The 1,153,433-nt window shown below is 34.8% G+C and overlaps 1 protein-coding gene and 2 pseudogenes across 3 annotated transcripts; 2 read left to right on the top strand and 1 right to left on the bottom strand.

The window, feature by feature from the left end:
• Positions 1 to 2,879: 2,879 nt before the first annotated feature.
• On the bottom strand, positions 2,880 to 4,223 carry LOC112921315 (developmental pluripotency-associated protein 4-like; annotated as a pseudogene).
• Positions 4,224 to 180,436: 176,213 nt separating this feature from the next.
• Positions 180,437 to 303,024, top strand: LOC112921467 (pyruvate kinase PKM pseudogene; annotated as a pseudogene).
• A 65,968-nt stretch (positions 303,025 to 368,992) lies between these two features.
• Positions 368,993 to 1,137,362, top strand: MDGA2 (MAM domain containing glycosylphosphatidylinositol anchor 2). Of its 3 annotated transcripts, XM_026000757.2 has the most exons (17): positions 368,993 to 369,700; positions 702,153 to 702,292; positions 780,566 to 780,740; positions 847,699 to 847,895; positions 877,482 to 877,614; positions 897,964 to 898,233; positions 937,885 to 938,214; positions 964,882 to 965,175; positions 1,027,672 to 1,027,941; positions 1,053,667 to 1,053,815; positions 1,090,594 to 1,090,771; positions 1,095,382 to 1,095,402; positions 1,105,425 to 1,105,580; positions 1,106,066 to 1,106,224; positions 1,122,208 to 1,122,338; positions 1,133,798 to 1,133,903; positions 1,136,762 to 1,137,362. In XM_026000757.2, exons 1-17 carry the CDS (start codon positions 369,628 to 369,630, stop codon positions 1,136,848 to 1,136,850), a joined length of 2,871 nt encoding a protein of 956 aa, XP_025856542.1. In that variant the 5' UTR covers positions 368,993 to 369,627; the 3' UTR covers positions 1,136,851 to 1,137,362. The 3 variants fall into 3 exon arrangements, with proteins under 3 accessions (XP_025856542.1, XP_072617591.1, XP_072617592.1); XM_072761490.1 differs by lacking the exon at positions 1,106,066 to 1,106,224 and having other exon boundaries at positions 1,136,762 to 1,137,169; XM_072761491.1 differs by lacking the exons at positions 368,993 to 369,700; positions 702,153 to 702,292; positions 847,699 to 847,895 and having other exon boundaries at positions 780,653 to 780,740; positions 1,136,762 to 1,137,170.
• The last annotated feature ends 16,071 nt before the right edge of the window (positions 1,137,363 to 1,153,433 follow it).

Raw genomic sequence — 1,153,433 nt, 5'->3', positions numbered from 1 at the left:
GAGGTTTGGACTTTCTGAGATATTGACTAAAATCTAGAATAGCTACCAAACTTCAGCCTGGGTCAGAACTGTAGTGTTACCCCAACACTGTGACCTTGCAAAACTCCATTTCATTCTTAGCTTTCTAGCAGCTGTTCTTACCCAATACATGTAGAGCTTAGGAATTTTCCAAGGATGCAAAGAATATTTTGATGCAACTTCTGCATTATTTTGTAATGTTCCTTTCTAATGCCTGTCCCCCAAATTCCAGTTGCCTTAGTAGTTCTGAATTCTCATCTCTGTTTCCATTGTCCAGCAAAATTGTCATTGTCTCTTTGGACTTTATTTTCCTACACTGATATGTTTGAAAAATGTCGGGGATCCCTGGGTGGCTCAGGGGTTTAGCACCTGCCTTCAGCCCAGGGCATGATCCTGGAAATCCAGGATCAAGTCCCACGTTCAGCTCCCTGCATGGAGCCTGCTTCTCCCTCTGCCTGTGTCTCTGCCTCTCTCTCTCTTTGTGTCTTTCATGAGTGGGTGGATAAAATCTTAAAAAAAAATTCTAACAAAGAACTTTCGTACTGAAGGAGCAACATAAGAGCATGCTTCAACAGTTGTCATTTTCTGAAGAGACATGAAAAAAAGAGTAGTGAGGTAGGAGTGGTAAAACAGCAGTTTTGAAAAGGAGGCAAGGTGTAAAGGGAGATAGATGTAGAAGTATCAAACAAAATCTGGGTTTGGGGTTAAGTCTGAGTGCAAGGTGGACACATATGCATGAAATAATATGCTTCCTTTTTGGTGGTGATTTTACAAAAATTGAAAGAATAATATCTTATGTGATACTAAGTCTAATAACATATCATCAATATAGATAGACTTCTTAAACTTCCTCCTGATTTATAGCTGAATTTAAACCATCTGTATAAGCAGCATTCTAAAAAGGGCATCCTTTTTTTTTTAACAATGACAATAGGATCCTTATTACACTGCTGGAGTAATTCCAATAGTTAATAGTTAAACTATTCTATGACTATTATCTAAAATATCCCAAATAAATATATAAAAACTTTTCTTCTATATATAATTTATTGCAGTCTTTGCTAGAGTAAATGGTTTACAAGAGCATATGTTGATACATAGTCAATGGAAAGTAATCGTGTTCAATTTGATTCAACACATCTTCTAGCTGACTCAGTAATTCAAATGCAAAATTCTCAACTCAGGAAAGGCTTGGGTATTCACTACACACCCTGAAGGACTTTATGTCTAGACCAATGAATAAAAAATATGGATTACAGGAATCTATGCCCAGTCACTTGTTCTGCTTTAAGAGAAAAAATTTGAATAATCTTTCTATAACAAATAATACTAATATGCATATGGCAAATTATTAAGAAAATATTTCTGAAACCAATTTACTCAAGAAATTGAAATGAGAAATGAGAAACTGCTAAAAAAAGGCTAAAGCAATTAAGAAAAATACTGAGAAAAATATAAAGTTTCTTTGAGTTTTTGTTAACAGTTTTAACATTTATTGAAGAATCTTGCCCAAATCTGTCCATATCCTAATGGTTACTACTTTCTAACTTGACTACTCCTTCCAGTACATTAGAGGGGGGAATAATTTCATAATCTCCAAATCCACAACAATAAAACAATGTTGGAAACTGCCATAGAACACAAGTGAAAAATAATATTTTCTAAGAACCACAGGACTATAAATTTAGGAAGGTCACAAAAAAATTCTAAATGAATCAAACTTATCAAATTATATACATTAAATGTATAGCTCTTTTTTAAAAAAATCTTACTCATAACTCATTTAAGTGGTTTTACTTATTTTTTTTAGATTTTATTTATTTATTTTTTCCTAGAGACACACACAGAGAGAGAGAGAGAGAGAGAGAGAGGCAGAGACACAGGTAGAGGGAGAAGCAGGCTCCACGCCGGGAGCCTGACGTGGGACTCGATTCTAGGTCTCCAGGATCACCACCCAGGCCGAAGGCGGCGCTAAACTGCTGGGCCACAGGGGCCTGCCCCATTTGAGTGGTTTTAAAAAAGAATTATGCCAAAGAAAATCATGATTTTTGGCTTAATCCTGAGTTAAGAATATTAAGAATTTGCCCACAATGCATATGCCCTCCTATATACAATAGATGATTTTATATACAATTTAAAATCCAATACATTATGAATTTATGATTCAGAAGTACCTTTAAATATTTTTAAGCAGTAGAAACACACATGTTAGTTACAAGTAAAAATAATACCTCCAAAGTGTTCCATATTATTATCCCAGAGACACATCATAGAGGTCTCAGGTAATTAAGAAAACATCAAAAAATGTTTTGTATATTAAGGGTATGTTTTTGGGAGTGGGAAAGAATAATAGCTTTCCCTTTGATTTAAAATACTCAACAGCCTTAAGTCATGAACCTAAGAAGGTGTAGCAGTCTCTGGAGGAATTAGAATTGCAGAGAAATCCAGCATGGAAGCACACCTGTACTTTCCACTCCACCCCCGCCCCCAAACCCTATGCCAGGCGAGGCTCAGGTTCCCACTTTAAAAGAAATTAAGGTCACTTTTATTTCAGAAGGGTAAATGTTTGGTAGTACGAATGACTTTTTCTTCTTATTAAGTAGAATGAATGGTAATTTTTGAAATGCTCTTCTTGTTTAAAACCTAAGAGCCCCTGCATCTCAACCCATGAAGCCACAGTCCCCAGTGGAGGCTAGAGGGTAACATTTGCAATGCACTAGCCTGTATCCCTGAAAGCAGGAATCATGGAGGGTGTGAGCAGCCTACAGTCCAGCCATCAGTGTCACCACAGAGTTGATTGTAGTTCTCTTTGTACCATTGATTATAATCACAGCTGTGTCCCTTTCCCTGCAATTGAAAGCTCATTGAAGGCTTTTCATTAAGACCTTATTCCTGCGAATACATTTGGGGCACAGCATATTGTCCTTCAGCTGTGGGGGTGGAAAGTTACAAGCGGGGAGCAAGAAGATGGTGCATACTCTCCCCCTCTTTTCAGGCACCCAGGCTTGTCCTGCATGAAATTGCAGGTGAACCCAGCCTTCTGTGTCTGTAGGCATACTTCTCCCATGGACCACACACCACTTGACACCGTGGGCCTTCTGTGGCTATGCCACTGTCTCCATCTTCCCAGCCCTGGCTGCAATTCTGGACCAGGAGGCAAACAGGGCATCTGGGGCCAAAGTTGTTACAATAGTATTGACCCCCTCCAGGAGAGCATCAGACCCTCAGGGGGGGTAGCCACTTCAGAAGGGTAGGTTCTATCAGAAGGTATCTTTGCTCCAGCACTTTCCAGAGACATTTCCCCCTTGTCCATCATCAATCTTCTTTGTGTTTGCGTGAGAATCTTGGCGTCCTCTGCGGTGACAGGAATGTTCTTCTGATCTGGGTAAGCATATTCGCAGATTCGCTTATATACTCTAATTTCTGGCCTTTGGTGCTCAGCTTGAGTTCTTGGCACCAGGCCCGCAGGATGTCTCAGTGAAGCAAGTTGGGTGGTGGCAGTTTCGAAGGTAATGGAGGAACTGGGATTTTCTTCTGAGTACTTACTCTTGTACTCTTGCCTTGTGTTGTCTTTTCTGAACAGGAAGCTTTGCCTTCTTTCATAGATCGTTTCCATTTGGTCCCACTTGCTGAGGTTCCTGGTAACTTTGGTTCACCAGAAGCCTGCTGTTTCTCTTTGGCTTCTTCTGACACAGGTTAGGATTGGCCAGCCAGATAGTCTTTTCCGCATTTCGTGGAGTTCTTTTTGCCTTTGCTTTCTCCATATCCAAGGTTGACAAAAAGTCCTAGTTTTTTTGAGTTTTAATACTTCTTTGCAAATCATGCTGAAATATGATATGAAAAAAACTACATATCTTCACTGACCTTGATGTGTCTAGATTGACATTTTCGATTTTCACTTATTTTTCAGATTAAATAAGCCTTACCAATCAGAATCAGCTAAGTATATTTTACATATGTCAAGATATATTTTAAAGAAAGGACTAACTATGTACTTTACACTTTTTATGACTTGGTAATAAAAGCCCAAATCCTTGCTATTTACTTACTAATCCTCAATTCTGTAACCAAATTAAATGCAGACCTTTATCATTTAGGCCACTCAAAATATATTCTTGGCAACATTAGCTGTAATTCTGCTACTGCTATAGTACAGAGATTAAAAGTTAGAAATGCTTCTCCTCAAGATTCTTACCCTCTGACATGAGGAACAGAGATTAGCTAATCAATTATAGTAGGAAAATGAATGCTATAATGCAAGTATTCACAATTCACAAAAAAAACATGAAGATCAAGGAAGTTTAGAGGCTCTGAAATATATTGCTGGAGTTAAAGGATTCATAAACAATAGGAAAGAAGTATTTGAGGACAAAAAGAACAGTATATAATCTAATTATGTAGGCATGAGATAGTATGCACCATTCATTGAATTGTAAATTGTACATTAGATTAGGGTTTTAGTGGCCCTTCATGAGTGAAAAACATTAGTTGGAGAGGTAAACAAGGCTCAAGTCTTAAATAGGTACATACTATATTAAGGACTTTTATATGTACACTCTATATAATGGAGAGTTTTTGAAAAATTTTGAATAGATACATTAAAATTATGAAATTTGTATTTAGACATATTTATTGCAAACAATTCTGGTTTCAACTCTGATACATAAACACCTTGAATGTTTTCCCTGCCATCCTTCAAACAAACAAAAAATGGACAAACTATAAATTAATGATTTTCATGTACTTATCAGAGATAAGTAGGTTGCAGTACAAAGTGCAGCTTAAAAACTAGAGAGAAAGAGGGCATTTGAGTGATTCAGTGGTTGAGGATCTGCCTTTGACTCAGGATATAATCCCTAAATCCCGGTATAGAGTCCTGCATCAGGCTCCCCCCAGGGAGCCTGCTTCTCCCTCTGCCTATGTCTCTGCCCCTCTCTCTGTCTCTCTCATGAATAAATAAATAAAATCTTAAAAAAAAAAAAACTGGAGAAAGAGCCATTGTCCAAAAATTTAGATGGTGATTTTGAGAATTTCTGGAGGCTTAATTTGTGTTAGAATAAACAAGGGACTTCTTAGTGATAAAGCCCTACTCTTCAAAAGAAAAGTTTTACCAGAGCTGCATTCTCCTGTGTGGGAGAGAAATTCCCCAACCCCAGCTATTTCTGGCCTTCCTGTCTCACCTAAGAGGGTGAGATACTTGAGATACTTGAAAAGTTACAGCCCTGGGACAAATGACCATTAAGAGACTATGATTTAAACAAAAGATTACAGTATGCTCCCCCACTACCAACACACATTACCACCACATCAACAGGAATCCAGGATAGTAATTGGATTATAGATGAAAGAGCTGTGAGATTGAGACTCCATTTAATTTTAAGTGTTAGTGATCTATGTATACCAACTAAAGGTATATATCATTAGTGTAGATAAAGAGCAATTATACTTTATCAACAAGAAACTCACTTTATGTATAAAGACACAAAGAAGTTAAAAGTAAAGGGATAGAATAAATACAGAGAACAAACTGATGGTTGCCAGAGGTAAGAATGGGGGATTCGACAAAATGGGTGATGACGAATGGGAGGTGCAGTTATGGAATAAATAATTCATGAGAATAAAAGACACAGCATAAGAAATATACTCAAAGGCATTGTAATAGCACTGTATGGTGACGGATGGGAGCTATAGCATAGCATAGCTTAATCCTTAGACTTGATCAGTAGGTTGTACACCTGAAACTAATGTAACATTGTGTGTCAACTAGACTTTAATTTTTTTAAAAAAGAAAACTAACAAACAACAAGGTAAAAAGATAGAGAATGTGATACCTTTCATATGCTAACACTACAGAAGAGGGTGGGTGTATTTATATTAATTTTAGACTATACAGACTTTAGAATAAGGAAACTTATCAAGAATTAAGAGGAGCCTTACATCATGATAAAGGGGTCAATTCTCCAAGGATACATAACAATCCTTAGCATGCATTCACTTAAAACAGTAAAGATATGTAAGGATAAAAGGAATAGAATTAAAACCAGAAAATAGCCAGATCTATAATTATAGTTAGAAACTTCAACACTCATCTTTAGGTAACTGATATAGGTTAAGCAGGCAGAAAATTAATGATATAGTTGACTTAGCCAGTACTATAACTCAATCTGATTGACATATATAGAATATTTCATGAAATAACAGCAGAATGCACAGTTTTCCTGTGGTTCATATTGGTTCTTTAAATGTGGTCCCAACTCCTTTCAATCTCAGCTCAATGTGAGGAGAGTCTCCTGTTAGATATACCCAGACACACATTTGCTGGGCCATGGGTTTTCATTCTTGTCCTTACCTGGAGAAGCCATAAAAACCAAAGTTGAAATTACCTTTATTAGCAAAATTTTTAGGTCAAGTCCTTTCCTGCTTACCTTAACTTTCTGGGTTCCTGCAATCACTTCAGATTTGTCTTGGCATTTCCTTACAATCTTGTCAGTTATTCAATATTTTTTAACATTCTTTTAATACTTTAACCAATACTTAGTTATTTTCACAGGAAGATTGGCCCAATGTGCAGAAAGCAATGGAATTAAAAGGAGGAAACAAAAATGAAAATCAATGAAATAAAAAACTGGTTCTTTAAAAAATCAATAAAACTGACAAATCTTTAGCCAGGCTAACACAGGGGGAAAAAAAAGATGATACAAATTAACAATAACAAGAATGAAACTGTGGTCATCACTATTGATCCCATGAACATTAATGGGATATTGAAAGAATACTATGAATAAACTGTATCCTACAAATTTTAAAACTTAGATGGAATGGAACAATTTCTTAAAATATGTATCTCTGTGGAAAAAATATAGATGATATATAAGAGTTTTGAGACTAAACTAGGAGAAAAAATGTGGATATTTTTGCTCAATCTAGGTGAGAGATAAGGAAGATCTGATAAGGCATTTGCTGAAGGATAAGTAGAAATTAAGCAAAAGAAAGGATTGAGGAAGTTTTGAAGAAGGAATCATTTATTCCAATGACTTTATACTTCAGCAGTTCTCATTTGCTCACTCCCTTGATTATACCCATTGACTCCAAAATCTCAATTTTAAGCAAATGTCTCTGACTACCGACTCTTATTTTCCTAGCTAATTTTCTCATAAATTGACTTTTACAATTCTTTGATTTCCTAATCTAGACTAAAATCTCTAGCTAGGAAGAAACTTTTAGTAACATTTGTTCCAGGGTTTGATACCCATTTTGTCATTCATACAGTCAATATGTTTTTTCTTAATGTCCATTTAAAATTACTGCTGGCATCCGTGAGCAATTCTATTTCTATCAAGGGGCATCTGTGCATTGCTTTCATTGTTCTGCTAATTCTACATGCAAGCGAGAATATACTACAAACCTTCATTGTGTTATATATCTTAGCCTAATATAAATACACTAATCCCTCATATTTTTGAAAGATTAGTAAACAAGTGGCATATTGAAAATTATTTGTCTCATGTATTTCATTGCTTATTTTTTTATAAGCAAAAAATTAAGAGAAGCTGATCAGTAGTCACAACAATTCATTCGAGTAAGTTTTATCTCTGGTTATTAAAATAAATAAAAATAAAGGATAAAAAGGAAGACTTTCTTTCATAAATTATTTTCAACTCCAAACCAGGTATTAGCATTTTTTAAAAAGATGCCTTTATGATAAATTAAAAATACATAATTCAATACTAATTTCAAGTTAATATTCAAATCCCTTGGAGGTAATTAATTTCAGAAAGAAATGTATTAAGTAGGAAATACTATTATATTGTTACATAAGAAATATTATTTGAAAAAAGTACTGAGATGAAGTGGCCCACTAAATTGTAATTCAGTACTATTTGATTTGTACCAATATTTTCCTTACACATCCCTCATGGCATCCCACTCTATCCTCAACATAAAAGGATTAGAATATAAATTTTTTATACTATACCTCCTATTTTGTAGTCTTAGATTATGATCTCTGCATAAGTGGAAAATTATCTATTAAAAACATGATGAGAACAGATAAAATGAATTTAAGAAGGATATTGAACAATTGACCTCCTCTTCATGAATGTTTTGAGAACTCTTAAAAAAAGTAAGCTCTGATTTTTATACTAGTTGTATTTCTGAGGGTTCCCTCCAGGTGTTTTAGTGCACAAATAAAAGTATCCAAAGGGTTTTTCCCACTTTCCCAATTTTATGCTAATAGAAAAAATAAAATTAATACATTAAAATGGTAAATAGACCTTCAAATCTTTTAAAGCAACATGCTTTTGTAAAATAGGAATCTAACTTTCTCTGTCTTACACCGTGGCTGGATTTGGGGGCATATACATTTATTCATGCAATAATATTTTAATATTAATATTTTGCTAGACAAAGTAATATAATTATCTTGTTTTATGTGTATACTTTAATATTAAACTTTTAGGGAAAATTCTGTTAGGTTTTTATATTTCTTAATTGATAAACTTCAACTCTTTATATCAAGAATAGATTTGTTGAAGTCTAATTCAGAATTTTTTTTTACTGTGTTTATCATATTTCACTTCAAGCAGCTTTATATACAAATTTGTGAATCTACTGATACTTTCATCCACTACAGTAATCCTTTGGCAATTCAAGATTTAATGTGTATAATCTGATTCATTCTGAAGAAATATGACTTGCTCCTACATAACAATCTTACAATTTGCAATTCAAATACTATTCTAATATTCTAGTATTGGTTAATATAATCAAATAGATGACATTTGTGTCATCATGGTATTCACAAATGTGGGTATTATCATTTTGTGCTGTATCTCTCTCAAATGTCAAAATGTACTATTTATCCAAATGCCTGCTGGGTGGTTTGCTGTCACCTTCAAATGAAAAAATGCACTTGTCTCATTCCAAATCTGTTATCTTTTATGATCTTGTTTATTGTTAATAGCAACATAAATTTCCTAAATTGCAGTTTTATTCATTCTTCTCCCTCACACTGTATTAAATCAGTCACTAAGTCCTATAGAATCCTGCTTCAAAGTATCATAACAATTGCCTCTTTCTGAGATTTTCTGTGACTTGATTTTCTTATCCCAAGTCTTACTTGTATTGTTAACTAAAAATCTCTTTCTAGGTGTACTGTTTCTCCAATCACAGTGGAATTTACTGTATCCTGAACTATATTCAAAACTGACCATAAAATGAAAAAAGGGGCCATGTGCCAGGGAAAGTGATAGAGTCTAGAAGTTGAAAAAGTCACGCATCTGGTTTCTCTTAGAACCTCCAAAAGAGAACACAGCCCTTCCAACACCTTGAATTTTGCCCCGTGAGACCTCTGTCAGATTCCTTACCTATAGAATTGTGTGATAACAAATTTGTATTGTCAAGGTATCCGATTTCATAAAATGTTCTTTAAAGATGTTAAGGGTATGACACACAAATCTCCTCAATTCAACCAGAAAACATCTCAGAAACTTAAAAAGCATTGTCCCTCAGTTATCTTAGCAAAAGTCAAAAAATATTGATTAATTTATCTAGGGAAGATTTGTTAAGGAGCTTCTGGTCTAATTAGTGAACACTATGACATACACAGGAGATCCAAAAGACTTGAGAATTTTATACCAGCAGAGACATTGCCAGCTTGGATCAAAAGGGAAAGCTAAATCTCAGATCCTGAAAATTTTACAGACAGCAAACGGGCTGATAAAAATACTCAGCGGCAAACATGTGCTTCCTTTTAGGAAAAAGGAATGATAATTTTTTTGCAATTGTAGAACTGAAACCCCATTTCCTTGCTGCCTGTCATTTGAGGTCCAATTCCAGCTTGCAGAAGCCACCTGTGTTCCTTAGCTATGGCCTCTTAACTTCAACTTCAGAGCCAACAATTTACGGGTGAGTCGTTTTCACCTGTAGAATTCTCCCTTTCCTTCTTTTGTCTTCTCTCTCTCACTCAAGAAAATTTCTTCACTTTTGAAACTTGTGTTACTAGATGAGGCTCACTTGGATAATCTAGGATAATCTCCCATCTCAGGGTTTATATCCTTAATCACATCTACAAAGTTCATTTTCTCCATGTAAAGTATCATATTCACAGGTTCCAAAAATTAGGGTGTAGGCATCTTTGGGGGCATTATTATTCCTACATAGTCTACTCTTGGGTCCCCAAACATTCGTGTCTAACCTAAATGCAAAATATATCCACCCTATTCCCAGGTGTCTAAAAAATCTCAATCCATTAAAAGATAGACTCAAAGTCCAAAATCACATCCAAATATCTAACACGAAAGTACCAGTTCTCGTTATCTAAATCTTATAGACGAGGTATTGGTGAGACTATGGGTGTAATCTACATTGGTACACAAAACCTTTCCATTTGTAAACATGTGAAACTTAAAAACAAGTTCTGTGTTCCCTGAATACAATGATGGGGCAGGCCTACTATAACATTTGCAGGTATTCTGGTTCTAACGGGGAGAACATTAGAAGGAAAAGGGAGTCATTACTCCTAAGCAATTTTGAAATCCTGACAGGCAAACCCATTAGTTTTCAAGGCTTAAGAATCATACTGTTTGTTTCCTTGTTCTGCCCTTTCAGCTAATAGCTCTGCTCTACTTTCGGAGCTTTGTCCTCAGAGTTATCATTGTTCTGCCAACAATCTGAATGAGAGAGGAAACAGGATGCCTTAGAATCTGTAGGAAAAAAAATGCAACCTTGTAAGCACCTTGGTTTTAACCTTTTATCAAACTTCTGATCTAATACATTTTTTTTTGTTTTAAGGCGCAAAGTTAGTAGCAAAATGGTACCATAGCAATAGAAAGACTATTACACTGACAATATCAGATAATTCCAGTACAACCTTGTACAATTTTTAAATTTCTATTTCAGTAGCACACCATTAAGATCCTTCATAACTTTCCAGGATGATAGATATTATATGTTGTGTTCAATTTGTAATGATGCATAACAGGTTACTACAGATTTAGTGGTTTAAAAAATAACCATTTTTGGTCATTTCTGTAGATCAGAAGTTTGAGAGAGATGGGGTTGGCTTCCCTATTCAGGATTTTCGGAGCTGAAGTCAGATGTTGGCTGGGTATTGACAACTGGAGGCTTGATTAAAGAAGGATCTGTTTCCAAGCTTGTTCAGACTGTTAGCAGAATTCAGTTCCTTGCAGTTTTTAAGTCTGAGGTCCTTATCTTTTTGCAGAATATCAGCCAATTGCTCTCTGCTGCTAGAGTTCACCCATCCTTCACTAACATAGGGCCTCCTCCATGTTCAAATCCAGAAATGGAGTTCTTTTTCATTGAGTCTCTCTCATTTAGTCTCTTCCACTAGAAAGAGCCCTACTACTTTTTAAGGTCTCAACTGATTAGTTTAGGCCCACTGAGGAAATCGCTCTAGTTTTAAGTCACTTAAATTGGGAACTTATTTTTATCTCAAATTCCTTCATAGAAACAGCTAGATTAATGTGTTTCTGAATGACTGAAACAAGATATATGTACTACAGGGGACAGGAATCTTGGGATTATTTTAGAATTCTGTGTATGCTCTGAAAAATCTAGAAGGGTAAATTTTTAAAAATGTTTTAGTTTCTCTTATAGTAATTGCTCTTCGGTTTAAGTTTCAGATTTCAGAGATAAGCCTATAACAGGGGTTCTTTATGTTTGTTGCAAGGGTCTCAAGTATCATCCATATAAAATTATGTAAAATTTTCATATTTATGATAAAAGTGAATATCCATTCACTATATTGCACATAAAATTTTGAGTATATGCTGACAAGTTATAAGTTCTAAATGTCATTTGCACTTAACAAATGAGAAACACTTAGGCTCTGCTGATTTAAATGGCAGAAGAATCAGGCAAAAATAGCTCTGTGATGGATATAAGTGATAGATACAGATGCACAATTATTGGTCTCTAAAATCTCATTTCTCCTGAAGACGAGTGACTCTGAACAATTTAATAAAAATTTAGGTTGATAACATTTTGTTCTTGCTCTGCCCTCCATGCAGATAAAGGTGTGTAACCACAAGAATAAATAACCAGAGAGCCCGTGTGATTGTCAGAGGCTCTTTGGTCTTCTAACAGATATTGCAGGCAGCAATAATGATGTCAGCATTTTGACCTGGCACAGGAGACAATTTTCATCCACATGTGTTAGCCTGACAGAACCTGACTATCTGGAAGAAGATTTTCCTCATGAAAGCAGTCTTAAAATGGCTCCACACAATATGCAGACCCTGAAAAAAATTCCTCTGGGCTAAACAGTGTTTTAATCTGTTGACAGCATTTTAATTTTCTCTTTCTGAAGAACCTCTAAAGGAGGCCCTGTGGAGAGAGAAAGCGGGTCAAGAGGAAATTAAAAGTGAAGATCTTGCTTTCTCACAACTAGGATAAATCTGTTAATTAAGCCAACCCAGTAAAATGTAGGCAATTTTTAATTTACAAACTGCTGAAAGCTTGCTATCAAATAAATTGATTAGCAGTACTCATAATCAAAAGCTCTGGATTAGTAGTTAATTTGTGGAATCAATTAATAGAAGCATTTATCAAATAGTATTGCCTCCAGAGAATAACAAATTCATGCCCTGTGTTCCTGGAGATAAGAAACCCTGGACTCTGGGATGTGCAATGATTCCTGAGGATACAACTCTTATGTGAGTTTGTTCTTTCCTTGATTTCTTTTTTTAAAGAAATGTGGTTTTGAATATATACATTTAAATTTTTCTTTTTATAAGCATAATATTAATGGATGATGTGCAAAGTTATTTATAGCTAGAATATTTTTCATATTAATTTATAAGTATTCTGTTGGACTGTTTGTCCTAGATATTTATAACTAGTTCATTGATGGCTGGATAAATATTCTTCCAAATTAATAAAATTTTAAATGGCTCAAACCTCAATTATCTGTGGTTAATTTGCAAATGAAATAGTTTCTTCGAATTTAGGATTTGGGTTTTCCCAAGGCTTATTTTTTCTGAACATAAAAGTTTTATCCAAATAGTTAAACTATGTAATGTACTATACTAGTTTTTAGGACTTTCAAAATAAATATTGGGTATGTTAATAAAGGGCTGCTTTTTGATATATTTATTAAAGGAATTTCCTTAAGGCAAACTATTTCATATTTCATTCCATCTAGTACATATACTTAAAAAGATTTTTTGAAGATATTTTGTAAATCAGTAATTTCCTTAAATCAGATTATCATGCCAACTAAATCCACATTGTGGCAATTGATTGTACATTAAGAGAGAAGATAGAGCCCTATTACTAGATCTATTAGGAAATATATATTTAAATTAATAATTAACCTTTATTTTTAAAGTTTAAGAATTAATTTGTTTAATTTATACTCTTTTCTAAAATGAAAATATATCACCTCAGTATATTTTTCATTATTTAGTTTTTTCTACAAAGATAGAAGCAGTGCATGGTAAAAGGATCAGTTATACATTATTATTCTTGGGCTAACATTTTAAAAACATTTTTTAGTGTATTATGAAGCAACTTAAGCAATATATTTCTGTCTAAAGCCAACTTGCATTACAAATATAATTTCATAGTATCATGTCGGAAAGTTCTCATCACAATTGTAGTTTTCTTTATTGTGTACATAAATATCTGGCAGGATTGCAAAAGTGTGATTGTTTGATAAGAAAGAAGAGGCTTCCAAAAACTTGACTCTTTAGTCATGTTAGAAATTGGCAGAGGGACAGGAAAGTATCTTTCCAAATGAGGCACTTTGAGACTGAAAAACAAAGTAATCCCCCTGCATACCATTTAGGCAGACTTTTATTCAGGGTAATTTACTGATGGGATTGAGCAGAAAACAATCCAAGTGCTACACAGCTATTCTCCACCCAATCTCAACCTTAATTCATAGCTTTATAGAGTGAGGGGCTTTGTGGTGAGGTCTAAGGCTAGTTATCTAAGGTGGCACCATCTGTGCACCAGAGGATCTCTACTGGTTATCTAAAGTGGAACCTTCTGTGTGCCACTGTAGGAAAGATCAGAATAATCCTTTCTGCATTTTGTCAGGGTTGACATTAACCTCCATGAGGCCTTGAACACTAACCCCAAGGGAGGTTGTTGCATAGGCATGAACAAAATGGAGAGCCAAAGATGGAATCAGTGTTGTCAGGAGTCCTACAAGTCATCAAGTCATCAGGTCATTCTGCCTAAACAATCTTTGGTTTCATATTCAAACATGATGATGGTTCAAAATGACCAATAAAAAAGTTGGAACAGTAGGACTCGATTACCCAGGGTCAGGACCTGCTAATTTTTAGAGAAAGTTATATTAACAGAGACCTCTCTATTCTATTTCCACATGTTATATAAATCATATGAACTTTCTTAATTTAAATGAAAATATTTATTAAAAATTGAGTATTGATTTTTACTCCCAACTAAGCTAGAGACACAGGACTGACTTTACTCTCCTACCTGAAACAAATGAACAAACCTGCAAAATATATAAAAGAGTATAGTTTTTTTAAAAATATTTATTTATTTATTTATTCATGATATATATATATATATATATATATATATATAGAGAGAGAGAGAGAGAGAGAGAGAGAGAGAGAGAGACAGGCAGAGACACAGGCAGAGGGAGAAGCAGGCTCCATGCCGGGAGCCCGACACAGGACTCGATCCCGCAACTCCAGGATAGCGCCCTGGGCCAAAGGCAGGCGCCAAACCACTGAGCCACCCAGGGATCCCCAAGAGTATAGTTTTTAAGCCTATGCACAGCAGGGAATTAAAGATAGTGATACTTAAGAGACAGGAAGCAGGAAGTGAACCCTATGATTACACTAGTTTACTGCCTAAAGAAAATTTCCAACTGGGGCAAAGACAGGGGAACCTAAGAAGAGATATGAGTTGATGAGCTAATACTGAGTGTGCTGAGAACCCAAAAAGGCTAGTGTTCAGGGGATCCCTGGGTGGCTCAGCGGTTTGGCGCCTGCCTTTGGCCCAGGGCGCAATCCTGGAGTCCCGGGATCGAGTTCCGTGTCAGGCTCCCGGCATGAAGCCTGCTTCTCCCTCTGCCTGTGTCTCTGCCTCTCTCTCACTCTCCATGTCTATCATGAATAAAAAAAAGAAAGAAAGAAAGAAAGAAAAGAAAAGAAAAGAAAAGAAAGAAAGAAAAAGGCTAGAGTTCACAGCGTAGAGTAATAAAAACTAAGCTGCACAGATAGAGTCTGCAGAGGGGCCTCCTAGAGACTTTAGCTGAGTACTAATACATATATGGATTTGAAGAAACTACCACCCAAGGAAAGAACCACTCATAATCATTTAAAAGAAAAGGCTGCAGAGCTTACATGGAGCCAGAAATAATACCACTTCACACAAGTCAAATTGGAAAGGCTTACAAAGCATTGGGTAGAGTATTCAGAAGGGTTTTGCCTTAGTAATAAGGAAAATTATTACTCAGCTATATGCTGTTCTTATTTCACCTCACAATACTTAAAAACAAGACCGGAAAGGGCCAAACCATTTTCAAGTAAATTAACTTGCATGCTAGAATAAAGTTTAGGTGTATTTATTAGAGTAAAAATAATCTACCATCAATAAGTTTTCTATTCCCCAGAATTTAATTAAAAATTACCAAGAACGCACTTAGTGCTTATTACATCATGTGCCCTCCTTAATGACCTTCACCCAATTACCCCATACCTCCACCTACTTTCCCTCCAGCAATCCTGTTCATTCCCTACAGTTAAGAGTCTCTTGTGGTTTACTTCCCTCTCTGTTTTTATTGTGTTTTATTTTTCCTTCTCTTCCTCTATATTAGTCTGTTTGGATTCTTAAATTCCACATAAGAGTAAAATCATATGGTATTTTTCTCAAACTGACTTATTTCACTTAGCGTAATACACTCTAATTCCATCCACATCATTGCAAACAGCAAGATTTCATTCTGGTTGATGGCCAAGTAGTACTCCATTGTATCTATATATCACGTGTTTTCTATCCATTCATGCATTGATGGACATCTGGGCTCTTTCCATATTTTGGCTATTTCAGACATTGCTAATAAACATTAGGGGGCATGTGCCCCTTCAAATCAGTAATTTTGTGCCTTTGGGTAAATACCTGGTAGTGAGATTGCTCAATCGTAGCATAGTTCTATTTTTACATTTTGAGGAATCTTCATTCTGTTTTCCAGAATGGCTGCTCCGGTTTGCATTTTTGCTAAGAGTGTGACAGGATATTATATGCAATTAATGAGTCATTGAATTCTACCCCTTAAAATAATAATATAGTATCTGTTAACTCTGAATTTAAGTAAAATAAAAATAGAAAATGAAAAAGAAACCATTTTTAGTGTTCTAAAATAATATGCTTTAGGTAGGTAGCTATCACTATCTCTACTATTTTCTTCACTTACATTTGTTAATTTTGCATTTAAAAACATAATGTGGCATAATAGAAAAAGCATGGGAAAATACTTCCAAAATACTTGCTCAAATCTCAAAAATACATGTTACAATGTTTATGATCTTTATGAAGGGTTGAATAACTTGTGTATCAGTCTCTACAATTGCAAAATTTGAGCTAAATATTTGCCCCTTTAATTTGTTAAGATGAAAAGGCACTGCACCTGTTACATATTATTCACAAAATAGATTATTTTATTATCATCAAAAAATTATTTGGAACTCTAATTATCAAGAAAATGCAAACCATAGTGAGGAGAAGAACCAATCAATTGGAATAGATTCAGAAATTACACAAATGATGAGATTAGTAGGCAAAGACACATGAATAATTATTATAAATGCATGAAATATGTTTAAGAAGCTAGGGGAAAAATTTTAAAACTAAAGAGAAAAACAGAAGATATTTTTTAAAAGGACCCAAATCCAACTTCCAGTGATAAAAACTGAGAGAGAAAAATTTTTTAGATGTACCAACAGCAAGTAAAATATTGTAGAAAAAACAAAAAGTTTAATGAATCTAAACACATATGAATAGGCACTCCCAAGACAAAATATAGAGAAAAAATGTAGCTCTATTCTAAGTGAATAGAGCATCAGTGAGCTGTGTGACAATATCAAGTAGTCTAATGTATATGTAATAGGACTCCCTTAAAAGGGGGCAAGGAAAAAAAAAAGTGGGATGATAAAAAATATGTGAAAAACCTATGGCAAATATTTTTCCTCAAATTTTGTTAAAAACTATAAAGCCACAAATAAAGAAGCTCAACAAACCCCAAGTACAAGCAACATGAAGGGAACTACATACATAAGGTACATCACAAGCAAAATGCCTAAAATCAGAGGAAAAGATGTTATGTTAATAGAAGTTGAAGAAAAAATTATATTACATTCAGAGAACATAGATATGGGTGACAGCAGTTTTTTGTGAGGAAAATAAAAAGGTAAATAAAAGATATTGGAGCAACATCTTTAAAAAACAGATAAATCTCTCAATTAATAATTTTATTAAAAGAGGAAATACTTTTCAAAATAAAGATAAAATAAATACTTCTTACACATAGAAATGCTGAAGAAATTTAACACTAGCAGAACTGTATTATTATTTTTAATGTTTATCAAAGAGCTTTAGGCTGCAAAAAAATATTATGTTGATGGTATGAACAGTGATTATCAGATTAGATGAAAAAGCAAAACCCAAATATATGCTGCATGTTACAATGCTCCATTAAATAGAAACAAATAGGTTAATTTAAAATCAGAAGTTGTGAAGCAACTGAGATGTTACTATATTTGCAACGCTATATGCCAAGTAGATGAAAGATGATTGATGATAGATGATGATAGATAGATAGATGACAGATAGATGATAGATAGATAATAGATGATACTGACAGAAACTGCAGTTATCTGAGTCAGAGAACAGAGATTTACCAAGTTGATCCCCCATGCCTAGTACTGTGAAGGTGACATGATGAGACCCAGAGGAATAATCTTACCTGTATAGTGAACTTAACTATAGGAAATAATAGATAATTCAAATATGAATCTGGGATAGAAGGGCAACTATTCACACCTGCCCCTCCTTATAAAACAAAAGAAGCCTTTCTCCATAATATAAACAAAATCTGGAACAGAAAGGGAAGGCTCCAGGGTTCTTAACCTTTGTAATTTAAATAAATTTCTCTAAGCAGAAGTTAAGACAATAATCTTTTAAGTTTCCAATACAGAGTTTTATACCTTTTTGAAATATAAGCACAGGGGGAGATATGTCCCAATATCCCTATGGTAGTTATTTTCAAAATTTGTCCCTTAACCCAGGAACCGGGAAGGTAAACTTTTACCCATAGGGGAGACAAGGGGAGGGGTGTATGTGTGTGTTTTTGTGCATGACTGTGTGTTTTAGGGGTGGGTGAATTTCTTTGTTTTTTAATCTTCTGAATGGGAGCAAGTGTCTCTACCATGAAGAAAGCAAATGGCTATAGGTTTAATACAAATGCCCTGTGAAAAACAAATATTTCTGGGGAAAGGAAAGAAGACATGCTCTACTATAGCATATGAATTTCCATGGCTTAGAGGTGCTGAAAATTGAAAGGAATATTTGATTTCTCACAACTAAAAGTAAAATAATGGAATATATATGTGTGTGAATATATATATGTATATATATATATACATACACATTGTGTTATCAATAATCAGTGATCAAAAGATATCTAGAATGACTGTTTTAGTATTATACAAAATAATTTCAGAACAAAAATATTTATTAATAATACAGAGAGGCATTTCCTAATGATAGAGGGATCATTTCATCTGAAAGATATCATAATCCTAAACATTTAACCAATAACAGAATATCCTCAGAATGCACAAAGCAAAAACTGATAGAACCGGAGGGAGAAATAGATGAAACTATGATTATAGTCAGAGATTTCAACACCAGCTCGATAACTGATAGGAAAAAAAAAAAAAAACAGAAAATTAAGAATATAGGAGATTTGAGCCATACTTTTAATTCGCCTAACTTAATCCCACTTTTCCTAAAACAGAATACATAAGCTTTTTAAGTAGGGATTGGACTTTCATCAAGGCATACACCATGTTATGCCACTAGCAAAGACTCAATAATTTCAAAGCATTCAAATTATACAAAACATTTTCCTAAGCAAAACTAGGGCTAATAATAAAATTGATAATGGAAAGATCTCTGGAACTACTCCATATTTTGGAAGCAGCACATTTCTAAATAGACATAGAAATTAAAATTAAAAAGTACTTTTTACTGAATGAAAATGAACACAACATAGCAAAATTTGTAAGATTCATCTGTAGCTGAATAGCACTATAATGTCCATATTGGTGGAAAATCCCTTAAAAGAAACAGACTAGCAAAGCTCACTCAGGAAGAGACAGGCAGCTTGAATAACACTAAATTTATTAAAATTGATTCTGTAGTTAAAAACTTTCCCAAAATGAAAAATCAAGGCCCAGATAACTTGACTGGGGAATTTCCTCACATTGTTAAGAGTGAATTATCTGTCCTCCCAGCTAAGAACAAAAATCTCTGTAGTGCACTTTCAAAGGAATCTTTTCACTAAGATTTCTCTATTTTATGCATCATGAATGCTCCTATTTTCTAGGTCATTCATTCTTCATAGCACACAGGTATACTATTATTTATCTCTACTTTATTTTTTGAATATTTATTTATTTATTTGAGAGAGAACAAGAGCAAGGAGAAGGGTAGACAGAGAGGGAGAGGGAGAATCCCAAGCAGACTCCCCACTGAAGGTGAAGCCTGATGTGGGGCTCCATCCCAGAAACCTGAGGTCATGACCTGAGCCAAGATCAAGAGTCAGACACTTAACTGACTGAGCCACCCAGGTGCCCCTGTTTATCTCTACTTTAAATACAAATCTTCACATCCTCTTCTCCTGAAAGTCTACTGCTTTCCTGCCGTTCACAAAAAACCTCCTTGAAAACGTCTGTACCAGTACTACACAATAGAACTTTATGTGATGATGGAAATCAAGGAGTAAGACTCCATCTCATTTCTACAGATTGAACATAGAAAAAAGTCTGATAATATCAAATGCTGGTGACAACATGGCATAACTTGAATATTTTTAACATGTTGGTAGCTATGTAAATCCATACAATGCTTTAGAGAAAGTGAAGAGTAACATTTAGCCGATGTGCTATCTTCCTTGGCTTCACCTTTATAGTATATGTAAGCCTGGCTCTCAGCTGCCAACGTCTCTATGTTTTTATCTGAGAGTGTTTTCTCTGTTCACACTTAACCCCAGGTGTGCATAGCATGTGTGTAAGGCAGGCCAGAGTGCAAGGAATTAATGGCTCTAGGAATAGCCCTCAGCCAATGACAGGGGAGTTAATGTACAAATACTCCAGCTTGCTCACACTTAAGGCTGGATATTTGTGAGGTCCAACCACATTCTACACCAGTTATTATAGCTTCTCTGCAGAATTAAGCACCAGTTTCCCACAATGGTAACTTGCCTAAAAATTCAACTCTTACTAGCTGCCTTCTTTTTCTTATTTCAATTCTTTCTGGGATTACTTCCCAGATAAACTATTTGCAATTGATTCCTTATCTCAGTGTCTGCTTTTCAGAGACACAAATTATGATAGGCTTTTTCAAGTAAATATGAAGATGTGCATATCTATAAATCAGAAACTCCATCCCTAGGAATTCATGTTAGAAGAACTACTGCATATGTGCAACAGGATACATCTACAAAAATACCCTTGGCATCCCTCTTTGTATTAGCAAATAACTGTACACAAAAAAAGGTAACAAATTACTACCTTTATACAGTGTAATGCTACCCTCCAGTAAAAATAAATGGATTAGGGATGCCTGGGTGGCTCAGCAGTTGAGCGTCTGCCTTTGGCTCAGGGCGTGATCCCAGGACCCGGGATCGAGTCCCACATCGGGCTCCTTGCAGGACGCCTGCTTCTTCTGTCTCTGCCTCTCTCTCTCTCTCTCTCTCTCTCTCTCTTTCTCATGAATAAATAAATAAAATCTTTAAAAAAATAAATAAATGGATTATAAATGTAAGTACCATCAAGTAAAAATCTCAAAATGTTCAGAGGAAAACAAAGTATTTTAAAGAATAAATGCATTATGATTCTCTTTTTATGAGGTGAAAAATATGCACATAAAAAAGTGGTTAGAAGTACTAACACATGATAATACTATAATATTACTGTGTATAGTAATATAATAATACTATAAGGAAAAACAAAAGAAAAAAATGTGAAGTTTAGGATAATGGCTATTTCTGAGGAAGGAGGGAAGTAGACTGGACATAAAGCATCTTCAAAGATGATGATAAGGGTGGCTCAGCGGTTTGGCGCCTGCCTTCAGCCTAGAGCATGATCCTGGAGTCTTGGGATGGAGTCCCACGTCGGGCTCCTTGCATGGAGCCTCCTTCTCCTTCTGACTCTCTCTCTCTATGTCGCTCATGAATAAATACACAAAATCTTTAAAAAAGAAAGAAGAAAAGAAAAACAAAAATGATGATAATAGTCTTTTAAACTGGATCGTAAGTATTGCTGTTCATTACTCTTTTTAAATTATACAAATTTTATAAGTAATATTTTGTGTCGACTTAATATTGAGATTAGAAAACTTAAAAAATTATGATTAGAAAGGTAGTTTCTCTATTCACAAAATTATTACATATATGATTAAAATTAATATATTTAGCTCTATATTATGTAGGATCAGTGAAAAATGAGTTTTCTGGGAATGTTGGCAAATGTTTTGATGTCAGTTCTATGTTACAGGAAGATTTTCTCATTTCCTAATTAGTGAAAGATAAATAACTGCATCTGAGTTTGGGCTTGACATCTGGAATTAGAGGTGACTCTTGAACAACACAGGTTTGAACTGCATGGGTCCACTTACATTTAGATTTTTTTTTTGTAAATACAGTACTGTAAATGTATTTTCTCTTCCTTAGGATCTTCTTAATGATATTCTTTTTCTATTAGCTTATTTTATTGTAAGAATATATCATATGATACAGATAACATGCAAAATATGTTAATTGGCTTTGCTATCAGTAAGGCTTCCAGTCAAAAGTATGCTGTTAATACTTAATTTAAGCTTTTTGAGAGTCAGAAGTTATATGTTAGTTGTAATATCTCTTATTTATGATGCTTGTTTTGAGTCTTCCCCATTTCTGTGTTAGCTTGGCTAAAGGTTGGTCCATTTTATTTATTTTTTCAAAAAACAGATCCAAGCTTTCTCAATCTTTTCTATTGCTTTTTTTTTTTTTTCCTGGTCTCTCTTTCACTTATTTCTCATCTGATCTTTGTTATTTCCTTCCTTCTGCTAAATTAGCTTGTCTTTTTCTCTAGTTCCTTAATGAACTACTTTCTACTTCTCTAGTTCCTTGAGATTTTTTTCTTAAAGTAAGTGTTTATGTTATAAACTTCCCTATTAGAATACTTTTGTGCATTCCATAAGTTTTGGTATGTTATGTTTCTGCTCATTTGTTTCAAGATATGTTGGATTTCCCTTTTGATTTCTTCTTTGACGCCCAGGTTATTTAACACTGCATTTAATCTCTACATATTTATGAATTTTTCATGTTTCCTCCTGTTATTTGATTTCTAGTTTCATATCACTGTGGTCAGAAAAGATACTTGGTGTGATTTCAGTGTTCTTAAATTTGTTAAGACATGAGTTGTTACCTAACATATGATATATCCTGGAGAAGTTCCATGTGTGCTTCAGAAAAATATGTGTTTTGCTACTTTGGTATGTAATATTTTATTTTCATCCAATAGGTCCATTTGGTCTAAAGTATAGTTCATAGAGGTGCCTGGCTGGTTCATCAGTGGAGAGTGTGACTCTTGATCTTGGGGTTGTGAGTTCAAGCCCCATGCTGGGTGTAGAGCTTCCTAAAAAAATAATAAAATATAATTCAAGTCCTATATTTTCTTACTGGTTTTCTGCCTGGATGATCAATCCATTGTTGAAAAAGGAGTATTGAAACCCCTCCTATTATTGTTCTACTTTTCCCTTCTGATCTCTGAGTATTTCTGCAATATATTTAGGCGCTCCAATGTTAGGTGCATATATTTATTTATGATTGTCAGGTCATCTTGATGAATTAACTCCTTTATTATTATATAATGGCCTTCTTTATCTCTTATTATAGCTTTTAATTAAAAGCTGTTTTGTCTAAGTTTAGACATCCCTGATCTCTTTTGGTTTTTATTTGTGCATTGTGTCTTTTTCCATCCATTCACATTGAGCCTTAGTTGAAGGGAGCCTCCTGCAGGCAGCATGGAGTGGAGTCTTGTTTTTGTTTTGTTTTTTTAAATCCATTCAGCCATTCTATATCTTTTCATGGGATAATTTAATCATTTACACATAGAGCAATTTTTGATAGTAAGGACTTACTAGTGCCATCTTATTAATTGTTTTCTGGCTGTATTGTAATTCACTTATTCCTTTCTTTTTCTCTTCCTGCCTTTCTTTGTGAACTGATGACAGTAGTTTTTGATTCCCTTCTCTTTGTCTTTTGTATCTACTGCATGGTTTTGCTTTGTGGTTACCAAGAAGTGAAAAGAGTAGTTTTAAATGATTAATAACACAACAATGACCATAAGTAGGAGCAATGAAAGAAAAGATTGTCTAAAAATCTTTTAGACAGATTGAAACTGAATTGAAGATATAGAAAAACAAGTTAACAACTTAGGTTGATTATGATTTTGAGTGCTGCAGTATCCTCACTTTTACAGTTCGTTCAAAAGGCCTCAGAGAGTAATGTAAGATGCTGAGGTTTAGATTTTAAATAGATGCTGTATACACACAATTTTCAAGTGTTTCCTACATACTGTTTTCTCTGGAGAAATTTATCTAAAAAAATTCTTTTTATCTGGAATACTTAAGAAACATTAAAGTGCACACTGACAAAACTAATAAGCCACTCACTACTCATACAAATCTATTGCGTGGACAGTCAGGATATCAGATAGTATAAAATTGTTTTATGGGGGATTTATCTTACTAAAGATGAAAGTTTATGCAGCATTTCTAAAATTATTTATGAAAAATGAATTTATGTGTCACTTTGTGTCTGGCAACATTTCCTTCCAGTTTTAACAACCACAGTGCAATCAAAATGACCCAAAAATGCCCAGAAAAATATTCATTAAAATTGATTTTTCTGTCCAGTTACATTGCTAGCGAAAATGTATGAAATACATATATTTTATTTAGAGGGCCAGTTTTCTTTTCCTATAATGGAATGTCCTTAATAATATATTTTTTACTAAGATAATGTCTCTAAAATGGGACAAGGCAAAAAAGTTCTGATTTTTTACAGAAATTGAGCAAAAATCTTTTGCACAGATAAAGAGAAATGCATGGAGTTTCTGTTTGTGAGTTCTGATCTTTCAAGTGATGTGGAATATATTTCTATAACCAATAATTGCCTGTTTCTCTTTATTTTCAATAAGGCCAAAAGTAAAGGTAGTCAGGTGACAATGTTAGAAGAAGTAGAGAGGGAGACTAAATGACACTCCACTTGTCATCACATGGAAACTGAAATATGGAGAAGGAAGAGCGAGAGGGAAAAGGACAATGGAAACTAACTCAACCTATGTGAATTAATAGGAATAATAATTTCATATTCTTAAAACTATGTGACTCAGAAAGAGGCAGCTTTTTTAATTCTCATTTTATTTGTGATGCCCTCAATCAGAAACATAAAGCTATTATAAAATCACTAACTGCAAACTCAACTCAGCAATTCATTTATATGTATGGTCTGTGAATTCCTAGAAGTTATCCTAGTTGGAGAGATTTAGCTTCTTTCTGATTTTCACTGCTATTTACCCACCCTGAAGCAAACACAAACATTTCATAGTAACTGTGCTGTATAGTGTTTTGCTATATGTTAAGAAATATGCACATAAAATTGGTCCTATTACTGGACTGAACTATTTCTGTATTTCATATAAATTGGTTCTCATGGAGGAGCTGCCTGAGTAAAATGGACTATAAGTGAGGGCTGCAATCTAGTAAGAAGGGAAACTGGGAGTCCATTTAAGAATAGGAAGTATTCCTTTAACAACAGAATTTGATGTACCTGATAATAGTTTTCAAGAAAACAAACTGCTAAAACATCTGTCCCCAGTATTATAAAAGAATAACTTCCAACTGATCTATCATGAAATTCAGTTACAGAAGACATTATGCCAGGATCATTGTTTTTGTTATTCTAATTTTGAATTTAATTTTTTTACTTACACACACTATTGTATTTGATGCAGGACAGTCTGTTACAAAACTAAAAATCATGAGGTGATGCTATACTTCACCAGCATCTTCAGCTTTATTCCATAGGATGCTTGTTTAGTTTTACCCTCTGGCAGTTTTGTCTGGCAAAAAGCTTTCAAGAATGTGTGTCAGCCACAGAGCACAATAGGAAAAGCCAACATGGTGGTTTATAGAATTAACAAGAGCAGCTATCTTCCTTGACAGATTGCTCTGTTTAATTATAGCTGTTGGGGATTGAATCAGCTGCTTGAACAACAGGGAAAATCAGAGGGTCATTAGGATGGTCTATTAATTTTCTTTCATGAGTAGTGGCATATCCATGATCTGCACATGCAGCTTAGCAGAACACTTTCCAAATCACTGGCCCTTGAAACCTCAATGATAGTTTTTAAAACCCCTGTGGTAACTCAAGGGATAAGAAAACTGCAGTGATTGTGGATGCAAACTATAGTAAAATTCATCAGATAGATAATTTTCTGTTTCAAAATTGATCTGAAATATTTTTAGAAAAATAAAAATAAAATAAATTCAATATGTCACCTTCTTCAGCTTAAACTATTACTTATTCCTGCAAGTAACTAAAGGGAACATTATATGCATTCCTTGGCTCATTTTTTTTTTCATTGGAAGAAAATACATCTCCTATAAGTATTAAAATAAGTGTTCTCACCAAAAAAAAAGAAAAAAATCCCTCACTTTCTGCCTTTCAGGTGGGACCCAAAAAAATAAAAACTCAAAACATCTATTGCATGTCAGGAAAATCACTGGAATTGGAGCTGAAATGATATTTACTTGGTGGCAATGTAGACTCCTAAGGAATGGCCTAAAATAACAAAACAACAATTTATGCAAACTTTAAGAGCATCCTCCAGGACATCCTCAAGTATTGTAGCAAGCTATAAGAACATCCTTCAGGGCCATCTCAGCACCCTCAGGATGCTGTAAATATTTCCAAGTCCTACACACCAATACGGGAAAGGAACTGGAACTGGAGTTGACAATTTTACAACTAACACATTGTCCTGAAAGCTCTCAGATCTTGAAATTCCCAGGAATCACAATTCTTAGTATCTTAGTAGGAACAAAGATCACTTTTATGCAGATTGCCTTCAGTATATACAACTCTCTTTGCAGATGCCAGAATTGGATAATTAGCTTTACTAGAATCCGGCATTGAGAGGAGAGGTGTATATCAATTTAAGAGGACTTTCTAATCTATGCGTCTGACTATAGAAAAGAAAATGCAATCCCTATAATTAATCCCTGTGTGTTTCTCAGGAATAGAAGAGCAGATAAGTACTAACCTAGTACAAGTAAAAGAAGAAATCAAGAACAATAGCACCACTGTAGTGGTCTCATTTTGTGATCTCATTTCTTCTGGTACATGAAGAAAAGGCAGAGCTCAAAAATGATCTAGATTCCTAGAATTTAATCTGTGAATTAAGCACTACAACGTTCTCTAATAAAATCATACCAAATATAGTTAAGGTTTCCTAAAGCATAATACATATTTTATTGTAACTGAACTGACCTTGCATAAAACAATCTCAAGGAAACCTTCTACACCTTTCTTTTCAAAAAGGATTTAACTTATTATTTATATCCCAAATATAAATGATGAATTCCTCCTTGTTGAAAACATCTCTACAGTGAATTTTAATTACATCGCTTCCTTTTTTTCTTTTTATAGAGTCACATCTAAAATTATTTCCCTTCATAAATGGGTTAACCCTTGATGAGCTAGAAGTAATATAAAAAGCCAGTCATTAATTCTAAGCACATCTGCTCTAAGAAGTGTAGATGTTGAACACATGTTTATGTGTGCGCTTATTTACTTAAGCAACTCCATTATGGGAAGTTATAGGCATACATCATTTTGTTTTGCTTTGCAGATACTGAGGGGTTTTGTTTTGTTTTGTGTTTTGTCTTTTGTTTTGTTTTGTTTACAAATTGAAGGTTTGTAGCAATCCTGCACAAAGCAAGTCTATCGGTGCCATTTTTTCAAACACCATTTTCTCACTTTGTGTCTCTGAGTCACACTTCTATAATTCTTGCAATATTTCAACTTATTTCATTGTTATTATATTTATTATAGATACCAATGATTAGTGGTCTTTGATATTACTATTGTAATTGCATCACAAACCACACCTATATAAGATAGCACATTCAATTTATAAATATTGTGTATATTCTGAGTATTCCACTGACCAGCTGTTCCCCATCTCTCTTCCTCCCTCAGGCCTCTATTCCCTGATACATAATGGCCTAGTGTCAAAATTAGGCCAATTAATAACCTTAGTATGGACTCTGAAGTAAAGGGAAGGGTTATACACCTCTCACCTTTTTTTTTTTTTAAAGATTTTACTTATTTATTCATGAGAAACACACAGAGAGAGAGGCAGAGACATAGACGCAGGGCGAAGGGGCTCCCTGTAACGACTCCAATGCAGGGCTGAATCCCAGGACTCCGGGATCATAACCTGAGCCAAAAGCAGATACTCAGATACTAAGCCACCCAGGTACCCCCCCCCACCTCTCATTTTAAATCAAAAGCTAAATCAAAAGCTAGAAGTGATTAAGCTTAGGAAGGAAGGAATTTTAAAAGCTACGATAGGCTGAAGCTAAGACTTCTGTGCCAGTTAGTCAAGATGTAAATGCAAAAGAAAAATTATTAAAGGAAATTAAGTGCTACTCCAGTGAAGACAGGAATAAGAAAGCAAAACGACCTAATTGTTGATATGGGGAAAATTTTAGTGATCTGGATAGAAGATCAAACCAGCCACAACATTCCCTTAAGCCAAACCCAGGTCCAGAACATGGCCTTAAATCTTTTTAATTTTATGAAGGCTGAAAGAGGTGAGGAAGCTGCAGAAGAAAAGTTTGAAGCTAGCAGAGATTTGTTCATAAGGTTTAAGGAAAGAAAAAAGCCTCATAACATAAAAGTGAAAGTGCTGATATAGAAACTGCAGCAAATTTTCCAGAAGATCTAGCTAAGATAATCAATGAAGATGGCTACATTCAATAACAGGTAATCAATGTAGATGAAATAGCTTTCTATTCAAGGAAGATGTCATCTAAAACTTTCATAGCTAGAGAGGAAAAGCCAATGCCTGGCTTCAAAGCCTCAAAACTCAAGCTGACTCTTTTGTTAGGGGGTAATGCAACTGATGGCTTGAAGTTGAAACCAATGCTCATTTACCTTTCTGAAAATCTTAGGGCCTTTGAGAATTATGCTAAATTGGACATGTTGGATGACAGAAATCAGATATGCCCAGAAAAAATATTTCTTTCAAAACATTAATGCTCATTGACAATGTTACCCAAGAGCTCTGCAGGAGATGTACAATGAGATTAATGTTTTCATGCCTGCTGGCACAACATTCATCCGCAGCCCATGAATCAAGAAGTAACTTCAACTTTCAAGTCTTATTATTTAAGAAATACATTTGTAAGATAAAGCTACCATACATAGTGATTCTTCTGATGATCTGGGCAAAGGGAATCCAAAACTTTCTGGAAAGGCTTCTTCATTCTACATACCATTAACAACACTTGTTATTCAGGGAAGAGGTCAAAATATCAATATTAAAAGTGGAAGAAGTTGATTCCAACCTTCATAGTTGACTTTGAGGGGCTCAAGACTTCAGTGGAGGAAGTAACTGCAGATGTGGTAGAAATAGCAAGAGAAAGAGAAATAGAAGGAGGGGCCTGAAATTGGACTGAATTGCTGCTATCTCATAATAAAAATTGAGATGAGGAGTTGCTTCTTATGGATGAGCAAAGAAAGTGTTCTCTTGTGATGGAATCTATTCCTGGTAAAGATCTTACGAAGATTGTTGAAATGACAACAAAGGATTTAGGTTATGACATGAAGCTAGTGATAAAGCAGTGTCAGGGTTTCAAAGGATTGACTCCAGTTTTAAAGAATGTTTTAGTGTGGGTAAAATGCTAACAACCAGCATTGCACACTACAGAAAAATCATTCAAGAAAGGAAGAGTAAATGCAGCAGACTTTGCTGTTGCCTTATTTGAAGAAATTACCACAGTCATCCTAACTCCAGCAACCACCATGCTAATCAGTCAGCAGCCGTCAATACCAAAGCAAAACCCTCCATGAGCTAAAATATAAGAATGACTGAAAGCTACAATAATGGTTAGCAGTTTTTGGTGATAAAGTATTCTTTAATTAACATATGTACATTGCTTTTTTAGGCATAATTGTTATTGCACACTTAATAGACTACAGCATGGGGTAAACATGACTTTTATATTCCTTCACTGGGAAAAAATTCATTTGATTTGCCTTATTGTGATACTTTTTTTTTGCAGTTCGTCTTGAATTGAACCTTCAATATCTCTGAGGTATGCCTGTACTATCTTTGCCTAAGACATTAATAAGGAGAGTGCTATCTGAGAGATACTAATGAGGATGATACGTCATTCAAGTCAGAAATCAAAGCCCAAAAGGCATCTGGAACACAATGAATAAACAATCAGAAGTATTTAGCTGAAAGATCTCCATGACTCAAAGAAGCAAATTGTCATTTCAGAGGAAATAAGACCTAATATTATGAGTGAATGGGATTCACCTCTGCAATTAGCTTCTATGCCTTCTCTAAGACTGTGCAAATAAGTACAATGTCATAAAAGTGCATTGATCATAGAGCATAAAGGAAAAAATAAGTCATTAGATGAACATATACATTTAAAGCAGATCAACCTTGTATAACCATTGGAGTCTGACTACTGATGTTTGCTAAACAGTATTTCTTTCATATTTTTAATTTAATAAATGAAGCTCTTGTACACTGATATATTTGCAAAGCAGATAGTTGGAAGTAGGAAAACAAGTGTTCCAATGATATAGCTAATGTTACTTTCTTCATATCTCGGAGAGAATTAGAACAGTTTTAAAGACCACTTCTCCCAATTAGATTATTGAATAGGTAGAAAAATGGATTTCTTAGGCACTTTTTAAAAAAAATAATGACCCTAGAGAACCCCTTCAGCTAATTCACCATGAGCCTTTTTTATGAATAATCCATTTGTTTGAGGCAAGTTTTATATAAAATGGCTTAAATAACTCTAACTACGATTTGAATATTTAAATCATCAAAGGATTATCTTTATTGATTGATTTTTTAATGGAACTTAATTTTTATTGCAGTTTTTATTTCACAGAAAAATGGAATGGATAATACAGAAAATTTCCAAATATCCCCTCTTCCCACATTTGCACAGCTTTCCCCACTGTCAACATCTCCCACCAGAGTGATTCATTTGCTACAATTGATGAACCTATAGTGACACATTATCACTCAAAGTCCTTAATTTACATCAGGGTTCACTCTTAGCGTTGTACATTCTGTGTACAATATGTACAATAGTATGTATCCACCATTATAGTGGCACATCCACTGGTTTCACTGCCCTCCACTCCCCTCTAACCTGCATAGTCATCCTTCCCTTCTCCTAAACCCTGACACTACTGATTTTTTTTACTGTCTTCATAGTTTTCCCTGTTTCAGGATGTCCTGTAATTAGAATTCTACCGTCCTTTGTGGATCGGCTTCATTCACTTAGTAAAGTGTATTTAAGCTTTCTCCATATCTTTTCATGTCTTGGTATCTCATTTCTTTTAGCACTGAATGATGTTCTGTTGATGTACCACAGCTTATTCATCCATTTTATCTACTGAAGGACATGTTAGTTGCCTCCAAGATTTGACAATCATTTTTTTAAGATTTTATTTATTTGAGAGAGATAGAGAGAGAGAGAGAGAGAAAGTGAGCACGAGCAGAGGTGATGAGCAGAGGGAGAGGGAGAAGCAGATTCCCCACTAAGCAGGGAGCCTGATCCGGGGCTCCATCCTGGGACCCCAAGATCACGACCAGAGCTGACAGCAGATGTTTAACCAACTGAGCCACCCAGGCACCCCAAGATTTGACAATTATTAATCACGTTGCTATGAACTCATATGTACAGCTACTTGTGTGAACATAAATTTCCAAATCTTTTGTGCAAATACCAAGAGAGCAACTGCTACATCATATGGTAAGTATGCTTAGTTTTGTGAGAAACCATCACACTGTTCATTGTTGCTTTAATTTGCAATTTCCTAATGCGTGAGGTTGAACATCTTTTCATATGCTTATATGCCATCTGTATATCTTTGTGTGAGGTATCTATTTGGTCTTTTGCCCATTTTTTAAATCAGGTTGTTTGTTTTCTTACTGTTGAGATGTTTTCTTAGTGTTTTTTTTTTTTTTAAGTAGACCTACACAAAATGTGAGGCTTGAACTCACAACCCCTAGATCAAGAGTTGCATGCTCTACCAAATAAGCTAGCCATACACCCATTATTATTGAGTCTTAAGAGTTCTTTGTTTATTTTGGTTAATAGTCTTATCACATATGTCTATTGCTGATATTTATCTAGCAATTGGTTTTGTTGCCTGAAGTACATTTTCTCATATCTGTGTCATTTATGACAATGTTTTTTAATCTACATTTTTCAAAGAGTGTAGATTACAGGAAAAAATAACAAAAATACACCTTCAAGAATGTATCACATGTTAACTTTGTATTTTCCCTAGATTCTTTGACATTCATATATGAAATGTGTTTTTACCATAACATTTGTTTTAAACTGGTATTCTAATATATAATTTAGCAAATAGTATTGTAGACATCATTCAACTTTCAAGACAGATTTTATATACACCCCTATTGAAGGTCATTGTGGCAAATTTAGTTACAGTTTTGAGGATAAAACAAAAATTTCACTACCTCACTACTTCTTAAAAGCTGTATTTAAATATGGCAGTATAAGGTATTAAGGTATAAAAGCGACAAAGCTAGGGATTAAATATGATTTAAAAATGTAAGCATAAGGGCAGCCCCGGTGGCTCAGCAGTTTAGCGCTGCCTTCAGCCCAGGGCTTGATCCTGGAGACCCGGGGTCAAGTCCTACGTCAGGCTCCCTGCATGGAGCCTGCTCCTCCTTCTGCCTGTGTCTCTGCCTCTCTTTCTCTGTGTCTCTCATGAATAAATAAATAAAATATTAAAAAAAATAAAGTGCACTGAACATTTAAAAAAATGTAAGCATAAGGTGCCATGCAAATTATACCCAATGTTAAAATTCAATGACATCATGCCCCTCCAAATTTTCACTACTCAACTTTGTCTCAGTACTTTTATGAATTCTTCCTATTGTTCTCCACTTAGAATTGAAGTGCTCTACAGTTATTAGTCCTTGGTGCTAATCTATCCTCAAGCCCATTCACTTTCTTGATGAACTAATTCATTATCATACTATGAAATGCCATCTATAGACCAATGACTACAACATATTTTTCCATCTCATACTATATTTCCAATACTTCATTCCATAGTTCATTTAACAATATCTTCATTTTTCCAACTTATAGTCCAAAAAATTGTCATTCATTTTTCTTTTCTGCTCACACCTCATACATTAGGAAATTCTACTGGCTCTTTCTTTAAAATACTCCATGTAGAATGTAACAATGCCTTACCTATCCTTCTCCTATCCTTCTCCAAGCAACATTATCCTTATTTGTCTGGATTACTGAAATAATCTTCTTACAGCTCCTCCTATGTTTGCCCTTTCTTTCATACTTTCTATGAAACACAGCAGCTGAATTGATCATTTTTAAATGGAATTCAATTTATCTCACTCTTCTCAAAATTTCTTTTACTGAGCATAAAAGTCAAATTTCTAATAATGGCCTTAGGTGGCCCCCAATTACTCTCTAAACTCATATTTTACTACTTTCCCTCTTGATCACTCCACTTCATATAAAATGGCATTGTTGTTGTCCTCCTTTTAACACATCAGAAATATTTCATCCTTAGAAGGGTCTGTACTATTTCAACCGGATTCTTGTATTTTTATTGTCTGCCTTTTTCCATTGAAATGTAAACTCTACAAAGAGAGTGACATTTTTTTGTTTTTTGTTCACTATTCTATCCTAGAGACCTAGTTGAGTACCTGGATATATTAGCTTCTTTATAAGTATTTTCTAAACAAATGAAATATAAGAAAATTTAAAATTGACTGTATCCTCACCTCTGGGGATTAGAATTGCAGGTACAAATATAAATTTCTTTAAATTATATTTTGTTAATACACCTCTATGCAAACACATTGAAATTATTTTTAGTGTGTAATGAACTAGTTACCATTATAAACCACTCAGTAACCACTCAATTGAGTCAAAACTGGTCCTGTGTATAGCAGAGTCTGTGCTGACTGAATAAAGTAGCAAATATGCACGATATGAAAAATGGTCAAATGGAACCAAGTTAACTGATAGGTAAGGCATTAATCTCTAGAACTATAAAATTATTACAAATAAAATATGGTACAGGCAGGGCAATATATTTTCATTGCAGAAATACAAACACTCTTTTCCATTCAAATACATATATTAATATATTTTTAAACAACCCTCCAGGAAGCAGTGTTGAGACAAAGACAGAAGGGATCATATAAAGAGGGTGCTATTTTATAAAAGAAAATAGTAAGATGTGAGTGCTCATAAATCAGATCATCTACCCAGGGTATATCTTATGATCTCTGTCTCCAAACCAAAGCTAAAAGTGTCTTATTATAAAATTGTACATGAGAGTATAAATTTTTATATGATATATGAAAACCCATTACAGTAATTTTTCCTTGTTAACAGAACCTTAATATTGTTTTGTGTCATCTAGCCATATTCCCCAGGGAACGAATTTTGATTAGCTCCAACTAAACTGATAAATCCATTCCCTTGACACGGCTAGTAATGCTCATGAAAAACCATGTTGGACAATTAGGGAAGATAATAATTCTATTGGAATCTTCTGATAAATTTCTCTCACTCTAAAAGTAGCTGTGAAATTTTTGCTGTAATAATTCATTTTAATTTAAATAAAAGTTTAATTAATATGTACATACAAAATGTTCACAATTCATGAGTGTGTAGTAGATTGAATTTTCATAAGGAGAACAAACCCAAGTATTACCATGCATATAAAAAAATAGAACATTACTAGTGTTCTAGAAGTCATTTTTCTGTCTCATTACAGTTGCTACCATATAGAAACTAAACTTTAACACTCTATTAGTCTTTATTATGCTGGACTTTATATAAGTAGATCTATACAATAAATTTCTTTGTGTTTGTCTTCTTTTGATTAACACTGTTTGTGAGATTTATCCATGTTGTAAAACATAACAATAGTTTTGGTTTTTCATTTGTTTTGGTTGGTTAGTTTGGTTTTTGTTTGCTTGCTTCATTCTCATAGTTGTATTTTATCTGTCATTACACCACAATTAATTTATCCAGTCCATTGTTGACAAGTTTTAGTTATTATGAATAAAGTAGCTAGCAATACTATTTAAACATGACCTCTAAAACAAGCATGAATAGGTTTTCTTTTTTTTTTTTTTTTTTTTTTTATGAATAGGTTTTCTATTTTCACATTTCCCTATCATTCTCCATGTCTTACTAAAATTTGGTATCTTTAATGTATTCCAATATTGGCCATTTTGGTAGCTGTACAGAGTTTAATTTAATTTTTTTTCAAAAAAGCTAATATTGAATACCTTTTCTTTTTTCTTTTTCTTTTTCTTTTTGGCCATTGGGATATACCCTTTTGTATAGTGCCTAGTTCTTTATCTGCTCCAGTTAAAATTAATTCATTAGAGATACATATCAATTTCTATATTTATATGTGATATATAAATATTTATAGGACATATATATGTAAATATATGCATATTGCAAATACTTTACTGACACTGTAGTTTAGTTTCATTTAGATTAAGAATTTTAATAGTCATGAAGTTAGCTCATAATGCCTTTTCCTATCTTCTACTGTCACTGTACTGTCTTTCACATTTGGATCTACCAGCTACTTGGAATTGATTTATGCATATGGCATGAGGTAATGGCCCAAAAATATGCAAATCATTCAGCAAAATTACTGAAAAATTGATTTTTCAGTACTTCCTATGTACTTCCTATTGTATTGCAGCATTTTCTTTGTTATAAGTGATCTATCATGTGACTATGTGTGTTTCTAGAATGATTATTATTTATTTTTAAGATTTTTTAATTTATTCATGAGAGACACACACAGAGAGAGAGAGAGAGAGGCAGAGACACAGGCAGAGGGAGAAGCAGACTCCACGCAGGGACATCCTGGAACTCCAGGATGAGACTCCATCCTGGGACTCCAAGATCACGCCCTAAGCCAAAGGCAGACACTCAACTGCTGAGCCATCTAGGCATCCCTGGATTGATTATTCTATACAATTTGTCTGTTATCTGTCCTTCATGATACAATCTTAATTATTTTAGCTCTTTAATATATTTTATTCTGCAGTTTTATTTTTTGTATTCAAGATTATCTTGGATATTCTAAACTAGTTTGAATTTCTACATAAATTTTAATTTTAAAAATTTTATAACCAAAAAATAATCCTTGATGTTTTAATATAGAACTGCATAAATTTTATAGATTAAAATAGACAATTAGGCATATCTTAATATTGATTGTTCCAACATAAATATGACATATTTATGTTCCAACATAAATCATATGACATATTGATTGTTCCAACATAAATATGACATATTCCAGTACTCTCCAGGAGAAAATTTATAATAATTAATTAAGTGTGATGTTTTGCTAGAGATGTTTGTAATAAGGTTTAAAAGGTCTGTGTTCCTAGTTTGTTGAATTTTTATCATAAATGGATATTCTGCATTTATTGTGGATATCATTCAATTTTTTTATATTCTGTTAACATAATGAACATAAACCTCGGATTTCCAAAATAATTGTATTATATTACCATATATATATGTGTATTATATTACTATATGTATATATATATAGCTTTCATCTGCTAATATTTTGCTTGGAATTTTGCATTTAAATGTATCAGAGAAACTGGCATACATTTTGTTTTCATGTAAAAATCTTTGTCAGGTTTTGGTACCAAGTTTATTCAGCCCACATAAAATCAAACACAAGGATTTTTTCCTTTTTCACTTTCTGGAAAAAAAAATGTTTGAAATTGGTGTTATGTTTTCTTTACATTTTTGGGATCCAGCTGTGAAGATGTAAGGATTTGGAATTAAATTTTTTGGGAAAATTTTAAACATGAATTCAACTTATGTGGGAGATTTTTTTCAACAAACTTATCAACTTTACTTGAATTTTAAAAGTAATTGGCATGCTGTCCATGCCATTATCTTTAGGATCCATGATGCTTTTTTGTCTAATAATGTTATTGGAAATTGGTGCCTTTGTTAGCTTGAGTCCTCTTACAAGCAGACACCTAGAGGGTTAACAAATTCTACACTGAAATATAATGACATGTTAATCATATCAATAATATTTAGTATGTAGACTTTTAACAGTGAAGTACTGACAATCTAATTTAAATTTATTTTGATATCTATAGCTAATATACTTAAAGACATTAAATTTCTTCCAATGACCAATAAAACACATATTTTCCCAGCCACTCACTGTTACTGGCAGATGCCAACTCCTGCAGAAGAAAATTATACCTTTCTCCATAACACACAGCAGGACTTCTTTCTCAGAATGTAGACAATTTATCATAAAACAAATCTTTCAAGACATCATCAAGAAGAAATCCACCAGAATTCTGATCCATCTATCATGAGTCAATGACTAATGTAGTAACACCCTTCTTAGTTTTTATATTCTAGTCTACAGTAATCCTTAGAATGATTTGGTCTTTCTTGCATTGTATCCAATATTTGTATCCTCCCCATCCTAGCTAAATCTTCTCTTGTGTCTTGCAGAATTTTTGCTACAATTTTTTTTAAACTGTCCTTTCTGCAGTACCTATGAATTTTATTTCTATCTGTGAGCGCCAAGTGTCAACTGGCTTTCACTAACACCATTTACTTAGTGCTCTTTCAAGTGTGATCAGTGCATTCTTTCATATCTCATATACATCGAGGTCTTGACATTACTGCCATTCCAATTATATTGATGTGTCCTCCCACCTCTATTGAGATCCATGGTCATACAATTACATTCTCCTTCTTATGTCTGTCACTTATTTAGATCCTTGTCACTCTTCCTCATTATTTAACTTGAACTCACATACTCTTCCTTACCACAATTTTATTTGCTACTATCCTAGATCTGTTCAAATTTCACACTGATCATCTATTCAATTCAAATCCCTTGTCCCTTTGACCACTTTGTCCTTAGTGAAGTTACCCTTTCTTGTAGTTTGGCCTTTATCAGTATTCAAAACTTGTCCCCCACAAAATCTCTAATCAAAACATTCCACTCTCTCGAAAATATCTCTTATTCTTTAAACTTTGAAGGCATTGCTTAAACCATTTAAGGTTTTTTCTCACTCAAAAACAAAAACAAAAACAAAAACAAATCTTAAGTCCTGAAGAAATCTCGTTCTCTCAGAAATTACACTTGGACAGCTTTTACTACAGTCCCTTCTCTACATAGAAGTCTTTTTTCTGGACCTCAGTTGTTGGCTTCAGGCTTCTTCTTTTTTTTTTTTTTTTTCAAGGATTCAGTGATGTGTTATCAAAGATTCTGGTTCTTTCCATCTCTTGCTCAGCCATCCATGGTGTGGCTTCCCCTTCAGGCCGGTTGCAAGATAGCTACAACTCTTTCAGGCATTACATCCTGAATAACAGGAGACAAAGAAAGACTATTTTTACCTGCACTCTCTTAAAGGAATCCATAATCACTTTTTTATTTGGATTATTTCAAGTACCTACTAACTAGTGTCTATCTATATGATGCTGTCTTCTCCGTAGAATAATTATGCATAGAACAACTAGATTAAATTGCTCACATGTAGATATTTCCATTTCACTCACTTCTTTGCAGTGCTTAAATGCCTTCTCATCACACTTTCCAAATTCTTAAAAAGTCTAAACATACTTTTAAAACATACCTCTTGCCAAACACCCCAGTTTCATTGTGAAACAATCTTCTTGCTTACCAGCCTCGTGACACTTTTCTGTTTAAGTTATTTGCAGACAAGCACTTATTTCATTACCTTCTTACATGCTAGCGTTTATCGCTGAAATATTTTCTCCTACTTCGTGATATTCTCTTTTTAACAAGGCCAACCTTTTCCTTTCAGTTTTCAGGAAATCACTCCAGGACATGTCATGTCATTCTTCACTATACACTCTGCCTTTCTTTTGAGGCGCTTATCACAAATATAAGTGCATAAAGGTTTGTCTAATTCCAACCCTTACAATTTTGATCTCCCTTCATAAATTCTAAATTTCTTGAGGGTAAATGTCATCTGTCTTTCTTGCTCTGTCTCAGAAAATAGCTGCATGTGGTACATATTAAAACACACATACATATACGGACATACACATATGTTGAAATAGAGATAAAAGTACTCAGAAATAATTTATATTTCCTATAAAAATTAAAAGATAATTTTTATTTCTTCCATATTCATTTTCTGTTTACAACATTTCTCACGCTCTTTCCACTTTTTCAGTAATTTGGCTCCTCTTTCACATACAAATGAATGGGCAACCGATAACACTAACTTTGTTTCCTGTTTCCAGAGGCAAGATTATTTGTTTTAACATCTATTCTTCATTATTTTCCTCTTTGGCATCAGAAATCATATTTTTATAAACCAACTAAAGATAATGTATAATTTTCTCCAGCTACATTTAGTATTTATGTGTAAGGTAGAAGTGATAAAACTTGAATAAATCGGGGATAAAGTTTTTCTTAGCAAAATAATGGAAGACTAGAGAGGTAGGGAGAATAAGTTGTTATCAAAACAGCCATTGAATTGATAATATGCTTAGCCTTTTGTAGATATGGAAGAAAAATAACCCATTCATACAGTACAGGGGCTAGTAAAAAGGTATAATTGGAATGAGGACAAGAATGATAGATATAATGAAATGGAAAGAAGAATAGGTTTAGAAATGGATTTTAGGGTTGAAACAATTCTGAATGATAACAGGATCTATTATTTTATCAGTTATGTAGGCAAGAAGGAAGTAGAGTTAAATATATATATAATTCATTTATAATACACATAAAATTATATTAAATATAATATACAAAATATACACTGACTATATATAATTGAATTTGTGTGTGTGAATACATAAAATGGGACAGACTTAGAACATGAAAAAGATGCCAATCCTTAAAATATAATTTTGGATTGACCAATTTGACTAATTGGGGGCATTAGAACTTTGTTTCTTAGTTTTCTTCTATAATTGCCAAAGTTTTATCTGTCTATGGAAAGAAAAACTCTCTAGAAATGTCTATTTTCCCTTGCTAAAACAAAAAGTATCATTTGGGGGTTTTGGGAATTTGCACTCGAGAATCCTACTTTTAAATTGCAATGCTCTTCCTCTACAGTTATGTATTTTTCTGGGACTAATCAAGAGTGAGTTGGTATGTCTAGATGGAATAGTATTACCCTATAATTAGTTGTCATTGTATTGATCCTATTGTGTTATAATGTGAGCTATCACTATAGCAGAAGAGGAAACTGGCAGAATATTTTGTGTATAAAGACATCAGTATGCAAAAGTATGAGTTACATTATATGATTAAATTAATACTTGTGGCTGGAAATATTTGCCTCTTAACAAAGAGATTCCATTTGATTATCATGTACTCATCACATTCATCAAATGTCTGAAATTATCTTTTATGGAAGTACTTTCAACTACAATGCCAAAATACCAGATGATTGGCAAATAGCAACAAGATAAATGGAGGAACATCTTCAACCACTAGGTTCTAAGGTGAATAGGATGTGGGAAAATGCATTCTTCACTTCAGAGGGCTGCAGTGAAAAAGAGACTCAGCATACAGCCAGGATTCAGTTGACCCAAAAGTGAAGGAAACTTTCAGAAAGGAAATTGAGGGCACATGTTGCCTTTATGATGAAAGATTATGCACTTCAGAGATTAGAGTGAAAATATTTGGGCTAATAGAAAATGAAATTTAGTAGAACCACATTAGATTATGTATAAAACAATATGGTGATGTGTCCTTGTGATATGAATGATCTGGGAAACTTGGACTTCTGATCATCACAAAAGTGAACAGAAATGTAAGGAACCTTACTTTTAGATCTCTATAAAAGCTGTTATTCAGTAAAAATGAGAGAAGTTCTCAGGTTTCATAAAAGTTGAGGTTCCAGATCACCTCTTGAGAAGGACTACTGTCCTTGAAATCCCATTGTTTAAGTATTTAGCCATAAAGATTGAGCTCAAATTAAATACATTCCTCACTTTTAAACAGAAACCTGAAATGATTTTGATAAATAGACCCTGATTTTAAGTCAAATCATGTATCTCTCACTCTTTCTCCTCTTTCATACATACATACATGCATGTGTGCACACACAAGTGGGCATGCACACAGTCTTACAACTTTACTTTTGCTCATGCATAGTCATAAATGTTTCCTTCAGTGGAATAGAAAGGTTACAAATTTTGCTCATGCATATTCACATATGCTTCCTTAATTGGAATAGATAGGGTTAGATATATTGTCCTTATGAGAAGGGATTTAATTGTGGTGAGAGAGTCTATAGGATCTAGAGAACTAGATGACCTATGTTCAAATATTGTCTCCACTACTTGATAGCTACATAATCAGTGCCTGTGGACAACCTTTCAATGACTGAGTTTTTTCTTTTACAAGATAATGATGACATCTCCAACATGTAGTGTTGTTGTTAGGACTAAATGAGATTAAATATATTAAAGAGATAAAGGAGATAAAAAAGCATCTCAAGCAGTATCTTGCATATGTTGATGTTCAATAAATATTAGCTCTTGTCTTTGTTGTTCTTATACTGAAAAAGGTTTAAATCTGTTCTCATTGATATTTTCAGTTATGTGGAGGGAAGCTATATAAAAATTAGAGTGACTAAAGATTTACAAAAGTTATTTAGCCTATTTTCAGTTTACTTTCTTCAGCTCTATAAGGAATTGAGATAGATGATTTCTTTCAGTTCTCAGATCCTACTATTCCATCACTAAGTTTTTATCCTTGGGTAAAATAAAGAAGTGTTATTAGACATATTACTAATTTATTATTCAGGATATTAATATCATCATTCAAAAAAAACTAAAAGAAAATATATACACATACCCATGCATGTCTTTTCCAAAATCACGTAGCTAACTATTTCAATGATCACTTTTCTTTTTTATCAGATTAATAAATCCCATAGAATTGTGATAAGTTGTAAATTGAGAGGAAATATAGTGTTTATTAGTGCATTCATCAGACATGTGAATACCTTACTTTTATAACTTGCATGTTAAGCAAGTCCTGAAGCATGCCTTACACTGGTCCAAATCTTTCATAATCAATTGAGGTGAAGTAGGTTAATATTTTCCTAATATTATTTTGGATTCCTTCTCTCCACCTATTTACTAACAACCATTAATAAATTAATTTTCACTTGCTCTTTATATATAATAAGTAAACATCCATTTTCAATTGTCAGTATGTTGAATGCAATTGTCCTTAAGCTATGCCTCTGGCTCTTTTTTTAAAATATTTTTTAAAACATAATCTTGAGAGTATTTTTACTTTCTTGTAAATATCTTAGGTATTCACTTATTAAAAATTAGTGATTAAATGTATATACGTATATATTTATGCACATACATACACATATAATTTTATGTATAATTTTCACACACATATATACATATAATTTTATGGGTGCATCCCTGCTAAGTCTTATCTAATAGTTATCAAGGGATTTTTTTTTAAAGATTTTATTCATCCATTCATGAAAGACACAGAAAGGAGACAGAGACACAGGCAGAGGGAGAAGCAGGTTTCATCAGGGAGCTGATGTGGGACTTGATCCTGGGTCTCCAGGATCATGCCCTGGGCAGACGGCAGGCACTAAACCGCTGAGCCACCCGGGCTGCCCTCAAGGGATTTTAGACACACATCTCTTAATAATAAATTACCACTGTATAACACAATGAAACAAATTAATTATGCATAAGTTCACACTATCTCTTATATGATAAGCCAGTTTTTCAGTTCTCCTATAGCAGTGCTTCCCAAACTTTTATACATCATGGCACATGGAGAAAATGACTAAGAGAATCTAACCCTGGATTGAACTTTAAGAAATGTCTACATGTGGAATGACATTAAAATTCCTTTCATATTTTATATATTAAATAATTTTTAAAATATATTATTTTATTATTTATTCATGAGAGACACAGAGAGAGAGAGAGAGGCAAAGACACAGGCAGAGGGAGAAGTAGGCTCTGACATGGGACTCGATCCAGGGACTCCAGGATCATGCCCTGGGCCGAAGGCAAGTGCTAAACCACTGAGCCACCCAGGGATCCCCTATATTAAATTATTTAAAAAAATAAACATATTGTTGGAATGGTTGAATATGGGCCATCAATGAAAACATAAACCTTTTACATCTGGTTTTATATTTGAAATGGTTATGTTCAATGCTTACCTAGATTTTTAAGTGATTATATCTTCAGATTCTTACTGGTGACTACCTTCAAGGAACTCCACATAAACAGATGGAAAGAATTAACATTTAATATTTGCCACTGTCCAAAAATATAAAAGGAAAAAATATATATATGAACATATAATTTATTTTTACTATTCAGTTAGAAATATTAAATATTAGTATCATGTTTAGACTTTGAAAGCCACAAAAGTATTTTATATCAAGTTCCTAAAATTAATAATAGTGACCTAACTTAAGGAATGAACATGTATTTGTAGATGTATCTCTACTTAGGTACTTAGTACGTTTAACTCTCCCCTCAAGGCCATTGACAATCGGTTGGATAGTGCACCATGGTTTTTACGTTTTTAGGACCTGGAATATCCTCACTGGTAACAGTAAAGACTCCTTGCCCATGAGAAGCAAGAGTCCATCTATAGCTGGTTGACGAGGTAGGTGTTCAATTCATAGACCCTCCTTGACCATGTATCAAAGTGGTGGGCACTGGTTTGTTGCTCCCTATATTTGTTGCCTACAGGTAATGTGTGTAGCAAATTCTTCCTGGGCTTCCTTCTGTGAAGTTTCTGATAAACCTAGAAGGAATTTGCTGAGGTCTGTGGTTACTCTTGAAGAGAGGTAACCCTCTCTTCAAAAAGGTAACCTATTTGTGGCATTTTAGTAGGGAAGCTCTGATTCACAGTATAGATATTTCTCTACCTCATGTCTATTACAAGTAAATCATGGAAGAGAAGATAACTTATATGAAATAAATGATTATTCCAGTTACACTTTATTAATAGACCATATGCACTCTGAACTGTTTGTCAATTTGAACAGAATAGTCTTAGGATAGAAAGCTTTCTTATTCTACCAATTTTCAATATTAAATAAGTATTTGAGTCTTTGCATACTATATGCTAGGCCCTAGGCTAGTCACTGGAATTAAAATGGTAAACAAAATCATGATAGTGATGTATCTACAAGGTGTTTTCTAGCTTATTTATAGTATGTGACCACTAGAATATCATAAAGCTGAAGTTGCATACAAAATTAAACTCTTAATCTCATTGAATGGCAGTAGAACCAACTAAATTAAATAATACAGAGATAATCTGGCAAGCTGATATATGACATTATATTAATTACAGCACAAATGTTTCCTTCATAAAGCAGGGAATACTATTTTTTATTTGGTTAAAATGTTGTGTGGAAGGATAAAACATTGCAAGACAATTCAATTCACATATGAATCACCAAGAATTAATATCAGACTCCACAAGGTAAAGAGTAAAGTTCCCAATGAGATTGCTCTCACACCAAATGCTAGATGCCAACCACATGCACTTCTGACCAACTGGTACCAAATCCCAGAAGTTCCCACAACCTTTTAGGTTCTATAATTCATTAGAACAACTCCAGAATGAAGGAAAGTGCTTCAGTTAATTACAGTTTTATTATAAAGGATACAAATCAGGACTAGTCAAATGAAGAGACCCAAAAAGCAGATCTAGGAAAGTCCTGAACACAAAGCTTTCGTGTTCTTTCCCTGTGTAATCAGGGAATAATACCCTCTTGGCACATTGTTGTGTTTACCCTCAGGAGGTTCCACCAAGCTTCAGCGTCCAGAATTTGTATTAAGCTTTCATTACTCACGTAAGATTGACTGAATCACGGACCTGGTGTTTGAATTCAAATTCTAGCCCACACTTTCTCTCTCCAGAGATGGGGAGATCATACTGTTATTACATAGCTCAATGTCTCAACATTCTAATTAAACAGTTGGTCTTTTTTAAAGATTTTATTTATTTATTTATGAGAGACACACAGAGAGAAAGGCAGAAGACAAAGGCAGAGGGAGAAGCAGGATCCATGCAGAGAGCCCAATGTGGGACTCGATCCCAGGACCCTGGGATCACGCCCCGAGCTGATGGCAGATGCTCAACCACTGAGCCATCCAGGCATCCCAAGCAGTTTGTCTTTTTGACCTCATCTTGAGTCATCTCTTTGGCATAACTATCAAAAAGCCAACCGAGAGTCATCTCATAGCATAAATTTGTAGGCCTAGGAATAACAGAGGAATTCCCATCACTCAGGAAGGTCCAAGGGTTTGAGGTTTCTCCCCAGTAACCAAGATAAAGACTGGAAAGATTCTTTGTTATACCACATGAACTTTGGCCATATGGAAGTGAAACAAAACTCCTTCCTTCCAATCATAAATCCAACCCAACATATTCACCCATTCCGTATAAAAATCTTTTGTGTCTACAAAGTAGCATGTACCACATGGTATAGGTAGAGAACTATTACAACATTTTTCCTCCTGTGAGCCAGATAAGACCACAGGAGGTGTTATAAAGGGATTGTGGGGTATATGTCAGGGGTGCAATGATTAGGAGAAGAACATGGCAGATTCCATAAGGAGCTCAGTGCTGAGAAATTTCTGGGGAAAATAAAGACTGTTTTCTGTGACCAAGTCCACTTTTTTTTCCAACTAGCCAAGGAAGAACCAAATAAGTTGGTTGAGTCTACTTCAGCCCACAGAAGACTACAGAATTAGAGAGGCTTCCCTCTGATGCCTGGGTAGAAAACTGACAACCTGGTTGTGTTGGTTTGCTCCAATAAGGATAACACAGCTAGGATACAGATAAAATTAGATTCATTACATGATTACATTTTTAATAGTATTATTTTCTGAGAAACATCTGTCTCCTTTATGTATAAGTATGGTACTTAAATATAGATAGGATAAGAATCACTAGACGTATTTTCCAATGCTTTAGTGGTGATCACAATTTTTGATATCTAACAGAACATGATATATCTTCTAATGACTATTATGATAGGAAGGAAATGATCCAGGACTTTCCACTTGAGTCTTCCTGTCCTGATGGCCCTTACTCCATGGTTCAGGGAGACAGGGTGAGTACTCTGCCACTTATTGTAAATCTATATATATGCATTGTGCTTGTCACTGAGGAAGAAACTCAGTAATGGGATGAACAGGATGTATTCATAATCTCTTCTACATTATGAAACCAATATGAGGCAAGCTTGGATTAAAACTACACTTATTATTTAAATTCCATAAGCCTCCTCTCTGTTAAATACATCACCATGGCATTCATAATCTCTCTAACCACCCTCTAAATTTTATTTCTCTTACATCACTGCATAGTTACTCTGAAAAAGACCATAGTTCCCTTGAATATGAGTAAGAGGAACATTTACAGAATGCAGATATATTGTTATGAAGGCCATGTCTCAAGTGTAACTGGCTTCCCCTTCACTCAGAGAGATTTTTATATCTTAAGAATTGATGGTTTCCTATACTGCATTCCTAGTCCAAGTTAGAATCAGTAAATTGATTGTAATGGGATTATCTCTAACCTTTACTTCCAGATGATAGAAGGTGAATGCTCTCTTCCAGGTTATTGCAGATCCTTTCAAGGATGCTTGTACTCCCTTCCCCAGTGTATTTTGTAACAGTTTAGTAAAGAACATTTTTCTTTGAGTTTTCCAGGGAATAGAGTTAAGTGAGGATAGAGATATTTATGATAAATCCAGTGTAACATTCCCATGTAAATCCACTCTTCAGCTTGTACTTCATATTTTGTCATATCATAGTAGGACAAGTAGAAAATTATAATGTTGTTACACTGGGTCTCTAGCCAGCCCAAATATCACCTTCACTCCCATTATCTAGCCTGAGGGGATCAATATATTGTACACCTGGATTTTAACAGAAGCAGACTTGTGTTTTACACTAAAACAAAATCAAATAATTCAATAACCTCAAATTAATTCATCTGACACCACCATATGTGTAAATTTGACTAATCAACAAAGCAAATAATTAGACCCATCTTATTAGCTAGGTTAATTCAGAGTCTCAGATATTAATAAATATTTATAAATTCAGTTATTATAATGTATTGATATTAATAAATTCAGTCTCAATTAGCACATGGTCCATCCTCTTTTGGCTAGTAAACAGTATATTTCTATACATATTCTTCAGTGTCAGAGTGATTTAAGTTAGCAGAACCTGAGTTTTCCTCCTTCCAAGTGAGTACACCTTATAGTTTGTTGCTAGGGCAAGCAAGCATCTGACTCCAATTATAAATTGGGAGGTAATGGTATGTGTTAGCAGTGAGGCATACAGAAAGTCATTATCTTTTTACAAAGTTACTGACTTAGGTGTGGTTGTATGATTTTCCAGCAAGAAAGGACTAACATCTTCAGACAGGTGAGGAAGAGTCACTTCATCACTAATGGGGGACCAAGAGAGTCATGGAATATGAGGTGTCTAGAACAATCTCCATTGTTCTAAATATCATGATTTCAGTTCTTTGAGTTTCAGTATTTCTTATTCACTTCCCTCCTTTCACATAAGGAAACAGAAGAAGCTGGAAATTAAGTTTCATGTGTGAAAGAAGCAAACTCTCCTTTTGATTTTAGTTCCAGTAATGAGTTTTATTCAGAGTAATTAAAAACAAAACAAAATAAAACTTCCTTGCTCTGTGACCACAGTAAGCTAAGAAATTAAAACTCTGAATCTAGTAATTTCCTTATGTAACTTGCTCAATACAGGCAGCAGTACAAAAACTTCTGCAAAGGCCATTTTCAATTCACCAGTATGATACAGTAGAGAAGAAGCAGACACAATAAGCACTGATCAGCTGTGAGACAGCTCCAGCATATCACTGATTCCCAAAACTACTCAATATTACTAGCAAGACCAGAGAGCCATGATCAAGAACTTGAGAATAAGGACAGTGCTATCAAAGCCACAAATCCCAAAAGTTCAAAGCCTCTGCCCTAAAAAAAAAAAAAATGTAAGCATGATGCTTGCTTTATGTGCAACTTCTCTCTCACTTTAGAACATTAGCTACAGACGACTCAGAAAAATGTAGTGTTAGTTCTTAAGCCTCCTTATTATAAGAAGTTATGCTTGAAATATGTTAGTCTTATTGTGGAACTAACCAATATAAATTATACCCATTAACAGGGGCTTCAATTGTTTTATATAAGGTATTGTACAGTGAAGAATAGAAATATGTGTGTTTGTATCTATGTGTATAGATATATGAGTGTGTTGAAATATACCAAATGATACACAATTAATTATTAAATCAAGTTCTTTGGCTTGAAGGAGGACCAAGAAGGAAAGAAGCAGGGGGCCATTTCAAAAAAAATTTTTTTTTAATTCATCGGTATATGCAGTATTCTGGAGTGCCTGGGTGGCTCAGTTGGTTGAGCATTTACCTTCGGCTCAGGTCATGATCCCAGAGTCGTGGGATCGAGTCCTACATTGGGCTCCCTGCTCAGTGGGGAGTCTGCTTCTCCCTCTCCTTCTTCCCCTCCCCTCACTCGTGTTTTTTTCTCTCTCTCTCAAATAAATAAAATATTAAACAATATATATGAATACTCTATATACCTATTACATTACATGCATGAGGAATTAGCAAACACTAAGTTACATCTATATCTACTAACTGGTAAGGATATTCGTGAAAAATATGATAAGATTTTAAAAAGTAGTATTCAGGGGCACTGGGTTGGTGGAGTCAGTTAAGTGTCCAACTTTCGGTTTCTGTTCAGGTTGTGATCTCAAGGTTATGAGATGGAGTCCTGAGTCAGACTTGAGATTCTCTCTCCTCCCTCTGCCCCTCCTGCTGGTGCTCCCTCTCTAAAATAAATAAATAAATATTTTCCTCTAACGAGTAGTATTCAAGTAATATTTGTAGTATAATTCAATTTTGGGAAAAATCCACACACAAAATCCCCAGATAAGTATATAGGGCTTCAATATGTTTGTGTGAGTAAAGAGAAAGGCATGAAAGGACATAACTTAAGCCCCATTATTCATCAAATGGTGTGTTTTATTTTTACTACAATAATATAGTAAAGTTATAATTTAAAAAAATTTTAAGTATAGATAATTTAAATTCAAAGGTTTCATGGGATTCAGTCCCTATGATTGGCTGAACTATATAAATTAAATGAGGGGGTCCCTGGGTGGCTTAGTGGTTTAGCGCCTGCCTTCGGCCCAGGGCGTGATTCTGGAGCCCCGGGATCGAGTCCCACATCAGGCTCCCTGCATGGAGCCTGTTTCTCCCTCTGCCTGTGTCTCTGCCTCTCTCTGTCTCTCTGTCTTTCATGAATAAATAAATAAAGTCTTTGAAAAATAAATTAAATTAATGTTTCCAAAAATTAATATTGCATATTGCCTATTTTGCAACTAGAGCTTCAATAGTGTATGCATTTTTACAAGAATCTTATTTGAGCCACCATATAGCAAGAACAAATTGTAAATAGTAAGAAGCAAATAAAATAAATTGCAATAAGGGAGTTTTGATTAGATAGTGAATAAACATTCTTAGGGTATGGAAGGTCAACAGCTTCTATTTATGCACATGAAATATGTTCAGCAGATGACACAATTGGAAAAGAACCAAAATTATTTTGAAGAAAGGAATAGTGAAAAAGTAATCTTTTCTTTAATTTACTACTTATTATATTACATTACATCTTCACTCTATTCAATGTTAAAAGTATTGATGGGAATGTTTTATTCTGGGCTAGTATGATCCTGCTGAGATTTCTGAATAAAGAAATAAGTAAATGCTTATAGCTAAAATATATCAGATCTTCTTTTCCATTATTTAGAGGAGATGCAGTTGTAGTAAGGAAGTCCATTATATTCTTATCTGCCTTCCCTAGCATGGTGTGGGCAAAATGTCAAATTCTTCCCCTGTCTCCTCCTCACCTCTTTATTGCAGCTGTCTTAAGTTTAAAACTTATATGTGCTGAAGAAAGAGTAGATTATACTGAATATACCATCTCAACAGAAAAACTGTTGTACTCTTTGGATAGAGAAGCTGGCATTCAATTAATAATTCCTATAATTTCAGAATCGTGAAGGTAAAACGTAAGCCCATTTTATAAAATATATTTTGGATTCTTCAACTTCTAAAATAGCAGGCCATATGACATTCTCTGGTTTGATTTAAAATCATTAACAAAATATGCATCCTTTATTTTATTATTTGCTTTTCATCCTTGTAATCTGATGCTGGCCTATTAAGAATGCCTGTGATGTCTCAAAATTTTCGAGGTAAATATGTAATAATAGTAAGAAGGATTGACAGCCATAATAATTATAAACATAAACACTGTAACAGATTGTGCTTGAGAATAGTAAAGACAGGCATATGTCTCACAAATTGTGAGGGAAATATATACACACCATAGCTTATTATTTTTCAGCAATTAAAGGGAATAGCACAACCTTGATAGCATTTCTCCAAATATTACAAGGCAGAAACCAAAATGTTATTTGTTACAGCTGAGAACACCTCAAAGTCCATGTAGGAGAAAGAATAAAAAATATAAAAGGTGCTCCGTTGGTAGTCACATTTTTTTCAGGTGGGAAATAGCTGTTATGTCAAATTTAGGCTGAGAGACAAGAGTAGTATATGAGACTTTGGATTTAAATGTGGTTAAATTTTGAATTCTTTCTTCCTCTTCTAATGTTCTTGGAGTCATGTCTGCTTAACATGTATATTTGCAATATTTTTATGGGTTTTTAGTCTCTTCTGGGTTTCTTACCTAATTTGATTATATAGGTAAATGATAGATCAAATTATATAACTAATTTGATATTCTTCCACTATCATATGTACTAGCAAATTAGCCATATATAAATAAAAATTAGGCCCATAACAGATATATTGAGAAAAATGAAAGCAATTAAAACTAGGGAAGTACTTTCTCTAAGAACAGATTTTTTTTTCCCAGTTTGGGTGGGGGAGAGTCTTCTTTTTTTAAGGACTATAAGTAAACAGTTAAATTATATCATGTTAGATGGAGGTCCTGCATTGACAGAAAAGATGGATCAAATAATCTATAAACCCCATACCTTCATCAAATTCTGTGATTAAAATTTCTATTCAAATTAAATTATCATAATTCAAAACCTATTATTATAAGCTCAATGGGCTAAAGGTTACATGGGAAATGAATGCATCACGGAGCATCACACAGAGAAACACAGTGTTAGACTACAAGGAAGTACATCTGAATACTAGCCTTCGATCCTTAGTTTTTCTTCCACCAACATTCTGTAAGCCTATTAGGCTAGTTTCTTTGGTATTTTGAGGCTTATTTTAAAACACACACACACACACACACACAGCATTATATGTGTATATATAAATTCTAGGTTACTCTAGGCTAATCTGAGGTTTTATTATTTGGAGGACAGGCAAGAAACTCCAGGTTAGGATAGTAGGCATGAATGAATTAGCCAAGATAAATGGATGGAGTGATAAAAAGTATAAAAAATAAGAAATCTGGAACTAAGTAATAGGTCCAGATAGGAACATGGAAAAATAGGTTTCGCTTGAAGACAAGGAGGGAAGTAGAAAGAGTACTTCTGAGTAATAAGAGTTCCTGTTCCAAATAACAGAAGTACTTCCAAGTCCAAGAGCACATTTTTATTAATTAACTATTTTCCAACAATTAGGAATAATCATCTTTCTAGTGACCAATATGTGATGAGAAATTTTGGTGTAGGGGCACCTGGGTGGCTCAACAGTTGAGCATCTATCTTTGGTTGGTCATGATCCTGGCATCCTGAGGTCAAATTCTTCTACAGGCTCCCAGCGAGGAGTCTGCTTCTCCCTCTGCCTATGTCTCTGTCTCTCTCTCTGTGTCTCTCATGAATAAATATGTAAAATCTTAAGTAGTCAAAAAAAAAAAATCTTAAGTAGTCAATAACTAGAAAAGCCAGCAAGGGAAAAGGTGCTTACAATTACAAGGGAGAAGACTTACAATTAATTTTGAATTAATTCTTCAAGTCTTGCACAACTGTTTTACATAAGCTATTTGTTTAGACATGGACATCTGTTGCAGGTAACAGGTGAGGATTATGAAATATTCTGATATTTTAAAGGAACAAAGAATAAGGATATTTGTAAGCTGGTTAAATTATAACTATAGCGTAGTAAATAATGTCCTTGTAACTGTTGATATATATATATATATTACAATTACTGAATGGGTACATGTACTAAACACTATACTACGTGTCTCACAAGAAAATTTTCACTTAATACTAACTACCTATGATATAGGTAATATTATTTTTGTCATTTTGCAGATAAGAAAAATGAAGCTTTAAGAGGGAAATAAGTAAGGTTATAAATGGCAGAGACTAGTCCCAAAGGTCTTATATCAAAAATACCATGTTCATGTTTTTAATAGCTTTACGAGTTAATAGACTTCTAGTAATGTAATGTAGTAAATTCACAAACATAAACCAGGAAATATATATATATGTAATATATATATAGTATTTACAGTTGACCCTCGAACAACACAATTTTAGACCACACAAATCCACTTATACGTGGATTATTCTCTGATAAATCCGATAAGGTACTGTAAACATTTTCTTTTATGATTCTCTTAATAACATTTTTTCGAGCTTACTTTATTCTAAGAATATAGCATATAATACATATAATCAAAATATGTGTTAACTGGCTGTTTATGTTACTCGTAAGCCTTTCAGTAAACAGAAGGCTATATTTGTAGCTCAGCTTTAGGGAAGTTGAAAGTTATTCACAGATTTTTGACTGCACAGGCATCAGTGCCCCAATTCCTGCAGTGTTCAAGGGTCAATTCTATATTCCATCTATCACTTTAAATACATATAGAAAATTGATAGAGTAGTATAATATAATTAACAACTATGTAATTGTTACCTAGCTTCAGTAATTATAAACATTTTGTGGCACTTTCTCTGCTCCTTCTCAATCTCTATACATACATACACACATATCATAAATATATGCATGTGCTTTTTTGCTAAATCATTTAAAAGTACCTCTCAAACACCATTGGCACTTCATCCCTTGATAATTCAGCATGTATTTCCTAAGAACAAGAACATCATCCTACTGGATTCCAATACAAATTCTATACAATGAAATTATAAGCCAGAAATTTAATACTGATATAACATTATCTAATAGGAAACTCTCATATTAAATTTATCATATTCTCCCAAATACATCCTTTATATCTTTTATTGCATCTAGAATTAAATCAAGATTCATGCATGACATTCAGTTTTAATGTTTCAGTTGTTTATTTTGATTTAGAAATTTCCAAAATATTTTTTTATATCTAATACAATGATGACATTGACATTTTAAAAGAGTTTAATTCAGGTATTTGTATAATGTCCTGAAGTCTGAATTTGATTGATTCCTAATAATTTGTTTCAGATTAAATATTTCAGCAAAGATACCATATAGCTGGTGTTTTCCATATTACATTCCACCAAGAGATGTACAATGTTGGTTGTTCCATTCTGGTGATGTTAAATTGGATCACATGGTTTAGGTAATGTACACCAAAAAGAAAAAGGTAAGGTTAATTTTTGACTCATTTTTCACCATTGGTCATGATTGAGATGATGTGAGTGTGCTTGGTCCTTACAGCTTTCATCTAATGGCTTAAGAATCTATTAATGGTCCTTACCTGTATCCCTAACAGTATCAACTATACATTGGTAAATATGAAATGGTGATTTTCTAATTCCTTCACTTCCTGTAATTTATTGGTATTATTCTGAAAAGAAGATTCCTTTTGAGAATTGCAATCGATTCTGAATTATTTTCTTAAATGCTAAAAAGCTATTACTATCGTTTATTCTTCTGGATACTTCACCTGTGTGTATTTAGTCAGTAGGAGTCCTTTAAGCACCTACATTTTTGACATGCGCTTGCCAGTTTTTAAGTGTGCTCTTGCTTACTCCCACTAGATATTACAGGTTCATCTATTTTCTCCCTATTTAAAACTTGATTTAAGTCATTTTTCCAAGAAGTCCTGGTTCCTTCTGGTGGGAAGTTGTATTTAAGAAGACATGGGTACTAATTATGACTGTTGCTGCTGTTATCACAATTTACCTCTGGGTTGGGAGGTTCTTTGGGGGAAACAAGCTAGGATGTATATGTATGTATACAATATGATTATATGTATATACAATAGACAAGTCTAATAAAATGGTTCAGAAAGACCAGGATTATATATAGGGAGATAATATATATTTAAAATATCTACTGTTACCTTTATATTTATGCTTTTTATAATGCTTTCAGTTTCCCCTTTCCTTACTTTGGCTTCTACAATTTGGGTTCCCACATTTAAATGGTACCCTTTGGCTCCCACTTATTTTATATTTTTAGGGATATAAAATATTTACATACTATGTTTCTGCCCTTGCTCCCATCTCAGTGTTAGTCTTGGTCCTCCAACTGGATTTAATCTTCAGAAACAATCACTTTGCTGAAACCTTCCCAGTTCTATCCTGGTTGGATAAAACTCAACCTATAAAATATTCTTCAGAAAGCCTTCAAGAATACAGTATTCTCTGAGCTGTTATATACATATTTTTTCTTTAGTCTCGTAAAAGCCCAGCCTCACACAAACTGACATGCTTTTAATTTTAGCCACATGTACAAGAGACTTGAGAATAAATTTGTATGCATGGAGCATTCACACAAGCTCAGACTCACCTTATCCTGAGAAGTAGTTTCCTAAGTACAAACTGTGCATGTACATCATTTTCTTCCCCCAGACATTCCCTAATGTTGCAGTAAACATACAAGTACAGACCAGAAGGTAAAAGAAATAATACTTCCTCCAGTTAAAGCTCAATCAAAGGGCAATGGGAGTAGAAGAAAATATTTCAGACTTCCTTGCTTCAGACAGACATCTCTGGGAGGCATGCTGAACACTCCTCAGGGAAGTATGGCTAGTTAGGGCCCCGCTGCTAAAGGAATTATTTCAATAATGCACTCAGGCTTTAAGTACTTCCCTAATTATTCTTTCTACTCCCTCCCTCTAACTTTCTGGAAACACTTCCAAAATAATTTAAACTGCACTTACATGCTTATCTTGATTCTGTTTTCAGGATAACTCAAAGTAAAAGAGTTGGTACAATAATTTATTCTAGAAAGTAACCATGATGAAGCATGTCTAGAAATATATCACTAATTATGACAATAAGTACTGCTTTATTTGTGTTATTTGTGTTAACCCCCGGGGTGTTACTAAAGGTGAAAATAGTTGAAAGACCTATATTCTGAAAACTAGAAAACATTGATAAAAAAAATTGAAGATGGCACAATTGGAAACATATTCCTTGATCACGGATTAGAAGAATCAAATATTGTTAAGACGTCTGTACTATTCAAAGGAATCCAGTTTTTAATTTTTTGCCCTAAATCCCTATCAAAATAACATCACCATTTATCACAGAACTAGAACAAATAATATGAAATTTTATATGGAACCACAAAATATGCCAAGGAATATTGAAAAAGGGGAACAAAACTGGAGGTATCACAATCATATATTTCAAGATTACTACAAAGCTGTAGTAATCAAAACGTCTAGTACACTATCACAAAAACAGACATAGATCAATGGAATGGAATAGAAAACCCAGAAATGAACCTACTCTTATATTATTAATTAATCTATGACAAAGGAGTCAAGAATATGCAATAGGAAAAAGCAGTCTTTTCAACAAGTCATGTTGGGAAAACCAGACAGCTATGTGCAAAAGAATAAAACTGGACCATTTTCTTATACCATACGTAAAAATAACTCAAAATGAATCAAAGACCTAAATGTGAGACCTGAAACCATAAAAATCCTAGAAGAGAGTATAGGCACTAATTTCTCTGATAGCAGAAGAAGCAACATTTTTCAAAGATGTCTCTTAAGGCTGCCAATATAAAAGCAAAAAATAAACTATTGGGACGACATCAAAATAAAGAGCTCTTGCACATGGAAGGACACCATCAACAAAACATAAAGGCAACCTACTGAATGGTTGATAAAATATTTGCAAATGATATATCCAATAAGGGGTTAATATCCAAAATATATGAAGACCCAACACAACTCAACACCAAAAAACCCCCAAATAATCCAATTTAAAATTGGACAGAGGGCAGCCCGGGTGGCTCAACAGTTTAAGCACCACCTTCAGCCCAGGACTGGATCCTGGAGACCCGGGATCGAGTCCCATGTCTGGCTTCCTGCCCTGCTTCTCCCTCTGCCTGTGTCTCTGCCTCTCTCCCCCTCTGTGTGTCTGTCATGAATAAATAAATCGAATAAATAAATAAATAAATAAATAAATAAATAAATAAATAAATAAAATTGGACAGAGAACATGAAGAGACATTTTTCCAAACAAGACATACAGGTGGCCAACAGACACATGAAAAGATGCTCAGCATCAGTAATCATCAGGAAAATGCAAATTAAATTCTTGCAGCTACTGTGGAAAACAATATGGAAGCTTCTGAAAAAACTAAAAATAAAATTACCAAATGACCCAGTAATTTCACTACTGTGTACTCAAAGAAAATATAAACACTAATTTGAAAAGATATATGCACCCCTATGTTTATTACAGAGTTATGTACAATAGCCAAAATATGGCAGCAACCAAAGTGTCTGTCCACAGATGAATGGATAAGGAAGAAGTGATGTATATAGATATATAGATAAATATGTTATGGAATATTTCTCAAACGGTAAAAATGAATGAAATCCTGCCTTGTGCCACAACATGGATGGACCTACAAGCTATAATGCTAAGTGAAATAAGTCAGAGAAAGACAAATGCCATTATGATTTCACTATATATGGAATTTAAGATTGAAAAACAAACAAAAAAGACGAAGGAGAAAACACTTTTAAATAGAGAACTAACCGGTGGTTGCCAGGGAGTGGAGGGTGGGGGATGGGTGAAATAGATGAAGGAAATTAAGAGAATACTTATTGTGATGAGCTCTGAGTAATGTACAAAATTGTTGAATCTTATTGTATGCCTGAAACTAAAATAACACTGTATGTTAATTATACTTCAATAGAAACAGGGACTCTAAAGCCTCATGGTAGTAAATACGTTAGAATCATTTTTTTTTTTTTAATTTGAGACCAAAGAATCCACCAGACACTAGGAGATCTCAGACGACACTCTCCTTATTAAATCTGTAATGAACAAATTAATATGGTAGCATATTTGAGAAGCTCTGTGGTGGCTGCACCCTGTAACCCAGAATGAGATGATACTTTTAATAGATCTCATTAGATCAATGTGAGTCATAGAATTGTAAATAAGTGAAGGCATTTAAATTACTTAATGCGTCAAAGGCAAGGTGACTTTGGTCCAATGACTGCTATCATTGGACCAAGGGTGAAATGAAAACCAAGGATCCATTAATAAGCATAGTACTAGATGAGTGGAGAGGCAACAAAGGTAAGCTTGATTGTTGAACCAAGAAAAACAAAAGCCAGTGAATGGAAGTTTCATCTATTTCCAACTTTTGGTCAGTTCTGAGTCAGAGCACATGAATTAAATGGAGTTTGACTTCTCTTAAAAACACAACCTTATAATACCCCCACATGTTAGTATTCTCCTAATACTTCTCTAAATGTACTTGTGGTTATTTATTAAACTGTATATACTAAGGCAGAGAGAATCCTCACATCTTTTGAAAGTCTGCAAACACTGTACAAAACGACTCCACACCACCATATGAAACCCTATGGTGACCACCAAATTAGACTAGTGAAGTATGAATAATAAAAGAAAGTACTGTTGCCAAAATTTGTCTGACAAATAATCCAATGAATCTATGGCTCTGTGGTTATTTATCTGTGTTCTGAATATGAAATTGGAATAGATAAACTTTGCAGCTAACAGAACCCTCACTTTGGTTCTCTGACCTATAGAAAAAGAAACGTTAGAAACAATTAGGTAGAAAACCCTGAAACTGGTTTCTCCTCAACCAAAAGAAGCTACACTACATATAGGGTGGCATTGCAGAGAGTAGAGCCACATTCAACAGCTTGAATACAGAGTGGTGGTTCCTTGAATTTTCCTGTAAGGCCTTTGCAATAATAGATAGATCATGATAGGCTAAGAAGGACTAGTATGATGTTAATTAAGTGGCAGCTTTAATGGTGAATATTGCACTGGTTGTGGTTTCTTCATGGATAAACATAACCTCTGGCTCTTTTAATGAAGCTATTGATTGGAGAAATTACCCCCCCCCCCCCACACACACACATATGACCCAAGTGAAGAAACATCCATCCAATAGCCCAGAGAATTTTTTAAGTCCTTGGAATGAAGATATAGGGGGAAACCATAGAGAGGAGGTGACAGATGGTTGATCCATGAACCTGACTCAGGCAAATGTAGGCTCTTTACTCTCTCCCCTGTTTTTGGAATGTGTTCCACTTGCCTTCTCACTTTCCAGAATTGCCCCAAGAACATACCCTTTAGATGGTGATATGTGGTTGAGGCCCTCTAGAAAGTATATGTGACCGAATCCAGTTAAGGCCTCTATATAAACTTTTAAGATTTGGAGGACAAGCGAGATCTACTTGTCTTGTGACTGCCCCAGACAAGCCCCAGACAATGTAAGTTCCCTTGCCTATGAAACCTGCCACCTACCAGTCTGGAGTGGTCTGCCTCTTTCTTCAGTTTCTTCTTGCCCTCTGCATAAAGAAACTAGTTCAGATTACACCCCAGAGGCTCCCAGTGTTGTAAAGCAAAAAAAAAAAAAAAAAAAAAGTGGGTCCTCATCTACTAAGGTCCTCATCACTATCAGAAGCCAAAAGAAAAGTTTCCACATCTGACGTATTTTGGCTAGAGTAAACCAACTTTGGACATCTCACCAAGAGAGAGGAATAATGGAACACATATATATTGAAATCACCTATCTGGCTCATTGCCAAGATAGTTCAGATTCTAAATGAAAAAATAAGTAATATCAGAAATACAAAGTGAAGTTAGGAAAAGAGATGCAACATTGTAAATACATAAAGAAAAATAAAACTAACCAACAATTACTACTGGATTAACAGCAGTCTGCTTTTCAGCAACTATTAAAATTTCATACTATACTATAATGAAAGCAAGTAGAGCCCAAAGGAAGTTGTAACACACGGTATAAATTAAGAAATTTGTCTCCATGTTGAACATGGAGCCTTCTGTTCAGCCAACAACTATCATTCATTAAATAGTGAAGTGCATCACATTGCATGGGAAAGGTAATGTTATTCATGAAGGATTCCCAAACCAAGTGAACTTCATTTTACACATTACCTTGTTAGTAAGGAAGTCCATTTATATTATCTGCTTGACTAAATTAGGCCAGATGCTTTGAGAGTGAGTTTGGTACATATCCAGAATCATAAGATAATCTTCTGAGCCCCAAACAAAAAAAATAACAAGTGTTTGCCAAAGAGTAACATCTGGGGTGTCTCATAGCACAATCCCCGTAACAATGAAAATGGGTACAACGTCCAATTTTCATCTGTTTAAATGTGCTAATTCTGCAAATATATGTGGCCTCATTTGCTACTTCAAATAAAAGTACCAGAGCATCTGTTCAGGTAAACCCCATATCCAAGGACGTTAACTGTCCTCCTTGGAGCCAGATTTTATGCTCTTTAAATAAATATTATTTATGCTTAAAGAGTCTTTTATCAACAGGATTTGAAGGTTTTTGCTTTGCTAAGAAATTCTTCATGAAAATCATGTCCTATAGAATCATCCGATTCTGACAACAGAAGGCCTGTTCAAAGTAATATTCTGATTATCTTTAAATAAATAACTTTTTATAACATTTTTCTATATGAACAAAGACAGTTCAGATAACTTCAACTCTTTTCCATTTTTCCTAGTTGCTTGTTCTTTTTATTCCTTCTAAGGCTTAGCAAACTCTCAGGTCCAAATCCCTCCTTTCACTATAACCGTACTAAGGCTTGATTCCTCTTTCCCAACAGAGGTCAAGAAGTAAATCTCAAGACTAACAAGACATATTGAAGCTATTCATGATTTTATATTTGCTTATTTTTGTCATCATAAATCATGTCATACTACTGTGATTAAAGCCATCCCTCCAGTAGCTCAACCTCTCAGTTCCTGGGCCTCCTCACTACCAATGATCTCATCTCTACTCCATCTTAACTACCATTCAACTATATTACCTCCATCTTGGTTAAGGAGCTGCCTAGGTTTCTTCAAAAATAATATTGTGTGGGAGAGCAAGACTTCAGCTGGTAAAAGAAACAAGAGCAGGAACATGTATAAATGGCCACAGCTTTATGCCTGTGGAAAAAGCCAATTATCCCTGCCATCAGTGTACTGAAAATGGTACATGCTGAAAACAGCAATGATAGTAGATAAGATAGCCAGGCCTGCAGAGGTCAGTGCTCCCATTCCCTGCAGTACCCTCTGAGACGCGTGGAGTTACTCACGTTCTCAGTCCCTAGCTGTCCCTCACAGAATTGGTTTCTTTCTTTTTCTTTCTTTCTTTGTTCTTTCTTTCTTTCTTTCTTTCTTTCTTTCTTTCTTTCTTTCTTCTTCTTTTTAAAGATTTAATTTATTTATTCATGAGAGACACACACACACAGAGATAGAGACATAGGCAGAGGGAGAAGCAGGCTCCCATAGGGACCCCCATGTGGGACTCGATCCCCCAACCTGGGATCATGCCGTAAGCCAAAGGCAGACGCTCAACCACTGAGCCACCCAGGCACCCACAGGATTGATTTCTTGAGTTGTTTTCCCTTCATCATTTCCATATACTTTAAATTCTGCAATAATAAAACAGAGTCCACGTGGACGTGGGTCTTCACCTCGGCATGTGCTCTTGGCCGTACCTCATGATGCAGCCCCTTTAGGTGTCTCTTTGCTCCAAAGTGTTGGACTCTGAGTAATCATTTCATCTCTCATCGCACCGCAATTTTGGTTACAGCTCATCTCATAGTCTACTTTGTTGGACCAAGCCCCAAAGACCCTTAAAATTTGGGAAGATTTTAGAAATTATTATGAAACATAAAAGCATAAACGGAGATAATTTGTGACCATTTATTGAGTACTTAATTTAAGCCAAGCTTTGTATATTAAGTGCAGAAAAATACCTCTACAGTACAGTGCTTCTATACAGTATTTTTGTTTTATTTTTACTATTTTATTTACAGTGGGTAGTCCAAATACTGTTTTCCAAAGTTACTTAGATCACACCTACTGGGTACTGGGACGCTTGGGTGGCTCAAACGTTGAGCTTCTGCTTTAAGCTCAGGGCTTGATCCTGGGGCCCTGGGATCAAAGTCCCACATTAGGCTCCCTGCAGGGAACCTGCTTCTCCCTCTGCCTATGTCTCTGTCTCTCTCTATGTGTCTTTCATGAATAAATAAATTAAATCTTTCAAAAAAAATCACACCTACTCTCCTCCTTTCTCACTTCAGTGTTGTTATGTGATTCATTTGTGTTGCAGTTAGATACATTTGTCACAGCCTGGTTTATTTTTATTGTGTTTGTTGTTGTTTGCATATACTAAAAATTTTAGTGGTGTATAGTTCTATGGGCTTTGACAAATGGATAGAATCCTTTATCACCATCGTATTCACTTTGACGATGATCTCATATGATGATCACATCATAAAGGCTGTGTCTTTATAAACAACGGTATTCCTCATTCCTAAACTTAATCAGTATTTTAAAGACATTTCATCACTGTATTTTAGCTTGTATTATTTCTCAGAAATATTCCCACATCTGCATCTTGTTTCTCTGTACACAGCATCTTTTTTTCTGTTTGCCTTAAGATTCTCTTTTCATTGCTGCTATTGGTTATGACATGAAATGGTATAGTTTCCTTCATATTTCTTGTGCTTGTGGTTTATTGAGGTGTTTGAGTATATGTGTTTATAATTTCTATCATGCTTGTGAATTCACTGGCCATTATTTATTCAATCTTTCGTATCCCTCCCACTAAAAGTCTACAATTGTATATATTGCAATCTGCTTGAAGTTATCCTACAAAAATGTCCTATATCCTACAAGTAACTTTGTTTCCATCTGCATTTTGTTTTGAATACTTTATTTTTTAATATTTTATTTATTTATTCATAAGAAACAGAGGCAGAAGCATAGGCAGAGGGAGAAGGAGGCTCCCTGCAGGAGAGTGGAACTTGATCCCAGGAACCTGGGATCACAACCTGAACCAAAGGCAGATGCTCAACCACTGAGACACCCAGGTACCCTGTTTTGGATAGTTTTTATTGATATATCCTCAGAATCATTAATATATTCACCTGTAATATCTGATATGGCATTTATCCAATTCAGAGTTTTTTATTTTCAGATATTATAGTTTTCACTTTAGTAGTTTGATTTTGATCACTTAAAAATATCTTCCTTGTATCTACTTTTTAATCTAATTTTGAAAACTATTTTTAATGACTTTTTTGATAATTCAGATATCTCTACCACTTCTGAGTCTTAATTGATTGATTTTTCTCCTCATTTTGGGTTGTCTTTTCCTACCTCTTTGTATTCCTGGTAGTCTTTGAAGGGTTCCTGATATTGTGAATTTTATTTTGGTACATGCTGGATATTTTTTTTCACATTTTTAAAAAATATTTTATTTATTTATTCATTAGAGACACACAGAGAGAGAGAGAGAGAGGCAGAGGCGCAGGCAGAGGGAGAAGCAGTCTCCATGCAGGGAGCCCGACGTGGGACTCGATCCCAGAACTCCAAGATCACACCCTGAGCCGAAGGCATCCCAATTTTTTACATTTAAAATTCTTAAGTTCTGTTCTGTGGTGCATTTAAGTGACTTGGAAATGGTTCGTTCTCTTATGGCTTGCTTTATGATTTGTGGGTCTGGAACAGCCCTAAGTCTAGGGCTTATTATTACCCACATATGAAAAAAGACCTTCCTTCATACTCTGTTGAGTAGTCCATGATTTAATTTTTTTCCAGTTTAGCTGGTAGGAAAGGACACTGTTCATAGCCTTGTTTGAACATCAGATGCTGTTCTACTATTTTGTTGTTATTAAATATTTTCCTGCAGGGATTTTCCTCACATCCACGTGCTAAGTACTTGCTTTATACTTTCGGAGAACCCCCTGCAAGTCTTTTGTATTCTCTTTCCATGATTCTCTCTCCTCTCTGTTACTTTGTCCTGTGAATTCTGGTATCCTTGATCTCTTTAGACTCTCAGCTCTGTCTCTTCAACCTTAAGAATATTCTGGGCTCCCCCTAAGTTTCCAGTCACTGCACTGTGCTAGAAGCAGTTGCTGTGAGTTGGGTAATGATAGGGCTTACCTTATTTGTTTTCCATTTCCTTTTTCTTCATTGTTCAATGCCTAGTACTTTAAAAACAATTATTTCATTTTTCCCCTATTCTTTTGCTGTTTTGCTATTGTTGCTGTTGTTTTAGGCAAGCTAAATCCAGTTCTACTTATTCCATCTTGGTCAAAAGAAAAATTCTCTGGTCGTACTGAGAGAGAAAACAAAAGAAAGAATCCATTTCTGCCTATGGACAGGGTATTCTTGAAATTTTTAAAAATATTTTATTTAAATTCAATTTGCCAACATATAGTATAACACCCAGTGCTCATTCCATCAGGTGCCCTCCTCATTGCCTATCACCCAGTTACCCAATCCCCCCTCCTACCTCTCCTTCTGCAACTTTTTGTTTGATTCCCAGAGTTAGGAATCTCTCATGATTTGTCTTCCTCTCTAATTTTTCCCACTCAGTTTCCCTCCTTTCTCTTATAGTCCTTCACATTCCACATATGAGTGAATCCATATGATGATTGTCTTTCTCTGACCTATTTCACTCAGCATAAGGTATTCTTGAATTTAATTTAATCTCTTACTATTTGGGTCATGCAGCATCTCCTGAGGTAAAATTCTAATCCTCCTGCTATGTTTATTACATCAAATGTACCAGAGGCTCTGGCTATTGCAGGAGGTTGGCCTCTTGAAGGAAGGAAGATCTTATGAGGCATAAACCATATCTGCAGTTAATCGCAGACTTAATGGCTAACCCTACACGATTAAAAGTAGCAGAAGTGGGAGATGCTATTTCTACTTCCATCATATTTTTCATATGGAGGGCCCTCCATCAGGGTAGAACTCCTTGCCTTTCTGTCCAGTTCAGGCTTTTCCTCAATGCTTGGGGGGTTATTATTCCATTGATAAGTTTAGGTGCTAGGACTCAAACCTCTTTTCTCCTATTCTTTTCCTGATACCTTATCTTTGGCACATACTCATACTCTGGAACCCCTCATAATATAGGCACCTCTCTCCTTGTATTTTTCTGAATTTTCATTACATGATGTACAATGCAAATTCCAGTAGCAAATTTCCTTAAAGGAAAACCAACCAACCAACAAACCAAAATTTCTACATAATTCTCTACCTGTATGTTGCCTTATTTCATTGATTTTCTTCTCAATCCACTTAAAATTTGTATAAATAGAGAAACAATGATCTGGGCAGGCAGGAAAGTCTCCGAGAAGGAAATTTGGGTAAAAAGGAAGTAGGGAAAAGAAGAGTTAACTCAGTATTTTTCTAACCATTCATTTCTCTAGTGTCTATTGGTAGAGGATTTCAAAATTTTCTCAGCTTTTGGGGCATAGAGACAAAACTCAGTAGTTGGTAATAGGGAGTTGACCAAATTTTATGATGGAGTCACATTTTAAAAATTGATTTTAATGTCTATTCTGAGATTTTTCCTCATTTCAAAGAGCCTGGGGATGCTCAATGAGTATAGTCATTTTGTAAAACAGGCAATAAGGAATTCCTACATCCATTCATGGTTATCAAGAGAGCATTCAAAACTTTGAGTTAGAGAATACAGATGCAGACAATGTTTGGAAATCCAAACAGGAATTAAGAGAAACGAGAGAATAGCTTCCAAGACCTGACGCTCATATTGAGAGATAAAGATTCTGTTGACAGCAAGAATAAGGAAGACCACTGTGACAGTGGTGTTCACCAAACTTCTCGTTTCTTCCTTCACTTCTCTTAGCCTTTCTCGCAGTTAGACTAGGGCCATGTAGCTAGTTCCGGCCAATGACACATGAGGAAAAGTGATTTGACACCTCCTAGCTAAGTGAGGCCCATGTGCATGGTTCTCCAAGTGTACTTTCCCATTCTACATTCCAGATAAACCTGCTTCTTCAAAAATCATCTGTCCATAACGTGGTGGTGCTGCTAACTTCCTGGGAATCTGAGGGTTCTGTGGACCTAAGCACCACCTCACTCATGTGGAATCTGTAGTATGGTAGAGCAAACTTTTATAGTGTTGAGCCACTAATATTTTTTATTCATTTTTTCCACAGTATAAATTAGTCTATACAGACTAATAGAGGCCCCAAATCTAGAGAGATAGAGGTGCCTGATAGATGAGTAACAAGAAGTGCACATTGTAAAAAAAAAGATAACAATAAAGCTAAAAAAAAAACTTGTGTATAAGGTCAGGATTGAACTTAATATTGCATTCCAGAATTCAAATGCAAACTATGTGTATATTTCCTATCTATACTCAATATCATTTTAATCGAAATATTAAATAAAGATTCAAGGGATCTTAATGTGAGGGCAGAAATGAATGGTTAGAAATGGTTAGGGCATTATACCAATTGAGCTTTTAGCAAAAACTAGCCAATAAGAATACTACACTACAATATCAATAATATATTATAACCAGAATATATGAGAATATATGTGAATCATAGGGAATATAGTCAATAATATTGTAATAACATTGTATGGTGACAAATGGTAACTACCATTATTGTGACACATTGTATGATATGTAGAATTGTCAAATCACTATGTTGTATACATGAAAGTAATATAGCATTTTATGTTAACTATATTTACATAAAAAAATCAAAACATACATTTTGAGAACGTATGGTTAAAAAAAAAAAAGGAAAGCCCAATTTTTTTAAAGTAGGCTCCTTGCCCAGTACAGAGCCCAAGGTGGAGTCTAAACCCACAACTATGGGATTGAGATTTGAGTTGAAATCAAGAGTCCAATGCCCACTGACTGAGCCACCTAGGTGCCCCAGAAAGGTCTATTTTTATGATGAATTTTGGAATAAACTTGATTTTTCTGACATATTAATGGCATACCCTTCTTAGATTAAATATTGATTCTGTTGTAACTCACTTAAGCTAAGCTCCTTAAAAATTCATGACTGTTTTCTTCTTGCAAGACCTGTAACATTTCCAGCCCCAGGTGTCCTAAAAAAAAAAAAAAAAAAAAAAAAAAAAACAGGGATACCGCGCTATTTTTATTTTATTTTTTTATTTTTTTGTAACCTGTAGTATCACAGGATACTAACATTGTTTTCATTTCTTTTAAAAAATGCGTCAAATACTGGAATCTTAATGAGTACACTTTGTAACAGTTACATTTCTATAACCTTTCAGCAATATTTAAAGTTTTCTTTCAGATTTATTCGTTATAAAATTAACCATTAACTAGAAAAAAGGTGGTTTGGGTAAGTAGAACTCTTTGTAGCAATGGATCTTATAAAGTAGACAGTGCTAAGACATTAATTCACATCTCTTACTTGCCTTAAAGAATTCAGTAGCTATTACATAGGAAAGGAAACCTCCCCGGGGTTAAAATAATCAAAGGAAATAAGTTTTCTGAATACATGCTTCCTATCACTATAAATGCACTAAAGAGTAAACTGATCTTCTCCATCGTCATCTTTACCTGGATATTCTCATCCCTTCCTAACTTCTACTTAAATAGTTATCTAAAAGAATGTTCTCTGAGTACTAGTTGACACCATAGCATCTTTCACTTTCTTTCCACTCTGGTCCACTGACATGAAATCTATGGTTTCTGTTAGTTATAAAGCAATACTATCTGAGATACAGTGGCTGTAGACTTATAGGCTGAGGAGATCAATCCCCAGGGCCAGAGACACAGGCAAGGGTGCCAGTGTTCAATGTCAAGATCAGTTTTCACTGCCATTAAAACCCATGCAACTGACAATACGACTAAACACATCCTTCATACTAAATGCTTTTATAAAATCATGTACAAATGTAGATAAGTACTTTAGCTTATCCCATGAATATTTAAGTTTGTCTATACATTCCTATTGTGAAATCCTTGCAAGCCACAGCATACAATTATGGGATTCTGGGATAAAGCAAACAAATAAATTAAATGATAAGTACTAATAATGCTGGATACAAATTACTGTTTCCTGAAAGTCCACCTTAATCCCAAATTATATACCTCAACTCTTTCTTCCCTTTTAATCAGTTCTTTTCCAGAAAGGCACTAATTCCTTCCTACACATAGAATTGTAGAAATCCTACACTATTAGCCTGCCTAGTGTATCAGGCTCAGGCTCTTCTCTGGCTTTAATGACTACAGTTTAAGCACAAATTCGGTAACAGTTTCCATATAACCTAAAATTTGTGTATATCAAACAAAAATATTACACCTTACAGCTTTATTCTGTTTCACTGTTTTAAATTTTAAAAACAAAATCTCTGATTGTGCTGAGAGAATTGGTATATCAGTTTCTCTATCTTGAAAGTCATTTTTTAAAATTCTAAAACTACCAATTAAATTCAGCGAAATGTAGTACTACAGGAGTTGAAGACATAAAGTGTAGTAGAATCAAGCTGGAATAATTCCAAATGTGCTCTGGAAGTAAATGCAGGCAGCTGAATCTGTGCATGCCAGGCATTGAATATACTTATAACTATGAATTTTCCATACTACCTTTCACATAGGATACAATGTTTCTTAGGTAATGTGAAAGAAGTATAAAAATAAAATAAATGAAATATAAAACAATAATAAATAAAATGATAATAAAATTAAGTTTTAAGAATTTAACAAACTACTTTGATATTATATATATATATATATATATATATGTTGTATATATATACAACTACTTTGATATTATATATATATATATATATATATATGTTGTATATATATACAACTACTTTGATATTATATATATATATATATATATATATGTTGTATATATATATATATATATATATATACCACTAAAATTCAATAGTAACTATAGCAATTGTCTTTATAATTTGAATTAAAAAAATTTGTTTCTAGGGATGGGTATTTTCTTATGGATGCTATTTAGAATTTCTAGTTTCAAAAAAAGAAATTTCCAGTTCATGGTCAAAATAAAAAAGTGAGGTGAGTTATAGTTGATGTAACTATTCTCAAATTCTCCACAGATAAGGGATCATCTCCAAGATATGCTACTTTGACTGCTTTGTTGTTGGTGCAAAACTGACTTTTATGAAGTAAAGGAGAAAAAAATCCAATGCTGCTATTGGCTATCCAACAGAGAAACTTTTGAAAACAGTAGAAATGCATATTGAAACTCAACTACCTCAAATATAAGCACTAGCAATTTGAATTCTGAAGCCTTATATATTGTATTTTTCTTTCAATTTGTAGTAACATAACTAGGAATATTGGACAATTGAATTTTCCATGCAGGAATGCCTCATATGGTTTTGCTGATTGTAGACTTTAGAAGGTTGTCCAGCTGATGGCCCGTGAGGGACAAAATCTAGCCAACATTCTGCTCAGTGAACTGTAAGTTCATGCATATGATTGCATCTGCCCAGAGAAAGTAGCACATTTTTTAAAGGATTTATTTATTTTAGAGAAAGGGAGAGTGAGAGTGTATGGAAGGGTTGGTTGGGGAGAGAAGAAGGAGAGGAAGAAAGAGAATCTCCAGCAGACTCCTGACTGAGCATGGAGCTGGACACAGGGTTCGATTTCAGGATCCTGAAATCATGATCTGAGCTGAAACCAAGCACTCAACGCTCAACACACTGAGCCACTCAGGTGCCTTTAAAGTAGCATATTTTATGAATTGTCATAAGGATACCTATTAAGGTGTATCCCACAGTGCTGCATTTACCCAAAGGGAGTGTCATGTTCTGCTTTGTACAAATATTCCCTTAATAGAATATTTATAAGAGTTTAACTTCCACTTTTCTCCAAACAGATTTTCTTAAAAACTCACCCAGTACTTTATTAAGGTTTTTTTCAACTTTTTGTTTACTATATAAACCACATATATACACAGATAAAGAATCAAATACTACAGAAGTTCTCTTCCCTCTCCCTACAATTCTGGAGAATTTAAATAACTTTGGATTTTTTACACTAATAAGTAACATCATATTAATAATACTTTTTCACATTTGCCACTACTCATATAATAGATGAAAATCACTTTCTAACAGTACATTTGGATATTTTTGTACATTTTATTTTGCTGCCTCTTGAGTATCTAACCTTCTCCTTACTAAGTGAGAGACATCTATCCAACTAAAGAAGATGAGGATGTCTTGCAGACAAAATAGCAAAGAGAATAATAAGGTATAAATCAGCTTGGGAATTCTCCGCCTCTAGATTCTGGAAATTAAAAGAAAGGGACATTGAGTAGGTGACAGGAAAGCACAGCTGTCAGACAATTATGTTTCCTGGGAAGGAGCTACATTAGAAATGTAGAGACATAAATAAATAAATAAATAAATAAATAAATAAATAAATAAATAAAAAGAATCACATTAAAAAAAAAAAAAAAAGAAAGAAATGTAGAGACAATTAATACAGAATGGACTTTTAACCTTGACTCCTTAGCAGGGAAAAAGGTCTTTCAAAGATGTCCATACCCTAATCCCTGGAATCTCTGAAGACGTTACCTTACATGGTAAAAGGGACTTTGCAGATATGGCTAACTATTGATATGGGGGAAACTATCCTGGATTATCTCTGTGAATCTAGTGTAATGACAAGAGTCCTTATAAGTGGAAGCAGAAAGAAGAAAGCAAAATATGTGAAATGTTATTCTGTTAGTTTTGAAGATGGAGCAAGGATCCAAGAGCTCAATCCAGAGAATGTAGAAATGGTAACAAAACAGATTCTCTTGAGAGCCTACAGAACAAATGTATACCTACCAATATTCTGATTTTAATAAAGTGAAATATATTTTGGATCTGACCTCAAAAATTTTAAGATAATGATTTTTAAACCATTAAGTATGTGGCAATTTGTTATAGTAGCAATAGGATATCCAATACAGATCTCTTCAGAACCCTTCCAATTGACTGCAGGCCATTCGCCCACCACATTACCTTAACATTGCACCATCGTGTTAGGCAGATGGAGTCTGAAGTTAGGCTTTCCAAGACCCTTCTAAGTAGAGACATAATAGACCAACTGCCATAAGGACTCCAAAATTAGCCAATCCACATCCAAGGCTAGGCATAGAATGCCAAGTTAGCTGGAAGCATATAAGATGTAGCTGTGTCTCAGAGACTTCAGCCAGAGGGACCCAAACTGAAGTCGTATCAACCAGGAAGAGGTATCAGACTCTGAACAAGCTGAGACAAAAAAAGCAGACTACATATAATTAACCATAGAATCTTGCTGATGGCAGAACAGCCATCAGAAGCTAGGTGGAGGCTCGGGAATAAAAACAATAGTTTTTGAAAAACAATAGTTTTTGTAAAACTGTAGTAAAAGGAATAGTTTAAGGACATAAAGATAGCTTTTTTCTGTGCATGTGAGTTGTGATGCAGATGTTGATGACAAAAGACAGGACTTAGATTAAACTCTCTCTTCACTCCTACCTCCCCTAATAATTATACTGGTATCCATATCCCCTCTTCTAATTACCTCTACCATTCAAACAACTTTAAACATTTCTTGTTTTATAAACCGCAAACACTATCTTTTAACTCTCTACATTATTAGATGAGAACAGTAGCACCTTCCTCATTACCCATACTTCTCACATATTTTCATCGCCTAAATTGCCACCAATGCCTTTACTTTCATATCTTCTTTTTGTAAACATAGCTTTCTGAGACTGATTATAAAAGCTTAAAACTAATAATGTTATATAGATCATTTTGACCACATAAATAAGATATTTTTTTTAATTTTATTTATTTATGATAGTCACACAGAGAGAGAGAGAGAGAGGCAGAGACACAGGCAGAGGGAGAAGCAGGCTCCATGCACCGGGAGCCCGACGTGGGATTCGATCCCGGGTCTCCAGGATCGCGCCCTGGGCCAAAGGCAGGCGCCAAACCGCTGCGCCACCCAGGGATCCCATAAATAAGATATTTTAAGGTATTTGCAAGTTAAAACACTAAATGTGTTTCAGTGTGACCTTAATTCTGAACTCCCATATTATTCAACAGAGTATGCACTGTATCAACTTCAATTAAGTTTCCATTTTCACTATATATCAATTGCCTTTATCATAAATTCAGGTTTCTCTAAATTCTCATCCTACTAATCCTTTTCAAAAGCTGCTATTTAGCAGTAACCTGGGTGGCTCAGTGGTTTAATGCTGCCTTCAGACCAGGGCATGATCCTGGAGACCTGGGATCGGGTCCCATGTTGGGCTCCTTGCATGGAGCCTGCTTTTCTCTCTGTGTCTCTCATAAATAAATAAAATATTTTTTAAAAGCTGCTGTTTATATATGGTTAAGCTTCTCTTTACTTTTTTCTACGCTGGATGCAAAATTTATTCTCATATCTCCATTCTTGTTTTAGTGTCTTATTTTGTTGGGAATAAATCTCCCAATCAAATCCTAAGTAAAGGTGAAAGATAAGCTTAAAGAATATTACATGACTTTAGTCTTCCTTGACAAGTGTTTAATTTTGGACAAAATTCTAGGGAGAAAACTGTTTTCTTACTGAAAATTAAAAGCATCAATCCATTGTTCTCTAATGCCCAATGCTACTGATGAGATGTCTGATGCTATTCTAATTCCAGTTCATTAGTATTTATTTTTTTATTTTGTTAATGTTTTGAGTTTACTTATTTTTAGTGCTTTCAATTTCATTTACAGACTCCTTCATGTGTTCTCTTTAACTTTTTAAATTCTAACTTCACAAAATGCACATTCATTACACAAGGTTCTGGGTTGACTATTAATTTGAAGACTTACTTCCTTCAAATCTGGAAATTTCTCTTTTTGTGATTTCTTTGACAATTTTATTTTCCCAAGTTGTTTACACTTTTTAAAGAATTTCTATTAATCTGATTTTTATCCCCTGGATTAATTCCTTGAATCTCTTTATTCATTTCTTTTCTATTTCATCCATTTTTAAAAAAAATTATTTCTCAACTTCATGTTCCAATATTTCTATTGGTTTAATAACCAGTAATATATAATCACAGTGTAAAACATATCACAAATAATAATTCATAAATCATAAGGTCATATGTTAATGCATTTTCACAAAATAAATACACTTGGGAACTATCCTGCTGGCCAATAACTGGAACCTATCTCCCAATCAGAAGTCTTCATTATGTCCTCTTCCAATCACTAACTACTCTTACGTAAACAATATTACAATTTTTCACCCTGAGTATTATTTAGATCTGATTCAGAAACTAATAAGTTTGTCTTATAACATAAAACCTTTTCTGTATCATTTATTTCACTTAACAATGTTTGTGAAATTAATCTATTTTATTATGTGTATATGTAGTTTGATAATTTTCTGATAATAAACTACTTTGTTGGATACTGTAATCAGAGCATGCTAGTACCGGAGGCCAAGAAAAGAGCCATAAAAAAGGAAATATTTGCAAACAGGGTGATGAATAGTGTTTGACTTTTCTGTGTACTGCCCAGTACATGACAGGCACTTAATACATATTTGTTGAAAGAGTTGCAAATTTTATGTCAACAACACTGGACAGTTAAATGAGCTATTTTTAGAAAATATTAAATCTGTGCAAATATAATTTAAAAGAAATAAGTTGCTATGAAGATAAATAACCATCAAAGAAACTACATTTGTAGACAAAAGTCAAAATTCTCTTAATAGAAAATATCTGCTAGAATATGGGCAACAAAAACTTTCTTAATCAACTTTTGGAAAGTAAATTGGAATTTCCACTTTGAAGAATAATTTGACATCATCTAATAGCCTTGAAATGGCAAAGGACTGAGTAATAACTGCCCTTAGGTATAAATCTTAAGGAGCCTGGGTCCTCTAAGATGTGTCCTCATGAGAACACAAAACAACTGAATTCAATGCAGAATTATTTATCATAGAGTAAAATGAGAACATCCAGAGATCTACATAGGAAAATAGATTAATAAATTATGATTTGGTCAAACAATAAAATAATATATGGAAGTTAGATTTATATTTACCAACTTGAATAGATCTTGAAAATATTCTCTTAAATAACAAATATAAAAAAGAAATTTCACACAAACAAATCACACAAGTCACAGTACAATAGCACTTAAGTAAATCAAACATGCAGAACTATTATATTTTTCATGGACCCATTTACATAAAGTAAATTCTATAGAATAGACTGAAAGACAAAGCAAATGTATGATAGTGATTTCCTCTACAGAAAAGAGGAAGTGAATGCCTTGGGGAGAAAAGGCAGGTAAAAAATTAGGTCTTTGACTTTATGATGTTTTATTTCTATCATGTAAAAAAAATAAAGGAAATAATCATAAGAAAAACTAGAAAACTTACTGTTTGTTAATTATGTTTGGATACATAGATAATTTAACTTTACTGGGGTTTTTTTGTTTGTTTGTTTGTTTTTAATTATTTTTTATTGGAGTTCAATTAGCCAACATATAGCATAACGCCCAGTGCTCATCCCGTCAAGTGCCTCCCTCAGCGCCCATCACCCAGTCACCCTATTCCCCCCACCCTACCCACCTCCCTTTCTACCACCCCTTGTTCGTTTCCCAGAGTTAGGAGTCTCTCATGTTCTGTCATCCTCACTGATATCTCCCACTCATTTTCTCTCCTTTCCCCTTTATTCTCTTTCACTATTTTTTTATATTCCCCAAATGAATGAGACCATATAATGTTTGTCCTTCTCAGATTATTTATAACATACTTATTTTGTTTTGTAGTTTATCTGTTATCCAAAATTCTAGAGCTTAAAATTTTATTTTTTAAAAGATTTTATTTATTTATTTGAGATAGAGAAGGAGCTAAAGCATGAGCTGGGGGAGAAAGAGCAGCTGACTCCCCATTGAGCAGGGAGCCAGACATGGGGCTCAATCCCAGGACCCTGGGATCATGACCTGAGCCAAATGCAGACGCTTAACTACCTGAGCCACCCAGGCACCTCCTAGATGTTAAAATTTTAAAAAATAAAGAATTAATAATGTTAAAAGATGTCATTTGGATTTTTACTATTTCATTATTTATATTTTTAACAATCTCAATCTTAAAGATCCAACTTTAGAATGTAAGAATAAGACGTTTGTTTGAACTATGGAGTAGTCATGAAAAAGTAAACAAATTTTAAAAGTTTAATGACACTGAGACAGTTTACATCCAGTCACCCCTCCAAGCTTCATTAGCAGCTTTTTTATCTCCTCTTGTTGACTTTGTGGACAACTAATCTAGAAAAGGTGTGTGGTAAATAAACAATGAAGGTAGGTGATGGAGCACCGAATCAAAAAGAAGTTACATAGTGATTTCCAGATATTTGGAAAGTCTGTCCTGTCATTTGTAATAACTGTGTCCCTTCTCACTGCCTGGACAGGTTTTCTAAAGCCTTTGAAGGACTTTCCAGTTCCTTTGCCAACAGATCATTAGTGGAATGGGCTTAAAAAAAGGGATGAGTATCCTGAGAAGGACAAGGATGAAGGGGTGTCCAGTTTAGAATTGTTCTAATACACTGGTCCATTTTGAAGAGAGAAAAAAACTTTGCCAATGGCCTGAGAAATGTCAAGATTAGTGGGGAATATTATGAGTTGCCACCCAAATTTCAAGGTTCTCTGACTATAGCATCCAGGCTCTAAAATAATGTATGCACAAGTAAATTTGGCTTGACCCTGTCTACAATTTAAAGCTTAGACTGCTGACTACTTGGTCATCTCATGAGTTGCTTCAACTTCTACTGGAAAAATCTACTAGGTAAACCTCAAGATATTTGTAAATTCAGAAAAACTGTTGTACCTCTCCAAAAACTATTTTGGAAAAAGAAAAAATGCCTTCTACAAAACAAGTCCCTTTTTTTGGAGATACATCTTTATACTCACTTGGAAAATTCTTGAACTAAATAAAAATAGGATTTTTTTAGTTCTGTCTTTCACATTCTATAATTGTGCAATAATTATGAATTTTATATTTTAAGAATCCTTCTTGCTCCTATTAGTCTGATGATTAATTCAAATTCAGTATCTTGAGAGAATTGTGGTTCTGTTACTACAGATGTGATGTGATTCAATGTAGAAACTTCAAAATAGATATTACATTAACTCTTATGGATGCCGGTTTATCTAACATACCAGTGGTAAGATTTATTTTGAAAAAATATAATTGTGATATGCAAATGACATTTGATAAATTAAAAAAATCCATGAAAAAGAAAGCATTTGGACTAAATCAGAAAGAATGGCAGAGCATATGATGTACAGGCAGTACCTGTTCAAAACCAGAAAAGAAAGCATGTTTGTAAAATCAACAGTTCCAATTTTTCTAGCTGCAGATGAGAAGACTAAGTTTATATTTCCTTTGTACACCATAGGATTTTAAGCTATTTCTAATAGTTCTGAAATATTTATAATAGGAAATTTAGTGGACACTACTTAGGCATACAGTCTTTCTAAATACACAAATTAATCTAATTGGAAATCACTTAGCTCTTTTGTAATCAAATACTCTATGACTCTAAAAGTGTCACAAATTATTTTATTTCTGCAATACTATTATTTTATAGGTGAAAAGTGCATTCAGATATTGCTAGAGATTATATTACTAGAGATTTATACATGTTATCTTACTTATCTCTAATTTGATGATTCTTACTGTTATCTAGAATTGAAGAACTCTGCATATGATTAGTATCCAATGCAGCAAAATTACAAGTAACACTGATATGAACACTCTTGTACTTATCTTGCTGTACAATATTACCTAAGAATGAAATTTGTGGATCTTCAGGTATTCATATTTTTACTTTGATGCAAAATATCACAATTAAAATGTTTGAAAGGAAAATTAAAGAAAAATAATCTATTTTAATTTCGAAACTGAGCCACTAATTTATGTCAGGGTGTCAGTATATTGGAAATTTTAGTAGTGATATAGAAAATGGCTTTCTAAGTCACATGACTAACAAATGCCAAAGATAGGGCTTGGGATTTTTAATAGAAGTCCAGTAGTACAACTGAGTTCAATTCCTCTTTAATCAATGAGTTATTCAAATGAATGAAAACATCATCAGGATACAAGAAAAATTAAAATTTACCTGTAAATTTAGAATGGTTATTAAGCCAGTTATAATTCATTTAAGTTAAAATTTTAACCTAAACATGGATGTATATTGTTTCAGAAAATTAGCATTCAACCATCAAATAAGTTGCTTTATTTTTATGGTCATATATCCTGTTGGTAGCATATTAGAACAACAAAATGAACTTTATATTGTAGAAAACAATTCCTATCACTTATTTACCATTAAATAAAAATAAGGCCAATAGAGGATTATAACAGCTGGTTCATCTTTGACATTTTCTATTGAAAGCCACAAAACTTATTAAATTACAGGGAATAAATAATATTTTACTTGTGACTGATTTGATAAATAATAAAATGCATAGAGAAATAGAGTCACGTTTTAGGTAGATCTCTTTTTTATCAGAGTATATGCTATTTCACTAAAACAATTCTTGGTTTTTCAAGCAAGATTGAATTTAAGAATCTAAGAAAAATAAGTAAAAGGCATATTTTGGCCCTTACTCTTGGTTTCATTTTGTCTGGAGAGCTAGAAAACTAATACTAGATACATTGCTCCAGAAGGGTTAAGGCTTAACAGTGCTTTCTCCTCTCATATGGATGTATGAGAACCCAAAGTTTATAAACATTTCTATAAAAGAAAAAGCAAGGAGTTTCAATTCTTTATATAGCCTTAGATAAATATGCATTGCGAATGTAATATAATCTTACCAAAGATAAATATCTTTAGTCAATTCTCAACAAACATTCATTCAAAATGCCTTTTTGTGCTTTAAATTTTCAACTATTATTAAATTCTTAACTTTTTCCATAAAAAATGCATACTATAAATGCTTGTGAAATATTCACAAAGTTTATTATCAGGGAATGTGAATTTTAGTAGATTTAGGCATTTGACTCAAATTCTGTGTTTTCCAGCAATGTTCTGAATATTCCCAAATTCTCATTAATAGCTTTTCTTCAGTTCTTGCTCCCAATTAACCTTTATAGTTTCTTGAATACAAAACATTGCACTTTCTACCATTCGCATTTTTATCTTACTAATAACATTTTTCATCTCCATCTTTTGATTTCAAATCTAATTATTTTGAGATTGCTATCACCTAAGTGTTTTAAAACCACTGTTATCAATAACTGTTTTTCATTAAAAAATCGAAATTTACCTTATTGTTCATTGCAAAACATCCTGTTGCATGCACTGACTCGATTAGCTTTGTAAACATGGCTGCTACTTCCGAGACCTTAGCCCATGATTCTTTCAATATATCCTCAGTATATATATATATGGAACTAACTGAGTCTTTGGTATAATCAAGCTGAAGAGTTTTACACCCAGCATACACCAAATTTAAGTTTTCTCCATTTAAATATGTCTATAAATATAGATGTCAAAACAAAGCAGTCGCATTTCTGTGTTTATAAATACACACACTCACAGGTAAACAAGCACATATGGTAAATATTTTCAAATAATGATAGTAATGCCTAGTTATTTACCAGGAAATATACTAAGCTTTTTGGGATATAGAGGATTACCCCATTTAATCTTCACAAAACTGCATGGTATAGGTGCTATAATTTGCCCATTATTATAAATAAAGCAACTAAACCTTAATACATTAACTATTCTCCTTGAGGATATTTGAAAAAACAGGTGGGATAATGGGAAGTTACTTAAAAATAGTTTCATGAATGGGTAGTAAGGAGGGCACTTTTTTTGAGCACTGGGTATTATACACAGGTGATGATTCACTAAATTCTACTCCTGAAACCAATATTACACTATATGTTAACTATCTAGAATTTAAATAAAAATTTGAAAAATAGGGATCCCTGGGTGGCGCAGCGGTTTGGCGCCTGCCTTTGGCCCAGGGCGCGATCCTGGAGACCCGGGATCGAATCCCATGTCGGGCTCCCGGTGCATGGAGCCTGCTTCTCCCTCTGCCTGTGTCTCTGCCTCTCTGTGTGTGTGTGTGTGTGTGTGTGACTATCATAAATAAATAAAAATTTTTTAAAAATTTTTTAAAAATTTGAAAAATAAAATAAAGATGTCAAAAAAGGAGAAATAAACAGTTTTATGGATTTATTTCTTTTTTTATTTTGTAAATTTCTCCTATGATAATGCAGTCAATAGAGTTAAATTTATTGACAATTGTAATGACTGGCACAGAATAGAACATGTTTTTCCTTCTTGGAATTTTATAACAGTAAAGGATCAGAGTTTACCAGCCGTTAAAATCCTTTAAAATCTTTAGTTCCTCTAAAGGTTTGTTTATCTGATCCTGTGTAAAGTTACTTATTTTATTGTCAAAACATCTCATATTTGTTTCTAATGGCTAAATAATCCAAAATTATAAATTGCCAGTTAAAAAATCAGTTTCCATCTCAATCAGAGGTATTTAAAATATGTGGAAATTTTTATATGGGGACATTTTTAATAATGTAACTCAATCATTTGTGTGACACTGTTTTTTCTTTGTAATAAATAAGAATTTGAAATATTAAATTAGAGTTTCTCTTTTAATAATAATATCAAAATGTATCCACCAAATTGAGAGCTGTCCATTATATAATTAATCAAAATAAGTAGAAATCCTGTATTCAAACGAAGTTGCCAAAATTTAAAACATTTGAGAAGTGCTCTTTTGGAATTATCACCAGAACTTTCCAATTAATTAATTTTAATTAATTATCAGGAAACAAAAATGAATCTGTTACTTTAAAATAAGAATATAACTTTCACTGTTCTTGTCATTTACTGCTTCTTTCCTACCAGTATTTAGTTCAGCTTAATTCCACCCATCCTATTTTCTTAGATCTTTCCAGACTCAGCCCCCAAAAAAGTTGTATTGTGGAGTTCTATGAACTGCATGCCTGAAAAAAGTTAATAAACATATGGTAGTCGAGATAAATGTAGTTAGTTGAGAACATGATTATAAATAATAATATAATTAAAGTTCCAGAAGTGAAAAGTCGCTTGTATGGTGTATATAAGAGACAGTATAGGGGCATAGGGTGGCTGAGTTTGTTAAGCTCTTTCTTGGGCTCAGGTTATGATCCTAGAGTCCTGGGATCAAGCCCTGCATCAGGTTCCCTGCTCATCAGGGAGCCTGCTTCTCCTTTTCCCTCTGCCTGCCGCTCCCCCTGCTTGTGCTATCTCTCTCTACCAAATAAATTTTTTAAATCTTAAAAAAAAAGGAAGCAGTGTAATGTAGTGAATGAATCACTGCATTTATTTGAAACTGTTCTAGTAATTTCTGATTGTGTTTTAGGGGTAAAATTCGAAAATGTAACTTAAAATACTCCAAAAATTATGAAAGACAATGGTTATCAAAGATAACAGCAATAAAAATCCTGTACTTAAATGTAGAAGTACATATTGAGAGCTGTGATATCACTGTATGAACTGTTTTACAGGATGTCAACAAAACTGCTGCCTTTAAAGTTGAGCAGATTTGAGGTGCCTGGGTGGCTCAGTTGGTTAAATGGCTGACTTGATTTTGGCTTAGGTCATGATTTCTTCCCCCCTCGTAGGATTGAGCTCCACTTCAAGTTCCACCTCAGGCTCTGCCCTTGGCAGGTTGTCTGCTTGAAGTTCTCTCCCCTGCCCTCCCCCCACTCTCACAAGTGCTCTCTTTCTCCAAAATAAATAAATAAACTTTTTTTAAAAATTGAAAAATTAAGTTGAACAGATTGAGGAAAACGGAAGCAAAATAACATTTAGATGAATAATAATGTAACACAGGGGTACTGACCTCAAGAGATAGAAAAAACTATTCCAGATCAAGCACGCAATAGTTAATGAGATGAAGGAAACAAAGTTGGCATGCAGTATTTATAATATATGAATGATTTCTGTAGCAATTTAGATTTTTTTATTTCTTGAACCAATGGGATTTTGAGTTACTTATATTGATTGGCCTCTTCCTCTTCAGCTCTGTCTTCATATTAGGGGTACTTTGTTCCTCAAAGGAAATTTTGTTCCATGCTAAGGGTCATTTTACAATACTTTATGTTGGGATGCCTGGGTGGCTCAGTGGTTGAGCATCTGCCTTTGGCTCAGGGTGTGATCCCAGGTCCAGCGATTGAGTTCCACATCGGCCTGCTTCTCCCTCTATGTCTCTGCCTCTCTCTGTGTGTCTCGCATGAATAAATAAATACATTTTTTAAAAAAGCAAATGAATAATACTTTGTTGTTTTCTTCATCTTCCATTTGTGAACTTTCATGCCATTCCTGGCTCTGGTTGATTCCAACACTTTATATATATTTGTTAATTTGTCTGACTGACTTGTTATCTAAATATCAAACAAACTTGAGAATGAGGAGATAATTTTTGCTTCTGCTTTCTTGCAAAAAGGAAAATCTATTAACCCATTTCCTGCTCTATCGTCTAATTGTGACAAGATTTCACCAGTATACTTTATAACTTTATACTGGTTTTCTTGGCAGACTAGCTATGTGGTTTCAAACGCTATTTAGTTTAAGATATCAATAAAAATTATAAAGAAAAAACAGACATATTTAAGTTTCACCTTAGGTTTTATCATCTGGAAAGTTTTCTTAACCGCCTCAAGAATTGTACAATGATTTCTCTGTGTTTTAGTAAGGTTTTCCACATTAGAGCTCTCTAATGATTCTAGTGTATGGAATTATCTCATTGTTTTAATTTGCATTAGTAGACTTCGAGCTCCTTTAATATAGAGACTGTTCAATTCATCTTTTATCTCCAGTACTTGACATGGTACCTGGTATATAGGGCATTTTCTGCTGATGCTTACTTACTAAGTATTGAACAAATAGACATATCTGATAAGAAATTTCTTACAGTTCACATATTTCTGTTATAAGTGAAATTAGTAATAAGAATTAAACTGAAGAGATTTATGAGGTGATGTTAATTTATTTTATAATAATAAATTTAAACATGATGACTTACAAATTCTATAACAATGTATATGCCAATGTATATGTAATCTTGCCATGCTCTATCTCACAGGATATACATGTACCAGTATATCCATAAGTATAATCCATTTGTAATGGAATCCTATAAATCCTAGCCTTAGACAAGTAGATCACCACTTTCCACAGTGGATACAAAACAGAATGGATATTTCTTCACAAATATGTTAGTGAAGTGCCTCTGTTATTACAAATCAGTTTAATATCACATGTAAATTTTATTATTTATTTAGTTAGAGAGCAAGAGAGAAGGGGGAATGGACAGAGGGAGAGAGAGAGGGAGATAATTTTTTTTTTAGGAGGAGGGAGAGATCTTAAGCAGGTTCCATACTCAGCACAGAGCCTGACATGGGGCTCGATCTCACAACCCTGAGACCATGACCCGAGCTGAAATCAAGAGTTGAATTATTAACCAACTGAGCCACCCAGGTGCCTTGCATCACATGGAAATTTTTTTATTTTTTTAATATTTATTTCTTTTTTTGGGGGAAATTTTTTAAATCATATATTTTATCTTCAATGGGAAAATGACTAAATTTCAAAGAAAACATAAACTCTGTTTTAAGGATTTTATGTGAGCAGTATAGAATCTCATAAACACCAATTTTAGAAATATATAGAAATAGTATATTTCCAGTAGTAGTAAGGCATTTGAAAGAAACAGAGCATATCAGGACTTCATATAGAATGAAAGATACTATATATGCCTATTATTACCACAGAAATGAGTATAAGTAGGGCACTTATCAATAGAACCACATTTAGAAAAATCATATGGAATGATGTAATCCATGAATAAGCATGTACAAAGCAAAAACTCATGAAATAATAATTATGACCAAAAAAACCCAGGACCAATGTTTGGTCTATTTTCCAAATATTAAAAATAATAATAAAATGGGTAATAGTAAATTATTCTCTTCACTTAGCAAATGTTTATGAAATAGTTATAAAACATAGTAAGTCCTAAAAGGACAACCATTAAAAAATGGTTCCTAGCTTTAAAAAGCATTGTTTCTACTAGAAGAGAATATAGGCACACACACAAAGATGCTTGCAATACAAAACGATGAAGGATAAAGTTTAGGGGGGCACACAACATGCAACCTCCCAACATACTCAGTGTTCCTCCCTGTTTTCTAGCAGCAGTGGGTTTTGATGTGGGTCCTGGTAAGTGAAAGTCATCACTAGTAATCCCAAATTCACTGTTAATACAGGAGTCCAGGGCTGGACCAGGACACAGAATCAGTGCAAAGTTTTCCCACAGTGCTGGTTATCGGTTTGGTAAGGCATGTGAGCTAGGCTGGCGATAATTAGACTAAAGGAAATTGATGGGAATGAGGAATTCTCCAGTTCCCTTCTATCAAATGTGACCTAGGCAACCTGTAATCCACAGCAAGTGACACTTTTTTAATAACCAGATAGAGAAATAAGCTGAGGAAATTTACAATAGGAACAATGGACAGAGATATTGATAGAATCTGAGCCCTTAATACTATTGGGGAGTCACTAGATCAATCAATCAAGAAATCCATTCTACGTTTTATATGAAACACTGTATCATATTATTGTCCAAGCAATTTCGGGTTTTCTTTTATTCACAGTCAGAAACATCGTAATAGGTAAAAATCATTGATTCATTTCTGGCATCATATCGTATGATTATTTTTGTCCCTCTTAAATATAATATATTGATAACAATAATTAGTTTTCCTATAAATTTACTTTTTGAAAAATAGTATGAATCCATAAAAAAAGTAAAATGAAATACCCACACTGTTCCTATTATAAAAATATGATTTGATAATGGGAAAATTAACTCCAAAAGAAAATCATAGTCAAAATTATTCTGTGAGGGAATCCCTGGGTGGCTTAGCAGTTTAGCGCCTGCCTGCAGCCCAGGGCACGATCCTGGAGTCCCCAGATCGAGTCCCACGTCGGGCTCCCTGCATGGAGCCTCTTCTCCCTCTGCCTTTGTCTCTGCCTCTCTCTCTCTCCCTCTCTCATGAATGAATAAATAAAAATCTTTAAAAAAATTATTCTGTGAGAGTACTCAAGTCCCACTAGAAAAAGTCCATTTGAAAATTCAAATAAACAGTAGTCCTTTTCCATAATCTCAGAGAATTCTTAGTAATTCCAAAGCCAATGATACTGGAAGAAAAAATAGAATCATAGATTCATATATGCTATAAAACAGAAAATAACATGCTTGAAAATTTAAAAAAAAAAAGTTCTTGACCTTCTGCAGCAATGTCTGTCAGATTATCTTCCAGAAAATGGATGAGTGGTTCTCTATTCTGGGTCCACCTTGGTGTGAGCCAGAATCTGGAAACAAAATAAGACCTGTTAATGTTTTTTTATAATTCCTTAGGAAGTTAAACTATCTAGAAAGTAAGTTACAATGTTTATATAGCAGCACCATTTTAGATGAATGATAGATAAATGACTATGAATGATAGATACATGACTAGCAGAAAGGTGTAAAATATATTCATTAAAAAATAAACATCTAATAAAAACCAGAATAATAAAATACTTAATAATAAAAGAAAGATCCTTTTTGAAAATAATACACCTAATAACTATCAACAATATTTACAGGGAATACAAAATATTTCATTCAAATTGTGGGCATGACTATATTATCACAAGAAAGCATACATATAATATGACAAGACATAATATAAAATTAATATATATTGGAAAATATGAGGCAAAGTCATATCACTGAAAAATGAAATAAATTTCAAATAGCTGGCCAATCATTAAATATAGTTGGAAAGATCAATTGTTTTCTAATACTACAGAACAAAACAGTTAAAAATTATAATGAAACTTAGTTATTATAAAAATAAATGATACATTCTATATATAAAAACTTAAGTAAAAATCAAGGACCTGAATGAACAAAGAAAAACTACAGAAAGATATTACAACATTAAATAAGTGCAAAGATGCTCTGGATGGTAAGATTGAAATTAAAGATATAAATTATTGTTAATATAAATTATATTTCCAACTTATTTGTACACAATGTGGTCAATGTTTGTTGAATTTTTTCAATTTCAAAATTGTCTTGTTATAGCAGAAGATTCACACCAGATGGGCTCCAAATATGTAGACCATGCTTTAGTTCTTAAGTGATGGCTAGATTAGTTACTAATTATATTAGACATTATGCCTGTTAGTTTTACTGTACTATACGTTATTTTGCATGTATGTATTTAAAGCATCAAACGAAATTTTTATCTCAGCAAATGGACAAGTGACCTGGGTAGATAAAATCTGAGAAAACAGACATCTGGTAAACATAAGCACAGAGGATCAATCTTGCTAATAATTAAACTCATGTAAATTAAAGATAGCACCCAGACAATCCATTTTTTTTTTACTCATGGAATCATCAAAAGAATAATAATGAAATGTTGGGGGCTAGGATTTACTAGTAGGTGCATTTCAAGCATGGTTAGTGCATTATAAATTGGTCAACTTTCTGAAAAATTACCTACCAATTTATCCCATGAGTTTTAACAACTTTTTTTTTTAACTTTTTTTTTTTTTTAATTTATTTATGATAGGCACACAGTGAGAGAGAGAGAGGCAGAGACACAGGCAGAGGGAGAAGCAGGCTCCATGCACCGGGAGCCCGACGTGGGATTCGATCCCGGATCTCCAGGATCGCGCCCTGGGCCAAAGGCAGGCGCCAAACCGCTGCGCCACCCAGGGATCCCTATCCCATGAGTTTTAAAGTATTTGTTGTCATCTAAGGTGGTGACACATTCCGAGTCTACCCTCAAGGGGAGAGATAAAACAAATGCAACAACACTAACATGTTAAAGGTGTAGTCAAATATTTATGGAACAGGATGTCAAAAGTGGATGCTTTCTGCTCCAGTTCCTGCTGAAGCATTAACATAAAATATGTCAGGTTACAAAGAGGAATATTAGATCCCTACATATATATTTGAAAAGAAGGTAATAGAAAAAAAGATGGTTAATCTTTAGACGACCTCCCACTTTCACCTAAAAACTGGTTTAGAGAGGATGAAAAATGAGTTTTGGGCAATCAGAAGACAACAGGTAGTACCTAAAATGTCATTTTTAAGCATTTGCTAAGTTCAGAGGGTACTAATGTCAGCTCACCTTGACATTCATCAGGAAAGAGCTATTCTGCTTTCATACATCCTCCTCCCCATCTTCCTTCTTCAAGTAACATAGTCTAAACACTTGATAAGCAAAATTCAACCAGGTTCTGCTTTCAGCTACAGTTTTCTGACCTACAACAGTCTATACGAAGGGATGAGAGAGGCCTCCATTTTAAATTAAGAAGGAATTTTTGAAAAATAAAAATAAAAATAAAAAATAAAAAATAAAAAAAAGGAATTTTTGGGTTTTGTTTTGTTTTTTGTTATTTATAAAGATTTATCTATTTGTTTTATAGATCCAGGGGAGGGGTGAGGGAGCACACATGCAAGCATGGGAGAAGGAGTAGAGGAAGAGGATCTTCAAGCTGACTCCCCACTGAGCACAGAGTTTATGGGGGTCTGGATATCACCAGCCTGAGATCACAACCTGAGCCAAAACCAAGAGTTGGACATTTACTTGACTGAGCACCCAGGTGTCCCAAAGAGAAACTTATTATTAATACATATGAGTAGACATTTAATTACTGAACTGAGTATTTGTTTTGTGATTCAAAATGAAGTGCAACTTTTTATTACTGAAGAGTGATTATTAAGTCACCATGGACTTTGGGCAAAAAAAGAACTGTTTACTCAGAATAAAATAAAACAGAAGTCAGAGGCAAAAATTAAAATGACTACACTATTTCATCTTACAGGTTACTTATATGGGAAAATATTAAATATTGGGTAATTGAAAAAATCTTAAATATTTACATCTCATCATATGAATATCATATCAATTTGGCCATCTATAGAGGATTTGAAATTCTGATCATAAGGGTTAAAGCTATCTTTTTTACATATAATACTATTATTTGATAGTAGTGAGTGCAGTTGAAATACTACAATAATAAATTGCGGTAAACAATAAGAGGTTTTCTTCTTTAGCATTTTCAAAAGATACTCCAAGTTAAAATAACTGGTAAATGCATTAGTCAACCTACTTTAAACATTTCTAAATATTTGTGACCTCTAAAGATTAGGAAAGAGCAGGAAAAGTAAACTGAAGCAAGATAATATATAAAAGGAATAGAAGTGATTGAAGGGCACCTGGGTGGCTCAGTTGGTAAAGTGTCTGACTCTTGATTTTGGCTCAGGTTATGATCTCAAGGTCCTGTGAGTGAGCTTCATGGTAATCTTTAAAAAATAAAAGTGATTGAGACCAGTATTAGAGCATATGAAATCATTCTCTATAAAAATTAGGAATGGCAAATGACCAAAGCATATTAATAGAAAAAAACTTATCTGCTCTCTATGGGACTCAATCATTAATTTGGTAATCAAGAAGAATCATCATTCAAATGGCTCCCAAAGCAAAGAAATATATATTGAAGGGAAAAAGAGAAGTGTTAGTGGCAGTTAATAAAGAACCACTCTCTGGGATGCTTATCTCTAAAAATGTAAACAGGAGAGCAAAGTTAAATAAGCAATACTAGCAGTAACTCAATTAGAGTGAAACACATTTAAATAATGTTTGTATGTTTTAATTCACAATTTACTTGAAAAAAGTTATCAGAGCTTTAGGAATAAATATAGAAACTATTAAGTACTTTGATCCAAAACTAAATTTAATCAGAAACACCTAAATAAATGAAAAAAAAATGAATCCTTTAATTATCCCAACACACATCCCTTCTATACAACCTTATTTCTAAAAACAGCAAAGTTTTCTTTTAAAGTAAATTTTTGATTACTGTCAAATGCCACTAGTTTAAATATCTGCAGCATTCATTGCCTAATGAAAAAGCAATGCTCTAAGCAGAAGAGCACTTCCATTTCCCTATGACATTACATGGGCAGGCTTAGAGATTAGGTCCACATGTCAGAAAGCCATCAAAGGCATCATTAAAGGAATATGAGCATTTTTGGCTTTATACCACAAAGCCAAATTCAGCTATCTAACTAAGCTACATAAATTTTAATGAGGAGAATGTTTCAGTCTTATCCAGCCTGTGACACTTTACAGACTCAGTCATATATGTTAGTACACACCATAAAAAACAAATGCCTCCAAAAGTGAATAAAAGAGAGATAGGGAAGTGGTTATTCTATATTAGAATACTATAGAGGAGAAACTCAGTGATAGAATTTTTAGAATTTCTTCATGCTCTTGGTTGGTAGGATTTCTTAGTTCTGAATTGACTGTTTCATTACTTCGTATGAATAAATGGAATAACATAATTATTTATATGTTGGTGAAAGAACTCTTTGTCTGAAAATTCTATTTGTTAAAGCAACAACCTTCAGAGTCATCTATTTTAAGGATGGCAAAGTAAGCAGAATCAAATTTCTGAACTTAATGACAATGTCAGCATAGCTTATGAAACCATAACAATGTAAGAAGAGACATCTGGTGTGCACCATGCATGTAATGTATGGTTAGCTTCAGTGATTCTTTCGACTTCTCCTTGCGCTGTAATATATGTGTGGCAGAGTGCCACTCAAACTAAGTAGAATCATTCAGCTGTCTTGAATATAAAGTAAAGAATACAATGCTCGACTAGGCAGGCTAGTTGCACATGAATTTTGATGCAGATGCCTAGTAAAAATGTCTCTGATAACATGCAGTAGAAAGCGTCTGAAAGAATCAATAAAAAAAGGTCTATATCTAAAGAACATACAACTGTGTTTATGGTGCAATAATTTCAAACACAGGTTTATTTTTGTTACATTCCTTTAGTACACTGGAACTGATGTCTATAAGAGGCATGGTAACTATGACAACCAAAATAAGATGTGCACTAGTAATAAATATATATTTATTATATACATTAATTATTAATTAGTTATTGTATATAATAATTATTATATATTAATATGTATTCTACCAGTATATACTAGTATACTAGTATACATATATATTTTTTAATTCAAGTATTTTATTTTTTTAAGATTTTATTTATTCATGAGAGACACAGAGAGATAGAAAGAGGCAGAGACACAGGCAGAGGGAGAAGCAGGCTCCATGCAGGGAGCCAGACGTGGGATGGATCCCAGGACCCCAGGATCAGGCCCTGGGCTGAAGGCGGCGCTAAACTGCTGAGCCACCCGGGCTGTCCAAGTATACATATATATTATATACATAAATTCTATGTCCTAGAATACATATATACAATATACTCTATATATACTAGTGCACATATACTACTAGTATATACTAGTAGTACAAAATAAGATGTACATTAGTATATATATATTATATATATACTAATATAGATACTAGTATATATATTATGGATTTTGTCTGTGTGTGTATACATATATATATATATGCATACTTTGAAATAATACCACTTTAGCTATATAATCCCTAAAAAGGAAAAAAGCACATATCCCAACTTTAAGTAAAATGCTCTTATTTTTTAATACTTCTTAAAAATACTAGTTGATTATAGCATGTAGTTTTTCATGTCTCATATTTTTTTCTTCCTAATTAGTGAAATCTTGGATGAGAATCCTTAAGACAATGACAGACTTGAGTTTCTCTCACTCCCCTCCCTCATTATTCTGTATTCCTTTCCAGAGGAAAGAAACTATTGGGTCTGACGTAAAGGTTAGAATGCTGGGGGTTTGGGAAAGAGTTTGGACTACAAAACCATCACCTTTTGTGGCTAAAGTTAACACTGCTCAACATGAATAAGTCTGGTCTCATGGGCCACCAAGAACCCATGGAAGGCTGGGAAAATCCTTGAAGATTGAGGAACAGTAGGACTTCCTCTTGATGCCTCCACAGAGGAAGAGCAGCCTGCCCATGGATTTCCTTCATTTCAAGTCATCAACCAGACCTGATTCAGTAAGAGTGTTGGTATAATTGAAATTGTTTACTTATCTTGGGGAAAAGTTGAGTCCATCTCTCACATGATATACAAAAATAACAGCAACATTAATAAAATAATTTTTGGAAGACCGTGAGAGTGCATGAAAAAAAATGAGTTTTACAAGGCTCAATATATTTTGGGTGAGAGAAACAAAATGTAGAACAACTTATACAATTAACTCATTTTTTTTCAAGCACTGACCCCCAAATCCACTGCATTTATAAAAGCTTAATAGGATTATATGAGTGATTAGGAAAATGCATTAGGATACACACTAGATGATTAACATGGATTACTTGATGTGGGTGAAAGGAAAATAGAAAGAGAAAAGAGAGAAAGGAAAAAGAAAAAAGACTGCTTTAACAAAACTACCTCATATCTGTTATAGACTTTCATATATTTAAAATTTTAAATTATGTATATATTAATATGAAATAAATTATACAAAATGATAATCCTAAAGGAAGTATTATAGTTCATCTGTGTTTTGTAATTACTAAAGAAAATATGTATAACTAAGGTTTACTAAGAAAAATATCAATCAAATCATATCATTGAAAAAACTAAGACAATCAGTAGGTATTCATGATACTGATGATACATAAGATGATATCTAAATTAATGAATACCCTTGGTAGTATCTACATTTTTTCAGGGTGTATTATAAGTATTATTTTCAAAGCAGAAAATATTTAAGCAATAACTCCAACATAAGCATTAAAAAGAAAATATTGCAAGGGCAAAAGAGCTATAAAGATAAAAGCATGAAAGCAGAGATCTTAAAGATCCATTTTATTGCCACATTTATACCTCTTAATATGAGTAGTATATTCTAGTGTTTTTAAAGTGTACTACACTTTCTCCAACTGCTTTCAGTAGTGCCAACATTGGTAGATATGAAAAGAAATTTGCCTTATCCTTTATTCTACTCCCGGAATTTAAAATAATTACTTCCAAAAATGTTCAGTCAGGACTCATTGGCGAATTCCTCCCTGGGCAATCACTATGTAGCTGATGACATTAAATGCAATTAAAGAACTTTCAAGAATGTATTTGTTTGTTTTTCCCTATGAAAACACCAGGTTCTTTGTCTCATTTAAGTCACCAAAACCACAGAATAATTTCCAGTACTGTTTTTTTTTTTTTTTTTTTTGTTAAAGAAAGCTTGGCCTCCTGTCTCATTTCTGCATAAGTTTGAAATGATTTTAAATAAAGGTAAGCGCGATTCTAATAGTTCCTAAGTCTAAACAAGAGTATGTTCTTCCTACTAAATCCTGGAACAAAGTAGAGATGCCTTTTGGCCTCAGAGAGTTTAGTGAATTATTCATAGTTAAAAGATAAAGCATTGGATACAGTAGTGATAATTCCTATAAAAGATAAACAAGCAAAAAACAGGTGCTGTGCTGAAATATAATGGGAGTTATGTCAATTGACTTCATTTATCTGGGGTAGTTCAGAAGAGATGATTGCCCCCAGGAGTAGAGAACATCAAGCCTGATAAAATTACTTAGTAATATGATGAAGATAAAACTGTTGTGCCAAGATTAACTAGAGCAAGCGCCAGACTGCAGTTCAATCAAGCCACTTAATCTTTATCCTTAGAAAATTAAAGTGTTTGAAATTAGAAATATGAAATATAAAATTATAAATTTTCATATTAAATAGGATATTTTCTATGAATGGCAAATGAATGTAATATCAAATAATATGATTAATAACAATGTCAAATTCAATATCTAAAAGTTAATTTTTGTTATCTTTACAAAATATTTATTTTAACCATCGGTCAGTAGACTCTAATTTATTCATACAAGGAAAACGATAATTCTTATATTCATAAAGTTATTATAAAACTATTTACCAAGACAAATCAAAACACTATTTCATAGATTTATGACAGAACAAAGCATACTTGTGAATCGAATATATATATATAAAACATATTTCAGAGTGATGACAGTTTTCTGTTATCATTGACTAATAATTTATTAAATTGCAATATAAAGATATTTTACTCATTAACAAAACTTCCATTCAAATAGGTAGTTGTGTAATGATACAAATTCTATTTATTTATCCATCTATTTACATGTAATTCTTAAAGTTTCAAATTCAAGAATGAAAACTCAGTGTTGATAAGAGCACAGAGAAATAGAGTTTTCTTAAACTGCTTTTGGAAGTGTGATTTAGTCCAAATTTAGCAAATCATTTTAAAAATCTTTAACAGTATTCATTTTCTTCACTCTGGTAATATCATTTCTGAAAATGAATCCCCCCAAAATAATGTAGGATGGTAACAGTTATCATGTGATGAATTACAAACAACAGAAATGTCCAGATTAAATAAATCACCAGTGGGATACTTTTACCTAATAAAAATTATTTTGGTCATTAATATTCATTAACATGGAGAGATATGATCTATACACACATACAGGAATAATCACTAACTATATATACCAACTGTGATTGTCTCTGCCCTGGTGATTTTTTTTTAAGATTTTATTTATTTACTCATGAGAGACACAGAGAGAAAGAGAGGCAGAGGGACAAGCAGGCTCCATGCAGGGAGCCTAACATGGGACTCGATCCTGGGTCTCCAGGATCATATCCTGGGCCAAACGCAGTGCTAAACTGCTGAGCCACTGGGGCTGCCCTGCCCTGGTAATTAAAAGAACTTTTTTACTGTTTCAAATTATCTATGTGTATCTTTTAATTTTTTAGTTTTTTATAAAATAGACATATATTATTTTTATAATGAGAAAGCTATTCTTAATTATACCAAAAATAATTGATAGTTTCTGTTGGTAATAAAGATCACTATTCTCCTCACAGATATATGGATAATATTAAATAGTTTCATTGTTTTGTTTATGTTGAAAATATATATTTTTAAAGATTTTATTTATTTATTCATGACAAACACAGAGAGAGAGAGGCAGAGATACAGGCAGAGGGAGAAGTAGGCTCCATGCAGGGAGCCTGACATGTGACTCAATCCCTGGTCTCTAGGAGCAGGCAGTGGGCTGAAGGTGGCATTAAACTGCTGGGCCACCGGCGCTGCCCAAAGAAAATATTTATCAATAAATTGATAATTGAATGAATAGGTAATAAATGAATGAATAGGAATTTTCTTTTTTTAAATGATTTTATTTATTTATTCATGAGAAACACACACAGAGAGAGGAAAAGACACAAAGAGAGAAGCAGGCTCCCTGCGGGGAGCCCAGTGTGGGACTCGATCCCAGGACCTTGGGATCATGACCTGGACCAAAGGCAAGTGTTCAACCACTGAGTCACCCAGGTGCCCTAATGGAATTTTCTATGCTATCTTTCCTTTGGGTAGAGAGGAGTGGTGTGTGCTTTACTTTCCAAATTAACAAAGGAATTTCCTAGTTTCTTTTTATTTTTGGCCAAGTGCTTTTCTAATTTCAAAATAAAATATTTTCTTCCATTAATTTTTGTGTTTGGTTTGGCATTTAAATTTCCTTTTAAAATTTTTAAACAAATTCTCAGAATTTCTTCAAGAATTTAACTTTGCTAAAGGGTCACAGGCTTTAACCATTCTCTCTGAGAATAATCCTCTCTCTCTCTCCCTTCTTTTTTTTTTTTTTTTTAATTAATTTTTATTGGTGTTCAATTTACCAACATACAGAAAAACACCCAGTGCTCATCCCGTCAAGTGTCCACCTCAGTGCCCGTCACCCATTCCCCTCCAACACCCGCCCTCCTCCCCCCTTCCACCACCCCTAGTTCGTTTCCCCGAGTTAGGAGTCTTTATGTTCTGTCTCCCTTCCTGATATTTCCCAACATTTCTTCGCCCTTCCTTTATATTCCCTTTCACTATTATTTATATTCCCCAAATGAATGAGAACATACACTGCTTGTCCTTCTCCGATTGACTTATTTGCTTCAACGTGGATGGAACTGGAGGGTATTATGCTGAGTGAAATAAGTCAATCTCTCTCCCTTCTTATCTCTTAAGCCACATACTTCTGAGAGACAGTTTTATCTCTCAGTTTATGGTAATTTACCAGTTTGGATGAGGTACCATTCTCACTTCATTTATTTATTTATTTTAGTTAAATGTTTTTCACTGTTTATTTCTACTCTTCTCATTTACAATCACTCTAATTGTTGAAGTCTTTGAATATGCATGTATTTTCCAAAAATATATAACATTGAATCATATGTGTGCATTTTCTCTTTTATTTCTATGAATTTATTATGAATAATATCATACAAAAATGGTTAAAAACATGACTCATTAGGTCAATATAAAACTATAAAATTGAATTCATGAAATAAATGGTCTAAGCAATTTCATTTAATGAGCATTTATAAAGCCTTGCATTCAGAAATTGTAATAGAACCTCATCCAAAAGCACATGGGATAGATGGATAAGGGGGATGGGCCACACAAGTGAATGCATATATATTAAGCAGGGCATTTATAATAAGTACTGGGTGTTGTATGTTAGTGGGAATCACTAAATCTACTCCTGAAACTAATATTACACTATATTTTAACTAACTGGAATTTAAATAAAAACTTGAACAGAAAAAAACAAAAAACAACAAAACAAAGCAAAATGAATCAAGGAAAATCTCAACAAAATTTTTAAAATATGAGTCACACAATGTTCTGTGACTACGATGACATCAAATTTAATATCAATGTTTGAAAGGCAGAAAATATTAACCACAGTTTTGGAAACTTAAGCAATAATTATTAAATAACTAATAGGTTAAATTTTTTTAGTTGAATAAAAATTACAATATTCTACATTAAAAGTACAAATTATGAGTAAGAGTTATTTTGAGAAGAAATGATCTTTAGATTATAAAAGAAAAATCCTAAGAATAAAATAGATGAGTATATAAAGAAATAAAGAAACAAGTGAACCATTATGTGCTTAAATAAATGTTAAATATGACTTTGAGTAGAAAAAATAAATAATGGAACAGAAAGTAACAGACAAAATATAATGTTACAATAAAGATTATCTATCTATCTATCTGTCTATCTATCTATCTATCTATAGGTTGTTTTCTTAAAGACTAGTCCAATATCTGGTGTTATTGCTAAATGATTGCAGGCAAAAATAAACCACATTGGGACAATTGTACAAAAATCTTTGTGCCAGTACATTTTTAAATATCAGAATAAATTTCTAGAAAAGTATAACTTTTAAAATACAAAAAGTAATCATAAATAATTATAGACACATTAATGAATTTGAGAAACAGTTTAGAACATAAACTCCGGTGGGTTTGAAAGTGAATTGTGGCAATATGTCAATGGAGAGATAATTCTAGTCTTCTACAAACTATTTCCAATATGAAAAAAAAAAAAAAAAACAGGAATTCCATCTCAACTGTTTCTAGGTTACAATAATCTTGATTACAAAGGTAATCAAAATTATAAATTAATCTCACTAATGAAGATAAATGGAAAACTTCTAACAAATATTAACCCACTCAGTCTATGATAACTTTCAAAAACAATAAAACCATTAAGAAGATTTGTAACTAATTATATGACAACTTCAAATGAAAAAATTTATTTTGATAGATTTAGAAAAAGCATTTGATAAATTTTACAATTCATTCTTGGAAATCAGCAAACAAATGAAAAATTTAAAATATAGTATTGGAAGATGACATGCTTAATTTGTTAAAGAGTAGCTACTAAGTAAAACCTACAACAATTATTACCCTTAATGAAAAATATTGGAATTTTTCCTTTAAAATCAGGAAAAAGTCAATATCTGACTTAGTTTCCATTGAACATATAGCCAAGTAATAATTTAGGAAAACTAAATGGAAAGATTAAAGGTCAGAACAGAAGTAACAAAGCTGTCTCTATTCACAGATTGTCATTTTCTAAAAGAAAAAATTCAAAGGAATTATAGATTTTGTTAGAAATTATAGCAATTTACAAATTATTGAATATAAGACTAATAGGTCTATTTAAAGTTTCTAAACATGAACTAAGATATTTTTTAAATAAGAATATACTATTTAAAATATCAAAATAAATTTTGTAGTTATGTATTCTTGGACATTTTTCTCAATAGTTCTCTTCAAGTCTCTAAAAATTGGTTCCAATTTTGCTTCTTTCAAATCAAAATCCATATAGATGATATTAAGATTTTTAACAAGATCTGTAAGTGATATGTCTTCTCCCAACAAGATAATTATGTCACCCTCTCTCAATGATCAAGTCTGCCTGTGAAAGTCCCCTCATTAATTATAAATCATCTTTATGGAAATTATGATACCAACAGTCATTGACTTTTTCCTAAAATGTTAAATGATGTTAAAGCTTTCTGACTGCCAGCAACTCTGGGTTTATAAAACTGATAGTTTCTTTCTAGGGGGCCAAACCTGATACCAGAACTTTTTTTTGAAATAATCATTTGCTATGGAGCCGATTCTAGTATTAGACCATGCCACTTTGGTTTATTCCAAGTATCTTATACTATCATTTCCAATATCAGAGTTCACAGTTACCCTCAAGTACATTCCTTTTGCATTTCACTATTCTCTTCAGAATCCAGATTTTACAATTCCTTGTTTTGACAATCTTGTCTTGACAATCAAGATAAAAAAGATAAAACACAAGAAAAAACCTGGAGTGCTCCATATAGGTGATTCTTGCCTCATGTTACCACAGATATTATCATCATGGAGGGCTCGCATTACTTTTTTTTTTTTTTTTTTTTTTTTTTAAGATTTTACTTATCTGGGATGCCTGGGTGGCTCAGCAGTTGAGCACCTGCCTTCGGCCCAGGCGTGATCCTGGAGTCCTGGAATCGGGTTCCACATTGGGCTCCCTGCATGGATCCTGCTTATATCTCTGCCTATGTCTCTGCCTCTCTCTGTGTGTGTCTCCCATGAATAAATAAAATCTTTTAAAAAAGATTTTACTTATTTATTTGAGAGACATAAAGAGAAAAATAGAGATAGAAACACAGAGCATGAGCAAGGAGGAGAGTGAGAAACGAGCTCCTCACTGAGCAGACAGCTCAATGCTAGGCTCAATCTCAGCACCCTGGGATCATGACCTAAGCCAAAGGCAGATGCTCAACCTACTGAGCCACCGAGGCATCCTTCACATTGCATTCTTAAAGGATTTTTAAATGTGCTACTGCCTTACGTGGCTCACTCCAACTCAATGTTTAAATAGTTGTACTGACTTGTCTATACTGAAATCCAGTGCATGGACACCATATAAAAAGCTATGCTATGATATATCTCTTTTGGATGAATGACTCAAATTGCTCAATGGGATTCATACCTTCACCTTGTCCCTATGTTCTTATATTTCCAAAGCACTGAACTCACTCTGATTCTGCTGTTTGCCCTCCTTCCAACCTCTGTATTTAACTGTCTTCTGATTCTGAACACAGATGTCTTAAATTAACCATATGTCTTTCTTTCAGAAATACACCGTTGATTTTATTTTGGGATGCTGCTCCATATCTGACTTTATCCCTTGTGAACCTCCAAGTCACATATGACTGTGAAGCCCATCCAACTGGTCTTTTTGTCTCAGACACCAATCTTTGATAGGGAAGAACATTGCAGTTGGAGTGAACGAAGGTAATAAATGGCCAGAAAGAAGGAAGAGTGGTGGGAAGTAAAATCCAACTTTGATGAATATTTCTTTCCCTGAGAAATAATTTAATTCTGATAGCAATGAAATAATGAGCATTTTGAAAGATAGAGTTCCTTAATGAGACATTTAAGAAACCAAGTCAGCCTAGAAGTGATATAGAAAATGAATTAGAAGAGATGGTTGTAGGAAAATGGAAACAGAAAGACTAATACTAAATAAATGCTTCTCCTTATAAAGGAACTGTTTACTTAACAACTCACTGAATGATAAACAAAGAAGACAATTATAACTTTTTCAAATCATATTTTAGAGAAATGCCACAGCAAATAAGGTATTTTAGTGGACTACCTGGCCATTGCTTTGACTGTGCCTGATATTTTTACTAACTAAAAAAATGTGGAAATAAAATGGAAATCAATTTTAAGGCTTGTGATAATTTTGAGTATTTCAAAATAATGCATGGAGTGCTCATATATGATCTCTCACTGTACCGTGTAATTTTTCATTACCAAAACAATGATATGATTACATGAATGTTAACTAACTCACCCTTAGTATGTAAAATAAGGTAAATCAGGCTGCATCATTAGAGGAAAAATGAAAAACAAATACTGTCATGCCAGCTAATGGATGAAAGAGAGTCCTGTCACAAAGAAGGTGATAAGTCAGCAATTACTGCCTTCACTCATTCACCAAAGTGCACTCAGGCTCAAATTATATTCTAAAGCAGGATTTTTTCCTTTCACCAAAGAAACAGGAGTACTTTGCAAAAAGTAGACAGTATAATTTAGCTTTTGGACCATTGAAACACTGTATAAAATGCCTCTAAGCAAATATATTTTCATCTATATGTATAAATACTTGTATGTATATATGTATATGAATATTTGTATGCATGCATACATTTTTGTATGTATGATTCTGAGAAGTCTACTCATACATTTCAACCCAGCTAATCAACACATCTGTATGAGGATATGATCAACGAATATGTTTTAAAAAGTCAATGTTTATAATACCAAGAGTGAATCAAAATGTGAACTATGGGCTTTAGGTGATAATGTCACTGCAGGTTCATCAATGTCACAAATGTGTTTTGGTGGGCATAGTGATAATGGGAAAGGCTATACATGTGTGGGGTCAGAGGGTAAATGGGAAATATCTGTACCTTTCCTTCAATTTTGGTATTAACCTTAAACTGTTCTTAAAGAGTCTTAATTTAGGGATCCCTGGGTGGTGCAGTGGTTTGGCGCCTGCCTTTGGCCCAGGGCGCTTTCCTGGAGACCTGGAATCGAATCCCACATCGGGCTCCCGGTGCATGGAGCCTGCTTCTCCCTCTGCCTGTGTCTCTGCCTCCCTCTCTATCTCTCTCTGTGACTATCATAAATAAATGAAAATTTTGAAAAAAATTATAAAAAATTCTTAATTTAAAAAAATTAAACAGAAAAAAGCATTAGCGTTTCTCAGGAAACATACATCATCATATATATCAACATAAATATCAGCTACTCCGCAATCGGTAGATCACTTATTTAACCACTTAAGCATATTGAATGTCCACTCTTATTTTAAGTACTATGTTAAGTCTCTGGATTACAGAAATCAATAAGAATTATCCCCTTTACTTGATGATCCTACATTTTATTCCATAAAATAGTTCCCTGTGGCACTAAAGTTCAGTTAATAATACTGATGCTATGGCTTTGAATGAATGTATTTGAAAAGAAAATACAATAAATTGCTTAAATTTATGAGTTTTAAAGCCAGACTTTAACTAACTTTAGTTGAACATTGAGGGAGATTAATTAATATATTTACAATTATTTTTCTCTATCAGTAAAATGTGTGTAACATTAATATTCCTTCAGCTTGTCTGAAGTATTTGCATAATCTAGATAAAACTCTTAGAATAATACCTATGTATTCTAATAAATAATGTTAACTGTAACTATTAATAAGAATTATTGTGTCCTGTTTTGGATATATTTTGTCCAAATTTCTAATTATTCATAAGAAAGTAAAGATATAATCCCTCTATTGATGAATGTCCATATGATTAAAAATTTATTTTAATAATTCTAGTAGCCTACTTCTACTGCTGTTAGATGCCCAAGTGGTCATCAGGTATGCTCAAATTCTTAACTCCATAACCCATCTGCTTTGGTGTTTGGTATTAATACTATGTAAAATGTGCTCAAGATCAAAGTCAGAACATTACACATCTGCATCTGCTTGTTTACACACACAATTGCGAAATATGTTCGATTGGCAGCATATGTTAGAGTGAACACCAATCTGGTGTGGTAATAATTTCATTGTTGGCTGTATTGCAGAGGCCTGCTCTATAATGTATTTTATTAAGATGGATGTGCTTTAGTTTGTTCAACCAGTCATGGTAAAATATTTGGCTAATGTTTTTATTGCATGCCATCTGTGTGGGCAGTAAGGTTGTCCAATAACACATGAAATGTCACTGTTTTGAATAGACATCTAATGAAGATTTAATCAAATGGATATTTTACATTAATTAAATGCCAGCTGATTAATGAAAACATATTTCTCTATTTAATAACTATGTAAAATGGAACATGATTAGCTCAAAATTCCATGCATTATGCACAAAATGTAGACTTTCTCATGAATACATGCATGCAGAACAGTGTAATAGAATCTAGATGCATTTAAATAGCATTAAAATAAATGTCACCCTGCTATTTAAGAAATAGCAAGCACTATGTGTTTGGAAATGATTCTCTCTAATATCTGGATCTCTTTGACCCCTCTTTGTACTGTCATAAAGCAGCATATTTTTTCTCCACCACCAGGAAGAAATTTAAATGAACCCATTCCTACTGTGACAAATAATCAGTTCCATATACACAAACCCAGAAGCATTGCTAACTACCAAAATGATTGTAAGAATCACAGGAGAAAAAAAATTAGGCAGATGTTTTGAAAACAAAACAACTTGCTGAAATTTAGCTTCTCTCAAAAAATATCAGAGAAACGAATCTGCTTCACTCTTCATTTTCTTTCCTAATCATTTTTCATCTTATCTCCCAGCAAAGCCTTTCCTTCCTTCCTTTCTTTCTTTCTTTCTTTCTTTCTTTCTTTCTTTCTTTCTTTCTTTCTTTCTTCTTTTCTTCCTTCCTTTCTTCCTTTCTTTCTTTCTTTTTCTTTTTCTTACATTCTGGCTACATTTCACTACATCTACCTATCTCAGATTTATCCAAAATTCATTCTGTATTGCATTCTCCCATTTCCCTGAAATATGTTTCCTTACTTGAGTCTGTAAGAAAATTCTGTTCAGAAGAGAAGACAGCTCTTACATACATTTTCTTATCATTTATATCAGCAAAATTCACTTCTCCCCTCTTTGCTTATGTTTTCCCCCAAGATTAAAGATAAATCAAAGTATAAGATCAAGAATTGGATGACCCTCACACAAAATCCAGCACAAGACCATCCCTTCAGGGGATCCAGATTGCTAGTGACTCAGAGTACTCTTCCCTTCCAGGTAACACTAGGTAAAAGGTAATTTGGGGCTTTCATTCACATTTTAGCAACTGTAGACCCTGGTCATTAGTGAAACCATGAATAATGGGAAAGAAGTAATACATACTTGCACATCTGTCCCCATTTAATGTCTATATAGCCCTTGAGAACCAGGGCAGTTTATTTATTTTCTATCTCTAGTAACTAACACACTAAACTTTCATTAACCTCACTTTTTTTTAAAGATTTTATTTATTTATTCATGAGAGACACAGAGAAAGAGAAAGAGAGAGAGAGGCAGAGATGTAGGCAGAGAGAGAAGCAGAAAGAGAAGCAGGCTCCACACAGGGAGCCCGATATGGGACTCAATCCTGGGAGTCCAGGATCATGCCCAGGGCCAAAGGCAGGTGCTCAACTACTGAGCAACCCAAGCGTCCCCACACTATTGTTTAAATACTCAAAATAATGGCAAACCTTGAGATTGACTTTCCTTTCCACAATAAGAGATTCCTTGTTTTATTGGATTTCATAGATATTGCATTTGTTAGTAATGGAAGGCTTGTGGCAACCCTGTATCAAGCAAGTCTATTGGCACCATTTTTCCAACAGAATTTGCCTGCTTTGTACCTCTATGGCATATTTTGGTAATTCTCAAAATCCCTCAAAATTTTTCATTATTATTATATTTGTTAGGGAGATCTGCCATCAGTGGTCTTTGATGTTGTTACTATAATTGTTTTAGGTCACCATGAATTGTACCCATATAAGTTAGCATATTAATTGATAAATGGGTATGTTTGGATTGCTCCACTGATCAGTCCTTTCTCCATCTCCTTCTCCTCCGGTCTCACTATTCCATGAGAAACAATTTTGAAATTAGGCCAGTTAATAACCCTTCTCTTTGGCAATGTACCTGGTCACCCAAGAGCTTTGACAGAAATATACAATGAGAGCAATGTTGTTTTCATGGCTGCTAACACAATACTCATTCTGCAGCCCACGAATCAATGAGTCATTTTGACTTTCAAACCTTATTATTTAAGAAATACATTTTGTACATCTGTAGCTACTATAGATAGTGATTCCTCTGATGGATCTGGGCAAAGTAAATTGAAAACCTTCTAGAAAGAGTTATCATTCCTTATGCCATTAGGAACATTCATGATTCATGAGAAAAGATCAAAATATCAATATTAACAAGAGTTTAGAAGAAGTTTTTCCAAGCCTCATGGGTGACTTTGAAGGGTTCAAAACCTCAGTGGAGGGTGTAACTGCATATGTGGTGGAAATAGAAAGAGGACTAGAAGGAGAGTCTGAAGATGTAACTGATTGCTGGAAACTCATGATGAAAATTGAAAACATGGTTTACAGTGAAGCATCACAACTGATATTTTGACATCTAGATATATGAACTCTTTTAATTCCTGTCTCTGAGGAATGCACATGATAGAAACAACCTCCCCTAAATAGAAGTATTTCATTATCTTTGGCAAAATAGATAATTAAGTTACAATAAAATTTTCGTTTCAGGTATATAACACAGTGATTCACAAATTCTATACATTATGTAATGCTTACCACAGATGTTGTATGTCAACTCTATTCAAATAAAAAATTAAGAATTGAAAATAATCAAAGAAGTATCATCAAAACTAAACAAAAAAATTTATTTTCCTTTTTTTTTTTTTTTTTTTTTTTTTTTTTTTTTTTAAGATGGGTCTGGGAAAAGGCACAGTAACTTCAAGAAAAGCCTGTGTTAATGGCCTGGAGTTCATTCAGAAGACCTCTGTCCTTGATCCTGATGTTACCTATTTTATTAACTATGTGTATGATCTTGAATAAAGCTACTTGATCTTTAAAAATAAATAGAATAGGGGCACCTGGGGGCCTTAGTTGGTTGAGCCTCGGACTCGATTTCAGCTCAGGTCATGATCTCAGGGTCTGAGATCCAGCTCAGTGACTCTGGGAATCTATGCTAAGGGGGAGTCTGCTTCTCCCCTCTTCCTCTCTCTCTGCTCCTCCCCCACTGATGCTCAGGCTCTCTGACTCTCTCTCTCTCTCTCTCTCTCTCCCCTTCTAAAATAAATAAAATAAATCTTTAAAAAATAAATAAAAATAAATACAATAGAATAAAATTTTAGTACAGTGTACTATTGCTTACAGAATTCAAGTTGTTTTTTAAAATGTAAAAAGATCTATGATCCCTCTTTTTTTATACATTCCACCAGCATGGACACCAAAGAATCAAATCTCAACAACTGTATTTGCAGAGTGTCTTCTAGATGTCAGTCACATTGGCAGACTTTTTGTGCTCTGACACTGTAGTTTTTGCTCCAACAGGTAATTCATTTTGGCTAACAATTTCACAATTTCACCCTTCAGTTCTTTTAAAACTCTTGGGGAAATTCCATCATATCCTGGGGATTTTTTTACATCCACTTTCCAGATTTTCTTGTGATTGTATTTCTTTTTAACTAATTATTTTCTCCTATTATGTTTTCTTAATATCTATTTATTGGGCAGCAATGTTAAAAAATAGATGATGATGGCATCAAAATAATAACTTCCAAAAATAATGTTTGATAGCAGTATGAAACATTCCAAATTTAAGGTATATTACTAGTATGTTTTCAATTTTTGTATTTTTCAAGTGGAAATGGGAATTCATACATATTTTGTGGTAAAAAGAGAATTCTTTCCCATACATGCAGACCTGAACACACATAATAAATACACACAAATTCAAATCAGTTTTCTATAAAGTGTATAGTATAGATAGCATGATATTTGAAAGAGAGCAAAAGAAATGATTATAACTTTCCAATTTTTAAGAAATTTTCTACTTCTTATTCAATACTTTGAAACAAAAGACACATCAAAATTCACTTCTGTATTCAATCTAGAAAATTCTTCTTAAAATGAAAGTTAAAAATAATTTTAATTGTTGGCCATTTCAGATTTAGAATGACTTTTGTTCTAAATTATTGATATTTTCTTTAACAATTTCCCTTTAACTTTTTTAGTCTATAATTATTCCAACTATGTCATTTAAAGTAAGATTCTAAACTAATAAAGTTATGCTATATTTTAAAAAGTGTGAATAAGTTCAAACCTTAATACCATGGTGTTAATGTTCATGGTATTGATAATCATTAATGTTAATGGTATTAGCGTTTTGATAAACAATACAATTTTCAAAATATTGACTTAGTATCTGTGTTAGGCTAATCATTTAATAATGTTCTATTAAATTATTTTCATGTCATTAAATTTAGGGTAAATATTTAATTTCAACAACCCACTAATTCTAGGTTATTTAATGTTAGTTTCATTTTACACATGAGGACACTAAAGTTGATATTTGATTATCATCACACAGCCACAAAGAACCCGGAGTGTAGATCTGAATCTAGATGTGTCTAATGCTGAATTCCATAGTCTTTCCATCATGATGCATTGCCTCCCTCAATTAGCCTCACACTTCCTTTACAGCCATTTACTACATTAGAGTCCCCACATATCCAGGTATTCATGGAACATGTAGAGCAAGAGGCATAAAGAAAATCAAAAATTATTTAAGATGGAGCTTTTTTTTCCATAGAGTTGAAACCATCAAAGTTGCTTTTAAGTGTGTGTACTAGGATGGGCAGTATAGGTACAGTGGAAAAAAAAAAACATTGAAAGACCTCTAACACAGTGAAATTCTTTAGAAAGGGAGACAAATTGGTAACTAGAAAGCACATCCAATCTCATCATCTCTTTCACTTTTCAATATATTTTGAACATTTTATTTCATGCATCATTTTCAATCCTGTGTTTCTGGTTATCAGATTCCCTCAAAAGATTAGAGCCAAGCAAAACTAAAAGATTGACGGCTTGCCTCTAGAAAATTTATTTTACTTATAGGATCCCCTTGAAATGTTAAACAAGAGGCTGTCATACAGAACCTGGTTAGATTATGCAAGTCATCAGCTGTGAAATTAGTGTATTTAGTTTAAATCACTCAATTCTCCTAAGAGGTTCTCTCCTCCACTCATGGAGATTTCTGTAAAGTATTAATACATCACAAGTCTCTTACAGATCTAAATTGATTGGCTCTATTGGACAAGTGTAAGAAGTATCAGAACAACATTTCAGAAAAAAAAATATAAGATCTCAAACTAGAATTACTAGTTTGTTAAGTAACTAAGGGAAATGCTCTGTTTCTGAGTCATTGCTTTTCCTCTCTTGTATTTTCCAACTCAGTGAATCACAAAATCATTTAGTTCACAAAAACATAAAAAATCTATGAATCTGATCTCATTTTCCCCATTGCTTGTCTTCCTACATTTAGCCATTAAATCCAGTAGTTTAAATCTCATACTATTCCTCAAATCTCTACCATCTCCTACATTCTTTCAACTACTCCTGACCTGGTCTCTTACTTGGCTTTCTGCCATAGCATACCCAGTTTTGTCTTCACATAGAATCTAAACTACCGTTGACAGTCTGGTGTGAAAACTTTTAAATTATGTTACTGATAACGTCAAATTCAAAATATTTTCATTGTTATACTCAAATAAAATATATCTTTATTACTTCTTACGACTTTTTGGATAAATTACATGTTTCTTAACATTTCTCATGAAGTCTGACATGATCCGGTACCATTATCTGGTGCCTGGCCTCATAATCCCAGATAGAAACACAAATATGAAAGATGAGATGAAAAGGTAAAATAAAAATAACTATGACACTGCAGGTATAATAATTAGTTTTAGGCATGAAATGAAGAGAGAATTACTGCATGGTAAAATTGCATAAAACATGGGAGAACATACATGAATTTTTTTGAGAGATACCCTATTGTGTTTTTATATAAGATGCCTAGTCTAAGCACAGTAAATGGAAAACATCATTTTAGAGAAAAACAGCGTGTGTATTTTAAACATACACACATACTTGGGGTGCCTGACTGGTTCAGTCAATAAACTGTGCATCTCTTGATCTCAAGATTGTTACTCCAAGCTCCATATTGGCTGTGGAGAAAAGAAAGAAAGAGAGAAAGAAAGAAAGAAAGAAAGAAAGAAAGAAAGAAAGAAAGAAAGCCATATACACACACATATATATAATTACATATATATATATGAAATTATCTAGAAGTTGGTAACATAATTGTGTTCACCTTTGATATTAAACTGTATGTTTCTGATTTTTATATTCTTCTGTATTTGTACTAAACTTGAATATATATATAGAAATAAATACACAATCAGTTCCACATCTGTTACAATATATATTATTGAATTCTTAAAGCATAGTGTAAATTTTGCTTTACTAATCTCAGTCAATATAAGGACTTTAAAATTTAATTAATACATGGTCTCCCAAATATTATGCAATTTTACCATGTAGTAATTCTCTCTCCATTTATACATATGAATACATTATCATATCCTGTAGCTTGTCATTAAATTACTCCTTATCACATTTCCCCTTTTCATGCCTTTCTCATATTCTTGCTCCATCTGGAATTATTTTCCTTTTGATGATGGAAGTGTATAATATTCTCTTATTACCTTTATGTTGCTGATTATCTCATTTTTATATCAAAATTTCCTGATTTAACACTAATTTGTAGGATAATTTTGCTGGATATAGAATTCTAAATCCGTGATTTTGTTTTCTACCTTTGATGATGGCCATTTCATTTCTTCTGCCTTCTGGTCTGTTGAGAAGGCCAACGTCAGTTTCCAAGTGCTTTGTGAACATGTATTTTTCTGTCTGACTTTAATGTTTTATATTGCTTTTGGTTTTCACAAGAGATATATTTGATGTAGCTTTTTTGCATTTATACTGAAGCTATGACTTAACATAATTTTGAAATTTTTTCATCAATTATCTCTCCAAATATTGCTTCTGTCAAATTCTCTCTCTTCCCTTCTCTGGATTTCCAACATATATATGTCAGAAACTTTCACTGTATTTTATATATTTCTTCACTCTATCTGTACTTTTCACTCTTTTCTCTAAGTATTACAGTTAGGATTTTCTTCTGTTTTAAGTTCTAGTTAATTTCTCTTTCTTTAGATTTTTCTACACTGTTACAAAATAAAGTTTCAATTCTTAGTTTCATTCATGGTATGTTTCAATTCTAGAATTTTCACTGCATACATTTTTTATATTTTCCAATGGAAATTGTTCCAAGTGTTATCTAATTTCTTGAACTATTATTCTCAGTCATTGTATTATGGCTTATGTCATGACATTTTGTCTCTTAGCAGTTCTGAAAATTCTTATTTATTGTCATGTACATTGAATGAAAAGCCATAGAGACAATTTGTGCCTCTATTTGATATTATATTCCTCCAAAGAAGATTTTATTTTACTTTTGCTCACAAAACAGAAACACAAAAACAGACAGACCTTAATTTTATTCAAAGAATGGGAAATTAGCTCTATTTCAGTCCTTTAGAGGCTTATTTTCTGTTCCTCTTGTTTCTAGGATATAAGCCTACACCTTTGCTGGAGTTCCCTGATAAAACTCTGGGACATTAGCCACATAGATCCTACTCCTCGGTAGATTTTAAGAGTTCCATGCTCTTTTCTCTAGGTCCTGTAAAATTACCAGCAGGTCTATTCTGCTGTTTAGCCACCAATTCTGCTCAGCCTCTCCTCACAGTTTTCAAATCAACAGATATCTAAAGGCGGGGGGCAAGGGCTGTATATAGCTACTATCTCTCAAGAGAAGCATTTACTTTTCCTTCTCTAAAGGATCACAGTCTTATAAGATTTCATTGCCTTAGAAATTCCCTGGTGTTTTAAAAACTATTTTTTGGTTGAGATTTTTCATGATGACATTGATAGAAAGGTTCTTCTGTGCAAAGCTTGCCTGTCACTACTGAAGAAGTAAGAAAATATATACATATATATATGTGTGTGTACATATGTATGTACAAAACTATAATTTTCAATAGAAGTTATATTAACTTCAACAGAAATAACATTTAGCTATAATAAATCACAAAGGTATTTAGTTGTTTATCATAAATTTACCCATATAAACATAAATCTTTAGCATTAGGATTTTTCTTGAATATCTGTCCACTTGCTACTAAGTTGGTACTCGTAATTATAGAAATGATAGTTTTTTGTCCCCACAATCATGTTCTTGCAGAGATGATTTCTAAAAAGCAATGTAAATATATACTGCTTATATATGACAAATATTCTTTTTTTTTTTACAAATATTCTTTTATTCCAAGTTCTAACTGTTCTCTTTCCTACTTTTAACATCATCTATAGGATGAAGAGAACAACTAAATAATTTTTCTCAGGTCTAGAATAGAGCCAATACATCATTTCCTTCTTGATTATTTCTAGAAATGACCAATGAATAAATGACAAGGGCCATTTTGAGAGATAAATTTCAGAGACTAACTCAAAAAAGGAAAGGATAGAAAGCCCCTGGTCAAGGGTTACAGATCAGCATTGTAATTCACTAAGCAAACACCAGCTCCTAAATTTCATTTTTTTTTCTTGAACTCAAGATCCAGGATATAGAACCCTCGATGTTAGGAAAGCTATGGAGAGAGATTTTTCAGACTCTTTGAAGTCTATTAAAATAGAGATTTTGTTTCTTTTTTTTGTCAAACATAGCATTGTTTTTTCAGCAAATGCCTTGCTTGAGTTGCAAATGACTGAAATTATTTTTTTTTTTGACATTGACATATTGAAAAAAATTAGTTCATATGGTCAAGTGGTAAGTGAGGGAATATAAATTTAATAAGTCTGGGGCCTCATTCCTAAAATCTCGGCAGGAATTAGAAGACAGAATCTTTGTTTATTTGTTTATTGAGTACAGACTCTTCAAGTAGTTGTAATTAAATATAACAGGTCATAATGGATCATAAATTCTAGAGTGTAGAAGGTAGTCTCTTAATAGAACATGGAAGAGACAGTCCCCTTCACAATCTTTGTGTAGTATGGTAGAAACTGACAGGTACGAGACCACAGTATACAACTAGAGGATTAGTGGGGGGATAATAGAAATTGTAGCTTCAGCTGCAGCTGTAAACAACTCCTGATGCTATTTGTTGTATGACCATATGTGTATGTATGTGTAAATATATCAACACACATGCAAACAAATATATGAATATCTCAGACGTCTTTCTCTAAGCATATAGAACTATAAAGATGAGGAATCCATCAGAGAGGTTAACAGTTTCCCTAGACCAATAGCCACCCATTAAACAGCTAAATATCAAAAGTGCCAGGATTTTTTTTAAGATTTTATTTATTTAAAAAAAAGATTTTATTTATTTATTCATAAGAGACACACACACAGAGGCAGAGACAGAGAGATAAGCAGGCTCCCTGCAAGGAGCCCAATGTGGGACTTGATCCCGGACCCGGGGATCATGCCCTGTGCCGAAAGCAGATAGATGTTCAACCGCTGAGCCACCCAGGCGTCCTCCAAAAGTGCCAGAATTTAACCCCACTTTTCACTGCCTCAGATCACTACTACTTCTATATTTAATATTTTACCTAGCATTTTGCTTCTTACAATATTTTACAAAAATTGTTCTTTCCTACATATTATATTTTTCTTATTCTAGCTTTTCCTGAATTATTAATTCCCCCAGACTTTTTCTGGAATCAGTTCAACCCTTTTCTCTGTTTGGCTTTTTTTAGGCATTGTTGGGCCCTGATGGCCAGGATGATCCTCATGCAAGTGGAAAGCTGCCATTTCTCATTAGCCCCTGCTGTTTATCACAAAGCAACTTCAAGGTTAAGCAATGTATACAGGGATCACTAAGGTTTGTCCTTACTTTTTGCATTTGATGGAACATTATGAACATAGACCAAAGCTAGGCATTCACTTTTATCTTACTTTTCTAAAACACTGAAGAAGAAGAAGAAGAAGAAGAAGAAGAAGAAGAAGAAGAAGAAGAAGAAGAAGAAGAGTACAATTTAATGCAACAAATAAACTAATATATTTCAGATATCTATGCCATGATACTCACAATCATATTTTATCAGTCGCTTCTAATTAGGAAATAAAGGACATTCCTGCATCTTTACAAAGAAAATCAGATTTGTTATAAATGCATTTGTAACCCTGATGTATTGAACATGTTACAGTTAAGCAGCCTATTTAATCAGGAGTGACAAAATATGGTAAGCCTTAGGGAATTAATATGATTGCCTCACAGGAAGGATGTTTATGGTGAGAAATAGGAAAGAGCAACAAATCTGGGATTACCATTTTAAATACATACAGAGGCCAAGTTGTTATCAATTATAAAAGACCAAAGCCAGTTGTTTTAGGTCTATAATAAAGAGTAGTGGAGGCTTGTCATGAGCTGAGGAGCTCATACCCTCATTAATGTGGCAGTCACTGCTCATGACAAAATGTTGCTAGTATTGTAAAAACTCTAAATTTTGTAGAAAAACCCAGAAATTACTACTTCTGTCAAGTCTTCCCATTTTTGAATGTTGGAAGTAGATTCAATTTCCTTTAGAAAAAGAAACCAAGTGTGACATTAGTGACTTTTATACCAGAGTGTTTTGAGAGCATCAAAAAGTATAACGTATGGCCAGTTTCCTTTCAAAAATCCACAAATATCTACAGACACATTAGCCAAGGCTTCCATATCATATAAAGATTGAAGTAAATTATAATGCACAGAATCATCTCTTATCTTCCTCATTGTAAAAATTTGTACAACAGGAGGTATAAACTGAAATATTACTTGTATACAGGGTAGACATAATGGAATATATTTTTTAGAGAAAATAGACACTTCTTCAAGAGACTTTGAACACTCAGAAATTAGAATTTAAGCACTTAAATATTAAAAGCAAATAATGCAACATGACCAGAAGAGAACTCAGGACAAAGGCAAAAATAAAAGACTCCAATATAAGGACCTTAGCTTTCCATTTAATATATGAAACTGTTACCTTAATGAACTAATGTCATTAAAGTAATGTTTTGCGTTACATGGAAACTAATCTGAAATGATATATACCAATCATTCACAATCTCTACATGTAGTGTTTGATGGGTGTATGCATTTGATTATTTTTCTTATCTATATTTGCTATTTTTTGTAGCCTCATTTCAAAGATTCTTAAACTTTTAAATTGCTTATTTTTTCTATTTTTATTCTGATTGTATATGTTTTAAAAGAGAGAGAGAGAAATGTCTGAAATCATATCAAGTGCTTCCAAACTCTGAAACTAAATACTTAGAAAGAGGCAAAAAGGAAACCTTTTGGGAATTTGAGAGAATTTTTTTATTTTAAATGGAGTGAATTATATAAACTAAAAGTTATACTGTATCACAAAAGATATTTCATAAATACTAAGGCAGAACTTAACATTCAGCATAAAAGGGAACTAAATTAAAGTCATGCATATGTAAGACAATTTATCAGAACTTTCTCTCAGGGTTCCAGAGATCACAGTAAAAATGGTAAGAAGAATTATATAGAAAATGTCTAAAGATCCAGACCCTCAGCTACAGCCAAGCTACGAGAAATTTCACAATTAAGACCTAGAAGGAAGGTATTATTGGTATGATTATAAAAGAATAGGACAGATGTTAAGCTATTTCCTTGTAGGGGAAGTAACAAAGGCTGGGTTCTGCTATCAGCCACATTTTGAGAGCCCTCTCATGGTTATGGACCAGTGGTCAAAAGATGGAGTGGAGACCACTTCTCCATTAGTAATGGAATTCGAATGGAGTCCAGTAATTGTGAGAATCATCTGGAAAAGCATAGCAGCTCCACTTTTTTCTCCTCAGATTCTAAATATGCTTTATAAGGAGGGAATACACTGCTTATAGCATGCCCAATATCCATGGCCTTTTAATATTAGATGGATTTCAAGGCACAGAGACATTGAAGGGTAGATGATATCAAAACACTGTAGACATTCAAGTAAGTTATCTATGCTGAGTGTATCATGAATCTTCAGAATAAAATAGCAAATAATCTATGAAATAACTAGCAAATTTTCTATGCAAACCGGGACATAGTACCTTATTTATTTGTTGTTGACTGGTTTGCATAGAGGTTTATTGCAGAGTCTTACACACAGAGCTACAGGGCTTAGATGGGATGGGGGCAAGTAGGCCTTTAAAATTAACTATCCCAGGACCCCTGGGTGGCTCAGTGGTCAAGTGTCTGCCTTCAGCTCAGGGCTTGATCCTGGAGTACCAGGATTGAGTCTTATATCCCGCTCCCTGCATGGAGCCTGCTTCTCCCTCTGCCTATGCCTCTGCCTCTCTCTCTCTCTCTCTCTCGCTGTGTGTCTCTAATAAATAAAAATATATATATAAAAAATATAAAAAAATACAACAGCACCCAAAGAAGAATTAAATTTTCATCCAAAATAGTTAATGAGCATTTTTAAAGGAAAAGAGAAATGAAATGTTAATGTCACAAAAATAGATGAAAAAGTAAAGAAAACAGAATAAGTTATCAAGAATTAAAACTAAAAAATTAAAACCAAAATATTTTAAAATAATTATTAAATGAAGAGTAAGGAAAAGTATAATAGTTTATAAACTTTGAGTGCTAAGAAAAATTATCACAAACTTAAAATCATGTGATTGTATAAAATAATGAGAAATAATTTTTCCTGTATCATAAAATATATAATATCAGCTAACATTTGTTGTTTGTTCATCTTCTGTCATGTATTGTAAGCATATTTTACATAGCTCCTGGCTAACAAAATCCTAGTGACATTCAAACTTTTTACCTATATGCTTTACATTTACCAATAGACTCAGACTGTTACCCCAAGTCAAAAGAATACATGGCATGGCCAATAGGTAGAGCCTGATCTCTCTTCCTCCTAAAACACGGACTCTTTCCACAAGAGTATAATAAAGATAATAAATAACAGCAGAGGGAGGGCTTGGCTATAAAGGAAACATTGATAATCCATATCAAACATACTGTATGTACATGAGGATGGCGTTGGTGATTAGCTATTTATATGTACTTAAGTTTCATAAAAAGTTTCGTGTAAGTCAATTTCCTTTAATTTTCAATGCTTATAAATTTCTGTGTAAGAACAATGCCATTATCATTGCAGACACTGTCTTGATGCCCTTTCTTCCTTATGGTCTTGACTGGCCCTCCAGATTCTTAGTCCATTCTTAGCACACCTAATTTCTATTGCAAAGTTTCACAACATTTTTAACAATTTTGCTTTATTCATGTTTCTTACTCATTTGACAATGATCTTGAGGCTAATTCCACCCCTTTATCTGGCTCCTGCTTTCATTTTCATATGTTCTTCTTGTGTGTGTATGTGTGTGTGTGTATATAAATTATTTAATTATTTATATAAATTATTTATATATATAAATTCACAGAAAGTCCTTACTCAGGTTTGTGCACATACATAAGGCAACCAGTGAATCCACCTGCTCCTGCATTTCTAAAACCATTTCAAATTAGTTGGTGAAGAGAAACAACTCTTCCTATTCTGAGTAAGAAAAATGTAGCATCAGAGAGTACTATTCTTATATTTGTCTTCACAATGAGAAATATTTGAAATGGAATTCTATTTAGGAAATATTTGTTAATATTTATTAAATGACTTCTAAAGAGACTTGTATTAATTATAGCAGTGACAATACATTAGAAATACGGCATGGCACTTTTCAATAGAGATGAATTCGTATTGGGTTTTTTTTTTTAGAGATTTTATTTGTTTATTTTGAGAGAGACAGCATGAGCAGAGGGGAAGGGCAGAGGGAGAGGGAGAAGCAAGCTCCCCGCTGAGCAGAGATCCTTTGCAGAACTTGATCCCAGGACCCTGAGAGAGGACCTGAGTCCAGAGCAGACATTTAACCCACTGAGCCACCCAGGTGTTGGATGGATTTATTGTGGACCCCAAGGAAACAAGTTTTATCTATTAGCCCACAGTGGAAATATCAAAAAAATACAATTATTTATTAACAGCTTTGTAGCTCTGTTTGTGTCCAAAGAACCAAAAGAAAGTTTTGTGAAAGTATCCAGCAATCTTAACATGTCATAGCTCCTAGAAGAAAAGAGATCTAGGGAGCCAGAGGAAACATGTTCACATGAGAATAGTTAAACCTCTTAAAGAGTCCAGAGCTGAACAAATGAAAAGTTGGGAGTTTTTGAACGCCATTAGGTCTCCGGGTTGATCTTCTCTGCTTATTGTGGAGCATCAAAATTGGCTTTCACATTAATGACTAGACATGTTTCTGAGCCATTTCTTTTCTTTTTTTAACTTAAGCTATTGTGTAGATTGTTGTCGGTTTTAATTTTTTTTTTGACATATATTTCTTAGACCAGTGTTCAAACCAAAAGTCATGATTCACCCTTACATATCTGGCCTCTTTGATATTAGGATTATTAAATTTTGTTTTGTTTTCTCTTCTTATGATTTCAGTTTTGTAAAAGAAGGAAGCAAGATATTGGGACAAGAGCACCCCTTTTTACATTCGATAGAAATTTCTTCTATTTTTCTCCTAGCCTCTTAGCTGCACACACATATCTTTTTCTTTCCTTCTAAAGCTCAACTCTCTTTGCTCCTCTGTTCATTAATTCATTATCCATTGAATAACACAGTAGGGGGCAATACATTGCCCCCTACCGTGCTCTTCAATAAATTATGAAAGTAACCAGATAATGGGCCTCAGCAACACCCCAGAGGAGTGAGGAGATGAGAATTCTTCGAAACCACAGGATTATTTCTTGAAATTTTTTTTTCTAACTTGTGCAGTGCTACAGCCTTGAGTTTCCTTATTTCTCCTCACGGATTCCATGAGCTTTTAGTTCTAAAGTTTTATTGAGAAGCACAACTAGGGACTTCTGAGGGATCCACACTGATCTTTTCAACTGACTGGGCTGTGAAATAAATTGGTGACGGAGGGATGACAGGAAGGTTGTCAGCAGCCAAAGTGTCAGCTGAAAACCAAGTGAACAGACATGTTTGAATTAAAGGAGTCATGTTCCTGACTAATACAGCCTTAGACTGCTTCCCTAATGTCTTATTCATAGAACTAAAACAAGACATAGGTGTTTATGTCAACTGGGCTCCATTTGTGATTTGTTCAGCAAGGGTGTCTGGTTGGTTGGTGAGCATCTCCACACTGGTTTATACTCTAATCACATCACTCTGGGATAATAAAATGAGATTGTAATTTGTACAGGCTTAATCAGAAGATATTCTCATGTGTCAAATTCCATACGTAAAAGACAGTCATAGCATTTTACATCTCTAAAATTTCACCAGAAATTAAATACAAATGAATTAAATAACTTGATGGGAAATTTAAAAAGGAGCTTCTATATTTACAAATTCCCATCACTATGCACAACGTCTACTCACCTTTTCATGTTTTATTTATCATGTTTTATTCATCAAGAGATAAAAGGAAAAACACACTAGCAAATTTGAAGAATAAGGCTATAGGAGTTGCTAAGATGCACCTTTGTTTTGAAATAGGACTGCACTCAAAATTTACTGAGGGAAAAGACAGCTGCTCACTTCTGTTCTGAAAAATAAGCAAATTAAAATCCCTTATTTTTTTTTTTTTGCTGCTTTTCTTAGCATCTTGCATCCCTTAAAATTATTGTTTGTTTCCTGAAATGAACAAGTAATCTGATGAGTTAGATAAAGGATCAATGTTTCTTGTCTTGGTTTTTGGTTGAATTAAAATAGCAACAAATACATAATACTTAGATTCCCATATACAATCAGACCATGGTAGTCCAGGTAGATCCCTCTGGGAGACTCATCACTACCAATACCATCACTTTCTATTCCCCACCCCTGTAAACTGGCACCTCTAATTTCCTTTGAAAGAGATCTCATCAAGAATAGAAGTCACAAATCAGTATAACCAAGGGGGTTTGGAAACTTTCTGGATATACAACATACTGACATGTTGCCCTGAGAACTCTGCCCCAGTTTCTGATTAAAACTCAAATACTCATGCTGGAAAAGACTTGATTCATCTTAGTCTTGGCACTCGTTTTCCTAAATTGTTGTAGATGAGGAAAATATGGGATAAAGGAAGATGAAAGAGTGATAAGTCTGTAATTAAGTTTGTTTGTTTTGTAGTTCACTTTTAAGATCATCTGAGCTTATGCAATGGTAGAACATGGGCTTTTAAGAATGATAACTTGAGTTTAAATTCAGCTTTGCTGTGTCCCTTGGGTAAATTACTTAAATTCCAAGTTTAAATTCCCATTACTTAAATAAAGCTAAATCCATCATCTTGCATGTTTCCTTTTAGTATTAGGAGCAATTCATATCAAGTGCCTAGCACAGACCTTGCTATCTAGTTAATGTTCAATAAATTGTTGCTAACATTATTATACGTCTCCTTATGCCTTTAGAATGTTATTAATTCACCTAATTTCAGCTACCAATCTGAAACACATAGAAGCTTTTCTTTTTAAATATGAGCTCTAAAATTCTTTATTATATATGTATGCATTTTTGAAATTACTGAAACAGTGATTTCTTTATTCTTAAAACACCTGCCTCCATTACTGATATTTTGTCAAATAGCAACTTACAAGAACAGAAGATACTTCTGTCTTCTTCAAGCATTTATTACATTTGTCCTTTTCAACATTTAGCCATAAAAGTGATTTGTGAGTTGAAAGTTAAAAGCGATAGCTTGATTTCTCAAAATTAAACAATCACTCAAATCTATGCAAATTGAAATGTCCAAATGTGATAGATGTAAAATGCTAACTGCAAGTAATATTAAAAAGGCTATTATTTTAATAAATTAAAGACCAAGTTATCAGCATTGTTAACAAAAGACATTAAAGAACAAATTCCTCCGTACTTCATTTATCTAATTCCAAGGAAGGTGTGACAGGGACTAGCCCACCTTTTGCTCTCCCTACCTTGCTTCAAATGGCAGTCACCAACATATGAAAAGAGATCCTATAAAAAATAACAAATGTTGCAACCATCTGTATATTTTTGTCTTTTTATTTTTTTTCTTTTTTTTTTAAATATTTTATTTATTTATTCATGAGAGACACAGAGAGAGAGAGAGAGAGGCAGAGACACAGGCAGAGGGAGAAACAGGCTCCATGCAGGGAGCCCGATGTGGGACTCGATCCCAGGACTCTGGGATCACGCCCTGGGCTGAGAGCAAACGCTCAACCATTGAGCCACCCGGGCTGCCCTATTTTTGTCTTTTTAAATAATATTTTAAATTTAGTCCTCTAGTTCTCATTTGTTCATCTATGTAACATATTTTCCATAATAGCATCATAATCACATTGTGCTAGAGACAGTTTTATCCATTTTAGTAGCTTGTACTGACACTCCTCTTAGAAAAAAAAAAGCCATTTTGATGGCTAATGTAAAAAAAAAATCACATATTGAATATGAACATATGAGCAGCTCAGAGCAACCTCTTTGTTATATTTGTCAGGAACTGAGAGTTGCAGTCGGAACTCTTGGAGCTCAGGGCAGATGGAAATACGCAGTTTCTCTATAAGAGAAGTCGTGAATATTCAAACCTGTAAAGGGTATTAAGAAACAATTCCAACTAAAATTTGGGCCATTTGTAGCAGAATTAGTTTTGATTTTTTTGAGCCTTGTCACCAAGGAAATGAGGAATATTTTTCTTCTTAGAACCCTAAAGAAATTCATGAGAGAATACTAGAAAGATGTTTGAATTGTATATGTTAAATTTGTTTTTCCTTTTTCAGGGAAATTTTATAGCAACTAATCAGCAGATTCTTCAGAGTTGTCAATAGCCTTAGAGATAGAAACTGAGGATTCTTAGCAGAGACTTGCTATTTGAGATGAACTGTTACATTCTGCTTTATAGGGGCCTTTCTTACAACCAGAAAGTTCTAATTTCTTGACTAACTTGAATACAGTTCTACATAATTTGGTCTAATGCAGAAGTCAGCCATGATGGAAAATGAGATATATGAGAATACACAAATACACACAATTCTGTGAATTAGAGTAATTCTTTTGGTGTATTTTTCTTTAATTCCTATCATCTACCTCGATGAAGACACAGTCAAGCAGAATCTAGGAATTTTCCATCCTACTGTTAGTAATGCCTGAGATAAAGATTTCAAAGCTTTTCGGTATATATGTATAAGAAAAACCACTGAAGTTAACGTGACTTCATGAAAGTTAAAAATGCAAATGTTAGAGTTCTTCATTTGTTTTAAAAAGTAAATTTTTTAAATGGTCAAAATAATTACAACAAAAATCCAAACTTGTATAGGCCAAGTGCTATACAAAAAAATTCTAAATATATACAGGTCTTAATTTTCACAACCATCATTCATTTAAACATCATTTGAAAGAATAATTGCCTAAAGACACAGACATATGAGAGTTTTCCCAACCCACTGACAGAATATTGTAATAGTTCCATATATTTTCATAAAGAAACACTTAGCCACAATAAGACAGCCACTGAACCAAAGTTATAACTTAGCATATTGCACTAAGATATATTTTAAAATATGTTTTATATTCAAGTTTTAAAATAATTAAGATCTGGTAATGAATTTCTGTTCATATTTAAGTTAGCTGAAACTGCATTCCAACTTTACATAACTATAACATAATATGTTATTTGAATAGATAATTTGGTGGGAGGGAAGGGGAAGGAAAGAAAGGAAAAAAAATAACATTATCTCCTAAGTATACATATGAATAAGAAACAAAAACGTGTATCAGGGGAAGAAAACGTTGGCTTTAGGCTTTACAATATAATTAAAGGAAAAAAGAGACCTTGAATTCTGAAAAGGTATCCGACAAGATCTTACTTTTTAGCTTTCTACTGTATGTTTAAAAATGACATAGGAGTAAGAAAATAAATCTTTTTTATACATTCTTTAAAATAGATACCTAATATTTTTAAATCTGTGTATCCTACTTTCTTCATCTAACCCAATTGCCAATAATTAATATTAAAATCATGTATTTCTCTCCTATTTCCCCATAATTATATATCGTTTCCATGAAATAAAACTAAGGATGCACGCAAACCAGCTGTGCTCTCTTTGTTAATAGCCCATATATTATACAACTTGGAGTTGATCCCGACAGGTTATTTATTGTTGGCTTTATTCCAAGGATAGAAAATAGTATAACAGTGTGAAAAAGTATATATAGAGAAAAGAATAATAAAGCAAAGACAAAAATTTAAAAAAAATTGCAACCGTGCTACCTTTGTAAATGTGCGTGGAACATAATTTGCTAAAGTAAGGACAACACATACCAGATAATGATACCAGAAGTTTGTTGGAATTTATATTTTGAATTTTTTTTTAAATGAAGTTTGGTTATAAGAAATATTATATTTATATTCTGATTATTTGGATTAAGTCAAGGAATTATTAATATCTTTACTTCAGTAAGTAGAATTATTCCCCATAGATTTAAGTAAACAGTTATTTGTTTCTCCCTAATTGAAATTTCAAAATAAATGCTTCGCCTATATATTTTTACTAATAGTCGATGAATAGCACAAATTCTTTTTTATTAAATCTGACTTTGTTTATTTAATCAATATTTTGCTTCTAACAGGCTAATCAGACTGAATGTTTTCTAGAGTTTCTATAGCCTGGTTTCTCAAATCTCCCATGAACTTGGATTCCTGTCTGTCCTAGCTATTAAGGTGAAGAAAAACTGACATAGTAATTAGCAAATCAAGGAGAGCATCAGATTATGCACATTCTTTTATCTTCTGCAGTTATTCTTCCCTACTTGTACTTTTAGATGAATATAATCATATGAATTCTTTGTGTCTTTTTTCTTCAAGAATTGTTACGTTTATGAAATTCAACTACACTTTATCCTACATTGCTTATTGATTTTTTCTGCTTACTTTGCACTGAATGAATGAATATACCATGTTGTATTTATCCACTTTACTGGTGAAATGTGTGTGAGCTATTACCAAACCTGATTTAAAACAAATATGCAAAGAAAATTCTTCTTCATATAGTTTGAGAATCATGTACAGAAGATTTGCATATATGCTTAGGAGGAAAATTGCTTAATGACAAAGTGTGTATGTCTTAAAGTTTGTTAATTAATGCCTAACTGGTCTAAGATGGTTGAAGCAATCATACATTCTTAGAAACAAAATATGAAGATAGTATGCCTACAACCTTGCCAATAGTTATCATCACACTTTTATGATTGGTGAGTAGCGGTAACATATTTTTTTAATTTGCATTTTCCTTATTATCAATATTATTAAGTATTGAAAATCTTTTCATGTGTTTGTCATCTGTTTGCATTTTCTCATCTGTGAAGTACTTATTCTAATGCTGTTTACCTTTTTTTTTTTAATGTAAACACTTCTTACTCATTCTGGGGACTAGTTCATTGTCTATTATGTATTTAACAAGTATCTCTTTCCATTTGGAATCTTGTCTTTTTTTTTAAAGTTCTTTTGGCATTTCACATTTTTATTATGTTTTATTATTATTTTAATTTGTATTTAGTGGTTTTCTCTGCTTCCTTCACATCTTTTTTACCTTAAAATATTGGAAATGACTTCCTATAGTACTCTCTAGAAAGATGTACAATTTTGGATATCAGATTCACGTTTTTGATCTGACTAGATATGACTTACTTTGCATGAGGTAGGGGTTCAATTTCACTTATTTTTCTGGATGGATATCCACTTAGAGCTTTTTTTAAATTTTTAATTAAAATGCTATGTTGGCCCTACTGGTTTACTGTAGCACCTCATCATATTTCAATTGTCTGTATATGTGTGGATCTATTTCTGAGCTATTATAAGCTATCAGTCTCTTTGTCTTCAAACAAAACTATGTTGGCTTCATTACCGCAGATATATCTTTAGTGTTTATAACTGATAATGTGAGTAATCTTTGTTCTTCCTTATGACTGACTTGGCCTTTTTTCTCCATTGCATTTCATATGAATTTTAGAATCAGCTAGTCAATTCCACAAAAACATGTTGAGATTGTGGATAGTGCTCTAATAAATCTAGAATTAAATTATGGAGACTTGGAATTTTTAAAGATTGAAAATTTCATTTTGAAGATTAAAAATTCCAATATATAAAGATGCTGTATCTTTCCACTTATTTTGGTCTTCTTTATCTCTATTGATTTTTTATTATACATTTTCTTTAAATTAATTCCTAGGTACTTTGTATATTGATATTAAAATGGTATTTTTAAAACTTAAACTGAAAGTTAACATATAAAATCTAAAGTATCTAAAAATGAAGATAATATAAAGGTCAATTTTTTTCTAGGACTCTCTCTCGCTCCTTCTCTCTCTCTCTCTCTCCCTCTCTGAATTTAAATTGATCTCCATAATAGAAAAGAAACTATTGTGTTATTCCAGTCCAGTTCCTGAGCAATTCCATTTCTCAGTGCCTGAGTAAATTCTTTGAGATTTCTGGCTTAGTTTGAAAAATGGAGCTACAGTAATGTGAAAAATAGTGACATAATCTAAGTGTAAAAATGAGTAATTTTGATTACAGTGGGGTTGATGGGATAATTTTAGTAGCTTCTAGAGCTGACAATTTAAATGCAGTCATATTAGTAACTTACAAACTTTTTAATATTGCATATTTCATTGTCTATATAACAGATTTGCTGCAGCTGTTTGGTTAATTCTGAGCACCTAATTGCTAAAAATCAATTTACAATCTCAATATTTTATTCTTAATGCAGCATCCCATTAAACTCAATTATCTTTTATTTAATAAAACATGTTCTTTTATTGAAGTAGAAATTTCAGACACACATCTGAAACAAAAATTTTTTAAAAAACTAAGTATATTACAGCATGGTTTTTAAGGCATTGGACAGCATGCAACAAACGTCCATGATCACTGAGACAAGGAACAAATGGATTAGACCTAAAAATGCCCCTGGTCCTGACTTGAAAATTTTACAGATCCTGGCACAGCGAAGGGGAACCAGGGTGGAGCCCAGCTCTCTCCTTAAGTTGAGGAGATGGATATTAGATTCCTCATAGACCAAGGTAGCTGGAATGATAAAACAGAGCACTAGAGAGGAGAGAACTGCACACAGAATCTAATCTCTGCAGAGAGTATCTCTTGATTACACCTCATTGATCAGTATGTGAATGTGAAGAAATTACCTGAGGCCAAGGACAGAATTATCCAAAAGGATCAGTAGAAATAGAACTCAGAGATCAAAAGAGACAAGAATAATATCTATTACCCCTAGCCAGTGTAGAAAATCTAAAATTTTAGTGTTGGGTCAAGTATTGAGAATGGTATTATTTCAGTGGCAGCGAATGTTTAACCTTAGCCTAAATGTTCTTTACTGCATAACAAATTTTAAGGATATTGTAGCTGTTTATAAATAACTAAATAAAAATATCATACTGTTTCCAAATACTAAATTGTGTCCCAGAATAAAGCCCTAGAATGCTTATAGGAATACAAAAGTATGCAGCAAACAATGTAGAATTCACACTGTCTAGACCAATCAAAGATTTGAACACAAAAGAGCAGGACAATATATCCCAAAGTGAGAAGGAAATCAATTGATGACATTGATGAGAAGTGAATACAAATATTAAATTGATAAAACAAGGACATTTAAGTAGTTATTAGAACTAAATTCCAATGCTCAAAAAGTTGAGTAAAGACATATACCAAAGACTCAAATCAAACTTTAGGCTTGAAAATACAATGTTTGTAATAAAGATTATACTGGATGAGATTAATTACAATTAGACATTACTTAATAAAAGATTAGTAGTTTTAAAATCAGGAACACAACTAGCAAAAATTAAGGTTGAAAGGTACCCAAGTTTGATGAAAAGTATAAACTCAAGCTAAACAAAAATTAATCATGAGACATATGAATCTCAATCTAATTGCTCAAGCCATTTGCAGCAAGAAAAGCCATAAAACAGCAAAGGACAGACACATTATTTACAAAGGAATAAAGATATGGATGACAGCAGATTTCTCATTGGAAACAACGTGACTCAGAAGATACAGAGCCTCATCTTTAAGCGTTGTTCAATTTGAGATTCCATGTCCAGAGAAAATATCTTTCAAAATTTGAGGCAAAATAGACTTTTTCAGACATATGAAAGTTGAAAGAGTTCATCACCTACAACCGGCATTACAAAAAATGCTAGTCTTTCAGGCAGAATGAGATGAGAGCAGATTGAAATATAAGATCTCCACAATGAAATAAAAGCACAAAAAAGGGTAACTATGTGAGAAATTTGTAGGGTTGCCTTATTTTCAATTAAGTCTTTAAAAAAATAATTGACTTAAATTTTGATTTAAATATTTAAATATTTAAATATTGACTTGAAATATTAACACCTACTGAAGTTTATAATATATGTATAAGTAAAATATCAGACAACAACAATGCCAAAAATCCTTATGGAATAGTATTATAAATACTACTTTTACCTTGCATATTCCCTGTAATTAAGAAACATGAGGAATCATTATTTCCTGAAATAATTTAGTATAAAGATGCTCATATATAATAAATTTATAGTAAATAAATGCTAATGATAATAAACCGATATGAACACATGCTCAGTGAAAACTTTATCCTATAATAATGTCGGAAATGGAAACTTAAAATGGAAACTCATTAATGAAAATGAATATTAAACCATGTTACTGATTTCAAACGTTTGTCAGACTAAAGTATAAATAAGTCAGAAGTTGACAGAAAAAATAACAAACATTCTTTGATATATCTATTGTGTTTTCTCTGTATGATGGTGAAATTATTCTACTATAGTTAAATATACATAAGCATAAGGTCCTAGTGAAGATGATAATGATGGTATTGTAAATGCAGGTGATAAGATCATTTTCGGGGATATAGTGAAAATCTATATTCTGTTGCTCTTTTTGAACAACCTGAATTTTTCAGTAAGAGATTCATGACTATTTATTCAACTAGAGAGAGATTACTTGGAAAACCATGTCATTGGGCCAGAAAACAATGCTTTTAAAATCACTATTGTAGTGCCGTTTTATCTCTAAGAATCCTGTCTCATCGTTATTACAAGGTGTCCAACTCCAGTTTGATGACAATGGCAATAATAATGCTTCATCTCCAATATTTTTAAATAATTATAATAAATGCACTGCGTTAGTATGTACAGATAGAATGTGGTTTGAATCTATGTAAATAAAAATGTACTGAAAATAATCCTTAAAAATACGTGTTCTAGGGATGCCTGGGTGGCTCACCGGTTGAGCGTCTGCTTTCGGCTCCTGCTCCGGGGGTGATCCCAGAGTCCTGGGATGGAATCACGCATCCGGCTCCCCACAGGGAGCCTGCTTCTCCCTCTGCCTGTGTCTCTGCCTCTCTTTCTGTATCTCTAATGAATAAATAAATAAAATCCTCAAAACAATATCAGTGTTCTAGCGTTTGAGGTCTATATTTATCCCATTATTTAATTTATCAATTTAGCAAAATATAAAACATGAATGAATATAATACATATAACAGACTTTATGACATACAGTTAATAGTTACACTGTTAATGGTTATACATTTTGTTAATGAAATACTAATGTTTATTCATATAAACAGATTGTTTATTAATATAATAGTGTGGTGTATAGACATTATTAATAATATTTTATAACATGCAAACATATACTCATTACCACTCTAAAAATAAAGCAGGGATCCCTGGGTGGCGCAGCGGTTTGGCGCCTGCCTTTGGCCCAGGGTGTGATCCTGGAGACCCGGGATCGAGTCCCGCGTCGGGCTCCCGGTGCATGGAGCCTGCTTCTCCCTGGGCCTATGTCTCTGCCTCTCTCTCTTTGTGTGACTATCATAAATAAATAAAAATTTTAAAAAAAACTTAAAAAATAAAGCTAATGCTAAATCTTAAAACATATCTGGCCTGAAATATCTCAAATATGACACTCAGAGGACTATAATTTCCCTCTTGTGAGTGAAATGGTCCATCCTGGGCTTTCGTGTTTTCTTCTACTCTCTGGAATAATATATATATGGAAGAGGTTTTATATCCCCTAGGATTTTGATATTTTTTATCTGTAAGCATTTTGGAGGGTTCATTTCTACTAATTTACTGTTTTACTATCATTGTATCTACCAATGATACAATTTAATTATTGTAGATCTATAAACTTCCTTTGTTCCTCTAGAAATATTTATGGTAATTTATAAATACTAGTTTATAAATTTATAAATACTATAAATAAAAAATATTTATTCCACATATCTTGTTTTAACTTAAATACATAAAGCTTTTATTCTGAGTTTTGTCCCCTTTCTCCCCTCTCTGTGTTTAATTTCTTAGAGAAAATACAGTCAAGTCCTTCCAATCAGACATATGTTGCCCTACCCATGTCTTCCATTTGTCTTAATCTTTCTTGACAATATTTCATCCCTTTATCTGTTTCAGATATTTTAAATAGCTAATTTTCTCTTAAACAATGTTTAGCATTCTACACATTCATTTTAATGTTGATTTTTCTCCAGAAATTCTGTCCTTTTTCCATGTAATTTCTTTTTCCCAAAATACTGTTCTTTTTAAAACATAAATTACTATTATAAATTATTTATAAATTGTTTATGAAGTATTATTTATAAGTAGGTATCGCTATTATTAAAAATAGAAATGGCAGATTTCTTTCTGTTCCATGACACAACAGCAGAGTTTAGGCAACTTCTGTTGCCTAATTCAATAATAGTTCTCCGACTGCCCACAACATTTAGGACATCCTTCATTTCTTTTCTGTATTGCTAAAACTGCAGCAGCCAAATGTCAAATTTACTTTCAATTTTGCTTTATGAAGCCCGTATTATTATACTGATTCTTGATGTAAGTTAATGTGATCATATTGAAGTAAATATCTTCTCAATAAAGGTTTGGGCATAAGGCATTTAGGATTTTACTTCCTAGCAACAGTAAATTTTTAGATTTGTAGAAATTAGATTCAAGCTCTTCAAAAATCTCCACACACACTTTGCATCTACAGGACTTGTCCTGGTGGCCAGCTGTTTACCAGTCAGGTTCTTCTACATCTATTCGGGCATCACATAGACTACCCATATCTAAAATATCCTTCATTTTTAAATTCTTAGAAGCATATTAGATATCGTCATAAATTTAATCCTTCTTTTCCAAGAAAAATGATTTTAAAACAGAATACTTTGAATATGTGAAACTGAAATTGGATTCCAAATACATATTTTTTAATGGGCACTTTAAAGTGTCTTTAGGGTAATTTTGTTATGTGTATTTCTAATTATTTTGTCTGTTCTGTTGGTGACTTTTTTCTTATTTATTTCTTTTTATATTATAATTCTCTTTTTGAGCTCTTTTTGAGCTTCTCTTCAGTATGGGATAAATACATACAAATTTTTTTTTTTTTAAGAAAACTCATGTGCTCTTTTTTTTTTTTAATTAATTTTTATTGGTGTTCAATTTACCAACATACAGAAGAACACCCAGTGCTCATCCCGTCAAGTGTCCACCTCAGTGCCCGTCACCCATTCCCCTCCAACACCTACCCTCCTCCCCTTCCACCACCCCTAGTTCGTTTCCCCGAGTTAGGAGTCTTTATGTTCTGTCTCCCTTCCTGATATTTCCCAACATTTCTTTTCCCTTCCTTTATATGAGTGAAATAAGTCAATCGGAGAAGGACAAACTCATGTGCTCTTAACTGAAAATCTCTCTCTTGGAAAACTTTGCTATCGATTTTTCCACTGTCCCGGCAGACTACAAGGTCTTAGACAAGTTGCTTTTAATTTCTCAGTTTAAGATTCCTATAGCACATAAACAATATAAATAGGGACGGTACACCAGCAGATGACAGGAGCTTGTTTTTTTTTGTTTGTTTGTTTTTGTTTGTTTACAAGTGATTTTTATTTTTCTTTCCACCCAAAGTTCAAGGAAGAAAACAGTCTACTCTACAATATACCTGAACAAGTGGGCAAAGATTTTCTTTTTTTTTTTTTTTAATTTTTTTTTTTTTTATTTATTTATGATAGTCACAGAGAGAGAGAGAGAGAGGCAGAGACACAGGCAGAGGGAGAAGCAGGCTCCATGCACCGGGAGCCCGATGTGGGATTCGATCCCGGGTCTCCAGGATCGCGCCCTGGGCCAAAGGCAGGCGCCAAACCGCTGCGCCACCCAGGGATCCCATAACTTCTTTTCATAAGTTCAATAGCTTTTGAAGGTTCTTGATTTATGAAAACTTCTAATTCTAGCCCTATTTGAGTAGATTCAGTTATATTACTGTTCAGTCATATCTTATATTACTAGTTCCCTGCTGTAAGATCTTAAATACTAATCTTCTCCCCACACCATCCTTGGCTAACACTGTATTTATTTGTGCATGAAGCACTCATATAAAAATCTCTTCCTTTTTATACATGTAAGGATATATATTTTTTTCGCCCTTTGTTCACTTTGTAGCTACAGCCACGTTTCCTTACAAAGGCTAACAGGTCGGACTTTTGTGCAGTGTCTCTTGCTTAACTCTGAAACTGTGACCCAATATGTTTCTATTTTATGTGAGCTATCATTAAGCATTTCATGTTGACCCAGGATATTGTCTTGCCAGGCAGTCACATTCTTATTCTTCTATATCATAAATTTTCAATTTATCTTCTGTTCTTGTTTGGAAAAAGGAAAGATTAAAGGATGAGCTATTAGAAATCTTCTTGAAATAAAATAATTTCTTCTCATTATTCTCTTTTCTCTATTGTGTGTGCAGATGATTTTGGCTGCTTATCCACTACGTAACTAGCATTGCCCATTTCGTTCCTAATAGATGTTTTTTTAAAGACGATACAAAATGGTACACATGCTTTCTAACCTCCTCTTTTCTTTGGTAAAACTGAATGCGAACATATGAATCCTTTGCATTTTATTTTTTTTTCTTTGCATTTTAATAATTCTGCTGGTTCCTACAAGAAGGAAACAAACAGGAATAGTAACACATACACACACACACACACACACACACAAAAGCAAGAGAATTTGACAAAAGTTAATATACCCCAAATGTTCTTACAATCATGGTCTTGGAACTCTATTTGTCACTTCTTCTATAATCTCACTTCTACTCTTATTTATATATGTGGCACTGATATCACCAATCCTCATGAATTGTCTGAGATTCCCTCTGCTAAATCTATAGCCCCAATATTTAAGCTTATTTAAAACAGCAATTTATCCCTTGCCTCAGTTGTGCAATTTCTTACTTTTAGAATTTCAAAACTAAATCTAAAATTGTATCACATATTAGGTATAACTGTCTCTCAACACTTCTTCAAAAGTTCATAGGAAGACTGAAAGATAAACTTGCTTGTACTATATCTTGCCTGTACTAACAAAAATTAAAACAAAACAAAACAAAACAAAACAAAAACAACCAACCAAACAAAACCTGTCAGTAAGGTGGTAGGTAAGCCACTTCAAAAGACACTATCACTTTTTGGAGTAGGCTAAATCCAACACCAGCATTTTCAGGAGAGATAAGTAAACCTATTATAAAACTCTTCCAAAATTCTGACCCACAATATGGTGATCTGCATAGCTCCCTCTGATAACATTCCGCAATTTGAAAAACTGTCAACAGTTAGTGATTGCCTATCACAAGCATCAAGGCTTTAGTCAATCATATCCCCAGTCAAGAGGCACTTAAGAAGTCCTAGATGACACTTGGGTAACTGCATTAGAATATTTCTGATCCTAGTTTACCTTCATTACAAAGCTGTCTTTCGTTTTTTTCACACCCCTGTTATACTGCATTCAAAAAAGTCTTCGTATAGATTTGACTTTACCATCCTCTCTCTATCCTCAAAATACCTAGGTCAAGCTGAGAATACCTGATGTCATATCTTATTAAAGACCATGGTTTTGTCTGTTTACTTAGTCTCAAACTTCAATCTCCACTACTGTTTACTTTTACCTACAGCCACATTTCCTGACATAGGATAATTGATATATTGGGTTTCTGTGTATTTCTCTTTGCTTGACTTTGAAAGTACAGTCCCTTTATGTTCAGGATCTGGAAGCTGTCATGTATAACTAGGTATCAACATAATAATAATAATTATGACAATAATAACTAAAATATACTGTGTCCATTATATGACAATAACCATGCGAAATAGTTTGGAAGCCTTATCTTATTTAACCCTTATAAACCTATAATGTATATATTATGCTCATTCTATGAGGAAGCCAAGTTTCAGAGAATAAGTAATTTAACTAAGGTCATACAGCTAATAATTCTGGAAAACATGATTTCAATCTAGTTGTCTTGAACTCCAAATCTCAATCAAACTAATCACTTTTAAATATTTTCCTGATTGGATTTTCACCACAAGTGATATTTTTAAAAACCCCTAACTGTTAATCCTGACTCAACACTTCACAATGTGGTTCGTACAATATGTTGTGTATCAGATGTCTTATTTGTCAATTAGAGTTACCCTTGGCTTTTTTCAATTCTGGTGACCAATGGGGGAAAATGAAATAGCAGGACTAGAATCATTATCTTTATTGTTTTGAATTGACTTCTAATTGGGTGGCTCAGCTGGTTAAACCTCTGACCTCGGCTCAGGTCATGATCTCGGGGTCCTGGGATGGAGCCCCACATAGGGCTCCTGCTCTGCAGGGAAGCCTTCTTCTCTCTCTTCCTCTGCCACTCCGCCTCCCCCTGCTTGTGCACTCTCTCTCAAATAAATAAATATAATCTTTTAAACATTTTTTTTAATTGAAAAAAATAAGGCGACTTCTCTTAGTCTAGTTACTGATTCTGGGGAATAAATGTAGTGAACCTACAGTATAAGCTCAATGTGATGATTAAAAATTATAGGTTCTTTGTACCAAGAGCAGTTTCCTGTATTTTCTGTGCCACTTTTTAATTTTTTTTAATTTTTAACTTTTTAAAATTTTAGATCTTTTAAGTTTTGACTTTTCTCTTTGTGTCTTTCTTAATCCTGGGTTCTTGCTTGGTTCCTGGTCCCTGTCACTGTACATTCTGCCATTCTCCCCACTCTCCCTTCCCTAATACATCCGGAACTACCCCTGCCCTCTCTGTCAAATCAAAGTATCTTTAAGGAGTTTCTTTCATTATTATGTCAGTGGATGCTCTACCAATCTGCGTATTCCCAGATGGCTAAGAGATACTTTCAGATCATTTTAATCATCTGCTTTCCATATCCCAAATATTTTGATGCCTAAAGAGAGTATCTCTCATGAATAGATTAGGTAAGAGAGGAAGCTGTTAAAATTACATTATTTCTTTCAACTGTTGTTATAACTATGGCTGCAATGAGAATAAAGTGATTTGGTTTTTTAGAGTTGATTCATGAAACCAAGTTAGGGAAGAGGTACAGTATTTCCCTTTCTGAAATGGAATGATGCTAATCTGGTCAAAATATGATCAATTCTTTGAGGCATGACTTCGCTTCTATAAACTCGGTCAGCAAGGCCATGGATGAATGTGATCCATAGCATTTACCTCTCGCTAAGACTCATAAACAAGGTTCCAATCTCAGATTATATATTCTATGATTTTAAATATGCAAATGGAATGATTTTAGCTCACAGTTTATGTGATAAAATGGCTAACTCAAGCATATGACATTACAAAGAAGATCATGTAAAGACACACTTAATTTCCAAATTGGCCAAATTTCTAAAATAATAGAGATCATCATATTGCAACATATTATAAGTTTTGGTAGTGAGAGGATTGGAGGATCAAAGAACATTTAAAATAATAAATATGAGATTTTTTTTCAATGGTCTGCAACACTACTAAATAGGACAACCAACAAAAAATTGTAGGAGAAAATTAATTTTATATACAGGCATACCTTGTTTTATTGCACATTGGTTTAATTGAAGGTTTGCCACAACCTTCCATTGAGCAAGTCTATCAGTACCACTCTCCAACAGCATTTGTTGTCTTATTGTTCTTTTGTCACATTTTGATAATTTGTGCAATATTTCAAACTTTTTCATCATTATTATATTTGTTGTGCTGATTAGTAATCTTTGTTGTTACTATTAAAATTATTTTGGGTTGCCACAAATTTCATCCATATAAGACAGTAAACTTAATCCATAAATGTGTTCTGACAGCTTCATTGACTGGCTGTTCCCCCATCTCTATTCCTCTTCTTGGGCCTCTCTATGTCTGAGAAATAACAGTGTTGAACTGAGGCTAATTAATAATCCTACAATGGTCAAGTGAAAGAAAGAGTCACACATCTCTCATTTTAAATAAAATAACTAGACACGATTAAACTCAATAAGGAAGGTATATTCAAAGCCAAAATAGGCTGAAAACAAGGCCTCTTGAGCCAAACACTTAGCAAATTATGAATCCAAAGGAAAGGTTCTTGAAGAAAATTAAAGTGCTACTCCAGTGAACACATGAATGATAAGTGAAAGAGCACTGTTGCTGATATGGAGAAAGATTTAGTGGTCTGGACAGATCAAACCAGCCCTGACATTCCCTTAATCCAAAAACTAATCCACAGCTAGGCACTGAGAGAAGTGAGGAAGGTATAGAAGAAAACTTTGAAGCTAGCAGAAGTTGGTTCATGAGGTCTAAAGAAGGAAGCAATCTCAAAAATATAAAACTGCAAGGTGACACGGCAAGTACTGATTAGAAGCTACAACAAATTTTCTAGAAGATCCAGCTAAGAAAATTAATGAATGTGGCTGCATTAAACAACAGAGTTTCAAAGTAGACAGACTTCTCCTAGAAGAAGATCCTATGTAGGACTGACTATCATAGCTGAAAAGAGAAGTCAATACTTGACTCCAAAGCTTCAAAGGACAGGCTGATTCTCTTGCTAGAGGTTAATGCAGCTGGTGACTTTAAGTTGAAGCCAATGCTCATTGATCATTCCATAAATCATTCTAAAATCCTTAAAAATTATACCAAATCTACCCTGTCTATGCTCTATAAATGGAATAACAAAGCCTGGATGACAGCACATCTGTTCACAACATGGTTTATTGAATATTTTAAGCCCAGTGTTGAGACCTAATGCTCTGAAAAAAAAAAAGATTCCTTTCAAAATATTACTGCTAATTGACAATGCACCCTGTCACTCAAAGCTCTGCTGGAGATGTACAATGAGATTAATGTTGTTTTCATGCCTGCTAACACATTCTGCAGTCCATGGGTCAAGGAGTCATTTGATTTTAAGCCTTATTAAGAAATACATTTTGTAGCTTCCATAGCAATTCCTCTGACGAATCTAAGCAAAGTAAGTTGAAAATTTTCTGGAAAGGATTCACCAATGCCATTAAGCATATTTGTATTTAATAGAGGTCAAAATATCGACATTAAAAGAATTTGGAAGAAGTTGATTTCAGCCCTCATGGATGACTTTGAGGGGTTCAAGTCTTCAGTAAAAGAAGTAACTGTAGATGTGGTAGAAATAGCAAGAGAAATAGAATTAGAAGTGGAGCCTGAAGATATAGTTAAATTGCTACAATCTCATGGTAAAACTTGAATGGATGAGGAGTTGATTCTTATGGATGAGCAAATAAAGTGGTTTCTTGAGTTGGAACCTACTTCTAGTGAAGATGCTGAGAAGATATGGAAATAACATAAAAAGAAGCAGAATATTCCATAAACTGGTTAATGAAGCAGTGGCAGGGTTTGACAAGGTTAACGCCAATTTGAAAGAAGCTCTACTGAAGGTAAAATGCTATCAAGCAGCCTTCCATACTACAGAGAAACCATCTGTGAAGAGTCAGTGGATGTGGCAAATGTCATTTTTCCCTTGTTTTTTTCGAAGATGCCATACCCAGGGGACCTTGGATGGCTCAGTTAGTTAAGTGTCTGACTCAATTTCAGCTCAGGTCATGTCTCAGGTCATGATACCAAGCCCTGAATTGGGTTCTGCACTGAGCATGGAGGCTGCTTAAGATTCTCCCTCTCCCTCTTCCTCTGGTCCTCCCAACCTCAAGCTCTTTCTCTCTCTAAAAAAAAGCTACATGGGATGCATGGGTGGCTCAGTGGTTGAGCATCTGCCTTTGGCTCAGTACCTGATTCCAGGGTCCGGGATCGAGTCCCACATCAGGCTCCTTGCAGGGAGCCTGCTTTTTTCCCTGCCTATGTCTCTGCCTTTCTCTCTGTGTCTCTCATGAATAAAAAAATAAAATATTTTAAAAAATAAAATAAAAAAATAAAAAAGCTACAGTTGCCCTAACCTTTAGCAACTGCCACCCTAATTAGTGAGCAGATATCAGCATTGAGCCAAAAGATTGAAACTCGTTGAAAGCTTAAATTATAGCAATTTTTAGCAATAAGAAGTTTTTTAAAAATTTATTTATTTATTTTTAGAGAGAGCATGTGAGTGGAGGAGGGGCAGATGGAGAGGGAGAGAATCTTAAGCAGACTCCCTACTGAGCACACTGGGCTCTGCCTCATGACCCTGAGATCATGACCTGAGCCAAAACCAAGAGTCAGACTTTCAATCAACTGAGCAATTCAGGTGCCCTAGTAATTGAGTATTTTCAAATTAAGGTATATGCATTACTGTTTAGACTTAATGCTATTTCACACTTAATAGATTGTATTATAATATCAATAAAACTTTTATATATACTGGGAAACCAAAATATTTATTTGACTTATTTTATTGATATTCACTTTGTTGCACTGGTATGGAACTGAACCCACAGGATCTCTAAGATATGCGTCTCATTCCAGTGTTCAATAGGAGTCATTTAATTAGGAATTTGTGTTACAATTTGAAAAAAAAAAACACTTAAGGTTGTTAGGTGTTTATGCCTCTGTCCTTTCAAAATTTAGGTGTGTGACCCATAAGGAGAGAGAACAAACTGATGGTTGTCAGAAGGAGGAAGGGTAGGGGCTGGGCAAAATGGTGAAGGGGAGTGGGAGATATAGGCTTCCAGTTATGGAATGAATAAGTCATGAGGATAAAATGTATAGTACAGGGAAAATAGCTAAAGAGTAACACAATGTATCAAGAACTTGAATCACCATGTTGTACACCTAAAACTTATGTGTCATGGTGTATCAACTATACTTCATTTAAAAAAAATTAAATGTAGGGGCACCTTAGTGGCTCAGTTGGTTAAGCATCTGACTCTTCATTTCAATTTAGGTCAGAATCTCAGGGTCATGAGATTAAGCCTGGAATTGGGCTTCACATTGGGCATGAGGCAAGCTTAAGATGTTCTCTCTCTCTCTATCCTTCTCCCCTAATCTCTCTCTCTCTCTCTCTCTCTCTCTCTCTCTCTCTCTTTCTCTCTCTCTCTAAAAAACAAAAATTAAATGTCTGAGCATTTTTATAGTTTTTTGAAATAAAACCACTAACCAAATTTCTATAAGGAAATAGCAAAATATATTTTAAAAATCCAGTTCCCATCTGGTATCTCATGGCTTGGCTTTTGTTTCAGAGTGATTTTTTGAAGTATAAGCTACATAAAGATAGTATGGAATAATGATACATAACTACATGTGGACTAATTTATGCCATAAACACTCGTTTGAGCAGGCAAGAGAGAAACAAATCATTATTATGTTCACTTATTATAGAATCAAACTACTATTTAACACAGCATCCTGTCCATAGAGTTAAAACAACCAAAAAAAAATGCTCATCTACTTTTTTTTATCTACTTTTTTAATGGAGATATGGAGAGTCAAATAAATCATATATTAGAAATTTTTATATTTAGTAAGCTTTAGAAATTTATTATAACATGGCAAAATAGAAAAAAATTATTAAATCAGCTATAAAAATCTAGAAATGCTGCCTTTCTTATGATCCTTTTAATCATGCATCCCATGTTATATATTTAATTTTATACACATATGCACATATACATATGCATAGATGTATATAATACGTCCATTGCATCATTTTATTTTCCATTTCATAAACAAGGAAATTTTACATAGAAATCATCTCAAAATACAAGTATATAAACTTTATCTGCTACTTATTTGAGTTAGTATATTCTGATTTAGAAGATATACCTTGCAGTATTTAAAGCTAAATATGGTCACACAGTTTTTAAGTCATACATTATCTAAAAATTCCCAGATATTTTATAATCATCCTCCTTAATGTGAAATAAAGATGAGTAGAGTTTTTTCCTTTAATAAGTTAAAATGGCTATTCTTTACTTGAATACAGCAGTCAACAGCCAAAACAAGCTTATTATAAGCATCAAATTTTCAAAATATTTGCATAACGTGTTGATGAATTTTTCTCTCATTAAAAGCTAGGATCAAATTTAACAGGAAAATGTCCAACACTTTCCATACAATTAACAAAAAATTAAAGGTAACTAATACTCTAAACAAGTGAGCAAAATAAGGAGCAATAAATATGCATTCAAAGGCTTACCAATAATATTTTTTAAAAGGGTGATATTTATAAGAACTATTAAAGGCAAAGGGATAAAATAGTCCACAAATAAAATTCACCCACAAATCATTAAGAAGTGCTAATTTTCCAACGTACATGCACAAATCACATAAAGAAAGATGACACAAAAGGTGAAAGAAATTAGTTTAAAAGCTATCAACTTTACCTTTAAGCAAATAAAAATGATATTCATAAATGAACTTTTTAAACTTTCAATGACTAAATATAAATATCATGTTTAAATATTTGTTAGAGAGTTTATGGTAATGAAAAGTGAACAGTTTTGGAGGAAGTCATTTGGAACTGTAAATGAAGAGCCTTAAAACTATTTGTTCCTTTTATCCAGTAATTCAATATCTGAATAACTAGCTTAAGAAAAAAATATATTTACCTCTGCAAAATTTAATGCACAAAGATGCTCAGTTCATTGTGAATAATTAAAAAGCACAAAGCCCTAATTGTCTAACATCTGGAGAACTGCTAAAGAAATCAAAGTGTTTTCTTCTTATTTTGACAACAGAAGAACCACAAAACTCACATCAACCAGGAACAAAAGGGGCTTTAATCCTTAATCCTTGGTGAGTGAAACTGCTGTTGTTCCTTCCCTGTGCCCACATGTTCTCAAGAGGTGGTTATCTCCATTGGTGCCACTTTGGTTTTTTTGTTTTATTTTTTTGTTTTTTGTTTTGTAGGTGGAATTTATTGATGTTGAAAAAACCGTCACCCGATTACACTTTCCCAGTGTCTCTGCAAGCTCACACTTATGCACATCTTTATGAAACATGATTCTCAGGACCTTGAGTAAAGCTTCCAAGAGGAATGAGAAACTGCATTAAATAAAGGTGGAACCTACAACTCACCGCACCCATTCACTATTACCTCTCTCACAAACAGTATTGGAATTCAAGGAACCTCCTTCTAAATCTCAAATCAATTGGCTATTCTCATTCTCCCTAGGAGAAAATCAGTTTAATCTCTCTCAGTGAATTTAGACATATAAAAGAAGTCTCCTTGATGCCCAACTGTACTAATGGAATTTATTGCTTTATCCTTAAATGACAACTCTCCAGCCAGTGTCTCAGATTTATGAACTTGAATGCAGAAAGAAAGATTATAATTCACTCAACAAATTTCTTTTTGTGGGTTGACAAGTATCAAGCACTACTTTAGACGTTGTAAATATAATGTTGAACCAAAAAAAGTGTTTATTCAATGAGTTTATTCTAGTAAGGGAAGACATGTAATTAATAAGTAAATAAATGAGTAACATAGAGGAGCAGTGTTTTTCTTTCCCCTGTAATGAGTGTAGAGCTGAGAAAAATAAGACATTTACTTTCTCAAATGCTTATTATGGCTATATAAAATTCTGAAATAATCTTCTTAAGACTAAAATATTAAGGAGATCCCTGGGTGGCTCAGCGGTTTAGTGCCTGCCTTTGGCCCAGGTCGTGATACTGGAGTCCTGGGATCGAGTCCCGCGCTGGGCTCCCTGCATGGAGCCTGCTTCTCTCTCTGCTTGTGTCTCTGCCTCTCTCTCTATATATATATGTCTATCATGAATAAATAAATAAAATATTTTTAAAAAAAGATTTAAGAGTAAAATATTAAGAATAAAAATGTGTGCACAATTTTTATAACTTAAAATTGTGGCAATATCTTCTCATTTAAAATCATATCTAGCATTTCCTGTGTCAAATTCCAAATAAAATTATTTTAAAGACATAGAAGAAATTAAAAAATATACTGAGAATCATAGCTATAAGAAATCATAACAGCAAGAACAATGGAATGGAATGAAAAATTACAATCTAATTGCTGATATGCTCTTCAATCTAAAATGCAATCTGCCAGATAAAAGAAATGGAAGATATTTTTCTTCCTCTCTCTGCTGTTTGCACCATTGTTCAGAGAATCATTTATGTAACAACCAAATAGCTAGACAGAAAACCTAAAAATGTGCATTTTGTATAAGAATGACTTTTGAAGTATCAATATGATTCCTTCTACAGACATTTTTAGACTAATATTTTTGAAAAACAACTGAATGCTAAGTATGTGTGTGGTGGTAGGGGATGACTGATGTAGAGGTCAACTGGAGAAAAGGGGAATTACTATTACTAGCTTATTATATGAAGCATTTTCAGTTCACGTAAATTAAGCATTCAATATAGGACAAAAACAGGAAGAGCCTTGGCAGCATGCATTCTAACAACTGTCATTTTTGCATGCCCATCCAGTTTAGTATCATAGGATCTAGAATGAAGGTTAAGGAATAGCCCACTTCAACTCTTGTAAGCTGTATGAACTAAGTCCCTGCTAGGTATGGGACATTGGAGAGAATATTGAAATACTACTTCACACTCTAATTCTATCTGTGAAAAGGATTTTTATCTAAACTAAAAATGGAAAATAAGCAGGGCAAATCACCTATTGGCAAACCCGTGGTCTGAATAAATCTATTTTCAATAGAGAATAATTAAGTAGAAGGACAAAAAAATGAAGATTTCATTGTTGAAAACTTACCACAGTGCATGGAAAATGGAATGGCCTCCTAATGTCTCAAAAGAAGATCTCAACAGAAAAAAAAACAGTGAAGGAGAAAAGGAACTTTACAAAAACTCTTTGAAATTCTTAACATGGAAAAAAACATGAGGTTCAAGAAAAATAATCAAAATCATAGCAAAAAGTGAGCTGAGGTTTATATATGCAAATACATGGCAAATAAGTATTTCAAATTGAAAAATGTTTTAAGAAAATTAAATCCCAACTGCAGAATTCACTCTTTAGTAAAGTATGTTACTGGCATGGGGGAAAAGTTGAAAAAATCTTTTTTTTCAAAATTCAAAGTAAAGGAACAGAGAAACGAAAATGATTTTTAAAAAGTAGAAGATAGACACAGGGGACCATAAGAGAAATGAAAAATTAAGCAATTCTATCTAAAAATAAGAAGCCAGAAAAAAGTGATAGAAAAGGAAAAGTAAAACCTTCTAAAACATCTGAAACTAGCGATCTGAATCTGTATCTGTTAAGAGGGTATTAGTGATTGCTAGATTAGAGACTGTCAAGAAAGTACCTAACTAGAAAATAAATAAGGATCATCTTATTTTTATGTGTAAAATTACTTTTTTATAAAGCCGTAGGTAAAGAAATTTGGGGCATAGGAGTTGCTAAGCTCAAAACACTTCATGGGGTGCCTGGGTGGCTCATTGATTTAGCATCCAACTCTTAATTTTGACTCAGGTGATGATCTCAGGGTCCTGAGATTGAGCCCTAAGTCAAGCTTGCTTTGGATGTGGAGATTGCTTAAAATTCTCTCTCTCCCTCTCCCCCACCCCTCACCCTTCCACACATGCTCTCTCAATCTCTCTCTCTTTAAAGAACACTCCAGTTAAGACTTAATCAACCAATAATGACTATTTTATTTGTTTTCAAATAGTAAGCATAACATTTGCTTCCAGGTATGATGGATTAGTTCGTGGCATATCAATGCTCCTTTTGAGAGCAACTATAATGGGAAAATATTCTAATGCATATCTTGACAGGCACTGGAGAGCTAATGAATCAACCTGGAGTAGAGGAGACAAAATTCTCCACAGAGAAGATTTATGAAAGATAAACTGAGATTCTGTAGCCTTTTTCCCTTGAGGTATTTTCTGGCTCTGGCCACCAGGTAACTGAAAATCTGGACTTTGCCTGGGTAGAACTGTTGGGAAGCAGAGATGGAATAGAGTATGGTCACTCAGAAGGTGGAAAAAGTCTTGAGAAATGACAAAGAGAGGAACGAGAATTGAGTTTAACGAGAAGGAAAGGATAAGCGTTGAGCAATCACAAGCCTGTTTTCCCCTCAAAATTTGCTGAAAAGTAGAGGTACGTGGAGTGTGAAGATTAAAAACTAGTCTCTGGAAAGTAAAGCAGAGAGTTTAGTAGTCTCATCAAGTTAGGAGGAGGATTAGAATCTACAACCTTCCATGTGAAGAGGTCCTGGTAAAATTAGATGGAAGTCCTGCCATGTTTGGACCATAAGTGAAGACAAATCAGAAAAGATAATTGTGCACATTATGAGCAGAAGGGTAAGAGCAGTATTCAATGGTTGACATCCCTAGGGTGGAAATAGATGTGCAGTGTACTACCATTTTACTTAAATTATAAATGACAAAAAACTTTTATAGGGACATTTGTTTGGCTTTATTTTTCCAAACCGAGGACTTGGATCGCCACAAGACAGAGTCAGAGGAGGGTGACTATACATTAGGAAAAGGAAATCTCCTGGACTTTTCAGAAATTACTGGACTTGGGAACTGACATTAATCCTTTGGAACCCAAAATGACATTCTGGTTTGCCACTCCAGTAGGAGCCAGTGGACTCAGTTTATTAATGAAGTTTTGGCTTAAGTCCATCTCATGATAGGGTCAATGAGTTTCTAAATGCACCTGTGGTTATTTCCTTGCTTCTAGAAGGCAATATACATATTCATAACTAGAAGAATCCCCTTACTGGCTCCATGACCTATGAAATAAGAACTATTATGATAAGATTTGCTAGGATAAACCCACTATTACTGCTTCTCTCTGTAAACAGTTCATGAACAGACAAAAGATCCTGAACGGTAATACAATATTGAAGGAGAACAAAGATAACTGACACCACCTGATTTCAAGACTTAATATAAAGCTACAGTAAGAAGCTGTGGTGAAGAAACTGTGGTATTGGTGAAAGAATCGATAAATAAAGAGCTCAGAATAGATCTGCATTAATATAGGCAGCTGGTCATTAACAAAAAAAGCAAAGGCCATACAACAAAGATAGAGCTAGAACAATTGGATGTTCACGTGCAAAAAAAATGAAATTAAACCAAAGCCTTATGTCCTTCCTAAAAATTAGCCCAAAATGGATCACAGACATACATGTAGAATGTAAAACCAGGAAATTCCTAGAAAATAACATAGGAAAAAATCTAAATGCTTTTGGGTTTGGCAATGACTTTTTAGATATAACACCAAAGGCATGATCCACAAAAGAAAGAACTGATAAGCTGGACTTCACTGAAATTAAAATTTCCTAAAATATAAAATAAAATAAAATTTTATGCTCTGCAAAATACTCTGTCAAGTGAAAGAGAAGACAAGCATCAGAAAGAAAATACTTGTAAAAGATTTATCTGATAAAGAACTGTCATCCAAATTATACAGAGAACTCTTAGTATTCAATAATAAGAAATCAAACAACCAGTTTAAAAAATGGGCCAAAGACCTTAACAGACACCTCACCAAAGAAGATATACAGATGGCAAATAAGCATATGAAAGGATACACTACATCATATGTCATCAGGGAAATGTAATTTAAAACAATGAGATACCACTACACATCTATTAGGATTGCCAAAATCCACAACACTGACAACCAATACTGCCACAACACTGACAACCAATACTGCCAAGAGAATGGAGAGCAACAGCAAATTTCTTTCATTGCTGTGGGAATGCAAACTGGTTCACCCACTTTGAAAGACAGTTTAGTATGGTTTTACAAAATAAACATATTCTTATCATACGAGCCAGCAATCATAATCATTGTTAGTTACCCAAAGGAGTTTGAAACATACTCACACAAAAATTGGCACATGGATATTTATACTGACTTTGTTTATAATTACCAAAACTTGGAAGCAACGAAGATGTCCTTCATTAGGTGAATGGATAAATAAACTGTAGTACATACAGACAATGAAATAGTATCCCACGCTAAAGAGAAATGAGCTATCAGGCCATGAAAAGACAGAAGATTTTTAAATGTATACTACTCTACATGAAAAAAAAATTTGAAAAGTTTACATAATATATCTTCCCGAGTATACAACATTCTGGAAAACGCAAAATTATGAAAGTGGTAAAATGATCAGTGGTTGCCAGAGGTAGGGTGGGTGACAGAGACAAATAGGTGAAGTATAGAAATTTTAAGTGCAGTGAAAATACTCTGATACTATCTATAATGGTGAATATATGCCATTATACATTTGTCCAAACTCAGAATTTACAACACCAAGAGTGAATCCTAATGTAAACTATAGACTCCAGAGGATAAGGATGTGTTAATTTAAGTTCATCAATTGTAACAAATTACTACTCTGGTGGGACTATTGACAATGGGGGATGCTAGGATGCATTGGGGCAGAAGGTATATTTAAAAAAAACTATACCTTCTATTCAATATTGCTGTGAACTTAAAACTGCTCTAAAAATAAAGTCTTAAAATTTTTCAAAAAAGCTACTACAGGTTGTGAAAAAATATATTCAGCACTAAATTAACTTCATGAAGTCAGAGCTAGTAGACTTCCACGTAACCCCCATTCATGTGATATGTAACTCATGGAGCAGACTGAGGTCACCATGCCTAGATGATGATATTGCATCCGTCAAAGTTTCTATGTATGACAACCATGATCTCTTTAGAATAATGGTCTCTGCTTTACTTCTGGTTTCCAAATCATGAGAAAGTTACTTTTATTGGTAAACTCTAAAAGGATGCTAATGAAATATTTCCAACCTTGCCCATGGTAGTCATACCAAATAGGCAACAATCCAGCATGCCCTTGTCTGCTCAGGGTCCATACACAGCCCTGCTGACTATGTGAATATAGAAAAAAAAAGATTTTCCTTCTGCCTAGCATGATATAGCTACCCCTTATAAATGCACTAGAATTACATAAACAAAAAAGTAGCTCAAAGAAATGTTCATTAGAAATCCAAAATAATTTATGGAGTGCCTCAAATGGTAGCAGTTGTAAGTAAATTTTCCTATCTTTGCTTGAGGTTTCTTACTATATTTGGAATTATTTTGTGTCTGCTTTAGTCTTAAAATAAACTAATAAAATTTAAAAAGCAACTGAGCAAATGCCTTGTAAAATTAATTTACTCTACTTGTTCATTCCTTTATAAATCTTTACTGTCAGAATACTCATCTGAAAATACTAAAAATATTTTGGTGCTTTTTTTATGTTATTTTATTGTTTGAGTAATATGGCTTCCAAAGTGAACCGAGATGGATATCTTATAGTAGAAAATTCAAATAAGTATTTTGTAGGTGGTTTTCTCTGTCTTGTAGCTTACGATCCATCACTCACATCCCACTGCCTTCCTTATATAAAAATCTCCAAAGAGCCACACCTGATTTTTACCTTGCCCAGTGCCCCATTTGTAGTGGATATATTCTATATTGGATTATGGATGGATACATGGATGGATGGATGGATAAACTAATTGATAGATTGATGGATAAATTAAGATTGTTACATATTCTATTTATTTTTTACTTACTTCCTTTTGTTCCTTTAGTGCTTTATAATATCATCTCTTTCCCCTTTCAAATATCTCACACATGTATCAACTTCTCAATTATGAAGTTATATTAATGAATCTGATTGCTATAAGCTTCGTGCTTACGACAAAAAAGCCCATAAAATTATGGATATCATCTTTTGGTGTAATATTACGGTTACATTTAAGAATAACTATTTTTAACAATTTTTTGAAGAACAGAATATGGCTAATCCTGTTTAACTCTCTGTTTTTTTGTTTGGTTCTCTAAACTTTTGGTGTAATAAAAATGCATTGAAAAGTTAGTGAGCACTAGCCCATCAATCCTTCTCTCTTTACCCTGTGTTCTTGGTTCTATGTATGCATAATGCAGTTATGCATATGAGAATGTTTTTGGCAGGTATTTTGGCAATTCACTTGATACAGTTTACTTATATTACCTTACATTCTTCTAAATTATTCATTCTTCTCAATTAAAAATAAGTTCCTTTTTCCTTTTTTCTTTTGAGGTATCCCTTTTACCCTACTCCCTCTTTTTTTCTTTTCATTTTAGTAGAAATATTTCACTGTTTCACTTTCATGGAAGAGTCTTTTGTATCCCTAGATTGTCTTATACTTGCATTATATACCATGCCCATTCAGTACTTACTTTTGTATATAATTTTTCTGAGCTCATACATAACTATTCCTCCAACTTGACCATCAATTGGCTATTAACGATTTCTGATAAACATTATAACTAGTTTGGCTTTTTTTTTCTAAGTACCCTCACTGCAAAATATTTCTAACAATTTTAAAGATTTCCAACTAAGTGTTCAGTGTCAATTACTCTATAGAAGGAGTCTATCTTTCTATCATTCTATCTTTTCATCAAAAACAACATTCTCTTCTTAAACCATTTCCAAAAGTAGGTGTTATCTTTTGGCCATATGTTATCACTGTATAACAAATACTGGTCATAGACTGAAATGCTGTTTTTCTTTGTTGTATTTATAATTCCAAGGTATCTATTTATAGATGATTCTGTTCTCTAAATCCACATAGCTATGTACTCTTGTGTTTCTGTATTTTGCAATATACTAGGATAAACTAATTTTCACTAGTTTTAGGCATTAAGTATATGAAATGGAATAACAAGTAATATGTATCTAATGTGTCTACAGGATACCTAATATCAAGTATGTGAATAAATATGAAAGCATAAATTATAACAGACAACATGCTAAAGCAATGTTGGCTAGTCATAATCCTTTGAGCAAACATCTGAAACATTTAAGCACTGGTAGAAGGCTTGGTGAGTAGGCTAAGAACTTATTTTCTTCTAATCAAAATCAACTAGAACACCAACAGTTTCTACTCAATTGTTATTACGGGGAAAATATTTCAGTAATGACAGGCTTCATAAATATATTCTATAAAGAGATGTTACAAAACACTGTAGGTGTTATTGTTCTATTCTTTATTTGGTGTCTCTCTTCTTTATTTTGGGCTTAGGGGTGGTCAAAATATCTGTTTCTGGGGAATGAATGCTTTCCAGTTGACTTGCTCTCCATTTTGACGTATGGAAATAAATTAACTCCTCCAACCTCCACAAGCTCTTTTTAAGTACCGAACAGAATAGACCAACAGATTTGCTTCTTAGTTGGAGTTACAAACTCTTGTCCAATTACCTAGATGTATGTTTTCCCAAATCCTAGGTGACTTTACAGATCCCTCAAGGCTTCACTTCTTTCCCATAAATTCCAGCTTTCTGCTGCCCTCTCCTGGCCTACTATGGCATATAGCTATTTATAAATCTGAGTTTCACATTAGAAAGAAGTAAAATAATTATTTTAAAATTTAGTGTGTAACAAAATCTCCTGAGAAGTTTGTGAATAAAATTTACATTACAAAGCCTATCACCCAGAGATTACAATTCTGTATATCTGAGGTAGCAGTCAAGAATGTCAGTCTTTAATAGACAGTGTTATTCTAATTCATGTGTACTATAAACCACACTAAAAAACTCTGGAATAGGTAAATTTGACTCAAGATCTTAGCTACAATATTTTGATTTCAAGAACTAGCCTTGATGATATTAATTTGGCAAAGAAGTTTTTTGCATGTTTTTCCATTATTTAATTTTTAATATAATAGCTAAACAAAAACATTATTATTTTAGATTTGTGTATTTGATATTCACAATTAAAGCAAAATTTAAAGGACTATAAATACCTAGGTACAAGTAGAAACAATGGCTTCTAACTTTTATATATTGGCTAACTCTTTATTCTCAAAACTATCTCCTCTGGCCCAATTTTTAATTTGGCTAGTCATGATGGTATATCAGCTCTTTCTTGCTACAATCAAAAATTCTAATACACTTCATTGATCTTATCTGCACATATTGGGTCTTTAAAGATTGGATCTATCTACAAAATAAAATACATAAAAACTTCTCAAATGAGCAAGTAGGCACAATAAAATTCCCTTGTCACCGATGCCCTATAACAACATTTCTGTCTCAGGCTCTAAATTTGTGATTCATAAACTGAGTCGCATGTCAGAATTATCTGCTAACTTTAAGAGTATATCCATTCTTGGGTCTCTCTCCCAGAGATTCTGATTTGATTGATTTGAGAGAAGTGTGAGTATCAGGACTTTTGAGAGCTCCCTAGGTGTGGTTAATGTACTCTAAAACTCCTTTTCACTTTGACTTTGGTCAAACACTGGTTGTTATTAATCTGCTTTCCCAGGTTCTTGGGTCCCTCCTATGCCTCACCTTCACTTAGTGTCATCCCTATCCTGGAAATACTGATAGAATATGCAATCACTAAACATACAGTAAAACTGACTGGAAGATATTTATGATTTTGATATTGTTGACTCAGCATTAAGGGGAAAAAATACCATTAAAGCAGTCTGCTATTCTTTTATCATCAATCATTAGAAGTCTGATATTTTCCAAAATATTGCTAGTCAAAGGATTCTTAAGTTCTTGATTTTTTTTTCTCAAATGCAGTTGAGAAAATAAAAAAGGTACTACAACTTTTTTTTTTTTTTTTTCTGTTTCCATTGCTTTTACCAATAGCAAAAAGCTATCTCACTTTCCTAATTCTGATTCTGGAATTGAAATGTATTTTTTGTTAGTCCTTACTTGCATGGCATATGCAACTTGCAACCATTCTGTATAAAGACTGGAAACAAATAGAACATCATTCTATAAAAAATGAAATTCTAAAATATTTATTATACAGCTAAAGTTTTGAACACATTGTCAATAGGAAGTAAAATGGCTTTATATCACATATGAACAAAGAAACTTTCAGAGTTTGGGCTCAGGAGTATGAATTTGTCTAGAATATGGATTTAGTATATTAGAATACAATAGAACTCTAAATAGTCATCAGTCTCTAATGCTAGAATAAAGTTACAGTTTATTAACTAAACAAGTTAGTACATTTTTAGTACCCTTTATTACTAAGCAATAATAAAGTGCAATGCACATAATGTGAAAGATAATGCTTATCTGAATCTAAAACTTGGAAATATCACAGAGATGTTAAAATTCTGCATTAATTCTTTAAATTATATTGTGTAAGGGAGAAGAAAACTCAGGTTTTCAGGTTTGTACTTAAGTCTTTATTAAATGTACATTTTTAACTAGAAGAGATAAATTTAAGTAGAATTTTGGACTGCCTCTTAAAGTCAAAATGGCTGTGAGAAAGGCCCTTATCATAAAACCTGTGCCTAGTCCCTTCTAGAGATGAGAGTACACCCATGAGATACAAAAATTGTTATATTTAGTAATTTGTAAACCTTCTCTTTTAGAGATAATCCACATTTGTGGGAAAAGTTCTCAAAAAGCACTTTTATCTTGAGACTGTTGGAAAAACGGGATTGTTATCCCCAGAGAATCAGGGAGTCTATGGATAAAAAAATATATATTTTTATATATATTAAGGCTGAGTAAGGAGAAGTAGTGGAAGACCATTATTCCCAGGATATTATTACAGTCAGAAAAATTAGTGATGCAAGTAATCTTTCATGGAAAATAATAAAGCATCCGCTTATTTCCCACACACCGGTAGAGAGCAGAGTGGTGACAGAGGACTATATAGGCATGTTAACTCTAGGCAATTCTCCAGAAATTACAGGGAGACCTCAAGATTCTCAAACATGGGGATCCCTGGGTGGCGCAGCGGTTTGGCGCCTGCCTTTGGCCCAGGGCGCGATCCTGGAGACCTGGGATCGAATCCCACGTCGGGCTCCCGGTGCATGGAGCCTGCTTCTCCCTCTGCCTGTGTCTCTGCCTCTCTCTCTCTCTCTCTCTCTCTCTCTCTCTCTCTGTGACTACCATAAATAAATTAAAAAAAAAATAAAAAATAAAGATTCTCAAACATTACAAACCATGTTTAATTAGATTTCTAGATCACAAAGAGGGTGCCAGTTTACAAGTAGTTTATTAACAAATTAACATAATATTTTTAGATTTGGTAAATTTCATTTACTTCTATTGTTTTGTTATGCGGCACTGCCACTGGTAATGTATATAGTCACTGAAAGCAATGCTTCCCCATATACACATGTTCTAAAGAAGTGTATTCCGAAAATGACCTTACCTTAAATGACCTTACCTTCCTGAAAACGGGGAGAGCTTAGAAACTAGAGTTTTGTTGAACCTCAGCATCTGCTGATGTGACACCACTAAATGCCAAAGCCTCTAGCTTAAGCTAGTGAGCACAGAATGGAGTAGGGAGCCTGAACTGTGGGGGGGGTCCAGACATGTGAATGTATATATGATATACATGAGATGTCTGGTTATCTATTCTATATCCATTTTATATTCATTTTCAGAAAACTCTTCCCTTTCTAGGCATATTTTATCTCTATCCTCCACATCTAATTTTCATAAAGGGCTATCTGTATTTAGTGTCCATTTACCTCTTTTCTTCAATACTGTAATTTTTTTCTACCCCATTATATCTTTAAAATATATTTTAGCAAAGTGATCAATGATTACCAATGTGGCTAAATCAAACTGGATTTTTTTTTAACTCATAAGGTTTTTCTTTTTTTAGGATTCTCTTTTCCATCTACTTTTCTGACACAACCCTTAATTAATTTTTTCTGCCTCCTCTCACTTCATTTCTGCCTTACCAACTCATTTTCATTTATGTGATACAGTATTTAAGTTCAGGATCCTAGCTCATGGGTCAGCAAACTATGACTCATGAATCAAATCCAAGTTGCTTTCTGATGTTGTAAATAAAGTTTTCTTTTAGATCTTACTTATTTGAGAGAGAGAAAGACAGAGATAGCAACAGAGATAGCAAGAGAAACCATGTGCAGGAAGGAGAGGAAGAAGCAGGCTTATTGACACGGGGCTAGATTCCAGGATCCTGGGATCATGACCTGAACTGAAGGCAGACACTTAACTGGCACCCCTGTAAATAAAGTTTTATCAGAACAAAGCCAGGTTCCTTCATATATATACTGTCTATGGCTAATTAGGCACAATAATGGCAAGATATATAATTGTGTCAGAGACCACATAGCCTTCAAAGCCTAAAATATTTATTATTTACATAACCCTTCACAGAAAAAAATGTTTATCCCAGCCCTAGATATTGGACCTTACATTATTTTCTGGTAAATTTTCTCATCATTTTGTTTTAAGATTTTATGTATTTATTCATGAGAGACACAGAGGGAGAGAGAGAGAGGCAGAGACACAGGCAGAGGGAGAAGCAGGCTCCAGGCAGGGAGCCCGATGTCGGTCTCCAGGATCACACCCTGGGCCAAAGGTGACACTGAACCGCTGAGCCCTTGAGCCACCCAGGCTGCCCAATTTTCTAATCATTTTTTATAAGATATCACATTGACTCCCTGCCTCCAATTGTATCTATAAACAGGATGACTTTCAAATTTTTATCTTCAGTCTAGACAACACTTTAGAATTTCATATTTTTATATCTAGCTATATGTTTGCTAGTTCTAATGGAATATCTCAAATTTAGGTTCAAAGCTGGATTTATAATCTCACACACACACACACAAAGCTGACCTCAGCAGTTTCCTTTCTTAGTAATGGCAACACCATTAATTCAATATCTAAAATCAGAAGACTGCCATTCACAACACCTCAACTCTCCTCACCAGGCCTACGGCAGCCAGTACAAAGTCTAATCAGTTCTACTATTTAATATCTCTTAAAGGTATCTAATTGTACCCAAAACTCCATCTCCATATAAGCACCTCTAATCCCTCACCTGGACTATTGGGATAACCTCCTAATTCCTATGTGACCCTGAATTTACTGATATTTCTACTACTCTAACTCCTCTGTATAGAACAGAGGGATACTTTTTCCAAAATGTAAGCCTAAGTATTAACTTAGACTCTAAGATGTGATTATAGTTAACATATTTATGGTACTCCAATTTGATGGGGTTTTTTTGCTTTCACTATGGGGAAAACATATGGCTTATAGAACTGATATTTAAGAAATATATTTTTGTTATTTTTTTAAATTTATATTTTTTATTGAAGTTCAATTTGCCAACATATAGTATAATACCCAGTGCTCATCCCATCAATTGCCCCCCTCAGTGTCCATTACCCAGTCACTCCATCCCCCTTCCCACCTTCCCTTCCACTTCCCCTTGTTCCTTTCCCAGAGTTAGGAGTCTCTCATGTTTTGTCTCCCTCTCTAGCTTTTCCCACTCATTTTGCCTCCTTTCCCCTATAATCCCTTTCACTATTTCTTATATTCCCTGCATGAGTGAAACCATATGATTGTCTTTCTCCGATTGACTTACTTCACTCAGCATAGTACCCTCCAGTTCTATCCACATTGAAGCAAATGGTGGGTATTCATCGTTTCTAATGGCTGAGTAATATATATATATATATATATATATATATATATATATATATACCACATCTTCTTTATCCATTCATCTGTCAATGGACATTGAGGCTCCTTCCACAGTTCGGCTATTGTGGACATTGCTGCTATAAACATTGGGGTGTGGGTGTCCTTCCATTTCACTGCATCTGTATCTACTGGGTATTTACCCCAAAAGAAATATCTAAAATAATTGTGTACCTATAATAAAACTTTTAAACCACCATCTAAATACTCTAGTGACATACAACTACATATTGAATGGTAAGTTCTGCATATAGCTTACATCCCATTCATAGTAGAATGCTTTATTATAAAGCCAAAATACCACTGCAAACTATTTCTAGTAGGCATTATACACCTCCCAAATTAAACCTCTGTGGATTACACTTAGCAATCCTACTCTTTCAGACTAGTATATTTGCAAAAAGCTATTAGATATGAAATATGAATTTGAAGGACTTAAAAACCCCCTGCCCAGAATTCCGTCCACAGTATCAGGCCTTAGTTTTAAGCACATCAGATCTGGTGCTTGTCAAACCAACCACCCCCTCATTTCCTTGGATCCTGGTATATAACTTTATGTGTGTCAGCCCGTTCCTCAACTCCCACATCATTTTCAGAAAATGGCAGGTTCTAAATCACACACTGAAATCTGGCTGAGTATCTCCAATAATGCCACAGAATAACATTCCATTCTGTGTCTACAATGCAAAATAAGCAATTTGTCATTTATATAATGAGTTTAAACACTTATCCTTTGTGACCTACTATGCAGCACCACCTAACACTATCTCCCTTCTGTCTTTGTTTCCAAATTTATCTTAGGTCTCACTAGTTCCCCAGAGACAAATTCTACACTTTTTAAATTGCACAAGACTATTCCTATGCCTCCAGGACTTAAGTCACCTGCCTCTCCAATTTTCTGAGTTAAAACACATGCTTGACGTTTCGAAAATTTATAGTAGTACAAGAAATGGGTTGAGATCAATAAAGCCTACTATATCAATAGTGGATCTAAGCTCCTATATAAATTCAATTAACTAATTATTCATTCACTCATTTGGTATGTATGCTGAGTTCCATTTTGTGCCCATCACTTTTCTAAATTTGAGGAATAGATCAAGAAAACAAAATAGTGGGGCACCTGGGTGGCTCAGTGCATTTGGCTCAGGGGGTGATCCCAGGGTCCTGGATGGAGTCCTCATTGGGCTCCCCACAAGGAGCCTGCTTCTCAATTTGCCTCTCTCTCTGTGTCCCTAATGAATAAATAAATAGAATCTTTTTAAAAAGAAAAAGAAAACAAAATAGAGGTGGAAAATCCTTAATTTTATGATAGAAGGAAACAGGTGATACATAATGCATAAGTCAAACAAATAGCATGCACATTGTAATAATTGTTTTCAGAAAAACATAACACAGGAATGAAAGGGCAATGAGTGCTTATTCTTAAATGGTAAATGAAGGGGATAAGTGATGTTATTAGAAAGAAATATCTTGGTCAATTAAACATAGGCTGTGGGCACTTGGGTGTGTTCAGGAATATCATGAAGACTAGTGAGTTTAGAGCAGTTTGAACAAAGGAGAGAGTAAATAAAGCCATTATTAAAGGGAAACAGTGAGGATCGATTATGTAGGGCTCTATAGGGCATTATGGGGCCATTGGTTTTTCTTTTGAGTGAGAGGAGAAGTTATGAGGATTTTAAACAGAATATTTTTAATATTACATGTTTTTTAAAGAATCACTCTAGATCCTATGTAGAGAAGAGTCTATAGAAAGATAAGAGTGAAAACAACAAAACCAGTTAAAAAGCTATCACAAAATTTCTATTGAGGAATGACAGTGCTTGTATCTCTTGCAGAAGTAGAAATGAAGTAAAGTATTCAAAGTCTGGGGAAAAAAAACAAAGTCTACATAAATCTTCAAAGTTGGGTCAACAGGGTTTGCAACTTGAGTAGATGTTAAGTACAAAATGAAGAAAAACCAAAGATGTTGCTGGCATGAACAAATTGGAAAGATGAATTTGACAATAACTAAGAATAGAAAGATTGTGGGAGGGACAGATTTGGGGGAAAAGTAGAGTTTTATTTTGAACGTGTTAATTTTGAGACAACTATTAAATCTCCAGTAGAGTTGTTATGTGTGTTTTTGGATATGAGAATCTAAAAATCAGATGAAAGTGCCTATATGGAGATATAAATTGAAGAGTCATCAGAGTACAGATAGTGTCAAAGGCCATAAAACCAAATGAAATTGCTGAGGGAATTAGTATAGAGATGTAAGAGGTAGGAGGATTGAGCCTTGGGTCACTCAAATATTAGGAGGTTGGGGAATGAGGAAAACCAGCAAAGGAGACTGAGAAGACACAGCCAAGAAGGTAAGAGGAAAACGTGGAAAATGTGATACAAGTGAAGATCGTATTTCAAAAAGGAATGAGTAACCAACTCTTAATTCAAGTAAAGATTAGAATCACCATGAGAGGTGGCTCAGTAGGTTGAAGAGTTGGATGTCTGACTCTTGATTTAAGCTCAGATCTGGTTCTCAGGATCAGGAGAGTGAGCCCCACACTGGGCTCAGCACTCAGCAAGAAGTCCACTTATCCCTCTCCCTGCCCGGCTCCCCTCCCCTCCTTCTCTCCAATAAATAAATATTTTTTTCTTAAAAAAAGGTTCACCATCATACTTAACAACATGGAAATCATCAATGATTTTGAGAAGCATATTTTTGTAGAATGGTGAATTTAAAAGCCTGATTGAAATAGTTTGTGAGAAAGTACAAGCAACACTTTGGAGGAGTTTTTGTTGTAAAGTGGTAGATAATAAATCAATAACTGAAGGGATATGTGAAGTATTAAGAATGGGATTTTATCATTAAATATGGAACCATGTTTCTGCTAATAAAAATGCTTTTGTAGAGAAGACAAATTGATAATATGGAAACTAAAGAGAAAGATTGCCTTCAGATGGTGAGATGGGGCTAGAAGCGGTGAACCAGTAGAATATTGCATTAAATAGAAACACAAAAGCATCTATATTAATAGGAGGAAAGGCAGTGTATAAGAGCATGAGACTAAACAGATGTGTAATATGTTAATATAGTTGTGGATCGGGCGTTGCAAGTTCTCTTTTCAGTGGAACAGAAAGAAAAATGATTAACTGAGGGTAACACTGGGGGAGGATGTATTGAAGGCTCAAAGACAAAGGATATGATATGAGATAGTTTTCTAAAAAGATAAGGGAATAAGAGATTAATAATATCTGGTGCTACTACAGCTCCACTGGTAACTGATATTTGGTTTTCTCTAAGGTTGTGTTTTTGCTGTATACATACAAAACAGGAAGAAAAGGGCAGGGAATTCCAATGATTGTGCATGGAAGTGATTAGTATGACAAACCATGGACCTAAGTTGTGCATGATGATGGGAACAATTCATTTTTGCTCAGCTATTATGTTAAAGGTTAAGCTTAACAAATTTTATTTAGGCACTGTCATGGTATTTACACACTAGTAAGTTTCTAATACGAGAAGCAGATATTAATAAAATAATCAAACATGTAAAGTTGCTATGGTAATAAGTACTACAAAGGAAACATGCATACATATTCCTATGAAATAATATAGTAGGAGGATTTAAACATTTTGGAAGTCCAGGGCACTGTGGGTAGTCAGGTTGTGGTCTGAAGGACAAGGAGAAATTGTTTAGGCAAAAAATAATAATAATAATAATAAAGGGAGGGATGGAGAGGCCAGGGTAATGGAGTCTTAGACATAGCAAACAACACAGGCAAATGCATTGTGGGAGGAGAGTGTGGCCGGTACCAAGGAATGAATAAAAACGGGAGCTATGAGAAGAAGGAGCAAATTTCAGGATGGGGCATAAGACATAGAAAGAGGCCAGACAATAAAAAGTCTTATAATTAGGGTAAGCATATAATTTATTGTCCAAATTATGTACCTCTCTGAATGAAAAGGGATGTGAATAAAACAATTACACACTCACATAGCATGTACAGGCCCTAATATTTTATACTAAGAGTAACAGAAAATCACTGAGCATTTTTAATGCAGAGAGGTAATGTAAACAGTCTCAAATTTACAAAGATCACTTTGGCCACAGTGTAGAGATTAAAATGGATAAAATGCAGATTGGCTTTTTAAAAGTACTTTAAGCAGATCATACAGGAAATAATAGAAAAGTGTTGATACAAATAGAAAGAATCAATTCAAGATATCTTTTTTTAAAAAATTATTTATTTATTCATGAAAGACACAGAGAGAGAGAAGCAGGGACACAGGCAGAGGGAGAAACAGTCTCCATGCAGGGAGCCGGATGTGGGACTCGATCCCAGGACTCCAATATCACACCCTGGGCCGAAGGCAGGCGCTAAACTACTGAGCCACCCAGGGATCCCCAATTCAAGATATCTTTATGAGGCAAAATTGATCCAACTTTGGAAATGTATGGTGTCAGAGGGTGTTAAAACAGACGACTGTATTTATGGCTTCAATAACTGTGGGTTGTAGAAATATTTCTTGAAATAGGCAACATTAAAGGAGAATAAAATTAAGAGAAAGGCTACAAGACTAATTTTGAAAATGTTGCTTTGGGGGTGCTCTTGAGGCATCCAGAAATAGGTATTTAGTAGACCGTTTGATATATGTGTGTAGCAAATAAACTCAGATTTTACGCTGTATTAATTTTATCTGCTTCTTACATCAAATTAATTTCCAATTCTAAAGAGTAGAGATTACCAAAATGCTAAGAAATTTAATCTCTAATATTTCTGCCATTTTCCTTCATTACCGGGTTTTACTGCCCTTTGCTTCAAATATTCAACTACCTTTACCCTCCACCTCCATCCATGCTCATCACACACACACACACACTCTGAACCCCTGCAATCATTGATTCCTTTTATGTCTCTATAATTTTGTCTTTAACACACTATCACAAGAATGGAATTACAGAGTAGTTAACACTTTCAGACAGGCTTCTTACCTACAAATATGCATTGAAGTATATCCATGTTTTTACATGGCTTAATACAGTTCATTTCTTTTATCACTAAATAATATTACATTATTATGCTATACACATAATAATATATTATGTATTACAGTACAGATGCGTCAAAAGTTGTTTATTCGCTCATGTATTGAAGGACATATTGTTTGCTTCCAATTTTCAGCCACTATTAACAAAGATTCTACAAATATTAACATGTAGGTTTCTGTGTTGAGCATACATTTTCCAATCAGTTGGGTAAACTCCTGGGTGCACGATGGATGGATTGTATGATAAAACTATGTTTAATTTAGCTTCATAAGAAAATGCCAAGGAGTCTTCCAAAGTGGCTGTACCATTTTGCAATCCTATGAATGAATTTCTGCTGCTCTATATCATTATCAAGAATGAATTTGTCCATTTGGAGATTCTACCCTTTCTGAGATAGTTGGTTAGTTCTATCTCATCGTTGGTTCAACTTACATTACCCTAATTTCCAGTGATGTTGAGCTTCCTTGGTGAGGTCTCTATTCAGACTTTTGTACACTTTTAAAATTGGATTCTTTTCTTATTGTTGAATTTTAAGAGATTTTTTTCAATACATCTGGGGTACACGTCCTTTATCAGTTAAGTGTTTTGCAAGTATTTTCTCCAAGTCTGTTTTGTCTTTTCATTCTCTTCACAGTGCCTTTCAAAACATAGACCTTTTTTAAAAAGTCTGACTTCTGAGCTTATTTTTTCATGCACCATATTTTTGGTATTTAAAACCTCATCATCAAACCCAAGTCCTCCTTGTAGAAGTTCCATAGTTTGCATTTTATACTTAGGTCTATAATCTATCTTGATTTAAATTTTATGAAAGATGTAAGATCTGTGTCTAGGTTCAATTTTTGCAAATGGATATTCATTTGTCCCCAATGCTATTTGTTGAAAAGACTTTCTTTTCTCTAATTTTGAAAGAAATTTCAATTTCCTTGAATTGACTTATACTTCTTAAAGATCAGTTGAATATACTTATGCAGGTCTATCTCTTGTGTGTGTGTGTGTGTGTGTGTGTGTGTGTGTGTGTGTGTGTAGGTCTATTTCTGAGCTCTCTATTCTAGTGCATTGATCTATGCGTTAATTATTTTGCCTGTACCACATTGTCTTAAATACTATAACTTCAAAAAAAGTCTTGAAATCAGATGGTGTGACTCCTTCGGCTTGTTTTTTTTTTTTTTTCACTACTGTGTAGACTATTTTAAGTCTTTTGCTTTCCATAAGGACTTTAAAATGTTTGTTATTGTCTACAAAACAATTTTCTGGGATTTTAATTAGAATTATATTGAATCTATAGGTGAAATTAGGGAAAATGTAAATAATATTAATGACATTTAACCTTCAAAACCATCAGAATTATTTATTTGAATTTTTTTTATTTCTTTCATCAGTATTTTGTAATTTTCCATATTTAGGTATTCAAGTCATGCACATATTTTGTAGATTTACACCATAGTATTTCCCTTTTGTTTTTTGGGGGTTACTAGGATAAGTGGTATTGCTTTTTTAAATGTAATTTCAAAGTTTAATCCCAGTGTTGGTATACAGGGGAAAAAAATTCCAGGCTTGCATATGTGAATTAATCCCTTAATTATACACCACTTATCTATGCTGTATAATTTTTTTAAATCATTGTTGGATTGAATTTGGTAATATTTTGCTGAGGTTTGTTGCATCTACAGTCATGAGAGATACTGGTTTATAGTTTTCCTTTCTTGTTATGTCTTTATTTGTTTTTGATATTATAACGCTGACCTCATAGAATGGGTTAGGAAATGGTCCCCTAGGTTCTACTTTCTGAAAGAGATTGTGAAGAATTGGTATTTTTTTTTCTTTGAATGTTTGGAAATATACATAAGTGAAAGCATCTGGACCTAGAGCTTTCTTTTTTTGTAAGGTTATTAATTATTAATTCAATTTATTCTGTAATAATAAGGCAATTTATGTTATATATTCTGTGTTAGTTTCGATTCTTTGTTTCTTTCAATGAATTGATTTTTTTTTAAGATTTCAGTTATTTATTCATGAGAGACACAGAGAGAGAGAGGCAGAGACACAGGCAATGGGAGAAGCAGGCTCTATACAGGAAGCCTGATGTGGGACTCAATCCCAGGTCTTTAGGATCACACCCTAAGCCAGAGGTGGTGCTAAATGACTGAGCCACTGGGGATACCCTCAAGGAATTGTTCTATTAAATCTAAGTTATCAAATTTGTGGGCATAGAGGTATCCATTCTATTCCTTTCTTGTTCTTTTAATGTCCATGGGATCACTAGTGATGAACTTCTCTTTCATTTATGTTATTGGCAATTTGTGTCTCATTTCTTTTTCGCCTTATCATCAAGAATGAATTTGTCCATTTGGGGGATTTTACCCTTCCTCATAGTTGGTTAGGTCTATCTCACCGTTGGTTCAACTTGCATTACCCTAATTTCTAACTATAAGTCTACCAAGTTTATTGATCTTTTTATTTTTTTATTGATCTTTTTAAATACCAGCTATTGGTTTTGGTTTTGTTGATGCTCTTATGTCTTTGTTGTAAATTTCATTAATTTTTCTCAAATTTGTATTATTTCCTACTTCTGCTTAATTTACATTTTAATTTCTCTTCTTTTTCTATTTTCTTAAGACTAAAGGTTAGGTTATTTATTTTATATCTTTCTCTTTCTAATATATTCATTTAGTGCTATGAATTTCCCTCTAAGTATGGCTTCCTTGCATCCCAGAAACTTTAATAAGTTGTATTCTCATATTGATACAGTTCCAATTTGTTTTAATTTCCTTTAAGACCCCTTCTTGGATCCATAGGTTATTTAGAAGTATGTTATTAATTTCCACATATCTGAGAATTTTCAGCTATTTTATTGTTATTGATTTTTTGTTTAATTCCACTGTGGTCTGAGGACATATTTTGTACAAATTTTATTATTTTTTTTAAGATTTTGTTTATTTTAGAGAGAGACAGAGAGGAAGAGCCTGAGTGAGGGGGAGGGGCATATAGAGAGAATTTCAATCAGACTCCATGCTAAGCATGGAGCCTAACACAAGACTCAACTTCATGATCCGAGCTGAAATCAAGAGTTGGATGCATAACTGACTGAGCTACCCGGGCACCTCACAACTTTCATTATTTTAAATGTATACTCGTGTTATAGCCCAGTCTTAAAAATACCAATTCTTCACAATCTCTTTATTTATTCTTCCAAGTGAGCTTAAGAATAAAGCATACTATGCTCTTATTTGATGGAGTATTCTATAAATGTCTCTTAGATCATATTAATTGACAATGCTGCTAATGCCATCCATGTGCTTAGTAATTTTCTTCTGGCTTGATCTGTCAATTACTGACAAGAATGTTGGAATCTCCAACCATAATTTGCCCACTTCTCCTTTCACTTCTATCAATTTTGCTTCATATATGTTGATGCATAGTTATTATATTCATTCACATTAAGGGTTGTTACTTCATTTTTTGAGAATTGACCCCTTTGTGATTATCCTTGATAATATTCTATGATAAATCTACTTTGTTTGTTAATATAGCTAATCCAGGTTTCATTGATTAGTGTTATCATATTATATCTTTCTTCATCCCTTTGCTTTTAACTTATCTTTGTTTTATTATTAAATTTGGTATTATATAGACAACTTACAGCTGGGTCTTTTTTGTCTATTCTGATCATCTCTTTCAATTCATTTATTTATACTATTCTCACTTAAAATAATGGGTTACATATATTTTTAATTAATGTATATCATATTTGTTATTGTTTTCTATTTGTTCCATTTGGGGTTTTTTTTGTGTGTGTTTCTTTCTCCCTCTTTTTCTGCTGTCTCTAGTTTTAAGAGTATTTAAATAATTCTATTTTTCTCCTATTTGATTATATCATACTTCCTTTTGTAAAAAAAACAGTGGCTTCCAGACAGTTTATAACACACATTTAATCTAATATAAGTCCACATTCAACTAACACTATATCACTATAGGTGTTGTATAGGTGCCTTATAAGATCTTTCATTTTTCTGTCACTCATCACTTGTAATAATGTTTACATTTATTTCACCTATCTATATGCTATAATCACCCAATAAATTGTTACTATCATTATATTAAACAGTTATCTTATAGATCAAGATAAAGAAAATTCAAGGTTTTATTTTGCCTTTATGTAGGCCTTCTCCAATGTATTTATTCTCATTATATATCCAGATTTCTGATCTTTGTCATTTTCCTCCTGCCTAAAAAGTTTTTCTAACATTCCTTTAAGAGAAGGTCTGCTGGCCATAAATTTCTTCTTTTTATCTGAGAAATATATATATATGTCTGTTTTATTTGAAGATAATTATTCTAGCTCTAGAATTCTAAACTGCTTCTTAAAAAATGTTAAATATGTTACTCCATGTTCTTCTTCCTTGTGTTCTCATAAGAAGCTGTGAGTCGTTTTCTTGTTCTTTTATTGGTTATATTCCCCTTCACTTTCCTTTCTGGCCTCTGACAAGATTTTTCCGTTTAAATATGAGTCTGAGTGTGGGGTCTTGGGTATTTATACTGCTTGGACTTCTATGGTCTTCCTGTGGTTTTATGTCTTTGAGACCTCTTCACCATTATTACTTCAATATTTCTTCTGCTCCATTCTTTTTCTTTCTGATATTCTGATTATATGTCTATTACATACTTTGAAATAAGCCTACAATTCTTGGGTGCTCCTTTCTTTCATTCTTTTTTTCTCTTACATTCCAGTTAAAAAGTTTCTATTGGTGAAGTTCACAAATTCTTTTTTTAACCATGTTAAGTCTACTGATGAGCCTGTTGAAGGCATTTGTTCATCTCTCTTGTAATGTTTTTAATTTATAACATTTCATTTTAATCATTTCTTAGAATCTCTATCTCTCTGCTCACATTACCCATTTTTCCTGTATATTGTTTAGTCTTTCAATTAGAGCCCATTTGTTGACATTCATAAATGTTTCTCCAGTGATGTAGCCTTTTTCTCTATGTCCATACTCTTCCCTGACTGTATCATCCTTAATCTATTTCTTTGAATACCTGATATCTCTTAACTATCTTCCCCCTGCCACTTATTAAATGAGATAAAAAGGCTACAGGAGGCTGAAGTGGGAGGAATTCCCTTCCTCTTCCTCCAGTGAGATAAGGCTCTAGCAAAGTCTTTTCTGCTGGACACTAGTCTTTTGTTAAGGACAAGGTTTAAGGGTATTTTATAGTGATTTCTCATTCCCTCCATGAGGGGGTTTTTCTCGAATCTTCCTTATGAGGATCTGGTGAGGTTCTTTGAGAGAAAGTCCACAACAGCCTTGGGGTTCACCAATAACTAAAGTCCACAGGATTTTCTCACTCTCATTCTCATCTACATGCAGTCTCCAGCAAGTCATTAATTAAAATTACCATTTAGTGCTAATATAAGTTTATGGCACCAGAGGTTTTGTTCCATATAAACAGTTTTGGACTGATTTCCTAGATGTGCCTGTCTTTCCAAATTCTGGAGTGGCAGTTTTATCTGAAAACCAAGCTCTCTTCTGGCTCAAAAAAATACATATTGCTTTTCATTTGTCCAGCTTTTTCTTGTAAGAATGGAAATGATGACTTTCAAGCTCTTTACATGTAAGAACTGAAAGCAAATTTATAAATTTTTAAATAATAATATTTGTCAAAATGTTAAGTAGTTCTGTAGTGATAGACCTTATGAATTATTATATTTTGTTATTTATATATTTTAATACATTTCCAACTTTGTTCGCTGAGCATCTAAAAGCATTAACAATAATGGGACAAATATTCCAAATTTATCAAAATAATTTGATATGGAAGTATCTCTGAGAAACTGTATTTGGAGCATATTAACACATAAAAATAATAGTATTCCTTTTAAAAGCAGAATGTTTTAACTTTTTATTATCTCATATAAAAATAATGGATTTTACATCTTAGTTTCCCTCTACTTTTTGATAAAAGACTATTATCCAAGCATCTTCAGAAATTGTTTCTACCTTTTAACACATCGTTGCCCAATTAAGATGTTAGTCAGTTTTATGCATAGGTTTTGTTTCTTTTTAATTACTTTTCCTCAGGATATAAAAAGTTATTGTATAACTAGAGTTAAAGCTATTGTATATCTAACCAAGACACAATGGAAAATACAGAAGTACTGAGCAGAATGCAAAATACTTGTAAACTAACCTAAATACATTTGAAGTGTGACTATACAAATTTGCTTCTGATTACCACTTTTCCATTACCATTGCCTTAGATCTTTTAATATATATCCAGACTTTACTAGGTATTTGAGAATTCTTTACTAGATTAATGACAGTATTTACTTTCCACTGGTGATAATATGACTGCCAACACTTCCCAATTACCAGTTCTTCACAGGGGTTCTTTTGAACCAGAAATGAAAAAAATATAAACAAATAACTAGGATTTTTTGCATTAGATGTCATGAGCAGAATGAGCATTCCAGGTGTATGTTTTCTCATGTGGCCTGTAACCCAGATTAAAAGGTTGTTCAGAGGAAAATTAGATTTCATATTGTGAAATCAATCATTTCCATGTCTCCAACACATATCCACAGTTCACAAAATAAAGTAATGATCTTAGATAAATCCAACCAAACATTTTATTATAAATTTTAATGAGGCAAATGCAAGAGACTGCTGAGTCAAGCACTATATTTTGTTTGTTTGTCATTGCTTCAGCTATCAGCAAAACAAGATTTTGTGAGTGAAGATTGTTCAAAGATTTAAAGCTTAACAGCAGTTTAACAAGGGATGTTATTAAAGATATATATGCAACAATAGGCATCATGGATTTCATATCTGTCCCAATAATTGCTGTAGATAAAAACCATACCACTTGTTCTTTCATTTAATAAATATTGATCATCTAGTAAGTACCATGCAATATACATAAAGGATTTAGCACTTGTAAAAACCAATATAACCTCTTCTATCATATTTTATAGTCCTGGTTGAAAATAAATAAAAAGGAAATAGGCAATTAAAATATAGTCTAAGTGCTCTTAAATAAGAGATAAGAGCTCACCTAAATATGTCTTTCATTTTATAAAATATTCCTAATGATAAAGACTACACAGAAAAATCACATAAAACTATAAGGAAAAATTTCTTTTTCATTTTCAAAAGTGAAAATACACATACAATACAAAGTATATATTATGAAGCCAACATCAATTAAAATGATATGTTATTCTACTAGATCTTATTTAATTATATAGAAATGTTTTACAGTAGCAAGATAAAATAATTACATAGTTACATAATTTAGATATATAAACGGTTTTGATTCAGAATTCTGTTAGCTAATGTAAAACCAAAACCAAAACTGGTTATATATTTTATATTATTAGAAAGGCAAAAATTTACCAATTCTACAGAAAAAGAAATTTCTTTTCTAGGGCTAAATACTGCATCATAGATTTTTTAAAAATCAAATGTTTTTTATGTCAAACACTGCACTTAATTTTACATGTTTAATGTTTGAAATCTATGTAGTGCACATTAATAAATTGTGAAAATAAACTTTACAAATAGAAAAATATTTGAGATGTTTTGTGAGTCCTTAGATACTAAAAATATATATGTACATAGATATAGGTTGTGATTACCAGATGGAAAGAAGTAAATATTGGGCCATAAAGAGAGAATGATGGGGATATATGGTTGCTTGAGGCTTCTTCACAGAAGCAAATTTTAAACAGAAATTTGAAGAATGAGAATAAACCTGTCATTGAGACAAATGATGTAACATATTAAAGAGCTTAATGCATTTCTCAGAACAAAAAAATCAAAGCGAATGGGAGAGTGAAAGGAGATGAGGTTGGAAAAGTACAGGAACTTCAAACCATGTAAGCAGTGTAGGGCACAGCAAGGAGTTCAGAATTTATTCTGAATAATAAAGAATGGAATTAGTTTAAGAAAAAATTATGTCATAATTGTATTCATATACTCAGACAAATGAGTGAAGAATAATGACAATGGGAGGTAGAGAGAAGAATAGAGGCAAGGAGACCAAAAATTCTTGGTGAGAGATGATGGTTGTTTGAAATTGGATGGTGTCTATAGAGACTGAAAAAATGGTAAGAATTTTTAAATGTCTCTGGGAAAACTCATTTGTTTTTCACACTAGTAACTAGATAGGAGATGGTTCCATTAATTGAATTATGGAATCTGGGGAAAGGCTAAGTATGGAGATGAGAGAAAGAAATCTCAAGAATCTCAGTTTGGGTATACTAAGTTTAAAATATTTGCGAGATGAGAGATCAGAATTCAAGTAGGCAAGTGTGCATCAAGTATGCAGCTTGGGGCATCCCTGGGTGGCGCAACGGTTTAGCGCCTGCCTTTGGCCCAGGGCTCGATCCTGGAGACCCGGGATCGAATCCCACATCGGGCTCCCAGTGCATGGAGCCTGCTTCTCCATCTGCCTATGTCTCTGCCTCTCTCTCTCTCTCTGTGACTATCATAAATAAATAAAAATTAAAAAAAAAAAAAGTCTGCAGCTTGAGGGAGACATCAAAGCTAAAGATATTAAGTTGAAGTACTTAGCATGTAACTAACACTCAAACACTTGGGAATGGATGATAGTACCTAGAAAAGGAGAGTTAAAGTAGAGAAGAACACCCATGAGCAAGACTTGATATGCTCCATTCAGAGGCTATGGGGGTAAAAGAGATTAAGAAGCAGTCAGTGAGCTGGAAGGAAAATTAGAATGAAGGGTGTTCCAGAAACTGAGAAAAGAAAATATTTCAAGCACAAAGGAATGAACAAATAAAGTTTTTGGTTTAAAGCTTTTTTAGAAGAGATATTTCAATTTTTTTTTAAATAAAGACTATGTAGGCTATTATACAAATGTATCTTCCAATAGTAGTTTTTTCTAGGGGTAGATTGAGATAAAGAAATTGTAATTGAAATTTTTACATGACAAAAAAATGTGAAAATATTAAGCTGCATTATCTCAAAATGAAGTATTTCCATTTTTTTAAAGACTTATTTATTTATTCATGAGAGACACAGAGAGAGAAGCAGAGACATAGGCAGAGGGAGAAGCAGGCTCCATGCAGGGAGCCGGATGTGGGACTCAGTCCCGGATCTCGGGATCACGCCCTGAGCCAAAGACGCTCAACCGCTGAGCCACCCAGGCGCCTCGAAGTATTTCCATTTCTATATGAATTTCTGTTTAGAAGATTTGGTCATTCACTCAACAAATATTTATTGAGCATCGTGTGTGTGGGTGGGTGTGTGAACACTGTTCTGGACAAAAGCAAATATACCACCAAAGAAACAAGCTAGATACCCTTACTACTCTCAAAAATTTGTATGTTTTAATATATAGGCCTGAAGGGAGTGAGATATGTGTAATTCTCAGTCTACTTCCCTAAATCACTAACACTCATAAATCTCTCAGTTCTATAAAAATGCTATTAATCTGCAACGATAAAGAAGCTATGAGCCTGGTGCAAGAATTGACAGATCAATGGAACAGATTATTTAAGCAATTACCAATAAAAATGATCAAAGGAACAGTCTAAGTAGGCCATATACAATCAACAAAAATACTTACATAAAAGTCAAATGCTATGAAGCAAAGAAATTATGCAAAACTAAAAACAAAAAAGAGAATAATGTGTGGCTATGTCCCACAGAGAAAGCTATTTAAATTATGAATTTAGAAAGTAATTTTTAAAATGTTCTTTTTATTTACCTAATTAGAATATTACAATTTCATTTCCTATTGACCAAAGTGGAATTTCACAAATAGTTGAAAGAGTGCAATAATAATTACAACCCATAAAACCCATAAATTTATTTCTAAAAATATGCCCAATTGGAAGGGGGAATATCCATAACTTCTCAACTACATGTATAAAAAAAAATGAGAACCAGAGGTTAACCCCAAGTTAAGCCCAGCTTCATTATGTATTAGCATTGACTTGTGATTACCCATAGAGCAAGTGCAACTGAAAGACAGACATTCTGATAAATGCTTAGAGAATAGATGAATACACAGCTTAGTGTCAGTTCTGCAAATCATAACTCAAATTTGGAAACAAGTTTTTAAAAATTATTTTTGAAAAATCTGGGCATAGTTTGCATAACACTAATTTCCAGTACTCAATAAATGTAAGCATCCTTGCATTCATATAGTAATAGAATGTGTTGCTATATACACAAGGGGTTCAGTTATTTCCACAATATGTCATAGGTATTTTAAAATTAGGACTTCAAATTGGTGTTAAATTCCAATAAAAAACTTAAAATATTTTACTTGAACAAGACAAAATGACTTAAAATAAACCACCAAGGTAACAAAACGCTAATATATTTTTTTATAAAGCAGGCAAGTAAACCATAAAAGTTAAAAATTCTTGAGTAATTACTGGGTACCAGACACTGTAATGAGATATCTTATTTCAATTAGTATGGCCTTATGTCTAGTGTGCCAGGGACACTCCTGGTTTATGCTGTTGCTCCAGCATAAGAATAATAGTACCCCCAGACACTGTCAAAATGTCCCAGCTTAGATAATAAACTGTATCACAATCAATATTTAATCTCTATCAGATAGATACTGCTATAATCATTCTCTTTTTTTATAATAAGAAATAACTGAGGCTTAGAGAAGACTTATCCAATGTTCACACGAAAGATAAAGCTAGGCTATAAACCCATATAGAAGCAAATCTTCCCCGAGTTTCTCAGTGCTTCTGTAAAAAGCCCTAGCCTACTGAGATACTGAGCTGTATATGAATAGAAACATGTGTCTATACTTCCTCTGGAAGTATTTTGTTTTTAACATACTCTGAGGATTATAATGATCTGTAACCACTTGTTTAGTTAATTATGCTGATCAAAAACATAGTAAAATGGAGTACCTTGGTGGCTCAGTTGGTTGGCTGTCTTGATTTCAACTCAGGTCATGATCTCTGGGTTGTGAGATCGAGTCCTGAGTCAGGCTCCATGCTCAGCAAGGAATCTGCTTGAGATTCTCTCTCTCTTTCCCTCTGTCATTCCCTCTGCTCACTCGTACTTGCACACACACACTCTCTCTTTAAATTAGATAAATAAATATTTTTTAAAATGTAGTAAATTTTTTGTTCTCTCCCCAAAAAGTCCAAGTGGTTACAGGCTAAGCTTGACTCTTAAACTAATCTCTTAAGGGGCCACAAACATGGGTCCTCTATTTCCTTAGATATTTACATTTCAAAGAAGAATGAGGTCCAGAACCTTGGAAATATCTCTAGGTCATAAAAGTCAGAGACACTGGAACTTATCATGACCTTGGAAGGATGAATTTACATTCCAGAAGGTTAAAGTGGAAACCTGAGATCCTTCCCACCCTATCTCCAAAGATGAAAGGGGAGGAGGAGGCTGTTGCCTCTCATCCCTGTACATTACATGCAAAAAAAGAGAAAATCCATGTTTCTCCATCTTTTACCTATGGGGTAACTTTCACTCATGTAGGGAATTATTCCATCTGGCTTTCATCATGTCACCCTAGAAGTAAGGACCAGAACTAGGGAAAGCAACACAATTATTATTACACATGTAATTAATAATAACTAATATATATGCCTCCTATCCAGAACACCCTATGTGCACATTTATAAAGATGAATATTAAAAACTCAACAAATCCAAGCAGTGCAATTCAAGAATTTGTCAAACCACATTCTTTACTCATAAAACTAAAAATGTCATAAACCCACAATAAAATAATTAATATATTAACAAAAAAGAGAGATTAATTGAACAAAACACAGAATAAGATATAGACATTAGAGTAAGAGAATTTTTTTTTTAGAGTAAGAGAATTTTTAAAGGAATAATCCACTTTAAATTGATAGATATTTCCATTAATACCTTTGTATTAACTAACATTTTTTAAATATCAACTTAGACACTTATATATTGGATATTTTTTTATATTGGATATTTTATAATAGCTTTTATGCATTAAGCCACAGAAAAAAATTAAAGGCAACTGGGTAAATTGTAATTAAATAGGAAGGAGTATAGGTTTAGGAGGAATAAAATAAATTATAAAGCTAAAACATAAATTTTATAGCAAAAAATAATATATACGAGGAAAATAAAGATATATTAACATTTTACATTTGCCAAGTAAATGTGATAGTATTATTAAATAATATCTATGCAAAATAATATAAAAATATTTTAAAAGACAAAAACATAAACTTACAAAATGGTGAATTGTACTAGCCATATAATATGTGAATTAAAACAATAATGGAACAATACTATTGCATAGTAAACAAAAAGTGATAGAATCAATTTTTTAATTAACAGTAAAATTAGTACATTAATTCATAATTACAGAAATATGATCAGAATATTGTTTTTGAGAACAATATATACAATATTTAAAGACAAATAAAATATGTATAAAATTTAGACCAGAAATCTCATTTTTGTTATCCTAATAGGACAATAGATCTAAAATATTAAAACTTGAATTTTAAAATTATTTGACTTATATCATTCAAGTTTGCTTGGTATTTGTTGATGTTAACTTTGTGGTCTAATAGCCACTTTTAAAAACTATCACGTGCTTTTTTTTTTTTTTTTTTTTCACATGTGCTTTTGAAAAAGGATGTACATTCTCTACTTTGGGGCATAGAATTCTATGTCTACTGTCACATCAATGTTCTTAATGTGTTACTCATTTCTCCCACATATTAATTATTTGTCATTTTGTCAGGGTTTTTTTTAAGATTTTATTTATTTATTCATGAAAGACACACACAGAGAGAGAGAGAGGCAGAGACAAGGCAGAGGGAGAAGCAGGCTCCATGCAGAGAGCCCAATGCAGGACTCGATCCCAGGTCTCCAGGATTGTGCCCTGGGCCGAAGGCAGTGCTAAACTGTTGAGACACTTGGGCTGCCCCATTTTGTTAGTTTCTATCCATTTCTGACTTATATTAAATTCTTTTAGTATGATTTTTTTTTAATTCTCCTTATAGGAGAATTCTTCTATGTTTTTCTTCTTTGGAGGATTCTTATTCTCAAATAGGAAATATACACTGTCATACGTATATGCCTATATATCATATATATTATACAAGCATTTTAGATGTTCTCATTACTCCTTGGTGTTCTGATATCTCAGTCAAGAATGTATTAATATTTTAATATTACTTAATACTTAAGGTTCTTATAATTCGAGTATGTGTCTTATTCAGTTTTAGGCACTTTTCCTCCATTGTGTTCCTTGAGTTTTAACCTTGTCTTCATTTCCTATTCTGTCTTTCTCAAAGTTCTTTTTACTAGATGTTATCAGTTTGGAAGCCATCTCTCCCATCCTTAATTTTTCTTCCATGCTTTCTATATTACTCTTTCATTGTTGACTCAGTAAGAGTTTTTCCTATTGACATTACTGTTGATTAGTTTTCTCTTTATCTGTTCCAGTTGTGTTACTAAGCTATGTTACTGTTGCTGCTATTCAATTACAGTAAATGAGAATTATGAGACAGACCTGATGAAGCCACTGGAAGCATCCGTAAGATCCCTAGAATGTAACTCAGGAGAAAGACAGAATTTCCTGGGATAGCATTAGAAAAAATTTCCAGGATAATAAATGTACTATAAAACTGAAAGAAAGTAATTCAGGCAGAAAAAAATCGAGACTTCAAAAGGGAATATCTCCAAAGGAAAAAGAAAGAAGAAAACCTATTGTTATAGGGGTTGAACTGTGACACCTCCTCTTCAAACATGTTAAAATTCTAACCTCCCACACCTCAGAATGTGACTTTATTTGGAAAGAGAAGCGTCGTAGTTGTATTTAGTTAAAATGAGGTCATACATAAGTACAGTGGGCTCTTAATCCAATATAGCAGATGCCATTATAAGAGGAAGAGAGACACCGGGATATATACACACAACAGGAGGTGGGGAAGGAAGGTTGCAAGAGGGTGGGAATAGAAAGCCATGGAAGGAAGTAGAGACTGAAGTGCTGCAGAGGCAAGCAATAAATAAAGATTACCAGCAAACCACCTAAAACTAGGAAGGGGCAAGGAAGATTCTCTCCTACGGGTTTCAGAGGGGGCATTGGCCCTGCTGACACCCTGATTTTGGACTTCTAGACACCAGAATCATAGACAAGAAATGTATGTTTTAAGTCGCTCAGTTTGTGATAAGTTGTTACGGCAGCTTCAGGAATCTAATACATCCCATCAATCACATAATTGGAATACAACATGAAGAAAAAAATATTTTAAGAAGGTACTGAAGTTATAAAAAAAAAGTTAACAGTGAATACAAAGAAAATTTTTTTTAATTTATTTATTTATTTATGATAGTCACAGAGAGAGGGAGAGAGAGAGGCAGAGACATAGGCAGAGGGAGAAGCAGGCTCCATGCACTGGGAGCCCGACGTGGGATTCGATCCCGGGTCTCCAGGATCGCGCCCTGGGCCAAAGGCAGGCGCTAAACCCCTGCGCCACCCAGGGATCCCTTATTTTTTTTTTTAAATTTATAAATACAAAGAAAATTAAATGAATTATGAAATAAGGTGATTATTAGCTAAACCAATAGTAATAAAGAATTATACCACAGCACACAAAAATGTTTAGCTATGAATAATGTTTGAATTATATTAACATAAACATTCAATATAGATTTAACACAAACTATATAATTACAGTAAGATACTGGGGGAAAAATGCAAAAAGAATAGCACTGCCAAAGATCTAAATCCACATGTACCATAATAGGAATTTAAGAATATGAAAGTCATTGTATATATATACCACATCTTCTCTATCCATTCATCTATAGGTAGACACTTGATTTGCTTCCATATCTTTCTACTATAAACTGATGCAATTAATATAAGGGTGCATATATCTTCTTAAATTAGTGTTTTAATATTCTTTGGGTAAATATTCAGTTGTGGAATTACTGGATCATATGATACTTCTATTTTTAATTTTCTGAGGCATTTAATTTTCAAGATATTTTTTTATTTCACCTTTGATTTTTTTCATTGACCCATTGATTGTTTAGTTATTATGTTATTTAATCTCCACATATTTGTGATTTTGCCAATTCCCTTCTTGAATTTGATTTCTAGCCACATAACATTGTAGTTGGAAAAGATGCCCAATATGATTTCAGTTTTCCTAAGTTTATTGAAACTTTTTTGTGGACTAACATATGATCCATCCTGGAGAATGCACTATGTTGCACTTGAGAAGAATGTGTATTCTGCTGTTTTGGGATGGGACGTTTTATATGTATCTACTAAGTCCATCTGTTTTAATGTGTCATTTAAGTCTGAAGTTTCTTAATTGATTTGCCATTCCCTACAATATGATCCCTGTGAGCACATCAATAGCATCTAGATATGTGACAAACCTGAAGTCTGTCCCTCAGGCTAAAGCTCCAGGACAAGTAAATAGGACTTTTTCACAGAAAGACTGGTGGTGCATTTCAGTCTGCTGTCTGTGAAGTGATCTGGGGGTGGTAGCCTGCCAGGAACTGTCTTTCCAATTGTTACATTCCCATGGGACCCAAGAACACAGGTTCCCCTGGCCACCCATGACAGGTGATCAAGAAGTAACTCCTGTGTGGACTGCACACAGCTACTAGCTTTAGTATGGCAGTGAGAGAACATACGTCATGGCATGCTCAAAGGCTTTTGCAGGACAGCGGGCAAGCACAAAGCTATCAATATAGAGAAAATCATATCAAGATAGAGGAAGAGCATAAAAATGACACATGCCAGTGCTCTCATCCATGGAGAGATTCCCAACAGGTCCCTGCCTCTCAGGCAGATGCTTAAAGATCAACAAATGAATCTTCTTCACATATAGCCTAGATGCATTTCAAACTGCTGCTTTTGCACTGGTCCTCAGGGCAAATGAATCTGTCTACAAGCTCTCTAACAGAAGTTTCTCAGTTCCTTATAGCTCTTCAGGCCTTCTGGATATGAGCCCCAGCGGTTTTCAAAGCCAAATGTTTTGAAGGCTCATCTCTCTGTTGCAGATCCCAAGAGCTGAGGTGTCCATTGTGGAGCACTTCAACTCCTTGCTCCTCAGGGAGAAGCTCTGGTCTTATGGGATTCTTCGCAATTGTGGGTTTCCATGCTAGGAGTGGAGTTTTGGAGAAGACCATGTCTCTGCCTCTCCTATTCATCTTCACTTGGCCCTTTCACCATTTGTGGGGAAGGAGCTGTTCAGCTCCTAACCATAAATTTGGTAGGTCCACGCTAAGAGGTGAGTTCAGAATCTTCCTATGCTGCCATCTTGAACTGCCTCCTCCCATTCCTTAATTTTCAAATCAGTGGTTCATCACCATTTGTATACATCTGAAAAGAACACATACATCATGGTTTTGGGTTTCGAAACTATAATACCCATGAGCTATTACTGAGGGAAAAATGTCACGAGAGATAGTATCACCTAAAAGAATCACATTTAGAGCCTTATTCTTTAGAGTAAAATCTTTTTTAATTTTTCAGGTAATCTACACCAAACTCATTTTTGCTAATTAGTCAGACTGTGCCAAATACCTTAGAATACATATAAGGCACATTATTATTGTCTTTTTTAACTGACAATGATTAATATATATTAACTTCCTTGAACAAAAAGATATGAAACAAGGATAATATTGTATTTTTGCCCTTCTGTCAAAGCTTTTTCAGTCTAGTAAATCAGATTTAAATTCAGCTCAAGTTCTTAGAATGTCTGCTTGCCACCCGGGAATGGTATCCTTGGGGATTCTGCAGATACACTGAGAGATTGATATAATGATAAAGTGCTCTGAGCATCTCAGAAAAAAATATTCTTAGATGGAAATAAAAAGAAAAGGATAAGCAAATAAAACACTTAAAAAAACAATATTGGGAATGCATTTACATCTAAGCATATAAATACACCTGATTACCTAGCACTCTTTTGAATCACTGTCTGAAGAGTTGAAAAATAACTCAGAAGTGAAGACTGAAAATTCAGGACTCCTTCTTCATTGATTGCTGTTTAATAGTTACATCCTCATTTACTTTAACACTCTGAAAACTTGGTGCTCCCATTCCAAACCGGTCCTTAATATGGACATAACATTTTAAGGAAAAAAAAAACACTTTGGAAACTGAATTTATTTTTCAATGATTTCATTTTCAGATTACTTCTAGGAGAGGAAAAAACAAGGGTTTATTTGCTTTCTTAATGAAATTGACTTTCTACAGATTTGTAAGTAATGTTGATGAACTGGATCTACATATTTAAGAGCATTATCTTCTAGATATTTTAATTCATGTTTTGAATATATTCAGGTGACACATTTGTTTCAAGGATAAGACATACACATGCTACACTTCTTAAGATATATTTTATATATTTTATCAATTATTACTAATTTGCAATATAAAGAAAACTATACTATACCCCTTTATCTATGCCTAATAAATACTATGGGCCACAATTAATATGGATATATTTTCCCAATTTAAACTGAAAGGCAGCAAACAATTGTATAAGCTACTTTTCAGGAAATTCTGGCTAAACCAAGTCAAGTTAAATCTTTTATATTTTTAGATTATCAGGGCCTATTACAGCTCTCTGTTAGTCATAGTTTATCTTATGTTTATTTTTTAAAAGCATCACAAAAAAAATCAAGATTCTTAAATGTGCTTCTAGTCTTTATATATTTATCTGAGAGGCAATGTGAAGTACAAATTGACTCCTTTAAATGAGCCACTTGGAAAGTAATAGGGACTAACTCCAAATAGTAAGAGGTCAAATTCTGTGCAGGAAATATGTTTACTATCTTATGTTTTTAAAACTCTTTTTAGAAAAGCCTGTTAGATTGGGGCTCACGTTAAGTGACATGTCAAATGCAAAATGGGAGTTTCTGCCAGAGGCACAGTGGTGAACTGGAACATTAGCTAACTCCAGGTATAAAAGGAAACTGGCATTGCAACCTGTATCCTCTACCTTGACAGAATGTAACATTTTGAAAATGCCTAAGGGGCCCCTGGGTGACTCAGTTGGTTAAGCGTCTGCCTTCAGCTCAGGTCATGAACTGGGTCCTGCAATCGAGTACCACTTAAGGCTCACTGCTCAGCACGGAACCTGCCTCTCCCTCTCCCTCTGCCTGTTGCTCCCCCTGCTTGTGCTCTCTCTCTCTGTCAAATAAAATTTCCTAAAATGCCCAGTAAAACATTTATATCAGTGAGAAATGTGGAATTATAGGAAAGCTCCATTTTCTCATTACTACTGGAATTCAGCTCAATCAGATTTTGCTTACCAGATTGAGTTTAAAAAATTCAAATCTAAAACTCATGTTTAGGGGATACCAGGGTGGCTCAGTGGTTTAGCACTTGCCTTCAGCCCAGGGCGTGATCCTGGAGACCTGGGATAAAGTCCCATGTCGGGCTCCCTGCATGGAGCCTGCTTCTCCCTCTGCCTGTGTCTCTGCCTCTCTCTCTCTCTCTGTCTCTCATGAATAAATAAATAAAATCTTTAAAAAAATAAAAATAAAACTCATTTTCATTCATATTAACTGGTTAATTAATCTACAGCTAGGATAGTCCTCGTTTTTCAAACTCATTGCTATTTTGTTTTTACTGATTTTTCTTTCCTTAAGATCTAAAATGCTATAATGTTTCAACAAGTGTTTAGGAGTTAGTACCTAAAAGTGGTGTAACTTTTTTAGGTATTTTTTTTTAATTTTGTTTTTTTTTTAATTTTGTTATTTAAATTCCAGTTAGTTAACACAGGGTAATATTCATTTCTGATGTACAATAGAGAGATGGCATTTTAAGGCTGCAATCCAAATGGCAGCCATTTTTGCCATTTTCTCCTCTTTTTGAAAATTTATGACTGCAACACACCAGTGGGCTCTATTTAGGATGACATTCACTATCAGATAGATTTTTAATGTTATTTTGCTCTTTAGCCAGTTATTTTATTAATATTGATATTAACCAGGTTTCATCAAAACATAAATGCCTTTAGCAAAAAACAAATGGCAAATAACTGAGCAGTAATTGTTTGTGTTTGTACTCCCAAGACTAACACCTGTTTAATAAAGGCTGTCTATTATCAAGACTGTGAAAGTGCTGGTTGATCAGAGTTCTTCTCCTCCTGTGAGATACACATCATGAGTCACCAAAATGTTCAGGCCTCATGAACCTGTGAATTAATATAAAGTCATGTTCCCATATTATAACACCTTAGTCCCCTCTCATAATCATGACATCTAAAACTTCTCAGCAAAACATAAGACTCTCTCAGTTTTACTGGGAACCTACAAAGGAAGGTGTCACTTGTTTTTACAGTGCCGCAGTCCCCCAGGAGTTGCAACTCAGGGTCTTCCTTTACTACTGATCCAGTTCCTCCTTCCCATGGCCTGTTGACCCTTAAATCACTCTAAACAATAGCCTCATTCCAACTTCCAACAGAGTTTCTTAAGAAATAATTGGCAGAGGACCCATGAGCATCTGCCTTTTGCCTCAGAGTGTAATACTGGGGTCCTGGTATCAAGTCCAGCATCAGGCTCCCCACAGGGAGCCTGCTTCTCCCTTTGCCTATGTCTCTGACTCTCTCTGTGTGTCTCTCATGAATAAATAAATAAATTTTTTTTAAAAAGAAAAGAAATAATTGGCAGGGCCATGGTATGAAGATGAACATTCTGAATTCTGAATCCAGAAATAAGTAATGTCCTTGCCAGAGATGTTTCTCCTGAAACCCTGAAACTTCCCACTCTCTGTGATAGGAGAGAGTGCCAGGTTCTGAGTAGAGTTGGAAAGAAATGGCTACCTTCTCAACTCAGAACTAAAACTATTTGTATCTGTCTCAAACCACAATATTTGGGCCCAAAATCTCAAGAAATTTCTCCCAAAAGTGAGTTTTTCTGCCTCTTCTTTCAGCTTCTCAGCTTCTGCAAGGAACTCTCAAAGTTAAAAATCAACAACAAAAACCATTCATGAATAAAAATCAGCAACAAAAACCACACACTCACTACAGAAATAAAGATTCTCCATTCAACCACACACAAAAATGTCTTTCTCCTACCTTCCCACTCTACTTCATATAGAAATAACACACACTCCCTGAGACATGCAGCTCCAGCATATCTACACCTTACTCTGGTATACATGTTATCTTCTGATTAACTGTAACCCTAACAAGTGATTAAAGCTAGAGGCTATTCAGGTAATTTGCCTAAAATGAAGGGACACCCTGCTCCAGATATAAATTGAAGTACCTACCTCTAGAGACAAAAGAAAATACAGCTTTCAAAGCTTCTTTTGTCTGTCTGTATACCAAAAAAATAGGTTACAATCTCATCCAATGTCCCACTACAGGTGGAATTCAAATGCCCTTGTTCAACTGAAGTAGTTTCATTGGTTATGACTCCACCTGGTTTAACTCACAAAGTGTGCCAAATATTTGTTTATCCTTGCATTAATAAAACACTAGTTCAAATCATTCATTGTAAATTATTGTATTGGAATACAATATATCTAACAACTTGACTATTTTCAGGAGGACTGTACTAAAAATATAAACTAGAATTCATCAAATATTTAAGCATATGACAAACATTGTGCTAATAGCTTTCCAATATTATGAAAAATATATGAAAATCACCAAATGAAATGGTGATTTGTGGAACTTGAAATGCAGTGGGTATGAGAAATTGGAAGTCATCAGCACACCAGAAGTAGGAACAACAAACATAGGGCAGCACAGAAACCAACAGAAAACGGCATGAATGTCAGCTTGTTATTATTGCTTCTAACTTAATTGCATCATCAACAAACATGCTAAACTTATACGCTACAAACTTTTTGTGATTTTTTTTATTAGTCCAAACCACTTGCTACCCTTGAAGCACCATCTCACAGAGCTTCACCTTGGAAGACTGCTTTCCATTTGTCCTACAGCTCACTGATGTTCTCTTTTGTTAAGTCTTCTTGCTCTGAATGTCTCATTTTAGATAGGTCTATTGCTGTTTCCTTTTATAGCGTTTTCTTCTACAATTTCTAATTTCTCATTAATTGCAATCAGTATATATTTCATCCCACTCATTGTAGTTTTTATTGTTTTTTAAGATTTTATTTACTTAGGGATGCCAAATGGCTCAGAGGTTGAGAATTTGCCTTTGGCTCAGGTCATGATCCCATGATCCCATGATCCCATGTCCAACATCAGACTTCACATGGGGAGCCTGCTTCTCCCTCTACCTATGTCTCTGCCTCTCTCTGTGTGTCTCTCTCTTCTCATGAGAGAAAGGGAGGAGGAGTAGAGGGGCAGAAGGAGAAGGAAATGGAAAAGTAGACCCCTTGCTGAGCGTAGAGCCCCACACAGATCTCCCATGCAGGGCTCCAACACAGGACCCTGAGCCAGTCAGATGCTTAACCAATTGAGCTACCCACACTTCCCAGTTTTTATCTTTAAAAATTCAATTCAATCTTCCATTTCTCTATTTAGCATATTGAATTACTCTCAGCCTTCCAGAACATATAAAATATAGTCATAATGTTTTAAACATCTTTTCTACTAATGTTATCATTGTTATCAGTTTGGGCAGATATTTCTCCAAGTGAGGATTATAACTTTTTTCCCTTATTTTTTTCATGCGTGTAAATTTTCATTGCATGATAAATTTGGCTTTGTTAGGTACTGGATATTTTTGTATTCCTTTAAAATTTTTGAAATTTATTCTGGAATATAGTTAAATTTCTTACTTGGAAATAATATAATCTTTTGGGGCTTTGTTTTTAAACTGTTTTTGGATGAGACCATAGCAGCATATATTTGAAATCTCATTTTTTCCTACTACTACATACTCTAGAGTATGTCCCACGAATTATAGTTTCCCACTCTGACTTATAGACAAAGGCACTATTTCTGGTCATGTGTAAACTGTGGAGATTATTTCCTTTAACTGTTTTTGGCAATTACTTCCCAACTTTAGGTAGTTTCCTCACATGCATGTCTCCATCAGTGCTCAATAGAATACTCATGGGGTACTGGCATCTCTGTATTTCTGTCTCTGGGCAACTGTCCTTTTTGGTACTCTAGGCTGCAAACTCCAGCCATCTTGGCTTTTTCAAACTCCTAGTTTTATCCCTTATGCCCAAGGACACTAGCAGGCCCCATTTATTTACTTTTGCTGTGCCAACATCTGCTCTCTCTAAGCAGTAAACCAGAGCAATTAAAATGGCTAAAGGGTTAATCCTAAAAAGTTCACCTCATTTGTTTTCCATCTTTTGAGAGATCATGGTCTTGCTGCCTATGTTCAGTGTCCTAAGAACCATTGTTTAATATATTTTTATTGTTTTTTACATTGTTTTAGACCGTTCTATAGACTGAATGTGCCCCTAAAATTCATATATTGAAGTCCTAAACCACAATGTGGCTATTTCAGGACCTCGACCTCATAGAAATTGTTAAGGTTAAATAAAGTCCTAAGAAGGGAGCCCTACTCTGACAGGATTCATGTCCTCATAGAAGAAACACCAGGGGTTCCTGAGGGGCTCAGTCAGTTACGTGTCTGACTCTTGGTTTCAGCGTGGGTCTTGATCTCAGTATCATTAGATTCCTGTGTCTGACTCCACACTCAGCAGGGAGTCTGCTTGTCCCTCTCCCTCTGTTCTCCTGGTTTGCACTCTCTCTCTTTCTCTTTCTCTCTCTCTCAAATAAATACAATCTTTTTAAATTTTTTCAAAAGAAGAAACACCAAAGAACTCTCTCTCTTTCTTTCTCCTTTGTCTTTGTCTCTGTCTCTCTCTCTTTCTCTCTCCTCTCACAGGTGCAGAGAGGAAAGGCCATGTAAGGACACAGTGAAAAGACGGCTCTCTACAAGTCAGAAAGAGAGCTCTCAACAGAAACCAAATCTGGTAGCAACTTGATCTCAGACTTCTGGCCTCTAGAATTGTGAAAAAATAAGTCTCTGTTGCTTAAACCACACGGATTGTGATATTTTGCTGCAGTAGAGCAAGCAGAGTAATTCAGGCAGGTAAGTAAACCTGCTCCCTGTTACTCTATCTTGGCTGAAAGCAGAGATCACAGTTAGATAATCTAATCATATGCTCAAGACACAAAATATAGAAGCTATAGTGATAAAGAGAACATGGAAGTGAAAGCATGGATCTTGTATCAGCAAAGATCACTAATAGGAACACTAGTAACATTCATCAAGTTTTGAATCATGTATTCAACACAATGCTAAGTGCTAAGTGTTTTGCTTTCATTATATCACTTGTCTCTCTTCAAAAATCTATAGAGAAATCAAGAACTTCTACTCTAAATGAGACAAACTCTCTCTGGACCTCTAAACCACCACAGCAATAGTGAGAAGAGGTCGTGAGACTTTTGTGTGCCTCTGGTCCCGGCCAAGATCCATATGCTTGTTTTTATCTCTCATTCTTGACATTAAAATACTGCCTTGAGATATACAAATTAGTCTCTAAATAGCCAATTTCACCAAAAAATTGCAATTAATAAACTATAGTCAAGTAAATGTGTTAGAACTAAAGAAATGTTTTGAATTAGGAACTCAGCAGATAGAATTAACAGCAAATTAAATACAGCAAAATACAATTGACCTTTGGACAACATAAGTTTGAACTGCATGGGTCTTCTTACATGTGGATTTTTTTCAATGAATACAGTTCTGTACTGCAGTGTATTTGTGCTGTAAATGTACACTACAAATGTGTTTTCTGTTTCTTTTCTTGATAACATGTCTTTTTCTTGAGTTGAATTTATTATAAGAATACAGGATATAATACTATAATATACAAAGTATGTATTAATCAACTATTTATGTTGTCAGCATGGCTTCTGGTCAACAGTGGGCTAATAGTTAAGTACTTGAGATGTCAAAATTTACATGGGAATTTTTGACAGCATAGAGGTCAATGCCCATAACCCATCTGGTTGTTCAACGGTCAACTGTAGCACATTTAAAAACGAAGTCAGAACAACAGAAATATTGAAACAGCAATAAAAAAGAAAAAAAGTATGGGATTAACAAAAAAGTTAGAGGACCTTGCTTCCATGTTCATGGCTGCTGACTGGTCAAGAATGGTAGTTGTCAAAGGCTGTGGTGATTGTTGCAATTTCTTAAAATAAGACAATAATGTTTGCCACATCCATTGGCTCTTCCTTTCATAAATGATCTCTCTGTAGCAGGTGATACTGTTTGATAACATTTTATTCACAGTAGAACTTTTTCCTAAATTGGAGTCAATCCTCTCAAAGTCTCCTGCTGCTTTATCAACTAAGTTTATGTCGTATTCTAAGTCCTCTGCTGTCATTTACATAATATTCATGACATCTTCACCAGGAGTAGATTCCATCACAAGAAACCACTGTCTTTGTTCATCCTTTTGAAGCAACTCCTCATCTGTCCAACTCTTATCTTGAGATTGCAGTAATTCAGACCCATGTTCAGGCTCTACTTTTAATGCTAGTTCTCCCACTGTTTTTGCCTCTTCTGTAGTTCCTTCCTTCTCTGAAGTCTTGAACTCCTCACAGTCATCCATGAGGCTGGGGTCAACTTCTTCCAAATTCTTTTAATGGTCAAATTTGGACCTCCTCCAATGAATAATAGCATCTAGAATGGTGAATCATTTCCAGAATATTTTCAATTTACTTTGCCAGATCCAACAGAGGAATCATTACAATTAGCAGCTTTAGACATATATATATATATATATATATGTATATATATATATATATATATTTCATAAATAATAAGACTTGAAAACAAAATGATTCTTTGATCCATGGGCTGCGAAATGGATGCTGTGTTTCTAGATATTAAAACAACATTAATTTCATTGTACATCTTCAACAGAGCTCTTTGGTTGACCAGGTGCATTGTCAATGAACACTAATATTTTGAAAGGAATCTTTTATTCTGAGCAGTAGGTCTCAACAGTGGGCTTAAAATATTCAGCAAAATTAGACTGAATTGTGTTTACTGTAGCCACCTTCCTTAATTATCTTAGCTAGATCTTTTAAATAATTTGCTACAGCTTCTATATCAGCTTGTGCTGCTTTACCTTGTTATAAAGACAGCATCTTAAATGTCATGAACCAATCTCTGCTAGCTTCACATTTTTCTTTTTCAGGTTTTTCATTTCTCTTAGCCTTCATAGAATTCAAGAGAGTTAGAGCCTTGCTCTGGATTAAGCTTTGGCTTAAGGGAATGTTGTGGCTGGCTTGATCTATTCAGACCACTACAACTTTATTACAGCAACAAGGCTTTTTCACTTTCTTATCATTTGTTTATTCCCTGGAATTTTTAATTTCCCTCAAGAATGTTCCCCTTGCATTCACAACTTGGCTGTTTCACACAAGAGGGTTACCTATTGGCCTGTTTTGTGCTTTTGACATGCCTTCTTCCACTAAGCATAATCATTTCTAGCTTTTGATTAAAAGTGAGAGACTTACAACTCTTCCTCTCACTGGAGCACTTAGAGGCTGTTGTATGCTTACTAATTGGCTTCATTTCAATTTTCTTGTTACTCAGGCAATAACAAGGCCCAAGAAGAGGAGAGAGATGGGGAAAGGGCTGGTCAGCAGAGCTTTCAGAACACATATATTGATTGATTAATTTTACCATCTTATATGGGTGCAGTTTGTGGTGCCCAAAACAATTACAATGGATCATAGATCACCATAAAAATATAATAATGAAAAAGTTAAAAAACTGTGAGAATTACCAAAATGTTACAAAGACATACTGTGAGCCTGCTGTTGAAAAAGTTAATTTTTAAAAGACCTTTTTATTTGAGAGAGAGAAGGAAAGAGAGAGTGAGTGAGTGGGGGGAGGGGCAGAGGGACAGGGAGAGAATACCCAGCAGACTCCCCACTGAGTATAGACCCCAACAGGGGATCAATCCCACAATCCTAAGCTGAAACCAAGAGTCGGATGCATAACCAACTAAGCCATCCAGATGCTTCTCGAAAAGTGACTCTTACAGACTTGCTCATCAACACAGGATTGCTATAAACTTTCAATTTATAAAAAAAATACAATACCTGTGAAGTGTAATGAAGTAAGCACAAAGAATGAAGTATGCCTGTATTATCTTCAAAGAAACAAGATAGAAATATAAAATATATCATAGAAATTTCTTAATAGAAATTATGACAGCCAAAAGATAATGGAATGATACTTTATAATGCAGAAAGAAAATTACTGTCAATCTAAAAAGGGCATGATCAATGAACTAATCCTTAAAATTATAGGTGAATTAATACATTTATGACAAACTAAACAAAGGTGAAAGGTTTTTTTTTTTTTTTTTTGGCCAGAAAACTAGTACTAAAAAGTAACAGACAAAAACCCACTTACGTGAATTATGCAGGAAGGAAGCAATTGTCCAGAAGGAAAATAGGGAATGAAGGAATGCAGAACATAAATAATGTTAGATGAGTAGGTATTAAAAAATCAGTAGGCATGTATTGGTCGTATAGTGTATATGCATAGGACCACTCCTCCAATATGAGTGCCCATATAACAAACTTTTGTCTCAACATCTTAAGTCTAATATACATCTCAAACTTAATTTGTACGGAACTGAAATCATGGTCTTCCCTCCAAATGATGGCTCCTTCATAGTTGTCTGTATCTTAGCAAATGGAAACTCCATCTTGCCAATTATGCAGGTAAGTATCTTCAAATCAACTTTTACTCTTGTAATTTTTCTTTTACATCAATAATCCAAACTTTCAACAGATTCTACCTTCATACTATTGCCAAAATTGGATGATGTGACTTCCACTTTTACCATTCCAATTCATCTTTTATGTATCCCAGTAGCATTTTAAGTGGTATCTGCCTCTCCCTTTCCTCCAGTCTATTTTCTAAGCAAAAGCTAAAGACATTCTTTTCCAAACCTACATCAGACCTTGACCCTGCTTAAAACTTTTCAGTAAGTTTCCATTGCATTAGGAGCAGAAGTAGGGCAGCCCAGTTGGCTCAGCAGTTTAGCACTGCCTTCAGCCCAGGGCCTGATCCTGGAGACATGGGATTGAGGCCCACGTCGAACTCCCTGCATGGAGCCTGCTTCTCCCTCTGCCTGTCTCTCTCTCTCTCTCTCTCTCTCTCTCTCTCTCTCTCTCTCTGTGTGTGTGTGTGTGTGTGTGTGTGTCTCATGAACAAATGAATAAAATCTTTAAGAAAAAAAAAGGATCAGAAGTCACTTTTTTTCAGTGGTATACAACATTCTCTTAAATATACTTATTATTCCATTATCTATCTGGCCCTCTCTCATGAGGTATCTCTCTTTTGCCATCTCTGCTCCATTCACAATGTTCCCTAGCCTTAATGTTTCCCTGCTTTTTTTTTCTCAAAACTCCAAAACTGTGCTTGATTCAGAGCCTTTGCAACTGCTACTTCCTCTACCTGGAATGCTCCTCTCACAGGTATATGCACAACTACCTGCCTCTCCCCTTTCATCTCTTTCAAATCTGTCCTAGGATATCTTCTTTTTGGGCAAGTTTCCTCACCACCCCATTTTTTTCTCACCACCCCATTTTTAACACCAACCATACCCAGCATTCCCTATCTTTCTTCCTTATCTTATTTATACCACAGGACTTACCACCATCTGAGGATCTATGTATTCTACTTCTTTTGTTATTGTTTTTCCCAAATAAAACCTAAGTCCCATGTAGGCAGTTATTTGACATATATCTTCTTGCAACTAGTGTATCCACACCATGGTATTAAAGCCATGAATATTTTGGCACCCATCTATATTCTTTTAATTAAAAGAAAGTCTTAGTAGGGCCCTTGAGTGGCTCAGTAGTTGCGCATCTGCCTTTGGCTCAAGTCATGATCCTGAGGTCCTGGGATAGAGTCCCACAGCAGGCTCCCCACAGTAAGCCTACTTCTACCTCTGCCTAGGTATCTGCTTCACTCTCTGTGTCCCTCGTGAATGAATGAATGAATGAATGAATGAATAAATATATAATCTAAGAAAAAAAAAGAAACCCTTAGCAATCCTAGAAGATAAGTATTATTTTTATAATATACATTTTACAAATCAGAACACAAAGAAAATGTTTTAGTTAGATTCACCAGAAAATAGTACAGAAGCCACAAATAATACTCAAAATACTGTAATTCCTAGTCCTTTCTTTTTACCGGAATATCTATACTATTTCTCCAAACCTCACTTCAAACTTTTGTTAGGGAGACTTTAATCAGTCCTTACCAGCTGAAGAAAACCTGAAAGCTAGTGTACACAGGGGGATTTTAAGACAACGATGCAGTACCTATATGTTTCTTTTAATCATTTTATCCCAGAGAGCTATTCTCTTAGAATATCTCTACTGAAATGAATCTGCTCATTAAGGTCTTTTGAGGAGAGAAACAATAAAAGGTATTTGAGGGATTTCCTAGTCTCAAGCTGAATTAATCAGAAAGTTTCACTGGGATTTTTGAATTTGACACATAGTTAATGGTGCCTAAAATTTTAAGTGATAAGCCTTGGGAGATATAGTAGCCATGTTTTCCACAAGAGAAGCTAAATGAAATGGCCTCCAGAACAAAAAACTAAAGGTGAAGCCAAATCAGAAGGGGTTGGGGGCACAGGAGAATACTTAGATTAAGTTTGAGATGTATTAGACCAAACAAGATGCTGAGACAAAAGTTTGATATATGGGCACTCATATTGGAAGAGAGACCCTATGCATATACAATATACTACCAATACATGCCTATTGATTTTTAATTTTACTCGTTTAACATTATTTACTAGAAATATTTCTAGCGTGATTATGCTAGAAAGAAGTTCAGCTTATGCTTAGCAGAAGTTCATAAAAATTTTCATCTCTAATATAACCTAAACATTTTTGAGGTTCTTTATATATTAAATTGGTGTTGGTTTGAAATCTCTTTATTTGCATGAAATATATATAATTTTATATATATGAAAGTCAATTGCCAAACTATCATTTATTAAATTGTTTATATTTTCACTATGATTTGATATTTAATCAAAACAATCTATGTAATAAAATAAGTTTTACACATTATAGTATAATATACTTTCTAGATAAGAGCTGAGGTACTGGCTAGAAAGAAGGATTTTTTGTTTGTTTTTCTTCTTTTTTATTCTTGGGCATACCAGTGGTTGTTTTGTTGCCCTGAGAACTTTAAAAAACCTATGTTTCAAAGCAAAATATATTTTTATATTATTGAACAATAATCTTGCACATTATAAAGGACAATATATTCTTATTTTTAAACTGTTTAATGAATCTATTATATGATTAAATTTATCCATTGATAGAACTAGGTACATAATAAAATGAACAGTTTTTTTTTTTTAAGGTTTATCTATTTACTTGAGAGAGAAAGAGAGAGAGAGCACTGAGAGGAGGGCCAGAGGGAGAGAAAAGAGAGAGAATCTCAAGCAGACTCCCTGCTGAACACAGAGGCCAATGCAGGGCTCAATCTCAGGACTCTGATATTGCAACCCTAATATCATGACCCTGAAATCATGACCTGATCCAAAATCAGGAGTCCAATGCTTAACCAACTGAGCCACCCAGGTACCCCTGAACATTTTATGTTAAATAAGCTTCACCATAACACTTATGCTCTCAAAATAAAAAGGAAAAAACTTAAAGCTTATTAAAAATGTAGATTATTCCATAATTAAGTAGTGATAGCCTGTTTCTATATGTGAACTTTATAATAAAATTCTTGTTTTCTATCACTGTAAAAAACTTTCTGATTTCTCATTAATGCCGATATGAAATTTTAAAAATGATAATCATAGAAGGAAATGGTAGTGAGTTGTATATTTCCACATTTTTAGCACATATCTTACATTACATCTTAAGAAAATATAATATAATTAAAATGTATATAATATTTCCTTCTGTAATAATTATTCTATATTTGGAATAGTATTTCTTATTGTTTAAAAAGAATATCATGCTACTATTATTTCCAGAAATAATATCATTTCCTATACATCATTCAAGAAAGTATTATCTGAATATATTCCCAATAGTTAGATGATAACCAATCTGTAATACCAAATGGAATTTGACCTCTAAACGTTGGAGAGGTCTCTTATCTAGGTTTAGAGAAGGGGATGTATTTATGATTAATGCATTTTCAGTTCCCTCTGAAAATTTCCAGTAGCATTCAATCAATACTCATTAGGTTTATCAACTAAACAATTTTGTTTAATTTATACATTTCCTCATATCTCCTTAGCCATCTGTCCTCTCAAAGATATGTTTTATCAAAAACAAAAGTAGGTCTTTATTATCCTCTTTTAGAGATAAGATTTGTATGAATTTCTATTTGTTTTTTTCAGGTAGATGTTTCTACTTTAAATTACCAAAGAGAAGAAACACTGGTTATATTTGATCTACCTGTATTTGAATAACAATGCATATAATCTTATGACAATATTGATTCAAAATTATACGATTGCTGAAATCCAAGTTAATGATGTTCATCCAGGTGTTGCCAAATACCTTTAAGACGTAGAAGGCATTTTTCAAGTGAAATCAGAAATACCTCAAAATATTTAACAGAGAAAAAAATAGACTATCTCTCTGTGAAACAGACTAAGAGAATGCAGGTCTGGGAATTTTTCTCCATCTGTATCTCCAGACCTCCAGCACTTATCTCACAAACCCTAAGGCACCTCCAGAGAAATTTATATGGTGAGAAAATCAACTTTGTTTCTTGGGAAAGTGGGTATGGAGATGTATGGGTTAGAGATACACATTCAGAGGCAAATGTGTCTCTAATTCACATTCAGAGGCAAATGACTGGCCTATGCCAAGTGTTAGTCAAATGGTGGTTAAACACACACACACACACACACACACACACACACAGGCACACACTGGTTCTGGAAGTATTCTGTAGATACAGACATGCTCCCAAGGAAGATTTTACTCTGCTAGCTATGATATGCCAAAGCACTTTTCTAGTGGATTTAAAAATCTTCTTTCATAAATCCCATTTGTAATTAATTCCATATTGTGATTTACACACAGGACATATGAATCATTTTTGTGCTATACTTATTTTTCAACTGAATTTAATGTGTTCAACATGATAATCGGTTTCATATATCATTGGAATAAATCATTATTCTAAGGGTGCTTTATGAACAAAATTTATTTTCCTCATTTTTCAAGTAGCTGTACTAGAAAATCCTAAGCTAATACTTAAGTGAATCCAAATAAAGAAGTAAAGCACATAAGAAAAGGACATTTTTGAGAGAACTTCTCTGGTATCTTTTGAAACTAGAAGCATGGAAAAGAATATAATTATTTTATTCTTTTTCTTTAAAAGAATTTTTGTAAGTAATCTCTACATCCAATGTAGGGCTCGAACTCAAAACTCTGAGATGAAGAGTTGCATGCTCTACTAACCAGCCAGGCACCCCAAAATAATTCTTTATCAATGTAAAATTAGGAGATCCCTGGGTGGCTCAGTGGTTTACCACCTGCCTTTGGCCCAGGGTGTGATCCCAGAGTCCTGGGATCCAGTCCTTCAACGGGCTCCTCACAGGGAGCCTGCTTCTCTCTCTGCCTATGTCTCTGCCTCTCTCTGTGTCTCTCATGAATAAATAAATAAAATATTTTTAAATGTAAAATTAAATCATAAGTGTATTTATACAATGAGATTATATAAAAATATAGTTATTCTCATATACAAGTAAAAGTGCATGGTTAATAAACAGTGGTTTAGAAATATGTTATCATTTTTAGGAACATGTCATCAATTTCTGAATCGTGTAGCTTTGCAAACTTAGGTTGTTTGAAAAGTATATTACAACTTTCATTGAAAGTTAAGTACCACATACTTGGCAAACTGAAAATGTTCTATTACAACTCATGTCATTTTGTATGTTTTCTTTCCTGAATACTTGCTTATTATATTTGACAAAGCTTTGAAATTAGATGTATTCTCTATGTAAATGCACATATTTAGTTAATGACTTTAATTATTCAGAACGAAAGCTAATTTTTTTTCCTCTTAACTGTAGTCATAGTTTGGAAGTGAAACAAACATAATTACTAGATTGAAGGTTTTTTGACAATATTGTTAAGTCTACAATATTAAGGTTTATTAGTCGGGGCCTCCTTTAGGCCAGGGAAGACAGGCACCCACTGCCCTGGGGCCAGTGCTTTAGAAAGCCTGGATCTAGCTTTCCTTCACCCATGACTCTTACCATGTCCTTCTCTATAGTATAAAGAATCTTAAGTGTCAAGGATATGATACTCCCATCTGAAATCCTGGCCCCCTTTTAAATCCTCTCTATGGATTTACAGAAACCTGGAATTTCCTGTCTCAAGGACTGTTGCCAGTGTACTCTGACTACTGCAAAGCTGTGCATATCTCTTAATCTCAAAGTACCTATGAGGCACCTGTTGATGAGGGTAGAGTAATTGGTGGTGGCGAGTAAAGCCCTGGGAGTATAAAAGTAGCGGGAGCACAGTAGAAGGCCATAGGAATTTGTAGCAGTTCTTCCTTAGCATTAACTCTTTGGTATAAAACCCTGAAAAGTTTCAAGCAGTATAAATTCAAGTCAGAACTTCCAGGTTTTTATGAAGATGTTTATCAAAGTTGAAGGATATATATATATATATATATATATATATATATATATATATATAATATTTTATATTGTAAATTGTTGCCTTAATTTATAACTTTCAAATATTTATAAATATAGTATGTGGACCTCCATATGCACTCTGGCCCTAGGCACTCCAATATTGGACATGAACCTGACAATGACGACAGTCTACAGAGCAAATAAAAGAAAGAAAACATTGAGAATAAAGCATCCTGACAACGAATTTGAATAATTTAGTCTCCAAATATTTATTTTTAGCTTTTTTTCCTCCTTTTGGATGAACTTAATTGGCAGTCCACATGATCTAATATGGATGGATAATCTCTTGTTCTATTTCAGAATGGGTGACAATTAAATGAATAATACAAAATTATTCCTTATTCTTTTTAATTTTTATAATCATATATAAATATACATATATCTCAAGATAGTTAATATATTTGAGGATCTAATATATTTTAGAATGAATTTTTCATAAATTTTATAGTTTAAAAATCTGAATAAAATTATCTTGATCCAAATGGTAAATGTCACTGAGGAAAAATCTCAATTTACATGAAGTCTTACCTAAGAAAATAGAAGAATCATAAAAGATGATATTACTAATATATATCCTAGTAGATATTGAGTTACTCTTTAGAAAATAGGAATTTTAAAAATAATTTCTGAGAAATTATTCATGAGGTAATAATAATTTTTTAATATAAGAATTCTGAATGATGATATAAATACTTCTAGTCTCAAAGTATATATATAATAATCAGATTTTGTTGATCATGAATCATATATGATTATATTTTCATGGATATTGCCAGAGCTCCAATTTCATGTATGATTGATCTTCAGAATGTGTTGAATGGAATACATTTTCAAGGTCCATTTATTCAAGATGAGGTACAATTCACATAAAACATAATTTCTCATGAATTATAAAGACAATGGAGTCCCCTAAAACACCAGTTCATAAGGATTCCTATTAGTAGAGTTCCTTTATTAAATGGTATAATATTTTTAATCAATTCTTTTTAAAAGTTAATACACATTTTTAAAAGTGTACTCTATAATCTGATTGTTTAACTTAGTTTCCTCAACCAGCATCCAAGAAACAATATTTGTTTCCCCTGAATCTTTCTGCACTGAATGAATATACCAAGGCTGCTCCATTTCATTCATTCATCTATTCATAGATCTATTCATTTACTGAACAAATTGTTAATTGAGACAAATTGTTAATTGTTAATACTGGACACTATTCTAGGTGCTGATATATAAACACATGTATACACATATGCACATGCACTAGGTTATTAAATAAGTTGAGAATGTAGAAAGATAGATAAATATTGTAGATTGTTAAACCTTTAAAAGAGGAATGACCCTATCCCCAACAATGTCTCTATCTGCTATAAGTAACCAAAGTAACCTCATCCTCTCTTCAACATGGACAATATTATGTCTTTCGGTATATTAAATTTACCTCGTGGTTGTATATATTCTATACTTATATTCTGAATTTACATGCACACACCACAACCCCAAAACAAATCAACCAACTGAAATTAACTGACTCAGATTTGACATACATGTTAAAAATTAACAAAGGACATAAAACGGTTATAACTATATTCCATATTTTCAGAAATTTAGCATAGACATGAAAAATGTTTAAAAGATTCATTTATTTATTTTAGAGAGAGCATGAGCAAGGGGAGGAACTGAGAGCAGACTCCCACTGAGTGAGGAGCCCCACATGGGGCTTGATCTCACAACCTTGAGATCAATACCTCAACCAAAATCAAGAGTCAGACAACCAGCTGAGCCCCCCAGGTGCTCCCATGGAAGATATTTTTAAAAACCAAGCTTATAAAGATGAAAATTTCAACGTCTGTTATAAAAAAAATACTAAGTGGGATTAATAGATTAGAAATTTCAGGAGAAAAGAATTAACTTGAAGACATAGTAATCCAAAAGACAGAAAAAATACTGACAAAAACAAACACACTTGTGTTTAATAGCATTTTTTAGTTCTGGGACAAATTTAAGTGGCCTAAAAATTATGTAATTGGAGTTCCTAAGGGAGAAAGTAGGGGGAGAGGGATGTCAGAGAGGAAAATACATGAACAATCTTTTATTATGAAGAATATTATAAGTTTAAAGATTTTTTAAAATCCAAGAATCCCCAAGCACAACAAATAGAAAGAAAACTATACCACGGCATGTCCTAATCAAATTAGTCAAAACTAGTGATTTTGAGAAAATCTTATGGCAGGAAAAAAACCATAAAGGACATACATAAAAACAAAGTTAAGAGTAGTGGCAGATTTCTTGTGGGAAACACTAAAATTGAAAAGAATTTGAAGTAGCATTTTTAAAATACTGAAACAATTTGCATAAACCGAGAATTCTATATCCAGTGCAAATATCTTTCAAAAAACAAAGCTGAACTAAGGGACATTTTTAGATATTCCAAAGATAAAAGAATTAATCTCTAGCAGATCTGCACTATAAGAAATATTAAAGGAAGTTCTTTATACAGAAATAAAGTTATACCACATGAAAATACAGATCAACATACAGGAATGAAGAATGCTGAAAATGGTAACTATGTAGCTAGAGATAGAAGGGTTTTTATTATTTTTTAACATTAAGATGAGTATTTACAAAAAATGATTTAACAATGCATCATTGGAGATTAACATATAAAGAACTAAATTGCATGATAACGAGCAAAAAGCTGGAAGAGAAGGAAGAGAAGTATACTGTTATAAGATTTTATAATATATATATATATATATAAAGTAGAATAATATATTTTGAAGGTTGATTGCAATAAGTTAAAGATACATAGGGTATACCTTAAAGCAATCACAAAAATAACAAGAGCTATTGCTTATAAGCCAACAAAAGAGGTAGGCAGATGGAATCATATTCAATTGATCCAGTAAAAAAATGGAAGCAAAGAATGTATAAGACGAATACAAAACAAATAGTAAGATTATACATTGACTTGTATAATTACTTTAAAGGAAAAGTGATCCATCTATCACATTTAAAAAGCAGATATGTTTAGATGAGATTAAAAGTAAGGCCCATCTATATGCTGCCTAGAGAAAAAAAAAACATTAAATACACAATTATGTAAAAAAGTAAAAGTGATATATATTGTTGCCTCCCCTGAAGCTCAAATGTTTAGTAAAACCTGCCTTGTTGTTTAACAATGAAGACAGAATCTGTGGTTCACCATAGAACCCATTCCCACAGGTAAACGTCAAGCACATAATTAGCAAGTAGGTAACATTGGCCCTTTACCTATTGTTCCAAGTAGACTTAAATGTATTTGTGCATATTCTGGGCTTGGCACTGAATATATCTAGTGACTGAAGTCAATGCTTGATATGCTATAAAGAACCGGAAATATTGGACCAATTTGAAACTCTTGAACCCATTCCCACAGGTAAACGTCAAGCACATAATTAGCAAGTAGGTAACATTGGCCCTTTACCTATTGTTCCAAGTAGACTTAAATGTATTTGTGCATATTCTGGGCTTGGCACTGAATATATCTAGTGACTGAAGTCAATGCTTGATATGCTATAAAGAACCGGAAATATTGAACCAATTTGAAACTCTTGGGTACCTTTCATCAGATCCAGGCACTTACTTCACTGCCTACTCAGTGCAACATGGGAGAAGAAATATCACATTCAATGGACTAATGATATTATTTATTACCCTCAAAGCAATCAATTAGTAGGGAGATGGAATAGACTAGTGAAAATCTGCTATAAAGGTGGTGCTATAAAGGAGTAAGGGGAGACAAAGGATCAAAGAGCTGGCCTACAAACCTCCAGTGTTATATGTTACAATGTAATGTGAAAGCATCAACATCATATAAATTATTAGATGTACATTATATAAATGGTTAGGCTTCTATTGAAATTGGGGCACAGGGGATGAAAGATGATACAGGAATATAGTAGAAATCTTTCTTACCTTACCATAACTGTTTTTTCAATTCAGATCTAATATTCCTTGTACCCAGCTACCATTAAGGATCCCAAAGGCTAGCGCTTTTTAAAAATAAGGGACTTGTTCATTAAGCTGAACTTCTAACACTCGAGTTTTATTTTTATTGATAAGGCAGCTTTTTAAATTTTTGAATCTAAGTATACACAACACAATAAAACAATGCCAAGTGAAGAAATATCAATCTACTTCACAAAACGTGTGACCTAGGTAATAACACTGAAAATCATATGGAAATCAATCTGTGCACATAACACAGATTAAGTATCTAATAAAGTAAAAGCACATGGACTTTGGAATGAGAGAAGCACTGGTGACAGACCCAAGTCCTTTGCTCAGTAACTCTTCATTCATCTGTAACAATTAAAATCATGATATTTTATTTAGTCACTTTCCAAATGCGGTTACAACAGAACTTCGTATTGCACATGCTCTTTGGCAGGGTCTTTTCCAACTCTACCTTCAGGAGGTAGGTAGAGATTCATCCCTCTCCACTTGAATATGGGCCCGCCCTAGTGACTTGCTTGTAACCAATATCATGCAACAGAAGTGATGCTATAAGATTCCTGGGACTGGGTCAGGAAGAGGCTTACGGCTTCTGCCTGGGTCCCATGGAATGTGGTTCTGTGCTCATGAGAAGCCTGTCTCATGAAGAGGCCCCATGTGGGATCTCCAGTAGACAGCCCCAACTAGTTTAGACTTTTACTTACCCCGGCCCAGGAGCCAGACATTTGAGTGAAGCCCCTAGATGATTTGCCCCAGTGGTTAAAATCACTCCTGTTACTGAAGCAGAAAGCCGCAGAGGCCTCAAGTCATCAGAGAACAGGCACAAGCCCATATTCATGCCCTGTCTGAAATCTTGTTCCAGAGAATTTGTGGGTGTAATATAATAGTTGTGGTTTTATATTATCAAGTTGGAGGTAGTTTTGAGGATTGAAGAATTAAAGATAAATTTTGAAGATATCTAATTTATTAAACAGCCCAACGGTCAGCCTTGTTAAGGGTTAATCTCCTTTAACTTCCCCTTTGATCAAGAGCTTAGATAGCCAAATTAGAGTTTGTAATACATTAAAAATGTGAAAAGTCCAAAAAAGAAATGATGACAAAATATACATCTATGGGTAAACTACTACATACATGAATGAGAAAAAGAAAAAAAAACTACTGTTTTCTTAACAGCTAATAAGCTTGTTATTTTAAAGTATACAGAATGAATGAAATAAAAAATCAGTTTAACCTACACTCAATTTTTCTATGTAGTTTTGTGCTCTCTCTCTTTCTCTTTCTCTCTCTCTCTTTTTTTTTTTTTTTTTTTGGAAAGACTGTTTTATTTAGAATGTTAGAAGCCAGTAATAGCGCCAACTTTGTTAGTTACACAGTTCAGGGAGTAGGCCTTGATTCATAGGAACAGTCACAAGCTAAGTTGGGAGCCTGCAATTTTCTCAGCGTGATCCTTGCATAGTGAACTCTTTGGGACAACATGCCATTTCATTAAATCATTTCTCTTCTAACCAGCTTAACTACTACTTTCCCACACTGCTTTCCCTTAAAAATGCAATCATTCTGCTACTTTCCATTGTATATACTTCTCAACACATAATGTTTGAATTAAAAAAAAAAGTTAGGTGGCGTCAATTTTGTTCAGGATGGAAGACCAGTTCTAAGACCAACATGAACTGTCCTTTCTGTAAAACAGGACCTGACAGCCCACATTTACTCTACTTCTTATATTCTGGAGTCACAGTTAAGTTTATACTTCTTAAGAAAATGTTATAGCACAATCTGAAATTATTGATGTTTATTGAATTTGAATATTAACATTTGTGCATGTTGGAAAAGACTCAACTTCCTAAACATAGGTAAAATGAAATGGTGAAAAATTAAAACTTACCTTGAATAAAAATAAAAAGAGAGAAAAGACTTTAATTAATATCAGCTTTGGAAGTGGATACTTTCCTATAGTTTCTTTAGGTATCAAGTAATAATTTGTTAATGTTATAAACAACTTTATGCTGATAAATTCCAAATCTTTGATGGCTTGGACAAATTTCTTGGAAGACACAAATTAACTATGACTGTTCAAGAAAAGTCCAAAACTCTGAATAGCTCATATTAATCAAAAGCTCTGGATTCATAATCAAAAACTTTCTCACAAACAAGACATGGATTTCTGTTCACACTGTTTCCATCCTGCTTTGTACTGAAGATGCTAGCAGAAACAACAGAGGAAACAAAAGGTGTGCAGAATGGGAAAGAAATAGTTAAAGTGTCTTCTTCACAGATCACATGATTGACTATATACCCCAAGGAATCTATAACAAAAGGCATGTGAGCCTCCAAATGAAAATGCAAACAATATTGTTAAGGGAAATTAAAGAATATCTAAATGAATGGGAAGTTATACTTTGTCCATAAGTTGGAAGATTCAGTCATTAATATGTAAATTATCTGCAAAATTTTCTATAGTTTTGATATAATCTCAATTAAAATATCAACAAGTATATCTATAGACAAACTGATACAAAAATGTCTATGGCTGTGAGAAGGACCTAGAATAACCAAAATAATCTTACAAAATAAAAATGTTGATAGACTGACACTATATCATTTTAAAATTTAATTAAAACTAGAGTATTCAAAACAGTGTGTGATATTGATGTAAAGATAGATGAATAGATCAAATGAACAGATATAGAGCCCCTAAATGGACCTACTTATGTAAAGTAAGACAGATTCCAGAGCAATGCAGTGGGAAAGAAACTCTGTTCAACAAATGTTGTGGAACATCTGCATAAATGCAAGGTCATAAATTGCTTATCAAAAGTATTAAGGAAATGACAAAAAATATCTCACAGACTGAGAGAAATATTTACAATGCCTATAAATGACAAAATACTTTCATCTAGCATGTAAAGAACTTCAGCAAATCACTTAAAAGCTCCAATTAGGGGGGATCCCTGGGTGGCTGGGGGATCCCTGGGTGGCTCCGCGGTTTAGCGCCTGCCTTCAGCCCAGGACGTCATCCTGGAGTCCCAGGATCCAGTCCCACGTCAGGCTTCCTGCATGGAGCCTGCTTCTCCCTCTGCCTGTCTCTGCTTCTCTGTGTGTGTGGTCTCTCATGAATAAATAAATAAAATATTTTTTTAAAAACTCCAATTAGATTTGGGCAAAATAATTGAAAAGATATTTCACAAAAAGATATTTAAATGGGAAATAAGTATATGAAAAAGAGTTCTACATCTTCAGTCATCAGTGAAAAGACATTAAAAATACAATGACATAGCAATTCACACCTACTAGAAGAGTTAAAATTGAACATCAACAACCATATTGGCAAAATTGTGGAGCAACTGGAGCATTCATACATTGCTGAAGCAATGTAAAATTGTAAAATCATTTTAGAAAATTGATGGTTTTTGAATCAAGCTAAACATGTATTTAGCTTATGACCCAGCAATTCTACTTGTTGGGCTTACCCAGCCTTCCCCAAAAACAAAACATATATAAGTAAAATAACTGCATATAAAATATTCCATTCGTTTTATTATTTATTGCCAAAAAACAAATGTCAATCAACAAGAGAATGGATAAACAAATCCTGATATGTTCAGAGAATGAAATATTTAGAAAAAAATGATCTGGTGAATCATGCACCATGTGTGAACCTCAACATTAGGTTAATATTATGTTGAGCATAGAAGCTTGCTACAAGAAAGTACACACAGCATGATTACATTATACAAATTTTGAGAATTGGCAAAATTCATGTGTTTTAATAGGATCAGTGTGATTGCTCATAGAAGTTGAATTAAATTGTAGAGACAAAAGGAAACGTCCTGGCATGATCGGAGTACTCTATACTGTAAAATTCCTCAAATAGCATTAAATTATACAATTAAATATGTGTTATCACTCAAAGTTATCACATAAAGTTTCCCTCAAAAACATATGAAAAGTTCATGTGTTGGTGAAGAAGGTGAAAAACTGCATTTCTGTACATTGCTGGTGGGAGTGTAAACTGGAACAACCAGTTCCAGATACTCTTTGCCAGTATCTACCGAAATTAAACATACACAGACCCTATAATCTAGCATTCCCACACCTAATTATCCAAGAAATATGAACGCATATGTCTCCCAAAAGAGATCTAAAAAATGTTCAGGAACGCCTCGGTGATTCAGCAGTTGAGGGCCTGCCTCCGGCTCAGGGCGATCCTGGCGTCCCGGGATCGAGTCCCACCCACACCCGGCTTCCTGCATGGAGCCTGCTTCTCCCTCTGCTGCCTATGTTTCTGCCTCTCTCTCTTTCTCTCTCTCTCTCTCTCTCTGTCTGTCTCTCTTTCTCTCTCTCCTTCTCTGTGTGTCTCTCATGAATAAATAAATAAAATCTTTTTTAAAAAATATTCAAACTATTTCTTTATAATTGACATAAACAGGAAACAAGCTTAATATCCACCAAAGAAGACTAAAATTTCTCAAGAGTAGCAATATTGACATTGTAGGTCAAATAGTTTTATGTTGTATAAACTATCTTGTGTACTGTAAGATGTTTAAAAGTATCCTTGGGGATCCCTGGGTGGCGCAGCGGTTTGGCGCCTGCCTTTGGCCCAGGGCACGATCCTGGAGACCTGGGAGTGAGTCCCACATCGGGCTCCCGGTGCATGGAGCCTGCTTCTCCCTCTGCCTGTGTCTCTGCCTCTCTCTCTCTGTGTGTGACTATCATAAATAAATAAAAATTTAAAAAAATTTTTTTTAAAAAGTATCCTTGGCCTTTATCTATTAGGTATCATTAGTAACCTCACCATTAGTGATAATCAAAAATATCTTCAGACATCGCCACATATACCCTGAGGGGAGAAACTGCCTTATTTGAAAACCTCTAAAATAAACAAAGATAGCATATTCACCCACTGGAATATTACTCAGCAATAAAAAGGAGTGTACTATTAATAAACATAACATGCATAGATGTAAAACAAAGTAGTATGTTGATAAAAGTTTAATAATTCCTCTCTGAGATAGGGTGAGGGGAGGCTGCGATGTAGCATTTGCCAAACTCCGTGGTTTCCACAACTATTCCGAAAACTAGCTTTTTTTAGTGGTATCAGATTTATGTTTTTAGGGAGAACATTTCTAAAAATTAGGCTATCCCAAAATATTTGGAAAGGTGGCATACCTTCATTAGTGAGTTCACAGATACTGTGTGACAATCTACTGAGGATATTATATAAAAACATATGAATCCATAAACTTTAGAGTCTTCTAATTTTGAAATTTTGTAATACTAACATTTGTTTGCAGCATCCACTGCTCATTTTCTGTTTATGAAACTAAATGGACTTAACTTTTACTGATTTATTTTTTTAATTTAAATTCAATCAGCCAACATATAGTTTCATTAGTTTCAAATGTAGAGTTCAATAATTCATCAGTTACACATAAGACTCAGTGCTCATCAAATCATGCACCCTCCTTAATGTCCATTGATTTATATTTTTAAACATGTTCTCTTTATTTGTAAACTGAATATGTATCCTTTTCTCTCAAAAGAAATTACTATATATTTTCATAAACACATTTATTTATTATATACTTGTATGTACGTAAAAGAGTCTTTTTGTACTTACAAGTAAGTAAAGGTCATAGGAGAAAGGGTCTTATTCAGAAGCCAAAGATAACATTGAGGCCATGGTAACTATTTTTTCTTGAGACTATGGTGCTGGGTTGCTAGTAATAAGGATATAAAATGTAACACCTGATTCTACTACTTAGAGATGCGCTAATAATAGTAAAAGGATTCAAGAAAGGTGATATAGTTTCTGACTCTAAAACATCTGGCATCAATTTGTACCTCAAGTCCAAATGCCAATAATCCAATGAAAATTTTGTTATAAGGGTATACTATTTAGATTTTAAGTAAATATCACATGTGAATTCTTAACATTTGTCTTTCATTTTCTATGTCCAGTTCACTACTTTTTTCCTCCACAAACTTAAGATAGATGCTGCTTACAAACTACGGTTAACAACTAAAGAATTATTTAGTAAATTATGGTATTTGAAAGGTTCCCAGGTAGAGTCTTTTAGTACCTACCTCATAAACAGTCAATGAAGCCACCAATGTTAATTTGCAAACTGAGGGTTATTTTGTTACATAACTCCACATCAATGTCATTCAGTAATGAGATGTTGGGGGGGGAATCCCTCTCTATAAACTACATTCACTCACATAACACCATGTACAATTTCTTAGAAAACAAAGGAAATATTGGGGTCCACCCTTTTCTTCATATTAGTTGGAGAATATAAATTAACATTAGTAAAATAGACTTGTGAATGACATTTGAACATCTATGTTACATTCTTCAATAGAATTAAAAATATTTAATTTCAAGAGTATTTCGTAAAAGTTCTTTAAATTTTCAATAATGGTTTAGGCAATAGTTGTGTATCTATTTTCAGATACCTTAAATTCCACTAATGGCCTCTACTGCCTCCTCAATTAAATTAGCCTCTTGTGCATTGAATAACAATGCACATGTTTTTATTTTTCTAATTTTAAATGTATTTTTATAATTGTGAAATATTGCTTATAATTCACCAATAAGTCAAAATAAAACATAAGAAAAAGTCTGGTGATTTTGATTACACTGAAGTAAAGATATCTTTATTAGAGAAGACAGTAATCAGAATGAAAACTAGGAGGAAAAAACTGCAAAGCAAAAAATTCTCACAAATCTAATAGCAACTGGCCATAGCTACTTCCAAATTGACTTTCAATTCTAATATTTCATTGTATACTCACCAATATTATATGAGAGCATATGTTTAAGTCCTCACATTATTGAATATTACCAAATTTTAAAATTTTTGTCAATCTAGTAAATGTTAACAGACATTTTAAGTGTGCATAAAAATAAATATCTTTTCACCTTTTATTTGGCATCTATGCTGTATGTCTATGAACTGTTCACTTTGAGGTTTTAACTTCATGATCTCTTCTTTTTTTTTTTTTAATTTTTTTTTTTATTTATTTATGATAGTCACAGAGAGATAGAGAGAGAGGCAGAGACACAGGCAGAGGGAGAAGCAGGCTCCATGCACCGGGAGCCCGACGTGGGATTCGATCCCGGGTCTCCAGGATCGCGCCCTGGGCCAAAGGCAGGCGCCAAACCGCTGCGCCACCCAGGGATCCCTTCATGATCTCTTCTGATGTAACTTTTGTTTCTAGATGGATAAAAAGCTATAATTTATAATGAAGCATATATTAAGGGGATAATTGTAAGCAAGATGTATAATTCAATAACTTAAGTATAACTTTGGGAAAATGTGTAGGATTTGAATTTTATCCGAATTAAAGGTAAATGATATTTTTTGCTGTTTTTTAATTCTTTTCTGTAACTTTGAAATGAATTTGAAATAAGTAGTAAAAAAAAAAAAAAGGAAAGCAACAACACAAAATGTTTTTAAAAGGAAGAAAATTGACATTGGCCTGGAAGTAACACATCACATAGGTATATGGATATTTAAGTGTCTTTATTAAGGCAAGGCTAAGTTTGTCATGAGAGTAAAGTGTGAGCCCCTTCCAAATAAGGAAACATAGATTATTACACTTGGTTATAGATGTAACAGCATGCCCTTGATTTGTGTTCAGAGTACCATACTATAGCTATAGTGAGCAGATTGGTTTCTTTGAAAAACTTAGCGCCAGGTGATTAAAAAATCTTATTTCGTGTAACTTTTTATGCATTGTAAATATTAATTTTCACCTTTGCCATTGCATGCATAACATAGTTACTTAACATTTCTTAAAACTTTGTAAAACTCACAATATTAAAATAATTTCAAAACATTCTCAAAGATATGAAATGCATTAAACTTTCTTATAATTCAGACCTAAATGCAATTTGCTTTATTCGGGGTCTTTCTGCCTCAGTTCTTCAGAATATGACCATAATGTCCCATAATTATGAAGTATTTCATACATTGAGCAAGTTTTACAGCCCACTAAAAAGCTAATTAATGTTAAGTTCAAATTGGCTCTCTTACACTGACATTGCTATGAGTAGTTGGCTTGGCTCAAATATGAAGTGCACTTTCCTTTTTGACCTTATATAACTGAATGCAAGGGTAGCTCATTAAGAGAATTTTAGCATTCCTCTTGCATGGATATATTACTAATGCTTGGCTTTCAGAAGCAAAAAGGAAAGTGGGGGCAGGGGTGCAAAATAGTGAAAGTTCAGACAAGGTCAAATACCACATGGAGTTTAATGTCTTTATAGTTTGCTCTTGACATTGGGCAGGAAGCAACTCTAGAAGTCAGATCTCATAAAGGAAAGTGCTTATGGTCTTCCCTGTGCCGATCTTTCTAATTTTGGTCTCAGAGCATTCAACCTAAGGTTATTTAACCTTACTGAGAATTTACACAAAGCAGTGTTCTTACTGTGCCTTCTAAAGAAATGTCTTTAAATATATATGATGCATCTGATGGCCCCTCCAAATCATCCTGGTCCCATCCTTCCTCCAGCCTATTCCTGCTTACCATTTCTTCGAAGACTCTGACCAGCTTTGTGAAGGTAAAATGGAAAGAACTTTACCTCATGCTATTGCCCTGTATTTCTTCTGTTCTCCTCTCGGATGCATAGGTTACCTAGAACCCCGAGGAACTAACATTCATGAAACCACTCTACTTAATGAGAATAAATTATTCTCCTTTTCTTCTAGCTGCAGGGAGTTGTGCACTAATTTCATGAGACTCCTCAAGATGTCCACCTGATAGAGCTCATGTGGCCAGTAGCAAATGCCAACTTAGTATTGCGTCCTTGGATGATTTTCTCATTCCCCTGTTTTGTCTTGTTTTGTTTTGTTGTTTCCTTATCTTCTGCTCCCTAAAATCACTTACCACATAAACTGCCTACATGCTAGAGTTTCTCTCGGTCATAGCTTTCAGGAATTACAGACAAGACATAGAGCAATGGACATATAGAGAGATTTTATTAAACATAATTATCTTGTGTTTTATTGTATGACAAATATTCTGAGTGTAGTTTCTAAGGGTTTTTTTTTAACTTCCTTGAATGGTAATCTTTCAAGTAAAGGATTAATATAGCATTGTCAACATTTTTTAACAGGTATGGATATTTAAATATCTTCCTAACACCCTAGATTCTAAAATTTTGCCTACATGTGAATCTAAGAAATGCCATTTGCTAGAGGTATGACTTTGGCAAGTTGTTAATGTCTCTGAGCCTCTGTTTCCTCATTTGTAAAATAGAGATAGTAATAGCATACTAGAAAGTTATATGATGGTGGTCTCCCCTTATCCACAGGGGGTATGTTTCAAGACCACTAGTGGATGTCTGTAACTGCAGATATTACCAAATTCTATATACGTTTTTTTCAAACATTTATGCCTATGGTAAGGTTTAACTTACAAATTAGGTTCAGTAAGAGATTAGCAATAATAACTAATAATAAACCAGAACAATTGTAACAATATATATAATAAAAGTTATATGAATGTGGTCTCTCTCTCTCAAAATATCTTATTGTAGGGGCACCTGGATGGCTCAGTGGTTAAGCATGTGCCTTCAGCTCAGGTCATGAACTGAGGGTCCTGCAATAGAGCCCCACATCAGACTCTTTGCTCAGTGGGAAGCCTGCTTCTCCTTCTCCCTCTGCCATTTCCCCCACTTGTCCTCTGGTTCTCTCTCTCACTCTCAAACAAATAAAATAGATTTTAAATATCTTATTGTACTATATCCACTCTTCCTGTGATGATGTGAGGTAATAAAATGCTCAGGTGATGAGAAGTACGGTGAAGTGAGGTAAATGACTTAGGTGTCATGACAGAGTTAGGTTCCCACTGACCTCTGATGATACACCAGAGGAGGATCACCTGCTTCCAGATCGCTGTTGAAACCACAGAAAGCAAATCCACGGACAAGGGAGAACTGCTGCAGTGGCAAATAATGATGTATATTATATAGCCCCTGTTGCATAACAAACCACCCCAGATTAAGGGGCTTGAAAGAGTAACCATTCAGTTTGCTCAGGATTCAGCAAAATATTCCTTTTGCCCTCTCTCCTGGGATCATTCATAAAGTTCATCATGTCATCATCAAGAGGTTGCAAAGCTAAATACTTCAAGAGGGTCAGACTCACATCTCTGGTGGTTATCTGGGGTACTTTGGTCCTCTCCCTGTGCCCTTTGGAGGACCACTGGAGGCCCTTACATTGAGGTAAGCAGCATTTCAAGTGAGAGAGAGTAGAATCTATAAAAGCACCTTGAGGCTGAGGCTGGGAAGTAACAAAAATATTACTTCTGCCACTTTCTATTGGTCATAGCAAATCACAGAGATTTCAAGGAAAGAAAGTAAACTCCACATCTTAAAGAGAGAATCAACAAATCATATGTGGCCATTTTTTAAGATATTCACCTCCAGGCTAGTGTTTATAAAAAAGCTAAGAACAGTGCCTGGCACATAGGCTCTGCTATTAAAAAAAAAAAAAAAAAGCTATTTTCACCAATTAATTTTTTACTACTATTTTATAAAAGAGTGATTTATTTTATTAAAATACAGGCAATTCATTATTTAAAAATAAAGAATAATTATTTATATTTAATAAATTTACTGAATATTGAGTATATTTCTTTTTTTCACATTCCACGCAAAATATTAAGTACATATTCATAGATACGTAGGTACATATGTATGTGCATACACGCACACACACGCAGACACACACACATACAATTAAGACTAGTCCCAGCACCAGTGTTTAGTAGTTACTGGTCAAAAGCATCATTTTTCCTTTTAAATACAGTCACATGGAGGCAAGTGTCCTAGTTTTTTAACAAAAGTTCTTATCACAACATGGCCATTCCCAGGATCCCCATATAATTTTCTGCCTCATCAGACCTATAGTATCCAAATATAAGAAGAGCACATCTATCCTGCTTGGGGATGGAAACAAATTACAGGGTTGGAGTTGTGTGGTTTTTTGTTCCACAAATGTTCCTGAGCTTCCTGTGTGAGTTCAGGCATTCACTTAATTCTGGTGATGAGCACGAGACGCGTAAGCTTTTGCCTCAGAACACACAGTTAAGTGTCAAGCTCCATTCTTGTTCTGACTTCTTGCTTCTCTCCTCAATGTAAGAATAACATCTTCCTTGGGTGGTTTTAAATAATGGATGATAAAATTATCACAATGTGTGGTGTCTTTGAGAACATTTCATTGTATATGAAGTGATATATATAGATATCTGAATGTCAGCTATTTTTACTATGCAATAATAATACACTCCATGCCTGGTTGTGAGTTGCTGAGTTCTCAGACTATGACATGAGCTTTTGACTAAATGGGGAATGTTGGTTCACCCATGTTTCCCGTGGGCATTTGATTTCTGCATCACTTGGTTTGCCTAATTTCATACTTCATATTTGTATCCCTGAGTGCCTGACCACACCTTCCTGTCATATAAACCTGATCACTAGCTTAGATAACCTGTTTTACCTGCTAGCTTCCCCTTGGTTAAGTTAAACACACCTTTTGCCCCGTCTACTCCTGCTGGATGACCTTGTATCATCTGTATGGCGGGAAGATTCCGGGGACTTTGGCACTCAGGGTGGATGACCTTGCCACTCCACTGATATCTGTTGTATGTAGTGTAGATAATAGGATTGGCTATGCAGAAGACTTACTATAAACAGCAATAAAAATCCACCAGACACTCTAGAAAAAAAATCCCCCAGACACTCTAATTCCTATCCTAACACTGTAAGTCTTGTGATCTTGGTGAAAATCAGTTAAAAATCTTCTATACTCTAAAGAACCCACCTTTCAATTATTTACAATTCAGAATGTTTCCAGGGCACCTGTATCTACCTTCCAAAATTGATATAAAGCTGATAACATGCAAACTCCAAATAATATGTGCCTATTCACCTGGTTCTTGCAAAAAAAAAAAAAAAACTGGAAGAGTCATATGACTCTAATTCCAAATCAGCCACGGTATTACCTAACTACATTTCACGTTTTGCTTTAAGTGCTTATTTAGCAGGACTTGCTTATCCAGAAAGTTGGACTTTGTGAAGAGTGTTCAGAATTCCTACAGTTTTTTAATGACCCTTATTTTATCTGGTATATATTTTCAAAATTTATAGAAAAGCATATGGGTCAGGCTTTTCCAAGTATAATTTATAAGGGGATTTTTTTTTAAACTTAGGGAATTTTTTTCAAATAATACTTTTTTACATGTGTCTATGCAGAGGCAATGGGGGAAAGAAATGAAAGAGCTAGCAATTCAAATCGTTGAAGCATTCAGATTAAGAAATCTGGCTCTTTACAAATCATTCCTGGTTATCACTAGTAAGGCCTTACATGGTTTTAGTTATTGAAAAAAACTGATTGAAGCTTTGTATTATTTTTCAAACTTCATTACTAAGTTAGGGCAAATAATTTCTATCAGGAACAGTCGCATAGTCTTATGTAAGAAAGGTGAACAGATGTAAATGCAGGTGGATAGCAGAGAATTAAAAAGACAATTCACCAATTCACCACATTGGCATTTCTGTCTAACAACCTTTCAACTACTTATGTAAAGGTTCTTGGAACAGAAGGTGGTTTAAATTTGAGGAGGAAAAAAGCCACATGAGGACGGTTGCACAGATTTTGAGAGAATTTGTTTTCCTCACAGGGCCTACTCAGAAATAAAATGTTTCCTTCTAAATATTGAGGTTTTTAAAGGAAAAGAAAGGATCCTTTACAAGATGAATGGAAACAGAAAGTAAAATACCAGTACAAGAAGCAAAGTTATAGTGGGAGCAGATGACTGTGGAATAGAAAAGCAAGAAATGAAAGTGAATTTTAGGTTGTATAGAAGAACAAGAAAGCAACCTGTAAGAGAAAGTGCAGAAGAAGTGGAAATCAGGAAAAAATTAATCTGGAGGACTATGTTGCAGATGTAAGAAAACCTTAGAAATTGTGGTGATAATAGGACAGTGAGATATTTGTGGAAGCAGCATTTAAGCCCTCTGAAACAAGACAAGAGGAAAGACTACAGATAAATCAAGACAGTTCTTGAGGGACCATTACTACAGTCCCAGTGAACAGCACTTGGAGGCCAAAATTTAACTCACCTCTGAGTACTGCTGTAATTGAATTTGGAATATTTGCAGTGATAAATAGTCTACTAAAAATATTGATTGGAAGAATGGTGCAAAATGGAAAGCCCTAGGAATGTGCAATATGACCCAAAAAACTGGGGCTTAAATTCCAGCACCAGCTCTTAATAACAATGTGACCCTGGGCAAATTATTTCAATTTTATGCACCTCAATTTCCTTATCTATGAAATGACATTTTAAATGTAGCATTCTGTTGTGAGTAAAATTATTAAGTCTAGTAAATTGAAATAATTAGAGATGCCCTATCTGGGCACTGCTTGGAGGAGAAATACTTGAGAGAATAGAATATTCCTTCAAATCAGTACTGTGTTGTTCATCACTAGAGATTTCATCTTCCCTCTTGTTTCTTAAAATTAGGAAAGTTTAAATAAAAATGATGGAAGTGACTGAATCTAATATCATTATCATTAGAGTATTTAAATTTGTGGAATGATAATTATATTACAGAATTTAAAATAGATTTTTAGGAATGCTAGGCAATAAACTACTTAAGTCTTTATTCCTCTTATAGTTTAGCCTATAATACAGCAATTTGCTATTTTATTTTCTCTCTGTTTTATTCAGTATTCTTAAAAGACAAGTGAGCACAAAAAATCCTATTAAATAGTTGCATAATTAATTTTCAAAGGTTATATTTTACTTTCTACTATAAAACTTTTAGAATCATAGTGACTTAAAATAATTAGAAAAAGACGTTTTTCTAAATTCATAAACCAAATGTTAACTTTATGAAGAGTTTCTTAGAGCTTTGCTTTTCTTTCGAGTCATCAATGTCAGATAATCAAACAGCCCAGAGATTTTTCCTGTAAGAGAAGGTATTTTGTTTTTCTTTACTCACTGCCCATTCCACAGCACTTCCAGTTGAGAAAGGAAGAAGTTTTAGAACAACCTCAATACTATTTATCCATCCATAATGGAATTTTGGTAATTCAGGAAAGGCACATGTGAAAATTATTGGGTTGTGACATGATCAGATCTATTTTTTGTACTGTCACTGTTGGTAATCCTCAGGATAAATTACACTGGTGTGAAGATGGGTAAAAGGGGGCCAGAAAAGAGATGATACACTAGTCTAGGAAGGAGACAGACAAATCATGAGATCATTCATAGCATAAGCAGCATATTACTCAGCCTTGTATTTCCCTGTACAGAATCAATAGAACAGTTCTTCCATTAATGTATTTAAAGACCAAACTAGAACTACATGAGTGGGATTGCAAAGAATCTGAGGTTTAAGAAATGGTAGGATTCTTGCTAAGGAGCATCTGAAAAGATGCAGTGAAATGGCAGGACACCTGCACTCTAATGTTTATAGCAGCAATGTCTACAATAGCCAAACTGTGGAAGGAGCCTCGGGGTCCATGGAAAGATGAATGGATAAAGAAGATGTGGTTTATATATACAATGGAATATTACTCAGCCATTAGAAACGACGAATACCCACCATTTGCTTCAACGTGGATGGAACTGGAGGGTATTATGCTGAGTGAAGTAAGTCAGTTGGAGAAGGACAAACATTATATGTTCTCATTCATTTGGAGAATATAATTAATAGTGAAAGGGAATATAAGAGAAGGGAGAAGAAATGTGTGGGAAATATCAGAAAGGGAGACAGAACATAAAGACTCCTAACTCTGGGAAAGGAACTAGGGGTGGTGGAAGGGGAGGAGGGCGGGGGGTGGGGGTGAATGGGTGACGGGCACTGAGGGGGGCACTTGATGGGATGAGCACTGGGTGTTATTCTCTATGTTGGTAAATTGAACACCAACAAAAAATAAATTTATTAAAAAAAAGATGAGTCATTTGATTTCTGCTTCTGCTAAGTGTAAACTCTACTAGACTCCTTATTGTGTAGTAGAGCATATTGTTTAAGACCATCGCCTTGGGAGCTAGCTTGTCTGGGTTCCTTTGATCCCATCCTTTGCTTAGCAAGTTGGTGGTAGAAATTATACAACATTGTGGAGTCTTTTTTCTTCTGTACCTGAATTTAACAATAATTCCTATTCCATAAAGTTTTGTGCTATGTATCTTATGTTTGCCCACCAGATTCCGCTCTCAATTATCCCTAGCCTACTCTGTGCTTAGAAAGGCCTACTCATATGAACCAAATCATTGAATTTGCTTGCCTTCTACCTTAGACCAGAGATGGAGATGGGGGGCTGGTGTGATGTGGGGACATTTCTCCTCCTCTCTTCTTTCCAGGTAACTATAGACTGGCTACAGTCCCCTATCAAAAACCACAGTTTCTGGTTGGCAGCACTCTTTATATAGTTACATGTACTAGGTCCAAGTAACTCCATTTGCTCCTTCAGGTCTACAGTTGGTAAAAATACTTTGCTATGCTAGCCCTGTGAAATCCATATTCCTTAATAAGGTAGATTCAACTATCCTTACATTATGTTTTGAATATGCCATCATGTTCCTGTTGGCAACTAGAAAGTAATTGAATGGATTAAATGAGGTAATATATGTCAAGTGCCTGGCACAGAGTAAGTTCTACAAAAAGTGTTACGTATTATTAATATTCCTGGGTATTTGAAGTTCTTCTGACATAATTACAACTGTCATTTCTATAGAACAGGTAAGTTCTCAATGTTTAACATTAAATAAATATTTTAATACTATAACCCAATGAGGTAGCTTCTATTATTATATTTTACCAACAAGGAAACTGAGATACAAAGATACTAAATCACTTGCCAAAGAACATACCTCTAGTAAGTGGGCAAACCAGAATTTAACCTGTGAATCAGACTTCAAAGTCAGTTCTCTTAACACTGACTATTTTGTTTCATCTATATCCTCTATAGAGCCAGTAATTTCATCAAGATCAGAGTGCTGGTTATAGCAACCCCCTCCCCCTTTCCCAGTCACAATCAGATTCCTCATGGTCAAGCCCCAGAGAGTCCCCTGGAATTTCTGTGGGATGAGAATGGATTCAGAGCTCCCAAGAAGTAACCCACAACACTGGGGAAGCTGGATGTTTACCCTTGGCTCTCTTTTCCCACTGGAATACCTGTATGCTCAGAGAAGACCTCAGTCTGGGGTAGAGAAATGTCATCATGTGTAGCCACTCCCCTTACCTTTTTATTTTTATTTTTATTTATTTGAGAGAGATAGCACAAGCAGGGAGAGGGGCAAAGAGAGAAGAACAAGCAGACGCCCTGTTGAGTGGAAAGCAAGATATGGGGCAACATGGGGCCAAATCCTAGGACTCCAAGATCATGATCAGACACTCCCCTCTTACCTTTCTAAGGTAGTCTGTCCAGGTCTTTGTAGCAGGAGGGTGTTTCAGCCTTACCCCTGGGTTCCAGGATTCTCTCAGTGGTGTCCATGTTCCTTGTCCTCCACCTAAAGAGGACAGGAAAGAACTATGTTTCCTGTCAATTCAGGAAAGAACTATGTCTCCCACTATCTTGATGATACCACTGCCTTCTAAGACAGTCATTCTGAAGTCTATTTTCACTCTGAGTGTCTTTAGTATTACTCTATTCCTATCTTCATTTATCTCCACAAAAAAATAAATAAAAATATTTTTTTTTGTTTTCATGCACCCTTGGAGTTAATATGTGCGCTGATATAAAATTTATTGACCAAATTCTAAATTATTGTGCCTTCTAAAAAAATCAGGTGATATGAATGTATTCATACATCCACAGTGCACCAAAGAATAGAAGCAAGATTAAGTATTGTAAGCTCATGTTTTAGTAATGGAGCTTGAACATGAACAAAAAAAATATCATATAACATTAAATGGTATTAGTACAGGAAAAAAAAAGAGTTACTGAGTTAATTCAAGCATCTTAGAGAAAAGTATTAGAAAGAAATTTCCAAGTGCAGAGAACTTCTTGCCATTTCAAAATATTAAACACCATAGCATGATCTTAGACATAATTCCAAAACTCAATTCTAATATCTTACTGTTTTGAAGTAAGGGATATCATTTAATTTTTATTGCATTTAGTTTAAGTAAGATATAATTATCAAATAATAGCATATGTTTATGGTACATATTCAGCATGTTATTAATTCAAAAGTATAATCCTTTTATTTCCTAGGTTGATTTGTACTATATTTGTCTTAGTAATTGGTGCTTTTTATGTTTTTCTCCAGTAGAATCAACTTTAGAATTTTAGACATGAAGGCATACTTGCTTTTATGAAATAATTCTTTACTTAAAATATAATTTTCTTTACCTTTAATTTAAGATTTAACACACAAAGATTTATATAATTATTAATATTTAACAAAAATAAATGTCTTTTTTACAGTTGTTTTTATTTAAGAATGATTTGCCAACACATAATGTACCACCCAGTGCTCATCCCATGAAGTGCCCTCCTCAGTGAATTTAGTGTCACTAATTCTTGGAAGCTCTTTATCTTTCCTTGTATTCTGAATGAGTCTTGCTGGATAAAGTATTATTGGCTGCATGTTCTTCTCATTTAGTACCCTGAATATATCCTGCCAGCCCTTTCTGGCCTCCATGTCTCTGTGGAGAGGTCTGCTATTAATCTTTCTCCCCACATAAGTTAGGGATCTCTTGCCTCTTGCAGCTTTAAGTATTTTCTCTTTATCTTTGGAATTTTCACGTTTCACTATTAAATGTCGAGGTGTTGAATGGTTTTTATTGGATTTGGGGAGGGATCCTGTCTATCTCTTGGATCTGAATGCCTGTTTCCCTCCTCAGATTTGGGAAGTTCTCAGCTATAATTTGTTCAAATATGCTTTGTGGTCTCTCTCTCTCAGCCTCTCCTGGAATCCCAATTAGACATATATTCTTCCTTCTCAAGCTATCATTTATTTCCCTAAGTCTTTTTTTTTTTTTTTTTTTTTTTTGTGGGCTCTTAATCACTTTTCTCTTTTTTCCTCAGCTTTCTTTCTTACCATCAACTTGTCTTCTATATCACTCACTCTTCCACCTCATTAACCCTAGCAGTTAGATCATCCAGTTTGGATTGCATCTCATTTCATCTATTTTTAATTTAAGCCTGATTAGATCTCAAATCCTCAGTAATGAAGTTTCTAGAATCATTTACACTTTTTTTCAGAGCCATCAGTAGCTATATAATTGTACTTCTGAATTGAATTTCTGACATATTTAAATCTAAATTCTGTAGCTCTGTGGCAGAGAGTATTGTTTCTGGTTCTTTCTTTTGTGATGAATTATTCCTTCTAGTCACTTTGTCCAGTGCAGAGTGGCTGTATGAGCGGGCTGAGTTAAAAATATCAAACATGACATAGTAAAATACATGCTAAATGATTCCAAAGAGGTCAGAGACCAGAAAAAAAAAAAAAAAAAAGTAAAAGAAGGGCAGCCCGGGTGGCTCAGCAGTTTAGCGCCACCTTTGGCCTGGGGCATGATCCTGGAGACCCAGGATCGAGTCCCACATTGGGCTGTGTGGAGCCTGCTTCTCCCTCTGCCTGTCTCTCTCTCTCTCTCTCTCTGTGTGTGTGTGTGTGTATCTCTCATGAATAAATAAAATCCTAAAAAAAAAAAAAAAAGAAAAAGAAAAAGAACAGAACAAAATAAAGCAAAGGACCCCTAAAGTGAAAAACAAATTTTAAAACAAAGTAGTAAAAATAAAAAGCCAAAAACCAAAAACAAAGAAGAAGAAAAAAGTAAAGAAAAAAAATGGGTGGTGGTGGTGGTGAGGAAGTTGTAGTGGAGAGAGTGTAGTCTACATGAGGGGTCCTAGAAGGTGATCCTCTTAGTTCTGAGTGTATTTTCTTCTGTGTGTTAGAAGATGCTCAATCCCAAATTTATATAAACCAGCAATACTTATATAAAGCCCCAACATTGACCACAAAAACATAAAAAAAAGATAAAAGATGGGGGGCAGAATGGGAAGGAAGAGAGAATATAATCTCACAGAATGAAGCGACATAGTGTTCCACTTGGTTCTGGGTATATTTTGGTCGTGTGTTAGAAGGTACTAAATTCCACCATTGTAAAACAAAGCGAAGAGAAAAAACAAAAAGCAAAAACAAATACCCACATCTTGTATTATCTACCAAAATTAAATTGAATACTTTGAAGGGAATCCAGAAGTGAAAAATATATCTAAGACATATAATTGTAGAAATATTAAGGTCAAAAAGGAAAAAAACTTAAAAATGAAGAGTTGGTAAAATATTGTAATTAAGGTGAGAAAAGAGAAAAAATATTGGATATTTTTAGTCTGATATAAAAACGAGTCATAACGGAGGTCAAAAATCAAAAAAAAAAAAAATAACGGAGGTCAAAGAGGAAAAAGAGGAAGACCCTGTACTTCTATATACTATTTTCCCTCAGTTCTGGAGCTTTCCAATGCTACTTGTTCAGTAAACTTGCTCTTCCCTTGTTCTCCCAGCAGTTCTTCTGGGGGAGGGGGCCTGCTATGCTGATTTTTAGGTGTCTGTGCCTGGGCAGAAATGCTCCACCCTTGCCAGATGGGGGGCTCAGTATGAGCTATTTATCCTCTGAGGCCTCTGTTCCTTGGGGCCCCGCCTCTCCCAGGCACAAGGTGAAACAAAGAGGAAAAAAATTGCGGGGGCCAAATCCAGCTCTGGAGTCCAGCTCCCCACAAGTACCTAACCAGAGTCTCCCAGTCCTCATTGGCCTAGATACTCCTGGGACCAGGCACAGGTGCACTGATCTGCACAGCTTGCAGGGTACTCAGTGGCAGGAGAGTTCTCATTTTCCTGTGCCCTCCCTGTTTCTGCCTGTCCCAGGGGGAATGGAGGATTGCCAGCCTTGCCGACTTGGGTACCCTGGTATCCAGGGCCTTGTGCAGCTGGACTCGCACTCCCAGGGACCGCCTCTCCTGGAGGGAACAGAGTAGAGCCACCTCTGTCCATTGCTGGTCTCTATTGTAAAGGCAGCTCCAGAGCCCACCCACCTAACTGGCTTCTCCCAAATGCCCTAGAGGGCTGCAGCACTCCAGCCCTTTACCAATATCGGACCACAGTTTGCGATGATCTTTCCTTTGGGGGCCCCTTCTCTTATAGTGACTCCAGGAATCTTGAGGCTTCACTGCCCCTCCTGCGATTCTGTCTGATTTTCCTGCTAAGCACTTTTCCATCAGGGAAAACTCTGGCCTGGATTTTTAAAGTTCCCACTTCTCCAGGGTTGGGCTTTTGTGCCCCAGAGGCTTTCATGGCTCAGCTTTAGCCCTGCTAGTCAGGGTTCCCGTCCCCCCATTTTATTCTTTTTTTATTTTTTACTGCCTTCCTGCCTTGTTAAAAGCAAAAACTTAGGACGCTTGGATGACTCAGCAATGGAGTGTCTACCTTTGGCCCAGGGTGTGATCCTGGAGTCTCAAGATCAAGGCCCACATCCGGCTCCCTGCGTGGAGACTTCTTCTCTCTCTCCCTATGTCTCTGCCTCTCTCTCTGTGTGTCTCTCATGAATAAATAAATAAAATATTTTTTAAAAAAAGAAGAAGCAAAAAATTTTCCCTCTGTAGCATTCCAGCTGTTCTCTCTTTAAATCTCAGGTTGAATTCGTAGGTGTTCAGGATGTTTTGAAAGTTATCGAGGTAAGTTTGTGGGACCAGATGTGTTGAGTACCCCTACTCTTCCACCATCCATCCTCCCTCCAAAATAAATATCTATTAAAGGCCTACTATGTGCCAGGTATTTTGCTAGTTATGGTGATAAGAACTAAAAATAAGATTGGGGATCTGCTCCACAAAGCTTAACACCCAGTAGGGGAGATTAGATATAATAATAAAATATTTCGGGATCCCTGGGTGGCGCAGTGGTTTAGTGCCTGCCTTTGGCCCCGGGCGCGATCCTGGAGACCCGGGATCAAATCCCACGTCGGGCTCCTGGTGCATGGAGCCTGCTTCTCCCTCTGCCTGTGCCTCTCTCTCTCTCTCTCTCTCTCTCTCTCTGTGACTATCATAATATATATATATATATATATATATATATATATATCCATTCTTCCTTTATTGAAATATATATTTTTTTTTTCAATAAAGGAAGAATGAAATACCCTGTGGGAAGCCCCAAAATGAGACACCTGAATAGTGACTGAAAATTATCCTGGAAGTTTAAAAGAATTGATCATTTGAGCTGTGGGGCTTTTCTTGTTGTTTTGTTTTGCTTTGCTTTGTTTTTAAAGATTTTATTTGTTGGGATGCCTGAGTACAGTGGTTGAGTGTCTGCCTTCAGCTCAGGGGATGATCTCGGAGTCCCAGGATTGAGTCCCACATCAGGCTCCCTGCATGCAGCTTGCTTTCTCCCTCTGCCTATGTCTCTGCCTCTCTCTCTGTATATCTCTCATGAATAAATAAAATCTTTAAAAAATAATAAAGATTTTATTTATTTATTTATTTATTTATTTATTTATTTATTTGAGAGAAAGACAGCATAAGCAGAGGAGAGAGAGCCAATCTCCAGAAGCCTCCCTGCTGGGCACAGAGCCTGACACAGGGCTCCATCCCAAGACCCTGAAATCATGATGTGAATCAGACCCAAAATCAAGAGTCAGATTCTTGACTGACTGAACCATCCAGGTGCCCCTCATCTGAGCAGTCTTTAAAAGTTTAAAAAGATCTCAAAAGGAGAGAGCATGGGATGAAGAGAGAAGAACTATAGTTCTTCTGTAGAGAGAGAGCTTAAAGCACAAGGACAGTGTCAGGGAAATTAAGGATACATTCAGCCTGACCAACCAAACTCACCTTCTTCTGAGGTTCATGGAATACTAAGTGGAAGAGTGGAGATTAGTCCAGAACAGCAGTATAACTGACAAACCTTCTAGATTTTTGAATGCTAGCCAAGGGGTTTAAGTTTCCTTGTTGAAAAACTGACTGTTTCAGCTTTGGAAAATGTGTAACATCATTAGTATGTGGAATAAATTGAGGGTAGGAGAATATAGTGGCAGAGATATTGGTAAGAAAGCCACTGCAATAAGCTCTTGAATTCTTATAATGTCTTTGTGAATGTAAAGTAGGGGGAATGTGTAAGAAACATTAGTATGTCCTGTTCAAAGAGCCCATAAAGACTACATGGAATAAACTAGCAAAACTCCTCTCAATTAAGAAGTTTATTATTTGACTAGATGACTTTCTATTTTTCACTCAAGAACCCTGATGTGTAATTAGTTTGTATTTACTAAGGCAAGAGTGATGAAAAACTGAGTAAGAAGTAGAGAGCAAAGTTCTGGGAATAAAATGATTTTAAGCAAAGGGGCAGGTATTACAAAGAATAACCATAATGGACTTTACTCAAGAACTAAAGAGCTCCCTGAAGTGAAGCAAAAATGATGCTACAGGAGGGCCTGTGCATTTATGAATACTCACTCTCAGGCACTAGAGCACAGTGGCTTGCTTGGATGTTGCCACTCAGACCCATTGTATTTCTGTAGGACCAGCCTTCACATTCTTTTTTGATTTTTTTCTAAGATTTTATTTATTTATTCATGAGAGACACAGAGAGAGGAAGAGACATAGGCAGAGGGAAACAGCAGTTCTTACCTCTTAACAACCATTATGACCCTGAGCCCATGCCGTGCATGAGCCCCGATGGTTGGCTTCAGTACCCTAAGCCTGCTCTCAACACTTATCTAAAGTCATTTTTCTGGACATCCATTATCTTCCAGCACTTAAGGAATTGGGATTCTCATGATACCAGCAAATAGGGAGGTGAATGTCTTGCTCTAGGCAAGTCTTATTAAGACACTCAGAATAGAGAAAACCCACAACCCTTAAAATACAGAGAGCAGATAAAAATAGCCTTTAGTATGGTTAATGAACAAGTGCATTCTTTGCATTCAGACAAATTTTTATTTCTTAGGAGGAGAGTAAGCTTCAAGAGTTTAAAGACCTACTTTAAGAAAAAAAAAAAAAACACCAAGCTGTAGTGCTATTGTTTATTTTCCTATGCAAATTTTTTAAATCACCCACCATTTTAATGTTTATTGAAAATATGTTCTAATTTCTTTATATTCATAGTAATATGATGTATGCAGCTGTTTATTCATTAGAGACAGTTGGCTTATGATCAGTTTGTAAATAAATGTGAAAAAACATAGTTTTAACAACAATAATAGAAAAGAATATAACCTATAAATTAAATTTATGATTAATGCATACTATGGTTTCTCTTTTAAATAACTTATTTTAATTAGTTGTTTATAATACCAAGAGTATTTAAATTCCCTTTATTATGGAAATGATAATGAGAATATTTTCCATAATTTTGTAAATATTTAACTCATTTTTCTGTCCAGTTATTACTTTATTTTTTTATTTATTTTTAAACTATGGATTAATTTTTACATACAACGTTATGTTAGTTTCATGTGCACAGCATAGTGATTCAATGATTCTATACATTACTCAGTGTTCACCACAAGTGTAGTCACCATCTGTCGCCATATAATATTATTATAATATTGACTATATTCCTTATACTGTACTTTTTGTCTCCATGATTTATTAACTTCACAATAGGAAGTTTGTATCTTTTAATCCCGTTTACCTATTTTGCCCATTCTTCTAGTTCCTTAACTTCTTTTTTTTTTTTAAGATTTTATTTATTTATTTGACAGACAGAAAGAAAGAGCAGGCATAAGAAGGAGGAGTCGCAGGCAGAGGGAGAGGAATAAGCAGACCCCCATGGATCAAGTAGCTCAATGTGGGGCTAGATCCCAGGATCCAGGGATCGTGACATGAGCCAAAGGCAGACGTGCCTAACTGACTAAGCCATCCAGGTGCCCCATTAACTTCTTATTAATAAATAAAAGTTTGACTATTCCCAGTTATTGTTCAAATACAGTTTACAATTCAAACACTCTAAAGATTACCCTATTTCTTAAAAATAGTTATGTTACTGTTATCACCATTATCAAACTTAATTGCATATATTGAGACGGATGAAAATAACATATGTCAAAAGACCACTCAAGTCAAAAAGTAGTCCCTCATTTGAAATGAAAGATCAAAGCAAAGGTTTCTACCCACCAAAAGGGATATGTTTGCTAAAATGATAGAAATGAAAGAGCAATAATTTTTACATTGATTTTCATTCACCATACTCAAATTTATAAGAATTTGAGAGTGGAAATGGAAAATAGAAATTGTATGTAAATAACATAGATATAAGAAAAAAGAATACAATATTTCCTAAAAAAGATTATTTTACCTTACAGTTGAACCTACAATTTTCTTCATAATCTTAAGTACATCATACAAACATCCATAGCTAAATTAAAAACCTAAAAATAAAATGATTCCTCAAGACCAGTATACAAAAAGCTTCATATTTTATATTTCGAATTCTCCAATGACATATTTTAGGACACTGGACTGTATATAAATAAATTTTATAAACATACATAATATACCTCACTAAAATTCTTTGAATATTTAGGGGGATCACATTATTACATAAAGGAGAACTCTTCAGTATGGCATTTTCAGGTGAAAGAGTTTATTTCCCACATTCTAATATAAGTATTCTGGGAAAATTTATCTATTAATTCAATATTTTCAAAATCTCCTTGTATGAATTTGTCTAATGTATAAGATTTATGTGATATCACTTTCTAGAAATAAGCTAGGAAGGAAAAAGTAATATGATTTTACTTCTTAAGTGAAAAAATAGAAAAAGTTAAATAATGATGTTTAAAAATATCATAATGTTGCCACTATTAGAGTATCTTACAAATTATGTGAGGATAAAGTAGAAAAGAAAGTTAATACTTATAGTCAGAGAGGAAATGCAAGAAAATCAAAAAGTCAAATATATAAAACAAAATGACAGTAGACCAAGAAGAGTTATAGCAGTGAATGTAAATATGAAATTATGACATGAGCTGAAGTCAGATACTTAATGGACTTAGGCACCCAAATGCCCCAATACAGAATTATAATTATATCACTATGAAACAAGTGGAAATGAAATATCTGGTAAAATGTCTAATATCTAAAAAAAGGAATCCACCTCAAGATATAGTTACTAAAATCAAGTCATTGAAGTAGATGTAAGTTATAGGAAAATTCCCAAAATATGATGAGTAAAAGTATCCTAATGTTATATATTATATTATATTATATTATATTATATTATATAGAGAGTTCAACTGTAATGTATATCTAGATACTGTAGATAGCTCAATACGCAGAGAGAGGGGATCCCTGGGTGGCGCAGCGGTTTGGCGCCTGCCTTTGGCCCAGGGCACGATCCTGGAGACCCCGGATCGAATCCCACGTCGGGCTCCCGGTGCATGGGGCCTGCTTCTCCCTCTGCCTGTGTCTCTGCCTCTCTCTCTGTGCGTGTGACTATCATAAATAAATAGAAATTTTAAAAAAAAATGCAGAGAGATATGGATATAAAGAGTATATATTTATATAACAAGGAAAACAATTAAGACACACACCAAAATATTATTGGTCATCATAAATGAATAATAGTAGTCATCTTCCTCATAGTTTTCTAATTATACTTCCTGCAAAATTTTCTTTTTATGACAGACCAAAGGGTGAGGAAGGTACAATACAAGTTTTCTTTGTTTCTTCTTTAAAAAGGGAAGAAAAAAAAAAACCCTAACCATTTATTTATTTTTATTTATTTTTTATTTTTTTATTTATTTATGATAGTCACAGAGAGAGAGAGAGAGGCAGAGACACAGGCGGAGGGAGAAGCAGGCTCCATGCACCGGGAGCCCGATGTGGGATTCGATCCCGGGTCTCCAGGATCGCGCCCTGTACCCTAACCATTTAAAGAAAGAATTATACAGTTATATCCTGGACTCAAAATTTAGTGACACTACTTTGTTTTGTAGAAAAACGTAAGCCACTAGTGCTTAGCCACTAATGCTTAAAACAATTAAAGAGAAAGAAATTACATTTTATTTTGCCCAAATTTTCATTTGTTGATATTTGGGAATGTTAGATTTCATAATATAAGCTGCATTTTTCTATTGGTGAACTCAGACATGTCATAACATATTTCTACCATTACTGGTCCCCACTTACACAGATAATTGATAGAATCTTTGTTTCAAATTTACTACTTATACCAAAAAAAATTTCTTGCAGAAAAACATAGTATTTCAACCTAAAAAAATCAAATTTAATTATGATAGTTAAAATATCATATATGTATTAAAGGATAATTTTGTAATGTATTATAATTTAGATCCTACCTTTAGTTTGAAAATAAGTAGAGTTATACTATATGTTGACATATTGAATTTAAATAATTTTTTTAAGGTAAAAAACATTATTAACTTGCGAGTCCAACAAAAACAAGAGTGAGCCAGATTGGGTCCATGGGGCATTGACTGCAAACTTTTGTTTTACATGATAGCACTTCCCGTGTTTGGAGAAAATTGTAATAGACTATCTATAATTTCCAGTTGCTAATATATATTCTTTTTAAATAAAATGTTTTGAATTGGCATGGGTATCAGTTAGCTGAGGTGACTTACTACACAGTTATATAAGCAACTGAACTATAAATAAAAATATAAGTTCATGAGTATAAAAAAAGAAAAGAAGTGAAGTTATGTCCTTTCATAAATACCACTTTAAATCAGAATTTCCCGGGATGCCTGGGTGGCTCAGCGGTTGGGCGCCTGCCTTTGGCTCAGGTCATGATCCCCGGATCCGGAATCGAGTCCGGCATCGGGCTCCCTGCGAGAAGCCTGCTTCTCCCTCTGCCTATGTCTCTGCCTCTCCTCTCAATCTGGGTCTTTCATGAATAAATAAATAAATCTTTAAATAAAAAAAATAAATCAGCGTTTCTCGATACTGACACTATTGACATTTTGGACTGAATAATTCTTTGCTGTGGGGTGCTGAATTAAGGATAGAATGATAAGAATTGGAAAGGGTTTCTTAGATATAAAAGATTGTGGAAGAAGGATTTGAGAAGCAGTGATTCATATCATTTACTAAACCATGTAGATTTCAAGGTTTCTAGAAATCTAACAACCATGCTAGGGTTCAAATTTTGATTTAGTAGATTGATTTTACCAGGAAGATTCCTTCTGACTCCAGACCGGGCTTCCATCTGATAGATCACCAAAGAAGCCTGTTAATAATACAGTATTATTAATACATCCAAAAATACATCCAAAGTATTTTTTATTAGAGACCATCTCCTTCAGAATTGCCTAGAGTGGAGGCAACCATCATACATAAACATTAATGTTTGAGAGCTGTTACTTTAGAGTTCTCTCTCTAGGTATGCCAAGGAGCACCATTTTATGCATGTGTCCTAAAATCATTTCTAGAAACATGCAGAACACCTCACAGGACCACTAAATAGATTTGGAGATGAACCTCATGAAAAAATATAGATAACAATAGTTCATATATATTTATTTCACTGCCAATATGAGTCATTTTGGTGATGTTGTGGTATTATTTTGAAAGTTCTTCTAGGATTTGCAACACCAATCAGCATATCAGTGATCCTGAATTTTTAACTTTGGAAGTTTACCCAAAATATAAAAAGTTCTCTGTGCCTACTTACATCTGTACCAGAGCACGATCACTGCAAATGAAGACATTTTATGACAAAGTATGGTAACAAGAGACCCTTCTAATAGTTCACCATCTATTATCTACCAAAAGTAAAGTCTCCTTGAGAATAGCAACATCACAAGAAGATAGGTCACATGGCTGTATACTCCAGAAAAGCTGAGAGGAATCACAACATACCTTTTGAATCTAACTTCCTTTTGAGTCTTCTATTTTCAAAGATTACAGAAAACTGATGTAAGCTTTTGGCTCCTTGCCCTGTATCAGTCCTAAATATACAATGTAAATGAGAAGACATTGATAGATCAAAGAATAAAATGTTTCTCAGGGTGTGTAAAAATGGGCAGCACAGAAAAGTTGGCTAGTTATCCCAGATAAAGAATACTTGGGTGGATCCTTCAGTTTTCCTTTCCCTATATTTGCTAGAGAGGTCACTGCCTTCTTTAAAAATGAGCAGGTGGTTGTGATGGCTAATTTTATGTGTCAACTTGGCTAGGCTAACAGAACCCAATTATTTAATTAAATGCTAATCTAGGTGTTGCTATGCAGGCATTTTGTAGATGTAGTTAACATCTATAATCAGTCAACATTAGTAGAGGACATTATCCTCGATAATGTGAAAGTTTCACCCAATCAGGTAAAAGTCTTAAGAGGGAAAACTCAAGGTTTCCTTGACAAGAGATTCTGCCTCAATACTGTCGTATCAGCTCCTGCCTGAGTTTCCAGCCTGCCAGCATGGCCCTACACTCGGACTGGCCAGCCCTCCCACACAACCTCACAATGATGTGAGCCAATCTGCCCTCTCCCTCTGTGTTTGTTTCAGTGTTTGTGGTCTCTTGTGCCTGTGTGTGTAACTCCTATTGATTCTGTATCTTTGGAAAACCGTGACTGATACAAAATATGGTACCAAGAGTGATGTTTCTAGAAGAACAGAATCTTAAAGATGAGTTTTTCTTAATTGGTTCTGTGAATTTAGAATTGGTTCTCATTCTGATTATATTTAAATGACTATGTTTCCAGTGGCAAAGAGGGCACTGACTCAATAGAGGCAGAGATAGAGTTATAGAGAGATATCCTATTCATTCTGCTTCTCTGAGAACTCTGTCTTGATACAATAGCCTAATATTAAGATTGCAATCAGCTTTGTTGAGCTAGAAAATGGATAAAATGGTGCAGGCAGACTCAGTTGCCTTTGATCAGCCCTCCACAGCCCCCTCCAGGCTCAACAATCTGAAAGATTAAAAACCCTATGATAAAAGCCTTAGAGGAAAGAAGTTTCAGAGAAGTTTCAAAAGAGGAAATTCCGTTTAGAGAGAGTTTCACGTGGATCGTGGAAAATGGAAGTATGCCTTTCTCTTCCAGACTCTCTTTTCAGGCCATGCCAGCAGCTGGAATCTCAAGAAGCAGCCGATACTACAGTATTGAGGGAAAATGTCTCCTTCTCAAGGAAATCTCAATTTTTCCTCTTAAGACTTTCAACTGATTGAGTGAAAATTTTCCACATTATCAAGGAAACTCTCTAATTTCTAATGTCAACCGATTATAGATGTTAACTCTATTATACCTTCTTCATTCACCATCTTCAACTCCAAACTTATGCAGAAATGTACCAACCACAGATCAAACTTTAATTCATCTTTGCTCTTTTCCTCAAAGAAATATAGTCTAACCAGGAAAACTAATGAGACCTCTGAAGAATAAAACCTCTACAGAAGACCATAAGCTGAGCAAAAATAAAAGGTGAAGAAAATCAATGAACCTGTAAGAATAAAAAGTTAAAATAAGCTAAATGAATATCCTCAAAGAGATCAGAAAAGTTATAGTAACATGAATCAAGGTCAGATCTTTATCAAAATTGACAAATGTTATATATAAAACACATAATAGCTGAAGTGAAAATATCAAATATGAATTTAATAGCAGAATAATAGTTACGAAGTTAAAAGATCAGGTCAAGAAATTCTAGAAAATACCAGAAGTGGGTAAAGATAAATAATGTAAAAAGGAAAAAGTTAAGGATATAAATGGTAGAAGTATAAGAAAAAAAATGAGAGAAAATTTTTAAATAATAAAACCTGATAATTTCTAAGAAATAAAGAAAGACTAAAACTTTAAAAAGACTCTCATACACAAACACAAATCAAGAGAAATTATAGCGAAATTCAAAAATATCTAAAATAACATGACAATTCTCCAGGTTTCTAAAGAAAGCAGATGTGCCTTAAAGCAAGCATCAGATTGCCATAGCAAATTATTGACACAGTAGGAGAGGAAACAGTATTACATTATTCTTAAATTACTGGAGACAAATAAATTAATGCCATAATTTTATAATAGCAGATGCTCATTTAAAGAAACACAAAAAATAAAATGTTTTCTAATACACAAAGTTTCAAAGTTTTCAATATAAAATAACCTACTTGAAATTCTACATGGGAAAAATAGTCATAAAGGGCAGAAATAAATCCAGGAGGATGCTAATGCATAAGTGGTAAGGGTGAGTAATTAAGTTACTGAACTGACTACTATCTATGTGCAGTAAACAAAAAACATTCAAAAGAACACATACTCAAACTCAAAATAGTACCAAAATTATGGTTTTGGATGTTGGGATAGAGAATGAGCAATCAGAAAATAAATTCATGCCAGGTATATAGAGAGGAAAGAAAATATTATAATGTCAAGAAAGTGATAGAGAGCATGTTTTTAAATGATCTTGATTAATTAGACACCAGATGAAGCACAAAAACAAAAAAAAGAGGAATTTATAAATTCTGCGTACCTGCAAAAGAAAAGTATATCTATTAACTTTTACAAAATGAGGGGAGAGTGATGGATTTAAAAAGCTTATAGTAGGGGCACCTAGGTGGCTCATTCGTTTAGGCCTCCAACTCTTGATTCAGGCTCAGGTCATGATCTAATGGATACTGGAATTGAGCTCCATGTTTGGGGGGGGGGCAGGTCCCTGCTCCTCAGGGTCCTTCTGCTCTTCTCGCCACTCTCTCTCTCTCACTAAAACAAATAAATAAATCTTTAAAAAAGCTTAATAGTAAAAGAATAGAGGAAGACATGCAAGGAGAAAGGAACCAATGGAAGGCAAGAGTAGAAATTTTAATAATAAACCCTCATTTTTAAAAAAAACCTAATAGTATAAGTAATCCTTAATATAAAGCTTCTGTAAATAAGCAAAGGAGGAATTTTTGGGACCTTCACTTTTGTAAACTGTAACCATTTTCTTACAGGCCACAAAAATCATGAATCATTAAAGTAAAATCCAGACTATATAAACAATTCTTGCAATTCACTAATAAAAAGACAAATTCAATTAAAACACATGGGAAAAAACCTTGAATGACATTTCAAAAAAGAATGTATAAAAATGGCCAATAAGCATTTGAAATATGCTCGACCTCATTAGAAATCAGGGAAATCAGTTAAAACCACAAAGATCTCTTTGTAAACATCTAGTAAAATGGCTAAAATTAAAAAGATTGACAGCACCAACTGTTGGCAAGGATTTGGAGCAACCAGACTTATAAGCAAGTATAAACCATACAACTGCTCTGTAAAACTGTGGCTGTTAAACATCTATTATTTGACCAAGCAGGTTCACTCCTAGATATTTACACAAGAGAAAAGAAAGCATGAACCAGAACACATCAAAAGGAGTTTCACAACAGCTTTATTCATATTTCTGTAATCTGAAAAGAGCCCAAACAATTGTCAACAGGACAATGGATGAGCAAATTTTAGTATATTCATTTACTAGAACATTCTTCAGCAATAAAGGGAACAAATTACTAATACATGCCAATGAAGATTTTCCTGCTGTTTTTATTGTGAAGATTTTAGTGGGTTTTTTTTTTTAGCGTTCTTTCTTATTTTTTGATGATTCTCAAAAAGATTACACTGAATAACAAGACAGATACACTAAAGAACAAACGGTGTAATATCACTGTGTGTCAACTGCCTCAAGTGACAATTCCAGATGAGGCAGAAACAGCTTCACGAGAGGGGGAGTGGTTGCCTCTGCTGGCAAGAAACACTCACTGGACTTCTGAGTACTAAGAAATATCTGAATCTACCAAAGTTCCCCATTTCAATTCTTACAGTCCTACTCATTTTCCACGAACACCCCAATTTTAAATAAGACCTTAAAGGAAGCTATGAATTCAACTTACTTTGGAACTCAGTAACCCAGAGGATTAGAGTCTGTTTCTGGCTTTTTTTTTTTACCATAAGTCTTCAAGGATAAGATTCTATCAGGAGGATAGAAGATCGCTCATCTTCTGATAATTCAGTGAGCAGAGATTTTAAAGCTTTAAGCTTATCTTATTTTTTCTAAGTCCTCTAAAGGAGCTAAAAATATCCAGCCCATCCAACACACAGTCTTTATATTACTTAACAAGCACTTCATTCTAGATGATTCCAGCCCATGACATAAGTAAGTCATTCACAATTATGTGCCATAAACTACGATTGCATTACTCTCTGATTTTAAATTCTGGAATCTAGAAGAATATTTACTATTTTAAAACTCTACCAGATCAGTTCAGCTATCTCAGCCTTCTATTTTCTTAAGAATCTGACCTCCAACATCTCCAGGTAATATTTATTCTCTCAGTCTGTATTTAGTACAAGAAAGAAGAATCCATTCTAAGTTATTTATATAAAAAGAGATTTATTGCAGGGTATTAAGTGGCTTAGAAAAATTTTGGAAGGGATTTTAAGAACCAAGTTTGAGCTGGTAGGAGTGAGCCAAAAGCCATCTCAAAGAATTAGACCTCCAACCGCTCCTTTAGCCAGGATCAGGTGGCTGCCTGTCAAAATGGGAAGCTGTCACAATGTACCCTCTGCTATACTCTGTGTTTCCATTGCGTGAATATGCTTATATAATAGAGTTAAATTAGGTAATACAAAAAGTATAGTATAAAAATTGCATTGGTTTACAAGAATTTTTCCCAGTTTATTAATCTTTCATACCAAACACCTGAAGGCCAAGTACACTTAACAAGTCCAGTGCAGCAAACACCAATAGGTGGCACTCTCTCCCTGAACATACTATTCACCCCATCTTCTTCTTCTTGGGCTCAGTTTGCTAGGTATTCTTGGAAGGCCCTAGTGTGGGATTTTCTCCTGTCTCTGTGTATGTTGCCCTTACTTCAATAACGTAGCATAACACAAAAGGTTTGAGGAACACATAGCCATTTTATATCAGAAAATCCTATTCAATAGCCTCTGTTAGAAGACACATTATTAAAGTGAATGCCATTACACCTATCATTCTATTCATTTTTTGCATGACACTTTGGATTGCTAGAACCTGAATCATATACAGAGCACAAGAAATGAGACAGTGAGCTACAGTCATTTTAGCCCTTTTGTTTGTTTGTTTTGTTTTGTTTTGTTTTTGCATATGAGAAAGCAGGGGAATGGTTGTTGAAGCAACCAACATAAAATATCTATCAAACAGGGGGCTGTTGCCAGCTGGAACCAAAGAAATATAGAAAACCACAAGGAAAGAACTCTCAAAAAAAACTAACTAAAATCTTCACAATAAAAAAAAAAAACAGGAAAATCTGCATTTGTCTCACAAAAGAATCTGATGTCATATCACTACCATATTGGTTATTTTGAGATGTTCTCTGTCCCCTACTTCTCCATGACTTCCATCAATCCTGAAAGCCTTCAACTCCACCAAAAAAAAAAAAAAAAAACACCTAGCAAGTAAGATAATGTGGGCAAGAAAGAGATGTCAAACATCAACTCCTCCCTATATTCCAGACTTCTATTTCTAGACAGGGTTTCCCTACTAAGGAGGGAGAAAGATTTGAATTATATAAACGGTAATGTTACTATTTTAGATCTCATGTTGACCAAAAGAAGCATGGGATATATCTAATATTTCACCCAAAGCCAAGAAAAGTTTCTGCATATGGAAATCACAAAACTTGGAGGGGAAAACATCATCTTTTGCTTGGACCCTACTATGTACATCTCACTCAACAAATCTCTTATGTTACTTTAGATGATATTTATCTTAGATGACAGAGTGTTTTCAATTCTTTACATTTCTATGCTGTAATCATGCAACTATGGCCATGATATAGCTTCCTTATGGGTAAAGTATACTTGCCTTTATCTTGACATTGGATTTGGACACGGAATTCCTTTGGCAAATGGGATGTTAGTGGAAGGTATAGAAGTAGAGACTTGAAATATGATTGTGGAGTTTGGCTTGCCTTCCTTAACTCGGGTGATGAATCATGAAGTAAAATGACTTTAGCAAGCCATTTTCTTTCAAGCTGGATCACAGAACAGAATACATAGAGATATCCACATGCACTGAGTAATTGCTGGAGCCAGAACATTGAGCATCATGGGGAACAGACCTGAACCCAGTCTGTAGTCTGAGTTGGAATCCTGAAGCCTAGCTTCTGGAATACAGCCTAAACCAGCCATGTGTTGTCACACAATGACTCATGAGTATGAAAATATTTTTTCTTTTCATTTTTTTTATCTTTAAACCATGGAGTGATGTGTTATAAAGCATTATTGCAGTAATAGCTGACTGATACACATCAGTATTTCAATTAAATAATTTTATTCCTTGCCAAAATACATTGTGATGACTCATCTTAGTTTATAAAATTAACATAATATATTTGTGTAAGGAGGTATGTTAAAACCACTGTGAGAGAAATAAGTAGAAAATAATAACTTTTCATAAGTAAAAATCAGAGTAAGACCACCCCACACTGAGTGTTTGCGATGGATGCCTAGGGCACTGCTGCCCTCAGGGGGACTTGCGCAGCTCCCAGACAGACTGTCCTGTCCCTGGCTGAGTGGGCAGCAGGGCCATGACCTCTCTAAAAAAAAAAAAAAAATTACAAAAAAAAAAACCTGACAATACATTTTCTAACCTTGCACAAATATTTCTTGCTTCTGCAGAGTATCTCTTTTTTGTTAGTTCGAAGATCAGGTGAAAATGTCTTCACAGAAAAAAAATCTGAACTAATAGTAATAAGTGAATAGGGGGGATTTGTTGTTTGTGGGGTGAATTTTATCAAAAACTGTCTTTACATAGAACTTATATTAATTATGCCAATCATCAAATGTCATCAAATGAATGCCAATCATTCATTTACTTATGAAATAAAATATATGCAAATTTTATGTATACATTAAATTTCATATATTTTTTTCTTTTGATATTTTATTACAATGTTGAGAAATTCCTCTTTTAATAATTATTCCTTTATCACAGACAGGAAGACTGAGGTTAAATATTTTTGCTAAGAATGTTAGTAAACAGGTGGGGGCAGGGCAAGATGGTGGAAGAGTAGGGTCCCCAAGTCACCTATTCTCACCAACTTACCTAGATACCTTTCAAATCATCCTGAAAGGTTGATTTGGCCTGATATTTAAAGAAAGAACAGCTGGAATGCTACAGAGATGGAATGTGCTCTAACAAGGTAGGAAGATGGAAAAATAAATAAATAAAAAAGAATCAAGTGGCGGAGGGGCCCCCACGAGGAGCTGGGCTAAGGCCAGGCCGCCAGAGCCTCCGGAAGAGGAAAGCCCACTCCCGGAATGCAGAAACTTTAAAAATCTTCCCGGATGGAAAGGCACTCACAGGGCTCGGGCAGGATTCCAGGATGCGCAGTGGAGTCCCCAGGTTCCCAGGGGCACTAACAGAGGAAGCAAGCCCCAGGGGAGAGCGCACCACACACTGCAGGCCAAGAGCAGTAAAGGGCAGAAGCCTACTCCTGGCGCAGCCCCAGAAGAGCTCAGGTGGCAGCTCTGCACAAAGGGGGGTGCATGGCCCCAGGAGTGCAATTCCAGTAGTGCAGGCCCCAGATCCCAGGACGCCATGAAACATAGTCCAAGATTTTGTGCTCCCCTCGGGACAGGCGAAGATGGGGAGGGCACAAGACAGCGAGGATGCTCCTGCAGCCAGGTGGCCCTGAGCTGTGCAGGTCAGCACCCCCCACCGCACCTGGGAGCATCCAGGCCAGTGCGGACTGGGAGCTGCGGTTGTTACTGCAGGAGCGGACTCCAGAGCTGGAGAGCTGGCCACTGCCACTTTTGTTGTTCTTCCAGGTGTCACCCTGTGCCTAGGATGGAGCTGGACCACCAGGAAGAGATGCCTCACGGGATAAACAACTCCCACTGAGCCTTGCACCTGACAGGGGCGGGGCAGCTCCCCAGGTGCACACACCTGAGAATCAGCACAGCAGGCCCCTCCCACAGAAGACCAGCTGGAAGGACAGGGGAAGAGCAAGTCCTTGACCAAGCAGCACTGGAAAGCTCCAGGGGAAGTTGAGGTATTTACAATATATGGAACCAGAGGGTACCCCCTTCTAATTTTTTTCTTTTTTTCTTCCCTTTTCCAGTACAACTCCTATTTATATCAGACTCTAAATTCCCAATTTTTTTTCTCTTTTCCCACCTTAACTATAATAGTTTACCACCTCTTCATTTTTAAGATTCTTCCTTTTTGACTTTCATATTTCTACAATTACAGGTCCTAGATATATTTTCCACTTCTAGATTCCCTTCAACATACTCAACATAATTTTTGGAGATATACAAGATACGTTTTTTTTGTATGTTTTTTTTGTTGTTGTTGTTTTGTTTTGTTTTGTGTTGTTTTCTATGCCTCACTGTGTTCTACAATGGCGGAAGTTAATTTCTAAAACATGACCAGCATGCACCCAGAACCAAGTGGTATACCGTGTGCTGGTTCATTCTGTGAGATTCCTCATTCCCATTCTACCCCTTCTTTTATCTCATTTATGTTTTGGTGGTCAATGTTGGGGCTTTCTACAAGTATTTCTGGTTTATATAAATTTGGGACTGAACATCTTCTAACATACAAAACTTAGTATACTCAGAACCAAGAGGATCACCCTCTAGAACTCCTCAGGTAGACTACATTCTCCCTCTACTTCAACTTCATCATGACCACCATCTCCCAGCCCCCCTCCCTTTTTTCTTCTCCTTTTTCTTTTTTTTTTTGTCTTTATTCCTCTTTACTTTTACTTTTTTCTCTTCTTTTTTGTTTTCTCTTCTTCTTTATGATTCTTGGCCTTTTATATTTTACTACTTTGTTTTAAAATTTGTTTTTCACTTTAGTGGTCTGTTTTATTTTGTTCTGATCTTTGTTTTCAGTTTCTGGTCTCTGACTTCAGCAGAATCATCTAGGGTGAAGTTTACTTAGGTGATGGTTGATATTCTTGACTCAGCCTGTTCATACAGCCACTCTTCACTGGACAAAATGACTGAAAGGAAGAACTCACCACAAAAGAAATAACCAGAAACAGTACTCTCTGCCACAGAGTTACAGAATCTGGATTACAATCTGATGTTAGAAAGCCAATTCAGAAGCACACTTATAAAGCTACTGGTGGCTCTGGAAAAAAAGCATAAAGGATTCAAGAGTCTTCATGACTGCAGAATTTAGATCTAATCAGGCCAAAATTGAAAATCCATTAAATGAGATGCAATCCAAACTGGAAGTCCTAACGATGAGGGTTAATGAGGTAGAAAAAAAGAGTGAGCAACAGAGAAGACAAGCTGATGGCAAAAAAGGAAGCTGAGGAAAAAAGAAACAATTAAAAGATCATGAGGAAAGGTTAAGGGAAATAAATGGCAGCCTCAGAAGGAAAAAATCTACACTTCATTGGGGTTCCAGAGGGCACTGAAAGGGACAGAGGACCTGAAAGTGTATTTGAACAAATCATAGCTGAGAACTTCCCTAATTGGGGAGGGAAACAGGCATTCAGATCCAGGAGATAGAGAGATCCATTCCTAAAATCAATAAAAAACGTTCAACACCCCACCTTTAATAGTGAAACTTGCAAATTCCAAAGTTAAAGAGAAGATCCTTAAAGCAGCAAGAGACAAGAGATCCCGAACTTTTATTAGGAGAAGTATTAGATTAATAGCAGACCTCTCCACAGAGACCTGACAGACCAGAAAGGGCTGGCAGGATATATTCAGGGTCCTAAATGAGAAGAACATGCAATCAAGAATACGTTATCCAGCAAGGCTCTCATTCAGAATAGAAGGAGAGATAAAGAGCTTCCAAGATAGGCAGAAACTGAAAGAATATGTGACCACCAAACCAGCTCTGCAAAAAATATAGGGGGACTCTGTAAAAGAAAGGGGAAGTCCAAAGAAACAATCCACAAAACAGGGACTGAATGGGTATTTTGATGACACTAAATTCATATCTTTCAATAGTAACTCTGAATGGTCTTAATGATCCCATCAAAGGACACAGGGTTTCAGACTGGATAAAAAAGCAAGACCCATCTATTTTGTCGACAGGAGACTCATTTTAGACCTAAGGACACCTACAGCCTGAAAATAAAAGGTTGGAGAACAATTTACCATTCAAATGGTCCTCAAAAGAAAGTTGGGGCAGCAATCCTCATATCAGATAAATTAAAGTTTATCCCAAAGACTGTAGTAAGACATGAAGAGGGACACTATGTCATACTTAAAGGATCTATCCAACAAGAGGACCTGACAATCATTAATATTTATGCCCCTAATGTGGGAGCTGCCAAGTATATCAATCAATTAATAATCAAAGTTAAGACATACTTAGATAATAATACACTTATACTGGGAGACTTCAACACGGCGCTTTCTGTAAATGACAGATCTTCTAAGCACAACATCTCCAAAGACACAAGAGCTTTAAATGATACGCTGCACCAGATGGATTTCACAGATATTTACAGAACTTTACGTCCAAACTCAACTGAATACACATTCTTCTCAAGTGCACATGGAACTTTCTCCAGATAGACCACATACTGGGTTACAAATCAGGTCTCAAATGATAGCAAAAGATTGGGATTGTCACCTGAATATTTTCAGACCATTATGCTTTGAAACCAGAACTAAATCACAAGAAGAAATTTGGAAGAAATTCAAACACGTGGAGGTTAAAGACCATCCTGCTAAAAGATGAAAGTGTCAACCAGGAAATTAGAGAAGAATTAAAAAGATTCATGGAAACTAATGAAAATGAAAAAAGAACCATTCAAAATCTTTGGGATACAGCAAAAGCAATCCTAGAGGGAAATACACTGCAATACAAGCAACCCTCAAAAAACTGGAAAAAAACTCAAATACAAAGATAACCTTGCACCTAAAGGAACTGAAGAAAGAAGAGCAAATAAAACCTACACACAGCAGAAGAAGAGAGCTAATAAAAATTCGAGCAGAACTCAATGAAATAGTGACCAGAAGAACTGTGGAACAGATCAACAAAACCAGGGGTTGGTTCTTTGAAAGAATTAATAAGATAGATAAACCATTTGCCAGCCTTATTAAAAAACAAAAGAGAAAAGACTCAAATTAATAAAATCATGAATGAAAAAGGAGGGATCATCACCAATAACAAGGAAATACAAACAATTTTAAAAACATATTATGAACAGCTATACACCAATAAATTAGGCAATCTAGAAGAAATGGACGCATTTTTAGAAAACCACAAACTACCAAAACTTGAACAGGAAGAAATAGAAAACCTGAACAGACAAATAACCAGGGAGAGAATTGAAGCAGTCATCAAAAACCTCCCAAGACACAAAAGTCCAGGACCAGATGGCTTCCCAGGGGAATTCTATCAAACGTTTAAAGAAGAAACAATACCCATTCTACTAAAGTTGTTCTGAAAGATAGAAAGAGATGGAATACATCCAAACTCATTCTATGAGGCCAGCATCACCTTAATTCCAAAACCAGATGAAGACCCCACCAAAAAGGAGAATTATAGACCAATATCCCTCATGAACACTGATGCAAAAATTCTCACCAAGAGACTAGCCAATAGGATCCAATAGTACATTCAGAAAATTATTCACCATGACCAAATGGAATTTCCTCCTGGGATGCAAGGCTGGTTCAAAACTTGTAAGGCAATCAATGTGATAGATCATATCAACAAGAGAAAAAACAAGAACCATATGATCCTCTCAATAGATGCAGAGAAAGCATTTGAAAAACTACAGCTCCATTCCTGATCAAAACTATTCAGAGTGTAGGGATAGAGGGAACATTCCTCAGCATCTTAAAAGCCATCTGTAAAAAATAAAGCCCACAGCAAATATCATTCTCAATGGGGAAATACTGGGAGCCTTTCCCCTAAGATCAGGAACAAGACTGGGATGTCCACTCTCACCACTGCTATTCAACCTAGTACTAGAAGTCCTAGCCTCAGCAATCAGACAACCAAAAGAAATAAAAGGCATTCAAATTGGCAACAAAGGAGTCAAACTCTCCCTCCAAGCAGATGACGTGACACTGTACACAGAAAACCCAAAAGACTGCACCCCAAGATTGCTAGAACCCATACAGCGATTTGGCAGTGTGTCAGGATACAAAATCAATGCCCAGAAATCAATGGCATTTCTAAACGCTGAGACTGAAGAAAGAGAAATGAAGGAGTCAATCCCATTTACAATTGCACCCCAAAGCATAAGATACCTAGGAATAAACCTAATCAAAGAGGTAAAGGATCTATACCCTGAAAACTGCAGAACATTTCTGAAAGAAACTGAGGAAGACACAAAGAGATGAAAAAATATTCCATGCCCAGGAACTGGAAGAATTAATATTGTGAAAATGTCAATGCTACCCAAGGCAATTTACACATTCAATGCAATCCCTATCAAAATGCCATGAACTTTCTTCAGAGAGTTGGAACAAATTATTTTAAGATTTGTGTGGAATCAGAAAAGACCCCGAATAGGCAGGGGAATTTTAAAAAAAGAAAACCATAGCTGGGGGCATCACAATGCCAGACTTTTTATTAAACATTTTGAGATTTAGATAAACTACATTTTATTTATTTTTTTTTAAACTACATTTTAACGGAATGTCTAAAGTGATTATCTTTTTCCTTCCCCCAGGTTAGTCTTACATCTTTTTTGGGTTTGAATGAGGTTTTACATAAGAAATTATTAAAAACAAGGGGGGTGGGTAATAAATGTATATAACATTAAATTATGTAACGTAGGTGTAGATTCTCAAATGCATTTGGATGTACAGATTGACTACGGAGGTTGTACTACAAAGCTGTGATCATCAGGACAGTGTGGTACTGCACAGAAACAGACACATAGATCAATGGAACAGAATAGAGAATCCAGAAATGGGCCTTCAACTCTATGGTCAACTAATATTCTACAAAGCAGGAAAGACTATCCACTTGAAAAAGGACAGTCTCTTCAATAAATGGTGCTGGGAACATTGGACAGCCACATGCAGAAGAATGAAACTAGATCATCCTCTTATACCATACACAAAGATAAACTCAAAATGGATGAAAGATCCAAATGTGAGACAAGAATCCATCAAAATCCTAGAGAAGAACACAGGCAACACCCTTTTTGAACTTGGGCCACAGCAACTTCTTGCAAGATACATCTATGAAGGCAAGGGAAACAAAAGCAAAAATGAGTTATTGGGACTTCATCAAGGTAAAAAGCTTCTTCACAGCAAAAGAACCAGTCAACAAAACTAAAAGACAACCTACAGAATGGGAGAAGATATTTGCAAATGACCTATCAGATAAAGGGCTAGTTTCCAAGATCTATAAAGAACTTATTAAACTCAACAGCCATGAAAGAAACAATCCAATCATGAAATGGGCAAGAAACATGAACAGAAACTTCACAGAGGAAGACATAGACATCACCAACAAGCACGTGAGAAAATGCTCTGCATCACTGGCCATCAGGGAAATACAAATCAAAACCACAATGAGATATCACCTCACACCAGTGAGAATAGTGAAAGTTAACAAGACAGGACACAACAAATGTTGGAGAGGATGTGGAGAAAGGGGAACCCTCATGCACTGTTGGTGGGAATGTGAACTGGTGCAGCCACTCTGGAAAACTGTGTGGAGGTTCCTCAAAGAGTTAAAAATAGACCTGCCCTACGACCCAGCAATTGCACTGCTGGGGATTTACCCAAAGATACAGATGCAGTGAATCAGCAGGACACCTGCACCCCAATGTTTATAGCAGCAATATCCACAGTAGTCAAACTGTGGAAGGAGCCTTGGTGTCCATTAAAAGATGAATGGATAAAGAAGCTGTGGTCTATGTATACAATGGGATATTACTCAGCCATTAGAAACGACAAATACCCACCATTTGCTTCAACATAGATGGGACTGGAGGGTATTAGGCTGAGTGAAATAAGTCAATCGGAGAAGGACAAACATTATATGGTCTCATTCATTTGAGGAATATAAAAAATAGTGAAAGGGAATAAAGAGGAAAGGAGAGAAAATGAGTGGGTGACAGAGGGTGACAGAACTTGAGAGATTCCTATGTCTGGGAAACGAACAAGGGGTATTTGAAGCAGAGGTGGACGGGGGGTTGGGATGACTGGGTGATGGGCACTGAGGGGGGGACACTTGACGGGATGATCACTGGGTGATATGGTATATGTTGGTAAATTAGCCTCCAATAAAAAATAATTAAAAATAAATTACTTAATTAAATAAAATCACACCAACCCTTAAAATAAAAATGTTAGTAAACAAAATTTATCTGTTTGCTACTTGAATAAAATATGCTCTTAATATGTTTAATAGATATAATTGAAAACATGTGAAGTTTTTTAAATTGTTAATATTATTTTCACCATTTTAAAATCTATTTCAGCCACTTCCTAAACTTCAATACTACAGATGTATCAAGGTGATGATGGATAAAATATACTCTAAAATTTCTATCAAAGAAGTTCTTAGAAAAATTCTTCAAAGTAAGAATATAATGCCTATCTTTTAAAATAAAAACAACAAAAAATAACCTAGAACAATTAGTTCCTTCAAGAACATGAGTGTTCTCCTCTGTAAGGCAAACATTTTAAGGAAATTAATCCTGCTATCATCTTTACCTCTGTCCATGAAACTGACCCACGTGATCTAAAGAGAAAATATATTTAACTTAGAAATCTGTGAGCAAGTCATAAAGCCTAACAGGCAAATGGCTTCATGTGCTAAGAGCAAAGTGAAAGTAAAGGGATGTAAGAAGGACAAGTTTTGGAGGACCAATGTAATTGGTGTGTGTATCTGAAAATAGTGAGGTTCTTTGCCTTTGAAATGTAACTACAGCCTTGTCATGCTCTAATACTCCACAAGGCAGTAGAATGATTGGAGCCAATATTAACTTGGACAGTTCTGGGGAGTCTCTATTTAGCAACAGCTGTATGACTAACACAAACCTAATATTCTACAACCAGATAGATAGTGAAACAGCACATAATCTTTTGGTCATAGGGCATTGTTACATAAAAGCATCTATGTTGTTCATTTGAGTTCTGCCAGCAATGGTTTATTAGATTAAAAATAAAGGGCCAGAGTAGAAACTACACAGCATGTGACTGTAATAATCTTCCCTTCCATCCTACACAGATGTGTTAGTGTAGAGCATCATCTGTCTGTTAAAAGCCCATTTTCTATTTCTTTTTGTGAGGTAGTGTATCAATGCTTAGGGTCAAAGATTTGAGAAACTAAAGATCTGAGTGTGATTCTCAACTTAGCTATTTACTACTGATCTGACCTAAGACAAATACCAACTTCTTCAATCATAAAAGGAGAGAAACAATTATAGTTTCTTCAAAGAGTGTTTTGAGATATGTCAACTAATATGTTAAATCCTTAACATAGTAACTTAAACATAGTAAGTACGTGAATGTAGTTTTTCTTATCTTTTCATTCTCATACTATAATTAATCTTCTTTTTATGCTTTTCTCAGTATTTGAAGTCTTTCTCACTTCATGTTTTAGACCACTTAATTAGAAGACATTCTGATGTGCTCAGAAAAAAAAAATGTGAAATGGACAGAAATGATGTCAAGAGGAGAGAGAGAGAGAAGAATCAAACAAAGAATGTCAGTGTAATAGCTGTAAGGTTTTTGCTATGTTCAGATTGGCACTGATGTAGTAGTTTAACAAATCTGGAAATCAATCAGTGATTCTCTCATTAAAACACAGTAAAACATGCCTTGTTCTTCCTGCCACATACAGAAGAAAACCACCATTATTGTATTCACACAGATCAGTGGTTCCAAACCATATAACAAGTATTTTCTTAAGTTCCTTTATCGCCCAAAGACATTATCAGAAAACATAACCTAAAACTGCTCATTAGAATAATTCAAAGTCTCACATTATTGATGCAAAATCATACATTATATTGATTCTCCCGAATTTCCTAACTGTAAAGGAAAGAAAACATGATGTGTAGTAAAATAATTGGCTGCAATATAAGCACCTAATGAAGTACTTACATTCTTGTGCCTCTTTACAGCAAGTTTGGACTTTAAAGAAAGAGTTTAATATAGTAAGTTCAGGGAAATAGAAGATCAGGGATGTATGTGGATAGTAAAATAAGGACTATGTTAGGCTGACCAATAGTTGTTCATTGTTGGGATGCCTGGGTGGCTAAGTGGTTGAGTGCCTTCAGCCCAGGGCATGATCTCGGGGTTCTGGGACTGAGTCCCATATCTGGTTCCCTGCAGAAAGCCTGCTTCTCCCTCGGCCTGTCTTTGCCTCTCTCTTTCTCTCTCTCTCTCTCTCTCTCTCTCTCCAATGAATAAGTAAAATCTTTAAAAAATAGCTTTTCATTGTTGGTAAGAAAATGGATAATAGTAATAAACTAAAACTATAGACCAGTGATGTCCAATTTGGTAACCAATAGCCTTGAGTGGCTATGGAGCCCTTGAAATATGGTCCAGTGTCACTGAAGAACTGAATTTTGTATCAAGGTGAAACATTATTAATTTAAATTAGGCTTATATTAAAAACTAAATAAGTGAAAGTATTTCCATAATGTTTACATTGATTATAGGTTGAAACAATAATTAAGAGATGTAGTACATTAAGCATAATATATAATTAAAATTAGATTCCCCAGGTTCTTTTTACTTCTTATAATATAGCTACTAAAATTTTGTAAATATATATATTGTTCACATTTATAGCTTGCATTATGTTTCCGTGGCACAGTGTTGCTATTCAAATGGAATGGTAAACCTTTGAGGGTAGTACAATGAACAATTAGAAACCTTTCTAATTTACTTCGAAATATAATTTCTATAACCAAGACACATCATTTCAATAATTATTTTCTACAACCTAAATTTATTTCTGCGTTACAAAAACTAAATTACATATATATAATTTTAAAACAATTATTAATGAAATTTAGTGAGAACCCTGAATTTTTTATATACTATTGAAGTTGTTCAGGTATATTAAAAGGAATCTCATATTTCCTTTGTTCTATATACATATTGGTGATAACACTTTTGCCAGAATTACACTACAGCCTGACAGCCATTTTGATCCAATATGTTATTGGAAATCTTGAGTAATTTGCTTCCAAAGATTGTGTATAAATTTTAGCAGCATCCAAAGTCTTCATAATTAGATTGATTAAAGTGTGCCTTGGCCCCAACATTGGATTTCAGTTCAATTAAAATTTTCTGAAAAATTTTGGCTAACATGTTCTTCATCTGCTTCAAATGGATTAATTACTCTACCCAGTTTTGTAAATTAAACCAAATTCTTAAAAAAAAAATCATCCTCTTTTAGTAGCCATTCAAATGAAAGCAACTTATTTGCATTCATCTAACTTCTGCAAAGATAAAAGCTGTAAAAATGTTTGATGCAAAAAAATCTTAAATAATACATGTTTGTTGAAAAATCCTGTGATTATTCTGTTCCCTCTGATATTGATCTTAATTTCTAGCATCCTACAAAAGATCCCATTTAACTTTGCAAATTTATATCCATAAGATAAGTCGTATCAATTAAAGATATTTGAATTATGATGCTTAATTTTTGTTGAATAATAAAAAATTCTTTGATTATTTTAAATAAAAATTAATACTGTACACTGAAAAGTCACTTTAGTTTCTAGTACAAACTCTCTATATTACCAATTTCAATTTATTCTTAATTTTATTACTAACACTGAATACATTTATTGACTTTGGACTATTTCTTTAGCATCCCTGATGTCAGTAAAAAAAAAAAAAATGAATTACTAAAGCACCTATAGCCGTTAATGTCAACTTTAAACTCCCATTTTAGACTCATCGTAGCTGCTATTGAAGCAGTGATATTCAGAAAGCTGATGTTTTCGCATGAGATATTTTTAAGGACATTGTTAGTTGACAATCACTGTGTGTCCATTCTCAGTAATTTTGAAAGCTACATTCCCTTCATGTTTTGACTTTTTACAAGCCCTACATATATATGAGCTATAATGATTCATTTTCACATAGGATACTTTTACATATTGTATGAAAATTTGCTTGACTGCTGTTCATTACACAGCTGATTTTCAACATTTTCAGTCTCATCAAGCCTTCTTGATAAAATGTCATTGCTCAGTAAAACTTCTCATTTGAACTTCTTTCTATAAAAAAATAAACTCTCAAACAGCTGTAAAGATTAATTTTCTTTAATTTTTTAAACTTTACATATCTTGTAATAATTTGTGCTATTCTGTAAGAATTAATGAGATCTTTATTTTCTGATTAGGATATATTTAAAACAGTCTGGCTATAGTAATCCAGTTTTCGAACTTTTCCTATGAATTTCATCGGTATGATATATCCTTGCTAATTTAATCAACATGTTCATGAAATTTGTATTAAATTTCACTAGTTTAAAGGCTTCCTTTTAAAATGTGTTGTTAATATTAAGATTATTGGGGTACCTGGGTGACTCAGTCAGTTAAGCGTCTGAGACCTGCACAGGTCATGATCCCAGAGTCCTGGGATCAAGGCGAGAATCAGGCTCCCTGCTCAGTGGAGGGTGAGCTTCTCCTTCTGCCCTTTTCTCCTGCTCATGCTCTCTCTCTCTCTCTCTCAAATAAATAAATGAGATATTTTAAAAATAAATAACTAAAATTTTAAAAATGTGTTGTTAGATTAGTAATATGAGAAATTGTTGTTACCTGATAGACTATAAAATCCAAGGTTAAATGATCAACTGAATACCATTGATATATTTTCTTTATATTGGCATTTTAAAATAAGGATTTTAAATAGTTCATTTATCTTTATATAAAGAATTTCTATAAGAATAATAATTCTAAATATAAATTGACACAAGTATTTCACGTTGGTGACTAAAAATATCACAAGCAATATTATCTTGTAACCTAATTTCCCAAAATGGAGAGTGACTTCTGGCAAAATTTGAACAGGACAGTGAATAATGCCCCTTTAATTTATAAATGAGTTCCAGAAAAAAATTGGTATATATAAAACCATGGAAAATATTTTGTATATTCAATGGAGTTAGATTTTAGGCAATGTGAGACATTCAAAATTTGTCTTCAAACTGAATTATTTTTAATTATGCAGGACTTCTCCAAGCTTTATAGTATAGCGTTCTTGGTCTCTACCTACTAACACATCGGTACCTCCTAATAATTAAATAATTGAGGAAATGCCTCCAATAAATTTCCAAAATGACCACAAGGGGTGTACTTCTGCCAAGAGAGCACTAAGAAATAAAACAGTGAAATCTGCTACCTGTATGCAAACTATTGCAAACCATGTCTTTCATCCGCTATTTAGTGTCCTTTTATATTTAATGAATAATATTTGGTAAATCTCAATCTGTTTCATAAAAGCAGGAGTCATTAAAAATTTAACCTTTGAAAGAAACTTAGGGGTTTGTCACTGAAAGATGATATTGGGGGAACTTTTAACAAGTTCATGAAAATGAATTGTTTTTCTTAGATATCTTACATGAAATCTGCAGTGCCAGATTTATCTTTTTATACTGTTATACATAATTTATAGGTTCATCTTTATATATCTTTCAGACAAAGACAATAATTTTTAGCAAATGTTACAATGATCACTGTGTGTTTTAACATGAGAAAAATCAACATGCCTTCCTCCTATGACACATATATAAAAAAGAATCATAGGCTTGCTTCTGCAGGCAATATTTACATCTTTGCTTCAAACAGAGGAAGGAAAACTAACATTTAATGTGTACCTCATATTGACAAAATATTAAAATATTTATTTAATTCTTACAATAGTCTCAGGTTGCGATTTTTTTTAAAATGAAGAAATAAGTCTCTGGGAATTAAATTACTGTGATGAAGGCATAGTGAAAATCAAGTTTAGTTCAGCCTTTTTACTCTACCACCTTGTCTATCATCTTAAATCCTTATAAAGCACTCTAAACTTTTCCTTTTAAAAGATCCCCTTATACTTGTAAAAATACCAGAATTCTTTTTCCCAGAATATCAAAATGATTTGGGAAGTAGTATTTTAGTGCATTCGGTGATGATGATCATGGTGACGATGATGATTTCCATGTTTTACCCCCTTTACTCATGGTCCTTCTATTTAAAGTGTCCCCTGTTGAAGTATCCTGCTATTCTTAATTATGTCCTCTTCAATATAATGAGCACTGAGGTTATGGGATAAATGATATATGCATATGCGCCCTAAAATATGTTTAGTATAGTCTATGGATTAACAATATGGATTTTGAAGATAGAGCTAAGGTTACTGTGTTTTCTATTTACATGTAAATACTGATTTTTCTTTAACAGGTAAATTTAAAAATTGTACTACAATGTAAGAATTTTAAAGAATTTGATGATTTCATCATTAGAACTGTGGGGAAATTCCATTTGTGAAGGCTCATCACACCTCTTCAACAGTAAATCTCTTTACATCTTTTTAGACTCCTGCTTCTCAGTATTATATTCTCCTGAGATCCCATCTACAGCCACAATTACTTTGGAATACCCATAAATCATCTATTCTATTTGCATCAGTCTCATTGACAAGCACATATATGATGGGATAATTTGGAAGGCTATTTCTCAACTTCCTGTGCTCACTCAGGCTTTTATCCCTTTCTTGTAGCCACATTTCTTCTCACCTTTATAGGGAAAGTTTCAGCCTAACCAGGCTATTCATTAGTCCCTGTATAAATTTGGGTTTTTAAGTACTTGCCTCTGTGAAGATTTATCCAATTTCTCTTGCAGTTTTATTCTGCTAATTGGTCCAGTCAATGTTCTTTCCCACAGCCTCTTTCCCAATCATCTTCCCTTAAATTTCTCACCACCGAGTAATTTTCCAATGTTACAGAATAATAAGCAAGTCCTCCCTCTGATTCTGATTCTGCTGTCAGTTCCTTAATACCTAAAATACTCCACATTTTATTCCTAGGCAAAATTCTTATCCTTTAAAAAAGAACCAGTCAACAAAACTAAAAGACAACCTACAGAATGGGAGAAGATATTTGCAAATGACTTATCAGATAAAGGGCTAGTATCCAAGATCTATAAAGAACTTATTAAACTCAACAGCCAAGAAACAAACAATCCAATCATGAAATGGGCAAGAGACATGAACAGAAATTTCACAGAGGAAGACATAGACATAACCAACGAGCACGTGAGAAAATGCTCTGCATCACTGGCCATCAGGGAAATACAAATCAAAACCACAATGAGATACCACCTCACACCAGTGAGAATGGTGAAAGTTAACAAGACAGGACACAACAAATGTTGGAGAGGATGTGGAGAAAGGGGAACACTCATGCACTGTTGGTGGGAATGTGAACTGGTGCAGCCACTCTGGAAAACTGTGTGGAGGTTCCTCAAAGAGTTAAAAATAGATCTGCCCTATGACCCAGCAATTGCACTGCTGGGGATTTACCCCAAGGATACAGATGCAGTGAAACGTCGGGACCCCGATGTTTCTAGCAGCAATGTCCACAATAGCCAAACTGTGGAAGGAGCCTCAGTGTCTATCAAAAGATGAATGGATAAAGAAGATGTGGTCTATGTATACATTGGAACTACAAATATCCACCATTTGCTTCAAAGTGAATGGAACTGGAGGGTATTATGCTGAGTGAAATAAGTCAATCGAAAAGGACCAACATTATATGGTCTCATTCATTTGGGGAATATAAAAATTAGGGAAAGGGAATAAAGGGAAAGGAGAGAAAATGAGTGAAAATATCAGTGAGGGTGACAAAACATGAGAGACACCTAACTCTGGGAAACGAACAAGGGGTAGTAGAAAGAGAAGTGGGTGGGGGGGAATTGGGGTGACTGGGTGATGGGCACTGAGGGGGACACTTGGTGGGATGAGCACTGGGTGTTATGCTAAATGTTGGCAAATTGAACTCCAATTAAAAATTTTTTAAAAAATAAATAAAAATTAAAAAGTAGACTTAGATCCATTTCTGAGGGAAATAAAAAGATAAACTATTCCTGGCCTAGGCATCCTGGAGTAAATATCTATGTTTGGTCAGAGTTTAAGATTGTCTTCAAAAAAAAAAAAAAAAAAAAAGATTGTCTTCAAGGGCTGACTGGCTAGCTGTCAGTGGAGCATGTGACTCTTGATCTTGAGGTTGTGAGATAGAGCCCCATGTTGGGTGGAGAGACTACTTAAGAAAGATTAAAGTCTTAAATTAAAAAGGTTGTCTTCAAGATAACTGATTATCTTCATTATCATGCTTTCTGGTTTCTCATTTTCCTCTCCTCCAAAAAGTTAACAATTTACCAGTCTCTCAAATCCATTGCGGGGGGGGGGGGGGGGGGGGGGGGGGGGGGGGGGGGGAGAAATGTCCTCTTTTTCCTCAGCCTCTTTTCCTCAGCCTAGTATTGATACGCTTAAGATTCTCTTTGTGCATGCGAGCATCATGAGCCTTGATAATTGCTTTTTTAAATTCTTTATATCTATAAAGCTCCTTTATTCAGTGCATAGTCCATATGTGTTTGATTTTTATTAAAAAATTAATTAGAACAAATACAAGTAAAATTATAAAACAGCTTCTATCATTTTCCACCTTAAAATACTTATAAATTGGCTTCTGTGTGTATATTTTGGTTTATATGACATTGACTGATGAAAGAAGGGATGTGACAAGTAGAAATTGGAGGGGGAAAGGTAATTCCTGTGATTTTTAAGGATAAAAGGAGAAACTAATAAGGAAGGGAATTAATACAGCCTATTTTGTCCATAACACAAAGCAACTAGTGTGGTTAAAAAGGAGAAAAGAAGAAAAAGAAAATCATATTACTGACCTTATAAGTTAGGTATAATATCAAATTCTTTATAGGAACAAAAAGTCTCATTTAAGATATATAGCAGAAAGTAGGTATAGAATTCCTAAAATTAAACTCACATTTATAATTAAAATATAATGTAAGGTAACTAAAAGCAAGAATCAAGAAAATAACTATATATATATAGTTATATATACAATATATATATATATATATTGTACAAGAGTAAAAAAGAAAAAGAAAAAAAAAGACCTGAAATATCAATTCGCTTTATGTTAGCAAACACATACATTGGGAGACTTGCTTTTGTATAATTAAAAGCAAGAACTGAAAGCAATTTTAAAACATTTTATGCTGCAAACAAAGGGCTGTTCATAACAAGAGGACAGTAGGAAAACAAACATTCCAGAACAGATCCTCCACAAATACACCGTTTACTAAACCATTTCTACTTCTTACTTATATTCACGTTCTCTGCAGTTTTCATTGATTTCTGTGGAACAGAGAAAACATACATCTGCCTGTTAAGGTATACTTCATTGCAATGACTTCTGGAAAGAAATGTGCTTGGACAACCAAACCTATGCAATACATTCAAAATGTTTAACTTCATTTTAAAAAAAAGAAAAAGATTAAATATCACTAAAATAGCAAAGATCTAAATGTTCAATATCACAAATAAACAAATACATGCACATTAAAACAATGAGATAACATCATACCCTATAAAATTAATGAGATTTAAAATACAATTTATTTAGATTTAAAATTTATTTTATATATAATTCTAAATAATGTTTGTAAAATATTATAGCACAATATTGCCTTAAACATAGATATTAAAATTGTCTATAGTATCAGAGTAAAAAAATGTGTGAACCTCCAAAATTGATGCCAATAAAAAGAAATGAGTAACCAAGGAGACCATGTGCTGTGGATGGTTTCTGAGTGGCTGTGGAGCACAGCCCCCTGATTATCCATTAGGAACATGTATCCCCAGAGAAAATTCAATGTAGCTTCCACACACTGAAATTGTGGGGTTATTTCCTATTATGACTCAGACTCCTGAAATGAGAGTTTGAATGCATATGTGGATATGCACTACTTCCTGGAGCTCTCCAACCAGAAGATCCTGTCCTTTCCTCTCAAAATGAAAGAGCAGGACCTTACTGAGATCATTGCTATTTCCAAAGAGTTAAAGTTAGGATTAGTCATAAATTTAGGGTTTAAATTAAGTCTTAGTTTAAGATTCTCACTACTTAATAGGCCCTCAGGGAACAACAACCTCAGAGGTACATACTTCCTGAGTTTGAAGATGACATTAGGATATTGAAGAAAAATATACCTGAGTAGTTAGAAGGGTAAGTTTTGGAGTCAAGGAAATATGGATTTAACTATTTATCTCACCATGTATGAGCCTTGGCCGTGTGAACATGAACCTATTATAAAATATCTGCAATCTCACTCTGCTTACGTGGAAAATAGTGATAACAAATCTGTTCCTATGCAGCTGTTATTTAGGTTGAGTAAAGTAAAATAGGAAAGTGCTTGGCACAGGATCTAGTGTGTAATAAGAACAAGCAGTCATCATATGCTTTCTAAGTGCTCAATAAATAGGAAGTATTATCAACATACCTTGATTCTTCCACAGATATTGTTCTATAACTCATAATATGTGTTGTAAAGAATTACTGTTTTATTCTGCCTTTTCTCTTCTCCTTAAAAGTCTGAAAGAATATTAATTTTTTATGTCATTCTAATTAATACTTTTACAGATTTCAGACTTGTATAATAAGATTATTACATGTTGGTAATTAAATATTTAACGTGGTCAAAGATTTCACAAATCTTAGCTATGATTTTGGCTATGAGTTTAACACAGTTTCTGGCCCATGGTAGGATTCAAAAAGGGTAGCTTTATAAACAAGTCAATGAATATTTTACTTGGCATGCAATTTTAACACATTAACTGAATAAATAAATGGACATGATATCCTCTGGCATTCATTATTCAGCATAACCTCAAGATCTCAGTCAAACAAAACAATAACCCTCTGGACTTCAAGTGGGGAGGTGGGGGGAGGGTTGAACCAAGCAGGAGTTCTTTTTGAGAAATGAGGTAAGTGAAAAAAATTCCTATTAGCACATCTGTAATCTTGAATCATTTTCCTGTTTTGTCCGACAAACTTCTCTCACTGCCTGCCATTGAGCTGTGAGCCCCACTCCTCTTCTGAGACCTGCTTTACAACAAACTGAAAGTGTCTAGGTCACCTGTGTCTTTCCTCTACTGTCCCATTTATGACAATTTTCAATGATCCATCCATGTCACATTCTCTATATGTGACAAACTAGCACCTCTCACCTACAAAGCTATTTAAAGTCTCACATTATTCTAGAGTCTTATTTCACTTCCACAAAACACAACTCATATTTCAAATGGGATCACTGAAAGGCAAAAACACACAGTCACATTTTTTTTTCCTTTCCTTTTTTTTTTTTTTTTTTTTTTTACTATAAAATGTGTGCAGGTTCTAGATGGCAGTGTGTTGTCTCTTGAAAATCTGCCATGTTTTGGAGGAGTTTAATGTCAAATGATTTTGTCAACAGAATCTGGCACCGCCCTGGGCTGTGTTACATGTTTGTAGTGAAATACAGCTCTGAAATATTCCGGGAAAGCAATCACTTCTGTATTGTCTGGCCTGAGGAATCTACCCTTCTTGTTTCTCTAGCTCATCTCTTACCTGCTGATTGTCATTTCAAGAAGGGCCTTGATTACAAGTGGCCTTCGCGGCAGGATAGCTCTGGAGATATATGTTTTTCTGTTTCTGGTATATGTTTTCTATATTCTAGTTTTTCTGTATACTTTGGATTCCTGGGAAAAAACGAATATACATGATATGCTGTTAGGAAGTTAAATTATCATGTTTACATGATCACCAAAAAAAAAAAAAGTTTTACTTTTTGTTTTTTTTCCCAATCTCATAAAAACAATCTTATTTTGACTGAATTCTCTTCAACTTGAGTTATTCCACTTCTCTTTTAATTCATTTAGGAATCACAAAGCTTCCCAAATCTCCCTTAACATTTTTTTTTAAGATTGTTATGTAGGAAACATAGTCAACAATGTAGCAAGTAGGTCAGATGGAAACTCCCTGGAGAAAGTAGAAAACATATCTATCAGTTTCATATGCTTATTACCAGGAGCTCATCTGAAATCTTATTAGTGCTGAGTATGGGGATTTTTTATTTCCTTTTCCCTTTGGCTAATGACTTATTTACATACTGACTAATTCCTTGGGATTCGGGAGGTGAAGGGGGGCACTAAATGGGTATTCGTCTGAAGAATATCACAGCATTCAAAAGTGTATTCTTCTTCTAAAATCCTGCTTTTGTTGCATTAACAACTTTGAAACGATCATTGTGTCATGAAATAATCACTAAATGACATATGGCTCCTTAATCAGCATTGTTCACTGCTGGCAGGATCATGGAGTCATTGGACTTGCAAATGCAGGTTTTGACTTATGGTGGCTTAGTGTAATGTATGAAAATCGGTGATGGGGTGTTTCAAACCAGGAAAATTCAACTCTGGTTTTACATGCATGGATAGCACTGGCCTGCACAGCAAAATGAAATCCATTACCCATTTTATTGTTTTCTATTTTGTGTGAAGTTTGGTTCAAAATTTTTGTGTGAGATTTTATATGGAATGAAAGATATATATATATATTTTTAATTCTGTATATTTGAAGGTAATGCTGCTAATGATATAGCTAACATCACCATAATGTTGATTCTCCAACCTACATATATTCTTCATATGATTTATAGAAATGCATTTCTTTCCAGGAAATATCAGCTCCCAATGTTGGTCTAAGGTTATCACAAATAGAAATATTGTTTTTGATTAAAGACATTATCTCCATAAAATCAAATTTTTACCTAGATACAGTAAATATTAGAATAAATTGAAATATTATCCATCTCTAATAACTTGATGCTAAATACAGGAGCATTATAGTTTTATTTTTAAATGGCAACTGTATTACTGATATCAATAGCTTTTACAAAAAGATATTATTGATATAAAAATATATTAAGGATTATTTCAGTAAAACAGCATTGCATATATATTTATAAGGTTATAGAAACTGCCCAGCACAACACATAAATTTTGCTTGTATTACAGATACAATAAACAAGGTGATAGCACAAACTGGAGGTTACCTCAAAGTTGCCTCAATTAATTTGCAAACATTTTTGAGATAAACCAGGCATTATGAACATATGCTTGTTTTTATGTATTTAACTTATTTAAATTTCAGTTAAAACACCCAGAAATACTTTGTTTTTAAGAAAAATAAACTTTCACCGAGGTTAAGTAAATTTCAGAAATTTATACAAGTAGTCAATGAAAGAGCGAACATTATCATCAGTTCTTTGTGCTTTTCTAGCACATTTTCTATGAGCCTATTGCAAATTGAAGGAAGTAAAATCAATCTACAATAAGAATGCATCAACTATGTCTATAATAAACAAAACCTATATTTCCATTAAAATCTCTAAGAAAAATATCTTTGTGTAATGAGACAAATTTTGGCTTGCTGGCTTCCTGGATTACTTTGTTGGAATGGATTTTAAGAACTCAGTTTATTGCCATAGTTTAGAGTAAATATCTGGACACATATGCTGCTCCCTGGATTTGTTTCAGGGCCACAATTTGGCAGCCTGAGGCCTAGCTGGGAATGGTAACAAATTAAGAATGCCATTATGGTAAGCTTTGTTTGTAAGCTTAGGGAGAAGAAAGAAATAAGAAGTCTGTGAATTCGTATCCTTATTATTCTGTTTATTTCTAACTAATAATCTCTGAGACACCGTGGTTCAAAAATATCTATCTTACCTCCAGTAGCATTTATGCACACAAATCCTGGAGTACTGGTCATGTGCCACTTATAAAAACTTTCTTTTGATATGCCTTTCATCTTTTCAGCATATAAGCTTTTTGATATCACAGCAGTATTTCATGACTTTTGCCATTCATAGTATACCTAAACAAAGACTTTTCACAGATTTTTAAATATTTCCTGATTTAATTTTTGATTATTTGATTTTTGGATTTGACTTAACTTATTAACATTTAAAATTTATCAACAGTTTGGAAAAATTGTTATTTTATCATGTATATCCAGATAAAATTGTTTAAATCATATTGCCTAATTTTTCCATGATAATTCTCTCCATCTGAACTAATTTCAATATTTCTTTATTTCCAATTTTGTTAATTTGGTAGTAAAACTATAATTTATTATCCTTTGCTTCACTAGGACTTTATTCATGTAACTATAAGAAATTAGTACCGTTAATTTACCAAAATTTTATACATATCTTCCGAGATTCGATTTTAATTAAACAAGTTACTATTAACCTTTAAAATTATATTTTAGTGCATAATTTATATAGCATACGTATATGTTTTCAAATCAGTATTCATATTTTCTTTCACTAAATTACTCCATGTTTATTTATAAACCATTTCCTATAATTGTATCTTAGGCATAGCTTTGAACAATTTATATCTTTTGAGATCTATTGCCCTAGAAGGGCCTGTCATCCTGCTTCTGATTCTATTTTATAAAACAATGAGATAATTGATTTAGGGCAGCAAAATATCCAGTGATACTTTTGAGCTTCCACAAATAATGTTATAAAGATCTTCTTTTTATTCCTCAACAGGCTTTTACTTTTAGCTCTTGTGTTAGATTTGTTATTCAAATTCTATTAACTTGTGAATATGCAATAAGATAGAAGTCAAGGTTCTTTTCTAAAAATATCTATGGATACACAGTTGTTCAGGCACAATTTGTTGAAAAGAGTTTTTGTTTCTACACTCACTTGCTTTGGCTACTTTTTTATTTGAAGGGCTGTTAGGAAGGTATTTTTTTTTTTATTTTCTTCTATTTTATTCATTTATTCTTTCACCAGCATCACACAATCATGATTAGTATAGTGCTATAGTTAATCCTGAAATCAATTAAAGTAAGTCCTTAAATCTTCATTTTTCATGTCAAAATTATTTTGCCTCTTTTCTATATAAATTTTAGAAACAGCAAGTCAATGTCTTCAACTGTGCTTGCTAAGATATTGATTGTAATGATATTAAATCTATATAGCAATCTGGGGAAAATTGAAGCGTTAAGATATAAACCCTTTCATCCATGTACATGGTATACCTTTCCATTTTATTAGGTCTTTTTTCATTTGTCTTCCATCCCCAAAATGCCCTTATTAGATATTGATGGTAATGATATTAAATCTGTATAGCAATCTGTGGAAATCAAAATATTAAAATATAAATCCTTTCATCCATGTACATGGTATATCTTTCCATTTTATTAGGTTGTTCATTTCTCTTTCATCTCTAAAATGCTTACTTTATGCTCTAAACAATGAGTTTTCAGGGAATAAGTTTACATATCTTTCATTAAATGTACAATGAAATATTTTATGTTTTGAATGTTACTAGAAATATTTATAAAATTTGTTTTTAATAGATTATTACTAATAGAAATCCAATTGATTTATGGATATTGACTTAGTGACTTGAATTGCTGCTTGAATTCACTTACTACTTCTATTGGGTATTTTGCAGATTTCATTTTTTTCTAATTAACTGATTACATTAAAAGATAATTAACTTTTATGTATTCACACTATGCCCTTAAGCACTGGTAAATTCACTTTTAATTCTTCTAAGTATTTTTGTTATTGTTAGATTTTACAGGATTTCCTACATATATAGCAATAGGTCATGCAAGAAAGTCAATTTATCCTTTCTTTTTAATTTCTATGTCTCGTTTCTTTTTCTTGCCTTATACTAGTGAGTATCTCCTTACAGTGTTGAATTTTAAATTGACAGAAAAATTATTTGCTATGTTTCCAATTGCAGGAGGAAAGCATTTACTATTTCTCATCAAGTATGATATTAGCCACAGAATTTTTTAATCATTTCATTTAAGTATATTTCCCCATATTTATAGTTTGGTGAGACATTTTCCCATGAGGAGATATTGAATTTTGCCACATTTTTAATCAGCTGAAGTAACTACATGATACTTTTTCTTTTTTAAATTAATGTGATGGTTACATTAAAATATGTTTGAATACTTTTGTTCATTAGATGAATCTTACATCCTTGGGCTGAACCACATTTCCTAGTAAAATATCTTCTCATGTATAATGTATCTTATTGCATTCAATTTGCTAATTTTTTTAAAATAATGTTTGATTCTCCAAAAAAAAAAGGTTGCTCTGTATTCAGGAGGGATATTTGTCAGTAATTTTTCTCTGTTGAACATCCTTTTCTGGTTTTTGAAAAGCAAAGATATACTTGCCTGATAAATTCAAAATACTTTTCCTCCTCTATTTTCTAAAATTATTTATATAATGTTACTATTAATGTTTCCTTAAATCTTTGAAATTTACTAATTAAGCCTAATGGCCTAGAGTTATCTTAGTGGAGAACTTTCATAATTAAAATTTTTATTTCTTTAATATATTTAATGCCTTTGAGATTTTCAATATTTTATTTTGGCAATTATGTCTTTCAAGAATTATTCCACATCATTCAAATTGTTTAATTTATTCACGCAAAATTGTTTATTACATTTTTTATTATCCTATTAGTATATGTAGTATCTGTGTTGGAATCCATAGTTTCATTCATTATCTTGGTAATTTATGGCTTCTTGCTATTTAGAGGATTCCAAATTTTATTAATTTTTTAGAATCAGCTCTTCACTTGAATATTCTGTTTATTCAATTTTAGTTTCAATGATATCTACTCTTATCTTTATTTTTTCCAGCTCATAAACTGCCAGCTCATAAACACAGTTCATAAATTTTACATGTTTTTAATTTTTAAACATAATTATTTAAAGCTTTAAATTACCCTGTGATGAATTTTTTGCTGCATTCCACAAATTTTGATATTTATGTTTTTACCACTATTCATATATAAATATTTTCTAAATTTCCTTGTGATTTTTCTTTTATATAACACAAGGGTCATTTAGAGGGTTTTATCTAATTCCCAACAATTGTAGTTTTTCAAAATATCTTTCAATTACAGACTTCTATTTTAATTCCCATGTGGTCAGAGAGAACATATTGTGTTTATTTCTGCTCTTTATAACTTATGTTAACATATTTTGTTAGATTTACATCTGAGTGCCTCATTATTTGTACTTTTGCAAATGGTATTTCTTTTTCATTTCAAAGTACACAATGGTATCCATTTGTCAAAACCCATAGAACATTACAGCACAAAAGTAAACTTTAATATATGCAAATTTTAAAAAATTAGTCAGAAGACTATATCTAACACAACAAATACCTTGACAAAAAATTCTAACTGTACTACAAATTTATGCATATGCTCACTAAAATGGATAGGCAGAAAAGGAGCCAATCTAAGTAACTTTGGAAAATGGTGTTTGATTGGAAACTATAGGACTTAAGATAAAAGAAGCTGTATGTAAATGCTGTACTCCAGTTGTTTCTCTCAGGGACTTGGGTTAACTATTCTGAAAAAGCTGTATTTGTATAGTAGGTTTGAACAAATAAGGAAATAGATGGTGGATGCCATCTATTGGACAGGCAAGTTACACATAAGCAGAGGGAAGTGTGACTAGAATGAACCTTGTGGTAATGGATTTAGTGAGAGACTAATATGAACCCCTGCTTAGCTTAATATAGATACAGAAGTACAGAGTAATAATTGTATATATTTGTGTATACATGAGTCAGTGTACATACATATTTTTTCTGGTCCTGTCAGGTGAGAGGGCCTAGAAGCAACAATGCCCCGGAAGATTGAGCCTGATTCCCAGGTCTTGCTTTCTAAAACATTCTCCAATAAAAGGTATCAGGATTCCTCAGAGAAATGGCTCAATCTAGGGATGGAGCAGGAAATATACAAAATGAACCTGGAGCATCTCATAGTGCTAGAAAGTGAAGAAATGATCAGAAAACCAAAAGGACTGGTACCTACAAAAGGGACACAGCTGCCAACATGAAAGGGCTCCCAGTGGCCAAAGCTGGAATAATTTGAGCAACAAAATAATGGCATAGTACTTTAATTAGATTGGGGATGATAATACAAAGTATAATATAAATATCCATGAGTCCATATTGATGTAAATAAGTAATTTAATGAATGAATGGAGGATAAGACACAAATCTCTTCAAACTAAGAACTCCAAATAATTTATAGTGATATTCCTCCCTCAAGGAGGTGCAGCTTAACTTCCCCACACCTCTTGAATGTGGGTTGTACCAAACAGTAACTTGCTTTTAATAAAGCAAAGTATGGAAGAAGAGAGAGTACTTTTATAGTGAAAAAACTTGCCAAACACTACCTTAATGAAGGTCAATACCATCAAGAATAAGTCATGTTACAGGCACCTGGGTGGCTCAGTGGTTGAGCGTCTGCCTTTGGCTCAGGTCATGATCCCAGGATGCTGGGATTGAGTTCCATTTCGGGCTCCCCACAGGGAGCCTGCTTCTCCCTCTGCCTATGTCTCTGCCTTTCTCTGTGTGTCTCTTATGAATAAATAAATAAAATCTTTAAAAAGAAAAGTAAGTCATGTTGCATGTGCCCTTGTTATGATGTGAAGTAAATGATACTTCACAATCTGAAGCACTTTTTACTTAATTCCACTTCCTTTTATTTCTAGTTTTACTGGTATTAAACATATATTGGCAACATGAAGACCTTTCTTACTTACTCCTAATGACTCTCCCTTTTATTATTCACAGGTATTGCCATGAGTAAATATTTTGAGCCTCTAACTCTGTCTTGAGTAAATTTCCTGTAGGAACCAAATGACATTTACTTCTAATGTAATAATTGATATGTTTGTATTTAAGTCTACCAAATGGTATTTGTTTTCTATTTGCCTGTCTGCTCTTTCTTACTCTGTTCCTCTTTTCCTGCCATCTCTGGAGCAAATTGATATTTTTAGTATTCCAATTTACCTCCTCTGTTGACTTTTTAGTCATGTCTTTTTGTGTTATTTATTTTGTAGTTTCTCTTAATGCATTTTTAATTTATCAAGTCCACCTTCAAATATAATCTACTACTTTACAAACAAAGCAAGAATCTTACAAATGTATCCTTCAAATCACCACCCTCCTGTTCTGTGTGCTTTCATTATGCATTTAATTCTACATATGCTATACATCTCACAATCTTTTTTACTTTAAAAAGTGGTATCTTACAGATATTTAAAGAGATATATATAGGCATTAACACAAAGACATGGGCATATGTGTAGATATTTAGAAATATTTTAAATATATGTTTTTTATATTTACTTATATATTTTCTTTTTCTGGTGTTCTTTATTGCTTCATTTTCTGTAGGTTGAAGAACTTCTTTTAGCATTTCTTGTAGTGCAGATTTGTAGGTGATAAACTCCATGAGCTTTTGCTCATCTGAACAATTATTTATTTTACCTTTATTTCAAAAGGATATTATATTTGAAAGTAGAAATCTTTGTGCATAATATTTACTCTTCTGACACTGAAAGGATGCCATCCAACATCTGCCTTTAATCATGTCTGGTAAGAAATCAGCAATGCTCTTAATGTTGTTTCATTGTAATTTATTTTTCTCTATAGGTATTTTTACTTTTTTTTCTTTTCCTTTGGTTTTCAGAAGTTTGACTATCATATGTCCATGTATAGTTTCATCGTATCTATCATATATATTATGCTTAACTTTTGAAGTGAGGCCATGTCAATCTTGCAAAAATTTTTACTATTATCTCTTTAAATTTTTTTTTTACTACATTCCTTTCTCCTGGTTGGGCTCCAAATAGAGGTGTTTGACCATTTTATATTCCTATAAAACTTGCAAGCTCTCTTCTCTCTTATTAACTCATTTTACTTTTGGGATTTCAATTTGGATACTTTCTACTGACCTATATTTAAGGACTCTGATTCACTGATTGTTTTCTCTGCTGTGCTCAGTCTGCTGATAAGCTCATCAGATGGATTGTTTCTGTTACCATATTTTTCATTTCTATTTTGACTCTATTTTTTAGTATCTATCCCTCTGATGATATAACCAGTTTGTTCATGAGTGTCATCTGCATTTTGCTCTAAATCCTTTCATATATTTATCATAGTTACTTTAGTATAGCTGGCCTTTTCCATAAGACCCTTTAACATTTTTATTAAGTTACTTGTAAATTGCTGATTGATAATCCCAACAGCTCTTGACTGCTTCTTTGTTGGTTGTGAGTCTCATTTTCTTTTTTCTTCATTTGTCTAATAAATATTTATATTTTTAAAGGTGTTTTTATTATAGCACAAGGACAGGACCTGTGGACAGAAAGAGCTGCCTAAACGGGGAGAGATTTTGTCTTGCTTTGTTTTTCCCCTTAGAAAGCTCCATACTCAGCATGGAGCCCAATGCGGGATTTGAACTCAGGACCCTGAGATCAAGACCAGAGCTGAGATCAAGAGTCAGACACTTAACTGATTAAGCCACCCAGGCCCCCCATGTCTAAAAAATGTTTCTTAAATGCCAATTTTTGAAAAAATATAGACATAATATTTACGTCTACAGAAGAGCACTTCCATCCTCCTGAGTCAATCTTATCTGTTATTAAACTTGGTCTTGTTGCTTTAGTTAGATTTAGTTCACCGAGGTCTCAAATCATTTGAGGGTAAGTTCAGAACCTTTCCTTTAATGGAGTTGGGATCAAAGTATCTGCCCTATTTCTCTGCTTTCCTGTCCTGAGACTTCAGCAGGCCCCATGATCATGCAATGCTTACGTACTCTAGAGAGTTTCATCTCCTCGCTCTTTCCCATACCCAGCCACACTTGACTTTTGCCTCATGCTCACTGTAAGACCTAGATGGTCTATAGAGATTCCCTCCATTCTTCTGCATGGTCCTCAAACTGTAGAAATCTCTGTGCACCCGCACCTTAAAAGTTACTCCAGCTCTCCCCCAGGCAGAGACAGATATGGCTCCTGACTCAGTATAAGGCATGGAGGGGCTGGAAGCTCTTCCCCTGCCTTCACATGTTAGCAGGACCTTCTTATCACTGCACAAGGAATACCTGAAATACCTAAGGGTTTCTCACAGTTCAATCACCCTCCCCCTCTGACTTCAGCAGCCTCTATACACCTGAATTTCCTGTGAAATCTGTTTCAGAGCTCCTGTGTTATTCACAGTGTTTCCCATGAGGGCTCTGTGAAGCTTGTGCAAAAGAGTTGGCAGGTAGTTGCAGATTTTCTTTGTCTCTGCCTCCCTGGGATTCTAAACTGTCATACCAGCCCATTATCAGTCTTTAACAACTTATTATAAGTATAACTGTTTTCCCTTTAGTCACAGCTATGATGGCTTCTTCCTCCTCCTTTTGTTTCACAAGACATGAAAACAGCCATGGATCACTTCTCTTCTAGGAATGGTTAACCACTTAATGGGTTATAATTCATATCTCTGATGTGCTTTAGAAACTATGATTTTAAGATTCTTATTGCCAAGGTGGAGGGAAATTCTCTTGCAATTCTATGTATCCTATCTGGAAGCAGAAATCCTCATTTGTTTGTTTGTTTGTTTTTAAGATTATATTTATTTATTTGAGAGAGAGAGTGAGAGCACAAACAGAGTGAGGAGCAGAGGGAGAGGGAGAAGCAGACTCCCCACTGAGCAGGAAGCTGTGAAAGCAGGAAGCTCAGTAGACTGCTTGATACCAGGACCCCAAAATCATGACCTGAGCTAAAGGCCAATGCTTAACCACTGAGAGACCCAGGTGCCCCCTCATTTGTTATTTTTAATGGACTAGTTTCTTGAATAATATCTTGAACAATTATTTAAAAAAAGATTTTTTAAATATTAAAATATTTGTAATTAAAATATCTTACTCCTAGAAGTTTATTACTTTTAATTTCTCCAATAGCATTATTAAGATGTCCACCATTGGGATTTCTCAGAGAAATATAGAATTTCTAGATCCTAGGTTTATGAAGCCTCAAATCATAAATCCAATATACACTAGCTGAGTAGCATACATAGCTAAATGCTGAGAGAATCCTTATGAGGGATATTCCCCTATATGTAAAACTAGAAAAATATTGTTATGGAACTAAGAGAAGATTATGAATTCTGAAGTGTAAGTACAAAGGTTCAGGTGAGATTAAGGTAATTGTGGAGACGTTAAAAGTCTTGTTGAATACAAAGATTTATTTCTAAGTCTAATCCTGGGATAATAGAAAACCAGTGCAATTTATTGAAATAATAAAGGGCTCATTTCTTAGACCTCATATAAAGTGATGTATAAAGCTTAAGGGAAGCAAAACAATACGCTTGACATAACCTGAATATAAAATATTGTCTGCATTTTGAGATACAGTCACCTTGAATATAAGCTTGAAAACTTAAAGTTGCTAAAAAATTAATAAATGGTTTGATCATCAAAATACATATTAAATGAATTCCAAAATGCATGAAATCACCCCAATATAATAACAAATTGATACTGCTGTATTTCAACATTGTTACTAGTTGTAAAGATATCTAACTGTTCAATCAAATCAGGAAAGTTCTGAGTTACAAATTAACAAGTTAATTCAGAAACAAAGCAAAGACAAATACTTGATTAAATATGAGTACAAATATACAACGAATGTTGACTGAAAATCACATTTGTTTTTTTAAGATTTTATTTATTTATTCATGAGAGATACACAGAGAAAGGCAGAGACATAGGCAGAGGGAGAAGCAGGCTCCCTGCTGGGAGTGCGAGGCAGGACTCGATCCCAGGACCCCAGGATCACACCCTGAGTGAAAGGCAGACCTTCCACCACTGAGCCACTCAGGTGCCCCAATTACATTTGTCCTTAAAAACCCCGATGAATAAGACCTTCAATACAAAAGGACTAATTACAGGGACTGCCTGGGTGGCTCAGCAGTTGAGCATCTGCCTTTGGCCCTGGGCATGATCCTGGGGTGCCAAGATCGAGTCCCACATCGGGCTCCCTGTGTGGAGCCTGCTTCTCTCTCTGCCTGTGTCTCTGTCCCTCTCCTGTGTCTCTCATGAATATATAAATAAAATCTAAAAAAAAAAAAAAAGACTAATTACAAATACAATAGGAGTAAAAGGGAAGTAAAATGTACTTACCTAAAGTGCATTTTATGGAACTTGTGGCTCAGAGGTCAGTGTCCTGGCTTAAGTTAAACACAAATAGGGCTTAGTTTCGAAATCAGGTGGGTATTGACTTTTAATTTCATGTCCTGAGAGAAAGAAATTTGGAGGTGATAGTATCAGAAGGAAAAGTAGAGAAGACCTAACTTTAAAAGTAGGAAGTTCCTATGAAACCACAGAGGGCATACATCAGAATGAGTAGAGCCACGTCGTACAGTACTATTCTCTCAGGTAGCATAAATCAAGTTTCAGCCACAGAGAAAGCCGTACAATATCCTGGCAGCTCTATACACGTCATCTGAGAGTGAAACAGCTTGTGCAGGACTTCAAGTGTCACCAAATCACTGAGGGTTACGACCAGAAGCATCAGTCCAAAGGCGGCATAAAGAGGCCTCCTCGTTGGGTCTAGGGACTTTTGATAAAATAACGTTTGGTTAAAACACAGCTAGAAATGAGCAAATAGCTTGAATATCCTCCAGCAACACTCAAGGCAATTAAAGAGTTGACTATGTTCATATTCAAGCTTCAAGATGTCAGAGTAGTAGCAGTAAAGCTAGCAATTTAAAGACAGAATGACCCTGAAATACAAATCAGCCGGAAAAGAAAATGACCTTTTACTTTTCTGAATACTTGTCTTCCTCCTGCCACTTATTGCCCCCTGAACATTCTTTATGAAATTAATTAAAAGTTAACTTTATGCATATTGATTTTATCAACTCGGTTCACAAGCCATAATCTTTGTGATATACAAAGGCTCAAAAGAATGCTCTACATTTGGATCACAGATTTTATTGATGCCATTAAAATGTAGATGTTTGGGAAAAATTAAGAGCTTTTTATCTGGCCCATATCATAGAACAAAAAGAATAAGTGACTAGAAATAGAATTTTGAATATCAGAATTCAAGCACATAGATAAATACACACATACATATGTAAAGTCAAGGACCAAATTAAAAGGAAGCTTTCCCATGACGCCAGAAAAATGCATAATATACCTAGGTTTATAACTCTCTCTGGAGCTTTCCTGGTGTAATCTGAAAATAGCCCCCACATGCTGAGGGCAAGAGAGCCTAAAGAAAGAAGCAAGCCACTCCATGTTAGTAGGTGGCAGTTTCAATAACAGCAAAAGATACTTACCCACAAGGCTTGTCCTGGGCTACAATAAGATGATTAGATTTCCATACCTGTCCTCTAAATCTTAAAAGCTTAGAAAGAGGCCCTAACTGGGCTCAGTCATGTGTATGGCACAGGTGTTTCCAACACCACATCACCATCTCAAGTTCCTTGGAGCAGGCTCTGGGATCAGGAAAGGCAAGTGGAACCCACATTCCAAGGATAGAAGAGCAGGTGAGAAGCCTCTGAGTGTCCAGGTCTAGCTCATAGGTCAATCAATGGTCATGATTTCTTTGGTCATGTTCACCAACATGCTATAAAATATGGAAGTTTAAATACTATCTTGTAAGCAGGCTTATTCTCCTTAAAAGCTTTGCCTGTAAAAATAGGCAAAATAAGTCAATAAGTTTGTTTTCAAACTTATTCAAAATGTATCACAGGAGAATCAAACCTACTGTTTTTGTCACAGTTCTTTTTCTCACAGAGACAGTTTGTTAATACAAATAGTACTAATTATCAAAGTCTGCGGACATATCTGTGAAGATTTTTTATTTCTAACCATGGTAAATGATTTCCCTGCAAATAACAGAAAAAACAACCAATATGCAAAACCATACTTATTTCACTTAGTGAAAAATTGCATTGCAATTAAGCAGTTACTCTTTCCATGATGTGACAAAAGGATCAGAAATCTGAGTCAGCATCAGTATAAGCTAAGATTAGTTTGGATTTAAGGACAGAAAACCCAAAATAAAATGGGGGGTAAAAATACAGTACATCTTTATGACATAAAAACTCAGGTACATGGTCCTTGGCCAGGAAAGCTCTTATGGAATTGGAAATCTAAACTCTTCCTGTCTTGTACCATTTTTTATATGGCTTTCCTTCCCAGTTCACCTTATAGAGGATTGTTTTGGCTGGAGCCATATAATCTGCATTCCAGACAACAATAGGAGAAAAAAGGGAGAAAGAAAACAATCAAAAGTTGCCAATCTTTAGTCAGAGTTTAATGGTGCAACAGTGACCAGCATCAAGAAAAGTTGGTAGATACAGCCTTTATTCCAAGCAGTCATGAGCACAGCTAAAATTCAGAAAGTCTATTATAAAGAAAAGGTTGGAATAGCTGTTTTGACTACAATATTCCTGCATTTTTTCATGTTTTTCCCTGAAATGTTAAATGATTATTCCAGCAACCACATATGAACAAGACTTTACTCAATGGCAGAAGTCTGGAGAGGCAAGAGCTATCTGCACATACTTATCCCTCTATTCTCTAAAGGGTGAGGTGGTATCTATTATCCTTTCCCAGTGCTCCCTCAGCACACAGCCAATTGCAACTCATTTGGACGAAATGAGGTCACATGTTCACCTGTACATTCAAGGACTTCTGGCAGAGCAAGGGTCTGTCTAGGAGAATGAGAGGGGCTTTTTTGAGCAAAAGCAGTAATAATCCCTTTAGACTCTGGAGTCAGAACAAAGTTAGAGTTTTGTTAGTAAGCAAGACTGGAGAATGGCATTGGCTAAGTAAACCATAGCGTTCACCATTATAACCTGGTGTTTTGTGTGTGCTGTTAAAAATTAAAGTAAAACTCAATACCAGTTAAGGTTATTGTTCTCAGCTACTGTTAAAAATTCAATGACATAATAAAGCCAAGAATAAAAATATTCAGCACACATTTTCGGTTTTGGAAAGTGGTATTAGAAAATGGAAAGGAAAAACATAAAGAAAGAAAATCAATTTTTTAAAGTTCTTCAAATTTGCTTGGATTAAATAGGGAATCAAACTGTATTGTAAACTATTAGAATTGAACAAAACTGGGAATACAGCATATAAAATTACTACATTTTTCATAAGGAAAGTAAAAATCTTAAATATTATTGGAAATTAAGAAAGAATGAAAAATAAACTAAACATTTCATTTTGGAAGTAATAAAAACAATGTATTGAATCAAATTTTTGAAAGATACACAAAGATGAAAGTGAAAATTAGTTACTTAGGGGATAAAATCCAAGAACGTTTTAGAACTAAACATTTATTAGCCTAATTTAATATATTATTAGTTCAAAAGATAAAAATATTGAAGATGTCTCTTGCTACAAGAGAATTTAAAACCATCAATATGCATTCTTGATTTTTTAAAAACAATTCTTTGAAAAAAAAACAATCCTTTGACAAACTAAGAAGAGAAAAATATGTTTAAGAGTATTATGAATCAATAGGAAAAACCTTAACGGTGAACAAATAATGCCTCAAATTATCAATTATTATTCACATTATTGTTCTATAAATATAGTATAAAAATAAGAGAATTTAGTCATCTAGATAATGGAAAGTTAATAAAAATGATAATTGTTATTACCATTAATAATAGAAAATAGAGGTACATTATAGGATATAGTATCATATTTGGGATAATGCTTGTTTTTCTGGGTGTCATTCTTACAATTTCCTTTTTTTTTTTTTTTCATTCTTACAATTTCTAAAGGTATAAACTTGTGTACCACATACTCATGCTTCCAGAGATTCTTGGGAGCCCAAGAAGCAGCCGAGAACATTCAGCTATCTGGTATCAAATCAAGTTCCACCTTAAGAACCTGAACTGTCAGCCAGTGCCTGGTTATAAATCATAGATTTAAACTGAATATCTCTAGGTCTCTTTATTTTATACACCATTCTCAAACTTGAAATAAAATTCTAAACACTGAAACAACAGAAGAGTTTGATTAGCATAAAGTAGTCAAATTTACAAGAGAACTCAGAAAGATGCAAGACAAAAATACACCATACTCTATATTGTATCTTTGCTCTGTACCATAGATCTCTAATTTATGAGAAATAATCATTTTTTATAAAGGTAATGTAGAAGTATTTTACTCACAATACAAATAAATAAGAGTAAAACAAACTCAGTGTTAAGATACAACACTTTTATGAAGAAATAATAAATCTTTACTTTAAAACATACAACATGACCTTGAATAGAGAGATATCACATTTCTAGAAAAAAAAAAAAAAGATTCAGCGTGGAAAAGATTTCACTTATCTTCAAATCTATATAATTAAAGTACAATTAAGTCTTATCACCCAATAGGAAAGCTTATCACCCTAAAATATAAGCTTTACAGAGTTCCTAAAATTTAATTTGCAGATCCTGGGGAGCCCTCAATAAATAGCTGATCTGAGAAGTAACAAAAAAACTTTGCAAGACTGCCAATTTCAAAAAAAATGCATTAAAACATCATAGTTATGCAAAATAAGCCATGATTTCTATTATCACCACCACCCCTCTCCACTACCACCCTTTCATGCACAAAACACTGAAAACCACAAGTCCAATATTCATATATTGTAATAATTTGAGATATAGCTGCTGTTCACAGTAGCTGGCTCCATATTGAGAAGCCATAGGACTTATTTTCAATAGTGGGTGATAGTTCCACTGAGCCACGCCAACTCAGTAAATAGTAAGTTTAACATAACACCAATGGCAATCTCAAGATAATTTTTTAAGTTGAAAAAATGATTCTAAAGTTACTCTGGAAAGAGTAAATATATACATTTTAAAGAAAACTCACAATGGGCCATTTGCCCTACCCGTTAAATTCTATGAAGATACTGTAAATAAAAGGTTCAGTCACAATACCAGACAGTGGGACAAAACAGAAAGCACAGAAACAAATTCATAAGGAAATCTAGGATTTGATGAAGCATTGAAGTTAATGATATTTGTTCATAAAATAGTGTTGGAACAGACAACTACAAATTTGGGGAATAAAATCATTTATATCTGTTCTTCATATCATAACCAAAAATATAGTAAAGTAATAAACAGTTAAGAAACAAACAAAACACAGGCAAATTTTTAGAAAAAGTTATGCCAAATATTCTGATGGAAGTTTTTTCTAAGCATAGATAATCAGAGACAGCAAAGGGAAGACAGCAAAAGAATATAAATTTCCAGACCCTTAACACTCTGTAAGAAAGCTCAAGATAAATCCTTACAGGAGATATCCCAACTTTTTTTCTTTCCTAGAGCATGATAATTTGACATTTTCATCAGCTCTTTAAAATACATATCAAATTATCTGATGAAACAAATATTTGGTGTTAGAAGTCAGGATAATGGTTTCCCATAGCAGAAGAATAGTAACAGAAAGAAAGAAGAAGAAAGAAAGAAAGAAAGAAAGAAAGAAAGAAAGAAAGAAAGAAAGAGAAAGAAAAGAATCAGTAAGCTCTTCTTTAACATTTAGAAATCATTTTTCTTTTTTCATCATGAACTCATATTTCCATTTTATTTCACAACTAAATTGCAAGCTAATATCATTTTATGATTAAAGATTTTTTTATTTCACCCCTTCTTAATTCTATCACAAAATATGTATATGTCCTAAAATTTTACATTTCATTACAGAAATCTTTGCTAAACTGTATTTCTTCTGGATTAAGTTGCATTACAATTATTTGTAGTAAATAATTGATCTTAGTAAAAATATTACAGATTTATTTTTTTAAGATTTTATTTATTTATTCATGAGAGATACAGAAAGAGAGAGTCAGAGACACAGGCAGCATGAGAAGCATGCTCCATGCAGGGAGCCGATGTAGGACTCGATCTCAGAACCCCGGGATCACGCCCTTAGTTGAAGGCAGATGCTTAACCGCTGAGCCACCCAGGCATCCCTATTACAGATTTAAAAGTAATTTTAACACGTAATTAAATATTTTAGAATGCATATGAGATTAATAAAGTGATTTTTTAATTACTGAACTTATCCATGGATATGTATGAATTATTGCTAGAATATGAGTTTTTACAATTAATCCTACTGATATTTTTCATTTTATTACTTGAAGTAGTAAAGAAACGTTTATATGTATATTGATAAAAATGAAAAAGTTTTTAATAATGTCACCCAATTCTCTGAACTCTTCAGAATTACATGTCAAAATAAAATAATACTCTATGATCAAAATTGTTTTAATTATAAGTCAATTGGCAAATGGATTAGGTAATGCTTCTGATTTGTGGAAAGCAAAGAACATGAAACAACCTTAATTACATTTTTAACCCAGATATTTTTTAAAATATTTTATTTACTTATTCATGAGAGACACAGAGAGGCAGAGACACAGACAGAGAGAGAAGCAGGCTCCTTATGGAGACTCTGAGGCGGGACTCATCCCAGGATCCCAGGGTCACACACGACCTACACCAAAAGCAGACATTCAACTACTGAGCTACCCAAGTGCTTCTAACCCAACTATTAATATCATTCTTATCTTGAGCTGAGGGAGGTATGATGCTTAATTTTAGGTATCAGCTTGACTGAGTTAAGGGATGTCCAGATAGCTGATAAAACATTATTTCTGGGTGTCTTTGAGGTGTTTTTAGAAGAGATTAGCATTTGAATTGGTAAAGATAGCCCTCAACATTGCAGTGGGCATCACCCAATTCACTGAGGACCTTCATGAATAGAGCAAAAAGGCAGAGGAAGAGGCAAGTTTATTCCCTTTGCTTGAGCTGAAACATAACATCTCCTGCCCTCAGATAAAACTTCTCAGGTTGGGACACCTGGGTGGCTCAGTGGTTGGGCATCTGCCTTTGGCTCAGGTCGTGATTCCCGGGTCCTGGGATCGAGTCCTTTGTAGGGCTCCCTGCAAGGAGCCTGCTTCTCCCTCTGCCTATGTCTCTGTGTCTCTTATAAATAAATACAATCTTTTTTTTAAAAAAAGAAACTCTTTAGGTTCTGGGGCCATAAGAATTGGATTGGGACTTACACTATCAGCTCCCCTGGTTCTTAGGCCTTTACACTCTGAATTACACCACAGGCATTCACCAGCTTGCAGATGGCAGAATGGGGGACTTCTCAGCCTCCATAATCATGGGTGCTAATGTCTATGATTAAACTCTTTTTACATATGTCTATGTATAAATTAGTGACAATGCTTCTCTGGAGAACCCTAATACATCAATACAATAAAACCCTAGGTTTAAAATCATCATGAAATGAGGAGTGCCTGGGTAGCTCAGTTGGTTGAACATCCAACTCTTGGTTTGGCTCAGGTGGTAATCTCAGGATCATGAGACTGAGCCCTATATTGGGCTCCGTGCTCAGCATGGGGTCTGCTTAAGATTCTCTCTCCCTCTCCTTCTGCACCCTGACCCCACAAGTCTCTCTCTCTAATAAATAAATTCTTTTTAAAAAATCATCATAAAATGCTTACGGTTTATGCACTTGGTTAAATTAGTTAGTCATGCACATTGGGTGAGTTAAGTGGGAGAACGATCAGGAAAACAACACCCGCCAACAGAAACAGTAACACAAACCTTTTATTAAGTTAGGAATTGTAATTTGAAACCAACACTCAATGGCATTTTGAACTATGAAACACTAGGAGCATTCCAGTTAGAATCTGAAACATGGTATCACCAACATTTCTTAGTTTTATAACAGAAGTTCCTGCCAGTAGAATCTCACAAAAAGAGAAAAGTAGGGATGCATTACTAGAAAGAAGCAATTGATATTATTCTTGCAAGCTATATGATTCCTCCCTTGCTGGTAAACTTAAGACAGGAAAGAAAGAAAAGAAAGAAAAGAAAAGAGAGAAAGGAAAGAAAAAAGAAAGAAAGAAAGAGAAAGAAAGAAAGGAAGAAAGAAAGAAAGAAAGAAAGAAAGAAGGAAAGAAAAAGAAGAAAGAAGAAGAAAGAAAAGAAAAAAAGAAAAAGAAAAAAAAAGAAAAAGAAAAAGAAAAATAGACCTAGTAACAGATTTCAGCTGATTACCCAATAAAGTGATTTGCATCAGACTGAGTAATAAAGATTACTCTCACCAATGGAGAAGATTACTCATCATCCAATCTATTGAGGACATGAATAGAACCAAAAGGTCAGAGAAAGCATAAATTTTCTCTCTGCTCCAGCAGGGACTTCCAACTTCTCCTGCCCTCATACTGAGTGTTCCTAGGTCTCAGTCCTCAATATTGGCCTGACACTTAAAAAACTGGCTCCCCTGGTTCTCAGACTTTAAAAAAAAAAAAAAAAAAAGATTTTATTTATTCATGAGAGACACACACAGGGGCCGGGGGCACGGAGAGAGAGGCAGAAGGAGAAGCAGGCTCCATGCAGGGAGCCTGACATGGGACTCGATCCCGGGTCTCCAGGATCATGCCCTAGACCGAAGGGTGGCACTAAACCGCTGAGCCATCCGGGCTGCCCAAGGTTCTCAGACTTTAAAGTTTAGCCTGGAACTACCCACCAGCTATTCTGGGCCATCTTGCCAACAATAGAATCTGAGACTTCTGAGACTCCACAGTCATGTGAGCCAACTCCTCATGATAAAACTCTTTCTCTATATTTAGAAATAAACAGATAATCTATTGGTTGTTTTTCTGAAGAACCCTCACTAATACAGGAAGGATACCCAAAAATGCTTTATCCCGATTTTGCAAAGCAATTTATTGTACCTGTTATTCTTTCCCTTAGATGCATCTTGTTGAACTTGATATATTAAGAAAGGCCTTCCATTAGGTAACTTCTGTGTACCTTCAAAATTTATTCTCTCCTCTTTGCTCTGCTCTCTGTTCAGTTGTACCAAGTAGTCAGTGGACTTTCACACCTCTTAATTTCTTTCTGCTTTGGCTAATAGGAAGCCCTCACAAATGATCTAAAAGAGAAAAGTGAGTGAAGTCAGGGTGTTTATTCTCCAGGATTTTTCCCCTTCAAGGCTGCCCCAGACTATGTCCCTAACCAAAGATCAGTGCTAACTTCCAAAAGGCCTTGTCTACAAGATTAACTCTCTTTCCAGGTTCCAATAAGCTCTCTCTTCTTTCATCCCCTGTGCTAAGCGATGGCAACAGCTTCCCTGCTCCCTGGCTCTAGTTCCCATTTTACTCCCATGTTTCCTCTATAACCCCACTTTTCCCCCCCCTTTAATTAGTCCCTTTGTAAATAAACTCTCCTCAAAAAACTAAATTCTGTGTCATCTGTTGACATCTTGAATGATACAGAATTGGAATACTGAAGATATTTTAACTATACTACAATTTTATAAACGTAGCATTTTAAAATATTCTTGAACTTGAAAGATATTTTTGTCAAGATATATTGGAGCTGCAGATTAAGCTCATTTAATCTATTAAAAATATCCATAATACAACAGAATTAGCAAAGCCAATTCTCATTTCTAAGCCAAATATCCAAGTCTTTGTCACATAAAGCCTGATTTCACTTATCAATTTGCATAAATATGTTATATGTTTCAAGATATATTATTAACAATACTAAGAAACTAATAGTGGCACACATCTTGAAAGATAAGTTGGCAAATGCTGCACACTCAAGATTGAAATGTTACATATATGATAAAAATTAGTTTATTCATTCATTAAAAATTATAAAAATTAGATAATATATCAACATACTATCATATATATACAACAAACATCATGCAATCCCTATCAAAATACCATGGACTTTCTTCAGAGATCTGGGACAAATCATCTTAAGATTTGTGTGGAATCAGAAAAGACCCCGAATAGCCAGGGGAATATTAAAAAAGAAAACCAGAGCTGGGGGCATCACAATGCCAGATTTCAGGTTGTACTACAAAGCTGTGGTCATCAAGACAGTGCAGTACTGGCACAAAAACAGACACATAGATCAATGGAACATAATAGAGAATCCAGAAATGGGCCCTCAACTCCATGGTCAGCTAATATCTGACAAAGCAAGGAAGACTATCCACTTGAAAAAAGACAGTCTCTTCAATAAATGGTGCTGGGAACATTGGACAGCCACATGCAGAAGAATGAAACTAGACCACTCTCTTTCACCATACACAAAGATAAACTCAAAATGGATGAAATATCTACATGGGAGACAAGATTCCATCAAAATCCTAGAGGAGAACACAGACAACACCCTTTTTGAACTTGGCCACAGCAACTTCTTGCAAAATACATCCATGAGGGCAAGAGAAACAAAAGCAAAAATGAATTGTTGGGACTTCATCAAGGTAAAAAGCTTCTGCACAGCAAAAGAACCAGTCAACAAAACTAAAAGACAACCTACAGAATGAGAGAAGATATTTGCAAAAGACCTATTAGATAAAGGGCTAGTATCCAAGATCTATAAAGAACTTATTAAACTCAACAGCCAAGAAACAAACAATCCAATCATGAAATGGGCAAGAAACATGAACAGAAATTTCACAGAGGAAGACATAGACATGACCAACAAGCACGTGAGAAAATGCTCCGCATCACTGGCCATCAGGAAAATACAAATCAAAACCACAATAAGATACCACCTCATACCAATGAGAATGGTGTGAAAGTTAACAAGACAGGACACAACAAATGTTGGAGAGGATGTGGAGAAAGGGGAACCCTCATGCACTGTTGGTGGGAATGTGAACTGGTGCAGCCACTCTGGAAAACTGTGTGGAGGTTCCTCAAAGAGTTAAAAATAGACCTGCCCTACGACCCAGCAATTGCACTGCTGGGGATTTACCCAAAGATACAGATGCAGTGAAATGCCGGAACACCTGCACCCCATTGTTTATAGCAGCAGTGGCCACAATAGCCAAACTGTGGAAGGACCCTCGGTGTCCATCAAAAAAATGAATGGATAAAGAAGCTATTACTTACAATGGACTATTACTCAGCCATTAGAAATGACAAATACCTACCATTTGCTTCAACATAGATGGAACTGGAGGATATTATGCTGAGTGAAATAAGTCAGTCCAAAAGGACCAACATTATATGGTCTCATTCATTTGGGGAATATAAAAATTAGTGAAAAGGAATAAAAGGAAAGGAGAGAAAATGAGTGAAAATATCAGTGAGGGTGACAAAACATGAGACACCTAAATCTGGGAAACAAACAAGGGTAGAGGAAAGGGAGGTGGGCAGGGGGTTGGGGTGACTGGGTGATAGGCACTAAGGGGGACACTTTGTGGGATGAGCACTAGGTGTTATGCTAAATGTTGGCAAATTGAACTCCAATAAAAAAAATTAAAAATAAATAATTAAATAATAAAAATTAGATAATATATCAACACACTATCATATATATACAACAAATATCATTTAACTTGAAATAAGGCTATGTAATATATGTAGCCAAAATGAATCATTTATGAAACAAAGAACATGATAGAATATATCATAGTCCTCTGATACACATATATGAGTACATATATTTTTGGCTTTTAGAATGACTAAGAATTAATAATACAAAATAAGAAATAAACCCATTAAGTTTGTTATAATCAGGACCAAAATTTCTTATGTATTCAGTGAAAGAAACAAGATCTATTGCTAAAGCTAATAGATCTGATAGCCAGAATATAATTTAATTTTTGAAAATTAGAGGTAAAAAATTAAATATTTTATAAGTAATAATAAGATAAAAGTTGGTTGTGATTGGAGATAGGGCTTTTTATATGGTTTAATAAAACAGATTTTAATTTCCTTATTAAATAAGCTGAAACTACAAATCAGAAATCTCTCTCACACACACATACCACACACATACCACACACATACCACACACATACCACACACACACACACGTTTACTTTAAGAACTTTTACCTTGAGAAATTTGTTGTACAACATCCCAGTTTCATTTACATTGATTTTGCAGTTTGATAGTGCTTTCATTATAAGGAAGAGTATTGAGAATAGCTTATAAAAATTGCTTATGTTTAAATACCTAGGGCCAGAGAGGATCAAAGCTGTTGGTAACATTCAGTAATTTATTTATGCTTTTTTCTGTGCTCACAGAATTCTCCCTTAAGTATGATGAATTCCTTACTAGTAGCCAGTGGTCAGAAGAGGTGACGTTATTAAAGGAAATTTGTCATCATATAGACCACCCCATTCTACCAGATATCAGATTCATTACATTGTATCAGAGGTCAAATGTCCTCTTGCAATAAGCATGTTTTGTATGCTTCATATACTTCACTCTTAAAAGGTATATTTATGATAGAAGCAGACAGTAAGACCTTTGGGTTTGGCGTGTATTAATTAAATCATGAAAAGTAGTTATTTTTTTTGGATCAAGTTTTTATTGAAATTCTAGTTAATTAACATATAGTGCAATAGTGGTTTCAGGAGTAGAATTTAGTGATTAATCACTTACATATAACACAACATTCAGTGCTCATCACGACAAGTGACCTCCTTAATACTCATTGCCAGATATGCCTGGGTGGGTCAGTGGTTGAACATTTGCCTTCATCTCAGGGCGTGATCCTGGGGTCCTGGGATGAGGTCCTGTATCGGGCTCCCTAATGGGAGCCTACCTCCCCCTCTGCCTATTTCTCTGCCTCTCTCATGAATAAATAAATAAAAATAATAAAAAAAATACCCATTGCCTCTTTAGCTCCTCCCCCACCTCCTCCTTCCATTAACCTTCAATTTGTTCTCTGTATCTAAGAGGCTCTTGTGGTTTGCCTAAAAGTCATCACTTCTGTTTGATGTCCTGAAGATTGTCAAATAATACATTGTTACGGTTAAGTAAATTCTCAAAACTATCTTGCCAGACTACATTTGAAATGTGTGTAATAAAGGGTTTAACTTTAACCTAAGAGAGGTTTGGCCTCTACCTTCAGCTATTGGGCCTAGAAGGTGATCTACAGAACCTTAAAATGTCCTCCCTGATAAAAGCATCTTTATTTACTTGGAGATCTTTGGCACTAGACATCTAACAACGTGAATTGTGATGAGGACTTTGGGCCATATGGTATTCACTCTGCTTCCAAAAAGCTTGAGACTAAAATTTTGCTTCAGTAGAAACTCTGGATACCATCTCTCATATGAGATTACCTGTTTGGCAATATTCTGGTTGTACTATTGCATGGTGATGCCAGGAGAGCAATATATCCTAAAGAAAATGAATGCTTCATGTTTAGAACCCTCTCTGACTCTGCCCTATCTCTTACCTTAACTGATTGTAACCTATATTTTTTCCCTGGAATAAACCATACTGTGTGTATAGCTTTGAGTAAGTTCTATGGGTCCTTCTAGTAGTATAGTAAACCTAAGAGTGGTCTTGGGAAACCCCAAAAAACTTGTGATTAGTTTTAGGTATAAGAACAGTCTTGTGGACTGTGCTTCCTAGCTTCACAAAAAATATCTTACAGATTCCCCTTCACAAGTGTTCCCTTTGATGACATTGTACTATAGGATATTTAATGCATGTAAATTCATGCCTAACATACATCCTTAGCATGTTGTTAAGAAAGTAATAATTTGAGATGCCTGGGTGCCTCAGTTGGTTAGGCGTCCAACTCTTGATTTCAGCTCAGGTCGTGACTTTAGGATTGAGATTGAGCCCTATGTTGGGTTCCATGCTAGGTGTGTCACATGCTTAAGGTTCTCTCTCTCTCTCTCTCTCTCTCTCTGCCCCTCTCCCATGTCTCTCTTCCTGTCCAAAAAAAGTAATAATAGTAATATTGAGCTGTCCAGGTACCAAGAGATCATAGGGCGTAAAAAGATTTTCTTAGAGTCTTGTTCCAAAGGTACCAGTTACTAGAGGAAAAGAGGAAACACTAGATCACAGAAGATACTGCTAGCAACTGCTATAACCTGTGCTGCTGGTATTTACTGACTGGGGCATCCACTGGGAAGACAACAAGCTAGAGAGACATTATTGACTGGAGGAGCCTGGTGACGTCCATCATCCCAAGGTATAAAACAATGAACATCCGGGGGAAAGGCTAAAGATGCCTGGGCTAAAAAAACATTGCTTCACAGAGGAAAGCTTGACCCTTCAGTAAGGTTGGGCTTGGGAGAATTGTGCAAAATCACAGAAACGAGGTTGTAGCCTAATATTTAGGTTTTTAACAGATGATGTGGTCTACTAAAAGAACCCTGTAGTGCTATTTTCTAATTGGATTTCATATAAAATTAGAAATGCCTTCATCTGGAAAATAATTTCCTCCTAAGAATTACAATGTACTTAACACCTTATAATTAAGTTAAAATTTAAAATTTACATATATGCATATATGAATATACAAATGTTTAAAAATAATTCTAATAAATTAGTAATAATATTTAAGTAACAATATGAGCTGTAATTTACATTTGGCAGAGTGGCTTAAAAGTCTAGATAAATCAATATAAGCTCAACTAAAAACAAAACTGAACTAAGTTCCCTTTGAATTACCTGACTTGTGTGACAGAAAGTAAACATGTAGCATAGTCTTTGGTGGATCCTGTTTAATTGTTTCTGCAATGATGGGTTTTTACTAAAAAGAAATTTACTTTGGGCTTAACAGGGAAATCAAAATGCTGTGTCAACAATAAAAGATAGGGCTTTACTACTGTAAGGGAAGTTAAGGAAATAATGAGAGAAACATTTATTAAAGTATGTGAATTTTTGGGATCCCTGGGTGGCGCAGCGGTTTGGCGCCTGCCTTTGGCCCAGGGCGCGATCCTGGAGACCCGGGATCGAATCCCACATCGGGCTCCCAGTGCATGGAGCCTGCTTCTCCCTCCGCCTGTGTCTCTGCCTCTCTCTCTCTCTCTGTGACTATCATAAATAAATTAAAAAAAAAAATAAAGTATGTGAATTTTTAAATATGTGATATTGACTCAGGCAATGCATATTTAACCAGGCAATGTTTAAAAATCCTATGACAGTGTATGTCTGAGTATTGTTTCCATATAGTAAGGTATAATTCAGTATTCCTAACAAACTACAAAAGTGTGGAAGCCTATAGATGAACGTCATCTATCAACTTATTACCCAAGAATCCCCAGTACCGAGGCTGAGGGGAAAAAATTAGCCACTGAACGTGGTATTCAAAGAACCATTAGGAGAGGAAGAACTGAAAATACATTGGTAATATTCAGTAATAATTGATCTCTGATTATAAGTGCATTTCATGGGCTTCACACACACACACACACACACACACACACACACACACACACTATTAATAATGACATTTGACCGAACTGGTAAATTATATGGAGTACTATTTAGTGGCACAATCTGATTTTCCCACTCTCCAGTGGCAAGAAGGGGGATAAGAAATTTGCATTTGCCATTTTGAGAGCTTTCAGGGAAAGTGATCTTTGTCTTTTGATAAAATTAAGAACTGTATAACTTCCTATGATGCTAGGGGTTGCGGCTATCTTTCTTGGACTTCTGGAAGTTGTCATTTTAATTGCAAGGTCATAACCAGGCATAATACATGTTTCTGAATGGGCATAGTAGATTTTTGCAATGTTCTCATACTTAGAGATATAAGGCCATGAATGACAGCAAAATGACAAGGGTTGCTAAGGAATAGCTCACCAAAAACCTTCAAGGCAATCAGCTAGTGAAGAAATGTGATCCAATATTTCCACTGGGCTCTTAAATCATTGCATTTCGGCAGGAGACCGGGGAGAGAGGGAAAGAAGGAAGTGGAAAAAAAGAGCAATGACACAAAGACCAGAAATAATGAAGCTATAGGCATCTTAAGTGATTTTAAATAACTCCCTTTTATCAAATTTCACCTGTGTATGCAAGGCAATGTTGTCTAAGGTAACAGTTGAGAAGTAACTGTTTATTATTGATCGTCATTCAGGCTCTTTCAGAGGGAGGCAAATCTGAGCACTTCTCCAATGCAGCCTTATCTCTGTGAAGCAGCAGCCCTGAGAATATAGGCGCTCCATCTGTGTTATAGACTCTGATCTTTGCAGCTGAGGAACAGCAGGTGATAGACTCTTAACCTCTGGGGAGCTGGAGCAATCAGACAGCAAAGAAATAAATACTCGGCACAAATAACTCATTGCATCATCACTGTTTACCTACCTAGAGCTCTTTAGAAATTATGCATTATCAGTTTCAAATCATACACCTTAAGTTGCCTGATGTTTGAAGCCGCTGTGGTGCTTGGCTGGTAGCCTGAATTTCAATGGGTTATAGATTCCAAGTGTTTTATGAATATTGTGTCTTTGAGGCTTGTTTCATTTCATTATGATGGACAACTCTCACATTATTTACTGCATTGCATTTTACACATTTGCCCTGTGTGACAAAATGTGATGTTTGGGTGAACATTTTTTTGTAAAAGTAAAAGGAAGAATTGAAAAATAATTTTGGTTTTAAATTGCATATTATTATTTGTTCAGTTATTATTGTTGCTTTAATGAACTGTTTTGATTTTTGTCTTTGCTTTTTGCCTATTATTTGCTCTGTTTGATGAAGAGAGGAGCAGGTGGTTTTTTTTCCTTCACACATAAGTAGCCTGATAAAACATCCCAGCTGGATCAGGGAGAGAATATAGAATGCCTTGAGACTGAACAGTGGGTCTCTGTAATTATTTTAGGTACTCATTTTACTGATGTCTGTGACACAGAAATATATTGAATACTTTTTAAAGTGATACAGATTGCTATTTGTGATGTAAAATTATGCTTTCTAGGTCATGAAAAATTAACAAAATGAGAAAGAGTAATTGTTAACTATAAGCTGGTGATAGTGAGTAAAGAATGTTTTAGTATGTTAGGACTGGTATGTCAAGCTTTTCCCTAGACAAGTGTTCATATCTCACTGGCTTCCCTCCATGCACTAGCTCTGTGAACTTGGGCAAGTTCCATAATCTTTATGTTATCTCGCAGTTTCCTCATATGAAAAATATGCAAAAAGAGATTAAACAAGATTTTCATGAGGAGTAAATGAGATAACCCACGTTAACAGCCTACAATCATACCGGAGACATGGGGAGTGCTTAAAAAATGCTAGCTATTATCTCTGTCCAAATTCCCTTCCCCAGGTCACCAAGAAACTGATTTAGCTAAATTATCAATCCAGTCATTCTAATTATTGGGATTTAGTAACAGGAAAATGTTCATTTTGTTCACTAAAGTCTTTTTTATTATGCTGTTCATAAAATTTGTATATAATACCTAGCATTCTATGTTCTTTCTAGTTTTTAATGACAATCATTCAGTTTTCAGGGAGTATAACATATCCATCATGAGAGAATAAATTTTGTGTTTAAATTGGTAAACATTTGACATATGAAGAGATTTTTGAAGTTCTTTTGTAGTATTGGCACACATTGCCTATTTCGGATTTAATTAAAACTTCAAAATGTAATTTTCTTAGAAGTGGTCTTCTGAATGTCCACTTCCAGATACATTATTTTTACAAGTAAAACTCTAGGCTTTGTGTAGCAGACTAGGCCACCCTAAAATATGCCACACTGGCATAAGGATTATTTTGAGCACAAGACAATTGAGAAGACATATAAGAAAAGCTCTCTGCCCTCCCACTATATGACCCAAAGCAGGCCATAAGCTTGCAAAGGTGCTTCCCTTTTCCTCTCCATCAGGAAAGACAGAAGTTAATTATCAGAGATATCTCTATCTAATTTCTGAGGAAACCAGTTACTGGAACAATCTTTTCTTTCTTTCTTTCTTTCTTTCTTTCTTTCTTTCTTTCTTTCTTCTTTCTTTCTTTCTTTCTTTCTTCTTTCTTTCTTTTTTCTTTTTTTTTTCTTTCGTTCTAGTAATCTCTAGGCCCAAAGTGGGGCTTGAACTCACAAGATCAAGAGTTGCATGGTCTACTGACTGAGCCAGCCCCACACCCCTGTTAGAGACAACTCTCTACCCTTATCTACCTGAAGTTTGCACCAGAGGAATCTCCGTCACAAATTGACCTTGCTACAATGAGCCCTAATCTACCATTAGTTTTCTTTTTTTATACATTTGCCTTCCCACAATTTGACTCCCCAGAAATTCAAAGTCCTTTCCCTTTCTTTTCTCAGTTCTCTAAAAATATGTTATTCTTTTGTTAAAACGCTACCAAGCCCAAGTTCTAGCCATCCCTTAGAGTTACTCAACTCTGGCTATTCTCAGATGTATGCATGATGCACATGCTAATAAACTTGTGTATGTCTTTCCCTTGCTAATCTGTCTTTGGTTGGTTCCATTACAGAACCCTCACCAGAGATCTAATTGGGGAAAAGGGAGAAGAATGCTTTCTTCCTCTGCAGCCTTTTAGGAAAAGTCATTATGTGTTTATAGTTTTTTATATTCCCAAATTGACTTTGTGCAGAGTTCAAGAAAAGGTAGCTGTTACAAAATTTTAAAGGGTTACAGGAATTTATTAAAGGCTTTATATGTTCACCTATCAGCTGGCTTATACTTCAGATTTAATATTTAGGGTTTTATTTTTGCTAGCAAAACTTTGATATTTGTAAAACAGAAACTCTTTCTGTACAGAGTACATAAAGCCCACTCAGCTGACATAGACTGTTTATACTTCAGAGTGAATGAGTTTATTCCACAAATTTCTTCAATGTTTAAAGATGATAAGAGAGTAAAGTACTATGAAAAAAAATGTGCATCAGTGAGTGGGAAAGGAGCATAATTAGGAAGTAAAGTGATATAAAGGAACATGATAGGAATCTGAAATACTATAAAACATCTCAGCCTAGTTCATAATTCCCCAGGTCTGCCCTTCTGTACTTTGAAGGTCAGGGGAAGGAGACCCCACTGGCTACTGCAGAGGGATAGTGCTGGGAGGGAATCAAATCTCATAAATTTAGGTCATTGTGGTATAAAGAAAAGACTGTGGAGGTAGACCAGGACTGGGAAATACCAGGGACAAGGAGAATATAACTCATCATCAGTGTCATGCTGAGCCATACCTGTGCTTGACAGGCAAAAAGCAAGATGTGCTCCCTGATACGCACTCATCCAAAATATTAACAAATTCCACTTGTTAAACCAGTAAAAAAAGTTAATGAAGGCTCTACAATAAAAAATTATAATTAGATACAAAGCCCTACATTGCCCGATGTGGTCCTATGATATTGTCAACCCTTATTAGCCCAATTCATGTGATGTGAGAGATCTGAAGCTCTGGTTGGAATTAGGGCTCATTAGAAACAACTTTTCCTCTTGCATAACACAGGGTGTTGAAGCAAACGATAGCCTGTCTTTATAATGTATTCACCATAGTTTTTTTCATTAACTTTTATTAATAAAATGTTGTATTAAAATATTATTTCTCTGCCAATTTTTTGGTTCACTCTTACATTTTAGGTCAAGTTGAGTGCTTCACCTGACTCACCCTAATCATGGCCCTGCTGCTCACATACAAGTTTCCAGACTAATAGAGGTAAGGGTAAGAGATTAGGACAAAACAGTTACATAATTTGTGACTATTATACAACAAAGATATATCTATATCTTTATAACATGATTCATGTTTTCTTTCCCATCAATACTTTTGGTTTTTTTATTCTTGTTTATTGTATTTCTGTAGTGATTAGGACTCCTATTACCATATTGATTTGAGGCTGACTTACTGCATCTTTGTCATATTCACAGTATTAAAAAATGTTTCTTTTTTTTCTTTTAAAGATTTTATTTATTTATTCATGAGAGACACAAAGAGAGGCAGAGACATAGGCAGAGAGAGAGAGGCAGGCTCCCTGCAAGGAGCCTAATGCGGACTCGATTCTTGGACTCCAGGATCACACTCTGGGCCTAAGGGACTCTCAACTGCTGAGTCATCCAGGCATCCCTAAAGAAATGTTTCTAATACCACTCACCATTAGAAATCATTATTACTGTAGGATATTGTTACTGTTTGTCAGGTTAAGGAAGTCTACTCTTATTTAGCTAACAGTTTTCATCAGACATAAGTGCCAAATTTTATCATTTTGCTTTTTATTTGGCTACTAAGTGATATTTCTCTTTAATTTATTTTATAATATAAATTACAATAATTGATCCTGTAATATTAAACAACCCTGTCACTGTTTTGAATCATGCTGATTAAATTTCCCTGTATTTTATTTAGGATTTACCCTTCTAATCAGCTTGTTATTTTATTTTCTCATACTCTCAGCTGATATTTATATCAATGTTACACTGTACTCAAAGGAGTTGGTAATGATGGGGTTTAGGGCAGGCTGCCCCAGAATGTTCCACTTTGGCATGCAGATTATTTCCAGCTGAAGACAATCAAATCACAAGGGAGTCAAGAAGAGCCTTTTCCTTCTCCTTTAATTGCTTAAAAGAATTTAGATAGAGGGCCTTTACCAGGAAGAGGGCTATTACTAAAGATAAATTATTTTTTTTAACATCAAAAAGACTTCTCTCCATTATTTGTTGCCCCCATCGTCCTGTGAGTTGTTCCCTTCCCTTTTAAAGTCCCAGACCTCCACTCCCTTCCCCTTAGCTCAGGGTGCCAAATAAGCCTCATTTGCTTGCCCTGTGGTGGGTGTCTAAAGGGAAGAAGGCTTTCATTCATTCCAACCCCTTTGAGACTTTAAAAATAAGTAAATAAATAAAGGGAAGAGGGAAAAGTTTTCCCTCCCTACAGAAAGCATTCTTTCATTTTCTGTCCTCTAGAATTTTGTATGCAATTTAAATGATTGATTCCTTAAAATTTTGGTAGAATTTACTATAAAACCATTGAGTCTCTTATTTTCTTTATGAACATATTTTTTAACATTCTGATTCTATTACTTAAAGTTATGTCTGTCTATGTATTATTTTTTCTGTTTTCAAATTTTTTAGTAAAGTTCATTATGCTTCTATTTCTTTTAACATCTGTTTTGGTAAATTATGCTCTTCAAGAAGTATGTCCTTATCAAATTAAAAATTTTATTAGGATACAACTGTTCATAATACCCTCTTATTATACCTTTAACATTTTCAGGCTCTATAGTGATGCTCCTAGTCAATTCCTGATACTTTAAATTTGTGTTTCTGTATTTGTTGGTCAGTCTTGTTAGAGGTCTATCACTTTGATTAATCATTTCAAAGAAAGGACTTGTTCCCTTGTTGATTCTCAACAAGAATGTTGTGTTGTGTCAAGTTTTGTTGTGTTTGTTGTCAAGTTTCGAAGTTGGGGATCATGCTCCCTGGAAAGCAGTCTATATACAGGTGAAAGCACTAGAGGTTGACTGGGTAGTGCTTATAGAATTACCAGCTGCAGAAGGGAAAGGATTTAAAAACAAAGAAGTTGCATGCTGCTTCTTCCACAACAAAGACTTCAGTCAATACCACAGAGAGTTCTGTGGATGGCTTTTAGAGTTCTGAGTTGATAAAACTGGGCCAGGATTTATATCCTGCTTTCCACAAATGTTGGATATGGTATGCTGTGGGGAAGGAGTAAAGACTTGCAGCAAGGCAGCTTTACCAGGCAGCAGGGCTCCAACAGCTCACAGAGTAAGAATCTTTTGGTAGACGGGTGATGAAGTACAATGTCCACTTTAGACTTTAGAATGTCCACGTTTAGAATTTATTCTTCTCTAATCTACCTCCACATGTATGTATGTTGGAAGCAGTAGCTTCTCCGTGGTTCTGGTGTGCTTTTGTTTTTGTTTGTTTGGGTTTGTTTTTTTTTAATATTTACTTATTTGAGAGAGAGAGATCATGCAAGTACATGCATAGGAAGGGGAGAGAGGAGGGGGAGGGAAAGAATATCCAGGAAACCCCTTGCTGAGTGGGAGGCATATGGGGGCTTGACCTCAAGACCCTGAGATCTTGACCTGCACTAACATCAAGAATGCAGTCAGACCCTTAACCAACTGAGCCCCCCAGGCCCCCCAGGTTATGTTCTTTTCTGTTGCAGATTCATAAGAGAAAGGCACCACAGCCATCAACTTCACAGCAGAGTCAGAGGCTACAATTGATATTCAACATCACCTCCCTTGTTATGGACTGAGCATTTGTGTCTCCCAAAATTCATGTTGAAGCCCTAACACCATGTGATGGCATTTGGTGGTGGGGCCATTGGGAGATAATTAGTTTTAGATGAGGTAATGAGGGTAGGACCCTGTGATGGGGTTAGTGTCCTTATAATAGGGGGAATGCCAGAACTCACTGACATTCTTTCTCTCTCTCTTTTTCTCTTTCACTCATATTCTCTTTCTTCCACCATCATATGAGAACATAGCAAGAAGGCCTCTGTCTACAAACTAGGAAGAGGACCCTCACCAGGAACCAAATCTGCCAGCACATTGACCTTGAACTTCTGGCTTCTAGAATTGTGAGAAATAAATATCTGTTGTTTAAGCTAGCCAGTCTAGGCCTTTTTTTTTTTTTTTTTTTTTTTTTAATAGCAGCCAGAACTGACAGGCACTCCTCAACTCTCCATTTGCATTCCCTTCAGTCTTAAATAGCACCTCCTTTGGTCCAGATGGCCTAGCTTGGAATGACTCAGAACGTTATCCATGAGGGTTCTGTTGTTCCAGGTCACTGTATCTTCTCAGGCCATGGCTGATGTATTATTACATTTACTCTTCTCTTATACAGGAGCTCTACTTTTTCCTGACATTCAGATCAATTAGCCTTATTAGTATGGGAATTTTCATCTGGCTCCTTGAAAAAAATTGCCTGAGAAGAGGCCATAGCTTAAGTTCATTAGCATTCTTGTAGGGTCCTGGGGTCAATACATTTTATCTTTGTCAATCAGAACTTCTACACCGTTTGAGCTCTAGGATTGTTCACCTGAAAGCTCCCAGTTTACTGAGTTTCTTCCATGGAAGTGCAATGTAGTATTTAGCAACATGTTCAAGGGGACCCCTGTGTGTGGTCCTGGAGCTCCTCCTTCAGATATTCTTTTTCTCTTTGGTTATCTGCCTTACACACTCCTCATTGCAGATATCTCAGCATTTCCTTACTCTGTAACTCTGTGTGATCATGCTAGGGATTATCCTTCTGCACTACTGTTTGGAAAATGCTTCCAAGTAGGTCATAGGGCTCACCTTGTTTGTTTCCTTTTCCCTTGGACTACAATTCTATGTTGCCTATTGTCTTGTTTCTGAAAGGACTTGACTCATACTTTTTCCATGTTTCCAAATTTATAATTTTAGGAAAATTGTTATGCATCACAACCAGAGCAGAATTCTATATCTTCTCATTCTCTATAACATTTTATAGTTCACTGATTTTTGTGATTTCACCCTTTGTTTGTTTCAACAGCTTATACATGGTCTTTTTGTGTTCTATTTGTGATCATTCCAATATCTGAAACCCTTAGGAATCTAAATGAGGTGTTTGTTGTTTCTGCTGTTGCACTCACTTTGGCTTGATTTATTTAATTTCAATCTCTGGATATTCTAGGATCAACTTTTTCTCCAGGAATTGTTGGAAATGATTTATTCTGGAGACCTGGTCCCAGCTTACTAACATAATGCCAGGTTCCTAGACAGCTTCTTCAGGTTTAGTCTCTAGAACACAATGTTGGTATCAACTTTAGTGTCGGGCTGGCTCCTTCTTCCCCTTTAATGTCCTGAAGGCAGTTCACTATTGATTCTTTCCCAGGATTAAGGTCATTTTCTGTATGTTTATTTGGTTATCTATTTTGTATGTTGATTAGGTTATCTAATTTTAGAGATCTATTTGTTTCTGTCTAAGCACAGCAATACACTGAAATGTAAATTTTATGAAAAATCTAACAGTTGTCCTCATGGGTGATTTATGTTGATTCTAAATATCTCCTTTATGTCTCCAGTGTTCTGGATTTTCTACAATATATATGTGTGTGATTTTATTTATTTTATCTATGCTTCTCAAAGCTTAAGATTCACGTGACTTAACAATTTTGAAAAGATCATAATCTTTCACTTGTTGCATCTGTTCTATTTTAATCTGTTACTTTTTTGTGTCTTTTTTCTCTCTCAAACTTGATTTAGTCTTTGTAAAACTTCTTGGCTCTTTTTTGCTAATGATCTCTTGTGAAGTGTCTTATGTGGTTTCTAACCATTGTGTCAGAGACACAATAGTCACATTCCCCTTTGTAGTAATGCAATTTCTACATAATTGAACACCTGCCTTGAGACATTTCCCAGCCTCAATTGCAACTACTTTATGGCCATAACAATGGGAAATAAGTAAAAATGATGTGCAAAACAACAATTCTCCTGTTTTTCTCTACCACTCAGGTACAGTGGGGTGCAGATGCAATGGCAGGATGTGAAGCAACTTTGCTGGACACAGATGTAAAAGCTTAATGGGAATATTACACACACACACACACACACACACACACACACACACACTGGTTTGTTTGATAATGTAGAAATGCCTTATCAGCCACAGGAGCCCTGAATTTCTTGCATTTATGAGAGAGAAATAAATATCGATCTTATTTGAATTACTGTTTATTATAGTTTCCTATACCCTGTTCAATGTGTATATCTTACTATTACACCCATGTATTGGAAGATTCATGTTTATTTAATATATCTTTCATTTTTGTAACTTCTATTTGGCCTCTTTTATGCCATCTTATCTCTTATAGTAATTGATTTCTTCTTTCCTGCTTCATTCAATTTAAAGATACTTATTTTATAGTCTCTGTGTCAGTCAGAGTTTGATCTGAAAAGCAAAACCACAAGATTTGGGTATAATAAGGGATTTATTATAAGTATTTGCCTTTACATATGCGTGGGAGTTGGTTAAACAATCTTTGTAGCTGTCACTTCTGTGTCTTGTGCTAAGCCTGAAGTCATTGGGACATGCAGTGAGGAAGAAAAGATGGGTATGAAATGAGGCAGCAGGGACAACCTACTACCTGCAGGAATAAGCCAGAATCCATCAGAACAGACTGGAGCCAGGTTAGTCTTACTGCTTCTAAGTCTCCAGCCTCAAAGTTGGGGTAAATTACAGGAGGCACTGATACCAGTTAAAACACATGTCATTCTGAAGGCGGAGAAGTTTCAAGGGGGTATCTGGTAGGTGCGTTATTACTGTGAGCCCAGCTTATTACACTTCAACAAGGTAAGACAGCACATAAAAAACAACCTGCTTCAATGGCAGTAGTGCCTCACTGATTTCTGAGAATAAAGGGAATATAGCTCCTGCTTCATTTCCTCCTTCCAAATCTCAAACAAAATATCTCTCATGGCCCTCACCAATGCAGAACTATGCTGAGAGAGGAATTCTGGGGAAAAATTGAATATAATTTGGTATAATACAAAACTACCACAGTTTCTGGGTTTCCCCAATAGTCATTGCCTCTGAGTATTCACACCCTTGTGAAGTCCCTTTGCACATTTAATAGGACTGACCAAAGTCAGAGTGTGTGATTTACTAGCTTAGGTCATTAAATACATTATAAATTTCCTCTTTGGTTTCATCTCTTAAACTGATCCTTCTGGGGGACAGCTAGCTACCACATCATGAGGACACTCAAGCAGCACTATAGAGAAGACCATATGGAGAAGAGCCCAAGTCTCTTGCCAACAAGAACATCAGTTTCCTAGCTTTGTAAGTGAACCATCTTGGAAGCCTCTCCTCTAGCCCCAGTTAAGTTGCTATGGTGTGTTAGTGTTTGTGTCCTCCCAAAATTCATATGTCAAAAACTTAAAGCCCAAAGTGATGAAATTCTAAGGTGGTGCCTTGGGAGGTGATTGGGTAATGCCTGTGGAACACTCACGAAGGGATTAGTGCTTTTATAAACAAGGCCTCACAGAGTTCCTTTGTCCTTTCTACCTAATATGAGCAGAGGGAGAAAGTTCAATATAAGTGGGCCCTCACCAAACACTGAATCTGCTGGGACTACTGACTTCCAGCCTCCAGAACTGTGAAAAAGAAATTTCTGTTGTTTATACACTACTCGGTCTATGATAGTTTCTTGTAGTGGCCCAGACTAAGCAAGTCTTCAGGTGGTTCCAGGTGTTGAGCCCCCAAGGCTTCCAGCTGATACCACAAATGATTTGGAAGCAGAGACCAAGTGTCTCCTCTTCACTGTGTTTGTAACCTATAGAAATTGTGAAATAATAAGCAACAATTAAATAATAAAATCCTTAGGTTTCTATACTGCTTTGAATAAATCATATCTTTTCATGCTTTATAATTTTGTATTTTGAGGGGCTTTATCTGAAATGACCTTAGATGGCTTGGTTTGAGAGTGTTTACCACTAGAATGTTTTGCATCTTTTTCTGTCAGGTGAATGAAGGGATTCACTGATCTGATAGAATTTGACATTGACACTTTTAGCTTGAGAATTCACATGAGTTGCATATATTTGAACCCCAAATTTACATGAGGTGAAAATCCATTGTTTTAATTTTTATTTCTCTGAAAGCATTGCTTAATACAATAACTTGTATATCAATGTCATATTTGGGAGGTGATCCCAGGCAGTCAGATTGAGGGAGTAAAGACAATAAGGCAAGGAAGGATGTAATACCAGTAATGGGCATGCTAGTGAGTGACAGTGGTCCATGGAGGCAAATCTTCGATCTTCCTGGCGGGTCTTCTAAGAAACAATGTGGGATGTTCCTCAGAATCTTCCCTTGGAAAGGAAGGAGTTGAGAAATGTTTTTCCTGGCTCTCCATCTATTGATTGAGGATGGCCAAACATGTGCTATGAACTTTAGAGAAAAGCTGGGGGTAGGGAGCAGTAATTTGAGGTGGGAAATCTGCTAAATGCATGGAAACTGAATAACACAGTTGAAGCTGAAATTGAAGACAGGCCCAGAGCATAAGACATAGAGCATCTGCTATATAGATGATTTCAAATTCTAAGGGGGATATTTTTTTACTCTCTACCAGAGACCAATCATAACTTTAAAAGTTTTTGGATTATCTTATTGTGCCAGTCGGAAGATTGTTTTTCAATTCCATTATCTCATTGAAGATTTAGTACTTTATGGATCCCAGTTTTACATGGCAGACTTAGCTGCATTTCCACTACCATCATCCCTACTTCATCTATTCTGATGTGGACACTGAGAACCAAGCTACTAAATAAAGTTCCTTTGTTCCCTGACAGTAAAGCTGCAACATTGGCCTATAAATTTACCACTCTAATATCTCATCCCATCATCAATCTGAACCACAGAGAGGTTCTTTACTGAAAGTTCAGCTATACAGGTACAAGATTTGTTTTCCAATATTTTTATCCAGTATTTTAAGTGTTTTGCAATAGGAAGATATTCAATACATCTAGTCCAACACATTAGTAGAATGGAAAACCCCGGTCTTCTTGATTGATTGTAGTATTGAAATTGTCTGGGGAAAGAGATACTACTCTGTCAATAAATTCTAATCACTCTTCAGTGATGGGGAAGGCATTCTGTAAATAAAAATCCTCATATTACCCATGAAATAAAATTTTGGTTAGTGGGGAAGTTGAGAGGGAATGGACAAAAGCTGTTTTGGCTGCAAAGTTACTTCTCTAATGTTTAGCCTAAGATTGAAACCATACACAATGTCAAACTAAATGAAGTAGAACATCGCAGTGATCATCTAAATAATTCATAACAAAATAATACATAAATATGTTTTACATATACTATTTTTAGAAAGTCATGGCACAGGGAAAAATTATCTCATCGCTCTAAATTTCTACAACTATATTCTATAGTCATATTTTATATAGTTATAGTATTTAGTTATGTAGTTATAGTCTACATAATCATACTCTATAATTATATTTTATTTCCTTCTATCAGGATATAAGTTAAAAAAAAACACTTACTTTTCTCCACTTCATTTTATATTTGCTCAGGGTTCTTAGCCAAGTGTCTATCTTCCCCTCTTCCTTCTGTAGCTAAGGAAGCTTAGATCTCTTTACTAGGTCTGAGAGGTTATCTTATCTAAATTGTTAATCACAGTTGAGGCTCTCCTTTGAAGAAATGCATGTCCTTGATTCTATAAATTGATGCAAATCCACCTTTCAATATTTTTCTAGTTCTTACTTATTGCTTCTAAAGAAGTCCTAAAGCTCAAAAATGACCAGTGGTTCCCAAGACTGCCCATGCATTAAGTTTCAGCCCAGGAAAGCTTTTTAAAAATGAAGGATTCCCCACCTCTGATAGGAATTAGAATTTACAAGGAAGTGGATCAAGAACTGATAATTTTAACAAAACTTTCCAGGTGATATCTCTAATTTCCTGTTGGTCCTAATCCTCAGATTAGTAGTGAGAATCAATGAATTAAAACAGGTAACCTATTGTCCCTCAAGGATATAGACTAAATCAGGTAGGTATTCTAAAATCAGAGGTTTTATACAGACTTAAAATGTCCTAGTATAATGTATTCTTGAATGAACAAGGGAACTGTGGCTTAGAGGAAAAAGTCAGAATTATTAGTGTCAAAAAAGGGTCCAATCACTAAAAAGATTGTTTAGAAGAAAGCAATCATGGTCATTTTTAGATAGAGTAATTAATTTGCTGCTTTATTTCTCTCTATAGTGTTGAGACTTAAATCATATTAAATTATATGAAAACATAAAAAATATTCCCCCAGAACAAAAAATTCAGGTCAATTTCAGTCATTATTATATGATCAAACTGGATTTATATGTGAGCACAACATATGCATTTTTAGAATTAAAAGGCTGATTTTTTCCTTCAATTTTGAGGTATAATTGATATATATCAACTGCATGTATTGATAGTTAAAATTTATTTTTAATTAAGTTTTTAATTTTAATTCCAGTACAGTTAACATACAGTGTTATATTAGTTTCAGGTGTACAATATAGTGATTCAACAATACTATTCAGTGCTCATCATAATATTGTACTCTTTAATCCCCATCTACTATTTCACCTATTCCCCTACACACCTCCTCTCTGGTAACCATCAGTTTGTTCTCTATGGTTAAAAGTCTATTTGGGTGGTTTATCTTTTTTTCTTTGTTGGTTTGTTTCTTAAATTCCACATATAAATGAAATCATATGGTATTTGTCTCTTTCTGACTGACTTATTTTGCTTAGCATGATACTCTCTAGCTCCATCCATGTTGTTGCAAATGGCAAGATTTCATTCTTTTTTATGGCTGAATAATATTCCTGTGTGTGTGTGTGTGTGTGTGTGTGTGTGTGTGTGTCCTCTTCTTTATTCATATTTCAATGGACACTTGGGCTGCTTCCATAATTTGGCTATTGTAAAGAATGCTGTAATAACCATAAGGGTGCATATATCCCCTTGAATTCATGTTTTTGTATTTTGGGGGCAAATGCCCTATAGTATGATTATTGAATCATAGGGTAGTTCTATTTTTTAACTTTTTGAGGATCCTCCATACTGTTTTCCACAATGGCTGCACCAGTTTGCATTCCCACCAAAAGTGCACAAAGGTTTCTTTTACTCCACATTCTTGCCAACACCTATTGTTTCTCATGTTGTTGATTTTAGCCATTCTGACAGGTGTTAGGTGATATTTCATTGTTGTTTTGATTTGCATTTCCCTGACAATGAGTGATGTTGAGCATCTTTTCATATGTCTGTTGGCCATCTGTATGTCTTCTTTGAAGTAATGTTTATTCGTGTTTTCTTCTCACGCTTTGATTGGTTTATTTGTTTTTTTATGGTGTTAATTTGTTTAAGCTCCTCATATATATTGGATACTAACCCCTTATTGGATCTATCATTTGCAAGTATCTTCTCCCAGTCAGTAGGTTGCCTTTTAGTTTTTTTGACTGTTTCCTTCACTGTGCAAAGGCTTTTTATTTTGATGTAGTCCCAATAGTTTATTTTTGCTTTTATTTTCCTTGCCTTGGGAGACATATCTAGAAAAATGTTGCTATGGCCAATATCAGAAAAATTATTCTCTGTGCTCTCTTCTAGGATTTTTATGGTTTCAAGTCCCACATTTAGGCTTTTCATCCATTTTGAGCTTATTTTTGTGTATGGTGTAATAAAGTTCAGTTTCACTTTTTTTTTTAAGATTTTATTTATTCCTGAGAGAGACAAAGAGAGAGAGGCAGAGACACTGGCAGAGGGAGAAGCAGGCTCCATGCAGGGAGCCTGACATGGGACTCGATCCTGGGTCTCCAGGATCACACCCTGAGCTGAAGGCTGCGCTAAACCACTGAGCTGCCCTGGTTGCCCCAGTTTCACTCTTTTGCATGTAGCTATTTAGATTTCCCAACACCATTTGATAAGGAGACTGTCTTTCTGCCATCATATAATCTTTCCATGTTAAAGATTTATTGGCCATATAATAGTGGGTTTATTTCTGGGTTTTCTGTTTGTAGCATTGTTCTATATGTCTATTTTTATGCCAATACCAGACTGTTTTGTTTACTAAAGCTTTGTAATATAACTTGAAATCTAGAATTGTGGTTCCCTCCAGTTTTGTTTCTTTTTCAAGATTGCTTTGGCTATTCGGGGTCTTTTGTGGTTCCATACAAATTTTAGGATTGTTTGTTCTAATTCTATGAAAAATGCTGTTGGTATTTTGATAGAGATTGCATTAAATGTGTAGATTGCTGAGGGTAGGATAGACATTTTAACAATATTTGTTCTTCTAATCCACAAGTATCTTCCCATTTCTTTGTGTTGTCTTCCATTTCTTTCATCAATGTTTTACAGTTTTTAGAGTTCTACACCTCATATCTTTCAGCTCTTTAGTTAAGTTTATGCCTAGATATCTTATTGTTTTTTTTGTGCAATTATAAATGACATTGCTCTCTTAATTTCACTTTCTACTGCTTCATTATTGGTGAAATTATTAGTGAAATCTGTTGCATTGGAATGCAACATAGGATTTCTGTACACTGATTCTAGTAGTTCTTTGCTGGAGTCTTTAGGGTTTTCTAGTAAAATTTGAACTCCTTAAAAACTGAGATATATTTGGCATACATTATGTAAGTTGAAGTTATAAAACATACTGATCTGATACATTTGTATTGAAATATGATTCCCTAATGGAAGCTCTAGTAAATCTGGATTAGACCACTATAAACCAGGAAATCTCACTTAAATATGTGCCTAATAAGTTTGGAAGGGCGACAGTAGAGAAAAGGCCAATATATTAGCACTGTTAATGCCTCAACAGTATTAATTAATAACTATAGAAATTAGGAACATCCATCTATATTGGGTTGCTATGAGAAAATTTGGGAGAAAGCAAGCAGGGAAATGTGGAAAGGCTGACAGAAATGGATTTTAGAAGATTTAGAAGAACACAAAATTTGAAAATGGTCAGTAAGATTTTCTCCTTTCCTAATAAAGGGCTAAGGGGAAAAAAAGAAACTCCTCACAGTTTGGTTATCTAAACTATGTTATTTACAAAATTGCAGACTAGTTCAATTCCATTAGTAATTTACAAAGTATTGTCACATTTCCTTAGTTCATGTTAGTATCATAAGATTGTTTTGAGCTAGGAATATTCAAATTTACAAATCTGGCAGTAATTATAGGTTCAGATAATCAGTGATATCATGTTTCAATCTCACTTAGACATTTTAGAAATAATATTTTATTTCATTCAAACAAACTGAGCTGATTGGTTAGTAGGGAAAAATCCCTTCATCTGCTTAATTATTTGATAATCACTGCAATTATTCCCTTTAAATGTTAAGAAGGCTCTAAAATGTGATTGATCCATTCTAACTAAACTTTTCATATAACAAATATTCAATATATTTCATGCCATTAAATTTATTGTCTTTCGTTTTTCTTTATATTCCATGTAATCATTTCATCTCTATTTATTTTTCCCAACATGTTTTTCTCATTAACAAATAGCCACATGGAGGGGCTTCTATGTGGCTCAATCTGTTAAGTGTTCAACTCTTGGTTTCAGCTCAGGTTATAAACTCGGGTTGTAGGCAACCCCGGGTGGCTCAGTGGTTTAGCGCTGCCTTCCACCCAGGGCTTGATCGGGGAGACACGGGATCGAGTCCCATGTTGGGCTCTCTGCATGGAGCCTGCGTCTCTCTCTCTCTCTCTCTCTCTCTCTCTCTCTCTCCATCTGTGTGTGTGTGTGTGTGTGTGTGTGTCTCATGAACAAATCAAACAAACTCGTGTTGTGAGATTAAGCCCTGTGTAGGGCTCTGTGCTCAGCAGAGATTCTGCTGAAGATTCTTTCTCTCCTTCTCCTTTTGCCTCTATTCCTCTCAAATAAATGAATAAATCTTTAAAAAGCCATATGGAAATCCAAACAATATTGAAAAATATAAGGAAGAATGTGAAATACATAAATATAAAGAATAATGCTAAAACTACCCAAAATTTCAAAATTGCAAAGTTTTTAATGATTTTTCTATACATATATAAACTCTGTCCAGAGCCAAACTATTTTCAAATAACGTGATCTTAGTACTAAGTATAGCTAAAAATGTTATGTCTTCTTTAGAGTAATTTTCTTCTTATAGGCCTCTTTGAGTTTTCCTTCACAGGTCATTACGATTCTACTTATCAAATATAATTTAGTATATTTGAACCTCTACTGGGAAGCAGAAGAGTGTTCATTTGTAGTCCAGAAGTATTTTAAACTTCACAGATGCAAAGACAGAAGAGGAGCACCTCCATACTTTGCATGGCAAGACCAAAGCCACCAAACTCCACCTATAGAAAACATGTCTAAACTATGCCCTCAAAATGGTGGGGAGGAGCAAGCAATAGAATCAGTGTCCTCTTCTCCACTGCCTGTCTCCCTCTACTCCCCAATCTCTAAATTTCAGTCTCTTGGAGCATCTTTAATGATTTTTAGAGCAAATACATTTGTCGGTTGCAAATTTGGGTCTTACAGTTAACAAGCATTTTCCCAAAAGACACCACAGTGAAACAATCTTTATTTTCTTTTTTTTTTAATCTTTATTTTCTTTAACTATCTTTGTATGATAATTTCAAATATCAGGAAAAAAAAAGAAACTTTCTGTGTTGTTATCTAATCATAACCTGAAATTTTGGCCATTTTTTCCCCAAGAATGTTTATTTTCTTAGGAAAATAAAATTAAAGGGTCTTTCTTCTTGGCTATACACATAAAATCTGTTATTTAATTTATGTTGAATTCAATGAGGAATTAGCCAATGTGTTATAACATAGTCTGCTGTTAATGGGGAATGGCAATTCTGTTTAATGATTATTACATAGCTTTATTGCCAAAATGCATCATTAATACACATTACTAAATTGGCATGGAATCTGAAACACAAACTGCATTAATCGTTTTCTTTTCATCTTCTCCATATTTTCCCTCTGCACCATTGCAAACAAGTGACACCTACAGAGAGCTGGTTGCAATGTCACCAGCTTTTTTGAAGCAGATGTCTGCCACAGCTTCGTAGGCACAATATCACTCAGGTTCACTCACATATCATATTCCAGAAATTAATCACAGAGGATGGGAAAGTAGATTATATGCTTTTTTTTTCTCTCTGGAAAATTTAAGTTCAAAAAGAGAGTTAATGCCAACATCATGCATCACCCTCCCAAAATAAGAAGAAAGGCTAATAACTAAATATAGTTTAGGAAAAGAGTTGATTCCGCCCTGCAGCATGACTGCTTGCAAGTAGCAGGAAACTATTTCCAAAATATGAGAGTCATGACAAAATGGAGTTGAAATACTAATTTTTTTCTTCTTGTTGCATTATTGGTACTCTGTTAGAATTCTCGGTATTTTTCCCAGTGCTGTCATACTTCTGTAAAATGAAAGCAAATATGATTCAATCATTATAAAATAAGCACAACCACAGAGGGTAGCTAAAATGATATATCAGGGATGACATGGAAATGTGATTTAAGGAGAAAAAACTTACTTGCTTTTAAGCAGTCATTGTCGAATATATTGGTGAACAACGACAGGTTTCTAGTGTTTTCCATGGCTTCCATTATAAACTTCATGTGAGCTCTCCAACACTCCCAGCAGGTTCCTTCCAGTTATTGTTACTTAGTGTTTTTATGGGACAGAAGGTTAAACACATACCATTCTTCACTTTTCACTAATATATAAAAATGCAATATAAAGCTGTCTTATCATTGTTGTGAAGCAAATAATATATTAAAAGTTGAAAAACAAAACAAAAAAAAAAAGTTGAAAAACATTTTCTTTGTGAATCTGGACCTGAAATCATAGGACAAAAAAAAGCATTCTAAACTTTATTGCCAGATAATAGTAAATTATGAGATATTTATACTTCTCTTTCCCTCTCTTTCTCTGTCTTCTCTCTGTGTCTGTGTGTGTGATGTATAAAATTGTTGATAGTTTTGCTTTCTTTTCATTTCCATATTTCCATTAAAATGAAGCGGTATTTCCCCAGAAGACTCTATAGTTTGCTAGGAACTCATAAAATTAGAGACTAGAAGAACTGAAAAAGAAATGAGGAGAACCACATTTAGCTTCTCTTTATTGCCTATAACAGCATCACATAATACCAGTGATGAAACAGCAGTTCTCATTTCAATCTTTTGAAGTCCTATATGTGTACTGTATCTCAGCTTTGGCAATCATAGTTGTGTTTGCTAAAGATTCATTATGTTCTTTTGAGTAAATAAATACTATAATTTGACCCAAAATTTTACTTTACTTGTATTCAACTCTTATTGTCTTCAGTGATATTCTATAGCAAAATGGAAAGCATATCTCTGGGTTTACTGATGCCCCAATGTTAGTATAAAAAATCTTGGGTACATTTGGATGTGAAGTATAGCTCAGTGATTACTATTACATTTCGGATTGTAGTACACCTTCTTCACACCTTTTTGCAACTCATAAATGTAAACATTTTGGATAACTGGATTAATGTCATTTTAGACCACAGGATGGAGATAGGTTTCTATCTAAAAAAAAAAAAATTCCTGAATGATAGCAACTAACTATTATAAAATAGGAGGACAATTAAAGCACCCCTTTAGTTTAATAACGTAGATAAATGAGTTTGATATAGATACATAGATGATGGATGGATAGATAGAATATATATAGTCGAGTTTCTAATTCATTCTCTTACTCTACAACTACTTCCTAACTTTGTACCCAGATTTAAGTAATCAACCAATATATTGAGATGAAATGCAATCCACTGATTAGTTATCTCTTACCTGACCTGTCTGCTTTGTTTCTAATGTACCCATAGAGTGAGATCTTGCTTTGACACCAGAACTATACACTGTCTTGAAAGTACAATTTCCATGAATGAGTACCCCAATGCCTGCTGCAAATCTCTTTTGCTTTAACGTATGGCTTTCTGCCGTCAGGTCTGCTATGCTTTTCTCTGTCCATTTTAGGGACATGCTTATTGCATACTGAATAATTTGACTAACTCTAACAGCTTTTCTCCTAGAGAAAAGTTCTAGGCTTCTGTGTAATATTCATATAACCTTTGCTAATTAGCTGCCCTGGAGGTGATAAAAATTCTGTCTGGATTAGTTTTCAGAGACTTCTAAATCTTTTTCTTAGTTCCTGACTGAGCCTAAATTCGGTTTAACTACAATTATGCTTGTCATTATAGTCTTTTATCTTACAAAGATGTTTACCAAAATAGACAATGTTTACGTTAATAATAATAGCAAATGTTTATGTTAGCCCTTTTGTTTTAAATATAATTTATCATGGAAAAGGAGATTTTTTGGAAGTATTATCCCATTGCAGAAACCCTTTCTATATTGTAATGTTTTGTCTCTACATTGTACTTCCCCAATTTAAATACAAACACTTTTAACAAAGAGACTATAGTAGATGAATATGAAAAAAAAAAACATGTTTTGTATTGGGTCATATGGAAAGGCAGATTTCTGATCAATAAAAAGCATTTTTTAATGGCTAGAGATACTTTAAATGGAATGAGATAGTTCAAGAACAAGTGGGCGAACTTGAAGAAATTAAAATATGGAGTAGCCAATTACTAAATGATAATGCTATATATGAGCCTTAAAATATTAGAGCGAAAATAGTTTAGGATATGATTTCTAAGAAAACTCTAATTTGATGATTATATAATGTGGAATGGTAAAAGTGTAACCAAGATTACAAACCAAGCTTTTTCCACATGCTATATAGTTCTTTGCTCAATCTGCTAAGCTTTTCTGATCTTCCACACTCTCATGTGCAAAAATAATGCTTTCTTTCAGGGTTGTGGTGAGGATGAAAGAGTTTGTAAACTTCTCAGATACATTATTTGTAGGCAACATTATAACTTCATTATATTTGTTATTGAGTGTTTGAAGGTGTTTAAGGACCACCTAATTCAAATACTCCTTTAAGTACTTAAATTTTCTTTACAGCATTACTGCCAGATGATTATGTAATTTGGTAGCTGTAAAATTTTAAACCATAGATTTTTTTTCTTTACTCTTACAAAGGCTGGATACATAAAATATATAAATGTGGAATTGTTTTATTGAGTTAGGGATAGAGGTCCCTTGTCCTAATAATTTGCCTCCTTAGTTCCATAATATTCTCTAAGCTTGAAATCATTAACTATTAATATATTTTCACAGCAGTATAACACTCACTACTTTTTAAGCTAGTCCTTTCCTTATTTGAATAGCAACCAGTATTACGCTTTTTCATGTGGTAAAAAAAAAAAAAAAAAAAAAATCTGCCTCTCAGGCTCGTCCTCTTCATGATGGTGGCTCAATAATCATTCTCAAATGTTTGTAAACAAAAGTTAGTTTTCTCCCAAGTGTATTTTTCAAAGGTAAAATTTCTCAGTATTAAGGAACATACTTCATACACATTTGTAAATGACCCTAAAGACTATCAACATTCTTTTATTTTGTTTTATTTATCTTATTGTTGTCACTCTAACACCTAGGACATTCTGGGACAAAGTATAATAAGACTATATCCTTTCTTATTCTCAAAATACAATGTAAATGTGTATTCTTTTTAGTAAGCATATACAATTATTGAGTAATTTTGAGTTTCTGTCAACTAAAAGTCCTAAGATTTTTTTATACACTGTGTGGCTAAAATTCACCTGTCTCATCCAGAATAGGCAGGTTATTTTATTCTTTTGACCCAAATCTACTTTATTTTTTTAATCTGTAACTAGGATAATAAATATGATAAACTATTAACTCTAATTATTGATTAAAAGTGTAAAGACAGATGTAAATGCAAAGCTCACAGTGACAACCTCTGTCCGGAGTGACAATGAATGGTTGTTGAATGTCATTGCACATGGTTATTTCAGCCATCCAAAGCATCCATGAGCATTTAGCTTTTATTTCTTCATCTTATGCATAAAGAACAAAAAAAGACATGTCCATAAGTTGATTTAAAAATGTTCATGTATTAAATTTGTTGTGCCTTCATCTACTTGTACTATGATTATTGATAATGACAAAAGCAAAAGGTCAGCCCAAGTAAAATCTACTAACCATTTGTTAAATATTCACATCTTAGACTAACACAGAGTTAGAACATTTATTATGTGAGTAAAAAGCAAGGATGCTGAACTTTTGACATATATAGAATCTGAGACATGATCACTGGAGGATGATAAAAATGGATATTTTGTATTCTAACACAACATTCGAGCTCAATCATTTATTATTATATTAATCATTATGTATATCAATAATAAAAGCTTCATGTGAGACAGTTGCCTTGTTAAAAAGATGTCTATAAAATATTTTCAATAATAAAAGTTTTTACCATTGCTACAGAATTAAAATTTATAGAGGATGGTCAATAGGTATACAAAAAAACCTTCAAGTTAACTCTAGTACTTAGGAAAATACTGGAAATATTGCATCTCTATTCCTGAGTAAGAAAATAGGCTGTGAGACCAATGGTCAATCATTTGAATTTAGATAAATAGACTAGTTCTGAAAACATCACAAACATGTAGAATATTTCTACAGAACATCATGCTTCACCTTTTGAATGATAAACATTCATTTTCTTCTTCTAGGGGAAGTAAAGCAAAGCATTTTTAAAGAAAATAGTTGTCAGGATGGAAATATAGGTGTCTGGGCTTATGCAAAAATGTATGTCAAAATCCAAGAAGAAAAATTGAAGATGTCTGATGCCCAAAAGGATATATGCTTTAAAATCACAAGTGAAGCCAATGGAGTTTATTTCCTCTGCATTAATGATGATCTTTATGCATAATTCATTTCAAAAGATCAAAATGTCAATCAAGCTTAGTATGTAGAAACTATTATTTCTAAAATTGAGAATGATAAAATTTTGTCATCTTTGAGTCTGTTTTTAAAAAGAATATGTCACAGGTTCTGAATGTAGTTTATCTGAATATAAAGAAAACATTTAAAATAGTTAGATCAACATCATTTTTAAATGTATATGTATAAATACATATATTTAATTTATTCTTGTTTCCTTTTCCAAAAATCTTTAAATGCAGGAGCAGCATTTTTTGAAGAAATGAATAGTCTCTCAAAGTTCCTGATACCTTGATAAACAGTTTTTAATGATATAAGCTTCTGGAAAGTCTATTTTGAAAAATCATTGGCATTATTTCACTAAAATATATTAATTTATTTAATTACAATTTAGAAATAGTAAACACCATAAAAAGACATTTTTTATGGTTGAATTAATATGGATTTCCTCTTTTATTATTATATGCATTAATTTATATTGTCAGTAATTTATTTGTTCTTATATTATTATGAAATTAGAAAAAGAGTTTATGCCATTTAAAAATTATGTGACTTCAATAACTGTTTATCTTCCTTTATTTAAATAATTTCTGAAATGGAATTTACTATTTTAATGGACTTCTGTAGAATTTGTTTTTAATAATCTATTTTTTAACTATAACTAAAAAGATTTTATTTTTTAATAATCCACAAAACAGACAAAGTTTCAACATACTAATTATTCATGTGGCATTTCATTATGTATTCCATTTTATAAGAACTGGCCATTTTATTCTGATGGGCTATTAACATTAGGGCAGATAAATTGAGTGTTATTACTAAATGTGTATATCTCCATGAAAATAAGGTAGATTAAGGAAAAAATGTTATGACATGAATATTTGATATTTTTATGCAGTAATTCCAAGCAAACTATTTTATAACCAAAGTGTTTAAGCTGCTCTATTTTGTCGTCTGTGTTCTTTAACCCTCTGAGTTACAATATAATATAATGGGACATAGAAAAACATTTGAATAGCAGAGTTTGCTTGTCTTTAAATCATTTATTGTTATATTAATTGTTTTATTTTAATAATCAAGAAGATTGCATTTTGGGCAGCCCAGGTGGCTCAGCGGTTTAGCGCTGCCTTCGGCCCAGGGCTTGATCCTGGGGACCCGGAATCGAGTCCCACGTCGGGCTCCCTGCATGGAGCCTGTTTCTCCCTCTGCCTGTGTTTCTGCCTCTCTCTCTCTCTCTCTCTCTTTCTGTGCCTCTCATTAATAAATAAATAAAATCTTTTTAAAAATTCTATTTTAAATTCATTCAACAAATCTTATCACTAACTGCTCTGTTTTAGGCAAAGTTTTGGGATCTGGAGAAACTTCATGAAGGAAACAATTGAAAACATTCCTGTCCTCAATCTTACATTCTAGTGTGTATGTTTGAATAAATGGGCAGGAAGTGTATGTCACCTTCCTTGTACACAATAAATATTTTGATGCTGTTGACAACTCCACTTTCTTGATAGAGTCTCTCTTGGATCTACTTTATTGCCAAGCCTCATTCATGGTTCTTCTTTTCAACCTACTTGATCTTAGTATTCTTTGCAAAGTCCTTCTTTCAGTATTGTAAATGCTGGTGGTTCTAAAATTATGTCCCTTGGTACCTTTGCCCCTTTATACTCTTGCCCCAAACATTTCCATTTACTCCCAATACTTCATTTAACATCTTTTGCATGTGATGTACAATTCTAATCTCTTTTCTAACCTATGCTTTTTAATTTCAGATCATTGTTTTCCTGATCATATTCCCCTATGTATCCCAGAGTAAAGTTCAAGGCAAAAGCATGGTGTGAGGCAAATAGGGTAGCTATAAGTGATAAATAGTAAATTTAAGAGAACCTTAAGTACCTAACAACATATCCTATGTAAAATACAAAAATTGACAAAAATATATGCATGTATTGAAAGGATAGCAATAAGTAGCCTTTAATCTATCCCTCAATCTGTGATAGGCTATACTAATAAATGATCAGTACAATTACCAAACATCAGAATCCATTAATTAGGAGAAAGATATATATTTGTCAAATATTGTAATCAAAAGATACTAGACTTTTTCAAGAACTTGCAATGCCTTGACAAAATTTCAAATATAGAAAATGTGTTCCCATAAAAATCTGTAACTACAACAACAAAAACAGAAATTATATGTGAAAATTAATAACAAGATTCTGCTACATAGGAAGTTTTATTTTTTTACAACAATTCCATTTCTTTTTTTTTTCCTTAAGATTTTATTTATTTATTCATGAGAGACAGAGAGAGAGAGAGAGAGAGGCAGAGACATAAGCAGAGGGAGAAGCAGGCTCCATGCAGGGAGCCCAATGTGGGACTTGATCCCAGGACTCCAGGATCACATCCTGAGCCAAAGGCAGACGGTTAACTGCTGAGCCACCCAGGCATCCCTACATGGGAAGTTTTAAATATTCTCTAAACAACATTTAAGTCATGGTTAGAAAACTAAAGCCCTTAATAATTAAAATTAAATACTAACAAATTTATCTCAATAATGACTTAAAACACTAAGATATTACCAATTAGAATCCATTATTGAAGTTAAACAAATGTACTAGTGTTATTGATCATATCCATAGTGAAAGTAGAATAATAATTTTTTAAATATTAAAATTAAGTTTGATTAAATTTATCATCTATTCCTCATAAAACTCTTGACTGATTTAAAATAGAAGGTAGGGATCCCTGGGTGGCGCAGCGGATTGGCGCCTGCCATTGGCCCAGGGCGCGATCCTGGAGTCCCGGGATGAAATCCCACGTCGGGCTCCCGGTGCATGGAGCCTGCTTCTCCCTCTGCCTCTGTGTGTGTGTGTGTGTGTGTGTGTGTGTGTGTGTGTGTGACTATCATAAATAAATAAAAATTTAAAAAATGAAATAAAATAGAAGGTACTTCCATAATACATTAATGAATAACATTTAAGACATGTAAGGAAGGCTTGTCTTCTCCTGCATCCCCAAAACTAGAACAGTGCCCAACCCAAAACAGGTTTGTAATAAAAATATACTGTGCTAGTCATTAATCAATATGTCTAGACACATCTCATCTCATAACTGGTTGGTGAAATCTCTAAAAGTTGATTTGTAGATCCACTAGTTGAAGGAATGTTTGTAATATCTAAGCCTGGGAAGAAAGAGTAGAGACTGGAGGAAAACTGGGTTTGTTTTGAAGACTACTCCCAGCTAGTCCTCACTTCTGCAGGAACCTTAAGGGGAGAGAAACTGAATGCTGCATCTGAGATCACTTTGGCCAGGAGGGACTCTGAAACACAGGCTTACGGATTGGTATTTCAATATTGTGGTGAAAATGTATGTGAGAGAAAGAGAGAAAGGAGTTGTCCATGTGTTTGCAAAAAAAAAAAAAAAAAATACCGTGTGTACTTGGCAGATTGAGAACTCTCAGTATTTGAATATTGTTTATAGTGTCTTAGGCTTTTTAAATTTTTCAAGACGTAATAGACAACATACTTGGACTAGCTGTCGTTATCAAAGCAGACTTTAGACAAAATAGGAATGAACACATGTAGCAGGTAACATCCATTAACAGCTTCTAGTGAGGTACACGTATGGCAAAGAATCCAGGAAAGCTGAAAAACACTATGCCAGATATTTTAAAAGTTATATGTGATTAACAAACTCCTAGAAAAAGTTCAGTTAACAAACCACTTCAAAAACACATAGATAATTTGTATAGCCTATAACTATTAACAAAATAAATTAGCAAGTTAAAGTCTTCCCACAATAACGCACCAGACTTACATGGTTTTATTTGTGAGTTTTACTAAATATTAAAAAAAAAATGATGAGTGGTGCCTGAGTGACTCAGTGGTTGCGTGTCTGCCTTTGGCCCAGGGTGTAATCCTAGAGTCCCGGGATTGAGTCCCACATCAGACTGCATGGAGCCTGCTTCTCCCTCTGCTGGTGTCTCTGCCTCTCCCTCTCTCTGTGTCTCTCGTGAGTAAATTAAAAAAAAATCGTTAAAAAAAATAGAGGATGAGCTTTTCCACAAGAAAGAAAAGGAGATATATGTCACAACTCATTTATGGTATTAGTATAATACTAATACCAAAACAGATTGGGACACCATGAGAGAGAAAATTTTCAGATCAATCTCATTCTTGAATATAGACATAAAAATCCAAAAGGAAAATCAGCAAACAATAGAAAGCATGATGAAGAATTTGAGGTTAACCCAGAATTTCAGGGTTGCTTTAACACAAAGAGTTTGTTAATGTAATTCACCACATTAAGAAACTAAAGGGAAAAAATCTAATCATTTTGATAAATGCAGAGAGGAAACTGTAAAATACAAATCCCTTAACATAAGGGAAAAAGAAACTTTCAAAGTATAATAATGAATATTTACCCTAAACTTACACAAAAATATATTTAAATAATTTATTCCAGATATTATAAATCCAGACTATGAACTTCCACTGTGAACAACAACTGAATCCCATCTTTTACAGAAGGTTCTGGCAGAGTAAGAGGAGAAAATAAAAAAAAAATAGTATGCAAGAATTTGAAAAGAAGAAACAAATATTCCAAAATGGGCACATTATGATACTTTCAATCAGAAACCAAAAATCTACAGATAATTATAATTAATATCCAATTCAAGGTATTGTCAGGAGAGCAAAGATGAGAGAGAGGGATTCAATGCCAGCAATTAAGTTACTAAATTGTTGGGTGGAGTATAGAAGCAATGGGAGTTTACACAGAATCAAGAAGAGACCAGGCAGGACAGGGAAGGAAATCAGGAACTATAGGAAGCAAGTACTACACCAGAAAGAGATATGATGATCTACCCCAGTGGTGGGCACTCCTGTAGGAGACTCCAGCCCTTTGCTACCAGCCCTGCCAAAGTCTACATTCTTCTGAGCCCAAGTGCCTCTGCCCCAAGATACTATCTAGTTACCACAGAACCAGAATTTGCTTCTAGTTACCACCACCACCTTTGCTAGAATCCACAGTTTCTTATTAAAGTTATTCATTGTTCCTATGGCTGTTGCCATTACGAAAGTTTGCAGTTGCCTGTGGAAGCCTGTGTCTTCTACTTTACCCCAGCCTCCTTCTCTCTCCTTTCCTGACAGCCTTGCCTTTGGCAGCACCTAATCATAGCCTGGTTTTCACAGCATTCTGGGAAATGCATTTTTCAAGCATCTAGCTCCAGCAGTAGAGTAAGTATAGAAAGGTGAGTGTGGGCCTAGAACCAGCAGAAAATGACAGGTGGAGTTGATAAAAAAAAGATGAGGAAGTATGGCTAGATTAAAGTCACCATATGAAAATAAATAAAATTTTCATATAAATCATCAGAAATTAAGCACTAAAATAGTATTTATAATACTAATAAAAATAGCATAGCTATGGAAGATGCTAAAACATTTAAAATAATAGGACTAAAACTAAAATTATAAAACTTTATTATAAGACATTAAGGATTATCTAAATGAATTTCAAATTATGGCAAGATTAGGCTCATCACTATACCAGCTATTTTGTCCGGGTTTTTTATTTGTTTGTTATAACAACTCTAAAATTCATATGGAAGATCTAGGTCCAAGTCACACCTGGAATAGAATTGTGAAATTGTTCTGCCATATGTTGACATGAGATATACATATAGATAGACATAGGTATATAGATATTAATTCAGACCAAGTTATATGTGTAATAGACTGCAACTAACTGCAACTCCAAATTTACAGATATATGCCAAATTGATATATTATAGAACTATCACTCCCAACCAATAGGAAAATTACAGACTATTAAAAATATGCTAGCAAAATTAGCTAACATTACTTTAAAAACTAATTGAGATTCCTATCTCACATACTATACAAAATCATTTCCATGAAGACCAAATAGATAGCAAAATTAAAACTTTTAAAACGAAACATGAGGTAGAGAAAAATGATGCCTGTTAATCAAAAGTCACTACAGACAAAATGCAAGTTGAACAAATATTTTAACAACAGCTGACAAATATTGGTACCCAGAAACTACAGAGAATATTTACATATTAAATACAAATAATTGATTCAATAGAAAATTTAAAAAAGCATTTCATGAAAGAGAAAATACATCTGTTCTAATAAACACATGTGAAGACACTCAACCTAATTAGTCCTTGTAAAATGTCTCTTAGAGCCACAATGTAATACAATCTAACACCCACCAGACAGAAAATATTTAAAAGTCTGACAATATTAAGTGTTTGTAAGGATGCAGAATGAATGTTGGTAAAATGTAATTTGACAAAATAACTTTGGAAAATGATTTGACATTATTTGGTAGAAATCAAAGATCCGCATATCCCCTGACACCAATATTCAACTTCTAGAAATAAAGCCTTGAGAAACTCTTGCACATATACATAAAGAGACGTCATACAGATGTTCATGGAGGTCTGGTTTGTCTTAGCAAAACCTGAAAACAACCAAAATGTTTATTGAAAGGAAAATGGTTAAGTAAATGTTTATACAGTTGATGTACTGGTTCACTATAAAGCATAGGAAATTAATGATGAATAAATTTTCCAGGAATCTAAGACACTAAAATGCAGGTGTAGAGCAAATATATTTTTCAGACAATGACAGCAGAAGTACATATGGTTAAAGAATAAACTTAGATTACTTTATCCTATGGTCTAGCCACGCCAGATAATTTTCCCCAACTCCATCCCCCCCACATACTCACACCCTGATCCCATCCCAAAATGTACTTTTTCACTGGTGGCAACAACAAACTCTACCTCAGTTTTCAAAGGAAGACTACATTTACCAGTCTCTCCCAGGAGGGTTAGTGGCCATGTGAATACATTCTTGTCAAAGTCCTTATACTAATTTTCACAGCTGTACACATTCTAACCACCATCTATCTCTTTGGCTCTGATTTCAACTCTATTTCCTATTTAGCTTTTTCTGTTCTATATTACTCCTCAAACCCACTCGGCAAGCTGCCAGCTCAGGGCCTTTGAACTGGCTATTCCTTGTGGCTAAAAGCTATCCACAGGCTCGCTCTCTGACTTTATTAAGGGCTTTTCATCACCACAATAATGCTTCTTTGATTACCTGATATAAACTATATCCTTCATCCTCAAGAGTCTGTATACCACGATCAATGCTCTATTTTTTTTTTAATATTGCCAGTCAGCTTCTAACTTACACTTTTGTTTGCCTTTTTACCTATTTACTCATTGGGTCTCTCTTCCAATTACAATATATTTGTCATAAAGTCACGGGTATTTTTTTTTTTTCCTCTTTGTGTAATGATGTATCCTTGGTCTACTTTAAAAAGTATCTTAATTTGAATGAATGACTTATCAAATAGATATGATTTTACCCTTATTCATTCTGGCTGTTACTGTCAAGAAATGCCATCACTGTCCCTACTGCAATGAACAAATACAGCTATGCTCTATGTATATTTAATGTCACATTCCCATATTCTGGGATTATGCCAAATTACAAACTCAGTGAAGCTATTTTGCAATCAAAATTTGTTTGTTTCAGTCTTATCATGAATCACAAATCCTTTATCTGTAAAGTTATCTGGCCCACAGATCTGGGCCAGAACATACTCCCCACTTGATGAACTTACTTGCATGCTTGTTGAAACACATAATGCTGGGCTACAATGCATTCTGTCCATGGGAAGCATTTATTCCAGTATAAGAAATAACTCTTCTGCTTACAATTTTTGAGATAATAGTTAGATTGCCACATGTTGTCTATTTTCCCATGTATTGGAAAAAGCCCTCCCAGGAGAAAAGTTCAAAAAAACTTGCTCATCACAGTAAAAAAAAAAAAAAAAAAAAAAAAAAAAAATCCTTGGCTTTGTTTATTTTTTGTAGATAAGAGAAATGAAACCTATCTAAGTTATCAACAACAGAAGTGCTAGATGACAAGTTGAGAACAAAACTGTAATAAATCTGTGTCACAGGGTGGCATTTATCTGAGAGTTTTAAAGATTCTAAAGTACAAACACATGTGCCGCCTGGACATCGACTCCCCACCCATCACGGCCCGGAACACTGGCATCATCTGTACCATTGGACCAGCTTCCCGATCGGTGGAGACGTTGAAGGAGATGATTAAGTTTGGAACGAATGTGGCTCGCCTGAACTTCTCTCATGGAGCTCACGAGTACCACGCAGGGACCATCAAGAAGGTGCGCGCAGCCACAGAGAGCTTCGCTTCTGACCCCATCATCTACCGGCCAGTGGCTGTGGCCCTGGACACCAAAGGCCCTGAGATCTGAACCGACCTCATCAAAGGCAGTGGGACTGCAGAGGTAGAGCTGAAGAAAGGAGCCAGTCTCAAGATCACCCTGGACAATGCCTACATGGAAAAATGTGACGAGGACATCCTGTGGCTGGACTACAAGAACATCTGAAGGTGGTGGAAGTGGGCAGCAGATCTACGTGGACGATGGGCTTATTTCTCTGCAGGTGAAGCAGAAAGGTGCTGACTTCCTGGTGACGGAGGTGGAGAACGGCGGCTCCCTGGGCAGCAAGACGGGTGCGAACCTCCCCGGGGCTGCCGTGGACCTGCCCGCTGTGTCGGGAAGGACATCCAGGATCTGAAATTCCGGGTGGAGCAGGACGTAGATAGGGTGTTCGCGTCTTTCATCCGCAAGGCGGCTGATGTCCATGAGGTCAGGAGGGTCCTGGGAGAGAGAGGGAAGAACATCAAGATAATCAGCAAAATTGAGAATCATGAGGGAGTTCGGAGGTTTGATGAGATCCTGGAAGCCAGCGATGGCATCGTGGTGGCTCCAGGCGATCTAGGCATTGAGACCCCTGCAGAGAAGGTCTTCCTTGCTCAGATGATGATTGGGCGGTGCAACCGAGCGGGCAAGCCTGTCATCTGTGCGACACGGATGCTGGAGAGCATGATCAGGAAGCCTCGTCCCACCGGGCTGAGGGCAGGGATGTGGCCAGTGCAGTGCTGGATGGAGCTGACTGCATCACGCTGTCTGCAGAGACCCCGAAGGGGATTACCCCCTGGAGGCTGTTCGCAGGCAGCACCTGATTGCCCGTGACGCAGAGGCCGCCATCTACCACTTGGCAATTATTTGAGAAACTCCACTGCCTGGTGCCCATTACCAGCGACCCCACAGAAGCCGCCGCCGCGGGCGCCCTGGAGGCCTCCTTCAAGTGTTGCGGCAGGGCCACAGTCGTGCTCACCGAGCCTGGCAGGTCTGCTCACCAGGTGGCTAGACACCGCCCCCGCGCCCCCATCGTTGCTGTGACCTGGAACCCCCAGACTGCTCGCCAGGCCCACCTGTACCTCAGCATCTTCCCTGTGGTGTGTAAGGACCCATGCACGAGGCCTGGGCTGAGGATGGGACCTCGTGGTGAACTTGGCCATGAATGTTGGCAAGGCGCCAGGCTTCTTCAAGAAGGGAGATGTGATCATTGTGCTGACCGGGTGGCGCCCTGGCTCCGGCTTCACCGATACCATGCGTGTGGTGCCTGTGCCCTTCCTCCAGCGCCTGTCCCACCCCCTTCTCCCAACCCATCCATTAGGCCAGCAATGCTTGTAGTGCTCACTCGGGGGTTGTCACGTGGCACTGGTGGGCTGGGATGTCAGGGAAGATGAATGCCTCTGTAAAACATGACTTTTTTAGAACCCTGTTCGGTACAGGTGGCCCAGAGCTGGGCTGCACATCAGGTGACCTCACCCCAGCAACCAACGAGGGAAGGGTGCAGGACTGGAAGCCCCAGAGTTTTAACACGGAGGGCAACTGCTCCTGCTTCTCCTCCTCTGTGTACTCCATTCGGTTCCTACAGAAAATGGATATGCAGAGAACTCCCAACCCTGGCCGGGTCTAGAGACCACCGGCAAGAATCACAGCCCAGGGCAGTGGTTCCAGTTACACTGGCTCAGGCCCTAACTTGCTTCTCCACCCCCCTGTCTCCCCGACTCCCACCTGCCCTTCTGTTCCTATGCTCAGCTGTTGTGGCAGGCAAACACTCCACCTTCCATTTCCCCCACTCCTGCAGCTCCCTCCAGGCCTGTTGCTATAGAGCCTACTTGTGTGTCAAACAACAGTTGAAGCAAAAAAAAAAAAAAAAAAAAAAGAAAGAAAGAAAGAAAGAAAGAAGAAAGAAAGAAAGAAATTTCATCATTTCTTAATGAAAATATGAGAAAATAATTAACCATTGCACCAATGAAAGTCATTGATTAAATACTAAGTGAGAGCTACAATACAAAACTAAAACAATCAACTAAACCCAAATTGGGGAAAAAAAAAATAGAATAGCATAGCAGTCATAGTCTCTATCTTTGGGCTTCAATTCCTCAATATGAATTTAACAGCTGTATATATCTCTCCACCATGTATATTGAACCTTTAAACATATATGGTAATATTTGTTTAAGGACATTACATAAAATTATTTAGTTTCTTTCTTTTCTTAAAAGATTTTATTTATTTATTCATGAGAGACAGAGAGGCAGAGACATAGGCAGAGGGAGAAATAGCCTCCATGCAGGAAGCCCGATGTGGAACTCGATCCAGGAACTCTGGGATCAAGCCCTGAGCCAAAGGAAGACGCTCAACCGCTGAGCCAGGCGTCCCTAGTTTCTCTTTTATGCATTAAGATTATTGTATAAAATAGTGAAAACAACAAGTTTAAATAGTTCTTAAGTTCTTAGTATAAAATTTTTTTTTAAAATTTTATTTATTTATGATAGGCACACAGTGAGAGAGAGAGAAGCAGAGACATAGGCAGAGGGAGAAGCAGGCTCCATGCACCGGGAGCCCGACGTGGGATTCGATCCCGGGTCTCCAGGATCGCGCCCTGGGCCAAAGGCAGGCGCCAAACTGCTGTGCCACCCAGGGATCCCAAGTTCTTAGTATAGATAAGTGTGGTAAGCAACCTTTTAAGATGGCTCCCAAGGATTCCTGCCTCCTTATTCAAGTCCTTCTATAATTTCTCCCCTTGAGTAGGCTGGACCCAGTGACTTGATTCCAACCAATGGAATATTGCAAAAACAATGGGATATCACCCCTTCGATTAAGTTATAAGAGATTGCGACTTCTATCTTGCTAGCATATGTTCTCTCTCTATTGCCTTCTTGGCTTGTGCAGTTTGATGAAGCAAGATGCTATGCTCAAAAGGTCCATGGGGTAGTCCCAGGCCAACAAGCAGCAATAAACAGAAGCTTTCAGTCCATCAACCTTTAAGGAGCTGATTCTTGCCAACAACCACCTAAGTAACATTGAAAGTAGCTCCTTTCCTAGTCAAGCCTATATGTAAGGACCCCTCCACCCACAGCTGACATTTTGATTGCAAATTTGTGAGAGAAACAGAGAACCAATATAAGCTCTGCTGAGAATTTTGACCCACAGAAATTTAAGGTAGTAAATGAATTTCAAGGTAGTAAATTTTGAGGCAAGTGTTATGTTCAACGGATAACTAATGCAATAATAAATATTTATTTAACATTTATAATGTGCCAGGTATTTTTCTAAATGTTTACATCATTAAACTAATTTAATCTTTTAAACTCCCCTGTGAGATGGATACAGTTATTATCCCAAACATATGCTGAGACAAAGACACATAGATGAAACATCCTCAAAGTAGCATTCTCAGTTGGCAAGCAGAAGATAAAGGATGCAAACTCAGATTATCTTGGATAATCTGACTTTGTTCATTAAAAAAGACAGACATAAATATGTGGTCTCCACTATTCTATAGCACCATTCACTTCACTCTGACATTTGTATATTTAAATTATTTAGCTTATTTCATTCAATCCATGAAATAACTGAGTATTTTAAAAAAACCAGTTTAAAGAAAGATGGAGGAGCTACCCTACCTGATTTCAAAGTTTAAGTTAACAGTAATCAAGATAGTGTGGTAATGCTGAAAGGATAAATAGATCAATCAGAAAGAAAGAGTACAGAAAGGAATCCACAGGTATATGTTCAACTGATTTTTCACAAAGTCACCACATGAAGTCCATAGGTAAAGGAAAGTCTTTTCCACAGACACAAAATTCTTGAATAGATAGATAGCATTATAGAAAACAATTATCAATTCCTATTTCACACCATACCATACCTAAATATTAATTTGAAATGGACTATTGACTACCATAAAAGTCAAAACAATAAATCTTCTAAGAAAAAAAAAATAGTGAACAATGTCTTCACAACTATAGTAGGGAATGATTCCTTAGGTCACCACCAAAAGAAAAAGTAAATTGGATGTATTCATCATGAAATCTTGTGCTCATCAAGAGATACCACTAAGAAAATAAATAATAGAGCCACAAACTAAGAGGAAAATACAACACACAGGAATGTCAAAGGATTTAGATCTATAACATAACCACTATAACTTATATCCCCCAAATAAAAACAACCCCCATTTAAAAGTGGGCAAAGGGATCCCTGGGTGGCGCAGCGGTTTGGCGCCTGCCTTTGGCCCAGGGCGCGATCCTGGAGAGCCGGGATTGAATCCCACATCGGGCTCCCGGTGCATGGAGCCTGCTTCTCCCTCTGCCTGTGTCTCTGCCTCTCTCTCTCTCTCTCTCTCTCTGTGACTATCATAAATAAATAAAATTTAAAAAAAATTTTTATAAAAAAAATAAATAAAATAAAAGTGGGCAAAACCACCTCACACCAGTGAGAATGGGGAAAATTAACAAAGCAGGAAACCACAAATGTTGGAGAGGATGTGGAGAAAGGGGAACCCTCCTGCACTGTTGGTGGGAATGTGAACTGGTGCAGCCACTTTGGAAAACTGTGTGGAGGTTCCTCAAAGAGTTAAAACAGATCTGCCCTACGACCCAGCAATTGCACTGCTGGGGATTTACCCCAAAGATACAGATGCAGTGAAACACCGGAACACTTGCACCCCGATGTTTCTAGCAGCAATGTCTACAATAGCCAAACTGTGGAAGGAGCCTTGGTGTCCATCAAAAGATGAATGGATAAAGAAGCTGTGGTCTATGTATACAATGGAATATTGCTCAGCCATTAGAAATGACAAATACCCACCATTTGCTTCAACATGGATGGAACTGGAGGGTATTATGCTGAGTGAAATAAGTCAATTGGAGAAGGACAAACATTATATGGTCTCATTCATTTGGGGAATATAAAAAATAGTGAAAGGGAATAAAGGGGAAAGGAGAAAAAATGAGTGGGAAATATCAGAAAGGGAGACAGAACATGAAAGACTCCTAACTCTGGGAAACGAACTAAGGGTGGTGGAAGGGGAGGTGGGCGGGGGGTGGGGGTGACTGGGTGACGGGCACTTGACAGGATGAGCACTGGATGTTATTCTATATGTTGGCAAATTGAACACCAATAAAAAATAAATTTATAAAAATAAAAAATAATTTAAAAAGTGGGCAAAAGCTTTTGACAGAAACTTCACAATAAAAGGTGAACAAATGACTAAAAGCACATGAATAGAGACAGCATCATCAGTAGTAAAGAAAATGTAAATTTAAAAAATTAGAGAGTATCTTACAAATACTACATTAGCTAACTTTTTAAGTTTGAAAATATTGAATATTTCTGGGAATGTAAGCACCTTAAATCCTCATGTTTTTGATGAGAAAATATAATGCTATAACCACTTTTACAAAGTGTTTGGCAATTCCTTAGATATTTCCTACATCTCACCTGTGATCCTGCAATTCTGTTTCTAGATATATATCCAAGAGAAATGAGTGCAACTGCCTTCCAAAATAAAAAGGCTTGTGAAAGAATGCTTGTGGCAATTTGGTTCATAATATACCCAAACTGAAAATGTCCATCATTGCAGGAAAATGAATTAACAAATTATGATATATTTATACAATGAAACACAAAGAAAAGAAACAAACTACTAATCACACAGCATACATGAATTTCAAGCACCTGGAGCAAAAGATTATTTACATAAACTATGTAAATATTGTATGATTTCATTTATATAATTTTCTTTTTAAAAAAGCAAACTAGTGTGCCTGGGTGGCTCAGTTAGTTGAGCATTTAACTCTTGATCTCAGATTAGGTCACCTAGCTCAATGTTGATTCTTCTTGAGATTCCCTCTCCCTCTCCCTCTGCCTCTCCCCCTGCTCATGCTCTCTCTTTCTCTTTTTCTCTCAAATAAGTGAATATTAAAAAAAAAAACAAACTAGTCTATGTGATAGAGAGATAGAGGTAGCAGGTGGATGGGATTCACAAAAAAAGTGTCATCAGGAAAGTTCTGGAGTAATGAAATTATTCTAATATTGATCAACATGGTAGTTGCATGATCCTAACACTTGTCAAAACTTAAAATATATACTTAAGATCTGTGCATTTTTTATGTGTTAATAACACACACACACACACACACACACACAAATAAACAAAAAGCTTTTCATATATTAAAAAAAAAAAAAGAAACTCTGATAGATTAAGTAATTTGCCCAGCATCATACTGCTAAAACATGGCAATGTCTGGCCTGTGTCCTAGGTCTGCTGTTTCTAATTTATTGACATTTCTTATTGTACCAGTTGTTTTCTAGTGTGTTTTAAAATAAACCATTTTTTTCCCAAATGAAATCTTATTTTAAGACCTTGGTCATATATAATTTTGGAGAGGAAAACACAGCTCTTACGTGTATGTATCTATATGTGTGTGTGTATGTGCAATGTGTAAACTAGCATAAACTAGTAGTTTATCATCTATATATGATGATAAAGAAATATCCCTAAGACATAATAAGTGAGAAAGCAGAGTGCTTAAGAATTTCTGTATGGCAACTGTATTCAACTGGAAATATGAATACCCGGGTATATGTAAGTGCACAGAGTACTTCTGAAAAGACACAGAAGTTATTAAGGGAAAAGGATGAAAGGAAGACTCAGTTCCACTGGATGACTTTGGGCCTGTTAAATATTTTTAACAGAATACACATATGTTTCTTTTGCAACAACTAAAAGAACACTGAAAGTTTATGCCAGCTCATAAACAACGGTTTCTTTTCTGGGGGAAGGAGTGTGTTGAGGTGGGTCAAGTTCATGAGAGCAAAGGAGTCTCTAACAGCCATATGACATGTTCCTTTCACAAGCAAATTGAAAAGATGTTAAAGATTGATTATTCTAAATGATGAGAATAGGAGTGATAGACATTTAATATTCTTTTGTCCTACAGTTTTTTCTCCAAACTCAGGAAGAGAAGGAATGAATAAGAGAAGAAGAAAGAGGATAAAGAGGGAGGTGAGAAAGGGAGGACAGAAGGAACTAAAGAGAGGGAGAGTGGAAGAGGCCTATCAATAAGGGAAGAAGACAACGTGAAAGGGAGGAAGAGAGAAAGAGGGGAAAGGTTATCTTATATGGAACTCCACGCAAAACAGTACAGAGCATCACGGTTCTTATTGAAGCTAGGAGGAATTCAGATCCCCAGACTCTTTATCTGGTTCTATTGCAGCCCCTGTGGTATCTTTCAGAATTTTCACACTCTTCAAAGCACAGTAAATAACCTCTGTTCTGTACTGTAGCACCTCTGTGTTTGTAGTTAGCATTCGGTCACTGGACACGCTAATATGGATAGCACTGGGTGATTGCCAGTGATAGGAGACTTGTTTACATGCAAATTCTTATCTTGAGAGACACATTGGAGTTGCTTACCCTCTGCATGTATTAAGTTTTCCATTGGAAAGTTAATAAGGTACACAAGGTCACACATTCACCTCATAATACTGGGGCCGGGGGAGAGAGGGAATAGAGTTAGATGTAATAAAAATTATAAATTCTATAATATAACATCTATGGGAAAAAATGGTTGCCTTTAGTTTGAAGGATATATAAGTTAGCATTTACTCATAATGGGCAATTTACAGGAGAAACCACAGTCTGCTGAATTTTTAAACACTGGATAGTTGTAGAAAAGTAAAGAGAAAGAAATTTTATCTCAAGTGAGTTAACTGCTGACTTAGCTGGATCATAACCTGAATAATCCCCAGATTCAGCCATTTTTAGAACACTTTTAAAGAAAGCTTTCCTAGAGCCCATTTATATAAGAGTCTGAGAAACTTTCCTGAAAAGGAGTCATTCTATGGGAACATGAATTCAATTTGTACAACATCCTACAAGGTAAGTAGCTGGCCAGTACTGTGATGTTCTTGCTTAAGTCTTAGGGCAAAAAGTCTTCAATAAAAACACAGGCAGGGGCACCTAAGTGGCTCAATAGGTTAAGGGTCTGATTCTTGATTTTGGTTCAGGTTGTGATCAAGCCCCTGGGATCAAGCCCTGGGATCAAGCCCCACAACCAGCTGTATGCTGGGATGGGCATGTAGCCTGCTAGAGATTCTCTCTCTCTCTCTCTCTCTCTCTCTCTCTCTCTCTCTCTCCCTCTGCCCCACCCCCACCTCCTCACCTCCACCCTCTCATGCAGACAAACAAACAAACAAACAGGTAAAACCTTTCTTACTCTGATATTGAGAAAGCAAAGAATACAACAAAAAATGGGTTCAAGCAGCTTCTCTGCAAGAAGTGTAATGCTAGTAAAATTTGCTCTAAGGAACTGTGTCCAAAATAGCCAACAATGAGCCTCAGTTATAGACAGGCAGCAGGAGGGAGCCAAGATCAGTGATGGCAGCACCTTTGATGGGCTCTGGCAAGAATAGTTTCTTTGTTGCATCACTAGAAACAAGAAGTATCACTACAAAATGTTGGCATGAGAGAAGGATAAAATGGTATAGGTGCTAAAGGGAGAAATTAAAAGTTCACATCTGAAAGATTTAGTTTTAAGCACCATTCCATGGAGATTAATGATACATAAATAGAAATATATTTCCTTACTTCACATAATTAAACTAAAATTAGAGGAAGACTAGCATACAATAGACAACAAATATTAAAAATGAAGTGTTTGCATAATATTGTAAAAGAAATATTAGTTTACGGTGCATTGGAAATAATTTGTTAAAACTTGTAAGAGATAAAGCATCAATGAATGGTGGCATTTCATGGATATCTGATATCCTTTTCCAAACAGACAAGTTTTTTGCTTAATTTTATAGTTCCTAAGTCCCTGGTGTTTCTGTTTTTCCTCTTTACTCTTTCCATAGGGAAATGCATCCATAGCCCTGCCTCATTTTCCATCTGTCCTATGACTTTAAAATGCATACCTTTATTGCAGGCCTCTCCTGTCTCTCCTCTGGAGCATTGTGGGCTCCAGACCCATAAAGCCAAATATCTATATTTCAGATACCTAAAAAATATTGTAAGATGATATGTAGAATAATTAAGATCTCTCCCATACCTTGAATATAGACATCTTCCAATGTTCCTTCCTTAAGTTGCTGATGTTGCCATATTTCCTGTGGTTTATGCTATAAACCTACAACCCACTTTTGGCCCCTCTATCATTGTTATCCATTGCAGACTCCCTCAGTACCTTTCTCTAAGTCCATCTCCTTAGTCTAAGCTAAATGTATCCCCTTAGTTTAAGCTAAAGTATCTCTCACCATGAATCTTTTTCAGGCCTCCTGATTCATCTGCCCTCATCCATCTTGGCCCCTCCCACCAATTTGTTTTTCACAAATTGCAAAATATAGAATTATATTTTCAAATTCCGAGGCTCTTTCCACAGTTTGGCTATTGTGAACATTGCTGCTAGAAATATCGGGGTGCAGGTGTCCAGGCGTTTCATTGCATCTGAATCTCTGAATCTGTAAATCCCCAACAGTGCAATGGCTGGGTCATAGGGCAGATCTATTTTTAACTCTTTGAGGAACCTCCACAAAGTTTTCCAGAGTGGCTGCACCAGTTCACATTCCCACCAACAGTGTAAGAGGGTTCCCTTTTCTCCGCATCCTCTCCAACATTTGTTGTTTCCTGCCTTGTTAATTTTCCCCATTCTCACTGGTGTGAGGTGGTATCTCATTGTGGTTTTGATTTGTATTTCCCTGATGGCAAGTGATGCAGAGCATTTTCTCATGTGCATGTTGGCCATGTCTATGTCTTCCTCTGTGAGATTTCTCTTCATGTCTTTTGCCCATTTCATGATTGGATTGTTTGTTTCTTTGCTGTTGAGTTTAAGAAGTTCTTTAGAGACCTTGGAAACTAGCCCTTTATCTGATACGTCATTTGCAAATATCTTCTCCCATTCTGTAGGTTGTCTTTTAGTTTTGTTGACTGTATCCTTTGCTGTGCAAAAGCTTCTTATCTTGATGAAGTCCCAATAGTTCATTTTTGCTTTTGTTTCTTTTGCTTTCATGGATGTATCTTGCAAGAAGTTACTGTGGCCAAGTTCAAAAAGGGTGTTGCCTGTGTTCTCCTCTAGGATTTTGATGGAATCTTGTCTCACATTAGATCTTTCATCCATTTTGTGTTTATCTTTGTGTATGGTGAAGGAGAGTGGTCTAGTTTCATTCTTCTGCATGTGGATGTCCAATTTTCCCAGCACCATTTTTTTGAAGAGACTGTCTTTCTTCCAATGGATAGTCGTTCCTCCTTTATCGAATATTAGTTGACCATAAAGTTCAGGGTCCACTTCTGGGTTCTCTATTCTGTTCCATTGATCTATGTGTCTGTTTTTGTGCCAGGACCACACTATCTTGATGACCACAGCTTTGTAGTATAATCTGAATTCTGGCATTGTGATGCCTCCAGATATGGTTTTCTTTTTTAAAATTCCCCTGGCTATTTGAGGTCTTTTCTGATTCCACACAAATCTTAAAATAATTTGTTCTAACTCTCTGAAGAAAGTCCATGGTATTTTGATAGGGATTGCATTAAACGTGTAAATTGCCCTGGGTAACATTGACATTTTCACAATATTAATTCTGCCAATCCATGAGCATGGAATATTTTTCCATCTCTTTGTGTCTTCCTCAATTTCTTTCAGAAGTGTTCTATAGTTTTTAGGGTATAGATCCTTTACCTCTTTGGTTAGGTTTATTCCTAGGTATCTTATGCTTTTGGATGCAATTGTAAATGGGATTGACTCCTTAATTTCTCTTTCTTCAGTCTCATTGTTAGTGTATAGAAATGCCATTGATTTCTGGGCATTGATTTTGTATCCTGCCATGCTACCAAATTGCTGTATGAGTTCTAGCAATCTTGGGGTGGTGGCTTTTGGGTTTTCTATGTAGAGTATCATGTCATCAGCGAAGAGGGAGAGTTTGACTTCTTTGCCAATTTGAGTGCCTTTAATGTCTTTTTGTTGTCTGATTGCTGAGGCTAGGACTTCCAGTACTATGTTGAATAGCAGTGGTGAGAGTGGACACCCCTGTCTTGTTCCTGATCTTAGGGAATAACCATATTCCTGATATTTAAAACCCAACAGTATCATCACATAATTTTTTGGATAAAGACCAAAATCCTTAACCTGGCATGACATGGCCTTGCATTGTCAGCTCCTGACAAGTTTTCAAGACTTACCAACACTTGCTAATCATCTGCTTGTTCCAGACAGTCTGGTGTTCTTTCAGAGCCTTAGATTCAACACTTTGCTCTCTACTGCAAGACCATTTCTCAGATTCCCTCTTCTGTTTGGAACATTCTCCCTTCCCCCAAGACCACCGTTGTTCCCTCCAGGCTTCTATTACCAATTCACTCTAACTCCTCTATAAGATCATGGCATATAAAAAATATATATATTCCTTGAGCTTTCCATTCTAAGCTAAATACTTTAATACATACTTTCAGAAGAAAACATAATTTTCCTCTCAAACATTTGTGCAAATGTGAATTATACATTAATCAATCTGACCATTGGTTTAACGTGTGCCTTCCCTATGAGACTGTAAGTTCTACAAGGGCAGAGATGTCCTCTGGTGTTTATATGAGCAGTAAATACCCACCATTGCCGAAAACAAGTCTTTATATAAGTTGTAGACAGATACAGAAACTACTTTGTATTAGTCCTCATAGCTTCTAGAATAGTGTAGTAATATGAAATAGATCCTTTCTTTCTGCCTTTGAAACAGGGCCATACACATAGTAAAGCATTCAGCACAATCCATTCCAATAGAACCTGGTGGCTTTCCTTTATTCCTCTCTGTGCACCAAATACATAGTTTTCTGTTTTGTGGATTTATATATTTCTTGAACCATTCAAAATGAGATATGCATAGAGGGCGATTCAAATGGTTTGCAGCAATTCTTAAAAGTCAGGCAGGTACTACTTCTGATGAACAATCTATAAGCAACATTCAGGCAACTGTTGATGATGACTGTCAATAGGCATAACCAGCACAGCTATCATGGCTTCTCAAAACAAGTGAAATATAGAACTAGCTTCCATGGCATTGGGCCATCTGCAGATGTCTTACAGATATCTCAACTTTGCTTAACTTCCCAATAGTACCAAATGAATGTAGAGACACTTCTCATTGCTGACTTTGTCTGCCTACATGGTCAATCAGATCCAATCCTTTGGGGTAGCCCAGGGGGCTCAGTGGTTTAGCGCCACTTTCAGCCCAGGGCATGATCTTGGAGTCCCAGGATCCAGTCCCACATTGGTCTCCTTGCATGGAGCTTCTCCCTCTGCCTGTGTCTCTGCCTCTCTCTCTCTCTCTCTCTCTCTCTCTCTCTCTCTCCCTCTCTCTCTCTGTCTCTCATGAATAAATAAATAAAATCTTAAAAAAAAAAAAGATTCAATACCTTTATTGCTAGACCCAGTGACCATATAGTCATTCTTGCCACTTCTCAGTCTAGATGATACTTACCTACTCTTCCTGGGGTCAATGCGATATTCATCTTATTCTATGCTAATTTCAAATCTATCAGATAATTTGACTTTTTAATTTTCAACAGCATTTTTTCCCTATATTCAAATACTTGTAGTTTTGTTTTGTTTTAGCGGGGGTGGGGGGAGCATGCCTTTGTGCCGGTAGGGAGGAAGGAGGGGCAAAGGGAGAGGGAGAGAGAGAATCTTAAGCAGGCTCCATGGCCAGCTTAGCTCAGCTCAGCTTGGGGCTTAATCTCAGGGCTCTGAAATCATGACCTGAACTGAAACCAAGAGTTAGACACTTAACTGACTGAGCCACCCAAGCATCCCTATATACCTGCCTTTTTTTTTTTTTTTTTTAAATGAAGAGTTTCAACTTTTAGAATGATTATATTGATGTGGCTTCTGGAGCTTACTTTAGAATTTTAAAACAAAGTATTGACTGGATCTTTCTCTTCACATTCTTGCGATAACAATTTTATTCTCCTACATATGATTTAAGTATCTTTGATTGCACAGAAAAGGAAAAGGTATTTGCAATTATTATAGTGTATCATCTCACTACATATGTTCATTAATCACACTATGCCAGGGAAATGGGACATGAATCTCAGGAATTTCCTCTCAATGAGTTTGTTCTCCTTCACTCACATGGTCAACAGGGTAATACTTATGTGAATGACTTAAAAACTGAAAGTAGCCAGCCTTCATTTGCCACATGTGTGACACTTACAGCATGAATAAATCGAATATATTAAAAGAATATTCCTCCAAAGAGAAATTTAAAGACCATTTATGTTACCATAAACAGGAAGAACTGTAATCATCAAGAACATTACATTTAGATTATGAGGTGGCATGCTCTATTTTTTTTATATTAGCTTCATTTTAGATTTCATTTTATGTTCCTACTTTTGTGTTTTCATATTTTTCCTGTCTCATATATTTCTAAATTATGTTGTGTATATTATGTGTGTATGTTATGTTGTATAGTTTCTGTATTATTATAAATTATAGATTTCCTTTATATATTTTTGGAACAAGAGAGTATATAAGTAACTAGGCCTTTGATACATAAATAGCTTATTCCAGAAAAAGTTAAATATATACACATGTATATTAAGAGTGGAGAGGCAGATGAGCAGCAAATCTAATTGAACAAATCTTTGGTATATCTTACCCAAGTAATTACTGTCCCTGGAGGGACAGTATCCTTTCATAAGGGTACTTTTTATCCTTTCATAAAGTAAACTCTCAACCAAAATTTCTCAGTATGCATGGGACACCTGGGTGGCTCAGGTGGTTAAGCATCCAACTTTTGATCTTGGTTCAGGTGCTGATCTCAGAGTCATGAGATTGAGCCCCACATCAGGCTGAGAGCTCAGTGAGAAGTCTACTTGACATTCTCTCCCTCTGCCCTTCCTCTGCTTATGCTTCTCTCTCTCTCTATCTCTCTCTCTATCTCCCTCTCTATCTCTATCTCTCTCTCTCAAACAAATAAATCTTTTAAGAAAGTAGTTCTCAGTATGCATTAAAAGCAGATGCAGAGATGCCTGGGTAGCTCAGTGATTGTCTGCCTTTGGCTCAAGTCATGATCCTGCGGCCCTGGGATGAAGTCCCATGTCAGGCTCCCCACAGGGAAGCTGCTTCTCCCTCTGCCTATGTCTCTGCTTCTTTCTCTGTGTCTCTTATGAATAAATGAGTAAAATCTTAAAAAAAAAAAAAAGCAGATGTGGACAAATTCACATGGGCTGAAATATATGAAGTAAGTTGAGAAGAATGTCTTCACATTGGGAACCTGACAAGCATTGCAGCCAAGAGAAAAACTATTTGACAGGAGTTTAGGTCACTGGAGAAAGTGAAAGAAATGTTGATATCAGATCATCAAGAAGAGAAACATCAATGTCGGACATATACGGAGATAACAAAAAGAGATTGCCAGATTGCTGGTCAGAATAATTCACACCATCAGAAAAAGTACAGAGAACAAAACAAAACAAAAAAGGAAAGAGAAGAATACAATTTCAATTTCTTTTTATTGGATTAAATGGTGACAGATACAGCACAGGGTTAAAGAAAGGAAAATGGAAAAAAATTTTAAAAAAAAAGAAAGGAAAATGGAGTAATAATTGAAAATATTTAAAACATGTCTTAGCTCAGACTGCTCTAACAAAATACTGTAGACTGAGTGACTTAAATGACCGACATTCATTTTTCACGGTTCTAAAGACTGGAAAGTCCAAAATCGAGGTGCTAAGAAATTCAGTTCTTGGTAATGACCCTCTTCCTGGCTTGTAGAAGGCTGCCTTCTCATGTATCCTCATATGGCACAGGGAGGCAGCTCTGGTGTCTCTTTCTCTTCTTGTAAGGACACTAATCTCCTGATAGGGGCTCCACCTACAGGATCTCATCTAACTCTAATTACCTTCCAAATCCTCATTTCCTAATGCAATAACATTGGGGATTAGGGTTTAAACTAATGATTAGGGACAGGATCCTTCAGTTCATCACAACAGAGCGTGTTGCAAGAAAATGAGAGAAAGTCAAGGCAAGAATCTTGGACACTTACAGAAAACATCATGGGAGAAATGCCAAAACCGGGTAAGGTTGTAGGATACTGACAGCATGTATTTTTCAAAGGATCAAAGGCCTGAGAACACAGTGAAGTCTTTCAGTTTGAACCTAGACTTCCAGAGAGAGGCAAAGCTGACTTTAGCAACAATTTCCCTGGAGTGATGCAGGAAGTAGCCAAATTGGGCAAAATTGTAACTGTGAAAGAAATTTAGCAACAGAGAGAAGGAAGATAGGAGTAGAGAGAAGTACTACTCACTAAGTAACATCTTTGCACCAAGTTCGTGCTCAATACTCTGCTTGTGCTTCTTACTCATGTCTCAAATATTGTAGTCACTAAGAATATTGTAGTACTAAGGGGGTAGAATCAAACAAAAACATTTATAAACTAGGAGACAGTTGGAATGTAACCAATAAGAAAGTGATCATTTATTTTTAATATTTAAAATAAATTATCAGTCAAACCATGTTGAAGGTTCAAAAAACAACTGACCTAGAATCTTTAAAAATGCTAAGGTCGTAAAAGACAAAGACAGAGGAATGGTTCCAGATTAATGGAGACTAAGGAGACATGGCAGCTAATGGTCTCAGAGGATTAAATAAAATACTGGAATTTTTCTAGATTATGAGATCCTGGCAGTATTTTTAACTTTTTAAAATTTGTAATTTGTTATGATTTTTAAAATTTTGAACTAAATATACACTCACATATTTTTTTGTAATGCTGTAATTCTTTTTCTTCTGTGGGGTCCCTAAAAATATCTGAGCTTCAAGCCCTCCAAGGCCTTAATCTTCTCCTAGAAAATGAATAAAAGAACATAATAAAAGGGGAAATGTTTGTATAGATAGTCATGTAGTGTAGTAAAGAAAAAAATGGGGGTGTTCATCCAAAACATGTGTTCATCTTCTGGCTAAAGTGATTCTAGACCTTGAGATGGGTATAGTAAATTCTAATCCTGAAGATCAATGCACAATATTTAAATTATCAGTTAATGTATACAGAGAATTTACAGATATAGTAGAGAACTATTTACCTATATTAGAGAATAGTTTTACAGAATGGCGCTTTCACTTAAGTGGAATGAATCATTAGGGCTCTACTGGAGTGTTTAAACTGTAACAGAAAAGAACTAATTTAAGGACTGCAGAAGTTAAAAATGCATAACTATAAAGTAGGATTACCCCAGATATTTGCATTTAATTTTCTAGGCTCTCTTTTCATCCTTTTCATCTAGTATTAGCCAATTCTATAAGGACCATGTGAGCATCTATACATATAGGCCCCACACAGAGGTTTAGTTACCCAATGTTTAAAAAATGAAAAATTTTCATCAGTGAGTATAACTGTTAGCTTTCCTCTTTTATACAAGTAATCAAAAGAAGATCTGGCTTTCTTCTATTGTCAAATACTTCTTAAAATTTAGTACACATGTTCTTTAACCATTTTAGTGCTAGTATTGCTCAGTAATAATTTTGCCCTTTTGGATTCTTGAGCTGTATCTTGGTGTTATTGTCCTAAAAACTAGGCAGCATTTATTCTTCATTGACAGAATCGTATATTACAGAATCTATAAAAGTTGATATATAATAGATATTATTCAATTATATTTTTGTACACAGATTTCTGTGTTCTGCCCAAGTAAATGAATACTTTGAGTTTCAATAGCTTCTTCAGGGCTTTAAAATTACATGTGAGCCCCCAGAAGATATTCTTATACAATATTATGTCTTAGTCACCTGTAGGAGTGTTGGAAAGATTTGAGTATAGTTTCTAAGAAACAGTCACTCATTATCTTAAATATGTGGTGCTAAACTTTAAATTCATCAGCCACTCCATGAATGTTGTCTTGTTCAAAGAATGTCTTGTTCCTGGCTTTTCCCCTGAGTAAATACGATACCAGTAGGGTATTAGTACATTTGTTTGTGACATCAGCCATCAAACTCACCAACAAACTGTGACTCTGAAGGAAGAGATGGTCCTTTAGAAAAGAGCATTAAAAGCCTGTCAAAATTCCATTAAGTACTGATTCCTCTGGGAAGGCTGCCTTTTTAGCATCCACTCTCTGACATTGATTAGAAGCATGGGATCCAAGGGCAGCTCACTGTTAGTTAGCCCCAAAATTGCACTCTGGAAAGAGATACACAGCATCTGGCTGAATTCTGTCAGAAATTCTTTTAGAGCAGGGCCAGAAAGAAAGATTCTGTATCTTATTTCTGTGGCCAACACACTGCTAATTTCTAATCTGGTACAAAGATCTGATTAGTCAATGAACATATTTTGTTGATAAAAGTTCCAGAAAACAATTAAAATGCAAACTACTTTGTTTTGGAAACTATTGATGCTGTCTAAAAGACTTGCATCTGGCACCCTAAACATTTCAGCTTTCATCAGACTCCGCATGTCCCAGTTTTTTGGCTATCCCAGTTCATGATTATTCTCAAAATTTTTGGAAATAACCAAAGGACTAATTAGGTCATTTGTAGCTTGGCTGCAGTGCCAGGTCCAGGATCCCAGCTGGAAGTGAAGGCACTTAGGAGAGCAATCACCATGTCTAACACTGCCGCCTGGCTTTGGGGATGATTGACATTTCAAGAGCTGAACAAGCTTAACATTGAATGAAATGCATTGAGGCAGAGCTGACACTAGGAAATGAACACATTTGTTCTACAAATATTTGCCAGGCATTTGCTATGTGCTATCCATTGTTCTAGGTGCTGGAGATAGAAAGGTTAAAATGAAATACCCCTGCCCAAAAATAACATAGCTTATGGATTCAGACAAGTATGTGATTTGCAAGATAGTATGATAAACGTCACAACTGAGGCAAAATGAAAAAAGGAGTGTGACCAGGATATAAAAGTAGGAGCGTAAAATTACTTTAAAGAAAAAAAAAAGAGGAGGGTTCTGTGGAGGGAGAAATATCATTAGGGGTAGGGGTTTGCTAGGAAGGAACAACACGTTTGTAAAGAAGTGTGACAATGGAAAACATGGCATCTTCTGGGGAATCAAACTGTTTATAGAGGATGGTGTACAAGCACCTTATCATGACTCTTAATGCTCTGCATTGTTCACCAGTTTCTCACATTTTTAGCATCCTTTAGCTGTTCACTATTCTTGAGTTGCTCAGGCCTTCCTGCAGATACTCCAACACTTCATGCTCTTTGCCCACGTGGTTCTGCCATGACTGAGTCAATCTTATCATTCACCTCAGCTTATATATCACTCCTGCAAAAACATATTTAAGTAATAACATCCCCCTTATGTTATTCTCCAGCATGACAACCTAAAGAATCCCCATAGTACCTGTATCTCATTTTGTAATTACTTCTTTTTGCATTTACTTATTACCTATTTAATGAAAATCTCTATCTGAAACTTGGCTATGTTGCTTTCTCTCATACCTCTAATTTAGAGTAGTATTCAGATAAATTTTGAAGACTGACTTAATAGTCCCAGATGAAATGATCTACTGTTTTGTTATGTCCGATAGAGATGATATTCTGGTTGTATAGTTTTATTAATATAATGTACATTTCAGTATCCACTGTAACAAAAAATAGTGACAGGTTCCCTGAAACTATCAATTCTTAATATCTAGATAAGCAGAAGAGAAAGTTATAAGACTATAGATAACTTTTAATCTCTTTTTTAGGATACCATGTATATACCATGTAAGTGTGGTATATGACCAGAATTTCATAACAAGTTAGCAGTAGAGCTTAGGTTTGAAAGCATAATTCTTGTACATAGACTTTGGTTTGGTCTTAAACCAGGCTTGGTTTCTCTTCATTTCTCTTTGCTTAGTATCTCCCAGATTCATCAGAAGAAAGAAAAATAAATGTGTCTCTCAAAGCCTTCCTTATTTAAAGAAGTTCTTCTTGCATTGCAGATCCTAAGTTTTTCATATGAGCATCTTGTAAGAGCTGGTGCCTAAATAAGCTGCATAGAACTATGTATTTATAAATCTCATTGTCTCATAAAAATTCAGAAGTCCTTAAGTGTGATTCAAAAACAACAAGTAATCAGGAAAGATACTTTTAAGTAAACAGTAAGAAAAAGTGATATAGCAAGTGACTAACAACAACAAAACAGTAAAATTTGACCTACCAAACTAAAGTAAGATAAAATTGAGAATATCTTAAAGAAGATAACAATCTTAATAGCTTTTAATTGTTACAAATCTTCCATTAACAAAAGATATTTGCTCATTTTTTAATTTGTGCTTATATGATCCATAAAATTAGAATCTGTTTTCCATAAGCTAAAAAGAAGACATCAGGGCAAGAAAACATTATGACTATGCACTTTTGATGTTCTATGACCTTATTAGAATATTCTAATTCTGAAAGGCAATTTATTTTTATTTACTGCTATTATTTATACATCATTGATTTCACTTGTCAAGATCAAGTTCATTGACAGAAATCGTTACAGGATGGCTAAGCACTTCCTAAGGAACACAACCTGAAGTGTATCCTAACACAGTTCTAACACAGTGCAAACACAGAAAAGATTGGACCTAAATGTCTAAACGTCTTTTGTCAGGGACAAAATATTGTAAGGCAGTTTTCCATGGAGACAAGAAAATGAGTTACTGAAGCAGTAAGTCAGCCATATCACCCTTCTTTACAGACACTCCATATTTTATTGTCTGTCCAGAAATCTATAGGAACAGTAACCTGAATTAGGGCTCATGATCTATTTTGTTGTTGCATTTACTTTCTGGCTTTTTATAGTAAAATACAGCTTTTAATTCCATTTAAAGAATAATAACCTTCTATCTATTTTTAAGAAAAATAAAATTTGCCAAAAATAATTAAGCAAGAAAGTGGTTTTTATTGGATATTATTCCCACTTTTTGTTATATCATTGATTATTACATTTAAAAGACATTAAGAAAATCAATTAATAATACGGTTTAGGTCGGGGGAAGAGTTTCATACTGTTTCTAAAGCCTGTATCCTGAATTCTTTTCTATGCCACAATAAAATGTTGTGATTGAGTATTACAACTCTTAGGAGTGCAATCTAATGGGGCAGAGGGCAACAACTGGACAAGGGTCTTCCCTGTGAAGTCTAAACTCCACTCTTTTCCCTGAAAGAGAGGCAGAGTCAAACCACCACAGTGTTTCCTTTCTTGGAGAGTTCCCCCACCAAATAAAATAGAAAGATTGTAACAATATACCATAAGGAGAGTAATGTGAATGTGGTCTCTCTCTCTTCAAATATTCTACTGTACTCATCCTTCTTATTATTACAATGTGAGATGATAAAATGCCTACACAATGGGTTGGAATGAAGTAAATGGTATATAGTCATAGCGATGTAGGGATAGGCTGTTATTTACCTTCTGAAAATATGTCAGGAGAAGGATCATTTGCCTCTGGACCCTTAGTTGCTCCAGAGTAACCTAAAAGGCAGAAAGCAAAACTGTGGATAAGAGGGATAGCCACATTCTAGGGATTACTTCACCTCTCAGCTTCCCAGCCAGCAGAGTACAATCAAACATATCTATGCTGGCAAAGTTCTCAAGAAACAACTGATACAGTTCTACTACTTTCACAAATGCTGGGTTTAGATGGTGGAGTGTTTAGATGGAATACTGGTGAAATACACAGGTGCTTTCTTTTTAAACCAAAAGGAGCATTTAATACCATTGTTGATGTATTGTTTAATATGTATTCTTCTTTCCTCTCCCTCCATCACACTACCCACACCCCAACATACATACACCATTATTTTGTGGCCCACCTCAGGTTCCATGAATCAGGATTTTGATGGATTCAGCTGATGGAATCTGACATTTTATTAAGGAAATAAAAATTTGAAAATCCACTGCTCCAAGCTTTTAGTAGACAATAGGCTATCTGCCTATGTATTTTAAGAATTTTTTTTAAAGATTTCATTCATTTATTCATGAGAGAGAGAGAGAGAGAGAGGCAGAGACATAGTCAGAGGGAGAAGAAGGCTCCTTGCAGGGAGCCTGATGCAGGACTCGATCCCCGGACCCAGGATCACACAATGAGCTGAAGGCAGACACTCAATAGCTGAGTCACCTAGGTGTCCTTCTTAAAGGTTAAATTACCACCAAACACAGAATGAAAGGATTATCTTACATCCCTAGTTAAGCTCTGAGAATATTATAAAATTTACATAATCAATGAATAACCACAATTTAAGCCATAACAGAACCAAATTTATTACATAATCTTAATGACAATACTACATATATTGACTTTATGTAAGTTTTCCCAAAATAATAAGATGCAATCACGTAATCATAGTTCTTTAAGTTATCAGAAATGTGAACGCTTATGTCTATCCTATCCACTAACATCTAACAACTGATAAGTGTAGTCATTTTATTTTGCACATTTAAATGTGATCCCATCCTTTTACCTATCCGTTGTCCACTATCAGTGCAGTACTCCTAAATGAGCAACCTTAAAATGTTCTTTTAAAAATTTTAACATCATGAAGTTCATTCTATTTATTACTACATGTTTTGAGTGAGTATAAAAATGGCTGCTAACAGCTATTCAAGGTTTAATAAAACACAGAGCAATTGGGAAAATGGTTTAAAGTTCACTTGATTTGACTTGATTTAGATAAATGGGATAGATTAAAAAATTAAAAAGGTGATTTTTATGTTTATGTGAATTGACAGGAGAGGTGAAAGGTAACTGACCTGTTTAACCTTTCTGTAATAGACTGATAACATGTTGTAGTTGAATTAATACTGGCAGGCACAAGAGGCTCATAAACATAGGATGATTTGAACCCTTCATATTAGAAAAGTAAATGGCACTGTAAAAACAAACTCTTTTCAACTTTTAAATTTAGAACATACAAAAGATTAATAAATGAAAAACATGCATTATACATAAAGAGACCAAAACGTTGCATTAAGAAACAGTCTGCCTTGTGGAGGCGGGGCAAGATGGTGGTGGAGTAGGGGTCCTCAACTCACCTGGATCCACCAGCTTACCTAGATAACTTTCAAACCATCCTGAACACCTACAAATTTCACCTGAGATTTAAAGAGAGAACAGCTAGAATCCTATAGAGAGAAGGGTTTTTTCACATCTAACAAGACAGACACACCTGAGAATTAGCACAGCAACCCCTCTCCCAGAAGATCAGCTGGAAGAACAAGGGAAGAGCAAGTTCTTGATCAAGCAGCACTGGAAAGCTCCTGGGGAAGTTGAGGGATTTACAGTATATAGAACCAGAGGGTACCCCCTTCTATTTTTTTTCTTTTTTTCTTCCTTTTTCCATTACAACACATTTTTATATCAGACTCTAAATTCCTAATTTTTTTTCTCTTTTACCACCTTAACTACAATATTTTACCACCTCTTCATTTTTAAGGTTCTTCCTTTTTGACTTTCATATTTCTACAATTACAGGTCCTAGATGTATTTTCCACTTCTAGATTCCCTTCAACATACTCAACTTAATTTTTGGAGATATACAAGATATGTTTTGTTTTGTTTTGTTTTGTGTTGTGTTGTGTTGTTTTCTCTGCCTCGCTGTGTTCTACAATGGCAGAAGTTAATACTTTCTAAAACATGACCAGCATGCACCCAGAACCAAGTGGTATATCATGCTGGTTCATTCTGTGAGATTCCTCATTCCCATTCTATCCTTTCTTTTATCTCATTTATGTTATGGTGGTCAATGTTGGGGCCCTCTACAAGTATTTCTGGTTTATATAAATTTGGGACTGAGCATCTTCTAACATACAGAACTTAATATACTCAGAACCAAGAGGATCACCCTCTAGAACTCCTCAGGTAGATTACATTCTCCCTTCACTACAACTTCGTCATGACTACCATCTCCCACTACCCCCCTTTTTTCTTCTCCTTTTTTTCTTTTTTTTCTCTTTATTCCTCTTTACTTTTACATTTTTCTCTTCTTTTTTTTCTCTTCTTTGGGATTCTTGGCCTTTTATATTTTACTACTTTGTTTTAAATTTTCTTTTTCACTTTAGTGGTCTGTTTTATTTTGTTCTGATCTTTGTTTTCAGTTTCTGGTCTCTGACTTCAGCAGAATCATCTAGGGTGAAATTTACATAGTTTGTGGTTGATATTCTTGACTCAGCCTGCTCATACAGCCACTCTGCACTGGACAAAATGACTAAAAGGAATAACTCACCACAAAAGAAATAACCAGAAATAGTACTCTCTGCCACAGAGTTACAGAATCTGGATTACAATATGATGTCAGAAAGCCAATTCAGAAGCACACTTATAAAGCTAAGTGTGGCTCTGGAAAAAAGCATAAAGGATTCAAGAGATTTCATGACTGCAGAATTTAGATCTAATCAGGCCAAAATTGAAAATCCATTAAATGAGATGCAATCCAAACTGGAAGTCCTAACGATGAGGGTTAATGAGGTAGAAGAAAGAGTGAGTGACATAGAAGACAAGCTGATGGCAAGGAAGGAGGCTGAGGAAAAAAAAGAGAGAAAAAAATGAAAAGACCATGAGGAAAGTTTAAGGGAAATAAATGATAGCCTCAAAAGGAAAAAAACCTATGTATAATTGGGGTTCCAGAGAGCACTGAGAGGGACAGAGGACCAGAAAGCATATTTGAACAAATTATAGCTGAGAACTTCACAAATTTGGCGAGAGAAACAGACATTCAGATCCAAGAGATAGACAGGATCCCTCCCCAAAATCAATACAAACCATTCAACACCTCAAAATTTAATAGTGAAACTTGCAAATTCCAAAGATAAAGAGAAAATCCTTAAAGCAGCAAGAGACAAGAGATCCCTGACTTATATGGGGAGAAATATTAGATTAACAGCAGACCTCTCCACAGAGCCCTGGCAGGCCAGAAAGGGCTGGAAGGATATACTCAGGGTACTAAATGAGAAGAACATGCAGCCAAGAATACTATATCCAGCAAGGCTCTCATTCAGAATAGAAGGAGAGATAAAGAGCTTCCAAGATAGGCAGAAACTGAAAGAATATGTGACCACCAAACCAGCTCTGCAAGAAATATTAAGGGGGACCCTGTAAAAGAAAGAGGAAGCCCAAAGAAATAATCCACAAAAACAGGGGCTGAATAGGTATTATGATTACACTAAATTCATATCTTTCAATAGTTACTTTGAGCATGAATGGGCTAAATGATCCAATCAAAAGATGCAGGGTTTCAGACTGGATAAAAAAGCAAGACCCATCTGTTTGCTGTCTACAAGAGACTCATTTTAGACCTAGGACACCTCTAGCCTGAAAATCAAAGGTTAGAGAACTATTTACCACTCAAATGATCCTCCAAAAAAGCTGGGGTAGCAATCCTCATATCCGATAAATTAAATTTTATTCCAAAGACTGTAGTAAGAGATCAAGAGGGACGCTATAGCATACTTAAAGGGTCTATCCAACAAGAAGACCTAACAATCATGAATATTTATGCCTCTAATGTGGGTGCTGCCAAGTATATCAATCAATTAATAACCAAAGTAAAGACATACTTAGATAATAAAACACTAATAGTGGGAGACTTCAACACGGCACTTTCTGTAAATGACAGATCTTCTAAGCACAACATCTTCAAAGAAACAAGGGCTTTAAATAATACACTGGATGAGACGGATTTCAAAGATATATACAGAACTTTGCATCCAAATGCAACTAAATACACATTCTTCTCAATTGCACATGGAACTTTCTCCAGAATAGACCACATACTGGGTCACAAATTAGGTCTCAGCTGATACCAAAAGATTGAGATTGTCTCCTGCATATTTTCAGGCCATAGTGCTTTGGAACTAGAACTCAATCACAAGAAGAAATTTGGAAGAAATTCAAACACCTGGAGGTTAAAGACCATCCTGCTAAAAGATGAATGCATCAGCCAGGTAATTAGAGAAGAATTAAAAGGATTCATTGAAACTAATGAAAATGAAAAAAGAACCATTCAAAATCTTTGGGATACAGCAAAAGCAGTCCTACAGGGAAATACATCACAATACAAGCATCCCTCAAAATATTGGAAAAAACTCAAACACACAAATTAATCTTGCACCTAAAGGAGCTGGAGAAAGAACAACAAATAAAATCTACACCAAGCAGAAGAGAGTTAATAAAGATTTGAGCAGAACTCAATGAAATAGAGAGCAGAAGAACTGTAGAACAGATCAACAAAACCAGGAGTTGGTTCTTTGAAAGAATAAGAGAGATAAATCACTAGCCAGCCTTATTAAAAACAAAAGAGAAAAGACACAATAAAATCACAGATGAGAAAGGAGAGATCACCACCAATACCAAGAAAATATAAACGATTTTAAAAACATATTATGAGCAGCTATACACCAATAAATTAGGCAATCTAGAAGAAATGGACGCATTTTTAGAAAACCACAAACTACCAAAACTTGAACAGGAAGAAATAGAAAACCTGAACAGACAAATAACCAGGAAGAGAATTGAAGCAGTCATCAAAAACCTCCCAAGACACAAAAGTCCAGGGCCTGAAGGCTTCCCAGGGGAATTCTATCAAACTTTTAAAGAAGAAACAATACCTATTCTACTAAAGCTGTTCCAAAGGATAGAAAGGGATGGAATACTTCCAAACTCATTCTATGAGGCCAGCATTACCATAATTCCAAAACCAAAGACCTCACCAAAAAGCAGAATTATAGACCAATATCCCTCATGAACACTGATGCAAAAATTCTCAACAAGATACTAGCCAATAGGATCCAACAATACCTTAAGAAGATTATTCACCATGACCAAGTGGGATTTCCCCCTGGGATGCAATGTTGGTTGTTTCAACACTCGTAAAGCAATCAATATGATAGATCATATCAACAAGAGAAAAAACAAGAATCATATGATCCTCTCAATAGATGCAGAGAAAGCATTTGACAAGATAGAGCATCCATTCCTGATCAAAACTCTTCAGAGTGTAGGGATAGAGGGAACATTCCTCAGCATCTTAAAAGCCATCTACAAAAAGCCCACAGCAAATATCATTCTCAATGGGGAAACACTGGGAGCCTTTCCCCTAAGATCAGGAACATGACAGGGATGTCCACTCTCACCAATGTTGTTCAACATAGTACTAGAAGTCCTAGCCTCAGCAATCAGACAACCAAAAGAAATAAAAGACATTCAAATTGGCAACAAAGGAGTCAAACTCTCCCTCTTTGCAGATGACATGATACTGTACATAGACAACCCTAAAGACTCCACCCCAAGATTGCTAGAAGTCATACAACAATTTGGCAGTGTGGCAGAATACAAAATCAATGCCCAGGAATCACTAGCATTTCTAAATACTGAGACTTAAGAAAGAGAAATGAAGGAGTCAATCCCATTTACAATTGCACCCCAAAGCATAAGATACCTAGGAATAAACCTAACCAAAGAGGTAAAGGATCTATACCCTAAAAACTAGAACACTTCTGAAGGAAATTGAGGAAGACACAAAGAGATGGAAAATATTCCATGCTAATGGATTGGAAGATTTAATATTGTGAAAATGTCAATGCTACCCAGGGCAATTTACACATTCAATGTAATCCTTATCAAAATACCAGGGATTCTCTTTAGAAAGTTGGAACAAATAATCTTAAGATTTGTATGGAATTAGAAAAGACCTCAAATAGCCAGGGGAATATTGAAAAAGAAAACCAGAGCCAGTGGCATCACAATGTCAGATTTCAAGTTTTACTACAAAGCGTGATCATCAAGACAGTGTGGTACTGGCACAAAAACAGACACATAGATCAATGGAACAGAATGGAGAATCCAGAAGTGTCCCTCAACTCTATGGACAACTAATATTCAACAAAGCAGGAAAGACCACCCACTGGAAAAAGGACAATATCTTCAATAAATGGCGCTGGGAAAATTGGACAGCCACATGCAAAGAATGAAACTAGACCATTCTTTTACACCATACACAAAGATAAACTCAAAATGAAAGATCTAAATGTGAGACAAGAATCCATCAAAATCCTAGAGGAGAACACAGGCAACACCCTTTTTGAACTTGGCCACAGCAGCTTTTTGCAAGATATATCTATAAAGGCAAGGGAAACAAAAGCAAAAATGAATTATTTGGACTTCATCAAGATAAAAAACTTCTGCTCAGCAAACGAAACAGTCAACAAAACTAAAAGACAACCTACAGAATGGCAGAATATATTTGCAAATGACCTATCAGATAAAGGGCTAGTATCCAAGATCTATAAAAAACTTATTAAACTCAACACCTAAGAAACAAACAATCCAATCATGAAATGGGCAAAAGACATGAACAGAAATCTCACAGAGGAAGACATGAACATGGCCAACAAGCACATGAGAAAATGCTCCGCATCACTTGCCATCAGGGAAATACAAATCAAAACTACCATGAGATACAACCTCACACCAGTGAGGATGGTGAAAATTAACAAGACAAGAAACAACAAATGTTGGAGAGGATGTGGAGCAAGGGGAACCCTCTTGCACTGTTGGTGGGAATGTGAACTGGTGCAGCCACTCTGGAAAACTGTGTGGAGGTTCTTCAAAGAGTTAAAAATACAGCTACTGTATGACCCAGCAATTTCACTACTGGAGATTTACGCCAAAGATACAGATGGTGTGATAGACTGAGACACCTGCACCCCAATGTTTATAGCAGCAATGTCCACAATAGGCAAACTGTGGAAGCAGCCTCGGTGCCCATTGACAGATGAATAGATAAAGAATATGTGGTTTATGTATACAATGGAATATTACTTAGCCATTAGAAATGATGAAAACCCACCACCATATGCTTCGACATGTGTAGAACTGGAGGGTATTAAGCTGAGTGAAGTAAGTTCATCAGATTAGGACAAACATTATATGGTTTCAATCATACGGGGAATATAAGGAATAGTGAAGGGGATTAGGGAGGAAAGTAGAGAAAATGAGTGGGAAATATCAGAGAGGGAGACAGAACATGAGAGACTCCTAACTCTGGGAAATGAACAAGGGGTAGTGGAAGGGGAGGCGGGTGGGGGGGATGGGGTGACTGGGTGACGGGCACTGAGGGAGGCACTTGATAGGATGAGCACTGGGTGTTACACTATATGTTGGCAAATCAAACTCCAATTAAAGTATATACAAAAAAAAAAAAACAACAGAAACAGTCTGCTTCAAAGCAAATTAGTTAACCCTTTAAAAAATCCAGATTAATAATGTTTGTGAATTGTGGTGAGTCAAATAATGCTTTTTATGTTTATATAATGTATTTTATATTTGTATAATGCTGATTGATCATATACGTTTCATGTTAGTGAACCTGAACTATAAAAGAAATGTCATCTTACCACATTCACTATTGCTTCTTGCTTGTTTCTGTTTCCTGTTTACAAGACTGAGGAAGATGACTGAGCAAAATTAAGTCATTTAGATATTCAGTAAAGGAACTAAGAATAGAATAGTCTTTACTTTTAGAGGGTTTTTAAAAACTAATCCCTAAAAGAAGTCAAATTTTGAAAATTGTAATTTAATTATAAAAATTGAAGTTTTTGCCCTAAATTATAAAATATTAGGTATGACAACGATTAGCTGTGATGCTTGGATTCCCACAAAATCAGGTGCTAAACAATTTTTGAGAAACTCTATTTTTTTTTTTTTAGAGAGAAAGAGAGACAATGAATGTGAGTCAGGGGTGGGGACAGAGAGAGAGAAAGAGAGAAATTAAACAGGTTCTACACCCACCACGAGCCAGCCTGATGAGGGGGCTCAGTCTCACAACGCTGAGATCATCACCTTAATCAAGACCAAGAGTCTGACCGTTAACTGACTGAGCCACCCAGGCACCCCGAGAAGCTCAAATTATAGCAAAAAAATAGTCCAACATGAGAATTATGTTTTGGCCTCAAGCCCAACAGCTTATGAATATTTCCAATAATGATTCTCAGTAGTCAATTTGATCAGCTCACTCTATTTTTGGAGGATATGCCTCAGTGTCATCAACTTTGATACCAAGATCTCATCCTCCTTTGAATACAAAGTAAATCAGTCTTGTCATTGGTTCAGCCAACTTCAGCCCCTTTCCAGGAGACCCTCCCATTCTAGAATCTATAGAGCATTGGATTATAGACCCAATGAATCATAAAATCATCAAGACCAAGGCTAGCTCCAATGAGTTGTTCTTCATACTCTGCAGAGCCTATTTCTCTGTCTCCTGTTTCTCACTTAGGTAACTATTCAGAGCACCATTCAGGCTAATGATCAGGTTGTTACTGATTTGCCCAAGACAATGGCATAATCTCTGTTGCCTGAAAAAGACAGTAAAATGTCCTCCTTATTTTTATTGTGTCCCTTATTTTTATTGTACAGGAAAGCCTCAAATAAATACAGACTTGAAGAAAATGGCTCTTTCAGAATTTCACACAGCAGCTTATACCCATGGCATATACCAGCTTCCAGAAAGTCTAGGTGAAGACTGCCTCAGGCCATGTTGTTAAAGCTGCCTCATTGTGCAGTACCTCACACAATCCAAGATAGAATTCTCTCTGAAAACTCACAATCTTGCCTCCGACCTCCATTCTTATGTCTCAACCTATTCACTTTATAAGTCTACACATACCACTTTCTTATGAGGCATTTCAACTTCCATGTAAATCAGAAGTAAACATAGTCTAGGTGTCAGGAAGATAGGTGAGAGCAAGTCATTACTCATTTCTATAAGCCATTCTTAACATTCAACTATCCCAGTGCAAAAGAACTTCACTGCTACAATGTACAAAAAAATATTTACAAATGAGTGTTATCAACTTAACAAGGCTTGTGTTGTTGCATATACAATTTTGTAATCTCTTAGAAAAGAAAATACTTACCTTTCTCAAAAATTCACCTGGAAATCATTTTCATGGTACAATGCCATCATCATGATTTTGATTATCTTCTCCAACAACATTAATGAGAAAAACAAGCTTTCAGGCTTATACTGTTCTTTCCTCCATGGTAAAAACATTTCACATATATTTTAGGAGGCTCTGCTTTGCAACATCCCATTTTCTGGAGCTAGGAACATATCTGGAGTAGAGTGGACATTCGCAGTATATATTTTTGGAATAAATAAATGAATAAACTCTGTCAGTTAGCCAGGTGCACCATAATAAAATACTACAGACTAAGCAACAGAAATGTATTTTCTCACAGTTCTAGAAGCTAGAAGTCCCAGATCAAGATGTTGGCAGGTTTAGTTTCTCCTGGAGCCCTCTCTTCTTGGCTAGTAGATGATAGCCTTCTTGCTGTGTGCTCATGTGGTCTGTTCTCTGTGCAAACATCACTGGTGTTCCTTTGGGTATCAAAATTTCTTCTTCTTATATCACTAGTCAGATTGGATTAGTACTAGCCTCATTTTAACCTAATCACTCCTTTCCAGGCCCTATCTCCAATTACAATCACATTCTGAGATATCAACAGTTAGCACTGCAACATATGAGTTTTAGGACACAATTCAGCCCCATAACATGAACTACCAACATTTATACCATCCACTCAAAAGTTACGATTATAATATGAGAAGCAAATACTAACTTCCTAATTAATATAATTTCATTACTGTTTGGTCAATATGCAGGCATATTCTACAAGAAAGCTTAACTATTTCAACAGAGAAAAAATTCAGTAAATATAATGAAAATTTAGTCCAAATGCCAATGTGCATGCAAAGAAACCAGTTTATGGTTTTCAGCAGTTTTCATAAGAACCCTTTACAAGTATATTAAGAAAGTAATCCTGAGAGAAATTGTGAAGAATGAAGAATGAAGAATACTAGACAAAAGTGGAAAGTGAAAACAAAACTCTAGGGCATCTAAACCCAAGGGCAACATTTATAGCTCAGAACTTAATTATGTGGATGGGTTTAGTAAAAAAAAAAAAAAAAGAAAAGAAAGAAATCCTGAAAGCATTGGGAAAGAGAAGCAAAATCCTGCAGTGCTTAAAAGCAGCCACTGGGAAGAGAGCAGACCTGTGCCTGAATCCCTGACCTACCATACCCTGGCTGTGATTTGGAGAGCTGTTTAATCTTTCTGAAACCATTTTCTCTTCCATAAAATAAACAATGATTGGAAATTAAGGAAAGAAGTTAAGGGAGGAGCTTGCATAGTGGCTAGAAAACTATGAATATTCAATGAATGACAGTGAAAAAGAATGGAATATTTAGCATTCCATTTAACTTCTATCCATTACGTCATGCTAACATGATTATGGACATGTGGTTCATTTGACACATATGTAGCTCTGTAGCACAGGTACAGAGCCAGAGATATAACAGATTGAATCATTGTCTTCAGCAGCAGCAGCAACAATCTTTGTATGTGATTTATATGTATTGAAGATTTACTCTGTGACACAACATTCTTGAAGTTTTTACATATTCTAATTTAATGCCATTTCTCTCTCTCTCTCTCTCTCTCTCTCTCCACACACACACACACACACACACATACACACCCCTATGAGGTAGTTACTACCATCATCCACATGTTATAAATGAAGGAAAGCTATTTTCCCAATGTCATACACTTTATCTGCAACTTAAGTCTTTATAATTACAGACCCCGAACTTTGGCTCAGCATAGTTACTGCACTAATATTCAGATTGAAGCATAATAAGCCAACCACAAAGTATATTAATCAGATTATTTAAAATGTCCAAGTTTAAAATATATCTAAATTATCTCTCTATTGGAAATTTTTAAAAAGTCAAATGTTTTCTCTTGTGTCATATTTTATAAAGAAAACATATCTCTCAGAGAGAAGAGTTCACTTTGGACACATACTTAAGAAGGTAACTAATCTAAAGCTTTCACTGAATTGGAATGGGCCATGGGACAATCCTCCTAGAGGAACTGCCTTTGCTATTCACCTTGAATAGAACCTTTGCACTAATAAAGAGATAGCTAGTCAAAGAGAACCCACACCCTTTCTTCTTGCCATCCTTGGTCACTATTTGGAAAGACAAGATGCTCGGAGAGGCATGAATGAGCTTGTCAATTGTCACTATGATAGGTAAAGCCGAGAGCTTCTCAGAGGTGCTGAATTCAACAACTCTGAAACAACAGGTATTAATTTAATTCCTAAATTAATTGTCCTTATTTTTTTTAGGCCAGGTTTAATTGAGTTTTCTCTTAAAGAGAGCTAAAAGCTTCCCTGAATGACCCAAGTTTGCTTCTCTGTTCAAAAATATTGACTAATCAAATGCGAATTAATGGTGATAACTCTGTATATTGATTGATTTTTCTCTCTAATTCACATACAAGCTTTCTATATTCCTTTCTGGGGAAAAGTAGATTATAATTTTAGAAAAGAGAATATGGAAAATTGTTCTTACACAAAAACTATTTTTATATATGATTAAATTAACAGAAAGGCCCTGGGCAAAAAATGAAAAATTTCAGCAAAAATAATTTCGTAGATGATGTGAAAATTTTCCATGCAGCTCTAATTATGAGTATATTGCCCATAAAACAATTGTCATTTTCCATTTTCAGGTAAATACCATGCCAAAAAATAAAAAGCAGAGAATGCCTCTTGCCCATATTTTAGATAGTTTTGCTAGCAAGAAATTTAGTTTTGTATATACTGTCTCATCATCAATAATATAAGAATCCACTCTACCTTTCTGCAAAAATTGTCACACAATATATTCTCAGTGCAAACTGTTCAGAATTCGAAGGCTTGGTTGCCTATGAAACGTGTGTAATGATACTGCTGATATTCTCCGTGGCGCTTATTATTTCTGAAACACTTTCCGAAGTTTTCAAGCTATCATCACAGAATGACTCGACACCATGGCCTCTGCACCATCATTGAAATTTCTTCTAAGGGCAATAGAAAGAAGAGAAAACATTCAGAAGCCAAAAAGACATTCTTTTTCCCCTAAGAAGTTTAAAACTATCACAGATTCTCAAGCAGAACTGGGCACACGCAAATACATAAAAGTGGAAACGCATCACAGATTTGAAGTGTATATCACCCAAAAGCTAAATAGCTTTTTTAATGCAAACATTTAATATACATTAGACACCCATGAGAATTTTCATAATTTACCACTTTCAAAAATGGTAGACTTTCTTTCTCCCCTCAAACCCTTCCCAAACTACATCCATGGTATACTGTAATATCCCTGAAGATAGGTAATGTGCTGTAATACAAAATAAAATGTTACGTGTTCACCTGTCTGCAACTGAGGTTTTAGACGTTTAGGATATATTCTTTGATAACTCTCTGAGTTTGACAACTCTTTATCAGGAGAGATTTTCCTTTATATTATGATTATATTTTCCTATTACATATTCAAACATAATTTCCTTTATGTTAATTATGGCAATACTAGCTGGCAGTTTGAATTGAGGCCTGCCAATAACCATGTGAATGAGATTGAAAGCTGATCCTTCAACCCTAGTCAAGTCTTGAGATGAATGCCTATCTAGTTGACAGCTTGACTATAACCTCATAAGAGACCCTGAACCAGAATCTCCCAGCTCAGTTGCTTTAGAATACTGGAACTTCTGCAGCTGTATGGGATAATAAATATATTAAGCTGCTAACTTTTAAGGAATTTGTTACACAGCAATAAATAACTTATACAGACAAAACAGGAACTATTTCCTTGGTCATATTACTTAAGAATAAATTAAAAAGGACTTGATGACTGATAATCACATTATAGTATTCACAGTTCATGGTGAATGGGTATTGGTAAAAAAGTGTTTATTTTAGTCTTCAGATTTGATAAGAATCAACATGTCCTTTTGTCTTTGCACAACAAAGCCCCAAGGTAATAAGGTATTATATGTTTACTTTTCCATCTAGTTGGTTTTCTGCCTATGTATCTATCTACCATCATTTTTTAATCTATCCATCAACTGATCTAAATTTCTGTCTAGATATTTGGACCAAGTGAACCCTACCTGAATATTAGTCAGGATTATTGGGTCTAGAGAGGGAAAAATCTTTTTGCATTACTGATTCTATCTTCAAGAGTTTAAATTCTTAATATGCTATTCATTATATAGTGATACTTTATGGTGTTAAGTGGCAAAATCATAGCATAATATCTTGGGCAAACAAAATGAAAAAAACAGTTGAAGATCAAAAATATTCTAAGTAATAATAAAAATATGGCAAATACACCTAATCAGTCTTATTGAAGCAGGTATACTATGGGATCTTTGCTAACATAGAAGGTTTCCTTTAACCAAATCACATTTTATTAAAAACTTTTCCTGTTTAAATAACATAAAATGATAATTTTAGATTCATTAGTGTTAAAAATGCAGAAAACAAAGCCCTGAATTCATTTTTTACTGCTAACATTAGCTCTCAATTGTATATTGCAGCATGGCAAACCAACACAAAACTTAACAGCTTGAGGTACCTGGCTGGCTCAGGGGTTAAGCACCTGCCTTTGGCTCAAGTCATGATACCAGAGACCCCGGATTGAGTATTGCATTGGCTTTCACTAGGGAGGCTGCTTCTTCCTCTGCCTATTTCTCTGTCTCTCTCTCTGTGTCTCTCATGAATAAATAAATAAAATCTTTTTTAAAAAACTTAACAGCTTAAAATACTAACAATGTATATATTATTTCTCATGATTCTGCAACTAAGGCTGGGTATATCTGTTTATTATTATTATTATTATTATTATTATTATTATTATTTTGTTTGTTTGTTTGTTTTGGTCCATAGTCATATGGTCTGACTTTTATCCAAGATGGCTTTACCACTTAGGATGGGGCACAACAGCTAGGTATTGACAAGGCTTCTCTCTTTCATCATAGAGCCTCTAATATGCCTAACTTCTTCACATAATAATGGTCTCCATGCAAGATTTTTCACATTAGGGCTGACTTCCAAAAAAGAGGAAGCAGAAGCTGTCAGTCCTCTTTAAGGCTAGATGTGAAACTGATAGCTTCCTTTTTCATGAATTCTACTAGTCAAACCAGGCCAGATTCAAGGAGAAGGGTAACAAACTCCATCTCCTGATGTGAGGAGCAGTATGTACATGCAGAGAGGGAAGGAATCAATGGTAACTGTCTTCAGGGGACATCTACTGTAGTCCATCTGACCACACAATTCATAATCCTCCACATGCATAATGCATTCTTTGTATGTACATACAGAAGATATTCTAAGTCCTCCCAAACCTCAGTCCATTGTGGCATCAGGCTCAGATATGCTCAACCCAGCGTCTCATTATCCATGTCAAATGCAGAGACACATAAATGCAATTCTTCAGGATCAGAGACCTATGAAGTAAGATAAATTAGCTTTCCTCCTTACCCAATATATAGTAGTAAAACAGTGTATTAGTTTCCAATGTCTTCTGTAACAAATTACCAGAAACTTAGCAGTTTAAAACAACATAAAATATATTATCTTACCATTCTGGAGATCAGAAGTCCAAAAACAGTTTCATCAGTTTCATAAAATCAAGGTGTTGGGTGGCCTGCCTTCCTTCTGGAGGCTGTAGGAAAGAATCTGTCCCTTTGCTTTTTCCAGCTTTGAGAGCTACCTGCATTGACTGGCTAGTGGCCTTTCCCTCCATCTTTAAGCCAGCAATGTGATTAATTCAAATCTTTCTCTCCTTCCACTCTCTTCTCTCTCTCAAATCTCCCTCAAAACCCCTGCTTCCATAGTCACATTCTCTTTACTCTGGCTCTGACTTATTTGCATCCTTTTTAGAGTTTGGCTGACCTGATTAATCCAGGATAGTATTCACACTTTATGATCTTTAATCACATCTTCTAAGTCCCATCTGCTGTATAAGTGAACATAAGATGCCATATGTTGAATAGTTATGATAACTCCCATTTAAGAAGGGGAAAGGAGATGACTCATATCAGTCTCACTAGACCATAGCAATTCTGAAATCCCGCAGGGAATATTTCCCAAGTTTTCTCTGCTCCAGAGTCAGTATACAAGGTATTTCCTTGGCTGGGGTCTCTGTATGCTCTCTGCAAGGTTTTGCGGGGCTCTGTAGTTCTTCCTGCATGTTGTTGGTCCAATCCTCTGAGATACTTTTTTTCTTTTTGCATATGAAATGGTTTGTGCTTTCAGCTAAATAACTTTCTCAATCTGCTTCCTGCCCATAGAAGTTTTCAAGCCCAAAGATTTTTTTCCTTTTTTTCTGCCTCTATCTCTTTCAGTCCACATTTGTTGGCAATTTGACCAATAAAATTCTCTTGAAAACACTGTGGATATTCTATAAGTCTTAGTGGGTTTTATTTCACTAGATCAAAATTATACTCAGATCTTTTTGAGGCAAGATCTTTTACACTTCATTTTGTGAGATATGGTGCTGGAGACTATACTGTTAAGATCTGTGACCTTAAGATGGTTAGAAATACCTTTCTCTAGATAAGAGGTTTTAATTCTAGGCACTGCCTTAAACTTTTCTGAGATCTTAACTCTCAGTTTGGAACTGATACTGCCTGACTCCATGATTTACTAGCAGCATCTTGGATTGGGTCTTTGTTCTAAACTCATTTTTGATTTGAAAATCTTTTGCTGTCTGGAGAAGACAGTGATTTAACTCAGAAAATTCTTGCATAGTCTCCTTGACTACTGAAGTATACCTTCTTTATGTCATTTTTCTTCTGTAATATGCTATCATAGGCAGTTAAATGTGGCCAGGTTCAGTTGCAAAATTCTGCCTGGAAATATATGCATCCAGATCCACAACTTCACCAGCCTCAATTTTTATTTTCCATATCACTGGAGATGACAGTCTCAGCAGGTGTTTCAATAATACCTAACATAGGTTTCCCTGCATTCCAGTTATGTCTTCCCTTCAAATCTCCAGTTTCTTTGCTGCCTTTCAGGCCAAAACTAATTCTATATGTTTTAGGGTTTTGTCATGACAGTATCCTACTTTTAGGTACCATTCTATCCCAGTTATCTAATACTGAATAAACAAACCCAAAACTTAGTTCATTTTAAAAAGCTCAATTTATTATTTCTTATGATTCTTCAATCTGACCTAAGCTCAGCTGTGCAGTAAGTCTGTTCCATATGGTATCTCATGGAGCTGGATCACAAAAGATGGTTTCTTCATTCTCAAGTCTCGTGCCTCAACTGGAAAGGATTGTATGGTTTGCAGTTGACCACTCATTTTTCTTTCCCTGTTTGGACTATTCAAATATCTAGCTTAGGCTTTCTAACAGTATAGTGATAACAGACTTCTCATATGGTCTAAGATTATGGAAATTGGGGCAGCCCTGGTGGCTGCCTTCAGCCCAGGGCATGATCCTGGAGACCCAGGATCAAGTTCCTCTTCAGGTTCCCTGCAGGGAGCCTGCTTCTCCCTCTGCCTGTGTCTCTACCTCTCTCTCTCTCTCTCTCTCTCTCTTTTTAAAATAAGATTATGGAAATTGAAGCAGCTGGTATTTTTAAAAGCTAGGTCCAGAACTGACACAATGTCACTTCCATCTCATTTGATTCCTCAAACAAGTCAAAGGCCAGCTTAGATTCAAAGGGAAGGGAAGTAGTATATATGACTCTTTCATTTTCTAGCTTCTAATTCGCTTAGACTTTATTTAAGAGAAATATATGTAGTGGATCAACAAAATTTTAAGGAAAACTAACCCCAAAATTCAATCCAACAAGTTTTAGAGAAAGTCCTATTTGTCATCATTCTCTCTATTTTACATAACTGCTTATGACAATCATTTTAATTGCTGCCCACTAGTATCTTTTATTTAACTAGAGTCTTGGAGAACACAGTTCACATGTATTGAAAATAAACCTGAGGGGCACCTGGCTGGCTCCTTAGAATCTGCAACTCTTGATCTAGGGGTTGTGAGTTCAAGACCCACATTGGGGGTAGAGTCTACTAAAAAAATAATAATAATAAATACATGTAAGCAGTTGTTTTTCTTTTTACCTGTAATGTGAGTTTGTTGATTTTTTTAAATTAAGCAACAGCTAGACAGTATTTCTATTTTATGTTAGTGTTCATGAGAAGCAGGGACTATGATCAATCAAATGTTTCCACCTGGGAGTTTGAATCTTGAAATTGTGAACAAAAAAGAAAGAAAGAAAAGAAAGAAAGAGAAAGAAAGAAGAAAGAAAAAGAAAGAAAGAAAGAAAGAAAGAAAGAAAGAAAGAAAAAAAAAGAAAAAAGAAAAGAAAGGAAAAGAAAAGAAAAAAAAGAAAGAAATTGTAAATCAAAATCTCAAGATGGTAAAGATAAAGTCTCAAGTGGAAGTCATTTTGGTGACAATTCAATTCAAGGGCTAGTATGAAGAGTTTAATGGTATATGGCAGTAGTAATGTCCTAACCAATGATTTCCATGACAAGACCTTAAGCGTGACCTATGCTACCAGTTTCCACTAGTATTGACCTAATTTCTGAACTTCCTACCTTCTTTTTCAGTTTTGCTGAACAACCCAATAATCTTCCAACTTATTTTCTGCTTGAGTTACTAAAGATAAGTTTTCTTAGCCTGCAACCAAGAAGCCTAACTAATACACATGCTTAATCACAGTTTAACCCAATTTTATGTATTAATACAAAACCAGAGTATATCCAAGATGTTTCCTTTAATAGCTACACACTGTTCTCCAAATATTATTAGTATATTCTCTAACAGGTACTTTATTGTACCAGCAGAGCTATTGCTAAACTGTGGTGAAGATTTTTTTTTTTACAAATCTCAACGGTTATATTTATTTTCAAGTGTCCTTAGATGAAAAGACCTCAACAGCTATTATGAACTAGTGATCAGCAGTAAGATCTTAAAAAGAAGCTAACCTTTGGCAAGTCCTATAAACTCAAAAACAATAATGAAAGACCTTTGTTTATTTAGACATTCAGTAAATTAATTATTAAATTAGTAGAATTTTCTGGAAAGCTATGTATCCTTTCCCTTCAAAAGCCAAAATATTATTATTTTTATTATCATTATTACTTATCATTTATCTTCAAGTATTTGTCGAAAAGTACACCAGTCATTAGTATTTAGGTCACTGAATTTTCACCAAATGATCACATCTTATAACCAGCACCAAAATAAACAAGCAGACTGTTAGAACCTCACAGTAACCTTTGAGTAATCCTTGAATAATCCTTGGTTACTTTTTTGTGTCTGATTTTTATTTCTATGGTTGTCTATTCAATTTGTTTTCTTCTCTGCTTAACTATAATATATGTGAGAAAAGTAATATTTTGCTCCCTCATTTTTTTTCACTGTCAAATAGGACATGCTCAATAAATGATTAATGAATGAAACAATACAGTGGGGAGTGGATGGAGGTTATAAGAATATTATAAATTCCCTATTACTATTCAAAGAATATTTGATTCCTGATTTTTACCTGAGTCTCTAATAACTAATTGCTATTTTAGTGTCTTATCTATTGGAAACCCTGTTTCTGTACACATCATATAGTAGCAGTTATTATTTGTAGACATATATATGTGTATGAACCTGTTGTCTTGTGGTCAGTAGAGACGACTTTTCCCCCCTCCAGGCCCCACTAAATCTGTGCACAGTGGGTGTATTTCAGTTAGTGCTTTTTAACCTTCCTCCAGCAAGTCATTATTTTCTTCAGGTTTCACGAAGTATCTGTTTTCTCCAAGGACTTTTTTTCCCTTAATTCCTAAATTTTAAATTAAGTTGGAAAAAGTAGAATGTAAGTTAGAAAGCATGCTTCATAGGAAACATTCTCACTGCAATAAGTGAGTAACAGAATCTCTTATTACTATTGTGATATTTTTTCTGATGCCGTATTATCTTTTCTGATTATTTCCAATACTAATACATTTCATACTGGCAACACCAGGTAAATAGTCACATATGTCAAAAGTAAGAAGTGTACAAGTCACCATTTTATGCTGACTACAAAAATATATTGATTCTGTATCACTAAAGCCAAAATGTATCAAAATGCATTACCTCAAATCATTCAGGATTATATTATTCAATTGACTGGTTATCTAATTACTCTCTTTGGTAATCAAAGCAGATATCCTGGAACCATATTATGCAGTAATTAATATACACTCATGTTAATAACAAGTGTGGCTAACGATTTTTTCATACTTTGTTATTTGACTAATGAGCCCATACCTTAGAGATTTGAATAAAATTTGTTCAATATTTCTGTAAAAAAAAATTTCCAAAATAAACATATATGCATAGCAGGTATTTCAGGATCTGGGAAGCTGCTTAGTATCTGAGTCCTCTTCCTAATTTTTGGAGACTTCTCTATGAGTCTTGACTTGGTTATATTAATTAATTCTCAAATTCATTTATAGGTCTGTTGGACTTACCTTAAGGATTTATAAAGATAGATACCTAAGTATCTGTCTATCTACATATTTATTTATCTACCTATCTATATACTTTCTCCTTCTTTATCATTCTATAAAGTTCATCGAAGGTTAACTTTTTAAGTCTTCAAAATATATATTATTTCTATAATTGACCATGACGAAATACCTATGAATTCCTTCTCCCAAAACTATGTTTTAAATTTCCTTTCCAACCTCAGGGAGTTTTGGTGCTTTACCTAGTAAAGTACATCAAATCATCATCTCCGAAGGATCTGAGTACTTAATGGTTTTGACTTTTTGTTGTTTGTAGTCAGTGCTGTCATTTTCCATTAGCATTTATTTACCCGTGGTCATAGAAGCATTGAAAGTCCCCTCAGAGAAAGTCCCCTGTTGTGTGGCAGCCAACTAGTTTCTCTTTAATAATTAGGATCAATCCAATCACTCCACTCAGTGATATGAAAAACCTTAAAATGTGCGGTCTTCTCCTCAAAGTGAATGGAAGCATTATTGTGTTCCCTGGTGAAAATATACTCTCTCTGGGAGCTAAGATCTCTAGTCCAGAAGATTTCAAGGTTTTCAGGATAGGAAGCAAACATTCTGTGACTGGATTACTAGGTAAAATAATTAGAGCCCCTTCATACCTTTGATTGTTGGAGCCATGTACTCTGGCTATGGGGGAGACACAACCATATAATATTGTGTTTAACTCAAAGTATATTCTACATCCTATGAAACTATGTCACTTTAAACTGGTATCTTACAACTGCCACCATAAATGACTCCTCAGTAAGCCATTTCATCTTTGTATTAGGTCAACTGTGTCTAGGTGAGAGGGTAAGTAATAAGACCAATTAATTCCACAAGACAATTGTAGCTCATGCTGAGAAATTAGTTTCTTGATCAGAATCAATGCTGTGTAAAATCTCATGACAGTGATTAAGGTACTCTGTGAGTCTGCAGATGGTAGTACTAGAAGTATCATGGGTGTTGAAGGAAAATTCATATTCAGAATATATTTCTATACCAGTAAAGTTAAATCTTTCCTGCTTTCTCATGGTGAGGGTACAATGTAATTAATCTACTTCCAAGTGGTAGATTCCCTATGTGAATGGTGCCATATAGAAAACTCAATGTTATCCTGTATAATGGGCAGATTGGGCACTCAGAAGTAGCACTATCAATATTAACCTTGGTAAAAGGAAGCCCATGTTGTTAAAGTTTATATTTCATCCCTACTGTCATGATCTCTTTGTTCATGGGCCCATTGAGTAAGCACTGGGTTAGCTGGGGAAGAGTTTACTGACATTCATAGAGTGAGTCATTTGTCTACCTTATTATTTTGAGTGTCCTCCAAAGAGTCTGCCTGTATAGGCATCCACAAGTAAAATAAAATGTCTTCACAGTCTATGCCATTTCAGAGAGTTCCACACATACTTCTTGACCCAAAAGCTCCTTCTTAACAACCATTCCTTCTTTTTTCTTAAAAGTTTGTATTCATCCAGCCAACCCATGAACAACCATTAACAACTATTGTATCAATGATATAATACATACCTCTTCTTATCTCTCAGTCTATGCAAAGTAAAATACATTGTTTAGAATTCTGTCTAGTGGGATGTTACACTTCACTACAGTCTTCCAGGGCCATTGTTGTGGTGACAGTAAATCCTAAGTGTTCATTTCCAGGTGACATGAGCATATTGTCCAGAATCATCTACAAAACAGTACAAAGAGCTTTTTTTCCCCTCTCAGTCTATGAATCATAAAGAACTCCTCATTGGGACAAAAAAGTGGATTGAAAGAGTAGATTGCAGTAGGAGTTGTTTCAAGTAAGTCTGAATCACCTACTCATACAACTCATTTGTATCTTCGGGATCCACTTAAGCCCAGTCTCTTATATACTATTTCCACTTGATAATATATTGTTTTTGTTCATGCCCAGCCTTTAGTTTTATAGATGAGAAAACAACAGTTCATGACTGAAAACCCAGACTCCATGGTCACCTGCTATCCCACGGTTAGTATTAAATCTCTACCAAAGCCAAGTAGCAAGTCAGAAGTTGTTTCTCATAAGGAGAATAGTTATCTGCTAAATGCATGAGTTAATGTCCAAAATACTTAAGGCTAATATTGCAATTATACTCTGAATTTTTGCCAGATTCTCCATACAGCATTGTTAGTTGCCACAAATAATTTGAGTATCTTTGGATCTCCAGGATTATAAGGCCCAAGGGGAAAAGCAGATTGCATTAAAACCTGGACTTGGGATCCCTGGGGGGCGCAGCGGTTTGGCGCCTGCCTTTGGCCCAGGGCGCGATCCTGGAGACCCGGGATCGAATCCCACGTGAGACTCCCGGTGCATGGAGCCTGCTTCTCCCTCCGCCTGTGTCTCTGCCTCTCTCTCTCTCTCTCTCTCTGTGACTATCATAAATAAATAAAAATTTAAAAAAAATTGAAACCTGGACTTGTTTCAGAGCCTTCTTTGGGCCTGAAAGAGCAAATTTTCAGGTAATTTGTATATAGGTTAAAGCACAACACACAAATATATGTTTTTTTAATTCAAACATCATGCCTCTTTTGTGTGTGTGTGTGTGTGTGTCCGTGGTAGGTTGTATGAAATAAAGTAAACCTTGTTTCACCTTAAAGGATAAATCTTGTGTTCCAGGCCATTGGTCTTCCAAAAACTTCACTGAGGTGATAAGCTCCTGAAATTTTGTGGCATTTGTCTATGATGCTTTGACTCATATTTGTCTTATTAAGGCATCTAAATTATTTACTACTTCCAGCTCATCCAAGCCAACCAGAATAATATCAATTTATAGAAACAATGTGATATTTTATAGAATGCCAACATGATTAAGATCTTTGCAGACTATGTTATGGCGAAAAGCAAAGGAGTAGACATCACTATAAAGTATGACCCTGAGAATGTATTGTTGGTCCTAAAAAAAAAAAGAAAGAAAGAAAAGAAACTTTCTAGTGGTCCTTATAACTTTCTGTATGACAAAAAAATGGATTGGCCAGGTCAATATTTGCAAACCAAGTCCCAAAAGCTGTGTCAATTTCGGCCAGTCAAAATGCTATAGCTGTATTATTGGCTACAAACAGAGCCACCAAATTCATTCTCCAAGATCTATCCAACTTTTGCACAGGTCAAATAGTCAAATTAAGTAAGAATGTGATAAGTATAACCATTTTACATCTTTACAATCTTTGATGACAGTACAGATCTTTGTAATTCTTTCAATGATGTAGTACTGTTTCTGGTTTAATATCTGAGTAGGAAGGGAAAGGCACAAGGATTTACTCTCATCATGGCCTATATACCCATGGGTCACAAAGCTAATGTAGAGATTCTGCCAGTTGCAAAGTTGTAAATAATTCTAATTATATATTCACGAACCGGAAAAATTCCTTTAGGATTCATATGCTAACCATCTATGTGTCTATGGTGACTTAAACTTGGGCTAAGAGTTGAGATTTCCCCTAACTACCATTAGCTTCTGATTTGACTGGTGAACCACAGTGGTATTTAGGATGGAGGAGAAATTTCCTACAGAACGGGGGTTTCAGAAAAGCAATGAAAGTTGCTGCTATAGGATGGAAAAACTTCCCAGAAGGCATGGACTTCTAATCCATGAGAGCTGGTGCTGTGGTGAATCATCCCAGGATCCTGCATACCAACTCAGTGGCTGCCATGTTGAATGTAGCACACTAGTAAAGGAAAAGAAGTCCCTTCCTCCTGCTCTGATCTTGCAATGGCCTTCCAGTGCCCTCTATTGGAAAAGTCTAACATCAAGCCAACTGGCAAAGTAGAAATGTCCAGAAGGTCCAGCTCCAGGATCACAAAGCAAAGCAAAGAAAGGTGAATGTGAAACTGAGAAGTAAAAACTAAATGACTGGCACAGGTGGCAAGGTTAATTGAATGTAAATTGTGTGAGTAGATCTCTCATAATAGATTCAGAAAGGAAGAATAGATATATCCCAGGTTAGTAGTAACCCAAAGACTCTCATTGCAGTAATTATCAAGTACAGAAAGTAAGCTTCTGTGTGGATATCATTTGATCTCTCTCCCCTGCCAACATGATATTTTATGAAATTTTAGGGTTTTTTTGTGTAACACACACAAATGAAATATCTTTTTCAATCCTTTAACTTTCAGCCTATTTTGTGACTTTGTATCTAAAGTGAGTCACTTGTGGACAGCCTTCAGTTGGATAGTTTTTTAAAAACCCATATCTGCTTTTAATTTGGAGGGTTTGCTAGACATTTAGGCTAATTACTGATAAACAAAATCTTATTTCTGTCATTTTGCTATTTGTTTTCAATAAGATTTATATATTTTTATTTTTTCAATTCCTATTTTGCTTTCTTTTGGCTAAATGCCCTCTGATATACCATTTCAATTTCCTTGTCATTCTTTTTACTATTTTTAGTTATCTTCTTTAGTAATTGAACTGAGGATTACAATAAACATTAGTGATAAAGGAGTTTTTTAAAAATCACAAATTTGTGGAAATTAAACAACATACTCCTAAAAACCAATGAGTCAAAAAAACTCAAAAGGAAAATTAGAAAATACTTTTATACGAAAGGAAACAAAACACAACAAACAAAAACATATATAATTCTTTAAAGCCAGTACCCATAGGAAAATTTAGAGGTTAAATACATGCATTGAAAAAGAAGATCTCTAATTAATAACCTAACGTTCTACTTTGAGAAACTAGAAAAATGAAAGGCAAACTAAACTCAAAACATGAAGAAGGAGGGAAATAATAAAGATTAAAGACTTTACACTAAAATTTCTCAAACTCTTCCATTTTTTTTTAAAACAAAACAGAGAACGCTTTCTAATCATTCTATCAGGCCATATCACTCTGATACCAAAGCCAGATGAAGACAAGAAAAAAACCACAAATACCTCTCATGATGATAATCCAAAAATCATCAATAAAATACAAAAACCAAATACAGCAATATATTTTTTTAAGTTTATTTATGATAGTCACACACAGAGAGAGAGGCAGAGAAGCAGGCTCCATGCACCGGAAGCCCGACGTGGGATTCGATCCCGGGTCTCCAGGATCGTGCCCTGGGCCAAAGGCAGGCGCCAAACCGCTGCGCCACCCAGGGATCCCTACAGCAATATATTAAAAGGAGTATACATCACAATCAAACAGCATTTACCTAGGAATACTAGGATATATGAAAATAAACCATTGTAAAAAACCATGCTAATAGAATGAAGGACAAATCCACATGATCATCTAAATATATGCAGGAAAAGTATTTTTCAAAATGTGACATCTTATCATGATAAAAAAAAAAAACATTCAACAAACTAGGAGTAGTAGGATGCTTCTTTCATTGGACAAAAGGCACCCAAGAACATGTACTAACATCACACTTAACAGTGAAAAATTGAAATCTTTCCTCCCAAGATGAGGACAAGGATGTCTGCTATTGCCACTTCCAGTCATATTGTACTAAAAGTTCTAGCTAGAGAAAACAGGGAAGTAAATGAAATAAAAGACATCTAGATGTAAAGGGAGGGAAAAATCCTGGTTTGCATTAAACATGATCTTATACATTGAAAATTCTTAAGAATTCACACACACACACACACACACACACACAATTTAGAGCTAACAAACGAGTTCAGACAACTGGCAGGACACAGGATCGAGATATAGAAGTCAGCTGTATATCTACGCAATTTATTTTTTATTTATTTTTATTTTTTTATTTTTTTATCTACACAATTTAATTGAACAATCTGAAAATGAAATTAAGAAAACAGTTCCATTTACAATAGCATCAAAAGAATAAAATGCTGAGAAAAGAATTGACCAAGGAAGTGCAAGACATACACCAAAAACTATAAAGCATTATTGGAAGAAATTAAAGAAAAAATAAACAGGTGGAAAGATACCCCACATTCCTGGACTGAAATATAACATTGTAAGTTGACAGTATTCCCCCAAATTGATCTCCAGATTCAATGCAACACTTACCAAAATCCCAATTGCTTTTTTTGAAGAAGTGCACAGACGGATCCTAAAAAACATGTGAATCTTAAAGAGACACTAAGCAGTTAAAACATACTTGAAAAAAAGAACAAAGAGTCACACAATTTCAAAATTCACAAAGCTAAAAAACAAAAAGATGGTGATTCTGGTACAAAGACAGATATATAGGTAATAGAATAGAATTGAGAGTATAGAAATAAACCTTTACTTATTTGGTTAATTGATTTTCAAGAAGGATGCTAACACCACTCTTTAGAAAATGAGGAAGAAACAATGGATATCTACATGGAAAAGAATTAATATGGATCCCTATCTAACACCACAAAAAGTAACTCAACATAAAGATTTAAATGTAAGAGATCAAAATAAAAAATCTTAGAAGGAAACATAGGTGAAATCCTTACAACCTTGGATTAGGCAACAGTTTCTTAAATATGCATCCCTTCGCAATTTTTGCTTCTTCCAATATAGCTGAGGGACATTGCCTTCAAGTTTCCTAGAGGCCATAGTGTGATTGAGGGGACCTTTGAGTCGAACCCCTTATCATTCAGAGTCATGTTGTGTGATGTATATACACAGTCATTGAGATCTTTTGATGTCTCTGATGTTTTAAAGGAGGACTTTAGGGATCCCTGGGTGGTGCAGCGGTTTGGCGCCTGCCTTTGGCCCAGGGCGTGATCCTGGAGACCCGGGATCGAATCCCACGTCGGGCTCCTGGTGCTTGGAGCCTGCTTCTCCCTCTGCCTATGTCTTTGCCTCTCTCTCTCTCTCTGTGTGACTATCATAAATTAAAATAAACAAATAAATAAAAATTTAAAAAAAAGGAGGACTTTAGGGTCACATCCTTAGTATTTACTCTAGAGTATTAATTTTGACTTCCTTTGTTATCTTGGAGGACCCGTAATTTTCCAAATTATCACTTCTGGGTTTTATTTGTTTAACCATTTTCTCAACTTATGTGTTCCCTCAAATTTTACTAGAAGCAGCTAAAATAAATGAGGCTACATTTTCAACACTTAGCTTGAAAATCTCCTCAGCTAAATATCAGACAAATACAATAGTTTATTCAATCAGTCCCTGTTAATGGATATTAAGTTTTTTTCTATTCTACTATTACAAATATTACTGCAGTAGAGTTTCTTGTACATACATCTTTTTATATATTTTGTCAGTAGGTATTTCAGATGGATTTCTAGAAGAATTTGTTGATAAAGGAAAACTGCATTAGTAGTTTTGCCAAATTATTTAATTTCCAACCATATTTTTGATGTGATTTTGTAGTACATGTTAGTACCTATTCCACAAGTCTTGCTTACAAAACATTTTCAAACTTCAATCAATGTTTGGCATTTATTTATTTATTTATTTATTTATTTATTTATTTATTTATCATAAGTAAAATATGAAAAGTTAGTGCAGTTTTATCTTGCATTTTGTGTTTTTGTAAGAGTAAATATTTTTTATTATCAAGATCTCTTCATTTCTCCATTTTTGAAGAGTATTTTCTCTGTGTATAGAATGGTTAACTTCTTTTGATACTTTGAAGATCTTATTTCCTCATGGTATGGCTTCAATTTTGTTTTTTCTGTTTCAGATATCTAGCTTCAATCTTATGGTGACTGTTTTGTGGGTACTTTGTTTTTTTTTTTTTTTTTTCCTGGATGCTTTTATCATTTGTTTGTCTTTTCGGTTTTTTTTGTTTTGTTTTGTTTTGTTTTGTTTTAGCACATTTACCTTGTTATGTGTAGGCATACTTTCTTTACTTCTTTTTTAATCTGAGGCTTTATATTACCATCAGTTTTTTAAGTTCTCAGCTATTATATACTCAAATATTTATTATTTTTCTTTCCCCTTGGATCCAGTTATATTTGTATAGATATTTTTTCTTCTTATTCACTTGTTTCATATGATTTTTTCTGTATTGTCCATCTTTCTTACATTTTCATGCTTCATTCTAGATTTTTTTTTCTGAACTTACATCCAGTTCGATTTTCCATGTCTATATCAAATATGTTATTAAATTCATCTCTGAGTTCTTAGTATCAGTTTATGAATTTTTCAATTGGCTCAGCATAATAATTTTTTTTATTTTAGTTCTTTGAATATATTAAGTTTAATCTTTTTTTTTAAGTAATGGCTGAAACTCTACTATCTAGACTCTAGATATACTGTAGATATTTCTGTCTTATATTGACTTTGATCATTGTAAGGGTGTGTGAGGGCTATCACAAGAAAATGTCATAGACTGGATGGTTTACAGAACAGAAATATATCACCTTATAGTCATGCAGTCTAGAAGTCCAAGATTAAGACGTTAGCAGGTTTGCTTCTTTCTAAGCCTCTCTTCCGGGCTGGTGGATGACCATCTTCTCTGGCATCTTCACATGCTCTTTCCTTTGTATGTGTTTACATCCTAATCTCTCTTTCTCATAAGGATAAATTATATTGGATTAGGGCCTATCCAAATAACTGCATTTTACCTTAATTACCTCTTTACAGACCAGAACCTATCTATAAACTGTTATATTCCAAGGTACTAGAGATTAGGACTTCAAAATATGAATCTGCAGGGACACAGCTCGGCCCATAATTATCTCTTTGTCTTATTCTTCATATCTTTATAGGACTTATTTGAGACTTAAGATGATAGTGCCTTTCTCCAGAGGATTTATAGTTGTCTCTGGCATGCAGCCTGTGCATTAGCAATTCTAGATCACCTAATCCAATATGTGTTGGAGTCGAGTCAAAGCTGTGATTTAGTGAGGGCTGTTCTATTTCGATTTCATCCTTACTCCTAACCTGCAGTCTTTTGGGGTTCCAGTTCAAACCTGGTATTTTATCAGACTCTATTTTTTGGTGGCCCAAATTCTGCCCCTTCCTTCTTGGTCCTTGAGTTTGTTGAAAATTTTGCTTAGCTTTTCAGTTTCTCTTTAAGAATATGTTATTCTTCAGGAAAAGTGGATACTAATGTTGGACTTGGCTACACTGGGTTACCATCTTTTCTCAGCTCTTGGCCTTGAATTCTCACTGTACTGCTAGTTCTCTGTTGTCTACATAGACAGACAGATAGATATAGATAAAGATATCAATATGCAGAAAGTCACATTTCAACTTCACTTCCACTGTCAGTGGAAGTACTGATTGAAATTACCTAGACTGCCATTGCCAGGAACAAATTTCTACCCCAGCAATATCACTTAAAAAAAAAAAAAAGTTTATCTTATTTTTTTTCCAGCAATATCACTTAACAGGCTCAAAGTAGACATACAAAATGATTCTTAGAAAGAGCAAAAACATTTAAACATTAATTTTATTTTTCATTTATATATAATTCCAGTGTTAAAATCATTATTTGAGAGCTAGAAGATTAATGCTAGAGACTTTTACCATATCACTCTTTTTTGTGTATAACATCCCTGGAGATGTATATTCTTAAATATTTTCTTCTTTGGTTGATTTAGATGGACAGATTGGATGTCTGTGAGTAAGTAAATTTGGTAGAAACATGTGTATATTTTAGATATTTGATAAGCTTAAAAAATAAATGGCAAGTATATGTTATCTGCAGAATAAACAAGGTAAATGAAAGAATTTTCAATCCTGTATAAGTCTGTTTCTGAGAATGAAGTCCTTAGATAGTTTGAACATTAAGATGAAAATAATAGTTACTATAAATTATTTTCAATAATTAATAAATCTTGTGTACTTTGTACTTATTAATTTTTAACAATGTGTAAGAAATCAATGTTTTGTGTTTACTTGAATATTTTATTAACTAAAATGATAATGGTATTAATTTAATAATGAGGAAATATATTTGTTCCATACAATTAAAGGAAGAAAAATATGAAAATTTTATTATGGGCCTAGAATTTCCAAAAGGGTAATGATTAGTCAGATATGTTTTATCAATTTCTTATTTATAATTTAATTTTTCTTTTAAAAAATTACTAATTCAAGATGTAAAAGGAACATAAAAGTTGGGCATTATTCTGAAATGCCAATAAGTAGCTTGATACAGTTTCCTATCAGTTTTTCATATCTGTATTAACAAGAAAGAAGTCTATATTTGATCAGAAAAGATAGTACACTGAGTCAGATGCTGTAATACTTGTTTCTTTTTGACATTTTTCCATAGAGAGTACCGGGTGAATATGGAAATACTTTCTTGAAGAGAATGACTGCTACAGAAATGTAGTGCATTATGTTACTGTTAAAATTAATTACTTTGAGCTCTTCATAAATTCAAAACTAGTTTTTTAATCAACAGATGTATCCTAATAAAAAGGAAATTATCATTCTGAAATGCCTCTAGTCATCCTAAAATAAAACTGTCAACATAGATTATGACTTAAATCCAAATAAAACAATTACTTGCAATCCTAGGTTAAAGCTAGAATGTAATACTTCAATATTAGAAATTATTAATGAAAATAGCAAAATAATCCAGTTCAAGGTGGGAAGAGGTAGGGACTCTTAAAAAGTCTCTGAATTTATTGTATGACCTTTGAGTATAAGACACTACTTCCCCACTTAGTTCAAACTCATAGAGTGAAAACATATTTTTTTTACTCACTTATATATCTCTCTTCAATTCACTAAATCCAGGTTTTAGTTCATTTCTAATTGAGGAACGCATACTCGGACAACATTTTTGGAAAAATTTTATTATGTTTATATGTAAAACTTGGTGGGGTGGGAAGCAGGTACATCTTTAGATTAGATTTAATAATATACAATAAAGCAGGAATGATATGAAGTTAAAATGACAGGATGTGTGTTACTTGTTTAAAAGACTCACGCAAGGCAGAGGGGTGTGTATCTTTGTTAGTCTGAGCAGTAACTGAAAAGGAAGGTGTAAGTTGGGAGGGGGAATTGGGGAGTGCTAGTTCTATCTATTTTATCTGGGCACTGGTTCCACAAGTGTGTTCAATTTGAGAAAATTCATTGCTATATGCTTACAATACGTGCAGTTTTCTGTACGTATACTGCAACTTCACGAACATTTTAAAAAACAAATAGGATAAGATATGTAAATCAAGCCTGGTAAATATTGGTATTGAAATTGGGTGACAGTTGCAGCATTATTCCCAATACCCAACAAATATCACAACCTAAATGTTTATCAACAGATGAATGGATAAAAATATTATTCAGGCTTACCAAAAAGGAGATGCTACCTTTTGAAACAACATGGGTGAATCTGGAGGACACTATGTGAAGTGGAAAAAGCCAGACACTGAAAGAAAAAAAAGAACTGGATATGTGGAATTTATATTTGCTTCACTTAAATGTGGAATCTATACAAGTTGAATCTGTGAAAGCAGAGAATAGGAAGAACAGTGGTTAGTAGGGGCTAGGAGTGGAGGAGAAATGAAGAGATTTTTGTTAAAGGATACAAGGTTTCAGTGATTATGTAAGGTGAGTAAGTCTAGAGATCTAATGTATGGTATGATGATTATAGTTTAATAAACTCTACTGAATACTATAAATATGCTTAGGGAGTAGTTATAGGTGCTCTCATTACCAAAAATAATGATAACTATGAGGAGATGATATTTTATTAGTTTGAGCGCAGTAATCATTTCATTATATACATGTATATGAAATCATCATGTTGTACATCTTAAATATATTTAATTGTTATTAAGATAAAGACTAAAAAAGAATTGGATGATAGAATATGTATTTCTACTCTACATTTAGAATTTTAAAGTAGTGTAATTTTCAAAATAAAAACATTGTTTATTTATTTATTTATTTATTTATTTATTTATTTATTTATTTTTAAATTTTAAATAGGCTCCATGCTCAGCAGAGGGTCCAATGCAGTTCTGGAACTCCTGATCCTGAGATCAAGACCTGAGCTGAGGTTAAGATTGGACACCTAACTGACTGAGGCTCTAGGTGTCCCAAAATAAAAACTTTTATTTTTTTTATTTTTATTTTTATTTTATTTTATTTTATTTTTTTTTGATGTTTTCATTTTTATTACTTCAAAATACTTTCTATTTTCCATTTTTATTTCTCCTTTGACTAACAGTCATTTTTTTTTTTTAATTAATTTTTATTGGTGTTCAATTTACCAACATACAGAAAAACACCCAGTGCAGAGTAGAATAAAAACTTTTAAATGACAAAAGGCACGTAGCTGATTCAGCAACTGTTGTTGACTTCCTGGTGAGAAGCTTTTACATGGAAGATTAATACTACTGTAATTGTGTAAAACAATGGCTTGGAAAGAGAAAAATAAAACATTTTTAAAAACAATGACTTGGAATAAACATTTGGTAAAATGCTTTATGCTTTGATTGATGCCTCCCCCTAGTATTTATTTGCTATCACATATGCTTCTTGGACTTTCCTCCCTTTTTTGGGTGGGGTTCCCCTAAAAGCAGTACTAGGAAGCACTTTTAGGAAACTGAGATTAGAAAGGAAAGAAAGTCAATAAGAAATGCATTCATGAATGGGCCCTGCTGTGGACAATTAGAACTCAGACTCACTAACTATTCACTGAGAGAATTTTCCCACCAAAGAGCGAAGAAGCCGAGGTATTTCTCTACCACCAAACATCCTTTATTGTTGGGAGGCTGCTTCTATGGTCATTAACTCCCCCACATCTCTGACCTGCTCCTTGGCAGAACTAATGTGTTTCTACGGCAATAGAAAGTCTTCAGCCTGAGGTGTTTGAAGCAGGAAGCCATTCATTCCTTCAATGAATTCTTCTTTATAACAGCAGGTGACCTCCAGAGTGGACCAAGAGCCTAAGGCCAGAGCCTTACACAAATATTACACTTTCCTATATATAGGTTTAACAAACATTTGGAATGAATGAATATCACTACCCATCCAATAACTTTTAATTCATGCTTTGTGGTTTTGATTCCTTTTCTTTAATACAAAGCTGATAGAAAATAAAATAGAAATTTAGAGCATATTAAGTACAGGGATTTTGCATGTCTTTATGGTTCTGAGTATTTTCTTCAAGAATTTGAAATAAGAATTCTCCCACTTTCAAAGCTGATGACATGGACTGACTCCACCTCCATTTCATTTCTGTTGCTCAAGAGTCAGATTTGTATTCTAAAGGATTTCACTTGTGATTCCATCATTCTCTTTATAGGTCTCTTGTAAGCAATAAGAATAGTTTAATTAACAGAATTCAAAATCACCTGAGGAGTAAAAACCAAGGAAAACTCTTTATGACTACCAAGTAACATTATGAAGAATGATACCAACTCATTCTAGGTTGCCTACAAAATGGAAGTACAGAAAATAACTTTAAGTGAAATAAATTTAGAAAATTAAATGTGATAATCCCCATTTTAATAACATTTGGCTAATAGGCACTAATACAGCTTCCTTCCTATGGGAAAACATGCAGAAAAAGACAAAAATTAATAAGTAAGTAAAGCAGACACTTAACCTCAGGCTAGAATCTGGGAGAAACTGGCATACTTAAAATATAAATAGAAGTAGTTGAGGGGGGGAAATGAAAGAAAGTAAGAAACTTACTGTGGATTTAATTCTTCATGTAAGTTAAGAGACTGACTGAAAGAAAGAAAAAAAGAACTAAGAAAGATGCTTTATCTGTTCCCTAACTAAATGGCACATTTCAGGAGCTATTTGGAGACAAAGCACCACAATACATGCATTTGGAAAGTATAGCTACTGCAAGCAAGCACTAAAGAGAGGACAAATATTAAAAAATCTTGTTGGGACTTATAATCTTTACCTATTTTTTTGGTTTAGAATCACAGAAGCAGATTACGCAGGTAGGAGAAAAATCCTTAAAGTAGTGGGGAATTGCATGGCCTACTCCAGTAGTATGTCCTTTGCTATCACTCTCAGATGAGAATTCCACCATTACTCAAGTAGAAAGGACCTAAGAGAATCCCTATCTTCTGTTAAGAAAATTACATCCTGATGGATCTAAACTCATTTAAGAAAAATAATCATCATTGGGCTAATAAAAAATTACTGCAGCAAAAGAGAAAGGGAATAGTGCAAAGATGAGGACATCTCTGACAATTCATTGCAAGATCTAAAAGAAAATTACAATTACTTATATGAAAAGGCTTAGAGTCTCAGTGTCAGGTAAAGACATGAGAACATAGGATGAAGAAAAGAAAGCTACAAATGAGTTATCAGAGGGCTTTAAGGACAATTATAAATTAGTGATAAAGGTAAAATTTCCATTTGACCCTGGTCTGGATATCCACTGCTGTGGAAAATCAAAGCAGTGATGTGGACCAGAAGCATGGGAAGTCTTCCCAGGACACAGAGAAAAATGACAGATTTGATGAAAGAAAGTGGAATACTCACGTAATATACATATATCAAAATGAATGTATATGGAGAGAAAAAAGAGAATAAAGATAAAGCCAAGAGAAGTTGCTCCCCAAACAATATAACCAGTCTAAACAGAGAAGACATAAATAAGAGAAAATAGTTCAGAGGTGAGAAAGGACTTACTACATACAAAGTATAATTTCTGGGAAAAAAAAATCCTTATCCAGATACATTCTGATAAAATAAATGAATCACGAACATAAAGTAAAAACACTGAAACCACCTAAGGAGGGAAAGCAAATGTCTATAGCTAATAAAAAATCAAGTTCACCACAGACCTCTCCTCTACAGTAATGAATGACAAAATACATTGGTGCAACAGGCATCAAAATATTATTAAAATATAGAACATGTAAATAATCTAATTGAGAAGTTTGGTTCTATATATTTAAATGTAAAAACTTTGTGTCTTACATTTAAGATTACACAGTTATTTTCAGAGTCCATAAAATATTTACTTAGGAAAGATCTTCTACATGGCCACAAGGAAAATTTCAACAAACATAAAAAAGTAGGGATCCCTGGGTGGCGCAGCGGTTTGGCGCCTGCCTTTGGCCCAGGGCGCGATCCTGGAGATCCGGGATCGAATCCCACGTCGGGCTCCCAGTGCATGGAGCCTGCTTCTCCCTCTGCCTGTGTCTCTGCCTCTCTCTCTCACTGTGTTCCTATCATAAATAAAAAAAAAATTTAAAAAAAACATAAAAAAGTAGAAATTGTATAGTTCACATTGTCTTATTATGCAATAATTAACATGGCAGATAATTAATCTCAGGCAAATATTTAAAAATTTTTCCTTGGCAGCTCTTTAGTCAACCAATATTTCAAGACTATAATTATTGCAATCTACATTGAAACTAACGAAAGAGACAACATGGTATGTCAAAAACAGAATGAAACAGCAAATTCTATACTCAGGACAAAAGGTATAAATCTAAATACTCTCATCAGTAAATAGGTAAGAATAAACATAGATAAACCAATTATTCAAGTCTAAGAAGCTAAAACTGATATGCCAAAGTCATCCTAACTAATTTGAGACATAGGAATAAGGACGGATGAAAACTAACACAAGACTTACTTAATTATAAAGCATACAATGATATGATTGACAAATCTGAAAGCTAGTAGACTGAAGGGACCAAAAAAAAAGGTGAAAACTCGAGAACTCACAAAACATATACAAGGATACACATACACACAAAGAAAAGTACAAGTTTTAAGAATAAAAAAGTCATATAAGCATAGATTTAGAAGAGCTATTTATTAAACTTTAAAACTGTGCTACTCATAAAATTATATTTTAGTAAAAATTCAAAAAGAAATGACTTACTATGATGCCACAAATTGAACAGACTAACAGGGAGTTCCCTTCAAAAATACGCAGGTCCAGAGGACCAGCAGGTGAGCTTTTTGAATCTTTGTGTAATAATTTCTATGATATTCTGAAGCTCATAAAAATTATAAATTCCCAGTGAACCTAAAAAGGAAATTTCAAACAAGTTTCAAATGAGAATATAAATATGAGAAAATTCTAAATAAAATTATTAGTAACTCTAGTATCTTATTAAAGTCTTAATACAGTATCACAAGTGTGGGTTCCTTCCTGATACACAAAGATATTTCAATATAATAAGCCCTCTGTGCCTCAGTTTCCTCATCTATGAACTGAATAATGATAGGTTTCTACCTTTATTGTGATTTCAAAGACTGAATGTATTAAGTTTAAATGGCTTAGATATTTTGTGTGTGTGTGTGTGTGTGTGTGTGTGTATGTTCTGCTTCTCAGGAGAACCCTAATTAATAGATCATTACAAGAAACCTAAGTTTAAAATTATTAAAAAAATAATTATAACTTATACCAAAAAGGTATTTGCTTAAATTCATTAGTCATGTACATTGGGTGAGTTAGTGGGGAGACAGCCTGGAAAAATCAAACCTAGAGCTAGAAACAATAGCACAAACCTTTTTATTAAACTAGGAATTGTATATCCATTTGAAACCAAGTCAATAGCATTCTGAACTATGAAACACTGGAAGCATTCCAATTAAAATCTGAAATATATTATCACTATTTTTTTTCAGTTTTATGACACAAGTTCCTGTTAATGAAATCACACAAAAAAGGAATGAGGACTCATGACTACTGAAGAAAAATCAATAAAAATTATCACTACTGGCAGATTGTTTCACTAACTAATAAACTCAAGAAAATTGAAGAAAACAAACTATCAAAATTCTACTACTGAAATTAATATAACACTATAGTTAAGTAACTAGAATTTATTTATTTTTAAAAGATTTTATTTATTTATTTATCCATGAGAAACACACACACACAGAGAGAGAGAGAGAGAGAGAGAGAGAGAGAGAGAGGCAGAGACACATGCAGAGGGAGAAGCAGGCTCCATGCAGGGAGCCTGATGCTGGACTTGATCCGGGACTCCAGATGCCCTGAGCCAATGGTAGGCGCTAAACTGCTGAGCCACCTAGGGATCCCCAGTAACTAGAATTTAAATAAAAACTTGAAACAAAAAAACAAAAGAAACTAAAAACATAAACTCTGAAGTTGACAATAAGTTTTATATGGCCAGTACCCAAACTGATTCATTCATCCATAACCATACCCAGTATACTTGTTGACTACAGGCTTTTTTCTGTCTTGGGATAGTTCTCTTTCTCTTCTCTCTTTCTCAATCTCTTTCTCTCCATCTTCTCTTTGTTTCTCTGTGTCGTCTAGAGACTTTCCCCTGCATGGAGAATAAAACCTTCTTCATGAGTTCTCCATAGTTGGTCTCTAACTACTTCTCAGAAAGCTATCTTCCTATTCCCTCAATGCATTAGACTCCTCGAATCCTTGTTTTTCCCTGTGTCTGTAGATCTCTACTTGTATCAGGTCACTCTCAAAATCCATTTTCTGATGATATATCTAATATAATCCCCAATCTTTTCATACTCTATTACATCACCTTTTCAAAAAGTACTTCTTGCAATCTGCAATTTCCATGTGGTTGGTTTGTTTGTCTGATTATTGGTTATTATCTGTCTCACCCTATTAGAATGTAAGCTTTTGAAACAAACCAAATGCTCAACCAAGGGAGCTTGGTTAGATGATTCCATTGCATTTACACTTTGGGATTATTGTTCAGTCATTAAAAATGTTGCTAAAGGGGCATCTGCGTTGCTTAGAAGGTTAAGTGTCTGACTCTTGATTTCAGCTCAGGTCATGATCTTAGGGTCCTGGGATTGAGCCTCAAGTCAGGCTCTGAACTCAGCCCAGAGTCCACATGAAATACTTTCTCCTTCTCCCTCTGCCCCTCCCCTCATTCAGTCTGCTGCTCTCTCTCTCTCTCTCTCTCTCAAATAAATAAATAAATAAATAAATAAATAAAAATATTTTATTTATTATTTATTTAAAAATGGTTTTATTTATTTATTCATGAGAGACACAGAGAGATAGGCAGAGGCATGGACAGAGGGAGAAACGGGCTCCTCACAGGGAGCCTGATGCAAGATTCAATCCCCAGACACCCTGAGCCAAAGGCAGACACTCAACCACTGAGCCACACAGGCATCCCTAAATAAAATCTTTAAAAATTCCTGCTAAGGATGATTACTTATTACCAATAAAAGAAATGAAAAAGAAAGAATACAAAACAGGTAAAGAAGTATATCATTCAAAATATGTATCTTTAACAATGATCCCTTTTCCAAAGGCTAACCAATAAATTTTTTGTTTCAGGACATGAGAGATAGGATATATGCTCTTTTCAGAATTTTTCATTAGAAAGAGAAACTTCTTATTATCATCTTTAACAACATTTTTTTAAAAATTTTTTTTATTTATTTATGATAGTCACAGAGAGAGAGAGAGAGAGGCAGAGACACAGGCAGAGGGAGAAGCAGGCTCCATGCACCGGGAGCCCGATGTGGGATTCGATTCCGGGTCTCCAGGATCGCGCTCTGGGCCAAAGACAGGCGCTAAACCGCTGCGCCACCCAGGGATCCCCTTTAACAACATTTTTAAGCAACATTTCAGCATGTCAAAAAGACAGGCAATTTGCACTAAATATGCCGCGTTGCACATTAAAGAGTTATAGAATAAATTTAGTATGATTGGATCATACTTTTTAAAAATAAAATAATACAGAAAAGAAAGGAATTAAATAGAATAGAACATATCAAAATGTGTTGCTGCAAAGGGGAATTGTACTATGAGGAAAAAAGGTGTTCTGCATGTGTGTGTGTGTACTGAGTCAGGATATAAAATATATTTATTATTGTGGGTTGAGGTAAATAAATGGCAAGAAAAGGAAGTTTGAAAGCTGCTGCTGTGAGTTTCACTTAAGGAGGGTTAGATGGGAAAAAGAGGGAAATTCTTCTCTTCTGGTTATGGGAGAGTAAGGAAAAAAGTGTGAAAGGGAATATGAAAGGTTTCCTCTATCCCGGGCTTTTGCTAAGTAGAGCGATAATGTTATTAGATACATGGAGAACAGAGGACAGAGCTATCCCTGCTTCTATTCTTTTCCAGGAGATCCCAGGCTTCCCACAAATATCTGGGAGTAGTTGCATCAGATTGAACTTGGAAAAGGAAGACTTCAAATCTAGTTTTCCTAGTTCTCTCTGGTTTCCTGAGAAAGGACATAATCACCCACGTTTTACTAAGAACTATTCCATTTAGCTCTCACTAATAATATTATTATTCCTTCCTCTATCTTATTGTATTCTTCCTGGTTAGCCCTCCGACTACTTAGCCACATGTTTGGCTGGTCTTATTTTCTTTGCCACTTTGGTTGCACGCTGGGATACTTGCTTGTTCAATCTCCTAGTTACCACTTTTCTGCTGACAGGGTTTTTTTTTTTTTTTTCTTCCCTTCCTTCAAGGCACCTTTCATGAATTCCCCCTGGAAGCCCCTAACCCTCACTTCTTTGGATCTGCTCTCGAACTTTGAACTTGGCTAATAACATTTTGCTTCCTTGAGCCCCCTGTAACAGGCAGGACCTGGTCCTACCTCCTTGCTGACCTATTTATAGAGGGTTGGGCTATACTAAGCTGTAAGTCATATTTTGAAGTATTATCTTATATTCAACTTGTTTCTGATTTCCTGTAATTCTTGCTACTCTAAGGTTCTACACTTATCGAAGCTGAGCATACCTTCAGGGAAAGGGCAGAAGCCAGGGAAAAAGAAGTGTCAGGCATTTGAAAGAAAAAAGATTTTTTTGGGAAGACCTAGGCTTTAAATTATTAAGCTCTAGCTTGGAGAATTCAGACCACAGCAGTTTTTCTATAAAGCAAAGAGTAAAGGAGAATGCAAGATTCAAATGACTTTCATTTTTTCCTTTGGAAGGATAGTCAACTTCCCTCTGGCCTGGTGGGAGGCTTAGGCCCAGGGAGAATAGAAAGGGTCCTACAGAGAGGAAGGAAAAAGATGGTAGAGTTGGAAGATAGGGATATGTATGTTCCTGAGGGAAACTTCCCTGTCCTCTCTCATGACTGAAAGGGAAAAATAACCTTCATATACTTTAGGAATTCCATGGTATAAAAAGCTTATTTTTTTAATCTTGCCTTAACTACTATTGGATGAAAATGCCTCAGAGTGCATATCAGGGAATCTACAAGGGAATATAAAGATCAACATGGTATATTCAGGTAAAGAGAGAATGAAGAATAATACCGTATGGTTTCCCAGTGTGAATGGTGTAGAGGAGATTCAGACTTTCTTTATGGCCTCAGAAAAGAACAAGAAAGTTCTTCAATGACAAGAAGGCTGGGAGAAGTCTGAGGTCAGAATGAGGCAGGCACTATGTTCTTATCACTGAATGCCATTCAGTGAAGAAATGAGCATCGGATGCAGTAGGGCAAGTGGCAGACACCCAAAGATCAAATGGAATACTACCAATGGTAGATAAAAGAAGATACGTCTCTCCAATATAAGGACAAAACATGAACCAACCATTCATGGGGTGAGGACAAAGAGACATGTATGTTAGAGAAACCCTGAAAAACCAGGTACTTAGATAAAAGGTATTAATTTTTTTTTTTTTTTTTTTTTTTTTAGAGAGAGTGTGTATGTGTAAGTAGGGGAAGGGGGAGTGCAGAGGGAGAGGGAGCAAGAGACTCCCAAGCAGGCTTCATGCTCAGTGCAGAACCTGGCATGGGGCTTGATCCCATGACCCTGAAATCATGACCTGAGCTGAAATTAAGAGTCAGACAGCCAACTGATTGAGCCACCCAGGTGCCCCAAAACGTGCTAAATTTTAAACCAGGAAAAGACTGTGCTTCCTTGGGTTTTTCCAAATACTAGCCGATATGGGCAGCTTATTAACAGGTCATGTTTAATTACAAGGTTTAAAATTTATGTGATGTTATGGGATATTATATTGTATCAATTGTATTGGTGTTGTGGATCCAAATTTTGAACCTACTACCTGATAATGACCCAAATTTCCTTTCCTTTATTTCCTATTACCTTTACATCTATAAATTGCTCCAAATATAGAATCATGGGGATAGTTTTAGTTCTACTCCCTTTTAGTCCTTTTTATCCCATCTATGGCTTAATCAAATCACTTCCTTGTCAGAAACAGTGAGGTTTTTTTATATTTCACCACAAAATTGCTAATCCAACTTTGATGTTGATCTTTATTCTAGTCTACTGGGGACCTAGAAGTGTAAGCATTACTTCATACCAAATATGTTTTTAAAAGATTGTAAACCAAGCAAAATGATAAGAAGAAAGTTCTCTGTGTTAATATTTAAACTGTGGAGTTTTCCAAAGAGACATCCATGTGGTACTTTCAAAAATAATCTTGAAGTAGAATTGTACTCGCAAATTTTCAAATTTTCTGAAGATATCAAGCTATTCCTAAGTACCGAAATGCCAAACCACTACAGATAAATTGTAGAAACACTTCAGAATTCAATGTGACTGGACAGAAATGGGACAGAGGAACTTTGAATGTAAGCAAGTGACATGATGCTTTTTAGAGAAAAACACTTCATCATACTTATGAAACTGAAGGTTCTGAGCTGTTAGCTAACCTCAAAATGGCAGAGATTCAAGTTACTGGCCCCATATACTAGTGATGCTCTCTAACAGCCAACACATATTATCAACAAAAATATTAAGAGAAATACTGTATTATTTGAGCACTATGTGCCAGGTGCTATGTATCCTATGTGTACTACTTTATTTAAAACTCTCAATAAGCTCTTGCTCATTCTGTTTTAGGAAATAAGGAAAATGTCAAGGTCAAACTGACGTCAGAGATACAAGCCCAAGGCAGTCTAGTCTGATGTCAAATCTCAGACATTTACCTACTATGTGACACTGCCCTGAACTGAACATCTTCTACTCTGGAACAAATCTACATCTTTTCTGTTCCTGAAATAGTGTCAGAATCAAGGGAGACGTGCCAGAATAAGAATAGATCTAGGGCAGGGCTACTAAAATTGTCAAGCTATGGTATAGGAGGGTAGTCTTTTTAAAAAATAATTATGAGTTCAAGATACAAACTATAGAAAACATGAGCAGTTCACAAAACCCTGGAGGTCTAAAACTACAGACTAGCCTGTATGTCTTAAAGAAAGAGGCTATATGAGAGAGAATTTTCTTTACCAACTCTCGGAGATTTGCTGTTTTTAAGCTGAAGATAGAATAGCAGGACTATAAAGACCCTTGCCTCATGTTTTCTGCCTCTGCCTCTACTTTCCTGAGTTTGTCAGGTACTCCTCACTTGCAGCCACAATGTATCTGAGACCTTAGCCCCATCATCTGGTAACAAATTACCTTGGCATCCTCTCAAATCAGCCTTTCCTGGGTACCTCCGTTTTTACTTAGACCCTGGATTTGCTACCTCTAGTGATTATCCTTTGGGTATTTTGTTACTTCCTCAAGCCATATATCTCTCCTTGACTTCTCTCAGTCCATACAATAGGGATTTGATGTGCGTCTTTATTTCTAATTTAGCAGTTGCCTTTCTCATTCCACTTTTTGTTCTCACTAAAGCCCTGTTGAGGGACAATCCTGTTTCCCAAAATGAAATCCTTGTCTCATACTTAACACCACCGTCTGAATTCTGCTGTTTATGAACAAGTGTCCCTGGCCTGCCTCCTAGAGTTGACTACATCGCCAATGCTATGCTTTGTCTCCCTGATAGTAAATCATGTCTCACCGTCATCTGAAACAGTCAATTCTAGGTGACGCTGCTTAGGTTTTTTTTTTTTTTTTTTCTAAGCTTATGTGTTGTGAAGCTATTACTAAGTAGGAGGAAATGAAACTAGGTGGACAGGTATTTGGCTAGAGAGAACTTATCAGGATAGAAGATTCTATACCCTACAAAAATGGTTCCATTTTAGGGTTTAATCAGACCCTATTATAATCTGGGTTAGCTTTAAAGAGAACCGGTCCATTGGGCAGAAGTTGAGGAAGTCAAAGTTTGGGGCCCCATATTCATGTGTGAGCCACAGAAACATGGAGTTTGCCTTAGCTGATTTTGGAAATATCAGAAGTAGATTTAGACTCAAGATAAAAGGATTAAGCCAGGGGTCCATATACGCAGACACCTGAGGTATGATTCAGGGTGGGTTATAATCCCAACAAGCTGTGATATAAACCAGGAATCTGTGGCCAAGAAGAATAAAGCAAGCACAAGGAAGTGTGGGGCAACAGGTTAGGATGGATGTACAATTTCTGAGGGATTACCTATATACCTGATGACTTCTATATTCTTGTTTGGTTTTATAAAATGGACAGGGTATAGTGTATGTATGATTTAAAGGACCCAGAGGGGGGGGAAACAGGGAGGAACCATAAAAGTCCACAAGACCTCGTATTTACTTTGTGGGAACAAGCTAGGTTAGAAAGAAAGGACAGATTTTCCATTGATAGTCTGCGTTTACCCTATCCAGCTGTATCTCCAGAGTTACTAGTTTTCCTCTTTCTGTCCCACTACCTTGGGTGTATCTTGTACCAAGCCCTGACTCCCTCCATGACATTGCCTCCCTCTCATTACCTAGGTTGGAATGTCACACTCATACTGGAAGATGGGAGATAGACATTAAAGAGAAACCATAGTCAATAAAACAGGTTATTAAGATAATTAGGGTTGTCAGAGGAGAGCCCCTAAATTTTCATGGCCCTGTAATCACAAATGATAAAATGTTCATCGCTGCTCCTGTTAGAATACTCCTGAGTGGTGCCTGGCAATAATGCAATGTGGGGTTCCTTTGGGCTCTATGCAACATCCATATGCACATGCTAAATCCAAGAAGCTAGTGTTCCATAAAGTTATTTATACTGCTCCTATAGGAAAATACTCTAATTGGGCTACAGAGCATCTTGGGTCTGATTTCATTGCAGCATTTAGATGTGTTTTCTAGAGCTCCTCTCCTCCTTGATAAACCATCTCCCTGCCAATCCTTAAGCCTCAGCTCAGGCTCACCACCTGGAGGCCTTTAACAGCTAGTGCTATAGGTGTGGCCATATACATCATGCCTGGTTGGCCAGGGCAGGTAAAAAAAAAAATGTTGAATTTTAAGAAGAAGAAGAAAAAAAACAAGAAACAATAACCTTGATTGGTTGAACTGGCCATTTGTTTCCATAAGTTATCTATCCAATATTTTCATAGAAACAACAACGAAAACATATTAAATCCAGTGACATTTTTATTCTCATGTCTTGTTACACAATTAATGGCTGCATGTAAAATCTGCCACCCTATGCCCTGGGACTTTGTTTATTTATATAATACTCATAGTGTCAGCAGAAGTGCATGTGTTGACCAACCCACCCTGTCCACTGCGAGTTTCTTAAAGGAAGGAATTCCATCTTATATATCTTTGCATGTCCAATATCCAGAATTAGGCCGGGCCCAGCACAGATACACCTGGCTGTTTGCTCAATTGAAATAAATTCTACAATGTCCGGGTTCTCTAAGCTCTCTCTAAGCTCCAAGTAGTTCATGCAGGAGCTCCTGAGGGTTCCATGGATTTATGGTCCTCCCCAAGGCAGAGACGTGCACTACGTGGAAAATAAAGGCCCTGGGTTCCTGAAGCTTAGATCCTAATATGGGAGGTTAAGGAAAATAATCCCCATTAGGGATAGTCACTAGGTCTGGATTCCTCTGAAAATGCGATACCCTGACATTCTGGGATAACAAGATACTTCAATCTAGAATCCTGCAAACACTCAAAGAGCCCATGATTCCATAAATACGAGTCCCCCTCCCCCCAAAAAGGACAGTGCCAAAATGCAGGTGAAGTACTATTTGCACAACATGAGCAGCTAAAATCTGGATGTGCCTCACCGACAATACGCATTGTGAGCTGCCATCTGAGAGTTGCGGCTTACTGTCCCTTAAAGCTGCTGTGTTGTACTATGCAGGAATGATTTACTTTTAAAAGACAGATCTTCAGAAACTTAAGACAATTCCTACCCCTCACCCTTCCTACACAAATGACTAGGGAGTGAACTCCTCCTCTTTTCTCTTCAGAAATGCTGTATGTTGAGTTTTACTTCTAAAATGATAATTAATTCCATCCACGAAAGTGGCATTTCATAACGGGGTCCTCAACACCATGTGAGGCATTCATTGAGACCCTCTCAACAATCTTGATTCCTCCTATCTTGGAAATCCAGAGGGTAAGCACTAGATCGCAGCCTATAAAGATAATATACATATTTCACTTAAGTGAGTTAAAGGACCTCGGAGGAGACAATGGGGACTATTCATTTTTCTGGTGCTTGGAGTTCCCCTCCCCACAGCAGAAGTAGCAGGGGGGAGAGGAAACTGCAGTGTGTTATGCTAATTTGTTATGGGAGCAGATAAATGAATACTATGCTCCAGGTTTTCCATAGCAATTGCTTTTGTTTCGCATGTATAAATGCACATTTTTAGCTATTTTAATGACTTCCCTATCCGTATGCTGCGTGAATAGTGAAAAAACATATTCAAGAAAGTGAATTGCACGCAGGAAGCACTAATAATCGTGGTCATAGGAACAAATCACAAACCGCTAGCATAGTCCCCGTTTTTCCCTATCAGAATTTGGTTAACTATTTCTACTCTTGCTCCAGGATAAATTAAAGATGCCTCGGGTTTTCGAATCCTTTTGTAACTATGAATTTCTTAACGCTCAACAGCAGAGCCAGCCAGCTTTGCCCCAATGAGACACTGTCTTTCACAAAAGAGAAAAGATTTCCAGGGCGGCTAACTTCAGGAGGAGACACTGCATATGGAATAAACTAAGCTCTGAACTCCTAGTGCTTCTCCCCAGGGAGGAGAGACACCTCATTGCCGCGATGACCACATTTCCACTTAAAGGGACGGAAACGGGAAAGCAAGGCAGCCGCCTGCAGGTGCCGCGGCCTGTTCCGCGCGCTGGTCGAGCCGCACGGGTCCTGGGAGACCTCGGGCGCCGGGGGAGGGCGTGCGCCGTCATCACCGGGTCTGGGCGCGGGCGGCCCTCGGCGTGCGAGCGCACACGGCGGCTCAGGCACCCGAGCGGTGGTCCGCCGCGCCTGCCGCGCAGCTCCCAGCGCCGGGGGAGGGCCTCCGCGGGGGAGGCTGGAGGCTGGAGGCCGCCGGCCTCGCGGAGCCTCCCGGCGCCGTCCACACCGCTGAGCGCCTGGGCCGCCGCGAGCAGGCAGGGCGCAGGCGGAGCGGAGGCGGCCGGGAGGCGCGGAGGCAGGCGGCTGAGCCGCGCACCCGGCTTTGACGTCGCCCAGCTGCGGCTCGCGGCTCGCGCTCTCAGCACGTAGCGCACAACGTGACCGCACACAGCCTCCCTCCCCGGCAGCCCGTCCGCGCGTCCGCCCGCTCTCCGCTTCGCCCTCCCCTCCCCCTCCCCCTCCTCCGCGGCGCGCACCCCCGCGCACACCCAGGGATTCCGGCGGCGTCGCCACCCGGGCGCTCGGCCGCCCGGCCCCGCACCGCTGCCGCAGCTGGGGCCCGAGCGGCGGCCACGCAGCCCGGCGTCCTCCTCCAGCGGCCGCTCCCGCGTCCACCTCCGGATGCCGCCACTACGTTAGTCCAGGCGGGGAACCCCGTCGGCGGCTCCCGGCTCCAAACTCCCGCCTGTCCCGACCGCCCCCGCCCCCGCCCCCGCCCCCGCCCCTACCCCTCCACCTGGCGGGGGCGGCGCGGAAGCGAAGAGGACGCGCGCGGTGCGGGTGGGCACGCGTAGACGCGTGTGCGGATCCGGTCTCTGCTTGGCATTCTCCGTCCTTTGCGAGCGGCGGTGCCTGGACTCTGCTCTCGGCTCCCGGAGTCGGTGCGGCCGCCCGGAGCCCCCTCTCGGCCCGCGCGGCGCTACAGGCTATTTTGGAGAGCGGCGGCGGCGGCGGCGGCGGCGGCGGCTGGGGCCGGGGCCGGGGCCGGGGCCGGGAGAGCTCCGGACGCGCACTCCGCGCCTCGTCGCTCCCTCTCCTCCTCGCCCCCCTCCTCCCTGCCCATCCTCCCCACCCCCGTCCCCCAAACCCCACTCCTCCTCTTCCTCCCCCTCCTCCTCTTCCTCCTCTCCCCGCTCGGCGATGCGAGCCTGCATCGTGTAACAGGATTGGCGTTGCAATGGCAACTGATGGAATGGGGGCAGGCAAGGCAGCAGGGCTGGGGGCTCCGGACTGCGGGCGGGCGGGCCGCTGCCGCCGCTTGACGCTGCTCCGGGGACCTTCGCGAGTTACTTTGTAAAGGCGAACCGAGGCGAGGAAGCCCCTGCTCGGTGCCCGGAGTCCGAGGCCACTTCCTGCTCCGCGGCTGCCCGCGTCGGGCTCGCACCGCCCGCGCCCCGGCCCCCGGCCCCCGGCCCGCGCCCGCCGCCGCCGCCGCCGCCGCCGCCGAGACTCGAGCCCGCCACCCTCCGGAACACTTCGCCTCGCGGCCGCTTCCCCCCACGCCCCCCGCGCCTCCCCGGCGTCTGCGATTCCCCCCGGCGCCCGCTGCGAGTGCGGCGTGCGTGTGAGTGTGTCAGGGCATTGTGGTGTGTGCGCGTGTGCGCGTGTGTGCATGAGTGTGGGGCGTGCGGGGCTCCTGCGCTCCGCTCTCGGCCGCCGCCGCGGAAGGACGGACGGACGGCGCCTTCCGCTCCGGCGAGCGGTTCCCCGGCCCCCCGGCCCCCCGGCTCGGCCCGGGCGCGAGTGGGGCGCGCTCGGCCGGCCGCCGGCCCCCGGAAGGTCCCGCCGCGTCCCCCCCGGGCTGGATATGTCCATGTTCACGTGAAGATGGATTTAGTGTACGGTCTCGTGTGGCTGCTGACAGTCCTCCTGGAGGGGATCTCTGGCCAAGGAGTCTACGGTGAGTGGAACCGCGACGCTGTCGTGACCTTGTAGTTCTTAGGCGAGATAGGCAGGCGGGCGCAGAGGCACGAGCCGCGCCGAGCCGCGGCCCCTCCCGGCGCGGGGTTTGATTTACGCTCCATCACGTCCTGGGGAGCGGCGGGGAGGCAGCGAGCGCGCTGCGGATTGGGCTGCGAGCCGCTCCCCCGGCGCCCCGGCTCGGGCCGGGACGTGGGTCGAGCCCGCAACGTTGCACCCCTGCGAACGAGCGGCTTTGCGCCTGATTTATCCCGGCCGGGGCCGGAGCTCCAGCAGCCTTTGATTTAACGATGATTTGGCTCCTGGCATCGCCGCGGTTTCCCCCGAAGGGAAGCCTGGAATGTGACCCCAGTGAGCGCCCCATCCCTCTCCGTCTCCCGCCTCCTCGTCCTCTCCACCTTGTCCTTTTCTTTTTCTTTTTTCTTTCTTTCTTTCTTTTATTATTATTATTATTATTATTATTATTATTATTATTATTATTATTTTGACGAATGCCTCTATGACTTGGTTTTCCGGCTCAGGAAGTGGGGTGACAGTTGAGTCGCGTTCTGCATCAGCGTTGCCATGAATACTGACTTGGGGAGGGGAAGATAGCGGGCTAGATTTCTCGGTGCCAGACACAATTAAGGGACATGTTTGTGTGAATGGATGAGCAAATGCATGAATGAACGGATGGCCAGGTCCGCGCGTCTCGGCTCCGGGGCAGGACACCAGCTCGCTGCAACAGGAACACAACCTCAGTTCTCTGGAAAACCCAGATCTGGGCAGGTTGGGACCAGAGAGAAGGGCGAGCTTGTTAATTGGGAGATGTTTAAGTCCTCAAGAGCAGATCCAGGTTCCTCTGCCTGTCTGCAGTTGGCACCCTTGGCTTTCAGGACTGAAAGATACACACACACACACTGACACACACACACACACACACACACACACACACCCAGGCTCTGGTTGAAATGTGCGCCTTTTCCTGGGTGGGACAAGCAGCCAGCGCCACAAAGGGAACATAACTTTTGTGATCTCAAAGGTATGGCAGCGAGGTTAGGAGAACGGCTCTTGAGGGTACAGAGGGCCAAGAATCTCCCACAGTTCCCCTAGGGTCTATGTGTGCTGGAAATACAACCTACTGCGTCTAGTATCTATGGCTGCTGGCTTTGGACCCCAGCCCTGCAGTAGTGCTAGGTCAATGGCTCCCCGGGGCAAAGGGCCTGAGCATTTGTGGAAATGTCAGAGCTTTCCCTGCAGACCCTCGAACTTACTGCAGAGAGGGTTGTAGGTGCAAGGGGACCCCGAATACTCAAACTCTGTGGGAGTGTGGAGTGTGTCCTGGGCAGGTTCTGGGAAAGAGATGTGGAAGATCTGACCAAACCTTCACTGTCTCCACTGTGTTCTTCCTGGGCTGAGCAGTGGGAGGGGGTGGTAGGGAGGGGGTCTGGAGCATTGGCGTTCTGGCCCCTCCAGCAGCCGTCCATCTGCCACTCCTCTTTCCTGTCTTCCTAGTTCCCTTTTTGGCATGGGCCAGGAAAATTTCACTTTCTCCCACTTACACACATCTCAATTTCCTGTCTCTACCCACCCCCTCTTTGCCAGATGAAAGAGAACTTGCTTGATGGTGGTAGTGGTGGTGGTGGTGTGATGTATAAAAGAGTGTTGAGACTCCAGCAGATCTTACTGCATGGCCGACAGTGGGAGGTGGGGCATTGAGGAAGGAAGGAATTCATTTAGTGCTCTTTTGACTTCTGCTGGACTCCGGTGTCCCTGAGCATCTGAGAGTGGCTGAGAGTCTAGGGAAGGAGGAATGCTGGCTAGAGAGCCTTCTCCAGGAGCTATTCCTTAAGCATGAGGCGGTCTGGATTCCTTTTATCCCATGTCTAAGTCTTTTCTTTCTCTTCCATTTGTTCAGGCCATCCCAGCTAAAAGGATTAAAACCCCTACAAACTGTGTGTATGTATTTGTGTGTGTGTGTGTGTGTGTGTGTGTGTGAGAGAGAGAGAGAGACAGAGAGAGAGAGAGAGAGAGAAAGAGAGAGAGAGAGAGAATGAGAAGTTAGAAAGATGGGGGTGGGCAGGACGTGCTAGAACTGTCTGGATTAGAAAAGCATGGTACCATTTTCCTGTCACTTTTTGTCATTCAGATTATTGTCCTGGCAAGTTTCCTGTTGGGCAGTGGAAAAGGTAAGACCTAGGAGTGGAGATAGGAAACAGTTGCATTGAAATAATGACCCTGTTGCTTAACAAAGGGGGATGTGATGAAAGTGATGGTCTTTTCCCCCTGTTTTCTTTTAATATTGATGTGATATTAGGCATCTGGCTTGGAATAGAATGGGCTTTGTGTGAAGAATAATCAACATCCCTAGTCGTTACAAATGTCACAGTTAGTAGGTGGGTGAAAGAACATATTTATGTATTACTTTTTAAATATGTCTTAGCACAAGTTAGATTCTCACAGTATGAACCCCTACCCTTCAGCATCAGCATGGCTTGTTAGAAATGCAAATTCTTAAGCCCCTCCCAGACTTTCTAAATCAGAAATTCTGAATGTGAGATCCAGAAGTCTGTGTTCATTACCTTAGGGGATGACTGTGATTCTTGCTGAAGTCTGAGAATCACCAATAGGGACTTCAGATTTCATTGCTTTGACTTTGTAAATCATGAGCTTTCTTAATCTAAAGTAGTTTGAATTTTGTTTGGGAAAGTGTTTATAGTGAAGAGAACAGTTTTTTTAATTTAGGTATAAAATATTGACGAATTATGAAAAGGATGTAGACGTAAGATTAGTGTAAGGTTATAGATGTGTTTTGGTCATTTTACTTGAAGAGCAATTATAATTAAAGCAGGGCAATTAAAAACAGAGACTTTAAAGACCTACATAGGAACTTGCTACCATAAAAATCTGTATCCCTTATCGCTTTGTCTGTATTTACAGATGTAAACTCATTCATGTTACACATAAAGTATTATTTCTTAATATTGTCTTCTAGTAGCCAAGTTAAAGGAGAAATAAAAATTATACATAAGCAAAGCAAAATTATTTCATTGTATTTTCAAATTAACTTCATGATTTAGTAATTCAGTTTTTTTTTGTGTGTTTGTTTTTGCATTTAGGAACTGAGAATATTTGTTTTAGTACATGGGTTATAGTGTCTTGAGCTACTATGAATCTTCTTTCTCTTGTGCTCGGTCAGCTTGGTACTACTATGTGCAGTACTTACGTGTAAAAGCTTGTGCTGTAGACCTAGGAATTTACTGTCATTTATCTTGGAATATTTTCTTTGCAAACTAACTGCACAATAGCTAAGATTTGCACATGTGTGGCATTTGGATAAGGGAGATTACCCCTCAATTTATGTGTCTGTCTACCTTACCCTCCACCAATAATTCTAAGGTCATTTAAAAAAGACATTCAAAAACTGACTTTTTTCCTATATATTATTAAAAACTCCATATCAGAGATGGCATTACAGTGATATAAATTGTTTGAAAACACTCTGAAAGGAAGATTGCAAAAAAAAAAAAAAAGAATTCTTTATAATAGAGAAGCATCAAAAAACTTCATGTGGACTTCCTAAAACAACTGTTAACCGATTTGATGGGTTATAGTCATTTGGAGATCTCTGTATTTGTATAGGTTTTAAAATCCATTTTCTTCAGTTATAGTATTGACTTTCTTGAATTTTAGAAAGTTACTTGTATTCAACATTTTTTTTCCTGAAAATACTCTTGGAATTTTAGTGTCATGTTTTAACTTTGAAAACCAAAGCCATTAAATGAACAACAAAAGGTATCCATTTTTGGCATCATTTTGTTGGACCTCCATTGTATTAGGTTTAGGATAAGTGATTAAACATAGCCTCAAGGGTCATAATAAACCTCATCTATGTGTATAGTTAACTGTAATACCTAGAATCAAGTGATCCAAAACATTTTCCTAGTTTTGAAAATTTTCTTTGTAAGTTATTCTATAGTCATAAATTGGGCTATTTAACTATGTTTGCTTTTTTTTTTTTTAAATTTTATTTATTTCTTTAGCAGAGTTGGGAGAGGAGCAGAGAGACAGAGGGAGAGAGAATTTCACGCCGACTTCATACTGAACATGCAATAGGTTGTGAGGCTCGATCTCATGACCCTGAGATCCTGACCTGAGCCAAAATCAACAGTTGGATGCCTGACATACTGAGCCACCCAGGCACTCCCTAACTGTATTTTCTAGAGGTCCTGTTGATAATGGCATCATATTGAGAATTGTATCTCCCATAAACTTCTGAGTTATTTTGCTAAAAAAGAAAAAAACTGCTCCATTGCCACATACTGTATTTTTACTTCTGACCCATCATGCCCTTAATTTCCAAGGAGGCTCATAAAAGATTAAAGATTATAACTGCATTAGCACAAGACATATCTATAAATGAAAAAAAAAATTAAAGTCTAAGTCTGAATGATTTTTAACGGAAGCCAAATCAACCAATGGCTAGGTATCCTGAAATGGTTAATGCACCCTCTATAAATAGCTCCCAGGATGTGCTGGAAGCAATAAATAGAGTGAGTTTATCAAACATATGTTTATGACAAACTAGCAAGTTATATTCAGTCAATTCTGGTAATATCAATTAATATCATGTAATTTAGGAATGACATCGCAGACAGTAGCTATATAGAGAAGACTTGGTGGAATTGAAAATCAGGGAATAAGGTGGATAGGAAGGATCTGGAAGGTATTGCAGACTGTCTGTGGGTTGAATCTGAATGGACAGATCAACCCAGAAGGATAAGGGTGCTCTGGAATGTCTGTTGACCCTTACATCCAATCCCAGGATGTTGCTGTCCTCATGGCAAGGTTATCCCAAGTGCACTGAATTGTGATTTTTGCCCAGTTTGAATTTGGAGAGACCTGTTATCAAATGCTGCTTTTGACTGATTTAGAGTGTCAGCCTATGGGAGGAGAGGGGGATATGACTTTAATAAATGTTGTTGAAAAAATTGAATTGAAGCTGTACCACATATAGTCAGCTCTTTCTGTCTTTCCACTCCTCACCCCACTGTTCATACATCACCTGCACGTACACAGACTCATACTGTCACCACCTTGGCCACCATCACAAGGAAAAGTGGGATGTCTTTTTTATCAGGATTATTTTTGTCCAAAGTTGTCTCTGTTGGCCATGTTACTGAGAATTTGCATGGAAAATGGGCAGATGATTTTATATATGATATTACTTGCTCATGTCTTGTAAGTCCCTGGAAAAGTCCTTAAGTAGGCTATTAAGTATTTTAGATGGAGCAGGTTGTACATCAAGCCTAAGGAGTAATTTTCTAGAAAATAAGTTGGAAAGGATACCAGGATTCAGGTAATTAAGAATCAGAAGTTAAAGTTTAGAGATGAAGTTCTGGTGAATAGATGTCACAAAATTGAATTGAAGGCACTTTTGATGATCTTGATTTCCTGGCCTAATTTTATTGCCTCTAGTTCTGACTCTTCATATTGATACTGTAGAATTACTTTTGTTTTGGTTTTATAAAGTGAACCACCTTCAGTCTTTTTTGAAAAGCAGGATACAAGCAAACTTTTCGAGAAAAAAAAAAAAAAACATGCTCTGTATTATTTTAGACTGTACTGTTTTACTGTGGTTGTGGTAGAACTCATGGAGATGAAAGTTAACCAGCATGAACCTTAGGAGTTTATGTCTTTTTAAGAGAGTGTTAGAAACTGTGGGCCTGGGTTGCCTTCCACTTGTAGAGGTGATTCGTCATTCACATCTTCTGGCCTGGTCCTTGTGCTTTCGAAAGAGTCTTGAGAATTACTTTTGCAACTAAGGCTTGCAACCCAAAAAGGCAAAGGCAAAGAGCCAGATATACCCGCCTGGTCCTGGAACTGCTGCTCTTTGGCAGCTGCGGTAAACTAAGAGTATGTGCTATCAGCTCTGAGTTAAATTGGAGTGTGTCTTACTCTCCTTTTTGGTTATTTTGGAAAGACAAACAAAGTATTATATTGAGTGCAATTCACATATGAATAGGGTGAACATTTTCAGCTCCATTGTAATTGCCGTTAACTGAATAGTCCCACAAAATGAAATTTCATTTCTTTGTTTCAGTAACTGTCAGCGTAAATATGTAAATACTGCTTATAGCAGACTGAAGAAATGATTGCATTCATAGAAAACTGTATCCTATTTTTATTTTCAAATCCAATTAATAAACTTTTAGGCCTATATAATCATAAAGTAGTAAGTGAGAAGAGACTTTAAGATGTTGTTAAATCTTCCCACTAATTTAAGGTACAATATGGCGGTCAAATGGTGGTCCTATATTGTTGGTGAGATTTCTTTACAGAAAGAAATTTCACAACTTTTTTTCCAGAATCCAGGCACATCCATTGGGATGGATATTTTTTTCTCCAACTTATTCATAGAGTCCCTCATGCTCCCTTATTGGTGCTTGCACTTATCTTCCATTTTATACTAGTATAATTCCATTTCTTTCCTAACTATACCACCTTGCAACTGATCCCAGGTAAGATCTTCTTATAAAGGTTTCTTACTACTATTCAAAGATACTATGCCTTCTCTAATCTTTGTTTTAAAACACTTTATTTCCTTTTCTGTTGATACCATTGATTGAATTCAGTAAGAAGATGACTTGCATTTTGAAATCTAAATCATGTATTCCCTACAAGTTTATAATCACATAAAAGGATTTCAAATATTAGGAACATATTTTTGGTTTATTATACATTTACTATAAATATGTTAATTAAAGACATATTGGTAGGTAAGGAGCAAAGGTACTGAAAATTATGATATAATTATGATGTAACTGATATATCAGTTTCTTACTGTTCCCACTCAAAACTGTACTAAAGATTACTGTGTGGTTGACAGATGGGGTCAAGCATGTATACATGTTACCATATCTACAAGTAGAATATTTTTTGTCTTGTTTTGGATGAGAATGGGAGTAATAAAAATAATTGAGTGATTCTGTGGAAAGGGAAACACATCTGTCTGAAAGAGGAAAAGTTGGTTCATAGCCAGGCCTCCCAGGGTCCTAAAGGACAGCACAATAGGCAGCTGAGATCTCAAAGAGGTAAGTAGAAAATAGGATGTCAGCTTGAAAATTCTGTTAGAAAAATGTATCTGCCCTTTAAACAAATAATTTTTTTCCAAGATTTTATTAATTTATTCATGAGAGACCCAGAGAGAGAGGCAGAGACACAGGCAGAAGGAGAAGCAGTCTTCATGCAGGGAGCCCGATGTGGGACTCCACCCTGGGACTCCAGGATCATGCGCTGGGCTGAAGGCAGTTGCTAAACCACTGAACCACCCAGGTGTCCCTGCAAATCATTTTTTTTTTCTACAGTAATCAGAACTTTGTTCATGTGTGTCAAACAGAAGAAGTAAAATGCTTGCTGTTTGACTGAAGGACATCTTCTGGGAGATTTTTGTCATCTGAAAGGAAAAGATGAGGAACTCTTAAATAGAGCCTGTGGTCCCTGTGGACCAGATTATCCTGCCTGCCTGTTAAAACTAGACCTGCCCTACGACCCAGCAATTGCACTGTTGGGGATTTACCCCAAAGATTCAGATGCAATGAAACGCCGGGACACCTGCACCCCGATGTTTCTAGCAGCAATGTCCACAATAGCCAAACTGTGGAAGGAGCCTCGGTGTCCATCGACAGATGAATGGATAAAGAAGATGTGGTCTATGTATACAATGGAATATTACTCAGCCATAAGAAATGACAAATACCCACCATTTGCTTCAACGTGGATGGAACTGGAGGGTATTATGCTGAGTGAAGTAAGTCAGTCGGAGAAGGACAAACATATGTTCTCATTCATTTGGGGAATATAAATAATAGTGAAAGGGAATATAAGGGAAGGGAGAAGAAATGTGTGGGAAATATCAGGAAGGGAGACAGAATATGAGAGACTCCTAACTCTGGGAAACAAACTAGGGGTGGTGGAAGGGGAGGAGGGCGGGGGGTGGGGGGGAATGGGTGACGGGCACTGAGGGGGGCACTTGATGGGGTGAGCACTGGGTGTTATTCTGTATGTTGGTAAATTGAACACCAATAAAAATTAATTTATTAAAAAAAAGGTTTTTTTTCAAACAGAAACTTTAAAAGGTAAACCTATCTCGTAATGTTATAGTGGGGGCGATACAAAGAGATGGTTGCCAGCTCCGCTCCGGTCAGTATTCTTCACCTTCTTCAGCCTCTGCTTCCACAGAATCCACGCCCACCTCTTCGTAATCTTTCTCCAGGGCTGCCAGGTCCTCTCGGGCCTCGGAGAATTCCCCTTCCTCCATGCCTTTCCCCACGTACCAGTGCACAAAGGCTCGCTTTGCATACATGAGGTCAAACTTACGGTCCAGGCGGGCCCAGGCCTCGGCGATGGCGGTAGTGTTGCTCAGCATGCACACGGCCCGCTGCACCTTGGCCAGGTCACCCCCGGGGACGACAGTGGGGGGCTGGTAGTTGATGCCCACCTTAAATCCAGTTGGGCACCAATCCACAAACTGGATGGTGCGCTTGGTCTTGATGGTGGCGATGGCCGCGTTGACATCTTTCGGGACCACCTCCCCACTGTACAACATGCAGCAGGCCATGTACTTGCCGTGCCGAGGGTCACACTTGACCATCTGGTTGGCCGGCTCGAAGCAGGCATTGGTGATCTCGGCCATGGACAGCTGCTTGTGGTAGGCCTTCTCGGCTGAGATGACCGGGGAGTAGGTGGCCAGGGGGAAGTGGATGCGGGGGTCCGGCCCAGGTTGGTCTGGAATTCTGTCAAGTCCACGTTCAGGGCCCCATAGAATTGCAGGGAGGCCGTGATGGAGGACACGATCTGCCCGATCAGACGATTGAGGTTGGTGTACGTGGGCCGCTCGATTATCCTTGTATGACTAGGGTACATAAGGAGAGAGAGGCACAGATGAAGGATCAGGGCATTCTATCAGTGGTTCTTAGTAGAACTGTATACTGAGTCTTGTCTCAGGTAGCTTTCCTCCTGAAGAGTAGGAGGCTCCTGTGAATATCCCAAGAAGAATAGAAAAATCTGAGGAAGATGTGCAACTTCTCAGAAACTATGGCCAGTGGGAATTCTGCACAGATTCTGGGCAGATGTAGGGTAAGTTCTGGTAATTCAGTCAACAAATTAAAGTATAAGTGCTGTGGATGACACATGTTCAGCTGTGTAGTATGAGGGCTGTGAACTCAGAGTTTACAACTTAATTGAGACAAAGCTAAATGGAAAAAAATGAAGTAAGACTGTGAGAATTTTATAAGTTTGTGCCTAAAAAAGAGAGAGCAATTAAAATTTGGAGGAAACCTGGGAAAGCCAATACATCATAAGTCGAGCCTTGAAAGTGGATTGGCATGATATAGGTAAAGAAGAAAGAAAGGACACTGCTACAACATGGATCCCAGGTGTAGGAATAGTGGTGTAGAAGAAAAAATAAAATTCTAGAATGCATATCTAAGAAAGCCTGAGCTATTTCTCCAAAGTACAACCCAACTAGAAAGATGTTATCTGTCAAAAGTCTGTAAGTCCTGGAAATAAATTTCATTGTGTGATACTCTAGAACTTGCTCAGTTATTTAGGTCCGCCAAGATTTTGGGTTTGTTTAGTTTGAAGCCAACTGACTACTCATTAAAAGATAAGACAGTTGTGTTTAAAGTTCCTGGGGAATACTAAGTCCTCCCCAATTCTAGGCAACCATGGGAAGCTTTGAACCTACACAGCCATTCCTCTTGGACTTAAAGTCAAAAGACTTTCAAAGCCTTTTTAGAGTGTCTACTACTTAGAAGCAGAGGACTACGCATCCAAAATGACTTGAAATAGGGACTGGGTGGCTCAGCGGTGGAGCATCTGCCTTTGGCTCAGGGCATGATCCCAGGATCGGGGAATGAGTCCCACATTGCTCCCTGTGGGGAGCCTGTTTTCCTCCCTCTGTCTATGTCTCTGCCTGTCTCTCATGAATAAATAAATAAATCCTTAAAAAATGACTTGAAATATCATGTTGATTTTTATAAATGTATAGCCTGGTTGATGAATGCATTGCCCTTAGGAAAAGAGAGGTGTGTGCTTTCACTCTTGTTTTTTTCATCATTTTGCAGAGCAGCGTAATGTGGTTGAAAACTGTCAGGGAACTTGGGCTCACTTCTTGTTCAGCTATTGCTTTACTGGATGACCATGGACAAAAGTCTTAATCTCTCTATCCCTTAGTTCCTACATCTAGTAAACTCTTAGGGAAGTGAGCTGTTACATACAAGAAAGCAAGAATAAAAATGTATGGTGGCTTTTTTATACCTGGGATAGATAGAGGGAGAGTGCATGGAAAGTGATCCTCATCTTCTTTTTTTAAAATATTTTATTTATTTATTCATGAGAAACACACAGAGAGAGGCAGAGACAAAGGCAGAGGGAGAAGCAGATTCCCTGTGGAGAGCCTGATGTGAGCTAGATCCCAGACACTCTGATCATGCCCTGAGCCAAAGGCAGACACTCAACCCCTGAGCTACCCAGGGTCCCTGTTCCCTATCTTCTTAAGAAAGTATACTCAGGTGCTCTAGCAATTGAACCTCATAACAGGGTGGCCATTTGGTTCTTAGAACAGCGTAAGGGGCTAGAAAATAAGAGAGCTGGTAATTTTTTCTGGAAAAAAAAATATTCCAGTGTGTCAATCTAGTAGAAAATTAAGTGGTATATTTTAAAACAGTGTATCTAATATTAAGCTGTGCATGTAAATGCTACTTGATATTGCATCTCATATGCCATGTAGGGGTACTGCTCTTCAGGCTAACCTTCTTCCCTAAGTCTGCATAACCCTGGAATTTCTCCTTCTCCTCCTTACTGGTGAGGGTGGCCATGGGAAACTGCTATCCCTTCTTATGTAAGAGCTCCACTGAATATTAGTTTGACCTAAACTTTATGAGTTTATTTACATAATATGTGTTCAAATGTATATATAAATCTTTTTTTGTGTTAAGGAGCAAGCATATTTCTAATGTCCTGTCATTTTGAGTCTAATTAAAAATTAGCAGTTGATAAATGAAAACTATCCAAGTGGAAAAAAGTAGGAATTATTTGTAAAAATATAAATATTTGGTAGTGTAGGGAAAATGAGAATAAATTATTAACTGAGGCTATCATACAATTATTGTGTGGCATCTAATTTTGATCCCAAAGTGACCAAAACTGCTGTTTATCACCTACTCAATCATTAAAAAAATCTTCAGAATTAACTGAAAAGCTCGGGATCTTTTCAACATTAAACTATGACATACATACATATATATATATATATATCTGAAAACATTTTTCTACATAATGCATTTTAATTATACTTGGAAAACATTGTTTTTTGAGGGTGAAAGATAGTTCACATCAGTAATCCCTATTCATATAACTAATTACATGGGAAAATTAATTAGGCTAGTCATTTGAGTGTAAGGATATTAGGTATTTCTTGGGAAAATTGGTCAGATATTTCTGTAACGAAACCAAAAGATCATATTTTCTCACGACTTTAAATAAACAACAAAATTATTAGTTTAGAATAATTTTCCCTCTTATGTGGAATGAACAATACTGGCTTTGTGAAGGAAGGCACCATAAGTGTATACATGCAGTAGGTTCTGTAATGTGCACAGATTTAACTGATGTGTAGTTCTGTATAGTTTTGGAGTTGTCAGTCTTTCCTCAGTATCTCAGAATTAGTGAAGTTATTATCAACATGCAATATAATTAATATTTTTATCCTGGTTCTGAACTTGCTCCTTGTTTTTCATGGTTATTCTACACTGTGCTGTGATTCTCCCCTTGTTCTTTTAGTCACTTATATTTATCATTTGGTTCATTGTTCATACTGGACCATTCCACCTGTACCCTTTCCCTGTACAGAGCTGCTATATTAATTTTAAAGTTTTCAGTTTTATTTCACAATTAATCAAAGCTGTCTTTGGCTAATTTTGTTCTCACCTTGTCATACATAGATTGATCTATGTATAATTGCATAAGGAGATGCAGCTCTCTTCCATTATGACCATTCCCTACAAATATTGTAAGCTACATGATGACATCATCACTGTGAAAATTCGGGTTTAGAAACTTTCCATTCTTTATTTAAGACAAGAATATCTCCCAATGGGCTGCAGCCTTTTTACTCAGAGGCGACTTATTCTCTGATTATTTCCTGTGCTTCTCTACAAGCATCCCTCCACTTGCAGCAGCTGGGATTGAAAGTGGCCTTCTTTCTGCTCACTGTGATTTCATAATTTTACTGTTGAACTCTATTCTAATTATATGTGATCTTGGTTAGCATTTCTAAAAGCATTTAAGTTTTTAGTTTTCTGTCATCATTAAAAACTGGCTTATTAATGCCTCAATTCTTTAAGCTTTCTTATGCAAAGAAGTACTTTGAAACCTTTATGCTTAACCACCAGTTTCAGAGAAAGGTTAAAAAGAGTCTTATCTATCAATCAATGTCTGTCTAGATATAAATAGATATATAAACACTACAAATATATATTTATTTGTAGAGTATATATGTATGTGATCTAAAAATATATTCACATATATTAACTATATTTAAGTATGTGTATATGTGTGAGTGTGTTTGTATATCCACAGACTGGATGTCCTGGATTAGTAGTTACACTTTTGATTAAGCTGGGGTAATTGGATGGCTTACCTGCTTCCCTCCAAAGGTGACTCTGATTCAGTATTGATAACAGGGCATGCAGTCTCTTACCTAACCAGGGTGCCTGGTGGTTCAGTCGGTTGAGCATCTGCCTTCAGCTCATGTCATGATCCCAGGGTCCTGGGATAGAGCCCTGCGTCAGGCTCCCTGCTCAGTGGAGAGTCTGCTTTTCCCTCCACCCTTCCCTCCTGCTTGTGATCTCTCTTTTTCATGGCTTTTTCTCAAATAAAATCTTTAAAATAAATAAATATTCTTTTGTGATACTTTTATGTTCTTGTTGTTCACCAGTTTACAAGACTACCTCTAGGAACTTTATACAAGTTATATAAGAAGTTATACACCTCTCTTCACTCCTATTTTTTGCAATGGTTAGAAGAGAAATGTTTCTTAGCTACATTGCATGTGCAGCTTATTTTACTTGTGGTACAGTGATGAATACACTTGAAGCTCAGTGTCACTGGTATACTAAGAAGACCATCCCACTTGTTTGTTAGCCAAGTCTTTATAGTAGGTCTTTTCCCCTTTTCTAGTGAGCTTTTAGAGCATTGGACATATCTATATTCAAATGAGGATGCTAAAATTCATGCATAAACTAAATTTAAGTAACTTGGATTATCTGTCTTCTTTTTCCGTTATTGAAAAATGATAAAAAAGATATAGTAATTGTTTCATAAAATTATTGCTATTTATTAGGTGCCTACTATTGCTACACCTTGTACTAAGAGTTTTATATATATTGTGCTATGCTCTAATCCTTGAGATAAATGAGAAATTAACCATTGGTATAGTTACTGGTGGCTAAAATAGGAATCAGATATGAAGTATATGTAAAAATAAATATTTGTATACATATGTGTATTATTAAAGTACATCATGTACCTGTGTGTTTATAATTTACTGTGATGAAAATATGCAGGTCAGGTCACGTTGTACCATACATGTAACTTACCTCAGTGTATTTGGAATGCAAATTGGGTGGTAAATTCCAGTCTTTTGCCTGAGAAAAACATAGGTAGCTAATGTCAGCATTTTATATCATTCAGTTTTTTTAGAAAAGATAGGATTTATAAGTTGGGTTTTTTTCCCCTTTCTCTTTAGAATCGAAATGCCCATACTGAGGGCTCTCTCCGGTATAATTTATTTTTGGACTGGTAGGATATTTTAAGTTTATTCATAATTAGTGACCTGTAAAAATGAAGACATGGCTCTGCTAGATATTCTGCAGAAGTAGTTCTTTTCTTCCATATAAAATAGTAGGCATGTGCTTATAAAAAATAACCACTGTCAAGTGTACTACTTTATTTTCCCCCAGGCTGATTAACAATCACTGGCCTTGGTAAGATTGATAGTTAAATGTCATATTTGGCCTGATTTTGCCTTGAGTTCCCTCCGGGTATTGCTTGGGCATTTTTCGCGCAGAGTTAATTGAGGAGACTATATCAGCGGGTTCCTTTTCTTAAAAATCTTGTTGTGCTCAAGAGGACAGTTGATTGCAAGCTCTGTCCTTCTCTTAGCTGCCAGTGAGTTCCTCAAACCTCAAAGCTTACAAATTAGTGCAGTTTAGCGATTTGTTTTAGGCTTTTAGCTACAGCATTTGCTTCCATAAAAGCCATTTTTTTCCTACGCTTTTTGAATGCAGTGATTGTGTCATATAGTATAACCCTGTACCATTCTGGCTATTGTGTGATTGATACAGAAACTGCTTCGATAGGAAACCATTTCAAGAGAGAACAGGAAAGGTATTATATTCGGCTGTAGTGCCATGCATTTCTAAGCAGCTGATGTTTTCTTTAACTGATAACCACCCCCTAAATTTTCAGAGGCAATTGAGCCTTTAGAACTTTAACTCTTAATTCATTCTGGCTGCAAAGAGCAATGCTCTGAAGTTCATTATACATTCATATTTCATTAATTCATTAACTCATTCTGTAGTATGACTGTGTTGTTGTATTTTCAAGTCAAACCTCTTAAAAAACATGCAGAAACATTAATTTAGTGAATTTTTCTCTAAACAGTGACTTCTTCATACCTGAGCCAAATACTTGAAACTCTTGAGATACGACTTTTTGCACACTGAGAATTGTGATAATATTGTCAATTAGAGCGGGCCATCATATGTAGTCTTTTTAAAAATTTTTTTAAAGTAAACTCTATTGACAATATAGGGTTTGAACTCAGCTCCAAGATCCAGAGTCACATGCTCTACCAACTGACCTAGCCAGACACCCCATGTGTTTTGTAATCTAAGAATCTCAAATTAAACTGCAAACCTTTGTAAAGGCATAGAGTCAAAGATGAGTCAAATCAAATTTCGAAAGAGTTTAATCATAGATTTTATGTTTTTACTAACTCAAACATTTAACACTATATTTGGGAGTACTTACAGAAGATAGTACATCCTATTTTTTGTCTTTCTCCACTTAAGATTTTTGTATTTTGTGATCCCTTAGATACATACTTTATTTTGGATGAAGGTGGATAGTGTCTTAATGATTAAGGTGTAAAATTATATACCGAACATTTAAGTGCATCTGTATATTACAGTTTATCATTTATTTCAATATTATATAATATTAGCAATTAATAACCATTCAGTTGAATGTCTAAAAAAGCAGGAATAGAGATTATTAAATAAAATAAAGCCTGAAATATCTTCTGATTCAGAAAATGTGGTTTAAATATCTTTGTTGTGACAAAAGTTAAAGTCTAGATATTTTCAAAGATTATTCTAAGATTGCCCTAACAATATTTTCTGGTGGCTTAACTATTGACTGCTCTCATTCACTGTACATAGCTGTCATCTTCCCAAAAATTTTGATGACATTGCAGAGGTTTTCTCATTAGTAATGAAAGATTCAGCATTTCTACATATGGGAAATTATTGATAAAGCAAATAAATGAAAGCCATTAATGCAAACTTCCAACATACTACTGCATGCTGCTCTAGGGGATTATATTTCAACTTGCATGTGGAGAAGCAAGTATTTTAGACTGGTCACAGTGTTGGCCTAGAAATAGGCAGAATGCACTGGAATAGATTTACTGTTATTACAAGAGATAGTTGGGCCAAGGTCATGGGAACTAGTAGGACGGATCAAGGCAAAATGAGGTATTTACATATCAGAGGCTGGTTTCCCTAGGAAATGAACACTGAGAGGAAGACTTACATGCAGATGTTTCGAGTGTTCTTGGAATAACCCCTGTGAGATAGGGAGGGAGCCTAGATTGAGTAGGAGAAGTTGAACTGTGATTCAGTTGCAACATCAGATAGAGGAAAGGCCCTTTGTACCCACTTTTCTACCAGTTGTTGGATGTATGCTGCCTCTGGGTGAGGTGCTCCTTTTGGCTGAAGGCAAATCCTGGGAGGAACTCAATTGTAAGCAATCAGCAGGTAACACTCTCAGAAGCTGGGAGAATGAATCTTTTCATTCATGTAGAAGGGATGCTGAATGATGCATCACATTTTCTAGATGTCATTCTTTATGGTGTTTGTATTTGGTTGCTTATGGGAGTTCATTGCATTGGGAAACTGGTCCTCTAGAAGCAAGTTTTTTTTCTTAAGGAAACAGAAGAAAGAAGTTAGTGGAATGAATTTCAGCCGTTGCTGCTGTGCCAGATCTCAGAACCACTCCTGATGTTCATCACCCCTTTTTCTACCACCTCTTCTAGAAGCAACTCTGAAGTGACCAGGAAGGACCTGGGATCCTGGTCACGATGCCCATCTTGGGCTACTTCTACAGATAATGCATTAGTCATTTTGCTTTCAGAATCAGTAGGGGAGCATAAACAAATATTTAGGCGTGTTCCTGTGTACCAGCTATCATCCCCCCTGCCCCATTGTTGTGTTACAGCAGTTTTGCCTTTTCTTAATGGTTGGGGTTAATTATCTCTGTGCGAAAGGTGTCTCTTTTCTTGGACTATTTGTCTTTAGCCCATAGTGGCTAGGTGGCAGTAGTCACAGGAATTCAGAGCTATTGCTGTTGTCCCTGGGGGAAATGTTCCCTCTTTGGGAAACAGGGGGGAATTTAGAATTATGGGTATGGAAAGCACAGGTACCCCATGTAGGTTACTAGGAATAAAGTTAAATGAGGCTCTTGGACTTGTGTATTCTACTTACTAGGGATGCAGCTCCACATAATGCTCATTAATTTAGGGTTGTACCATATACTGGGCGAATGGTGCCCAGTCCACTCAGGGCACTGTCTTTAAGCTGCTATATCAGCTGCTCCTTCATAAGGCTGTTCTATTATTCTTTCAGGTCAACAGCTTTTGAGTGGCACATGATGTAATATAACCAGTGGTTTTTATGATCATATATTCATTGCTGCACCTTTTTATCCTCTTCAGTGGATCCCTTTGTTCAGTGCAGTTTTATTAGGGCTCCTGTTTGGGTTGATCATGTATCCAGAAAGATCTTGAATTGAGGGGCTTGTAGAGACCCTTGAGGCAGTAGAGATAAACCCATACCCAGAATATGTGTCAATTCTAATCAGGATGACTCTGCTCCTTAATGTATTAATGGCATCCAATGTAGTCCGTTACCACCAAATGGCTGGTGATTTTCCTTGAGGAATGGTGTATATTAGAGTCTGTCTTGCTGCTCAGTTGGATACTTAGCAGTAGTTATAGCTAGGAGCCTATGTAGCACGGTATATGCCTGTTGCCCATACTTTTCTCTATGGCTGCTTCCTTCTTGCACCTATTGAACCAACACTGTGGTGACTGATGGCAAGCTGACTAATTTTAGCTGGTCAAGTCATTCTGTCTATTAGGCTGTTTATTGCTTTACCCTAATTACTATTGCTCTGTAAAAAGTCATCCTAACTTAGTGGTATAAAACAGCCATTTCAGTATATTCATGGATTGTGTGGGCCAGGAATTCATACAAAGGACAGTCAGAATGGTTTATCTTCTCCCCATAGTTCTTGGGCTCTTACCTGGGAAGACTTGAAAGCAGAGAAAGTCTCCATCTGGAGACTGGAACCATTTGGAGACTTCATTCATGTGCGAGGTAGTTGGTTCTGCCTGGCAGCTGGGCCTCCCAGCTGGGTTGGCAAATTGGAATGGGTATAATTGACCTCTCCATATAAGCTCTCTCATAGTTTGAGTTTCATCACAAGAATGATGGCTGAATTTTAAGAGCATGTATCCCAGGAAGTTAGAAGTGGTCTTTTGATTTTATTTGAGATGTCACATGCATCAGTTCCATGTATTCACTGTTTAAGGCAGAGACAAAGGTCCACCGAGATCAAAAGGAGGGGACTGTAGATCCTACTACTTGGTGGGAATAGTGGCATGTTCTCATTGGAACGTTAGAGGGATTAGAGAAACTATTGTAAGTTGTATGATTTAACTGACAAAATAGCTTATAATAGACATTTTTGATTCTAAGGTCTCTTAACAGCCTATGGTCAGGCATTCTGCCTAAATAAGGCCCAGGAGTACATCATAAAGTAATTTTCAAATGATTTATAATTCTCTATTGCAAACGGCATAGGCTTGCTCAAAAACCCTTAGGTGTCTATGTTGTGATTCTCTTTCTGGGTCTTGCCATGAACTCTACATGGTAACTTCTCCCACCAAAAATACTTCTAATATCATGGAGTTTATGGGGTCTTATGGCCCAAGCTTCAGGATTTCTTCAGTGCAACGTATATCTCCTGTAAAGTCTTTGATTTGCCTAGCCCATATTCCTCGCCCGATTGTGGTTAGCATCCTTCTGTGGCATATGGTAAGTGGGTGAGAGTAGTATTTCTGGCATGGGATATGTCCCTCCTGAATCAAAAGAGTCCTGTTAGAGATTTTGCTTCCTTCTTATTGATGAGCAATGTGAGATGCAATAATTTATTCTTTGGAAGAGCTGTCCTTGCATTACTGAGGCTTGGATCCATAAAACTTTCACTGATAAGGTGTTTGTTTTCTGTCCTCAGGTTGCATGTGTCTTACGAAAACCTGTAAGATACTTGCGACTTTTTGCTTATCTGGCCCCCTAAATAGGATTTTATTGAAAAAATGGATTACTGTAATATTTTACACCATGTTCAGTAAGTTCAGATACTTTCAGAATATATTATGGCAGAGGATGAAAAACTTATAGTTTGAGTCAGTATGATAGTTCACTGCTGTTTGCCCTATACTGGTTCTGGTTATCTGTTTGATAGAGATGAACAAAGATTCATTTGCTAGATCAAGTTGCCAAGTACCATACAGTGGTATCAGTCTGCTTTAGGAACAATACCACAACTAGCCAAGCACTTACAATTGGGGCTTATGCTTGGTTGAATTATTGGTGGTCCACTCTCATCTTCCAGGAACAATCTGGTGGTTGTATTGACCAGACTAGCAATTGAAATTAGGACATAATGCTTCCTTTTAGGGTTTTAAGAGTGGTAATACTATCTTATATTCCTCCCAATAAATAATATATTTGTGATTTGCTATCTTGATATAGGGTGGGGATAATAGGCATTTTAGAGAACCCTTTCACCCTGGCTGCCAGTCTGCTGCTCTTATGACTAATGGTGCCAACATTGCTTCTGATGCTTAAGTGCTTCAAACTGAGCCATGTTATTTAGAGACCCTGTTGTTCCTGCTGCCATGAGGATATCCAGTTCCTTTTTAAAAAAAAAAATATTTTATTTATTTATTCATGAGGGAGACAGAGAGAGAGAGAGAGAGATAGAGAGAGAGAGAGAGGCAGAGACATAGAGGGAGAAGCAGGCCCCATGCAGGAAGCTCCATGTGGGACTTGATCCTGGGACCCTGGGATCACTCCCTAAGGCAAAGGCAGACGCTCAACCACTGAGCCACCCAGGTGTCCCAAGAGTATCCAGTTCTGTATGATACTTACTGGTGGTCATCATCTCAGCAAAGTGGAGACCCCCCTCACTAGTCTCTTACTAGTCAGCTGGTGAGTTGTCTGGCTTTAAGTAGAATATGTACTCAAACTTCACCACTTTCTCTTTGATCTTTTAAAAATAGTCTTTCTTAGTCACTCTATGATAACAACAAATTGGTTGGTTTGTCCCATTTATAGAAATAAAACAATAATAAATAATAAAAGTAATAAAGTAATACTTTAAAGTATTAAAGTAATAAAACAATAATCATACCCCCTTTGCCCTCCTCAAATAGCCAGAAGTCTTGGTAAAGTTTTAAAATGTTTCATAGCCTTACACTGTATTTCTACATCTGACCAATCATACTTTTGATTTCCAAGGGGGTTGTTGTGGACCCAATCATGTCCCCTGATTTCTTATGTGGAAGCCCTAACCCTCAATGTGACTGTATTTGGACATAAAGCCATTAAGGAGATAATCAAAGTTAAATGAGGTCGTAAGGGTGGGACTCTCATCCAACTTGGGCTGGTGTCCTTATAAGGAAGAGGAAAGACACCAGGAAAGTGTTCACACAGAGATGAGGATACAGCAAGAAGTGGCCATGTGCAGGCTAAGAACAGAGGCCTCTGGAGAAGCCAACCCTGCCAACACCCTAATCTTGGATTTCTAGCCTCCAGAACTCTGAGAAAATAACTTTATAAGTCACTCAGTCTGTGGTATTTTGTTATGGTAACTCTTGCTAATCCAGGGGGTCAGTAAAAGAAAGTGACTACAATTGCATAAAGCCATCCCCCTTATTAGGACTAAAACACACTCTGTCTTATGATCCCATTATACCATTGCCTGGATTTCTGTTTCACCACTTTCTGGATTTCAGTGACGGTGTCACTTGCAAGCCAAATTTGCAAGACTTTCCTACCAGTATCAGTGCACCGTTTCCTGGGGTCCTCACAAGGATGTTAATAAATCCTTTATCCTGAGAGGATTCTCCCATATAAAAAAACTCTCCTTTATCCACCTTTATATGCTTTCCCATCTTAATCCAACATCCTCAGGATCCATTTTTGTACATATGCTCCCAACTCCTGCTACATTATGGACTACATTCATTTCCTTTAGAGCATATGTCTTTTTTTTCCCCTTGACAGTATTAACATGCCTCCATGGCTGGGCTGTGCAGTAATTGAACCCTGGTTATTGGATTGGACACCAGTAGGGGATTTAGGAGTAGATGCTAAGGGAGAAAAGAGTTGTATCGCTAGGCAGAAGTCTCAATCAATGAACTCTCAGTTTTCCAACTTTATGTTCCATTCTCTGTTGCCAGCATCCTCACACTCAGTCCCAAAGTTACTCTACTGACTTCAAGGGAAGTGTTCCCTAGATCCTAGAGCTCTTGTTGGGCATTGCTTGTTTATTCCTTTGCAGGCTTAGCATGTCCCCAGCCAGGTGTGAGTTACTCCTAGGTTTTGGCCTGTTAGGCGGGAGAGGACATGGTGGCAAATCCTGAGTAGAGCTTGTGTTCTCTTGCAGAGAATTGTCATCTGAATTGTCTTTGAAGAGGTACCAGGAAGCACTAGCCTTGGACAGGAGGGAGTGTACCATTTCTGTAGGCACATAGAGTCTAGGGGAGCCTGATAATAAGATTGTTGGGTGTATCAAACCCAATGTTCATTTCCTGAATTTCCAGGGCTCCATATTTTCCCAGTTAAGCCCTTTATTTTGGTGTAGCAGGCTTTTCAGATGAATTCAATTGTATCCAGAGCTCCTAACCTTATAATTAAGTTCTGGACATGATCCTCAGGATTTATTTTTACTCTCTGTAGGAAATGAGATTGTTTTCATTTACTGACAATCATTAAACTGATGATTGTATTAGTTTTCTATTGCTGTTTTAACAAATAACCAGGAACTTAGTACTTCAAAGCAATACAATTTTTCTTATAGATCTGTAGGTCAGAAGTCTGATATGGGTCTCACTGGCCTAAAATCAACGGGTCATTATCGTTGATTCTAGAGGCTTTGATTGATTCTAGAGGCTTTAGGGGAGATTCTACTTCCTTGTCCTTCCCACCTTCTAGAGGCTTTAGGGGAGATTCTACTTCCTTGTCCTTCCCACCTTCTAGAGGCTGCCCTTATATCTTGGCTCATGGCTCATTTTTTTTTTTTTTTCATTTCTAAAGCTAGTACTGTTGCACCTCTCTGTTCCTTTCTTCCATAGTCACATCACCCTTTGATTACATTGGTCCAACCCTGATAATGCAGGATATTCTGTTTTAAGGTCAGCTAATTAGCAACCTTAATTACACCTGGCAACCTTAATTTCCTTTTGTCATGCAACCTGATATAGTCATAGTTTCTGGGAATTATCAAGTGGACATCTTTGGGGAGAGACTGTTTTCTGCCAAACACAGTAAAAAAAAAAAAAAAATGAATAAAGTCACTTTCCCAGTGTCTTTCTCAAATGCATTGGTAGTCCTGAGAAATAATCATCTAATTCTGAACTCCCTGATAATTAACTACTTACCCTAACCTCTCAAGTACCTAAGACATTATACACCTTCCTCTGGTATATCATTTCAGTTCAGCTAGGTAAGACATAGATAAAATTTCGTGGAACTCAGGCAATCTCCATTGTAGATCTCAGCAAATCTCAGCAAAAGGCTATTGCTTCCACAGTGTTCACCTTTGTAAACAAATTTATTTTTTTGGGAAGTTAACTATTCTCTTGTTTATATTTTTTGTGCTCTATTAAAAATGATTTTTTTTTTACTCTAAAGAACCTTAATTGTGGCAATTTCAGTTCTTATGGTAAGAATTTCTTTTTGTCCATTTAAGATTTTTACTGAATAATAAGAATCTGCCAGTATAGCACTCATTACCACCTGTAGCTCCATGAATTGGTTGTTAGAAGTTAGGGAGATGAAAATGGAGAGAAGATAGTCTGTCAGATAATACCTGTTTCTTCTCAGCCTAAATCTGGCTCAGACTTTCAGCTACTCTCTCTATGGTGTAGTGATATGTTGGCCACATGTGCCAACTCCTTAGGGATTTTTAAGATCCTTATTTCTAAGTTTGAGTCATAGTCCTTATTAATTTTAACTTTTTTGAAAAAGTTAAAAGTGATATATTTTCTTTCCACTATCAATGAACAATTTCTGGAGGTGTGTATGTGTGTGTGTATTATGTGTGTGTATTATGTATGTGTGTGTATTATGAGAAAGATCTTTGCATTTTTATTTTATTTTTTTATATTTTTAAGACTTTATTTATTTATTCATAGAGATGCAGAGAGAGAGAGAGAGAGAGAGAGAGAGAGAGAGGCAGAGGCACAGGCAGAGGGAGAAGCAGGCTCCATGCAGAGAGCTGACGTGGGACTTGATCCCGCGACTCCAGGATCATGCCCTGGGCTGCAGGCGGCGCTAAACCGCTGCGCCACCGGGGCTGCCCGATCTTTTCATTTTTAAAAGTTATTTAAAAATTCCAAGATATTGTTTTCTTACCCAACCTCCATTTTTCTGGCTTGCTAGTATTTGACAGGACTTGTTTTCCCTCAAGAAATAATCATATGAATTTGAAACGATTTTAATGCCATCTTTACAAGCTTTACACTTACAAATCAGTTTAATTCTGTTTAAGAACATGTAAATATTATAAATGTTGAAGAAATTAATATGTGAAGATAAAGGAAAATCACTCAGTGAATTTCCCACCATTAGAGGTAGTCTTCTTTATATATAATTTAAGAACATTTATGTGTCATCTGATACTTTTATTGGTTGTTATGTATATATAATGAAAGTTCAGGTTTCTCTGTGAATAATTTATTATGTCTAATAGAACTTTTGATCTCAGGAATAATAGATGAGAAGAATATCAGCCATATTTAAGTTTTCTGTAAATAATTTTCCTTATTCCAAAGGAATTTGAGATGTCCTAATAGTACTTTATAGGAAAGGGAAATAATACTACTACCAAGAAATTCTTTCGTAGATAATGCTTCTCTGTATCCTTAGCTAGTTCTTCCTCTTCTTAATTGCAAGATATTGCTGATTCTCAGAGTTCTGTCCTTGTCCTCTTTTTCCTCCTCACTCTGTACCCTGTTGCCTTAGGCATTTTAAATACCATCTCTGTCTGATGACTTTCAGACTTGCACTCCATATCAGATCTTTGTTCTGGGCTCCAGACCAATATAGGTAATTGCCTTATTCACATTTCCACTTAGGTTGCTTAAAGGCATCAAAATTAATATGTCAAAAGTTGGACTCTTGATCTTTGCCTAAATCTTTTTCTTCAGCCTTCCTCTTCTCATTAAAGGTCACCTGTGTCTATACAGTTGTTCGTATCATCTACATGGAAGTCATGCTTTTGACCTGGCTTCTCCTTTATGCCCTGTAACTAGTCAGTCACCTTTGTTGTGGATCAGGCCTGAAAAACAGGTCTCAACTCTATCACTGTCACCACCCTGATCCATGCCATTTTTATATTTTGTCTCTGTAGATGCGTGGTTTCTTAACTGATGTCTCCCAACCTCTGGACAACCTCCTGCCTACTCCATACACCTCCATACGGTCATCACATCCATACATAAAGCCTGCATGATTTTTGAAAACATAAGTCAGATTATATCATTTCTCTACTTTAAAAACCATTCTACAGTTTTTCATTCTTCTGAAGATAAATTTGAAACTCTACTCTCATCCTTACACATTTAAGATGTGCCTACCTCTAGCCTCATCTTGAATTGCTTTCTTTCTCTATGAACTGTGCTGGAGACAGAATTGTTTTTTATTTCATCCTGTAAAATAATTAACTCTTTCCTGCGTTACAGTCATTGTACATGCTTATCTCTTGCTCTTACATTTTCTCTCCTGTATTAGTCAGGGTTCTTCAGAGAAGCAGTCCCAAGAGAATGTCTGCATCAATATCTGTATCTGTATCTATATATCTGTATCTATATCTATAGTTTAAGAGATTATTATAAAAAGTTGGTTCATTTGATTATGGAGACTGACAAATCCTAAGATCTGCAGTTGGTAAGCTGGAGACTAAGAGAGCAGATGGTATACTTCAAGTCCAAAGGCCAGTAGCCTTGAGACCCAGAAACAACCAGTATTTCATTTTGTATCTGACGGCAGGAAAAAAAATAATGAGACTGATGTCCTCAAGGACAGTCAGACAGAAGGATTTCCCTCTTGTTTGGGGGAGAGTTAGCCCTTTTTTTTATTTTTATGTGAAACTTTCAACTGATTGGATATGGCCCACCAATATTAGAGAGAACTCTCTGCTTTACTCATTTTTATGAACTTAAATGTTAATATCACAGAAACACCCAACAGTGTTTTACCAAATAACTGGCCACCCAGTCAAGTTTACATATAGAATTAATCATCACATTTTCTTCCCCCCTCCCAGTCCTCTCTGCTTAATTCATTCTGATTTTTCAATTCTCAGTGTAAAAAGGGAGCAGCCTTCCATGACCATCTACTTGACTAAATTTAAGTCCGCTGTTAAGCCTCTCATAGCTTTGTATATTTTATCTCTGAGTGCTTTTCATGGTTCATTTTCCTGTATTTATTTGTGAAATAATTTGTTTGATATGTATCTTCCCCCCTAAATTGGGTGACCCAGAAGGACAGGGACTGCTCTGACTTATTCACCATTTATGCTACATAGAGCACTTTGTAGTTTGCCTGACACAACAGTTATTTTATTGGGGCTAGAGAATGAATGGATAGATATGAATGAATTCTAAATTTGTCATAGACATGGTCATTAAACAAACAGGAGGATCACAAACAGGACAGTTTTCCCTGGGTCAATGATTTTCTCCCTTATCCCTTAAGAACAAATTACCACATAGGTCTTTTAGTGAAAATTTAAAGTTACTCTGAATAACTAGGACTATAGTAATAATGATTAAGTCATCCAATGAATATACAAATATTTTGTAGAATTAATTTTAGAAATTTTCTAATGTATTGATATGTCTAAGGAATTAAGTGATCTAGATATAAAACATGAGGTTGGAAGACCTAGATAAATCATCTCTGTTAACATAGTGGCTCTAGAAATGACAACTGTTATTGGTATATTTTTAGGTAAAAATACAGTATCTTTCCTCCATGTCTGTTTGCATTCTAAAGAAAATTTGCCTAAGATGGTTTATTAAAGGAGTATTGAGCACACATTAAAAAAGCAGAACATTAGGAAGCCTAATTTATGAAAACTTCATTTGGGTTGAAATACACTCCCTAAATGTGTTCTGTGGAGATCACTCTGAATTTTATTTATCCAGTCTTATTCTGTCTGGAAAAGCTTCCACTTTCCAATCCTGGTCCCATCTACCATTGATCGTTCTCTGACTACACTATCCCACTTAGATCCCATCCTTTGAGCTTTTCTTGCATTTGTTTTTCAGTGCCTTATGGTTTAGCACTTAATTGTTCTCTATTTTTGGTTACAGTTGTTCACTGAGTAAATCATTACTAGACACAGTATGTTGCTTTCTAGACATTCAGGAAAACGTTCTAAGACTAATAAGAATGATATTTGTCCTCTAAGAACACATACTCATATTGAAGAGGCAAAGAAGTTTATAATCATGCCCATAATAGTACCAATTATTGCAAATGAACTATGTGGTAGAAACTTTATTTTGTAACTTCTCAGAATACTTCTTTAATAGTATCCCAGAATTCAGAGGAAGAAGCTGAGTCTCAGATTGTATAGTTTGTGAAAAGTTGTGCAGCTAATACGTGCCAAAGCCCAGATTAGAAGCTGAAATGTCTAACTCTACAATCTGTATTCATATCTCTTTAATGGTGTGAAATAGCACATCATGACATAGGCAGAGAATCAGAGGATTCACATAAAACATAGTTGGAAATTGTGTTATGTGAGTGGGTATTTGAGGACACAATCTGACATGGTAGTCATAGCATATTGTTTTCTAGGCTTTTAAAAATGTGTCTATATTAATCATGATTACTTGAAAGAGTTGAAGAAAAAAATAAAAGGATGACAAGGGTGCTGCAATGCATACAGCTGATTCTCTGTTTCATTATATTCCAAGTTTAATGTTCCAGAATTTTTAAAACTGCTTTAAAATATGTATTCATGACATGTAGATACTAAATTTCTATGTTATTTTATGTTAGTAGAAAAGAGGCAAGCCACCATATCACACCAATATTTTTCTACACATAGGATGGTATAATTAAGTGTCAAAATGGGTATATGGCTACCTTTGTCCACAAAAGGTGATCATTTGGTCTGCAGTGTTTATAAAAGATTAAAGTTTGTTACTCAAGTTCAGTTTTACTCATACAAAATGAGATATCTTATGATATCCTGTCCCTAAGTCAAATGGTAAAGTGGAATTGAAATAAATTGTGATTTCTTTTTACCTTATTAGCTTGTATCCGGTGTTATTACATACTATTATAGGGAAAAGCCATCCCAAAGATGACATTACAAAGATGCATGCAGTGCAATAAAACAAAGAATTCCATGAAAAAGGCCACATGTTACTATTGATCATCTAATATAATGCACTGAAATTAATAAGAAACCTTTGAGACAAATTTCATCAGGTGAGGCTTTAAATTGCATATGCAGACTCAAAAGACACTTAAACAATTAAAAATAGACTTTTAAATCTTCCTGGTTTATGGGTGGCATGCGTTTTGCCAAATGGTTGTAACATTTATATATTCTTTTGAGATATTGGAATACCATATGTAATACTAGAGCTAGAGATTAATCCAAACAACATTTTCTATCAGCAGCCAAACTTCCCGTGAGAGGGCAATGTGTTTTATTGGAAATCTCTGATTTAGATATCTATGCAAATTGTAGTGCAGTAGCATATTCCTAAATAGTTGAGTTAAACTTAGGCCAATGGAAACATGAAATTCAAACATAATTCATCAGCTATGTACACATTAGAGAATGTAGACGTAAGAAACTAGTAGATTCAAGCTTCAAATTTCAGATTCGTGGGATGCCTGGTGGCTCAGCTGTTGAGTGTCAGCCTTTGGCTCAGGTTGTGATCCCAGGGTTCTGGGATCCAGTCCCACATCGGGCTCTCCGCAGGGAGTCTGCTTCTCTCTCTGCCTATGTCTCTGTCTCCCTCTGTATGTCTCTCATGAATAAATAAATAAAATCTTAAAAAAAATTCAGATTCACGAACAATTCCTGCTCTGACACTTCTGCCTAATTCTTACAGGAATCCTTGTGACCGTAGGATCCTTCCATTGGAAGATAATCCAGGATAATCTTTGCATCTCAAGATCTTTGAATTAATCACATCTGCAAAGTCTCTTTTGCTACATAAACTAACATATTCATAGGTTTCAGGTGTTAGAATGTAGACATCTTTGGAGGACTTCATTCTGTCTACCACAGCCAGATACTAAAATATAGACTAAATAATTGTTTTCATATAAAAACATATCTTTGTAATTCTTATTGCATGTGTATAGATGCTCTAATAAAGTAATTTAAAATTAGCCGTGAGAAAACTCACCTGCTTTACACTCTGATCTACTGAATGACCTTTTAATGGCTCATTTCCTCCTTTTCACTATGTAAATTATACCCAACAAGGAGAGTGCTTGGTAATGAGCTTTTAGTGATTACTGCATTAAAAAAAAGACCCATTTAATCAGTTTCCCTCACATTTTTTTTTCTTTTTTTTCTTTTTTTTTTTTTTTACATTTTTTTTTCTGTTTAAATAAAGAAGAATGGAGGATCAACCATTCCATTTTTATTTTGCATAGAATTTTCTTTTAAGGTAAAACAAAAATGTAAAAACATTTTCGGTGTTCTGTGTAAGGAAACTGCCAAATTATGACTTCTTGATATTTTTATGTGTACAGCAGAGCTTTTAAGGAGAGATTAAGAGTTTCCATCAAGTATGCTAACGGTACCAGTTTACATCCCATATTTTGAATGGCTGGTGATAAAAAGATGCAAGGTTTTATTCCAGTAACTAGGATGCTATTCCCTTGCATATTAAACTACTTCTGAGCGATGAGTATTGAGGAATTATTGGGAAGAAATTGCCATTTCATATTTACATCATTAGCCTCTCTACAGTTAACCTGACAGGCTTAGAGAAATCAGTGATTTGCATATGCATGTAGAAAAATGGTGAATGCTGGTGATTTCTGCATCTTTTTTATAATGATTGACAAGAAGTACCAGAGATGCTAAAATAGTCTGCTCATTAAATATCTTTTCAACTCGATAGACATTTATTAAAATGGTATAATGTAGTACTTTAAAATATTTTCCTTTTTTTTCCTTTTGCTTCGTGAACAGAATTTAAAATAAATGAACATGCACAAAATCCATTATGTATTTGGCTGGATTTTTTACAAGTAGAATATGATTTCTGACCAACAAAAGGAAGGAATATAGTCATTGTGCTTTATGAAGAATAACAATCATGCTAATAACAAAAGCTCACTTAGCACTTGCTATTTGCCAGGTGATATTCCAAGTGCTTTATATACATACATCCATACATATGTACGTACATACGTTGTTATCCTCATTTTATATGTGAGGAAGTGAGGCAAAGACAGGTTAAGTCCGAGTTTCATAACTAGTAAATAATATAGCTAGCATTTGAACCAAATGTGTCTCAAGACTCTGAACTCATAAGAAAGTAAGTCATTATTATGTTTTTTAAAAATATTGTTAAACAGTAATTCTGTAAGAGATTTTTAAAAAATATTTTATTTATTTATTCATGAGAGACACACAGAGAGAGGCAGAGACACAGGCAGAGGGAGAAGCAGGCTCCATGCAGGGAGCCTGATGTGGGACTCGATCCCGGAACCCCAGGATCATGCCTTGGGCCAAAGGCAGGCACTGAACCTCTGAGCTACCCAGGGATTCTGGGACCTATTTTATTCTTTGCACCAGGCATGGTAATAAAGGAATCAAGGTAGTGATCCATATCTTTGATTATACTATGAACTTCTTGGCTTGACTTCAAGTATATCAAGATGAGACATATATAATTTGCATTAGATGTAAACATTTGTATAGGTACATTCATCTACTTTTGCGATTTCTTAGTTGAATGAATTAAACAAAAATAATTGAATGCCTGCTTGTTTCATTCACTGGGAATAATGAAATGAGTATCTCGCCTTGAAGAGCTACTTGAGGAGAGATAGAAAAGTACAAAAAATAATTGCAAATTTGTTTACTCAAGAAATGTTTGGTATATATTTTAGGGGTGCAAGTCATACTAAACTTTGTATATGTAGTTGAAACCAGGGAGATAGTGCTCCTGCCTCTGTTGCACATACGCTGTGATTTTATGTCATATGTACAATAAAAAAAATGCACAATGGGATTGATGATAGCACAAGACAGGAAGGCTTTTTCTTTTTTTTAAGATTATTTGAGAGAGAACGAACAAGCAAGCATGCACATCCAAGTGGAGGAGGGGCAGAGAGAGAAGGAGGAGAGAGGAAGTGAGAGAGAATCTCCAGCAGACTCTCTGCTGAGCCTAAGATCATGACCTGAGCTGAAACCAAGAATTGAACACTTAACCAACTAACAGACCCATGTACCCCTAGACAGTAAGACTTTTAGAAGAAATGATGTTTGAGCGAGTGTTTCTAAAAGCATCAGTATTATTGAGTGGGGAGAATGTATTTCAGACAGAGGAACAGCATGTGTAGTAAGTCGGCCTTTGGGCGACTGTAAGTGGGAAAACTACTGGGGAGTGGATGGATGTTGGTGATTGAGAGAACAGGAAAGAGGCATGGAAAATGGCTAAAGAAGAGGTGGGGCCCTTAGGATGTGGGGCTTTATGTTGTATGCTAAAATCGAACTAGAAGCATTTTAGGAGGATGTAGGAAACTCTCCACAGATTTTTTAGCAAATAATATGACATAATTTTACCTTAAAAATAGTAGCAACCACAACAACATAAAGAACAGCTATGTGGAAGATGATTAGGGTATAACTAGAGTCAGGGAGGATGCTTAGTCATTGCAGTAAACCTGGTAATAAGTAATTAAGGCCGTGAATTGACATATTTGTGTCAATGTTAAATGAGGGAGGACTCACTGAAAAGGCAATCAGAAGAAAGAGCCTATTAGAAGTTGGAAACTGGGTATGCATAGTTAGAGAAGAAAGGTGATTCTTCAGGGCTTGGTGTGTATGGATTTCATTTCTCAAGATGTGGGATGTAGAACAAGGGTCCATTTGAGGTTAAACCTAAGGATGAAGGAAAAAAGAGTTGGGGCAATATATAACTTATTTTTGAACATGTTGTGTCTTACATGTTCAAGAACATTCAAGGTGAAGTCAGAAGACCCAATCAGTAGGAGCTATGGCTCTGAAAATCAAGGGAGAAGTCTGGCTTTGAGTTATGTAAAATTAAGCTGAATAAATCTGAAATAGTCTGGGAGATCTGTGATTCCTACTCCTATATGGAGGATTGGGGATTGCAGGCATTAGAGAGCCTCACACATGGTAGGTATTTGATGAATGTTTGCATTAGATTCATTTTCACCATCAAGGAAGCCAGAAGAGAAAGTTCTGTTTAAGGTGCTAAGAATCACTCTAGGTACTGTTCCTTGCTGAATTCTCTCATAGCAGAATTGGATTTCTAAACTGTCATCTTCCTATGAATCCTCTCTGCCCCCTCTCCTATTGCTCAAATTAAATTTATTTCGAATGATTTCAGCTGCACAATGGATTTTACATTGATATCTAAAAATTATGTCTGCACACACATCTGTATGCACAGGCGTATTTTGTGGATGTGCATTGAGTTATTGGCACTAATTTCTTCACTACTGAGTATTTCTGCCTCTGGATGTCAGGGGCTTCATCTAAATTCTTTGTGTTAAGCATCATTAGGCCAGCTTCTTTGACTCTGTTGTAGCTTTGAAGACCGTAATCACATGTTCAAAGCCTGGCAGGATTTGATTGAGAATGATGATGACAAAGGAGACAGTAAGCAAAAGAATCAGAGTTGTGTCATTTCATCTCCTTGGGTAACCGCATAGACATTTAATCTGAACGTGTTGCTGTTTGCTTTGCCAAAGGCAGTGTGGAACAGAACTATGCAATTAGCATGATAGTTCATTCAAGAAGAACAATGAAATGAGATCAGCTAGCATTTAGGATTATATATATCACGTCTGGAATCTGACATTTGCCCTATCTAAAACCATCTTGCAGTCAAAATTTGAATAACACTTTCTGTGGTGACTTTATACTAGTTTATATTTCATATAATCACTACATGAAGGCATTTTTATGCAGAGCTGCACATTTAAAATAACAGTATTTTGATTTGTTGGAGGTAGGAGTGGTGTGTCCTTTTTAGGGCATTTTTTTGACTTTTAAAAGTTCGTTCCATAAAGTCTTTACAAGGATATTATTCTTAGAAAAGTATTTAAAATTATGATTTATACTAGTTATTTTAAGTGACCATTTTGACGTTATTCCAGCGGGGACTAAACAATAGAAGATAAGTCATTTTCTCTCAAGGTATTTTGATATGTCTCTCACATTCGTTTTCTTTATTGACATTTATGCTGATCAGTTATTTTAAATAACTTGGTGCCCAAAGTTAGATAGTTTATCCCTAAATTAAGATTGTTTATACTGAATTTTTAACTATGAGCATTTTAATTACAGACAAAATCAGCACTGCATACTGCTTAGAGTTAGAAGTTCTGGGCTGTTTTATTTGGATTTGAATTTTCTTTGTACATTTAGCCAGCTTGGTGATCTTGGGTAAGTCATTCAACTCTGTGTTCTTATCTGTGTGTATGCATGTATTTTATGAGACTCTGTTCCTGTACTGTTTCTGTTCCCATATGTATGAAATGTGAATATAATACTAGATTTTATAATGTTGCCATGTAGACCGAAATGAATACTATCATGATTCTTAGCACATTGCAGGTACTTGGGAATGTCTTCAGTTGTTTGAAGTTGTTGGGTTTACAGGTGTACACGTTCATTTGTTAAGGCTGATTTGTGGGAAATAATATCTTCAAATTGTGTAGATGTCTCTAGCTTTACAATAATTTTAGTAGATTTTGCTCTGATGATTGATTCAAATTTAGAGGTCTCTAGAGGGAGCAAAAGCTCCCTCCCTAATTTGTATTCAGTGAAGGCAGATTGGGCTATGTTGTGGTTTCATATATTTTCTTTGCACTTTTACTTAGAAGTTGTTGCTTTTAATAGTAGGATTAATATTCTGTGTTATCTTTTTGTTTAAGTTCAAGTTATACCTTTAGGAGGATATCTGTGTTTTTGGAGTTTTTGAGTCTAGGGGAAACAAAGTACTTGAAAGTACTGTATTACCATGAAAAGATCAGATGTAGTAATAAGATATCCATGTTGCAAGAAATTATTGTTCTTCACTGGCGAATCTTATTCCCTCAGCAGCTTTTTGAATAATGTTTCTATGTATCAAGCTTTCTCTTAGTTGCTCATGGAGAGTTTCAAAGTAAACAGCTTTTCAAATGAAGATTTACTAGCACCTATGTTTTTTTTTTTTTGTCAATAGGGTTTAACCTCTGACCTCCATTCCTTTAGATTGTGTATTGCATAAGCTGTGTCCGTTTTTTACTTTTTCTAAAGTGATACCTTTCCACAATTTTCTTGGATGTCTTATTCACTGCTTTGGATGAAACTTCTACCCTCTGGAAGGTAGCAACAAGACATGGATATTTTTCCTGACCAAAACAAAAAAACAAAAAAACCCCCAAAACATTTAAGGCCCTTATTTTTCCTGAAAGTTTGAGTTGCCAGATTCCAAAAATGATTTCAAAGACCATTGAAATCACTAGTGATTTCAAAGACCATTGAATTTTGAGGGCTAATTGTCTTCTGTAAAGATAGATTTAAATCAGATAATGACGACAACCCTCTCTGTCCACCTATTGATATTTTTTTTTTTTTTTTTAAATTAAAGGAAAGTGTTCACACTCTGGCATCAGAGTACGTTAAATATGTAAGGGATAATGACAAGACATTTGACTGGTTAAAGTTTTTGAAAAAGTAAATTATATCCATGTCCCCTTGATAAACTATGTTTTTGAACATGTAAACCTCCTTTTAAAAATTATTATTTGCAAGCCATCTGTTCTTCATTAGAACATATGCCAGGCCACATAAAATTTAAGAAAGAGTAGATTGATTACATTGCATTGACTTCTGTTATATGTCGTATTTAATCCTATCTGAAACTTATGATGTGGTATTTATCCCGTTTTATTAATGAGGAACTGGATTCTAAGTGACCTGCTTAGGTCAACTTTAAGATAAGTAGGGTTCTAGGGGTTTCTCTTTGCACAACAGCATAAAATTTATTTTTTGCTGTGTACTTTGTAGAATATTTTTTTTAAATAAAGAAAATTTATGTTACTTACGATAGCCTGTTACTGTTCTAAGTGCTTTCCATCTAAAAACTATAGTTTTAAACTATAGTTATTAAACTCTAGTTTAATAATGAGTAGGCTTTATTATTACGCACGATAATAATCTAAACAAGTAATTTGAAACACAGAGATGTTAAGTAACTTGCCTAAACCTCACACAGTTTAATAAGTAAGAAGCTGTGATAAAGTTTCAGAACCTGTTCTTTTTTTTTTTTTTTTTTTAAAGATTCTGTTTATTTGAGAGAGGGAGTGTATGAGTAGGGGAAACTGATGGGGGAGGGGATGGGCAGAGCGAGAAGAAGAGGGAGAAGCATACTCCCCACTGAGCACAAAACCCAAAGCAGGGGCTAGATCCCAGGACCCTAAGATTAAGATCTAAGCTGAAGTCAGCCACTTAACTGAGCCATCCGGAGCGCCTCAAGAGCCTGTTCTTAAATTCAGTTTTCTTTTCACATTAATGACTTCTTTTGAAAATGATTCAGTTAAAGGACCAGTACATAATAATGATTTTTATAGAAGATTTAATGAACAGTGTGTCTTTTACCTAGGATCCTACATATTGTTCATTTTCACAAAATCAAAAAACAAAAATAGTTTACATGCTGTATAAACTGTGGCTGAATAACTCACAAAATTATATGAACTGATATTGAAATTAGCCTTCCTAGATGAATCAGTATATGGTTTGTTTATTATTTATTTATTTATTTATTTATTTATTTATTTATTTATAGATTTATTTATTTATTCATGAGAGACACAGAGACAGAGAGGCAGAGACACAGGCAGAGGGAGAAGCAGGCCCCCTGCAGGGAGCCCTGTGCGGAGGCGGGGGGTGGGGGGGGTGGGGGGGGTGGGGGGGTGGACGACGACTCCATCCCAGATCTCTGGATCAGGCCCTGAGCTGAAGGCAGACACTCAACCACTGAGCCACCCAGGTGTCCCGAAGTCTATGGTTTGGACATGAAATATAGCAGTGATCGTTTTATTTTACAAAATATGATTTCTAACGCTAAAATAACTTTTTTTTTTTTTTTTTTGCTGGAAACTAGGCTTACAAACTACTTTTTTTTTTTCAAAATAATAATCCTATAGGCTGATTTTTACATTTGGGGAACTTTAAAAATGGACAGATATTATAACAAATATGCATATTTTACAGAATTTATTACAAATGGCTGTTCACAGTTATACAACTCTAATAAATTATTGCTATCCATATTCTCATCTGTTCCTCAAAATATATCATTTCCACATAATTGAGATCAGTATATTTAAAATATGCTTTCTATTTGAGATTAAATAGCAACATAATGCTTATGATGTAGACATAATTTTAATTTTAAGGGCTGCATATTTTCTGTCATAATACAAAACTGTTTCCTCATTTTAAGTATAGTTTCTAGTTTTTTTTCCCCATTTTTGATAAATATCAAAGTAAACTTCTTTTTTTTTTTAATTTTTATTTATTTATGATAGTCACAGAGAGAGAGAGAGAGAGAGAGAGAGAGAGAGGCAGAGACACAGGTAGAGGAAGAAGCAGGCTCCATGCACCGGGAGCCCGACGTGGGATTCGATCCTGGGTCTCCAGGATCGCGCCCTGGGCCAAAGGCAGGCACCAAACCGCTGCGCCACCCAGGGATCCCCCAAAGTAAACTTCTTGATGCATTTGGCTTTTTATTGTTTCAGAATATTTCTTAATGTGAATATCCAGAGGGAGGAGGACCGGGTCAGACTATACAAACATTTTCCAAAAGACATGTACCTTATTTTCTTTCTAAAGGATCCATTTACTGGTTAGGTATACATTACTCTGTATTTTATCTTAGAAAAGGACAAACAGGGCAGCCCAGGTGGCTTAGCGGTGTAGCGCTGCCTTCAGCCCAGGGCCTGATCCTGGAGACCTCAGATCGAGTCCCAAGTCAGGCTCCCTGCATGGAGCCTGCTTCTCCCTCTGCCTTTGTCTCTGCCTCTCTCTCTCACTGTGTCTCTCATGAATAAATAAATAAAAATCTTAAAAAAAAAGAAAAGGAGAAATAACCTGTTTTTCAAACCTTTCACCTTCACAGTGTATATTTCAAAATACAGAGTTTCTCATTTGAAATTCTCACCCAGTTAATATAGTTGGCACTATCCCTCAAATTACAAAAACTCAGAGATCTTGTCTCTAACCTACAGGATGCGTTATTAAAGGTGATTTGGGTAAGAATCCTGGGAAAAGGATCTGCTTTATTTTTAAGGTGAATTACAAACTAAAAGATGCAGTGTCTTTATAACAACATTAGTAGAATTCTGTACCTTTCACTTAGCATTTGCAAAATAAAGTGTTCAGGATAGTTAACTGTGGAAATTGCTGATATGACACTAATATTTCAAAATGTATCAGAATTCTCTTCTTCAAATTAGAATTTCATTGTTTCTTATATATGCTTATTGAGTTTTTTGGCAAAAGTTTATAAGTGAAATCATTTAGAATTTATATTTGCTGAAATGTGTACAACATAAACTAGCATCCCAAATTAAGAATAAAATTTAACATTGAAGATTATTCCTGAGTGGTTTAATGTACACACACACACACACACACACACACACACAATAGTTATTCCTTTGGTAAGCAGCATGGTTCTTTGAAAGTTGGCAAGGTTTCTTTTTAATTCTGGAGCCTCTGATCTTTTAGTAAACTTTTGTTTAATGGGTGCTATTATAGGTTCATCTTTGTGCCAGATGTCAGGAGTTCAGTATTAAATAAAATAGACAATGGTCCTGACCCTCAAAGAGCTTCCGAGTAAGTGGAAGGTGACCAAAAAGATAAAAGACTTTATATTCTGTCTAATGGGTTACAGTGACAGGAGCAGAAGAGGCCAGGATGAGAGCACTTAGGATACTGACGAGAAACATTCCTGGAGTCATTGACAGCTTCCCAGGAGCATACGGAATACTATTTATTGACGAGGATATGTGCCAGGCAACATGCCAACCACTTTACAAACCTATTTTTATTTCATATTTACACAATTCTGTAACATGAATATTTCTGTTATCCCCATTTTAAAGATGAGGTGACTGTGAATTAGAGAGGTTTACATGGTAAGAAATGAAAGCGTCCCAGTTCAAACATGGGCTGAGTCCAAAGTGTAAGCACCTTCTGTTGAACTAACACACCTGAGAGCTCAGTGCAGTTTTATCCAGAAAGGGAGAGAATTTGGGGTAACAGGAAAGAGAGAAGAGGGGTGGGGAGAAAGAGAGAGAGAGGGAGGGAGAGAAAAGGAGGGAGAGAGACGGAGGCAGGGAGAATGAAAATAAGTAATCTCTGGTGTAAGTCAGGGAAAAAGCAGAGAGGAAATGGATAGAGCTAAGTATTAGGTTAAAGTGGTGACAAGTTGAGGAAGTGCCTATTTGATGGCTTCTACTTTCCTAGTGAAATGAGACATAAATGGGAAATACTTATACTGAGAAATGAGTAGATGAGAACCGAGTTATTCAGATGCTCCAGAACAATGGTTCCTAACTTTGGCACAAAGTGAATAGAATCACCTGAGGAACTTCTTCATTCCGTGTGTGAACATCAAACACCAGGCTGTTGAAGATGGAATCCCTATAAGGTTGGATCCATGAATTATATTCAAACCCAACGCAGGGTTTGAATTTAGGACTGACCTTGAGATCAAGAGTCGAAAGCTAAAACAACTGAGCCACCTAGTTGCCCCCAAGAATTCTATTTTTAAAAGCTTTCTAGGAGATTCCATTGTGTAGCCAGGGTTGAGAACCTTTAAGAGGATTTTTACATTTCTTTACAAAGGACAACAGAACTGTCTTGCTCTGTGACCAACAGCAGTTACTTAATGTTTCCGTTTCAAATGTTGAATGGTCCTAATGGGTGAGCAAACAGATTAAAACAGCTAGCAAAATCTTTAGAACATGGTTAAATTCTCATAAATATAGGTTCTGTTCTTTGTATCCAAGTAGAAAAGAATCTTAGAAATGTGTTTTATTTCTAGTATCTGGCTGTTTCAGGTATTCAGGACATTAAGACAGCTATATTGAATGAAGAAAACAAATTCTGGATGTTCCTCCTCTCTTTAGTACTATTATAATAATCCATTTTCAGACTTACACAGCGCTCATGTATGTATGACTTGTTTTGATGTTTGGCTATGTTTTTAATATTAGGCACTTTAAAGTATAGATTTCTTCTTAGAAAGTCTCTGTATTGTATAGATAACTCCTTAAGCACAGAAAAAAAATGAGATTTTTACAAAACAAGAGTAGTTTGTGAGTAATCAACTTGTACTGTCATTGTATCCCATAACATTTGGCATACAAAATTTGATACACACATACACACCATACATATATATCCACATGTCATCTTGAAAATAGTTTCTGCACTATGAAAATAAGCTCCTGAAGTTCTTAATTGTCCCATGTAATTCATACTTTTAAGACGTAAATTTTTGAGGTTTACATTAGAGAAGTGGTTTTCATTTAGTCCCCACTATTCATTAAGGCTGACTGGGTTTCTGGTGTATGCATTTTTTTAAAAGATTTTATTTATTTATTCATGAGAGACACAGAAAGAGAGAGACAGAGACATAGGCAGAGGGAGAAGCAGGTTCCCCGCAAGGAGCCCCATGCAGGACTCAATCCAGGATCCTGGGATAAGGACCTGAGCCAAAGGCAGACGCTCAACCCTTGAGCCATCCAGGTGTCCCTGTTTTATAAATTACAGTTAAGTCGCTAAGTGACTTTTTTTTTTTTGATATATGCTTGCTGTGTGTATGTGTAATTTTTTCCTTCAAAAAATGTTATGTATCCTTTTTTCCCCACTGAGCAGTATATCAGAAATACTGTCTTCTCTCTAGATCACATTCTGTGATCCTTAGTCGCATGTTTTTGCATTTTTGTATACCCTGGCTTCTCCAATTATGGTCCAGAGACCAGCAGAATCAGGGTGTTTGTTAGAAATGCAGGCTCTCAGGTCTCACCACAAACCCCCTGAATATGAATCTGCATTTTAATGAGACCCTTTGGGTGATTTGTGTGCACAATAAAGTTTGAGCAGCCCAACTGCCTCAAGGGAAACCTGTTCTTCCCAGGTAGACATTTTCTAATGAGTCGCAGAAGAAGAGTGTATATTCCTTTAGAAGAATATGTGCCTAATTTTAATTGCTTAACTACAGAATATGCATAATTAAGGTACAAAGCAGAAAGTAATAAGAGTTAAATTTTAGCTTAGCTAGCTTGCAGAAAAACAACTGCCAAAGTCAGCTGGATAATTCTTTTATAATAATAAACACTTATATGTTTTTTCTTTTGTGTAAGGAATCCCTTCTTATTATGAAACTAGTTACATCTTTATCCTACAACATTTATGCCTTTATAAGGGTGACCTTTTATTTTCTGGAAAGGTAAACAAATCACTGTGGTATGGTACAAATATGGCATATTTATTCTCTGTTATTTCCTCTCTTGACATGAAACCATCTTCAAAAATGTATTTGTTCTCTTCAGGCAAATACAGACCTCAGTGCCTTAATATTAAAGAAATCTTGGGATCCCTGGGTGGCTCAGCGGTTTGGTGCCTGCCTTCGGCCCAGGGCATGATCCTGGAGTCCCAGGATCGAATCCCACGTCAGGCTCCCTGCATGGAGCCTGCTTCTCCCTCTGCCTGTGTCTCTGCCTCTTTCTCTCTCTATCTTTCATGAATAAATAAATAAAATCTTTAAAAAAAAATAAAGAAATCTTGACAGTAATGTTAATATATCTGTAAACATCCATTCAGCTCAAATTAATCCAAATTGCTATTGATATCATGCTATTGAAAGAACTTTATGGTATCCTGCTAAGAGCTTTAAACATTCTTTAGTAATAATATATACATCTCCACAACACTGATATGCTACATGTTCTTTATCTACCATTTTTATCCATATAGAATGCTTATGTTTTTTTCTTGTCACAAATGGGTTTGCTGTGAAGTAGACCTTGAAATGGAGTTCAGCATGCAGGATGTATGTATGTTTCACATGCCAAGGTAATGGTCCAAAGGGGCCTAAGTGAGGATTCCATTTAATTATGATTCTAATAGAAATGTCTATGTGGATGAAGGTAAAATCAGTTTGTACAAAACCAACTTACCCTGCATTTGAAAGCAGTTTCATATGGTGCCTGCCATGTTATCTACTTATTTCTATGTGGTACAGTCTTTGTTTTATCTGAAAAGCATTTATTAGGTGTAAAGAAGATAAGCAGAAGTGTTTATTTCCCAGTTTGAGATAAAAGGAACTAGATTGGGTTTTGACTTCCACCAGTTCAGTGTGACCTCAATTTTAATTTAAAATTAGAAGCATGTAGGAAAATTGTTTACCATCTATTTCATAGCCTGGAGCATTTTTCAACTGATTGGATATAAGAATATTCATTTATTTTCAGGTCCTGAAACCAACCCCTTAGTTCTATTTATATCCTTATAATTTGATAAGATGTATAGATTTTTTTTTCTTAAGGGAGAATGAAGAGATCTCTCAAACAAAAGGAACAAAGATCTTGAACTTTACAGGTTGTAGACACATTTTTAAAAGTTTACGATGATGAAATTAAAACAATATTTGTCTCAGAAGGGTACACATTAAGGCAAAATTAGTGCCTCAGAGAGGATGTTAAAACTGACATAGATTAATAACTTCCTGAAGATACAGTGTGTATGAACACATTTATCCCTGGAGTGACCAGCCATTGGCTTGTGGTTTGGGATGTGTTTGAGGTGATGGGCAATTTCAGTTTATACTAGTTTTTTTTTTTTTCAAAGATTTTATTTATTTATTCATGAGAGACAGAGAGAGAGAGAGACAGAGACAGAGACACAGGCAGAGGGAGAAGCAGACTCCATGCAGGGAGCCCCATGCAGGACCCCATCCTGGGTCTCTAGGATCACATCCCAGGCCGAAGGTGGCGCCAAACCGCTGGGCCATTGGGGCTGCCCAATACTAGGTTTTTGTCAAATGGTTAGTCTTCTGCACTTGAGTTTTCTCCAAAGATTTCTGCTTTGGGGGGAATGTATCAAGAGTAATAAGCTTGACTCATAATCTATCACAAACTCATCTTGGGAACTTAGGCAAGTTTTAAAATTTGCCTAAAGCTCAGTTTTTACAAGTTACAAAATGGAGATGTTAATATTGTTCTTCCATTTCTCACAACACTGTAATGACAGTCGAATGAGGTATTTTCAATGAATGTTAAAGCACTTGAAATAAAGAGAAATGCTATGCAAGTAAAGTAATAATAGTCTCTTAGATCATCTAAGTCGTGCCTGTGTTTGATGGTTTACAGAGAGAAGTGTTTAACATATCCTGATGATACTGGTAGATAGCAATTCTGTTAGACAGTGTATGGAACCTGAATTAAAACAGAAAATCCATGCTTAAGCTTCACTGAGACCTCTGGTTCCTTGAAACCTCTACTTTTGCCATATCTAGGAGTAGAAATGCCTTTCTTAGTTTCCTGACTTAAACGTCATGGTCCATAGCAGCAGCCACATTTGCCAGTCTCAACAATTCCAATTCCTTGTTGGCTTCAGTGCAACCATCTGGCATCAGAAGCTAGTCTGGCACAAGCCACCTGCCTGCTTTCCTGTGACTAAAACCAGTTTGAGTGCCACTTTCAAAAATCATACCACTCTGTAGATCAATGCTGCTCTAATGCTATGCTTTCCAATAAACCAGCAACAGTGCCTAGAAAACTTCTCAGTCACCAGTTGCTTTCTCACTCATCACCTGTAATGGCAACATCAGACCTTATGTATAACTTCTAGAAGATCAGCTTTATTCCTCCACCCCTTTTAGTGACAACAGATGGTTTTCTCTGGGAAATAATAACCATCAACTCTGTTCTGCTTGAAACATTGTTTCCATATCCACATTTTCTCTCTTTCATCTCTCTATCTCCCATTTATTCTTGAGGCCACAACCTGAAGAAAACGTCCTTGATCCCTCTGTAGGTTTCTGAGGCACTGCTTTTCCACATGGAAGGATACATATAATTGCTGATTAGTTTTTATTATTTTTGCATCTTAGTGAAGGCACCCTTGCCTCATTCACGGTTGTCTCCTTAATGCATATCACTGTATTTGGCTCATAGTTAAGTGTTCAACAAATATTTATTGAATAAAAAAAGTGATGTCCGCAGTCTTTCTTCCCTCCTGCTTCTAAATGTTATTGTTCTTCCTACTGTGGCTCTCTTCAGGTTACCTTTTTTTTACTTTCTACTTTGACTTTATTTAATACGTATTTATTAAGTACCTGTCACTCTTCTAAGCATATCTGGAATTACTCTTTAGACAACACAGTTCTCTTTGAAGAATGTGGAAAAATGAAACAGATACCTCTGGAACGTTGCCAACTTGACGATAGCTCACATGTATTGAATATTTCTTGTGTCACCAGCATAGTGCTTATTACCATTTACATTATCACATTTAGTTATCACTATAAACCTATGCAATAAGGTACGAGTTTCCTCTAAATTATTCTGTACTAACAGATAATCCCCAAATTTCAGGAGCTTACAACGACACAAGCTTATTTTTCACAGTACTTGGTGAGTGTGGTTTGGCTGTGACCCTGCCCTGTGTTCTCTTCCCTTTGGAGACTAATTAGGAGGAGGAGCCCCTATTTGGGACATACCTTTCTTGTGCTCAGAGGTCAGTGGGTAAGGCAAGTCACATGGCCAAGTCTTGATACCTATGTTTTGATGTGTTGTACATGAAAATAAATACTGTTTGCTAGGGGGACAAGGTTGAGAAAATTTCAGGAAAAGAAGAAAGAATTTGTAATTAATAGGGGGTTGGCAGGATCCTCTGGGTATCTGAATACTGAGAAGAGTAAGCTGGAAGAATGGAGAAGAATAATTGCTAAGGACTAGATCTTACACATATCTGTGGGAGATTATAGGGAATCTGTGAAGGGATTAAGAATAGTGAAAACAGGAAATTAAAGTTCAAATAATGAATGTTTAGGTCTGAATGGTGGGAAAGGAGAGTTGGAGTTAATGAGAGTGGTAAGTAATGACAAACGTATGGATTCAGACATCAAGATTTTTGAATTTAGCAAGTAGTAGGAGGGTGGCCAGATTTTCAAATGATTTGCTCCATTTAATCTTCAAATATTAGTTACATTGAAGTATGCTAGAAGTAAGTGACTGAACCTCATGTTCAATATTGGGGATGTTCAGTGATTATAGTTGTACTTAAATTTTAGGTGACAAATAGTGTGGACAGTTTTGCTGCACATACTTTTCATTGTCTTGATTAGAATGATGAAGCACCTCAGCTAGCCTGACCCAGACAGAGTGAACACAAATATCCAACCATGAACTGCTGGGGAAATTCATGTTTGCTATTCCAAAAGACTTGAAAGCTACTGCCTTTAATTATTTCATTCTCCCCTCAAAGCTTTATCCTGAATGCAAGCCATAAGGTTGTGATTTAATTCTTATATTCTTTACAAGTTTTGACACATAAGAGCTAAGTGTATATTTGCTAATATTACATTTTAAGATAAGCATATACAAAATTTTAAATAAGTATATACAAAAATTTTGAGACAAAGTTTACAACACATTAGGCAGAAAGCATTTAGGTTCATCTGCTCTCTTATCATTATTTGAAGGAGGAAAAGCAGTCATAAGCATGGAACATATACCTATAATTAACTGAAATGTATGTACATATAAGCAGATCTTTATGATTTACAAACTTAGAAGTCAAATTTAAGAAATTTAAAAAATTATTATTCATATAGAATCAGTAATCCTTTCTCCATTTCGTTTGAGAAAGAAGTATATACTGCATTGATTTAGTATGATACACTGGGAAAAAGGGGAACTAAATGTGTTACTTTTAAAATTCAGAGGCTTTAACTTCATGGAATAATTTAATTTGCATTTGCCTTTATATGCGTTAACAGCATCATTATATAATACACTATATATCATATTGCTCCATATGGCCTTGAATAGGCCACAGTATGTTAACTACTGTTGTTATAATTCAGAAACTGAGAGCAATTAATATTTATCTCTCCAATCAGAAACAGTGATTAATAGTTTGTTAAAACATTGACATTAGCTTCTTGATAATTCCTTTATTTTTAAAAGTTGGCATTTATTTGGTGCCTTGATTGTCATGATATAGTACTGTCGGAGCTTACTTCATTCCATTGTCTAGTATTTAACTCTGGGTCTCAATCATCAGCATTAAGACAAGGATTGTATATACATCCATCCCAGAGCTTCCTGAGAACCTTTTGTCAGGGCCTCATTCATGGCCAAGATATAAAGGAAGGTTGAAGGAAGCAGAATGAAGTAGATGGTTGTATGCTGTGATGAAGACAGCAACAGATCAATCTGTGGATCAATCATGTTCCACTGTGGAGAGTGGAGCATCTGTGGCTAACAAAGTAATAAGTGAAATTGCAATCACATTGAGTATCAGTGTTGAAAACCTCTTCAGATATTGACTGTGTGAGGAAGAGTGTCCAATAAGATGGCTGAATTTGTCATAGGAAAAAAAACATTAAATTGACAGTCTTTTTAAACGTCAGTACCAGGCTCAAAAAGGGCAATGTAGTTCCTTATGCTCTACCTGAGTACAAGGAAGTACCTACTCATCTGTGAGTTGTGCTGTGTGGTTTCTTAAAAACCTTTCCAGTCATTCTGAGATTCTATCTCTGCCAACATAAAGCTTGAGCAGTGTTTCACTGTGTTCTTTATCTACCTCCTTATACACATTCTGACTGAATACACATCCCTGATTCATGACTACTTCCGCCTTTCACTTGATACGTAGTTTTAGAGAAGCCTTTGATTTACCTAAAATTACTAGTATTAGCTTTAATGTACTTCAAGCTCTTTGCTTACTCATTCAAAAAATCAATCAGCCTGTTCTGTTAGCAGCCTACTTCATAGTGATGACAATGCACCTGATCACTATTCCATGAATAATACAGTTTTTATTAGTTGACTTATATTTTGAATGTTGTTATTATTAGGCACTAAAATTATTAGGTACTATTTATGAGTGTCTACTTAGAGTCTGACACAATGGTGGGTGTTTTACATATATTTTTTCAGCCATCTCAGTGCATTCCCAAAGTATTGCTATATATAATTAAAATTATTAATGTATCAAAAGTATCTAACTCAGATATTTCCATTTTTGGCTTTGTGCCAAGATCTTAATTCTTTGAGCCTTTGAACATCAATAGAGAAGCCTGGGGAAGCCAGAGCCCCTGGATGGATCTCACTTGACTACCACGAAAGAGTTTTTTTATTATGTTCACGTGCTTTACAGATGTGGTCCTTCTCTATGAATGCCGTCAATAGAAAGTTTATAAAGCTTCAAAACCTGCTAGGTTGTGGTACTGGAATTTCAGCTTAAGCCTGTCTAAATTCAAAGCTGCTTTATTTTGCCCTATCATGGCCAATTTTGTTTTTTGTTTTGAAACTCTAACTTTGTTTATGCTCTGAGTTTAGGACTCTGATTTTAAGGCTGATTAAAAGTCCTGGACCAGCCCTGTTTGTATACCAAAGGAATGAAAAGAAGAAACCCAAAGTAGTTAGAATATGTTCCAGGCATTCAGAAAGATTGCAAAGATGAGCAAGATAGGCTGCCTACTTACAACAGATTGCAAATCTGTGATTTAGTACATGTTGTGTTAAGAAAGGTATAAAGGTTGAGAGTATTGAGAAAGGGTACATCACTTTTAGGGAAGCGATTGATTGGTGGAAGCATCTTGATTGACATCCAAACACATACATATCAATTTATATTAGAAACTGTTTACATTTAATGTTCTTTAGGCTCTTCCCCAATGGCGTCATTGTTTTGATATAAATTTTGCATTAATCCATTCATTTGTGTACAATGGATATGAAATGACCTGCTACTCCCTCCAGTTGACTTGTTGTTCTTCAGGCTGTTCTGAGCTCCATTCCTGTGTCTATATAGTATTTGGTGTGCACACACACGTTGTATGCAAATATGTAAGCATTATGCATCTTTTTAAAAAATATATTGTATTTATTTATTCATGAGAAACACAGAACGGCAGAGACAGAGGCAGGCTCCATATAGGGAGTCTGATGTGGGACTCGATCCTGGGAGCACGGGATCACTCTCTGAGCGAAAGGCAGATGATCAACTGCTGGGCCACCCAGGCATCCAAGCAATATGCATCTGATCTAAGAAACAGGCAATAACTATAAGTTAGTTTGCACCAAGCAATCCAGTAACATTTATATTTTTACAAGTCACCCATAAATTGTCTTAGGACAGAGACAACAAAGAACCTCTCTCTTTGCACCCCCACTCTCTTCATATATATATATGATATATATATATATATATATATATATAGTAAAATCTATAGTACTTGTGATAACTATTGATAGAAGCATTCAAGTTTGCCATTTCTTCCTTTGAAATAAACTAATAAAATTTAAATTAGAAAATTAGAAATGCTTTAGTATTCACCTAGCTTGTCGGTTTATATCCACTCTTCCCTATATATAAGAATGTTAGATCATTTGGAGGCATAAGAGTTGAACTCCTTCCAGTCTGTCATTTAACAATTAGGTTATTCCAACAATTAGGTTAAAATCAGTGCTGTCGATTAGAACTTATTTTGATGATGAGTGTTTTCTATGTATTTACTGTCCAATAGGATAGTTGCTAACCACATTTGGCTTTTGAGCACTTTAAATCAGGCCAGTGCAACTGAGGAAGTGACTTTTAGACTTTATTTAATTTTACTTATTTATTTACTTATCAAAATTCAAAAAAAAATTACTTGAGAGAAAGCAAGAGAGAAAAGGAGAGAGAGAGAAAAGAGAGAGAGAAAAGAGAGAGAGAGAGCACTCAAGTGAAGGGAGGCGCTGAGGGAAAGGGACAAGTGAACTTCCTGCTGAGTGGGGGGCCTGATGCAGGGCTCAATCCCAGGACCCCTGGGATCATGTCCTGAGCTAAAGGCAAACACTTAAGCGACTGAGGTACCCCTAAATTTTGTTGAGTTTTAATTACTTTAAATTTAAGAAGTCATTTGTAATTAGTGACTACCTAATGGACAGTGTAGCTTTAAAGTGATAGATACGGTCATATTTATAAGGCTTTAGGACAAATGTGTGTACAAATGAGGAAACTTGCAGTCCATTTTCTTAAAATTGCTGTGTTTGTAGGTTCTGGTTACTTAGGTACAAATTTTAGAAAACCAGTGGGGTTTCATTTACTCATTTGTGTAACAACCTTCAAAGTAACAGAAGCCACTGTGTGGCCCATTATATTGTGCTTAAAGCAGACTCAGTAATTAGCAGGAGAAACATAGAGAAGAGTATTTGGAAACTCAAACATGCCTCAAGCAAAAAAGGTTTCTGAGTTAAAGTGGTATGAACCTCAAAACTACACTGGCAAGTGGGGAAGAAGGAATGAGTTTAATGGCATTATAAATTTAGAATTTTTTTTGGTCCTGTTAGTCCAATGTCTAGGTAAGTAATAAATCACCTGTCTCAGAAATTTTATAGAGTAACAAATGCATAAGCAGATATTATTAAAACAAACCTTCTAAATAGCTAATGCAGAGTTTACTGCCAGGAACAAAGTAATCTGGGAATTTTAGCAGTACATCAAAGGAGGAGCAGAAAATGCACAGATATTCACTTTGATTCTTCCGTCAAATGTGACAGTAATGCCCCATCATATTTTATTGTCTGCTTCAAAAGTCAGAATCAAATGTGTTTTAGTGATAACATTTAAATGCATAATGCTTATTGGTCTTAGGCTGAGATTTTAGTGTCCTGATCGCTGCTCCTTCTCTCTCACTCCTCCCAGAAGAGATGGGGTGATTTCTCTTCTTGGTGAGATTTGAAGGAGAAACAAGGTTTATTCTTTTATGTTCTCAGGTCCTCTACTCTAAGGTCAAAACCCAGCTCAGAGGGTGGAGGCCCAGACTGTTCCACCGCTGTCAGTGTGGAGATGGTTAGCCTGTTCAGTTCTGGGGTCAGCCTCAGGAAGCCCATTTGCAGGCAGATCTCAGCTACATTTTTCAGTTTCAAATTTATCAATAGTAAAGATGAAGTTTGGTCTTATTTCTCAGTTCTTAAGTCAGGTGGGAAAGAGAAGATATTTATTAGACTCCTTTGAAATCCAGTAGTTCTCACCTGTGCTAGGAAGGAATGAAGTTGAAGGTTGGAGATTGTCCATTAAAATCACTGGAGTTGCTTTTTCAAAGTGTATTTGTTCTCTTCCTTCTCTCCTCTCATCAACTAACCTCACTCCACTTCAGCCCCTGTACTGCCCCCATTAAGAACTGGCCTAGATATTGAGAAGACACAGTTACAATTTTGCTTAGAGTAGATCTGCACACCCCACAATTCCTACTACACCAGGCTACTCTGCCATGAAACATCCTGTCTTGTTGGCTTGGGCTGGTCAAATATGTTAGGTTTACCTGGGCAGCCCCTCAGTACTTAACGTAGCCATTGATCTAGGTAACTGGAATTATTGTTAAAATGTTCATGAATTTCAAATCCTACACTTATTTTAAATAACTAAACATTATTATAGAATGGTTAAAATCATTATTTTGGTAGGAATTAAAAGCACCTCTAAGTCAAATACTATTCTTTTATATTCTTAATAGTATCATTTTATATTAATTCAGGGTCTATTCCTGAGGAAGTCAAGACAAATAAAATAAGTGCACTTGTCTTTTTGATGGCCCTAAGTACATAAAAGAGAACCTAAAAAAATAAAACAAGAAGTAACACACCAGGAAGATGGATCAACCTTGCTATAGGGTATTTTTCTAATGTATATAAATTTTTTTCTAAATGAGTTTTTAGTAAGTTTTTAATCACCCTACCAATTGGAGATTCCACTTTGTAACTACCAAATAATGATGATGATGATGATAATAATAATATTAAAGTCATGGGGTACCTATTGTGTACAAGATGTTGAGCCACCTTATAGAGACAATCTTTTAAAAATCTGAACCGCACTTGAATTGAGTACTGCAATGGCAATTTTATGGAAGAGAGACACAGAAGAACTTTGTCACGACTAAGCCTTTTAAACACATGAATGTTAACATCTTCCAGATGTTCTGAATGGATTGATATTTGAGATACATTTAAAAAAAACCTGCTACCCTTCTTATGTACCATCTCCTTCTCCATTTGCTCTGACTAGGTTGTGTTTTAGATACTCGCTCTACTGGAAGGTTCTAAATCAGGAAGCTTGACATTTTTTCACCTTTGGTATTTCTGAGGATCATCACTTAATGGTGATCTAATTAATATGGAGTCATGAGAGGATATTAGAATTAATCCATAATTGATCTGTTGACTGGCACAATGAGTATGAACATAAATAACAGGAATATGCATAACAAAGCCAGTATTGGCCTTAAGTATGCTTTCTGCTCTGTAAAATTGAGTGGAATGCATCTGAAGAAAACATTGATTTAAAAAATGAATAACTGCTTTCTGGCCATACTTATCCAAAATTTTATTATGGGGAAAAAAAAGAATTTTTCATGGGTCAACTTTCATCAGTTTTGTTTGTATACTTTTTACTATATTAACAAGTTTGTATTCTTCTGAATAACATATATATATATATATATGTATGTGGATATGTATATATATCTATAGATATATATATATTTCCTCTAGACTGGTACAAATTATGTTCTCAGTTGCTCCAATAAAGTTATAGAAGCTACATTTAACACAACTTCAAATATAGCAAAGATGCTTTAAATGTGTTCATATCTGATGAAAGGAATTTAAAATATTTCATATAAAAGTACAAGTAAAATAATCCTAATAAATGCATGAAGGTTTATTTTTAGTGTGATATGAGAAGTTAACCATATGAGATTAAGATCTTTTACTAATAAAGAAAATAATATTGTTAACTTGTGTGAAGAATATTGACATGACAGATATGTATTATTCACAAAGGAAATTAGGAAAGCTATGTATGAATAAATGTATATGCAGGAAACATACAGTTGACTTATGAACAATGTGGGGGTTAGGTGCACCAATCCCCTTGTGCAGTGGAAAATTGGTTTATAACTTTTGACTTTTTCAAACCTTAACTACTAATAGTCTATTGTTGACCAGAAGCCTTACTGATAACATAAATGTGTATTTTATATGTTATATGTATTATGTACTATTCTTACAATAAAGTGAACTAGAGAAAAGAAAATGTTAAGAAAGTCATAGGGAAGAAAAAATACATTACAGTGCTGTATTTATAGAAAAAAAAAGTTATGTATAAGTGGACTGCAGAGTTCAAACTCATGTTGTTCAAGGGTCAACTATAAATCCATATTCTAGAATGGTTGGATGATATTGACCCTAACAGTATGAAATGAATCCCTCTTTCATGATAAATAATACTGTAGCAAGTTCAGGATTTGCTTTTTGGTGTGTGGATGTTTTATGTGTGGGCATGCATACATGTGTAATAAATTAAAGTTGCCAGCAAAATGTGAATTGAGAACATCTCTCCCAAAATAAGTATCCTCATCTTCTAGTGAATGTTTGAAATTCCACCACACAGCCTGCTTTATTTCTTTAGTTTAAGACTGTCCTAAGTGACTAAAATGCAAAACTCATTGATTAGGAGACCCTTTAGGCAGTTTGCTATCTAATGAAAACAAGGCCATTAGGGTCAGACAGGCTGGCTGAATGGCCATAGGCAAATTATTTATTGTATAAAGCCTTTAATTTTCTCTAGGGAAATAAGGAGCAGTAGTTATTCAGATTTGGTGTGAAAAAGAAATGAAAAAAACTATAACAGTCATCACTAGCTGGCATGTGGATGGTGCTTAAAACTCATTGTGAATGGCTGTCTGAAATTCTTCTGTGACTTGGTTTCAAAACTAGGTAATAAGGGAAAGAAAACATGGTATCAGGCTTTCAAAGGGTGCTCAGAAAGAAATGTTAGCAAGGCCCTGGAAGGGGAAATCCTATAATCAAATTTGGTCTACTTTTAAGTATGGTCAGGCAGATTTATAAGAATACATTTCCCTAACAAGTTGTGAACCAGCCCCATGTTTTAAACTAGATGTGAATCTTTGAATTTTTTTTCCTGTGGAAATCGAGTATGTTAAAACTACACTTTATTTTCTGTGTATAACATATTTTCTGAGTCAGAAATGTTATTTTAACACCTTGTTTGGAAATGTTAACCTTAAAAATAAAACTCTCAATTATGTTACCTGCAGAAATGGGTTTATTTGGGAATAGGGGCTCATAATTCTGGACAAGAAAGCTATGGTAAAACCCTAGGCAAGTCCAACAAACAAAGGAGAGCAACCTTATTTTACGGAGGAGGAGGAGAAAGCTGGGAGGGTTTTACTTTGAAGGAAAGTCCATTGGAGGAAATCAAGCTTTTGGGGTAATGATGTAGAGTTGCTGAGGTCATTGATTTCTTGTAGGAGATGCAATATACATCCTCTCCTGTTGTGACATGTAATTGATGATCCTCTCCAGTTGACCATTCTTTTGTTGTTTTCTGTAGCTGACAGTTCTTTTGTAATTGGCATTGGGTGGTAAGGCCCTTCTGGCCTTGGGACTCCACGATAGTGAGGTTTCCCTTTATTAATTTTCGCAGAAAAAAAATACAATACAAATAGTGCTTAAAAGGCATAAAGAGTGGGAAATTGCTTGGAGAAGATTTAACACTTCACAAATAGAAGCACACTCAAATAGTTTTGCACAGCCGGTAGTGAAAATAATTGAATAGTAAACGCAGCCTAGGAAGCTTAAAGACAATTCACTCTTTGGTGTTAATAAAATGTAAAATTCACCTGTCAGCAGTTATAACCTTGGGCATCTGGAAGTTTGAACAGCTTAGAAAAGTTATAGAGCCTGATTTTTTTTTGTTGTTATGACTTATATTTGATGAACGTTTCTATTTTAAAGTATTTCTTATATAAATTATTCTTTACACCTCTGATCTTTCTTCAAAGGTGTGTAACCTTTTAAATTACTTATGTGAAGTCTATGCAATAAGACTTTATCCTGAACTTAGTAGATGTTACATTGCATTCCAGAGACTGGCAACTAATAAAACACATAAAACAGGTACATAAACATATATTTAAAATATAAAATAGAGGGGTACCTGGGTGGCTCAGTCAATTAAGCATCTGCCTTTGGCTCAGGTCCTGGGATCAAGCCCAAGTTGGGTTCCCTGCTCAGTGGGGAGCCTGCTACTCCCTCTCCCCTCCCCCACACTCATGCTCCTTCTATCTCAACTAAATTAGTAAAATATTTAAAAATTAATTAAAAAATATATAATAGAATGTGGTGAGTGCAGTGCAAAAATAATATTGGTTTACAAATTAGAGGAACCATTATATCTTCGATTAAATATTCATTTTGAGACTTGGAAAATATTTCCAAGTAAGATAGCCAGAGTTTTTCCCTCTAAATGCTGTGAAGATACCAAATAATGTTTTATATTGTCTGTTCTATGCTACCAGTGTCTTGTGAAGTACATGCTTCTACTCTTGGGAAGTAATAGGCTATGGTGTATCTCTCCTCACTGTAAAGGTACTATTTTACACGGGTGAGACACTGCTTGCTTTCCAAGATTGCTGAGAGCTAGCAGTTTTTGCCTGCTATGTTGGGTTTGTTGACCAAGAAGGAGAAGCTGTAAAACAACCAAAAGTGTTTATTTAGGGTTTTAGAGATTGCAATCTGGGAGATACAGAGTGGACAAAAATTGAAAATGTGCTCAAATGGCAAGTGAAGAGTATAGGCTTATAGAAGCAAAAAACCCCACAAAGTTACATAACTTGCTTTGCAGAAATTATGATTGGTGTTGACTACATGATTGACTATTTAGCTAATAGATGTTACATTATCCTTATTTCACCCAGAGTACAAAGGTGTGTTCCAAAAGTGTGTTCCAAAAGGTGGTCATAGGTACAACTTGCAAAAGTCAAAAGTCCAGGACATTATAAAAATTGAAACAGATGTTCATGGGTCTTCCCTGCTATCCTCCCAGCCCTATTTTGAATGAATTTCTTAGCATGCTTACTTCACTTTGGAATCTTCTTTTGCAGGTTTTTGGCCAAACAACTTGAAATTAAATTGTTCTATTATTCCTGTGCCAATTAAAATTTAGGATGATTTGTTTATATTAGTGCATGTGTTTTGTTTTCTTTATTCAAGCTTCCTTGTGTTATAACCTCTCCCAACACATGACATTCTTCTTATTCATTAAACTAATAAAATGCTGGAGTTTAAGCAGTAGGCAAAACTGGTGAATTATTTAAAAAACAAAAACTAATTCTCAGTGGTTCATGGAGCAAGGCAGTTTAGATTTGCACAAAATGTGTGCTTTCTGACTCATTCACAGCAACTCTTTTTGTCCTACAAACCGTTTCTTCCCAGTGGGAAACAAATCAGATCATACATCTTTGTAAGTGTATTGTGTGCTATAGGGAAAGGTGGTGTCTATTCACAGTGATGTGGGTGGATCTGCTGACACAAGGCAAATAACACCTTTAGTATTTAGCCTTAGATGTAAGGTGTGAGCTAAAGGCCATGATTCTGGTGTTGCTGTGTGCAGTTAGGTCTCAATTACTTCTGCAAATGGAGAGGGGCAGGGGTCTCATGCCTTGACACAGTGATTACTAAAATACATTTCGAATATACAAGATGTATATTTAGTTTTTGGATTCAATTATGTCTTTTTCAGTAGATAACATTTAAAAATAGTTTTGTGGCCATGTCAGAATTTTGCTTTCTTTTCTGAATAGTGGTTAGATAGAAAAGGGAAGTGATTCCAAATGGTGTTATGTGGTAGAAACTACATGGAATTGATTTTAGCCGGTTATGCAGTCGACTCTACCTCTTCTGTAGTTCATTTACCCATTCATTCAATAAATGCATGAATTCTCAGCATTAAGGACATAGTAGGGAGCAAGTCTCTAATTTCATTAACTGTATCATTTAGTTGAAAATAAAGAGATAAAATAACAAAAATACAAGATGATTTCAGTTAGTCATTTGTGCTTTTGTAAAATTTTATAACCAGATTAATATGTAAAACACTAACTGGGAGTGGGGGCACCATTAGCTAGAGCAGTTGGAACTGGCTTCCTTGAGACAGCAGCATGAAGGATGTTTAGAGGGTCTTCAGGAGACAGCGGTGCAAGTGGGCTGAGCATATCAGAGAAAGACCATCACCTTGAAAAAGAAGGGCAGAGTTGAAGGACAGCAGGAGAGAAGGGGAAGGAGCTAGCTTCCTTAAGGTGTGACATTATGGAATACATATGTACCATATAAATCACATAGCAATGGAGACTGTGGGAACCTACTGGAAAATCTGTTTTTCTTTGTACAGGGGATTCTTAGTCTTCAGTTTGTGAGAAGGAATTTCACAGATTCCCTCAGAACTCACGTTAAAGTTATTTTTGGGAATTCTGAAATTCATTTCTTTCATTGTAGTCATTATAAAACTTACCTATAGGCTATGGGGACATTGCATATTATTCTAATTTTGTTTCCTTGAATATTTGGTGGATTGATTTGATATGGTTTTCCCCATTCTTGTAAATAATGTTCTATCTGTAATGAAAAATAAGAATAAGAAATAAGAAGGATACAACAGTTTCTAATATCTTTTCTATCAGGTGACTCATACAAACCTGTATATCCATATGCCCCTCCTATAGATAGAACTTCCTATATTTTACATAAATTTCTTACAGCTATAAGCAAAAGTGCATGTGTGTATATGTGTACATAAACTCAAGCACACATGTTTTGCCACATAACTATTTTTGCATCTTATCTGTTAAGTGGAAAAGTAGTGATTGCCTTCATTCTATCTCAGTGAAGTTAAATGTATTGATGGGTTTATAGTTAATGCTGTGCTACTCATTAAAAAATTTATTTAGGGGATCCCTGGGTGACTCAGTGGTTTAGCGCCTGCCTTTGGCCCAGGGCGCGATCCTGGAGTCCCGGGATCGAGTCCCACATCGGGCTCCCGGCATGAAGCCTGCTTCTCCCTCCTCCTGTGTCTCTGCCTCTCACTCTCTCTCTCTATGTCTATCATAAATAAATAAATAAATCTTTAAAAAAATTATTTACCAAAAACAAAGAAATAAATGCAAGGACACTCTTGTGACTAGACACATGTCAATAACATTGGTAGCACAGGGCATTTTAAATCACAGAGGAATAAAAAGAGAGCAAGAGTGAAAGAAAAGAGAGAAATCAGAGTGTAGTAGTTGTATGTTCCTCTGTAACAAACCACTCCCCAGTGCAGTGGCCTGAAAACAATATTACTACTCGTGACTTTGTGGATGGTGGGGTGGTTCTCCTGTTCTTGCCTGCATTCTGTTATGCACACGCATCAAGCAGGCCAGTCAGCTGTGATGGTGGTCCTCTCTGTGTGTGGCCTTTCAGCCTCAAGTAAGCCCGACCAACCCTTTCAAGGCATAATAATCTCAGGATTGTGAGAGGATGAGGATGAGACCTTCTTGTAAATTGCAGGATATCATTTCCATGGAAGTCACAGAGCTGGCCCAGATTCAGGGGTTGGGAAAATAGACTCCCCTTCTTAATGGAAGACTCGGCTAACTTTTTAATCTGAGAGAGCTTGAATAAGATCATGATTAAAGAAGAAGGAACATGGTGAGTAGTATGGGGTAGGGAGAAGAGGGAAGAAGGGGGTGGGAAAGAAGTGAGAAGGGTGACATTTAAAATACTAAAGTGAAAGTTGCAAATATTTCTTCCATGTTTCACCCTGATTTGGCTCAATTACATGTACAAAGTCTTCCAAGGGTTTGGAGACTGGACCTGGAGCAGAAAAAGGAAATGAGAAGGGGTAGTGGGCAGAGAGAGCAACAAAGGGAGAGAGTTACTGAGAGATGAGTAGGGGATCTAGAAATGAACCCACATCTAATTTTAGCTCAGTCCTTGGACAAAATCAAAGCATTTGCTAGGCAGCATATTACAGAATACAGATCTCTTGTTCAGAGGAGCAACCTGGCACAGGAACACTTTTCAGTGTGACATCAAATAGTACCCTTTTTTGAAGTAGCTTTTCTTTGAGCAGTGATGATTTTATGTCTACTGTACATATTTTGAGGATGGACTCTCATGCTTTGGGCTAATGCATCACTACATGGAACTGGTGCAAACTGATGTATTAGTTTGATAAAGCATTCAAATGAAATCTGATAGTTTCATTAATGTCTGAGAAAGGACTGTAAAAGCAAAATCAATTAGTAGTGAAGCAGAGGAAAAATTAGAATCCTTTTATTTAAATCATTGAAGATGGAAAGAGTAAAAAATATTGCATGTCTCTCTTTGTATCTTGGCAGACAGACTGTATTGTTGCTTAGAGAGCAGTGGTCCTCATTTTCATTAGGGTAGATTATATAATAGACCCATTAATCCTAACCCTTAAATTGACCAGCTGAACTTGTGAAGATAAGCAGGCTCCTATGGCTTTGTGTGGACAATCACTGGATGGAAGTCGTATTTGGATTCTATTTAACATATTACTTATCTTTTTTCTTTCTCATTTCTTTTTCTTTAAGCTTTCAGACTTACCAAGTACTTCACTTGGACTCCAGAGAACCAAGTTCAAAAGTGTTATGCAGCATTCAACCTCAATTTCTGCACTCTGGGGCCACTTCTATGTAGCACAATATATTTCACAGTCCCTGAGTCCTGCGCAAGGGAAGTATGATTGTTGGGTTGTTGTTGTTGTTGTTTTCTTTTTTTTCCTCAAAGTCTGTTTTTCATCAGTTTTGCATACTACAGACAAACTGTTGGTAAGTTTTTCAACCATTGGAGATCTCAAAGCAAAAGTCCGATATGAGAACTTTCTCTGTCACTTTTGTCCCAAAGGGACAAAAATAAATTCCTGTTTAAAGTCTTCTTTACTGGAAATAGTTTTCCATAGAGACATGGTAGGAAACTAAACATATACAAATTTCAACCTAGTAAGAGAGGAAATATAGGTGGTCACCTTTTCCTCCAGCTACAATTCCTACTGGAGGAATTGTAATTGTTTGTATTTTATAGTGCTCCCAAGCTCTGAAACACCCACAAAAAATAAAGTGGAATTATTCTGTTGTTTTAATGAGTGGTTCATCTGATCAAGATGAGTGCTCACCCCTCTTGGCACTATCTGATCTAAAACCATGCAGTATTTCATGCTTCCACTGCATTCACTCTGTATTGGGCTTCTTGGTCTCCACTATTCTTTTGGATTTGGAATAGCTGGTATTCACAAGACACCTTTGTGATTGGGCCTGTCAGTTTGTTGGCTGGTTGTATAACATGATCATTTCATAAAAAACAAAACAAAACATTAAATTGCTGATACAAGAGAGAAGCAAAACGTGTGCCACTTATTTAAAAAATATTTTCTATTTAGATTTAAAATAGTCATAAAAAATAAAAATAAAATACTCATAGGTCTCTACAGTCTTAGAGGAGCTTTTTTAGATTACATATATTAACATAATTATGGCATTCTTGTTCTTTCTAAATGAGTGAATTTCTTATCATTATAGGAAATTCAGACCTAAAACAGTAGTTGCTGAGTCCAGGAGAATAATCCCAAACTAAAACTCCAAAGCCACAGGAGAAAATATAATTTTTGTACATGCATGAATTGAAGAGATTTCAAGTTCAAGTTTTATTAAAGAGGGCTCAGACATACACAGGCTTGCTTTTATTCCCAGAACTACGTATACACTGGGCTAACACATCCAAGCACTATTCATTGATGTTTCTAGATCATGACCTTTGACCTTGCCTTAGATGCCGCTGAAACTGGAACAAAAAAATCTTTTACTTTTATCCACACTTTAAGAACAAAATTTGAGTTTCATTTCAGCTATGCATGTAATTCTGATTGAGTTCTTTCTTTTTTAAAGAAAGATTTTTTCATAAAGCCATTTAATTTCCATGTTAAATAACGGACAAGGAAATGAATATAGCTATTTTATTCTAGACAAGTAGCTTAGTAATAGAAAATAGGTTTATATGTAATGGACCCTTTATAATTTAAGGGCCATATCTTAAACTCTTGCTCCCTAACCTTTTATAATTATCTTGGATAACAACTGCCTTGGATCAATACATTTATTTTTTCTTCTACCCAGGATGTAGAGAATTGTTGGGAAAGTCACAAGTGTTGATTTCTAGCACAGTAGACACATAGTGTTCTCCTCAAGTTCTTGATCTTACTCTGTAACCAAACCAAAGCTGTTCAAAACAATGGCACCTGATTACCCTCTGCAGCTATGAGACACCTTCAGTGTTTTTTTAATGCCTTCTGTCTGACTCCTCAGATCTAGCTGATGGCATCAACTAGTATTTACTCTGCAGAGTAAAAAGACGTCATCAATATATAGCATTTTTGGTGCTCAAAAATACGTGTTAAATTAAATGCTTAATATGCCTGTTTGAGTTGAAATCATGTATATGTCAGCCTGGACTCTCTTTGAAAATCTTGTGAAGGCAGGCTTATCCTATTACTCTCCATAGCTATACAGTCTTATAAATTGTAGGTATTCTGTGGAATGTATCTCTGTATGTTTTAAGAAGATGCTAGTAATAACAGCATGTAAATTTGCTATCACTAAATTAAAATTTCTTGTTAAGGTTGCCCATTAAATCATGGAAGACTTACTGGCTAACATGACATTTTTCAGTGTTTGAAGATGGCTATCAGAAAGACCCTTAATTTAAAGGCTTTTTTTTTTTTTTTTTTTTTTAGCAGCCATAATGGATTTATACCAATTTGGTGCAGTCTTTCCTGCTCTTTTCTGTGAGGTGATGTACAGACATACATAGTGTGGTTTGCAAAGAGGAAAATCATAGAAGCTATGTATCCCCACTGATGGGTTTTGATGCATTTCTTTTGTCCCAAAAGTCTGAGACTTTAATGAGTCAACTACTGACAGCCCTAGAGAAGGTGTGGATAATAATTCCTATTATATACAAAAGCAGATATATCATGAATTCATAAGAGCTATGTAAAGTATTAAACTATCTTTCTGGGGCAACTGTATACAATGTTAAAGAAGAGAGAACCCACCAAGCCATGTAGCCAATATGACCACAAATCAAATATATCTCATTTCCTTGTAAATTTGAATTGTAGCTCTATTCCCTGTTGTATAAACTAAAAGTTAAGTCAATTATTATTTTCCCTCTGTGGTAGTAATATTACTTACTCAGGATATTCAGAACATACAATAGGTTATACACCTAAATTTATATTAAATTTTAACTTTTATTTGAATGTATTTTATATTTCAAACAGATTTATTCTTTATTTCAAAACACAATGAGGTGAGTTTATAATGACACAGAATAATTCCTCAGTAGACTTGATGCCTAACCTAGCTCTATCCTTATCTTTTGAGTATGTAATTAATCCTCTCCTGGCTTGATTTATATGTGAAAGGGGGGTAGGAGCAAGCTTATCTCTTAAAATCCATTCCAATTATAAATTGATAGAACTTTAAAGCACAGGGTGTGAAGTGCATAAAGGAGGTATTATATTTTCCAGATGGGGAAATCAAGGCAAACAAAATCAGTTTTTTATTTAAAGCCACTTTTTTTGGGTGTTTAGTAAAACTCACTGATGGACTTAAATGAAAAAAAAAACTCATGACTCTTTATTCCAAGCACATGTCACTTTACTACTTCTTGGAAGAAATATTGAATGCAGTAAAATACTCAGCCTCAGCTGTGTGTAAGTGCTTTGAGTTCCGTGTATTGCCTTTTCTTTTTGTGCCTAAGTATACATCAGTAATTATCTTAATTTGATTTGCTGCCATTTGAATAAAATGGAAGAAACCAGCACTTGTCTTAGTTTCCAACTGACTTCATTCTTTCCTGCTAGCAGATTTTCTGTCTGGTTGTGTTTCAGATGGAATGACTTGACAGATTCCTTTTAAGTTAGAATCATTGACTCAATTATGGAATATCCTTCTTGTGCATAATGATGTTGTGAAGCGTACTAGCAGAGGACAGACATGATGTCTTCACAAAATGATCATATTATCTAGTTTAGCAGATGAAACAGACGGGTGGGAAGCAGAGGCTGACACACTACTGGTGTAGCACCTCAGTTCTGTGCTTTGAACGGAGATTCCTTCTACCAACCTGCATTCTGTCCAGCTATTAAAAATAACTCTTCTCTCCAATGACAGCTCATTCTGAGTTTATTGTGTCTGTGAAGAAAGGCTCTGAACCACATTCAGGTAGAGAAGAGTCTGGAGCTGATTGTGTCTTTCTTTTTTAAAATTATTATTGTGGTAAAATATACATAACATACTATTTATCATTTTAACCAGTTATAAGTATACAAATTCAGTGGCATTAAATATATTCTCAGTGTTATATAACCATCACCACTATGTATACTAAAAACTTTATTGTCCCCAACATAAACTCTATACCCATTAAACATTAACTCCCCCTCCTTTTCCTAGCCTCTGGAAACCTCTTCACTTTCTATCTCTATGAATTTGTCTATTTAGCTTCTTTATTTAAGTGAAATCATACAATATTTTCCCTTTTTATGTTTGGCTTATTTCACTAATCAAGCATGGTTTCAAGACCCATTTATGCTAAGAATGTATCAAAATTTCATTCCTTTTCGTGGCAGAAAAATGCCTCATTTGTGTGTGTGTGTGTGTATGTGTGTGTGTGTGTGACATTTGTTTAACCATTCATCCGTGGACTGACACTTGGGTTATTCCTATATTTTACCTATAGTGAATAATGCTGCAATGAACATCAATATACAAATATTTGAATTCCTGCTTTCAGTTATTTTGTATATATACCTAGGAGTTACATTTTTGGGACATATAGTATTTCTGTGTTCAATATTTTGAGAAACTACCAAACTGTTTTCCACAGGGTCTGTACCATTTTACATTTCTACCATCAATATATGAGATTTGCAGTTTTTCAGCATCCTTGCCAACAATTTATATATATACATATATATATATATATATATGTATATATATAAATGGCCTTCTTAGTAGGTGTGAGGCAGTATTTCATTGCGGCTTTGATTTATATTTCCCTAATGACTAATGATATTGAGTGCCTTTTTATGTGCTTATGAAAGCCTTTTTTTGTAGCATGTATAATAAAGCACACTTTGTGTTTATGTTATATAGATACATTACTTGATAAGCTTTATACACACTCTTGATGTCTTAATCAATCAATATCTGTCCTTTCCCTTGGCTTGGACAGTTCTATCTGGCAAGTCTAGACTCTGTGATTTTTTTTAAAGAAATCTTCCATATATTTCATTTTCTTGTTGACTCTAATCTACTATATTGGAACCTGATGTGGGGCTTGATCCCAGAACCCAGGGATCACTACATGAGCTAAAGGCAGAAGCTTAATCAACTGAGCCACTCAGGCGCCCCTACTATATTTTGTTAAAAAAGCCATTTGTAGCAGCTCTTGAACCCAACCAAAGATATGTGAAAGCATTTTAAAGTTTTTGTAGTAATGATGGTTAGTAAGAAGGGTGTTAAGCAAGGGTCATTCATTTTGAGTCAAATAACTATTAACCTGTCACATTTATGTTTATAAAATATCTCTTTGAAAGGGAGACATTATAAAATTATTTTTCCAGGTTTCAATATCTGAGATACAAAAATACAAGGTGAAGGCTAGTCATATAATAATTGGAATATTTTACCAACCGTAATTATTTGTAGTTCATGTCGGAAAAGTGTGTCGGTGAATTTTTAGAAGAGAAAAAGAATGTGGGAAAGTTTCATCAAGGATGATTTGAATTTTACTGAAGGAAAAATATACAATTAAAATATTCATTTTGTTTAAAAAATGGGCAGACAACTACATAGATATCATTTCTTGATAATGGAAACAGATAACTTTGATAAATCTATAAGGAATATCCTTAGTAATTTGTTTATTTTGATGGTTCCTTTTAGTTTTTTTTTTAACTGACTACCTAGAAAATTTAACCTTATAGGAAAAGTTTATGACATCAGTTTCATAGTGATAAAGGTCTCCTGACTACTTGAGTACACCTGTCTCTCAGAAAACATTTACATTTTCTTTCGAAGACCTTGTGGGATTTTAAGTGTAGCTTTAGTGTAGTAACACAATGAGACACTGACACATTAGTGTGAAGGCTTTATTTGGTGTAGCTACCACTTAATGCAGAGTAGAGCTCTTATAGAATGGGCTTAGGCATCAGAACACTTTGGTTATGGATAGAGGCTCTTGATTTGAACTTGAATCAAGATTCCCTAACTTACTAAATTTTAGAAATTTGGGAAGTTGCTTATCACTACGTAACTAGTTTCTTCATCTTTATAATAGGCATAACAAAAATAATGACTTTGGAGGGACATTTTGAAGATTAAATAAATGAATACAAGTAGCAGAATGCCTGATAAATATGTGTTGAGGAAGCACTAGCTGCTAATGAAATAGTAATAATTTTGGTAGGGGTATAAAGAGAAGAAGAAAGGGTATAAAATGCAATTTCTAGGCACTTGCTATTCCTTCATTCCAGTTGGAGCCCTACAGACAAGACAGAAGAAATGGATTTCCTGGGAGGAGACGGTGTAGAAAGTTATGCTGGAGGTGGAGCTGAATGGTGGGCAAAAGCAGATTTCCCTGCCATAATAATTCACCAAGGCCCTGGGTATATGAAACATTGAAAACCATACATAAGGAAAAATACCATAGAAAATGACTTTCCAAAATGAGTCAGAAATGCTTTCTGAAGATGATGAAGAAAAAATCCACGTTTTTAGGTTTCGGTTCTTAGAGTGAATCATTTGCGTAAATTTCTCATCAAGTCCTGTTCCTTGAGTATAGAATTACAAGGACAAAACTGAAGGCCTTGTTTTTTTTTTTTCCAACTTTAAAACAAATTTTATTGAACTATAATTAATGCACAATTAAATCCAGCCCTCTTGTGAGGTACCTAGGTGGCTCCGTCAGTTAAGCACCTGACTCTGTTTTGGCTTAGGTCATGATCTCAGGGTTGTGAGATCGAGCCCCATGCATAGTATGGAGAGTCTACTTCAGATTCTCTCTTGCTCTCTCCCTCTGCTCCTCCCCCTCATGCTGTCTTTGTCTCTCAAATAAATAAATAAATAAATAAATCTTAAATGCACCCTCTTTCATGTACAGATGAGTAATGACAAATATATATACCCATGTAACCACTTCAACAATCAAGATGTATACTTCCATTACTCCCCAAATTATCTGGTTTTACTTTGTAGCCAGTCCTCCCCACCATAGTTTCAGGCAATACCTGATCTACTTTTTGGAATTATAGACTAGATTGGATTTTTTGTTGTTCTAGAATTTTATTTAAATGGAATCCTATATAATATACTCTTATATTTGGCTTATATCATTCAGCGAGGGAGTCCTATTAAAGTAAGTTTTTTTCCTGTAGAAAAGGCATTGTACCTTATACAAATTCAAATTTTTAGCTAAGGCTTTAAAAACTACCAAACTGTGCAGGAAAATTGAAAATTAAAGGACAGAGATTACTATATGCCTGCATGGTTCTATGTAGCATGGGTACGGCCTTGGTGACTCATTCCAGGTGTTAAAATGCATGGTGGAGGGTGGCTTCTTCCAAGAGTATAATTAATGCCTCTCCCTCCATTATGCTGTCATGTCTAAGTGAATTCTTCACTTGAATTCAACTGGAAACATGGTAGGATGAGTTTCTGTGGTTTGCTTCTCTTTATTTCTTAGAGTTGATCAGTTTTGGTATTTCCCTTTAGTGCTGGGATCAGCAAGGGAAATGTCTAATCATCTTGAAATTCCCAATTATCATGTTGGGTTGTGTCCAAAATAATCAGTGCTCTACAGTATGCATAATTTTTTTGTTAGGCACTTTGGGGTATGAGAGAAACTTCAGTTACAGGCCTTGCTCTAGAAAAGCATGTATACATTGGGATGGGATTTGTGAAAAAATTTAGGGATTTACCTAGACCTTAAAATTGATAATGTTTTAATTGTGACAAATAAGGAGGCATTCTTAGATGAGGGGGAAAAATAGCAATAAAAGCTAAAATGTTGGAAGGATATGGAAGAAATTGGCAAGACAGGTAATATATGATGTATACCATATAATCTGTTTTATCCATTTTACTGGAAGTAAATTGAGAATGGAGATGCTGCCTTCTTCCACTTTATTTGCAGCATTTAGCACAGTGCTAGGTACATAGTAGGTACTCAATAAACATTGGATGAAGAAATGAAGGAGTGCATGGAATTTCATGGCAAGCACTGGGCCTAGTGGGGAGTGGCTCTGTCTTTACTGTGCCTACACCGTTAAGAACCAAGACCAAGTCCTTGTTTCAATAATGAGCAGAATTGTATATGACTTCTGAGAATATGAAGACCATGTAGGAGGCAGCATTGCCCCCTCTAAACTCTGAGGAACGCTAAACCTAAAAACCTTATTTGAAAAAAATGACAGAGACCGACTTTTTTATTCAACCTGAAACTTAATGTTTATATTAACATATGCATTTCAATTGAAATAACTTTATGGGACCTTCCCAGGAATCTCTGCAACAATCTATACTCTCATTGCAAAATTGAATTTATTTACAAGTTCTCAACACTTTAAAAAAAAAAAATGAGCTCCACACCCAGCATGATGGAACTCAACAAAGAGCTTGAACCCACGACTTGAGATCAAGACCTGAGCTAAAATCAAGAGTCAGACACTTAACCAGCTGAACCACCTGTGTGTCCCTCTCAAGGCATTTTACTTTCCAACACTTTAAGAAAAAAAATCAGAATAAGATCAGTCATCAGAAAGAGTGAGTTATTGTAGAGAATAAGGTAAAATAGAGAAGAATATCCATATCTGTGTCCTTACCATGTCCCAACAAGCTGGCTCTTTAAAAATATGACCACTTAATTTAATGTTTATCCTAGACAAAACCATGAACTCCTTGAAAGGAAGCAAGCCTTAATTTAGGAGTTAATTATACTTTGTCCAATGACTATTGTTTCCAACCCACACTAAATCGGCATTTCTTACTAAGAGAGAAAAGTACAGTGATTAATTTATTTTGAAAAATTTGTAAGTTTCAGTTTAAAAAAACCTCCTGGCACTTCTATAATTTGACTACTGTTTTTAGTTTAATTATATATATATTATATATTAAAGATTTTATATATATATAATTTTATATATATAAAATGCGTATTTATATATAATTTATATATAATTATTATTTAATTATATATTATATATATTAAAGATTTTATTTATTTATTCATGAGAGAGAGAGAGGCAGAGGAGAAGCAGGCTCCATGCAGGGAGCCTGATGTGGGACTCGATCCCAGGTCTCCAGGATCAGGCCTTGGGCTGAAGGCAGTGCTAAACCGCTGAGCCACCCAGGGCCTCCCTAGTTTAATTACATTTTAAATGCCATTTAGAATGTGCATGTTACTGATAAATGTCTCTCCTCTAGAAAGTATCTGGAGTTACTAAACACAAATAATGAAGCAAATGAAACAGAGTCTTTTTTATTTTCAAATTTTTAATTTAAATTTTAGTTAACATATAGTATAATACTGGCTTCAGTATTCAGGAGTAGAATTTAGTGCAGGGTCTTAAATAAATTTCTGCCTTTACATGAGACCGAGTGTTTAAAATTTTTGAAATTAATCTCAAACTTTAGCAAATAAGTGTGAGAGCATCAATGGAAGATGCCCAATCCCAGCAGTAAAACCTGGGAATTTTCACATCAGAGATTATCAGTTTTCCTTTGCCATAAGGATGAGCAAAGAAAGAAATTTTCTTTTCTAAAACCGGCACTAAAATTTTATAAGATTTCCGTAGAAAAGAGTAATTTCTTATGACATATGAGAGTGCTAATCATTCTAAGTATAAAGATGAAATGTCCTGTCCTATTCCAAAATTAGTTTGTAATTGGGTTACATTTTCTTCAATAGTTCATCATTATTTGTTGGTTAATCATCATATTTCAAAAATATTTCTTTGTGAAGTCACTGGAAAAATTTTCTCGTCCTAACTGTGGCTGGTCAGTGAGCATATTATAAATATTGCTCAGTGCAGTATTGTCCCAGATACTGCATATGAAAATTACTTGGTTTAAGTAATCTGTACTATCTTCTTGGTATTTTATTTTATATTTTATATTTTATTTATTTATTCATGAGACACACACACACACACACACACAGAGGCAGAGACACAGGCAGAGGGAGAAGCAGGCTCCCTGCAAGGAGCCCGATGTGGGACTCGATCCCAGGTCTCTAGGATCACACCCTGGGCTGCAGGCAGAGCTAAACCACTGCGCCACTGGGGCTGCCCTCTTCTTGGTATTTTAATAACCAAATTTGAAATATTGAAGACAGACTTTCTTTTTCTCTGTTCTATAAAAAATTCAGATATACCTAGTGTTGTTCATAGTCATGCCCTATACCTTTCTCCCTAAATATCTTTGCTTACACTTTTGCCTCCGCCTAGAATGTACATTACCTTGTCAAAATCCTACTCATCTTTTAAGATCCATTCATATTCTTTTATTCTTACTAATAAGTGATAACTGCTCTCCTGAAACTTTAGTTATTTGCATTTTCTTTTGACAATTATTGCATTCTGCTTTTCATTTATTTGTATTGAACATCAGCTATTAACCATACCATGAACTAGGCCACTGCTGAGTTTATATTGTGATAGGAAGGGTGGTTAACTTAACATACTATTAAAATAAAGGATGATATCTGCTGTAACAGATATCTGCTGTTCTATTCAACATTAGGGTCTAGCTGGAGCAATTAGTCAAGAAAAAGAAATAAAAAGCATCCAGATTGGAACTGAAGAAGTGAAACCATCTTTATTTGCAAATGACATGAGTTTGTTTGTAGAAAACCCTAAGAGAGACGCCTGGGTGGCTCAGTGGTTGAGCTTTTGCCTTCAGCTTAGGACCTGATTCTGAGGTCCTGGGATTGAGTCCCACAATGGGCTCCCTGGGCAGAGCCTGCTTTTCCTCTGCCTATGTCTCTGCCTCTCTTTTCTGTGTTTTTCATGAATGAATACATAAAATATTAAAAAAAGAAAACCCTAAGAAATAGATGTATAAAAACTATTAAAACTAATAAATGTATTCAGCAAGGTCACAAAACACAAGGTCAACATACAAAAATTAATTGCATTTCTGTAAACTGGCAATGAACAATCTGAACATGAAATTAAGAAAGTAACTTCATTTATGACATTATAAAAAAGAATGAAGTATTTAGTAATAAATCTAACAAAAGAAATGAACACTTAACAACTGAAAGTTGTGAAACATATTTGAATTCCAGGTCATGCCTCAGCTGCTCAACTACCTGAAGGCCAACAGACTGGGCAAGAGTGTCGATTGGGGTGTCCTGGCTATCTTCACCTGTGCTGAAAGCTGTAGACTGGGGATTGGCTACACAGAGGAATTTGTTTGGAAGCAAGATATAACAGATACACCCTAAAGACCTAAAGACACTGTAAAGCCTCACAGATGCTCTTAATCTCTTAGACTTTGCAAGTCCATTTCTACACTTTATCCTAAGAGACAAAAGTACAAAGATGTTGTTTAGGCGATGTGTAAATATTAGTGAAACAATAATGTCCAGTGACAGGTAATTAAGTAAGTGTTGGTGAATCCCTTAAAAAAAAGTGAATAAAAGTAAAATAGATGAGAAAATGTTTGATGTTCATGGATTAAAAGATTTACTATTGTTAATATGATGATAGTCTGCAAATTGATCTACTGATTGAACGCAATCCATCTCAAAACCTACACTGCCTTTTTGCAGAAATTGACAAGCTGATTCATAAACCCATATGGAAGTTTAAAGGAACCAGAATAGCCAAAACAGTCTTGAAAAGGGAGAACAAAATTGGATGACTCAAACTACTTGGTATCAGAACTCACTATAAAGCTACAGAAATCAATACAATGTGCTATAATCTATTAGTATAGACCAAGGGAGTAGAGTCTGGCAATAAAACCTTATATTTTTGGCAAATTGATTTTTTGACAAAGGTGCTAGGACAATTCTTTGGGGGAAAGAATACTCTTTTGAACAAATGGTTCTGGAACAACTGGATATGTACATGAAAAAGAATGATGTTGAACCTTTCCTTCAGACCATATACAAAAATTAATGCCACATGAATTATAGACTTAAATATAAGAGCTAAAACTGTAAAACTATTAGAGGAAAATATAGGCCTAAATCTTTGAGATCTTGGGTTAGGTAATGGTTTCTTACAAATGATACCAAAAGCACAAGTGACAAAAGAAAAAAAACTGTGGTAAGACATCTCCACAAAGATTTCGGTATTCACATCCCAAAACCTGTGGTTACCTCAACTCACATGATAAAAGAGACCTTAGAGATATGATTAATTTAAGGATCTCAGCATGGGGAAATTATCTTGGATTATCTGGGTGGACCCAGTGTAAACACAAGGGTCCTTATGAAGGAAAAAAAGGATGCAAGAGAGTCAGAGGAGGTATTGTGAAGACAGCAGGTGAATTTCAAGTGATGTGGGACTATGAGCCAATAATTGTGTGCAATCTCTAGAGGTTGGAAGAAGAAAGAAACAGATTCTCTCAGGAGCCTCTAGAAGTGATGTAACCCTGCCAACACCTTGATTTTTTACCAATTGAGGCTCATTTTGTGCTTTTGATGTCTACAATTGTAACTCAATAATTTTATGTTGGTTTAAACCATTAAGTTTGTGGTAATTTGTTATAGCAGCAGTAGAAACTTAATACATAGATAAAATGGACTTCATTGAAAGTAATTTTTTGTGCTTCAAAGGACATCAAATAAGTGAAAGACAGCTTCCAAAATGGGAGAAAATATTTGCAAATCATATATCTAATGAATTGTATCCAGAAAATATGAAGGACTCTTACATTTAATCATAAAAGACAAATAATTCAATTACAAAATGAACAGAGGCTCTAAATACACATTACTCCAAAGAAGATATAAAATAGTCAATAAGCACATGAAAAAATTCTCAACATCATTAATCATTAAGGAAATGTAAAGGAAAACCACAATGGGATACCACTTCATAACCACTATAATGACTATAATAAAAAAGATGGGCAATAACAAATGTTGGTGAAGATGTAAGAAATTGAAACCCTAATACATTGTTGGTGGAAATGTAAAAATGAGTCAGATATTTTGGAAAATGGTTATTTGTTCCTCAAAACGTTAAACATGGAATTACCTATGATCTACCAGTTCTGTTGTTATATACCCGAGAATTTAAAACCTATTTTTATACAAAAATGTGTACATGAATATTCACAACACTTTATTTGTTTAAGGGGGTACATATTTCTTTCCTTTTGTTTTGCTAAGTGGTTTGCTAAAATTGATGTAACCCTGGAACTATGGGATATGAAAGACATATACAATGGAAAAGAATTGGAACAATGTACAAAGGGATATAATGAAGAGAAAAAGATGGAGAGGGGTAGGGAGAGGGAAACTGATTTTGAAAAAGAAAGAGAATTAATAAATTATGGCAACTTATTAGGCACTCTGTACTTCCTGGTAATAGAAACCAGTCAATCAATTCTTTTTGGCTTTTGTTTACATCAGTCTATGAATTGCTACTGAGAGTCCTAACTATCAAGTAGCTATCTTTCCTAAGCACCTACTGTGTGCCAAACTGTTTTCTTAGTACTGTGTATATATTCTCATTTAATCCTTAAGCAGCTTTGTGAGATATGTACTTTATATTCTCTATTCTGTTGATAAAAAGACAGGTTTAGAGATAAGTAGTTTGCTCAAGCTTAGAGAGTTGTTAGTAGTGGAAGTAGGATATTAAACATAAAGTGCAAGTTCTTTCACTTGCATTTCACAGCATTGTTCTGGGATGAGTGGTGCTAATGCCTCACAGAGAATGTTGGCAAACCTACATCTGGAGAGTTGGAGAAATGGCAGCCATCACAATTCATACATATTTTAGTTCTCTATAGTACCTGTATGCTGTCTTTCAAATAGTCATTTATTCTTCAACATATTGTCATTGAATGCCAGATTACCCATGTAGAAGAAAGATCCTAACTCCAACACATTTATTCAACCAGGAAGGGATATACTTGTGTGCATATATATTTAAATGTATGTTAGAGTCTGAGCATTGTGATTTAAATCCATATTAATGTTTATAAGGAGCATTCAGGAGGAAATAAGTTTTTAATTGAGAAGGGAAATAGAATTCAGAAAAAAAAGCTTTATAGAATGGAGTCTTGATGTAAATAAATCAGTGGTATTCAGGGTGAAGAGGAAGACATTCCAAGGAGAGAAAGAGTAAGTGACAAAAGCATGAAGTCATGAAACAGAATTCACATTATGGGAACTGTAAGGTGTCAGCTTGGCTGAGTTGTGGGGTATTGATGGGATGTAGACAATGATTAACTCATGGAGGAATGTCTGTGTAATTCTAAGAAGTTTGAACTCTACTCAGTAGAAAAGAAGGAAGGATTAAAAATTTGTATTCACAAAGATGGCATACAGAGATAGACTTAACAATGGAAGGTGATTTTGACTTAAGCAAGATGCTTGATGAAGAAGTCATTTAGAAGACTTTGTGATAATCCAGACAGGAGACTCAAAGTTTCTGAATCAACATTGTGGGAGAGGGAAGGAAAAGAGGGGATGAATGCAGATGTGAGGAATTTAACTGTGGGCTTTTATTTCTGAAATGTGGAGTTTGGTTATCTGTACTGCAGTAGAACAAAGTTTTCCTCCATATAATACTTGTGAGTAAAGCTACATCATATTTGTGGTTCCAATACTAAGATTATATCTACATAGCAAAATATTATCAGTAAGCAAGTACTGACTGAACAACCATCCTGTGTCAGGTTAAAGGTTAATCTGCAGCAAACATTTAGATCGTTATTCACAGGTGTGATCATGTTTTACACTGTATAACATTACATTAAAAAAAATACAAGCAGTGATTGCCAGAAGAGACTACATTTAGTTCACATTTGTGTCAACAATGCTTAACACTATCTCTGGATAATAGACGCTTGTCCACTGAAAGAGAGATGAACAAAGTTTTTTGAACTGCTGCATTAAAAAAATGAAAAGTTTTATAAAAAATGGAGTGTTTCACTCTTTAAATAAACACCTATAAGTTTCGTAAATATCCAGCCTGTTGTTATCAGTAAGGTATCTAGCTAAAGTGGTTACTTTCTATCCAGATACTTTGAAACTATGAAAATACAGACTAAGCTAATCAAGAATAAGTAATTAAAATGCCCAGTGCCTCAGTTTACTCATTAGAATAGTTGGGATAAGATTGTTTTCCCTCTACATTACTAAGATGTGTTGAGGATTATTTGGGTTTAAAGTAATTAAAAATAAGTCTGAATGGATGACTAAGCTCTTCAGAGAAAATACTGTTTACACACAAGGTAATCATCTCAATTTCTAATGTCGTCTAATAAAGAATTTGTCTTAGAAAGTAATCACATGTTATCTGGGGATCATATCTTGGCTTGAAAACAGATGCAGTTTTATACTATTTTAATCCAAGATCCAGATACAGGGATTTAAATAAGGAATAGGTAGCCATTAATAAACATATATTTAAAATCTCCCATTTTCTCCATCCTTCTGAGAGTTAAATGCAGATGATTTTGTTCCTGGGACCTAAAATTTTCATCAGTTTTTCAAGGTAGAGAGGATTCAACATATGTATTTGAAATACAAATATGTTTCAATAAAATCTTGATTATTCAACACTCCAAAAGCTGGTACACTAAAGTCTCCAAAAATAAATTAGAAATCAATTATATAGTTTTAAAAAAGAATTGTCAAGATGAATCAGAAGCTCCAGTTCACATTTAAGCCAGGAGTTGTAAAACTCTCTGTTCCCACTTGATAGCTGCTGCTTGTCATTCAGAGCTCAGTGTACATCTCACCTCCTGAGAGAGATGTTTTCCTCGGCCATCTAATCTAATCTAGTTGCTCTCACAGCATTCTGTCTTAAGTTTCTACATCACACTACATTTATTCATTTATTTACTTGCACATTATCTGTTTCCCCTCAAGCTCTGTGAGACTGGAGACCTTGTCTGTCTTGCTTTACCTCTCTCTCCATTTCCCAAAACAGTGCATTGTGGGTTCTTGGTGAAGGTCTGTTGAGTTAATGAAATATGAATAAAAATCACAGTTTTGGATCTGTTGTCTTTAGAATAAATATCTTGAATTTTCATAAGATGGTGTTATTTATCCACCAAAGAGAGTCCTGTGGCTAGTACAAGGAGATGCACAAGATGCTCAGTTGCCGTAGTTAGAAGTTTATGAGAAACTGAGTTGAATATGTCCAAGCAGCTGAAGTGGTGACTAATTCTAAATTAAGAGAAATATTTTGAATGATCCTATAGTATTAAAGGGTACTGATAAAATATAATTTTATTAATAATATAAAAGAACTTCAAAGAATACTGATTGATCCTTTGATTTACTAATTAGTTTGGGTTGAAAGATAGTTGTATAGTAGCAGAAGCCTAGAACTATACATGCTGCACTCAACTTTCATTTAAGGTAAACAAAGGAAAAGGTGTTATATAGAGTGTATATAGGAATGTAAGTTGTACCATCAGTTCTATAATCAGCATTGATGTCTCAAATTTATATTAAGATATAAATTATTGTAATTGCTAAAAATAAACTAAGACAGAAGAGTCATGAAAAATGGTTAAAAACTTGAAATCCATATTCAAAGGAAAGGAGTTTAGCATATAATTAGAAACATTTCTATCAAAAGGATTTAAACTCAGTGTGAGAGAATTCATATTTAATCATATGTGAAAGTCATTTATTCCCAACATCACATTTTAAAGTGCAAATTTGGGTGCCTGGGTGGCTCAATCCGTTAAGCGTCTGCCTTTGGCTCAGGTCATGATCCCAGAGTCCTGGGACGGAGCCTTGCATCAGGCTCCCTGCTCAGTGGGGCGCCTGCTTCTCCCTCTCCTTCTGCCTGCCACTCTGCCTACTTGTACCCTCTCATTCTCTCTCTGTCAAATAAAAAATATTAAAAAAATAAAAGTGCAAATTTATTATGATTCCTTTTTGTTGCATTATTTATGGAAAATCTTGAATGAAGTGTCCATTTTCATTGTATGGTTATGGAAGACTGGCCATTGGAAGGATACCCAGCCCTTCCTTCCTCCTGCTTTCACTTCCCATTTCCTACCTAGGCCCTTATGCAGCTTGTGCCACACTAGTGTGTCAATAATTAAGACACAAGTAATTAAAAGAATAATAATACTGTACCTAACATTTTTTGGATGCCTACTGTATACCAAGCATTATACTGGAGACTATAAGTCTATTATCCGACTTAGTCTTCATAATAATAATAATAGTAATAATGAAATAGATACTATTATGCCAATTCTACAATTGAATATGTAGGTTTGCAGAAGTTAGCTTACTGCGGGTCCATCTTATTTCAGAGCTTGCATGCTTAACTGCTGTTGTTTTGCTTACTGGAATGAATGTAGCTCAAGGCAGAATGAGAGAAATTAATATGGAGACTAATTCTTGAAATACAATGTTTATTAGTCAATTTTATATAATAATGGGCCCTAACTCACAACTTCAAAATTTCAGAGACAGACTTATAAAAACAAGAATATTTATTTTCCCCTTAGGGTCAAATCCCTCCACATGTTTTTATTTGGGAACTGGTAGCTGCTGGGGCATACTCTTCCTGCGGAGGTGCAAAAGAGCAGAAGAATTTTATACTAACTGCAGCCTGTGGTTTAAATAGACAGACTGTCACTTCTGTTCAGATTCCAGTGATCAACACAAGTCATGTGACCAAGCCCAACATCAATGAGGCAAGAAAGCACACTTCCCCCACAGAGTGAGAACTGTGAGTGGGGTGATGTCTTCTATGTATTTTCATATGGCAGAACCTTCTTTGTTCTCTCCACATTTCTCTGCTTTGTGGATCCCATCAACCTTCTCATTCTTTTTAAAAGACTCTATTTGCACATATTCTCATAAAAAATTTGATTGCTCACAATCCCCAATTCTCATCTCCTTCAGTAATCAAAATAGTGGTCCTCAACCAGGGGCTGGAAAATTGGAAATTTAAAGATTGAGCTAAAGTAGCAGGTGGAAGTGGTATGGAAATGCTGCTTCCACATCCTCCTCCTCCTCCAGATTTTATTGAGTACGCTTTCCTAAAAAATATTACTTTTGTCAAGTCAGGAAGTAGGTCCCAATGAAGAAAGTAGCATAGGATAGTTTGGAGACAGAGTTTTCTTTTTTATATGTCCATGGAGAAACACGGGTAGGGCTTTTATTAGCTTGAAAGCTGAATTAAGGGTCAAAGTCTTATGAAAAGCAAATTGCTGAAGAAATATGAAGCAAGGTGATAAGTTTTAAGTGCTTCCTGATTTCAGATGATCGAAATCTTGCTTTACCCAGTTAATGAGTCATCACGGCTTTAAATTTATTAGCAATCATTTTTCTTTTCTAAAACAATATGAATTAGAGAATTCTGCTAAGCCAGGCAACTGTTGATGTGCCTCTTTGACCATTGTCGATAAGTTGGCTAAGAGGTAACAGGCAGCATATTATGTAGCAGAAGCATTATTTCTTATAATTGCAAACCCATGGTGCAAGAAATCCAGTGCCTTGTTCTGACTTAAAACTTAAAATATAAATCTATATTGTTTCAAAGAAAAAAAGAATGGCTTCCAAGGAGCACACTGGCATTTTTCTTCTTTGTGCTTTCAAATATGTAGCAAACCCATATATTCTACTCTTTTCAGAGATTACTGGTAGGTGAATATTTTCTCTTTATATTCCTTTTCCACAATTTAATATTATTTCTTGATATGGTTTATAATAGTGTGTTGAGTGGAATCCTGTTTATATGGTTACATTTTGTGAAAATGAACTCTCCAAAACTTGAATTTTGGAGAATAAAATAAATATAAAATTAAATTTAAAAAATATAAATAATGTAAGTTAGAGCAAAATAAAATAAATATAAATATAAAATAGGGTAAAATAAACATAAATACAAATACAGTAGAAATGTGTTCATATTATTGCTCTATCATTTAATTTTTTTTTCTATCATTTAATTTTGATGTGAATTTAACAGAGAAAAGCAATTTCTTTGGATCTGCTTCCCCATCTGTTATATGAGAATTGTAATTTCTCCCTCTTGGACTTTACCTTATAAATGAAATAAAAGCATACTGCCTTATATATAGTAATAAGTGTCTAACTTCTGTCTCTTCCTAAAAAAAAAAAAAAACTGTTTTAACTAGAAAATGAACATATAGGAAGAATTATCTATCCTTTGTATACCATTAGGGTCCATTGGATCTAATTTTAGATTTTAGTGCCTTTTAAGAGCATTTCTAACTCTTTATAAGGATTGATATATCATGATTTTTACTGTTTCTGAGAGGTCTTCCAAAGGAAAAAGAGAACATTTACATTTTTTAATTAAAATAACACTTATCCTATCTTGTAATTATCATATGAATCCATTGAACCCTTTAAGATATACTATGGGAATTTAGTGATATTATTCTTTTCCATATCTTGAAACATTTTGCTGTTCATCATCCCAGGAATTATTTCACCATTCATCTTGTATTCTCAATAATTCCAAAAAAAGACTTAAAAATAAAATTAAAAGGGAAGATATTTCACAATTAAGTGAGTCAGAAGGTGAATGAAAAAAGAGTGTACTATAGGTTTTAATGATGTTGCTGAAATTTTTTATGTATGTGAAATCTCAGGGCATGAATCTTCAGATTATGATATTTTATGTAAAGTTTCTCCAAATCAAGAATAGGTGTATGAATAATTCATTTTTAAGGACACAAATATGGCATTCTCACTTCATTAGCTATTCAACTGGAAGGACTTAATCATACAATACTACAAAAACATGATCCATCCCATTTCGATAAAAGTTTATTTTTTATAATATTTATATCCCAAAATTCACTTAAGAGGTTGATATGTTTAAATTCTTGTTATAAGTTAGAATAAAGTTTTCACTATTTCTTTATGCTTCTGTAAATTATTCATAAAACTTTAAAACTTAAAAACATATATTAAAAATTGGATGCAGATGGTAAATGGTGATGACTAATTTTCCTGGCATGGTGAGGGTAAAATATTTATACAGTAGTGCCTGGGTAGTCTTTTCAGGGTCTGATACTTTATTTCAGCTCAGGTCACCATCTCAGGGTTGTAAGATGGAGCCCTGAATTGGGTTCTGAGCTCGTCATGGAACCTGCTTAAGATTCTTTCTCTCCTTCTTCCTCTGCCCTTTCCCTCTAAAAAAAGGGTATTCATATACTTGGACCTAATATAGTACCTTCAGAAATTTGTCCTGAGAAAATATTTCAAACCAAGCAAGAAGAAATTCACTGTGCCACAAAATGGAAACAAGTAAAATGTATGGCATAGAAAATGCTTTAATAAATTATGGTTTACCAACAGGATGGTACATCATGTAGTCTCCAACAATAATAATTATGAAGATCATGGAAATTTTAAAAAATATATATGATGCTAAAAATCCTACAGTATGTTCATGGATACAAAATTATTATAGATGGACTAAAAAGGCAAATATTAACCATGCTGTTCCAATTATGAAAAAGAAACCAAATTATCAAAATTACCTAAGCTTAATTCTGCTCTTAATTATGTCTTACTATCATTGCTTGGTTGGGGAGCTGAACTCAGATTTTACAAATTTCTACAAAGTAAAACTTCACCAAATTTGTGGGACATTATTTATGGTTAAATAGCTGATTCTACTCTTCACTTCTGTCTCCTCATTGACTTCCTTCTTTCCAGAGATAGCACAGTAGCATGAGTTATTTTGCAAATTTTCTTCAAGAATATTCTGTCTAGGAAAAAAAAAAAAAGAAATAACCTGGTTAGGCAGGAATGTAGATGGACTTTCAAAGAAGGCCAGCATATTTGTTCTAAATTTGAGAACCTAAAGAATTTCATTCGATGCACAATAATGTATTTTGGCCTGTCTTTTCTGCTTCCTAATTAGGTTATATGGTTTTTGAAGGTAGAGATGGTTTCCCGGTTTGTATATGACACATGATTAAAACACACACACATATTTTTCAGATTGAATACATTTAAATGCTTCTGAGACTAAACCTACTGTGATGAGAACAATACATCTTGAGACAAGGGAAAATGACTGAAGAAAACTGAGATGTCTTGAGTACTTGAAATGAGCCAGCCATAGATATGAAAATTCTGTCTCTTCTTCCAGTAATCTTCACTAATATTTGTAAAATACATATTTTCATCTGTATTTTTAATAGATGATAAAGTTTTGGTTCAAAAATGTTATATGTTAAATATCACACTGTTGTTAAGCTTCTCAGCCAAATTCCTAATACCAGTCTCTATGTTCCACACGGTGTACATACTACACACTGCTCCATGCTGTGAAAAAGTATAGAAACAAAAATATTGGTCACCGTTCTCTAAAATTTTGGCTGTTCTCTAAGATTGAGGACACTTATACCATTAAATGTTAAGTTAGCTGTCATTTTTTAAAATAATGACAAAAACCTAGGAAATGTGCAATGAATTTGACTAGCCCGAGGTTGTAGAATTGGCCACTGCGGGTTTTAATTCCCAGTTTTGCGTCCTGTAGAATACTAGACTGTTTGATCTTATTAAACATACACATATACACACGCACAAACACAGGCCACTGTGATATCTTTACAGTGAACCATCTTGTTATTACTTAAAGCTGTTAAGCTGGATGTCGCAGCTCTATGGACATATGTTGTTCTGTGATAAAGTTCAAATAAGTGGGAATGTAAATAGGCTATAACTAGGTTACTATGACAAATGTTTTGGGACTTTTTTCCCCATTCTATTTTTATTTGGAAAACGTATAGCAGGTCATGGGTTTGTGTTAGCATTTTTACAGTCTGCACTCCAGAGAATCCAGTCACAAGTTTACAAAGCACTGACCTTGCAGTGGAGTCGGGAGTGCATTTATGGAATTTCACTTATAAAGAAAGGAAAAACTACGAATGTGGTGATTTGGAATAAATAAAAATTGGGAAATATTTCCAAGTTAGTTTCTTCCTGACCTTACTACATCTTATCTTCCTTTCCTTTTTTTTTTTTTTTTTTAAATCTTCCTTTCCTATTGGATTTAATACCCTTTCCCAATCTCCATTTGCCTACATAGAGCTTCTGGGTTGGGGAGAATCTCTGTGATATGAGCAGTTTTTTCTCAAGACTGTAATGCTGAGAAAGAGGAAAGATGAAACATACTGATGGAGAGACTGGAGTTAGCAACCATAATCTTGCATTCTTTGGAGTGGGCTGATAAGAAGTTATCAGTTAATTGAATATTTGGCCCACAGTAAGCTATTGGTGCTATTGCTATTATTGTCAGTACTAATATTTTATTTTCTTCCCACAATATCCATCCAGTATATTTATGCAAGGCCCTGTTCTCATATTTGCTTGTCATTGGCTCCTTTTGGTTTGTAGTCTTTCCATATTTCCAGGTTTACTTTGGGACTTAACACACTGGAACTATGGCTCTTGGGTTTTTATACTGATTGAAATGGTATTTGTACCATCAAGTATAATTTGATTTTGTGATAAGTATAAATAGATGAAGAGCCAAAGTTGCAAAGAAGAAGGATCCTTCTATTTTTAGTTGTTCTTAAGCTCATATCAGTTATTCACATTAAGAGTACATTATAACAGCAGTTCTTAAAATATTGATCTGTATTCTAGAAAGATAGATTATTTTTAGGGTAAACTTATTTTTGCATTTATTTATGTTAAGGGCATCCTGTTCATTAAAGCTCTGAAGCTGGTGTTAAAAAAAATGAGAATCTGTAAACTATAAAGATGCCAAATTAGAAGCATACGGATACTCTCTGTGATTGACACTCAGATTTTGTTCTTAGCTTCCAGAAAGCAGGAGTTTGGGTTTAGGAAAAAGCAAACATGGTATAATTATGTAGTTTATGATACTGAACAGAAATTTATATACCAGTTCTTCAGAGAAAACACAGATTTCTTTAGGACTGAATTCCAAAATGTAACATGTGGGTTTTTAATATTCTTGGATATGAATTTATATAATAGAGCCCTGAATTATATTTTATGTAATATTCAATATTAAATTTCATATATATTTTATATGCCACTCAAAAAATTGTTAGGGTCGCAATATTAAAATGTCTTTCAGGAAAGCTGATTCTGTGAGGGGCATAATGGATGTATGTCAACTACACATCCTTACAGGAGCTAATTTTGATTTCTAATAAAATGTAAGGTACTGAAAAACAGATGACTTATACATCTTTTTCTTAAACATCACTTCTCATCCTTGAAGGTTTATTTCTGATGATAACCTATGATGCTGGCATGACAGAAGTAATTTTTGCCTGGAAATACTTGAAAGTTTATATTAACAGTCACCATGTTCAGCCAGTTGATTAGTGGTTCCAAGTGGTCTGGTCCACTTCTCTGTGAGTCTGATCAGTTTTTAAAAGAGACCAAATGATTTTAGATGTTTGCTGGAAATAATGCTTTTTCTTTTTGATGGGATTCATGTTGAGCTATTACCTCTTTAAATATTTCGATATTAAGACTATGTTCGTATTTTTCGCTACTTTATTTGAAAGACATCCATTATGATAAAAAGATAAAGCATAGCAGTATTCAAAAGTGTATGATTCTTCACTATGACAATTTTTACTGTTTTTTTTTAGTTACTTAACAAAGTGTTTCTGTATCCTTTCATATACTACAGTGGTGTCCTCTACAAAGTTAATATATTGATTGCCTTTTGTATGTTGGACATGGTAATTAGAAATTATCTTAATCCACTTACTCAGAAAAATAACTTGGAATGGAAAAGTCAGAAGCCACTCTTAATGAAAGAAATAGCTAGGGGTGTTCTACAAGAGAAGACTGCTAGCCCTGCACACACACACACACACACACACACACACACACACTCATACACTCACGTACTTCTGTCCTACAGTGACATGGCATAGCCTCAGTCCCTGCTGCAGTACAAGGAAAGAAGGAGTGGATAGCCTGGTGCCACATAGCAGCTGGAATGGAGTGGTGAAGAGCACACACTCTGTGGCTAGACTTGCTGGGTTCAAATTCAGCTCCATGTGCCAACTGCATGACTTTAGGCAGGCTATATACTCTCCAGTGTGTCAGTTTCCTCATGTGTAAAAGGAGATGCCAGTAGCAACTACTTAGAGGATTAATGTCCAGATCCCATATTTAGCACATATATGTAAACTGTCTAAAAGCATTCAATCCACAGTAAGCACTCAGTAAATGTGAGCAGTTGTTTCTCTTAGTAGTAGTACTAGAAATGAAGGCAAAGAATATTGGTTATTTTAAGAGAAGAGTGTAGACAGTACAATTATGCTGTCATGCCTAGATTAACTAGAATTGGGTTACAGTTCATGATGAAAAAAAATCAAAGTAAATTGTTTAATTTTAAAAAGAATCATTGTAAGTTGTAATCGGGCCATCAAATTGGAGTCGTAAATACAAAATTGGGCTATAGGGATAGATGAAGTAGGCTGAGAGATCAGGGGAAAACAGATGAAAGTCCTGTTGCCTAACTAAGGACAATAACCCAGGGGAGCAGAGAGGTACTTCTGAAGCTGGCTTATGCACAGGATTTGGGCATGGGGATCTTATCTTAGGAAGGAACCTGGGAATACGAAGGAATAGGGAAGTATCACAACTTAGGCTCATGATATGGTAAGGCCACAGATGCCAGTCTTTAGCATCCTGAGTTCCTAATACATGCTTGGGTTTAATCCATTCTCCTCTTGATCTAACTCTAGTTTGCTAAAAAGCCACAGTGCACAAAATCCATCTTCTCCTCCCTAATAATTTACCCAGTGTCTTTGCTTGTACCAGTATACATCATCTGAATTTTATCAGCAGAACAAAGAAAAAAAGAAACAGTGAAAAACCACAAATCATGTCAGTTTGGGTTCAAAAGCACTTTTGGTAGAACCCATGGAATTCCAAGTATTTTTTTCCTGTCAGTGTTAAAGCTTTACCCTCCACAAGGTGGTAAAGTTTCACCTTTCCGGGAATTTTAAAGATAGCAACATCGTACAATGAAAACACTTTTTAATTTTTAAAACAATGTTAACAAATTCACGAGTTGTAAACACTCTTTCCATGTCATTTCCTCCAGTCAGCTCTTCACATGCGTTTAGCTGATTTCCTACCGCTTATTAGGAGCAGCTGTGTTTAAGCAGCTGGCACACAAGTTGGCCAGTAAATGCATGCTATATAGATATTTAATACCACTTAGTGCTTTATCAGGCTTTACAGCCTCTAATTAGTTAAACCACAGAACACCCGAGCACATTAAGTAATTATTACTTTCCTCCCATTTCACAGATAAGGAAACTGAGCATGAGAAAGATTTGCTTCCTACCAGATTCTAATAAATGAAGATGCACATAAGCCGAACATCGGGTTTGTGAAAAAATGTGGTGTCTAGTGAGATGGCAGTCCTTGGGGCTCTAGCAATGAGAGGTATAAAAACATGTCTCCTGCATTATCCAAGGATTATAATGTGATTAATAACACACTACTTTTCCAGGGCTAGAAATAGTCTATGTCCATTATGCTCGATTCTCTACCCAACAGTTCATGCTTAACTGCTTGGAAAACACTCCCCCAAAAGAATAATGCTCATTTCTTCAGTGTTGTTATCTTAATTAAGTCTCATAGTATTTCATACTTGCATTGATAATTTGATGGAATTGATGTCTATTAATGTTTCCAGAGGTATAAAATAAAGAAGCATATTCCTTGATGAATATATTCAGTTATAGAATTATGTGTTAAATGAGAGAAATAACCAGTTGTAGAGGGGATTGGTGCCCTCTACAATCAATGGGTCATCATTTCAAGGGACCAACATGTTCAAGGAAACAAGATTATGGTAAATGAATTAAATTTTTGATTCTTAGCACCATTCCTGCTTTTAATTATAGCTTTGTACTGGAGACAATATGAAAATAATCAGGAGATAAAGAGCGTTTGTATCAAAATGCTAATCAAAGTTGAGTAAACTTCTTTTTTTTTTTACTAAATTTGTTTTTTATATAAAATTTAAAAGAACCTGTTGGTGTGGTTGATTTACACTATTGACTAGTGCTGCTGAGACTAGAATGTCCAGTCCCATTTTTATATTGACAGGTTAATTTTCACTGAGAAAAAAATAAAACTTTTCTGTGTCAGTAGTTTGTATCCCCAACTCCAGCTCTTCATCTTCCCAGGAACATGTCCTGAGCACGGAGGTGTTGAGATCCCCCAACGAAGAGGATTAAAAAAAAAAAATGATATAGTGCCTGTTACAGGTTGGTGGAATTTCTACTTGAAGGATGTTGTTTGGTTTTTTGTAAGCCACCTCAGCAAAAAGCAAAGTATTCATTGGGGGAATACTACTAGTTCATCAGGTGAACAACTTAGTGAATGAGTCTAATGTTTTAATCAGGTCAGAATTTTAAAAATTTGTCCAACTAAAGCTGGAATCATATTCAGATGATCATTGTAATTAATAAAATTATCACACATATTTCTAATTCAAGCAAAATATATGGCTAGAAATTATGAGGCTTTTACTGCATAAAGTATGGCTCATGATTTATATAGCTTAAAGTTTGTATAGGGATGTTAAAACTATATAAGTGATTTTTATAAAGTAATGAGTGACATATAGAGGTCAGAATTATTGCTCATGGACAGTTTGACTGTCCATACACATGCTTTGTATTTAGTAGAGAAGGAATTAACAAAGTAATGAATTATAAATATCAGACACAGTGTAAGAATTCAGAGGAGCAAGGGACAGGATTGACTAGCCTAGGATTCTGTTTGAAACTTTCTAAAGTAGAACAAAAATGAAAGGTGTGAGATGCAGAGGGAATAATCAAAGTAAATGGTGGAGGCCAAAAACCAGATACTGTATTATTGCTCCATAACTTTTTAGATTTGACACATGAAAGTGTATATGTGTATGCATAAGAATGTGCTATGCTAATGTGTGTGTGTTGATGTATGCTTTACATTTTTAAGAAAAGATGTGTTTTCTTTTGAAAGTTTGAAATAGAAATGTGGAAAAATACATTTTGTCTCATAAAGTGTGATATGTCATTTAATCTTCTAACAGAACTCCATAAAAGAGAGGATATAATCCTGATTTTACACGAGTATGCTGAGTTTGAGGGTTAAGGAACTTTCCTAAGGTAAACATATATGTCTAACTCCAGAATCTATGTTTACTTGAATTTCATTTTAGTAGCTTACCTAGGTAAAGTTTACACTTGGAGATAATATATTCAGAAGACTAAGTATGTGCTAGTATTTATTGTTTTCTTAAAATAGAAAATCATTCATCTTTTTAATTTTAATTTTTCTATGAATTCTAGGGCATATTATGAGAAAGAAGATAAATTTTTAAGGTTATTACTTTAAAACAACTTAACTGGGTACTTTTTTAAAAAAAATATTTTATTTATTTATTTATTTATTTATTTATTTATTTATTTGAGAAAGTCTGTGTGTGTGCTTGAGTGGGAGCAGGGGCAGTTAGGGAGAGGGAGAAAATCCCAAGCAGATTCCCTACTGAGCCCTGACTCATGCATAATCTCACAACTCTGAGATCATGACCTGAAATCAAGGGTTGGAGCTACAACGGACTGAGACATCCAGATGCGCCTTAACTGGTAACTTTCAAATAATGTATGTAAATAAAAAACACCTCCTATTTTCATTAAATTTGGTTAGGATACAGAGTTTAACTATTAATTCCATTTTAGAGATTTTTCCATCTTCATCAACAATGTGAGTTGTTTTGCCTAAAAATTTTATTCAACACTTCATTAAAGTTCTTGCTTTGTAAATATAACCATAAATCTTTAAAAATACCTTTAGTTTCCTATGCTTAAAATGAATCTTTTCTTAAAATTGACCTTCTTTGAAATTAAGTAGGAAATACTACTTTTCCTTCTGTGGAATATGAGACCACAGTAGAAAGATCAGTATTTGAAATATACTTAAGTTTGAGTTCTCAACTAGATTATTATTGAAGCATACTGAATTAGTTATGATGCTGTGAATGGTAAGTAATGGAAATTCTGGCAAAAATGACCTAAGAAATAGGGTATTACTTTATTTAAAAATATATATATTATTTATTTGAGTGAGAGCCTGTAAGCCTGATCATGGCAGGGGCAGAGGGAGAGAGAGAAGTAGACTCTCCCATGAGCAGGGAGCCCGAGACAGGGCTTGATCCCAGGACCCAGGACCAGATTGACTCCAGGACCACTACTGTAGCCAAAGGAAAACACTCAACCAGCTGAGCCACCCAGGCGCCACAGGGTATTTCTTATCTCCAGAATTTGTTAGTGCTCAAGAATTGTTGACTGAACTGTATCACTGGGCCTTTCAGCCTCTTTGCTCCGCTGTCTTTGCTGCATAAACCTTCCCCAAGCTGCTTCTCACTGTGGTTTCAAGTGGTCTGAGTGTGAACTAGTAGTGTGTGCATTTTTTGTTCATTTGTTTTTTTTATTTTGTGAGAGATATAGAACCTATTCCCCAACTATGAAATGTAAATCCTCTCTTTTATGTGACTGGGCCAGATTAAAAAACAGTTGCCATGTTAATGCAGCACATTGGATAGCTCAGAGTAATCAAGATCCATTTCCAGGAGGCAGTGATGGAAAGGATATCTGAACAAAATTAGATTAAAAGAGGAAAACAATTATTAGATTTGGCTCTGAACACTACATATATGCATTTTTAAAAATCTGGTATCAGTGTTACTCTGATATCTACCCAGTTTTTCTATAGGATTTGTGATTGTGAAAGTTATTTTGAAAGGCAAATGTAGGCATTAACAACACAAGGAATACGGGATTAGGTTTTATTGTTTATTTCAATAATCAGCCAAGTTTATGTCAGGAATGGCAGTACTTTCATGTTTTAGATAAATGTGAGAGGAGAAACTTAGGTAGCAAAAAGAAATAATAATCTCCAAATACTGGCTTAGTTCATGAGCATCAGTGCTACCTTGAAAGGTTTATGTCTTATAACCAATAAAGCAAGTGCCATCTAAAATTGATCATATGATAATTCTGCATTTAAAAAAGTTTTTTGATTCCAGTAACAATTTCAAATATGCCAAGCTTTTCTTTTTACATACCATACCCCTTGACAGAAAGACAATTTTACCAGTCTACAATGATTTCTTAACAGCAGTTATCTAAATGTTCTTCATTTTTATTCTTCCCAAAGAAAATAAGTTGAATAGTTTTGGGGGCAGTTTTTGTGATATGGAAATTGGAATAAATGACCATATAAATAGACTTCCAGTGGTGTTAATCATCTATGTACCTTCTCCAAAGACACATTTTAGCGTTTTCCTTTTTTTGTGTGTGATGACTTTTTTTTTTTTTTTTTGCTAAAAATTGATTGTTAGTCTATATCTTGTAGTGTCATATTCATTACGTAGAAGTGGTTGTCACAAGAAAAGGATTCACAAATAATTGCATTTGTTACATTGGAGTGATTCACTCAGTTTTATATTTTATTTTAAAATAACCAGAAATGACTGATGGTGAATACTTTAAGTGGACAGGAATAAAGGAAGTTGGACAGCCTTCGTACTCTGACTTGTAGTACCGGAGTAAAATTCCCTAGAACAGCAGTTGGTTGATGACTTTAGTCTATATAGATGGCATGAGGTCCATAAAATCCACATGTGATTTTTAAAACTTTTAACTTTAATGACCTTCCTTGTGTCATAACTCAGGCAGGCGGGAACATAATCCATACTGTTAGGCCCCAGCAGTACTCACTAGTGAAGAAAGCAAGGGAACCAGGATCCTTTTTGGAAACATGGGAACGAGCCCAGGAAAGTTGAGGGTTGGCTCTGTATGGGAGTAACCAAGCCCATAGTATCCAGGTATTTGGTGCTTGCCAACAAGCAGAAGGACAGGAGAATCTGACAGTGAATCTGACAATTTAGAGCAGAATTCCAGTCAGATGTGGGAGTGCAGCAAATAAAATATACCTCACTGACAAAAGGGATTTCATTTGTTTATATATATGTGTGTGTAAATAAGTACTAAATATATTATATTTATATAATTAAATATGTTTATATTACATATCATATTTAATCTCTAAATATATATATATATATAAATAACATCTAAATACACACACACACACATATATACATGTATATACCCATACACAGAAAACAAAAACAGAAACAAAGGTACAGTGTCAAGTTAAGTGGGCTGCTCTAGGATCAGACCTCCTGGCCCAGCTAGAATTAGAAGCCTAGGCATTCTTTGGGTCAATCAAATGAATATGGTAGCAGCTACCTAAAGGGAATGTGTGACACTCAGTTCTCCCACCAGTGCTAATGCTGTGAGCACTGGATAGCATAAAGCAAGACTCTTAATGTCACCTTACCCATGAGTATTGACTGTAAAGGTGCTCCCTGTAGTGGTTGGGATGTGCTCAGAAAGTGGCTGAAATGTCACTTCTTGACAAGGAGTACTGATGCTTGGGCAAGCAAATGTTGAATAGTTGCTAGAGTTTCACCATTTGCTGTCTCTGTGATAATATATAATATATGTTTGTTCCTCTAAGTTGATGTGTACCTCATTTTAGTAGTTACAGGTAAAGCTTACCATCTCGTTCTACTGCAGACCCTGATTCGGGACAGAATCTAACATAAGGATACATTGCGAATGCTTGTATGTGATGGATGTCTGAATTACCCTTTTAAATATTTTAAAATAGGGCTTTATTTTAACCTTTTATCTATAATCTTGGTCATTAACATTTAAAAATGCTTAAAAACTTGAAATATTCGTGCAAAGCTTTTTTTTTTCAAAACCGTATATATACACATACATGTGTAGAACTTTGAAGAACATGAAGTAAGATTTACAAATTATAGCTGCCTATTTTACTCTCTTAAAAAGGATAATATCTCCAAGCAGGAAATTCTCTAATCAGTTTCCATGAAAAGTTCTATTATAACTGTCATTATGTAATGTATATTCCCAATCTGCCCTAAGGGAAAGAGTAAATGTATATGCACTTATAAAAATGCAAGCATATTACCATTGACTGGCATGCAACACTTATTGTAACAGAGGCAGAAAACTCATCGAAATGGACAAAGATGTGCATATATATGTTGTCCCTGAAGACAGAGGCTAATTATAAAATTCACTACATAAGGGCCTCTTTTCTTTTGTCAGTTCACATCATTTATTCCTGAAACCCAGAGATGTTTACTCATTATTTTTGGAATCTTGACAGTTGTTCTTCATTTTGTTTAGGTACAAATAATGCACTCCCCCAGAAAACTGCATGGTGAGTCAGTCATTTTCAGTAAACATTACTTTTCTATTGAAAATATAACTTCCTCTAGATGCTGGGTTAAAATCAAAACTGGCATTATACCAGACTAGACCTAATATTTGAGGATATCAGAGTGGACTTATTTTCCAACCCCTATACACCTCTACTGCAGATCTCTTTAAACCAGGATTGGAAGTTATTTCAAGAATAATGTTATTTTTGGAAAGCATTATACTTTTATCCCAGGCATAGAGGAGAATAGTCAGAATGTTTGCCCAATTATTAATCTTGTTTTCTGGGGGTTCTGGAATCATGGTCTCATTTATTCATCTATTCTTCCTGGCCCTGCTCTCCACTTGTCTTCTTGTTCACTGTTAGCTATACCGTAGGATTCCTTTTTTAAAAATTCATGACAATTTCTCTCTCTCTTTTTTTTTTTTTTAGCAATTAGACCATTCTGATTGGTATCTTAATCATATAAGTGAAAAAAATTTAATGAAAATTGTGGACAATCCAGAAATCAATGTACTTAGCTTACAGATGTGTTTGTAATTCTTTTGATATGTGGAGAGGTGGGTTTTGCATGTATAAGCTATCAAAGTGAAGCCAAATCAAAATGGGTTATTTTTTTTTAAATTTTATTTTTTATTTATTCGTGAGAGACACAGAGCGAGAGAGAGAGGCAGAGACCCAGGCAGAGGGAGAAGCAGGCCCCATGCAGGGAGCCCAATGTGGGACTCCATCCCAGGACTCCAGGATCACACCCCGGGCTGCAGGCGGCACTAAACCGCTGCGCCACTGGGGCTGCCCTCAAAATGGGTTAAAGATCACTCCCCAACCACACACACACACACACACACACACACACACACACACACACAAAATTATAGACCTAGGGTAAAGCATACTGCTTCCTAACAAACAGATCTTTTGTTCACTGTTATAGCCATAGTGTCTGATTCAGAATGGCACATGATAGGTATGTAGTAAAATTTTGTTGAATGGATGAATCATTTAACAGATTTAATTGGACACAATATAACATTTGTGAAGAATTGTCTCTGATTTGAAATTTTGAAAGAAGACTCCAGCTTCCTAGTATTATGTCTTTCCACCCTCCTCTGGTCCCCTAACCCAGCTTGCCCAGGAGCTGGAAATATAATCTCTCATTCTCTAGTTCTTAAAGGCCTATTGTACCACCATCTTTTCTCACATTTGATTTGTGAGCCTGGACTATCAGGAAGTTTTATAGACCTAGGACCCCAGATGAGAGACCCTAAAACCAAATTTACCAGGTGTATAATGGATTACATACTAAAATGTGTCCATCCTCAATTTTTAAAAAATTTACCTCCATTTCTATTTGTAAATCTTACCTCAATCACAACGCTTTTTGTTCCTATTTTATCACTGAATAATAAGTAATTCATGAAATGTGTATTACATACTTGCTTTGGACAAAACAATGAGCTATGTGCTCTGGGGAATAGAAAAATTTGGATAACATGGTCTTTCCCTCTCAAGGAAGCTGTGTCATGGGGCAGAGTTTGTTGAGACAGGAGTCAGGGTGTGTAGTATTAATGAGGTATGTGTTTCTTTGCATCAGGCACTTGATCTCTTGGAATCTTAGTTTTACTTATTGGTGAAATGGGATAACTTGCAGATCACAGCTATTATGTGGATAAAACTTTTTTAAAATTTGGAAATTTTACCAACTATAAAATACCACATAAAGGTATTAAATGTCCTAGAAAAGCTTAGAAAAGGAGAAAAGTATTGTATACCCATTAACGTGTTTTATTTTTCTTATAGTAAAAGTATCTTAGAGATTTAATGTTAACAATAGCAAGTATTTATTGGACAAATGCTATATGCCAGACATTTTTATTTTAAACTCAGATTATCATTCCCAAAACTCTATGAAGTTGAGATTGTTATTATTTCTACTCTGCAGATCGGAAGATAGAGGCTAAAACAAATAACTTGACCAGGTGGTGTGTTCCAGGTGATATTCCAGTGGACCAGCAGAGATTCAGACATAGTGTAGTTCAATGCTATTTTGCTCAAGGTGGGAAGGTTTTGGTAAATGAGAGTTTCCTTCTGGGTGTACTCTGGAAAAGTGGCCTTTTGCAATCTAGCCTTGAAAAATGTATGGAATTCTAACAGCGGAGATGAAATTCTGACAAGGGTTTTCTCAACTCAGGGAATTGTACAAGGGAAGCTACAATGTGGGAAAGCTTGGGCAGAGTTTGGAATCACTGAGGCAGTTGTCTGGAGAGAAGTAGGGAGGAAACAAGTCATAGGTCAGATTGTAGAGTCTTAAATGTCAGTGAATGGAATTTTGTTTGATTTAATGGGCAGCATGGTCCCATACACTGTGCTTTGTGGTACTTGCAATGACAGAACCAAGTTTGGAGCCAAAGATAGGGCACAACCTAATGACCAATACTGGGAAACGCAAGTGAGCCTACCCACTTGAATGCAGCCCTGGTGAAAGTAGAACTGGGAGTCAGAGAACAGGTATTTGGGTGGAAGTCATTCAGCAAGAAGAATTGTGAGAACCTGAGCCCAAGAGAGGCTTTGAATTCCAAAATGTCAGGATACAAAGCAAAGGAAATCTTTGAAGTTAAGCAGCAATTTTATTAGGTTGCAGCCTGTTTGCTGAGCCAGTGCCTGCTCTCAGTGATGGGCGGGGAAATGGAGGACTTCTGGGGTTAAGAAATGGGGAGACATGGAAAGGAGGGTAAATGATAGAATTGTGTCTGTGGAAAAATTAACTAGGTTATGAGATAGATAGGAGACATTGAAGTCAGAAGGAGCAATTTAAAAGGTAACCTAGCAAAGTTTTGGCCAACTAAGTTATTTCATTGTGGTTGGTGGAGAAGATATCGTAACTCTCATTTTCATTGGCTCCCTCTTGCTCTCTTTTTTTTGAGAAAAAAAAAAGTGCCTTGCAGTATAGAAATAATTTAAAAAACTTAAAACATCACTGCAATGGGTTATTACTTACACTTCTATACACTCCTATTTTTGAGTCTTCCTCCTGAAGATGTAGTCAAGTGTCCCAGCACACATATTGGTCAGAGTAAAAATGCTGTCCTTCCTAGAGTTAGGAGTATATATTCTTAGCTCCATTTCATATCTGATTTGAACAGTCTCTCTTAAATATAACTCATAAATTCTCCACAGCCCCAAACCCCCAGTTTTCATGAGTATGAGAGTCTAGTGACTGAGAATGTCACAGTATTGATGAATGAAAAGCAATGGAATGTCAGGGTCCTGGATTCTAATTCTAGTGCTAGTGCTGGCTAGTGTATGACTTGGCTAAAAACATTTGCCTTAAGTTTGCCAGTTTAAGCCAGAGAAAGCATTAGTGATCCCTTTTTTCCCCCCGTGAGAACACACAAAATACTAAGCCTATCTCTTGTTGCCAGCCTGTACTTGGACAAGGCCAACAGTCCTGCTGCAATAATCTTCTTCCCATAAGAGATATAGGACATAACTGAGCACTCAGAAAATTGCTTTTGGCTAGGTTGAACTTATTTATTTGTGTAGATTTGGCTTTATTCTGTAATTCTACTGGGGGAAATTAGAAAAGAGAAATATGAGAATAAGGAAAAGAGAGGTGAAATAGTGCCATGGCAGCTTGTGGAAATAACTTTTGGCCTCAATTTTCACATCAATTAAAAAAGGAACTAGAGGTGATTGCTCAAGGCTACTCCCAAGTATAAAATTCTAATATTCTGTATTTGAATATAACAAAACTGTCCTGAGAATAGTGGTTTGGGATACAAAGAGTCCAAGTTCAGTCACTGACTCAGGTAAAATGAAAAATGAATTTCTTTATTTTTAAAATTAGAAGATTGGATGAGCTCATTATTAAAACACCTACCATTTATAAAATTCTTTATAATGAATCCACTTAGGGAAACACAAATGTATTGAGAGTACTGGTAACAAGTATAACCTACTCCTTGGGAAATTTTCCAAAGAATCATTATTAATTTCTCAGCCACCCAGTGTACCAGTATATGCACATCTTCATCCATCTGGGATAGTTTATTCTAATGTTGATGGGGTGGTCTGTAAAGACAAGATGATTTTCCAGATTTTTATTCCATTCTTCTGAGCTTATTTTTCCATTCTTATGTGCAAATATAGCCAAAAACAAACATATATTTCAAAAATAAGTTATTTTTTTCCTAGCAGCAAAATTTCCATCCATATCTCTGTTTCCCTGTGAAATAAAATACAAACTGCTAGGTGTGCGACATACTCATCAGACAGTCAGATGGCAAATGTAGAGTCTGGCTCAGAGAAAGGAACTCAGCTCAAATCAATAACACTCGTAATGGAACTCCCACACTGAAACACAGGACACAGGCATCCAGGGAATCAAATGCTCTTCCATAATGGACAGTGATTTCAGCAACTGAACCCTTACTGAAAGTAAATGGATTTCTTAAATGATAATAGAAAAAAAAAAGGAAAAAAAAAAAAAAAAGAGGAAGGGTTAAAATAGCAAGACCCAAACTAAAGTGTATAGAACTGCCATAACTCTACCTGAAAATCAACAGAATGCTTGACTTCATTTTATCTGTGACTTTGATATTAGGAAAGCTTAGGGTGTTTTATGTTATATTTATTACTAGTAAATATGTGTTGAGTACTTAATATGTAGAAAACATTGGAAAGTTCTAGAGATGTAATAAAATATAAAAAGGCCTGTAACTTCATATGCTATGAATAGGTAAATTATAGTTCTGGGAAGTCTTTGATGAATGATTCTAAGTGAATACAGACCAATTTGGAATGGTACAGTTAGCAAAATTATGTGGAAGGTAATTGGACTTGAACTGGTCTTTCAGATAGTGAACTTTCAGAAATGGTCTTTCAGATAACTTAAATTTCAACAATGTGAGATTGCCTAAATAAGTTATGTCATTCAATGGACTTCAGTGGCAATATTAAAATTCTTTTTTAGAAAAAAGATTTATTAATTTATTTCAGAGAGAACGTGAGCAGAGGGGCAGAGGGACAGAGAGAGAATTTTTTTTTTAATTTTTATTTATTTATGATAGTCACAGAGAGAGAGAGAGGCAGAGACACAGGCAGAGGGAGAAGCAGGCTCCATGCACCGGGAGCCCGACGTGGGATTCGATCCCGGGTCTCCAGGATCGCGCCCTGGGCCAAAGGCAGGCGCCAAACCGCTGCGCCACCCAGGGATCCCCCAGAGAGAGAATTTTTAAACAGATTCTCCTCTAAACTTGGAGCCTGTCCTGTGGCTTCATCCCCAGACCCTGATACGACCTGAGCCAAAATCAAGAGTCGGCCACATATGCAACTGAGCCACCCAGACACCCCTATTAAAATGTTTTTGACAAATAGTTAAAGACCTGAAAAGGTCTTTAAAATTCATTGTATTTTTCTTATTATGTATGAATTATATCTTACAGTATTGATGTAAGTATATAAGTATATCCACTTATATGTGGATGTGTGTGTGTATGTATATACATATATGCATGTGTAAGAGAAATAACAAATATTTCAAGATATCAATAATATTAAGAGTGACATTATCTTTTTACCTTTTGGTATTTTCTAAAACTTTTTTTTTAAAAGAATTTATTTATTTATTCATGAGAGGCAGAGAGAGAGGCAGAGACATAGGCAGAGGGAGAAGCAGGTTCAATGCAGGACTCCATCCCAGGAGCCTGGGACCACGCCCCGAGCCAAAGGCAGATGCTCAACCATTGAGCCACCCAGGTGCCCCTCTAAAAACTTTCTAATCATCACATAGTTTGAAAAAAAAGCTATTTATAATTTTTTTGAAGATTTTATTTATTTTGAGAGAGAAAGCTCTCATGGGTGAGTTCATCTGAGCAGGAAGAGAGACAGAGGGAGAAGGAGAGAATCCCAAGCAGACTCCCCACTGAGTGTAGAGCCCAACTTGGGGCTCAACCTCGCAACCCTGAGATCATGACTCAAGTGAAACTGAGATCCCACACTCAATGGACTGAGCCACCCAGGTGTCCACTAAAAAAGAGCTATTTAAAAATTAAATAATAAAAGTTTTATATAATTATTTATTTCAGTCACATAATGATACAAATTGTTGAATATCTAGCAGTGGTTACAAGTGGCTGACCATAATATACTTGTTGACTTCCAGATGTCTCCATGCCTCGTCACCATAGTTTATTGGGCATCTCCTTTCTATCAACCCCCCCTTTTTTTTTTCTGAGAAGCAATAATATAACTAACAAAATAGAATCCTTTGTCACCAAAAACTTCACATTCTAATGGGGAAAGTTAGGTAATGATAATTTAGAACATACAACAAAAAAGGCACATTAGATGATAAATATACTGACAAAGCAATAAAGTGGCACAGAGAGTGCCAGGGAAGAGGTCAGGACTGCACTTTAAAATAATGTGATAAGGGAAGGTCTCACTGAGAGGGTCATATTTCAACAAAGATCTGAATTGTTTGAAGGAGCCGGTCAGCCAGCATATAGCTGAGGGAGTAGAAATTCATAAAGGAAAGTGCAAAGATCCTGAGGCAAGAGCTTGCTTACTGTGTTTGATATATGGAAAGGAGCCAAAAGCAGAGTGAAGAAGACTAGGTTGAGAGTGGTAAGATTATCTAGTGTTTCATAAGAAACTAAAGAATTTGACAGTTACTCTGAGTATAATAAGCCATTGGTGGACTTTGAGCAAAGGAGTGACATGATCTGCCTTTCTCTCCCTTTCTTTTTATTATTCTTTAAAGACTAGAAAGATAAAAACCAGTTAAGTGACTATTGCAATAATATGGTGGGGAATGGGGTGGTGATTTTAGGGCTTGCACCACTGTGGAAGTTGTGGGAATTATCAGATATAATCAGATTCTGAATGTGTTTTGGTATAACATATAGGATTTGTTGAAGGATTGGATATAGGTCAGAACAACAGAGAGGACGTAGTTGTAATTTACAGAGGCCAGTGAAACTAAGGGAGAGCTCTTTCTTCCCTATTCTTTTTTTCTTTTCTTCTTCCTTCCCTTCCCTTCCCCTCCCTTCCCTTCCCCTCCCTTCCCCTTCCCTTCCCCTGCCTTCCCTTCCCCTCTCTTCCCTTCACCTCCCCCACCCCTCCCCTCCCTTCCCCCTTTCCTCTTCCTCCCCCTCCCTTCCCTTCCCCCTTCCCTTCCCTTCTCCCTTCCCTTCCCTCCCTTGATGATATTTAAAGCTCCAAATCAAGATAAGATCTCTGGTAGAGTGAGTGCTTATCCAGTAGTAAAGAAGGTCAGGGCTGGTTATGGAAGCACTATAATCTATAGGGTCACTAAAATGAGACGAAAGCAAAGGAGACTAAGATGGAATGGCTGGGACGGGTGGGGGGAGGAGAAAATAAGGAGAGTTGAAATTTTGAAATATTATTTTTATACAAATGTAAAAATAAACTCCAAATGACTGTAAATCTTTTAATAAATGATATATACTTTCTTATTGGAAAACAATAACTTGAGTCCTTTTGCAATTGCTGTTGTGGATGTTATTTTTGCTGCTGCTTCTCCCTTTCCTCTTACACATATAGTAATTTCCTCCTACTGCTCCAGTAGTATAAAGATAGATTATATTGGGAAAGGACAGATGATTTTTTACCTCATAAACATTCCATAAAACATAGAAATTTTTAAAAATATACTTACAATTCCTTTTGAAGTTTTGTTTTCCACTATGTCAAGGAAGAGATGTGAACATGTTGTAATATTAAGGTCTTGGGAAGACTGGATGTTGAGTCTATTTCTATTATTTTCTATTTTGTGTCATTTCTTGAGAGATGCTAGATTGTAAATATAGAAACCATCTGATAATGCAGAAACCTCCTCATTGGAGATTAGTAAGAATCAGATTGGGAGAACAGTTGGAATTCTTACAAAACAGTGTCAGGGATACCTTTAATTTAAATAAAATGCTGTCAAGGGATTTCATGGCTACTCAGAGGAGCAATATGTATGTACTTAGTTGGAGTGTGAAAAAGTGAGAACATCATAGTATTCAGCCTGAACTGTAGCTGAATGCAGTAGAAATGTTTTAATAGAACAGAAAAACATAGAAAGCAAAAATGTGTATCCTCAGGCAAAGAGCAGACTTAGTGATTTCTGAGCTGGTAATCAGAAATCACTCAGTAGATTAAAGGCTGGTTTGTGATAAAAAGTAAAATGAAAACCAGCCACGTATCTGGAGACAGGATTTAGAGGTATGTGTATTTTGAAATATTTTTTGAGTCAAACACAGTCTCCTCTGCATTATATTGAATAATTATTATTTAGAAGATGTCATACTGTTTTAGTTTCTTTATAAACTGGTTTTGATTTGTATCTTTATTGGAAATTTAACTAAATATATATTTTAATAACACATAGTTTAATAGAAAATGAATGTCTCTCATTAAAAAAATAGCAAAAAATGAGTGAGACTGTACCTTAAAAGGACTGGGTTGGCTTTCCTCCTTGATACTTCATAGGCACCACTTGGGTGGCCCAGAGTTAGCTTGTAAAGGGAAAGGACCCTCAGGGAGACTCTACTACTCTTTCAATGTGTACCTTGAGCCAATGTATGAGCTTTTTTAAATTTAATGAGAGAATGTTTCTTGATAAATGCAGAACAGGGTCTATTTACAAAGGAACAGTCTTATGAAGACTATAGTAAGGTAGGAATTTGGTCATAGTTATTATGTGTTTTCAGAAAAAAGTTAAAAAGTGGAAAAGAGAATCAATAAATGAAGCATGTATTGACTTACATAGCAACTAAGGTTTGTTGTGATTTTTATTCTTCACCAAACTGTCAGTTTTACTGGTAGGTTGTTTGGAGGTGAATAGATACACATTTAATATTAAGTCCTCATATGCATTATTAAGTGGTGGTGATCACAGTTTTTGCCTTTGTATGCTTGATGATATTGATTCTGAAGACAGTGGTGGAATTATTAACATATTGAGCTGCCTTGCCAAACACATCATACTGTATCTTATAGCCATAGCCTCCAACATGGGGGAGAGTGTGCTCATTTTTTTTACTAAGAAGTCACAAGAAAAAAAAAGTGCTATGTAGCCTTTAATCCCCTTTTTTAGAAGTGGTCGCTAAAGAGCTCTGGAAAACATTTTTATAAAATCACCTCTGCTACAGTAGGAGTCTGGTTAGCTTAGAGTGGGAATCATTAGTAAAATTAGGAAAGGCAAGAAGTTTGCTGATTTACAGTTATCCGTTCTAGTTGGAACATGCTGAGATTATGAGAGCAGAAGGACATGGAAGAAGTGATACCCAGCAAGAAGTTAAAAATATATGCTGGTAATTTACAAGTGAGTTTAGGAGCTGAGAAATAGATTTGGAAGATAGTTATATTCATCAGGTTGGGCTCCTATGAAAAGCTACCACAGACTAGGTGGCTTGTTTTCTCATAGTTCTGGAGGCTGGAAGTCTGACCTCAGGGTGCTAACATGGCCAATTTCTGGTGAGTTCTCTTCCTAGCTTGTAAATGATTGCTTCCTCCCTGTTGTGCTAATATGGCCTTTTTTTTTTTTTTTTTTTTGCACACACACACAAGCATACATTTGTGTGTGTGTGTGTGTGTGTGTGTGTGTATGGAGAGAGCTCTCCATGGTGTTCCTTCATATTAGGACACTAGTCCTATTAGATTAGAATTCCACTGTTATGTCTTCATTTAACCTTGGTTACATCCTTAGGGGCCCTGTCTCCTAATAACAGTTGCAATGTGAGTTAGGGTTTCAATATATGACTCTGAAGGGATGCAGTTTAATCTGTAACAGCCAAAGTCAGGGAGTAAGTGGAGTCACTAATGCTTTATGTATAAAGAAGTAAGACCCAAAGAAAAAGTCTGATAGTCAAGTAAACTGAAGACTAAAGAAAGTCATTGACTGTAAAGTGTCATCATGAAAGAAGCACTTTTGGAATGACAAATAAGGACTATTCTACCCCCCCACACCACCACCACCACCAAAAACAAAACAAAACAAAACAAAACAAAATCCTCTGCTATTCTATTAAGGGAAAGAGAGAGTAAGAGATACACAGAGAGACACACAGAATGAATACTGGCAAAAACTGTCAGCCTGAACTTTTTCAGAATTTACAAATCAAAAAGTTGCAATAAACTGAGGAGTATTTATTCAAGAAAGATCATTGAATCTCTCTATGAATAGAGAGTTTTGTGGCTTTTTTTTTTTTTTACTTTTTCTGTATACATCCACCTCTCTGTAGCTCCACAAGAGTTATGAAAACCATCAGCTTCCCAAATGCAGTAGCTATGAGAACTAGCAGCCTATTAGCCACTGGAGGGGGAAGACCATTTTGGAGCCCCTCAAATGCTTCCATACCTTAAAACAACAATGATATACTACTATACATCTATTAGGATGGCCAAAAACTGGAACACTGAAAACACCAAATACTGGTGAGGATCTGGTTTAGTGGAAACTCTGAACATTGCTGGTGGGAATGCAAAATGGTACGGCTAGTTTGGAAAATATTTTGGTTGTTTCTTACAAAATTAAATATACTCTTACCATATGATCAGCAGTAATGCTTCTTGGTATTTACCCAAAGGAGATGAAAACTTATGTCTACACACAAACCTTCACATCAGTGTTTATAGCAGCTTCATTCATAACTGCCAAAATTTGGAAGCACTAACATGTCCTTCAGTAGATGAACAGATAAATAAACATTGGTACATCCAGACAACAGAATGTTATTCAGTACTAAAATAAATGAGCTATCAAGCCATAAAAAGACATGAAGAACCTTAAAAGAATATTACTAGATTTTAAAAAGCCAATTTGAAAAGGCTACATACTGTATGATTTGAAATATATGAAATTCTGGAAAAAGCAAAACTATGGTGACAGTGAAAGTATCAGTGGTTGCCAGGGGTTGGGAGGAGAGGGGAAAGAAGGATGAATAGATGGAGCTCAGAGGATTTTTAGGGCAGTGAAAATATTCTTCATGACATTATAATGTTGGTTACATGTCATTATACATTTGTCCATACTCTTAGAATGTATAACACCAAGAATGAATCTTAAGGTAAAGTGTGAATTTTTGATGATTATGTGTGTTATTGTTGGACCATCAGCTGCAACAAATATACCACTTTTGTGGGGGATATTGATAATAGGGGAGGGAATGCATGTGTGGAAGCAAGGGAGTATAAGTGATATTTCTGTACCTTCCTTTCAATGTTATTGTGAACTCAAAACTGCTCTAAAAAATAATGTGGTTTTTGTTTTTGTTTTTGCTTTTTTTAAAGTTGTATCACCACTGAATTGCCACTATCTGACCTGTCTGGTAGATTCCTGGAAAAAGTCCATTATAGGGCTTGTCTTTCTTTTCTTTTCTTTCTTTTTTTTAAGAATCATTTATTTATTTTAGAGAGAGAGATAGAGTGTGTGCAAGAGTTCCAGGAGGGACAGAGGGAGAGAATTTTAAATCCTGCTGAGCCCATAGCCCAATGTGGGGCTTGACTTGGGGCTGGGTCTCAGGACCCATGAAATCATGAACTGAGCCAAAACCAAAAGTCCAGTGCTTCACTGATTGAACCACCCAGGTACTCCAATAGGACCTGTCTTTATTTGACCTGATTCAGAAGTTCCTTGGTGAGGAAAACCCTATCACCAAGGAGTCGGTTGAAAAAAAAAAATTCAACTGCAATTGTTAACAACTGAGATGATGATACTAGTTGGGTAAACCAAGAGGCTGACCAAAATCTATAGAGAAAATCTGAGGAAAAAGAAGTCCACAGGGGATATGAAACTCTCTTACATACTTCTGGGCAACTAGAAGCTCACAACTATATGTAAGGCTGCATGCATGCTGAGGAAGTAATTCAGAAGACCTTAATTTCTTACCTCTGGCTGATCTTTAGGCTTTGCATAAAGAAGTGAAGTCTAAGAAAGAGTTTAAAAATGCTGTAAATTTTTTTTAAAAATTTTTATTTATTTGTTTCAGAGAGAAAGAGAGTGTGAGTTCAGGCAGGGGGAGGGCCAGATCAGGGAGAGGAGCAGACAGAGAGGAATAGGGAAAAGCAGACTCCGCAGGGAGTCCGAAGTGTGACTTGATCCCAAAACCCTGGGATCATGACCTGAGTTGAAGGCAGACACTTAACTGACTGAGCCATCCAAACTGCTGCAGTTTTAAAGGCATTCCTCCAATGTACATACAAAGCCTATCTTCAAAGGTTTAGAACCACTTTATTGGTTCAAGGCATTTAAAGAAATCTCTATTAAGTTGAAACTTCAATGGCTACATATGACAAGGAATACAGACTTCCAGAATTAGTTCAGGAGATTCATTAAACAAATAGCAACAATAAACTGTGGGAATGAGGGATCTGATTTCTTAAATAGTATAGTATAGTTTCAATAGCAATATGACATATAATGGGAAAGCATGACCCATATACAAGTTAAAAAAAAAAAAAAAGTTGAAAGAAACAGTCCCTGGGGCACCTGGTTGGCTTAGTCAGTAGAGCATGCAACTCGTGATCTTGGGGGTCATGAGTTCAAGCTCCATGTTGGGCAAAAGATTACTACAAAAAAAAAAAGAAAAAGAAAGAAGAAAGAAAGAAAGAAAGAAAGAAAGAAAGAAAGAAAGAAAGAAAGAAAGAAAAGAAAAAAAAGAAACTGTCCCTGAAGAAGTTCAGATGATGGGCTCACTAGAAAGAGACTTTAAACCAACTATTATCAATACATTTATCAAACTATCATGCCTAAAAAACTAAAGTATGAGAATGTTTCACTGAATAGAGAATATCGAGCAAAGAGATTAAACTTAAAAAATAACCAATTAGAAATTCTAGTGTTGAAAGTATAATCAACTAAATTGAAGAATTCATTCGGTGGGGTGGGGAGGTGGTGGTGATTGGCTCAACAGCAGATTTAAGTTTGCAGGAGAAATAATGTGTAAACTCAAGAGATAGGTGAATTGAGATTATTCATTCTGAGGAATAGAAAGAAGAAAGAAATATGAACAGAGCCACAGAAACCTGTGAAACACTATCAAGTATTCCAAGATACACATAGTGGAAATGCTATAAGGACAGGAGAACGGAATGTAAGAATATTTGACAAAATGATGGCTCAGAACTCGCCAAATTTGAGTGAAAGCAAAACAAAATAAAACATCAGTCTACACACCAACTCGAAGTAGGATAAACTCAAAGAAATTAATACCAATACACATTGTAATTAAACTGTTAAAAGCCAAAGACAAAGAATCCTGAACACTCCAGGAGAAAACATAACACACACAGAGGATTCTTAATAAGACTTTCAGGTGCCTTAATTAGGAACAATGGAGGCCAAAAGAGAGTGGAATGACATATTCAAAGCGCTAAAAGAAAAATATCAACCAAGAATTCTAAATCTTTAAAAAACTAAGGTGGAATTAAGAAATTTACAGAGAAGCAAATTGAGAGACTTTATCAAGAGTAGACATCCCCTACAAGAAAAACAGAATAAAGAAAGTCCTTTAGGCTGAAATGAAAGAACACTAGACAGTAACCCAAATCCATATGAAAAAATAATGAGCACAGAACAAAGTTAACTACATACATATAAAAGACAGTATGATTATATTTTTTTGTTTGTTACTCTTCTGTTTGACTTAGAAGACAAATGAATAAGGCAATAGTTTTAAAACTGTGTTGATAGGTTTATACTATATTAAGTTGTAATTTGTATGACAATAATAACACAAAGCCAGGAAGGAATCAGCTATCTTGGAGCAGAGTTTTTGCATACTGTAAAATTCAGCTGGTATTAATCCTGACTAGATGGTTTTAAGTTAAGACACTAATTGTAAACCCTAAGACAACCACTGAGAAAATTATTCAAAAATATAAAGAACACCAAGGTAATTATAATAATCCACTTGCTAATATCCATTTACCACCAAAGAAGAGGGTAATGTAAGAATAGAGGAAGACAAAAAATATAAGATGTGTAAAAAGAAATAGCATGATGACAGATGTAACTTCAATCTTATTGATCATGACATTGAATGTAAATGGGTTAAAGATTCCAACCAAAATTAAAAATTGAAAAATGTACCACAAAGGAAAATAGAAAATACCATGAGATGAATGAAATGAAGATAGAACATACCAAAATATACTGATGCTCCTACAGTAGTACTTATACAGAAACTATAGATTTATAGTTGTGAATACCTATATTAGAGAAAGAAAATATTGTCAAGTCAATAACCTTTCATCTTAAGGAAGCAGGTAAAGAAGAGCAGACTAAATGGAGAGCAAGCAGAAGGAAAGAGAAAGAAAGATTAAAATGGCCATTAGAAACGACAAATACCCACCATTTACTTCGACGTGGATGGAACTGGAGGGTATTATGCTGAGTGAAATAAGTCAATCGGAGAAGGACAAACATTATATGGTCTCATTCATTTGGGGAATATAAAACATAGTGAAAGGGAATAAAGGGGAAAGGAGAAAAAATGAGTGGGAAATATCAGAAAGGGAGACAGAACATGAAAGACTCCTAACTCTGGGAAACGAACTAGGGGAGGTGGAAGGGGAGGTGGGCAGGGGGTGGGGGTGACAGGGTGGCGGGCACTGAGGTGGACACTTGACAGGATGAGCACTGGGTGTTATTCTGTATGTTGGCAAATTGAACACCAATGAAAAATAAATTTATTAAAAAAAAGAAAGAGTAAAATGGAACTAAGTGAAACAGAGAATGGAAGAACACTAGAGAACTTCAGCAAAACCAAAAGTGGTTTCTTTGAAAGATCGACAAAATTGGCAAACCTTTAGCTAGACTGACCAATGGAACAACAATAACAACAACAACATAAAGGGGAAAAAAAAAGAGGAAACTCAAATTACTAAACCAGGAAATGAAAAAAAGAGATATCACTATCAACATTATAGAAATTAAAAGGATTCTAAGGAATGCTTTGCATTGGGCATATTTGGTTGCTGATTCAAATTACCACAAATTTAGTGGCCAGGAAACGACAGAAATGTATTATCTTACAGTTCTGTAGTTTAGAAGTCTATAAGGAGTGTCACTTGGTTAAAGTCAAGGTATCTACCAGGCTGCATTTCTTTCTGGAAGTTTTAGGGAGAACTAGTTTCCTTGTTCTGTCCAGCTTCTACAGGGTAACTACATTTCCTTGCTTGTGGCCCTCTTCCATCATCTTGAAAGCCAGAAACAGCAGATGGAATTCTCATATCATAGCAGTCTGACTTCTTCTGCCTTCCTCTCACATTTATGTAATGTGGCATCACCCAGATAATCCAGGATACCTTCCCTAATTTTAAGGTCAGCTGATTAGCAACCTTAATTCCATCTGCTACCTAATCCACTTTGCCATGAAAGGTAAAATATTCACAGATTTCAAGGATTAGGACATGAACACCTTTAGAGGACCATTATAATGCCTACTAATTTTGTAAACAACCATATGCCAACAAATTACGTAACCTATATGAAACTGACAAATCTCTAGAAAGACAGAAACCACTGAAACTGACTTTAGAAGAAACAGAAAAACCTGAATAGTTATATAACAAATAGATTTTTACCTGTGGGAAGAATTTTTAAAATTCCCACAAAGAAAAGCCTGGGTACATATAGCTTCACTATTTATCTACTAGACTTTTAATTGATAATTAATTATATTCCTTCACAAATTTCTTATCCTTCCAAAAAGAGTAGGAAATACTTAGAAACTGATTCTATGAGAACAGTATTATTGGTTACTAAAACCAGATAGATACCACAAGAGAACTAAAGGCCAAAACCCTTTATGAACGTGGATGAAAAAACACCAACAAAATGCTAGCAAACCAAATCTAGAAACATTTATAAAAGATCAGATAGCATGACTAAGTGGGAGTTATCATAGGAGTTCAAGGTTGATTCTGCTTCTGAAAATCAATCAATATTAGTAAACAACAAAAATTACATGATCATTTCAATAGGTAAATTCAACAATCTAGGAATAGACATGAATTTCTTCAACCTGATAAAGAAGATCTACAAAACAAACAAACAAAAAAAGAACTAATATTATACTTAATCATCAAAGATTGAACACTTTTCCTTTATAATCATAAGCAAGAATGTGTGTTCTCATCACTTCTATTCAACACTATTGAATAGGACTACAGGTCCTAGGCAGGGCAGTTAAGCAAGAAAAGGAAATAAAATACATTCATATTGGAAAGGAGGAAGTAAAACTATTTCTGCAGAGAACTTGATCTCATTTATGGAAATGTGTAGGCAATTCTCAAAAATTTAGAGCTAGTAAATGTAGATCAATGGAACAGTATTGAGAGTTCAGATATTAACTTCTACCTTTATGGTCAATTGCTTTTCAGCAAAGATGTCAAGACAATTTTTTTGTGTGGCGGGGGGAGAATAATCTTTATAAAAAATGATGCTGGGACATCTGAATACATGCTAAAGAATGAAGTAGGACCTTTACTTGACACCATATACAAATATGATTTCAGAATTGATCATAGACTTAAAAGCTAAAACCATTAACTCCTTAAAAGAAAGAAGTAGATTTTCTCAATTTGGGTTAGACATTAGTTTCTTATAAACAACACTAAAAACAAAGCAACTTATTAGTAGGTACATTTGACGTAATTAAATTTGTGTGTGGGGGGCAGCCCTGGTGGCGCAGCAGTTTGGTGCCGCCTGTGGCCTGGGGTGTGATCCTGGAGACCCGGGATCGATTCCCGCATCGGGCTTCCTGCATGGGGCCTGCTTCTCTCTCTACCTGTGTCTCTGCCTCTCTCTTGCTCTCTCTGAATGAATAAATAAATAAATCTTTAAAAAAAAAATTTGTGTGTGTGTATGTATGTTGTAAGCACAAAGTCAAAAAGAAAAAAACCCGATAGAATGGGAGAAGATATTTGCAAATCATATAGCTTACAAGGAAATTTATGTAGAAAAAATACATTCCTTACAATTCAAAAATAAAAAGAGAAATTATCCAATTTTCAGTGGGCAAAGGATTTGAATAGGTATTTCTCCAAGAAAATATATAAATGATTAATATACATGAAAAGATACTGAATAATTAAGTTCTCCGGGAAATTGAAATGAAAATCATGAGATACCACTTCACAACTGCTAGAATGGCTTATAAATTAAAAACGAAACAAAACAAAAACAGAAAATAAACAATATTACTGAGAATGTGGGGAAACTCAGATCCTCATAAATTGTGAGTGGGAATGTAAAATGTTGCAGCCACCATGGAAAATAATTTGGAAATTCCTCAAAATATTAATCAGTTATTGACCACATGACCTACAAATTCCACTCCTAGGAATATAGGAGAGTTATAATGTATGTCCCCATAAAAATGTGTACACAAGTAGGCATAACTCTAGTATTCATAACAGCCAGAAATTGAGAACAACCCAAATAGCTATTAACTGATAAACTGGTAAATAATATATAGTATACCAATACAATGGAATATTATTCAGCAAAAAGCGAATGGAGTAAAGTTGCCATAACATAGATGAATCTTGCAAATAATATGCTGAGGGAATGAAGCTAGTCACAGAAAACCACGTTTTATGATTCCATCTATGTGAAATGTCCTGAATACACAAATCCAGAGAGAAAGAAGTTCTATCAGTGATTGTCAGAAGCTTTGGGAAGGAGAGAATAGGCAGTGACTGAATGGGTATGGGATTGGTTTTGGGGGGTCATGAAATATTCTAAAATTAGATTTTTATGATATTTACACAATTCTGTAAAATTACTAAGAACTCAGTTGTACAATATAAAAGGGTGAATCTTATTGTATGTAAATTATATCTTAAAAGCTTTTAGTTGAAAATGTCATCATAAGACATTTGGCTAAAAGGATGGTGAAGAGAAAAGGAAAATTGCAGAGAGGTTGAGATTGAACCAGAATAAAATATACTATCACCCTTTTAAGAATTTTCTCTGTAAACAAAGGAGAAAGAAGATAGTAAAGTTTAATGGAGAAAAGGAATCTTTGATAAGTTCTGTGGAGGCTGAAAAGTTTTCAGACAGAAGAGAAGAAACTAAGACAGCAATGGAAAATGTAAATGAGAGCGCATATTTCGATCATTTTATTTCATGTGAAAAAAATCCCAACTTTCTTTAATACAGATACACTGCTTCTAATTATGATTGATTGCTGACATTATCAAAATAACTTATCTAATTATATAATTTATGCTTTTTTTCCCTAAAGTTTGCATGACATGTAACCCAAGCCAGATAGGTGAGCTAGGTCTATGCTGATGCTGTGATTAGAAAATTTTAGAACTGAATATTTTCAACCTTGACCCTCTGAGTCATGAGAGGTGGCCATGCCTGGTTAAAGTCTTCATGGTTTTCTCATTTTTCAGATATGCTGGTTCTTCAGCCTTTGTTGAATGGTTAGCAGTTATAAAATGTTGAAAAAAGGAATATGTGAATTTCATTCATCTACTTCAACAATTTGATTGTTTACTTTAAAACTCCTATCCCAACGCTGTTATTTTTTGTAAATTCTAGGCAAAAAAGTATATTAAGTATTTATTATCTTATTAGAGTGTTTGACCTTTGTATGTTTAGTCCCTGGTATCTACAAACCTAAAATTCCTTGAAATCCAAGAAAATATTTAGAGGTTTGTGGCTAGCTGTATTTTCAATATATCAAAAGGACTAATGGAAGCCTACATTTACCTCTCATAAAGCTACAAAGAATACCTAAGGAACCAAGATCATTTGTTTAAACTGGAAATATATCCATGCAATGTGGCAATGCAGTCCTGTGGTTACATTCTGCAGAAGAGATGCCTTGATTGTGTGTCTAGCTATCTTTCTATCAATATATTTAAAATGGAAAGTTAGTATGTTATTTCAAAAACATTAAGTTGGTTAAAAACCCCTTTAAATCATTTTTAAAAAGACAATATAGAAGTTATATGGGGTGCCTGGGTGGTATAGTTGGTTTTGGCTCAGGACATGACCTTAAGGTCCTGAGATGGAGTCCCATGTCAAGCCCCATGTAGCATTGAACTCCATGCTTAGGAGGGAGTCTACTTAAAGATTCTCTCCCTCTGCCCTTTCCACTTGTGCACACTCTAACTCAAAAGAAAAGGAAATATAGAAGTCATAAATGAGAAGCTTCAGATATTGCAGTGATATTGCAGTATCTTTTTAGAATGGAGAAAATGTGGACAGATGTATCAATATGTAAATCAGATTTAATTTTTAAAGAAATGATTGGCAACTGCTTTTAAAATTAATACATTTTTGACATAATGAGTTCATTATTTCTGGAGTGTCATGGTAAATTTATAAATAATGCATCTCAACCAGTATTTTTGGTTTGCTTGTGAAGTTTTTCAGTTGTGGTATAGTTTCTGTTATCTATGTTTATTTATTTTTATTTTTATTTTTTAAAGATTTTATTTATTTATTCATGAGAGACACAGAGACAGAGAGAGGCAGAGACACAGGGAGAGGGAGAAGCAGGCTCCATGCAGGGAGCCTGATGTGGGACTCGATCCTGCGTCTCCAGGATCACACTTTTGTTTGTTTATTGGTTTTTAAACAAACCATGGGCCAAAGGCGGCGCTAAACCACTGAGCCACCACCCAGGCTGCCCTGTTATCTATGTTTAATGATAATGAATAGTTAACAAAAATTGTTCTCCCCAAATATGGAGAGGTTATGTAAGTTTACAATAAAAGCATTAGAAGCAATAAGAGTTAGTTTATACTCGCCAGACAACATTCTAAGCATTTTTCTTTCCTTGTTAGCTCAGAAAATCATGATAGCGACCCCATTATCAAATGAAACATGGAAGACCAGAGAGGTAAAGAAGCAGTGAAAGGCTTGCCGCTAGTAAGTGGCTGAGGTGAGATTTGATTCCAGACAACCAGGTTCCGGTGCCTTCCTTCATAATCATTATTATGCAATGCAATTTTTTTCTTTGCTTTCATTAAAGCTAAATATTTTTCTCAATCCTCATTCCTCTCAACTTTACCAACATCCCCAAAGTAAATGCATTAAAAATATGTTAAAAGTGTGATTATGTATTCTTTTTATTCTTATAGGAAAAGTATTATCTAAATTTTATGGCATTAAAATGGTTGAGTTAGTCACATGATTTCATTTTATTTCTTGCCCAGTATAACACATGCACATTTAATGTTTAAATTACTCCAATAGATGAGCAAGTTCAGACCTTTTTTAGAAATACTGTGTGAAAGTGGGACTCAAATGTAATAGATTCATTTTTCATTCTGCACATGAAAATCAATCTCATTATTAGCATGGCTGTAGCAATAGTTGATTTTAAAGGACACCATTGATTATAGAAGTATCTTTATATTTAACTTCTCTAAAGAATTAAATTTGACATAATTTTAAATTATAAAATAATTTTGTTCAAAGCTTGTTTAAAAATGACCATGCTCTTTGGAACTCAAAACATTGTTATTCAAGGAAATGAGGGCATAACATTGGCACTATATTATTATCTAATTTTAAGGACAATGAGTGGGTGTATGTGTGTATTTTTAAAATTTAAATTTATTTATTTATTTATTTTTTAAAATTTTTATTTATTTATGATCGTCACAGAGCGAGAGAGAGAGAGAGAGAGAGAGAGGCAGAGACAGAGGCAGAGGGAGAAGCAGGCTCCATGCACCGGGAGCCTGATATGGGATTCAATCCTGGGTCTCCAGGACCGCGCCCTGGGCCAAAGGCAGGTGCCAAACCACTGCGCCACCCAGGGATCCCAAAATTTAAATTTATTTAGCAGTTAAATGTTATGATTACTGTTAATCAGATACAAATTCTTATATTACTGGTAAGATTACAAATATGAATTTAGCTTTAGAAAATATACTATTAATAGTTTTTTAAAATATTTTATTTATTTGAGAGAGAGAGAGAGAGAATATGAGTGGGGGAGAGAGGCAGAGGAAGGGTGAGAAGCACTGACACAGGGCTTGACCCCTGAACCCTGAGATCATGACCTGAACTGAAGACAGCTGCTTAACCTACTGAGCCACCCAGGTGCCCCTACTATTAACAGTTTTTATTTTGTATATTAAGACGGGATATTAAACGGTTTTCTAACATGAATAACCATTCTTTTAGATCTTGAAAACTATTGATAGCACTCAGGTACCATAAAGTAAGTGAATTGTGGTTTCATTTTGTTTGTTTATTGGTTTTTAACCCCAGTGCTTTTGCTCTCATCACATTTAATCTATGACACAAATTTCTGAACTTGGAACTAGGGACGTGGTTTATAACCAACAATTGAACACAGATTACTGGTCCATCTATTTATTTAACTGGTTTTCTTTTCATCATTGTTAAGTGTTACATAAATGTATTTTATTAAGAATCTGACATAGAAGGGAGAAGAAATGGGTAGGAAATATCAGAAAGGGAGACAGAACATAAAGACTCCTAACTCTGGAAAACGAACTAGGGGTGGTGGAAGGTAAGGAGGGAGGTAAGGAGGGAGGGGGGTGAATGGGTGATGGGCACTGAGGGGGGCACTTGACAGGATGAGCACTGGGTGTTATTCTGTATGTTGGCAAATTGAACACCAATAAAAAATAAATTTATTATAAAAAATCTGCTATACATAAAATATTATAATATATAAGCTAAACTTTCATTCTCAGACATGAATCTTCATTTAATAACCACAGAGTTAATGTGTTATCTCTTTTTTTAAAGGTTTTATTTATTTATTTATTTATTTATTTATTTATTTATTCATGAGAGACACACAGAGAGAGAGGCAGAGACATAGGCAAAGGGAGAAGCAGGCTCCATACAGGGAGCCCGATGTGGGACTAGATCCGGAGTCTCCAGGATCACGCCCTGGGCCAAAGGCGGGCGCTAAACCGCTGAGCCACTCAGGATCCCTTTGTTATCTCTTTTTAAGCCACAGTATGATTATATATTTATGTTAATGGACAATAATAGCAACAATATGTAATATGTGGTGTTAGTGCATTCTCCTTCAGTGCTACATATTTTAGATTAATCATGTTTAATAACAGCATGTTTTTTTAAAAAAAGATTTATTTATTCATGAGACAGGGAGAGAGAGAGAGAGAGAGAGAAAGCAGAGAGAGAGAAGCAGAGGGAGAAGCAGGCTCCATGCAGGGAGCCCGAGGTGGGATTCAATCCTGGGTCTCTAGGATCATGCCCTGGGCTGAAGGCGGCACTAAACCACTGAGCCATCCCAGTTGCTCAATAACAGCATGTTTAAAGTGAAGGATATGTCCATTTCAAATACTCAACTGATGCTTTTAGAATTTAAGTAACTTGCTCACAATCCTACCAGGTGGAAATAGGGCTAGATTTTCAATCGAAGACTTCTTATTCCAGAACCTCTGTGTTTAACCTTTTTTTAAACTTTAAACTTTGAAATAATTTACTAAAGCAGTAGCCAGCCTTCCTTCTTTCCCTTGGTTAAACCTGGGACTGTCAAGTAGTTATGAAAATACCATTTCTCCCTCAGCCACAGCCAATTTATCTCCTGCTGTCACCTTACTTGGCATTGTGATTCCCAATTTCTACTCTCCCTTCTTCATTCTCTCTGTAGGCCAAATCCTGCATGGAAACTCGTAAGAACACCTGGGAAAAGAGGAAGATGAGGAATTTGAGGAGATGAAATTAGTTGAGTTTCCTCATTCACGTGTTGATTCTTTGGAGCACCAACACAGTGATAACAAGTGGAGGTAGTGGGATGCAATGACAAGGGGCAAGTGTTCAAGGGTTCCACAGTCTGTAATTATGCAGGCAGCAATTGTTGACTGCAGTTCTGTCCATGCTTTTTATTGCCTGTTTGCATAGCCCTGCCCCTGTTCGGTCCTGAAATGCCTAGAATACACCGAGCCCAGTTTTTCCTCTGAAAAGTAGCTGAGTCTTCATTCATTCTTGAATATACAGAAGCCCATGACAAGAATTTTTGCATTATTTAACTTACACTATCTTATTAATAAAGAAAGAAAAAAGTTAGGTTGGGATTAAACTGGAGCTCTTTTATTACAGAAGCCCTTTTATGATGTTTATGAAACACTCTCATGAAAAACCTAAGGACCTAAGTACATGCTTCAGGAGAATATGCCTTGGGAAGAATTTGTGAAAGCAGTCTGTGCAGTTACTCTGTGAGTAATGGAGGATAAATAATTTTGTTTAATATAAAAGTGAGACCTTCAATATTAATTCATTCAGTTTACTTTTTTTGTCTAAAACGAATTAGGTACTGTTCTAAGCACTAGTTCTTAAAGTGAGCAAATTAAAGTCTCTGACAGTTTGGGAGTCTGCTAAAGAAATGAAAGAGGATAACCCAGAAACCACAGGGATCAAAAAAACACTTTTGAAGTTTCAAAGTATTAGAAGCCTCAGACACTTAGTCCCAATCCTAGAGCTGTCCATCCCTCCTCTGGGATGACTGGGTCCCTGGTGAAAACCAGAGGCATTTTCTATATGCCTTACTTTGGATAGTTTCCATTTCTGATGTACTTTAGGTAGAGTTGGAAACAGAGAAAAAGTTCTTCACTTGTATGGAATAAATGCTTGATGGTCCAAATAGGGCTTTGAATTTGTTTTCCCATAGAAATGTGATGGCTGTCTTCATATTCAATGTTCAGTGAATATTGGAGTCTACTTCAACAATGCTATGACTTTTAAGTATATTCTAAGTGAAGAGCTCTGTGTATATATATGTGTATGTATCTAAACCCACACACACGGACACAACCTTGAGTGTGTATGTGTGTGTGTGTGTGTGTGTGTGTGTGTATCCACAAACTTTTATATATTCTTGGGATCATATATTCTGAAGAAAATAGCCCATAAAATCAGTCCCTATTATTGGTTGATGAATAATTGTGTGTCTTATGCCTTCCCCATTGTGGCCATCTGATACCGTTCAGTGCTCTCTGCCAGGACTCTTCCCAGCATACATGATTACATGCTGCTCTCAAGACTGTGCTTTATTAGTTTCCGTTTTTTGCCTTTGCTAAATTGTCCCCCTTGTTAATTAAACTATGTCATTTTGAATGAACAGTGTTTTCCAAGTTCCCATTGAAAGGAACTTTCTACATAAACTATTCCCCTCCACCATCTGTAACTCCTTTTCTTCTCAAGAATTATACAGTTTTGTTTGTATTTATTTCAGAGTAGTGCTCATATTCCATTTGATTAATACTTTTTTGTTCTTTTAGACTCCGTGCATTTTTCTTCATTTCATCATCATACTGGTCATTTAAAAGGCAGGGATTGTGTTTTAAACATCTAAAATTCCCTCCAAGTGCCTAGCACAGCATTGTATACTTAAGTGAACACTTGAAACACAGCCTTTTCATAAACTGTGCTACGTTAATCCTAGGAAAACATCTCAACAGCTCACAGCATTCTTAAATCATTCACGTCAGTGATGGACATGGCTTTCAAGTCTCCCCCAGAACTGTCGCCTTTATTTCTGTTTGTAGCATACTGTTGTACCTGAGACTGCTGCTGTTTTTTCTTATTCTTAGTTTTAAAGATGCATTGTAAGGATCCAAGCAGAGTTTTTTTTTTTTTTCCACTTTGACCATGACAGAGTTGTTAAATGTCATTTATTGACACCGCAGATTTGAAATGTATTTTAAGGAAGAAAGCCTTGTTGGCAGAAAGTCACCTGTGTAAATAATATATCATAACTAGTACCCTGCATAGTTTTCATTGGCTTTTGGTGTGTACAGAACTTTAATCTATGGCTTTCATTCTTGTTTACAGGGTATACCAAATCATGAACCTATTCCTTTTTGAAAAATAAAGTGTTACCTAACACAGGATCTCTGCCCCCTCTCTAATCTTTTCTAATCTATAAAAACATGAGATGCTTTCAGACCAAATATTGAGTTTAGCTGACCACAAAATGGAGATTTCCTCTTTCAATAAAAGTGTGTGTTGATGGATTTTATAGTGTGCAGTTTAAACTGCTTCTCAGCCATTAAATATGGACACTTAAATACATTTAGAGCTTAGCCATCAGCTTTTAGTGGTATCAGACTTCTTTTTTGTTCTTTTATTTGCGCAAATATTATTAAACACAGCCAACAGTGGCTTAGAATTAATTCATGGATATGACACTCATTTTTTACAGAATTTGACAGATTTTCACAATACCAACACAAGGCCAAAATTTTTCATTTAAATATTGAACTTAACATTTCATAGTTGAATAACAGAAATGATTCTTCTCTGGAAAAAATCAATTTTGGTTGGCAAAGATCATATGGATCATTATCATTTTTTCTAATAAATTTATCTTTTATTGGTGTTCAGTTTGCCAACACACAGAATAACACCCAGTGCTCATCCCGCCAAGTGCCCACCTCAGTGCCCGTCACCCAGTCACCCCCACCCCCCTTCCACCTCCCCTTCCACCACCCCTAGTTAGTTTCCCAGAGTTAGGAGTCTTTCATGTTCTGTCTCCCTTTCTGATATTTCCCACTCATTTTTTCTCCTTTCCCCTTTATTCCCTTTCACTGTTTTTTATATTCCCCAAATGAATGAAATCATATAATGTTTGTCCTTCTCCGATTGACTTATTTCACTCAGCATAATACCCTCCAGTGCCATCCACGTTGAAGCAAATGGTGGGTATTTGTCGTTTCTAATGGCTGAGTAATATTCCATTGTATACATAAACCACATCTTCTTTATCCATTCATCTTTCGATGGACACCGAGGTTCCTTCCACAGTTTGGCTATTGTGGACATTGCTGCTATAAACATCAGGGAGGGATCCCTGGGTGGCGCAGCGGCTTAGCACCTGCCTTTGGCTCAGGGCGCGATCATGGAGACCCGGGATCGAATCCCACGTCGGGCTTCCGGTGCATGGAGCCTGCTTCTCCCTCTGCCTGTGTCTCTGCCTCTCTCTCTCTCTCTGTGACTATCATAAATAAATAAAAATTTAAAAAAATAAAAAATAAAAAATAAAAAAAAAATAAACATCAGGGAGCAGGTGTCCCGGCGTTTCATTGCATCTGAATCTTTGGGGTAAATCCCCAGCAGTGCAATTGCTGGGTCGTAGGGCAGGTCTATTTTTAACTCTTTGAGGAACCTCCACACAGTTTTCCAGAGTGGCTGCACCAGTTCACATTCCCACCAACAGTGTAAGAGGGTTCCCTTTTCTCCACATCCTCTCCAACATTTGTGGTTTCCTGTCTTGTTAATTTTCCCCAGTCTCACTGGTGTGAGGTGGTATCTCATTGTGGTTTTGATTTGTATTTCCCTGATGGCAAGTGATGCAGAGCATTTTCTCATGTGCTTGTTGGCCATGTCCATGTCTTCCTCTGTGAGATTTCTCTTCATGTCTTTTGCCCATTTCATGATTGGATTGTTTGTTTCTTTGGTGTTGAGTTTAATAAGTTCTTTATGGATTTTGGAAACTAGCCCTTTATCTGATATGTCATTTGCAAATATCTTCTCCCATTCTGTAGGTTGTCTTTGAGTTTTGTTGACTGTATCCTTTGCTGTGCAAAAGCTTCTTATATAGATCATTGTTTTATACACACCTCTCTTCATACCATTTTTTTTGAAGAATTAATCCAAATTTAGAAAAACATTGGTCTACCTTTAGAAGTAAACCCAGCCTGAACCTACAGATCTCTGCTGATCTAAAGTAATTATAGGAATCACTTCTTTCATATTGGTCCTGGGATATGACTCTTATATTTATTTTTCTATACAGGTTTGATTCCATTAGATAATCTTTGTATCCTCCAGTACAGATTGGCTGGAAGAAGAGGACTGATTAGTTTTGCTAATTAGCTTCTTTCCTCTGGTGGGAAGGAAGAGTCCCTAAAGCCCAATACTTAGAAAATATTAGTCTGGGGATTTGGGATTTAGCGCACACCTGTGGACAGATAGTGACCATCCCTCTGTGAAACAAACAAACTAACAAATTAACAACAAAGCAAACACAAAGAAACCAAAAGCTCAGCACTAGATATAGTAGGAGGCAACTTAGCTGGGGGGAGATACTAGGTTTGGCAGAGTTATGATTGATACATCCAGTGTACCCACTCATTCAGAAGTGGATTTGAGGTGGCTGGGATTATTTCATGTTATATATTTTTTTGGCAATGTAAAAAAAAATCTGTGCAATTCAGGAAACATGTATTTTATTATAGTGTGAGCCCATGACTACATATTTGAAATACACAAATCATGAATTTTACATCTAGAAAGCAGGTTAATAAATAAAGGCCATTCTAACCTTTTAATGCTTTTGTAAAAATCAGAGGTGCCTAAACACTTAGTTTTATAACTGGTTAAGCCAGTACATAATTACATTTTTGATTACTGTTATTTTCTCACTGGTGGTATTAACCCTGGCATTTAGTCTAGGACATATTTTCTATAATCTTTATATTTTAAATCTTTGGACATTAATTTGTTTGAATATATTTACTATTAGAACTTTATATGAACCAATTTCAGACCTTGAAGATATTCCTGAAGAGTAGTGAAAGCGTTTGGCTAAATGTTTCATGGTAAATATAATGGAAAATATATTGGATTAAGTGGTTTATCACATTTTCTCAGAGTCTTTTTATGTTAATGTACCTTGAGACTCTTGCAGGGTTAATAAACTGTCCCTGACTTCCCACCTTTTTTTTTTTTTTTCTTAGAAAATCTCACTGGACTATTCTGCAGTATTCACTTTGCTGAATGATGTTTTAGTGCTTAATATCTTACATAGCATCTTTCAAACACATCTCTCTGGTGAATTATAGATTTTTATGAGTCTGGTAGCTAGATTAGATGATTTAAGACTATTAACTCTAACAGGCTGGATGAGAGAACTCAAGATACTTTTGAATTATCTGAATAAATTCTGAAGTGGCCAGAATAAGGGTCATTAACTTATTAACCACAGGAGAAAATTGGAAAATTAATGGTGTCACCTGCTCAGAAGTTATATTCCATTCACTGTTTTGGACCATGTTTATGTCCTCAACTGCCTTAAATCAGAGCATTATCACCTTTACCAACTTTCTCCTGTTTCAGAGTTAATGCTTACTCTCTGCTTGACCATTTTAGGGCAGTAAAGTGTTAATTATAGTAACTCATGACACAGCTTTGTATCTGAGAGGATTTTCTTACACTTTTGTAATTGAAATTATTAATCATATTATTTTCAGCATCTTTTTAATGTTTTTCTACTTCTCATACTTTCTTTTTTAAAAGATTTTATTTATGTATGTATTTATTTTTAAAACATTTTATTTATTTATTAATGAGGGGCAGACAGAGAGAGAGGCAGAGACATAGGCAGAGGGAGAAGCAGGCTCCTTACAAGGAGCCTGATGTGGGATTCGATCCCCAAACTGGGATCATGCCATGAGCTAAAAAGGCAGACGCTCAACTGCTGAGCCACCCAGGCATCCCAAAAGATTTTATTTTTTTATTCATTAGAGACAGAGAGAGAAAGAAGCAGAGACATAGGCAGAGGGGCAGGCTTCCTGTGGTGAGCCTGATGTGGGACTCCATCCCAGGACCCAGGGATCATGACCTGAGAGGCAAAGGCAGATGCTCAACCACTGAGCCACCCAGGTACCCCCTTCCCATAATTTTTTTTAAGTGTGATGCATCACTTTTATAACCTGAAAAAGTGCTTTTATAAATCTATTTTTAAAGGTTTTATTTATTTATTTGATAGTGAGAGCGAGAGCGAGAGCACAGGCACAAGTAGGGGAGTGGAAGAGGGAGAGGAAGAGGGAGAAGCAGGTTTCTCACTGAGCAGGGAGCTTGATATGGGGCTTGATCCCAGGCCCTTGGGATCATGACCTGAGCTAAAGGCAGACACTTAACTACCTGAGCCACCCATGCACTCTTATAAATCTGTTTTCTAATTCAACACTAAAAATGTCACATCTTTGCATTACCAGTTGTCAATATCCTCAAGTTAATAATATACAATATAAGAACATTTTTAATAGCAACACTTTAAAAATTCTGTCTCAAAAATATTTTAATCTAATTGACTACAGATAGAGAACAATTTTTCTTAAACTTTTTTTATCCACACAAACTTACTGTTGTTAAACAAACCCTAAATGATGTCCTTATGTTTTCAGCCTAGGCATGATTTTAAATCATGTCACTCTTGACTGTAGCTATACTATAGGCAAAGGCTGTAATAAGTGTTGATTCTGAATTTAGCAGCAATAACATGAAATATCTCCAAGGTGAAAGGAAAGCTGAAAGAACATCAAATAGACCTGTTGTAATCAACCTCTGACTTCCCTTGTGTGCTAGCAGTCTAATCAAATTTGCTTCCCAGAGGTTTTTACAAAACCCATGGAGAATTTGCTACTTGCACATCTTTTCAGAAATAAACACAAGTTTTTAAATGTCTGTTAAATGCATAATAAACAAAAGATATTGTGAGTAGAATACCCTTTTCATGGCTCTAAAGGAGAAACAACTACTTTGTTGAAAATAAATATTTTGGCTCTATAAAATACTCTTTCCTCTCAATTAGTTATTATGACCATGTATTCACAGAACCATGGAACACAAGAAGTGCTTTAACACCATGGAATCCATTCTTTTGCTTTTAAAAGGAGCTACTTTGTAAGAAAATAATTACTGATTTCTTCTCCCCCCTTCTCTCTCTTTCCGGTCTGTCTAGTTGTCTTGTGTTAAGTGTGGAGGAAAGTAGATGATAATGAATTGAGAGAAGAGTTTGATAATTCTTAGTGTTAGTTGGTGGAATGGAGTTATAGTGCCAGAGAGTTGACTTGTATAAGAGGACAAGCCTTCTGTCTGATTCTCTTATTAAGCAGAAATGGACTTAGGTTCCTCAGGGGAAAAGCAGACAGTGGCCTGGGGGAAAAACTAAAGGATTATATTGGGAAGTGATGGAAAAGCTTGAGAACAAAATGGCAAAGTTTCCAGGGGAATTCAAATACTGTGAGAATATTAAAGGTTGGACATAGAGAAATTTATCGAGGTTCTCATAACAATCAAGAGGTAGAGCTGTAATTCAATTTTTTTAAATCCCAAATCCATGTTCCCTCTGAAAATTTACTAAGTGTAGGCTACTGGTAAAATAATACTGAAAGAATAAAGGATATAAAGAAGTCAGAGGGAGAAACAATGCTGTCTTTATGGGGGAAAAACTTATTTGATATGAGAGAGGGTTGAAACTTTAAGAGTTTGAGCGTAAGTACAGAAAGAATGAATTTTGAAATCAAACATGGAATTTCCCTAATATATCAGTGAGAGAGACCTATGTGGTCTCCTGACTCTTGTGACTGCATTTTGCCTCCAGGTATATTTTCCTTATCTTTGAGGTGTTTAGGTTTTATTTTTGGTTTCTTTTGTTCTTAAATGTGTTTTTAAAAAGATTTTATTTTCATTTTTATGAGAGAGAGAGAGAGAGAGAGTGAGAGGGAGAGAGCCAGCACAAGCAGAGGAGGGGCAGAGGAAGAGGGAGAAGCAGACTCCCCACTAAGAAGGGAGCCAGATGCCAGACTGGATCCCAGGATTCTAGAATCATGACCTGAACTGAAGGCAGATGCTTAATCAACTGAGTCACCCAGGTGCCCCTGTTCTTAAAATGAATTAGCACCTACTACATTTATAAGCCAAAAGATTATGCCTAAAAGTTCTTATTATTTCCTGCCTCTTTAGAAAAGTCTGAAAATGGCAAGACTTGGTTCTAATTTTTGGGTGGCTACAATTTCCAATAGATATGATGGATAGCTGCTCCCTTTGGACAGGATGTGCTATCCTCACTTTACCCAACTACTCACCTCAGCCAGTTCATCTATAGTACCTGTTTGGCATATGTACACATTTGGATTTTTTAACCTGTAAAGTAAGGAGTGAACAATAATCTGTACTTAGATTATAGAATAAAAGTCATTCCACATGTATTTATTGATCACCAAGCATTTGTTAGATACTAATCTGGTACCTGAAATACAGTGTAGTGAAGACACCAGAAAAGTTCCTTATTGGAGGTTATATTCTAATGGGGGTGGCAAGCAATTCCCAAAATAGTCTACTAAAATATGTGGTGTGTTGGTGATATATGCCAAGGAGAAAAAATAAAGCAGAAAAGGGGACAGTTGGTATCAATGGGTTGCTATTTTAAGTAGGGTAGTTTAGGAGTCTTATGAGAAGAGGACATTGCTCAGAACCTGAAGAAAGTGAGTGAACAATTCCTGTGGCTCTTTGAGAGGTGAGTGTTTCAGGCAAAGGGAAAAACCAAGTGTGGTGGTCCTGAATGGATTTCTTAGTGTGTTAAAGGAAACTTTAACAGGCCATTGTGGGGGACATGCAGTGAACCAGTGGGAGACTAACAAGGATTTGAATCTGATCTGGAATGTTGTATAGATGATTGTTAGTGTCCCACCTTTCACTCTGAGTATGAACTATATGACCATAAATAGTAGGCCCTAAAGGAAGTGAGTTTATGCCAAATCTGCTCTAAGCTACACCATGAAGCTGGACAGGATTTGCCTTATCTGAGTACCCCCAGTTCTCTCAAATACAAGTAAAAGTGACTTGTGCCCTTTCAACTACCTAGATACACCATTGTAATAGATTTGTTGGAATGCCAGTAGGTCCAAAAGATAAAAGATAAAAGAATCAGAATGATCTGGTGCTAATAAGAGGTTTTTGTTGAGGACAAAGCCTCTGGTGTCTGGAATTCCTCTTTTGTTAGTGATGTTCCAGTTTTTTATTCATTACCTCTGCTTTCAAGTCCACCCTTAATTACCTGCTCTGCGATAGTGGAGTTAGACCCTATAAGCATTTTTTTTTTCTTTCACAGTGATCTCAAAATTAAGCTTTGTCAGTAGAGGGCACTAGAGCAAAGTTGCAGAAGGAAGAGTGTTTCCTTTCTGGTTCTAGTATGAATCTGTTTTCTTCTATTACACGAATGCCGGTTTAGGAATGTGCAGTGTTACTCTGCTTCAGCTACAAACCCAGAGCATGTGGTCTGATGTACCACTTTGCTGTGGCTCTCCCTGTGGGATACCATATATAGTGGTCTCCTGCTGATCTGCTGGTAAGCAGGCTTCTAGTGCTCTGACTCTATCTGTATGCCCAACTGCATACACCTCAAGAGATGTATCCTGCTTCCCTGTCAACTGTAGACCAGCGCTGGTCTGGACAACTCAGCAGATTTCACTATCTAACAGGTTGCAACCATAAGTACAGAAAGGTATGGTTGCAACCATACCTTTTCCACTGAGATATGAATTCCAGACATGAGGAGTTCTCCTCACCTATACAAATTGTGCCTTCCTTGGGTACACTCCCTCAGCTTGAGAGTTTTCTTTAGCATTCTTGTGACACCTTTATAGTTAATTTATATTTAATAATTTTTATTTGATAATTTGAAAATTTTAAAAATTATTTAATTTTTCTTTGCTCTACAAGTAATTCTTTTACACTTTGCCTATTCAAATCATGTTATTTCTGACTCCTGATTAGATCCTGAATAATACAGATGGTAAAAAAATAATTCTGAAACTTAAGACACTTATTTATTTATTTATTTATTTATTTATTTATTTATTTATTTTTTAGTATTCTCAAGGGTGCATAAAGTTGAAAAACTCAGCCAAAGTGTTGTTTGAGTTGTAGTTATCAGAGAAGTGAAGAGTGAGACTAGCATGACAGGTAGAGTAAGAGAGGCAACTGACATAAATGCAAAGGACTCTTGACTAGCAAAATGTTGTGCATTTAATAAGGGATAGATAGAGGTGGTTTAATTCAAGACCGTGCACATTTATTGAGCAATTTTTTATATGCAGAGCAACTGTGTCACTTGCTTTGAAATGTACAGTGATCCATTTATTCAATATACAGTTGACCCTTGAACTGTGTGGATCCACTTATACATGGCTTTTTTATAGTGTATACTAAAAATATGTTTCTGTTCTTTATGTTTTCTTAATAATATTTTCTCTATTGTAAGAGTATGGTATGTAATACATATAATATACCAATTATGTATTAATAGACTAATAGTATTAGTAAGGCCAACAGTAGGTTATTAATAAGCTTTTGGGGAGTCAAATTATACATAGATTTTTGACTGCATGGGGGTGCCAGTATCCCTAACCCTTGGTATGGTTAAAAATTGACTATGTATTTATTGAGTGTCAAGTAAGTTCTGGCACTGGATAAGTACATGGTAATTACTATGATAATCACACAGAGTAGATAGGGAATTTTTACCTTTCAAATAACATAGAGTTCTATGGGGGAGAGAGAGAGAGAGAGAGAGAGAGTGGGAATCTCACCATGATATAATAAGATGATGATGGAGGTGACAGAGTAGAAATGTAATAGAAAGGTCGAGTATGCCTGTTGCTAAGACTTAGAGATATTTTAAGTGCAAGCAACCCTTCCATTAAGGACCCTAGTCTAGAGATACTGCATTGTCATCTTTACATGGTGTAACACTAAACTTCAGTGAGAAAGGTAATTTGTGAGACCACTTACAACACTTGGACCTTTTGATGTACCACTCACTGTTCTAGAACAATAATTTACTGAACCACCTGGTAGTTGAATAAGAAGTCAACTTCTGGGATGCCTGGGTGGCTCAGCAGTCAAGCGTCTGCTGTCAGCTCAGGGTAGGATCCTGGAGTCCTGGGATCCGCATCGGGCCCCCTGCATGGAGCCCATTTCTCCCTTTGCCAGTGTCTCTGCCTCTCTCTGTGTGTGTCTCTCATGAATAAATAAATAAAATCTTAAAAAAAAAGAAGTCAATTTCTTAGATGCTACTCAACACACATTGACAATTTATGGTCCAGATTCTGCTAATTGGAGAAAAAGATTGATTCACAAATTTGAAATACCATGCCAATCAATCAGTCAAACTTGAATGAAACATGAGTGCAGGAGAAGCTTCTAATAATTTTGTTTCATCAATAAGCCATGTGTATCCAAGGCATACATTTGCATATGGTTAACGTATTCTAGCACAGACTCAGAATATCATATCTTTATTTAACTACTGTCTCTTTTAAATAATTAGTACATAAAACAGTCTAACATTTTAATTTAAATTGCAATTAGAAAAACACAGAGGACCTATTTATCTGAATCTGTATTGTTTTAAACATCAGTGCTGTTAACAGTGCTTTTCATTTAACAATATTTTTTCCTATCATATAAATAATACATTAGAATATAAAACTGCCCACCTGGCTATACATGGTTATTATTCATTATGTTATCCTTGGGAAGTGTGGTTCCTAAATATTTATTAGTATGAACTCATTGAGTTGTTTTAATCCTGAAGGAGTGTGTTGAAATCTTAATCCTGTTCTTTTAAGAATCAGCGAACCCTAGAATTAATGTGGTAGCCAAAATAGGGGGAAGTTTAAATTGCAGTTCTTTGGCACAGGATCAATGGATCTGTTCCATTGTAAACAAAGGTTGGTTTAGTCAAATCAGCCATCTGTCTCTGATGAATTTAAACGGTTATGTGACATATTTCAGTAGTGTTACAAGTTTTGCTTATTTTTATTTTTATTTTTTTATAGAGAGAAGGTATCAGTGGATAACAGGGCCCAGGTTTCTTCTTCAGATTAATTCTTGAATTGCATAGTGGCTTCCCTCTTCTATGTCAACAATTGGTGCAGTTTTTTATGGTTACATGTTTGAAGAAACTTTCATTTCTAGATTCTACAGTCCTTAAATTATTTCAGTCACTTCTCTTTAGTCTTTTTTCTCTGTGGATTTAACCAGTTAAGTCTGCCATTCTTTCATGAAGTGGTCTATAAGCCTTAATTACATGCTTAGATTTTAGTGCCATATTTAACTTAATGAATAAATAGCAAGAGCAAGAATGTGTTTTTTTACTTTGCTCAATGAATAACTTTGGGGCAAGAGCATATATTTAGAGAAATTAGACTATCGAAATACTATTATGGCCAAGATACAGGGAATAGCATACTGAGCTGTCAGTATTGTTGGTGCTTAAAGAAAAGCATTTTACTTCTTATAAAGAAATTAGTAGTAGTCGTGGTTTGTCTACTGGAGGATTTTCACTTTGTAATCAACTTTCAATTATATCTCACAATGATATGGATGTATTCTATTTATTCTATTCCACTGTTTCAACTGGTATTATTGACTAGTGTGATTAATCAATGGAGTATTTGTAAAATCTCACTCTGAGTAATAGAACACTTGGAAACTCTCACGTGGTCTAGAAATGTAGAACTCCCAGAAACCTTATACTTTACAATAGACATATGTAAGACAGTTATTACTTTGTGTGGTTAATGTTTACATTAGATTTGTGCATATAACACCCAAGGTTATAGCTGTGCTTTATAAATATTGGACTACCTGCTGGAGGAGAAACCTATGTTTTAGTTCATTTAGGGCTACTGTGGCAAAATACGGAAGACTGGGTGAATTTTATTTTATTTTTATTTTTTTAAAGATTTTATTTATTTATTTATTTGAGAGAGAAAGAGAGTGAGCCAGTGAGAGAGCACAAGCAGGGGGAGGGGCAGAGGAAGAGGGAGAAGTAGATTTCCCGTTGAGCAGGGAGCCCAATGTGGGCTTAGTTCCAGGACCCTGTGATCATGACCTGAGTTGAAGGCAAACAGTTAACCCACTGAGCCATCCAGGGCACCCTGGGTGAATTTTAAACAACAGAAATTTATTTTTCACATTTCTGGAACAAGATCAAGGTGCCTGCAGATTTTGGTGTCTGGTAAGGGCCCACTTTCTGGTTTATGGATGCTTGTCTTTGGCTGTGTCCTCAGATGGCAAAAGGGGCATGGGAACTCTTTGGGTGTATTTTATCAGACACTAAAACTATTTATGAAACCCACCCCTTAATGACCTAATCACTTTACAAAGGCTCCACCTCTAATTACTGTACATTGGGAATTAGAGTTCAACATATGAATTTGTGCAGGTGGGGGAAACACATTTAGTGTAGAGCAACATTTGTATACCTTTTACTTGGTAATTTTCATTCATTTGACTATGTTTTTGTGGTAGATTAAATTATAGACCCTGATCCTTCCCTCTGTCCTATGTTGTCTGGTTCCTGGCCCTGAGATGATTAAGGAACAAGAATACTGTCTCCTGGGATTCAGTGGTCAGGTAGAGGAGATATGGCTCTGAATTACCTTGCATATGGAAGGCATGCTCCTGGCTCAGCCTTTGCTGTTTCTAAGAAATGGCTAGCCCAGGAAGGGTCATTCTTTCCCCAGCCAGAAAGATTTTCAAAGACGTGAAACCATTATAATATATAGAGAAAGAGAAAAAAGAACACACATACAAGGTACACTAGTTGTCAAGTCTTCAGGAATAAGAAGGTCTAGTTTTAGCGTATCCTATTATATGAAAGAAATTGTGTAAGTGATATAAATGGAGTTTATATGACTACTTTTTAATTTTTTTTTCATTTTGCTAGACATAGCCTAAAATATAGCCTGAATCAATAGACAATACCTTGTAATTCTGATGATGACAAATAGATTCCAAAGAAACAACACTGAAAAACATGTTGTCATATTCATATGGTTATCTGGCACATGACTTTTCACAACTCAGTTTCTAATTTGGAGACACAAGCTGTGTTTCCCTAGTTCTTACCTGAGTGGCATTCACAAAGGGCTACCATAAGAACAGCAATATTGTGTTCCTTGAGCTCTCTCCAAACTTATCCGTGAGACATCCAGGCACTTCAATTTCTCTCCAGATAGTTTGGGAGTTCCTGGGGGAGATTCTACATGATGTGCTTTAGTGCAGTCCTCTAATCTATCATATGTTGTTGTCTGACATTTTCTGCCTTTCCTGCTTTTGGTGCCCAATACATTCTCTAAAAGTCCAGAGACCTGGTTCAGAGAGCCAGTGTTCTAACCAAGACAGCCTGTGCCTAGGAAACTGCTGTGTTTGTTCTTGCCAAAGCTGTAGAACCCAAAGTCAGCCCTTTTCATTGTCACTTGCTTTTTTATTGAAGCCACCAGCCTCCCAGTCACCTGCACCTGCACTTTGGGATTTATGTGTGAATTCATGAAGAGTGGACTGTAGATCAATCACAGAAACAGGATGTTTTCCCCAGTTTAAAGCACTCCAAACTCTTCAGCACTGTCTCACTGCCCTTGAAACTCTTCTGAACCTCACATCTCCATTCATAAGATATTTTTTCCCTATTTTCTCAGTTCCATGAAGCTCTCTAGGCATATCCACACCCATTTGATTATTATGGTATAAGATTAGGCGGCTTAAACTAGGACCTCTTGTGAAATACAAAGAATATCTCCCAGGGATCAAGATTTTTGACCATTTCAGCTATATTTACTATGATTAATACAATGTCAAATGGTACTCTTTGCTTTTTGTCTTTACTAATTTAAAGAATAGAATAATAATTATTACTTAACAAATGGGTATTTGGGACTGATTATACACCGTGTCTTCCTGCTGAACTCTAGAGCTAATAAAATAACCAATAATACATGATTTATTCTTCTAAATATGTGTACTGTCTACTAAGGACACATATACTAAGGATACATGTATGTATTTAAAATATATGGAAGTGATACAGTGGGTATCAGGGCATAGGCAATGTAATGAGGTCATAATTCTCAAAATTCCAAATTAGAACACAGGCATGATAGTATATACTGTTTTCAAATTATATTCTAGGTGTCCAATTGTGTTTTGAACATCCTTCCTGTGTTTCTGGAGGTGGAAAAGATGGATGGACAGACATACACTCTTCAGTTCTCTTGTTCCCCCAAGCATCTAACCTAGTCCTAGATGGATTTACATAAACCATTTGCTCCAAACATATCTATAGGTTGGATATTGTTCGATCCAGTAAATCCCGGCATATGTATTAAGAATCAAGTAATGGATGCTCTGCAGTATTGAATATTGTGGGAATGCAGGAGAAGTTTATAGGAGGGAAGGTTAGGGTTTATACATGACCTATGTTCAGAGTTTTTAATCTGATTGGTACGTCTCAGACATGTGTTGTCTTTTTTCCCAGTACCTGTTCCCATTTCTTTCAACACAGTATCCAGATTTTCCTTTGAAGGCTTCATCTGTTTCCATTCTAAGCCTTGTGTTGTGGGAAAACTTGAAGCTGCTTCTGACTTAGTAGACCCATCTCTGATCTCAGTGATTGATTTAGGGGGTATACATGTGACCTAAATCAAACCAAGAGAGAAATAATCCTAGGATTTGTGTGGAGGCTGTCAAAAAAGGATGCAAAATTCTGTTGTGGGGAGTGTGATGTGGGAATTGGGGACTTACAGCTAATGCAGCCACATTGCTACCATGAGGAAGGGTGTGATGTTGCTTTAGTAGCCACAGTATGAAGGCTCTGATGTAATTCATTCTGTGAAAGATGGAACAGGGAAGTGCAGTGAAATAAGATCCTTGATAACATTGCTTGAGGCACTGGATAAAACCTCAGACCAAATCAAATAATTTGCTTGAGCCAGTGAATTCACTTAGTAAAATGATTTTGGATTGGTTCTACTGTTACTGGCAAGAGAAAAAATCTTAACTCTCAGAAAGAAAATATATTCAGAGGTATAAATAGTAGATAAGAGCTTAATATCAGGAAAGTAGAAGAAGAGAGCACCCCTGGAAAGTACAAATTAATTCTAATGAGACGGTGCATGGAGATGTAGTAGAAACATACTAAAGAACATTTGCTCTGCCAGTCCCTGGAAATATAGGACTGGAGTAGGGATGATGGCAGGGCTAGAGATAAGGATTTGTGGGTAACAATTAGGATGATGCTTAAATTCATTAGAGATGAACTCATAGAAAAGAAACAGTAAAATGCGGTAGACTTCGAGAGGCGACTTCACTGCTAAGGCAAAACTGGAGGGTGAGAAGACCATGAAGGCAATAAAAAGAAGGAGGGAAAGAAGACAAAGTCAGGAACTGTCAAAGTTATAAAATTCAAGGAAGGGAGTTTTCATTTTCTTGTAAAACTGAACATTATAATGCCAGTTAAAGGAATAGACCTAATGCATTTCTTTAAAACTATAGCTGTAGTAGTAATTGACTTGGATAAAAACTGGATGATCTTCTTTGCCTTCAAATCAGTGCAGAGGGACTTGTAATCAATCCTAAGTGTGTCAGAGTCAGAGGCTGCTGGGTGAGGTACAGTATAGGCTTCTATAGCTCCTCCTCACTCATTGTGCACTGTTAGCCTCAAATTATGTGAAAGGCTTCACAGCCTTGAAATCACCAGCTGTCTTCCCCAACCTCCATGTCCTACAGATTCCAGAAAGAGTGATTTGTATTGAATAACCCATAAAGTGGTCAATTTTCTACAACACCTATTTTGATCATAGAACTATATGTGCTGGCCTTGTCTTCAAAAAAATCACTTTCAGGATCTATCTCCCTTCATATTTCATTCTTCTGAATATTTATGCACACAATTTTCTGAACCACCTGGGGTATTTAACTTCAAACCTAAATGGTTTTTACCTAGATGGAGATAAGTACCACAGATAGGAAACCATTATTTCCTTAATTTCAAAGGGTAAATAAGTTCAGTGTTGCCATCAACATTTGACAAATCTTTATCAACGTGTCTTATGTATAAGCTCCCCAGTGTCCCAGTAAGATGAAGCAATACTGCTTAGTTTAATGCCTTAGAATAACAACACTAGGCATACTGTGTCCTCAGCACTGTTGTAAACGCTTCCTATACATTAATTCATTTAATCCTCATAACTGTTTTAGAAGGTGTATTATAATCCACTTTTTATAAGCAAGGGACTGAAGCTCAGATAGGTTAGGTCACACATCTCATAGTATTTTTTTTATCCAATGGCAGCAAAAAATAGTTCAGATACTTCCCTTTGTCTTCTAATAGGAGTCTTTGTTCATACTGCCTTTGAAGGACAGTGTAACAGGTACACATTTTGTGATTATACATCTTGTATCATTTTGAAAGTGATCATATTTGAAGTTTTGCTAAAAGAGAGGTATCAAACTCTGAGAGTGGCATCTTCTACCCTGGAATTCAGTGTAAATTTCCTGGGCATTTTTTTAACCTCCTTTGCAAAATTAATTTTAGCCTGGAAACTTGATAGAATATGGATTACATGGGCTTAATTAACATAACTTGGATAAGGAAACCTTTAAGTTGAATGCTATAAGAAAATTACTCTGTTTTATTTTAACTATCATTCTGACTGCTGCTCCAAATTTCTAAGCAGCAAAAATTCAAGCTAAGGAAAATATGGTTCACATAACATGTATGGGAGATGCTTGGAATTGTCTGTTATAGCCATACATACCCTGCAACTTCTGTGCAACTGTACAATTTTTTTTAAAGATTTTTATTTATTTATTTGAGAGAGATAGCACACAAGCAGGAGCAAGGGGAGGGGCAGAGGGAGAAGCAGTCTCCCCTCTGAGCAGGGATGCTTAACTGACTGAGCCACCCAGATACCCCTGTACAATTGTTTTTCATGACAAGATTTTCAAAATAGAAAAGTCTCCACCTGCATCTTGTATGACAATATTTAGTTAAATATAAGAAATGACTCTTACCTGCCAAAACGATTGCCCTTCTAAATGTAGCTCTCCTTGACCATTCTCAATATTTTTCATGAAAGAGAAGAATTCAGAAATTCAGGTTAGGAGTTCAGAATGCTGAAATAGAGCTCTTTGTTGAAGGTCACTAAAAGTATGGAAATAATGAAAAGGAGGAATAACATTTTCCATTTTACCTTTAGAAAAATACTTTTTTATTAATTAAACATCTTTAAAAAATGTAAATAATAAATATTCATGGTAGATTTTCTAAGAAAGGAGGCACCTGGGTGACTCAGTGATTGAGCGCCTGCCTTTGGCTCAGGTCATGACTGGGGTCCTGGGATATAGTCTCACATCGGGTTTCCTGCTGGGACCTACTTCTCCCTCTTCCTATGTCTCTGCCTCTCTCCCTGTGTCTCTCATGAATAAATAAATAAAATCTTTTTTTAAAAAAGAAAACTTAAAGATTTTCTAAGAAAGTATGGAGTTCATATTTTTGTCCGATTTGTAGTTTTTCTGGAATGATTATCCACGAGGGACTCTATGGCTGTACAGTAATAGCTGTGTTTCTGATATAGTTTGTTATCGCTGATTTTAAAGGAGGTAATGCTAACTGCCCCTTGCTCAGAATCCTTTCTAAAACTTTTTCACGGAACACACATAGTTTGTCCCCAAGAATGGATGTTTAGATAGATTATTTTCTCTGTGTAGTAGAAAGGTTGTTTTACAAAATAAAAGCTATTGGTAATCCTTCTTCATAAGCTTTCCCATTAGATGCAAAAAGAGCATTTTATTTTAAGCTGGGTAAAATTATAAGAGCATTATTTGATTTGGCCAGTTCAGTCTAAAAACTAATGCATTTGAGAGAAAATAGATATTAACCTAATTGAACATTTCTATTGCAAAAATCATTTAAAAAATCTGTAATTGTAATGTTTTAGGCATTTGTGTCACTAAATAATAACTATGATTTTATTTTTCTAGTCTTATTACCTAAACATCTGCTGAAAACCTACTTTCAGGCAATGACAGAAGAGACCATAACTTCTTTCTATAATTGGAAGATGGAAAGTTGCTACTGGTTTCCACAGTCAGTGACTCAAGAGCTTCCATATTTTGGACATTGCTCAATATGGTGGTCTAATGGGAACATATGCCATTCTATAAGCGCTAGAAGGGCAGGAATGTGTCCATTTTGTTCACTACTATATTCTGCATGCTAAGCATCATGCTCTGCTTCTAGGAAGCACTGATGAAATATTTCTTGAATGAAAGTACTAGTCGGGCAAGATGGTATTTAGCAATGCTGTGTCTAGTTACAAGAGAAAGAATGTGAACCTACTTAGGCACAGACAGATGGGGAAAGGCCTGATTTAGTAGCAGTTCTTCTGAAAAAGATGTGGTTTTATTTAGTGATAAGTTTGATGTGCACCTGCTCGGAAATGTGTATACCAAAATAAAACAAAACAAAAAGAGAGAATCATGTTCTCTATTATAACATCCAAAGAAAGGATCTTATTTGGTGAGCTTTGTGTTCTCTCTCATTCATTTTCAGTTTCTGCCTTCTGATTGTTCCTTGTTTTCAATCTTTAAACATGCCCAAGTCTCTCTCTCCAGAGTGAGAAGTAAAGAAGTGTTTGGGCTTTTACCCACTGCTTTGATCTCTTTCCTTTTTCTCAGGTCCAAATTAGAAGGGGAATCATCAATGGTTGATGTCTTTTATTTCTCCTGTCTCATTTCTTCTTACTTTTCTCCAATCTAGCTTTGCCACCACTGCCCTGCTCAAAGTATTTCCATTTAAGCCTAACATTGGCATTTTTGAGGGTCAAATACAGAGGGTATTTGTCAGCAGTTGTTGCTATGCTGGAGTCTTCTGCTCATGTCCTCTTTCCTGAAATTACTGTCCTCTTGCTCACCAAGCACCTTCATAGTCTTCTCTATCTACTTCACCTTCACCACTCCCCAGGGTTTCCCAAGATTCTTCCCTGAGTTTCTCATGCACTTGTGCTTCAAAGATACTCCTCTCCATTGTATGTTCAGCACATCCTCTGTGCTTTTGGCTGCTCTTTTCTTCCTTCCATACCTCCTACCCTTTCTTTCTCTTTTCCTTCTGTCCCTCCTTTTGTTCTTTCCATGCATCTAGCTGTAAGAGTCTTGGTGTGTAGAGGATAAAACAATGCCTATCTCCTAGTGGGAATTAAGAGGTGATTTCTAGTTTCTTTTTCCTAGTTTTATTCATTTTTCTGATACTTTCACAATGAATATGAATCACCATTTTATCAGAAAGAAAAACTAAAATTATTTCTAATTAGAAACAAACAAAAAAGAGAATCTGCTCAAGAATAAATGTTTTTCTGGACTCACCAACAGTCGCCTCACACACTTAACCTTGCTCTCTCTGTTAAACAAAATGAAGAGTGGGTGGGCTCCATATTGTAATCATCTTTGTAGATTGTTCATTGCAATGCTTAGGATTTAGTAAATGTTCATTACACATTTTCAAACTATGATAACCTCATTGCATGCTGCACAATTAAAATAACATTAAAATCTTGAAGACATGAGTAAAAACCCAAAGCAGATAGGACGTGGGCCAACATTCTAGAGAAGGGAGACCATCATAATGATCCCAACAATCATCCTACTTTTCTCTCTCACAGAACCTGTAAATTTTCAGTAAAGAGAAGAGAGACCAAGGAGCAAGCCCCAGCCAAAGAATTGTAACAGATCTGCTGGTCTAGAGGGAGAATCTAGCTTTCAGGGCTACCAGAAAAATAGGACTTGATACAAGAAAGCGATCTCTGAAAACTGAACTGAAATGATGTTTGTGGTTTCCACTGAATGCATTTTCAGTTTTTAAGCTATATATTTGTAGGGTGAAGCTCCTAGAAATCAAGGATAAATCTGTTCCCAGGAGACCAGAGAGTTTCATAGGGATATTGACAGCCTGGTGGTCTTAGGGAGAAAACAGTGAGGTTAGGACCCAAGAAAGTGGAGCAGCCTTTGTAAATTCCACAGGCTTGCAGTCTTGATCCTAGAAGTACTATGACCTAAGAATGAAGACAAACTGGAAAAAAGGTCAAGCTCAACAAAACCCCAAACCCACACTTAGATGGACATGCCAGGATTCTTCTGGCCTTTCAGAATAAAATAATACTCTCCGGAAATTGTGCCATCCTTGAGCCTTTACAATATTTTATATATATATTTAAAGTTAGCTGGCACATGCAAAAATAAGTTCAGATCGCCGAAAGTGAAAACAAATTTCTGTAGACAGAGTCCCAAAAGATGATTTAGATATTGGAGTTATCATATAGGAATCTCTAAATAACTATGATCAATAGGTTCACGAAAATAAAGGGAAAAAATGTGAAATTTCCCAGAGTCCTAGAATCTGAAAGATGTAGTGCATAAGAATTAAGGATTCGGTGGATGGATTAATAGCAAATTTGAAATGTCAGAAGATGGGATTAATGAAGTGAAAGATAAATGACGAGAAATATCTAGTTAAGATCCCAGAGGGGAAATGAGGAAGAATATAAAAACATACGTGATATGTGATGATATTTGGAAGTTTTGGGGTTTGTGAGTGAATGGCCAAGAAAGAATTCTTCAGACATTTTTGGTGGAAAGAGGTGATTTCATTATAGCATAGGGCAGGACCCATGGGTAGAAAGAGCTCCCCTGGGGTTGTGAGGAGTGACTGATTATATACTTTTTAATTAGTGGGGGTTAGGGACAGTGGAAGTCTCTAGGGAATTTGGAAGCAAGGTTTTCAGGACCCTGAGGGGCTAGCTGCTGTTAAGGTAAGGTTACTTTTAGTCTTTAGTAAAACATAAACATTAAGGCAATGAGGCAGCCAATGAGTTCCTTGAGGAAGGTCATGTTCTGCATGTTTCATGAAGTAAGCTATGAAGACACAGATTAAGACACAGATCCAAAAATCCTCAGACTCCAAGGGGTAGATACAATGAAAAACCACACCTAGATGCATTGTTTTAAAACTGCAAATGAAGAAGAGACTTCTTCTTTTTTTTTTTTTTAACGACTTATTTATTTATGCATGAGAGACACAGACTAAGAGAGAAAGGCAGAGACATAGGCAGAGGGAGAAGCAGGCTCCTCGCAGGGAGCCCGATGCAGGACTCGATCCCGGGACCGCAGGATCATGACCTGAACTGAAGGCAGGCACCCAACCTCTGAGCTACCTAGGTGTCCCAAGAAGAGAACTTCTTAAAAGCAGTGAAACTACATTTTAATTTTGTTCATTTTTGAGCTCCACATTTATAAGTGATTGAAAAACTGGAGTGTATCCAGTGCCAAGTGAATATGGCAACTCTTCAGAAATCATAAAAGACGTAGAGACTGGACCTGGAGGAGAGAAAATAATAAAAAGGTGAGAGAGATAGGAATGTTAAAACCAGAAAGGAGTAAGAAAGACGATTTTGGTAGTCTTAAAAAATTTGAAGTGTTGTCAGGCTGAAAGGCAATTTACTTATTCTATGTTATCCAGGGGACAGAGCTAGGATGCAAGTTGAAATGAAGCAGTTTGTGGAGTTTCAGGGTGACTAAGTGTCTGCCTTGGGCTCAGGTCGTGATCTCGGGCTCCTGGGATTATCACTCAGTGGGGAGTCTGCTTCTCCCTCTCCCTATGTCCCTCCCCTCTCCTACACTCATGCTCTTTCTTTCTGTCTCTCTCCCCCTCTCTCTTTCTGTCTCTAATAAATAAATTCTTTTTTTGAAAAAAAAAAAAAAGAGATGAAGCAGTTTTTGACTTAACAGAGGAGAGTAATAAATAGACCTGAATGAAAATGGAACAGTGAACTCTCAATCATTGAGATTGTTAAACCGAGATTTAGATGACCCAGCTTCAGAGGAGAAGAAGGTATTCTTAAACTGAGTGTGAGTTTAATGTGCTCTCCTGTAAGACTCTTGGTAACTCCAAGGTTAAATAATTCTATAACGTGCATTCTGGTGAATGATGGTTGTATTTTCATGACTGCAACTGATTTAAGAAGCTGTTCATTTAATCATTAACTCGGCAGATGTTATTGACTATCCACATCATGTAAGGCCCTATCACAGACAGAGGAGCTACCAAGAGACATAAGACCCAGTCCCTGGCATCATCTTGATCGTGGCACATTGAGAAAAGCCAATTCTGGAGAGTTTATAACTTATTCAGGTCACTATAATATAACTTAGTACAAGGGAAGACAGGGCATATATTATCAAAATGGAGCTGAATAGTGTAAAAGAATAATTCATCTCCACTAAATGGGTATTTTATTCCTTTTTACAGAGGAGATTACATACTGTTTGTCAAATTGAACACAACTGCTATAAATATAACCCTTTTCAGGACAACCAGATGATTTTAGCATACTATTGCTTCAATGCTCTAGAAGGCATGCTTGAAGCCTCAGTGTTGTTGAACCATCTTGTGTATTTTCAACAGTCCCTAGTTTCTGTGTCAGTTGTTAATGCAATGGTTCCAGTTCTCTGTCATGAAGTGATCAACTATGTCCTTAGGTAATGGTAGAAGAAAGATGTTATTAATAATAATTTTTAAATGCATTTTCTGTGCTGTTAAATCAAAAGACACTGCAATTGTTTTCAACCCCAAATATTTTCTCCTAAGTCTAATGGGATTGAGGGTCTTTGATCCTATCATTTTAATAACCCAGGCTGAGTGGTTGGCTTACACTGTAGTCTAAAAAGAGAATGACACATATCTTCAAAAACATTTCATACCAAATTCTGTTTTTAAAACTATCTTCATAGTAGAAAACATATTTTATGTTTTAAAAGCACCTTTTTAACTAGAAGGGGAAAATAGGTTGGAAATATCACATGCTTTAGGGCTTTTTTTATCTGTCCTTGATTTGCCCTCAAGCATTACTGAAAAATATTGTCCGTTCCACTGCCTGAAGATTGTTTTCTGGGGAAAATAAATGTTTCAACTGTGACATTGTGTTCCCATTTGATACACCTTTCAACTTGTAAACTGCTAAAGAAAGAAATAGGGATATTTTGTTTCAGTCACAAACTAAGGCAAAGGCAGCCTTTGATATGATAGATAGCAAAATAAAAATGGAGATGTCCTTTTGTTGGAATCATGTGCTGAAGGCTTAATGAACCTATGCATGGGCCAGCCATACGCCCGCGTGCAGAAGACATACAAACTAGGAATTCCTGTGGGACACAGCCCCACTGACAGGGTGTCTGGAGATCAGAGCAAAGGGCTCTTGCCTTTCCCTTCCTTCTAAATGAGACTTTCCCATAGTCATCCCTCTAAGTTCAGGGGAACCTTGGTCCAGAGCATCTGACAATTCTGTGGCCTAATTACAGATGTAACCTTTGTGTGTTCCCATTTTAGTCTCTATCATCTTCATTTTCCACTGCAAATAGGAGATTTTGCCAAAACTGTACTAACCTAAGGGCCTTTTCTAATACTTCAAATATTTAAAAAGTTAAAATAATAGCTGATAATTTAGGGTCAGTATCAATTAAATTATATTCCCTCATTGTTTGTGTTAACCCCCTATTGTATGTCCAAAATGATTTTGTTGATTCTGATGAATGTAGGTTTTACTTTAATAAAATTGTGTAATTTTGGAGTGCTTTGTCATTTCAAAACTCAATGAGCAAGATAAATAGACTTGATTATATTTTCATCATTTTTTTTTTGTCCTCCTTGGCCTTTGCTTAATTGGCATGCCCAGATAGGGAGGACAGGCTGTTTCCTATTTCAGGAGGCTGTTGTTAGTGTTTGATAACTATATAATGTACACAACAATACTGATGAGCCAATGAAATTAAGCTTTTCAAAGGGCAGCTTTAATTTGTTGATTTGGAGCTTGAAAATGTGGGTTATTTTGTGATTGAATAACATTCTTGAATGTTTAATGCATGGCTCCATTTACCTTGATTAGCTCAGCAATTCACTACGCATTATTTCCAAAGATGCTAATCAATTTTAAATCAAAATAGATTGAATTGCCTCTGAAATTGTGAAGATTGCCCGAAAGTGTCAATCTCTTTTGGAAATTGAAATTCTGGCATCTTAATGAATACAACCTAGTTATGGAAGTACTGTATAAGAATAATGGGTTTTGGAAATACTGTAAGCCAGGGATAAATTTCTGAACATAATAGTTAACAATAAGTATCAATTTCATTCCACTTGCAGGAAATACCTATGGTATTGTTGTAGATCTTAGTCCTTGTAATTGATAAAATATGAAATTTAGAATTGTCATCTCACTACTTATTTGTTACCTCATTCACTTCTTCTGGACTGTTTAAACTTTATGATTCTAAATATTCTCCTTTATCAAACATCAGTGACATTGCTCAAAATTGCACATTTAAAATTAAAGCAGAAAGAGAAGACAATTTCTTTAGTGAACATATCCAACTGTGAATATAGCATTTCTTTTTTTTTTAAGATTTTATTTATTTATTCATGAAAGACACAGAGAGAGAGAGAGAGAGAGGCAGAGACATAGGCAGAGGGAGAAGCCTGATGCAGAACTCGATCCCAGGACCCCGGGATCATGACTGGGGCCAAAGGCAGAAGCTCATCTGCTGAGCCACGCAGGTGCCCCTGAATATAGCACTTCTCGTTACAATTAAATATAGCATTTAACTGTGTGTACACATATATATGTTTACATATGTATATGTATATACACATATTAACATATTTGGAGCATTCAAATATGGGAAGACAACATCAAGCTTTTTTATTAATCTATTTAACATCTTAAAGATAAACATTTATACCGCAAAAGAAAATAATTTACTTGTCTATAGAAAGAAATGGCAATGCAACGGCTTCTGACCATGACCTTATATTAGTTCATGTGTTTATTTTAGTTTAGAATATTTAAAATAAGAAGGGAATGAAAAGAGAGAGTGTGTTCCCACTGAAGATTTATTCAGGGTCTACAATATTAAGAATTGGAAGGAGAGGTTTATCAATTTCTTGAAAGATTTTATTCTTTTTTTTTAATTTTTTATTTATTTATGATAGTCACACAGAGATAGAGAGAGAGGCAGAGACACAGGCAGAGGGAGAAGCAGGCTCCATGCACCGGGGGCCCGACGTGGGATTCGATCCCGGGTCTCCAGGATCGCGCCCTGGGCCAAAGGCAGGCGCCAAACCACTGCGCCACCCAGGGATCCCGAAAGATTTTATTCTTAAGTAATCTCCACCCAGTGTGGGATTCTAACGCCCAACCTCAAGATCAAGAGCCACATAGTCCTCTGACCAAGCCAGCCAGACACTCCTTGCTTTTCTTAAATTTGGAGGTATTCTGAAGAATGGTTGTAACATTTTGGAGTTCCTAAAATCCCATTTTAATCTTGAGCTCCTCTCATTACTGTCTTTGTTGCTTTAGTCAAATTATCAAAATCTCTACACCTCATTTTTCTCACCTATAAAGACTAATTATAGTCCTGTATAGTTTGCATGTATGTGCATGATTTTTCTTTCTCTTTTTTGCAAGAGAGAGGATAGTGGCAAGATCATGATTTAATACAGTATATGTAAAGAACTTAGCACTGTAGCTGTGTAGATGTTCTTGTTATAAGTGCCCTTAATGCATGAATGATGAGCCAGGGAACTTTGCAAAGTAGAGTGAGTAAGGCAGAAAAGAAAACGTGTGCGAGCATCCAAGAAATAATTCTCCAAATCCAGTTTCTGTGGTCTTATTCAATAATTGAATATTAGGAATAACAGTCATTGTGCCAATCATTAAGATTCTCTGGAAGGAGGAAGCAAGTCTTTTCATGAGAAGATTGAAACTAGATTTGAAGGAAGTGGGAAATCAATTTTGGTTTTTGTGTATGTATGTGCCTGCAGAGTGGAAGTTATTTTTGTTAATTATTATATCTATGGCAGGTTTTGCTATCCTTGAATTTAAGTCACTGACAAAGTATCAATGCTTATCAATAAGCATTAGAAAACAAATTTCTGATGTGAATTAAAGTTCATTCTGTATTAATTTTCTTACAGATTATTTTTCCTTCTTTCTGGATGACGTGATTCCTATACTTTAGGAATGGTCATCTTTAATTTGGGGGAAATTTATTTGTACCTTTCATATAATGGATCCAATAGTTTGGAATCATATTTGAAGGAATGGTCACTGATTCCTTCAGTGTTCTGAAGTGTACATTCATTTCTAATGTGTCAAGTGCTTAATTTAAAACACTTATTGATTCTTGATTTTTGCTTGGCTGTGAGCTCATTTATTTTAATGGAGTTGTTAATAAAATGTCAACTTTCTCCTGTTCTGTGTTCTGTATCTATTTTCTGACTACACTTACTTGTGATCTGTCATAGAAAAAAATGATTAATACAATTTCTCAGGGCTTGCAAACTACTTGCACTTTAATGTCCATCTTATAGATTTTTACATTAGAAAGTTCACATGGGTTCAGAACAGGCAGTTTTACTTATCATTGACATCAGCCTTTTACGGGAAATTAATCCCATGAGTAGCCTTTAGTGTGCTAATAGCCACTAAGGTTTTGGACAATTATTTTCAGTTTTTTCAGATTTTAGACTTATTTATGTATTTATGTATGTATGTATTTATTTATTTATTTTCACATATCCTTGAGTGCACTGTGTTTAGCAGGTTTCTGGAAGGGCAAACTCATTGAGTCTAAACATCATTAAAGACAGAATAGTCCTCAGTGCATGCAAATCCTTAAAGAATTCTTAGTGCTGAGAATAAGTGAAATAGGGTGATTCAGTGGAGTGGTACCTCACAAGGAGCATGGCTTAGCTATAGACCCTTCATAGATCTAGAGTCACCCTATCTATCAAGCCAAGTGCACAGACATAAACAGCCTTTGCCAAATCAGAAATGAATTTTTAAAAACTATTAGTTCTGGTATAGTGCTCTTCTCACAGAGTGAGCTCAATTGTTTTAGTATCTGGCTTCATGGAGAGAGAGGGTGTGTTATCAACCTATCAACCAGAATGATGGCCTTCCAACTCGGTCCAGTGAAATAAATTTTAGAGAGATAGGGGGGAAATTATTGGAGTTTTGAATTAGTTTAATTCCAGAAAAGAAGTAAAAAATAGTTCTTACTGAGTCAGAAGTCATTATCTCACTAACTATATAGCTGATTAGAGACCCAAAAGTAAAAATGCCTATAAATGGTATAAATTCATGATTTGTTTCCAGCTAACAGGCTGCCTTGAGAAGGTCCAGGCAAAGGGACTTGGAAGGTAATCAGAAAGATTAATGAGGGATAGAATACCTCCCCTGCTCTTCTGACAAAAGAGAAAATAAAAAACGTCAAGTGAAATCTTGGGAGAAGTTAATCTTTGCTATTTCTGTACTTTTAATCACCCATTTTTCAAAGAAAACAAGTTTTTCAATTAGGCATAGATGTAAAATCAAATTCTTTCTCTTAAAATGGAGTTGGAATTTATTTGTTCAAAACGAGGAGTATTTTTTTTTAAGATTTTATTTATTTATTCATGAGAGATACAGAGAGAGGCAGAGAGAGAGAGAGAGAAGCAGGCTCCATGCAGGGAGCCCTATGTGGGACTTGATCCCGGGTCTTCAGTATCTTACCCTGGGCTGAAGGCAGGCGCCAAACCGCTGAGCCACCCAGGCATCCCAAAATGAGGAGTATTTTTAAACCATAAACATAAAGTTGCACTTCAGAAGAATTACATGAGAAAACAAAACAAATAGGTGGCCCAAGGCATGTCCATCTCCTATTCTATGAAAACCTGTGGAGAAGACTGAATAAAAAATCTAGATCAGCTCCTTAAAGTAGAATGTAGTTATACATGAAATACAAAGCTAAAAATAAAATTGAATAAAATATTTTTAATTTGAAGGAATTTTAAAACTATTAGAGTAATGATGTTCTATGGTTTTGAACATTCTACATAAAATAAAAAGGAATATTTCATAAAGATACTCACCAGTACTTGCTAAATATGAAGCAAAATAGCACTAAAACATTTGGGTCTAATAGCGTCTTTTTCAATTAAAAAAATAACATGTGACCACCAGAACAGGCAACAGCAAGTGAAAACAATAAAAATGATGATGGCTTAGCACGTGGCCTGTGTGTCTCCTGAACATGTGTTTGACAGCTTCCCCTATCACCAGACCTTATAGAAAGCAGATTGCTGCTGTAGGTGGCGTAGTAGTTTTAAGTAACTATTTGTCAAATTCCTTTAACTGTTTTTAACATGTTCTGCTTATTTTTTTAAAGAAACCTTTTCTATAGGGATATCTAATGTTGTAGAATATCAGATAGAAAAAGCATATAGTCAGTTGTAAGATATCAATTATGTTTTCTTGGCAAATACACTTGCAAATTATGCACACTTTCACATCTGTTCTGGTGTGTGATGTGTAGATCAAAATAGAAAGTCTAAATATAAATAGTGTTTTGTTTTGTACTAAACAATTAATTATTGTCATGAAACAGTTTGTACCAATTTTTATACCTATATAAACATGTATCTATGTATACATATATATATATATATATATATATATAATTTCAGCATGCCTTTTCTCCAGAGATTGTCATGTAGATATGTTTAAAAAATTGTTGCTATTATTTTCTTTTTGTTCAAAGGAAATTAACCAAATCTTTTTTACCTTAGTATCTATGCAGATTGTTGACCTTACCACCACTAGCCCATCCTCCACAACCACAAATTTAATATGTTTTTTGTAGGTAGAATATTCTAGAATTCTGGAGTACCATCAGTTGGTTGCTGGGGAAAAATTATTTCTTTGATCAAGATTTCTTGATAATATAAACAATAAAAATAATTTGACTTAAGTACCTACAAAATAAGTGATTTTATGGACTTTGACACAGTTTGATTTGAATGTTCTCAATGTCATCCTGACTTTGGCTTTGTTTCTCTGTGATTCTTTAGCTGTGTACGCCCTGCCCTGTCTGTAGGCATAATACCCAGGTCAGCTTCCCACATGGTGATACACAGAGGTCAGATTTCATAACTTCATAGTGAAGTCCAGAGAAGAGAAGTTTCCCCTAAAAAAAAATAAAGGAGGAATATTGCTCTCCTGAGAGCCCCGGCAGATGCCTTCTTTATGGATCATTGGCTTATAATCATTCCCAAACCAAAGTTTGCAACTCAGAGTATAGAGTTTACTATCTGGGTTAAGCAGTGTGCCCTCCTGAACCTGTGACTCAAAAGGCTAGGGGCAAGGTCAAGGGAATTTGCCAAGTCTGCTGAGAGAAATGGGGCTTAGATACTGAGGAGGTGACCGACATGTGTGTGCTACAAGCTTATGTAAAAAAGACTGTTTTACAACACTCCTTGTGAAAACCAATCACTGATGCACTAATGGTTTTACTTGGTAAAGTGTAATGCAGCGGGAAGATAGGGTTCTAGTACAGGTATTATTAAGACTTCGTGAGTATGTAAATGGAAGCCTTCCAAAGTCATTAGCATCCTTTACAGGATAAATCTCATTTCCAGTGAACTATGGATAAATTCAGTCAGTGTGTAAGAAAATATACTGAGTCTTTCAAATTGGGGTTGATGATTGAACTATGCTTCTTTTCCATTGACTCTAGCAATGAGGGGTTTCTATCTGTGTTTCAGATAAGTTCCTAGCAGTGGAATTCATGCAGTCTTTGCCTTAATAATTGGCTTTGATAACAAGATATATTTAGAGGTTCAGAACTTGTAATGAGTATGCCATTATTGATTCTGTACTATTTTCAGATGAGAAAACTGAGGTTCAGAAAACTTAGTGATTATACCCAGGGTCATAGAGCTAGTAAGTGGCAGAAACAGTATTTACACCTGTGCAGTCTGTCCTGTTATTCAGCTGCATACACTGTCCTTCAAATTTAATGTACTTTTCTCCTAAAAAAAATAGGTGGTACTTGATTCATATTTCCAGATTTGCCTGTGATGGCTTATTTATTTCTTCATAGTGCTAAAGCATGCTTGCTATTGTAAGACTTGAAATTAACCCTCCCCTCAAAAAAGGAGACTCTCATATCTAAAGTATTTGTTGATATTTGGCACCTCGTTACTATCTATTTTATTTTTGCTGTGTCTGTGTGGATTCCAAAAAAGTGGAAGCATGCCCCACTGACTTCTGTGCAGACAAAGACAGCAGATATTTAATTTCCATGCTTTCTATTTGCTGGAGTACCATTAGGTGAAGCAGCTTTGGCCCATCCACTGTGAATTTTGTATCTTAATGTGTGCAGGTTGTTCACGGAGGTTATCCCCGATATGGTGACTTAATTGAGAATCCAGGAGTGCTACTGTAAGTAACTGTATTGATGGTAGTGGCAGGGTCCTAAATATCCATTCCTGTGACATCACCTTTCTGTATAAAATCAACTACGGAGCTCTCTTACCCAGGCCTAATTCTCTAGTCTTGTATGCAAGTCTTTGAGCCACCTGAAATCCTGAATTTATTTCTGCTTCAGCTCATCATCATTACTTTCAACTGGCAGAACCACTTTTTGTACTCCCTGTTCATCAACTAACCTCTTTACGCAAGAAGCATCTATAAGTAAATACAAAGTGAGAATATTTACATGGGTCAAACTTTGCATATATGAAGACATAAAGTATAGTTAGTCAATATTTCAGAGATAACTATATTTAGGTTATCTAGAGCATTTCATCACAAGAGATGGAATGAGGCTACTGGTTTCTTGGGACACCAGAACAACTAGAGAAGTGAAAAAAAAGGAAGGACGTGGGAAGAATTTTTAACATTGTTTGGAGTCCTGATAATCACAAGCTTCTGCTGATAAAAGGTTTATCTGAGAGTTGCAGAGACATAAATGGAGAGAAGAGATGAAATAAGGAGAGGGAGACAACTCTTCACTGGGACTGTTATTCTTAGGTGGTCATTCAGTCCTAAGGGAGAATTTACCTTATGCAAGTAGAGGTTAAGTACCAACCATGCTGCAAGACATGTGATAGAACAGAAGATACTGATGATAGAATTACAAGGTATTCAGACCCAGTTCCTGGTGTTAATAGGTTTATGATTTGGGGCAGGGGGGAGGAACATTTCATGAGTTTTCAGTGTTCTCATTTGTAAAACAGAGATTAGAGTCATCCATATAGATTCTTCCTTCTGGAAAACTCAGAAGAAAAACAGAATTCCAGAAGTTAATTTTAGCTTGGGAGGGCTTTGCATCTGAATTTGCTTGCTTTCTAAACCCACCAAAAGCTCACAAGTGAAGGCTGGCTTGTACATACCACCTTCCTCAGGAACTTGGGGACTTTACCCATCTCTCCTTTAGACTTTGAAGAAGGCACGTTGTTAAAAGTGGGAAAATAGGTCAGGTGGAGTTTTTTTTCTTACCCTGCAGCTAGTAATGATAACAAATACCCTTCCACGTTTTTTGAAAATCAAAACAAAACAAAACCTTAGTAAACATATGTTAAGGTGCCCTGGCTAATATCAGAACTCCTTAAGTGTGCTCTTGGTTGCTTTGTTTCTGAGGTGCACTTCCCCATACCAGTGTCACTACATTCTAAACCACCAAGGTTTGTTGAGCATTTGCTGTATTTCAGATATTACACATTATCTCCGTATATCCTAAAGATATAGATAGATAAAGAGGAAAATACATAATACAGGTATGCTGAATTGATTTACAAGTTTCTGTTTTAATTTGGACAAACCATATAAATATTGTTTTTATAGCATTAGAAAGAGAGGTCAGTTAATTCCTAACTGAGGACACAGGGAATGCTAACTTAATGTGCTTTTCAGTTCTTTGAATTTAAAACATTCTGTGGCTATCACTTATGTATGGCTATTAGCCTTAGGGACAACATGTATTAGAGCTTACATGCTAGGAAATGTTTACATCATAATTGATTCTGCTCTCCATTACTGATGAAATGCTCACTTACCCATTGATTTTTTAGACCCCAAAATTGCCACTCTATTTCTCTTTGTGGGTAGAAAAAGGATCACTAAAGATACTAAGCGGGAAAGGGCTTCATAATTCAACATTTTTTATATCAGGAGCCACAGAACAAAAATATTAAATTATTTCATGAGGATATTATAATAATTGTTTTAGAATGTTTCCTTCCTTGGAAGCTCCATTAGTACATAAACTATACTATTGCTGTTTTGTTCACTGCTGTATTGTGCATAGAGAAAGTTCTCAAAAAACATTTGAAGAATTTGAGACACTAGTTCTCTTACATAATTTGTTGAATTTTCTACTTTCAATTAGCTAGCACGTTCTCTCATCACAGGTTTTACTTTAGTAACACAGCTATCTAAGAAAACTATTTTTGTACAATTCTTGCAGTGTTTTAGATTTGTTTCAAAGAAATGTATATACTACAAACATTGTATGAATGGATATATCAGGACAACATAATAGAGTTCTAACCAAGATGTACATGACATAAATTATATAATAATTAGGTCTTGGAATATATAGTATTATTAAAATTTTCTTTGTGATGACATTTAGTCAAATTTTTCATGCCATGTATAGAAACGAAGCAGAGTTTCAATAGTCAGCCCTGACCTGAATTGTGGTGAGCTTTAGAAAAGAAGATACGTCAAGTCATTATAATAACATGGACCATATTTTCTCCCCATTCTTTCATCCAACTCAAAGATGGCAGACATCCTCACAGTGAGAGAAAGCCATGGATTTTGAGTGGCTGTACAGGAAATCTGCTGTATAAGAGACTGACATTAATAATTTCAACATTATGCTGTCATCTCTTAAGAAAATCATTGAACTGTGGATTTAAATTAGCATTTCACAGTTGAAGTACTGTTAACTATGGACCTTGGCATAGACTATGATAGATTTATGATGTCGATAGAACAAGGCATCTCTTCATAAGTCATTCAGATCTTTGGCACTTGAAAGGTTGATACCGTTTCAGTAAGTAAAGTGGATAATTTGATTTATGATTTTGTAGTCCTCTAATTTTGGAATCCCTTAGAATCTTTATGAACAATTTTGAACTATAGCCGGATTGAGATCATAGTAAATGTTTATATCCAGTGAATTACTATGCATACCAAAATTTTTAGTGATGTTTCTAATGTAGAAAATCAGGAGGAAAAATCTACAAGAAGTAATATACAAATCTGCCTTTTTTTTTTTCAGTCTGACACTTGATTCAAATTTGAATCATTGTTGGAGGTCAAAGTCAGATTTTGCACTTTAATATTTTTATGTGCCTGAGTATGTTACCTAAACTTAAAAAGGAAATATTAAACCAAGTAATATGCTGTGTTCACTGGGCAGTTTTTAGTAGGTCCCATGGTGTTCGATGAAACAGCAATGCATACCAGCTCTGTCTTTGGCCAGGACTTTACTAAGCCCAAGGTTTATTATTTGTGTGTTGTCCTCATGTATTCAAGATGGCTTGAACAGTCTGGGGTATTGCAGGTGTTCATCATGAAAAAAAAAAAAAGACCAAAGAAATAGAAGAAAAAACCTTCTCTTTTACCGAGGAATAAATCTGATTTTGTGCACCCATAACTTGTTTAGCTGTAAACTTTATCATCATCCTTTTTCCTGATCTTCATGTTTTTCCTGCATACTCAGTACAATGAAGATATAGACTTGCTGCTTGAACTGGTTGCTTACTCAGTTACATTGATATTTCTCATTTGGAAATAAGTCTGTATGTTTATGTGTAGTATGTGTGTTTTTCCTACCATTGCCTCCTCTCTTCCTATGCAATATCCAATAGTTACAAGTAAAAAATTGGTGGAAAATTTTTTATTTTCAGGAAAATAAATGTCATGATTAGTTACACTAGAGTTGAAACAGTCAAGAAAGGGCAAATGAAAACAAAACCAAAGTCTTCTAATATTAACTGCTTGTACATCAAATATTTTTAAAAAGATTTAAATATGTAATAGATGATTCCTGTATTGTAAATTGTTAGACTTTTATATAGATATATTTGATACTCACTTTATGGTTGGTATAGTCTTTCAAAATTCAGTTTCCTTTTCTCCAGTAATGAGGTTTCCATTGGGCCGTAATTATAAGTTGGCTTCACTTATTTTAAGTCATTTTTACATGATTTGTTTATGGAGGGCTTTCTACTTGTTCAGTACTACTCCAAGGTCTGGAAATATCCTAATGAATAAAACACAGTCCTTGACTTCATGGAGTTAATGTGTGTAGGTGGATTGCTAGACACAAATGAAATGAATAAAACTAAGGAAACTGTAGATGATGATTATATCTGCCATAAAGATTTTAAGATGGGGTAATGGAATAGAGAGTGACAACTTGTAGGGGGAATCAACTTTGGCTAGGATTATTTGTGCCTAGAAAATAACATTTGAGCTGAGATCCAAACTATAGCAAGAAAGCATTCACATTCCAGACTGAATAAACAAGTGCAACATCCCTCAGGCAGGAATACGGTGAAGTATGCCAGGGACAGAAGAAAGGCATATTTGATGGAAGGTAAAATGTGATGAGATCAGAAAGGCAGGAACCAGATAATGTAAGGACTTACGGACAACCACAAGGAGTTTGGATTTTATTGCAATAACAATGGGAAGACATTGGAGGGCTTCCCATTTGTCCTTACATCACTTGGATGACATCAGTCTTCAGTTCCAAAGAGAAAAGAGGAAGGAGGAGTAACTAAAGGAAACAAGATTGTTTGAGGAGGTGCTGATTATGTCAGATTTTTAAAAGAGACAGTGGGGTAGAAAATAAATAAAATTGCACAGAACTCTCCAGCTAACATCAATCAGAAAGGGTAAAGAGCAAAATAAGATGAGGTTCTTAAAATTGCTGACAAAAAGGGCTTTTTTTGAATCTTATTTATGCATTTATTTTTAAAAGATCTATTCAATTTATTCATGAGAGACACACAGAGAGAGGCAGAGAGAGAGGCAGGGGGAGAAGCGGGCTCTCTGTGGGGAGCCCAATGCGGAACTCGGTCTGGGACTCCAAGATCACGCGTGGGCGGAAGGCAGGCACTTAACCGCTGAGCCACACAGGGATCCCCTTTCAAATCTTATTTGAAGCAACAAGCTAAACAAGGAGAACTTTGCCTCTTCTGTCTTTTTTCACTATCTGCCTCTCTTCCATATTTCATTGCCTCCCACTTTTGAAATACAGGGACTACCCCAACCTCCCTCTTCTGTGCACAACACTGCTTCCCTTGAATGAACTGATCCACTCTCATGGGTCACAATTGTTTATAATCCCCACACTGGTATCTTTACCTTATTCTCCTTTGTTACAGAAAAAGTATTCTAGGGGTGTTATTAGATATAGATATATCCACACTCAATCCCACCGTGTCTCAGAAAGCCTCTTCTAGCATTCTCTTCTCTGTGGTACATTTCTATTTAAGCACATTATATAACAAAATGGCTTTTGGATTAATTTACTAATATGGAAAAATAATATCTGGATGACAGTGCATTAGGTTGATTTCATAACTAGTTTGAATTGCTATACGTGAGCTCTTATGAATGAATGTAGGTCTTCGGTGCTATCCTGGGTTTAAATTTCAATTTTGTTGTTTAAAAAATTCTTGTTTATCATTTTGAAAGGAAAATTGTTAGCATAATGGTAAGATAAGCAGATAAAGCAGTAATGAATAATCTGGGTACAAGATTGGGGTCCACCTACTTTGTGAATAGTTTGAAATCATTAGAATGAGTCATCAAGGTAAAATTGAATAAGAATAAATGTATTTTCCTTAGCTAAAAATTTAACTTTACACATACAATCTAGCAGCAGCATGTTTTAAAGACCTGATAATTTAAAATGAGTATTTTCCTTGTGATGTTATTTGTTGTTATACAGGAAGAGCCCCTAGTAAGTTTTAAGGGTTGCGAAATATTGAGCTGGTTTTAGCATAATGATTTGGTAAAATAATGATTCCTAACTACTGTCCACTGATCAAACTCTCTTTTAGTTTTTTAGTCCCTTCTAGAGGTCTGCAGAATATAGGTATACAGATCTATGCTCCAAAATGAGTCATCAATTATCAATGATAAAAGTAGGGCAAACAGCTGTACAAGAGATGGCTTAAATATGGACGTGTTTAGTCTGAAAAGTGGATTCATCAGAGATAAAACTGTCTTTCAATATCTGAATTGTAGCCATGTTGAAAGAGAATTATTTTTTTTACTGGGAACCTTCTATAGAGGATTGAAATGATTACCACTTACTCTATCAGGAAAACTTCCTAACAAATAGAGCCATTTGAAACTAGGATTCTCTTTCTCTGATGTCAGGAAGTAACTGGTGATATTTAGACAGAGGCAAGACTTATCAAGAGAGGTGTAGAGGGATTCAAGCATGGGGATGAGTTGGACAACATTAGATTTACAATCACTATTTCAATCACTGCTTCAGTGATTGCAACATATTCTGTGTTGCAATGGAGTAAAGAGCAACCTAGGCAATAAACTTTAAGCCAAAAATTTAATTTTGTCAGTCACCGATGTAATCTTGGCAGCCACAAAAATTTTGTATGAATTATTTAGGCAGTTCTGACAATGAAGATAAGGCCTATGTGAGTATTATCTGGAAATAATCCTTTAGGTATAAAGAACACTGAGAGAATAATGCATTACCTTTATCACTAGGGAAAAGTTGAAATCACTATTCAGCACCTTTCCTCTACTGTCTGATAATCTATAGCTAACATGTTACAGCTACTTGAAAGGAACTTAAAGTGAGAGGTTTATCAGCTCCTTTTTATTTAGGATCAGACATGGATAAGTGAAATCCTGTCCTCTTCCCTATTCAGATCTGGCCTGGCTTGTATGCTGTTTATGTTTGGTTTTATACTAAGCTTATTTTCTCAACTTATTTCCATGCAAAGGGTTTCTAAACTGACTTTTCAGTCCTACTTTCTTCTAGTTCCTCTTCTAATTTTTAAACTCACTATTGAAATTTTTTCGTGAACTATATTAATAATTCACTCTTTTAAGTCCTTTTCCCTATTCTGTTACCTAATCTGAAAGCAGCTGAATCTTTCTTATCTCCTAGGTTAAAATCCCAGCTAGATTGACCATGTGTTACAACCACAATTCTGAATCCCCTAGTTTCCTACTCTCTTCCTTCTTTTACACTCTCATCTGTGACATTAACTTAATTGATCTTGTAGTCTATCCTCGCTTCACTTCATTAAATACACAACTGCCAACAAATGGTTTATCAAATTATAATGGAATGCTAGGAAGAACACAGTGATGACACATTGTAAGGGTACAAAAAATAATGAACTACTTTGTTATTTCTTTTTCATCTACCTATTTAAGACTACAAAACAGAAAGAAAGTCTAAACTTAGCCTGGTACATCAAGTCTGGATATCAGAGGTCTTACTTGGCTCCAGGGATCTTGGTTCCATTCTTCTCATGGCTCCATTATTTTAGAACATTTTTCTCACATATGTTCTTGAAGCCTATTCAGATGCCAGAAACTTCTAGCCGGTGAGAAAGAGAGAGTGAGAAAATAAAATTTAGGGCAAGAATTTCATTTAAAGTAATGAAAAGAGATTTGCACACGATGATTGTATTCGTGTGCTATGAAAAGAAGTTGGTCACATGGCCACATCCAGCTGCAGGTCAAGAAATATAGTTTCTAGATGGGTGGCCAAGGTAAACATATTTTTCAGGAGACAGTTGACTGTGTGCTCTGTCCTTCATCAGTTCTATTTTCCATGTTTCTTTTATTGTTTATCTTATTCCAGTTTTTTGTCTTTGGTCATTGTGATCAGTCTACTTGAATGTAGTCTCTGACATCCAAATTCTTATTTCCCAAGTACCTCAAACTGAATGCTACTTTCCCCGCCAAGAATATGCTGATCATTGCAGACAATAGTAATCTTTTGAACTCCCCTGGTTCTTTATCTGTACTTTCTTACTACTAAAACCTTTTACCTTGTATTAGTTATTTATGTGCATATTTTCCCTTTCCTACAAGATGTTTGTTCAAAGATAAGATAACCTTTGTCCTAGTAATAATTTTCTACTACCCCACTGAGAAGAGTATGCCTTGTATATCATTTCTGCTCAATATTCGTTCAGGGAATACGTGAATAAGGTGACTTTTTTTTTAAACATGGGTTCAACAGAAGGAAAAAAATAGTAAGCAAGACACATAATAGAAATATACAGAGTAAAGGAAAGCCTTCCTAGAGATTGGGAATTATTCCACAAATAAATAACTCTGGGTTCCAATTCCAATTATATTTCAACATTAATTCGGAATAAGTGTCACAAAAGATTGTACTATAGGATGAAATTTGGAGTTTAACTGAAATAAGGGCAGGATTAGTCTGCATTTTGCAAATAATGGCATAAAAATCCCTAGCATTTTTTTACTAGAATGGATTATAATAACCTATATTATTCACTTGCAGGTTCATTAATTTATTCATTCAACAATTATCGAGTTGATGATGCAACAGGCATTTTTTAAGTGTAGTGATCTAGCATAAATAAGACAGATGCCATCTTTGAATTCTCCTTCTTAGATTATAATGTGATATAGTATGAGGGAGGATAGAGAAGATGGGCATTAGAGGATACATATATATGTATTTTTCCACCTTAATGTTGTGAATGTTATCAGAATCAGTGAGTGTAGCAGTTTCTTAGTTCATAATCTAGTACTCAAAAGTGATTTCTGTGTCCAAAGAATAATTTTGGGACTATCTACTAAAAAGACAATTTTCAGAATGCAATAGTGAAAAAATGAAATCACTAAACTGGTTAAAGCACAAAAATCTTAAAGAGTCGATGTAGAATTTTTTTTTGAAGTCCTTGGCCTCCCTCAGATATATTGGTTTTATTATAGAATAAACATTAAAGCACATCATAAAGTTGCTGTGTATACTATGCTATTAACAACAATTTAGGGTTATACAATTTATGCATTTCTTCTTAGTGCCAGGCAGTATAAAGGATGAGAATCCTTATTTGGACACAAAACTTAGAACTAAGTATTCACAAATGGGACACAGGCTAACCCTATTTTAAAAGAGAGTCACAGGTAAGTAGTGCAAAAGGAGGTGGTAAACAGGGCATTAAATATCAGTATGACTCAGACATATTCTAGAGAACATGTATCGGTATTGACAGCCAGAGAGGGATGAAAAAAAAGCACTAAAACCCCAGAATGGGCTTGAGATAGTAGAAGGTAGAGTAGTGGGAAAGGGATGAATCAATTAATTTTGTTAATTACATTCCTTATATAAGACTGTTTTGGCTAAGCTACCTAAATGTGCCTTAAAAAAATGTTATCTAAGGCATTTTTTTTTTCTCTTTGACCCTTTGGTTGTCCTGAAACTTATTCTGAACATTCAACTCACTACTATATTGTCAATAAAATTTTAAAACAGCATTATATTTCATATATATATATATATATATATATATATATATATATGAAAAAAAGAGGGAATGGTCTACCTCTTTTTAATGTAGTCCGTTACCACAGTGGAGAATTGTCAGGGAGCTCAGTATTCCTTTTTAAGTTGAACTTGAGTCTGTATATTTTAAAAATGTTTCTAGTTCCTCTGAAGCACTCCGGAATGTTCTTTATGAAATAAAATTTAATTAGAAAAGTGTCTTTCATATTTAGTGTTTTGTAATGGATTGATAAAATATGTAATTTTTTTTTCATAGTATTTGTAAGAACTTTTTCAGAATGTGAGTTACTAGAGTCAGATTACCAATATTATAAAACAAATGGATTTGATAAAAATTGTTGTTATAGAACTAACAAATGACACTTTTCTGGCTAAATTCTTTGGTTTTATGCTTTTATCCTATACACATGAATCCAAATGGAGTTCAGGAAGGAAGACTTAATTTCAGCTGTATGTTGATGTTTTATCTTTTGCTTTTTAAAATCTTTGTTATGGATCTTTTAAATCACACCAAATAAAGCAGTATAGTATAACTAATCTTATGTACCCATAACTCAGCTTCAATAATTAAGAAGTTTTCTTATTTCAGTTCTTCTCTCAGCACATGTTTGCCAGATTTTTAAAAATATATATGTTTATCTGAGAGAGAGAGGGAGAGGAGGTGAGAGGAAGAGGGAGAGAGAGAATGGGGAGAACAGAAGGAAAAGGAGAGAATCCCAAGCAGACTCCCCACTGAGTGGGGAGCCCAACGCAAGACTCCATCTCATGACCCTAAGACCATGACCTGAGTCAAAATCAAGAGTTGATTGCTTAACCGACTGTGCCTCTCAGGCATACCTAGGTTTGCCAGATTTTTAAATGGAAATCTCACATATCCCACCATTTCATGTGTGAATACTTCATAATATATTTGCAACCGATAAGGAAATTTAAGTGAGGTATTTCTTTGGTTGGGCTGCCATAATAAGAGTACTACAAATTAGTGACTTAAACAATAGAAATTTATTTTCTCAGAGCTTCAGAGGCTGGAAGTCTGAAATCAAGATGTCAAGAGGCCATGCTCCTTCTGGAGGCACCAGGGAAGGAACTGACTTGATGGCCATCTTTTCCATGTGTCTTTTTACCCAATCTTCCCTTATATGTGTGTCAGTCTCTGTGTCCAAATTTTCCCCTCTATGACATCATTTTTACTGGATCAGGCCCACCCTAATGACTTCATTTTAACTTGATTACCTTTGTGAGGACTCTCTCTCAAAAAAAAAAAAATCACAATATTAAATATTGACTGGGGGATTGGCTTCCAGCCTATTTTTTTTGGGGGGGGGGGCACAATTCAACCATAACAAGGAGTAATTCCTTTAACATGACTATTACACTAAAAAAAATCCTAATAATGCCTAATACTCCAGTTCCTATTCGGGTTTCCTTGTTAAACTCTAAAGTAACTTTGTAAAATTAACTTTTTCAAATCAGGAGCCAAACAAATGTTCACACATTACGCTTATTTGTAATTTCTTTTTTATACTATAATGGACAATATCCATCTCTTTTTTTATTAAATGCCATAGACTTATCAAAGTGATTCATTTGAGCTGAAGAATGTTCCACATTTTTAATTTGATGGAGTAGTTACTTATGGCATCATGGAATTTATTCTGCTCTCACTTACTACCTATAAACTGATAGTTATATCCAGGGGACTGATCATATTCAAGTTCAGAATTTTTCATTTTTCATCCTATCAAAAAGTCCACTTTTGGTGATGCTAAAATTTATCAGTGGTTTCAGAGGTTGTTACCTTTATTTCTGCATTATAAATTCACCATCACTGTTTAATGTAATAGAAATCACTGATGACTATTACCTAGGTCTGTTATTTCATTAGAGTTACAGAACAACATTCTTCTAATTCTATTACTTTTTATATTTTATCTGGAATCTTTAATAAAGAAGAACTCTCTCTCATTATCCAGATTATTATTATTATGGTATATTCCCTTTATTTACTAACTTTCTGGATAGTAAGACGGTTATAACAAATGTCAATTATAAGTTGGTTCTAACTTCTGTTACTATCATTGTGAATATATGAATTTTTAAATATTTGATGTGTTTGATCAGTTGTAGCCATGATTCCTTTTGATGCTAAAATTATCCCATCTCGAGGCAGTTTCTGCCTTTTCTACTTGGTTCTGGCAACTTCTGTGTTTACCAGCATATGTCCTAGGCTTATCTTTTATGTATCCTCCTCTAGTCCAGAAATCATCTATTTCTCCAAGAAGCCCTGGTTTCCGTAATGGAATTAGTTTTTCGGTAACATAACCTTTGTACTAGCAGTTGGATTTTGATTTTTAATGAAGTCCCACTGCAGACTTCTAGCTTACATATCTAAATGAGTATGTATTCTTAACTACCTGTTTTGATCTATTTTCCATTGTAGTTTCAATTTTTTTTACCTCAACAAATAGAGAAGACTTCTGTTACAATTGCAACATCCAAAATAATTTAGATTGGGAGGAAATTCCTCTTCTGGATTAGGCCTTTAAATGGTCCTTCAGTCACAGGATTAATTTAACTTTTAAGAGAACTTTAGAATAACCAAGGAGTTCAGTCATTGGGAGGATTTGGGGAAATTTGTGCCACATGGTTTTTACCCTAAATTTAAAATGGTATGAACCTCAGACTTAATGTGTAATTTTACATATTTTCACGTGTATTTTGTCATGCTTTATGATTATCTGCAAATGATTTTTCAGTAGACTAGACTTGCAGATAAACAACAACAAAAAAAACAAAACTTTAAACACTTATAGTATTGGTGTATTTTCCAACACTGCCTACCACTAAATTTCACATTTTCTGTCATCTTTGCTTTAAATATAGGTGAGTATTTCCCTGTGGTTATCTGGGCAAAGATAAATGCCAAAACACAAAACCAGATAATGCACAGTTTTCATAGACTAAATTAGATCTGATTGAAAAAATCTATTTGTAAATTCTGAAGCCTGGATATGTGGTGCCTATGAACTATCTTTTTTCAGAAGGCAGTTCTTGGCTGCCCCGATTAAGTAAATACAAAAACTCATCAAAAGATAAGTGTGGGTTCTGCTTCCATTGTCCCTCTCATTATCTTTGGAATAGCCAATCTGTGCTCATCTTTGTTGCTGGAAGCTATAGGGATATAGGCTGACAGTGGTAGGGAGCTGTGGCACAACTGCACAGTTAAGATTTTAGTAATGCACATTAAAATTGATTAATTATTTGCTCACAATTTGTAAAACACTTTCTTGGTCTAGAAGAATAGAGAGGAATAGTTTATGTATTCTGTAGGTATAGATAGAAGGGCATTCATCTGACTGGTTATAACTGCATAAATAGGAGAAGGCAAAACTATCTTTGTATATTGGACCAGAAACATAAAATAATTTGTCAATAATTTTTCAACAGTAAAAGATAGATATATATGATCTACATATAAAGGACAAAGCTCCCCTTGATAGCTCCCGTATTCTAGGATTTGCTATTATGGGTCTAAGATATCTCAATCTAGCAAGATCAACCAGTGGGAAGAGAGCCAGGCACTTTTATGCAACTTTATTCCATTATATTATGGACCAGCTCCAGCTGGAATGATTAGGAAGAAATATGCCTAAATAATGAACATACACCTTTGGTTTTAAAAAATGGACTAAGATTAGTTATCCTGGAGAAATATGAACATATTAGCACATGATACAATGAAAAGAAATCTTACCCAAGAGAAAAAGTGCCAAATTGCTAAGTATTAAAATCCTGGGTGACTCCTTTCCTGCTACATGATTCAGAAACTGTGGTTTCATAAACTGTGGTTTCATAAACTGTGAATGGTGATGTCATGACAATGAATAAGAAAACTTTTTTCTTTCTTTCTCTTTCTTTCTTTCTTTCTTTCTTTCTTTCTTTCTTTCTTTCTTTCTTTCTTTCTTTCAATTTCAGACCAAAATATGTGATGATACATAGGATATTTGTATGCCAAAACCACTGTACTAGAACCCTTCCCTTTATAACATTTTCTCATCTTCCAGTGCAAGTCTTGACATGTGTATTTCTTAGTATTTTTATTTTGCTAAACATTGGGCACCTTTATTTCATATTTCATTTGCTACCATGGAAATAGTAGTTCCATTGCATTTAATAATAATTTAAATAATGCTATTATTTTTTTCTGATTTAAGAATGTATTTTAAACAGATACTTTATTAGGGAACTCCTGATGGGAAGTTTTCCTCTGTTCCCTTTATGAAACACTGTTTCACTTGTATCTACTATGGTGGGAAAGGCATTGTTAGCTCATGTTTTTATTTTTATTTTTATTTTATATTTTATTTTTTTAGCTCATGTTTTTACTAACACTAGATTATAAGGATAAGAATTCCTTCCTAATAGTACAAATGTGACTAAATGACTGAAGATCTTCTATATCTATATTTTTCTAGTAACAGCGTCAGTATAAAAAGCTTTTGTTTGCTCTTTGCTCAGCATTTTATAGTAGGAGTATTACCTAAATTAACAGGTTAGCAATACATAGAATTGATAAGAGGGGGTAATTGTCTCCAAATACTCCATGGAAATGCAACAAAAGTAGGTACATGTAGGTGATGCTGGTATCCAGATGTTGATATATAAGTCAGAGATTTACAATTACTGTATCAGTTATCCTGGTCCGTGTCCTGTTTCATCTGTACTCCTTCTGTCATTTGTTGTTTTCTCCTAATGGAGCTTATTGGATAATTAAGTAACTTTTGGAAAGCACACTCCAAAGAGAATATTATAACTGATTCTTACTTAAGAGAATTTTTTTTTTTAAATCTGTTGTCCAATATTCCATATGCCAAAGACACTACATCTTTTTTATTTTTTTTTAATTTTTTATTTATTTATGATAGTCACAGAGAGAGAGAGAGAGGCAGAGACACAGGCGGAGGGAGAAGCAGGCTCCATGCACCGGGAGCCTGATGTGGGATTCGATCCCGGGTCTCCAGGATCGCGCCCTGGGCCAAAGGCAGGCGCCAAACCGCTGCGCCACCCAGGGATCCCTACTTAAGAGAATTTTTAACAAAAAAATAATATACAAAATGCATTACTGTGAATTACCTTGTATTTTTCTGTTGATCTACACCCATCAGACCTATTTGTTAGCATTTGTAATTTATCCTCAGTTTTAAGAGCCTCTGTCCTTGTATTTTTATAGCTTCCCCAGATTTGCAAACATCAGAAATTAGTGGTAATAGATAGTTCTTAGACAATACATAATTGATTTAAAGAGATCATTCTGATAACGTAATCATAAAAGAAAAATAGTCACACTAGTAATTTTACACTAATATTTTTACTTTTTAAAAAAGATTTTATTTATTTATTTATTTATTTGACAGAGAGAGAGAGCGAGCATGCACAAGTAGAGCAGCAGGCAGAGGGACAGAGAGAAGCAGACTCCCCGCTGAGCACAGAGCACCATACGGGGCTTGATCCCAAGACCCTGGGATCATGACCTGAACTGAAGGCAGACGCTTACCAACTGAACCACCCATGTCCCCTAATATCTTTATTTTTAAATTTGAATTTTAATATCCTGTTGTTTTAAATGGAGCATATCCTATTCATAGAATATAAAATCAAATTTTAAGCCCTTTATTAAATTGAAGCACAAGTAAAGTCAGTGAATTATCCAGAATCCCACACACGCCAATGAGTGGTAATGAGTGACTTGTTTTTTAATTGAATTTATGCATTTAGATACTTGATATTTAAAATTTCAAGATTAAACAAATCTCATTCTCAATGAACAGTTTTTAGGGTTGCTAAATTTATGAAACAAAAATGACCTGTGGAAAGATAATTGAAGCAAATTTCAAGCTTTTCATGTAACTGAGATTATTATGCTTAATTAAAAGAGGATATGTCAGTGTATTTAATTTCTAATTAGAATGCAAATCAAATGTCTTCCTTTTAAAATGCCTTGCATAAATTTTCTCTTTACCTTTTCAAAACTAAAAGTTAGAATTTTGTAAAAAATAAGTAGGTAATAAGGATACCATTTGTTCCCTCTGCTTGTGATCCTAAAAATTCATTACAGGCACACATTCATTCATTGGTTCAAAAATGTTTGACTCAGGAAAGAAAAATGATGCCAATTATTAATATACTTAGTATATAAATACTAAATATATATACTAATTAGTAAATGTACCAGGTATATGAAATAACAATTTACCCCAAAATACAAATATTGAATAAACCTTTGAAAAATTAGACATCTGACTAATTTTTCAAAGAGGTTACAATTAAAATTTTAAGTAAGTTTCCAACCACCAAATTAACAAATGTTTTAAAAAATATATAACTCAGGGCCCCCTGGGTAACTCAGTCGGTTGAGCATGGTATTCTTGGTTTCTGCTCTGGTCATGATCTCAGGGTCATTAGATTGAGCCCCACGGGGAGCCTGTATGGAGGCCCTCCTCAGGCTCTGTACTCAGTGATTAGTCTGCTTCTCTCTCCCCCTCCCTTGTCCCTTCCTGCTGTGCAAGCATATGCACACTTTCTTTCTCACAAATAAATAAATAAAATGATGTAACTTACTGATTCTGAAAGAACAATGAATTGGACATTTGTATACACTGTTACTGAGAATGCAAATTTGTTTCCTCTTTTGATAAACAACCTGGAAATATGGATCTGAAGTAATGATAATTTCTCTGTCCTATTGAATGATCACCATCCTTATCACATGTACTGTAAAATGATTTGAGTAGTTACACAACTACTTGAGACATAAAATAATGTTTAATCATCACAAACGCCATTCCATAATAAGGATAGTAGCTCTGTTCCATTTTGGGGATAGAAAACTGAAGCCATGAAGAGTAAGTAAAATTGTTCAAAAAAATGAAGATGATAAATAGGGAATACATGATTTGAAAATAGGGTTGTTTGATTCTAAATGTGGTTGCCATGGCTTACTAGGTAATTATATGTGGAGGACTTATAGATAAAATCAAAACAACCTGGTACCTAATTTACCGTAGCAGTATTATCAAATGTCTTTCCTAAATTTTGTTCATGATCCTCTGAAATAATGTAACATTGGCCATCAGCTGTAGTCTCAAAATAGTAGGATAATTACCCAACTATGATCATTATGGAATGAATTTTGGGGAAACTAAGTTTATATAACATCCCTTACATGGATTTATGTAAAACTCAATTATATTTGTTTCACAGTGATCCATACCTATACTTTTCTCTTGAATGGCCTTATTTCTGAGGCCTTGCAGTTTATATTTAAAATGTTTAAATCACAAGTTCTATTGGATATGTCTCATGTATTGGTAATGACAAAAATAACCAGTAATGTAAGTGTTATTAATTAATCTATGGGATAGGAAAATATTCCAAGGTAGAATTTTAAAAATTCGAGAGTTACTTTTTGAATTATAATTTTAAACAGATTCTTAAAATCTATTGTAGATGAGTTTAATATATCAGTGTTCCAGATACATTTTAATATAAAAGTATTGTACATGTGTATTGAATGTCTGAGATGGGGAAATAATTGGATAAGTTGTAAGTACTCTATATTTGGCTTTCTTTAGAAGTCTTACCTGAAAGTATTGAAGTAATTATATTAAATGTTTCATAGATAGTTTAAAATGTAGAATTAATGAATTAAGTTAGGAAACCACATTCATGAGAGCTATCACTATATTATCATGATTCTGGTGATAAAATGTTATTGTAAGAGGTACAGTGTTTCCAAAATTTGTTTTAAGAGTGTAAAAAGCAATTAAATGACAAATGTCTGCAGTTTTGCGAAAATTAGAAAGTGAAACACAATTTCTCTAGATTCATGTAAAATAAGTATTATGCAAGTGTTTTCAGTTTGATTCTTTTAAGATAGTGCTAACTCACCTTGAATTATAAACTAAAAGACTATGTATTACATAAATCTAGTATCATGGAAATAATATTCTGTTATTACTGATATAATTCAATAGGGTTTTACATGGGGTTGAGAACATTTTTTAAAGTTTCTCATATGTTTTTGATAATCTACTTACAGAAGTTGTATTCAATCCTTATTAAAAATTGACCACATTTTAACTTATATACAGTGATGACAAATCACTTAAAGGCTAACCTTTATTTAAATGAATGAACAAAGCCAACTAGCCATAAATGATCTTGCCTTCCATTGAAGTACCATTTTCTCTGAATCTCTTTTGTCCCTTTTCCATCATCTGTTCCTGAATTACAGATTTGTGTGTGTGTGTATATATATATATATATATATATATATATATATATATATATAGTGACCACTCTTATTATAAGCTTGTTGAGGGCATGATCTTTTGTCTGATTAATGCTTATATTGTATGGAGAACTGAGCTTGAATGTTGTATTTAAATGTGATTAAGGAGGTACCCTATTCCAACATGTGAAAGTGGGTAAAGTTTTCCATACAAAAGCAAGCCAATTCTTCAACTTCTGCTGGTTGTCCTACAGTTTAACTCCATTCTGACACTCTCTAACTGGAGATGATGTTAGATCCCACAGGTTAAGGGGTTCTACAAGACTTCCCCCTACATTAAATGATAATTGCAACCCCAGATTGTTACTTGTGCTTCTGTATGATCAACTGGCTATAGACTGGAGGTTCTCATGAGTTTCTCTTTGGGTTTCAGATGCCAGTCAGAAGTCCTGGTTGTTACTTATACTTTGACTGACTGGCTATAAATCAGAGATTCCCATGACCCCTGCCTTGGGTTTGGTTAATTTGCTAAAGTAGCTCATGGAACCCAGAGAAATATTCTATCTACTAAGTAATTGGTTTATTATTTTTAAAAATGTAACTTAGGAACAGCTAGATGGAAGACATGCATATGGCAAATAGGAGGGAAGTGCAAGGAGCTTCAATAATCTCTCCCAGCAAGCCATTCTCCCTTAAATCCCTACATTTTTACCACCTGGGAAGCTCTCCAAACTCCATCCTCTTATGCCTTTCTGGAGCTTCTTTACAAAGGCATGATTGATTAACTCATTGATTCAACCATAGCCCCTCCTTTACCCAGAAATCAGAGAGTGGGATTGAAGATTCCAATTCTGTATTCATGGTAGGTTCTCCAGGAAATCAGCCCCCATCCTTTGGTGCTTTCCTAAAGTTACTTCATTAACACAAACCCAGTGTGGTAGAAAGAGTCTTGTTATGAATAAGAAGTTAGTCATTTCATCTCTATGGCTCTGGAGGAATTTTAGAAACTAAGGACAAGAGGCCAAATATCCTAACAAAAGATGCTCTGCTCTTATTGCTCTCATCAGTCAGAAATTCCAAGAGTATTTGGGATCTATGAGCCAATAACTGTGGATGAATACCTAATAGATATGAGAAATATAATTTGATCATCTGAATGGCCAACTAGAAATTTCTTATAAATCATAATATTTCAGAGATAGAGGATTAATACAATTTTTAAAATAGGTGAAGAAATAAACTATTTCCACCTTCTGTTCATCTCTACATGTTAGCTTTGAGACCAGAGATAGCACATTTGATTGGCATTTTTGGTTCTTTATAATAAAATCAACATTATTAATATATTAATACTGAAATAATAAAAATTAAATGAAAGTTGGAGACAAATGTGCAATTACAAAAACTCATTTGGGTGTTCTTAGCATGAAGAAGCATTAGAAGGAAAGAGGAATTTATGTTTTTGTATTATCTAGGTCAAAGTGTTTAAATGTTCTTGAATGGTCACAGATTGATAGAGACTCTGTGGACAAATCCACTTGCTGATCTAACGTAGCTTCTAAACAATGTCATTGCCATAAGTAGAACTATTTATTTATTTATTTATCCAATGAAGGATGGATATTACCAAGAATGCGAAAATCCTATCATCATTCTGTGGTCTACTGTGGTAACATTTTGTTAGATTTTCTGAAGTGAGACTACTGTAAACTTTGAAAATTAATAACAGCTTTAAGATTTCTTTAAATCAGATGTATTACATAGCAACTATAGTATACACATAAAAAAATAATTGTCCAAAGTCACTATATTGAAAACAGATTTATTACCTTGGTAGGATTCCTAGGGAGAAAATAGATCATTGTTTCTTAATCATTGCTATACATCTGGGTCACAGTTCATCTTAAAAAACAAAACAACAACATAAAGACAACTACATAGGGTGCCTGGGTGGCTCAGTGGTTGAGCATCTGCCTTTGACTCAGGTCGTGGTCCTGGGGTCCTGGGGTCCTGGGATCGAGTCCTGCATGGGGTTCCCTGCAGGGAGCCTGTTTCTCCCTCTGCCTATGTCTCTGCCTCTCTCTGTGTGTCTTTCATGAATGAATAGATAAAACCTTAAAAAAAAAAACAAAAACCAAACTACATCTTTGTAAGCCTTCATTTTGAATTGATCTCCATGTTTGTCATCATGAAGTCTGCCTTATTTAGGCTAAGAAGCAAGTCTCTTGCTTAAGTAGAGATTCTGGAAGATGAAGCGTTAGTCTCTCCTTTGTGTAAGCCCTTAATTTTCACGATTGATATATTGGTGTCCTTTCTCACCTTTTTGTAGCGGAAAGCTCCTCTCTTCCTTTTTTCCCAGAGTGAAAAGAAAATCTTTCTCATTGTGAAACCTGCATTCGTCACAAGACATTCTAAGAAACTTTGGGGAAAAGTTGGTGCATTGGCATTTAGTGGTTGTTGGTCCAACTGTGCCCTCCTCAGTAAACTCTGTATGGCATTTGGTCCTGACTGTTTGAGTTCTTGTGTATCTCTTTAGAATGTAAACTAATTAATGACTTTCATTTTTAGCTAAAATTCATTTTCAGTCATAATTCTAGGGTAACAGAAAAACTTTTCATCATTATTCTGCTATAATTATTTCCTGAAAATCAGCCTTTATTTAGAAAGTGATTTGAGGGACACCTGAATGGCCCAGTCGGTTAAGTGTCTGCTTTGGCTCAGGTTATGATTCCGGTGTCCTGTGATTAAGCCCTGTGGTGGTAGTGGTGGTGGGGGACACGATGGGGGTGTCCCTGCTCATCAGGAAGTCTATTTCTCCCTCTTCCTCTGCTCTTCTCCTCCTCTCTCAAATAAATAAATAAGATCTTAAGAAAAAAGAAAGTGATCTGATTTGTTTATATAGCTATTCATCTATCTGTAAATTATCCTACTGTCAAAATACAAAGGGCCAGTTGTCCCAGTTTTTTTAACAGACAAATAAAAAGCATGTAATTATTAGTCTCTAAACAAAGAGGACTTTCAACGTGAATCTTGTCACAGACCCTGTGAAATGTTCTTCTCTCGTATTGGATATCTCAGTTTATCTCAGGAAGTGGCACCTGCACTAGACCTAACTAACTATCTGATTAGTATAGGAAAGGGAAACATTCCATCAATAGCAGAGAATTCTCTCAAAAGTGACAAGGTGATATTTTGCTTATTACATCTAATCTTTCTTCATTGCCACCTAAGTTATGTTTTTAGATTTTTGAGGTTTTTCTTTTGTAAATTCTTATTCTATATTTCCTTTTACTTAAATTCTAACTCTACAATGCAACACCTCCTCTCTTGCTCCTATTATAGCTTTTCAGCACCTCTTTCTTGTTCCCACAAGTACACATAACATTGTGAAAATGAGATTTGGCAATTGTTGAGTTAATAATGTGATCTGCATAGAAGAGACAGACTATTCTATCTGATTTGGTTTTAAAATGAATCTTCATTTAGTCCTCAAAGAGATATTATATGATGCTGTCAGTCACCAGTTATTGAACAGCAGCTTATTTTCTTGAAATGTATTCAAAATAAGATTCTTTCTCACAGCTTTTTTATTTCTTTAGGTTTCCTCGTAGTATTTTCTTTTTTTTTTCTGGTAGTATTTTCTTTAAATAAAATGTTTGCAAATCATGGAAAATAATTTCTCTCTATGTATAACATATACTATTGTTATGGTAGTTACTTAGAGTTCAACTTTTCTGAAAATAGGGAAGTAATTTTGTATAAATAACAGTAACAAGTACAGAAAGCTGAAATTCAAAATGTTTCATATTAGCTAATACCAAGAGTTAGAATTTATACACAGTTTATGGGCAAAAAGCAGCTCACTAGGCATTTGTCAGGGGAATAGATCTTATCCTGCTGTTGAGAATACTATTTCTCATTAAAGCAACTATCAGGGTCTCATTTTCATTTTCCAAATTAAAAGTAGGTACACATAGTCATTCTTTGTTAAAATCCCTGTAGGAAACAACTTTCTGCAGAAGTGTATAAGAATGTGGAAACTGCTGAGTAATTTCTGATCTTCAAAGTTGTGTAGTTTTCAGATAGTAATCCATTAAGTTGTAAAAGAACACTGATGATTAGCTTGAGCAATGTAAAACCCATCCCGATGAAAACTAAAAACTTACTGAAACTTGCTAAAATGTGCAGAGAACCAAGTGCTACCCAGCTCTTTCATTGAGTGCTTGTGTGACTTTGCCAGCCTCAGCTTTCTGTTTATTTTATTTTATTTTTTAAAATTTTTATTTATTTATGATAGTCAGAGTGAGAGAGAGAGAGAGAGAGAGAGAGAAAGAGAGAGAGAGGCAGAGACACAGGCAGAGGGAGAAGCAGGCTCCATGCACCGGGAGCCCGACGTGGGATTCGATTCCGGGTCTCCAAGATCGCGCCCTGGGCCAAAGGCAGGTGCTAAACCGCTGCGCCACCCAGGGATCCTCCAGCTTTCTGTTTATAAGATGGAAATAACTGTCCTGAATGCTTACAGACTTTTTAGTAGATAAACAGCATAAAAAAACTAGAAAATTTTAAAATTATATTATGCAAATATTACATATGTAAAGTACTGTTTGGATTATCGTCTCATTGCCTCTCTTCTTCCAATGGTTTAGGCATTTCACCAACCACTGTGACCTCTCTGGGCAGAGAGTAAAAATGATAACCAAAAAGTAGCATTCACAAAATGTCTTGTCTGTTCTTGTCAACTAATTTACTTAGCTGTCAGTTTTTTGGGTAAGATGCTCAAGGATGAAGCAAAAAGTGAAAGGCTTGTTCACTTTGTAAAGGGATGAATCCTTAAAGATATACCAAGAGAAAATGATTGTGCATTCATTATGTGACCTAATTTAATGAATCTAGAGAATAAAACATTTAAGATGTTTTGTTTTGGTTTTATAAATACTAGCTTTTGTTAAAGTCATCATCCTAAATTTCTCTAGAGTTACAGAAGTGCTAGTTTCTCTCTCAATATTTGTTGTTAAATCCCATCAATCTCGAAATTGTTTTAGCATAGCAAGGAACTTCAGTTGTCCATATCTCTAGATATAGTTTTAGCTAAACCCACATTAGAATAAATACCAGGACTGGTAAGCTTAACACAAACTACTCAGAAAATGCACAAGAAGAACCATATTTCCTAATTATATTGTTTGGTCAATTATCAGATCATAACTTTGTCTTGTCCCCTATGTGAGGGACACCTCTTAACAGCTAAGAAGAAATACTGTAATCATTTCTTTATGATATCTGTTTTTCATGGCATATTTTTTTTTTATTTTTTCTAGTCAACCTGTGTCATGCAGAAGTGGATTAATTATCATCCTTGGTTCATTACATATTTTCAGTATTTTCAATGCATAGCTTGTATTTACTTATTTATTGTTTATTAACTTTCTTATTTACTTCTAAATCTTTAATAAGTGCTCACTAACTATACTTCAAATGAAAACTAGGACCTTGACCATGACCTTCTTGTAGTTATGTGGTCCTCCATTATCCCATTCCTCCCGTATGTTTATTTTTCTCTTGTTCTTTTTCATGTAGTTTTAAATTCATTAATATGTATGCATTAAAAATCCATTATGTCAATTGTTTTTAACTTCATAAAAGGAGTAGCATGCCTTTTCATGGTACATTAATCCTAAGAAGTTTTCAGACTTGTTGCAAAGCACACCTGTAAAGCAGTAAAACCATAGGAGGCAGGATGTCAAGAGCATAATCATTTCTTTGAATTTAATCTATAAACAAAATGCACAGACCAGATGCTTCATTGGGAGAAAGAGCTAGCCAGTTTATGTCTCATGCTTTGGAAAAGATGGCTTTGCAAAGAGATTTTACTTACTGTAGTTTTGAAATTCAGGGGGTTCTATTTCTTCTCTGGCCAAAGCATATTCTGTCTTGGCTTGAAATTTCACATGTCAACTCATGGCATCTGACTGACAAGACAGCTCATAGGGTGACCTACTGGATTCACTAAAATAAGCACTTATACTTAGAATACACAAGGGTCTAACTAAGGTAAAGAATGAGTGGCCTGGAGCATGAAGATAGCCCAGAGAGCCCTCAGGGCTCTATAGCATTAAATAATTCCTACAAGGTGATATGGATAGCTGGTATTCAAACAGATGTCCCTAACCTACCAATAATTTTATTTTCCTGCTATAGAAATCAGTACCCCATGGATAAGAAAATCATTGCATGATATATGAAAGTAAGAGGTAATTTTAAATCTCATTCATTTTCTAAAGAGCAGTGCAAATTAGACTTTTATAATGGACATTTTTAAATTATTGCCAATACTAAGTAAAAGAAGAATTTTTAGTAAAGCTAGGAAGAATGGTTAGTTATGAATCCAGATTCATGAATCAGCAAGTGTGAAGGGTTAAACATTTTCTATTTCTGGTACTGCTTCTAAATTTAGAAAGAAGCCAACAATGCATTTAAAAAGTAACATTAAGGACTATTAGGATCAAATAATTGTGTGATGTTCTTTTCCATTATTCCACTCTGTGAAGAGGACATTTATTTTTTATTTATTTTTTAAAAGATAGATTTATTTATTTATTTATTTATTTATTTATTTATTTATTTATGATAGACACAGAGAGAGAGAGAGAGAGAGGCAGAGACACAGGCAGAGGGAAAAACAGGCTCCATGCCAGGAGCCCGACGTGGGACTCGACCCCGGGACTCCTGGATCGCGTCCTGGGCCAAAGGCCAGCGCCAAACCGCTGAGCCACCCAGGGATCCCCAAGGACATTTAGATGACATAATAATGGAGCCAAAGTGCTACAAATAAAACAAATACAAAAACAAAAAAACAAAGTGCTACGAAGCTGTGAATATTAACCACCTGCGAATATTTAAGTAAGAATGATAATAAAAGTTTTCATTTACCATTGAGTCTTTTCTGTGTCACACATTCTACTTAACTTACTTCATTCAACCCATACAACTGTGTTGGTTATATTGTATAATTTTTGTTTCCCACATGAGGAAACTAAGGCTGAGAAATATTTAGTAAACCACCCAAGTTTTAAGTTTTGATAATGTGTTACCCATATTCCTTTGTATGGAGAAAATGATGATCTCTTGAAAGTCAGACCTAAATGGTTCTAGCCTTGTGTCTGATTGAATGTGATGTACTGTATCTCATGATCATCCACGGTAATGTTGCAATGCCTGAACATCTATTTGGGAGATTTAAGTAAAGCAGTGTTGCATAAGGTACTTATGATCCTTGTTTTGAACAGACTCTGTGATACTGTTTGTTTTCTCAAGGTTTGCCTTAGGAAGACATGATTGAGATGAAATTAGCAATCATTCAAACTGAGCAGTTATTTTTCATAGCATATTGTAAACACAGAGATTTTTGTGTTTCTAATGTTGTGAATTGATGATGAATGCATCAACATTCTTAAATAAATTTACACATGAGAGTGATAAAGGAAAACAACAACAACAGCAACAACAACCCATAGTGTTAATTTGGTATTTTTATGTTAGTTTTATTTTATTTATTTTTAAATATTTTATTTATTCATAAGAGACACAGAGAGAAAGGCAGAGACACAGGCAGAGGGAGAAGCATGCTCCTTGCGGGGAGCCCAATGTGGGACTGGATCCCAGGACTCTGGGATCACTACCTGAGCCAAAGGCAGATGCTCAGCCCACTGAGCCACCCAGGTGCCCTCATGTTAGTTTTAAAGAGCTGACTTGGACTGCAGAAATAGCCATGAATTTAACAACAAACAGGAAAGGAAAATTATTAGATGGTATTACATCCATTGACAATTTGAAGAAAACTTTGTTTTTAAACTCTCCTTCAAAAAAATAGGCCTATCCACAGGTTTTTAACATATCTTCCCTTTTCTTATAAAGCATTAGTTTATGAATCATTCCTTTTTAAAGAATATTTTATTTATTTATTCATGATAGAGAGAGAGAGAGAGAGAGAGAGAGAGGGAGAGAGACAGAGACACAAGCAGAGGGAGAAGCAGGCTCCATGCCGGGAGCCTGACGTGGGACTCGATCCGGGGACTCCAGGATCACACCCTGGGCCAAAGGCAGGAGCTAAACCACTGAGCCACCCAGGGATCCCCCAAATCATTCCTTTTTATTAACCAGTTTCCATCAAAAGCTGCTCTACTGAATGGACTTGAATGCTGTACTTTATTTTGCAGCCATATACAATATACCTCTATAAATATATGAAAACTGAAAACCAACATGCATTGTTTCACATATACATGTATCTTTGGTAGGAAATTTTTTGGAAGTATATAAATATCTGACCCATAATTTTTGTATCATAATTATGGTGGCTTGGTATGTATGATAATGCCAGAATTTTGTTAAAAACAATGGCTAACTCCAAAATATTATAAAATGATAAATGTATGTAGACATATACTTTTCATTTTGAGGTTTCTCCCACTCATTTACCCTTGAACTTATAGTTTAAAGATTAAACTTAATTATTAAAACAGTTAGACAACATTTAATTTTAAAACCAATGAAATATAGGTGCAACAGCTGCTGAATAGAGGGAAATTGTACTCAAGGGTTTTGACACGACAAACATGTACACTTGTCATCAATTCTGAGCAGTTAAACAAAAAAAATTGCTGAGGAGTGGGAATACTTGAATCCTTCTTGGGGGCTAGGATATGTCCTTGGCACTTGTCTTTATAATACCACACTGTTTAGAAAGTGGAGACTCAAGAACTACTACATGATGAAAATAGATGCCAACCACGCACTGCCTGCTGAGATCTGCCAGTGTGAGTGGAAAGTAAGGAGGAGTACTTGTGGGAAAATGAGGTAAATATGAATATGTTAGCAGATGGAAAGCCACTGTTATTTTGACTTCCGTGATGTACTCACGAGCTTTCAGCTTTGTCTGTCGCCATCTGTACTTCTTGGTACATACATGGTAGACCTCAGTGCTCTGTGAGAGGAGATCTAGAGCAGCTTCGTGTTGCAAATGTTTGAAATGTGGTATCTCAGATAATTAGAATAATCCTTAAAATTGAAGCCTCTCAGAATTGAAAGTGGCTTTGGATGTGAGAATTATGGGGTAGGAAGAGTTAAAAGAAATGAACAAAGCAGCTGTGGTGGTCATGATTATGATGATTGTGTGTGTCGGTTGGAGGGAGGCTCTTGTTCATCAGCGTTTCTGATTGAGGGTTTGACAGAGGCAGAACAGTTGGTGTAAAGGGAAGAGGAAGAACAACATGGAACATACAGAGTACATGGTCATTGAAAGTAAATGCAATATGGAATATCAGTAATACAAGAGAGTTAAAAAAATTTTTTTGAGATGTGTTTTAGAATTTTGAGAGGTAACGATGGGGTCAGTAGAGGACCTGAAAATGATTGTTCTCTAGGGTTCCATCATGTAATGGTGAGCACTCTTGACTCTGAAAATGATGTTCTCATCCTTATGATTGCCATGATCTAAAAAAATGTAAGTGAAAACCTTTTTAAAATGCTATTTTTTATTTACTTTTTAAAACTTGAAAGTATGCCATGAATGTCAGTCAATTCAGTATTGCAAAAAATACTGTCATCAATTTGTAAATTTGAAAATAAATGTCTGTAGAAGAGGAAGGGTTGGGATTGTAGAAAGGGACATTGTGGTAATATCCTCTATTTCTTTCTTTCTTTTGTTACCCCACATTTGGTCCCTCAGCAAATCTTATTGGTTGTATGTATCTTCAGAATATCTCGAGAAGCTGACCACTTTCTTACCACCTCTGTTAGAATGTCCTACTGCAAGCATAGGGTTGCACTATATATGGCCTCTTATTAGGTCTCCCTGATCCCATCATGCTTCTTATAGGCTATCAACACAAAAGTCAGAATGATAGTAGCAGGAAGTCAATACTATTGAATGAATGAATAAATGAATGAATGAAAGGAAAATGAAAAGAATGATATTATATCTTGGTATCTTTGATATCTTTCTTTTGTTTCACAATGTAAAACTTAGTTTCAAATTAAGTTCTGTGAAACAAATTAGTGTTACTTTATATTTAAAAATGAGAGATATCTGGACTTTTCAGGATTGGGATGAACTCTAGTCCTATGCTCTCTGTGCTAAATGAGGAAGCTGAGGCCCATTGAAAGAGGTATATGTAATATGTACTATGTCATAGTTTTATTTTTATCATGGAAATAATATCCAGTCCAGTGTTCCAATATGTATAACCACTACCAATATGGAAATGAAAACTGTTGGTAAAAAACTGATTGGTATCCTTCCTGTGTCATGCAAAATACTGCTTTTGTATATGGTTCTATTGTAGAACTGTGTAATCCTTTATATAGCTGTTTGTTTTTAAATCTTACGGAAACTTTTGTCTATTCCTTTTTTTTCTAAATGTCTGTCATTCCTGAGACCATGTAATTTTTTTCCAAACTTGGGAGTCAAAGCTTCCAGAGCCAAAGGCTCCTTTTTGGTTCTCACATAGGAAAAATAATGCCTTTAAGAACCAGCTGTGGATCTACATTTCACTCACTATTACAAACCCATGATGAATTCTAGCTGTAAAATCTAGGTTCACCCTACAGAATCTGTTAATTAATTATAATATTTTACTAAAATTATGTCATAATAAGGCCTACTTCTGTATTACAGTTCATGCATATCTATAACATTATGAAAGTGTGGGGTAACAATATTATCATTCTTAGTTTTTAACTGCTTACTTCTGACAGTTTATTATTGTTCCTTCATATACAGTACATGTTGGATATTTTATCTTTTTATTTCTCAGAAATAATCTATTGCACATAGATTAGTAAAAGTTCTACATTTTCTGTGATGTTTTTTCATCAATGAAAAAAATAACATTGCAACATTTTCATTACAAAACTTCGGAGTCAAATATAAATTATTTTTGAGCCATAGGTCTTTCTCTGTTTTTGAAGGCTTTCTCCTTAGAGTGGACAAAATAAGCAGAATTTATTTTATGAAATAATAAAAAGGACTTAAGCCATTTGGTGTGATAAGTGATTATATAAATTGAGGATAATTTGGTTACTTTTGTCTGTAGGTAGACTGGTTATTTTTAAAGCAGAACTATTTTGCACGGTATTAAGGCACAAAGGACACATACTCACAATTAAGGATATTAGTATCTGTTTGAACTCATTCCTCTTGGCTATTAATATTTTGGACAAATACCTTGCATCTCTAAACCTTCTTTTACATTATGGTCAGCCATATCATTTGCAAATTTCATTTCCTGTAAACTAGTGTATCATGTAAACACTGTCAAACAGAACTCTGATAGTCTGCTCAGTTAGATGTTGTTTTTAAAATTTCTAAGTTGAAACTGTTTTCTGCACCCTGGAAATAGTACTGGTTCCTTGCCAAGTCAGATTTCCTCCTACGCTTATCACTTTTTATGTGGCAAAGGGAGTAAAAGAGTAGGAGGAATGAGGCTGGTATCTTTTCTTAGCATCACATTAACTTAGGCAAGGAATTGGATCTACTTAACTCACATTTGAAATGGCAGTGTCATTACTTATGTACCTTTTAGGGATATTACTAGTTCTCAAATGTTAAGGTGTTCTTATAAAGACTTATACTATCTTGGGTTTTTTTCCCCTTCTTTATCCATTTCTGCCCTCATACAATGTGAGATTACCAGTATAATAGTGAGATAATTATTGCTATCAGAACAATTCTCTGGGGTGCTTCTGCCTATCAGTGTAAAAGTGAATCATATAATCATCCTATAGTTTGAGAATTTTTACAATAACACGTTGCCCTAATTACTACAGTAGAATTTACAATATCTCAGTCTTCTTAAAGATTCCTATTAGGGGAAAAAAAAGAGTGTTTCCTAGTTTGTCTTAAAACTAAATTTCAGAAGGCAAAATGAATGTTTGGGGACTACTTTTGGTGGACTAAGTTTATCTATTTTTCCTGTTTTGTGAATGATAGTTAACAAACAGCATCTTCATCAATTTTTTAAAAAATGAGAAAACAGTATTTTTTCCATTCTCTTAATATAAATATCATATCCAAAGTGTTTTTGATTTAAAACATGGATTACTAAGGGGCACCTGGGTGGCTCAGCCAGTTAAACATCTGCCTTCAGCTCAGATCATGATCCCAGGGTCCTGGGATTGAGCCCCACATTAGGCTTCCTGCTAGATGGGCAGCCTGCTTCTTCCTTTCCAATGCTTGTGCTCTCCTTCTCTCTCTCTTTCTCAAATAAATAAAATCTTTTTAAAAATTGGATTTTTAGTACTTGTTGCTTTGAAATGTTAATTCTTATCATTTTTACTAACTGATAACAGAACTGGGGACTAAATGTTAATGCTGTTGGCAAAAATCATTTATTGTAGGTACGCTATAGATATTACTTAGAACTATGGCTACTTAGGCTTAAAAGATGTGTGTCAAGAACATTAATTATTTGTTATATTAAAATAGTCCTCCAATACTTAGGGTAATGCTACTAGAGGCTATTTTACCTGAACTCATACAGTTCCTAACTCAACTATAAACATTAATATGTTAGGTTCTTTTTTCTGGGAATGTTTGACTTTATGTGCATGTTTATGAATTGATTTTTACATGTGTTGAAGTTTGGCTAATTTTTGAAGAGTTGTCCATTAGAAGTTTTTAAATAAATGTTAAGGAGGGAAATGAACTACATATGGTATAATTTCCAAATAATGAAAACATTTGAGCCTTTTATTCTGTAATGGGTCTGCATTTTTTACAATTTTTTATGCCTAATTGAAACATACACAATTTAAAAGGGATGAGCCTGGATGGAGAGAGAACAGAAAGAATGTTACTGCATAACCTTTGGAAGATGAATTGTGAATCTGAACAGTGAAAAGGGCCGTAGAAATGGAGCAGGTGTGATGTGATTTGAGAAATACTGCAGGAATTGGAAGGTATAAACTGGCAGGTGTAGGAATAACGCTGAGGTTTTTGTGTGGTTAGCTGGAGGCATGATACCATCACTGGGGGAAAGAATATAGGATATGTTACAAACAATTACTATCTGGAATAATTTTTTCTTAAGCTATGTGAAATTGTTTCCTTACTTGTGAGGTAGTGAATGTTTACAGTGGTTATTTAGAAAGCAATTTCACCAAATATAGTGTTTATATCAGTAAAAATTTTATGTTGCATGTTTTGGACAAGAATTGCTTCTAGGAAATATGTCTGTAATTAAAATTAGATACCAAGAGGAGGCAGAGGTCCTTCATTAGACTGGATAGCTTGCACTTTGGGTTTACAGATGATAGCATTAAAAGTGTTGTCAAAGTGTTTTCTTACCTAGAAAAAGCTGGACCTAGCTTTTGAGTTGATTAGAGTTTCATTTGAAACTTTTACATTTAGCATTACAAATTATTAACTTATCGTCATTCCATTGTATATCTCAAAGGAGAAGATGTTATTAACTTTAAGCTATTTCTTAGTTTATATCAAGATCTAAAAAAAAAGATCTAGTATTCACATCTGTTCGCTCTATAATTAAGGTAGAGAATTATTGTTTCTATGTGCAGAGCACTTTGAAATTCAGTTTAGTTGGTTAAAATCATATTTATAGGTATGCTACTATACAGATCATGTATATAGTTGCTACTGGTATTATTCTCAAAAAAAATAATTGTTTTAAAGTGAGCAGTGTGGATATTTCTTTCAGATGGAGCAGGGTACAGGGAACGACTGCCAAATCTGACTTACCTAGAAAACGCCAAAGGTGAGGCTCTTTAGAAATTAGTTGCCATTTCAAAGGCTTCAAGATGTCAAAAGATCTCCAACACTTCAAAGCCGTTTCTTTTCCTCATCTATTTAGCATGATCTGTCATCCCCTGGTGAAATATTCTCCACTGAGTTCCTAATTTATGAGAGATTTTTCTTCATGTATTCTCTCTCAGAAAAGTGTCCTTTGGGCAGCCTGGGTGGCTCAGTGGTTTAGTGCCACCTTCAGCCCAGGGTGTGATCCTGGAGACCCAGGATCGAGTCCCATGTCGGGCTCCCTGCGTGGAGCCTGCTTCTCCCTCTGCCTGTGTCTCTGCCTCTCTCTGAGTCTCTCATGAATAAATAAATAAAGTCTTGAAAAAAAAAAAAAGAAAAGAAAAGTGTCCTTTGAGTTGATTGTTGCTAGAGAGGTACTACTCTTGGATATGAAGACATATAAAATAATATTTGTAAATACAATGGAATTTCAGCAAAAGTATCACTAAATACACTTTTTGATATTGCATAACTGTCTTTACGTTAGCCATCAATGTATCCATGTAGAATATATGCACTATATCTGTGTTTTGTTCTTTTTTTTTTAAGATTTTATTTATTTATTCATGAACACACACACACAGAGGCACAGACACAGACAGAGGGAGAAACAAGCTCCCTGCAGGGAGCCTGATGTGGGACTCGATCCTGGGTCTCCAGGATCACACCCTGGGCTGCACGCAGCACCAAACCGCTGAGCCACCTGGGCTGCCCTATATCTGTGTTTTGAAAGATATGCTTCCCACAAGAAAGTTCAGCAATGAATTTTGGTTTATTTAGTATATGCAAAGCAAAATTTCTACCAAGTAAACTGCAACTTTTTAAAGCAGAACTAAGTTTTATTTTCTTCAGAAAAAATATATAGGGTTCTGCCTTAGGCATTGTGAACTAGAATACCAGAAGTCTTGTCCATTTTTAAAACAAAAGCAAAGAGTGTGAGTTATTTTTAAGTTGCTTAAAAGCAGAAAAAAAAAAGAAAAAGAAAAAGCAAGATATTGGGGGAAGAGCAATGGCCTGGGAATAAGAGGGCCTGAACTCAGATCTCTTACTAATTAGCTGTTTAACCACAGATAGGATGCCTTAAATTTAGGGGCCAAAATTTTTTTTTTTCTGTAAAAGAAACAGGTTGTGCTGAATGTTCTGTCAGGGTTCTTAGCCCTATATGTATGTTTCATATCTATGAAATACCATGGATATGTTTTCTTTACTATAGGTAGGCAAGATCCTCCTAACACATAGAGTCTATTAGGAATTCTCTCTCTTTGCTTATACATGAATGAATGTCATTCTTCTATCTTAGAGGATTAGCGCAGAATGACAAAAGTTGCTACAATGGAGGAATGTTAGTCAAATATCACATGTGCTTCAGTGTACAAACTCCATGGTGGAAATCAAAGTTGAGATCCAGTAGTTACTTAAATCAAGTGAAGACAAAACCCTTGTGGAGTAAAAAATTCAGAGAGTCATTAATGAAAGTTTGGGTAAGAATCTGCAGTCAAAAGAATCAGGTTATGGATTTTGGCTAAGACATTGTATGTGCCAGGAGCATGCTTTCCATATCATGTATTCATTTTTTTTCTTCCATTTAACATTTTTTTTCTATTTAACAATTAATTACACTGTATTTGATACTTAATACTTCAGGATCCAGGGATTTTAAAATTATTAACATATTTCCTAACATCCCAAACTTAAAGCTCTTATAAATCAAGTGCCTAAAAACTGAACAAATATTTATTGAATAGTCACGGTATGCCAGTCATTCTCTCAAGCACTTTACATGTATTACCTCATTTAATATATATATATGACTCTATAATATAGATGCTATTAGTGTATTTTTTTTAAACTGAGCTTTAAGTAGATTAAGAAGATTGTCGATGGTAAGACTCGCTCTCAGTGCCTGATTTGACTGTGTCCAAAGATCATGCTATTACGCCTTCAATAATATTTTGTCTATGATAAATTTATGTACACATGTCCACATTTATTATTAAGACCATACAGCAAAACATGAATTAGGGAAATATTTCCTATGCGCACACATTTATATATAATATATGCATAAAAAACAAATGCCACCAGGTGTATTTTCTAATTTCCTTTCTTCACTTGAAAATATCTATTTTTATATGTCAATAAGAATTTATAAATTCAAATTCAATGAATGTATTTGCTGTCATTTTTTCTTTGCTATATTATTAATTAATCCCATATTAGTAAGCATTTATATTTTAATAAATATAATAAAGATATTATTTAGTAAGCTTTTCTAATACATAAAGTTCCAAGAACATCCTTATTTTACTGTTTAGGATACTCTAGATAAAGTTGCATGGTTACTTTTAAGAGCTTTGTTACATTTTGTCAAATTGTGCTAAGTATGACTGCCTCTTTCCTCATGTCCAACACTAGAGTTTTTATACATTCCATATTTATGCATTTTTGATAATATGCAATTTTTATGTTCATGGACCTTTGACTATTACTCAGGTTGAACATTTTTGTCAATGATTTTTTGTTACTCAGATTTTTTTTTTAATGAATTTTGTCCTTTAAGCTTATCCATTTTTCATTTTTTCCTTCATCTTTTTTCTTCCAGTTTTTTATTTAAATTCCAGTCAGTTAACATACAGTATAATATTAGTTGCACTTGTAGGATTTAGTTATTCATCACTTACATATAATACCCAGTGCACATCACAACAAATGTCCTCCTTAATGCTCATCACCCATTTAGGAATCCCTCACTCACCTCCCCCCAGCAATCCTCAGTTCTCCCTAGTTAAGAGTCTCTTTTATGGTTTGCCTCTCTCTTTTTTCCCCCTTATGCTTATCTGTTTTGTTTCTTAAACTCCACATATGAGAAAAATCATACAGTATTTGTCTTTCACTGACTGATTTATTTTGCTTAGTTTAATACTCTCTAGCTCCATTGACATTGTTGCAAATGGCAAGATTTCATTCTTTTTGATGGCTGAGTAATACTCGGTGTGTTTGTGTGTGTGTGTGTGTGTGTGTGTGTGTGTGTGTGTGTATGTATACCACCTCTTCTTTATCCATTCATTGTTGATGAACATTTGGGTACTTTCCATAATTTCAGAATGTTCCATAACATCAGAGTGCATATTTCCCTTTGAAACAGTATTTTTGTATCCTTTGGGTAAATACCTAGTAGTGCAATTGCTGAATCATGGGGTAGTTCTATTTTTTACTTTTTGAGGAATCACCGTACTGTTTCCCAGAGTGGCTGCATGAGTTTGCATTCCCACCAACAATGTAAGGGGGTTCCCTTTTCTCTGCAGTTTGCCCATTTTTCTATTGGAGTATTATTTTGGAGCATTCATTTCAGAATTTGCTTTGTAAGTCTTTTTACATGTAATAATATTAACCCCTTGACACATTATATTCCAGTCCCCTCTCCCAGTTTGTCCTTATGCCTTTTAAATTGTCTTCATGATGCTCTTATCAGGTTTAAAGGAAATCAAAAGTAATGTAGGCAAGTTTGCTGAGGCTTTCCTTGAAATTTCTGCCTTTGGTTTCTAAGAGTTTTATTTAAAATTTGAAAAGACTTGTTCTCTCAAAAAAATGTTCTAGAGGGATCCCTGGGTGGCGCAGCGGTTTAGCGCCTGCTTTTGGCCCAGGGTGCGATCCTGGAGACCCAGGATCAAATCCCACGTCGGGCTCCTGGTGCATGGGGCCTGCTTCTCCCTCTGCCTATGTCTCTGCCTCTCTCTCTCTCTCTCTCTCTCTCTCTCTCTCTGACTATCAAAAATAAATTTAAAAAAATTTAAAAATTGTTCTAGAATACATGCGTATTTTATTGGGCACTGGTAAGGCTATTATATATCCAACTTAAAAAAAAAGTCTATAAAACGAGACAGTTGTTACATCCATGGTTTATTGTAAGAACTATCCCACTCCATGACTTGAAGAGAAATTCTGATGTCTTAACTCAGATGAACAGAATTAGGAGTGGCCAGCAGAGCTACCAGCTGGCAGAACTGGTGGCCTTTGCCTGCTGTGATGGGTTTCTTGCTCTGATCACTCATCCTCCCTATTGGTAACTGTTCTATCATATCCTCCCATTTATTCTGCTGATCTCAAGGTGTGCCTTACGTTCAGGTGTCCTGTATTATGAGTGGGTTTTCCTTTCATATGAGTTTGCTTCTCCTCACATTTCCTGAAATGAACCTCCTGGTTTCTCATGCTCAGTCATAAAACCGTAGACGTGGCTCTTAAACTGACTGAAGAATACTACCAACAACAACAATGAACATTTTTGTTTGTTTGTTTAAAATGCTCTAGAGACTCCAGGAAGCACCCTTCATGAATAAACTTGTTCAGTCTCACGACCATTCAATGAAGTAGGTATTCTAAATTTATTTTCATTCCACAGTTGAAGAAATGGAGGCTTAGGGCTTTGAAGGTTGCCTGGCTGGTGAAAGAAGTCTTCCCCCAGCTTGTTGACCTAAACATCTTTATTCCTTCTCCATATACTTATCATGCATGAGGATCAGTTTACCCAAACCTTACCTTGCCCTTTGCTTCTGCTATTTCTAGGCCATCCCTGGTTAAAATACTAAATCCCCTTTAACCATCCCATCCTTCACTACCACTGACATTAACTGAACATATCCTACCTGTTACGGCTGTATAACTAGTGGTATACTTCCTTGCTTTTGTGGAATCAATTACATATGTGTTTTGAAGAATTTTGTCTTACAAATTATTTTACCGTCCACTGTCCCTAAAATTAAGCAGGCATTATATATATATATATATATATATATATATATATATATATATATATATACCAGGAAAAAAAGAATAAAAACCTGAGCATCTTTGACAGCCACAAAAATGTGAATGATAACATATTGTTTATAGCTACAAATAATCAAGGAACTATAATTGCATAAACATTGCATTAAATTATTATGCTTTTAAGCAATCTCATGTTTTAGTTAAACACTTATAGGCTAGTTATTTCATAGAGTAGTATGTAGTTATTATTAATAGCATTAGAACATGGAAAAGCATATGAAATAAATTTTAAGTGGAAAAAACTAATATTGTATATATACTATTACTGTAGCTAGATATTTGTAGCTAAAATATAGGCATAGCTAAAAACTCAATAAGCAATAATAAAGCCATTGTATTGGTATAATAGGATCATCCCCCCATTTTCTGGATTATTATTTGTTTTGATATGTTACTTTTACAATTTTAAGGGGAAAAAAAGAATTATATTGTTTTTTATTTATTTCCTGTTCCTCAGTATAGCTTCCTACATTACCTTGAATAAAACGAATAACCTTGAAGAAAATATAAACATAAACATTTCACTTGTAGAAGTTTGGCCTGTGACAGGCTATAAGTTATTTGAAGAAAGATATAAATGTTTTCTAAGCTCTCATCTTCCAATTAAGTAAATGATTTTCTGATAGAAAATTAGAACTCATGGAACGAAAAATTATTGTACTTACCGAGCCTTTAAAGTTTTCTACATTCACAAAGTTTATTACGAGGTTAGTTCCCAAAGAATAAATATGCCACTAAAAATATTAAGGCAGTTTTAAAATTTGGAATTGCATGAACATTAACTGAACAAAATTATCTAATACTAGTTATTTTATTTTGATTTGAATAAATCAATTTAAGATTAGGTGTTTCTAAATGAAAAGTAGAAAACATTTTGCCAGAGAAGATCATTCTAAAAACGGAGAAGAGCTGCCATGATATAACTGTTTTTTCTTAATAAATAAGCATTTTGCTAAATTATATTTCTTAGACTTGTTCACACGATAATTTTTCCTCCTCATTTTTCCATAGGTGATTTTAAAACATGTTTTAACTAGTTTAATCTAGAGTAAAAATAAGGTGATACATCTTTAAATGTCAAGACAGTTTACAACTTTCTGAATTAGCACAGACTGTGTTAAAATGGCAATATGATATCATTCAGAATCTGTTATTAAAAAAAAGACAGAACAAAAATCCAAACAAGCAAACATGCAAACAAAAGGTCTTTAATTAATGTTATTAGTCACATGATATAAAAGAATGCTCAAGAATATCTATCTCTTTGGGGGCCCTGCTGGTTCAGTTGGCTAAGCAGCTGACTCTTGGTTTTGGCTTAGGTCATGCATGGTCTCTTAGGGTCATGAGATCAAGTCTTGCATCTAACTCTGTGCTAAGATGGAGCCTGTTTGGGATTATCTCTCTCCATCTCCCTTTGCCCCTCCCCCTGCTTGTGTGCTTGCACTCTTTCTCTCAAATAAAAAAATCTTTAAAAAAAAAAAGAAAGAAAAAAGAAAAAGAACATCTCTTTCCTTCTCTTGTATTCTATTATGAGAGCTGTCCGGCTTTTACCTGGCAATATAAAACAAACAAAATCCCCGAAAAGGGGGGATCCCTGGGTGGCTCATCGGGTTAGCACCTGCCTTCGGCCCAGGGAGTGATCCTACAGAGTCCTGGGATCGAGTCCCACACCGGGCTCCCTGCATGGAGCCTGCTTCTCCCTCTGCCTGTGTCTCTGCCTCTCTCTCCCTCTCTCTCTCTCTGTGTCTCTCATGAATAAATACATTAAAAAATCTTAAAAAATAAAATAAAAAAAATCCCGGAAAAGAACCCAACTTACTTGTTTCTCGCACTATTCACCCATAGTATTTGGGGATATTAAAACAGTGGTAAGAGTGATCTAGAACTACCTCCCCAACACCACCCCAAGTAGGAAGGACAGTAATCTTCCCTTACTCTCCCTCACCAACTTTGAGATGAGACATACTGTAAACAAATCCACTGTTGCTGGTTAATTCATAACACAGGAATTCACTCCATGAAAATTTCTATTACAAACTTTTGAGAAAAAATGCTTTCTCTTTAGCTAAGTATAAAATCAGCTTCATTTCTATGCTTTCATTGATGCCAATATGGCCACTAGATATATCTACTCCTGGGAGAATTTTTCATTCTTAATCTTGACATACATAGTGGCTAATCCTGTAATGGATGTCCCCCCAAAAATGAAGAAACCAGTCCCATGAGAAGTCTCATAAAATCCACCAGCTGACACAATGATGGAACCAGGCCTTAACAGTGAGCCTGGCTTTTGTTCACTGGCTATTTTAATTTCATACAGAGGAGAGGGGAGGAGAGTAGGAGGAAAGACTTTACCTTTTATAGACATTAATTTTTAGGTTGCCCTTCGAATATAACAAGAAGATGCTAACTTCTTCCCAAATCTAATTCAAAATAATGTTAAATAAGCCTGTTGAGATAGCAGTTTTTGAGTATTTATATCATGCTTTCATGTAGGTCATTGTATGTGATTTTCATATTTCTCTGGGGTATTTTACATATATAGCAATCAAATAGAATAGAATCATATTTATTTCTAGAGATCTCCTATGGGTGTAAAACCTGAAAAAGTTCTTTTTTCAAATTTCCAGTCCTCAGTGTGAAACAGATTTGACATTTCAAAGGCAATTTTAAGTGATTATTATTTGCATAGTAAATTCGCAAGATGCCCTATATGCTCAGACACTTTGCAATGAGCTGAAGTCATTTGAAAAGGAATGCACCTGGCATTTATATCCAAAAGAGGTGCCAAATTTAACTAAAATATACTTTTAAAATTTTCCCCATTGGTTTAAGCTGGATTATGATATTTAAACACCTTTGTTAAGGGAAACAGTTACCCTAAGAAATTCGATTTTTGAGGTCAGGAGAGCCTCTGGTGGGCATGGCTAAGGACTCCGGTCTACCTTTGTTTTATCTGATTAAGTATCATTTAGAATTGGATTAATTTTGACCTCCGCTGCCAACCCTCATCACAATCAGTTGGTATCCACCTAAGTCTTTCCTTGAAGAGGTTTCAGGAAGAAAAACTACTTATTCCACTCAGCTGTGAATAAGAGTTTTCTAGCATATAGGGACAAATAATCAGTGTCAAGCTTTTCAGGTTAGAGATAAGATGTAAGGGCAAGAAAACCAATATGAGTGCCCATCTGCTTTGATGCTACCATAATTGTATTCAGTTTGTAATTTTCATAAAGAACACATAAAGAACAGGTCTGCTTATCTCTTGTGTCTTTTTCTTTCAGACATCATTTGAAGATCACAAATAGGTAAGGGCTTTAAAAATTGGATCAGGTCTCATGACGTTAATTTGAGGCCATCCTATGACTGCATCCTAGGACTGCTTTTGTCACTTCTACCCACGTAGAAGTGCTAGGATTTAGAGTTTTTGCAACATTCTCTTGATGGCTGTCATTCCTCAGCTATTTGCTTTCCTGTACCTACCTGGTAGCAGTGTAAAACCAACATTCCTTTCACTATGCCACCATTGTAAGCTACTACCCCTCATGGATACCCTTTATGGTGGGATCAGGTCCAGTTTTCTTAGCTGCTTATCTAGTGTTTCCCATTTTCTGCTCCATCTTTACATAAACATTTCATTATGTGAGAGATAGTGTGTTAGAATTTTCACTTTAGTCATCTATTAAGTATGGAGCTGAAATTTATTTTATATACATTATGTATAAGATGAATTAAGGTTGAAATACTAAATAATACTAAATTTTATATAATACTATATATATATATATATATATAGTGTTTAATATGTATTAGGCTCTGTTCTAAATAGACACACACACACTCACTTGATCGTTAGAACAACCTCATTTATTCCTCATTCTGCAGATAAGAAAACTGAGGCAAGGAGGGCCAAATACCTTGCCCAAGCTCAAACAGCTGATAAGTAGGAGAGTGTGGTTTCATACCAGCAGTATGGCTCTAAGAGACTCTCCATTTACTTATTGCATTATGCTGCCTCTTGGGCTACTTTTGAATATTTAAAACCATGCCAAGCCATCCAAACCTTTAAGTGACGCCCTCATTCATGCCTTGTAGGGCACATTGGTGGAGGAGGAGGATGAAAGAAGACAGTCTCCTTCCCTGGAGCTCTTATCCAGAACCTTTATTGCATGTCATGCTACAAAATTGGTGTCTCTCCACTCCCAGATTTCCTATTGACACTTGATTGTGATACGTTTGCATTCCTGTAACACATGTACTTTGTCATTATTCTGATCACTCAGCTACCAACAGCCACTGACAAATACTAATGCTTAGTCTTTGAGGAGGGTAAAGGAAATCTTTCTCACATACTAAGGCTTCATTTTTTCCCCCTCTCTAACTGCCAGCCTTATTTTGGCTTCTCCTTTTTACTGTTTTGGCAAGTGTTTATCATAAATCTTCGTGGCTTTTTGTTGAGAAAGTAGGAATTTATGATCATGGTGCCATTTTAAAGAATAGAATTACTTCCTTAGTGGCACCTTCACTATCTGTCTTTAGTATTAATTGCTTCAGTTCACACCCTCTGAGTTGTTGGCATGTCCCAAACACTAGGCTTTGTTCCTTCTAGAAGTGATTCAATTGCCCTTCCTCCTCCTCTGCAATTCTCTCTACTACTTACATCGTGCACAGTCAGGACTAAAGCTTTAAAGAGTGAAATTGAGGAAACCTATAGAATGAAGGAATGCATATGTGTGCATATGTATCATGTTATATTGTATTACATTATTAATATACATTAGTAATATATTATTAATATATCTAATATGTCAACATCTGATGTACATGTGTATATGTACAGACTAACATATTTCAGAGGAAGATTTTGAGAACTTCATTTTTTTAAGATTTTATTTATTTATTCATGAGAGACCCACAGAGAGAGAGAGAGAGAGAGAGAGAGAGAGAGAGAGAGAAGCAGGCTTCATGCAGGGAGCCTGATGTGGGACTCCAGGATCATACCCTGAGCCAAAGGCAGACACTTTAACTGCTGAGCCACCCAGGCATCCCTTGAGGACTTTGTTTTGAAATGACTTTTCTCTAGAAATATCTCTGTTATTCAAGGAACGGAACCCAATCTTTCTAGCATAAGTTGAAAGATGACAGCAAGTTATCTCATGGACATCCACTTCCTGTAAGTACAGCGCAGGCTTCTTAACAGAATGACTGAAACTGAAATTGGAAAATCAGAGAAGCCGACTCCTCCTTCTACTTCTTAAGGATAACAGCAGCACTCATTCTCTTTCTCTCTCTGTCATCTGTCTGTCTCATCTCTCTCCATCCTTCACTCTCTGTTTTCACACAGTCCCAAGTGACTATGTAAATCCCAGCCTGAGTATCCTAAGTCTGTGAGTATCCCTTAATTAAAGTAGCAAGAGAGAGAATTGGATTGATTTTTCCTAACCTCTGGGTTGTTTCCTCTTGGATGTCATGTCCACCTTTGGTCCATTGGTGGTCCAATGAACTGTGGCTCCTGTTTGCTGTCAACAGCAAAGCAACAGAAGCTGTGGTGGGTGCATATGCATAGTAAGTTAGAAATGAGTTTTAAACTAAACTACCCAGTTTATCTTGCAGTAAATGTTCTAGGGAGAATTTGTAAGTATTGTTATAAAATTCTTAGATTAGGTAGTTTGGGTGATCCATCCTAGTGCAGTCCTCTCTTCAAGCATTTCGCCATTAAATTGAGCTATTAGGTACAGTATTATACTTGAAGTCATACCCATTATAGACTAAAAGTATATCATTAAATAAGAAATAATTGGAAGAACACTAGAGCTTCCATGCTATTGCACGAAAGGAGTCAAAACAGTAATAGGATTAAATGAGATGAAAATTACTTGGCACGATGCATGGCATTTAACTGGTGATCCAAAAAATAGAGCTATCATTTTAACAATGCTGTATGCATATATTTCTCTCCCTAGAAGTTTGCTTGACATTAAGAACTCTTAATTCCAGGGGCACTGGGTGTTGCAGTCCATTAAATGTCTGACTCTTGATTTCAGCTCAGGTCATGATCTCAGGGACCTGGGATGGAGCCCCACATCTGACTCTGAGCTCAGTGAGGTGTCTGCTTGAGGATTCTCTCCCTCTGCTCCTCCCCAATCTCTCTCTCTCTCAAATAAGTAAATCTTTTTTTAAGAAAGAATTTTTGATTCCAAAACATTCCTTATTCATCTGTTTGTGTATATGAATTTTTACAATTTTCAAAATTCACCTTTCCTATGTGAAGATTTAGCTGATCAGTAAGGCTCACATATGTGAAACTCCATTCATTTTATTTTTCATTAGATGCCTCATTTGGATGATACACAGTGTTTATATATTTAAACATAATATATAATATTCACATATAATTTGTTCATATATAATTATTTGGAGTCTTGTATTATCATTGACTGTTATTGTTATTTTAGTGTCTGGATATCTGTGCCTCCTCTTTCTTCACCTAAATTATGAACACCCTGAAAAAAAAAAAAGCTACGGGATTCCCGGGTGGCTCAGCAGTTTAGCACCTGCCTTTGGCCCAGGCGTGATCCTAGAGTCCATGGATCGAGTCCCACATCGGGCTTCCTGCATGGAGCCTGCTTCTCCCTCTGCTTCTCTCTCTCTCTCTCTCTCTCTCTCTCTCTCATGGATAAATAAAATCTTAAAAAAAAGAAGAGAAAACAAAGCTAAAACCTATCCACAAAGTATCCACCATTGCACCACTTGCTTGAAGCAAGCATTCACATGATTTCTTTCAGGAATTATACATGAATCATACTCAAAATATCACTAAAATGGGACAGAAAATATTAAAATAATTTTAATAGAAATTCAGTTTAAGATTCAATTGTTGAAAACTATTGTCTAAGACATAATGTTTATTTTCATCAATTCTATGCTTAGTTTTTAAGGAATTAGAAGTTTACTGAATTATTCATGATCTTTTTCATGTTGAGTTTAATTTACTTTTTCAGTACACACACAAACACACACGTATGTATATTAGAAATTTCTTTTCTAAATCTATCATTAAATTATCTAGGATTTTTTTCTGTCAAACCACAGCTATGAATAAATGCTTTGATTTTACTAGTAAAGTCCAGTTTTGAAGTCTTACTCTATGTGCTCTGAGCATCTGGTGATATATTGCTAATATGTTTACTCATTTCAGTGTGGGAGGTGAGAAGGGGAGAAGCCAAAATAATCATTTAGTATAGAAATCTTCTAGGCCAAATTATAATTTACATTAGTTTATTATTTCCATTTAAAACATTACATTATTGGTATCAAGTAAATATTTCCAAAACTTCCATGTTGATGATACTTTCTTGGGGCCCTGAGCATTCAGCTTTTTGTCCCTTCTTGGAGGATTCTGAGTCAGTGTCTCTCTCAGATGGAAGTTGCAATTTTAACAAGAATTTTTATTTTTAACCATCATTTCTATTCTGGTAGAGTCTTATATTTTTAAAAATTACTTCAGGCAATTCTTATCATCCAGGAAGTTTAGAAAATCTCTGTATGAAGCAGTTATTCTCCTTGTCTGCTCCCCTTCATTCCTACCTACAAATCCTTGTAGACGTCATCTACCATAATCACTGGTTTTATTAGGAACGTCTCTAGTGAGTTGGATTTAAAGGTGGCAAAGTGATTAGAATTTATTAAACTTCTTTTTATGGCAAAGACCTAACAGTGCTATTAGCTGGTGACTTGTCTCATCACTTTTAATAATTTTTTTGGGGGATCCCTGGGTGGCGCATCGGTTTGGCGCCTGCCTTTGGCCCAGGGCGCGATCCTGGAGACCCGGGATTGAATCCCACGTCGGGCTCCTGGTGCATGGAGCCTGCTTCTCCCTCTGCTTGTGTCTCTGCCTCTCTCTCTCTCTCTCAGTGTGACTATCATTAAAATAATAATAATAATTTTCTTTTTTTAAGATTTTATTTATTTACTCATGAGAGACACAGAGAGAGAGAGAGGCAGAGATACAGGCAGAGGGAGAAGCAGGCCCTCCGTGGGGAGACCAATGCGGGACTCCATCCCAGGACCCCAGGATCATGAAATGAGCCAAAGGCAGACACTCAACCACTGAGCCACCCAGGCACCCACTTATAAGATATTTTTAATTAGAACAATTTACTATCCTCCATAAAACACATAGGGATCCCATAGGTTTGAATTTAGGGACTGTTACTGAAAACACATTACTCACCTGTGAATTTCTTTTGTTCTTGTTGTTTCCGTCCTTTCAAAGAACACTTTGAAATAACTTGAAATTGGGTTTCAGGAAATGTGAATGGCTTTGAACTTCAGTAGTATCGTTCACTTCACATGACAATAAGAAAACCAGGATCATGTGGTATTCAAATTTCTTTTATATTAAGTATCCATCTTTGGTCTTTTTTTTTCTTTTTTCTTTTTTGATGCCTTATTGTGGTTCAGTCTGTAGTCTACAATCATTACAGGTATTTGTGGGGCTTGAATATGTTTGAGCCTCCGAGCACAGAGTCTGTGAAGGAGGGAATGCTCACAGTGGGAAGCCACTTTCCTGAGAAATAACTGTACCACAGAAAATTTAAATTGCTTCTATTTTTTTACAGTGCTATTCTGTTTATAAAACTAAGACATGCTCTCCGTTGTTATTTCCAGGTCTGAATTCCCCCTGTTCTAAGATTACAATTCTCTTTCTTATTTCTATTTTGAATAAGAAGTTTGACCAAATGTTCTTCCTGGCACAGCTGCCTAGACCCTGCTGGCTTTCTGCTTCCATCTCACACTGTAGATATTTTTTAACTTAAGGTGCAAGGAACAATAAAAGTACTTAATTTTGACTCTAAAGGAAATAATTAAGAGACTCTGGGGTTTTTCTGATTGGACTTCATGTTTAGACTCCTCCCTTCACCCCCTTAGCTAGAAATCGGGGTAGCAGAGCCAACTGTGCAGGGAGAGCTCTTCAAACCGAGGTGTAACTGATAAACAGTTTTACGCTTGCATGACCAAGGTTTATTCCTTCAGATTTGGAAATATTTCCCCTCCCCTTTTTTTAAAAAATCAGATTGGAGGCATATCTTTGGTAGAATGTGAAGCTGTGTGAAATGAATAACATTATACACACTCTTCTTATTTACATGTTTATAATTAATGTTTAGACAATTCTGGGGCTGCCTGAATTTCTACTGATGTGACTTGTGGACCGCTGTAGTTGGCTTGGGAGGTGTTCCTAGATGAGTAGATATGGATCAAGAATACTCACATTATCTTTTGTTCTAGACTATTTGACGGTCCCCATGTCAAACCAGTAGCTTCCTGGGCTCTGTGCCTAGTGCATCATGGCATGCCATTATCTAATAGTTCATTTTCTCACATGATTAATTATTAAACACTGCAATACAGTGTTTTTTTTTTTGTATATGGTTTCAATTTTAGCACATTTTACTTCATTCCTGTTTTATTTTCAAACTATTTTGAAATAATTTCTAAGCTCCAAATTACTTTTTCTTTCCTTACATATTCATATTTGCAGGCAGAACAGTGAAAGTATTAATTGCATATGATTCAGGATCATTTAGAGAATCAGACCCAAAACAGGAATAAGATGCCCTCAGAACATGTTCTGTATTAGGGATAGCTAAAATAGAATATTAAATCTCTTAGGAGTCAATTTTAATAATGACTGTGGATGAGAATGAAGAAAATGGCATTACCTTTTTTTCATAAAAGATTAGAATCAGATCAGGTAAAAATATTTCATTTTTTAATTTTGAAGTTCAAAATAAGAGATTCAAATTAATGTACACAGCTTCTACTATATTGAAAAATCTACTTTGGATGACACAATAATAAATTATCTGGGTTTGCAAATTATGAGCACTTTCTTTTCCTTTTCCTATTTCTTCCCCCTACTCTGAAAATAATTCTTCTTCTTTGCATCTTTAACAAAACTTGGCAAGAGTAGCTACCATAAGACTTAAATTAGTTCATCTTTGTATTAATTAACTTTCATAAAATTTTTGGTAAGATCAATAGAGTTTGAGACTTAGAAAATTATGAAATAAAATCCATTTAGATTACTTGGCATTTTCTTTTCAATGTATCATTTCAGTTTAAGATATACCCTTTCTACAAGTTTCTCCTACTGAGAAACACATACACATACACTAGAAAAAGAAAGAAAACAGGAAAGAAAGGAAAGGAAAGGAAAAGAAAGGAAGGTGATTGAGAGATAGATATGTCATAATTCTAGAAAACAAATGAAACTAATCATTGCACTGTTTGATAATGTACAGTGCCATAATCGAGGAGGAGTTCTTCACCTTTTATAAGATATTACACCTAGAGGTGCCTGGTGGCTCAGTTTGTTAAGCATCTGCCTTCAGTTGGGACATGATCTTTGGGTCCTGAGATTGAGCCCAGCGTTGGGGGGAGTCCCTGCTCAGTGAGAAGTCTGCTTCTCCCTCTCCCTCTGCCCACCACTTTTGTGTTCTCTCTCTCTCCAATAAATAAATAAATAACATCTTTAAAAATATAAAATAAATAAATAATAAAAATGATAAATAAATAATATCATTAACTAGTCCAGCCTAGTGCCACCAATCTCCTGTAAGTAATTCTTCATGGGGATCCCTGGTGGCTCAGCGGTTTAGCTCCTGCCTTTGGCCCCGGGCATGATCCTAGAGACCTGGTAATCAAGTCCCGCAAAGGGCTCCCTGCAAGGGGCCTGCTTCTCCCTCTGCCTGTGTCTCTGCCTCTCTCTCTCTCTCCTCTCATGAATAAATAAATAAATATTTTTAAAAAAGTAATTCTTCATTGGCAAGTCAGAGAAGTTTCCCCTTTACTCACAATCAATAACTGAACAATTCAGAGATATTACAGGGAATAATAGAGGGGGATTGATGACATCACTTTGCCTTCTGGAGGTATTTTTCCAGCAAATTATGTGCTACAGAACAGTAGAAATAGGCTGGGCCATGATGATTTAGAGATTCTTCTGGTCAAAGAATATAGTCTGCCTTAAATTCACTAGGACATAAATATATCTCCTCCTAGTTAAAAAAACATTGGAAAGCAGAAAAAAATATACCTTCATTCCACAAAACCATACTAGTTGAATTTCTGGCCATTACTGGAAATTGAACTGGAAGCTCTGCATATCAACCCTGCCAAAAAGTGGAATATTCTTGCAGTCCCAGAGGACAGTGGATGTGCAAAGATTGATTCTGTTAGAAGACTTTCCGAATATCATTAACCCAGGATATCAGAGCAGGATAACAAAAGTTGAGTGGTGTGGTCTTATGGAAAAGAGAAAATGGTAAATATTAACTGCATAAAATGGTTAATATCTTCTTAACCACTTGGAAGAAGAATACACTTTGAAAATAATAATATAGTAAATCACTATAGTAGCAGTGGGTGATTTTAGAAAATATCTGCCTGTGCCATTTGAAAAAAAAAAAAAACAACAGAATTCAAATAAAAGCAAAATAAAACAATAAAGATGACCATGTGACCTAAGAATAGGTGTAGCTATAATAAAAGATATATTTAAATATATATATATAAATATATAAAAATTATATTTAAAAACATAGCTTGACTGAAGCTAATTTTTGTAAGATTTTCTTTTATTTATTCGTGAGAGACACACAGAGAGAGGCAGAGACACAGGCAGTGGGAGAATCAGGCTCCATGCAGGGAGCCTGATGGGGGGCTCAGTCCTAGGATCCAGGATCATGCCCTGGGCCGGAGGCAGATGCTAAACCCCTGAGCCACTCAGGATCTCCTCAAGCTAATTTTTTTTAAAAAAGAAAGAAGCTAAATGTTTAAGGTAGCAGCAGAATTAAATTAAAACAGCATAACTAACTACAATTATGGGGCAAGGAACAACACAGTTAACAGAGCAGAAAATCAAGGAAGTAATATAGAGGAATCCGTTAGAAGCTTTTCAGTCTTCTTCAGAGAAACTATTATCTTCTCCCTGTCCAATTTGTCCCCTAAGTTACTGTTTATAGCATTCCCAAACCACTTATCCCATGGCAGCTTGAATTGGAATTTCTCATTTTCATGTATTAATTCATTTCATGTATTAATTAAGCCATGGAAAGTAGTAAGTTTGCATCAGTTCATGTACTCTTCACTGCATTTATCAGATAGTTGCAGAAAGCTTGTCTTCTGAAATGCATGCTGATTACTAAAATATGATTAATACTTTCTCTTCTGGAAAACCACATACCAACAAAGAATGCTAAATCTTTTCAGTCTGAAATAGTTAAACATTTTAAAACATTTACAGTTAGTACAATTTAACTTTACCAAGCAATCCAGTTCCTTTTGACTATATACCCCTTTGTTAATTCATGTATGCTTTATCAGAATATTCCTCATTCATCCCTCCAGCAATTAGATTCAGCCAGTTGTTGCAAGATATCCTATTTGGTTCTAAATATCTCATTATACTGGCTAATCCAGGACATCTGTAGTGCTGACATATTTTTATCCAGAGTCTACGCGTGGCATGACATTTTTTAGTATGTTTTAAGCTTTTCTTAAGTAAACTTGCTCAGTAAGGCCTAGTGCTGTTTTTAACAAGAACACATCCATAAGCTGAGAGTCATCATATTTCTACTGCTCCTGTATAAAACATTAGCGAAAGAATGTCCTTGAAAATTTTCAGACATCATATTTCTTTCTTAAAAGAGGTTACTCCATTTAATCATTTGCATTTATTTATCTCTCACATAGGGACATTCTAACTTGCCATTTGTCTTCTGATTCATCCCTCACCCTATGGTTTCACATCTCTCTAACTCTTTAAAAATGTATACAACTTTCTTGCTAACGCTGACTCAATTGTCTATTTTAGTAGAAGTGTTAAAATATGTTCTTGAAAACTTTTCCATGAGCTCTTAATATTCTAAAATGTCATACCCTCTAAAACCTTGGAAAAAACATTTGGGCTTGAAGGCTTCTTCTTCCCTACTCATCTCTTTTCAGTTACAATATTTGATAAAAATCCATTCAAGCAACTTCATATTTTATTTACCACAGCCCTTTCTGACTCATATTCTAATATTTAACCATAAGAGTAAAATACAAAACAAAAAATCCTGTGTTTCTGTGGCATGTACTCAAGATCCTAACTTTGTGCATCAGAATTATTCAGTATATCATTTTATATTGTTTATATTTATATTATTTCTTCCCACTTTTTTAGTGTAATGTGTACCTCTTTAATACACTTCTATTTCTATGAATTCTTAAAATCTAGAGAATATGTATCTATAAATACCTTCATAGTCATTTCATTATTTTATACTACAGAAATGTTACATCTTGCTGTCATTTTTGTTCTTACATATTGCCCATGCTTTACGTAGTCTAATGTTCATAGTTTTAAAAGGTGTTACATAATACTGTTTCCTCATCTTTTTAGACTGTTGAATAAAATTGAACAAAATGTACCCATGCATCTTCAATCATATAATTTAGTTCACTTCTCCACTGTCATTCTTAGTGTTCGTTAGTGCTACCTCCCAATGTTCTGCATTTCCAGGTGTTAATATCACCTGATTCTTCACATTATATCTTTTCTTGGTGAAGTGCAAAATTATCTTACTCAGAAGAGTGAATTCCATATCTGAAGAGATCCTGAAAGATACCATATTTTTTCTCATTCATTACTTAAGGCAGTCATTCAACACCCTTTCAGGTCCCCTAATTCCAGCTGTCATAATAGGTGCCCACTAGCCAGCTCCATTTTTGGAATCTTTTTATCTAGACCCCACTATTGAAATGAGAAATGACTATATAGCTCAGAGGATCAGGCATATATGTAAAATCTTACTCTTACTGGGCATGAAAACTATATACACAGTTTAAGAAAATGGGAGAGTGAATAATAATTTTCATTGATCCCTTAAGGACATTAAGTATTATAGAGTTAGCTTTTGGATAGTTTTGGTACTACATTTTATATACTTTAAGTGTTAAAGAAATGCTGAGGTTATAAATATACTACAGACTACTCATTCTTTCTAAAAAGCAGAATGTAAAACTTCATGATTTATGATAAGCAATATTGCTTTTTTTCACCCAACTTCCTCTTCATCATAAATAAATGTTGATGCAGTTTGGAAGGGAAAATAAAGTCTGTCACATGAATTTCATTTGCTCTGTCAGACATCAAAAATTACAGAGTCTGCTGCCTACGACTCTCTCCCACCTCCCCGAATGAAATAGAAGCTTCAATCAATCACATGGATCAGCAATCTAAAGAACAAAGCAGCTACATTTATTAAGCTAAACCTCCCTATTGGGGCCTATTTCACAATTCTAGTAGCAGAGGGAGTGTGTAGCCTATAATATGACAAATCAAAGATTTTCAAATACTCTATACTATAATTTCAGCATGACATTTAGCATCTGTTACCTCATCTTTTTAAATGTTCATCTATGTGGCGTGAATTTTCCATGGGATTAAAAGGCTGGCAGAAGTAGAGATAGCCTTTCTTCTACCATCAGCTAATAACACCTGTTTAGGGAGCTCACTGCACCTGTGGGGTGTCAGCTCCTGCTCATAGTAAGATCTTATCAGATGTTTCCAGCTCTTTCCAGCTCTTCAGCCTGTTTTATAAATTGGCTAGGGGTTGCACATTTATTTAGTGGTTACAGAAGTGTTTCAAACATACTATAACTCCATGATTTAAACAACTTTTATCAGGAGGTCTCTTCTAAAATTTAGTTAACTAATATTCCAAAGATCGTTACCCTTTTGGCTTGAAATTGTATGGGATTTCAGACTTTGCATTTTTCAATCTGGCTGATAGATGAAGGTAAGAGATGAATTTCCAATAGGGAGGGAAGAGAGTAGTAAGTATAGTGAGAGATACAAGTAGACAATTAAAAAAAAAATAAACAACTTCTAGAATATTCAAGATTTAAATTAAATACTTTGTACTTAATACATGAGGAAGATGCTGTAAAACTTGTTTCTTATCTTTCACTGAGTAACAAGTTACCCCAAATTTAATAATTTACAACAACACAATTTTATTATTTTCCAGAATTCTGCAGTTCAGATCCTGAATTTGTTAAAAACACAGCCCCTAAAAAAATATTGAAACTCTACAGCATTTCTTTGTCAGGAAAATTTTTACTTTAAAACTAAGAAGGCAAAGACAAGGAAAATTAATATATAAGAAAGCTATAATGACCAAAAGCTAAACCCTAACCTGGTCAATAGTTGACCATACTTGAAGAGGATAGATAGTTTTTACTTAAAATTACTCTTGACATTTCTTGCATTGGCATTACTGTGCACAGTAATAGAGTACCCAGTACATTGCAATATTATTAGAACAAGCCTGTGTGAAATACTTTAAACTTTACTAAAGAAAGGAAATTTTTCTTGATTTCTATTACTCAAGGTGGACTGTTCTAACAAATAAACCCCAAAATGTGAGTGACATAACAGAAATGTATTTCTCATTAATGTAACAGTTACTATAAAATGCTTGTAAAGTTGGTGGCCTTCCACAATGCCTTCAGTTTTATGTCTCTACCATCCTCATAAGTGTTGGAGTTTTTGCCTTTCTGCCAGAGGACAGGAAGTGGGAGCATGGGGAGGGAAGGCATTCTAATTTCTTAGCCTTTCATTTTAGAATTGACATATATCACTTCTGTTAAGGTTCCATTAAAGAGAATTAGTTCTATGATCCCATGTAGACACAGTGGGGCTAGGAAGTATGCCCTTGACTGAGTTGGTATTTTGTAGCAGCAGTTATTATGGTTTTTGGAAAGAAAACACAAATCTTTGTAAGACCCCTGTCATCACTATTGCAGTATGATCGAATCTGTTTTAGGAAGGATCCTAAAGCCAATCTAATGTAAGTCTGATCCTTGAGTCCTTTATATGGAATTCAGTAAAGTGGTCACCTGTCTCAGAAGTTCTCAGTGAGCAGAACCTACTGGTGTATATCTATCTACCAGGCAGGACATAAGTTGAAATCAATGTTGTAAGTAAAAAAATAGTAAAGTACTGAAGTTTTCACAGAATTTACTTCTGTTATAAAATGAGTGGGTAGATTCATGGTTACTTTCACTCATATTTGTTCATGTTCTTTCTTTATTCATGTAACATGGTGGATAGTCTACATAGTTTATAGGCTGCTTAATCTGTATGTTGGTTTCTGTCATCAAAGTCTGGGAAAGTTTGTGAGCATTTTGCAAATATCCATTTATATGTGTGTGGTTGAGGGAAACACTGAGAAACTTTTAACCTACCTATGGGTAAATACCATATGTGGTTGCATACTTATTATCACTCAAGACTTTTTTTTCCCATTTTTAAAAAGATTATTTGAGGGGGTGGTGGAGGGGCAGAGGGAGAGGGAGAGAGAGAATCCCAAGCAGACTCCTTGTTGAGTGCAGAGCCTGATGTGGGGCTCAATCTCAGGACCCCGAGATCATGACCAGAGCCAAAAATCAAGGGTCAAATGTTTAAGCGACTGAGCTACCCAGGCACCTGTTTTTTCCATCTTTAAAGGATTTTACTAGGTGACTGGGTGACGCGCACAGAGGCACTCGATGAGGTGAGCACTGGTTATGCTATATGTTGGCAAATTGAACTCCAATAAAAAGAAATTTTAAAAAAAGGATTTTACTAGAAAGTTATCTTAGTGATTAAAAGGCCTTTCTGAAGTCTTTGGCCCCAAATGTATACCATGTTTAAAACTTCTCCACTTTGGCCTTCTTCAGATATTTCCAAATAAATTATCTGTGTTCCTTCAACCTAATACATCTTATATCCTCTATCTTCATTATTTTCCTCTGAACCATGGCCAGTCTTTCCAAGATCTTCTACTATTGCTCTATGCCTCTGTTTGGTTTTGTGTCAGTGTGAAAATGGCAAACATTTTATTATGTTATTCAGCCTTCATTTACATATGAAAGGATAAATAAAATGTATTGGCCAGGATCAAAATCTCATTACATTGAGCAGTGAACTGCCTAATGTATCAACTGTCACCTCTATTAGTTAACAAAGAATAGATGCATGGGGAAATCTGTGACTAAACTCTTTTTTATTCTAGGTTTTTGGCCTATTTTCTGCATCCATTTTCCCCTCCTGGTAGCCTGGTTGATGTATATGTTAGCATCACAGGTTCCTTTAGGTCAAGATTAGAAGGAGGTTTCATTGAGAGGTTCCATGTTGCCTTTCCCCAGAACCAAACCTTGCTATTTCTGTGACTTTCAAATGCAGGGAAATGCAGGTGGACATTTTCTCAGTCTATGTGGTAATATCAGGTACCTATAGTGGAAATTAGCAGAGTGATCAGAAAAAAAGAAGAGAAACAAAACCAAACCCAACCAAAACACAGAAAAATAATATTTGCCGCAGTTGCAAATTATATGTTCCTTTATTACTCCCACAAAACCACTGTACTTTCTCCCTTTATCACTGTGGTCCACTTTGGGTGTTCTTAAAGAATTCTTGGTGGGCTTGGTCCTAATCACGGGAGCTCCCTTCCTAGGTAGGAGAGTTTCAGCTTAAGGTTTCAAAGTGTGCTGTTCTAGCAGGTCTTTAGAATCTGCAGATAATAAGCATTATTGTCATATTTATGGAAGGGGATTTTGGGATTTGGTGGAGTGATATGGTGAATAATCTCCTGAGGTACTTTCCTAAAGTGGCTATCATTTTAGATCCTTCTGTGGTAAGCTATGGTTACTGGCCAATGTATGTCTCTCTCATATTCCTGTGATGAATTAGGGAGTAAAAGAAGTTGAGAGCACCTGCCCTATACAAATGTTAATTCAGTAGTGCCTCAGCTAACTATGAATTTTGAATTTGAATTCTTAAGGTTATTTGAAAAGCAAGTCCTTAGGTTCTCTATTCCATTAACCTTTATTATAAATTCCAATAGCAATCACTTGAAAAAAATTATACTACTCACAATTTTGTGCAACAATTGCACTTCCCTTCAGCTCGAAAATAAGCAGTCTTTATTCATATTCACTAATGCAACATTTCTTCCATTGTCATAAAAGCTATATGTAACTGCTCTGAATATTCTAATGCATCACACTGGAGTCTATTCTCAAAAATGTCTTACTAAGTACTGGTAGATGAAATAAGAAAAATCCTAAATGACAGGCAATAAAAGATCTTATTATTTGACATTGGTATTTTTTAATTTTACCCTTACATTTATTCTGGAGGGTCTCTTCAATGGCTTTAATGGTGACAAATGATGTCCATGTAAATGTAACTGCTGGGAAGTTATTTCCCAATTTCTGACCCAGCAACTCCCCTCTGCAGCTTACTTTAGGCTGGAAATGCATGATGTTCCCTTAAGTCTGATCTGTGAGATAAACCCCTTCTCTACTTGCTTAGCTTGGAGGCAGTTAGTGTGTCTTTCAAAGGACTTTGCTCAGAGAAAGTAAAATGAGAAAAGTGCCAGAACCACAAAGCTATGTTTAAATACATTGAGAATCTAATATTTACTACCAAATATTAAGAAGATCATATTTAAGTAAGGTGAGAGTAAACCTCAAAAAAATGAAGAGCAATTTATTTTCAGATCTTAACAGGAAGATATGAATTAAGAGCATGTTGGTTGTCTTTCTGTCCATGAGGACTGCAAAAGCAGTATGAAGTGATTTGAATTCATGAAGTCCTGTTTAGATGGAGTAAATAGTTCTTGACATTTTTAGATAGTAACTGTTTTAAACCACTATTATTATTATTAATTTGCATAGGAAAAAAACACATTTAACAGAGAACAACTTGGTGGTTCCCAGAGGGAGGTGGTTGGGGGATAGCTGAAATAGGGTGAAGGGAATTAAGAGTACACTTATGGTGATAAGCCCTGAAAAATGCTTAAAATTGTTGAATCACTATATTGTAAATCTAAAATTAATATCATACTGTATGTCAATTATACTTGAATCTAAAAAAAGAAGAAAAAACACATTTATAGGAAGTTCTGATCGAGATCTTTTCACAAAGATGAAAGGAGTTGGTGTCAGTATCAGCCAGGAGCTTTGCTTCTGCTCTGCTGTTACATATAATTAGAAATTTTGAAACTTAAAAAAAAAAAAAAACTTTTTTCCATCCTTATTATTCTTTGGCTCTGTGATTATTAATGACAAAATAATGTTATTGATCTTTCGGGTTTTCACTTTTTTAGGTAAATCTAAATTATTAGAGGAGGTAAACTAATTATTTCTAAGTTCACTTCCATTTCTAATCAAAAAGTTGTGTTCCTTTGAAACAACACACCCATGATGGGTCCCTTCTCATTTGTCCCTACCAAATGAAAAGAATTTGCTTGGCACAAAAATTAGTTAAGAGCTTGTCATAAACTTATTTGTAATAGGAAAGAATTTAACTATATTTCTGTAGCAAAGGTCTCATGTATTCCTGCTTAAGACCATGTAATTTATAATATGAGTTTAAAATATGAAATACTCTTTCTTTGGTGTAATAGACTTTTTGGATATAAATAGGAGGGAGGTTCCGAATATAAAGAACAAAATAAGTTTCAAGTACCTCCACGTTATTAAGAACTGGACTGGACTGCTATTTCAGGACAGGCAAAGGCAGTGGCAAAATACGTTTTGTAAGTCTTCACTGTTCATCTTCTTCTGAGGTATATAAGAAGATGAAGAACCAAATAGAGTTAAGATCTCTTTGGAAAGAATTGGGGCAATGTTACCTTCTCACTCCCAATGAAATGAGAGGGGTTTTAAGGTATCCTTCATAGATCTTGCCATGGGTCACCTGGAATTTAGAGGAGCCCAAAGCCCTGATATTCTGTTTCTGACTGAGCAATTTGTAGGCAGTAGGTTCTGACTCTGGGTGCTGGCTTGACTGCCTCCCAAAGAGATTACTTATTGCATAAGAATGAAATCACTTCTACTAATGGTGGGAGCAAAACTCCTCGTATTCTATGAACTATGGTGGAATACAGAGGAGGGGATCACTCCAAGGTGAATTTAAAAGGGATTTTTCTGGGAGTGCAGGCCGTAAGTACAGTTTCTGTGGGGTGAACTCCTGTATAGCCTAGTAGAATGATAAGGATTAACATCAGAAATGGCCAGCTGGTCAAGTACATTGCCATATCTCCAGTCACAGTGGGGGATTTCCATGTGACCCACTTAAGCATCCAATAAGACTTGGTATTAGTACTGAGAAAGTACCTTGGAAGGGAGCCCCATAGCCTGGTGGTATGTGAGGCAGAGAAGGCCCCTCCTTTAGCCTTTTCCTTCCCTCAGTGTGACTCCCAAATGGATTCAGGGAGTAGAGGGAGGTAGTAGAGTAGGCATGAGAGAAGATTCTGACTTTTCCTTTGTCCTCAATCAAAAAGGCTAAGCAGTACCAAACTGAGATGGTGGAGATTGCAAGGGAAAGCCTTAAATTCTGTTGAGGGGAAATTAGGAGTTCCCTGGACTGGACATTGTTATTACTATGGTGATATTTAGTATGTAAGAACAGCATGAAAATATTTTATTATCTGGAAGTAAAAGGAAAATATTTCATCTGGGGGTTAGGGAAGCATGAGTCCATGGATCAGGTTTAAGAGAAAAGTAAATGGTTTTCAGATTATGTTCCATGGAGTTCGCCCCATTCTGTATAATGATTAAAGTCACTATAAAGATGCATGAGGTTCAGTCATGGTATGTAAATAGAATTCTGGTCTGCCACACTTATGTCTACAATAGAGGGGGATGAAATAAATGTGATGGATATTAACATCACGTACTGAAATTTGACTTTGGAAAGCAGCTCTCCTTCAATCTGATGCTCCCCCTTTGTTTTTACTTCTCTGTTTTGTATAGCCATGTATCCTGGTTCAGGCTCTTTAATTTAACTTAATACTGGGGCAAAGCTAAGGAGATGCAAAAGAAGAGCATGGATGATATCATTGACAAGTGGGGGGAAACATCTTTTTGTAGGTTATATATATTTTACTACAGTCTTTCAGGTCTTCATGAAGTGAGAATGTTCTCTTTCCTTTTTTTTCCTAGCCCCTGACCACACTCTCTGCTTTCCTTTTTACAGAGAATTATCATTTAGGAGAAACTCCAATCAAAATGTTTCTATTTCCACTTCTTTTACTTGAGCCACACCCAAAATGGAGGGAAAGTTCACAGTATAGCTGCTTAGATAGAAAGCAGCAGCTTTCTATTCATATTGTAAGTTGTATGGAATTTGTATAAATTATGGATCATAAACACGTTATTATTTTTCCAGTAGCCACTGACTGTGTGATTTTCCACTCAGATTTCCTGTATAGTCTGCTCAACCATAATCACGAGAAATTTTTGCTTTGTTACAGCAAACCAGGTGTTCATACACATCTTCATATAAAGTTTCCGTGTTGGCAAACAATTTCCCTTAAAAGCTCCACACTGGGTTGACTCTGGTACGAGTTCTTTCTTTCTTTTTTTTTCTTTTTAAGGCAGTAAATATAAAATTGTGGCCAATGATTTTTATATATTATACTACTAAGAAAATTTTTTTGAAAGTTGTAAATAATTACTTCCCCTTCTTTTGGCACATGGAAATAAACTCTGGGACGTGGAGAAGGTAACTTTGTGAGAGTTTCTTGAGAAAAAAAATAACTAAGTGAATTTTCAGACTAAAACCACAAAGCTATGCATTTGTCACATGAACAAAGTATTGACCCACATTGCTTTCTGTGTCCTTACGAGGGTTAGGAAAATAAATTATATTTTGCTTCATTGTGTTCCTTTCTTTTCTATTTTTGTTCCTTTCTTTCCTGTTTGTCAGCCATCATACCCTCTACTATTGTGGTATCAAGAAATTGAATTTCATTTCTGACTCATTGCTTTGCTTTTCCTATTTGTGCTTATCATTGTCCCAGACCATTTACAAAGGAACCACATGGCTTCCACTGAAGCTGGTGTGCAGCAATTTTGCTCTTTTCCCATCCTTCTCTCTTATCCCCCCAATAACTTCTTCATTTTCTTATTTTCTCTATTTCTTATTGCCATCTCCCTCTGGAATTTTTTTTAATTTTGTCTTATTATGTTTCATGATCTCAAAGGTTGAGAAAGAATGGGTAAGAATGCAAACTGAGAAATTAAAGTTCTGTTTTTTAATAATACTTTTCCATGAAGTTTTTCCTTGCCATCTAATAAAAAAATGAAGTTGGTGAAAATGAACTCAAATAATTAAAAGGAAAAAGTGCTCTTGTTACAATGTAAATAGAATTAGACTACACTAGGTGTGATGTGCAATCCTAATCATTACACCTTTTATTCTTTCCAATTGGGGGGGGGGTTATGAGGGGAAAACATTTACTTTCAGAACACATAGACTCTTATTCCCTGAATGACATGCATACAGCAAAGGTAGCTATAGTCAAGTGATGGTGAGATGGCCAAGAGCATATATTCTTTCATGCTCTTGCTGCTGTTTCCAGTGTTTTATTTCTTTCATCTTTTTTTCCCCATCCTCCTCATTGTCAGTATGGAGCTTGACTGTGAGTACCAAATGCCCCAACCCCGAAATTCACTTATCTTCAGAAAGGGAAAACCAATAACAGTAGAATGAAGAGGTGAACAGAGCTATGCTTCTTCCCCTCAATTTTGTCCATCTGAATCCCAGATGCAGCACTTACTGACTTTCCTCCCTTCTTTCTCCATGCCTACCATATAAAGCAAATAACTCATTGTAGAGCAGATAGAGTGAAGACTGTTTTATTCTTTGAAATATTCATCTTCTGGTAGCCAAACTAGGTATTATGACAATACTCAATGAAACTGTGATATATAATTATTTCAATGTGTAACTATTACTTTAAATTTGAGAAAGGTGAGGCTTAGGTGATAAATCCAGTCTTAGTGACCCTTCCTGTAGTGTATGATAGCATACTGTTACAAGGTAAAACTATGAGGCTAAGTTCCTAGTGTATTTAAAACCTGCTGTCACCAAGTATGCTCTTCCTTTTGTCTGACAAGTCTGGTAAATAACCAAAGCTCCAATACAAGGAGACTCTTTGGAAAACTCACATACATGCTTTACAGGCAATAAGCCAAGAAGTTTTCACCTTCAGCAAGGAGATTCCAGGAAGGGAAGCTACCATCAAATGTAGATTGATCTCTTAAGGCAACTCGGTAGCTCAGTCAGTTAAGCATCCAATCTTGATTTAGGCTCAGGTCATGATCTCAGGGTCATGAGATCGAGCCCTGCATCATGCTCTGTGCTCAGTGTGGAGTATGCTTGAGATTCTCACTCTCCTTTCCCTCTGTCTTTGCTCTCTCTCTAAAATAAATAATCTTTTTTTTTAAGTAGGATGATCTGTCCTTTAGTAGATACTTCTTTGGTGTCTCTAATGTCACAGAATCTGTGCTATGGGTGGAAAAAACCTGCCATCACTGAGGTTGTGATCTAGTGAATATGTAATAGAAATGAAGCAGAAAGGGTAACTCTAGAACCTATGTAGGGTGGAAAAGAAAGACTGCCAGGGAAAGCCTGGTATTGAAGAGTGTCCCCAGGTTTCCAAAACAGAGGACTTGGACCTTCTCTCTTACTACGTAGATATCTGAATTCCAACCTGTGCAGGAGACCCCCTCATCAGGGGCATCCCTAGTCAGTTGCAGGTGAAAGGTGTTTTCCCTTGCTGGGAATAATTTACTGGCATCACAGTTTTGACTCTGGATTTATTCTTCATCAAAACATTGTTGTATAACGTTGGTAGTTTCTATAGAATTGCCAAACCATGAAATAGTGAAATTTCATATTCCATATAATGAAATTTCAATACTGAAGTGTCTAGAGAAATAAAAACAGAGACAGAGAGTCTGAAAGAGAGAGACAGAGAAATGGAATCCTTTTCATTTTATGAGCCTGTTAACACTGCTTTCATTTCCCAGTCTATTTTGAAGCTAAAAATTTCCTAATTCTTTATACACAGGCATGGTACCAACAAGGAGGTGGTGACTGTGGGGGTTAGGGCACATATTCTTCACGCCATCCCCTGTGCCACTTATTTCATGTCTTTAAGCTTTTGTCCCAGTGGAAATATGTGATATAATAACACCTTTTGTACAGAATCATTGTGAGGATAAATACGTTAATGCTCAGCTCCTGCCTTCTCTACCGACTCATGGGCTACTCACTCTTCTTGCTCACAGCACCCCAGAGCACAGACCTTCAAATTGGCCTTTGGCCAGGTCAATGTGTCCCTTACTCCTGGCTTTCCCCCCTCCTCTTCCCTCTCAGAATTGTTGAGCCTCAGCCTTCCTAACTCTTTCATTTAGGTCTCTCTTTATATCTTGAGAATGGTCTCTCTTTGCCTCCGATTGACTCATTATTCTCTTATCCTACTGGATTTTACTTTCAGTGCACTTGTCATTGGAATGAAATTACATGCTTCCTCTATTAAGTATTTCTCCCTCTCTCTCTACCACTAGAAAGTAAGCTCCAAAAGGACAGGAACTTTTTGCTGTTTATGCATCATTATATCTGCAGCATCTGTGACAGGGCCTGGCATTAAATAGACATTCAATAAATACCATTTCAATGAATAAAGGAACGAATGTTTAAGTATTCCGGAGCAGAATGCTTGTCATATAATTGGAACTCAAATTATGTTATCCATTACCTTTATTACCAGTATGATTATTACAAATTGATGCTAATCTATGATAAATTATATGATGAATCTTGTGTTTGATTCTCAACAATTTCTGCACATGCTCCTGTTTATCTTTACTACCTGGAGGTTTTTTTTTTTTTTTTTTTCTAAGTGAAAACTGGAATCAATATATTTGACTGGTTTATCTATTTTCTGAAATCAAATAGAAAAATATTTATTCTGCTGCACAGAATGTGTGTATCTGACATTGTGAGTCTATACTGGGATAGACTGTGGCAGTTGCTTTATTATTCTCAGCTTTGCACCTGTGGTATTGTGTCTGCTTGGTAGGTTTCATTTAAATTTCAGATACTGGTTTATATTTCTTTTAAGGCCATTCTGCCTATTAGCATAATAACCTGTATGCATATATATATGGTTTATCCACCAATTATTTATTTTGCTACTCTGCTAATTGTCATATGTTGTACCCATTATTAACCTGATTTTCACAAAACTGTAAATTCTATGAGAAAAGGGAGTCTTTCTACATCAACAGTTGAACCCTAATGTCTGTACCATAGGTGTTTAATATATGTTTGTTGATATAGTATTTGATGCTGATTGAGGTGTTTAAAACTAAATTATCCCTTAATTTTTCTAATATATTCTTCAATGTAACCAAAAAATGCCTTGCTTCAGTTGCTTATTTGACTATTTAAGAGATTTACATTATCAAATGATTTTCTGTGTTTTATGCAACTTTACTTTCCTCACGTTTGGAATTAGCTACCAAATGACTGTGGTATTGGTTATAGTTATAACTTCTCATCAAATTTTAATTGTTTAAAATTGCTGTAATTTATAACTGATAATTATTTTGTTGGATCCACAAGTTTTTCCGTATGAAAAAAATGGTTAATGTGAATTGCTAGTGTTTACTATTCTTCTCTTCTTCATCACAAGGAAGAGTACTTTATGAGTACATTTTGCTTTGTTATTCAGTACAGTTTATGGCTATTGCAAATGCCTGGATGAAACTTTCAAAGTTTTAAGCGTATAAAGTGTGTTTTAGGTTCCCCTGACTCTGTTTACTGCCTCACAATGGCCTAAGGAAGGAGTGACTTCATCAAATCCTTCCCTCTATCAAATCCAGCTGTGACTCAAAATATTTCAGAAATCATTCACTCTAAGATAAAAATCAGAGCTATGCTAAAATTACCCTTCTTTGCATTTGTAATAACCTAAGGTCAGTGGAATTCCAGTCACAGTGAAATTCAGCCAGGGAAGTCTTCAATGCATTTCTGAAAACTTACTACAGCTGCTGCCCTGACTCCAGTCTTGCTTAAACATTTTAAGCTGATGCTACCCACATCACCCATTCTGTCTCTGCTCTCAATATCTGCCTTCCCCCACCTGCTGCCCAGTTTCCATGCATCACATCATGTCATATTACTCTCACCTTGGATGCCCTCCTTGACTCATCTTGACCAAATCTCTTACATGAAAGGACTTGGAGAACCATCTTGGCCATGCTGCTTTGCCTGACTACCCAGTTGTGAGTTCATCCATCTCACCTTTCAGTTCCCATAAGCGTTTATTTGTGTTTCTCTGTGAGGTGTGTATTTTCTTCCTTGCTTTATAGTCACTGTGCACAAATCTGTCTTTCCTATTATACTGTAATACTGAAGGTAGGCAATGCTTTAGAATGTGAATGTGCAGTCCCCAAATGGAATCAGGGCTTGCCATACATATTCTGTTATTGGCTGTGACCTTGAATTTAATTCTACCTTTGGAAGAGATAAGGGGCTGAGATAGAAGAAGTGATGAATTTCTATAAAATAGTGCTTTGGATTCCAGGGAAAACAATCATATCTTTCCCTCATCTATGCATAACTATGGAGGCAAAGGGCACCCTCAGAATGAGAGGAAGGTCTGTTTTCTTTCTTTTTCTTTTTTTTTTTTGACACTTCTCTTCCCAGGTAGTCTCTAGAAGCCCACAGCAAAGGTAGAATCATGCTGAGTAAAACCATGGGGTTTATATTAGCTTTTCTTTTATGAACTGGGAGCTACCAAGATATACACTAGGATAGTCTATTCTTTTTCACTTTCCTCTAGAACAGAAGAGGATAAAATTGTCCAGTGAATCTTAGTTCTACTAGGTCTTGGTGTAACACTCATGTGTATCTAAGTTTGCCTTAATTCTCCCCAGACGCAGACCCTAAGACAAGGTTTCATGAAAAAGGGAGTAAGAAATGGCAGAGAGATAGGAAGGTCAATCAGGAAAGATGTGAGATCAAACACAGTCCCATGGAAAGTACCTTGGACTCAGGTCCCTCAGGGGGCTCTGGAGAGTGGAGATTACACTTCAGAGCTGTCCTTTCAGGGCATGGTATCTATATGTTCTTTTTTTTTTTTTTAAAGATTTTATTTATTTATTCATGATAGAGAGAGAGAGAGGCAGAGACACAGGCAGAGGGAGAAGCAGGCTCCATGCAGGGAGCCTGACATGGGATTCGATCCCGGGTCTCCAGGATCGCGCCCTGGGCCAAAGGCAGGAGCTAAACCGCTGCGCCACCCAGGGATCCCGGTATCTATATGTTCTCACTGAGATCTGCCCCCAAGGGTTTATCTCTTCCTGTGTGCAGGCAAAGCCAAGTCCATAGCTTGAGGCCATCCCTTCTATCGAGATCCACAGGTGCTTGCTGTTGGGAGTGAAAGCACATTGGAGCTGATGTACAGGATGGTAAAAGAATCCGTAGCAGTATAGGTAGAGCAGTGGCATTGCCTAAAATACCTGTTCCTGCTTTAGTTTTGTGCAGAGAATCCTGGCCCCAGGGGAGAGCTGATGGGAGCAGTGCACTCTAATGAGGTGGTGCAGGCAAGAAAGATGTACACTGTCAGTCAAGAATTTACAAACAAAAATAAAATAAAATAAAACTGGCCAACAGTCAGTCAGCTTTTTATTATCACCATGCACCAGCAGTTCCCAATACTTTAGCTGATAAACCATTTCCAATTTCCTTCTCCCCATCCCCCATACATTCTCTTGGTATGCCACTGTCCTGGCTTCCTATTAGGTGTTCAGGGGTATCAAATGTGAATCCTGCCATGTTTAAAAATGTTTGCTTAAAATATCTCTTTAAAATTGTCACTCATTTAAAAAAGGTCAATCATTACCCCTATAGTTACAAATTATTTAGTATTCTTTTAAGCCACATGAACAAAAGGAACATTTTCTTCTGTATCTCTGAAGTAAAATGTGTCTTCCCACTGCTGAATCATTGCAGGGATAGAGGGGGCAGGGGTAGCAGAGAGGGAGGACCTATTGACTATGTGGGAATGTTAACCTAGCATTTCAGTTCATCCATTTCACAAGTGTTTCTTGAGCAACTGCTGGGCAATTGCTGTGCACATTTGTTTTAAATGATTATGTAAGTATAAATTATTGTATAGATGTGTATAGGACACACACTCATAACATATATATGTACACCAATTATGCACATTTCCATCTGAACTGTGGTTCATTTCCTTATTTGACTTAACTCAATGCTGTGTCTCTCAATATAGCCTGCTATATTTATCTCCATCATAACAAAGTCTTCTAAAGAAAGACTCTTCTTGCCTTTGGAATAACTTTTCTCCTTTTTTTTTTTTTTTTTAATTAACCAGAGCACTACTGCAGTTCATTTCAGCATCCTGAGCAAGACAAAAGGACCTAATTCACTACAGAAACCTAATGCATAGTTAAATTCTGCAGATTATTTGCTAGTGAGTCAGCCTATTTACCAAGATAATTCAACTTGCAAATTAGTCATGTAGAAAGATTTAGTTGGCGAAGATAGAGTAGGCACATTTGCCCTAAAAATAGACACACTATGCTTGTTCCTAAAGCAGTACAGTAGCACCACACATAAGAGACAGTGAGGCAGCGAAAGACTTTTTTTTTTTTTTTTTAACTTATCAAAACGATCAATTCGTTTCCCTGATAGAGCTTGGAGCACATTGCCAAGCATTTGTGCCAGCTTTTCTCTACACTGGAAAATAACCCCTGGCCCATGCTAATGAATCAGGCACTAGCAGTACCAATTGGTCTGGTTCTTCTTTTGCTTTTTGCATTGCTGACATTTCCTTCTTCCAGCTTGTGAATCGCAGCTGCAGAGATAGAGACACAGCATATTCTCAACTCCTGTCTCTTGAAAATGGCATCATGGAGCTAGAGAAGTGAAGTAGCTATACTGGCTTAAATATCTCAGTGGTGGAAACTGTGTAGAGCCTGGTTAGAAATATTTGAAATCCTTTGTAAAAATGTATTGTGCTGGGCTGTAAAGGTCAAAACACAGGGTGCCTCTACTGGGTTCTATCCAGTGGTATTTCTTTCAGGGTTGTGGGGTACATCTGAAGCTTCATGGACAAAGGTGCCAACTCTGCTTTCTGGAGCAGGACATTTGCTCCTGGTATGCTCTTGGCTCTTCTTCTCTGTGTCACTGCAAAAACTGTTTTTCTCATCTTGGAGATGAGCTAAAATATTTCCCTTTAGATTATTTTTTTTAGGCTTTAGGTTTGCAAATGTGGCAGGAAATTAAATCAATACACAAACAGCTAATAACAGAGTGCAGTTGGTAAATGGATAGGCTGTATGCATCCATCCATTGGTATCTCTGAGTCATGTCCAAATGTGGCCTGTAATGTAACAGTTCAGTTGAGGTACTTCAGGATGGGGTGCTGACACATGGCCCCATGTGTATTTGATAAGCCATCTATAATGGGAAAAGATTCTTGACTAAAAAGACTGGTATTTTATGGGGAGAGACACTGTATGTAAGATATGACCTTATGTAGTACGCAGGAAAATGTTGCCTTTATTAGAGTATAGCATGACTGCTCAGAATAAACCAGTGCTAGAGCTCATTAATGAGGCTTCTTCAGTAAATTACTCCTACTGTGGATATGCTTGCATATTGCTGGACCGAAATACCAAAATTTGCATGTGTTTTTCCAGCTGTGCTTGTTTGTTTAATTTAAAAGATCAGCTGCAAAAGAAATTCTGATCATATTCTTAAATTACAAGAATGGTCTCAGTTCCCTGATCACATTTAAAGTCTGATTTGTTTCACTCAGTGCCTTCCTGTCATTTGTTGCCTCCACTTTACCCTGTACTCCATTTGAAATTTGGTGAACCCATTCTATGTACAAACTATGCATGTGTGTGTGACTCTGATGAACACACAGAGGAGCATGAAAAACCCAGAGTAAGCTCTGTTCTCCTGGCAGGTGTAGATCAATGAGCTTGGATGGAGAATTCAGATCAGAGCCAATGCTTTCTTTAAGAGATGATCTGTCTGTAGGATACTTTGTATTGTTTCCCTGGAAACCCGAGGTATTACAAAGAAATGTGGAGGGTTGACCCATAAAGTATAGTATACTGTAGCAGATGAGTGTATCCACTTTCCTGACTTTCTCCTTGCAACTCTACCTATGAACTCCACTTGGGGTTCCTTCTTTATAGATATTATATATAAATGTATATGTAAAATTAGGTATCTATGTATACAGTTTTATATTTATATAGTTATATTGTATAATAATTCTTACTATACAATGTATAGTAAGAATTACAGTAAGAATTATATATAGCAATATACAGTGTAAGTAATATTGTATATGCTATATAAAAAAACAAACTGCCATCTGCTCTGTTTGCCCAGACTACTAGAAATAGGCTACAGTTCATACATAAGCATGAAGTGTATATAGTCCACATTAGACCTATTTCTAACCCCCATTCCTCTCGAATGCCTGAAGTGTTCATCCAGGACTGAAACCTCCAGCCATTTTTTCAAACCTTATCTCTTATCTTTCATTTATCTATATTAGAAGAGCAAACTTTTAAGTAGAGAAAAGAGAAGGCTCTGTATATTAGAGATGTATTCATGGACATCTTTTCTGTGAGATGACCCAGTCTAAAGAACACCATAAGCTATGTTCTTAATTTTTGAAGTATTGGGTGCTCAGAATGCAGAGTCAGGCTTGAGGAGTCCTTTCCTGACAAGGATAAGCTGTCAGACAGAAAGAGACCAGCTTAGGGAGAGAGAAAGAAGAAAAAGTCTAGAAAATGGCTTTTGATAACTCAGGTGGGAGCAGTGTAGATTTTCTAGAAGATGCTGAATGATACAAAAACTGTTTAATGGGACATGTCCTGATAAGTTCATAAGGAATTAATTTGAGAAGGGTGAGTCCAAAGCATAAAGCCTCAGGGAAGTTTTCTCAGTAACCTGTTCATGAGGGAATGTGGTCCTTAACCACTGCATAGGTGGCGGGGACATAAAGTCATGTGCTCCCCAGTGGAGGAGAGATTCAAGATGCCTATATATGCCTTTGATATCTGCCAGTTGTTACCATGAATACAAACGGCAACTTATGGTGACCCTAGAAAGTTTTACAGAGCAAGTTAAACATTATTAAGGCAATAGAAGCTTTACTTCATAGGTCACAGAAAATGCTAAGTCAGGTGGTTAAACGGACTAAAGAGTTTTGTGAGTAAAAATAATTTGATACTCAAGAAGGCTGATGACCAGGTGTGCTGAGACATGCTGGTCTACATGTCATAGCCCAAACTTTCACTAATGTGTGGGTCTAGTGAGGTGAAAATCTGCCCAGTTCCCCATTTAAGAAATGATGGAAGCTCTGGGGAGAAATAAGCAGCAGCCAATACTCGCATTTCAGAAATGCATTCAAGAAATGTCTGGCAATACACAAAGGAAATCTTGGCTAAAAATTAAGGGAATCTGGTATTTTTAGGAATGTGCAAACACTCTTCCTCATGTGTGACACTCCTGCTAGAGCTAAGTATGGTAACTGAGTGCATTGCTGTCATAAAGTACAATTTTATATTGCAGGATTGGTTTTAATTAAAACATTGCTTTCCCTTTCTTACTGGGTGTTGATGTATTGATTGGGACCTAGAGTAAGTATAAAAAATTTATATATCCCATACTCAGATGTTGCTCTTCAAATACTTATCTGTGTATGTGTCATACATAAATAGATAGATGATAGATAGATAGATAGATAGGTTTTACCTGTAATTAACACCAGATGATTACCTTGTCTTTTTCTTATCACTCATAATTAAGTAGCTAGTCCTCTCTTTTATGAATGGGGAGTATATTTTTATGACTAGGCACTTTCTTTTCTGGTATTAAGATATATGGATCCCCTTTTCTGTACTTTTTTCTTCCAAATGACTCCCATATATATATTTTTTTATCCTTTCTCCACACTCACTTAAGTATACTCAATTACCTATTCGTAATGACTCAGAAACTAATATGTATTAATGCTAGTACCCATGTACCAGATAGTAACTTTACATGGATTGTTTATCTCATTTAATAATCAGAGCAATTCATTTGACAGGTGAGGAAAGCGAAGCTCAGAATTTTTAAGTCATTTGCCCAAGATAACAGAGGTACTAATTGTCAGAGCCTTGATTTAAACTCCTCTCTCTCCCTCTCTCTTTTTCCTCTTCTCTCCTTCTCTGTCTCCTCGTCTTCCTCTGTTTTTCTCCCCCTTTTTCCCTCCTTACCCCAATACATGTATATATGCTTTTCTGTCTTTCTCTTCTCTCTGTACTGTTCAACTTCAATATGGAGATTGCATGGAAATGCAAAGTTAAGGATATATTCTTTGCATATGAAGATGCTTTATTTTCCTAAGTAGCTTTTAAAGAGTCGTATGGTAGAACTCAATATATTATTTTCTACTGAATTTTTTCAGTGACTGAGATTGTTAAAGCCAAATGTTATGTGTGTATATGTGTACACACATACGTACATACATGCATATACACATGTGTTCCAAGAATACTCAGTTTATCTCCTTTCACCAATTTAACCTTTATTTAATTTTAGGAGAGAATATAATTGAACTCTAGAAAGATTATCCAGTTTTTCAGAGATCACTGAGTAAGTAGGTGGACACTTGAACCAAAGGCTCTTGACTTAAGTACTCTTTCTACTACCTAACTTCTCATGTGCATCAGGACTTTATCATCACTGAAACAATATAATTATATACATTAGAAACTGGAAGTACATCACTCCTAAGCCTTAAAATTGTGATCATGGTGATTTTGATTATTACATAAGCAACTGGTGAAATTCTAGATGCTACATAGACTCTACAATAGTGTATAGTCAATGCAGTGTCGACCTACAGGCTTATACAAGAGCAATGTATATCTATGTGGTTTGGGTAACTGGTCTCTTCTTGTTTCTGCTTTCATAAATTAATTAATTTCATGATTTCATAGACTAACCTGAAAGCTCACATCCTCCACTTGTCCATCCATTTCCCAGCTATCAATAATCCAGAGCAAACAACAACCAGTAATCTCATAGCTTTAATTTTTATAACTTTAAAGAAAACTGATGATGAAAAGGCATTATGTGTAGGTAAGTTGCAGGAGAAGCCAACCTGGAGTGTGAAGAAAGAGGTGGGGTATAAGAACATAGAGAGTTAGGGAATGCAGCAAAGAAGTAGCCCAAGTGTGATGGGAATTATAGCAGCTCCCAAGGTAGATCTTCAAACAGAAATTCTCATTTAAAGTTATCAGACAATTTAAATTTAGCTTATCTGATAAGTCTCTTAATCCCTTGTGTATTTCTGTAAATTTGAAAAATCCTTGTCCTTGAAAAATATGGTTCAATGTTAATGTCTTATTGGGAGAGGCTGCAGCAACACTGACCTTCACATCACAAACTTCAGATTTGGGGATAGATTTTTTAGTACTACCTGAGAAAACTGGTTTCAAATAAATGTGTGCACATCTACACAATGAAAATAAGCAAATAAACCTTCACTTAATATTAGTAGGAAGTAAATATAGAAAAAGTCTCCTAGGGGATCCCTGGGTGGCGCAGCGGCTTAGCGCCTGCCTTTGGCTCAGGGCGCGATCCTGGAGACCCGGGATCGAATCCCACATCAGGCTCCCGGTGCATGGAGCCTGCTTCTCCCTCTGCCTGTGTCTCTGCCTCTCTCTCTCTCTGTGACTATCATAAATAAATAAAAAAATAAAAAAAAAAAACGCTTTAAAAAAAAAAAAGAAAAAGTCTCCTAAAAGGACAAAATAATAGTAAATTTCATTATCAAATCCTCAGAAGAGTTTCTAATGGGAACTGTTGAGAACTAGTCAATATCATGTCAATAAAATGTCTAGCAGTAAAGGCAATATCAAATACACACACAGAAATACCACAGAAGTGAGAAACTTCCAGGAACAGGAAGTAAAACTGTATAGGGATGTAGAAGGATGTTAAGATATTTTTCACTAAACTGTTACTTTAAAAAGCCCACTTTCTTCAGAGGATTTAAGAAAAATGTTCATTTTAGTGCAATTTTGACATAATATTCTGAGCCACTATGTATGTATATGTGTATGGATATGTATGTGCATGTATATATAAATTTTGACATGTTACACTTCTAGAAGAGCTGAGAAATAGTGTAGTGTTCCCATATGCCCTCCACCCATGCCGCTTGCCCTTATGCTAACATTGCCCATAGCCAGAGAATATTTATCAAAAATAAGAATATGTGTTACATGATACCAATACTAGCTAACAAAATTATAGAACTTACAAAGATTTCACCTTTAACAAAAATTAATGCCCGTTTTGTGTGCTAGAATACAATCCACTATCCCACATTGAATTTAGCCATCACATCTTTGTCTTCTCCGGTCTTTGATGATTCCTTGTCTTTCATAGCCTTCATACTTTCAGAGTATTGCTATTTATTTTGTAAGTATCTATCAATTTTGGTGTGGCTGATGTTTTTTTGTGGTTAGATCTAAGGCTAAGCATTATTCGAAGAATACCAGAGTGATAATATGTCCTTTTCATCACCTAATATCTGGGGGTGTATGGTGGTGGTGTGCCTTAATGACAATGTTAATCTGGATCAATTAGCTAATTTGCCAGGATTCTCCACTATACACTTTTTTTTTCCTTTTTGTAATTACTAAGTATATCTTTTTTTAAGTCACTGCCATAATAGAGTACCACAAACAACTTAAAACAAGATACATTGATTGTCTTACAGTTTTTTAGTATTATACATAGGTCTTGCTTGAATAAAATCAAGGTATCAATAGGACTGTGTACAGGCCCTAGAAGAGAATCTGTTTTCTTGCCTTTTTTAGCTTCTGTAAACCATCCATGTTTCCTTATTTATGACCCTATAGCTTCCATCCTCAAAAGTGGTAAAAGTGGATCAAGACCTTTTTTTTTTTTTTTTTAAGATTTTGTTTATTTATTTGAAAGGGAGAGAGAATGAGCAAGAGAGAGCACAAGAGGGGGGAGGGAGAAGCAGACTCTCCTGAGCAGGGAGCCCTATCTCAGGACCTGGGATCATGACCTGAGCCAAAGCAGATGCATAATCAACTGAGCCACCCAGGCACCCAATGAAGACCTTTTCACACTGCAACACTCTGACCTCTGCCATTTTCAAGGACTCTTGTGATTCCGTTGGGGCACACCCAGATAATTCAGTATAACTTCTTTAGTTTTAAGGTTAGCTAATTAGCAACTTCAATTTCATCTGCAACCGTAATTCCTCTTTGTCGTGAAGAATAACATATTCACAAGTCTTGCGATTAGGATGTGGGTATCTTTGATGGATTCTGCTTAGTGCGCAGAGTACTTTTTAGATGTCCTGCCGACTAAATTCTTGCTCACTAATTTAACTTCCATCAAAAGATCAGGCCTATGGCACTTAATTACAATGGTGATATAATGATAATTTTTAAATTCTCCCATTTCTTCTACATTTTACTAATTGAAATTTTATTTAAGAAATAATCGTCATTTCTCTTCATTTATGTATTCAGCTTTTTATTGACATAAGTAGAGAATCATGGGTATTTATTTTATTCTTTGGGTTATAATCTAAAACCATCATTATTAATTTTCTTCATCAAGTTGTTTCAAATTCGATCAGTGGGATGTGTTTCAGGTTGGTTTCTGTGCCCTTTTGATATGCCCACACTTTACCTTTTTAGCACTTTTTTTCTTTGACCACTTTGTTACTTTTTGGCATCACAGGGTCATCTAGATTTGAAGTCCTTTTAATACAATTATAGCAACCCTTTGAACTGTGAAATTGCTTAAAAATGGAAGTTTCTAGAGCTAAAATACAGAACCTAAAATTAGTTTCTATAAAGGCAATAGGTTAATACTTTGGAAAAATACTTCTTTGAAAAAGTCTCTCCCTCTCTCTCTCTCTTTCTGCATAAAAAAGTCTATGAATAATCTAAATGTCCAATAGAAGATTAACTAATTTATAGTATATGATACATGTAGCCTTTAACTTATGATAAAGATCCATATTTACAGAGAAGAAGGACATTAATTACATGCTGTTTGGGTAAGAATAGCAAGCTCTGGAATTCTCTACCTATTGCAAATTATCCTGTTACTTTTGTAACTTAGAGTAAAATGTCTGGAAGTAAACACACCAAAGTAATAATAGTAGACCATGGCTGATGAATGTCAGCTCTTAAAACTGTGTGATGACTTAAATAAGAATGTTACTGAATTTGATTGTTTTTAGATTGGCAGTATTTAAATAAATCTGCTCTTAACAAACAACCTCCCCATAAACTGCCATCATGCCACCATTTGTCAATATAGTAAAATGTTATGAAAAGCCATTACTTTTTTTGTACTTTTACAGAATGTCTCAGATGTGTTCTCCGAAGGCAAAAAAGAAAATAATACCTATTATTTCTCCCAAAAGAGGCTGATACTGAGGGGAAAACAGAGAAAGGTTTAAAGAAAATGACATTTTTGGTTACAGAATAGCAAGAGAGAGCTGAGGGGTGGTAGGTAAAGGGAAGGGGGGGGTGATTACTGTGATTTCCCAGGGTTGGGTTTGCAGAAACTATTTGGAACACTATTCTAAATACTCCTAGCTCTCACCAATTTGATAGGTGTAATAAGGAAAAAGAAGTCTTTGGGGCTGCTTCTCCATGACACTTTGTTACTATTTGTCCAAACATAAATTCCAACACACAATCTCCTCATTCTCTGAAGTCTTTTCTCCCCCCCCCCCCCCCACACCGTGTTCTCATTTGAAGCAGGACTTAATTGCAACTGAGTAATTGTCTCTAAACTAGGGGAAGAAACAGAGTCAGAAAAGCAGAACCATTTTTCTCTTTCCTGGGACTTAATGTGATGCCAGATACTTCCTCAAGTGGTGAATTTGTTTCAATTGTCTAGCAATTCTTTTCCTTAGATAGTGCCTGAGCGGTGAGTTAGGGGGAGCTTCACACAGTTCTGCTAAACATTTGATTCAGCGCAGATTGTGTGAGAGATGTTCTCATTATTGAGAGATCTATCGTTGGAACATGCCAGGATTAAAATTTATCATGCAGTTACTCTAGATCTATGGATGAGCTGCACCTAAGAAAGAAATAAACTGGTGCTAAATGCCTAAGAAAGATAAATTATTCCTTGATTTCACTAAAGTAGATTTATTGATCTTGCCAGATTTTTCTTTCCTTTTTTTTTTTTTTTGAATTGGTATTTTAATTTGATGATCAGTTCACAGAGAAGCTTTTTAAGGGATGTGTTGCATTGAAAACATTCTATTTTGTGTGCCACTTCAAACTGAATCCTTAATTGGAAACTGAAGAGAAAAATGTAAAGAGCTCCCCCCTCCCCGACACTTTGTTGTTTGTTATTACTTATGAGTTAGGATAATTGATCAGGAGAATACTATATCAGTATTATCTAGTCATTCTCATAGTTGAAAAGTTTAATGTGCAGTTCTAAAGTTTAATTGTGTCGCACAGAAATTGTTGTTATGGATTGTTTTTAGTTTTCAGTGAGGTATTTTCTCCTTACATTAGACATGTACAGAAATTTTCGTGATGAGTTATCATGCATTCTCACCACAAAATAAGGAAATTCTGGTTAGCCTGTATAAAGATTAATTTTCAGAATCAAGTTTATAAAACCAGAAATCACCATCACTTCTGAATGCCTTGTTTTTTTTTAAAGATTTTATTTATTTATTCATTCATGAGAGATACAGAGAGAGAGAGAGAGAGAGAGAGGCAGAGACACAGGCAGAGGGAGAAGCAGGCTCCATGCAGGGAGCCCGACGTGGGATTTGACGCGGGAGTCTGCTCCTCCCTCTGCCTATGTCTCTGCTTCTCTCTGTGTGTCTCTCATGAATAAATAAATAAAATCTTAAATCCAAAATAATAAAGGCTTTTTAGGCATAACTCAAATCACAAATTGGAATAGGACCGTCCATATGTTATTGTATAATATCATTGAGGAAATCATATAAATATAAAATACAAGGATGGATGTGTATATAATGCATATATTTTTACATGTATACCTACATATACACACAAATCTCTCTATATATTATCTATTAGTCTCAGATAATGGTGAGATAATATAAAGAGATAATATAGAGGTCTTTGATGTTCATTTCTAATTCTTTCTCACTAAGGAAATTGTAAACATTCTTTGCAATTGTATGTCAAGGAATGATTTTGCATCTTCTGGATTTCTCCTTTATTCATGTGTAGCATTCTTTTCTAGGACATTCACATTTTAGAGTATTCTGTTCTGGAATGAGCTTACTCTTGTTATAAAGCATGCATCATCAACAGTGTCTGTGCATTATGGGTTATCAAATGCTCAAAATTCACTTTAGGTACAATCTTTCTAAATTAATTTGTGCAGACTTGCTTTTCCAGGCAAAATTATTAATGCAGTCTCATTTATTACTCAAAAAATGGTGTATTCGTTCATTGTGAGAATTTTTATTTCTTTCCTCAGTTTCCCAGGCACCATTCTTCATACTGAGGATAAATCAGTGAACAAGAGAAACAATATTGATATCCAGTGGGAAATATGGAGCATTAGCAAATAATTTCTCATAGCAATGAATTCTAAAAAGAAAAGAAGTTAATGTGATAGACTGAGTAGCTAAGTGGGAAATGAAGGGTGGGTATATCACAGGATAATGTAGTCTGAGGCCTGAAGATTGATTGCAGAGGTGACCTGAACATTAATAACAAGAAAGAGCATTCTGGAGGGAAAAGCAAGGACAACATCTCTGAGGTGGGAAAGCAATGAGGACATTATATCTAGAATTCTCCCATATGTGGGAGAATGGAGTAGAAGTAAGAGGAGGTAGGCAGGGTATAGATTCTGTGCCCTTTGTTGACTCTACTAAATATGGTTTGTATTTGACTCTAAAAAGATTTAATATAGTTTTAAGCAGAACAGTGACATGATCTGTGATACATTTGTAAAAGACTGTTATTCAGGGAGAAGCAGGAGATTGTGGCAGTAGTTTGGGTGATAATTCAGAGATATAAAGTGATTCAGAATATATTTGGAAGTAGAGCCATTAAAACATGATGACTAATTGAATCAGCATTCATAAACGAATAAAGGAATCAATTTATTTATTTATTTATTTTGTTTGAGCAAATGAGAGATGGTGGTACCATTTATTGAGATGGTGAAGACAATATCAAGTTTCCATCCTTGTCATTAGCCAAGTAGCATTCTGTGACCAGATTTGTCTTATCTTGCATATGATCTCTGCCATGATCTGTGTTCCTTAATACTAGGCTGAAGAAAGTGCATATTTAGTTGATTAGAATGGGAAGCAACATTTTTATTGATGTTAGAATTTTTATTTTATTTTATTATTTTTATTTTTTTAAAGATTTTATTTATTTATTCATGAGAGACACAGAGAGAGGCAGAGACACAGGCAGAGGGAGAAGCAGGCTCCATGCAGGGAGCCTGATGTGGGTCTTGATCCCAGGTCTCTAGGATCAAGCCCTAGGCGGCGCTAAACTGCTGAGCCACCAGGGCTGCCCATGTTAGAATTTTTAGATATCTAAATAAAGGAGATTTATTCTCTCTGGGGATGAAAGTGAAAGTAGTATCATTATTTAAGGGAACCATGATTCAAAATCCTGCTCTAGACCACCCATAATAGACCTACTCAAAACTCATTTCTGTTTAAACATGTAAGATACTGTATAAGTGTTGAATGATACTCTTTAAGTTTAAAGTCTCATTCAAATGATGGTGTCCCATCCATTCAAATAGTGGCAGTGCACAAGGTGACCAAGTGTGAGATTATCCAAATTCAAATCTTGGTATCACCATTCTAGCTGTTCAGCCTCAGACACATTATTTCATTCTGTTTCACTTTCATCAAGTGTGAAGTGTTATCTGTCTCATAGGGTTGATTTGAACACTGCATCAGTGCACATATGTGAAGGGCTTATAATTATTCATAGAGTAGAAACTCATCAGGCATTTGCTGTTGCTATTATTGTTTTAATATTATTATCTGTTTTGATTTGAAACTGTCTGTGTACACACACACACAGATACACATGATCTCTAGTGCAAATAGATAGTTATTAAACAAACAGAGGCTATAAATACCACCATATGCAGTGGCAACTCATTTAATCTTGAGTACTGATTCACAGTGTAAGTTGCTGTTTTTTGTAGATTTTATTTTTTTTTACAGCAATTTTAGTTTCACAGCAAAATTGAGCAGAAGTTACACAATGTAAGTTTTAATTACCTGGTTTAAGGAGGAGGAATAAAGTTACCATGCAAAATTTTCTAACTTTACTAATAATATGCTTAAAAGACATTTATATATATTATCTTATCAGTCAACATAAATATAGAGTTACGGTACCCATATCATATGTGTATTATGAGAATTTTATGTGGTGATACATAAAATGTTGATCTTATTGTCTAGCACATTAGATTTCATTAAATATTATGTTTTTATTGTTGTTATAATGGAAAAAGCATAATATTAGAGTTAAGTTCAAGTCCTGGCTTTATAACTAACTATCTCTTAAAGAAATGTGATCCTAGGGGTGCCTGGGTGGCTCAGTCAGTTAAGCATCTGCCTTCAGCTCAGGTCATGTTCTCCAGATCATGCGTTCAAGTCCCATGTCTGGCTTCCTGCTCAAGAGGGAGCATGCTTCTCCCTCTCTTACTCCCTTGCTATCTCTGACTCTCTCTCAAATAAATAAATAAATAAATAAATAAATAAATAAATAAATAAAAATCTTTTAAAAATATTTGCCTAATGCAGCTTTCTACTACATACTTGACTAAACTCATCTATTTCAAATACTGTTGCTAACCTCCTGATCCATTACTACTTCAGGGAACAAAGAGGGAGATAAAAACATAGCTAGTACATTATTTATATCAACATTTTTTATCCAATGAAGATTAACATAAAGAGCCAGCTCTTGAAAGAGAATGTCCATTATGTCTAAATACTCTAAATAGTTTAGCCAGTCTATGGGTGTTTGTGCACATTTCTGTCTCTGACTTTTTAAAAAGGATTTTGTGGAATAATGGAGTTTCATATGGACATTTATACCTCATGATTTTGTGATAAGAGAAAATTATTAAAAGTCTATGACACAAAATAAAAGTATATTTAATATTTAAAGTTGAATATATACTTGAATTAACTTCCATTTGTGATGATTGAGGAAATCTCACCCCTTATGTAAGGTCACAGTTCTTAAATTTTGCCCAGCAGTTGAAATGTCTCATATTATGTTGTCTCATGTATTTCTGCCAAATTAGATTTATAAGCTCTTGGAATAACAATCTGTATATTCAAGTGATTTCAATGTGCACTTTCTGGCTACTCCTGTTTCTCCATTATAGGAGGAAGGGATTTCTCCACAGTGTATCTTGTTGAAAATACATGCCAAAAAAATGATAGGATCTCAGTTTACCAATATTTCCATTTTCACTTTATGAACAAAGGCCTTATGAACTATTTGATACTCTGTGTCTCTCTGAAAAAAAATGAATGCTGTCTCAAATAAGAAATGTGAAGAGAAAAACATAATATGAGTACTTTGAAAATTGCCCTCTCCATCTCAGTATCGCTAATATATGTACCAGTTAAATAAATCATATTCTAAATAATGGGTTTTGGAGGAAGGCATTTTGGAAGCTTTAGTTTAATAACTTATTTTATTTTGTCAGATGACTTAGGTAAATGCAGATAAGATTTTGAAAATTAATGATTATTGTGGGGGTTGTTTGCAGATCAGAAGGCAATTATTAATATAATTTTATTCATTAATTTCTTTCATATGTTTTGAGTACCTGCCATGTGTCTGGAGTGGGGCTAGGTACTGGAATACAGAGATGAAGAGGAAGGACCCATTTTCTATTCTCTCAGGGAACTGTCCTCCTGGTTATATGAGGAAGAAATGTACTAAGCCAGCGATTACAGATATAATTACTTTTTCAAAAGGGAAAGGGCAGGAAAGAACAGAGCAAGGAACTTGTAGAGCAAAAGTGTTTGAGGAGAGATATTAATTCGAGTAATTAAAAAGTGGTCACAGTGACAACAAACAGTTTTTCATTAAAAAGCACTTTGACAATATTAGACATAGAAAGCTTAAAATCATCAGAGATGCCTTTCTGAAAAATGGATTCACCTCTTTATACCACGTGGTATCTTAGTCAAGACTGTCTTCTGGCAACATTAGACACCAATTGAGAAAGCAAGCGGCATTCAACCTGATTGAATTTTTTTAGAGAGTTTTCTTTCCCCCAACTAAATGCATAAGAAAATTCAGAAGACAAGAGGACTACAATAATTTAAAATCACTTTGAAAAATATTTATAAGTTATAAAATAATCAACATGACTATTGCCGGTTTTGAAGTAAGTAGCCTGATATCTTAATGGAGATATTCCCTAAAGCTTTACAAAACCTAACTCAGGACTGAAAAGACATTTGGAAAGCTATTCACTAAGGGCAATTAGAAATTCTGGATTCAAGACATCAGGGAATTGAAGTGTCATGGGGCCAGTGCTACCATTTACATTGTTATTCCATGAAAATGACATAAAGCTGTAGACTTGAATTGTAAGCACACTGAGAAAAATGAAATCATCATTTTGTTATTCAAAGCAGACAGAGCATTCTCTGCTATTTAAGTATCTCATCTGTTGTGCAGAAAACAAATGCATGTGCTAATTCAGGAATGTGTTGAAGTTTTACAGAGCATAGCCTGAGATATGGTCAATAAAACAGTTCTCAGACATTGTTGAAGTTTTGCATGTGTCTGAAAGCCGTGGTGGACATATCTAAAATTAGCATCTGTATCCATAATTATTATTTTCAAGGTAATTTTGTGCCACTGCTAAATAAAGGCAAAGTAAAGTAAATGTATCTATTAAAAGATAAATAATAGACCTTTGGTACCTGAAGAGGAATCATGATATACACAAGTCCCTTTGCTAGCAAAAAAGGGGCTCCTTGGCTGTGAGACTACTGTTAAGTTCCTCTATTTTAGGATCATTTAAGAACAACCTATCAGTGGGGCGCCTGGGTGGCTCAGTCTGTTAAGCAATTGACTCTTGATTTCAGCTCAGGTCATAATCTCAGGGTCCTGAGATTGAGCCCAGTATGGGGCTCCATGCTGGGTGTGGAGTCTGCTTAAGATTCTCTCTCTTTCTCGGGGATCCCTGGGTGGCTCAGCGGTTTGGCGCCTGCCTTTGGCCCAGGGTGTGATCCTGGAGTCCTGGGATCAAGTCGCACGTCGGGCTCCCTGCATGGAGCCTGCTTCTCCCTCTGCCTGTGTCTCTTGCCTCTCTCTCTCTCTCTCTCTCTGTGTCTCTCATGAATAAATAAATTAAAAATCTTAAAAAAAAAAAAAAGATTTTCTCTCTCTCTCCCTTTGCTCCTCCCTCCCCAAAGAACAACCTATCATTTATTGAATAGACAATGTCCGTTTTTTCCTGCCAAATGGCTCCATTTTTTCTATTTTCAGTTTTGACCAAAGTTCAATTGTAACAATAGTATTCAGATACAGACTTCCTTGAAAATGTTACTTAAAACACCTTCCAGTAATTTGCCAGCTGTAGATGTCTTATGCTACGGGGGACTATCACTGTTATCCTTTAATTTGCCTCAATACTACAACACTACATTTTATAGGATGGAGATTATTTGTAGCTTTATGAAACTTTCTTTGCGGTTCATAGATTTCCAATTGACTTTTCAGTTGGAATTTCAGTATATGGCTTATGCATTTATTAAATGTTTCATTTGCTAATTTTAGACTATCCACTTAGGTCACAGAGAAGGCAGTATATATCCTAAGTGTGCCAATCTGGATTTTTATATTTACTGCCTAAACAGTATTTTTCCCAGGTAATGATAGTGTCTCCTAAGGATGGCAGGGATGTTCATTGAGCACACCACAAAGATATGTGGGAAATGGAGATATAGCCACTTGTGTTGGATAGGCTGATGTTCTTTCTACCTCCTAGACTCTTCCTCCTGCGCATTGTAATTCAATCCTTATAAATGGCCTGACATAGAAAAGAGGCAGGAATTGTGGCTTTCATGGTGGTGCATTTGAAAGGATCGGACTTATTTTTTATGCAAAATTTTAGCTAAATGCTTTTAAACTTTATGTGTGGTGTAACCTGCTGAATGGAGACCTCGGAATATGAAAGTAGAGACTGAGAGAGATACAAAAAGTGTATCATAGAAGTTATAACATAAAAAGTTAGAAAACTTCAGACCTAATATTTGAATGAGGGAAACAAACCTCTGCTTAATGTAAACATGCCTTGAAATAATTTGAGCTACTTTTTTGCTTGAGCCGTACTTTTCAAAGTCCTTAAGATGCATTTCAGAAATATCCTGGCAGTGTTGTCATTTTTGGTGAGATATGTTCGACTAACTCATTTTACCTTTGATAACCTGAAATCTGAAGAAGGGAAGTGGAGGTGGCCGGGAGCCCAGAAAGGTCTGCCACATTTGCCTTGCTAATCGAAACCAATAGAAGACCTGGGTTTCACTAGTAAGAAAATTAATTGGACCATCAACATCACTCGTATATATATATTTTTTTTAGTCAACAGGAACTTTGCTTATGAGTAAACTCAAATACTGAAATTCATTACTATTACAAAGTGCCTAGAACGCTTATTGTAATAGCAGAAAATGTGAGTTTAGAGATAAAAATCAGAAAAATGCATGTCTGGAAATGTAGTAAACAGAAGAGAGAAGGTGAATATCTGTGCCATAGCACATGGAGGGAAACTTCTAAGTTTTACAAAGAGATGAATATTTTGTTTAGTGACACTACAACTTCAAAGGATAATGTAAAAGTTGTAAAACGCTTTATTACAGTCATCACACCTCCAAAATTGTCTGGTACGTGATTTCTTTTAACTCAGAAAGATGAATTGCAAAGTCACCACAATTTGCAGACAATTTAACACCAAAGCAAACGCATAACAAAACACACATTCTGAAATATTTGACAAAATTAAGGATGTTTTGGAATAATCTGGTGTTTGCCATGGAAGTATTCAAAATGGTCTTCAGAGAAGATGCTCCATATTTATTTCTTCTTCCCGGTGAAATAGTTTGTGCTCTTGTGACCTTATAATCTTTCATTTGTTTGTTTGTTTATAGACATTGCTTTTACACCTAAGGAAAAATAGGAGTCCTTATAAAATTAGTGCCTGATATTAAAAGTAAGGGCCCTTTTCACCTCTCAAAGCCTATCATCCCTGTGACTTCATGAAAAATGAGTTACAATGAAAAAGGATTCTTAAATGTTCATAGTCTTTGAATTCTTATGGCCATAAAGTTTACCTTTTAATCTGCTGTAAATGCTAGTGTCTTGTGTTTTATGACACCAAGAAGAAAGTGCCATTACATAATCAGATGACTCCTCTTCCATTTCCTTCCCATCCGTACCCCTCCCATCCTCACTCCTCGTCATCTCCCTTTTTTCTCTTTTCTATTATCCTAAGGTTCATTGAAAGACCTAAGGCACTTTTCATACTAATTCGTTATGTGATTTTTTCCCAAAATATAGAATTTTTTTGAAATTGCAATATCATGCTTACATAACATAGAATAGTGGGAGCTATCTTAGACCTAGTCTGTTTCTTTTTATATTTGAACTTTTTATCATCCATCTTTATTTTGTTACATGGACAAGATTTATTTTTTGAAATGATTTATGTGAATGGATGAGTTGTTATTTGTCAAACTTGAATTCTTTATTGACTTTCCATTTAAAATAATCATTCTGTAAGTAATCTTTAAAAATGGTTACAAATATATATTGTTACCATACATGTTGTATGCGAATGCTGTACAGATAAAAATGGGCAAACTTTGGATTCTCTGATTACATATCTAGTAGCCGTTTTGTTGCCCTTCCTTCTGTCCAACCCCACACTTACATAGTCTGTCCTGTTATCTTCCTTATAATCAGAGCTTGTCATCCTTTTAATACTTGAATCATTCCTTATACTAGCTTTTATTCACACTAGAAGGCTTTTTTTCTTATTACCTTTGTATAATTTTTGGATTATCCTTCTTCACATTTGAATCTTCTATGTGTTCCCTTACAGAGATTTCAGGCTTTAGTAAGTATGCATCCCAAAGAAATGGTCCTGATTGGAAAAAAAAATTTCTTATGCCTTATTGAATTATTAAATCAACTCTACATTTATCAATCTAAAATTTAAATTTGAATATATGGTACATTTTGCTGAATAATAGACTTGATCTTGATCTTTCCTGTGCATATGGTATATTTTCTTTCCAAGATTTAAAAAAAATTAATTAAACAAATTCACTTGATGCTAGAATCATACTAAGCATATGTACATGAGCAGTGATCCTGTGTAAGGGATGTGTAAGGAAAGGCCAAGAGTAGTGGATATGAGAATATGAGTATTAAATTCAGTTAATCAAATCCATTCTTCTGTGCTCAGGTATGTTATTTAGAAAAGGTCACTTTAAAAAAAAAATAAAAATAAAAAAAAAAATAAATAAAAAAAAAAAGAAAAAAAAAAGAAAAGGTCACTTTAAAGAGATATCTCATACATTTTTCTTATGATTACTGAAAACTTAACCATCTTTCTTTGCATTGTGTTGGTATTTCAACATCTAAATCCTTGATAGGACCAAGAGAGAGGACCCCATTTTGCTAAATTTGTCTCTCAAGTGAGCAATAATGATAACATAGGACAGTGGTATTTATTTATGGTCCTGTGCCTTTGCATTTAATACTTCAGCCTGGAATCCTCTTTCCCTTACAGATATATCTTTGGCAATCCCAGTAGTCTTTCATAGCATAGGGGTATTAACATAAATACCAATTCCAACACTGGCAGATGGATAACTGATATACCTATGTAAAGTGAATGACTTGCTTAAAGCTGTGCTTCCTAAAAATAAGTTGGAATTACTTAGTTATGTGCCCGAATCTCTCTTTAATTTAATTTCCCTTTAATATCTTTTTAATCCTTTTTAAATCTACAATCTTTCTATTTGGCAGAAAATGAATATTACACTACTTTTTGTCACCAGAATTCATAGGGTACTTAAAGTATAGTAACATGATTTTTATTGGACAACATTTCTGACCTAATAGTCTTCCTGTTTTCTCAGACCTAGTTTCTTTTCCTCTAATACCAGCTAAATATAATGTGAAGTAGGAATGTTAATTGCAGTAAGATGTTAATAAAAGATGTCGGAATATGTTTCTCTTATTAAAATTATGTTTGTTTTACTTTACCAGAAGTTGGGCTATTTAATTACAAGGGGTAAATCTCTACTGGTGAAATTTCAGATAGTCTGATAAACTGTCCATGAAGATAGTTTGATTAAATGAAACCTTCAACCTGGAAATTCTCCTATTTTTCCTCAAATTCAACCAGGATGGTGACAGCTTACTTCATTTGTGCATGGTACTTTTGGGATGTTTCAGTTTATTAAGGAAGTTCATTTTGCACAATATCTTGAGTGTGTTCTGTTAAGATTTATACAATAATTCTTACAAGGTTAGCAGGATTGGCATATCTGCAATGAAAGAAGAGTCTTATAGGTTTAGAAGAAAAGTTGAAAATAAGTCCTGAAGAGGGAAATATTTTAATTTACAGTATTTAGTAAGATTATATTTATATACATAATTATCTAAATTTTTTATTTATTTTTTCTAAATTTTATATAATACATATACACAACACATTTTAAACTAAGTAGTATGAGTAAAATTGACTAAATTGTAGAATATGTGAAGGTGTTTACTGTCTGTGACTATGAGGCAAATATAAATTACTGAGTTTGTCACTCGGAAGACAACTTTGCTGATTAATCCGTATTTCTTCTTTATATGCTACAAACTAAGATCATATACACCCTAAAAAGATTATTGGTGTGTAGATTTCTCTGCACTTGGATCCACTGGGGTTTATCAACCCAAGATTTTCCAAAATAGGTTTTATCATGCCAGACTTTATGACATTAGTTAATTAATTTTAAAGGGAATGCATGAACTAAATAATTCACACTAATAAAAATACTCTATATTATATGTAACTTTATACAAACATTTACATTTTAACCAAAGATTCTTTGAACAAAAATGAGTTCTTTTTTTTATTCATCATAGAAATGATTTTGAAAAAAAAAAGAAGAAATGATTTTGAATCCTTACAGCCTTAGTAAAAATAATGATTGCATTAATCTTAATGATTATTCTTTTGACTTGCTTTTATCTCTTTTTCAATATCTGTTTTATTGTATCTAAATTTTTGTTGGGTCCTTGTTACATGGTATGAATTTAAATCAGGATGGAACTTCATAAATCTTAATAATGGTCAAATGTTCAACATAGTAGTGATGCACACAATGAAATATGAATCTGAGAAAGTACTTTTGAAAACCCAAAGCTTGGCAGGGTTTATATCTACAAGTACAATGCGCATTAGTATTTTGTAATGCTATTTTTTTCAGTTTTTACTTGTATTGATGTATTAGTAAGTATTTAATCTGGCTATAGTTATTTCCATTTTCTTGTGTTTCTTTATATATATCAAGAAATTTATTTCTAGGCACTGATTTGTAATTTGGCAAAGAACATTATCCTTGCTATTAGTAGCTAACATTTATTAAACACATTGATATATATAGGTATTATTTTTATGAATTATATAATTTAATTATAAAAATTAACCTATGGAGTATATGTCTTATTATTCTCATACTATGTTGAAGATAACTAGTGTTAGAGAGGTTAAGTTATATGGCCAAGGATCCATCTTAAGGGATGGATCTTGAGTAATAACAAGATGTTATTTGTTGTTTGTCAGAGGTCTTGATTACCATGTTCATAAAGCTTATGGAGATGAAGAAATTTGATTCAGAATAAGCAGCTGATTATTACCCTAGGACCATAACTTCATTTCACAGCCCAAATCCACACTACCTTGTTTCACTGGGATTTCACCTTAATTCCTGTAATACAGCTTATCATTTTCACCTTTTAGCCTTTAAGAAATGCTACTTATCATTTGATAAATGCCATCTCCTGAATACTTTCAAGTCCTAGAGAGTCTGCATCATTTCTTCTTCTCTCCTTGGAACTTTAAAGAGTCTGGGATATAGGCCCTGTGTATTGTTAGTGATGCTGATAACACAACCAGAGCTTAACTTCTCTCTGTTCACCAAATTATTATTATTATTATTATTATTATTGTTGTTCACCAAATTCTAACACACTGGTAAACTTGCTGTTGCCACAACCGACTCACTTGCTCCGTACTCTATTCCCTTGTTTTCATAAAGTCCTTTTGCAACATAGGTTTCTTTGAGCAGGTAATTTTGTTTTTAGTTCAAGCCCAATGAATTGGTATGATGCTTTGCTTTTTCAATTTTCATTTTTATTTTTTTTAGTGTTTATTTTTTATTGACTATTGCTTGTAATAAATAGGCCCATCAATCAGGCTGACCAGTCTGTGTTATCATGTGTTTGTGGTTTCCTGGTAAGTGTTTGAATTGATCCAATTATTTTGAAGGCATTTTATAATCTTTATTGCATAGAATTGTTGAGAATATAGGCAATGGCTTTAATGATTTTTTCATTCCCTCTTTCCATGTAGCTTCTGTTGTTACCACTACTCTCCCCTTAGAAGCAGAGATGACATCTTTTCCATCTTTTCTCAAACACCTAATACAATGCATAACACACTATAGGGGCTTCAGAATAATTTTCTGAGCTTAGCTTTGATGAAGGACATGTTCATGACCTCAGACATTTGGCAGGTACAGGTTCTAGCCTGTGTACCAAGAGTTTTAAGAATGTCCTTTCCTTGAGGTCTCATGTTTACTTCCAGTCAAATATTTTACAGTCTTGTGAAAACTTTTGTTGTTTGATAGATGTTTAGTATTGGCAGGCCAGGTTTAATAGCACCTAAAAACCCTGAAATACAGTTCAAATGTATAATCAGTGTGATGGAGTGGTATTACTCACATGGAGTAAAAAGGTTTTGACACAATACAATTTTCTGGACTAACACAAAAACAGTTCTGAAGAAGATCAAATGGAATTTTGATGAAATGTTGATAGTTTTCAAAAGCACATTAATGAATTTCTGGGAAATCAGTTTCCTTAAATTTTAATATTTCAACTTTTAAAGAACACATGGATGAAAATCTATGACTTATGATTAAGGATGAATGCAAAACTGTTTAGCTCAAAAAACTTTTTTTCCCAAATCTCACCTTGAGATTGTGTGAGCAACATGTGGTTTGGTTTCTGTGTGCAGATCAACAGCAACTGGAAACCTTGGGGCCTCTTTCCCAAGGAAGTTTAGGAATCTGATATTGATGACAGCCTCGAGCACTACTTTCATTCCAGCCTGTCTTTCCCTAAGCAAATCTACTGTCAAAATAATTTATTTTACTGCATAATTTATACATTATCAGCAATCTACAACATTTCGAAAGTATTTTTGCACCTTGAAATATTTCCATTTCTATTTTGTTTGTCTTCTAAATAATTGAAGAGCTTCCTGTCTCAGGCTTTCCCTGCCTCACATTATTCATCCTACTCCTTTCCCATGAAGATTGACATATTATATCAGACAAACTGAAGATTATTGTGAATGCTTTGATGGTTGCATTTTCCTTCTTCCTTCAGAAAATATTAGCAAACTAATGGGAACTATATTGTATTGGGTTACTAGCTGTAGGACTTTAGGGACGCTTCTTAATTTCGCTTTGAATTTCAGTTTCCCAATCTGTAAAATGGTAATACTGCTAAAAAGGGTATTGCTAATAAGAGTACCTACTTCTTAGTGTGATTTAGTATGTGCAACAGTGCCTGGCACATAGCCATATTCTGTAGGCAACATGTCAGACCTTTAGGATTTTATCAAATGCCCTGGCATGATCAAGGCTCTGGTTCAAAGATAAGAGCCTATGTCTGAGGATCCATCCAAGAATATGCATTGATAAGCAGAATGTACAAACATAAAAGAACAATAGAGCAGATGGCCGTGATCTTCCTGCTTTCCACATAGATTACTGTTGACATTTTTCTTACCTGCTCCTTCATGAGCCTCCCGCCAGTTAATATTTTTCATTTTCATATGCTTTATTTTCCTGTTTTCCAGTCTTCCATGAATTTTAGTTTTTCAGATGTTGTTTCTTATTTCCTAAGACCAACTCTTATGGTCCCACAAAAGTAATGAAATTTAAATGTTAGCAGTCAAAAGTTTGGATAAACTTATACTTAATCTTTTTAGGGTACACAACATGTGGCCACAGTCTTCCTACCCAAACTTAGAAGTAAATGGCCTTAATTCTCTCCATAATTATTTTATTGAGAGTTCCAGGACATTCTGGAATCTTCCAATCCAATCCACATGCCCCTTTTACACATACTTTTGTTTTCTTTTTCCAAATAGCTTTATATTCTGTAGTGTACTTTCAAGGCTTAGGAGTAATTTTTGACCATTTCTGTCTAATCGCTACATATATACACACACATATATGCATATACACATATGTGTACATAAACATGCATGCACACACCACATCTTCTTTATCCATTCATCAATCAAGACTAATTTGGGCTCTTTCCATAGTTTGGCTGCTTATAATGCCTCTATAAACATTGGGGTGTATGTACCACTTCCAATCTGTATTTTTATGTCCTTTGGGTAATAACCTAGTAGTGCAAATGCTGGGTCATAAGGTAGATCTATTTTTAACATTTTGAGCAACCTACATACTATTTTCCAGAGTGTCTGCACCAGTTTGTAGTCCCACCAATAGCGCAAGAGGGTCCTCTTTCTCCACATCCTTGCCAACACCTGTTGTTTCTTGTGTTGTTAATTTTAGCCATTCTGACAGGTGTGAGGTGGTATCTCATTATGATTTTGATTTATTTCCCTGATGATGAGTGTTGTTGAGCATCTTTTCATGTGTCTATTAGCCATCTGGATGTCTTATTGGGAGAAACATCTATTTATGTGTTCTGGCCATTTCTTAACAGGATTATTTGTTTTTGAGGTTTGAGTTTGGTAGGTTCTTTATTAATTTTGGATACTAACCCTTTATCAGCTATGTCTCAGGAAAAAAAAACCTCAAATACACAACCTAACAGTATACTTAAAGAATCTAGAAAAGGAACAGCAAATAAAGCCTAAAGCCAGCAGAAGAAAGTAAATAATAAAGATTAGAGAACAAATAAATGATATAGACACACACACACAAAAAAAAAAAACCCAGTAGAATAGATCAGCAATACTAAGAGCTGTTTCTTTGAAAGAATTAATGAAATTGATAACCCTTAGACTTATCAAAAAGAAAAGTGAAAGGACTCAAATAAATAAAATCAGAAATGAAACAGGATGGATCACAAAAACATCACAGAAATACAAACAATCATAAAAGAATATGAAAAATTGCCAACAAACTAGGCAATCTGGAAAAAAATAGACAAATTTCTAGAAATATTCAAACTACCAAAGCTGAAACTGGAAGAAATAGAAAACTTGAACAGACTCATAACCAGGAAAGAAATTGAATCAGTAATTAAACTCTCTCAACAAACTAAAGTCCAGGGCCAGATGGCTTCCCAGGGAAGTTCTATCAGATATTTAAAGAAGAGTTAGTACCTATTCTTCTCCAACTGTTCCAAAAAATGGAAATGAAAGGAAAAGCTTCCAGACTCAATTTCTAAAACCAGCATTATCTTGATTCCAAAACAGACAAAGACCCCATTAAAAAGGAGAATTACAGGCCAATATCCCTGATGAGTGTGGGTTCAAAAATTCTCAACAAGATACTAGCAAATTGAATCCAATGGTATATTAAAAGAATTATTTACCAAGATCAAATGGCATTTATCTGGGCTGCAGGGGTGGTTCAGTATTTGCAAATCAATCACTGTGATACACCACATTAATAAAAGAAAGGATAAAAATCATACGATCTCAATAGATGCAGAAAGAGCATTTTACAAAATATAGTATTCATTTTTTATAAATACCCTTAACAAAGTAGGATTAGTGGGAACATACCTTAACATCATAAAGGCCATATATGAAAGACCCACAGCTAATATCATTCTTAATGGTGAAAAACTGAGAGCTTTTACCCTAGGGTCAGGAACAAGATAGGGATATCTACTCTCACCATTACTATTTAATATAGTACTGAAAGTCTTAGCTTCAGCAATCAGACAGCGAAAAGAAATAAAATGCATCCAAATTGGTAGGGAGGAATGTCCATTTTTTTGATTATCCCATTTCTGGAAGAGATTTGCTCTTTCTCCCTCATAAACTGATGTATCTCTGTCTACAGGGAAAAAACTTATACCCCACATATGAAGGAGCCCTAAACCAAGTTAGTCAATGATCTGCCAAATACATTATGGTAAACTTTCAAGCCCAAAAGGACTTGTATTTCACCCAGAGTTGAAAGCTTATTTACAGACTACTGTCAAAGTAGAAAACTTGAGTTCATCAAAGGCAAGGCCTATATCTTAAACGTATTTCGTTTTAATTACTGGCATAGCTTGATGAATAGTAGTCATTGTATAAATACTTGTTAGTTCAATGAAAAATAAGTAAATTCAATATTAGACCATTTTTATTTATGCTTTCTAGTGAAAGTAATGTTTACTACATAGAAAAATCAGGAATGGGGACACTTCGCAAATATTTTAGAGTAATATGCTTTTGAAAGTTCTTGCTCCCTGAAATGCAAACTTTTTCTATCTCTTCACCCATGTATACATACATGTTCAAAAATATAGAATATATCAGATATCTTTTATGCAAATGATTGTAGTTGGTATGTTATTTGTTGTCTGAAATGACTTCTTTTAAGTTTGGAAGGAAGGAGGTGAACTACAAATATGTAAAAACAAAAGGAAAACTAGTAAATTCCAGTATCAAATTCGTACAATAAAGATGAAAGGAAAGGATATGGATATTTTCTTCATCTCTTTAAATGGCTTTTAACATTCTTGTTCATAAAATTTTCAAAGTAGTCATAATTTTCTTGTCTTTCTTTCCTTCTTCCTCTTTTCTTTTTTTCTTTTTTCTTTTCTTTTCTTTTTTTCTTTTCTTTCTTTTCTTTTTTTTCTTTTCTTTCTCCCTACCTTCTCTCCCTATTTCTTTCTTTCTTTTCATATTTCATTTTCCTATTAAGTAAGCTATAAAAAAAACTAACTCTGGATTAATGCTTCTCTGGGTACTACATGGTTATAGCTGTTAGTGCTGGACATTAATTTATAAGTATGTCTTCTAACCAGTGAGTAGAATGCAAAATAGTGCTTATTCACATCCTCACAAGCTTCCTGTTTGAAGATAACATAAATTAGTTGACTTTTGTTATTGTTAGATTATTGGCAGGGAAAAAAAAAGTTTGTAAAACAAAATGAAACCCATAGACTATGTTGCTTTTGATTGAGCAGAAATCCGTTGTTACATGTCTTTCAGAGACTTTGAACGTTTTTTGTCCTTGACTCCTCAGGGCTAGGTAAACATTGTGCTACTGCCTACTTTTTTAGTTTGTTTGTTTTTCCCTCCTGGGTTTTTTCTTCAGAATGCTCCAATCCAAGGAGGGGAAAATAGTGAATTGAAATCAAGAAAGCAGTATCCCATTTGGACTCTCTACTGATGATTATACTAATCTTGAGGTTTTCTTCCTCCTAAAAACAAATCAAAATAATATGAACCTGGTTTTGATATCTAGGCTCCATCTAAGTTGTTTGCAATGATATAACTTATGAGAAAAGAGGACTGGAGGACTTCTGGTGCGTCATAAAAGATCACTCTTCTCAGAGACCTGGGCTGTACCTACAGTACAGATTAAAAATAGAGATGGCTGCATGCAGCTTTTTATTAGGCTCACCTGAAAATACACATTAGGCTTTTTAAGGGTCCAGTATGAAGTTAAGAAAGAAAGAATAAACAGGTAATTTTAGATCAGTGTGATATGTGCTATGATAATGGTGTGATGTGTTAGAATAATTAAGTAAAACTGTGTAGAGGTGTCATGGAGGCTTCCAGGAAAAAGAATCTCTTAAATGTTTTATGTAAATTTAAAAAATTATTTCCTGAGTGGGATCCGTTCTCATCTCCATTTTTACTACTTTAGTTTCAGCCATTGTTATCCTTTGTGTGGATTAGTGAAGTAACCTCTGAACAAATCTCCTGGCTTCTTCCTATCCTCTGTATAGAAGCTTGATTGTTCTAGAAACATTTAAATTAGATCATATCACTCATCCACTCAAAATCTTTTATTAGCTTCCTATTTCACTCAGAGTAAAAACTGAAAGTTTCCCAAAGCTGAGATGGCACATGATACTGGTTCTCCTACTTCTCTGGCCTCCTCTCTACCTACACTGTCTAGCCCTAACCCACCCTACTTCAGCCAAACAAGACCCCTTACTGTTTTTGAGAGATACCAGGTCTGTATTAAAGTCTTTCTTTTAGCAGGTTCCTCTGCCTGGAAAGACTTTTCTCAGATGTCCACTTGGCCAACATCCTTACCTCCTTTTCTCAAATTTCACCTTTTGTGAGGCCCAACCTGGCCACCTATTTAATGCTCCATCTGCCCATACAAGCAGTCCTGATCATTATGACCTTGCATTAATTTTAATTCTTCCTAGAGTATTTAATGCCTTCTAATATATTATCTAATTTACTTATTTTGTATTAGTTTTCCATCGCTGTCAGGAAAATGACCACAGGTGTAGTGATGGCTTTTAAGAATACCAATTTATTATCTTGCCATTTTGTAGGTCAGAGGTCTAGATTGGCATGTTCGTTTCTCTGCTCTGGATTTCATGAGGCTGAAATTAAATTGTTCATCACCTGGGCTTTTTTCAGATGGCTCTGGGCAGAATAGACTTCCAAGCTCATTCAGGGTCTTGGCAGAATCCAGTACCATGTGTTTGATGGAACTGAGGTCTCATTGACCTTGCTAGCTACCTACGTGGGGCTACCCTTAGCTCCTAGAGTTCTTTCTCCAGTTCTCACAAGTGGTTCCCTACCTCTCAGAGCCAGTAATTGCTTATCAAGTACTTCTAAGGTGTAGATTATATCTGACTTTCCCTCTGCCTCATCTCTCTTCCACTCCCAACCAGAAAGTTCTTTTTTTTTTTTAGGGCTTATCTGGATCTGCCAGGTAAATCAAGATAAATTCTGTTTTAAGGTCCAAGACCAAAAAAAAAAAAAAAAAAAAAAAAAAAAAGGTCCAAGACCTTAATTATATCTCCAATGTCCATTTTGCCATATAAAGTAACATATTCACAGGTTCTGGGGACTAGGGTATGGACCTCTCTGGGAAACTGTTATTGCCTACTACCCATGTTGGTTGTTGACTATCCCTACTAGAATGAAGTGAAAACTCAAGCAGACAAGAATCTCCATCTGTTTTGTTTATTGATGTACTTGAAGCACCTGGAAGGAGGTCTTTCACCTATTAGCTGCTTACTAAATACTATTGCATGCATGCATGGAAGAATAATAACTATCATTTTTGCTATAATACTAAATTATTATGCAGTTGCTTAATGGTGAAAAGAAAGTTTTAATTAGCATATAGAACATTTAACCTTACTTTGAAAATATGTCCTTAGTAGAATCTGATTACAGAAATGCATTCTCATACTTTTGTCTAAGAAAAATTAATATAGGAAAATCTAATAAAAGCCAAAACACCTCTATAAATCTTGTTTTTAGGGTTAAGAACTATTTTTGGTAACATTTGAAGATATCACTGTAATCTATAAGAATTTACAAAAATTATAGTTGGAAAGGCAACATATGAATAAACAATCATAGAATTAAAAGATACCTAATAAAAATAAATGATTAACTGCATTATGAATTGAATGATTAAAAAGAGTTCAAGTATCAAAAGTAGTAAACAACTTGTAAATGATTCTACACAATTTTGGTTATAGTGCAATGAATATATAACAAGTAAGAGTATAATATTGTTTTTTTTAATTTTTTTTTTATTATTTATTTACGATAGTCACAGAGAGAGAGAGAGAGAGGCAGAGACATAGGCAGAGGGAGAAGCAGGCTCCATGCACCGGGAGCCCAATGTGGGATTCGATTCCGGGTCTCCAGGATCGCGCCCTGAGCCAAAGGCAGGCGCCAAATCGCTGTGCCACCCAGGGATCCCAACAAGTAGGAGTATAATTTGCTAGATTTTACAAGGAAATAAAAAGAATATACCCTGAACCTTTGAATGACTCTTAAGTGTAGCCTATAATGCACAATGGAGGAAACATACCTAATGGAACAGAAACTTGAACCAAAATTAGTATGCAGATCTATTCATTGCAGTGTTCCAAGAAATTAGAATCAACCTACATCATGTTCTGTTAAGTGAATGAATGGCATATTACAAATAATGCAATAGTTTTAAATGACTTGAAAAAATGTTCAGAATATAATGTTAAATTAAAAATATAGAACTAGGGATCCCTGGGTGGCTCAGCAGTTTGGCTCCTGCCTTTGGCCCTGGGCATGATCCTGGAGTCCTGGGATCGAGTCCCATGTCGGGCTCCCTGCGTGGATCCTGCTTCTCCCTCTGCCTGTGTCTCTCCCTCTCTCTCTCTCTCTCTCTCTGTCTATCATGAATAAATAAGTGAATCTTTAAAGAATATAGAATTAAAAGTGTATATGTAGTATAGTGTATGTTCTTCTTATTTGTATATCATATGTAACAAACAACATCAAAATGTCAAACTGTGTGACTGTCTCCAGAGAGAAAGATTGTGAATGCTATTTATGTTCTTTTTACCATTATGAAACTTTGTCATTCTCTTCATTGAGAATGTATTACCTTAATATTCAGGGGGACGGATGTTATTTAAAATATCGACAGAGAATACATATTATCTTCAACATAGGATGGAAGATTTATTCATTTAACTACATATGTCTCATCAGCTAAGTGCAAAGAATAAACACAGAGGAAACAACACAATTATTAAGGAAAATATTTTGTAGCTATTTCTGTATCTTCTGCTTAAGGAATGCATGGAAGAAGAGGAAAAAGAAATGTAACAGGATGCAGAAGCTAGAAATGTCATGTTTTCTCTTTGTTTCAGCCTTTCTCAGGTAACTTCTGTTCCTCAGACTTTTTGTTTTTGCTTCCATGTTACTGCCATTCTAGTAATAATCTAAGAAGGCATTCTAGATTTGTGCCACAATTAATTAAATGGATACCATACTGTCAGTCATTTGCACCATATATAATCAACACTTATCATAGTTTCAAAAATTTATATTGTTTTCATAATTTTGCTATCTTAAAGGATGCAGTGATGAATTATTTAACTTATATATGAGTTTCTGATTATAGTTTTGCTAGGACAGATTTCTTAACTGGGTAAAATTTATTAGGTTTATTGAAAATTATTTCCAAATTTCTCCAAAATGAAATACTAATTTGCACTCCTCCTGCAGTGTGAGAATATAATTTTTCATGTTTTTGTTAATTCTTACAATTACAATTAATTTCTTTCTTGATCTTGGCCATGTCTTGCATGAAACTACTTGTAGAGCATTTCCTCATGAAAAGATTAATGAATTTCAGTTCCTGTGGACCACATAACCCAAGTTTGGAAATTTATATGTCATAGGAAACTGTTAGTTTGTACTGAAAACTGTTGAAAAGCTGTGCCCAATTTTGAAGTTCTTAATTATTTTTATTTTATTCAAATATGGACTGTATAGGTACTGTTAAAGTTAAGTCATGCATATTCATAGGTTAAGTTTTTTAGGAAGCTTTTTTATAATGATAAATCTTTTGACTGAATTTATGTGATTACTCCATGTGTCCTTTATCCTCGCATAATTCTAGCATTTTAAATCTCCCTCTCATTGTCTTCCTGCTCTAAGTGCTTGGAAGATTATGCAAAATGATGTGACAAAGGCAAAGATTCTAAAAATAGAATCTGTAACTGTCAAAGTGATTTTGCAGTTCATAATTCAGGAAAGGTGCTTGAAAGAGACTCTGAAATTGGACAAACTATTGCACCTTCAAATTCAAGTGTGTAGCTTTGTTTGGGGATTGATAGTTCCATTTTCTTCCACTGGTGAGGATAGCAATATTGCTTAACATTACTCCTCGCCTTATCTTTGAAAAACATGCAAAGCATAAAAGACATGTCAGGAAAGGGAAATAAATGATTAATTCTCAAATATTTTTTAAAAAACAGCATGTAACCATCTTTTTCATAGTCCAAGACTTTGTGGAATTTATAGATATGATAGAATATTACACTCTAGCAGTAATGCATCAGAGTTCATATTCATCAGGAGAGAGCCAAGTGGAGAACACAAGATGAGGATAGGACTTAAATTTTATTTAGGAATTCAGTAAAGAACTGTAAGATGAAGGATGTGTTACAGTTCCTTGATTTAAAACGCAGTTTAATTAATTACTTTGTACCCTTGATAAAGCTGCATCGAAGCACACTTGTTATTAACCATTTTTACATAAACACAATACATGTATACATCAGAGAATAAATATATAAAATAAAAAGTTCTTTGAGGTAATTGCTTAATGCTATTTAATTAGTGATTGCTATAAAGATCAGTCATTGCTCAGATTCCAAAACTTAGGAATTATTTTTACTATGTACAGAAACCAAGCTGAAGATTTTGTTTTTGTGTTTTTTTTTTCCCATTATTGCTGTCTTGGTTAAAGACTTTATGACACAAACAGATTATGTAAGATTCATTTTGGGATAATATAACAAGTTTGCTTAAAATCCTTAAAAGATATCTATCGTAATTGCTTTTGTCAAAATTCATGGGGAAGTTAAATAAACCAACAATTCCATAATAGGTTAAAAATGGTGAAGGACCCAAATTCAAAATTCAATTTAGGAATGAAAGCTTTGATAAGGATATGGCAGTTAAGCACAGGTCTCTGAACACAAGTAATGGAGAGGACAATTCTAGTTTTGAAGACATGAGGGAGGAACATGATGCCCCAGGGGAGAAAGACGTTTAGGTGAGTTAGACTAATGATGGAGGAAACTAAAAAGAGAGAGAGAAAGAGAAAGAGAGAGAGAGAGAGAGAGAGAGAGAGGAATAAGACCTTAGAAAATTTGCTTGCTATTTTGAAGAGTTCATATCTTGATTGCCACATAAAGTCGGAAACTAGTCATTTTATTTGGATCTGCACAGAGGATAAATGAGTGGCATTGATGGTTGGTGGTGTTAGAGATGGTTGAAAAAGAGCAGGAAGAATGGTTAGCAAACCATATAGTGGTCCCAGTGATAGAGGGTGATCAACTGAGCTATGGCATTGGTAGTGGAAATAGGGCAAATTGTAATTTGAAGTGATTACCAGTAGAATGGATAGTCGCTGGTGATCAGTTGATTGCAGTGGAGATAGGGAGAGCAACCGGGACTTGAATGTGATTTAACTCACATTCATCTAGAAAGCAGGGATATGGGAGTTTGCAGAAGAGATTGATAAGGAGTGTCCATGGAGGGGAAAGGTGAAGAGAGTGGTTTCCAGATTCTGGGATGGCAAATGAAAAAGAGTTAAAGGAGGACAGCATTAAATGAAGCAGAGCAATCAATGCGGATAAGAAATGAAAATGCAAAGTTGAATTAGCAGTTAGGGAAGCTTTGGATTTACCAAGAGTGCTTTGATAGAATCGGGAAGGGTGAAATGGAGTTGCAGATGAACATGTACCAGCGTCGGGGGATGGTGACTGGAGGTGAACCCCAAAAAGTTCTGAAGGCAAGAAGGGAGCACATGGCATGATAGCTGGGGAGAGAGAGTTGAGAGGAGAGGTGTTCTTTTTTTAGCAAGCTTTAGAAAATGCTCGAGGATGATTTTGCATCGAGGAGAAAAAAAGCATCAAGAGGGAAAAAGTACATATTGGAAGAGAATTAGATGGTGCCGAGTACCTAAAAAAGATAGAAAGGTGAATAATATTAACCCATAGGATTAGGAACTCTTTTTTTTATAGAACAGAAGAGAATGAGTTTTGAAATTAGCTCTCATTCTTAATGCACACATTTTTAATGTTCCTTGTGTTTTAGTCTCCTCATTTGTAATTTCCCTATTGCATTTAGTTTTTAAGGCCAAATGAAATGTGTTTATATAATATTTTATAAATTATATAATGCTATAGGAATGCAAAATACCATTTTTTAAAGATTATTTATTTATTTATTAATAGAGACACACAGAGAGAGAGAGAGGGGCAGAGACACAGGCAGAGGGAAAGCAGGCTCCACACAGAGAGCCTGACGTGGGACTCAATCCTGGGTCTCCAGGATCAGGCCCTGGGCTGCAGGTGGCGCTACACCACTGAGCCACCTGGGCTGCCTGCAAAATACCATTTTTAAGGGAAAACAATACATACTCTTCCTTCTAATTTTGTTTGTTCTTTTATTTTTTACAGTCTCCTCTGCCATTTCCTTTTCCCATGTTGTTCCAGAAGTATTATGGAATAAACATGCTTTGTAGTCAAAAAGAGAGATTCTGTATCATTTATGGAATTGCACTGGAGGGATAGTGTACTCCATGGTGAGATGGAAATGTGGCACCTGAGGACAATTTTACACCCTCTGCTTGTAGCAAATAAAAAGGGTGTGTTAGGGATCCCTGGGTGGCGCAGCGGTTTAGCGCCTGTCTTTGGCCCAGGGCGCGATCCTGGAGACCCGGGATCGAATCCCACATCGGGCTCCCGGTGCATGGAGCCTGCTTCTCCCTCCGCCTGTGTCTCTGCCTCTCTCTATCTCTCTCTGTGTGACTATCATAAATAAATAAAATTAAAAAAAAAAAGGGTGTGTTAGTGTAGCAAGCTCCCCCCCCCCCCCTTCTTTTCCTTTTGTCTGTAGGACTTAGGTCCTACCATAAACCAGTCATTTATTTTCGGGCTTGCAGAATTCTAAATCAGGTTTGTGGAAACATAGTAGCAACAATTCCACTCAGTTTGTGATTTAACTTTCTCCTGACTTTGGAAGTATACTGCAGTCCCCTTGAGACCTTGAACTCTTGTCTTTAGTCACTTTTTAAGATATGCTGATGCTACCCAGTGCAGATCTGTGAATCTGGGTGTAGAAACAAAGTTTAATTTGCTGAATGAGAAGCAAACCATGAGAAAGGCTTAAGTACTTCTCCTGGCCCCTCTAAGATAGACATTGATAAAATACATGTTGTGATAACTTTTGACCAAAAACTGGAATGTGATGGCCATTGATTTTTCATACATTTATGCCATATCCTAAAGTCAGACTGTCACTTGTTCTGAGGAATTCAAATAGTGTTTATTCACTGTCTCTCACCTGTCATTTCTTGGAGATTCATTGCATTAAGTCTGCTTCACAGTAAAAGAATCTTACTCCACAGCAGACATCATAATCTATTACTTAATTAAATCAAAGAGAATATGCAATCAGTGGCCCAGCCAGACCTGACATTGGCTGTCATGGGTTTCCAGAATAAGATCTCTCAGATGACTGTTCTGGAGATGTGGCTTAGGAAGATGGACCTCAGGTTTCTGAGTGAATTTATCTAGTTGAGTACGTGGAGAGGCCACTCAGCAACTTTGGGATATGACCTGTGGGTTATGGTCATTTGCTGCCATGTAGCCTGATACCTAACATGATCATGAACCAAACTCATAGTTTGATTCCATTTATTCATTTAATGTTGACATGTAAACATAACCAAACTATAGGAATTTATCGGTAAAAATCCAAGCATTTTAGTTAGTGAGTACCTAACACTAAGATTAATCATGCCGGTTGTAGATGATAGGCTGCCTTATTGCCTTTCTCTGGCAAGCAAACAAGACTTGGTTTGTGCTCTCTCTCTCTCTCTCTCCATAACTCCCATTTATCTTATAGCTCTTAATATACCCTAAGCTTTCCATGTCTATTTTAATTATACATATTCCTGCCTTCTTCAATAATAGACTTTCACTGCTTCAAAGGCTGGAATTCCATTCTCTCTTTTTATTCCAATAGTCCTGTTGAAATAAATGGATATGAGAATTAATGATACCTAATAGATGAAACAAAAAATGAGCAATTGTTTTGTTATTCTATTTATTTATTTGGCATGTTTTTAATCAGATTCTGCTATTTATTAGGCAAGGAGAGCACTTAGAACAGAGCAGTTACTGGGAACATAGAAAAATATTTGCCTTGCTATCCCACTTTAAAACCGATTTGTTGTTGTTTTTTTTCCCCAATGTTCTGTCCATTGTTGTTTTCACCAATATAAACATATAAGGTGTATTTTATTACTGGCTAAACAAATATCATTGGTAGATTTCCAGTTGGAGCCAAATACAAATGTAGAAATACAGGGGGTACACACGGTAATCTAAAAGTCTGTTCTGCAAGTGATGAGAGAGGAGTTGCAGAAAGTAATTTTAAACAGATAGTCATGAAAAGCAGAAAGTTAAACATTGAATATAGTGTTGGATGAGTTTGGGGGAGAATTCAGATTAAATGGTAACTTTGGAAGCCTGAAGCCAGGAGAATATATACTGCTGGAAAGTAAGATTTTTAACATTAAATTGTGAAAGAAGCAGGGGGGGAAAAGGCAGTATAAGAATATGAGTATTTCAATAGATTTTTTTGATAAATATGCATTTTTAAATGCTCTAGACTTTGACTTTTTTCCCCTGTATATGATTGTTCTGTCAACAGGATTATTTTTACCAGAGCATTATGCATTCAAACTGGCAGAACATGGTCAGGAGAAAAAGGAAGTAAATTGGAGATACATGCTATTCTTGTGCCATGGGTCAAGCTTTTAGGTGTCACAGCTTAATTATATATTCCCGGTACCACACTAAGAGACTTGAATGATGACCAGACCCACCTCCTTATGGATGCCTTCTTTGACCATGTCAGCTGACCCATGGTGATTTTCCTTTCCTCTGAATCCTAAAGCTTACTATTTTTACATCCCTAATTTGATACTTGCCATATATTGTTACACAGCATTGTTTCCCTTCTAAATAGGACATAATTTGTTTCCTGACGTTTGTATAAGCTCCTAGTGGAAATAAAGAAACATTTCTTGAACATCTAGGCTTTACTGGGCACCTCTCCCTGGTTACGTGCTTGGTCAGTCTCCTCCAGCACCTAATTAATATGCTCTGTGTGCCCTCGGGGAGAAAAAGGCGTTTCCCCTAGAGCTGGACGCTGCAGTGGTGTCCAGCTGTGGTGTTCAAATGTTTTAGAATCAGAGTAAATCATATTAAGAGTTTTCTAAGGTCTCTAAACAGATGGAAATAGATCTACTTCTAAGATAACAGAGAAGCGGTTACTTATTTTGAGAACAAAAAGGCAGATGCTGGATTATTTATTATTCCCCATTCTCCCTCTTCCTGCAAGGCAGACAGACATTCCCAGTCCCAGGTTTCTTTACCTATTTCCCATTGTGTAATCTCTGTCATTCTTTTATCTTCTAATCCCCACATGGTTGTGTATGATGCAATTCCAAGTAACACCTGTTCTTCCTTCTGTTCCTGTCTCCTACTCCTTGCTTTCTCATCATGGTCCTTCTTTATGCTACTCATTAAAATGGATGCTTCTTTCACTCTTTTGTCTTTCTTTTGACCTTTTTCTTTTGTGTGTCTGACTGAACATTTCCCTTCTGTGTTGCCCATGACATCTGAAACTATTTTCAAGAACAAGATTCCTGGTGTAACCAGGTATTCCTTCTTGGCTGGAGGGGAAGGAATGTCTGGAGACGCAGAGGTCCAGTCAGATCAGTTCAAGTAGACCCACACTGTTGGTGGAAAGAGTAAACATTGTTCTATAATGAAATATGGTAGTTACTTGTTGAGTCTACAGGTACTGTTGTGTATAGATATCAGTTATGTTTCCCTTAGGAAATTTGCAGTTTTATTGCAGGAGCAACACTATACAAAGCTGCAAATAACTTAAGTACTAAATTGTAACTTTATAAACTGTATATATTACATAAATATTCAAAATCAAGAAAAAGTGATAGGAAATTAAATAAATAAGGGAGAGAATGAAATAGATGAAGTTTATAATTTGCACTGAAGGAATTTTTGAAGCCATGTGGTGCCCTACAAATAGCATGGAATATAGCATCAGAGAACCTGAGTTCCAAACCCACAACTCCTACGTAAGAGCTGTGTGCTCTTAGGGAAATCCTTTAAGCTCTCTGGTCCTTGATTTTCTCATCTGTAAATGGTAATAATAATGATGGTTTAATAATAGCTATCATTTATAAAGTATTTAGTTCTGTGCCAGAAACTGTATATATAGTTTCTCTAATCTCCATAACAACCCTTCTAAGAACACATTTTCCCCATATAGTATAAAATGGTAAAGTGAGGCTGAAGAAGGTTAATACATTTAGTTGGAGTAATATGCACGTCTGCTGGGTTTCATTCTGCCTCTTCTAAGACTGTGGGGAGAATAAATACAGATGAAACTGCACCTCTCAGAATAACTTCAATTTCTGTACTTCAGTAGTTTCTGAGTTATAAAAAAAACTGGATACAGTATTTTTTTTAAGTTTTTATTTATTCATGAGAGACACAGAGAGAGAGAAAGAGGCAGAGACAAAGGCAGAGGGAGAAGCAGGCTCCACGCAGGGATCCCGACGTGGGGCTCGATCCTGGGTCTCCAGGATCAGGCCCTGGGCTGAAGGCAGCGCTAAACTGCTGAGCCACCCGGGCTGCCCTGGATACAGTATGTTTAAACTCTAGGTCTGTATCATGAAAAATTTGGGTGTAGACAGTTAATTGAGGGGCAATATAGCATAATGGTAGAGAGCATGGACTCTGATGTCAAACCAATTACGGGTTTGATTCGTTACCAAGGACCTCAGTAATGTTGCTTAAATTTATAGTGCCTCAGGTCTTCTTTTGTAAAACTGAGATATTAGTGATACTGTTCTCAAAAGGGTGCTTAAGATAAAATGAGAAGATGTAAAGGTGCTTAGAACAGTGCTCAGTAGATAGTGTTAGCTACTAGATACTGCGAATTGTTGTAGCATCTAAATAATTGAGACAGATACACATAACTGATAATAGGAACTACAATCTTTGTATTACACCTTCTTAAACTGGGTCTCTTCAACCAGCTCCCAATGCTACATTGTTGCATTTGGAACAAAATTAAACAACATTGGTTTTTAAAAACAAGTGTGTGTGTGTTGTCTGCATTTCTATAAAAATATTTATCTACATTTGCATATACAAAATGAATACATATTTATATATATATATATCTATTGAGATATTTATCTATTGATCTGTAGAGAGAAGAAACTCTTGATTTGCTTCTCTCTATTTTATTTTGGCTTTTGAAAAACTTCTAGATAGTGTTGTAATTCAACGTTAGGTCTTAGTTCCATTACAGAATACATATAAAAGTCTTGTGAGTACAAATTGGACTACAATAATAAAAGCCTTCTGAAATATATAAAATATTAATAAAAAAAACCTTTAAAGTACCTTAACTTCGATTACCAGAAATTTTTTTAAGTGTTTAAAGAGGCCTCAATAAATGACAAGATATAACATTAAATTTTTTTCTTAACTTTGAAAATATACTTAAGAAAAGTTTGCATACTCACCTCAATTTATAGGCTGTGTTTGGTACTGGAAGTTGATTTGTGCACTCCTCTTACAAATATTAACATACAGTTTACTATCTCACCTCGATTTTATCCAACCTAACACTTATGAAACATGTAAGTTACCATATTAGTTGGAAGATATTTAAACTTTGCGTTTAGTTTCTTCCCTCCTTGCTCATTATACACAAAAATAAATATGGCAAGTGGTGTCAGAAATTGCTGCTTACCTCCCAGTTAGGAGAACAAGTCTTTTATTTATTTTTAAGTAATATACAATTAAACATTCTGATTATTATAATGAATTCAACTTAAAATGGGTGACTATGCTGTTTTTATACATCAACATGGTTTAAAAGTTATGATTGTATGTAAACTAATTTTTAAGTCTCAAAGAAAATCTACGCAGTGGGTATTGTTCACCTGATAATTTTTAATAAGTGAATTATTATTATATATATTGTCCATGATGTGGTCATGTTTAATGTGCTGTCATTCTGTATATTTTTAAATTGTCCTACGGTTTTCTCTGTAGTTTCTAAGAATTATATTCATATGGAATAATATCATTTTCTAATAACTCACTATTTATTTTAGACTAAAAAATTAACAATTATTGCTCATCAACACATTTTTTTTTTACAAAATCACCAACACATTTAATATTGTATTTGGTAATAATCTTAAAATAAGAAATTTAAGTGCATTACAGGCAAAATGTTCTATGTAAATATATATTGTCATGTGACTCAGTGTTTACTGGTTCTATGCAGAACACTTCAGAGAAATACATGTACATCTCTACTTTGAGACAAGTCCACTTTGGGAATTTATTTTCAAAACTGTTAGAAATATTTTTTTGTATATTTTTTTATTTGAGTTCGATTTGCCAACATATAATCTTAACACCCAGTACTCATCCCATCAAGTGCCCCTCTCAGTGCCCATCACCCAGTCACCCCATCCCCCCGCCCACCTCCCTTTCCACTACCCCTTGTTCGGTTCCCAGAGTTAGGAGTCTCTCATGTTCTGTCACCGTCTCTGATATTTCCCACTCATTTTCTTCCTTTCCCCTTTATTTCCTTTCACTATTTTTTATATTCCCCAAATGAATGAGACCATACAATGTTTGTCCTTCTCCGATTGACTTACTTCACTCAGCATAATACCCTCCAGTTCCATCCACGTTGAAGCAAATGGTGGGTATTTGTCGTTTCTAATTGCTGAGTAATATTCCATTGTATACATAGACCACATCTTCTTTATCCATTCATCTTTCGATGGACATCGAGGCTCCTTCCACACAAAACTGTTATCAATAATTAAAAATATTCTTTTTATTCTGCACCAAGCTAATTTGATTAAGGGCCTTATTCATTAAGTCTGACATTTATGTTGCAATATATTAATATCTAGATATATCAGAAATTTTTTCAAGCCATTTATACAAAACTTTACATTTGTAGTCAGTAATGTTTCATTTTAAACTTCTGATCAGTTGTGGTTTTCAGCATAATTTATGGTCATAATGTATTTTTGTTCTAATTGGCCACTTTATATTTTAATCATTTGAGTAAGTCCACACATTTTAATAGTTATGTGGTTATTAAATTCTCAAATAAAACTGTTATAATTTTTTAAGATTTTATTTATTTATTCATGAGAGACACAGAGAAAGGCAGAGACACAGGCAGAGGGAGAAATCCTATGTGGGCCTTCATCCCAGGACCCCCGGATCATGACCTAAGCCAAAGGCAGGTGCTCAACCACTGAGCCATCCAGGGGCCCCAAACTGTTATTTTAAAGAGAACCACTGAACACAAATAGAAAAACATGAGTATAAGGGATCCCTGAGTGGCTCAGCAGTTTAGTGCCTGCCTTCCGTCCAGGGCGTGATCCTGGAGTTCAGGGACCGAGTCCCACATCAGGCTCCCTGCATAGCCTGCTTCTCCCTCTGCCTGTGTCTCTGCCTCTTTCTCTCTGTGTGTCTCTCATAAATAAATAAATAAATAAATAAATAAATAAATAAATAAATAAATAAAATCTTAAGAAAAACATGAGTATCAGAATGTATGAAGGGAAATAATATGTATTTTTTGCATTCAGTGTCCGATGTATCCACTCAAATGGCAGTATAGAGCTTCTCTGGTTGGGGTTAATATATGCTTTGAGTTGTAATGAAATAACCATTCAATGTGAAATGTTTTCTGGTTTGGTTAAATGACCAGCACAGTTGAGATTAACTTCACAATGATTTTTAACTGGTAAATATTTGGAGTTTAAGACATTTTCCAGGATGTATCAGATGCCTTGTTGCTAATTTGTTGTGTTCAAGAAGCTTTGGTTCTGGTCCAGGCACTAATGAAGCATTATCCTTCAGTTGGTCATTCAAAGCCTCGATAATTTAGTTGCCTTAATATTAAAAACAAGTACAATGTATTGTTCCTACCTTGATAGATTGTTCATAAGCTCAAATTAATGAACAGATGTAAAAGCTATTAGAAAAAGAGTGTCAGATACGAACAAATACATAACATGTTTATTACAAATAAAGTTTGCTTTTTCTTAAGATGTTAATTATCTTTGCAATGGAAGAAGTTGGGAGCTTACATTTTCATTCTCATGGTGGAGGGTGGTGGATAGAAGGCCAGAGAAAGGCTGGTTAACAACAGTTTGTTTTTAGAGAGCATGGCTAAACAGATTTAGTTTTCCTCTTTCTTCTTCCTAAACTTCTGCCCAGCCCAAAGGTGTAGTGACCAACTGGCCTAGTTTTTCGCACTGAACGTCTCTTTTCCTGAGAACACTCTCAGTCCGTGGGAAGGCAATAGAATGAGTCAGTGTGCGGATACATTTGTTCACTTCCTGTTCAAGCATAAATTACAGGAAATTCACTTTTGAAAGATAGACAAGTAGCAGAGGATCATATAGGTAGAATGTTAATTCATCACAAGTATCACATTCAGATTTTATTGGTCCCTGAAGCTTGCACAATTTTGAAGTTCAGAGGGAAAAGCTCCTGTAGAAATAGCATAAGGGCCAGTACAAACGAGGCATCTTAAGCTTAAGCTTCATGGAAAGTTTGCTTTTGTGGATAAATCCACATTTTTCCTCCTTCCATACACCCAGAATTTAAAAGAAATAGCTATTATTTGTGGTGTTTAATTTTTAAAGATTTTTTTTAGTATTTTAAAGATTCTGGTCTGAAGGTTACAGCGGTATTATTTAGAAGTAGATTGCATTGCTGCAACATGTACACAGATTCTTAAGGGGGTAAAAGGAATGAATGCTTTGTATTTTGCAGTTAAAGCAACTCTAAAGTTACTTTTTTCCTCAAGCCTGTCAATTTAGAAAACAAAATTTTTTGACACAGTTAGCTATTTGTATAACTTGTGGTAATTCTTTATTATTGTCTAGTCTGTTTAGCTAGTAGCAACTTAAGGCTTATCTAACCAACACTTAAGTTTCTAAGACTTTGGAAGACCAATTTCCCATTTGCCACAAATGCTTTTTAGGTAACACTGGGCTCATCTGGTGTTTATCTCCAGAATTTTCTTGGCTGATGAAGATATGAGTAGTGACACCCCCAAACTCACATCATTCCCATGCTCCTGAGACTTCATTTCTCTAATTTCATTTGCACAGGAACAGACTTGTGTTCTTTTTTTTTTTTTAATTCAGAAGCCTCATTCATCAGATATTTTTTAAAAATGTTTTTTGTTAAAAAAAAATATACCTGCCTCTGCATAGTAGGTTTATATTTAAGTGGAAATATAAGCTAAGCCAGGCCACCATGCATGGCTCCTCTTTCTCTGCTCTCATGAGATGCTCACAGAACTTCATTCTGGCACTTCTTGTGTGCCACGTGGAATTGAAGGCCTCTCTGGACTTTTTGCCCTGAAAATCTACCTGCTTCTTGAAGGCAGGGTCTATATTATGATTGTATCTTCCACTCAATGATGTTTATTGAAAGAACAAAGCTTTTTGTTGAAAGCTGGTCAGTGTTCAAAGGCCCAGTTCCATGAATCTGTATTATAATGAAGGCAAGACACTCAATCACTGAGCCACCCAGGTGTCCCCGGGGGAGGTTTTCATAGAGAAGATAGGAAAGCAAAACACGGGAATTATTTGATTGGCTGTGGCTTGCTTAAAGGTGTTGCTTTAGTTGAGAAAGCCTTGTTGACTGTGACTTGCTGTTCTTAAATGTCTTTGCCTCAGATTCCAGGGCATTGACACTGGCTTGGGTTTTGGTTGCTATCAAGGCATGAGAGCCACCTCAGTCTAATAACCTCTTGTTTAATTACTTTAACATCACAAAAGTAGAAGGGAAAGAAAACAGTTTTAGTATCAAATAAGCATGAAACCAGAATGAGATGTACATCACAGGCAATCTGCTAAGAGATTGCAAAGAGAGAAAGAAGTCACATACTTTTAGATGGCTCTTGCATACATGCTGTCAAGATAAACAATAACTAGTCCTTAAGTAAGAAGACTTGACAACCCCACTTGGCACACACAGTTCATCTTAAATTCACTTGGTAATTGAGGTGACCATATATTAAATGACCTGGCTCTATACAAAGGAAAAATAAATATTTCATTATGACTTCAGGAGTTGTGGTGCTAGGCACATGCCAAGGTTAGGCTTCTATCTGCCCAGAGACTAGGAGATAGGGATGCTATTTCCTTGATGATTACATTTCAAAGAGTTGATTCCCAGGTCCTTGAGAAAGACATTACTGGGTTGTAGACTGGCAAGAGGCTTATCTAGATTTAAAAAAGAGTTGCATACATTTCAAAGAGACAGAACTTAAAATACAAATTTTCTAAAGAAAATACTCTAAGAATAAAGAGTGGGAAGCAGTGTCTTCCTTATATTCAATTGGGAGAATTAAGCCCTTAATTTATATTTGCCCTTAAGGACAGGAGAAGGTATGTAGTTGGTCAGCTACTTTTGGCTGATGTACAGAATTTTAAAAAATTGGGAGGGACAATAGAGAGACTCAGAGAGAGTCCTATTTCCAGTTCAAAAGAGGTCCATCCTTTGCTTCCGTGAGTATTGCATGAGAACCAGACTGCATTGTTTCTCTGTAAGAGCCAAAAAATTTACTACTAAATTAAATGGCCTTTTTTTTTTTGGCTTTTTAAATATCTTTTTAAAGTCATTTGGATTAATTCTTAAGATGTTGTTTGTATTTGAGGGCATTATGTGGGAATCCTCTACCCTTAGGCATTTTGAAGTACTTGGCGGTGGCAACAATCTTTATTCTCAACTCCCTGGGAAATTCTATCCACCCCCCTTTTCCTTACCCTGAGGCCCAGGGATTGCTAAGTAGGGCAGAGATCTGCCTTATTTCTACATCTGCAGGGGGGTGAGTAAGGCTGCTTTGCTGTCTGAAGAACTTTGTAACTGTTCACACAGCATTTTATTTTTCATTTATTCCATTGTCTAAACACAGTCTTAGACAGCAGTTTTTTCAAGCCCCCATTATAGCATTAACGATATCAACAAAAAGACTCTCTATTTGGTTGAAATAATTATTTCCGTATGTCTTTAGAAATAACAAATATTAGTAAGATCAAACTAAGAAACCTAAGCAGTGTATTATCACTTTTCTAGTCACTATATGTTAGTTTGGAGACTTTAAAAAATTATTTGCATAATACCTCCTCTCTTTTAGGGGTCAGAAAAACACACATTTTTTTTATGCAAAATTCCTATAACATCTATGTTTCCATTTCATCAATCAAAATGTAAACCATGCATATTAAAAGCTATTATGAAATAACTATTTGCTAGTACCGTGATGTGTATATTGAGAAATAGAGAAAAGTAAAGACTTCATGTTGGTGGCAAGAGCTTATAATCTAATGGGTGAAATGTGACTACTGGATGTAGACTGTGCATAACCCTGTATCATTAATACAGACTTTTGTGACTCAAAGCCTCTTTTGCAATGGAATTTCCAAGACTGAGGAATCAATAAGCGAAATCCAGGAAACTTCATACAAATGGTACCTATGACCTTTAGTTTGAATGATAGTGCCTATTTTGGGGTGCATGGTTATAACTAACAAGTTGACTCAGCGGGTTTAGACAAAGTAGGTCTTTGTGTGACCTGAAGTGATGATTAGGCATCAGGAGCTAAGAACCAACACAACTCTGCTCTGTCCTCTTTTACTCTGGGGCCACCTGTTCCTCTATCTGGACTTTTCTCTGAATACTCTTCCACTTTCTCTTTTTCCTGGAATCAGTTTTGTTGACTTTCTGCACATGTGGTAGATTACAACTCTCCTCTCATCCTGAGTTTTTGTATCCTCAGTTTAAGTGCCTATGCAAATGCTGACTGGCATTTCACACTTCTGATTTAGTATCCTGAGACAAACTGGGTGTGACTTGACCCAGCAAGGTCAAAAGGGCAACAAGATCGGGTGGATACTGATGTAGGAAAGACCAAAACCAACTGCCAAGAAAGAATTCTTGAGATGTCTTTAGTGCAAAATGGTGGTTTTATTTAAAGCACAAAGACAGGACACAGGACACGTGGGCAGAAAGAGCTTTTCTGGGGTCATGAGGAGTGGCCTATTATATACTTCCAGGCTGGAAGGGGGTTAGGGATAGTGTAAGCCTCCCAGGTTGTTTGGAAACAATGTTTCCGGGATCCTGAGGGGGCTAGCTGTTGGTAGGAAAGTCAGTTATTACTGTTTAGTAAAAACTCAGTCATGACACCCTTCAGATGTGTATCAGTGGGCCATATGCTTGGAGGATGTTTGCCAACATATATCTTGGGAGGTAGAGATAAAGGAAGTTTTCAAAGGAATTGTGTATGTTAAAGTAGACTTACAAGATCCTGAGGATTGGGCTAAGTAAGATTGCCTTTTGCCCATAGCAAAGTATCAAGATGGAGGAATCAGTTGAGCCTTAGAGGAATGTCACTCTGCCAGTTTCAAGGACTTGTCAGTGGGCTGTGAGTAGTAAGGAAAGTGAGGTAGGCAGGAGACAGAGCATTCTGGTAGAGATAGAAGTTGTGGGAGTGCAAACAAGCAGGAGGAACATTGATTGGGATGTGTGAGGGAGCATAGCATTGTAAAACCCAGTATGCCTTTCTATGAAATGTACGCATCTTTCACAGAAGAATATCTTATTGAAAGTCTGTGGAATCTGACGATGTTCCAAGCTGAGAGACAAATAACAAAGTCCATTAAGGAACAAGGTGGTACAGTCTTCTCCTTTATTGCCTCTCCCGAGGGCCTCTTAACACTGCCCCTTTGCCCCATTTAAGAGCAGAAGATACTGGATTGTTTGAGTCTGAATCTAGAGACCAGGCTCTGGGAGGGAATTGGGCTTTCTTGAGTATAAAACAAAACAGGGTCTAAGTCAAGGTTCCAAGCAGATTCAGAAGACTTAAAAGATTGATTTGGACTCAATAAATCAGGCTAGTCAGTGTGTGAAAATAATGGACTTAAAGTTACTAAGATCAGTAACCCATATGAGAAGTTTTGTCCATAAGGGAGATAATCCAAGTCAGAATTGAGCAGCCTTTTAAGTGTCCTCTGTTAACAGCAAGAGACGGTCTTCATGGCCTGAATGAATCATTGGCTCATGGTTTTCTTGGCTGTAGAATGAAAAGTAAAGGGATGAAAAGCAAGATACTTCCTGTTGGTTGGTAGAGCCTGATAATTCAATAGAGTTGAGAATCAGCATAAAGACAAGGGTTGAAATCATGAAGAGAAATAAAATATACATTATGAGTAGGGGCATGCAGAGCAAGAGGAATAAAAGATCTAGGATTAGCCTTGAGGAATGTTCATAGTTAACAGGGAAAAGAGGACACAAATCTTATAACAAAAAAAGGATTTGTCAAAATGTCAGTGGAGAATCAGGATTTGAAACATCACACACACAAAAATGTAATTCAAGGAAGAGGAGAATATATGTGTAATGCAGCAGAAAGATGAAGAAAATGAAATTTGAGTAAAGGCTATTGCATTTGGCAATAAGGAGGCTGTTAGTGACTTGGGAGAGTAGAATCAGGAGACAGATTTGTTCAGGAAGCAGGTTTCAACGGGTTAAAATGATGAATGGATGTGAAGAATTAAGGCAGCAAGTATAAATCAATGGTTTCAGATACTTGTCAATGTAAGAAAAGAAATAGGGAGTAATAGACATTTTTTTTAAGTAGATGAGACAAATATTTGAAAATTGTGTCAACCTAGCTCCACCTTCCATAGTCTTCATTGCCAAATATCCTAGATTTCTCTAATAAATTGTTAGTAGTACAAAGAAGGTGGTTCCGACCTTCTTTGTGCTACTTATTTCTCTACTGGTTTGTATGACCTCCATTTCTCCATTACTGATAAAACTTCAAAGTCAAATTACTAACCTATACATTTTTAGGAGGAGTTGGAACAAAGTTTGAAACAGTTGATTTAGTGCTACTAAGGAATTACCTGAGGATTCAATTTAATTTACTACTCTTAGCATGGAAAATTGTGTGTAGTATTTAATTTCAAACTAGATTTAGAGAAGAAATTCTCACTAAGGAATCATTTGTACCACTACTTATTACGTGTATCTCCATATCCAGTACAATTTCAACTAGCATTCTGGGAATACTTAATGGAAGAAAGGTAACAAAAAACAAATGACAGCAACAGACTCTCAAAGCATCTAATGATGAGTTCTCAGGATGAGAAAGGAAAATATGCTATTACTTACTCTAGTTTGTGGTCTGTCAATAACCAGATATTGAGAATAGGGGACACAAGCAGAGTGGATGTGGCAAATGTTCAAAATTATGGTTTATTGATCAAAAAGCGTGTCTGATCCACATGTTGTTTATCATTTTCCCTCATAGTAGAGGCAGTAATGTGCTTGAGCCAACACTGAATGCAAATTGGTTTAGAAAGAGACAAGGGATCTGCTTATGTATAAATATACCCTCAATCAAGAAAGATAGTAATATCAGTGACTTTCAGAGATGTCATATACATTCTACAGAGGGCCTGGGGTGTGCGACATAAGAGTACAGGGTGTGTTTGCCCTGACACAAAGATATTTGAAGTACAAATATGTTAATCAAAATTATGTCCACATGATGACTTTTGAACAAAGACATATTTTCTGTTGCAAAAGTTTTTAAAACAATCGAACACCAAGATGAGTTTACTAAACTCAATTTAGAGCAACTTTTAATATTTTTCTTTTTAACATTTTATCTGGCTGAAATTATATCAAGAGAGTAAGAGTAATACAGAGAAAGTTTGGGTGAACATAAGACACAACTGGTAGACAGTGATGAGAGACAGGGAGAAACAGTGAGCTGCTCTGGTATATTGATTAGAAATGAGGCAATAAAATCAAAACATCCTTAGTTCCCACCTCCAGCCTCTATCCATTCCCCCAAATGGTGGCATGAGGTATGGAAAGTGGTGGTGGGGCCAAAGCAACCACTTTACTTGTTTGTCTTGGTCTCAAAGTATCTGTTCATGAATTGAAGAAAGGAAGCCAACTACAGAATCAATTTGGCCTACAAAATTTTGAAATACCTATTAGAGAAATCTTTAATATTTCCTGAGGTTGTACAGTAATGAACTCCTAAAAAAGGACCTCTAAAAATAGTATCAAAAATGGCAAAGTTTGCCCTTGGAAGATGACATTGAAGAACTGAACTTACAGGGATATATAGTCTGGTCATATATGTTTGGTTGTTGTTTTGAATTCATTATGTATTAAGAGATGTCATTTATTGAGTGTGCTTTTCATGCATCATATATACTTTCTGACATTTAATCCTCATTTAAAACCCAGTGAAGTAGGTTTTAATGTCCTTATTTTGCAGATGAGGAAAGTAAGACACTTTCCAAGATCACATGGTTAGTGAATGGGGAGCAGGATTTGAAGCCAGGCAGACTTCCTTGTGAGTTCATCCTTAGCACCACTTGTTTACACTGAGCCATTCCATGATTCATGTATCTGAATCATCTAGAGGCCATTGTGGATAACCTCAACAGGTATTGGTAGCGTTGGTACTTGACTGTTCATTTGTTTCTTTTCTCTTTACTTTTTCATTCTGCTTCTGCAGCTAATCAGTACCTTTCAGCAAGGTTCACATTTTATATTGTCATTTCCTAAGGACTCTTTCCCCTTGTAATTGTTACCTTTGTTGCTATTTTTTCTGAAATGATTACTACGTTCACATTTGTGAGGAATGGTGGCCATTTTATTGTGAAACTAATGGTGATGATTATCTCTTCATTAACTGCATGTTATCAATCAATGGTTGCGTTTTTTTCCTTTGATAGAATCAACTATAATCAGTTCCTATGAAATCAGAATCATTGAAAAGATTATAAATGAAATCTATATTTTTTAAATTAAAAAAGTAACTGATGGATATAATATGGGTACCCTTATTTCATCATACTGTTCTGAATGATAATCTGCATTTATTATTTTCCCTGGGTCATGCATATGAATGGATGGATACAGCCCTAGGATTTATTGACATTATACGATGAGGCAGCTGCTACCATTGTAATCATCACTGACTTTCTTTAGAACATCGTAGGGATAATTTGTTTGTTCACTGTGGTCACACAAAGCTCTCCATCTCTCCATTCCTTCTTTCTTCAAAAGAAAGCAAGTGTATGATTTCTCTGCCTCTAGTTTTTAGAGAGGGAAGAGGAGAGTATTGCTAATGGGCAAGTGAGGGGAGCATGAAGGAAGAGTCATTGATGGCCACTTGCCTTTCTTTTGAACTATCTAAAACACTGGAAAGAAAAAAAATAGCTTTTTAATTATCACTGTCTGTGTCTTAAGTTACCATATTATAGCCCTATCTTTGAAATGATGACCTAAGGTTCATTCTTAAAAATATTTCTTTAGGGATCCCTGGGTGGTGCAGCGGTTTGGCGCCTGCCTTTGGCCCAGGGCACCATCCTGGAGACCCGGGATCCAATCCCACGTCGGGCTCCCGGTGCATGGAGCCTGCTTCTCTCTCTGCCTATGTCTCTGCCTCTCTCTCTCTCTCTCTCTCTCTCTCTCTGTGACTATCATAAATAAAAAAAAAATTTTTTCTTTAAACTTTTTTTAAAACATTTTATTTTTTTGAAAGATTTTATTTGTTTATTCATGAGAGAGACACAGAGAGAGAGAGAGAGAGAGAGAGGGAGAGAGAGAGAGAGAGAGGGAAAAGCAGGCTCCAGGCAGGGAGTCTGATGTGGGAATCGACCCCAGGTCTCCAGGGTCATGCCCTAGGCTGAAAGTGGCGCCAAACCGCTGAGCTACCCGGGCTGCCGCTAAAACATTTTATTTTTAAGCAATCTCTACACCCAAGGTGGGGCTCCAACCCACAACCCCTTCCAACAGGAGTTAAAGTATTCAGCTGACATGACTGTGAGTCAACACTCCACCAATTAAGCCTGCCAGGCACCTCTCTTGAAAATATTTCTGAATGTGTTTGAATTTTCATCTGATAAGTGCTTTCATTTGCAAAATGTATGCTGTTTAATGTTACTCAAAATCAATTACCCTTCTCACTTATTTAGAAATTCTTTTTCAACTTTTACTAAAAAACACCTTATACTGTCTAAGGGAATGAATAACAACTCCTAATTTCAGTGTATATGACCATTTTGTTTGGATCCAGAAACTATCAGTGACAGTGTAGGTATTTATATAGTTAAAATCCTTAGGTTTAACATGCAGTTTACTAACAATATTTATAAAAACTCTTAGAAATTAAAAGTGTAATTTTATACTTCTAATTAGTTCCCACAGATTACACGTGCATTATATATGTGAGATGGGTCAGCATTATCACTTCCTTGGACTCTGCAGATTGCTCAGTGACTTTGCCCGAGGTTGTACAAACAGCTAATAATATAGCTAGGACCTTAAATCGTGTCTTTTCACATCAAGAACAGTATTTGCTCCCTTTTAGGAAACCCTGGCAAGACAGATTTGAAATAGCCAAAGGCATCAGAAGTGTTCATTGTACGGCTCCTCCATTGTTACAGGCTCAGCTATCTTTGTGTTCCCAGGTTACATAGTTTCCTGATTAGCTCTGCAGTGTTCTGTTCATCTGGTCCACCCCACTGGGCTTTAACACCCCCATTTGTTCAGTGACTTTCAATTTGTTTTGCAATATTTTCTCCTGCACTGGGGAGTCTCTAAGTGGGTTTAACAGGTGGGATGGAGCCACTGGGAGCTGTGTGGAAGTACTGTGGCACCCACCCCAGCAATCAAGAGCAGTGATTTTGATGGCAGTAGGTGGTAAACTCGCTCTCTCATCCATACTGCAGAACATAAAAATATGAGATATTCTAGGTTGTAGAGGAGGGGATGCAAATAATGGTAAATCTGATTAGTAGTTCCAAGTGTCATCACTACAATACCAGAGAGAAAAAAGAAGGAGCAGGGGAGGAGAGGAAAAGTAATGCAATCTAACAGTTCTATGAGAAATGATCTTAGAAAGTTAATTTGAAGAAAAATAAGATAGAATGTCTACATTCAACTCTTTCTAGGTTTTAAGATTATGGAGTTTAAGGTCATTATGAGTTTGCATTAAATGAATTAGGAAAGTGAAGGGAATTTACTTAGCTTTGGTACAACCTAGCACAACTTCGGAGTTTTCTGGATATTAGAGCTCCTCTCATAGCTTGGCAGCAACTCTCGTAATATTCCATCCTCTTGACTCAGTCCCAATGCCTCTGTCAGAGATACCAAGTCTGAGATCTCTACTTTCTTCACTGCTTCCTGAACTTTGCTGCTATGACTATAGGATTATCAGTTTCCATTTTACTGTTATTTATAAGCCTCTGGGTATGTTTCTTATATTTAGATATCTGAGAGACTGATGGACTAGTAACTAACCAATAGAGCACACCATATTATATCTGTTAGTCTATGGAATACTATACAAGAGTACTTGCTGTTAGGCTGCCTTTAAGCAGTCCATAGATCACAGCATTTTATCTGAGGCATGATCACAATCAGCTGATCATCCACCCAATGATAGAGTTACTTGTGCATAAGAAATTCTTAGCAATCTGTGTTCAGGAGGATGTGTTGTCAACACATTTCAAATAGAATTTTATTGTTTCCTTAAATAATCACAAATTGCATGCAGTGGTGAGTTAATTCATAGACCTTATTAGACAAACATTTAATATGTACCACTAATTAACCTAGTATGTTCGTCTTCAACTTTATCATCTTTGATCTTCTGAACCTTCTGCTTTCACCAGTTCAATGTGTTATGCCCTAAATTTCAGTTTTCATATTCCTCCTCTCTACTTTTTATATACCTTCTCCCTCTAAATAGCCATCTCTTCCTTCCACAGAAAACCGGAGCTTTTTTGTCATGTTAATTTATTTCATTAATTGCAGGGCTCACTACTCTAAAATTTGCCTCTTTAAATCCAAAGAAACTAACCTTTTCTTTATCCAGTTCTTTATGTCATATTTCACCAATGTTCTTAATGAAAAATTATTCATGATGCTTGTTAAAGACAATTTAAGACAGACTTTATCCAAGAGGCCCAGTACATGGAGTTTTGTGTTAGAGGACAGAGATTGGGCTCAACTCCAAATACAATAAGAGTAAGTGGGAATTAAGCCAGAAAAGCAAGGTAGGGATCAGTGGATGGAAAAATCACTAAGAGGAAGCATTAGGGGTAAAAGGTAGGGTGGATATTGGCTAAATAGCCTAATAGAATTCTTGCTAAATGCAGTCCAGGAAGACCAGACATCACCTGGGAGATGGTAGGGAATGAGGAACTTGTTCACATATTATAGGTGGGGGATTCTGGTTGAACTGACTCAGCAGGATTCTTGCTAAAATTGAACAATGCAGAGCCAAATATGGAAGCTAAAAAGTCAGGGCTTAGTGGAAAAGAGAATGCAGAGGAGCCTAATTTGACCAGGGAGAGACTGAATTTTCATTGTTACTCTAGATATTAAAATGTTGGGTTTTTCAATTACTTATAATTAATCTTTAGGAAAGTTCACGTTTGCTTGCTATTTTTTTGCCCCAGTTGAATTTGAAAGCTATTCAAGACTGTGCACTTTTATTTTTCTTGAATCCTACAGTACCTAAGTCCAGTTCCCTACACACAGTGACTGCTTAGTACTCTTGCTTTGGAAGTAATTACATGCTTTGCTGGAATGGCATGGTATACACATCATGGCAACAAGGAAATGTACTGACTTTTTTTTCAGTTTAACTCTTGGTATTATGCACATAGATAATCGAAACAAAATATGAGGGACACCTGGGTGGCTCAGTACTGTGGTTGAGAGTCTGCCTTTGGCTCAGGGATTGATCCTGGGGTTCTGGGATCAAGTTCCACATGGGGCTCTTCCCCCCACCCCCCATGAAAGGAAGATGGGGAAGATGGAAGGGAGCCTGCTTCTCCCCTCTGCCAATATCTCTGCCTCTCTCTCTCTCTATTATGAATAAATAAATAAAATCTTTTAAAAAATGATGAAAACCCTAAAACTAATTAAAATGCAAGTAACATGAAATAAAATTGATGAACATGCTTTGAGATTGAGGCATTGGAATAAATTGTATTTGCTGTTCAAGTGAAATGTGCAAAATGCCTTTTCATCATTTTAAAGATATTTAACAGAATCTTCCCTGTCTTATAAAGTGAATGCAATGGAATTTTATTTTTTTGCTGGTCAGAAACATGCATTACCAACTCATCTGGCTGATTGAACTGAAAGGAAAAAGACAAAGGAAGAGAAAATCAGGTTTTCCAAAAGGCCACTGAGCACAAAGTACTTTTTCTATGTGTGTTGTGCTTTGTGTGTGTATATGAAAAACACAGGGGATCCCTGGGTGGCTCAGTGGTTTAGCGCCTGCCTTCGGCTCAGGGCATGATCCTGGAGTCAAGTCCCACATCGGGCTCCCTGCATGGAGCCTGCTTCTCCTTCTGCCTGTGTCTCTGTCTCTGCTTCTCTCACTCTCTCTCTCTGTCTCTGTCTCTCTCATGAATAAATAAATAAAATCTTGAAAAAGAAACACAAGAAGACACAAAAATAAGAGAAACTATAGAAAGAAAATAACTTCTGAACACTTAATAATACAAAATTACCTTATGAGCTCTAAAAACTACCATTTTAGAAGTTAGAAATAGAACATACGGCTTCTGGTTAGGATAATTAGGACTAGTTTTACAAAGTAGGCAAAACTTGCAATCTGGATAATTGTGATGATTGTTACAAGTAAAATGTCATTATATTGTTTAAGGGAAAAGAAAATTGTAAAACCTGTAATCACAGAATTAGTGGTAAACAAATTAAAAGTTAATATTCCTTTTTTTAAAAGATTGACATTAGGAAAATGGCAGATTTAGGGGAGAACAGATTATCTCAAATATATATCAGTTTTACTGAAATGAAAGGAAGATGAAGCCAAATTAAGAAGGATCTTAAAGGTTAAGCTAAAGCATTTCCAGTTTATTTGGCAAGATAATCTTATAACCTGGCATTGAAGATTTTTGAGCAGTGAAGACATGAAGTATATTTTAGAAAGATAAAACTCACAGTAGTATGTGGTATAGACGAAAGATTAAGTCAAGTATAAGATTTGAGTAAGATGGAAATTGCAGGCTAAGGACTTAAGAAAAAGAGAATTAACTACATTTGAGTGATTTTCTGGGGGAAGAGACACTGTATTAGACTTTTTTGTATTAATGGTGAGTAATTTAACCCCTTTGCAGAACTACAGAGTAGTTCTAAGATCCCTAGCAGATACCTGAGACCAATGGTAGTACTGAACCCTATGTATACTGTGGTTATTCCTATACATGAGTCCCTGCGATACAGTTTAATTTATAAATTAAGCATGGTAAGAAATTAACAACAATAACATAATAAAATAAAAGAGTTGTAAAAATAGATTTTAATAAAATTGATGTGAATGTGGTCTCTCTCTCAAAATCTTACTATAAAGCAACTCACTTGGGTCACCTGGGTGGCTCAGCGGTTGAGCATCTGCCTTTAGCTCAGGTCGTGATCCCAGGGTCCTGGGATTGATTCCTGCATCCGACTCCCTAGAGGAAGCCTGCTTCTCCCTCTGCCCATGTCTCTGCCTCTCTCTGTGTGCCTCTCATGAATAAATAAATAAAATCTTTAAAAAAAGGCAACTCACCCTTCCACTTGTGACGACATGAGATGATGAAGTGCTTACGTGGTGAGATGAAGTGAGGTGAATGATGGACACGCTGTGATGTAGCGTTTGGTTTCGGTGAACCTAACAATATGTCAGAAGGAAGATCATCTGCTTCGGAACCACAGTTGACCGCAGGGAACTGAAACAAGAAAGTCATACTTTGGGTAAGGAAAGACTGCTGTAGTATCTTCTCCATTTTTATAATGAGGAAATACATTTGGGAACGTTAAGTAAGCGATCAAGTAAATGCTTGGATTCTAGCTGAGCTAGAATTCAAGAGAAACTCTATTGGACTTCAAAATTCAAGCTTTTACCACTAGAACACACTAAAAAAATTTTTTTTTTTTGTGGAAATGTTGATAAATGATTAGTTATGGGGATAAGGTCAGGTTAAAAGAAAATTGAATTGAAGATGACTGTGCCTGGGAGGGGGCACACTGGGACAAGTAATAGGTTTTATATTTAATACATCTGACATCTAATAAATGAATAGGTATGTGTATAAATTTTGGAAGACATACAATTGCAAGTACAAAATTGGAACAGAAAGGGTCACATACATCAAATTCTAAATAATAACTTACACCAGCTTGAGGAAGCCATGTGCAGGAAACCATAGAAGCAAATCCAGTGTGTGTTTTATTCCAGCACCTGCGACTTTTTCTTGCTCACGTATAACACCCCTAAATTGATCTGTCACAGATTTTGAAACCATTTTGATGTTTAGTTTGAAAATGTTAGTGGCTGAATTCATTGCTGAACAAACCATGTTTTGAAAGCTGCAGTCTGAAAGTAGATATCCTGACAATAATTTTAATCCCTCAAGAAGTAAAAATAGATACGAGTATTTTAGCAATTTCAATACCAGACAATATCAGGAGCCTTGCCCAGATTGAAAGTTGGGATACTATATTCCATTTTTCTTATCGTTTGACAATCTTACTTACACAAAGCAGAGAAGAACCACAATTTGAGGAAAATGACATCTGAATAATCAAAACTGATCACATAATATATTATGCATTTAAGGTCAGGTACATTATTTGTGAAAACTTGGGCTTTCTCTTAAATGAGATTTATTCTTTTACCCTTATTTAGATGTATATTTAATCAGCTTTACTATCAAAGAAAATTAGTGGGAAATCTTAGGGGAACTCTTTTTTATAATCTTTATATTAATAGATAAATGATATATCTTTTGTTTATATTAATATATAAATGATATATCTTTATTAGACATTGTTTAAGAAGTCAAGTAGGTTTATAACAAAGTTTCAAAATTTTCATAACTAAAATAATCTAAAATTGAAGAGAAAATATTTATATTTCAAGTGGAAGTGTTCAATCAACAAGAAATTCTACTTATATGGAGTACTTTATTCTTGTTTAATGTCACTTATAGAGTATGTGGTTTAATGAGCATGCACATTTAAAACTTAATTTGTTACGAGACATTTTACATATTCATAAAAGGTTGTTATTTTTTCAGCTTTCTTTAGCTATCTTTTGAATATCATAGAATCCACCCACTAATGTGTACATTTGAATGCTTTTTATATATTCACAAAATTGTGCAACCATCACCACAATCTAATTTTAGAACATTTTTATCATCATCAAAAGACACCCTCAACCTTTTAGCAGACTCTCACCATCCTCCTCTTGCCATCCTCCTCAGTCCTAGCCAAACACTAATCTACCTTCCTGTACCTATAGACATGTCTTTTCTGGACAGTTCACATAAATGGGATAATATACTATGTGAACTTTTGTGATGGGCTTATTTCACTTAGCATAATGTTCTCATGGTTCATCCATATTGAAGCACGTATCAAAACTTTATTGCTTATTATTATTAAATGATACTCCATTATATGGATATGCCATAGTTTATTCATCAAGTTGATGGAAATATGGTCTACCTTCTGCCTGTTACAGATAATGATGTTATGAATGTTTACAAATTTTCATATGGATGTATACTTTCATTTCTCTTGGATATATAGCTAGGATCATAGATATTTTTGAACTGATATCCTGGGATTAATATACTTTATCTTTTACAGTCTTAATTTTAAAGGTGTCAAAATATTTTCCAAAGTCATTACATTGAATTAGTGTTGATACATATAAAGAAAAACAATAATCTCCCTCACTCTTCCTTTTCATCAGACCCTCCAAATAAGCAAAGGTAATTGCCTATTGTATGTCTATCCCATGCTGGTCTCACATGCTTACAAACATATAAAACAAATAAACTTATAAAAATACAAATTAATACATGCACACATATGAAGGGTTATTGTATGCCTTTTTAGAATGGGATAAAGCTGGTGTTTGCATTACTCTGCAATGTAAATTGTTTTTCTCGTTTAAAAACATACCATGTGTATTCCTCCAAGCCAAAAAAATGTCATAATTCATTCTTAACAATGACACAATATTCCATAAAATTGGTATAACAAAATTAACATAAACATTTGATAATCAAAAGTAGTTATTTCACCTCTTAATTTTTTGCAACTGTAAGCAAAGTTACAACGATTATTCTTGTACATATGTTCTTTATAAGTAATGTGTTTATTTCTATAGGCTAGACTCCCTGTTTCTCACAACTATAAACAAAGTTACACAATACTCATCCTTGTACATATGCTCTTTATAAGAATATATTAATTTCTATAGGCCAGATTCCTTAGAGCAGAGTTACTGAATCAATATCATCCTTAATTGTAATATATGTTGTTAAATTGATTTTCATGAAATAATTAAGTAATTCATACTCCCAACCAAGAGTTCACGAGAGTAACTATTCCACAGTGTCTCTACCAATACTGGATATAGTAAATTTTCTTAAATTTGCCAATTTTATACGTATTTCACTGTTGACTTAATTTACATTTATTTCTCTGACTACAAATAAGAGGGAACATTTTTCATGTTTTTTCATCTTTCATATGTTGATTAGCAATTTAAAATACTTCTTTTGTGAATTGCTAATTCTTTTCCTTTGCTCTTTCCTATCAAGTTTGTTTGCTTTCTTCTTAAAACTTATTGGAGCTATTTATATATTAAGGATATTAACATTTGCTTATCATTTGTGTTGCAAATATTTTATCATTTGTTTTTTACTTTCTTTTGTTTGTCTTTTAACATATAAATCTTAATGTACTCAAATATATATCTATTTTTTCTTTCAGTCATTGTAGTTTGATCTTCTACCCATTAATAATAGAAATATTTTCATGCTTTTTTTTTTCTTAAATGCATTTCAGCTAACATTATGTTTAAACAAAGGGCATGACATTTCTAAGGTATTCACTAATTAGAGATAATTAATCACCACCATTTTCTTCACGATTCCTTTTCTAAATATTGAATGCTTTATAAAATCTTAGAATATTTTGTAAAATGAAATTATATATTTTAATGTAAATTATATTCAAAATGAATAATGTAAATTTGCAGCATATATTATAAATGTTTAATTCAAAAAACAGAGTACTTAAAATGTTATCAGACATAAAATGAAAAAAACAGACATTTTTATCCAAAAAAGGAGAAATATGATTCTGTGATATAAAATAAAATATCAAGTTATAGATCTAGAAATTACCTTGGTTTATATTATTTTCTGGTACTCTTTCAATGAAAATGAGAATACATTGTTGTTACAATGTATTCTTAATGGTTGGAAAACCATTAAGGCTATGGAAAATTTAAAATTCAAATGCAGCCTCTCAATTAGCACATTTTGGGGATGAGGAAATTGCAGGAATATTACTATCTAGGCAACTACTTTTTGCATTATTATCCTCAAGCTATTTATCTGGTTCTGTGATTCTCTTGGTTCTATTTAGAATATAAAAATGTGCCTGGAGCCAAAATGATTAATTACTATAATGTTAATATTTTATGAGAATATATTAAATTCTGCCTTGAATACAATTCATGGTTGGAGAGAGTCAGTACATTAATTTATATGACTAAGAGAGATTGATATTTCCAAATAAGGAACTTGGGTGTGTGTTTGAGACTTTATGTACTAACTGTAGATTTTATAATTTTATACTATATTTTAGTAATTCATTGAATTAGAAAGGTCAGTATTTGAAAATGTCTTATGCATAGTTTTAAAAGGTCATAATTGTACTCTAATAATACAATAAACTAAGTTTAATTAAACTAAACTTCCTGTTGGAAAAATCCAGTGTCATACCACTGACTTCTGGCTTACAATTTTGTTTGAGAGAAGAATAAAGGTATCTCCGACTTACCAAGTTTATTTCAAATTGTAAAAATCATTTTTATTTTATGTGACTCCTTTTTCGCCTATTTTATTTTGGTGTCTTTTAAGGACTATTTCAAGTCAAGAGGTATTTTTTTTTCCCAAGCCAAGACATATTTTTAAATTTCAGTTTTTCTGTCTACTAGATAAAGGTTATATCCCTAACTCTTGATGAATTTGTTATAAGGTTGGAGATATAAAGCATACCCTCAGGAAGGTATTAACCAGAAAAACAGGAGACAAGATTTTATAAGTGTTTAGGTAGTATAAAATCAACTTAGTAAAATGGAAATACAGAAAAGGATGTGCCATTTGAGGTTTGAGGTTTAAGTTTAACTGGAAACTTAAAGCAAGTATATGATTTTCATTAGTGTTTACAGAAGGGGTGTCTTACACAGTGGGTATTGCCAGAGCAAAAGGAGAAAAGCAGAGATGATTAGCTACTATGCTGAGAAGTTGGAGTAGGTAGGATATTTGAGACTAGTAGTTTGCAAAATTGCAGACAGAATTCTATGAATTTAGCAATGGTGAATATTTCAATGACTAGAATTAGTTTGAATAATACAATATTCAAACTATTTTGTTGAGTAGAACATTATTTAAATTTATTTGAGGAGATTATTTAATATGGAATATGGTAACTTGTATATAAGTTTCCCTAGTGTTTGTACACAAAATTTTACACACATTTATACATACATAAATAAGAAATAGACCTACAAAATATTTACCCAAATAGAGATCAGTGATCTAATCTAGATGGAAGAAGTATTTGATTTGTGAATGCATTTTGGTAAAGTCAGCATTTGCTAGGTCTGAAGCATCATTTATTCATCTCAGTTTCAGATTTTTTTTTTTTTCAGTTTCAGATTAATGTGGCGTAACTTCCTTTTTTTAAAGAGTGTGGCTAACATAGGGTAATTTACTTTGATCCTCAAGGGGAAAATAATAAATCTTACATTTCAAGAATACCCTACCTTCACAAAGATATATTTTTATTTTCCCTAATAATAAGAATATCACCTTCATAATTGACAGTCTTATTTAGAGTCATTTAACCTGAAGTCAGGTTTGGAGAAATGCCAAAAGGAAGACTGGCCAAGCAAGGAAATTAACTAAAACAAAGAAAACTGAATTTCAGAAGGGGATTAGGAAGTCAAGATGCACATGCATGTAATTGTTGCTCTTGTTTAAATTAGATTTGTTTTGGTGTTAACCAACTGCAGAAGAAAAAGAATAACAATTTTTAGAGTGGTTCCCTCAGAGAGGTCTGGTAGTTAGTTTATGACCTATCATTCTGTAGTTTTACTTTGCGAATGTGTTACCCACAACTAGAAAATCTACATTTGCTTACCTTAGAAATAGTATTTTTTTGGTAGTACTAGGATCAAATTAATTCTGTATGAAAAGTAGAAACTAATTATAACTTTAAATTAAATGTTGTAGAAAAAAAAATAAATTAAATGTTTTCCTGGCTAGTGAAAAGTTTACTACACATTAGTCCTTTACAAGCATTTTAGTATCTGTCTTCTATTATTTACTGGAAAATGGTGGATTTCATGAAGAGTTTGTTTTGGTTTTGTTTTGTCTCTTAAATTTAATTCAAAAGCTAATCTATTTTTCCAGAATGAGAAACTTAAAACACTTTTCTGCCCTTTCTGAATGTTGTTTAAGACGGAAAGTATTTTAGGACTTTATATTGAGTAGTATCTACTCCTAGTCAAAAAAGTGAGATAAAAATTGCTTCAGCAATTGACATCTGTGTACCTAAATTAAATGGGAGTCAAAAGCACATGATTTATGATTCAGAAGAAGTGGGTTGCAAATGGAGTAATACTGAATAAAATATTACTGGCTTGAAGACATTTTAAGAGACATACATCTGTAGGAAAGATATAAATGATTTTGAAAACCCTAGGCTTTATTATATGCTGAAGCAAAGATGGATGGGGTGTTATTGCAAAGACACGAAATTTAAATTTATGTGAAATTACTCAAATAGTTAATGGATGAATTAATCCCACTGTGTTTCATCTGTTCCTGTAAAGTGAAGAACAATGAAGATAGCTCAGTTATGTTTGTATTCCTTGGTGATGTTAGCTCATCAAATCCAACTGAGTTCTTATTTACATCTCTCAGTCCTTCATTTGATGACAGATGATTAGATTCTGGAACTCATCTTTTATCACAGTTCTAACCATATAGATTGAGGTTTCTGTTCATCAGTTCTTATTTTTACACACAGTTTATTTTCTTCCTTTATTTTTCTTTTTTCCCCTTAGAAGCAAAACTAGTGGGCCAAAGTGAAACTGAAAATTATTGCAATATACCTAAATTTGGTAGAACACACTATCACATATAATTTTTAAGGAGTTCAAATCTGCTTAGATAGAAGTATTGTTATGTGGATGGAGGTATATATAACATTTTTTAAAGCTCTGATGAAATAATATGTTCACTTTGCAAAGACAAATAATAATAATAATAATTATTCTAATTATAATTATAATAATAAATAAACTAAAGACCTCAATCTGTATTGATTAATGATAAATTAGCTGGAAGGTAAAATTTAAGTAATTATATATACTTTAAAAATATATTACATATAGGATACCTGGGTAGCTCAGTCGATTATGTGTCTGACTCTTGGTTTTGACTCTGGTTGTTCTAATCTCATGGGTTGTGGGATCCAGCCCAGTGTCAAGCTCCACACTCAGCACAAGTCTGCTTGGATATTCTCTCTCTCTGACTCTTTCCCCAGTTGGGCTCATTTTCTCTCAAATAAATATATAAAAATTTAAAAAAGGAAAATTTATAAAAAATAAAAAATGTATATTACACATTATTTGTAACAGATGAACATGTTATATGGACCACTTTATTGGCTAATAAATAGACCACTTACTACCGTATAACTTTCTGATATATAAGTAACCAGGTGAAGGATGAAGAGAATTAGGAAGGAATATCTATTTGACTGTTATTTTAGACTTTACTAAGAGAGACCATGGAAAACAGTTTCATCCTGGCCAATCCTGAGATGAGAAAGAACCACTCTCTCTAGGGAAACTCTGGAACAGATCCCTTTTTTCTTGGATATTTTGTGGACTAATAAATCATACCCAGAGTCCCTGGGGGCATTGTCATTTAACAATACCCTCTCTGCTGAAGAGATACTCTTACCCAGGAGGGATTGATACATGGGACTCTCCAATCCAGCACTCCCTAGTCATTTTCCTTGCGTCCCTCATAGAGCCCTAAAGCCTTCAATGTGGGAAGTTCTCTGCTATGTGAAGGGACACTTGAATGCCCCTTGTGCTTTAAGAAGAGGTTGTGTTGCAATGATTGCAGCTACTGGAAGTAGGACTTTTAAGAATGGTTTGGAGCTGTTTTTTAGGGTTTTTTTCCCTCCCCTTTTCTTTTTTCCTGCATGCATGGTTATTGAGATTGCCTTTGTGATTGAGTTTTTGGCACCTCAGCTCTAAAAAAGATTTAGATAAATTAAAAGAGCTTCCGAGAACAGCCACAAAAATGATGAAAGAGTTGGAAGTATTGATTTATAAGGAAAGATTAAAAGAATGAATATGTTTTGGCTTGGCATCAAATTAGGCTGTGGTGGCATACTATAGCTATAAATATTTGTAAACAGAAGGAGTAGGGAAACTTCTTTACAATGGGCCAGTGAAGCAATATGCTATGCAAGAAAGAGAAGGTTAAGACCATGTTTAATGCTCTTCCTTCTGGGTCTCCTTTCTACCATATTCTGGTGATATTTCTACTTAGAGTAAGTAACTACTTGCTATCTAGAATGACTGCCTAACGTGGGGGAAATAAGAGACTAAAACTGAAGAAATTACTATTTGAGTAGAAATGCTGAGCTTTCTTGGCCTTTCCCAAGTTTCTGTCCACTAGGGCTGGTTATGGCACCAAGCAGCTTAGCAGGAGCAAGGGGTCATGTGGTCAGCAGCATGGCTCTGGTGGTGCTGCCCATTCTAGCACAGTCAGCTCTTTGTGTTTCATGGAGTGAAGAGCTTCACTCATTTTATTCTGGGCAAAGTTATCTCTCCCTCAACAGCTGTGCATACTGCCAGCTACAGCTTCCATGGGTAAACCTGAGCAGACGGGAAAGGCAGGGCTGGGACACCAAGAGGCACATTTTCCAGCTGTGCTCACAAAGGCATGTCTTTCTTCTAATCCAGAAGGAAAAAAAGAAAGAAAGAGCTCCATCTTGTCTTTCAGAAATAATATACTATTGAGGAATGGATGGAGGTGAAGGAATTGAATTTTATTTGATTTCTATGATAATATACTTGAGCACCTGTTTAGTTGAGATCCCACTGAATAGTGTAGAAAACAAACTGCAGATTCCCCCAAAGGAAATTTATTGTGTTTACAGTTAGATTTTGTTCAGATTTTCTTAGTTGTTTCTTAGAATTCATGCATATTATGTCATGAAAGCTGTGTTATACATGCTAAATCAGTTTTTAGGTGAGACCATGAAATCCTATTTTACCTATAAACTACTAATAATTCCATTTTGACTTTACTAGGTAACTCTTCTCACACTGTTTATATAAGAAAGTAAACTCCTAAGAACCAACTTAGAAATCAAGGAGGACATTTCTCTGGAGGGCTAGTACCCTCACTGAGGATTTGTGCAACACAGATTAGCATCAGTCACATTTGCTTTAAGGGAGGACCTCATGTGGTTGTCACTCAATCAGAAAATTGTACTATTCTAATACAATTCAGGAATAGCAGATTAGTGGGTTCAGTATACATATATAGAATTATACATACCTACTCTTTAGAGATGATGCATCCATATTGTTGAAATAGAATTGATAAAACTCAGAGAGATCACCACAGTAATTATGTGAAATAAAGATTGCAAAGTCAAACACTTGGTATGTCCAGATTCTATTTGAACTTCATCTGTAATCAGGTAACTTCATATAGGTGATTTTTCTTTTTTCTTTTTTTCTTTAATTCAGAATTTTCAAGAAGCTCATTTTTGTTCAGGCAGCTACTGAAACAGGCAGTTTTGAAATATGTGAATATTTAGGTCCTAGGTTTAGGTCCTTCCTTCCTTTCTTTTTTTCCCTTCTTCTTCTCCTTCTGCTCCTCCTGTTTTTCTTTGTCTCTTTCTTCTTCTAGTGCCTGTTTATAAAGTAATTTAAGTGTTTACCATTTCATTTACCATGCTGTGTGAGTTTCTGTTATAATTTAATAAGCAGGAACTTTGAAACTCAGATCTGGAGTCAATATTTGGTGAGCATACAAATTCGATAAAACCCAGATACTAAAGCATTCTTAATAAAAGTGAAAACCTGAGAGTGTATATAAAAAGATATGAAAATAAGGTACATACAAGTGGAAGAAGACATTCTTGCATAGCTTATCCCATCACCAAGATGATAAACAAAGATTGTAATATCTTTAGCTTCCACAGAGTTTTTCCTAAAGGAGAGAAAAGGAGGCTTTTTTTTGTGATCATATGAAGTTGTGCTACTCTGATCAAATTTTTAACTGTTTTCAAAAGCTTTATTAATTGCTTTCACATCAGATGCATATACTTAACTCAAAATAAAAACTATCAGACAGTTTTATTCCTAAGTGCTCTTCCAGAATGTGAGAATACTGTTTGTTAGTGGTATTCAATCCATTAGTGCTATAGTCTTTGATGCACTTTTTTTGGAGTAATTCAGAATAAGTAAAATAAAATAATACATATTTTCAAAACTTGAAAAAAAAACTTTTGAGAAAGCTTGCACCTTGAATATTTTAATAACAAACAAAATGTCATATTGTTAGATAAAAAATATGAAAAATAGTTTTACTAAATATGATGAATTTTAGGGAATACTTAGCAGCTGATGACTTTTAACTTTTTACCCAACAATTTTATAACATTTTAGAGTCAGATAAATCTTTTCAGAAGAAAAATACAAGGGAGGGAAAATCAATGTAGGCAGGTCAAAAAACAAAAGTGAAAAGTAAATGCACCTAATACAGTCAATAACTAGGTTTTATTAAGCATATTAAAACTATCAATACTCAAATTATCATTTCTTATAACATACTTAGTATGACTAACCCAGGTACAGTAAAGATAATAAACACCATATAATCAATAATTTGATTGAAAAAGTAATAAATTACTATGTCATTGTGTATGTACACATTGAACATCTTCAAAAATATTTGATTTTTATTATTTTAAAAGTCTGTTTATAATTTCACTCTAACACATATGTGGAAAGGAGTCTTGCTTGAAGGACAGGAAAAATAAACTAAGGATACTTCAGAATTCAAGGAGATGTTAGTACTCTCTTTATGGGATTCAATTTAGTGATGCAAATGTCTTTGAATGAGCATGCATTAAATCCAAGGCCGCTTGGGACAGAAGGCCAAACCAGGCTTCTGGTTTAGGTCTAAGGACTATTGAATTTAATGGTAAAGTGATATATATGCAGATATATATTCTGTCTGTCCTGAGGTTTCATACTATTTATTTTGCTAAGTACGATGTTAAAAACAAAAAACAAACCCTACTTATGTCCTTTCAAAGAAAGGACACATTTTATAAAAAAAAAAAAATTAAGTAAATAGACTTATAATATCTCGGAATAAACAAAAGTACTTCAAACTGTATTACTAGATTTTTATAAAACCTTGCAATGTTCTTATTTTTGTCTAATTTTTCTGTATTCTGGTGAAAATCTTCCCAGAGAGGATGCCTGAGTGGCTCAGTCAAGTTAAGCGACCTACTCTTGGTTTCCACTCAGGCCGTGAACTCGGGGTCCTTGGATCGGGGTCCTGAGATCGAGTCCCTGGTCAGGCTCCCTGCTCAGTGGGGAGTTTGCTTCCACTCTCTCACCCTCTTTCCTTTCCCCTGCTCATTCTCTCTCTCTCTGAAGTAATAAATAAATCTTTAAAAGAAAAAATCTTCCTGTAAATTTGACCAGGTGTATAGATTAGTGATTCAGCCAAACTTTTACTTATCTGGTTCAAAATCAAAGGATTCAAGAATGGCAGCTTGTGTAAACAGTCTAAGAGACTCAACTGGTCTAATCTCTTAATTTTAAGAGTGAGGAAACATGTTCTGAAGCTCATTTAGAAGGCATTGGAGAACAGTCATGCTTTAAATCTGAATGTGATGAATCACAGGTATGTGGGACAGAATTAGTTATTTCTGAATAAAGTCAACATGTCTTTTTTTTTTTTCTTCCTAACCTGAAATCAGAAAGAACATTAAGAGTTTTAAATGAATTTACAACTTTCACTTCTTTTGGACATGGTATACTAGTTTGCTAAGGCTGCTATAACAAAATACCACACGTGAGGAAGTTGACAAAAATCTATTTCCTTATAGTTCCTGGAGGCAGGAAGACCCAACATGGCAGAGTTAGTTTCTTCTGAGGCCTCTCTCTTCTTGGCTTGTAGTTGGGCACCTTCTTGCTTCTCTTCACATGCTTGTCTCTTTCCCCAGATTAGTCCTTGGTATCTCTCTGTGTGCCTTACTTTCCTCTCTTACAAGAGTACCAGCAGTTTGGATGAGGATCCATAACAATGGCTTCATTTTAACTTAATCACTTCTTTAAAGACCTTATCTCCAAATATGATTACATTCTAAGGTACTTGGGGCTAGGACTTTTAACATATGAATTTGGGAGGGAAAGAATACAGCCCATAATACATGGTTTATATGATTATTTGCTTAAACATGAGGCATTGTAAAATAAACGATTTCTCGAAAAGGGCTTTGAAATATTCACCACTCAGTATTAAAATTTAATGACAAAATGGGTGATATTAAAATGTAGGGAATAATATAGTTACTTTACTAAAAACTCTCATTAATACCTGTTTAGTAATTGATAATCTACAAAGAGCTTTTACATACATAATCTCACCTATTCCTCATAACAATCCTGTGGGATAGGTAAGATAAGTTATGGGATATATATAAAAAATATGACATTTATTTTTTGAAATCACCATGTGTCGGGCATTATGCTGGGCGTTTTATAAATGTTATCCCTACTATCCTTTTTTTTTTTTTAAGATTTTATTTATTTTAGTATGAGAGACATAGAGAGAGAGGCAGAGACACAGCCAGACCGAGAAGCAGGCTCCCCATGGGGAAGCCTGATATAGGACTTGACCCACGGACCTGGGGATCATGCCCTGAGCCAAAGGCAGAAGCTCAACCACTGAGCCACCCAGGCATCCCATCTCAACTCATCCACTTAACTTCTTATCTCCACCTCCCATAATAAACCAAGACTGGAGCACCTGGCTGACTCACTTGCTCATGGAAGAACATGTGACTCTTGATCTCTGGGTCCTGAGTTTCAGACCATGTTGGGTGTGGAGATTACTTAAATAAATAAATAAACTTTTAAAAAAAGGAATAAACCAAAACTCAGGATAGCAAACAAATTTCTTTCCTAAAATATCTTACTTTGAATTATAGGTCCTGTGGAATTATGTATTCATTTTAAGGGCATATAATATTGATAAGTCCTGTAATAAGAGGCTTTGTGTGGACATGATGAGGCTTACTAGTTACTGTTGTCATTTGTAGCTTCAAGTGTTTTGGAAACATCTGATTTCCCTAAAATCAGCTATGAAGTTATTTTCTTTGTAAGTCAGTTGGCAATCCATCACAATTAAAGGAAAGCTCAACTTATTCTTAATATGAAACCTATGATGAAATGACATAAGCAATGAAGATCTTTTCAGATACAAGATGGGGGGTGATGATTATACAAGAAATTCATCAATTTAAAGATGTCTATGAATCTAGGCAGATAATATTCAGCCATTTGTATCTCATTTAAAACTGTTTTGAGCCTTAACCAAGTAAGGTTATAATCTTAAAGATATTGAATCCTTACCCTTGAGAAGTTTACAGTTCACTAAGGAGAAAGAACAGAAATCCAGTCATAATGATAGACTTTTTTTTTTTTTGGCACCTATCAGCTTGATACAGACTATGAAATTCAAGAATACCTAATCATATAATAGAAATCTACATGCATAGGACATCACTCTTCTTTCTCTGATTCTCATTTTCCCACTACACTCTGAGAATTCCCTTATCTTCTATTGAAACCTCTCATTGAAATTTCTTCCTGCTCCCCAGACCCAGCGACCAAATGAAATCACTTAGGAACTTAAGAGCTACTGAAATGGAAATTCATTAAAATTATAGGGTTATGTGTCTTTACCTTAAAGACATATTCTCTTGGTAGGTTTAGGGAATTTGAAATTCTTTGGAAAGTTTTCTGAATGAAGGCATAATGTATGTATGTATGAGGAATGTCTATATAATATATATTACAAAAATGACCAATGCATTTTGAAAACATGCTCTATTTTATATATTTGGAATTTGATACATGACATGATGTTTAAATATGTAATTTTGCATAGTTCAAATGTTCCATCAATGTTCTGACTCCTTAGAGTCTTAATCTTTTCACCCTCTATTTCCAAATCTCTGCCTATACTTCAGCCTAACTAGAGAGCTCTACTTAGTCTAGAAAATGCCCTGTTGGGACACCTGAGTTGCTCAGCGGTTGGGTGCCTACCTTGGACTCAGGTCGTGATCCTGGGATCTGGGATCCAGTCCTACATCGGGCTCGAGGAGCCTGCTTCTCCCTCTGCCTATGTCTCTGCTTCTCTCTTCTCTTCTTCTCTTTCTCTCTCTCAGTCTGTGTCTCTCATGAATGAGTAGATAAATCTTAAAAAAGAAAAGAAAAGGAAAGAAAATGCCCTGTTTTCTTTGACTTTACTATTACTCTTGTTAGAAAAGGAGGGCCAGTAGATAGAAATCTTCACTTTTTTACTGAACCAGAAAATGCACTAGTGCCCTCCCTTGAGTGGATTGCCATATAAACAGGGTTGCAAATCATGGGTCAGAGGGGCAGTGACAAGTGACTGTTTAAAAAAAGGCAGATTCTTAGAGAAGTGATAAAGTTAACAAAAAAGATTTCCAGAATGGTATCAGAGCAGAAATAGAATAAAGTCAAGCACATATTCAGAGGTTCATATGGACACATAGTCATCTCTATGCTGACTTTAGGATATTAAGGTCTAGGTCCCAATATATAAAAAGAAGCTTAAATCAGGACAGGTGCTATCTTTGAGACATTGGTATATCTAACATGATGTCAAAACAACAAGGAAACCATAGTAATTGCTTAAACAACAATGGCAAAAAAAAAAATAGTAAATGACCTCAGCAAGGTAGAACTGTCTCTGTGGTGAAGAAGCTAGAAGTCTGTTGAGGATTAATATAGTTCTTCATGATGTCAGAGACCAAGAATTATTTCATCTATTCTCAAAGCCATTTGTTATCCACGGTAGCTGTGGGAACGCTGATCATTGTTACCTGTTCTTTAGTCATCAGGGTGGAGGAAATCATGAAGAAGGGCTTGCTTCCACCCTGTAAAGACTTTCTTGGAGGCTATATTTGTGACTGTTACTTATATTCCATTGGACAAAACTTAGTTATACAACAACAGATAGTTCTAAAGGAGATTGGGAGATGGAGTCTTTTATCATATCTAGTCCAACATTTCTGTGGCAAGTTAAAAAATAAATATAAAATCTGAAGAGAAAAAAGATAGGAAATAATGAGACTAATTGGCAGTTGGTCACATGAATGAGATAGAAATCACCCTTCTAGAAATAAGATGAGGCTAACCTAAGGCTGAGTCATCTGGCTCAGTCATTTGGCTGATCTAGGTTTTTAAAATTTTCCCCGGTAATAAAGGACTAGTCTCAGAGCTTGAAACATATTGAATTTGTAATCAGAGATCAAATATCTATAACTGTACAGTAGAGTTTTATGGAAACAAGAAATCAAACAACTCACTTCTAAGATCTTCCCCTGGGATTGGGATGATCAGAAATAGCAAAAGCTTTTGGAAGAGGGATACTTAAGAGACCTACAAATTGGCATCTTTTATAAATAAATCTTAATGAATCGTGTGCTCTAGCCACATCTGTTGAATAGAATTTCACATTAAATTCTACTTTTTATTCACCAAAATAGCAAGGATAGGCTTTCTGCCAGAAAACGATTAATGTTTAATAAGGTCTAGTTAAAAGGTCAGCATATTTTGCATACTTTCAGATGTGACCTAATGAGTTCCCTAAATCTAAATGGATAAAGCCACCCTTATGCAATATAGGGTCCCAGCAGAGTTTATTCTTTAGTTCCTGTCTCATCTTTCAGGGCTATCACAATGTTCTGACAGTGTAGACTTCTAAGATCATAGCTCATAACTCAATTATCCAATAATAAAGTAACTGTTACCTCTTTTGTTGATTATTTACTACATCTAAAGAACAGGAGTGTGTATTGATAAGAATCTCAGCAAGAAAGAGATGGAGCAAACAGGGTAATTTAAAAAAATTAATAAAAAGAGTCAAAATAAAGAGGGTGAAAGATAGCTGCCCCTGATAGGACAGGAGAAAGAAGTGGTTCTTGCCAGCGTGTGAATGCCATAGCTGAAGGGGAATGCTGCCTAACAGGAGTTCTGGGCTTTGGTAGAGAAACCACAGCCAGTACAGAGAAAGCCAGAATAAGTTCTTGGGTTTGCCTCTTCTCCTGCCCTCTCATTTCCTGCCAGTACCTCCCACTGGCTGAGCAGAGCTAAAAGGCAGAGGAGAAGGGAGAGCCAGGTTGATGCCTGAACTGAAAGATCAGCCTTCTGGAAATACTGCACCACGTGAGATGGGGAAAAAACAGGCATGGAGAGGTCAATTGTTCTTTTATAGCTCAGAGAAAAACACAAAGAACTGCTTTTATTACTCGTTTTTCATTTCTAACAGTGCGTAATTTATCTTTAGGTGATAAGACATCCCCCCCATTCCATTAGTCACCAAAATTAATGATCAAATCTCTTGGATTATCTCCTGGGTTGCAGTTGATTTGTAAGAATCAGAATGCAAACAAAGCCCACATGTTTCATGCAGTTGATATTTCACTTAAGTCTCTTGTGATCTGTAAATGTCCCTTCTCTCTCTCTCTTTAAAAAAAAAATGTATTTGTTGGAGGACTTGGGGAAGTTATCTTCTAGATTACCCCTGTTCTACATTTTGTGCATTTCATGTGTGTGAAATTTAGCATGTCCTCTAGCCTTTGTATTTCCTGTGGACAATAAGTTAGATCTATTGCCATGAATAGATTTAGATTAATAATTTGCTGAAATTACTTCCTAGGGAGTGTTGTGAAGCAGTGATTCCATCACATCAGCAGTGAGATGACATCTGATTATGACTGAGCCTTTAATGGGAAATGTCTGGAGATGGTGGCATTCTCTGATCTCGAATTATGCCACATGGGTTACTTGCAGTTTTCTGCAGGAGCTCTTCCTCAGAAGTGGGCTATTAAAATGTTTGTTAAAAATGACTTCTGGGGACACCTGGGTGGCTCAGTGGTTGAGTGTTTGCCTTTGGCTCAGGGCGTGATCCCAACCTGGGGATCGAGTCCTGCATCAGGCACCCTGTGAGGAACCTGCTTCTCCTTCTGCCTATGTCTCTGCCTCTCTGTGTCTCTCATAAATAAATAAATAAAATCTTTTAAAAATTACTTTTGTTTAGGTAGATAACATGTCAAAGGCCAGATGTGTACATTTTCCTGAGTTAAAATCATGCCTTTGTATAGGCATTTCTCTTGCCAAATGCTTTCATATAGATCATCTGATCATCTGATCATCATAATTAGCAGATAGGGTGACAGAGAGTCTTACTTTGATGCTAATATCATTTAATACAAATCTGCTCACTTGCTTGAGTCTTTTTAAAATACCGTGTACCATATTTGACACATATATTTTTATATATTTTCATAAAGAGGGATCTCTTTTATTTTATAAACCTTTGGTACCACAGATCCTTAACTGGCTATTGTTGATGTGATGAAAGATGAACATGTTTGGTTACTCTCTATAATCACTGAAAGTAAAAGAAGACTTCTTTACCTTAAGATTTCCTAGGTCTGGAAGGCATCCCTTTGCAACTAGTAGAAGATGGTTGTTGAGAGAACTTCAGTTATGTTCTGAGAAAAATCTAATAGTCTTCTCTGATACCACTGTTTTCAAAAGACAGCTATCCTCCAACCTTTGCAGCATCTGGTCTCCAAACCAGGTACTGTAGCCCTGACTAGTTGGCTTTGCCTTCTATACCTGCATTTTCACAAATGCAGTGAAAAATGCCAATTGTCCTCATCCCCCAAATGGGATTGCTTTTGTCATTGTTAAATTATAGTTCAGTCTGTAAGACCATGCTCATGCTGAAATTCTACCCTCCCTTCCTCCCCTCTGTCATGGCCAGTGATGAGAATGTGGCTATTAGTGCTTTTTCCTTTCTCTCAGAATGCAGACATTGCAATTTTGTCATTATGCTCACACCACTTTCAACTGACTAAAGTCAGTATATTTTATTCTGCAATTCATGTTATTAGAAAATAATTAAAAAAGAAACCAGGGATCCCTGGGTGGCTCAGCGGTTTAGCGCCTGCCTTCAGCCCAGGGCGTGATCCTGGAGTCCCAGAATCGAGTCCCGTGTCGGGCTCCCTGCATGGAGCCTGCTTCTCCCTCTGCCTGTGTCTCTGCCTCTCTCTCTCTCTCTGTATCTCTCATGAATAAATAAATCAAGTCTTTTAAAAAAATAAAAAGTAAACCAACAATCAAGTCATGACATTCTTCTAAAATAATGTTGAAGCCAAACAAGAAAAGTCTATTATTTTGAGGAGATGGCACAGTTTCACTGAATGGTTACATATGTTTTTCTAAGGAGGGAAGCTTATGTTCACTTAACTAGTTGGCATTTGGGGATACTTATTACATGGTTTCTATTAAAAACTTCCGTTTCATTGGGACATTTATGATGGTATTGACTTTGTCAGCAGCAGTAATGATGGTAATCTTTGTTGAATGTTTGTTGTATGTCAAGCACATAACTCTTACCTAATCCCTGTGTTGCAAAACTGTAGGGGCATTTTCCCATAAATTACATGTTATCTTACTTAATCTCACAACCACCTTATTAGATAAGAATTATCCGTCCCATTTTTCACACCAGAGAATTTACAGAAGTGTTAGTCCACTCTTGCAGGTCTAACAATTGGAAAGTGACAAGGAGGCTTTGAACTCATGTCTTTGTCAACCCAGCACCAGTATAGCTTACTGTGCTCTTAGGGCCCTCTCCTGGTATTCCTTCTCTCCCTGTCCTCTTTAGATGTCTTGGTCTGTCACTTCAGGTAGGCTCTTGGAATGCTTTCAGCTCCATTTCCTATTGAAAACATCTAAACATGTTAAGGATTCTATTGTCACAGCTGCTTGTCGATACCTGAACCTTAGATCAATTCAAGAACTTAGTTTCTTCACTTTTACACCATTAGTTCTGTATATAACCAGTGGAAGTCTAGTATACAAAATATCTGATTTCTGTATGAGTTTATTTTCTCCACTTGTTCAATCTCAACCAGATTCTCAGTACATAGGAATTCTTTTGTATTTCTCAGTGATTTTCTCTCTTTCTTCTTGGGAGCTCTTTCAAACTTCCTCAACTTTTCTCTGCTTGCATACTAGTTTCTTACTCTATCATTAAGTTCATGCCACCATATCTACAAAGATTTTTGTTTCTGTGCTCATTTCCCCTCCCCCCCACCTCCCTCCCGTTCTGTTAGAGTTGAGGAAGTGTTCTATTACTTTCTAAATCAAATCCATCAGCTGTACTATGGATTTTATCCTTTCTCTCTTTCTCCAGGGAACTCTCTCAAGAAATTATCTTGGACCTTTTATTCTCCTTATTTCCCTAATTATCACTTAAACATGCTGAGGATAGTCCTGTCTTAAACCCCTACAAAGACACACACAGCAATAAAATGATTTCCTTTAATCCCAAATATTCCTACAAAAATAAGAGCACAGTTTTTCTCTCCCATCACAGCCAGGCTTACTGAAAGTATGTTTACGTTCTAACTTTATTTTCTTACCTCTGAGTCCCTACTCAACCCTCATCAGTTCATGTCTTCACCTAAATCTCCACTCTTGCCTTTTTCCTAGGGACCTTTCTTAATTCTTATTTTACTTGATCTCTTCCTAGCATTTGATACTGTTGAACATTTTCTTTTATCTTGGATTCCATAACATCACACTTTCCTCATTATATGCCTATGTATCAGACTATTTCTTCTCATTTTGTGGACTCTTTCCTCTGCCCATTCTATACATGTTGATGCTATTCATAATGATGTCTTTAACACTTTTCTCCTTTGCTTCATATACTGTCAATGAACCATTCGTTAAATTCCCATGACTAATTTCCACTGTATGCTGATGATTTTCAGTCTCTATCTTCAGTCCAAATCTCTAGCTTGTGCTTCAGGTTGACAGGCTATATGCATCTTAAATGCAAGATGTTGAAATTTGAACATATAATCTTCCCCAAACCTGCATTTCCTCTTCTGTTCCCTGTCTCAGTGAGTGAATGACAACACCATCCACCTAATAGTCTAAGCCAGACACCCTGGGATCGTTTGTCCATTTGACTCATAACTGATTCTTCCCATCCGTTATGTCCTTTCCTACTCATAATAAATAATAATGTAGGTTCTTTAATACCACAACCATTTAAACATCTGTTAATATTTGTCCCTTTTATGAATTCACACTGCTACTCTTTCTGCTTTTTTTCCTCTAATACCTACCACCCTCATTTCTTACTGGAGTTATTTCCATAGTTTCTTTTCTTTCTTTTTTTTTTTTTTTACTTTTATTTTTAAATAATCTCAACACCCAACATGGGACTCAAACTTGCAACATCAAAATCAAGAGTCACATGCTTTACTGACTAAACCAGTCTGGGACCCCTGTTGCCATACTCTTAAATAGTGTCCTGACCTTCACTCTTACTGGCTTAACTTATTATCTACACTTGCTCTCAGAATGACTCTTAAACTTGAAAATCTGACTCTTGTCACTTATAACCTTAAAATTCATTGCTCTTAAAACAAAGGCCAAACTTTTTATTATGGCCACTGTGCTCTGTTTCGGTGGCTGCCTGCTTATTTCTGATAACTCCCCATTTCTTTTCTCTACACTTCAGAACCCACTGTTCAGACATCTCAGTTCCTCAAGTGTATAGTCGCATGCTCACTCTGGGTCTTTTATATTGAATGTTCTCTCTGCTTGTGGTGCACTCCCCCAACCCACTTCTCCCTCCACCAGGCTCATCATTTTATTCCCAGACATTAATTTCTTCTCAGCCTTCCTTGGGCTCAAAGACATGGAAAACTGCTCAAAGACATAGCAATACTGCTTTATAATTGCCTATTTTTGGTGTTTATCTTATTTGAATTGATTCTTTATGGATTATAAGCCTTGTGAGGGTGGAAGGTATGTCATTTTCATTCACCATTAAATTCCCAGCACTTAGAACCGTGCCAGGCACAATAAGTGCTTAATAAATATTTTTTGAATGAATTCATAAAAATAAGCTATGTGTCATAATCCAGTTGGAGGATTCATGTATCATACGTAAAGTGTTTTATATACCTTATAACATGTATTCTTAAAAACAGCTTTCTGAATAGGAAAGACTGCTGTTTTACACGAGGACTTAGACTTTTAAAATGTTCACTGTCTTGCCTAAGGTCGAAAAGAAAGGGATTTAAAAAAAAAAAGAAGAATTAGAACTCCAGACTTCTGGTTTAGTGTTGTTTTGCTGTATCACACTGGCTGAAATTCTGAAAGTACAAAAGTTGAATACATTGTTCCTTTAGACAGATTTATATGATGCACAAAACTAGTGGGGCCAACTGATTACTGGTAACATTAAAATAAGAGTAATAGTTACCATTTATTGAATGTTTCCCATGTTACTTGCCAGTCGTTCTCTAATAGATGTCAGCTTAACTATTCGAATAGAATGACTTTCAACTTACTAAGTTAACGATATGCAAATGTGTTTGTTTATATTGAGAAGAAAACAGACAACACACACTTCACTTCTGCAGAATATAAAACATCTAGTATTTGGGTTAGCTAATTTATGACTATTCTTTGAGCCTCATTGTAATTCATCTGTAGTCTTACAGTGGAAGAATTCTCATGCTGTGGAAATTGCCAGATCTCTATGGTTTTACGGTTTAACCAAGTAACTCTATTTGTTGGGACATGGTGGTGGATGGGTGGGGTGGATTTACATTTGTAAGTTGTAAAGGTACTATATAGTTGAGAGTTGTCATCCAAAAATTACTAGAAGTGGGAATTCAAAAACATCTTTGAGATTTTTAAAAATCTTTTATTCTTGTGATACTTCACTTGCAAAGGGATAATGTAAGCTGTTGTTTGGGGAGATTTTTATTTGCATAATGACTATTGATTCAGTCCTTAAACTTATTGTTTTATATACTGAGGTTGTAATTCTCACCTTCCTATTCATAGCACGTGTGGGAAGTATATTTTAATAGAAAAGGGACAGTCTGAAGACCATCTTTGTTTCCTGTTGGGGCATTTCCAGATTGGATGAAATCGAAGGAGAGCCATCTGTTGAATATTTAGTATTCAGAACAGTAGAACTACTCCTGGCATCTGGTTTTGCCAAGTCCTCGCTAAAAATAAGTATTAAATAGAACTTGCTTCCTTTTTTCATTGGTTTTGAACTCTTTTAGAAGAGGTTGTAAATTCCCAAAGGAAAGAAATGTAGACATTTAATTTTCATTTTTGTTTATAAAACATTAGGTTGAATTTTAAGATCAAATATGTTAAGACATTTCTACTTTCATTTCTCTATTTCTCCTGTGAGTTTTTTTATAAGTTGTTATGAAATAACGGTTACCAATTCATTGATACTGCATATATCACATTGACACACACCTTTTCCATAGTCTTACATTAAATTGCAATTCCATGGTAATATAATAAACATTTCAAATTATGCTATTTTGCTGGTTTGGGGGAAAGTATTTTTCGTATTTAACTCATGACCATTAGTTCATTGTCTTAACTACCATCTAACTTACCCTTAAGACATTAAATAAAATGCTTTATTAATAGAAGTATCCCACTAGATGTGAAGTTACATATAAAAATAAGAGACAAACTGAAATAATGCATATGTTTATATAGGTTAGTAGATATTGAACACCTTCTGTACAGAATAATAATTTTATATGATGCAGAAAAATTAAGAAGTTTCATAGAAATTATCTGCTCTCAAGGAGCCAAGGAGACAATTTGTTTTTTAAAAAGTGGTACAAAAATATTTGTATTTTCCTGTTTTAGAATCTACCTAAATACCAGACTGTATATAGTTTGTTGTTATTAGACATCATATACCTTGAAAAATGTTCCCTCATATTGACTAGGGCTTTGATAACAGAATTAAAAGAGAAAGAGAGTGGCTCACTCTTCAGTCATCTTTCTAGGATACCAACTACTGTTTAAAGGAAGAATAAACTATTTCATAATTGGCTGTGGTTTTGCTAGGCAAAACATTGCATCAAGACTGATTGTTCTTGTATTATTGAGGGGAGGTTCTTTACACAAAAGAATGTCATAGGCCCCATCCTAGCTAATCTTTAACAATAGGGTGAGAGGCAAAACATTTGTCCTGACAATATGGCATTGTGAAAAATACTTGGCTTATGCTTATGCCAAAACTAAAAATGCTTTCCTCTTTATGAAATAAAGAAATTTCTTACTCCCTCTGAAGAAATGTTTTTGATAAATGCCAAGGATAAAGAAGGCAGAAGAAGATTGGGAAGAACATGAGGGAAACAATTGTGGTTGAGCATGATTGTGTGGTAAACAATAATCAGCTGTTGGCACTCAGGGAGGCTAGCAATGACAGTTTAGTTAATTCAACAAGTGCAGAGGTACACACTCTTCTGATTTCTCCAAGAGTCAGGTTGTAAAGTAGTAGATTCCACTGTTGAGTTGAATACTGAAAAAGTTTGTTGAATTTTTAAATACATATAGCTATTTTATTCTAAATTATTGCATATTATTATAACCATTTTAATGGATTTTAAAATGCATACAAGTCATATAATTCTGCAATACTTCAATACACAGGGGGTAAAACAAAAATAAAGACACAAAGCACTAGAGAAAGCTTTAACAAATCAATTAGCAAAACAATATGAAATTATCATAACCTAAATGCAAAACTTTTTTTTTTAGGAAGAGAAACAACTTTGCTGTTGTGTCATTATAGTTAGATAAGGAGTGAAAATGGCATTTTTGTTCCTTAGGGTCTGCCTTCTTTGTTATAGAAACTATTTTCATTCTGTGGCAGTTAATAATGCCATATCAATTCCAGATAAAACTAAAAAGAAATCGTCGTGAAAACATTAGGAGCAAAATGACACAAAGGAGAAAAGAATAAGAATGGTGGTTTCTAGATGAGACTGATAAGTGAAATCCACTGATGTTGATAGAATGGATGTATTATTTGGGGTTTAGAGTTGGGATTTTTTGCTCAAGGTTATGCCTTCCTTTGAAATGTGGACACAAATTCATTTCATCACAAATTCACGTCTCTTTGGCTAATAATATATGGCTACTCATAATTTAGGTGACATTGCCTTCCTGATGTAATGCAGTGCCCAGGATTCAATAGTCTGTCCCTTAAGAATTAGACCATGTCTCCTTTTAGTATCCTAAGATGTTACCAGAAGGATTATCAGAAATTAGTCCTTGTCAGAGTAACCTCAGTTATTTCATTAATCCATCCACAATATCTTGAGCACCTGTTCCCTGAGATGTGACCTTTCAGTTCAGTTAAGGATCCCTTCGGATCTGTCCTTCACCTGCTAGCCAAGCTGCCTGCTTTTCCCACTCTGTGGCAGGCTCCCCTGAGGGAGTGTTCTGCCAAACTGAGCTTTTCTTGCTCCAGCTACTCTGACTTCAGAGGAAAGGATGTGGCTTTTACTAATCTATATCAAGTATGAAAAAATCCCCCCCCCCCACAACAGCAGAAAATAGCCTTTAAATCTTTCAGGAATTTTTAATGGATAATAGAAGTACAATATGGAAATGACCTTACTAGTACTGTTGTGAGTGGCTCCTTTCTGGCCACCTGAATCCAAACCCCTTTTCACAAAGTCTCTTAGACAGGCTGCCCTTTTGCTCTGCTCATAAACTACTTCATGCTTAGGTTTAGGAACTTTTAGCTCCTCGAAGGAGGATAGCTTCAATCAAGTGACCATTCTCCAAACTGCAGGCCCTCCTGAAAAACATTGCTCCCTTTCTCCATGTCAATACTGTCACAAGACTCCACATGTTCTGTCCTTTGATAGAGTTCTTCTTAGTAAAATAGGTAATGCTCTCTTGAGAGGAAAACCATCACCAGCTTCATCTTCAGATGAAAACAAAACAGTAATCTGAAAGGAGTACCTGTTTCTAATTCTGGGTTAATCAGTAAGAGGCACCAGAGAATGTAAGAATTTGAACTTGAAATACAAAGGTTTGTATTCAGCTCCCCTACTCACCAGCTATGAGCCTCATTTTCCTCATCTGTAGAAAGCTATTAATTATTATTCATTCCACACAGAAATACATATATAAAATATTTTGTCTGATGGGGCACGTGGGTGGCTCAGTGGTTGAGCATCTGCCTTCGGCTCAGGGTGTGATCCTGGCATGATCCTGGCATCCTAGGATTGGTTGCAACATCAGGCTCCTCACGGGCAGCCTGTTTCTCCCTCTGCCTATGTATCTGTCTGTCTCTCTGTGTCTGTCATGTGTAAATAAAAAATTAAATTAAATTAAAATGTTTTATCTGAGCTAGGCATACATTTTCATGAACTGTTAGCAAATTTAAATAAATAAAATCTCTAGGTGGGAACTCAGAGTGTTCTTATGAATCTCTAACTAAACCAGGTCCTGATCCTAGTCCCAGCCTCTCCTGCAGGGCCTCCATGCTGTTCTGTCCACTTCAGCTCTCCATCTTCTACACAGTGCTGCCCAAAGAATAACTACACAAGAAAAGTCCCTTACTTCTGGGGAAAGAGAGGAAACAAGTTAACACTTTTCCCCAGGGAAACATCAAAGCTTGCTGAGATAAAATTTTAAAACTCTTAAGGTAAGGCTGATTTGCCAGGTATATCCTAAGGTAATGAAATATTCATTATCAAAACTAACCTTATTTGCACTGAGGTATCTTCCCTTTTTCAGACTTTCCCAGAGAATTGAGTATATTTGTTGCGCTTTTGTGATACAAAAAAACCCCACCCCAAAACAAAAAATGACAAAACAACAAAACAAACAAAAACTTGACTTATGATTTACTCCAAAGTAAAAAATTACATATCAAGGAACAGATATTTCTTATACTTTTAATATGATTTATTTTCCATTTCATGATTACCAGTGTTGAAAAAAATAGCATTAATCACTCCATGACATTTAAGGAAAAGGTTTATTTGGCCATATACTATTGTATCAAAAAGCTCAGAAACTTTGGATTTTTTTTATGGTAGATACTATACAAGTGAACCTTCACTTATATTTCCTAAAAGATAGTTCCCCAGTCCAACCTATTATGCAGAATTCAACTGTTCCTTTGCAGATCATTAAATCGCGATGTTCTTTAAAAGGAAAATTTAGAATAAGATCAACGTGGGAGGAAGTGCAAGATTATGTGATAGCAGATGGTACTAAGTACATAGAAAGCAACAGTCAGCTGCCCCCCAAATTTGAAGATAAGACATTCATTGAAAATGAAGTTACAGAGTATTAAATATAGAGGGTGAGATCAACTATGTGTATAAGAGGAATCAATATTCTGTGAATGATGGGTCTGTAATCACAGAAACAACATACCACAAACTCGGAGGATTCCATGCCATTGAATCTTGGGTGTTTGAATACATAATGCATCTGAAACTTAACTCTAACTCTGGGATGACAATTAAATTTCATTTAAAATGACATTTATAATCAAATGATAGAGATTCCTTGCTACTGTGAGAGAGTCTAAGACTAAGTCCAGATTTATCAGAAAATAAGGCTGTAATTAACATCTGCTATGCTATAGCATCAAAGAATGGCAGCAAACAATGAGCTTTTCCTCTAGACTTTCTTATAAAGGTTAAGTTCACAAACTCTAGGAGATCAGTAAGATTTTGTAAGGCAATTTTGAAATGAATTATTGGTTGGATTCTAGTGCTAAAAAATGAAAATGCCATTACTATTAGAAACCCTCCTGGAAGGTTATATCCCTGTGATTAAAATGAGTTCCACAAAATGGTATAACTAGATAGTACTAACTACTGATGTTATCTAATTACCTTGGGTCCTGAAATCATGATTAAAGTCAGTACTCTGGATATTTTTTATACCCCATATTGGTTTACTCAATGGGAAAGACCATTCTGATCAAGTATATATAATGAGTATTTAGTTCGTTTGACACTCATATTTCTCATAATACATTAATAAGTAGGAAATATATTTATACCTTGGTCCATGATGAGTGTCTTTAGAGCTTGGTTACCCAAAATCCTTCCTTTTTTTTTTTAAACATTTTTTTAAATCTTTATTTATTTATGATAGTCACAGAGAGAGAGAGAGAGAGGCAGAGACACAGGCAGAGGGAGAAGCAGGCTCCATGCACCGGGAGCCCGATGTGGGATTCGATCCCGGGTCTCCAGGATCGCGCCCTGGGCCAAAGGCAGGCACCAAACCGCTGCGCCACCGAGGGATTCCCCCCAAAATCCTTCCAGTTAAGTATACCCTGCTTGATCTCTGGTTATGTGACAAAATCATGATATCTATGAAACTGAGGGCCCTAAGCTATGAGTATCCTGTCCAGATTGTCTCTGCAATACCTCCACAAGTGGCCAGCCAGTGTCACTGCAATAATATCTTTATTTTCTCCTAATAAAATTCTAAAATCAAAAGCAATTCATTAACTGCCCATTTTTGGAAGGCATATGTTTGATGAATTCCATTATTACTATATAAATCATGGTATTTGATTTACATAGTAGGCATCAGTAGGGAAAACATCTATGTGTATACAAACTTATTATTATATATGTACATGTACATCTGGTTATGTAAATGTAAATTAGTCTCATAATCTTGTTTTCTCAGTTATAAAAGTTTTAATGTATACTATTTCCAAACTTTTATTAACTTACATCCCCTCTTTATGAGAAACATGAAATCTCCTTTAATAATATTAACTTATTTGATATCTAATAAAAATACTAAAATAAAAACTATCCCCCAAATAGTGATTCATTTTCTTACTACTCATGCCAGTTCTCTCATTCTGTTACAACCCCTAAAGATGCTATACATACCCATGAACTGGATGATAACAAAAGAAGACATTATAGCCTATTTAAATGGACTGTCCCTATAAAAGATATGTGTTTTTTTTTTGAGATTTTATTTACTTACTCATGAGAGACAGAGAGAGAGAGAGAGGCAGAGACATAAGCAGAGGGAGAAGCAGGTTCCCTGTGGGGAGCCTGAGGAGGGACTTGATCCCAGGATCTAGAGATCACAACTTGAGCCTAAGGCAGATGCTCAATCACTAAGCCACCCAGGTGCCCCCAAAGATATGTTTATTACCAGTGATTAATTTCAACCAGAATAAACTAGACATGATCACGATTTTTTCCCCTAAAATGCCTAATAGGCTTATAGAAATTTTCAGAATATGCACCTCCTAGTGAAGGTAATGGCTATGTTAATTAATTTAGAATTTTGTCATAAGGACCAGTCATAAAGGACTGTACATATATGAACAACAGTGCTTCTCCTAATATTGCCTAACACCAAGTTTCAGGAATAAAATGCTTACTTTTGGGGTTCATATATTTGGAAATGTTTCAGAGTTAAGGATATCAATCATAGTATACCATAGATCAAAAAGCCTATGTCTTTCAAATTGCAATGCTTCTATGAAATGCCCTTATTTGAGTCAATAGACATCTTTTGTTTCTGCACAAAGAAACTGTCCTGTTGTAGGTAGAATTTTGAGGTGTGCATGAACCTACAACTGCACCTCCACAGGACTCTTGACTCAACAGATTGACCAAAATGGCCACTCCTGTTCACCAACTGGTTTGAACATTTTCCTAGACATGGTTCTTTGTTTAGGTGTTACGTGACCACTGCCTTATGTTGTTAATTCCAGCATACAACTGGGTTAATGATGTGCCCTTTTAAAGACAGAGACTAATATTTATGACTCTCAGAAAACAAAGAACTGGAGCTTTGGTAACATCATACTACTGTAGAGCAAAGCCAATCCGCTAACACAAAGAGGACAGCTTTTCATTTTCAGCTTTGAGCATGAGTCAGTGGATTTCTGAATGATAGCTAACACCACTACTATCAGAGCCTGTAGATGTGCATAAGCTGTTTAGGATGTAACCAAGATTTTTGCTATTTTCTTAAAACCAAAATCTAATAAATATGTCAAATCCATCTCCCTTGCAGTGCTTGAAAGCTTTACAAGCTCTGAAGCACTTAACAAATTTTATTCTTATTTAATTGCACTATAAATTTGCATAAATCATTGAGAGTGTGATCATTCTTTTATGCTCAGAATTGAATATCAGGAACACACACACACACATACACACGAAGATGTTGTAGTCCACTTACATATATATTACTAGTGACTCTATTCAGATATACCTTTGTCTTTTTAGCAACGTGTTCCTTCCTCTGATGCCATCAAGCTCGTAAGAGAGTTCTTCAGAAACTGTATTTGATATATTCTATCTAAACAATAAAATTATTTCCATATACTTAAACAAACTGCCTGTTTAAAGCAGACCAAATGAAATACAATAAAATCTAATTTACTCTGGTCCTCATGATCTAGTTTGATGACATGCTAATTAAAAGGAACAAATACACCATTAGGGTATAACAGTTATTGAAAACTTGGCTTGTCTTTCCTAGATTATTTGGAAGAATAAAGTAAATATACAGATTATTTTAAGATACCTAAAGAACAAAATTGTTCTGTTACACCATAAAGTTATTTAAGCAACTCCCAAAGGAAAAATCAGACTATGTAATAGAAACTACAGTATAGAGTTCTGGGTGTGTATATAATTTAAAAAATTGTATCATGGGGTCTGAGACATTTTAAAAATGAATGTTTATAGATCAGCTTATTCCAAATAAAGGGGAATATAGTGACATATTTCTTGATATCTCCCAAAATATAATCATACAATAATATGTGAAATCTGATCATGTGCTATTGAATACTGTGTAATCCTAAATCTACAGTGTTCGATATCATAGATTATGACATTGGGGGGAAATTATTGATGGTACCTAGGCAATGGCTACCATATGAACAATTTATTTTCTCCCTTTGTCTCTTTTTTTTTTTTTTTTTACTATTTCCCAGCTGTTTTATTTTTTATTTTTTAATTTTAAACCCAGTATAGTTAAGATGCAGTGTTATATTAGTTTCAGGTATACAAGATGGTGATTCAGTATTTCTATACATCACCCAGTGCTCATCGCAAGTGTCCTCCTTAATGCCCATCACTACTTCACCCATCCTCTCCATCTTTCTCCCCTCTGGTAACCATCAGTTTGTTCTCTATAATTAAGAGTACTTTTTTTTTTTTTTTTTGGTTTGTCTCTTTTTTGTTCCCCTTGTTCTGTGAACATGGGGGGAAAAAGTTTTAGTGAAATCATATGGTATGTATCTTTCTCTGATTGACTGATTTCGCTCAACATTATACTCTTAGCTCCATCTATGGTGTTGCAAATGGCAGGATTTCATTCTTTTTTATGGTCAAATAATATTCCATTGTACATATACTCCACATTTTCTTATCCGTTTATGAGTCAGGCATTTGGGCTACCTCCATATCTTTGCAATTGTAAATAATGCTGATATAAACATAGAGATGCATATATCTTTTGAATTAGTGTTTTCATATTCTTTGAGTAAATACCCAGTAATGCAATTACTGGATCATAGGGTAGTTCTCTTTTTAATTTTTGAGGATCCTCCATTCTGTGGAAAACAGTGGCTGCACCATTTTGCATTCCCACCAACAGCACATGAGGATTTCTTTTTTCCACATCCTCGCCAACATGTGCAGTTTCTTGCCCCCCTTTCCTTTTTATTATTTTCTCCTACCTCATCAAAGTTCTTTATGATTTTTCTCAATTTTATTTTTGCAGCTCCTTCCCCAGTAAACAGTACTGCATTATCAGTTGCTAGGGTTAATATGTTGAGAAATTTAAAAGTATCACTCCTCTTTCCCATTATTTTCTTTACATATTTTTTCCTATCTCTTTTTTACTTAATTTAATTGGCATGAGAGCTTGTTATTCTTGTCAACTTAGATAGATGGGAACTTCAATTTATAAGCAGATTTATGTCCACATTGGTCAGAAGGAAACATGGCCAATAAGGCAAGCTGGTACCTACTTTTCTTCTTTTTCTCATGATGTGAGCCTTTGTTTTTTGGTTTGTCAGTGGAACCCAAACCATGTTCTAACTGAAGACTCTCTATGTTGTAAATACTATAGGTGGAGAATGTGGGCAAGAGAACGATGAACAGCAAAATTAATTGTTTATTGTTTGGAGCTAATATAATTCTTCGGGCAGATGCTTCAAGAGTAAATTCCTGTGAATAATACTTATTGTGGTTGTATATGTAATATTGTTTAAAGTGTTATCATTACTGAAGTTCTAGAAAAATGAACTAATTTTAATGTCTGCATGTCTTAATTTAACATATTCATTTAACATTTCAAACATTTTTCATTTTTTTTGTTCTTTTACTTTATTTCACTGGTTATTTTTTTGAGAAGCTGAGTGGATAATAACAGTTTATATAAAAACATTATCACTATAATTTAATGTAATGTCACATTCACAACTAGTATTATTGTTTGAAATATAAATGAAATCAGATTTTAGAAGAGAACTAATAAAAATTTGTAATTATTTTTTCTGCTAAAGATAAGATAGATATGTATTCCTTTTCTCTATATTGGCATGACTGTGACTGGGGTGAATAAAGGAAAGTTATTAGTTATTCATTCAGTGAATATTTACTGAGTATATACTAGCATAAGCATCGTGCTAGGTACTATGAAAAAAAAATATGAGCAGGTGTGAAAAGATTCCTGAATTCATTTATATTTGGGAAACTAAGTAAATAAGCAAAAAATAAAGAAGTGAAATAGCTGTACATTTTCTCCAGTACTGCTACAGAAGTGTAGTCTATGATGTGGTGGAGTTTTAAGAGGGCCTACTCTTCTTTAAGGTGTGACATTTAAACTGAGTTCTTAAGTACCTACCGTTTTAAAGATTTTTATTTGACAGAGTGAGCAAGAGAGCACAAGCAGGGGGAGCAGAGGGAGAGGGAGAAGCAGGGAGTTGGATGTGGGGCTGGATCAGGACCCTGGGATCATCACTGAAGCTGAAGGCAGAGCCTTAATGGACTGAGTCACCCAGGCACCCCAAGCATTTTGAAGCTATTGCATTAACATTAAAACTCTCTCCTCAAATCCTCACATGCTAAGACCCTAAATAATTTATCTAAGGTGGTGATTCAATGTAGCACTTTGCTTTTTTATTTTTATTTTTTAAAGATTGTAATTATTTATTTTGGTAGGGGGGAGGAGCAGCAGGAGAGAGAGAATCTCAAGCAGTCTCCATGATGAAAGCGGTGCCCCATGTGGGGCTCATTCTCACAACCCTGAGATCATGACCAGAGCAGAAACCAAAGGATGGACGCTTAACTGACTGAACCAACGCATGTGCCCTTCAAAGTGGCAATTTAATTTAAATAAAATAATTTGTGGTTATATACTGTTTCAACTTACTGGTTTTGTAATTTGGACCATGTTACTTAAACTTTGTCAGATAGGAAAAATAATGCCAACGTCAAAGGATTTTTATGAGGATGCAATTATTTCTTCTTCTCAGTGATACCTTTTCTACTATATTCTCCTTGTTCCCACTCTCCATTTTCTGTTTCTCTACTCAGCTAAATTCTTTTTTTTAAATTTTTATGATAGTCACACACACACACAGAGAGAGAGAGAGAGAGAGAGAGAGAGAGGCAGAGACACAGGCGGAGGGAGAAGCAGGCTCCATGCACCAGGAGCCCGACGTGGGATTTGATCCTGGGTCTCCAGGATCGCGCCCTGGGCCAAAGTCAGGCACTAAACCGCTGCGCCACCCAGGGATCCCGACTCAGCTAAATTCTTGAACAGCTCTGTAGTTGCTGATGTTAATTTCTCTCATTCCTTTCTTTCTTAAAATCACCACGGCCAGGCTTTATCCCTCTCCACTAACATTATTCTGTTGAGGTCAGTTATGACTTCCACGTTAAATGTAAAGGTAAATTTTTAGTCATCATTTTATTAATTTATGAGAATCACTTAATATCATCAAGTCAATCATTGGCTTCTCTCTGGTTCTTGTTCACTTGACCTCCAGAACCCATGAGTCTGTGTTTCTTCAGTACTGCTCTTTATTATTTTTTCCTTTATTTCTTCTTTACTTTTGCTTCCTTTCCTCCCTCTCTCCCTTCTGTCCTTCTTTCAATATATGCCTCCTTTAGTAATGCCCCTCATTTACCCAGGATGCAATCCTCTGACCTCTTCCCTCCTCTGTCTGCATGCACTCCAGGTCTAAAGAGAGTTGATACATGAATAACAAACATCTAAACACATTTCTTCAGCCTAGACTTCTCTTGGAACCCCTGAACCGTAGATCTAGCTACTTCCTTGGCATCTCTCTGTGAACTCCAAAAGACATCACATCAATGCTGATGCATACTTACCGACCTTTCCCCTTACCCTGAACCTTCCTCTCCTACACTTTTTCTTATCGGTAATGGAAACTCCAACACTTCATTGTTCAGGTAGAAACCTTGGCATTATCCTTGAATTCTCTGAGACTGTTAACCTGTGCAGTCACACCAGGCTCCATGCTCAGAAAGTCTCTGTGCTTGGTTTAGTGTTCTGATATCACTGTATTAAAATGCTTCAATTTTTTTTCAACAAAGACCTTACATTTTCATTTTTCACTGAGCCCCACAAATAGCTGTCTACTCCTCTTGCTTATACTCTATATTCAACCTATACATCCACTATCATGTCTTGCCTGGATAAAACTGACAGCATCCTAATTGGTCTTCCTGCCTCAAGTTTTGTCCCCCTCCAGTCTATTTTCAACAGAGCAGCCAAAGTGATCTTGCGAGTGTGAATCATATGTAATGATGCATATATAATGTGTGTGTTACGTGTGTGTATTATGTCATTCCACTGTTTAAAATTATTTAATGACTGATGGTTTCCCATCGTGTGCAGAGTAAATGTGGTTAGCAGAAAGTCCTAAGTGACCTGATCTCCCATAACTGTTGGCTTCATTTGACATTACTCTCCTCTCAGCTGGCCTCATTCTATAAACACTCTCCACCTCAGGGTTTTTGCATTGCTGTTTCTGCAGCCTGTACGCTCTTCCCCTACATACCCATGTGGTGCACTCTTTCATCTACATTAAGACTTAGTTCAGATATCTTCTCTTCAGGAGAGTCTCCCATGATCACTCTATTTAAAATCGTAATCCCAGAACCTCCTGATATGCTTCTTCTTTTTTTTTTTTTTTTGCCTTTCACAGTATGGATCATCACCAGATCATATAGCAGATATTTTATTTATTTGTTAGTTTGTTTAAGATGTCTGTCTCCGCTACTACAGTGTAGGAGTTATGAGGGCAAGGATATTGTCTGCGTTTTCACTGCTGCCCCTCACTATTATAAAGAGTAAGGAGTTCACACATGATAGATGTTCAGTAATAGCTTTGAATTAATGACATTAAATGAGGCAAGATACATAAAGGGCATGCTATTTGGTTTATAGTAAAATAAAAATATATGACAATAATAATTTGATACTTTCTTAAAAAACATCCAATTTTAAAGCTAAATGTGATAAATTTTGGCAATTATGGAGCCCAACCTTCCTAACAGTCTTCTATGTGGGAAAACCAAGTGTTAAAGATTTTAAGTGCTTATTTAATTGATATTGCTCACTCACTGCTGTCAGATCAGTTCTTGACTCTCCCTGTAGGAATTCTTTCACCACATCAGACTAGCTTTCTGAGCACTCACAATCCCTTGCCTTTGATTCTACTTGAATGATCAATCATGCCACAGCCTGAATTTTTCTGACCCTCAAAATATGCCATGGAAGACACTAGTACGATGTTTACAGAATGGTCAGCAAAATATAAACAATTCAAATAAACCTAATTTTCATTTGTTTTTAACATTGAGATAATGAAAAATACTGAGTAATGTATTTAAGTAAACCTGAAAATATAGCCACTATTCATGGTATGCAGTTCGAAGGGATTATCTCATTAATCCTATTAACTATTCTATAAGGTATCACTATTTCCCCACTAAAGCAGGAACGTGGTACGTAGGCATGTTCAGTGACTTTCCTGTGATTATTTAAGTAGTAAATAAAATTTGAACTTACAACCATGCTACCTTACTCCTTGCATTTTAAAAATGACATTAAATAAAACAGATTCAATCCACTTTAGATGCAGATTTCCTACTAAAAGGATTTTTAGAATGCATAATTTGTGTTTTATCATGGATGAGCCAAATTCATTTGACCCAGAGTTTGAAAATCTCTGCTTGCTATATCTCAAATCTACATGATTTTTATATTTTTCCCCTTTTCTCCAATGAGTCTGTACTATAGAGCTGTCCCTCAAAAAAAACAGGAAGATTTTTGCTTTGTTTTTATATGTCACTTGAAGATTTCAAACAGTTCTAGGTATCACCTTTTGAGTGTGATGAGTCATAACTCCATTATGGACTTATTTTTAGGTTGTTATTATCATCCCAGTTGAGAGCTGTGATTCCATCAAATTCTGAACACCAGAATATTGCTAGAGGGAATATCTTAACTATAACTTAACATACACAGGGATCCAGAAATTTTAATTATTTGTTAACCTGGAACTGAGAAATCCTTTCACATACAAACTATTACAACTAATATAATGAATATTTTAAAATGTGGGCTTAGGATACTCTTCTCATTCATTTGTCAGATCAAAACAGAATTGAATATATTTTTTTGAAGATTTTATTTATTTATTCATGAGAGACATAGAGAGGGAGGCAGAGACATAGGCAGAGGGAGAAGCAGGCTTCCTGCAGGGAGCCTGATGTAGGACTCAATCCCAGGACTCAGGGATCAGGATCTGAGACAAAGGCAGATGCTCAACCACTGAGCCACCAGGTGCCCCAACAGAATTGAATATTAACATTAACACATTTTGCTTCTTAAATAGATTTGGAATGATTATATCTGTGAAATCACTTTTTTATGTTATATAATAGTGAATTATTGAATTTGTGTATGTGTGAACATCAAGGTTGAGGATGGAGATTGGGAGAAATGAAGGAGAAAGATTATTTTTGTCATTTGATTTATCATTGATAGAAAAACTATTATTAAATTCAGTAACTCTAAAAACTAATTCTGTGTTATATCACTAAATCAAAAATCCATATTGTTGAAATAAAAATTGTTAGATCATTGGATTCTAGTGATCAAGACATCATAGCCAAAATAAAGGATTTTTTTCAAAATAAAGAATTTTGATATTTGCTATAACTTGGAGATAAAGCACAAATCTTGTTCTGTTCGAATTATCTGCTATGGTTATATATTAGAATGTAACTAAATTTAAAATTCTTGGAAAATAATGAATTCTTTACTATTATGATACTTTGTGACACTTTATCTTCTTTTTTTGTTTGTTGCTATCAAGTTTTTATTTAAATTCTAGTTAGTTAACATACAGTGTAATACTGGTTTCGGGAGTAGAATTTAGTGATTCATCACTTATATATAACACTCAGTGCTCCACATAGCAAGTGCCCTTCCCTTCTTAATACCGTCACTCATTTAGCCCTTTCCCCACTCACCTACCCTCCATCAACCCTGAGTTTGTTCTTTATTATTTAGAGTCTGTTTCCTGGTTTGCCATTCTCTCTTTGTTTGAGGTGGGGGGTATTGAGTAGAGGCAGAGGAAGAGGGTAAAAGAGAATCTTAAGCAGGCTCCAAGCTGAGCATGAGCCCTGCACAGAGCTTGATCTCAAGACTCTGAGATCATGACCTGAGCCAAAATCAAGTGCCTGAGTAGAGCACTTAACCAACTGAGCCACCCAGGTGCCCCTGCTTCCCTCTCCTTTTTTCCCTCCTTTCTCCTGTGTTCATCTGTTTGGCATCTAAATTCCACATATGAGTGAAATCTTTGACTGACTTATTTCGCTTACACTCTAGCTTCATCCATGTGGTTGCAAATGGCAAGATTTCGTTCTTTCTGATGGCTGAGTAATGTTTCATTGAATGCATCAGTGTGCATGTGTGCGTGTATATGTGTATATACATGCACATCACCTCTTCATTATCTGGTCATCAATTGATGGACATTTGGGCTCTTTTCATTTGGCTATTGTTGGTAATGCTACTATAAACATTGGGGTGCATGTATCCCTTCGAATCAATATTTATGTATTTTTTAAAATTTTATTTATTTGGGGCAGCCCTGGTGGCTCAGCGGTTTAGTGCCGCCTTCTGCCCAGAGTGTGATCCTAGAGACCCAGGATCGAGTCCCACGTCAGGCTCCCTGCATGGAGACTGCTTCTCCCTCTGTCTGTGTCTCTGCCTCTCTCTCTCTCTCTCTCTCTCTGTGTGTGTCTCTCATGAATAAATAAAAAAAACTTTAAAAATATATTTATTTATTTATTCATGAGAGAGACAGAGAGGCAGAGACATAGGCAGAGGGAGAAGCAGGCTCCTCGCAGATAGCCCAATGCAGGACTTAATCCCTGGACCCCGATCACTCCCTGAGTCAAAGGCAGACTCTCAACCGCTGAGCCACCCAGGCATCCTTATATTTTTATGTCTTTGGGGCAAATGCCAATAGCACAATTGCTGAGTTGTAGGGTAATTCTATTTTTAACTTTTTGAGGAAACTCCATACTGTTTTCCAGGGTGGCTGCACCAGTTTTCATTCCCACCAACAGTATAAGAGGGTTCCCCTTTCTCCACATCTTTGTTTCCTAGACATTCTGATCGGTATGAGGGTGTATCTCATTGTAGTTTTGGTTTGTATTTCCCTAATTATAGTGATGTATTTGTTGGCAATATGTATGCCTTCTTTGGGAAAATGCCTGTTTGTGTCTTCTCATTTCTTAACTGGATTATTTGTGTTTTGTGTGTTGAGTCTGATAAGTCCTTTATTGATTTTAGAACTTTAAATTCTTAAATTGGTTTTTAATTTAATTTTGACTTCAAATTTAAGACTGACAATGTTTTTCTTTTTTTAAGTTTTTTTTTTTTCTTTTAAATCTCTAAACTCAATGTGGGGTTTGAATTTATAAGCCTTATAAGCCCAAGATCAAGAGTCACATGTTCTACCAACTGAGCCAGCTAGGCAACCTCACAATGTTTTTCGAAAGAAATTTTACATTAGTGTTGAACTGGCTTTGTATTCAGTCTTGGATTCCTTTAAAGTACTTTCCACCTTTTTCTTTGCATATGATTTGGTGAGGACCAAAATTCCCTCTCTTCTACATTGTAAGACATGTGCTGTTCTTTTTCTTGACAGGGTCACATGTCTGAATTTTGATAATGTGTGCTTACATGCAGCTGCCAAGATTGACTGGAGTAAGGCCTGTGTGGTTACTTGGCCAATTACTGAATGCAAACTAATCACCAATTAACTGAATGTGAGAGTTTATGGAAGACTTCAGAGTTGACTGTGCTTCAGCCTTCCAAATGAGAAAACTGAGGCTTAGTGAATATAACCAGCTTGTAGAGAATCAACAGAGAGTTATTGGAGGAGTTTTGACTTAAATCTAGGATTTATGGGATGACCTAAATGGGCATAGGCAAACTTAATATCATCATTATGTGCAGAAGACGTAGAAGATTTTATGACTAGTCATGAGAACAACTGGATTTTATTTCCTCTTATTCCATCATCTGTGTCTCCTTAGTTAAATCATTTGACGTCATTATGCCAAAATATCTCTTTATACTAAATGAGAGTTGGAAATTAAAGTTCACTAATGGACAGAATTAATCATTAGTGGAAAAGGTGTCATTGATCTAGTTACTAAGTATATACAAAATAAAGCACTTATTAATGGTCTTTATTAATCCTATTATCAAATACTCTAATAAACATCTCCCTCTTATTATCCTAATAGACTAATTTGTTAGCAAAAATCAGGCAGTGTTAAGGAGACTCCCAGAAAAGTATTAAAATAACCCAGAATAATGTCAGGTGATTTGAGAAAAGTGAGGAAATATGTTCGCTTGAGGTATGAGATGAGAAAATAAGAGAGTTTACAAGGTGTGTGTGTGTGTTTTTATCAAGAGGAGCATTTTTGTGAAATAACTTTTTTAGATATCTCTGTTTATAAAATAAACAGTATATGAGTAGATTAAATTTTAATTTCTACAGTATAAATTTTATTTTAGCTCCTTTTCATTTCTTGGCATAATGACATCTAGAGTAATTTTTCTGTTGATTTTTCTTCCATGCTTCACACCAAGCTGCTCAGGGCTAAATACAGAAAATTACATTTTCTTTCTAATCTGAGTATTTGAAGAATTATGTCATCTTATAAGAAGAGTGTTTTTTCATGAAATATGATTTCCTTTAATGTTGGAAACAGTTGCTTTTTAATTTTTAAAAGAATTTATATAAGTAATGCAGCTATGTATGTTCATCTTTAAAATAACATAACTTTTTGTCATTGATCTTTAATGAAATTTTTCATGGACTGGTACAGCAATTCACAAAACTTTCATTATAAAAAGAAAACTTTGATTAGTAAACTTATCCTGCATTAAGAAGAATTGGATTTTTAAAAGATTTCATTTATTTATTCATGAGAGACAGAGAGAGAGAGACAGAGACATAGGCAGAGGGAGAAGCAGACTCCCTGCAGGAGAGCCTGATGTGGTACCCAATTCAGGGCCCCAGATTATGACCTAGGCTGAAGGCAGACTCTCAACCACTGAGCCACCCAGGTGCCCCAAGAATTGGATTTTTAAACATCAATAAAAACAAGGTTGGCACATTTTTTGAGGCCCCTTTCTGCCCTTCCTCACCTTCTCTCCTCCCTGTCAACCACCATTGTATTTTCTGCTTCTGTGAATTCGACTATTTTAGATATCCCATGTAAGTGAAATCACACTGTATTTGTCCTTCTGTGATTGGCTTATTTCACTCAGTATAATGTCCTACAGGTATATCCATTTTTTTTTAAGGCTGAATAGTATTTCAAAATGTGTATATACCACATTTTATTTATTCATTCATTTGTTGATAGACACTTTGGTTGTTTCCATATCTTGGCTGTTGTGAATATTGCTGCAATGAACATGGGAATGCAGTTTTCTCTTTGAGATCTGATTTCAGTTCTTTGGGATATATATCCAGAAGTGGGACTGCTGGACCATATGGTGGCAGAAGGGAAATGGAGAGTCATTGCTCAGTGTGTATAAAGTGTCAGTTCTGCTATATGGATAAGTTCTAGTTCTGTTGACTATAGTTAACAATACAGTATTATACACTTCATAATATGGTATAAAAAGACATCAAATGTTAAGTGGTTTACCATATGCGCACCAAAAAAACAAAGGGACATAAGGAAACTCTGGAGGTGTTGGATATGTCTATTCTCTGAATTGTAGTGATGAAATCATGGATATTTGCATTTATCCAGATTCATCAAATTGTACACATTAAATATGTACATTTCTTTGTATATCAATTATATCTTGATAAAGTTGTTTAAAAAAATCCTCTAAAATTAGCCCAGTCTAAAGTTCAGTAATAATGGCCAAATATAGCTCTAAAACTCACAAATATGTGCAGAGAGGTTACATAGTTCATAAATATATAATTCTTTCATAAAACCTGCCTTTCTGTCTTTCTTTGCTTTTTGAAAGATAGGAATTTAGATAGGAAAGAAATCTGGAAAATGTCCAGTAGAACTATTTGAGTTGTTTCCACATTTCACTCATATATATTTAAAGTGTCACAAAGGAAATACATTCTACAGAATTATTTGAGAAATCATTTACATAGGTTTTTGGATCTAAGTATCATATCTTTGATTTTTTTCGGGTAGCTGCAGTGAAGTATGAATCATTATGATTTGGTTCTCTGCCTAATGTCAAGACTGAACTTGACCTGGGAATACAAGTTATTTTGATTATATCTTGTCGTAGATGGAGAAACACACATGGCACATTTAAACACCCTTTTCAAAAGCATAACTGCATTTCACTATCGGAGTTCTGCTTTTCCAATTTAAAATTTACCAAATGTGTGTGGATTATTCCCTTTGACGTTGTGTTGAATTATGAGACATGTCACGTAAATACTGTTTGAAAGATATATCCTTCTTTCTCTGTATTTCATTGTATATTCCAGTTATTTAAAGCATAGTCACATACCTGAAACTATGGCAGTTAATGCTTCGAGTAGAAATTGCGTTGTAGACTAATGTATCACAAACAGTAGAGGAATAATAGTGATTCCCAAAGTGTATATAAATTTAAATCTAGGTTTGTAAAAATAAATCAAATTGACGTATAAGGTACCTGATCTAAATTAAAATTTTTATTAGGTAACCTGTAACTTGTAAAAATGAGCGAAATTGAACCCATTTAAAATCACTATTACTGAAATATACATATAGATGTGGATATATTCATTTTACTATTCTTCCTTTCAAATTGCTCTGCCTTAGTATTTCTGGTCCAAGTGGTTTCCTGGCAGCTATTTCAAGAAAATAAAATAGAAAAATAGCAGTTTGAATAGTATTGAAACATTTGATTTGTGCATTAAATGTATTTGTTTTCTTCTCATTGTAAATATAGAGAAATTCTTTCACCTCCTATTTAGCATTTTGAACTTTTTTTTAAAATAATAAATTTATTTTTTATTGGTGTTCAATTTACCAACATAGAGAATAACACCCAGTGCTCATCCCGTCAAGTGCCCCCCTCAGTGCCCGTCTCCCATTCACCCCCACCCTCCGCCCTCCTCCCCTTCCATCACCCCTAGTTCGTTTCCCAGAGTTAGGAGTCTTTATGTTCTGTCTCCCTTTCTGATATTTCCCACACATTTCTTCTCCATTCCCTTATATTCCCTTTCACTATTATTTATATTCCCCAAATGAATGAGAACATACAATGTTTGTCCTTCTCCGACTGACTTACTTCACTCAGCATAATATCCTCCAGTTCCATCCATGTTGAAGCAAATGGTGGGTATTTGTCATTTCTAATGGCTGAGTAATATTCCATTGTATACATAAACCACATCTTCTTTATCCATTCATCTTTCGATGGAAACAGAGGCTCCTTCCACAGTTTGGCTATTGTGGACATTGCTGCTAGAAACATCGGGGTGCAGGTGTCCCGGCGTTTCATTGCATCTGAATCTTTGGGGTAAATCCCCAACAATGCAATTGCTGGGTCGTAGGGCAGGTCTATTTTTAACTCTTTGAGGAACCTCCACACAGTTTTCCAGAGTGGCTGCACCAGTTCACATTCCCACCAACAGTGTAAGAGGGTTCCCTTTTAAAGTCTATACTGTCAAGTCCAAAGGAGTGACTTTGGGCAAATCACTTAATTTTCTTTGCTTCAGTTTTCTCATTATGCGATGATTGCTAGACTTCTGTGATTCTTGATTTGATATTTGTTTCTGACTCTCCCTTGACAACAGGTTGTACATTGTCACTAGCAATAATTAGTTCATAATTGTTAACGCCCAGCATTTTTACTGTGATAATTTAAGAATGTACAATCCAGTATTCATGACTTGTATAGTTTTTGAAATTTCTTAGAGGTCACAAAAGAAAAAAAAAAGAACCTATTGAGTGATTAGAAACACCTCTACTTTTGTATCTGGAAGAAAAGAAACCACCCATGAATCTTATAGACAAGCACTATGTTCATTATCGGGATGTTTTGAAGACCATCAACCTTGAGCAACTTTTACAGAAGCACCTATTTTTCTATGCCAAGAACTATGTATAGAAGGTTCACTGGAGCCTTCTTCTAAGCAGATTGGCACCCTCACCTATGTTCTTATTCTCTTCTTTTTTCTCTTCCTCTTTTCCTCCCTCTCCTCTCTTTTTCCTTCCTTGCTTCTTTCCTTCCTTCCTTCCTTCCTTGCTTCCTTGCTTCCTTCCTTCCTTCCAAAATAAGCCATATTTAAGAAAATAAAAACCCCATGGGATGCAAGTGCTAGTCTAACGATGCTGCACAGTTTTTTAGGAAGGTCTTACATGGAATAAAGAGTACAAGAAATAATGATAACCGAGTCACCTTGAATCCAATAACAACAGCAAAATTTTGCTTATCTTAGACTGCAAATCATGTGAAGAATGGTTTGATCCAGTTACATAATTTGTTAACTCAAAGTGAAAATCAACCAACCAACCCACAACAGATTGTGGAGGTTTGTTACTGGAAAATAATCTGAAACCTAGAAATCTGAAATGGAGAAAGTTACCTTAAGAATCAAGGAACAGGGCAGCCCTGGTGGTGCAGTGGTTTAGCGCCGCCTGCAGCTCAGCGTGTGATCCTGGAGACCTGGGATCGAGTCCCATGTCAGGCTCCCTTGCAGGGAGCCTGCTTCTCCCTCTGCCTGTGTCTCTGCCTCTCTCTCCCTGTCTCTCATGAATAAATAAATAAAATCTTAAAAAAAAAAGAATCAAGAAACAACCAAATGACAGAGAGGACAGTTGCAGGCATAAGAATGATGTCTTTTATTTATAATTGAAGGCACAGCTGGGGGTCTGTGGACTATTGCCCACCTGCAGATGTGTGTGGCTTAGAGTACTGAATACTTGTGTATAAAGTGTCTCAAACATTTTTGCATCAGTTGCCAATATTAAAATGGGAAGTTTCCCAAAGAATATGTATATATCTTTCTCTCTTCTTAAAAAAAGAATCTGTTTCCTGCATTCCATCCATTCTGGTTCTCAGCAGAATCCATCTCTCTCTCCTTATTGTTTTTAATGCCTCGTCTCTTCCAGATGATACCTGATCTGTTCCCTTAGGCTTGTGAATTTTTTCCTCTAGTTTAAATAATATACACCATTTAAAAAGTATTGATTAGTTTAATGGGCTATCATATATGTGGTATTTATCAAGCAAGCATATAGATCAAAACCAAAAATAAAGAATTTCGTAACACCTCCTCTGTTCACTTTATCCAAAACGTGAGTTACCCATGTTGCCATAATTCTTATCTTATTATTTTGGAGGACACAGCATGCTCCAAAACATTTCTATTCTTCACAATCTGAGTTGGTTAATGGGGCAGCAGGTCCTAAACAAATCCATAACTTCTATTTCAAAAACACTGGAGTTGTATACTTGTAGTTTTTGTCTTATATTTATAATGGGAAATGACTCCAGTAACATATTTTGTGCCAGGCTTCTTCTTTGATGATTGCTTGCTATCAATCACATCTGATACCTGGAAGAATAAAAACAAGGACAAATTTAAAAATAGCAAAACCAGCTGCATACATACACATTGAGGACAGGGTTCTTTCAGATAGACCAATGAATTCACACTTGCCACTTTGTTCCAGGAGGATAGGCAGTGAGAATGTAGTGTGAACAGCGGCTCTTCCAGGAGCACATAAAATGTGCACATTGTAAAAATTGACTTGTATTACTTACCATCTTTAAAATTAAGCATGATATTAGCATATATTTAGATTGTAGACTCTAGAAGAAAAACAATAGATCCCCTCATATGTAATTATCCTCTCTTCACACTTTTTTCTACTGCATCAGCTGATCATTAAATTTTCCCCGGATTGATGGAAATACTGGGTTTCACAGTGGGTGACCAACACAGGATGGAGAAAATCTTTCCCTTTTTTTTCCTCGGGAATTTCTGTCTAAATGCACATTATCTTCCAGATGGTGATTTGGTTTATTTCTTTTTGCTATGATGGAGTACTCAGATCAAAAAAATAAAAACATGTAAGGTGATGTTTAAATAATCACTTCAATCCTTTAATCATGAAAGAGATTTAAGAGAAGACTGAATTTGTTTTTGTTATCATAGGGTAAGCAGCATTTTTGTTTGTTGTCTCAGAAAGAAAGAAAGGTATGATAGTACATTTCTCTATGTGATTCAGCAGTTATAGGTGGGAAAATGTTGTGACTAAGAGTGCAACTTAGCATTAGGTTCCTGTGATTTGAACTCTAGCTTCCATCTTTTCCTGAACTTGTGAACTTTTTTTTATTTGCTACCTTTCTTCAAGCATCAGGATTCTTCTGTGCTAACTATAGATGATATACATTTTATGTGAAATATATAATAGAGAGCTGGGTATATTTAAAAACATGAAAACATTCATGCACACACATATATGTACATATTATATGTATATATAATATGTACATATATGTGTGTAATTATATTTACGTCTTGTGTAGTAGTTTACATTATACAGTGTGAATAAATTATCTCGGTAAGCAATTCTAAGAGCCACTAGGGGTAAAGAAACTGGTATTTCTGGAAGAGGAGTACACTAATCTGATTTTGCTCCTCATTACGATTTATTTGTTGGCAGTAAGCATTTATACATGTCTCTACCTGCCAAAAATCCTTGATTTTTGTGTAGGTGAGAGGCAAGACGAGTCTAGCAGTAAGGCAGTGGGAAATGGAAGCCCAACAGGCCTTTCTATTGATGAGTGTCAGATGCTATGCTTGTTTCTTATATTCACATAGGCCTTAATTTACATTATTTATTTTTTAAATTTACATAATTTAATGTCAAGAACAAGACTGGCATATATCAAAAACAAATGGCTGGATATTCCTCCGTTAGTGATTCCATTCACACTCTCCACTGTTGTCTCCCTTCCTCTGTTCCTTGAGAAGCTGACCTGTGTGGCCTGACTCCAGTGGGCCCCCTTATCTTCCAGCTTCTAATTCCATTAGACTAGTGAGACCAAAAGGGATGAGATTGGTTTGTAGGAGACTAAGAATTTATTCACCTAGCTTACTCTCTGAGGAAGCCACAGTTTGTTAGTAGCTCCATTCCTCTGCCTTAGCAATGGCCCTTGTTCTGGTGCCCTGTCTGGCCACTGGTCTAGCCAGGTGTAGATATCCTTGTATCTTCAGACCCTGGTTAGGGATTGGCTTCCCACTTTCACTAGTCCCACTCTTTTACTTCCTTGCTTTTTCCTTATCTTTGGCCTTTCCTTGGTAAACAGTCTCTTCATTAATACCTCTTTAATCATGCTTTTTGAGAGCGGCATACGATTCCTGACAGGACCTTGACTGATAAAAATGTCCTCGGTGAAACAAAATTAATGATTTCTCTATAGAAAGAAACGAATAATACATTATTCTACTCCAGGGATCGTTAACACTTAATATCTCTATTTTTAAAGCCAAGACAAGCTATAACCGATTTGCTTGAATTTCTCTCTGTGATTAAGAGTTTATCAGAATGCTACAACTGTGTGTGTATGTGTATACTATTGTATTTGCCTAAGGGCAGAGTAATGCTGTGGCTTGCATTTCAGAACAGCTGATGTAACCGCATAATGGAGAGTGGCTTGAGAAGGGATAAAACTAAAGGCTGAAACAGCTATTCAGAGACTGTTGTGTAGTTTAGGTAAGAGATGAGAGTAACTTTGACTAGGTCAGTGGTAGGAAAATGTAGTGGAAAAGAATACTTTAGAAGGTATTTAGGGCAAAGAATAGTATAGTGGTTACTTCTTACCAGCTCTGTGACCCTGGGCAGGTTCTTTTACTTTTCTGAGTCTCTATTTCTTCTCTATCTGCAAATTGAGGAGAATAGTACCTCTATCAGAGAAGTAGTGTGAGGATTAAATTGATATGTATAATGTACATAGAACATTTCCTGGCACATGGCAAGCATATAACATCCACTTTAAATATTATTAGTAGTATCTTTATGGATGCAGAATATGGGTGGAGAGAATGTGTCGGGGTAATACAATTCGGTGGAGTATGTGATTTTCGACACCATTCATCATTCTGCTGAATAGATGATTTAGCAGAAATTTGAGATCTTTAAGTTTTTCTGTTAATTCCACATAAATTTATTTTCAGATTCACATTGCTGCCATCTTGCATTACTGTCTGTTGCTGTCATCCCCGTGCTCAACATATAGCTAAATAAAACCCACATTCCTTAGTCTAGAATTCCAAATGCATTTGAGGGATCTTCCACACTGCCTGTGTCTTTTTAAAAAAAAAAAAAATTATTTATTTATTTGTCACAGGGAGAGAAAGAGCACAAGCAGGGGAAGAGAGAGGAGCAGAGAGAAAAGCAGGCTCCCCACAGAGCAGGGCGTCCTATGAAGGGCTCAATCCCAGGACCTTGGGATCTTAACCTGAGCCGAAGGCAGACGATTAGCTGACTGAACCACACAGGAATCCCTTGACCTGTGTCTTAACTGAGCCTTTTATCCCCAACAGAATCCCCCACAGTGGTCAAGGGCATTCTCTTGCAGTTTGTCTCACCTAAATTGGCCTCCTTCTAACTTAATCTGATTTAGTCTTATGTATCCTCAGAAACCTTCTGTGGTTCCTTGTTTGTCCAGAGTATATTGTCTTAGATCCTGAATCCAGAATTCATAGCCCTCACTAGTTTGGCCTACCTGTTACATTGTTTGATTTTCTCATTCTGTTCCATTATTGGATATTTACATATCCTTCAGAGTTTTGATTTATCTTGTGGTAGCTATACCCTACACCTGATATCTATCCTCCTTTCCTGCATGTGCCCAATGAAGTTCTACTTGTCTTGAAAAGGTCAGCACAGTCCCAGTTTCTCAGAGAGATCACCTTCAGAATTCCTCCTGTTTTCATTGTGTTTCTTCCTCCCTTTTCCCTTTGCTATTCTAAGTGAAAATCTATTACAGTACTTTTCAAAGTATTTTTGTATTAGGAAACAGATTCTCAGATTTTATTGTGAATGTCAGTCATTAATACAGCTTCTTGGGTCACCCGATCCAGAAGATACACTCTTTAAGTCTGCAGGTTTTAATGCAGATGCTTATCTTAGGATGATAAATGGTCAAAGAGAAAAAGGATTGACCCTGCCCGTCACCCAGCCCCACAGCTTCTTCTCATGGCATGAAGCCATGATTCTCATGATTGAGATGTCTGCTTTCTGGGATGAGTGAATGGTACAATCATCCCAGTGACAGATTCATGACTAAGCATTGCTGAATTCTCCATTTCAGTTTCTTAGTTGAGGGTAATTTGAGAAATCAAGTCAGATCCTGAGTGTTCAACCCCCAAATCAGAATCTGTGACCTGTCATGCCCATATCTTCCATGTGATTTCCCGATCTCATTCTTAGCACATTCTACTTCTTATTCTTTCCTATTCCCTCTGCTGCTTAGGCTTGCCTGTACTTCCAAAATTTTGCTGGGACACTGTTGTCATGCCCTGTTATTTAGTCTTGTAATAGTACTCTTCTGTTTTTTCTTAAGATACATGAGCCTATTTTTCCTTGCTCTGTCTTCCCCAAGTTTGCTTTGTCATATATGGAGCCTGCATCTTTTTGATTTAATTATTCTGAAGGCTGTGTAATTTCCCCTCCCTCCCTTCTCACTCTCCTTCACTTCTTCATATGATGCTGCACATTGATAACACTTTGCGTCCTTTCCTTTCTAACCAAGGTAAGATAACTAGTGAGCAGAAATCAAGATAAAACCTTCACATTTTAAGAATTTCAAACAACTTCTAAAAGATGACAATGTAAACAACTTACAGAACTTACACAACTTAAACAACTTATATCTGAATCTAAAAGAGGCAGACAGAGGTTCCTGGTGAAAAAATAAATGTGAATGAATTTCCTTTGCATAATCATCGTATTTGTCAAGCAAACCAGAAAGGAAAAAGTCATGAAAAAATTTCTTGTAATAATTTTGGTAAAACAATGATTTGGTTCAACACTTCTTGGCTAGAAAGTCCACAGAAAATTCCAGGGTCTGGACTAATTTGCAATGAAGAAAGAAAACATTCTGACTTTCTCTAGATGAAAGGTAACTTTAACGTTTTCTGAATGATTAATGGAATGTCATTTTTAACATGCATTCCCAGTGATTCTGGTACAGCTGGTCCATGGACAACAATAATGCATTTACTCTTCCTTTTTTTTTTTATTTGTTTTTTCTTTTTTAAAAGATTTTATTTAAATTCAACTTAGTTAATATATGATGTATTAGTAATTTCCGGGGTAGAATTTCATGATTCATCAGTTGCATTTAACACCCAGTACTCATTACATCACATGCCTTCCTAATGCCCATCGCCCAGTTACCTCATATTTGTCTTTTCTAATTACACTTTGAGCTACAAGAGAGAATGTTTTATAAAATTTTGTCTTATAGATCTTAATACATTTTGGATAAAGTATCTGCTCAATTAAGTATTTCCTACATTGAATTGAATGGAATTATTCGACATTGAGTTTTTCTAATACCTATTTCTTTCATGCTATTTCATGCTCTTATTCTTACTATGTTCCTTTCTAGTTAATTTTACATTCCCTCTGTTCCTATTCCCACCTCACTTATGCCAACCTCCACTTTCAAGACTGCATTTTAAACTAATTCTAGCTGAGGATGCCATTTCAGTTGAAAATGTTTAGCAACTCTTTTAAAGTTATAGGCAATGTTATTTTCTTTGTCTTTTTTTCTTTTTCTCCTATTTAGGGAATGAACTGTTTATTTTATCACATCTATTAATCAAGTCTAGGCAAAGGTCACTTCAGAATAACTGCAATTGAGCCCTTTATTTTGGATCTTTGCATAAAGTCACTCAAAAGTGTTATATGGAAGTATATGCTGTATACTATATACACGACTTAACAAAATTCATTCCAAAACAGTGGCTGGAGTTAATCTTTGAATGAGGGGAAGAATCTTATACTACTCCAGAATTTGCCCCTATGCTTCTCTGACAGTCTTAAGGCTTTCTCTCATTTATTATTTGAGGCAACTGCAAACTTCCTATTAATACTAAGCAATTCCCAAGGGAGAGAGATGTATGTGTTTGTGAGAGCAAGTGATAGTTGTGCTAGAAAGCATAGTGACGAGGAGTGGTGTGGGGAGCGGTCGTGCTAATATAATCCAAGGCTCGTAAAATATCTCATGTATTTGTATCATGGCTCACAGTGCTGAAAAAATATCAGATTTTAGGTAAATAAACAAAATTTAAAAAATAATGCTAGTCTACACTTCATAAAATCTAGAATTATTGTACTCTGTCAATCCAAATGGAGAATCTGAATACCCACAGATGATGCATAAAATCTGAGATATGGATATGGCATTGAAATTACTTTTTTTATATGCAAGCCATGTTTTTTGGGTAGTGTTGCATTAAAAGCCCTGCCTCCTCTATTCCAGCCTGTTCCTGAAGGGTAAAATCAGATTGAGTTGTTTCTCCAGGATCTGTATCTCCTTGTCAGGTTGCTTGACTTCATTAAATTTTAGCAGTAAGTTTTATTTTTCAGTTTGTTATTTTCTTTCTAGAGATCGCTAATACTAAAATAATGATGATGATGATGATGATGATGATGATGATGATGGAGCAATAACAAATTACACTGCAAACCTATTTCCCAAAACTGCTATCAGATGCTGACCTAATTTTGACACTTCAAAACATGTCAGTAAAGGAAGATTAAGGAAGAAAAAATATTTTATATGTAGGGCCCCTTGGCTCCTCCCCTTACAACTGGTTAGTCTGCCATTTATGGCAATTTCTGCTGCCTAAGTTTTTAAAAACACATGCTTTGTGACATATGGGCCCCTGTCTGATCAGTCTGTGTCTCTGATGACAGGGAATCAATCCAAATAGAACACTGTGAATAGAAATACTTTTCTTTATATAGATTATCTTGGAATCTCTCTATTTCTTTCTTTACTCACTTTACTATTACATGTGAAGTTCAGTATTTTGGAAAAAAGTCATTTTTAGCATTTTAATAACAAACAACCTAGCTATTTCTGTCTAAGTAGAATGTGGCAGGCAGTTATAAAATCATAACTTCCAGAACTGAAAGGGGCCTTGTTAAATCATTACAAAACAAATTATTAAACAATTGCTATTCTCTTTCTGAAAATAGTGATCAATAGTTATTAATGGCAGAGGAGATGAACAAAGGAGATATCAATTTTCCAGACTAAAATATTGTAGAAGCTTATTTTGGTAATGTAGTGTGACTACATCCTTATAAAGATCATTGTGTCCTATTTTATAAACATCTTTAACTTGTATAGCCAAACTGTTACTTGTTACAATAGTATGGCAATTTTTCCTTTTTCTCTGGCTCAGATAAAATCATAGTAAGTTTAGTACCACAGAGTACTGGATAACTGTTAGTTAGCTTTAATAGTTCTTGCAAGATCTTTCTGTGGTACAGGAGGATCCACTCAAAAGGAGAAGATAACGTCATTCCCAGTTTGAGGACAACTAGCATTGAACACTGGCAAGGCCAGCAGCCTGATGTCGGGTTTCAGTTGACAGTCTTTAAGGCAACCAGTGTATGACAACTAGCAGTGGAATGCATCTTTTGGTCAAGATATTTCATTTGATAAATAAAATTTGTGGTAATTATTACATGTGATCTTAATGCTCTATTGAATACAAGCTATGTCAAAAAGCAATTAATTGAAAGACAAGTAAAAATACCAATAAACTATTTCCTAATTGCCATGACCTTGGTTAGGCCTGCCACCACACAAGAGGGAACCTCAGCAGCCAATGAATAGGATTACCTAGAACTAATTGAAAATTCACTTTAGGGTTTGTGTGTGTTTGTGTAGGTGTGTGTGTTTGTGTAGGTGTGTGTGTTTCCACTTTCAATCTAAGAAAGAAGAGCCAGCTAATCACTCAGAACCACAATCTACTCTATCTGCTATCTTTCACCTTCAAATATATCATTTTGAGACACATATATGTTTTCTGTTTTTCCTGGAAAGGTATAATCATTTCCATAGTATTCCATAGAGTGTTCTTAGAACTCCTCTGACAATGAAATCTGTGCTTATGTCCCCTTTGGCCTTTAACTCTTATAAGTTTTGGGTTAGTTTTATATGGGTAAGTGTTTCATGGGTAAATGGCAGAGATAGGTGGCTTTCTCCTAACTTTAGTATAAATACAGATACTCAAGTTAGTCTTAAATCTCTTAAATCCAGGCTATTCCCCTCCAGGAAAAATAGACGAGAATTTATGTTTTTGATAAAAATTTTAGATTTTAACTATTTCTCCTTTATTCTTACTGCATTTAAGGATAAAATAATGGACTTCTCTACTCAGAAAACTCACGTTTCTTTTTTAATAGCATTCTTGGAGATTGAGACTGTGATATTCATCATGCTATTTAAAAGATGGAAGGAAAGAAGGAAGGAGGGCAGAGAGAAAAAATAGCACAGGAAGGAAGGGAGAGTGGAAGAAAGACGAAAAAAGAAGGGGACAGGGAGGAAGGAAAGATGAATGGATGTGTTGCTATCCCCTATCCATTTTGGTGACTGTATCATCACATTATCAAGGAAAATGCCAAGTTGTGAACATCTCACCTCTTCCATTAATTGTTCATTAATGTATTAGTTTCCTAGGGCTGCCATAAGAAAGTACCACAAACTGGGTGGTGTAAGTAATAAGAAATTTATTGAAAAAAAAAAAAGAAATTTATTGTATCACAGGTCTGAAGGCTAGAAGTTTGAGATAAAGGTATTGGCAGGATTGGTTCCTTCTGAGGGCTGTGAAGAAGAATCTGTTTAATACTTCTTCCCTAATTTCTGGTGGTTTGCTGGCGATCTTTGGTGTTTCTTGGCATGTCTGGATGGATCAATCACCTTGATCTCTGTCTTCCTATTCACATGGTATTCTTCTGGTGTGTATGTCTGTGTCCAAATTTCGCCTTTTGATAAGGACATCAGTTACACGAATCAGGGCTCATTCTAATGACTTCATTTCAACTTGATTACCTCTGTTAATTTCTACCTCTAAATAAGGTCACATTCTGAAGTATTGGGGGTCAGGAATCCAACATATTTTGGAGGGATTACGCATTCAGTCTATAATAAATAACATCTTTTTTGTTATAATACAACAACTTTGAAAGCATTTGAAGTATGATTCTTTTACTGCTGTCATAAACCAACATAATTCAAGGTAGTAGGATATAATGTTACCTTATCCCCATCCCCCCACATCAAAATTAGTAGTTTAAGACATCAGTGAATATATCCATCATTGAAAAATAAACCTCTGCTAATTTTTAGCAGGTCTACAGAAAATGTAGAGATGAACCTGAAGAGATGAAATATCCCTGACACCTTCTTTCTGAAAATTGGAGTTCAGTAGCATGTGCTGATTGAAAATGGGGTATACTAACTGGAGAGTATTATGCTGAGTGAAATAAGTCAATTGGAGAAGGACAAACAGTGTATGTTCTCATTCATTTGGGGAATATGAATAATAGTGAAAGGGAATATAAAGGAAGGGAAAAGAAATGTTGGGAAATATCAGGAAGGGAGACAGAACATAAAGACTCCTAACTCGGGGAAACGAACTAGGGGTGGTGGAAGGGGAGGAGGGCAGGTGTTGGAGGGGAATGGGTGACGGGCACTGAGATGGACACTTGACGGGATGAGCACTGGGTGTTTTTCTGTATGTTGGTAAATTGAACACCAATAAAAATTAATTAAAAAAAAAAGAAAATGGGGTATACTTTCAATTTTTTAGTTTATAAGATATTGATGTACTAGAAGGACTGACATAAACTTAACAGGCTAATAAATATCTAACTCTAGGTAGAAACCATTTCATTATTTGAAAGCCGATAGAATTTTGTAGATTATAATAGATATTTTACAGTTTGTGTGCAAGTCGGAAATGTACTATTTCAAAGACTGATTGGGAAGAGATGGTTGGTTTGAATTTTGTCAAGCTCAAGGATATTATTTATAAATGTCAGTATTTGTGCTTTGCCTTCATAAGGCAGATAGTCTGTTGTTCTAGTCCAGAATAACAGATGACTGAAGAACCACCAACCAGTAAGAAGGATATTGTAATATAACACTTAGTAAAGATATTATAAATCACAATATGCATTTTAAGCAGCACATTCTAAGATATTTCATATGTAGAAATAGCCACATAATAAAGAGACTATGGGGAAGATAGCAAAAGGCTGTGCCTTCAGGCTAAGGAAAATTATGAAGTAAATTATTTTACCAGGAAAGATACGGACCTAAATTAGTCCCATTTGTCGGAATGACAATCAGTGAGGAAAAGATAGAAGTTTGAAAATAATCATCTGAGTAATCTGTAAAATTATACTTCTAGAGTATGTATATAGTCAGGAATTATGTGTAGCTTTTTTGCAATGACCTTCATTCCTTCCTCCCTTTCCTCCCTCTTTTGTACTCTATGTCTTTCTAGGCTGTTGTTTTTCACTGCATCATACATTTATTCAGTAAACATTTAAAGAAATGTATATGTGCTAGACACAGTGCTAAGCATTTGGGATATAATGCTGAGTAAAATAAGTCACAGTTCCTGCTTTTATGGAGTTTACTTCTAACTGGAGGAGACTCACTTTAATAACCACATAATTACATTATGGAAGTGTATGTAGAATTGTATCTATGATGAGCACTATGAAGAAGAGGCCCATGTTGTTCTGAGGGCCCATGAGTAAAGGAGTTGATTTATTCAGAGGAGCCAGGGAACATGTTCTTGGGGTGAAAACACTGGAAGGAGTTGTAAACAATAACTAGCATAAGGTCAGAGGAAAGGACTTTGGAACCAAAGAGAACAATATGGGCAGAGGCTTTGGGCCAGGATGAAATCCAGCAAGTTCAGGGACTGGGAGGGAGAATGAGGAGAGCTTGAATGCCATGTGGAAGCAGGGAAAGAATTATCAGAGTTTCCACAATCCTAGTCATAGCCATTTTATTTTAAAAGCATTAGGGAGCCACTGAGGATTTTGTTTTGTTTTGTTTTTCTGAGGATTCTTAAGTAAGGAATTGATACAGTCTTTTCAAAATACCACTAGTGTGTTGTCTGGAGATGCAATTGGAAAGGGGTCATCAGAATGATTTTGTAGTCGCCTGCGTGACAGATGATAGTGGCTTGGGATAGTATGCTTGTGCTGAAACTGGAGCAAAAGAGTCAATCAAGAGGAATAGTCAACAGCTCTTGGTAATGGTGTCAAGGGTGAGGTCTAGGTATCTAGTACAGGAAATTATTCTGATGGTATTGCCATCCAATGACATGGAGAAAGCGGAAAGAAGACATCTTTTTTGAGGAGTGAGAGGTGTTGAGTTATGGCTATATTATATATATTACATATTATAGAGGTGCTAAATTATAGGTATATGTTATATATTTTGGATATATTAGAATATATTAAGATATTCAAGAGAAACTGTCAAGTAGACAGTAGGATTTAGGGACCTGGAGGGCAAGACCGCAGTCTATGTTGGCAGTTTGAATTTGTGAGCCATCATATAGATGATACCTTGGCCAAATCATAGGTTAATTCTTGTGTACTCTAGAATAAGAATGGATGAGAAGAGTCTAGAGTAGAACAGGCCATACAGTGTTTGACACTTTTTCCTAGATAACCAAATTGAGACCCCTCTGCCTGTACATGGTTTATGGAAAATAAGATTGTTCCAGGGGAAGACTTCCTCAGTGACAAGCACTATAGGAAGCTTTTCTTGAGAAAATATAATTGGAAGCTTTAGACAAACTCTTTCAGAAAGTATAAAAGCCCTTACCTCCACAGCATGCTGTTTAGCAGTCTCCATTTCAAGAATGTTAAAAGGTCACATATCTTAACCTGTCATCTTATATGAAGAAGAAAAAATAGGGACAAACATCACACCAACCTGAATTTTTATTTGAGGTTCTCGTGGGCATATGTATACATGTATCATATCAAAGACTTTGTACTTAGATTTCTCAAAATTATTTTTTATTTACTTAAAGAGAAAGTTTAGCCTCTGTACTAAACCGTAAGGAAAAAGAAAAAAAAAAGATTCTGAGCATCTCTAAAAATATTTATCATTATATTCAATTTTTCTCTAATGTCTCATCAAATAGAGTTGAAGCAGAGGAATTCATGTTTCATTGCTATTGAGGTGCTCTTCTAAATGTTTGACTAGAGACTGTAATCTGAATTATTATTGTGTGAAGCCATTAATTTGCTGTCATATTTGATATACTAATGTAGGTCAGTGACAAAACACCACTTAAAGGTACTGGTAGCTAATAGGAACATATCGACATGAGAACCTGTCAAAAGGCCTTTAATTGGAAATTAAGGAACATTTGATATATGTCAAAATAGCTCTGGATTTAGACCCTTAGATCTCTTGTTCTAAGCCCTTAATTAAAATAGAGGCTTCATCTGCATAATAACATTTTTGGCTTGTGTCATTCCTCCATTATTCACTTTAGTTCTTGAAACCTCAGTATTGAAAATGTCATTTTATAATTGTTTGGTATGTCTTTGAAATTTTTGCAAATGTTTGTGGGTTTTTTTTTAAGATTATCGTAGCAAAGCAAATGCATGCTTTGCACTTTGAGTATTAAAATATATTTCTAAGAATGCTGATTAGGTGATTAATTAGATAAAAGCCTATCTGAAATACTTCTCTGTAAATATGCCTACTTGTTATTCACTAAGTTTTTTTTTCATTTTTATTTATTTAAAAATGGTTTATGATACTAAGTCAATTTATTCTTGAAAAGCACCAGTTTCAGTTGAAATTTTCAGCTATAATTTTCATTTATTTACTTTATCAACGGGCCTCAAAAAGAGACATTTAGATTTGTTGACAAATTTGATCATTTCATTATGTGGACAGTTTATCTAAAGTTAGTATCATTTTTACAGATTTTTTTCATTTTGTTTTAGGTAAATTACTGGGAAGAAAATGTAATGATTTTACTAATTAGCAGTAATATTCCTTCAACGTTTGCTGCATACATGGAAATTCCAGGCTGCCAACAAACTTTGAATGCTTAGTGCTATGAGCCAGGTGCCAATGTAATCTTCAGAAAAACATTATCGAATATGATTTCTACAGCAGTGTGAAGTAAAAAGTTTTATTATTCCCATTTTATACACAAGGAAAGCAAGACTACCAAGATTTTATGCTAGTATTTCCAACCCAGGAAACCCAACTTCAAACCCAGTACTTTATTTATTTATTTTTAAAGATATATTTATCAATTTATTTAGAAGGAGAGTGAGAAAGAGCATGCAGGCCTACACTTGGGCGGGGGGCGGGGGCAGAATGGGAGAGAGAGAGAGAGAGAATCTGAAGCAGAATCCAAGTGCAATGCCAATCCCAATGTGGTGCTCGATCTCATGACCCTGAGATCATTACCTGAGCTGAAATCAAGAGTCTTAACACTTAATTTACTGAGTCATCCAGTGTCTCCTATTTATTTATTTATTTATTTTTTTGAGATGGGGGGGAGAGAGAGAGAAAGAGAGAGAATGCACACATGCATGCAGGAGTAGAGGGGAAGAACAGAGAGAGAAGAGAGATAATCTTAAGCAGACTCCATGCCCAACATGGAGCCTGACTTGGGTTTTGATCTCATGACCCTGATGATCATGACCTGAGCTGAAATAAAGAGTCAGACATTCAACTGACTGAGCCACCCAAGTGCCCCCAAACCCAGTACTTTAAATTAGCAACATTAGAAAGATTAAACTTTTTTATCTCGTGGAACATTTTTTTTTATTTTATTTATTTATTCATGAAAGACAGAGAGAGAGAGAGAGAGAGAGAGAGAGAGAGAGGCAGAGACATAGGCAGAGGGAGAAGCAGGCTCCATGCAGGAAGCCCAATGCTGGATTTGATCCCGGGACTCCAGGATCACATCCTAAGCCAAAGGCAGATGCTCACCCGCTGAGCCACCCAGGCATCCCTAGAAACTTTTCTTAATAAAGATTTTATTTATTAATTATTAGAGAGATAGAGAATGAGCATAAGCAGGGGGCAGGGGCAGAGGGAGAGGGAGAAGCCTAGTATGGGTCTTGATCCCAGGACCCTGAGATCATGACCTGAGCCAGAGGCAGCCTCTTTACCTACTGAGTGACCCAGGCACCCGTGGAGACTTTTTAATTAAGGGGATACATACACATTCATTGTTTATTATTTACCAATAACATTAAACAAGTGTGGGAGAAATTACTTGTGGCAGAAAATTGCTATTGAAAGAATAAATTCCAGTTTTCTTTGCTTAAATCTTTGACTGTTTTAGTGATTTATTTAAATTATATTGATAATGTAAAATTGTAATATTTGCCTTGGTAAGGTAAATCCCTAAGGAGAGTGGGCCAGTAAAAGTTGAGGTGTAAGATAATACATGAGAGATGATTCATTATAGGGCACCTGGAAAGGTGGACACAGCTGGTGATCTGAATCACAATTAGCTTCGTCATTCATTGGAATTTTATCTATCAAACGAACTTGGCAGGGCAGGGAAGACGGTGGGATATTTAAATACAGAAACATAATTTAAGAAAAATCAGAAGACTCTAAATCAATTTTTTAAAAAATGGCCCTAAGTTCATGAGAAAAAAAAAACAGATAAATAAGTCCCACCTTTATTCATTGAGATTAAGAGAATTAGTGCAATTGTGAAGTAGAAGCAAAGAATGTATGTTTTTGGGATTGCCAAAGCTTAAGATTTAAAGAAAAATATAAGGTGAATGATATTTACTAAGAATTGCTTATGTTTCACATTGCATGATTTAGACAGATGTTTTTGCTTTGGCTCTTATGGTACCAAGTAAATTTTTTTTAAGATTTATTTATTTATTCATGAGAGACAGAGAAAGAGAAGCAGAGACATAGGCAGATGGAGAAGCAGGCTCCTCAAAGGGAGCCCGATGTGGGCTCAATCCGGTATCCCAGGTTCCGGGATCATGCGCTGAGCCAAAAGCAGACGCTCAACCACTGAGCCACCCATGTGTCCCAGTACCAAGTAATTTAATAAAAATATGTTTTTCCTATCAGTATATACATGACTGATAATTTTATTTCTGTATTCCCTTCTTTCTTCCTAAATTCCAAAGATATAAAGGAATATCTGGCCTTTTAAAAATGAAGTTGCAGCATGGCAAAATGAAACAAAACAAAATTTGTTTTTTAGAGTAAAATTAAAAATAGACTTTGAAATTTACTAAGCCTCACTGTAAAGTGTCTCATTTTGTTAAATGGAAATAAAAAATATGTACATTTTTGAGTTAGAGAACTAGAGATTGTCAAAATCACATGTGTTACCCATGTTCTGGTGTTTGCTAAATTCTCAGTCCGGGAGAGTGGAGTCTGACTCATTCTTGCTTAGTGATAATCACTCTTCTGCTCTGTTTAGAAGGGGACTTTGGGTGTGGGTCACTGTCACACTGATTTCTGCATTCTGGATTCTGAAAGGCATTTTTCTGACAGGCTGAGGACGTTGTCCTTCTTGGGGTTAGTCACAAGCAGTGGCAGTGATTTCTCAGTGGAGAGAAACATTGGGGAAATTGGCAGACCAAATCCTAAAGATTCTCTGCCTGCCATTGCCACTCTGGAAGAAGCAAATTGAAGTTTTCATTTTTGGCATATTCTGTAGTAAATTTCATTTGTTTCCTTGATGAGCTAGACTGGAAGAAATAATGGCCGTCTCTAAATACCCAATTTGTGATTAAGGTAACAGCACAATGATGAGATGAATTTCATTTTAGTTAGTATTAGCTGCATGTAGCTTTGTTAAGTTCTTTCCAAGAAAGCTGAAAAACTCTTAATTTCAGATAAGGACAAGTGTATTTAGGTATACATTTCAGCCTGAAGGGGTAAAAAAAATGATGTAATAATACCTGTGGTTTCAGGACTCCTGATCTCATAAGATGCAGTGATAATTCAAAGAGGCAAGGAAGATGTGGTTCAAAGAACCTTGGAGGGTTCACTGACTGCATGATACATGGCTTCTGACATTGTTAGGAGGAAGCCATTTCACAAGTTTGATTTAGAGGGAAAAGACCTAATCAAAGGTTTTAAAGATTAAATGCTGCTCTCTCTTGAAGTGTTACAGTAGTTTCTGTCTCCTTCACTGTGCCCCCACACTGACTCAATGCCCATAAAGAGCAGTGCCATCAAAGCAAGAGTGTGTTTATTTCAGATTTTTGTTTTTGTTGTTGATAGTCTAAGGCCTAGCCCTTGAAGTTTCTGGAGTAGTTATTTTTTATTTTTCTAAAATATACTATTTGGAGACATGATTCAACTTTTAGTCAGAAACCATTTGGGAAGTACCATAGGATCCAATAGAAAACTAAGAAGTTGTGTATAGAGTATCTCATTCATACGCTGCGGCTGGGGATGCAGTTCCCCATAATATTTATCTTCAAGTTGAGGTACCCAGCTTAGTTCATACAAATCCCTGTGACCAAATTATGAGATTAATGAAATGTTTGATGGGCTTTCAAATATTCCCACTGTGCAGATCAGCTTCCCCTGAGAAATGCCAGGAAGAATATGGTGAAGGGTTGATGTGAGAATGTCCATGTAGATACAGGAGGGTGTAGATTACTGGTGGCTGACTCAGACTGGTTCCTCCCGGGCATACACACATACAAGAGGTCATCATGTGCTATTTTGAAAAAAAAAAATGTTAACAACCTTAGATTCAGTGAAATGTGTATTTTTTTTCCATCTATAAAACATACAAGAGTCTTTAAGGTTTTAGCTGTAGATATTAGTAGATTATACTTCTAGGTGAAAACAATGAAAAGTATATCTGATGAACTTCAAAGTTGCAAATGTAGAAAGCTTCATGTAATAAAACTTCAAATTTTTATACTGTTTCCCTTAAGAAAAATAGGACACAAAAATGTCATTTTGTGGAAGATATTTAGATTAATATTTTGCTGTTATGTGTTCAGTTTTCCATAAAGTTAAGACCTTGATTGGAGAATGACATTACAAGATCGTTCTTTTATGCAAAAACATTATTGCTTTTACTGTTGTTTTAGCATTACATTTTAAATTGCATTTTGCATTACTGCTTTTTTTTTTGCATTACTGCTTTTTGTGTTTAACTTCAAAGTTTCATGTACATAATTATATTATTATTATTGAAGGTGATTTTCATTTCTTTTCTGTTCTTTTTTTGCTCTTCTTCATGTGTTTCACTGTTTTTCCACACACCCCACTCTGGCCCCCAGCAGTTTGTCCTCTGCATTTCAAAGTCTGTTTTTTTGTCTCTTTTTTCTCTTTGTTCATTGTTTCTTTTTTTTAATGATTTTTTAAAAATATTTTATTTATTTATTCATGAGAGACACAGAGACAGAGAGAGAGGCAGAGACACAGGCAGAGGGAGAAGCAGGCCCCATGCAAAGAGCCCGATGTGAGACTTGATCCCTGGCCTCCAGGATCACACCCTGGACTGAAAGTGGTGCTAAACTACTGAGCCACCAGGGCTGCCCTCATTTATTTCTTAAATTCCACATATGAGTGAAATCTTATGGTATTTGTTTTTCTGTGGCTGACTTATTTCAGTTAGCATTTCACTCTCTAGGTCTATTCTGTATTATTGCAAACAGCAAGATCTCACTCCTTTTTATGGCCAAGTAATATTCCTGTGTGTGTATATGTGTGTGTGTATGTGTGTGTATACCACCTCTTTACCCATTTATCTAGGGATGAACACTTGGGCTGCTTCCATAGCTTTGTTGTTGTAAATGCTGCAGTCAACATAAGGGTGCATATATCTTTTCAAAGTGGTGTTTCCATTCTCTTTGGGTAAGTATCCAGTAGTGACATCAGTGGATCATATGGTAGTGTTATTTTAAATTTTTGAGGAACCTTATTATTCTCTTCCACATGCACCAATATGCATTCCCATCAACAGAGAACAAGGATTGCTTTTTCTCCACATCCTCACCAACACATATTATTTCTTGAATTTTTGATTTTAGCCATTCTGACAGGTGGACGGTGATATCTCATTATGATTTTGATTTGCATTCCCCTGATGATGAGTGATATTGAGCATCATTTTGTGCATCTGTTGGGCATCTCTATGTTTTCCTTGGAAGAATATCTGTTTAGATCTTCTACCCATTTTTAATCAGATTATTTGTGCTTTTTTATTTTGGAAGAGAGAAGGGAGGAAAAGAAGAGGGAAAGTGGGAGAGAAAATCGTATGCAGGCTCCATGCCTAGCACAGAGCCTGATGGAGGGCTTGACTCTATAACCCTGAGATGAGGACCTGAGCCAAAATCAAGAGTCAGATGCTTAACTGACTGAGCCACCCAGATGCCCTATTTATGCTTATGTTTTTTGATGTCAAGTTGTATAAGTTCTTTATATATTTTGGTAAGTTCTTTATATTTTATAATCCTTTACCAGGTATAATATCATTTTCAAATATCTTCTTCCATTCAGCAAGTTATCTAGTTTTATTGTTTTCCTTCACTTTGCAGAAGCATCTTATTTTGGTGTAGCTCTAGTAGTTTAATTTTGCTTTTCTTCCCCTTACCTGAGAAGACATATCTAGAAAAGTGTTTTTATGGCTAATGTTAAAGAAATCATTGCCTTTGTTTTCTTCTAGGGTTTTTATAGTTTCAAGCCTCACATTTAGGTCTTTAGTCCATTTTGAATGTATTTTTATGTATGGTGTAGAAAAGTGGTCCAGTTTTTCCTTTACACATAGCTGTCCAGTTTTCCCAGTAACATTTGTTGAAGGGACTGTCTTTTCTTCATTATATATTCTTGCACACTTTGTAATAGATTAACTGACCATATAGACTACGGTTCATTTATGTATTCTTTATTCTGTTCCATTTATCTATGTGACTGTTTTTGTGCTGAGGTACTATTTAGAGTAGTCTTATAGTATATCTTGAAATCTGGGATTGTGATACTTCCAACTTTCTTCTTATTTTTTTAAAAAGATTTATTTATTTATTTGTAGAGGTTGGGAGTTGAGGGACGGAGGGAGAGGGAGAGTGAATCTCAAGCAGACTCCCACTGAGCACAGAACCTGACATAGCACTTGATCCCACAGCCAGGTGATCATGACCTGAACTAAAGTCAAGAGTTGAAAACTTAACCAACAGACCCACCCAGGCTCCCCTAACTTTATTCTTCTTTCACAGATTACTTTGGCTATTCAGAGTCTTTTGTGGTTCAATACAAATTTTAGTAGTATTTGTTTTAGTTCTGTGAAAAATCTGTTGGCATTTTAATTAGGGATTGCATTAAATCTGTAATTAATACTGGCTTCTCTAATCTATGAATATGGAATATCTTTCCATTTGTTAGTGTCATCTTCAATTTATGTCATTAGTAGTTTCATGTTTTCAGAATACAGGTTTTTCACCTCCTTGTTTAAGTTTATTCCTGGTTATTTTATTATTTTTGGTGCATTTGTAAATGGGATTGTTTTCTTAATTTCTCTTTCTGCTACTTCATTATTCATGGATAGAAATGCAACATATTTCTATATATTAGCTTTATATTCTTCAACTTTACTGAATTCATTTATCAGTTTTTGTAGTTTTTTGGTGGTCTTCAGGGTTTTCTGTATAGAATATCATGTCATCTGCAAATAGTGAGGATTTTACTCTTCCTTACTAATTTAGACGCCTTTCTTCCTTGTTCAAGTGCTGTGGCCAGGACTTCTAGTACTGTGTTGAATAAAAGTGGTGAGAGTGAACATCCTTGTCTTGTTGCTGATCTTAGAAGAAAAGCTCTGTTTTTCACCGTTGTTGAATAAAAGTGGTGAGAGTGAACATCCTTGTCTTGTTGCTGATCTTAGAAGAAAAGCTCTGTTTTTCACCGTTGGGTCTGATGTTAGCTATGTTTTTTATAGATGGCCTTTGTTATGTTGAGGTATGTTCCTTTTCAACCTACTTTGTTGATGGTCTTTATTATGAATGGATGTTGTACTTTGGCAATTTTTTTTTCTGTATAGTCTGTATATATTGAGACAATCATATGGTTTTTTAACCATTTTCTTTTTTATGTGATAGATCACACTGACTGATTTGTGAATATTGAACCACTTTTGCATCCCTGGAATAAATCCCACTTGATTGTGGTGAACATTTTTTTAATATATTGTTGGATTTGTTTTGCTAATATTTTGTTGACGACTTTTGCATCTGTGTTTTTCAGAGCTATTTCATATACATAATTACATTGTTATTGAAGGTTATTTTCTTTTGATGACAAACTTTCTTCCATCTTAAATAGTATCTATTGCATATAAACAGATAAGTTTAAATTTTTAATTCAAACTGCTTTAAATTCCTGGCTAACATTAACCTAAAAATATCAACACCTGTTATTTAGAAAACATTAATAGCTCTTTTCTAAAACTAAAGGCTTCAAGGTTTAATTTTCTTACCTTGGGCTTTGGAGTGTCTCTCAGGAAAGTTCAATTAATTTGTAACAATGCTGCTCGACATGCACTGAAGAAATGATGCAAAATATTCAAAACTTTTCAAAATATTAAGAGTCTGTTACCAAAATCATATGAGATAGATGTGATCTTTAAAAAGATTTTATTTATTTATTTCAGAGAGAAAGAGAGAACATGTATGCATGAGTGGGGGAGGTGCAAAGGGAGAGAGAGAAAGGGTGAATCTTCAGCACTCTCCACTGATCATGGAGCCTGACATGGGGCTGAGTCCAGGATCCTGAGACCGTGACCTGAGCCAAAGTCAGCTGTTTAACCAACTGAGCCACCCAGACGTGCCTACATATGATTTTCTTTTGAGTAAATCCAGCATAGTCAATAGGATCTTAGTACTTTTATTTTATAGGTCATCAAATTAAATGTGAAAAATTATTTCTCTCTAATAATATGGGACTATTGTGTTAACCAAATATCAGGGAAATAAGTTCACATTGATGCTGAAATAGTAGCTAATTAAAAGTAACTGATGAATCAGACAACTCAAATGAGCTAAAAGGTAAATTAAATTATTTATTTTCTTAAGCTGAAAGCTGAGTAAAAATAATCTGTATGTTGTTTTTGTATCAAAATATTGCCCTATTTGGGGTTACTTAAGTGACAATGACAGAAGGATTTTAACTATTTTTTGAGGACTATTAGAATATACATACAAATTGAACATTCTGTTTATGTGCATGTTTGGATGTGTGTTTATATTCATAAGTGTGGTAAGTATATTAGTGGGATGTAATAGGTTTATATTGTTTTGAAATGTAGAGTAAGAGTATAATTTCCTAAGATCTTTACAATTTCATGGAAACAAAGGCAGATAAATTAAGATTGAAGGAGACACAAAAGATCAAAATAATGACAAAAAATTAGCACTTTATCATCTCCTCTTTTCCTGCCTTATTCTTTTATAAATACAAGCAAAAGGCAGAAGCCAGGCTGCTGTGGTCTGAGGATTGCAAAGCAGGTGCAGAAGGATGGCTTACAGAGTGTACCATTATTTCTGATCACTATACTGTAAAGGAAAGACAAGAGGAGGCTGCAGTGGGAGGGAAAAAAATGCTGTTGTTTTATCTCCATATTTAAAATATGGGTTCATGTAAGCATATTTATATGCTGGACAATTAACCTTGATTGTATTTTTACAGAAGGGATTCGATAGTTTTGCAAGAGATTTCTGCATATGTGGTACAAAAGTTGGCAAAGCTAAACCTGTACAAGAGGAAACAGGAAAAAAAAAAGGAAGGAAAAGAAAAAAAAAGATGGAATTTTAGGGAGGTTAATTTTAAAATAACGATGAATGATAGTAGAAAATAATATTGCAAAAATTGGGCCTGTTGGAAATACAAACATTATGGTTTTATTCTTACACTGTAAATTGTCTTTGTGATACTGAGATGGTGGTATAATATTGTTAAAGTATTCCATTTTATATTTGCCATTCTATTTTACACATAGGTAAACCTCAATATCAGTTTTGCTTTTTTCCCCACACTTGATGACCTACTAAGACTTTTCTCCTTCTCAATCAAACCTTATTATCTCATTTATCTTTTTACTCCACTACTCTACCACCATATCTCACTCAAAATTCACAGATGCCATCCTAGCTGTCATAGGCAATGACCTTTTGCCTGTGATCTTCCTAATTTACAACTTTGTTGTGACAATTTTGGACAGTTCACCATGCTTCAGCTTCCCTTTATGTAACTGTTAAAGCCCTGCTTTTTCTTTGTTTTCCTTCTATTTCTGTGACTTTAGAAACATAAGTCTTTTTCCTTCGCCTTTATTAAGAATTCATGCTACTCATGTTTCTATCATTATCCTCTTAATTTCTCATTCTACACCTCTCTGTTTTAGAGATTTCTAGTATTCTCTTGTCAACCACCCACTATTATTTAGAAACTCTAAATTTTTGTGTCCAGAACTGATTTTTCAGCTAATAATCAGCTTACCATCAGCATCTTCACCTCCTGTCTCAGCTCTTCCTACTTTCTTCTTCCCTATCTGTGTTTGTGATATCAGAATATGTAATATAATGAGCCTAAGGAGAAAGATATTAGGCAAAGGGTTATAAACAAGAAGAAGAATAATTATGGACTATGCCTATAGACACAATACTTAATTTAAAAGTTGAATTGGGAGATCTTTGTGAAAAAAGGTGAGAGGAGAGGACTTACCCAGTACCTTAAACTAGTAACTCAGGTAGGAAAGACAAAATAAGAAAGGAAAGCATCATGTTTTTATTTTTAGAATTAGTATTCAAATGTGACATATTGGAGATTGTGAAATAAGCAGAAGAGTCCAATTATTGGCAATGTTCATTAGCTAAATGTAAGATATTGCAGAAAACTGAGAAGTGTTTTATGAAAGCAGGTAATCACTTAAATCAATAGAAGAATGGAAAGAAATTTGATTATTGTTATGTTCACTTTAAAAGCATAACTGAATACTTGCTGAGAGAATGGTGTTAGTAACAGTGTCAACTGTGTTATTTCTTGCTGTATGAAAGCAGTAAGGTGTGAGACATCCCTTGTGTCTCTCTGTCTCTGTGTCTCTGGGTTTCTGTCTCTTGACAGAAAGTGTGAAGGATGCTTGTGCAGAGTGGTTCACTGATGTCTTCTGACAGTGAGCATCCCTCTCTCTACACTGCCTATCCCAGGAGATCTGTGACCTATGTCAAAAATAAGCTGTCGACCTGGTGTTGAAGAGTGTCAAGATTATATTGGCAACTTGAATTCCCAGAGTGTTGTTGCATCAAGGATTTGAGGGATTTATCAAAGTACAAAGCTCTTACTTGGGGTTCTTAGATGAGAGGAAACTCCTAATACCAAACCTATTTACTGGCTATTAACAGTGTATCCTTCAGGAACAGTGCCTGCTACATGAAAAAGAGTATCTTTCAAAAAAGCTCACCCTGATTTGGACTCAGAATTCCTCATCTCAAAACTCACCCACTTGTGAATAATGTGGAGTCCGTAGTGATCAAGAGAGCATTTTCTTCTTTCTTTTTCTTTCTTTTTAAGTGGAGTCTGGGCTCAACATGGGGCTCAAACACATGACCCTGAGATCAAGAGTTGCATATTCTACCAACGAGTCAGCCAGGTGCTCAAGAGAACATTTTTCTCTTAAAAACATGGTCTTTTCGGCATCTAGGTAGTGCAGTCAGATAGGCATCTGACTCTTGGTTTCGGCTCAGGTCATGGTCTCAGTGCTCAGTGTGGAGTCTGCCTGTGATTCCCTCTCCTGCTGCTCTCCCCTGATCTCTCTCTCTCTCAAAAAATGAATAAGTCTTTTAAAAAAAATCATCTTTCACCTAGTTAACTGAGGTATAAACTTCAGTGTCATCTTAACTCCTCTTCCTTCACCCCACTTCTGTTAACCTTCAATTCCTGTCTTACAAAACCTCTAAAGTATGTCTCTGCCCTCATTTCCATTCCCAGAGCTATGCAGTGTCTCTGCTATGTCTGGAGACATAATGGCAACTTGAGAGAGTGGCGCCAGTGTCAAAATTCAGAGTAAGTTATAAACTACATGGACCACATTTTAATGTAGTTATTTCTTAAACACTGCAGGCAGTCTCTTACAGACGTGCCTTTGAACACACTGCTTCCTCTCTCTGGAATGCCCTTCCCCTTTGTTTCCAACCACATGTATCTTTCCAGTCCTATGTTACATGTCATTGACTCCGTGAAACAAGTTAGAACCCTCCAGGCAGATTTAGGCATCTTCTGTTTTGTCCTCTTACACTACTCTTCACTTCGTTCCGTTAAGTACATACCTCATTCAACTTCAATCAATCCTTCCTTCCTTCCTTCCTTCCTTCCTTCCTTCCTTCCTTCCTTCCTCCTTTTTTCCTTCCTTAGAAATTGTATAGCCCCAATAGGCTGTAAGCCGCTAAAAGGCACAGCTCAAAGCATTAATTTTTATAGCCCCACAACATAGCCTCAGGCCTTATCTATAGTTGTTCAGTAAATATATGCTTGAAAGTCTGTGTATGGGAATGAAAGCCTACAAGTGCTCCTGGTTGTTGCCATTGGAGAATAATTAATTTATTTGTGTTCTTTCTCCGACAGACTACAGAGAGAATTTGGTTTAACTTTCGAAAGTATACTCTAACAAGATAAAAGAATATCTCTCTTTTGCCCTTTTAGGCTGACCTTTTGAACCCAAAGCCAATTTACTCAAATTAAGGGAGTTGATGTGATTAGTGTTAAGAAAGATTTTATGTAATGGGATTTGGTTTACTTCAAACAAATTTGGATGAATATGAGTCTCATGCAATATTTTAACATTTTAATTCATTGCTGACTCTATAGGGCAAAGGGGATCATAACCCTTAGTCCAATTGCAGGATGATGAATTGAGGCTTTTTTCAACAAAGCAGAGGATAAAAGATTACTTGCTTCAGTTATAGTACTGCAAATTGCATTTATATTTAGAGTAAGTAAATTCAGTATGCAATAGTTGATATGTTTCCTAAAATAGGATATTGGTGTCATTATAGTGATATTTACTAAAATATAAATTACAAATTAATTATTAAATTAAATTATTAAATATAAACCTAGTCTGTGCTCTGAATCATGTGATATGAAGCAGATGCCTAAAGGGGTGCTCATCCTGGCAATGATGTGCTTAATATACAGTTAGAGCGTTAAGAAAAAGGAGAATCACTGGGCAGTACCTATCTCCGGAAGACAAGAAAAGAGAATCATGGCTAAATAATCCAAGAAAGTGTCAGGAGCATTGATCTAAATATCAGTCTGGGAATTCTAGATGGGAGAATATTGTGAGTAAAGGCTCTCATGTCTTATGTATAGTAATTGCTCAATAAATATATGTTTGGAAGTCTGTATATGAGATCAAAGGCTTGAAATCTCATTGCTTTTTACTTTCCCACTGATGTTGGGCTGATGTTACAGAAAAGTAGGTTTTGGGTTCTATAGTCAGTTTGAGGACCTTTACAGAGCACCTAGAGGCATTAGACCTCTGGGAAGTGTCATAGAGAGACATCAGGAATCCTTAGGCAGGAAGAGGACATGATGAAAATAGGAATTAGAAAATATTTTGGCAGTTGTGAGATTTTGTGAGTTTGTCTGGGACTGGAGGCAGGATGGTGAATTGAAACAATGTTACATTGGTTGTTTGCAGCAGTTATGATACTTATATTGCTCATCTACTTATGGTGCTCCAATGACATCATAAACAGTTTCTCAGTCTTTTTTTTTTTTTTTTATTCTCCTAGTCTATTGTATGTCTAGTTTAGGAGTTATTTAGAATCCTAATCTAACTATGTCAGACATTGTTTTAATAGCAAGAAATAGTGCAAAAGAACAAAGGACCACTGGTTCTGCTCTCATTTAGGCCACAACTAACTACAGGCCTGTGAGCAGGTCACTTGATGTTCTCAATTTGGAAATAAGAGCGTTGACCTGGATGAGCTAAGACCTTTTCAGTTGAGCTTTCTGCACACCAAAGGAGTCTTTGGAAGTTTCCAAAATATTCACCTTATCATTGAGCAGCGAAAAGTACTCAGCACATACTTAAATGCATACTAGGAAAAATATATCTTCTACTCCTAAAATTTGGCAGAATATTCCATCCTCCCATAAGAGAGATGGTAGGTTCATAATGATTACAATATATAGGCGATTGCCTTTCCAAGAATGTGTTAAAATATAGAAGAAAATAGCTGAAAATTAACCCTTCTAAATGAACACAATGTGCTTCCTGTATAATTTAAATGGTTTAAATAAAGCTACTTATTTGCATAATGATACTTTGGAAAGATGTATCTTAAAAATAACAATACTATTCATTGATTTGAAATTAAAACAAAGATAACGTAAATTAATCTGGAAAAAATGTCATGATACTCTATAATTAGAAGCATTAGTAAACATGTGCTATCACTTATGAAGCTAAATTTGGCATATTTCAAAGTAATGAATCTGTATTTTCTATTTATATTTTGCAGATGTTTTGATTGTCATCAGTTTGTTAACCTCTATAATATGTATACAGTTTGTATGATAGATGTTTAAAAATAAGTAGCTCTCTAGTATTACTTATCTAAATTGAAGTTTAAATTTGATTACTGTAGGCAATGATTTATAGGAAACATTGTGTGAAATATATCAGAATGCTCAGAAAAACATTGCAGATAAGGATTTCTAAAGTCATAAAACTAAACAAATTATTAGTGTCTAGACAGAGTCCAAAGACATGGTAAAAATTTATTTGATAAATAAGTTTTATAGACCAAACAAAACATTTGATTTGTTTGAGCATCATTTAATTTTTCAAACCAGTAAAATAATGCATAACATGAAGTTTAGTTACTTGAAAATATTAAAAGGAAAAGTATATTTTACCCCTTGGAGTATTTTCTTTAGTCAACAAATACTTACAAGATTTAGAAAATTATTCCTAGTATTCTGGTCTAAGCACTGGTATTGTAATCATTTTGGTGTTTGACAAAAATGCAGATCCCTGGGTTTTTCTGTATATATAACATATTTCTGGCCATGCCACTGAAATCTGTATTTTAAGCAAGTTTCTGGGGAGCTTTATGTGCATACTGAATGTAAAAACTACTAAATCCTCCTCTTATTCTTCTTCTGGAAATTTTTCCATCATTTGATATGGAGCATTGGAGAAGGGGATCCTGAATTTGAAAGTTGAAGAACAGAACTCTGCTTGAATATCCAAGAAAATCTTGAAATACCCAGTTGTTTTATTATCTATAAATAGGATTTTCTGCACTTCAGTTTCTGCTTGAAATTGAGAAAGATAATAAAATCTGTTCTTTTCAGTTGTTAAGTGCTATGAGTGTTCCATATATTTGGCTACATAAAACAAAGCATTAGATACTGGAAACTTTCTTTTGTATTACTTACAGGATGCAGATTTTTCCAGTTTTCCTATAGCCTGGACTTTATATTCATTTTATTTCCTCCATAGAATCACCAAGTTTATCCAAATTGTGCAACATTCATGATCCTTTTAATGTTAAATAAAAAATTCCAAGTGTGTTCTCATTAATTTTTAAGCAACCATGGCTTCTGCTGACAAAAATGATGTTTAGGTTAAGATTGCTATAGGAAATTCTAGAGATTATTGTCCTTTACTTGTAGATATAACCTTTCCACTAGCCTTTAATTAAAATAATCCTTTCTTCTCCACTCCCAAATGTATTTTTTACAAACAAAATTGCTGAATTCACAAATGGGATGATATCCACTTTGAAGCTAATAACTGACAGTCATCTCTTGGGTGACAGGAAGCATATCTTATTATCTAATTGTTCCTCCTGACCAAAAGAGTTTTCATATATTGGATTTCCAATGACATGTACGTCACTGAATGCTTGTCAAGTTTTATTGGCCTTTGTGGTATTAAAAAAGGAGAAAATTATACTTAGGAATTTAGACAACTTCATGAGAACTAAATCTCTCCAATCACAATTTTTATACATGGGCATTAATGATTTATTGCCTTCTTCAGTGGCTTAATTCAATGATCATCTTTTGCTCATAGCAACACAGGAGCCTATAAATATTGAAAACTAAGTTGGCTTCAATTCCTACTATAACCAAATCTTCTCATTTGTTAGCTCCCTGTTTGCATCATGAGACTTATTAAATGAATAGAAAACTGCCAATATCTTTCATTCAAATTCCTTTTTCCTTTCTAATAATCTTTTGAGTTTGCACTACCTAGATTTTGGACAGCATCCTTTACTGTATTAAATTTTGGGTTTCAGAAATAAAAGGACCTGGCACATTTTAGCAGTCAGATTTTATCATGTAGTCTTATAATGATGATGATTTCCTAAGTTACCAGTTTTCTCCCACCATCCTCTTCCCCTTTGCCATTTTCAGATTGCACTGGTGACTGTTAGATAAATTTGAAGCTTTCTGTACAGCAATATCTTTAATCCCGGGGGGTTGCTCAAAGTGTTAAGACTGATGGATCTGACTGTGGTAAAGTCTAATAAGAATTGCTCTTACAACCAGGGTGATTCATGGAAGGACGATTGACTTATTTTTTTTAATGTATCTTGTCTCTCTTCTTTCTGACTCCACAGCTCCCCCAACGGTTCGTATTGTGCATTCAGGCTTGGCCTGTAACATTGAGGAGGAGCGCTACTCGGAAAGGGTCTATACAATACGGGAAGGGGAAACCCTAGAACTGACCTGTCTGGTCACAGGACATCCACGTCCACAGGTGAGTCCCGAACCGTGTCATTAAGGAAAACTCTTTTTGACCTTTCTTGAAATCAGAAATGTATATTTTAGAAGATTTAGCTAAATAATCGTGTGTGTGTGTGTGTGTGTGTGTGTGTGAGAGAGAGAGAGAGAGAGAGAGAGAGAGAAATTCAAGTAATTGTGTGTGTGCAATGCAGGATCAGGGTGGTGATATCTGAACATTCATGCTTGACCTACTCACTTGGATAAGATGAAGAAAGAAATTTTTGTTTTGGTATTGTGAGAAATTTGGGAGACACTTCTAAGGAAGCTGTTAAAAGACAACTACAAAAATATCTCAGTAAGATAACAATTCATATGGCAATGAGTTTATTTTAGAATGTGGAGCATGATTTCATGATGACATAATTGCAGCCGAGGAAGCATTTGTTCTGAAGAATGTGGTGCATGAGGTCACATGTACTTTCCTTACTCCTAGGCATTATATTCACAGAAAACTTTGAAAAATAAATGTTTGCAGGTGTATGCATTCAGGCTTTCAGAGTCATCTGCTACAACTTTCATAAGCTACGTTAGTAGCAGGAACAGAAATTGAGACTTTCAAAGAGCACTAAAATGATAAATAATAAGCAAAGTAAAAGTTTGTAGGAATGAAAGAAAGGGTTAGGCAGAAGGTAATATAGTTAGTCTGTGTATTCATGATGTAAAAATTTAATTCCGATGTAGTACAGAATATTCAGGATATCTTAGTCATTAATTGGCAATTCTTATTGTTATGTATTTAACCTGAGTAGTTCAAAATATACACAGATAATCAACACAACACTATGATGGAAAAGAGATCTCAATTTGTAGAGAAATTACATATTTTAAATATTAGTGTTGCAGGAAGAAAAAAAATCCAGCTAACACCACTACATAGAAGAAAATAAAGAGCAATATAGAGATTTTATGAACTCATTATTTTAATCTTGTGTTTTGCTCTTACCACCCTTAACTCTGATACTCAAAGATGTTTGACCTTACCATTTTGACAGAGCAACAAATAAAAACAAACATCTGGACTTCACAGAATGAAGCAATAGGTTGATAGATAAGACTATGACTACAACTAAAAGGGTAAAATATATCTGATAAAACTTTACACTGTTGGTAAAAATTAATATTAAATAATATTAAAAATTAAAATTCACAGTGTCTGAGATTGCAAATTATACCATTTGCTTTTAACTAAAAATTGCTTAAAGAATAAAATTATTTTAACAAAATTGAGTTCTATAAAATTTGACCTATTATGATTAGATTATATAGAAAAAAATGATTGTAAAGCTAAATATATAAGGACAGAAACAATAGTTATTAAAATTTGATATAGATGAGTTGATATGTAAAGCATTTTTATTTTAACATTTATACAGGAAACAATGGAGTCCAGTGAAAATGAATTTACTTAAATTAAAAAAAAGTGATAGCATTAACTCAAGAATATTATCTCAAAGAAAAAATTTAGTGTTGTTAAGATTTTATTATAATTTTTCAATTCATATACATAGAGCAAAAATTCCAAGATCAAAAAAGGATTGTCCAAACTAACCTAAATGAAGCCACAGACTGCCATATGAGAGGCAGTTTATGTCAAGAGAAAACCCATCAATGCTTCTGTTATTCCTGCACTGAATGTGCCAAATTCAGCATCTTCTAAACTACAAATTTTACTTTAAAATACCACTTCTTATCTATTTTAAAGGTTACCCCTGCTGTTTTGCTCTCCCTCATCTCCATCCTTATGTACCCTTAATATTAGGAATTTCTTATTTTCTCCATACATTTTCTCTGTGATGATTCATTATCTGGAATGTAATCTCTGATGTCTGGCCCACTCAAAATAATTCTAAAACAAAGGAATAGGGACGCCTGGGTGGCTCAGCGATTGAGTGTCCGCCTTCAGCTCAGGGCGTGATCCCGATCCCAGGATCAAGTCCCACATTGGGCTTCCTGCATGGAGCCTGCTTCTCCCTCTGTCTGCGTCTCTGCCTCTCTGTGTGTCTCTCATAAATAAATATAAATCAATCAATTAATTAATTAATTAATTAAAATAAAACAAAAGAGTAGATTATTGCCCTATTTATTTTTTTCTAAGCAATTCCATTGCTGGAACCATTTCAGTGTGTTCTGATGCTAAGTAAAAATTTTTAAGTATTGTTATTTCTTCATTCCTAGAAGTAATTCAGGTATTTACAGGTGAATCAGTTTCAGTTTATATTGCCTGTTTGAAAAATTAACTGGGCCTCTTCTTTGTCAACAAACTGTATAAAGAAATCTGACAGAACAGCTGGGCCTGGCATCCTGGCCAAACACTAAAGGGCATGCTAGTGGCAGCTGGTCCTGAGGATGGGTCTTCTTGGCTGATATCATGAAGCTGGAATGCCTTTCTTGCTGCCTTGTCTAACCTGAATTTGATCATAGTTGGGGATGCAGTGGGAGAGAGAAGCTCCTCACTGCACTCTTCAGGAGATTTCTCAGTTTGTTGCCTATTCCTGTGGCAACAATAATTAAAGGTCTCCACTTCTAGAAGGATTCAAAGGCAGCATTTTTTTCTAGATTTAAAACATTTTTCTTCAGAAATATATCATCTGGCTATGTGTAATGGCCTGAAGATATTATTGTCTCCAAGGGAAATTAAATGAGAAGAAGTTACTATGCAGTGGTTCATAGTGTGGCACTGGAACCAGACTGCCTGGATATAAACCTGGAAGCACTGGGCCTACTAGTGTGACTCTGGGAAAGGTCCCCAACCTCTCTGCTCTCTCTGCCTCAGTTTTCTTATCTATATAAAAGGTAATCATCATGCCTAGATCATAGACTCCTTTTGAGGGTTAAATGTCTATTGTAAATATAAAGGGACATGTATTTTGTATATACATACATATACATATGTACTTAGCATGTAATGAGCATTGTATCGACACATAATAAAACATATATTGGCATTTTATTATTTCTAAGTAATTTATACCTAGACTCTAAGGTTTAGAATAGAATGTGCAAGTATGAAAATTAGTAGATTGAAAAAATGGTTCTTAGCATTCCTGTAGTCTACTTTAAATTAGATGCATTTAAATAAATTTCAATATTTTTGTATTGAATTAAAATACTGATTTTTATTTATTTATTTATTTATTTTTTAAATACTGATTTTTAATACTCTTTAGAGCTTTACATCTCTGTTAATTATCTTGTTTTAGCTTGCAAAGACTGCAACTATGTTCAGACTACTACATTTAATGAGGGTTTTTATAAAGATAGATGGAGAGATAAGAAAGAAAGGAGGTAAAGATTTGTTATTATACCTACCAACCTAATAGTACCTCTCCATGCCCATAATTTCAGGATTCAGTTACCCATTCTCTTTCTCATCCTTTGTTTCTTTTCCCCCCTCCCTTTCTCCCTCTATTTTCTTTCCTACTCTTCTTCCTCAATATTACCAATTCAACACCGAATGAATTGTGAATATAATTCTGTTGTAAATGATTTAAGCAATGAGATATTTAACCTGAATGTTCCCCATTACTCTCCCACCCACCTCCCAGAGATTAATATTAAATAGTTTGATGTAATGTCTTGTAGTCTTTGTTCAGTGCATTTCTATAAATGATTATATATGATTATATTTTATTTTAATTTTTTAAATTAGATAATGAAGAGTATTATTCTGTGACTAGAATATTTCACTTGGCTATTTGTCCAAATCACCAAGTATGGATCCAGCCTACTGGTTCTCAACGTGTGATCCTTGGAGACAACTTGTTGGAAATAAAAGTCCTTATGCCCATCACATCAGGAACTCATGTGTTTGGGCCAGCAATCTGTTGTCACAAGCCCTTCAGGTGATTCTAATGTACACTAAAATTTGAGAGCCACTGACTTAGAAAGTAGCATTATCCTCACAAGGGCTAAATTGTACTCTGTACGTGTGCAATAGGTATATGTAATTGCTGCTTTTTTGTTCAAAATTGAATTACTTACTGATTTTTACTATTACAAATAATAATTCAGTGAACACTTCTGGAATATGAATGTGTTTATGCACATCTTTATTATACATATGACAGCATCATTATAGGATAGTTTTCTTCTTTAAAATGAAATTTAGCCAGGATCCCTAGGTGGCTCAGCCGTTTAGTGCCTGCCTTAGGCCCAGGGCCTGATCCTGGAGTCCCAGGATCTAATCCATATCAGACTCCTTGCATGGAGCCTGCTTCTCCCTCTGCCTGTGTCTCTGCTTCTCTCCCTCTCTCTGTGTCTCTCATGAAGAAATAAATAAAAATTCTATACAAAAATAAAATAAAAAAATAAAATGAAATTTAGGGCATTCCGGGTGGCTCAGCGTTTTAGGCACCGCCTTCAGCCCAGGGTATGATCCTGGAGACCCCAAATTGAGTCCTAGGTCAGGCTCCCTGCATGGAGCCTGCTTCTCCCGGTTGGCTGCTTGACTTCTTGAGGAACTGTGGGGACTTTCTAGGTACTATAAAGATAAATTCAGTATCTGCAAAGTACGTTCCAAATTTTATCTATGAGGATATATTGGTCTTTTAATATTGTTTATATTACTTTAACCAGAGATTTTTTTAAAAGATGAATCATTTTGATTTTTCAACTTTAGTTTCTAAATTTTGTACCTACTTTAGTAGATCTCTTTCATATCCATGTATCTTACATTTTATGCTTTTTTCCAATAACAGTTTATATAGTTGCTATATACTTGATAATTTAATCATTAGGAAACATATTGTCCATAATATGAATATTAGTCTAGTGTTCTCTCTCCTTCTTCTTCTCTCTGTTCTGATCCTGACAGGGTAGTCAGCATTCCATTTTACAGCTTTAAGGTGCTGTTTTTATTCACTTTTTAAAAAAATCGAGGTATAATTGACCTATGACATTATACTAGTATCAGGTATACGATGTAATGATTTGGTATTTGTAAACATTGAGAAATGACCACAGTTAAGTCTAGTTAACATTGGTCCCCAAATGTGGTTATAATTTTTTTTTCTTGTGATGAGAACTTTTAAAAACATTTTAACATTATATAATGTTTAATGTTAAATATTAAACCATTTTTAAAAGTTCTTAAAAACTCTATTTTTATCATTTACAAAATTGTGTTGTTCTTTCATTCTAGTTATTCCTTCTTATACCATACCATGCTATTTTAATTTCTATAACTTTATTTTATATTTTGCTATATAGGAAAACAAGTTATTCCTTTGTTGTTGTTTTCAGTATTTCCTTGCTTGGCCTCAAATGTTTTTCTCTTCTCCTTGATGTTGAAAATGAGCTTTTCATACCCCCTCCACCCAAATAAATGTTGAAATTTTAATTACATTTCATTTTTCTTGCTATGAAACCATGTGGTAGAAAGTATGGAAAATTTTACAAAGAACTTTTCAGTAGGACACTGACTATTTCAGACTTCTCAAAAAGGAAGATAGTTTTATTATAATCAGTATAATATGAAGGTCTTTGAATTTGTTTTAATAACAAACATGGGTATGCATAGTTGGGAGGCTTTCTTTCTCTTTTTAAAAACAAAACAAAACAAAGAAGAAAAAATGCATCAAACCAAAATAGCTCTACATTTATATGTCTTGTATGTTGGCTTTCTGGGTAAGATTTCATTTGAATATTATTTTTCATCACTAAAATATTTTTGAAAATGATTCTTTAAAAAGTAATTATGTATATCCAAAATGTTAACCTAAGAAGCATTAAAATTGTCTACTAGCTTGTTACAGTTCATCTTTAAGATTGTTAATTTTTTAGATTAAAAGTAATAAGGATAAGACCATTTCTCAATTTCAAAAAGGGGTAATATTCAGTCATTTGATTGTTTTATATATATATATATATATATATATATATATATATATATATATATATATTTCTTGACTATCAAGACTCTGCTGAGCTTTGATGTTTTTATCCTTGTTAATTTTGTATGCATATTTTAAAGTGATAAACTTACCATAATGACAATCTTAGCAAACCTTGGTAACAGGTTCTTTCATTCAAAACCATTACTACCATCTGTGTGGTATACTTTGCAAATATTTTGTACATGATGTTTCATGTTTCTGTATATTTTTTCTAATTCAGTCTGTTAAATTTCTTATAATAATAGTAATGGATGCACATGAAAAATTGATGTATTAGATTTTTTATTTATGTCCTGTGAAATGGGCAGAATTGGAACTTGTTACCTAATCAGAAATCATCAAATATTACATTTATTCCTTCTCATGGTTTATGGAATTCAATAAAATTTACTTTTTTCATCTAAAATAAATCTATCTAGACTGGATCTATCTGCTACATCATGTAAGAGACTCTCCAACTAAAACAACTAATATTTTTCAATTAATCTTCAGATAGGTTATAGGAAAGGCTTAAGGATTTATCGTATTCAAAAATAATCACAAATTCCATTATCAATAACCACCCACCTTCACAGTCTGTCCTACACATATACACACACCTCTTATTTTCTCCTGGCGATCTACATCTTCATCAAGTTCATGGTTACATGACTAAATGTACTCACCATAGCTCATTTAGGAGGAAGCACTTATAGTCTTTTTGATCATTGAAGTCATACCTTCAAATAGTTTTGTTGACACTGATTTTTATACAGAATGTGGGAAATCTTTTTTGTTTTAACACTTTCTAAAACTGCTGATACTTTTTATTCCCAGTATATTAGCAGTAACCAATATTTTTTTAAAAAATTTAATGAAAAAATTTAATGAAAATAGTCATTACATGAGGATTACATTACAAGTAGACAGTCATTTTTGCTCCTTAGGACATCTGAGTCTGTTTACAGTTATTTCAGAATTCATCTTTTGTTTAATTCCATGGGCAGTCTTTATGCATATAAGAAACATTTATCATACATTACAGATGGTTACTAAAAAAATGTTAGTTAATATACTTAATGAAAGCTCAAGGAGAATGTTAGCATAGATTTATTATATGAGATTTGTTTTTAGAGTTCCCAAGGGATGCTCCTGTTACTATGAGAAATGCCCTGGTCAGATGAGCACTGACATCTTTGAGAAGCTCAGGGGGGACAGTCCATGGGAGACCAAGGTTGCAGTAGGGGATGCTGCCATAGAAGTAGGATCTCAAAAATTAGCAGGATAATAGGATTCTAAAGTGGCAGAGGTTGGATGGTACACTTCACCAACAGACTCAATGTAGATATAAATAGTGTAATAAGCAGTAAGGTTGGAGTAGCAACCAGATGCCTTTATCTACAGGGCTTTGTGATGAATGATAGATTATGGTGGCTTTAGGGGTAAAATAGGGGTAGCTGAATAGAGTGGTACTTGACTCATAAACAGACAAAAAGGAGATGAGGAGGTTAATATTTTCCAGTGTAGTAAAAAAAAATCACAATCACTCATTCAGTTTCCAAATCTAAGTTAACTCACAGAGCCAACACTCATTGTTTGAAAGAGAAGCCAGGTTTCTTTGAGGAAAGATCTACACATATCACTACAAGCTTACACCAAAAATAGTATCTAAATACTTCCTAAAAAGGATTTGTGGCCATTTGTCATAGTAATTTACATTGGAGAAAGAGAAATATCAAGACTTCCTGAGGGCTTTTCAAAGTGCAAAGATTGAGCTGGCACTGAAATCAGTGGATTTGTAATACCCACATAGAGTAGAGGCTTCAGAATCCAGATGATAAATGGAGTCCTGGCCCAGAGAAGTGCATTTAAGGTTATTTCTCAAGACTCCCAAATGCGTAATTGGGAGGAATGTATTTAACAGCTGGCAGGATCCCCACATTGATTACCTGATCTGTGGAGTAAGTCAGAGTCATTATGGTAGGAAGGACCCAGTGGAATCCTATAAAATTGTGCCTCCCAAACCAAAATATTCTGCATCTCAGAAGAAACTTCAGAGCATAGGTACTGCCATCCAAGCTTTGACAAGGAAGGAGCAGTGGTCTCTATCATATTCTGATTTCTTTCACTTATAAGGTACCTAAAGAGCCAGGCAGATTTTGGCAGATGATGATGGACTATGGTAAAGAATCAAAACACTGCTGCTATGCCAGATGTCGTGTCTTCATTGGAGCAAATGAGCTGGTATGCAGCTAGTCATCTGACAAATAGATACTTTTCATTTCTCAACAAGAAGATTGTAAAGTTTGCTTTTATGTGGAATGGACAGCAATTCATATCTCTGCCCTGGGTCAAGATTAACTCTCTCACTCTATGTGACGTTATAGTGCACAAGGGAACTTGACTGTCTTGGTAATCTACAGAACATTATATTGACCACGTCATGTCATTTTGACCTAAAAAGGAAGTAACAAGTACTTTGGATGCCTTAGTAAGATTGAAAAATGCCAGAGGGTGAGAAATAAAGCATCCCAGATTTTACTGATCTGTCAAATTGGTTAAGATTTTTGTAGTCCAATGACGCATGCTAGGATCATTCCATCTAAAGTTATAAAAAAATTATTGCTTCTCACAGCCGTACCACTAAGAAAGAGGCACAGCATATGGTGGACTTGTTTGAATTTTAGAGTCTCCATATATTACTTTTAAAGTTATCCAAAAAAGTGACTTGGAACAATATTTCCAAAAGTTACCAGTTTCAGAGCAAGATAGGGCTCTGCAGCAAGTGCAGGTTGTGGTGTAAACTGCCTTGCTGTTCAGACAATCCTACATTCTAGCGTATTTTGTTTTGGTTGAGTAGGCTTTGTGGATTCTTTAAGTCGTAAGAAGAGGTCACAGCTCACAACTTTAAATTCTGGAACAAGACTAAACTTTCTACAGCAGAGTGTTAGTGCTCTTTGAAAAGCAGCTCTTCAGTCAATAGGGAGTAGGATTCAATTGATATGTTCCTCCTTGGTCAGGCAGTTCTGTGACACATTCTACATGGCTCCTCAGAGGGTCATGGTAGAATGGAGCCCCAGTGACTCTCAGCAAAGACTAACACAACAACAGTTTGTTGTATGCTTTTTCCTCCTCCTCTGTGCCACTATTCCCAATTCCAGAATTCTCTTTACTCTGTATACCCAGAATTAATTGCAAAAATAAACTCTTTGTAATTGCTTATCTCTGACTTTCTTTCCCCCCAGGGCAATTCTATAGACAATACCCATTTCCTGGACTCAAACCTAATGAGAAATGCATTTACTATCTAACCCTAGATTCTTCTTTGCTGCTAACTTTATTTGCTTAATTGCGATTCAGAATTATTGTACTTTCCCTGAAGACTTGCAAAAGAAAGCCACAAGTCATTAGCAAAGGTAGGATGTTCAGTCAAATTTTACTTTTATTTCTTAAGACTTTAATTAATATAATTAGCATGGGTATAGACTATATCTTCATAATTTATTCTCCTAATCTTAAAAAAATATCTTTTACTTGAATTAAATCTAAGCAGTGAAAATTTGCAAGTCCCTGCATAAGGAATTTCATGTGATGAAATTCACATGATGTGAATGTGAGTATAAATGCAGACTGAGGATTTGTTTGGTTATGACAGCTTTACCTCTCATGGTCAAAATTTGATCTTCAGAGAGATCAGAAAATGGATCTCAAAACAGAGTCAAAATTTTAGGTGTATAAATCATGTAGAAGTTTGAAATTGGATATCTTCTTTTGAAATCTATGTATTTTAATGAAAAATATTATAAGTAGTAGTGATAAAGTCATAATTGTTATTTTATTGTTATATTTATGTCATTGACATAAAATAAGTATTTTTAAATTATCAGGGCACTTCCAGGAGATAGAAGGAAATCAATACTACCTATTAACATATAATTGAGAATCTGTTGTTTGGGTTGTTCATAGTTGAAATGTATCATTTTAAGGTAAACAGTTGCAGTTCTTTTACTGTAGAAGTTCTGAATAATTACATGGACATTGATGAATTGGATTTTGTATGTTTATTATTAGAATAACACTCCTATTGGAATGTTTTCAGATAGTCTTATTTAGCTGGGGTGATCTTCAAATGGTAGATATCTCACAGTAGTATTTTTTCCCCTCAGATTTTAAAATCTTTTTTCCTAGTAGTTATTGAACTGTCAACAAATCTAAATTCACAAACCTTATATAATCTGAAGTGAAATTTTTTCATGGTGCAATAACTAATTGATCTATTTTTGGGTCTATATTATGTATATACATATGTATGTATATCTACACATGCATACTACATATATGTGTTGACATATATGTACATATAAGATAAATCTACAAAGTATGAGTCATTTGGGCATGTTTAACATGTTGTAAATAATCATTTATAGTTATATCTGACCCCTACTATTTTCAAAAGGTAGCATGTAAACAAATGTAGTAGCTGTCTATGTGTGATCCTATTGAGTGAAATTTATTCTCTGCACTTATGGCTAGGACATTAATGATACCAATTAAGAGAATTGGATTTACTTAAATTTTCAAACTCCAATCTAATGGAGCATTCCTTAAATTGACTTTAAAATGTACAGGTTTCAAATTTAAGTTTAATAATTTCAATAAAATAATAGAAAACACCCCCTATCTACTTCTATGCTAAGGAATAACCTGTCAGTGGTAATGAATAATCTATATCAGTGCTGGTTGTAAACATGACACATTTATTCTGAATTAGGCTCATCAGTGTTTTTCCTGAAATGCTCAGAGATGCTTCCAAAAAATCAATAAAGAATAAAAACCTTTCTGTGATCTGAAAAAGTTAACTGAAACTACACAAGGAAAGTGCTTATAAAATATGAGTATTTCCAGGACTGAAAAATGAGAAAACAGTTATTAGGAATGACTCAATCAATTCTTTTTTTAGGAATTATTAATCTTTTATTTTTATTTTCTCTTGGTGCCAAAGTCTTAACAAAAACCTAAAAATAACATTTATTTTCCTGACAGTTTTATCTTTTCCCATCAGCAAACATTGATTTCTACCTTTTTCTGCTCCTCATGGTACACAAGGAAACATTATCCCATACAACCTGGCACCTTCTTGTTTTCTTACTTGCCTTTGGCAGAAATCATTAAATGATGTTGGATAAGCTTGAGCAGAGCAAAATCCTTAGTTAATTAGTACTTTTTCTGTTGAGTGTCTGTATTTTTTAAGATTAACTTTTAGTCATCCAGGTCTGCAGCATAGTGTCAAATCTAAGTGATCATTTGCATTGACACCATGTATAATTAGAACTGGCCATTTTAAATAACTTTTCACAGTGCCATCAAGAAGATAGATTATGGCCAATCATTTTGGAAGGAGTTTTCTGAAATAGCACAGGAGCTCTGCATGTTGTTATTATATAAAATGCATGTAAACACATTTTATGAGATCTATAAATTCTACATCAGCTAAATGCGTAATATGAGCCTAAAGAGTCCCTAATTCCAAAATGGTACAAGTGCCTGAATTGCATGATTGTATATCTTTAGGTTTCTAAGGCTGCCATAACAAAGTACCACAAACTGGATGGAAAAACAACATAAATTTATTCTCTCACAGTTTTGAAGGTTAGAATTCTAAAACCAAAGTGTCAGCCAGGCCATACCTCCCTCTGAGATTCTGCATAGAATCCTTCCTTGCCTCTTCTAGCTTTGGGTGGTGGCCATCAATCCTTGGTGTTCTTGTCTTTCACCTGTGTCATTCCAGTCCGTTCCAGCCACTGTCATTGTGTGTGTGTGTCTTTGAATAAAGAAACTAGTCATATTGAGTTACAGACCCAACACTCCAGTATGACCTCATCTGAACTAATTACCTCTGCAACAACCCTATTACAAATAACGTTACATTCGAGTTACTGGTTGTTAAGACTTCAGCATATCTTTTTGGGGCACACAATTCAACTCATGACATATATTATCTGTTCTTTTAACTTAAATAGTTCATACCTTCACTGGGCATGTTCTAGGTCTGCCTTTAAAGGGCACGTTATCTATATAATGATTGCTGCATACCATTGATCTTGAAGAAAGTTGCAGTGTTTACAGATTTTATATTTGTTGTGCCTTCCACTTGTCTGCACCCCTTGCTATTGACCAATTGAATAAATGACTTATTTGTCACCTCTTCCTGAAAGCCTCACTTGGTCTAAGAAACTTTCTTAAATGCCATTTCTATGTGGTCCCAGAATACCCAGCCATTACTTACCATAATGAATGCATCATAGGATGCTGCTTCGGGAAGTGAATGAGATTTTAGGCTCCAAACACAAACTGCATGGTTTTGAATGCCACTTTCTCCACTTTCTAGCCCTACGAATGGGAGTAATTTATTTAACCCCTCTTTCACTTATTTTCATCATGTATAGAATGATGGTGGTAGTAATGATACAGTAAGCTTCTTACTGTATCAAATAAAATCACACAAGGGAAGACTTTAAAATATCTTGAAAAATGAAAAGGATTATAAATATAATAAAATAGAATAATTGTATTGTTTTTCTATTTCCTATATTACTTAGTCAACTTCTAGAAATGAAGGACGGAGTCTTGCATTCTCATTTTCTATCATCTTATAGCGAACCTATGTTATGATTTGCCTGAGATGGTGCTATTTTATGGCTACTGTGCTGATACACTTATTAGTGTTATCCTCGTTCAATCCCTAAAAATGTCCTGTAGTGGAGAATAAAATGTATGGGACATTAAACATAAAAGCTTTACACATAGAGGATCTCAACTAGTTATCAAATGAGTGAATGTGGCAGGCATTATCACTTTGGGCTAATTGTTCAATATTTCAATTAATTCTGTTCTCATTTTAAAAATACCAAGGTTTTTTTTGCCTGTACCTATGCCATTTACCTCTTAGTATTAGGCATTTAAGGAAACCTTCAGATTCATTTGTGTAGGCACCATTGGAAACCATATACCTCAATACCTGCAGGAATGCATTAAACACTCTCTTGGTGGTCTTGAAGACTTAACGTGTGTTCTTATTTTACTAGCCAGCAAGGATTTAAAGACACTTGGAAAATGGGACTCAATAATATAAAACTAATAAAGTCCTTCAGTAGGAGAAGATTCTAAGGTTAAACACTCCATGCCACTTTTGACAATGGTATACATATTTAATTACAGATGTTACAGTGCAACAATGGGATCTCACATGACTGGAGCAAACTCACAAAGTATAAGACAGGAATTCAATTCATTGCTTGGAATTTGTTCCTGAAAACCAAACTACAGAGTTGTAACCCTATATTTAAATAATATAAAGATGATAGATCCTAGTTTTCAGTAGAAAAAGGGAAAAATCAGTATCAATAGAAAGTAGAACAGAGTTTGAAAAAGTGTATGCTAAGACAGGTTCAACTTCATTTTCCCAACTAGTCAGAGTTAATTTTGCTAGAAGCTTTTCTTTTAGAGGGCAAGCAGAGGGAGGGGGAGAGAATAAGCAAGCAGGCTCTATGCCCAGCATGGAGCCCATTGTGGGGCTCCATCTCATGATCCTGGAATCATGACCTGAGCTGAAATCGAGAGTTGGATGATTAACCTGCTAAGACACTCAGGCACTTCTAGTAGCTTTTGAGGAATATAGCCTTAGCCTCTGTTGTTCATTGCGGTCTAAACAGAAAGTCCAAGGATAGAGTTACATACTTCATAAGTGCAGGGAATTTGGATGTATGAAGTAAGATGGGTGATCTAGAGATATTTTTTTCTCACATATCTTTGAATCCCCTGCCTGGAGGCCAGTTAACTACCTTGGCCAATATGTTAATTAACCAAAGTGGTAAATGTCCCAATATTGTGATCATATCCTCTAATACCATGTTTATCAGTCTGAATATTGCCAAACATTTTAGGCTAGCTCTCTAGTGATATAATATGCTTACAGATTAAACTAAAAACTTCATTTAGTTTGTTATTAGACATACACATAATCTAAGTCTGCCCTTACAGTCTTTCGTCTACTTGAGATTTTTAAAAAGATTTATATATATATAAAGAGAGAGAGAGAGGCAGAGACACAGGAGGAGGGAGAAGCAGGCTCCACGCCGGGAGCCTGATGCGGGACTCGATCCCGGGACTCCAGGATCGCGCCCTGAGCCAAAGGCAGGTGCCAAACTGCTGAGCCACCCAGGGATCCCCCTACTTGAGTTTTTGATTCTCTCTGACTATTCTTTGATCGCCACCATGAGCCACATACTTGGCTCTTGACTACTTAATGTGACTGTCTAGTATAATTTACCAAAAAGGTACAAACCAGAATTTCTACTGGTTTATATGATTTTATAATGAATCTCTATGTGTGTGTCCATGGTCACATGGGTTGCACAAGGAAAACAGAAACCTTTCTGATTATTTAAAACTCTGAGTTTAGAACTGAAGAAATTTAATGTAGGAAATGAGTTACATCGGGATAGCAGAGGCTGAGAAGTGGGAGACATATACTTGGCTTTCATTTTTCTGTCTTCGGGTTCCATGCTACTCCTAATTCATTGGTTAAAACCAGTGAGATTCTGGGGAACATAGTCTGCAAGTGTTTAGTCTTTCCCAATGATAAATAGTAGAGCAGAGGAAGGTTTAAATGTTTCAAACATGGATTTGTGGGCAAACTGGCCACAACCAGCCCTATTATTAGCAGTGCAGAGAATACCACCTGGGGAACTCTGGGGTGCTTTCTAGGTAGTCATTCACAAAGGGACATTTTTGCCTTGGTAAGTAAGGGCATTCAGGTTTTAAAACTCATTTTGCAGGTTCATACACCTGATTTTGTTAGTATAATGAAAGCAGATTATGGATGACTTTGCATTTTTTAGGCTCATAAAGACTCTACATGTGCAAACAATGCAAAAATCAGGTTAGACATTTGTAATGGGAAGTGTAATTGGAGATCCTAGCAGATTGTTCCACTTATAAATCAGTGTAGGTAAGCTATAAATAAGGCTAGATTATGATCAAAGTGCCCCTTTTTAAGCCTATAATGGCAAATTGATTGGATATTGCTCTCGTCTAACAGGTTCACTTCCCTGATAGGCAAGCCAATGAAGAAGCCAAATAAAAATCGTGTTGGTGGGCAGCCCCTGTGGCACAGCGGTTTAGCGCCACCTGCAGCCTGGGGTGTGACCCTGGAGACCCGGGATAGAGTCCCACGTGGGGCTCCGTGCATGGAGCCTGCTTCTCCCTCTGCCTGTGTCTCTGCCTCTCTCTGTCTCTATGAGTAAATAAAATCTTAAAAAAAAAAATCATGTTGGTGAGCAAGGACATTCAACTGAGGTAGCTGAAGGCCATCTAATCTATTACGGAGTAGAAAACCATAACACTTGAGTCCAATAGTTACAATTTCCCTTTTTGGACAGTTCCCGAATAGTTATCACTTGCCAATTTATTCTCCTGAAAGCTTATTTTCCCGTTCCCAAGGCTGACCAATTCCTGTTTTGATTGGCACATTCTTTCTTTAGGTATATTAATATTAATACATTCAATCACATTATAGTCAATTCCCAGAGATGTGTTAACAATTTGCCTTCATTATGCTGACTTTGCATATCTCTATTCTGAATTGCTGTGCTTAATTAATTATAACTGCATTCTCCAGGGAGTCTTAGTTTCTATATTTCTAATTTCTTTAGAATGGGTGCACCTTATTATATTTTATTAGAACCCTAAAACTCTGGTGAAACTTCGAATATCGCTTATCCTTTTTTCTGTAATGCACACATGTGCAGGTTGAGGCTGGAGAAGAGTGACTAAGCCCAGGCCCCCTGGATTGTTGGGGTTAGAGGCTGGATTACTAGGTGGTTGTCAAACCACTGACTTCATACACCTCCACTCTACCTGTCTGTGTTTTTGGAAACATCTGTACCCATTCTCTCCTCTTTTAGGAATTGCACACTTTTCAGCTTGGTAGCCTGAAAGTGATCTTACTTGATCATTACTTTGATCAGATTTTATTGGTACTCAACCTAAATTATGCTGCCTGAAACAATGGTATAAGTATCATTTGGGAACTTGTTAGAAACACAAATTCTTGGGCCCCAACCCAGATTTACTGAATCAGAAATTCTAGTGGTGGGGCACAGCAATGTATATTTTAATAAGTCTTTGAATGAATCTGATGCATTTTAAAGTTTGAGGGTCATTCATTTAATGGACTTTTATAATGATGTATCCCAGAATATCTCCAGAGACGCTCATATGTATTATCAGAATACCCCTTAGACTGCAGGTGTATACAGGCCCTAGATATTTACTTACCTTGTAAGAGTCACAGGGTGGTCACAGCTTGCACTGGTTCATTTCCACACGCGTGCCATTCCCCTGCAGTCAGGGATGGTCCTTCTGCTGCTAGAGATCAGCACTTTCACAGAGGTCCTCCTACTGAGCACACTCATTGGTCCTTTGGAATCACTTCTCTTGCAGCGCACAGTTAATGCAGGATGACACTTCATAGATTGTTTCAGACTTACTCCCTTGCACATAGCAGAGTACAGTGGTTCATTACAGGCTGTAGCGAAAGATAGATTTAGGTTCTAGTTTTTACTTTGCCTCTTAAAAGGTTTATGTGAGGATTAAATTACATAATGTGCGTAGGAAATTTTAGCATAATTCCTGGCAAATGTTAGGCACTAATGTAGATGCTAATGTCATTACTGCTATTATTACTAATACTACACAGAGCGCATATTGCTACTGGAAACTACCGCTGTCTTTGACACCTATGCCTGCTTTGGCAGCTGAATCATGGAGATTATTTTTTCTTGTAGCCCCCAATGATGTTGCCTCAAAAACTTATTCTCTTATATATTTATTAGGATCTCAATAAAAAAATTAACATTTTTTTTAACTAGGCAGGTTTATTCTAAAATATATGTGGAAATAAAGAAGAAAGCTAAAATGGCTAAACATTTCTTAAAAAGAAAGCTAACTTGGGAGGATTTAACCTACCACATTTTAAAACCATATAAATAATGATTAAATAACATGTTGGTCTGTTGCATGAATAGACAGACTGATAAGCAGATTATAAAATACTGGTAAAGAATTTTACATAGTAATGGAAAATAAAAGCAGCATTTCAAATGATTAGAGGAAAGTTCTATCATTTAATAAGTAGTTTGGGCATAAAATGCTATCTTTCTAAAAGAAAATACATTTGAATCTTTACCTCAAATTTTACACTACTGGATAAAATATGGTCCAACTATTTAGTGGAACTCTAAGCATCTGTGAAAGAAATGAGGAAGATCTCCATATATTACAGTAGAGTGATCTCTTACTGAGATCTATCAATCTATCATCAGTCTATCATTTATCTGTATTAATTTGTCTACCCAAGTTTTTTTATGTTTTTAGAAAAAAATAATACAAAACAAAAACTAATGAAGATTGTTACCTTTAAGAAATAGAAAGGAACAGGGTTGAAAGGGTAGAGATTAAGCTAGATACCTTTGAATGTATCTTATTTTATTTTGTTTTTAAATTTTATTTATTTAGTTCAATGATAATTAACACATAGTGTTATATTTATTTTAGGTATACAATATAATGAGTAAAATATTCTATATATTACTCAGTTCTCATCATGATAAGTATACTTTTAATCCCCTCCATCTATTTTCATCCATCCTGCCACCTACCTCCCCTCTGGTAACTACTAGTTTGTTCTCTGTGGTCAGGAGTCCGTTAATTTTGGTTTGTCTCTTTTATCTTTGTTCATTTGTTTTGTTTCTTAAATTCCATATATGTATGGAATCATATGGTATTTGTCTTTCTCTGACTGACTTATTTCACTTAGTATTCTACCCTCTAGATCTATCCATGTAGTTACAAATGGCAAGATCTCATTGTTTTTTTATGGCTAAGTAATATTCTAGTGTGTATATTTGTATACACACAGACACACACACTACCTCCTCTTTATTCATTTGTGGAAGGACACTTGTGTTGCCTCCATGTTTTGACTTTTGTAAATAATGCTGCAATAAACATAGGTGTGCATGTATCTTTTTAAATTAGTGTTTTCATTTTCTTTGGGTAAATACCCAGGAGTGGAATTACTGGATCATATGTTAATTCTATTTTAAATTTTTTTAAGAAACTGCCATTCTGTTTTTCATAGTGGCTGTAGCAGCTTGCATTTTTACCAACAGGGCATGATGGTTCCTTTTTCTTCACAACCTTGCAAGCACTTGCTTTTTATTTTAGCCATTCTGACAGTGTGAGGTGGTATGCAGATATGATTAAGTTAAGGGTCTTGAGATGGGAAAATACTCTGGATTATCTGGATGGGCCCCATGTAATCATAAGAATCCTTAAAAGAGGAGGTCAGAAAAAAGAGAAAATGTATGCTGCTAGCTGTGAAGATGGAGGAAGGTAGCCGTTATCTAAATGATGTAGGCAGTTGCTGGAAGCTGGAAATAGCAACAAGCAAACAAAAAAAACAAGAAACACCAGATTCTCCTCTGGAAACTTCAAAAAAAATCAGATTTGTGATTTATTTTTTCCCTCCAGAAATGTAAGATAATAAATTTGTGTGTATTTTAGCCTCCAAGTTTATGCTATTTTGTTATAGCAGCAATAGGAAACTAATACAATAGGCTGAAGAACATATAGAAGAGATATGTAAATATATATCTAGGCAATTTAAATGGAAACTATGGTTTTAATTTTAATTGGCAATGTCAGTATGAACTCATAATTTATTTTTCATTTCTAAAATATATGCATTTCCTCACTCAGTCTAATGAAAAGTTCTAAAAGTAATGTAGCGAAGAATGCTCATGGCACCTGGATTTCAATCTCTAAATACAATTTTCCAGTAAATGGGACCAAGTCTTCTTGGAAAAGTGGTTGATTCCTTTCCTAGGGGAGAAAATATTAAGGTAAACCTTAGGTTTTTATTCCAACCATAAAACAAGGAAACAATCAAAGATGACTGCAGATCATTTCCAAAGAACACAAAAGCCTATTAGAAAGGGCTTCTACTGGTAAAATAAGAAATAATATGAATCTTAGAATGACTGTATTAATGCCAAAAGAAAAAAAATCTTTGATATATAACGATACTGACATGCTGAAACAAGCAACAACAAAATGAAACAACTAAACCAACAAAAACTTAATGGTACATTCTGAATTTGCTAAGGCATACACATGTTTTTCTCAAAATTGAAAATAGTTGAGCATTTTTCTTGATTTTCTCTACAAACTGCATTTCAAAGTAAGCAAATACTTGTTGACAAAAATGTCTTCTTCAGAGATGAATTTCAGCTAATACATGCTGAAAAATGATAGAGTTCAAATATTACCATTTACAACTGCCTCAAAAAATAATCGTATAGGCAGGGATCATTTACAATGGGTAACATCATTAGGTGAAATATGTTGTGGAAATTTAAAGTGGATGACTCAGTATAACAACACCTGCCCTGTCTGATCAGTCTTAACCTAACTAAAAATAGGACAACAAATATTATATGCCTCTTGATGAGAAGGACTAGGAAGTACACAGTGTCATCTGTGAATTATTCTTGCTGTTTTCAAATAAATTACGAATGAACCTATATAAGGAAGCTTCTAGAACTAACTAGCAATTTCCAGAAAATATGGGGTTAGAGCAAACAATGCTAAATGACACCAGGATGCAGTCACCTAGATACAGAATGTAGGAAAGTGTACAGGACAGATCATCTAGTAGACAATATGGGGTGGAGGGAGAGGGGGAAATGTTACTGATTAAGATAACTAAGGGTCATATCATTCTTATGCAATGGATAGACTTTTTCAGACTCTGACTGAAAAATACATATATTTAATATGACATTTTGAGGAATTCAAGGAATATTTAATACAACCTGATTATTTTATATTCTATTAAGGAATTTTTGTTAATATTACAAGGTGTAATAAAAGGTATTATGGTTATATTTTTAATGTGCTGTTTGATAGAGATAATATGACATATTTCTAAAGAATATGATACATCTGAAATTTGCCCACTTCAAGAAAAAATAAGTGATTTTTTCTTTTTTTAAAGATTGTATTTATTTATTCATGAGAGACACACAGAGAGAGGCAGAGACATAGGCAGAAGGAGAAGCAGGCTCCCTGAGGGGAGTCTGATGTGGGACTCGATCCCAGGGCCCCAGGATCATGCCTGAGCCAAAGGTAGATGCTCAACCACTCAGCCACCCAGGTGCCCTTGATTATTTCTTTAAATGAGGATAGGAGAAACTGAATGGCAAACTATTGTTTGTTGAAGCTGTGTGATGGATATATACAGATTCGTTAGACCATTTTCTTTACTTTTGTGAAGGTTTAAAATTTTCTGAGATATGATAATAAGCATCAAAAGTAATATTGTATTGCCTCTAGTACACAGGTGACCAGAGACTGACCCTGCAGAGTCCTATAACTCAGAGCTTGGCAGTCAGAGTTTTAGCCTGGAAGACATTTTAAAGCAGAAAATGCCAAATATCTAGAACATTTTTTAAAATTGTGATATAATTGACATGTAACACTGTGTACATTTAAGACGCACAGCGTATTTAAGACATACGTATATATTGCAATATGATTTCATTCACAATGTTAGCCAACACCTCTATCACATCACATGATTAAATGAGAGTCAATCTTTTTTTTTTTGTGGTAAAAACACTTTAAAATCTAGTTTCTTAGCAACTTTAAAGTGTATGATATAGTATCAATACAGTGACTACAATCACTGTGCTGTGTATTAGATCTGCAGAACATATTTATCTTCTAGTTGCAAGCTTGTAGCCTTAACTAACATCTTCCCAATTCCTCTACCTGCAGTCTCTGGTAACCACTGTCCTGTTCCCATGAATTTACTTTCTTTTTTAGATTCCTCTTGTTAGTGATATCATACAGTTTTTGTTTTGCTGTCTTTCTCTATCTATTCTGTCTCACATAGCTTAATGCCCTCAGAGTTCATCTATGATGTAGCAAATGGCAGGATTTCCTTCTTAATTCACCATGAGTGAATAACATTAGTAGATAGGGAGAAAGACAGGGCAAGAGAGATAGATACCGTATCTAGTGTATTCACTCTTCTCTTGATAAACACTTAGGTTGTTTCCATATCTTGGCTTTGGAAAATAATGCTGCAATAAACATGGAAGTGCAGGTAGCTTTTTTGATATCCTGTTTAGAAAATATTATTTTTAATCTCACTAAAACACTCATAACAGTTTTAACCTAAACATAGTAACTTCCTGTTACATTTATCATACAATGAATTATAAAATATTTAATAAATTATACACAAGATTTGACTTGCTTTTTAGTAACTAGACAGGTGGATGTCTGAAAATATCTTTTGAAAAGTAATTAGGACTTTGGATTTAGAAATAATTATCCTTCAGTCAGTCCTTTTTATTACTAATAATTAAATAGCAAGAAGAGCTTTTTGGTAAAGCCATATCTAGAGTGCAAGATAAACCATTTCATCTGAATTTTTTAAAAGGAGGTGTGTCTGTGTCTGTGTCTGTATGTGTATTCTGAAGCTATCTAAGAGCTAAACATAAAAAAAAAGAAAAAAAAACCTAGAGGAATCCAGGAGGTTTTTAAAAAAAATCTCAGAATAGATTAAACACTGATAACATTAAACCCTGAAGCCATAAATAAAAGACTGTTTTGTTTGAGTACACTAAATATGAAGATGATGATGGTAATAATAATACAAAGTAAGTTTGAGGGAAAATCCTAAATTAAATTAAAGGCAAATGTCAAACAGGAAAATATTACAATATTTACAATTTATATCCAAAATAATGTTTCAAAAAAAAAAAAAAGAAAGTAAAAGCACAGCATATATAAGAAAAAGTACTACAGCTGAAGAGAAGCATAGTCAAAAAATGTGAATGGACAGAAAAAGAAAGACAAATGTCCCTTAAATAGACAAAATTAGTTTAGTCTGACATTTATATAATAAGGTTGATGAAAATTGAAAATAGAGACTTGAAAAAAAATCCATTAGATTGACAAAGATAAAAATCTACATGATAATGCAATATCTGACAAAGATAAAATCTACATGGTAATGCAATATCTGCAATATGTGTGGGAATGAAGTCTATATTGCTGGTAGGAGCATAAATTGTTAAATTTGTGGTCAGTTTGGAAGTGTAAATAAAAATAATGCACCTAGATTTTGTCAGTTGCTTCATTTCTATATATTCATCTTACAGACACACTCACATGTGTTTGTAATATTACATATTACATACATATATCTATCAAGGATATACATTACAACACTTGTAGTAGCAAAAACATGGAAACAACTTAAGTATGTAATAGTAAAGAACTAGATGAACAAATCTGTAACAACAACAACAACAACAACAACAAAACCCCACATATATAATGGAATACTATGCACTTATTAAAAAGAATGAGGTCTTCATATATATTTTGATTTCAAACTGTTGCAAGATACATTGTTAAATGGCTTGGTGGGAGGAGGAGGTCAGACATGTAGAAAAACAGTGCTGGCATTTGTTTGAAAAATTCATGAAATAACACCAAAAAAACCATAGAAAAACTAAAGCAGTGTGTATTATCTTAAGCAGGAGAGCTGTGAGGCAGAGGATGCAAGGAAGAGTATTTATTTTTAACTGTATATATTTCTTGTTTCTTTTGAATTGTGTCTGTATGCATACATTAACTATATAATAAATTAAAAACAGGTAGTATTTCCAAAGGGGTTGCCGGGGATTAGAAAAAGAAAAAAAAAATCTTATTCTAATATGACCTCCTTCAGTAAGCTCACTACCTAGTGCAGGTCTTCAGAAGATTGGACCAATGTTTGGGGTCCCCTTTGAGATTTCATTGAGGATCCCAGGCTTGGGAAGTCTGAGTCTGTCCCTAGGCTACTACTATTTGTGAGGGAAACTCTCTTATGTAGGACCTCTAGGGGGCAGTGTTTCCTAACACCGCTGCCAGGCCTAGGGTAGCAAATCTAGCCTTTTTTTTTTTTTTTTTTTTTTTAAGATTTATTTATTTTATTCAGAGAGAGAGAGACAGAGACAGAGACTGAGAGGCAGAGAGAGAAGCAGGCTTCATGCAGGGAGCCCGACATGGGACTCTATCCTGGATCTCCAGGATCACACCCCAGGCTGCAGGCGCCAAACCGCTGCGCCACTGGGGCTGCCCCAGATCTGGCCTTCTCAAACAAAATATCTTCCAATATCTTGGAAGATACTTGGAAGTAGTATTAATAATAATACTACTATTATTTTGCATATATAAGTCATTCAGCTACTTCTCTGGTTTTCCACATTCATTCTTCTAGCTATGTAGATTTTAAACCTTAGCTGATTTTCCTTCCCTTCTCTAGCCTTTACCCACTTTGATAGCTTTGAGTTTTCCTTCTCAGACTCTGCTTTCCCCCTTTGTTAGCAGCTGCCTGTAACCTCCTGCCTCTTTTTCTTTCTCTTCGCTTCATCCCTGGGCCAGACCTGAGTGACTTCTCACTTTAATCACACAGCAGCACAAATACAGAGAATTTTTTTTTAATTTTTATTTATTTATTCATGAGAGACACACACACACAGAGAGGCAGAGACACAGGCAGAGGGAGAAACAGGCTCCCTGCAGGGAGCCTGATGTGGGACTCCATCCTGGGTCTCCATCCTGGGTCTCCAGGATCAGGCCCTGGACTGAAGGCGGCGCTAAACCACTGAGCCACCCGGGCTGCCCGAAAAATTCTTTACTTAGGTTGAGGTTTAGAGTAATCAGCATTTCCAGGAAAACGGGGTGATAAGATTGTCAGCATGCTCAAGGCTATCTAATTCCTGGTGCCAAAACATTCAGGAATGGCACATAAACAATTTAGACTTCTCAAGTTTTGAATTCATCTTAGTCCACTTCCCACTATGTTTCTTGCTCCTCTAATTTCTGGGGGAGAAACATTTCATAGTTCTGACAGATTAAGTCCGAGTGATCTGTATGCTTTACCATAATTGATACATTTAATTTCCACTAATTAGTATTAATCCTGCCTTCTGCAGTTAAATAGATTTCTTCTCTGAAATCCCTCTTGGTCAGTATTGCTCAATCAGAGGCATAGGGTGTAGTCATTGGGTATACATGTTTTATAATTGTACGTGATTCTTCACCCCACACAGACTTATGGAGCATCTGCTAGTGTAGTGCTAGTTAAAGCAAGGGGATAGATGGCCTCATTGTGCAAAGAGTTCTCTAAGTCTAGCTTCCTTGAAAAATGTAAATCTGTCTTGTTTGTTGTGTATCTTCATGGGTGGATCGTGTTTCTATGTTTTTCCTCTATCATTAGGTCTTAGTTAAATTCCCTAAAAGCAATTCCTGAGGTGAGGTTTGGTGTGTAAGTGATTTGTTAAGGAAATGCTCTGAAGGAAGACTGGAATGGTGAAGCAGGGTGGTCGGAGGAGGAAACAGCTCCAGCCTGTGATATCAGGCAAAGGCCCTTTAAAGGGTCGCTTTGCCGAGACCCTGAGGGGAGCTCTGCAGTGTAAGCTATGACTCCATTTCCCTGGCTTTTGCGGCGTTCAATCTGACTTTGTGCTCTACACACAGTGACTTAGATCTTATAAATATTTATTTGTTAGATAAATGAATGGAAAATAGACATGCTAGGAAATATCAAGGAGCTTGGACTCTAATCAAAGGTTAAGATCAGGAGGAGTGTGATCAAAGCTGTAAGAGGAGGCCAAATAAATATTGGATTCAGAGATAGAACAGATGTCTTTTCTTACCTACCATCTTTTTCATATAATGATGATATTTTTTAAAAGCTCTTAAGGTATACTTGTTAGTCTCCTAGATATAGTGCAGAATCCATAATGAAAACTAAAAATATGTAAACTGGGCTTCGCCTCCGGGCCTCCAAATTAGAGAACACAAATCTTTTAATTATTTGAAGAAATAGAAATATTTTTTTAAATGTTTACATTATGTTGACCTTCTTTCCGCATGTCTTGCGGAAAAGACATTCACTCCTTGAATGAGCGGAACCTGCAGGTAGCAATAGGATAATGTCCATAATATCCTTCTGGGAACCACATTGTACATCCTAATGCTGGTATATGGTGTGCCAAAGTTGCTCAGTATGGCTCTGTGGGACTCTCCTTTATTCTAAACAAACGGAAGAGGATTTCAGTGTACTGCTTGTTCTATTACCTCTCCCTGGAATGTGCTTCTACTATTCTTAATCTGATTCTTTCTTACTCATTATGCAAGGCCTAACCTCAGATATTTTCTTAGATAGGACATCAAAAACACAAATAACAACAATAAAAAACATAAATGAGACTGTAGGAAAATTAGAAACATGTGTGTTGCAAATAAGATCAAGAAAGTAAAATGACAACCCACAGAGCTGGAGAATATTTATACAAATCATCTATCTGGAAAGGCTTTTGCATACTGAATCTATAAGTAATTCTTCTAGGGGCACCTGGGTAGCTCAGTCAGTTAGGCATCTGATTCAGTTTCAGGCTCTGGCTCAGGTCATGATCTTGCATTCCTGGGATCAAGCCACATGTGGGAGCCCAGGACCCTGAAATTTTGACCCACACTGAAATCAAGAATCTGCCACTAAACTGACTGTGACATCTAGTCTAGGTGCCCTGACACAGATGTTCTTAAAGTATTACTTATTTCCATTCCCCAAATGGAAACAACCCAAATTTCATTAATGGTTGAATGGTTGAATAAAATAGAGTATATCCATATGATGGGAAGTTATTCAACAATAAAATAATAATAAAATACCACATGCTACAATGGGATGAACCTTAGAAACACTATGCTAAGTAAAAAACTCAGTAACAGAAGACACGTAGTGTAGACTTCCATTTATATGCAATAGCAAATCCCTGGAAACAGAAATATTAGTAGGGGGTCAGGGCTGGTGGGGTGGGAGTGGAACCTGGTAGTATAGGAAGAGATGATAAGTGACTGTTAGTGGCTATTGGGTTTCTTTTAGAGGGACAGAAAGGTTCTAAAATTTGATTTTGGTGATGGTTACACAGCCATGCGAATATACTAAACATTGAATGGTAACTTTTAAATGAGTGGATTGTATAGTATGTGATTGTATAGTATGTGAATTATGCTGCAATAATATCTCATAGAGCTCTTAAAAAAAATCCTGAACCTTAAGGTATCCTCTAGAAAAAAGTTTTCTGAGGGGTGCCTGGCTCCTTCTCTTCTCCCTCCCTCTCCTCCTTCTACTATTGTTATGTTTTCAGAGTCTAGAGTAGTTTCTCATGTATAGGAAGCAAACAACCGAGTTTAACTATATTATTCCTTACATTTGTACAGCCTTTTGAGGCTATTTTGTAGTATTAACACCAAGTTTAAAATGCTTGTAGACAGGAAAAATCCCTTCCTAAATGTTAGAAAACGCTATGTACAGTACTCCTTTTTCTTTCTTTGTTTCTTTTCTTTTTTTTTAATGGGGGAGCTTTTTGCCTTGAAATTGGTGATGATAAAGACAAATTGCAAGAGTATATAATCAATATTTGCATACAAAAAGCACAGCATGTACTGGGCCATTAATATTATTTTATGAAGGACAAATCAGATCGGACTCATTTTACTTTCTTCTCATAATACATATATTATAAAATTAAAAAAAACCTTATGATTATTTTATCTTGCTAAAGGACTATTAAGCTTTTTCAAACACTGTTATTTTGCTCTGACTTTGCCTTGTGTCAGTGTACTTCAGTGAAAGAGGCAGATCGAACCACTAAAACCTTGCTACTTAAATATTATTATATGGTTTTACTAAAGAGTTCATTGTCATCCTGGTTTCATTAATAACACCAGAATATAATTTGATGGGAGCTTTGAAGACAGTGTTAAGTAACAACTATTAATTGGTTTTATATTCAAAATTATGTTTGGAGAAAATGAAAGTCCCTTACCTCAGTGATTTTCAAGATTTTTTGAACTGAACTGTTTCTTAGCCAAAATCTTACTCAAATTCTAGTATATAAATCATGTAGGAACAGAGTCACTCTGCTAGAGATTGAAAAAGAGGGTCAAGAGACCCAACCTCTAGCTACAGTTGTTCCCTAGGGCACCTCCAAAGATTGCTTATGGCTCCTGAGAGTCAAAATCACTGCCTTAGTTAGGTGGAAAGTAGGTCTACGCATCTCCCTGCACCTGGGGAATTATATTTTTTATAGTAACCAATTACCTTGAACTAAGCTAAATTAATGGCATTTTGCTAACTGATTAGCAAACACTGGAACCTACCTCTTATGCATATTGTTTAATATAGGCTTTTTTTAAGATATTATTTATTTATTCATGAGAGACACACAGAGAGAGAGGCAGAGACACAGTCAGAGGGAAAGCAGGCTCCATGCAGGGAGCCTGACGTGGGACTCGATCCCGGTTCTCCAGGATCACACCCTGGGCTGAAGGTGGCGCTAAACCACTGAGCCACCCAGGCTGCCCTATATAGACTTTTTAATAGAAAGGCAGTATTGGTTAACTCTATGGAACACACTGAGGTGATGGAAACAGCTATGAAATGGGTTAAATGTAATTAGTTACTACTAGTGATATTTAAAGTGCCAATTTTTGCAAATGGTTCACTTGAAAAAAAAAAGAAAATTCGAGGTTATTTATATTAAAATTTTCATTCTTTTTATTTTCCTTCACTGAAAGCACTAATTGGAGAACAGAGAAAAGAGCAGAATAACAGCTGGCGTGCGAATTGCTTATAAGTTGAATATGAATTTGGACGTGGGGGAAGGAAGTGAACAGTCCATCCTCTTCTTATCTTCATCTCCATCTCAATCTCTCTCTCTCTCTCTTTTCTCTTCTGGATCACATACATGGCTATCTGTGTAGGTCTCCCATTCACCCACAATGGAATCTTCAATAAGACTTTTAGCTTTCATTTCAGTTTTCTTGTCTAAGCAATTTATAATCATGTTGCCTTCCACTTGGGGGAGTGTAGGAACTATATTACAGTCCATGGAAAGCACTTAGTACAGTGTATGGCTTGTAATTGGGGCTCACTGAATAGTAATCATTCAATGGTTGCTTAGCTGCTTCCATTCCCTTTGTCCTCCCTTACTTCCCTAAATTTCACTTGAACATTTCTTTTACTTTATACTTACTGAAGAAAACAAAAGCACTAGGCATTTTTGTTTGACTTCTTAAAGTTTTGGTGTGGTGTGTTTTAATTTGTAAAGAGAAAAACACAAAATTGTGTGCATGATTTATAAGAGAAGGACAAAGCATTGTTACTCATGAATGTCTAGATTATAAAAACTAGGAGAGCACAAAATATAAAATATCAACAGAGATTAACACGTAGTGATTTTCAGTATACTGTGACTCACCTAAGCATTGGGTCCTAGATTAAACAGTTTTTATGGGAGTCCATCACTCTTAATGGAGCAAGAAAATTATTTCAGACATCCGGGGGAAAATAAGGAACAAATATTTGCTTGCGGGGGGAATCATTTATGAGCACAATTTTATTAATGATCAAATTATATATAATTCCAATATTTCTTTCATTTTTACACTTTTTATTTAAAGTTGTATGTAGATTACTTTATCCCTATATCTTCTCAATTGTTTCTTCCTTATATTTGCCCTTTTCCTTTCCTTCTTGATGGGATTTGGCTTTATGTTCAAGGATCTTTTTGTGATCTCTGTCCAGTTTTAGTCTAGTGATACCACTTTGCTGGAGTGAATGCCCACATGGTCAGTTGCACCATTTGCCTTCTCTCTCTGTACTCATTCCTATAATCCTGGACTACTTTATACCAATTTGCTGACCTTTGTAGTGTCCTCACACTGTGTGTAGTTCTATCAACCTTTTGGATAGTCATGGATCAGTGTTTCTTCTGTCTCAGCTTTTTGTAAAGGGAGGAAGACAACATCTTACTGCAAATGTGGAAAGGTGCATTGAAATGCCTTTTATAGTTTTTGTTCCCATCAGAAAATCACCGAGGGGTTGAACTTCACTTTGGCTACTGGCACTTCAGCGATGGTGGCAAAAAGAAAGAGAAATTTTAATAAGTTTTAAATAATAATCTTCTAATATTATTGGTGTTGCTCTTTCTAAAGTGAGAAAATAATGGTCTCTTCAGCTTCTGTGATTTATCCAGAATCAGGAGATTGTGGAACCAGCCACAGGGCTGGGGAGGGAATTCTGACTTTATCATTTCCTGTACTACCTGATGCCTCTATACAAGGTGGTTCTTCTAGCATCTTTGCAAATTGCAGGCTCTGTGTTTTTCCAGGTTCTACTCGTACTCATTTCTCATCCTGTTCAGAGATGAAGCTCTTGCTAATATCAGTAGAGTGAGGATTGAAAGGGGGGTTGAGCCAAGCCTTTGGGAGAAGAAGGTTAATTGTGTAGATATTGAGATTTGGAACCATTTTGAATTCCTTTCTCTGATAGTGAGGATATCCAGATTTAGACTGGCTCCAATCAGAAATATGCCTTCACTTCTAAGGAGAGGAATCCCACATGGGAAAGAAAATGGGCAAGTATGACAGAAAAGGAGAAGTAACCTCATCCTCACCTCAAGAAAGCTTTAATCCTGCTAAATATAGATTTTCTTCACACAATTATGGTCACTTGAATAAACAAATCTCCAAATCTCTGGTTTTGAAAATCAAACCAAGTAACATATCTTCCCTAGATATCTCTATTATTTTGAGTGTATATTAACACACACTCTCACATACGCAGTCTGTCTCATGCATAATCAAATATATACTAGTTTACTAATTTGAAATATATATATCAAACATATATATATGATTTGTAGTGTTATTGCTATGATGATTACCCTCTATAAAATATTTAATATTTAAGTAGCTTGGTGTTTTTCCATCACTAGATTTTGTCTTAAAAACACTGTCAAAAAACTTCATCAGATCTCACTTCTCATCCAAGGCCATCTTGTCATTTGAGTGACACATAAAAGAAGAATAGATGTAAAATAGTATCATAATTCCCTTTCCCTATCAACATCAATCTATATGCTTTGAATATATTTGACTTTTTTTTTTTTTTTAATTTTGTACTTCCTGGGCCTGTTACATTACAGCATCTAAAGCTTTTTTCTCTCTGGTTTCCTAAATGGCATGTGCCCATATTACCAAACATGAATATTAATGCTTCCCTTCTCAGTTCTGCCTCTTTAACATAACTAGTGTTCTCTAGTTTATGTAACCAGTTAGTCTGTTCTATAAGGCAAAATCTGGATTGCATATACATGTAATAGAAAATTCTCATCTTCTGGAATGAGAATAGAAAAAAAAATTGCACAGCCTTTTTTTTAGAGCACGAATAACCTCAGTATAGTGTTTAAGTGTCTAATATTGCTTAATGGAAAAATCCATGGTACAGTTCAAACTAAATGAAATAATGATGTAAGTTAGGGTTCTCCTTCAAACAGCATCTTAAGTAGATACTTATGTACTTCTGAGTTCAACCACACAGCAGCCATGCAGCCCTAGAGCTTGTTATGGAATTTCATATTCCTTTAATGGAGATGGCCCCATGCCGGGCTTTTACTTTTCCAACTGTGGCAATAATAGTTAGTAATCAAGTCATAATGTAATAATCACAACTACAAGGAAATGCTGGCTGATGTAATAGGTTAAAAGACAAAAAAATATTGATGTTTTTCCAGACCTTATCCCGTCTTTCTTTTTGTTGTGTGTTGAAAGGATCTAGGCTTGTAGGTGTAAACAGCCCCTCAAAAGTACCTACACAGATAAGACTATATCACCTGCATAATCCTAGTGATTTTTTTTTTCATTTGTGTACTCACAAAGAGTCATACACTTGGGGATTTTATGTTGAAATCTGAAGAGTCTGCTCTGAGCAACAGCCAGAACATTCCGAATTCTCAAGTCCCTTGCATATTTAACTGATATTCTAATGAAACAGTCATCAATAAAATATTTATAATCTGTATCTTGAAATCATCTGACTTCTATTAAAAACTGCTTTGATTCATATAGAAAATTGCTACTTGCTGCTTAGAAAGAGTTATTACTACTGCTTCTTATATTCTGGTCCCCAAAATTATCTCAATGAAAGTACAAAGTCTTCTAACTTAGAAATGTTATTTGTGCATTCATTCTGTAAAAACTGCCTGGTCCATTCTCTTTTTTTTTTTTTTTTTTTTTTTTGATAATGGCCCCTGGGAAGTTAAACTATCCTTGTGTTTACTTGCAGAGTGATACTAATGAATATGGTTAATTAGATCATCATAATGGATCATTTCAAATGGCTGATAGCTTCTCTCCTATAAGAACAAATATATGATATAATCTAGCTGAAGAAAATGTTTGTGCAAGGGTCCACTGAATTCCTGCTATATGTAGTCTTGGCACCAGAAATTTTAAGTTCAGATTTCAATAATTAACCATATCAAAATGAAGTGTCGGGGAAGGGTAGGAACAGAAGATTAGCCCCTCAGGTGAAGAAAATTCTTGTTTAAAAGCCAGTTGGTAAAAGCTTGGCATCTTCTGAGAACCAGAAGGTGGTCAGTATAGAAGAGGAAGTTGCAATATCAGAGCCTGAAGAGCATATCCTGAAGAGCTTGGAGAAATCCTTTTAAGGACTTTGGTCTTAGCTCCAGCCCTCCCTGAAATACTTTAATGAATATATTGACATAATCAGAATTTAATTTTAGAAAGATTATTCTAACTTCATGCTGAGAATGATTGAGCAAGAAGATGCAGGGGATTGGGGCAAGATGGAAGGAATGGAAACCAAGCAGAAGATTATGGTAGTTTGCTAGGCCAGAGAGGAGGGTGGCCTGAAACAGGATAGGAACAGTAGGGACAAATAAATTTGAGACCTATCTGGAAGTATAACATATTGGTTTTAGTGATTAAGTGTAAGAGACAAAAGACTACACAACATTAAAAAGTTTAGGGTTTCTGGTTTGAATACTGGGTGGAGTACAAATGAGATAAAGATCACAGGGTGGAATTAAGAAACATAGTGGAATTAAAGAAGTGCTTGGGAGTTAGGTAAACCTGGGCTTGGGTTTCAGCTTTATTCCCAGCATTATTTAGTCTAATTATTTAATCTATGTAAACCTCACCTGTTTGCTCACCTTTACAATGAGGATGATAGGGAGTGCTTGGGTGGCTCAGTGAGTTGATCATCAGATTCTTGATTGTGGCTCAGGTCTTGATCTCAGGGTGGTAAGATGGGCCCCGAATCGGGCTCAGTACTCAGTGTGTAGTCTGCTTAAGATTCTCTCTCCCTCTGCCCCTCTCCTGTGTTCTATCTCAAATAAATAATAAATAAATAAATAAATAAATAAATAATAAATAAATAAAGAAAATCTTTTAAAAAAAATCTGAATAGCAGAAGTACCTCCTCCACGTGGTTATGAGGATTAAATGAGGTGCTATATATAATAGCCAAACCAGTGCTTAGCAATAGTGTTTGCTACTAATAGCATTAGTTGCAATAATTATAAAAAGAATTTTGGAGTGTGAAGATTATGATTTCTGTATACTTTATGAGGAAGGTATTATGATTTGTGGCTTTCTTTTTAAAGCCTTGGAAAATGCCTGATTAGAAAGTACTGAACTTCTGTGCTAATAGGAACTTGAGCTCATTAGTTTAGTTTGTATTGACATCGAAGGCCACTTTAAGTGAGAAAAGATTATTCTGATCATCATTGATCCTCACAGTGGCATTGTGATTTTTCTGGGACTTTTCAGAGATTTTTCCAGCCAGTTTTATTTGTTTTAACAACTTATCATATCATAAATCAGCCAAAGAGAATGTAATTTCTCAAACAAAATCAAACATTGACTTCCACAGTAATATCAAGTTCATGTCCTGCATTTAGTCTTTTCCTCCATGAACTTGAAAGAAGATAGCAACATATTCTAACTATCATGAGTAGAAATATAGCAACCAATAAAAATAAGTGTACAGTGTATTTAGATGAATGTTTAAAATATGGATTTTACTATCATGAAGAGAGTATAAGCTTAAATTTTGATTAACTGTCATAATAGAAGAAGTGGTGTACTGGAGCCAGCTCTTAATGGCTTGTGAAAGATGATTGTTAAACACATACATTATTGAGAATTAAATATATCTTACAATTAAATAAATTATATGAAATGATATATATATGATATATAAATATAATGATATATTTCATTATATGAAAATGAAATGTAATACATCTTCAAAATTAATCACTTATTAATTATTTTATTACATCTTATCAACATTCTTGACATTATTTCTGTTGTATCTATATGGTAGAGATATCTCTTCCTAACTCTGCATTCAATATCATTATATTGGTAATTTGAAATCAGCTCTGTTGGAAGTATTTATACCACCGAAATTGGCAGATGTTGTTAGTGAAGGCTTTATGTTTTATTGTGTTTGTTTTTGTTTGGAGAACTGGTTGTTAAACATTTACTAGCACACAACTGAACAAAGATAACCACTTGCAAATATAACCTGAAAGATGATAATTTGCCTTTTCCTTGAGGCAAGAAATGGAAAGGCACTAATTATGAAGAAAAAGTTGAAAAATTCTTTGGAGCTTCCTTAGAAGATAAAACTTAGAATGCAGAACACTTAAGTAAGTCTTGTGCTGTAGGTAAGATGGAGAATATATTGGACATCAAACATTTTTCAAAAGGTACCCTCTTTCAGCAGTGCCAGAGAACGAAAATTTTATTGTGTTCAAACGCTTCAAAAAATGTAAAAACTACAGTTAACCCATTATTAACCTACTTGGAAGAAAGAATTATGAATTTTAATAACAGTTGCTTTATTGGTTTTCGTTCACCACCTTTTGATGGTGATTTCTATAAAGACATGACAATTTGCAGTGATTTGAAAGCAGAGAAGTGAAGATTTCTTTGTGAAGTCATTTTCAGCAAGACATGAGTTTTTTAGTGAGCGTCATAGAGATAAGGCTCAGAAGTACAAATATAGGGGAGGTACTCAGAAATAGGACTGCTTTGCTCCTTGAAAGTAGTCATGGTTATTAAATTATTTATTAAATTATTCTCCAAGGATATCTTGACTTAAAGAGTTTGCTTCTTGATTTTTTTCACGGGTTCAAGGAATGGTAATAATGGTAAATTCTGTGAAATAAAAAGTACTTCGAGTATCACTGCTTTTAGATAAATCTGTTACAAAATGGAACATGACTTGGAGAGCTTACATAATGCCACAGAGGCAGGCTGACTTAGTTACAAGTTAGTGTTTCTTAGGGTTTTTGAACTCAGGGTCATATTGTTATTTTTCTTTGTAAAAGAGAAAAAGAGACATCGTGACCAATGACAAATCATAAAACTTAGGATAAGGTGAATCTTTGTTGATTGTAATGTAAGGATAGCTTACAACATAGGCTGTGAGTGGATGTTCAGACAACTGTAAGGCAAATGCGAATGCTTTTGCTGTGTTGTGATCGCTGCAATGATGTGAGGTCTGGAAGTTGGCCTAAGAGGGTCTGATACAGTACCAGTGACCTTGTTGGAGCTTTCTAGCTCCTTTCCATGTGATGACATCGTAGTAATAGTCCTAAATATAGAGCATCATCAGTCATTTTACTGTAAGTGTTTTTAAAAGATATCTTTTTTTTTTAATTTTTTTAAGAGATCTTTCTAATACAAAGGATGACCTCTCACAAGAAAGGATTTTCAGGGCCTTGAAAAATATTGTTCAATATCATTATTTAACCATGGCTGCCTATTTTTCTTTAGCTCATACCCCAATAAGATTATAAAACTGAAAAAGGAAAAATAAACTTTGTAATTTGAATCTACATACCTAAATAAATCTAGATTCCTTAAATTCTAAAGTTTGAAACTACAGAGTGTCAGTTCTCTACAATTCCACTTACAGGAATTTAAGGCAACCTAAGGTATCTTAGTAGCTAGGATGTCACCAGGAAGAGGCAGCCTGGTTGGTGGGCTGGCAAGTACCACTAGGAGGGATTACCCTGGCAAATTTGCCCCCACCAGGGGTCTGCCCCACAGCCTGCTAGGCCCTAAAACTCAAACTTTTCCGTGAATTTGGGATACTGATTCATGCCCACAAAGATCACAATAATTTGAAGTTTATAAGCAGGGTGACATTAGATTTCAGAAATCTATTCTAGTCATATGTGTGAGTGAAGTCCAAGATACCATGTACTGTCAGGACAAATATTAGCACCTTTTTGTCTTATCTTTCCTGGTCATTGCTTGAACAGGGATGGGCATCTTCATCTTTTGATTATCCTTTGTTCCCAGGTTAAACTGTCCCTCAGATTGTTGTCAAAGGTGGAGTTGTGCAAGCAAATTCAAATATTAGAATTTTCATTTGTGCTTATCTTCATTATGTACATAATATATAATGGTAATATAAATGGTATACGGTGAACAGTATGTATTGGTCACTGTTCTAAGGACTTTAAATCCATTAGCTCATTCAATATTTAGAATAGTTTTGTGAGAAAACATGCAGATGAAGCTCAGGTTAGTCACCTATTTTGTCCAGAACAGAGATGCTCAGATTCAGACGAGATCGGGCGCGTTCAGGGTGGTATGGCCGTAGACAGATGCTCAGATTCAAATCCAGGTTGTCTGGCTCTACATTCCATGCTCTTAACCACTATACCATGCCAGTATTCCAAGGTAGTCCCTAGGCATAATGTATAGATGAATAATAAATCCATATATGTTAGTGAATACTATTTATTGATAGGGCCATACAAGTGAATCATTCTATAAATCTCAGACTGTTCTTTCTGATTTGGGAGATTTTTTTCACATGTCTTTGCATTTACCATGCTTCGATCTGCTTGTTGTGTGCTGGTCTTGTAATAGAAATATCTGTGGGTGATCATAGCTCACTGCTCACACCCATTCCCATGTGTGTCCATGTTCTTGAAATGATTTCCTGGCATCACCTTTAATAATCTTAAGGTCACTCCAGCAACATTTACTGTCACAAGAGATAATGAATGTTTCTTTCTTCATAACTAATTCAAAGACCAGAGAATTCTCCAGTCAGCTTGTTTAATGTACAAAAAAATTCTCTGTAAGAGAATTCTACAGAGAATTCCCTGTAGCACTTTCTTCTAGGTTGTGTGTTTAGTTTCCTCTTCTTTATCTCCATCACACAGGTAGGCTCATAAGATAAGGAGTTCTCATTCAAGGAGAGAGGTTAGTTTCTTTCATCTGAGCATGGCAAGTACCCGGATGCTTGAACATATGCAACAGACCAAGAGTAATTTAGAAAATAGCATCAAGTGTAAGGGGGAAAACCTTTTTCTGAAGTGAGATTCTTCCTAAAGGTATTTTTGCTGCTGTACTTGGCATCTTGTTAATAAAAATATTACTTGGGCTATTTTAGTTCTTGTTTCCATACTTATGTTATGTAGCACTGTGACTTAGGCCATCTGTTTTTAACATCTTATATCATTCTTTGCCTCTTTTAGAGATGAATTTTCCAAATAGCAGTTCATGAAACTTGATCCTTTCTTCTTTGTTGCATCACCTTTTTCTTTGTTAAAATCCTCTGGATATCCGAGAGCTAACTCTGTATTCCACCCTTGACCATGTGCATTAATATTAAAACAAGGAATAGTTAATAAGGTGAAGACCATAGAGTTCTAAAATATTTTAGCTAAGTATCAATTTTTTCCATTCCATTTTGACTATTTTACTTTGTTTTGTTTAAATTCTGAACTTAGATTTTTTTAAAGATTTTATTTATTTATTCATGGCAGAGAAAGAGAGAGAGAGAGAGAGAGAAGCAGAGGGAGAAGCAGACTCCAAGCAGGGAACCCAACGTGGGACTCGATCCCGGGTCTCCAGGATCACACCCTAGGCTGAAGGTGGCGCTAAACTGCTGAGCCACCGGGGCTCCCCTGAACTTAGAATTTTAATGAACATGAAGAATATGGTAGGCAGAAGACGTCAATAATATGCCATAGGTTTCTAGATCTACTGATTGATTTGTCCTTTTAACTATGTTTCTCCAAACCCTCTTAAGCCCACGTGACTTTCACTGTCATTGCTATGTGTCATGACATTGAAGTAATTTGCTTTGCTTAACTTTTATGCCATTCTTGTCCGTATTATTAACTCAGTGGGCTAGAATGCTAATAATGTTAAATAGCCCATTGGTTGTCATAGTAACTGATATTAAAGCTAAATATAAGTCTGTCTCTTGCATTTCACATTTAAACCATTACTGGGATTTGCATTCTTTAGGAACTCATTGGACTGACGAAAGGACTTTGTACAAAGGGGGCTTTGAAAATTTAGGTTTGAATTAGGAAATCATTCAGTGACATCTGTTTTCAGCCCAGTTTATGATTTGTTTAGACTCAGTCCAGTTCTATCAGATATATATTCATGGAACCCTAAGAAGGATGCTCATCTAAAAATTACAGGGGTTATATAGACAAAAGTTTTATTTTTCTAAATTGTTGCTATTCACTGTGGGTATTTTCCATGCTGTTTTTTTTCTTTTATTTACCAGTGTGATGATTTCTATAATGTTCTTAAGCTATTTTTAAAATGACACTCTAAGAAGGGGCACCTGGAAGGTGCAGCTGGTTAAGCATCTGACTCTTGGTTTCAGCTCAGGTCATGGTCTCAGAGTCATGAGATCAAGCCCCATATTGGGCTCTACACTCAATATGTGTCCTCTTAAGACTCTCTTTCCCTCTGCCCTTCCCTCCCCCTATTATCCCATTCATACTCTGTCTCTCTAAAATAAATAAAAATAAGTCTTTAAAAAAATAAAATAAAATCACAGTCTGAACACTGAGATGTTCAGTGTTTAGATGGCTGCTAGATGCAACCTATGTTTGTCTTGGGTGGTTTCTGTTCCTCCTATCTAGGGGCTTAGTAAAGATTTCACCTCTGGCTTAAAGCCTGACTGTCCTCTTTCACTTCTCTTGTGTCACTCTTTTCCCAAAAATATGTGCACTGCATTGAGCACACAAAATTTTGTTTTAGTTCTAGGCAGTTTCTGAGAGAAAGCTGACTAGATATTAATTTATGTTGCATTAATTTAAATAAATCATTACTCTCATCCTGACTGTGTAATCTTTCTTTCCAGGTAGTTCACACATAGCATTATATTTTGGGCTGTGCTATCCTTTTTTTCCCCCTGAAATTAGCATTTTTTCCCCACCTAGCACCAGTTTGAGGCTGAATGAATTTTCTCCCTTAATCTCTGGAGATGCAGAGCTATTTTCTGTCTAGGTTCCCACCCCCAGCTTCCAGAAGAAAGAACACTCTGTTATCAGCAGCAGCTTATCTGTTGAATATGTATGAAGCATCCTAGATGTTGGACAGTCTTGTCAGTCTCTTATATAATAATTTGGTGGTGACATTGAATCTTCTCCCTTCCCCCATATTTCTTGAACTAACCCTTTTTCTGTTCTGAATATGCAATATCCTGTTCTGCTCCAGGGTCCCCATCTACTCTCTCAGATTTCTTAGTTGCCTGAACTCACTTTTCAGTGGCAGCAAGATCTTATTTTCTAAAATGTCAGTTTTTTTTTTCTCAAAGTTCCTATTTTACACACACACAGAGACCCATGTCTTTCATTAGCAACGTCTAGCATACTGTTAAACATGTATCAATGGAATATTATATCTGTGGGTTGTCAAATCATGTTACAGGGGGAAAAGGTTCTGTGTTCAAAAATGATTTAGAAAACCTGAGTTAAAAAAGGCAAACAGGTTTCCTCACCAGAGATCAATGAATATTATGAATTTCTTGAGAAGAGAAGAACAAAAGAATTTCTGAGACATGTCTACCTCATAAACATTTAGGGCTTTGATTTCTGAGATTTCATTTTCTTTCCTGTCTCTCTCTCTCTCCTTCTCTCTCTCTCTCTCCCTCTCTCTCTTTATTGGAGCAATCTTCAAACAAGGGTCTGTGAGTAGAGGGATAGTTTTAAGGGAATCAGTGTTAATATTCTCAACTTCCCTAAAATTGCTATACTTCAGAGAGGATTGGTGGGATTTAAGTTTTCCCCCCTTACCACCCTTGATAATCACTCTTACCTTTTTATACAAAACAAACAGCAAAACAACACCTACATCAACAGAGTTAACAGCCTTAATCTTATTATGGGTGCATTACCTCAGGGTGAAAAAAAAAAAAGGAAATTAGTTCTGGAGTTGAAAAGGTGTGTGCCTTCTGTTTGGTTATGATTCTTTTGCAGCTAAGATAGTTTCCAGTTTTTTTTTTTTTTTTGCTTTCAACAAAATTGGAGGTGATCTTAATAAAGTTGTCAGTAGGCAGGCTACCAGAAATAATTTTTGATGGTGTAGCATGGCACTGTATGATATTCTTGCCAAAGCTAGAATTTCAAAGAGTTAAAATTCTTATATTCTTATTTATATGAGCACATTTCTCCCATGTTAATTTAGGAGAATGAAAACTACAAATAAGAATGATGTTGAACATATAGTTTAATTCTAGCCATAAGTGGTGATCATTTTTAGTATACGTGGATTAATTTGGAGAAAAAAAAAAAAGTAGCCCTGTTCATCAAATTAAGAGTTGTAGTTCCAATAAATACTTTTCAAAAAAGTAAAATATTTATATTGTTAGATCAATTATGTACTAGTATCATTTTAGTGATAATTCAAAGAACTTTAATCTCAACCTCAAAAAATATATTCCATTTCTCCCACAGGTAATATGAAACATTAATCAGTGAATGACTTTCAAGCACTTAAACATATTACTTCAAGATAAAATTATCTTGAGAAAAGTGGATTGAAACATGATTCAAGGAGAAAATGAAATGGTGTAAAATGTCTATTATGAAGACCATGTTTTCTTTTTGTATTTTAATAGATGATATTGAGCATCAAATGGTTATATATTCATGAATCCCTTTTATTTTCCCCAATAAGTCACAGCCTTTTATTGAGCAAAAAGTTGTTACAAAGCCTTTTTCATCCCATCTGGAAGAATAAGTCTTCAAAGATGTTATTGTTAAAAGTGGTTGCTGAAAAAGGGAAAATAATGAAAACATAAATGTTCTCTTTTAGTTATGGGTGAATTTATTTAATCTCAAAGTCAGAACTAGCTTTATGTTGGCAGAATTTAGCTCTGGAGGCAGGCCCAATGCATACTTGCTTACTTTTTCTTTTTTTATGTTAAAAAATTTGAAATTAATGCATATTTCTTATTTCATAAAGTTCACCCTTTTAAAATGCAACAATTCAATGGTTTTAATATTGTCACAATCCATGGATCCCTTTAATTGAATGGTATAATCATTTTATTTTCAAATCTCAATAGTTAGAATGCGTCTTTGCAACTAAGCTTATGATATAATGTTAGAAGTTAACCTGAAAATAAGTGAGAGATACCTGGATTTTCAAGTCTTTTAAGAGACATGTGGGCAAAAAATGTTAGAAGGCCACAATTCTGCTCAAGATTTGGGAAGCATTAATCTGAGACTCCAGGTTATTGTTCTGGTTCTTAGGTTTTCCATGTCCTTCCACTCTTTTCAGGCTAAGTAACTGCTGTTTTGTAGAGCTCCTGAAGGACCATAATGGATTGATTATGCAGTTTATTTTTTTTAAGGTTTTATTTATTTTTTTGACAGAGAGAGAAAGAACACATAGGCAGAGTGGCAAACAGAGGGAAAGGGAAAAGCAGGCCCCCCACTGAGCAGAGAGCCCAATTTGGGGCTCCATCCTAGGATCCTGGGATCATGACCTAAGCCAAAGGCAGACACTTAATCGACTGAGCCACCCAGGTGCCCTGATTATGCAGTTTATATAACAGGTAATAGACGTAGGGTTCAACCATTACAAATATTTTATTAAGCAACCCAATGTATCAGGTACAGTTCTAGGCACTGGAAAAACCAAAAGTAAATAAAATGACATGAATCCCTGTTCTTAAGAATATTCTGATAAGGGGACACAGATAATGCACAAATACCTAAGGAAAGTGTAAGAGTAGGAGTTCTGGAGAGCTAGAAGAGGTATATTTCAAGTTGCAATAAAATGTTTAGGGAAAGCCTCAGTAAAAAGCAGATTTTTGAGCAAATACTTGAAGGGAGGTATCAGGGTGTACCAAAACATTTTCAGAAGAGGACATAGCAAGGACACTATCCCTGAGATGAGATCACACCAACTGTTAATGAGGAAAAGGTCAGAGCAGCTGGACTGGTATGAGCTACCAGAGTGTAAGAGACAAGATCTGAGAGACAAGAAGGGCAGAAGCACAGGGTCGTATTGGCTGTTGAAAGGACACTGCTCTTTATTCTCAGCTAGGAAGTTATTTCGAGTGTTTTGAGCAGAGGAGTGTATATGCTGCAAGCCACAATGTCAATTATCACTAAATTTATTTTAAACCTGAGCTTTCTTATCCTAACACTATCTTTATATATGTCTTTTTCTATCCCTGTCTTTACCTCTGTATCCTACTCCTGTCTCCTTTATTTTTTCCATTTGTTCCCCCACTCTTTCTCTTTCCCCTTTTCACACCTCTGTCAATATGTAACCAGATTTTTAAAATTTATTACATTTAATATTTTGTGTCATTTTCTCCCACATTAAACAGCCAATGACTTTGAAGCCAACCAATTATGAAAAAAATACTCTATTTAAAATCACAATTAAGTAGAATCACTTCTTCCCCTAAGGAGTGTCAGATTTCTCTTCTAGAGAAATGATCTTTGTGTAGCAATATTATCTTTCCTAAGTATATAAGATGGGCTCTTGCATGCCTGGTTTGGTTGGAAGGAAGAAGCCAATAGGCAAATTGTTCTACTAGAGAAATGCACTAAAATTTGCTAGTAAGGGAAGCCAGAGAAAGGGAGGAGGGGAGTCAGGTGATGAGGCAAAAGGAGAGAGCAAATAGAGAGAGAAGGGTCACTGAGCATCAAGGGAGAGGAGGGCAGTGTGGGTTAGTGACAGCTACTGATAAACTCCTGATTGGAATGGAGGGAAAGTAGCTGAAAGATTTTTGGAGCTATGAGTATTTAATATTTTATTTTCAGCTCTTTGCTTGGTAATCCTACAATGTAACCAGTGCCTCTTCTCCCAGTTATTCCAAAATTCAGTCTCCTACACATGTTCTAGATGAATCATTTTAACATCAAGGTAAAGGGAATGTATTATAGGTTGGTGTGGGGCATGTAGAAAAAAAAAGGCCATGGGAGTGAGATATAAGTGAGATCAGGGGTTCAGAAAAACCTAGAAATTTGAATTAAAAAACAAAAACAAAAAGCTAAAATAAGCCAAGCCTTGAATTCATGGAAATCTGACAATGAGCATCAAAATTCCCACTAAACATAGATGGAGGAGTGAGGAGACAGGGTAAGGGTCAATTGAATTTTATGTAAAACTCTTAGTGGGCAGAATGACCTCAGCTGGCATCTGGGCTACGTGTACAATATAGTAAGTACTTGCTTCCAGTTAACACCTATTCTCTAATCTCATGTACTAAACAAGCAGGATTAACATGAATATGATGCTCAGACACAAGAATAGTGCCCTGGGAACTTGATTTATGTTAGAGATGCATTGAATGAAACCAAGAAATGTGAATAGGAGAAGGTATAACTAGCAGATGCCAAAATGTGAGCCATACAACTATGAAACCAAATTGCCATTTTTAAGTAACAAGGAAAAGAAAAATCCAGTTTCAATGACATCTTGTCTTGTGAAAATTGGAGAAGTCAGCAAAAAGTGATCATTAAAAAGAGGATAAAGATTCTGGAAAAATTCCTTTTGGAGGTGGTATTGCAAATACATTTTAAAAAGTTCCTGTAGATGATGGAGGTATAGGCCAGGTGGTCAAAGCTAAGTGCTAACAACCTGGACCTAGACACATATATACACTAAATAAACACACAGATTTCATGTCAATCCTTGCTTAACAGCACCTGTTGGACCCACACCTGTGGGTGACAACTGTTCCTTCATCCCTCATGACTGTGTTCCACTCAAACCCATTGCCAGGCTCTTCCTCTGACATACAGTTTTCCTTCACAGTGCGGTATTTTGGCTAATTGGAATATATTCTTCTTTGGCTATCTATAGCATCTTTAATACCTTAGGTATTTAACCATTTTGGAATCTTTTGATGTTTTAATAATTTGGAAACTTCAATAATTTACTAATTTGGAAGGATCACAATATTTGAATTAAACTTTTTCTCCACCATTTACTAGCTGAAGACCAGAATCAAGTTACTCAACCTCTATAAATCTCTCAGTTCACCTAATTTCCTCCCTCACCAACTGCAGTGGCAAATCCAATTTTATATAATGTTGAGATAATTAAATGAGATAATATATATGAGGATCCACCAGAGCAGTACTGAGAAAACAGTGCCTACTAAATAAATGTTTGTTTTCTTAAATTACTGAATTGCCATTTTTCAAAGATGACATACCATTGACCAACAAATATATGAAAAAATGCCTTATACCTCTAATCATCAGAGAAAGTCAAGTCAAAACCACAATGAGGTATCACCTCACGCCTGCCAAAATGGTTAAAATAACAACTCAGGAAACAACAGATGTTAGCAAGGATGGGGAGAAAGGGGAACCCTTTTACACTATGGTTGGGGGTGCAGACTAGAAAACAGTATGGAAGTTCCTCAAAATGTAAAAAATTTAACTACCCTATGATCTGGCAATTGCATGACTAGGTATTTATCCAAAGGATACAAAAATACTGATTTGAAGGAATACATGCACCTTGATGTTTATAGCAGCATTATCAACAATAGCCAAATTATGGAAAGAGCCCAGATGTCCATTGACTGATGAATATATAAAGAAGAAGTGGTATGTATATATGTTTTATATACATATATATGTATAAATATATGTATATATTTATAATGGGATATAACTCAGCTATTAAAAATAATGAAATCTCACTATTTGCAATGACTGAGTAGAGCTAGAGAGTAGTATGCTAAGTGAAACAAGTCAGTCAGAGAAAGAGGAATACCATATGGTTTCACTTCTATGTGGTATTTAAGAAACAAGAGAGAAAGGGGAAGAAAAAAGACATGCAAATCATAAAACAGGCTCTTAACTATAGAGAACAAACTGAGGGGTGCTGCAGGAGAGGTGGGTGGAGGATGCACTAAATGGGTGATGGGTATTAAGGAGGGCACTTGTTGGGATGAGCACTGTATGCAAGTGATGAATTACTAAATTCCATACCTGTAACTAATATTACACTGTGTGTTAACTGGAATTTCAATAAAAATGTGAAACTAAGAAAAACAAAAAACAAAAGAATAAACCTCACACTTATTTGGATGACTGCTACTTAATTAAAATACAGAAAATAACAGGCATTAGTGTGGATGTGGAGAAATTGGAACCTTTGTGCACTGTTGATAGGAATGTAAAATGATGCAGCCTCTATGGAAAACAGAATGGAGATTGCTCTAAAAATTAAAAATATAATTGCTATCTGATCAAACAATCCCACTTCTGAGTATATACCCTTAATAATGAAAGCAGAATCTCAAGGTAGTATTTGCACATCTATGTTCATAGCAGTATTGCTCACAATAGCTTAGAAGTTGAAGAACCCACGTGTCCAGCAACAGATGAATGGATAAATAAAATGTGTGGTATATACAGGGGGATATTATTCAGCCTTATAAAAGGAAGGAACACTTGCCACATGCTACAATATGAATGAAACTTCAAGGCATTATGCTTAGTGAAATAAGCCAGTCACAAAAAAGGTGAATACTGTATGATTCCACTTATATGAGTAATCAAAATCTCAGAAACACAAAAAGGAACAGTGGTTGCCAGGGGCCAGGAGTAGGGATGAATGGAGAGTTGTTTAACAGATATGGAGATTCAGTTTTGCAAGGTAGAAAGGTTCTGGAGATCTGTTGCAACACAATGTGATTATGCTTAATAGCATTGAATTGGTAACTCCTGGGTGGCTCTCTCTCTGTATCTCTCATGAAAAAATGAATAAAAATCTAAAATCTTCATTAAAAAATATCATTGAGCTGTACAATTAAAAATGGTTAAAATGGTTTAAAAAATTAGTCACCAAAAAATTGTTAGTTTTTTCTACTATTTTGTTTTCACTCTTACCTTGTCCTTTTCTAATCCCTTTGAAAACTCCTTCTTCTTTATTAGCAATTGTTCTTTTTTTTTTTTAAGATTTTATTTATTCATGATAGACATGGAGGGAGAGAGAGACAGAGAGGCAGAGACACAGGCAGAGAGAGAAGCAGACTCCATGCTGGGAGCCCAATGCGGAACTTGATCCTGGGACTCCAGGATCACGCCCTGGGCCAAAGGCAGGCACTAAACCACTGAGCCACCCAGGGATCCCCTATCAGCAATTGTTCTGATGCATAATAATAACCTCTTTACCTGTTGTATTTCTCACAAAAATCTAAGCTTCTTGAAGGTAGAATTCAAGTCCTATTTTCCCCTTGCATTTCCATAGTTTAGAAATGAATGACTCATAATACATGCCTAGCATTATCTTGATGATAAGTGAATGGCAGTAAAGAATAAAATCATCAGCCATTTGCCATATCAACCGTCAACCCAGATTTTTTTGAAGATTTATTTATTTATTTGAGAAAGAGGGTAAGTGGGTAATTTAGGGCCCTGTACTAACAAATGTAGATGACCTAGGTAGACTTTTCTTTATATTCATTATATTTGTTGGCCTGAGGTTGTGTTTTGTTTTTATATGGAAATGTTCTTTTGTCTTGAATGATATCTCTTTATTTCCAAACACCTTCAAACCTAGTGATAGATTTCTATGCAAATATGAAAGTCTTAATGGTTCACTGGTAACCTAAGCCTCTTGGGGTGCTTTGTGTGAAAACAATAAACAAGTGACATTTACTTATAGTCACCATGTGATTACAGTGCGAAATTTTTATGATAGTTCACTCATTTTCAGAATAACAGTGCCCAAGGTATGGCATATATGCTTCAGGGCTAGTGAGTCATACTAGACAAAATACTGTGTTCCTTTTATTCATATAATCGGTATTATTGAGGGCACAAGACAAAAGCTTACATTTTAGTTGAGGAGACAGTGGATAATGAACAAATACAGTAAGTCTAACTTGGAATGGTGCTAAGTGGAACAGAGTAAAAAAAGTAGGGGAATGAAGTAGAGAGGGACTGGGGAGTGGACAGGGCTACTACTCCAGATGGGAGGGCCAAAGAAGGCTTTCAGAGATGGTGATACCTTGCTGAGATCTAAGTGATGAGAAATTGCTGAGCCATGTGAAGATCTTGGTGAGGTATATGAGGCAAGAGATTGAAGGGAGACTTTCTAGATAGATGAGCTAGTAAGTAGAAAGGCCCTGAGACAGGGACTGGCATTAAGAATTCTAGGAACAGAAAAGCAAATATGTATGAAAACAAAAGGTGCTATAAGCACTTTAAATATCATTACAGGTAGGAGTTATGGGAAGAGCGTAATAAACGTATCTTGGTAAGTATTTAACAGTGTTATTTTTCTTTCTTGGTGTGCGAAGAATGGAACACAGGGTGAATGAATTTTTGGAAGATCTTAGTTTTCAACCTAACCATTATTAGTTTATTGTGATCTTGAAAAACTCATTTAACTTTATCCTTCCCTCCCCCTGCAACATGGGGCTTGAACTCAGGATTCACATGCTCTACCTACTGACCCAGCCAGGTGCCCCTCATAATAAAAATGATCAAAATATTTGAGAATAATAACATGAAGGAACTAATTGACTTTCTGTGCATTCTTTTGGATCCAGAGCCCAATCAGAAAACAGAATTATATCCAACTACAGCCAATCAGAGAACTCATGTCAATGATATAAATCCTTTTTGATTCTGATGGTCATACATGAATATCTTACCAATGACCCTCAAAATAATTTATAATATTGGGGCAACTGGCTTAATCAGTTGAGCATCTGCCTTCAGCTCTGGTCAGGATCCCAAGATCCTGGGATCAAGTCCTGCATCAGGCTCCTTGCTCAGCAGAGAGTCAGCTTCTCCCTCTCTCTCTCTCTCTGCCACTACCCCCTGCTTATGTGTGCTCTTCTCTCTCTCTCTCTCTCTCTCTCTCTCTCTCTTTCTCTCTCTCTCTCTCCCTCTCTCCATTGGGTAAGTATATAAAGTCTTTAAAAATATAATTATAATCGTATCAGTGGAGTAGAACTTTGGGGTTTTAATCACTCATTCATTAGGGCAGTAAAGCAAATTTAGAAAGTGAATCTTAGCCCTGTCCATAGATTTCTCTGTTCGCTTTCTGGTAGAGGTGTTTTCCCCTTTCTTGAGACATAGACTTTACTATACTCCATAATTTTCCTTAAAGAATGTCAAACAATCTGTTGGCTTCTGTTGGATATTAAAGGATATATGTTAAACCATATAGGATCATATTTAGTTTGCAATGTTAAATAGGTATACACTGGACCTTTGGCAGGCAATAAAATTGAATTCACTGCTTCTTGTCACCATCCAATGTATTTATCCAAAGATACATGAGAAAGCTTTGTTTTTTAAAGATTTTATTTATTTTGAGAGAGAAAAAGAGAGAGAGAGAGAAAGCATGTGAGGAGGGGGGAGGGACAGAATCAGGGGGAGAGAGAATCTCATGCAGACTCCATGCTAAGTGCGTAGCCCTATGCAGGGCTCCATCTCATGATGCTGAGATCATGACCTGAGCCAAAACCAAGAGTCAGACACTTAAGTGACTGAGTCACCCAAGTGCCCCAAGAAAACTTTTTAAAGCCATTTTAAGGATTTGTTTTCAGTAATACATTTATTCCATTCTGTCAAAAAGTATATATTAAACAGGTATTCTGTGGAGACATTGTTCTAAATGTTGAGGGTATAGTAGCAAATAAGTTGGACATGACTAGGACGCTTATGGAGTGTGGAGTCAATAAAGGAATGTAAGAACATAAGTCTCTCATGTTCCTGCATGTATTAAAAGCAGAGGCAGAGTGTCTGGGTGGCTCAGTCGATTGTGTCCAACTCTTGATTTCACCTCAGGTCATGATCTCAGGGGCCTGGGATCCAGTCCCGCATTAGGCTCTGTGTTCAGCAGACTCTGCTTACGGATTCTCTCTTTCTCTCACTCTGCCCCCTCACCCCACTTGTGCATGCACTGTCTCTCTCTCAAATAAATAAATAAGTCTTAAAAAAAAGCAGAAGCATTGACACCCTTTGTTCCAGACTATCTTTTCAAAGGATTTTAAATAGCAAATAACCTTGAAAATGAGAAATAGTGTTTGCCTGAAATAATAGACAGACATGCTTACTATCTAGTATTAAAAATCTGGGTTCTTTGGGACAGGAAAATTATGCGGATCAGGGAATTTCTCCCCAAATTCTCATGGCCTGTTGTTCACCATTTGGGTGAAACCTGGGGAAAATGTGATGTTTCTTCATGAGAACATTTATATGTGTCCAGTCCTCAAGTGCTCAGAAAGGCATCCTCTCAACCACTGGCCATTCGACCAACTCTCCTCTCCATGGGACTCCTACCAGTCCCCAAAGCACTAGATAAACTGATGGATAAACCCATAGGTAGCCTCACTGTGCCCGTTGGATAACTGATAGCATTTGTCTCAACATAGAAAATAAAAAGCATTTCATTGGGTGAAAAACAAACAAAACCCTGGACCTCCTTGTGCCATTGTCCTGTGGGAATAAATACTCAGGGAACTGAAGCAAATATGGGCACACTGATGACTGCTAATGCCGTAATAGCAATATCGGGCAATTAATTTCTTTGTCTCTTACCCAATGCCTTTTGTCTCTTATCCAGGAGCCTTTGTCTTCTGCCAGCATTTTTCAAAATGTAGCAGGCTAGTTTAGCTTGTCAGTTTGCAAGTAGGGTAAAATCGTAGCACTTCTACAGATCTTGATATCAATTAATAATACTGAAGAGTTTGTGCTATGCTACAGAAGAGAATAGCGAAGACCAAAGTTTGGGAAGGTCACTAGGTTGAGACATCAAGGATAGGGAGCCTAAGAATGATAGGGTCTTGATGACAGTAGAGGTTCCAGACAGAAGTAGGCAGATAGATAGATAAATAAATAAATAAATAAATAAATAAATAAAGTGCCATCCAGAATTCACTAATAGAAGTCCTGCTGCCTGAATCATGCATGGCCTGTTCCATGTTATCTGCCACAGATGTTGAGTACTCTGCCCCCTAAAAGTCGAGAGACTTGTCCTGTCAGCAATAGGGTGTTTTCATGGAAAGGTTCATGCAAGCTTTGCATTCTTTGCTATACCCTAGGTAGGGATCCATTGACTTGCTGTCTAATATAATATAAAGTGTTGTGATGCTACAGATACAGATGCAATGTTAACAGTGATAGAGACACTGCCCTTCCACCCCAGAATTTCCCTACATAGCCCTGTGTCTCTGACACATCTTCCTGAGAGGTTTAAAAACATTTCTTAGGTCCTTTAGATATGACCATAATGGACTGTGAGTATTCTCTCACAGCTCTCACAGTGTCAAAGTCTGTTTCCCTGCCAGAGAAGTGCCAGGTTATAGGTGAGTGTCTTGCAATACCTTGTCTAGTTAGCAATTCTCCAGGAACAGGATCTGCTACACAAAAGGAAATATAAAGATCAGTTTTTGAAAGTTTTTTTTTTTTCTTCAATAAGTGAATGTCTTATTCCTCAGCCCTTGCGCTGGTTCCTGTCCTACTTTTTACAGGAATATCTGGAACTGTTTCTCTTTAAAAAAAAAAAAAAGCCTATGATTAATCCCTTTCTTGTCTTAACAACAAACTCTGGAGAAAGTAGAGTGACTACAAGATTTTGGTAGAAAAGATTAATTGAAACATAGATTTAACTTGAGTTTCAGACAATGGTTTTAACATCAAATATACTAATTTTTCTAAATTCTTGTAGCAGTGTTAATCGTAGTTAGTCTAACAGTGGTAGTTGAAATTATTTACTAGCTATTAGAGACATAAAAACAAGATTTTTTATTTGATAAGTTTGATATTGTGTTGCCTTGAAGCAAACTATTTTGTTTTCCAGCCACTAAAAGCAAACATAAACAAAACGGAGACACTATAATTTTCCTGACACCAACTGGCTGCCAAATATAAGACTCATTTTGTTACTATGAAACTATATAACTTCAAAGGACATTAGGGATTTGTCACATAACTTTATAAATCTGATGTTCTTTTTGGCATTTGTTTGTTCATGTTCTGAATGGGCTATAGAGTGGCAAGTGTATAGCAGTGTAGTGTAGTGGGTGAGCTTGGATGGCTCTGGACTCTGAGCCCAAGTACCTGGGGCTAAAGCTCACCTCCACTCCTGTGACCTTGAACAGCATACTTGATCTCCCTTTCCTCAGTTTCATCACCTGCGAAATAGAGGTTACAAAGACAACTACTCCACCGTGTTCTGAATATTAAACGAGTTAATATTAAATATTATAAAGATGTTTAAAAAACACCCTTTCAGGGAATTATAGCTTTATAAATGATTGCCATTATTATTTTCTTTAGGAAAATGGTTGCATAGAAGGGCAGAACATGGTAATATTTGCTGGAACTGTTGAGTGGGTGATGAGCTATTTTAATGTTTCACAGAAGTATGATATTTTATATTGGAAGTAAGGATAAACTTAAAATCCTATATATTTACAAAAAAATATAACCCCGCTGTACCTACAGTTTTACAACTTTTTTTTCATTTAAAATATATCTTTGACATTTTTCCATGTCAGAACATATAAAATTTTCTCTACTTTCATAGTAGTTTAGAGTTTGGAAGGAACTTTGAGATAATTTATTTTACCTTTCTCTCTCTGTATCATGGATTGATTGTACTTCTTGAAGGAACTACAGTTTTTCAGATTTTGTATTGCAATACTCAGTTTGCAATTCTCTTCAATGTGCCATAGTCAGCATTCGGTTCTTTCATTGTTTAGTGACTCCCCAGCCCCTCCCGAAGAAGAGAAAATGTCTGTTGTTATTAATAATACCCTGAGTTCTTTGTAGTGGATCAAGCCTAAGCCTGTGTAATCACCTGATATATTGCACACAGAGCAGTGGCAAAAGTTAATGTGGTGCAATATAATCTTTTAAAACCCGGTTAAAAATAATGGATTGAACACGTGCATTAAGACTGTTTTGTTAGAAGGTTATAAAAATGACAATCAGAATGAAGAAGGAGATTTCAGCAAACAAACCATTGGAATATAAACAACAGCTTGTCAGCAGAAAGAGGAAGCTAGAGCTGAACTCTGAGCCAGCAATGTTCAAACAGTAGGGAAATGTGATTTACATTACAATGTCCCTCCACACCATCAAAAGCTTACAGGAACTCAACTCTCAGCACCCAGTACTAGTGAAAATAGGAGATAGCAAGGCTATGAAACTGGGAGAAGGGGATAAAAATCTGTTGGAAAAGCCATTGGACCCTGATTCTCTCTCCTTGATTCTGTGTATTTGAATGATCACTCCTCTCATGCTCTGAAAGAAGATGAAGGTCTTATATTCTGGAAAAGGTAAAAGAAAAGATCTCTTTCTAGATAAATGAGAGAGGGCACTAAATTAAAATAGGGAGAGTAAGTGACCACTGAGGTGATGAATTTGAAATACCTGGTGCCCTGCCCTATCCTCCTGCCACTTCACACCAGGATGCTGGAAACATGCATCCCTCAGGTATGAAACTGGAAGGTACTTTCACTGGGAGTCTGAGGTGGGTGGGGAGAGAATCTGAAATATACTTACTGGCATCAGACATCCCCAAGCAAGTGGCCCAGGAAATCATTATATAATGAAGACCGTAGTTATTAAGTCCCATTCATGGGCATGAAATTTCCAGGCAGTTTTTTTGGTGTTCTTCTCTTAATATGAACAGGCATAATGGATCACTACATATTTATGGAAGTCATCTGAGATGAAAAGTGGAAGCCAAAAACCCACAAACCCTCCCCCGCCAAAACCCAGAAACCTATGTGGGAAAAAACATGCTAGACAGAAAATGAAGATATCTTCAAAACTTTTTTATTAGTAATCTTGAGTGATAAAACATATTATAGCATCCATAAAAATAAGAATAGTTTGCTATTAAAAGTAGTTATCAAACATAAATGAGTTCTTGGCAATTAAAGATCAAATAGTTGTGAGGGAAGTCTCAGTAGGAGGTTTGGAAATTAAAGAAATCTCTCAGAAAGAGCAGATAATGAAATGGAAATTAGGAGACAAAAAATGGAAAATTTTTCTAAGAGGTCCATATCATTTGAATAACATGAGTCTCAAGAAAAAAAGTAAAAAATGAAGATGGAGAAAAAGTGATTATAAAGAAGGGGCAAGAGACCTTCCCAGAACATAAAGAAAGAATACAGGAGAGAAGCAGGTTGAAACTGATAATGGTAAAGAACTATCTAAGATTACAGCTGCTAAGCAGATTCAGAAAGCAACCCATGCAGACAAGAGACATAGACTCTCTTGGCAAGGATTTATTTCACAAGAAGAAATGAATGAAATACTTAATGTATTTATATATACTGAGACAGATAAGTGCTCTGATGAGAGTTGAGAGTGAATTAATGATAACTGTATTTCAAAAAAGGGATCAAACAAATAGAATCACAATTATTTATTTCAAGGAAAACCAGAAGCGGTGCAAGAAAAAAGATATTTCATAGTATACTATATGGCTCAGCAGTGAATAGCATCACCCAGTCGCAATACTACAAATTCTGAGTAGTGATTAAAACTATGATATAACTACATTTGGGAACATAGGGGGATAAAGAAGTGCATTATGTGTACATCTGTGTATCTTTGTGGTGGGGTGGGTGAGACTGGACAGGATAGCTAAGTCCCCATTGTCCATAATGGAAAGCCAACACAGAATGCTCCAAACAGAAAAACCTAGAGGAAACAATATGAATATGTTGTATAGATTTATGGAGGCAAATATCATAAAAATATACTGAAAGAATTTGAAGTTATTCCCTCTGGAATGCAGGAAATGAGTTTATAGGACTTTGGATGACATTCCAATTTTACAAGCAAATAATGTAAAAATCATTTGTTATATAAATTACAGGAGTATAATATTATATATATATATATTGTCTTATTTATTTTATTCCAGGAAATACATGACTTCTACTGAAAATAGATTGCATTATGGCAAGTAGAAGAAATAACAGCATTGAAATTAGTAGACTTGTATTCATCTTCTCTACTTTAATATGTTAGGTGTTTGTTCATTCATTAAACTATTTCTTTATAATTCTACAGGTAATTTTTAAGAACCTACTATGTGTCAGACAGTCTGCTGGCTGTAAAGGATAAAATATAATCAAGGAGAAAGTTAGGTTTCTTCCTATAAAGGCAGAATCACAAGGGAGAGACAAATAAAGAAGTGATTATCAGACTGTGGTAAATGCCATTAAGGGAAAGTCATCAGGATGGAAATGGATTCTTTATGGACCTTAAATTTTTGAATTTTAAAGGTTATATAGAATTAGTGTATAGAACCATAGAATTGTAAAGAGCTGATGTGGTCATCTAATTTTTTACAGACCAGTAAAATGAAACCCAGAAAAAGTATAGCTAAACAATCACATACATGTTCTGATACCACTGTGATGTGATCTCCAGTCACCACTTGGAATGGTTGGAATGTTTGGCTACATAAGAGTTTAATATCCTCTATGTAAGGCAATATTATTAAATTATGTCTTATTTTCATTTTCCATTCTCTATCTCATCTTTTTTTCTTCACAGTAGTCCTATGAGTCAAATATAATTGTCTCCATTTTACTGATGTGGAATGTGAAATTCTGGAGAATGGAAAAAAGAGTAATTTTCCCAGCATCACAAAGCAATTTCATGGTGGACAAGGGATTTCAATCATAATATTAGCAATGTTTTATTTTGTTTTGCTTGTTCCCCTGTTTAAAAAATGTGGGTACACATAACTTTGTTAATTTGAATACAGTGTATTGTGACCCCAAAGGAAAAATCTTAGAATGTATGCTCTAAGGTATTATGATACAATGAAATATTCTGGAAAACAGAACAATTAGAGAAAAGAAGGTTGGAGGATGGAAAGTTTGAAGAAATCTTCATATTCCCTCCCTGTAGGATTTCATACAAATACTTTTGGCCACGGGCACCTGAGCGACTCGGTGGTTGAACAACTGTCCCTGGCTCAGGTTGTGATCCTGGGGTCTTGGAATCAAGTCCTGCATCATGCTGCCCACAGGGAGCCTGCTTCTCCCTCTGCCTATGTCTCTGCCTCTCTCTGTGTGTCTCTCATGAATAAATAAATAAAATATTAAAAAAACATACTTTGAGCCAAAAATAATTCACAGGATACCTAGTCTTTTAGTTCAAGGACTGATCAAGGACTGATCTTCAATAAAAAGAAACACCCTTTGTTAAAGACAAGCAACTAAGACCTCTTCCATCATTAACAAAAATCAATATTTGAAAAAAAACATTTTTGTTTCTATTGACCTCAGAAGGAATTGACATTTTAATGGAGAAGATAAGATTTTTCTGAAGCTAGATGGGAGTGTACCCAAGAAGACAGCCTGAGATAGTATGAAGATGTTTGGTGTATATCAAAAAAAGAGATGGGAGGCTGAAGATGAGCAGTGGCTTTATTATTTTGCTTGTTGTAAGTCAAACACACTTGTTTTTGTTATCATCAACACACTACCCAACCCCAATACATAGTAAAGGTCCCAATAATTGAGTCACACCCGTTTTTAAGAAAGTATTAAAGTAGCATTTTAAATGCTTAATCCTGTGACATCCAATGACTCTGAATGCCCATCTCCTGGATTGGGCATCCAGTGATAAGCATTAGGTGAATAGAATTTGAAAACCCTCAATGATTATCACAATACCACACACACACACACACACCTTTTCACACTCTCTATAGGTATAAAATTACCTAAAATCAGCTGATTCAGTGAATGTTCTGAAGAAAGCATCTGATTAAAGCAATTGGCAATAAAGTATGAATAATCAACTGACACCAACCTCCTTAGCGGCATTTGCTTTCAAGAGGTTGGCTAAGTGCTCACTAATTGGTGGATCAGGAGAGAGCAACAGCAATTTAGCTGGCTGCTTCTGCTCTAAACTGTCCTTTCTGGATAGCGTGCTTTTATGTAAAACATCTCAGTTGTGTATCTTCTGAAACATGTACTACCTCCATAGCAATAATAGTTCTTTCATTTTTGTCATAATTTTCATTTCTTTCCAAATATTTCTTTTTTTTTCCCCTGCCACACTGTGCTCCTTCTCATTTTCAATTTGTACCTTCTTCCACATGGGATATCCACAGAGACAGGCACATTTGATGGTTCGTTCCTTGACACTGCCAATGCACTATGCTTATTAAATCCTTCTAATTACCTACTCATTGTTGTGATGCTTATTTTATTGAGTATTCACTAACTGAACAGATTCTTATGACCTGAATTGAGAAACAGAACATAGCACATTATTCTCCTGAAAAATTTTTCTTATTAAGAATAGTACCCATGCTCCCATTATTTTTGGTGAGATCACTTTGTGTTTTATCTGATATTTAATGACAAGATTAGAACAACTGAATGTGCCCAAAATGTTTCAAGAACTGAAATACTTAGGGAAAAAGATCACTGCTGTACTTCAGAAAAAATAAATGTATACCCAAAAAAAGGTAGTATAAAATTTTTATATTAAGTCCATAGTTTCAAAAAGCGAGGATGTAGTAGCAATTGTGAATGTGCAGGGGAATAAAACTAATAAAATGTTTATTAAAATAGTGTCTTTTTAAGTAGATAATTTAATTTAGAATGATCTGATTTGTCAGGAATTGAAGCCTTTTTTCCATAAGGAAGACACATTTTCAATTTATTGCAAAGGTAGTAATAAAATAGCCATTTGACTTACAGCTGTTTTTGGTATGTCTTCCCTTGAAATGTTAAAAATTAGCAAAAATTGTCCTTAATTAAATTTGTAAGCCTGGTACCTGCTTAATATGAAAGAAGCCTTTTATGTTTCACAGCAAGTTGATCAAAGCTTATTGCCTGGCTTTTTCTAAGCAAACACATCTTTTTGAGAAGGCTGATTTTCTCATCTATATGACAGTTTATAGATCATTTTACAAAATGAAAGTGATTTACATTAGACATGTTAAAGTAGAAGCCTATACTGAAATATTTAGGATTAAAATATTGTTATTTTCCCTTAACTCAGCATTACTACTCCTTGAAACTAATGCTGTATGGCATAACTTGTCCATAATTTAATTGAGCACTTATCAGATCCATTCTCTCATAAATTTGGGCTTTCTTATTGTTTATGGTCCTCAGGATCACAGAGGATTCTTGTTTCCCCGAGCTGGTCTAAACCTCTCATTAGATCTTCAGTAAACCTTTGAGTGGTGGCAGTAGTTGCAACAGTCAAACTTGTGGCAGATCTTTGGTAGCAATCTAAGAATAGCTCAACCGTATTCATAAATGCTCATGATGGAATGTTTGGTAAAGAATAAACAGATAATTGCAGAGCTGGTCAAATTAATTTACATAAAAATTATAGATTTTCTTATTTTGGCCTTTCTATCTCTTCATCTTTTTATTAATTTAAAACTATTCTTCTAAATTATTCTGTATTATTTAGGGTCTCTAGGATTGGTCATATTTGGCTAAAAATATTGTTGTTGTTGTTTTAGTTTTGCCAAGTTTTATTTGTTTTTACATCATTAGTTGTGGAGAAGTTACTAGAATGCATTTCTTTTTTGTTCCTAAACTTTCACTTTATTTTCTTCCTAAAACTGCTGAGTCTTAAAGTCTTTTCATAAAACTTCTTCTGTGAATAAAATGCCCTTCTGGGAACACGGTGTTTCTACATTTATTTGGAGAGGTCTATAGGGTAACTTAAACCACAAACATTTTAATTAATAATGTTGATGCTTTTATTATTGCTGAATGAGTAACCCCTTTTTCTTGCGAGCCTTTACAAAGTTGAGTTTTAAATAGAGTGCACATTTCTCTCAGAATTATACAAAGCCTTAATGAGGTCATTTATACTTTCTAACGCTTACCCAGGGAGTTGTAAAAAAAAAAAGGCAGCTGGATGCCATAGGGAAGGAGTTGAGCATTAAGCATCTACTAAGTGTGAGGCACTATTTTGGTCTGGGGATATAGCAATGAACAAAACCTACCAGAGCCTAGCCCTCATGAAGATTATATTTTCTAGAGGGAAATGGCCAATAAACAGATATACATATATATTCTGATCTCTGCTACTGATTAATATCCTGAAGAAAATTAAGCTAGAGAAGATGACTGTGAATAACAAACCACTGTTTTATATAGGATGGTTAGGGAAGGCTATAGGGATAAAAGGGTATTTAAAAACTTGAGTAAAGTAGAAAGAGGATAGATAACAAAGGCAAAGGCCCTGAAACAAGAGGAATATTGATGTGTTTGAGGAGGGAGTTCAGTGTGGCTGCAGGGCAATGACTGTGGGGCCATTGGAGATGAAAAAGGATACAATGCCTGATGAAAAAGAATTGGGTGCCATCCTACTTGCACCCAATTTGGGAAGCCAAAGAAAGGTTTAAGCAGAAGCTAATATCTTGTGACTTATGTTTTAACAGGATCAATTTGACAGCAGCTGAGGGGGATAGATTAGAGGCATTGGGAGTAGAAGCTGGGTGCTCTGGTCAGAGAGAAATGATGGTGACATTGGCAATGGAGTTCATGTTGGAGGTCGTGAAAGAGAGTAGTAGATCAAATATATTTTGAGAGGTTTTGAGGATTGATTGGATATGAGAGTGAGAAGAGAATCATCAAGAATTCAAGAATTTTCGTCTGAATGATAAGTACCATACCTATAGATAAGGGGTTTTGGTTTACTATTTTTTAAAAATTTTATTTATTTGAGAGAGAGAGAGAGAGAAAGCAGCAGAGGAAGAAGGAGAAGCAGACTCCCCACTGAATAGGGAGCCTGACAGGGGCTCAATCCCTGGAATCATGACCTGAACCAAAGGCAGGTGCTTAACTGACTGAGCCACCCAGGTGCCACTTGATTTACTAATTTTTTGGCAATTAACTTCAAGGTCGTCTACATCCATTATCAACAGAGATACTTGCATAACAAATTTTACTTTTCTAATACTTCTGTGCTATAAAGTAATAATCTGTGACTCATTCCAGAAAGATTATTTTGGCTTTTGTTTCCATTTCACCCCAAGTTGGTTTTTTTTAAAGATTTTATTTATTTATTTTAGAGAGCGTGCATGCACACACTCGTGCACAAACTCACAAGAGAACACAAGCAGTGAGGGGGGGAGCAGAAGGAGAGGGAGAAAGACAAGCAGACTCCCCACTGAACTTGGAGCCTAATACAGGGCTTGATCTCAGGCCCCTGAGATCACGATCTGAGATAAAACCAACAGTTGACTCATAACCAGCTCTGTCACCTAGGCACCCCCCATTTCACCTCAAGTTTTAATAACTGAGGAGAAACATAATTTTTACCTATAAAATCAGGTGTAGAAGACCTACTCTTCATTCAGAATCATTTCTACTATGTTGTCTCAGGTGCTTTTGGAGATGTAAAGAACAGCTTGCATGAAAGGTAAAGCCTGGGAGACCTGCGTGTGAAATGTATTTAGTGTGTATTGCAACTCAGTTGATTATGTCAGAAATTAGGTTTCTTAAATTTGCTTAATGTGACTCTAAATTTTTTTATTAGGAAATTAAGGTGTTTTAGATATCAGGACCTTACTTTATTCAATCAGACCCAAGGAGTAAGTGAATTCTTTCTTTGCAAAGCTCTCCTTTTTATGCACCAGATTTTCTGACATTCTGAATTAATAATAAGCATGTCTAAATTAGATTTAGGTTGTGGGAAAGGGAAAGCTTGCCTTACTCTAGGGGAGGCAATAGCTATTTTTACAGGAACCTGAATATTGTAAGTACTGCATAGTTAGGGTGTTTGCACTTGTAAGTTATATTAATAGGTGACTTGATATCAAATTTCTAAGAACTGGGTCAGAGAAAAATATTAAATTGGTGCCATGTAAGTTCTTCTAACAGCTTGGCATATTTCACAAGCAAAATTAAAGAGTGCATTTTCATGGAGGCTCTCCTTTATATTTTATGGCCTGGCTCAGGAAAAAGTTTCTTGAAATATTAGTTTTTCCTTCCTCACTTTCTTCCTTTTTCCCTGCCTCCCACCTTCCCTTCCTTCCTTCTTTTCTTTCGATATTACATGTTAACATGTTTTAACTATTTTTAAACAAGTAGATTCCACTAATGTGGAAAAAGTCACCATATCCTTTCATCCTCTCCCTGAAGTCATTGAGGAGGCCATTCACTCATTTCACCATCACTGAAGGGTGCTATAAGATGCCTGCAGTCATTGTATCATCAGTCCTTACCCAGCACCTAGGGGAGCATTTGGGAAGACATCAGTACTGAAGTCAGGTATTTGAATGTAAGCAGTTTGAAAGAACTTATTGTAAGTGATTTTTGAATCTTTTCTCTTTCAGGTGTTTAATAAATAACATGCACTCTTAAAATCAATAGGATGAAGATTTGATCATTTCAATATACTCTATAATTATATAATTAGATATTATAATTACATGTTCAAATGATTACATATATGAACCCTGATTTCTTAATTAAAGACAATTAAGCTGTGTAAATATATATTAATTGACTAAAGTGATAAAATCAAATAAATATGTCCATCAAAAGAGTATTAAGGGAAAGTAAAAATACAGTCATTGAAAATACCTTTCAGTGGAATCTTTCTATTTATTAGAAGTTTGATGTGAACTGTGTTCATTTTGCAGTGAGACTTGTAACAAGATGCATCATAACTGAAATTGCAAATGTATAAATTTATTAGAAGAGGCAAAAATCTTTTTCTTGAGGTGTCATAGTAGCATCTTGGAATGTGTGTCATATTGTTACCAAATACCAGATAAATTCAACATACATTTATCTCCTTTTGGTTTTGTATCCTCCACATGTGCTATTGCCAGAATAGCAACATTCTATTCCTATTGGCATCATGGCACCAGGCATAGAAGTAACATTGGTGGATGCCTCTGTATATCTGAATAATGAGATCTTAGGTATTTAAAATTTTCTTTACTTAATACAATATATGAAAACCACTGATAAAACTGAAGTATCAGATGTGTTCAAATCTTAACTGATATTGAGAACTAGTGTCTATAATTGGTCTCATTATTTTGTATGTTTTCACTATTATACTAGAGGATGTATGATTATAGTTTTATATGTATGCATATATGCATGCCTACATATATTTATATATAACGTGAAATTTAAATAAACATTTATAATGAGTATATGTTTACTCACATGTATTACTGCAGCAATATTAATTATGGAGAGGCTGGTTATTGTATCTGTCACTTACCATGTGACTTTAGTTTTGTTATCTAAATGTATAAAATGAATAAAAAAATAAATGTATAAAAAGGAATCAGTAAAAAGAAAAAGGTGTTTAAATACGATATTTTATATTGTGTGTACTGGTTTTAATTTGAATTAGCAAGATAGGAAAAAAAAAACAAACATTTTAAGGGTTACCCTTAATAGCTCAGGAGGCAATAGACTGAACTAGTTTCATTTGTGTCACCTGTTTTCCTAAAGGACCTGAATTCAAAGTATGGGCTACAGGTGACATTCTTTGGTAAGGGCCCTACTTCATGATTTCAGAAAGATTCAAATTCTCCCCCCGCCCTGAGGGTAAAAGTGAAATGTTCTCAGAAATTTCTCGGTGTGAGTCTGAATTAAGTCATGTATGCTGTTAGGTTAGTATTCTGTCTTTTGTTAGGGAATGTTGTATCATTCTTTAACAAACGTAAAGAAGTATAGTTTTCCTGTGCTTTGTATCACATTTTCTAGAGCAGCTTCTTGTTTCCATGATCAGCAGTCTTTCATGTGTTTTCTACACCTGCCGGGCTTTCTTTTTTTTTTTTTTTCTGCCGGGCTTTCTGTAATGCCTCCCTTCACATTCTACACGCCCATACACTCGTATCACATATCACATGGAGAGCATTCAAATTCTGACATAGACTTAACAGAATGGCAAGCAAGGCCTAAAAGTGCAAAGTCTGTCTTTATTTATTTAAAACTAAGGACAATACATTGATATGAATTAAATATATTTCCTTGCATTTGCTGACTTGAAAAGTAGGTTTGTTTGCGGGGAGGGATGAACAAATCTTTATTTTAGGCATTGTATTTTTGACCTACGTGGTGATAGTTTAACTTTGTCGTATTTTATTTCTATTTTACCTGAAATATAGATTAGTTTTTCATGTGTAGTTGATTCCAAATATTGTGAAGTATATCTTAACTTATGTCAGGATTAAACTAAGTATTCATGAGTTTTTTTGTGTAGATATTGGTGTTAACTTCATATGGGTAGATGAACTTATAACATGATTTAGTATCAAATAACAAACAATTATTTTTAAACTTCATAAAATAATTTATTGAAATGTAAATACAGTAATATTTTAAATACTGATTATGAAACTCTCTTAGAGTAGCGCTTAACTTCCATTGAAGACACACTTAAGTCTTTATGAATCATGCAGAGTAGCTTCTGTATATTTCCCGTAGCCCCGGGTACTGTTTCTATTTAGCAGAATATGACTTCTGACTGCTTACACTCTGTTGCAGGTGCCATTTTTTCTTTCACTTACCAGTGCCAACCTCTTCTCCTTCATTTCTTTTTCACTCATTAAAACTAAAAAATTGGAAAACATCACTTAAACTTGCAAATTGATAATATTTAGGCAGCCAAGAGTTTGTGTCAATATAGTAATTCCACGGGGTCCTTAGATTTTATGGTGCTTATTATATTTGTGAGATGTTGAAGTCTCTAGCAGATGCTAAGCCAGGTAATTCTAAGGAGTTGAGCATTCATCTGGAGGATTGAGGCCCCTGAGAAGACATAGTGCTGACATTATACTATTAACTCTGTGTGGCCTTGTTTGAAGGTGAACCTGATTGAGTACAAGTGATAATGAGGAGAAAGGAGGTGTATCAACCAAGGTTCAGTTATAGATAACAGAATCTGTTCTAGCTAGTTTAAGCATAAATGAATTAATCTGGATTAGTTCCTTACAAAACTAATTATAAGGGTTGCCGGTGAAGGCCATTAGGCTGGACCTGTAGGAATGATTCCTACAATTAACATCATAGGGTCTGCCCATCAACAGCACTGCTTCCTGCATGGGAATCACTGTATAGCTCTCCCAGCCCTTGACTTCAAGAGAGACATACCTTAGTTATGATCAAGGGATTGAGACATCTATTCCAGAACTGTTCACTGTTTCATAACCATGTCTACTGTGATTCACACCAGTAAAAATTGATTCTCACAAAATAGCTCTCTTCCCATTTAATTTGGTTTTCAGAATTATTATTGATAAAACTCAATTCTGTCCACAACCTTAGTGCAAGAGAATCTAGTTAATATATCTAGCTTTCTAACTTTTGAATTTAAGAAGACATCCTACTCAAAAGTTGGGAGAGATAATAAGTGACCAATGAACTGTGTCCTGGTGGTCATATGGGACAGTTATATGGGGTAGTTTCCCATCTATCTATTTCCATAACCCATTTGATTTCTACTATATTTGGACAAAAGTCAAAATCTCTAACTTGCTATTGAAGACCTATCTTGAAGCTATTAAAATGTTGAAGATTATATCTTATCAATTGCCTATTGTGGAAACCACTCTATTTTAGGACAGGCCTGTCTGTTTCTCTTTTAACTTTAAAATTCCTAATCTTTCCCCTTCTCCTCCCAGCATAGAGATTCAAGTTCCTTTTCTTATTTCTTTTCCTGTCCCAGGAACATTAAGTCCTAAAAATCCTAGGTAGTAATATGATTTTCTGCTTTATTCTTCATTTCCATTTCAATTAGGAAACATATTCCAGTAGAAATATAAATATGTGCAGAAACTGTTACAACGGATGGGTAGTCAAATGTGTACTTTCTTTGCTAAGAGTTAGAATAATTGTCTGGTTTCACTTGCTCTTGGAGGAAGGTTCTCAATCTGACTTGAATTAAAGCCACCAGAGTTGTTTTCTATCAACACATCAGAGTGAGACTAAAAGCAGATTCTGACTTTAGAAACAGGGAGACCCTTGTCCTAGTTCCTCCCATATATTAGCTATGGGATCCTGGGCAAATCATTTTACTGTCTTCAGCATCAGTTTTCACAGCTGTAAAATGGAGATATAGTACCTAATGGATATGACAGTTAAAAGGATTAAATGAGATACCTTCAGAAAGCATTTGGCAGAGTAACCCCTTAACAGATATTGGCTATTTTTAGTAGAAATAAAGAGTCATACAGATGCTTGCTAAAATCCTGGAACTACTATTTACTAATTGCATGGTTTTAGGAAAATTAGTTAACCCTTTTGAACCTCAGTTTAGTTATCTGCAAATTGAAGATCACTGTATTTACCTATAGGATTGCTATAAAGACAATAACCCAGACGTGCCTACCTACAGAATCTGAGGCAATACTACTTTCCATTTCTTCCCTTTCTAATGTTTATTCAAAACTGAAACAAGTTAAATATAAATACTTGCAATATTTAACCCCAGAACTAATCTAGTAGGCTGAGATGTTTCACATGTATACAAGATTAAGTGATTATGGGTCCTGAAAAGGGCCACTTGCATGAACATTTAAAACAGTCCGTTTTCATAGATCTTATTTTTGATGCCTCTGTTTATTTCTGCATGCCTTCTTGTTGATAGCTTTCAACTGCCTGGCTGTCAAATGAGCTTAAGTACCAAATTTGCAGCTATGAGTAAAGATCCATTGCATCTGTGAATGTTGCAAGGTGTCCGTAAAATGCATTATTGTTCTTGTGTTTTCCAAAAATTGCTCAAATATTTTAAGGAAAAAGTGTGAGATAAGATTTTTCCATAAAATCGAAAATGTACCCGTAGGAATTGTTCATTTCTTTTATCAATCAGTTCCAGGTGCCTAAAATAATTCAAAAAGACAGTTAATTCACTCTAAAACATTTTTTGGGCCAATTAAATGTAACTTTTTGGGGGTATTTTAGATGAATTATTAGAAAACATGAAATGGAGTCACACTGAATTATTTATTTGGCACATCTGGCTGAATTTATCTGTTAGGGGAATCTAGAATACTATAATTACAAATATCCTTGTCAAGTCTATATGCCAAAACATATTCTCCTTTTTCTGTAAGTGTGTGGGTGTTTTCTTAATGCCTTAAATGGCAGAGTTCACTTGGTTATCTTATGAATAAATTTAGTGATGGCTTCAGTAGAGCACTATACTGGAGTGAGTGGAACAGAGCAATTTATTTTTTATTACATTTCTAATACTCTGCAGTGTCTGCAATTCTGTTAATTTAGATTATATTTTATTATAAAAAATCATTAAGGAAATTGCTGCTTCACTTTCAACAAGACTGAGAACGATGGTAAAAAAAAAAAAAATTCCCATAAGAAACCCATAAGGAAGAAGATGGGAAGCTGTTCAATGGCAACAATTTAAAATAATCCTTAATTAGTAAAATTTGTGGTCAAATAAATATTGATTATTAAGTATAAATGTGCTAAGTTTAAATTAGGGAGCTCTTTTAAAAGTCCTGGAAGAAACATAGAGAAACTTAACTACCCTCCTCTATTTATTCACTCCGATTAAAAAAAAACAAATGCATTTGGGGTATACTGTATGTCATTACAGCATCTCCCCCTTCATAAAAATGATGTATGGATGATTAAGTTGTAAAAGCCCAGTTTAATGATTTTATTTTTTAACCAATAGTCTATTCTCATGAATTGGCACTCAAATTTTTTAGATGCTTTAAATATGGCATTTCCAATGCATGCAATTTATTTCTTTGAGTACTTCTAGTTTCTTCAAGGGTATTACTTTCATTATTTCATATTTGAAAAGTAGATCTTTTATCTATAGAGTCTACAGATGTACAAATGGATTTCCTATGTTTTGCTTAATTTTTTCATGGCAAAATGCATTTGGCTGCTAATTGCTGAATGAAGAAATAATAGCTTAAATAAGATAAGCATCAATTCTGCCTAGAAGATAAATCTAGACATTGAGAATAATGAAATGGTATAATGGCATCATGGTGCCATAGGGACCCATCCTTTGCACATGACTTCTACCTTGGAGGTGGCCCACAATCTGAGATGGATCCTGGAGCTCCAGCTATCACATTGGAATCTAAGGTAACATGGAAGAAAAGGGAAAAAATAAATGAACCCATGCCATTCCCCCTAAAGACGCTTCTTCAGAAGTCCCACACAACATTTCTGGCACAAGGTTTATATGTATACAGAAAAGCTTAACCTAGCAGGCCTGAGAATACTATCCTCAGAAAGGCTGACTTGCAAGGTTGGCCCTTGGTTGCCATCTGAGAGCTAGGATTTCAGGAAGGGTCCCACCATTCTCTGATTAGAGTGGCTTACTGTGCCTAAATTGGTATCCAAACAGTAGGATGAATGCCTAACACTGGCTTTGCTTCTGAGGCTCTACATTTTGGTATATGCTAGGCAGAGGGTGCTTATGTGACCTGCCTTCTGTAAAACTGAGACTCGAATGCACTTCCGTGGTAGACAGTTTACATGTGTTGTCATAAATTTAATCCTGGGGGAATTAAGTGCCTCCTGTGTGACTCCCTGGAGAGGGGACTTGTAGCTTGTGCCTGTTTCTCTCTAAACTTCTCCCCATCTATCTTTCCTTTTGTTAATTTTGCTTTGTATCCTTTTACTATCTATCAATAGATCATAGTCCTGACTATGTAATGGGTCTTGTAAGATTCCTGTGAATTATCAAAGCTAGGTGTGTTGTGGTCTTGGGGACCCAGACAAAATGTGAAAATTTAGTAAATGGTTATTTTACGATTTCTCCAGGTATAAACCAAATTTTAAAGTCTATCAAAGGTCTGGTATGATTTTTTTAACTAAAATTAATATGATTTTGTACTTTTATTCACTTCTTTTTTCATCAACATAACTGCAAATTTTGGGTCTGAATGACCGGAAGGAGGAAGTTGCTATTAACAGAAGTGGGAAAGACTGGGTGAGCTGGTTTTTTTGCAGGGGGCTGGGGGGGAGAACAAGAGCTCATTTTTGATATATTGTGGTGAAGATGGTGGACAGATGATGGTGGTAGGAGACTGGCCTGAACTACTAACACCAGCTTAGGAGTTAGCATCATGTAAGTGGTCTTTAAAGTACTGGAGGAGATGTCCTGGAAGTGAGTATAAATAGAAAAGGCCATGCTTTAAGGTACGCAACCATTCAGAGGTCAGGAACATGAGTAGGAACTGCTAAAAAAAAAGCCTAAGAAGGAGTGGCCAGGGTGGAAGCAGCTAAACAAATTTCTTACCATCCACCTTGTGAAACACTTGGAGAATATCATATACTTTTTTTCCTATTTTTCTACAGCCTGTGTGAAATGTAATCTTTAAACATTTAGATGATGGTAAAAAATGAAGTCGAAATTTTACATTTCAATCATTTTTTAATATATTTAGCAGAGTGTTTAATATTATACCAGCTGTATTGTACTACTGTTGGTTCACTTAGTGGTCTGTATCTATTCTAAAACTTGGGTGTAGTGTTAAGATACACGATTTCATAACTCATGTCATCTATTTTTATTTTCTTTTTGTATTATTTTTCTTCAATATTGCTGGTTCCCTTGAATAAATATATCTTTACAAATTCTCTTTTTTTTCCCATCTATCCTACTTGATTTTTGTCCTGCGTAATATTGCTAATTGCTGTTCAATAATAGTTCAAATGCTAATTTGACACTAAAAAGGTATCATTTGATATCTTTCTCTAACTTCAACCACCCATGTACAAAATAAAATCCTAGGCTTATAAAAAGTAATGGGCAAAAATATTTAGACAAAATGATAGAAATTCATTAAAAATATAGATTAAATAAAAAATACTTTGGTGTATTATTTCAAAATGAAAGTGGATGAGTAAACTCAACTTACATTTGAAGTATGTATTAAAAGAACATCTCAGTTAACCGAAACTTACTATATTGTAAGTGCCTTGTGGAGTGGGATTTTTGTCTAATTTATGTTTGCCTTGTCAGCAGAATTATAGTGCTAGGAATTTATTCAAGCAACAGTGATTTTGTTAATGACTATTATGCCCCAGACTCTGTGCTTTGGGCAGAAGACCTCAAGATCAAGAACAATGGTTTAGGGCAGCCCGGGTGTCTCAGTGGTTTAGCGCCTGCCTTCCGCCCAGGGTGTGATCCTGGAGACCCGGGATTGAGTCCCACGTCAGGCTCCCTGCATGGAGCCTGCTTCTCCCTCTGCCTGTGTCTCTGCCTCTTTCTCTCTGTGTCTCTCATGAATAAATAAATAAAATATTAAAAAAAGAGAACAATGGTTTACAGTTTGTTAAAGGTAAAAGAATTGTGTTCTAGGTCTGGTTCTTTGGCAGTAGAGCTTGAGATAAGCATTCACATGCCAGTGATTTATTAAGGAAACGCTCTTAGGAGAAACTGCTAATGGGGCAAGAAAGTGGGAGGAGAAAAGGAAGAAGGAGGGCAGGAGTGTGATTTTGGGCGATTAGGCTCAGCTGGATGCTGCAGCGGAACTCTGGAGGGCAAAAGATGCTTCTGAATCCATCCTAATCAGAGGCGGGTGTGCTGAGCTTTCATGTCCACTCCACTGTTTCATTGCTTAGAGCCACAGGATGAAGGTAAACTCTGAAGCATTTCCAAGATGCTGCTTCTGAGAACAAAGTGGCTCCGTAGCCCAAGGACCTTCTTGCATTAAAAACAGAGAATCCTAAGGAGGCACATATGAAGAGGATAAAGGGGCTCAGAAAATCAGGCAGAACCAGTTATCTGTGACAACATATAAATAATTTCTATAGCACGTGATGAATATACTCTCATAGAGGGAATTGCAAGGTGCTATGGCCACAGACAGATAAAATAGAGATTTCTGGGGGAGGGAAGGCTTTCTAATAAAATGATATCTAGATGATAAAGGGAGTTAATAAGATTAATAATAGCGAGGAAAAGAACTTTCAGGTCAAAAGGAGCCCAGTGAAGAGTCATAAGACTCTGAGCCCAGCACAGAGTCATATGGTCCCAGAAGAGCTGGAGCTGTGAAATGGGGAGAAAACATTTTCCTATCCTTTAAAGCCTGCCATGGGATTAAAATAAGATGATCAAATATAAAAGCATTTTATAACTAAAAAAAAAAATGGGGCTCCTGGGTGGCTTAGTGGTTGAGCATCTGCTTTTGGCTCAGGGCATGATTCCTGGGTCCTGGATGGAGTCCCACATCAGGCTCTTTGCTTCTCCAAACTCTGCTTATGTCTTTGCCTCTCTCTCTATGTCTCTCATGAATAAATAAAATCTAAAAAAAAATTATTATTGCTTAAGTACTGTCTATAACCAACATAGGGCTTGAACTCACCACCCCAAGATCAAGGGCCACGTGTCTACCAACTGAGTCAGCTAGGTGCTCCTGTAAATTTTAAAGAAGTAAAGTTTTATTGCTGGTTGTTTGGAGTCCATGGTTAATATATTGGTTATGCTACAAAATAAAAACCCTTCCATGAAGCAATCTACATTAACCCCAGCATTTTTTACTTATGAGCATGTATTTTTTTGCACCAAGATGTACTACCCTCTCTATCAACTTTGGTTTGAAATAATGCTTATAGGCCCTATTGTAGTGCGCTGTATACATTAGGAACCCTGGCATTGTCAAAGGTAAGCACTACATTTGTTCACTTTCTCTCATAGTTTAGTCACATAGGAGTAAGTTGTTGAAAGTTTAAGTCCAAAGAAAAGCCACAGCCAAAAAGAGTATCAGAAAATAGACCTTCAGCAATTGCACTGCTGGGGATTTACCCCAAAGATACAGATGCAATGAAACGCCGGACACCTGCACCCCGATGTTTATAGCAGCAATGTTCTCAATAGCCAAACTGTGGAAGGAGCCTCGGGGTCCATCGAAAGATGAATGGATAAAGAAGCTGTGGTTTATGTATACAATGGAATATTACTCAGCAATTAGAAACGACAAATACCCATTTGCTTCAACGTGGATGGAACTGGAGGGTATTATGCTGAGTGAAATAAGTCAATCGGAGAAGGACAAACATTATATGGTTTCATTCATTTGGGGAATATAAAGAATAGTGAAAGGGAATAGAGGGGAAGGGAGAAGAAATAGGTAGGAAATATCAGAAAAGGAGACAGAACATGGAAGACTCCTAACTCTGGGAAACGAACTAGGGGTGGTGGAAGGGGAGGTGGGGGGGGGGGTGACTGGGTGATGGGCACTGAGGGGGGCACTTGACAGGATGAGCACTGGGTGTTATTCTATATGTTGGCAAATTGAACACCAATAAAAAATAAATTTATTATTTAAAAATATATATATATATATCTTCTCTTCTTTACAGCATATCAGTGTTCAGAAATATCTAAGTCCTCATCCCACGACTTTCCTTCCTTTTCCAGTGAGTTTACCATGATGATCCCCTCCCCACCCTCCTATTCGCTGGTGGGTGAGAAGATCCCTCACTGATGCTCAGACTCATGTTTCCTTATTGCTTCTCTAAGCATATTTGCACTACTTACACTGAGAAATTCTTTCTTATCTCACTGTGAATAGTTATCAGTAACTCTAACACATAGAAATTTCTTAAAGATGTCTATTATGTTGTTACTGTAGTAGTAATGCTGGTAGTAGTAGTGATCTCCAATATTCTGAGCATATAAGAAAAATATGATGTTTTATGCAGAGTATAGAAGTTTTCAGGTTAAATTTTGTTGCTTTGTCAGACAATTGTGGTTCTTTTTATATAATTGAATTTAGAACAAGTATGACATTTTGCTATAATTTATGGTAGATGGATGTGACTTATTAAAAATTGAACCTATACGATCTGGAGTCTGTGCCACTCAGAATTCTATTTATTGTATTTAGTAATTCAAAGAGAACACATTTCCGCTGTAATTTTCCCTGATATTAATGCAAGATAAGAGGGTAACCTTTATTTTTCAAATGTAATGAATACTGTCTGCTCATAGATATCCCTTTATGCTCTTTCAGGCTGATGCCCTGTAACCAGCTTTGTTTACTCCCAAAACCTTTGATGGCAAGCCACCAATATTTAAGGCAGATCAGATGATCTTTATCTTATTTTTTCTTTGGCTTCCTTTTATTGATGAGGGGTCATCTTTCAGAGTACAAATAAGGCTGGGACAAAGCTCAGATTTGTCTCTACAAGTTGACCTGAGTATATATATGCCCTAACTACTTGACAACTGTTAGAAAGTAACTTCATTCACAAATCCTCATTCACTAGACCTTAATTAAAGAGAGGAGAAACCTACAAATCTGAGCATTATTAAAGTCTAAATCCTTATTGGATTCATAGCATCTATGTAATATACTTTTTTAGGTTTATCCCTGTCTATCTTCAATCTATGCTTCAGGTTCTTAACATTTTCTTGAGTTATCTCAGTTCACACTGGTTTTATTTAAGGCTACATAAAAGCAATGATGTTCCAGAAATATTCTACCAAAAAACAAAGTAGAAAATTCTTTTTTGGGGGATCCCTGGGTGGCGCAGTGGTTGGGTGCCTGCCTTTGGCCCAGGGCGCGATCCTGGAGACTCGGGATCGAGTCCCACGTCGGGCTCCCGGTGCATGGAGCCTGCTTCTCTCCCTCTGCCTGTGTCTCTGCCTCTCTCTCTCTCTCTCTGTGACTATCATAAATAAATTAAAAAAAAAAAAAAGAAAATTCTTTTTTGGGAGTTGGAAAACCCTAAGTTAAGGGTTATGTTCTGCAACCTAAGAGGATCTCCATGTTTGTTCAGATTAGAGAGTTACAATAAACATATTTCCTAAATTGTAGTATCTTCCTTTTTTCTGTTCATGTTATTTTAAGGAAATGATTATTTAATGTTGTTACAGGATTTAAACATTAATGTCATCATTACAGGATTTAAACACAATCATATTTAATAATGCAGCTGATATGAACATTGGACATGTTTTATCCCCACTGGGGGAGCAGCAGTAGTCACAAATATTCTCCTTCCTCTTTTCCACAATCTTCGAACCATCAGATTATAGCAGAGAGTTGAGAGGGTAGAGTGCTATATGAGGTAAAGTATACATTTCCCAACCTTCCTCGTAGCTAGGGATAGGATACAACTATAATGATATTAGCAGAACTGTCATGAGGCAACATTCTAGAAACGTTTGTAAAGGACAACTAGCAGGCACATTTTGTCCTTCCATCTTCCTTCTGCTGGGAATGGAATATGAAAACTAAATGTCTGGCTACTATTTTGGGTCTTGAGCCCAAGCAACACATGGTAGAGAGGTTCTAAAGAATCTGAGGCCCTGATAGGGCCATAAGTCAGCACTGGCTTGCCTCACTCCAGATATCTTTTACATGATAGAACTTAACTTTCATCATGTATAAATCACTGTTAGTTTTTCTGTCTTATGGCTGAACCTAATCCCCACCATTATATCTACCAACCTCTCAAGTTCAGACTATCGACCCATATTTTCACTCAACATATCTGTATTAGTAGTAGTACTTGGAGCACTAGTACTAATCTACATAGACTTTCTACCAAACTAATTCCTGGGGATGCAGAGTTGAATTATCCAGAAATCTTCCAGTGGTACTTCCTATTTTATTGTCTCCCCAATGACTCTCTGTAAATCTGTGCCAGGCTAGCTCTCAAGAATCTCTGGGAGAAGAAATTAAAAATGAAGATGAATTAGTTCTACTTGTATGGCTTAACAAGCAGTAAGTTAGAGTAGAGCCCAGCAACTTACATTAAATTAAAATAAATTAGATGAGTACTTGTTTTATTTTTTATTTATTTATTCATTCATTCATTCTTAATATAGAGGTACTTTCAGTTTATATTTTCTTCTATGTTACTCCTTTCACTGCATTCACAGATTTTAGTGTGAGATGATTTCTATTCGTTGACTTTTAGATTGCTAGCAATTCTCCTTTTAATTTTTTCTTTAACAATGACCAGATTTCCCTGTAGTAGTCATCTTTTGATAACTTATTTATAACTGTGTTTAATTGAGACTAAATAACATCACCTGTACTGTCTTTGCTTTTTTAATTATGATTTTTTTCTGTTCTAACTACATGATCAATTTTTGTAAATGTTTAATGGACATAAGACAAAAATTTGTTCTATGAATGAAAGATTTTGTTATATTTTTTTAGTCATATCATACATGTTGATTATATTTTTCAGTTCCTCCTTGTCTTAGTTATTTTTTAAGTTAAGGAAAAAAATGTTTTACCTAGAACTGCCTAGTTTTCAGAGAGATGTATTGTAATTTCACAGTGCAACTTCATGTTTCTCAAATTCTTCTGTTTCTAATTTTGTTTGTTATGTCTTTAGCTTCTCTGTGCTTTACTGCATACCAATTAATGATAGTATATATTTTAAAGACTTTACTCATTTGAGAGGAGAGCACTTGTAGGGGGGAGGAGCAGAGGGAGAAGGAGAAGCAGACTCCTCACTGAGTGGGAAACCTGACATAGCACTTTATTCCAGGACCCTGAGATCATGACCTGAGCGAAAGGCAGACACTTAACCCACTGAGCTACCCAGGTGCCCCATGACAGTATATTTTCACTATTAGTTATGACTTTTAATGTTACACAAAGTAATGACATTCTTTCCAGTTAGTGTTTTAGAGTGTTAATTTGTTCTTATTAACTTAACCTTATTGTGTATATTGTCACTTCTGATTGACTGGTTAATTGATTTTAGTTTACATATTCTTGTTACTACTTTGTCCATGCCTTCTTGGTTTCCACAGTTTGATTACCGATCTTTTATGGTCACTTTATCTGCGTGTATATATGTATACACACACACGTTTTATATATATATAATATATTTTTATATTATATTATATATTATATATAAAATATGTATTATGTTATATATATTTTATATATATTAATATATATATTTTTTAATATATATATATCCCTAAGTCATTAAGTTTCATGTCCCTTTTGTGTCCTACACTCTCCTCAAACTCCAAGACTTTGCTGAGATATTACAAGTCCCCTTATTCTATGTTTTTTAGGTTTAACAAACTTTATTTAATACTTAAATTATTTATTACCTAGAAAAACTATACTTACCCATTAACTGGACATGTATGGACTGCTCACCACCAGATGCTTTTCTGTATCTTCTCTAAAACCAAACCCTCAAATCCATTTTATTTGATGGGTGATTAGAGTATTGTTTCAAGAATTTTTGTCAAGTGGGATTATTAGAATCCTGAGGTTACTACATGTTTTTATATCACTGAATGTTTTCTTTCACACTAGATGAATGAGATATTGATTGTTTGATATGGAGATAGAAACCTTCCCACCAGCTTTTTGAGTAAATTCTGGTGCTATTCCACTGTTTTCAAGCTGTCAACATTGGAAGTGAGATTCCAGAGGACAAGCTGACCTTCTGTACCACCCTAGGCTTATCAGTTAAATTTAAATTTGGCTGTAAGTTTCAGAAAATCTCCCTCAAAAGTATGATGTAAACAAGTTTGAATTTTATTTCTCTCCCATGTAGAAGGCCAGGGCTATAAATAGTTCAGGGCAGGTAGGTGCAACTCCATGATGTCAGAGATTCAGATTTCTTCTGTTTTATTGCTTTGCTGCTGGACTTTCATTCCAAATCAATTTATAGTCCAAGATATGAGCCAGTGGAATGTGCAGAAATAAGCAACATGTAGATTGCTGCTTCCCCATGAGGACATTTCTGCTAGAAACACTCTGGCAAGAATACAGTTGAATAGATAGCAGAGGAATGTTGTCTTTGTCCTGGGCAGGCATGTGCCTGATTAATAATTTGGGGTTCCATTACTGTGGAAGAAGGAGAGAGTCAGCTTTAGGACGTGAGCAGGCTCTGACAAATTATAACAGTTTGTTCCTTCTACCTGGAAGTCTATACAATTTTCTTTGTAGACTTTGAAGTCACAGCTTTAATGATAGTGTATCTGGAGGTTTCTTTTCTCATCATTGAGATATATAACTTGGTAAGCCTTCTCAATGAGTAGATGTGTCTTTCTGGGGCTCAGTAGTATTTCCTTTTAGTATTTAGGTTTTTTTTTTAATAAAGAAAAGGAAAAACTTTTTCATAAGTGATTATTTCCTTTTTTCTCTATTCTTTTTTAGCTTCTCTTATTTCCTACATTTCACTACAGAATTATATTTCTTTTTTAAAAAAACTTGTAATAAACACAGTATTTGTTCCTGGTAAAATAAATTGTAAGTAAGAATTCTAAATAAGAATTTTAAAAAAGAAAACATTTTCACTATCTTCTTTGTTCCAGCCACACACATAGTTAATCTTGTTAAATTTTGTGTTTCAATGTTAAATTTTGTGTTTCTGTGTGTAATTCTAACAAACGTATTAGTATATGTATAGCACATGCACACATACACACATATTCTTTTTATACAGATGAGAATATTTTCTTTTGTTCCGTTTTTTATTTAATAATATATTTTGTATTTTAGTTCTTTTGATGACTACATTCAATTTAATTTTATAATCAATTAATTTACAACTACTCCCCTATCATTTGATATTTATATTGTTCCCAGTGTTATACCATTATATATACAATTTTCCGCATTCTTATGGAAATGTAGTAAGGTAAATTTTAACAGATAGTTGCTAGATCAGAATGTGTTACCATTTTTTTGGCAAAGTTTTCTTTCAAAAAGGAAGCTCCTACCAATTTATCCTTCCAGTCCTCCTGACTATGAAACCTCAACAATACAAAGATATTATCAGTATTTGTGACAATTGCATCTAGAATTTATTTCAGTGTGAAGGGTGGGTTGGAGAGTCAGCTATTTTTTTTTTTATTATTTTAATGGATATACAGTCAGTGGCCCTGACACCATTTATTAAGCAATAAATGGCTAGAGATACAGATAGAGATATGGCTGTTTTTCTATTTTTAACAATCAATGTTTCTTGAAGTGATGCTGCTAGATCTCTAAGGGGACCTTGTGATCTTTACAGGAAGCTTATGAAGAAAATGTTATTTTTTTCACTGTTGCATTGGCAGTGATGGTGCAAAGCAATGTTGGATAAAGCAGGCCGCACCTTCGCACAAAACAAAGCTACAGCCTGGAATTGTACTTGCAGTCTGTATCCTTCCCTACTTTTTTCACTAACATGCCCTCACAGTGAAAAAACAGACAAAAGCAGTATCACTCAGAATATCTTCAATGAATCAGTAAAAATGATCACATTTTAACAGCTTCAAACTTAAGTGCTGTGTTTTTAATATTTTGTATGACAAGATGAAGAAGTCCTGTAAAGCATTTCTGCTACTTCCCGAAGTGCAGAGTCTGTCTCAAGGTAAAGGACTTGTATAATTGAGTTTTGTACTGAACTTGCCACTCTTTTTCGTAGAACATAAAAGGATGACTGTTATGCAAACTATGGTTATTCAGACTTAGGTATTTAAAAAATATTTTCTTAAAAATCAGTGAAGTGAACCTGTTGTTTCAAAGAAAACACCTTAACTATATTTCTTACTAAGTATATAATTCAGTTTTAAGAGAAAAATTAGAATTTTGGAAAATCTGCCCATATAAGCATGATGCCTTCCCAACACATAACAACTCTCTCTTCTGAAGCGATTGGCAGTGAAATTCATAAAATACGCTCCTTTTCTGATATTATGTAATGAAATGTGTCAATATTGGGAAGATCTGCATAACTCAGTAAATTCTTATTTTCAAATGACTGATGCATAATGTTACAAAATCATGTATGAGTAAAAGATCCAATCAAAGTGCAAGATAAACCAGTGAATTTTAATGTAACAATACAAAAAGCTCACTGATATAGTTTTAGAATTTACTTCGCAAACAAACATTAAGAAACTACCATTGGGGAGTTTTAGTGTAGTATCAAAGAAGACTATGCACAGTTATGTACTCCTCCCTTTCCAAATATCAGTGTGAGGCCAGATTTTCTTTATATTTGAAACAAAGCAACTTGTTGCAACAGATTGCATGTGGAAGCTGACATGATTATCTAATCTAGTTAGCTCTTTTTCATTAAACTGGATATTAGATTTGCAGAACTATAAAACAATGCCATTCTTTTTACTCAATTATTTTTTTGTTTTGGAAAATAGTTTTCTGACTAAAATTCTCCTTGTCAGATGTCATTAATTTATTAATGTAATTTTAAATGAATTAATAATACATAGTCTAACATTGCCTCAGTTTTAATTTCTGATATAATAATTATGAATGGAAATAATCAGTCTAAATAAAAGTTATTTAGGGTTGCTTATAATTTTTAGGAGTAGAAAGGCATTTTAAGGCCAACAAGGTTAATAACTGCTGGTTTGCATCACATTTTTTCTCTCCCTGTTTTTCTCTCTGCCTTCTCTCTGTCTCTCTGTTTCTGTCACACACACACACACACACACACACACACACACTTGCTTTCTCTATCCATAATTCCTGAATGATTTCTAGTACTGTACTAGTATAACTAAACTTAATCATTGTATCTTAGTAACATTTTTAATATCTAAAAGGACTAGGCCATTTCCAAAATTGTTTTTATTTTGAACTCCTTTTTTATTATCTGATATGTATATTATTTAAAATCAATTTTAGTATTATATTATGGTAGTCAAAGAAAACTTGATATCTTAATACGAATCCTTAATAGGAATTATCTTAATAGGAATCAGTTTTACTGATTTCAGATTATATTCTAGAAATGATTATTGTAGAATTACTATCTGCCTATACAAGAACAAAAAAACCAATGCCCTGTTAAACGTTGCCTGTTTATGAGCATATTAATAACCAGCTTATAAATTGCCTGAAGTCAGGAGTCTTGCCATTTAGTCTTGTGTGTATTCCATGCACATGAAAGACGTTGAATAAATATTTGATATTTATTTTTGTGAATTAGTTCTAAGTAACATTTTCATTTCATTCACAATTAAGGACAGGCATGATTATATTCATACTGATATTTTAATGATTGGAGAACTTTTGAAAGATACTTTTAATGTCATTAGATTATAAATTTTAATTAACATTATAGTATAGATGGCAGCATTATAGGATTTCAGTTTTTAAGAGTCAGCCTTTAGTTCATTTTTCCATGTATCTCTTATATGTTTGACCAAGGATTTCTATTGACCATTTCTCAATCCAAATATAAAAACAAACAAAAATAAACATTCTGTACAGCAGGGACAAGGAGAAAAGTAAAACCAAATCCTTTTTATTTCCTATTTTGTATCATTTTGAGTACCATTATGTGCCTTTTGTTCAGGTTTCATATACTAAGATACACAAAATTGGAGTTGAATGCCAGTCTTTATTGCTAGCCAAAACTAAGTCTATTGTACACAGCTGTGTTTAAGAGAATGTTATTGTTTATAATGAAATGTTTTAGATATTCCAAGTGTTTTGGCAGTTTAATAGAAATGCTCTCTTTGGAAAAGTTTGCACATTTTTGAAAATAATTATTGATATAAAGTGAATTCTAATTATCAAAACAGACAAATCATTTGTGGACTTATTAAAGCAAAGCCATAAAGAAACCCACTTTTAACATCCAAGTATATATAATTACACATAATCTCAATAAGCTGTTATAGGATTATCATTCTTAAATTATCCAAATCAAATAGGAAATTTAAAGTAAAATAACAAAACATATCTGACAAGACATTAGGAGCCTGTCTGCTCTAAATAAATACCTAAGTACCTTAGGAGGGTTTGAAAAATATGAAAGATAGATTTAAATTCTCAACAAAAAGAGAAACTAATCCATATTTTCAACATATTACATATACTTAATTCTAATTCCCTTTATATTTATATTGCCCCCCGTAAAGCTATTCATGAATTCTATGCAATTGAATTAGAGGTACATACACAATACACTAATGACATCACATTCAAATTTTTATAATTCCATCGTGCATATAGATTTAAATTTTTTCCAGTATTTGCCAGGAATGACATATAGCATCTCCAAAAGCGAACTCTCTAAATGAGTAATGCCTATTTGATTTTTCTTTGAGAGAACCAACCTAAAGTAACAATCTTTGTTGATGCTTGCTCAGATCAGGTGGACCAAAACAGCAGGAAGTGCCTCTGACAGATTCCAAGACTCAAGTGTCTTCAATGAGACTTTGAGGATTACAAATATTCAGCGACACCAAGGAGGCCGGTATTACTGTAAAGCAGAGAATGGCTTGGGGTCCCCAGCGATAAAGTCAATCAGAGTGGATGTATACTGTAAGTAACTTTCCCAGAAAACTACAATTAAGTCTTCTATGGCTTTCTGTCCTACAGCTTGAGATCTATTTTTTTGTCTATTGAGAAAAACTATGATATGTTCCAAAACATAGCATTCTGTTTAGTTGAGGATAAAAAGTATATAAGACAACTCTAGCTTATATAGTATATTTACTGAAGAAAGAATCTCTGATAGGAATTTTCATAATTTTTATGAGAAAGTAATACATTTTCATCATAGAACCAGAGTCACAAGAAGACAACAAATATTATTGATAATCCCACCAATGATCATTAGGGTTTGAACATATATACTTTCTTTCTTTATATAGAGGTATATAAGTGCATTTGTATAACTGCATAAAGAAAATATTAGGTTATACATACTGTAACTTGCTCTGTTAACTTTACCCCTATGTGAATTCAGCTGTTCTTGTTTTTGTAAAGGCATAAAATGTAAGAGGTACTATTTGAATTGGCTTGTGAATGACCCAAATCTCGAGGTAGAGTCTGTTTTTGATCTACCTCTGTTGAAAGTAATCAGTACCTTGGGCAATGCTGTGCCACCTAGAAAGTGTTTGTTGATTTATTTTGGTTCTTACTCTCATTTTTCCATTCTTTGCTGTTAGCAAATATACTTAAAATTTTCTTGGTCTCCTTACTTCTTCCACACCAAAACAAATCAAGGGCCTATATTCAATTTGTTCTTTTGCACAGGTTTAATCCATCATCATACTGTCTTTTTATGAGAACTTGCCTTTTTTTTTTTTTTTTTTTTAGTTCTCTACTGTTAGAATAAAAATATTTTTTCTCTCCTCTAAGTAATTCAGACATAAGTAACAAATGAGGAGTTCCTGTTTTTCTACCTATCTTGCATTGGGTCCCTTTCTTTTGTTTTTCAATGTGGGACATATATTGCATGGTTAGGAAGGTGTCTGAAATTATACATGATCTATTGATTGCACCATTTGTTGGATTTCATTTAGTTGTTCAGGTGAATGGGAAGTGGCTGGAAAGTCCGCATTTCTGATTTACCTTGCACTTAAATGCTTGTTCCCTTCCTGGAAAGGATAAGAGAGAAGTCCTGTCCCATTCTATCTAACCTTTTCTAGGGCCTCAGGCATCCCTTGGCATGACTCAGGCACCGTCAGCCTACGTGCTATACTCAGGGCATGCAGGTTGACCTTACCCATGCATCACCTCACTACAGTATAGCCTCTGACCCTTCTTCTGATCAAATATTCCCAGTTATGTATACTTAAAAACAACAGCAACAACAGTATTTTTACTAGTTTTGTTCAGATATATTACTTTAAAGGGGTTTTCTTTATAAGATTTTATTTATTTATTTGTGAGAGAGATAGAGAAAGCACAAACGGGGGGTGGAGGGCAGAGATAGAGGAAGAAGCAGACTCCCCACTGAGCAGGGAGCCCAATACCAGACTCGATCTCAGGACTCTAGGATCATGACCTAAACAGAAGGCAGATATTTAATGGACTGAGCCACCCAAGCACCCCTATTTTAAAGTTTTTATTTAAGTTACAGTTAGTTAACCTAGAGTGTATTATTAGTTTCAAGTATACAATATAGTCATTCAACATTTTCATATATCATTCAGTGCTCATCATAACAAGTACCCTCGTTAAAACCCATCATGTGTTTAATCCTCCACCTTCCTCCTCTCTGATGACCATCAGTTTGTTCTCTATAGTTAAGAATCTGTTTCTTGGTTTGCCCCCCATTTTTCCCTTTGTTCATTTGTTTTGTTTCTTAAATTCACATATGAGTTAAATTATATGGTATTTGCATTTCTCTGACTGATTTTGCCAACATAACACTCTTTAATTCTACCCATATCATTACAAATGGCAAGATTTCATTAAAATTATATGTGAACAGCCACTCTGGAAAACAGTATGGCTGTTCATATATAATTTTTAATTAAACTGAATTTAATTTAAATAAATTACATATTTCCATAATAAAACTTTCTAGAATATGTAACTGCTTTTTTTTTAAGATTTTATTTATTTATTCATGAGAGACACAGAGAGAGAGAAAGGCAGAGACACAGGCAGAGATAGAAGCAGTCTCCCTGCAGGGAGCCCGATGTGGGACTCCATCCTGGGTCTCCAGGATCACACGCTGGGTCTAAGGCAGGCGCTAAACTGCTGAGCCACCCAGGCTGCCCTGTAACTGCTTTTTTGTTATTATAGTTTTGATCATAAAATTTAAAAAACTTATTTATTTGGAGAGAGTGAGCAAGACTGAGTGAGAGAGAGAGCATGAGCACACAGGAGCAAGAGCTGGGGCAAGGGCAGAGAGAGAGGGAGAAGCAGATTCCCCTGCTAAGCAGGAAACCTGACACAGGGCTTGATCCCATGACCCCAGGATCATGACCTGAGCCTAAGGCAGACGCTTAACCAACTGAGCCACTCAGGTGCCCTTTGGTCATGAAGTTTTAAAACACACAACTCCAATACCTTAAACACAATTCTAAAATCTAAAAAGTTCTGAAAATTGAATGAACATATTTGCTACTTGCTTTGTTGGGCTTTATGGATAAATGTTTTCAGCAAAACCTGATGTGAACTAGTTTGGTGGCAACATCTGATTTTAAATTACTCAAATAGAAAAATAGAAAATACTTCATGTTCTTTATTTACCCTACTTTGTATGAATAATCATATGTTTTGCTCAGGAAATAATGTATCTGATTACACCGTATTGCCACAAAGCCTGCTGGGTATATTATGTAATACATGGTATATGTACTGTATTATCTTTTGAAAATCTGAAATATTCTGAAAAACATTTCCCAAAGGTTTTGAACAAAAGATTGCGACTTTCACTGCTGCCACAAGAGGTATGTTAATAATATATATATTATAATTATTATATATAAATATTATATAAATATATATTATATATATAATTAAACTATTATATTGCTGGGTTAAAAATCAAATACAGAGGGGGAAATGACATTTTTAAGGACTTTAAACAATACATTTTTTTCTCCTCCTCTTACTACAGAGTCATTTCTGTACTATTCTGCATTATACTCCTGCATTTCTATCTGTTCATATCTCCTGCTCTCCACCCTCTGTTGTACCCCAATATTTTAGTTTACATTGCACACTTTGGTAGAGATGATAGCACGGCTCCCTCCAGCACTCCGAAGCCTTGTTAATCTTTTAAGACTCGGGTTCTTCTCCAAGCAGCCAGGACTCAAGGCACTAACTTGTTTCCTTCTTCTTTGACTTCCTTGGGATTTTTCCCTTACAACCAGGACTTACAGGGATTTTTCCCTTACAATCAGTCAAAGGGATTTTTCCCTTACAACCAGTCAAGTCCCTTACAACCAGTACTTGACAAACATCTTATTTTATGCTGTTTAAGTGAAATGTCACTGGGATACATGTTATAGTGAAGTACTATTTCCAGTATTTTCTTTGTGCCCAAGATTTATTAGAAAGCTTTCTAAAATTATATTATTTGAGAAAATAACATGTATCAAATTATGGGCCCTATGAATAAATGTGACATTGGTCTAATCTAAATTTTCCATATAACGCCTTGCTTTCAGGAAAGAAAGATTTCTTATTGGGATCTAGACATGTGTTTCAAGTGGTTATGCCTATTACTAAAGGTTTGGAGAAATAAATTCCTCCAGATAGTAAATTGTTAAATGTTTGACTAATAAGAATACTTCATAGTAGAAACAGGTAGTCCTACTTGAGAAATCCATGGTTCCATATATAACTTTTATTGGAGATTACAGTTTTTAGGCTCAAGTATGTGTTCTCTACAGGAATCTTTAGAACTTAAAAACTTGTTCTGTCATTGTCAATAAAAACACAACTAGCATATAAGTGCTGCATTTAAATTTAGCAATTCCATTGTCTAAAATCATTATTGTCTTAAGATTCATCTGTGCTTGGATTTTGATTTGCTGTTGGGCTACTTGATTGAATAGATACTCATTTTTATAAACCATAAACAAGTGAACAACTTTATTTCAGGTACTTTAACTATTTTAGAAAACGCTAACAGCACCAATTTTTCTGTTTGGAGCCATGGTATTTGAATCATCACCTAAACTGTAGATTTCTATTTCTTTTCGTAACTGGTTCCCTGAGTGGAACCTGTTATCAATATCAGTAGAACTTGGAACATAAGATGGGCATAGAATACAAAATACAGAAAAATCAGCAGATGAAGATTATATTTGTAACAAGAAACTGAGGCTGATGATATCTTGAATTTAGCAAAAATCTTAATAAATAATATCGGAATTAAACCTTGAATCCCCTGTAATAGATTGTCTCTAAAATGTGCACCCAAAAGTATTACTTTTAAAGTCACCATTTTTATGGAAGTTTTCATTTCAGTGAAAATGTAGATCTCTCATTATCTAATCATAAATTTCTAGACCTTAGAGCTAAATCCTACCTAAGATAAAATTTAGTGATAGCCCATCATTATTTTCATGAGGAGATTTAGTTTCACAAGAAGCACCTGCCAAAATGATGACTGATATAAATGAGGTGGTTTTTATTAGATATTTTGAAATATTTGTGACACTGTATTAACATTTTGATCAATTTGGGAAGATTTATTAATCTGAATTAGCAATTTTTCCCCAAAAATTTTCTTAAATTTCATGTAGTAGAAAAATTGGACCATATAAGTTTTATAAAGCAACCACAAAATGTAGTTTTATTTATTTTTACTATTTCAATCAAGAATACTGTTTCCACTGTTACTATTTTGAGAAAATATAATGATGTTCCTTAACTTCTGTGACTTATCATTTGTTTTTTTAAGAGTTATAAAAACATTCCAAGGGTTCTAAGGGCTATAATTTCTTAATAGAAGTATATTTTATACCGAGGCAGATTTCATGACCACATAATATTTTACTTTTTTTTCTAAAATCTGACCTATCATTTATACATTATTTCTGATCAAAAGCTAATTGGTTGCAAGTCTTGCTGGGATATGGCTTCTAAGAGTCTAAAAACTAATAGTTGTATGCTTGACAGAAATATGTAGAATTAGTTCCACTTAAGCCACTGCTTTTTTAAAAAATAAATTTATTTTTTATTGGTGTTCAATTTGCCGACATACAGAATAACACCCAGTGCTCATCCCATCAAGTGCCCCCCTCAGTGCCCGTCACCCAGTCACTATGCGTTATTCATGTCTTCTCCCAAATCCCAGGCTAAAACAGGAGTAAATGAATAAAACTACAACAACAAACCCAGGATAGAGACAATGGGAGAGGAGATGAAGGAAAAACAATTTTGAAGTAAGAGAATCAGACCAGGAAATGGCCATTGCTTAGCATACTAAAGAAAGCTTAAAGCCATCAGTTTAAAGAACATTGGCATTCTCATGCTGTGGAATCCTTAAAAAGCTCAGTAATTGGAGACACCACTTAGTTCTGAAGTGAGAATGTATTTAGTGTAAGAATTAACTGAAAGTCTGTGTGAGAAGAGTTACATACCCAGATGTCCTTCCACGTTTTTCACAATTGTGTGCCTTAACCACCTCCTTTTCCCTGCCAGCTTGCCAGTCAATTCCTACAAAAGATTAGATTTTTTTTTTTTAATATGAGATATTGAACTGGAGAGACTTTGAACTAAGAAACCTGGAGTCATCAAAAACAAGAGGCAACATACTAGTTAAATCAAGGTTATTAAGTGAAAGTTTACATAGTCAACATGGTCCCTTCTCCAGTTTATTTCTGGGAATGCCTTCCAGGCATAATATTGGAGAAATCTTGTCTAGGAAAACTGATGAACTCCAGAGGAAAGGCTGTGGATCCTGAGAAATATGGGACTTGATGACAGCAGTCCAGCTAATACACTTAAAATAAAGCCTACAATTATTGATCAACAAAACTACCAGTAGTAAGCTCTTTCATAACTAATTCCTAAACGGGAATATACCATATACCCCAAAATTTGAGACAAGCTTGTAGTAAAAAAAAAATAAAAAGAAATAGGAAGGGGGCACCTGGGTGGCTTGGTGATTGAGCATATGCCTTTGGCTCAGGTCATGATCCAGGGGTCCTGAGATTGAGTCCTGCATTGGACTCCCCACAGGGAGCCTGTTTCTCTCTCTGCCTATGTCTCTGCCTCTCTCTTTGTGTCTCTTATGAATAAATAAATAAAATCTTAAAAAAAGAAATAGGAAAAAAATTCAGAAAACAAGGATAATTCAGGGGGCCAAAATACAAAATGAAACACAATAATTGATTATTTTAATTAGTTCTCTCAGGAAAAAAAAAACATTGCACACATGTGGCAAGAAACAAGGAATTTTCAGAAAACATCAAGGAACTCTTGGAATATTAAAAATGATAACAAAAATCAATAAAAGTTATGAAAGATAACTTTGAAATGAAATCTTAGAGTAAAACAAAATTTAATAATCAAAGAGAACAAGAAAGAGAAGATAAGAAAATGAAAGAATCGGGATCCCTGGGTGGCGCAGCAGTTTGGCGCCTGCCTTTGGCCCGGGGCGCGATCCTGGAGAACCGGGATCGAGTCCCACGTCTGGCTCCCGGTGCATGGAGCCTGCTTCTCCCTCTGCCTGTGTCTCTGCTTCTCTCTCTCTCACTGTGTGCCTATCATAAATAAATAAAATTTAAAAAAAAAATTAAAAAAAAAGAAAATGAAAGAATTAGTCTAGCTGATCTAACATTTGAATAAAAATTCCAAACAGAGAAAATGGAGGTGAAGAAATTATTTTTTTAAAAAATAAGAAAATTTCCCATCATAGTTGAACAGATGTTTTCAAATACTAAGTGTCTAGTACAATGCAATAAACAAGATCCACACCAAAACATCAATATGCAATTCAGAACACTAGGAGGAAAGTTAAGATCTTAAAAGTTTCCAAATAGTTTTTCTTTCCCCAGAATGATCACATGTAATAAATTAGGAATTAATATGGCACAAGTCTTCTCAAAGAAATGAGAAAGCTAATAAGCAACTGAGTAAAAGCTTTTGAAATTTGGAAGAAAAATTATTTCCAACCAAGAATTTTTCACATGGCCAGACATTGTTTTTTTGTTGTTGTTGTTCAAATATCAAAGATCCTTTTTAGGAGAAATTTTTAGACCTTATAAAATTTCCATTTTTTTTTTTTCTGCCTTGTTCCCTTTCTCAGGCCACTGCTTTTATATATGTTGCACCAAAACTAGAAATTATATCAAAAAAGAGGAAGAGATAAAGTATTAATAATAACTTTAAAAAGGAGATTGTGTATAGGAGAATATAGAGGGGGATCCCAGGATGATAAAGAAGCAAGACACCACGATGATAGCTGTGTATTGGGTCTCAAGGACAACCAAGACAGATTGAAGCTGGAAGAGGCTCCATGAAAGATGTTTTCATAACCAGACACAATTGGTGGGTTGCCTGGTTTTAGAGAAGAATTTTATGCTTTTCAGGGAAAGCTTAATAATGGGGTGATGATAGATAAATACACAACTAAGGAAACAAAATACTGGTGTTAATAACAGAAAGCAAAAAGAAAGTTGTGTAAAATGAAATGTAATTGAAATATATTACAAGGTTCAACTGTGAAGAATACTTGCATAGTCATCTATAACAACAGCACTTGACTTAAACAAAAGAATAATATAAGGAAGATGGGAGAAGGTTAGCATAAAGGGGTTAGTATAGTTTGTAAAGGCTTCTCTTGAACAGGAAATAATCAACAAGACAATAGGAAAATGAAAAAAATGCAGTCTATAAATAGTTAAACATTTAGAAATATGAAGGCAAAACTAAGACTGGTTAAGTGATGAATTAGAAAAGCTTGCCTCTGGGTATTAGAAATACTTGGGGTTGTGTTTTTTATAATTATTTGGCTTTATAAATGGTGTGCATGTATAATTTGTTATATTTTTAATTCATAAAATATAGATTTGAAGATTTTGCCTTGGAGGCCCTTGTTATTAAGTCTTTACAAGTCAAAACTGATTTCATTCTAAATTGTATCAGAAGGTTATTATCTTCTAAAACTTAAGATGAGATTTATATTCACACTTTTCTTTAATTCTTCATAAGAATTGATACTCCTTGATTTTTGACACCAAATAGAATTGGCTGAAACGATATCTTAGATAGGCACTAACAAGGGACATTGATGGCACATTCTAACGAATTTTACCCCAGAACTTGATAGGTTAAAACTGGGATTAATCCACTCTACCATTTATTTGCATGTTGTTTAGGATGAAACTTTAACAGTAAGTTTTGACTCTTCATTCAGCAAATATTTAAGTGGCTGTTCAAAATATAATTCATTTAAATTTGTGAGGCTACAAAGAATTATTACATAATTTGTATCTTCGTTGAGTTTAAACTGCTTAAAGAGACAACATGAAATATATAATTCATTTAAATAGAATACAAATGTTAAGCAAGAAGATAAATAACATAAATTATACTACATAACATGGATGATGTGTCATATGGCACAGAAAATGTAGTTCTGGGAGTGAGAGGGTCCTATGGACTCTTAACCATAAAAAGAAGTGGGGTTTACATTGTAGTTTGAAGGATGAGATTTCAGAGAAGATTCGTCATGACATTTCTACATGTCTTTTGGCAGTTTTTGTTCTGAACTCTCTTTTCACAGATGTTTGTGTAGCAAACAGCCTCTGATATTAGAGATGATGTCTGTCTCCAGGGCAGAGGGCAATTTGTTTCCTGACCAGGATAATAAAGGCAATGTCTTCTTCAGGAGCAAAGATTGGGCAAGTTTGCTGGCAGGAACTTTTAAAATTGGAAGTCCTAAGCTCAGTATCCCTTAGCTGTGTCACAAACTGTATATGCAGCATTCATCTGGACTGCCCCAGATCACTCCCCTGGAAATTGAGGGAGAAGAATCTATGAAAACAAGAGGCTCATATATCCATTGGAGACATGAGTCATAAAGCCCTTTGTCTCTGACCCGGATATCTAATGTCTTTGTCGAGCGTCCATGAAACTATGACAGGCTAACACGTTAGCCAGCAAAATTGGGAAAATAACCAAATTCTTTTTTTTTAAGGTTTTATTTATTCATTCATGAGAGACACACACACACACACACAGAGAGAGAGAGAGAGAGAGAGAGAGAGAGGCAGAGACACAGGCAGAGAGAAAAGCAAGCTCCGTGCAGGGAGCCCAATGTGGGACTCGATCCCGGAACTCCAGGATCAAACCCTGGGCTGAAGGCAGGTGCTAAACCACTGAGCCACCCAGGGATCCCAATACCAAATTCTTAGGAGTCTTGACACAGAATTTAAACAAGTAGAGGGGAAGTTCAGAGGTATTCCACAGTGAGTGAGCATTTTGATTAAAGACACAGAAGAGAGATGAAGTGAACTGTATTTTGAGGGGAATACTGACTAAAATGGGGGGATTAGAGGAGGAATGAGGGCCTAATTGAGAGATGGGCTGCCAGATTGTGTTGAAATCTTACTGCCAGTGTTTTTAGGCCAAATGAATGATTCTCTGCCATGTATGCTGAGACCTAAAGAAATTATAATTTTAGAATTTCAGAATTACTGATGAGATTTAGCATTCTCCTAATACCAACACTGCTTCATTTGCCCTCTCTAAAAAGCAATGACCACTCTTAGGAGCTCCATGACCCATTTTTGGAGTAACATAATAATTTATATTTATATAAATATATGTAAGCTATATATTATATATAATATATGTAATAATATGTATATATACACAATTAACATATATACCCAATTTATATATATATATATAAATTATGCTTCTCTAAATTATATAAATTATTTGGTATATATTTATATATGAATTTATATATATATTAATATAAGTATATATATAAAGCAGGCTCATAGAATTTTGAAGTGTTTATACTGAAATATATTTGTTACTTTGAGATTCTTGAGGGCTTTAAAACAATTTTCTGAGAATGTGTTCCCCTAATTCTTTCACTTATTCTTAGCCATGACTATATTGCTCATAGGGTAATAGAGGTCATAAAACTTTAAAGGTTAGGGTTTGATTAAAGATGATTTTTAATTCAAAAAGAAATTAGATTCACAGGCATTAGCTTAATAAGTTTTCATGTGTGCAGACACTGTTCACACATGAGACAAATCTTTTTCAATATCCATTAAACATTTTGTAAGCATTCTTATTCCTGAAACATTTCCCCACTTTAATTTCACTTAGGTAGATTGCTGCATTTCATTACGTTCAGACCAAGCAGTGACTATTTTTTTACCCTTGTCTCTTAGATTTATTTATTACATTTTTATCTGAGAAATTAGTAGGAAATTAGGATGACATGTTACCAATTTATTCCCCAAATACAATTTACCTGTGTTAGAAAGAATTATAAACTACATAGTTAAAAATTGATGATGAATTGTTTCAGTTTATTTTTATTAACCCATCAACATGACTTGTGGATAATATAGTTTAGAAAGAGGTCCTGAATGAAAAATGGTAAATGGTAATTCTGGTACCAAGGCAAGAAAACTAATGCCTTAAATCAATCCCATTGGGATCCCTGAGTGGCTCAGTGATTTAGTGCCTGCCTTCAGTCCAGGGTGTGATCCTGGAGTCCTGGGGTCAAGTCCCACATCAGGCTCCGTGCATGGAGCCTGCTTCTCCCTCTGCCTTTGTCTCTGCCTCTCTCTCTCTCTCTGTGTCTCTCATGAATAAATAAAATCTTTAAAAATCAATCAATCTCATTAAGCATGATTTTCTCACTCACCACCCCTCCTCACAAAACATCATCCTTAGGGTTGGAAGGTCTTAATAGTGTTTGTTGTGGTAACTATAATGCTTATTAAAAACGAGTTACTGTCATGATAATTACCCTATTAATAAATTTCAAGACAGAATTTCACAATATTTTATACACTGCAGGTGAAGAATACTTGCTTATCAGAGTTACTTGCTCATGGAGCACATGACCAATCTCATGTGTTAGAGTTACTAATAGTGTTAGAGTTACTAATAAAAGAATTTAGTAAAAAATATCCTTCATTGAGCATGTAGAAACTCGTCCCAAGGCAAGAACCATGTCAATATCATGCTGAGAAGGCTTGATTTCCTGTAATCTTATGTATGAACAGGCAGATAAAGATACATATTCCTTTAAATCCACCTAATTTCTTCTTCCCAGAAGCATATATATATGCATATATGCACATATCAATTATATGTTTATAATTATGTTTATAATTATAATGTTCATATTATATAATTTGCTTATTATATAATATATAAGTATATGTTTATATATAATTATATGTTTGTATTACATATATATAATTGGTACGTAAATGCCCCAGATCCCTTGCTCCTTGAATAGGAAGACTCAGGCTGTTTCACTGTCCCAGAATTCCTCAGGAAAATTAAATTTTTTATTCTCTGTTATTAGTGAGTTTCATGTACTCTTGTCAAACTTAATGGAACAGATTCTGCAGCATGTCCTTGGGTCTATAGAAGACTTAGTTTTTCTTAGTTCCCCATAAACATTACCTATTTCATACCCAGTCACTGATTCTTGTTCAGAGAATATATTGGAAGAGTTGCTTTTAAATCAGTGTAGTCTTATCTTTATCAAGCTGATAATTATCTATTCACTACTGATGGAACATAGTAGTGATATTCATGGAGGACCTCCTGGAATTCTTCCCTCATTCCATAGGTACACAATCAGAATAGCTCCCAGCAGCTTCTCTCAGTTGCTCCGCACTGTTCCTAACTGCCTTTAGGTTGTTGTGCTTATTTAACCTGATTCTGAAAATCCCAAATGTTCTGTTCGCCTTCTGGATTGGCGGTCCCAGAAGACTATTTCCAATTAGAGTCTGTCAGTTTGTAATGGTAATTGAGAACTCACTATTGCGGAACATTCTGGTAGAAACTATGCTGAGAAATAAAACAAAAATACAAGGCCTTTGCCCTAAAAGAGTTTGTAATTAGTTGGAGATTTTTTAAAACAGACATAAAAACGAACTTAGTTAAGAAATAAACTGGTGAGTAAAATTAGTATGCATATTAAAAATACTAAAAGAAAAGTGATGCTATAACATTAATCAGAAAATACTACTAAATATATTCAAAAACTCAAGAAAACATATCACTGCTATACTAATGAACATTTAATTTCTAGTTTGTTAGTTTTATAAAAACTATCAATTCTCGAATAAACTTATTGTCTGAAAAGTAGCAGTTTCACAAAAGTTCATGACTATTTAGGCAAAAAAAAAATGTGCATCTAAATTCAGTAAAGAATCTCCCTCATACCTAAAAAAATCTCTTATAATTTTTATCTGTCATAGTAAAGTGGTAAATCCATTGATTAAACCAAGTAAAAGGCTCTTAAAGAAACAGACCATTAGGGATCCCTGGGTGGCTCAGCGGCTTAGCGCATGCCTTTGGCCCAGGGCAGGATCCTGGAGACCCGGGATCGAGTCCTGCATTGGGCTCCTGGCATGGAACCTGCTTCTCCCTCTGCCTCTCTCTCTCTCTATGTCCATCATGAATAAATAAATAAAATCTTTAAAAAAAGAAAAAAGAAACAGACCATTGGGCTATGTAAGATTCTTTAGTCAAAGTTTAATGGCAGGCAGATGTTCCTGCTGACTCAGCTAGAGAATTGGAGTTGGCATTCAGTGTTGTGATTTCTAGTCAGTTCCTGAAGTGCCTGAATCCAGTTTTTTCCTTGAGGGCCAAGTCTGCTACTGTCAACTCTGTATTACGTATGTATTTCTTTAAAAAAAAAAAAAAAAGTTAGGGGAACTGATATAATTTATACAAATACAGTGAGTTAATAAAATGATTTATATCTGAAAAATATGTAAGAAGACATTTAATTAAATTTATTTCATATGTTTTTAAATCTAGCGAATTCTGAGTCTGACAGGATAAAGTAAAAGTTTGAATAGTAAATTATTCCTCACATATATTTAGCACTTGAGGCAGTTATATGACTAATACTTCCTCTGAATGTATTCATAATGTATTATACTATCTAATTTAATTTTTTTAAAGAATTTTATTTACTTATTCATGAGAGATACAGAGAGAGAGAGACAGAGGCAGAGGGAGAAGCAGACTCCATGCAGGGAGCCCGATGTTGGACTCAATCCGGAGTCTCTGGGCCCACCCTGGGCTGAAGGTGGCGCTAAACCGCTGAGCCACCAGGACTGCCCTAATTTAAGTTTATAACAGGCCCAAGAAAACCTAGTGAACTTTGCTTCTGCAGTTCTGTCTATACCATGAGTCAGATGAAAAAAACTTGACATATTAATTCTTGACTAGCTTTATAAGGACAGTGTGGAAAGACTCTAAGAGAGTAAAGAAAGCCATTAGATTTGTACAAGATAAGAAGCTCTTCAAAACTAAAATGATTTCTACCTCCAACTTTCAATGAGAGTTTATTTTATTATTTTTTCCACTTGAAAACTGAAGAAAATGGTTCTTGTCAGTCTGGCAGAGGATATTAGAGAAGACATCTGGCCTTGTCCTAGTACTTTATATTTTCAAAATCTTAGCTCAACAGAACAACAGTTTTAATACAAAGAGAAAAATGTAATTAACATTCTTTAGCATCTGAACTGTATTTGTATGACCGAATACCAAATATTGAAGTATCTGAAAAGTAGCGTACTTTCAAGTTCTTGGGTTGAAAGTGAAGTGAAAACATCTAAACTCTGATAGAAAACAGTGCGGTTTTTTGTTGTTTTTGTCTTTATTTATTTATTTATTATTGTTTGTGGCCACTTGAGTCTGTCCTCAGGCTTGGAATATAAAAATCCATGTGTCACGAGATAACTATGACATGCATTGAAGACATCCAGATGGCTGTGAATAAAGTAAATGAAGGGTTTGTTCATTTTCAGACATGTTCAGGTGTCCATCCCTAAGAGTTATATTCAGAATGTGGAGTGAACATGTAAAGTGAGGCTTTTAGAAATCCTTTTTAATTTTCAGAATGAGCTAAATTAGAGAGAGTAACAGATGCCATTTTCTAAGCCCACCTTCCACTATGTTATTCTAGGCCCTGTCACCTCACACCTGGCTCCAGCAAAAAGCCTCCCAGCAGACTTCTCCTACAGTAATAGCACTCTCCTGAAATTTATTCTGCATATCATTGCCAGGTCAATCTCTTAAATTCAGAGCTCATCTCAGTGCTTAGCACTAAAAGTTCCACATTCATGGTGTACTTTTTACTAATTAAAACACAATTTCCTGTGCTTGTTTTTTTTTTTTTCCTATTTTGTTGAAATTTAATCCCTCACCTCAAACCAATGTTTTCCTTGTCCTCCCCTCCCCCTCCCTGCCTTCCTCTTGCCCCTCTCAGCTACTCTAGTTGGCCTGGCCCTCTTCCTGCTGCCTTAAGAGCCTGGTCTTCCTTCCACCTCCACACTGCCCTGTCCTGTCTCCTACCACATCCTCATTTCTGTTGTGTCCAGTTGCCCCAGGTATCCTGCCTCTCCTTCAAGTTTCCTTGCTGATTGCTTGAGCTCTTGCTACATCTCCTCTCCTGGGGATTGTATCTTTTTTTTTTTTTTTTAATTTTATGCCTCAGAAATGTAGTGTGATTGCTTGCCTCTTTATTTTACATGTCTACAATATATTTTGTGAAGCCTTGAGGCCATTTTAAGACTCAGAGCTTTTCAGATTTTAGAAAGTTTATTGTTAACATACAATAGTTTTTGTAACATTACAGTGAGACCTGGGGCACTTCATGATGAAAAATATTAATATTCTGTAGTTCTCTCTATATCCTGAGTCATGTCAATCATGAGATAGAATAAATGAACTTTATAAATATCCTCAAATCATTTGAAGGCAGCGTTTGTCATCAAAAGAGCTCAGGTCATGTTCAGACTTTGCTTTCAAATGGCTTATGGAAACACTTTCCTTATTGAAAGCTTTATATACTTCAGAATCATGTAGAAGAAATTGTAGAATTGTATATAAGGTACTGTACACCTATATTAAAAGTTACTGGGATCCCTGGGTGGCGCAGCGGTTTAGCTCCTGCCTTTGGCCCAGGGCGCAATCCTGGAGACCCGGGATCGAATCCCATGTCAGGCTCCCTGCATGGCGCCTGTTTCTCCCTCTGCCTGTGTCTCTGCCTCTCTCTCTCTCTATCATGAATAAATAAATAAAATCTTAAAAAAAAAAAAGTTACTGTGTATGTTGACAGGTATTACATGATGATTCACACCTCTAAATTTTATTTTTCCAAAGGTCTTGTAGACCCCTGGAAAGCAAGGATCACCTTATGTCATTACTTAATATAGTCCTGTCCAAATGACGAGCTCTGTCACAAACTTAAGGTAGGGTATAAGAAATAGGTGTTTGTAGAGGGATAGATTAATTACTTAAGGGCACCCAAAAATAGAATCAAACTCCTTGATCTTCATTCCTTCAGAATGTATTCATCCTTCCTTACACTTACTGCCTCTCTTTTATGACCTCTGCATTCTTAGAAATACCCTATAAATTTCCTCAAAGCAAAGACTCAGATGAAGAAATGATGGCAGGTGTCCATATTTCTACTGGGAAAAGATAAATGACTCGTGTTCTTAACAGAAAATCACTGAGAGCGCAGAATGCTATAGTTGGAAAACTCTGAGTTAGAATCTTACTACTTCTTTCCTTTTTTTTTTTTTCTCTCTCTGTAAGTATGGAGCAATGTTTTCAATGAGAAGCTGACATCTGGAAAACAATCATTTTAAATAGTGCCCTCTGTGGGAGTGAAATTCTACTTCATATGTTGTTGTAGATATTGAACCATTCAGTATTCATTCAACAAACAATTCTCAAATGACTTACCTGTGGCAGTTTCTGTGTGACTCAGTGTTAAGAACAGTGTTAAAACAAAAGCAACACAGTTCATATCATCAGAGAGAGTGTGATCCAGAGCAGCAGATTTAAGATACTTGCTGTAGTAGCTGAAATGCTGAGCTGAGATTGAGGAATCATGGTTCTATTTCTTCTTATGCTAACCCTGAGACTTGTTAAATTATGACTTCAATAGACAGACAATGTTTCTGGTTCTCAGTTTTTTTTTTCTTTTTTCTTTCTAAATGAATAGATTGAACTAGAGCATCCTTAATTACCATAAAAATTTTTAGATTCTTTGATTCTGAATTTCTTTTTTATTGAAAGGATTATTTAAATTAAACAACAACAACAACAAAAAAAAAACAGCCAGAGTGGAGATTTTGAGTGTGTGCTGGGGCATGGAAAAGAAAAAATAAAATCTCTGATACACAAATATTTACTTTCCTTTTCTAATAAATAGTCTGAAAAATTATATGATCTATCAGTAAACATTTTCTGAAAACCTATTTGACTTGAGGATATTTAAAATACATAAAGCATATTACCTGACCATTAATAAGTTTTGGCCTCTTTTGGAAGTAAAAATAGATGTAAAATCATAAATAAAAACGTGTATTATAGAAGTTCAGGGGAAGAAATAGTCTGTAAAGATTGGCATGATTGGAGGAACAGCTTGAAGCTATAAAGAAAGAGTAGACTCGGGCCAAGGTGAGAGAGGGAGAATATTTTTGAATGGGAGAGTGGGACTGGTTCAGTGTGGGTAGGGAATTTTGTATGAAATTCTTAGGGGAGCATGATTCTAGTTTGTTGGCAGGAGAGACTGATTTTGTTAAGGGTTATAGGGCAAATGTTCTCTGAATATTTAGGCAGTGTCCCAGAATGCCAAGGTAAATAGTTTGTATATCATTGTATGGGCAATGAAGAGTGTGATAGAATTGCTAGGCAAGGATATATATTCACTTTATAGCGTGAAAAAAAAAAAGCTTCTAGAAATGTGAAAAATGAAGAGAGAAAGCATTAAGACAGAAGCTTCCTTTTTTCCCCCTTGTGATGTGGGTCAGTCCTCTTTTAAATAGCTTATTTAAGGGGCACCTGGGTGGCTCAGTCAGTTAATCATCTGTTTTGGGCTCAGATAATGATCCCAGGGTCTTGGGGTTGAGCTCTGTATTGGGCTTCTTGCTCAGCAGGGAGCCTGCTTCTCTTCCCTGTCTGCCTCTCCCCCTTGCTTGTTCTTTCTCCCTCTCCCTCTCTCTGTCAAATAAATAAATCAAATATTTTAAAAAATAAATAAATAGCTTAAGTCTTTATAGTATATTGGTGACATAGTAGGTATTAGAAATGAATCTGCTACCTGTGTGCCCACGGTATCACCATGAAATTGTCTTGGAATCGAATAATGTTGGTAGTAAAGAAACAGAAGTTTTCCTTGATAATGTGTTATTTTTCACGAACTCAGCAAAACACTGTGGACCTGAGTTGCTTGAACTATTGTTAATAAGCTTGTTCTTCAACTTAAAGAACACTACTAAGTGTGGAGAGGGTGTTCCAACTAATAGGGATTAGGAAGAAGAATGAGAGAGTATATTTGAAAGAACACAAATATAGTTGTCAGTGCAGTTTGGAAGAAAATGCAAAACCTACCTAAAATGAAGTAACATTATTATACAGTGTGCCAGTAAGTACGTGAGTAGGTGTGTGAAAAGAGGTAGCCTTGTTTGCTGTTTCTGTTTCATAATTTCCTTTCCTGATGAGTTTGTGTGTTGTTTTATTTGAAGGCCACATAAACACACACTACACATCCTCTGCATAACTTTCTAATGAAGGTCAATTTTAATTAATTGTTGATCTTGAATTTTCTCACTCCTCACTCATGACCATTTAGCTTTGTCTTCTATACACTTTTTCCTTGCAAGGTAAGCATGAAGTGTTGTGCTAAAACAGGAATGAATCACTATAATTGGTAGTTCTGACTAGAATTGATAGGAAAAAGTGAGGTGGAATTGACCACACTCAATATGCACAAAAGTTACTAATTAGTAAGCTTTTCATTAAAGATTGTATAATCCTTTGAAAATGTTCACTATGTATATACTTCTAATTCTTTTTTTTAAATATCCCCATACTTTTCTACATATTATACTGTGCCAACTCTAATCTTTCCTGTTGGCACCTCTCAGGATTCACCCTCTCTGTAACCTTGTTTAAAAGCCTCAAATCTATTTGTCTGTTCCTTTGCAACCACAGTGTGTACTCAGGAAGTGTTGTAGAAACTTCTTTCTCCCAGCTCTAAAGCCACAGTGTGGTTCTTATCTGTGGTTATATATCTAATCTCTTGTGGACACTTAAACAATTACAGATCCTTGGTCCAAGTCCAGGATATCATGCCTGATTCAGAACGAGGCATATGCTTCAACATCATGCCATTTTCATACTCTCTCAAAGTCCAAAGCTCTCCCTCAGGATTTCTGAGAATTGCTTTGGTTTATAAAGCCCTCTGCCTCCTGGGCTTCTCCTCCTTTGTCTCTTTCACCGTGAAATCCTGTTTTGCCTAATTAGGAAGTGTGGTCCCTTGATTTCACACAAAACTCTGCAATCACAAACACTCCAGGAACATAGTAGAGTTTATTGAAACTTGTCCAGATGTGATGTGATGGAGGCTGATTTGTATCCAGCAATACAAATGGGCTGATTTGCATCCAGCAATACAAATGGCCTTACCTGGACGGAGTGGAATTACTGATCTTGGTTTCTTGTGGCTCCTCAGTGCATCCAGATGTCTGTATCTTCCTGGTACCTTCTCTACATCCCTCTCTCCTTTTTCCTTTCTGGAGCAGTACAAGAGTCTCTCTCTCTCATGTGCTGTCAAGTCCTCTGTCATGATAAATAACATTGCCCTCATTTGAAGCCTACTAGGATCTCCCTTTGGCCCTTCTGGTTTCACCTTACCTTAAACACTTACAAATATATTTTTAAAAAGAGTAATCTTCTTGGGCAAATTGTTTTCAGATATTAGATCAATCAAATATCTCTACCTCATTATAGTTACATAGAAGTATCTGGATATAGGTATAAGTATATGTTAAGACTATAAAGGCAAAACTTTAGCTTCAAATCACACATGAAAACTGAGAACTCTTTTCAAGTATTTAACCCTCCAGAACTGGATAGAAAAGATTTCTCTTAACTTTTTTTTAACTTTTTATTTACTTATTTGAGAGAGAGGGAGAGAGAGAGAGAATGAGACACATGGAGGGGCAGAGAGGAACAAGTAGACTCCCTGCTGAATGGGGAACCCAACATAGGGCTCAATTCCAGGACACTGGGATCATGACTTGGGCCGATGTCAGACACTGAACTGATGAGCCACCTAGGTGCCCCTCCTTAACTATTTATTTATTTATTTATTTATTTATTTATTTATTTAATTTTTTAAAATGCATTCATGAGAAACACAGAGAGATCAAAAGAGAAATAGAGGGAGAAGCAGGCTCCCCGCGGGGAGCCCAATGTGGGGCTTGATCTCAGGACCCTGTGGTCACTACCGGAGCCAAGGCAGATGCTCAACCACTGAGCCACCCAGGAGCCCCTCGTTACTTATTATAGTGATTTTGGCACAAGCGTTTGTTCAACCACCATGTATTGGGTATCAATTAGGTGCCACTAATCTGGACATGAGGGTCAATAAGGTGTCATCCTTATGAATACACACAGCCAAGCTACTGGGTTCCAGTCTTGGATCCATAACTTGTCAATTCTATAATTTCTGTAACCAAATGTTCCACAGATTTTTACTCTCTGAACCTCATGCAACTAACTTTGCTCGTTTAAAAAATGGAGATGATAATAATACTGGAATTATACAGTGTGTAAGGATAAAATTAGTTGGAGCAGGTAAAGTTGCTACTGCTTCAATGGCTGACAAAAGTCAAAGTTCTGGAAGGTCATCTCCAGACTGCTACTGACAGGCAGTATGCTAGGGATATGGGACAATATGGAGTAGTTTCAAGAAGGATGGTCATCATTGTCAGTATTGTAAATTTTAGATCGATGGAAGCCTGAAATGAAATGATTTTTAAAAATCAGGAAGTTAGCATACTGCTTCTAAGGGTAGGGAATAAGTGAAATAGAGTCAATGAGTTAATTTAATCACAAGTGTCCATCTCTACCATTACTAGCTTTACGGCCTTGGGAAAATTGCTTAGCTCCTTTCTATTATTTATTTATTTATTTATTTATCTATCTATCTATCTATCTATTCATTTATTTTTGCTTAGCTTATTTATTTATTTATTTATTTATTTATTTTTGCTTAGCTCCTTTCTAAAGGGCTAATGATGATATCTAACAGATATCTAATTTATATAGGTGTTGTCATTATCTAGTGATCATAACTACATTTCCTAACCTTAATCAAGTGTCTGCTATTCACTTGGCAAAGTGTTAAGCCATTGTAAGGATTTTGTTATTTAATTCTTACAACTATAAAGGTTTAGAATGGTGATTGACATATTAAAAACTCAACAAAGGATGTCTAGAAGAAAAATGTGGGAAGGAAAAGAAGAGGCAGTGGATGTATCATTCTGATTTTATTTATGTGTAAGTACAAAAGACTGTATCAGGCATATAAAATTAATTGTATCACTATCAAAGTATCACTACTTAACTAACAATAATAAAATACAACATTTCATAGTACTCTGCATGTACCATACACTATGTCAAGCACTTCATGTGTGTTAAATTCATTAAATGTGCACCTGTTCCATATCACAGATACTGAAACTGAGTACAAAGAAGACAAATGATGCAAGACAGCAGAGGTATTTGATGAGACTGAGATTCTGAGGGAATAAAATCAAAAGCTCAGATAGATAATTTGGGGAAAGACTTTCTGCTTTGTAATAGCCAGGCAAGCAAGAAGGAGATAGGAAAAGATACAGATAAAGTAGCCTCACAGTGGCTGGGAAGCAAAGCAGTGCATATCTGTTGACCATTTCGGTCTACTAAAATATAAGGTCACCTTTGGTGAGAATGTGGGTAGAGGTTGGGTTAGACATATGAAGAAGATTTTGCATATCCGGAACAGATATGAGGATTGGGAAATTTCATTTATTTGGAAAAGAGGCTTGTGAAACAGCACGGAAGGCTCAGTTAGTTTAACCTGCAGATGCACAGTTAATGGGCATAGAATATAGGAAGCCCATGTAGAAAGGAAACATCTGCACATTTACAGTGACAGAGACAGAATGCCTTTGTGGGATTTCACGATCTAGGTAACGATTTGAGAGGGTGGCTGAGCTGGAGTGAAAGTTATCATCCTTTAAGTAATGGGTAATTGGGGAATATCAAGCTAGTGAAGATGGATACAGTATTGATGTGGATATTGAAAGCACTGACTGAGATGGCAGGAATCATGGTGGAAAGTGAGGTTGTAAACTAGGTGCAAAAAAAGTTCCTCAAGAAGTTGATGGAGTGGACAGATTAGCAGATGATGTAGTAAGAATAGGAAGAGAGGAGAGACTGCACATATGAGTAATGAAAAACCAATCTGGTACATGAATTAATCAATTATTACTTTAGTACTTTCACTAAACCAAATCTGTTCTGTATAAGTTCTAGAAATATAATATCCTTTTCCATTGTACTTGGTGTGCTTTTATATATTCAACAGGGTTTTCTAATTATGTATTAGTATTAGTTTTTGTAATTGGTATTTTTTACTTTAGAGAAAAATAAATTTAAAAAAACCTATGTAGTGACATTTGATGACATTTTTGTGCTAAGGCACTCTCTACCATTCATATTCTTTCTTCTTCCTTTTCATCCCTTGCCCATATGTATTGTATGCATATTGTATATAGAAATATGTATATATATGCACATATATGTAACATAAAGGAAATATTTTAATAACCATTTTATATTTTTATTATAAGTCAACATAATATATATCATGTTATATATTATATATGTATTGAACATCTATTCTGTTTTATTTATTACTCTACTTTTCATAGTATCTGTTCTCTTTGTTTATTTTTTAATTTCCTAATTTTCTCTCTCCTTTACCCCTAACCTTACTGGGTCCACATGCTAGTTTTAATATTATAAATACCACATGCATTTTTATACTACTAAGATCCATGGTATGGTTTTGTATTTTAAATTTATTGAAGAATCCTGTTATAATTAACAATCCAGATTTTGCAGTGACAATTTGTTATACATTTTGGTCTTCTCATGCTTGTGAGTAACAAATTTATCTCTATTCTTAGCAAATGGATCTGAAACATTAGCAGCAATCTGAGAATACAGTGAAGGAAGAAACTGTCCTTATATAGCCTCTGCTTAAATCATTTAACAGACACTTACATGCCTATTATGTATTTGTTTTTGTTTTTTTTTTTCCTATTATGTATTTGGCATAATATATGATTGTTCTTTGATATGCATGATATCAAAGAGTACCTTATTGGTAATCAGGAAGCTAGGCCTCATCCAATTATGTCATTACTTGTATGAATAAATTAGTAGTCACCATGAAATATGAAGAGTTGAGAGAAATATTCTAATATTCTAAGGTCCACTCTAGCACTAGCATGCTATTGCAGCTGGTCATTTCTGGTGAAAATATAGTTTTAAAGCAACAAATTAGTGAAATAAAAACATTTGTAGAAAATGAATATTTTACATAACTATTATATTTCTGCCAGAGATGCTTACTTTAACTTTTTCATAATGCTTTGTTAGATTGAGAGAATAGCACTACGTAAAAATCCATCTCTTTGTATTGTCACATGGCAAAGATTGGAAAGAGAGAGCAAGTTTTGGTGTCTTTTCTGATAAAGGCACCAATACCACTCATGAGGGCTCCATCCTCAAGACCTAATTACCTTCCAAAGGCTCCATCTCCTAATACCCTCATGCTGAGGGTTTATATTTCAACATAATAATTGGGAGATGAAGCATAAACATTCAGTCAATAGCAGTAGTGAATCCTTATAAATATGTATTATAGAAATGCTCAAGTTGTGTATTATGACACATGAATCCAGAGTTGAAAAGATACTTTTAAGGAATGAACATAATTTTTAATTGTTTTAAATGTGAAGGTCTTATAAATGCTACTATATTTAGCTGTTTAATGTTACGCCACAAAGTCTGTGTCTATACTATATCTCCTGTGATATACTACCTAAAGTTATTGTACAGTGCAAAGTAGTTGCAAAAATATAAGCTTGGGCAACAGATAGTATATTTTGAAATTCTGGCTCCAACACTTAGAAGCTATTTCATCTTAATTAAAGTATTGAAAACCACTGAACATCAGTTTTCTTATATAATAAATGGAAATAATGATTTCTGTATCTCAAGTTTCTTGAGAGGATTAAATAACAAAATGCGAACCAAACTTGACTTGATGTGTTAACATATAGTAAGTGATCAATCAATTAATACGATGCTATAGTATTAAAATAGGATTATCCCTCTCTAGGTTGAGTAGATTAAAACAACAACAACAACAACTACTACTACTACTACTACTATTATTGCTGTTTTTGCTTATACTACTATTATACTATTACTACTCCAACTATGTATTCCATTTCTTGTAATATACTTAATGAGTAGTGAATGTTTTCACATGATTAAGTGTTTTACATAAATTTTTTTTCAAGGGAAAATTTGTTTGGTAATCCTTCTCTGAAAAGGACTAATGAAAAGCAGAAAACATATTTTCTTTTTATGAATACAATATTGTTAGAAATTAAATAGCTTGAAAAATAATTATGTAAAGATCTTATTTTAAAATTATTCCTTATAATAAGCATAATATTTAACTTGTGTCACATATATCATTATATAACTATAAATATAAAACTATATATAAACTAGTTGTAGTTCTAAAGTCTGAATGTCTGGAATGACCCAAAATAGAATATATAAGAAGAAACGATCATTAAATTAATATTAGTCTTGATATTAGAATGCTCAAAAAATCATAATTTGCTGATTTTTCTGTTTGTGCAGGCTTTAACTTTAAGTGCAGTTTTTAATTTATTATTGTCCTTTGGTGGGCATAATTTTTAGATGACTGTTATAGTTATTTTCTGTAGGTCTCATGCATTTAAGGTGTCATCCACAGAATGAAGAAAATATACAATTTACTTAAAACTTCCTTAGCTCTTTTCTTGACACCCAGTTGTCAGTTACAGACTAAAGCAAGCTTTGAATTCTTGTTGCAATAGCATTTAAATACCTATCTGAGTTATATAACACAAATCAATGAACTGTTAGAACTTCTCATTCTTAAATATTTTTTAAATCAGCAATTATTTCCTCATCTGAATATTAATAGGAGGTTAATATCTGAACCTAATATGAGGATAGTTAAACTTTGTAGATATAAGTTCCTGTTAATCATTTTCACATGGCACAATAAAACCAGTTTATCAAACGCATCCTGCTGTGAGATGTAGTATAGATTCTAGGCCTTAATGTCTTCCACATTTCATTAATAGGTATTTTCAAAGACTGGAATTTTAAATTAATGTAAAAATTTTAAATATGTTCCTAGGAGGACATATTTCCTCTATTCCCTAGTTAAATGGTAATATTATTATCTTTGGATTATTAGGCCATATTTTTGTTGAAAGAGGATGCTTTTCATAGTAGTTCAATAAATGTAAAAACTAGTGCCAACATTGATGGAAATTTGAAGAATTAAATACAATAATTGAAACTCAAATTATAAGTAATGTGTGGATGAAAAGAGTGCATCTTGAAGTTGAAAGAATGAAAATTTTCACCCTACTGGTTTTAAATAGAATGCATACTATCTTTGTTTAACCAATATACTGAAGTCTGTGCTGAAATGTAGGAATTGTACTTTAATGCACAGAAGAGAAAAAGTTTAAAAAAATGAAAAAGATAAAAAAATGAGAGCTTGTGTGTTTTATCACACTCATATCCCAGTCATTCCAGAATACATAAAATAAGTAAAAAAGTGATAGGTTGTAATAGAAAACACAAGCAATACATTCATTGGTCCTGCCTCAGTGTTTAATAGCTAAATGGCTATAGAAAGTGTGTTTAAACTTGAATTTTTTATTGCTAAAAAATAGAATAATGGTTATAACTTTGTACAGTTGTTGCAGAGAGAGACAGAGAAACAGAGATCCATCTAATTACCTAATTGCAATCCTAGTGTAACTTAAAAACATCTTTATCTATGTGTTGTCCCTTTATCTGAATCTTCAGTTCAAAACCATAGAGTGCGTGTTTGTGTGTGTGTGTGTGTGTGTGTGTGTGTGTGTGTGTGGTTTCTTGGTTTTATTATGAGCTTGGTTTTATTTTTATTTCATCATACCCAACAACTTATCATGAAACTGCTTCCTAGAGAAGGCTTTAAGGGGCCAGTTAAGTTAGTCCAATGAGAACTCTCTAGTACTCTTTCTTAAAATGGGATGATCCCAAGATAAGTATGTTTTTAAAGATCTTATTTATTTATTCATGAGAGATACAGAGAGGCAGAGACACAGACAGAGGGAGAAGCAGGCTCCCTGTGGTGAGTCCAATGTGGAACTCAGTCCCAGAACTCCAAGATCATGCCTGGAGCCAAAGGCAGAACCTCAACCACTGAGTCACCCAGGTGTCCCATCAAGATAAGTATTTTTAAAAGGCACAGAAACTTTTGTGCCTGAATACTGGTAAAATTCTTTTTGTTAAGGGGGGAAAGGAAAGAAAAATACGTAATAATTTGTATGTCATCATGATCATCTGGACATTATAAGACTAAAGGTTACATGTTGTCATACAGATATGGCAATCTCATAGAGATGTGTTCATTTTTTTTTATATAACCAAAGATAATATTTTAAGGACTGTGTCATTTCTGAGAACTTTGACCTTACATTCAAGTTGATCTGTGAAGCAAATTATTGAATTTGCTGATATTTATGTTTTTCCACGGGAGAGTCTGAGAAGAATTCCAAAGAACACACGCCTTGAAAACAGATGTGTTAATACAGTACAACATGTCTTAACTGCCTAATATTTCAGCCCAGAGGGACAAGCAGGCCTTCCCACCCATGTAATTGATTTGGACCTGGCTTGCTGTCCTGGGAGGCTGTGTATATTGCTGTCTGTGAGACTCATTACACATTCATGCTATTTTGCCACAGCAGCATTGCAAAGGGTCATTAGGTTCTGACTCCTAGATCAGCAAAGTGGTCATTTCCAGACATTACATGGAAACAAAAAGAAGATGCTGTGCATTTCAATTTGCACAGGATCAGCTCTAGCCTCATTTTAGATGTTGTGATAGGTCAAACTGATTTGAATTTATCAGAGCCCTGGTAAATAAGGAAGCCAGAAATCCAAGCACTACTGTAAGATGTTGCCACTACCCTACAGCAAGAGCAACAGATAAATGAGAGAAACAATGAGAGTTGGCAGACAAGTAAAATCCCGGAGAAGTAATTGAAAGAGTGATATTTTACTAGGGTGTTAGAACACAGCCTCATTATTTCTTTTTCTTGCTACACTGAGGTGGGTTTTCGGTGTTAATTATCACCATATCAGTGGGAAAGACCACCAGAAATGATTCCAGACTGCTAAGTCCATCTCCTACCTGACATGGTGATTGAAAGCTTAAGTCTGTTACTCTTCAAGAACCATGTATCTGAGCTCTGCCTCTCACATTAAGGGTTTAGATATAAATTGAAATGCAGTAGCTGTTTTCATGATTTAGGAAATAACTCTGGGTTTAAAATTAAATGATGCTTGTTTGCCCAATGGTACAGGCATTTTACAGTCATGATTAAACCTAAAAAATCAGTGATGGCATTTTTGTTAAAGAGATGATTGGGAGGAAGAAAAGCGGATGGATTCAGACTACATGTTATATGAGGAAGAGTAGAAATGACAGCAGCCAACTCAATGTCAGCAGCTGTGGTTACCAGAAATCATATTTTTGCCTATTCTTATGATTCTGGACAGCCATAGGAGATGTAGTTGAGCCAGATCTATTCCATGACTCTTGGGGCAGTATCATCACCCAATGCTTTCTTGTCAATCATTCTTGGGGGAATATTTTTTACAAATATAATTTTGCAATAAAAATTATTTTATTTTTTACAAAATATTTTACAAAATATTTAAAAATATTTTTTATTTTTTACAAAGGAACAATCTATCTGATGGTTTTAACTCTGGTTAGAGTAGTAGCAACTGATAATCAATTGCTAATAAATTTTAATGTGTATTTGTGTGTGTGTATGTTGTGAGAGCGGGTGGGGAAGGAGAGAGACAGAGACAGAAACAGAAACAGAGAGAGACGGAGAGACAGGGAATGCATGCCACAGAAGGACAGAGTCAGATCAGGAGTGCAAACTTAGAATAGCAGAGCTGCTGGCCCTCCTGCGTGCTTAATTTTCTCTGAAAACACGTCAGTCAAGCGAGCTGTCTCTAGCAACAGCTGTATAATGTGTTTCTAACACTTGCTTCGACGTCCATGAAGATAGAACCTGGTTGGGGGTAGGGGAGTAGCCACAAGCATAAACATCACAGATTCGTGCTCTTCTTATCTAAAAGTTCAGTAATTATTGTGAATAAATATTTCTCAGTTTGTGGTATAGCCTCGATCAAAATTGACACAGGAGTTTTGGAATGTTTGTTGCCTTCTGGGGCAAGGATTTGAGGACTTGTGGATCTCCTTGCTCTGTAATGCTCGAAATTATCTCTGCTAATCATCTTTTTTATTATATTAAGAATATTTCACTTTTATTCTCTTTTACTGATAGAATATTTTTTTTAAAATTTCATAGTCCAGTTTATGTTCTTTTCCTAAGTATAATGTGTTATTTATTGATGAATAATATATTACTCCCAAACCTACTAGCTTAAAATAACATTTACTATTTCATAGTTTATGTTTCTCAGGGATCCCATCATGGCTCAACTAGGTCATTGAGTTCAGAGCCTCTGGCTGTCACCAAATAGCCAGGACTGCAGTCATCTCAAGGTATTCTTGAGGGAAGATTCTCTTCAAAGCTTACTTATGATTGCTGGAAAGCTTCACATCCTCCCTGCCTGGTCCCTAGAGACAAAAGTTCCTTGCCACATGACAGCTCACAATATTATAACCAGCTTCTCTTAGAGCAAGCAAGCAAAAGAACAAGAGTGAGCACCCGAGTAGAAAGCCATAGAATCCTTGTAACGTAATCTTTGAGGTGAAGTCCTATTACTTATGCTATATTCTCTTTGTTAGAAGTGAATTGTTAGATCTAACCTACACCCAAAGGGAGAAGCTTACAGGAGGACATGCATACCAGAAGGAGGGAATCATGGGGGGTCATTTTAGAAGCTGTTTACCACAGATTGTGACATGTAATCAACGGCTTTAATGAGAAATGACAGTTTACTAAATCATTTTTATAAAATCTCGAGTGGGGGATCCCTGGGTGGTGCAGCGGTTTGGCGCCTGCCTTTGGCCCAGGGCGCGATCCTGGAGACCCGGGATCGAATCCCACGTCGGGCTCCCGGTGCATGGGGCCTGCTTCTCCCTCCGCCTGTGTCTCTGCCTCTCTCTCTCTCTCTCTCTGTGACTATCATAAATAAATAAAAATTTAAAAAAAAATTTTTTTTATAAAATCTCGAGTGGGAAGACACTTTTGTCCTTCAGATTATTCTTACCTTAAATTTTCACCTAACTTAACTTTTCAACTTTTCGTTAATTTGTTGGAATATTTGGGAATATACAAAATGCAGAGATATAGGAGAACAAACGCACACTTACATGTATCCTGCCTTACTAACAAGGCCAGGGTAGTAAAAATCCCATCTGAACCCTTTCTTTCCTAGGGATAATTGCTGTCTTGACTTTGGTATTTTAATTTTCAATATACTTATTTATATTTTTACTATATATTTGTGCATTTTAAATTGTATATTATTATTTCACTTGTTTTAAAACCTCATAAGAATGGTACTTCTATTCTATATATTCATATGCTCCCAAGAATATATGTTAAAAGTTGTTGGAAAGAGCATTATTTGTAACAGCAAAACAAGAAAAAAAAGGAAGCACCTATGTATCCATTAACAGTAGAAAGGACATATAAATCATGGTATAGTCATAAAATTAAATATTATACACAGTGAAAATGGATGAACGAAAGTCATATTAACATGGATTCATTTCACAAGTCTTGACTTGAAGATACAAATATTTTTAAGATACAAATTTTTAATCATACATATTTGCACTCAACTAATGTTTAAGTCATGCAGTGTTATTCTAAGTTACTTGTTTAAAATGTGCATAAAGGCATTTTTTATTAGTTGACTAAAAAAATTATGTTATCTAGTTTAACATAATTGTTATGTTCTTTACCTTATTGTTCTTTACCAACTGGCTACGTGGGGTAATTAAACAGAGATTTCTAAAAAATCCCATATGAGTATAAACTTTAAAAAATTACTAATTACAAGCCTGTCTTATGATTATGCTTATTGTATTTGTTAGGTATTGATGGGATTTATGTAGGTCCATTCAATTTGAAGTTTGGTGCCCTGGAAGCAAATTATTCTTACTTGGTCTTTTTTTGTATTTTATTTTGAATGACTAGAGAGTTAATAGATGTATTTGTGCCCTCCTCTCCCTGCCTCATTTTTCTGTCTTACAATTGGGAAAATTGCAGCAGCTGTGGCTAACTATTTACATTGAAAATAATAACATGCGTAAATAGGATCTTTCTAACTCTTCGTTATTGGCAGCAGAAATAAGTGGGGATATTGGCCCAGCCTCATCAGAGAAACAGAGCCACATCCAGAGTGAAATAAAACAAATGATTATAAACTCATAGCTAAACAAGAGAACAAATTAACCAAAGAAGGCAGTAATAATGATAATCAACAATACGTAATAATCTGAGAAAATCCAGGCTCTCCAGCAGATACATTTCTTTTTGAGAGGATTGATTTCCATTTGTCAAATTATAAATTCTGAGTTATTTGAGTGACCAGAGGTCCCAATGACAATTAAAAGTCAACTTGTGTTTAGGGCACATTGAGATTCAGTAGAGTATATGGTTAATAACATAAACTAGACTGTCTGGATTTAAAAATCAGCTCAGTCACTTAGCAGTAGTCACTTAGCAGTTATGTAACCTGGAGAAATTTCCTAAATGCTCCAGACCTGTTCCCTCACTTATAATTCTCATATGCCTCATATTATTTCTTCAGTGTTAAGTGTGTTAGAATTTATAAAGCTTGTAGAAAAGTAACTAGCCTATAGTAAGTTATAGGCTATGCCTTTAACTGCCTATGTTAATTTTTATTATTAGTTAGAAGTCAAGAATGTGTGATTTTCTAATTATTTGAAAGCAGTTTATATATTGCTTTTAAAGAAAATAGTTATATTTCTATAATAATCCATTCACTACTTCTCTTGGATGTCAATACCTATGTATCTATAATATCTAGAATATTAAAATTAAATTTCTAATGAAAAATTAAAATTAAACATTTTTGTTGAAATTTATTTCATTGATCAAATGACATTTGACAGATTTTCAATGAGACAAAATGTTTGTTTTTGTTATCTTTGTTTTGATGTATTTGTCACATATTTTTGTGTGCACAAATGATATATAGTATTTTTGTATTTTAATAGTTACAGAAATATTATGAAACTATATGTATCCTTTTGCAACTTTATTTTTTCATTCCACATAAACTTTTTGGGTCTGTGCAAGTTAATACATGAAGATTTAGGGACGGCTCAGTGGTTGAGCATCTGCCTTCGGCTCAGGGCATGATCCCAGGACCCGGGATCTAGTCCACATCGGGCTCCCCACAGGGAGCTTGCTCTCCTTCTGCCTATGTCTCTGCCTCTCTCTCTGTGTCAAATAAATAAATAAATAAATAAATAAATAAATAAATAAATTCTTTAAAAAAATACATGAAGATTTAGCCCCATTCATTGAATGACAGTATAATACTCTAGTGAATGAATAATAATGTTAAAAGATTTTTTCTAATTTTCTACCAGGAAATGATGGAAAATATATGTATATGCCTGTGTGTATATCTGTAATATTTTTCTCGATGTATTCATTTAGAAGTAGAATGATGTGGCTTAACTCTTGACGTCTTTCTTCAGCTTTACTCAGTATTGCCAAAGTGCTCTTCAAAGCGGTCGTGTCAAATTATACTCTAATTAGAAGTGTATTAGAGTTTTTGTTTCCCAAGTCTTTACCAACAGTTGTTATTTTCGCCAATTATAAAGATTAATTTTTTTTTTTACCAATTTTCTTCTTTTTGTCAGTCAAAAGAATCAAAGAACCTAAAATAGCATCTTATGATTTTCATTTGATATTTTAATTACTAGTCAGGACACAGGAATTTTTCATATTTATTAACACTCAAGCCTCCTTTTCATGTAAATCTGCCTTCCATCCAATTTTCCAATTATCTTTTTAGGCTGTTTGTTGTTGTTCAAGAAGCATCTAATATTCTTTTGACCTTACTCATTTTATATATATTACAAGTATTGTTTCTCAATCTGTGACCTTTAGTCTTTTCTTTGGATTTATAGATTTAAAATATTTTTCATAAAGTTAACCTGACCAATCTTCTTATCAGAGTTTGTGAATTTTATACTCATTTAAAAATATTTTTCTTTACCCTGACCTCATATAATAACACTCTGTATATTTTCTGAAGGCTTTAAAATCATGATTTTTGGGACGCCTGGGTGGCTCAGCAGTTGGGCACCTGCCTTTGGCTCAGGTCGTGATCCTGGGATCCAGGATGGAGTCCCGCATCAGGCAACCTTGGGGAGCCTGCTTCACCCTCTGCCTATGTCTCTGTCTCTGTCTCTGTCTCTCTGTCTCTCTCTCTCTCTCTCTCAGTCTGTGTCTCTCATGAATAAATAAATAAATATTTTTTAAAAATCATGATTTTTATTTTTAGGGCTTTAATAAATATCTATATTTTATAAAATGTTTGGTGAAATTTTGTAGCGATTGTTTAGGGTTGCATAATTAAGGGGACTTGCAAATTTCTACAATGTGTATTCACATAATGTTTTAATAATTGTAGAAAACATGACACAATAATTGATAAAGCATTCACAACCTACCATAAAGAGATGGAAAACATTCAAGTGTGTCCCCCCAATGTAGTTCCTTGGTTGTGCAAGATGTACTTTTCTTCAGATTATGAACCAACCAAGATATGTGCATGGAATCTTAGTCAAGTGGTGTGATCAATTAAACCAGGTGAAAATCATGACTACATAATCCTGAACTATGTGGACAAGCTCATACATAGTGCTTCAAGGAGAATTTCAAGCTTTATTTTCATTTTATGTTATTGTGGGTAAGAGCACTTAATGTGAGATTGAGACTCTTAATTTTTAAGTGTACAATACAATATTGTTAACATAAGGACAATATTGCATAGCATATCTCTAATGGAGACTTTATGTTCCCCACCTTTTTTTAATGTGGGGCTTGAACTCACGACTTTGAGGTCAAGACCTAGACTAAAATCAAGAGTCAGATGCTGTAGTGACTGAGCCACCCAGGTGCCCTGAGACTTTATGCCCTTTAATTAGCAACTGCGATTTCCTCTTACCCTCAGTCCCTGGCACCTGTCATTTTACTCTCTGATGGTATGATTTGATTATCTTAGATGCCCCATGTAAATGAAATTATGTAGTATTTATTTGTCCTTCTGTGACTGGCTTGGTTCACTTAGCATATGTCCTCTGTGTTCATCCATATTGTCCCATATGGTAAGATTTTCCTTTTTTTTTTTAAGGCTGATTGATATTCAATTATATGTATATACCATATTTTCTTTACTAACCTGTTGATGGACTTTAAGTTATATCCATATCTGGGCTATTGTGAATAATGCTGCACCAAACTTTGAAGTGCCAGTATCTTTTTGCAATTCTAATTTCAGTGCTTTTGGGTAAATATTGAGAAAGAAGGAGAGAATCTCCATCACACAATGGTGTTTAATCATAGTTTTACTTTTCTCTCAGCTTCATTATCTGCAAAATGGGAATATTAGTAATCTTAGAGTGTTTTGTGGAGTGGTTATGGCAATGAATGTAATGTGCTTAAGAACACTAACTGGAATGTAATCTTCATTGTTTTCCTGAAAAAGTATTCTGTGTTATAGTGACACAGTTTGTTCATGTTTTTTGCCTTATTTTACTAATAATAGTGCTGCCATAATCTGGCTAATATTCATCTTTTCTCATTCACCTTTTTTACTCAACTACTTTGTAACATTATGTTAACATGTTTATATATGTCTTCTGTAAAGAGCTCATCATTAGATATTTTGAAAGGCATATTCTTGTCTTTTATTGTCAAGTTATATTAGTGTGATAAACTTATATTTGACATATTTCTAAGCTATTATTCATTGATTTCTGTTTTATTGAGTTTCTTTGTATTATTTTTTAATACCTTATATTTGATTGCTCTAGTTTTACATGTTCTTTTAATGTACTTTAAAATCACAATTCTATTTTTATATTTTAATGGCTAAACCTAACTTTTGGCATACATATTTAACCTTCTACATTAAACATTAATCAGTATCTTTGTTCTTTTAATAATGCATGGGTTTTAGATATCTTGAACTCTGCAGTTCAATCTTCTATGTGCTACAGGTCCATTGATATAATTTTAAAATTTTACATAGTGTTGTTAGTACTGAGAATTAAACAGAGAACATCATGCTCTAGTTTTCATAAAACATGTCTCTTACCTCGAGTATGGTTTAATTAATGGTATTTTTAAAGAAGTAGGAGGATACTGTCATAGAATGATCTTTACTCTGCAAAGCTCATATTGATATTAACTAACCTTCCTCTGAAATGCAAATTTTTCTAGTCTTATATATTAGAAAATATTGCAGCATCTTGTGAAGGAGGAAGGGAGGAAGGAGAAAAAGGAGAGAGCAGCAGAGGGAGAGGCAGAAGCCGAGTCAGAGGGAAAGAGAAGAGAGAGGGAATGAATAAAAAGCTACATCTGTACCACATGACTATTTAATAAAGTAACCCAAATTTATACCATTATATGGGCTGATTTTTAATTAACTACATGGACAAAAAATATTCTAAAATATCCCAATAGAGGTCTAATTTGCAGCTGTTTGATTGTTTTTCCCTACTATTATCTGCAAAGTAATTATGCATGAATAAAGACTTCTTGACTAGCTTTCAAGGAAATATTGACCACTAATACATTTTAATTAAGGACTATTGAAGCAGAATTTAAATTAACAAAATAAACAATGTTATAACAGGGTGGAATTTCAACAGTAAGCAATTCTAAAACCTATTAATTAATGTTTCTGTTTCACATTTGTAAATATATATGCATGTCTATATATACACATACCTGTATATATACATATGTATATATATGCATGTAATTACAAATTTATTTCTATAGGATATGTGTAATGAATATATAATAAATGTAGTGTCTTTGCCCTAAATCAAATAGGGGACTAAGTTATTATTTCTTGGTGTAGGTGCATTATCTTGGAAGATTCGTTCATGGAATTGATGTCTGAGACCTTAGAAAACCAAAGGATAGATAGCGATGCTAAAAGGGGATGGAGATTTGTGGGTAAAGGGAAACGTATAAGCTATAGAGGCAGAGGATGCATGGGAATCAGTATAGCCTCATACATCAGTGTCCAGTAGAGTTAGATTTGAATTCTAGTGCTGAACTATTTTGGAGAGGTCATTTAAGTTCGAAGTCTGGTAAATTCCAGTGATAATATTTTCTATATCAAAATTATGTTTTGGAGATTTGACATACTTGTGTATGTATGCCTTTCATGCGTTACTAGCCCAGAGTAAGTAATCAATAAATATGCTATCAGTAATTATCATCATCATCATCATCATCATCATCATCATCATCATCAAGTTTGCTGTAGTTATTACTGTTGCCCATTTAAGACACTAGAATTTTTATTATTTTAAGACACTAGAATTATTTAAACAGAGTTTATCATGCCTCAAAAGATAGAGTAGTAAGAATTAGGATAAAAGAAAGAGGTAATCTGGGGCAAATTACCAGAAAATGGAACCCATTTTCTAAACCTCATCAGAACATTCAAACAGTATTTTGGGGCAAAAGGAAGCTATTGAAATAAGTGTTCAACCTGGAATATAGAAAGCTCTCCCCTGCTGTACAAAGAATGGATGCAGGGATGTGAGGAGTCTAACTGTAGGGAGAAATGCTTATAAGTTAGAGATGATGTTTGCCTAAATATGTTAGGTGCTATAGAGATTGATAAAATAAAATCTGAGATATGCTTAGGGTGTAGGCATTTGTTGGCTTAGAAATCTATTAAATTCAGCAATTAAATGATGAAGATAACTCTAATGTGATAAATCAGATCTATAATGATTCTATTCCCAGGAATGATAAACACAGAAGAATCAGCTCATGTGAAGGGGGAAGATAATGAGTTCAGTTTTGCACATGTGTAGGTACAGATGCTCAGAAAACAGCAAAAGCTGTATGTCTAGCAAGTGTTTTGCTGAACTGGATTTAAGTTCTGGATATACATCAGCTGAAGATAAAGAATTAGAAATTATCATCTTAGATCAAAATTAAGGTCATGGTATGAATTAAATTGAATGGAGATACTGTAGAGTGAGAACAAGGGGCAACTGGGTGGCTCAGTCCAGTCAGTAAAGTGTCTGCCTTTGGCTCAGGTCATGATCCTGAGTCCTGGGATCAAGCCCTGCATGGACCCTGCTTCTCCCTCTCCCTCTGTTGCTCCCCTTGCTTGTGCTCTCTCACTTCTTCTGTGTCAAATAAATAAATACAATATTTAAAAAAAAGTGAGAACATACTTGAGGAACACCTAACCACATTTAAATACCAGATGAGATAAAAAGAGCTCATAAAAATCTCCAAAAAAAAGCTATTCTGACTTGTTGGAGAAGTGTAGACTTTTCTTTGAGTTTCATTAGGTAAGAGGAATATATAACCTGGATGAGTAATAGTTCTTCTAGTGTGTTGGTGTCATTTTCTACTACTTGGAAACACCTTCTGTGATTAAAACCATTCTCTTAATTTTACATTAAAGTGTACATCTTTGGTTACTCTCTTAGTCTGCCTGGGGTGTTGCAACGGAATACCACAGACTATATGACTTGAACAATAGAAATTTATTATCTCAGAGTTCTAGAGGCCAGAATTCTAAGATTCAAGGTGCTGGCATGAATTGTTTCTGGTGAAGCCTCTCTTCCTGGCCTGCAGATGCCTATCTTCTCACTGTGTCCTCACAGGGTCTTGCCTCTACTTATAAAGACACCAATCCTATTGGATTAGGGTCCTACTCTTATGACTTCATTTAACCTTAATAACTTCCGTAAAGGTCCTCTATCCAAATATAGTCACATTGGAGATTAGTGCTTCAATATATGAATTTTTGGGGAACACAATTCAGTTCATAATAGTTACAGTATCAAAATAAAATTTTGAATATTTGAATAAGCTGTATGATGAAAACTGCTTCAATCAACAAAAAAAAACATAAGAATCTGTCCTTTGAGCTCTATTTAAAGAGATAACTATTTCGATGTCACAGATAAACAGAAGAATCGAGATATTATGAGAAGTGCCTCTCCCTCATGACATATACTTGGTAAAATTCCTGGCATAGATTAAGGTGTTAAATTATTGTTTTGAATGAATGTTGAATGAAAAAGTGACAGTGATTAGTTCCACCCAAAATAAATGTAGGAATGTAGACAATGAGAAGTTTATATAATGAGATTAAGAAATCAGTTAGTTGCAACTTTTAATATAAATATGCTAAATTAAAATTCAGACAGGCTAGATGCTTTTTATACTGTCATAATTTTTAATAGTGAAAAATGAATCTGGAACTTAGTTTTTCTAATTTATATTTCACCACACCTAATCATGATATATGATGAAAATGGATATAATGATTTGAAAAGCAAAGTATGAAAATAGAAAACGGAGAAAAGAAAGAGAAAAGAGAAGACAAAGGGAAGTGATATTCACTTATTAAATAAGAAAGAAAATTAAATAATTGAAAAAACAAAACTTAAATTGAGTCTCAACTAAAATGGGTTTTTATCTAGGAATTGAAATAAGAAGTAGTAAGCTACCATCTATAAAACCACAAGTCTTGGGATGCCTGGGTTGCTCAGCGGTTTGGCGCATGCCTTTGCCCCAGGGCGTGATCCTAGGGTCCTGGGATCGAGTCGCACATTGGGCTACCTGCATGGAGCCTGCTTCTCCATCTGCCTGTGTCTCTGCCTCTCTCTCTCTCTCTGTCTCTCATGAATAAATAAATTTAAAAAATAAATAAATAAAATTAAAATTAAAAAAATAAAACCACAAGTCAGGATGATCTTAATATAGTTACAATTAAGTAAAAAGCCAAGTGAAATAAGAAATGAAAATAGAAGAAATGAAGAATAGGATAAGATAATCATACCATAAACAGAGATGACTAAAGTATCTTTTGGACAATTAAACTTTTTTTTTCATAACTGTTTGTTTAAAATGCTTCACCTGCCTTTGTGTTCCCCTAGAACCTACTTTATTTTTTAAATTAAAGATGCTATATATCCATAGTACTCTGTTAGAATATAAAATGAAAAACACATGTAATTTTATAAAGAAAACTCCCCAAACCTTTAATGGTCTATAATAGGACTTGAATTAATATAGATATGTATTATGAACATAGTCTAGGTGTCTTGAGTAGTATGGGGATGTCCACTTTTCATAAGTAGACAATAATTTATTTGGAATAATAAGCAAATTTTATTTATTTATTATTTTTAATAAGCAAATTTTAAAAAGACAAAGCATTATGAAAACAAAATGAGAATAGCTGGCCTCAGATATTTTTAAGCTACAGTGCAGATGTAAATAGAGGAAAAATAGTAAAAATTTCAAGTGATGGCAATCTATGAAATGAACTATAAATGAATATGTTGATGTTTTAAATTATTTTTTAAACATTTTATTTATTTATTCATGAGACAGAGAGAGAGAGAGAGAGAGGCAGAGACACAGGCAGAGGGAGAAGCAGGCTCCATGCAGGGAGCCCGACACGGGACTCGATCCCGGGACCCCAGAATCACAACCCGAGCCAAAGGCAGATGCTCAACCACTGAGCCACCGGGGTGGCCCTTGATGTTTTAAATTAGATATTAAACTTTATGCCTCCCGTTGATTTGGCTGCCCTCTTATATCATTGTGCACCTGTAATTATTAATTACTTACAATAATTATTTGTTTAATATTTGTCTTCCTCATGAGAACAGTCATTGCACTTGGTCATAATTGCTTCTCCATGATCTAGCAAAAGGCCAGGCTCAGTAGAGACCCAATTAAAATTCCTTAAAAAGCAAGTTAACATTATAATATTTAGATATGTATTCATCATTTCCCAAAGGCTTTGGTGGATCTTTGTGAGACCAGTACTCCTATGTGTTAACTGTAACAACTTTGAACTGTTTGTAATTTCCTCATGTACCCTGTTCCCTTATACTTCCAGGTGGTTACTGTTTACCAGAAACAGCTACTATTCACTTTTCCAGCCTCAGTTCAAGCTCCTCTGTGTTTTCTCTTCAGGCAGGATTTGTTGCTCTTTCTGCCTGGGTCCCTGGGGTCCCTGCATAAATTTAAATAGGTTGTGTGATTATAGATCTATAATATAACTGCTCCTGATAGTTCCCAGAGGACTCACCACATGAAAATGTTTATTTTTCTATAGTTTCTGTCACACTGAATTGTGAGGTCTTCCAAGATAGAGATGTTCTAGTTTTGTATTTCTGTACCTAGCTCGATATCTGGCACACAAATGGTAGACATGAAACATTTTTGTAGAGTAAATGAATTAACCGAATAATGCATTTTATAAAATTTCTTTGAAAAGAGGGAGAAGATATTCTCCAAGATCCCAAAGTTAGAAATAGAAGACAATATAGTCAAAATTTTACTGGCATAGTCCCAGGCTTAATATTCACTAGGAATAGTGAAAAAAAAAGTTTGGTGTCAGTCTGGTAGCTCCGACTGAGTAGAGATATTTTGGAATGGTCTTTATTTATGAAGGGAAATAATAGCTTTAAAGAAGCCCTGGAAATTTGATGGGTTGCCAAATGTGCATTTCTAATGCTAAAGCAGAAAATGACACTCTCCTCTTGGTTACTTTAAAATAACATAGAGGTTTTGTAATTAATTTCAATACTATTTCATATCTTTTTTAAAGCCTCTGGCTGTCAAAATGGAGCTATTCATTGGGCTGTTTTTAGGTTACAAAGTCTATAATATCCACTCCCCTCAACATACTTCTTAAGCAATGGATCTCCAAGATGCATTCCAAGGGGAATCTTGTTTGTAGCAGTATTAGCCATGGAGCAGAATTGGTTATAAAATTTTAGTATGTACTTTTGTATTTAATCTGCTAAGCATTTCTATTAACTATTCTTCCTAAACAATTCCCAAACAGAAAATTAGTAAAGCGGATCTTAAAAATATATTCATATTTTCATATCCTAAGTTAACATAAAATTTCTGAAGGAAATTAGATTCAGAAATAATTACAGCACCTATCTGTAATAAGTATTGTCAGTGAAGAAATTATATCCCTTTGAACAATAGAAAATCACCTACTTTGGTCTTATTATTTGTCAATAATAAACACTGAAAGAAAATTTTGGAGAAATAGTAATACTTCCCATGTAAACTGACCTTTGTCTGAGGCCAAGAACATATGATAACTACTTTTTTCCAGTTGAAAAATCCTTTTCCAAGGATTTCCTCAATAATTTCAATGAAAGCAATGTGATGTTATTTGACATAATGTATTATTTTCAATTATTTTTTCTAGTGTATGAAATTAAAAGGATTTATAACATAGTCATTATGCTTTGGACCATAGTATTATTGAAGTAAAGAAAAAATATTTTTGTACTCTTGGAGTTCTTTTATTGAACATTCATATTTAAACCTCTGGTACTTTTTAAAATCTCTTAAGAGATTATATGACTTTTAAGATTATGGAAACCATATTTTTTATAAAAATGAGAAATTCTCTAATAAGTTATGATGTCTTAAGAAATTGTTTTAATTAACTATGCAGGGGTTGTGAGCCAGTGGCTTATGAGAAGTATATAACTTTAGACTTTTATATGGAGATTTAAATTAAGCTACATATATTAAGCCAGTATATAATATGTCAAACATCACATCTTTTGATATTTTAATTTAAATATACATGAAGAATCTCAAAGCAAAAACACTTATAGGGTCACGACAGTTTAAAAATCAGATCCTTTTATTCACTTTTTGTTAGCAGGATAAAAATCAATGGAACAAAAATTATTTTGAAATTAATCTATAGAAATATGCATCTTATATAGACTTGTTAGAATTTTTTATAAAAATTTATAGAATGCTTTATCAACTTCCCATCTTAAACAATGTGATATCTGTATCCAATTGAATTTTACAAATTCATAAAAATGCATTGAAATCCTATTGAAGTACAAAGTATGTAGGGTTTTCCCCTCCAGACAAAATATCCATTGGGCTCCAGGTTTTCATTCTTGCAGAAAGAGCTTTCAAGCTCAGTAGACTTGTTCTTGAATCATTGTTCTGCAATCTTTGTCAAGTCACTCAACATCTCTAAGAAATTAAAGTGAGTAGTTTCCCACCTGTAAACTGGCAATGATTATGCCTCCCTTGATGTAATCTTATAAAAATTGGATGAAAAGTCAAGTGTCTATACAGTGCCTAGTCCATTGTAGGTTCTAATAAATGATAGCAAATAATTTAGTGTTATTTATTATGGTTTATGATTTCTTTCTTCACTGTCAGTTTTTAAAATACCATTTCTTACTGTCATTGCATCATTTTTCCTCTTCCAATTTACTTTTGGTTAACTGAAGATTTAGCAGTTAAACCGAGAAGCAATTATGATTGAATATAGAAGCTTGGAGTTATGTTGGAGGAGGAAGTAAAGGTGTTCACCCTATGAGTAAAGGGTATGTGTTTCTTTCTGTTTGGTCAAATGTCCTTTGTCTTTATGTATGTACACTAGAGTTTATTCTAGTGGTTGACAGTATAGACAAATTAACTCAGGATAATTGAAGTGTTATGATATTTATCTACTATTTGATATTTATTTAATAATACACTGCATTGCCTTGGCCTGACAGGAACATTGTGAATGTGGAGAAGGGGGGAGGGGGGGAAGGTCGTTCTATAATATACATAATTTATTTCTTTTAATTTCTAAATGACTCTATCAATATATTTGATTTATAATTATTAATATTTAATAGAATATCATCATTTAAAAGTCCCTTAATCAAGAAAGAATCAACTCAAGTTGAGGTGCAAAGCTATAAAAATGTTTGGATTCAATATAGAAAATCTTATGTGTTATAATTCTTGTCATTTCATCCTGTCAAGTAGAAAGACTCATTTTGTTTTATTAGTAAGTATAAGGCATATTAGTTCTTAAAATAGTATTATGTTTACTTTTTTCCAAATTAGATCAACAGGTTCGCATCTTAGTAATAAACTTTTGTTCATTTATTTAAGTAATAGTTTATTTCAATTTGGTAATCTCTGAAAATCCTTAGCAAAGATATTGGTTACCAATGAACAAGAATCTTTTTATTAACATTTATAGGAAAATGAAAGCAACCAAATAAATTTTAAAAATTATAGATGCACTTTGATTATAGCTATATAAATATCTGTGGGTTTTTTAGGAGCAAAGAGTGGAAGAAAGTTTTTTGAAAGGAAACTAGTTAAATTTAAGTTGCTGTGTGTTATTCTTGGTCATAGTGTTGAATTTGTAAGCTGAGTTTCAATATAATCTGCATGGCTATTTTGAAATATGTAAATATAGCAAACTAGCTTTTATTTATTTATTTAGCAGACTAGCTTTTAAGTTGTTTTCTGTCACCCCATTACACCCATTTGGAAGGAGAATTTTATTACCCAGGATTGATGGAATAAATAAATATATAAAATTAATTAACTCTCCTTTTGTATCCCTTTGAATAAACCAAAAATCAGACCAATTAATTTTATAACCTAAAGGACAGTAAAAGAGTAGTGTTAAGTATCATCTTATTTTACTTATATCCATAAACACCAGTTAAGTCTTAATGTTGCTGAGATTTAACACACTGAAATACTTTAGGTGAATCAGTTCTCAGTCAAAGGGAAACTGTTCTTAGGTACATGTAACTTTCATTGAATTAGTGTCTTGAAGGCAGAATTTCTTCCATTAGCTTTATTAGCATTTTATTACTTCGCTGTGAAATTCCAGCTTCTTAAATTTAATGTATAAATATAATTTGAGGTGAATTAATTTGAGTTTGAGGCAGTTCCTTAAAATTGAACTTGGTTGATAGCTTAATATTAGACTATAAAATTTAGCACATACATTTATTGAACTTTATTCTTTTCTAGAATTCAGTACGTTACTTAGTTGCAATATATTCTGAACTATATAATATAATGTTATTTTAAAATTTCTTTTTAGTGGTAATTTTAATTAATATTTTTTATCAACTACTAAATGAGAATACATGTAGTTTTGGGAAAAGAGGTCAAGCAAGAGAAAAGCATAATTTATATCAGTTAAAGTAGTATACTCAACTTAAAGGAATCTAAAGGGTTGTGTATTGACTTGGCAGCATTTTACCCAATTGTGATAAGGAAAGGATGAAAAATCATATGGAGTAGAGAATTTATTGAAAATCAAACAGAAACCTAATTATGATCAGGATGTTAAGCTTTTATGATGGGATTTTTCTCTAACATAAATAATGGATAGACTATAAGACTTCCTTCACATACCTAGAATATCCCGCACACACATGGATGCATACATAAGCCTGATAGTTTCATTCTCAGACCCTTTCCTTTGTCCGTCTTGCCTTTGTAAGCAGAATCATGGCCCTGATTTCTAGTCCAAAGCAGTATTGTGAAATATTCTTAAAAAAGGAAAAAAGAAATGTGATCATTTCCTTGGATAAACAAATAAAGAAGAAAACCCTCTATTTTTTGGTAAAATAATACCAAATTTAAGCAATATCAGATGATATTACTCATTATTGAAAGTGAAAATTTTAATTTTCAGATTCTTTCCAGTGGTCTGAATTCTTGCTAATAGCTGACTTTGATATTATTTCCTTGCTAGGAATTATTTATAAACTAATATGGAGAGATTGTACCCTATTCTCACTAATTCATAAATAAGTGACCATCAATCATTTGATTGACAGCCTCTGGTTACACTGAAACAATAAAGTTTACCAAAATCAATTACCTGAGTCCTCATGATCACCAAACTTAGATTCTTTTACCATTTCCAACAAGAGAACATACCTGACTTCCTTTTCTTGTATGTTTTGGGAAATTTGAATGGCGGATCTATAGACTATACTGCAGATAAAAGAAGGGGATTGGCATGAAGCAGGACAAGAACATTGTGAAGTCACTCTCAATCTGGTTACATCTCTGATATTTATGATATTCCTGCTGAAATTTCCATTGTTTGGATGAATATCACTGTATCGCTCTTGTTAATTGGCAAGGGGTTGCTATTAGGCTGTTAAAATTTTTTTTTTCTTAGAAATCTCATAAAAGGAAAAGCAAACTGAAATGTTCAAGGAAGACAATTGCCAATTAAAGAGAGACAGAGCTAATCCCATAGTGTCCAGGCAAGTTACAGATGCATTGGTCTTACAAATGTCTAATATATTGAGGATGGTCAGTTGAGAATAGAGAAATAGTAGGGACACTTATTTATAAACAACATACATGGTTAAATGCACTGGAGTTGTACATTTTGTCTAATTGAAATATGCAATAAAAATATATATGACCATGTTGGAAATGCAATTAAATTGTTCCCATGGGACATTACAAAGGCATCAGTCACACCCATTGTTCCAAAACTGGTCTACCAAGATTTTAAGGTTTTATTAGATTTTGAATATAAATAAAACAATTACATGTAGAATAAACTCCCACTTTGTACATATATATACCACTCATTTGTTAAGCAGGGAACTTAAATCTCTTTCTAGGAGGTATCTTCCTAAATATTTCCAGTAACTCCTTTAGATTCTTACATGTGTGGTTAGAAAATGTTTTAGCACATCTAATCTGATATCCCAGAGATGTGTGACTTAATCACAGCTCCTCCTGTAGCTTGTAAATCCCTCAGTTCTGCTATTCCTGCTCCCCTGGGTTTCTACTATTTTCTCTCTTGTGAGAAGAATGCTCACTGCTACATATTTTCTCTTCCTGGTCAACTCCAGTGCTCTTCCCCCTCTTCCAGCCAAAAAATCCTTCCTGCTTTTCACAATCAGCTGGCTGAAAGGTGCTTCCACAAGCAGAGCACATATAAAGTGAAGACTTGGTGCAGATAAAGCTTAAATAGATTGCCTTATATTGTAATATTAGTAAAGACCAGAGCAGAGATCTGGGTGATTACCCAGTTCTCTTCGTAACCTGCAAGTTAAATTGATTCTTATTCAACTTCAATTAGAATTAGTTTCATCCAGTTACTTTTTAAATAGTTATCAATGTCAGAAATAATAGTGGGTGGATTCTTATAAGTGGAGCATGCCAGCCGTGACTGGTCAGGGTCTACATTTGCGAGTACTGCTCATTTCTCCCAATTTTTGGAAAGCTCAGTCCAGACTGTTAGGGGATGACACCTATAAGCAGAATCCAGTGTGTCGGATACTTGCTTGATTGCCTGATATATTCTAGACACAAATCGTTTTGTCTGCCTGTGTGAAGCCCCTGTTGATTAGTTTTTCAATTAATAATTAGAGTGAGGAGCATTTGGTATCAGTGGGAGGTACAAAGCTGGTTATTTATTTATTTATTCGTATCATCAAGTCAGCCCTGGACTTGTGTTTAAAACATTCTTTACCTCAGGTGAGGTTTTTCTCAAGCTAGTTCATAGTTTTGATTTTGCTTTAAAAAAATGACTTGTTGTTCCTTCAAGATTTTTCATCTAGAACAGGTACAGGTTACCCTCAGTTATTTCTCATTTTGAGATATCTTTCTTTTATTCTAACGACCCATTGTTACACAGTGTGCTACTAAAGCTATTTTTTTTAAAGTGCAATATCAGAAGATGCTGATGCTTGTAGTTAGGATGAAATAACTAGTGTTTAAAAAGAAGGAAAATGCACATTGTTGTATTTCCTATGAAAAGATGAAGAAATGAACAATTAGATATCTAGAAATACATGCTGTTGGAATGATGAGCTAAGTGTACTATATGTGTGTTAGCTATAATTGAGATTACATCTTTCTAAAAAGTTTCTAAGGATAGATTAAAGATTAAAATAGTAAACAAGGGTGCTTATACAGCTGAAGAAATCAAAACTGAAAGCAGAAGGTGTTTACTGACCTACAAAAATGGAACTGTCTTAATATTTAGCCACCGTCACTATTCTTAGATATGAAATCAAGTAGGATAAAAATGTGTGTTTTTATTGTGCCTATCAGTAAATAAGGGCCTCACTTTAGAAAAAAAAAAGTTTATTAGAAGGCCAAAAAACTTTGTGTAAGGCCTCATAGTTGCAGGAGTAACAGAATGCTACTTTGCAATATTTCTTTATCAGTTTTGGCGGAGAACTAAAGGCTGATATCAACTTAAAATTTGCCAGGTGCTTCTGGCAAAGCGAATTGCTAGACCATCTATGCTGACAGGTTGAGTCCACTCCCCATCTCAGTTTTATAAGCAGTTGAGATTGGAACCTAGGGATGGAAGACAGGGAATTTTTCTTTTCTTTTCTTTTCTTTTTTTTTTTTTTTTTTTTTTTTTTTTTTTTTTTTTGCTAGGGCTTCATTGTTCCTACAGGTGGATGAGCAGGTTATGCTTCTTTCTTTCCTCCAGCTGGATGAGGGAGTGTTTAATAGTTCTACCCTAAGATCTGCAGACTTTTTCCATCTACAGAAGAAAGGGCCCCATTTTCCCTGAACAATTTTCCTTTAGTCATCATCATGCCTATAATGCTGAAAAGACGAGCCCCCATGGCTATGAGAGTAGAAGGGAGGAATCAAAGAATAAAGTAGGCAGAAGGATAAAGGGGGTTAAGTAAGCCTTCCACTATCTATTATCACCCCCACCCCAGGCTTTCCAGATATCAAGCTTGAATGATGAGTACATTATTGGAGGGGATGGAGATCTAAATTAGAGCATTCACAAGTTTGTTTAATTATTGAACTGGACATTTTAATTACAGAATTGGAACTGTTCTTGGGAATTACTATAGGATACCAGAAAAGCTGTGAAATATGCCCCAAATCTCATCCAATAGCAGAAAAAGCAATAGCCTATCAAGTAGGCTTTAAGGGCCAGTGGAAGAAAGAGCAAAGTGGATTGATAGCTACCTCCTCTTACTGCTATTTCAACAAACCATTGCATAGAAGCAGAAGAGTTCAACTCTGGCTAACTTTAACTAGATTAATGAATAAAATTAAATTTTGTAGGTTTGTTTTCAGACTCCAGAATGAATTTAAAAAGCAATCAGGGGGACATCAGGTGGCTCAGTGGTTGAGCATCTGCCTTTGGCTCAGGGTGTGACCCTGGGTCCGGGGATTGAGACCCACATCATCAAGCTCCCTGTGAGGAGCCTGCTTCTATCTCTGCCTGTGTCTCTGCATCTCTCTCTCTCTAATGAATAAATGAATAAATCTTTTAAAAAAAGCAATCAGGGACAAATGAGGCTAAACAACATGGAGCCCAACCCCAATCCCACCACAAACCAGGGATACCATCTCTGTGGCTACAATACATTGAGTTTCATAACATGTCCTACTGTTGCTAATGCAACATGGGCTGCTGTCACTAGCACAGTTACCCCTGCTGCCCAGGAAGCTCAATATTGTTGCTGCTACTTCTACCACCTGCCACTGGGATGGATCCTCCATGGTTCGTACTTCTTTACATTAATGATTCCCAATTCAAGGCTTATGGTGGATGCATCTAATTGGATGACCTGTGTCATGTGATTATAGACTGGCTTCAAAGAGGTTGGGAGTGAAATTATCTAGGATTCCATCTTTTTTTTTTAATGGGAGATGGGAAATACCCGAAAGATAAGTTTGAATATTATCTCCCATACTTGATGAAGCCTAGCAATTTACCTGTTTTTTTCAAAAACTTAAATATCTCAAATCTGAGAACCATAAGAAACCCAATTTCTGAGGTCTTTGACTCCTCAAAATTGTTCCCTCTTCTTTCCTAGTTAGTCCCAGCTCAGACCTCCTGTCAGGATTTGCATATTTGTCATTTGTAAAGCCTGTATTACAAAGAATAAAGTCAAACTATATTAGGACAGTGTTTATTTATATTTCACTAGAATGTAAGTTTCCCAAGGGTAAGTGAATGCTGGTCTTTCTTTTTCTACCTTTCTTTCTTCCTTCCCTACGTCCCTCCTTCCTTCCCTTCTTTTAAAAACTCATTGCCTAGAGTAGTGCCTGGAACCATATTAGATGCTGATTTAATTGCAGTTGAATGAATGAATGAGGGAAAAATAGAGTGAACATTTATGAAAAATATATCATAAGGAAATGCTTAAGATATGTTATATGCAATATGGTTTTTGGACTGGAAGGAAATATATCCTAATTAACTAAAATTGGATTTATTTATAGATGTATTTTTACTTCCTTTCTTGTACTTTTCCTTATTTTTCTATTGTTTGATAGATAGCTGTTAAGGAGGAAAATGCATTTAAGGAAGGAGTTCATAGTATTTCATCAAAATTCATTATTACTTCCAAATGTTTTTTACCAAAAGAGTATACTATTTTGAGTTGGATACGCCTGTCCCCTTTATGTAAGCTTAGTGAATTGAGGTACTTCTTCATTAATATTGCTTATAAATATCTGTCTTTGGGGACAAGAGTGCCATCTGGCCTATTTATTTTGTTGTTTATGTAAAACATATTGTCATATGGAAAATATATTTATGAAATTTTCCACACAATTCACTAATTATAATTTAAAATTTAATACAATATTGAAGTATATATTTTTAGACTCAAATCTTGAAAAGCTAAATAATGGAGAAAAACAATAGAATTATATAATGCTATATATTAGAATTTTGTTTTCCATAGACATTAGATTTAATTTTTTTTATTATTATTATTATTATTTATTTATGATAGTCATACAGAGAGAGAGAGAGAGAGGCAGAGACATAGGCAGAGGGAGAAGCAGGCTCCATGTACCGGGAGCCCGACGTGGGATTCGATCCCGGGTCTCCAGGATCGTGCCCTGGGCCAAAGGGAGGCGCCAAACCGCTGCGCCACCCAGGGATCCCTAGACATTAGATTTATATTAGCACTAATGATTTTGTTAGCATAGGTGGTATAACGTATTGAAATCATACTTAGAATACAAAACCATATTCATTAAGTAGAGGTATTTTCTTATAATCATTAAATTAAATTAGATATACAATCTAGATATAAGGACAATTAACAAAATAAAGAGAGAATTATAGATGAATTTTATGGCAGTGAATGCAAAAATTTTAGATAAAATTTAACAAATAAACTAACCAGTAGAATAAAGGTGTAATAAATATTACCAAAAAAGTCTATTAAAAGAATGCAAGGTGTCTTATTACCTGAAAATATATAAACATATTACCAATAGATGTTTAAAAAGCACTTAATACCTTTTTACAGCCCTTCCTAATTTTAAAACAAGATTCTAGAAGTAGAAAAAAAATTACTCAAATCAAGAATATTTAATTTGAATTTTGACTAAATGACAAAAAGAAAACTAAAATAATTTCAGTTAAAATTAGAATCTAAATATCAATGCTTATTTGCACTATTTTAATAAGAATGTCTTCAATTTCTAGCAAATATTCTAAGAAATTAAAATAAAATTATTGATGTAAACTTAAAGAAAAAGCTGATGATGATTCATTTTGCAGATGAATTATAAAATATTTTAAAATATAAAATACTTATACTTTATATCCATATATCTATATCATCTATCTATCTATCTATCTATCTATCTATCTATCTATCATCTATTTATCTATGTATCTGTATAATATGGACTAGGAAAAACGTTCTAGAACATTTGGAAAGATGAGGAGGTGGAAAATTTATATTTAAAAATGATAACTTAAACTTGCTCAGTTTGGGAAATGAAACAAATCCAGATTCAGGGGCTCTAATAAAAATAATCCAACTAGGTCTACACTAAGGCACATAATAATTAAGATGGCAAAAAAGTAGTGATTAGACAATTTTTTTTCATTTGTTTTTATTGAAGTTCAATTTGCCAACATATAACACCCAGCGCTCATCCCATCAAGTGCCCACCTCAGTGCCCATCACCCAGTTACCTCAGCCCCCAACCCACCACCCCTTCGGCAATCCTTGTTTCTCAGAGTTAGGGTCTCTCATGTTTTGTTTCCCTCTTTAATTTTTCCCACTCAGTTCCCCTCCTTTCCCTTATAATCCCTTTTACTATTTCTGATTAGAGAATTTTAAAAGCAACAAGAAAATAAAAGCATTTACATACAAGGGAAACTTCATAATGCTATCAGTTAATTTTTTTAGCAGAAACTTTTCAGGGCAGAAGGAAATGACATGATACATTCAAAGTGCTGAAAGGAAATGATCTATAACCAAAATACTCTATCCAGCAAGGCTATCATTCAGAATAGAAGAATAGATGAATAGATAGTTTCCCAAATAAAAGCAAAAGGAATTCATAACCACTAAACCAGCCCTGCAAGAAATGTTAAATAGGACTCTGAGTGGAAAGACCATAAGCAAGAGTAGGGAAAGTAGGAAGCAGAAAAGCAGTAAAACTAAGTACATCTGTAAAAATCAGTGAAACGATTCACAAAACAAAAAGATATAAAGTATGACAGGATATATCTAAAATTTATGGAGGAGAAGAGTAACAAATGGGTTCAAACTCACGTGGCCATCAACTTTCATATAGACTGTTGTATACAGATATTACATAGAAAGCAAGTGGTAATCCCAAATCAAAAACCAATAATGGATATGAAGAAAATAATAAGAAAGGAATCCAAATATATCAGTAAAGAAAGCCAAATAACTGTAAGAGAAGGGAGCAAGAAAAGAAAGGAATAGAGAAATCAAAACCATAAAACAAGTAACAAAATGGCAATAATATATACATATTAATAATTACTTTAAATGTAAATGAACTAAACACTCCAATCAAAAGACATAGGGTGACGAAACGGATTAAAAAAAAAAAGACACATTCTCTACATATACTGCCTACAAGAGACTCACTTCAGACCTAAAGATGCATGTAGATTGAAAATGAAGAATTGGAAAAGCATTTATCATGCAAGTGAATGTGTAAAGAAAGCCAAGATAGTAATAATTATACAGGACAAAGTAGACTTTAAAAGAGAGACTGTAACAAGAGACAAATAAGGTACTATATAATCATGAAGGGGAAGATTGAACAAGATGTAACAGTCATAAATATTTATGCATTCAACATGGGAGCAACCAAACACTTAAAGTAGTTAATAATAAAAGTAAAGGAAGGGATCCATAGTATAATAATTGTAGGATACATTAACAGCCCACTTATATCAATAGGTAGAACATCCAAACAGAAAATCAGCAAGGAAACAGTGGCTTTGAATGACAAATTGGAGCAGATGGATTTAACAGATATATTTAGAACATTCCATCCTAAAACAGCAGAACACACATTCTTTTCAGGTACACAGAGAACATTCTCCAGAATGGATCACATATTAGGCCACAAAATAAGTCTCAACAAATTCAAAAAGATTGAAATCATCCCGTGCATCTTTTCTGACTACATAGTGTGCTAGAAATCAACCACAAAACCTGAAAGGAACACAAATACATGGAAGTTAAATAACATACCTACTAAACAGTGAATGTGTCAACCAAGAAATCAGAGAGGAAATTTTAAAAATACACTGAGACAAATGAAAATGAAAACACAACAGTCCAAAATCTTTGGGCTGCAATGCATAAAAGTTGTTCTAAAAGGGAAGTTTATAGTAATACAAGCCTACCTCAAGAAGCAAGAAAAATCTCAAATAAACAACCTAACCTTACCCCTAATGGAGCTTGAAAACAAGTAAAACCCAAAACTAGTAGAAGGAAGGAAATAATGATTAGAGCAGAAATAAATGATATAGAAACTAAAAAAAAAATAAAAAAAACACACAGTACAACAGGTTAATAAAACTAGGAGCTTGTTCTTTAAAACTGTCAACAAAATTGATAAACCTTTAGCCATCCAAAAAAAAAAAAAAAAAGAGAGAGAGAGAGAGAGAGAGAGGACTGAAATAAAATCAGAAATGAGAGAGGAGCACCTGAGTGGCTCAGTTGGTTAAGCATCTGCCTTTGGCTCAGGTCATGATCCCAGGTCCTGGGATTGAACTCCACATCAGGTTCTCTGCTCAGCAAGGAGTCTGCTTCTCTCTCTCTCCCTCTGCTTGCCACTCCCCCTGCTTGTGCTCACTCTGTCAAATAAATTTAAAAAAATAAATAAAAAATAAATAAATAAACAAAATCTAAAAAAAAAAATAAAAGAGGAGAAATAAAACTGACACCATAAAATACAAAGGATTATAAAAGAATATTGTGGAAAGTTATATGACAACAAATTGGACTACTTAAAAGAAATGGATAAATTCCTAGAAACCTATAACATCACAAAATTGAATCAGGAAGAAATTGAAAATTTGAACAAACTAATTACCAGTAATGAAATTGAATCAGTAAACAAAAACTCCCAAGAATCAAAAGTCCAGGACCAGATGGCTTCACAGGTGAATTCTATCAAACATTTGAATAAGAATTAGTACCTATTTTTCTTAAATTATTACAAAAAATAGAAGAGGAAGGAGAACTTCCAAATTTATTCTATTTAGCATGCATTACCCTGATACCAAATCCAGATAAAAACATTACAAAAAGAGAGAACTATAGATCAGTATCTCTGTTGAGTATAAATGCAAAAAATCTTCAATAAAATAGTACACTAAATCCAACAAAACATTAAAAAATCCTTCATCACAATCAAGTGAGATTCATTCCTGGGATGCAAGCATGGTTCAATATTTGCAAATTAATCAAGGTGATACATCACAATGAAAAGAGAAAAGATAAGAACTATATGGTCATATCAATAGATATAGAAAAAACATTTGATGAAGTACAATGTACATTAATGATAAAAAACCTTCAACAAAGTAAGTTTAGAGGGAACAGACATTCACCTTATAGAGGCCATATTTGGGATCCCTGGGTGGCGCAGTGGTTTAGCACCTGCCTTCAGCCCAGGGTTTGATCCTGGAGTCCCAGGATCGAGTCCAATGTCGGGCACCCTGCATGGAGCCTGCTTCTCCCTCTGCCTGTGTCTCTGCCTCTCTCTTTCTCTCTCAGTTTCTCTCATGAATAAATACATGAAATCTGAAAAAACGAATTAAAGGCTATATTTGAAAACCCTACAGCTAATGTTATACTCTATGATGAAAAGCTGAGTGCTTTCTCCCTGAGATCAGGAACAAGAGAAGGTAGTCCACTCATACTAGTTTAATTCAATATAGTAGTGGAAGTCGTAGCCATAAAAATTAGACAAGAAAAAGAAATAAATGGAATCCAAATTGGTAAGGAGGAAGTAAAACATTCACTATTTGCAGGTGAATGACACTATATACAGAAAAACCTGAGGACCACACACACACACACACACACACACACACACACACACACACAAAACCACCAGAACTGAAAATGAATTCAGTTAAGGTCACAGGATACAAAAATCAGTGTACAGAAATCCACTGTATTTTTATACACTAATAATGAAGCAACAGAAAGAGACATTAAGAAAGCAGAAACACAATTGCACCAAAACTAAAATATCTAGAAAAAAACATAACCAAGGAACTGAAAGATCTATACTCTGAAAACTGTAAAACACTGATGAAAGAAATTGAAGGTGACACAAATGGAAAGATATCCTATGCTCATGGATTGGAAGAACCAATATTGCTAAAATATCTATACTACCCAAAGCAATCTACAGATTTAATGCAATCCCTATTGAAATACCAATGTAACTTTTCACAGAACCAGAACAAATAATCCTAATATTTGTATGGAACCACAAAAGATTCCAAATAGCCAAAACAATCTTAAAAAAAAAACGAAAGAGAAAGTTGGGGGTGTAAAAATTCCAGATTTCAAGTTTACTACAAAGCTGTAGTAATAAAAAAAGTTTGGTACTGGCAGAAAAATACATAGATGAGTGAAACAGGATAGAAAGCCCAAAAACAAACAAAAATTAATGGTCAATTAATCTTTGACAAAGGAGGCAAGGCAATGCAATTGGAGAGTGTTCAACAAATGGTGTTGGGAAAACTGGACAGCTACATGCAAAAGAATGAAATTGAACCACTTTCTTATACCACACACAAAAATAAACTTAAAAAGGATTAAAGATCTAAATGTGAGACTTGAACCATTAAATTCTGGAAGAGAACACAGGTAGTATTTTTTCTGGAATTGGCCATAGTAACATTTTTTCTACATATATCTCCAGAGGCAAGGGAAATAAAAGCAAAAGTAAACTATTGAGATTATAACAAAATAAAAATCTTCCACACAATGAAAGAAACAATCAACAAAAGTGAAAAGCAACCTATTGAGTGGGAGAAGATATTTCCAAATGACATATGTGATAAAGGGCTGGTATCTAAAATATATAAAGAAGTGATAGAACTCAACACCTCCAAAAAAAAAATAATTCAATTAAAAATGAGAAGACCTGAACAGACATTTCTCCAAAGAAGAAATACAGAAGATACTGATCTGTAGTTCCTTCTTTTTTTAAAAAAACACAATTATACTTTATTTATTTGAAAGGGTGAATCCATCACTGGTGACTGGAGCTCTGAGGCTTCACATTATCCTACAGGAAGTGGGCTGAAATGGGATGGGCTGCATTTGGTAGGGACTTTGGTGGTTTGAGATCTGCCTGGCTCCCCAGCTGGGTCTCAGGCCATTCTCCCCAGAGTAGACAATCAGTATAATTGAGGAAATGCTGGCTGTGCTGGCATGTTAGGGAAGTCTGTACTGTCCGATCTGTCCCCTGCTCAACACCACTCATCATCACAGATATATTAAATTAAAACTAAAATGAGATATCACCTCACACCCATTAGAATAGCTAAAATAAAAAACACAAGATATAAGAAGTATTGTCAAGGATGTGTAGAAAAAGGAACCCTTGTGCAGTGTTGGTGGTAATGCAAACTGGTATACTCACTGTGGAAAAGAGTATGGAGGTGCCTCAAAAATTTAAAAATAGAACTATCTTGTGATAGAGTAATCACACTACTGGGTGATTACCCAAAAAATACAAAAACACTAATTCAAAGGGATACATACACTCCTATGTTTATTATAGCATTACTTACATATTTTTTTATTTTTTTTTATTTATTTATGATAGTCACAGAGAGAGAGAGAGAGGCAGAGACATAGGCAGAGGGAGAAGCAGGCTCCATGCACCAGGAGCCTGACGTGGGATTTGATCCCGGGTCTCCAGGATCACGCCCTGGGCCAAAGGCAGGCGCCAAACCGCTGCGCCACCCAAGGATCCCTATAGCATTACTTACAATAGCCAAATTATGAAAGCAGCCCATGTGTCCATCAGTAGACGAATGGGTAAAGAAGAGGTTACACACACACACACACACACACACACACACACACACACACACAATGGAATATTAGCCATATAAAAGAATGAAATTGTGCTGTTTGGAACAGCATGATTGGAGCTAGAGAATATAAGACTAATTGAAATAAGTCAGTCAAAGAAAGACAGATACCGTATAATTTCACTCATATGTGGAATTTAAGAAACAAAGCAAATAAAAGGAAAAAAGAGAGAAACAAACTAAGAAACAGATTTTTAGCTATAGGGAACAAACTGGTGGTTATGTAGGGAAGGTGGGAGGGGAGATGGATGAAATAGGTGATGAGGATTAAAGAGTACACTTCATCATGATGAGCATTAAGCAATGTCTTGAACTGTTGAAACCCCATATTGTGCACCTGAAACTAATATAGCACCATATGTTAACTATTCTGGAATTAAATTTAAAAACTTAATAAAATTTAAAAATTACAGAAGATTCAGTGTAATTTGTGTAAGTAGATCCATAAGAACAAAATTTCAGATAAGAATGAGACAAAATATTATAGATAGCTTCCCTCTATAAATGTCCCATTTTTGAGAATTTGGTGTCAAGTACTCATTTTTGTTTGTTTTCTTTTATGAGTTATCAGATAAAATTAGTCATTGTGTATGAAACATTATGTAGGAAAAGATATGAAACTCTTCTTGTGAATACATGCACAAAATATCTCATTGATTTATCTAAGAAAATGTTGCTTTTATATTAATACCTGCAGAAAGGGCTGCAAATCATGGACATTGATGCTTTGTTTATAGCGAAGTACCTTCTGCTTGATTACTGATATGTCTAATAATTATTTAATAAGTTTCTTTTTTGTATAACTTTAAGGTGACTTAATTTTATTCAGGTTAATTAACACTATTTATTATCCTGCACATTCATCCTATAATTATAATAGTGACATAAATTCGTATCCAAAAAATGAGAAACAGTATACATGATGAGCTTTCATGCCTCTAAGAGTATTAAGTGATTATATTCCTTGAGAAAACATATTCAGATTTTTTTTTAAGATTTCTAGAACTTCCCAGAGGGGAAGATGACATCCAGTACAGTATTTAGTGTGTCTTTGCCATCTGGGTTTTCAGATTCATTTGGTTTAATTCAAAGATTAAAGAAAGAAAAATTGGACCAAATGGTGGAATAAAGCCCTGTGGAAAGCATGCCTCTGCTGTGATTATTTTTGAGATTAATTGATTCTTTAACTTGTAACTACGCCCCATGATTTTGGTTGCTGTTAATAACTGATTAACCATAAGCACATAGATTAATTGTGCCTGTGCATGCTGGGAGATGAGTTAACTCTTTGAGGTCACTAGAATACCCTAGTTTAAGTGGAGAGTAGACTAAACAAATGCTCCCATGATTTAGTGAACCTTATCTCAAACAGGACTATTGAATATATAAGCACTAACTTTGGATTTTTTCAGGTAGAAAATCTATATCTTTATTAAAAAAATAGAGGTCAAAAATAATTCCAAGTTTTGTAATCTAAAACATTGGAAGCTTGGGTGAACACCTCCTAAAAACAAGAATATACTACCGATAAGGTGAAAAATCCATGTAATTAAGGGTGCCTGGGTGCTCTTTCGGTTAAGTGTCTGCCTTTGCTCAGGTCATGATCCCCGGGTCCTGGGATCGAGCCCTACATCAGGCTCCCTGCTCAGTAGGGAGTTCTGCTTCTTCCTCTGCACACCCCCCCCCCTTCGCATACACACACACTCTCTCTCTCAAATAAATGCATAAGATCTTTTAAAAATAATCCATGTAATTATACCATTAAAATAGTTCACATATTGACCATTTTCGTAAAGATACCTACTATCTTATTTTTTTCATATAAATTCTTGGCTCTTCCTTATTTGGACTTAAATATATGTCTGTCAGCTTAGAGGAAAACAAAGCAAAGCAAACAGCAGGATTCCTATGATCACATGCTATCCTCTAGCTACTCTTCTAATTCTTTCTTGTCAGAACCAAGTTTCTTGTAAGTATTTTATCTATGAATCTCTCCATATTTTCACTGGCTTTCACTGCTTTAAGGCACAGGAAAATGACTATTGGTTCTACTATTCCTCTGACAGAACTATGGTGAAGGCCACCAGTGACCTATTTCTTGCCAAGCTTAAAGTGATTTATCAGTTCTATTCTTACCTTGATCTCTTTTCAACATTTATTCTGGTTTCCAACTCCTTCATGGCAGTGGAATTACTTTTGAATTTATTTTGTTTCCTTTTGATTTGTTTTGTCTCTACCTTTTCATGAGTTTTTATTCAGTTTTTTTTTTCCAATGGTTTCCCCTTCTTTTTTCCTCCACTTGGTGTTGCCCAGGGCTCTCTCCTTGGATCTTCCCTCTCTTTGTTCTGCACATGCCTTGAATGGTCTCATCCCTCACACAGCATACTGATGACTCACAAATCCATATCTGTAGCCCAGACTTCTTATTCTGCCCACAGTCTATGTACATTGTAACAAGGAGAACAATATGTGCTTCAGCATGATTTAAACATTTAGCATGATTTAAACAAAAACATCTTCATCTTTCATAATCTCCCCTGTCTCCTCTGGCCAGAAAAAGGTTTACTTTACATTTCATATTCCTGTTAATGACTGTCTACCCATCTGCCCAAGCCAAGTCCTTCCTTAACTCCCACCTTTCTCTCAGTCCTATAGTAATCAGTCACCCAGTTCAATTCATATATTTTTCTACGGTTAAAAATGTAGTTTATATCATCATAAATATGTATATGTCTTTAATTTGGCAGTTCCTGACATGTTTAATCAGCCGAAGAGAAAGTTTCTAGAAGATTATTTCAGTTAGACAGGAGTAGTTGTTCTATTAATGGGAAGAAACTAATTTTCCTTAGATTAACTTTATTGTATGTATGCGTAGCCTTGCTGAAAATTGACATTAATCATAATAGCTACAGATCAATCTTCTTTACATTTACTGTGTGGATACTTTATATCCACATAGTTATATTTTATATAAAGCCATGCTATGTTATTAAAATATATTCAAGGCAGATACTCGTATATTAAATTATATATCAGTGATTTTTATTATTTCATAAATGTGAAGAGTTTTGGCCTCTCTTAAATAATAAAAATAATATTCTCTTTACTTCGAATAATATTTTGCATTTGTCAATGGATATCATCTCTAGGTGTTTGAATTTCACATACTCAGCTTATTAAATTAAAAGAAATTTGTTTTAAAGAGAAGAAATAATTCCAGATAAAATATCAGCAATAATAGAAAATAGTAGAGTGTGGTTTTATAATATTATCAAAGCCATTTAGTATGAAAACTGAATATTAAATAAAGATATTATATTATTTGAACTATATATAAAGACTGAAGAAAATTAGAAATGATAACCTCAAGATCCTTGGATAAAACTGTATGTAGTTAGTATTCTGTCTAAATGCTGGGTGTGCTGAAAGATGTTAACTTTCAAGTGAATACCTCTCATAAAATTATCCTCACTTGGAAAGAGCTACCAAAGATCAAGTCTTCTCACCAGAGAAGCCCTAACAGTGATTTATCAGTGTCTTTTATAGAACAATCCTTTATAGAACATATAGGAAAACTATGAAAGTCCATCCCAATTGTAGAGCTCCTTCTGGATCATCTGGAGACTTTGTAGTGATGCATCACAGTTTAACTCCTCCCACTGCCTAATATTTCCTACCTTTTTTTTTTTTTTTTTGCAATTTTGCAATTTTGTAAACCAACACAAGAATTGGTCCTGAGGGCACTCCTCAATAAGTTTCCTGAATGCATGTCTTCACCAAAGAATCATATTTTCAAGGAATCATTCTAAATGGTCTCAGATGTAGACTCTAAGGTAGAATGTTACAAGTAGATGGGTAATCTCCCCATCAGCCCCCAACTGGCTGATAGTGAGGACTCCATTTCTAGAAGTAGGTGAACCACTGATAGCTCTTGAATACTGTAATGGTGAAATTGTTAAAACCTTCACTGATGATGAACAAGGATAGGTACTAGTGGGAGGTAATGCACTATGAATTCAGTATCTTTGGCTTTTGAAGAATTCAAGGGAAAGTTAATTATTATAATGATAATCAAATCTGTTTCTGCTGTTCTATTCATGCAGTGGAGAAAAAGAATGAAAGACTGAATGTGAATAATAATGAATTGAAGGTGATATGTGAGAATAAGATCTCTTTCATCGAATATAAAGAGACTCTCATCTTTAGCCAGAGATCATAAAAGCTGATAGTAAGTGAGGCTTAGGATGTATTTAAAAGCATAGCAGAGCTTTACAGAAATTTGAATCCTTACCCCCAACAAATCAGCTAAGCCAGTATCTTAAACCTGGTTGAGAACAAGTAGAACTCTGATTTGGAGTACATTTGAGTTTATCACTTAAGATAGCTTGAAATCCAATACTCCATAAACCTTCTGGGCCTGCAGAAGTGGTCTTTTCCTTCAAATTAAGGGCTATCATGACCACCTTGCTTAAAGATGATTCAGAAACTTTTTCCTTTTATGGTAATACCCCTCTGAAGATATATACCTCCACCTCCATTCCTGGGCTCCAGTTCAATATATAGAGTCAATAGATGTCATCACATGGCCACAGAAATGCTGTAAAGTAGGAAAGGGTCTATACTTCAGATGAGTGGCAATATTTACTGGCAGGAGTTGGGAGAGTATATATGGAATTGGATCATGAGGCTGCTGGATCAAGTGGGTTGGAGAATAAGATTGAATAAGATTGGAAGATGGAGAAGATCAAATGGGGATAGAGAATAAGAGTTTATTTATATGATAGTATTCTCCCAAGTTATAGAATTTGACAACTTGACAAGGATAGGAGAGAGTTGCTGCTGCTAGATAGCTGTTGGAAGCTTGAGGAAAGCAAGCTTTACCAATAAAAGAAGTATAAATGCCAGAGCTGCTGTGTATATGGTAGAAAAATGTATCAAAAAACTCAGCTATGTGAATATGCTAAAGTGAATATACCCGTGAGAGTCCAGAAAAGCCATTCACTATCTTCTTTGTAAAGTCTTTGAAGACACCCCTAAAGCATTAAGAATGTGCTGATGACTGAGATTGAACAGCATTGAGAAGCTCAGAGGTGACTTGTTCTCTGTAGGCAAATGTTGATGGTATATGATGCTAATACAAAATTGAGATCCCTGATAGGAATGAGAATGTCAAGATCTCAACATAATAGAATCTAGATGTCAGTGCTTAGTTGTCACAAGCATGGTTGGGCAGAGTTATCTTAATGAGCAGCTAGTGAAAATGCACCCAGGGCTATAGACAAACAGAGAGCTCTAAATATGGACAATAAAACATAGCATCCTACAGGGAAAAGTAAGTGGACAGTCAACAAGGGAATTATCCTGTCTACACTATTAGAAAATCAGATGGATGATCAGGAGGCCGAATATGGTCACATATTTCTTTTGAATTATGCTATTCTTTGTCCAATTGCTGCACCTAAGGTAATTTTCATACTTTGAACTCTTTGACTGAAGGGGAGATTGAGTCACTCGAAGGAACCCAGCAACACCATTCCAAGTGTATATGGTAATGATTCTCCAAATTCTTTGTTTAAAGCATCTATATCCCCTTATTTGAATAACCATTTTCTAGGAAAAGCAAACTTGTGAAACATTTTGAGGACTATGATACACAGCATCTAAGTTGACCTTAATACCTGATATTCTACAGAATTTTCAAGCCCTTATATTATTAGAGTTGGACATATAGGTGCCAGGTAATAAATGGAATTGTGGCCTATGACAGGCTCACATTGGGTCTACCGATCCATAGATCCACCCTGTTGTCATTTATCTTGTCTCCAGTTGTGTAATTGGAATGGACATATTTGCTAGTTGTCAGAACCTCCATATTGATTTCTTGATATTTCGAGGTAGAGCTATCCTAGTGAGAAGGCCAAATTGAAGCCTCTGACACTTCCACACTTTGAGCTGAGATTTATTGAACATAATATTATATCCCAAGGGAAATAGAGATTAATGCCACCCTTAAAACCTTAAAAGATGTGCTGGTGGTAGTCCATATCATATTTCATTTATTGACAATGTTGTCTCCTGATGAAACCAGAGGGAACCTAGAGGAAGACAATGGACTATGACAAACTCATCCAAGTAGTGCCCTCGTTGCAGCTTTTACCAGATCGTCTGTTTTTGCTAGAGTAGGATAACATGGCCTAGGTACATACTGTGTGTCCGTTAATAACTGTTAATGTGTTTCTTTTCATTTCTGTTAGGAAAGAAGATTACAAATAATTTGCATTCACTTGAGATGGACAGTAGCATATATTTGCCCTAAAGCTAAATTAACTCTCACACTCTTTCATAACATTCTGTTGAACATGTTATTGGTCCACTATACCAAAGAGATCATGTTTATCAGTCCAGATAAACAAGAATTGGCAAGTACATTGAATATCTTGATAAGACATTGCATAATCCAGAGAATTGTAATAAGCCTATGAAGATTCAGGGGCCCACAGTATTAGTAAAATTTTACAGGTTCTGTTGTATGTGCCTTGCCAGTTATCCTCTCCAAAGTAAAGCACCAGTTATTGCATCTCACAATTCCTACCTTCAAAGGAAACACAGTTCCTGCTAAGTCTTTTTGGGTTCCACAGCACACTCCACACTTGGAAATACCATTTCAATCCATTTATCAGGTAATTCAGAAGGCTTCAACTATCAACTTCAACTATGTTTCAGAGTAGGAAAGGGTTCTCTAGTTTGCCTATGCTGTGATGTAAGTGACCCTGGGGCTTGAGTCATATAACCTATCAGTGCTGGAAAAAATGTATGGTTTACAACAATACTAATAGAATTATAAACTAAATTTATAGGATTATTGGTAAGACCATGCTTTCTAAAGTCAAGAATAATGCCCCTTTCATAAAATAGCTCCTAGTGTACTACTGGGCATTGGTAGAGATGAAGTATCTGAATATGGAATATCAAATGACCATGTGGTCTGAACCACCAATCACACATTGAGCTTTGTCACATCTACCAACATCCAGCCATAAAATAGGTCAGATGATAGAATATGGCATTGGGAAATTCAGGATAAGGTATGGCCAGGATCCAAGGACCCAAGTAAGTTGTACAAGAAGGTGCCCAGATCCTCATGGTATCTATCAATGTTTTGCCAGTTCCTTTTTCTCAGGTCTTATCTGCCCACAGAGTGGGTTACTTAGAAGTTGATGGTGAAGAAAAAACGCTAGACTTTTTTATGATGGGCCACTCAGTATATGTATGCAAGCCAAAAACTGGATTGCTGCTTCAGTACTGCCCCTCTCTGGGTTGTTCCTGAGAGAACAAAGGAACATCTTTCCAATGGGCAGAACTTTGGTTTAGGTAGTGTCCCTCGTAACCTGCTTTGAATGGAAAGAGGTGTGTTCAGGTATGCTGATGAATCTATGGGAGTGCATATTATTAAAGACCAAAAAGTATCCACCACAGAAGCACAAAAGGATGAAGCAGAATAGCACAAACAGTTGATAACAACCAACTTCTGTCACTGGCTTCTCATAAATAGCACAACAGGCTCATGAACAGAATTGCCATAATGGTAGGGATGGAGGTTATGCATAAGCTTGAACCATGAGTCCTCGTCCATGAAAGTTGATCTATCTACTGCCATTATTGAATATCTAACCAGGAAGCAACAGAGACCAACACTTGACACAGGAAAAGTGCTATCCTTCAAAATTCAAACCTATCCCTTGGTAGCAAGTTGGTTATATTAGTTAGACCTATTTTACCCTTGATGTGACTACATCATTTGGACTGGATTTGACATGTATTCTGGGTATGGATGTTTATGCTGATGTCAGCAACAGCCCTACCCAAGGGCCTTTAGAATGTTTTATTCTTAACACAGGATCCCATCTAACTACTCATGGGATGAAAAGCACATGTTGCATAAGTGAAGATAGAGCATTGAAAACATTGTCATGGGATTCTCTGGTCATATATTCTCTATCACCTAAAAATTCCAATTTACTAGATTGATAGAATGGCCTTTGGAGGAGGCAACTGAGTCTCAGAGAGATAATGGCTGGTAAGCAAGGGGTCCTATTCTCCAAGATAAAGTGTGCATTCTAAATCAATGACTATTGTTATATAATGTGCTTTTTTAAAAAATATGGAATACATAGGTTTAAAATCAAAGAGTGACCCACTTACTACTATCACATTCAATGATGCACTTGGGGAATCTCTGTTTCTCTTCCTGAAACTCTGAGCTCCACCAGTTTAGAAGTCCTAGTTCTCAGAAGAGGAAAAGCTTCTATTAAGTGACACAGCAAGAGCCCCATCAATCTTCAAGCCATTGCTGCTACTCATTTACTTTAGGCTTTCTGTGTTAGGAAAAACAGATAAGAGGAATCACCTTTCTGGAGGGAGTTAACTGGTCCATATGACCAGCTGGAGGTAGGACTGTTGTTACACAGTGAGAGAGTATATAATATGTTGATACCCAGATAACCCACCGAATGATTTCTTGGTATTCTCTTGAGAAATTTTGGTGGTAAACAGATAAGTGCATCAGTAATGACTTGAGAAGAACGTAGTGACCTGAGGCTCAAAATCCTCAGTGACAAAGATCTGGTGACCTCATTAAGTAACCTACTTATGCCAAAGAATTTACTAGACCAGGATGGGAGCACTTTAGAATGGTAATAGTAGAAAGAGATGAGGAATATCATCTCACCACAGTTGCTTTTGACAGTTTTCCCGGGACTAACCAGCATCTTGAAATAGGTTTTCCCAGATAGAGTGAATTATCATATCTAGAAAATGTATCTAAGCAGATGCTATGGTGTACCAGCCAGACCCCTTCCTCAGTACTGAAGGACTCATTCCTCCAGCTGCTGAGAGTTTAAGCAGCTGATGGCTATCAGCTAAATCCTTCTTTAGAAATTGCCCTAAACCAAACAGAGCTATCCCTCCTGAGGTCATGCACCCTAGGTGGGAATAGCACACAGTCAAGGGCTGGTTGATGAGGAGGAGATGGGGCCTAAGTCTTAGTTGCCTTGCCTTAGGGCAGGACAGCTCTGAGGAGATATTACAGCTCCATCACTTCTCTAGAGGTACAGAGATTTTTGTTGCAACTGTGCTGTAGCTCAGCTCTCCTCCTTGACAATCCTAAGTCGTTCACTCTGAGTGTTGATCAAGAAGGTACTTCCCAATACACGGGTACCTCTATCTTAGAAACTCTTTTCCACGAAACCTGACCTAAACAAATACACATATTCAGTAATACTGTGTAGAGTTTATATTAAATGTATATACTGTTTTAAGTGATGTATATGTATGTATATAAAACTACATATAAATGTACATGTGTGTATAAACCCACACAACACACAGAAAATGTATTTTTAGGCATGCCATTATTTGACTTTTCTAGAAGATATCTTGTTTTTGTCATGTCTGTTTTTTAGTCTAAAAAATATCATTTAGGAGTTTTGTGAAATAGAAATTCCTAAACATGGGTGAATCCAACAGATAGTTCTGCCAATACAATATTCAGTAAGCCATTGTCACAGGATTAGATTCTCAGAAGGCCAGTGACCCAAAACTTACAGAGATCAGAGAAGAGCATGTTTAAATGTTTGTTCGCGTTTGGTCTATTCCTGACTGAGCCCATTGACACCACCACCTAACAAAGAAAGAACTGGGTATATGTCAATAAATGGATATTGTAAAGTACAATAATAGCTATTTGGAATCCAAGGAGAATCATCATTGTTACATTGATTACCATCCAATTCTGTTTTCTTCCTAAACTTGCTGGCTTCAGAATTTTGTTTTTACAACATAATACAGCTCATGTCTTCTGAAAATGAGACTATGACTAAAAGAAACTATGTTTTGAGTAAGAAAAAAAATAGTTTACAATCAACTCACAATACCTTTTTTTTTTTTTTTCAAGTCTCTAAGACTGAATTCACCAAATCAATCTTCTTTAGGATTTGATTTGTATGTGAAGGACTAATCACCAAATAAGTGAATGTTTTGTATATTTAAAAGGCCTTTAAAAGTTTCATGATAATGATGCTGGTATCCCTAAGTTCACTGATTATTAAAACCACATAACATACATCCCTGCACAGCTAATAGAATGAATTGAAACTGAAATTTCCTTAAACTTTACCAAAAAAGCAGCAGTTGGTCCGTAAATTTATACTACTATAATTAGAGGCCTTTGAGGTCGCTGTGAAAAGATTCTAATGTTGGGGGGAAAAAACTCAGAATGTTGCAAAACTAGAAATTTAAGTAGGGCTGTCAAGCAATTCACATTTGGAAAAACCTTTTTTAAAACTGGGAAAATTTGGGATTCTGTTCTTTGATTCCTTAGGGCAGCTATTACTTCACTACTTTTGTTGGCTTTTATTATTTTAATGCATCATGAAGAATCTTTTCTAAAGAACAGTGCCTTTTAAATATTCAGGGTAGCATGTGCTCACACACCACTATTCTTATATTTATATAATATTGTAGCTTCTCTTCAGTGTTCACATGAAAGTATTGTCATGTAAAAAATCACTAGCCTGAACAAATGACAAAATAACACTTTTATCTATTTAAAATGAGAGTTGAGTGCATTATGAATTGGTGGATAAAGGTAAGGAAACAATGTAAAATAAATGGAAGTCTAAATGAAACTCCAATAATGATGAGTAATAATAATAGCTAACTTTTATCGAGCATTTACTATGTGCTTAAGGCTTTAAGGACTAGCTCATTTAATTCTCTAACAGCCCTAATAGTGTGGTACCATTATTATTCTCATTTATTGATGAGGAAATCTAAGAGCACAAAGTAATCTTTGAATTACCAAGAGCACTAAGTAATCTTTCAGTTAGAAAGCCAAAAGGGACAAAGCTCGATGAAATTAATATTTAAACACAGCAAATGTTTGCCTCATATTTAGTAAGTACATACTAGGTTAATAGTTGCACATGGAACCAAGAGCTTGTTATTGTTGTTATTGATTTATTTTCCCCATTTTTTTTGTTGAAGTATAATTAACATATTAGTTTCATGTATATATGATTGTATATTTGTCCATATTGCAAAATGATCACCACATAAGTTCAGTTAACATCTATCACCATGCATAGGTACAGATGTTTTGTTTTGCTTTTTTCCTGAGATGACAACTTTTAAGATCTATTCTCTTAGCAACTTACAAATATACAACGCAGTTGTTTTAAAGCAAGTTCATTTTTTAATCTCTTCTTCTTTTAATGAAAGAAACTGGAATGTGGTAAATCAGGAGTTGGCAATCTTTGGCAGACTATGGCCCATGAGCCAAATCTGGCTGAGGCATTTGCATTTGTAAATAGTTTTACTGGGACTCCGCAACATTCATCATCCACTCGTTTACTTAACTGTCTTTGTTTTCACACTACAATAGTAGGATAAGGTAGTAGAGAGAAAAACTCTATGAACCCAAGTTCATACAAAGCCCAAGATTGTATTGTTTGTCTTTTTCCCCCCAGAAAAGTTTACTAAATATTGTGGTATATATCCCTTCTTTAGAATACATGTAAGATGGCAAAAATTTAGTCCCCATCACCTGTAGTAGGAACATTAATGCTTTTAACACAACCTTTTATCACATTTCAAATTAGCAAATATAATCTGGGAAATAAAATCTGAGATGAAGGAAAAACTTAACCCAGTGAAAGATTATATTTTCTTAATATAAGAATAATGATTTTTAAACATAATTCTTGATTGCTTTGAATATATTAGTTATAAATGTTTGGAAAAGAAGTGTATTCAGGGAAAGAGTCTATTGAGCTGTTTGGTATTTATTTCCCTGTCACTTTGTTTCATTGTTTTGGCTAATCTCTTGAATTTAAAGGTCTTGGATTCCGATCTCTCTCATGGAGCTCTGTTGGAAATATGCAGTCATTTGCACTATCTCAGCAGGCATAGCTCTTAGAAAGTAGCTATTGAATTCTCTGCCTATCATTGGAACTTTCTCTAAATGAGTTCAATAAACTAAATTTAAAAAAAGTGAGTCTAATGATAAGCAATAAAATCCCTTATGAAAATGCACCTTTGGTCAGATTTTATATGTTTAATACCTATAAAAGCTGTGTAACTCATAACAGTGTCATTTGGTTGTTTTTATTTATTTATTTATTTTTTTTAGATTTGGATGACCCAGTAGTAACTGTTCATCAAAGTATAGGTGAAGCTAAAGAACAATTTTACTATGAAAGAACAGTGTTCCTCCGGTGTGTTGCCAATTCCAATCCACCTGTTCGGTATAGCTGGAGACGTGGCCAGGAGGTATTACTCCAAGGATCTGATAAAGGAGTTGAGATTTACGAACCCTTCTTTACCCAGGTAGGAATTAAGGTATTTACACCCCATTCTGCTAAAATATATTCCTAATTCAGAGAGCATGCAATGTTATGTCTACTTGAAGAGTCTTTCCAAACTGACCTTTGACTGAAAGATAATTCAAACAATAAAAGGCAATTTGTTAATTTTTTATATGGTAATTAAATTTAAAATGTTAACATTTGAAAAAAAATTAAGTTAATGTATCCTAATTTGTATTTCTTTATAAATAGGTTCACTAGGTTTTCACTGAAGTACATAATTTTACATTTGCTGACTGCTTTGTTTTTTGTGGGAAATATTTCTTTTTTTTTTAATATTTCTTAAAGGGAGTGATTTTCATTTTCTTATTTGCAGTGGCAAATATATTTTAAAAGAATGAAGAAATCTACTTGAAATTCATTTAACTTTGATTTTAGGGAAAAGTCTTCCATTTCTTTTGTTCATTTTGGGTTTTAACTTAGTTTAAAAATAGATCCTAATCATGTAAAAACTAAAATATCTAATGAGTCATTAACTTATTTAATTAAAAAATTGAGTTAATTTTACAGGGAGTGAATGTGATATGAAATATTCTTTTATAATATGTATCGAGTAGAGAATCAGTAATTCTCGAGGAAGACACTGAAATTTGTAAGAATATTTGAATGCCGTTATATTATAAAGCTTTTCTGGTGACTAGAAAGGAATACAAACCTAATTGACAAAGTAAAATATTTTTAATAAAAATGTCTATGGAAAATACTCAAAATATCTGTGACCATGAAAAATAATTTTAAAAAGATATAGGCAATAAGATAAACAAGGATTTGACCACATTATCTGGAGCTTTGAGATTCTATGTGATTGTAACTAGGATAATATACAACTAAATTTTATATATTATGAATATGCTACTTTGAAATATTAAGGATAAATATGTTTCACTTCTCAGCTCTGTAATAATAAAAGGTCATCCTGAATTTGTAAATTTCTCAGCATCTAATTTTTCACCATTAAATATATTTCCTTATATAATAAGCCATTTACTTGTAATGTCTGAGTCCAGACCTCTATGATTAATATAATTGCCAATGTTTAGATATTAACTGTAAAAGAATACATGATTATATAAAAACATCTGAACACATCATATATATTATTATATTGCTATTTGAAGTTATAGAATAGCTGGGACTTGCCAAGATATAAATATCTGAAAATCATTGTTGCACGTGTGTTACTACTGAGACTACCATGACACAGCCTGTTTCGATCTGACCCTCTCCTGACTCAGGACATTACAGTATCAATAGCCTTCTGTCAACAAAGAGGATCAGGTTTTCCCCATACATTCTATGTACTATTATAATACATCCTTCAGTTTTTATTAATATCATTTATTTTCTTAGAAAATTAACAAAATATTTGTTACCAGTATTTAGTTGCTTGGGTGCATATAAGCTTTTGAAATCAGATAAATTATCACCTACCATTTGTTTTCCTATTGTCAGTGTTTTTTTAGAATATGTATGTTGTTTTTTAAAAAGTTCTTATTTTAATTTCAGTTAGTTAACATATGATGTAATATTAGTTTCAGGTGTACAATATAGTAATTTGATACTTCCATACATCACCTGGTGCTTATCACAAGTGCACTTCTTAATGCCCATCACTTTTTAACCCACTTCCCCAATTACCTCCCTTTGGTAACCATCTGTTTGTTCTCTGTAATTAAGAGTCTGTTTCTTGGTTTTTCTGTTTTTTTTGTTTTGTTTTTTTTTTTTTTTACCTATTGCTTGTTTAATTTCTTAAGTTCCACATATGAATGAAATCATATAGTATTTGTTTTATTCTGACTGACCTATTTCACTTAGCATACTCTGTAGCTCCACCCATGTCCTTGCAAATGGGAAGATTTCATGCTTTTTATAACTAAATAATATTCCATTGTCTTCTTCATCCACTCGTCAGTTGATGGACAGTTGAGCTGCTTCTGTATCTTGGCTCTTGTAAATAATGCTGCTATAAACAAAGGGCATACATATCCATTTGAATTAGTGTTCTTATATTTGGGGAAATACCCAGTAGTGTGATTGCTGTGTCATAAATTAGTTCTATTGTTGATTTTCTGAGGAACCTCCATACTGTTTTCTACCATAGATGCACCAGTTTACATTTTCACCAACAGTGCATAATCTCCAACACCTGTTGTTTCTTGTGTTTTTGAATTTAGCCATTCTGATGGATGAGAGATATGGTTTTGATTTGCATTTCCCTGATGACATATGATAATGAGTATCTTTTCACATGTCCCTTGGCCATCTGTTTGTCTTCTTTGGAGAAATATCTGTTTATGTTTAATTGGATTACTTGGTTTTGGGGTGTTGAGTTTTATAAATTCTTTATGTATCTGGGTACTAACCCTTTATCAGATGTGTCATTTGCAATTCTTTTCTAATTCTGTAGGTTGCCTAAAATGTGTATGTTGTTAAAACTTAGAAAACAATTTTTCCTTTAGAATCTTGTGAAACGTGGTAGTTTTACAGATACTGAGGTAACACTGTATAGCCATTTATTACCTGTAGGAGGGTCTGATCTCTTAGGCATATGTACACATGTGCCCTGTCCAAATTTTGGGGGGAGGGAATTATACTTTCAAAAAGATTAGGTGGGGAGGGGCAAGATGGTGGAGGAATAGGGTCCCCAAGTGACTCGGCCCCACCAACTTACCTAGATTACTTTCAAATCATCCTGAAAACCTACGAATTGGACCTGAGATTTAATGAAGAGAACAGCTAGAATGCTACAGAGAGAAGGGTTTGTGCTTCTAACAAGGTAGGAAGGCTGAAACAAATAAAAAAGACTCAAGGGGGTGGGGGGACCTGCGAGGAACCGGGCTAAGGGGGATGGTGAGAACCTCGGGGACAGGAAAGCCCAGCCCTGGAGAAGCGGTAACTTTAAAAATCCGCGCCAGATTCTTCCCAGATTGAAGGGCGTTCAGCAGGGAACTCGGGCAGGGTCCCAGGAGGGACAGTGGAGCCTCCAGGTTCCCGGGGTCACTAACAGAGGAGGTGACCCCAGAGGAGAGTGTACCTCACACCACGGGCGGAGCTCAATAAAGGGCTGGAGCCGCCTGGCGGGGCCTCGGGGAGAAGCCTGTGGGTCAGGTGGGGGCTCCGGCGGAGGGGGCTGCGCCCTGCTGCCTTCTGGAGCCACGCCCGGGGAGCGCAATTCCAGCGGTGAAGGCCCCAGAGCCCAGGGCGCTGGGGGACACAGCCCAGGAGCCTGCACTCCCCCCGGGACAGGAGGAGGTGGGGAGGGCACAAGACAGTGGGGACGCTCCTGCCGCCCGGCGCTCCGACTGTGCAGATCAGGACCCCCGCTGCCCTAGGAGCATCCAGATCTGTGCGGACTGGGAGCTGCGGTAGTTACTGCGGGAGCTGACTCCAGGGCTGGAGACCTGGCCGCCGCCAGTGGGGTTGTTCCTCCCGGTGTCACTCTGTGCCTGGGAGGGGCGGGGCCTCAGGGAACAGGGGCCTAACATGATAAACAGCTCCCACTGAGCCGTGCACCTGGCAGGGGGCGGGGCAGCTCCCCTAGGTGCACACACCTGAGAGCACAGCAGGCCCCTCCCCAGAAGACCAGCTGGAAGGACAGGGGGACAGCAAGTTCTTGACAGAGCAGCGCTGGAAAGCTCGAGGGGAAGTTGAGGGATTTATAGTATACAGAACCAGAGGGTACCCCTCCTTTTTTTTTTCTTCTGTACAACTCGTTTTTATATCAGACTATAAATTTCCATTTTTTTCTCTTTTCCCACCTTAACTACAATGTTTTAGCACCTGTTAATTTTTAAGTTTCTTCCTTTTTGACTTTCATATTTCTACAATACAGGTCCTAGATGTATTTTCCACTTCTAGATTCTTCAACGTACTCAACTTAATTTTGAGAGATATACAAGATATGTTTTTTTTGTTTTGTTTTGTGTTTTTTGTTTCCTCTGCCTCATTTTGTTCTACAATGATGGAAGTTAATACCTTCTAAAACATGACCAGCATGCACCCAGAACCAACTGGTATACTGTGCTGGTTCATTCTGTGAGATCCCAAATTCCCATTCTGTCCCCCTCTTTTATCTCATTTATGTTTTGGTGGTCGACGTTGGGGCCCTCTACAAGTATTTTGGCTTTATATAAATTTGGGACTATGTATCTTCTAATATACAGAACTTAATATACTGAGAAACAAGATGATCAGCCTCTAGGACCCCTCAGGTAGACTACATTCTCCCTCCACTACAACTTCTTCATCTCTACCATCTTCCAGTCACCCTTCCCCCTTTTTCTCCTTTTTTTCTTTTTTCTTTTTCTCTTCTTCTTTAGGATCCTTAGTCTTTTATTTTTTACTACTTTGTTTTAAAATTTGTTTTTCACTTTAGTGGTCCTTTTGTTTTATTTCGTTCTGATCTTTGTTTTCAACTTCTGGTCTCTGACCTTGGCACAATCATCTAGGGTGAAATTTACCTAGATCGTGGTTTATATTCTTGACACTGCCCACTCATACAGCCACTTTGCACTGAGAAAAATGACTAGAAAGAAGACCTCACCACAAAAGAAAGAATCAGAAACAGTACTCTCTGCCATAGAATTACAGAATTTGGATTACAATTCGACATCTGAAAGCCAATTCAGAAGCACAATTATAAAGCTACTCGTGGCTCTGGAAAAAAGCATAAAGTATTCAAGAGACTTTATGCCTGCAGAATTTAGATCTAATCAGGCCGAAATTAAAAATCAATTAAATGAGATGCAATCCAAACTGGAGGTCCTAACGGTGAGGGTTAATGAAATAGAAGAGTGAGTGACATAGAAGACAAGTTGATGGCAAGGAATGAAGCTGAGGAAAAAAAAGAGAAAAACAATTAAAAGACCATGAGGAAAGGTTAAGGGAAATAAATGACAGCCTCAGAAAGGAAAAATCTGCTAATAATTGGGGTTCCAGAGGGTGCTAAGAGGGCCAGAGGGCCCGAAAGCATATTTGAACAAATCATAGCTGAGAACTTCCATAATTTGGGGAGGGAAACAGGCATTCATATCCAAGAGATAGAGAGGTTCCCTCCCCTAAAAAAAAAAAAATGTTCAAAACCTCAACATTTATAGTGAAACTTGCAAATTCCAAAGATAAAGAGAAGATCCTTAAAGCAGCAAGAGACAAGAGATGCCTAACTTATATGGGGAGGAATATTAGATTAACAGCAGACCTCTCCACAGAGCCCTGGCAGGCCAGAAAGGGCTGGCAGGATATATTCAGGGTCCTAAATGAGAAGAACCTGCAGCCAAGAATACTTTATCCAGCAAGGATCTCATTCAGAATAGAAGGAGAGATAAAGAACTTCCAAGATAGGCAGAAACTGAAAGAATATGTGACCACCAAACCAGCTCGGCAAGAAATAATAAGGGGAACTCTGTAAAAAAAGAGGAAGCCCAAAGTAATAATCCACAAAAACAGGGACTGAAGAGGTATTATGATGACACTAAATTATTATCTTTCAATAGTTACTCTGAACGTGAATGGGCTTAATGATCCCATCAAAAGACGCAGAGTTTCAGACTAGATAAAAGAGCAAGACCCATCTATTTGCTGTCGACAAGAGACTCATTTTAGACCTTAGGACACCAGAAACCTGAAAATAAAAGGTTGGAGAACCATTTACCATTCAAATGGTCCTCAAAAGAAAGCAGGGGTAGCCATCCTCATATCAGATGAATTAAAGTTTATCCCAAAGACGTAGTAAGAGATGAAGAGGGATGCTATATCATACTTAAAGAATATACCCAACAAGAGGACCTAACAATCATGAATATTTATGCCCCCAATGTGGGAGCTGCCAAGTATATCAATCAATTAATAACCAAAGTAAAGACATACTTAGATAGTAATGCACTAATACTGGGAGACTTCAACACTGCGCTTTCTGCAAATGACAGATTTTCTAAGCACAACATCTCCAAAGAAACAAGAGCTTTAAATGATACACTGGACCAGATGGATTTCACAGATATTTACAGAGCTTTACATCCAAACACAACTGAATACACATTATTCTCAAGTGCACATGGAACTTTCTCCAGAATAGACCACATTCAGGTCTCAACCAATACCGAAAGATTGAGATTTCCCCCATGCATATTTTCAGACCATAATGTTTTGAAACTTGAACTCAATCACAAGAAGAAATTTGGAAGATACTCAAACACATGGAGGTTAAGGAGGATCCTGCTAAAGATGAAAGGGTCAACCAGGAAATTAGAGAAGAATTAAAAAGACTCTTGGAAACTAATGAAAATGAAGATAGAACCATTCAAAATCTTTGGGATACAGCAAAAGCAGTACTAAGAAGGAAATACTTGGCAATACAAGCATCCATCAAAAAATTGGAAAAAAAAGTCAAATACAGAAGCTAACCTTGCACCTAAAGGAGCTGGAGAAAGAACAGCAAGTAAAACCTACACCAAGCAGAAGAAGAGAGATAATAAAGATTTGGGCAGAACTCAATGAAATAGAGACCAGAAGAACTGTGGAACAGATCAACAAAACCAGGGGTTGGTTCTTTGAAAGAATTAATAAGATAGATAAGCCATTAGCCAGCCTTATTCAAAACAAAAGAGAAAAGACTCTAATTAATAAAATCATGAATGAAAAAGTAGAGAACACCACCAATACCAAGGAAATACAAACGATTTTAAAAACATATTATGAGCAGCTATACACCAATAAATTAGGCTATCTAGAAGAAATGGATGCATTTCTGGAAAACCACAAATTACCAAAACTGGAACAGGAACAAATAGAAAACCTGAACAGGCCAGTAACCAGGGAGGAAATGGAAGCAGCCATCAAAAACCTCCCAAGACAGAAAAGTCCAGGGCTAGATGGCTTCCCAGGAGAATTCTATCAAACATTTAAAGAAGAAACCATACCTATTCTACTAAAGCTGTTCGGAAAGATAGAAAGGGATGGAATACTTCTAAATTCGTTCTATGAGACCAGCATCACCTTAATTCCAAAACCAGACAAAGACCCCACCAAAAAGGAGAATTGTAGACCAATATCCTTGATGAACACTGATGCAAAAATTCTCAACAAGATACTAGCCAAAGGGATCTAACATTACATTAAGAAGATTATTCACCATGACCAAGTGGGATTCATCCCCGGGATGCAAGGCTGGTTCAACACTTGTAAAGCCATCAACGTGATAGATCATATCAACAAAAGAAAAAACAAGAACCATAGGATCGTCTCAATAGATGTAGAGAAAGCATTTGACAAGATACAGCATCCATTCCTTATCAAACATCTGCAGACTGTAGGGATAGAGGGAACATTCCTCAGCATCTTAAAAGCCATCAATGAAAAGCCCACAGGAATATCATTCTCAATGGGGAAACACTGGGAGCCTTTCCCCTAATGTCCACTCTCACCACTGCTATCCAACATAGTACAGAAGTCCTAGCCTCAGCAATCAGGCAAAAAAAAGGGAAAAAAAGGCATTCAAACTTGCAAAGAAGAAGTCAAACTCTCCCTCTTTGCAGATGACATGATACTATATATACATAAGCCAAAGAATCCACCCCAAGACTGCTAGAACTTATACAGCAATTCAGCAGTGTGGCAGAATACAAAATCAATGCCCAGAAATCAATGGCATTTCTATACACTAACAATGAGACTGAAGAAAGAGAAGTTAAGGAGTCAATCCCATTTACAATGGCACCCAAAAGCATAAGATACCTAGGAATAAACCTTACCAAAGAAGTAAAGGATATATACCCTAAAAACTACAGAAAACTTCTGAAAGAAATTGAGGAAGACACAAAGAAATGGAAAAATATTCCATTCTCATGGATTGGAAGAATTAATATTGTGAAAATGTCAATGCTACCCAGGGCAATTTACACATTTTTTAAATTTATTTTTAAGTTTCTTTTTTTTTAAGATTTTATTTATTCATAGAGACACACAGAGAGAGAAAGGCAGAGACACAGGCAGAGGGAGAAGCAGGCTCCATGCAGAGAGCCCAACGTGGGACTCGATCCAGGGTCTCCAGGATCACGCCCTGGGCTGCAGGCGGTGCTAAACCGCTGCGCCACTGGGGCTGCCCCAATTTACACATTTAATGCAATCCCTATCAAAATACCATCTTCAGAGAGATGGAACAAATTATCTTAAGATTTGTGTGGAATCATAAAAGACCCCGAATAGCCAGGGGAATATTGAAAAAGAAAACCAGAGCTGGGGCATCACAATGCCAGATTTCAAATTGTACTCCAAAGCTGTGATCATCAAGACAGTGTGGTACTGGCACAAAACCAGACACATAGATCAATGGAACAGAATAGAGAATCCAGAAGTGGGCCCTCAACTCTATGGTCAACTAATATTTGACAAAGCAGGAAAGATTATCCACGGGGAAAAGGACAGTCTCTTCAATAAATGGTGCTGGGAAAATTGGACATCTACATGCTGAAGAATGAAACTAGACCATTCTCTTATACCAGACACAAAAATAAACTCAAACTGGATGAAAGATCTAAATGTGAGACAAGAATGCATCAAAATCCTAGAGGAGAAGACAGGCAACACCCTTTTGAACTTGGCCACAGCAACTTCTTGCAAGATACATTTATGAAGGCAAGGGAAAAAAAAGCAAAAATGAATTATTGGGACTTAATCAAGATAAAAAGCTTCTGCACAGCAAAAGAAACAGTCAACAAACTAAAAGGCAACTTACAGAATGGGAGAAGATATTTGCAAATGACCTATCAGATAAAGGGCTAGTATCCAAGTTCTATAAAGAACTTACTAATCTCAACAGGAAAGAAACAAACAATGCAATCATGGAATGGGCAAAAGACATGAACAAAAATTTCATCAAAGAAGACATAGACATGGCCAACACACATATGAGAAAATGCTCCGCATCACTTGCCATCAGGGAAAGACAAATCAAAACCACAATGAGATACCACCTCATGCCAGTGAAAATGGTGAAAATTAACAAGATGGGAAACAACAAATGTTGGAGAGGATGTGGAGAAAGGGGAACCCTCTTGCACTGTTAGTTGGAATATGAACTGGTACAGCCACTCTGGAAAACTGTGTGGAGGTTCCTCAAAGAGTTAAAAATAGACCTGCCCTACGATCCAGCAATTGCACTGTTGGGGATTTACCCCAAAGATACAGATGCAGTGAAACGCCAGAACACATGCACCCCAATGTTTCTATCAGCAATGGCCACAGTAGCCAAACTGTGGAAGGAGCCTCGGTGTCCATCAAAAGATGAATGGATAAAGAAGATGTGGTCTATGTATACAATGGAATATTACTCATCCATTAGAACGATGAATACCCACCATTTGCTTCGACGTGGATGGAACTGGAGGGTATTATGCTGAGTGAAGTGAGTCAATCGGAGAAGGACAAACATTATACGGTCTCATTCATTTGGGGAATATAAAAAATAGTGAAAGGGAATAAAGGGGAAAGGAGAGAAAATGGGAAATATCAGTGAGGGAGACAGAACATGAGAGACTCCTAACTCTGGGAAATGGACAAGGTGGTAGAGGAAGGGGAGGTGGGCAGGGGGATGGGGTGACTGGGTGACAGGCACTGAGGGAGGCACTTGACGGGATGAGCACTGGGTATTATACTATATGTTGGCATATAGAACTCCAATAAAAAATCTACAAAAGAAGATTATTAGGAATTTGTTTATTAAGCCAGCACTGTGAAACTTTTCATTTATTCTTTTGAATCTATTTCATTTTTATGTTAACTGTTCAAAAAAAAACATCTTATGAGAACTTTCAAACTAATAGCTATTGATTCTGCCTTATAAAAGTAACTTTGTTTTCTTTTCCTTCTTTTTCTTCACCTCTTCTTTTATGAGGTAACAACACCTTTTTAATTTGAACATTTCCTTACTGATACTTCCTTGTATATGAATATCAGCTTTTACTGTGCTATATAATGCAGGCTTTCTCTGGTGGATGTCCTCCTGACTCTGCAGCTTAGACCATCTGAATCAGTTCTCTTAAAAAATATTTAAGAAACAGACTTTTCTTGCAAATTCTGTCTTCTGGATTCACCTGCTGTAGTTGATAATGGCCAATAACATGCAATTTAGCTCCTTTTTGAAGATGTCTTTCCTGCTTTTGGTTACTTGACAGTGTTGCTTATCTCTCCTTCTGAAATAGCTATTATGTATTTGTATCTGTCCTAAAAATTCATGTTACAGCAAGGAATGCTTCAATAATTCTATGCTATGTACGTACTCGATTTGTTAATATCAAATGTGTTCTGTAGGCCAAACTGATACGAAATTTCAAGTAGCAGCACATGGAAAATTTAGTTCTTACAGCCATAGAGAAGCTTTTTCATAGATTAAATATTATCAGTGGTTGTACCTCATATCACAGGTGATATACTGCACATATGCCTGGTATACACAAGTCCAACTATATCATAAAACTTTCATTATCTCTCCATGGAATTTTGGAATATTGGAATAACTGGCTGCCATGCTTTATAACCCCAAACAGGTGATTGATTATTTAAAAATGTAAATCTGGGACACCTTGGTGTCTCAGTTGTTTAAGCTTCTGACTCCTGATTTCTGCTCAGGTCATGATCTCAGGGTCATTAGATGGAGTCCCGCACTGGGCTCTGCACTGGGCATGGAGCCTGCTTGGGATTCTTTCTCACTCCTCTCTCCCTGTCTGTTTGCCACCCCCCACCCAAAACCTCATGCAGGCACACACAGGTGCTCTCTCTCTCTCAAAAAATAAACAAACAAAAATGTAAATATAATCTTTTTTTTTTTTTTTTGCTTTAATTCTTCCAGTGGCTTTCAAATACTTAGAATCAATCCAAATAATGTATTTTGACCTAGATCATGTTTGACTTTGTTCTGCTTCACTCTCACTTATTTAATCTATACTTCACTCACTCTTCTGGTCACATGATCCCTAGAAGCCAACCTTGTCTATGCCTAGGATCTTGATGTTATTAATTCTCCCTCATATTTACTTAGGTAATATGGCAGGGACTTCTTAACACTGAAGACTTACCACCTCAGAAACACTTCCCTGACAGATCTCTCAAGTAATATCCCTTCCCTTCCACAGTTACACTTTGCCAAAACTCAGTTTTATTTTATTTTTCCCATAGCACTGAATCCATCAGATTATCTCATTTGTGTGTTTGGGCATAAACTCACTAATTATAGAGACTGTGTCTTTTCTAGAGCTCAAACAGTGCCTGACACATGGAAGATTCTCAATAAAAATGTGTTAAAATTGAGCCAGTACTTCCATGGAGACATCTGGATTTCTGGCTATGGTACAAAAAAATAGTATAAAAAATATGTTACACAAAAATTTTTAAAGTCCAAGTTATTAGTAACTCCTGAGTCACTCTATAATTCCATCCTTCTTTATCCCCTAAAGAAGGCTTAGTGAAATGGGAAAGAGAATGGTGTTCTAAGTGGATGCATGTTGCTGTATGTAGTTTCCAAACTGTAATGATTTTCTAGTTACAGCTTTTAATTGATTTCTAGTCTAATTTCACTATGTCAGAAAGCATACTCTGAACAATTTTAACCTCCAGAAATTCGTTGAGACTTTCATTATGGTAAGCCTGTGATCTATTTTCATAAGTGATCAATGTGCACCATAAGAATATGCACTTCACATTTGTTTTGTTTCAAATAGGCTACATTTGTTAATTGTGGTGTTCAGATTTCCTTTGTATTTTCTGATTTTTGTGTCTGCTGTTTTAAAAACTATTTAAAGAAGTTAGTGTCTACTAATATGGCTGTAGATTTGTCTTGTCTTTATTTTTATCAATTCTTGCTTTATATATTCTGAGGTATATTATTAGTACTTACAGATATATAATTATTATAACTTCCTGATAATTATCAAAATATATTATCTTCTGGATATTATGTCTTCCTAGTAGATTATCATTAAGAACGTCCATTTTTACTTCTAAAATTGCTTCTTGCTTTAAGCCTGTTTTGTCTGTCATTTATTTAACTGCACAATTTTTTTACTGTCATTTATTTAACTGCACAATTTTTTTACAGTTTTTATTTAAATCCCAGTTAACATACAGTGTAATATTTGTTTCAGGTGTACAATAAAGTGATTCAGCACTTCCATAAAATACCTGGTACTCATCACAAGTGCACTCTTTAATCCCCATTGCCTAGTTAACTCATCCTCCACCCACCTCCCCTCTGGTAATCATCAGTTTGTTCTCTATGGTTAAGGGTCTGTTTCTTGGTTTGCCTCTCTTTTGGTTAGTATTTGGTTTATTTGGAGGGTCGAGGGAAAATGGTAAATATTCACTTCTTTTTTTAAAAAGATTTTTATTTATTTAATAGAGAGAGAGAGAGAGAGAGAGAGAGAGAGAGAGAGAATGCACAAGTGGGGAGGAAGAGCAGGAGATAGAGAAGCAGACTCCCCATTCAGAAGAGAGCCCAAAAAGGGGCTCAATCCCAGGACCCTGGGATCATGACCTGAGAGCCCAAGTCTCAGCCACCCAAGTGCCTTCTCTCCTTTTTTATTTTTCTTTAAAATGTTTATTTATTTATTTGAGACAGAGAGAGTTTTAGTTTCAAATTTACATCTTTATAATATGTCACTTGCAATCAGTATATAGGTTTCGTTGTTTTAATCCAATGGGACAAACCTTAGTTTTTAGTATATTTAATTCTTTTTTGTCTACATGACCCACCTATTTTATTTTACTTGTCTCTTTTCTTGCCTTCTTTTGGATTTATCAAATATTTTTAATTATTCCATTTATTCCTCTAAGGGTTTTAAATTGTCTTAGTATCTTTTATTGGTTCCCTTAAGAATTACACCTTGCATCTTTGATTATTACTTCATCCCTTACTTAATGATGATAGAAACTTAGAATATTTTAAGAATATTTACTCTTTTGGGGATCCCTGGGTGGCGCAGTGGTTTAATGCCTGCCTTTGGCCCAGAGCATGATCCTGGAGTCCTGGGATCAAGTCCCACGTCAGGCTCCCTCATGGAGCCTGCCTCTCCCTCTGCCTGTGTCTCTGCCTCTCTCTCTCTCTGTGTCTCTCTCATGAATAAATAAGTAAAATATTTTTAAAAAAGAATATTTACTCTTTTTGTATTTTATGTTATTTTTGTCTAGTATTTTAATTATATTTTAAAATCAACAACATATTATTTTGTTCTTTGGAACAGTCATTATTCACTTATATTTACCAACTTTTCTCTCCATTTTTAGTTAATTTTTCTTTACAGTGTGAGGGAATGCTTGAAGTTCATTTTATGCAGATAGATATACATGTGTTTTACCACCATTTATTAAAAAGATCATTCATCACTGAATTTCTTTGACATTTAAATTGAAAATCAATTGACCCTGTATATTAGGGTCTATTTCTGAACTATTTATTTTGTTCCATTGATTTATATGTCTGCCTTTATGCCAATACCACAGTGTCTTAATTATTGTGGCTTTATAATAAATCTTGAAATCAGAAAGAATAAATCTCCCAACTATGTCCATTTTTTTCAAAACTGATTTTGATGTCTTAGCCTTATATTTCCACTTAAATTTTAGGATTACTTTGTCAATTCCTTCCAAAAGTCTAATAAGATTTTGAATAAAGTTGTTTTGAATCTGTAGATGAGTTCAAGGAGATTGCTTTGAACCGAGGATGATGGATATTGGCAATGTATTATAATAAAGCAAAGAAAAACTTGATCCTCCTCGTTTTTATTTTAGTGCTTTATCATGTGTAATATTGCTTTATGAACAATCTGAGAGCATATTTAAAATTTTTCAGTTAATTTTATTTAGTCATCAACTTGTGAGATACAATTTTTGAGTCTCTTTGTGCATATGTATATTTACCCTAAGTGTATAGGAAGCTGGCCATTTACTTGAGAAATTCTGAAGAGTTTCTTATAAAGAAATTACATCTCATGGGCCAGGCAGCCAGGTGTAGATAGCCACCTGGAAGACCCAGGGTTTCTTTTTTAATGGGCATAATCGGTTTACTTTTGTGCAGGAAACACAAATTCAAATGTTCACTGAGACTAATCTGGTAACATATATGTGTAAATCTTGTAATATGAAAATAAGAATTGATGAAGCTTGCTGTGCATGCCCACATCTTAGAAACCAATACAGTGCCTGTTGTTGCCAGAGATCTGTATTTGGCCCTCTGGGCTGCCATTTTGGAGTTCTGTTTAAGTACACATTTTCTCCAAAAGGGATGCAGTTAGTACTTATGATAATATTACTACATAACTTCAAATATAGACAGCTAAAGAATGGACAGAGTTTCTCTAAAAGTTCTGTTGAATGACAAATTTAGAATTAATAGATTGATAATTTCAGGGCTAGAATTTTTATAATACAGATGAACATGATGCAGGGCCTTCCCCCCCCCCCCTCCGAATCTTCTTGATGGCAAACAACATCCTCTTTTTAGCTTCTTACCACCTTGGAAATTTGGAAGGACTGTGAATTATGGTTGGCAGTAGAAAGCAGCAAAATGAACTTAGCTTGTGACCTTTATTTTCACAATGATAAAATGTAATTTCTATGTAGGTTCTAATTTACAGTGTTACCATATGTAGTTGTTTTTCTCTACATTGGAAGATAAAGTCACATGTTTCTAAGTAACTATCCAGAATTATGTTACTGAATTAAAGGCATTAATTGCTTAGTCTACATATCAAATTTGCTCTAGATTTAAAATTAATTTTGTGTTGTATCCTTGAAATAGTTCCCAAATAAAGAATTTGGTGTTTGTAATGAGATAGGAATAGTATTTAATTTTCTTTTGCTTATTCTGCCAGTTTTTATATGTATTTATGTAAATTATAAAATTCCTAGCTGTTATTGATTTCTTGGTTGGTTGTTTCCTATCAACTACCATGTGTACTTTATGTTGGAAAAAACTTTCCATATTAGCACCATTTGTATTGTAGTACTTTAGTAATATTTTAAATTATTTCCATAGATCCTGTGGCCTGTGGCTTCAAAATGTAAATAAGATCAGGTTAAAATAACTTAGATCCACTATGTGTAAGATATGGAAAACTCTCTGCCAGAGATATAGAAGTTACTAGGCATGGCTCCTCCTCTGCTAACTTTGTTGATTTGTATGGGGGGGACTTAAAGTGAATAATCATTATGATACAAAGTAAAAATCATTGTCAACATAGAGGCACAGAGTAATGCCACTGAGAGACCACTCAAGGTGGAAAACAATAGTACATAAAATAGTGCAGAAGGAAGACAATATCTCTTAAGATAGGCTGTGTGTCTCTGGTTGGCTGGAACAACAATTGGTATAGATGGTAAACAGTGGACTGTAAAGCTGGGGCAGTATACTGGGACTATGTTATAGAATGATTCGCATTACAGATCATAGTGTGCTTATTTTTTAACATTAGAAAGTTAATTTTTAACATTAGAAAGTTAATTTTTTAAGGATACTATGTTTTGCTCTCCAATAATAATGTCTTGATTTTATTAAATAGAATTTTCCCATTCATATTAAGTTAATTACATCCATTTGAATCAAATATTTATTTGATCATTCTGTTGAGTGAGAAAATCTTATTTATACTTTTTTATATAGCTCATGTTTCTGAGGTGAAATTGGCCTGAGTTTCTAAGTCTGAGAGAATTTATAAGAATCTAATGTAATACAGGGCACCTGGGCACCTCAATCAGTTAAGTGTCTGCCTTCTGCTCAGGATGTGATCCCAGGTTCCTGGGATGGAGTTCCAGATCTGGCTGCTTGCCTAGCAGGAAGTCTGCTTTTTCCTCTACCCCCCACCCCTGTTCTCTCTCTCTCTCAAATAAGTAAAATCTTTTAAAAAAGAATATAATGTATAAGTTTAAGAGGAATAACTATGCATTTATACTTCCACTCAATATTGAAGATGTAAGCTAACATACAGTGTCAGTTTATAAGTTCGTAATAAATTAGCTGCTAGAGATAGAAAAATTATTGTGAACTAAAAGGTTTTAATTTTTTACTGATAGCTGAAAATAAATATTTGAAAAGTTCTAAGTTCTTTTATAAGGAAATTAGAACTCGTGCTTGAGGCTGTGGGTAGTATTTCACTATACAATGTCAACATTGGTAAGGGCCACAGACTAATGCATAAAATGCCTTCTCTTTTTTATTTTATTTATAAAAAGTAGATTTAAAAGCTTAAATATAGGTGTTGCAAATAATTTGGTCAATATTAAAGAAATATTTACTTAAATATTACAAACTACACACATTTTTGCTATTTTTCTAGAACTTTCATAAAGATATTCATGACATCATCTTGTGTATTGTAATTACACCATCTAATTATAAGACTGAACATATTTACATCAATTACATAATTAGTTATAATTAGGCTAATTAGACTAATTATATAATTAGACAATAATCAACTGAAAATTCCTTTTTACAAATCATGGAAATTCACATGCAAAAAACCTTCTATCATTACAGAATATTAAATGTATATGAGCAAAAGAATAAAATTAATGTTATGTGATTAAACCAGTTAAAAGTAGTCAAGTCTAAATAATTATAAATGTATACATTCAAATATATATATACATGCTATTTGATAGCATATATATGCACACATATATTGATATTTTATGTTTTGTTATGCATTATGCTATATATTTTTTAAATATTATGGATTTTTGGAGCTGTTTCTTGAGGGGAACAGGGTCATCCTCAATGCCTTCATCATTTCCTGAATATAGTGAATTAATTAAGTAGGTAGGTTCAAATTCTCCCATAACTCTGCATCTTATTTTCTGTATTCCTTCAATAGGCTTTGTCAGTATTAGCTCTTTTCACTCTGACATGCTGCCTAGGTTTACATATCTTGGTACTCTGTTTTCTGACTACTAGATATAAATTAAGTAACTTAGCTCACCCAGAGTAATTCTCCAATCCTATGATATCTGAACCCTTCAGATATCATGGATCTAGAGTTCACAGTAAAAGTTATTCTTTCTCTTTTGTCTTTTTTTTTCTCATGTGCCCATTTAGCTGTTCTTGTTCTGCATAAGAATTAACTAAAATATGCTATGTGCAAACCATTATATTTATTGGGCCATACTTGTGGAAATCATCTCAAGGGGTAACATGAATTCTCTTTTTAAGCCTTAAAAATATTACTTCCTATTTGTATCGTTACTTTCAGATAATGTAAACACCAGGCACATACCTAACTACAGAACCATAGGTATACAAAACATTTCAAGAGTCCATCCAGTACTGGGGCACCTGGGTAGTTCAGTGGTTGAGCATCTGCCTTTGGCTCAGGTCATGATCCCAGGGTCCTGGGATTGAGTCCCACATCCCTGCTTCTTCTTCTGCCTATGTCTCTGCTTCTCTCTCTTTTTGTCTCTCATGAATAAATAAATAAAATATTTTTAAAAAGGGGGTAGAGAAGTGAGAAAGTAATGAGGGTTATACAAGAAATAAAGCAACCTAACCAAAGGACCAAGTGCTTAGAGAAAAAGAATGAAGTCTAATTTTTATAGATTTTATATTTTTGCTTTTTATTTTATTTTATTTTATTTTATTTTATTTTTTTAAATTTTTATTTATTTATGATAGTCACACGCAGAGAGAGAGGTGCAGAGACGCAGGCAGAGGGAGAAGCAGGCTCCATGCACCAGGAGCCCGACGTGGGACTCGATCCCGGGTCTCCAGGATCGTGCCCTGGGCCAAAGGCAGGTGCCAAACTGCTGCGCCACCCAGGGATCCCCTTGCCTTTTATTTTAGAAGTCATTATTATTATATATTATGACATTTCTTCTTGAAGGATATGATGGTTGGAAAAGACTAAACTTTAAATGCATTCTGTCAAACAACAAATATTTATTAAGCAATGGATATGAAAAATTTCTTACTATGTATTGTTTGAGAAACAGGGTGACTCTATCTCAGGGGCCTTAAGATTCAGTTAAAGAACATAAGGTAATAATTAAATGGTAACTCATAAACAAACACTAAATAGTGATTTACAAATTGATGTCTTAGCATACAAATATAATAAAAGTTCCAAAGAAAATGAAAATTTACTTCTAATTGAGAAGGTCAGAAAAGACTATAGAATATGTACAAAAATTTTTTTGAACCACACTTCAGTTAAGACAGGAATGAAAAAGATACATATTAGGGGGAAGGAGGTGTTTTCTCTCTCTCTCTCTCTCTAAAAGATTATTTATTTTAATGGGGAGAGGCTTAGGAAGAGGGAGAAAGAGAATCATCTCAAGCAGCCCAATGCAGGGCTTGATCTCAGGACCCAGAGATCAGGACTTGAGCCAAAATCAAGAGTGAGACACATCACCAACTGACCCACCCAGGTGCCCCAGGAGTGTTTTCTTAAAAGATGACAGAGTTGGATATTATAAAAAGATAGCTCATATAGTGATGAAACTAATTTGATGGGAATAAGGAATTTAAGGAATAAGGAAAAACTAATTTTGCTTAGACTACATAGGGTCTCAAATGACAAACTAGCATTTTTGAAATGGTATTTCAGACAAGAGCTGGTTAGAGTTTTCTAGCATGGACATGGTATGATGAAGGCATGTCTGGTGGCAGCTATGGAATGATTAGAATGAAAGAGAGCTGCAGTTCTCCAGAGTAGACAATATATTACCTTATCCAAAATGAACACTCAAGCACTGTTTGTTAAATCAATGATACATAAGGGTCTAAAGCAAATTTTATGCATAGGATCGGAAAGGAAAGGTCATTTCATGAAAAGAAAATTAAAGAATAATCTAAGCTCTCGATGTCATCAAATGTGGGGTAATGAGAAACCTAAAAAAAAAATGGTGACAGGACTTCTGAGTCTGGATTATGGGAGAATGATGGCAGCTGGTATTAAAAATAACATCAGAACAGAAAATAGGTAGTGCAGCCAGTCTAATGGAGTATACTAGTGAATTCACTGAGTTTAATAGGACTTTGTATGCCTAACTGATGAAAATCTCTTATCAATAGGTTATCAAGAACATGAGCTGAGGCTAGAAGTCAGAGGTGTGATAGAGGAGAGGACATGTACAAAGAGGCCAGGGGCATCCAAAAGAAAAAAAAAATACAATCTTGAAATAGAAGAGGCAAGCCTAACTTGTTCATTGGCAAAGTATGAAGTGATTTCTTTTTGAAGGGGGGGAAGGGTAATGCAGGAAAAATAGAATTCAATACATGACATAAATAAATATGTAAAAAGGAATGTTCAAAAAGAATTAAAAAACCAGGAGAGATTATCTTAAGAGATCCAGGGTGAAGGAAAATACAAGTGCAAGATCATAATTGCTAACAAACATTGCAATTAAAAGTACAGGAAAAAATTGGAGAAGTTAGATTTTATTAATTATAATATTATTGATGATTTTTTCAAGTGTATTTTTTCTGTTGTTTGTTTAGAGATTTATCAGGAACCTATACATGGATGCTAATAAAAACTATAATAATGGATCAAATTCCACTGGGAGTGTATTAGTAGAAGATTGAAGACTAAAATACATACAATGGATAAAAAATGAAATGGAAAACAACCAAGAAGTGACTAAATTATGAAATAATTACCTACACATGGGGCTGTCAGAGTAGCAAAGGCAATCTAAAGTGTTAGAAATAAACACGGAAGTATAGAAGCATACAAAAGAAAGATGTATTCAATTGTAACAAAGGAACATCAGTAATGACATTGGTAGGTACAATTACAGTGTAGTGTTGAAATATTATTTTTAAAACATGGATTAAAATAATTTATCAGTGGAAACAGAAACAAGTCTGGCAGAATTAATTAACTCTATGTGAATAAAGAGACTTTATCACTAAATATACATCTAAATGACACTGTTTCTCCTCTGTATATATTTGAGAATCATTATCACTGTATGATTGCTTTTAGAATATTGACTATATATATATTAACATCTATTGAATTCGTATTGGGCACGAAGCAGATAATAAATCCTGGAGAAATAAATATGTGCAAAGCAAAGTCTTGAATGGCAAAATATAGGTAGTTATAGCACTTTTAATTAAAAAAGTATTCATTTACAAACCGTTTCTCCTATGCTAAGTCCTGTGCTAGATGCTTGGCACATAACACTGAGAGCAGGACAGACATCCTGCCCCCCAGGTACTTACTGGCAAGAGGATGAGTCTGGCAGAAAATAAATCCATTACTGAAATAAATGGAAAAATGAGAATGTATTATGAATAGGTAAAAGCACATCTCATGAAAAGAATTTCCCCTCTTCTAGAAAGTGAGGCAAAGTTACCTGTAGAAGTGAGGAGTATTGGGATCTAAGAATGAGATGAAATTGATAAGGCTAGAGAGATGAAGAGCCAAGCATGTGCAAAGGTTCTGTGGTAGAAGGAAGCTGATGTAAGGCACTAAGAGAATGAGAGGAGACTGGTGAGGAAAGGAGAATGCAGATAATATACGGCTGACTGTCACGTTAATAGCTGTTGTGTTCATTTTAAGAACTATAGTTAAGTCATCCATGTGTTTTAAGCAGAGAAATGGCATGATCATATTTGTATATTAAAAGAATTTCTGGTTGCAGATCATTATGCTTCTGTGTGTTTGTATGTGTCTGTGTGTGTGTGTGTGTGTGTGTGTGTGTGTGTGTTTGAAGATTGTATTTATTTTAGAGAAGGATGGAGAGGGAAGAAAAGAGGGAGAGAGAGAGAAAATCTTAAACAGGCTCCATGCCCAGTGGAGCCCCATCTGGATCTGGATCTCAAGACCCTGAGATTGTGACCCTGAGATCATGACCTGAGCTGAAACCAAGAGTCAGATACTTAACTAACCAACTGAGACACCCAGGCACCCCGCTTGTTTGTGTTCTTAAATTATAATAAGCATAATCAAGAATTTATTAGCAGAATGTAGGGTCTAGAGCATTACATTTAAAAATAAAAAGAATGGTCAAGAATGAACATGTTTCAAAGCCAAACGAATCTGAGAGGGAGATACTGAATATATGAATAAGAAGTAATTGAAAGTCTAATATTTAGACTTTAATAAAGAAATTCTCATTATTAAAGAAGGAAGAGTAAATTTAGAGGAATAGATCTGAAGTTCATTTTAGGATATGTTTTGGGTGTCTGTGAGACATCAAAATGTACATATTGAGGTGAAAATTTAGTCTATGTATCTGAAACTTAAGGGAGAATTCTAGAATAGAGATAGAGACCTGAGGTGGGGCAGGAAGATAGGGCTTATAGTAGCAAGGAGAAGATCACCTAGGGAAATTTACCACTCAGAATTAGCTGTGGAACAAACAAGAGTTCCAGTGAATACCCACAGTTAAATGTTGAGAAAGAAAAGAAAGAGAAAGAGAAAGAAAAGTGAAGAAATCTAAGCGGTGACAGTCGCAGAGGTAGAAGGAGTAAGATATAGCAATCATCTCATTCAAAAATTATCTGAATCAACTGGTTCTTAGTATAACATTTTCTTTCAACTATGCTTTCTAACTAAACACGCACTTTTTTAGCCATTGTATTTAGTTAATATAAATGAGAACTCTGTAATACACCAAGAACATATTTTAAATTTAAGTTCTAAGGGAGTTCCTGGGTGGCACTGTAGTTGAAACTCAGCCTTTGGCCGGGGCATGATCCCAGGGTCCAAGGATCAAGTCCTGCATCAGACTCCCTACGGGAAGCCTGTTTCTCCCTCTGCCTATGTCTCTGCCTCTCTGTGTCTCTCATGAATAAATAAAATTTAAAAAATCTTTAAATAGGGCAGCCCCAATGGCGCAGCGGTTTGGCGCCGCCTGCAGCCCAGGGTGTGATTCTGGAGACCCAGGATCGAGTCCCACATCGGGCTCCTTGCATGTAGCCCACTTCTCCCTCTGCCTGTGTCTCTGCCTCTCTCTCTCTCTCTGTCTCTCATGAATAAATAAATAAAGTCTTTAAAAAAATAAAAAATAAAAAATCTTTAAATAAATAAGTAAAACTTCTAGAAACACACACAGTGACTATGTATATTTGTGTGGGCTGTATCTGCATTTGTTTATATAGAAATAATATAATGTCTTTCCTAAACAAAAATTAAAAGATAGTTTCTTAGCCCACTGGGGAAAGTAACTGACTTAAGACCAGATTTTGACAGAGAATAAATGGAATTATGGCCACAGTGCCCTTGCATACTGAAGGAGAGATTCATTTGACACATTTGGAAAATGAAATGTGCAGGCCTATGTGTGAGTAAGCTTTTTAGCAAATGATCAGGCAAAGCCTTTGTTACTAAGTATACTGATCCTTCTAAAGAGTGTATGAAGAATTGCAATTTTTAGGATTTGAGTAATGTTACACATAGTACATATAGAAGTTATCTGGAAAAAAAATAACATTTTGCAAATTGCTATACCAGTATGATTTCACTGGGATACTGTTTACAATTTTCATAATTAAGTTACTTATGAAAAGAACTTTTTTGAAAAGATGCATTAATGACCTTAGAAAGTGATGAAATCTCTAAAGATCTATTTTAAATTGGTCAGTAGTTTTTTTTTTTCTTTGACTGTGATTGTTTGTTCTGTTACTGTTTAAACAATTTCAGTGTTTTATGTGGTCTTTCCTGGCTCATCTAAAGTTTGTAAGATATTACTGGCTACCTGCCTGATTTGAGTCTATCTACATTTTGCAGATTTACCTGGAAGATCTAGACCTTTAACTTCTGAAAAAAAAAACAGCAAGAACAATAATGATTTAGAAACATTCATGAATGCTTCATTAAGGCAGTTTTATATCTGTCATCTGTCATTGATATGTATCCACAAAATATTTATTTATTTTTTAATAAATTTATTTTTTATTAGTGTTCAATTTACCAACATACAGAATAACACCCAGTGCTCATCCTGTCAAGTGCCCCCCCCCCAGTGCCCGTCACCCATTCACCCCCACCCCTACCCTCCTCCCCTTCCACCACCCCTAGTTCGTTTCCCAGAGTTAGGAGTCTTTAAGTTCTGTCTCCCTTTCTGATATTTCCCACACATTTCTTCTCCCTTCCCTTATATTCCCTTTCACTATTTTTTATATTCCCCAAATGAATGAGAACATACACTGTTTGTCCTTCTCCGATTGACTTACTTCACTCAGCATAATACCCTCCAGTTCCATCCACGTTGAAGCAAATGGTGGGTATTTGTCATTTCTAATGGCTGAGTAATATTCCATTGTATACATAAACCACATCTTCTTTATCCATTCATCTTTCGATGGACACCGAGGCTCCTTCCACAGTTTGGCTATTGTGGCCATTGCTGCTAGAAACATCGGGGTGCAGGTGTCCCGACGTTTCATTGCATCTGTATCTTTGGGGTAAATCCCCAACAGTGCAATTGCTGGGTCGTAGGGCAGGTCTATTTTTAACCCTTTGAGGAACCTCCACACAGTTTTCCGGAGTGGCTGCACCAGTTCACATTCCCACCAACAGTGTAAGAGGGTTCCCTTTTCTCTGCATCCTCTCCAACATTTGTTGTTTCCTGCCTTGTTAATTTTCCCCATTCTCACTGGTGTGAGGTGGTATCTCATTGTGGTTTTGATTTGTAATTCCCTGATGGCAAGTGATGCGGAGCATTTTCTCATGTGCATGTTGGCCATGTCCATGTCTTCCTCTGTGAGATTTCTCTTCATGTCATTTGCCCATTTCACGATTGGATTGTTTGTTTGTTTTTCTTTGGTGTTAAGTTTAAGAAGTTCTTTATAGATCTTGGAAACTAGCCCTTTGTCTGATAGGTCATTTGCAAATGTCTTCTCCCATTCTGTAGGTTGTCTTTTAGTTTTGTTGACTGTATCCTTTGCTGTGCAAAAGCTTCTTATCTTGATGAAGTCCCAATAGTTCATTTTTGCTTTTGTTTCTTTTGCCTTCATGGATGTATATTGCAAGAAGTTACTGTGGCCGAGTTCAAAAAGGGTGTTGCCTGTGTTCTCCTCTAGGATTTTGATTGAATCTTGTCTCACATTTAGATCTTTCATCATTTTGACTTTATCTTTGTGTATGGTGCAAGAGAGTGGTCTAGTTTTATTCTTCTGCATGTGGATGTCCAATTTTCCCAGCACCATTTATTGAAGAGACTGTCTTTCTTCCAATGGATAGTCTTTCCTCCTTTATCAAATATTAGTTGACCACAAAGTTCAGGTTCCACTTCTGGGTTCTCTATTCTGTTCCATTGATCTATGTGTCTGTTTTTGTGCCAGTACCACACTGTCTTGATGACCACAGCTTTGTAGTACAACCTGAAATCTTGCATTGTGATGCCCCCAGCTATGGTTTTCTTTTTTAAACTTCCCCTGGCTATTCGGAGTCTTTTCTGATTCCACACAAATCTTAAAATAATTTTTTCCAACTCTCTGAAGAAAGTCCATGGTATTTTGATAGGGATTGCATTAAACGTGTAAATTGCCCTGAGTAACATTGACATTTTCACAATATTAATTCTGCCAATCCATGAGCATGGAATATTTTTCCATCTCTTTGTGTCTTCCTCAATTTCTTTCAGAAGTGTTCTATAGTTTTTAGGGTATAGATCCTTTACCTCTTTGGTTAGGTTTATTCCTAGGTATCTTATGCTTTTGGATGCAATTGTAAATGGGATTGACTCCTTAATTTCTCTTTCTTCAGTCTCATTGTTAGTGTATGGAAATGCCACTGATTTCTGGGCATTGATTTTTTATCCTGCCACGCTACCAAATGCTGTATGAGTTCTAGCAATCTTGGGGTGGAGACTTTTGGGTTTTCTATGTAGAGTATCATGTCATCAGCGAAGAGGGAGAGTTTGACTTCTTCTTTGCCAGTTTGAATGCCTTTAATGTCTTTTTGTTGTCTGATTGCTAAGGCTAGAACTTCCAGTACCATGTTGAATAGCAATGGTGAGAGTGGACATCCCTGTCTTGTTCCTGATCTTAGGGGAAAGGCTCCCAGTGCTTCCCCATTGAGAATGATATTTGCTGTGGGCTTTTCGTAGATGGCTTTTTTTTTTTTTTCGTAGATGGCTTTTAAGATGTCGAGGAAAGTTCCCTCTATCCCTACACTCTGAAGAGTTTTGCTCAGGAATGGATGCTGTATTTTGTCAAATGCTTTCTCTGCATCTAATGAGAGGATCATATGGTTCTTGGTTTTTCTCTTGCTGATATGATGAATCACATTGATTGTTTACGAGTGTTGAACCAGCCTTGTGTCCCGGGGATAAATCCTACTTGGTCATGGTGAATAATTTTCTTAATGTGTTGTTGGATCCTATTGGCTAGTATCTTGTTGAGAATTTTTGCATCCATGTTCATCAGGGATATTGGTCTGTAATTCTCCTTTTTGGTGGGGTCTTTGTCTGGTTTTGGAATTAAGGTGATGCTGGCCTCATAGAAAGAATTTGGAAGTACTCCATCTCTTTCTATCTTTCCAAACAGCTTTAGTAGAATAGGTATGGTTTCTTCTTTAAACGTTTGATAGAATTCCCCTGGGAAGCCATCTGGCCCTGGACTCTTGTGTCTTGGGAGGTTTTTGATGACTGCTTCAATTTCCTCCCTGGTTATTGTCCTGTTCAGGTTTTCTATTTCTTCCTGTTCCAGTTTCGGTAGTTTGTGGCTTTCCAGGAATGCGTCCATTTCTTCTAGATTGCCTAATTTATTGGCGTAGAGCTGTTCATAATATGTTTTTAAAATCGTTTGTATTTCCTTGGTGTTGGTAGTGATCTCTCCTTTCTCATTCATGATTTTATTAATTTGAGTCTTCTCTCTCTTCTTTTTAATAAGGCTGGCTAATGGTTTATCTATCTTATTAATTCTTTCAAGAACCAACTCCTGGTTCTGTTGATCTGTTCCACAGATTTTCTGGTCTCGATTTCGTTGAGTTCTGCTCGAATCTATATTAACTCTCTTCTTCTGCTGGGTGTAGGATCTTTTTGCTGTTTTTTCTCTAGCTCCTTTATGTGTAAGGTTAGCTCTTGTATTTGAGTTCTTTCCAGTTTTTGAATGGCTGCTTGTATTGCGATGTATTTCCCCCTCAGGACTGCTTTTGCTGCATCCCAAAGATTTTGAACAGTTGTATCTGCATTCTCATTAGTTTCCGTGAATATTTTAATTCTTCCTTAATTTCCTGGTTGACCCTTTCATCTTTTAGCAGGATGGTCCTTAACCTCCACGTGCTTGAGGTCCTTCCAAACTTCTTGTTGTGATTTAGCTCTAATTTCAAGGCATTATGGTCTGAGAATATGCAGGGGACGATCCCAATCTTTTGGTATCGGTTCAGACCTGATTTGTAACCCAGTATGTGGTCTATTCTGGAGAAAGTTCCATGTGCACTTGAGAAGAATGTGTATTCAGTTGAGTTTGGTTGTAAAGTTCTGTAGATATCTGTGAAATCCATCTGGTCCAGTGTATCATTTAAAGCTCTCGTTTCTTTGGAGATGTTGTGCTTAGAAGACCTATCTAGTATAGAAAGAGCTAGATTGAAGTCACCAAGTATAAGTGTATTATTATCTAAGTATTTCTTCACTTTGGTTATTAATTGGTTTACATATTTGGCAGCTCCCACATTCGGGGCATATATATTGAGGATTGTTAAGTCCTCTTGTTGGATAGATCTTTTAAGTATGATATAGTGTCCCTCTTCATCTCTCACTACACTCCTTGGGGTAAATTTTAGTTTATCTGATATAAGGATGGCTACCCCTGCTTTCTTTTGAGGATCATTCGAATAGTAAATGGTTCTCCAACCTTTTATTTTCAGGCTGTAGGTGTCCTTCTGTCTAAAATGAGTCTCTTGTAGACAGCAAATAGATGGGTCCTGCTTTTTTATCCAGTCTGAAACCCTGCACTTTTTGATGGCGTCATTAAGCCCGTTCACGTTCAGAGTTATTATTGAAAGATATGAGTTTAGTGTCACCATGATATCTATTCAGTCCCTGTTTTTGTGGATTGTTCCACTGAACTTCTTCTTAAAGGGGAATTTTAAGAGTCCCCCTTAAAATTTCTTGCAGAGCTGGTTTGGAGTTCACATATTCTTTCAGTTCCTGCCTGTCTTGGAAGCTCTTTATCTCTCCTTCCATTTTGAATGAGAGCCTTGCTGGATAAAGTATTCTTGGTTGCATGTTCTTCTCATTTAGGACCCTGAATATATCCTGCCAGCCCTTCCTGGCCTGCCAGGTCTCTGTGGAGAGGTCTGCTGTTACCCTAATACTAATCCCCATAAAAGTCAGGGATTTCTTGTCTCTTGCTGCTTTAAGGATCTTCTCTTTATCTTTGGAATTTGCAAGCTTCACTATTAAATGTCGAGGTGTTTAGCAGGTTTTATTGATTTTGGTGGGGGGGGGGAATCTCCTTATTTTCTGGATCTGAATGCCTGTTTCCCTTCCCAGATTAGGAAAGGTTTCAGCTAGGATTTGTTCAAATACATATTCTGGTACTCTATCCCTTTTGGTGCTCTCGGGAACCCCAATTAAACATCGGTTTTTCTTCCTCAGGCTGTCGTTTATTTCCCTTTATCTATCTTCATGGTCTTTTAATTGTTTGTCTCTTTTTTCCTCATTTTCCCTCTTTGCCATCAACTTGTCTTCTATGTCACTGACTTGTTCTTCCACCTCGTTAACCCTCATAGTTAGGACTTCTAGTTTGGATTGCATCTCATTCAATTGATTTTTAATTTCTGCCTGATTAGCTCTAAATTCTGCAGTCATGAAGTCTCTTGAGTCCATTATGCTTTTTTCTAGAGCCACCAGTAGCTGTATAATAGTGCTTCTGAATTGGCTTTCTGACACTGAATTGTGATCCAGATTTTGTAACTCTGTGGGAGAGAGGACTGTTTGTGATTCTTTCTTTTGAGGTGAGGTTTTCCTTCTAGTCATTTTGCTCAGTGCAGAGTGGCCAAAAGCAAGTTGTATTGGGAAAAGGAGAAAAAGAGAGGAGAGAAAGAAGGAAAGAAAAGAGAAAAAGAAAAAAGAAAAAAGGAAGAAAAAAAGGGAAAAAAAAGAAGAAAAAGAAAGAAAGGAAAAAAGGGGGTGGGGGAAGCAAACAGTAATAGTAATAAATAAAAAAAACACCACGTGGGAGTATCTCTGATTCTGTATACTTTAAGTCCCTTGACGTCCCCTGGAACTTGTCCCTCTAGCTGGTCTTCTGGGAGAGGGGCCTGCTGTGCTGATTTTCAGGTGTTAGCACTTGGGGGAGCTGCTCTGCCCCCTGCCTGGTGCAGGGCTCAGTGGGGGTTGTTCACCCCCTGAGGCCCCAGGAGGAACAACCGCAGTGGCGGGGCCAGCCCTGGAGCCCTGGAGTCAGCCCCCGCAGTAACTCCGGGGCTCTCCGTTGCAGGGTCTGGGGACTCCGGGGCGAGGCCGCTGTTCTGCTCAGCTCGGGGCAGGAGCGTCCTTGCTGTCCTGGGCCCTCCCGGCCTCTGCCTGTCCCGGGGGAGGCCGGATCCTGGGCTGTGTCCCGGCGCCCTGTGCTCCGGGGCCTGCGCTGTTGGATTCGCGCTCCTGCCCTGCAGCCCCCTCCGCGGAGCCGCCGCCCGAGCCCCTCCGAGCTGCTCCGGGTCCCACCGAGCGCTGCAGCCCTTAGGGAGCTCGGCGCATCTCCCGGGGCGCAGGTGCCTGTTAGTGTCCCCGGGAGCCCGAGGGCATCCCCGCCCTCCTGGGTCCTGCTCCAACTCCCTGCGGGCCCCTTTCCGCGAGGAAGGTTGGTGCAGCTCCTGCTTCTCCGGGACGGGGCTCTCCTGTCCTGGGGACACTCGCCCTGGCCTCAGCCCGGCTCCTCGCGGGGCCCCTCCCCCTTGGAGGCCTTTTGTTTCTTTATTTCTTTTTCCCCGTCTTCCTACCTTGATAGAAGCGCGAACTCTTCTCACTGTACCGTTCCAGCTGGTCTCTCTTTAAATCTCAGGCCGAATTCGTAGATTTTCAGGATAATTTGAAGGTTATCTAGGTAATTTGGTGGGGACAGGTGATTTGGGGACCCTACTCTTCTGCCGTCTTGCCCCTCCTCCCACAAAATATTTATGTATATAAATTTAATTGCCTGTCATTAGATTGACTTTGATAACTTTGTTCTACCAACAGTGTTTCGTTTATTGGCTCTTCTTCAGAATCCATTCCTTTGAAATCATTTCATGTGGAAGTCTGCATAGAATGCAGCATTTGTTGAATAAACTCCATTATTAAGTACACTGTTCTGATCTTTGCACAATAATTTGCATAACTACCACCAGAAATAGATTTCTCCCCCTAGGAAGCTGGTTTGCAAAGAAAACATTATGAATTTTCATTGTAGTCTGTTAGTTTCTATCTCCGGACACATTACAGTATTATTTTTAAATGCATGTTTTTTGGTTTGGGTTTTTTTTTTTGGGGGGGGGGGTGCATTTTCCTTAAAAAGATAAGACAATCTGCCACATTTTGATAAATAGATGATTTAATACAAATTTAATGCCATTCATTCATTTTGGTTACGATTGACTTTTTCTAATGACCTTTTCTACATTTTCAGGGTGAAACCAAGATCTTAAAACTAAAGAATCTTCGACCTCAGGACTATGCTAATTATAGCTGCATTGCTTCAGTGAGGAATGTATGTAATATTCCTGATAAGATGGTGTCATTTAGACTTTCCAATAAAACAGGTATGGATCGATATCTCAATGTTTTATGTCTGTTATCCACAACTAATCTTTAAAAAGGTTAAGCTTCATATAGACCAAATGATTTCTGTGGTATATGTGGGAACAAGTCATCTCTGCTCCCCACCGGGAGAAGACTGTGATATCTAAAATGCTATTGGTAAATGCACACTGTAAAGTTTAATTGCAGTATGTTCCCATGTAGTGTTTGTTTATGTAGCATACAAAATTATAGTTTCTTAAAATTGTGTATTCATAAATGTCATAGTCATGTCCATATTCTTTTCAAAGAACTTCTGAGAAATATTCAATTCTCCATATAAAAATTTGTGGTCTAAATTGCTAAAAGTGTTTTGTGATTCCAAAGCTAAATAAAAGAATCTCTCTCTTACCCTGTTTCAAGTCAAGAAAGTTAATTGGTAATTTCAGGTAGGTGTTTTTAGGAAAGTATTTTTGTAGAAAATGTCAAAACATTAGCATGATTGTGACTTAAGTTAGTCTGTGTTTAGTAATAGAGACCTCAGAATAACTGCAAGCATATTATGGAGGAATTGCTAAATGAAAGAGCAGAGAGAGAGCGTGGGAATGGATTGTCTTTTGCACTAGTGTGTGCAAAGAATCACCTTAATAAATTAAAATTTGAGCTGGTTTTGAGAAACTTTCAGTGGCAATTAATGTAAATTTTTACTTTCAAATAATGTTATTAAAATAGTTTTAAAAATAATTTTCTTGTTAACAAAAATCTAGCAAAGTGTGGGTTTGGTGTGCCTAGGTATACATTTTGATTCTGCTGCTTATTAGCTCATGCATCTTCTTGAACAGATCGCTTCATACTTACCTGTCTTGGTTTCCTCATGAAATTATAACGTTGTAGGGAAGAGTTAATGAGTTAAGATACATAAAGCACATGGAACATAATTTGTCAATTTTCCAACAGAAGGAACTTTATTGGAAGACGGGACTTTATTGGAAGATGAAAAACAGTGTGCTCAAATGTTGATTCCTCAACATAAGTTCCATTGAGTTGTTAAAATTTTGATTTTTTAAAAATTTTTATTTATTTATGATAGTCACACAGAGAGAGAGAGAGGCAGCTCCATGCACCAGAAGCCCGACATGGGATTCGATCCCGGATTTCCAGGATGGCGCCCTGGGCCAAAGGCAGGCACTAAACCGCTGCGCCACCCAGGGATCCCGAGTTGTTAAAATTTTGAAAGATAATTTTTAAAATGTATTCATTCCTGTATTTGTCAGAGACTTATTGGGTTCCTATTATGGGTCTGCAATGATACTTGTGAAGATGTAAATTGCCTTATACTAGAGAAAAGCTTTAGTAAGAGAATGGGTAAAAGTCATTAGTGGAAGGTAAAAGAAGAATGTGGGAGATTAAAATAAATTTTATTAAGAAGGATGAGAAAGGCTTGCAGGAGAGGGCACCTGGGTGGCTCAGTGGTTGAATGTCCGTGGATCACGGGGTCCTGGGACTGAATCCCACATCAGTCTCCCCCCTGGGAGCCTGCTTTTCCCTCTGCCTGTGCCTCTGCCTCTTCTTTGTGTCTCTCATGAATAAATAAGTAAAATCTTAAAAAAAAAAAAAAAAGAGGGAAACTACCTTACAGGAAAAAGATAGAAATATAAAATCTAAGTGGACCTAACACGTACAAGGTTAATAGTCTCATTTCACTTAAAAAAAAGAAGAAATAGGATATTGAGAAATAAATATCAGAGGTTAACATAGAAGAAATGGGTATAATTATGCTGTTGTTCTTGGCATGAAATACTTGGTGAATTATTATATTATAATAACTATATTATTATAATTTTGTTTTTCTCAGTTTCTTTAATGTATTTTTAAAATACACATGATCCAGAGAGAAAAATTAGATATAAAATGGAAGTAGGTCCTATGGGATGGGTAAAGGTTTTCCAGTAGAATAAGAACAAAGGGAATAGGTATATTATTACATATGTTACAACTTTGCCCTTGAGCTGTGCTTTATTACTTTCAAAAGTATTTCACATTTACTATCTCAGTTTATCTTTATAACTACTGGGCTGTAATCAGGTAGATTTTTTTTTGTGTGTTTTGTTTGTCTCTTTTATCATGTCTTTATCATTTGACCTGCAACACACTAGCCTATATTGATTAAGGTATCCTCTTTAGATTGTTTTGAGAATGAACTAAATCAACTAGAAAAAAAATTTCTTTAAGGACTGGGAGGTACAATAAAATCATACTTAACATTTTTTCTGCTATAGGAATGTATATTTTTATTAATTGTCAAAGTCCCACAGCTACTAATAAGTGGGGACAAAATTTATCCCAATGTTTGAAGAGTTAAATAGGAGACTGACTAGCTATTCAAGATTTTTGTGGAGTCAGAGAAAATGAACCTAAATCTCAGCTAGAGTTTTATTAGGAATAAATAAGCACTTCTTTTCCTAAAGCTGAAAGAAGATTACCAAGAGGTGATAGACTTTCCAATTCCTGAGCTCTTATAAAGCAGCTGGGTGACTTTATTTCTGAGGTGATTTTTAACAATTGTCAGCTCAGAAAACAAAGACTCACTCCCTGTTCTCTAGAGAGAGTGCAGTGACTCTGCAATATAGATGTTTTAACTCTTCAGCTTTCTGTTCCATTCTTTATTTTTAGGCTAAAGTGTTGTATATCTAGACTGAACTAACAAAATAACCTATTATTCTTTCTTATAAATTATCTCACAAAACTTTTAGATTGACATTCACTGCAAATGAACATTTGGGTTATGGTAAATAATTGGATTTAAAAATATAAGCTGGTCCCTTTTGTGACTCTTCAATAACTATAATCAAACATGTCATGTGCCTGGTGCTTTACATATTCAAACCAGGTTTGCTTCAGCATTTTTCCCATCTGGTTGTGCTCAAAGTTGGAAGAGTTGGTGCATTTCAAATAGGTAAAAATCATTGAGGTAACTCTTAAATTACACCAGGAATAAATTAAGCTTTCACAATCTTCATGAAAACACGTCTATAAACAGACAAGTGCATACAGGCTAGTCCATTGCTTTCTAACACTGAGAGAGTATCAGGAGTCACCATTGCCATAATCAGTGTGAGACACAGATACTTTTTATGGTCTCACTCTTTTGACTCTTTAAATGACATAAGGTCTTATTTTTAAATCTTGGTTTGCAAAATGTCAAGTAAAATGTTGAACATATTGAGAGGGAGAACATTCTATCATAAATATTGTGGTATGTTTGATTACTTTTTGTTAATTAGTATGTTGAAGGTAACTTTGGAAATAATTTTTGTAATGGAGATGAAATAATTGACTTAAATGTATTTTTGGTAAAAATAAAATTTTCTTTTAACATCTCTAAAGGAAATTTTAATTGTCATCAGTGCATTGACTTGATTTACACAATGCCCAAATGACATAGCATATGAAGATGAGAATAGTGTCTGCTGTAGATAAAGTTTTTTAAGAGTTTTGCAGCAGAACAATAGCATCATGGAATATAGTTTTCTGGGCCATTCCCTGTACCTGCTGAATTAGACTTTCTGTGAATGACCTGCAATACATATACACTTTAAACCACTTTTAAACCACCGTAAATGATTACTTTGGAAACAGGTTTGTCTGCATTGTTAGGGTGTTCTCCACGAACCCATTCTACTTTGTGAATAGGAACTTTTTTTTTTTTTTAAGGTCTATTTTGGTAGGTCTTGTGTGGTTCAGTCACTTAAGCATCTGCCTTCTGATCAGGTCATGATCCTGGGGTCCTGAGATCAAGCACCGTGTTGGGCTTCCTGCTCAGCGGGGAGTCTGCTTCTTCCTCTCTCTCTGCCCCTCCCCTCTGCTTGTGCTCTGTCTCTCCCTCTCAAATAAATAAATACAATCTTTTTTTTAAAAAGTCCATTTTTTTATAACTGCTCAGAGAAGCCCATGTTTAGATGTCATTTTAAAAGGCAATATCATCTGTAAGTTTACCAACATGTTTTCTTAACTTTCCAACTATGATTGACATTATAGTAGAGTTTAAAATTGTATGTCTACCATAGAGTATCCAGTCCTTTGTTGCCTCCTGTTGATTACTTGGTATACTATGAAAAATCCTGTGTCACAGAAATGTCACTATTTATCATAGCTAATCTAGCTGTCTTAGAACTTATTATGATAATTCAAAGTGTTATAAAACCAGAGGCATTAGATTTATTTCTTTATCATTATAAATTTGTAGCAGGGTCCAAAGTTTGTTTGGTTATTTTTCTCCTCCCATTTGGAAGCAAAAGAATATTAGCTCTTGATTGATAAATTCTCAACATGGCTGCATTTTTCTTCATTAAAACAGGACTTTGTTTTATTTGTAAATTTAGAATAAATTTGTAAATTTATAAATTTAGAATATTGATAAATATAAGTATATATTTTAAATTATCACAATTATGGTAAGTGAATATTATATATTAAAATTTCTCAGATTATGTATATTTCTAACATCAAAGCATATAGAAATTATGATAAAACAAATTTAATTTATTTTAATATATTTCAAGCACTTATATGTTGATGTCTCATGGTTTCAAAGGCAAATACGAATTAAGTAGTTAACTTATATTAGGATAAAAAACATATTTTATACCTGCTTGAGACATTATAATGCATTCGTTCTATAAAGAAATGGGACAGGTGGGGCTAATTTTACTTAATTACATAGGTCCTTTGACTCAGGATGCTCACACTTAGCATTTGTAAAAATTATCTAATTATCTTTTTTAAGATTTTATTTATTTATTCATGAGACACAGAGAGAGGAAGAGACATAGGCAGAGGGAGAAGCAGGCTCCCTGGGGGAAGCCTGATGCAGGACTTGATCCTGGACCCCGGGATCACGACCTAGCCAAAGGCAGATGCTCAACCACAGAGCCACCCAGGCACCCCGATAATTCAGATTTTCTAAAAAAACAGTATTAGTACTATTAGAAACACCAACAGAACACACGTATTGTTGATAAGCTGTCGTTAGAGAATGTTTCCTATAACTCTTTTGCATGAATTTTGAAATTCAGAAGCCTTAGATTCAAATTCTGATTTTTTGAACTTGGAGATGTTATTTAGCTTATCTAAATTTATTTTTCCCCTCCTAAATGAGGATAAAATAAAGTTTCACCTTATTCGGTTTTGTAGGCTATCAATGCTATAAAATGAAAAACTTTTTATAAAAAGCATCTGGCACATAATAAGTATAATATATAGTAGCTATAATTGGGTTGTTAACCTAGATAATAGAAAGAAGGAATAAAATGGTACCATCAGTAATCATGGTGAGATGGTGACAACAATCTTAGATTTTTTGTTAAGATATTACATACAGCTTCAACCCTTGATGACTAATCTTGAAATAAGTTCATAACTTTTTATAAATTACTTTTAGCAGTAGGCAAATTATATTTCTCAGAAAAATATATAGAAATGAATACATATTCTGGTATATTTCTATCTAAACTATTATTGGCAAAAATGTTTAACGGAAATAAAAATATTATTTTGTGAAATTAATAATGGTATATAAGGAAAATTGGAAAACTTTGCAATTGTGTTGATATGTAGCAGATTCTTAATCTGAGTGCTCATTATTTCCTAAGGTAATCAAACTGATATATGTCTTATTCTCATTAATGTATCTTCAGAAATGTGAAAATACAGATGATGACTAAGCAGTGTATCTGGGGATAGAAGCAGTGGTCATTATGGGGTTTCAACTTTGGTCTTCCTGAGACTGTTTCCACAGCAACAAGGTGACCCAGATTTTCCAAAATCCTATTACCGTAGTAACAAGAAGTTTGCATGTTGTTGGGATCTCCCTCCACCTTTGTATTTTGTTGTCCTAACAATGCATTTTTCTGGTTAGTTATATCCAAAGTTATACTTGGACTATGAGTTCTTATATAAAATATTCCTCATGAACTATCAACTCTCCCAGAAGGCATCATAACCCAGACACAGTAGATATCTAAAAACAGAAAAAGAATAAAAAAACACTTTTAATCAAAGGAAAGGAAATGCTATATATTCATTGAAATGTATGTAAGTTATTAGCATGCTATCTTCCAACTTAACACAAATACTTTGGAGCATATCAAATAGTTTGTGTTTTAGCAAACATCTAGAATAATTCATTGGTAAGATTTTTGTAACTTTAAGGAGTTGCTATTCTTCATATGCTATTAAATTATAATTAAACTTGAACAATTAGAAAATTACTCATAAGAATACAAAAGTTCAAACCATGTGTTTTATAATATTTCCTTCAGCAAGTTGAGTGAAGATATGCTAAAATAAATAATAGGATTTTTATATACCTGAAAATAATTAATTTTTAATTTCAAACTGTTTCTAGATTATGGATTTGTAGACCATGGGTTAGTACTTTTAAAAATTCTTTTGTTCTATTGAAACTGCCCAAATTGCAATATTATAGGTACTAATTAAATTGGTATAAATGCATTTTAGACTTTTTCATGGTTTTTGATTTTACTACACATAACTTCTGATACAGAATATCTCCATGATCATATACCAAAAAAATTGAATTTATAGATTATTGACTCTTATGATGAAGATACAATAATTTCCATTAGTGTGTGTACCTAATTCCATTATTTATTAACTTATACTATAATTGATTATATCAAGTGGTGTCCTTTAAGGTAACCAACCATCCCTGTTTGCCCTAGACTCCATGAAAGTCCCACCCTAGAAAACTATAATCCCAGGCAAACCAGTGATCTAATTCAACATACAGCCTGCCTCTATATAGGATATAGTCTTCATTACAGTTGTTAATGCTGGTGCATATAGAACTTCGAGCAAATCTGTGTAAAAAAACTTCAATGAGAAAATCTGGGTGTGGACCCTGGCTCTTGTCAATCTGAAGTGCTATGACCAATTCTTTCAACTGTTTGAACTTGCTTTTCTGCTCAGTCATGTTGTTAATGTGCTCTGAGATGGGTTTCAGTTGATGAGAAGATGAAAATTCACTCCAAAATGTTTCATTTTTATTTAGCAAGATAACATCAACAACAGTGACAACTTAGATGAAATGATATGGCTGCAAAGAAGTAGAATGCAGCCTCTTTACAAACAGATACTCTTAAATCTGAAGGCCCATGCAAGAAAGGTTCAGGTTTACACAATTTAAGAATATTAATACATCATTATGCTGTTATGCTTTTATTTATGGGGCCTCCATTACTATTCAGGAAAAAGTGAAGCTAATAATCTCTGAACCTAGTGCACATATTTGAAGGAATCTTAGCAAATATTGTGCTTCTAATATTTCCTGTACAAAATTTAAAGGATTCACTGGCAGGGAGGCTTTAATGTTCATCAAGAGAAGATGCATCCCTGGCTACTGTCCTCCCTCAAGCTCTAAAGCATTTAAAAGTATCAATTTTGTTTTTACCTTGTTATACATTTTGGTAAATTTAAATAAGATTAACCATATTACTCATAGGATTTAAGGCTCTGTGGTGTGGCTAAATTGTAGCCTTATGGTCACTTTTACTATCATGGAGTCATGGGAGCCACAAGTAGCCATAATTTAAAAAGTTCACATTGGTTCATAAAGACTTTTAGTTAAATTTGAAAGAAAAAGAGAGAGAGAGAGAGAGAGAGAGAGAGAGAGAGAGCCTGTAGTAATTTATACAGTAGTAAGGTATCTAGTGTATTGTTAAGAGGGACTGGAAGCTGAGAGGAGATTGGAAAATGGGAAATAACAGACAAGCTGAGCATCAGAAATGCATTAACATCAATCTTTTGATTTTAAGTCCAGACATAACACGTACTTTTGGTTTGCTATTGTGGCAGTTATTTCCAAAGCATCACAAAGATCTCAGCTGTTCCCTCAATTTCCATTTTCTGAAAGTCTGTTTTAAGAACTACTTTTTTTTTCTGATAGTGACATACTTCTGTTGATTTATTTGCTACTGTTGTATTCCCATAAGAAATAGGTATGTCCAATTGTTTACTAATATGCTTTAGTTTATGTTTTGAACAGCATTTCTTTCTGTCAGCTCCTCTTAGTCACTGTGCTTTTGTTGCTGTATTGTTACTACTTGAGCATTTTATTGGCTGCATCTTTTAATCACACATGATCCAGTGTGATTAAATGTACAGGCAAGTCAGCAGCATTGATTTCTGATAGACACATTATGTAATAGGAATTCATTGATGATAGCTTTGGCCTCTTGTTTTATTAATGGCACCCAATATCCTGATTTGACAAGACTGGATGTTATCAAAAAAACAGAAGAATAGTTTTCATACAACTGTCACATCTTTTTATACCAAAGTTTTCACTTTGGTTTGGCAATCCAGCACAGTGCTCAGCCAAGCAAAAGGCAGGATTTTAGGTCAGCCAAGGAAAACACTACAAAGTAGTATTTTGTCTCTAGCAAAATCCAGCAACCCTAGTTTGCTTTAGTTCTAACATGGTGAGATATAGGCAATTTCAGATAGTTTATCTAACAGGTAACAGTAGGTAAGAAATTCCTTCAAAATGATCGTCACATATTAAATGCAAATTTTTTTTTTAAATGCAAATTTTAAAATATATTTCCAAAGTGAAGAGAAAAAAATAAGCACAACAGGAAATTGAACAAACTATTGGGAAAATGAGCAGTGTAATATGTTCTTGTTAAATTTCTCTGTGATTAAATCTACTAAGACTCTTACTTAAAGGGAGCAAAAAGGGGGACAAGAAGATAAACTCCTCTTCTTATATCTTTCCAATTCACCTGATGATGTTGATCGGGAGTACTTAATAACTCAAGGCTTGCCTCATTGCATATTGTCTTTCAACTTTAAGTTTAGTTCAATCTGATAAAAATTGTAATATTTGTATCTTTTTCATTTTGGAACCATAAGTAAAAAGCAATATGGTGTGACATCCATATATTATGACACTATGGTCTGTAGAAAAATATGATACTACTTTTCAAGGAATCTGAAAATTCACTGGCTATATAGTGTCTGCATGTTAAACATTGTTTTGTGTGTGTAGGCAAAATGTTGAATATAAATATAGGCATAGAAAATATTATTATAGATATAAAGATCCACAGTCAATGTAATATGGATTTAATTTTCAAGTTACTAAAGATTTAAATAGGCAAATCAATACATATCAATATTAGGAATTTGAAGAAAAACAAAAAAAATCATTCAACATTGAAAACAAATGGCATTTGTATCTTCTGCAAAGGTCAGCAGCTCATAATTAATCATGTCAAATGGGAAAATGTGGATTTACTGAAACTTATAGTGAAAATATCAGAGCTAAAATGTAAAAGCTATGTTTCCAGTAGCTTTGAGAAATAAAATACTGTCAGGACATTTTGTATGTACATTTCTTATGTGTAGAGAGGAATTGAATTCAGAGGCGATTCAGTCAATGTTTTATCTCTCATATTAAAATAGTATTAAAAAGGTTTTATTGGCTTTTAATCTTTCCTTAAGCAACATTCCATTTTGTGCAGCTTATTTAGTTCTTTACACATGCTACATTACATTATTATCTTATTCAAAAAATAAATACCTCCCTTATCATGTAGCAGCATTGTCCTAGAACATGGCAGCAATATATTTAAATATTCTCCAAGTGTCTGAAATCCCAAGATAAGAAGTGTAGCTTGTTTAATGGTTAGACTTGAATTGACTCTCGTTGAAATTAGATCTGTAATGACAGTGTTAAGCAGCAGGTACTGTTTACAGTATGTCAACATGATACCATAGTGACACCTCCTACAAGGTCTATAGTTTAAAATTGTCATTTTCTTCAGGGTAAACCAGAATTGTATGGCTTTGTAATCCAATCCAGTAAAATGGCTCCTGATAACACACAAAACTTGAAATTCAATTTTTCTACTTCACATTTATTTTTAACAAATTATGCTCTGATTCTTTTTAAGCCTTCCTTTTTCTTTTTTTTAATTTAATTAACTATGGGGAAGGAATATCAATATAAACCTAATAGTAAGAAAAATACTTAATATTTTTAGGAGACCACTTGAAAGGGTCTCCTAAAAACACATTAGCCCTTTGTAAAAAAAAAATCTGAAAAATTCTAGGGTTTCCAGGAAAGATTTTTTTTTTTTTAAAGATTGTATTTATTGATTCATGAGAGATACAGAGAGAGAGGCAAAGAGAGAGAAGTAGGCTCCATGCAGGGAGCTCGACATGGGACTCGATCCTGGGTCTCCAGGATCACGCCCTGGGCCGGAGGCAGGCTCCAAACGGCTGAGCCCCCCGGGTATCTCCCCAGGAAAGATCTTAATTTAATATTAAGGCATTCTTACCTACTATAATTAGATGCCTAATTCAGCATTTCCAAATGCTCACATGTCCATTGGAGGCTAGAGCAGAAGTCTCAACTGCTAGGTTGGAAACAGATACTTGCTAAGGGCTGAGGAACTCATGACACTACTAATCTGGGTTGTAACCCAATTCAGGCAATCAAGATATGATATCCTATTTTGTAAAACCACTTCTAAAATCCAACCTAAATAACTGTTATAATACTCAAATGTGTTAAGTACAGATATATGTATGATTTGCTTATTTTATTTTTTATTGTCCTTTGGTCTACTACTGTATTCAGCAAAATATGACCACTTTTGTCTTTCACAAAATAGTGTTTCATAGCAAACTTTAGAAGCATTGGCAGAAATATTTCTTTCTCTCTCTCTGCATCTTATTACTAGCATCTAAACATATGGACGTATTACTTCTTTTCTTGCTTTTTAAAATTATACCTTCCTATTCAAGCATTTTGGGGAGAATTGTTGAAATATATGGAGGCTTGGTTTATCTTTGTGACCACACTTACTCTGCCATGTAATAATGCACTTATTTCTCTTTCTCTTTTCATACTGGCAGATTGTCAACCCTCACTGTCTTTCTTCATTTTTCTGTCTCATGAAGCATTTCTGTGTTTAAGTTCCTCCCCCTATCCTCTTAAAATCTGAGAATTTAAATTAGCTGATTCCATAATAGTAATGTTTAAGTTAAGAGTAAACACACCCTGAGCAATGGCCTAAGAGCCTTTTCCAAAGACTCTTAGGATTCAGGCTTTTTAATTGTGACTTAGGTGGCTCACAAGTCCTTTTTGCCTTATTTTCTGAATGGTAGACATTTCTAGAAGTCCAACTAGCAAACCACATTTGTTTTTGCCCTGCCCATGTTTTTATAATGTAATAATGGATGATACTAATATTACCTTTTCTTTTTGTTAAAGAGGCAGCACTAAGTCTTCCTCTGGCATAAATATCATCAAGAATTCAGTTAGAACTTAGAAATTATCAACTTCCTTTACTTCACTCTTGAGTTTATGAACAATGATTTATGTTCCTCTCAAGTCAGACTGCCTAAATTAGAATCCTACCTCCGCCATTCACTACCTATATGACCTTGGGCAAGTTATCTAAATTATTTCTCAGATTGGTAATAATTAGAATGGATAATAATAGTACCTATCTCATACTAAAAGTTATAATTGTCTCCATCTAATCTTTGCTGTATCTTGGATCTAATTTAGTTGTTTGAATAAAGTGAGTAAGATGTGTCATAAGATTAAGAGACTGCATGTCCAGATTTTTTCATAATCAAGATTTTTTAATCAATCTAGGCAGTCTATTATGAATTATTTATTAGAATTCCCAGGATGTTTAGAGAGGCAAACAGAGGCCTAGTAGGGTTAAATCTATTGAGCATTGTTCTTTAAGATTAGCTATGAGCCAATCTTAGTCAAAAAAACTAAAAAATAAAGTTATAGAATCATAGAATGATTCAAAATAGAGCACTATAATACAGTGTCCCTCAAGCTGGGTAATAAAAAGAAAAAAATTTATCAGATCAGTAAGAGAATAACCAATAAGAGAGTGCTTTTTTTCATGGATCCCTCTGTGTTATATTCCTGGTTTTAGAAATACCAGCTGCCCTCATTTCAGCAGCTGTGGTAGCCAGAACAGAATTATTGTTTTGTTTGCTTTGCTGCTCTGGTGAGGCTTCAGCATTATAGCTGCAAGATCCACACCAGATGGTCTTAGAGGTGATGTCTTTATCTGTTCTGCTGCTACACTATATCACTCTTACAGAAAAGCCTTAAGTCCTGATTTTTTAAGCCCATATTGAATTATCTACAGACTATCTTCTTATGACAAAGGCCATTCTCCCTTTATTTTAGTTTTAGGGATATAATTTAGCTTAATCACATAGTTTATTAATAGTAATATACATGTCATAACTGAGCAAAGACTTGAGTATAAAAAAGTATGGATAATATACTATATTCATTTCATATAAGTAGCATACTTAATTTTGATTGAGAAATTCCTTGTCATCACCTTGTTAGTAATGTAAAGCATGGTTAAATTTAGATAGATTGAACAATGAAAGAACTGGCAAGTCTTTAGAAGTATTATTTTTCAATGAATGACTCATGAAATCCTGAATCATAATGTCACATTCTTTCATATTATTATCTTTTTGGGTTAAGTTTATAATGAATAGTTAGGGCTTCAGTGAAATTTCTGTTCTCTAATCTTTATTTTTATTGTTTTTTTATTTGAGTACAATTGACACACAATGTTACATTAGTTTCAGGTGTACAACATAACGATTTGACAAATTTATACATTACCACAAATCTAGCTACCATCTGTTATCATACATCACTATTATAATATCACTGACTACATTCCTTGTTCTGTGACTTTCATTCTTGTGACTTATTCATTCCATAACTGGAAGCACATAACTTCCACTTCCCTTCACCTATATTGCCCATTCTTCCACCTACTTCCCCTCTGGCAACTGTCATTTTGTTCTGTATATTTTGGGTTTGATTCTGCTTTTTGTTTGCTTATTTGCTTATTTGTTTTGTTTTGTTTTTAGATTCCATATATGAATGAAACCATATGGTTTTCAGTCAGACTTATTGTACTTAGCATAATACACTCTAGGTGCACCTGTGTTGTCTCAAATGGTACGATCTCATCCTTTTTATAACTGTGTAATATTCCATTAATATCACATCTTCCTTATCTATTTGTCTAATGATGTACACTTAGGTTGCTTCCATATTTTGACTATTATAATTGGTGGTACAATTAACATAGGGGTGCCTACATATTTTCAGATTAGTGTTTTCACTTCCTTTGGGCAAATAGCCAATAGTGGAATTTGGGGGTCATATGGTGTTTCTATTTTTAGTTTTTTGAGGGACATCCATACTGTTTTCCATAGGAGCTCTGCCAATTTGTAATCCCACCAACAGCAATGTGAGAGTTCCTTTTCCTTCAGATCCTCGAAAATACTTGTAATTTCTTGTCTTTTTTTTATTTTATCTCTCCTGACAGGTGTGACACAATATTTTATTGTGGTTTTGATTTGCATTTACCTGGCAATTAGTGATGTTGAGCATCTTGTTCTCTAATCTCTAAATTTTTTAAATTATTTTTTTTAATTTAAATTCAATTTGCCAACATATAGTGTAATACCCAGTGCTCATCCCATCAAGTGCCCTCCTTAGTCCCCATCACTCAGCTACCCCATCCCCCCATCCACCTCCTCTTCTGCAACCCTTTGTTTCCCAGAGTTTGGAGTCTCTAATGGTTTGTTTCCCTCTCAGTTTTCCCACTCAGTTTCTCTCCTTTCCCTTATGATTGCTTTCATTATTTCTTATATTCCACATATAAGTGAAACGATATGATGATTGTCCTTCTCTATTTCACTCAGCATAATACCCTCCATTTCCATCCACGTCAAAGCCAAAGGAGGTGATTTGTTCTTTCTGATAGCCCAGTAATATTTCATTGTGTATATAGCCCACATCTTTTTTATTCATTCATCTGTCGAAAGACATCATGGCTCCTTCCACAGTTTGACTATTGTGGACATTGCTGTTATAAACATTGGGGTGCAGGTGTCCCAGGATTTCACTACATCAGTATCTTTGGGGAAAATACCCAGTAGTGCAATTGCTGGATCATAGGGTAGCTCTATTTTTAATTTCTTGAGGAACCTCCACACTGGTTTCCAGAGTGGCTGTACCAGTTTGCATTCCCACTAACCATGCAAGAAGGTTCCCCTTTCTCTACATTCTCTAATCTTTAAATTGAAAATTCTTTTATTTAATGAAATATTATTGAGCAATTAATCTTTGTGAAATTGTTTTCTGGGTGTTGTTGGTACAAACACAAAAAACATCACCCTTTTCATCCTGATATCCTATTCCTAAATATCTCACAGTGAAAGAGTTGGGGTAAATTCTCTAATTGTTGGAGTGGAGCTTCAGGGGTGGTTGTTATAAACAGCTAAGGTCATATAAAGGAGGAAGTAACTCTATTGGCTTAGACAAAAAAAAAAAAAAAACAGAGGAATGCAGTGAGGAATTGATATTGATATTTGACCATGATAAAGTACTTGACCACTGGTTTACCAGGTGGATTAGCACTGGAAGAGAATTCCAGGAAACTGATATAGTAAATTCATGCTCTACTGATCTTGTGAAGAGGACATCTTTTCACACTAGCACTATTATTAACCATCTGCTATCTTCTATATGAACAGGAAAATTCCATGGACAACAAATTCCTTAGTTGGAAATGTTTTTTAGCTTGGATTTCTCTTCATGAGTGATAACCTTCTAGGATTTGGCTGTAGGAGATGAATGCTTCAATTCTTATAAATTTGAATGAGACCAAATTTTGCCAACATTTCACATTTTGGCAAGAATAGTTAGGGATTGTTGACCAAAGGGTGGAGATATGTGTGGTTTTTAAAGTTGTTTTTCATCACGATTCCCAAGGTTTATGAAGACATTTTAGGCCATTAAGTATTAGAATACTAACTATTGACATAACTTATTGACTGAAATAAAGCTTTTGACTTTATTGTCTTTTGCTTACCTTAGAACACAAGTTCCATTTCTAATTTTTCCATTATCTTGTTCAGTGATTAGATTCAAATGTAAATAACACTTGTTCTATTTTGTAAAGTTTCACTTTATTGAAGAATACCTTTTGGAAAATTTCCTTCCTCATTTTGCTCATGTGGCATAAGTATCTTGAACAGGGATCATAAATGCACATAACTTCAGAGAACAGGCAGGTGATGTAAATATATGAAGTTACCTAAGACAATAGGAGTCATGGGGAAGGGGCTGGTTCTCTTCCTGTTAGGATGTGAGCTTCTGAGTGCAGGGATTCTTTGCCTGTTTTTTCCACCAATAAATCTCAAGTGCCTGTTGCAGGGACTAAATACATATTAGGTGGTCAGTAAATACTTATTGAATGGACAAATGTGTTGAAATTTGTTATACTAGGGAAAATAAGCAACACACCTAAAAACATTCCTTCCTAACAACAGCAGCAACAACAACAACAAAAGATGTTGTGCCAACCTGTTTTGTAACCCTGTTATTATGAGCTAAGTCTCTTCTAGGAGACTTTTCTGTAAATTTCCATGAAGGAATATACTTGCTCTGCCTTCTCAATGATTTCCAGATATATTCACTCTGTGAATATTAACATAATGAGAAATGCATGTTGGTTTCAATATCTGTAGCAAAGCCTCTCTCTTGAATTAGAGACTATTTATGAATACTGTTCTGAATATTGCCACATCCTAGAGCATTGTTTTAAACAGAATTCCTCAAAATGATATCATTCCTGGACTTCATGAGAACAAATCAATATGTCAACAATGATAATATTTGAATGGTAACCCAATTAAATGGATAGATTATTTTCAGTCTTCAAATCAACTTCTAAAATATTCTTTTATTTTTACTATGTGAAATGTTCATCCTGTATTTCAATGAAATGTGTGTTGACAATGGATCCCAATGAAAAGACAGTGATTCCTGCATTTCAGTGAAGTGAGTAGTTCTTCTAAGAGAAACTTTTTTCTGTTCCTTGAATCTGTAAGCACAGCTTAAGCTGTATCTCACCACATAGAAAGAAGCTGGACTTGGTTTGTCTGTCATCCGTATTTTATTTTTTTTTAGTTTAAATAATGTAGGATCATAGCACAGAAACAGGAAGTTAATCATATGCATTTTTAATCCCCTTCCTTCAATTCATACTGTATATATTCTTTTTGTGCCTATACCCTAATGGATAAAAATGCCTCCAGTCACCACTCATTCATTTCTTTTTCTTTCTTCCTTCCTTTCTTCATTCTTTCCTGCCTTCTTTTCACATTACCTTCATATAACCAGCTGTTGATTGCTGATACATGGAAGGATAGTCTAGCAGACAGTGTGTAAGCCCTGCCTTCTCATCTTAGCAAGTTGTGGAGGTTACTACTACTTCTTTTGACAGGCTCCACATTCAGTATTCTTCTGTCTAAGGACTTTCTCTAGACTCAGCAATGTGTTCAGCCAATAATGAGGTTGGAAAGCTCAGAACCACAGAATAATCCTCATTAAGTAATGAGGTATGGGAGTTGGTAGACAAACACCCCACCCAGCCTTCTTGCTCTTCACCAGGAGAGCTCTGAGGTGTGTTCTACGGAGTCTGTCAGAGAGATCCAAGTGGCAAGAGGTCAGGCTTCTCACAGTGATGACCTGCTCATTAGTGCTTCTTTACTGGCTTTTTTCCCCATCCCTAGTCCCCATTCTTACTTCCTTCAATATGATTCCTGGCCCCTTGCACTCAGATTAACTATGTGTATCAGAAACTATTTTGGGAAAGATTCAAACTAGGAAAACTACCATCCTAGCTGAGGTCTCTCTGCTTCTTCCATTCCTTTGTAGGGCTAAAGACTAGTTCCCTTGAGTCATAGAGACTTTCCCATGAGATTCCTACATCCTCATCTGTCTAGCCAGTCACACTTAGGGACCTGAAACCAGGAAGGGACACATAGCTATTCTCTGCTCTGAATATCCAACTACTTGGGATTTAGTGTGAGAGTGAACAGGCCAGTCCTCTCCGTGTGGAACCCATGGAAGTGTCTGTTGCTCAGCCCAAGAAAACTCTTCTTTTTGTTTGCCAGGACAGGGGGAGCTGAAGGGAACATGGGAAGAATTCCCTTTCTCAGAGATATCTCCTAAAATATATTTTCCTTATTGCTGTTATTGAAGTTCTATTAAACATTTAGGATTTTGGAAAATAGAGACAGAAGACTGACCTTTCCTCTCTCTTAGTTCCTTTCCCTTTCCCTCTCTCTTTCTCTTTCTCTCTCTTTTTGTTGTCCTACTTCATCATATTTCTCCCAGGACCAATAATTTATCTATCTATCGATTGATTGACCAGTCATATTCCTACTACAGAGTACATCAGTCATGCTACAATGTTGGCATACTAATGTTAAAGAGGAGAGAGTCGAATCTCTGGAACAACTGCTATGGTGACCCATGCTTTCCATAATTAAGGAATGGCAAGATTGTCTTTCTGAAAATCTGATTGGCACCACAGTTATTTATAAGCCCTGCATACATACAGAATGTTTATAGCTAGTGGTATGTGTATCTATGTATGTGCTATGTTAAAAGCTAACTTAGTTGGAATTGCTTTTATAATTTGAGGCACATTTTGGTAATAAATATAAAGCATGTTTCCAATAACCTATGAAATTTCACTTTATTTGGAAGATTTCCTTTATTTTATGTATTTCTTTTTTTTTCTACTTTTTGCTTTGATTTGATGAAGATCCCAAATAAAAATTATACTGTCCTTTCAGTGTTTCTTTTGTCCTTTTTTCAACCTTCATGTTTAATTCCTTTATCACTTAACAATGAACTTAAAATACTAATCTCTCTCTCACATGTTGCTGTGAAGAATGTATGGATGTCTAGACCTTGCAGTCTGTTTTAGGACACTGCACTTTTCTCATAGTAAGAAGGAAACTGATGACATCTGGGGTCTTACATGTTTATGCTGATAAAGTGAGGGAGTAATCCGGCCAACACATGCTCTAGGCATTTACTGAATACTCAGCTACCTACATGGTTTAATGTAATGAGATATATCTTTCCTATATACCTATTTAGGCGCTAAAGAGGATGCTTATAATGCAAACTCAGGATGGCTGGATGGTTTAAGAACACTGAAAAAAATAGAATTCATTTGCAAGGTAGATGATGAAATGGATATAATAGAGCTTTGAAAAGGCCTATGAGAATGTTGAATTTAGAAAAATGAGAACAAGTGAGGGAGGAGAAGAGGGTGAGAGAGAATCTCAAGCAGTCTCCATGTCCAATGCAGAGCCCATGTAGGGCTCATCTCATGGCCTTGAGATCATAAGCTGAACCAAAATCGAGTCAAGCACTTAACTAAGCCATCCGGGTGCCTCTGGGGGTATTTTTAATGTCAGGGATAATATTAGAAAAATGAATGCCATCTTCAACAAAACTAAGTTGGACAATATTCTTTTTTCAATTCAGATTTGGAAAAGAGGGTTTTTAAAAATAAGATTGTGAATATGGTTCTGTGTAATGCATTACACGTAGAACAATAGTCTTGTTATATATGTATTATTTTTTTAACTTTGGGACTGGGGGAGCTTTTTTCTTTAAATATTATCTGTCTAATAGAAAAACAGCTCATCTTTTACAATTCTTTTTCAGAGACAAGTAGTTCTTGAGTTAATGTCACCATTGTATGTTTCCATAGTCTAAACATATGCTATTAATGGCTCCTAAGCCTTGGGACATTTAATTTTACTAAAATATGGTATAAAACAAATGAGCTTTGTTAATATGATATAAAAGTTGGAATCTCCAGAATTATATTTTAACTAATTACCTTTGTAAGATTATACTATTTACCTCAAATTGGGCTATAAGGATTTCTTTTACTTTTTCATGGCAATATATCAATAATTAATTGATATAATATTTAAATAGTAATATCAAAATATTTAAATAGTAATATCTCTTGTCAGCTTAACAACCTTAAGTAACTCTTGAGAGAATTTTCTTTCTACTTAACGATTGCTATGTACATTTTCTAATTTTAGCCATGAATCTTTATAATTTAACGTCAACACCTCACAAGGGCTATTAAGACACTTTGAAAACTTCCATATTACTTAAAATGATGTTAGAAAAATCAACATGCAAAAATGATGTTTAAAAATGTCATCCAGGCAAACTGCCTATCCCAAACTGTGCCAATTCCATAATAATATGGAATTGTTTTCTTGCTCTCCTCTGTTTGTTTTGTTTTAATAAGGAAAACAAATATTAGGCCACACAAGAGTTTACCTTTTATTCTGAGAAAAACACTCCCCAAATCTTAAACTGAAGTTAATAGCTTAAAAAAATCACATAGTACAATTGAACAGTTTACGTGTAATATGGATTGATTTCAACACAGTTTTGACTTTGGCATAAAATATCTCTGAATATGTGAGATCAAACACTAGCATACTACACCCCCCCCACCCCATTTTTATTTAGAGATGCATTGTTGTTGGCCAGCACTGCAGTGTAAGCAGAAAAGAAGTGCTGTATGTGAACATATATATTTTTGTGCTGTTTCTACTTTGAGTGTTTAATGAAAAGTCTAACACAGCATTTTTTTTAATGGATATTTTATCTTTTTATTTTTTTAACCTGAAAGACTGCAAATGACTTATTTTCAATGGGGAGATTATTATAAACTAAACATTCGAGTGGTAGGAGGCATAGTTTGGTGACTATGTTTGAGCTCTCATTTCTTTGTTTTAAAGCACTGCTTATGAAACTGTCTAGACCTTTTGTGAATGGAGAGGTTAGAGATGAAATATGGGGACTGCATTAGAATTAGATGATTTCATTATTCCTTTCAAGATCAAAAACCAGGCCCACTGCTTGGTAAAAGACTGGAATGATCTGTGCCTTTATCTCTTGCTCTATTGTGTTCAGGTGCAAAAATGTATCATTTCACCTCAGAATGATCCAAAAATTAAATAATTGACAATCTTCACCATGAAAATACAAGGACTAAACAGCTGCAATACTTATACCTGGAAGGACAAAAACAAATGGTGATTGTCAGCATTAAAAGGGAAAGGGATTTTTGTTTAAAAACTTTAATCCTTTTTATCATTCTAATTTTGGAACAGTAATCTCAGAATACACAAATTTTAATTCCTCTCTCTGTGTGTAAGGTATTTAGTACACTTCTTCAGGTTTATGCCATGTAATTAAAATATGTAACCATTATGTCTGGTTTAAATTTGATTAATACAATGTGATTTTGGCAAAGGAAAAGAATATGTCCTTTAATTGTTTGAATAAATATAAAGCATGCTGTTGAATTCCAGTTGTAACAGATCTAAACAGTGCATTTTTTTGTTTGTTGGTTTATGTCTTTTAGCATCTCCGTCAATTAAACTCTTGGTGGATGACCCTATAGTTGTAAATCCTGGAGAGGCCATAACATTAGTGTGTGTTACAACAGGAGGAGAGCCTGCACCCACTCTCACTTGGGTCAGGTCCTTTGGGACTCTGCCTGAAAAGACTGTTTTGAATGGAGGAACGTTGACCATACCTGCCATCACCTCAGAAGATGCTGGTACTTACAGCTGCATTGCCAATAACAATGTAGGAAACCCTGCAAAAAAGTCCACCAACATCATTGTGAGAGGTAAGTTGGCCTAGAGAATGTTACCAAAAAAATTTCTGGATAAACCAGGTTATTGCAAAGCAAATAATGTTTGATATAAAAACATTTCCTCAAATATTGCATGCATGTGTAACAAACATAGAAAATTCTTTATAATTGATGAATGATATCTAATTATAAATGGAAACTAAAATTTCTGAATCTTAATAACCATACTTTATATTTGCATTGGATAGTTTTCATAACACATTCTTAATGATACTATGAAACTATTCCATTGAATACTTTTTATATGTTCTTAGTAAAAGAAATCATTAAAATGCAAATGTGGCATAGAGCATTAAACATTATTATACAGATTGTGTATTAGTTCAGGAATTTAGCAAATGTATCAATTTAATGTTTAATAAACATTTATTGAGTCTCTATTACAAGCAGAGCTCTAAATTGTGGGATTATATAGAGATCTATAAAACATTACTTGTACTCAAGGATTATACTGCAAAATAAAATATCTCAATTAACAGCCCTATAATACAGTGTTCAGGAGGTAAGCAAAAACTATAGACATGAAACTATAGACATGAAAAAAATTACAGTAACTTCTGGCTGAAGTTATTAGGGAATATCTAATATCATTTTCATAAGGTTCTATAGGCTGGGTAGATTTTTAACTGACTGAGATTAGGGAAAGACATGGAAAAGTCAGAGATCATGAAAGACAAAGTATATCTGAGGTATTGGCATAAAATATGGGTCACTAAATCAATAGTGGCACTGAAGTACTAGTGTGGATGCTGCCCACTGGTGGGCTGGTACTACGTGGAAGAAATGTTATCCCTCCAGTTTGGAGGATGTAAAGTTATGGTGCAAGGAGGTTGTATTCTTTATGTCTCACTTCACCTGGCTGGTCCTGGGTTGGGAGTGGGGGATGGACACCAATGGCTCTAAATTAAAATAGATATCCATTCTGCCCAAGAGGACACTTCTCATAGGCAAATAAATGGAAGTTTTTTTGTGATGAAGGATTATAATGGAAACAAAACATAATGAATGTATTGAAATTATCATTTGTGATTTTGTGAACATGAATTATGCTGGTTTTTTTGCCTGTTCTTATCCAAACTCTTAGAAATATGCTACTTAACCAAAAATATGCTCTAATCAAAAAATTGCAAGGTGTTAGATATAAATCAAGACACTTGGAAAAATGCTCTCTATCTGCTGCAAAACTGTAGGCCATACAATATTTAGTAGTTGCAAGATATACCATTATTTTATGTATCACTACAAAGTAAAACATAATGCCAATTAAACTACCATAGTGTTTTCTTATGAGATAGAATCTTATTGAAAGAAGTCTTTCAGATCTGTTTATGCGTAGGTTTTCTTTTAAGCCATATATCACCCATTAGTAGATATAAAAAGGAAAATAAAGAAAAATAAATTGCTTATTTTTCAAACTCCACACTTAGAACCAATCCAACTGCTTTAATCTCAGTCTTAAATGACTATGATTTTCTACGCAACATCTTTTTTTCTCATTAAGAACATTTACAATTCAGAATTACAGAGAAATACCGTCTCTGATTTTCTCCCAAGGTAGACCACCACTGCTGTGCCCTGTTGAGAGCAACCGTAAAAGGATATTGAATGTGAGGTACATTCTGATTTTATGTGAGTGTAATAAGGATTTTGAAACCAATGAAATGTGATCTCTATCTCAGTTGTTTAATTTTAAAATTTTCTACTGGACAACTACTTATATTCTAATGAATTAGCAAATTTGTAAGGGATACATGAAGGTAACTACAAAGAGCAGTGTTCCTACCCTCAAATCCCTACCTTCAAAGGGTTTTACAATTCTGTAAGGAAGATAAGAACACAAAGGAATAATATATGGTAATAAATGAAAAGACATGGTCCCTGAATGGACGTATATTAACTTTTCTAACTTAGATATCAGTATTGGTAAAATGCAACTGCTGTAAGCCTTGTCTCAGTGACTAATCAGATTCTGTTCCTGAGCTACCACAATTTTCAAGAAAAAAAAAACAAAACAAAAAACAAAACTGTACAAATCACCATGTTTATTATTTCTGATTTTTATCTGTTCCCCTTTATACACATACTTTCCCAAATAGCCATGAAATAGTGCTACCAAATCTTGCAACAAAAAATGTGAGATTGATTAAAGCATTGCAAGACTATTTTTAAGACTCATGGCTGCAATGAAGGACCTTTCATCCCATTATTTTATCAAAGATAGGAACTCACTAGAGAAAAATAATGCCATTAGAACAGAGGATCATCTGCAACTACATTGAATTCCTACAAAATTGGCAGAATCTCTAGCATAAAATGTCTGTGTTGCTCAGGCACCCTCCAGAAGGGACTGACCATCCACAGCCCATACATACTCAGGAAGTGATCTGATCTTCCCTGTTCCATCTAGTAGGTTTCATCCAAGTTCTTACAAAGGACAGTTTCCAACTTTGACAGGAATGGTCTAAAATAAATAGAGCCTAAAAATGTATTTCCCCAATTTATAATTTATTTTTAGGCCTTTAATTTATCTGAAGTATACATTTGCATCACCATATAATATTACCAGCGAGACCTCTCTGCAGTGGCATCCACATCATTCATAAAATCAAGTTTGTATAAAATCCTACTGAATATAGAAATAGCCTTGGTTAATGAGTCCTAGATTGCATGTGGGGAGAGAAATGGCTACAGTAATGTGAGACATCTGATATATGCCACAAAGACCAAGAAATTCAGCTAAAGAAAATGGTTTTCTTTTTATTGTATCAAAAAAATTGTTTTCAAGTCTTCTGAATTTGTAGACCTCTACAGTGTCTCAGATTAACTGTGTCACAGATACAGTAAAACTAGAGTTCTCCATTTATTTTCCCCCTATTTTATTCTGTTTTCTGGGCAAGCACAGGGATATTTTGTACACAGAATTCCCATTACCACTGGAGAATATTCATGTACAAAAAAATACAAGCATAGGGTGCAGACAGGAGTAAAACTCTAGAAACATTTCTGAACTTGTCTTTTGATATTTTTTAATAGGAAATACTTTAAATAATGTAGACAATACTTCAAGTAGAATGCAGGCTCAAAACATCTCATATGTTTTAATATTGTGTTAGATATTTATAAATATAGCTGCTATGTCTTTTCTTATGATTCTTTAAGAAATTGTAGTGATTGAGCCATATTTCTCCCAAGTCAGGAGAGAAGCAGGGTGGCTTGGACTTGGTGCTCTCCAAACTCCTGTTCAGTATGTCATTTTCACATTTCTCATTTGTTATGAATTAAACCACTGTGCTGAACAAACATGGTTCATAACCTGACGAAGATATTATTGTATTTTAGTTTCCTGTGGTCTTTTTAAATTTTATTCAGTGGTGTGATCATCCCCTGTTTCCAGAAGAAAAGTCAGGCATACCCCATGACGCTATGCTCATTATTAGAAATAGAGAATCTTACAATGTATTCAAATCACAAACACAAATTTAGTTCAGTGTTTTCAGATGCATGATCCAAGATAGTAGAAAAACTCCAAACTTAATGCAAAAATTTCTCTCCTGCCTGGCTTGGGTCCACATGGGGCTGGGGACCTGCAATGGGAAAGCAAGAAAGAGAAGGTGGTATGGTTAGCTTCTTCCCCTTTGTCTGTCTGTCCTCCACCTCCTTGACAATGCATTCCAGCCCTGACCTGATTGCCAGGTTCTGAAGTCCCTGGCTTCGGATGGGGTAGAGAAGTCTTCTCTATGTAAAATATCTTTCTTTTTTATATGGCACAATAATGTACTCTTGGGAGATTACTCTGTCTAGATCTACGTGGATCAAGGACTGAGCTCTAGTGATGGGATTTCCCAGGAGTCCCTTAAAAATACCACATTCTCTGAGCGCAAGCTCTTGTGAAGTATCCTTTCCTCTTTTTTGCTCAAGGCTTCTCTTTCCTCCAAGCATCCAACTAAACAGAGCCCAAGATAGGCCTGTACCACTTCTCCCTCCCTGTGACGCACATCTGTTTAGCTTACCAGTAAACTCTGTGAGAGCCCACAAATTCCAGTTTAGCCACCTCTTTCCTATTGCCACATGGGTTTTGGCTACCTCAGATAGATCAGGTACCTTTTCAGAGAGAATATTTCAGAGCTCTGACTGGTCTTATGAAAAGCTCCTCAGTAAGATTGAGATTCTCCTTCTGCCACCATTGTCCACATTGGCTCTGTCTTCAAACTATACTCTGCATCTGGTCATGTCTCGTCAAGTTCACTGTTACCACATTTAAATAAACTATAAATATATCTCCTGTGGTTGATTAAAATAGTCTTTTCATTCAACTTTCTGTTCTGGCTCCACTTTTAGAAGCCCCTCCTTTATCCACTTAGATAAGGTAGACTAGGCTGTTAACAAACAGACCTATAGCTGTAATCACTTTAAACAAGAACACTTGAGATTTTTCTCATGAAAGAGTCCAGGTGTTTCCTAGTTGATAAGGCTAGTGATGGTGATGTATATATGACTGGTGTGTATAGAGGTGAAGAGCCTGCTCCATGCAGTCATTCAGATACCTAGATTGATGATGTTTCTGTCCTCATGGAAAAGCCAGAGTAATTGGAATTATCCTTCTGACAAAAACTCCAGTGGATTTCATCTCACCTAAAATGGAATTCAGATTCCTCATCATCATTTCATATCCCTCTCTTCTTTACCTACTATACTTCAGACACATTCTTTTTCTTTTCCCACATAGGACTTAAATATTCGCTGTTCTTTTGGCCTAGAATGTTAATTTTTAAATACCACCTTCTGGAAAGTGACTTGGGCTAATAACCCACCCCTAGTTCCCTTGCATGATTTGTTGTTCCTTCTTATCACATAACTACCTAGAGTTATTTTATATGTATTTCCTTATTTATAGTCTCTCTCTTTTATGGGGACAGTGGGGACAAAAAATTTATCCATTGTCCTATTCAGTGATGTATCTCTAGAACTTAGAAAACTACTCAACGTATAGTAGATGCTCAATAAATATATGTTGAGTAAATGGATCTCTTTTATAAGTTTACTGGCTTAAACATTTCTTACAGATATCTATCTCCCTTTGAAATTCTAATTATGTACTAAATGACATTAAGGTAAATTAGGAAACTTTATATACATATTAAATCATATGAAACATCTGTGTGATGTTTGAAAGGCATCATTGTTGTGATTATTTATTGCTGTGTAATAGGCCACCCCGAAAGAGTAGCTTAAAATAGTGCTGTCATTTGTTTTGCTCACAAATCTGGGGGTTGAGAGGCTCAGCTAAAAAATTAATGGTCTCAAATGATTGCACTCAGTAGCTTGGGCTGGAATCATCTTCAAGGCTTCTCATTTAGATATCTGTTGCTAAACTAAAAAGTTTGAACAGCTGAATTCTTTAGGTCAATCTCTGTCTCTGTCATTCACTCTTAGTAGACCCTTTACAGTTTCTCCACATGTCATACTTACAGTAGCCAGACTTCTACTGGATCACAGGGCAAAGATCCCAAGAGCTGTGCGGATTTTTTTTTTTTTAACCTGGGCTCTCAAGTCATGCAGTGTCATATGTGCATTCTATTCAAGGAAGTGATAAAGCCTGGCCTGTTTACAGAAGGGGATAAAGAGGAGGAATGTCAAATAATCTACAGGCGTGTTTTGTAAAAGGCAGCATGATATGTGGTGTACTCTATAAATCATATTCTTCACCTCATGTTCCCATGCTGCCTCAAGCTCACTCATGCCTCTTATTTTGTTCCCATTTTCTCCTTAATTTCATCAGCCCCTCTCTTGAACCCCTGGCCTCTGCTAAGTGACATTGTAAACAATTTTTTTTTAAATTTTAGAAATATTCCAGCCTATTTTTGTTGGCTATGATCTCAGATTTCTAATAAGGAGAGAGAGAAAAAGTTGTCAATATTGAAATAGATTTAACCTTTATGGAGGAAGTCAATATGTATTCAGTGAGGCATACATTTACAGTTCCCTAACTGCACAGAAATATTCTGTAACCTCCAGGAACATCATAACCCTCTGTTCTGAAAAGTGTTGATTTACCTAACTCTAATGTATCCATGTGAAATAACTAAGTTCTCACTAATAATCTGAAGTGTGATATTAAATATGTTTGTTCAGAACTCACTTAGTGGAAATACATCAAATATTAGCACACCTAACATTTCAAAATGATCTTTAGGCTTATTACAAAAAAAAATTATAATTCTAAAATTCTGTGAGAATAAAAATGTGAACAGTTGAGTGTATCAGTTCCACTTAGATAATAGTAATAGTAATAGTTATTATTGATTGAACACTTAACTATGTACCAGGTTACTGGAGAGACTGTGTACATTAACTTTTTAATCATTCCAAAATATTTATGAGGTAAAAAATATCATTATTCCCATTTTTTTGAAAAAAATATAAGTGAAGAGGGAGCAGTTAAGTAACTTCCCCCAGACAAGCCTTATTTCAGCAGCAAAGCTGAGATTCAAAATCCACACAGTATGATTCCAGGGCCACTATCTTAACCAAGGTACCATAGTGCCTTACAAAATTTAGCCAATTTTTTAAAAAATGTATAATCCACTCCTCATCCCCCAAATTGAACTAATGTCCTTTATTATTTCCTTTATTCTTGCCTTGCTAGAGACTTACTAGGGATTATTTCTTAAATATATACCCATTTTTGATTGGAGGAAGTTCTGTTTTTGTTACTCAGCACTTTTTTCTGTGGTAATGGTAGGCATACTTCAAGTTCTAACCAAGTGAGTGTTTATAGTTTATGATTTTCTAAATAATATTGCATTGTGAAGGACTTAGCATGACTTACCAGCTGTCTTACAAATTAATGTACAGGAATTTTAAGAATTTCTATTATTTAGAAGAGACCAATTGAATCACAGAAGACAAAGACACAAAACAATTGCACTAATAAAGCATGGAATACAAACAAGGAAACAAATAAGTAACCTATACTTTAAAAAGTATGTTCATTGTTTTTGCCAGAAGGCATCTATCTCAAGCTATTGATGAGAAAGTCGGTCAGAACTGATAATTTTCCATAAATAACTGTTTAAATTTAGCTTTCAGTGTTTCTAAAAGTAAATTATTTGTGAATTTCCAATAACAAGGTCATTGCACTTCCCAAGCATTTAGATTAATCAAATTAAATTTCCATTTATCACATTTTCTTTGATGATCTGTCATTAATAAAAACTACAATGATAATAGCTGAAGTTGTAGAAAACCAATCTTTAACATTTTCCAAGAGCAAAGCTGTCTGCTGTGTGCAGGTGTCCCAATTATTCATGTAGATTAAATGCTTTATTTCTGTTTTCCCAATTTAATATTCTGTAGTAATTACATCTCCCCCAAACACCAGAGAGAATTTTATTATATTATGTTTTATAGCTCTGAAATGGTTTCATTATTATTTTTTAAGAAATTAATCTGGGCTATACAAAATATGAAAATTATCAAATTCAGTAGTTCTCATCTAAATATAGATAGCTCAGTTTCTTTTCATAAATAGGATATATCTAACTTATCTTTCTTCACTGAAATAATATATGAGGAATTATAAAATATAATTTCAAGTAAGAGAAGTTTGTATAGATATTGCCTATTCTTCTTATTATTTTTAAAGATTTTATTTATTTGAGAGAGAGAAGGGGCAGAGACAGAGAGAGTGAGAAAGAGAGAACACAAGAGTAGGGGAGGGGCAGTGGGACAAGCTGACTCCCTGCTGAGTACAAAGCCTTCCTCAGGGCTAGATCCCAAGACCCTGGGGTCATGATCTAAGCCAAAGTCAGACTTTGATTCAGTCATCCAAGCATCTGCTTACTCTTATTACTATGTTTACATCATGATGTATAGACAGCTTAGTTATACATGTTTATTTTATTAAAGCTTATATCATCCTCCTTGGTAGATGGTCTCTCGTGTTTACTCTAGTCAAAGAGAGATGCGCCAGTTTGTAGTAGTGCTTTAAAAGGCAATACTTGCTAATATCCAGAAAATAAGAGTCTTATTCAAATAACATTATTTTAAAAATTATTTAATCAGTTTCTTTGAAGGTGTTTTATGTATTTTGTTTGTTTTTGTTTTTGTTTTTTAGTTTTTGGTTTTGTTTTGTATACCCTATAGTTGTAAAATGGAGCCAAAACAATGATATTAATTTGAAAACATCTAATTCAGACGTTTTTGTCCTATTATTTTTAACTATTTAATTTATTGAAATTTAATTTAGTTAATATATTCTGTATTATTAGTTTCAGGGGTAGAATTTAATGATTCATCAGTTGCATATAACACCCCGTGCTCATTACATCCAGTGCCCTCCTTAATGCCCATCACCCAATTACCCTTTCACCCCACCCACCTACCCCTCCAGCAGCTCTGTTTATTTCTAAAAGTTAAGAGTCTCTTATGGTTTGCCTTCCTCTTTGTTTTCATCTTATTTTATTTCTCCTTCCCTTCCCCTATATTCATCTCTTTTGTTTCTTAAATTCCACATATGAGAGAAATCATATGGTATTTATCCTTCTCTGACTTACTTTGCTTAGTATAATACCCTCTAGGTCTATCCATATCATTACAAATGGCAAGACTTCATTCTTTTTGATGGCAGAATAATATTCCACATTATCTTTATCCATTCATCTCTTGATGGACATCTGGGATTTTTCTATAGTTTGGCTGTTCTGGACACTGCTGCTATAAACATTGAGGTGGTACCACCCCGAATCACTATCTTGTATCCTTTGGATAAATACCTTAGAAGTGCAGTTGCTAGGTCATATGGTAGTTCTATTTTTAACTTTTTGAGGAACTTCCATATTGTTTTCCAGAGTGGCTGCCAGTTTACATTCCCACCAACAATGTAAGAGGGTTCTCCTTTCTCTGCATCCTCACCAATATCTGTTGTTTCCTGAGTTGTTAATTTTAGCTATTCTGACTGGTGTGAGGTTATATCTCATGGTGGTTTTGATTTGTATTTACCTGATGCTGAATGATGTTGAGCATTTTTTCATATGTCTGTTGGCCATCTGTATGTCTTCTTTGAAGAAATGTCTGATCATGGCTTCTGCCCATTTCTTGACTGGATTTTTTTTGGTTTGGGGTATAGGTTGCCTTTTAGTTTTGTTGATTATTTCCTTTACTCCACAAAAGCTTTTTATCCTGATGAAGCCCCAATGGTTCATTTTTGTTTTGTCCTTGTTGTTATGGCAGGCACTTATTTCCCAAGCCTATTGACTCACCACACTGGGTTAGTGTGGGTTAAATGGTCTGTAGGCAGTAAGGTACCAGGAAAGAGATCTGTGATATGGTTCTGGCATCCCTTCAATTAGCTATCAGATCATGAGTATGTAAATAGGCTTCTGCTTACTTTACAACTAAGAATTGTAGTAAATAAACTCTAAGATACTTTTATTCTAACCACCTATGATTCTATATTGTCAAAATGTACCTTAACTTAGGCCCATTTCTGGACTTCATCATTCTTTTTTTCTGTTTACAAGCTTCCCCATGGAGATGCACAACTACAAACACATGGTCTGCAGATTTACACATCAACACAAATATTAAAGAACATTAAACTTTAAAACAAAATTCTATTTTTTATATTTTTAGTTACATACCTCAGGATATTAAACCAGGAAGATAAATTTGAATGATGCTTTCAACAGATATTTAGAAAATTTCTGTTCCATGCTGTATCTGCATCAGTTGCTATGAGGCACAAGACGAGGAATGAGTGCAGTCTCTGAGCGCACAGTCTTACACTCGCATGGAAAAAAATATCAGGCAACTATTCCCTTCATAGGTCATAGGAAGACCATAACCATAATAGAAGCATAGGCATGAGCTGTTGGAACCTCAAATGAAGAAATGATTAATTCTGATTAGGGAGAAACAAGAAAATTCCATAGAGGAAGGTGACATATGAACTGGTCTTTGAAAAGTGCGAATCTTTTCATATTTAGAAACAAAGTGTCTCTTTCCTATGCTATGCAGAATGGTGACATTAACTAGCTTTTTGAATTAACTCTATTTTCTTATTCATGAAATATTAGAAATTGTTGATAGCCTTTCAAAGAAAAATCTATGTTTAACTTCCATATTTTCTAATAGAATATTTTCAGGAATTAATTTATACATTTTATTTTATTTTTAAATGATGCTTAGAAGTTAATATTCTGGGGACACCTGGGTGGCTCAACGGTTGAGCATCTGCCTTCAGCTCAGGGCATGATCCCGCGGTTCTGGGATCGAGTCCCACATCAGGCTCCCTGCATGGAGCCTGCTTCTCCCTCTGCTTCTGTCTCTGCCTCTGTCTCTCTCTGTGTCTCTCATGAATAAATAAAATCTAAAAAAGAAAGTTAATATTCTGCAGTCTTGACTTGTGTGAGATTCTATATACAATTTTTAATTGAATTAGTCAACCTGTCAAATTTTGCTTGCTCTGTTTTTTTGTTTCTCTTTGAGTTCTAATACACTTCCAAATGAGTGTTCTCTTTAAATGCTTCAGAAAATTTCTAAGTAGAATCAATCAAACTTAATTCTTAAATTATTCTTCTCTAGACTCCATAAGATGATATCCTAATTTTAGCTTTCAAAGAATCTTTTCTTGTTTTTTTTCTTTTTGCCTCAAATATACTTATCTGAAAATTTTGTATGCATGTAAATCATCAACCCAGTAATTCAAACTCATCTTAACCAGAATTCATCTGTTAAGATTAAAGTGTTAATGACTAGTAAGTGAAAATTTATCCATGACAAGTCAATACATGTGTTCCAAACTATTTAATTAATTTTCAAAATCCCAAAGTTGGGAAAATACTTTACAAATGTTTTATTTATAGGCATCCCAGGTGACTCAGTGGGTTAGCGCTGCCTTCAGCCCAGGGTATGATCCTGGAGTCCCGGGATCGGGTCCCATGTCGGGCTCCCTGCATGGATCCTACTTCTCCCTCTGCCTGTGTTTCTGCCTCTCTCTGTGTGTGTGTCTCTCATGAATAAATAAATAACATATATTTTTAAAATATTTTATTTATTAATTATAGAAGGCTTAAGTCACATAAACATTAGGATTAGTCTTTCCATGCTTTCTATAACTTATGCCCACATACCTTTACTTACTTAACATTCATAGAGATAATACAATTCACATTCGAGTTTCAGCCATGATATAATGGATGATGTAAACCCATTGCAAAAAAAAAATAAAAAGTAGAAGAAGAAGGAGAGAGGTGGCATTTTATTTATCTGCTTAGGTTAGTTGTTCTCAACTGGAGGCAGTTTTTCCTTTTAGGGGATATTTGATAGTTTATTGAGACATTCTTGATTGTCATCACTGGAGGTGGTGGTGTTGTATGGATATCTAAAAGGTAGAAGCCAGGAATGCTGCTGAACACCCTACAATGCACTGGACAGCCTTCATGAAAAAAATAATTATCTTGTCCAAAATGTCAGTAGTGTTCCTTTCAGGGTGCCTGGGTGGCACAGTCAGTTAGGTGTCTGACTCTTGATTTTGGCTTGGGCCATGATCTCAGGGTTGTGAGATTGAGCTCCATGTGGGGCTCCAAGCTGGGCACGGAGCCTGCTTAGGATTCTCTGTCCCCTTCTCCCTCTTCCCTATTCTCTCTCTCTTTCTCTCTCTCTCTCTCTCCTCTCCCTCTTTAAAAACAAAACAGAACAAGATAGTACTGGTGTTTATAAACACTGCCTAAATAAAAGTTTCCTTTAAAGCCAATATAAAAAGTGCATACACATGCACACACAACATAATAAAACAAAAAACAATTCTAAAAAAAATCAATGTACATTTTGATACCATATTAATGTCAGACTGTATCATTTTTTGACATATATCTTAGAGTTTCAGATGTCAGTACTTCTTTACCAGACACTCATAACTCTGTAGAGTTGTCTTGGGAAAAGGCTGTCGTTTGGCCTGTGTAGGGAGTGCTTACTGGGAACTTAGCCTCTTCCCTGTGGTCCATGTTCAACACCAGTTCCTATCTTCTGCATTATAATGATCTCTCTTTCTCAGTCTCAGTGGTTCACCTAATTCACGTCCTAAGACTCTTTCTTCTGAAGTGCTGTACTCCATTTGATAACACTTCTCACCTCATTTATTAAAGTTTGTTGCGGTGCTTTCTAATTTTTGAAACCTAATTTTTACTATAATAGTAAGAGCTCTTTTTTGGGCTTCTAAAACATTCTCCCTCCCCCATGTCATCCATTAAGTGCCTTGAGTCAATGAACACAGTCAAATGGACACAATATTGCATTTATGATCCTCTCAATTCCTATAAAATCCTCATATTTCCCGGAGCACTAGAAGATATGCTGTCAGGGTTTCCAAGACCTGAAACTAGCATAATGGAAAATGAGATAATGGATATTTATGTTGCCTTTCTCAATTTCCTTCCTAAATTTTCTCCTAATTATTCTGGTGTATGTGCATGTGTGTGTGTGTGTGTGTGTGTGTGTGTGTGTGTATTTGACCTAAAGAAGATGTAAAATGTCACATTACGGCTCCTTCTTATTGTACAGGTTAAATGCGAACTTTCTTTACAGAAACTTGTTTTGAAGGATTGTTTCTAATGTAGCATATTTCCCTTCCTTTCATTGACTATCACTTTCTCTTAACAGAAGTAGAGAAAAACTCGAAAAAGAGGCATGTAACAAATTGCATTTGGCCTATTGATTTAGAAGTTGATTTAGTGTAAGTGCTCAGAGACATAAATGATGATACTCATTTGGATAGCAAGATTCTGGTTCAGTAATTTCTTCCTCTCACAGTATTAGAAGTCTAGACTCAGTGTCTCCATTAGTTCATTATTAGTTTTAGTACCTGATCATCATATAATGCCCCCCTGCTTGCTGATGATATAATCTAAGTATATTAAAGCACTATCTTAAAAATCCAGTGTGAGATATTACTTCATTTTAATTTATTAAAATATAACAAATTGTGGAAGTTATAAGTATATAGTTTAATGAACTTTTCACTGTGAGCATGTGTGTCATCAGCACCCAAATTGAGAAGCAGAGTTAACCATTCCTCATGAAGAATTAACTTTCCTCAAGAAGCTTTCCTCCCGCCCTTCTTCCTTAGGCTCACTGACATGTGACTTCTATTCTGACTTTGAACTTCTTTGATTAGTTTTGCTCCTTTAAACTTTGTATAAAAGAAACTATACAATGCAATTTGTGTCTAGATTTCTGTCCCAATATTATATTTGTGAGATTCCTATGCTGCTGTGTGTAGCAAGAGCCTTTTTATTTTCATTATAATGTTTCCCTGTATGCATATAACAAAATTGGTTTATTTGATTCTTTATGAACTCTTATTTCCAGTTTGACACCTTTGTGTGAATAGTTATGCTCGGAATATTTTTGTACCAATCTTTTGGTGAACATACAAATGCATTTCTATTGGACATATACCTAAGAGTGAGTTATAGGGTAAGAAAATGTTGATATCTAATACCAAATTTTCCAATTTTCCAACTTCTACAAGCATTCTTTTTGTTCCATGTCTTTGTCAACACTTGATATTGTCTGTATTTTTTGTTTTAACCACGCTATTGGTACTATGGAATCGTACTGTAATTTTAAATTACATTTGTCTTATCTGGATGAGTTGAGCAACTCTTCAAATGGTCAGACCATTTGATTATCTTTTCACCAATCACTTTTTCAAGTATCTGGCCCATCTTTGCCCGCACACCCCACACATTTTGGGTTGTAATTCTTTATTTGTAGAGTTCTTGGTGTATTTTGAAATACCATTTATTGAATATATTTATCAAGGGATCCCTGGGTGGCGCAGCGGTTTGGCGCCTGCCTTTGGCCCAGGGCGCGATCCTGGAGACTCAGGATCGAATCCCACATCGGGCTCCCGGTGCATGGAGCCTGTTTCTCCCTCTGCCTGTGTCTCTGCCTCTCTCTCTCTCTGTGACTATCATAAATAAATAATAATAATAAAAAAAAATTAAAAAAAAAAAAAACATTTCTTCCTACTTTATGGCTTGCCTTCTCACAAACTTAATGTCCTATAGTGCATAAAAGTCTTCATTTTGATGAGTCTAAACTATCAAAAATTTTTAAGGTTAGTGCCTTTCATATCCTACTTAAGAAATCTTTTCTAACCCTGGGTAATAAAAATATATGTTTTCTGCTAAAAGTTTGACTGTGTTACCTACAACATTTAATCTTTAATTGATTTTTATATGTAGTTTGTGGAAGGCATAAAGTATTTTTTTTCAATTTCAATATCTAGTTAACTCATCACCAACTATAGAATTGACCGTTCCTTCTCATTACACTGCAATATCACCTTTGTCATACATAAAACTATCAAATATGTGTGGCTCTGTTTCTGGACCCATTTTGTTTGTTAGTTTTTGTTAATACTTATACTAATACTGCTGTATCTTAATTACTATAGCATTATATTAAACTTTAAATTCTGGTAGTGCAACTATTCTGGCTCCCCTCCCCTTTTTTTTGAAGATTGCTTTGGCTATTCTTGGCCAGTTGTGTTTCCACATACATTTTCTGAGCAGTTTGTTAATTTTTATTTCACCACTCCCCCCAAAAAAGCCTCTGAAACTTTTATTTGGATTGAATTGGATATGCAAATATTATGATCTATCAACATTATCAATCCCTTCATTAACTTGTCATCTTTAATTTCTTTCAAAAAGTTCGTGATTTTCAGAGGAATGGTCTTACCTCTATTAGATTCATTTTTAGTATTTGATAGTTTTGCTGTTCTTGTTGTTGGTAATGTAAATAGTATAATTTAAAAAAATTTCACTACCTTTTTATTTTATGCTGGTATATAGCAATGGAAATGATTTGGTATATTGACCTTGTATCATTCAACCTTACTAAATTTACTTATTGATTATAATGATTTGTCTTAGATTCTTTAGCATTTTCTGTGTACAGAATCATGTTGGCTTCAAATAATGAAAGATATGTTTCTTCCTTTAATCTTTACATATTTTATATCTGTTTCTTGACTTGGTTTATCACCAAAGATGTCCAAATTACATTTTTAATAGAAGTGGAATATCATGTATCCTTCTTTTCTTTCCAATCCCCAGGAGCGAGTTTTAAGTAGTACACCATTAAGTACAATGTTTACTGCTGGCATTTTAATTATATTCTTCTACTCATAATTAGCTAAGAATTTTTAATGAGTGCTAAATGCTATCAAATAATTGATTCATGCTGATAAACACAAGAAAAGAGGAATAGGGGAAACAAAGAATACATGACACATAGAAATCAAACCCAAAGGAGCAGAAAGAAAATAACTTGAAAATGGTGTATGTCAATGAAATATAAAAAAGACAACAAAATTAAAAAAGCCAAAAATATGTTCTTGGTTAACATTAACAAAGTTGATAAGCTCTTAAAAGGACTGATCAAGAAAACAATAGATAAAATACAAGTTACTAACATCAGGAACTACATAAGGAATTTTTAAAAAGTCATATTCATTATTCATATTTGAAATATTCACCATTTATAATTTTCTGAAAGAGAAAACATGGCCAACTGACTTCACTAGTGAAATCTATTGAAGATATAGGAATAAATAATTCCAATCCTATACACACAAGCAAAATTCATAAGGTCAAAAAGGAGAAAACACTTTCCAACTCCTATTACAAGCTGCCATAACCCTGGTAGTAGAAGAAGGCAGTAATATATTACAAGAAATGAAAATTAAATGCTAGTAGCCTTCATAATCATAAACATAAAAATCCTACCAAAGTATTATCAAATAAATTCCACCAATACATTAACAAGATAATACAGAATTATCATTTGGATTGTATCCAAGAGATGTATATTGATTTAACATTCAAATAGCAATTAATGCAATTAATTACTGCATTAACAAATTAAAATGAAAAATAATATTTCAATTAATACAGAAAAACTTCTGGTAAAGTTTAGCATCGATTTTAGAAATAGGAGACACTCAACCTAGTCAAACATAACTACGAAAACCTACAGCTAAGATAATAGTAAAATACTTTGCTTCATAATACTGGCAACTAGAGAATGATGTCTATTCTCACATCTATTCAACATTATACCTTCTGCAGTTTCCACTAGTGAAATAAGACAAGAAAAAATAAATAAAACCTTATGGATTGTTAATGAAGTGAAACTGTCATTATTCTCTAATGACCTATTTATAGTAAGTCTATAAAAACAAAACTTACAATAAAAAGTTGAGTTTTATAAAATATTAAAAACTTTTGTTTATCAAAAAACACCTTAAGAAAATAAGCCAGAAATTGAGAGAAATTATTCTCATCATATAGTGTGTAGGTAACTTATAACCTAATTGTATAAATAACTCCTGCAATTCAGTAATAAAACAAATATTAAAAATAGATTTGAACAGATATTAATATATAAATGGACAATAAGCATATGAAAAGTGTAAATTACACTTCAGTACCAAAAAGTAAAAAAAAAAAAAAAAAAGAACAGCAGCAAACATTTCTTTTCCTTTTTGTTATCTAGTGTTAATTTCTCCTTAATTATTTAGAAAACAATTCTCAGGAGAAGCCTTCAGGGCTTATAGATTACTTCTGTACAGGGATTTTAAATTACAGTTTTAATTTCTTTGATAACTACAGCACTATTAAAATATTATTTTTAAGCTTTTTCCCCTAAGAAACTGAGTAGTTTTTTTTTAATTTTCAAGTTTATTGATATAAAATTGCAATAATTAATGACACTATCTTTCTATCTTTTTAAGTTTATTTTTAGTTCAGTGGTGTGCTACTAAGCCAGTTTTCCGGGCGGGGGGTGGGGGGGGCAAGAAACAGTTTCGTATATAAGACTTAAAATTTTCCGTGATGTGTACAATCAAACCATGGCCAATTTCAAGTTGTGTCATCGGGAATACATGCACACAGTTTGTTGTCATGCACGGGTATGAGGTAGTTCCAGCATACTACTATTGTAATCTGTAATTAAACCATGAAGTTGGTAATTTATTTCTTCTTTGTTTGATTTTCCTTGATTAATTTTGCTTAAGGTTCGTCAATGTCATTAGTTATTTTAAAAAATCAATTTTCAATTTTTTGAATTTCTTTATTTTTTAGTTTTCTATGTTGTGCAGATGTTTTCTGTTACAATAATTTCTGCCCTTGATTATTTCTTTCCTTTTATATATAAAGTTTTAGGCTATAAATCTTCCTTTAAAGATAGTATCTCGAGAGTTTTGATATGTAATATTTTTGTTATCGTTCAGATTGAAATTCTTTCCAACTTCCCATGTGATTTTGTTTCTTTGATCCAGTGGTTACTTAGAATTACATTGCACAAGTTCCAAACACCTGTGATTTTAAACATGTTTTTATTATTGATTCTAAATTAATTTCATTAAGATTAGAGTTCATATTCTTAAGTAATTTTATTTTTATCTTATGACTCAGTGTTATATTATTTTTGCTATTTTTTGGAGCTTCTGAATTTGGAGCTTACATAATTTACTTGAGACTTAATATTTTCTATTGTATGCATTTCAATGGAATAAATTTACCTCTCAGCACTGGTCTAGCTGTGTCCCACACATTTTGAAATGTTTTATTTTTATTTTCATTGAGCTCAATGTTTTTCTTCCATTTCCCTTGGTAATTATTCCTTGATCCATATTAAAAGTATGTTGTTTGGTTTCTAAGAGGTTGGAAATGTTCCTATTATCTTTCTTTTATTGATTTCCAGTTTGATTCTATGTGGTTTGTGAATTCACTCTGGATGGCTTCAATTCTTTTAAATATATTGAGGAAGACAAAGTAGACAAAGTAGTCCACTTAACATATTAAGCAGACAAAGCCTACTTTGTCTTCCTACTTTGTCTTCCTTAATATGTTCCTACTTCCTACTTTGTCTTCCTTAATATGTTTCACAGGCATTTAAGAAAAATGTCTATTATGCTTTTTGGTATAATGTTCTGCAAATGGCAATTAGATCCTCTTAAGTTCTTCAATATCCTTAATGATTTGCTTTCTAGTAGTTAAACCAATTTTAAGGAAGAAGTTTCATAGTTTAACTATAATTATGTGTTTGTCTGTTCTTTCAGTGTTACCAGTTTTCACTTCACGAATTTGGCTGTTCCTTTTCTGTTTTGTTTTGTTTTGGGGTTTTGTTTGTTTGTTTGTTTTGCTGTATACACATTTAGAAATGCTATTCTTCTTGGTGGTTTGATCCATTGGCAATATATTATGTCCCTCTCTGAATTTGGCAATTTTCTTTGCTGTGAAGTCAACTTTATCTGATATTGGTATAGCTTCTCTTGTTTACCTTTTTTTTTTTTTTTGTAAGATTTTATTATCTATTCATGAGAGACACAGAGAGAGGCAGAGACACGGGGAGAGGGAGAAGCAGGCTCCCTGCAGGAAGCCTGATGCGGGATTCCCCTTCCTCCTGTTTACCTTTGATTAAAGTTTGCATGGTAATTTTTTTTTTTTACTTTTAATCTACCTATATCATTATATTTAAGTGAGCTTCTCATAGACAAAAGATAGTTGAGTCACTTTTATTTAATTCACTGTGCCAGTCTGTGTTTTAATGGATGTACTCATACCATTTCTGTTGAAAGCAATTATTGAAATGTTAAAGTTGACCATTTATCTTTTGTTTTCTGTTTGTTCTGATATTTTTCTTTTTTATTAATTTATTTTTTCCCTGCCTGCCTGTGGGTTACTTGAACATGAGAAACTTCTACGTCCTGGAATAGGGAGTAGATATACTTTTCCCTGTTCTTTCCTTTAACTTTAACTCAGTTTTTAAAGTTTCCATTTTAATTTAATGAAATCTGTAGTGTTTTTTTACTATATCTCTTTGTGTAGTTTTGTTTTGTTTTGTCTTCCTGACTGCTTTTCTTTTTTTAAAGATGTTTATTTATTTATTCATGAGAGACACAGAGGAGAGAGAGGCAGAGACATAGGCTGAGGTAGAAGCAGGCTCCATGCAGGGAGCCCGATGCGGGACTCGATTCCGGAACTCCAGGATCACACCCTGAGCCAAAGGCAGACGCTCACCCAGGTGTCTCCTTACTGGTTTTCTAAAAGTTTTGTTTGTTTGTTTTATCTTTAGATATTTTAAGAGTTTTCCTACTATGTGCTTAGATGTGTTTTTTTTTCTGCTTATCCTGCTTGAATTTCTCTGAGCTTTCTGAATTTATAGGGTGTTTTTTTTTCTTTCCGTTTCTCTCTCCTTCATTGATTTCATTTATACTGAATGTTAGACCTCTCACTGAGTTTCATGTATCTTTTATACTTTCTCCTATCTTTCCTTTTTTTTCCCTCCGTGTTTCAAAATTTCTTATTGTCCTATCTTTTAGTTCTCTAATCCTGTATTCTCTTGTTTCAAATCTACTATTAAACATATTTAGTGTTCTTAATTTCATTTATTGCATTTTCCTTTGTAATATTTACCTTTTACTTAGTTTTATAGATTCCATTTATCTGTTGAAACTTTCCATCTTTTTATTTAGCTTTCGCCAGTGTTTTTATATTATTCTGTTGAGCATTTGAGTCATAACTATTTTAGTATATTTATCTAAGAACTCCAGTCTCTTGGTCACCTGTGATATGTTGTTATTTTGCTTATGTCATGTCTCTTGACAAGCTTTATTTTCTTATTAGTTGCCAATTATTCGATATTAAAAATTGCCTTGAGATTATATTATATTTCTTCAGAAATATTTCTTCCTTTTTTAAAATTATTGTTGTTTTTAGTTTTGTTGCCTCAATTCAGTCAGATGCTGAGTAGATTCAAGGTGGGTTGGTAATGCTCTGTCCCCTATTTGCCTGACACCTAGGGCATGGATTTTTCAGAGCTTCCAACTGAGTACTCTAGACTATTCACTGGAGCTTTTTGCTTGGATCTTCATTCAGGCTCCTGCTACAGAAAAATGACTTGAAAGAAAACTGGTTATTGTATGGTAGCTCACTTTCATTGTTTTTCTCTTCTTTGGGATTTTGACCCCTCAAAGTTCAGGTTTTCAGAGCTGATCTGATGCTTTCAAAAAGGACTTTTAAGAAATCTTACTGACTTTTCTAATTTTCCCCTGTGGGAGAGATGGTCATCTGCCAGTGACCCCAGTAAAGTAAGAAACAGAAACCTGATTTAATACACTTTTTTGAACAGTGTATTTATAGTAATATAGACTAACTTTGTATTTGAGTATTGGATGAATAAGGATGATAGAACACGGAAAACTCAAACATCATGGGCAAGGAAAATAGAAAATAACCAAGTAGCTTAGACTTTTCCACCATAAAGTTGATACTTTAATTTCCTACTCTTAAAGGAAGCATTTGTTACTTCTATTTTTAAGGAGTAAAACATGTAATAGAATACATTAAAAAAAATAGAATACACTAAGATTTGCAACCTGATGTATGTGCATGGTAAACAGTAGCACAATTTTACAATATAATGATCAATGGCACAGGAACAATAATTGACTAATGATTCCATCAACAAATAATGCAAAATTTAAATTGAGCAATAAATTCACAATTCTTTCTTCTCTAATTGGATATGTCTTAATTGCAGGCACTGTGCACCAAAAATAATATGTTAACAGATATGTGTTTTTTCCAGTGATTATTTAGGAACTGTTCATAATTACCAGTTATTATGGTATAGCATTATGTGTAATTCAACCATTTTATTTAAGGAACACCTCATTTCCAAAAATAAACTCACAACAATAGTCCTGTGTTTAATAGACTTTAGTGTTTTGTTTTCCTGTGTTTTTTTTTTCCCTGAAAGTACTTTGGGTCCAAACTCTCTATCTGATTTCCTGACTCTGCAGGAAAAATCCAAGTGCACAAATGATATTAAACTTAAAGATTGCATTAATGCTTGGATAACATTCTTTTATAACCATTTGACAAAATAATATTTAAAATATTACTTGACTTGAAATTATTATTTTATTGTTTTAATGCTTACAGACATCTTTCAGTAAGTTGTTCTGTCCTTCTGTTTCATCATCTATAGATTAAAGCAATAAGAAGATTCTTTTTAAGATGACAGTATGAATGACTGAACATTTGTGAAATCTTGACTAAGGTAATCAATTGCAAGGGGGTGTTGAAAATTGAAGAGAGAAATGGATGGACAAAGGGAGAACCAGAGCAAGAGAGATCCAGGCCCAGGCACAATCAGGGTAGCACATAGAAGGGATCATCCTGAGACAGAAGGTAAAGGGTAAGAAGAGGTGTAATCATAGATAAGCTTTGTCTCGGTTTGGAATGCATCTCAGGCATTTATACCTAATGCCATTTCTTTTTCTCACTGTACCTTCTACTGAAACTGGGAGATGGGTTCAGGTAGAAGTTTGAGGATAATGATAACAGATTTTGGAGAATGGATAAGAACATGGGAAAAGATAGGAGCATCAGGCATTGCTGACCAACAGAGATTGTAGCATTTTAAATAGCCATGTTCCTAATTAGTGTTCATTAATAATAATCACAGTATCACTCAGAACTAACCTTTAATTTTTCATTATAACATGGCAGTGCTTGTTGATTCTACCTGTTTTTTTTTAAAATAATTGAATTTAACCAAAGTACTGGTTATTGTAATTCTTACAATATAATGAGAAGATGTGCTTGGTGACCACAATTCCAAATGGAAAAATATCTCTACCTTTTAAGTAATGTGTTTGCATCCTATTTCTTTAAAAAAAAATCAAATCAAATTGCAATAATATATTCAGTAAGGCTTGGGGAAAATAAATAATAATATGAAAATAAGCTGTGTCTCCCACCAGATTTCATTTATAGAAAAATATTTTTTAAATTGATAGTTGCAAGTGGTTTTCTCATTGTAGTAAAACTCTTCCAGAGTTTCTGTAGAAGAAAAATAATCTGGTCCCTTGTCCCCAGATAAACTAGTGGTGGTATAAATAGAACAGACATCTCTTCAGCCGAAATCATTGAATTAAACATAAGTGCAATATAAATCAAGCTATTTTTACTACTCGTGGTCTGTAGCATATTCAGTTTTGTTTTAGAATCATGTTTTCTTCCCCTGTATAATGACAGACCAGGTCCCTCTAATGACTAAATTATGTAAATGATACTCAGTAAGTATCTGTTTAATTGAATTAGACAGAATGTTAACCTTCACCTTTATATAGTTCCTTTATTCTGTTTTATTTAATTCCAGGTGGACTGTAAATAGAAATTATGAGAAAAACAACTGACCCAAATTATACAGTATTTGACAGCATTTGACAGCATTCATTTTTTTTTGTCAACACAACCTAAAACTACTTACTATCAGCATTATTATGGACATTTAGATCAAGTAAATATTAACTATAAAACCAAGTGCAAAGGGATAGATAGCTTGACTGTCTTTGTCATGAGACTTTATTATTAAAATAATGGTGTAAGAAATTATCTATATTTTCATATATGATTTGCCTGCATTCCAATATCATTTTGTGCCAGCTCCTATCTCAAGTAATATTTGGCATGAAGCTATACTTAATAAAAACAGAATTCCATGTTGATACATTCTGCTGTCTAAAAGGTCGAAGTAATGAAATTTCATCAATGCTTTGATTCTTCTCAATTTAGCAAACAGAAGCTTAGTTTCTTAGAGAATTAGTAGCTTGTTCATCTCAACCTATTAAGGATACCTTTTTTTTTTTAATGACACCTTATCAATGTAATTTTTCCATCATTTATTTTACTAATTTGTGCCTTCTTTAAATGGCAAAAAAAAAAAAAAAATCAGCCAAACAATCTACACATTATGGAGGATCCTTCATTTAAGGACTTATATGTCAAGTGAAGATTAAGTAACTGTCAGGAAGGTCTATTCATGGATCTCAAGTGCTGATCAAATATTAGTGACTACTTGTGGAACTACCATTAGAACACCTAAATAAATGATTCTAAGGTGTTACCTAAACCGATTGAGAAGGATGGTTAAGGTTAAGGTATAATAATGGCCATAGATACATTAAGAAATAGGAATGCAGAAGTCATATAATTGTCATGCTGAGTAATTAACATATTTTTTTCAAAACTTTACTTTTGAAAGATTATTTTATTAATTTTATTTCTCCAGAAAAATTATGAGATAATATAACTTTTATTTTAATAATTCCCCCTCAAATCTGAGAAAGAATTAATGGTGTATAAGTTGTGGGTTGTGCTGTACTAACATTTAAATTAGATTTATATTTTAAATATTTGATATGGATGTTTTCCTCTTATATGTTGCCATTCTAAGGAGTTTGTGTCTTCAATATTCAAAGCTAATTTAGGGTAAGCTTCTACTTATAAGTGAGCTTTACACTATTCAGTTTCTGTGGGAGGTTCTCTTGGTTTGGCTGACTATTGAAGTATAGGACTCTGTAGTTAGCTGTCAGTATAGACTAGTTGCCTTGTGGTTACTTGTCAGGGATTGTGATCTCAAAGTTATTGCTGCTCCATTCCTTCAGAATTTTAATTCAGAATATTAAATATATGAAGAAGTTCATGTAGGGGTGTTTTTCAACTATTTCTTTAGGTCAGTAGTCCCCATCCATCTAATTCTCGTGAATCAGACTCTTTGCTGTAGCCTGAAAATGCACATCCCCAAACTGTACCGTAAGGTAACTTATTTGGAATCACAGGTGGATGTACTTCGACACTGGGACTCTAACGTTTACTTTCAGTTAGGAACCACTAGCCTCACTGCACTCAAATCTGTCCCTATATTGACATATCCTATGTTGCCTCATCCCTCACATATTAAATCCCATTTGCTGAATTCCCCTTGGCCTGGTGTTTAAGCCTGTATAGAGCAATTTTTTGATAAATAGCCTTCCAAAATTGTTCCCTGATTGTTTCAAGAAAATGTTCAAAGATACTGTTCATTAACCTGTACCCTTCATGTGATGATCATTCTGAGGAATAGTTATACTTTCCTTGTACAGCTGTTTTGTTTTTACTCAACAGAGACTATCAATTTTACAACTTGCCAAGTTTTCCTCATTGTTTTTGGCTGCTACAATGTTTAGTATATAATCTCTGGCTTGCTTCTATCAAATAAATATTAGAAGTTTATTGTATTTATTTTTCCTATCAGCTTCACTTTTGGCTTTGTCTTATTTTCCTAACTTGACTTTATCATTGCTTCTTGGGTTCTTACTGTTTTTACTGAAAGATGCAATATATTAAAGATAAATGTTGCAAGTCACTAAAATCCTTCTTAGAATATGGCAAGATATAAATAAATGAGCAGCTGCCTTTGACCACACATATATTGCAACCATACAAAGCCCCCCCCAAAATGACTAAAAAATGAGAAACAACAAAAAAATGAAAAAATAACAAAATATAACTATGAAAAAGGGAGAATACAACTGTATATGATAAAGCCCATGTACATCTTTGATTAAAGGGGTAGAGTAGCAAATTAGGAAAGGAGTAAATTTATTTCACTAAGTCTAGGACTAGTGAGAATAAGAGCTGACAGTTCTCAACAAAGAAAGTAGCAAAACTAAAAAGAAGCTGATACAAATTGAGAATACGTGCTTCTCTATAGCCATTCATTGAAGAAAAAAGTCATCTTGTCATAAGCAGAAGATACCTCGTGTCTACCTATGCAGTTCAGTAAAGTAAATTGGTGGTGATAGGTTCTCAGATTTTCAAGAAAATGAAAAACTATGTTCTAATTTTATTTAAAAGGCAAAGATGTAAATGTAGTCACTGATACTGTAGTAGCATTGTATGATGATGATGTTTGTGATCATCATAGCATAACATATATAGAGAGATATTGAATCACTATGTTGTACACCTGAAACTAATGTGACATTGCATGTCAACTCTAAAAAATATAAAAAGCAGGAATATATGTACTACATTTTAGAGTAAACACTTTTAAATAGCTTAATCTTTTAAAGTTATGGCCTTAAAATGATGTATTTTAAGTTCTAAAAAAAATTTTTTTAATAAACCCAAAGTGTCTTCTCTGAGTTTCAAATTGAGTAAATTTTAACTTTGCTGCAAGGAAAGATGTTTATCTGTTTAACAAGAAAAGTGAATAGAATTGTATAGGATGTTCTGATAAGGAAATGTTTTCCAGATCAGCTAAATTTCAATTAATACTCTATTTGAATGAAATAAAACATATGAAGCTAATCTCCTATATGATCATCCAGGTCTAAGGAATGGATTCAGGAGGATTAATTTTGAGACAGTCTTTGGAATCATAGCTTCATAAAATTCTCATTGATTTGTTTCATGTGGACCTCCAAATAAAGGTGCCTGGTCCATCCAGTATGCTCTTAAATATGTATTTCTCTTATTAGATAATATTTACAGATAAGAGGATAAAAGGGGAATCAGTAGTTAAAGATGTTTTAAAATAGTGCTCATTGGTTAGCACATATAATATATATATATATATATATACACACATACATGCATAGGTTGAAATTTGTCCTACTTTGATAAAACATGGCACCCTATTTCCAGCAGCCCCATTTATACATCTTCATATGCTCTGAGATTTCAGAGTCATACATTGGCACATATGTGTGGGAAATGTAAGAAAAAAATGTATCATTTTAATTTCAAATGACAAGGAATTATAGACACCAGTGAAAAATGTGGCATGTGTTCTATTTTAGATTATTCCACATTTTTAGATTTTTGTTTAATTTTTCCAAAATGTCTGGAGAATTACCAATACAGAGAATCAGTAGTTTTCTTTCTTTCCCCTATTGTTTTTCAGAATGATGGATCAATTTGTTATAATTCAGTTAAGAAAATATTTGGCAACAAGATGTCATAAGATTTTGAGGATTAGCTCACAAAAGACATATATGTATCAGGTGCCATCACTAATTGACATCTACTTGTATAAGAAGGATTAATCCATTTTCTGAAAAAATACTTTATTGATTAAAAGTTAGTTTCCTCACCTAATTTTATTTGCTAATTATTTCTTGTATTTTATATTGATATTTGATAATGATTTTTCCATTTTTGATGATTTTCAAAGGGTCATAATAATTCAATGTAGTTTAATATAAGAAGAGTAATCCAGAGATGTAAAACACAAATGACATTGTTGTCACTGGGGTTACCGATTTTAAATTTGTATGTATAAATAACAATAAATTAGTTGCTTTTTCAATTCATTTATCAAACAGCTTCTTAAAATAAAAAATAATTGACAAAATTAACTATATTTGTTCAGGTTAATATTAGGTAATATCAATTAATATGATAGCTACTTGGAGGTAGTGCCAGATATGTCTCCAATGGATGAAAAATTTTACATCTTTGTCTATCCGATTTGTTTCTTCCTATCACCAACCTAAGTCTAAGACTTGGAAGACAGAATGCTTAGGAAGACAGCGATATCACATATGTCTGTGTTCTGGAAGCTTGTAAGTCCAGAGAATACAAATTATTATGAAAACAACTTTGTGGAAGAGGATTTTCTGACATATATAGAAGAGTGACAACTGTTGTGTATAATTGCTTGAATCGGGGAAAGTATTATCAAAGTAATAACATTGGACCTGGGCTTAGGTGACTGCATTAGACTTGTACGCATAGCATAGCAAAAATGCCCATACTAGATGAATGCAAGAGCGATGGCAAATTTGGGAGCCTGCAGGCAGCAAAAGACAAAGGAGAAAACATAATTTCTATAGAAGAAGGTGTCATTAATTGGGGAGGGGGGAATGGTTTTCAGATATTCCTTAAAGCAATTAGTTTTAAAGGCACAAAAGCTCTGAAGTGCTGCATCACATAGAAATCCAGCAGGTGATAAGAAGTAACCATAACTCAGAGAGGTTGGGCCAGGAGGTTTTCCTAAGATGGCATCTGTGCTAACTCAGAAACAATGGATATAAGAACAGTTGTGAAGTGATAGTGTAGACAGAGAAGAGAAATGAGGATCCCAGATTCAGGACAGAGGTAGTAGGAATAGAGTCGGTCTGGGAGTTAGAAACAAAAGATCATGACAAGTTATACATAGCAAATGCTGCAGGAGGGTGAGCTGAACTGCAGCTTCTGGGAACATACCTTCACTGGCAATTGTTAAAATTCTGGTACTGGGGGATCCCTGGGTGGCGCAGCGGTTTAGTGCCTGCCTTTGGCCCAGGGCACGATCCTGGAGACTGGGGATCGAATCTCACATCCGGCTCCCGGTGCATGGAGCCTGCTTCTCCCTCTGCCTGTGTCTCTGCCTCTCTCTCTCTGTGTGTGACTATCATAAATAAATTAAAAAACTAAAAAATAATTTTAAAAAATTCTGGTACTGGTGGAAATCAAGACTAATTTGAAAGAGGTTAAGGGTGAATGATTTATATGTTAATGTTTTGACAATGAGAATGGGAAAGAAAGTAAACAAGAAGTGACTGCAGGGTATAAAGTTGAGGGAAGGCTTTCTGTATTATTTGGTTGTTGTTGCTTTGGTTTAATTAATGAGGAGATTATGATCATGTTTATAGATCCATGGGAAGGATCTTGTTATGAGAGAGAATTTAAGAGAAAAACAGAGGAGCAAACAAAAGGTGTGTGATACTCCGTACAGAGCTGGGGCTGAGATCAAGAGCACAATTTAAGATGTTCAGCTTGAAAGAAGGACCAGACTTGTAACCTGAGAGACAGGAGGGGAATGGGAATGAATGGTTGAAATCACAGAGAAATACATTTTGTGGAATCAAAGTGATTTGCTAGAATTAATGAAAGCTGATTAGAAACAATTGTTGGGGGGATCCCTGGGTGGCACAGCGGTTTGGCGCCTGCCTTTGGCCCAGGGTGCGATCCTGGAGACCCGGGATCGAATCCCACATCAGGCTCCCGGTGCATGGAGCCTGCTTCTCCCTCCGCCTGTGTCTCTGCCTCTCTCTCTCTCTCTCTGTGACTATCATAAATAAATAAAAATTAAAATAAATAAATAAATAAATAAATAAATAAATAAATAAATAAATAAAAAGATTTAAGAAACAATTGTTGGTAAAGTAAAAATCTCTGTTCCACATACTTATGATGGACTCCAACTCTCTGAAATGACTTTTCAGCATCTTCAACCTTTCTTCTCTTTTCCCCTAATTCTCAGGCCCTCCCTGCTTTCTCCATGGTAACTAGTTGTTTTGTTTGTTTGTTTTAAAGTATTCCCCTGCGTAAGAGCTAGTACTCTAAATCCCTGTCTTTATGGCACTGTAAATAAAATTTATTTCTGTGCTTTTCTCCACCACTAGTCTCTTTGTCTTTGTACCTTTGGCCGCAAGCCTTGCAATAGATATATTGTGAATCAGGAAACATCGAATAGAAAGCAGCTTGTATCTACTGTTTGCTGTTTCTGGGTTAGCATCACCATACTCAGAGCTTCATGGTTCAATTTTATGGTCTCTATTTTTTTCCAGACTAGAGAGACTGAGTTAATTGCAGAAGATCACCTTTAATAATATTAGAACCCAGACAATCTGACCCTGGAATACTTACTTACTCTGCACTCTTTTTGACTCTCCAAGAGGTCATTGACACTCAGATGAAAGTTGATGGGCTATGAATTTCCCAATCCTAAATTATGAACATATTAATTCTTTAAGATTTTCTTTAAATGAGGGTTAGATTCACAACACTTTGAGAGTTAGAATTTCTTAGATAAAGAATGATGACCTTAAGGTACTGAATATTGGTCATTCTTAATATCTTTATTAGTTTGTGAAGACATCTGTAGATCACTGGTTTTGTGACACTTTCCTCAGGCTTTACCTATGTTGAAAGGAAGTAGTTACATGTAAATTTGTGTGAGGTCAATTTAGATAATTTTGTTATCAATACTTATAGGAGGGATGACTGAGTGGCTCAGTGGTTGAGCATTGCCTTTGACGTGGGTGGTGATCCCCGGGTCCTGGGTTTAAATCCTGCATCAGGCTCCCTGCAGGGTGCCTGCCTCTCCCTCTGCCTATATCTGCCTCTCTCTCTCTCTGTCTCTTATGAATGAAAATTAAAAAAAAAATCCTTACAGGAACTGTACCTTAATAATATTTCAGGTGTTATAATCAGAATAAACACTCTCTTGAGGGTCTTGTAAAGTTAAAAAAAAAAAAGAAAGAAAGAAAGAAAAAGTTGAAAAAAATCCACTGTGGCCACTGTTAAGCATGTCCTTTAATGACTCTAATAACTCAGTCTTTTTGAATGAGCTGATGACCCCCCTTTTCTCTTCTGCCTTTGCATTTCTGGAGGGTGGAAAGATAACTGTTGTCTAAGACAGTAGCTCTTAAACTTGAATGTACATCAGAATCACACAATGTACTTGTTAAAATGCAGATGGCTGTGTCCTATCCCAATAAGTGCAGATTTAGTGTGAAATGGAGCCCCACCCCAAGAAGTATAGATTTAGTGTGAAGTGGACTTTTACCTCAGTTACCATAGATTCAGTGTGAGGTGGGACCCCACCCCTGGAAGTGTAGATCCAGTGTGAAGTGGAGTCCTACCTCAGTTACTGTAGTTTCCATATGAAGTAGAGTTCTACCCCAGGAAGTGTAGATTTAGTGTGAAGTGGGGCCTTACCGCAGTTACTGTAGATTCAGTGTGAGGTGGGGCCCTACCCCAGGGATTGTAGATTCACTGTGAGATAGTACCCAAGAACTTGCATTTCCAACAGGTTCTCAGGTTATGCTATCATTGCTGGACTAGGGTCCATATTTGGAAAATTACTGTTCTAAACTACAGATGTCATATTTTCAATTTTCAATAGTAGTAATAATTTTAATGGATTACTGACCTTATCATCTCATCATTTCCTTTGAGAGTTCAGATCATCTCTTTCAACACAAAAGTCATTGTTTCTCGTAAATATATTCTAACACTGAACTGGTTTATATCCAACAACTTTGTAAGCAATGCAACAGTTGATTTAACATGGGGATATATTGTGAAACCATTTTTTTTTCTTAAAGTGCTTAGCATGTTTCGTTCCTTAAAGGACTTTAACTGGATGCCAGTGCATGTAGCCCTCCCTATCTTGTCCTTCTCTTCAGGTATTCTGCTACCTACCTCTTCACAGAATCTGGCCCATCATTCAGCTTTTCTCCTTTCTAAGGTTATAGGAATCTTACTTCTGTATCATTTAACACTTAAAGTATATATTTTCATATCAACCTGAACGTGTACCGCCACCCCAACCACAATCTCCCTGGGTCATTCTCATAGAATATATTAAGCTTGTATTCACTCCTGTTGAACAGTTACCAAGACAAATCTCTGGACTTTTCTTTGACTTTAACCTGAACCCTGTACATCTGGACTGTACTCCTTAGGTTCCTATATATAAAATTTCTGTAATTAAGTCACCTTCGGGGACAGAATGACAACTGGTCCTGTGATTACATTGTTATGATCACCACAGAATATGATTTAAAATTCTGCTTATTGTGTGTCTTGTTTATACAAGTTTGGAAGGTAAATTCCATTCATATCTTGAACCAGTAATCTTTTTTTTCTTTTTTTTGTTTATTTAAGAAGTTGGAGTATTTTTTTTAACTCACAGAAATTGTGCAATATGAAATTAGTATTTTCCTCCTTCCTTTTATTCCTGTAAAGAGCAGAGCCAATTTACAGACCAACTACCAACTGTATAGGCTGTAAAACTCTTCTGCACCACCCTCAAAATGATAGTGTGCCACTTGCTTATATGCCACAATTTTCTCATTAAAAAGAGAATAAACTGTAATATGTATTTCTAAAATGTGCTTTAAAAAATTCTAAAGTAAGTAGGAAGTACTTTTTAAAAAGTGGATGTTACACATTTCTCTTTATAACATATATTTGACTTAATTTAGAGCCTCATTCACACCTCATTTAGCATTCTTGTCATCTGCTAGTTAACCTGTAAATTCAGATACTTGTCCTATAGTCTAGTATCAGAAACTCTAGGACTACAGGGTATTGTAGATTAAACAGGGTTTACCACTTTGGAGAAAGCATACCTCTATAAAGGAATTAAATTAACTTCTGTAATCCTCAAATGCACTTTTACTCACATGACATTTCATCTTTGAAGAACATACCATGTGTGTTTGTGTGTGTGTTATAACCATAAGCATTATTTTCTTGGTGTTTGAAACTTTGCAACAGTGACTTCTAAATTAATCCTACTTTCATCTATTTCAGTAATGCTTGCAACTACATCTATTGGTCTGAAAGAAAAATTGCTTCAGACATGTTATAAAACAATAAGGAAGACTGTATTCAAGACTATTGGAACAGGGGTCAAGACTACTAGAATAGAGGAGATAAATTAAACTCAACTCCACTGAAACAAAAGGTGGAAGGATTCTTAAATGTTGGAGTAAACTACTGGACAAGTACTGGAAGGTATTAGGAAGGAGGATGGTCAAAGGGATTAAAACATTTGTGCATCTAAGTGGTCCTTTCAGTTTTCAAAGTTAGGCTCCCACCCTCCTATAGAGACTGGGAGATAGCTGCACTATCTTATTCAGTGATAACTGTTTAAAGAGATGGCTCCCAGATCTTTGAGAAGGACAAATGTCACAAGACATTCTGGCTTGTAGAAGATTTATGTCTCAAAGGGACAGAGAAAGAATTTACTACTGCAAGTTTTCTAAAAGTAAATGCTCTAAGAAAAGGGAAGTCAGGGGCCTAGAGTTTGGAAGAAACCTGTATAATAGTTGGTCATGCTGAGAGGAATGCTTAGTTGGTCTCCTCAATGGTATTGACTCTTCAAATTCTCACAGGGCAGGAGAAGATAGTTTAGATAATTTATATTAATTCCTAGAGAAAACAGATACTTTTTTCATTTGGTCATTTGATATATCTAGGCTCTTTTTCTTGCTCTTTAACATTAAAATTAAAGAATATATGTAAATGGCTTAACCATTGTTTTAATTTAAATTGAAATGTGCATGCATCTGGTTGCAATATTTTGTGTATCAAGAAACAAAACAAACAATAATCTCATGTCACCAAACATGGGCAGCAAAATGGAAGGTAGACAATTAAGGAAGGCATCTGTGGTCTACAATTATGGCAAACCATGATATAAAAATTCTTTCGTTCTCAACAAAAACTGACTTTACAACTATATATGAATAATAAAATCCAAATGAACTAAAGAACTAGAGAATATGTCATGAAAAATGTGGTGCAGAGGAGCAAAGCCACCTGATTTATTTTCATAAATATTATCTCATATTTTACCAGTCATAGAAACCAATATAAAATAGATTTTTGAGAGGGAAGAAAGAATCAATAATGTAAAGTTATATGAAGTACACAATGTAAGTGTTATATAAAAATGGAAGAGAACTGGAAAAAAAATCATCATGTTAATTGGTTAAGAAGTTCTTGCTAACCTTCAAGTCTTCAGTGCAGTAATAGCATCAGTGAAAGCCAGTGTGAACTGGCCAGCTGAATGAGTGCAAGTTGAAACAGTGGGAGTAACTGATGCTTCATGTTTGTTTGTTTTTTAAGAAATATGTCACAAATAGTTTGAAAGACTATTGGGGTTAAGAGAAGTGTTCTAAATTTAGATGTAACCTAAATAACTTTCTACTCAAAGAGTAAATAGCATACTGAAAGGAAACTATTGAAATTTCAAGAGCAAGTGGATAACCAAAAGAATACCAGGCATCGGGGTAGTGAGAGGGGTTGACAGACGGGCGGAATGAGTTTAGAAAGGAAAAGGGCCACAGCTTTGAGACAGAAAATAAGGAAAACCAGAAAAGTAAAGAAAGATTTTTAGTTTCAGTTAGTCTCATTATTTTCATCCAGGTTTCACTGCTACGTGATCGATTCCATAAATATTAAAGATGTACTATTTTCAAAAGGACTTCAAAGGAACTATATTTAGCACAGGCCTTTCAAAGCTGCAGTTCATGTTATAGCTGTTTCTAGTCCTGAGTCTTTAAAAGACTAACAAAAAATATAATTCACCCTGGACACATTCTTATTTCTCATAGCAAACAGGTATTATTATATTGATAGGAAAGGCGAACTCGAACTACCTGCTAATTTGTGACATCAAAGGGAGGTAAGTTGTGCTGCTTAATATTCTCCTATTCAGATAACGGGTGTGAAAACATCGTGCCATGTCAAATACCATTTATATAGTAATAGCTATATTATAAAAGTATTTGTGTTTATTTAGGACATTACATAGGCATTTTGATAGTTTATTAATAATTTAGGGATGAAATGATAAGAATGACAAAATCATAATGATGATGATATTATTATTTTAGTCTCCTTCTTTTCCCTTTTCTCAAGGAAGGGTTTATACCAAAAAGCAGAATTTGTACCTGTCTAAAGGATCCTTTCTTATTTAATTTCTACCCAAAATACTTACCTGCAGTAATTGTATTGAGCAAGGACATTTAAAAGACAATTAAAATTCAACCATACTTTGTGTAAACAATTTGAATGATTAGCTATAATAATTAGTTTCGAGTAAATTCATAAAATAGAGCCTTGATACTTCAAAATTAAATAGAACCCCAACTTCCTTCCACCATTTAATTTTGTATTCAAATGATCAGGGGTGCTATTTTAAAGTACTTTCAGGAAATGGGTGTAATGATTTTGTTGCTGTTCTTGCATTATGAACTTTCACTCAGACTACAGATTGGCAATTGGAGTTGTTAAATAAAGGGAAATGAGTATACGAATACTTAAAAATATATACAAAAATAAAGGTCTCCCGAATTCTATCCACCCTCTAGAAGCTTTACTTCTAATAACATTTAAGTGCTTTTTTATATCAACCTAATGTGTAAATAATAAGTAAATATTGTTATTACCTCAGGCAACTGAGCTAGATCAAGTCTTACTAATTTATACCAATAATTGCAAATTGTATAGAAGCTAATACACTTAATTCCTTTTTAATGCTATTTTCATATTCTAAAATGTGCATTTCCAAAATAGGAACAAACTGATATATTACATTTTTTAAAAAATGCTAGTTGACTGGGAAAGGAAAGGGATGACACAATGCTGTTGGTGCAGATAGGTTTATGATATGGCTCTGAAATATGTTTTTTAACTTCAACGTTCCATTAAATACATCTGAGTTCAAAGATATTTCCTTCCCTTTAGTTTTGCAGTTATAAGTTTTATTTTCACAAAGAGTCTAGTCTTGTCAATTATTTTGTGATGCTTTTAATGGAAATTCCTGAAAAATCAAGAATGGAATCTAATTTTAGAGTCTTCTTAGTGATTCTCATCAATTGATAGATTCTCTTACTTTATTCTGTGAGACAATGGTTCTGAAAGATACTACACAAATAAAAGTTTTTAAAAATATATATTATGAGCCCCTCTAGGGGTATTGCAGTGTGCATGTTAACATGTTTAAAGCTCTGAAAAGTTCTGCAGGAAAGCACACTTTTATTCATATAGTCAGTCCCCAAATTTTATTTGTTCTGCTTTCTTTTAGCATGATCCCTTCTGATGTTTTTCTGAAATAAGTTTCGGCAAATACTTTTTCAGATAATAAAACTGTGCTTAGATGTCAGTTTTTATCAATCTTTCATCTCTCCTTAGAAATGATCATCAACTGAGCTGTAAAGCATGTAAACAGGCCCTTTTGCATGAAATTCCTTACAAAGGAGGAATGAGTAACAGCTATTACATTTAATACACTTCCCTGACACATTATATGATTAGGATACATAACTAGCTAGTCAGGGGACATGATGGAATGAGGTCTCCTGAGTCTTTTTGTACAGAATCCTCTTCCTTACATATATTTCTATATTAATACTGTTTATTCATCAAGTATTTTTCTGCTCCACAACAATATACCTGAACCTTAGAGGACATCAAATCTCTTCTTCTTTCTCTATCCTATTCCTCATGCCCCTATGCATCTCAGAACACAGGACTACCAAACAAAAAAGAGTTAACATGGACATAATGGACTGAATGGAAATGATTGGAATTTGTAAAGTTAATGCTTTGAAATGTCAACTTTAATTAAATTTGACAAAAGCTCTTGAATACCAACTCTACCAAGGAAGCAGCTTCAAAATTTGGGACAATAAAGAATGAGGCATGGCCTCATTCCCTAGGTATTCACAGTCTCCTTGAAGAGAAAGACTGGCATCTAATTATATTTGGGCAAATTGTATATACTATCATTTACTATTTCTTAAGTTGCTTTGCTGATGTAATTTATTTCCAACTGTTTATTCAATTGACATTATGTGGGACTGGCAAATACTCGTTTTACACTTCAATATTCTTATTGTCTTTAATAAATAGAAAATCAATTTTTTATTTGTCTACTATAAATGATCTCTAGATCCCTCTCTCTCAGCAAGATTTTGCCACTTTTTTTGTTGTACAGAATCCTACTGATATTATAAGAATTGATATACTTGGAGAGTTTTAGCTAATTTAACCACTTAGAAGAGTGGGCATTGGTCACTCTGTCTCATCATACTTCTAAAAGAGATTCTTAGCAAAGGTTAAAAAGCTGACACTTGATATTTCATATCTGCAAAAAGATGCTTCCTCATTAAAATTTAAAACATTTTTAATGCCATTTAACTTAATGTCACTTTGTTCTGTCTACAAATTGTATTTTGTTATGGAACTTCTATGTGCTGTATACTTGTGGAACATTTGACAATCAATCAGTGTATTTCATAATTTTAAGTCTATAGTTACAGGCAAGATACAATCTCATGGCCTCCTCTTTGTCTTCATCTGCATTGCACTTATATTCCTGGGAGCCACAAGGCATAGACTTCTCCAAAGCCAGTAGTCTCTTACTCAAACATAAACTCAAGAAGTAATCTAATTTTAAATAATGGAAGTCTTCTTCAGAACTGTAGACATTTGTAGGTAAAAGTACACTTTCACCTCTAGGGAGAGGTCAGCAGCAAGAACCACCCAGATCTCTGCACTGGCCTTGCCTTAATATTCTGGTTTCATTCTATTCACAGAGTACCTACCTGTGAGTGCAATAAGAGTATCTATCCTCATGAGTAACTTGTCAAAAGTGAACATCAGACAAGTTTGTATTCAGTTCTTAGAATATTAAAAAACCCTGGCTATGGGTTATATGGCAATGTTTCTAAACTGATTATCCAAAATAGAGGCCCAGCTTGATCCCAGTTCTTTACATGAACTGGCAGACGGAACAAGTACTTTTTGAGGTTCATCCATCACAATTTATGATACATTAAGCTAAATCTAATGTTCTCTCAGGCTGGTGTTAGGGGATTTTCAATAGTCAGACTAAGAAATTGCATTTGGGGAAAGGGATTTCTCCTTTCTTTTTCAGTAGAATTTCTTTAGTTCTATAGAGTCTTGTTATATCTATTGGATCCTTGTTATATTCTGGTACTAATCGCAGATTGATTTTAAGCATTTGAAATCTTAACTGGTTAGCCGGAAATGACTTTAAATTAACATCGCCTGAACTACTGTAAATTGTTCACTGGAAAAGAGAGTGTTTAATTATAAATGAAGGAACCTGCTTCCCAGTCGATTAACTATATTAAACACTTTATATTTTCAAAGCTATACTCTATTGCTAATAAGCTATTTCTCACAATGGGTCTCAGAGGGAGCCTAATACTATCACCTCGTATTTTTATAAATGATGCACTTGACCCATAAAAATTAGATTGCCTGTATTGGACTACATAGAAATGAAAAACTAGAATTAGGTTTCAAGATCTTAATGTACCTGTGCTTAGTTGACAGAGACATGCTTTTAGTTTTCTGAGCAGCCAGAGTTAGAAAATCAAATAAACTTAACTGTCTATTGTTACCAGAGATGAGCACACGTTACGAGCACGCGTGCACATTTGTGTGTATGCGTGCTTACAGACACACAGAATTTCTTTTTCCTTAGAACGTTTCTGTTCTGTATGCAAAAGTAGGTATTCTGTTATGCTGTAGCAAAACAAACTGAGTTGGCTTTCCAGACAACTGATCCATGCTATTTCTTCTGATGTTCCTTAATTTTTAGCCCACTTGCTAGACTGACTTATCCGTTTTTTCCTTTTAGAATCTGTCATTTGCAAGACTAATGCGAATGATACTGGCCAAGTTGTAGAGGGTCTGATACTGAGAAAAACAAATATTTGTAGCAATGAGTTCATTTTAAAAGTTCGCTTGATTATATTGTTTTTTATCAAAAAATATAGTTGTATATCATATTGAATTTTATTTATTGATTATTAGATTTATAATCTTTAACATTTTTTACACTGGATTTTTTTTTAAATTTTTTTTTATTTATGTATTATAGTCACAGAGAGAGAAAGAGAGGCAGAGATACAGGCAGAGGGAGAAGCAGGCTCCATGCACCGGGAGCCCGATGTGGGATTCGATCCCGGGTCTCCAGGATCGCGCCCTGGGCCAAAGGCAGGCGCCAAACCGCTGCGCCACCCAGGGATCCCTACACTGGATTTTAAATGTTATTTTCCATGAATAAAACAGTTTGTTACGCAGAACATAAATTATGATTTTATGTTTTTATTTTTTAAATCCATGGCTTTTGGATTATTTTGTTCTTTCTATCTAACTAATCTAATCAGTTTGTAGTTCTCTCAATGGCCGTATCAGTTTAATATGTGACTATGCAGGGATCAGAACTAGACAACAGTAACTGCTTAGTAAATAAATGTCACTGAAACAGAATTTTTTGTTGTGTTTGTATAAGGCCACCAATATAATTCTGGAATGAAATTTATTCTAAATATACCTCCATATGAAGCTATTAATAATTATATACTTAAAAACTAGGGGCAGCCCAGGTGGCTCAGCGGTTTAGCATCACCTTTAGCGTCGCCTTCAGCCCAGGGCCTAATCTCAGAGACCCAGGATCGAGTTCCACGTCAGGCTCCCTGCATGGAGCCTGCTTCTCCCTCTGCCTGTGTCCCTCCCCGCCCCCCTGTGTGTCTCTCATGAATAGACAAAATTAAAAAAAAAAACTAAAATTAAGAATTGTCTGTTTAAAATTTTTATTTAGGCATAAATTTTTCTATAGAAACAGAGTGTGGTTTCCCTAGACATGAGTATCATAAATGTCACATGGATAAATTGGACTATAATCTATAAGTACACAATTTGCTGTACCAATCATGAAGGTAAGGGTTATGTCTGCTTTGTTCATCTCATGTAATAAGAGCCACATCTAGTACCTAGTGGTGAATAGGAGCCCTATAATTTTTTTCTTGAAGAAATAAAAAGATATAAACATCATTTTTGATATTCATTTATCTCTTCTCACTAAGATGCAAACAAAAAAGAGCAAACAAAAAATACTTGCAGCTGACGAGTAAAAAAATTAAAAGCAAAATTTTTAAAGATTAGAACTGTATTAATCTCTAATGCATTCTTACACAGTTCTGCAGATCTCCATGGTATTTCCTGACCTTTATGAATGAATTAGGGAAAACTCAGGGAAGGTTACCCAGAATGCAGTTAGAAGGCCTCCAATATTTGTGGGTCTTCTAAATTCACATCATTTTGCTGCTGTCGCTTATATATGGTTTAATGGTAAAAAGCGGATGGACAATATTTTATTCTGCTAATTATGTTGCAGTGCATATTCTACATATTGTCATACAGAGTTACAAAGTAATATTAAGAGAGAGGGAAGTGGGTAGGATGTTAGTGAGAAGAATGTGTGTATAAGAATCACTGCCAGAAAAAGGAGCAAACCCTATTCTTTATTGGATCCCACAGTATCATTCAAAGTTCAGAGGTGGAGCCCTTAGAAGACAGTAGCTGCTCCCCAAGAAGCCTCTGGTAATCTTCACTACTGCCACAGGTTGTGAGAACAATCCTGACCTTGCACCCAGAAAGCTCTACTGTTAGGATACAAACACAGCATGTTTTCCAAACCATCTGCTGAGAGTTTCTTCTGGCCATCTGCAGGAGAGAGCCAGCAAACAGTTTCAACTGGAAACATCTATGTATGGTGAAATAGAACAGTCACAGCAAATGTTTTGAAAACAGTTTTCTTTTTCAATTCAGATTATTTCAGTATATAAAAATGCATTATGAACGTGAACCGACTCAATTCTTACCAAACTAGTTTTGATCAGCAGGTAGATACAATCTTAGAAGAATTTTCTTTAATCTAACATTTGTGCAATATTTGAGTTGTCTGGGAAATTGTTCCATAATTAAGGGATGGCATAGATATTGAATTGGGCTTAATGATCCACATTATTTTTAACTCTAATACCTAATGATGTTATACAAATAAGTTACATCATTTTTTCAAAATTCAATGGCAACCGATTTAAGTATCACGTATAGACTTAAAGCATCCTTTCTATCACTGGAAAATATTATCCAATTCATAAAAATCATGTTTAGTGTCTCTAACTGACTTAGGCCTTCAGATACTTCCAGATTATTTAAGAGGTTTACTAACATGTTAGCACACTACTTGGAAATAATAAAGAAACATATATACATTTTATTTTATTTTGTTTTACTTTATTTCAGCTCAGAGATTATTACCTAAAGTGAATGAATCCTTAACATTATGGAAGTAACACTAACTATTTATGGAATTTTTATGTTTTAGCATTAAAAAAAGGACGATTTTGGATCACACCAGATCCTTATCACAAAGATGACAACATCCAGATTGGGCGTGAGGTGAAAATATCTTGCCAAGTAGAAGCTGTTCCTTCTGAGGAGTTAACATTTAGTTGGTTTAAAAATGGTCGTCCATTAAGAAGTTCTGAGAGGATGGTTATTACACAGACTGATCCTGATGTCTCTCCGGGAACGACAAACTTGGACATCATTGATTTAAAATTCACGGATTTTGGGACATACACATGTGTAGCGTCTCTGAAGGGAGGAGGAATATCTGATATCAGTATTGATGTTAATATATCCAGCAGCACAGGTAAGAAGCATGTTTGTGATGCAAAAGATGTTTGCATTGAGAATAATTTCTTTACGTTTAGCAAACAAAAGTCTTCAGCCAAGCTAAGGTCATTCTTATTCTTAAAGTTTCATACAACCAAATCCTAACGTTCTGAATGCCCAATAAATATCATATTAAAAGACACTGTTATTTCTATTTGGATTTAGATTTACCTGAGGTTTTACAGAAATAGTGCAAATAAAATTGATACTTTGACTATGATAGGTATAGGCTCCCGGATTAAATGACAGATTTTTTAAATTGCTAGGAACCCTCTGTAGACTCTAAAATTATATTAATTAATAAAGTCAAGCAGCAAATGCCTAAAAAGCTAAGGCAAATTTTGGAAATGTTAAACAAACAAAATGTTTAGTTCTAAGAAGAAAATACTGAGAGATAATTTAAAAGTATTCAAGTATAAGATTTATAAGAAATGTGTTTTCCAGCAATAAAGGTGTTAAATTTGTAATCATGTGATTTTTTTTGAAGAATGTGATGATAGAATCTCTTCACAGTGAGAATGGTTAAATGAAAAAGTGTGTTGGAGTGAAATTCCTTCTTTTAAAGTTAGAAGTGAAAAATGTTATCTATTTTCCCTCAATGAAATATACATCTGTCGATGAGGTAAGTTCTAGGATTATGGTATGGGACGACACACTGGCTTACCTCTTAGGATATTTTAAAATCCTGTGACCCATGAACTACAATCAGTATGCATCCGGACAACACCAAAGTAGCTTTATTTGTGATGCCAGCTTGTTACCGAACTGAATTTCAATTTAGGATTTTTATATAATTCTAGGGTGAATACTATGTGTTGAGAGCACAAATGTAGCTGGCAGACATACTGTTTTGAGAACACTTAAACTGCTTTTCCTTTCCAGTCAGGTGGCATTTTGACTCTCGTACGGTAACAGATTGACCTTTGATTTTGTGTTGTCTCATGATTCTAAATTGCAATGCACACTAGATTGATTTTACTCCATCAGGGATATAGGTCCATTCTTCAGGCTGACAAAATGTGCTTACTCTTCACCATTCTGCATTATTTCCAAGAGATGTTACATTTTTTATCAGCTACAGTTAATGTATAAGGAGATTAGAGTGATGAAAGTTACTTGTGTTTGGACAGATATCCCTTTCTAGGAAAAAAATAACTATTTTAATAATAACTATCATCTAACCTTTATTTCCAAATTGGTTCTAGCACTAGGAGATAGATCATTTTAAGACATCTAATAGAGAGCTGTTGATATGCGTGGTCATCATTAGTTGAAGTTTTCATTCAGTCAACAAATACCCATTGGTCGCCTACAATAATATGCTAGGTGACATCCAACAGTGATATTTCCTATAAGAGTGAGAACATTATCTGTCTTATTTATGAGTGATGATTTTCCAGAATTATGAGCATTGCTTTTTTTGTTTGCATGTTTTTGTTTGCTTGTTGTTATTGTTTCAGAATCAGTAACACAAACCCAGATCCAAAGAATCCATGCTGCTTTCTAGACAGACTTGTCTAATAGTAGCACTATTCATACAACATTACACAAATCAAAGAGGGAGTGTGCAATGGGCAGAAGAAAGGAGCATTATATAATATCTACAAAATTAGTTCTAACATTTATTTTTAATTATACTACTTACCTATTTCAAAATATGCACTGTAAATGGCAGAGAAGATAACTAGCATTGATTCATGAACTTTCTAAAAATCCTAAAAGAAAAATGCCAAAAGATGATCAGAAAAGCAAAAAATATTTGAGAAATGCTTCTTAGTAATAAAAGTTTACTTATAATGAGTAAAATTTCTTAAGCAGTTATTATTTTGTCTGGTTACCAAAAGTAGGTAGAAATAAAGGAGATATATGAAGTCCTCTTTCAAAGCATTCACGTTCACTGTCGCCCACCGTCACAGGCCGACTTGGTTATTCCCATCTCCTCCTGGGAGTGGAAGCTCCCTGAAGGCTGGGTCTTTGTCAGTATTGCTCATTGTTGCAACCCCAGCATCTGAAACAATACAGAGTACTTTGCAGGTACTCAAAAAAATTGTTAAATAAAGAAATGAGCTAATTTGTTCCCATAGCTTCTAGGTTTTCTTTCCTCCCATTTCCTCTGAAAGATAGGCATTTGATCTGTTTCTTCCCACTCTTGTAATTCCCTACTGACTTAAAGAAAAGTTATTCAGTACACCGATTTATACTGTGATTTAAGCTATTATCACTCTTAGGGGCAGGATGGCTCCATGATTTGTGGTGTCTGGTGAAAATATAAAGCAGATCCCTTGTTCAGAACTTGCAAAGAATTCCATGATCCCACCATTCAAGGCATTAATTTATGCACAGGGCCCTTTGAAGTGAGGCTGCACAGGTGGGGCATGGTCATGGGGCTGGGGATTGTATTTTGATAGAAAGGCCTGCAGAAGATGATGTTTAACTGAAACATATTCTTTTTTTTTTAATATTTTATTTATTCATGAGAGACACAGAGAGAGAGAGCGAGAGGTAGAGACGCAGGCAGAGGAAGAAGCAGGCTCCATGCAGGGAGCCCGACGTGGGACTCGATCCAGGGACTCCAGGATCATGCCCTGGGCTGAAGGCAGGCATTAAACCACTGAGCCACCCAGGCGTCCCTAACCAAAGCATAATCTATCTTTATGCCAAAACTAGCTTTGATGTTCTATTTTGATTACAATAGAATGGAATACCAGATTACAGTATAAAGATTTATAGATCTGAGATTGTGCGATTCAGTTGGTATCTAAAGAATTATTTTTATCCTCACATAGTAAAAGACTACACTAAAGCAGTGATTTAACATGAATTATAGAGATATTCCTGGGGGTAGAGTTTGAGCAGTGAAAATGAATAAGCAATAGCATGGAGGAAAATCTTAGACTATATTAATTCTATGAACCACACAGGATTCAGAGGAAATTCCCTTAGATTAGGTGAGTAACGTCAAAGAGAAGGAAACTGTTGTTAAGATATAAGTCAATATGTGGGGACCTCTTAGATTCTGGATTTTGCTAGTAATATTAGTAGTAGTTTAGGGAATTTAGGATTGATCAAATAGTGATTTTCTTGTGTGTTAGACATTTTCTATTATATTAAATGTAAGCTATTCAGTGTGACAATTTAAACTTAAAAAAAAAAAAAGCCCTAAATCTTTTGTTTGTCATACAAATTCTTAACACTGAATTCTAATTTCCACTGTGTTTAAAAGACATATATGAAATGTATTAAGATGAGGATGACGTCCCATAAGACACTTCTGCCTAATACAGTTAGGAAACCTTTTTAAAAAAATTTATTATTTATTTGTTTATTTACTTATTTATTTATTCATGAGAGACGAGAGAGAGAGAGAGAGAGAGAGAGAGAGAGAAAGAGAGAGAGAGAGAGAGAGAGAGAGAGAGAGGCAGAGACACAGGCAGAGGGAGAAGCAGGCTCCATGCAGGGAGCCCGACGTGGGACTCCAGCCCAGAATCCCAGGATCACGCCCTGAGCCAAAGACAGACGCTCAACCGCTGAGTCACCCAGGCATCCCAGGAAACCATTTTTTTTTAAATGACATTTTTTAGACCATTTTTTTTAAACCACATCTCTAAATATGCTTTTGAGGACTTTTAAAATAGAAATATAAAATATCGGGCAGCCTGGGTGGCTCAGCAGTTTAGTGCTGCCTTCGGCCCAGGGCGTGATCTTGGAGACCCAAGATCGAGTCCCACATGTGGCTCCCTGCATGGAGCCTGCTTTTCCCTCTGCCTGTGTCTCTGCCTCTCTCTCTCTCTCTCTCTCTCTCTCTCTCTCTCTGTGTCTCATGAATAAATAAATAAAATCTTAAAAAAAGAGAGAAAATATCTCAGGAAGGTAAGTCCTAGTTTACAGAATTATTAATATTTTTAAAAGATAATGATTTGATTTTAGAAAAAATGAAGAGAAAGGCTACATGTATTTTGGAGTTCACCTCATGCATTTAATTGAATAATAAAAGCTATGGTACATAATGATAGATTATATCTTATTGTCACAATTCAACATTAGAAGCTTTTTTCTCACTCTATAAACATTCAGATTATTATAAGCATTTGTTGTTCTGTCTATTCAAAATCCATATTTCTGGCAGATTCTTCTATGGCATCATAGCTTTGTTTCTGGCTCCATGTCATGTGGTGACGGACGAACGAGTTTGCTCTTAAGGACCTTACTAAGTTTTCAAATTACCTAATTATCAGATTATTTAGAAAGTAGTCACGATATACAGTGGGAAGGAAGCTGTATTTACATTTAATCAGATTTGTTTAGGAATTCTGAATGCTTCCTCAATATTGGCCCAGGAACATTTCAGAGGAAAATGACATTTGAGTTAAATCTTGATGAACATAGCATTGTGAAAGTGGCAGTGGAGGGAGGGTACAGTTGGCAAAATACACAGGATGAAGGAAGTCCCAGGAATCTTACATGATTCTCAATGTTCTGCTTTTACTATAGGATTAGTATTGATATCAATATAAGCAAGTTATGTTGGCTTATTTCAATTTTATTAGTATCATTACTGAGAATATATTTTATCTTGCTAGCCTGCAGAACTTTAAAAACCACATTGCAGAAACTGAAGATGACTACAGTAATTTAGTTTCAGTTAATTAATTAATTAACTTACAGTAACTTATCAGTTGTAAGTAAATATACTGAAGTTTTCATTGTTACAATTCAATTTTGTAAAATGAAAATCTTCCACATACTTGCCGGAAAATGCATGCGAATTTTAGCCTAAAATTTCAGCATCAGTTAAAATCAACCCTTAAAATATTTTCACTTGATTGTTACTCATTTGAACAACTATAATTGTTATCATAGATATTTAATTTTCAGAAGGTTTGCAGAAAACTATTCCATTGCTTCCTCCAGTGTTGCTCTGTGGCAGAGTCCTTGGCTTGCATGTACTCTACTCCTCTGCATGACCTGACAGACTTGTAGGTTTATAGGAAACTCAGAAGCATCTGCATCATGGTAGAAAATACAAACAGTGAGACTGGTGCTCTGTGGAATTTCTGAAATGAGACATCTGGTGGGCAAATAGAGCAGAAGATTCAATACAGATTTGATGATTTTTTTTCCTCCCTTGTTAGAATACAGAAGTATTTTGTATAGCAGAAAATTGAACTAGATTTAGGGGATTAAACCAGAAGAGGCAGCAACATAAACATAGGTGCTGAGAGGTGACCAATTGAGAAAATCAGTTTGAAATCTTAGCTTTGCTGCTGTGTACCTGACTGGTTACTATAATTATGATGGTTAGCAAATGTCTGTACAAGTATTTACGTCGGTGAAATGAAAGTTCTCGTAGGGACATGATACACAACTAATAAGAATAGTTAATGAGCTTGAAGGCAAAAGAAAAATGATTAAGTCTGGTTCACTGATTGCTTTTTTTGCCCTTTTCCAGTTAAGGAAGAATAGCAACTCATAAAATTCTGCTGATTAAAACTGAAGTTCTGTAGGATGACTATAGTGAATGATAGATCCTTTTATGTAACAGGAAGCCGTAAGAAAGACCAGCACATGTAAGATCTGGCAGTGCTTTGATCAGAGGAAGCTTCCATGCATTCAAGAGTTATGTAATTGCTTCCTAAGTTACTGGACCCAGAAAAATTCATTTTCTTCCTTGACTCCAAAATTATGAAGTTTAATCCATAACTTCTAAATTAATGGTGAAGAACAGAGGCCAGAAATCTTTTTCTGTGAAGGGCCAAATAGTAAATAGTTTTAGCTTTGTGGGCTATGTGGTTTCTCTTGCTCCTATTCCACTCCATTGGTACAGTGGGAAAGCTGCCACAGACAGTAAAATGAATGAGCTTGATGGTATTCCAATAAAACTTTACAAAATCTAGTGGTGGGCTGTATTTTGTCCACCAGCCATTGTGTGCTAATATCTAACCTAGATTTTAGAATTCTGTTAAGAATTAGAATAATAACAAAACTGAACTCTGTGGACTTATTAGGAAACTAAGTTAAACCCACAAATAACTAATTGAGACAGAATCTCAGTCTCTTAATATTCCTCATTCATCTGTATATTTTGTTGGGTTCCTTGTTAAGTTAATCAGTATCTGCTAGTGTGGTCCAAGTTCTAGAATTATACCTCAGGGTCTCCTGAGATTACCTGAAATTGCTCCCATCTCATTCCTAATATATAAGACTTTTCTGCTGCCATTCTATTCTGCTCGTGACCTCTCCCACCTATCTTTTATCTGTTTCTGGATTTAAAAAATGTTCTTTGGATAGCTGAGGAGACAATGAAAAAAAAAAACACACCTTAAAAAAAATGAGTTACACTCTGAATTTCAGAGTCTTCTGATTATGAGGTCAGTTTGTATTTTTCTGAATGGCTGATAGGCTACTTTTCACGCTGGCTCCAGCAGGACTGGTTCTCTCAGTACTGAAACTTCCTCTCGCAGTTGACTCCTGTGCCCATTGGAAGGGGTATTATATCTGTCCTTGATATGGGCCAGAAAGAAGCACTATGTTGTAAGCAGTGTGTCAGTAGGGGAACTGTTGCTCTAAGAAGCAGTAAATTATCTCTTCTACAGCCTTTCCCACTTTCTTCTCATAGACTTTCCTCTTCACTTGCAGTATTGGGACTGGAACTACATTTGGCTAGCATATATCTTTACTGTGGTACTTAGATCCTTCAGTTGCTGTTGCACTTAGTGAACTTTACAGAGAGACACTGAACTGCAACATACTGTTTTTAATCACTATGTACACAGAACGTTCTTTGGGAAATATTGGGCTACATTCATCTATACTCATAGAGATATATAATTCTATTAATTTGTGCTTTTAGTAAAGGATGGTATTAATGGTAGCTTGTCTGGTGGGCATGGCTATATAAATTCATATTTAGATACAGTAAATTTTATCAACAAGAATATTTTATGCTTAACATTACCTACTTGAAAATAAGTTTTACTCCTTAAATTAAATGTTTTATTATAAAAAATTATTTAATAGTTTGGAACTATTTCTTCTATTCATTTATGTGAATCTTATATTGTTCAGTGGCTGATGCACATGTTCTACAAAGGAAACATGTAAATACAACAACCTAGAAGTGTTCCTTAGAAGGGAGCTTGTCTGGAATCTATGTTTGTATAGCTATTATGGCTTTTATTTGGATTATTTAAAATAATAAAAGAAAGATAACAGAAATAGCAACATATTATACAGATGGTTATACTTGCTCTTAAATAAGTTTGAGAAAATATCAGTTGTCTATTTGCATTCTTTTTCCTATTGTCGTTTACTTTCAAGTAGAATTAATGGATATTGTGGCTCTGGAACTTATGTCCAGTTCTGTGTTGCCTTTGATAACAATCATTCAAATAGTCAAATACCCATGCTTGAATGTTTTTAAAGTAAAGATACCTTCAGAATGCTTACCGAGTACCATATAAAATGTGCTGAATGACCTAAGAGAGAAATTGTGAAATTACACAAAATTAAGGCAAAGGCCTTTACAAAACCTTCTGAACTTCTGAAATTTTCTTAATGGAGATAGGAAAGCCAATACAAGAAATGTACACAGTATTTATGGCTCACTTCATCAGTATTTTTTCCTTTCCATCTGGTATATCTGACCTTTATTTCAGTTTCTCAGCCCTAAAGAAACTGCCCTATGTGGAGGAAGATTGAGGCTTGGAAATTTAAATTTGAGAGGCAAGGTCAACTGACAGTGCAGGCAGGAATAAAGCAAGTATTCTAATACAGCAAAAGAAATTAAGTATAGCTGTCACCTGTAATTCTAGGATTAATTAATGAAACATAGTGCATATTCAATCCAAAAAAGTTTTATTCAACGAGTACAGGTAAGGAGATATAGGAAGAAATAAAAATGCACAGAATCTAATTCATAGTTGATTTGATATCCTAGTGAGAATACACTTGAAAAACTTTAATAGCAAATGAAGTCTAGTATTGCTTTATGGACAATCAGACAAATATAGAAACATGTAGGAAATTAATGAATCTGGCCAGCAAGAATTTCATAGAGCAGATGGCATCTGAGCTAGATTAAGAATAAGGATTATTTGTGGGGTGCCTGGGTGGCTCCGTCATTTAAGCGTCTGCCCTCAGGTCAGGTCATGATCCCATCGTCCAGGGTCCTGGGATTGAGCCCTGCATTGGGCTCCCTTCTTATTTGGGAACCTGCTTATCCCTCTCCCTGTCACTCCCCCTGATTGTGCTCTCTCTCCCTGTCAAATAAATAAAATCTTAAAAAAAGAATAAGGAGGGACGCCTAGATGGCTCATCGGCTGAGCGTCTGCCTTCGGCTCAGGGCGGATCCTGGAGACCTGGGATCGAGTCCCACATCAGGCTCCCTGCATGGAGCCTGCTTCTCCCTCTGCCTGTGTCTCTGCCTTTCTCTGTGTCTTTCATGAATAAATGAGTAAAATCTTTAAAAAAATAATAAGGATTATTTGTAACTAGATCTTAGAAGAAATGAATATAATTAGACCTCATACATTCAATCAAGAATGATGAAAGAGTTTTATCATGAGGGTGGTATGATCAGATTGGTGTTTGGAGGCCTACTCACTGGATTAATGTTAAGAGTTCCAAAATGATACAGAGGAAGAATGGTGGAGAAATAAAACAGTTTCATTTAGAGATAATGTGAGAGAGAGCACAGAAAATTTTTGTGAGGAAGTGATAAGGCAGTGGGGATAGGCAATCCTTTATGTGGAGGTGTCATCAGAGAAGAAAAGATAACAGAAGGCTTAGCTAATAGAAAAAGCAGGAGCCTCACTCATGAACATCATCTGAGAAGTCAGCAAACTTCTTGGCATCTTAGATTCTTTCTCTCTCCACTACAGCTTTGGAATATTTTTAAGGAAGAGTTTGAGGAAATAGAATGGAAAAGAAGGAACATTAAAAAAAAAAGGTAGAAATTGGAGAGGTGGCAGAAGGACTCCTATTCAGCTGAAGAGATTGATAGGAATCAGATGAAGCCCTGAGTAGCACTCATGATCTCTCCTGTCAAGAGGTGATTTAGTCAGTGGCCAGTGCTTTCAGGTGAGTTTAAGAGAGAGCCTGACTGTCATCAGACAGTGTATGTAGTACAGAGCCACAGACTTAGGGTCAGACTTGTAATTACCAATTATTACCACTTAATGACTTTATGACCTTGAGTCTGGACCTCAAAATTTTTCATCTATAGAGTAAAGGGATCAACTGGGTAACTGATTTTTAAAGGGCATTTCGATGACAAAAAATAAGGATTTGAGGGAAATATTTCCAAGGGCTACTGTACTGCAGAGGGACGATAGCTATCCAGCTGAGAATTTATCCTCCTCCCCCGCTTTTTTTTTTTTTTTTTTTTATCCTCCCCCGCTTTTTTCCCAACTTCATTCACATCTAAGCATCTCTCTCTATTAGGACTTCTATGTAAGATTATATTTGGACAAATATTCTGACCAGATTCATACACATATATATATACAAATGGTATTAAACACACATAGTTGAAAACTACTTGCTTACGTAAGTTCTTCATCCCGTCCAAAGTATACTGTGCCTCTGTGATTCCAAAATGTTATATCCCAATTGTTTAGAATATGGTAATGCCACCTTCTGAGTGAGAAATTTTAGGTTGTAGGAGAGGTTTGAAAGGACAAATCGATTTGGGACTATTTATAGCCAAGGGGTTGGTAAGACATCCTTGTATTTCTGGTGACCAATTTAAAAATCAAGTCCGATGACCAGGAGAAAGGTCATGAGTAAAACATGGATTTCGCAAGCAGTTGTATTAATTAGAACTGGATGAGCTAACCCAAGAAGAGAATATGAAGCAAAGATAAAATGGTGGGAAAAAGCAAAAACCATGATGTAAATGAAAAAAAAAAAAGAGTAATCAGTGGAAATCAGGGGAAAAGAGTGCCTAGTTTGTGTGGAACTGGGGAATATCCAGAGGAAACCTTACATATTTACAACATCTTTAGGACCTTTAATAACTCTTCATCAGTATGAAGAGGCATGTAAAAGATTATATTTGTCCCAGATGCTTTAATAATGATACATGGATTTTGATAATGGAGGCAGCTCTTATTTTCCTTCCAGTGAATTGTGAATTGAGAGAGGGTGAAAAGGAGAGTACAATGGAGGCGAGGGTGGGAGATAGAGATTTACAGAAAGTAACATTTACACTAATTCTCTTTGCAATGAGATCATTTAAAGGAGTTATGGGGAACATTTGAAATGATTTTAGTTGGCCTTATCAGTAAGTTAGAAGTTGCTTTCAGAAGCAAGAATTGTATCAATGTTTCTGCTACTTATCTTTTTGGGAGGGCATAAATGCAAAGATTTGCTGCATTGAATTAATTATTTTTATAATAGTCCAATAAACATTAATCATGTTTGTAATTAGAATTTTCTCACATAGAACTGAATGTCAGTAATTATGGAAATAACATTGGATTCATAGTTTTCCTCCAATTATTCATCTTAAAAATGACTTTCTTTCCCCTAAATACCAAAACAAAGTGTCTACCTTACAGGTTATAGTTTAACAGTAATTAATTAGCTGTTGTATAATTACTATTCCGTGTGTTGAATATTTTTTTTAATTTGGTAGAGCTAAACACTTTTTGAAATTCCTGGATTACATTAAAATAAGAATGGGTCAATGAGAAATACAAAAGAATACCCAATTTATACTTCCTAAACTCTTCATCATCCTTTTAAAATGCAAGCAATGAGGACATAGGAACTTTCTGAATTTTAAATAACTAAATATTTCTCTAATCTAATGAGGACTGAACACCATTAGTTTCACAATTTTCATTTAAAACTGTAATAATTACCAATAATTTACTAGAGTTAAGACTTATGACAATATATTCATTAACTGATGGACAATAAATGTCTCTATCAAATTTTTACTTAAGAATGGAATATAAATTAGGTTATATTATTGAAAGCTATAACACCAAAACTCACTCTCGATCTTTTGTCTATAGAAGAAAGTTGTGGGAAGTAACACTATAATGTACTATTTATGTAATTATGATTACACTTCAGAATTTTATGTTTGTAGATGACATTACCAATTTGCCATTATCAATGTAGGAACAGAGAAATGAATAGAAGTAGCCATGGAGACTAGGTCCATAGACTAAATAGTTTGGTCACCATTTTGCTCTTGTGGTAATAGAAGCTTTTGAATCCTAGATCTTCTAGCATCAGAACACTGTAGTGATTTATTTGCAGTATATGGGTTTCATTTTACAGTTTACAATGTCTTAAATCAAAGCTATTTTTTTTCAAGATCTCCAAAATAGAGATTATAATTCCCATTAGTGCAAAGAACTTTCCCCAAAGAATATGCTTATGAATGAATACATTTTATCAGTAAAAGACTTCCTTAATTTTCATAGTCTTAATTTTTCATCCTTCGTTGTGGCATATCAGTGAGGTTAGGAAAGAGATTAAATAAATTTAGAAAATCATCACAACTGGAATTTTGGTGATGTAAATTTTAGGATGTTTATAAATTATGAACACCTATTTTTTAAATAAAAGATTATTGGGGCAGGTCCCCAAATACCTATGTTATAAAACATTTCAAAAAGATTTCTAAATGTCTCATTTATTGGCATAATTTTTAAATACTGAGGACACTTCTCAATAACCTGATACCTTTTGTTTTATAGAGAGGGAAATGGGCCCCAAAGCTCAGCTACTTACTTACTTCCTAAAGCCATATTCTGATTTAAGCTTAAAATCTCAGATTCAAAATCCACGATAGGAGCTTGCAGCATGCTGTAAAATGTTATATATCATAAGTGGATATTTCCTGTTACTATATCAGTGATTCTGAATTCAGTCACACTCTGTGACATGAAGAGATAGCATGAACGGATTTGCATGAAAGATCACTAAAGGCTGATCTTAAAATATTCCGGAAGGGATTCAGGTAACACTCTACTTGGATCATGTGGCCATGCCCTCTGTTGATGATGGAACATGACATCCTCCCCTACTCTGAGAACACCACTCCAAAGAGTGTTAGGATGTTACATTCCATTTACCAGTCTTATATTCCAGTCACAAAAGCAGAGCCGGCCCTACCCTATTCTAACTGAGGCACATAGCTTGAACAGTATTCATTTCACCAAAGAAGACCACTTTCAATGTTATGCTAGGTTAAGAATCCTCTTGTGCAGCTCAACATAGTTACACTTATCCTATCTGCCTGAGAAGAGTGGGTCTTTATTTTTTGTTTATTTATTTATTTTAAGATTTTATTTATTTGAGAGAGAGAGAGAGCATGAGATGGGGGAGGAACAGGGAGAGAGGGAGAAGCAGGGTGCCTGACAGGGGATCAGTCCCAGGATCCTGGGATAAAGACCCGAGCCAAAGGCAGACGCTTAACCAAATGAGCCACCCAGGTGCCCTGGGTTTGGGTCTTTAAAATACTACTTAACCACATCTGGTATCAAAGTGGCATACTTTAAATATTAACCGTAACCCCTGAATATACATTAAAGCTTAAAGCACACAAACATAGATCACATTGTCTATAGTAAAGCACTTAAAAAAAATTGCAGCATAACAAAAGCACAGACAAATGCATGAAATGTAAGCATGTAGCCTAGAAAGTGAACACATGTTATATAACTACACAAAATTTAAGAAACAAAGCATTACCATATGCTGAAGATTCAAAGTAAATTATAGACTGCATAATATAACAATAATCTAAGATGTTTGGAAGGTTTATTATATTCCAGTTGCTAGGCTAAGCATTTATTTTTTTTTAAAGATTTTTATTTATTTGAGAGAGAGAGAAAGAGAGAGAGAGATAGCATGAACAGGGGCAAAGGGTGAGAGACAAGCAGAGTTCCCACTAAGCTGAGCAGGGGAGCTCCCTCCCAGGCTTGACGTGGGGCTCGACACCAGGACCCTGAGTTCATGACCTGAGATGAAGTCAGACACTTAACCAACTGAGCCACCCAGACTCCCCTCGGCTAAATACTTTAAAATTAATACTTCACTGAATCTTCAAAACACTATTTGAAGTAGATACTACTGTGATTATACCCATTTTACAGATAAGAAATTTGAGCTTTAGAAAGCAAAAGTAAGTATAGTAGGCCTCAGAGTTTCTGAGTAGAACAGTAACTTCTTGAACATAGGTCATTTCTGGCTGCAGAACTCTGGTCCTTCATAGAAAACACACAACCTCTCAGTGGAATGTACACTTGTAATGAGATTTCAGGCTCCCAAGGTAAACTGTGAGAAATGTATTTTTGATAAGTGAACTCATCTCAGAATTCTCAAATCATATCATGTCTGCTTTCATTTGAGGCCCAAGAAAACGTTTTGGGTGAAAGTCAGCCTATGAAGCAGCTTAGGACCAGGACTGAAATCTTTAGAAATAGAGGCGTGACAGTTGTTTGCAGGAACATTGCACAACACTTCTGGACTGCGCTCAAATATGCAACAGGCAAATAAATCAGAATTTCCCAGATTCTAGAGATGTTCGATCAGTGACAACTAGATTGAAAAGATGTGAAATGTGAAGCGCATATCATTGCACTTTAAAGAAAGGTTCTATGCACAGTATGAAATGTATTGGTAATTTAAATATGTGAAGTAGAAATAATAAAATGACAGGTAGCTCAAATGTCTGCATCTAAAAGGCACATAGTATGAATTACAGTCCACTATACGTGAAATATAAGTAGTCCACTTTCACCAAGTCTGTCTAAATAATATTTGTAAACAAAAATATTTAGTTGACATTTAAGCAGAAATACTCTTGCTTAGGAATAAAATGCAACATAAAACCATATTAATAAAATTCCAATAAACTCTATTCACACTCATGTATTAGCCCAGAATGAGTTATGTATCATTCCAATCAATGGCATTATATGAGTTTTTATATGGTTTTAAAATTAGGCTCATGTTTTTATTGTATCCTTCTATACTTCTACAGACTGACAGAAGGGATAATAAAATGCAATCATGCATTGGTAGAGTATTTGTTAATAAAGTGTTCATGTGTTATAAAAGAAAACCCTCCTCCTATTTTTTAATTGACCAGTTCGTTTCCTACTAACAGATCTGTTAATTAAACCTCATTTGCCCTAAAGAACATGTGGCCTTGATCTGTTGATGGAACATTGTGTTCACTGGTTGTTTCATTTTGCTCTTGACAAAGCGTGAAACAGCCAGCCTCATTTTATGTCAAAATGTTTATTAAAATGGCAGTGGTGTCTATTTCCACAGGATAAGGCATATTCAGTGATACACAATCAGTGGCATAATTAGGGAATTCGTAAACCACAGGCATTGTCCAGAGTGATCATTTATAAAGGGCCTAACAATGTCACGTGGATTCTACAAGTAGACAAATGGCCTTTTTATTATAGAAGCAAATTGATTTTTCCAGCCATTCTGCATTGAAGAGTTTACCACTGTGAGCAACAGTTGCTCTAGAAAGTAAAATAAATTATGGATTGCTTGAAAGCATCTCTCTTTTGCTATGCTTTCATAAAATGCATTTGATATATAATTTATAACTTATCATATTCCTTCATCCACAGGAAAGCAATCACATAATTAACATGATGAGACAGCTCCTTTTTACTTACCGTTCCCTGGTTTTCACGGCAACACCCTGACCTTTGTGATAATGGATAGCACTGACATTTTGTCATCCTCAAAATGGAGGAATAGATGTATTTAGGAATGCCTAAACCTCTTTACTTGATAGAAGCAGAACGAGAGCTGGGATATCTGTATTATGTGCCATTTTAGGATAATATCCAAACACACATATCAAATTATTATGTCTAATGATAGAAATTGGCGACCTTCTTTCCTTGGATGGCAGTGGGGGATACTTGTATTCAAATTTTTAGAAGTTCATTCTTGTCCTTTCCAACATGTTATCATCTTCGAAAATGTTTTTGTCTGAAATGAATATATATCTGATGGTCTTGATCTTTTCCAGAAAAAAAATGCATGTATGTCTACAAAATAACTGACAATGGCAATGTGATTTATTTATACATTTGTAATTTATATATATAAATACATGTATATTATGTATATATATACATATATAGTTTTATAATATTTCTTTAACCCTGGGTATACCCACTTTCAATACTTGAGACATCATGGGTATGAATAAAGCAAGACCTTTGACTTCAGTATAGAAATATATGTATAACAATAAAATACATTGATATTACACCAATGAAAGGCAATTATAAGAAATGTATTGTTTACTCAGTGCTAGACCTTGTGCTCAATATTTTATGTATGCTTTATTGTTTAGTCCTATGAAATGTGAAGTTACTACTGTTACGCTCACTTTATTTAGAGTAAACTGAGAAACCTAGGTTACAGAACTTTCCCAAGGTTATGCACCTACTAGATGGTAGGGCTGGGATCTAAATTTAGGCTGCTAGACATGAACTTTGCTCTCTATAAGTATATTACACAGTTCCAAGTGCAGAGGATACTCTAATGTGCATTATACTGTTGTATCTTTAAATTATCATTAAATTCTCCTTTTCATCAGCCTTGTATGCAGATTAAGGAAGCAGATTAAGGTGGCATAAAATTGCACAGCTGGGAGATGGGCTGGGTTGAGACCAAGTAAAATTTCTAATCTCTTACACTTACAACTCTTCTAGATTCTCTACGTCCATTAAAAAGGGCCTTCTGATTTAAAAATAATTATGTGCAATTACTGCTACAAATAATCCTCCCTATTTATCCATTTCCATAATCCATAGTGAATTTTTTGAAAGTAGTGAATGGCCTAATTTATCTCTCCTGCCCTGAGTCTTAAGGATATATATCTATTGAAAGGGCTCTAAAAGATGTGTTAAAATGAATTGGTGTTAGCTCTAAAACAACATGTAAGTTTTCATACATGCAGTCCTGCTTTTGTTATTCCCAGGATGTTTGCTACTGATTTAAGGGATAGTGCATTTACACACACAGAGAAATGTATTTGGATAAATGATTTTAAGAGCAAGGAAGCAAGGACATAAATACGTTACTGAATAGAAGTATTGCAGGAAATTGGTGATCTTTCTCTCCTGCTTGTTATTTTTAGTTTCTATAATAGATGTTTAGAATGAAGTATTCAACTTTTAAAGTTATAATTCTTAATCGATTGCTTATACCCAAATAACTGTCATTTTCTAGCTTTACTCTGCATTATTTAAAAAATACCTATGAAAAAATGAAATGGAATTTGAATAATAGAAAGTTAAAGAAGTAATTCCCTATTTCCCGGAAATGGTTATAGATTATCTCTTTATCAAATAACTTAGTCATATTTTAGTAAATATCGTAGCACTTTATTTGATATTTTAACTCTTATAGAATACCTCCCTTTGGGGATCCCTGGATGGCTCAGCGGTTTAGAGCCTGCCTTCAGCCCAGGGCGTGATCCTGGAGTCCATGGATCTAGTTCTGCGTAGGGCTCCCTGCGTGGAGCCTGCTTCTCCCTCTGCCTATGTCTCTGCCTCTCTCTCTCTCTCTCTCTCTCTGTATCTCTCATGAATAAATAAATAAAATCTTTAAAAAAAAAAAGGAATACCTCCCTTCTTATAAAAAATAAGTGCTTCTTTTGCAGTCCATATCTCTTCCAACATTCTCAGTCTGGTCCAGATTCCTAACTTGCTAAAATTTTAGCATTATTTGAGTGACTAGCAAACAGAACTATCTTACTCCTGTTTTTTTTTAATTGTTTTTTTAAAGTTTTCTATGTAAGAGACTTTTACGTACTTAATCAGTGACCAGTCATTTCTATATTTCAGTGCTTGAGAAACACATACTGTAAATCAGGGAAGGGAAGTTAAAAACAAACAAACAAAAAAAGAGATATGCTTTCATATCTTCTTCCAAAGAGGGGAGTAGAAAATTCTCTTTCTCTCTCTCTCTATCAGATTTCATTTATTTATTTGAAAGAGAGAGAATAAGCAGGAGGAGTAGTTGAGAGAAGGGGGAGAAACAGGCTCCTCACCTCTGAGAAGGGAGCCCAACTTGGGGCTTTTTTTCCCAGGATCCTGGGATTCTGACCTGAGCCTAAGGTAGACACTTAACTGACTGAGCCACCCAGGAGCCCCCAAAATTCTCTTGATACAGACTTACCTTAATGATTCCAGAAGATATTTTATTATAAGCTCATGTTAGAAAAGCAAATTACATGAAGATCCTAACAATGCAAGATACTTGAAAAAGTACATTTAACCAAATGCTACATAAGCAATCCTAACTTAAGTCCCCATTCACTTATGTATTTATGAGGCAGCAAGAATGGAACCTGTGTTTCTTTGCAACTGGCCTTGTAGCTTGTGTAGCAGGGAAAATATGAATGCCACTTAGAGAATGATTTTCTATTTTGTTCTTTCATCTTACACTTTGTGTTCTATTGAATCCCTCAGAGACTATTCTTGTGCCATAGCAACACCTGCTGGGAGAGGGAAGTTGGAACAGCCACACTGTTGCCTGCCAAAGTTGTTTTCCTGATTGAATGGCACTGCATGTCCTCCATCTTCCAATATTAAACCCTCCAGAGTTGCTACCCTCCAAGATCCTGCCTCTCCCCATATGTTTCAAATAACTAACATTGCCATTGTAACAAGATTTTCTACAAGTCTTTCAAAAATAAGTAATGTATATGTGTGACTGTATGCATGTACATTTCCCCTTAGAATTTCTAAATGCAAATGCCCTGGCATTTCAATCTCATGTCTGGTTTTAATATGTGTTTTTATTTCCTGTTCTATCGCTAGATTTGCAATATATTGTCAATTCTGTTTTATTTGCATCTCCTAACTTATAGGTGAGTCAGTAAAAAAAAAAAAAAATTGCATGTCAGTGCCAAAAAAAAAAAAAGGAGTTTTATTTTATTTACAGTGTGTGATAGGGTAAGTATTTATACGTATTCATATCATGGACAAAAACAGTAGGCTTACCATCTGGTGTAAGGAAATGTTTAAAAATAAGTGTCTGTTTCATATATGATTTACCCACAAGACTTATAAGTAATACAAGTCTCAGAATATGGGTCCCCATGGACATTCTGTTGTAGAGCCAAATAGCCTCTTCTTTACTGCTAATAAAGGAAAGCCATAGCATGGACAAATTACTCAATACTACCAAATGCTTCTGATATTTTACTCCTTGTATCATTACTGTGACCAAATTAAAATCTAGTAGAATTGCTAACTTTATAGAAACCAATTGTTTTCTTTTTTTGTGTGTGTGGTTTTTTAAATTAAAAATGGAAAGAGTTCACGTGTGAATAATGAGATTCATATACTTTATAATTAAGTCTTGGATAATCAAGAGGTGATTATTCATCAATAGTTTCCTTACTTTGTCTTCTTAATAAGTTCTTCCCATTTCTGAATTGGTGCTCCATTCATCAGTCAAGAATTTATCAAGCACTTTGAAACATCACATGATGTGTCAGCTACCAAAAAAGTGGATAAAACCATTGATGGGCAGCCCGGGTGGCCCAGCGGTTTAGCGCCACCTTTGGCCCAGGGTGTGACCCTGGAGACCCGGAATCAAGTCCCATGTCAGGCTCCCTGTGTGGAGCCTGCTTCTCCCTCTGCCTGTGTCTCTGCCTCTCTCTCTCTCCTTCTCCCTCTCCCCCGCCCCTTGTCTGTCATAAATAAATAACATCTTAAAAAAAAAAAAACCTGGTGCTGACCTCTGGACACTTGAGCTATATTTGTATATGTGTGAGAGCATTTTATCTTGGTATCTGTAGAATCAATTAGATAATGCTGTGATCAGAGACATGGGGCATAAATAAAAGATACAGAATACGGGACACCTGAGTGACTCAGTGGTTGAGCGTCTGTCTGCCTTTGGTTCAGGGCATGATCCTGGTTAGTGGATCAAGTCCCACATCAGGCAACCTGTGAGGAGCCTGCTTCTCCCTCTGCCTATGTCTCTGCCTCTCTCTGTGTCTCTCATGAATAAATAAATAAAATCTTTTAAAAAAAAAAGGTGCAGAATTCAAAAAGACTTAAGGGAACTGGATAAATTAAATTGGCCCTTAAAACAATGGGTAATGATTGGATGGGTATTATGAAAGTAAAGTAATTTCTGGAGAGAAGAAAGGAAGGGAATGAGCCAAACATGTTAAGAGAACCCAAAGACCTGCCTTAATTGAGTAGAGAATTTTCACAGAAGCATTGTAGCCTAATAAAGTTTGGCAGATAAGGGGAAAACAAGCAATGGGATTTAGACCTCTAGCCTAGAACACAAAAACTATTTAAGATATTTGCATGGTGGAATGACAGGATTTTTACTAAAGATTAATGCAGAAATGGGAAGAACTTTTTAGGAGGAGAGACATTAATTTAATTTTAATAATTAATTTATAAGAGGGAATATAATCCAGAAAGAAGCACAACATTCAATATGTTTATATTATATTGCATTACACATTATATTGACCTATGGTTCAGAGAAGTTCTGCATATTTTAAAACAACTATAAAAACATTGTATGTGCTACCTATCACATAATTCACCCTATTATCTATCTCTATGATTTTACAAAATAGGAACTAAGAAGTATCTGTGGAGGATTTTTATTCCTTTCATGAGAAATGGGCTATAAAGTGTTGCTTGTCTTTCATCAAACATTTTGTGTTACCAGTCTTGGTCGCTCAAAGGAAGCAAATATCGGCAAGTCCATTCATAAGGGAGAAGTCTTTAGCATGCTGGATTTCCTTTGTCACCTTGAAAAATTTTTTAAACTCACCTTACTAAATATTTTAATTGACATCTATTAATTAAAAAAATGGGTCAAGCGTATTAGTTTAAAAAGTATTTTGGTGGCTTGGATTGAAATTATTTTTAAGTTGAAGGAAATTCTCAAATTTCCCTTGTATAGTCATGTGAATATTCTAGTGGCCACAGAACATCGCGTTCTTATGTATTTCCTGTCTTAAGACAGTTATTCCCACTCCTCAGTTGTGTTATTATCAGATGTGAGGTTTAGATTAGATTAGAATTTTCAAATATTAATGCATGGAGTTCTTAAAATATGAGTAATTATATTATTCTTATTTATATTAAATATACTTTTTTGAGTGGAGAGAAATGAGTAGTTACAATAAGCATGCTGACAAATTCACTAACCTAATGGTTCATCTTGCTTATCCATAAATCCATTATGAGAAATCATCACTGATGTACAATCAATAATTATTGCAATCACCAACTATTTCATTCTTTACATCCATGTAAAGTTATTTTTTGTTTTTTTTCAAAACTTCAAAATTTGAATATATCCTTGTGCCTGTCTCATGGTTACAAAAAGCTAATCTGTGATGAGTCAGCAAAAAAGAGATTGAACTCAGGTCCAGTCTATAGTAAATTTTTAATGTTCACATGTTATTTTTGAAGATTTGATTCATTTGAAGTAGCCATATCTACAAATTCAGTATTTACTCAAGTCTTACTCTTTTACATTTCTTTATATACATTTGGTCAGTTTGAGAATTACTGAATTCTGACCTCTAGGGGTCACTTTTATAAACACATTTTTTAAAGTCTATTATGTTTTAAATATAGTTTAAACAAATATAGATTAAACATCTTAATTGAAAACATACATTAGGGTTATAAACTGTTTCTCCCTAAAATTCAAGTATAGGGCAGCCTGGGTGGCTCAGCAGTTTAGCGCCTGCCTTCAGCCCAGGGTGTGATTCTGGAGTCCCGGAATCGAGTCCCATGTCAGGCTCCCTGCATGAAGCCTGCTTCTCTCTCTGCCTGTCTCTGCCTCTCTCTCTTTGTGTCTCTCATGAATAAATAAATAAAATCTTAAAAATATAAAAATAAATAAAATAAAATAAAATTCAAGTATAATTAAATTAATGCCATGCTTATTTTAGGATTCTTAAAAAATGGGATTCTGGTTGTCCTTCTGGAGAAAACTCTACTTATTACTTAATTGTATTTTTTATGTTAAAAGAAATATATCTTTTATTTCAATATCTATGATTAAAGTACACTGTAAATAGTCATGTGTCTTAAACCAATAAGTCCATAATAAGCAGATTCTGATGCCTTTGTTCTAGACAGCATATTTTCTCATACAGTTCAGATGAGCTAACTTTCCCCTGAATTCTTTTGAGAAAAATAGGCCAGTAATTTTCTGAGTAATGACTAAAGATTAAATTTACTCAGCTTCCTTCTCAATGAAGAAATGAAAACATTTGAATTTTCTATATTTGTTTTACATCAGTCTGTGATACAATGGAAATGTTGACAGAAAACCAGTTTAAATTACTTGTCTATTTATGTTTGGAATGAGAAACTTTGGTGTCATATGGTTTTCAGGTTTCTCTGATTATAGCATCTTCTACAGTAGCATTTCAGATAAGAGAAATCAAAATAAAGGCATGTATAATCTAAGTCATAAAATGTACCTTTGTGTTTTTACCAGGAGGAAATGTTTTCTACTGAGTACACTGTGGATAAATGTGGATCTCACAAGGTGCAGACATTTCAAATTTTTCTACTTAGTTTGATGCTTTCCCTGGAGACAGTATTTCAAGAAAAAATAATTTATTTGATTAGAGAAAGGATTAAAAACATTATGACAAATGATAAATGGCATGTCCTCAAGCTAGCTTTTTCCTTTTTCTCTTTCCTTTTTTTTTTCTTTTTTACAACTTATCTATTCCAATTTTTAAATGAAAGGCAAAAGAAAAGCTAGAGGACTCCTTGTTTGACTCTCAACTTTCTCACACACCCACATGCATTTCAAGATAGACCGCATCTAAAATCTATACTAACAACCTATTTTGCAGAAGATTCTGCTACTTATATGGGCTACTAATTACAGAAGTACGATATCTCATTATTTATTGCTTTTGTTTTAAAATATTTATGATTTATGTCTATTATATTTATTTCTATTAATATTCAGATTTTTATCTCACCTTCTTACTTTTTTCACCCTCTCTCCCTCCCTTCCTTCTTCAGTTATTTCATGACTTCCTGATTTGTGCTAAGCAGGGAAGCAGGGCACTGTGGATACAGAATGCTTCCGTACAGTCTGAGGGACTGCTTTCAAGGAGATGTCCAGTTAGGGAAAAAGATGTGGGAGAAAATAGAGAGTAAACCAAAAGTACATGTCAAAAGAGTACACAGTGTAATATGTGGCCTGGACAAGTGAGCAACCAACCCAGCCTAGGTGTAGGCAGTTATGACAAAAGTGGTAGTATCTGAACTGAATCTCAACACATGAGGTAGGCAGGGGCTCCTAGAAGTCAGCAAGGGCCAAATCCGCTGAACATAGGACAGAAATGCATATTCAAGAGCACTGAGGTTCACCAGTCAGTGAAACTGCAAGAATTAATGTTTTAAGAGTGAACGTTTTTCAGACTATGTTGTCCAGATTACCATACCCAGGTGATACATTTGTGTTATTTGTGTTAAAAAATGGAGTTTTTATCAGAAGAGCTTTGGAAAATAGGTTGCATTAATATTTTAGGTTTCCCTAAGCTTCTGGGAGTCTGTAACATGCTAATATACTTTGCATATATTGTAGAAGAGTGAAAGAGGAAGGGAAATGTACAAGGAGTAAAATTCATCAATAATCCCACACTCTGAGAGAACCACTGTTAGTGTTTTGATATAGTTCCTTCTGGATTTTCTTTTCCCCTAGATTTACCATATATGTATCTTGCTCTTCCCTTAATCAGTGCACAATTACCTTCTTGTCTTAATTTGTACATTCAGCATAACATGTTTTTCTACATTCCTATCACATGCAAAATAAAGTGCTGGATACTAACAATATAAAGTCTATGTTTTCTTCCCTTTAATAAATTCCTTTGTAGCATTCATCGGCATGCCTTTTTTTTTAATATAAAAATTTGACACTATTGTTTAGAGTGCTTAGTAATATCTTTTACTCACTAAACCATGGTGGTTATAACTCTTCATACTATGCAGGAGGATGCTTTTCTAACAATATGAGCATCTTTATCAATAAATATAAAGTCTATTATGTCATCATCCAAAAGGCTTCATCATATTTTATTGTGTAACTACACCAGGATTTATTTAATGAATCTGTCAGGCTGTTTTAAGTTCTTTTAAGTTAAAACAGTATTGTGACGGACACTCTCAATGAGTATTGTAATTTTCATAATGGCATGGAGAAAAATTGTATTTAAGATGATGAATCTAATAACAGGGTAACAGGAAGGCTGGAAGAATTAGGCTGGTGACAGGGACCACTTATTGTGGTGTCACAAGAAGAGAAAATGATTGATTCTACTGAGAACTCTACCTATAGCCATGAAAAGAAATAAGCAGATATGGGAGACATTTTTGATGGAGGAACCAATGCAACTGATTGAAGTGGTGAGCAAGAGGAAATGATAAAACAAAGAAAACAGTGGCTTTCAGTTAGCAGATGAAGTATGTTGAAAATTAACTACCAAACTAAGTCAAGAAATAAATTGTACTTAGGTTTGGGGATTTGAAAGACTTTTGGGATATAGAATTAAGCTGCAATCACAGACTGAAAGCCTTGGGATAAAGTTAGAATTTGTATTTTCAACATATAAAAGAGAGAAATCTGTGAGAAAAAAAATGAGATCTCTTAACAGGGAAATTTATAGTAATAATTAAGAGAGGTGACTGCAGAATTCTGGAGAATGAAAAATGTAATGAGAAGAGGGAGGGAGGAGCCTATCAAAACTTTGAGAAGTGATAAGGTCTTCTTCGCCAAGAACATTGCAAAGAAAGATTAACTCTGATTCCAAGATTTTAAACGCCTCATAAAAGAGATGGAAAATAAACTGTTTTTCAATTGGACTTTGCTATTTAGCAAAAATTGGGCTAATTTATTTTAAAAATCTATTTTTATTTTAATCTAGATTAAAACTGAGGCTTACATTTCTGTAATTTTGATTATGTAGGAAGGAATGTTTCCTAGTAAATAACAAATTTCTAAAGGGAGTTTTTGAACTTTGTAGCATGTAAAAGTCAAAAAGTTTATATAGCTGGTCCACTATCTTTTTTTTTTTTTTTTTTTTAGAATGGTCTAATGTATTTAGGTGAATATTCATCCTGTTTCCCTATTCAGAAAATAAACTCTTTAATTTAGCACCATTCTGTCCTCATGTTCTATTATTTGTTTTTACAGTCAGGACATTAATAGCCTTGGAGCTTATAAAGTACAAATTCTTAGTTTCAAAAATGAAGAAATTAATAGAGTAATTAAGCTTGGTCAAGGTCATATGGCTTTTTTTTGGAAAAAAGATCTCAAACAAGAACACTTCATTAAATAGTCTTTTAACTTATCATTTATTTTAATTTATTTCACAAAGATTCATCAGAATTTGGACATATATTTATTTGGCTTGGGTATTTTATAAGCAATTTTGACATACATATGAAATATTCTAATATATATAGAAAAATATATATAAGGTAAATATAGATATATAAGATATAGATAGATATGGTCATTTGCAAAATATGTGTAATTTATCCCTTCACATTTCTACCTGAGACAATAAAAATCGGTCCAATTTATCCCTGGGAGCACAGCAGTCATGAGCAGGAGGAGGGGGCTGTCCAGTGCTAACTCAAGCTGTTCATTCCAGAGACCATAGTTTACTGGAGACTGCTACAGAGGTCACGTTTCAACGTTGGCCACCTGGTATAAATTAGCTTCAATTTGACTTTTGTTTGAATCAAAGTATTTATCCTGTCTTATTCTCAATGTTCTCACTTGCTAAATTTTAATATTAAATATTCGATCCTTAGGATTCAAGGGAATGAAAATGTAAAACTTCTAATTATGCCTGGCACACAGTAGGGGCATAATTAATATTAAATGCAGAGGTTATTGCTGTCATTCTGTGTGCTTTCTAATGGAGGGTGAGTAAATATTACAGCTTCTTCTACATGGTACTGCTTAGAATTGCATCATTCCCTCGTGGTTCATTTCAAAAAGAGCAAATTATTTAACTAGGTCATTTTTTTATTTATTTACAGAAGTTAGCTATTTAAAATATTAGTTACCATGTAGGTTTTTTTAAATGTCAGCATTTTAAAAAATATATTAATGCCAAATTCTGGAATGTATGTATCTACTTCAAGAAGGTGGTGGTTAATGTTTCATATTTTCTAATTTCTAAGATGTATGCATTACTTAACTAGTTTTTTTTTAAAAATAAGAAGTAAGGAATTAAATGAAAAAATAGACATGAAGATACTTAAATAGCCAGATAATTAACTCTCCTATCATTTTGGACTTGAATTTATTTTTTCCATGTGTAATAAGAGCAATAGCATTTCAACATAAGTTGAAAAATAATTTAAAAATTAATTATGTTTGGTTTTGTTCCTGGGCACTGGAACATAGTAATGCTAATAGGGAGAATAAAACAGTACTTTTTATCCATATACGCAGTATTACCTCCAAAAGGAGCATATGGCATTTCTCAGAAGGATAGAATTATTCATATATTTCTTGTTATTCTGGCATTCAAAGTTAGCCATACTTTTTTGATAGATATTTTATTGCACAAATACAATGGATTTCATATATATTTGTATAACAAATAAAAGTCTTCAATGGGACAAGTGATATGGTTTGTAACAAAACACTTTGGATAGTACTTGCCTTTTATTGGCTCATGCTTTTCACTAAACCCTAACATAAATGCATTCCAGCACAGTAAAGTAATTTCCAGTAAGATGACCCTCTCATAAACATCTTCAGTAAAATCAGAAATTAGCTTTACTTGAAAAAATTACAATATTTATATTGTTGAATATCTTTTGGAGTATTTACTTAAAATTAATTTACAGAAAGAGGCAAATTATGACAAACTATTTACAATTATGTCAAAATGTCTTAAAAGGAAATTATATGAAATTCAAATGTTAAAAAAATATTAAAAGTCCAAGGAGAAGAATATCGTGAGTGGATTCTCAGAGTGTGGCCTTGTAAGTCATTTGTTCCATTCCATTTCCATTAGGGAGAAAACAATCCGTAAACTTTAGCAATTTGGCAACAGTTTCTGTACCAGAGTCAAAAGTTCTGGTTTTATGTCAGAGTTTCTTCTTTTTCCTTTTCCTATTATTTGGTATTTACTGTGCCAGCTAAGTTGATAATGTCTCTTATGCCTTTCCTATAGCATCCTTGGGAAAGAGATAACAGCATAGGAAATAAGACTGAAAAGCTGAATCCTACCTTCAGCAAGCAGGATCACTCTTCTGTGAAATGCAGATATTAAAAACCCAGTTAATGGCTGATAATGACAAGTCATTGAGTAGATTGTTCTATGTTGACCATTTATGTTCCAATTTAATGCTTTATTTATTTTGCTAATGTTTGAAGACCTCATTTGTGAGAGTTGTAGGAAAACAATTCAGAATTCTTTTAAGTGAGAGTATGTGCCACTTACTCCCAGGTCTCTATTGTTTTTGTCATCTGAATTGTCACACTTCTTCAACCAGCAGAAATTGTTTCCTTATGATTTTCTGTGTTTGAATATGCTTTACCAGTTTATACTAACCTTGAAAAATTTTCTTTTTCCCATTTCAAGTTCCACCCAATCTGACTGTTCCACAGGAAAAATCACCTCTGGTCACCAGAGAAGGGGACACAATAGAACTGCAGTGTCAAGTAACTGGAAAACCTAAGCCCATCATCCTCTGGTCTAGAGCGGATAAAGAAGTGGCAATGCCTGATGGGTCAATGCAAATGGAGAGTTATGACGGAACACTGAGGATTGTGAATGTATCTAGAGAAATGTCAGGAATGTACAGATGTCAAACCAGCCAATACAATGGATTTAATGTGAAACCAAGAGAAGCCTTGGTGCAGCTCATTGTGCAGTGTAAGTATTTTTTTTTCTTTGTGTCCCATTAGGGGAAGGGAAGAAAGGATACAGTTATTCTGCTAGTGAAATGAAGTGGATTTTGTGATTGGGTTAGGGTAAAATGTTTCTACATTATCACTAGACAATTTAAGCTATAGTTTTTCCTAAATCTGCCTATTGCTTGAGCTTGTACTAATAGAAAAGAATAGTGTCGATGTGTGTGTATGATGATTATTATGGTATTCTGTGGTTGGTTAATGCCAAAGAATCAACACATTTAATGGTTAAAAACTGGCTATGTGCAATGAAGCAAAGTGAAGACTGGAAATAATTGCCAATTCAGATTACCCTAATATTTTGTTTTCACAGTTCTTGTTTCCACTTCAGGCAAGTGCATGCCCTTTGCCCCAATTATCCACCTATTTCAAAGCATCCCTTCACTTAAATTGTAGAGACTTGATAATTGAAATGCTATGTTTGCATATCTGAAGTTGTAAGAGTATGTTACATAATTACCTAGTAAAACAGAAATAATTCAAATATTCCGTACTGAATTTTTGCTTGATTTTATTAAGAGAAAATGGTTTAACTGTGAGAGTTAAATATAATAGATTTTTAACTCTTCTTATTGAAATTACAGTTCTGACAAAAAAATTGTAGATATCATGTGCTTTGAATTTGCTTTTAGCATTAAAAGTATCTAAATTCATAAATGTAAGAAAAAGTTTAATGATGTCCCTGGTGTTGGGTTATTAGAGGATGCTCTGGTAATTTGGAAGGCAGGTGGTACTGATAGTGCCAAAAGAGAGAAGTAAACTAAACACAATCTGCTCAAACTCCAATAGTGCTGCTGGGAGTTTTAATTGATATATAATTTGTTAAATACATGGTGGCAAAGTCTTTAAGAATATGAATGAATTAGATGAAACTATACACTTCAGTAAACAATGATGTTGTTTCTTTTCTATGGCTCTGTAACTCAGAAAATGGAAAATAGAATTTAGTCCAAAAATGTCTCTTTTTATATTAGATTTAAGGATGTTGGCAGACTGAATTAACTGACTTTAAATCTGAAAGGATAATTGAAATATGAAAGGATTATGTTTGGAACTGATAATTAAGTTCATTTACAATGAGTTATGTGAATTGTGGGGAGAAGAGCAAGGTTCTGGGCACTGCTTAACCATTCCTTGTCCCCATGCTATAGAAACACAGATTCTAGTTTGCTATCTGTGCTATAAATTTGCAAACTGATATTTGCCAAAGACCTTGGCAATTGATTATGACTTTGTTTGTTTCCAAATAACACAGCTTTTAGATAGCAAGTTTTATTCAGCACTTTAGTATTGCTTTTTCCTACTGGTCTTTGTACTCATGACAAACTCATGGGTCGGAGGGTCGTGTGAAAACAGCTTCCAGACAGAAAAAAGAAAGAAAAGAAAATAATTAAAAAAGAGAAACTTCTCTTCAATTCTCAAAAAACAAAAAAAGATACTTTTCAGTGACCTTAGAGGAAACTGATACAGTTTGGAATGCTTCCTCTGGATTAGGCACAAAGCTTCCAAGTTCCTAAAGCTATTAGGGCTACAAATTTTACTCTGCTCACACCTTCTCAGGGAAGCTCCAATTCAAATCAAAGTTATGGAACCCATTGATTCTAGGGAATTTTGAATTAAAGCTGGATTCCAGCAGTCTTGCCAGTTTCAGGTGAGGATGCCATCATGTCTTTGAAGAAGCTCCCTTTCATGTATTCCCAGTTCTGGTGAAGAATTTGATTATGTATCTGAGCGTTTGCCAAGTACAAATAAATGGTAACAACTCAAGATTATTCCTGAGTGAATCAAATGTTGACTTTCTAGGCACGTAATCCCTGCCAGCAAGTCCAACCTGCATGCCTAACTAAGGCTTATTCCTTCGTAATTAATAATGCAGGAATTCTGATTTTTTAAAAAATTATAAACATTTCAATTTTTATAGTGATTTCTTAAAATCATGAAGATAATATGATAATTGTGCTTAACCTCAGTCATGCTAGGTGTGGGAAATATCCATATAAATATAAAATACTAAGTTATTTCATATACATGTGCACACACGTATGCATATATGTATGTGCATGTGTTTATATTGTCTTCAGCAAATAGTTACATCACTGCAGCTACAAGCTTGGCTTTATATATATTTTGTATTCTCAGCATAACATATTTTGCATTTAGCTATCCATTAGCTCTATTGAGTAAATATAAGTGGTAACAAATGGAATGGTAATAAGTGGAGTAAGAATAAATATATTGCATACCCCTTTCTTATTACATGCCTGGTTTTTATTATTTAGATTTCACGAGTATTTGAGGACTTGTTGCATAGAGTATGACACCTAAAAGTGTTTGAGTGTATGAAGAAGATGTAAAATTATTCTAACATTTATGAAACACCTTTTTCAGGACTTGAACTCTACACTTTATTATGATTTCCTTTCTTATAATATTTATTACATTGGCAAATTCTGGGACAGTCCACTTTACACAGACATGCACTACATAATACATACATGTACTTATATTTAATTTTATGATCTGAAATGTAAAGAATGAAAAAGGTGATCATCATAGTAAATAAGAAACAAACAAAAACTTGGTGTTTCTAAGGCACATATTTTTCCTTGTTGAGTTTTACTGTGTCCAATTAAACAATAGCTGATCAAAAGGAATAAAGGAGCTTAGAAGTAATTGTATATAGGACTTTGATGAGATTGTACATATTCTATAAGTGATGGAATACTCCATTTAGTTTAATGCTCTAAATTACCAAATGAGATTTATTGTTACCTAATGTTTAATTAAAATTATAAAGCAGTCATTTTACTAAAACTTTTTGAATTATTTACTATCTGCAGTTAATTTGCTTCTTCTTAAAAAGTGTAGATAAAGAATGATTTAACAAGTTACAGAAGCCTCAAGGTATTTAACACCATTCTATATCCTATTAAGAGTAGCTAAATCACCAAAATGAAGTAATTCAAATTATTAAGTTCCTGTGCACATTGCTCATTCCTGGAAAGAAAAAAATATTATAATATTTTAACTATGAAAATTGCCAATTATCACAAATAATATGGGCCAGGACAGGTAGTTGCAAATATAATTGTAAAAGTTTGAAAAATAGGGATGCCTGGATGGCTCAGTGGTTGAGCATCTGCTTTCAGCTCAGGGCACAATCCCAGGGTTCTGGAATTGAATCCTGCATCAGGCTCCCACCAGGGAGCCTGCTTCTCCCTCTGCATATGTCTCTGCCTCTCTGTATCTCTCATGAATAAATAAATACAATCTTTAAAAAAAAAGTTTGAAAAATAGTGACAAAATTAATCTCAATTTTTAAAAAATTTCTAGGTGAAACTATGAAGTACAGTGTAAAGTTTTAATAACCGGCCATCAAATTTTCAACTATTATTTAATTTCATCTCTATATTTTTGGAACTGTATATTAATTATTTTCACTTTCAAGTTCATTTTTATTTGAGGCATTTTTATTCTATTACAATAGATTCTTTGAAAATAAAAGTTATATGTGTTAATTGGTCCATATCATTTAAAAATCATAGTATGTACAGAGCTTATTAAACAAAACTAGAACAATTCCTAACAAAATAACAGTAATAATATAATAAAAATTAAATAATGTTTCATTTACTCATTAGAGTACTGATCATTTGAATATTGAATATTATTTAAATAAAAATGCCATTGCATGAATATTTTCAAATATATATTTATGTATATTAAAAGATGAAACTAAGATATGCCTATTGTCTTCCTAAAGGAAATTGTTGTTTTCCTTTTTTCTTTTAAAGTACACAAGCTTTATTGGTGTTTTTCTTATATTTGCATTATATAAGTCTATTTATTATGTACTATGAATTTAATTTCTTAAACTAGAACATTTTATTTTAATAAAAGCTATCCTTTAAATGGTTTGATCTCAAAAGCACTGGTAATATCTTCTAGTAAAATGAGTATATTTTGAAATACATTTTCTTGAAAATCAGTTGGAGAAGATATATACTGCATTGAATGTCACTTTTATTATTAAAGCTTCATTATATATATGCACATTTGTTGTGCCTCCAATACAGATTAATAGGAGAAAATAAAATTTAATTTCATTTATACAGGGAATCCAACAGACATGGAAATTCCAGAGACACTCAGGCAAAATGAGGTACCTGTGTCATTCAGAATTAGAAGGGGTTAGGAATGTGATACTCAAAAGAGAAGGGATGCAATTCACAGAAAGACGACAAAGAGTAAATGTTTGTTCAACAAATGTTTGTTAGATTACTGAGAAACAAGGGGACATATAGGACTTTGGTCAAACAGGCCTTGCTAGGTTCCTCCCTGCCAATCCTAGCCTAGTTTATAGCATAATGTAGTTATCCATGGTGATAGCTCTCTTCCTGGAGAAGGCTCTCTATCTAAATTCTTTGTAGGCAATTGACAGAGAAGGTCAAGAGTTTTTCCTGAATCTACTGGGTTTGGATTGCTTTTTAATTCAAAATAATCTTCATGCCAAAGTGACCCATCTTGGGGCGGTTTGTCCTTGGCCACTAACAAGAAGATCATGGACCTTATAAAGAAAAAGAAACCTTAAATACAGATCAGAATGTACTGGAACCTACTTGCTTATTATTTGTAGACAACTGGAGTAATTTCCTATAGTATTAAGATATATAGAATGACTTATTGAGTGACTCTAACTAATTTTTGGATTTTTTTTAAAACAGCAAAATTGTTCTGAAAATAACAGTGTGACTAGAGATTAAAGCTAATACAAGAGACAAAGTAACTATTAATAAAAGAAGAAACAAGGGAGCAATTTACCTTTACACAGCAAGATGTTAAAGGCTATTCAAAGGAATTTATAAATGAATGGACAAGAATTTTAATTTATTAGTAGAACAACAAAAGGGCTTCCTGCTCAGTAGCCTACTTACCCAGATGCCTTTCCTAATTTCATATTATTCAGTATATCCTTTCTCAGCCTATTATTAGACAAGATAATTCAGCATTGAGTCTTTAGGGATGCTCTTACTCCTCCCTTCTGTTCCCACCAATTCCTCAACTGTTTTTCACTATTCTAGTCCTGCCTAAGTCCCACCACTTTAGAAAGCCTCTTGGTATTTGAGAAGGGTCCTCCCTGATAGTCTTCTGTTCAGTCTATTCAAGACAGGTTAGGGGACGCCTGGGTGGCTCAGCCAGTTAAGTGCCTACTGTCGACTCAGGTCATGATCTCTGGGTCCTGAGATCAAGCCCAGATTGGGCTCCCTGCTTGGCAGGGAGTGTGCTTGCTTTCTCTCTCATAAATAAATAGATAGATGATAGATAGATAGATAGATAGATAGATAGATAGATAGATAGATGATAGATAGATATCTTTAAAAAAGGTTAGGACTTCAAAGTAAAACATTGTTTTGAACATATATGTTAGATGATATACTTCTTTGAAAAGTATTGGTCATTATTTCATCATTGCCTTCCTCAAAAGTCACTTGTCAAATTGGTAGATTTTTGACTTCTGATCCATTTCTAGGGTCTCTATCCTTGGGAAAAGTTTAATGTTGAAACTCTACTTGGTAAGAAATTATTCACACCATCTTCTCACTGGGAGAATTTTTAATATACTCCATTAGCATGTGGGTTGGGGAAAACTTTTAAGTTTACTAAGAATATAATATTTTAAGCATTTGCTTTTCATATTTGAACATTAATGATTATTGAATAGAACTTAGCATTTATTTTCCAGTGCCCTTTTATTTGAATTAAATGGCTATGCTTTTTTGTTGTTTGCAGCAGTTATTAGAAATATTAATCAACTGAGCCCTAAGGTAATGCTAATATTCTAAAAAAATTAATATTTATACTACTTTCTCCCCCCCCCCCAGGTAGTTAAGATCTTTTCTTTGGAAGAATGAAACAATAGTCTTAGGAGGTGGTGTACAATTTAAATTGTATAAAATAAAATTCTTGATTTTGTACTTCAAGTCAATATGTCATATAAATATATCTTACGTCATTTCCCAGTGGATTTAATGAGGAATTAAAATGGAGCTGCCTTGAAAACAAATATGTTTAAACATTTTATTTTTATATTACTCTTAAATATATTGAAAATTGAGCTTCCCAAGTGGGTGAAGCCTTTTTAGAATGAATTTACTTTGGCTGAACTGCTTTTGCCATCTCAGGCAATCTGCTTGCTCCCCGTTTCCTCACTCTTCCAGAGAAGATAGCAGGGTAGATAACATCTAAGGAAATTGTCAGAGAAAACTGAAAGTCTCTCTCTCACTAAAGAGCATCTCAGTGTAGAACGCAGATGTGATGTCTTTATTGAGCAATTGAGTATAGATTGTCTGGAACAAGAGTAGGTTTATCCAGTAAGTACATAGATCATGTAAAGAAGCTGAATTTATAATTTTTCCTTGTTGCATCTCTGGTGCTATCCTAATGTAGAGCCAAGCATAGTTTAATATTTAGAAAAACTTATCCATTAAAATTTTTGTTTTCAGTGCCTACACAAAGAAGGAGACGGGGACCAGCCTGCATTAGTAGAGTGATTAAAAGCAATCCAACTCTAATCCAACCAAATCTTGTGTTTATTGATGTTATTATTTAAGTCCTCCTGGTCCACTATTGTAGTGCATAAATAGATTCAGGTGGATGATAACAGCATTTCCATAATACTGAAAAGACATTTTTTTCCCTGAAAACCTTTAGATATGTGATTAAATTAAGTGCATTTTGAATGAAGAAACTTTATGCTGTCTCTTTTCCCAGGATCTTTTCCTCATTTTATGGAAGTATATTATCTAATAAAGGTGAACATAAATACATATATAAGCATATATGTGTGACAATAAAAATTCTGTGACTTTTTTATTTCAGTTAAAAGGGGATTTACCTCTCATCCAAAAATAAGTGTATTCTTCCCAAATATAGAATTCAGACATTTTCCAAATACCATGCTCTTCTCTCATGAAAATAAAAAGGTACTACTACTAATAATAATGCATTCAAATAAATTGTGCACAGTTTACAATAATATACCCCATGAACATGCCTGTGACTTTATCAATTTATTTTAAATAATAGACCACCAATAAAATGCTCACTACACAGGAAAATATAAAGTGGGCAGAAGAGATGTGTCTCTGGCTAAGAAAAAAAAAAAAGCATTTCAAAAGTTAGGTAACAATGTAAGAAACAGAATGTCAAAAAGGCATTTAATCCATTTTATATAAAACCAATCAGGAACTGAGGAATGATAGGCCAGTACTGTGAGAAAAAGGCCTGATTTTGTATCCCTTCAGCAGAAGACACACATTTAAACCAGTATTTAGTCCACCTGCAAAAAATAGAATTGATATAGAATTTTAGATTGTCTATTGCTAGCAATTTTGTCTTTAGTGATTATCAATTGTTTGATCCAGTATCAGAGTTTGATATTTAATACCAGTCCCAGATTTTTTTTTGTCTTTGCATGCATTATGTTATTTTGGGTTATATTCCATTCTATTGTGTCAATAACTTTTTACCTAGTAGTAAACTCCTTTACTGTATAACTTACTGGAGGGTTTTTTAAGGTTCAATTATATTCAAGCTCATGGGACTACCAGGGGCAGATATGGCATAAAATTCACTTTACAGCGATAAGATTGGAATGACAGCTTGCCAGCATGTCCTCTCACTTCCTACTCCTAAGGACACTTGAACATTCTGAAAGCATGTTTGTCATGATTGGAGAAGGTGGGATGCTCTTGGTATCTAGTGCACAGAGGCCAGGGATGTTGCTAACTGTCCCAAGGCACAGGATAAACTCCCAACATAGAATTATTCTGCCTGAAATGTAATAATTTGTTGTATGTGGGGGTTATATTAATTTTCAGGTATTTTTAGACATTCCCGGCCTCTAATCTTGAGATGCCAGTAGCGCATCTCTTCTCATGTCATAACACACACACACACACACACACACACACACACATCTCTTTAAACATTGCCAAATGTCCCAAATGTTAATGGGTAACATTACCCCAGGTTAAGGTCCACTACCCACATGATGGTTCCTATATATGAAGAGAAAAGCAATATTATTTGGGGATGGGAACTCCGGTGGAATCCTCTGCCTCACAGGAACCAGTGTCTTTTGTTCAAAGTTATAGACACAACTCCCAGTCCCTGGAGTTACATTAACTACACTAAGCTCAAAGCTATGGCATCCTGTTAGATATTATTCCTCTATTCCTATCCCTCTCGATCCAGAAGCAATTTAATACAGAAATGTTGCCTAAAATCATAGTTGACATTCTTCCCTTGTCAAGTTACCAGGGAAGCAGAGCAGAACTTTGAAGAAGGTCAGATTCTCATGCAGCAGGGGAAAAGGATTTTGTCATCCTTTCAAATGCATCTACTCTTCATCTGCCCTGTTAAACTTTCTTAGTAAATCTTCTACTTTAGTACTTTTCTTCATTTGATCATAATAATTACAGTTGTATGTATTGAGCAAGTATGTTTCCAACATACCTTACTTTTTTTTTTTTACCTTACTTTTTAAAAATTCTTTCGCTCATCTTCTGTGAACTGCTGTGCCTATATTCTTTCTCTGTAAGTTTTTTTTGGCTTTTTATCTGGGTTTGGAAGGGAGTAGCTGTATTTCATGCTGTTCCATCAGATCATTTGATCTCCTATGAATTCCTTTCTTCTGGCAAATGAGTATTTCCTTGAAGCCTTAAAGATTCTAGTAGGAAAAAGCAAAAGTTCTTCAAAAGAAAACTTTGAGACTTAAGCTGACCGTGCATTGTGAAATTGAAAGAAATTCTCCCTTGATCTCACACTTATTAGACTTATTTTATATGTGAAATTACTCTTTATTCTTAACTCCAAACTGTTTTCAAAGCAAAAGAAGGAAAAAACTTTCTTGGAAATTGGGAAATGGTGGATTTTGTTCTTTAATATTGTTTCTCAATGAAAGGAATAAAATGTTTTTCCTTGAGAAAGATTGTTATGTAGCTTGAGTAACATTTTTTTTTTCAATTAAAGAGGGATTTAACTTTATAAAATTAATCAAGTGTGGAAAATACTAAAAATTAATCAGGAATTGAAAATATTTAAGAAAAAATGAGATACAGTTTCTTAGCATTTTAACTATTTGCATGAAATATATGAAATGATAGGGGCACCTCGGTGACTCAGTCAGTTAGGCAGCTGACTTGATTTCAGCTCAGGTCATGATCTGAGGGTCCTGGGATTGAGCCCCCTTGGGCCTTTGCACTCAGTGGGGATTCTGCTTGAGGATTTCTCTCCCTCTGCCCCTCCCCCACGTCACATGCACTCTCTGTCTCTTTCTCAAAATATTTTTTAAAAATGTGTGAAATGGCAGAATTAATCTGATTGGCCTTCAGTTATTCTCAGTTTCACTATCAATGTCAACATTTTCTCCAGTGGTTCTAGTATTTGAAGATAAATGCTGTTAAGCACAAGCTAAATGCTTTGTGTACAACATATATTGATAAAAATAATACTTTATTTCTAAGTTAAAAGATTTAAGTAATCTGAGTATGTGAGGTTTTTACTGTAAGGAATGAATTGAAACCTTAAGGCACAAAGGCATGTAAATATTTAGAGATGTAAATGTGTATGATGCATGGCTGCCTGCCTATTTATCTACCTTTCTATCCATCCATCCATTCATCCATCCATCTATCTCAGTGTTGGCTTCATGCAAAATACATTAATAAGAATGAGCGTTCATGGAAATTGCATGTTTATTGAGTGAACACTCATTCTTAGTAATGAATTTTTCTTCTTTGCCTTTTCTGATGTGTATGTGCTAGCTCTGTTTATATCTTCTACTCATGACTTTTTTGTTTATTTTAGAAAGGCAGAGTGTGAGAGCAGGGAGGAGCGTGGAAGGAGAGGGAGAGAGAGAATCTTAAGCAGGCTCCATGCTCAGCACAGAGCCCCACACGCAATTGTATCTCACGACTCTGAGATCATGACCTGAGCTGAAATCAAGAATTGGATGCTTAACTGACTGAGCCAACCAGGCACCCCACCACTCATGTCTTTATTTCTACTTATTCTTCCTTTCTCTGATCAGGTTTTGTTGTGCTATTGTTCTCTTACTCCACACTCCCTTGCATGACAATATAAGGGCTTAAACCACGACTGTGTACAGATCTTCCCTGAATTTGTATCTGAGGCATTCATGCAGCTTCTGTGAACTTCAGCTTACTTTCCTGATTTATTCTAAACTCCAATGTGACTAAAATTAAACTTCCAGTGATTATTTTTTTCTTCTACGTTCCTTACCCCACCTGAAAAGATCTCTCCCCCCTCTGAGAGTTATCATTCTGTCTTCTTTTTTTCCCAAGTTGATTTGAAATCAGGATATTGGATTCTGAGATTAGTGACCTGGTTTAAATTCCAGCTTTGCTACTTTAACTGTAATTTCTCTCAGTGTTCATTTTCTATATCTGCCATGATCATGATTTATTTTCATCAATTATATTACACAGGACTGAATTAAATGATGCCAAAAAGTGTTTAACCTAGTGTTTGACACATAGTACTTCCTAAAAATTAGCTCTTAGTTTTCAAGACCTTCTCAGAATCCATTCTTGCCTTTCCAGTTCCACTGTCATTTTCAAAGCTAGACCCTTTTATGACATGCAAGAAATTCCTACTGTTTTTCCCAGTGCTGGTCTTCCCTTTCCCCCTCAGAACACTGATGTCAGATGAACATTCCCCGATGAGCAGGAACACTTTCAGTTGCCAGTGACAGAAAATTCCTATCTGACTGTTGGGGACAATAAACTGTAGTAGGTTCCAGGAACTTAAACATTAGCATCTTCTCAACCATTAGCTTAAATTTCTTTTTCTTTTTTCTATTAGTGGTTCTCATTTTTTCCAGGTACACCTGGAAAAAAAAGTGTTTTTATTTGTCTCTCTCTCATCCAAGAATTGACTCCAGTGGGATATGATTCACTTGGCTTAGGTAGCTATTCTCTATAGCATAGGCATGACTGTAAGCATTCATTATTTCTCCTTTGTTTAGAAATTCTACATAACTGTTCATTACTCATGATTCAAAGTTCAGACTCCTAGACTGGCAAACAGAACCCTACACCGTACTCTGAGATCATATACCATATTCCAGTCAAGGTGAACAGTTCATTATCCTATGCACTTTTGAATTTGATGCTTTTTGTGATTTCATTTTTTTCCCTCATGAATATGCTTAAAGTCACCTCTCCTGAACCCACTCTACCGTTTTTAAGGCAACAGTTAAATGCCATTTTTCTCATAAAATTTATGTCTGAAAACTCCAACTATATCTAATATTCTTATGTTCTAAACTGACATTTTTCTGAACTTAACAATTTAGAGTTCTATCCCTAAATTATATATATATGAGAGATTTATATAGGTATCTATATAGATAGATATAGATATATTTTCTTTTTTCTCTTTTTTTCTCTCTGCCTCATAAGAGAATATAAGTTCTTCCTTTCGTGAGTCATAATTGTATCTTCCAAAAAGGCCTAGGTCAGTAAATGAACAAACTAATGAATTACTTGAATTATGTACTTCCCGCTTTGGTCATGTTTTTTCAGCTGCTGTTTTGTTAATGAAAATATAACACTACATCACAGTTTTTACCATAACTATGAATATAGGTACACTTCCAGGGGAGAAATAGACTATAAATTATAGGATAGATTCTGATTCTGACACTGGTTCTAATGCTAGCTGTTTTTAATGTGTGACTAATATCTCTACCACCAATTTCCTTATGCAAATGAAGAATTTAGTACAATGATCTCTAAATAATCATCAAGTTTAAAGTTATTACCAAGTGTCTGATTTACAATTAATGCATATAGTACAGAGAACATATATTTTAGTAGCCATATCAGGAATCTAGAAACTGCATATTTGAATTAAAAATATACATGATGACATCTCCCAGCAATAAGTTCCCAATGTTAAATGTCTGTTCTAAGTAAAAGATGAGTAAAAAATAAAAAAGATAACTTGAAAAAATGTAGTACATTATTTATATCTGCTTTATATCTATCGCATCTAGAGAAAGTATGTTTGAAATCATGGGAAAAGCATTATTTTTCTAAAAATGATGTTATTTATTTATTCATGAGAGACACACAGAGAGAGGCAGAGACACAGGCCAACTCCCTGCAGGGAGACTGATGCAAGACTCTATCCCAGGATCTATTACAATCTGAGCCAAAGGCAGACGCTCAACCACTGAGCCACCCAGGTGCCGCTGAAAAAGCATTCTTAGTATAGGTAATGACAAGATTTTTGTGCTGTTAATTAAATTTTTTATGTTTACTAAACATAGTGTCCTTGTGAATTTTATCTGAATCCTTTCCTTTGGTTTATGATTAACTTCACTTTAGAATAGCAATGATCAGCAGTTACAATACTGAATCCATATACTGGTCCAAATATCATACATATAAATATGTGTTATTTTGCAGTTACTTACTTTTAAAGACCGTGGATCTGCTATCTTATTAAGGATACTGCTATTTGGTTCCTTCTTTAGAAAAAAACATGATGTTGTTCAAGCAACTTAAATTATTTTAGTTTTGTTTGTATGTCTGTTTCTATGTAGATATCCTTTGCAGCTTGTCTGTAAAGAAAATAAATTTTACAAAGCAATGGAAAGATATGATAGCTTGGAAATTAGTACTTTTCTCTCAAACACCATTTCATCTCAAATGCCTAATTTAAAAATTAGATTGCCTGTTTGCTTTAGCAAGAAGCTTTTTCCAAAAAGTTTGAGTCTTTTTTTCTTCAGAGCAATCTGTTAAAAAGTTTTGCCTCCAATTTTTAAATATATTGTATCAGCTCATTTGGGTAAGAAAACCCAATTTGTTCAGCATACACATTAGTATTTATCTGGAGTTGAAAAAAATTTTAATTGAAATGGCCATTTTTGACCTTGGACAATATTAAAAGTATCATTTAATAAATCATGTGACAGTCCCAGAGTATGTGTTTTGGTTCCCTTCAGAAGTCTTGGGAAAACATGATTATTTTCTGAGGCAGCATTTGAACATTCTTTTTTTTTTTAAGATTTTATTTATTTATTCATGAGAGAGGCAGAGACACAGGCAGAGGCAGAAGCAGACTCCATGCAGGGAACCCAATGCGGGACTCAATCCCAGGTCTCCAGGATCACGCCCCAGGTCAAAGGTGGCGCTAAACCGCTGAGCCACCCAGGCTGCCCTGAACATTCTTACCTTCAGAAAATCTCTCTCTCTTCCTTCCTCCCTCCTTCTTGCCCTCTCCTTCTCTTTCTACACACACACACACACACACACACACACAAACACACTTTTAGGGAGTTATAATTTGAGTCTATTATTCCTTCTTTGAAAATAGAACATACCTTGTCACTTGCCTTTTTTCAGCAGACTGGTTTTCTCTAGAATTCTACACGAGAAATTCATGATCTTTTCCCTTCTTCATAGTCCTGAAGATGAACACCATGCCATCCCATGCTATAGAGTACACTTTTTACACTGATGACTAAACAAACCAGTGTTTCTTAAGAATCTTATCTGACCTTAACCCGCAACTCTAAACTTCTCTAATATTTTCATATTTCATTAATTCATTTATAGAATGAATAGCACTAATGTGTTTATTTTTGTGATTGTTAGAGAGGCTTCCACAAGTGAAAAAAAATAAATTTGGCAATCTGTATATGTATATTCTCTTGTTGACACTCCACTTCAAGTTAGTGCCTTGAAATTTCAGGTTTCAAGTTGAGTGGCGGCCTGAAAGGTTGTGCACAATCTATCCATAAAATTTGAATCAAGTTTCTATATTCATCTGTGTATACTAAAATTAATAGAAATAGAAATGCATATTATTTCCCTTTTAGCAATAGTAATGCCATATAAATTCAGTTTAGATATGTACATGTTTTCTAAAGTGTTACATTTCTTTCACCATTCAAATAATTTCCCTCATTTTTTCCATAAAACTGTTGATTGTTCCAAATGCCTTTCCACATTGTTAAAATAACATAACAACAAAAGTGAACTGACTTAAAAAACAAAGCCAAATTACCAAAGAACATCTATTTGTAGTGAATTTTTTGTTTCACCATGATTCTTTTGTATACTTTCTTATTTTTTTCTAGTTTGGTCAAAATAGTAACTATTTTTCCTGCATTATAAGGTAAAAATATTTGTCTTGCTTTGATTCTTGGCATAGTTATGTTTAATTTATTGCTAAATGCTTCATTCTTTTCCAAGGTAATAAAACTATCTCCCCTACCCCCAAATTTGGCCATCTAACCTGAAAACAGTATTTATAATCTTTTATATATGTTTTCCTTTCTTTACTTCATTCCCTTGCTTGACACTAGTTTCTTCCCTAGCATCTTGGTTGGTAAGCTAGAACTCCAAATGATCTCCATTGTTTGACCTACCTCCTCACACTGCTGTGAGCTCCTGTGCTTCTAATCTTGTGATGTTAGTTTATGGACCTTTGTTCTTTCTTCCCACCATTAACCACTGAGGAGTCAGTTGTTCTGGAGAGCCTTTTTTTTCTTTCTTTCCTTTTTTTTTTTTTTTTTGAAAATGCATTATATTCAACTGTCAGTATATTTTAGTGTGTGCAGCATCATTAAGTCTATAAAATTGCTGAAACTATGCATGTGTATATTTTTATTTTTTAAAGAGTTTATTTATTAATGAGAGAGAGAAAGAGAGAGGCAGAGACAAGGCAGAGGGAGAAGCAGGCTCCCAAACCCCAGGATCACACCCTGAGCTGAAGTCAGATGCTCAACAGCTGAGCCACCCAGGCATCCCGCATGTGTATATTTTTAGCATACTTTTTTAAACAAAAAGACATAGACAAAACTTGAATAGTTTGTGTAGTGTTTTCACTTATAAGGGTCTGTTCATGAAATACAACACTGAATAAGACCTTCTGGGCTTATGCATTTGCAGGTACTTTCTTTTTCTTTTTTCTTTTTTTCTTTTTGTTTCAATTTTTAATTTAAATTCTAGTTAAGATATAGTATTGACTTTTTTTTCATAAACAATTGCTTTTTCTTGTTGCTGCTTGGTAGGGCACTGCATTTATTTATTTATTTCATTCTAATGAGTATTCAAGTGGGAAAGCTTTAATTAATTTGGTCAATAAATATTTACTGATAGTCTACCAGTTTCTGTGCTAGCGTAGGGGAAATTCAAATAAGAAAGAAAGATAGTCTATATGCTAGATATGATGTGGAACCAGACAAAAAATTTTAACACCAGTAACCAAACACATATGACATGAGCACAGAAGAAAGGGTGTTAGTAGCTAATTATGCTTTGCCCTGAGAGTCGATGTTTGGTTTGGTTTTGGTATGTAGTTTTACATTCAAGTTCACCAATATTGACAGATATGGATTTGAGGGTGTATTTTACACACACAGTTGGTTGTTTCAACTTAATCTTCTTTATAAAATGGCTTGAGCCCTACAGTTAACTATGAGACCTTTTAGCTGTTCTTCCTCATATTTCTGGAGGACCTTGATTCTTCTGTGAATCTCTCACTCTACATTTTTCCTGAGTGCTCAATATCCATTCCACTGTCATCCCTCCCTTAGAAAATTTTAATTTTCCCCACACGTAATTTCACTTTGCACTCACAGTCTCTTCTTCATAATTTCCCCAAAGCAGCCAGTATCAGTCAAAGGCTGATAGGCAGAACAGATAACTGAAGATTTCCAGAAACTGGGGGAGGAGGCAGATTCGAGATGGAGATACTGAGAATGAACTGTCAGTATCTCTAGATAGCCGTCATTAGCATTTCTCTCTGATGGGTTTAGATCTTTCCTAAATTCCCATCTGGGTAATATCTTCTCTTGCTAGACTTGAACTACTAATAGAAAGCACAACTCATATATATCATACTTACGATATATAGTAATTTACTTTGTTTCATAGTAATGCTCTCTTATTTAGACTCCCTGTCACAATCAGAAAGACTAGTAAAAGTGTTTCTTTTAAAGGGAAAAGAAAGCCAATTATCCCAGTAAAAATATATGATGTTTCCCAGGATCTATAAATCAAGCCTTCAAGACTACATTTTTTACCTTCCTTCTCTGTATGTTGTATAAACAGTCGTTGCTGTGTATACTGGTGTGTGTTCATCTGCATACATTTCTGTGTGTGTGTGTGTGTACATATCAAAGATAAAGCAGACAGAGTACATTGAGGAAAGAACAGAGAATAAATGCCACATGTATTGAATCTAAAATTCAACATAGTGATAAAAAGGTAATACCAAAGCAAAGGCGACATTTTTCTTGGGTGTCCTCTCAAACAGCTTGACAACATGTAGGTCCTATTTTGTACAATGTTTTAAAAGGTGATTAGGAGCAATATTCAAATCTAAAGGAACAGAAAATGGTTATATTGATTCACTTATGTAGAATCCTTCCCTTGAAATTTGGGAGTTTATATTCTTCCCGCATTCCAGAGCAAGTAGACAGATACTGTCTCTCTAATAAATGAGAACAAAAGAATATTTTTAATAATTTTATTTTTCAATGTTACTGGAACTTTAAAGCCATTTTCTTAAGAAATCATATGAATATTTTCTTGTCTATTTTTCTCTGAGTGTGGAAGATTGCATATATATAATATTATATTATATGTTATATATATATATATATATATATATATATATATGTTTAAGCTCTGATTTTAGGATTTGATTAAATCCTGAGCCTGTCATGTTTCTTTCTCTGGTTTTCTTCACTTCTCTCTTTTTGTGTTGGGTCTCTTTTATATTCAATTGGGCACAATATAGAATTAGAAGATATTTTAGTACTCATTATATATTTTTTCTACTTGATTTAAAATACTGGTTAGTGGAATATTTTTTTTTCTCTCACTCAAAAACAATGCAAAATATATTCATATAACTGTATTCTATATAACTAGATCTAAATTGTATTCCTTTTCTTTATGTGAACATAGATTACTTCTTTTTGACCCTTTGGGTACAGTTTTTTTAATGGAACTAGGTTTCCCTAGCTAGATTTAAAATAAAACCTGTCTCTTGGGATCCCTGGGTGGCTCAGCGGTTTAGCGCCTGCCTTCAGCCCAGGGTGTGATCCTGGAGTCACGGGATCGAGTCCCACATCAGGCTCCCTGCATGGAGTCCTGCATCGGGCTCCCTGCTTCTCCCTCTTCCTGTGTCTCTGCCTCTCTCTCTCTCTGTGTCTCTCATGAATAAATACAAAAATCTTAAAAAAAAAAAAAAGAAAACTGTCTCTATGGGCAGCAAGAGAGCATGAAGTCAGGAAGTGTTTTCCTTTGATAAGCTTGAAAAGTCAATTTCAAGCATAAAGTACCTTGATAAAAGTGAATCTGACTAGATAAACACAAATGGAAAACAGGAGAAATAGAGACATAGATAAGTGGCTCCTCTACTTCTCGTAAATAAGAAAGGTGGTTACATATAAAATTCAGGTGTTTTGCAAGATGAAAACATTAAAAAAAAAAGAGACACCTCCCAAAAAGGATAGAATGTGGACAAAAATAATAAAAGCTACTACAAATGAGAATGATAACAATATTTAAAGCAAGTGTTTCAGAGACATGTGTGAATTATGTAAAATTTCAATAATTCTGTATTATTAATTTTGAACCCATCCTAGATGTATTAGCAAAGATGTCAGAAGTTTAGATTACTTGATTTCTTTAATTTTCAATTAGAAACATTTAATTAAGAAAAAAATAATGATGATAAATCTTCATTTAAAAGGTACCCATGTTAGCAATAGTCTCCATGAATTTATGTGGTAAGACATTTTGCAGAGCTCCAAAAGTCCAATTGCAGACTCCACATAAATAGAGTAGTAATGGGAGTTTCAGGCTTTTTCTTTTTCCAGTGGAAGTTTTAAAAGATATTCAGAGTGAGTCACTGAAATGCATACAATCACAGCTTCTCTAGTGCATTTATTTTAATTTCATATTTAGAAACATTTTATATAAAATGATAAATCTATGTTGACTTACAAAGTGAAATGTGAAGAATGACTTTTATATAATAGAGAAATCAACTTACCTGGTGTGCTCTGTGAACCCTGAAAATCTGACAGATTTAAAGATGATAGATAATGATGGATTTTATATTATTTAAGAAAATATTTGTGATATTATTAATAATATAATTTGGACTGTATGTTTTTAAAAAGACTTTCTGTTGTTCTTCAGAGTAATCTTGTGAGGAACACACACCTCATTTTTTTTTTTTAATTACTAGGGAATTGCAAACTAGAGAAAGTAAATCTTTTACCTGAATTGGCAAATGTATCAAAGAAAGAGACGGATCCAAAGGACAATTTTCAGGCTTTTTCCACTATACCCCCTGCTGACTAGGTACTACTAAAATATATAATTAAAGTTATGAATTTTTTTAAAGTTTTAAATGGATTTCTGTCAACATCCTACTAGCAATGTTATGTCTCGACCAAACAAACCAGCGCGCAGAGCTATTTAATGCTTTACTGGTGTCACGTTTAGTGGTTAGTCTGTGAGACTCCTTTTCCTCCTTTGTCATCTTGCTTCTCCACATCACTTAATTTTCAAAAAATCCTGGTTTCTAAGATTTCTGTAATTCTGCATTTTGGTTGTTCATTCTTTTCCCTGTCTAGTTTTATAAGTATCTTCTCAGACTCCTCGTCCCTGAAGTATATGCTACATTCTTTTTTTCACTTCCCACATCTTAAGTTCAGACCCCCCATTGCCCCTTGCCTACTCTTTCTTTAGTCTTGCCCTCAGTTTCTGGGATTACAAACTCTTAGAGTCCCATATTTCTCATTACCTCATAAATTAATTACAAACCCTTTAATCTGGGTTTTTGGCCCTGTGTTGTTTGTCTCAAGCTTCTCAGATATTACTTTTCTACACATGCTCCTCATTGTGGACAACTCCATTTTCATGGCTCTTTTTTTCATGCTTCCACCTATTTCTCTTGTTAGTCCTTGTTCGATGTATGCCTCTCCTTTGCTCTTTTACGTAATAGAATACTTGATAAAATACATGCCAACTCCTTCACAATACCTATACCAACCCTCCCCACTGAAATATGATCTCCTGACTCTAAACCCAAGTTAACAATGAAAACACCATTACTATTAATAGAAACCAACATCTGTGGAACACTCACTTAATGCTAAACACTGTAGTAAGTGATCTTTTTGCATTATTTAATTCAGTCTTTAAGTCACTCTCCAATGTATGTCATGTATTTTTATATTTGGTTGTGTGTTTGCTTGAGTCCATTATGTCCCTTTTCTGACCTAGAAGCTATAGGTGTATTTAAGCTTGTTAATAAAGCCATGATTGATTCATCTTTGTACTTTCTGCTATAGACAGTTCGGTGTTAGGCACTAAATTGGTATTTGAAAAAATTATATAAAATGATTAAATTATATGATAAATCAATGGACAATACCCACCTGAGAATTCAGGCTCTGAAGTTTATGTTTGAACTGATTTATCATTTGCATCATGAAAGTTGATATAATTGATCATTTTGATGACAAGCCAATTCATTTTATGTAGTTCCCTCTTACCACAAACAGCCATACTCAGCTTAGAGAGGAAAGATTTTCAGATGTGTAATAAATCTGTTCTCTATCTATGCCAATTTTTTATTTTTCACTACTTTACTTTTATATTTTTTCTCTGACCTTACCATCTTACACCATTAATTTAACACAATCATGTATGTATACATGGGGATTGAAGAAAACATCAGTATCTTAATGTTAAAAAAAAACCATGCAAATGACTAAAAAACTAATGATAATATAGTTCAAGAAAGTGTTAGTGAAAATAGCATATAGTCAACTTAGAATATTGGCAAATATAGAACTAAGAAAAATTATAAGTTATTGCATTGTTTCTACTTTTAAATAATCTACAAAATATATCCCATTGATAAAAGCAGCAACTTATAATTAATTGCAATTTACCCCAGGATTAAATTGTCACTGTTAAAACCAGTAAATGTTATTATTTTAACAGAATTAAGTTATGTGATGTTGATATGATTTACTCTTTTCCAGAACTCAGTTTTTATAATTGTTTTATAGTATTAAAAATACACTGTTGGGGCACCTGGGTGGCTCAGTCAGTTAAGTGTCTGCCTTCAGCTCAGGTTATGATCTCAGGTCCTGGGATGGAGCCCTACGTCGGGCTCCCTGCTCACTGAGGAGTCTGTTTCTCTCTCTACTTCTGCTCCTCCCCTCCTTCCCCACATTTCCCTACTCATGCTGTCTCTCTCTCTAAAATAAATAAATTAGAAAAAAATTTAAACAAATGTACTGTTAAAACACTACTTGCATATAGCAGAGACAATTGATTTTAAATATTATGCATTTTCAAACCAATGATTATTGTCAACGTGACATTTAAAAAATTCTAAAAAAACATGCTGGTGGAGAAGTAATGGACTACATATGTAGCTAGTGGATACTGGGAAAAAGCTCATCTCTTGAACTCCCAATACACTGCTTTGAAAATTTTGATGGAATAGTCTGTGGGCCAGATAATATGGAAGTTCAATAGAACCACAAAATAAAACTTCTTACTCCCTTCTCAACATAAAAAGAAAACACAGATTTATTAAGTTACTCTCTAAAAGTTCATTTATAAGGCAACTATTAAAATTTCAGAATATATGTCCTCAAAGAAATAATGTGATGAATGGTATATATATTCTTAAGATACTTTACAGACATATGTACTGTTCATGAACCATAGCAAGGGCCATGTTACTTCAAAGTCATGGTTCTAACATGTTATATGGAAGTAAATGCTTTTTTCTTTTTTTTTTCCCCTCTGAGCATCAGTTCTGCAGTAGGGTAAGCTTTTCTTCCTTTTGGGGGGATTTTTCTATCTTCTTTCTGATTACCTTAGTCTAGCTCCAAATTCCTTATTTCCTTGTGATGCTAAAAAGTTATCTATTACTTTTATCCTCCAAAATCAATTTCCAATCACCAACTTCAAATACTGTCTCAAAATAAACAAAACGTAAATTATAAATTAATAAAATAAAACTCAACTTTCATAGTGTAAATGGATGTTACTAAGAAATTAGTATGATCAAATTGATTCATATGTCCATGACTTATATTCATTTAATTATAATGAAACACTTTCATTTCAAAACACCATGCTTAATTAACACACTATTTAAGTGGTGAACAAAAGGAAATTAAACATTCAAAGGATTGAGTGATATAAATGAAGACATTTCTATACAATTCTTTATATTCAATGACTAGAAAAATTTAAATTTTGCATCATATTCATGTCATAAGGAATATATCCTATTCGTTGTCATTTTTTAAATTTAAATTAAATTTATGTATTTATTTTTATAATATAATAAATAAATAATAAACAATAATTATAAATAATATAATATAATTAATATACATAATAAATAATATAAATAATAAAATAAATAATAAGTAAATAAATAAATAAATAATAATAAATCAATTTGATTATTTTATTTAAAGTACTGTGGATGGTAAAAATGGATTACTAAGATGTAGTTATGAATTGAGGTAATTAGTTCCACAATGTGCAGATTTAAAGAAAAAAAATATTGATTTGTTTACTGAATATGTCAGAAAGGTGAATTGTGCCCTTATGTTAACCAAAGAGGTGCTTCAGTATTCCAATTCAGAGTGTATACATTTAGCTTTAATTGGCTATAAATTTATATTATTTTTTCATATCTAATCTAATTTCCTTCTGAAGAAGATCTCCAAACCTTATTTGATTAACCTATTTCTTTAGATCTGTCTAAAAGCATATCTTGAGCATCTGCCATGTCAGCGATTGGACTCAGTGCTGAGAATACAAAGGTTATTAGAGTCTAATTCCTATCCTTAAGAATTTCCAGTGTAGCTGAGTGGTCAAACAGTCATGGATCATTTGCATGCTAGTCTTGCTTGAGAAGGGGAAGGATTCTACAGGGACTTGATCATCAATGGAGAACTTAAACAGAGATGCAATCTTGCCTAGTAGAAAAAGGGAATCAGAAATCTTTCCTTAAGGTGAAGAGTAAACTGGGTTTTTGAAGGATGTCCAGGACTTAATTGGTTGGGACATGTGTAAAGGGCAGCAAACCACCATGAGTAAGGCTCAGAAAACTAGACACAGCATGCTATATATGAGCAACAGGAGTTAGACTTGGTATTGAGAGAGTGAAAATTGAAGACAGAAGAGGCACTTCAGTGGCTAGAGAGATATGTGGGGATCGAGTCATGGTATGCTCTCTCTTTTGGCTTAGCTAAAGAGTTAACTGTCTCTTACTATTGCTTTTCTCTCCCTGGGAGACTGAATTCAGAATCCCTACTCACACCTGATCAAATTCAGTATGTCCAACAGGGAAAATTATATGCACAGCTTACCAGGAAAAAAATGAGATATGTCTGTCCATATGTACTTAGCTGGAGAAAAGTATATTACTGATAGATGTTAAAGATTGAGAAGCAACAAACCAGGGAGATCAATTAACAAGTCAGAAGATTCCAGAATTACCAAAGGAGGCAGAAAAGATTCAGGTAATGTCACCCAAAAGGTACATTTGTAAAGGGTGGTCAAATTGAAATCAACTATGTTTGTGTTTTTTCTAATAGTGACCCTAAGAGCAGCAGTTATTATGGACAGCATATTAGAACAACCAACTTTATTAGGACATCTAATCATTTTATTTGAACATTTGCATAATATGTGTTATTGCCCCGATGCTTGTTCAAGAGAAAAGAATACTCTTATATATGTCAAAAAATGGTTGCAATGGCAACTCTATTTATGGTAATATAAACTCATCTGGAGGACTATTTGAGTTCTATAACATTCTATTTTATTTATTTATTAAATGAATGTTACATTAAATTGTATTGCCTGATTAAATAAACTTAACCTAGCGATATTTGCTAGGAAGTTTGATTTATGAGTTGGGTAATGGGAATATTTTCTTTAGTTCAATGTTATTAGATTGCAAATAGAAAGGTGTAGATATTAGTTTAATTTCCTAAATAAGATTGAATTATTAAAGAGCTAAAATGTGCTGAGGGAGAAATAAACCTTGGAATTAATTCTTAATTAGGATCTTAGATGTTTTTAAGTAATATAAATATTATTGCAAAAAAGAATAAAGACACTTTATTGAGGGCACTGTGAGATTGGATAGAATGATATACAGTTATAGTTATAGAGTGTTTTAATTTTTAAAAACTCCTTCAAGTACATTATTTTGTTTTATCCTTACTTCTAGAGAAGATATTTTATAGATAATGACATTGTAGTAAATCACACACCTGATTAGTGGTGGAAGTAGGGCCAGAATTTCTAGTCCAGTATCACTTTTTACCTCATGCTGCCAAATTCTGTTTAAGATTTAAATGTGTAAATCTGTACCGGGCATAAATATAAAATACGTCATGCTTTTTATTTTTTAATTTTTTAAAGATTTTGTTTATTTATTCATGAGAGACACAGAGAGAGGCAGAGACATGGCAGAGGGAGTAGCAGGCTCCATGCAAGGAGCCTGATGTGGGACTCGATCCTGGGATCCCAGGATCACAACTTGGGCCAAAGGCAGGTGCTAAACTCCTGAGCCACCCAGGTGTCCTATGTATCATGCTTTTTTAACTGTAGAGCCCAAAGGATATGATAGAATGGGTATGCTCAGATCAGTTCTAGGAATACAAGAATGATTAGAAGGTGGCACAGGGTGTATTTGATGTCAAAAATGTACCCCCACATGCCAGATATAGAGGAGAGCTACCATTTTTCAGCTGCTTGCATGAGTAGTCAAATACAATAAAAATAACAATTAGACATTGGCAAATTTCTCCAACACTACCTGTTAGGAATCTTCTGATCCACCTTTAGCTTTGAAATTTTTATTTACACTATGTTTTTGTATATGAATATCTCCTTTGTAAATGAATACATCCTTCATATATATCCAGAGTACCCCTGAATTGTTTTTCTTCCTTAATAAACACATGTCTAAACCATAGGTCCCTTGCCTTTATAACGTATGTATAGAATGAGACCTCAATACATTTATTCATTATGGAATATTCAAGGCATGATTATACAGTAGTTGTTTAATGTTTGCCATCTTATGCTAAATAACTTGAAATTTGAATTGTAGACACAAATAAAGGTCCCAAATAAAACAAACATATTTGGAAATAGGATGCTTTCCAAAATAATTTTCATAATGTTACAATTCACCCTGTGCTTATTTTATTTCCTTAGATTATAATTGGAAATGAATATAATTGAATATTTTTAGAATTTGATTCACCTAAACTTTATAATATAATTCCAGCAGAGGAAACAACTCACAGTGTTAAAATCAGCATTACTTACACAATAGACAAAACAATCTGGTACATGTTTATAGCAGTAAAAGTTTATACTCAATCAACAAGATAATTGAGCAATTGCTAGAATGTGGAAATCATTGAAAAGTACCAGTGCTCTTACATCCTATTCCATCTCTCTCCCTGTTTTCTTTCATTGTCTAATGAGAGGAGAAACAAATAGACTTTCTACAGTCATGATGGTAACATTCTGAACCATCCATGTAACATTCTGAACTGTCTATGTAGTTTTATTCTTTACTTCTCAGAGTAGCAAGATGCTGTTCATTTTAAGCATCACCAGTAAGTGATTTATATTGCTTTCACATGTAACAAGAAGCCATGTAATCTTAATGTTGACTGAAATAATCTTTATGTGTAGATGTATGGCAAGCACTTTCCAACCACCAGATTCATTCTTGCCACCTTCACTTACCAAATCCTGTAGCAAATACATCATAATATAATAAAAACACAATATAATAAAATCTCAACTTCTGATTAAGATTGGCCTGAATAATGGTAGGACCAGCAATAGTTTTTGATTGGATCTTTTTTCCCAAAGCGTTTGTGTTAGATGTTTATAATTCTCCTTGATCAACATATGTTGTTCATCATAAGACACTTCTTCTGTGCAGTAGTCCTTCCTTTCCATAAATATCTTGATTTAGGAGTTAAATCCCTGAGACCAGAATTATCACCCCCATATGATACAGATCCTATAAGAAGTTCTCACTGCTCTTTCAATCTGTTTCCTTATTGGAGGTTACCTGAGTCCATCACTTATCCAAAATGGTGACCTTTCTAAGAAAATGTTGCTTCCTAGAAATCCTTGGTGTCAGTATAAATCTATTGAAATAGATAATTGCATTAAGAAAGAATATTGCCCGAATTGCCCCAAAAAAACCTTATCTACATCTCCAGGCTACTCCACTCCAAATGACAGTATATGATACTATTCTTCTAGAAGATTGCACACTTCTTCCTTTACATCTGCATAGCTAAAATGAGCTACCCAGGTGATTATTTTCAGATGTAGGAACTCTGCTTAAAGATGAGATTATGTATTCCTTTTTAAATAAAGGGGAAAAATAGCAAATTTTAAATAACTATCTTCTAGTTTAAAAAAATAACAAAATAAAAATTCCCATTCCCAGGTCTCATTAGGTGATACTCCAAATAAGCCATTCCTGGGAAAGGGCTAAGTATTAGACACCATCAGCTTCCTTGACAATGGAGTAATTAAAACATTTTTATTTTCCTTTTCTATACTTACATCATTTAAATTCTCATGTGGTAGAACATTTGAATACTCAAATTCACATTTTGGATTCATATTGGAGTGATGTTCACTTTTAATCTTATTAATAATATTCTATGTTTGTAAGCATTTATATCATTTTTATCTATATTATATATTGTAATGAGCCTTTTTTACACCATAATTCTGTTTGGAGTGTGTGTGTGTGTGTATGTGTGTGTATGTGTCTGAAATGGAGATTGGGTGTTTATTTCAAATTTAGCTATTGTAAACATTAATACTCAAATATCTTGAAAATAATTTGGGCTGAAGTGAATTGCATCCTGATAGCTGAAATATAACTGAGATTAACTGACCAAAATAGTCCTCTCAATGCATGCTCAACCCTTAAAGATCTAAGATACTATTTTTGAAGAGTTACTAGTCTTTCAAATTCGTCAACATGAGTGAAAAAATTTGGATTTACTGTTATTTCCCAGAAACAGTCATATTTACTGATGAATAGTCATATTTACTGATGAATACTTTACAGGACTTTGGATAATTCAGCAGTTCTCAGAAAACATGTTGAATAGCATGGTCTTACAGCAATCAGTGTAAGTGCTGACAGCATCCATTTATTTAATTACAGAATATAATTTTATGGTTTTTTAAAATACCACATTATATTTATAAAACATAACCAATGCATAAATATATAAAAATATAAACAAATCACCCTAATTCCTAATACCCAGCAATTTGTATCAAAATCATTAGATTGGCATATATGTATATATGCTGATAGATGAAAAAGAGATAAATATATGTATACAAAAATGTTTATCAAAATTATTTTATATATAAGTTCTCTCAGAAAACTTAAGGGAAGGGAATAATTCCCAACTCATTTTACAATGCCAACATAACTCTGATACAAACAAACAAACAAACAAACTTCTATAACCACACACACAAAAAAATCCACTACATACTAATGTCTCTCATGAACATAAACGCAAAAAATTATAGGCATAATTTTAGTAATTGAATCTAGTAATATATAAAAATGATAATACATTATGGCGATAAGTGTTTTATCCTGAGAATGTATAGCTGCCTTAACACTAAAAAATCAATTAACATAACTCACCACCTTAACAAACTAAGGATAACTCATATGCTTCTTTCAATAAATGCAGAAATGGCATTTTTTGAAATCCAACAACTTTTCAAAACAAACAAGAAACCTCTTAGAAAACCAGCAATGAAGGGGAACTTCCAAAACCTGATAAAACCGCATCATGCTTATAGTGAAAACACTAAATGATTTCTAAGACAGAAAAAAACACCAGAATATCTTTCTTAAGAGGTCTATTCATTGTCAACTGGAAGTTCTAGCTAGTACAAGGCAGCAAGGCTAGGAAAGTAAGTAAACAGCACCTATTTTAAAGGAAGAAATCAAACTGTCTTTATTGCAGATGATGTGATCATCTGTGTAAAGAATCTGATGGAATCTACAAAAGATACTAGAATAAGTGGCTTAGCAAGATTGTAGAATAAAATACTAACATACAAAATTAAGAGTAATTCTATATATAATAGACAAACAGAAGGTGAAATTAGAAAAGAATATTATTTACAATAACAATTAAAAATGTGGTGGTATATGATTATATGGAGGAAAATTTTTTTAAAAGATGTGAAAGATCTTCACTATAAAATATTGTTGAGAGAAATTAAACACCTAAATAAATAGAAAGAGATATGGTATTCATAGATCTGAGAATCAATATTATTAAGGTTTTAATTTTCTCTGTTTGATCTATAGATTCAAACAAGCTCATGTGAAATTCTATAATTTTTTGGTAAAAATCACCAAGTTGATTCTAAAATTTATGTGGAAATACAAAGTAACTACAATAGCCAAAATAACTTTGAAAAAGAACCAAGTTAGGGACACCTGGATGGCTCAGCAGTTGAGAGTCTGCCTTTGGCTCAGGTCGTGATTCTGCAATCTGGGATCAAGTCCCGCATCAGGCTTCCTGCGAGGAGCCTGCTTCTCCCTCTGCCTATGTCTCTGCCTCTCTCTCTCAGTCAGTGTCTCTCATGAATAAATAAATAAATTTTTTTTAAAGAAATAGAACCAAGTTAGGTGCCTAACACTACCTGATATTAGGGTTTATCATAAAGACAAAATGGGTATTCGTGTAAAAATAGACTAAGAGATTGGTGGAAAAGAATATAGACAAGTCCACGTGTTGTATATGAGACACTTCTTATTGGCAAACGTGTAAAGGCAATTTAGTGGAGAAAAGATAATCCTGTTAGCAAATTGTGCATAACAACTGGACTTCGATACACTACAAAATAAACTTCAGTCCACCCTTTCCTTGTTACATGAAATTTATCACAAAATGTCATTAATTTGCATTTTATTTATGAGAAATAATGTTGAGTTCTTTTCATGTGATTATTTACAGTCCATACATCTTCTTGGTGAAGTATCTATATCTTGCCAAATTTTTATTAAGTTTTCTCATTATTGAGTTTTGAAAATTCTTTATATATTCTGGATATACATCTTTTATCAAATATAACATTTTCAAATGTTTTGTAATAGCTGACGAGTCCTTTCATTCTTTTTATTTTCAATTTTGTTTCAACTTTTTATTTAAATTCTAGTTAGTATATAATGTTATAATAGTTTCAGGTATAGAGTTTAGTGATTCATCACTTACATACAACACCCAATGCTCATGCCAACAAGGGCCCTTCTTAGTGCTCATCACGGATTTTGCCCATTGCTCCACCCACTTCCTCTCCAACAATCCTGTTTGTTCTCTATAGTTAAGAATCTGTTTTATGGTCTGTCTGTCTTTTTTCCCCCGCTATGTTCATCTGTTTCATTTCTTAAATTCCACTTATGAGTAAGATCATATGGTATCTGTCTTTCTCTGACTTATTTCGCTTAGCATAATATACTCTATCTCCATCCATGTCATTGCAAATGGCAAGATTTCGTTTTTGTCTTTCAACAAGTTTTTATGTTTGTTTGATTTAATTTTTATGATGATGGCTAATTTATCATTTCTTTTATGGATTGTGTATTGGGTATTGTTTAAGAAATCTTTGCCTAACACAAGGTCAGAGCAATTTTATTCTCTGTTTTCTTCTACAAGTTTTACAGTTTTGTGATTTGTTAGATACATGGTCAAAAAATTAAAGAAGTGATAAATTTGTTACTATATAGAAGAAAGCTTGTGTTCTTTAAAAGACACTTATAAAAGAATGAAAAGAGAAGCCACAGACTGGAAGAAAACATTTGCAAATCTAGAATATGTGAAGAATTCTCAACTCAATAATGAGAAAAATATAATAAAATATGGTCAAAATTTGAAGACACTACACCAAAACATTATATGGATGGCAAATAATTACATTAATATTTATTCAACACTATTGCTAATCAGGGAAATACAAATTAAAACCACAATAGGATATCAGTATACAGTTATTATTAATGGCTAATATTAAAATGACAAAATATTGACAAATGTGAATAGGTGATGGAACTCATGTACCCTTTGATGAGAATGTAAAGAGGCACAACTGTGGCAAACAGTTTGATAGATTTGTTTTTAAACACTAAACATTGACCTATCATGATCCCGTCATTCCAATTATAGATATTTACCAATGAGAAAATAAGCTATAAGACTACTCACAGACTTATGCACAAATATTCACAGCATCTTTGGTTATAATAGCCAGACACTGGAGACAAGCCAAATGTCCATGAATAGGTGAATGAACACACACACACTGTGTTATGTCCGTAGAAGGAATAAACTATAGACACACAGCATGTATGAACCTCACATAATTATTCTTAGTGAAAAAGCCAGACAAGAAAAAGAGTATATAATACCTGATTCTGTTTCCACTGAACTCTAGAAAATGCAAATTAATCTATAGTAACAGAGAGCAGACCATTTCTATGGGAATAAGGTGGGGAAGAAGGAGCGCAAAGAAACAAATGGGTAATTGATATTCGTGGATTGTGGTGAGGGTTTTACAGGTTTATCAAAATATATGTCAGTACATGTCATATTATATACTTTAAATATGTAAGGTTTATTTTTTGTCATTTACACCTCAATGAAACTGGTAAGGTAAGCTAACACAAATAATGCATATATTCATCTCAAAAAAAGACCATGATAAATATCCTACATCAAATATACTAAAAAATAAATTAAAGATTATTCAATGTAAAAATTAAAAAGTTATTAAACTGTTTAGTTTCTAAGATTGACTTCTTCACTACAACAGATTTTATATCCTAAAAGATTTCTTAAGTTAAAAAAAAAAAGAAATTCCTGCATTAAAAAAATAAATTAATTCATACAATTAATTATGAGAAAAATAAAAAGACTGGAAACATATATTTTTAACAACATATAAAAAGTTCAGACCATACCCATGAATTTAAGCCTTTTTAATCCTCAATCTCCTTTTATTACCCTCTTTATTTTTATGTTATATTATAATTTTTATATTGTGAAAGTTTATGTAATTTATTTTGATTTATAATCATTATTATTGAAATTGCATATTTGTCTAATATTTGTATCACATGAATTCAGTGCCCACCACCAATCCTTTTTACTTGGCTTCTCCATCTCCAATGTCATCATTTTGATCATCCCTCAACTGACTGAATTTTATCAATTAAGACCACTCCATAATATGAAGATAACAGGTATTATATATCCCGACTTTATATACATTTGAGAATCTTTTACTGTAGCTTTTATAATTTAAGGACATTTCTATTTGATATATATTGCATATGTAGATATATTGACTGTTAAAATGAAAATGTGTAGAACTTATTAACCAGTGCTGTTGCTGTCATTCTCTCCCAGGAAATTTATACAGTCTTCTTGTTTTGCCCAAGAGCTATATCTTTTTGATTCTTTTAAATTCCAGTATAATTAACATATGGTGTTATATTAGTTTCAGGTGTTACAATATAGTGGTTCAACAGTTCTATACATCACTCAGTGCTCACCATGATAAGTGTACCCTTTAATTCCCGTCACCTATTTCATCTCCCTCCCTCTGGAACAGATCTTTATTCTCTAGAATTAAGAGTTTGTTTTGTTTTGTTTTGTTTTTTCTTAAATCCCACATATGACTGAAATCATATGGTATTTGTCTTTCTCTGACTGATTTTACATAGCATTATACTTTCTAGATCCATCATGTTGTTACAAATGGCAAGATTTCATTCTTTTTTATGGCTGATTAATATTCTATTATATATATATATGTTATGGCATATATCAGCTGTTCTTTATCCATTCATTCATTCACCAGATTTCCACACTCTCACTATTGTAAATAATGCAGAAATAAACATAAGGATTCATATATTCTTTTGAATTACTGTTTTTGTATTATAAATACACAGTAGTGTGATTACTGCATCATAGGGTACTTTTAATATTCTGAGGAACCTCCATACAGTCTTCCACAGTGCCCCACCAATTTGGACTCCTACCAATAATGCATGGGGGTTCCTTTTCTCCACATCTTCATCAACACTTGTTTCTTGAGGTTTTTATTTTTGCCATTCAGACATGTATGTGCCGATATCTCATTGTGGTTTTGATTTGCATTTCCCTGATGATGAGAGTGATGATGAGTACCTTTTCTTGCGACTATTGGCCATCTGTATGTCTTCTTTGGAGAAATGTCTGTTCATGTCATCTACCCATTTTTAATTGGATTATTTAGTTTTTTGGTGTTCAATTGTCTGAGTTCTTTATATATTTTGGATACTAACCTTTTATTGGATATGTCATTTGCAAATATCTTCTCCCAGAATGCTTTCGTTTTTATATTGGATAGTATTTGACATCCCCACTTATAGTTTCTTTCTGATTTGTAGTTTTCTTTTTTGCTACATACATGTACCCTAGTTACATTAAGTCTTTCCACTTTATGAGTTACACATTTTTCAGCCACATGTATTTTGTTTCTGATTTATTTATTTTATTATTTTATTATTGATTGTTCTCATCCTTATTCTGTTTCTATAGGGTTTAATTTCCCTTTTCATCCTGTATTGTGATCTATAAATATTTTACAGAATTAAGTTTCTTAGTAAACTATTTTATTGATCACTTATATAAATTTTTTCTTCGGTTCCTGAAAGTATGCTTTGTTGTTGTTGTTGTTGTTGTTGTTTTCCCACTCAGCTGAGTTTCTTTTCCACATTTGCATACTCTTTCGTAATTTTTGCTTATACTCTGTATTCCTAATGTGGTTGTATAACTGGCTTCAAATTTTTTCCTACTTCTTCCTGATTTAGTAGTTTAGAATAGACCATTTGTTGGCTCTGATATAGAGGATTAGCTTCCAGACAAAATATATGCTATCTCTTCCCCTAGGCTAGTGTTCGAAACCTGAGTAATATTCTGTCCACATTGTGAACCGCTGGGCTGCTAAGATGGCACTTTGTTCTCACTTAAAATACCTTGAAAAATTAACCTATTCTCTTTAGCTATCACATTGGAATAATATATATACTGTGCTTAGTTTTAAAACCAAACTATGCTTAGTTTAATAGTCAAAGGGTAATTTAGAATTTAACTGTTATTCTTTTTTCTACTTGTTGATACTTGAAAGAAGATTATCCATGAAAAGTCAGATATTGGGGGTATGGTTTACTTTGGGATGTTAAAAAACATGGAATTAGAAATCTAATATATTCAGTTCTCTTCCATGATCTGCCACTAGCTACTGGATATCAGATATTTCATTTAACTATTTTGTGTGTTATTTTTGAACTTATCGATTACAGTGGCCTAGGTGACCTTGAAAACTTCTGTATTGTTTTTGATTCTAAAACTCTGTAGTAATTCTATACTATTTCTTCGTGAATTTAGGGGTTAGAATAACTGCTCTTCCTTTTAAAAGCTTATATTTAAATTCCAGGCTATAACAGTTAACATCTCACAGTTAGCGATTTAATTTGCAAAGACCCTGCACAATCTTTTTATTACATGTTCACAATTATTTGGAAGGTAGGTAAAAATGATATTATTATCCTTAATATCAGTTATGTGCTTTGAAGTCAAACTTTCTACCCTTCAACTCTGTGTATCAGATAGATGTCACAATATCTAACTTAGCATTGTTGTGAGATTTAAATATCCCTGACATACAGGTAAGTATCATATAAATGGCAACCATTAATATTAGTGTAACATTTTAGCTATAATAATTTTGCTATTCTTATACATTTAACTGCAGTTATTTTTAGGCAGGGAAACTAAAAGTTGCAAAGGATAAATAACTTGTAAAATTTGTACAGCTAAGAAAGGAAATGCTAGGATCTCAATCCAGGTATTTCATGTTAAACTTCATCATTATTGAATCCTATTCATTATGTTTAATGAGCATGTATCATTCTCATGAAGCCCAATGACCTAAACATGTGTGCAGATAAATGATCTGGCTTGTCCTAGTTTTTTTTAGATATGTGTACCCTCCTAGGCAATCTCTTCATCAATTTAACTTGTCATGTGATTCAAATTTCAGAAGAGGAATTTGATGTCCACCAATAATCTGAGTGGCAGAGAGCGAGGAGATTGCCATTTTTTGTGGTTTCCAAGCTGACAGAAGAGGGGAAGATATGACTTTCCTTATTTCCTTCAAAGTCCTCTCCCTTCTTCCATAGTCAATATTCTAAATATTTAAATAATGTTAGATTTAATAACAATAAGACTTTTTTATGAGAATAAGTTTACCTCATTGTATATATAACTATCAATAGTCTACAAAGTGGCATAGCAAAAAAAAAAAAGATTTTATGCAGGCCAATTATACTGTAGAAAACATACTATTTTTTTGAGATGTTGCATCAGCTTTAGAATCAGGTAATTTTACGTCTGTGTGGGCTGTTAATGGTAAATCTGTAATTTTGAAAAATCTCTCTAAATGCTTGATTATAATGATTGTTTTTAAAAGATCAAACAGCCTGTTATGTAACTACCTAGAAGTACTAGTGTTCCATTAATGCTTATGATTTCAATGACCAAAAAAATTGTTTATACTGAAGATATTGGTTATTACCTTTATTACCACTATCAGGCAAGATGGGGGACTGCATTGCCACTTTTTTCTTACTGTGATAATGACAGAATTTTGGCCCTCTGATTCTACAACTTATTCTTTTTTCTTTTTTTTTTAAACTTATTCTTAAATTGTATTTCAAGTTGCCATTTTAAAAATTTGGCAAAAAAATTCAAGATTTTTACTTGAGCTAGGGAGTAAAAATAGTGATAATTATCTATGACTAAGATAGTATTTTTCAATCATTACACCCATTAGGCACTTCTACTCCACTGTGTTTATTGATAGATATTTTGGTAAACAGTAGACTCTTTCCTCCTCAGAAGGTTAGGTTCCTGAAATGTCCCATGGTAGAACAATTTATAGTAGGAAAAACTTAAAATTGTATGAGAAAAACAATAAAAGGAAGGTCAAGGTTATAAATGAAAATGTTAAACCCTTTGACCATTTTATAAGCCTTAAAATAATATAAAGTCAACTCCCAAGTTTAAAATCATAGAATTATAAAAACATAATAAATATAAAATCATAGAAATACACACATTTAATTGCTAATGGTGTTAGTGGATAATTAGTGTCCACTTATTACTTACAATTGATAAAGTAAATCTCAAATTCTTCTCAGAATTTGAAAGAGTGCTTGAATTTATTTTATTTTTCAGACAATACTACAAGGAATTTTATATAAGCATCTGATCTTCTATGAGCCTTTCTCACTTTATAATTCCCTGCTATCGGTTTCCACCTTCTGCTTCTTTTATTGCATTCAGAAATGCAGAAGAGCTTGATCATGCAGTTTTAAAGAGTGGATAGAGTTTATGTAACCTTTATTTAAGGTTACTCAGCTACTTGGCTTTATTAAACTTGTCGGGCAATCTATTTCTAAACCTTTCTCCAATACATGTTTACATAACCCTAGGTCTCCCAAGATAGCTTCATGAGTTCCACCTTTCTTACAGGTGGCTTTGTTTCCTTACTCTTCATACACAGAGAAGTGATTTTCTAAGCCTCATGTTATTTTACTTCATTTCCTTCTTTTTTTTTTTTTCTTCCTGAGGGCTCTTTTAAAATAACTCTCTTTTTCTTCTCTGCCATCTGTTTCTCTTTGTCTAAATTTCTCATTCTTGGCTCTTATTTTTGTTATGATAATAGTCAATAGAAATTATTCACAATCTGCAAGTACCAAAACCATTATTTTTCCAATAAAAATATATGCTCAAGATATTTGCTTTGATAGACCTTTGAATTTGGAGTGTTGGCAACAGGGTTATTTTTTTAAGATACTGATATTTGTCACACCTAGGAATTATCCACCCTACTTCCTTCCCATTATCATGGAATTCCACAAGTGATACAAAGGACAAGCATTTTAAATTCCCTCTGCATTTTGATTATGAATAGTGGTAAGCCCATAGAGATTTAAAGCAATAATTCAAAAATGGAATATAATTTTATATAAGCAGAAATTTGGTGTTAATTAGAAAGTAATGGCAGAACTTAGAGAATAAGAAGCTTTTATTGAAATTTATGAAAATAATACTATTATCTCATCACTCTTAAGACACCACTTAAGGACTTGACAAGCTATGTTCACACCCCCTTGACCAATGGTACAAATAGTTAAGACACTGACCACTGGTTTAGAAGTGAACAGATGCTAGCCATAGACCAGTTTTTTTCATCCCATTTTTTCCTGTCAGCTGAATTAAATGCTTCACTTTTATAAGAAACATGTTAGAATTCAAGGCACTTGTTCTTTAACTTGCTCTAGTCCCAAATTCTTAGATTCACATTATGTTATCATATGAATAATGTAAGGGGTAGTTTTAAATTAATGAAACAAATGTAAATGTTTATTGTTACATTAAAAATGTTCTATGACAGGGGATCCCTGGGTGGCTCAGTGCTTTAGGACTGCCGTCGGCTCAGGGCGTGATCCTGGAGTCCCGGGATGGAGTCCCACATCGGGCTCTCCGCATGGAGCCTGCTTCTCCCTCTGCCTGTGTCTCTGCCTCTCTCTCTCTCTCTCTCTCTCCCCCCGTGTCTCTCATGAATAAATAAAATCTTTAAAAAAAATGTTCTATGACAGCTCCCTTATAATTATTTCTTCCTTATTTTAAGATACATGAAGAGCTAAATTTTCATATTCATAAAATTGTGTTGGAGATGTTTCTGCTGAACAAAACTGACTTAAATATTGTCGAATGAAACACTGAAACATTCAGAATGATTAGCAAGAGTTCATGTCTCATAACAAATTCAGCAAAAGTGCTGTTAAATCAATTGCCACAGAAATATTTTGGACCCATATATTACCTGACAAAAATTACAAAAATTAAACTATCTTTGTTAATTAAATAGTATAGTGTTTACAATTTTTAATTCCTAGAATACAACTAATTTAAATTCCATAAACTTTATTTATTGCAAAGCAGTGTGCTATGGTCCAGTTCTCAAGAAATTTTTAATTTAGTTGATCAGTAGTTCTTAAACTTTAACATTCAACAGAATAATTTAGGGAGCTTGTTAAAATGTAGAAACCCAGGATCCTACCCAATCTGACAATTCAGATTATTTTAGGTTAGGATCTGGGCACCAAAAATCTCCCTCACTAGTTGTAATGGACACTGACTTGATAAGTCAATATAGTGGATGATGATTTAGTAGTATATAAATGAAAACAGAGTAAATGGAATTTTTTATATTTTACTTTAAAATTTCAATTAGGGCAGCCCAGGTGGCTCAGCAGTTTAGCGCTGCCTTCCACCCAGGCCGTGATCCTGGAGTCCTGGGATCAAGTCCCACGTCAGGCTCCCGGCATGGAGCCTGCTTCTCCCTCTGCCTGTGTCTCTGTCTCTGTCTCTCTCTCTGCCTGTGTCTCTCATGAATAAATAAATAAATAAATCTTTAAAAAAATAAATTAAAAAAATAAAATTTCAATTATAATTTATCAATTATAATTCATCATTTAATGCTGTCCTGGATTCTTTTCATAAAATGATTTCATGGTCTATCACCTCTGACCAGAGAAGTATCATTCTACTCTGATGAAACTTAAGAAATATTGGTTTGCTCTGCACTACATAAGCTAAATTTGGAATTAGGAATTCCAAATACTTTTAATATTGGTATTGACAAATGTAGATGCACCCACAAGAATTAATACTGTAATGAGGCAAGGATTGAAAGTGATGTAATAAGAGAACTGATTAAAAGAACTACTCTTATGTTGTTTTTTTCATAACATTTTTAAAAATAATTTTTTAAGGTTTTTTTTTGTTTGTTTCAAGTTTTTATTTAAATTCTAGTTAGTTAACATGTAGCGTAATATTGGTTTCAGGAGTAGAATGCAGTGATTAGTCACTTACATACAACATCCAGTGCTCATCCCAGGTGCACTCCCTAATCCCCATCATCCATTTAGCCCATCCCCCATCAATCTCCCTTTCTGTTTAAAAAGAAAAATGGAAAGGTTACAGGGAGTTTTATTTAATTGCATTTTGCTACTATGCCATGTGGTTATTTTTGTATCAAGACATGAAATTAATGTCTTAATACTTTCAGTTCTAGAAGTTTTATATTTAAGGGTGTTTGTGCTCTTATGTCTAAGGTTGTTTTGCACTAACACTTAAGGTAGTTATTAAAATCCATTTATATTATCAAGAAGCATGAGAGGAAGCACACATGACACTGTGACAGTAAGTTACTGAAATATATTTGTTGGTCTATTGTCCATTTTTATGTTTGGACTGAGTTTCTGGGTTATGTATTTGAGTGTGTGTGTGTGTGTGTGTGTGTGTGTGTATGTGTATGAGTTTTTGCCTTTTAGTTGATGTATCATTTAAGAACTTCTGCCTGGGAGTTAGTCAAATTGTGAAGTTTGGGGACACAGATCTCTGCAGACTGTCCTCACTTTTGACACTGATTGCAGTGTTTGGTTCAGGGGTCTCCAAAACCACCCTTAAGTTGGACAGTTTGCTAGGACGCATAGAAATGAAAGTAACTGTATTCAAAGTCACAGTTTATTAAAGGGAAAAAGAGACAGATTAAAATCAGTCAGGAAAAGAGACATACAGGGCTCCAAATGTGAGGCCTCTATTGTCTTCCCCGAGGAACCAGAATGTTTTACCCTCCCAGCATTGATATGTGACAAGCTACATGGGGTGTTGCCAGCCAGGGAAAGTTATCCAAGCTTCAGTGTTTAGAGATTTTATTGAGGCTTCATTGGGTAGGTAGGAGAGGTTGACTGAGTAATTGTCCAATGGTTGAACTCAGTCTCCAGGTCAACCAATACTGTGTCACTGAAAGACCACACTCTAGATCACATGGTCTTTCTGGTGTGACCAACCTAGCATTATTTGCTGTAGCCTCCTCCCACTCTGAACAAAGACATTTCTGTGAGGTATGGCTTACCTTCCAGAGCCTGAGGATGAAGGCCAGCCCTCTCTGAGAACACAGCTAAATTCCTCACTTTTACTATATAGCTTCTTAAAGTAGGAAGATAAAACACTTGAATTAATTAGAGATAATCAACATGGACCCCAATATATAAGAACAACTTAGGAAAAAAGTAATAATTGTGTAAAATTCATTTTAAGTACTATTTATTTATTTATTTATTTATTTAAAGTACTATTTATTAACAGTGATTTAAGTGCACAGAATTTGGAACTGATTATTCAATATGAAGTATTTGAAGCTAAGAACTTAACTAGGTAATGAAGGAAATTCTGCAAATAAATGTTGATAGAGAGAGTGAATTTGGTTTCAGATGTTTTTAAATAATTCATATTCATTTATTAATAACTGGGATAAAGTTGAAAAACATGCTTAATAAACAATGTGATTTTATTGAAAGAATATGTTGCATCATCATACCACTAGAGAAATAAAAAATGTTTTTCTTTTTCTAATAATCAGTTAACATCCTTTTCATCAGAGGGGACTTTCCTAGTGTATGATAAATATATATATATATAACTGGGGGTTGAATAATTCAGTTATTGGAGAAAGAAGTATTATAATATCAGGATATTTGGTTGAAAATGTTTTCATTTCACTCATCTCTCCTTGTCAGTATTAAATATTCACATGATTAAGTTAGTCAAGGAATATTACCTTGTCATCAGTAAACTTCATGCATGGCTCAGGAATCATCAGGACAATTCTGGAAGCTCTCTGAGTCTCACAATTCATTTCTTATAGCTGAGCTCAAAATTTAATTTCTCTGACTATACTCATTACCAAATAGCTTTTAGTGAAGTACAAATAAGTATAAGATTACCTGTGGATGCCTGGGTTACCGAGTTGGTTAAGTGTCCAACTCTTGATTTCAGCTCAGGTCATGACCTCAGGGCTGTGAGACTGAGCCCCCCATCGTGCTGCACCCTGGGTATGGAGCCTCCTTAAGATTCTCTCTCTCTCCCCCTCCCTCTGCTCCTCCCTCTCTTCCTCTCCCCCACTCCAAAAATAAATAAATAAATAAAAATTCCTGGAGAACTCGGGTCTCTATCTAGCTAGTGTGAGAAATGTACCAGTATCAGAATGAAATGACCAAATATTCTCCTCAAGAGTGAAAAACATTCTACAGGGGCAGCCCGGGTGGCTCAGTGGTTTAGTGTTGTGTTTGGCCCAGGGCGTGATCCTGGAGTCCCAGGATCGAGTCCCACATCAAGCTCCCTTCATGGAGCCTGCTTCTCCCTCTGCCTGTGTGTCTGCCTGCTTCTCTATCTGTGTGTGTGTGTGTGTGTGTGTGTGTGTGTGTGTGTGTCATGAATAAATAAATAAAAATCTAAAAAAAAAAAAAAGAAAGAAAAACATTCCACAAATAAAAATTACTATACTGCACTATTGTAAATGTGTAATAAATTTAAGGCATAAGCTATTATCACCAGTTACTATGGTATATACAAAATATTAGTTAAGTTGTTCTGTAGCAATTCATTGTAACAAATATGGAGCTGTAGGTAATTATCTTCTCCTTGGAAGAAAATAATTGTGAGATTTTTCATCTTTGTTTAAAAACCTTGGCTAGGGGGCACCTGGGTGGCTCAAATGGTTAAGCCTCTGCCTTTGGCTTAGCTTAGGTCATGATCCTGGGGTCCTGGGATCAAACCCTGCTCAGTGGGGTGCCTGCTTCTCCCTCTCCCTCTGCTGCTCCCCTTGCTTGTGTTCTCTCTCTCTGTCAAATAAATGAAATCTTTAAATAAATAAATAAATAAATAAATAAATAAATAAATAAATACTTGCATACATACATACCTTGGCTAATTAATTTAAATAGAAAATTGTCATGAATGTTCCAGTAATTTTGATAGAATTTAAATTTGATCTATTCTTTAATAAAAATATTTAATTTCACAGTGGAACTTTAATAACTTTCAGCCACCTTCAAATATGAAATTCCAAGTTAGATTTTCCATGGAGTATCATTCTCCATTTATTTCTTTGCTCATGCTCACCCAGGGATTTGAACTATCTGGCAAATTTTAAATCATTGTCACTGATAGAGTTTTGTTGTCGTAGTGTATACCTCAACTGCTGATCGCAACTGTTGTTTTCACTTGTTAGACAGAATATATTTACAACTAGCTTTTCTTACCACGTCATGGAATCATGAGTTGAAAGCAATTAATTATCCTATTTACATCAATTATGCAATTATACTTTTTTCTTTTCTTTTTTTTTCTTTTGTCCATGGCAAAAAGCCAAGGTATAACAAGATGTTTTTGTGTTTTTGTATTTCAACCTTCAGATGGGATCTAAGAGAGTCTGGTACTGAATGAACTCTGTGATGTGACAGGTGGTGATCTAGCAAAGTTAGTGTATTGAATGGACAAAGATACCTGAAAACTTAAGAATTTATTCTAAAACAGAGTCACATTAACTATTTCATTCTTGCAATCACAAAGAAAAATGACTGCCTTTTAGTTTCAGTGAATAAAGGAAATTCACTTTTGTTGTTATTAGAAACATTCAAGCCTGAGGAGAAAAATTGATCAGATACTGCTATAAGCTATATGTTTGGAATTGCTCTCACAGACATCATTAAATTCTTTCATGAAAAAAATATCATTGCTGTTTTTGTTTGTACCACACAGTATATATAAAATTGCCAAATAATATAAATATTAAAGCCCTAAATTATTAAACTTTGCTGCTTCGAATCTTAGATACAAATGAAAAGAAAGGGGCATTAGGGACTATTAGGGTAAATTATTGAGTGATGACTGGTGTAGCCATTTGTCAGATGTTCTATTTGATAAATAGCCTAAGAAAGTCAATCATTGACCAAAAATATTGTTTTCTACATATCAAAATGAGAATACTTATTATTTTCTTTCTGAAAACTATAAGATCTTTACATTTCATTAGGGGTTTAAGTAATCCTCAGAGATGACCATTCTAAAGAAGAAGATGTCTTTCCTATTATTCTGTATTCTGAAGTTTCTATTGAAGTATGTGACATTTCCACGGAACTTTAAATAGATATGCTAAAGGACAGAACAGGAAGTATGTTCATTATAATAAAAAATGTCTGGCCATATGACCCCAATAAAACAAGTTAAATATATTAACACTACTTATTTCATACCGAAGGACCAGATGGTAGCCAGAAAAAAATTACTGAGCAAAAAGCCAAATTCAGTGTATGTGCTATGATACTTGTAGTCATAATCCCATAATCTTTTATGAAGATAAACAACCTTTTTCTCCTGTATTTTCTGCCTATTTCTGTGTATTTGAGGCCATATATGGAGACAAATCAATAACTAGAATCTTGATTTTCTATACGTTCTATAACACTTAAATTGTTAAGCATATCACTATATATATAACAAAGTAAAATTTGATGCATTTTACAAATAAAATTTGTATTTAATTATCTATCTGATTCTAGTATCCTTACTAGAAATTATTTTAAATCTTTGATCTTACTTTTTTATATATAACCTTTCAAAGACACCATTTCCCAATGTGCATTGCATGCAACTCTAGACATTAGCAGAAACTCAAAAAAGGAGTGGTTAACATTTTTGGAAAATGATTAACAAAAATAGACAAGTTTTATTTACCACAGCTCTTATCCGTTAAAGCATATCATAGATTCCTAACAAGAAAGTAGAAACTATGGCATTTTCCAAACAAAATTTATTTTGAAAATTTTTATTTAAGAAATATTGAATGAGTTCTTGGACCACCATATTGAGTAAACTTGAACAAATCCTACTCTTGTGAGGGTTATTATGTTCTAATAAACTAGTCTCTCAGGACTAGTGCTCTATAGAACCTGTACAATAACTAGCAAAGAGGGGGCAATGGAATACATTAAATGCTATACATATGCTATATCATTAATTGTTAAGACAGACCTATGAGTTAAGCACAGTTATTATCCTCATTGTACAGGTGTGAAAATTGAAGCCTCCGAGAAATTAAGTTCACATATTTTAAGGTCATATGTCTAGCAAGTGATAGGGTCTGGACTTGAACCTAGAGCTTTTAACTACACTGTATTATATTAAGGACTGATCCTTTGTAAAAGCCTACCCTCCATGAGAGATGACAAAGCAAATGTTTATCATATATGTGAAATTTAGAGCTGTAATTTTAGTTTCATAATATGGATAAATTGAATAGTAGGACACAGTAACAGGAATTGGGGTATTAAGTGAGCTATGTTGTTGAACTGCTGATCTTTAATGTTTCTACCAACTCTGAGAATTCTGTGATTTCTAAAAAATATTCATGGCCTACTTGATGAGTCATGGTTTGTGGTCTCTACTACCTGGTTTGATCTGAGGTAGCTAATCATGAAGAGCATGTATAATGTCTATATGTAGTTCCATCTCTGATAAAAATCTAAATGGAAGCTACTTTGAAAGAAAAACCAACCCATTATTCATATTATCTGCACTTTTTACTCTCCCATTGGCACAGCCACTCAGGAGTTAACTGGATGTGTTTTGAATAGCTACTGCCAACAGACTATTTAAGCTGATGTTATATTTAGTTTCTCCCATTAGTACTAACATTATGTAATTCTAGCCATGTTGAAAAAAAGATTAGTCACATACTGTCAACTACCAAGATTAAAAATATAAGCTTTCCACCTTGTATTTTTATTTACCTTTAGTTCATTCTCCACTAAGAAATATTTTCCCCAAGCATGTCTATTTCATTTTCTTCACAAGTGTGCTTTTAGTTCACTGCAGCTATCCTATCTTGATATATCAGGGAAAGTTCCATTTCCCATCGTTTTCCTACAAGTATTTCTAACCAGTCTAGATATAGCAAGCCACTATGAGCTGGTAGTAGAATTAGGGCAAACTATGTAACATAGAGAATTTGTAATGATGGACAGATACAAAGAAAAGTAAAAATGGGACAGAGAATTATAGTAATTTCCTATTAGTATAAAGCACTGAAATATATGCCTTGTGCTTGCTTTTTAAATATAAATGAAAAGAAATTAGAGCAAATTTAAGGCTGTGCCTTAGATATGCTTTCTCTAGGATAGAGTTAACAAATGCAGTATAAGAACTGCATATATTATGTACCATTTTATAATTCCTGTCCCTAAGCTCATACTACATGGGATTGTGTTGTACATGAGAGTTTTCTCCAAGTATCGTGGTGGAGAAACAGTTGAAAATCATTCTTCTAAAAGGATCTGTTCTGAAATGGATCTTCTTTCTATTGGCAAGATTATTATGGAACACAAATTTCAGTTTTACCCAAGAAGAGACAGGTCAATTAGATCTTCATCGATTTCTTCAAGTTCTGCTCCATCCATCTCTCTTTCCGGCTTATATATGATATCCTTGCCAGTACATTTGAAGGCAGTACCTGTTCATTGTCTTCACTAGTATTTAGTTTTCTGTGAGTCCTTCTGCTATTTGTTAGCTTTTTCCTGTCCATACTATGCCTACTCCTGTGTCAGACTGCTACACTGGATCTTCTGAAACATTACTGTCACCACACACAGCATCAGCAGCCTTTCTATCAGCCAACATGTCAGAATCTAACCTTTGCTCTCCTGGTGTCTACATTTCTATTAAGTTGCTTATGTTCAAATTAGACTTTATGACAGCAGCTGTTTGAACTGTGGAGCTAGAATTATGCTACTTTACTTGGGTTTTTCTTCCATCAGTTCCTTTTTCTTGTCCTGTAAGGTAAATATAAATCCTCAATTTTTCTGCTGCTATTTATTTGACCCAGATTCTCATTCCTATTTCTCATAATTTATGAAATAATCAACACAACTCACCCACCATGAATGTGAGGACACATTTATCAACCCTACAGAAAAAGGGCAAAGACAAGTCTTCTCCCACATACCTACATAGTTTTGCTAACTAGTACCATCTTAAAAACCCATCTTCACTATGACAGTAGTGAGAATGTCATAAGAATTTGAGATGTAGTCTTTTTTTTGAAGAGAAAGTTCATTAGACATACAGTAAATCAGTTTATGTACTTTATAATGAAATAACATATTGCTTATGGCGTTTTCAAGAATTATATTTACTGTTTTTATGCTTATTTGGAACTACTTCCACATTCCTTTTTCCTTTTATGCTAATACTGTCTTTATGCTGAAATTACAAATTTCACTGAGAAATTGGAAAGTGAGGGTTGTAAGAAAAAAAATAAAGGAGAAGAAAAACACGGAACAATAGGAAGTAAGAGAGAGGGGGATAGGTATGAAGAAATTCAAAGTGGTGACAAATAGAGGAGTGTAATCTGACAGGAATGGGGAGGGTATAGTGGCCAGGTGAGAGAGCAGAATGCCTTTTTGGGAGTGAGCTCTTTAGTTTGTCTTCTTTTGTATTCCTTCCTTCTACTTTCATGATTATGATCAGAGGAAGGAAGATGAAAGACAGAACAAGTGTTTAGAATAAGGAATGACAAAGACAGAAGACAGGGAGTGTTTAAACGAATGAGCTTATTGATTTGAAATATTGGAATTCTCTCCTTTGAGCATTTGATATCCCTTTGATGCCAATTTATGTCATAATTCTTTTCCAAAAAATTTTTGAGTATAGTTGACACACAATGTTACATTAGTTTCAGGTGCACAGTGCAGTGATTTAGTAAGTGTATACATCATGCCATGCTCACTATAAATGTAGCAACCATCAGTCTCCATACAATCCTGCTCAAATACTATTAACTCTATTCCTTTGCTGTGCTTTTTATTCCCATGAATTATTCATTCCACAACTGGAAGCTTGTATCTCTCACTCCTCTTTTACCCATTTTGTCCATCCCAACACACCCTCTCTCTCTGACACTTCCCCTCTGGCAGCCATCAGTTTGTTATCTGTATTTATAGGTCTGATTCTACTTTTTGTTACTTTGTGTATTCATTTTTTAGAGTCTACATATTAATGAAATCATATTTTGAACTTTTAATAATCTGTTTTTTTTCAAAATCTGTTTTGACATATATGATTGGTTTTTGGTGGTCATCACAACCTCTTTACTTCTTGGTTTTAAACTCTTGATAATAACCTTTTTCTTGACCAGACTGCAATGCTGACAGCATTTTCTCTGAAGGGCTACAAATATTCTTAGTTTTTTTCCAGATGGTTGGAATGTTATGAGATTCTTCAAGAAATCCAATAGGTAGCTTATTGAAAAGATTCAGTCTGATTTCTACTTTTAAAGTAGAGACTTTCCTCTCAGACTTCTTTTCTAATCCATCTCCATGACTGGCAGGAACTCTTACATAATATCACAATTAATAGTTTCTAGTTTCTATCTACTCTGGTCTTTACTTTTCCTCTCCTCAATGATACTGTCCACTTTTTATTGTTGTTTTTATGATATATGACATGGTATTATGACTATTACTTATCTTTCCTTTCACCATCACATACTGTAATCTATGCCATAAATAGCTAGCATACTTCTATAGTAAATTATAACAGACACACACACACACACACACACACACACACACAAGAGCATTCTGTCTTGATACCCTTTGCCATACTTACTTCCCTTACCTTGCAAGAAATAATGATTTATCAGTATGGAGGATGTCCTCTTTTGAGGCCCTAATGATGTTATATTACTGCATTTAACTTCATTTAATCCAGGTTAAAATGTCAAGTACATAGTAGGAATTTGGTAAATATCATTGGCACTCGTTTCCCCTGGTTACAAGGGTGCTAGTTCTAAGGGAAATGAGTACCATTTTTCTAATCTTTCTGTGAATTTTATGCATATTTAAGAGACTAATTAAACAAAATCTTTCACATATGGTAGTGTTGCTCTTTAAAATGATTTTCTTTTTTCAGATCATCAAGGTAAATTCATTCGCAGTTTATTGATATGGTGATTGTCACATTGCTGCATTTTTACTCTGGAAGGCTCAGAAAATAGATTTTATGCTCATATGCATAGAGAGAATCTCTCTCTTTAAAGATTTTCTATTCCTTTAATTTACAGAATTCAGTAATTCCCCAATAATTACTAATTCACAGTGCTTTTCTATTGACATGTAGTTGAAATACAATGTTACATTAGTTTCAGGTATATGACATGGTGGTTCAACAAATCTATATATGTTATGCTATGCTTACCACAAGTGTATTACGATACACAATGCAGTTATACCGTTGACTACATTCCTTATGTTGTACCTTTTATTCACATGGTTTATTGTTTCATGACTGGAAGCTTATACCTCCTGCTCCTCTTCACGTATTTTGTCCCTCTCTCCACCCACTTCCCTCTGGCAACCACCAGTTTGTTCTCTGTATTTAGGGGTCTGTTTTGCTTTTATTTGTTTATTTGTTTTGTCTTTTAGATCCCACAAATAAGTGAAACCATATGGTACTTATCTTTCTTTGTCTGGTTTCTTTCACTTAGTATAATACCCTCCACTTCCACCCATGTTGTTGCAAGTGCAAAATCTCATTCTTTTCTATGGCTGAATAATATTCCATTGTATATATATCCCACATCTTCTTTATTCCTTCATGTATCCACTGACATGTGAGTTTGTATCCATATTTTGGCTATTGTAAATAATACTGCAATCAACATAGGGGTGCATATATCTTTTCAAATTAGTGCTTTTATTTTATTTAGGTAAATAGCCAGTAGTGGAACTACTGAATCACGTGGTATTTTTATTTTTAATTTTTTTGAGGAACTTCCATACTGTTTTCCACAGTGACCGCACCAATTTACATTTCCACCAACAGTGTGCAAGGGTGAAGAGAGAATATCTTAAACTGCTCCATGGTTCCAGATAAAGAATAAATCTTGTGGGTATCATGATTGCATGTGGATAATGATATTTTTTAACTTAGACATTTTTATGTCAAATTCTTAGTTACATTTTAGCAGAGCAGATCACAAAAACAATTTGTGACATTGCTCCAGTAATAATGAAGTTGACTCATCACATAGACTTATAAATTAGCAATGAGAAATCTAGCCTTGTTTGTTTTGCCAGCCTTTTCCCAAAAATTCACCTTGAGCCTATTAATACTTTAATCAGTTACTTGAGAGAACTATCTTTGAGAATGATACTACAGATAAGCTTTCTGTGAGTAAATTTCTTAAAATATGTTGAGGTATCTCAACTTTTAAGAAATTTACTTCAACTATCATGAACTATTACTATAGATGATAGATGATTAGATAGATAGATAGATAGATAGATAGATAGATAGATAGATGATAATAAACAGGGACAGAATTGTGAAAATCAGTTTAATGGTTTAAAATCAAGCTAAAGCTACTTTGAGTAAATGTGATCCATTGCCTTTAAGAGTCATAACATCCTCCTCCCAGAATGCTCCTGGAACATCAAGGCATTCTGAACCAAGGCTTCTAACTATTTTCTGATAGAAAATCAGAATTCTTGACAAATTATGCTAAGAAGTATAAAATAAGTTACTCAGTTCTACTGGCTTCAATAATTAAATTGGTCCTAGGCAGTCACTTAGGACCAGTTTACTGCTGATAATTTGGGACAAACAATTTGCCAGTATGTTTGTAAAAGAACTAAGATAGTACATTAAACATCTCGTTCTTGTGTCTTTTGGGTGGATGATGTCCATTGACTCTAATCTTCTTTCCTAAACACCCTGTTTAAGACTTTCTAGTTTCTAGCAAAGTTAAACATGAATTTAATCAGCCTGTAGATGAAATCAGAACATCTTACATCAATATTTTCAGGGAATGTGGTTGGGTATATTCTGGGATCAGTTTTGGCAGATGCTCAGGCTGTCAGCCTTCAATATTGTTCTTCCATTTTATGTGGTCATTAGTGTTGAGCAAAGCACCCCAGTGCTTTATAATTAAAGGGAGTAGCTTAACCTCAGAAAAAAATCCCTAAAGAGGTTTTGTTGATACAAACAATAAAGGCACAGATGTAGAGGTAGCTGATAAAACTTCTTGTACAAAGGGCTTCTGTATCCATTTTTGCATAATTAAGTTCTGTATGTGACACTGTTCTTGAATGAAAAACAATTGATATCTGTGTGCCATCTGTTATTTTGTTTCTGTGCCAAGTGCCAACACCATAAGGTAAAAACAATAGTCTGTGAGCACTGCAGTGTGCTAATACTCACTTGGAACCTGATATTCCAGCAAGCTTCCCCAGGCTGTCAAAACTATCAAAATATAGTGATGCTTTTTAGTAGGCAAAGATAATTTTCACGATATTATCTCTTGATGAATTACATGGATGGAGCAATCTGTGAAACCCAAGAAAGCCTGAAGTTTTATTTTTTTCCCAGAAAAAAAAAGGTCCCAACTGCAGATAGCTAATGGTTACTTGATAAGATGGAAACAGCAGTGTTAATGCAGTAGGATAAGTTGATAAGATCTGTGTTTCCTACATCATCTGTCTCCTGTTTCACTTGAATACCTGATTATTGAAATTATGTAAGGTTCATGGAGGTGTTCCTTGACTTCATCCTGTGTTATTTTTATGATCTGTATTGGTACCATCACAGAAAAATTGAAAGCAGATTTACTGATGCCCAATTCTTTTATTCAGGTCAAGAATGAACGATTCAAGTAGAGGTTTGCACCGTTGTTGGGAGAGATGTCATGTTCCATTTGCTTAACACTCAGTGTATTTACTCACTGTGGTCTATTTCTTTGGGGAGGGGGGTGTTTGTTTATTTAATGATTTTTATTTGTTTGTTTGTAAATGTATAATATCCTTGTTGCCAGCACATGTTATTTCAGGTAGATGTTAAGTCCGAGAGGGGATGAGTATGCCCTCAAGAAAGCTGCTCCACAGGGAGTCTGCTTCTCCCTCTACCTATGTCACTGCCTCTCTCTGTGTGTTTCTCATGAATAAATAAATAAAATCTTAAAAAAAATTTATCTGGCCTAACCAAACTATAAATCCCTGTAACATGCTTACCAAGATTAAAACAAAGTAAACATTAGCAAGAACTTAAACAGGAAATTCAAGGTATTGATTTATCAATTTAGCCTTCCATGGGATCTAAAAACTTAAAAGCTAGGTGTGTAATTACATATAAATGTATACCCCTTGAGGGTCAGTGCAGTTCTTTCAACAGATTTCTAGGAGAAAGACTTATATTCAAGGATCAGTACTGGATTTCTTAAACAAATCAAATAATCAGTAGAAACGTTGATAAATTATGTCCTGCCATATTATTTTTATATTTTTTGTTACTTTTTTTTAATTGCTTTCACATCTTAATTCATTTAATGTTCATGAGGACTCATTAATAAAGACAGAAAAGTTCTATACTTAAAATTCACAAAGTAAAGACTAGGAAAATGAATCTAATGGAAGGTCTGTGGCTTGGTCCCAGTCACCTAACCCATTAGCTTCAGCAACAGAAAGAGACTTCTGGTTCTTTGTCTGCAGCAATTTCTACACTATTCTTCTTCCCTCATTCCTTTGTAATTATCCTCAGAAGGCCCCAAAGGGGAAAATGAATGAGAAAAGAAAAGAAAATAAGCTAATGGGTATTAAAGAACAATTCCTACTTAAAATTTGAAGAGAAGCTCAGCAAATACCTACTTAGAGATTTTAGTATTAACTGTAATTTAGAAGGACTATTATTAAGTCTGCTAAAGTTCTGCCAGTGAGTTGAGTATTAGGGATGAAAAAGCAAAATAGAAACTTCAGTTATGTATAAAGGTTGTACTTTTGTCAACAGAAACTTGGAACACTGAAAATAATTCTTAGTTCTTTTGCAAGTTGGCAATCACAACTATTTATCTATTGCAGTATTTTGATATGGTTGCCAAAGCAGATCCAGTTCAATACTTATGGAGAAACTGTAATGTTATTAATCAGCTGTGTAAGATTTTAGCTGGTGAATCAATGGACTATGTAAAGATTCTTGAGGAATGTGATTGGGATCATTGGGTACAAATATCCACTAGAAACCATTGTCTTGATTTGGATATAATGGCATTGATTTGCTGGTTATAGATATGTGAGCAGGAGCCATTTTCTATGTGAAAATATTATGGGTGATTTGATTACATTTTGTATATTTGTGTGATAAATAGGACCATTTCACTCAACAGCTTTATAGGGGGAACATATATGTAAAAAAGAGCAAAATCAACAGATGATATATTCCATAGTGCATAAACAAGCTTCAATGAGGCCATTCATTAAATTAATCCAAAACCTGGGCCAAAGTTATTTTTGGAAGATCATTGTTAGGTAAAGGTGAAGCAAGAAATCTTGAGGAAACCTTGTGAAATGATTTATAAAAATAAGTTAAAAGTGGAAATATGACTGTTAACACTTCCCAAGAGATTATCATTCTTGATTTTTATTTCCTTAGGAATTGGAATACATGTTTGAGGAATTGGAGATGCATGTCAGATACTTAGTTTCACTCCAGGGAAATTAAATACTGGGTATACTTTCTTGTTTTTGAGAAAATAAGTAAAGAAGGAAGGCTAAGGATGTGGAGGCTAGCTAGGAATACTTCCAAGAGTTGGAAGTCAGAGTTTGATTGAAGTGTTCAGTGGAATCATGAAAAATATTTTGATGTGTCTTATTACAATAATATACCTATATTGTTACTAATATATTTATAGCCTTCCTTCTATGTATACTTATTATTAGTGATACTCTTAGTTCTGTATTAATTATAAATTAATATTCAAACTAATTTTATTGAACACCTCAGTAGGTACTTTGAAGGCAGCATTTGGCCGGATGAAGAAGAGAATTAATCAAAACTCTCATCATCCCCCCACAAAAAAAACCTCTCATCATCTCTTCTCTGTTTTGAATGGCATGAATAACAAATATAATGTTAATGAAAAGTACCATACAGCCACTAATTTTTTTCAATGTGTGGAGTGCCAAAAACTTTGGCTTTTGAAACTTTCAGTACAGTGACGTTACTGAAAGTAAGGCCTGCAACCAGGAAAATATTGAAATTCATCCCTACACAGCAAAGGGAGACTGAACAAATGAAACAAACACTCAAATGTGTGACATTTAATTTTTAAATCTTTGGCACTTTGGGAAATCTCAGCTTTTGGTAGCAATATTTTGATGGTGCTCCTTTGGAAGCACATTTAAAGAGACTATTTTCTTAATAGTAATCTCATTGACAAAGAAAAGTCAATTGAATATTACCTTAATTCAAATTTGTTGATCATAAAATGCAACTGTGATGTAAATTATAGGAAACTTTATGGAAAAATTCAAAATAAAAAGATCATATGGAGAAATACATTTATTAAATAAATATTAATGACAGATAAGTATTCAGTTAATTCCTAGGTATCTTATGCTTTTGGGTGCAATTATAAATGGGATTGACTCCTTTATTTCTCTTTCTTCAGTCTCATTGTTAGTGTATAGAAATGCCACTGAATTCTGGGCATTGATTTTGTAACCAAAGAGGTAAAGGACCTATACCCTAAAAACTACAGAACACTTCTGAAGGAAATTGAGGAAGACACAAAGAGATGGAAAAATATTCCATGCTCATGGATTGGAAGAATTAATATTGTGAAAATGTCAATATTACCCAGGGCAATTTACACGTTTTATGCAATCCCTTTTTGAACTTGGCCACAGTAACGTCTTGCAAGATACATCCATGAAGGCAAGAGAAACAAAAGCAAAAATGAACTATTGGGACTTCATCAAGATAAGAAGCTTTTGCACAGCAAAGGATACAGTCAACAAAAGTAAAAGACAATCTACAGAATGGGAGAAGATATTTGCAAATGACCTATCAGATGAAGGGCTAGTATCCAAGATCTATAAAGAACTTATTAAACTCAACAGCCAAGAAACAAACAATCCAATCATGAAATGGGCAAAGACATGAAGAGAAATCTCACAGAGGAAGACATAGACATGGCCAACAAGCACATGAGAAAATGCTCCGCATCACTTGCCATCAGGGAAATACAAATCAAAACCACAATGAGATACCACCTCACACCAGTGAGAATGGGGAAAACCAACAAGGCAGGAAACCACAAATGTTGGAAAGGATGTGGAGAAAGGGGAACGCTCCTGCACTGTTGGTGGGAATGTGAACTGGTGCAGCCACTCTGGAAAACTGTGTGGAGGTCCCTCAAAGAGTTCAAAATAGATCTGCCCTACAACCCAGCAATTGCACTGCTGGGGATTTACCCCAAAGATACAGATGCAATGAAACGCCGGGACACCTGCAACCTGATGTTTCTAGCAGCAATGTCCACAATAGCCAAACTGTGGAAGGAGCCTCGGTGTCCATCGAAAGATGAATGGATAAAGAAGATGTGGTCTATGTATACAATGGAATATTAGCCATTAGAAACGACAAATACCCACCATTTGCTTCAACGTGGATGGAACTGGGGAGTATTATGCTGAGTGAAATAAGTCAATCAGAGAAGGACAAACATTATATGGTCTCATTCATTTGGGGAATATAAAGAATAGTGAAAGGGAATAAAGGGGAAAGGAGAAAAAATGAGTGGGAAATATCAGAAAGGGAGACAGACATGAGAGACTCCTAACTCTGGGAAATGAACTAAGGGTGGTAGAAGGGGAGGTGAGTGGGGGGTTGGGGTGACTGGGTGACAGGCACTGAGGGAGCACTTGATGGGATGAGCACTGGGTGTTATTCTATATGTTGGCAAATTGAACAGCAATAAAAAAAATTTATAAAAAAATGAAAATAAATTGAAAATAGAAAAGTATTCAGTTAAATTAGATACATGATTATATACTCAAAATGATTATTCTGCTTATTTTAATATTTCTTTAATATAATATTAAAGTGTCTTCAGGAATGCATATGGATATGTGTTATACTTTTAAAAATATTTTAATTAGTTTTAAAAGAAACTAAATTTTTATCCCATCAATATATTAAAACTAATTTTAAGCCAATAATTACATATTTCAAAATTCATATAAATTTAATAATTTAGGGACCTCTTACACAAGCTTTGGGAGATTAATTACATGGTTATGCACCTTGTCTTCATGCTAGCACCTTTATGACACTGTGTCTTGCATTATAGTCACTACTGAGTATGTCTTATTCACCGAGGAAAACTGCAAGTGGGATCTGAGAGTGGGACTTGTGTCTGACATAACTGGAATACAGTGCCCAAAGAAGATTTGATTTTTAAGTTATGTTCAAATACTTTGAATGATTGAATGATGGATCTTGTTCAATACCTATCAAATATTACTCAACCTCTGACACTATGCTGCACTGAAAATCATACCGTCCTGATCATCACTGTAGTCAACATGCTTTTTGGTTTGCCACCTCTCTAATTTTGTTGACAGAATCATTCATTTCTGTGGTCAATCCAAATCTTTGCATGAACTGAGACCCAGATATTTTAAGTAAAAGTTCAAGAAGGGTACAATGCCTGTATTTTCAGTCCCAGCATCTTTCCACAGTGTTACTTTTGTGCAATTTTTGTGGCTCCTTCCTCTCTGTTTACTCATAAGAGTGTTTAAAAGCTACCTTATGAAAACGTAAATGACTCCATCCCCAGTGACGCTCTCCTTAAAGCATTAAATCTTTATACCATTTATTTCACACCCACCACTTGGCCTTTTTCAAGCTCTATTAAACTTACCCATTATGCTATTTAAATATTCATATATTTAAACCTTACCTTCTCCAACTAGACTATAAGCTCTATGAGGATAGGGACTTTTGTTTCTCACAGTGTCTGACACACTGATTTGCATATAGCAGTATTAATAAGTATACATCTATTTTTCATTTTTTATCTTCAGTTCAGATTCCAAGTCTTACATGGTGCTTCACATAATTCCTTTTCTCAACAGGTATTTATTTATTGACATGAATATGTGGGGGGCTTCAAGGAAAAATAATGAGGGCTTTTAAATTCATAGATGGTCAGAATTTTTCAATCTGAAATACAGACATTTTACAAAGTCAAACACTAACACAAATGTGTTTACATCTCAGTCAATGTATCTATCTACAGAAACTCTGGGAAAGGACCTATTTTGCAAACTCAGTATTTAATATAAATGTACAATTACCAAAAACATTCCAAAGTGTGTGAATAGGGATATAAATACTGTTTTACATCTTTGAATCATTCTTTAAGAAAGATTTGGCACTTTTTAATGGGGCTTCTGTAACATTTCCCAATGTTTGCAAATGCAGCAACTATCGCTTGGCAGAAGCAATGAAAGCATTTCTCCCTCTGTTACCAACAATAATCACAGGAGCTGAAACTTCAGATGTATAGTTTTTTGATATACAAGAATTTGCAGCATATTAAAAAGAGCTTTGCTTCTTTTGTTATTACTACTATGTGAAATACAGTGAAAAAATATGGAGCCTTTTTTTAGGTCATTATTAACTATTTTGAAGTATATCGTATATCTTGAAAGCATTCACTAGAGATCCCTGTAATTAATGTCAATATTATAACTAGGGCTGTCTAAATCACTACCTATATCTCCCATTTCTACATGAATGATATTTAATGTACTTCTTGACTATTAGCATCTATAGTAGTGTTTCCTTATCCACAGGGGATACTTCCAAGACTCCCAGTGGTTGCCTGAAACCATGGATGATGCCAAACCCTGTATTCTGATGCTTTTTTTCTATATGTAGATACCTATGATAAAGTTTACCATAAAAAATTGTAAATTCTAAAATTACAATTTAAAAATTGTAAATTGTAAAAAAGTTAACAACTAATAATAAAATAAAACAATTATAACAATATACTGTAATAAAAGCTATGTGAATGTGATTTCTCTCTCTTTTCTGTTCTTCTTTCTGTTTCTCAAAAAGTATCATATTACATTGTACTCCCCTTCTTGTGATGTTGTGAGATGAAGTGAGGTGAATGACACAGGCATTGTGATGTACCATTAGACTGCTATTGTCCTTCTGTCTGACTTTATGTCAGAAGGATCAGATCCTTCAGGGTGGTGGTTGACTGCAGGTAACTGAAACTGGATTGTGAAAAACCATATATCAGAGGGGCCTATGGATTACTAAATGTTTTTGTCAAATTATAGCAAATGAAGAAGCCATTTTTTGATGCCCAAATTAGATTAGAATGTTATATTAATTTAAGTACTTTCTGGCTATGAGTGGTTCTTAACAATTTTTTTCATGAGAGTGTTTATCTTTGTTATGATAAGGCAGACAAGTAAATTAAAACAATATATCTTATTTGCATATTGGAACTACAACTCTATTTGATGATATAGTTTTGTACCCACTGGAATTATAATCATTTTGGTTTTGTTTTCTTATTTGTTTATTGTTTTTGTTGAAAATATTTTATGTAATAAATACAGGTATATGAAGAATGTTTTCAGCCTTGAAAGAAAGATAACTAAAGTATCTAGTAAATATAAAAACACTATTTGAAGGATATCATAAACCAAGAGCAAAAACTGAAAACTCTGCAACTTCTACTCTCTAACATTTTTAGTGTTGGAGTCCATTTTTTATAGCTCCTTTCTACCAAGACCATAGCAACACATCATACACTTTTAGCCTAGATTAGGCTTCATTATTTCATATCAAGATCTTCGAGGATAATTCTTTGTTGGGTCTCCCTCTTTATTTCTGAAAATTTCTTTATATACTCAGTTCACTATCATGTTAATGATCTATGTTATCTATATATCTGATTTGTAAACGATGAATGAATTCATGTTTCATTTGTCAAAGTACACATCTGTTTTCAGAAGTAAAATCCTATGATTTAGCAAGAGCAATCGACATATGAAATGGCTAGACATAATGGGCTTCCAGATAGAAAATGCAACATTTTAAATATATTTTTGTTAGACCAACCGCTTTAATGATTTACTTAATTGGGGCTTTATCAAATAACCATTCCTCCTTCCTTAAAAATGCAGGACTTCTACTGTATTGAATGTCTTAACTTGCCCTTTGTTTCCTTTATTTTTGTATCAGATCTGTTTGTATGTACCATCCTCTCTTGCTTTGCCTTTACTTACTTCACTTTCCTACTCCCAATGTCATGTCTTCTTTTCTAAACATCCCCAATGCATGTGCTAGAGGAGCCTTCAAGTCATATCTATAAATCCACATCTCTTATTCCTGTACCTTATTTTCATACCAGAACCACAAGAATATTCAAAGATTTTTATTTTAATTTATTCAAAGTTTAATCTTCTATGTCAGAACCACTGCTGTATAGATCTTTCAATTGCCCTTTAATTCCATCAGAAACTGTAAATCCTCTTGGGAAAGAAAGAACTTCACTTCCTGAACTTAAAACTAAATATAAAATGTAAGCTCTTATCCAAAAGTTTTGAGAATTGGCATCATGATCATTGGTAAGCTACTGCAGCTTCTGAATGCAGATTCTTCTATTATATACAAGTGAACATTAGATGGTTTCCTCAGTTTTTTCAGTCCTAAAACCTATTCTGAGATGGTAGTTGAAGAAATGATTCTATTTATGTTCTGTTTTATTTTAAACTGAGCTAATTGTGAAACTGAACTTTTATAACATATATCAATTTTTAAAACACAAGGACAGTTGCATCACATCATAGTCTGTAGTCCAGATTCAAAACTTGTCCAATTTAGTCACTCTTTTTTTTTCAATTACTATGAATTGTAAATCAGACATCAGCACAAATTGTGGATATTGCAATTTCATTTTCTGTGAAGGTTGTTCTGCTTAATTGGACTTTCTGGTTGACTTAGAATTAATTAAAAGGTTAGTTTTATTGAAATGATCCTTATTGCTTATGTTTCTGAAATATTCCTTGCATTAATGAATACAAAGGACAAAATGGGTTGAGGTTTATTTTTTTTTTTGTATTTTTTTGGGGGGGGGTTGAGGTTTAAAGGATTTAGTTTCTTGCAGTTCTTCTGCTTCTTCCCTAAGAACTCAACCTCAGATATCATTTTACTTTGTGGTTGCAAGGCAATTTTCCAGGTTTTATGGAAGTATTTTAGCTTTGAAACCAGCTTATTGAGTTATATGGACACACAAGTAGGCAGGCTCGAAGAGGCTGTCAAGGAAAATCAGAGTAAATTTTAGGGCTGACTTCATCGATGAAAGTATCCAAATAATTAAATCAGTTGGATTATTAAAAACTTCCTTGGATTATCCAGGGTTGGTTTATTCTTCACTTTCTTTTAGGCCTAGAAACAGGATGGCTAAATAATAAATAGTATCTATTAATCTTATAAAGTAAAGCTACCAGAAAACAGGAGTGCTGAGTATACTATCACTTTTGTTATGAGGAAGCAATTGCAGTGGTTATATACATTATCCATTATGTGTCTTACATTAATAATACAAATATACAAATATTTTCAATGGTGCAACTATTTAATGGTTCTACGCAGTAGCTTCAAAATTCTATCTTGTAGAGACAACTGTTAAGAATGTGAAATAATTGTTACCAACAATCTCAAAATGTGGATAGAGGTGAACACTAATTTTGTAAAGTGTATCACCAAATCTTTGGTGTTGCTTTCTTGCCAACTGTTTACAAATGCTTTAGACGATTTTGTTTCTAAACTACGTTTCCCTATATTGCCAACTTCTGAGGTAGACTAACATTATACTAAAGACTAATTTATAATTTGCTTTTGATACTGCTTCCTCAAGTTGCTGTGTTGGAAAAAACATGGACTTTGAAATCAAGCAATTTTGGATCTAAAGTCTGTCACTCATAATGTGTGGGATGCTCAAGAATGTAACTTCCCAGATTTAGTTTCTTTATATGTAAAATGGAGATCATAATATAACTTTAAAAGATTACTGTAAGGGAGTGCCTGGGTGCCTTACTCGGATGAGTATCAGACTCTTGATTTTGACTTAGGTCATGATTTTAGGGCCCTGAGATCAAGCCCTGGGTGGGGCTCCATGCTCATTGGGGAGCCTGCTTAAGATTCTCTCCTTCTTCTTCTGCGATCCTCCTCTGCTCTTATACTCTCTCTAAAAATAATTAAAAATAAATAATTAAGATAGTTGTAAGGATTAAATGAGGTCACATGAAATGTCCTTGCACAGCCATACAGAGTAGATTAATACTATAAGTATTGTTTCAGTCCCCATTTTTTAATATACACTTAGCCAAACCCTATAAACTTCTTGATATCTTTTTCTAAGTCCATCTTTTTTCATATATTTCTCTGCTGAATAAATTGGACTTATCTTAAGACTTGGTTAGCAATTCTCTTGTTCTTTCTGACACCAAATAAGTAGTGTGTTTCTCAGCAGCAATTCTCTGATTCTTTGAAACCTCTAGGAGTCCAAAATTCAATTCAATTCTAACACTAACTGCCTGAAGTTAATAAAGATCCCACAAGTTAAAGGGCTTAGTCCTGCAAGATTACCTGCATGTCAGACACCAGATACAATTCCCAATAGCCACCCATACCTCTAACCACCCAGGTATAACTTTGAGAGTTCCCATGACCTCCTCCCCTTCCAAACTTGATAATTTGCTAAACACCTTATTGAACTCAGGAAAACACTTTCCTTAAATTTACCAGTTTATTATAAAGGAAGTAGCTCAGAAAAGGCCAAGTGAAAGAGGTGCATGTGAATTTTTATTCATACACTGGGTTAAAAGAAGTCATGGACTCCTCTCTGATCCCCTTATGAAGAAATAAACACTAATAAACATTTCTATATAGTTTGGTGTTTTCATGGATTATTCTTTCCAATAAGTTAGACATTTATATATGGGTTTAAAGATTTAGATCCTAACCCTACTTAGAACACTTGCCAGACAATCTGGAACCTGTAGGTACAAGAATAGTAAATGCGAAAAACCTAATTAATTGTGAGCATTTTCTACTTAATATTTTTATCTCAGTCAAAATCCTTAATAACTTTAAAGGGTTACACTTTTACTTCCAGATAGCTAATCTTCTACATGTCCTCATCATATATATTAATATATGTATAAGACAGAAATTTATTTACTTGAAGTGCTTTGTAACATACACTACATTTTGAATCTGGTTTGAAATCCATCATTAACATTTTTTCTTTAATCTAGCAGTTTTATTTTTTTTTTAATCTAGCAGTTTTATTGCAACACTTTTCTACTTTCCATAAAACATGATTTCCATTTTTGACCTATGCAATTTATACATTCTAAATGATATTGTGAATAGACCAATGTCTATTTTATTTATTTTTTATTTTTATAAATTTATTTTTTATTGTGTTCAATTTGCCAACATATAGAATAACACCCAGGGCTCATCCCGTCAAGTGCCCACCTCAGTGCCTTTTACCAATGTCTATTTTAATTGATGACTGTAATAACCAATGTTTTCAAAGGAAATATTGTGGGAAAGCACTAAATCATGAAAATTTGGTAGCATTGTAATTGAAAAGAGTGAAGCACAGGTCATAGTTAAGAGCCAAGTCTCTGGAGTCAAGTTGACTTCTTTGAATCCTTATTCTGCTACTTCATAGCTTCATGACTTTGCTTAACTTCCCTGTGCTTCATTGTCTTCTTTAAAATGGTTACTATTATAAAAAGATAAATCATGTGACTATATAACACAATACCTAGAACTTAGGAAATATTCAATATCAACATATATAATTATTATTTTTATTACCATTGCTCTTCAGTATATATGTAGGGAGATGGTTTGACAAGGAAACTTTTGAACCAGAAGTTGCTAATGTAAATGAATACAGTTAGTATAGTATAATGGTATATTTTTAGAATGTAATGGTATAATTTTAGAATCATTTGTTCAAATGAACAAAACATAATTACCTATTTATTTCTCCTAAAGAATCTTTCCTAAGTGGGTTTTTTCCTCATAACATTTTTTATTTACAGTTTCTTAATTAAATATTTCATAATACAGCATACTGAATAACTCTTGCACCATGAAACACTAATTTTATCAGAATAGTGAACTCTAACTTTTTTCACATCTAAAGCTTTCTTTCATCATATTTGAAGTCTTTATACCACACCATTTAATCCTAACTGTGAAGGTCTGTTCTTCTCACTGGGTATTCCAAGGAATGAAATGCTGAGCTCATTAATACCTAGTTTGCTTAAAGTGAGCCTTACATCACAGAAGTTTTCCATAGGCAGATGTGACTGTATTACATTGAGTGTGCTCAGTTTCACATTTTCTCACTTATTTTGAGATTAAGGAACCACCCCAGAATCCAAGTAGTTTGGGCATTCTATTAAATAGCAGTAAAGATTGCTTTCATTTAGGGTTGTTTTCCAACTCAGACTCTGTTGAACTTTTTGAAAACACACTGTGTTTGAAGATATTTCACCTAACACTAGCTTTTATAGGCTGTTAATAAATGGGTGGACTGAATCTTCTAGGTTTAGATGAATGACACATTCATTCATATAGTGAGGGTCTAAAAAATCCATTATTTGAATAATCTAATAGGTCAGATACATTCAAAGAATTCCCACAGAAAATCACTCATACAAAAAGTAAATAGTATTTTAGGATATTACCCTGGTAAGTACAATTAATTACATTTTGACCTTTGTCGTTTAAAAACAAATTTATAAGAAGAAAGATAAGCAGTTGCAAACACTGTTAGACAAATACAAATATAATGAGAGTAAATGTGTATTCACTTAACATATTTGCATTTGACTCTAGTATCATTAATCTCTCCTCCATTTCATCTTTCCATTCCAATGAGTATATCTCTGATCCTATAATCACTCCGAATTTCCCTAGCTCTGAAATATTAAATTCCAGAAAATTTGGTTTATCAACTACAACTTTCTGGCCTCCAGACTCCATTGTTCTCAGTGTACTTGCTTTTCAGGTTTTCACCTATTTCCTATATATCTTGGAAGACAAAGATGCCTTGCCTTGTCAATACTCAAAGTGTTATTCACTTCTTTTATTTCTAACCTAGAATTATCTTTTTTGTCCTGCAATTTTGTTAATCAAAACTATTGGCAACTATTTAAATATCTGCCTACTATGTTAGAAATAGTATTTTTTCTCATTCATTTTTTAAAAAAATTCTTAGCACTTATATAGAAAGAGCTCAAAAATTGGATATTTGAATAAAATTAGAGTTAGTGGGAGACATAGTTGTTGAAAGAAGCAAGAAGGGTAATTCAACAGATCAACAATGATAAGGGACAGCAAGAGTATAAAAGGTAGATGGAATAACATGTAAAGATTACCAGAAGGCACATTTGTTGTGGTAGTCCTAAAACATTTTAGCATTTTGATGGAAGGGATGCCAAATAGAGTTTTACAGCATTTATACTGCACAACTCAAGAGGGTGTCATACACATCTACTCAAGGATGCAATTGTGCTGTAAAGGGCAATCCTGAGTTGTCACATAGTTTATTTGATTAAATGAACCCCATCATTGCTGCCCAGGAAGTAATTGTTATTTATTTTAACTATTGAGAGTCATTAAGAAAAGGATTATATTTTGCATATGCTACCTAATGAGAAGTATGTAACACTTTTTAGAAATCTTTCTGTCAAAACAAAAAGGTTAGGACCTAATATAGCAAGTTTTAATTATATGGAAAAATCACAATTAAAACAGATAAGTGAGTCTTTGCAGTGACTTAGAAACCATGTCCACATGTGGTATAATTTGCAAATTTTGCTTAAGGTTTACACATGAATATTATGACTATTAGTCAAATAAGTTCAGACCAGATAGTTTAGGAAATACATTATATCCTTGGGTTACATATTCTATTAAATAATGGATATTCTGAAGCCAAACTGGGAATAGTTAGAATTCACTGATTTGAACCAATGGCTTTATCTGTTTCAAAGTCTCATGCTAGTTAGGCGACTACATTTTACACCTAGAGCATCATTTGGTTGCTGACAGTGTAAACCAAACATAATCAATATATTTTGTTCTGGGAAGTAGCTAGAAAGAAAAAATAAACTCTGTTACTTTCACCTGCAAATGCTTTTTTAAAGTAATGAATCTCATTCACTGCCCACAGTCAGTAAATGATGCTTCCCATTTCCCATCCCAAGTTGAAATGCCGGCTATTGTTCTCCAACCACTTCTTACTCCTTCCCTGTTGCTAGATGTGTTCTTAAAAATAGCTTCTTGGTTTATTGCAAACCGTGTGTTTCATCTGTTGTAACCTGTCTTCTACAGATCCTCCTGCTGTAGAACCAGCATTCCTGGAGATCCGGCAAGGACAAGACCGAAGTGTTACTATGAGCTGCCGGGTCCTGAGAGCCTATCCAATACGGGTGCTGACCTATGAATGGCGCTTGGGCAATAAATTATTACGGACGGGTCAGTTTGACTCTCAAGAGTACACAGAGTACCCAGTGAAGAGTCTTTCCAATGAAAACTATGGGGTTTATAATTGTAGCATCATAAATGAGGCGGGAGCTGGGAGATGCAGCTTTCTTGTTACAGGTAAGATTCTAAATATTTCACCATTTGTATATTTTTGATCAAGGGATCTTAGGCTTAATCAATATAAGAATTAAAGTGTACAAATCCATGGAACATACTTTGAGTAGCTTGTCTGCTATAGTTAGAACTACTCATTTATTTTCGAGACAAAATTATTTACTAGTTAAAACAGTTTATGTGCCTATAAAATTAGAAGTTTATGTGAATTCAAGAAGATTTAGTGAAGAGGTTGGTTATTTTGAGGGTTTAAGTAATAAAGTGACAAATCTTAACTAGATTTTTAACATCAAATTGCAAATATTAATATTAATACGTATTTCTGTCTACAAAAATTGCTTGTTAACCAACACCTGCTTTGATTTTCTTAATAGCAGAAAGAGTGTTTTTTCTTCTTTGTATTTATTTACTAACTATATGTATGGGGTAAACTCAATTTTGTCTTTGGCTTACCATTGGTTTACAAATAGTCAAAGGAAAACAATAGACATAGCATAAAATAAATTAGAAGTATAATCAATACTGATTGATTTTGATCAATCAATACTTGTCTTCCAATGTATCAAAAGAATATTAAGCTTGTATTAAATTTTCGGTAATTATGTAAATTATTTTATAACCTATATACTAAAGTAAATTTGTGTGATTTTTGAACTAAGGTTAGACATACATTAAAAGGACATATTCCTTTTATTCCTTTTCAGTATTATTTCATTCTAGGTAAAGTTAGTTTAATAGTTGGAGTGTTCATGTTAGTAAAAAAGAAACTGGATATTGTGAATTACCTAAAAAGCAATTGTAAATATTATGATTAAAATGTTTCAGATTTAATTAAAACTTGCTCTTTGGTAATAAAAATTTTTATTCATAAGTTCTTACTTTTAAAAGAAAATTTTCTGTTTTTGCTACCTGAAATGTGATATTAGATAAAATATAATGAGTTAACTAAAGCATATGAAGATGTCATCTCTGCTGGATCTTACCACCTCTTGGTTTTGCAATCCATTTTATCAATATTCAGGTGTACTTAAAGATTTCTACTTTGATTCCTAAAGTGAACTATTCAAACAAAACCAGAAGTCATAGGACAATACTACTTATATGGAGATCTCTCTGCTAATTTTTATCCCTAAGAATATTTACAAAGGAAAGAAGAATGTAGTGTACTATTCTATGGAGTAATTTAAATGGTATGATGTACTTTCACTTTTTGATTACCTATTATTGTCCCAAAGCAATAAGAATCTTTCAAAGGTAGTTGTTTCCTACTTATTGGTAGAAAGAGGTCATCTTTTTTTTTTCCATTAGGTCCCCAAAACAAAAACACTCCATAAGATTAATTGCAGCCTTTTCTTCAAAGTTTTGGGACTTACACACATTCTAATTTTTGTTGTTGACATTGTTTTTTAACTTTAGGCTAGTTCAGACCATGCTGCCTCTAAGATTTTCATTTGTTCTCTATTACTTGACCCAAATCCCATTTTCTGAACTAGAAAACAAGCTGAGACCAGAAGAAACACTTTTCCCAGAGGAAACATTTTCCCATTCAAGATCCATGGGGTGTAGTAAGTAGATTTTGATAGCTCCAGAAAGGAATAAATCTGTTATGGGTGGCCCACAAATGGAGAGGAAATATCCCCATGAATTGATTTGTTTCCAGTGTGCTTTTTCTATCTTCAGGCCAGCTTCATGGTTTCAAGATTTCCACAATCTAATATAATATTGAAGAAAAAAGGAAATAATTGAATTTCAAATATTGTATGATCCAGGAAGATATACATTTGACCCTTGAACAACACAGAAGTGTAACCACACTCATATAGTCATAAATTTGCGTATAGTTTTTGACTCCCCAAAAATTTTAATAATAGCCTACTGTTGACGAGAAGCCTTATTGATAAGTCTATTAACACATATTTTGTATGTTATATGTATTATATACTTTATTTTTACAATAATTTAAGCTAAATATGTTCTATATACTGTATTTTGATAATAAAGTAAGCTAGAGAAAAGAAAATATAATTAAGAGAATCATAAGAAAGAGAAAATACATTTACAGTACTGTGCTGTTAAAAAAAACAAAAAACCTCCACATGTAAGTGAACTCACAAAGTTCAAATCTCTGTTGTTCAAGGATCAATTGTATAAAGAAATCAGATTTCATAGAATCAGAGGTCTGGAAGAAACTTCAAAAAAGTATCTATTTCTTCTACTAAAACACATCACAATTAGTAATCTTTATGAATTGCCCATAATTCAAAACCTTTTGAAGCTATACTAAAGGGAACTAAGGAATGGGATATATAAAGAAGACATATATCCTTTATGCATATATTCTTTATACACAAAACAGATATTTGAAGACAATTCTATTTACTTCCTGACAAATTATGAACATTTTATTTTTTTATTATTATAAATATTTTACCAAATTCAAGATCACTCTTCCACTACTCATGAATGTTATACAGTCACCCGAAAGTGAACTTGATCTCACTATGCATCAAAATATACAAAATTGAGCTAAAAGGCAACGACAGCCCTCACATTTATATTTACTTTAACTCCCAGGAAAACTAAAAATTTCACACTTCCTTTTCCCAGTTTTATCATGTGTATTTGATGTGTGTGGGAGTATGGAGGTAGTTGAGTGGAATTGTGTTTACGGAGAAATCAGAGTGTGAGAATATTCTCCTATAAAGGAAAAGAAGAAAGTAAGTGCAGATATTTTGGGAACAGTAACAGCCTAGCTTGTAGTGCACTGTCCACATAGAAAATATTAACTATAATACCAAAAAATACCATGTATTTTCATTTATTCTATTTACTAACATTGTTATGCTAAAGATAAGCATAGTTTTTTGTTGGTTGATTGGTTAGTTTTGTGGTTTAAGTAAGCTTTGTGAACAATAGTAGGAATCCAAACCATTTATTGTGGTTTTCTTTTTTTGTGTGTGTGGTTTTCTATAGAGATTTTTTACAAGAATATATATAGTTATATAAAATTTAGACTTAAAAACCATTTAAGAATTTGATCAACAGATAATTTGAGATTCTTTTAAATGAAACATATTAAAGGAATGGTGTCTTCTTTAACAGCTAACAGTGTATATATACTCTATAAGAATTTTTATTACACAACTACAAATTATAATTGAAAATAAAACAACCTACATGTATTGTCTCTTTACTGATGACAGTTTTGCAACCTGGAAAATATTTAGCAATTATTTATTGTGTAACTACTACTTGCCCGGTACTAGTATAGACACCAGAAATAGAACCATAAATACTGTCTCTCAGAAATCTTTCACCATCATGTCAGTTTCCAAGTCTTGTCAGTTTTATCTTTGTTTGGTGTTTTTGTTTGTTTGGTGTTTTGAATCTATCATTTTATTTTATCCCTATTTTACCTGTAAAGCTTTATATTATCTTATCCAGAATACTATACTAAACTTTTATCTGATATCTGAATTTTCAACCTCTTTCCCTTTCAGTCCATTTTCCATACTGTGGGACTTTATTTTCCTAGTAAATGTATCTTACTCTTCTCAGTGGAACACGTTGATGTTCTTCATGGCCTATAGGTGATATATAAATTCATTGCTATAGATTTTCAAATCATTCATTAATATCCCAATTAGAATATATAGAATCATCTCTCCTTCATTACTACCAGTTACTCCAAACTCTAGTCAAATTAGCTCGTGCTACCTCCCACTCAATCATTACACATTTTCAATACTCTCTGCCTTTGTTCACATATTACTTTATTCTTAAAAACTAGCCCTTTGTGTGTTCCTCTACTAGGGTTATGGTGATCCTTGTGTGTGCATTTACTTGGGTCATTTTCACCTTTGCTCCATAGCCAACTAGATTTGTGTAGGTTGTAATACAATATTATTTCATAATTTACAAATTATGTGTTATTATTTTTCAAGTATCTGAAAATTATCAGTAAAACTGCAAGTAACTGTGGTTTGATCAAGACAAAATTATTACACTCAGGTTGAGTCTTGAAGAATCATCACAGAATCTAACATAATGGCTCTTCCACAAAATCTTTAAGGATTCAGGTTTCTTCCATCTTATTGCTCAGTCGTCATCAATACATGGCACATCTTATAGCCCTAATGGCTACTGAAGTCACAGCTATTACTTCTACATTTCAGTGAATTATCTTTTTTTAAGTAAACTTCCTTAAAAAGTAGTAGTTTTAGAAATCTTTTCTGCTTGAATCTCATTAGAGACATTCCTATTGGTATATCTGCAATAAAGGCTATGGGGTATAGATTTTATTCTGAGATTATATCACACTTGCTCATATATATTTTAAATCGCCTTATTGAAAATTTTGCAATGCAATTAAATGGAAATCTGCAAGGAAAATCTAGGGTATTTTCCCTGTATAACTTAATACCATTACTGATAATCAACTTTTCAGGAGGCATGGCCACTCAAGTCTTAGAATAATTTGAAAGGACAAGAATAGGTTTAATCAGAGACCTCATAAGATATTTTTATTGATGAGCAATAGAATTGAGGATACTGTGTTTCTTACTGCTGCATAACCCATTACTACAAACTGAGCATCTCAAAACAGCGCACATTTATAATCTCACAACTTCTGTGTGTCAGGAGTCCAGGCATGGCTTAGCTAAACCTCTGTTCTGAGTCTCACAAGGCTGCAAAGAGTTGGCCGGAATGTTCTTACCTGGAAACTCATCTTCAGATAGGAAATTGAATCATGTCCAAACTTATTAAGGTCATTGAAATAATTAATTTCCTTTGGTTAAATAATAGAGGGACCAAGTGTTTTACTCATTATTGGCTGAAGCCACTTTCATGTTCTTGAAGACGCCTACATGTTCTGGAGACCACCTGTAATTCTTTGTCATGTGGGCTGTCCCAAACATGGATCTTTATTTGATCAAGTCAGCAAGAAGAATCTCTAGCTCTGGGCAGCTCAAATGGAATATTTTATATTATAACATAATTACTGAAGTGACACCCCATTACCGTTTCTTTCCACTTTCAGTAAGAAAGAATTACACAGAAAGATGAAAACCAGATATAGTAATCACTGCAAGCCTGCTTAGGGTCTCTCTCTGCCTTATATAAATATCAACACTTTCTCCCTCAAAGAGTACTTTTTTAAAAACAGCTTAGTAACTACTTTATAGCAATATTTAAAGAGATCCTTCAAATTAATCTCTTTCAATAAACATGGCAAAGAGGGTTTTATCAAGCAAAACCTCTCCTGTAATTGTTACTTTTGCCTCTAGTTTGGAAATCTTTGTGCTAAGATTGTGCACAATTTTCCTTTTAATATAGTACAATATTCAGATTTACATATTAGAACTACTATTTTCACTTTGTTCAGCAATAGCAGATCAGACATAGAACTAAAATTAGATTCTAGAGAACAAGTAAGGCAAAGAAGAGACAATTTTATGAAATTTGGAGTACATGTTATCACTCAGTGAATGCAAAGAAATCCAGGTTGACTGGGAGCTGTAACGTTGCCCAAGACAGAAGAAAATATTGTTGGAGGACTCTAGCATTGCTTCTTTTGAAGAATGAAGAGGAAGAAATAACAACCAAATCAGATTTGACTCAAAATATTTTGATATCAAAATATTTTATTCTTGTTTTCTAATGTCAAATTGAATTATATACTGATTAGGTAGAAAATATGTTTATGGGACGTCTGGGTGGCTCAGTGGTTGGGAGTCTACCTTTGGCTCAGGGCATTTCCCCAGGGTCCGAGAGCAAGTCCCACGTCAGGCTTCCTGCATGGAGCCTGCTTCTCCCTCTGCCTGTGTCTGTTCCTCTCTCTGTGTCTTTCATGAATAAATAAATAAAATCTTTAAAAAAGTTTTATTCTTTGGCAATCCATATGTTTGTTCTATTTAGCCAGATACTTAATTTCTTGTGAATATCTAAAAATGAGCAACATAAGATTATAGACAAAGCATTAACAACTATCAGAAGTAAGAGCAAATGAAATGATGGGAAAATATCTAGTACAATTTCCTGTGATAACTTGGGGTGCCTGAGTGGCTCAGTTGGTTAAGTGTCAGACTATTGGTTTCAGCTCAGATCATGATCTCAAGGTCTTGATATGGAGCCCTGCCTCTGGCTCAGTGCTACTCTGCTTGAGATTCTCTCCCTCTACCTCCCTCTGTCACTTCCCCCCACACCTGTGTGCACCCATGTGCACGCACACGCACACACACACACACTTTATTTCTCTCTTAAATAAATAATATTTTTAAGAAATTTCTGTAAAAATTCTAAAAGGCAAGAAAACTGCTTATAAAATCAAATATTTTTTCAGGGAAAAGTTCTCCTAAATTTATTAGAACTTTATTTATCATAAAAGATAAACTAGTAGATGCCAATGGTTCAGCCAGATTATAAATTATAGTTATTTTTTAAAATATAGAGCAGAAAATGCACCATACATTCTAACAACTCTTGATATGCAGCATTCTATAGTGTATAAATTGATTCCACTTACATCTTTTTTATCTCAAGCGATCCTGCGAATTGTGAGGAAGAGGTTGTATCACCCTCCATTGACAGACTTGACTGACAAAGGCTCAGGGAGCCAAAAATAAAATGTGTGTCTTCTGATTGTAAATTCAAACTCTTTTTGACACACTTCAGTGACTCTTTTACTAATAGTCTTAAGGGAATTTTTTAATAATTAAGCTAGATAAAATGTAGGTGAGTTCATGCTGAATCTGAAAAACTAGAAATAAAAATGTAAATATTGATTAAGGAAATTAATGCTATCACTTAGAAAAAAATGTACCAAAATATTTACTTTAATCTTATCTGATGTACACAATATTTTAGACAAATTTTATTTTTTTCCTGTAGTAAACATTTTGAGTAATCCATATTTCACATTATATCTTAAAATTTTCAGTTAAAAATTTTGTTGTAGTTAATTTGATGTAGAAGTTTGATGGTTCCTTAAATTCTCTCATTACTCATTTTCCTCATTATAAAATGATGTGATTCCTCCAATGAAAGTTTCAAAGCAGTGTGACCACCAGAAGCCTATTATGGACCCAAAAATAAAACATTGCAACATAAAAGAGCAATTTAAGATAGATTTCATGGCCTTATATTTCATTAATTAGAGATAGTTGAAAATGTAGAGAAGCTAAGAAAGTCAGGATTCTCATCTGATACACTAATTCCTGAATTACCCACTGTTATTCATTATAACATACTATCTGGTCTAATAGAGCAAAGAGAGAGAAAGTTCAAGTTAAGTTTGTTTTTTTAAGGGTATAAATAATTTTATAAGGATGGAAAGTAACTGAATTAAGTAAAATTAAAATAGATTTGAAAGAGTTAAATATCAAAATCATAAAATTTAGCCCTGGGAAGAGGGAGGGACGCATAGCTAAGAGATGGACCCACATAAAGTTGACCACATTTTGGAACCAGAAAAAGAAAGAAGTAAATATCTACATGCAACTAGACGCAGAATATAAGACTCAAACTAGGGATGATTTGTGCTATAGACTGAACTGTTTCCCTCAAAAATTTGTTAAGTTGCAGCCTCTCTCCTCCAACACAAACACTGCCCCAATGTGATGGTATTTAGAGATGAGGACCTTGGGAGATGAGTAGGTTTAGATGAGGTCACAAGAGTGGAGTCCTCATAATCGTATTAGTACCCTCATGACAAGAGATTCCAAGAGACATTGCTCTCTTCCTGTTTCATGCCACGTGAAAACATATCGAGAAGATGGCCTTCCACAAGTTAGGAAGAGAGCAGTCACCAGAAACTGGCTATGCTGGTGCCCTGATCTTGGACTTCTATCCTCCCAAACTGTGAGAAAATAAATGACTAGTTAAGCTTTCCAGGTTATGCTATTTTGTTATGGCGGTGCATGCAGACTTAATATAGCCTGTCACAATCATAAGTGCCACACCATGTCAGAAATCACAATATCAAATTATAGCAAGGAGCAAAGCAAGCAAACTTTCATGGTCTGCATGGAACTTTCTGGATAATGTTTTGTGAATGTGGCTGTCTTTCCTTCTTGATAACTATATAAAGATAGGTCTTGGTTGCCTGAAAGACGTTAACAATGTCTATCATTCAACTTTGTTTAGACCATTGAATTCTTTCTGGTCATGGCCTCTTTATCTGTAGAACAGAAGAACTGCTTCCCATAAAACATAATTTTAGAATACAAGTAAGCTATTGAATGCAACAGTGTTTTAAAAGCAAAATAGTACAAACATATAAATTTTTAAGATGGACAGATTTTCAAAGTTAGCCATGAGTAAGCTAACCCTTTCTGTCTCTGTAACACAATAATGAAAATGCCACTAAAAAAAACTGGGGGAGGAAAGATGACTGATGGTAGAAATATTGTCAGTAATCAATACACACCTGAGCTCTGGTCAAGAGACAGATGTGTGATGAAACAATCAAGCTGGTGTAGAAGACAGTGATATTTTGGAGCTAATCTGAGAGAGGACTTTGCATTATAGGTGAGGTTTTTTTTCTTTGTATATTATTCTAGATGGATTAATACCTGACATTACCAGAGGGCAAGAAAGCAGACTCTGACTTGCAACACTAGAGGAAAAATTGAGACAGAGAACCAGAGCCTGGTTAGCGTAGATAGTATAAAGTGGTGAAGTCAGCCAATATGCCTGACTCCTGCATTTCTTCTTTTCCCTCCACCTCTTCAACAGACAACTCCCCAAAGATAGTACCTGGAATTGAGGTATTAGAAACTGGGGATACAGGAGGAAGAAAATCCCTGAAGAGGACCACAAACAAGCAACTAGGCTATCTCACCCTTAAAGACATTATCAGACAAGGAAGTTAGGGGTCTTCCAGGAAAAATGTGCATGATCAGAAACAAAATTATTGAGAGAAAGAAAACAAAATAATCATTTTCACAATAGATAGGAGTAATAAGAAACAATACTATTTTAAATACCGCAAAACAACATTTTCAAAGAAAGGGATGATGTAAGAAATAGAAGAAAGGTAACTAGCAGTGAAGAAAAACCACTTGGTAATAGTGAATATAAAAAATGTAATTGCTAAAATAAATAGTAAATGTAAATGACTAGCTTAAATATACAGAGTAGAAATAGCCAAAGATTGAGTAGGTTAGCTGGAATATCTGGTTTAGAAGCCTTCCCAAAAAGCAGCAATAGCAAACACAAATATAATGTGAAATTTTAAGAGATGGGAGAACTGGAGCAAAAGTATAAATAGAACTCCTTCCCCAGCACCTGTAGGAGTTCTTGGCACAGCATACACTATTAATGAACATTTGTTGAATGAATGGATGAGGGAGGGATTGAATAAAGCCATAGGAAGAGAAGAAAACATTTAAATTTCATATGTGAATTTTTATGCAAGTTAAATCAAACATATTACTTAAATCATAATTTAAAGTTTTTGGCCACTTTTTGTGGTTTATGTGTTATAGAATATTTGTCAGCTTTTTTCTTTATACTAATTTTCTTTAATTTCTAATTTAAGCAGTATCGTATGGTTAACCATATGTTAACCGTGTCTTTAAAAACTCCTTTTTTAAATCCGGTCCCATGATTTCTGATAACTTAGTGGTGCATTAAATTGATTTACTTTTAATGAAATTATTGGTATAATTGAATAAAAGATTACTATCCTACTTTTTATTTTCTTCCTTCAATATTTTTATTGTTTACATATTGCTCTTTTCCTGTGATATTTTATTGAAGTACATTTTAATAATAAATAAATAAAATTTTTAAAAAGTACTCACTCTTATTCTCCACAAATATTATCCTGCAGGTCCCTACCACTGCATTAACACAAGAAAAGTAAATAAAATGCATAAAAACCAGAAAGTAAGAAGTAAAAATAATTCTATTCTCAGATCATACTTTTTTTTAAATAGACAATCTGGGGCAGCCCTGGTGGCGCAGCGCGCGTTTAGCGCCGCCTGCAGCCCAGGGTGTGATCCTGGAGACATGGATCGAGTCCCACGTCGGGCTCTCTGCATGGAGCCTGCTTCTCTCTGCCTGTGTCTCTGCTTCTCTCTCTCTCTCTCTGCATCTCTATGAATAAATAAATAAAATCTGAAAAAAAAATAGATAATCCTACTCAAATTAGCAAGATAATTTACCAATAGTATAGGATACAAAATCAATCATATTTCTGTTTAAAATGCAATATGTAAAATCAATTATTTCTGTATAAGACATAAAAATTTGAAATTGAAATGTCAAAAACACCATTTCTGATGACATCAAAATATAAATAAATTTAATAAAACATGCAGAATATATACACTTCAAAAATTTTTAGAAATTTTTAGAAATATACTACATTCATGATTGGAAGATTCAATATTGTTTTGACCTTATTCTCTCTAAATTGATCTATATATTTAATGCAAACCCAACAAAATTCTCAGCATTTTTTTAATAGAAAATGAAAATCTTACTCTAGTTTTTATTTGGAAAACTAAGGTCCAACAATATGTTACATCTCTGTTGGAGAAAAAGAATAAAGTTGGAGACCTCGTACTACCTGATTTCAAGGCTTACTCTAAAACCACAGTAAGAAAGATAGTGTGGTTTTTGTATAAACACAAGGAAGGATCAATCAGACAAAATAGAGAATGATGAAATAGACCTCTATGGTATATGGTATATATGATACATGTAAAGTCAGCTAAGTTTTTCAAAGTCACCGGCATAATCCATTGCAGAAACGATAGTTTTCTGAATAAATGGTGCTAGAACTGAATTTCCATATGGAAAAAATAAATCATAAATAACACCTTACACTGTTCACAAGATTAAGATAGACTACAGATGTAAATATAGGAAATTAAACTATAAACTTCTAGAAGAAAACATAGAAGAAAATCTATGCAAATCTGGACTAGGCAAGGATTTCATAGAAAGTAAACAAATAAAAGCATAAGTCATTAAAGAATAATACATCAGAGATCATTAAACCTTTCTGCTCTTTGGGGCACCTGGGTGGCTCAGTGGTTGAGCATCTGCCTTTGGCTCATGTCATAATCCCGGGGTCCTGGGATCTAGTCCTGCATCAGGCTCCCTGCAGGGAGCTTCTCCCTCTGCCTATGTCTCTGCCACTCTTTCTGTGTCTTTCATGAATAAATAAATAAAAATCTTAAAAAATAAATAAATAAAAAATAAAAATTTCTGATCCTCAGAAAACATCACTAAGAAATAAAAAGTAAAGACACAGGTTAGAAGAAAATATATGACAAAAGGTTTGTATTTGAAGTATATAAGTAATTCTTAAAAATCAATAATAAGACAAATAGTCCAATTAAAAATTGACAAAAAAATTGACTACATAAAAGAGCATATGATTGACCAATAATTGTGTAAAAACTGGATGTTACCATTAGTTACCAGGAAAATGACATTTAAATCACAATGAGATAACACTACATTCACATTATAATGGCTAAAGTTAAAAAGACTGACAATACCAAGTGTTGGTGAGGTTGTAGAGTAACTGAAATTATCACACACTGCTTCTAGGAATGTAAAATGACATTACTTTTTGGAAAATAATTCATTTGCCTCTCAAATTTTAACATAAATTTACCAAGTAATCTGGCAATTAAATTCCTAGATGACTGTCCAACAGAAATGAAGGCATATGCCTGTATAAAAATAATTTATTTGTAATAGCTTCCAATTAAAAGCAATTCAAATATCCATCAATAAACAAATGAATAAACAACTTGCAATCTACTCATGAGATGGAATTATATTAAAAAAAAGAGAGATGGAATTATACACAATGATGAAAATGGGAAAAATGGAAAAAATTACTGGTAAACACAATATATGGTTGGATAGATTTCAAAAACTCACCCAATATATCTTGTGTCAGAACCTGACATAAAAAGTGTATTATTTATTATTCTGTCTATACAAATTTCCTGAATAGGCAAAACTAACCTTTAGTAAGAGAAACTAGATTGTTATTTGGCTGGGACTGAATGGAACTGATTGATTACAAAGGGGCAGGAAGTAACCTTCTGCAGTGATGGAAATCTTTATCTTGATTGGGATGATGATTACCCATTAGTACATATTTTTTCAAGTTCATCAAAATCTGCACTTAAAATATGTGCATTTAATTGTATCTAAATTATACCTCAATTAAATATTATCAAATAAATGATATTTGCCAACTAAGGTAGGGTTGCAAGTAGGAGGTATTTTATAATATGAAGGTGCTTGTTCTATTTAATGTTAACATGTATATAATTTTCCTAATCCATATTATGTTAATATATTTAAGATAATCTAAAAAATTATTGTTTTTCAAGAATCCTTTGTTCCTTTTTCCTCCACCAACCTCTAAATTACTTCTTTAGATGGAGACACTAAACTGGTTTTCTTCACAGCTTTCCCCTCCCCATGATAACCACTGGCATCTTTTCCTAATGATATCTCTTAACTGTTGCATTAAGGCTATAGACCGACCTGATATGTTGATAACGAAGGTCATACATAGGAGTTAAATGAGAGAGCTATGAATCCGGTTTTGAGGTTTTTGGAGGATTACCACATTATAAGCAAGACTTTAACTGCTAAATAGAATGAAGAGAAGACAGAGATAGCCTAGCAAGGTAACTCATTGGATTCCAAAACTATTTCTCACAGCTTTCTGATATTTTGGGCAGGCATTAGATCCAGTTTGTAGATGATGAGAAATAGTCTGAAATCACAAATAGTTTCCCCTGAGAGAAAAGAGTTCTCATAATATTCATTGACAACCAGAGAAGAATCAAACAAAGAAACCCAAATGTAGAAATGCACACCTATATATATGAGGGTTACATGTTTAGTATTTTTATCACTAAGAAAATAATAGCCTTTAAGAAAGGACCTGTTTAGCACTTAGTACAGTTTAATTTTTTAGGAGCTATTGGGTGGTAATAAAACCAATCTTTAAAAGAATCAAAGAGGTTTTTAGTTCAGTGGAATCAAAGCCAACTTCCAAACTTCCAAGTGTCTGTTTAAGCACCTGGCCTCTGTTTATCACCCTGAAGGGATGATTAATGGATGAGAACAGTGCAAAACTTGTTCCAAAGGCATGCCAAAAACCAGACTTAAAGTGGTCAGGAGAGAGGCTCACAGATGATGGCTCACAATCTTATCCATCGTCTTTTCTCAAGGGAGATTTTGTGACTGAGCCTGAAATTGAAAAAGTCAATAGAGGTTTTATTTCTATAAATTCTTTTCAGGTTTTAGACCAGAGGATATAACCAAAGTCTTACAATCTTATATTGGTTAAGTAGCATAACTTAAGAAATCCCCTTCTTTCATCATTCTAATGAACTTTACCTATTCCCAAAGAACTTCAATATGACAGTTACTAGAAGCCTCAGAATCTGGCTGCTGGCAGAGAGCCGGTTTGCGGTCAGATCCAGACCAGTGCTTCTTAGCAATATGATAAAAACAGTTATTTGTGCTCTAATCTTTTTCTTATGCTAGGAGTCTTATTCACAGATCTTTTAGTTATTCTTAGAGAATCACAGTGATTCCATTTCAATAACTAGTTTCCTTTATTGACATCTAAATCCATTTTATTAATTCAAGTTATATGTTTGGGAGAAAATAAATGTTCCTAGAAGATAAACAGCATACCTTCTGGGCTCCTCTCCAACTCACTTGAACACCTCTTGCTCCCTGCCTAAATGATATTCAGCACATTTATATTCAGCAATGGACCACCCACATGTGCAGCAACAGCACTTGCCAAGAAGTTAATGTGGTCTATAAGTACGCCATTGAACATTCAGCTGTCTCAGCCTGAGAGCCACTGGGTCAGTTCATCCATCTGTTCCCCCTCCGTGTGCACATCCCAACCAATGGTCCTATAAAAGAACACAAGGCTTTAAGATATTTGGAGCTGTTAAGTTTTTAGGGAATGTATAGCTTTAGGAAAGAATGAATATGTTTGTTTGCAACTTATTGGATATTCACTATTCCTGAGTTAAATATTTAATAAAATATATGTGAGTTCTCATTCTAGAGATTTAATCAATCCCTTATTTTATGAAGTCCTGAGTTGATAATACTTACAGACAACAATATAGCATGGCAAATCTGGTTGAGTACCAAGGATAAATTGTAGTTTCAGTTTCTGTACTCACAATGGACAAAGTAGGAAAGCAGGGATACTTTTTAGATTAGTGGAAGTGACATCTTATCAAGAAACCCAGCAGCCTGACAGTACTTGTGTGTGAATTGGGGGAAAAGTCCCCATTACTGAACAGATGTGGCTCCTATACCACGGCAGAAGCAGTTGCAAGAGGAATAGGGCCTGAATTTCAGTCCTACTTACCATTTCAGCCAGGCACACTTGGTCATGAGTGACCATTTCCAGAGATATTGGATGTTACAACAAAAAAAGGGCTTTGGATTGCATGGATTCAGAATGTAGCTGTGTTATTGGATGATTGCTTACTATAGGGCAAGCTGTTTAAGATTTCTAATCTCCATTTTAATCTTTTGTAGAAAGAAAATGATAAGAATATTCTCAACCTGCAGGGGATTGTGCATTTTAAAAAACATAATGTGTGCAAGTTGATTAGCATGGTGACTGACAAACAGTGAAACCTAACAACAGAAGTGCCTTAAGAAGTTATTTTTGTCTAGGAGAGATCAAGCATCAATTCTTCCTTAAGCGTATAGAGATTTATTCCCTAGATTAAGCTTTTTTTTTTTTTTTTAACGCTTTGGACGCCACAATTGAAATGTTTTCTGTTACCAGGTAGAAGAACACTACAAACAGGTTTATAGAGTTATGAATAGGAAGATGCCAGTGGGGTCTTCATGAGAAGTCACTTATCTAGATGTATTTGTGGTATATGAAGAGAATAAAAAAAAAATTCCTTCAGTGTCTGAAATTACAACACTGAAGAAAAATAAATAGAATCTCTAGTATTACACTGCGAGTGGGAATTTTATTCCCTTTTAGACATACTCCATTGCAAATTTTGTACATTGGTAGTTGTTTCACACACAGTTTAGTTATATAATTCTGATTCAAATAAAACTTCCTGATACTATACACAACCTTAAGGGAGCTGACTGTTTCTTTGATGGAAGCTAGAATAAGAAAGGAAGGGCAGGAAAGCCTAAAGTGATTGGCTTTTGGATTATATGTGAGAAGTCTTTTAGGGATTTCCAGAAAAAGCATGAGAAAGGTTTGGAGGCAGATAAAAATATGGGTGCTGGCATATAAACAGAATATACGGAATGTGGTTAGTATTTCTGCTTCCTTTCTGGACCATTTAAGAATTAGCAATTGACTTTGTAAATAAATGGTTGCTAGACACTTCACTGATTTGATTCTCCAGCAGTATTTCTTTGGTAAGGATGCATAGGATGAGCCAGGGAAATAAAATTGGCCAGAGAACAAGGATATACTCACTACAAAATAGAAAGTTTGTGTTTATCCCGAAGATTGGACACCATGCACATTTAACCATTTTCTATTTCCAAATCTGCTTTTGTGTTGTGAAATTTAATGACATCTATGTAATTTCTTCTGCAATCTCAATTATATCTCTGCCCCCTATGCCACCATACATGCATATCTATGCTAGATAGATAATATCTAGCTCATTCATAGGCATTGTTGCAGTATATGAAATAACTGGTATAATTCTTGAAGGATTAGCTATAGACCTTCACCTACCAACAAAAGAGAAGCACAAAATCAACCTACATCAATCATTGTGACATAGCCAAATATAGCATTCCAGATAGCTACCTTGACCTTGTGCTTCTCTCACCTGCTGACAGTTGACATGTACTATGTATCAATGAAATTTTTTAAATATAAAACAAAGCAAAATGATTTGATATTTTCTCTGCCTTGAGAGTATTTCCTGCAATGTTTCTAAAAAGAGAGACTTCTAATAATTTCATTTTTAATCCTACCATTCTTAAAATAATATACACTGAGGAAGGTAGCAATGAGATCCTCTGTTTGAAAGCCAGCTTTCTCTGTACATTTAGGTGAATGATGTAACCCCCTCTTCCCTCTCACAAAATGTTCATTCAGATCTTTTTGAGTGATGATCTGCAAATTAGGCAAGGAAAGTAGTGTGCATTAGTTAAGTAGTTATGATGTTCAGATTAACTTACAAGATTTGCAGCTCAAGCCAAGTAATATCCCTTTGCATATTTGTCCTTATCAACCTCTGTGAAGATTAAAATAAGTTAATATTTGTGAAAGTACTTTGTAAACTCTGAATTCTTATATAAATTTGAGATCCAATTTTTGTCTCTTTTTTCTTCCTCCATGAGTCCATGGTTGTAATGGTAAATTATAGTAGAATAACTTTTAAATATCATCCCCAGATGTACAATTTTCATATGTGTCTTAAATACTTGACAGGGTGGTGGGCAAGATCTATGGTATACAAAGGGAGTAACTGAAGCACAGAGCCTTTTCTTCTTCATACACATCTCTTCTCTACCAATAATCAGCCATTTTTATTTCAAAAGGACATCTCCACATTATTTCTCTTTAGAACATGTGGTTTTTATACATATAACATTTACTTAGGTATTTCCTTGTAAAATATCAGTAGATTTATAAGTTTCATTTCCAAACTTTATCTAAACCGTAGGCAATTTCCGATTTACATACCAAATGTGAAAGCTAATGTTTTCGTCAAATCCAAATCATCTTTTAAAATTTTGGACCAGATATAATCTAAACCTGTTTGGAAAAAATCATATTATTCATATTTTGCATAATTTCTGCCAAAGTACATTCAGAGTTTTAGACTTAAAGGGGTATTCATTTAAGTTGAAATATTACCTGGTATATACATATATGTATTTTATATCGCCCAAGAAAATATATCTTTGGCATGCAAGCCAATAACTACTTTGTATAAATATTTTGTTTTCTAGGTCAGAGGGTGACTTAATTGTGTTGAAATATTGCTTCATTTAAGTTTACAGAAAATAAATAGGCATTCATTTAAATTTGTCCAGTTGAGTTTTAAAATTGCTTCAATTTCCTGTGCATCTACCATAACAATAAACCAAGTATGGAACTCTTCCTAGAGAGTTTTATTTTACTTTTTTTCCTTTTCTTTTTTTTTCTGGAAGGGATACAGCAAGAAATTAATATTTATTTAAATCTATTTCCCCAGTGCTATGATAGGTATTTTATATAGACTATATAAAATTATATAAATAAAATAAATTGCATATGCAGATCCACTTGAATCCCCAATGATAGCTTTCTAACCCAGCTAACTTCATAAAATAATTGCTGTTATTGAGAACTGAGAAACCTAATTGAAAGAGTCCTTGGCAGTAACTAAATAGATCTATTATTAGTAATATTTGCTGACTACACAGTATTTATTAATTTTTATTGTGTTAATAAAGAATTTTGCCTTGTGTTGCATATCCTTGCTCAAATGAAATTATGAACTCCTCTGAGAAGTGCCTTGAATTGGAGGAGAATTCTTACAATATAAACATATCACATTACCTATTGATGTGGATATGTATGGCTTGAGCATTTAGTGGTTTAATTTTTTTTTTTTTTGCCAGAAGTTATTAGTAAACCATGTTACTTCTGAAAACCCTATCTGGTTGCCTACCTATTTCAATATGAGCAGGGGTTTTTTTTTGTTTGTTTTTTTGTTTTTTTAAGATTTAATTTATTTATTCACGAGAGACACAGAGAGAGAAGCAGAGACGTAGGCAGAGAGAGAAGCAGCCTCCATGCAGGGAGCCTGATGTGGGACCCCATCCCGGGACTCCAGGTTCACGCCTTGAGCCAAAAGCAGACACTCCACTGCTGAGCCACCCAGCATCCCAAGTATGAGCGATTTCTTTCTTAATAAGCAACCACAGGATTCTTGGTAAATTATCGTCTTTGCTTCTGATCTTCATTTTCATTTAGTAAATAGGCCTAGAAGCCATTTTCTTGGGCCATCATTTTAATGGCCTCTGCTTTCCTAGAGATTAAGGAAAAGGCTAAAGTATGGATACTTGAAGGTGATTTTAGACTAATTTGTGAAATTGGGTCTTTTGTTAATTTTACATTTCAGATATTGAAGTAAAAACATTTTATTTAGACAATTTGAACTCATGATAGTTAAATAATTTTCCGAGTAGATATTTTTATAAACATACTTCCTCTAGATATCTAATCATTTAAAAACTATCTGTGGGGATCCCTGGGTGGCGCAGCGGTTTGGCGCCTGCCTTTGGCCCAGGGCGCGATCCTGGAGACCCGGGATCGAATCCCACATCGGGCTCCCGGTGCACGGAGCCTGCTTCTCCCTCCGCCTGTGTCTCTGCCTCTCTCTCTCTCTGTGACTATCATAAATAAATAAAAATTTAAAAAAAAAAAACCTATCTGTAAGGGAAAATTGAATTGTATGGTAGGATATTATATTCAAGTGAACTTACATTATTGAAGCAAACTATTAAAAAACTAAGTTAAAAGTTTGCACATATGTCTAAGTACTTTCCTTCACTAGACTTGTTCATTAAGAAAAGAATATTGGAATCTCCATAATTTTAATTACTTAATAACTCCTGTATTTTACGCTAACATATTTTAATAAAGGATATGAATTGTATGACGCTATGAGTATATCATGAAAATCCTGTCATATGGTGGGGGGAGGGGCAAAATAAGTGATAGAGAGTGTCAGATACAGGTTTCCAGTTATGGAATGAATAAATCACAGGGATAAATGGTACAGCATAGGTAATACAGTCTACAGTATTGTAATAGGGTTGCATGGTTGTGGTAAGAATAACAGAATGTATACACCTGTGCAATCACTGCATTGTACACCTGAAATTAATGTAGCATTGTGTGTCAACTGTTCTTCAATAAAAGTACTCATTAATTCAAGTCTAAAAAATATTACTGAAAAAATAATGTCATAACAGTGACTGATCTTTTGAAAATGCATTGACTGTCTCTAAGCAGGAAGACAAAGTATGAATAAACATTTCTCCGTCTCAAATACAAAGGCATTTCACTTAAATGATCTGGTTAGGTTATAAATTGTTACATGTCTTGCATTCTTTTTTTTTTTTTTTTTACAAACTCTAAACAAATCATTAACTGAAAGATGTCATTGACTTCACAGCTGTATAATTTAGTTGTTACATTTTTGTTTCCAGCACATATATTGACAAGTTATCACTGTTGAAACAACTCTTAACATTCAGTTATTGCTGCTGTAACATTCAGTTTAATTCTAACATAAATTGTTCTTTATTAGGTACAATAGTTTCTTTTGTCAGTATTACTTAGATATTTTCCATTTCTCATTCTTTCTTCGTATTAATTTACCACCTTTCTAGTCAAATGAGAATAGGCAGAAACCATCAATTCAGCAGTAATTCTTTTATTACTTCTTTTTAATAAGTCCTAATATTAAATATCAAATAGGTAACACAGATGAGTATACTGATTCTTTTAAAAAATTGTTTTCCTTTGACTTAGCAGAATGAAACCTTTTTGGTCCTCTGAATACTACTTTGCCTCCACTTTCAAGATACTTTTACATACTTTTGAATCAAAACACTTAGATTTCAGGAGAATAGGATACCAAGAGGTAATGGACTTTGTCCCTCATGCAGGATGAGATGCATACAGTATTTTCCATCTCAGTTAGAGACTTAGTGTCCATTCAATGTCTGGTGACTGAAAATTTAGTTTACCCACAGTATCCAGTCAGAGGATAAGTGCTAATTGGATGTTTATTTGCAATGATTTTTTAGCTTTTTTGTTTCCCAAACCATGTTTGTTTTGTTTTTTGTCACGTTTGTTTTAACACTATCTTCTTCTTCTTTTAAAGATTTTATTTATTTATTCATGAGAGACACACAGAGAGAGAGGCAGAGACATGGGCAAAGGAAGAAGCAGGCTCCATGCAGGGAGGCTGATAGTGGACTCAATCCCAGGACCCCAGGATCATGACCTGAGCTGAAGGCAGATACTCAACCACTAAGCCACTCAGGTGCCCCCATTAACAGTATCTTCTTACTGGTTTCCTGCCCAGGGCTTCTCAGTCATCCAGTCCACTTTTTTCTTTGCCTACCAGTTATTGTTGTAAACTATAAAGTGGATTTATATCATATTCCTGATTAAAAAGTTAGAAAAATCCCCATTTCTATAGAAGCATTTATTTGCTTTTCTTTTTAAAAGATTTACTTATTTATTTGATAGAGAGGGAAGGGCGGAGGGACAGGGAGAGGGAGAATTTCCAGCAGACTCCTCGCTCAGCACAGAAACTGACACCAGGCTCCGTCCCAGGATCCTGCGATCATGACCTGAGCCAAAATCAAGAGTCAGACACTTAACTGACAGAGCCACCCAGGCACCCCATCTTTTCTTTTATTTTTAATATGACTCAAGATTCATTAATCTGAAGAGAAAATATTTATGATGCCAATGATCGCATGTTCTTTCTTCTGTCCTGTGGAGGAGTGACAGAGCTGCATAGATTTTTGCCATATATCATGTCTCCTAGGTAACAATGAGCAATCTACTGCCTTAGCTGGCCTACGAGTCTGACTGAATACAGTGTGACTTTACTGTGTTTGTTAGCCTCTACTAAAAATGCATACAGGCACAGAGCTGTGATTCTTGTGATTTTTAGAAGGTTTTTTTTTTTTTTTTAATCGGAGCATCATCAGATTCCCATGGATTTCTGTGGCTACTCTTCTTGTGATAACAAATATACATTTGAAAAGTTTTAAATTGTTTTATTATTTTTGATACTTTGCAAGTGTATTTTCATGAATTCCTTGATTATTACCATTTTGATTATTTAGTTTTCATTCAATTTGTTGATTTCACTGAGTTCACTCTGGGATGTGAGAATCAATAGAGAACACTATAAAATCTTTTCTCCTATTTAAGTGAGTACTGGTTAAAATAATTGGAGGGTAATTGGACTATATGATAAGTAGCAAACATCTTATATCAAGACTCTTCATAAGTTAGACTGACCTATCCTTCCTGTCTTATTCAAACACAGGAGTGTCTTAGCAGTTATACAAGAGCTGATAAGACATCCCTCTTTTTCAAAAGTGCAGAGTTTGGTAGGAAAGGTGGGCACTGCATGCTATAGTCATACAAGTTCCTGTGGTGGTTCTAAAATATTATCTATAATACATTCAGTGTTCTCCGCTAAAGACCATGCTTTATCTCCTCTCTTCTTTATCCCTCCATAAGCCATCCCTGTCTATCTGAACAATTTCTTCTTTAAGAAATTGACATCTATAAAGATGTCAGATATGTGTCCTGTGAAGCCTATCTTTGATCCCAGGAGAGTATTAATTACTCTTCCATGGGAAGTCTTATATTATTTGTTTAACATTCTGTTATTGTATTTCTTCAGTGGTCTTGGGCATTTTTATTTATATATTCTATTTTATGTTTTTGTTATCTACAACTAATCCAGTTGTCCATTGGCTTTCTTAGTCATTCATAGTTGAACATTTTCTTGTGGGTTAGTATTGTTGTATTCTGAATTCATATTCATTGAGGATTAATTAGGAGAAATTTCCTGTAGTCCAAATTGAGAGCATGTCTTTCATAAATAACTTGATATCATATTTATACAAGTGCTCCAGTGGTGTCACTGAGCAAGGATGATTTTTCTTGTTAATGTAAATATTTTTGACATCTTCCTATGCTGGTGAGGGGAAAGTTGTTTCTAGTTGACCCTATGTCTGAGATAGCTATTTGATCATATCTTGTGGCCTCATTTCCACCTTCTCATCTTGCATTGGCCCATTAATCACATCTCCTATGAAACTAAATTTCCATTTCCCAAGGGTACAATGACCAACAACACTCCTTTCCTCCTTAAACTCTTAATTCGGTGTCTGGTTTTCAGTTTTGTGCTTTTTGACCCTCATGGAATAAGTCCTTGCTTGCAGGCTTAGAGAAGCATCTAAGAAAGATTTTTATTATACATTTACATTCTTAGACTTAAGAAAGTGACATGATATAGCTTATTATATCTTGAACTTTTAGCTTATGCATAAAATTATATTTTGAAATCTCAATTTAATCACTTTTCAAAGCTATTTGCAAAATAGAATAAATGTATTTTATATAAATTCTATTTAAAATTTTGAACAATAAAATATTTGTCCACATATATTTTAAGGTTATTTTAAAATCCAAATTCCATATACATAATGTATCTAAGAATTGTATGCTAGTTTAGATAATGAATGTAGTCCTAGGTCGTTTAGTCTAAAAAGATTTAAACTGGGACAATGTTGTATAAAAATGAAACTAGAATATAAAAGAGAAAGAATTTTCTTGGCATGCTTGTTGGAAGGAGGAAAAAATGCCCAGAAGATAAAAAAGAAAAAAATATATTATGATTTTTTTCCGTGTTCAGCCAGCAGATGTCATGTTTGGTTGTCAAAGCCTAGGATTATTATAAGGGCTTTCCCTTACTACTACAGTGTGCTTCTTAACAAAATGGTTGTATAAATATTAAATATGATTGGTTCTGAAATCAGAGAAAAAATTGACGTACTTTTTTTTACTTTTAAAAATTATTTCTTAAATAAAATTAGAAAATATTTTTTCTTTGGTAGTTAATCCAAAAGAAATTGAGTATACAATATGTTCTGAGACATAAGCAATAATATCTATGTTTAACTGTAACTGATCAAGATTATTTCTTTATTTTTCAAAAGATTTTATTTATTATTAGAGAGTCTTAGGAGCAGAAAGGAAGGGACAAGCAGACTCTATGCTGAGTATGGAACCAGACTCTGGGCTTGATCTCATGAGGCTGAGATCATGATTTGAGCCAAACTGAAGAGTCAGACACTTAACCAACTGAACCACCCAACTCCCTCAAAATTATATCTTATCAGTGATTATTTATTACTAGTTGATTTTACTCACAAAACATCTAAAAACTTTTAACCTTTAACACTAAGGTGTTGCAATTCAACAAAATTTAAAAATGGGGCACCTGAGTGGCTCAGTCAATTAAGTATTTGCCTTCAGCTCAGGTTGTGATCCTGGGGTACTGGGGGTCCTTGGGATCAAGCCCGCATCTGGCTCTCTGCTCATTGAGGAGCTTGCTTCTCCTCCCTCTGCCATTCCTTCTGCTGTTCCTCCTGCTTGTGCTCTGTCTCTCTCTCTGTCAAATAAATAAATAAAATCTTAAAAAATAAATAAAATAAAAAAACTTTTAACTAAAATAAAACTTTCTCTATGAATCAAAGTCAAAATTTGTAATGAGGCCTGTTTCATTTGATTATGCATTAATATGAATTGTCATACATCATCACTATTTCTATTTTGTTCCTAAATTTATCTGCCATATAAGATGTTAAAACAGATCTTCTCTAAATTATTTTCTATACTGGTGTTCCATGAGAGATTATTATATTATATTACTTATAGTAATACAGATATATCAATGCACAAAAAATATTTTTAAAATATACTGGAAAAATATACTGGAAAGCCTTAATAAAAGGCTGCAATGAAATGTAAAGATGATGGAATTTTACTGAAATTTGATTTGGAAAATTTAAATAAGGTTTAGATGACCTTGAAAATTGATCTTGATAAACTCATATTATTGACAAGTCATGAGGATTTTTTTTAACTTTGAGGTTAAACTGCTTCAATAAGCTTAAAAGTATTTATTTAGATAAACAATCGCTTCTAGATTATGGCAATTTGCATTTATGACAGGCAGCCAGTTTTACTCTCCTGAAAGTCAACAAAAAGTAGGATTAGACTACAGGTAATAGAAACATGAAATGGAATTTATAAATTAGTATGCTTAGTACAATTAAAGTAGTACAATAAAGAGTAGGCAAATGTTTCATAGCACCCTATGGATTTGAGACGCAGAGGTGCTTTACTGGCCACCTTGTGGAAAGTCACCCATCTCAGCCCTGCTAAATGACTGGTAGGTAGTGACAAAAACCACTAATGAAGAGAAAATCATAGTCTCCTAGGTAGGTCATCATGCCATATTCAGAAAGGATTGGTAGAACCTTTCAACATCAAAATGCATTTCCTTTTAATGGTCATGCACTGAAATTCATCTTATTTCATAGACCGGTTAAAATTTGTCTGATTTTCTTCTCTACAATAAAATTTCAAATCTTAGAAAACTCCATCTGCCAAATAGACTTTTTTGTTCTTTTGTATGCTAAACAGCCATAGGTTGTGACTCTCCTCATTGCATTTGAATGCACGGTACCTTTTATGAACAAAGTGATGGCTTGGAACTATAAACTGTATTTCCAGCTTGGTTAAAATGAAAGCAACTCCCTCCCCATCCCCCACGTCGAAAACACCCACTGGGACTTTAACTCCTTTAATTCAGTGTAGACACTAGGCTCTACTGAAAACGCCCTAGGTTTACATTAGTCACTTAGGCAACTCATTATTTCATTTATAGATTTTAGATGCTTTTTTTAAAAATATTTTATTTATTTATTTTGAGAGAGAGCACACGAGCATGTATGCGTACACATGAGTGAGGGCAGCAGCAGAGGCAGAGGGAGACGGAGAATCCTAAGCAGACTCCATCTCAGAGGACCCTGAGATCTTGGTCTGAGCTGAAATCAAGAGTCAGGGGCTTTACTGACTAAGCTACCAGGCACCCTTGGATGCTTATTTTTAATCAAAAGCCCTAGCTCTTTATCCAGGCTACTACTAAATGCACATCCTCAATAATATTTTGAGAAGTTTGGTCTCAAATACAAGTTGTCCGTAACATTTGGGTATTGATTTCTTTATTCAAAATATTATTTTCCTCTCATCTAGATTTTGCTCTAGTGTTGTGAACATGAACTTGTGCCATCACTTAGTAATAAGTAAAAATACAATAAAGAGATAAAAGAGGCAATAAAGTGAATGTGCTGGCCCTTTTCTAGAGATCTCCTTCTATGCAGGAGATCTCCTTTTAATTCATTTTCAATTTAACTGAATGAATATCCATAGAACATTTTTTTCAATGTTGATGCAGGAGAAGTTCTCAAATGTTACTAAGAGTCAGATATTTAATTCCATGTATTTATTTCCACTAATTAGTTTATTAAAAGCCAAATTCAGTTCATCTGATATTATTTTTTTCTTCTGTATCTACTCACAGTTCCTCGATGATCTCTTCAGTCTTACGGCTTTAAACTTAAAATCTATCTGAATGCTTATGGTTAACAAGATTATAACTCTAATCCTAGCCTCGCCTGAATTCTAGACTAGTATATGACTAGTCTAGACTATTCTAGTATATCTCACTTGATGTCTCTGTTTAGATTATTCAAATTGTTAGAAAATAACTTTCTGAAGTTCTCCCCCGAATTTGATCCTCCCATAGTTTTTCATCTCATTTGATGGAAACTCCATTCTTTCAGTTCCTTAGACCAAAACACTTGGAGTTGTCCTTGATTCTTCTCTTCCTCTCACACTGTCCATCTAATCAACCAAGAAATCTTGCTTCTATTCTCAAAACTCTCCAGAAAATTGGTTAGATTTTAATAATATGACTTTTCAAATAGAAGAATTACTCATGAGACACATTCTAGAATGTGGTAAGAGGACCAAAAAGAATAAGCATGTTTGACTATCACATGTCATAATTCAAATTTAAGCACTCTTTCTATTTTTAGGAAAGGCCTATGCTCCAGAATTCTATTACGATACCTACAATCCTGTGTGGCAGAACAGACATCGTGTTTATTCTTACAGTCTTCAGTGGACACAAATGAATCCTGATGCAGTAGATCGGATTGTTGCATACCGGTTGGGTATTAGGCAGGTGAGAAATTTAATTGGTGCCTCTTTTTTCTCTTTGTGGTTCTCTGTGATGACCTTGTTATTCTGATATGTTGATATAAATTTTTAATCATTTTGCATAAATCCCAGGATATATTTTCCCATATGGAAGATAATTGTGCTCTACATAAAAATGTTCTCAACTATCCACAAATGTTTGGAATTAAGATTGGCATTTTCTACTGTGACAAGAGACATTTTAAAGTGTAATCCTTTGAGTCTTCTGAAATCCTTCATCACAAGATATGATATAGAAATTACGTTGTATTCTTGCTATGAAAGAAACTTAAGATTTGTGCACAATTACCTAAGCTGCATAATTCTTTGTCTTGTTTCCTAAGAATCCAGAAGTCTTACTTATTTTTACTTGGAGGGTTTCAAAGTATAGAGAGAGGATGTGTTAAGAGTGAATTTAATTATCTGAAGAATAGAAATATTTTACTAAAATGAGCAGAAACAATCAAGTACAATGTTTTCTTAAGATAGCTGAAGATCATGGGTTTTGTGAAGATAGATCTTTTCAAATGATTCATTGTTAAACCCTATATCATTTGTTGGCATAAATAGTATTTTTGAAATTTAAATGTAGGTCTTTATATTGTTTCCTGTCACAGAGTATATTATCTTGAGTGACTGTTTCTGCATAAGAAAACATTTTCAAAATTATTTGATTACCATATAAGTATTAGCTTTCCCTCACAACTTCGTATTATCCACAGTTTTGTAAAGTGTTGTTTTCCACTTCCTTAATGAAATCACAGAACAGCATTTTGAATTTCCACAGTAAAAAGTACAAAATATGCTTGGAGAAACATCGATCAACCATTAGTAATCCACTCAGTTGTATTCCACACTAGTGTTTTTCTACCATGTTCAGTAAGTTATAATAAAAGACTAGGTAAGATACATCATTCAAATTAAGATATTTGTCAGTTAGATGTTCTTGTCCATCTGTCTAATAACCAAAACAAAAGCAAACAAAAACAAAACAAGACAAAAGAATCCCTTTTCTAGTGAATACATCCTGGCATTTGATAATCACTACTTTCCTGGCTAAGTATTCACAGATCGCTGATAAAGCAGACAGGACTGGATCTTTGAGAAACGTTCTTATTATCCCTCTTTTATTTCAGTTCCTAAGGAAATCTGAGTAAATCCCAAATCCATATCATTCTACTCATTCTAATTTGATGATAACTTCCCTGATAAAGAAAATATAAACAAGAAAGAACAGCATTCTTTTCTCTCAGCTGGTGGGCTCATTTTTTTTCTTTTCTTTCTTTCTTTCTTTCTTTCTTTCCTTCCTTCCTTCCTTCCTTCTTTCTTTCTTTCTTTCTTTCTTTCTTTCTTTCTTTCTTTCTTTCTTTGTTTCTTTCTTTCTTTCTTTTTTTACCTTAACACAACTAACATTTTTAGATCTTTTATATTTGGAGCTTCGTAGAGCATTCTTGTCTTTGGACACATCAACTCATTTTCTAAGTCCTTACCATTTGATTTGGTCATTCATGTTCATCTTATATTACCTATATTTGAAAATACCTAAGAACCAAATACCAAATTGCTGTTTGTAAAATTAAATTCTTTCTCTTAGGTATCTTTTCCTTTTGTCTGGTTATAGCTTTATTTGCAATGAAACAGTCAGAATTTCATCTTTGGTTTCTCACTTTCTTCTTCAGTTATGTTTTTTAGAGTATCTGGGTAATGACCTATTGCTCCCTGTAAATAGAAGGACTGTTTTCCGTCTGCAGAATTTACCCAACTCTGCTTCTTAAAACTTTCAGTCCCAAAATCTGCACCTTCTCTCTAAGTCAAATTTAGTAGAAAAGTAGTTCCCATTAGAGTCCTCCCCCCAAATACATTTTTAGTGAATCAGATTTCCTCCTAAGAGGGATCCAGCTAACCAAAGTCCTTCCTTCTCATCCACATCTTGCACCCATTATTAATAAACTACTTTCTGTATTATGTTTTGTTAGGATCGATACACTATTTTCCAAAGGCAGCTTTTCTTTTTTTTTAGATTTTCCTCTCCTACATTACCATTTCCTGTAAATTCCTATCTTTATATTTCTGGATCATAAAACTAATATATAACTCTCTGATATGCAGTGACACTCATTTCTCAGTCACTGTTGTTCCTTGTGAACAAATTAGATAATTTCCCCCTACTCTGCTATTTTAGAATAAATTATATATGAGTGCATATGTGTGTATAAACTTTCCTGTGTTTTTCTAAAATTATGAATTCCAGACGTACTTGGTTTCCAATTCTAGATGATATAGCCTCATCATTTTTTAGCTAGATAACCTTGAGCTTGTTTCTGAACATACCTAAGCCTAGGCTCCTACCCTGTAAATTGAAGACAATGATACTTATTGGGCAATTGCATGTGGAGTGGAATATGTTCTGCACTTGCCCCACAGCTCAGATTCCCTTGTGCAGGGCATTCCTTACATAAACATATGTGGCAGTTCTTGCACTCATCCACCCGAGTTGTATAAGCACTAAAAGAAAAAAAGTGCATTTCAAGACCATAACACATCTACAGTGTTTTTTGTTTGTTTGTTTGTTTTGTTTTCATTTTATTCGGTATACCATATATCCTAGGCCTAGAGATTATTCCAACCCAAGATTTTCACAAAATAACTTCTGGACATTTTTGTCACTATGTCTTATTTTCATTTCAAGCCTATTATCCTCCATAATATCCATTTTATGGATTCACATTTTTTTCTTTTCCACCTTGAGTCTTAGTTTAAAGCCTTCTTGATCAGATCAGTAAGGCTGCTACTAATACTATTCTTTTCAAATTTGTGAGATTCATACCATCCACTAGAGGAAAAGATACTTCTGGTGTAATAAGCCATGGTCTGGAAAACAATTCCTGCTTCTTTTACAATTTTTGAAGCTAACTCTTTCCTTGCCAAGCATTCTCTCTGGGCTCCTTTATTCTTAGGATTTTCTTCTATATTTAGAAGGAAGCATTATTTTTTCCTAGGGTGCTTTTTCATAATGCTCTATTGTAATTGATAATTTTACTCAGATTCTATGTCTTGCTATGGGAGAGAAAGTTTGATATATATTTTGGGGAGATCTCAATAAAGAGTAATGGCCCCATGCTGTTCTGCCAATGTGAATAAGAAGAGAACAGAAAGAGCCACTTGTCTTTTCGCCACTACCATGTTCTTTACACTTAACCATTACATGAAAAATCTTTACATGCAAAATAGCCTCAAAAGACAACATTTCTTGTAAAGATCTCCATATACACTGAAGCTTAGGATGATAAGGCAAAAGCATCCCAGATACTATGAAAATGATACAGTTCTTTTAAAAATATCCCCGCTTAATAATAGGAAACAACAGTAGTAATGTAAAATGAGGTTATTTCTTCTGTATTATCTTAGAAAATTAGATTGCTTCTTTCTCAGGCATGTACATTTAGGTAACATGTTTTATGACACAATCAGATACCAGCATTAAAAAAAATGACTCTTGAATTCTGATCTGATGATCATTGTAATGAAGATTTTATATTACATACAAATGGCTTTTTTCATTGTCCAGCTATCTCAGAGTCTTGAATCAAGAGCTTTTGAATATAATCACTATAATTTGGATGATATTTAAATAAACAATGTTAGGAATACCCTCAGAAACATGTTTAAAAAAGGGATGTTCTTTCATATATTTTTATTTTGAGCATACATATCAAGATAATTTCTTCTATATGCAAAATATGTAGGTTATCTAGTGCAGAGCACCTCCCCTTTTTATATTGAACATGGTTTTACCCATGCAATACATTTCTGTATTAGACAAAGTCTGAAAAACAAATTTGATTCTTTAAAATTAACAATGAATTCAATTCTAGGGAGCCCTATTTTGTTTTTAAGCCAGAAACTGTTAGAAACCTTGTTTATCTAATCTTAAATTAAGGTGATAAAATCACTGCTCTATTATTACAACACAGCTGGATGGAGTTGGTGGACTGAACCCAGCATTTCTCCAGGTTTCTGGTAAAATTGGTTGATTATTTCAATTAAACTATTTGGTCTATATTGAACTATGATGAGGAAAATTTTCTTCAGATTTGAGTATTGGCTTACATACTTTTCATAGAAGATGTTGCAATGCATTAAAAAACACACACACATTCTGGAAGCACTGTTTTAAGAGACTTAAAAAGAGAACAAATATATCATGTGGAGTCAAAAATATTAATGTGTGGGAATAAAGTTTTCTCAAAATCTTAATATCTTTAATTCATACTTTCTAGGCTCAGCTAAGCAATTGTTTAATCTCCTTAGACAGCCACTAGCCTCCAATTATTTGCTTCATTTGTTGCTTAACAGGAAAGAAAAAAGGTTATTTGAATGTCTGCTTTCCTTGGTATCTAAGGAATTAAGAAACAAGCAAAACTGAAATAAGCAAAACTGTTTCTAACTCATCTGAATGTAGTATAAACAACATAAACATTATTTGGCTAACATTCGAAATATACACAACTATAGTTTCTAATAATAAAGAATTTTAGGGTTTTATATAGTTTCTTTTTTACATTCTGCCAGAGATGCACAATGAATGTGGCTTTCTGACTGTCCTCTTTTGAAAGTAGGATGTTTTATTGTTAAAATAAAATTGCCACAGTTCCTGTCTTTTTGAATCATGACATATTAAAGTGCTTAGGATTATATTCATTTGTTCACATTGTCAATAAAACTTTCAGTGAATTAATCCTACAATGGTTACCAAGAGTTCAAAAAGGAAGCATTGCCCTTAGAGCCTTGTTAAAGCAAGTGCTGCAATAGGAATATATACAAAAGGCCAGAGAAACAAGTAGAGGAGCAGTTACTACTGCAAGATAGCAGGGGTTAAGAGATGTAATCACCAAGGTAGAGACTTGTTGGTTAGTTTTTACAGGTTTATACTCATTTGTTTCATAAATAGTAATCATTAATGATGACTAAGCAAGAAATCACCAATTGCAAATGTACTGTTTGGTATAATTATTAGATGAATTAATTATAAATTTCATTTTGGTCTTCATACATGTGACTATAGTGACTGAGCCATAGTTTATTTTCCCCTCCAGTTTATTTTCCCTTCCATTTTTGTTATTTATTAAATAATTTGTTACTTTTTTTCACTAAAGACCTCATGTTATGTAGATCATAGTAATTAAAATGTATAGATTTATTATATACACAAATGACCATATATGTGACAATTGTGGTTATTAATATTGCTCAGTACCTAGTTGAAAGTGTTTATAGCTAAAGCAGGAAAATTTAAGGAACAGGCAGTATATTTGGTTGGTCATGGGGGATGACTTTTTATGCTTTAGCAACCTGTATAAAGAAGTACTGGCAGTCTGCAAATGCTGAAGTAAGTGAGATTAGAGTAATGTACATGATTGACGTAAGCCAGTTGGATGGATTTCACTGAGAGAGATGTTTGGAGGAACCATTTGACATAGGGCATTTAGTACCAGCCCAGGGAAATCTGTGGAGAATTGATAGATAATCTGGATTCATTGTATAGTATTAAATCATGAATAAAATGACATCTTCCATATATTAATCTGATCATATCATATATAGTATATTAAATGATATTACAATAGAGGCAGAGAAAAAAATTAGGCACTTTTGAAGTAAGGTTGAGTAAGCTTTAAATTAGAGTCATGAAGGGGGAAAAAGAAAAATTGAATTAAGAAAATGTTGAAATGGGCAGAACTTGAATGTTGATTTAATCTTTTAGAAACAATTTTTTAAAGTACAGTGAGCTTTGTTCTCTGCCATTTATTCCAATCTCTTCAGTGAATGTTCTGGAAATCATCAAATATATAGATGAAGAAGAGAGCAGGTGATAGAGAGAAAGGTAGAGAAGCCATTTTGTTAATGGTCTTCTTGGCTCTGGAAAAGAAATAAGCCAGTTTATAAAAAGTGGTTATCTCCATCTTCCAAATGAAGAACACTACACATATACTCTTCATTCATTCCCATAAATACTAACTTCACAGTGTATTTACTAGAAGGAATAAATACAATAAATTCAAGAGACCCACATGAGCCATGGGCCTTTGATGTGAAAGGTTTTGTGAAATAGGGGTACTTTTGTCTTAGAAAATTTCAACTACTTTCTGAAGAGTTTTTCTCAAATCTATGGCTCTTTGTACAGATTTAATTTTGTATAGTAATACTGCTCAGGAAAATTAGTATTTTCCTATTTCTTGACTCTGAAAGTAGTGGAAAATGAACAACCTCAAAAAGACTTTTAGAGCAAAAGCATGTTAAATTATTGACAAAAGTAAGATATTGGCTCAAAGTTTGCAAGAATGTTCAGATTTTTATTTATTTATTTTTTATTTTACTTATTTATTTATTTATTTTTAATGCTCAGATTTTTAAATTGGAGTTGTTAAGTTTGAGTGATAGTGAACATAAGACAAAGGGAGCCTGGTTAGGAACATGCAACTAGAATTTGAGTGAACATTTACCTTTGAATATGTAAAGTTACAGGTCAGAAGCATTAGACAGAAGATCTAAAGGCAGCAAAAATGTAGAGACACATATTTACTGCATGAAGATAGCAAGGATAAAAGTTCCAGTGAAAAAGATTAACTATGAGATAGAAAAATCTGCTGGGTCATGGAAACTAAGGAACAAATGTCTGAATATGTGCATGATATTTGTACTTTTACATAAATTTTAAGTTTATAAAGGCCTAAAGTTAAAAAAATACTGTCAAACCAGGGTCACTTTTTTATTTAAGGCAATTAAGAAGGCAATGGAAAAAAATGTATCTATATTTTTTAGGTTTAATATTATTACAAGGTCAACTGATTACAAATCTAATTAATTTGATGAGAGCCTATCCAGGATGTCCATTTGAATCACTATTTCATTAAGAAGAGAAGACTGATATATTTCTCTCTCTTTTTTTTAATTTATTCATGAGAGACAGAGAGAGAGAGAGAGAGAGAGAGAGGTAGAGACACAGGCAGAGGGAGAAGCAAGCTCCATGCAGGGAGCCCGACATGGGACTTGATCTCAGGTCTCCAGGATCAGGCCCTGGGCTGAAGGTGGTGCTAAACTGCTGAGATGGGCTGCCCTGATTGATATATTTCTTTAGATAAAAGAACACTTCTTAAATGTCTAAATTGTATATCTTACAGTCTGTAAATACATGGTTATTATGGATTCCAAGAATTTGCTCCAAGTCAAAGAAACTATTCAGTAGACATATATGTGTATAATATACATAAACAATATACTATGTATATTATATATAACATAATATATTCTGTGCTATTATATATATATTCAGTCTTAAATGACTAGGATTACAAAGTTCAGTGGAAAACAGTCATTCATTCATCTACTGTTTTTTAAAAGATTTATTTCTTGTTGTCTGGGAATGGATAGCCAAGCAGGCAGTTACAGTACTGTTTGATAGGTATGACGATAGGTGTGGATGTAAGATATTGTGGGAAAACTTGAAGGGAAACCTAAGATAACTTTGGGAGATGAGGAATGCTGATGGAAATAATAGCAAACTTACAGGGAAGGGTGAATAGAGAAGTTACCCAGATCAAGGGATATGGAGAGAATTAACATGTGCTGGATACAAAGCCAGCATGATAAGTTTAGAGAACTGAAAATAAAGCAGTTTATCTGGACCATAGTGCAAGAGAGAAGGAAAAGAACAAGCTGGATGTATGAGGGAGCAAGGATACAAAGGGCCATATGAACTGTTCCACAGGAGCTAGACTTCCCTTGAGAGAAATGGGGAGACTTGGAAAGATCCAAAACAGGAGTCAAATGATCACTGATGTGGTACAAAATTAAGAAGAGACAGCACAGAATGACAGCTGTTACTTTATTTTAAATGATATCTAACAACCCAAATCAGTGCTGCTGCTCTGGTGATTGGAGAGAAATTGATGTGGCAACATCAGGAGGAATAGATGCTTAAATATAGGTTGGAGGAAAGAAGGGAGCAAAAAAACAGAGATGACAAAGACGCTCGCTACTTATATGCTTGTTGTCTTTTGAAAATCGTCTATCAAAACATGGATATTTGTTTCTCATTTCAGTATGTTAAAAACTATTCTTAAATTTAATTGTTGATACTAAGAGGAAAATGAATTGCTCTTGAGATGAATGGCAGGCACATACTTAATGTAATGTTTTCAAGGAAATGTAAAATGACAAAATTTAAAAACATAATTTGAGAGAAGTTTCATGTTATAATGTAAAATAACTTACATGTATCCCTGCAACTCTTTTTTTTTAATGTTCTAAAATTTATTCTCAGAGACTCATACCTTAGCAAAATGACAAAAAAAAACCAAAACTCATAGGAAGTTGCCTTATATTTAGTAAGCAGCTTTTCTGGTTAGGGAAGCTAATTTTGAACATATGTGTGTTTATGCTTATGGTACAAGGTGCTGCAATAATAGGTCCTAAAATGAGAAAAAAAATTAGAAGAATAGTTACACTTAAAATATATACATGGGGGATCCCTGGGTGGCGCAGCGGTTTAGCGCCTGCCTTTGGCCCAGGGCGCGATCCTGGAGACCCGAGATCGAGTCCCACATCGGGCTCCCGGTGCATGGAGCCTTCTTCTCCCTCTGCCTGTGTCTCTGCCTCTCTCTCTCTCTCTCTGTGACGATCATAAATAAATAAAAATTTTAAAATTTTAAAATATATACATATGTATATACATATATATGTAAATATATGTATTTTACTTTATACTGTCTTCTTTATAATTCTTATTATCCTTTCTTTAGAAAGCATCTTATTGTTCCACAGATACTGGCATACTAGGTTAAAGCTTCTATACATTAACACAAAATGATTTTTACAGTATCAATTGTTTTCTGGAGAGAACATGTTGAAGCATGTACCAACTCCCGAATCTTACTCTTGAAAGGGGCACATATCACTTCTGTTTATTTTTCCTTGACCAAAGCAAACCCTATGATTTGATCTGAAGTCAAAAGGGCAAACAAGTGCTATCCTCATGTACCTGAAAAGGTAAAAGAAAATACTTGTGAAAGGCGTGAATTACTACCCAGATTTACCTTTCTAGTCAGCAGTATTTGATTGAATATATTAGTAATACCATTTGATGTCCTGATAAAAATATAACATCAGAAAGTTTACTTCTAGAATATTAAAAGAACGAGTATAGATTTTATTAAGAAATTGTACCATTTAGTTCAAATAGTGAAAGTGTAAAGAATTCAAAGGGGCTCAATAAGTGTCTTTTGAGTGACTGAATCAATAAATAAATGTTGAAATAAATGCCCTGTGTATATACGATCTCTGTAAAGGAACGATAAAATCTGAAACATGGTCCTGTGTATAATTCATCAAAGCCTTAATATTTTTTGATTTTTCTTTTATAATTAGATGTCACATGCTATTAGATATACATGGGATAAGGAGTGAAGCAGACATAAAATGTCTATGAACTCATGAAGCTTATATTCTGATAGAGAGCAGACAAAAATATATAAATGGATAGAATAATTTCAGAAAGCAACTAATGCTAATACAATAAATACAGCAGAGATAGAGGAAAAACTGATATTATTAAAATTCATTCTGTATTCAGAGAATCTCATGAAAATCTGAGAAGGTAGCAAAAGTCTTGTCTTTACTTTTCCCACATGACATCAATTTTCAAATCATGCTCATAGAAGTGGGCTTATAGTTCACCTAGGGGAAAGAAGGAATCTAATTTTAAATAATCAAGTACATTAACTAAAATGAAACAATAATACTTTCTGCATTCATTTGCCATTTAAGTTTTTCTTAAAACTAAATGAGGTAAGGTAAGTGACCCAAAAATTCAGTGGCAACATTCATAACTCTTAATTATATTCAGGGATATGAAATACATCTGAGTTGGAATATAGTTTAAGTCTATGTATTTGGAGGACATATTGTGACTGGTCAGTCTGTAGAAACCTGTTAACAATATGCAAGATAGGTGACTTGCACAAAAACAAACTGCCAACTGAGGGACATATGACGTTCTAAGAGGCATTATCGAAAGGATAACTGAATTTTCTTGCTTATTTAAACATATAATTTATGGTACACTGAGTGGCTTAGTCAGTTAATCATCCGACTCTTGATTTTGGCTCAGGTCATGATCTCAGGCTCCTGAGATCAAGCCCCGAGTCAGGCTTCATGTTGAATATGGAGCCTGCTTAAGATTCTCTCTCTCCCTGTGCCCCTCCCCGAAGGCAGTGCACTCTGCACTCTCTCTCTCTCTAAAGAAAAAAAAATATATATATATATATATATATGTATTTTGAATTTTGTATTCCAATATCACAGTTTTTAAGTTGGGATGGAATGTTCCTAAGTAGCTCCCAAAAGCTTGCTAGAGTTTCAAGTTGGTAAGAGGTAACAAAACAAAACTGAGAAGAGTTGCCCAGGACAGCATGTTTATGACTAAGAAATCAAGAACTAGAGTCTTAGCTGTTTGCCCCTTTCACACAGCTCTGTATTGTAATTGGATTTTTTTTTTTTTTTTTTTTTTAGCATTTAGTTTCTGAAATTCTGGATGACGCATCCAGTGCTCTGAATTTCTAGCCCATATTTTTAGATAAGCACCAAAAATAGTAATGTTAAGGATAATTCTGGTTTTATTGGTAATAAATGGATAGATGGTATGTATGGCTTTATTTCACAATTTGTTTTATTGCCAAGAATAGTATGATGATTGAGTATTGTTTGTGAGACCTTATGTCAATGTAATATGTTACCTGGAACTTTTTCTGTTCCCTTTAAATTGGTACCCAATACCTTACTAAAGATGTGCCTTCCGCCCTGGGCTAATGAGAAGTCAAAAATAGCCCTAACACTATACTTAAGAAAAATTCCACCTTGTGAAACTTTCCTTTTATTTAGGAAGAAATCTGTATACAAATAAACAGCTATTATGATTTTAAGTAGAAAAAATTTGGGAAGAGTGGTGGAATGCAGATAATGGAGTAAACAATGATCCTGGTGCTATAAGAAATAGTGTGGTCCAGGGAACTCCTTTCTTTGGGGTTGACATTTCAGTATAGAAATAAATGAGGTCAAGAGATAGGAGCCACAAGATGATTAAGCTAAGAGATTTAAGCACCTCATAAGCATATCAAAGGAAAATAAAAACATGTATAAATTATATAGATTTTTTTTTTACATTTAGTTTTGTGGGCACCAGATCTTTAAATGCCTGTTAGACAAATAGAATATTACAAGAACAGTGGAGATCCAAATTAAAAAAAAAAAATTAGTGTGAATCTGATCGTTATAATAATGCAAAGGCCAATAGAAAAGAATTGGGCATTTTGCTAATTAAAAGTGTGGTTAGCAGATATTTTCATATTGTTAGAATAAGGGAACTGATAAGACACTGGTTTTGTGGAACAAGACAATACAGAGCCCACAGTGGATTTGCTAGAAAGTAGGACAAGCAAAGAATGAAACTTTGTTTGTAATTGGGATTGCTCAATGAGAGACAGTTGGTAATTAATATAGGTGTTGGGCTTGAGTTTTTATTAGCTATATGTCAGTAAATCTAAGTAAAGGCACAACATTTTGCCAGGATGGGCAAAATGCCTTCCTCCTTATCTAGAAAGTAAGACGTATCTTCCCACTGAGTAACCAGCTCAATAATGTTTACGAGTGAATTCAATAAATACTAGTCTGGAATGTGAGAATATTACAGTGACTCAATAAAAGAAAATCTGTTCCCTTTGTGGAGTTGCATTATAAAGAATAAACTCATTGTCAGAGAGTTGCAAAGCTAACAAATAGCAAGTAGATATATACTGTAACTCATATCAAACCTAGAATAGTGAAATATTTCTGATCCTAAACAGAACATGTATTCACAATGTAATAATCTTTTATCATTGTTTTACAAAAAAAGGGCCATGACAGGTTCTATTTTATAAAATAGATGGTAATAGCAAGGCCCAACTTTTCTATCAATATCCAGATTCATTTAGCATTTATTAATTTGCTTTATCTCTCACAAAATGCAAGACTAACTTTGGTCCCAATTATTACTTCATTTTTTAGATATCCAGAGGCATATAAATTTAGAGGCACATAGTAAAGTATGCAGGAAGTATGTGTTGTTATTATTTTAAAGAAAAACTCATCTCATTTTAAGATAAGTGAATTTAAGCAGTCATTTTGTGGGAACAAACTGTTCTGCAGATTAAATGAATGAGGTTTTTTCAAAAGCAAGAAAAATGTTCTTTTCTGAACTACATTTCTCCTTTCACCTGCTGTTCTGCAGTGTATCTAGTTCAGGGTGGCCTAGACTAAATACCCGATACTTATCAATTACTTATGCCTATTTTATAGAATTTCCAGGAAGGAAAGTGGAATAGGAAGAAATCAGAGAGTGAGAAACCATAAGAGACTCTTAACTCTGGGCAAGAAACTGAGGGTTGTTGAAAGGGAGGTGGGTGAGTGGATGGGGTAACTGGCTGACAGGCATTAAGGAGAGCACATGATGTGATGAGCACTGGGAGTTATATGCAACTAATGAATTACTGACTTCTACCTCTGAACCTAATGACGTACTATAAGTTGAATAACTGAATTTAAAATTTTAAAATGAGGGTAGCCCGGGTCGCTGAGTGGTTTAGTGCAGCCTTCAGCCCAGGGCCTGATCCTGGAGATCCCAGATTGAATCCCATATCAGGCTCCCTGAATGGAGCCTGCTTCTCCCTCTGCCTGTGTCTGTGCCTCTCTCTCTCTCTTTCTCTCATGAATAAATAAATAAAATCTTTAAAAAATAAATAAATTTTTAAACTGTGCTATTACTTAAAAATAAGAAAAGTTTCATGAATTATATTAATGAACATGTTATTTCATTTTTCAGCAATTTTGTTTATATATTTTTGCATGCTTTCAGTGCCCATTATATAACTGTTGACTGTCAAGGATTTATGTCTACCCCAGTTATTTCTATAATCACCAATTTAGTTTACTATGGCTCCTGGCTAAAGAGAGGGCTTTGTTCTGTTTTGTTTTGGTTATCTAATTTTCAGAGAATTCAACAAACATGGCTTTTCTTCTTGTCATCCTCATGAATTGAACTGCATGCTTATGAGTGCTTCATTTTGTTTTTTTGTCACTGGTTGATCAGTTATAGTATTAAAAGAACTATCAAGGGACATGTGGGTGGCTCAGTCAGTTAAGCATCTTCCTTCAGACCAGGTCATGATCCCAAAGTCCTGGTATTGAGCCCCATGTCAGGCTCTCTGCCCTGTGGGGAGCCTACTTCTCCCTCTGCCTCTGCAGCTCCCCCTGCTTGTGCTTGCTCTCTCTCTCTCTCTGTGTGTCTGTCAATAAATAAAATCTTTTTTAAAAAGCAACTATCAATAAAGGAATTGTAGTTTTGCTATATTTTAATGCCATTTTGTATAACCAGATAATAACTTGATAAATCTTAATGTTTCAGAAGTATTTCACATTCCTCTATTTCAATTTATTTTCATTTGCTTCTATATTCATTTTGTGTGTGGTTTAATGTGTATATGCATAATGACACAAACTGATTTCATTAATCATGAATGAGATAGTTTGCTTTCAACCTCGAAAAAAAATAGAGATGAAGTGTAAAATGGAATTTGGAAAAATGAGTACATTTGCCAAGTGAAAAAATAAAACATGGTTTTATTTGTGCTCATGCAAATATTAGTACTAAGTATTTTGACATTGAATTTCAGACATCCCACCTGCTCAAAAACAGCTTTCTCAATCTTGAGATTGCACCACTGGGAATTGCTTTGAGTATCTGAAATGTTTTATGTCATTATTAGTCTTTTGCATAAAGTGAAGATGAAATTTTGGACTTTTTATCTAAGTTAAAGCAACTTATCTCATATTAATGAAATAGGAAATGGTCTTATGAGAATGAAATGAGATGAAGGATAATCACCTAGGTTTAGAGTCTTCTGAAAGAGTAAAAATGTGTCTGATTGTTTTGCATAAAGCTGTCCCTGCATGTTTCATTAATTTTGTTTAATTAAAAAGCCATGACTTTGATATGCCATCTCATAGCTGCAAAGATCCACAGTTATTTCCAGTGGTTCTACATAGGTTACCCTAGTAATACCCCTTCAAAGACTAGAAGGTTGTCTTCCAAAGGTGCAAGTGTGAAATTTTTAAGAAGCAAGAATGCTGAGACTCTGAAGTTGGATATGTTGAAAGAGAACTTACCCGAGTCCAAAGTTTCTAGTTATTTCATGTTGTGAGTTTAAGAATTTTTTAAGAACTATATATATACAATTCTTTAATTATATAACCCTATTTCTTTAAGAGAAAACATGCTGAGGTGAACACTGAGACATATTAGTATGTGTATCAGAGACATCAAAAAGACTTGATGAAAATAAATAGCTCTGATATGAATTTTCTCAAATATTCTTAGCATGTTTGAAAACTCATGAATACTTCCATTTTGAGTTGTTCATCTGAGAATTGGATTAGGCTCAGAATAGTACTTAGTCTGCCTCATTGATGCTCTAGATGTCTATTCTTTTATAGATTAGACTGAAGTTTTTAAATTAACACTTTTTGTAATGATGCCATTGTCAAAAATAATAGCAATGTTGAGATTTTAAATAAAATATTTCAGGGGCACCTGGGTGACTCAGTCAGTTAAGCGCCTGCCTTTGGTTTTAGGTCATGATCCCAGGGTCCTGGGAGCCTTGCATCCATAGGGAGTCTGCTTCTAGCTGTCCCTTTGCTCCTACCCTCCACCTCCACTTATGTTCTCTTTCACTATCTCTCTCTCAAATAAATAAATAAAATGCTTCAAAATAAAATATTTCAAAGAAGATTGTGTAGTTTTTATAAATTTTTCTTTTTTGAAACCACTCTTGTTTATAAAGTGATTCTAATTGACTCTACATTGTTTAAAATCTTATTCTTCCCTTTAAATTAACATAAAATTCCTTATAAGTTAACATTAAATTATTTTATAATGTGGTCTATATTTGATGATTCTAATTAGATGAACACAAAAAAAACAGTAGTCAAAAAATTGCTATATACAGAGGTATATTTAATATAATTTCAAATTCATAAAACTGTTGCTTGGAAACCAGAACCATTGTAATAAATGATCAAGTACTGCTCAGTTAATGAGCAAAGCCACAACCCAAGATAAAGCAGGAACTCTCTATGGTAGAGTGAGAAGAGCACTCCAATATGACATATAGTACAAATAATGTAATAGGCACATATTAGACTAACAATAAGTCCAACTAGGGTTTGTTGGAAAATAAGTAAGTTATATTTGCTATCTCACATAGTGGCTGTATAATGGAAGTGAAGAAAGGAAATAATTTATTTTTTTGGAAATAGAAATAAGATTCCTGAGGTCAACCATAAAACTGGACATTTTGGTAAAGATTGGAAAATAAAACTTTGAAGTATGAAAATAAAATTTATTGTTCTGGAGTAGTAAAAAGTTAAGGAATATAACCAACTATCAATTTTATCTGTAAAAGCTATACTAGCCTAACTCTGCCCCAACACTAAAATTAAGGGTATATCTTTTACATTAAAAAAAAACCATAATTTTCATTCTTCTGGGGAAATTATTACAAAAGGGAAGTAAGGCTGTACAAGCAAGAAGAGAAACACTGATTAATCTGTATATTTAGATAGATCTGTGGATTCTTGGTGCCTTAGAGATTGCAGCAAATGAAGTACTACTGTACAAAGTAGTGTAAATCTTGAGAAAATGCATATTTTCTCTCCTATAAATTGCTAGATAACATTACCTTCAACATAAAGCAGATACTTAGTCATTATTAGTTGATAATCTGAGGATATTATAGCCATATATGAAGCAATAAAGACAGACAAATAGTGAGAAGAAACCTTGTTTTAACTCTTCTGTATTTTCCATATCAACACAGTGCAGTTGTTTTGAAAACAACCACACCAAACAAAACTCAGTGGTAGAACAATTCTATTAGCATAGCAAAAAACGCTAATATTTTGGAAGATACTTCCCACACACACACCAGTATAACTTCCATATATTTAAACATGTGTTTGAAAAAAGTCAAAGTGTGTTTGGGAAAAGATAAAATAGTACTTCCTGCATCCAGTTCTTCCATGAAGATTGAGAGAGGAGGGAAGTGTATCTGGAAAGAGGTAGAAAGTGGGGTTCCATAAATCTATAAAGTTTCATCCCTTTTTAAAGAGATATTGGAAGTAAAAAGTAATAATTCAAATATTACAACTTTTTCAAAATCAAGATCCAGATGACACTTTAAAAAATGAACTAAAACTAATTTTAAAATAGAAATATCTATTTATATGAAGACAATATACTACTACATTTGCATATGGTTTACATAAAACTCTTTCTTGTAAGGTAAGGGGAGAAAGAGAAAATAATAAGTCGTGCTTATATATCCCATGAGAAAGGGAAATGGAAGAATGAAGCTCATCAATGACTCTGGATTTGGACCATAATAGCAACTATATGCCTTATGAAATTATTGCTAAAACTCCAGAAGCCCAAGCAACATTGCTCATGGCGATGAATGATGAAGATCATTGCATAAGCCACTATTATCTCTCTTTAAGTTTACTTCCAGGCTTAGCCATAGTTCTTCAGTTAGGATTACCATGCCAAGGTGGTCCAGGAAGCCTCCAGCTTTGGCCACAGGCTTGGTTCTCCATGTTTAAGCTCTAGCTGGGAGCCTGGGTCATTAAAGGAAAGGGAAGGTGTAAACATAGCTTTCTGATGTGCTTGGGAAAGCTACGGATAATTACAGATTGTTGAAATAGCATTAACAATGGTATAAAAACATGGAATAAGAGATTTGGGTATATTTTATTCATTGCGTAATTCCCTAGTGCCTAGAACTATGGCACATAGTTGTACAGTACTAAATTATTGCACACAGATTCATTCATTGTACAATAATTTAGCTGGACAATAATTCTAGGGCTTTTTTCCCCCTTTCTTTACAGTTTAAAAATACAGCTTCATTATCTTTTGTATGCAGTGGTGCTATTGAGAAGCATGATGTTAATGTGATTTACCAACTTTTATTGTTGAATAATCCCTGCTTGCTAGGGGCTTCCAATATTTTCTTTGGTATTTTTAAGTTTTACTATAACAAGTTAAAGTGTGTTTGTGTGTGTGTCTTTTTCCCATCCTTCTGTGTACCATTAGTATTTTCAAAGTCTTTTCAATATGAATTTTTTAAAATTTTAATTAAAAAACTTTATTTTGAAATAATTATAAAATCATCAGAGGTGACACAGAAACACATAGGGAACTTCCGTGAACCACTCCTCCATCCCATTGCCAAGCCATAGTCTCACACAAATAGGGTATATTGTCAAAACCAAGAAATTGACATTCGTACAATCCATGGAGTTTAATGAAAATTCACCAGTTATGGAGGCACTCACTTGCCTCTCAGTGAAACCTATTTTACTCTTATTCTGGAAATGCTTTGTCATATGTCATTATTTTCTTAGAGAAAGAAGAATAGGGAGGAAAGAAAATACTTGGGTTACCTATCTGCCTGCAACTGTTGTTATCCATTCCCAACCTGTTGTACCTGGTGTAATTGATCTTTGGCTTTTAAGCAGAAAAAGCATGAAGAGTCATCAATTCATAACAATGATGATGGGGGTTGGAGGCAGGAGAGAAAATAAAATATGTGCTAAGATATCTCCTTTTTGTGACATGACCCTTTTTCCATTAGGGTCTGTTTTTCAGGCCCTTAATAAATCTCTTACTATCATGGTTTCTCAAGTGTTGGGGTTGATGGGAGGCAAAAATCCTGTTAAATTTCCTTTCTATGGAGAATCACATTATTAACTATTAAATGATACTTATGCTTATTTGACCTAAAATTTATACTGTGTTCTAATTTTTTGTTGATGCTATCTAATTAAAATGATTGGCATTCTTTGTCTGAATTACTCAGATGACCTTGACGCAACATTTCATTTTCCTGAAAAACCCCTATTCCCTAATCAGTCTTGCCATCTTACCCTAGAGTATTTGTTTTTAATCTCTTTCTTTCTCAACTTCCATATATTTACTTTAAAGGAGCCACCATACCATATGTGGTTGCCATTACTTTACATTTTTATCAAGGACCAAAGAACATGTCAATAAATAATGTTCTTGGAGTTTGGATTTTACTTCCCTAGACCTACCCACTTTACAAATCTTCACTCAGCTGCTTTATTTGCCTCTTTAAGATAACATGTCTAAATCCTGAACTATTCTGTCTCAAGCCAGGTCCTCATGACACTGAATTGTCTCATCATCCTTCCTATTGCTCAAGCCAGATAGAAATGGGGAATAATTATTGACTCTTATCTTTATTTCATTTCCCATATCCAGGCCATCCAATTTCTATCAATTTTATCTCTCAAATATCCCTCAAATCCTTTTACCTTTATCCAATTCTTCCATGATCACCAAGTCCAATTTCTTGCCAGAGTAGTTACCAGAGACTTGCTGAATAAACTCTTGTCTCTTCCAAATTGTTTTCCAAAATTAACTATACATTTTTAATTGCTAAGATTTTTCCTTTTGATTATCCAAATTCTTCTGAATATATTAAGAATTCTTCATCTGCTCTACAAATATTCTTCCATAGGCTTATATTCTCATTTATATGTTATTTTTACTGTGCATATTTTTAAAATTTTTATACAATTGAATTCTTCCATCTTCTGGCTTCTGAACTAAAAGTCTTCATGGAATAGTCTAGCACATTCAAAGATATAAACAAAATCTCAAATGTTTACCTCTAATATTTTTGTGGTTTCATTTTTTACTTTAAAATTAGGATCCACATTTGAGTGAAATCATATGGTATTTGTCTTTCTCTCTTTTGCTTACCGTATTACTCTGTAGCTTCATCCACAGCATGGCAAATTAAAAAGCAAAACAGATAAAAATAAGAGAAAAAAGAAAAAAAGAGAGAGGTGAACCATAAAAGAGATTCTTAACTGTAAGAGAACAAACTGAGAGTTGCTAGAGGGGAAGTAGGTGGGGGATGGGTTAAATGGCTATTGGATATTAAGGAAGGCACTTGTGATGAGCACTGGGTGTTGTATGGAGGTGATGAATCACTGAATTCTACACTAGAAACTAGTATTACAGTGTATGTTAACTTACTGGAATTCAAATAAAAACTTGAAACAGAAAATAAAAATAAATAATATTATGATCTAGCTGTAATTTATACAGGCAAATTTTCCAATTAAAGAAGATGGATAAAGATTATTACAATCCCCAAACTAGGCCAGATCCCCGTGTTAATCATGTTATGCATCCCCAGTTTATAATTACACATTTTTCAGTGATAATTAAATTAATCTCTCTCTCACTGTACCTTATCCACATACATACCACTTGCATCTCAATAATAGCAACACTAGTTGGAGGACTAGCAGATGTAATTATTATTACATTAGCTAACACATATATAAAGTTTACTTGGTTTTAAACATTGTTTTGAGTGCTTTACATGAATTAACTTTTTAAATCCCTACAACAACTCAATAAGCCAGTTACTAGTTTTGATTTTAAGTTGTATGAAGAACAAAGATTCTATCACATTTGTTTGAGTAATATGCTTTCAGTAGATGGCTTTGAATGAGAATTAATCAATAAAGTGTTATCAATTAACACTTTCCATTAAAATAAAATATAACTGACATTTGTTATTAAAAAAATGTAGCTTCAAAATGTAAATGGCCTCAATATACACCTTTGCATAACATATTCTCTGATTTTTTCAAAAGTAATATTTTAAGAACACTGATGATTAAGACACTCCTCTGGAAATTGATAGGAATACAGGGCATAGATGTGAGGATGATATCAAGTGTAAATAATATTTAAGAACAGGCATATTTCAGTACTGGGCAGTGATATTAGATTTTATGTTTAATAAATGCAAATAAAGTACATTAATAAGGAGTAAAAATCTAAATAGGGATTTCCCATATAGAGATATGAGTTTTCTGGAAAAGCCTTTAACTATACTTATTGTGTAATAAGACATCAATTGCTTCAATGATCAGTATATTTTGTGACATTTTGGGGAGCACATAAATAACATTTCTTTAAACAAGACTGCTGATAATCTGTCAATATTTACTAAGGACAGCTGTAGAACAATTTCAGTAATTGTCTTTTTGTTAAAATTGGAATCAATTCTGTGTTATAAAAAAACACATATATATATAGCTACTAAAGTTGATGGCAATTTTTTAGAGTGAGGTACATGTTGGATTCTAAAAATGTTCATTTTAAGTGTGATATGTAAAAAGAAGTATAAAGATATGAATATATGGCAGTAGGACACATCTTTAGTTTAAGTTCTAAGACCTTACATATGTTGATACGTTCCTTTTATTAAGACAACTTTGTTGCTGAACTATGTGATACATTCAAAGTTCTAAAACAGCATTATAGTATATTAGATTAATATTCACTGAAAATTTATTTGTCCCCAATTCTGGTCTTTGGGAAGAGTATATTCTATAATCACAGATGTGGAATTTGGCTATGTGGTTTGCCTCTCTCATTGTGGAATATGTGTAGAAATGATAGATGCTAGTTCTAATTACAGACATTAAAATACCTTGCAAAATTCTACTCACCCTCCAAAACTATCTGACTTCATCAATGAGAAAACCGGTCTTAGGTAGCTTGGTGGTCCAAGAAGAATAAGAGACATGTGGAGCTGACCTGAATTCAATCCATTACTGCAGGCAAGTCCAGTTAGACCAAGATCTGAAACCCACCCAACCTATAGATGTACAAGCAAGAAATAAGTGCTTATTGTTTTATACTATTGAGAATTTCTGGTTATTACACAGCATTGTTGTACAATAGCTAAACATATTTTTATTTTGCCTTAATATATCTTACTTTGCAATTTGCCAAGTGAATCTTTGTTAGAAACCAATGCGAACAAACCTATACTCTAATTTATTAGAAATGTCCAGAAAATTCTATTTTACAGATTTTACATTGAGTAAACTCAACAGTCAGGGTTTTGTGGGGGTTATTTGGGGTTTTTGTTTTGTTGTTGTTGTTGCTGTTGTTGTTTAACTTAAGGTATATGGAAAAAGAGTATATCGGGATCCCTGGGTGGCGCAGCGGTTTGGCTCCTGCCTTTGGCCCGGGGCGTGATCCTGGAGACCCGGGATCGAATCCCACTTTGGGCTCCCGGTGCATGGAGCCTGCTTCTCCCTCTGCCTATGTCTCTGCCTCTCTCTCTCTCTCTCTCTCTGTGACTATCATAAATAAATAAAAATTAAAAAATAATAAAATAAAATCCAAAATACAGTAAGAGATGCTAATCTCTATACATCATATAAGCATTGCTTGCTTTTCTTGCTGTTTTTTTTTCTAAGCTTATAATATGAGAACATTTTGATGATTAAGACTTTTATCATTGTCAATAATTGAAATAAAGCTATAATAACCAATACATTTACATTTTTATATCATTAATACAAAGTTTATGAAAACATATTAACCTGAGGCTTCTCCCTATGAGGTATGTTAATTGATTGCCCAAGTGGATATCTACTTAAGTCATATCAATATCAAGCTAAAATAGTCCAAGAAAACTTAGATTATATTCCTGGAGACAGTATAGATTTCAACTAAGTTAAATCAAATAATTTGTCAAAGTACATACTGAGTGCTCAATAATGTTGGCTATTATTTTAAATAATATTACAAAAAAGTAATCACTCAGCTCATTTAAGCAAGGAAATAAGATTAAATTACTTCACTGGCAATATGTAGGATAGGTAGAAATCAGAATTTACTGGAATCAAGGAATTCAGTTAAAAGGCTATTAGAAGAAGTTGTTGATGAGATATGGAAATCAGGTAGCATTTATAAGATCAAAATATTAAAAAGCTACTAGTAATAAACCAGAACATTGCAGAAGTTAAATATCTTATAGATGTCTAGCAGCATACCAGGTTATTCATAAAAATAATCGAAAAAGTGATTATTATCCCCTTCCTTGCATTGCAAGGAAATGCAAAATGAAATGCCAGAATCAAAACCCTAAATACTGATCTATTTGTACATTCTGGAAACAGTAACTTATGAAGAAAGATGCTGACTAAGCTGCTTAATTCCAGTTTATTAAGGTTGAACTCTATAATGAATTAATCTTTAGGCTGCTGTGTCCTTTCACCTGCTGATCTAGCATGGCAGGAAAATAATTAAACTTTGTTTTTCCAAACTTGATAGGAAACCAGTTTTTCTTCTATAATAATTTATCATTACCTGCTTAAGAATTATTATTTTTACTGTTATACATGGTCTTTTGGGTGGTTCTCAATGTTGATGTTTTGTTTTAACAGATGAAAGTAATAAATTCATGGTGGAGGGGATATGCCAGTAATACATGCAAATTCTTTCCTGAGGCGATATGAAATACCCTGTCACTTAATGATTTATATAACAGTTATGATCACAGAACTCAGCCCAGCCAGAGCATACATTCACTGGAGTCCTGAAATAAAATTCAAAAGCAGAATGTGAATTCTCTTAAACTGTCAGGACGCAAAATCAAAAGCTTTTTGTATGACTAACGCTCCTCCTAAAGAGAAAGCTTCATTATCTTAAATCTGTCATGTGTTGCTATGTAATTCAGTTCAACATAATTAGGCCCTCCCTAGTGTAAAAGTCCTTTATCCCTTTTCTAAGGGAATGTGAACAAAAGTGCACGTTAGTCACAAAAACTTGTAAAAACAACACATTTAATATGATAATAGGAAGTGGAGAATAGTGATTAAGATTAGGAAAGTAGCCTTGAAATTGGACAATATTGGGTTTCTGTATCATCTCTTGCTACTCTCCAGCTATGTGTCCTAGGAAAGTTTATCAGTTCTTTAAGTTTCAGTTGCCTTGACTGAGGAAATAAGGATACTAACCTCATTGGATTTTTATAAAAATTAAATTAAAAATAATGTGTAGAAAATACTGTGCAATACCTGAAAAAAGTGAGTCCTCAAAAAGTTGATAGCTATTATTAATTTTTTTACTCTTCTTAGTAGACAAAAATACTTTAAGTATTCCCTACAGTCAATTCAAACTTTAATTCCATAAACTGTGGAAGATTAGTCAAATGCACTTGGAAGGATCAGCTTTCTTGGTGCCTGGTGGTTGAATTAAAGGATATACTATACAGAAGTCACCATGTAGGCTCCCTACTGGCTGGGGTCACAATGAACAGGAGGGAGCCTATCTTGGTGATTTGTGCTAAAAATATAGAAGAGAATCTTTAACCTTATTTTTTCCAATTGATTTCTTAATTTCTACATAAAGAACATTGTAGTTGTCAGATTTCATCCTAGAAATTTAATTATAGTATTGAAATATGAATGTATAAAACTACATTTTTATATTTAAAGATGAATATTATGTCATGTTCCTTAAATGAAGTTTATATTCCATTCTTAACAAAGTCACAGTTTGTGTCTTGAAAATTCATGTTTCTCATAATAGGATACTTTCCCCCAGGTAGTGATATATTAGCATGACTATGACCAAACTGACAACTTTTCTGAGTCAGAACCACCTGTATTCAGTTCTGCTACACATAACACATTGCTTGTTTAAGTCTAGATAAGAACTTTATCAAACAAATTTTGTTCTATTTTTACCTTAAAATTTTTTTATAATTCTACTATAAAGAAAAACAAGCCTCATTATCAAAAATGTCCAATAATCAGGGCATGTTTTAGGAGAAGTTGTTTTGATGAAATTGCAGTTACTGGAATTATACATAAGTTCTACTATTTAAACCAAAAGAACTTATTTTTTTACAAACTGAAGAAAGATTATTTATTTTTTATTTTTTTAGAAAGATCATTTAATTATCACATCAATATTTATCTAAACCTGACCTTCATATATTTTATCCGTTATACATCAAGTCTTTTAAACTCTACCAAATCACACATCTAACCTATGTTATTCAATGTAGTTTACACCATCGTGATTATAATCCATAATTAAAGTTATTACTAAGTAACTCCATAAAACGTAAAATATACTTTCCTTCTTTTCTTTTTTTCTTTCTTTTTTATGAATGCCTAGTTGACACACAATATTACACTAGTTTCAGGTGCTCAGCACAGTGTTTGGAAAACTCTATACATTATGCTACACGCACCACAGTTGTGGCTCCGCTCCCATCTGTCACTATACAGTGCGATTACAGTACCATTGACTGTATTCCCTACGGTATACTTTTCATCCCTGTGATTTATCCATTCCAAAACTGGAGATCTGTGCCTCTCAATCCCCTTCACCTATTTTGCCCACCTACTATTCCTTCTCACAACCACCAGTTTGTTCTCTGTGTTTATGGGTCTATTTCTGTTTTGGGTTCAGAGAAAAAACATCTTTACTCATCAACCTAAGATAAATGTGTTCTGCAAAGTTAAAAATAAAAATGTTTCCTTGAGCATTCCCTAAGCTACTAGCACTTACCTTTCAAATGCCAGGTATGTTACAAAAGCTGCAAAATGTTCATGCAAGGGGTGGGAAAAGAAGAAAAACAAGACTCCCTTGTACATTCAGTCCCTTCTGTATGTCTTCTGGATATTATATTTATTCTTTCTTTCTCCTCATTTATTTTACTTTTTGAGTGTTTAAGAAACAGTAATTCTAAATATGTTAGTATGATAGGTGGAAATATAATAATAATGGATATAAAGTTAAATGTAGAGTTATTTAGCTACCTCATCGAATAATTTGGGATTAAATTAAATAGTGACTACAATGTTTAGAACAGATAGTCCCCAAAGATTCAGATGCAATGAAACGTCGGGACACCTGCACCCCAATGTTTCTAGCAGCAATGGCCACAATAGCCAAACTGTGGAAGGAGCCTCGGTGTCCATCGAAAGATGAATGGATAAAGAAGATGTGGTTTATGTATACAATGGAATATTACTCAGCAATTAGAAACGACAAATACCCACCATTTGCTTCAACGTGGATGGAACTGGAGGGTATTATGCTGAGTGAAATAAGTCAATCGGAGAAGGACAAACAGTGTATGTTCTCATTCATTTGGGGAATATGAATAATAGTGAAAGGGAATATAAAGGAAGGGAGAAGAAATGTTGGGAAATATCAGGAAGGGAGACAGAACATAAAGACTCCTAACTCGGGGAAACGAACTAGGGGTGGTGGAGGGGGAGGAGGGCGGGTGTTGGAGGGGAATGGGTGACGGGCACTGAGGTGGACACTTGACGGGATGAGCACTGGGTGTTTTTCTGTATGTTGGTAAATTGAACACCAATAAAAATTAATTAAAAAAAAAAAAAAAAAAAGAACAGATAGTAGTTACTCAATAAATATTAGTCACTTAATAATATCCTCATGTAATTCTAATATATTTTAAAAGGTTGCCTTGGGAATGTAAAGTTAACTCACATAAAAGATATATGCTAATAGTTAAGACTGTGTAAAATGCAAGTATTTGTTTTCAACCCCTTCACTCAGTGTTTAGCTGTCACAGAAACTAAATTTTTTTCAGGGAGCTAAAAGACCTCCTTTTATTCAAAGTTCTATTCTAATATTTGTCTTAATTTTTCTGGGACTACATTTTTAACTGTAAGTCATAAAACCCTTAATATTTTTAGAAAGTTTTAGGCTAGATTTTTCTTCTCTTTCTTCCATTTCTGTGGTCACTGAGCAAGAATGTTTTGTTTAGTTGTCACTGAAGACTTTGTTCTATGTGCTAATGTTGAGTTCTTATTTTTTTTAAATCATCCTTGATTTATGTTTATAAGGTCTTTCATTTATATACCGGTGATATTTTCCAGAGACTGCCAAATCTCCAGTTCACATCCCTACAGAGAGCAGTGGCTCATTAGGTAGATAAGAAAAGAAAACTTAGCAAACTGCATGAAAGACTAAAATTCACTGAGGCTGCGGACGCATTCAGTGCTGTCTTTACTTGAGAGTTGTTTTGTTCTTTTCTTTGTTTTGTAATCAGGTAACTTATGATAAGGAATGTAAATTAGGAAAACTACAGAGAATAAATTTCAAGACGTTCAAAGCTAAATGCAGTAGCTTTCTAATGCTCCTTCTTGATATTAGTTTACTGTGTAAATTACAAACTTTGATTGCAAAAGGACAGTTAGGAATTTGAAATATTAAATGTGCATTTTTAAAATTGTTGTAATCTCTTTTTTTTTAAATCAACTGCTCCATTATTATTTAAAGTTACAACAGAGGATGCTGAGGTCCATGAATGTGAAGACAACCCCACAAACACATACTAGCACAAAATTAAAAAGATGGCAAATAAGCTTTGAATAGTTTTTTTAAAATCTAAGCAAAATGAATGTCCTTGGAAACCTAAGCTTTACATCAAATGGAGGTTGTAGTAGTGGAAGTGGGCAGGCAGAGGCGGTTGAGAGAGAAAAAGCATTGAGTTCCAAAGCCTTTATGTCAGGAGTAAAAAACAGTGGAAGAAATTTCAATGCAAATACACAGAATCCCCCCACAGGAGGAATATTTTATAAAGGTGAGAGAAGACCATCAGTAAGTCCTAAACATTCCTGAGAAAGGCACCTATAACCTAGGTGAGTAGAAAGGCTATGCTCACCTCTCAGTGTGGAGTCCAGGAAGTATGCAAGACTGGCCTGGAAGCTCTGGGTCCTGGCAGGGTGAGTCCTGCCATATTGTGAGTAACACAATATGCTAGACTGAGTCAGTGTTTCAGGTACTGGAGTTTGGCTAGTCTTTTGCTTTATGGTGGCACTCAAGAAGCAGTTAGAATTTACCAAACCTCTGAAAATAGGGCAGACAGTGCTAAGACCCAAACAACCTGTGATTTGCCAAAGATGTAGCCTGAATAGATATATTGACCCAGAGGCCAAGGCAGTTCTAAAGATATAAGCAAAAGATGCCAGCATAGGACAAGAAACACCAAGTTTAATTGACTAAGTCTGAGAGAAGATCAATAGGAAACAGGATAATCTAAGCAATAGGCATCCTCTACTACCATGCCAGGAGCACTTAAACTAGGGAATGGGCTTAATTACTTCCCCACGTAGTACCCAATACTCCAAGTGATGGAGTTTAAAATCTGGGTTTATCGAGTTCAATTTTAGAAATATAAAGAACATTCAATTTCTAGGAAAAACAAATTATGAAATCTTCAGTTTCTCTAATTGCTAGTGAATGTAACTTTCTAATACTCCTCAATTAAATGCTGTAACACTACTCTGAACCACACCCTTTTGGAATCAGATTTCCCAGATATTGTATAGTAGTTAGATGTCCCCACATCATTTAATATAATATCAAAGGAATTTAAATCATGCAGAATCTCACTACCTAAGACAGCTGTTCTTATTTTGCACGACCTTTCAATGGATTTGTGTATTTTATACAGCCACAATCATATTGTTTACATTTTTCACTCTGCTACTTTAACTTTACATTATATCTTAGACATTTTCCATGTTTCTCCATAGTCTTAAAAACTATAACATTCATCATATTGGTAAACCATAATTACTGAAATCAGGCTTTCCTAAAATAAGTTATTAACCAATTATTAACTGAGATCACTATTAAGTGGCACTTATTATTTTGTTTATGGATAAATTTGAAGTTAAAGTATACATGAATACATGCATTGCCTATGTTAAATTATGAGAATATATTTGAAAGTCAAAAGATTTTAGCGTCATTATGGCTGTTATCGAATTTTACCAGATAAAATTACAATGAAATACAAGGCCATCCATACTGAAAGACAGCACTGCTGTAATTCCTCAATTCTATCTCCCAACTCCACCTTTCTAATGTTCCATATTTAGAATCCATTATATGGTGGTAATTAAAATGAACTTGCCAGCATTTAGACACTAGAGTAAGTTATTTAGCAAGTTATTTAGTAAGTTATTTAGGATAGACAATATTGTTTATCCAGATACAGACTTTGGTCTGTATGGATTTCTGTCAATCTGATTGTCACCACAGTTGGGTTATTGGCATTCTTTGAATACTGATTTAAACACAGATCTCAAAAAAAATAAAATAAAAAAAATAAACACAGATCTCTACATGCTTTCTAAAAAGCTTTTAATATTGCAACAGGATATACACTGAGAGACAAAAGTTACTATGTACTTGGCAATGACCTATCCTTTTTGTAACAATGGAAATGCAATGAAAAGCAGTAGGCTTTGCCCACATACCTCAGAGGACAACACAAAATCTTCAGTCAGTAGATAATGATGCAGTTTGTTGAAAGAGTAGTTACAAATCAATCTGCCAAAAGCTTCAGGCTAGCTTTCAAGAAAAGCTATGTAACTTTCTCTAAACATGATTCAATTAAGAAAAATTATACCAGCTTCCAAAGAGGAATGACACATAAAAAGTATTAAACAGCTGTATATCTAAAAAAATATATATATATGCTGTCACTTCCAAAGGCACTGTTATCTTGAGCAAAGTCTGAAAAAAAAAAGGCTGTTGCAGAAATGTCTCTAATTCAGAAGATTTCATACTGAGTATGAAAAGAACAAGACTCAATTTTGTATTAATGAAAGAAGAAAGAGTATTAATTAAAAGATAAATATATACTATTATTAGTGGGAAATAGAAATAAGGTAAATATAATGCCATGTTATTTATTAACCCTTTATCCCCTAAGATGTTAGTTATTAAAGTAATAATGCATCTTAAAAAGTCCATGTCACCTTTCTTTGAGGTTGTAAGACATCTGGATTTTAACCCATCAAAATGGTATCTAGTTTAGATTCTGTAGGATAATAATATATGATTTAAGGTCTATATAGTATGCCTGGGTTTTTAATATCAGCTGCTGTTTCTACCAGCAATGTACCTGGTAAACATTAATGGAAGTTTCTGATAAAATGAGTGTACCAGTATCTCTTTTTTTTTTTTTTAGATTTTTCATTTATTTATTTGAGAGAGCGCATGCATGCATATGCTCACAAGAGGGGGGAGTGGCAGAGGGAGAGGGAGAAGCAGACTCCCAGCTGAGATCACACCCTGAGCCAATGACAGACACTTAATAAACAGCCTCCCAGGCACCCCTATCAGTATCTTTCTTATAGGTTACATCAAAATAGATGGTATATGTCTTTCTTTTATTTTTTAAGGTATTTTATTTATTTATTCATGAGAGACACAGAGAGAGAGAGGAGGCAGAGACACAGGCAGAGGGAGAAGCAGGCTTCCTGCAGGGAGCTCGATGTGGGACTCCATCTCAGGACTCCAGGATCATGTATGGGCCAAAGGCAGGCACTTAACCACTGAGCTACCCAGGGATTCCCATAGGTGGTATATGTCTTATATTCAGTTAGTGTACTCTGTCTTCTTCTCCTTTAGGTTCTTACTTACACAGTATCTTTCATTGGAGTTCTTTATCATGCTGAAAGAGGTTTATGTACAAAAAGAAAAGGAAAAGATAGCAGCTTCCCCTCCTCCAACCACATTTCAGAGTCCATTGCAGACTTCTACTTAAAGGAGCTAATTTTATTCCTTTAAAAAAAAAAAAGTGTTTTTTTCCCTCCTGAAACCTTTTCAATAATAGCCTTTTAGCTATCTTCTGTGGTAAAAACCGTAAACCACAGCTTTTAATAAAATACTTCATTGTAGGGTATTTCTAGGTTTTAAGGCCATCCCCTAATTCATTTGAAAGGAATGTATCTCCTAGGAAAAGTAAAAGTTAAGTGGAAATTTTTTTTAAAAAACTTGAAATGGTAAGAATTTTTTAACACATTGCTTTCATATGAACATGAGTATGGCGTACTCTCACAGTTGGGGTGCCACTTTCTCTGAGAATTTTATGGTATTACCTCCAAACAGCCAACTAATGTTGCTTTTTTTGTTTTGTTTTGTTTTGTTTTTAATGTTGCATTTTCTTATGTGTATATGCAAACACTGCATTTAGTTTCACATTTTTATGTTTTGCACAGCTCACTGAGATACAATATGAAATATTTAATTGCTTATTCCTCAACTGCTGAAGTATATACTTTCATTACAACTCTAAAATTAAAGACTTGGAATCAAAGTTATTGTTTTTTTAATACACATATGAAGTAATGTACTCTAGAGTTTGTAATAAGTAACAACATCACTGTATCTGCCAACTAAAATTACTTGAGTAGAGCATCTCATTATAACAACAGAATACCTACAATCCTCCCTTGTGATGTACTACAAATAGTGAGTGATTTTGAGCTTCTATTAACATACAAAAAAGGATACATTGATTAAACTTGCTTGTCTTTAAATAATAGTTAAATGTTAAATTATTCTGTATAGTATATATTTTTGTGAGTTTAAACTACTTTTATCTATCGTCTGATATGAGAGTACTTTGCCTTTAGCTTAAAATCTAAAAGCAGTGAAAGATTACATTCTATTATTTTTTAGAACACTTGGCCTCTAGAACTAATAGGAACTTTGTAGCGTCTAGTATCAACTATGCATGACTAAAATACTTTCTGTTCAATTAGGTCTTTTGTAAATTCAGTGACTGTATGTGGTAGAGGTAAGTTGGATTGCCTACTGCACCCTTTGGAGGCTAGTTAAATATACAATGCATGCTAGAATTTAATCTGACCACATCTTTATCAAACTAATGACCAGACATTGCAGGTATAAAAATTATTAAGAAATTGTTTCTGGCTTGTAATCTATATGCAAAAAAAATACTATAAGTATATTGTAACTAAATAAAGGCTCTGGTGAAAAAAAAATAAAGAACTATAAATTCTGGAGAAGCAAGGAAAAAGTGATGAATGAAAGAGCTATTTTGGATGTAACCAAATTTGCAGTTGCTACTCTCTGGCTACATGACCTTAGAAGAGTTATATTAAATTCTCTCTGCCTCATTTTCCTCATTTGTAAAACAAGCTTAGTATTAGTTTCTACTTACTGGGGTTGTGCTAGATTAAGTATAAGAAGTGCAATATTGTTAATATAGTGTTTGGTACATAGTAAGAAGTGATAGATATAGTGTGGTTTTTGTTTTTATTATTTTTTTAACTTGACTTAAAGGTGCAAGTTAGGCAGTAATCAATGTAGAGGTGTTAGAAGAATCTACTAGTCTCAATAAGGTGGTCTGAGCTGTGCCTCACCAAATGTTATCATCAGCATTTACATTGCCCTGTAGGGGCACCTGAGTGTCTCAGTAGGTTGAGCATCTGACTCTTGGTTTTAGCTCAGGTCATGATCTCAGGGTGATGAGGTCGAGCCTTAATGGGGCCCCCCTTTTATGAATCTGCGGGAGATTCCCTCTCCCTCTGCCTCTCTCTCTCTCTCTCTCAAAATACATAAATAGGGGTTCCTGTATGGTTTAGTCAGTTAAGCATCTGCCCTCAGCTCAGGTCAAGATCCCAGGGTCCTGGGATCGAACCCCACTGGCAGGCTCCCTGCTCAACAGGAAATCTGCTACTCCCTCTCCCTTTGCCCCTCCCTCTGCTCATGCTTTCTCTCTCAAATAAATAAATAAATAAAATATTTTAAAATGTAAAATTAAAAAAATCTTTAAAAAATAACTAAATTGCCTTATAAAGGGAGAGGTAGTTTTTTTAAATTATATTTCCCAATCATATTAAAGCAGAAACACTGGTGCTTAAGACTTGGAATTTTGGTGGTTTTTAACAAGATTGTCCTGTGATTCTCCTGCATGTGAGAACAACTGACACAGAGTATCAAAAAACACAGCATATAAAGCTCTGGTGACCATCAACAATCAGGACTCAGGAAAAGAAAAAGCAGCCCAGCAAGAGGAGGAGAAGAAGTAGCCACAGATGTAGATGTAGGAAATAACCCAAGACCACACTGCCTTAGAGTCTAAGGCAATTCACTATTGCCTGTCTCTAACTTTTATTTTACGGTCTTCTCTTCGAAAAACAAAGAGAAATATTTCAGGCATACAAAAAAATTAATATCATCATGGGACACCTGGGTGGCTCGGGGCTGGTTGGCTGCCTTCAGCTTAGGTTGTGATCCTGGGATCCAGGTTCAAGTCCCACATCGGGCTCCTTCGAAGAGCCTGTTTCTCCCTCTGCCTGTGTCTCTGCCTCTCTCTTTCTTGTCTCTCATGAATAAATAAACAAATCTTTAAAAAATTATATCATAATTTGTATATCTATCACCAATCTAAAGAAACAAACAAACAAATCATGAAAAAGAGTGAAGTCCTTTGTTTTCTTTCACTATTGCATCTTCTTTTAGTGCTCTCCTGATCCTCCTGACCAGTATTTTGAACTTAGTATTTACTATTTTCTGCATTTCTTTACACTCAATACATAGCTGTGCATCCCTCTTGAAAATGCATACTTTAAATTTAATTTTTATAATATGCCTGTCTCAAAATTAAGTTTAGTTTAATATTACTTTTGTGAAATTCGTCCATGATGATGCATATAGCTTAGATTCATTTTTCATACTATATTTTGTAGTACTTTTTATGAAGAGTCTACAATTTCATTATTTTTTATCTCTTACTGTGATTTAGATCATTTTCTGTGTTTTCCATGCCATGAATATTTCTATTTCCATGTGTATAAATGCAAGAGTTTATCTATTCTCATTGTAATATTTTTTTATTGCCAAATTGCTCTTCAGTACTCATCAAGACTATATTTTTAGAAGTCAATTTCTCACGGATGTCTTGCTTTTTTTGGCATATCATGTGTGCAGAAGCACTGTCTTTTTATTCCATCCTACTTTTGACGGTCATTTGTATAGCAAGCATCCTTGGAAAACAGAGATATTATCTCCCTCTGGAGCAGAGGAAGGTCTGTTTAATGTCCAGTAAAACAAATATAATGTTTCCTTTTTGGTAATGGTTGAGCAGATTTTGTTACTGTCAGTAATAAAATACTGAAGTTTATTTTTTTAAGTTTTTATTTAAATTCTAGTTAGTTAACATACAGCGTAATACTAGTTTCAGGTATACGATATAGTGATTCCACACTTTGATACAACACCCAGTGCTCATCACAAGTGCCCTCCTTAATCCCCATCCAACTAGTTAACCCCCACCCTAACTGGTAGCCATCAGTTTGCTGGTAGGCATCAGTTTGTTCTCTATATTAGGAGTCTATTTCTTGGTTTGAAGCTAGAGAGTATTATGCTAGGTGAAGTAAGTCAGTAAGAGAAAGACAAATACCATATAGTATCTCTCATATGTGGAATTTAAGAAACAAAACAAACAAGCAAAAGGGGAAAAAGAGAGAGAGAGAGAGAGAGAGAGAGAGACTAAGCTCAGCATCCCTCAGATGTGATACAAACCAAAGGCATGTGCAAAATCCACCTGGGTCCTTCTTCATCCCCTGTGAGACTCTGGAGACAAGGGAAACAATGTGAAGGTACAGCCTATGCTATAGGTATGTCCTGAGTCTTTCCCTTTGACCCAGTTATCTCTAGTCTTCTGCTTGTATCTGTAATACTGTTGCAGGCTAACTTCTTAGCTTCTTAAGTGGAATCAAATCTTAACCCATCCTTCCACTCCTCTCACCCTCTCTGTTCTTGACATGTATAAAAATTCTCATTGTTTTATATCTACATAAAACTTAATATTGCTATTTTATAAGTTTTTGTTTATCTGATAGTGGGAAATGGTGTTATGATTTTAATTTTCATTTTCTTGATACATGGTGATACTGAGCCTTTTCTTTAATTAGCTATTTGGATTTCTGCATCTATGGAATACCTGTTCTTATTAGTGTGAAATCAAAACCCAAGGTCAAGGGATCATCTCCACTTTAATCTGTGACAGCAAAGGGTTTTATAGTGAAAGTAAAAGTGAACCATATTGCTGATGTGCTTAGGAGCATATCAAAACCAAAAGTATATCTCTTCTAAAGGAATATAACTGTGTCTTACGTGGTAAAGACCCCTCCCCAGACTAAAAATCATGGTATTTTTGGTCACATGATCAACACATAGTTAATTAAACAAGAAAACAGAGAAGTGCCAAGAACAAAGATACTATAGACTTCACATATAAAAATATTATAAAGCAACTATACTTACACTACTTATGTGAATAAAAGAAAACTGAAGATGTATGCAAATAAAATAAAATTATGAAGTGGCTCAATACATTTTTTTAAAGATTTTATCCATTTTTTTCATGAGACACACACACACACACACACACACACAGAGGCAGAGACCCAGGCAGAGGAAGAAGCAGGCTCCATGCAGGGAGCCTGATATGGGACTCCATCACGGGACTCCAGGATCACACCATGGGCCGAAGGCAGGCACCAAACCACTGAACCACTCAGGAATCCCCAGGCTCAATACATTTTTTTAAAGACTTAGAGTAGTTTTCCTTAGAGTAGTTGTAGGTTCATAGTAATACTGAGCAGAAAGTACAATGATTTCCCATAAACCCCCAGCTCCGGCAGATGCATGGCCCCCACAAGTAACAACATTACTAAACAAAGTGATCCATTTGTTACAATTGATGAACCTGCACTGATCCATCATTGTCAGCCAAAGTCCATAATTTACATTAGGGTTCACTCTTGGTGTTGTACATTTTGTGGGTTTATAATAACATGTATCCACCATTGTATCATCCTACACAGTAGTTTCACTGTCCCAAAAGTCTCTGTGCTCAGCTTATATATTTCTTCCTCCCCCCAACTCCTGGTAACCAATGATCTTTTTACTATCTCCAAAGTTTTACCTTTTTTGGAATGTCATATAGTTGGAATCATAGAGTATATAGCTTTTTCAGGCTGGTTTCTTTCACTTGGTGTATGCATTTAAGTTTCCTCTATTTCTTTTCGTGTCTTAATAGTTCATTTCTTTTTGGCACAGGTTTATTTGACCCATTGTCTGGTTTAATTGTCCATTCATCCACTGAAGGACAACTTGATAGCTTCCGGGTTTTGCCAATTATGAATAAAGCTGCTATAGACATCCATTCACGGGCAGATTTTTGTGTCAACATAAGTTGTCAGGCCCCTTGAGTAAATACCAAGGGACACAGTTGCTTGAGTAGATGATAATGATATATTTAGTTTTGTAAATAAAAACAAACAAAAAAACAGCTTATCCTCCAAATTGGCTATACAATTTTGTATTTGCATTAGCAATGAATGAAAGAAACTTTTGCTCCACAACCTCAACAACATTTGGTATTGCCAGTGTTCTGGATTTTAACTATTTTAATAGATATGCAGTGACATCTTGTTTTAAATGCATTTTTATGATGACATACAAGTGGAGCATCTTTCTTTCAAGTTCCGTGGTTCATTTTTTAACTGGGTTCTTTGTTTTCTTATTGTTGAATTTTGAGAGATCTTTATATATTCTGGATGTGCTTTTTGCAAATATATTCTCCCAATCTGTGCTTCTCTTTCAATTGTCTTGAAATTTTTAATTCAAAGAAGTCCAGCTTATCAGTTATTTCTTTCATGGGTTATACTTTTGATATTGTATCTAAAAAGTCATTGCCAAGCCCCCAGTCATCTAGCTTTCCTTTTATGTTATCTTCTAGTAGTTTTGTAGTCTTATGTTCTACATGTAGGTCTGTGATCATTTCCAGTTAAGTGTCATGAGAAGTATAAAATTTGTATGTAGATTCAACATTTTGTATGTGGATGCCTAGTGTTTCATTGCAGTTTTCTGGAAATACTATTTTTGTTCCACTGTATTATCTTTTTTCATTTGTCAAAGATCAGTTGACTATAAAGAAGATATAAAGGTATATATACAATGAAATATTATTCAGCTATAAAAAAGAATGAACTCTTGCCATTTATAATGACATGGATAGAGATAAAGAATATTATGCTAAGCAAAATAAGTCAGTTAAAGAAAGTCAAATACCCTATGATCTCATTCATATGGATTTTAAGAGCCAAAACAATGAGCAAAGGGGTAAAAGAGAGAGGCAAACCAAGAAACAGACTCTTAAGTGTAGAGAACAAACTGATGGTTACCATGAAGAGGTGGGTGGGAGGATGGGTTAAATAGGCAGTGGGATAAAGGAGCACACTTCCTGTGATGAGCACTGAGTAATGTATGGAAATGTTGAATTACTATATTGTACATTTGTAACTAATATTACACTGTATGTTAACAAACCGGAATTTAAATAAAAACTTTAAAAAAAAGAATATCTGGGTGGCTCAGTGGTTGAGCATCTGCTTTTGGCTCAGGTTGTGATCCCGTGTTCCTGAGATTAAGTTCCATATCAGGCTACCCGCAGGGCGCCTGCTTCTCCCTTTACCTATGTCTCTGCTTTTCTCTCTGTGTCCCTCATGAATATATAAGTAAAATCTTTAAAAATTAAAAAAGTAGTTAAGCTTCTATCTTCACACAGAAAATTGAGACTGCAGTTCAAACTATTATTTTTTTTAAATGAACTATTGTTTTATCCTCTATTAATATTAAATATTAATTAAATCTGTTTAAACCAGCCAAACAAGTCTGTGATAATTTAATAATTATCTGCAACCATCTATAAAATTTGTTTGCTTATTTTAGAAGCTTGAACTTTAATAAAATGTATTCATATAATACAATATCACTTTGTTACTGAATAAAATGTCAGAATGCTTTTTTGTCCATTTTGTTAGAAACAGAAAGTATCACTGAAGAAGATATTGGGAATATTATCACATAATTCCTTTGATTTCAGGCTGGACAGCAGCGTTGGTGGGAACAAGAGATTAAAATAAATGGAAATATTCAAAAAGGAGAACTAATTACATATAACTTGACTGAGCTGATTAAACCAGAAGCCTATGAAGTCCGACTAACTCCTCTCACCAAATTTGGTGAAGGAGATTCAACAATTCGTGTCATTAAATACAGTGGTAAGTAGTCTTTTATTTTAAAGTATTTATTTGGATATTAAATGATCTGAAATATGTGCATTGCAATTATTTAATAAAGTTAGATAAAAGCTAAAATTCAAATTTAGCATAATGATCTTCTGGATCATCAGCCATGACCAAAAAAAAAAAAAAAAAAAAACCCAAAAACAAACCCAGGAAACTTAATCATCATCAATTGTAATATTTGCTGTAAATGTAAGATGTTTTAGTTAACACTGAATCTATGTCATAATGTCAACAATAAGTTGACATAAATTATGATACAGTAATTCTGCATTTCTTTTTTAAATTCTTGATGTTTTTAAAATTTATATGATTAAGAGTTAGCAAATGTTATCAAAGCTTGTTTTTTAATTGATAGACTTGATGTTCTTTTTTTTCTTTTCCTTTCTTTTCTTTTTTTTTCTTTTCTTTTTTCTTTTATTTATTTTATTTTTTAATAAATTTATTTTTATTGGTGTTCAATTTACCAACACACAGAATAACACCCAGTGCTCATCCCGTCAAGTGCCCCCCTCAGTGCCCGTCACCCAGTCACCCCCACCCCCTGACCTCCTCCCCTTCCACCACCCCTACGACAAATACCCACCATTTGCTTCAACATGGATGGAACTGGAGGGTATTATGCTGAGTGAAGTAAGTCAATCGGAGAAGGACAAACATTATATGGTCTCATTCATTTGGGGAATATAAATAATAGTGAAAGGCAATATAAGGGAAGGGAGAAGAAATGTGTGGGAAATATCAGATAGACTTGATGTTCTAAAGCAGTTTTAGATTTACAAAAAAAATTGAGCAGCAAGTAAGAAGAGCTTCCATATATGTCCTTTCCCCTTAACACAGTTTCCCATATTATTAACATCTTTCTTTAGCAAAATTTCATGTAAAATATTGAATCTAAATACAAACTTTATGCATTTTATATTTACCTGAAAATTGAACACAGACCTAATTATAAAACATGAAACTACAAAACTACTAGAAGATAAGGAATATTGACATATTGTTATTAAAACAACTAGTTTATATTAGTGTTTATTACTGTGTTGTACAGTTATATGAATTGTGATAAGTTGATAATATTACTTATTCACCACTACAGTAACATACAGAATAGTTTCATTGCCCTAAAAGTCCCCTGCTCCACTTATCCATCCCTAGCTCCCCCAACCCTGACAACCATTGATCTTTTTATTTCTGTAGTTTTGCTTTTTCTAGAATATTGTACAGTTGGAGTAATTCAACATATAGCTTTTTCAAACTAACTTACTTAATTTAGCAATATGCCTTTAAGGTTTTTCCACATCTGAGGCTTAATGGTGCGGTTTTTTTTTATTCTTTGATATCCTATTGCATGGATGTATTGCAACCTGTTGAAGTACATCTTAGTTTATTTTTTTCGTCATTTTTTCTTTTGGATTACTAATGTAAAAAATATCCAAATGTATGTGGGTGTGTTTGTGTGAATGTTAGTGAAAAAGATTAATATTTTATCAATTGAAATTTATGTAATTTTTTAGTTGAAATTTACGATATTCAGGAACTACTTCTAGAATTGTCAATATATTTTTCAGGGTTGAATGGATCACTGGCAAAATATTTCATATTTATTTCATTACTTTAGTAAAATATTATTATCTTTATCATGGATTACTAGGGCTTGAATTTAAAAAAAATAATAGAATGTAGTTTTTGCGGTTGGAGTTCTCCAGTTTAGCATTAAGCATGATTTTCCTACTTAAGAGGGAAACTGAATACTATAAAATAAAAAATACAGTGAAATATCAAAATCTCATTGCAGTCATTTTTCATATGAAATCATTTTTTCACTCTCTTCTCATCGATTAGATATATTCAATTTTCATTAACAAGAAAGTATACAATGTAGCATAGAATATCCATAGGAAATTATGGATGTAAAAGCATCAGAATAACTTTTTCTTGAATATGGTCCTTTAAAAATATACATTTTTAAAAACATTAGAATCACTGCACATCTTTTCTTGAAAGTGGTTCTGTAAAAATATATCTTTTTAAAAAATGTAAATATTAATATTCAATAGCAATAAATAAAATTTAATGCAATGACAATTGTTATCCTGTAATTACTTCCATGATTCTATTGGGCACACAATTAGATAGCATCTCAATATATTTTTTTCTAAAGTTTTGGTTTTATGTTTTATGAAATATGAATTATTATCTCCTTTTATCTAAGTTGTATGCTACCTGTCCCTAAGTTATATAGCTGTAGACAATTCAATATGAAGGAGCATTAGAAACAATGCACTAATATCCATTCATTTAAAAAAGGAGATATTAGAACCCAGAAAGTTTCAGTATCCTTCTGAGTTAAACAACTATGAAATGACAAACTCTGAAAAGAACTAAGGCTAGTTCACCATTTCATGGCAGAGCATCCATGTTCCTTTGCTAAGTTTAGAAATTATATGACTTTTCTTAAAGAGAAATAGGGAAAAAATCTTTATAAGCTCAGCAGTTTTATTGAAAACTCTGAGGCAACAGAGTAAAATGAAAAATAATTATGGAAAATAGATGTTATGATAATTTCAACTCTAGCTTTATTCTTAGGCATACTTACTAAAATCTTAAATATTTTATTTTATTTTTCTAAAGATTTATTTATTTATTTATTCATAAGAGACAGAGAGAGACAGAGAGAGAGAGAGAGAGGCAGAGACATAGGCAGAAAGAGAAGCAGGCTCCATGCAGGGAGCCCAATCCCAGGACTCCAGGATCACGCCCTGTTCCGAAGGTAAGTGCTCAACCACTGAGCCATCCAGGGGTCCCATATCTTAAATATTTTAGTTAAATTTTCTTTACTATAATATAGATTTAGGTAAAATTTATGTAAATAGTATCTAAATGTTTACAAAAAAATACACACAAAACTTCAATTAATAAAAGGAAAAATGGGGATCCCAGGGTGGCTCAGTGGTTTAGTGCCTGCCTTCAGTCCAGGGTATGATCCTGGGGTCCCAGGATCGAGTCCCCACATCAGGCTCCCTGCATGGAGCCTGCTTCTCTCTCTGCCAGTGTCTCTGCCTCTCTCTCTCTCTCTGTGTCTCTCATGAATAAATAAATAAAATCTTAAAAAAAAAAAAAACAGGAAAAATGGGCTCACTGCAATGTTTAAAATTTAGAACAGCAAATTTTCACAAGGTTAAATCTAATTATAGTGAATTTGATGACTAGTTATATTGTAGCAGAAGACTCAAGTAAAACTTAGTCTGGACAGAGATTAACTGTTAGGTATGACATTCTTTTTTAGAACTAAGTCATAATTCAAAGATGCTTACTTCTTTGTGAGGTAATACATAGTCAATTTTATAATTTCATATGATTTTGATTATGAAATTATTTTCATTTTTACTAATTAATTTTCAAATTATAATATATTGATATTTTGCAAGAAAAAGAATTATTATTTTTTCTCCACTTTAATGGAACTAATAATATATAGTCCCCTTTCTATTTACCTATTCATAATTTGCAATAGGGAAACAGAATCAGGAAAAAAAATAGTAGATATAGTCTATCTTTCATACAAAATAGTAAAAATATTTGATTAAAAAACTAACTCACTTCATTAAAATTGGTTTCAATGTAATGATGTGACAATTATTATGAACATGCTTTGTACATGTGTATGCATTTTTTACCATCTACCATACTTTAACGTCCAAGTTTAACAAAAGTGGTTAATGGTAAACAGTAGGAATTAACAACAGACCAGAGAAACTTCTGCAAGTTAGATTAACCGCCTATTGCAATCTTGGGAGACTACAGCAATGCTTTACTTCATCTGGAATGAAATTTTCTCTCAAAGTGCTCAATAACTAATCAATATACACAGTTACCATTTTGTCCGTTAGATAGATATATTTTGTAGTTGTTTCAGTAAAATGTGAAGTATTCATTCTGTTTCAGGTAGAAATCAATTGTCACTTGTAAATACAATTTGTTTTTTAGATAAATATGTCTCTGGGGCATAAAAAATGTATTGCTGTTTATTTTATAACGATTTGTGTGTGTGTATGTGTGTGTGCGTGTGTTAATGTAATTAAAGCAGCACTGGTGCAGCTATTTGTTTTAGGGTGCATATAATAATATGATATAAGGATTGCTTTATTTTCATATACACCATGTTATTTTCACCAGAAGTAGATAATAGCAAAAAAACTTAGGTGTAATCTCTGTTGGATGATTGCTTTCAGTGTTAAAACATCTAGATTATAGGTTGGCCTATTGTCAGTTTGAGTTTTTATTTCCGGGGGGCTTTGCACTAGTTAAGATATAAAAGATCAGCAACTCCATTCCTTGGAAAATGAACAAATCCTACATGCTATTTAGCATTGATCTTTTGGGTACTTTGAGACTGTTATTGCTGAGCTCCAAAGTAGATTCTATTCAATCCTCTAGAACAGAATGGATTGCAGACATATTTCTCCATGGTCACAGTGGGGAAGATCATTAAGTTTTGATAAGGATCTATGAGACACTGATTAGACTTTTATTTATAAAAGACATTCAAACCATGCTAACATTATTTTTTGCTTTTCTTGTAGCTCCTGTTAATCCTCATTTGAGTAAGTATATTTTCATTTTAATAATGGTACAGCATTTCACAGTTAAGAAAAATAGAAAACTAATAGGCGTACTAAGATTATTTAGCAAATGTTCATATGTGGTTTTAAATGGAATAGCTTAGAAACAGTAAAACTGGCATTAAATATGAATTGTGAATTTTACATTTCGATGAGTATGGGTACAAAGACAAACTATTTAATATTGATCATTGGTTTTTTTAAGTTTTCCTAAGTATGGAGCCATTTCCTCCAACTTAACATTTGTTATTTAACTCTGGGATTATGTTTTTCTTTTGTGGCAATGAATATGTTTATACTACTATTATGTGTTTCTTTAATATTCTTTTTAAACTTCTATATTCCAGTTACAAAAGACTATAGTTACTTAGAAAGTTGGCATTTGAATGGTTTAATCAAGATTTTTCCTAGATCACTAGTCTATATCCTCATTTTTAATGAAGAAGATAATCAGTGAAGAAAATGTACAGGTCTTTTTTTCTCATTTCACTGTGTTTCCTTTTCTACAATGGCCTTTCACTGATTATATAACCCAAGACCAAACTACATAACCTGTTGCTACCTTATTTTCTAGCAAAGATACTTTTTTTAGTGCATTTCTGCATATCTAAATTGTAATACTGAATACCTTTATAGATCTTTAACATTTTCATATTGCTTTCTTGCACAATCCATTTTATTCTCACCAGTTACCCTTTAATATGGATAGCCTCAACCCTTTGAGGTTTCACTTATAAAGTTTAGCACAAGTGCTTCTTTCTTCACTAGGTATTTTCTCCATTTGATTTCCTATAACAGCTTGTACTCATATGTGATAAGCTATTTTTTATTTTGTCAAATTTTATAATAAGTTATAAAATACTGAAGAGCTGGACATATTTCTAATTTCTCCTACATCTCACTGTCTTTTGGTCTATCACAAAAGCTTATTGTTAGCAGGTGTTCAATGATCATTTGTTAAAAGAAAAAATACTCAACAGCTTTAAGATGAATTAATTGCACAAATCAGATTCTCCCTGGCTTCTACCAGGGTACTATGCTACTTAATTATTATAGTGATTATAAGTCTTTTGAACCTACATTCTGACTATAATTTCAGTAGAAATGTTTAAAAATAAATGTCACAGGAAGATTAAAACCTGATACAGGAAAAAGTTAACAAAAATTTCAATTCAAGAAGAATTTTTGAGTAGCTTCAACCTACTGGGAAAATGCATATATAAAGAAATAATAGAGATATTGTTTGCTAACAGATGACTTCCATATAATGTAAAAAGTACTATTAATTTTATGGCAAGTGAAGTTTTATAGAAGACATGCTATTTGAACTGGGTTCTGAAAGTTGAGTAGAGGTCCCGTAGGTGAAGAAGGTGAGGAGGGGCACACCTGTCATCAAAAAGAAGGTCATGTTCCCATAATAACTGAACAAAGCTCAGTGTGTCTAGAGTATGATATTCAAACATTACAGAAGCCAGAAATGCACCCTGAAGCTGAACAACATTTATTAGAATTTGAACGCTTATTTTAAATGCTTGTATATTTTAGGTCATAGTTACTGACTTCTCCAGCAAGGTTTTTTTTTTTTTTTTAATAGTCAAACAATGAATTGGATTTTCTATTTTTAAAAATATTTCTATTATAACCAATCTATTATATTAAATTTTTTACTAAGTGCTCAATATGGTAATAAAAGATTAGAATTGTTTAGAATAAAGACTTTTTAGTGAACATTATACAATGATTTTTCTATTATCGAGAGTAATTATTTTTATATTATTGACAATCACATACATTTCTCCCTTATTAATTGATTTCTTTAACCCTCTTAAAGAACTCTCCAGGTCCCAAAGACATAAAAAAAAGTTTTATCAAGCAAATTCATCATTATACATTCAAGCTCTTAATAAATTAGCCAGACGTTATTCTATAAGAGGAAATAGGCCAACATGTAGAAGAAGGTCATGTTTTCTTTTAGATTTCTCCATGGAAACTTAATTTTTCTTTCCCTCAGTTAGACTACTTTTGCCTGAAATCTTCTTAAATGCTACTATATCTTAAATTTTATCATTGATTTTCAAAGCATAAAATTAACACTTTTTGCATATACTTCTCTAAGAAGTGTTGACCAATTCATACAGTTATATAACAATCACCATAAAGTTCCTTCATCTCTAACATTTTTGTTATTGCATCCTTGTAGTTAAAACTTTTTGTATCCCAGCCTCAGGCAAACTTGTTTTTCATTTCTATATTTTTGCTATAATAGTTCAATTAGTTATAATATACTTAGTATTTATTCTGCACATTTCATTAAAACATACTTTCCCAGTAATGATATTAATGAAGTTGAAGAGAAAGTGAAAATTAAGGAGTTCAGAAAAAAAGTCAGTGGTGAAAAAATATTAAAAGCATTAAGTACTTCTGATAGGATTCTAAGTAATTTCTTAAAATGAAGAAAATTCTGCCAAATCTTCCTATGTTATTTATAATTATGTGTAATGAATTCTTATAATACCATTTAGTAATGCTTCTTCTATAAAACATTATTGTCTTGATAATAAAGTTTAAAAGTCATTTGAATATATGTTGGCTTAATTGTAAGTTAAGGTTTACCTGAAACATCTTGATAGAAAAAATGTAGGACTATATTGGAATATATACTATATTTATATCACAATACATGTGATATAAGACAGATATTGTCAACAAATCAAACTAATCTTAAAACTTCTTTTGCATTTTAACAACTTATATAGTCTTTAAATGAACTTACTTAAGTAAATTATTAAGCTTAATGATTAATTTAAGCTAATTTATTTAAGTATCTACTTCCAATATATCTATAGAGAGTAAATCCATGAAATTTTGTCATAGTATGATTCCTCATTAGACTCAAAATACTTTTTTAAATTTAAAAGAGGAAAGCCTTTTATTTGTGTTTTTTTTTTTTTAAACTCTTTTGATTGAAACTTTAAACTGAAGAAAAGATGATTTGTTGTCAATAGAACCATATTCTACAGGCTCCAGTAAGCAGCAGCAGTGTTAGTTGTCCTCATACATTGCTGATTTCCTCAGGAAGGGTACCCTTGGACAAAACCTGAAGGTTAGTCTGTGATTGGACTATGTTAATTGACAAGAAAACAGAAAAATATTGAATCAGATTGAAATGAATTCTGAGATCTTTCAAGTATCTCAACAATGGAGTTGAAATTTTCTACTGTAAACTAGAAAGTAGTTTTAAGTTTTTTGAAAATTGTATTTGATCTGATTTAGGTTCTGAAGTCTGTCAAATTGCTAAAATTCAGAACTTCGGAAAAATTTTTTGGACTTCTTCTGTTTTGTATTAGAGATTATAAGTCCAAGAAGGTATATGTATATATGCAAAATATATAAAATATAAACATGTATAATATAATAATAATGCTTATGCATGACAATCTCACTATCTCTAGAAAAAAACTTAAAACTGAAAAGGAAGTTTGCCATAATAACCCACTCTAAGATTTAATCCAAAGTTAGAACTAATAAACAAATTAAGAGAAATGAAGTGACAAAATCAACATACAAAAAACAGTGACACTTCTGTACATTCACGATTACCCATCTGAAAAGGAAATTAAGAAAAAATCCGATTCAAAATAACAACAAAGATAATAAAATACTTAGGAATAAACCTAACCAAAGAAGTGAAAGACTTCTACACCAAAATTATGACATTGTTGAAGGAAATTAGAGAAGACAGGTAAACAGACACCCCAGGTTCATGAGTTAGAAGAATTAATAATATTAGAATACCCATACTTCCTCAATCTATGGATTCAGTGCAATCCCTAATGTCCCTATTCATGACGTTCTTTACATAAATAGAAAAAATATTCTTAAAATTCATACAGAACTATAAAAGATCCCCAATACCTAATGTGATGTAAAAATAAAGCTAGAGGCATCACACTTCCTGATTTTAAAATATATCACAAATCTATAGTAATCAAAGGAGCATGGTACTGGCATAAAAACTGTCATTTAGACCAATAGAACAGAATGGAGAGCTCACAAATAAATTCATGAATTTATAGTCAACTGATTTTTTATAAGAATACCGAGATTACACAATGGGAAAGGGGCAGTGTCTTAAATCAACCATTGCACATTGTTGGCGAGATTGCAAATTGCTACAGCCATTATAGAAAACAGTATGGAGATTCTTCAAAAATTAAAGATAGAATTACCAAACAATCCAGTGATCTTACTTCTAGGTAAATATCCAAAGGAAATAAAATCTCAATCTTTTTTGCTTAAAGATTTTATTTATTCATGAGACAAACAGAGAGAGAGAGAGAGAAAGGCAGAGACACAGGCAGAGGGAGAAGCAGGCTCCATGCAGGGAGCCCGATGTGGGACTCGATCCTGAGTCTCCAGGATCAGGCCCTGGGCCGAAGGCTGCCCTAAACCGCTGAGCCACCCGGAATGCCCTAAAATCTCAATCTTGAAATACCAGTAATGTCAAGTTCATTACAGCATTATTAACAATAGCCAGGATATAGAAATAATCTAAACATCCATCAGTGGATTCATGGATAAAGAAAATGGAGAATGTTAGCTTTTAAGATGCTTATCCTGCCATTTGAGACAACATGGATGAATTTGGTTTATTATGCTACATGAAATAAGCCAGACACAGGTGGACAGATGCTGCATGATCTCATTTGCATGACATCTAAAATAGTCAAACTCAGAAGCAGAGTGTAGAATGACAGCTGCCAGGAGGGAGAAATGGGAAAATGTTGGCTGACAGGTATATATACTTTGAGTGATGTTAGAGGAGTTAGTTCTGGAGATCTAATGTACAGCATGGTGACTATGCTTAACAATACTGCAGTGTATACTTGAAATTTGCTAATAGAGTATATTTTAAGCATTCTTAACCACCTAAAAAAGAAGAAAGAAAGAAAGAAAGAAAGGTAGCTGTGTGATATGTGAAGTGATATTAATTTGCTTCATTGTGGTAATCATTTCAAAATGTGTATGAAAATATCAAATTGTAGATCTTAAATATATATAATTTTTGTTTATCAATTACATTTCGGTAAACTTGAAAAAAATAAAGAAATAGGATAGGTCAGTGCAAGAGGGAGTCGTTGGGCTAGAGGACTCTTGGGCATCAGGCTGCTTATACCCATGTTTTATTCTTTCTTTGCTATATTGAGAAGAATTGGGCTAAATAAAGCACAGTTTTGTATTACTGTGTAATACAGAATATTTCAAATATATTTCTTTATTTCCATGTAGCTTCTGAAACTACCAAGAGCATGTTATAGTTAGAAAATCAGCAAAAAATTCAAGATCAAGTCAGTCTTCAGTTGCTGATCTTTGTGAGAATCCTAAACTGTATTACTTTCTTATTTTATGAGATCTTTTAATATTTAACATTACATAGACTTTTGATAATTTTTTACAGACTGATGCATTTTCATTATCTATCAAGATAGCCCTTATTTCAATAAAATTTTTAGTGAATAGCCTTTTGCATAATTACCCCACATGTAATGACAGGATAATCATAAGATTATTATGGTTTAAAATGGGAGTTTTTTCCACTTTTATCTTCTACTTTTTATAAAATCTTTCCAGTAATAGGTTTCTTCGCTGTAAAGATGAATGTCTACAGAAGTAATGAAGAACTATTAGGATTACTTATCTTTGTCGAATGTGAATTACTGGAGTTTTAAGTCTTCTTCACATTTATTGTAAACAATTTGCGCCATTTGTAAAATAACAGAATTATGAAAAATTTTAGATATATCTAAAATTATAAACATATGTTAGGTTCTCATAAGCTGTATTGTTGCTTAATTTTAATATGAGAGACTTAAATTTTCAGGTTTTAAAAACTCTTATTTGTTTTCTATAGGCAAGTTTTTTTTCAAATAAGGATAAATTACACAAAAGAAATTTAAATGGTCTTTAAAAATTCATTATATATAATTTTAAATGACATAAAAACTAAGATTTGGCAGCAGATTTATAAACAAATCCTGAATTTTTACATTTGTCTTTTACATTTTCTGTGTGTCTACAATATGTAATCAAACAACTGAAAACATTTAAAATCAAGCATTGCTTTATCATGACTCCAAAGTAGCAGCTAAAGGAAATCTCCTATTGTGCCTACAAAGATATTTAAAGAAATATAGCCATGTGTATAGCTACACTGCTGTCACCAACATCAGATATGAACTGACAGTATCAAGCAGTCCTGTCTTCTTTAGTACAATATCTATGGCATAAATATGAGGTGGAAAATATTTTTATGGAGTATTGTTCATCCAGAAATTACTAATTTAGAATTCACTAAATGCCTATATTCCCTGTAAATATTTCTATTCATAGTATGAAATATAAATAAATATAAAGTGGTACAGCGAGTCTTCAATCTGAAAAAAAACAAAAGTTTATTTCTTAAATTAAAAGGCAAAACCTTCTGTTTTATTTTTATACGTATATGTCAATGGTTTTCTTCCTACTTTTCCTTCCTTCCTTCCTTCCTTCCTTCCTTCCTTCCTTCCTTCCTTCTTTCCTTCCTTCCTTCCTTCCTTCCTTCCTTCCTTCCTTCCTTCCTTCCTTCTTCTTTCCTTCCTTTTCTCTCTCTCTCTTTTTTTGAATTGTGATCAGAACTCTTAATATGAGATCTACCTTCTTAATAATGTCTAAGTATATGATAGGGTATCCCAGCATAATGTTCTACAGCAGATCTCTAGAACTGACTCATCTTGCAGAACTGAAAATTTATACCTTTTGACCTATATCTCCCCATTTCCATCTTGCTCCAGCCCCTGAAAATCACCATTCTACTCTCTGTTTCTATGTATTTGGATATATTAGATACCTCATAAGTATAATCATGCAGCATTTGCTCTTCTAGGACTGGCTTAATATAATGTCCTTAGTTAATAATGTCCTCCAAGTTCAACAATGTTGTCATATATGGCAAGATTTTCTTCTTTAAAGCTGAATATTACTCCATTTTATGTATATCTTCTTTATCCATTCATCCATTGATGGACACTTAGGTTGCTTCCATATTTTGGCTATTGTGAAATATGCTGCAATGAGCATAAGAGTACGACTACCTCCGTGAGGTAATGTTTTTATTTTTTTTAAAGACTTATTGATTTATTCATGAGAGACACACAGAGAGAGCCAGAGACACAGGCAGAGGAAGAAGCAGGCTCTCTGCAGGGAACCTAGTACAGGACTCAATCTCGGATCCCAGGATCATGCCCTGAGCCAAAGGCAGACACTCAACTGATGAGCCACCCAGGTGTCCCTCAATTTTTTGGATAGATATCAATAAGATTGCTGGATTACACATTAGTTGTTTGTTTGTTTTTGTTTTTGTTTTAAGTAGGCTCCATACCCAGTATGGAGCCCAGCATGGGGCTTGAACTCACAACCCTGAGATCAAGACTTGAACTGAGACCAAGAGTCAGATGCTTAACTGACTGAGCCATCCAGGTGCCCCTGGTTGTTCTGTTTTTAATTTTTGAGGAACTCTATACTGTTTTCCATACTAGCTGTAACATTTTACATTCCAATGACAGTTTACAAGTGTTCCAATTTTTCCACCTGCTTGGCAATGCTTATTTTTTTAATTGCCATCCTGACAGGTGTGAAGTGATATCTCATTGTGGTTTTGATTTGCATTTCCCCGATGAGTAGCAGTGTTGAGCTACCATTCATATACTTGTTGGCCCCATATGTATGTCCTTTGGGAGAAATCTTTATTCAAGTCCTTTGCCTATTTTTTAATAGGGTTATTTCTATTTTTATTATTGAGTTGTAAGAATTCCTTATATAAAACATTCCCTTTTCACTCTGTTTTTTTTTTTCTTTTACTGTGCAGAAGCTTTTTAGTTTGATGTAGTTCCACTTGTTTATTTTTGCTTTTGTAGCTTGTGTTTTTTGCTGTCATATCCAAAATATCATTACCAAGACCAGTATCATGAAGCTTTTTCCTATTTTTTCTTCTAGGAGTTTAATAATCTTAGGTCTTACATTTAAGTATTTAATCCATTTAAGTTGTAAATGATACTTTACCCTCAAACTGCACAAATTTTTTCCTATTTTTTCTTCTTTAATAATCTTAGGTCTTACATTTAAGTATTTAATCCATTTAAGTTGTAAATGATACTTTACCCTCAAACTGCACAAATTTGAACTGTGCAAGTCCACTTATAAGATGGATTTTTAAAATAAATATAGTACATATTGCAGATGCATTTTCTCTTTTTATGATTTTCTTAACATTTTTCTCTAGTTTACGTTATTGTGAGAATAAGTAATTCTCACAGTACATAATACATAAAACATGCAAAAGGAGTTAGTTGTTATTGATAACATAACATACTGTATGTTCGTAATATACTTTAATATTATTCAATGTGATGCCTCCAGCTTTGTTCCTGCTCACAGCTCTTTTGGCAGTCCAAGGTCTTTTGTGGTTCCATATGAATTTTAGAAATATTTCTTCTACTTCTATAAAAAAGTGCTATTGGTATTTTCATAGGTATTGGATTAATACTATAGATCATTTTAAGTAATATGGACATTTTAACAATATTAATCTAATCTGTGAACACAATCTTTCCATGTTTTGTGTCTTCTTTAATTTCGTTTATCAATATTTTATAGTTTTCAATTCACATGTCTTTCATCTCTTTAGTTAAATTGGTTCCAAAGTACTATATTGTTTTTAATACTATTGCAAATAGGATGATTTTCTTAATTCTTTTTTCAGGTAGTTCATTGTTAGTGTTTACTCTTAGTACACAAAATAATTCAGGGGCATGATCTCAACTTCAAGCACTCCACTCCCAAGGATAACTGTCTGATAAGTCTAATTCATTGCAGAGGGAAAAGTGAGAGTCTGTCCTTTAGATATTTATCTCTCTATGAATTCCAGGAAATCTCAACTGGACTCTGAGTTTATCACTTACTAGGTAAACTTAGCCAAAGTTTTCTTTTCTGTGAGCCTCATTAAGTCAGTATTTTGTGATTTCATAGAGTTGCTATGGGTTTGAATGAAATAATAAAGCTATGTTTAATTTTTCTCTATTTAGATAATTTTAGTTTTGTGCCTAGTTGACATGATTATCTTCCTTATTTACTCCTATATTTCAAGCAGGGTATATCCCAGTAAGAAAACCCTTTGATATCTAGAAACATACTCCTACCCTCATTACAAGGACAGTTGAAAAAGTTTCTCTGAACTTTTGGTTTGGTCTGAACTCAGCATGAGGCAGGCATCCAAGAAATCTCAGTTCTTCTACAATCTTAATAAAGGCTTTCCATCACTTTATTTCTAGTAGGTTTCAACCATACCAACATTAAAAAAAATTAAAGATAACTACTTTTAAAAATATTTTGCCATTATCTTTCCCTAAGTAAACTTCCAATTCTGCAAGTGGGTATACATAAAAACGTCTCTGGACATGGTGTGAAAAAGTATAACCTCAAGGTACACAGCTTTAAAGTATTGTCAGAAAAAATAAAATAAAATAAAATAATAAAATAAAATAAAATAAAAAATAAAATAAAATAAAGTGTTGTCAGGGAAATTAAGAAAGCTGATTTTGTAATTGACAGTTATGCTTTGTTTGGATTATTTCCATACTTGAAAAAAGTTCAGAAAAGTCATCAGCCATAATTCAAGTGTGAATTATATTATTTAATTTCAATTATTTGGATATTTCAGAGGAAAATGGTTGGGTTCAAGTTATTAAACCAAGAGACTGATTTGCATATCAAGATTACTTTTCTTTTTTGGTAATATTTAAATAGTTTTAGGTTTAGTCATAATCTTGTACACTATTATGGCTTCGGCGCCACTATTGCAATCTCACATTATTATTGCTATATAATGTTTTAAACATTTTTAGAAGAATATTGCAGTGTTTATATTAATTTAATTAATATTAATTACTTTAATAAAAATTTATTAACAGGAGAATTTCACTGTGGATTTGAAGATGGTAACATTTGTTTGTTTACCCAAGATGACACAGATAATTTTGACTGGACAAAGCAAAGTACTGCAACAAGAAATACAAAATATACTCCAAACACAGGACCTAATGCTGACCGTAGTGGCTCTAAAGAAGGTATGAGGGTATGAAATGTTGTGTTTATAACAATTATACTCCAGTCTTATACTTTTAGAAATTAATGCCATTAATGCCATTATATGACATGCAAAGGAATGCTATAGATTTGAAGGTTATGGATAAAACATTAAATTTTTAATGTACAGTCAATAATTCAGATATTCCCAAAGTTTGTAGACATTAATTTTCTCTCAGAAATCATTGGCATATATAGTTGAGAGATTCAAATTATTTTAATAATTCAAGTGTTAAATTCCAATTTTGCCTAAATTTTTATACATTTTAAGCAATTTCATTCTTAATTATGTAAATCATTTACTTATTCTTTACATGATATATATGAAGATTTCATAAATGAGATCAAAATTCTCCTATGAACCTATAATTTACTTCATATAAAAACTCTAAAACTTCTTAATGGTTTCAAACTTCATATCACCTAATAATAATGTTTTTAAACATTTTATATTGTCTTTTTAAAGGTTTTTATATGTACATTGAAACATCTCGACCCAGGTTGGAAGGCGAAAAGGCTCGACTTCTCAGCCCTGTTTTCAGCATAGCTCCTAAAAACCCTTATGGCCCCACGAACACTGCATATTGTTTCAGCTTCTTTTATCACATGTATGGACAACATATAGGTGAGATGGCAAGAATTATTATGTTTCTTCTAGAGTAAATCATAATTAAGAAGAAGAAAGTTCACAAACACGAGCATGAAGTCGATTTTAGTCAAAGAATATCATCACTGACCTTTAAATGACTTAGTTTCAAATAGCAAAATAAGATGCTAAGACTGTTCCCCTATCATATCCTAATTTCCAAATTTTGGATTAGAATTTGAATTTTGGAACATTACCTATCCCTTCTAGAATCCTAATTCAGGAAAATCATTAGTAGGTTAAATTCTTTATGATCTTTTTCTGAAATTAATACCAGTATAACTCAGGCTGCTGTTTTTCAAAGAAATTTGCATGAGTAAACACTTCAATGTGTGTTAAAGACCACAAAAATGAGTATTGTCATACTTGCAAGACAAATACTTTCAGCACTTTCTACACATTTGGAATACTGGTATTATATTTTCTTGTTTATAAAGTATGCCTAACACACTTCGTAAGATTTAAGGACATCTTTGGTCCCGGAGAACATGTAAAGATGAAGACACCCTTCCTGCCCTTATAGACCCTGTACAGGAATGGAGGCTAAGAGAAGTAATCATGCTGGATAAAATATTGCATATTCTTTAGAAAGAACCTAGCAGGGGTGCCTAAATGGCTCAGTTGGTTAAGCATCTGCCTTTGGTTCAGGTCATCATATGGGTCTTTATGCACAATTCTAAAATCAAACAAACTGAACACACAATTTTTGGACGTATTTGGCAATATATGCCAGCCTGATCTATGTGCCTTAGAACATATGACGTGAAGTAATATAAACTTATTTATAGTCTTTATATATCAAAACAAATGTGAAAATATATACCATTTGTAGCAAAAATATTATTGTGCTTAATTACAAGATTCTGTTCCAGATCCTTCCAGAGACTGTCACATAATATACGAGATACACATTCTTTTACCTTTCTAAAATAAGACAAAATTCTAAATGGCGAAGCATTTAAACCCACAAAGCTTGGACCAGGGCCCGTGGATCTGTATCTAGCTGAACAATAAGGCAATGTTTAAGGACAAAGGAAAACGTTTCTCTATGAAAGATGAATACATTTTCATTCAACAGAGATGAGCACAGGGAAGATTAAGGCACTGATAATGAGGAAGTAAAATGTGGGAAATTAGGAAGATATTAAGTGTTTTCATATAAATATATAATTATATAAACTACTAAAATTGTGCATGTGATATATTCCAGCTACTGCACTTTTTAAGCAAAGTAACCCCCTTGATCAGTTCACAACAAAGAGCATTATTGTTTATCTTTTACAGTAAGAAAACTGAAGCTCAGAGCATTTGTATGAATTACAAGTAACTGGCTATGCTGGGGCATAACCTCATTGCCAGCACCATTAACCAGTACTTTTCACAGTGGAGTACTAGGTAACAAATCTAGAAGGACAAACTTGTACAGTAAAAAGTACCCTTAGAATGAAGTTAGGACCTGGGCTGGAACTTGGCTGTAGCACTCAGGCACTGCAGGAATTTCGAAAATTCACTTAAAATGTCTGCATTATGGTTTCCTCATCTGTAAAATGGGAATAATAATTCCTGTTTCAGAAATTTATTCTTCAAGTTAAATGAGATAACATATATAAATTCCTCCATCAGATGGTAGACACTAATAATCTTAGGCTACTTTGACTCTCAAATAGCAGCAATTAGAAGGGATCCCTGGGTGGCGCAGCGGTTTGGCGCCTGCCTTTGGCCCAGGGCACGATCCTGGAGACTCGGGATCGAATCCCACGTCACGCTCCCGGTGCATGGAGCCTGCTTCTCCCTCTGGCTGTGTCTCTGCCTCTTTCTCTCTCTCACTGTGTGCCTATCATAAATAAATAAAATTAAAAAAAAATAGCAGCAATTATGGCAACACTCAAGTAATAGCTAATGTTTATGGACCAGGTACTATTCCTAACATGTGATGGATTATTTCTTTTCATTTTCACAATAAACATTGTGCTCATTAAATCAATTATTTCATAGATAAGCAAACTGATACAAAGAACTTCATTTTACTTGCCATATCATCATAACCCATAAATAGCAAAGCCATGATACCAATCTGAGAAGCTAGACACAGAATATGCCTGCTTCTCCACTCTGCAAGGAGACTTATGAAGTGTCAAAGAAAGTTTATCTAATTTGTTGGTTGAGGAGACATTACAGATTTTGTGCAATGTGCATAATGAGATTTTTGATTTGGGAAAGTAAATCTTAAGCGTGGGTAAAATCACTGAGAAACAGAATATAGACCAGAAAAGCAGTTAGGAAGTTATGACAGTAGTCATAGGTTCACTACAGCCTGACCTATGAAAAGAAATGACTTTCCACACCACTACCAAACCATCTTATTTATTGTGAGATTATGATCTTATTACAAAGGTAGGATTAGCTCAACTCTAATATTGCCCATTAGCTAATGATGTATGTTTTACTTATTTATTTCAAATATATTTCTCAGACTTCCTTTCTCTTTTCCCAGTATACCCTGGAATAGGCTTATTAAATAAGCCTATTTAAAATTGATTTTTAGGGATCCCCGGGTGGCGCAGCGGTTTGGCACCTGCCTTTGGCCCAGGGCGCGATCCTGGAGACACGGGATCGAATCCCACGTCGGGCTCCCGGTGCATGGAGCCTGCTTCTCCCTCTGCCTGTGTCTCTGCCTCTCTCTCTCTCTGTGACTATCATACATAAATAAATAAAAGAATTTTAAAAAAATAAAATAAAATTGATTTTTAAATAAATTATTCCAAGATTAATATTTTGAACTACTTTAATGAATAAAATATGCAGTTACTATTTTTATGAGGCTAGCTCCCTTTCAAAACTTCTGCATATTTATGTTGCTCCAAGATAATTTTAATATACTTTTAACTTCACACTTGTTATTCTTTTTCTCTTGATTGTCAGTGAATGTCCAGGTGACTTCTGCCAGTTTTATTCTGAATTGTTTGAGGAAGAAAGGCAATTCTCCATTTCTTCCATGTGCCCATACATTTGCCACTTTGATGCCTGTGCCATTTCTCTGTCTCATCATATGTTTGAGGTTTGCAGGTATCAGACCTGTCACTTGAGTTCCACTTGGCAGGACATAATCATGCTGCTTAATAAAATCTAGGCAAAAGTGTTTGTTTCAGACATTGACTAATCAATGAGGACTAGATGAGTGAACCTCATTAGGGAGATTGCCTATAGCCGAAACCTTCCCTCTTTGCAAATATTATTCTAAGACACTCATTTATCTGAACACCTGGGCGGGGGGGCAGCGTTTATAGCCACTGGCTTTACAAATAACATTCTCAGTTTGATGGATTCTCTTAGAAATCCAGATTAAAAAATGATTTTTCCTGGACTTCTAAGCCTAATTGTGGTTATTCCTTCTTGAGTAACTATAAATAATCTTTGCAGTCTAAACTATGACTAATGCTCAATATAATATAAACTCTTTATAAGAGTTGCAATTTATTAAAACAAAAATGGGTGATCATTTATGCATTACTCGGAAAAGATTCCTCTTTGAAATAAAGTCAAATATGTCATATTACTTAATGATTGCTGCATAAAAAATTTCCCCAAAATTTTGTGGCTTGAAACAACAAACATTTACCTCTTAATGTCTGTGGGTCAGGAATATGGGTGCGGCTTGGCAGAGTGTCTGTGGCTCGAGATCTCCCATGAGGTTACAGACAAGCTGTCAGGCATGATTGCCCTCAAATTTGAAGACTCAACTTAGGGATGATATATTTTTAAGCCCGCTCATTTGATTTTTGGCAGGCCTCACTCCATTATAGTATCGGACTAAAGACATTGATTTCTTGCTGGCTGTTAAATTCCTCTTAGTTCTCAGTTCCTCGGCATATGGACATCTGTCTGGGATTATATCATGGCAGGGCAGCAGGCTTCCTCCAGAGCAAGCAGTCCTTGACAGAGAGCAAATACATGCCCAAGACTTTTAACTTCTGCCTTATTCTAACAACTGAGCTGATAATTCCAACCCACACTTAATGGGAGGAAATTACACAAGAATGTTAATGCTAGGAGGTGGAAATCATTGGGAGGCACCTTAGCGTTTATTTGCCACATTGGTACAAGTTCTTGTTAGTTAAATGTTTCATCAAAACTGATTGAAGAAGAAAAAAAATTGATTGAAGAAAAAAGTAAATGAATACTACAATAAGCTAACTGTAAATGAAAACTACAATAAGCTAACTGTTGATTTATATGTACAGGATATAATATCTAGCTCTTGACAATAGTGTGATTATTTCAGCAATCCTGTAGCTACTAGTAGGCATTTTGATTCATGATTAATCAGCTGGATTTCTAATGTTCGTGAGAGGAATTGAACTTCACATGAGGCCATTTGATACAACAAAAGCTTAATAAATTCAGTAAAAAATGAAATTCATTTATTTCTAGAAAGAATGTGAGTTATAAGCATCATCATATTATACCAGGAAATTAAAAATAAAAATACAAAATGCACTTATGAATACATCCATTGAACTTGATAAGTATGGTTCAATAAAGTTGTGACTCTAGAAACCCAATTTCACTGTGGAACAACTGGGAAGCAAAGAAAAAGAATCCATTAATGGGATCTATTGTTTCATGAATTTTGAGAGTGGGGAAGAAGTGATAAAGTAGAGATGTAGTGTTGTAGATGTGCCTATTTTAAGAGGAAAAAAATAATAGAAAGGTAAATTTATAGATACAAAAGTCAAAAGGAAGAAAGTTTCCTGAAGAAATGGAAATTGACGGTTCTAGTAGGAGAATTAGCCTTGAAGAGGGGAACTAATGTCACTTCCACTGAGGTGAGAAGAAAATAATTAAGTAGGAATGTGTCTGTTGAGCCATTCCTAGATGCAAGAATGGCAAGCGGACCTAGGAGTTGCCTTTTTAACAATATCTATTTTCTTCTATAAAATAAATGCAGCTGTTGCATGTTCCAAGAGTATACCATTTGAGGAGAATGGTAAATGGAAGCAGAGACCGATCAGTGATACAGAGGAAGTTGAAGCAGGTGAAGATCAGGATATCAGTCTCCAGTGTCTTAAAATGTGTTTTAGGATATAATGCTCAGTTTCAATGCCAATCACTGAATTCCCCTGCTAACTGATTTCCTTGCTGTCTCTTGGGCCCATAGTTTCTGGGGTAAAGATCATGCTCTAAAACCAGTAACATAAGAACTTTAAGTATATATGTCCCTCTGGCTTCTCCTTAGGGCAGCTGCATAGTCTATACCAGCTAGACTGGAAGTTCTCCAAATGGGCTGTCTTGTATCTGGGACCTTTTTCTAGGGTCTATCCTTGTTCTGATGAACTACATGAAATTAGGCCTCTCCCCATTACATGGTGCCCTGCAAATGTAAATATTTATTTGCCCACTATATAAATATTTATTAAGCAAATGAATATTATTTTAAATCAGATGACAGAATAAATACTTTTGCCCTTCTTAAATCACCTAAGTAACTCACATTCTTCTTTCAAAAGCTAACTCAAGGACAGATGCTGAAATTTTCCCCCACCTTCTTACTGCTTTTGTTCCTATGACAGCTGGTGCCCATCTCTATCATATTTGTCACTCTGACCTCTGAGAGACTGTAAGCCCCCCAGAGCAGTAATGATGATTGCTTTCTATTTGACCCTCTGAAACAACTAATGCTCAATAGATTTTTTTTTAAAATAATATAAACTAGATATTTAAGCTTATGAGTGTGCTAGAAAAATAACAAAGCAAGGGAATTAAAAGTATTGGTGCAGATTGGAAACAGATCATTTCACCAAGACTTTATAGAATATGTTGGGGGGAAAATAAATCATTGGGTTAGCTTGAATTTGAATCTAAGTGCTCTGGCAACTAAAACACAGAGGAAAGCAAAAGTGTCACATATTTCTTAATGACTAATTCAAAGAGAAATTTATGTTTATAAAAGTACCATTAGTAGTATAATGGAAAATGTCTTCACTCAGTACTTTTAGAAAGATATAAAATGTGTTCAAATAAAAATTTTATATACTGACAGGCCATAATACATTACAGTTTGTATTTTGGGCTGCAGTATCATGGTCCAGATATTTCATTTTATGATTGACTAAGAGAATACAGAAATAGAATTTAACAAATCGGGAATTAACCTCTAATTAAATTTCTTTTAATAAGATATCTCGGGTTACCTTTTAGCGAGAGTGGATTAAAACTCTCTCAGTGCTGGCAAAGTTTTTAAAATGGAGATTTCAGTGGTTTTATACAAGATAGGAAGGACAATGGTGACAACCTTTTGCATGATCCTAGAAGTCTGATTTTTATTCTCATTTTGGTTAAAGACCATATTTCTTCTGTTTGAGTAAAAAAAATAAAGATGTTTGCTTTTATCTCAAGTATGTTCCTCAAATAGGAAATTAGCTCACATTTTTTTCCACTTGGAGTTAAACATGATAGGAAAGAGAGTTTGAGCTTGTTTTCAGAAAAATTCTATTTGTATATAATACTAATAATGCCAAGGTCAATCAGTGTGAGAATAATGCTGTAGGTGGAAGACATTCATTGAATAAATTGTTTTCTTGAATTAAGACCTATTTTTTTCAAGTGGGGTTGGATAGAACGGAGCTCTGATTTATAACCACTTATAATTAAAATGTGTTATTACACACACTTGTCAACAGACTGTCTAATAAGACTATGTAATATCTAGTGCACTTATCTTTTAAGTCTGTGTTTTGAACCACCAACAACCCCTAAATTTATTCTCCTCCTATTTATTTCTCAAACAATGTGTAGTAGAAACTGAAATGTTTAAATAAAATTAATGATATGACTGAGAATGGCTGGTGTTTCAAAATATACAAGTCTAATTCTTAGTGTAATAAATTAAAAATAATATTTCATCAGTTGAATTGAGAGTAAGTAAATGGGTTGACTTGCTTTTGTTTCTCACCCAATGTACCAAACTTTTTAAACTAACTTCACTGAAAGTATAGATTTATTGTGATGAGTATTTTTACCCTTCAATCTTGAATTTACTCATTTTTGTTCAACAGAATGAATTGCACATGCTATGTGCCTAGTAGTATATAGAGTTCTATAGAAAATAAGAAATAATTGTAGTGAAAGGTCCTTATCCTTCAAATAGTTTGTCATCACATTTAGGATAATAAATTACTGAATAAAATAAAAATCAGAAAGTAATATTCATCAAAATACATGACAAGCCTGTGCTGTGGGTGAACAAGGTAAAGGACACTGAAAATAGCAAAGTTAAAATAAAGTTTCTATGGAAGAGAAAAAATGTAAACCATCGAAACAAATATTCTGCTGAAGGCAAAGGTTACAGGATGTAAGAAAAGAAGCCACATGTTGGAATGGAGAATAATGGTCTTACCACAGAGAAGGGGAAGTGGTACAGCCAGAGCGTCAGGGTCTACATAAGGGATGTGATACATATCAGAAAAATAGAAAGCCTGATGAAGGCTATGTCTGAGGAAAATTTATTGGACACTAATGTAGAGATTCAACTGGATACAGAGAGGCATGGTAATGACTGGAGAAAATGGACTGACATTTTTTTTTATTTAAGATATCATTGCAATTACATATTGAAAAAAATAATAGTAGATGCTTGCAGCTATTTATATTCAAGTAGAAAATGATTTTATAATTTCCCACTTTTGTCTGTGTGTATAAAACAAATGATACTAACAATTACCTATCACTATACATAGCTCTTGCCTGAAGCTAGATGATTGTGGCACATCGTCATCTTCCATGAAATGTGAAACACGAATTAATGTCTATATTACTGATTAAAATAAAAATGTGATTTATATGCAAGTGATCCCTAGGCCTTAGAGTAAACCAAATTACAAATTAATTTCTATGAACTCAGTAATTTCAAGTAGCTGTAGGAAATATGTATGCACATATATTTCAGTTGTTTATATAAAACATATAAAATACATATTTTTAGTAAATAGTTAAAAGTAAAATTATGATAATGACTTAGAGAAGAGAACTAGATAATAATAATTATAGATAGCATTTATGCAAATTATATTTACACTGTAATTTCTATGAAATAGTATCAAAATAAGAATCATTCTATTTCACAATGCCATAAATAACTCCAAAATGTTGGTCACTGCTCATGAGATAATACAACACTTAGGTCATTTAGCCTTTCTGACCATAGTCCTTAATGTGAGGTCAGTTCTCTTGAGCTCTTGCACCTGACTCTAGAAGGGGTGGTGATCAAAAGATGAGAATTAAGGAACCAAAGAGAAGAAAAAGACAGTTAAATTTTGCTTAGCAACTTCAAACTTGTATCTTGGTACTAGGTAGCATTTGAAAATCCTTGGGGATGATTAAATTCTTACCTTTTGATACCTGGTGCCTACTCAAGCATAAACACAGTGCCTCTAAGGGCTTAAAATTACTTTTAAAGGGTATTAACACAATCCATCATATTCACTTTGGAATTTTCTTACTATAATAGTATAATAATGTGCTGAATCAGCTTTGCTGAATCTAACTTCTCTTGAATTGCTTTATTCTGTTTCACAAGTTCTAATTTCATTGACCTAGATGACCTGAACATAAGTTTATATAACTATTGTCATTGAATTCTCTTTTGTAAACTTAAAAAACTGAAACTTGCTTGAAAAAAAGTCCTAAAATAATTTATCTACTAATATTGCTGTTGTCTAAAATAAATCAGTGAATCAATGGTTTGGATTCATTGATTTGGATAATGGAGTATAATTAAGACTATGTGCATAAGAATATGATGCTTAAATTATAATATATTTTAAAGAATTTATATTACTCAGTTATACTTTTAGTGTCTTTTTAAATAAGTAATGCTTGCCTTTTAAAATAAAATCTGGGGCAGCCCAGATAGCTCAGCAGTTTAGTGCTGCCTTCAGCCCAGGGTGTGATCCTGGAGACCTGGGATCCAGCCCCACGTTGGGCTCCCTGCATGGAGCCTACTTCTTCTTCTGCCTGTGTCTGTTCCTCTCTCTCTGTCTGTCTCTCTCTCATGAATAAATAAATAAAATCTTTAAAAAAGTAAAATAAAATCTAGCCACAATTGACCATAGCTCATGTAATCTATTCAAAACCAAATTCAAATCTGAGATAATTCAGACCTGGCTTCTTTAGATCTAGAACAAATATTTTTCACATAATATTTATTCAGTAAACATAAATTGAAATAATTCAAGTTTGAATTTTTATTATATATGTAAAAATATTAATTAAAAATATAAACATGATCACAAGGAAAGCATATGCCCTGAGAAAATATATATTTGATCCTGATACAATAACTTACCACTATTGGTATAATAATGGTAAGTTTTATATATATATAAATGTGTAAATTTTGTTAAAGTATGTATTTCTTTAAGTAAATTCTGAAAGACTTACAGTACATGCTACTTTTTTTGTCTAACTACAACAAATAAATCTAAAAAAGAATGTTATTTTATTAACATTTGACATAAATTTCCAAGTATTGATCGAATGATAGGACTGACTCCTGTCACTTGAATCAAAATAACTGGTCACGCTACTCAAAAGAAATAAGACTTTAACATAAAATGGTAATTCATTCATTTCCATATATTTACATTAGCACCTCACATTTACATTTACCTCACATCTACTGGTAACTTTTAAAGTACAGAAAAACTTGAACTGCCTTAATAGCTTAGAGAGCACATCCTTGATTCTTTTTATGCAAGATATTGAAGGCCTTCTATTAGAAAGAGAAGATAGGTGTTACATTTAAGTAATTAAAAAAAAGATAAATGATATTTTCCTTTCTGTAAAAGCAGTTCAATTAGCTAAGAATTCAGTAGAGAATACTACAGCTTAACCCAATCAGTTATCACTAATACAGCTGTAGGCTATAGCAGACAGAGGCCATGGAAGAGATGAGGAGCCCCTTTTCTATCTAATGCACATATAGACTGTTTCTTCAAATAATTTCAGAAAGGTGTATGTTACATACCCACTTTGTAAGTCCAATGACAACTAAGAAATTCAAAAAGTATTATAACTTAATTTAATGTTTAACACAATTTATTTTTTTATTTCAGCTTGATTTCCTTGTAATCCCTCCTTGTTGTGGATTTATGTTAAATAGAATGCAGTTACATCACACAGAAATATGTTCTGCAGTGTCTTTTCCTTTTGTCACAAGGTTGCCTTTCTGGTGTACAAGGTACCAGTACCAATGAACAAGAAAAATTGAGCCTCATTGAGTATCTAAAAAGGAAAATAGATGGATTCAGAAGGCTACTTTTTACCACAATGGATTACTGAGCACAGTGGGATAGTCCCCCAAAATTCAATTCTTAAATAGCACAAAGACATAAGTGCCTTTCCATTATTCTCAGATTGCTGAATCTTGATATAGTAGTGTATCTCACATTATCTGGCTCTGCTGCTTTAGATCTTACAGGAGAAGCAAACAAAATCCACACCTATCCTGTGGAGCTAAAATAAGCTCTATAAATTTTGGGGGGGTTTAAGAATGAACAAAGAGGATTAAAATAAGAGAGAGAGAATGAGAGAGAGATTGAGAAAATAAAGCTCCAATGAAGATTCCACAGAAAAAAAAAAAAACAAAGCTAATATGCATATAGTAAAGGAAACACATATTGTTGAAAGAGACTTACAATTCAAGTGAAAGTACAATTTGTCCTGTATATGCTTTATAGATTTCAGTATATTCATAAGAACGTGAACTTTATTAAACAATAAAAAATCAGAATGACATAGCAGTGGATGAATTTTTAAAAATGAACTGAATAAAAGACAAATAAAGGAGAGCTTTAAGGAGATCAGAAAGGAATGTAACATCATAAATTATAATAGCCAACAAAAGATGACATTGGAAACAAAAGAACAGAATCCATACAATGGAAATTAAAATCAGTACTATGGAGGACAAGCCTGAGATTCTTTTTTACATTGAAGGGGAAAAAACAAATAGTAGATTCTGGAGCAAACATGAACATGTGACAAGATAAAATAAAAAACAAAGCTGTGGAATATCATGTATACATATGCATGCATTATTCCTAAATATAATACTAACAAAAGGAATAAATCATAATAAAAGAGTGGTAGTCCTCTACCAAGTAAAACTTATTCCAGTAATATAGTTCAACATTAAGAAGCGTACTAATACAATCTACTCTATCAATAGAGAACTAGAGAAATATTATTCGACTATCTTGAAGATAATAGTAAAACATAGTGAAGACTATGTATGAAACATAATATAGTTTAAATGCTTTAAGTCATTTTAATTCTCAACAAAAGCTTATGCTAGTTATTATTATCATCATTACTTAGATGATGAGGAAATTGAAGCAGAGAGATTAAAAGACTACACCAAAGTCATCCAGCTGTGACAGCTATGATGTAAGGAATGCAGAGGTTCTTGTTTAAAAAGTAGGTATTCATATTGATGCATTTTTGCATATATGAATATGTGTGCTTATGTATAAAGAATTAGACAAAATTTATCTAAAAATCTGAAAGAAAAACTGTAATGTAATTGTACACATATAGACATACATTAAAAAAAACAACTGAAGCAATATACACTAAAATATTAAGGAGGCTCCCTCTGAGAGATCAATTTAATGGTGATTTTTATATTGTCTTTTCTGCTTTGCAGTGTTTGTGTGCAATATTCACATAAACCAATGTAAATATTATATGGAAAATAGATATAGTTTTTAAGAAGAAAATGATTATTTGTAAAAGTTATCAAAATGAAAGTATCTTGAAGGCACTGGCTCCAGATAAATAGTTGCCATAAACAACTATTAAAATGGGTGAAATAGATTAAGTAATGGTTTTCAGAAAGTGGAATACGCAGGGCAAGCCTGAGATCTATGGGTTAAAAAGAAACTAATGAGATCATTTCTACAGGAGCCATTTCTTTGCCTGAGAACAATTTCCTGGCCCTAACATAGAGCTCTGGAACTCAAGCATAACATGAAGGTGTTACTGAGTTCAGGAGGTAGAGATGAGAGTTCTGGGCAGCTGAAGTAGTTAGAATCTGTGAATCAGAGTAAAAGAAAGAAGGGAAGTGTGCAGAGTTGACTCTAGAAGTATATGTGGGGTTCAATGTAACTCTGTCTGAAGGCTATTCTGTACTTATATAAGACTCATAAAACCCAAGGTTTACGGTATGGCAACCTAAAAGCTTTTATGGACTTGGCAACAGAACAGAGATGGGAAAGCCAAAGAGTCCTGGGAGAAGAGCAGTAGGGAATATTGAAGTTTAAGCTATTTTAGGGTGAGGAGATATCTTAATGACCTCTGACACATGAAAAAACCAGACAGGCTCTCCCTTAGTAGTTAAGATGATGCCCTGGAGAACTGACCTCTCTATATATTTCCTTTAAAAAAACAAAATCTAAGCCCCAACAAGATCCACAGTAGAGACAGATTTGGAGGTTGATTCTCATAGAGTTAAGGGGTTTAGAGCAACAATTTGGGCTTTCAACAGATCTGTATTGTTACTGTAAACCAAGCCTATCTATACAAATTTGACATTATGAGTCAGTAATTCAATGGTCTGCTGAAACAAAACTGCCTTCTGAGAAATATTATAAACCTAAGGCTCTATAACGTGATATTCACAATGCCCATTATTCAATGAAAATAACTAGATATACAAATAAACAAGAAATGTAATCCAAAGTAACTTAAAAAGTAAAAACCACTCCATAGAAATGAACCTGAAGAGGGCCAAACATTATAATTAGCAGATAAAAACTATAAAAAGGTCCAACAAATATGTTCAATGACATTTGAGTGAATATGTTAAAAGATTCACAGGAAATAGTCTTAATGATTGGACAGGTAGGTCTAGCAGGGAAAGAGTAACTATACAAAAGAGCTAAATAAGAATTATATTGGAAAGTAGTAGATAAGACATAAAGAATTCACTGGAGGAGCTTAAACAACACCACAGAAAGAAAAAAAAAAAAGCTAATAAACTTGAAGACAGACAAAATTTTCCAACCTGAGAAATGAAGGAGAAAGATTGAAGAGCAATGAACACAGCCTCAGTGACTGGTAGAAGAATCTTAAATTGCCTAACATATAGGCATATGTGCCATATATTATATTATATGCCATATATGCCTAACATATGGCATATATGCCATATATTATATTATGCCACATATATTATGCATGTATATGCATAACATGCATTTTCCTTTCCTCTGAAAAGGAAAGGAAAGAGATGACACAAGGGAAAACCTTTATATATATAATTGGAGTCTGAAAAGTAGAGGAAAGGGATGAGACAGAAATAAAGGAAAAGCCAAAAGAAGTTCAGCAAACTCTACATAAAGATGAATATGAAGAGAACTGTATTTAGGCTCATTATAATCAAATTACTGCAAAACTAAAAATAAGGGAAAATGCTCAAAAGCAACCTGAGGGAGAAAGAAAAACATATACAAGGGAACAAAGATAAAATGATAGCTGACTTCACATTAGAAACTGTGATATACAGAAGAAAATAGAACCACCTTAAAGTACTTGGGAAAAAAGTGGCAGAACTTAAAATCTCACAAAAACATTGGAGTGAAATGAAGTTGTTTTTATATAAACATATCTGAGAAACTTTATCTCCAGCAGATCACCACTACTACAGGTACTAAAGAATGTCCTTCAGGCCAAAGGGAAGTGGTGCTAGATTGTAACTCAGATCTACAGATAGAAAAAAGGCTGTCAAAAATAGTAAATAAGGGGTTCCTGGGTGGCTCAGTCAGTTGAGCATCTGCCTTTGGTTCAAGTCATGATCCCAGGGTCCTGGGATAGAGCCCCACATTGGGATGTTTGTTTCTCCTATTCCCCCTGGTTGCTTTGCACTCTCTCTCTCTCTCTCTCTCTCTCTCTCTGTCAAATAAGTAAATAAAATCTTAAAAAAAAAAGAAATGGTAAATAAGTGGAAAATTTAAAAACTATGTTCTTATGATTTATATAAACTACATCTGACTATTCACGATTCAAACAAAGGTAAAAGATACAATTACTATTAAAAATAGAAAAAGAGTAAGTAAATTAATTATACTATTGTTAGGTTATTACATGTGTGAAGTAAGATATAGAGTGTAAAGTATGAACTTTGAAATGAAAGGAGGAATGTAATAGTAAAACCAATAAGGGAGGTATAATGGATGAATTTTGAGCATGAAGAATAAAATATTGACAATAATTAGACTACGAAATTTATGAGTACCTTTTGTAGCTCTGAAACAAGACAAAAACACAATTTAAAAGGAAGATTTAAAAATCAGTACAAGAAATAAATTGAAACCTAAAAAAATAAAATAATGTCAACTGAAAAGAAAGAAGGGAAAGAGCTGCAAAGGACAAAAAAACAAACAAACAAACAAAAAAAAAACAAAAAACAAAAAAACAGAAGGGACAAGTGGAGAACAAATAAGATGATATACCTAATTCCAAACATATCAAAAACTATAGTAACAATAAATGAACTAAAATTAGAAGACAAACACAATAACATAGATAAATATAAGAGAAGTTATGTTGAAGAAAAGTAGTGAGGCACACAAAAATATGCTTACTGCGTAATTTCAGTAATATGAAATTCTAGAAAAGGCAAAAATCATTAGTTAGTCAAGAAAGTCTTGTCAGTAGTTGCCTGGCAGAGGAACAAGGGCTACGAAGATTAACTGCAAAGGAAAGTGAGGGAGCTTTTTGGGAAGATGGAAATATTCCATATCTTGATGGAGTGGCGCTTACCCTACAATACATATCAATCAAAAGTTATTGCCCTGTACATTTAAAAAGAGAGAATTTTATTGCATGTAAGTAATATCTCAATAAAACTGTTTAAGTGTATCAAAATACTGATTGCTTAGTGATCAATATATCAGACTCTAGTCTGTGGGTTCAAATTTTGCCTCTGCTATTTACTTACTGTAGGAACTGATCAAATAACCACTCTAAGTTTTCTCTATAGTTGTACTTCATAGGATTGTGGAGAGGATTAATTCCTTATCTGGAGTAAGTGTTTAACATATCGTGTGTTTTATTAGTATCATCAGCACCACTACTATTTTTACTATGTGCAGAACATGAAACTGTTGAAAGAAATATATCAAATCATGTAACGAGCTTATTCTTATTTTATCTTCAAGTAATTCTTTTAGAAGAAAATGAGACTTGGATGAAAAGTAAATTGAAAAAGAGATTATAATTGGTAATATAAGACAAGGCAATAAGAGTCAGACTTTGTGCAAGTCACTCAGTACAACACATCTGTTACAGCCATAACAAAGAAGTTACCATAAACTATGTGTCTTAAAACAAGACAAATGCACTATCTTACAGTTCCAGAAGACAGAAATCCAAAACAAATATCATGGAGCTAAAAATCAAGGTGTCAACAGGGCTAGTTCCTCTAAAAGCTCTAGGGGAGAATAATCCCTAGCTTATAGAGCCTGCCTCTGTTTGGCTTGTGGCTTCTTCTTCCATCTTCAAAACCAGCCACATAGTATCTTCTTTTTCGTTCACAACACCTTCTTCTCTCCTGTATCAAATCTCCTTGCCTTCATTTTATAAAGATATATGGGATTACATTTAAGACCCACCAAGATAATCTAGAGTAATTTACCCATTTTAAGATCCTTAATTTGCTCACATTTGCAAAGCTGCTTTTATCATATAAAATAACACCACAGATTCAAGGGATTAGGACATAATTGTCTTTAGAGGCCTACCAAATGTCATAAAAGCAAGATTAGGAATGAGAAGGGAAGAAAGGAGGAAAGACTAGTGTTCTGAGGAATTTTATTGTTAACAGTTTACAAGTGTTAGGTCAAGGAGGAACAAATGTGAAACAAAAATAAATATACAAAATAAAATGTCATTGTTATTTTTAGGTGTTCTAAATGTTTATCTGCGTTTGAAAGGGCAAACAACGATAGAGAATCCACTGTGGTCTTCAAGTGGGAATAAAGGTCAACGGTGGAATGAGGCTCATGTTAATATATATCCAATTACTTCATTTCAGGTAAGAAAAGAACCATCATTTCTGTGAAGAGACTGCTGCACATGAGCATAATTTTAAAGGCATACCTTGAGTAAACTTTGGGATATGAACATTCAGAAATTCTGTGATATGAGCATCACAAAAACGACAGTATTAAGTTTTTCTTTAGTTTTAAAAGCTGTTTTTACAGAGAAAATGCCCCCTTTTTATTAATACCTAGCAAATAACATGTTTGAATAATGGTCTTTCAAAATCCAAATGGTTTGCCTGGAGAAAGTATAATCCATTTCTATAAAATCACATGTGTATATTTTGTTTCCTGAAGATAAATAACACAGGTTCTTATAATAATGGAAGCTGGATAGTCAATTCTCAATTAATCTGTTTGAATTTTACTTGATGGAATTTTACATACTTTAGCACAATGTGTCTCTTTGAGGTAATGCCGTTTTAGTAATTTATCACTTTGATTACAAAGTCAGAGAACTTTGAAGAAGCTATTTTTCTTTGTTTTGAAAGAGCAGTAAGCTTACTTAGAGAAATAAGGCTTAATTGAATTAAGAAAGTTAGCTGAAAATATATGATAGACATTTCAATGACTATAAAAATGACCATTATGGCTTGTATTTCACAAAACTGTTTCAGTGAAGAAAATAATGTAGTTTAGTGATTTTCATAACTATATATAATACATGTATTTTATGTACTCACCTTGAGTGTTTGTTTCAGATCAGTGATTTCTTCAAAGTACTTCAAGAGATATTTTTGCTTCCTATGTGACTGCCTCACTAACATAAACTTATACGTCAAATATATATACAATAAGTATTTAAGAGAATAGTTATATTAATGTTTCCTTCAGGATGCTCCTTTATTGCCATAGACATCGGTTTAATAATTGAGTACTTTCAATTTCACTATTGAGCACTTCTTTATTATCATAATGAACAGTTCAATACTTTTTGAGCTACTTCTGTGTGCCAGGAACATTGCTAGGTTGAAGATCTAAAAATGATTGTTTACCTCAGGTTAGTAGAAATATACATGTAAACACTTACATCTCATACTATAAAAATTGCAGTAATGGAGGTATGTACAAGGTTCTGTGAGCACACCCAACCAACAAGAAGAGTATGGAAGAAAGTCAAGAAAAACTTACTGTATGAAGTGAAGGCTGAACCAAGGAGAGGGATTGAAAAGCAGAGAAAAAGCTAACATTAGTTTTGCAGCAGAGTTCAGAGTGAACAGAGAGAGACGTTGACATTGTATACCATACAATTTTTCAGGGAAGCAGAAAAACTTTTCTGGACTTTGATACATAAAGATAAATCAGACTGATGTTATTGGAGGTTAAGGAATCTATGGAGCTTGGGTAATGGGGGGGTCACTGGAAGATTTTACTCTGGGGATTACCTGGTATATTAGTCATGTTGCTGCTTCAAAGAGGCAAAACTAGGTTGGCAAACCAATTAGGACCTGTAAAATTCACATAAAAGATGTTGAAGGGACAAATTGGGGAAGTGGTATTAAAAAAAAGGGATGATTTCTAGATATACTTAGGTGTGAAAGCTAGCAGAACAATTTTATGTTGGGAATTTGGGAAGCAGCCATAAATGACTAAGAAGTTTCTAACTTAGGAGTCTTGGGTAATGCTTGTGCTACACATTACCTTAAAAAACAAAAAAAAGGAAAAGAGACAAGCTTCAGGGATGAATATGGTTGCTTCTATTTTGGACATGTTAATAAAAATGCCTATGAAGTATCCTTTTAAAAGTGTGCAGGTTGCTGTACACGTTTATCTAAAGCTTTGGAGACATACACATTTGTGAGTCAACGGATTGTCTGTGGTACCTAGAAATATGGGAGTGGTTGATATTTCCAAGGGAAGGTGGAAATATGTGAACAGTGATTAAATGATGGAACCATGCAGAACACTACCTAGTAATATCAACTGTGGGAGAAGACCTCATTCCTAAGTATTATTTTTTAGTATGTTTTAGAGTTAAAAGGAAGGAGATTTGGGAAAGTTTGATGCCCACAGAGTCTAAAGACAGTGATACTCAAATAAGAAGCAAGTTGAGTCCAGTGGGCTAGTCATTACAGAGAGTGCCTACCTTTGAGAGATTTGTGTAAGGTAGTTAGAAAATCAGGAAAACCAGCATCTTAACTAAGATTATTCACTACTCTAGGGGTACCTGGGTGGCTCAGTCACTTAAACTTCTGCCTGCAGCTCAGGTTATGATCCCAGGGTCCTAGGATGGAGCCCCATGTCGGGTTCCCCACTCAATGGGGAGTTTGTTCCTCCCTCTGCCCTCTCTCCCTACTGCTTATGTTCTATTTTTCTCTCTCTTTCTCTCTCTCTCTAATAAGTAGGTAAATTTTTTTAAAAAATTAACTACTAAGATTTAATAAAATAACCTACAAATAGATATTAAATTGTCATATATATGCAAATAGTTATTTTATTCTATAATTGTTCACATTAGAGAAAGTATGAATTTTGTTTTATTTTGGTTTTTTTGTTGTTCTTGCAAGGGAATGTTTCTTCATTCAGGATGTAACAGCATGGAGAATCCAGAGGAAATGCCCCCCTGGATATAAGCAATGAGGGGAGTTTCATAGAGGAAAGAAATGAGAGGCAGGGTCAGCCCCAGTTTGAGATTGCAATCTGAGAGAAAGGAATTGTTTTGCTTTGTGATTTGACCCATCTTACTCCACTGCATCTTGTTACCAGAATTGTTGACTTAGAGAAAGGATTTCAAGACATGAATTAGTCTTTTGTTATCAGGAAAGATGTGGTCAGTGTAAATTCAGAGTAGAACATTTTTACAACTCACTACAAATGACAACCAATTTTCTGCAGCCTTGGAGATTTACATATTAAATTCACAAAAAGAGATTTATAAGAATTTTTAAAGCAGATTTTCAATAATGTTCAAATGAATAAAGTTTTTTTCACAATAGTCCAAACGTTGGAGAACTCTCTTCTCTATAATCTTCTCCTCATTCCAACTGAGAAATCGGACTGTGTTTGCATAGTTGGTGCTCAAAGTAGTTATCATTTCTGGTACTTTTTGTTCCTTTTTGTAGATGCATATTTCCATCTAGTATCAATTTTATTTTGCCTGAAGGACTTCTTTTAACATTTATTGTAGTGTGGGTCTGCTAAACATAAATTCTTTTCACCTTTTGTACTTCTGAAAAAGTCCATTTCATCTTCATTTTTTGAAAGATATTTCCTCTGAGTATAGTATTCTAGTTTTTCCTTTTGGACTTTAAAGAGGCTCTGCTGCCTTTTTGTTTGCATTGTTTCTAAGAATAAATCTGCTCAAATTCTTATTTATCCTATATGTAATGTGACTAGTTGCTTTTAAGATTTTCTCTTTATAAAAAAATGATTTTCTCTTTATCACTGGTTTTGAACAATTTAACTGTGACATGCTTTTGGGTAGTTTTCTTCATTTTTAATGTGTTTGTGGTTTATTGATATCAGATCTGTGAGTTTATAGTTTCTATAAAATTTAAGCATTGTCTGGCTAATATTTCTTCAAATATTTTTGTTCCTCCTCCTCTCCTTTAAGACTCTAATCCAACACCTTATGTATTTATATAAGACTCCTTATTTATGTGCACATATGTAGGTATTACACAACTCATGGATGCTTTTTTAGTGTTTTTAAATATATTTTTATTTGCCTTTCCCTTTGTATAGTTTCCATTTTGTCCTCACATTCACTAATCATTTCTTCTGCAATGTCTAATCTGCCTTCAGTCATATTCGGTGTATTTTCTATCTCAACAATTATATGTTTCACCTCTATAAGTTCAGCTTGAGTCTTTGAAAAAATATTTTCCACATCTTTGGTTAATGTTTTGAATATATGAAACCCAGACCATTGTAGGTGTTTTAATGTCACTGTCTGCTAATGCTAACATCTGTGTCAGCTCTTGGTGGATTTTGACTGTTTTTTTCCTCCTCATTACAAATCATTTTTCCATTTTTTTCATGTCTGGTAATCTGATTGGGTGTTAGACATTGGAATTTTACTTTGAGAGCTAAAATCCTTATAGTTTCACAAAATACTTGGATATTTTTATACTTCTAAAAATATTCTTGAGCTTGTTTGGAATGTAGTTATTTGGAGAGTTTGATCATTTTTGGTCTTGCTTTTAAGATTTGTTAGGAGAGACTGAAGTGGTGTTTAATATATGGCTAATTATTTCTCACTACCAAGGCAAGAGTCTTTTGAGTACTCTGTCCAATGCCCCATGAATTATGAGGTTTTCCAAGTCCAGGTGAGCTGGGTACTGTTACCTTAAATGCATCCCTCTGGTTCTTTCCCAACTGTTGGGTGGTTACTGCACATTCACGTTCTGATCACTACCTTGCTTAATACTCGAGGGAGACTCTCTGCAGATCTCTGAACTCTGTCCTTGCTTGTATTTTACCCTGCACACTCTAGCTGCTTTGGAGTCCTTAGACTCTCTGCTCTATCTCAACTGAGATTTTCTACCAAGCTCTATCTTTCTGCTTGCACCATGATTTATCAGTTCTATATAGGGCAGTCATAGGGCTCACTTTGTTTGATTCCTATCACTCATCGATCATTGTTCTTCATTACCTAATGCTTATTGTTTTATATATTTTATCCAGTTATTTGGCTTTTTCTGATGAGAAGATAGATCGAGTTCCTATTAAATCTGTCTTGGCTGGAAGCAAATGAAGAGTAGTAGTTTGTTTGTTTGTTTGTTTGTTTGTTTTAAGAATAGTAGTTTTTAATGAAGCATTGTAAAGCTATTTAAACTACCAGTCAAAAATAAGATACATAAAATCATATTCTTATTTTGGATGTTCTTTCATTCTCTGACATATTTCTAGGTCTGTTGACTACAGGTCTTAGGTCTGTTGACTAAAGTGTTATGACTATTGTGTCATTAGTCTTGATTTTTGAAGGAGACATGAAACACAACTACATCAGTCTACCCCATATTTTGCTTTTATTCTGTTTTGGTTTTGAGTTTTTCATTGTTTTGAACTTTTTTTCAGACAAAGCATTTTTTACTCAAAAATCATTTGTAAACTGTCAAGCTTTTCAGAAATACTTGCTTTGGTATGTGATGCCTACCAGGAAAGCACAGTCAAAACTGCACAGAATATATTAACATATAAATTAAGTTCTGAGAAGTTTTAATATTACTCAAATGTAGCTTTGTGGCATTGTAGAATGTCTTTAATTCAAGTGGAAAGGATATCCCATACCTCTTGGAATTTTAAATGAGATATAAGTGATTTTGAGCCTCTGCTGCACTGACACTTAGGTTGTTTTATTTGTTTGGAGTTGCATGCATTTAAATTATTTTGATTTATAAACCCTTTAAAAAACAACCACTTGCAAAGTCCTTTGTTTGAGTGTGTCCAATTAGTTTGCTTAGAGGAAAATAAAATTGTGTAGTACTTCTCAGGGTAAATAGAAGTTTTATCCTACTGAAATTCCCTTTGGGGCTCTTTGTCAAGAATTAATTTAGTATGATCAGTGCTTGTGATGAAAATATATTTTGCAGGATTTGGGAGGATTACAGCAAAATCTCCAAAAAAGTAAAATTGATACAGTGTTATCTTAGAATGTTGCTTATAATTTATGTTACACCAAGAAAAATATTTAACCATCCTCTTTAATGCTTTAATTCTTTTCATAGTATATTCCAAATGCTTTCCAGGGGGAAAATATAGAGACTTTCTGAAAACATAAAATACAGTCTTTATGTTTTCTTGTTATAGGTGAAAGGAACTCTGGATATCTTCTACTCTTATGCCCTCATTTAAAGATTTCAAAATGATTTTGAGACATTTTGACGTTTATCTTAAATCACATAACTCCTTAACATTAAATAGGGATTGAAAAGAGATTTCAGTTCTCTTATTACATTGTGCTGCCTTCATGCTTATCTAGCTAGTAATGATAATGATCTGGAATATATTGTCCTCCTTACTATATAACACATAATCATGTAGATATATATCTGGCATTCTGAGCCAAATTCCAGGGCCATTATATAGACATGGCAGTGGCTCCCAAAGTACCACTGGAAACATTTTCCAATGTTAATAGCTATTTTGGACTTTATTTGTATCCTGGAATTTTTGCAAGTGATGTACTCTGTCAGTTTTCAAACTGCATTCTTAGACTTTGTGCTTGCCTTAGCAGCAATAATCAGAAGCAATATATCTCTTGTCTTGAAGAAAACATGCTGTGAACATTTGCAGAAGGCATCATTAACATTGAAGTCACATCATCAGAAGTGCATCGTATTCTTTGACTCCCTGTCTTTCACTCATTACTTTTGCATGGAGCTCTTCCTTCCTTAGTGAGAAAATATTTTGGAACAGAGCCTTTAATAGCATCATTTATATACCTCTATACTGACATATATATATCTATAAGCTTTAAAGCACTATAATATATGTAAGAAATTGTCAATCAATGGATTAAAATAATTTTGTGTGGTGTCATTGTAATAACACAAGTCCACATACATTTTTATTAACTTCTTATTTAAATGTACCCATCAAGAGTTAATTTTCTAATCATGCAATATTTCTTGCGTTATTAAGTTTGCTGAATTGCAAGCACATACTGTGAAAACATATAAAATTTAAAACTTGTCATTTCAGTTAAGGCAAACCATTTTAAATAATATCAGTGTGATTGTGTGACAGGTTTTGCATAAATTGAGCCCCCCCTTAGGAAACCTAAACTTTAACAGTTTCTCCCCAAGTATATAGATGCCATTAATTCCTTCTTCATGGCAATTAAACTAGATGCATTTCAGAAGTACTGAAGAGGAAAGGAACATAGTTTTATTCCTCTAATGTAATAGGAATCAGAATCATGATGGTACTTCATAAAAATATGACAAAATTTAACCTATTAAACTAGAGAGCATTTTTCTAAATGAATAAAAATCAGATTGTTTTTCATTGCATACAGATTACAGCTTCCAAGTTGAGATATATCATAATGAATTGTTATGGTTTCTCCTTTTTATGACTGAGAAAAAGATGTTTGTCACCAAGGATTTATTTTTGTAAACAATTGAAAGTTTGGCCAAGGTACATGTTTAAATTGAGTTTTAATGCATTTTATTTCTATTATCTACTTAACAATAAGAAATATAAGGGAAAAAGTATTCCTCTAGGACTTAGTCTAGAAGCCACTTATGGGTGTATTAGAATCTATAAAATTTTGTTATAATAATTCAAAGATATAGTTGGAATTGGAATTCAGAACATAAAAAGAACAATGCAATAAATATCTCTTTGTGAGAATTAGTAGGAGGTAAAAAAAAATCTGTATCTTCTTAAAAGCCAAACTGCTATGGAAATTAAAAGTAAACAAACATCCTGCACAGGATCTTTTTCTTCATGTTCAAATAGGACCCTGAGGAGGACTACAGTATTTCTTTCACATACTGAATTGGATTCCCTATCGTCACAAGATTACGAATAAATATTAAAAACACTAATTATGTAACTGTCTCAAGAGACTAATTGCCAGAAATTATTTTTATCATCCTACTAATAACTACTGTAATTCTCTGATTTGTTTCCACACATAATATACAAAACTTCTCTAATTTATTTCCACACATATATATAAAACACCTGCTATGCTTATACAGAAAGTAATTCAGTTGCTTTACTCAGTGACAAACTGTATTATCCATAGTTGTACAGATGAATGTAAATAATAGGTCTACAAATCAGCCAACTTTTATTACTGTAACACTTAACTCATTCAGGATCAACAAGGGATGAAATATGCATAGAAGAGAATGTTCTAGATTTAGGCAGTCCTCTGGACACATGACAATTCAACTTTCTTTGATTTGTATTTTTCTTGTCCCACCAGCTACCCACTTACAGTAAATATATTGCAGGGAGGCAGCACACATTAAATTGCATCGGTCCATCTACTCTGACATTTAACTCTTCCTCTCAAGAAAGTATAGCAGCATCCTTCACAACCTCTCTGCTTCAGGACTCTGTCTTTGACCTTGTGTTTAAGCACAAGGCTAGGTCTCACTTGCACAAGGAGGCAGGAGGAAGGGAGGGTAAATGGAAGTTAATGGGAAAAGGAAGCATGATTAATAATTTAAAGTCAGTGTAAGAAAGTTTGAAATGCTTTGAGCAATGGCAGCATCATTCCAGGGCAAGAAGCTTTGAAAAGTTCTGAAAAAAATATGGTGACTTAAACTTTTTAGTTTTCATTGTTTTTAATAATCCCACCTTTTTTATGTTGACACCTACCTCCAGGTTACCAGAACTTGCTAAGTGAAAATAATTGTGTCCTTTAAATGACAAAAACTACTTGAATGGATAATTTTATCACTTATTCACCTCTTCATACCCAAGATGGAAAATCCATGTATTCCTAAACCTGTTTCACCAGCGTTCTTTCCAATGAAAAGATTATGAATTCAACTTCATCTGTTTAAATTTCAAGTGTGATCATGTGCAGAACATTCTTATCTACCTTATCCAGTCTCCTCACCGACACCTCACTTTCCATTGAAAGCATATGGGAATGCGGTCCCCTTCTTTGCTGTGGCTGCCTTGCAAACTCCTTAATGCACTCTACAAGTAAGGCTTACAACCGTCCCTACCCACACCATTTTTTAAAATTAAAACTCTTGGTTGCTGAGGAAGTTTCCTCTTGACCAAATCACATTTTCCAGACTAATGCATTCCTATTCCTGCTTCAGTCCAGGATTAAAACCTGACTAGGAGGCAAAAATCTATCCTTTATTCCATTTGATCCTTTATAATACCTGCAAAAAGGAAAGAATTGCAATAATAATGCTCCACTTTTATTCAATTAAGTATTAGCCAAGTGGCCAAAGTGGAGCATGTTGGATTTTATGGAATAAAACTCATATCAGCATGAATCTGTGAGTTGACTTTCTCCAAGATAAAACTCCATTCATGTTGTTTTCTTCAGGAGAGAAGATTCAGCATCACATGATTAAAACTAAGAAGGGGGTGGGAATAACCACTGATTTACTCTAACATTGATTCTTGACTAGGTAAGCAACACATATCCCAACAAGAATAAATACTAATGGCCTAAAAAAACATGGTTGGGATAAAGGCAATAATGCTGATAGGGGCAGTTTATGATGATCTTAAAGAGCCATGCACTCTTAGAAAGTGTGTATATTAATATTTTTAAGTGCATTCATCTTGGGGCACCTGGGTGGCTCCATCAGATAAGCATCTGACTCTGGATCTCAGTGCAGGTCTTGATCTCAGGGTCATGAGTTTGAGCTCACATTGGACTCCATGCTAGGCATGGAGTCAACTTAAAAATAATAATAAATTAAAAAATATAAAATAAAATATAAAATGCATTCATCTCAGCCTTATTCAGAAAAGTTGAAAATAATTTTAAAGTCTAACAATATCACTAGGGCAATGGTTAAATAAATTATCTGATATCCATAACGTGCAGTATTCCACAGTCATTGAAATGACTTCCCCTTTTCTGATTTCAGTGCTCTTCAACTTTTATAGCATTGATTTGTTTTCTTTTAATTCTCATTTTTGGACCTTGTTTTTTTTTTTTTTAATTTCTTTTTATTTATGATAGTCACAGAGAGAGAGAGAGAATCAGAGACACAGGCAGAGGGAGAATCAGGCTCCATGCACCGGGAGCCTGACGTGGGATTTGATCCCAGGTCTCCAGGATCACGCCCTGGGTCAAAGGCAGGCGCCAAACCACTGCGCCACCCAGGGATCCCTGGACCTTGTTATTTAAACAGTCCTCTGAGGATTTTTTAACTTTCCAGATAAGTTTCAGAACACTACCTAAGTCAGTGCAAATCTTTATTTACAGGCAGCCAAAGTAATATTTCATTGCCAATTTTCTCTGAGGACTGAGAATCCATATACTGCTAACTTGATTCTATATCATATTTTAATTCTAGTCCACCATTTTATTTTGGCTTCAGTGATACATGACATTTTGGATGGTTTTTAAAGAAATGGCTTTTGGCAATCTCTATTAACTTATTTATCTCAACACAGATAAGCAAAAAACCCTTTCTACACAAATCAATGGTAATAAAAATTTCTTAAACTTTTTTTTCCTACCAAATCATGAAAATTATTTTTGCTCGTATGGACTATATTCAAGTGGGGGAAAGGAACTCAATACAAAAGTTGATAACTAATGCTTCTACTTACCACTTAGAGATTTCTATTGATAAAATTATGATAGCATATCAGAAAACAACAGATCAATTTCTCAAAAGTAGCCTAAGTTTTCTGAGAATCTTCATAAACTTGCCTATAAGGAGCCATATTAAGATACTTTTAAAGACAAAAAAAATGAAACCAAAAATTTTGATATTGATAAAAATAGACTTTCCCTCTAATTTGTTGCAATGCAGTAAGGCTAGAAATTGGATGGAAATGCACACATCAGCTTGATTTTGAAACACCTCTTCATTAAGCTAATTTTTCCTTGGAAAGACCAAACTAGATATTTCCTTTTGGCATGTAGAAATTTTTGTGAATACAATCACTAAATGCATAGGTTGCCTTTTCATATAAAAGGATTAAAAGGTTTTACTAGAAGAAAGGAATAATTGTGGCGTTATAGAGAAAATTTTAAAGCAGTCTTATTTGTGTAAAAATTAAATAATAAAAATTTGCTAATTGTCCTTATATTGTCATTGAATTTAGAATTCAGTTGAGTAATAAAAGGAGACTGATTTAACTAATCTATTCTTTCAACTTTCATGTATTAAACCTCAGTGCCAATCACTGTTCTAGATATTAGAAATGCAAAAGTCTGCCATTAAACACTCAACATAAGTAAACCCATAAATATCTTCAGGTGTTTAAAAATAGAATGTGAAAAGTTAAATCATAAAGGTATATCATAACATATGGGAAATATGAGAAACTTATTCATATTTTTTCAAGAGAGTAAACAAATTTCACAGAGATGGTAATCCCTTATTCTGGGCTTTGATAAACATACTACTGTTGTAAAGAATCCAGAACTGATTCATTCCATAAAATATTTCTAGAAAACCAATGTTGTATGTGTAGACAAATTTGGAGGGCGTCTATTGCAGAGAAGTACTGTTCAGATAAAAATTTTTCCCTAACCCTGAAAATGAAAAGAGTTAGGGGTTATAATAGTAGTAGTTTTTTATTATCCAGTTAAGTTTAGATTTGTTTTAAAATCAACATGGAGCTTTTAATTCCTTAAAACTAGTTTTAATTAACAATCCTGTTAATTGGTTTTGTTAAGAACATTTATGTTTTTTTGTAAGTAACAATTATGAAGACCATTGATGATAAATGATGTCAGAATTGGTGTCAGTTTTAGGTTTGGCTTTTCAATTTCTCAATAAGAATCCATCTACAAATCAAAGATCTACACTTAGGTTTGTTTCATTCATATTTGTAGCTCATTTTTGAAGGTATTCGAGGTCCTGGCATAGAGGGTGACATTGCCATTGATGATGTATCAATTGCAGAAGGAGAATGTGCAAAACAAGACCTAACGACTAAGAGTAAGTGTCTATTCTTAGATTGGTTTGATGTGATGTTGAAGGAACATAGTAACTATTAAACTAAAATTGTCTAATTTTTAAAACTCACTTATTTTTAGTTTGTTAATTTAGAAATTCTTTATATGTGAGACCCTACAGTTTTGAAGACATCTTTAAAACAAGTATTAAATTTGATGGTAGGCATTTTGGTCTAAGATAAGATAAAAGTAATTTTGGTTTTGGTCTGTGTAAGGCCAGCACACTTTGATTTTTAATTAAGATTTTTAAAAAGTGTTTAATTTATATTATTATTTTCAGAGGACTTTTTTACTTTTATTAAAATATTTAGCTAAAAGAAAAATATTTGGCTGATCTATATACTCAGCATACATTTCTATAGCCATAGCTGTTTTTATCCTCCCTCCCCCATTTTTGAATATATTTTCTAGGTCTGTCTTTTGCCAGTCATTTTAACAGATTCACTATTGTGAAGAGCCTAACTATATGCAATAAGTAATAGATAAGCACATTTTTTTCTGGTATTCTGGTATAATTCTTCTATGTGCATTACAATCTCGTTTAGCAATTTGGTTTCATTTTTTACTTTGGATTGAGTTTAATGATATCTTCAAATTTTATTTTGTCACCACAAATATGTTTTGGATAAGAAATAAATTAAAAACTATAAATAATGCAAAGAAATATAAGAATTATGTGTTGAGCTGTTTCCTAAAGTCTTCATCTCCATATTATCCATGTGAAGTTGAGAAAACTAAAATCATGTCTTTTAAAGATCCTTCCACTTAAAGTATTTTCAAAGGCCCATCAGGAATCTTTAATTTTGTGGTTACATAGAGGGGTATCAATTAAGCTAAATTTACACAAATAACTCATCAATTATTTAGTATGTATAAAAGAGAATGAAAATCCATTTTAAGTCTAGAGTAGATCAGAGTCTTTGTTGAGTATATTTAGTGAGAAATTAGTCTACATGTTAAGAGTTAATTTTCTGCAACTACCTACTGATTGTTCATGTGAACTGAACTGACTCCATTTTTAAGCATTGTAAAAAGACAAAACCTAAGATTGTATATAACAATGAGCTACTTTGCTCAGTTTTCACCTTTTTGTCATTACACTTAGCGTTTCAAGTAACAAATTTAGTAGAAATGTCTCCCATGTCTGGCTAATTTTGCTTTAAAAAAACAGTAGCAATACCAAAATGAAGTAGGTTTGTCAAATGCACAGAAAAACATATATTCTCCTTGTTGGAGGAGAATGGGATTTCTTTTGGATTTCATAATGTGAATCAGTCACAATAACATTAAAGTAACTGACGGTAGTTAACCATCTTACACAGAAATCTTACATGTAGATAATTTAATCACCAAACTATTACAAATTAAATTCAGATTTTGAATTAAACTTTCCAAATGAGGAATGCAAGAAAGAATATACTACCTCGTGGAGAAAACAGATGTGCTAAGAGTAGCAACAGGGAAATAATGATAAAACCCCAAAGGACCTTATTGTTACAGAGTAGAACACTTTCAAAATCAGACTTCATCTCCTCTAAAGTCAGAGAAATCTGTGGCTGTTCTAAATAAGATATATCTGTACACATTGGAAGTATTTTTATTTAGCTTCTGTAAATCAGAGGAAACAACCCTAATTAAACAAAACCCTTCTCTTTGGCATGGGAAAGTACTCTATATCCGTTTAACTAGCATTTATTAAGCTCATTTTGACAATTAGCATTTGGGGAATATTAAATTAATGTTAATTTCTAAGTACAAACCGGCTTGGCAGCCAAAAGCCTCTTCTTAACTGCTCAGGTTCCCATTTACTTCTCAGGCAGTAAACTATCTAGGCCCACACTATCTAAAGCTGAGTTTGTCTGTCGTCTTCAAAACCCAGCTTTCTCCTAGGTAAGAGCCATTTTGTGATTTAAGCCAAGTGAGTGAATTATCGGGCTTGGCCATGTTAGCCCTCCGGGGCAAGGTGTACATTCTAAGGAGGTATCACCTGGATGTAAAGCTCTACTTGAAACACCAATTATGATAGGACTCTTAACGCAGAATGGTGGAAAGGATTTTTTAGTTAAATAAATGACATAGTGCTTCTAAAAACCATACTAAAGAGATAATTATTTATTCAATTTAAAAATATTGGATCATTCTAAGCATATATAATCCACGGTCTGTGGTAGCTGGTTTTTCTATCCATGACAATCCCATCCTAGTTTTCATAAAAAGTAGTTTTTCACTCAAGTCGTTAATCTTAATCATTTCTGGAAGCTTTGGAAAAAAACTGAACTCAGGATTTCCAAGACTTTTCTATGTGAACATATTTCCCTTTTTATTTTTTTAGCAGAGCTTGCCAAATGCTTTATGTTTTTTACTTTTTAGATGTTAGATAATATTTTTTGTATATTTTTTTATCGGAGTTCGATTTACCAACATATAGTATAACACCCAGTGCTCATCCTATCCAGTGCCCCCCTTAGTGCCTGTTACCCAGTCACTCCATCCGCCCCGCCCACCTCCCCTTATGTGTACATATTTCCATGTGGCATGCAGAACTCTGAGGTTGAGCTCAGCCACAAACACAAATACTTTCTGGATAAGTTTTCACAGTATATCATATCAACTTAAAATATTTTATTTTATCAAATTTCTAGCCACACATTTAAGTTATTTTCCTTTCACATGTCTTGGAAATCGACTAATAAAACAAATTAAAAACAGTATTTTCCAAAAAATGTTTCCCATATACTACTATTGTTTTATTAGTTTATCAGAGTTGTATCGGTAGCTACGTGGAATATTTATTCTCTTTTTTTGTTATTTGTTTCTTGGCATTATTTTCCTTGTCTTTAGATTCTGTTGATGGTGCTGTTGGAATTTTAGTACATCTATGGCTTTTTCCAGTCATCGTCCTCATCTCTATCTTAAGTCCTCGAAGGTGACCTTATCCTGGCAGAGGCTATAAAAGATTCACCAGGCACTGGCATGAAGAAAGAGTCTTTGTAAATGGACATTGAAAAAACAAACTACCAAAGATTCCTCCACTGACTACTGACTCAAAAATAAAATAATAAAAACGAATTTTTTAAGGCACTGGGGATAAAAAGACATCATGGAAGTATAACTTATTCCAAACTACATATAAAAGATAATCTTGACCTGAGTAGAGAAGAGACCTTCAGGTGCTTTTGTGGCTAAAAAGATTACAGCGTCATCTGGTCATCTGGTTGAACTCTGGAAAAAAAAAAAAAAAAAAAAAAAAGCTATAGAAATCCTTGTCAAAGCACAAAGTCATGGCTGGTTTTGTTTCAAATGAATAGTTTGCTTGTTACCATGGAAACCTAATGGCCTGCCAACAAAAACCTCACTGTAAACAGGGTACGTGAAGAGCTGGCATTTATTTTCCTTTCAAGAAGGTTTTACGTAGAGAATTAAATAAATGTAGGCCCTTTTACCTTTGGTTGTTACCCTTCCTTGAAAATTACCCGAACTCAGAATTATTTAAAACATTCATGCTCCTTCCCAACTGTCCCCATCCCACCTTTATTGTTATTATTTGTTTTCTTCCCATGGCTAAGCTAGATAACTATATGCTGTCTCTTTTTGCATGCATTACTATCCAGGATGGTAAACCTGGGCTTACATATTACACAGGCTTATCGGAGTTTGCTTGCGGCCACTTGAACACCCAAACTAAGTCATCTGTTCCAATGAAGAAACCAAACCACCATCTTTTATAAATTGCCATGGAAACCAAGTGCCTTCAATGAAACAAGCCTGAATAATTTTCAACTCAGAAGCTTGCACTGCTGAGAGTGGTTTGTGTAAAACTATTTTATAAACAAACTACAGAGCCGAAATGTGCAAATTACAGGCAACCCAACAAAAGCCGCTTCTGAAGAAGAAAGGACCGGAGCTGCTGCGTAAGCCCATGCAGACGAGATATTTGTTGTTTGACCTCCTAGACAGCCATGGCCTTTCAGCTTATTGTCCATTAGAAAATAACTTCCATTGAGACCAGACATGGGAGCAACACTTTTTTCTTCCAGGTTATTAAATGGGTCAACCAGAGCAAAAGGTTGTTAAGATAATACTTAGCGCAGAAGGTGGTAAAACACAAGAGTGATTTTTTTACTCTAACCTCCATTTGAAATGAAATTGGCCCTAGCTTTAGAGGGAGCAAGAAAATGTTTGTGATTGCAGTGCATACAAACTCTACAGCGGAACTGGGCCTGAAAAATCTGGCTTTATTCTAAACACTGAGGGTAATATGCCTCTGCCCTTTAGTCAGACTCTGTGCAAATTGTGAAATATTATTTTATTATTTTACCAAGATTAAAAACACTTTTACAAAAAAACAAAAACCTGTAAAAATGATTTTGAGCTACCTGAGGACAAATCATACCTTTAACCAGCCAGTTTTCCAATGCATTGTAAATTTCACTTAAACCTGTTGGCTATGAAAATTTGAAGATCTTTTTCCTTAAATTATCTCAGCTTTTAACTTCATTTAAAAAGACTTTTGTCTGAAGAAGATTATTATTATTATTATTAATTATTATTATTATTATTATTATATGTTCTTTCAACACCCCAGGATTAAAAAAACTGATTATGCAAGTAATTGGGATATAAGTATTAAATTATAACATTTGCAAATATTAATATAAAAAGCACAACAAAATGTAGTGGAAAAATGACAAAGCTTGATTTTTAAAAGAAAAAATTCTGTAGAAATGTTTGTGCAAATTCAGTAATTCAACTTAAAAGATAATTTTACAGCTATGTTCAATAAAGCCTCTTTCCAGGTAAGGTATGCAAAGCGGTATGTGTGTTTGTTGAGCAATGTTTACTTGTCACCAAAATGAGACTAGTTATACAATTTACTGGTTCTGTTACCATGGGATTAATCTTCAGGGCTTCATAAACTTTAATGTCTGCAGGATAGAATTTGATAGGAACCCCTGATGCATTCTTCCATATTTTTCATACATGTAACAACAACAAAAGGCAAACTTGTGAAAGTAAAATATGAAACAAATGTGAACTTGGAATTTAATGCATATTTTCATAGTTAAAGAGGGGACCAGTAGGAGTATCTAGGCAGTGACAAAATCAAGTTAAACCAAGTCCTTTAAGTTAAACATACATAGCTAGTAAGCTTTATAACTTATTTGAACAAATCAGATATATTGAAAATTTTCAAAATTACAGTCAACCATCTGTTTTATCGAACCAAAGAGATTAAACAATATTTGGGGCACTTAGCTAAGTATTTACTAATTTTCCTTCACCTTGGCTTCCATTTTGTGTGGCACCTAACCTCTTCTCTACCCTATCTCTTATTAGTGGATCATCCTTCCTAATTGATTTTCTACACACTCGTTGCTGGTAATATTAATAAAATTGTTTTCATCTAAAGAGAAGCTTAGTTCATTTCTGCCTTCTTCCCTTATCTTGAATTTGATTTGAGAGAGACTTTTGCAAAAAACTAAAAAGAAAATCTATATTCAGAATATTTGGATAGACATTTGTCATTTCCAGGAAAATAATCCTTTTCTCCTTAGTAACCCTGCATAAAGAAATTGTTATAAGTGAAAGTTTTAATCCTTCTACAAGACACTCATGAAACAATAAAGTCTTTCTATAACCTTTCACACAGTAAGGAATACACAAGCTTCAGAAGTTCCTGAGAACTGGCTGGTACTTCAAAAATTAATTTTGATTAAATTTTTGAAAAATTGCAGATGAATGCCAAGAACAAAGGGGTAATCAGAGGAACTGCAAAACAATCAGATTTATTGATATGATAATAAATTAGAATAGCTGTCTCAAGTGGGTTCTGGATGACTTATATAAACCAACAATCTTAGGATCTGAATCAATGTTTTTCACTCCAGATCAAATATTTAATTGCTTTAATTTGATGAAAATGAATTTTGAAAAGGGAAATTTTAAAAGGTTGGGGTAAGTGGAATGTAAACTGTGTTAAGTGATCTCCTGTTTAACATTAGTTATAATCATGATGACTTTCAAGGACTTATAACTGCCTTTCTTTTCCTAATATTTCTTGTATTTATTATGAGTTGAACTCACCAACGTATTTCCCCTTTTCCTTTTTGATAACATTTTGAGTGTATTGATGCCCTTTTTGTTGTTGTTGCTTTTCTTCATAGGAAGGCATCAGGCAATGGAGCTTTTAATTCTCTGGGAGAAAGATTATACCATGTAATCTCCTAGTGTCAGTAATTGATCCGATTAATTAGGAGCTTACTGTGTTACAAAGATGCTTATTCTTCCACATTTTAACATCTGTGCAACTGGACCTATTTTAATGCCAATTGGTAGCATTTCTGTGTAGTGATATATAAAATAAAAGTGCATATTAAAGCTGACGACATCTTAGATATGTTGAAATTCACCAAATTCACTAAAGTCTCCAGAAGAGCCAAATCGTGCCCAATATCATTCCTTTTCAACAATCTCAAAAGAGAAAATGATGCTTTATCATATTTGTAGGACATTTATATTAAATACTCATTGCCTATGCATTATTCAAAAATAACATAACTTCTATTTTGTGCTTTAAAAAAATCTGAGTCTTCTCTCACATACATTATATACATACCTAGCCCTGCTGTCATTTTTTTTCCTGCTACCTATTTTTAGTTCCATCATGAATTACAATATGCTATATATCCCTGGTTTGAAATGTTTTCTTGTTTTGTATGATTCATAGTACTTAGTCAGAAGTTTGGCCTGCCATTAAATTTTCTTTAAGAGATTTGAAAGATGCATGGTACACTACAATGTCATACAATAGGCTAAATTAATGGTACTTCCTTTCACATATATCACAGAATTGACTTTGGCATGGCAATGAATTGTGATAATTATAATCAGAATTAAAAAGCAGCTAGTCAGTTGCATCATGTTACAAATAGTAAAAATAATCCCACTCTTTTATATTTTAAAATATAACAAAATATGAATGACAACTGTACTAACTTTTGACCAAACATGCATTTTTATTTTAAGACTTTATAATAAACTTACTTGTCAAAATGCATAACTTGAAGAACAATTAATTAATCCAGTTCCATACTTAAGACTGTATGAAACTGGCTTTGGTATTTTTCATGACCTATTTTGTCTGATTTGATTAGTGATTTGAAAGATGATGACAGACTAATGATTTTGATAGAGTGATTTTCAAAGGATTCTTTTGAATGAGATTTATTTAACAACAACAAAACAAACGAAACTTTTTTTTTAATGTGCCTTTCCAAGATCAGGGCCTCATAACAGCATTTAAACTGGAAAAAAATTCACTTCAAATTCATTTCCATCTTGGTTGATGCCTACTTTTTACAAATTGCTTTGCCTCCATCTCAACGAAGCAGAAGGTATATACTCTTCTTGCAACTGGGTAGTTGATATCAATGAGGAGTTACTGCATTTTCTGTGAAAACAATAAAATCATAGGGTTCAATCCCATGTTATTTCCTTTCATACAACATTCCTTTTGTGTCTACCAGTTTAATTCATTTTCTTAGTGCTTATTTTTAAAAAGCTGACTCTGACATTTTTTTACTTTAACTTAGGAGAAAAGCTACCATGAATGAACAGAACTTTTTTTCAAATCTGATATTAAAAAGCTCTCTGCTGAGTATCCATAATACTTACAAATATGCATTATTACATAGAAAAAGTAGGGCTTGAAGATTTGAAATTTTAATGGACCAATTGTCAGTTCACAATCAATCCATTACATGTTTGTGTCTGCTTAGGAACAACTGAAAGTTAGGGAGATTTAACTATTCCACGTATTTCCATATGGACTACCTAATTGGCATTTTTAGAATAAAAGTTAATAAAATATGAGTCATGAGTTCACCACCCTGAACCCACATTGAGTATATTTAGATTAAGGGATTGCTATTCAAAATTTTGAGCCAGATAGAGGCTAAACTCTGGGTAGAAATGAAATAGTTTTCTCAAGAGAATATTTACAACTGAATGAATTTAATTTTGACTGTTCTAATTTTCCATGAGTTGAGTTAAAAAATATTCTTATTTTTCAATAAAGTGATGAGAAAGTCTGTGAAATAGGGATTAGCTTGTTAGTTTCTGTTTGTTTTCTTATGGCTCTTCACTGTTGTCCTGGATTCCCAGGATATCATTTTTATTTCTTGAATCTCATCAGTATATTTAAATGTATAAGTTTAATCAAATATATGTTGTGTTGAATTTATATTGAATGTTAGTTACATTTTAGATCTCAAAGTTTAGATTTAACTTACTTTTCATTTTGATATTTTACTTCTGCTAACTAGTATCAGATAGCTGTATGTCATTTTCCCTTGGATTTTCTTTCAATAAATGCAATTATATTAAATACTCTATTAGTGTTTTGGGGAAATTTCTGCTGTCAATAAGCACTTAAGTTAGAAACAAAAAGCTATTTAGAATGGCAATTATATTTGCAAATTAAGATGAAAATGCCATCATTTCTTTCACTATAAAAAAGCTTTTATAGACTCAACACTGCAGTGAAGCACAATTAGCCCATTAAAGTTATGTGTTGATTCTTAACATCCTTTGTGAGGAATCATTTATAAGAGACTGTGTTAAACAAGTAGGCATTAAAAAAGTCTTCCTGAATGAACTGTGATTTAAGAATTATAGTTCAATTTAGTAACTCTGGGCTTCGGCATGATAGGTGAAATATTGACCAAGGATTACATCGCTCATGTTCTCTAGGAAGATGGTTTCAGCCACATATTCCTTGGGGGCACTCTGTAGGCTTCATGAGTTTCTTCTGAGGGAAATGAATAATAGTTCTTGACAATAATTTGTGTGAACCAAAGTATAAATGGAATCCTAACAATTAACTTGCACAGCTTAATTTCCTCTCACCCTTTGGTATTGTATTTCTAAGTGTATCCATGAAATTTTAGAAAAGTGAATACAATTATCATTAGTAGACCCATTAACTGTCTTTAAAAGTCAACCCCTAACTGTGTATTAAAATACTGTTTATTATAAGCTATTTGGTTTAATAGCAAGTTAGGGATCTTACCCATCTTTTGTTTTCCTATGGTACTATGTTCCTTTAATGGATTCTTAAGTTGTCTGAATATCTGCTCCCCAACTGATATTGTAACCTACTCCAGGACAAGAACTGTGTCTTTTAACAAGTTTAAGTACTTCCAATTTATCTAGGTTCTATGGAGATTATTGGATTAATGATGATTGAATTAATCCACAATTTAGAGCTATATTTAGTATAAAACTTATTCAATGAACCTAGGAATTAAGCAACAATGTCACCTTTCAGTGGTAAAATCAATGAAATTTCACAGACAGAAGAGGTCTCCTGTGTGTGAGAAAAATGAGAAGTAAAGGCAACTGAAATACCAATGTAATTGCAACACAAATTCCTAGCACTTCTTAGTTTAACAGAAAGTGAATATATTTCTTAATAAAAGGGCAGATGTTGTCAATGTTTTTGCAAACAAAATTACTATATGGTTAAACTAAGGAAAATGAAATTAATTCTGCATGTTTTGTGTCACATGCCATCACTATATGTGAGACTAATACTACATAGGATCTCTGCTTTCAACCAAAATATATTAATTATACAATATTATGCTTAATTTTATATTAGATAGATCATGAGCTCTAGCTAAATTTAATAGCTCCTTTCTAGAGTTTGTTGCAGTATATGTTTCTTGAGATCCAATCATCCACTGAACTCAAAATAAATTATATTTAAACAACCAAATATTTATAAGAATTATATGATAATTGAAATGTAAGATAAAATTTTAAAGATATGACATTTATTTAGTTCTGGGAATATTTTATGTAGCATCAGCTATATTCTTATATATGGAACAAATAATGGTAAATTAATTTTCGAATTTGGGAATTGTGTTGAACAGAGGTAACTAATTTTTGTTATTTTAATTGTTTCTGTTTTGAATTATATGTTTTAATTTCCAAAATTAACACCATTCAATAGGCCAATGAGCCCCAAATAAAAGGTGATACAGTGTTAGTACATGGCAACTACATAATAATTGTTAAGTGAAACTATAAGTAGTACAGTGTCTGTATAATTTTTTAATGAAATAAACTTGCACCTTTCCTTTCTCATTGATTTAGTTTTTGACAATGTCATGTACAAGACTGGGATTTTGCATGTACTCAAAAAGCCTTTCCAATTCAGGGGTATTTGAGGGTACCAGAATTGTATCCATTCTGAATCAACATCCTCTACTAGGGCCTGCCATTTCTCACCCAACAGTCTACTCCTTCACGCTCAGTATTGCTTTCTTCAAGTAATCTTTTTTTCAAACTATAACTACTCTCATTAAGGAAGCATATTAGAGTTCTCTAAAATTTGGAGATAACATTTTATTAGTTTACAGTTTTCAAATATTCTAGCAAAATAAGCTAAGAAAACACTGACCTACTGGGAGGGGCTAAGAAACAAGGAAAGGCATGTAAAGAGGAGAGGTATGGCGTTTCAAAAACTGTTCATTTCACAATTTTCCTGAGGACAGTTCCAGATTTCGTATGCACTACATAAAATATAGACAGGATGAACGGAATGTCAGCCAATTACATGTGAAGGCTCAAAGAACAGAATGATAAATCTTTTAGGACAGAAATATAAACAGTGAGGTCACCAGGAGGGGGACAAATGAACAGATAAGGAGAATGCATTGAAAAATTAGACTAATCAAACTAGAACCTTCAAGTTAACAGAAAGGAAAGTAAAATTACATAACAATGCATTTTGGAAAGTTATATAATCTAAAAAAATGGAACTAAAATATTTAGATGAAGTAAACTTGAAAAAGAACCACAATAAATATATATGCCAACACTTTACCACACACTTTTCTTACTTTCTCTTCTTTACTCTACAGGGACTGTAGTTACAACTTGTCCTCTTTGTCCACTTTCTCCTTCCTGGGTATGTGGATACATAGTATGTAAATTAGTCCAGAGTTGAGAATTGTTGTGTCTATTGTACATGTGCCAGTTTGGGCTTGAGCATTTCCAAATTATTTCCACTTTCTGTAATAGTCTTACTTCAAGCCCACACATACATGCACACTATTTATATAATGACTTATCATTTTCAAAGTATTTTCAGTTCATCTCTTCTAGCCCATAATGGTTAGTAAATCTCCATGGTACACATGAACCTATGTATAATGGATGTGTTCTGGTCTTCTTTCCATCACTCTATCTCTCATTGCATGTGGATGGTACCCTTTCACAGTGCAACCCAGGATTGACTAGAACAGTGTTTAATAGGCAATGTATTTTGTATTTCATTATCAGTGAACCTCTATACTTTATCAAATCTAAAACAACATAATTTTACCTACCACTGAATGAAAAAAAATATTTTTATTGTGATTGTAAGACACCATTAGTTCTAACAGAAAATCCTATTTCAGAGATGTTAAATTGCAAAATAATAATAATAATAATCTTTAGACTGATGAAATACAGCCTTATTTATGAATATAGAGGATATTTCATTTGACAACCTCACAGGCAATCTTCGCATGGTGTAATGCATTTGAACTCTGTAATGTGAATCAAAATTTCCTAGAACAGTTGCTGAAAACAGATTCCAGAATCTTGGCACCAGTGGTTTTGTTCCAGTTGATCTTGAGGGAAGAGAGAAGGGACAGGTTTTTAAAAAGCCACTTAAATAATCCTGATCTACATGATCAAAATAACCATAATTTGTTAAAGATTGGAGTGCTGGAAAGAACTAAAGTTCAAATCCTGATTTTACCACTAGGAGCGGTGTGACCTCACATAGATGGTTTAAAATCTCTGTGCCTTAGTGCCCTTGGAGATACCGTTGAAAAGTGTGGCATCAGACTACCAGGGTTCTTCATTGCATCATCTCCCTCAGTTCCCTTGGCTATAAAAGGACGTTATGTTATTAATTATGGAGCTAATATGTGTAAAAAATTTAGGACATTACTGGCATAAAACAAGCAATACATAAGTCTTGGCTCACCTGTAAAAATGGAATGGTAATAACAGTACCCACCTCATAATGCCATAATGATTAAATGAGGCAATGCAAATTGAGTATTTAGCAAAGACAGAAATTAGTTTTTTTAACATACTAGTTTAATAAAGTAATGAATCTTTTAAAATAAGTTCTTTAAAACCTCTTCTAATAGCAAACCCTTATTTCCTTGTCCTGTTTTAACTTGAAGATAGGCAAGAAAGAGTTCCATAATATTTTAATGATTCAAGTATTTTAATGCTTATATTTATCTGACAAGAAGTGTAATCGCCCCCAAATGAAATAAGCTCTCTGACATTACTTTAAAATGTAAATTATTTTTTGAATAACCATGCTATTTTAGGGTATAAAAAAGAAAAATGCTAGTAAGGAAGCATATGTTTGGCATTCTCCGAAAGTTACCATTGAGAATCACATATGTGTTTATATTCTAGACAGAAATGCTGCTCATTTTTTAAAAATAAACTTTTATTTTGAGATAATTCTAAATTCACCTGCATTTGTGAGAGATAACATAGAAAGATCCTGTATATATTTTGACCCGGTTTCTCCCACTAATTACCTCTTGTAGTTATATATTTGTGTGTATTTAGTTCTGTGTATTTTAATTGCACCTGCAGGTTCAAGTACCCACCACCATGGTCAAGATACACAGTTCAATCACCTTTAGTGTTTGTTGTCTTTTACTTTACATATTTCCCTTCTCCCTCCCCTCTTACAACCTATCCCATTTTCCTATCAACAACTAATCTGATCTCTTTTCTACAATATTGTCATTTCAAGAATGTTACATTATGGTATCATACACTATATAAATTTTAGGGATTGGCTTTTTACTGGCAACAGAATTCCCTGGAGATTTATCCAAGTTGTGGCATGTAAGCAATAATTTGTAACTTTTTATTGCAGAGTATCGTATTGTGTAGTAGTTTTGTAACCATTCACCCATTGAAGGACCTCTGAGCTTTTGCCAGTGCAGGGCCATTACAAATAAAGCTGCTCTGAACATTCATGTATACATTGTTGTGTGAACGTAAATTTCCATTTCAGAAATAAATGTACAACATTATAAAAAACTGCCAAATTGTTTTCCACAGTGGGTGTACCATTTTTCACTTCCACCAGCAATGCATGAATGATCCAATTTCTACGCATTCTCACCAACATTTGGTATTGTCACTATGTTTTTATTTTAACCATTTAGATGGGTGTGTAATGTCTCATGACTTTAATTTTCCTTTTCCTAATGACTAATGAAGTTGAATACCTATTCATTTGCCATCTGAATATCACCATCTGTGAAATGTCTACCATAACTTTTGCCTATTTTCTAAACGGTTCCTTTGTTTTCTTTTACTGTTGAGTTTTGGGAGCTCTTTTAATATTTTACACATTAAGTCATTTGCTGGATTTACAGCATTCAAATAGCTTCTTTCAGTCGGTACTTTGTCTTGTCATCCTTTTCACATGGTATTTTGCAGAGCAAATGTTTTTAGTTTTGATGAATTTTATTGTTTTTCCATAAATCCATATGGATTATGCTTATAGTGTCAAGTCTAAGAACTCTGTAGCTCAAGGTACTAAAGATGTTTCTCAATTATTATTCTTTTATAATCAATGTTATCTTTATCTTAAGATGGAAAATTGGACAAATTATAAGTCCTATTATAATGTTAGGTACACTTATTTTAGTTCAAAATACTGACATTTTCTCATAGTAGTGATGGAAGTTATAAAATAAATAAATGGGGCTAACAATTTAGTTGTTCTGGTGTTAAATCTAAATTTAGAATGTTACATTTAAAGTTACTTATATGATGTATGAGAATTCCACAAAAACTTTCATATAAGGACAAGGAAATTGCCTCTCTGCATCCCAGACATATCCAAAGATCACTATCCTTTATTTACAAATTCTTCTTTAATTCCACTTACCGGCATTGTCATAGAATATCAGACAAGCAAGCAAATAATCATGCATAAGGATATTATGGCAGTTTATAATGGTGAAAAAATCGGAAACAATATAAATGGCCATCATTAAAGGAATGGCTAATTAAAGTATGGTTGTGTTCTTCCCATATCTATTCTAGCTTTAATAGGGTGGGCTTGAACTTCAACATATAAATATGTCTACAACATATTATTAGGTTAAAACACATCATATTACATGTCATCTGATATATTTATAAAAATATGTATACCTCTAACTGCTAATATTATCCTGTCTGATAGATATGGTTTAGCAAAGTTTCATTTTCTGTTTTATTTTTTAATTTTTTTTGTAATGAAATATATACAAATTTTATAGCCAGAAAGAAAAAGAAGTCCTGGAAAAAAAAAACAAAACTTCGTGTATGGGAAGATTTTCTTTGGGATTTTATTGTTCAGAAATAGATACTGTCTACATCTGCATGGCCTAGAAAATAGGTCTGCAGCCACTTTACACGGACGTATAATACAAGGAGAACCATGTCTGCCTGGTGAGTTCTCAAAGATGTGCTGGGATATCATAAAGAGGATAATTGTCAAGGGCAAGATACCACTTACTGTTGCCCACTGGCAGAGGAAATCAGGTAAGATTGTAGAGTTAAAATAAACTCTACTTAGTGAGGTATACTTGGTTCAAAGTTCAGTTGGGAAATATTAATCAGAAAAAAATGAAAATTTTGTTTGTAAGTTAATGAAAATGATTACTTATTGATTCCTGATTTATGAAGAACAATGCAGAGTTCATGTGCCAGGAGAAATGTGCAGAATTTCTGTTTTATGATGTAATGTACATGTTCCTAAAGACTTTTTTCACTTTTATCTCTTCTTTCCTGTACACTAATTATTTGTCGATCTCAACTGTAGTCTCTCAACTGTATTTATTTGTTCTGGAAAATAGTACACAGGACATGAGAGTAATCTCCGTCACAATGAGCACATTTCTTTTCATCTTTTCTGGCCTGGTTAGCTCTGTTGATTTGGGCATGTGCTAATGAGGCCAATCCTGAAGATTCACACTCCATCCTAATTAGCTCTTCCTAGAGAGATGTACTCCGTGGACACACACAAGTAGTCTCAGCCAACCACCTGACTAATGCTTGTTAGTGGTCAGAAATAAAACTAGAGTTGTGTGGCTAAACTGATGGTTTTCATTATCGCAGCTGAATAAAAATTTCAAAAACGTGTTTTACATTGGTACATTAATAGATGCTGATTCTCCAGTAGTCCTCATATCTATAAGCAGCAGCAATCATAATATAAGCCAGAAACCTGAAGGCAGCCTGGATGCCTCCTGAGTCTTTATCTTTATTTCCAATCCATCACCCACATCTTGTTGGTTTTTGCCTCTTGAGTATATCTGGAAACTATGTCCCTGCCAACATCCCTGATGTCACTACCCTCAAAAAAGTTACCATGAACTCTCACTAGTATACTGCTCTAGCTTCTCACTGTAGACTTCCACATTCAGTACTGTAGTTTATATTCTCATTCTCCACCTGTAGCTTATATAATTATCTCTAAAAATGTATACAAATATGAGTTTACTCTCCTTCTTGCCAAATAAAGACTGAATACCTTAAAGTAGCATAAGAAAATCTTCATGATCTGGCTTCCTCTCACCAATCCAGCCTTATCTTGGGTACTGACACTCCCCAGTACCTATCATACTACATACTCTGTAGTTGGCGCTTAACCAAACAAAGATGAAGAATGAACAACTCTCCTGCCAGTCTCACTCTTGCTCATGTTGCTTCAGAGACAGAGATTTCTTTGGTTTTCCAATGCCGCCTCCATAACCAGGGTCTTGGTGTCAGCTGGTCTTGTCTCAAACACTCTAAGCCCTCCTTCCCTGTCACCTGGTTCATTCTCCACCTCATCTTATACAGGTGTTCATCTGGGAAACTTTTCTTCACCATTTAGATCAAATCAGTGTCTTCTATTATATGTTCCCTCTAATGTCTTTTAGAACACTTCTCAGATGTTTAATTAAATATTTGTGTATTTGGTTATTAGGAGCTTCCCTTACTGCACTGTAAGCTCTGGGAATCCATAGGAAACATACTTATTTTCCTTAACATTTCTTTTGTATTTTATTTAAATTGTTTGCCAACATATAACACCAAGTGCTCATCTCATCATCCTTCAGTTTTTAAAAGAAGATTCAGAGTAGTGTGTCAACTATTTTATTAAGCAACAATGAATGACTACATTTCCCCCACTCTGACCCTGTTGAAACTACTTTTAAAGACTTTCCCAAAGATTCATTCTCTTCAAGCAATTTATTGTTTTTAATACTGCTTATCACACTTTTTTGAAATTACCAACTTCTTTAAATTACCAACATTGGTATATGTTATCACATTTGCTAGCTTTTTCTCACTGTTTTGGATACTATCAATTGTATCCTTCTATCTTTAACTTTTTCCAGTGGTCTAAGTTATTTTTTATTAGTTCTGTCCCATCTAATACAAGAACTACCCATTCATGGATGATGTCTGAATTGACCTCATTCTCTGGGTGCATCTTCTATATAGATTCAAGGTTTATGCTGAATACTACTCTTTATAGTCAAAATTAGTAATAAACTTCTTCATCTCTAAAAGTCAAATTCTTCTCCTGAATTCTTTATCCTATTAATTTGTCCACCATTATGCTACCATTTTTCTAGTGAACTATTTTCAACCATGTTCAAAACCTGTTGAACCATCTTTGTCTCCATTTCCCTTGTGTCTTAAATGTAAACAGTCCTGCCTTCTCATTTCTGTCATTTTTAACCTTTTTTAAAATTCCATTCTGCTTCACAGAAATTAATATGAATTTTCTCCTGTCTACAGAATGTAATGGCATCCTGACTCATGTCATTTCCCTTATGCCCCTGTTCCCAGATTAATCACAACTCTGTCAAATTGGTCTTCCTCCAAAGAGTCCCACTGTCTTAGAAGAACGTGGAGCCTCAAATGTATTGATCCCCTGCTCAGGGTTTCTTAGTGTCTACATTTTGTGTTCTGATTGAAGTACAAATGTCTAATCATATACCCACAACTTTCCTTAAATATATCTAATATACTCTGCCAGGTTACTGTACATTGCAATTTTACTAGAAAGCAAAACTTTCCTAGAACATATTCACCCTCTCTAAATTCTTTGAGTTTTAACTTACTATTTCACTTGACTGAAGTGATTTATGGGCTTGGGACAGGGAGTAAGAAGGAAGAGTCCTACCCATCCTTGAACATTCATGTCAAATGCTACCTTTTACCCTTCTTGAAATTCATAAACCTTTTCACACGTCTTTTATGGAACAGATATTTTGCTTTATATTATAACCATTGGGCCCTTGTCTTGTTTCCTTAATAGAGACTGTAAGCTCCTTAAGAGCAGGCATTATTTCTTATTAATTTTATGTTCCCTGCAATGCCAATTTCAGAGATTGGCATATACTAGGTGCTCAATTAATATTTGTTGAATTAATCTAAATATGTAGGAAACCAAACTAATAAAAATGTATATATAGAGAAAAATATTCAAGAAATCATTGAAATTTGTACAACATAATGTATAGAATAAAAAATTATTGTTTCTTCTGTATCATTTGTTTTATTAAGATTTTATAATATTATTTATGTTTATAGGATTTAATTATCTTCAAATTTCCTAATAAAGAATTAATGTGATGTTTCCAAATGTTTTGTGAGATAGAACACATATTCACATGCTCATTACATACATCAGGAAACTGGTACACAGAGATTTTATAACTAACCTACTTAAGATTACATGTAGACTGAGAAAACATCCAAAATTAAAATCAGAGTCTTTTGACCTTTGTCACCCTAATCTATTGCCTTTTAATCCCAGTCTTATTTATTTGCAGACATAAAGTGAATTAATATATTAATGTAACTTAATGGTTCCATTTCCAAGTTCCATTTCACCTAAAGTTAGAATATGTATAGAATACATTCTTCTGAATATTCCAAAAGATGATGGAAGATTGAAAAAACTCTTTAATACAAAAAGATAGAATGCCAGTAATTTGAATGTATTAGTTATTTGCAATTACATATAAATGCACACAGTTGACTGTATATGTGTATACATGTGTGTATCAGCATATATACATATATCATATCTGATTGAAAATTCTAGGCACATAATTATCTCTCCCAAACCCATGATTTTAGGATAAAGATTTTAGTGACTGTTTCTCAGAGGCCATATCCATCTCTTGACAAGGAAACATTAATCTTTTTTTTATTTTTTTTTTAATTTTTTTTTTAATTTTATTTATTTATGATAGGCACACAGTGAGAGAGAGAGAAGCAGAGACATAGGCAGAGGGAGAAGCAGGCTCCATGCACCGAGAGCCCGACGTGGGATTCGATCCCGGGTCTCCAGGATCGCGCCCCGGGCCAAAGGCAGGCGCCAAACCGCTGCGCCACCCAGGGATCCCTGGAAACATTAATCTTATACAGAAGTTCAAGAGAGACAAAATTGAGAAAGGATTTTATTCTCATCAAAATTTAATCATATTCACTTTAGGATGAAATTATCTGTATCAGATCAGCATAAAATAAGGTTCATATAACTGCAACCAATTCCATTATTTTCGAGTTGTTTGTGTACAGTTGCCTGAACTGTACAGAAATAACCAGAACAAACCAGATTCAGATCTTTTATGACATTCTGAAATTTTGGACCCAAACTCCATTGGAAATTGGACAATGAAGACATGATGTTTAAACTTCAATAGTCATCTTCATTCATCCATAGCACTAAATGCAGTCTCAGCAGAAGAACTGGAAATGCCATGGTGGTAACGTGAAATGTTCTTATATCAAAACATACATAAAACATTTTTTTTCTGACACATTCACACTGAGACCTGGTGTGACTAAAAGGTTTAAGTGCATGCAAGGGCATTGATGTTGATGAAGAAATGATATGACTTAGTAGGAAAAAAAAATCCATTTTTGTTATTTCTCTTCCCAAAAAAGAGCTTGAGAAGTACCATGGCTATTTACAGCTAGCTGTATCAGAAAAGGGATTTATAGAATGTTAATTCTGTGCTGAAATTGAAAAGAGATCAATTTCACAAAGGCAGAATTTAAATAAGTCAAAGGTTTAGGGGAGATAAATGTTTATATTTATAATAAATAATCTAAGAAGAATGTCTTGTGTCTTTATAAAGATTTTCTAATTTTGCTACTGCTATTCCTTAATTAATTTATTTTATGCCTTTAAGAATAAGATTAGAAAAATATTGATTTTTGCAATTCGAGAGTATAAGAGCAGTACTCTATATGAAATGTAATCCCTTCTTTTAGAAAGGAAAATATGGTTCTAAGGAATGTTTGCTTACAAGGGCGACATTTCAGTCTTTTAAAGGTAGTTTTAATTGATTTGTTAAATTTCCCAGAAAAAAAATAGTGTTTTACTTTTGGATTTTTTTTTCTT

This window comes from Vulpes vulpes, chromosome 6 (genome assembly GCF_048418805.1).
Source record: "Vulpes vulpes isolate BD-2025 chromosome 6, VulVul3, whole genome shotgun sequence".
In the NCBI taxonomy this organism is placed as follows: domain Eukaryota; kingdom Metazoa; phylum Chordata; class Mammalia; order Carnivora; family Canidae; genus Vulpes; species Vulpes vulpes.
Note: the sequence above shows the minus strand (reverse complement) of the source record. Positions and strands in the feature narration are given on the sequence as shown.

Coding starts and splice junctions, on each gene's coding strand:
- MDGA2 (XM_026000757.2), top strand. CDS start 369,628: ATGGATTTAGTGTACGGTCTCGTGTGGCTGCTGACAGTCCTCCTGGAG. Junction 1,027,942..1,053,666: donor ATGCAGCTTTCTTGTTACAG/GTAAGATTCTAA, acceptor TTCTATTTTTAG/GAAAGGCCTATGCTCCAGAA. Junction 1,105,581..1,106,065: donor CCGTAGTGGCTCTAAAGAAG/GTATGAGGGTAT, acceptor GTCTTTTTAAAG/GTTTTTATATGTACATTGAA.